This window comes from Phalacrocorax aristotelis, chromosome W (assembly GCF_949628215.1).
Source record: "Phalacrocorax aristotelis chromosome W, bGulAri2.1, whole genome shotgun sequence".
In the NCBI taxonomy this organism is placed as follows: domain Eukaryota; kingdom Metazoa; phylum Chordata; class Aves; order Suliformes; family Phalacrocoracidae; genus Phalacrocorax; species Phalacrocorax aristotelis.
In genome coordinates this window covers 26,585,765-27,671,324 of record NC_134310.1, presented here as the reverse complement: position 1 = coordinate 27,671,324, position 1,085,560 = coordinate 26,585,765, and the positions used below count along the sequence as shown (strand labels likewise).

Here is a 1,085,560-nt window from a genome sequence, read left to right as displayed (position 1 = left end):
CGTGCTTTTTGGACACCCCCAGGGATGGTGACTCCCCCACCTCTCTGGGCAGCCTGTGCCAGGGCCTGACCGCTCTTGCAGTGAAGAATTTCCTAATACCCAACCTAAACCTCCCCTGACACAGCTTGAGGCCATTTCCTCTCGTCCTATCACTAGTGACTTGGGAGAAGAGACCAACCCCCACCTTGCTACAACCTCCTTTCAGGTAGTTGTAGAACTACCAGATTTCCCATCTATTTGTGTCCTACCTCAGCTGGACCTGAGTCTGTTGGAGGACAACCCCCTGCCATTTATCACATCCATTTCACCCAGTGCACACAGCAGCAACGAGGGCTCGCAAACCACTTCTGCCTTTTACCGCATTCAACCTCCTTTTTTAAAAAAAATTTAAAAGAAATTTTTCTAAGAAGTCTCCTCTGGAAAACCCTTCTCTAGCCCAAGGAAATTAATTTTTGGCTAATTGAAATGCATGTGTTGGCCTGGAAAGCCATGTGGGCCACTGGAGGTGAGCATTTTGTGCCTGCATGTCATCAGGCTCTGGCCAGAAAACTGGAGGTGAAACAGTTCCTGCTTTTGAAGACGTTTTCTTGCGAAATGCCGTATGTGACTGTGTGCGTGTGCTCGGAGCTCACTGCAGTGCAGCCAAGCTGCAAAATAAATATAAAAAGGAGGTAGAAGAAGGTGGAGCCATGACAGAGGGATCCCCACTGCTTTCTGGGGGCTCAGCTCATTGCTGTAAAGCCATGAATAAATAGATGAGACATTAAAATGAGGTGCAGGCCACTTGCAACAAGTGCAAGTCACTCAGTGCTCCATGCAACCCCATATCTGCTTAGGGAAAGAGTCTTGGGTTTATTAAATGCTTCTTGAGTTGTGCTGCTGGCTTTCAGGATCATCTCCTCTTGCACCTCCTAGAAGATAGATGTTAACCTTAAAGTCCATGCAAAGCATTTTATGAGAGTGCCAAAAAACTCACTTTTTCTGTTCTGCCTGCAGTCAAGGTCTCAGCCATTATAAGCAACATCCACGCTGGTAAATTAGACATAGCCAAGGTCAGACGGTGGAGAGTGACTCACGTCCTCAATGTAACCGAGCTGATCCATGATGCTTGCTTTCCTTTTTCATAACCGCTTGTATTTTATTTGCCCCTGAAAGCCCATTTCTGCTGCAGCTCCCCGGTGCAGCACACCTAGGCTGGGTCCCCTGCCTGGGGGACAATGGTGTCCCCACACCTGATCTGTGCTGTACTGACACAGAAGGTAGATTATATGATCTACCAAGCAGCATTACGTGTGACGTGGGGCATCACCTGATCCATCCTTCTGCCCCAACCGCACCAGCACCCTTCTTGGGGGAGTTTGTTCAACCTGCTCATAAAACCTTTGGTGATGGAGGGCAGATTGCCCATTGCCTCCCCAAAATGTCTTGTGATGGACAATGAGGTCATTCTTGGATGTTTGCATAGGGCTATAAATTAGAAATCTGTAAACACCACCACCCCACCCCACCCCCCGTTTAGTCCTTCGGACAATCACCAGATGTTGCTTTGGGTTGTTCTGATGACAGCGCAGGGAAAAACAATAAGCTGGTTGGTGCCATCTGCCGCTGAAAAGCTGCAGTAGGAACTGGTCTTGTTGTGTTACTTCTAATTACTCCTGGGTCCTGCAATTTCTGTTGCTGCATCAACTGGGTGGGAGAAAGTTTTGTAGCAAATGAGACAAATCACTGCTGATAAATGAGGGATAAAACCGTCCAAATCTCTCCTCCAAAGCCACCCTTTCCAAGGATGCATCCCTAAACATCCCCATCAACCGTCTCAATTTACAGCCAGACCCTACAGCTCCAGGGTGTGCTGGAGCTGGAGTTTGGCTTGTTCCACCAAATCAAGGTTGTAAGTGTCTGGGCCAGCTTCAGAAGGAGCTTATCAACATTGGAGTTCGGCTGGGGCAGCCAAGCCAAGAGCGGGGATGGTTCCTGGGCCCCTGGAACCACCAAGATATATTAAATGGGAAAATAACCTGCAGTAAACACAAGGTTTTGGAGCAGATGGATGGGCGTTGGTGCAGATCTGAAGCTTTCAAGATGCAGGAATATTTCTGTAAATTCCTTGCAGCTGCCAAAAACCCAAACAGCAGCAAATAAAGAAACCCCATGAATCAGAGTAAGTTTGCTTGGCTTTCCTAAAACACAGCAAACCTCAAGTAGCCAGGATGTTCTCCTCTTCCAGCAGCTCCACTTCTAATACTGAATAATAAGCAGAGTTTTTAAATGCTCATACTGGTGGCAAAATGGATAACAAGATAAATCCGAAGTGACAAAGCACGTTCACACCTGTAACAGCATTGCTGCTGTGTTTGCAAGCTGAACTGTAGTTTAAATGATTATTGCTTGGGGTGCAACAAGAACAACGACGATATTAAAACAGTAATGCACATTACAGGGCTATATGGCCTCTTTGTTTTGGATCCTATGTTGTGATCACTAATTATAAAGCTGGAGACTTGTGTGGCTATGTAAATGTGACTACTGAGCCTAGCTTTGTCTATCCCACTCCTCAGGACTTCTCTGAATTAATTCCTAGAGCTGGATTTCTGCAAAAAATATCCCATCTTTGAGCTATAATTTAATGATTTAAACATTTCCGGGGATGCAGACACTGCCCGTAACTCTTGGAGAGTTGCTCTGGTTATCCTCACTGTTAAAGATGAGCGCAGGGTCTCAAGGATGGATGGTCCCAGAGCAGGCCACCAAAATGGAGCCTTCATAGGGAGGTTTGGCTTCCTCCACCCTGTGCAAAGGCATTGCTCCCCTCAGAGCTGCAGCCTTCGGCAGGGGGGTAATGGTGTTGCAAAGGGTGAGTTGGATGCTAAGCCAATGCCTCATCCCATGCCAGATCAAAGCTGGTTAACCATTTCCCACCAGCTGTAGCCATGCCACAGAGTTAATGGGGAAAAAATGCAAAGTCCCTCTCAAGAGAAATGCTGAGATTTCAGAATTCCATTCTGTCCTAAATCGTCTGTGTTTTTCACCAAACAAAGAATTTTTTTTCAATGTATGTTATGTTGCTGTAGCAATAATATTTAAACAAAGTGTTTGGACTTTGTTAGCACAGACCTTTTCAATAACTTCCCATAGAGCTTTCCTGTTGAAAGTTTCCACTTTGGGAAAGTGATCACAGAATCACAGAATCACAGAATCCCAGGTTGGAAGGGACCTCAGGGATCTAGTCCAACCTTTCTAGGAAGAGCACAGTCTAGACAAGATGGCCCAGCACCCTGTCCAGATGACTCTTGAAGGTGTCCAACGTGGCCGAGTCAACCACTTCCCTGGGGAGATTATTCCAACGGTTGACTGTCCTCAATGTGAAAAATTTCCCTCTGGTGTCCAATTGGAATCTCCCCAAGAGCAACTTGTGTCCATTCCCCCTTGTCCTCTCCATGTGACTCTGTGTAAAAAGGGAGTCTCCATCTTCTTTGCAGCTGCCCCTTAAATACTGGTACATAGGGATGAGATCCCCTCTGAGCCTCCTTTTCTCAAGGCCGAACAAACCCAGTTCTCCCAGCCTATCCTCGTATGGCAGCTTCCCAGTCCTCTGATCATCTTGGTGGCCCTTCTCTGGACCCCTTCCAGCCTGTCCACATCCTTTTTGTATAGAGGGGACCAGAACTGTACACAGTACTCCAGGTGTGGCCTGACAAGCGCTGAGTAGAGTGGGATGATGACTTCTTTCTCTCTGCTGGTGATGCCCTTTTTGATGCAATCCAGCATCCTGTTGGCCTTCTTGGCCGCAGCAGCACACTGTTGGCTCATGTTGAGCTTCCTGTCCACCAGGACCCCCAGGTCCCTCTCCACAGATCTGCTCTCCAGCCAGGTGGATCCCAGTCTGGGCTGCACTCCCGGATTATGCTTTCCCAGGTGCAAGACGAGGAGACTGTGGGGGACCATATCAAAGGCCTTGGAGAAGTCCAAGTAGACAATGTCAACTGCCCGCCCCGATGCAGGGGGGTGGCGAATATCTGATAGGAGCAATCACCTCCACCATGTGTTGCGTGGTCCTGGGCTTGCTTCAGCCTCTGTGCCTCTTCTCCCAGCCCGGCTGGAGGGAAATGCATTGGCATTTAATGTCTGCCCCGACACGTGTCATTCTTAGATGTCCAAATACATGACATGAACATGTGGCCTCGTGGCCAAGATGGGGAGGTAGCTGCACAGACCGCACTGGTGCTGCTGGTGTCCCCATGGCAGTCATTGTTGATGGAGCTGTGAGAAGAAACCAGGTCCTGGAGCAGATCAGTGCCTTTGCAACTGGTAGAGATATAGTGAATACAGCCAGCTGAGGAACTGGACTGCAATGAGTGTCTTCATGTGCGTGGGAGGTGGAGAAAGCAGTCCATGAGATTCCCCGGCATCTAGAACCTGTGCAAAGTCCAAATGGGTGGTTATAGAGACCATTCCCACACTTCTGCAGGCAGCACTGAGCCTGGATTTTACTTGGGGGATACTCAGAGGTACCAGTGGGGTCCCCAGGTTTCCTGGTTCAAGAGACTTTTGCTTCATGCATGTATCAAAGAGGAGGTCTTTCTGGCTGTTGTCCTGTGCATGGAGAGGGGGAACAAGCAGCTCTCTCTTTCCTTTAAAAATGATAATAGTGAGCTCTGCAGGAGCCTGGGCTTTCTTGGCACACAGCCCCATGCTCCGGCATCAGATGTGCAACCCTCTGTGCAGGAGCTGGAGCCAGGGTGCTGTGCACATGTGGGTCATGAACAGCATCACCCTGATGTGCCATGGTCAGACATCAGCTGAGCTGGGGGTTCCCCAGGTCCCATGTGTCAAACACAGGCAAATTATCTTTCATTGGCACTTTTTTGTCCATGGGATAAAACCCGAAAGAAATACTGATCAGCATTTACTACTCCCTTCCTTGAGAACATGTCCTGAATCCTAGTGGTTCTCCTATACATTGGACCTATCACAAGTAGGGAGAAATCCTCCTGTGTACTGTTCAGCCATGCCCCAGAGCTGCATAGCTCCCTTACTGCAGGTGAGTGTGTCCCAAACAGGCCCCAGCACTGGTGCCAAGGGGAAATCTGTGTTTTGATGCATTACAGAAGGACCCATAGCAATGGGATGGATCTGGTCTCCTGGAGGTTCATCCCCTCCAGCAGCCTTGCAGGACCATCCTCTTCACCTCCCACCTCCTCTCTAAACCCTCCTGGGAAATCAGGGAACGTAGCTGGGGCTTGGCCCTCCCAAAAACTCCCAGCCCAACCTGGAACAGAAACCTCCAGGCATTTCTCCTGGTCAGTCATCCCCATGAATAGAGAAGCGACACTGCATGTCCCAGAAGTTAATGCCACCATTAACTCACTGGGATGAGAAGAGGACCCTTCAAGCTCAGAGATCAATTTTGAAATTACATTTTTTGATATTTTTAAAATTTGAGCTCCAAAAGAGCTCAAAATCACCTTTCAAAGCAAGTCTGGAAGAGGCCAGATTCAATAAATCAGCGGCTACGCAGCATGAAGGTGGGAGGAAAATAACTGCATCAGGAGATGGGTTACCAAAAACCTGTCTAGTGATAATTACACGTCATCTGATGAAAAACTGGTTTGAGGGCAAACGCTGTAAAATATTGATCTGGGGAGAGAGAGACAACAATGGTTGTGAAATCCAGTTCGTGGATTGTTTTACAGCTAAGGTAACTTCTATCCCTAGGGCTGTGTTTTAAACTCGTGCAAGAAATCAAACCCCAGCTCGCAGGCTGGTCTGCTCTTCTTTTAAAGCACAAGAATGCAGCGTATTTGTTAGTAAACAAGGTTTTGTGCTGATTTCCTAAAGATAAGTGCAGTCTTATTTTTTCAAGGCGATGAAGCATTTGGGAGAGGGATTGTGTTGCATGTGGAGACTGCAAGTGGTTTTTACAATCACTGCATGGACACATCTTCCTGTATATAGTCTTTATAAAAAAATTGCATTTTTGCTGCTTCTGTGAGCACTTAAAAGTCACGCTGTGGGGGCTCACCACTTTCCCAGGTGCTAAGCTAAGGGGTGCTAAGTTGGCTGTGCTGCTCTGATTCTGGTTTTCAGCCCAATTTACCCATATTTTTCCCCATTTGCTTTCTGTCCTGTAACTTAAATTTCGCTTTGCTCCCTCTGTGTTTGCAGACAGGGCTCCTTCCCCTCTCCAGTTCTGTGCTGTCACGTTTGGCCACCTCAGCTCCCTTTCCACAGCTGAGGATGTCTTCTCCGAGGGGATGATGAGTTGTCCTTGCGCCAGTCCCCATTTGCACTCACCTTTTCGGGGACAGGTGACCATCCCTGGTCCCTGCAGTTCCCATTTAGATCCCCAGCATCTTACACAAGGGCTTTCTCCCTTTTTAAAACTTTATGCTGCTGCAAACCCTTTGCCTGGGTTTGCATCCCAAAATCCCACCAGCAATTGCCACCACCCTTGTGCATCGATGTCACCCATGGAAATGTTGCAAGGACATTGCAGAGAGCTTCATATTCCCCTGCTCCTCCATGCACAACCCATTGCCTCCCCTAATTATCCCCTCGTCCACTTCACCTAATTGCCCCTGTGGTGCTGGATCAAAGCGCTGATCCTAAGGGAAGCAATGAAAATAAAAACAGAGGAGCCCTGAGCAAAGGGAAGTCCAACAGCAGTCATCACATGGAGACCTTGCCCAGCCCAGGGTGGCCCTGGTTGGACATGGCAGGTGACAACCAGCCCCATGGAATGGTGATGTACCTTGGCCACCTCCAGGAGATGCTCCCATGGGGTGGCTGGGGCACGTGGCCTCGTGCTCGCTTGTCCCACCTGGATGTGGCAGCTGGTGGGCAGGGTGTTTTGGGACACCCGGTGGGGCTGGCAGAGGGGCGAGTGTCAGAGCTGGCTTACACCCACTGTGCCATGCCAGAGCGTATTTTCTGGTGGGAACCATCAGGCTAAAATTAGAAGTAGGTTGAACTTTATCTATGACTTGAACTGAGGCTGAACTCAGCCCTGGTTTGTTTTGGTTTCTCCAAGTCCAAAAGAGTTCGCAAGGAGGGAGGCAAAGGGGGGGGCACTGGATTTTTCTTTTTAACTTGCTCTTTCCATGTTTTTTCTGGAGTTTGACTGCCTCATCTGCTTGGAAAGGCTCTTCTCACAGTATTTCCAGTTTAAGATGGTCATGTAGTGGCTCAAATACTGCCAGAGTAATTTATTTCATGTCAGATATTTGGGGCTGGGGTAGTGCAGGGCTGACCAAGCCTTCCTTGTGCTTAGACCTGGGTCTGGCCCAGCCCAGCCCAGGATGGGGAGGCAAAGGGGAAAAATGGAGTGGTTTTGGTGGGTATCACACTGTGCAAAAGGATCACAGTACTCCACACTGGGGATGCTTTGAGGGCTTTTTGGCACAGCTTTGTCCCGTGCCAACTAGATGGGCCTCCAATCAACCTTCTAGCATCTCCAAGGGGCTCATATGGACCTGACACTACTCCTAATCATCAGTTTTCCTATGGCCATCCCATAGTGGAGATAAATTTGCTTGCCTGGATGCATGCCAAGGGATCTGGGAGCTGGAACCATGCTCTATGTCCCTGACTGCGGCCCCCGTGGGTTGTGCAAGCTGCTGGCATCCATGTGAAGGTGTGTGGGTGGTGCAGGGAGCACGTATGGGACTGTGCACCTCACTCAGGGTGTGACAGTCCCCTCTGGGCCATGGGAGCTGGTGCAAGCAGCAGCACAAAGACATAGTTGTGAAGGTTTCACATTGGACCCCTAGCAGAGCTGCAGAGGGACAAATGGCACATCACTCCTGGGCAAGTTGTGTTTCCCAAGGAGCCAATCATCTCTTTGCAGAACAGATGGGAGACTTTTACAGAGTGGTTATGTCACCTCCTAAATTACTCAAGAGTTAGTAGAAACTTTACCAAAACAGACCTAATTTTAACAAAGATGCCTCCAGATCACTGACAAATTTAGGGAATGCACAGGGCCGACTCATTTCCTGGAATAGGAGCTACTGGAGAAAAAGTCCCTCCAGGCTGGTTCTTAACTATGACACATTTGCTAGCCATTCAAGGACTACTAGGAAACATGTGTCATTTCTCTCTGTGAAGCTTCAGACAGCGTTTCATCATCAAGTCTGACTGCTCCATGAAATAAAACCAGCTAACATTTACTCACAGCAATATAACCTCTGGTGTTTACATAGATGTGTCACAACGGTGATTTTTTTTCCCCTCCCCAAGGTTTTATATACAGGTGCAAAGTGGCTTTATGCCTATTGCACCTTGGTTTCTTTCCTCCTTACTGGGTGACCTGTTTTGTCCCACAAAGGGTGGCACTGACTGTGGGTGTGCCCAAGCCGCCAGGACTGTCAATGAACTTTGGCACCTTAAACCATGGAAAACCCCACTTGCTGGAGGGAGGGATAGGTGCCGGGGGGGGGTGGGGGGGTGGAGGGGGGTGTGTGTGTGTGGGTGTGTGTCCTGGAGATCAGATTGTCCCAGGGGATTTGCTGGGAGTCCCATGACAAGCCTGGAAGGGAGCCCAGACGGCAGGGCACCACCGGGCTTTCTACCCAGGGTGCTCAGCCGGAGTCTCTGGAGGACAACCCATGGCCTCTGTCCTTTACTGTCATCTTTGTCTGTGCAAACCCCAACCCCACATCAGCCCAAGGTCTCGCCAGGGGGGTGATTTGCACCCTACCACGAAGGACCACCTATGCGTGGGTTCAGGGCACATGGCAGTGGGTTGCCCTAGTGGAAATCCCTCCCGTGTTTGCACCGCTGGTCCCAGGGGACCATACCTGTGCTTACCTACAAGGGGTATTTACCACAGTTTGACCCACATCACTCATCCCACAGGCAGTTACCTGACCTTGCTGCTTTGGGGTGTTTTTTAGGACAAGTCTTGATCTCCAGCCATGACCCACTTTCCTGGGCTGCTTCAGCTGCACGAGCCACCCTATTCACTCCCAGTTCATAGGAGCTACAGCTTTGGCCACCAGCATCGTCCATCCTCCCCAGCCTCACAGGGTCATCCCAGGTCCTCAGGGTCTCTCACCGCTTTGTTTCGCCTCCGAGGTGTCAGATAGGATCTCAGCGCCAGCTGTTTTGCAGGCAGATGAGGAATCCAGTGCTGCAGAAGGTTTTTTTTTAATCTCGCCCATCTCAGCTTCGCCATCCCTGTGAGCTGTCTCTAGGAGACCTTGCCCAAGTGCTCCGTCTCCAGGAAATGCCATTATCAACCACCCCCATCGGCCACTCCATTTTGAGCTCCCTGCCTCGCTCCTGGGGTGCCCGTTCCCAATTCAATTTCTACTGGAAGCAGATAAGGAAGAGGAAGAAGGGCTGGCCAGCAGCCCACTCACCCTGCTGCTGTCCCCCCGCCTCACCTCACAAGGGACAGATGTCGGGGGGGACGACGGATGGACACTGTCAGAGTGGTACTTGCAGCCCTGCAGCCAGTGGGTGGGCACAGCATGGACAGCTCAAGCTCCCCAGCCCTTTGGGACAGCCAGGTTGCATTGGGACCAAAGCACCTGGGGTAGGTTGGGGTGATGCATTCACCCTCCTTCTTGGGAGTGTACACCCAAAACTGGCCATACAGGAAGAAGGTTCAAGTTCAGGCTGGACTAAAGGGGCTTTTGCATTGCTCAGTCCTTTATCCCTGTGCACACTGTAGCATAAGGATTTTCCTCCCCAAAAGCTCCAGCACAACCTCACACCTCTTTTCCTAAGCAACCCCTTTGCACCCATCTCCCCCCCTCCTCTGTAATGTCAAAAATGACCAGATTAGTGAAAAAAATAAAAATAGGTGGAAATGATGGTTAGGGACCACCCATTTAGTCTCCCAGCTGGTCAGTGACAGCTGACTGGTGAATGCCTTTAATTAAAACTAAATGGTTAATAGGAAGCTGAGCAAAGGTCTCCCGCTTGGCTCCCAGTGCAGGTGCCAATGGAAATTGTGCCGAGGGCTGACATGTTCAGTGTCACAACAGCCAGCCTCTGCTGTGTCTCTTTGCCAGGCCACTAACGTCACCATGAAATCTTGCTCCCAAACACTGCTGCCCTGGTGCAGATTAGCCTACGCCTCTGAGGTGGGACATCACCATGGGCATCCTCCCATCCATGGACCCCTTTCCAAAGGGGTCTCTTGTCTCCGACTTGCAGTTTTGGTAGGAAATGGTTTTTAAGTGCAGAGTAAGTTATATTTTTACTATTGTCCATTTGTGAACAACAAAAAAAGGAATTACCCAATACAGAGCAGTTTCCCAAGGTTGCGAAGCAGGAGGATGGAAGTAATAATTAAACGGCAGTGGCTGGTGGGGTCTTTGCACACCTAAAACAACCTGGTCTAAGGGCCACTTCTCAAAGGTACCTGGAACTTATAAAAGAAAAGATCTTGTCCTGGCCTGAGGGAGGGAGAAAGGGGGAAAAAAGAGGAGGAAGGCAAAGCAAGGAGCAACAAAGCCACCAGTATCCCACAGGGAAATTCATGCCTCCTTCCTGGCCCTCTGCTTCCCCTAATGCCTGAGCATCTTCTCCCTCTCAAGTAATGGGCTCACAGGGCATGATCAAGCATCTCAGAGACCCAAACTCCCCTGGGATCAGGGGCCCCTTCCCAGATCCAATGTGTTGCTCTGGAGAGCAGGACTTTGGGGGCACTTCACTGCTCTGCCCATCATTAGTGGAGGTGCCTCGACTCCAGAATGATGTCCACTCCATTGCCACCTCACTTCCTCCCACTGCTTTAAGCAATGATGGGCTTGAAACAGAGCCTCAGAAAGTTTGATTTGGGATCATCACCCTTGATGGAGCTGATACCACAAAAAATGCTAGTGAAGACATAGTTAGATGTATTTTAGTGTTGATTTTACTATCAAATGGCCTGAATTAAAATCGGCAGGAAAGTAAATGGAGCTCTTTGACCAAAACCTCTGCAATGAATGCAGACATCTCCACCAAAAACATACCATTCAATCAGGAATAAAAGTGCACTGCATTGTTTCAAAATCCCTTTTTGCATTCAAAACATCCTTAGTAGACATGCAGTGCATGCACAACAATTTGCTGCTTTATTATACAGATCCCATGCCAGGTCTTCAACTGGAAAAAATATTTCTAGTTGCGTGTATTTGAGTAGGGCTGGACATTTTTATTCTAGCAGGGGGTCTGACGTCCTCTGTCTGAAATGGAAACCCACTGTGCACTGTCGTCTGTTGCTTATCTCACTGGTGATACTGTTTCTGTAGTTCCAGGGTCCTTATCTTCAGCAGAGTCAACTGTATACCCAGAGCTAATTGCAATAAATAACACACAATACTTTTTCTTATCAAAATGTCTTTGTGGGGAAAAACATAATTTTAAAATGGATAAAAAGTGGTGGTCTTGTCCCTGCTTTCATTTAACACCTGGCTGAGCTCCTCCCTGCCCAGCACAAATCTGGGGACTTCACCCTGATTTTCCACGGGACCCTGCAAGTCAGGATTAGACCAGTTTCTCCAAAACCATGTAGACCTCAGAGGAACCACAAATTTCTGGTATGTGTTTCACACCTCCTTGGGAATGAGGTTCTCAAGCATGTCTGAGCCATGGTTAGAAAGTCTGGGAACCACTGAGCTGGTTCTCATTAAACCCCCCCAAGATCCCTATGGTCCTATTGCAATTTGGTGCTGAGAATAACTGTTCTTAACACACCCGTCCCTCACCTCTGCAAAGCCATAAAGAGCTGGCCGATGGCCGGACAACAGCTATTATATTATATAATAATGAGAAGAACAAAGATATTATAATAAATAGTATTTACCTGAATAAGTAATGTCTAATGAATGCTAGATAACGATTTAGTAATAAAGGTGGTGAACAGAGGGGGGTCTGGAGGAGAGTGTGTGAAGTGCTTAGAAAATTAATAGATATCCAAAAAAAGAAGCTTGAAGGACCTGGGGTTGTTCAGTCTAGAGAAGAAAAAACAGCAAGGGGACACAGTAAATTGTAAAATATAGCTACTGAGGAAAAGGAAATAAACTCTTCATAATCACAGAGGAAGGGCTAAGAAGTCATAGGCTTAAACTGCAGGAAGGAAGATGCAGCCTGGGTGACAGAGGGCAGTTTGCCAGAAGAGGGGATAATTAAGGCCTGGAAAAAAATTGCCTGAAAAATAGTAGAGTTGCACTTGAGATTTTGAAGCTCAGGTTGGAAAAACCCCTATCACACGTGGTTTAAAGATAGATGAATTGCCCTTGGGTTTAGGGGTAGATTAGCTGATTTTTCAGTGCTCTCTTCCAGCCCCATTTTCTATTATTCAGTTTATTTTTCTTCCTTGATTGGGTTGCATTTTGAAATTTAAAGAAATGTCTCACTTTAGCATTTTTATCCCTTGTCTGCAGACCAGTCTTCCTGCAGGGAAGACGTCTTCTCCTCCAGCAAGGCTAACAAATCGCTGAAGGACACACACTCCGCGCACACAGGGGGGCAAAAAACTAACAGCAAACCCCAGGGATTTAGTAGGCATTATTCCAGATATTTAAGGTCCAATGCTGAACAGATGGGAGCTCAGTTCCTAAAATGTCGTCTTTCAGAGAGATGTACCCAGTACCAACCCTGAAAACAGGAGGCGAAGACTTGTTCCCACAAGATGTTATGTATCTGTCTGTAGCGCGGGCTTTTGCATTCCTGGCACAGATAAAGACCAGCGTAAGCACGATAAATCATTTTTATGTTCCTCAAGCTTAAGCTCCAAGGACAGACAAAATGATAGTAAGATGGTGATGAAGAAAAAAGCAGACAGTGCTTTACATCTCAGAGCTTTTTATGGAGGAGGCATGTGGCATGGAGAAACACTCTGACTAAAGCTGGGTCTGGTGAGCCTCGGCTTGGGAAGGTCCCAAAAATGAATGAGGTTTTAAGGAGGGGTTACAAGACAAGGGTGAGCAAGGAGTGGTTAGGAGGAATTTTAATTAACATCAGCATTTGCAATGTTACTTAATAAGGTCCAAAAATCATCTGAGAGCAATGAAAGCTGAAACCAGCATTTTCAGAGCAAACAGAGGCAAGTGTGGGGCTGGGGGAGCAGGGCTGTCTTCCTGGGACATGAGGGACACCTGAAGAGGTGGAAGCTCCCAGAGAGAAAAGATCAGAGATGTGGTTTTGGGGGATTGCTGGGTCAAACAGCCCTGGTGGAGGAAGGGCTGAACATCCCCAGGATGGGAGATGACCTGTGCGTGCTGGCTCCTGTGGCTATGCGCAGCATAGGGGCAGCAACAGCCACCTGAGGTGGCATTTAGGGAGGTAGGAGACCAGCAGCATCAGAAACTGAGGCACTTTGGGGACCCAGGCACCCCCCAGCTGAGATGCCAGGTGCTTTGAGGGTCTACTGCTTGGTTTAAGCACCTTGCAGAAGCAGCTGAGTCCTGCATTTGCAAAGGGATGCCAATTCAGGCACGAAATGGAGGAAGCTGACCTTGGTGAAGGAAAGGTGGTGATAGATGGGCACCCAGATTTGTAACACGAGGATGGGGACAACCATGAGACTACAGCAGTGCTGCAGGGGGACAGTGACCACACACCACATGAGTCCATCACACCTACCATGAGCAGCTTTGCCCCCCCAGGACACTGGCACGCATTTTGGCCCCACTGGAGAGGACACTGTGGACCACAGTGGGGGGTTGCCAGCCCGAATAACCCCAATGGTGAGCACGGGAGAGAAAGCCAGGCTGGGCTGTGCATGGTGCACAGCATGCCAGCCTCGACTGTTCAGGCTCTCCCCGTGCCCTAACTTGCCAAAGGGGTTGTTCAGAGCGATGACATAATTACACTTTCAATCGCAGATTAATAAGAAGTGGGGGTTTTTTTAGACAACCCTGAGGCGTGCCTGAACTGGAAGGGCATTTCACCTCTCCACTTCCTGGGAGCCAAGGGTGCCATACCCTCTTTGATGTCTCCTGGCGTGAAGGTTTTACAAACACTGGCAGTGGCAGTGGCAGCAGCAGCGGCACTAATGTGCCTGCTGTAAATACCTTTCCCATGGCACGTTCTCCTTCAGGAAGACACGCAGTGTTCATCTCCAGCACTCAGTTGGGCAATGGGTGTATAAATAGACTGGGGAGAAGCCATCACCAGCTTCTAAAATGAACAGCTTTTGCTGGTGGAGGTAAGTCATCCCAGATGCTGTCAAAGGAGCAGGGGCTGATAGCTGGGTTGAAGGGGAAACTGAGGCAGAAGCAGCTTGCCTGAAGTCGTTCAGAGCATTTCTGTGATGTGACAAACTTAGGGATGCATCCAAAAGGCTTCAGCAGTTGGAGGAACTGGCAGAGCGAGGCTACCATGGACCACTGCAAAACCATGAGATGCAAGGGAGAGATCACACCCATGGGCCAGATACCAAAAGCCAAGCTTAGAGTCCAGCTTTTAGGGTTCTGGGGCAGACCCTGAGGTCTTTGCTTTGCTACAACTGTAACCAGGGTGATGAAGTTAACCAAACATGGGTGCTGCTATACCATCCAACTGAACATTAAGTCTGGGGACAATCAGTGTATTCTTTAATCATTAATGCAATAGATAATGTGTTTCTGTCAGAACCCCTCTCCTTTCAGACTCAAAGCCTAATTTTTAGATCCCAAAACCCTCACTCCTAGTGCTCAGGGTCCAAACCTCTGTTTTAAGGATTAAATTAAAACCTCACTTTTAGGTAGTAATGACTCAGGGTATAAATGGTTGGGAGTTACTAATACAATCTAGTGTAGCTCAGCTAAGGCTGGGGCCTGGAGCCGAAATTTATCCAGGATAAGGAGGTAGCCGAAACAAGAACAGCCTGCACGATGACTAAAGCTTGTTGCTTTAGGGAGTCAAAGAGGCCTCGAGATTCGAAGTACCTAAACAAAGTCACGATGACATTTGGCCTTAAGAAAAGCAGACATACAGAGCCATAAAGATAAGGAACTGCAGAGCAGACACTAAACCAAAACAGACCATCCCTCAAAGGTAGTACATACGTAATCTCAGAACTGAGTTTGCACGAATACAAGGGTTAACTAGCAGACACAGGGAGGAAGAGTATGTCCTTCATCCAGAGAACCCTGAGACACCAACAGGCATGCGCAAATAACGTCTGAATAGGTATCTCTTTTATCAGAAAGCTAATGAATATGTATATGAAGCATGTACTTAACTGGCACAAAGAGATCTGACAGTATGCATGTTAGGCGGAGCATTCCCGTGCATCCAGGCGCAAATAAAGAATGCCTGCCTTTTAACACTACATTGGTGTTACAGGTTTATTCCTGATTTCGGTGACACAACCACTCAAAGCAAAACCACAGAGAGGCAGAAATTTGTTGCTTCAGGAGATGATGGATATGGAAGGATATATCCATATCCAGTGTGACTTCTTGTCTCTGTAAGGTCTCCCATTTTTCCTCCTTCCCCATCACTTAGCCCAGGTGAATGTCTCACAGCATTCAGGTTAGGTTTCAGTGCCTGATGGAGGAGCATTTCATAACCTTGGGCATGTCAAGCCTGGGGCTGTCCCTCAGCTACTCCCATCAGGAGTCCCAGAGCCCAGCCAAGCCCTGCCAACCCAACCATCCAAAAAAAAAAAATATCACCCAGCTCCTCAGGCTGAATTAAAAGTCAGGATACTCCTAATAACCCTTTTTTTCCCCTCACCCATCCAGCCTCTGAGTCTTCACCCTGCACTTTTCAAATTTCTCCTGCAGTTGGAGGACTGGAGAGTTGTGTGTACTTTCAACTTTTTCATGCCCACGCAGCTTCTGGAGCTCTCAGATGCTTGTAAGCCTCTAGTAGACACCCAGGAGCCACCAAGCAGAGCCCATGGGTGGGAACCCTGCACAGAGGTTAAAAAAGCAGCTGAGATTTTGGAGCAGAAACATGACTGTCGTGGTTTAGCCGGCAGCTCAGCCCCACACAGTCACTCGCTCACTCCCCCACCGGTAGATGGGAGAGAGAATCAGAAGGGTAACACTCGTGGGTTGGGATAAGAACAGTTTAATAATTAAAATTAAAAGAAACAACAACAGAAATGCAATGTAAAGCCCCGGGGGAGGGGGGAAGGGGAATGAACCACCGAAACAAACCGCACGTGACACAACCACTCACCACCCACCAACCCGATGCCACGCAGCCCCCGAGCCGCAAACTGCCCCCCCCTAATATACTGGTCATGGTGTCACATGGTATGGAATGAACCTGCCATTGGCCAGTCGGGGTCAGCCGCCCCCACCATGGCCCCGTCCCTCCCAGCCCCCCCCGCCACGCGGCAGAGCGAGGGAAGCTGGAAAGGTAGCCGACCCCCACAGTGAGGAGAATTAACCCCTTCTCAGCCAAAACCAGCACAATGACCAAGGTCTGCTGTTCCTGGTGGTTTCCTGCTCTTTGTGTCAACCATCTCCACTTTCAGGCCCATTTTAGACATTCCTCGAATTCTGCCTTATCATGATCCTTTATTTATTGCTTCAGCTGAGGTTGTCTTACTAGACTGTCCATCTCCACTGGAAGGAGGTGAATGTATTTGAAGTTTCTGAGTTCTGAACACCAAAATCATCTTGTCTCTGTCTTCTTAGAGTTTCCAAAGCTATGAGCAGGTCTTATCTGAAGATCTGTTCTCCTGCAACAAAAATATACCCCAGGTGAGAAATTTGCCTCCTGAACTCAGTGTGACCTACAAGAGCTGAAAGACTTTGGTTTAGGAGCATCGGGGTTGGCTCTACTGAAAATCAATCCAACCCTGGATCCATGCTGCCAAGAGTGGCAATGCATCCCTGCAAAAGACCGCAAAAGTCCCAAATAATGTTGGTTTTATAGGATACCCACTAAAACATCAGTGTCTGCTAGTGGTCCAGCCTAACAGCTTCTCTCAGGCCAGAGCTCTCCAGGGGATGAGCTCAACTGTGGGTTGAGGCCCCACTGTCCTTCTCTCCATGGGCAGCAGACGAAGCCAGCAGACGAAGCCAGCAGCACCTCCAACTAGCAGTGCTGCTGCCTGGGCTTAGCGCTCCACCAACTGCAGCCTCATGTCCCCAGAAAAAACTTTTAAAAAAGGGCCTGAAGGGTTAAAGTAACAATGAAAGTTTTATGAGTCCAGGCTTCAGATGTAGGCAGGAAGATGAAAGCAATCCTCTCTGCCTGGTTGTGGAGGCACTAAGCCCTTAATAGCCCATCCTGCGGAGGCAATTCCCTTCCTCCAGCCCTGCTCGACTTCATCTCCCCACTGGAAACGGTTCGGCCAGGGACCCCGCAGGCAGCGAGTCGCTGCATGAGTCCTTTCTGCCCCACTGCTCGCTCTTGATCAATTATTAAAACCAGAAAATTCTCCAACCATTAAATTCATCCCAGCTTCCCCATGGCATGCTGGGCTGGAAAAAATCAAACTGCAGGGCCTGCGCTTCCAGGGGAAGGAGTAAATACCACTTCCAGTGGGGTGTTTTGGAGTGCTGGGGCAGCTCTAGGGGTTTTGTTTTGTTGGCACCAATGTTTCTCTTTGGCTCCCATGGCCACCTCAGCTGAGCACCCTGCCCACCCGCTGCTCTGCGGGGTCCCACCACCCTCCCAGCTGCCCCAGCTCCCATCAAGATCAAGAAGGTTGGTTGCCCTTCTTTCACCTCCATTGGGGTCTAGTAAATGCCTTGACACCTGGTTTCTGCTTTCTTTCACTGGACCTCTTTTACAACAGCTTTATTTTCTGTTCTCCTCTTGCAAGCTCTCAGCCTTGGCTTGTCTTGCTGGTGGGAGGCAAAACTTGTTTTCTGACCCATTTTTCACTGGAGGTTGACTCTAAACTGAGCTAACAAGCTTCAGGAGGTGTGATACCTGGGGGACAGTTGTGTCCCTTCACTGATGGGACCCTGAGCTGTCCTTTCTTTGCAGATACCTTTGGGGTTAGAATGTGATTTTTTTCCTAATTTTAAGCATATTCAGACTGGCATTCTCATCTGGGCAGCTGTAGGGAATAACAGGGGACCCCCTCAGCTCTCACACAACAACTCCCAAGAGGTGTCTGGTGGCCCAGCTCCAGCTCTGGGTATGTACATGCCTCAGAATAACTTACATATTTTCTACAGGACAGAGGATATAAATACATCCATGGTAATGCCAGTCCTAAATATTGCCACTACAGAAAAAATAATAGTTAGTTCCTTGCAATATATAAGATTTTTTTCCTTTTTCCCATGTGTGTTGTAATCCTGGTAATTGACAGCACCCATATTGTCATCTGACTTATGCTGCTCTGTTCCCGTCTGATACAAAGAAAGACTGCGAACACTTCACCACCACTGAAAGCTAATGAAACCAACCAGATTTTACTCTCAGAGCTGCTCTAACACCCAGCGAGCCTCAACCTCTCTTCTTTTAGCCCTAACCCCTCACAGTTGCAAGACTGTAAGTGATGGAGCCAAGAGCTTTGAGCATCTGCCCACAACATGAGTCAAGTGGGCTCAAAGGGGTTCAACACCTCTTGACTGAAGGAGTTCAGCGCTCTCACCTCCTGACGGTACCTACAGACTGAGCTGTGGTGGTTGGGTGGGTGGAGGAGGTAAGGACCCCTTCTTTTTCAGCTCAAATAGGTGTGCATTTACGGAAGAGAATGCATGGGCTTCCCATCCTCTGCAATAAGTATCTCACTATTGCACATGCCACCAGGCACATGCCAGGGCTGGGACATCAACCTCCCTCTGCACAGGGTGTCTTAACCACTGAGGTAGAGTCCTGTTCCTGCTCAGTCCTGCTTTTCCTTGCTCATTGATCCAATGAGCATCTCAAAAGCCCAGCCACCAAAAGACCTTTGCCGCAGTCCAGATGGCAAAACACACCCTTGTTCTCACCACAGGGTCCTTCAAGGAGGGCAAGTCATGGCACAGCTCGACCTGCCTCTGCTCCAAGACAGCTGCTAATTCAAGTCTTCTCCCTCCACCCAACCTTTCTCATTTCTGAAAGTGGGAACTGAATTCACCCTCACATTTCCATCACACTTCCAGGCTTGATTGGCATTGTCACAAGGTTCAGGAGTTATTTGGTGTGCATCTGACAGCCAGAGGGACGTGTGAGCATTGGAGCCTCTTGGCTTTCAGAAACCAGAGTGTTTAAAAAAAAAAAAGAGGCTAGTCAGATTCATCACCAGGAGTAATTTGGCAGTTTATGATGCTGGTCCAGTCAGCATGACAAAGAGGAAATGTCCTGGGCTTTTCCACCGAAGCTGATGACAGGGACCTTGGCTGGTAAACGTGACACAGTGGTGACTTCCCTGTTAACCACAAGAGCTACCTGAGCCTCTCAAGTGTTTTGGGTTTTGTTTCATTTTGTCTTTAAGCCAGCCAAAAATTTGTACGACTCACTGATGTGCCCAGCGAAGTCCCTCTGGTTCTGCTGTGCAAATGTGCAAAGGCTGGGCAGGAACGTCCTCCTGTCAAAGCCTGGTGACACAGTGGGGTCACGGGGGATAGACCTCTCCAACCATGGGTTGGGGGTTCAGGCCAGTCCTGGCCTTGCTGTTATCCCCATCACAACACCTCTCGTTGCCACTTGTGCATAGGCTGCTTGAGGCAAGGTCTTTTTCTTTATAATGCTTGGCCCAAAAAAGGCTCAGGACCCCATGTGAGTCCATACTAGTGTACAAATGGTACAGGAGAAGCTCCGTCCATCACTTCTTGCTGTGACCATTTCTCCCAATCGGTTGTTCCATCCCATGTTCATCTCCTCCCTTAAACCACCACAGATGTATCCCCACCTTGACATTTTCTCTCCAACTGTGTGCCCAGTAAACCAGGGTGTATTTTTAAACACATGTAGGCAACACAAAGCAAATGCTTTTTCCATGAATGGGTGGTTTTTATTAATTCATCTTAAGCTAGTTCTTCACCACTTTGCCTCCAGAGGCCCTTGCAGACCAGGACATGCATAAATATGCATAGACCCAACTGAGTTAAGCTCCACGGGGGCAACTTTACACCAGTGAACAGTGAGAGCAAAGTACAACCACCATAAAGCAAATGCTTTTCCAAGAACTCACTCTTTGAATTCTCTGGAGCTGCCAATCCATAACCACCACATTAGTCCTGAGGGCTGCATGGACAGAAGGGTCCATTCACCTAATGGGCTTGCAAACAACCTGTAGGACAAGAGCCCACAGATGCCTTGGGGAGGATGGGGAACAAGTCAGATGCTGAGGTCACCTAAGTAAGACAGGGATCATGGCTCTGCACCAAGATCCCAGTGGAAAGCCATTTGCAAATGGTTTATCCATGTGGAAAACCATGATCTGAAGATGGTAGAGTTTTACCTCCTTCCCTTGCAGCACATCAGCCATTATAGATGTTATCTTTTATCAGCAGCTGACACTTTTTGAGCATATTTCATGTATGATTTAGCAGCAAAAAGTTACATCATTTGACACTTTTTTATTGCACTCTTCAATTACCACCCTGCAACACTGGGAAAAAAAGGCCCAACCATGCTGTAATTTGCTGTGTTGCAGTATATCATTATAAGATTTAGCACTGATTATGCTGAAGCCGTGGTCCAAAGCAAGAGTTCAGTTAACTAGAACAGACTGATTTCAGACATCCCAAATTTTCAGAGAAATCCTTTTATTAAAAAAAAGAGGAGGGAGGCAAGTCCCGCCAGCCACTGGGAAATCAGGACCTCAGACTGTCTCAACCAGCTAATGGCTGAACTTCTTAATTGAATGAGATTTCTGTAAGGTGATTTCCAAGGAGGGAAGAATGGAAACCACAGTTAAGCTGTACAGAGCACGATGATACATGAGGTCCCAGGGCCACCACTGCTCTGCTAGAAGATGTCCATGGATGTCCATGGAGCTGGGGATGCTCATACCTGGGGAGGTACCTGAATTCAGGTGCTGTGGGCATGAAGCAAGAAGGACATCATGTTGCTAGCCAGGAGTGACCTGGAGGCCAGGCATCAGCATTTTCATTTGGGAAGGAGCTGGCTCTGCCCTCACCCACAGATCCTCTCTCCAAGGGCAGGTCGGGGCTGTGGTTCTGCTCCTTAATCCGGGTGTTACTGGATCATCCAAAATTTGACCAGATCAAGAGCGGCCACATAACTTCATTTCAGACCAATTGCCTCCAGCGCTCAGGGTTTATGTAAGCGTGTGTGTTTAAGCCTGGCTTTGCACCAGCTGCAGAGGGACACATGTAAAGTGAGAGTGGTACAACCAGACAAAGTGTCCGGACGGACACCACAATGCCAGCAAGACCATAACAGTTTTGGGCACCTCAGTACAAGAAGGATATCAAGTTGCTGGAGTGTGTCCAAAGAAGGACAATGAACCTGGTGAAAGGTCTGGAGAACAAGTCTTATGAGGAGAGGTTGAGGGAACTGGGGTTGTTTATCCTGGAGAAGAGGAGGCTGAGGGGAGACTGTATCACTCTCTACAACTACCTGAAAGGAGGTTGCAGCAAGGTGGGTGTTGGTCTCTTCTCCCAAGTTGCTAGCGATAGAACGAGAGGAAACGGCCTCAAGCTGCATCAGGGGAGGTTTAGACTGGATATTGGGAAAAATGTCTTTACTGCAAGAGTGGTCAGGCATTGGAACAGGCTGCCCAGAGAGGTGGGGGAGTCACCATCCCTGGAGGTATTTAAAAGACATGTAGATGTGGCACTTCATGGTTTAGGAGACATTGTGGTGTTGGGTTGACAGTTGGACTTGATGATCCTAGGGTCTTTTCCAACCTTAATGATTCTATGATTCTATATCGGACCATGTTTATGCCAGGTTAGCTCTTTGCTTATGTGGCTGCAGCTTTTCTGAGCCCTAAAGATGGGTTTACAGCATCAGCAAACTCCAGCCAAGGGGAAATTCTTCCTCCTTTAACCTCCAATCTCTGTTTCAACCTTCACACAACTTCCCACCCTGCATCCATCAGCCCTAGAGCTGAACAAGCTCTGGGTGAATGGAGACAGAGATGAGCTGCTGCTCAGCATCCTTCTGTCGTGTTATTTTTTCTTTTTTTTTTTTTTTTTTCATTGAATAAGGGCTAAAATTAGCTCAGCAGGAGGTGAAGACTGGAACATTTTAGCTAAAGCTGCCATAGTATTGAAAAGCCATAGTGCCATAGTTTTGCTGATTATTTCCCAGCTTTCTTACTGTGAACAGCATTGCCTGGTCTTTTATTTTGATAGATGAATGCAAGTAAAGACCCCAAAAAATAAAGTGCTCCACAAGGTGTTTCAGCTCATTCTCCAGACAATCACTGTAACATTTGACTGGCACTCCATGTCCAGCTGAAGGTCCAGCCAGCTCATCATGTCTCCAGCCATGGCAAGGGGTAGTCACATAGGACAAGGTATAAAATGGGGTGTGTGGAGGATATCCTAGCCCCAGCAGATCCTCACTGCACCTTGCAAGTGATACAACAGCCCACCTGCACTGCACCCATCATGGGGACACTGCCACAGCCAGCCTCTTACCTCTTTGCATTATCATAGAACCTTTCGAGGTCATCTAGGCCAACCCCCCCCCCCACCCCCCGCAGTGAGCAGGGACATCTTCAACTACATCAGGTTGCTCAGAGCCCGTCCAACCTGACCTTGAATATTTCCAGGGATGGGGCATCAACCACCTCTCTGGGCAACCTGTTCCAGGATGTTTCACCCCCCTCATCATAAAACATTTCTTCCTGATATCTAGTCTGAATCTACCCTCCTTTAGTTTAAAACCATGACCCCTTGTCCTATCACTACAGGCCCTGCTAAAAAGTCTGTCCCCATCTTTCTTCTAAGCCCCCTTTAGGTACCAAAAGGCTGCAATAAGGTGCCCCCGCAGCCTTCTCTTCTCCAGGCTAAACAACCCCAACTGTCTCATCCTGTCCTCATAGGAGAGATGTTCCATCCATCTGATCATTTTTGTGACCCTATGTGTTTTGGAAAGCTGCTGTGGAGAGTGTTCATTTAGGGGTACAGTATTTCCATCCTCAGCTTTCAGCTCTCAGGAGCAACAGTTTGTAGCTTTTGTAACTCACAAGTGGAAATCCTGAGAAACGGCAAGGTGAAATGATTTAGTCACATCTTATGGATCAATGAACAGGGACAAGAACCCACATCTCAATTCAAGGGACAACATCAACTATGCTACGATTTGACTTCAGGGCTTTAAGCACCAGGTTATGGTACGTACCTCATGGAAGAAGGTGAAAACAGCTCTTAAACACAGAGTCCTCTGGTGTGCTCACATGGCTCATTGCTACTTTGGTGTCATACATCAGGGACAAAACTATCATCTCATCTCTTCTGGGTAAAGACTCATGCCTAGTTGCCAGCACAACAGCTTGGAGGTGGGAGAAGTACGAGTGAGCCCAACATTCCCTATCTTTTGGTTACTCCAGAGTAAAAGCCAACTCCTCAGCCAGCTGACCATAACCCTAGTGTGGCCATCAACCTGGTGGCTCCTAGACTTGGCGGGATCTTTCTAACCCCAGGTCCCTACTGCCTGCACAGCCCTGCTTCCACAGATAAACGCTACAAAAGCTCAGAGGAATCGACAGTTGGTTTTGCAATAATCTGCTTCATCCTTCATCTGCAGCACCTTTGATGGTGTGTTGCCTGGGTGAGTGTCGAGGACACAGACAGGAGCACTCTTTCTTGAGCTTCTGATGCAAGCCATCAATGCTAGGTTGGCTGCTGGACCACGAAGGTATGAAGCAATTATTGGATATTTCAAGTCTGCTGGTGCAGAATGGAAAGGAAATGAGCCAAACTGTAGCGTAGATTACATTGTCCCAACATCTGCCCTTCCAGGTGTCTCTTAGTGCATATCAAGCAAGACAGGGTGGATGCATCCCTCATGCCTTCAGCCTTCAATGCTGACTCCCACCTGAAGGATGAGAGGTGAGAGCCTGGAAATTGAAACTCCCATGCAAAGCTCGCACATAATCAAAAGCCATTTTGAAGCTGGTTCATGGGTTCAGTGACATGACCCCAACAGAAGGCACAGTCCATTCAGAGCAAATCAAATACTGTATCTCAGTAAATCACTCTGAGTTGGGCACACCTCTGTTGAACAGAAAGGCACAGTGTTCAATGAACCCGGTCCAGATGCTCATAAGCCTGAGCTACTGCTATGGCCATCAACCACACAAAGGACAGCAGAGGCTGGAAGTCACATTCCTGGGGTCCAGGCACTGGAGGGCTCTTACAAGCCCATCTGGACCTTCTATTTCTCCACATCCTTCAGTCTCCAGGACTCTAGTGGTTTCTACTCGTGGTCCCTCTCCACAAAAGGCTGGAACTAGGTGTAGTGACCTTCTTGGCAGAGGACATGTGCAATGAAGCAGTGAACATCTGAAGGCAGGGTAAGCAGGGCAAAAGGAAGAATAACCTTTATTTCCAGAGGCATGGGAGATGAAGGGGGAAGGAAATAGGTTGAGGAAAACCTACCAAGGACTGGCTTTCCCCTCTTCTCCAATTTTCCTCCTTGCCTGGTGGCATGAGCCACCCATGTCCCAGGACAGAGCAGAAGCTTGGCCATCCCTGGTATTTCAGGGACTGGGACAGTGTCGAATGGGAGATGGGTCCCTAGCATGGGGGTTCTTTCAAGTTGAAATTATGAGAAACAAGAATAATAAAAATAACCCCAGCAGATTTTGGGCAGGGAGCCAGGCACCCCTGTGCAACCTGCCCTGATCCAGCCAGCCCCTCCAGACTTGGGCTGATGGGGTGCGTCCAAGCCAGGGAGCCCAGAGACACGTGCACTGAATCAGCCCAGTGGAGCACAAAACTCAGGAGTGACCCTATCTGGGTGCTACCCACACCGGAGCGGTCCCACACAGGGCTGGAGTGGGTGTCCCCACCACCAACCCCACACGGTACCCACTTAGAGCAGCATCTCTCCTGCCTGCCTCATCCCCATCACTAAAAAAGCCACTCAGCACAGCCTGGGATCAAGTGTATGTTTTTATTTTTTAATGGAACATAAACTCCTTTAGAAAAAAAACATTCATCTGGATGATAACACCCATAGAAAAAAACACCAATGTTGTGTTCTTTTTGTTTTTTAATTTGGCATTTGTTATTTGCATTTATATTAAAGCAAAGTGCATCTTTTTTTTTTCTCGTTTATACACATTGCACAATACATAAATAATTATGCTTATAAAATGTCTTTATATTTACAAGTAATTTTATATATATAACATAAAATACATTTTTTTCTTTAATAAATCTCAGGGTTTCTTTAAGGAGTCCTTTTATTGTGTGTGTTTTATTTCCAAAGGACTACAATGCTGAAGTTCCAATGAGAATGTTCTCTTGTTCATTTAAACCTTTATATTTAGAAAAATAGCTTATGTTAAGTTCTAGACATGCTCATTGAGCCAAGAACAGTGTAAAAGTATCATACTCGTGTATGAATTCAAGAAGAAATGAAAGCACAACTGCATTTCCAGATAGGATGGTAGCAGGATAACCTGATCTAAGCAGGTTACAACAGACCAACTATTGTGAACACTTTTTCTTTTGTTTTCCCATTTGTTTTCATTTCTTTGCTGGCTTGGTTTGGTTTTCTTTTAGGCTTAGGCTTCTGTCGCTTCGCATCTCAGCTCAAATTATAAAGCACGGGCCATGCACAAGGTTCCTCCGCTGTTGTTTTCTCCCCTTGCATCAATCCATGACCATAAACAAAAAAGCAATGAAAGGATGAACACAGTGACAAGACGTGAATTCAGCAAAAAGAAAAAGAAAATAAAAATTAAAAGGGTGGGTAAAGACCTGGTTGGGAAGGGTTTGCACCAGCCTTCAGTGGCAACATGGGGTTAGCACCACTGGGGAAGGGGTCTTGGTGTCACCATCACCAGGGACGGCTGGTGGCAAGGGGAAGGTGGTGTGTAAAAAATACAGGTATCTTGTTTTATCCAAGAGAAGGAGCTGTAACATATAGCAAGTGGCTTCTGAATCCATCAATCACATAGGATAATCCTTTCAGAGGCGTGAAATAATTATTGTATGCAATCCACCCCCCCGCACCCTTCTCTCACCCTTCTGAGTTATTGGTCATTCATACTTTTAAAAAATAGATATATTTATCAAAATACCCAAGGCAAAAAAAATCTTTCCATAAGCTATTTCTCAAAATGGGGCAGCGGGGGGAACAAATAAAACAAAACAAAACAAAAAAGTTTGCATGAAAAGCAAGTACTCAGAAGGAAATAATAGCAGCAAAGTATTGTAAATGTGATGAATCCACTCTGTCTTGAGTCATCGATTATTAAAAATAACCTCCAACCAGCACGGGCAACTGCTGATAAACTGTCTCGTGTAGCACTGTCCCCAGCCTTTCACAAAGCTGATCTGAACAGTAAATCCGGTCCATGGTTGCTGCATGAACTCATGGTCGTTGGGTCTCTGCAAGCTGTACGCCTTCTCGTAGTCAAAAGCCTTGATGGAAAAACCTGGAAACACTTTGTGAACCAGCAACGTCCTGGAGTCGGGGTTGTCCAGTGTGGCCGACTTGATGAAGATGGGGTAACTGCTGCGGTTGTACACCCACACGCCGTCCACTTCCTTGGTGAGCTGGATGCCATAGCCGATCTTGCTGCGGACCTTCTGTACCAGTTGGCTTTTGTTGTCCGAGTTGAGCTGTCCGAGGCAGAAACCATTCCCCTGAGGTAGATCATAGAAGATATCCAGGGAGGGCTCTTGGACAGAGTACAGCCGACCCACACGTGTCTTCTCTTCCCAGTATGCTACCACGCACCAGTGTGACCGATCCCCCGGCTCCTGAAGAACTCGGGAATCTACAGAACAGGAGAAAAAAATGGAAGAAAAGGAGAAATTGAGCACCGGGGCAGGTAATATGACCCAAAAGCGATGCAATTCTGGCAGGTCCTTGCCTGCCCATCCATGCACACACCAACACCCAAAGCACATCTACCGTTTTCCAAAAGCCTCATGTTAAGGCCACTATTAAGACCATTTAAATTGACCCATGTTTGGGGGATTCCCATGCTGCTTCAGTGCCTAGCTCTCGTTGGAGTTATGGGTCATAAATCACCAGGTCCACCTTCAGAAATGGCTTGAGACCCACCAGCAGCACCTGCAGCGCAGCCATCCCTCACCCAAACCATTACTAGGACTACCTTCAGTGCCAACAGGAGAGATGAGATGCTTCAGCCAGCTGCATCCAGCAAGACCAAACACCCTAAAACCCCTTATTTGCACTCATGAGATGATGGATCCATTTCCATAAATAACTACTGTGCACAGACCCTGAAAAAAAATTAGGTGCTGCTAAGAAAAGCACGTTGAAGGTCACCCCATGGGACTGGAGGGGACAAGAACTTGCCTGCTCTAGTTAATGGGACTTTTCCCTGCCCGCAGGCAGAGCCTGGGGTGATGGAGAGGATGGAGACATCGGATGAAGCCCCAACATGCAGGAAGCACCATCAGACAGTGGCAGGGTGGGGACCAGAAATCTCACGCTTGTTAACAAAAATGGCCTAAAAAAACTCAAGAAAACCCAGAAATTTATTCCCATAGCCCTTGTTTCAACTCCATAGATACCCTGTGCAAGCAGCAAGGATATGATGTAGTAGGAAAAAGCAAGGGGGGAGCTGAGAAATGTGAAAAAGCCCTATTTCCTGATGGAGAATCCCTTTCAGGCTGGCGCTGCTCAGCAGGTAATTCCTTCCAGCCTCGGTAGGCATGTTAAGACCTGGGAACTATTTATCTCTACAATTGTATTTAAAAAAAAAAAGTATTTAAAAAAAAACCCCAAGCTGGGAATGTGAGTTAGTGAGCACTACCAAAATAATCCCCTGCACCATGGGAGCAGCTATGGGACCCAGCACCCCAAAACTCTCCCTGCATCACCTTAGCAGCCCCCCAAATCTCCCCCCCAGCATGAGCAATGGCAGTGGCACGCTGGCTGCCCTGTTTTCTATATTTTTTGCTATTAATAAGCCTGTTTCCCCAGCACAGGCGTTCTTCTCCCGTGTCCAAGTTGTGCTTCAAGCCCTGCACTGTGCTTTAAAAAAAAAAAAAAAAAAAAAAAGCCCAGCCACACATTTTTAATTTTCTCATTTCTATGCCAGCAAGGAAAATATTTCTCCAGTTGCTGAAGGCAGCTACTAAAAATGGGCCTGACTGTGTATGCCCCAAAATAGGGGCCCTCACTCCTGGGTGAAACCAGGGATGGGGGTTCCAGTGGCAGGGCGGGGGGGCGTGTGTGTCCCTGGGAAAACAGCCCAGTTTGTCCTTCCACCTCCTCTTTTCGGCCCCTCCCAAGACTTTGTTGCTGATAACCTTATATCCTGCTGAAACCTGGCACTGCACAAGGGACCAAGGGGGGACAGGGTGGGCAGCTTGGGTTAGCTCCCCCCCAACCCAAATGGGGTGCCCCCCACCCAAGGGTGCACCCAGCGGGGCAAGAAACACCCCCAGGATGGCGTTTCCCCCACCCACCCAGGAGAAAGAGGAATTTGGGGGGGGTGCCTGGGAGATAGAGGCAAGGCTCCTGGATCCGTCCCTTTCTTGACCACCCATTGCCCCCCTCTGCTGCACTCTCCCCACTGACTGCCTGCCAGCGATGCTCAGAGCTTCTTGGGTTTTTTTTTTAACAGCAGTTGAGGGAATTTTCGAGCAACAGCCATTAAACCCTGCTGAAATTCCTATAGGCTTTTATTTATTTGAACATAAAAGCATCCCTTTCAGGAGGAGGCGGGGGAAGAAAAAGACTTTTTCACCTGATATTTGTGCTTGCATTAGTGAGGACCACTTAACAAGTAGCTCATTGCCACTTACAGAGTTATTTAATTGCCAAAGCATTTAAAAAAAAACGAACTGCCTTGGCTATGAATGAACAGATGAACAGACCTTTATGGAGGGCTGGAAGTTAATGAATGAATCCCACTAGGTTTTTAAATGACATGGGGTGACCAGACCTCAAGGACAAGTCTTAGGTAATCCAGGATATATTTTTTTTTAAGGAGCCAACGCCAGCACACAGTATAAATATGCCAGAGCCTCTTCCGTTTGTGGGATTCAGCTGTTGACTGGATGTCTAGTCAAAAAGCCATGAGAATATATAAGAGTTGAGTTTGGATAAACAGGATCAGGCCTCCCTGCCAGCCTCTACCAAAGCTGCTTTTCATGGTTGTTGCGACCCTGGCAGAGCCTCCCTGCTCCCACCCGCCTCCCTGGTTCTGGCATCCACCAATGGAAGGGGTAGGAAAAGCCAGTGGCATCACTCGGGTGGCAGAGGCAGGAGAGGAGGTTGCAGGAGAGGAGGAAAAAATGACACAGAGATGCTTCCTACAGGGATGGAGATTTTTTTTCCCCAAAAGGCTTTTTTGGTGGCAATGACCATGGGTCTGGGAAAATGAAGCAAATAGGTGGATTTTGCCCCAAAATGCCCCACCAGGTTCATCTGGACCCACCATCCAACTCCTGTCTCCACCTGCTGCAAACCCACAAGAAAAGCTAGATCCTGGGAAATTCACAGCCACATCACCCTCAACGTGTCCTTGTGCGTGACAGCCCAGAAATGGCTGAGAAATGCTCTGGGATTCTTGTTTTGAGTTAAAAGCATCGTTTTTATGAGCTCCTTGGAGCAAACACATCCCTTTCTAAATGCCTGGAAAGCTTCCAGCAAACTGGGAGCATTCCCATATTCCAGCAAACAATGATAATGTTTAATGCTATAAACATCCATGCTATGATTTCTGTATTAAGCATCCCTCCATTCGCTGCTATCATTGGTTTATTATTATTTCCCATGGTTTGCATTGCAGCCTGCCTAGGGGCTCCATCAGGCTCCCCCTAGCTCATTGTGCAAGCTTATTGTGAAATAAAATATATATATAAATAACTGAAAATGAGTCTGCCCTCAGGAATTTAGAGAATTAGTCCTATTGATCACTTATAGTTGGGTCTACGGAGAATGGCCATCTGAAGCAGAGCACATTTCTGCATGAAGGGGAGAAATTAAGGCAATAGTTTGATACCCCAAAGTCTTTGGGGTAACATTTTTTTGAAGTTTGGTGTGGATGGTGATGAAGATGGTGATGCCCCAGCACAACCACGTTATTCAACATCACACTCCCATTGAAGAACTGATTTTCTTCCATATTTTTATACCCTCCTGTAAGTCAGGGCTGCCCTGACTTTTTCTGGTGCATCCCTTGGAGAGGAAGGAGCTTCCTCCACAAAAGCATCATCCCAGCTACTTCCCAACACACCAACTAGCATGAGAGGCTGTGAGATTTCCCACCACCTGCCTTGACCCTCATGAACATCAAGTCCTTCCCAAAATTGCTCAATAAAAGGCCACAGCCAGGATTTCTCTAGCTTCAGGTATGCACATGCTGCCCCTGGGCTCGGGGCACCATCCCACTCCGGGGAGGGACGCTGCAGAAAATGCTACATCCATACAGAAATCCTGGAGGATGAGACACTGGAGCAATAACCCCAAAAAATTAAAAGCTGCTGAAACCAAGAAGGTCCAGATGAGGGGGGGTATGGGAGATTCACACCATAGAAACACCTAAATTTATCAGTAATGGCCCCACACATGGTTCTCCCAAGCTGTGGCAGGAGGACTCACATCCCACATCGCTTGGAAGTGGCAGAAAATTTCTGATGTGTCTTTTCTCCTTCACACATGAACACTTTTAAGATGATGAAACCATGTCATCTGTACTTTTTTTTTTCCAAGCTCTGGCAGTTTTATTAGGAGTTTGGAAAGAAAAAGCTCTTTTTTCATTCAGGAAGAACCAAAACATTTCAGCAAAATTTAATTAAAACAAACAAAAAAACCCAAACCAAACAAAAAAACCCACCCAGAAATCAACAAACCAATGCAGCTCCTGGCGGGCTTTTGGATCTCAGCCTTGGCCGGGTGCCAAGTTCACGAACATAGGGGGAGGTGGGCTGGGGATCTTTTGTTTTGCTTTGTTTTGCTTTGTTTTGCTTTGTTTTGCTTTGACATAGCTAAAGGTTTTCCTGTAATCAACCAACCTCTAAAGAAAACAGCAAGTTTAGCACACACTGAGCTATCTCACCTGCCGGGACTACTCCCATCTGATCAAGTCAAGAGCTATCTAAATTGTCACTGATATCTGTGATAATAACAACTCATTGCTGAAAATGGGAATACAACTGCGTTCCTGATTAAGTTTTTAAATGCCTGTAATTGGATTTTTCTTCAATTATATTAGGATTAGATGCAAATTAAATTATCCAACTGTAGAAGGGTTTCAAATGATGCATTTATGCTTTTTTTCATATATATTTACAGATTTTTTTTTAAGAGCAGCTTTGACCCAAAGCATCTTCTCATGCTCTACCTAAACTTCTCACCATCACACTGCCTCCTCCCCCTCATTCCTCTGTGATCCCTGGGGCTGGATTTCCCCACCAAATATCAACCCTGATGCAATACACACCATGGCATCATCTACCCTGAACTGCTAACAAAAGTCTCCTCATTTTCACAGCCTCATAGAATCATCAAATGGTTTGGGTAGGAAGGGACCTTTCAAGGTCATCTACTCCAACCCCCCTGCAATAAGCAGGGACATCAACTAAATCAGGTTGCTCAGGTTTTGTGGTACCTTCACCTGGGCCACTTGCGGAGGTGACACTGCACGCACAGCCGAGATGGGTAAAGGCAACATATAAATTAATGTAGCTGTCCACCAAGAAATCATAGCACCGAAATGAGTTTGGTCTTTTGGACCTTTCCTAGAAGGACTAGGACCCAGATGTGAGCTCCTGGGGCAGCAAGGGGACCTGGAAGGGTGGTGAGATCCCTGCCTGGCTTCCCAGGAGGCAGCTTTCTCCTGGAAAATGAGCAGTGTGGGCACCACCGATGAACAGATGAACCTATGATCCTTCCTCCTTTATCTGTCAGCACAGGCGGAGGGCATCTGTGCTTAAAAAAAATTGGCTGGACTGGTGTCAGCACAACGTGTCAGCTGGCTGGGGCCAAGGCTGAGACCAAGCTCAGTGCGTCTCACGCCTGGTAATCTCTCTTGGCTGACCTTAAGTGGCATTTGCAAGCCTGCGGCAGAGCCATGCCCACCATCCCCTCCTGCTCATTGAGATGGAAGAGATGGAGACACAAACCCTGGAGCTTTTTATGGGTTTTTGCATGCTCTTCTTGAGGGTCCTCAGGGACCTCAGGGCACACCGGTTGCAGTTTTGCCCCTCGTGTTACTGGCAAGTGCTGTTTTTGCCAGATCTCAGGAAAAACACACCCCTGAACTCTTAACTCAAGAAGTGAACAGGCATTACATCAAGGTGAGGAGAACACAGAGTATGACGTGCAACCACACAGCTCATCAAAGCAAAGAAAAACAGGCACCAAAAAGGGAAATTTTACTTCCTTTCTAGCCTCTTGGGCAATTTACAGGCTACTTGGGTGGGGGAACAAACAAACAAACAAAAAAACACCAAGAAAAATCCTTTAAAGCCAGATTTCCAGGTATGCTTTGAAAAAGCAAAGAAAAAAAAAAAGCCAAATTAAAGAATATATTGTGCTGCAGAAAAGGGTCTTTGTGCCTTTAACGGAGTTTGTGGGCATCCTGGAGACACCACCCATGGCAATGTTTGCCCCAAACCTTTTGTATCTCCCTGCACACAAGGGCTAGACAGTTTCAGCTTCCTCAGCTCCCCCTGCTTCTGATGGCTGGGATGATTTCTGAAAGGCTAATTTAGAGGATGGTCCTGTTGTTTGCAGATAAAATAAACCCTTACCTACTGCAGGGATGCCATCCCCCAAGGTGGCCCCTGGGGTCCCTCCACTGCACCAACACAAGACCCCCCAAAGAGCTGGGACAGTCAATCACATCAACACATACTTAAGGAGCCCTTAATCTGCAGATTATTGACACAATAGACCATAACATCTCTTTAGAAGCTAGTACAGCCCATCGTGTCAGTAGGTACTTATGTAGTCCTTAATCTGCAGATTGACAGGCTAGACCATAAATTTGCGTCTATGTCCAATTAGGCAGCTCTTATTACTCAACACATACAGTAGTCATGCAGGCTAAAGAGCCTTAAGATTATTCCTTTAATTTATTAACAAGTTGTCCACCCAAACACTTAAACGGCTCCTTGCTCCTAGCAAAATAAGTCAACCTTGCATGAAAAGAAATGTCCATATGAGTTTCCCCCCAAGACTTCAGTTTGCTGAAGTTTTCTAAGGGCTGGTATCCAGATGCCAAGATGTGGCCAATAGATTTGAAACCTTGCAAGTCTGATGGGGACACGGAGGATAAAATTCGGCAGAAGCCATCAGGGGAAGCTGCCTGGGATTTCCCAATATCTGTAACAAGGGCTTTGATTCAGACTCACGTTAGCAGTGACCTACAAGCTTGAAAGCACTCTGCTCGGTCCCCTGGTGACCCAACCAAGAACTTCCAACACCTTCACCATGGCTGGGAAACCCTCTTGTGAAATCAGGACAAAAATGAGGTCGGGTTAGACTGTGGGTAGAGATGGCTGATCCCTGAGGACATCCCCTAAGGTTCTCACCCCAACTTGGTGGTGCCTTGAGTCAGCCTTCTCCCAGCCTGGAACCCAGCCCTGACCTTTCAGGGTTAATTCAGGGACGGGACACAAAAGCAAGAAAACAAACCATGAAAGAGTCCCTGCAAGCATGTTGCTGCAGACCTACAAAGCCTCAAGAGTGGGCACCACTATGGCAAATGCCAAGGCTGGCCCAGGAGGGATGTCCAAGCTTGAAAAATATAGGGTGATCAATATATACGTGTGAAGGAACCCCAGCTCCCCGATGTCCCCTGCATCGAAGGATGGCAAAGAAAGAACCAAAGTGAAACTGCTGAGTTCACCGAGTCCACTAAACCAGAAATCTGATTCATAAACATCCTATTAGTCACTGCTATTGTCTAATTATGGTGATTAATCAATTACCATGGCTAAAAACAACTCAATAAGAGAAGAACCTTTTTTTGTACCAATTTTCTTTAAAAGCCAAGCAAGGCTGCAGCTACAAGGGGGGAAAAATAATACGCAGGCACACACCAAAAACGCCTGTCTGCCTGTCTCCAGCGGTTAGAGAGGAGCCAGCTGACTCCAGTTTCCTCTGTACCAGGCTTCAGGCCTCATCAGCTATGCAAATTATAGAGTACTGTGCTGTCTGAAGGCCGAATTTCAACTCAGCTCAAAGAAAAGCCTTAGAGGAAGGGTGGGGATGAAGAAGCCAGCCAAATCCATTAATAATATTTACAGTAAATGGGCCTCTCTGCTGTTGTTTAGTATACAGTCAGTCTAATTATTTTTGAAGTTTAAATTTAAAGAACCTTCTTTATCTGCCTCTCCTTCTGCACCCCTCAAAGGTGTGGGAAAACTTTTCCCTTGTTGCAAAAAAGCAGTAGGATGGGAATCCCTTCCCCAAGCTCCAATTTGGCGGTCAGGTAGGACAAAGGGATGCTTCAAGAGGGGAGACCCTTCCAGAGGGGTTCTGTTAACATCCATGGGATTTTAAAGACCCCCAGGCCACCCAGAGAGGCACGAGGGCATGCAGGTCCACGTGGAAAACCCTCAGGAATCCTACTTTTGCTACATGTGTCCCTGTTGCTATTCTCCTGTGCTGGTGGGGATGTCCTGGGAGGACTTGCTGGCTTGGGAGGTGCTGCAGGATGCTCCGCAGCCCTGTGCACCCTCCAACCTCCTCCCCTGCCTTGATAGCAACTCAGAATAATTGCATTTTAATTACAATCAGCCAAGAGAATCCTCTGGAAAACACAGGAAGGCCAAGCCAGCCAGCATCCATGAGATGCTGCCATGGGACCACCAAGTGACTTGGTGTTGGTACCAGCCTCAACTCCTGGAGATGAGCAAATACCTCTATGCTTTGTCCTGAGCAGCTACCAAGACACACCTCTTCTCCACCCATACCCAACCCAGATCTCAACCAGAAACCTTCTGAGAAGGAGAAACCAGCACACAAAGTGCTCCTCCTGACTTACAGTGATGCAAATCAGACCTGAGGATGAGCTTGCCAAAATCTTTCTCCTGGCTTGGGTTGTGCTGGAGGCTCCCATCACAGCATCCTGCCCATCACCTTTCCAGCACGGGGATAAATCACCGATGCAGATGCTGAAGCCACCAGAGGCCACCAGGCCACACCAGCCCCAGGGTCACAGCCCCCCCTCAACACAGCCACCAAGCTTGGTTTTAGAGGATGAAGGCCTTAAAATGCTTTTGAAATTGAAAATAAAGCTCCGCTCTTGCAAGGGAGGAGAGGTCGCCTGGTACCTGGCAATGCCCCAGGGAGAGCAGGGATATGGCTCCCAGGAAAGCCACAGCCCTCCACTGACAACATGTAGCTATGTGGGTTACACGTTAAAAACCTTGTAAAGACCTTAATAAAAACTGAAGCAGAGCAGTCTAGGATTTCCAAATGGATACCTAATACCAGAGATGTGTGTTAGGATTTTTTTTAACCCTAACTGCGTTCCACGCGCACACACGGCATTGGTGCCGTGCTCATTTGAATACTGAAAAAAAGCCTCTCCCCGCAGCACACCGACCTAGAATTCTCCCCAAAGACTGAACACAGACGTAAATATGTGTTAACACCCCCCCTCAAAAAAAGACCACCCCCCAGCTCCCTTTCCCAGAGCAGCATCCCTTGCAGGGATGTAAACCCATGGAAAAAGCAGGGTTGGAACAAAAGTCCTTTTCACGCTCGTCGTGCCCTGCTCCGTAACAATTATGAAAACTGTTTAGCTGGGCTGGCATTTGGAGCATTTACTGCATTCCTGCCAATAAATTCCAGTCCCGGATCTGATGGAAAAGGCTTCCCCCCCCTTTCCCCTCCCTCGCCTTCATTCCTCCTGGCTTTCTTTACAACCTAATACCCTGTCGACGTGGGGCCAGGGCCTACTTAGGGGGGGAAAAAAAACACCCAGCGCCAGACTGGAGACAGCATGCAGACTGAAAAAGTTAATCATTACTTCTGTCTGCCTTCATAATCTAATCACACCTATTCCTAAGAGCAGGCGGTGAAGCACGCTCGCGTACAGGCAGGGTCACCGCCCAGGGACAGGCAGACAGACAGCATCGGCCCCTACCCAGTTAGGGGGCAAGCAAGGGATGGACAGACGGATGGCGTTCACAAGCCTGGCCATGCCCCATGCCCACACCCCTCCCCTCGCCTCTCACTTTACTCTGGATTAATAACGCTTAGCAATTATAGAGAATATTACATTCATTAAGGAATTAACCCTCCCGGCGCTCCAGCAGAGTTGGCACCCCCCTGGCAGAGTTTTGCCCTGGGCTATAAAACAGGGCAAGTTGGCAGCACCCAGATTAAAAAAAACCAAACCAAAACCAAAACAAAAAAAACACACACAAAAAAACCCAAACCAACAATAAAACCCAAAAAGCTCCTTGTGCTCATCCCACCACACTTTTGGTGGCAGCAGCAAAGCCATGTCCCAGATGGGGACCACACCGCAGCCAGTGTGGCATCACCAAGACCCAGCAGCATCCTCCCACAGGGGGAAAAGCCCAGGGGATTTGGGGTATCACCAACACCCAGCAGCATCCTCCCATGGGGGGCAAAGCCCAGGGGATTTGGGTCTCGGCACTGCCGCTCGGCAAACCCAGTACCATACCGGCTGCTCCAGAAAACAACCTTGGTGCAACATCTCAGGTGTGTCAAGGCTTTGTGCTCTTGACACCTGGGATACATTTTCCATGCTTGGCTGTGACAAAGAACAGGAAAACTATGGGCCTCCATGTATGAAGATTTATGGTTTTTTTCCTTATAATGAGCTAAAGTCTCAGCCCGGCTTCCAAATAAAATGAATTCATCAGTTCAAATGCAGTGATGTAACTTCAGGCTCCTAACTCCTTTTCCAAATAAAACTCCTGTTATTTGATTCCTACTTGAAGGATGATTTTTATGGAGTTATTTACTCCACCCGCTCTGCCCAGGAAGGTGCCGGCAGAGCCCAGCCATGGGGTCACCGGCAGCCATCCCACATGGGCGAGCAGCACCCTGTCTCACTGTTTAATTTCTCAACTATTTTGCTATTTTCCCTCCTTTTCCACTCAAAACCTCACCTTGCACACCAATGTGCAAACAGACACACAACCCCCCCGGTGTTATTTTGCATCGCCTGCTGTGAAGGGGGCTCCCCCTCGGTGGCGATGCCCAGCAATTTTTAGCATCTCTAAATTCAACCCACCGGTTTCCATCACCAAAAATCATCGGATCCAGAGCCAACTTCAGCAGTTGTAAAAGCAAAGGATGTTTGGACTTTTACTACCTTCCCAACACTCGAGTTTCTCCGATGCAAAGCCAGCCCTTATTGATGCAACGCTGGCGGCTCTACAAACAAAATCTTTTCAACCCATGTATTTTTTTAACCTATATGTATAGGTTGAATATATTCAACATATTCATTATATATCTATTATATTTTATACATTCAATATATATATCAATATATATCAACCTATATTCACACGCCATATAATTCAATATATAGAGAATATATTCAATATACTGAATATATCTCTATATCACCTATATAACCCACATACATTCAACCTATGCATATATATAACCATCTATAACATTGTTTATTATGTACACATACAGATACGTATCTGCAATGATGCTCCAAAGGCTTAACAGCCTGAGCGGTTCTGAGTTACTCATTTAATGGAGAAATCTGGTTTTTTTACCTGCCCAGGTATTCAGGGAAAAGCCAGGAAAGCCCACGGGAGCCAGGGCTTCAGCCCAAAGATGGCTCGCCAAAACCAAGCACCCCACCAGGCATCTTACTTCATCCCCAAGGGAGGATGAGGAAGGACCGCAGAGCTGGGTACCCACCATTGTACATGGAGAAACATCACCGAGAGCATCACTGGGACCTCCTGCAATCACCTGTTGTGCTTCAGCATTGCCAACACAACCCAACTGGGGAGCTGAAGCTGTGAGGTTTTTTATGCAGCAAGGTTAAAAGGGTAGAGAAGGGCTGAGCCAGCTCTTACAGAGTGGTTTGGTTTTTTTTCCCCCCCTTGCAAGTTAAAACCAAGATAATGACACTGGGTGGGGACCAATTTGAAGGGCTGAGCAGCCAAACCAAAATTAGTCTCCCAGCCAAGAGCTTCTTAGGCCTCACAGTTTGGGGAAGGAAGCTGAGAAAAGGCATGGAAAAAAAAAGATCCCATGGGAAGCTCGAACGTCACGTTCAAGCAAAGGTGACCCTGCTAGTCAAATATTTTTCAACTTAATAAAAATAAAATAAAAGTACTAGAGTAGCCTCCCTCAGAAAAGTGGGGCCCATGGAATGGGTTCTTTTTCTCCTTTTCTTTCTCCTTCTCCCCCAGCACTTTCTTTCCTTTCACTAACAACTATGTTTTCTTGTATTTTTTTTTCTTGGCTCTTTCCTCATAAAAGACTGATGTAATTTCCTGTCTTGTCCCAATGTTTCCTGTTAATTAACAGGGTGAAAGTTATCATCACATATTTAAATGGCTACCCAAAAGAGGGGAGGGGAAAAAAAACAAGGGAAAAAGAAAAAAGAAAATAAAAAAGAAAGGGGAAAGGGGTTAGCAATCAGCACGTCACATCCCCAGTAAAAACCCTCTGGAAAAAGCTTTTTGGAGCTGATGGCTCGAACCCATCAGCAAAGACACCCCTGCTAAGGGTGGCTCCCGCAGCAGATCTGTGCACAGGGGATGCGAGCCCCCACCCTTCCCTGGATGGGGATGGAAAAATCCCTGCAATGCTTGCCCAGAAAAATCTCTTTTCTTGCATTAAAAAAGTAAGAGAAAAGGGAAAAGGGAAAGGAAGGAAAATAAAAAATATATAAAATAAAATCCGCAGAGAAAGAGGCAGCCTGCAAAACCCAAGATGCTGCTTTATCAAAAGAAGTTAAAGACTTAAAACAACCCCAAACCAAGGGGCTAATCCAAAGCCGGCAGGCAGAAATCTTGCAAGACACCAAGGTCCTTCCCTTCCCTGACTTCAGCCCCATGCAGGATCAGGCCGCTCATGCCCTCCCGTTCCTCAACAGCAGCTGTGACGCAGCTGGTACCCCAGCGGCACCGGAGCCAAGCCAGTGGCCTCGGCACACCAACGGAGGGTAAAAAAAAGTGATTTAGGCAAAATGCGAGGATGGTTAGAACAGAGACCGTGCCTCAGAGGTTAATAATAACTCAGCACTGAAAATAAACTGGAAAGGAAGCTCCTTTGTGACAGTAGGCAGGCGGCCAGGCTGCGGCATGGGTCATTCAAGCTGGCCGGGAACCGTGGTGGGGCTGGCACCCACCCGTGCCTGGCCCCGGCCAGCACCTGCCATCCAGCCCATCACCCTCCTAAAGCACTCAGGGTTCAGGGGGCTCCATACACCCCATTTTCCCCATGCATCCTAAAATGGGGTGTAACCCGTTTTAACCCAGCATCGAAGTTTACGGTCTTGGCCGCCACAGTTAGAAATAGGAATCCCCCCCATACCAGCAGCAGGGAAATGCATGTGGCTAATGTTACTAGTTCCTCTAGTGTACATGATACCTGCTGGCAGACAGTGGAGATGGAAACGATGCAGCCCACATCCCTGCAGCCCAGGACTGCTCCTCTACGAGTGTTTTTGTCTGGTCAAGTTTTAAATGTCCCCAATGATCAAGTTGCTGGCACTAACTGGGACATCTTTTGGGAGTGGAGCACCATTTGAATCCCTCCCTGGCACCCTAACTTCCAAAATTCATCTTTTTCTCCTCATTCTTCCCTAAAAAGCACCAGGCTGTGGGATAAACCCCAAACAGTCCCCATCACGGTTCCTACCATGAAGGCTGGAGAGCTGGGCCGAGGGCAACCTCATGAAAGTCAACAAAAGCAAGTGCAAGGTCCTGCACCTGGGGAGGAACAACCCCATGCACCAGTACAGGTTGGGGGTGAACTACTGGAAAGCAGCTCTGTTGAGAAGGACCTGGGAGTGCTGTACAGGGCAGCAAGCTGACCCTGAGCCAGCACTGTGCCCTTGTGGCCAAGAAGGCCAACGGTATCCTGGGGTGCATTAAAAGGAGTGTGGCCAGCAGGGCGAGAGAGGTTATCCTCTCCCTCTACTCAGCCCTAGTGAGACCACATCTGGAGTGCTGTGTCCAGTATTGGGCCCCCCAGTTCAAGGACAGGGAACTGCACAAGCAAGTCCAGAGGAGAGCTACCAAGATGATCAGGGGACTGGAGCATCTCTCTTATGAGGAAAGGCTGAGAGACTTGGGTTTGCTCATCCTGAAGAAGAGAAGACTATGGGGGGATCTTATCAATACCTATAAATACCTAAAGGGAGGGTGTCAGGATGATGGGACTAGGCTCTTTTCAATAGTGCCCAGTGACAGGACAAGGGGCAATGGGCACAAGCTGGAACACAGGAAGTTCCAGCTAAACATGAGGAAAAACTTCTTTCCTGTGAGGGTGCCAGAGCAGGGGCACAGGCTGCCTAGAGAGGCTGTGGGGTCCCTTCCCTGGAGACATTCAAACCCCACCTGGACACAGTCCTGTGCCCCCTGCTCTGGGTGTCCCTGCTCAAGCAGGGGGGTTGGACAAGGTGATCTCCAGAGGTCCCGTCCAACCCCTGCCATTCTGTGATTTGCTGGTGGTTGGGTCGTCTTCTGCATTTTATTGTAGACTGCTCTCAAGGCACCATTTGGCTGGGAAAATCCGTCAGCACCCAAAAAAATTAATTTAGTGGAGCTGTACAGGAATGGATTGGAACATCTGGCATTTAATGGGGGGAGCGCCTCTGCCATCTTTTTTTTTTTAAACCCATCCTAGAAGGGTATCTAGGAAAAGATGAAAAGGCTCTAGAGCACATAAAAGTAATTATTAAACAGGTCCTCTTTGCTTTGGGGGGATTTTAATTAGCTAAGAGCCAGGAGCTGGGAGGAAGATGCCCCCAGCATCCCCACAGCAGCACAGGGGCTATCCCTGCCATGTCCCTGGGGGATTCCCCACTTGGCAAGATCCCCCTTAAAAAAATACCCCCACAGGGCCGAAGGAGCTGGAGTGGGCAGCCAAGCCAAGAGCCCCAGGGTCAGTGCCAAGTGCCGGCTCCCTCCTCCCCACTGGCCACCGTGGTCAGATGATGTGTAAGGCGAGCTGGGAGGCTCCTAGTCTGGCAGTCAGCCTGTTTTGCTCCAGAGGCTCCAGTGCTGTCACCTTGGCGTTAACCCCTGATAACCTTGTCCTTTCCAGGACAGGATGGTGGTTTTTAGGTAAGCTGAGGGGGGTGTCATGTCTCCAACGAGGCTGGGAAAGGGTGCAATGCCCTGAGGTGCTTAAAGCAAATTAAAAAAAAATATTAAAAGGACACAAGCTCAAAAATAAACCAAGAATGAGTGACATCAAAAAAAAAAAATTCCCAAGTAATTGTTTATCCCTGGGACAAATATACAATCCTAGTTCCACAGGAAGATGTCTCAATTTCAGATTATAATAGGATGCCAATTTGTAAATAAAGGCATTTCACAGGAGGTTATAAACTCTGTACTAGAGGGAGGTGAAAGGAGGGGGGAATGGGAAAACACAAGCAGGACTCTGCCGGAAAAACCACTTGGGATCCTGTTTACATGGCAGGGAGTGATGGGGAATCGCTTTGAGGGACGAATAGCTCTGGATTTGGACAAGGTGCTTCTTCCCTGGCGAGCAGATACCAGCGGGGATCAGAGGCATAGTGAAACATTCCCAGCCTGCCCGCGATTTTGGAATGAAATGTCACTCAGCCCAGCGGTCCCTTAAACCAGACAAGGTCCCACCGCAGGGAGACCTGGGGCAGGGAGTGACGCTGATGCTTCTGCAGCCTCTGGAGTTTTTTTTCCCATCTTTTCAGTGCAAAGGAGTCGGGAGGAAGAAACTGAGGCTGCGCTTGCTCCAGAAAAGCCTTGCAGGTCTCCCAGCCTCAAGCCTTGCAGGGCCTTGGTCCAGCACCCACCAAGCACCATCACTCAACATCCACTGGCTCCAGGAGACCCTGGGGTGGCTGACCCAGGGTCAGGGCAAGTCAACAGGTTGGGCTGAAATCTGGGTAAACTCTCAGGTTTGGTATTTTATTAATAACCCCTACAAATAAAAAAGCAGCAGAGGTGGCGAGGACACAAGCTCATCTTACTTTCCTTCCGTGATGGGCTTCTTGGAGAGCTTTGCTTTTCAGCAGATCCAGTACCAGTCACCTGTCCTGCAGGAGAGCCACCTTCTTGCCCACCATGGGCACCACAGCCTTCCATCAGCCAAGGGCCACAAGCCCCATGCCACACATGGGTCAAGAGGGAGATGTCCAAGGCTGGGTGGAGAACATCCCATGGAGACCCAGCACCAACACCTCACTTCTACCCTCAGAGCACAGCCCCTCCATGGGTTGTACGGGAATTCAGCTCCCACCGATCAGATGCCACTGGACCACGGGCCGGCCACCTCCAGGCCCTCCAAGCATGGCTTTGCTTGTTTGAAAGAAGAGTCATCACCAAACACATCTGCTGGGAACAAGCCAGCTCAAAATATAGGAAAAACACCCTTTGCCTCCTATTTACGGAGATTATTTTTATCTGCAATGGGATATTTTTGCTTTTGTCTTTAACCACATCGAGGATACGAAGGACCTGGATGGGTAATACCTGAGCACAACCATCTCAGTGGGAGACACCATGAGTGAAGAGTCCTGACCTACCCACAGAGCGACCACCGAAAAATAAAGATATAATAAAATTAATAAAGGCAAGAATATGGAAGCAAGAGCCAGCACCTCAGGGGAGCGAGAGGTGCATCAGCCGGAGAACGGATGTCTGGGGTAGAGACAGTGGAGGTGGGATGAGGACACCAGCGTGGTGTGAAGGACTACCCAATATTGTATTCCTGGACCAGGAAGGAGAACAGAAAGCGGAGGGAGGGAAAGAGCGACTCAGATCAGTTATCCCAAGGGGAGAACACTCCCCATACATCCCCCCCAGCCATGCCACTCCCCCCCCACATCCTCCAGCGCCTCTGGTATCAATCAACGAAACTGCCTTCAGCCTCCAGGAGGAGACTGCTACCCCAGCAGTGACCAGACCTGAGACTCCTCATCATCAAAGGATCTTTACGGAGAGCTGCAGGGCACTCACTTCCATGCCCTTTTTAATGCTCCTCTTGCCATCATCCTCTCAACCCCCCCATGCAGTTTCTCTGCCAGAGTAGCTGTGAACCCCAGGCTGGCCCCATTCCCAAATCCTCAGTGCCAAGAGCAATCTGCCTCACTAAATCCTGCCCTTCCAACTTCCAAACATTAGGGCAGGTCTAGTGACTTTGAACACCATTACTACACCAGCACCCACTGCCCATCACTGGTGACCAAAACCTATGGTGCTACAGGAACCTACCACCACCACCGACCTGTGATGTCTTCTTCCTCAGCCTCCTGCTCCAGCTTCCAAATCTACCAAAATTAGGGTGGGTTTTTTTGCTTTTCTTAAAGCCATCCTTTCACCAAGGAACTGCAAATCCACTGTATACAGCCCTGGTCTGGAGGAGATAAGAGATGCTGGATTCTCCACCCAGCATCACCGATCCCCATCTGCCCAAACTTAAGTAAGACCAAGCCGAAGCACTCCCCATGTACCCCGCCAATAACTCATTAAAGCCCTCTTCAAATAGACTCTTCTGCTAACTAAAATATGCAGGGGGGTTAGAAAAAAAGAAGAAAGTGAGCTTTGGAGGATTGCTGCAAAGTGCATTTATTTTCCTGTCTTGACTGGGTCTCTCCAGTTGGGAATTTTCAGCACTGCGCTTCTCCGCGCAGAAGGGAGATGCCAGTAAATCAGAGCAAATTCAAAACAAATGCTCTTTCATGTGGAGGCATTCGGCTTTGTTTCAGAGCTTGGGTAGCTAACTGTATCCCTTCATGAGTCAACTCTCCTATCAGCTCCTCATTAAACTAAATGGCTACAATTACATTTGGGGAGGAAAAAAGAGCAGTTAATGATCGTAAAAGGTTCTATTTCCAGGCTGGGGGGGGGGAGGGGAATGGGAATGGACAGCCTTTGATAAGGAAGACAAAACAAAAAATCCAATCCAATGAAATAATAAAAATAAAGTAAGTTAAAAAATGCATTTTCAGGAGGAAACGTGCTTTATTTTGGGGAGGATGCTCTATTAAGGAGCTGGGGCTCCCCTTCCCATGGCCCTTCGGGAAGCACCAGGAACAAGCCGTGTGATTTCCTGCAGCCCAAGCCCCCACCTCCCACCTTCCCTTTGGGAGCAGAGCAGCCAGACGATGTTATCAATAGGCTGAACCCTACAGAAAGCCCCCTTTTAAAAGCGAGTACTTCCTTTGCTTATTTCATGTGGTATCCTGTGGAACTGAACTCTCTCCTCCCCTCTGCAACAGGTGTATTTCAGGAGGAAAAAGAAAAAAAATCTAACATCCTTATTGTGTTGTTTTGCTTCTTGTCTTTTTTCTTTTTTACAGTCTCTTTTTTTTTTTCCTTCCCTAAAACTATAGGCTCCAATAGCAAAAAAATAAAGACAAACCCAACAGTCTTCTGCATTTAAAAAAAAAAAAAAAAAGGCAGTGACAAGTTTCTCTGCTCCCTGTCCCCCTCCATTTGATTAATTCTCATTAGGGCCTTTGAACAAACAATATGCTCCCCTCTCAAATAACAAAGGGGATATATATTACACCCAAAGAAAAGCAAACAAGGCTCACTTAAAGACATCCACACCAAACACAATTTCTGGAGAGAGGCAGGGGCAGATGCATGCACGTGTGTGGTCACTGCCGACCTATTTCTGAAATTCCAGTTTCAGGGCAATGAGTAAATCATAAATCATGGAGACATCCCTACAAAGGAAAGCACCTTCAGACATCAGCAAGTACATGCAGGTACATGGTTTCAGATGCTTTAATCCCGGTAGTGACAGAGCCCAGCCACAGAGCTGGCCAGTCTGGGTTGGGAGATGAGGCGCTGGAGACGTCACACCTTGGAAAAGGTGTTGGGTTGGGAGATGACCTTTAAAGGTCCCTTCCAACCCAAATCAGTCTAGGATTCTATGAAAAGCCAAAGAGGGGTGGGGAAACCACCTTCTGAACCCTCATCCCATAATGGCACCTGGAGGCTGAAGGAGATAGCAAACAGGAAAACAAGAGAAATCATAGAACATCTCAAGCTGGAAGGGACCCATAAGGATCATCGAGTCCAACTCCCTCTGCAACGTCTTCTGCAAAAAACCTTTCCTCCCTGCCACCACAAGCCTCACATGAGATATGGGATGCTGGTTACCCTACTAGGAACAAAGCCCAAGCATGGCTCTGGTCCCAGAGACAAGAGTTGCCATCACCAAGTCAAGGAGAGCTTGATGCTTACTCCTTCTGCACAACCGCACCTGCTCTGATAATCCATGCATCCGAACAAAAGGGTGGCCAACATCACTTCACCTTCCCCAACACACCTCTTCCTGCCTCACTCCAAAAATTAACGGAGCGTAAGGCTGGAATTCAAAGGAAATATGGGCTTTTGGTAATGGAGAACCTTGCCTGGGATTTCAACACATCCTCTGCATGAGAGGTACACAGCTGCTACTGAAACAAAATCTAATTCCCCCTTGGAGCATGCCTTTCTTAATGACTCACATCCCCAAAACTCCCCAGCATCACTTCACCTTCCGTCAGGACCCTCAGTCAACGCAACCCGCAGCCACAATCAAGGGCAACAACAGATGTCTTACCTGAAAGCCCCCCAGGGGCTAGACAATTAGTTCCCCCTGTTTCAGTGGAGGAAGGCACAGAGTCTGGACAATCTGCTGGAGTGGAGGAAAAGAAGGAAAAGAAAAAAAATCAGTATATAGGCAGTTCTTTGCAGGCTCCCAGCATTGCCGCGAGTAGAACACACATTCCAAAGGGTTTAGCAGGAAGCGATTACTAATTGTCTGCACAGAGACAGTAGTTCATCAAGCATCCACCCTAACCCGTTGCCTCAATCAAGGCTGCGTGCTGCACTTCATCACCAGTCAACACTGATTATAGACTGGCAAAAAATTACAGACTGGCTGCCACCTCTCTGGCCAAGTCACCAGGTAATGAGATCAAGGTTGTCGTCATTCTGATGTGAGCTCCCAAAAATGCTTAAATTGTGCCTTTACACACCCAATTTAGTCAACACCTGTAACTCACTGAAATGGGAACTGAAAGGGAAATGTCTCATCACCGCCCTTTTGCGGCAAACGGTCTATCTTTGAGCTCCCCTGCTCAATTTTTGTCACCACCAGCTGCTGGCAGATCTTACACCCCACTGTCGCCTCCTGGGACAGGTGCACAACTGGATCTACTCCTCCATGCACCACCGAAGGGCAAGGGCAGGGTAAGATCGGCTGCCCCTTTAGAGATTTCTCCTGATGCATGGAGGTGTTCGAGCTCAGAGTTTGGACCGTTCCATCCCAAGCCTGCTCCTGCAGATGACAACATCCAGGAGCCAACACCAATCCCCTGGTCCAACAGGCAAACTCCAGCTTTTCAGTCACTACCAGCAGGGAGATAAGCTCAAGGACACTCCATGCCTGAGAAGACCCATGAAGTTCACACAACCTTCTGGTCCTCAGCAGGTGCTCGGGGACTTTGAGTTTCATCAGATTTGGGCTCCCTAATGACATCATTTTGCTCATGGCTGTATCTCAAAGCAAGGGCCACCACCAGGAGAGCCAAGATAATTTTCTCCCTACTGATAAAGTAATTTTTCCAGATTTCATCCTTGAAATCCCACTGAAAAAGAAACTCCTGTCTGCATAACCTCATTTTATCAGAGTAAAGTAGAAGTCCTAACAGGAATATACAGTTTAACAGGATATACTTAATCAAACAAAAAACAATAGGGGAGACAGGAAATGGACTTACTTGTGAAATACTGTATACAATACACTCTCTAAATGCCTTGTCATGCTTTCTATACTTTAAAGACAGATGCTTTTTCTTTTTTTAACCCTTTCTAATCCAGACAGAAGATTCCCCATGCCCTTTCCCCAAGATGGCTTCAACTGCTTGGGCTACAGATGCTTTCTGAACACAGGCTAGACCACCCTGCCCTGCGCTGGGCTCCATCTGCCCCCAGTTACAGCTACCTGCTGAGTCCCTGTGGGATAAAGGATATAATTTTGTCCTTCCCATGTTGTCTTACTCTAGGGATCATACGTGACCAGGTCCTCTGTTAGCACACTGGACAGGATGGCAGGAGAGAATCTTATCCCGACTTAAAATGCATAGCCCTAGCAATGGGGTGATGCTGGCATTACAGCAGCGCTGCTCCAGTTTGACTTCGGATCCATCTGCCATTTGGCATTTCTGCACTGAGGCTGAAAACAAGGACAGATTCGGAGCCTCCCTAAACAGCTGGACCACTCCCTGATCCACACTACCCATCAAAGAAAAGCCCAAGTGTACTTTGTGACTTACAGCTGTCAGCTCCCTTCCCATGTCCCATCATCCAACAGCCATCTCCCTTCATCAATTAATTACCCTCTGAAGTCTCTTTAGAGGACACAGAGCTGATGCACCTCAGGTCTGGACCAAGCATGATGGTTGGGTGGGGGATAAGCCCAAAAGCAGGACCCTCCTGAGCTCTCTGCTCTACACATGGCTGGTTTCATCCTTGCACTCTTCTCATCACCCACAGATCTGCCAAGGGCTCTCAGGCTTGTTTTATTTACAGCACCAGAGAGGTTGTAGGACCAGAGGTAGGATCAAGCCAACTGCATGTGAATCTCCTCCCAAAACTGCCTTCCCACAATATAAAACCATCGCGGAGACATACAATTATTCCCAGTGGCCATCAGCCCAACCTTGCAAGGTGCCAAATAGCTCCTGGAAGCTGCCAAACCTCCAACTCCCCTGAAAGCCGGTGCCACAGGAGGGCATTTGGCTCTGCAGCGACATCTCAGTGGGTTTCCTGCACTCTCATACTCCAGCACCACCATGAGTAGCCACCCAGGAGCACGATGGACACAGCCGCTTGCAGCCCCTTGTCCCACTTAATGATGGGTCAAAATATCTGCTTGAATTATTTGGGGGCACCACTATCCACCTTGCTTCCAACACAGCTGCAAGTGGCTGCTCCTGCAGGGTTATCAGAGATGCTGAACTCCCACATGTCTCCAGGACTGCAGGGTGAGCCCAGCCCCACACAAGCCACTGTCACCCATCCCTGCAACTGTCCCGGGTAAGGAACAGGGAAGGTCCTCAAGTCCTCTCCCTGATGAACGAGCAAACCAGCCTGGACTTACAGCCTTCCCACAGGTAACCCAGCTGTCAAGGGCAGATCTTTCTGCTCTACAGCAAGCGCACAAATACCAGATCTATTCTACCAACACACAGCCTGACATGGCATTTCACTGCCTGCAGCAGAGCCCCAGCTCCCTGTCCATCCCCACTTTCCTCCAGCCAGCAACACAGCCTGTCTCAGTGCCCATCACCTCAAAAAAAAAAAAAAGTAATCCCTATTATAATGGTTTTAAACTGAAAAGAGGGTAGATTTAGACCAGACAGAAGGAAGCAATGTTTTATAATGAGGGTGGTGAAACATCTTGGCCCAGGTTGCCCAGAGAGGTTGTGGAGGCCCCATCCCTGGAAACATCCAAGGGCAGGCTGGACGGGGCTCTGAGCAACCTGATCTAGTTGAAGATGTCCCTGCTCATTGCAGGGGGATTGGACTAGATGGCCTCTAAAGGTCCCTTCCAACCCAACCCATTCTATGAGTCTACGATCATGGGCACTGGTATTCCTGTCTGTCTGTCCATATGGAGCACTTAGAAGATGTAGCACTAAATACTTAAATATTTTTATTACCACTATTACGCTTGACAGAAAAGCATAAGTTTCCTGCTGGGTGCATGCTCCCAGCTCCACTGGCAGATGCAGTTGCCCAAGTCTAAATGAAGGCACCGTGCCCACCCAAGGTCCCAAGGGGAGAAGATGGCTCACATGTACCAGCCAGGTAAAAGACTTCACACCTTCCCATCATCATCTACTGTCCCTCTTCCATCCAGCCAGCCCATGGCAAGCAATCCTCAACATATGGCTGAAAAAATACTGCAGATGGCACCGATGCTGGGATGGGAAACCCTCAGTCCCTCCACAGAGGAAACGCTGAGAAACCCTGAGCTTGCAAAACCCACCTGCAACAACAGACTTCCAGGCTCCGCTTGTGCCTGTCGCGGCCCCGTTAGTCAGAGTTCAACTGCCAAATGGATTTTTCTTTTAAAAAGGAAAAAAAAAAAAGGAGGACTTTTTGGTGAGTAACCCAGTTGTTTCTGTGTTTTGATGGGCAGCGTTAATCACTTCCTATTGGCCGATAGGAATAACTTTTCCTTTCGAAATGGCACATTCATGTTCTGTGGCTTTTCTGTTTACACACATTTTGCTACCTTATGTCAACACTTGCTAATGAATAAATATATCACTCGGCTAACTGAAAGTGAGGTCCTGGCAGAGGCAGATTGGATGTTTAAACCCTGCCAATAGATTTATCCTAACATCTTTACAGGAAACTGAAGGCAAGCTTTAACCCTTCTCTCCTGCAGCTCCAAACCCCTTGGCATCCCACGCCAGGATCATCGTTGGGTAGAAACAAAGACGATAAAGGCAAAAATATAAACTTTTGGGGGAGCATTCCCCAGCAGGGACACAGTTGAAACGATGCCAACCTCACCCAAACCCACAAAACTTTGCGACCCAGCAGACCCTCAGAGTCTATTATGGAATAACCCTTCAGCATCCCAGCACGTGCTCAGGATTTTGAGCCTACTCCCGATATCCCTCTTTCATTCATGAGCCTTTATCTCCTGTTTTTTCAAGCCAAGATTTCATGCTTTGCAACCCAATTGCTTGTTATACAGCTTTGCTTATTTCCACAAGCCATAAAAGTATTTATTAGTGTTTCTTAGAGGGGGAAAAACAACAGTCCAGCCTGCAAGGGAGTTAGTGGGCAGGATGGGAACCCACAACAGTTCCCCCATGTGTCCAAAGCAACCTCAAGTTTGGCGTTTCTTTAGTCCTGAGAAACTGAAGAGCAGCAATTTTACAGAAACTGCTCTTTTGGAGAAGAACAACAACAACAAAAAAGATTTTATATTGGCCTTCAGAAATACATCTATCTTTGCCATCCTGCACCGCTGTGCCCCTCCTGCCTGCTGTGACCGAGAGGCACGACCACAGAGCCTACCATCTCCAGCCACCACTCCAGATCCACTAATCCTGGGGGAGCCAGGAGCTGCTCCTCCCCAAGCACCCCATTTCCGATTCTCCCCACCTCTCCTCCTTCTTCCAGCCCGATTTATCTCACACCCGGTGAGCTCGCTGCCAAGCAAGAGTTTATGCAGACAACCACAAAAGAGCTGGTGCCAGCCTCAAATGGGCTTCTCCCCTGGCAACCTGACATTCAATTACAAAGCAACAGGCATGCAGAGCGGTGCTAAAAAATAAAAAAGAACTAAAACCAAGTAACTTTTCAACCTTCTTTCCTCATTTTTTCAAGCTGACAAGGTGGGATTAGGCTCCCTGAAAACACAGAAGGATTTCTACCAACTCCATTTGCCAAGTCTCATTGGGACTCCCAAGCTGTCAAGGAGATGCTAGCCCGAGCTGTGCTAGATCCCAACCTAAATCCCTGCAAATTCACCCAGGAGTGCAGGAGCAAGCAGCACCCCTGCCATTTACAACCGGAGCCCACGGTTCTCTTGGCTTTCCAAGTGACTTGAGCAACAAAGGCCTGTGCTGCATTGCAATCCCTCCTAAAGTTTCCTGCCAGAGTTATAAAATCCTGCTTTGTGCAGGGGGTATCATCTTAGATAAATTATGTTAATTCTTCCAGGGGGTATCAGAAGGTACAGAAGCACACAAGCAGCCCAAAAGCAAAATGCGTCGTGGTGTAACAAAGGCAGGGGACGTTCCCCCCCCCGCGAAAGGGACTCTCTTCCCATTTTTTTATCTGCAGGCTGCATTGAAAAAGTCCACTTACCAGTTGGTTTGAGAAAATCCATTGGGTATCTGGAGTAGGGTGGAGGGGGAGACTCTGGAATTAGAAAAGTAGAGAGAAAATAAAGGCAGAGCCATGAGAAAGAAAAAAATGAGAGAAAAAAAGATAGGAACTTATGATAACAGTGGCATTCTTTTAGCAAAACTGTTTGTCTTAGCTCTGGGGGTTGGAGGCAGGGCAGCGAGGCGGTGATTGCCTTGATATTTAGCTGTCAGATAAACAAAAGGGGCCGTCTGGCGCCAGTCTCCCTGCTATCTGCCGCTCGGGCTGTCTGATCGGGGCCTCCTTGGCTCGGCGGAGCCGCGGCAGCGCCGGGGCCGGCTGGCCCCTAATCCCCCGGCACCGAGCGGGGACGGCGGGGAGGCAGCGCCGCCCCGGGTGCGGGGCTGGGGGTGTCGGGAGGCTCACCCCCCCCCCACGCCCCCCCAAATTGGAAAAAAAAAAAAAAGAAACACGGCACTGCAAAGTTTTTCTGTTGTTGTTGCGGGGGGTGTTTTCCAATCTGAAAAAAAAATAAGCTGAGTGGGCAGGGAGCCGAGCGGGGCTGCACCCCCCGCCCCCCCCCCGCCTCCCCCTCGCCTTACCTAGCTCGCAGAGCCGGCTGAGGTGGTGCGGGTTGCAGCAAACGAGCTCGGGGTGAGCCTTGCCGTAGGATTCACAGCAACATAACCGCTTCACTTCGGAGCAGTGCCGGAGGTCGGGCCAGCGGAACACCTTGCAGAGCAGCACCGGTAACGGGTACCAGTGCTGGCCCAGCCGGGAGTCGGCCTTGGCGGGCAGCAGCAGGCAGGGGGTCCGCGCCCCGCCGCGGGACTCCACGGCGTGCAGCAACCCTTCCAGCTGCCGCTCCTTCAAGCGCTTCAGCACGGCGTGGGTCAGCGCCTTCAGTTCCGCCTCCGCGCCCGCGGCCGCCCGGCCGCCGCGGCCCGCCTTGCCCGGGCAGCACCCGCGCCCCCCGCCGCAGACATGCGCCCGGGCCTCGGCCGCCGCCGCCGCCGCCGCCGCCTCCTCCTCCTCCTCCTCCTCCTCCTCGCCGCCGGGCGCACGGCTCCGCCAAAGCCGCCGAACGAGCACCGAGCGTTTGGTCCTGAACATACGGGACGAGAGGAGGGGCCCCCGGCTACAAAACGGGCATGTCGTCCGCCGCGCATGAAGGGGCCGGGAGCCGAGACGCGGCGGCGGGCAGCGGCAGGCGGCGGGCGGCGGGGGGAAGGCGGCGGCGGGGCCGAGGCGGGCTGTGGCATGCGCCAGTCTCCGCGCTGGGACCACAAGTCCCGCCGCCTCCCGCGGGGGGCTGCGCCGGCCCGCGCCTCCGCCCGTTGCCAGCAACGACGACAACCAAAAACAATTTAAAAAAAAAGGGGAGAGGGAAAAAAAAAGGGGAGAGGGAAAAAAAAAAGGGGAGAGGGAAAAAAAAAGGGGAGAGGGAAAAAAAAAGGGGGGGGTTTGCTCTGGTTTTGCCCAAAAAAGAAAAGAAAAAGTAAAAAAGCCCGTCTACAACCCGCAGCGCATCGGGCGGGGGGAGGCGGGCTGAGGTGGTCGGCGCCGCGCCGCCCTGCGCGGCTGCGGAGCGCGGCTGGAGCCGCCGGGGATCCTCGGCCTCCCGGGGGCCGCAGCTCCCATCAACCCGCCGGTGCTGGGGAGGGAGAAAGGGGGCGGGGGGTGTGTGTGGAATGGAGGTTGGGGGGACGGAGAGACGGGATTGATGGGACGCAGGGCAGGATCGAGAGAAAAAAAAGGCAAGCCAAAGTGATGTCTGTTAAAAAAGAACAATAAAAAATTTAAAAACCCAAAACACCAACCCTAAAATTTGGACGTCGGTTTAAGCATCTGTCACAAAAAAAAAAAAAAGAACAAGCGCATCCAGAGTGTTGTATCCCTTTTTAAAGCCCAGGTCATCCTGATGCGGGGTTTGGGGGGTTTTGGGTTTTTTTTCCTCCTTCCCAAAGATTTTAATCCGCACATGCACACACGCACGCGCACACACACAATCTTGATCCGGCTGCTAGGAAAAGAAAGAAAAAGGAAAAACAAAAAGGCGAGTGGGGCTATGTCCCCCCCTTTCCCCGGGAGAGCCGGCACCCTCCTCCCGCACCCCGCTGCTTACATGGGTGCGGGGGCAGCTCGCCGGCCGCCCTCTCCGTCCTGCCGCCGCGTCTGTCTCGGTGGGGTTGGCTTTTTTTCCCTCCTCCTTCCTTCCTGCCTTCCTTCCCCTCCTCCTCCTCCTCCTCCTCTTAGGTTTTTTTTCCCTTTCCCTCCTCTCGGTGCAATCACGCTCCTTCCCCGCACCGGCGCCTCCGACTTTCTCCTTGCAGCGAAGGGGAGCCCCGGGGAACGGAGCCCGATAGCAGTGCGGTGCCTGAGCCCTCGGCCGGCCGGCTGGCTCCCCCTCCCCGGCGGCGGCGGCGGCGGCGGCGGCTCGCAGTGCGCAGCCCCGGCCCCGGCTCCATCACGTGGGCGTCTAGACACCGTGTCGCTCCGGGGAAAAAAAAAAATTATATTTATCTCAAACTGTCTTGCGTAAGCGGCGGCTCGGGTTGCTGGAAAGTTGTGGGTCTCCCGTTCTCCCCCCCCGCCTCAACCCATCTCCACGCCGCGGGGATGCACCGGTAGCACCCAAGGGTGCTGCCCCTGCCACCCCGCAGAGCACTGCATGGGTGCAGAGCGGCCGGTGGGTCTCCCCAATCCCCCCCAGCACACCCCCTGAATCCTGGGTGTAGTGGAGCCGCTGTAGCTCCCTCTAAATATTGAAGTATTAAACCCAATCCAGCCATTAAAAAAATTAATTAAAAATATATATGATTCAGGGCATCAAAAGAGGACAGGGCACAAAAAGCAATAATGCTAATACTTTGCACTTTTCCAGCACCTGTCGCCAAAGGAAGGGAAAGTATTTCATAGAGGGTAAGTATACTCCGATTTTCGCAAAATGAGAAGCAGAAATGATTAGCACATAGCGCTATGACTTCTCATTATGGGGACTGCTAGTGGTAATAATTTATGGCACCTGGGGTACTCCGTAGATCCCCCATTCGAATTCTGCCAGCAAGAACTTGCAGAGGATGGGGAAACTGAGCCACCAAGAGGCTGCAAAGCTTGTGCAGCCCTGCTGCAGCCTTGACAGGGAGCTGGGAAGTCCAGCTAGACCTGCCTAGTGCCAGGGTTTGCAGGGCAGAAGTCCTCAAAGGTCCCCATCCCGCACGTGCTCCCACAGCCAAGCAGCTCCCTTTTCACGGAATAAGAGCAGGCAGATAAGTTGCTTAAGGTCACTCAATAAGTCAAAGTATCGCATTGGAAGTAGAAGCCAAGACTCCTAAATCATGGCTACTATAAGCAAATCCATTTCTAAAACAATTGCACCCAACTAAACCAGACGCTGGCCATAAAACACAGGAGGGACAAACCAAATGTGCCATGCAGGCGGGGTATTCCCAGGGTTGTCTGTCCTGGATGCCTGCCTTTGGTGCAGGCAGGAGCGCAGGGGTAATTGCAGAATCTGGATCTAAATTAGTTAGGGACTAGATTTTGGGGCAGCCTTACTAAATGTTCCTGAGACTATACTCGCCCAGGCCCAAAAATCTGCTGAAAACCTTTGTGATAAATAGTATGAAAAAATTGATGAGGGGAAGAGCATTATTTGCTGGCATCTAAAAGAAAAATTTAAGGTTTGTTATGAAACTGGAGTCTGAGGAAAGGGGTGGACTCCTCACTTCACCTCCAAATAATTAATAGGCACCAGTATAAGCTGCCCATTAAGTGGCCCATCAAGTTCTGTAGCTGCTGCAGCCAAGGCTGTTTCGGAGGTTGGGTGAGCAGCACGGTGCCCAAGGCGCAGCCCTCGGGCCGCGGGGTGATGGAGGAGGGTGCCAAAGCAGTTCTGCACCAGCATCTGGGTCTGCTGTGCTTGTGAGAAAATCCCATCACTTTTAAAATGGTGGCTTCTAAATCCCAAAAAATGGAAATGTTATAACAGTTTTAGTTTAACATCTTGTTCACCAGCCTCTGGAGTGACCTCGCATTCGCTGAGGCAGATTTCCTCGTTTCCTTAGAGAACCTCGATCCCTTTTCTACTTGATGCATACGGTAAAATGATGGGGGGGGAAGAGTTCCTTCTCATCCCTGTATCTGCTGGTGAAAGACACACTGGAGATGCCCATTAATACGTGCATTATATTTTTTAAATTTTAAAAACTTTCCAGGCTGTTATAAATTAGATTAATGTCTTCAGGGTTGTGTTTCTTTTCCCTTTGAGGTTCCTGTTGCCTCGCCGATGACTTGACAACTGCGATTACTTTATTGTCATGAACAGAGTGACAAAAAGCATAACGTGGTGTATGCTGTGAAGGGATGGAGAATGGGAACGGGGTCTGGAAGTTAATGATATATTTTTCTTTTGGCCCTGCCATAGGTACTGTAGGTGATCTTGGGCACATCCATTCCCCCTGAGTAGGGACCTGGGCTTTAAACACCTCTGGTTGACCATCCATACAGCTGGGCCAGCAGCGCTTGCCTTTGTGATCTCTGCAGGTGGAAATTACTCCAGGAGTGCTAAATATTAAATAACGGATAAAGAACTGCTTTCTAATTAACCTTGCAAACTTGTTTAAACGGATCGTACCTATGTGCCCATATTGAAAATACAGAAATCAGCATAATGAAGCTGGTAAAAATGCACATGGTACCTGGGTTGGGGAGATGCCTCTGAAGGGGGGGTGATACCCACAGCCTGTGCTGGCATGGGTGGCATTGCTTGCAGGCAGGTAAATGTCACCTGCCCAGAAACCTGTCCCAAAATGTACCAGGGTTGCTGCTAACCCATGACAAGGAATAATATCTGTTTGAATCATAGAATCATCGAATGGTTTGGGTTGGAAGGGACCATTCAAGGTCATCTAGTCCAACTCCCCCTGGAATGAGCAGGGACATCTTCAATGAGATCAGGTTGCTCAGAGCCCCATCCAACCCAACCTTGGATGTTTCCAGGGATGGGGCATCGACCACCTCTCTGGGTGACCTGGGCCAGGGTTTCACCACCCTCATGGTAAAAAAAAAGTCTTCCTTCTATCTAGTCTGAATCTCCCCTCTTTTAGTTTAAAACCATGACCCCTTGTCCTATTGCAACAGGCCCTGCTAAAAAGTCTGTCCCCATCTTTCTTTTAAACCCCTTTTAGGTATTGAAAATATTTGTATAATATATTGCATTTGCATCATCTATTTGTGGGATGTATCGCATCCCCCACGCGAAACACATTAGGTCCCACCGAGCTCGCACTCCCCATCCCTAGACCTCAGTTCTCATGGAGGTTTCTGGGGACCTTTCCTGAACCCAGCTGCCTTTGAAGAGCTAAAGCAGAGTTAATTTGCACTGCAATTCAGCCTTTGACAGGCAGTTGGAGCCAAGGCACTGTTAACCTAATTGTTTTGCTAACAGCACCAGGGCGTGAGACTCACCAAAGGCACTTGGCAACAAAGGGGATAAAACCAGACTTGGGGAAAAAAAAAACCACGTTTCCTGACATCATTAGCGGGTACAAACAGAGCTGATCCCTCTTCATACACTTTCGAGGCGAGAGTCAATAACAAACAGAATTTGCTCTTTTTGGGGGTATGTCTCTCTTTTTTAACAGCAGTGAAAAGCCATTCAGGGGAGGTAGGAGAGAACAAGCCAGGCTGAAGGCAGGGCAGAGGCAGCGCAGGCAGGCTCCTGGCACTCTCCCATCCTTTTGTGCTCATTAAGAATAGCTAAGCTTGTGGCCCTCCTTCTATTTTTATGCATTATTTTCAGAGCAGAGCTCTCAAGCACTGTTCAAAGTCTGGGTTATGATGCCATTTTGGCTGTATCCGAGGACTCCTTCCACACCAGCAGCTCACATCACACACAGCAAATTCAAGCTACAAGATCTCAGGTCTGCAAAGAAAACTCTTCTCCAAGCAGCCTTGCTATGTGCTGTGCTGCACAGGGAGACATGGACCTCATGCTCTCGCTCTTCTCACACAGCACTGCAAGCTAAAAATCATCATTTCAGTGCTGGTGCTCTTGGGTGCTATTGGCCACTCCAAGGGTGCATCTGTTGGAAACCGATTCAGCACAAGTGGGGAGAAAAAAGGTGCTTATCAGGCGCGAGGTAAAACACACCTTTCTCAAGCCCTGTGAATTGGTCCATCCAAATCCCTCAGTAGGTACGGCAGGCACCGGTACTGGCTCGGGGGACTCATTCAGTCGTGGGAAACAAAATTCATCAAAGCACTCACACATGCCTGACTTCATGTATGTGCTTTGCTAGCTGAAATTTTGTTAGCTTTCTGGTTCGACCACACAAATGTTGTATTGCTTAGGTTTTCTACCTAGAGAGGGGTTAAAACACAAGGCAGTCGCCTTACCTAGACTCCCTATAACATAAAGGAAATTATATATCTATATATATTAAATCAGTATAATCTCTCCCTAATTTGCTGGTTTGAACATAAGATACTGGTATAACTATGTCCATCAAAGAGGAATATACACAGCGCAGGGGTCAGGCCAGACCCTGTGTGCTGTGAGGAACAGAAGAATGAACATGGGCCGGTGTCAGAAGGCAAGTGCTGCTGCAAAAAAAGAGGATCTGGTGTCCCACAGCTGCGATGCAAGCTGAGGTAGGCAGGAGGAGTGGTGCCTGCCCTTCGTAGCATCTCTGGTGGTTCCTCACAGCCACACCACTGTCCCCCAAATAACCCGTGACAGCAGCACCACGTCACCAGTGGGGCCAAGCGTCACCAGTGGGATTTATGAATAGGAGGTGAGAAGAAGAGGATTTAGGTCAGGCAGTCTGGGAGGGGATGACCCAGGAGCTGGGGAATACAGCACTGCAGAACATGACACCATTTGAGAGCCACCAGCCAGACAGAGGAGACAACACATGGGTCTGTTGAAGGGGTGTCGTGGTTCAGCCTCAGCTGGCAACTAAATACCACACAGCCGCTCGCTCACTCCCCCCACCCCTGTGGGATGGGGAAGAGAATCGGACGAGCAAAAGAACTTGTGGGTTGAGATAAGCACAGTTTAATGATTACAATAAAATCATTATTATAATAATAATGATTATAATAATAATGACAATAATGTTAACATAATAAAATGGAAAAGGAAAAAAACGAAAACAAAACACAGAAACACAAACGATACAACCGTTCACCACCCGCCGACCGACGCTGCCAGTCCCCAAGCCCTGATTGCTGTCTCCCTCTCCCAGCCAGCTCCTCCCAGTTAACATACCGGGCATGACATTACATAATATAGAATACCCCTTTGGTCAGTTTGAATCCACTCTCTTAGCTGTGCCCCCTCCCCTCCCGGCTTCTTGTGCCCCCAGCAGAGCATGGGAAGCTAGAAAAGTCCTTGACTAGTACAAGCACTATTCAGCAACAGCCAAAACATCAGTGTGTTATCTCAGCATTGTTTTCATGCTAAGTCCAAAGCACAGCACTATGCCAGCTGCGGTGAAGAAAATTAACTCTATCCCAGCTAAAACCATGACAGTATCCGCCCCTTATTCCATATCATTTACATCATCCTCAGGCCCCATAATATCCAATACAATTTCCATAATCTCTACCTGCCTTCTCATCCTTTAACAGAATATACAGATTTCATTTATCATTCCCCTAGTCTATGGACCACCCCTGTAAAATGCCTGTGAAATGTCCACTGAGTTCATTTAGTCCATGACTTTGGGTTCCATCTATTGCATGAGTCTTTCAGAGAGGTGCTGTGTGTGGTGTCGGATTGTTGCAGGCTGAAGTCAGTCCTTGTTCCATCACCGCTGCACTGTTAGTCCTTGTTCTATCACTGCTGCACTTTGCTTGGTTCAACTGAAAGTTGCTTTTTATATTATTATTAATTTGGGAGAGTCCCACCATGATACCATTGATATGGCATATAGCAACCATAGTAGTGATGACATACAACATTATATAGCAAATAACAGCATATTATTCAGTTCATTGGCTGCTTTCACGCAAAATCAAATCCCCTTGAGGCACACACCGGACTCCTCCATCCTCCCGCATCACCCACCAAGTGCACCCAGGTCCTCGAGCAAATGCAATCCCACGAGTGGGTTTGCCTTTGCCGGAGGCAGGAAGAACCCAGACTGTTTTGCCCAGCATATTTTTTACGTGCACTCCAGGGACTCTATCCCCTTCCACAGTACATAAGAGTTCTGACTGGGCAGGGCCAGCTCGATTGGCAGATCCCCTCGTGTTGACTAACCACGTGGCTTTTGCTAAATGTGTATCCCAGTGTTTGAATGTCCCACCCCCCATTGCTCTCAGTGTCATCTTTAATAGTACATTGTATCTTTCGATTTTCCCAGAGGCTGGTGCGTGATAGGGGATGTGATATACCCACTCAATGCCCTGCTCTTTGACCCAGGTGTCTATGAGGCTATTTCGGAAATGAGTCCCGTTGTCTGACTCAATTCTCTCTGGGGTGCCATGTCACCACAGGACTTGTTTTTCAAAACCTAGGATAGTGTTCCGGGCAGTGGCGTGGGGGACAGGATATGTTTCCAGCCAGCTGGGGGTTGCTTCTACCATTGTAAGCACATGGCGCTTGCCTTGGCGGGTCTGTGGGAGTGTGATATAGTCAATCTGCCAGGCCTCCCCATATTTATATTTCAGCCATCGTCCCCCACACCACAGAGGCTTTACCCGCTTTGCTTGCTTGATTGCAGCGCATGTGTCACATTTGTGGATAACCTGCGCAATAGTGTCCATGGTCAAGTCCACCCCTCGATCACGAGCCCACCTGTATGTTGCATCTCTCCCTTGATGGCCTGAGGTGTTATGGGCCCACCGAGCTAGAAATAGTTCACCCTTATGTTGCCAGTCCAGATCCACCTCAGCCGCTTCAATCTTGGCAGCCTGATCTACCTGCTGGTTGTTCTGATTTTCTTCAGTGGCCCGACTCTTGGGGACGTGAGCATCCACATGCCGTACCTTTACAACCAGGTTCTCTACCCGGGCAGCAATATCTTGCCCCAGTGCGGCAGCCCAGATGGGTTTGCCTCTGTGTTGCCATTTGCTCTTCTTCCACTGCTGTAACCACCCCCACAGGGCATTTGCCACCATCCAGGAGTCAGTATAGAGATAGAGCACTGGCCACTTTTCCCGTTCAGCGATGTCTAAGGCCAGCTGGATGGCCTTTACCTCTGCAAACTGGCTCGATTCACCTTCTCCTTCAGCAGTTTCTGCTACTTGTCATGTAGGACTCCATACAGCAGCCTTCCATCTCCGGTGCTTTCCCACAAGGCGACAGGACCCATCAGTGAACAGGGCATACTGCTTCTCATCTTCTGGCAGTTTGTTATACAGTGGGGCTTCTTCAGCACGTGTCACCTCCTCCTCTGGTGATATTCCAAAGTCTTGGCCTTCTGGCCAGTCCATGATCACTTCCAAGATTCCTGGGCGACTGGGGTTTCCTACTCGAGCCCGCTGGGTGATCAGTGCAACCCATTTACTCCACGTAGCATCAGTTGCATGGTGTGTAGAGGGGCCGTTCCCTTTGAACATCCAGCCCAGCACTGGCAGTCGGGGTGCCAGGAGCAGCTGTGTCTCAGTACCAACCACTTCTGAAGCAGCTCGGACCCCTTCATATGCTGCCAGTATCTCTTTTTCAGTTGGAGTATAGCGGGCTTCGGACCCTCTGTATCCCCGACTCCAGAACCCTAGGGGTCGACCCCGGGTCTCCCCATGTGCTTTCTGCCAGAGGCTCCAGGTAGGGCCATTCTCCCCGGCTGCCATGTAGAGCACATGTTTTACATCTTGTCCTGCCCGGACTGGCCCAAGGGCTACTGCATGAACTATTTCTCCTGTTTAATCTGTTCAAAGGCTTGTTGTTGTTGCTCAGGGCCCCATTTGAAATCATTCTTTTTCCAGGTCATTTGATAGAGAGGGCTCACGATCAGACTGTAATTTGGAATATGCATTCTCCAAAAACCCACAACGCCCAAGAAAGCTTGTGTTTCCTTTTTGTTAGTCGGTGGAGACATGGCTGCTCTTTTGTTGATCACATCCATGGGGATCTAACGACGACCATCTTGCCATTTTATTCCCAAGAACTGGATTTCTCGTGCAGGTCCCTTAACTTTACTTTGTTTTAAGGCAAAACCAGCTTTCAGAAGGATTTGGACTATTTTCTCTCCTTTCTCAAAAACTTCTTCCGCTGTGTTGCCCCGCACGATGATGTCATCAATGTACTGTAGGTGTTCGGGAGCTCCATCTTGTTCCAAAGCATTATGGATCAGTCCATGGCAAATGGTAGGGCTGTGTTTCCACCCCTGGGGCAGTCGATTCCAGGTGTACTGGACACCCCTCCAAGTGAAAGCAAACTGTGGCCTGCACTCTGCTGCCAGAGGGATTGAGAAGAATGCATTAGCGATATCAATTGTGGCATACCACTTGGCTGCCTTTGGCTCCAGTTCGTACTGAAGTTCTAGCATGTCTGGCACAGCAGCACTCAACGGTGAAGTGACTTCATTCAGGCCACGATAGTCTACTGTTAGCCTCCACTCTCCATTAGACTTCCGCACTGGCCATATGGGACTGTTAAAGGGTGAGTGGGTCTTACTGATCACTCCTTGGCTCCCCAGTCGATGAATGAGCTCATGGATGGGGATCAGAGAGTCTCAGTTGGTGCGATATTGCCGCCGGTGCACTGCTGTGGTGGCGATTGGCACCTATTGTTCTTTGACCCTCAGCAACCCCACAACAGAAGGGTCCTTCGAGAGACCGGGCAAGGTAGACAGCTGTTTAACTTCCTCCGTCTCCAAGGCAGCTACTCCAAAAGCCCACTTGTACCCTTTTGGGTCCTTGAAATACCCTCTCCTGAGGTAGTCTATGCCAAGGATGTACAGAGCCTCTGGGCCAGTCTCAACGGGGTGCTTTTGCCACTCATTCACGGTGAGGCTCACTTTGGCCTCCAATACAGTTAGCTCTTGGGATCCCCCTGTCACTCCAGCAATGCTGATGGGTTCTGCCCCTATATAGTTTGATGGCATTAAGGTGCACTGTGCGCCGGTGTCCACTAAAGCTTTATACTCCTGTGGGTTGGATGTGCCAGGCCATCGGATCCACACAGTCCAGTAAGCCCGGTTATCCCTTTCCTCCACCTGGCTGGAGGCAGGGCCCCTCCAGTCCTGATCATAGTATTTTTCGCTCACTTCCTGTAAATACAAATGACAAGTGTCTCTGTTAAGATCAGAAAGAAAATCAGCGCTTCTGCTCCTCTGCCTGTGGAATTGCTTACTGGAAACTGGAGCAGCAGCTTTCCTGGAGAAACCCCTCTGAGTGATTTTTCTTCCTTGCAGCTCACGTACCCGTGCCTCTAGGGTCGAGGTAGGTTTTCCATCCCACTTCTTCATGTTCTCTCCTTGGTCACGCAGGTAAAACCATAGGGTGCCCCGTCATTTGTATCCTCTCCCTTGAGCAAAGGGATGCTTACTCCTAATGGCTGAGATACTGGTCCGTACCGGTTGGGAATAGGACATATCCTCTTTGAATTGCTGGAACTCCCGGGACAGCTTCTCAACAGCCGATATGAGCAAGGAAGAGATATTTGCTTTGTACTCCCAGAGTTCATCGATCAAGTCCACCACCGTTGCTGCCCTGTCATCTCTCCAGGACATCACTGCCAATGAGTTTGCATACGAGGACAGTGCGCTCCGTACGAACTTCCGCCACATGGGTCATGTGCACTCGGCTTCATCTGGATCTTTGGATGACGGTTGATCATCCAGGTCAGTATAAATCACCTCAAGCATGGCTAGTTCCCTCAGGTACTGGATACCTTTCTCCATGGGCATCCATTTTCCTAGGCGATATGTAACGTCTCCATTGAAGGGGTACCTTTCTCTCACTCCGGACAGGAGTCGCCTCCAGAGGCTGAGGGCTTGTTTCCCTTTTCGAATTGCTTTATCAATGCCCCCTTCCCTAGAAAGGGATCCCAGTTGTTTGGCTTCCTTCCCCTCTAATTCCAGACTACTGGCCCAATTATCCCAGCATCGGAGCAGCCAGATGATAATGTGCTCACCTGAACGACGCCCAAAATCTTTCCGTATATCCCGCAACTCACTCAAAGATAGGGATCAGGTAGTTTCCGTTTCTTGTACACATTCTTCCTCTTCTTGTGATGGCCCTGGTTCTTCATAATCTCTTTCTAAATGATTTGACTTTCTCTTCCAGGATTTCTTATTGAGTATAGGGGTGACTGATACTGGCACAGGTTGGTCCTCTGATTTAGCTGCAATGCTTGTCACTAGGGTCGGAATAGCTGCAGTCTCTGTCATGGGGGTTTGAGTGGCCACAGTGCTTGTTGCTTTCCTTGTCTTTGTCTTTTTAGATCCAGAGACTTTCTCCTCCCCTTGGGGGTACTGAATAGTGTTAAACAGGGCTCGATAGGCATGGGCCAGGCCCCAGCACATTGCAGTGATTTGTATCTCTCTGGAATTGCCAGGGTGACAACATACTTCCTCCAAATGTTCTACTAATTTTTCAGGATTCTGCACTTTTTCAGGGGTGAAGTCCCACACCGTGGGGGGTGCCCACCGTCTTAGGCATTTGCCCATACTATCCCACATACCCTGCCACGCATAGCTATTGAGCCTTGGGGCAGATCTCTGGATGATATTCTTAAATTGCTTATTAACCTTAGACAGAACTGACACCATCTGCCAAAGCAATATCAACAGATACATCTTAACTACCCAAGGATGTTCAAGATACTGAAAAGTTGTTGTAACGAAGGAGGAGACATTATATAAGATGGTAGCTAATGTGCCATTCTGTATTTCCTCCATAAAAAACCTCTCAGAGTAGGAGGTATAATTGCTAATTGTCTCCATGAGGTGGTAGCCGAAGTACAGTAACAGCTTCCATGCAAGACCTAAATAACCAATAACGGTCAAGGCCAGTGCTTTCATAACAAATCTCCCAGGCAAAACATCTCTAATCACTGCAGAGCACAGCAAACTACAGAAACCAACAGCAATTTTTACCGTGTACTTTACAATCAGCATGGTAGAGACTGGACAAACTAATATTGAGAACAGATGAATCAATGCTGTGACCAGCAACTGTTCTTATCTCAAACCCTTCGAGCCCCACGTTGGGCGCCAAAATGGACTGTCATGGTTCAGCCTCAGTCGGCAACTGCACACCACGCAGCCGCTCGCTCACTGCCCCCACCCCTGTGGGATGGGGGAGAGAATCGGAAGAGCAAAAGAACTTGTGGGTTGAGATAAGCACAGTTTAATAATTACAGTAAAATCATCATAATAATAATGATTATAATAATAATGACAATAATGTTAATATAATAAAATGGAAAAGGAAAAAAACGAAAACAAAACACAGAAACACAAATGATACAACCACTCACCATCCGCTGACCGACGCTGCCCATCCCCAAGCCGCAATTGCCTCCTCCTCCCCCGGCCAGCCCCTCCCAGGTAGCATACTGGGCATGACGTTACATGATATGGAATATCCCTTTGGTCAGTTTGAATCCGCTCTCTTAGCTGTGCCCCCTCCCCTCCTGGCTTCTTGTGCACCCAGCAGAGCATGGGAGGCTGGAAAAGTCCTTGACTAGTATAAGCGCTACCCAGCAACAGCCAAAACATCTGTGTGTTATCCCAACATTGTTTTCATACTAAGTCCAAAGCACAGCACTATGCCAGCTGCAGTGAAGAAAATTAACTCTATCCCAGCTAAAACCATGACAAGGGGAAATGTAAAAAGGAAGGGGCAGAGGCAGGTGGAATATTTGACTTTACAGATAAAGGAAAGCCTGGAAAGCCCTTTCACTATGTATTATGCTGAGGAAGAGATCAACTTCTTCCTCCAACAGTCCAATCCAGAGATCCCTATGCCTTTAGTATCTGTGTGTACTCTTGCAGAGTAGGATGCTAAATATTGATATAAAATATCCAGCTTCAATGCACCACCTTATGTGTAACCCTTCCTTCATTTGTATTGTACCTGTACTTCTGTGTTTCAGAATGCCCAAAATAATGCATGTTTTCAGGCTTGTTTTGGTGTGCAAGCTCTCAAGAAGGGATTTTCTAGATGGAAACAGGAAGCATAGCATCTTTGCTGGAACATTTTAAAGGTAAGCACATGTGAAAAATATAGCTGGTATTACCATTTCAGCAGTGTAAATCAAAATCCTCTTTATTTCAATTAAGTATATTTGCCAGATGCATGAACTGCAATGTTTTATTTGTAGTTACCTATACCTATAGTTATCTATGGCAAGCTCTGGACCACATAATGGGGTGTATGTAAAGAGCTGGGGCTGGCATGGGAAATAAGGAATTGTAGGGTAACAGACACCCCTCTCCTGAAACCTCTGGAATCCAGAGTGGAGATAGAGACAGATACTTTCTGATTTCAACCAGTGGTCTTGATTTGCCTATAGACCTCAGTGTACATCCCATGTGCAGATCCACTGCCTCCTGGATGCTGAATATATGGTATATCCAACATTGCAACACCTATGCCCAGGGAAGCTGGGGAAGGATGGGGTGTCTGTCACTTAACATTTGGACTGAAAAGCTGTTTTTATCAGGCTAATCCCTGACTTCTGGTGGGAGGTATTGAGCTTTATGGGGATTTATCAGATCCTGAAGTTGGGCTGCTCAGATGGCAGCCACAAGGCAGGGACGTGCCCTTCTTCAGCAGCAGCTGCCTACCCAGAAAGAGGTGACTGCCAGGGGCCACTGCAGGTCAATTTACTAGCAAGAGGAACCCACAATTCCTTCATTAAAATCAAGCAAAACTACCAAAACCCCTTTTTGGTAGAAGGAAATAGTTGTAAAAGGTATGGGAGAGCAGCAGACAAAGCAAGAGGAAAATCACCAGCTTCTGTATTTCCTATTGCTAGCAGGTAGGGGTGTAATTTTGGAGTTCCTTCCTTTTTAATGGGATAGGTCATAACCTTAACATAATTTATGTGTGTCTCTGTATTTATTGCAGTGGCCTGACCAGATGCACTGCAGAGCTGATTTCTCTCCCTCAAACATTAGCCATGTCTTCACAAGCAGTGAGATACCAGCCTATGCTTTTCATGGTCTTTTCCAGGGACAATTCCCACTGATGCTAATGGGAATTTTGACCAGTTAGAGACTGGAATCAGCCTCCTGCAAAAAGCAAACTCCCATGTTTATGATGGGTTGGTTCAGGATCAGTATTCCTCATACTGACCTACACTTTGACATTAAAAAAAAATCAATGATCAGACATCTGCAATGCAAGCCCTTTATAAAGCAATGGCATTTTAAGTGTAGAGTACTGCAGTCACTGTGCAACAGTCTGCTTTAAAGGTCAAGTTTTAGATTTCTTGTCCTCAAATCCAATACAAATTATCATTTAAAATAAAATTCTTAGATGCTCCTTTATATTCAATCTCTGTAGGAGAATTCTATCTCTGGGTGACAACATTTTGGGCTCTGTATGATATGCTTAAGAAGGAACTGAGAAGATGCATGCAAGTAATTTAAAGATGCTCCAAAAATCAGGACAATTGCAGACAAGTAATCGCTTATCTAGAAATCTACTATGACTCAGTCACAAAGTACCTGCACAGGGGGAAAAAAATGTTTATCATTGTTTCTTGAGTATCTCAAAGATACAGGATGAGCCAAAAACTAGATGCTCTGCTAGGAGAATGAGTGAGAAGCAAAGCATTGTTTTTCACCTGTAACGATCCAGGTAGAGTAATTAACCACTAGTTGTTGTGGATGTTCTGTCAATAGTTTTGAAGTGAGGTTTTGGTGGTATTCAGAAGATGAACTCCAGCTGGTTTAAACCTGTATGGATGCAGGGAGTATTTCTGGTCTGAGTTACTCAGGTGGGTAGTCTAGACAGTAGGGATAGCCCTTTGTACCTGATAATTTATGAATTAGTAGAGCTAGTATTAAAACAGATAATTGAAAAGTCCTCATTTGTTTAAATGTAGGGTTGGGATTTTTAATAGCTTTTCACAAATATTAAACCCAACAGAAATGCTTTCATGACAGTCTTTCACATGGCTCAGTTCCAGGGAAAACAGCCTGCTCAGAATTGAATTTTTTCTCTAAAATATCCAAGTGGCTTAAGAACCAGAGAGTGGCACTGGAATGAAATTGGGACCCCATCTGATAGTCACAACCTCCAGGATGAGAAATTTCCTTTGAATCCGAAATAAGGGCGTTTCAGGTAAACAAGAAATATAGGATCAGACTACCCTGCTTTCACAATCCAAATTGTATAAACTGAAGAAAGAAGTACTAATAGTATACTGTAATTTAAAGATTGGATTTTCAAAAGCACATTACCCAAACCTGCACATTCATTTCATCTGAAGGGAAGAAGGCATGCCATCCAATAGCAATGATTAATCTGAAGGAGGCCCAGACTTGTTCTCCTCATGTAAGAGGAAAAATTACATATTCGGTGAGAAGGTAAAAGCAGCCATACTCACTGAAATACCTGTGGGCTGCTGGATGGGTCTTCTAGGGACTGTGGAATGTGCCCCACCGTTTCCCAAATATTTGTTTTTTCAAAGATATCAAAGTAACTTTGGATCTGAAATAGCCAAAGGATATTAGAGACACCTCCACACCCCACCCCCCCACCCCCCATTTCATGATTTTGGGGAGTGGGGTGTGTTGCTGGCATAATTTAATGACACAACATTGAACCACCCAACACCACCTATGGAATGGGGGGGGAAATCAATTTGAAGCAAAGAGGGTAAATGCACTGTAATGAATCCTATGCTAACTGTACCTTCAAATTCAAAGGCACTGCTTTGAGATTAAAGTGTATCAACTACAATAAGCAAAATTAAGTGTTTGATTTTTTCATTTGATAGCCCTAGTGATAGTATCTGACCACCCCCAAATCATAGAGAGACAGAAGAGCACGTCACAAAGAATTAAAGGACAAGTTTATAGCCATTGTTTAAAAAATGTAATTAGCACTGTGTTTAAAGCAAAAGTGAGACAATTACCACCTCCTCAAGGCCTTAAGAAATCCAAGCTGCAGACCTCCTGCCAGACTGAGTGATATCACTGGCACCATAAACAGAGGTTTGCAAGAACCATCCCATTTACAGCCCCAACAGCTATTGTCCTTATGTGCTAAGTATTATTATTACTATTACTCTCTGTTTATGGTGATGTGCTAGGAAGTCTGAGGCTCAGGTTTCTCAAGACCATACTGACTCCTACAAGGAGTAGCCTCACCTCTAAAGGGCATCAGTGGGAGTTAGGGCTCTCAGGGTTTCCCCACCAGCACTTGACCCCTTGCAAGGTCCTGCTTAGGGAGGGAATTTTGTTAGATTGTAGCATTCATTCCAATATGTGCTTAATTGATAGGACCAGTTACATCAGCCTGATGACAGACTTCAATATATATGGCAAGCAGATACGCAGCTGGCCATTTATGCTTGCAAACTCCAGCTTTTTATGTTCTGCTCCAATAACTGAATCCATAAATTCAATGCAAAATTTGAATGGAGAAAAAAGGGACAGCAAGATCTCAGCTTCTCAGTTCCAGTTAGAAACATCATGACACACTGTCATAGAATCATAGAATTGTTAAGGTTGGAAAAGACCCTTAAGATCATTGAGTCCAACCGCTAACCTATCACTGCCAAGTCCACCACTAAACCATATCTTCAAGCACCACATCTACCCTTCTTTTAAATACCTCCAGGGATGGAGACTCAACCACCACCCTGGGCAGCCTGTTCCAATGCCTGACAGCCCTTTCGGTGAAGAAGTTTTTCTTAATGTCCAACCTAAACTTCCCCTGGCACAGCTTGAGGCCATTTCCTCTCGTCCTATCGCTTGTTACTAGGGAGAAGAGGCTGACCCCCGCCTTGCTACAACCTCCTTTCAGGTAGTTGTAGAGAGCGATAAGGTCTGCCCTCAATCTCCTCTTCTCCAGACTAAACAACCCCAGCTCCCTCAGCCACTCCTCATAAGACTTGTTCTCTAGACCCTTCACAAACTTCGTTGCCCTTCTCTGGACACGCTCCAGCACCTCAATGTCCTTCTTGTAGTGAGGGGCCCAAAACTGAACACAGTACTCGAGGTGTGGCCTCACCAGTGCCGAGTACAGGGGCACTATCACCTCCCTGCTCCTGCTGGCCACACTATTCCTGATACAAGCCAGGATGCTGTTGGCCGCCTTGGCCACCTGAGCACACTGCTGGCTCATGTTCAGGCGGCTGTCAGCCAGCACCCCCAGGTCCTCTTCCTCCAGGCAGCTTTCCAACCACTCCTCCCCGAGCCTGTAGCGTTGCATGGGGTTGTTGTGACCCAAGTGCAGGACCTGGCACTTGACCTTGTTGAATCTCATACCGTTGGCTCCGGCCCAACGATCCAGCCTGTCCAGGTCCCTCTGTAGGGCCTTCCTGCCCTCCAGCGGAACGACACTTCCACCCAGCTTGGTGTCATCTGCAAACTTACTGAGGGTGCACTCAATCCCCTCATCCAGATCATCAATGAAGACATTGAACAGGACCAGTCCCAACACTGAGCCCTGGGGAACACCACTCGTGACTGGCTGCCAACTGGATTTGACTCCATTCACTACCACTCTCTGGGCTTGGCCATCCAGCCAGTTTTTAACCCGGTGCAGAGTGCACTTATCCAAGCTGTGAGCAGCCAGCTTCTCCAGGAGAATGCTGTGGGAGACAGTGTCAAAGGCCTTACTAAAGTCCAAGTAGACAACGTCCACAGCCTTCCCCTCATCCACTAAACGGGTCACCGTATCATAGAAGGAGATCAGGTTAGTGAGGCAGGACCTCCCTTTCATAAACCCATGCTGGCTGAGTCGATCCCCTGGGTGTCCTGCATGTGCTGTGCAATGGCATTCAAGATTATCTGCTCCATGACCTTTCCTGGCACCGAGGTCAGGCTGACAGGCCTGTAGTGCCCCGCATCCTCCTTCCGACCCTTCTTGTAGAGGGGCATCACATTCGCTATTTTCCAGTCATCTGGGACCTCCCTGGTTGACCAGGACTGCTGATAAATGATGGAGAGTGGCTTGGCGAGCTCCTCTGCCAGCTCCCTCAGTATCCTCAGGTGGATCCCATCCGGCCCCATGGACTTGTGAACATCCAGGTGAAGGAGCAGGTCAGTGACTGCCACCTCTTCAACAACTGGGACTTCATTCTGCATACTATCTCCATCTCCCAGCACAGGGGCCTGACAGCCCCGAGGATGACCAGTCTGACTATTAAAGACAGGCAAAGAAAGCATTAAGTACCTCAGCCTTCTCCTCATCTTTCGTGGCAAGGTTACCTTCTGCATCCAACAAAGGAGGGAGATTCTCCCTGGCCCTCCTTTTGTCACTGATGTATTTATAAAAACATTTTTTGTTATCTTTAACAGTGGCGGCCAGTTTAAGTTCCAGCTGGGCCTTCGCCTTCCTAATCTTTTCCCTGCATAACCTCACAACATCCTTGTAGTCCTTCTGAGTCACCTGCCCCTTCTTCCAAAGGCGGTAAGCTCTCCTTTTTTTCTTGAGTTCCAGCCAAAGCTCACTATTCAGCCAAGCTGGTCTTCTCCCCTGCCTGCTCGACTTATGGCACATGGGGACGGCCTGCTCCTGCGCCTTTGAGACTTCCTTCTTCAATAACATCCAGCCTTCCTGGACTCCTTTGCCCTTCAGGACTGCCTCCCAAGGGACTCTGTTAACCAGTCGCCTTAACAATCCAATGTCTGCCCTTCTGAAGTGCAGGGTAGTGGTTTTGCTGACCCTCTTCCTTATTTCTTCAAGAATTGAAAACTATCATGTCATGGTTGCTGAGCCCAAGACAACCTCCAACCACCACATCACCCACCAGGCCTTCTCTGTTCATAAACAGCAGGTCCAGCGGGGCACCTCCCCTGGCTGGCTCGCTCACCAGCTGCGTCAGGAAGTTATCTCCCACAGTCTCCAGGAACCTCCGAGACTGCTTTCTCTCTGCTGTGTTGTATTTCCAGCAGATATCTGGTAAGTTGAAGTCTCCCACGAGAACAAGGGCTAGAGATTGTGAGACTTCAGCCAACTGCTCATAGAGTACTTCGTCTGTCTCCTCATCCTGGCTGGGGGGTCTATAACAGACTCCCACCAGGATGTCTCCCTTATTGGCCTTCCCCCGATCCTTACCCATTAGCACTCAACCTTATCATTACCGTTGTTGAGTTCTAGACAGTCAAAACACTAACGTACAAGGCTACCCCTCCACCTCTCCTTCCTTGCCTGTCCCTTCTAAAGAGCTTGTAGCCATCCATTGCAGTGCTCCAGTTGTGCGAGTCATCCCACCATGTTTCCGTGATGGTGACCACATCATAGTGTCCCTGGCGCACGATGGCTTCCAGCTCCTCCTGTTTATTGCCCATGCTGCGTGCATTGGTATAAATGCACTTCAGTTTATCTATTGATCTCTTCTCCAACACAGGCACGCCACCCCCAGGCTCATCCCTAGCAAGCCTGGTTTTATCCCCTTCCCTCTTCGTATCTAGTTTAAAGCCCTCTCAACGAGGCCTGCTAACAGGTACAGCCTGAACCAGCTGCCTGTCCAGGGGTCCTCTGTTGCGCGGAGCCTCCATGCATGTGGGGTGTGTCATTGCTCACTGGTGGGGCCCTGCTGATGCTGGTGGGACTGGTGGATGCCTCTGTGCTGCTGGGGTGAAATGGTCATGGCATCTCATAGGAAATAATGACAGCCCTGCTGTGGGGGAGCAGGCAAATGGAAAGACGAAAACATTTCAGTTTGAAATTATATCCTTCTCTATTAAATAGCATAGGTTTTCTAGAGATATTTATAAAAATTTTAATACATGAAAATATCTATAGAGATTTTTATGTATTATACAGAATTTCTGGTTTAATCCCTGTCCCATGAGACCCTTTTTTAACAGGGCCAAACCCCTGCCTTGGTTTACCAGGCTGTAACGTTTCTTACTAACAGGTTCCTCACTGAATTATTACTCCAAGGCTGATTAACTACTTGCAGGCCAGAGATGCACAGTTACTCCTCCAAGACTCTCAAGAGGCAGGTACTACAAGGCATAACATTTTTATTTACAGTTAACATGTATACAGCATGCTTTTATCTGAAAACTAAAATGAGAAATACCCAAGAGGGAGGAAATCATATAACAAAGCTAATTTCTCTCTCCCTCCTCCCAAACAAAGAGAAGAAAGCCTGTCATTAGATGACATGGTTTTAAAGGAATGTTGTAACATACAGAAATCCCATGCCATTATATGCACCCCTGAGGGCTTTGCACCCCAAACACTTGCATTCAGGGAGGTTTGCAGCAGCATGGGGAGATGGTGCTGCTGCCCAGCTGGGAACAGCTATTCCATAGTCAAATGGTTTGGGTTGGAAGGGACCTTTCAAGGTCATTAATCAAACCCCGCCTACAATGAACAGGGACATCTTCAACTAGATCAGGTTGCTCAGAGCCCCATCCAACCCAACCTTGAATGTCTCCTCCAGGGATGGGGCATCAACTGCCTCTCTGGGCGACCTGGGCCAGTGTTTCACCACCCTCAAGGTAAAAAAAAAGTCTTCCTTCTATCTAGTCTGAATCTCCCCTCTTTTAGTTTAAAACCACTACCCCTTGTCCTATTGCAACAGGCCCTGCTAAAAAGTCTGCCCCCATCTTTCTTAGAATCTGCCTTTAAGTACCAAAAGGCCACAATAAGGTCTGCCTGGAGCCTTCTCTTCTCCAGGCTGAACAACCCCAACTGTCCTCAGAGCAGAGGTGTTCCACCCCTCTGATCATTTTTTGATCCCTCCTCTGGACCCACTCCAACAGGTCCATGTCTGTCCTGTGCTGAAGACCCCGGAGCTAGATGCAATACTGGGGTCTGCTCTGGGGTCCTCACCAGAGCAGAGTAGAGGGGCAGGATCACCTCCCTCAACCCGCTGGCCAGTTTGGGCTGTACCTAGCCCCTGTGCCTGGCCACAGCTGCAGGCAGTCAGAAAGCAGCCATTTTCCTAAGAAAGCAATGGCATGGCCCCGTTTGATAGAAAGCAAACAATGATATGGCATTTTGCCATGTAATCCTGCTGAGCTCAGAGCCACTGAGCGCTGGAGAAGGAGGGACGTCCTCTTGCAAAAGCCTGTGTCCGATTGCTGTCTCCCTCTTGGTGGCTGTGAGTCCCAGGAATCCTGATTCCTAATCTCCCTGCCAGCTTATTTTCATGCAATGGTAGCAATATTGCAAAAGGTCTGCATTTTTCTTCCTTTCTGGTTCAAGAAGTAGGAATAAAGGAGACCATGAGTGTGTGGAGGTTGAAGGGATCAGGCTGCAGAGGGAAGGGGAAGAAGACTAAATGGTAGAAATACAAAAATAGTGCTCAAACCCCAGATGTTCTAAGTGCATCTGTTCACTTGCCCATGGCAGGGACCTGTTCCCTTCTTTCTCCAGATTTAGGTGCCTTGGTTTCCAGCCCAGCAGCAGTTCTCTGTGCCCCACTCTTTCTTGCATGTGTGCCTGTTCCCTCTATACCACTGTCTCCATTATTTGTCTGGGAAATAAATCTTTCAGTTGAATTCAGCTGGCCGAGTGAGCCATCATGGTGTTATGCTAGCAGGCGTCAATGGGAATCACCAGCCACTTGTCTGATCCATGGACAATTACGAGGCATTTGAAACCCTTTTAGCTTCCCCATCCTAATTTGTTTTCCTCTTCCCACAGTTCATTGAGTTTTGCTCACTGAGAGCTGAACTTCCCAAACCAATCCATCCTTAATATTTAAATTACTGCATTACAAACAGCTCCATGTGGCACTTGAGAAACACCCACCTCTTAACCCACAGCCCAGCCTGATATTGCAGGAGCGGAGATGAGGCTAAATACTGTGTCCCAGTGACACAGAGGGAGGATTGAAGTGGGCAGAGCAAAATAACTCACATCAGCCAGTGCTTTGTGCTCAGTGCTACAGGGTCATTAAAAAACACACACACACACGCACACGTGTAGAAGGATCATACAGCTGCATTATAACCCTCCATTGTATTGCACAAACTCATAATGTATTATATGAAATAGTCCCCCAATAGCCTCCTTAGGAAATAGTGTTACATACTAGACAAACATTCCATGAAAACGTCATTTTTCATGAATGAAGCTTCAGAAATAGAAAAGTACTTTCCATCTTGAGTACAGGGCATCAAAAAAAAAATACACATGACTATAAAAGCCAAAATAAATTTTTTCCTAGGTACTTGATAACAGCATAGGGTCACATTTGCACTTATGTAAGTGAGGTATCCCTTCTTTATAATTCCCTAACATCTCTTCTTGAGCCAGCATTTGTAAAATGCTATTTCTATATTTACTTAAGCAGCTATTTAAAGAGGAGTCCTTCATAATTACTCACCACACAGATAGATGACACTGTTTGGCTGTGTTTATTTAGTTTCTATTAGTGATTGGCAAAATGTCTACTGTGGCTTCAAAGCAGATATAGATGAATGACCCACTGATCATAAAATAAAGTATGATGATCTTTTTCTTGGCCTCATGGGAAATGGCACATAAAGGAGACACATATCACTATCTCCTCCTGTCACTTTGTGATATAATATTAAATCTAATCATTCTGGTAGGGGTGACTCAAGAGATGTCTATAAAGCAACAGCAGTCTATGGCATAGAGTAATGAACAGAATTCAAGGAAAGCTGTTAGCTTCAAAACATGAGTTCATTTGTCACTGCAGGTGAGACATCTATCTCCAAGTCCCCTATCAGCTACAATAAACAAAATACTAGCTATCAGAATATTAATCTCTAATTGATGGTTTGCTTTTATCTGCTGGTACATGGTTCATCCTCTGAGAGCCCTAGTGCAGGCTAGCCTTTGCTCATGCAGAGCTTGTTTATGGAGTGATATAGATGGCACAGAGAGAAAAGCATCCAGACCATGGTCAAAGGACATATGAAAACATGCTGGTTATTACCATATCTTTCATTGCCCTCAGCAGCTCTGCTCATGAAGTACTTACACAGTACCTCTTCCCCTAGTTCCTCTCCCTGCCTCATCTGCCCTTTTTCTGTCTTGGTCATTGGTGCAAACACCAATCAGGTGTGGCTCCAGGTGAATAGTTCTGAATTCATGCCTTTTCAGCAGGTTTAGCCCTCCAGGTGAGGCTAGGTAGGGCAGGAACTGGTCCTGTCTATGCTCAGATGAGTTAGCACCAGAATTGTATCACTGAGACCAGATACCCCTTGCTCAGGAAATGCATCTCATATTGACTTTAAAACTCTTCCTCGTGTAGCTTAAACTGATCTCCCAAATGACATGAGCTAGAAGAGCAGGAGGACCTTATCGGTGTTGATGATCAAAGTTTACACTACTGGGAGGATATTTTTGTTGATATGTTAGCCCTGCCAGAAAGCCCCCAAGTCTTATCAATGGGCCACTTTCTTGTTTTTAATTTCCTTGGTGAGGATGATAACACTGACAGATAACAAAAAACACCAATTATGGTTTTCTTGTGACTTTTCAAAATATCATGGGTGAGAGGAAAATAACACAGAGGCAGAGGATTGAGGTAGTTCTCGTGCCGTAGCCTCATGCCCTGTGGAACACCAGACAAACCTAGTATGCACAGTCAAAGCAAGAGCGCAATGGATTATTTCAAATGAGATGCCAAAACAACCTAAAGTACTTTTAATATGCCTGGAAACAAAGCTTGTTCCCATGGGATTTAGAGCATTCTCCATTACTACTGATATCAGGGAGAGCTTGAAAGTATGTACAACTTTTCTTGGGGGGACAACACCTTTAAAGATAGAGCTGTCCCTGCCTGGAAAGTTGGGTTTGGTCTGTGTTACATCACGAGGAGCGCATGGTAGCGTGGACCGCATTTTCCTGATGTTGACCTTACTGGCAGATGGGCAACCATGGGTCAACCATAAATGAAGCTAGCAACAAAGGTGGTAGATCCTAGGAAGAAGGAGGGGAGAGACATGTCTACAGCCCAATTCTAGTCCCAATGCTCACTGCATGTGTAGGACTTGGACTTGTAGGCTTTAATAAGCAGTAACCCATCAAAAATCTTTTCAGGTAACTGCCTGGTCATATGTGATTGTAGGATATGCACAACGAATGAACCTTTTCTGAACTCTCTTACACTGGCACGCTGTGGGTGAGCTTGTCTCCTCTTTGGGACAAAGTGACCACAGGAGTTTCTTGGCTCCAGACTCCCAGTCTAGACTGTAGGATTTGTTTCTTTTAAATTGGGAAATAGGCTTCTGTATCATGCTGGCACCTTTGTTAATTTTACCCCAGATCTGTGGTTTCATTCCTCTGAAGTGTTGTATGCTATTTCCAGATTTTTTAATATATTTATATATTTATATATAGATTACTACTGCTGATCAGAATATCTGCTATTCTTTCACTGTACTCATTAACACAACACCTTGTAGACCTGGCTTTGCTGAAGGCAATTCATCTCCAGTTTGAACTCATTGACTTTAAACAGTTAGATGTCGGATGAATTTGGTCATCTATCCTTGCCTTTTGATGATGCTGCTGTCTGAAGGTTATCAGTTACAGAGATTTCATAATCCTTTTGGATCTCTCTCATATCTTCAAAAGGCAGGAAATAGGGTTTTTTTTTGCCTATTCAAGAGCCACTCATCTGCAGGTAAAGAATTTAACAGCTTGTGGGAGTGCTACTTACTGCCAGCAATAATGTGACTGATCTTCCTTGGCACTGAAAAAATGCTTCTTAGAAGTCACATTGTGAAAGGCAAAAATTAAGATATTTTCTTTCACGTGTCCACTAGAAACACTTAATACAGGAAAACAAATACCTAGAATTGAAAAGGGGCCTGTCTGCACTGATTTCTGTGGCAGAATTTAATTGTTCAGGGTTTTTTGTTTTAAGATGTGGAATAGAAAAGGAACAGCTTGCTCGAGGACTTTCAAATTTAGATGTTTGTGGTAGAAAAAACCTGTTTAAAGTTAACTTTGGGTTTTTTTTAAGGACAGAAGGATTTAAGAGCAAAACCCAAATTGCATAGACTGCTGTATGACATACATATCCAGATGGTTAGGCTGGCTTATCTTTATTCTGGGATTTGTATGTACTGAGTCCCAGTACATGATTTTGGCATGTATCTTGCTATTTTCACATTCAGATTTACCTGATGAACACTCCTTGTGTAAGCACTGACAGCTATTTCTCTCATGCTTCAGGAGCTGTACTGTTTTATCTCAAGGGCATGGTGCTACCTCATACGCAGTATTCCCATCCCAGGCATGCAAAAATAGGCAGAAGCACAGGGTCAAAAGTAGTTTAAGAGAACTGAGAGCTGCATTTGATCTTATATGCCTAAAATAATAGGTTGCTGTTGATAGGATTGGTCCAAAAGAATGAACATAGCAACATATCTAGCTCTACCTTGCCCAAGATGGTTGTGTCTTTGGGCATCAACAGCAAAGCGTTTATTGGGGCACTTCAATGATGTTTCCAAGGTGTTTTAAATCATCTTGCTTGAACCTAGAATTACATTAATGGCTAAATGCAGTCTATCCTGGGAAAAAAAAATTAAAATAACAAGAACAGCATTATGAAGGGTAACTTTAGTAACATTATTATTTCACATGCACTTGAAAAATATTCAGATGAAACTATAGCCATAGTCATCACTGAGCAGAAGCATTACACAAGAACTTGAATAAGTTTCTCATCTGGCTTTCAGTCTCCCATTGTAGAAAGTCTTGGATTCTGGAGCTGATGACTACTTAATGTCCTGTCTTCCTACACAACAGAAAAACAAATAAATGCCTCCTGTAGGTCAGAAACCTTTTTATGGCTAAGGGTGTCTATTTGCCAGCCATGGGTTGTGGACTTTCTCTCAAGAGGAGATACACGGAGGTAGAATACTGGGATGGGGGCTTTTATCCCAGGGCTGGCTTATGCAGAGCTTCCCAGCACACTTTCTGTGAAGGAAAAGGGCTCCTGAAGCCCCATTTGCTGCAGGTAATCCTCTCCTGGAGCTGTGCGACATATTAGCTGACTTAATGAAATTCTTTCCAAGCCTCATTTTTCATTTAGTTTACTAAGAGGAAATGAGACTCCTATTATTTTGGTCCGATGCTCTCATCGGCATGAAAATTACGATGTGAAAATGTTTGCTCATGATTTTCTTCTAATTAAAACCAATAAAAAAAGAAATTAGATTTTTTTTTCTTTTTGGGACACACAGTCTGGATTTGCTTCCACTTGCTGATGTGTCCCAATGACTGTCAATAGTTTTGGACGTGATGCCAGAAGAGAGCCTGTAACAGGCAAATTGCAGCAACAGACTTACTGGCACAGCTTTTTCTAACAGTTATCTACCACCGGTTGGTTTATACATTGAAGCTTGGGGATTATCTGTGCATATAAATGTTTATTTTAGCAAGTATAGCTAGGTGATATTTTTAGTAGCAATAGTAGTTAGTAGTAGTTTCATGTGAAAGTCTGTAGTTCATCAGCCTTTGCTGCCATGTATCTTATCTAGGAAATGTAAGTGTCTGTCAGGGAATATTGTGTACAATGCTGCCTTCCTTGCAAAGCACTTAATCTACACACAATTTATTTATTTTAGCAAATAGTGGAAGCAAATAACCTCTGCGTGCCTCACTTCAAATAACTGCATTAATGCTGTGCGATACAGTATCACTCTGTTTAGGATGCTTTTTATCCTTTAAAACAAAACACAAAAGCAAAAATCCACATCCCCAGGCAATGCAATAACTGCGGCTATCTGGCCTGGCTTATCCAAGTACAAGGCATGGTGGAGGGCAGTAGAAAAGCTCTTAAGCAAGCAAAAAAAAAAAAAGCCAAAGTGCTTACTAAAACATCTTCCGAGCTACTACCACTGTTTGTTTTATACAGTGAAGCTGGAGAGAGGTTCCCCACTTAAATGTCTATTTTTGTTGGTATAACTAGCTGATATTTTACTAGCAATAGTGCTTAGTAATGGTTTCCTTTAAAAAATTGTTTTACGCTGTGCAGATCTTGGCTTTGTGTGCATACAATGCCTCGAACTGGTAGGACCCCGATGTAGTAAGGCAGTGCTGCTAATTAATTCTTGGCTGCAGAGGTTCTGATAAGAGTAAACAAAGAGTGCAATTAGCTTGGGAGAAGACAGGAATTCACAGGCAAACCCACATCCTTCCATGATATCATTGGGAATCCACCCATACTCCACCCATACGGTCACTGAGGGCAAGAGAGCTGATTTTTGGGAGGGTGAGTTGTAGATCCTAGCAACTCAGTGTAATTTACAGCCTGTAAGGATTTTATTACCATATGATTACCTTGGATAGCAAGATAATTTACATTTAATCTCACATGGAGAAGCCAAAAGCCTGAGCCCCCACACCCACACCGGCCATCATCTCACCACCCACCAAAGCCCCTTAAAGCCCTTGATCGTGTGAGATGGCTGCAAAGACTGCACGAAATGTTGGTCCTGTGCTCTTGTAGAGGTTGCTCTATTGAAAAGCTCCATGCAGGCTTGGAGGAGAATTTTAATAGCAGGCAGGGAGGTGCTGTCAAACGCCTGCTGATAGTAATTCTGGGTTGGGAAGAGCAGAGGCAGCTGCCTGAAGGATGCTCGAAAGGGGGCTGGCTGGAGATGCTCCCCCAAATCCAGCAGACCTGGTAGCATGGGTAATGCTTCCCCAGGAGCGCTGCTCCCAGGAAACTTCAGTGCTAAACTGCTGTCAAAAATAGGATTTTTTCTGAGGGAGGACTGCAGCAAGGAGATGTTGAGATCCTCACAGTGCTGGCATGTGTTGCCATGACATTAAAGTAATTGCTGTTACCTTTCTCTCAGTCTTTCAAAATTAAGTGACCAATTTTGCCAACACTCATCTGCAGGAGGAAAGCAATTTTCTGTAATTGAGTAAATAGATACATTATATTTACACTTTCACAACAGCAGCAAAGTATTTTTACTGTTCCTACTGTTTGCTAACACCTTGCAATTTGCGTTAGCAAATCGTGGAGCTGATGGTAGAAAATAATGAAATGCAATCTCAGAATTTTCCCCAAAGGACTGTAAGAAGAGAGTATGAGAATATAAAGGTGCAAGGTGGTATAATTACATCTAGACTGGATACCTTGAAAAACAAATCTGTTTCCCTCTGGATGGCTGCCTTCATGTTTGAGTTGCAGCTCTTTGACTTGGCAGACACCATGGATGTTCAGATTTACCATTTTTTGCAACATTCTTGACCACACTTGACAGGGCCACCTAAATACCAAATTGCAGAACCCAGACTCCATCTACCACACCCTCTATCACAGCAAGGGCTGTTACATAAGAAGCTTGATCTAGATAATCCAAGGTAAAAAGCAATTAACTAAAAACCAGACTGGATCAGGAAAAACTATAAACTAATAGAGACTGAGTGAGCCCTGGCTTAGCGAGCACAAGGAAACCTCATCTGATTTAATGATCATCCTGATGTCTGGCCATCTGTTGTTCCTGCAAGGAGTTGGTTGTGGCCCATTGGGTTTGGGTTTAGTCCCATGTGTCTTCAGTACCTTCTCATTACGCTTCTCTTCCTATGCTGCTTCCACCAGCTCTTCCTCTCGTCAGGTGGGGTAGAGCTTATCAAGAGGACTCACTGCAGCCCATGTCTCTCCTCCCTCCTGCAAAGCTTGTGTACTCCATTCACATCCCCAGCCGTGGTGTCTCGTAGTGCACCTTGGCAGCAGAGCTGGAGTCACAATGGCCTTTTGATTTCCATGCGTCATCCTCTTCGTCATGGGAAGCCGGTCATGGCATTCCCGTGGGAAACCCTGCCAGATCCAAGGTGGTATCAGATGTTTGAGATAGTTCCTGCCAGCTACCTTTCTAAGCAGCAAATCAGTTCATCAGTCTGCTGATGGAAAACTTACGCCTAATTCCTCCAGTTTGGGAGGGGTCCCATTCAGGATTTGGCAGGTTTTGTCCATCTCCTTCCTTAGGGAGAAGCTGACATATCTCCTTTCTTGGATTCCCTCTATCTTAAAAAAAACCCTCTGTGATAAAAAAGGGTAAAAAGACTCCTCACCCAGGAATGTTGGCTTTTGCTATGTAACAAATAGCAGCAACACCTCAAATTTCTATAGCACTTTCTAATTTTTAAATTTTTTTTTTAGTTCAACATTCATTAAAGGGGAGAAGGGAATACATAGTTTTCCTCCCCATCTTGCAGGTAGACAAACTGAGGTTAAAGAGATTTGACTCGCAGCAAGACCACCCAGCCAGCCTGTGGGGGAGCTGGCAGATGAACAAAGCCCTCCTGATTTATTAGCAAACATCCATCCTAGAAGATGTTGCTCTTTCCTTCAGCGAAGTGAATGGACCTTTAATAGCACAGTTCATTAGTGCTTTGTTTTATTTTTCTTTTAATCAGCTCATATTGCACCCCAAAGACTTTTCAAATTTTTCCTTCTAGCACTAGTTAGAGGATATTGGAAAATCTTGTTGGCCTTTGACCGCTCCAGACACCCAATGGACTCAGCACCGTCCATGTGGCGCTGCTCTGCCTCTGGCACTTTCCACTGCTGACGCACTGTGCAGCCTTCCCGTGTGAAACAGCAAGATATTTTGCTGAGGCATGTTTTTAAAAAAGGTTTAGATGTGACCGAATGAGCATCTTGAATGTTTCCTTGAAATCCTTTCACCTAGGCATTAGAATAACTTTGGAAAGCAACCAGAGCAAACAATCCCCATTCTCTCAGAGAAATGGCAGTCCTGGCTCTCTGCTGGGCAGCATCAGCCCGTCATGCCTCCACCCTGTTTCCGGACATAAGCCCTTGTCCACTTGCCAAATCCTGAACTAGATTATTATTTCCATTGCTGCATCTCTAGGGTTCACTCATTTTCCTTGAAACCGGTCCTAGGTGTACAAGACTCTTGAATGTCTTTTGATGAGGGCAGGCTCTCTGCAAAGCACAGCTGGGAATTGCACCCATTGCACCTCAGTGAGAAAACCCCAACAAAGCAACAGCCACCATTACTTCTGACATATGGACTTTTGCACATATATACCCATGTGCTCAGAGCTCCCTTCCTGAGAGAAAAGTTGGATGGCTTCTCAGCATCTCAGGAAACCCAACATGAGCAGGGTCACTGCTCTGCTGGACCACAGAGAAGGAGAAAATGGGGACTGGTGCGCTGAGGGTAAGGACATCTCTGCCATTCAGAGTGACTTGACCAGTACACCACTCTGCTTTACCAGATGATAAATTGTAAAGGTATTTTTCAACATATATTACAATATAAGTGTCAGTGCACAAGAATAGCAGATGGACTACTAAAATGGACCTCATAATTAGACACCAAAATATTATATAGAACTTCTTCTTTTCTAAGAATGGCTGACAAATAAGGTCGGGCCAACCAATGCGTGTTTGTCGTGGTTTAGCGGCAGCTCAGCCCCACACAGTCGCTTGCTCACTCCCCCACCGGTAGATGGGGGAGAGAATCAGAAGGGTAATGCTCGTGGGTTGGGATAAGAACAGTTTAATAATTAAAATTAAAAGAAACAACAGTAGAAATGCAATGTAAAGGAGAACAACGAGAGGCGCAAAGCCCCGGGGGAGGGGGGAAGGGAGGGGAGAGGGGGAACGAACCGCCGGAACAAACTGCCCGTGCCGCAGCCGCTCGCCGCCCGCTGACCCAGCGCCGCAGCCGCCCCCGCGCTGCCACTGCCCCCCCTCAATATACTGGTCATGGTGTCACATGGTATGGAATGAACCTGCCATTGGCCAGTCGGGGTCAGCTGCCCCCACCATGGCCCTGCCCCTCCCAGCCCCCCCCGCCACGCCACGCGGCAGAACGCGGGAAGCTGGAAAGGTAGCCGACCCCCACAGTGAGGAGAATTAGCCCCTTCTCAGCCAAAACCAGCACATTCTCCACCCCTTATTCCATACCATTTACACCGTGCCCAGGTCCCATATGATGCAATACAACCTTACCAACCACCACCCCTCCCCTTCCCATCTTTTAACATAATACACAGACATCATTCCCTTAGTTCATAGACCTTCCCTGTAAAACGCCCATTAAAATGTCCATTGAGTTCACCCAGTCCATGACTCTGGGCTCCATCTGTTGTATCAGTCTTTCAGGGTGGGAGAGATGGTGTGTGTGGCGTTGGGTTGCTGCATACCGAGTCAGTCATCGTTCCATCACTGCTGCACGGCTTGTTTCATAGTTGATCTTCCATGGGTTGGGAGGCTCGTACTCTGATATCATTGATACAACACAGAGGTGACACACAGTATTATATAGCAGTTCGCATTGTGCCATTCAGTTCATTGGCTGTTTTCACCCAAAATCAAATCCCCTTGAGGCACACATCGGATTTCTCCATCCTCCCGCATCACCCACCAAGTGCACCCAGGTCCTCGAGCAAAAGCAATCCCACGAATGGGTTTGCCTTTGCCGGAGGCAGGAAGAACCCAGACTGTTTTGCCCAGCATACTTTTTGCGTGCACTACAGGGACTCTATCCCCTTCCACAGTACGTAGGATTTCTGACTGGGCAGGGCCAGCTCGGTTGGCAGATCCCCTCGTGTTGACTAACCACGTGGCTTTTGCTAAATGTGTATCCCAGTGCTTGAATGTTCCACCCCCCCATTGCTCTCAGTGTAGTTTTTAACAGTCCATCGTATCATTCAATTTTCCCAGAGGCTGGTGCGTGATAGGGGATGTGACACACCCACTCAATGCCGTGCTCTTTGGCCCAGGTGTCTATGAGGCTATTTCAGAAATGAGTCCCCTTGTCTGACTCAATTCTCTCTGGGGTGCCATGTCGCCACAGGACTTGTTTTTCAAAACCTAGGATAGTGTTCCGGGCGGTGGCGTGGGGGACAGGATATGTTTCCAGCCAGTCAGTCGTTGTTTCTACCATTGTAAGCACATGGCGCTTGCCTTGGCGGGTCTGTGGGAGTGTGATATAGTCAATCTGCCAGGCCTCCCCATATTTATATTTCAGCCATCGTCCCCCATACCACAGAGGCTTTACCCGCTTCGCTTGCTTGATTGCAGCGCATGTGTCACATTCGTGGATGACCTGCGCAATAACGTCCATGGTCAAGTCCACCCCTCGATCACGAGCCCACCTGTATGTTGCATCTCTCCCTTGATGGCCTGAGGTGTCATGGGCCCACCGAGCTAGAAATAGTTCACCCTTATGCTGCCAGTCCAGATCCACCTCAGCCGCTTCAATCTTGGCAGCCTGATCTACCTGCTGATTGTTTGGATGTTCTTCAGTGGCCTGACTCCTGGGGACGTGAGCATCCACATGCCGTACCTTTACAACCAGGTTCTCTACCCGGGCAGCAATTTCTTGACACAGTGCGGCAGCCCAGATGGGTTTGCCTCTGCGCTGCCAGTTGCTTTGCTTCCATTGGTGCAGCCAGCCCCACAGGGCATTTGCCACCATCCAGGAGTCAGTAGAGAGATAGAGCACTGGCCACTTTTCCCCTTCGGCAATGTCTAAGGCCAGCTGGATGGCCTTTACCTCTGCAAACTGGCTCGATTCACCTTCTCCTTCAGCAGTTTCTGCTACTTGTCGTGTAGGACTCCATACAGCAGCCTTCCATCTCCGGTGCTTTCCCACAAGGCGACAGGACCCATCAGTGAACAGGGCATACTGCTTCTCATCTTCTGGCAGTTTGTTATACAGTGGGGCTTCTTCAGCACGTGTCACCTCCTCCTCTGGTGATAATCCAAAATCTTTGCCTTCTGGCCAGTCCATGGTCACTTCCAGGATTCCTGTGTGACTGGGGTTTCCTACTCGAGCCTGCTGGGTGATCAGTGCAACCCATTTACTCCACGTAGCATCAGTTGCATGGTGTGTAGAGGGGATGTTTCCTTTGAACATCCAGCCCAGCACTGATAGTCAGGGTGCCAGGAGCAGCTGTGCCTCAGTACCAACCACTTCTGAAGCAGCTTGAACCTCTTCATATGCTGCCAATATCTCTTTTTCAGTTGGAGTATAGCGGGCTTCGGACCCTCTGTATCCCCGACTCCAAAACCCTAGGGGTCGACCCCGGGTCTCCCCATGTGCTTTCTGCCAGAGGCTCCAGGTAGGGCCATTCTTCCCGGCTGCCATGTAGAGCACATTTTTTACACCTTGTCCTGCCCGGACTGGCCCAAGGGCTCCTGCATGGACTATTTCTCATTTAATCTGTTCAAAGGCTTGTCGTTGCTCAGGGCCCCATTTGAAATCATTCTTCTTCCGGGTCACTTGATAGAGAGGGCTCACGATCAGACTGTAATTTGGAATATGCATTCTCCAAAAACCCACAACGCCCAAGAAAGCTTGTGTTTCCTTTTTGCTAGTTGGTGGAGACATGGCTGCTATTTTGTTGATCACATCCATTGGAATCTGACAACGACCATCTTGCCATTTGATTCCTAAGAACTGGATTTCTCATGCGGGTCCCTTCACCTTACTTTGTTTTATGGCAAAACCAGCTTTCAGAAGGATTTGGACTATTTTCTCTCCTTTCTCAAAAACTTCTTCCGCTGTGTTGCCCCACACAATGATGTCATCAATGTATTGAAGGTGTTCTGGAGCTTCTCCCTGTTCCAGTACAGTCTGAATCAGTCCATGGCAAATGGTAGGGCTGTGTTTCCACCCCTGGGGCAGTCGATTCCAGGTGTACTGGACGCCCCTCCAAGTGAAAGCAAACTGTGGCCTGCACTCTGCTGCCAGAGGGATTGAGAAGAATGCATTAGCGATATCAGTTGTGGCATACCACTTGGCTGCCTTTGACTCCAGTTCGTATTGAAGTTCTAGCATGTCTGGCACAGCAGCACTCAGTGGTGGAGTGACTTCATTCAGGCCACGATAGTCTACTGTTAGTCTCCACTCTCCATTAGACTTCCGGACTGGCCATATGGGACTGTTAAAGGGTGAGTGGGTCTTACTGATGACTCCTTGGCTCCTCTGTTGGTGAATGAGTTTATGGATGGGGATCAGAGAGTTTCTGTTGGTGCGATATTGCCGCCGGTGCACTGTTGTGGTGGCGATTGGCACCTGTTGTTCTTTGACCTTCAGCAACCCCACCACAGAAGGGTCCTTTGAGAGGCCAGGCAAGGTAGACAGCTGTTTAACTTCCTCCGTCTCCAAGGCAGCTACACCAAAAGCCCACCTGTACCCTTTTGGGTCCTTGAAATACCCTCTCCTGAGGTAGTCTATGCCAAGGATGCACAGAGCCTCAGGGCCAGTCACAATGTGGTGCTTCTGCCACTCATTGCCAGTTAGGCTCACTTCGGCCTCCAATACAGTTAGCTCTTGGGATCCCCCGTCACTCCAGCAATGCTGATGGGTTCTGCCCCTATATAGTTTGATGGCATTAAGGTGCACTGTGCGCCGGTGTCCACTAAAGCTTTATACTCCTGTGGGTCGGACGTGCCAGGCCATTGGATCCACACAGTCCAGTAAGCCCGGTTATCCCTTTCCTCCACCCGGCTGGAGGCAGGGCCCCTCTAGTCCTGATCATGGCAGTCACAACTCACTTCCTGTAAATGTGAATCAGGAGTCCCTCTATTACACTTAGAAATAAAATCTGCGCTTCTACTCCTCTGTCTGGGGACTTGCTCGCTGGAAACTGGAGCAGCAGCTTTCCTGGAAGAGCCTCCCTGAGTGCCTGTTCTTCCTTGCAGTTCACGCACTCGTGCCTGTAGGGTCGAAGCAGGCTTGCCATCCCACCTCATCATGTCCTCTCCGTGGTCACGCAGGTAGAACCATAGGGTGGCCCGTGGTGTGTATCCCCTTCTTTGAGCCAAAGGACGCTTATTCCTAACAGCTGAGACACTGCTCTGTCGAGGTGGGGAGTAGGACAGATCTTCTTTGAGTTGCTGGGCCTCTTGGGATAGTTTCTCCACAGCAGAGACGAGCGAGGAAGAGAGATTTGTGTCGTAATCCCGGAGTCTATCTATCACCTCTGCCACCGTTGGTGTCTTGTCATCTTTCCAGGACATCACTGCCAACGAGTTTGCATGCAAAGATGGTGCGCTCCGTACAAACTTCCGCCACATGGGTCGTGTGCACTCAGCTTCATCTGGATCTTTGGATGACTGTTGATCGTCCAGGTCACCATAAATCACCTCAAACACAGCTAATTCCCTTAGATACTGGATGCCTTTCTCCATAGTTGTCCATTTTCCTAGGTGCTATGTAACATCTTTTTTGAAGGGATACCTTTCCTTCACTCCAGACAGGAGTCGCCTCCAGAGGCTGAGGGCTTGTGGTTTTTTTCCCAATTGCTTTGTCAATGCCCCCTTCCCCAGAAAGGGATCCCAATTGTTTGGCTTCTTTTCCCTGTAGTTCCAGGCTACTGGCCCCATTATCCCAGCATCGGAGCAGTCAGGTGGCAATGTGCTCACCTGAACAACGGCCGAAATCTTTTCGCATATCTCGCAACTCGCTTAAGGACATGGATCGGGTGGTCTCTATTTCATTTATTACTTCTCCCTCCTCTCCCCGCGATGGCCCTGGTTCTTCATCATCCCGTTCTAAACGAGTTGATGTCCGCTTCCAATATTTCGTCTTGTGTATGGGGGCAACTGATACTGGTACGGGTTTATTTTCTGAGCCAGCTCCGGTACTTGTTGTGGGGGTTTGAGTGGCTGCAGTGCCTGTTGTCAGGGCTGGATTGTCTACAGTGCCAGTCACTTTGCATTTCAATCCAGAGACATTCTCTTCCCCTTGGGAGCACTGAATACTGTTGAGCAGGGCTGGGTACGCATGGGCCAGGTCCCAGCATGTTGCAGTTATCTGTGTCTCTCTGGAGTTCCCAGCATAACAACGTACTTTCTCCAAATATTCTACTAGTTTTTCAGGATTCTGCACTTGTTCGGGGGTGAAACTCCAAAACACTGGGGGTGCCCACTGCCCTAGGTATTTGCCCGTGCTATCCCACATGCCCTGCCACTCGTAACTATCAAGCCTCGGGGCAGATTTCTGGGTGATATTCTTAAGTTGCTTAGTCAAAACCAAAACAACATGCCCAAAAACTAACAATAAGTGCACCTTAACCACCCAAGGATGTTCAAGACACAAAAACGTTGTTGTAACAAAGGCACAGACATCATAGAACAAAGTTGCAAAGGTACTATTCTGTATTTCCTCCATATAAAATCTCTCCGAGGAGGAGGTATAATTGCTAATTGCCTCAACAAGGTGGTATCCGAAGTGCAGTAACGGTTTCAGCAAAAACCCCAAATACCAGATAAAGCTGAAAACGAGTGTTTGTATAACAAATCTCGTAGGCAAAACATTACTAATCACAGCAGAACACAGCAGACTCAACAAACCAACACCGATCTTTAACACCAACTGCAAAAAGGACAACATGGTGCTGGGACCAGCAGCTGTTGTTATCTCCAACCCTTGAGCCCCACGTTGGGCACCAAAAAGACTGTCGTGGTTTAGCGGCAGCTCAGCCCCACGCAGTCGCTCGCTCGCTCCCCACCGGTAGATGGGGGAGAGAATCAGAAGGGTAACGCTCGTGAGTTGGGATAAGAACAGTTTAATAATTAAAAATAAAAGAAACAACAGCAGAAATGCAATGTAAAGGAGAACAACGAGAGGCGCAAAGCCCCGGGGGGAGGGGGGAAGGGAGGGGAGAGGGGGGAAGGGAGGGGAGAGGGGGAACGAACCGCCGGAACAAACCGCACGCGCCGCAGCCGCTCGCCGCCCGCTGACCCAGCGCCGCAGCCGCCCCCGCGCTGCCACTGCCCCCCCTCAATATACTGGTCATGGTGTCACATGGTATGGAATGAACCTGCCATTGGCCAGTCGGGGTCAGGTGCCCCCACCATGGCCCTGCCCCTCCCAGCCCCCCCCCCACCACGCGGCAGAGCGCGGGAAGCTGGAAAGGTAGCCGACCCCCACAGTGAGGAGAATTAACCCCTTCTCAGCCAAAACCAGCACAGTATTACTAAAACCTGCGCAGCCTTTTCCAAGTGTAACAACTGTGATTTAAGATCAAGAGCAGGGATCTTCATGTTTGGTTTATACTGGATAACCCCAAAGATGATGAGTTACTGCTGTCAGCATCAATTTGGACTAAATACCCTATGAATTAGCCTCTGGATCAGCTCAGCATGCAGAGACGCAGAAAGAATTTGTGTCGATTCATGACACGGACTCCGTATTTATGCACAAGCAAAGCCGAAGTTGTTTATTAACAAAAAAGCAGCCTTAATATAGTCTGCCTCCTGAGCTAGTATTTTTCCCTTCTCTCCGCCTCTGAATGTGTTCTATCACACTAGCTCCACGTATGGTATAAACATAGATAAGCGCGCTCTCCTGCTTCGGTGTTCCAGCTGTGCCCCTGACCTTCTGTCCCGCACATCAAGGCCTCAGTTTTGTGGTTTTGTGGGTTGTTTTTCTATCCCACGGCTTGCGTCCAACAAGGGCGATGAGATCTCCAGTGCTGTCATGGGAGGCCACATTTGCTTACTCCACAATTCCCCCTTCTTTTTCAACTATCAATATGGTTTTCAGAGATTTATCTATTAAACATTGTAAGCATTGTAATAAGCATGGGATACAGATAACAATACACAAAAATATTCCAATGCAAAAGATTACATACTTCACAAGGGTTTTTACCCATCCGCCCAGGCTTAGCCCACTAAAGAGCTGATCAAGCCAATGCTAATCACTGTCCATTTGCAGTTTCTGCAGGTTTTGTTCTAGCTGCTGAATACTTTTGTGAATACATTCAGAATGAAAGTGTCTTGGTTTATGGCTTTTGCCAGTGTTACCCAAACATTGTTAGATGATGGCAGCTTGGGTAACCCTGGCCAAGAACATACCCAGTAACGTGAATATATTATACATACAATCAACAAACAGAGCGTCTTCATTTTCCTTCAGTAGGGTTTGGTTCTTCCGATGCGGAATTTTCTGTTGAGGGTTGATACCAATACAGCCGGACACAATGGGCTGGGATCCAGTGAGGTCCTGACCCTGTGGAGACACAAGCGTAACCTTTCCCCCATGTTATTAGGGGGAAGGGACCCTCCATTATCCTGGATTCTAAATTTTGTACAAGGACCTCCGCCTTTCCTTCAGTGCTCTGCCGGTCTGTTTGCAGAGAGAGATAGTGTCGGCTAATGGGGGGACCTGTATCGGAAAAATTCAAAAAGTTAAGGACATACAGTGCTTTTGCTAAACGCTCTTGTGGAGTTAAGGTTCCAGCTCCCCCACTTTGTTGTAACAACATGCGTTTTAAGGTGTTATGTGCTCGTTCAACGATGGCTTGCCCTGTGGGGGAGTGAGGAATACCTGTGATGTGTTTCACCCCCCAATCTTGAAAAAAGGTTAGTAGACAATGTGAGATATAGGCTGGGCCATTATCGGTCTTATGTAACTCATTAGCAAGAAATATCCATTCGATTATGACTAAGGGGTCATTGCGTGTTACATCCCACTGATAAAGCACTGCATATGGCTGGGCAGATGGATTCAAGATGACTAGTTGTCGTGGTTTAGCCGACAGCTCAGCCCCACACAGTCGCTCGCTCACTCCCCCACCGGTAGATGGGGGAGAGAATCAGAAGGGTAACGCTCGTGGGTTGGGATAAGAACAGTTTAATAATTAAAAATAAAAGAAACAACAGCAGAAATGCAATGTAAAGGAGAACAACGAGAGGCGCAAAGCCCCGGGGGGAGGGGGGAAGGGAGGGGAGAGGGGGAACGAACCGCCGAAACAAACCGCACGTGACGAAGCCGCTCACCACCCGCTGACCAGACACCGCGCCACTCCTGAGCCGCAAACTGCCCCCCCTTAATATACTGGTCATGGTGTCACATGGTATGGAATGAACATGCCATTGGCCAGTCGGGGTCAGCTGCCCCCACCACGGCCCTGCCCCTCCCAGCCCCCCCGCCACGCGGCAGAACGCGGGAAGCTGGAAAGGTAGCCGACCCCCACAGTGAGGAGAATTAACCCCTTCTCAGCCAAAACCAGCACATTCTCCACCCCTTATTCCATACCATTTACACCATGCCCAGGTCCCATACGATGCAATACAACCTTACCAACCACCACCCCTCCCCTTCCCATCCTTTAACATAATACACAGACATCATTCCCTTAGTTCATAGACCTTCCCTGTAAAATGCCCATTAAAATGTCCATTGAGTTCACCCAGTCCATGACTCTGGGCTCCATCTGCCGTATCAGGCTTTCAGGGTGGGAGAGATGGTGTGTGGCGTTGGGTTGCTGCATACCGAGTCAGTCATCGTTCCATCACTGCTGCACGGCTTGTTTCATAGTTGATCTTCCATGGGTTGGGAGGCTCGTACTCTGATATCATTGATACAACACAGAGGTGACACACAGTATTATATAGCAGTTCGCATTATGCCATTCAGTTCATTGACTGTTTTTGCCCAAAATCAAATCCCCTTGAGGCACACATCGGATTTCTCCATCCTCCCGCATCACCCACCAAGTGCACCCAGGTCCTCGAGCAAAAGCAATCCCACGAATGTGTTTGCCTTTGCCGGAGGCAGGAAGAACCCAGACTGTTTTGCCCAGCATACTTTTTGCGTGCACTACAGGGACTCTATCCCCTTCCACAGTATGTAGGATTTCTGACTGGGCAGGGCCAGCTCGGTTGGCAGATCCCCTCGTGTTGACTAACCACATGGCTTTTGCTAAATGTGTATCCCAGTGCTTGAATGTTCCACCCCCCATTGCTCTCAGTGTAGTTTTTAACAGTCCATTGTACCGTTCAATTTTCCCAGAGGCTGGTGCGTGATAGGGGATGTGATACACCCACTCAATGCCGTGCTCTTTGGCCCAGGTGTCTATGAGGCTATTTCGGAAATGAGTCCCGTTGTCTGACTCAATTCTCTCTGGGGTGCCATGTCGCCACAGGACTTGTTTCTCAAGACCCAGGATAGTGTTCCGGGCAGTGGCGTGGGGGACGGGATATGTTTCCAGCCAGCCGGTGGTTGCTTCTACCATGGTGAGAACATGGCGCTTGCCTTGGCGGGTTTGTGGGAGTGTGATATAGTCAATTTGCCAGGCCTCCCCATATTTATATTTCAGCCATCGTCCCCCACACCACAGAGGCTTTACCCGCTTCACTTGCTTGATTGCAGCGCATGTGGCACATTTGTGGATAACCTGCGCAATAGCGTCCATGGTCAAGTCCACCCCTCGATCACGAGCCCACCTGTATGTTGCATCTCTCCCTTGATGGCCTGAGGTGTCATGGGCCCACCGAGCTAGAAATAGTTCACCCTTATGTTGCCAGTCCAGATCCACCTCAGCCGCTTCAATCTTGGCAGCCTGATCGACCTGCTGGTTGTTCTGATGTTCTTCAGTGGCCCGACTCTTGGGGACGTGAGCATCCACATGACGTACCTTTACAACCAGGTTCTCTACCCGGGCAGCAATATCTTGCCACAATGTGACAGCCCAGATGGGTTTGCCTCTGTGTTGCCATTTGCTCTTCTTCCACTGCTGTAACCACCCCCACAGGTCATTTGCCACCATCCAGGAGTCAGTAGAGAGATAGAGCACTGGCCACTTTTCCCCTTCGGCAATGTCTAAGGCCAGCTGGATGGCCTTTACCTCTGCAAACTGGCTCGATTCACCTTCTCCTTCAGCAGTTTCTGCTACTTGTCGTGTAGGACTCCATACAGCAGCCTTCCATCTCCGGTGCTTTCCCACAAGGCGACAGGACCCATCAGTGAACAGGGCATATTGCTTCTCATCTTCTGGCAGTGTGTTATACAGTGGGGCTTCTTCAGCACGTGCCACCTCCTCCTCTGGTGATATTCCAAAGTCTTGGCCTTCTGGCCAGTCCATAATCACTTCCAAGATTCCTGGGTGACTGGGGTTTCCTACTCGAGCCTGCTGGGTGATCAGTGCAACCCATTTACTCCACGTAGCATCAGTTGCATGGTGTGTAGAGGGGATGTTTCCTTTGAACATCCAGCCCAGCACTGATAGTCAGGGTGCCAGGAGCAACTGTGCTTCGGTACCAACCACTTCTGAAGCAGCTCGGACCCCTTCATATGCTGCCAATATCTCTTTTTCAGTTGGAGTATAGCGGGCTTCGGACCCTCTGTATCCCCGACTCCAGAACCCTAGGGGTCGACCTCGGGTCTCCCCATGTGCTTTCTGCCAGAGGCTCCAGGTAGGGCCATTCTCCCCGGCTGCCGTGTAGAGCACATTTTTTACATCTTGTCCTGCCCGGACTGGCCCAAGAGCTACTGCATGAACTATTTCTCCTGTTTAATCTGTTCAAAGGCTTGTTGTTGCCCAGGGCCCAATAACAAATTATTCTTCTTCCAGGTCACTTGATAGAGAGGGCTTACAATCAGACTGTAATTTGGAATATGCATTCTCCAAAAACCCAAAACACCCAAGAAAGCTTGTGTTTCCTTTTTGCTAGTTGGTGGAGACATGGCTGCTATTTTGTTGATCACATCCATTGGAATCTGACGACGACCATCTTGCCATTTGATTCCTAAAGAACTGGATATCCTGTGTGGGTCCCTTGACCTTATTTTGTTTTATGGTAAAAATATTCCAGTGCATTATGAATCAGTCCATGGCAAATGGTAGGACTGTGTTTCCACCCCTGGGGCAGTCGATTCTAGGTGTACTGGACACCCCTCCAAGTGAAAGCAAACCGTGGCCTGCACTCTGCTGCCAGAGGGATTGAGAAGAATGCATTAGCGATATCAGTTGTGGCATACCACTTGGCTGCCTTTGACTCCAGTTCGTATTGAAGTTCTAGCATGTCTGGCACAGCTGCACTCTGTGGCGGAGTGACTTTGTTCAGGCCACGATAGTCTACTGTTAGCCTCCACTCTCCATTAGACTTCCGCACTGGCCATATGGGACTGTTAAAGGGTGAGTGGGTCTTACTGATCACTCCTTGGCTCCCCAGTCGATGAATGAGCTCATGGATGGGGATCAGAGTGTCTCGGTTGGTGCGATATTGCCGCCGGTGCACTGCTGTGGTGGCGATTGGCACCTGTTGTTCTTTCACCTTCAGCAACCCCACAACAGAATGGACCTTCGAGAGGCCAGGGAAGGTAGACAGCTGTTTAACTTCCTCTGTCTCCAAGGCAGCTACTCCAAAAGCCCACTTGTACCCTTTTGGGTCCTTGAAATACCCTCTCCTGAGGTAGTCTATGCCAAGGATGCACGGAGCCTCTGGGCCAGTCTCAACGGGGTGCTTTTGCCACTCATTCACGGTTAGGCTCACTTTGGCCTCCAATACAGTTAGCTTTTGGGATCCCCCTGTCACTCCATCAATGCTGATGGGTTCTGCCCCTATATAGCTTGATGGCATTAAGGTGCACTGTGCGCCGGTGTCCACTAAAGCTTTATACTCCTGTGGGTTGGATGTGCCAGGCCATTGGATCCACACAGTCCAGTAAGCCCAGTTATCCCTTTCCTCCACCTGGCTGGAGGCAGGGCCCCTCCAGTCCTGATCATAGTATTTTTCGCTCACTTCCTGTAAATACAAATGACAAGTGTCTCTGTTAAGATCAGAAAGAAAATCAGCGCTTCTGCTCCTCTGCCTGTGGAATTGCTTACTGGAAACTGGAGCAGCAGCTTTCCTGGAGAAACCCCTCTGAGTGATTTTTCTTCCTTGCAGCTCACGTACCCGTGCCTCTAGGGTCGAGGTAGGTTTTCCATCCCACTTCTTCATGTTCTCTCCTTGGTCACGCAGGTAAAACCATAGGGTGCCCCGTCATTTGTATCCTCTCCCTTGAGCAAAGGGATGCTTACTCCTAATGGCTGAGATACTGGTCCGTACCGGTTGGGAATAGGACATATCCTCTTTGAATTGCTGGAACTCCCGGGACAGCTTCTCAACAGCCGATATGAGCAAGGAAGAGATATTTGCTTTGTACTCCCAGAGTTCATCGATCAAGTCCACCACCGTTGCTGCCCTGTCGTCTCTCCAGGACATCACTGCCAATGAGTTTGCATACGAGGACAGTGCGCTCCGTACGAACTTCCGCCACATGGGTCATGTGCACTCGGCTTCATCTGGATCTTTGGATGACGGTTGATCATCCAGGTCAGTATAAATCACCTCAAGCATGGCTAGTTCCCTCAGGTACTGGATACCTTTCTCCGTGGGCATCCATTTTCCTAGGCGATATGTAACGTCTCCCTTGAAGGGGTACCTTTCTCTCACTCCGGACAGGAGTCGCCTCCAGAGGCTGAGGGCTTGTTTCCCTTTTCGAATTGCTTTATCAATGCCCCCTTCCCTAGAAAGGGATCCCAGTTGTTTGGCTTCCTTCCCCTCTAATTCCAGACTACTGGCCCTATTATCCCAGCATCGGAGCAGCCAGATGATAATGTGCTCACCTGAACGACGCCCAAAATCTTTCCGTATATCCCGCAACTCACTCAAAGATAGGGATCAGGTAGTTTCCGTTTCTTGTACACATTCTTCCTCTTCTTGTGATGGCCCTGGTTCTTCATAATCTCTTTCTAAATGATTTGACTTTCTCTTCCAGGATTTCTTATTGAGTATAGGGGTGACTGATACTGGCACAGGTTGGTCCTCTGATTTAGCTGCAATGCTTGTCACTAGGGTCGGAATAGCTGCAGTCTCTGTCATGGGGGTTTGAGTGGCCACAGTGCTTGTTGCTTTCCTTGTCTTTGTCTTTTTAGATCCAGAGACTTTCTCCTCCCCTTGGGGGTACTGAATAGTGTTAAACAGGGCTCGATAGGCATGGGCCAGGCCCCAGCACATTGCAGTGATTTGTATCTCTCTGGAATTGCCAGGGTGACAACATACTTCCTCCAAATGTTCTACTAATTTTTCAGGATTCTGCACTTTTTCAGGGGTGAAGTCCCACACCGTGGGGGGTGCCCACCGTCTTAGGCATTTGCCCATACTATCCCACATACCCTGCCACGCATAGCTATTGAGCCTTGGGGCAGATCTCTGGATGATATTCTTAAATTGCTTATTAACCTTAGACAGAACTGACACCATCTGCCAAAGCAATATCAACAGATACATCTTAACTACCCAAGGATGTTCAAGATACTGAAAAGTTGTTGTAACGAAGGAGGAGACATTATATAAGATGGTAGCTAATGTGCCATTCTGTATTTCCTCCATAAAAAACCTCTCAGAGGAGGTGGTATAATTGCTAATTGTCTCCATGAGGTGGTAGCCGAAGTACAGTAACAGCTTCCATGCAAGACCTAAATAACCGATAATGGTCAAGGCCAGTGCTTTCATAACAAATCTCCTAGGCAAAACATCTCTAATCACTGCAGAGCACAGCAAACTACAGAAACCAACAGCAATTTTTACCGTGTACTTTACAATCAGCATGGTAGAGACTGGACAAACTAATATTGAGAACAGATGAATCAATGCTGTGACCAGCAACTGTTCTTATCTCAAACCCTTCGAGCCCCACGTTGGGCGCCAAAATGGACTGTCATGGTTCAGCCTCAGTTGGCAACTGCACACCACGCAGCCGCTCGCTCACTGCCCCCACCCCTGTGGGATGGGGGAGAGAATTGGAAGAGCAAACACACAAAAGAAAACTTGTGGGTTGAGATAAGAACAGTTTAATAATTACAATAAAATAAAAATTATAATGATAATTATTACAATAATAATAACAATAATGATAATATAATAAAAAGGAAAAGGGAAAAAGGGAAAAACACAGAAACACGAACGATACAACCGCTCACCACCTGCTGACCGACACTGCCCGTCCCTGAGCCACAATTGCTGCCTCCCTCCCCTGGCCAGCTCCTCCCAGGTAACATACTGGGCATAACGTTACATGATATGGAATATCCCTTTGGTCAGTTTGAATCCGCTCTTTTAGCTGTGCCCCCTCCCGTGCACCCGGCAGAGCATGGGACGCTAGAAAAATCCTTGACTAGTACAAGCACGCCCCATCAACAACCAAAACATCGGTGTGTTATTAACACTGTTTTCATACTAAGTCCAAAGCACAGCACTATGCCAGCTGCAGTGAAGAAAATTAACTGTATCCGAGCTAAAACCATGACAGGTCTCTACTTGAGTGAGCAGCTCTGTGGACTTTGGGAAGTCCTCGCCTGGGTCAATGTTTGCAGCCCACGGCCATTATGTTGCATGTGATACATTAGTGTATGTTTGTAAGTATGAAAAAGCTGAACATCAATATCTTATTCTTTTTTCTTTTCAGAAAAGAAGTCTCCACCTATCCTATGAAGTGCATCTAATCTAAATAACAACATTTTAAATGAACACCCAGTGCATTACTTCTATGGCTGCTGAGAAATGGGGGGCTGCTGGAGTGCTTTTTTGAGAAGTTTTCAAGATAACAGAGCAGTGTCTGATGTAAGGCCTCCAAGCTGAGAGGCATGGTTGTTTGTGAAGTAAAATAAATTGCTTTCCACAGTGAAAAAATCCCCTAACCTTCCCTAACATCACAGCATTTGCTGTCTAGGTTCAAAAAAGAAATGGGAAATACTTTTTAAAACTCAGTGCAAGGGAATAAGGCACATGGTAGAGCTTGTTTTTAAGGGGAAGTTGACTGGCACAACCTGTATAGTAATTTTTAATATTATGGCATAATTCCTCCATCTACCACCCCCTTCCAGCATATGAGTGATTTTATTGTGCTTCCAAAGAAGACAAGAATGTCTCTATTGTCCACGTGTGTCTGGTTGTGGTTAAGCAATGAAGACACAGACCCCTTAACCTGTGAAAATTCAAACCACTGACCCCAGCTCACATACAACATACATCACTTTCAGAAATGTCAATACACATCTCTGCTGTTGGCTTGTATCATTTCAATGTATAGAAAAATCAATTTCTAAAGAGCCTGTCAATGTGTCGGGGTTTTTTAACCCAACCAGTTGGTTTTGCAAAGGTAAGTAATAACAGTACAGATAGGATAATTTAGTTCTGGTAACCCATAACTGGAACAGCAAATTCTTCCTCTTGGCTGTCTGCAGCACCCACCTTTCACCTTCTCCTCCCTCCATGGGTCTCCACCAAATGAAGGTCTCATACCCCAGAAAGCCCAGGTTATACCTGAGCTTATACCTAACAGAACTTATAGATGTGCAAACCACATCAAATGTATTTGTAAATCTGGCCCATGTCTGTATCAAGGTGCTGTATTGCAGGCATATAGGATGAACTCACCTTCCCATGTAGATGAAGGGTAAAATTAGCTAAACAGGGTCAGGCAATATTCAGAAAACTAGTGATCCAAAAGTGCTGTCTGCTCATTGCTTTCATTTATTGTCCTACTGTGTCACTTAAAGCACTTGCCTGTGATAGCTAGCCCTTTCTTGTCCCACCTGCTGTGTCTCATTTTAGTTGATAGCAATAAATAGTCATCGTCCTCTGCTTGGCCAAGGCTGTAGAAGAACATTTCTCACTGGCAGCTGAGAAAGCTCAGAGCTCCCCCTTGTTGGTGGGGCTCTTGTAAGAGCTGGGGTGCTGCCAGTGCCCAGCTGCAACTGTCTCTGCTCCAGAAAGGGTGTCCTTGTGCAAACCTCCCTTCGCTGGTGGTTTAAATGGTTTGTGGGAAGGGTGATCAGGGTAAGGGACACAGCAGTACTGCCAGATGTTGGGGAACTGCCTTGCTGCTGATCAAAGGTACCAGGGTTGGGGGTCAATCTTGCAAGGAGGAGCTGTATGAGGACTGACACAGCCATTGGGCAAACAGTGGCGGTGTTTTACCATGTCTCTAACTGTCTACCCTGCTGCTGGAGGGCATGGAGCTTGGTGTGGGATGGTTGATGGGGGCAGGCTGAGCCTGGGCTCCTGGACATCACACTAGGATGTGTGTGCTCCTCCCCTTCCTCAGGGCACCATCTCCTGGCATGAACTTTTAATGAGACATATTGCTAATTCCACCTGATAATAACATGTTGGGAGTGGTGATCATGTTGTAGACCACCTCTGGATATCCTGGTGAGACACAGACCAGAAGCTTAGTTACATTGAATTAGCACTTATTCATCAAGGTCTCAGGTCCCCCATTGGCCTCAAACCCTGCCATGGGCAGCAAGACCCACAGCACCCCATGAAGAGCCTGGTTGCCCTTAGATCTTTGTAGTCAAAGGAGGGACTCAGCCAGGGTGACAGGAGCCACAGCAGGCAGCATCCTCCTGGTACTGCTGGGGACCTGGCATTGAAACACATGCTCTGACTGGAGGAGAGCAGATCCGACCTACGGGGGGACCAGTGATGGAAGGATGCTGATGATGCAGCCTGCTCAATACACCGGCAAAATACACCCTGTTACCTGCTAATGGCCTCTCGCAGAGGAAAAGCTCCTCTGACGTTGAACCACACTTAGAGACCTTTCAAACACAGGATCACTCGACCCCTGCAATTATCCTTGTTTGTATATAAGAGCACATGGACAGGTGAATGGGGCAAGTCCCTTCCCGGGGAGGATTTGGATTTGAAGGCAACATGAGTGCAAGAGCCCCGTTCCCCGACCAACTGGTTTGAATAAGTTACGGGCTAAAAATCTGGAACATTTGTTCTTGTGCATATTAACGGTGATCCCTGGGTGCTGATGTTTATCTAACCAGGCCATTTAAATAATTGAAAAGCATATGCGTGAGTTCAAAGTCATCGGTTAAGCTGCGTCGCCACCTTCTGTCATTAGTTGTATGTGTCTCGAGCGAGGCAACCTCTGTCAGATCTTCAGCCTGATGTTTTGTGTTTGGGCAGCTTCAAAGACCTTTGAGAATGGATGCAAGATGCTGCGCTCAGAAACACCCCTGCTCCACAGAAATGAGAAGGAAAGAATTGTATAAAGCTGGTTTCTTTGTCCTATTTTTTTAGAAAAAAACAGAATTGCCATTTCCTTAACAAGCACTGATGGGCCACATGCAAATCCTGCCTTCCCTTTTTACTTCTTGCAGCCATGTGGCTGTTGCAGTGGTACTGATAATTTAAACATTTCACACTTCAGGAAGGTCCCTGTCAGAAAAAAAACTTAATTAAAGTAGTTCAGACAGAGGCTCCCTCACTCGCTCCTTAGATGCTGGTTTTACAAAGGACATTTGTTTATAAGGCTCAGCTGGATTTTTCTTAAGATGTTCCCTAAGCATTTCAGTTGCCATTTGTGCACCTTTGTTGTTCAAGTGCATTAGCAGAACTTCCCCAGTTCAATCTAAATTGATAACTTTATCCAGTCTCCACTTAATATCACCATAGAGCAGCTGCTTGTGGAATTGCTTAATCTCCATTAGAGCGCTTTGGTTAAAATCCAAGCTTGCATCCATATGAAAGCATGACACAAGCAAGATGCTCTGCCTTGGCAGGGCTTTCCAGGCCAAGGGTGTCTGAGGCCATTCAGAGCTGGATATTTAATATTTGCTTGAAAACTATGCTGGCTGTGAGACTCCTAGGAGACCTTGCGTTGCCTAAGGAGGTGATCCTCTTTCCTTGGTGCGTTTTTGCATCCCCAGTTTATTTTTCCCATCTGAAATTCATTTTGTGAGATGCTGAGATCACCATGGTGGGGTACTTGGTGCCAAAGCAGGGTAGGAGATCTGGTGTTTATTCAAGGAAATACTCTCCTATGAAAGCCTTTCTCTTAATCGTCTCAAGTGCTTCTGAAGGAATATATGTTACGCCTTGTTTTGCCTGGGGGCAATGAAATGTGGATGGTTAGGCTCACTTTAAATTATGTCTGATAGAGAAATGGACTCTAGATTATTTTTAAATCTCCTTATTTTGTTTCTACATCTTCCCATACAGCTAACAGCTGGGGTGAAATGCTTGTCAGAGAAGTTCCTCCCCAAGATTTATTACAGGGAAGAGAAACTATTTTCTGGGATAACATTTACGTATTAGAGAAAAGAACAACTACTTTTTCCATTCGTTCCTTGATAATTTTTCATCAAACAAACAAAATAGACATGAAGTATCAAGCTTCCTTGGTATTACTGTCTCAGTCCTCTCTCTGAGTGCAATACTGTTGGGATTACAGCCAGAAATTACTCTTTCACATGAGCTACTGTTTTAGGAGAACAATTACTCCCTGTAACACGGCTGGGTTTTCCTTTGTGCTCTGGCCCTACCAAAGACTACAGCAGTTTTATCATTGATCTTGAAGGATTCAAGCTTCCAGCTCCAATATTTCCATCTACATTAGGTTTTGGCTGGGCTGTTCCTAACAAACCTTAAATTTAAAGGAACTTGATTTCAGCCACCAACTACTATTTTCCCACCTTGAGTAGGTCCGGCCTTACTGAGCTATGTGTCCCATCAGGAAAGGGCAAGAAAGCAGCTCACGGCTGCAGGATGCTGTCATCCAGCCAAAGCAGTGAGGAATCCAAAATTCCTGTGTGGCCACCAGGAGTGGCAACCATCATGGACCAGCCTCTCTTCTCAGGACAGCGTGGTGGGATACAATATAATATAATCCTATATAATGTATAGGGCCAAAAGATGCAGATTTTGGCTGGGATTAATCCCTCCTAATTTTAGCTGTCTAAAAATTAATCCTCAGGCTCAAGTGATTGCCCACTCCTTAATTACAGTCGGGACAAGGTCAGCACAGCCTTGGACATCTGGATCCAGGACCGCGACCTCCACCGGCAAGGGAAGAGCCATGCAGCATCCCTGGGAGGTGGGAGCCAGACAGTCTCGCACCTCACAGAAGCTGTGATTTCCACTGTGAAACTCGCAGCAGCACTCCCCACGCTCTCGGCTTGCTGAGAGATGGGAGAGCTGCTTGTGAAAACATGACAGCAACATGCAGTTTATTTTCTCTGAGTTTCTGAATAAGCTGGGAGGCAGAAAAGCACGGGGGCATGACCATTATATGAGGGCCTCTTCTCTTGTTAACATGCACTTCATTACATCCCCCCTTGGCATGCATGCCATCACATCCCTCTCTACATCCCTGCACCTACTGTGGATGCAGGGAGCCCTGAGACAGCCTGGCATGCGCTGCTGGAGGTAGCATTGGTGAGGACATGGCTGTGCTTTCCTGCCTCCTCCACCTCATTTGCAGTGACCAGGCAATATGAAGACATTGCAGTGGGTTAATGGGATCAAATCAGAAAAGTTTGGTCCACGCTGTAAAAGATCAGCATCCTTCCTGCCGTCCTGCCTGGGAGCAAGGACCCTGCCTTGGCATAGCCATCACCATGACATGTTTGTGCTCAGTTCACTGAGCAGCTCCTCCATATGCCTGAGACCTTCTCTCCTGGTGTTTGCCACCACTGACTTCATCTGCACCATTGCTATTCATAGAATGGTTTGGGTGGGAAGGGACCTTTAAAGGCCATCTAATTCAACCTCCCTGCAATGAGCAGGGACATCTTCAGCTAGATCAGGTTGCTCAGAGCCCCGTCCAGCCTGACCTTGAGCGTTTCCAGGGATGGGGCATCGACCACCTCGCTGGGCTCATCGTAAAGCATTTCTTCCTTCTGTCTGGTCTGAATCTACCCTCTTTTACTTTAAAACCATGACCCCTTGTCCTATCACTACAGGCCCTGCTAAAAAGTCTGTCCCCATTTTTCTTCTAAGCCTCCTTTAAATACTGAAAGGCTGCAATAAGGTCTCCCCGCAGCCTTCTCTTTTCCAGGCTGAACAACCCCAACTCTCTCAGCCTGTCCTCATAGCAGAGGTGTTCCAACCCTCAGATCACTTCTGTGACCTTCTCTGGACCCACTCCAACAGGTCCATGGCTTTCTTCTACTGAGTTATTTCCCATGTCAGCTCTGTGATTCACCATAATTAACTGGGACCCGATACTGTGATGGCTGTGAGGGTCCATCATCACTCTAACCGCAGAGCAGCATGGCAACCTGATGGAAAGGACCTTCCCCTGTTGCCTCCTTTAAGGTTTTGTTGATTTTTTTTCCCCCATAACTGACTTCCTGAGTGCATTACCCATATTAAGAGACTTCCCCCACACCAAACTGCATGCATTATGGCACCCAGCCCTGCATCACAGCATGCCATGAGAAAGAGCAGGAGCCTGGTGCAAGTGGGAAGCCATCCATATGCTCCCGCAGGCTGGGCTCCAAGCATTAATGTTATCAAATTACAGCTAACGGGAGCAGAGTAATGCACAGTGTGCCCCACACCGCTGGAGGAATTACCGTGCTGATCAATGCGGCGTGGAGTGCAGGGCTGTGGGCAGCCCCAGCTCCCCAAATGCCATGAGCTGGGGCTGTTTGGGGAGAAAAACATGGATACAGCTATGGGATCAGTTGTTATGAGCTGAGGGTGCAACAGAAAAATAATGACTATGGAGTGGGGTGTCTTCTGGATGCAGGGAATGGGGCTATCCCCCCTACATGGGCAAAATATAATGGGAAAAAAATGCTTAAAAATATTTGCTGTCCCAGTGGTGGCTTTTCAGCAAGGATTTAGCATAATTCTTGCCAATACCCTTCATGAAGGGTGAAACACAGGAAAATGAAGCAGCTCAGCTCAGGTGCCCCCCCGGATGCTGATGGAGGACCCTGTCCTCTTTCTGCTGGTCACTGGAGGCTGGACCTCACACAGCAGCAGCTGCTGCAGGCAGTGATGGAGCAACAGGAAGAAATTTTGAGCTTCAAAATGAGAAATTCTGGGGCAACTCAAAAATGGGACTGCCCAGAAAAATAATGTCCCCAGCTAGCCAGGCACCATTGCAGTGGGCTTTCTGTACATCGGGCATGATATTTGAAAGGTTGACCTTTTAAAGGGCAATCGGTTCCTGTGAGATTTGATTTAGGAGAAATAAAAGAATTTAAAATTAATTTTCACTTAGTTTTTCAGTTGGGAGAAACTTGCAAGATTGCAGATGCCAAAGCTGCTTTTTCTTGCGGGGAGGTTGAGGTTGTTTTTTTTCCTGGAGCCACCATAAACAGCTTTGTTTCAGGGTGAAAATGGCTCTGTTGCTTCTCTTTGCTCCACTGCTTAGCACTGCAGAGACATGTACAAGACACTAAGCAGAATATTTCATCTGAAGCTCAGCCAAGTAAATATTCTGGATACTGAATATCCCATATCAAGGAATGAAGGTGGGTTTTTCCCCCCTTTAGGAACAGCCTGAGCAACAAAACAACACGCAAGGCTGTATTAGGAAAAACCCCCCACATTTTTAGGCAATTCCCGGTGACCAATTCTTTGCCCACCATTTATTCCCCGTTTCCCCAGTGAGGTGCCTTTACCCCACTGGCACCCAGGGCCACCACCCCAGGTGCAGTCCCTTGTTTCCCACTGGTTTTGCTGACCCAGACTCCATCTGAAGATGCCACCGATGATCCTCAAGCACCTGGTTTGGAAGAGGCTTTGAATTTCCAGATCCAGTTTTGTCCCTGGATGGTTTATTCCTATTATTATCTGGTTGATACAGTCCTTAAATAGGGACTGCCAGCTCTGATGGGGCTGAGCGCCCCAGGTCCCCTGTACCCTGAGCACCTGCGCTGGACAGGATTCATGGGCGGGGGGGCATTGCAGACTGGGATGCAGGAGCTGTGCTGGGAGGGGGGATGGACCTTGACAATGGCTTCAGGGATGAAAACAGAAGCAGCAGGGTGAGGACAGCTGTTCCTAGTTCAAATTGACAGGTTTTAATAAGCTGTTTTGCTCTTTGAAAAGCATTCGTTTCATCGTTTCATAAATAGGAGGAGGGGCCGGGATAGCATCATCAGGGACATCACCGAGTTTGTCACCGCTCTGTAGCTCCTCCCTGGATACTCAAAGAGCTCCAATTTTCTCCCAGTGCCATCGGATTTAGGGTTTTCAGCAGCACAAAGTGACTATAAGGAAAACTGAAGTCTGCCATTTAGTTTGCCAAGACAGCTGGCAAAAACTTTATGTACAGCTGAATATTTCATCACGTCTACCAAGACATATTAATTTTGGATTAATTTTAAGACAGTTTTTAAAGTGATGATGAAGGATTATGCCATGTGCTTCAGCAGCATTAAAAAAAAATAAAATCTCTCTTTAAATAATCTCATTCAAATTGTTCCAGTTTAGAAGCTCAGCGGCATATTTGATTTGTGATTTGAAGGGATCCACTGATACTGACATTTTCATTTATCTGAGTGCATGTAAGTGCTGGCACTTACATGGGTGGTAGCAGCGCCTTCAATATTAAACATGGCTACTTGAAGTAATTAGTTTGCAAGAAGGCAGTATAGCCCTAACATATGAAAAGCATCCATCCAGCAATAACCTAGCATCTATGATTAAAAGCTTACAAGCTTTTCGCACTGCAATCTCAGCCGGAGCCTTGCAGTTCAGGGTTAACTGCTCTCAAAGAGCAAAGAATTTACAACACACTTACTCTGGCGTGGTCCTGGGTCTTCTCAGTGAAGGGATGCCAAAATCTGTAGTCAGGGACATGCAAAGGATGGATGTAGCTCATGTGTTGCTGCTTTTGAGACCTCAGCTCATACAGTCATGCAGCCATGTCCATGATTACTTTAAATCATTGCCTCCATGGCCCATAGCACCTCCCTGCTCTGCCCCTAATGAGTCATTGTCCCCAAAGTCACAGCAGGAAGTACAGCTCTGGTGTCCCAGTCAACCAAGGTTGTAAGAGTTGCCCTTTTGTCTTTGAAATATCATTATCTTACAATAACAGAACTGTTATCAGTGTAATGAATGACGTTGGTGATGTGTGTTGATGTCTCACCCACAAGGAGGACTGCTCCGGAGCACTTGGGCAGTGTCTCGGTGATGCCACAGCAGCCTGGGGACGTCCTGCCAACAAGCTCCTGTCCTGAAAGGGAAAAAACAGGCAAACTCCCTGCTTTCATGATCCTTTTCCTGAAGCACTTTTAGAGCACTGCTGCTGAATCTGAATGTCACGAATGAACTGTGCAAAGGCACCATGAATGAGTAATTCTCAGAGTTCAAAGTCAGCCTTCTAGCCAAGCCCAAAATAATTGCCAGCCCCATCCAGCATAACCCAGACAACCAACCTTGTGACACCCAGGACATCCTTCCCTGCAGAATTTAGTCTCAAGGGACATCTGCACCATACTGTGAGCTCATGGCCACCATGGCTTCTGCTAGAAGATGCCCAGGAGCTCATGTTTCATTGTCCTGATGCTCAGGACGCCCCGAGCAAATTTGCTGCTAAGAGCTCTTTGGCAGTAAACCCAACTGGCTGCCCCCAACCAGTTCTTAATGGTCAAGATGGAGCAGTGTGGATGGATCCAGCAGACGGATCTAGAGGCCATCTCTGGTGGAGCCGAGGAGAACATCGCTTCTGTCTAACCAGCTGACTGCAGCCTACCAAGGGAGCAGATAGGTATTTTCCTCCCCTTTAAGTGACAAGTCAGATTTGACTGTCAGAAATGTTAAAAATTATTGGGTCTGTCTCATGCTGCTGAAGACAATTTTATGGATTATCTGTTGTGTAATTAAAAAGAGCCCTCTTGGAGTCTTTGGGGTGCAGGTATATGCTTGATACAGAATTTAACCCAATAATATTGGCTGAAGAAACCTCAAAGATAAAAAACTTCATGCAACTTTCAGTACAAGCAAAAGCTCCCCAAACTGAACAGTTGTAGCAAGATTAGTGCCCTGATCTGGATCTTCACACCCCGATCTGGGCTCAGGGAGGAGGGGAGAGACTACAACTATGAACATACTGAGTAAACATTTCCTTCCTCTGAATCCAATAACTCCATCGAGGCTGTTGTGTGTTGCTATCAGATGTGCAGCTTCTACCTTAAACACTGGTAGTTGTGAGTTAGTAGAGTCTATTATAATAATAGATAATATTATAATAATAACCCCCCAAAAACCAAAATAACAACAAACCAAACACAAAAGCAGCTGGGACCCTGAATTTTACATCATTATGGGTAGCAATGGTACTAATTTTTAACACTAGCTAGGTAAGGTGGCCAAAACCCTGCTAATGGGTGAAGACGGGAAAGGATTTACGGCAGTCAGGTGATTACAGAAGTGCAATTGTGTAGAAAACTCTTGGTCTTCAAGCACAGAAGCCAGGGTTTTTGCAGACTGAACCCAATCAATCAGGAGAGAACCTGGGGCTGACTTGACCTTTGGTTGGCTGAAATAAGACAACGTACGCAAGAATAAAACTGAGCCACCCAGTAGAAAAGTTTGCACAAAAAGCATTAGAGTTTCCAAAGAAGGTGGTGGTGGTGGGGGTAGGGGGGTGTTTGCTTCTTCCTCTCCTGTTTAACTGGTAGATCAATGTCCTGGTTTCAGCTGGGATAGAGTTAATTTTCTTTGTAGTAGCTAGTATGGGGCTATGTTTTGGATTTGTGCTGGAAACAGTGGTGATAATGTGGAGATATTTTAGTTGTTGCTAAGTAGCGCTTACACTGGTCAAGGGCTTTTTCAGCTCCCCGTGCTCTGCCGGGTGCACAAGAAGCTGGGAGGGGGCACAGCTGGGACAGCTGACCCCAACTGACCAACGGGATATTCCATACCATATGACGTCATGCTCAGTATATAAAGCTGGGGGAAGAAGGAAGGGGGGGACGTTCGGAGTGATGGCGTTTGTCTTCCCAAGTAACCATTATGTGTAATGGAGCCCTGCTTTCCTGGAGATGGCTGAACACCTGCCTGCCCATGGGAAGTGGTGAATGAATTCCTTGTTTTGCTTTGCTTCCGTGCGCAGCTTTTGCTTTCCCTATTAAACTGTCTTTATCTCAACCCATGAGTTGCCTCACTTCTACTCTTCCGATTCTCTCCCCTGTCCCACCAAGGGGGAGTGAGCGAGCAGCTGCGTGGTGCTTGGTTGCTGACTGGGGCTAAACCATGACAGTCAACAATCTAGCAGGGACATAGAAAACAGTTTGGGTTTTTTCCTGTAACTTCCCTAATACTCTTTGGTTTTAGGCTAATTGGGTTGAGAAATGCCATGAAATCTGGAAGGTTTTTGGACTGCTTTTGCCAAAGTGAATGATGCCCAACTCATTTGTAGCTTCCAACCTCGTTTTCATAGTGAGATCACAGTTTCTCTCAATTAACTGAGCAAGGACAATTTTTTCCTCATTAAGGACACGTGCATCAGGCTTCACATGCACAACCTCCACGTCACCAATTGATGGAGAGAATTTCTGCACCAGACTCTGTCTTGCAAGATTTACTGCTGTTAAGATAAAAAGCTACCCATACTGCTTCACTACTAGGGTGTTCACTGAAAACAATATTTGTTAACATTAAAAATCATCAAATTTAAGTAACCTCAAAACATTTCTGTCTTACCAGACTGACTTTAAAACAATTTACAACAGCAAGGGTTAAATACCACATAAAAAGCTTGACCAATACCATAAATCTTTAAGATTTTTGACAGATGGTAATTCAAGGAATGTTTAAATTAATCTCTGTGCCATTTATCTCTTGCATGCTCTGCTTCCAAATGAGTGATCAGGAGCCTTCGCCACATGCTGCAGACATACAGGAGATGACACCAAATGAATGTTTCAGGAGAGCTGCAAAACAACCAGGTCACAGGAGTCTCAGGGCACTCCCAGAAAATATCCCAGCCAGCACTAGCGAGGGTTTTATCACAGTTAACAAAATTCCCTAAGTGGCACGTCGAAGCAGCAATGTAGAAAACCATTTTCTTCTGCTTTGCTGCTGTGTCCAACTTAATCCTGGAAAGGCATTTGCTCCCCAGCTAGTGACACCCAAACGAAGCAGATTTTTAGCACTTTCTGAAAAGAGCAACCACTCTTAGGCACCTTACATGGTAGTCCTAATAATAGAGGAAAAATCTTGGCCTGGGATAAATCATCCCTTTTTTTCCTTCGCAGCCCTATTTGTTCAGCTGGATGGTGTCAAAAGATGTACAAGTTCTTCGTTACCCATTTGCTTCACTATTTAAGTTTTTGAACTCATTGCCCTGACATAAACGGGTCCAGCGGAGCCATTATTTGCACTTCTCTCCAGTCATTACCAGAGCAGAGACAACCACAGCTAGTTTAAAACAATCCATCCTGAGACAGTACTTGAAAACTTGAGAGCCAGACAGAGGTAACGCTAGGATTTGAACTGCACAATTTAAATAGAGACATCCCTTATCAGCTCTGGTGAATCAACCTACCACAGCACCCTATCTTGTTTTCTTCTGCCAGACAAAGCAGAAGTCAGATTTATTGGTTGGGATGAGGGTATAAACTAGACAGACCAAGAACTTTGCAGACTGTCTGCGCTGTCAATCATATGATTCGATGAAAAACCACAGGAAGTCCGATGAACAGATGCAGAACTGAACTGCAATAACTCCCCTACCGCAAAAGTTCAACAACATTGGGGTTGGTTTTTTTTGTGTTGGTTTCTCCCCCCCCCAGTTAATGATTAGGAAGATAGCATCACGGCCAGCCAACAGCACCTGGCATGGCTCCAGTCGACTCAGTGGCATTTGAGCTAGATGACTTGAGCCATACATTAAATAAAAAATCCCCTTCCCTTCACAAATGAACCATCAGAGCTGCTGTTAGGCTGCAGTGTCATGTCAGTGGATGATCTCCACTCAGATAACATAAGCAAGGACAGATGGAGCTGCTTTAAGAGCAATGGAGCAAAGCTATGTCTTTGCTTGTTCAGTGATCTAGATGTTTGACTGGATGAAAAGCAGCTCTCAAAGAAATGGGGCAGTCGCTGTGGAAAAGAAAGAAATCAAAGAACTGAATTAACATAAAACTGGAGAATCCTCTTTTCCTCCAGGCCTCAGTTAGAAACACTAGTTTCTGAAACAGCAATCCAATGCGAGTCAGTATTTTTAAAAGCATGTGACTGGTTTAGGAGAAAAGTACCATTTCCAAAGAAGTCTGAACACATTTGAGAGTCAAATTCACATTAACCTTCCATCAAATCTGAAGCTTCAAAGTCTTTCTGAAAACAGGATTTGTGTGCATTTGAAAAGCTTACCATGAGTCTTATTTGGTAACCTAATGATATGCTGGCAAATTATGTGTTTCATATTGCTTTAGCTAAATATAGTAGTATTGCCTGGGGAGCATCTGCAGGATTGTACCTTATTAGCAACATACATAAACTGAGAGATTAAAAAAAAAGGGGACTCCAATTCAGCACCATACCAAGTCTTCAGTATAAGTTCCATAACAAATATTTATGCCACCAAGGTTTAGTTCTACAACTTGCTGTGCACCAAACATACCAACCTGTGAGGAGTTTGAGCAGAGGAAAAGCATTTATATTTGTTTGCAAAATCCATAAGGCCACTTTGAATTCTGGTCCCCAAAATCCCAGTCTGAGTCAAATTAAAGGCCAATGATCTTGCAAACAACTCAACAGTCATGCCTGGTACACTGTTCATGGTACAGATATACAGGTACACATGTAAACATTGATATATTTAATTTTTATATAAATATAAACACTTAGGTGCTTTGACAGAGCACAGTTTATGGAAGAATATTTCTCAGTACTTGTTCTAAGATGCTGATAGATTGAATTTTTGCAATTATTTAACTCTTCCGGGGAGATAATGCCATTTCATCTTTCTCTGGTTCTCTTTGCATTTATAGTGCTTCTCTTTGACTTAAGACAGAAAGTCTATGTAGCTTTGGTGCAATATCTGTACGGGCTACACCACACCTGCCTGATACCATCTTTGTCTCCTTCTCATGCTCAAAGCACAGACAGTCCAGCAGAAGATGATGGTGGGGAGATGAAGGAAGCAAACAGGAAATGCGCTAGACTAAGCATGAGCTCCACATCTCATTCAAAGATCTGTGTAAGGAATAGGTGCAAATTTAAAGACAGAGAAGAAAACAGTGGTGTGTCAGGAGGTTTTGAAAAAGAAAACTCAAGATGACAAGAGGAGGTTCAAAAAAAATCTATGCATGGGCTGAATATCCCCAGTTTAAGCAACCACATGAGCTGTAGTACAAAACAACATTTTTCCCAGGGAATAAAATTCAATAAGCAACCCATACTCATCTAATGAGATACAGTCTTCCTGGTCCAGATGGGCAGAGAAGTTTATCTATAGAGAGACAACTGTTTTAGCAAGTTAGGATCATTGATATGCAATTTCTGTTTTCAGATCACTCAGAGTAAAGGTTTGCACAACCACAGCTGCAGGAAAACAAATGCTCAGGGAGTCAACAGCAAATTTGCACTGTAAGATGTGAACTACCACCAGAGAAGCAGACATGCTGCTGGTGAGAGTTCAGCAATTATAGTTCTTTTTACAGAGCACTGAGAAGCCAGGTCAGTTTTGGAAAAAATCAACTAAACAGCTGTGCTTAGATATTTATTGGTAAAAACATAATGATTTTAAGAAGTTAAATATTTGCAGTAACCCTGCCAGGGTGCAAAGCTTTGCTGAGTACAACATTGCTAAAAAGAAAAAGATTGCATTTCTTTCTAGGATAGGTTGGCAAACACTGACAGCTTTAAAGTCCTTCTAGAGAATTAGGGATGCACATACATACACATTTGTTTCTTTTCCTTACGGCTAGGAAATATTGCTGATAAATGTCAACAGCTCCAAGTCATGCCAGAGAAATTACTTTTGTCTTCTTACCGAGTCTTTAATCCGTATGAATTCCCAAAGGACTGTAAAAAAGGATAAAGTTGAGCTTAGGATGAGGCCAGGTGCCCACTTCAGGCTATCCTGGGTCCACCTCAGAAACATCTGACTCTGTGCTACTTCTAGACAGGACAGTAAATAAATTGGACCCCTGGTCAGCAGCTTCTTCAGCAAACCTGGCTGAAAACATGCCACCTGAACAGCTGATCCCAAGAAAATCGCTTAAGCAGTTAGTTTGAGAAAACAGGGTGATCCCTGCTCAGCTTCGTGGATATTGTGTCTACCTGGAGAAATTTAAGAATGGGGAAAAAAAAGATTAAGAAGATGAAAGCCTAAAGCAGGAATTATGCGCCGCTAAGCATCAACCTCTACATTATGTTGTATGTATATAGTGACAATTCAAGGATTTACAGTTATAATTACAATTTGCTTGCTATGTCAGGATTGTTCTGTATACCATGTTATCTAGATGGATACACATCTTTTCAGAACATTTCCAAGATGACAGCTCAACAGCTAGGAGCCAGAGCTGTGACTTCCTGCTGGACCAGAGAGAGACAGGGAACTGCAACAGGAACATTACGGGGATGTTTGCAACATTGCAGAAGATACAATATATGCTGGCTTTGCCAAACAACAAAAAAAAAGGACTAGAAACTGATATATGTAATTATACTTTAAGCTTGAGTATAAAGGCACGATGTATAAGGTGATGTACCATCAACAAAAAAAAAATAGAATTTTCATCCACTTCAGGGCTTAACCTGAAACAACAATAATTGTTTGAAAATACAAAGGCCTTTGAGAAGAAAGAACATAGGCATGGGATCTGAGAAAAAAATGAACCTCAAAATGATGACAGGTAAAAAATGAGGAATGTTTTTAAAATTGAAATAAAATGTCCTGGTTTTAGCTGGGATAGAGTTAATTTTCTTCACTGCAGCTGGCATAGTGCTGTGCTTTGGACTTAGCATGGAAACAATGCTGAGATAACACACTGATGTTTTGGCTGTTGCTGAATAGTGCTTGTACTAGTCAAGGACTTTTCTAGCTTCCCATGCTCTGCCAGGTGCACAAGAAGCCGGGAGGGGAGGGGGCACAGCTAAGAGAGCGGATTCAAACTGACCAAAGGGATATTCCATATCATGTAACGTCATGCCCAGTATGTTAACTGGGAGGAGCTAGCCGGGGGGAGGAGGGAGGCAATCGCAGCTTGGGGAAGGGCAGCGTCGGTCGGCGGGTGGTGAGCGGTTGTATCGTTTGTGTCTCTGGTTTTTTATCTTTTCCTTTTTATGATATTATCATTATTGTTATTATTATCATAATCATTATTATAATTATTATTTTATTGTAATTATTAAACTGTGCTTATCTCAACCCACAAGTTCTTTTGCTCTTGTGATTCTCTCCCCCATCCCACAGGGGTGGGGGCAGTGAGCGAGCGGCTGCGTGGTGTGCAGTTGCCGACTGAGGCTGAACCATGACAGTCCATTTTGGCGCCCAACGTGGGGCAGGAAGGGTTTGAGATAAAAACACTTGCTGGTCACAGCATTGATTCATCTGCTCTCAATATTAGTTTGTCCAGTCTCTACCATGCTGATTGTAAAGTACACGGTAAAAATTGCTGTTGGTTTTTGTAGTTTGCTGTGCTCTGCAGTGATTAGAGATGTTTTGCCTGGGAGATTTGTTATGAAAACACTGGCCTTGACCATTATCGGTTATTTAGGTTTTGCATGGAAGCTGTTACTGTACTTCGGCTACCACCTCATGAAGGCAATTAGCAATTATACCTCCTCCTCTGAGAGGTTTTTTATGGAGGAAATACAGAATGGCACATTAGCTACCATCTTATATAATGTCTCCTCCTTCATTACAACAACTTTTCAGTATCTTGAACATCCTTGGGTAGTTAAGATACATTTGCTGGTGTTGCTTTGGCAGACGGTGTCAGTTCTGTCTAAGGTTAATAAGAAATTTAAAAACATTATCCAGAGATCTGTCCCAAGGCTCGATAGCTATGCGTGGCAGGGTATGTGGGATAGTATGGGCAAATGCCTAAGACGGTGGGCACCCCCCATGGTGTGGGACTTCACCCCTGAACAAGTGCAGAATCCTGAAAAATTAGTAGAACATTTGGAGGAAGTATGTTGTCACCCTGGCAATTCCAGAGAGATACAAATCACTGCAATGTGCTGGGGCCTGGCCCATGCCTATCGAGCCCTGTTTAACACTATTCAGTACCCCCAAGGGGAAGAGAAGGTCTCTGGTTCTAAAAAGACAAAGACAAGGAAAGCAACAAGCACTGTGGCCACTCAAACCCCCACGACAGAGACTGCAGCTACTCCAACCTCAGTAACAAGTGTTGCAGCTAAATCATTGGACCAACCCGTGCCAGTATCAGTCGCCGAGGCACTAACAGTGGAAGAGGTGACTGATAAAATCTGGGAGTACGAAACAAATCTCTCTTCCTCCCTTGTCTCAGCTGTGGAGAAACTATACTGAGAGGTCTAGCACCTCAAAGAAGATCTGTCCTGCTCCCCACCTCTACAGGGTAGTGTCTGAACTGTTAGGAATAAGCGTCCTTTGGCTCAAAGGAGGGGATACACACCACGGGCCACCCGATGGTTCTACCTGCGTGACCAAGGAGAGAACATGATGAAGTGGGATGGCAAGCCTACCTCAACCCTACAGGCACGAGCGCGTGAACTGCAAGGAAGAACAGTCACTCAGGGGAGTTTCTCCAGGAGAGCTGCTGCTCCAGTTTCCAGTAAGCAATTCCACAGGCAGAGGAGCAGAAGCGCTGATTTTCTTTCTGATCTTAACAGAGACACTTGTCATTTGTATTTACAGGAAGAGAGTGAAAAATACTGTGATCAGGACTGGAGGGGCCCTGCCTCCAGCCGGGTGGAGGAAAGGGATAACCGGGCTTACTGGACTGTGTGGATCCGATGGCCTGGCACATCCAACCCACAGGAGTATAAAGCTTTAGTGGACACCGGCGCACAGTGCACCTTAATGCCATCAAACTATATAGGGGCAGAACCCATCAGCATTGCTGGAGTGACAGGGGGATCCCAAGAGCTAACTGTATTGGAGGCCAAAGTGAGCCTAACCGTGAATGAGTGGCAAAAGCACCCCATTGAGACTGGCCCAGAGGCTCTGTGCATCCTTGGCATAGACTACCTCAGGAGAGGGTATTTCAAGGACCCAAAAGGGTACAAGTGGGCTTTTGGAGTAGCTGCCTTGGAGACGGAGGAAGTTAAACAGCTGTCTACCTTGCCTGGCCTCTCAAAGGACCCTTCTGTTGTGGGGTTGCTGAAGGTCAAAGAACAACAGGTGCCAATCGCCACCACAACAGTGCACCAGAGGCAATATCGCACCAACTGAGACTCCCTGATTCCCATCCATGAGCTCATTCATTGACTGGAGAGCCAAGCAGTCATCAGTAAGACCCACTCACCCTTTAACAGTCCCATACGGCCAGTGCAGAAGTCTAATGGAGAGTGGAGGCTAACAGTAGACTATCGTGGACTGAATGAAGTCACTCCACCACTGAGTGCTGCTGTGCCAGACATGCTAGAACTTCAATACGAACTGGAGTCAAAGGCGGCCAAGTTGTATGCCACAACTGATATAGCTAATGCATTCTTCTCAATCCCTCTGGCAGCAGAGTGCAGGCCACAGTTTGCTTTCACTTGGAGGGGTGTCCAGTACACCTGGAATCGACTGACCCAGGGGTGGAAACACAGTCCTACCATTTGCCATGGACTGATTCAGACTGTACTGGAACAGGGAGAAGCTCCAGAACACCTTCAATACATTGATGACATCATTGTGTGGGGCAACACAGCGGAAGAAGTTTTTGAGAAAGGAGAGAAAATAGTCCAAATCCTTCTGAAAGCTGGTTTTGCCGTAAAACAAAGTAAGGTGAAGGGACCTGCACAAAAGATCCAGTTCTTAGGAATCAAATGGCAAGATGGTCGTCGTCAGATCCCCATGGATGTGATCAACAAAATAGCAGCCATGTCTCCACCAACTAGCAAAAAGGAAACACAAGCTTTCTTGGGCGTTGTGGGTTTTTGGAGAATGCATATTCCAAATTACAGTCTGATCGTGAGCCCTCTCTATCAAGTGACCCGGAAGAAGAATGATTTCAAATGGGGCCCTGGGCAACAACAAGCCTTTGAACAGATTAAACAGGAGATAGTTCATGCAGTAGGCCTTGGGCCAGTCTGGGCAGGACAAGATGTAAAAAATGTGCTCTACACGGCAGCCAGGGAGAATGGCCCTACCTGGAGCCTCTGGCAGAAAGCACATGGGGAGACCCGGGGTCGACCCCTAGGGTTCTGGAGTTGGGGATACAGAGGGTCCGAAGCCCGCTATACTCCAACTGAAAAAGAGATATTGGCAGCATATGAAGGGGTCCGAGCTGCTTCAGAAGTGGTTGGTACTGAGGCACAGCTGCTCCTGGCACCCCGACTGCCAGTGCTGGGCTGGATGTTCAAAGGGAACGGCCCCTCTACACACCATGCAACTGATGCTACGTGGAGTAAATGGGTTGCACTGATCACCCAACAGGCTTGGGTAGGAAACCCCAGTCACACAGGAATCTTGGAAGTGATTATGGACTGGCCAGAAGGCAAAGACTTTGGAATATCACCAGAGAAGGAGGTGGCACATGCTGAAGAAGCCCCACTGTATAACAAATTGCCAGAAAATGAGAAGCAATATGCCCTGTTCACTGATGGGTCCTGTCGCCTTGTCGGAAAGCACCGGAGATGGAAGGCTGCTGTATGGAGTCCTACACGACAAGTAGCAGAAACTGCTGAAGGAGAAGGTGAATCGAGCCAGTTTGCAGAGGTAAAGGCCATCCAGCTGGCCTTAGACATTGCCGAATGGGAAAAGTGGCCAGTGCTCTATCTCTATACTGACTCCTGGATGGTGGCAAATGCCCTGTGGGGCTCGTTACAGCATTGGAAGCAAAGCAACTGGCAGCGCAGAGGTAAACCTATCTCGGCTGCCGCACTGTTGCAAGATATTGCTGCCTGGGTAGAGAACCTGGTTGTGAACGTATGTCATGTGGATGCTCACATCCCCAAGAGTCGGGCCACTAAAGAACATCCAAACAATCAGCAGGTGGATCAGGCTGCTAAGACTGAAGTGGCTGAGGTGGATCTGGACTGGCAACATAAGGGTGAACTATTTCTAGCTCAGTGGGCCCATGACAACCTCATAGATATCACAGCAAAAGATCATGGCATTGAGTGGGTGTATCACATCCCCTATCACGCACCAGCCTCTGGTAAAATCAAAAGATACAGTGGACCGTTAAAGACGACACTGAGAGCAATGAGAAGTGGAACATTTAAACACTGGGATACACATTTAGCAAAGACCACCTGGTTAGTCAACACTAGGGGATCTGTGAGCTGGCCCTGCCCAATCAGAACCCTTACATACTGTGGAAGGGGATAGAGTCCCTGGAGTGCACGTAAAAAGTATGTTGGGCAAAACAGTCTGGGTTCTTCTTGCCTCAGGCAAAGGCAAACCAATTCGTAGGACTGCGTTTGCTCAAGGACCTGGGTGCACTTGGTGGGTGATGTGGGAGGATGGAGGAGTCCAGTGTGTACCTCAAGGGGATTTGATTTTGGGTGAAAACAGCCAATGAACTGAATAGTATGCTGTTAATTGCTAGATAATGTTGTATGTCATCACTACTATGGTTACTATATGCCATATCAATGGTATGATGGTGGGAATCTCCCAAATTAATAAAAAAATGAACTTTCATTGAACCAAGCAAAGTGCAGCAGTGATAGAACAAGGACTAACAGTGCAGCGGTGATGGAACGAGAACTGACTTCAGCATGCAACAATGCAACACCACACACAACCCCTCTTTTAAGGAATCGTACAATAGATGGAACCCAAAGTCATGGACTAAATGAACTCAATGGACATTTCACGGACATTTTACAGGGGTGGTCCATAGACTAGGGGAATGATAAATGAAATCTGTATATTCTGTTAAAGGATGAGAAGGCAGGTAGGTGTTATTGAAATTGTATTGGATATTATGGGGCCTGAGCATGATGTAAATGATGTGGAATAAGGGGTGGATACTGTCATGGTTTTAGCTGGGATAGAGTTAATTTTCTTCACCGCAGCTGGCATAGCGCTGTGCTTTGGACTTAGTATGAAAACAATGTTGAGATAACACACCGATGTTTTGGCTGTTGCTGAATAGTGCTTGTACTAGTCAAGGACTTTTCTAGCTTCCCATGCTCTGCTGGGTGCACAAGAAGCCGGGAGGGGAGGGGGCACAGCTAAGAGAGCGGATTCAAACTGGCCAAAGGGATATTCCATATCATGTAACATCATGCCCAGTATGTTAACTGGGAGGAGCTGGCTGGGGGAGGGAGGCAGCAATCGCGGCTTGGGGATGGGCAGCGTCAGTTGGCGGGTGGTGAGCGGTTGTATCGTTTGTGTTTCTGTTTTTTTCCTTTTCCATTTTATTATATTATAATTATTGTCATTATTATAGTAATCATTATTATTACAATTTTTATTTTATTGTAATTATTAAACTGTTCTTATCTCAACCCACAAATTGGGTTTTTTTTGTGATTTTGGTCTTCCGATTCTCTCCCCCATCCCACAGGGGTGGGGGCAATGAGCGAGCAGCTGGGTGGTGTTTATTTGCCAACTGAGGCTGAACCACAACAAAAACTAACCAAGAAAAGATTTAAACATGTAGAATGGCCCGCAAAAACAGTTCTAGTGCCTGACCTCACTCAAGCATTTCGCGATCCTGTTATGTACACACACCGACTACTCAGATAAATAAGTAAAATCCTTTGTGTGCTTTTGAATTTAGGGAACCAGAATAATCCCTGGACCCATTTCTCTGTAGTATTAAAGGGCACTACTGCACAAATGGGGACAAACCTACCAACTCAGAAAACTTTTAGCGATATGACGTGGATGTATAAGTCTTCCTACCATGGGATTTGCAGAAAATGCACATTTCATAACAGCAGACCCTATTTTTACCAGTGCTAAGGAAGATGCAAATGAGTTTAAGCCCTGGATTCCTGCGTTTCAACTTGCAACCCATTCTCCTCTAGAATAGCATGCAATGCTTTATACAGCAGTGGAAACCAGTATCTTTGAAGCAAATATTTCTCTTAAAACTGGAATGCATTTAGAAATCACTCATTCACTGCCAACTTTATATAGAAGATCTGTATAGTTGCTAAGAAAAGGTTACAAGATTAGGAGTAGATTTGGGACACTTTGCTACAACTCACAGTTAAGTCAATGATGCTTTAGTAGTACCCTCAAAGAAGGGCTTGGACACCCAGGAATTTCATAAGTCTCAGAATTAATCCCTGCAACTTATAAAGACTTGCCAAAACCCAAAATACCATTCTCCCCCCAAACAAAGCAGATTCAAGGCTGATTTTTTTCTTTCCAGAATTTTATGAATGAGACAGTTGAAAATCTGCCACTTTTCAAATATGCTAAATGTAAATGTTAAACAAAGAAATTGGCTATAACTCCTCAGTTGGGAACTTTCACTTACGTATTGTGTAAATCAAGAGAAGGGGGAATCAACTCTTTGAAGGTCTCAAATTGGGCAAAAATTTAAGTTGTCCTAAATCCGTATTGTGCACTGTTTGGATCACTCTGCCAAAGGCAGAAAATATTAAGTTTAGCAAGCAAGCAAAGTCAGGGGAAGATCGGTTATGCACAGTCAACCAGCAGATCTGCGAGAAGCTGAGATGCTTGGTCCCTCCAGAGAAAGCTCACAGTGCCTTCAGAGCTCCAGCATCACCTGGTCAGTGGGAAAACCCTTATATAAAACAAAAAGGGCTTTTTATGGGTCAGGACTTGCCAAAGAACAAAATAACTCCTCCCGTACAATTTGATTATTTGCAACAACATGGAGGAACTCAAAGGAGGGTAAAATAGGGGTGAAAAAGGCAAAGTCTCCTCTTGGTAATGGCAGCAGAGAATCAACTCGTTTATGTGGGCTACAAATTCTGCTCCAACTTCTGGATAAAAATTACACATCTGTATTGCCTTCATCAGTCTTTTTTTAAAGCAAAAACAATACTATAACTGCATATTCCAGTTTCCTTACATTGGGGTCAACTATCTAGTAATTATTCTCTGAAAAGTGAATCGCACACTTTTAGTCTAATTGATAGAATTTCATAAAACTTTAACAGTGAAGAAAAACTCACCTGAAAAGTTTTAAAACGGCCTATGAAGCATATGAACAATGGAGGGTTTGGAGAAAATAATCCTGCTGAATAAGGAATATATACTAATATGTGTAGCTATATACTCAAAGACATGGGGAATCTACTCTAGACAAATCTCAGAGCCAACTATCTATTTTAAATTTCTAGCAGCGAGTGCTACTGTTTCAGTCATAGAATCATAGAATCGATAGGGTTGGAAAAGACCCTTAAGATCATCAAGTCCAACCGCTAACCTGTCACTGCCAAGTCCACCACTAAACCATATCTTCAAGCACCACATCTACCCTTCTTTTAAATACCTTCAGGGATGGAGACTCAACCACCACCCTGGGCAGCCTGTTCCGATGCTTGACAACCCTTTCGGTGAAGAAGTTTTTCCTAATGTCCAACCTAAACTTCCCCTGGCGCAGCTTGAGGCCATTTCCTCTCGTCCTATCGCTTGTTACTTAGGGAGAAGAGACTGACCCCCACCCCGCTACAACCTCCTTTCAGGTAGTTGTAGAGAGCGATAAGGTCTGCCCTCAATCTCCTCTTCTCCAGACTAAACAACCCCAGCTCCCTCAGCCGCTCCTCATAAGACTTGTTCTCTAGACCCTTCACCAACTTCATTGCCCTTCTCTGGACACGCTCCAGCACCTCAATGTCCTTCTTGTAGTGAGGGGCCCAAAACTGAACACAGTACTCGAGGTGTGGCCTCACCAGTGCCGAGTACAGGGGCACTATCACCTCCCTGCTCCTGCTGGCCACACTATTCCTGATACATGCCAGGATGCCGTTGGCCACCTTGGCCACCTGAGCACACTGCTGGCTCATGTTCAGGCGGCTGTCAACCAACACCCCCAGGTCCTTTTCCTCCACACAGCTTTCCAGCCACTCCTCCCCAAGCCTGTAGCGTTGCATGGGGTTGTTGTGACCCAAGTGCAGGACCTGGCACTTGGCCTTGTTGAATCTCATACCGTTGGCTCCAGCCCAACGATTCAGCCTGTCCAGGTCCCTCTGTAGGGCCTTCCCGCCCTCCAGCAGATCGACACTTCCACCCAGCTTGGTGTCACCTGCAAACTTACTGACAGAAGCTGTTTTGATTTTGATAGCAGACTAGTCTAAAACACAAGGAATGTTGTTTATCGTGGAAATGCTTTGCGCTCCAGATAACATCACCGACGACTGCTCCACCTAGGCCAATGTGCCATCTCATCATCCTAAAACAAACCCCAGACAAACCTCTCGCTGCTGCCCGACCTCTTCTACTCCCACCAAAAACCCAGCTGCTGTGCAAATAAAACTCATGCCATGGTGTGTGCCATGCAATCAGCAATGCAAAATGAGCCCAGGGTGTTTTCTACAAGTGTGGCAATGAAGGAAACCGTTAAGCTTCAAGAACATGATCCATATTTTTGTGTTTCAATAAGGCACCGGAGCAAGCACTCTGTCTTGCTGCAAGAGGGACTCACCTCAGGAGCCCTATGTGGATGACGTACAAACTCTGACCCAGCTTCCTAATATGTAAATATTACAGTTTTCTCACTTTTTCATAGGAATTATCATGCCCAGGGTTAGATTTCTCTTCCCCCATCCTGGGAAAGGAGCTGGAAATTTCATTGTCCATCTTTACAGACTCAGTCCCACCTTGTGCTTGCTGGTGGAGAGCTGGTGACCACCTATCAAGTCTCTAGCACTGATTTTCATCTCCTCGCTCTTCAGGCTCCAAGATGGGAAGGAATGGACTGAAGTATGCTGACAGCATAAACCACACTAATTTCATAGTTAAAGGATTTTTCCTTTTGGAAACTACCTATATGAGCCCTCTCTGCTGCCCTAATACAGCCTTGGGATCATCCAGTTGGAGCATGGAGGCCAAGGATCAAGGGGTCAAAACACTGTTTTCACCCACCTGCTTCTTTCAACCAAAAATCGGAGTTACTGCAATGTCGCAGTTATTTGTTTTCTCATTTAGTTGCATAGAACATATTTCCCCAACACAAAAGGTGGCAGAAGAGCAGAGTGATTCAGTTTGCATATTTTTCCAGTGATGAGGTCCCAGACATGCTTTCACTAGAAACTGGTGTAATGCTGCAGCAGCATCCAAAACATCCCACCAAGCCAAAAAGAACATAACTTTGGACAACTGGGACCAAGCTCCTCTCCGTTATCACTGTACAGGGGTCCAAAACACTGCCTAGACTTTGGCTTTGCACATCAACCAGGGAAATGAGAGCCCTCTCCCTGCTCAGCTTAACACCTTCAATTTGCCTCGCGGAGGCTGACATTTACAACACATTTCCTCACATGGAGGGCTCCTCACGGTTCATTTTATGAGGTTTGACTTTTACATAACAGTAGCCACAAAGATGAAGCCTGAGCAGACATACTCCTCTGGTCCCTCCCACCCAGCACAGCAGCAGGGTGGCATGCCAAGCCCAAACATCCTTCCCCATCCTGAGTGCCTGTGGAGGAAGACCTCCTTTTGATTTTGTACTTTTTAATCTGAGAGAGCCAGGCCTGTAAATATTAAAAAAAAAATTATAACAATGACTTAAGAACAGAGACAGACTCGCTGTCACCAACTGTTAACTCTCAGATCAGGGCAGCCTAGGAAGCAGCCCCTTATCTGCCTGAGGTTCAGGACATACTGACTAACACCCCTATTGAGCCTGCAGACCTTTGGCTCCCTAATCTCCCCAAACTGGAAAACGTACACCCTGACAGACGTACTCCCTTCTTAAGTATTTCAAGCCTCAGCAGACAAATCGTGCCATGAGATGAGCAGTGTTGCCCTGCTACATGCAGGAAATCCAATTTATTTGTCCTGAGGAGTGAAATGTGAAATGACAGTAAAACCTCTCCAGCTGTAACACGCAGCGCCAGACTACAGCCTTATCTCTGCTGTGACTGCGAGCCAAGGAATCGGTGCCAAATGTGGACGTTTACATTCTTTATTTTGCAGATGTGGACTTCACCACTTCCCCCCCCCATTTGCCCTAATACTGAGAGTCCTGTGAAGACATACCCAAGCCAGGGGCGTTTAAGTTGACCTCAACATATAACCAGGGTGCCTTTTCTTAAATGGATTTTCAGGTTCATTCTATTCTATATTCCACTCATGAAGGACATGAAGGTTGTGACAGCATGTTCAGATTAGCTACTGGAAACGAGCCTTTATCAATGACAGAGGAAAGTAGTGTGTAGGAGGGAAAAAGGGACAGCTACTAATGAGTAGGACAAGGATTCCTTCAAGGTGGAGGACATCTTCATGAGTCTTGATGCTGGGCAACAGCATCTCCTTGACTAGCTAAGTATGGGGAGTCAGGAGCTGACTGCATCCAAAAAGTGATCTGTATGCTTGGTGTCCTCCTGAAGCCATCAGTTTAAAAAGTAGCACTCTCCTATAGCGAAACTGTTTATTTTCTAATGTAAACGGTCACCTCAGTCTGAAAAAGGGCCTCAAGTGAGCTGCTCTTTCAATAATGCATTAAAATAACTTGTGTTTTCTGTTTTACTATGCTTTAGATATAGTATTTCCAGATTTGTTTGCCTTCACTGACCTTACTGTATTAAGACCTCCTATTCTGCTAAAGAGTGTCTTTAGGACATGAATCAGTTCTAGAGACCTCCCCACCTCAGGGTGGAATTTTAAGAAGTCATTTATTTACAAATGCTATTATGTCCCGTTGTTATCGAACACATCTGCCCCCTTCCTCCCTGTGCATTCACATCAAGACTGTTTACCCTGGTGACAACAATCAGTCTTTGCTGGTCTTAGCACAGGAGGACAGAGCTTGGCAAAACCTGACGGACAGGTAAGCATGAGGAATTCAAATAAAGTTTTGCTGCCTGGCTCTGAGCTCTGAGCTCAGAGCTACAGGCACCACTCAAATCTCATGGGTCTCACATTAAGGACAACGCATAAGTTTAAGGGCTGTGCTCTTCTCCCACTCTACTCAATAGACAGAAGATTTCCTGCTCTATTTTGGAGCTGCCTGTTGCTCATACCATCTAGCAGACCTTCCCTTCAGTGAACTATCCGATATAAGCCTCTGGTTTCCTATCTATAAAAAAAACCCAAACACAAACCAATCTTTACTGGGGTTTTTGATACCTAAGGAAGGGAAATCTTCCTCCTGGAGCTTCTGGATGCTGCTGTGGCATTATCAAGCTGGGAAATTCTTACCCCTGCTGCTATACTGTCTGTCCTCAAGCCAAACTCAGCTCACAAGTCACAGGTTGCTTGCTCTCTCCATAGTTTAAACATCTTTTGTGACAAAGAACTAGTATAAATTACCTAGCTGGCATGCAAAAAGTAAATGCAACATATGACCTGCAGGACTCCCCATCTTTCCTCATTTTCCATGCTCCAAGAGCCCATGGTGGCAGGAAACACTTAGCACCTACCTGGAGTGATAGTATAGTCATTAAGTGCAAGGAGAAAAGCTGAGTAGAAGAGAGAATAGTAGGGTTTGTTAGGGTAAGGAGTCAACATGAAAACATGGTCAAAAAAATCCACTCCTTGTTTGCAAGCTTAACAGATTGTGGGTTGAGCATTACAATGTTAGGAACCATAAACCTAGCCTAAATCAACATGGATTCAAGATTCAATGCAATCACCTGATACTACATAACAAATACAGCTACAGGAAAGACATGGTGACCTAAACCAGCTACTCTCTAAATCCTAACAGCAGAGTACTCAGCAATGATGCTGATATACATTGCTTGTCCAGGAAAAAGCCTTCTACATCACTAATCACCCTAAGCAGGAACAAACAGCCTGTAAATCAACTGGAGAGAAGCACTGCAACTTGTACCAAAGGTTGTGACAAAATTAAACTCAGTATAGGAATGCAGTTGAGGCAGCCATCAGCTGACAAAGTATATTTCTTCCTCATTCTCACTTCTTGGTGTAGTCACTGTAAACATTCAAGACAATTCTTTAATTTATGCATTTAATTAAAAGGTATCTATAACATTCATGCTGTTTACATGTAACCCAACAATGCAGTGAAAGCTGTAATTTTGATTGGGATTTATATTCTGTACTCAGATTTCTTTTGATTCCTTGATTTAAACATACACACAGAAGTGAAAATATGTTAAGTCATGAAAATGGAAAAGATTATACCCCGTTATCTAGTTCATCTGTCAACGAGGGCAGAAATCATCTGATGACTGTTTTTCTCAGTCTGCCATGTGCTATGGAAACTTAATTTAAAAGACTAATTCAGAAAAGACAGCTATTGTGGTTTAGCGGTCAACTCGGCCCCACACAGCCACTCACTCTCTACCCCCCAGCGGGATGGGGGAGAGAATCAGAAGGGTAAAGCTCATGGGTTGAGATAAGAACAGTTTAATAATTAAAATAAAATAATAACAACAACAACAAAAATAATGCAATGAAAAGGAAAACAATGAGAGAGGCACGAAACCCGGGGTGGGGGGAAGGGGGAACGAACAACCAAAACAATCAACACATGATGCAGCTGCTCACTGCCCGCCGACCCAACACCAGCAGTCCCCGAGCCGCAACTGCCCCCCCCCACGCACCAACCCTCCCAGTTAATATACTGGTCATAGCATCACATGGTATGGAATGAATATACCACTGGCCAGTCAGGGTCAGCTGTCTTGGCTGTGGCCCCGCCCCTCCTGGCCTCTTGCCCACGTGGCAGAGCATGGGAAGCTGGAAAGGTCCCTAACTACTACAAGGACTACTTAGCGACACTGAGCTGCTACTTAACAGCAACTAAAGCATCAATGTGCCATTGGCACTTTACCAGCTGCAGTAAAGAGAATTAACTCTATCCCAGCCAAAACCAGCACATTCTCCACCCCTTATTCCATACTGTTTACACCATACAAGGTCCCATACTATCCAATACAACCTCACCAACCACCACCACCACCCTTCCCATCCTTTGACATAATACACGGACATCATTCCCTTAGTCTATGGCCCACCCCTGTAAAATGTCCATAAAGACGTCCATTGAGTTCATTTAGTCCATGACTCTGGGCTCCATCTGTCATATCAGACTTTCAGGGCAGGAGAGATGGTGTGTGTGGTGTTGGGTTGCTGCATACCGAGTCAGCCATCGTTCCATCACTGCTGCACTTTGCTTGATTCATCAAAGATCATCTTCCATGAATTGGGAGATTTGTACTGTGGTATCACTGATATGGCATACAGCAACCACAGAAGAGATGACACACAATATTATATAGCAGCTTGCATTATGCCATTCAGCTCATTGGCTGTTTTCACCTAAGATCAAATCCCCTTGAGGTACATACCGGACTCCTCCATCCTCCCGCATCACCCACCAAGTGCACCCAGGTCCTCGAGCAAAAGCAATCCCACGAATGGGTTTGCCTTTGCCTGAGGCAGGAAGAACCCAGACTGTTTTCCCCAGCATATTTTTTACATGCACTACAGGGACTTTATCCCCTTCCACAGTACGTAAGGGTTCTGACTGGGCAGGGCCAGCTCGATTGGCAGATCCCCTCGTGTTGACTAACCAGGTGGCTTTTGCTAAATGTGTATTCAAGTGTTTAAATGTTCCACCCCCCCAGGCATAGTGCTGTGCTTTGGACTTAGTATGAAAACAATGTTGATAGCACACAGATGTTTTAGTTGTTGCTGGGTAGTGCTTGTACTAGTCAAGGACTTTGCCAGCTTCCCATGCTCTGCTGGGTGCACAAGAAGCCAGGAGGGGAGGGGGCACAGCTAAGAGAGCGGATTCAAACTGGCCAAAGGGATATTCCATATCATATCATGTCACGCCCAGTATATTAATTGGGGGGAGCTGTCCAGGGGCAGGCAGGAATCGTGGCTCAGGGACTGGAAGCATCAGTCAGCGGGTGGTGAGCGGTTGTATCGTTTGTGGTTTTCCTTTTTTTTCCCCCTTTTTTTTTCTGGCTTCATTTCTCTCTCTCATTATTTTCCTTTAATTACATTATTATTATCATTATTATAATTACTATTTTAATTATTAAACTGTTCTTATCTCAACCCATGAGTTTTCTTGCTTTTGCTCTTCCGATTCTCTCCCCCATCTCACAGGGGTGAGGGGAGTGAGTGAGCGGCTGCGTGGTGTTTAGTTGCCAACTGGGGCTAAACCACAACACCACAAAAACATAGAAGTCTCTTAAAAACACGTTGAGATCAGAGGCTTTGACTTTCTAAAACAGGAAATGCCAGAATTCAGGTAGTATCTGTGAGCATCATTCAGGTTTTTATTTGTATGCATTAAGATTGTATTTTATCCTTTTTATTACAAGCCGGTCTGTGTTGAAGAAGTGCCCTTTCAGCAGGCAGTATTAGTTGGACTACGCAGCTAGACAGCATCCAGCTCCCAGATGTGAGCTTTGTGATGCAAACAGCCACGGAACCTGTTGTGCAGGCAAAGCAACTGTGGTAGGGCTGCTCCCACCCATCCAGACCTGCCCAGAGAGTGTCATTAAAGACATGTGGATTAAAGATTTATCCTTTACTTCGGTACTGAAATTCCTCAGAGTTGCCAGTTATTGTGTAACTATATCTTTAGTCTGATCTTAATATGAATTTGTTGAGGTTTAGAATAGCTTCCCCTGAAAGCCTCAGAGACTGAAGTGGGAAGACCTGAGAAACTGAGAGATTACTAGGAGGGAAGTACAAGGACAGAGAGCATGAAGACTCACAAGACCATTTCTATAGGAAGAAATTGCATCCTGCTTATTGTTACTGTCTGTGCAAAGAAAGGGTGTTATTTGCATTTACAAATTAATGCATGACGTTCCAGATACCAAAGTCAGTGTCACCAATTTTTCTCCATGCAGAAGTAAACTGCTCTGGCCAAACTGTTGTTCTGCAAAAGGAGCAAAAGGAGATACAAGTCTATGGGGCCGGATGGCATCCACCCGAGGGTACTGAGGGAGCTCACAGAAGAGCTTGCCAAGCCACTCTCCATCATTTATCAGCAGTCCTGGTTAACAGGGGCGGTCCCAGACAACTGGAGGCTTGCTGATGTGACACCCATCTACAAGAAGGGCCAGAAGGAGAATCCAGGGAACTACAGGCCTATCAGCTTGACCTCAGTACTGGGGAAGATTATGGAGCAATACATCTTGAGCGAGCTCACCAGGCAAGTGCAGGATGACCAGGGGCTCAGGCACAGCCAGCATGGCTTCATGAAAGGTAGGTCCCGCCTGACCTGACCAGCCTGAACTCCTCCTATGACCAGGTGACCCACCTGGTGGATGAGGCTGTGGATGTTGTCTACCTGGACTTTAGCAAAGCCTTTGACACTGTCTCCCACAGTATCCTCCTAGAGAAGCTGGCAGCTCATGGCTTGGATGGGTGTACTCTTTGCTGGGTTAAAAACTGGCTGGATGGCCAAGCCCAGAGAGTCATGGTGAATGGAGCTAAATCCCATTGGCAACCAGTCATGAGCAGTGTTCCCCAGGGCTCAGTTTTTGGGCCAGTCTTGTTTAATATCTTTATTAATGATCTGGGTGAGGGGATCGAGTGCACCCTCAGTAAGTTTGCAGGTGACACCAAGCTGGGTGGGAGTGTTGATCTGTTTGAGTGTAGGAAGGCTCTGCAGAGGGACCTGGACAGGCTGGATCAATGGGCCGAGGCCAACTATATGAGGTTCAACAAGGCCAAGTGCCAGATCCTGCACTTGGGTCACAACAACCCCATGCAATGCTACAGTCTTGGGGAAAAGTGGCTGGAAAGCTGTGTGGCAGAGAAGGCCCTGGGGGTGCTGGCTGACAGTCGGCTGAACATGAGCCAGCAGCGTGCCCAGGTGGCCAAGAAGGCCAATAGCATCCTGGCTTGTATCAGGAATAGTGTGGCCAGCAGGAGTAGGGAAGTGATTGTCCCCCTGTACTCAGCACTGGTGAGGCTGCACCTTGAATACTGTGTGCAGTTTTGGGCCCATCACTACAAGAGGGACACTGGGTTGCTGGAGCATGTCCAGAGAAGGGCAACAAAGCTCATGAAGGGTCCGGAGAGCAGGTCTTATGAGGAGAGGTTGAGGGAACTGGGGTTGCTTAGCCTGGAGAAGAGGAGGCTGAGGGGAGACCTTATCACTCTCTACAACTATGTGGGGGTTGGCCTCTTCTCCTAAGTCACTAGCAATAGAACGAGAGGAAATGGCTGCAAGCTGCGCCAGGAGGGTTAGATTGGATATTAGGAAAAATGTCTTTACTGCAAGAGTGGTCAGACATTTGGAACAGGCTCCCCAGAGAGGTGGTGGAGTCACCATCCCTGGAGGTGTTCAAAAAGACATGTAGACATGGCACTTGGGGACATGGTTCAGGAGGCATGGTGGTGTTGGGTTGATGGTTGGACTTGATTTTAGAGGTCTTTTCCAACCTTAATAATTCTATGAATTAGAAAAAAAATTATACAACCCACTAGGTTAAAGTGAGCAGTGTAGAACACTTACATGCCAGACTGTCTGTATTTACATGCCCCCTGTTCACTTGTAACCCTGCCCCCAAACTCAAGTCCTTTGGAGGAAGGGTAGGCACTGCAAGTTACACTATAAGCATCCTTAAAATTCAAAGTACTCGACTGCTTAGTGAGGACTTACATAGCTTGGCATTTGACAAAAGACATTTATCCATTGATTTAAGTGGCAATATAAACATGTCCTTTTGAATGCTGTATAGCAGTAACATCGAAAATTTAAACTTGATGGGATCTCACTCCAGAAACAATATTCCTTTAGATTGTGGCCCAACATGGAAATCAATCTGGCACATTAAGTAACTGTTAAAGCCTTCATTTTTTTGTAAGCAGCAAATTTATTTAGTGATGGCTCTATGTCAAGAAGGAATCGCTGTAGCCTCTTGCTGTAATTTAACCCCAGCCGGCAACTCAGCCCTACACAGCCACTCACTCACTCCCCCACTGGCAGGATAGGGGAGAGAATCAGAAGGGTAAAAGTGAGAAAGCTCATGGGTTGAGATAAGAACAGTTTAATAATTAAAATAAAACAATAGTAATAACAAGTATAATGTAATGAAAAGGAAAATAACAAGAGAGGCAAAACTCTGGGGCAGGGGGAAGGGGGAACAAACAACCAAAACAGCACATGACACAGCCACTCACAACCCACTACCACCAGTCCCTGAGCTGCAACCACCCCCCCTGCACACCAACTCCCCCAGTTAATATACTGGTCATGGCATCACATGGTATGGAATATCCCATTGGCCAGTTTGGGTCAGCTGTCTTGGCTGTGGCCCCTCCCCTCCCAGCTTCTTGTGCACAGAGCATGGGAAGCTGGAAAGGTCCCTAACTACTACAGGGACTACTTAGCGACACTGAGCCGCTACTTAACAGCAGCTAAAGCATCAATGTGCCATTGGCACTTTACCAGCTACAGTAAAGAGAATTAACTCTATCCCAGCCAAAACCAGCATACCTCTTAACATAAGAGCTTTTAATGTGAGAATAAGTTATCATAGAAAAAGCAAAAGGTCCAGTGTTCCTCTGTATTCACAGCATCACAGTATAGCAAGGACACAACCTGAAGGGCTCCATTTGGATCCAACAACTCCTCTGGTGTTATTTAGGCTATTCCTGTACCGTGGCTCAGGACTCAGACTCTAGACCAATCTCTCCCAAAGTAATTCAGTCTGAGTGACTAAATACATGCCATCTCAGGGACACAGGGAACTGTAGGAAATACATTAGTCTATGTAGCCAGCTAGACAATTCCCACTGGGTGTTTTAAAATTACCAGGGTATAAATAAATTACCAGGCGTCGCCAGTGGCCATGCATACTCAATGTGCCTTATCAGATTATATTTTCCTAAAGTTATCACAGAAGAAATGGGTCTTGAGAAGATGCTCCCACTCTCTTATCATGGAGTGGGAGCAAAAATAGTTCTGCAGAAAGCAGACAGTATTTAAAATACACTCGGCATAATGGGGAAGAGAATTTGTTGTGAAAACACATAACTCCCATTTACTTACTTACCTACTTACACAGATTTAATTATTGCAATATTTAAACATCACACAGCCATTAACAGATTTTAGCCTCACAAAACTTTTCAAGCTGGTAAATCCCTCATGATATTTGAGAGATTCTCAGAAGAGAACAGAGGGATCTGCTCAGGATTATACAGAAAGTTCATGATCATGTTGACCAGACTTACAGGTCCTGAATTGATTTTCAGTAGGTTGGTTAATTCTTAACTAAAGCCCCAGAAGTTTATCTTTGTAGCATTTTATATAGACCCAGATGGAGGTGCAGAGCACTAGAGAGAAAGAATGATCAAAGTTTGGTTACAGCTTGACAATGGATGGAGAGGTGAGCCTGCATCTTTGAGATATGATGAAGAAAACCGCCTCAGCAAAGCCTCCATGTGCTTCAATTTAATAACTAATCAAGAAAACTCACCCAAATATTTAGCACAAACTAGGAATTTAAATTAAAACATACACATATGGCAATCCACAATGTAATCCATTATCTGCTGCTATTGATAGGAGGAGCAGTGTTTTGACATTATGGATATAAAGGGTACATATGTAATTGATTGGAACAGTACATTTTAACTGACAAGGTCTTAAGCACTTACTCTTAGCCTGTCTTTGGGCAGAGCAAAAGCTCCTTGCTTGATGATTTCCAGAACTCACTCCACTGACAGTTCAGGTCCAGCTTGCTCTAATCGGGAGCTGAAAAAGCTGATCACCTGGAATGAAAAGTCAGAGCACATAAATAAATAGAAGAGTTCTTTGAAACAATTTACACACGAAGCTGTCATCTTCATTCCCTGGATCAATGTATCTGCACTTCTTAAAGAATAATCATATTATTGCTTGTGTCACAGCCAGGGAGACTTTGTTAATGCCAAATTAGCACAATTATCAGCATCCTCCTGCAGTCATTTTTAACAGATAAATCATTTTATTATTTAACACACACAACTAAATAAGTTTACATTTTTAAGTACTGTGCACCAACACATACTTAAATTTCTATCTGTTGGTACTTCTGCACATCAGGATTTTTGATGCCCTCCAGTCTACTTTTTGTAGTTTGGGCTAGAAGTTACTTTAAGGCTTGAAAAAGAAAGTAAAAATCCTTATAGTTTCAACAACGCCTGGACAGGAGGCTTTAAGACAACTATTAAATACCTCAGTACAACTACAAGAGTCTACGTGACTTGCCTGGGGGCTTAGTAGCATCCAACACCACAGCAATTGGCGGGGGGGGGGGGGGGCAGAAAAGCCCACAAAGCTCCTCTTCTCCACAAATTAACCACCCAAAGTCCCCCATACACCTTCCCCATCACAGATTCCAGGCCCAAGCACCTCTAAACTCCCTTTCAATACTCTCATTCTCCATGCATCTTCCTGGTGAGGCCAAGCTGTTTTTCACCATATTTCCTTCCCCCCCCCTTTCTGGTGACCCAGCTGATCCTTGTTAACTAGAACACAGTTTGGTCAGGCCTTAACTTTTATCCCTCTCCAAGCTCAGTAGATCACATCAAAAGCAGACATCTCACCAGCAGTTCTCCATGTGGGATATCAGAAAAACCTCAATTTCTATAGCTCCTTTCATCCAAAAAGGGCATACTTTGCAAACTCCATCCCTCATCCCAGAAGAACTCTGACTCATCAGTCACATAGGGGATCCAAAACGCAAAACAATACAAAAAGGGTATGGGACAAAGTTTCAACACCTATTTAGAGTCCTTTGAGAGTACCACAAGATGGTCAGAGCCCCTTGGTAGAGACCATACACACGTGAGCACCCAGCTACCCCTTGCCTAGAGCCACCCATAGCTTCCACCCCACTGCACATGCTGCTGGTAGGTTCCCTGAGATCTCATAGGCTTCGGACATCTCTCCTCTGAAAAGTGCTAGTATCAACTTGTATCTGAATCCCAACCTCTAGCACATCAAGTAATCTTTGTTGATTCTCCCAAGTTAGGGGGGAAAAAGTGTATTATGTTCCAAAATCTCTGCTGAACTCTCTTTGTTCTGTAGCGAGACACAACTGGGACCAGAAACCATTACCCTAATTATGCCTCCCAGCTCAGCTGCTGTTAAAGCAAAAACAGCTGATGGCTTGATTACTGTAAGATTCAAATTTGTTGTTGCTCTCTTGTGATCTTTGAAACTCTAGCCCTTCTTCTAAGCAGGTAGATTTTCTGGATTACAGAGCAATTTTCTCTAGAAACTGAAGCATAAAGTGAGACAGATGATAATTGCTGGAAGTTGCTTTTTGGATTGTTGTGGTTTGGGGTTAGGGTTTTTTTTGTTGTTGTTCTGTCTTGTTTTAAACAACAAAAGTGTGGAAAACAGTCAAGAGAGAATTCAGGTTTAACCTTCTCTGCTGTCCTTATGATTATCTCCATACTTGAATAGAGGGGAGAATTTCACTACCTCTGGCAGATATTGCAGGTAGTTTTCACATTCTGATGGATAAGGACCTGCTGTAGCACTGTGATCTCTGATCCTTGAAACAAAACAGGAGTAGGAAGATGTGCTGAGTTCATAAGCAAAGGAGCTGGAGGAAGGAAGCAGAAATTACAGAGGAAAATAGCAAGAAATGGTATGTGCAAAGAGCGTGAGGACTTTGGTGTAAAGCTGACAGTTTTGGCATAGGGACAAATTGCTGGTAGAGGATACATAGCTCATAGAGGAAGAAGAAAGTTGCCCACAAACTTTGAAAGAAAAAAAAAGTCTTCCTGCATTTCAACACTCCTCTGTTGTCAGTAATAGCTGGTGAAACCTATCCTCACCCAGGGCAGGCTCACGCAGAGAATCCATCCTGCTAGTGCTGCCTTGTTAGCTCAAGTTCTGCTAAACCACACCAAAAGCAAAATTTAATATCCAGCTTGTAATAAAAAGGATAAAATACAATCTTAATGCATACAAATAAAAACCTGAATGATGCTCACAGATACTACCTGAATTCTGGCATTTCCTATTTTAGAAAGTCAAAGCCTCTGATCTCAACGTGTTTTTAAGAGACTTCTATGTTTTTGTGGTGTTGTGGTTTAGCCCCAGTTGGCAACTAAACACCACGCAGCCGCTCACTCACTCCCCTCACCCCTGTGAGATGGGGGAGAGAATCGGAAGAGCAAAAGCAAGAAAACTCATGGGTTGAGATAAGAACAGTTTAATAATTAAAATAGTAATTATAATAATGTTAATAATAATGTAATTAAAGGAAAATAATGAGAGAGAGAAATGAAGCCAGAAAAAAAAGGGGGAAAAAAAAGGAAAACCACAAACGATACAACCGCTCACCACCCACCGACTGAGGCTGCCAGTCCCTGAGCCACGATTCCTGCCTGCCCCTGGACAGCTCCCCCCAATTAATATACTGGGCATGACATGATATGATATGGAATATCCCTTTGGCCAGTTTGAATCCGCTCTCTTAGCTGTGCCCCCTCCCCTCCTGGCTTCTTGTGCACCCAGCAGAGCATGGGAAGCTGGCAAAGTCCTTGACTAGTACAAGCACTACCCAGCAACAACTAAAACATCCGTGTGCTATCAACATTGTTTTCATACTAAGTCCAAAGCACAGCACTGCACCAGCTGCAGTGAAGAAAATTAACTCTATCCCAGCTAAAACCATGACAGAAGGGAAGAGACTAACATGGCTGAGTTGAGACATACTGGTCAAACTGAAGAGGGAACTGCACAGGCAGTGGAAGCAGCGACAGGTATCCTGGGAAGAATATAGGGATGCTGCCCAGTTGTGTAGGGATGGCGTCAGGAAAGGCCAAGGTGTGGCTGGAGCTGAACTTGGCAAGGGATGCAAAGAATAACAAGAAAGGCTTCTACAGGTATGTCAACCAGAAAAGGAAAGTCAAAGAAAGCGTACCCCACCCAATGAACAAGAATGGTGGCCTAGCATCAACAGATGAGGAGAAGGCTGAGGTGCTCAACAACTTTTTTGCCTCAGTCTTCACTGGTAACGTCTCTCCTCACCCCTCCCAAGCTGATGGACTGCAGGATGGAGACCAGGGGCATAAAGCCTCTCCCACTGTAAGGGAAGATCAGCCAAGGGCAAGTCCTGCCTGACCAACCTAGTGGCCTTCTGTGATGGAGTGACTGCATCAGTGGACAAGGGAAGAGCTACGGATGTCATCTATCTGGACTTCTGTAAGGCCTTTGACACAGTCCCCCACAGCATCCTTCTCTCTAAATTGGAGAGAGATGGATTTGATGGGTGGACTGTTTGGTGGATAAGGAACTGGCTCCTCCAGCTCTTCCATGGCCTTTTGAAATTCTTGTTTGAAGAACAATATTTGGTGCACACACTACAATGACATTTTCTCCTTCAGCAATGATGTCTGACCAACTGTGGAGGTTACTACCTTTTTTTCCAAACATGAGGTTCTCCTCTTTTTTAACAGCTTTGCCTCAGCCACCTGAATTACCGTTGTAGTGTAGCCAACAATGTTGGCAGAAACCCTTACAAAGCTGATCACCACAGCTACTTAAGTCTTTCAATGGGATTGCATTCTTCTATGACAGAAACAATCCTTACATTCAAAACACAGGTGGTTCCTCTGTCTGTAGTTTCCTAGTTAGCGTGCTATGAAATAGCATCCCAGTTAGATGCTGTGAAATGTGTATTATGCAAAATACTAGACAAAACCTGAAATAATTGCTTCAGCTGGAATCTGAAGAAAAATCCAGACCTGGCTAACTTATCTGTGGAGTGGTACGTGCCTATCAACTTGTACTTAATTCAGAATATGCTATATTATGGTGGCTTTTAAAAAGCTCTGAGCATCGGCATAATTCTCTCCCCAGTGCAGCAGGATGACCTAGTGGCTGAGACACTATCCTAAAATATAGAATACATTACTTTTGCAGAACCATTGTGATTCAGGATCAAGTGGTATCTATCCAGTTACCAGAAAGGTAACAAGCCACACAATTGCTTTTCAAAGACTAAATGCTTTTTAATAAAATATGTTCACCTTAAAACCTGGACATACAGCTAGTTTAAACAGAAAGTGTTGCTAACCATATACAAACATATTATTTCAAGAAAAGGCAGACTCAGCCATTGGTAAGCTTCAAATGATTCAAAGTTACCAGATGTTATTGCTCGGTAATTATATTTAAAGTTTTTAGAAGCTGATGGACAGAACCAACCATCTGTTTTTCAGCAGTGGTGTTGCAGGTGAAGAATCTGGGACCCAAACGAAGAAATCCAGGAGCTACAGTGAAGATTTTCACCCATAACTGACTATACCAAAAAATAATTTATAAGAAGAATGAGCTCCATAAAAGACAGAGAAGCGGGACTGAATCCCAGTATTGCATATATATTATCTGGAGAGCTGTATGCTCCTATAATTAACGATTAAAGCATTTGTAAAGGCTTAATTAAATATTTTCAAAACAGGAAAAAACAAGCAGAAAGCCAAGGACAGCATTTGGATAAGACAATGGAGAAATGCTGTAAGAGCTGATAAAATGCTGTGTGCTTTTGTTGCTCTGTATCGCCAGTATCAAGCTACGGCCCCTCTGCATCCAGACATGGCGTCACGACAGATATAAATAAGGTTACAAAAACATTTCGCAGTTGAAGAGAACTTTATCGCCCTGCATATTAACTTTCAGACCAGCTGAATGCAGCTGAAATGCTGAACACGTGTGTCCAAGACAAGGACTACCACATCATCCACAGCAACCTTATAAGATTATTTTTTTGACTGGATCAGCTGCTACATGAAAAGAAAAGCCAGAGGACAGGTAGACAAATTTCAATCTATTAAATAGTACATTTAAATGAGTAGTTAAAAGTAATGGCATTTTCTTATTCCTTATAATTGACAAATTCAATAATTTTAAATTATTACAGTATTCCTTGACAAGCCAGGGCTCAGATAATGCCTCTGTCAACACTGATGAGTACCGGTCCACCCCGTCCTTTTTTTTTTTTTTTGCTTATGCCCATAGAAATAATTCTACCCATCATTAAAAGAAACTTGGAAGCTAAAGCTTGGTACCAACTTTTTGAGACTGAAATCATGCCTCCAAAAGGGAGGAATGTAGGCACAGCACTTCCATTACTGCGGGTAATCCTAGGTAACCACCTCATGGTTCTTACAGGCTGGACAGGGCTCTGAGCAACCTGATCTAGATGAAGATGTCCCTGCTCACTGCAGGGGGGTTGGACTAGATGACCTCTAAAGGTCCCTTCCAACCCAAGCCATTCTATGACTGTATGATTCTATGATAGGAATTAAATGTGGTAGTTTTTTTGCAAAGATTTTAATTTCTAAGGCAAAAAGCCAGATGCTTGGTCATGTTCTAGTTGCACATGGAACAAACCAGGCAGCAACAGCTACAAGAGTCCCAGGTACAGTTCTGGGTAGTCTGGGTCTCTTTTCTTAAAAGAAAAAGGAACAAACAAGTGATAATGCCAGCAAAATGAAAACAAGCTGAGAGGATGTAGAGGAAAATGCGACAAGCACAGGAATGAGAACATTATCTGGAGAAAAATAAGTTGAGTTTGATAAACACTAAGAAGGAACACACAAATTTGCAAAGCCAAGGCAAACTACGGGCAGTGCTGGATGTTCTCATCTCTGACTATCCTGGAATACTCTTGCTTTCCTTACCGCAATATAATTAATAATTAGCATGACATCCTCCTGGGCAAAGACTTCCAGAGAATGCAGTATTTACTGCCGGAAAGACACTGATGTGTGTTGCGTTAATAGTAGTAGTCTGAGGAGGGGCTAGGGGGACACCCTACCATTGAGTCACGAGGTTCAGACAGGACCCCCTTGCTTTCTAAACTTCTCCAAGAGGAGTCTAGGTGTGGCTAAGTCCAGTCTTAGTCTCAGACTTGGTCAGAGGTTTATTTTCTAAGGATGGTAGATGTAACCACCCATCAGAGTATTTGTTGTTAGTAACTAATTTGGCAGCTTCCCAGGCCGGTCATATTCAATGAGAACGATCACAGCTAGATTAATGAATAGTGCAATTTATTAAAGCAACAGATACACAGGTTCTTTGGATTACCGGTGATAGAATTGCTGGTTACAAGACGCACACAAATACTAGGAAAATTAGTAACACTGCTAGGCTACAAGTGTGTTAAGCAGATATAAAGCAACTCTAATGCCTTGGAGATTTAAAGTGAAGCTATAGAGAGGTTTCTAAGTTTTCCCGGGGAAACACTTGGTATAAACAAGTGCTCAAATCTTACCCAAAGGCGTCCCAGTGGCGGGGGAAGAGAGGCTCAGCCCATCAACTGGTCCCAGAAGTCAGAGTGGTACGCGATGGTATCTTCCCCAACACCCCTTTTCTCTTAACCTAATTTATACTGTTTTTTACCTTTCAGGTGGAGCTCGAGTGACTCTAGTCATACATACCTTCATTATGATTGGTGTAAAATTTCCTTGCTTTGCCCAGTGAGGGGTGGTTGCACCTTAGAGGCAGGTAGCTTTTGGGATGGAGGTATGTTTTGGTATTATAATGATAAAAAGGACAGCATTTTGACAAAAGCATGATAGACTGTTGGCTCAGGGTGACAAATATGCAGTGTACCAGCTCCATGGTACCGTGAGTTCCCATTTATTCCCAAATGTGCGGTGTACCAGCTCCATGGTCACAGAGCCTGGCCACAGTGTTTCCACACTGTTCCACCCTCCAGACAACTCCTCTTAGAGTCAGTACACCAAGTTCTCCTGGCATTGCTGACATCTAAGTTTACGAGCCTAGGGATGGAATGGATTTCTCACCTGACAGCTGCACCCTACCCTGCAAGCTTCTTCCATGCTGTACCTTTTCTGAAAACATAAGTTTAATTTCTAAGTCACCCCCAGTGATTAATCCACAATGTGTAAAAACAATTGAAAAGTACATGGCTTATAAAAATACCAGAGAAATCAGGCAGCCTAAACACTAAACCCCAGGCAGGTGCCAACTTTTTGAGACTGAAATCATGCCTCCAAAAGGGAGGAATGTAGGCACAGCACTTCCATTACTGCGGGTAATCCTAGGTAACCACCTCATGGTTCTTACAGGCTGGACGGGGCTCTGAGCAACCTGATCTAGATGAAGATGTCCCTGCTCACTGCAGGGGGGTTGGACTAGATGACCTCTAAAGGTCCCTTCCAACCCAAACCATTCTGTGACTCTATTCTGTGATTCTAAAAAGCACTAGTGCACAAACTTAAGTCTCAGATCATGTCCACACATTGTATTATAATATGATTATATAATTATTTATTGTGAGCTGGAATTCACTTAAATGCAACAATTTTTTTTCTCCTTTTTACCTGGATGTACAGTAATCCACAATCCAAAGCAACAGGTAATTGTAAGCCTAACCAGGTCTACTTTGCAACTTTTTTAAAAATCAGAGATCTAAAAGCACACCTTTTCCTTCGTGATGGGATCCATATGAATGATGCCATGCAGTATACAACAATATGTGCATACATCCAGGACACTACTGCTTACTAAAAAAGCCCCGTGTTCTCACCATGCCTTCACATTGCAGCAATTTTTCAGCCAACTGATACTTTCAGCTAAATAACTGCCAGAGGTTTCTGCCTGTTGAAATGGCACGACGAGGAATGCTATCAAAAAGGCAGTTATACAGTTAGCACAATCTGAGCAGGAAGAAGCTTATCTGCCTAAAAAAACAAAATCCAAGCAGGGATGGGTAATGCAATATGCTACAACTGCACAATGTAAATAGGGTTAAAAAAAACCCAAACCAACCAGGAAAGGCACACTGTTGTGAAGCCTTAAAACAAAAAAACCTGATGAAATAAAGTGGTAATGTCACCTATAATAGCAAAAGGAAGACATGATGGAAATGCAGGCTGACAAAAAAACACATCCAAACACAAATCTGAACTTATTGCTCACGACAATGAATAGCTTTTAGCAAGTGGTATCTTGCTGCCAGTAATAGGATGCATTGTCATTTGAAGTTTTAAAAGCGCAAATTTCTTTACATTGAAACTCAGTGGCTTTAGTTCACAATTACTGACAGTGCAGACCCCTTTCCAGCGGAGTGAGGAGTGCATACAGTATGCAAAAGCTGTAAAGAAGCTACCTAAAGGAGCTTTAGCTTGAGATGCTTTAATAGTTTCCTTCCTAACGACTCCACAACTGAAAGCAGCAAAACCACCTCTGACTTTCCACTTTCCCAGCTAGCTCTGACTGCCCCCTCAAGGTCATTTGCTCCCTTTGCCTCTGTTTGCAGGTCCAGTCCTCTCCCAGCCAGGTAGCGTTGAGGAAGAGTCAGAGGAAGGTGAAGCAAGCAGCAGGTTCAGCACTCTGTGTACCAGGCAGGGCTGCGTCATGTTTGTGTTGCTGCATCCATGCGGTGGGAACCACCCATCCTTAGATGTGAGGCTGAAGGCTACCATATGGATAAGGGAATAGATGGAGGAAAGGTGAGCGTGAAGGTTACAGGTAACCTTAATTACAGCCTGTCTCCATTCTGAGCCCTTAACTGTGATGCCTCATTATAATTCTTCACATATAATATTTTCAGCGAGTTCCTTCCACACACCAACAGAATTTGTAAACATGAAACATAAAATCTTGAGTAATCAACTATTTCCTTCGTGATGCAGATATGACTTCAAAGGCAATTTTGTCAGCAATGGAAACCAAAAGGATACAGACACCATATACTTAACACATATCAAAAAGACTAAGAATGCCAAATTAACCCCAAACAGACAGCTCCTACTGTTCTTTTTACCACGGAGAAACAAGGAGGAAAAATTTGGTAAATTGTTCCAGATCCATCAGCTGCATCCACAAAAAGTCTAGCTGAACAGACAGCTTCAGTTCATTTTCAATTACATTTTTTTCAGCTAGCTTTATACATGCTCAGAAATACTCCACATGATTATGGCTTTGGACATTGAGTAGTTAGCTCTTCCATGCCTGCCTGTAACACAGCTATTATAAACTCCAGGGTGATGTACTCTCTTGTATGGAATAGACAACTTGACACTCCAGGGAATTTCACCTTGATAACATAATTTAGCAGCATCCACAATTATAATTTCCTTTTTGCAGGGGAATTTGTACAGTTAAGTAGTTTCAAATAATTTATTTTTTTAGTTACTTTAAGAGAAGCATGTGTATTTTGTTTGTATTAGCTTTGGGGAGCTTCCAAGAGAGCTGTCTGAATTTCCTGCGTTTTCAGCAGAAAAATAAAACCTTCAACTAAATAAACTCACTCTTCCAAAGGATTGGAAGAGTGGAGGGGGAAGAAGGCAGCGCACAAGAAAGCTGCTCTTACACTCAATGCGCAAATGAACTTCAGAGCCAAGCCTTCGGTGACAGAAATCTTATCTTCAGCTATTTTACTGGCATATACTCTTTGACTGTCCTATGTCAAACCCATATAACTTTTGGCCATAATGTTGAATTGTGGGAAAGCAGGTATTAAGTGAAAATTGCAGGCATCTCTGATCACTGCTTATAAATTAAAGTAGAGCTGTCACACCAGAACAAAGTTTGTTGCCAGATGTTTTACTAAATAAACCTACCATCCTGACGCTCGCTATCATTGCCTTCCTGAATAACTCAGTAAGCTGTAAGAGCTGGTTTTCAGCAATGTCTCACCATTTTGTCAAGCCAGCCCACATGATAACACAACATTTCCCAAGCGAAACACAACACTTTCAGCCCGTATCACAACGCAAACCTCCAGGACAGCCTGCAACAAGGCTACGCTAGAGGAAATGCCATGGTGATGTGTCCTGTCCCACAGAAAACAGCCTGGGAGCAGTCTGTTCCAAGGGGAAACATGCCAAATGATACCTGCCAAGGCAGCAAACCCAACTGCTTCAATACTCCAAAAACCTGTTTGCCACAGGGTTTGACTTCAATAGCCACTGACCAAGAAAATATAAAGCTGTTTCTGAGGACATGTATATATCCAAGTGAAGGTGCAGATACTCTATTGGTACTTCTCATGTGACTTCACTGTACCATGTTTATTATTTGGCCAACCTCCACTAATCCACAACTCATCTCCTGGTCACACCTTCGCCTTCATCTCTTCTTCCATCCATGCCCTTGCTATCTTTGAAATTCCAGTCCTAAAACACTTCACATTGAAATACTTTAACTCATCCCTATTACCCTACAAAGTCAGGTTCCCAAATGACTCAAAAATTTCTAGACATTGGCCTAAATTCCCTCAGTGTTTTACTGGTTCTTGGTGATGCTTCACTCTCTTTGCACTGTGCACATTCTACCTGTTTATTGAGGATTTTACAACTGGGAAATCTAGCTTGTTTAATTATTGCACTGCACATCCCTGTGTGAGTTTAATAGTGGCATGAGAAGTTAACTGGCAAACAGTTTTAGCAGAGTCACTCCTTCGCTGTATGAACAATGAAGTATATTATCTTTTTCTAGAGAGGATCTCTTCTGGCAGCATGGCAAAACTTCAGGAGGGACAGACATTGACTCCACTTGACAGTCTGGTTTTTAGGGAGATGTGACCCAAAGCTATCTCACTTCCCAGGGGAATGCTACGGCTCTTAAGCTATAAGTAGGGCTCCTCTGCTTTAAAAGGAATCAATGAGCAGTCATCTGGACCCAAAAGGACAGAGAGGCACCTAAGTGTAGGAGAGATGCAGACTTTGGCATTTCAGTGAGACTGGGATTCAGTATCATGACTGCAGAAGGCATTCAGTTCCAGAGAAAAGGACTTCAGATAGTCCCCCTCTTCGGCATTTCATCCCAGCATCCTGGCTTTTCGAAACTCCATTCTTGGGAACCTCCCATCTAGTTCAAGTGCTGAACTCCACCAAGGAAAGCAAAGGGGTGACAAGTCTCCTTCCCCAGTGATTTCCAAGGATGGCAAAATGACAAATCAACTATACAGATGAAATAAAATTATTTTCAACCCAACTGGCTTAGGAAAAGTAAATGACTATGGAAGGCATTTACTCAAGGTCAAGCTTCAGAGGCCAGTCTAAGCCCACTGGCATGATTTTAGCTGGGATAGAGTTAATTTTATTCACTGCAGTTGGCATAGTGCTGTGCTTTGGACTTAGCATGAAAACAATGTTGAGATAACACACAGATGTTTTGGCTGTTGCTGGGTAGCGCTTGTACTAGTCAAGGACATTTCTAGCTTCCCATGCTCTGCTGGGTGCACAAGAAGCCAGGAGGGGAGGGGGCACAGCTAAGGGAGCGGATTCAAACTGACCAAAGGGATATTCCATATCATGTAACATCATGCCCAGTATGTTAACTGGGAGGAGCTGGCCAGGAGAGGGAGGCAGCAATCGCGGCTCTGGGACAGGCAGCGTCGGTTGATGGGTGGTGAGTGGTTGTATCATTTGTGTTTCTGTTTTTTTCCTTTTTTTCCTTTTCCATTTTATTATATTATAATTATTGTCATTATCATAATCATTATTATAATTATTATTTTATTGTAATTATTAAACTGTGCTTATCTCAACCCACAAGTTATTTTTTTTCTGCTTTTGCTCTTCCGATTCTCTCCCCCATCCCACAGGGGTGGGGGGAGTGAGCGAGCGGCTGCATGGTGTGCAGTTGCCGACTGAGGCTGAACCATGACAGTCCTTTTTGGCGCCCAACGTGGGGCAGGAAGGGTTTGAGATAAGAACAGTTGCTGGTCACAGCATTGATTCATCTGTTCTCAATATTAGTTTGTCCAGTCTCTACCATGCTGATTGTAAAGTACATGTTAAAAATTGCTGTTGGTTTTTGTAGTTTGCTGTGCTCTGCGGTGATTAGAGATGTTTTGCCTTGGAGATTTGTTATGAAAGCACTGGCCTTGACCATTATCGGTTATTTAGGTTTTGCATGGAAGCCATTACTGTACTTCGGCTACCACCTCATGGAGGCAATTAGCAATTATACCTCCTCCTCTGAGAGGTTTTTTATGGAGGAAATACAGAATGGCACATTAGCTACCATCTTATATAATGTCTCCTCCTTCGTTACAACATCTTTTCAGTATCTTGAACATCCTTGGGTAGTTAAGATATATCTGTTGGTATTGCTTTGGCAGATGGTTTCACTTCTGTCTAAGGTTAATAAGAAATTTAAAAACATTATCCAGAGATCTGCCCCAAGGCTTGATAGCTATGCGTGGCAGGGTATGTGGGATAGTATGGGCAAATGCCTAAGACGGTGGGCACCCCCAGTGTCGTGGGGCTTCACCCCTGAACAAGTGCAGAATCCTGAAAAATTAGTAGAATATTTGGAGGAAGTATGTTGTCACCCTGGCAATTCCAGAGAGATACAAATCACTGCCATGTGCTGGGGTCTGGCTGATGACTATTGAGCCCTATTTAACACTATTCAGTACCCCCAAGGGGAAGAGAAGGTCTCTGGATCTAAAAAGACAGAGACAAGGAAAACGACAACCACTGCAGCTACTCCAACCTCAGTAACAAGCGTTGCAACTAAATCATTGGACCAACCCACGCCAGTATCAGTCGTCCCTATACTCAAGAAGAAAACTTGGAAGAGAAAATCAACTCGTTTAGAAAGAGATGATGAAGAATCAGGGCCATCACAAGAAGAGGAGGAGGAAGAGGAAGAATGTGTACAGGAAATGGAAACTACCCGATCCCTATCCTTGAGTGAGTTGTGGGATATATGGAAAGATTTTGGGCGTCATTCAGGTGAGCACATTGTCACCTGGCTGCTCCGATGCTGGGATAATGGGGCCAGTAGTTTGGAATTAGAGGGGAAGGAAGCCAAACAACTGGGATCCCTCTCTAGGGAAGGAGGCATTGATAAAGCAATTGGAAAAGGAACACAAGCCCTCAGCCTCTGGAGGCGGCTCCTGTCTGCGGTGAGAGAGAGGTATCCCTTCAAAGAAGATATTGTATTTCGCCTAGGAAAATGGATGCCCATGGAGAAAGGTATCCAGTATCTGAGGGAACTAGCCATGCTTGAGGTGATTTATGGTGACCTGGACAATCAACAGTCATCCAAAGATCCAGATGAAGCCCAATGCACAGGATCCATGTGGCGCAAGTTTGTATGGAGCGCACCATCCACGCGTGGGATCTCATTGGCAGTAATGTCCTGGGAAGATGACAAGGCAGCAACGGTGGCGGACTTGATTGATAAAGTCTGGGAGTACGAAGCAAATCTCTCTTCCTTGCTCGTCTCTGCTGTTGAGAAACTGTCCCGGGAGTTCCAGCAATTCAAAGAAGATATGTCCTACTCCTCACCAGTACAGACCATATCTCAGCCATTAGGAGTAAGCGTCCCACGACACCCACCAAGAAGCTCCAGCACTGTCCATGCAGGAACACAGTATTTCCAAACCACATGGAACTGTGAGAACAAAATGCAAATACTCTTTAGCTGAACTAAACCTGATCATTTTCTAAGGTCCCAGAAATCCTGGGAGGCAACTGTTGCTAGGAAAATGACAACTTTCATGCTAAGAAAGTTAAAGTTAAAACTGTAAATCTGTATTTTTCTCAAATCATGCTTGAAATAATAATGAACTTTTCTTGCTCTTGAAAGGAAATGGAGAATTCTCCATTTCTCCTTGACACTAAGCAGTAGTCCCTAGAGGTATGGGAAGATTTTGTTTAGTTGGACTGGTAGAACAGGAAAGGAGAAGTTCTATATGCAACCCCAGCTCCACCATACAAAGATAACTAGATCACCATGATACAGGCTTTAATGAACAGAACCTGTCGACCTTGAGTAGAGATCAAGGACTTTAAAGATGTTACTCAAGAGAGAAAGTTTCTGATTCTAGCGCTACACATGCAGCTTATCTGTAAAATGTCACCAGAAAAACTGTTTGGAGGTGTTATACAATAATTACTGCTACATGAACTGAAACTTTGACACTTCCTGATTTTTTTTTTTTAAATTGCATGGAAGTTCTTATATAACACAAAGTGTCACATTTTTGCATTTAGTATGTAAATCCTACTTATTGAAATCTCTAGACCTAAAAGTCTATTCCTTAAAGATGGCTTCTGATGAACCTCTTTGAAGCAAGTGATCCTTCAAAAAGGAACAAGCTTAACACTTTTTGCAGGAGGGTACAGTTGCTAACACACACTCCAATGTTTCTGCTTTAGTATGTATGTAAGTCCAGATTTAAGAATCCTTATCATATCTTTAATGATTGTTTGGAACGGGTTCTTATCCTTTGTATCCTATGCAATGTTTAACCTAAGTATAAAAGTCCTTATTTCTATCATGAAGAAAAATAAGATGGAAAAACATTACATCTTGCAAAAAGACAGAAAAAAGACCAATTAGCAATTTTAAACCAGTTTTCTTCACATTTTCCTTTCACACTTCCCAAACTTTCCTCCATACAGTACACCACAGTTACAGGAATGTAATTTATCCACCAGTTCCTTGTAGCTCCAGCATCATCTCTGACTATATTATCGACTATTTTCTTCACCCTTGGTATTATATTTGGCAGTAACAGTTATGACACTCGTTGCAAAAATATATATACATATAAGAGCATATTTCCAATGAACCTACTGCTGTCATTCAAGAAAATCACTCAGTGCTACAGATTTTGCAGACCTATCTTCAGTGTCTAAGCAATTTTAATTGAGAAAGTATCAAAACTAACTGAATCCCTCCCTAAAGCTGCCAACTGCTGAATTCAGAAGTTCTCCACTGGTTCCTCACTGATTAGATACTGTGGCTCAGCATCTTTGCCATGACATTTGAAAACCATCATTGTCTTGGAATTATGACAGTTGTCTTCCACTGAAAGCACTGCTCTGAATAATTTTGACCTTACTTAAGAGAAGAAACATCACAACCGAAACTGTGGAATCCAAGTCCTCAAAAATCAACGTGGACTGCATCAAGTTTCCATAATTTCCATACTATCCAAGCAGAAGATCTTCTGGTCCTGATGGCACATGAGCTGTCAGTGGGAAAAGTCAGTGCTACTCTCCACACAGCAGCCAAAAGACTCTGCCCTTAGGGTGAAAACTGCTATTGAAATGTCTGTGGGAGGCATAAGAAAGTCAGAAGGAGTTCACAGAGCAGACATTTCACATCAGTACCATTTGGGGAATGTTGAGGAGGCAAGGGAAGTGGTGTTACTGCTGAGACCACCTGGCATTCCTCCTGTGCCTCAGCACTGTATGATTCTTGCTTTGCTCAAACGAGAAAAATCACTGCAAAGGTAAACTGAGTTAAATAAGACATTAAAAGAAAATCTCCATAAAATAAAACTGTAGATGGCCTCCCAACAATATTAGCCATGTTTAATAATAATTATAATAATGGTTGATTTAGCTGGTTGCCGTTCATACAGAAGGTGATAGTGTGCACACAGTAAACTTTTGCTGGTGATGCAGTATTCTTTGCATGTTGTAGCTCCTTAAATACTAACAGTGCATGATAAAAAATGTCAGGTCCCAGATAATAGACACTTGAGAAGGGATTACAGTACAAGATTCCCAAATTGTTGTTAGCAGGAATATGCTGCTTTACAGCCATCATTTTACCCCAGAGCTGAAGATAAATCATGGAGAGTGCTTTTATTTCTTCTGATATATTAAGATATAGCAGCATGATTAGAAAAGTAATTCAGAAATACAACTCTCTGTGAGACCACTTGACATACATACTCTATTAATTCTTTCAGTGGTGATAAATATTTTGAAAATTAAAAGGGATAGACAAACAAAGATATGAGAAACCTATCATATTAAAAGGAAAAACTGCATTATTGATCTTTGAAGTGGTTTGCAGTCTCAAGGATCTATAGGTAAGCCATTTTAAAATATAATAAAGCATAAGAGAGTGGTTTTATTTGTTTTCCTCCTACCTTACCTCCTCTTCAAAACTAGTCACTTCCAGTAGTGGTATCATTTATTCTATTAAGATGGGACTGAAAAACCACCGCAACCAAATTTCAAGAACTGCTCTGAATAAAATGCAAATAGGTAGGAGATGAGAAACATCCCTCTGAGAGCTGATAGCAGGCAAACCAAATAAATAGAGTAACTTTTAGATTAAATGTTGTTTTTACTACATTCTGACTTATTTTTCAAGTGTATTCCCCTGGGCACTGCATCAATTTTGATAAACACAGAAGCTGATGACCACTGCTTTGCTTCCTGCTGAATGGTCTGGAAGCACAGAGCAGCTGTAGTCTGAACACCAAAAAAAAAACCAAAACAAACAACCTTTAACTGAGATTTGGAAAACCCAAAACTCACAGAAAAATAATTCTAGAAGCCTCTATACACAGGTACCCATTCCAAAATGAACTAGAAGCAACAGATGACATTTTTTCAAATGCTGAAGAAAACCACTCTTGATAGAAATATGGAAAAAACCTACATTATGCAAACAAATAAAATTTGCCAAAATATTTATGAAGTCTCACCTATCTTGGGATAAAACTTATTTTTGTGTAGTCTGGTTCCTAAAGTGCAGCAGTGACAGATATGGGCAAGATGAGAGATCACCGTGTTTGGAAGACAGAGAAACTCTTGTGTATATTGTACATCCATCCTGGAGTCCGTCAACTCTTCCTCATGAAAAACCTGTAAGCAATTAAGATTGTTTACCTATAAATTAAGCTAAGTTTTCTAATGAACTCTAATTAACAAAGCCCGCCACAAGGTATGATGGCTAATTTATTGTGGAAAAATAATTTTATATTTCAGAAAAACTCAGTGAAGCTTTTTCCCATGGGAATGCGACATGACTCTTCCTATCGTCTCGATTTATCAAAATCTAAGAGATTAGTGTGGGAATGGGAAAAGTTGTCATTACTTGTTCAGATAATTTTTTTTCCCTCTGCAAGTGCCACAGATAAGTTGCCAGTGAGTAGCTTAAAGACCTGCCTTTAGAAACAGCAACATCCATTCTCTTTTCAGTTTACCTGGAGGGAAGAGATATAGTTAAGATTTTGATTCCTATTGCAATGAAAAAATTAAATCTAACCTGTAATGTTACAATCCATCTTCTTTTCTCTAGAATAGGAGGGTTGTTTTTTGTTATTAGTAAACAGTTTCTTTAAGATCAAGAGTTTGGGCTAGCACTCACTCAAATGCTGGAGTGAAACAGCCTCTGTACATGCTGTATCAGCCTGATAGCAATAAAAATGCAGCAGAACACAGTGTCTTTGAAGAAGATGTCATACACTTCAGTAGCAGGCCACAGCTCACTCCACTTGGGCTCGAGCCTAAATATGAACAAGAGCAGTTCTGGAAAACCTTCACCACATGCCAGTAACATATCTGAAGGGCAATAAAAAAAAATCTTACTCTTCTCAACCTTGTTTCGGAGCAGCGTAGGCAATCACAGACATCTCCCAACAGTGCTGGGGATAAGAATATAGCAGGAGTAAATAACAGTAATATATCAGAGTCTTTTCTCATTATGAATGTTCTAAAAGGCACTCCCCTGAAATAGATTTATGTTTGGTCTGTCACTGGCAGAAAACAGATGTAGAATATGACTATCAGCTTCTTGGTTTATTTTTTGTTTTTGTTTAATTTCTTTCCCTCTTGAAAACCATTAGAAAATTTTATGCTGGTATAAATCAAGAAAGAAAAAAAAAAAGAGTATTTATGTGTTAATCCAAAACCCTTCCTGCTGTTGCTTTAAAATGAAAGCTGCAGGGTTAAACCCTCAAAAACCAGACATCAGCCTGAAAACAGAGGCTTCCCTTTATCCCAATGTGTGTTAAGACTTTTAGCCATCATGTTTGTATCTAACTTATAGCATGTTAAGAACTGATACTTTTTGTCCAATTTCTGGGTTATTGTTCCTGTAATTAACCAATTCTGTGGAATAATCTCTATTTACAAAAACCGATTTGGCATACAAAATGTGCAATGTACTCCTCTATCTCGCTTAGTTCCTAAACTGCAAAGAAATGAAACTTCAGAGGAATCGCTGGTTACATGAAAGGGAAATAGAGGTTCATCTTTCCAATTACACCCATTAAAAAAAAAAAGGGTGACTTTACAGAATTCAATAAACATGAAAACCAGAGATTCTTCTAAAATTCTATTTCTTCTAAATAGACTCTTCACAGGTTTTGACAGGTTTCCCACAAAGTTATTTCACAGAGAACTCCATGTGATCCTTCCTATGAGCAGCAGGAGAGGAACCAGCCCTGGCAGGGAACTTTTGGTTTTGAATTTCTGCCTATATCAATTATTTTCTTTCTCCAAACCTTTTTCTTTTTCACTTCATACCAAGACTGTCTTTCAATCTTATTTGACTCATTCCCTTTAAAATATTCTCCCTTCCTTCATCCCATCATTCGGTCCCCGGCCACCCACACTGCCAATTAACAGCAGTTAACTTGCATGACATTATAGGTAATATTAACAACAGCCATTGGCATGAGAATTGCCCTCGGTGAGACAGCGCGATATGTTGTTCAGGGGGATAATACCTCTCCAAGAAGATAAACTGTAAGTTGATGGGACCGTCCTTCTGTAACTTGGATGCAACTGGAATAAATGTGGCTCTATACAGGTCAAAAATGGTCCTGTTTTAACTTCATGTTTCAGTTCATACAGATTTGAGCAGCAATTTGACAGGTGAACAATTTCATGCATGATTTTATCCACAGTCTGAAGCATGCCATCTTCCTCTTATCATCTTTTTCAAAATCACTAAGTCTTGATTTACCTTCATTTCTCTTATTTTCTCTGGTTGTCTTTCCAATTCTGCATCACAGATATCCTGTGATGGCCTAAAAGGGTCTGAACAGACTTCCTTCTACATCCATTTCCTTTACTTTATATGGCTGCATGTTTAAAAAAAAAGTACCGATATGTTTGTAACATACTTCTGGTTTTTAAGCACTACATTTTTCAATCAAAACCTTGCTTTAGGTACACAAAAAGTTTGTTTTACTACATTGTTGAAATACATAGCAGTTACAAAAATAAATCCTACTCTTTGGAGAGCTACTGCATTGGGTTTTTCTGCTTGGCTATGGAGGTTTGACAAAGCCCAACCATCCAGAGCAATCAACTTCTGAAAAGCTCTGAACAACCCACTCCTGTGAAGGAGGCAGCAAGAAAAGTGTCTAAAGACCAAATTAGCAAAGAAAGATGCTTTGGAAGATCAGTACTGTTACTTTTTTTCATTCAAGCACTTCAAAATTTGTCATTAGTTTGAATTGAGCAACTGTTGGCTTACAAGGCAGCAATAAACAGTATTTACAGAGAGGCTTGTGAAGGCTTTCTCTTAATAGATTACATATTCTATCTACAGCTTTTGCTGGATCACACCTCAGGTCCTTCTAAAATCCCAGTATTGCATCAGACATCCAGCTCTCTCAAATGCAACACAGGTAGATGCACAGCAGAAAATCCAGCATGCAAAATTCCACTCTTTAATTTGGGGAGGCATGAAGGGACCCTGAGATAGTGCTCATACATTTCTGAAACAAGCTCTCACAACTTCTTTAGATTAATCATCTCCTCTTTTAAGGACACTCCTTTAAGTGGTCTTATAAAAAATATGTCTTTTTGAGTACAGAAATGTAAACAAATGCCATCATTTATACCCTTTACTGCAAAAAAAATGACAACACCCTAAACCTATATAACTATTAAAGGAGGAAAATAAGTAAAAAATTAGGCTTTCCTCAAATGTGTGTAATGACAAAAATAATGGGCTTTTAAAAATACTTTACTAGGTGTTTGTATTCCTAATGACAGAGTTCTTCCCACTTCTTCCAATTTGTTCTCACAGCTCATAAATCTGAAAGATTTTTCAATCAGATGACCATAAGATGCTGCTGCCACACTAAACGTTCTTTAAAAAAAGTAGTAATTTTCACCCTTATTTTCCAAAATATTGAGAATTTTGAAGTGAAATAAGGCTTAATGCCATCTATAGAACACCAATACCAGACACCAATGACACTTTTGTGGACCTCCTGAACAATGAAAGAACAACATCTTTTTGATGTTCTTCAAAATATTTATCCAAAAATCCATCAACCACAATTATATTATCAAAAACACAATAATGCAAAGACAAACTGCAAATAACTATTAGTCCTTCATACTAATATACAGAAGCTTAAATAGACTGAACTTCACCAACATCTTTATCAAAGAATTTTAGGATAGTTTGTTCTTTCTGCTTAAGGATAATTTATGCAGCACTTTTTCAGGAAAGTGTCCAATTCATTTAAAGGAAAGAAGTGATTAAGAATTCAGCCAGAACTACAGAATTTGGCTATCACTCAAAACAAAAGCTTGCTTTAGATTTGGGTTAGGTTGGTTATTTCAGTCTATCCTGAAATTGCTATTTTTTATGATATAAAAATAGGGGTCTAGGTAGGAGTAATAGTCTTTAAACTAAAATACAATTAATCTGAAAGAGGGTATGACTAATATTTAGAAAATGTATTTATAGGCCTCTGGCTCGATAGTAGGGTGGAGACAGGCATACCCAAGAATAACCTGATATTGCAAATGTCACTTCTGCTCATGAGCCATCAACTCAGAGTAATCAAAAAGAAGGTAATTTAGTGCAAAACAAGGTGATTCTCCTATTAAATGCAACTTCAGTTGCTAGAATCCACATACCATACAAAAACATTAAAATATTAAATTGGTTTACCATATACTACCTTCAGTAAACAACATCCTAAAAAAATGTTCTGGTATAATAATATTTTGAGTTTATTACAGTAGACAACAAAAGGATCTAAAAATTCACACACAAAAATTAAGTTTTTTAGAATATTAACAACACATGGCTAATGGAATAAAAAAATCTTACCAAGTTAGTGACATAAAAAATGCAAGAAAATATGGATGAGAAAGAGTATTGAAGAGATCTAGGCAGCGCTTTTGGTGAAAAGTAGGTTGCTTCTCAGTTTTGAAGAAACATTATGACAAAATAAACTACCTTAGCTTCCCCTCCCAGTATTTGTCGAATATGGACAATATCTCAATTAGGACTCTTGATTTAATTTGGTAAAAATTTTCCATTCTGCCAATGGTGTATTCAGTTCTACAGCTAAACAACTTGCACACATTTTGTGTGTTCAGAGCAGTTACTACTAAGCAGTATTTTTACAGACTACCAGCTAAACAATGCTAATTGCATCATACGAACTCTATCATGGCTGACCAGTTGATTTGGAAGTGAGTTTAATTTCATTTCTGCATCATTACTAAAGTAATTAGATGAAGGAAGGGAAGACTTCCTATTTCTTCACGATAGCACACATTTATAGGGAAACACTTTTGTCTGGTGGCAGAGTTCTGCATTGTCATGGTTTAGCCGGCAGCCCAGCCCCACACAGTCACACGCTCACTCCCCCACCAGTAGATGGGGAGAGAATCAGAAGGGTAACGCTCGTGGGTTGGGATAAGAACGGTTTAATAATTAAAATTAAAAGAAACAACAACAGAAATGCAATGTAAAGGAGAACAACGAGAGGCGCAAAGCCCCAGGGGGGAGGGGGGAAGGGAGGGGAGAGGGGGAACGAACCGCCGGAACAAACCACACGTGCCGCAGCCGCTCGCCACCCGCCGACCCAACGCCGCAGCCGCCCCCACGCTGCAACTGCCCCCCCTCAATATATTGGTCATGGTGTCACATGGTATGGAATGAACCTGCCATTGGCCAGTCGGGGTCAGCCGCCCCCACCACGGCCCTGCCCCTCCCAGTGCCCCCCGCCATGTGGCAGAGCGCGGGAAGCTGGAAAGGTAGCCGACCCCCACAGTGAGGAGAATTAACCCCTTCTCAGCCAAAACCAGCACATTCTCCACCCCTTATTCCATACAATTTATGCCATGCCCAGGTCCCATATGATGCAATACAACCGTACCAACCACCACCCCTCCCCTTCCCATCCTTTAACATAATACACAGACATCAGTCCCTTAGTTCATGGACCTTCCCTGTAAAATGCCCATTAAAATGTCCATTGAGTTCACCCAGTCCATGACTCTGGGCTCCATCTGCCGTATCAGGCTTTCAGGGTGGGAGAGATGGTGTGTGTGGCGTTGGGTTGCTGCATACCGAGTCAGTCATCGTTCCATCACTGCTGCACGGCTTGTTTCATAGTTGATCTTCCATGGGTTGGGAGGCTCGTACTCTGATATCATTGATACAACACAGAGGTGACACACAGTATTATATAGCAGCTCGCATTGTGTCATTCAGTTCATTGACTGTTTTGGCCCAAAATCAAATCCCCTTGAGGCACACATCAGATTTCTCCATCCTCCCGCATCACCCACCAAGTGCACCCAGGTCCTCGAGCAAAAGCAATCCTACGAATGGGTTTGCCTTTGCCGGAGGCAGGAAGAACCCAGACTGTTTTGCCCAGCATACTTTTTGTGTGCACTACAGGGACTCTATCCCCTTCCACAGTATGTAGGATTTCTGACTGGGCAGGGCCAGATCCCCTTGTGTTGACTAACCACGTGGCTTTTGCTAAATGTGTATCCCAGTGCTTGAATGTCCCACCCCCCATTGCTCTCAGTGTAGTTTTTAACAGTCCACTGTACCGTTCAATTTTCCCAGAGGCTGGTATGTGATAGGGGATGTGATACACCCACTCAATGCCGTGCTCTTTGGCCCAGGTGTCTATGAGGTTGTTTCGGAAATGAGTTCCATTCTCTGACTCAATTCTCTCTGGGGTGCCATGTCGCCACAGGACTTGTTTTTCAAAACCTAGGATAGTGTTCCGGGCGGTGGCGTGGGGGACAGAATATGTTTCCAGCCAGCCGGTGGTTGCTTCTACCATGGTGAGAACATGGCGCTTGCCTTGGCGGGTCTGTGGGAGTGTGATATAGTCAATTTGCCAGGCCTCCCCATATTTATATTTCAGCCATCGTCCCCCATACCAAAGAGGTTTTACCCGCTTCGCTTGCTTGATTGCAGCGCATGTGGCACATTCGTGGATGACCTGTGCAATAATATCCATGGTCAAGTCCACCCCTCGATCACGAGCCCACCTGTATGTTGCATCTCTCCCTTGATGGCCTGAGGTGTCATGGGCCCACCGAGCTAGAAATAGTTCACCCTTATGCTGCCAGTCCAGATCCACCTCAGCCACTTCAATCTTGGCAGCCTGATCTACCTGCTGGTTGTTCCGATGTTCTTCAGTGGCCCGACTCCTGGGGACGTGAACATCTACATGACGTACTTTCACAACCAGGTTCTCTACCTGGGCAGCAATATCTTGCCACAATGTGGCAGCCCAGATGGGTTTGCCTCTGCGCTGCCAGTTGCTTTGCTTCCACTGCTGTAACCAGCCCCACAGGGCATTTGCCACCATCCAGGAGTCAGTAGAGAGATAGAGCACTGGCCACTTTTCCCCTTCGGCAATGTCTAAGGCCAGCTGGATGGCCTTTACCTCTGCAAACTGGCTCAATTCACCTTCTCCTTCAGCAGTTTCTGCTACTTGTCGTGTAGGACTCCATACAGCAGCCTTCCATCTCCGGTGCTTTCCCACAAGGCGACAGGACCCATCAGTGAACAGAGCATTATTACTTCTCATTTTCTGGCAATTTGTTATACAGTGGGGCTTCTTCAGCATGTGTCACCTCCTCCTCTGGTGATAATCCAAAATCTTTGCCTTCTGGCCAGTCCATAATCACTTCCAAGATTCCTGTGTGACTGGGGTTTCCTACTCGAGCCCGCTGGGTGATCAGTGCAACCCATTTACTCCACGTAGCATCAGTTGCATGGTGTGTAGAGGGGAGGTTTCCTTTGAACATCCAGCCCAGCACTGGCAGTTGGGGTGCCAGGAGCAGCTGTGCCTCAGTACCAACCACTTCTGAAGCAGCTCGAACCTCTTCATATACTGCCAATATCTCTTTTTCAGTTGGAGTATAGCGGGCTTCGGACCCTCTGTATCCCTGACTCCAAAACCACAGGGGTCAACCTCGGGTCTCCCCATGTGCTTTCTGCCAGAGGCACTGCTGTAACTGCTGTAACTATGGGTGATACTCTTAAGTTGCTTAGTCAAAACCAAAACAACATGCCCAAAAACTAACAATAAGTGCACCTTAACCACCCAAGGATGTTCAAGATACAAAAACGTTGTTGTAACAAAGGCACAGACATCATAGAACAAAGTTGCAAAGGTACTATTCTGTATTTCCTCCATATAAAATCTCTCCGAGGAGGAGGTATAATTGCTAATCACCTCAACAAGGTGGTATCCGAAGTACAGTAACGGTTTCAGCAAAAACCCCAAATACCAGATAAAGCTGAAAACGAGTGTTTGTATAACAAATCTCGTAGGCAAAACATTACTAATCACAGCAGAACACAGCAGACTCAACAAACCAACACTGATCTTTAACACCAACTGCAAAAAGGACAACATGGTGCTGTGACCAGCAGCTGTTATCTCCAACCCTTGAGCCCCACGTTGGGCGCCAAAAAGACTGTCGTGGTTTAGCGGCAGCTCAGCCCCACACAGTTGCTCGCTCACTCCCCACCGGTAGATGGGGGAGAGAATCAGAAGGGTAACGCTCGTGGGTTGGGATAAGAACAGTTTAATAATTAAAATTAAAAGAAACAACAACAGAAATGCAATGTAAAGGAGAACAACGAGAGGCGCAAAGCCCCAGGGGGGAGGGGGGAAGGGAGGGGAGAGGGGGCGGGGCGAACTGCCGAAACAAACTGCACGCGACGAAGCCGCCCGCCGACCCGACACCGTGCCGCCCTCAAGCTGCCACCTGCCCCCCCCCTTAATATACTGGTCATGGTGTCACATGGTATGGAATGAACCTGCCATTGGCCAGTCGGGGTCAGCCGCCCCCACCATGGCCCTGCCCCTCCCAGCCCACCCCCCCCGCCATGCAGCAGAGCCTGGGAAGCTGGAAAGTTAGCCGACCCCCACAGTGAGGAGAATTAGCCCCTTCTCAGCCAAAACCAGCACATGCATTAAACCAGTTCTTTAGATAATTAAAAAACATACTGCTTGTTAATAACCCTCATAATGGCCAAATTAGAAGGACCTCAACTGAAGTCATTGATCCCACATAAAACAAACATTGCTTTTTCTTCTTAGCTTTGTTTTACAAGCTACATTATTTCCAGATGATGCTTGAGGGGCCTAGGAGTTTCAAGAATTAGATGCTTAAATAGACAGCTGCTTTCTATTTACCATATAAATCAAGGATAAATCAAAGAAGGATCTAAATATTGGACTTCATTTAGCCCATTATGGAGCACAAACCGAGAAGTAAATCAGTAAATCAGCAAATGGAGGACATGGGGCCTCTCCAACCCGGCCTACCAGATCTGAGTGCTGTCCCGAAAGGATGGCGAGTCATTGTTTTAGATATCAAAGACTGCTTCTTCAGTATTCCGCTACATCCAGATGATAGAAAGAGATTTGCCTTTACTCTGCCCGCGGTGAACCGCGCAGAACCAGGTAGTAGATGGCAGTGGACAGTACTTCCGCAGGGGATGAAAAACTCTCCAGCGATCTGCCAGAGGTATGTGGCTTCTGCATTGCAGCAAGTAAGGCGACAGTATCAGGAGAGACTCTACATGATCCACTACATGGATGATGTCCTCATAGCTGCGCCCACCGAGGTGTTATGTGAACAAGTCTTTTCAGACACCCAAAGGGGCCTTGAGGGACAGGGCCTCAAGGTAGCTGAGGCAAAGGTATAGCGAGGACCAGTGTGTGGATTTCTGGGTGCTAGAATAGAAGGGGATTGCATACAAGCTCAGTCTATTAAAATTACACCTAAGGTTAAAAATTTACATGCTGTACAGAAGCTGGTAGGAGCACTGTAGTGGTTGCGGACGTTCGTGCACGTCACCGGTGAGGAGATGCAACCTTTCTATGCGTTGCTGAAAGGGACCGACCCGTGGGAGCCCAGGAGTTTAGACGCCGAGGCAGTCCAGCAGTTGCAGATGATAGAACGTCGAATGCAAAAGGAAGGAGTATGGCAGTGGGACCCTCAGGAGGAATTAATCTCAGGTTGGATTCTGACCGCCGGTGGAGGATTAGGATTGCTATATCAAATATGGGTGGGGGAAGAAAAACCACTGCGATGGGTATATCAGAAGGTTCCCAAGGATGCGTTCTCCACAAAAGTCAAGGTAGCCGGGGGAATGATTTGGCGTCTGCGAAGGGAAAGCAAGGGAATCTTTGGGAAGGAGCCAGATAAGCTGACAGTGCCGTGGAATGGGGAGAAATGGCGGAAGGTGGTAGAGAGTGAAGAGGATATACAATTGGCGGTATACTCGTACCCAGGGAAAATCGTCACAGGCACGGTACAGAGGTGGGCCGAGACAGCCAAAGTGGTGGATTTGAGTGTGGATAGTAGAGTTTTGGATACCCCTCACCCAGGACCAACATATTTCACAGACGCTTCCTCGAAGACGAACAGAGCGGCGGTAGTGTGGAAAGAAGAGAATAGTTGGATGCGCCAGACGTATGAGGAGCAGGGTAAAAGTGTGCAGTGGCTAGAAGCGAAAGTGCTAGAGATGGCCCTGCAAAAGGATATAGATCGGCATATAAATGTGTGCACGGCCTCTTTATATGTGTATAAATTAGTCACGTCCATGAAACAAGAGGGTGTACCACACACGGAAATTGCCTTGATGCTAGAGGTTGCTTTATCGCAGCGAGGAGCAACTGTGACAGTAATTCACATTCGCAGTCATCAGACGGGGCCTGGACCACTGATTGAGGGGAATCGCATGGCTGATGAGGTAGCTGTGGGAGTCTGGACATTGACGGAGGCGAAGAAACTGCATGAACAACTGCACCTGGGTGCTAAAGCCTTGGCAAAGGAGTGTGGCATCTCAATAAGAGCAGCAAGAGAAGTAGTAGCCACCTGTCCTTACTGTCAGCACTCGCCACTGTGGGAGGCAGGAGTCAACCCTCGAGGACTGGAAGCAAATGCTATCTGGCAGACTGACTTTACTGACTGTCCACAGTTGGCCCCCGGACAGCACCTGGCAATTACAATTGATACATATAGTGGGGTCATCATGGCTACTCAACATCGGAAGCAGACCGCAACGCAGTTGGCTGCGCATTGGACCACGGTGATGGCGTGGCTTGGAAAGCCCACCGAGATAAAAACAGACAATGGACCATGCTTTCGGGCTCGAAGTACCGAGGAATGGTGTAAAGCTTGGAATATTGTATTAAAACATGGCATTGCTTACAATAGCACAGGGCAGGCAATAGTTGAACGCGCTCATCGCACCTTGAAAGCAAAGATAATGCAGCTTGGGGAGGGGGAGGGGTATAAGGGAGCTATACCCGTAGCAGCTCAGCAAACTATTTTAATGCATGCACTATATTTGCTTAATCATTTTATACACGGGCAGGAGCAAGTTACAGCAGTGGAGAAGCACTTTGGCAAAGCTCAAGCAGGCGAGCGCTATCCGCAGGTACGAGTAAGGTTCCCAGGCAGTGAGCAATGGGAGAGAGGATGGAAACTGAGATGCCTGGGGAGGGGCTACGCCGCGGTTGAGAATGAAGGGTGCATAGAGTGGGTGCCTGCAAAGTGTGTGAAAGCAGAACTGTGCAAGGATGTACAATGAATAATCCCTCTCTGAGTTGTCTCTTTGCAGGGTCTGCTGACATGGATCCTCATGCTAGCCGTGCCATTGGGAAAAGAAATGAGCTCCTTGACAAGATCGCAAGCAATATTGCAGCGAGAGCGACACTGGGAGAGGGCGGCAAAAGAGGGATATGAACTGGGATTGGATAGTAATAATTGGGGGGATCTTGTTGTGTGTAGTAACCATGGTTACTTGTGGGCTGCCATTGTTATGCTGTGTTATAAGACAAATCAGGGAGTGCCTGTGTCATGGTTTCAGCTGGGACAGAGTTAATTTTCTTCACTGCAGCTGGTATAGTGCTGTGCTTTGGACTTAGCATGGAAAAAAAACCTGTTGAGATAACACACAGATGTTTAGGCTGTTGCTGGGTAGCGCTTATACTAGTCAAGGACATGTCTAGCCTCCCATGCTCTGCTGGGTGCACAAGAAGCCGGGAGGGGAGGTGGCACAGCTAAGAGAGCGGATTCAAACTGACCAAAGGGATATTCCATATCATGTAACGTCATGCCCAGTATGTTAACTGGGAGGGGCTGGCCGGGGGAGGGAGGGAGCAATCGCGGCTCGGGGACGGGCAGCGTCGGTCAGCGGGTGGTGAGCGGCTGTATCGTTCGTGTTTCTGCGTTTTTTTTTTTCCTTTTTTCCCTTTCCTTCCTTTTCCCTTTTATTATATTAACATTATTGTCATTATTATCATAATCATTTATCATCATCATTTTATTGCAATCATTAAACTGTGCTTATCTCAACCCACAAGTTCTTTTGCTCGTCCGATTCTCTTCCCCATCCCACAGGGGTGGGGGGGGTGAGCGAGCGGCTGCGTGGTGTTCAGTTGCCAGCTGAGGCTGAACCATGACAGCCTGCAAGAGTTACATGAATATAGACCTGACCGCAATATGTATCCACTTACGCAAGTAGCTTTGTAGAACTTTTAGTAGCATGGGGAGGGGGAGATGTAGGGGAATAGACAGGGATCGGTGACCGGAAGATCACGGGCTGTGACGGAAAGATAGACTCCTCCCCATAGGAGTGGCAGGAACAGGAAGCGCAAGAGCTATATAAGCGTGTGACGCAGCTAAATAAACGGACATTTTGTATCCATCACATTGATGTCTGTGCATCACTGTCCCCAGGGTGGGTAGAGCCCTGTGTCCCGGAGATATGCGGCCCAAGATAAGTTCTCCCATAGAAGTGTACAGCAACAAAGTGGGATCTCCTGGTCTTTAATCACAAACTCACTTGAGGGGGTTCTTGCTGAAATGTTTCAAGTTCCAAAAATTAAAGGTCAGATAGCAACTTCTGGGAGAGAAATCAAAAGCCCTGAAACCACAGGTGTCATAAGGAGCTTCACATGAATTAGGGCATGGTAATGCAGCAGGAATACATGGGAAAAACCTGCAAGTGATGATTCATTTGCTCCATAAACCCACGTGTGTTTGAATAACAAAATGCCTCTAGTTTGTATGGTACATGTTAGCAATAAAAACTAAAAGATACAGGTTAAGAAACCTGGTTAGTGAAATTAAATTTAAGTCATTAAGCTATTATAACAAATTATATTTTTAGGTACTTTCACACTTAATGTTAGAGTAATATCATAGAGAAGTCTCAGACAGGCATGTCCTGGAACATGTATTAACACTGAAAGTAAAATAGTTGTTACATTTGCATCCTCAAAAATCCAGAGGAACTGATAAGTGAACTTCTTTTTTACACAGTATTGCAGTGAGAGTACAACTGAGTACAAACCAAAGATACTTCAGTAGTACAAAGATATTATTCAAGTCCTTGGAAGACTTCTACCGAAACTATAGATTTTCCAATGAGCTGTACAATTAAATTATAAAATTGTTGCCTATTTGTGGATATTGGCTCAGTAAACTGAAGAGGACTGTATGGATCCATGTGTTCAGAACATACCAATTTGCCCCATGACCACAGGACTTCCCCAAAGGCTGACTGGGAATTGTTTCAGTCATTTTTAGGCATTTTAACAAACTGTGGATACCAAAGCCCTGTTCTTAAAAATAATGTTTTTAACTGTATGATTTAAATACCCTGAAATACAAATGGCTTGAGAATTGCAAGTTGACAGGGTACAGTAAGTCTCTTAGCTATGAATAGCTGCGGTTTTGTTTTGCCATTTGTAAGTGTAATTTTTTTTTTTAAGATGTTTCAGTCATAGAATCATTCATACAGGTTCCTGTATTTTGGTGTTGATGGCTGCTTAGCTGTCACACGTTTTGATAAAACTTTGCAGATTTAGGGATGTACCACTTCTATTTTGAAGCACCTACTAAAACATTACGTTCAATACTCACATAATCAGGAAGTGGAGGGTCATTTGAACCAAGGGAACCTCTTAAGGACTGCGTGGCTTGCATCAGCACATGGTTGTGTTTTTTAAACAAAGAAAATAAACTGGAGGGGAAAAAAAAGGTAAAAAGATTAAAATAACTTCACAATAATGTCCCGAAATAGTTAGACTATCCAGTCAGAAGAGATGTTTTATTATATATGCAAACTTGAATAAAGAGATTTTTAGAATGCAATGCACAATAGTTATAGAATTTATTTGTTTATTTATTTAACACCTGGACTAGGCAACAGCATAATTTGAATTAGAAATATTCTATACAATAAACGATATGAAGAACGTCATATGTTAATGATTAAACTCTTAGAAGTCAAACTATAACAGAAGGAATAGTAATTTTAGTTCATAACCAGTATGTATTCGCTAAACAGCAATTTTTAAGTGCACGTCATGCAACATATTGCAATATATCCTTAAGCATCTTGCGTATTATCCATTTCAATAACCTATTTATTTAGCACAGGAAAAACCCAAGTATATGACAGAAGCTTTGGGTATTTGAAGGCCAAGTTTTTGCATTTTACTAGTATATGTTCTTTTCCAATTTATTTTAGCTTAAGTCAAGGAATAAAGCATTACCTTAGCTTTATAAATAATCTGTGAAATCAGAGGTCCATATACATACAGAGAAAGAAACATTTTTTTCATGCATTTTGAAAAATAGCATGGCCATGACACTCAGAGGATGGTATAATCTGATACATAAAGAGAATATAACTTGACTGCAAAGGTGGAAGGAGAGATGAGAAGCAAGCAGATTCAGTGGACAAAGGCCACCAGCTAGTGCTCAGCAGCTTCAAGGAGTCAGATACTTCTGTAAAGCCACTGGATACCTCAAACATGGTTGTCATTCACAGATAACCCACTTCCCCTCCCCCCCCACATTGGTATGTCATATGTTTTAAGACGTTCTGTATTTAAAAACATTCTTCTGCCTTCTTTTTGGAGCATTACAGGACTCCTGTCAGGCTTTCCTAGGATGACTGTGTTGATCCTTAGAGGATGAAAAGGCTGCCTTGACAAATAAGCACCAACAAAATTCACTAATGCCTGAGCATGTCGCTCTTGGAGTTGGTTACATTTGTTGATGGAGCAGTGGCAGATTTCTTGATCACCAGCTCTCTTAGAAAATAGTAAAACCAGTTTAGTAATTAAAAAATTAAGTGGCAAAATACTAGCTCAGTGTTATATTCTAGATAGTCTCTATTTCTTGGAACTGGAGGACAGCTTCAGTGCTCGGAAGCATGTGCTCAGAAAGCTTTTCTGCATCAAGAAATTATACATTTGAAGAAGCCCTCTTAATTTTTTTACTTAAAATATATCATTGATATTGTATCCTTCATAGACAGTAGGAGTAGATTCCTCAGAGTATTGGTGTTTATCCCCTTGTTGCTAGTCAAGAGCCTCAGGAAAAGGCTTTTCCCAACACTTACCACCACCACAAGGAATTAGTTGCACTTCTCAAGCCCAAATCTTCCCTCTTGAGAGCCAACTCAAATTCCACCATTTCCCAACACCTCTTCAGTCAGATATTTCTTAGAACAGATTAACAGCTTGCTTTTAAGGACAACCTTCACCGCACTTAAGGCATCTGATTAACCCACATGAGAGCCCCTGGGTAGGTTGTACCATCCTCAAGGTTCAGCCAGAGCCTGCCAGCACAAGGAATGAGCTCAAGATGGCATGGCAGAAAACAGGGTCGGTACCACGGCTGCCTGATTTGGAGTCCCACCAGGACACTATCGCTGAGGTGGTAGTAATCGCAACTGGACTGATATGGCAAGAACATCGGATGAGATTAGAAGACCTCTGTGGTGGTTACGAGGGTTGAGAACATTTGGTGTTTTCAGGATAGCACAATATATTTGATGTCATGAAAACTAGAATCTTATTTTTTCCTTTGTGCTGTCCAACAGAGCCTCGACAAGACATGTTATTCCTGGGGCCAAATGCTAACCTCCCACTAATTCACAGCTATTAGTCAAAACTACTAGAACATTCCCTGTTAAAAAGGGAAGAAGGAACACAGAAATAAGTTATATTAGCAGGCTTTCCACTTTTTTTCTCCTCCCATAATCTGCTATTGTGTTCACAGACTCAAATTTTTGTTCAAATCATTGAAATTTGAATTTGCAAACTGGTCCTTGGTCTGAAACAGCAGCACTACTTTTCAAGTCACTGGTATTTTTGAAGGCTCAGATTTCAGAGATACTGTCATCAGTACCATCTAGTGCTGTGGAAACAGAATAATTGGTTAAAACCAACCTGATGATGATTATGGGGGGGGGTGCAGCAAGAACAGATTAAATCTGGCATCTATCTGCTTCAGAAGATACAGATAATGTCACAAAGAGGAAAAATTTGGAATAAGAAGGATTTCCAACTAGTAGATTCTTCTCCAAAATGCATAAAGCATTTGGCTATAAAGGAAATTTAAATATAAACAAAGAATTGGGATCAGGATTTTGAAAGGTGCATTTATTCAATACATGTGAAGAGGAAAAGGCACATATATTGGTGTTCTGCATGGAACTGGAATAGCGAAGGGCAAATTTATTTTCTCTGGTAAAAATGCAGAGAACTGCAAAAGGAAAAGGACGGAAGACTATTTCTTTATATCCTATTTTCGCTTCTTTAAATATTCCCCCCCTTTTTTTTTAATTAAGTGTAATTTAACTAAACTGGACTACTTGTTTATGGCATAAGCAAGCCCTTGGTATCCGATTTCTATTTCCAAAGAGCAGCAAGGGGATAAGCTCTATTATATGTTGTCTTTGGCACCGGGGCTTCTCCTTGCAAAGTTTTGCTATCCTGCTACAGCTCATCACCTTTGCACCTGTGCTGAGACACTTCTTTGTGGGACCACTGCCCAGAACACCAAGATTCAGGTTAAAAAAACCTCAACACAATTCTCTTCTTCATAAATTGGTTGTCCTGCTCAAAGAACCTTCCCTTAGAGGAGCATGAGGGCAGGGGCACATCGGCAGGAATTTTTCATACTAGGAATAAAAACATATAGAACTGCACCCAGAGCAAACTCCAAGAGCTCCACAGAAACACTACAACTAAACAGAAAAAAATTAAGGGCAAATGCTGTGACTAACTACTGAATTCAGAGCTTCAAAGGAAGTAGCGTTGCTGCCCAAAATGGTGTAAAACTTCACCACCAAATAATTCACTTACTATGCCTCTATCTCTACCTCTGAAAACCACCTTGATAAATATCACCTTCATTTTTGAAGTATCAGAACAGATTTAGTTACAATCCTCAAAAGGCATTTGCATGAAATTTAGCTCATAAAAATCTGTTATCAATAAATGTTGCCTTCTAACAGAGATGCCTGCTTTTGTGACAGTCACATCTTCAGTGTCTGTAAGGTTTTGGGTCTTATTTTTATTTTTAAGGTATGAATAATGCAATTAAAAAAAGGCAACAATGTTTTTTACAAGGTTGTTCCTACAACAAGGTACAAGAGACAAATGCCAATTCATACAGAGGTGGAAATTAAGACTGTCTCGCAGATTTCCCTCATGTGTCTTAGTCACACTTCTATTTTTTTACTTACTAAAAATCAAGCTGAGATCAAATTGAAAAATATGTGTATACTATGCGGTCATGGAGGGCAGCCTGCACAGGTTGACAGGAATACAGAGTTTTCTACCAGAATACTTCCCCTCTTTCTTCTGTTCTTCTCCATCGACTTTCAAACAGACTACAGAGCTCGACAGCCCTTATATTTTATAATAATAACAAATTATGCTCAGAACAATGAAAGTGTGTTAGTACCTGAACTCATCTCTCACTCTCAGAAGTACTTATGGATCAATGTTTAGCAAGAAAAATAATAGGTTGGAATAACAGCAAGATGAAATAACAGCTGGCATCTATTACAGATCATCAAATCACCATGGATGAGCTCAACCAACGAGGAAGACTCAAGGCTGAACGACCATGTCAAGGTCTTGTGGTTCTGACTTTTAAGAATTAAGAAAACATTGGTTTCTTAACTCCCTCTATACAGATGAAGTTTTTAATTTAACACAAGGCTGAACCTCAATCAATAAAAAAAATTATTACAGACTAAACAGTAATGGTTGCTTAAATGCAAAAAGCCAATTCCACAAAGCCTGTGGATCCCCCCCCCCCAAAAAAAAAAAAAAAAAAAAGAAAAGCCAATAAGGGGAACTCATTTAACAACGTTCTTCTTGGGCCACCAAAAAATCACAAGCCAACAATCACAGAAAAAAAAAAAAAGCTTCTGCAAGTTCTGCAGAAAGTCTAATTTACAGCAGATTGAAAAAGCCTATAAAGAACATTTCTCACATACAAAAAAAAAAAGAATTTATGAAATCAAACTTTTATAACTAAAAAATTAGGAAAAAGATAAAGGAATTAAAATTAGAAGTTGAAAGTAAACCCAAAGTTAGAATTTTGCCAAAAACCGGAGCTTTCTGAAAGCTTTGTATGAGGAGGAAAGGTACCAGTGTACCTTATTTCAAGAAAGTAAATAGGATGACCCAAGATAATAACATGCCAGTTAATCCCGAGCATAATAATAATGGAACAGTGATCATGAGACTCATTCAAAGGAGGATGTCACCAGCATAGAAAAACAGACCTTGTCAAGCACACTCAGGTTTTTATTTTTTTCAATTAGACTAGAAATAAGATAAAGCATGATAGTACCCCTGTTGTAACAGGCTTTTACACATGATTTTTGTGACTTCGTTCCACATGGGATTTTTTAATTAAGAAACTCAAATGATAAAAAGCAACATGACATGCATTATATGAACTGAAAATCAGAAATCTGAACAGTTTGAGAAATCTTCAAATTTGAATCTTGAAATAAGTTTTCTTAATATGACCAAACAAGAATATATTCTTGGCCCCTCTAAATGCCAATAGCTATTCAACATTTCCTATAGCTGCTGAAATACTTTCAATAATATAAAGATGATATATAAGATGATGCATATCATTTATATACATAAATGATAAAGAAATATTATGGTTAAACTTTGCAAATGGCACATTCATTACAGGAGCATCAAATAAAGGGAAAAGGACATTTTAAAAAAATTTTTTCTTTATCTTTCAAGAAGTTGGACCCAAATAAACTTGGGATTTAATGCATCCAAACTCAAATTTATCAGCAAAGAATCCAAGCTGCTCCCCAAATGTGAAGGATCTCACCCTGGGAGCAACAACTAAAGACAACCAGACCAACAAACAGCTGCCCATAACGCAATAAAGCTGCTGAAAGAGTAATCCTCTTTGGTATTAACAAAAATATCCAGCAAAGTTTTGCTCTACAGCACCTGCCACTGGCATCCCATGTACCGATTTCAAAACAGTTGTTTGAAAATGCAAAGGTTCAGAGAAAAATCAGGATATTAATTATTAAACCAGAAAACATACCTCTCCATGAAACGTTCAAGAAATGCAATTATTGAATGGATTTAAGAAAAGGAGAAAGGGTGATTTGACCAAAATGTAAAAATATGCACATGGAGAAAAGTGTGTTAACAGAGGGTCCTTCAAGATATCAGAAATAAAAAAACCCTAATAAGTTTTAGTGAAACAGAAACTAAAGTACCAGTTGCATGGGCACAGCTCTCACAGAAGTGGCTGAAACCAGGCATGAGGTGCAATAAATTCTTATTTAGACTGTCAGGGCTCCCATGAGGGGAAGCCCGGTGCATCTCTGCTACTACTCATTGGGAGCAGGAGGAGGTCGAACATTGAACACAAACACAGAGCCAGCTCATCAGCGTTGCACCAACATCCTCATGCTCTGTCAGACCCCCTCCACTTGGTTCTTGAAGCTCTGCAAGACACCAACAGCAGAAAGAAAAGCTAGGCTGGGATTCCTCCTTGTGCTGGTTTTGCTGAGAAGGGGTTAATTCTTTTCACTGTAGTGCCTGTGGTGGTCAGGGACCTTTCCAGCTCCCCATGCTCTGCCAGGTGGGCAGGAGGCTTCGAGAGGCGGGGCCACAGCCCTCAGCCTCTGGAGGCGACTCCTGTCCGGAGTGAAGGAAAGGTATCCCTTTAAAGAAGATGTTACATATCGCCCAGGAAAATGGACAACCATGGAGAAAGGCATCCAGTATCTAAGGGAATTAGCTGTGCTTGAGGTGATTTATGGTGACCTGGACGATCAACAGTCATCCAAAGATCCAGATGAAGCCGAGTGCACACGACTCATGTGGCGGAAGTTTGTACGGAGTGCACCATCCTCGTATGTAAACTCATTGGCAGTAATGTCCTGGAGAGAGGATGAGGAACCAACAGTGGCGGAGGTGATTGATAGACTCCAGGATTACAAAGCAAATATCTCTTCCGCGCTCGTCTCTGCTGTGGAGAAACTATCCCGAGAGGTCCAGCAACTCAAATATATATCCTACTCCCCACCTGTATGTAGTAGTGTCTCAGCTGTTAGGAATAAGCGTCCTTTGGCTCATAGGATACACACCATGGGCCACCCTATGGTTTTACCTGCGTGACCACAGAGAGGACATGATGAGGTGGGATGGAAAGCCTACCTCAGCCCTAGAGGCACGGGTATGTGAACTGCAAGGAAGAAAAATCACTCAGGGAGGTTCTTCCAGAAAAGCTACTGCTCCAGTTTCCAGTGAGCAGGTCCCCAGACAGAGGAGTAGAACTGCTGATTTTCTTTCTGATCTTAATAGAGAGACTCTTGATTCACATTTACAGGAATGTAAGAGATTACCCCATAGATGGCTCAGTGTCACAACATACCAGGCATCCCATGGTTCAGGAACATCAGATCTCTATGTAAACCAAAACTAGGGAAGGTTTGAAAGACACACCATGAAAAAGGTGTGTTTCAGATGCAACATTTTCTGGAAAGAAATAATCTGGACAAAAAGAAAAGGAGAAAAAAAGCTACAACTTTGGGTGGGGAAGACATGAACAACCTTTGAAGCTGAAAACCCAAGAGTCAGAGAGCAGGAGACAAACTGAGCACATTATCAGAGGAAGATCAGAAGGAGCTATATGACAGAAAAAAGGAATAAGGATTGAACTTCTCCCAATCCAAATCACTGATGAGCTTCTCAAGTAGAAAATTTCCAATTATATGAAAGTTTTAAAATATTCTATATGCACCGAGTACAGAATTACTTGAGGGCGAAAGCGCTGTTCAACATAATTTATTTGAAGCTTAGAAATTCAGACATTCTAAGCCTTCTCTCCTCACTCGCCTAGTTCAGAAGTATACTGCAATTAAACTGAACAGCACACAAACACAAAACATTATCTGGTGATAGAAAAAACCAGTTCCACCGATCAAAACATTTGATGATGAATGTTCTCAAACAATTCAGCAATACTCCGTGCTGTTCCTTCTCTCTGCCCTTGTATACATGCCAAACGTACTATTGTTCTCAATTTTTAAATAATTAAATATAAGCCCTAAACACCGAAACCATGTTATGCAAATACTCCTTAAACAATAGCATTTTACAATGCCTGTGTGAACACCACAAATGTATTAGGGAAAAAACCCTCCTTTATATAGCGCACACTAAAAATACCTTCATTTTGAAACCTGACATCTAAAAGTTGAAACCATACCTTAAATCCTGTACACGTAAGGAACACTTCTTGGTTTTGACCTATTTTTTAATGGATTACAGCAAAAGAGGGAGAGCTATGGCACAAGGACTCTACTCACGTGCTGGATAAGAAGCCTGCGCAGACACTTCCAAGCAGAGGACCCAAATCGCTCATCTGCTTGAATAACAGTTCATGTATGGCCACGTGAGAGGTCACATCAAAACAAATGCACTGCACTGTTTTATACGAAATATAATCATTGCTAGTCCTATATGGGGGGAATGATTGCAATCAAGTGCAGTAGGGGCAGTTGAGCAGTCCTTCTGTGAGTGATGGAGAAGTGATCTGTAAGCACTTACAGAACCAGGCCCTGGGAGAAATCCATTTAGCATAAGTGCAGAAAAAGTCCCCAAATGCCCACATCTACTGAAGAGCCGAGCCCTTTAGGCATTTTGCATTTGAATTATCCAAGCTGTAATGGCACATAAATAGAAATAATAAGAGAGAATAACCATGGAGAACTCCAAGGGCTACCCGGGGTGGTTCACTCCACAGAGGGATGTAGCTCTTGCTTACTTGAGCACAACTCTAATGCCCATGAGACATTTGGGATCCCAGGAAAGAGAAGCTAACCAACTAAGATATCAAATTGCTAAGGAGAAAATAAGAATGTACTGTATCTTTCTAATCTCGTAAAGAGAAGCATGACATTAAGTTCTGACAAATAAAGCTTTGCTATATTTACTATTAGGTCCCTCTGGCTTGTGGAGATGATGTGAAACCTAGAGACTTAGGGTGTGCAGCCCCCACAAAGGTCATGTATGCAAATAAAATGGTTTGTATGGGCATCACTGATGGACTTATTCATCAAAGTGTGTTTAAAGGATCAGGGAATGAAAAGGGCTTCTCCCAGGTAGCAAAAGGTCCACGTGAGGCTGGTATTGGCACATTCTGACTTTGCTGGTCAGTGATCAGACTTTTTTTGACTTTTCTTGCCTAGTGCCTTCTCAAAAATGTAAGTTTGTGTCCCCTTGGAAACACTTGCCTGCTATTTCAGGGCAAACCCCAAAGCATCACAAATTATTTTAATGCAACATGGGTAAACAAATGATTTCTGTCCCATCTTCCTGTTAAACAGGAAACATTAAAGACTGTTCTTTTAATTCTACAGTCCTAAACTTGATCATAATAAATGAAGTACTTCAAGATATGTTTAGTTCACAACAAAAGTTTCTCATTAATTTTAAAGAACATTTTTTTGTCTGCCACTGCTTACATATAAACAGATATTTACAATTCATGTGCTATAAAGACATTCCAAATTCTGTCTCCTAAAGAAATTTTCTTATCAATAGAAGTAGAAAAACACGCAGTCACCATACACTTGTGGCACAAGTATATAAGCAAATTCAGGAGCAACTTAGAATGATTAATGGAGGCTTTGCATTAGCAAACAAGATTTCCTGTTAAAATGGAATCAAAAAGACAAAGAGACTAGAAAAAGCATGGCAGCAATGAATTTGATATGGTGAAACAAAAGTAAATATTTACAAAAGTAAGCCAAGAGTTTAATTTGCAGAGAGCGGGAAATGTATTTTTCAGCTGAAGGCATAAACTGAAGGCAGCTCATGGCCACTTTCCAATGAATGTTGGGAAATTGATGCTCCTATGGCTAGACAAGTAAAAGGAACAGAAAGCAGTAAAAGCCTTCCACTGTATCTTGGTACAGATAATTTCATTCCCCTTTTGTCTGGCATGCCAAATAACATCCTAATAATTCCACTTAAAGGACAGAGTCAGGCAAGGACCAGGAGCACTACCCAGAAACAATATCTTCCTAACTCCATGTCGTATTAAAGTATAAACTTAATAACCAGACTGCGATCTACTACAGATGTAACCCCCCATGGAAAGCTGCTGTATTTTTCTCTGAGAGAGTGGCAAATTAAATTCAGGAAGGCTTAAATCTGTGGGAGGAAATATATGCAGCCCAGGATAAACAGAATACATGTTTGTAAAGCTCAGACTAATTATAAGGTTTATTCTGAGCTAAATATTCCTGAATCTGCCTTAGGTGTCTCAAGGCATGAATGTAGTTCCTTTCAATGTTCCCTGTGCTTGTCCTGTTAATATTTTATAAGACTATTGAATGGGCAATAGGGTCCACAATATTTCCATTTCATCCACTTGCTCTTAATTCAATAGGGTGTTTCATAGCTGCTGAGAGAAGACATTTGTCTTGCATTAGGACAAAACTCCATGGGTGAGAATTGGAGGAAATTGCTGGAGAAAGCAGCCTAAGCAAAACTCCCACCCAAAACCAGACTCTGAACAATGAAACAACAACAAGAAGATTAAAAAGACATCACTGCCATGAAACCTAAGGTCCAAATCCTTATCCTTTGAGCAGCTTTTATTTGGTATGGTTTTGCTCAAACACACTGGGTGTGCGTGTACATATGTATTCCTAAGTATTTGGGTCATTGATACACTTCTAAAGAGAATTGCTGTGCCTCTCGTTACTTGCTCTGACAGGAAAGAATCTGGACCCACATTAGGAGTTAACAGACTCATTCCATACACAGAAGATCACAGGGTATGTGCATTGCTAGCAGCCCTCTTTAGGCTAAGACTTAGGCAAAACATGAGTCTTGAATCATGCTTCCATCACCGAGAGTCCTCACTGCTGGCATCACACGTCACCCACACTCCATCCTTACAGCAGTCCCGCTCAGTGCAGGTTCGCCTTTTCAGTGCCCTGACATGGTTAAAATGAATTGTTCATTGCATTCTCCTTTGAACCTTGGAAATAATACCATGACTTTGACCTAATTTCATAAAACTGAGTTTCAGTATTGAAGCAGCGGAACAAGAAACAAGCTGCTAGGAGGACACGTTATCATGCTGTAGACAGATAATATTAGTTTTGTCTTATGCCTTCTATTCCTTTCCCCCTGCCTTTCTTCAAAGCCCTGTCCTAAAGGTGTCTCTGCCATTCTTGCTCCACAGGAATGGGTTTAATTGTTTTCCTCATGCACTGACCTTCTCTTCAGTCAGGTGTCCTTCCTGTTCACATCCTCCTCCCTCCACGGTGATCCTAGCAGTGTCTCACTAATGGTCATGGAAAGTCTCCATGTGCCTCCCCCTAATTGCTACAGTTAGCTTAATTACCCTATTGACAAAAAACCTCTGAAATTTTAACAAACTAGAAACATTTTTTTGAAGAAATAAAAAAAAAAAGAAATCAATTGGACCTATCAGGACTCTCCAGTAAAGCTGTTGCTAAGGTCCTTACAGAAATGACCAAAAATTTAAACCAGATATACATCTCACCACTAAGACGTGCTCCCAAATGTAATCCTGGATGCAAGGACTGTCTCTTGCATAACAATGAGGCCATTTCTAGACTTCTAAAACCCCATAAGGAAAGAAAATTTGAAAGATAATGCATTTATATCTGTAGATAACTTCTGTAACTGTTCATAATGGGTAAGTATATTTTTTTTAATCCAAATCCATAAATACTTTGTATTTTCTTTGTGAGTATTTGTGAACCACTGAAAAACTGTTATGAGTACCATGGGATCTAAAAAAACCCTAAATCAGTAATTAAGGAAATGAATATTTTTTGTCTTCAGGACAGAGTTTAGATGGCATGTGTTCAGCGTGTCCTGAGGCCACAAAGGGAATAAAGATGATGTAAAAAGCCAAAGCAATGAATAATACTATGGTCAGAACAAAGAACAATGCATAATCAGTTAAAGTTTTGGTTTTGATTTTGAAACAAAGATGCCGAATTAAAACTTCACAGACAACCTTAATCTATTATTTCCTAAACTTTGAATGAAATTTCAATATTGATCAAGGCAATTTTTTTTTAATGCAGTAAGTGCATAAAACATAATATATTGATTTGAGTGTATTATGACCTTTCTTCAGCAGAGTACCTCCACCCATGCTTCCTTAGCGATTTTGACTCAAAAAATCTAGTTCTAAGTGTATTTCCAGGCATGAAAAAAATTTATAGTTTGAGCTGCACCACTAAAAAGCTAATGTCAGAGCAGCAGTTTATTCATTCCCCTACAATTCCACCAGGCAGTTATTGAGAAGAATGTTCCTTCATGGTACACAAACTGCAGTTCCCAAGGCATGTGTATTCACCAGCAAATACAGATTTTCTAGGCAATTTTCAAATTTTACTTATGCATTCCTTTCTGAATAAATGATAATGGACATGAAATATATTGAAAAGACTAGAGAAGAGAACTTTCTGTTAAAAATGTATGGTACTTTATAATGAACACAAAATTCACACTACAATTTTTGGCATAACATAAGCGTGTGCACATATCTACAGCTATGTACACACAACCTCCTCCAAGAGAGGTACTTGTTGGAAATATTACTTCTGTCTGCAAATAGCACGGACATGCAGGTATGCACGCTTTGAAAGAGAACACTTAAAATTTCTCAGAGGCACATGAAGGTACTGCTACTTGAAAAAGAAGAAAAATGTAAGAAAAACACAGGATAACGTCAAATAATGTTACATATTAAATACTTTTCAATACCAAGATTAAGTTTAATCTCTATTACTAAACATTTCCTGTGAAAGCATAATAACAATGTACGTCAAAAATAAATATCACAAGTAAAAATTGTCTACATCCTTCACTGTAATGTCAACATTGATCTCCTTTGTTGAATTTCTGTGGATTTATGTACCTAGATTTAAACCTGCAAAATGTAACCAGTCATAAATAAACCTCTGTCCAGAGGAAAACTCATGTCAAAATAGATATGAAATAAAAAATAGGTCTTTTCATTCTGAAAAATATCCATGTAATTGAAAGAAAACATTTATCAAGAACACTAATTTTTTTTTTAAGGGATGTTAATATCCAGTCAGAATCCATCAGCAGCAGATGCTGAACAAAACAAGGGATCATGAAGCATTTCATAAGAGTTCAATTCACTATGGAAAAAGCTATGGTTAGTGATCCACACGGAGCTCAATTTGGCTTTAGAAAGCCCCAGCCTGCCCTTGCCCAGTTCAGTACAAGTGCTGCACCAACGTCCTGGGAAGCTAACCTACAGCATTTTCTTAATTCCTGTAATTCAACTTTTTTTCTTTATTTTCTTTATTTCTTTCTTCTCAGTAGCAAGAGCTCCTCAACAGCACCCATGCCCATTCCTACATATGTGTTAGAAATAATGACAGGGCTTTTCATCTGCTTCATTTTCTGTGCATCTTTATTATGAACAGTAAAGCTGCCTTTCCTAAAATTGCATCCTAAACTTGGAGAGTTCAGTGATTTTCTCCCACTTGTTCTATGGCTTTAAAAAAAAAAAAAACATAAAAGGGAAAAACAACCTGTGCAAACATAGAGCAAGGACCTGTAATGGTTACAAATGTAACTCCCGAGTATGGTACATATGTATCAAGAACATACCATGGCCTTCAGCATCTACAGAACATTTTTAGAAATATATTACAGACAGTTTAAACTACTTGTCATTGCAGGAAGATGGCAGTTACAGAATAGATCATCTGGAAGCCTTTGCAGAAGGAAAAATGTTTGGAGTACTGAATTCGCCCAGCTTTTGTCTCCATCACCAGTATTGCTCTCCCAAGTGGCAAATGCGTACGATCAAAATCACCGTGGCTCACAGCAGGAAAAGGCTTGTCAGCATCCTGAAGGAGCTCAGTCTTTGACTGTCCCTTCATCTTTTATAAAAATACTTTCCATATTTAGCAAAAAGCACATCTTACCCATGTTTTGTAATCCAACCGTGACAGAGCTAAAATGTAATCATGTTTCTTTGCTGTAGTCTGCCTATCAGGGTTTTTAAATTTTACTCTTCAGTTAAAAAAGGCATTACAGACATTACCACTAAGAACTAGAAACATTACATGGGCATGAAGAGCCCTTAGGCGAGAGAAAGCAGATTTTATTTTAGGTAACACCTCAACATTACTGTTCGTTACTTTTTCAGTAGGAAAAGGTCATTATTTCCCACATACACTGTTGTCCTAAATTACTTTATTCACTACTGAACTTGTAATTCTAAAGCGAGTTTATTTTATTGCCTTTAGACACACACAAGCTTCAGGATTGGTGGGAAAACTGATAGAGATTTGATTTACTGATTCATTTCAGCATACTTGCACTTGTGCAATATTTTTCCATCTTCCAAACCAACATGATATATTTTTTAAGTCCCAGTCCCTCAAGTTGCACAGTAATTAAATTTACATTGTCTTCAATTTATTTGGAAATTAACCCCATTCCCACAGAGAAAAGAGGTGGTGTTTTTGCGCTTTACCTCCCACTCAGTTTTATACATCTTATTCCCCTGTGTAATTCTCTCTGCCTCTATCGATTAAAAAATCCTCCCAAATTCCTAAAAAAGTGCCCTCCCCAAATTGTATTTTTTAAAAGACAAAATTCTGTGATGTTCCAGGTCGTTCTCTGTTTTTCCCAAAGCAAAGAAAACAGTTCCAAGAACAAAATTAGCATGATGGTAAAGCAAACACCAACAGTTTTCTATTCTATACTGTATAAAAAGCAAGTACAACCCTCATGGGATGGGATGTTAATTCCCCTCCACCTTGGGAAACAAATGGCAGAGATGGAGCATGGGACTAAATACAAATTGTATTTCAATGGGATGTTCAGAAGAGACAAAACATGGCTTCCTAGGCACATACAAATATCTTTCTGAATTTAAATTTAGCCAGGTGACAACCAAAGGCATACAAAGAGTTTTCACAACCCTGGTGGTGTAATCTGGATTAATGTGAGGCCAAAACTATTCTGGAAAAGCAATTTGGAAATGTGATTAACTACACAAACAGTATAAAGGCCCTCAAAAGTACAATCAAGAAAATCATAGTATTTTCAAATTAAGCCATGTTGTAACAAACTGATGAAGTAGAGCGGACAGGGAGTGGGACAGAAAACTAGCTGAACAGATGGGCTCAGAGAGCTACGGCCAGCAGCACGAAGTCCAGCTGGAGGCCAGTCATAAGTGGTGTGTCCCATGTGTTGATCTAGGGGCTGATGCTCTTTAACATCTTCATTAACAACCCAGCTGATGGGGCAGAGTGCACCCTTGGCAGGTGATACAGAACTGGCAGGAGAGGTTAACGCACCAGACAGTTGCATCTGGTACAGGGGGGACCTGGAGAAACAGGCCAACAGAAACCTCATGAAGCTCCACAAAAGGAAATAACAGATCCTACACGTTGAGGGCTGACCAGCTAGAAAGCAGCTTTACAGAAAAGGACCTAAGGGTCCCGGTGGACCCCAAGTTGAATGTTCACCAGCAATGCACCCTCACGACAAAGAAAGCCAATGGCACCATGGGCTGCATTAGGCAGAGCGTTGCCAGCCCATCAAGGGAGGTGATCCCTCCTCTCCGCTCAGCACTGGGGAAGCCTTATCTGGAGCACTGGGCTCCCAAGTAGTAGAGACATGCACATACTGAGGCGAGTCTGGCAAAGAGCCACAAGGATGATTAAGTGGTGGGAGCATCTGACATGCAAAGAGAGCCTGGAAGACCTAGGACTGATTAGCCTGGGGAAGAAAAGGCTTGAGTGGATCTCAGTGTGTACAAATATCTGATGGGAAGGTGTAAAGATGATTAAGCCAGACTCTGTGGCACCCAGAGAAAGCACAAGAAGAAATGGGCACAAATTGAAATACAGGAAAGTGCATTTAAACAAAAAAAAACAACCCCACACATTACCCAGAGAGTTTATGAATGCATTCATCCTAGTTACTTGTCCACACTTTTACAACCAACCATTTCCAAAAGAGAAGGGGCTCAGTGAGAATTAAATCCTAAAGAGCAGTGGTTTATGAACAAGATGTTACCTCTTGTTAACCCAGTCCTTTACAAGGTGTACAGGCACACAATTATCATTTACTTCTTTTTGGCACACTGTCTGTACTTGACAAGCACTATAACAGTTTATTCCAGATCACATATCTCAAGGACCTTCCCGGTTTCCCTTGGAGCATGGAGCAGGGCTGGCTGCCAACATAAGAAGGATGCCCGACGCGTGATTACCTGCCTTTACGAAGTGGTCTGCAGCACAGATACAAAATAGGAAGGACCAACTTCAATATCTACTTCTTGAAAGTTACGGCCCTATTTTCAAACCAGAGCATATATTAACTATTTATTACTATACAGGCTAATAAACTTTATCACTTGAAAAGCACGGGTGTAGGTTTTATTGCCCATATTTGTAGGGCTTCATCACAAAATGATCATTGTGTTATGTCTGATTTAACAAATAGATCTTTTGCCAAATATGCATGAAGAAGTAAAGTTAGTTGAAAATCCAGTCTGCATAGTACTTGAGAACCACCAAGTACATCGTTATAATGTGATACATGACTAAAAAAAGCATAATTCACACAAATCCCTGAAAACCTTCCAGTTTGAAAGCAGCTACTGAGCTGTTAAGAGAATCAAAAGTCAGAAGTTTCTCAGACAGAGAATTGTTCTTTTGATACACACTGACACCTATTGCAGGAATCATTCAAAAGACTGAGTAATATATGTGGTTTTAAAGGACATGGTCAAAAGCATATAGCAGAAATGCAAAGTGTATATATTTGGTGATGTTTTAAATATGTTTTATTATAATATAAGGCTTAATAAAAGAGCGATTGTTTCACACAGATTTCAGAGTCTATATGTGTGTAGGTATACACACGTATGTATATGTGGGTGTCTTCATATCTTTAGCAATGTTGACTTACAATGACATCACAGATGTAACAAATACTGAAAGACATTCTCCTCCTCTCCCTTCCTCTCTCTCCTTTTTGCAGTCTTATCCTAACATTTTCTGCTTTGTAACTCATCTCCCTATTAGCTCTTTCAAAGCATTCTATATATCCCACAACTATAACCATATGGTACTTCAAAGATCTGGTCCCCTTGAAACCAGTACCCCTGAAACCATTTGACCAGATAAGGATGATGGCCCCATCAAAGTCAAAGGTTTTCACAGAACCAAACTTGTCCACTTATCCAATCCAATAGGGATTTATTTTCCCTATTCAAGTCTAAAATACACATTTACATAACATAACAGATTCCAAATCCTACAAATATATGCCAAGAATGTCCTCATTTCTTCCAATTCTTTTGATTGTAAGTGAAATCCTTATGTTTTCCAATTTAAAATATTTAAATATTTTTGCTACTTTTTCATGTAAAAAATTCTGTGTCTAGGGGAATGATAAATGAAAATCTGTATATCCTGTTAAAGGATGAGAATGTGGGTAGGGATCATTGAAATTGTATTGAATAGTATGGGACCTGAGCATGATGTAAATGGTATGGAATAAGGGGTGGCTACTGTCATGGTTTTAGCTGGGATAGAGTTAATTTTCTTCACTGCAGCTGGTATAGTGCTGTGCTTTGGACTTAGTATGGAAAAAAAAATGTTGAGATAACACACAGATGTTTTAGTTGTTGCTGGGTAGCGCTTGTACTAGTCAAGGACATGTCCAGCCTCCCATGCTCTGCCAGGTGCACAAGAAGCCAGGAGGGGAGGGGGCACAGCTAAGAGAGCAGATTCAAACTGACCAAAGGGATATTCCATATCATGTAACGTCATGCCCAGTATGTTAACTGGGAGGAGCTGGCCGGGGGAGGGAGGCAGCAATCGCGGCTCGGGGACAGGCAGCGTCGGTCGGCGGGTGGTGAGCGGTTGTATCGTTCATGTTTCTGTGGTTTTTTTCCCTTTTTTTCCCTTTCCCATTTTATTATATTAACATTATTGACATTATTATCATAATCATTATTATTATTATTTAATTGTAATTATTAAACTGTGCTTATCTCAAGCCACAAGTGCTTTTGCTCTTCCGATTCTCTTTCCCATCCCCCATCCCACAGGTGTGTGGGGGGAATGAGCGAGCAGCTGCGTGGTGTGCAGTTGCCAGCTGAGGCTGAACCACTACACGGGCCTACCTCCCTTCTCCGTGATGACCCCGCTAATGGTCACCCTCCTGCTCAGTGGTGTCTCGGGCGTAGTCAGGTTGGTAAGACTCTCATAAGGGGAAAACAATATGCTAGTAACTGCTTATGCCAGGCTATAACAGAGCAATAAATACTGTTGTGGTTTTTAAATATCATGTGTTGGGTGAATTTTGTGCATAGGAATCCTGCGAACCTGTTACAGGAGGGGAGGGGCCACAGCCAAGACAGCTGACCTGAAGTGGCCAATGGGATATTCTATAACATATGACGTCATGACCAGTATTTTAACTGGGGGAGTTAGCGTGGGGCAGAGCGGTTGTGGCTCAGGGATTAGAGGTAGCAGGTGGTGAGCGGCTGCAGCACTTGTTGGTTTTTTTGGTTGTTTATTCCCCTCCCCCTGTCCCCCTAGGTTTTGTCTCTCTCCCATTATCTTCCTTTTCATGATATTATTATTGTTGTTGTTATTATTATTGTTTATTTTAATTATTAAACTGTTCTTATCTCAACCCACGAGCTTTCTCACTTTTACCCTTTTGATTCTCTCCTCCATCCCACTGGTAGGGAAGTGAGCAAGCGGCTGTGTGGGGCTTAGTTGCTGACCGGGACTAAACCACAACATATATAAAGAAATAAATGAACCACTCTGACAACAAAAAAAATCTCAAGCTGAGCACTTGAACCTTCCAGAAGAAAGATATACTGTTATTTGAAGAACCCTATATGAACATTAAGTAATGGTTACATTCTGTAATATATAAATATAACAGGGATACTTTGTGGTTGCACATTTAATTTCCTGACTTCTGAATGCTTAGAGTACTGAAAATGTAACATACTTTTCAAAACAAAATATATCTATCTATGAAAATGGGTAGTATAAAATACTATTTGTTTTGACATCACACACACTGGAAATCCAAAGTAGTAGCACATAAAGGGACATATTTCCAGATGCTTATTGAAAACAAAGATTTTTATTCAATTTGCTCTAAAGTGATACCCAAGGGTTGATCTTTTTTCCCCTCTGAGATAAAGTACAGTTACCCTGACAAAAGATCAACTTACTGATTAAATCTCTAATAAGCTGTTTCTTATAGTCTCTCATATATGAGTGAAATAGCAAACCAACCCTCTCCCACAAATAAAATGAGGCCTGTGTTTCTTCCCACCCGCTTTGGCATTATTCTGTGGGGCACATCCCTGCACTTTACCAACCAAAGTGGAAGTTCCTTGGTTCACACTATGATGGATCTCAGGTCCCATCATATGCTCTCTCACAAAGCGTGTCCCCACAGGACAAGAGGAATGGGACTGGAACAAGTTAAATAACCTTGAGGAGGACTTTGAGCCCTCCAGCCTCTCCAATCACATCTTTCTCATCCACCCAGGGCTCCTTGTGGCATGCACAAGCCTTCACCCTTCCTGTTTTCCCTCCCTGTAGCCCATACCCCATTCCTTCTCAGATCTTTCTCTTCCCAATTTCCACTTCCTCCACCCACACCTTGCCCATTCCAGTTTCTCATCAAAAAGAAGTCCGACTTCACCTCCTCCAGCATTTTGTCACTCTGTTCCTACCCTGCCTCTTTTCTCATTTCTTTGCTCAGCAATCCCAGATCTTACCTGTCTCTTCTTTACTTCATCTCTCTCTCCCCACTGCACCCATCCCATGTTCCTTGTGCAGCCAGCCAAAGCCTCTTCCAAATTTCTCCTAATCATTGTCATGTCAGGCTCCTGTTCCTATACGCTTTCTTCAGATGTGTAGACGTGGTAGACGTGGTGCTTCAGGACATGGTTTACTGGTGGACTTGGCATTGTTAGGTTTACAGTTGGGGTCGATGAACTTAAATGTCTTTTCCAATGTTGTGCTGGTTTTGGCTGAGAAGGGGTTAATTCTCCTCACTGTGGGGGTCGGCTACCTTTCCAGCTTCCCGCGCTCTGCCGCGTGGCAGGGGGGGCTGGGAGGGGCAGGGCCATGGTGGGGGCGGCTGACCCCGACTGGCCAATGGCAGGTTCATTCCATACCATGTGACACCATGACCAGTATATTAAGGGGGGGCAGTTTGCGGCTCAGGAGTGGCGTGGCATCGGGTCGGTGGGCGGCGAGCGGCTGCGGCGCGTGCAGTTTGTTTTGGCGGTTCGTTCCCCCTCTCCCCTCCCTTCCCCCCTCCCCCGGGGCTTTGCGCCTCTCGTTGTTCTCCTTTACATTGCATTTCTATTGTTGTTTCTTTTAATTTTAATTATTAAACTGTTCTTATCCCAACCCACGAGCGTTACCCTTCTGATTCTCTCCCCCATCTACCGGTGGGGAGTGAGCGAGCGACTGTGTGGGGCTGAGCTGCCGCTAAACCACAACAAACGCAAATTATTCTATATGGCTTCAACTATTGCCAAGCAGCAACAGAAGCATCACTGGGCACACAGTCCCATCTCACAGGAGCTGGAAGCAGCACTTCCACAAGCTTCAGCTTGTCCCTATGCATCTCAACTGATACATGACCCCTGGGCAGGGGAGGGTGCAAACAGCCTGGCTGGCTCTGGGAGCAGCAAAAAGAGACTATTCAATCACCATGGACATCAGGCCACTTCCGGCTATGTATCTGCTGTGCTCCCCTTCCCCCGGAGATTTATAATTTGGTCAAATTTAGTCAGATCATCAGCAGGAAAGCCCTAGCACAGAGACTACCTGCCAAATTTCCAATTCATAATGCAAAACATGAAGTTACCAGAGCTTGTTAATGAACATGTTGACAGTTGTAACCATGGACAAGACACATTCATGCCCTAGTCTCACTCCAGAAATGGCCAACGGTTCTCACTGAAACTTTAAAAATACCAACCCTGGAAAATGCCTTGGAATAGTCCACTATTCTTAAAAAAAACCAAACAAACCCAACCAAACAAACAAAAACTATAAAACAAAATTAAAAGTTAAAAAGTTACATACCAGTCCCTGTCACCCCTACTATCCTCTCCCCCATGCTGAAGAAAGCAACCATACCAGGTAGGCAATGAAATGCCTATTTAAAAAGCAACAACAGCAACCACCACCATCCCTCACCTGGTTTGGGGTTTCAGAAGCATGAAATATGAAAGTACCTTAAATTTCAAAATCATCTACCTGAAATCAGTGCCACAATTTGAACAATTTCATTGGTTTGTAGATAATATTAAAAAGGGAAAAAAGAAAAAGAAAAAGCTCAGACCTGGGGTGGTCTTGCAAGAATAAGACAAAAAATAAATAAAAATTAAGAGGTTTTTATTAATTACTCTTTTTAACACCAGGCTCCCTGGACACCTACAACTCAGGGTACAAGAACTGCAGATGCAAAGAACAGGAACTCAGTTCTATATATATCGAGCACTGAGATTCTCAGTCTCAGTTTCCTATAACTTTGCTTGTGGCATATTTCTCAACGCAATAAAAGTAAACACAGTTAAATTGTGATTCACAGTCTTTCGCTATTTAGTACAGCATAAAGTACTATAGTAGCACTACAGGTTACTGCTACATAAAGTACTATATGATGTTATTTTGACATCCAATGTAACTTGAATTACATTTTCATAAATCAGAAAAGTCACAAATACTTGTCCCCTTTAGGGCATTCTTTCATCTACTCATTTACTCTGTTATTATTATCATTAGTGAAAGAAATGAAGCTCTACATGGTTACAGGGACCTAACTGCTTTAAACCAGTTGCAGGAACAGGACCTATGGTTTTGATCATATTTTCCAGGCAGTTAAGACCACATTAATTTTAAACAAAAAAAAGCTTCAGCAGTCAAAAAGAGTTTCTGTGGTTTCTTGAGCTCTTTACCAGTCAGTATAATCACAAGATTTATAAAACTGTGCTTACTAAAATTAATCTTAAAAATCAATAAATAAATGTGGGTTAAATATAACAAAGGAAAATAGCCCCCAAATTGAGTGTACAGTCATACTTCTTATAAGAACAGTACACATGCTACACAGCAACAGAGAGACAAACAGGTTGACCTAATATACATCAAATGCTTTTTTCCTTCATACTTTACCCAAGTGATGGGGGGAAAAAAATCCTGCTGTAATTGCTAACATTTGATAAATGTTTGCTGCGAATAAGAATTTCATTCCAGTTGTGTAACTGACACTAAATGTTACATTTTACAGAAATACCTGTACAGCTTTCCTGACTCTATTAATTTTGCTGCCCTGTAATATCCTCTCAGTCTTTAGGAGATGTGGAGCTAATATTTAAGAAAGTATGAGACTAATTTCGTACTTTACACTGTAGTTTTTGAATAGTAACTTGGTCATTCATAACTGGAAACATCTGTTTAAATAATTCAAAAAGATGGGTGAGGGGAAGTGATTTATCAGTATGATTTTGAATCTTTTTTCCACAAAGTAGGGCACTAACTACACTTATTCCCCATCACAGGGTCTGTAGGAACCCACTACCCATATATCCATTCCTCAACAGTTCACAAGACAAGATGCAATGCTCACATTTGTATTTTGATATCCACATCCCTCTGTAAAGTTCAGGAATGCCATAGATAAAATAGAGAAAGAACATAACTTTATTTTTTTAAAGTATAACAGAGTGTGGTTTTTCTATAGATAAGGAATCCTTTCTATAAGGAATATTTAAGAGCTGGTATCACAGTCATCAACTCTCTCGTCTACAGAATAGTTTATTTTATTTAGGTGATTTTCAGAGTGCACAGTTGAAGTTTTGAACAATGGGGGACCTCCTCTTTCTCCTTCATTGCATCCAATCTGCCCATGTGACACCAAGATTAAGAGCAGGGGGCAAGAAAAAGCCTTCAAATTCAGTAAGAAAAGTGCTGCAAGGGTGGAAAAGCATTCTGCTTAGCTTCTAAGTTCACTCTCTCCTTCAGCATGAAACATGCCCCCATCGATCAATAGAATGGAGAAAAGGGTAAGAGAAAGAACAGTAAGGAAAAGAGGAGCACAGGTGGAAGAATTAAGGTTATTCCACATCTATCCTCTGCAGTGTCATAGCTCTCTATTGGCGTTCAGTGGTAAAAGTTTCAATTTTCACAGGTTTTTCTGCAGTAGGGCTAACAGAAGTTCACCTAGACAAGCCTGCAGGCTCAGGTACTTCACAGCCACCTCTCACTACCTAGCTAAGAAGCAAAATTAGCAAAACTTTGGCCACATAACATTATTAATAAATGGATGCTTCTCACCAGACACTATGGAGTGGGAAAACACAACCACAGAGTAAAAGAAAGAAGTTGCTAGTGAAAATCTGAAGTAAAATCAAAGATTAAATTGAGAAGATGATGGAAGAAGCAAAGGCAGGACTGAAAAAAAACAGTGCAGGGTAAAAGGAACAAGGTGGGGTTTGTTTTTGTTTTTATTAAAATGGAAGCAGTAAACTAATACCCACATCGCACAGAAAACACTACAGCTTTGTTGGGAGGGTTAGCTGCAAAGGCAAGAATAAACTAGACAAGAAAATTTGATTTATGTTTTCATTCCACAGCTTGGTCCTCATTACCAATTTTAGGGAAATCTTCCACTCTTACTTATTCAGTAATTAATTTATTGAAAGACCATGTGTAAAGGCTTTAAAATCAATGAAGCATGATGGGTGAAGAGACTGAGGCAGGAGTGAAAACTTGTCTGCTGTACTCTAACCCCACCAAGCTCAATTTATGTGAAAAGTTAAATTACTTAGTGACATGGAACCCAAAAATACACCTCACACACGTGCACATATGGTGTGTATGTATAGGTTCAAGGCACACAAGGGTGAGGCAGAAGAAAGCTTCAGGAAAATGCAGGAAAGCTTCAGTCATCTGCATGGCTACTGCAGGTGCCCCTCCTAAGAGCAGCTTCCTATAAGGTATTCCCAGGAAACTGCATATAAACATCATCTGTCCTGGTTTCAGCTTGGGTACAGTTAAATTTCTTTGTAATAGCTTCTCCCCCCAGCTTTATATACTGAGCATGACATCATATGGTATGGAATATCCCATTGGTCAGTTTGGGTCCTTGACCAGTGTAAATGCTACTTAGCAACAACTAAAACATCTCCACATTATCACCACTGTTTCCAGCAAAATTCCAAAACATAGCCCCATACTAGCTACTACGAAGAAATTTAAATCTACCCAAGCTGAAACCAGGACAGTATCCACCCCTTATTCCATACCATTTACATCATGCTCAGGTTCCACACTATCCAATACAACCTCAATAACTTCCACCCCCCCTTCCCATCCTTTGATAAAATACACAGCTATCATTTAGTCCATGGCTTTGGGCTCCATCTGTTCTGGTGGTCACTCAGGACAGGAGAGGTGGTATGTTGAGTGGAGTTACTGGGCACCAAAACCAGCTCAGGTTGGGTCACTGCTGCACTCGCACTGCTTCTTGAAAGGCTTGTCCTCCATTGGTTCGGGTGGTTCCTGCTGCAGTAATTCCTATAACATGCAACTCAAATCACAGATTACAACAATTTAAAGGTATATCCGTTACAATCTCCGCCCCTGGTCCATTTGGATCAGACCATCAGGTTTAACATTGTAATGAACTCCTCCCCTTGCCCCTGCTCTGGTTTAGACTTACCCACAGACTGTAGTCCTTTAGGGTTGTACCTGCTCCAAGTGGAGCCTTACCCAGGAGCCACAGTCTCTCCAGGGGCACACCTGCTGCAGCATAGACTTATCCAGAGCCACAGTCGCTTTGAGGTGCGCCTGTTCCAGCGTGGCCTTCTGCATGGGCCTCAATGCTTTCAGAGCTATACCTGCTCCAGCATGGCCTTACCCACAGCTGCAGTCCCTCCAGAAGTAAACCTGCTCCAACACAGCCTTGCCCATGGCTGCAGTCCCTCCAGAAGTAAACCTGCTCCAACACAGCCTTGCCCATGGCTGTAGTCCCTCCAAAGCCTGCTCCAACATGGCTTTTCCCATGGCTGCAGTCCTTCAAGAAGTAAGCCTGCTCCGTTGTGGGCTTATCCATGGCCACACACTTTGAGGTGCTCTGGCATGACCTCATGCACAGCCACTGATGCTTCAAGGTGTACCTGCTGCAGCATGGACTTATCTACAGCCACAGACACTTCGAGGTGTACCTTCTCCAAGATGGATTTATCCTTGGGCCACAATTACCTCAGAGGTATACCTGCTGTGGCACAGACGTAACCAAGGCCACAGATGTTTCGAGATATACCTGCTCTGGCATGGGCTTATACACAGCCACAGATGCTTTGTGGTGTCCTGCTCCCACATGGACTCATCTACAGGTCACAGTCCCTTTGACTCGAGTTCACACTGGAGTTCCAGCCTGTCCAGTACAGCAGCACAGAAACAGCAGCGGGGCCCTGGCCATCTGCCAGCCCAGGCGCCTGGCCATGGCTGTTATCAGAATGTTCCTAGGCCCGGCAGGGTAAGGTGATAAGCAGTACAGCAAGCAGTGAAAGCAAAAAGTGCCACTAATGAGCACTAGATTTTAAGGCATACAGTAGAGCAGACAAGCCCCATAGCAAGCACAGAAGCCTGCCAATTAATAGCTAAACAGCAATAACCACTATAAATTCCATCTAGCACATTCCAATCAAATCTGTCGTTATCTCAAACCTTTCATGCCCCACGTTGGGCGCCAAAATGGACTGTCGTGGTTTAGCCCCAGTCAGCAACCAAGCACCACACAGCTGCTCGCTCACTCCCCCCTGGTGGGATGGGGGAGAGAATCGGAAGAGTAAAAGTGAGGCAGCTCATGGGTTGAGATAAAGACAGTTTAATAGGGAAAGCAAAAGCTGTGTGCTGAAGCAAAGCAAAACAAGGAATTCATTCACTACTTCCCATGGGCAGTGTCCTGGTTTCAGCTGGGATAGAGTTAAATTTCTTCGTAGTAGCTAGTATGGGGCTATGTTTTGGATTTGTGCTGGAAACAGTGGTGATAATGTGGAGATATTTTAGTTGTTGCTAAGTAGCACTTACACTGGTCAAGGACTTTTTCAGCTCCCCGTGCTCTGCCGGGTGCACAAGGAGCTGGGAGGGGACACAGCCAGGACAGCTGACCCCAACTGACCAAAGGGCTATTCCATACCATATGACGTCATGCTCAGTATATAAAGCTGGGGGAAGAAGAAGGAAGGGGGGGATGTTCGGAGTGATGGCGTTTGTCTTCCCAAGTAACTGTTACGTGTGATGGAGCCCTGCTTTCCTGGAGATGGCTGAACACCTGCCTGCCCATGGGAAGTGGTGAATGAATTCCTTGTTTTGCTGTGCTTCAGCACGCAGCTTTTGCTTTCCCTATTAAACTGTCTTTATCTCAACCCATGAGCTGCCTCACTTTTACTCTTCTGATTCTCTCCCCCATCCCATTGTGGGGGGGAGTGAGCGAGCAGCTGCGTGGTGCTTGGTTGCTGACTGGGGCTAAACCACGACAGGCAGGCAGGTGTTCAGCCATCTCCATGAAAGCAGGGCTCCATCACACATAATGGTTACTTGGGAAGACAAACACCATCACTCCAAACGTCCCCCCCTTCCTTCTTCCCCCAGCTTTATGTACTGAGCATGACGTCATATGGTATGGAATAGCCCTTTGGTTAGTTGGGGTCGGCTGTCCCGGCTGTGTCCCCTCCCAGCTTCTTGTGCACCTGGAGCTGAAGAAGTCCTTGGCCAGTGTAAGTGCTACTTAGCAACAACTAAAACATCTCCGCATTATCACCACTGTTTCCAGCACAAATCCAAAACATAGCCCCATACTAGCTACTACGAAGAAATTTAACTCTACCCAAGTTGAAACCAGGACACATCTCTTCTTGCTTTCTACATACAGAGCTATAGGAAATAATCTGAAATTTCAGAGAGCAAATACTCTAAGTCTCTACCACTTGACACCAAGAAAAAATGCCAGTTCCCTCTAAAACAGGCTGGAAATTCACCTGGGAGAAGAGTTCTCTTTAGATACCTTGACACCTGCTTCCAGCTTTTTATATTTCATTAATTTCACATAACCCCAAAGGAGGGTTTTCATGTCCCAGTCAAAAAATTAAATAAAATCAATGCAGACATCTTCTGCATTATCATAGCTTTAGAAGCTAGAAAACTAGAACAAAATTGTCCAAGGTATTCTCCAGCACAGATGGTCAAGGCCCACTAAAACTCGTCAAAATTTGGATCATTATATATCACAGAATCACAGAATGGTAGGGGTTGGAAGGGACCTCTGGAGATCATCTTGTCCAACTCCCCTGCTTGAGCAGGGACACCCAGAGCAGGGGGCACAGGACCGCATCCAGGCAGGTTTATGGACAACATAAAATAGATATTAATCTAGCAGATAGACAAAAAGAAATGCCAAGTAAGGAAGTAACATTCAGTTTGGAAAATAAAACTCCAACTCAAAGCTCCTCTCAGATTCATCAAACTGGTTAAGCAAAGTTTTTCAAGAGAAATAAATAAAAAAAAAGGTTTTCTGTTTTTATCTCTGTTCTAGCCCCTCCACTTCCATGGCAAACACTCAGCATCTTTGAGGCAGCCTGCCTGGCTATTGCTACATTAATTTGTAACAGGAAACAGCAAAAAAAGACAGAAAGAGAGGTATATGCAGCATCTCCTCTACAAGAGGGAGTGCGTTTGTTCACTTGGGAAAGTTTTGAAATGACTCTTCTAACTTCAGGTTACTAGTCCTCATGAAAGAAATAGGTACATGCCATCAAATTTGGATGAACGCATACAGCCTCTGCTGAGGAAAGAGATATACAGATGTATCTTTATAAAAATAAATATTTAAATGATTTTTAGGGCTGAAGAATTATTTACCAAAACAACTCACCACTTTGTGAATGGATCGGTTGAAGCCATCATCCTCTGTAAGGATCAGCAAAATTATAAGAGCCATGTAAACATGGTGTGAATTCCTTTCTTCAACATGATACAGAATTTCAAGAATTGGCAGAACCTTTAGGGAAGGAAAAATGTGTGTATTAGTTTAGTCTTCAAATACCTCAGACAATAAACAGAGGAGCCTTTAAACCTCCCGTGTATCACCCTGCCCTTAACAGTATCATAGAAATTCCTCCCTCTTGAAATAACCACCCCTAAATAGTGACGTACAGTATTCAAACACCTTCCATCTGTTTCATTCTGTCTCCACAAGACAGTCTAAACAAAATTCTTTCTTGTGGTCAGACATGGCATTTCAATTCCTAATAAATGAGATTTCCAGCCATACCAGTTACCATAGGCTCCGAAAGCTTTAGTTCCCCTCTAGACTATGGGAAAATAAAATTGTTAAACAAGATTTTCACCAGTTCAAGCAGGAAAACAATTGTTTCTAACCATTTGTGCTACCACAAGCCTGGTCTGAAAGGACTTTCCTCATCAAATATAGCCAAACATATTGGAGCTGAGGTGCAGAGGCATTTTGAGACCTGAAACTCAAATCCCATTTTGGTGTGTGGAGATCATCCCAGGAAAAAAACAGTTTGTGTTGGGTTAAGACTAGAAAATGCCTGTTTTTCCAATTCTAGATAATGTGCAGCCATAGAGAACTGACATTATGATGAGTTCAGTCCAAGGTCTTGCAACATTTCCATCAGGATGAACAGCTAAAGCCAAAGTCTTGCAATAATAATGAAAATGAGATTTCACTGCAACAGCAAGCATACCTGAATGGTAGTCTAAAGTTAATCCAGATGCAAACGTCGTCCCTCTACCAACTGAAAATTAGCTTTCCACTGGCTCAGTACAACGTGGCTTCCCCAGGCTGCAGAAATAGGCCTAAATAGAAAAATACCGTGGACAAAAGAACTGGAGAAAACTCTCAATTCCAAGATAGTGGATGAGATGCAGAATTCGTTCCAAGAAGCTTCTAAAGACTTGCTGTTTTTCAGAATAGGCAGAGTGCAGCAGGATGAATCATGTGAAACCCATTCTGGTGAGTGGCCAGGACACAGAGTGCTTCACAAGCCTCTGAAGTTACCAGAATGTTCTTTGACAATCAACCAGTCCCAAAATAGTTGGAACATATTAAAACACACAAGTTTCTACTAAAACCAACGAGATTGATCTAAATGCTGCAGGCCACAAAACCTTTTGACAGATGATTTGGCCAGGGTCAAGACAATACCACAACAAAATATTTACTCATCACAAACATCCTTCCTTTACCATTTCAAAGGATCCTTCATAAACCTCTCTCCCCAGTTGAAACTGGAGTCAATGTCTTTCATGAATATAGGTCTTAAGAGTAAAGACCAGGTTTTCCCTAGAATATCGACTTAGCATATAGCAAAAAACCCCCATTAGTCCTTTTACTTGGATGGGGGAAAGGGGATTAGTCCATCATGGCATTAGTTCACTGTTCAAATTATTTCCATCTCCAATACTTATTGCACGTAGCTTTGTGTTGTATAAACTCAAAGTCATTTCCAAGTCCAAGCATTATGATAAGCTGCATATAGCAGGAAGCAATTTAATACTACCAAAGAACTACATTTACAACTTGACTTTGCAGGGAGAACAACAAAAGCCTTTCTGAAGGTAACCAGTGGAACAGCTGCTGAGTTTTTAAGACAGCTCCAAAATACCTGTGTATTCCTTCAGAACAGCCCAACATACCTCCTCTGTCTATGCACGCTAATATTAGGTCAAACTGTAGTTGAAAAAGTACATCCAAGTTCCTTAAGCCCTCCAAGTCCTAAAGGTGTTGCTACAAACTACATTATAAAAGGGTACCTTGATTCTGACACTGAGACATTATAGTAATTTCCATATGAGCCAATATGTGAAAGTACTCTTACTAAAATTTCATACTAGCCACTGAAATCACTCTCAGTCTGAGGAGTGAGTTGCTCTCCAGACCACTGCATTCAGTCTCCCTGCCCCAAACACACCTTGAAAGCTTTCAAAACCCCTTCCCATCTCCACTCCCCCAGCCATGTTTTCCTTTCCACGCCTCTTTCAGACTTCTCTCCACCTCCATACCAGTCCAAATTCAAGGAGGCAAATGGCAACTTAACGCTCTCTACCTGCCATTTCCAGATGAAATCTGAACCAATTCATCCAGTTTCTATAACCCTTCCTCCTCTGAACACTTTTTCCTTTGGATACTGATTGCTGAGGTACTCACACCTTTAGGACAAGTATTACTGTTTTCAGAACAAAAACTATTTGACAAGCCACCACTTAAATAAAAAAAAAGAGTTAGGATACAAGATTAAACTAAAATTTTAATTATGTGAAAATTTATCTAGAATTGTAACCAAAATGCATTTCTACGCTTTTATGTTATGCACATACATTAAAACTTGTATATCTATCTTCTTATGTGCTGGCATTATCCAGCCACATACTGAGAAGATGATAACCACTTCTTTTTGTATTGCTGGCCCTTTTATTCACAGTCATCAAACAATCATCACTAGACTACTACTGACACTCCTCCATCAGGAGCAACTTTTAACTGGCAGGACACAGCCACCATTAAAAAGTTACTTTTAATCCCCCAAACAAGGGGCAGGTAAAAACAGACACTGAAAATTGTAGGTGCTATATTCAGTCCAAGGTCAGGAACAGTTTCCCCAGCAGAGTTTTAAAATAGCTTGTCTTTAGTATACAACAAAATACAAGACAGCCACATGAGTAACCTGCTTAAGCCAAATTTATACCACAGGAAAAAATATTGCTGTGCCATCAGTTAATATAAATACATCATCACATACATTATTTCAGTCCAGACATGTTGAGCAGCAACAAAATGTACAGCATACAGCAGCACTGCACAGCTCAGCAGCCAAAGCAAACATATTCAACAGAAATAGCTTATTTCTCACAAACAGCTATCTCACTGACATTTTTACCTGCAATCTGGGTGTTAACTGCTCTTACAAACAGAAGGCGACTCAACATTCTCTTGTCCACAGACCACGACACTACACTTATGAAAAAATTTGCTAATTGCCCCCTATTTCACCAGTCCCACCAGTTCCTGGAGAATCCTTCAAGTCATTTCAATAAGATAGCAAAATTCCAGATGTGAACATCCCTAACAGCATCAGATATCGAACCCAATTATTTTATAAAATTATACAAAGTGACATGCCATAAGTTATGGAAGACACACAAACATCCTGTCCCTTCTACAAAAGCAGACTGTTATTGTAGGAACAAAAAAGACACATTGCCTTACTAATGATAAAGCATTATAAAGCACAACAGAAGATGAGGGTATTTAACTGACAGAGGTAGATTCATATGCAAATGAGGAAGCAAGCTGAGACATTATCTATTACAACAGTTAACAAAACCACACTGAATCAATTTACAAATTAAACTGAAGTTACAAAAGAGCAGAAACACATTTCAAAACCTTCTAGGAAATGTCACAGAACATCTGCTAGTGATGCTTCCTGGGCACCAAAACCGTGAAGTATTACGATAGGGGAAAACACAGCAAATGTGATGCACTGAGTGCAATGAAACAGGAACAACCTACAAAACCCCTCAAAGTTTAAGATGAGCACTCAGCTGACTGCTGACCTGATCTCTCATATAGCACAGACCCTGTACTTCACCCAACTGCCTCTGTATGAAGAGGCCGCTAACTTATGCCATATTCCTCAAAAAACTCATCCACCCTCATTCAAAGATATCCAGAGAGAGCACTGTTTTGCCTCAGAATTACCTTAAAACTGTTTTGCTCCCATATCTCTAAGTTGTGGGATTCAGCCTTCCAGGCTTTAGTTCTTATCACACCTCTCTGCAAGTGGAGAGTCCTTTCTGTTCAAGGCTTCCCCCTTGTGAAGGCACGTATGCATCCTGATGCTTCTCAAGCTCTTTTCTGACCAACTGAGCTAAGTTAGCTTTCTAAGCCTCTCAGTTCTGTTGTTAACTTTAAAGCAAAAAAAAAGTTTCCCTACAGTCTCTCCATTTTTCAATAGCCTGTAAATATTTTATGAAGTATGGTAGCACACCACCAGAATAGTACGCAGCATGTTAGCACCACTCTTGCAGTTGCCATATAGGGAAGGAAATAACCAGCTCCGTTCCTCCTGCCTCTTCATCTCGTTTACAAGCCCAAGACTGAATTAGCCTTTTTCACCACAGGGTTGTAATTAGGAGATCATGATTTCTCTGTCAGGTAACACTCCCACCCCCAATCCTTTCTGTGTCTGGCTCAGCCTGTGTTACTAAGTGATTAAAACTGCACTTCTCAGTTGGCCGCTGCTCATCCTTACTTACCAGCCAGCTAAAAACAAGAGGATTGCACAAAGATGTCAGTAGCGACCACAAAAAGCAACAGTATGCGTGAAGAGTAAAGTGAGAGCAGACTGTTTCAAATATTAGTATTAAAAAAAATAAATCAAACATGCTGTTGACTTTTCATTGAGGCTTTTCTCAATTTTCACAGCTTTCCCCACAAAGTGTTCAGGGTTGCTGACTATTTCCGTGATCCTGGGATTTTCTGGTTTATGTGTTTTTGTTTTCGTTGTCTGGGTTGTTTTTTGTTTTGGGTTTTTTTTTTTGAGGGGGAGGAAAGATAGGTGATAATATATGAAAATATCCCACATTGCAGAGCAACTGAGTACCTGCATCTGGAGTTGTTTTCAACACATGCACCTCATGCTTTTTCGGGAAGTTATAGAATATATCAGGCATCATAATTATAAAGCAATGCCCACACCTAATTACCTTTATTTCTCTAAAGTAAATCAATATGGGGACAATGGCTGAAATGTAAATATGGGGAGGCCTGGCAGATGGACTAGATCACACTCCCGCAAACCTGCCAAGGCAAGCGCCATGTGCTTACAATGATGGAAGCAACCACTCCTTCCCGGTTAGGCTCACTTCGGCCTCCAATACAGTTAGCTCTTGGGATCCCCCTGTCACTCCAGCAATGCTGATGGGTTCTGCCCCTATATAGTTTGATGGCATTAAGGTGCACTGTGCACCGGTGTCCACTAAAGCTTTATACTCCTGTGGGTCGGACGTGCCAGGCCATCGGATCCACACAGTCCAGTAAGCCCGGTTATCCCTTTCCTCCACCTGGCTGGAGGCAGGGCCCCTCTAGTCTTGATCATAGTATTCATCACTCACTTCCTGTAAATATGAATCACTAGTGTCTCTATTAAGATCAGAAGGAAAATCAGCGCTTCTACTCCTCTGCCTGTGGAATTGCTTACTGGAAACTGGAGCAGCAGCTCTCCTGGAGAAACCCCTCTGAGTGATTGTTTTCCCTTGCAGCTCACGTACTCATTCCTCTAGGGTCGCGGTAGGTTTTCCATCCCACTTCTTCATGTCCTCTCCATGGTCACGCAGGTAAAACCATAGGGTGCCCTGTCATGTGTATCCCTTCTCTTGAGCAAAGGTATGCTTACTTCTAATGGCTGAGATACTGGTCCATATTGGTGGGGAGCAGGACCTATCTTCTTTGAGTTGCTGGACCTCTTGGGAAAGTTTCTCCACAGCAGAGACGAGCGAGGAAGAGATATTTGCTTCATACTCCTGGAGTTTGTCAATCAACTCTGCCACCGTTGGTGTCTCATCATCTCTCCAGGACATCACTGCCAATGAGTTTGCACGCGAAGATGGTGCGCTCCGTACAAACTTCCGCCACATGGGTCGTGTGCACTGGGCTTCATCTGGATCTTTGGATGACCGATGATCGTCCAGGTAACCATAAATCACCTCAAGCACGGCTAATTCCCTCAGGTACTGGACACCTTTCTCCATGGTCATCCATTTTCCTAGGCGATATACAATATCTTCTTTGCAGGGGTACCTTTCCCTCACACCTGACAGGAGTCGCCTCCAGAGGCTGAGGGCTTGTGTTCCTTTTCCAATTGCTTTATCAACGTCCCCTTCCCTAGAGAGGGATCCCAGTTGTTTGGCTTCCTTCCCCTCTAATTCCAGACTGCTGGCCCCATTATCCCAGCATCGGAGCAGCCAGGTGACAATGTGCTCACCTGAATGACGCCCAAAATCTTTCCATATATCCCACAACTCACTCAAGGATAGGGATCGGGTAGTTTCCATTTCCTGTACACATTCTTCCTCTTCCTTCTTCTCTTCTTCTGATGGCCCTGGTTTTTCATCATCCCGTTCTAAACGAGTTGATTTTCTCTTCCAAGTTTTCTTCTTGAGTATAGGGACGACTGATACTGGCGTGGGTTGGTCCAATGATTTAGTTGCAACGCTTGTCACCAGGGTTGGAGTAGCTGCAGTGTCTGTCATGGGGGGTTGAGTGGCCGCAGTGCTTTTTGCTTTCCTTGTCTTTGTCGTTTTAGATCCAGAGATCTTCTCTTTCCCTTGGGGGTACTGAATAGTGTTAAACAGGGCTCAATAGGCATGGGCCAGGCCCCAGCACATTGCAGTGATTTGTATCTCTCTGGAATTGCCAGGGTGACAACATACTTCCTCCAAATGTTCTACTAATTTTTCAGGATTCTGCACTTGTTCAGGGGTGAAGCCCCATGACACTGGGGGTGCCCACCGTCTTAGGCATTTGCCCATGCTATCCCACATGCCCTGCCACTCATAACTATCAAGCCTTGGGGCAGATCTCTGGATGATATTCTTAAATTGCTTATTAACCTTAGACAGAACTGACACCATCTGCCAAAGCAATACCAGAAAATATATCTTAACTACCCAAGGATGTTCAAGATACTGAAAAGTTGTTGTAATGAAGGAGGAGACATTATATAAGATGGTAGCTAATGTGCCATTCTGTATTTCCTCCATAAAAAACCTCTCAGAGGAGGAGGTATAATTGCTAATTGCCTTCATGAGGTGGTAGCCGAAGTACAGTAACAGCTTCCATGCAAGATCTAAATAACCAATAACGGTCAAGGCCAGTGCTTTCATAACAAATCTCCTAGGCAAAACATCTCTAATCACTGCAGAGCACAGCAAACTACAGAAACCAACAGCAATTTTTAACATGTACTTTACAATCAGCATGGTAGAGACTGGACAAACTAATATTAAGAACAGATGAATCAATGCTGTGACCAGCAAGTGTTATTATCTCAAACCCTTCGAGCCCCACGTTGGGCGCCAAAAATGGACTGTCATGGTTCAGCCTCAGCTGGCAACTGCACACCATGCAGCCGCTCGCTCACTCCCCCCCACCCCTGTGGGATGGGGAAGAGAATTGGACGAGCAAAATAACTTGTGGGTTGAGATAAGCACAGTTTAATAATTACAATAAAATAATAATTATAATAATGATTATGAACATAATAACAATGTTGTTATAATAAAATGGAAAAGGAAGAAAAAAAGAAAAAAACCCACAGAAACACAAATGATACAGCCGCTCAGCACCTGCTGACCGACACTGCCCGGCCCCGAGCTGTGATTGCTCCCTCACCCCCCTGGCCAGCTCCTCCCAGTTAACATACTGGGCATGACGTTACATGATATGGAATATCCTTTTGGCCAGTTTGAATCCACTCTCTTAGCTGTGCCCCCTCCCCTCCTGGCTTCTTGTGCACCCAGCAGAGCATGGGAAGCTAGAAAAGTCCTTGACTAGTATAAGCGCTACCCAGCAACAGCCCAAAACATCTGTGTGTTATCTCAACATTATTTTCATGCTAAGTTCAAAGCAGAGCACTATGCCAGCTGCAGTGAAGAAAATTTAACTCTGTCCCAGCTAAAACCATGACACACCCCCAGGTCCTTTTCCTCCAGGCAGCTCTCCAGCCATTCCTCCCCAAGCCTGTAGCGTTGCATGGGGTTGTCGTGACCCAAGTGCAGGACCCGGTACTTGGCCTTGTTGAATCTCATACCGTTGGCTCCGGCCCAACGATCCAGCCTGTCCAGGTCCCTCTGTAGGGCCTTCCTGCCCTCCAGCGGAACGACACTTCCACCCAGCTTGGTGTCATCTGCAAACTTACTGAGGGTGCACTCAATCCCCTCATCCAGATCATCAATGAAGATATTGAACAGGACCGGCCCCAACACTGAACCCTGGGGAACACCACTCGTGACAGGCCGCCAACTGGATTTGACTCCATTCACCACCACTCTCTAGGCTCGGCCATCCAGCCAGTTTTTAACCCAGCGCAGCGTGCACTTGTCCAAGCCGTGAGCAGCCAGATGTTTGAAGGGGCGAACCTTAAACACAGAGGAGATACCAGCTGAAAGATTCACGTAGCAATCTCTGATAACACTAACATGTTAAGAGAGGAAAAGGAGCTTGTATGTTGCCCTTTTAATAAGGCCAACTTGGTACATCATGCAGCATTTTTCTCATGTATTCTAATTTTAATAATTCTAATTTTAATAATTTAGGCAAAGCATAGTAACAAAAACTAATACTGCTTAACTAGAACCTCAAGATTGAGAGGCCTGTAGAGATTATTATCATCGTTGCTCATTATTGTGGGTAGACAACATAATAGCAAATAATAAGCTTCTTGGGTAAAAAAGGTAGGATCAACAGCAATTTAAATTTAAATGTTAAGGTATTATTAAATTCAGCCTCATATTTTTGCATTCCTACAGAAGATGAAACAATTTGAAAAAACTCTCCAGTTGGAAGTACTTACACTGCTCTGAAATCCCTTTTTAAGAGACTGCATGTAAGATGTAAAGGTATATAATTACAAACTGCTGGTTATGGTTGAGAGCGGGTTAATTCTATTCACTGTAGTGTCTGTGGGGGTCAGGGACCTTTCCAGCTTCCCATGCTCTGCCAGGTGGCTAGGAGGCTGGGAGGGGCAGGGCCACAGCCAGGGCAGTTGACCCCGACTGGCCAATGGGATGTTCATTCCATACCATGTGACACCATGACCAGTATATTAATGGGGGCAGTTGTGCTTCAGGGACTGGTGATGTTGGGTTGGTGGGTGGTGAGTGGTTGTGTTATGTGTGGGTTGTTTTGATGGTTTGTTCCTATCCCCCTGGGTTTTGCACCTCTCATTGTTTTCCTTTCCATTGCATTTTTGTTGTTGTTTTATTTTAATTATTAAACTGTTTTTATCTCAACCCATGAGTGTTACCCTTCTGATTCTCTTCATTGTCCCACTGGTGGGGGAGTGAGTGAGCAGCTGTGTGGGGCTGAGTTGCTGGCTAAACCATGACAGAGGGACTGCTTCTTATCACCTGGGAATGTATCCCCTCATCCATCATTGTTATCTGAAACGGATAACAGCGAGGAGGAAGGAGCAATAAGTGCTTTTATTCCTCTTACAGCACGGACCAGGAGCAGAACAGAGAAAGCTCCACAACTCCTGGCTCCATTACGAGAGGTAACAGGGGCAGGAGGACCGGCTAGAGTAAAAGTACCCTTTTCCACTACTGATTTAGATGCCTGGGAAGAGGTAGCTAGGGGATGCTGGGATGACCCCTCTCGAGTGGCAAAATGATTTGAATAATAATTTTAAAAACCCAGGACCCTGAGTGGACAGATGTAGATTTGATTTTGGGGGAAGTGACAGAAACAGAAAAACAATTAGTTTTAAAAACTGCACAAACTCATGTGCAGGCCCAAATTACTGGGGGAACCTTACAAGGGAATGTGGACAATTACATTCCCCTGACTGACCCACGTTGGGACCCCAATGATGGGCGTGATTATAGATTATTAAAAAGATACCAAGATTGGATAAAATTGGGATTAGAAAATGCAATTCCAAAAGCTGTAAATTGGTCAGCATTATGTGCTGTCGAACAGGGGCAGAAAGAGACCCCTAGTGAATTTCTGGATCAATTGAGAAATGCCATGTGAAAATACACTACCCTGGATCCCTCCTCGGATGTGGGACAAGAACAACTTGTTTCTCTATTTTTGGGGCAATCATCTACAGATATAAGAAAGAAGCTACAGAAGTTAAAAGAACAAGAAAAAAGAGACTTAGAGAATTGCATGAGGAGGCATGGAGAGTTTAGAGGGATCGGGAGAACGTGGATAGAGGAAAACTGATGAAAGTGATGGCAACAGCTATGGTGGCGGCCTTGGAACAGAGAGGAATGGTGAACAGAGAGGAATGGTAAACAGAGGAGGATTTAGAGGATGAGGAAGGGGAAGGCAGGCCCTTTGGAAATAGAGGGGGACTGGGAAAGAATCAGTGTGCGTATTGTCGGGAGGAAGGACATTGGAAAAAAAGAAGTTAGAAGTCAGGAGACTGAAAGGGAATAGAAGGACCAATTAATAACTTTTGATAGTACAGGCTATTAACAGAATGCGAATCAGAATATAATACCCCCATATTACTGGTAAAAAAGCCAGATGGAACTTAGTGGGTAGTACAAGATTTAAGAGAAGTGAACAAGATTATTGAAGACCTACACCCTGTGGTAGCTAATCCTTATACCTTACTTACTAAATTATGGGATAATCAAGTATGGTTTACAGTATTAGATTTAAAAAACCGCATTCTTCTGTTTGCCTTTAGCCAAAGAAAGTAAAAATTTATTTGCATTTGAATCGGAAAGCCCTACCACTGGCAGGAAAACCCAGCTTACCTGGACAGTGTTACCCCAAGGTTTTAAAAACAGTCCAACAATCTTTGGAAATCTATTAGGATGAGAACTTCAAACGTGGGATCCTCCCTCCAGGGAAGGAGTCCTTTTACAGTATGTGGACGACTTATTAATAGCAACTGAAACAAAACCTGACTGTATACAATGGACTATCAGTTTGTTGAACTTTTGGGGACTAAATGGGTATCGAGCCTCTCAACAGAAAGCTCAGATGGTGTGGCAACAAGTAACCTACCTTGGATATGAATTATCTGGAGGACAACGGGAATTAGGAACAGAACGAAAAGAAGCCATCTGCAGAACCCCCCTCCCTCAGATGGTAAAAGAACTCAGGACCTTTTTGGGAATGACAGGTTGGTGCCGGTTATGGATTTATAATTATGGAATAATAGTAAAACCTTTGTATGAACTTTTGAAAAACAACCCCACTCGATTGGTCTGGTCCAAAGAAGCTCAAAATGCATTCAAGACACTTAAAAGGACCTAATGAAGGCCCCGGCCCTGGGCCTACCTGATGTGACTAAACCTTCTGGCTGTTTTCCCATGAAAGACAAGGTATAGCTCTGGGAGTCCTAGCTCAGCGGCTAGGACCCTACAGAAGAGCTGTGGCCTGTTTTTCTAAACAGCTTGACAAAGTAAGCAAGGGGTGGCCAGGGTGCCTGTGAGCTGTGGCGGCTGTGGTCCTGAATATTCAGGAGGCCTGGAAATTCACCTCAGGCCAAAAGATCGCAGTACTGGTTTCACACACAGCATCACCTGTGTTGGAACAGAAAGGGAATCACTGGCTTTCCCCATCCCGATTTCTACAGTACCAGGCCATTTCAATTGAACCAGACAATACTAATAATGAAGTAACTAATGTTACGAACACAGCTTCTTTCCTCAGTGGGGTGACATCTGAGTCATTTACACACGATTGCTTAGAGACCATAGAGACTGTATATTCTAGAAGATCATATTTGAAAGAACCACCTCTGGAAGATGCACAAGATTCCTGGTTCAGACGGAAGCAGCTTTGTCCAACAAGGTACTCAAAAGGCCGGATACACGGTGACAACAGCGAACAAAATAATCAAATCTCAATCACTACCTGCTGGAACATCAGCTCAAAAGGCTGAAATTATTGCCCTAATGAGGGCCCTGGAGCTGGCAAAAGGGAAAAAGATAAATATATGGACAGATTCCAAAAACGCCTTTGGAGTTGTCCATGCTCATGGAGCAATTTGGAAAGAACGAGGGCTACTAACTGCACAAGAAAGGCAGATTAAGCATGCTGAGGAAATTCTGCACTTATTAGAAGCAGTCCGATTGCCAACCAAAGTTGCCATCATGCAGTGTTGAGGACACCCAAAGGGTAACACTGAACAGGAGATAGGTAATAGATCGGCTGACTATGAGGCTAAGCAGGCAGCGGAGAGAATGCAAGAGATTTTAGCCTTAATTCCAGATAATAAAAGTAAGAGCCTAGGTGAGCAAGAAAATATTGAATATTCTATGGCCGACAAATAATTAATAGAAGAAATGGGAGGGTGGGTTCCCTCCAGAGGATGGACCCATTCGAGTGACAACCAAATTATAATTCCTGCCAAACAGAAATGGGGAATTGTTAAAGAAGAACGTAATAACAGAACACATTGGGGGGGGCAGACTCCCTGTATAACTTTTTTAATCAGAAATTAATAGGGAGAAATGTATATACTACACTCCAGCAGGTGACTCAGCAGTGTGAAATATCACAGAACCACAGGTTGGAAGGGACCTCAGGGCTCATCTAGTCCAACCTTAATTCAAAATATGTTTGAAAAATAATCCTAATACAGGTAACTGGGTACAATTGGGGAATATTGGGAAAGGAAATATACCGGGGGACAATTGGAAAATTGATTTCTTGGAACTTCCAAGAAAAGGGGGGTATAGATACCTATTGGTACTCACAGACACCTTTTCCGGATGGCCAGAAGCATTTTCTTGTAGAACAAATAAAGCGAGGGAGGTTACTAAGGTACTATTAAATGAAATAATACCCCAATTTGGGGTACCTATGGTAATTTCATCAGACAAGGGCACACATTTTTGTGCAGAATAGTGCAGCAAGTCAGCAAGCTACTGGGAATCAATTGGCAATTACATACACCTTACGGACCACAAGCCAATGGACAAGTAGAAAAAATGAATCCCATGATAAAACAAGAAATAGCAAAGATATGCCAGGAAGCAAGCCTCTATTGGTACCAAGCGCTACCTATTGCACTACTCCGAATACACATAAAACCTAGGGCTAAAGAAAATTTGAGCCCTTTTGAGATACTATATGGAAGACCATATCAGGCTAAATACCAATGGGAGGAGCTGAACCAGTTGGGAGATCATTACTTACAAAATTATGTTATATCCTTAGGAAAACAATTGGAAAAGATTAATAAAAGTGTTTTGGGAACCAGGGCCAAAGGGTTAGATCATCCGATCCACCCATTTAGCCCTGGAGATTGGGTTTATGTTAAGAATTTTTCAGGTAATCTGCTGGGAGAGAAGTGGAATGGACCTTACCAGGTGTTGCTGACCACCTTCACTGCAATCAAGATTCAAGACTACAAAGAATTTGCAGGCGGAGGTGTCATCCCTTAGTAAAGTTGTGTTGCAAAATCAAATGGCATTAGATTTATTGACTGCCAAAGAAGGGGACGTATGCATGATCATTAGTACCAGCTGCTGTGCATATATCCATAAAGATAAGCAGATAGAAGCAGATCTGAATGCACTTTGGAAAAAACACAACTATTCCATGATGTATCTCTAGATGACACTTCTTTAGGGTTTCAAGATTTGTGGGATAAATTGACTTCTTGGCTTCCTCATCTAAGATGGTTAAAACAATTATTCATTGGCTTGGTTACACTAATGGTTTTAGGAATGCTTGTTTGTATCTCTTAGATGTTTTCTCTGGTGTTGTTGAAATTCAGCTGAGACATATGGTGATTGGAAAAGAAATAAGATTAGAAGTTTCCAAGTGGAAACAGGTACAAACTAGTATATCAACAAACTGTGAGCTATAATTGATTTGTGAGCTTTCATGGGATAGTTATTAAACAAATTGTAATTCTTCCACAAAACACAACCTTCAGTGTAAAGGCTTGGAAGGAAAACCCTCTGAGCTCTCTCCCTGGAAAGAGCATTAAATTAACACAGAGGATGTTTAAACATCAGTGTTAAATTTCAATTAATGCTGGCATTGCCTTTTTGAGTATGCTCATTTCTCTCCTCACTAGAGCTTGGGAACAGAGCAGATCCTTTCCTCGTTCCCTCATACACACAACCCAGGTCCTACCATACATCGTTAGCATCCTGACAATGAGTTTTAATGCTTTTGAAACTATTTTGAAAAGTGCACCAGCTTGAGGTGCAGTCCCAGGCTGCTTTTGAGACTGAAAAGGCAGTAATAAGAGTTTTGGTAGACATGAAGATCTTCAAAAGATCTTCTTGACCTTTTCCTGTCATTTTAATGTTTCCAAAATTACAATCCTGCTCCCTTGTTGCAAAAATTGAAAGAACACAAGTAGACGAGGCTAGAGAATTCGGTAAAAAAAGTGGTAAATGTCAGAAAGATAACCCAACCACAAAAACCCCACCAAACAGAAAAGATCTAACTTATGTTTGAACAAACTACTATCTGTTCAAATCAAGTCCTAGGTCCACACACTGCTTTCCTATTTATGAAACTTTCAGAATCCAGAAGATTGTTCCATGCTGCAACATCTAAGGCAGCAGTAAATATAGATTATGAAGAACTAAAGCACAAGTGATTTTCATTGCATCTGATACCATATCTTCATAAGTGATCTGGATACCGGCATCAAGTGTAGCCTGATGAAGTTTGCTGATGACACCAAGTTGAGTGGGGAAGTAGACACTCCAGAAGGGAGAGCTGCTCTGCAGGGAGATCTGGATAGGCTGGAAGTGTGGGCCAGCAAGAACCTTATGAAGTTCAACAAGGACAAGTGTAAGGTCTTGCACCTGGGAAAACATAATCTGGGAGTGCAGCACAGACTGGAATCCACCTGGCTGGAGAGCAGCTCTGTGGAAAGGGACCTGGGGGTCCTGGTGGACAGAAAGCTCAACATGAGCGAACAGCGTGCTGCTGCAGCCAAGAAGGCCAACAGGATGCTGGGTTGCATCAAAAAGGGCATCACCAGAAGAGAGAAAGTAGTCATTATCCCACTCTACTCAGCGCTTGTCAGGCCACACCTGGAGTACTGTGTACAGTTCTGGTCCCCGCTGTACAAAAAGGATGTGGACAGGCTGGAAGGGGTCCAGAGAAGGGCCACTTAAATCATGTGTGAGAAAAAAACACAACAAAACAAAAACCCCTCCAAACCAAATCCAAACCGAGAAACATTTGCGAAAACATTTCTGCATCAGAGGTAGCATGGTTGTGTGGATTGCAATCCAGGAAATCGTGATTCCAGTTTGCTCTTGACTTAGAGCAAATAACTAGCATGCTCTTTGCTCAGAAACCCTGGCCTAGAGCTACTGCTTCGAAGAGCTTAACTTCAGCTGTCTATACACTGTGATGCATGAAACTCTTCTTCCTCATGTTTTACAACAGTTCATGGTATTTACAGCATTTCTAGAAGCACACCTGAGAGAATTGAAGTAATCGAGTGTGCTAAAAATCAGACTGATTTCACAAATTCACAGATTCATCCCATCCAACCCCCCTGCTTGAGCAGGCACACCCAGAGCAGGGGGCACAGGAACACGTTGGTTGCTGACTGGGGCTAAACCACAGCACCCGATAACCTTGTCCTCAAATTATTTTTGGTTTACTGTGCACTCAGAGAATTGCAAGCGTTTGTTATCACAAATTTATGCACACTTTGATTAACCTCCCTTTCAGAGAGAGGGAAGAGAAACCTTTTAAATCCCACTCAACAGAACTGGGCTGCCAGCATGAATTCCTCTCCATAGCAAAAAGGCCAAATATTGCTTTAATTATTTTTTTTTAAATATGGATAGATAAATTTTGGGTTTTATTTATGTATATATAAATGATATTTTATATAATTATAACAGTTATTTATATCAACCATAAACATATAAATAAGGCAGAATCATTAAGTACTCGTCATTTTATAGACACATTTCTAATGCACGCATTAAGTGCAAATTTTCTCCAAGTACAAGGGCTTCTCCTATGGGCAATTCGCTGCTATTCCATGCAAATGGGCTCTGCTGCACTTCAAACACAACATAAGACCTAACTTAAAAATGTGAAGTTCAGTTACTGAAATAAGCGGTAATAAAAGTTGGCAACACTTTATCATTCTCCTCCTATTGCAATGTTGGTCTGTTCCAATCATGAGCCACAAGATTCACAATTTCAGGCAACTGCAAAAATCCACACTGTGCCTCAGTTCCCTCCTCTTGTTTATGCAGATGATACCAAAACACATACTCATGGGCATCCATATTTTCTATGCCTCAGATGATCCTATCACAAATGAGAGTACTCAAATTTTCCTTTTTGCCACCAGTCTTTGCTTCTTTGATTCCAGTATTTTTAAATAGCGCTAATCAGGGTACCGATATTAACTAATGCTTTTGAAGCCATATTCTCAGAACTTCATCCCAACATAGAGGGGAAAGGGGGAAGAAGAAATTCAGACTGCCATTGACAGAAGCGACCTTTAATGTTGCTAAGACAGATCAAGGCATCCAATAACTGACTTTTCCAGAACAGCTAAGTGATATAAAATTCTAACTAGTTTAACACACTGCTCCTGTTGACTTGTTGTGACTCAACTCAAACTAAAAATGAACCTGTTTCCTAAGCAAGGCATGAGAACATGAGGAACTGGCTCCTGGGAAAATCCCCCTTTAAAATTATCTGCCTAGCATAAAAAAAAAAGCAGAGAAGAGCAAAGGGAAAACTCATTTTTTTCAGGACTTAGTTGCCTAAAACACAAGGCCATTTTCATCTTTCTGTTCCCTCACTTCATTGATCATACACAGCTCAGTTTCCACAGCAAATATCACAACAAGACATATCCCTCGTTGGAGGGATTCAGAGCTACTTCTTGCTACCACTCAAGGGGTCAAATCCAGAATGGTTATGTTCAGTCCAGTATTCAGGAAACAAGGGTCAACTTTACCACAGCAAAACTCATCATCTCTCTATTTAACAAGGCAACAACTGAGCATTTACAATGGAACAGGATGAGGTAGGGGGTGAATTCACTGCCTGAACCACAACTGGACTGACAGCAGACATGCTGGACCCAGCTCTGCAAGGATGCACTTCTCTTCCCGGTCCCAGTTTTCATTATTCCCTCCGTCCCATCACTGAATTACATCTCGACAGCTAAACCTCAGCATCTTCCCCAGCCTCTTCATGCACTTCCTTCTATCCAAATAAATGCCCGCTTGCTCCTTTCCCCAGCCTGCTGCACGTACATGCCAGATAAAGATCCCAGTCTCCTGTTTCTTGTCCCAGACAAAACTAAGAAGGAATAGCTAGCACAGCAAAGTCATCACAGATCTACTGCTTCCCTGCTAGGCCTAAGTTTCACTCCAAACTTGTGAAGCACTGGTACCTGCAGCAGTTCCAACCAGCTTCTCTACCAGAGCCTTCAGGAAAGCATTTAAAGCAACTAAATAAAACTCCAAATATAAGTACAGCTGGAAAACTCAGTGCTACAGTTTGGGAGTGCGCTGGCTGCCACCCATGTTTATAAGAAGACTTGCTCACGCTCATCATAGGGATTGGAAGGGACCTGTGGTGATCATCCCATCCAACCCCCCTGCTTGAGCAGGCACACCCAGAGCAGGGGGCACAGGAACATGTCCAGGCGGGTTTTGAATATCTCCAGGGAAGGGACTCCACAGCCTCTCTGGGCAGCCTGTGCCACTGCTCTGGCACCCTCACATGAAAGAAGTTTTTCCTCATGTTTAGCTGGAACTTCCTGTGTTACAACTTGTGCCCATCGCCCCTTGTCCTGTCACTGGGCACCACTGAAAAGAGTCCAGTCCCATCCTCTTGACACCCACCCTTCAGATATTTAAGTATTGATGAGATCCCCCCTCAGTCTTGTCTTCTCCATTTTTTCTAAATGAAATCCTCTTCATTTTGGTAAGGATCACACCACTTCTGATCCTGAGACTAATGAAGACTGTTACTCTAGCCAGACTTTTCTGTGGCTCATTTATTTTGTTTCAACAGAGGTCACACTGTAGCTTTCAAGTTGTCCTTATTTGAAAGAGCACTTAGTTTTCTGTTTATACTTGTTTCAACTGCTAAGAATAAGTTTTTTGAATGGCGACATTGTAACAAAGAAAAACGTATCATCACTGCTTAAAAGCATATTGATGCTGTTTATTAATTTTATTTGAAATAGAGATAACTATAAAAATCTTTGAATTTGAGATGTATAAATAGATTTAGAATTTCCAGTACTCTCCAGGTCAGAAAACCTTGGTAATTGATGCCTCTTGTAACTTAATGGTATCAGATTGTGAAGCATAGTGGGAAAGTTAAATAGTAACAGTGGGGGAAACGCTAAAAGTGCTTAGTAACAATTTTTCTAATGGATTGCAGGATGGTACTCTGTCACAAATGCAGGCTTGTGGATATGGCCAACTACACCAAACTGTCACAAATACAGAATCACAGAATGGCAGGGGTTGGAAGGGACCTCTGGAGATCATCTTGTCCAACCACCCTGCTTGAGCAGGGACACCCAGAGCAGAGGGCACAGGAACACGTCCAGGCGGGTTTTGAATGTCTCCAGGGAAGGAGACTCCAGAGCCTCTCTGGGCAGCCTGTTCCATTGCTCTGGCACCCTCACAGGAAAGAAGGTTTTTCTCATACTGAGGTGGAACTTCCTATGTTCCAACTTGTGCCCATTGCCCCTTGGCCTGTCGTTGGGCACTAATGAAGAGAGTCCAGTCCCATCATCCTGACACCCACCCTTTAGATATTTATAGGTATTGATGAAATCCCCCCATAGTCTTCTCTTGTCCACGCTGAACAAACCCAAGTCGCTCAGCCTTTCCTCATATGGGAGATGCTCCAGCCCCCTGATCATCTTGGTAGCTCTCCACTGGACTTGCTCAAGGAGGTCCACATCCTTCTTAAACTGGGGGGCCCAAAACTGGACACAGTACTCCAAATGTGGTCTCACTAGGGCTGAGTAGAGGGGGAAGATAACGTCTCTCGATCTGCTGGCCACACTCCTTTTAATGCAGCCCAGGACACCATTGGCCTTCTTGGCCACAAGGGCACAGTGCTGGCTCATGGTCAGTTTGTTGTCCACCAGCACTCCCAGGTCCTTCTCAACAGACCCATTTTCCAGTAGTTCAGCCCCCAGCCTGTACTGGTGCATGGGGTTGTTCCTCCCCAGGTGCAGGACCTTGCACTTGCTCTTGTTGAATTTCATCAGGTTCCCCTCGGCCCACCTCTCCAGCCTGTCCAGGTCTCGTTGGATGGCACCACAGCCTTCTGGTGTATCAGCCACCCCTCCCAGCATGGCATCATCAGCAAACTTGCTGAGGTTACACTCTATCCCATCATCCAGGTCATTGATGAATATGTTGAACAGGACTTGACCCAGCACAGACCCCTGGGGAACACCACTAGTTACAGGCCTCCATCCAGACTCTGCCCCATTGGTCACGACCCTCTGAGTTCTGTTGTTCAGCCAGTTCTCAATGCACCTCACTGTCCACTCATCCAACCCACACTTCTTTAGCTTGCCTGTGAGGATGCTATGGGAGACAGTGTCGAATGCCTTGCTGAAGTCAAGATAGACAACATCCACTGCTCTCCCTTCCTCGACCCAGCCAGTCACACCATCACAGAAGGCTATCAGGTTGGTCAAGCATGCTCTTCCCTTGGTGAATCCATGATGTTGGCTATACCTGATAACCTTCTTTCCCTCTGCATGCCTGGAGATGACCTCCAGGATTAACTGTTCCATCGCCTTTCTATGGATGGAGGTGAGGCTGACTGGGCTATAGTTCCCCAGGTCCTCCTTCTTGCCCTTTTTGAAGACTGGAGTGACATTTGCTTTCCTCCAGTCCTCGGGCACCTCTCCTGTCCTCCACAACCTTTCAAAGATGATGGAGAGTGACTCGGCAAGAACATCCGCCAGCTCCCTCAGGACTCGTGGGTACATCCCATCGGGGCCCATGGATTTGCAAGGATCCAGTTTGCCTAGGTGATCTCTGACCCAATCCTTCTCAACCGATGGTAAGTCTTCCTTTGTCCCAATTTGTCCTCTCTCCTCTGGGGGCTGAGATGCCTGAGGGCCAGCCTTAGCAGTGAAGACCGAGGCAAAGAAGGCATTCAGTAACTATGCCTCCTCTGCATCCTGTGTCACCAGGGCCCCTTCTTTGTTCAGCAGTGGGCCCACTCTATCCCCAGTCTTCCTTTTACTGCTGATGTATTTGAAGAAGTCCTTCTCATTATCTTTGGCATGCATTGCCAGATTTAATTCCAAGTGGGCCTTGGCCTTCCTCATCGCATCTCTGCATGCCCTGACAATGTTCCTATATTCCTCCCAAGTGGCCAGTCCCTTTTTCCACATATTGTGAACCTCCTTCTTCCATTTTAGTGTCTCTAGAAGCTCTTTTCTCATCCATGCGGGTCTCCTGGCTCCTCTGCCTGACTTCTTCCTCCTGGGGATGCACCAATCTTGAGCGTGGAGAAAGTGGTCCTTGAATACTGACTAGCTCTCTTGGACCCCCTGCTTTCTAGAGCCTTAGCCCATGGGATTCCTCCTAGCAGGTCTTTGAAGAGGCCAAAGTTGGCCCTCTTGAAGTCCAAGGTTGTAACCCGACTCGTTGCTCTGCTTCTACCTCACAGTATCCTGAACATGACCATCTCATGGTCACTGCAGCCAAGGCTACCCCCAACCCTCACATCCTCAACCAGACCTTCCTTGTTTGTTAGGATAAGGTCGAGCAGCACATCTGTCATGGTTTTAGCTGGGATAGAGTTAATTTTCTTCACTGTAGCTGGTATAGTGCTGTGCTTTGGACTTAGTGGCTCCTCCACCACCTGCATCAAAAAGTTGTCCTCAACTACAAAAAGTTGTACACAACCTTGTGTATCCTGCCAACTACACCAAATTGTCGGGAATATGATTTGTTACGCAGCTTTAGTTAGCAATTTAAGATTTATTAATATTTTTGAGCTAGATCACAGTATTAGGTTGTTTAATTCTTAACAGTTTTAGCCAATTTAAAATAGCAGTGTGGTGGAATTTTTTACAGTCAACATAGCGACTTGGTTAAATATTCAAGAATGGCAAAGTTCACTCTATTACTTACATAGAAGTGCACCAAGAAAAATTGAGTTATACTCAAGTTAGAATGATTCAGAGGGATTATGGATGCAGGGAATAAGGAGGACCCTCCCATTGAGTCACAAGGTTCAGAATAGACCCCCTTGCTTTGTAAACTTCTTTCAGAGAGAAGTCTAGGTGCGGTTAGGTCCAATCTTAGTCTGAGACTTGGTCAATGGTTTATGTGAATAGGGATAATATATGTATATAGTCAAATTGCACACACATACACATGCACCAAGGTTAACCTGTGAATAAAATTTCTCTTTCTGTGAGTTTCATAAATTACTCACTTTTATGTGCTGGCTTTCATCAGCATACGGCCAGCAAACCTCATGAAATCAGACCTTTGAGTCCTCGTGAAATTGTCAGCAGACGATCCTTCAATCCTCGCGAAATCTCCCCTGAGAGGCGTCCCAGCCCAGGGGGAGATACAGGGTCACAGAGCCCACTGCGGTCATGGAGAGCTCAAAGGGTCTCCCTCTTGGATCGCTATTTATAGGATTGAGATGATTAGCTTTGGTCAGTATTTTACATTCTGGCCACAATTCTAGTACACAAGTCAGGGAGGAGATGGCTCAGGTGTAGACAGAGATTTCCTGGCACCCGAGTCATTAAGACCAAGATAACAGCAAGATAGGGCTTATTCTGGGATCCCAGAGTGGCCCGGGGGAGGAGTGGGCTCCATCACCACATACTTTTGCACTGAATGAAGTATCTCCTTACTTTTAGAGGAGGTGAAAATGGTCTTTGTTTGAAAGCAAGAATGATACTGGCTCATGTCCAAGTTATTTCATTGTGTTTTAAAAGGTTTCTTATAGTCTGCAACTTATTACTGATTAAGGAGGCAAACACCATTTTTCTTTCCCTTTTTAAAAATAAGATATGGAACAAGGTCATTATAGGCAGAGGTGGGAACAGAAAGCACAAGATATCCCAAATAGTGGGTGTGTCTCTCATCCATTTTGCTGCACAGCCTTTCCTAATTAGCCTTAACTTAATGAGCTTTGCTAAACTATCTGGTGTCAATATTTAATCATTAACGCACTTTCTTTAGGATTGGCTGTAATATCTTGAAATTTTAGACTTCATTGTTATCTCAAAAATACTGTTGAGAACTGAACAACTGTATGTAGTATCTTGATACCCTGAGCATTCCTTACACTTAAACTGACATTTGTGTGTTATATTCCTTTTTTTAGGGATCCACTTTTCCTGGCAGGTGGAGCTATGTTTGGCTAGCTGGACATGTCCCTAACTTAGCATGATGGTTTTGTGACAGTTTTATTTAACAAGACAAAGGATGCGCTTTTGAGATATATTTATTATTTTTAGACTGACGTGTAGTCTGAGAATAGTAGCTGGAATATTCTGGGCAATACTTCAGTGTTTTTACATTGCCTTGTCTTTTGGCATATTAAAAAAAAAGATGCTTATGTCTAAGAAAAACAACCCATTGATGGTATGAAGTGAGTCTGGGTTTTTTTAATTTGTTGTTTACGTGTGCTCAATTGAAACTTACTGTGCTAAGCAGCGCATAATCTCAGGTGAAGCTACCAAGTGTTCTTGGAAGTCAGTTTGTAAACAAATACAGTAGATTAATCTTTATAAATGTTCCTTTTTTCCTGCAGAGATATTACGTACAGCATTTCTTTGGAAGCTGTGACAACTCTTATAGTCTTCCTCTCCTGTCAATTATTCCACAAAGAAATTCTACGAGATAACATAATTCACAAATACCTGATGCACGGTCGATGGTATGTCGTGTTCTGGGGTGGTAACTCATGGCAAAGCAAATGCTTCTCATCGCTTGTTTAGACTGTTTGTACTTGAAAACAAAAGGCAGCGAAATACGTTTTGATGGAAAACTGCTCAGAAAAAAAACAGAACATAAAAGCAAACATCTGTAAAGGCTGTTGGAAGGTTTTGGGTTTAAATCTCACAGTCCTGACTTCAGCAAAACTATTTTGGAAACCATTTTTGAGGGTAATTTCATTAACTTAAAACAGCTTTTACTTTTCAGGATGGTTTTTTCATTTCAGCTATGGGTCTTTTCCTATAACATTGCAGTCTAGAGAACACCCGTACCTCAGAAGTGCTAATGAGCCTTTTTGTGAAACAAATAAATAGCAGCCCCTTAGAAGACTGCACATATGTACTATGTTGAGTTTTAAGCTGCAATAGTGGAAATAGTTAGCAGGTGGTAAACTCTGTCATATGAGTTGGTTTTGTTTAAATGCTTTGTCATGGTGGCTGTTTAGCAATTTGGTCAGGCTACTATTCATCCTCTTTAAATTCCATGCGGGGAGATTTTTGGGAAGTGTATCAATTGTATGGTTTTCTGAAATTTCTACTAGATATAAGAGAGTTACTGCTCCGGGGTGGCACACAGGGAAAGGAGGGAGGCTTGGCTTGGCTGCGGGCAGAGGGAGCACAGGGCAGGCTTCAGCCTGAAACTGCATCAGGGTAGAGGCAGAGCCTTAGTATTTGTGGGGTTTGGTGGTACTTTAGTCTCTGGACTGAAGGAAGTGAGGGTTTGGGGAATGTTTGGGAGAAAAGGTAATACGTGGTCTAAGAGAACTGAGTTGGGAATAGCAAGTACCTAGTGTCTGGAGAGAGGGGTGGGAATTTGGTGGCTGGGAATGTAGGGCAATGGGAAGAATTGGGGGGGGTACTGGTTAGAGGGGACTGGAGTTGATTTTAACATGGCCCCCGTCTGTTCACCTCTAAATCATATGGGGATGGGAACCAACCGTTTGCTTCTGTGGAAATCCTTCTCTGCTTTGGAAATATTGTAACCTTTTATTTAAATCCAACAAATTTTACATGTATTTGTCAAAATCGTCAATTTGAGGTGAGGTGTTTCACTGGTCTTTGCAAATTGGCCCCAGCTACACACACAGACAAAAATATTGAGAGGGTGGAGAAATAATATTGTTACCTGTCTTATGTAATGGAAGCATGGAGCAAAAACTAAATGAATATGTTTGTTTCCCTTGCAGAAATATTTTTCCAGGTGTGTCTTGAGGTAAAAGAGCACAACAATTCAATGAATTAAATTACTGATTTAAAAGTAGTATTGAAAAAAGAAAACAAAAAATAGTTTCCATGATCCTGCTGTTGAAGGTGCCCCTGCAGAGCCCTGCTGAAGTCAGTGCCGCTTTGCATGGGCAAGACCATGGCGTTCTTTCCCTTTCCAGTCTGCTCAAGACTGGGGGAGTTACTGTCTGTGCTTAATGCCAAACACCAGCCTTTGCACTCTGCCTGGGCTTTGTTGTGCCAAATTTTGCAAGTTGTGAGTCAACTAAAGCTGTTTTCTTTTTCTTTTCAGTCTCCCATATACCAGCAGACTTGTGAAAACTTTACTATATCATTTCATTAGACAAGAAAGGAGCCCTCCTCTAGGGACCCATGTCTTTCAGCAGCAAACAGATGGAGGAGGACTGCTTTATGGAATTGCATCTGGGGTGGCAAGTGAGTCTCAGTTTCTATAAACTGTACGTGAAACCTTAGGAAGTGTTGCCTTCTGTGTGACCTCTCTTAACAAACACACTTGTAGCCCATTTATTTTTCAACAAACCATACAAGTGTGCATGCTCAGTATAGAAAAGCTGTCCGCAGACCTGCTTGGATTGTTATCACAAACGGTCCATCTCAAGATGTGTTAGAATCTGAGGCAACTATGTCCACAGGCACTGCAGGGATACCTTCCCTGCAGGACATAGTGTCATAAAAGTAGCACTTAGTCAATTCTCTTTGCTTTTGTTGATGCTCTTTTTAAAAAATAAAAAATAAAGCAAGTAGTGCCCCATTTGATAATGCTTCAAGCTAGTTAAAATGTTGTAAGAAATACTTCTATGTGCGCATTTTACTCTCTGTGATCACTCGGTGGATATGGTGACCTGCTCTGTCGCTCTGCTTGAGCAGTAGTTTGGACTGGGCGGTCTCAAGAGGTCCCTCCCAGTTTCAAGGATTCTGTGATAAAAAGGAGTGACCTAGGTAGAAATTTTTGTAATGTAGTGTATACTTTTCCAAGTATGTTGACTAATGTATTTTTCCTGAATAGCATGACTAGATTCTGACCTTTTGTGGGTGGACGGTTTGCTATAGAGGTACCACCTGAAGAATATGAAAGACTCGATGCCATTTTTGGTTAGGAAAAAGGTTTCTCATGTTGGTTATACTGTGTTTTGGTTGGTGGTTGCTCTTTTCCCCACACCAGATATGTTTTAGTGGTGTGTATTACATACAAAAATTCTTCCTAAAGGTTTTTCTTTTCTGTATAATAAGAATAAAATACAATGTATTGCTAACAGTAATGGTATATGTTATCTTCTTTTTCCCAATAAACTAAATAACACTTTGCAAGTCACTTGCTGTTAAAACTGATACTATTTATTTTGCTCTTTTGTGAAATCCATTCACTGGCAGCATCCCTAGGGGATATTAAAGTTCAGGCCGCAAGTGGTCTGCCAGAAAAGATTTTATGGTCTGTGACAGTGTGCATGGATCTCACGGAGGCAGTAAAAGAGCATGTCTCTGTAACTTGGTGCAGCATAGCCTAAACACATTGCTGCTGCTGCGTAAGATGAGGTTACACACAGCTCAGTGTGCTGCTGCAACACACATCTCCTTTCTGGTTTCCAGTTTACATGTTCAAGGGTAGACCACTGCGATGTTTGGGTTGTGCCCATAACATAAATGTGTCAGGAAACAGTTGTTTGGTTTGCAGGTTATTTAAATAGAGAAGAAATTAATTAAATTGTTCCCTACAATGTTTTTATTCAAGAGTCCCAACAGGTACATCCTCTTCCTTCTTTTTAACTGCTAGAAAAAATTGCTCTTAAAATGTTTTTCCAAAGCAGTTTTCAGTATGTGGTTTGTATTTTTGCTTATGACTGGAGAGCAGTTCTCTACTTACCTGATGGTTTTATTCTTCTTGGTTCTGATCTTTCTAGTCATGCTTGAGAATCTTTCTGCCTGAGTGCTGCCACAGGCAGAGTAGCTTTTTTCCTCTTCTGGTTACTTGATTGATTTGTAAAGTCCATCCAAATTGCCACCACTCCTACCTTCCTCTGTAGCTCCTCTGATGTCATATCCCCCCATGATTTTTTATTTCTTGTATATTGAGTTTGCATTTCTTAATGCAGACTCTTAAGGTTTCAGCCTACGTCTGTTCTTGTCTCTTCCTACACTTCCACCCTCTTCACTCCTTTTGAACCATTCTCTTAATAACTCCCTTGGCATACTCCTACGCTTCTTTTGTTGCTTGTTTCATGAGTACCTGAAGTGCCATCTCTTCTCCCAGTGAACTAAGTATCTTCATTTAAAGCTTTAAGTAAAAGAGCCTTTATAAAGAGCTTTCTAATGACCTGCCAGGGGAAGGGGGAAAAATTAGTACCACATCCTGTCAGAAAATTGAAATATTTTTTTTTCCTGTTTGTACCCAAGCAGTTGGTTAGTGTGTTTTGTGGCTGATTATTTGCCTGTGTATGATGTTGGACTATGGATGAAGCTTGGACACAATAGGATTGGTAGAGTCAATGGCATAGTTCCCTATCTGTAGTCTCTCTGAATTAACCCTTTGCAATCCTTTGTTTTATATAGAATCAGGTACACGGGTAGCGTGCAATACAGATTAGAAGACAGCAACACAAACTGATGGTCTGTTATGGAACAGAAGCAAGTTTTGAGCAATGAGCAGATGTGGAAAACTTAGACGTGATTTCTATAGTGTTTAATTTTTCTGTATTTTGTAATCTTTACAAGATAAGAATTGAAAGGAGAATGGAAGAATTGAAAATTCACTTTTATGTTGCTCAGTGTCTTTTAAATACCACATAATGCTTAAAATAAGTTTACTGAAAAAGTCTAAATATAATCTATTTAGGATGAAAGGAGATAGGAGCCTGGTTTTAAAAATAATTTATTTTTCATATGAAATTTTGAGGCCTAAGATAATTATTGTACTTGTTAATTTGAAATTATTTAGCTTGATACCACAGTCATCTATGTTACCATGTATTATGTTATGCTTATTTTGTAGTCACTCACACAGCAGCAGTAGGTCAACAAACTATTATAAGTACTGTATTTTAAATCCATACCCACCCCTTTTAATTCAGCAGGAGTGATAATTATACACAATATATGCAGAAGTTTACCCTTTCCCACAGTTAACCCTCTCCTGCTTCTCATCCTTCGTAGCCTGTTTTTTTTCCCCTCTCATGAGCCTCCTTGATCCTGAAACCATACAGCCAACATCCTCACACCAATTATGACTCCTTGGTTTGTCCTCTGACTGCATGCAAGTTATGAGTGCAAGTACCTTTCTCCATCCTGTATATAAAATACCTTGATTGGTATTGTATTGCCAATTATATTATCCTCCAGTAGTTAAATAAACAGTTGTTGTTTTGAAATGAGGGGAGAAATAATGATATTTTAGTTCTGTAACTTGATAAAGGACATTCTTAGATACTGAGTCAACTTTGCTTTGTCTTTGCAGTCTTTCTGTAAGTGTGCAAAATAATTGTGAAGCACTGCTAGATCTGATTGTATGTTGTTGGTGTGTTGTGAAGGCATAAATGGTATCAATATGCATGGTGGTAGAGATTAGACCTCATATATTAGAAATCAGAAGTTAATTTTTCTTGGTTCACAAGGTACATTGAACCAACTTATCTTCAAAAATTATTTTTTTGTTGGTTTTAATTCCCCTCATTTTTTTTGAGGAGTATTAGCATTTGCCAATTCATGGTCCACAGTTAACCAAGTTGAGAGAACTTTTTGTGGACAAGCAAAGTCTTTTAGTCATTTTATTTCTTGCAAAATAAAACTCATGTTACAGTGAGGAACTGCCAAACAGATGATATGCTAAGGAAAATGTTAGTACTACTCAAGACTATGGAAAAATAAGTCAGTTTAAATGGTTTCATTTGAAATAGTTGATCCAGTTTATACTTTGGTATTGAAAAAAAAAACCAACCCAAAACACTTTAATGCCTCTTGCAGTCCTGAGGAGTTACTGCAACACTAAGATCTAAGTGACTTAGTTTGTGCTGTTTAGATAATTATAGATATAATGGGTACAATGTTGTACCTGTAAGAAACTAATGAAAAGGCAGTAGCTGGATTAATCTTCATTAATCACCTAAGCAATCCTCATAACTCACCTGGCCCACAAATGTACTGTTGTAGCATTAATATAAGTTGCAGAATTCAGTATATAGTGATCAATAATGACTCATTTTCTCATGTCTGTACTCTTTGGTTGGAACTAGACAAACATTCCTGACCGTTAATGACTTTCTATCATGTAAGGGTATACTTTACTCTGCATTATGTCATTCAACATTAGTGTACTTGCAGGCAGCTGATGGCCTGTGTTGTACGTCCATGACTTATATACTATAACTTTTTTTTTGCTACATTCTGGTTAATAGGAGCATTTGCATGGCTATCTTTGACTTTACAAGAAAACTATTTATTAATATTTAACATTTTATGTTAAAATTGAAGGTGAAAAAGATTATTATGTATCTGATTTGTAATATCTACATTAAAACTTCTCAAAATAGAGAGACACAAAAAAGCTACTTTGATGTGTCTGTTATTGCTTACATTTCCACCAAGCTTTTTTTCTCCTTACAAATATTTCAGGCTGGTTGTTTCTACCTTCCAGAACCTTTTCATGATGTGTCACAGATCTGGTGCATGATCTGCTACATAACTACAACCTTGTCTATCTCCCTGGTGCTTAGTCAAAGTTTCATTGCCTGTTCATGCTCACCATAATGAAAATGTACATCTGAGACTTTTTCCCATTTCTATCTGTTCATCTTTCTTCTGGCTTACAGTCTGTAACAGCATCATCCTCTTGTCACTGTAAACGTGGCATTTTTGACCTGCCTGAATGTGAAAATTTAGATAGTGTCCAGACCTTTAACCTTTCTCTTAGTTTCTCTAAAGATGTGTCTGAACTGAAGGAAAACGTGTGGCTGCAGTTCAAGCTCACAGTCTCTGAGACTAAGTAGTCGAGTATTAATAGTGGTGGAGCTGTGGCAGGCTCAGTCTGCAAAAGCTGCCTGGCAAGCTGGGTTCTAGAGCAGCTTCGTCCTGACTGAAATATGTGCTTTGGTGCTGTGAGGACCATAGGAGCTGGTTTGAAGTTAGGTTGAACCGCTGTCAGAGCAGTGCCTGAATGGCCCCTTTGAGAGTCTTCATTGCCTTTTTACACAAGATAAAACTCGTCTTCTGTCTTAATCACAGTAGCACAGAAAAACATTGCCTCTGGCATAAATCTCTGCGGGCCAGAGATGTATTCATTGTCAAGCTCTTACACACTTCCTTTGACACACGCTGTGTTGTGGTTTTTGTTTTTCTTGAAATCTAATTTATTTTTGTGGGTTTGAATAATGCAAGAATATAAAACAGTTATATGGCAGTAGCATTTCTGGTAGCATGCCTTGGCCCCAGGTCCACCAAACTCCTGGGGCTTTCAGTCACAAGGATCTGGAAACTAGAAGAGTCATAGTATAATTATTTAAGAAAGTCTTGATCTTTCTTCTAAGCTTCACCAATGTATTTTTGATAGTAAACCCCCAGTGATTTAGAACTAGCTGGACAGGTAGCATAGACTTTTGCTCTGGGACCCCTTATCTTTTCATATACGCTGATGGTAATGATAGCAAAGCATCCTTTCCCAGAAGAGCAATTTATACTGTAAGGTCCTGGGCTTGATAGTTCTTGGAAGTCTTCTGCTGATTCTGGTGAGACTTAACACATTTGCAGGGAGCAAATGGTAGTGGTTTTTTTTTCCTTTTGAGAGGCAGATGCTGCTGGGGACCCTTGGCTGCCACCACTTCACCCTTATGACAGTGCCAAAATATTTTATACTAAACATTCTCAAAGTTTATATTTTTTTAAGTCTTCTGTAAAGCCTCTTTTCTGTGACATCTACCTGATACTGTCTAGGCTCGTGGTGTGCTGGGAGCTCTGCATCTGTGCTGACTAATATGGCCTATTCTCCAGCCTCTGCTAATCCATCTTGTCTCTTGCCCTATGTGTAGATTGTAAGATGCTTAGGGTAGGGACCATTGTTGAGTATGTATAACACATAGCATAGAGCATAGCAAGGCTGTGGCTCGTGACTAGAGCTTCTGATTTCTGTGGTCATACAAATTGTAATTATAACCATACATTCCAGCTTGTTTACTGAGAGTGCTGCAGCAAGTTTCACGAGGTGTGTTGGTGATTTATCTCCCTGACATTTATCCTGATATTCCAAAACCTGAGTAGCTTCAAATAACCCATTATAAAAAAAAAAAAAAACAGAAAACCTATTGGCTCAAAAATTATTTTTCTTCTTTAATTCTTCAGGCAAAATTGCTTGTTAAAGGAAACCAAGAATCAAGCTGATGCATTATAACAACAGAAGTTTTAAAACTTGATATCTTGAGATTGCTAGGGCTAGGAAAAGAATTTTATATGGGTGAAAAGGAGGCTTTTCATGCTTTCCAAACTCTTCTTAGCTCTAGAGAATTACAGAAATTGAAATTGAGATAAATACAATATTTATAATTATGAAATTTAATTTCAATTTTATTTAAAAAAATCAAACCAACAAAGACTGTTATACTTGAGTTTTTCTCGATGTCCTATAAATTTCAACTAGGGGATGGTAAGAAATCTATACCTCTTCACCTTACAATTCAGTGTCAACAAGAGTGTTCATCTCCTACACAATATTTACTTTAGCAGTAAATGTGAAAATGCTTTAAAAAGATTGTAAATACCATTATGTCCACATTATTTTTTTAATAAATTGCAAATGATAAAGAGGCTTGACCATGCCATCTAGGAAATGGACCAAAATCTGGGAATTAAAGTCTTCAGGTTCAGCATCTTCCAGTAGACCACAGCCCTTCTCAGAAAGTATTAACAGATCTTAAACTTTTTGATGGCCATCCTTCTGGGTGGTAGACTCAGAGTATGTAGGGTTAATATGTGACCAAAAGGGTGGGATTTTTTGCACTAATATGGGACGTTAAAGTAACACCTGTGACTTGTAACTCTATAAGGTAGTTATTCTTCAAAATTTTGAAAATATCTGCAGTGTACCACTCAGGATGTGTTCTGCTGCCATGTATTTTCTGATGAAAATGGATCAGTAGTTCAGGAAAAAGTATGGTCTGTTTGGTTTCAGATGTGCTGATACCATATTATGAACAGGTTTACAGCCAGTGTCTGATTACTGGCAGGTCCCTTGGAGGGGTTGGAAAGTGAATGGACAGGAGAAACTGAGCTGCATTTTGGGTCAGGGTGAGGAACCTTAATAAAGCAAAGTAAATAATTTTTTTTTATTATTGCTCTGTCGGAATTTGGTTTTCAGGTCTGCTGATGGATTAATTTAATCCAAAGCTGCATTTATTATTAAATTACACATTAATTGTTTTCCCCTCATACTCCTGCCAGATTCTTCTGTACCACATTTTAGGGTGTATGCTGGTTTTGGCTGAGAAGGGGTTAATTCTCCTCACTGTGGGGGTCGGCTACCTTTCCAGGTTCCTGCGCTCTGCCAGGTGGCGGGGAGAGCTGGGAGGGGCAGGGCCGTGGTGGGGACGGCTGACCCCGACTGGCCAATGGCAGGTTCATTCCATACCATGTGACACCATGGCCAGTATATTAAGGGGGGGCAGTTTGCGGCTCAGCGGTTCGTCTCGGCGGTTCGTCTCCCTCCCCCGGGTTTTGCGCCTCTCGTTGTTCTCCTTTACATTGCATTTCTGTTGTTGTTTTCTTTTAATTTTAATTATTAAACTGTTCTTATCCCAACCCACGAGCGTTACCCTTCTGATTCTCTCCCCCATCTACCGGTGGGGAGTGAGCGAGCGACTGTGTGGGGCTGAGCTGCCGGCTAAACCACGACAGGGTGAGAGTGTTCGGACATCAGGTCATTCACATAAACAGTTGCCCCAGTTCAACATAGCAAGGGAGTTGCTTTGGCCACGTCTGTAAAGACTGAAGAAATGCAAAAGCTATGCTGCAGACTTTAAAGTTGCCACGTTATTTTGCATTTACTCTTTATTTTATTTTACTTTATTATTTCTGCATTATAGATGACACATGGGGAAGCTGAAAGTGTGTCTGTGTGTCGTCTTAGCTTCCTGCTCCTTCCCCAGAATCTGTAATGATGGGTATTTATTTTTTTTAGTGCATCTGCAATGAAAATCTGTATTTTAACCCCTTCCTAAAATAACTCCTGAAGCCTGGTAGGTTTTTAAATGTGTACAAGGTGAAAGAAGAGAGCTTTATTCATATGATATCTACTATGTCGGGCATAGAATGAACTACTGATAGGAGCAGCACAAGTCAGTTGTGGAAATATCATGTCATGGTGAAATTAGTTCAAGTCCTGAAACAGTTTTATTTGCTGTACCAATAATTTTGTCAGGGGAGAGGAGAGATTATGTCAAAGCTTAAGATAAATTAAAGCACCCTTTGCCTTGGAAAGGGAGTGGAATTTAAAAATAAAACCCCAAAGAGTATGTTTTCACAGTTAAGGATGTAATCATACGTGGCTGGGAGATGAGGGAGGCAACCTCTGTCACTTAAGTAGACAAGAGGAGTAGTGAGTTTGCTTACCTGTTAATTGCACATACTTGAAACAAGCACAATGCAACTGCTAAAGATGGAAACCTGAAATACTTGTAATTATTGCACATTATGTACAAATTAGTCCCTTTTGTGTAGAACTGACATTTTCCCTGTCACTTTATCCTCCTTAGGAGGCAGACGTTGAAAAGAAACAATGACTGTATAAATTAAAATTTATAGTTCTGTCTGGTTAGTGTGGGTGTCATGCTAGACATAATTCTTTATGAAGCGTGGTGTCCGTTATGGAAATCATCATTGTATCCTTTCTCAAGAATAGGAAGGGATTTTATAATTTGTTAGAATGCCAAATGCTATTAACTAGAATTGAATGTGGTCCACTATCCATAAATTATAATCATGCATGCATGTGCGTGTCTTATCATTAAACTCTTATGTCTGTGTGAGAAGTGTGGGAGGTAATAAAAGCTTGGGATGTAATAGTTGATATATTGTACATTTTCTTTTAAAAATTTGTTCTGAATGTATTTTGGAGTCCTTTAATTCACATCTTTCTCAAAGAAATTAATGCTGTGTTTGGTTAAGGGGGTATTAATTAAGCAGTACTGTGTTTTGTTTTGTTTTTCTGTTTTGGACTTATACCAAATGTTGATTAAAAACTAGTTAAGGAGGTCCATAGGCTCTGCTTGAGTACGTAAGGTAAGTTTACACAACTTCATACTGATTTTAGGTATTTGAGTTAGAACTGAGGCTTTTACTGCAATAAGTGCGTCAGGGCATTCCTTATTCTGGAGCCAGGTGTTTCTATAGCTGCTCTTGCTTTTCTTAAATGCATAAACTCGGGCAAGAGAAGCTTGGATTAGCTATAATTATATCTACAGCAGGGATTCCTAGATGTGAACTTAATATAAACAGTAAAAAGTAAAGATGTGCATCACTTTAGTTATACAGCTGAAGCTCTGTAGTCCAGATACAGATAAATGCTGAGAGTCAACACTTGATGTGGATGTTGAGTCTTGTGGGATGATCTGAAAATGCCACATGCCTTAAAAAATGAAATTATTTAGTTCTGAATCTGGCTGGCATGCTATTGCAGCAGTTCTAGCCAGCTGTGGAAATGGTGCTGGAGAAGATTCAAATCAGGCTTTTCCATAGGTAAGTCATACCTATTACAAAAGCTGCACTGACCCTTCCCATTTGCTTAACATTTCTCTATACATTTCTTCCTAAATCTTCTCCTGACTTTTCACTTAAAGACTATTTCTCCAAAGGCAGCCTCCTGTTGAGCCTTCATCTGATTGAAGATGAGCTGTTGCCAAAAGAGGCTGAGCAGAGACACCACAGCAGTTGCTCCTTCCACTGGCCTTAGATCAGATCTGATGATGGTATATCCAGAGTGTGTTGGAAAACGCACCTAACATACGTCATTTAGCTCACCTGCTAGAGCCTGACCTTCTCAGAGTGCTCCCTTAATGCCTCCATTGCTTTTTGGCCTCTCTGAAGAGCTGTCTACTTCAGATTGTTCGAAAAAGCTTTTACTGTTAATCTTTATACCTTTAGCAAGCTGTTCCTAAGTTATTTTTGGCTTGCCTCGATATGCTTTAGCACTGAACTTCCCAAAGCTTATGTACCTTTTTCTTTCCTGATTTGGAAAAGACACAATCTTTTTACACTTAATAGTCTCTTTCCTCTGCAGTTGAGTCACGGTGCTTTTTTGTTCTGTTCGGGGCCTCTAATATCTGGTATACATCCTCTCTGAGCCCCTAATGCGGTGACTTTAAGTTGTCTGACAGCCATCTACAAGCATTACAATTCATACATTGAGCCTGTTCTTACCTGTTTCTTAATCTTTTGGGTAAATGCTGTGTCAATGCTGAACTCGCTAACTAGCAAAATTAATTCCACTTTGATAAAACTGGAAGAATCCTCTGAATGTTTTATAGTTAATGGACTTCAGTTATGAATGCTTGTGGAAATACCTATGTGAGAGGTTGGTGAGGGTTTTGGTTTTTATAAAGAAAATCAGATCATGACTTTGAGCAAGGATTTTCCTTGTCTGAAAGAGAGGGGAAGTAGAATTGTGGGAGAACTTAGCAGGGCTTACTCTGGAAGGAAAATCTGGGTCAAATGAATTCCGCCAAGAATGGGAGAAGTTTTTAGGCACCACAGCAGTTGATGGTTGCTTGATACCCTCTAGTTTTTTGTGTGTGTGTATGCATTTATATAATAGAAAAAGATAGAATATAAATAAAATATAGTGACTATATATAAAAAATATAATAATAAATAAATCTTTAATATAAATATATATGACATAGTATACTATATAAATATATATTTAGTGTGTATATATACAACTATATATACCTTGTAGGTATCAAAATGCCTAGATAATATAAATATAATATAAATACATAAAAATATTGCTAGAAAAAATTATTTTGGCTTGCATAATTTTAATTTTGGCTTCAGATTTATCCATGTACCTCACTGCTGACTTCTGAATTGAGCTTCAATAGCTTATATTTATGGAACTGCTTCTCTTAGCAATTGGCATTCTTCGAATATCTGTCAACAATGATCCATCTTTTTATAGATTTATATATTATAGCTGTGTATTTCTATAGTTGTATGTATATATGTCTACAGATATATACCCAATGACTATATAATCTGTAATTATGAGCGTAAATTTGGTAAAGCCAGTGAAATAGTTCTTGTGCTCAAATACCTTGCTGAGACCAAACAGCACACATTCAGGCCAAGGGCATTGAGAGGTAAATGCCCTTGTTAAGTAGCAAATTCTAATTTTTACAGACAGGGGAAATAGAGGAAATAACATGCTTGCAGCTTGATGAAAATTATACAATGACTTGATATTACAAGAATAAAATTCCAGTGTCCTGATTTTTATCTTCATGATTTAACTGCTTGGCCTTGCTTCAAGGTTAATAAAACATGCTGGTTGCATGTGGTAACTTGTGTAAGATTCCCACTTAACTAACAATTTCAGATTATTTTGTAAGATGTATATACAGCATATATGTGTCTCTCTTTGTCTCGACTTGCTAATTGTAATTCTTTGTTTTCCTAAGTGGAGTTTAGGATGTAGGCAATCAATATCCATATTTCCCTTCTGTCAATATTCCTGAGGAACCCCCGTAATAAGGTAATGAATGTGAAACACTATCAGATCAACTTTAATTTTGATAGATACAAATACCATTAAATATTTTAGTATACAAGTTCACGGAGCCTGAAATTCTGCGTTAAAAGTGATGGTATCTTCAACCAACCTCAATAAGGGTGATTATGGGAAGTAAGAGAGTGGCCAAGAAGAAGAACGGGAAGGGGAGCTTGGCTGGGTGTCCAGGCAGTTGGAATGCCATCGTGCCCAGGCTCCGAGACAGCCTGGAGCTGCGGGCCAGCCTCGCTGGTGCCAGCCCAGGGTAAGGGTCAGTCACAGGGTCCTGCCGTCAGCTCTCCATGCTGCAGCTTGCAAGACAGCGTACATACCAAACAGCTTGCCAGCATTTGTGATTTTGCATAAAGTTCGCTGAGTAACGGTTGGGCAAACATGGAGTGAACATTGGGGATAGCGGAAATGTTTTTATGAAAAATATTATTATATTTGAATTATCTACTCAAAACCAGATAGCCTAAGGATTACTCTGCACAAGTGGTAGCTGCTGATGCTGAAGGCCTATAAAGCTTGTATACAATGTAGGGCTTTGTTGGTTAGGTGGGGCTTGTCAAATAGTTTCTGCAGAAGAGAGAGCTCCATGAAAATCTGGAGCACTTTTGAAAAGTGCGTGTAGTAGCCCTGGAGGCAGTGGTGCCAGGCGTCACCCTCGAGGGAAGTTCTGCTGCTCAAAATGGCTTTTTTAACACCTAGGTTGGTCTTGTACAGAATGAGAATTGCATTGTAGGTTATATTAAAGTTATATTAATTTATCTTTCTCAAGCATGGGCATAGACCTATTGTAGATGATAGCAGAGAAGGCAGTCATGGGCAGTTCTCAGTATTCCCTAATTGCATTCCCAGAGAGCAAATGCTTTACTCTTTATAGCTTGGCACTATTGCAAAATCCTTATGAACTGGAAAAGCCTAAAGGAATCCCTTGCCCTGTGGTAAAACATTTTTGGGTACTGAAGATGAAACATTTTGGAACTGAATGTGCATGCTAGAGACAAAATAAAAGGCCTCTAAATGTAACTTCTCATATTGGGATAAATGCAAATCTTTATGTAATTCATGCCATAAGGTAGGTTAATAACTGGCAAATCAGTATTTGGATCCAAAACTTTCTTAATACATGATATGTAATTTTAGTCTTTAATAGTCAAGTTGATGAGTGTTAGCACATGTTTCTATATAATTTCAATGTTAACTATCAATTTTTGTTGGAAGAAATCTCTTTATAAAAAAGTGTGTATATTCAGGCAGAGTTAGTAGTACCTAGTCAGCCTTTTTCTTCCCCCATAGTGTTGTATTTTTGTAGTCAGCGAATTTGATACACCAAAACCTTTCCCAACATAATTCCCTCCACCCTGGCCATCTACCCAAAAGACAAGCAACTTAACAGGTATTAGATGCATAAGAAGGACTTCAAATAGGATATCGTGTTGCAGCTCCATTTTGTTGGTTTGAATCCAACCATGGTGTCCGGTGACAGAAACTTGTTACTATCTGATGCCTCTGGAGCTGATTTCAGTTCAGAGACCAAAGCCAAAGGGCAGGTGCTAACATAAAACAACTCATCAGCACGGTCAGTAATTTATGTCCTGCTCTGAAGAGTGAGCAGGGAGACTGGATTATTTCAGCATTTTCTGTTAGTCAAGATAATGAAAAATTTTGCCCTGCTTTGCCTGTGGTATGCTTGTTCTAGGGATAGGACTTCATTCTTCAGGACTGACGTTTTTCTCAATGCTTTATCATTAAAAGTACCATTTTAATAATGTTCACATGGCTGGAGCTGCTATTGATACCTGTAGATAAGCTTATATAGCTCTTGCTGTAGTGAAATCTGGTTTTTCAATTACTCATAATTTTTTTTTTCAAACTTCAGTTGTTTGGGATGAATCTTTTCATGCTGAGTATCTTCCTTAGGCTGATCATTTTTAATTTTGTTTTGTTTTGGCACTGCTTTAATTAAAAACAGCTCTTCTGTTTTTGAGAATGAGGTTAGGGAAAAATGTTACTTAACTGATGCTGAATTCTTACATCTGTTTTATTGAGGCATTTTAAAGCCTTCATGCCTTGGAACAGGCTCTTGAGATGTGGGAAGGGGGGCTTAGGGGAGTGAAACCGTGGACAAAGATGTGCCATTTGCAGTTTACTAAATCTGGCCAAGTTACAAGGTCCTGAAACTTGCTGTTTGCATACATTGAGCAGAAACTTGTTGAAAAGCTGGCAGCAAAATTGTCTGAATGTAGAGTTTTCATGAAGCATGTTCCACAGAGCATCATGCCAGTGAGGCTTGGGATGCGGCACCCCTTGAAGTTTGTGAGCCTGTTCCATCCCTGCAGTTGCTTCAGCCAGTTGCTGGTGGACCAGGTTTCAAGCAAGAGAATTAACACTCAGAGATTTTCTCTTCCTTGGTAGAGGAAGGTAGTGTAGAGGAGGAAGTTATCTCACTGCATCACAAAAATAGGGACAGGCTGGGGTGGAACAAAAACCAACATGTCTGTTGCATGTGTGCATCAGGGAGAGGTGGTGGGGTTTGATGAGCGTGAGCAAGTCTTCTTATAAACATGGGTGGCAGCCAGCGCACTCCCAAACTGTAGCACTGAGTTTTCCAGCTGTACTTATATTTGGAGTTTTATTTAGTTGCTTTAAATGCTTTCCTGAAGGCTCTGGTAGAGAAGCTGGTTGGAACTGCTGCAGGTACCAGTGCTTCACAAGTTTGGAGTGAAACTTAGGCCTAGCAGGGAAGCAGTAGATCTGTGATGACTTTGCTGTGCTAGCTATTCCTTCTTAGTTTTGTCTGGGACAAGAAACAGGAGACTGGGATCTTTATCTGGCATGTACGTGCAGCAGGCTGGGGAAAGGAGCAAGCGGGCATTTATTTGGATAGAAGGAAGTGCATGAAGAGGCTGGGGAAGATGCTGAGGTTTAGCTGTCGAGATGTAATTCAGTGATGGGACGGAGGGAATAATGAAAACTGGGACCGGGAAGAGAAGTGCATCCTTGCAGAGCTGGGTCCAGCATGTCTGCTGTCAGTCCAGTTGTGGTTCAGGCAGTGAATTCACCCCCTACCTCATCCTGTTCCATTGTAAATGCTCAGTTGTTGCCTTGTTAAATAGAGAGATGATGAGTTTTGCTGTGGTAAAGTTGACCCTTGTTTCCTGAATACTGGACTGAACATAACCATTCTGGATTTGACCCCTTGAGTGGTAGCAAGAAGTAGCTCTGAATCCCTCCAACGAGGGATATGTCTTGTTGTGATATTTGCTGTGGAAACTGAGCTGTGTATGATCAATGAAGTGAGGGAACAGAAAGATGAAAATGGCCTTGTGTTTTAGGCAACTAAGTCCTGAAAAAAATGAGTTTTCCCTTTGCTCTTCTCTGCTTTTTTTTTTATGCTAGGCAGATAATTTTAAAGGGGGATTTTCCCAGGAGCCAGTTCCTCATGTTCTCATGCCTTGCTTAGGAAACAGGTTCATTTTTAGTTTGAGTTGAGTCACAACAAGTCAACAGGAGCAGTGTGTTAAACTAGTTAGAATTTTATATCACTTAGCTGTTCTGGAAAAGTCAGTTATTGGATGCCTTGATCTGTCTTAGCAACATTAAAGGTCGCTTCTGTCAATGGCAGTCTGAATTTCTTCTTCCCCCTTTCCCCTCTATGTTGGGATGAAGTTCTGAGAATATGGCTTCAAAAGCATTAGTTAATATCGGTACCCTGATTAGCGCTATTTAAAAATACTGGAATCAAAGAAGCAAAGACTGGTGGCAAAAAGGAAAATTTGAGTACTCTCATTTGTGATAGGATCATCTGAGGCATAGAAAATATGGATGCCCATGAGTATGTGTTTTGGTATCATCTGCATAAACAAGAGGAGGGAACTGAGGCACAGTGTGGATTTTTGCAGTTGCCTGAAATTGTGAATCTTGTGGCTCATGATTGGAACAGACCAACATTGCAATAGGAGGAGAATGATAAAGTGTTGCCAACTTTTATTACCGCTTATTTCAGTAACTGAACTTCACATTTTTAAGTTAGGTCTTATGTTGTGTTTGAAGTGCAGCAGAGCCCATTTGCATGGAATAGCAGCGAATTGCCCATAGGAGAAGCCCTTGTACTTGGAGAAAATTTACACTTAATGCGTGCATTAGAAACGTGTCTATAAAATGACGAGTACTTAATGATTCTGCCTTATTTATATGTTTATGGTTGATATAAATAACTGTTATAATTATATAAAATATCATTTATATATACATAAATAAAACCCAAAATTTATCTATCCATATTTAAAAAAAAATAATTAAAGCAATATTTGGCCTTTTTGCTATGGAGAGGAATTCATGCTGGCAGCCCAGTTCTGTTGAGTGGGATTTAAAAGGTTTCTCTTCCCTCTCTCTGAAAGGGAGGTTAATCAAAGTGTGCATAAATTTGTGATAACAAACGCTTGCAATTCTCTGAGTGCACAGTAAACCAAAAATAATTTGAGGACAAGGTTATCGGGTGCTGTGGTTTAGCCCCAGTCAGCAACCAACGTGTTCCTGTGCCCCCTGCTCTGGGTGTGCCTGCTCAAGCAGGGGGGTTGGATGGGATGAATCTGTGAATTTGTGAAATCAGTCTGATTTTTAGCACACTCGATTACTTCAATTCTCTCAGGTGTGCTTCTAGAAATGCTGTAAATACCATGAACTGTTGTAAAACATGAGGAAGAAGAGTTTCATGCATCACAGTGTATAGACAGCTGAAGTTAAGCTCTTCGAAGCAGTAGCTCTAGGCCAGGGTTTCTGAGCAAAGAGCATGCTAGTTATTTGCTCTAAGTCAAGAGCAAACTGGAATCACGATTTCCTGGATTGCAATCCACACAACCATGCTACCTCTGATGCAGAAATGTTTTCGCAAATGTTTCTCGGTTTGGATTTGGTTTGGAGGGGTTTTTGTTTTGTTGTGTTTTTTTCTCACACATGATTTAAGTGGCCCTTCTCTGGACCCCTTCCAGCCTGTCCACATCCTTTTTGTACAGCGGGGACCAGAACTGTACACAGTACTCCAGGTGTGGCCTGACAAGCGCTGAGTAGAGTGGGATAATGACTACTTTCTCTCTTCTGGTGATGCCCTTTTTGATGCAACCCAGCATCCTGTTGGCCTTCTTGGCTGCAGCAGCACGCTGTTCGCTCATGTTGAGCTTTCTGTCCACCAGGACCCCCAGGTCCCTTTCCACAGAGCTGCTCTCCAGCCAGGTGGATTCCAGTCTGTGCTGCACTCCCAGATTATGTTTTCCCAGGTGCAAGACCTTACACTTGTCCTTGTTGAACTTCATAAGGTTCTTGCTGGCCCACACTTCCAGCCTATCCAGATCTCCCTGCAGAGCAGCTCTCCCTTCTGGAGTGTCTACTTCCCCACTCAACTTGGTGTCATCAGCAAACTTCATCAGGCTACACTTGATGCCGGTATCCAGATCACTTATGAAGATATGGTATCAGATGCAATGAAAATCACTTGTGCTTTAGTTCTTCATAATCTATATTTACTGCTGCCTTAGATGTTGCAGCATGGAACAATCTTCTGGATTCTGAAAGTTTCATAAATAGGAAAGCAGTGTGTGGAGCTAGGACTTGATTTGAACAGATAGTAGTTTGTTCAAACATAAGTTAGATCTTTTCTGTTTGGTGGGGTTTTTGTGGTTGGGTTATCTTTCTGACATTTACCACTTTTTTTACCGAATTCTCTAGCCTCGTCTACTTGTGTTCTTTCAATTTTTGCAACAAGGGAGCAGGATTGTAATTTTGGAAACATTAAAATGACAGGAAAAGGTCAAGAAGATCTTTTGAAGATCTTCATGTCTACCAAAACTCTTATTACTGCCTTTTCAGTCTCAAAAGCAGCCTGGGACTGCACCTCAAGCTGGTGCACTTTTCAAAATAGTTTCAAAAGCATTAAAACTCATTGTCAGGATGCTAACGATGTATGGTAGGACCTGGGTTGTGTGTATGAGGGAACGAGGAAAGGATCTGCTCTGTTCCCAAGCTCTAGTGAGGAGAGAAATGAGCATACTCAAAAAGGCAATGCCAGCATTAATTGAAATTTAACACTGATGTTTAAACATCCTCTGTGTTAATTTAATGCTCTTTCCAGGGAGAGAGCTCAGAGGGTTTTCCTTCCAAGCCTTTACACTGAAGGTTGTGTTTTGTGGAAGAATTACAATTTGTTTAATAACTATCCCATGAAAGCTCACAAATCAATTATAGCTCACAGTTTGTTGATATACTAGTTTGTACCTGTTTCCACTTGGAAACTTCTAATCTTATTTCTTTTCCAATCACCATATGTCTCAGCTGAATTTCAACAACACCAGAGAAAACATCTAAGAGATACAAACAAGCATTCCTAAAACCATTAGTGTAACCAAGCCAATGAATAATTGTTTTAACCATCTTAGATGAGGAAGCCAAGAAGTCAATTTATCCCACAAATCTTGAAACCCTAAAGAAGTGTCATCTAGAGATACATCATGGAATAGTTGTGTTTTTTCCAAAGTGCATTCAGATCTGCTTCTATCTGCTTATCTTTATGGATATATGCACAGCAGCTGGTACTAATGATCATGCATACGTCCCCTTCTTTGGCAGTCAATAAATCTAATGCCATTTGATTTTGCAACACAACTTTACTAAGGGATGACACCTCCGCCTGCAAATTCTTTGTAGTCTTGAATCTTGATTGCAGTGAAGGTGGTCAGCAACACCTGGTAAGGTCCATTCCACTTCTCTCCCAGCAGATTACCTGAAAAATTCTTAACATAAACCCAATCTCCAGGGCTAAATGGGTGGATCGGATGATCTAACCCTTTGGCCCTGGTTCCCAAAACACTTTTATTAATCTTTTCCAATTGTTTTCCTAAGGATATAACATAATTTTGTAAGTAATGATCTCCCAACTGGTTCAGCTCCTCCCATTGGTATTTAGCCTGATATGGTCTTCCATATAGTATCTCAAAAGGGCTCAAATTTTCTTTAGCCCTAGGTTTTATGTGTATTCGGAGTAGTGCAATAGGTAGCGCTTGGTACCAATAGAGGCTTGCTTCCTGGCATATCTTTGCTATTTCTTGTTTTATCATGGGATTCATTTTTTCTACTTGTCCATTGGCTTGTGGTCCGTAAGGTGTATGTAATTGCCAATTGATTCCCAGTAGCTTGCTGACTTGCTGCACTATTCTGCACAAAAATGTGTGCCCTTGTCTGATGAAATTACCATAGGTACCCCAAATTGGGGTATTATTTCATTTAATAGTACCTTAGTAACCTCCCTCGCTTTATTTGTTCTACAAGAAAATGCTTCTGGCCATCCGGAAAAGGTGTCTGTGAGTACCAATAGGTATCTATACCCCCCTTTTCTTGGAAGTTCCAAGAAATCAATTTTCCAATTGTCCCCCGGTATATTTCCTTTCCCAATATTCCCCAATTGTACCCAGTTACCTGTATTAGGATTATTTTTCAAACATATTTTGAATTAAGGTTGGACTAGATGAGCCCTGAGGTCCCTTCCAACCTGTGGTTCTGTGATATTTCACACTGCTGAGTCACCTGCTGGAGTGTAGTATATACATTTCTCCCTATTAATTTCTGATTAAAAAAGTTATACAGGGAGTCTGCCCCCCCCAATGTGTTCTGTTATTACGTTCTTCTTTAACAATTCCCCATTTCTGTTTGGCAGGAATTATAATTTGGTTGTCACTCGAATGGGTCCATCCTCTGGAGGGAACCCACCCTCCCATTTCTTCTATTAATTATTTGTCGGCCATAGAATATTCAATATTTTCTTGCTCACCTAGGCTCTTACTTTTATTATCTGGAATTAAGGCTAAAATCTCTTGCATTCTCTCCGCTGCCTGCTTAGCCTCATAGTCAGCCAATCTATTACCTATCTCCTGTTCAGTGTTACCCTTTGGGTGTCCTCAACACTGCATGATGGCAACTTTGGTTGGCAATCGGACTGCTTCTAATAAGTGCAGAATTTCCTCAGCATGCTTAATCTGCCTTTCTTGTGCAGTTAGTAGCCCTCGTTCTTTCCAAATTGCTCCATGAGCATGGACAACTCCAAAGGCGTTTTTGGAATCTGTCCATATATTTATCTTTTTCCCTTTTGCCAGCTCCAGGGCCCTCATTAGGGCAATAATTTCAGCCTTTTGAGCTGATGTTCCAGCAGGTAGTGATTGAGATTTGATTATTTTGTTCGCTGTTGTCACCGTGTATCCGGCCTTTTGAGTACCTTGTTGGACAAAGCTGCTTCCGTCTGAACCAGGAATCTTGTGCATCTTCCAGAGGTGGTTCTTTCAAATATGATCTTCTAGAATATACAGTCTCTATGGTCTCTAAGCAATCGTGTGTAAATGACTCAGATGTCACCCCACTGAGGAAAGAAGCTGTGTTCGTAACATTAGTTACTTCATTATTAGTATTGTCTGGTTCAATTGAAATGGCCTGGTACTGTAGAAATCGGGATGGGGAAAGCCAGTGATTCCCTTTCTGTTCCAACACAGGTGATGCTGTGTGTGAAACCAGTACTGCGATCTTTTGGCCTGAGGTGAATTTCCAGGCCTCCTGAATATTCAGGACCACAGCCGCCACAGCTCACAGGCACCCTGGCCACCCCTTGCTTACTTTGTCAAGCTGTTTAGAAAAACAGGCCACAGCTCTTCTGTAGGGTCCTAGCCGCTGAGCTAGGACTCCCAGAGCTATACCTTGTCTTTCATGGGAAAACAGCCAGAAGGTTTAGTCACATCAGGTAGGCCCAGGGCCGGGGCCTTCATTAGGTCCTTTTAAGTGTCTTGAATGCATTTTGAGCTTCTTTGGACCAGACCAATCGAGTGGGGTTGTTTTTCAAAAGTTCATACAAAGGTTTTACTATTATTCCATAATTATAAATCCATAACCGGCACCAACCTGTCATTCCCAAAAAGGTCCTGAGTTCTTTTACCATCTGAGGGAGGGGGGTTCTGCAGATGGCTTCTTTTCGTTCTGTTCCTAATTCCCGTTGTCCTCCAGATAATTCATATCCAAGGTAGGTTACTTGTTGCCACACCATCTGAGCTTTCTGTTGAGAGGCTCGATACCCATTTAGTCCCCAAAAGTTCAACAAACTGATAGTCCATTGTATACAGTCAGGTTTTGTTTCAGTTGCTATTAATAAGTCGTCCACATACTGTAAAAGGACTCCTTCCCTGGAGGGAGGATCCCACGTTTGAAGTTCTCATCCTAATAGATTTCCAAAGATTGTTGGACTGTTTTTAAAACCTTGGGGTAACACTGTCCAGGTAAGCTGGGTTTTCCTGCCAGTGGTAGGGCTTTCCGATTCAAATGCAAATAAATTTTTACTTTCTTTGGCTAAAGGCAAACAGAAGAATGCGGTTTTTTAAATCTAATACTGTAAACCATACTTGATTATCCCATAATTTAGTAAGTAAGGTATAAGGATTAGCTACCACAGGGTGTAGGTCTTCAATAATCTTGTTCACTTCTCTTAAATCTTGTACTACCCACTAAGTTCCATCTGGCTTTTTTACCAGTAATATGGGGGTATTATATTCTGATTCGCATTCTGTTAATAGCCTGTACTATCAAAAGTTATTAATTGGTCCTTCTATTCCCTTTCAGTCTCCTGACTTCTAACTTCTTTTTTTCCAACTTCACATTTTTAAGTTAGGTCTTATGTTGTGTTTGAAGTGCAGCAGAGCCCATTTGCATGGAATAGCAGCGAATTGCCCATAGGAGAAGCCCTTGTACTTGGAGAAAATTTGCACTTAATGCGTGCATTAGAAATGTGTCTATAAAATGACGAGTACTTAATGATTCTGCCTTATTTATATGTTTATGGTTGATATAAATAACTGTTATAATTATATAAAATATCATTTATATATACATAAATAAAACCCAAAATTTATCTATCCATATTTAAAAAAAAATAATTAAAGCAATATTTGGCCTTTTTGCTATGGAGAGGAATTCATGCTGGCAGCCAAGTTCTGTTGAGTGGGATTTAAAAGGTTTCTCTTCCCTCTCTCTGAAAGGGAGGTTAATCAAAGTGTGCATAAATTTGTGATAACAAACGCTTGCAATTCTCTGAGTGCACAGTAAACCAAAAATAATTTGAGGACAAGGTTATCAGGTGCTGTGGTTTAGCCCCAGTCAGCAACCAACGTGTTCCTGTGCCCCCTGCTCTGGGTGTGCCTGCTCAAGCAGGGGGGTTGGATGGGATGAATCTGTGAATTTGTGAAATCAGTCTGATTTTTAGCACACTCGATTACTTCAATTCTCTCAGGTGTGCTTCTAGAAATGCTGTAAATACCATGAACTGTTGTAAAACATGAGGAAGAAGAGTTTCATGCATCACAGTGTATAGACAGCTGAAGTTAAGCTCTTCGAAGCAGTAGCTCTAGGCCAGGGTTTCTGAGCAAAGAGCATGCTAGTTATTTGCTCTAAGTCAAGAGCAAACTGGAATCACGATTTCCTGGATTGCAATCCACACAACCATGCTACCTCTGATGCAGAAATGTTTTCGCAAATGTTTCTCGGTTTGGAGGGGTTTTTGTTTTGTTGTGTTTTTTTCTCACACATGATTTAAGTATTTGAATCCGTAACATTTTAAGTTATAGGTCAGGAAGAGATGTACTGCTTAAACAATATTCTTCCTTAAAATCATCAAATGCCTTTTAATTACTTCTAGGTTTTGTGAGTTACCTGACCTTTTGCCCACTACTAAGTTAGCCGGTGTAAATGCTGATAATTAGATCAGGCCAGACTCAGGTTCCACACTATTCAATACAACCTCATTAACCTCCACCCCCCCTTCCCATCCTTTGATAAAATACACAGCTATCATTTAGTCCATGGCTTTGGGCTCCATCTGTTCTGGTGGTCACTCAGGACAGGAGAGGTGGTGTGTTGAGTGGAGTTACTGGGCACCAAAACCAGCTCAGGTTGGGTCACTGCTGCACTCGCACTGCTTCTTGAAAGGCTTGTCCTCCATTGGTTCGGGTGGTTCCTGCTGCAGTAGTTCCTATAACATGCAACTCAAATCCCAGGTTACAAAAATTTAAAGGTATATTCATTACAATCTCCACCCCTGGTCCATTTGGACCATCAGGTTTAACATTGTAATGAACTCCTCCCCTTGCCCCTGCTCTGGTTTGGACTTACCCACAGACTGTAGTCCTTTAGGGTTGTACCTGCTCCAAGTGGAGCCTTACCCAGGAGCCACAGTCTCTCCAGGGGCACACCTGCTGCAGCATAGACTTATCCAGAGCCACAGTCGCTTTGAGGTGCGCCTGTTCCAGCATGGCCTTCTGCATGGGCCTCAGTGCTTTCAGAGCTATACCTGCTCCAGCATGGCCTTACCCACAGCTGCAGTCCCTCCAGAAGTAAACTGGTTCCAACACAGCCTTGCCCATGGCTGCAGTCCCTCCAGAAGTAAACTGGCTCCAACACAGCCTTGCCCATGGCTGCAGTCCCTCCAGAAGTAAACTGGCTCCAACACAGCCTTGCCCATGGCTGCAGTCCCTCCAGAAGTAAACTGGCTCCAACACAGCCTTGCCCATGGCTGCAGTCCCTCCAGAAGTAAACTGGCTCCAACACAGCCTTGCCCATGGCTGTAGTCCCTCCAAAGCCTGCTCCAACATGGCTTTTCCCATGGCTGCAGTCCCTCCAGAAGTAAACCTGCTCCGTTGTGGGCTTATCCATGGCCATGCACTTTGAGGTGCTCCGGCATGACCTCATGCACAGCCACTGATGCTTCAAGGTGTACCTGCTGCAGCATGGACTTATCTACAGCCACAGACACTTCGAGGTGTACCTTCTCCAAGATGGATTTATCCTTGGGCCACAATTACCTCAGAGGTATACCTGCTGTGGCACAGACGTAACCAAGGCCACAGATGTTTCGAGATATACCTGCTCTGGCATGGGCTTATACACAGCCACAGATGCTTTGTGGTGTCCTGCTCCCACATGGACTCATCATGGTCACAGTCCCTTTGACTCGAGTTCACACTGGAGTTCCAGCCTGTCCAGTACAGCAGCACAGAAACAGCAGCGGGGCCCTGGCCATCTGCCAGCCCAGGCGCCTGGCCATGGCTGTTATCAGAATGTTCCTAGGCCCGGCAGGGTAAGGTGATAAGCAGTACAGCGGTACAGAAAGCAGCAAAAGCAAAAAGCGCCACTAATGAGCACTAGATTTTAAGGCATACAGTAGAGCAGACAAGCCCCATAGCAAGCACAGAAGCCTGCCAATTAATAGCTAAACAGCAATAACCGCTATAAATTCCATCTAGCACATTCCAATCAAATCTGTTGTTATCTCAAACCTTTCGTGCCCCACGTTGGGTGCCAAAATGGACTGTCGTGGTTTAGCCCCAGTCAGCAACCAAGCACCACGCAGCTGCTCGCTCACTCCCCCTGACAATGGGATGGGGGAGAGAATCGGAAGGGTAAACGTGAGGCAACTCATGGGTTGAGATAAAGGCAGTTTAATAGGGAAAGCAAAAGCTGCGTGCTGAAGCAAAGCAAAACAAGGAATTCATTCACCACTTCCCATGGGCAGGCAGGTGTTCAGCCATCTCCAGGAAAGCAGGGCTCCATCACACGTAACAGTTACTTGGGAAGACAAACACCATTACTCCGAACATCCCCCCCTTCCTTCTTCTTCCCCCAGCTTTATATACTGAGCATGACATCATATGGTATGGAATAGCCCTTTGGTCAGTTGGGGTCAGCTGTCCCAGCTGTGTCCCCTCCCGGCTTCTTGTGCACCCGGCAGAGCATGGGGAGCTGAAAAAGCCCTTGACTAGTGTAAACGCTTCTTAGCAACAACCAAAACACCTCTGCATTATCACCACTGTTTCCAGCACAAATCCAAAACATAGCCCCATACTAGCTACTACGAAGAAAATTAACTCTATCCCAACTGAAACCAGGACACCTTTAAAGGTGTCCTTAAAGGTGACCTTCCAACCTAAACCATTTTATGATTCTACAATTCTATCTGCTTCCACGGCAAATTCATCTCATCCAGAAGCAAGGCTGAGCTAGGAACGGCTCCCAGTCCCTCTCCAAAAACATGTTGTTTTGCAATCCACTACCCACATCCATCCCAAGCAAAGCAGGGAAGGCCTACGTGTACCGATTATTAGTTTAGCCGCCAGCAAAAAAAAAAAAAAAGAAAAAAAGAAATGTTTTTCTATCAAAATAAAAACAGCGGTTTGGAAAAAATGCTTTTTAGCTATCAAAAAAAAAAAAATTCAGAAGCTTATCATTACCAAGGCTGAGAATACAACAATAATGTCGCCAGTCCTGAGCTGATGAATGAAAAGGTTGACTTTGTGACATGCTACAGCATCCAAAACAGCTGGATCACTTTGAGAGGAAACAAATTTCAGAGTCTAGTACACTTTTCCTTCATCTCAATCATTCATTTATTTGTTTTTTTCTGACAAACCATACAAGTGGAATAGCAAATGTGAGGAGATATCACAAAATCCTTTTCTGTTTTCGTAAGATTCAGTGTGAAGAAATAAACAAAGAGGTTACTCTATTTTATTAAGTAATTGGGGGCGGGGAAATCTGCTTTCAGTACCCTTATATAACTCTGAAAGAAAAAAAACAGAAAAAGTCTAAATTCATGCAGCTCCAGTTCATGAGTTATTCTAATTTTCTTTCTATTCAAAACCCAATCAGAGCACACTTAACCGCAGAAACATTCCACTCAACTTGTAGAATCTGTTCAAATTAAATCTGCTCTGTCATAAACACAACCAGAGTCCTGATATCTGGGGTAACCCCTCAGCTACAGTCACCCTTAATTTATCAGCACAAGGATAAAGCTTCAGAACAAAATTATTTTCTCCACCAAGGGCCAAATGTAGAGTTTTCTGAAACTCAAGCATTTCTAAAAGGTCACAAGAACTACCAGGAACCTCTTTTAACTTCAAAGAAAATACTGCTTATTTATATTGAGAGACTATAGAATGGGGGGTGGGTGGGTGTGTGTGTTCTTTTATTTTTTTTTTTAGTGAAAGCTATCAGTCACATAGAATAACTTTAAATGGAATTTATGCTGATCAACTTCCTTTAAAAACTGTTTGCTTGCAGATAAGGAGGAAACGAGAAATAATGAACTCATGTATCAATTACATGTCAAAATTCTTTAGCTATTTATTTCAGAAAACCAGAACTACTGCATGATGTTTTGAGTTTCTGTGGGTTTTTTTATCCCCTTCCCAAGTGTCTCATAAAACAGACAAAAAAAATCCACAGAACTCAGATAAAGCTCATGTCCCAAGTAAATGGGCTTCATAGAGCAATGTACCAAAGCATACACGGGTCTTTTTTTTTTTTTTCCACCCTCTGGATTTTCTCATTTGGAGATTTCAGTAGTTATTCTCACTTAATTTTTTCCTCTTTTTCTCTCTCTCCTTCCCACTGGAGGATATATTCCCATATCAGGTAGACAAGCTAACAGATACCATTCATGTGTCTCTCTTAAGACGCACTTTCAGGAGGGAACAATCTGGTATAGACTGAATTCTAGAAATCACAGCAATCGTTTCTCTCCTGCATTTGGGTTCTTTCCTTATTAAAAGTAGCTGTCCTTGTGTGCTGGTTTTGACTGAGAAGGGGTTAATTCTCCTCCCTGTGGGGTGGTCGGCTACCTTTCCAGCTTCTCCTGTGCTCTGCTGCATCAACGGGAGGCTGGGAGGGGCAGGGCCACGGCGGGGGCGGCTAAGCCTGGCTGGCCAATGGCATGTTCATTCCGTACCATGTGACACCATGACCAGTATATTAAGGGGTTGCAGTTTGCGGCTCGGGAGAGGCATGGCGTTGGGTTGGCAGGTGGTGAGTGGCTGCGTTGCATGTGGTTTGTTTCAGCGGTTCATTCCCCTCCCCCCTCCCTTCCCCCCCACCCCGGGTTTTCACACCTCTCGTTGTTCTCCTTTACGTTGCATTTTTGTTGTTGTTTCTTTTAATTTTAATTATTAAACTGCTCTTATCCCAACCCACGAGCGTTACCCTTCTGATTCTCTTCCCCATCTACCAGTGGGGGAGTGAGCGAGCGACTGTGTGGGGCTGAGCTGCCAGCTAAACCACGACACCTTGGTATCACATTTCTTAGAGAGAGACACAAAGCAAGTGCCTGTTTCTTTAAACAGATGGAATAATAGGTCCAGGTTCTTGCATGTTACACCCAAGTTAAAACTGACTTCTGGCAACAAACCTTATAAATACCCATTAAGTCTCTAAAGCAAAGACATATCATATCCGTGATTATCTTAAATTATGAATTCTTCAGAGAATGACGACTCAAGCTCCAAAATGCAAAACTCCTAGATGCTGCAATAACATAAATGGGTGCATGTATTTAACAAACATTTTAGTATCTACATTTTAATGAGAAGCAGTTGATACGTCAATGGATTCCTTCCAAAAGCAATGATAATGATGCTATGATTCTATGATACCAAATCATTTCAACAAATGCTTTTAAATTAAACAACGATGTACAGTTTGTATTGTAGTTATCTTTAGACAACAACTCATTAAAATTAAACAACAAAAACTCTAATAAGTCAGTGACACTTTCCATCTTAATCCCTTTTGTCAGGCCGATAGCAGTGATCCTGTGCTCCTCTTTAAGAGACCTATGGCTCTGGGAGTACTGCTTTAAAGCAGCACTGCATTTAGACTTAAAAGAAGTAGAGCTTTAGAAGAAATTGTTAGAATAGCTAATTCTTCCAGGATACAAACTGGAAAGGATATCACCTTTCTTCTGGTCTTCCATCAAGAACATAATTTTTTATTGATTTATTTTATTTATTAATTGTGGTGGCAGACTTGTAAATTCCATCAGAGCTATCGGCCTTCAGGCATTTGGGGCAGGAGAACCGCACCAGACCATCTATCTGCATATCACGCCCTTGCAAGGTTTTGTCCACTTGAACTGGACCAAGATTTCACCTTGCCCTTTTGCAGATGCTTATTTCAAATATATCACAATGCTGATACTGCACTTTAAAAGTTCCAAATATCTGAAAAAGAGGACTACGGTCAAAAGCGTAATCTTTAACAAAAAATATGAGATGATCTTCGTGGTAGAAGCAGGAAAAGAGCACACACAAGCAGTCAATTAAGGCAGCCTGCCTGAGCAATAACTCTTCCAACTGCAACAGCTTGAACACTTGCCATTACTTGCACCCACAGATGAGTGTGAGCACTAAATGGTACCATGTAGCAAACAGATGCCACACCATGACACACCACTAGGTTTCAAAGTAGATTTCCTCTGAGCTACAAAGAAAATGCTGGAGTCTGAAGCAGACCAAAATGTGAAGATCATAATAGCAAGGTCATCTGTCAGTCATAGCCTGTGGGGAAAATACAAAAGCCAACATACTCTTGTCTACTCCTGCAGACTCAATTAAAGCGACAAAGCAGTTCGCAGGAGTCTGATGCTACCAGCAGCTTATCTAAGCTGGTCAGGGGAGTGGTATTAGTGTAACTACTAGTGTAGCTACTGTTTCCAAATGATGCAATCACCCCCCACAGAACAAGAACTATGGGCCCATTAAAACCTTAGCTCCCCAGTATCCTGGCATCTGCTTTTTCCATTCAAAACCATGTGGATGGCCTTCTATCAGCATCATCTACTACAAACTTCAACAATCTACCTATGTGACACCACCCTGCTGCCGCTGGCTTCTCTCCAACACCAAGTACTGCTCACAACTGCTTTCTGCGCTCACCACATCATTCAGCTTTGTTCTCTGCCTGCAAGAGAGAGGTCTGTGAAAGAGGACCCAGGATGAAGCACAGAGGCATTATATAGGAAAACCTCAGCTAGAAACTCCAATTAACACTCTGAAGGCACATGCTGTTGTAAACACTTTTAACTACTCCATGAAATGCAGCTATTTCTATATCTTAGCACATGGCGGCTGAGAGCTCATAAATTATTTCACACCTACAGAGCAAACAGCCTGAACAGCCAGAAACAAAACTCTGAATTTCAACTCACACCACTAGACCAAGCACCCTCCCTGTTTAAATATTTTCCTGAACTTTCACCCAGCCAGGGCTGTCTACTCCGAGTAGTAAAAGGTCAAAAGGTAACTCATTTTCTAATTTAGGAGAGTTGCCAAAAGGGCTGATTCATACAAGAACTCTCAAATTATACAGGAACCAGGTTTCATTTCCCTGCTTCAAGAGGGCCCACCAGAAAGGTGAAAGAGGAGTCACCAGAGAATAAGATCAGTTTTGAAAACTGAAAAGCAAGTAGAATATCTGGTTATCAGTCTCAGGATACAAGCCCAACAACTCAAAGTGAACATAATCTTTCCTCTTGGAATCACTCCTAATTTTATACCCACCGATGGCAAATATGCACCGTGGCAGACAATAATGCACTATGCTCCTTACAACTGACTCCAAACATTTGCGAGATGTCCCAAAGGGGCACTCAAGAAACACCAAGTGGAAGCAGTGAGCATCTCTGACATTTCCTACTGCATCTCCCCTGCACTGGGTATTCCTGACTGGGAGACAGAATGAGAGTGAGAAAACGACCAAAAGGTGGAAAATACTCTGAAGGGAGTATCTAAAGGATTAAAATAACAGTTAGGTTCAAGAACCTTTATTCCAAGACCTGGTCCTAAACCAGACTTCATGGCTACGTACATTTTTACCTCATTGGCATTCAGCTCTTCTCTCTACAGATTAAAAATATTAGAAAAAGTCTAGGACTTTTAAATGTTGCACAGAGAATCTGTGTTCTTCTGTATTTAGCTTTCATATCAACAAGTCATGTTAGCAATAGCTGTTAAATCTAAGTGAAAGACCTTACCTTCCGAACAACAGAACACAAGAGAGCAGTCCAAATACCCATAAAAATGGACAGCTCAGACAACTGGCCTTGTGTAGCTTTCAACCCCCAAGGAAAAAGCAGCCACAGAGATGATGACCCAGGTGCTCAAAGAGCTACTATAGACCATTGCAGAGATCTGGACAGAGCCAGACCACAGGAATCACGTCCTGTGTTCCAGCCGTGCAGTCTGCATGAAAGACAGACCTGCTCCACAGTCTCTCTGTAACACCACTTCTCAAATGCGAGCCGCTGGTTTCACGGCAGTCATCCTGATGTAGCGGTAGCAACAATCTCTTTAGGTCTCATGCTTGTCTAGGCAATGGAGAAAAAAGGCTTATGCCTGTCAGCCTGGTCACTGCCACTGATCTGAAACAGTCTGCAAACTCTTAAGGTGCCAAAAAGAGGTTTGCTTGACTTCAGTGCCTAGGTGTCTTTGCTGCCCAGACCAGAGACCAAACCCAAATACTAGCAAGTGGGTGTTTTGCAAGACACAGCCCATATCTTTTGTGAAAACAGGGCTGAAAACAATAACAGAGAAAGCAGACCATTAAGAGCTTGAATATACAGCATGATGTATGATGAACAGTACAGACCTCTGATACTATGCTCTGGTATTAGACAGTTTGTTGCAAGTTCAACATAAGTTAAAGCTAGCCTAGTGAAAAGACATGTCATTGAGGAACACTAAGTCTAAAATAAAAATTGAATTAGAATAGAAAGAAGAATATGTAATACAGATAAAGGTTCTCCTGCTTAGGACCCTTAGACACTTAAGAGGCCACACATCTGCCATCAGAAAAGAGAAAAGCATAAGAGTGATGAAGAAAATATTCCAAATAAATAAATATTTTTTCTTTGCTGCACCACCACCAGCTGCAGCAGCAAATAAAACACCCTTTATACTCATTAGATCCCTCCTACACACAGCACAATAGTCTTAAACTTTGAGGATCTTCAAAGTGCAGCAATACAAATCTCCTTCAGTTTGGATATTTTTGCTAGCTTCAACCTAAGTTTCAACATATGAAAGTTTCCCTTTGATGATTAGGCAAAGTTGCCAAAAATGCTGAAGTCAAAAAGTTCTTCAAATACTAGACCTACTACAATCTTGATAAACGTTCCTTGAATAGTTCTTTGCTAAAAAGCACTATTCTGACCTATTGTTTTGAAAGTAACAAAAATATTAAAATATGACACTCCTGAAATAGGAGAGAAAACAGTTTTTAACCTCTTCACTGCTCAGAATTAGCAAGGAAAAAAAAAAAGCCTTGGCATTTCTCATCAGCTATACATGGCATTGTTCCCACACTGCAATGATTCCGTAGAGCTTTATAATCAATTATGTTGCCCTTCTTCCTCCTACTTTCAACTTTTAAGCTCCCAGGAAACATAGCGAACATCCTTAAATGAGTCAAAACATTGTTAACATTTAAGTTTGGAAGTAACTAGGATCACAACCCAAACCAATTGTAACTACAGAAAATAATGGAATGCAATACTACTGGCACCACAGGGTGCTACTTAACAGTGATTTAACTAGATCACAGTATTTCATTTTTCCTCCATATGCATTTATATTTTTTAATGAAGTGAAAATGTACTGATAACAACCAGATATTCAGTTATGTATACCAGCTCTTAACAAGCTGCTGAAAGAAGCCTTTATAATTTAAAGCTTTGGGAGCTCTATCTTGCAACAAAATGTTAGCAATAGCGTCTACATAAGTCATACAATTAAATCCTGAAGTTGCGCCTTTTTGCTGACTATGCAGTTTTAATCATTAATGTACACCCTTGAGTGCTAGCATTAACAAAACCAAAGAAAAAGCAGAGTATCCATAAAATACCCAAGGGAGCCATAAATCAAACATCAACATACCGTAACACAAGCATTATAAGGGACTGCACAAGTCTAATTGTTGAAAAGCAATAATGCTGTAGTTTCTATAAAATTTCTTAAAATTAAATGTTAATATGTGAAACCCTTTTCCTTGGCATTTTGTACAATGCAGTAGAGCCTGTTTTTCAAAAGGGTAATTCAAGATCTTTTTAATAACTTTCAGATACAGAGCCACAATGCTGCAGAATCCCATGGTCCCTACTACAACCCAATTTAGCTATGCTGAGTGTTAACCACCTTAAGGAACAATTGCCTTTCCCAATACAACCTAACTTTGAGAAATAGTTCCTTAAATTCATCGTAGACAATTCTGAGACACTCCTAGATATGCTTTGCTGTACATCTCTGCAGCCTTTCCTAACAAAAATCAACACATTTTGGTTCTTCAGTTATATTTCCTAGTAAGGAATATGGAGAGATGGGTTATAGACTTACTATTTGTCATCTTCCCCATCTCACACCTTCCTTATTAATTTTGAGCTAGATGGCCCACCTGCATTTTCCAAGTATGTCTGTAGGTTATTCTGTAGGCAGACATGAGCTCATTCTGCCAAGGCTTCTCGCAGAGCAAGCTCAGAGGTGACCAAGCTCTGCTCATGCCACAGAAAGACTCGAGCCTTCACAAACTTGGTGCCCATGCCAAGCCCAAAGTCTTACGCTTGCCCTTGGTCAGTCTAGAACACAGGTTAAGGCTACATACCTGCCTGCAAAATACCACACACAGGTATCCTAAGCTCTCCTCCCAACAGTACCAGTCATCTTATGTATACATCTTCACAACATGATACTCAACAGTGAAGAATAACAGGATCTATGTTATAATCACAAATTTCTCACTACTCCATACCAGTATCTACACAGCATCATCCTGCAATGCTGTCCACTCTTCAGTAACACATTTGCAAAAAAAATAAAGACAGCACATATAAAATTTATATAGAGAGAGGGGAAAAAATTATAGTACCTCTGAAGCATACTGCTTTCACCAAAAAGCACCTGATGTGACATTTCGACCAATTTCAAAAGCAAAGAGTACAGGACTGTTGCACAGGTACCTCTGCTCCTGCATTTTTGACATGGAGATGGTCTTCCACACTTTAAAAATAATCTTAGTATTTCAGTGAGGGAGAAAAAGAGATAAGCAATATATTTAGACAGCAGCTGCCAGCTGTATCCACTCCTTCATTAAACTGCATCTACAGAACCCAAGGGACACACTAATTGTGACAATCCTCCGTTAAGGCTATTGAATGCTCCTAACAAAAATTTTGCTATTCTGAATGATGCTTCAAATATAGGCTCAGCATGGAGATTTTAATGTTCTGTCACAACAAAAATTCATCTTTAATAGCAGCTTTACAGACAGACAATCTGGTAGCAGTGCCACTATAAGCTGCCAAAGCTGCCTATCCTCTAGCAAGTGATCCTAAGTCCTGCTACAGAAATCATTACAAGTTTGAATATTTCATGTATTCCACTCGATCTAGTCCTTCCCAACATTCACATACTAGACTTGTAATTTTCTTCATTTCTGTCTTTAGCTGGAATAAATCAACTACTCCCTTGATACAAAGTAGGGAAAGAATTTATAGTGTAAATCTGAATAGGGAGAGGGAAGGAAGTAAAAAGTAAACTCACTACTAAAATAATCTGGATCATTCTCCTGAAAAAAAATTAATATGACAGTAAGAAAAAACGTCTCAGCCTTCTAACATCTTTATGAAGGACAGAGTTGGACTGTGTATTAGAGAATGCAAGTTTTTCCCATATCTCCTTTCCTACTTCCCTACTTTCCCTACCTCCCTCCTTCGATGATATGGAGTCAAAATCATTAGTTAAGGCATTATCACATTGTTAAACATATTATACTGGTAAACAAGACAATAATGTACACTTTTTAAAGTGTTAGTATCTTACTAAGAATTCAGTAGCATGCTATTTCAGGAAAAATTTAGCTAAGAAAACTTATTTGACAAAAATACCCCAAAACCTTCCATATCTATCTTTTATGAAAAGTGAGTATGTTTTCGATATAGCTGAACATTAAAGATTATAGACAGGCCTTACAACTTCTTTTTTGATAAGCCATTATTATCGCTATGTTGTATAGTAAACTAAGTGCTTTCAACAGCTACTTCCATTCCCAGCAACCACATTCACACAGAAATAGAGATGCTGACAGGTTCAGTTGTTGAAAAGGGTTAAGAACAATTATGCCTGTAAAACTTTTTCTGCCAGAAAAACAGAATAAATGATATTGGACTCCACACACACATTGGGACTTCCAAGAAAGAAAAATAAAATCCTGCAGGATTTATTAATTTGCCCATATATCGCAGTCCTTTCACCCCTTTGTACCTCCTCTAATCTGCTCCAAACAGAAAGTATATCTGTTCCAGGAAGTTTGCAGAATGACACACTAAATCATATCACTAATTCATTACACACTACCTACCCAAACCCTCATGTAATGCTGACAGAGTTGTGTTTAATGAGAGCAATGTTTCAATAACTATTGCATCTTTGTCAGCTTTCCAACTAAAAGAACAATCCAAAGTACAAAACCCAAAACATCAGCAGAGCTATATACTACACTGTAATAGATAATCTGAAGCTCTCTTTGAAGCTGTGATGCTTTAATTGGGGCACTACATTTTTAGGCACAGACTACAATGCAATTTAAGACAAAAGATACTCATCACTATCTTGGGTAAAGTTTATCTTGGGAAAAAAGAAGTTCAAATTTATCAGGACAGGTGTGGAAAAATATGTTTATTTCTAAAGAACAAAGTTCTTCTTCATGTAATACTGGAGTATGTTTCATGACACCTATCCCAATGAGCTATGGAATCAAGGTATCTCAAATATAGCAGATGCTATATTATATAACCACGTAAACAAATCTGGAGATCTACAGAAACATTCCACTTAGGCATTTATCTTTTCTCTTCTTCAGACATCAATTCACAGGTATTTCAGAAACTAGAATAATAAGTCATACGACTGACTTAATGCACATGCAGTTCAAAAACCCACACAACTGCACAAGAGGAACTTTAGTTTGCACCTTGCTGCAGCCCCCAGAGAGGGAGTGACACCTCCAATGTACCTTTTCCTGTACAATTAGCACAACCATTTCTAGCCAAGAGTTAGCAGTAACTGTCTGTGCACTGACAGAGGTATCTGAATCAAACATCAACGCTCCTACAAAATAAAACAGGACAACTTTTGCTGATGGTTTGAACTGGGTGTGAGAGGCTGATCATGAACAGAATATTAAGGGCTGCTACTCCCAGCAGGTTACCATTATCAGTACTGCACCATCACATGGAGCATTCAAATACAAGTATTTACACATTATAACCCCTCTAAACTCTAAGTTTTATGCTCTCTCAAATGCTCATTTTACACAAGGAGGCTGAAAAGAAAAATTAAAAAGCCAACTCACAGGAGGGGAATTTCAACAATGAGCTGGATGAGGCAACACAGCAACTCTTCTATCAGGTCTTCACACTCTGTTCCTGAAAAGAAGTATACCAAAGGTTTTCTGGATTTTCAAATACCAAAAGAAAGCATAGATTTAAACACATAGATCCAGACAATATTTTCATTAAGGAACAAATGCTAGAAGTGAAATACTACCTGTTTAAGAAGATAGCATTGTTTCCTGAAATAGAAGGCACTTGGGATAATCACCAGAGAAAATGGTGATGCCAAGCCTTTTACATATAAAACAAATAACTAATAACAATTTGATAAATTGAGATTTTGGCATTGTAGGAATATGCTAATATTAAGCACATCAAGCCTTACTTTACTACTTACCCAAGTTCATATTAAATGGTGTTATTACTAACAGTTGAACTAGTGACTTCTCACTGGTCCACAGTTCAAGTCTCCTCTCAAAATGCCCTGCACTCTGTGTATTTCCCCAGCCCTTTTTTTAATCCCAAGTAAAGAATAAGCAGAGACAGACAGAAAACAGTTTCATTTGCCTAACGTGTAATGAACAATATTTTAAGTTGTGATCTGTCAAATGAATACAGCCTACAGTACACATCACTGCTGCTGTTAAGCAATTAAATCTACACACGGGTTTTTTTTTTTTATGAATACACATTTATTTATTGACGAGGTTTTACACATTTCAATGACAAGTAAGAATTCACAAATTTCCAAAGTGCATTTGAAGTGAGCAGAAATTATTCTCTACTCATTCACAATGTGACAAAATGCATGGGATGATTAAAAGTTATTTTTTAAAAATTCAACTATTCTAATCAATAAAACTGGTGGTATTTTACATTAGCACTGCAATTTTTAAAAGCATCTGTAACAAAAGACTTGCAAGACTTACTGAGGAAAAAGCTTATTAAACCATTTGAAGTTGTCATATAATACTCAAAAACAAGATAAATCTCTTAGGATTATTAATCCTAAATCCTCATTAGGATTTTTTCTGCTTTCAAAATAAAATTATAAAGAGAAGCCTACAACACAAAGAAGTGTAGGCGTTTATAGTGCTGAATGGCCTAAGACCAGGCACAATTTTTTCCCTCTGCATTACCCAATAGGCATTACAGCACAATGATTACCCAAATGCTTGTTTATTTTGTATTTTCAAATAAATACGTCCTGCAATAAACACAAAATTATAGCCAGGTTATGGAAGTGTTACTCTGTTTAACCCAAGTTTGTTCTTAAATCCAGAACTCAGTTTTAAGCAGCACACCAGAGGGAATATTCATAATAAAACAAAACTATTTCTTTCCACAATCGGTTTATTAAAACCACGTTAAAAATTGTCACCTAGTGAACTGCACGTTCTAAGGGAAATAATTTTTTTTTATCACGGAAACATGGTTTCCTCTATGTAGAATCCCCCATGAGTAACACAATACAGCCTCTGTTAGTAAAGACCAAGAACTGGTAGGAGTATTTAACCTTAGACAGAAACCACCGCCAATAATAAAGCCCAGATAATGTATTCTAAAGTAACTTGAACGTGACAGTTTCCTAAGGTTTTCTGAATCTAGAAAATGCTCATAGAGCAAGACTGCTATTAGTTCCCAAAAGGTACCTAATTTTTTTCTCTTGACAATCGAGGAAAGGGAAGAGGAAAGAGGGTATTGGATGAAAAAAAGTAAAGAGAGTGCATTTTAAGAACATCGTTTCTTCCACCATGCTATATACACAACTCATTTGAAGAGATAGTGTTATTTGAATAGGAATTAAGGCTTTTCCCCCATACGACATTCAAAATAAAGCAAGAAAATATTGGGTTAGCACAATCATGTAGAATGGAAGATTTAGTATTTCCTGCTCTGTTCTCAAACTATTTTTCTTCCTTTTTTTTTTTTTTTAAAAAAAAAGCTAAATTGCTGCAACCAATGTCATTCCACTACAATAATTAATGCATCCTTTTCCCCATTGGGGCACATGCATTCTTGTTTAATTCTTGTCTTGCCAAGAGAATGAGGTGGATGGGTGCCAAATCTATAACGTGAGAGAGAGCTATAAACATGGAACGCTGTGTTTTCATAAAAAATGCCATTTTCAATAGCAGGATAACAACAACACACACAATACTCATTCACATTAATAGATCACATACTTGGATCAAAGACATGTAAAGCCTTGGGGAAAATAAGTAAAGGGTGAATCTGGCCAGATAAGATTAGAGCAGACTTGCAGAGAGATTAATCTCTCTGCATCTTCTAAACTCTCTGGCAGCACAGAAGGAACTGCAAACGCACACAGTTTATAAAATGTCCAGTTATGCTGAAGCACCATTTTTCATCAGCTATATTTAAGTCCTCAAACACATGGATTACTTGCACTGGGGTTTTTATGGCTTTTTGGTGGGGCTTGTTTGGTTTGGGTTATGTTGTTTGGTGGGGGGTTTTTTAATAGAAAAAATAATACTTTGCGTTTAACTTTTTCAAAGCTATGCACATTACAGGCACTGCATTAGCAGACACTACACAGGCAAAATGGCTTATCCAGAGGAAAGTATACATGCCAGGATACTCCACTTCTAGTAAAACCAGCCCAGCTCCATCCTTGGCCATGACACAGGTTCTAACACAGTAAAACAGTCTTTCGTCTCAAGAACTTATCTACTACATTGTCACAACCTGATGTGAGCTGCTGTAGCAGCTGGATGTACCTATCACTAATAAGATATTCAGGCATAGCAAAGTATAGCCTCACCTTAGATGTTACTTCTTTTTCTGCCCTATTGCTCCTACAGACAGGATAGAACCTGGACATCAGTAAGGAAATAATTTGTTGCTCGTAAAACAGTTCCTAAAGCCTCATTCATTCAATCCATTACACAACCAGCAGACTTAATGCTTCCTTGGGTTTTGTGGTTTGATCTTCAGCTCTGAGGACTCTCAAAAGCTTCCAACTTTCCCTTTAGAGTATTAACAGTGAGTACATAAACTAATTTCCATCCCTCATTTCCTTTATATGATAGCTGAACACTCACAAAATCATTTAAGGATTGCAGTAAAGGTATTGTTATTTATTCCCTCCTCTATGTCCTCTCATTTGCTATAACACATCAAATACAGTCCCTAGCAGCCTGGTGATAAAAACTTCTCTATAGAGAACGAATTAACTTTTCTACTACAGGTCAGGGAAGAGGTTGAATGAATTGACGGTTCGGTTTGGAATACAATACACAACCTACGTTCTCTTACACCTCAATCACAGGACAGTTACAGAACACACAGAAATTATGGTATACAGACAGCAGAAGCCTCACCAAAAGATGAATGATTTGCGTTAGCCAGACTAACGCCAGCTTCAGATCAGCATACACCAAGTCCAGCTTAGGATTTATTATCAGGATTTTTTAGCAGAATCTTAAAGAATATGGTTCAAGACTCTATAAGGATTTTCCTACAATCAAAATTGTGCAATATCCTCCCAAGTTGTATGCAAATTCCCAATTACAGATGAAGAGGCAAAGGTTGCACTTCCTGGGCTAAAGAACCATCTGAAAACTGCCAAAAGGAACAAACTCCTATTAATGGACTATTCTTGAAGCAAATCAATAAGCAATGCTGTAGTGGGGACTCAATCCTCTGCAATTTGTTCATTACAACTTTATAATGATAGGCTACAACATATCCATGCACTCAAACTTTTTGCAAAATGAAAAACCTTGATAATCAGATTTAATGACACAAAGCACAACTGCACAGCTTTTGTGCAATCAAGTTCAAGCATATGAATTGCAAAACCTGGGAGGAGAATTCTTCCAGATAAGACAGTTATCAAAAATCATGAATAAACAATAGTGACCATATCATATACATAACTTGTCAAAATACAAGACATATTGCTGAGCAGCAGGTGACAAGGATATTTTCCATACATTATTACTGTCATACACTATATGCTTCTACCTGCCATACTGAATATCACAGAGCAGGTGCTGATGCTCTGACTGACAGTAGCGTGAACAGCCTGATGTGCTGACACTGCAGTTACACACCCTGAGTTCCCAGGTGCTGTATTTTAACTCAGAGAACATGGTGCTAGGATATATTCTCAGACTAGAAGGAAAGAAAAAAAAAAAAAAGTGGTGCTCATAGTTTAAACAGGGAAACAAACACCACCAGACAGTGATTTCCAAAGGAGTTTTAAGAGGATCCTGAAAAAAACCATTACCTTTTCTCAGAAGGCTGTGTGAGTGACCGAGGCATGCAAAAACAGATCACAGAAGAGAGAAGTTGTTTGTGGTGTTGGTTGGTTGTACTGTTCTTTCCAATAACTATTCACCAGCCATTAAGAAAATAACCAAACAGTACTTCAAAATTCAGACACTGTATTAAAGCTTTTATCTATATGCATGTTTTATTATATTATATAATATAAATAATGTATTGTATAAGTTTTTTTTGTCATGCTCACAATTGAAAAATCATAAAATAGCATCAAGCTCTGGGAAATTAAAAGAAGCAAGGATAATTAAGAAGAACTTAAATTTTTAAAAAGCAAGCTCAAAGATAGTGTTAAGTATGTACAACTTTTACTAAAGTCATAATAAATTTGTGTAAACTTCACAATAACAAGGCATGCTCTAGTTTCCAAATAATTTAAAACAAAAATCAAGAAAGCTACTCTTGACTTAATTATGAGAATACAAACCAAAAACATTTCATCTTTTTCTGCTCACTTTAATACACTCTAACACAACAGCATTTTATTACACACCGTTAATGATACTTCACTTTTCCTATAGCTAAGTATAAAAGCTATATGGCAGGTATTCACTTTATTACCATATTCTATATATGTTCAATAAAACCTGTGCAAAGATTTGTTAGGAGCAAAAAATGATGGCTATGTAAACACAGCACGTTACGAACCCCAACCCGTTGAAGCAGGTCACCAGGACCATCTCCAACTGGAAACCCAAGACAAAAGCAGCAGTGGACTCGAGCCACGGCTGAGCGGGGAGAGCCAAGGAAGAGCTCGTTTCCTGCCACCATCCCCTGCTCTCCCCAGCAGACCACACACAATTACCTTCCTAATCAAGAACATCCACCGAACAATCTGCTCAGATAATTGCTAAGTACGTTTGCCATCAATATGCACGAAATTATTGCTAGTAAATGTCACTGTGAATTACAGTCAAGTGCTACTAGACATGCTATAAACATGGATCTACCCCAGTGACAAGAATCACTTTTCATACCATGCTTCAAGGAACTCCCAGCATAAGGAATAACAACAAGTTGTCTCAGTTTTTCCATCCTTTTACTGTGCTACACTCTACCACTGAAGAAAGAAGCAGGCAAGTTTTTTTTCAACCAAGTATAAATCCATAGGCAGTCTGCAATGATAGCTTATTATAAGCAGGTGTTACTTTCTAATGCATTGGTTAGCTGACTTCATTCTTGGAGATTACTCACCAGAGTTTAAATACATTAAACCATTTCAACATGTAGCACAATCTTTTGGCACCAGAAGTCTGATTTCCTCACAACAATGGCAGGCGCCAACGAGTTAGACAGATTTTAATGAACAGTTTTCACTATTCAATGAGCAAGCAGCTACTGGGCGTTCTCAGCACCTGTCCTTGCTGGACTGACTGTTGAAGAAAATCCACATTCAGATACTTTTGGTTGTTCTTCCACAATCCACCTGCACTGTGTTAGCATTCTGATACCAGTCCTTTTTGCCAGAGCATTTTTGGCTTTGTGCAATAAACAACGTGCGATTACATACTTGACAGTATCTTTACAACAAAGCAAAGGAAATCAAGGCTCCTGTGCCAACATTATCCATCATGTGTTCTGTAAGAGCATCTTCATACGGTGCTACACGAAGATTTGTGGCAGATAGCATTATGACTTTCTTTTTGCTGTAATCAAACTGATTTTTAATGCATTCACATTCAAAAAGAAGTGTAGGGGAATAGACAGGGATCGGCGACCGGAAGATCACGGGCTGTGACGGAAAGATAGACTCCTCCCCATAGGAGTGGCAGGAACAGGAAGCGCAAGAGCTATATAAGCGTGTGACGCAGTTAAATAAACGGACATTTTGTATCCATCACATTGACGTCTGTGCATCACTGTCCCCAGGGTGGGTAGAGCCCTGTGTCCCGGAGATATGCGGCCCAAGATAAGTTCTCCCGTAGAAGCGTACAGCAACAAGTGGTGACCCCGACGTGATCGGCAGGGCGACATGGCAAGTTCGCCGGGGGGAAAAGATAGCTTGAGGCACGCAGGGGCGGGACGGGGAGCTGCAGGATGGCGGCCGCGCCATGGAATCAGTCGTAAAGGTACTGAAGGGATTGGGGAGGAATATGGAACTTCGATTTCGAAGGCGCCTACCTCAAAGGCCATCCAATGGATGATTACGCAGGGGCTCATACGAAGTCCCGCAGACATATTTAATAAAGATAAGTGGGTGAGAATTAAAGAGGAGTTAGCCGAAAGGGCTATGATGGGGAAAAACCCAGTACATACAGCTCTGGGGAAAGATACACCGGTTACTATTGAAATCTCGGGATGATCAGGAGACGTGGCGGCAGGCGCGGCGGTGCCTGCACGGTGCTACAGGCGACAGTAGCCCGGAAATAGACCCAGGAGGGGCAGTGGGGACACAGACAGGGGCAAGCATCGCGGGGGATGGGGAAGAAGGGGAGAGTTCGGACGGAGTAGCCTGGCCAGCGACTCAGTCTGAGGCTCCCAAAGAGGCGGATCGGGAAGCGGCGGCGTTCCCTGTTGAGCCAGCAGGACCCTTGGAATGCCCCCCCCCCCCCCCCCCCCGCATACCCCTGGGATGATTTGGCGCAGGCGCAGGTGCCTGCGCGCGGGGAGGGTGACGTGGCAGCGGACGGAGCGGAAGGAGAAGGATGACCAGCGCCGGAAGCAGCGCCGGCAGCGGCACCGCCCTCTGCCCGACCCTCGAGACTGGCTCCCGGGGCAACCCTTGAGATGGGAGTCGGACGAGGAGGGGGATTGGGGTGCCTGGAGGGGAGGACAGGGTGGGTATAGAACAACCTCGAGTAGCAGCGAATCAGATATTGGGGGAGAAACCGATGCCCACATGTGGAAGAGGGGGCAGCTTCCCTGCAGCGCGCAAAAAAGAGGCATAAGGCAGCAGGGACTCGGAGGACCAATCAGAAGGAGGGAGGAGAGGGACCATCAAAAAAGGACGTCCGGGGCGCTGCAGCTCCGGAGGGGTCCCCGGAGGACGTGCTGCGGCAGCTGCAGCAGGCTATGCGCGCACTAGGGGAAGTAACTCGGCGGCAGACAGGACTCTTAACGAAGGGGGCGCCCCAGCGACAGTCAGTCGAGTTACCTAACTGGCGGCTGATAGCCAGAGATTGTAGCCTCGATGGAGTAAGGATAGAGATGCCCGGGATATTCCCTGTCCGACTAGCTCCAGGAGGAGGGGTGGAGTGGACGCCGATAGATGCCAAGCTAGTGCGAACTTTATGGCGAGAAATTAGAGAAAAGGGGCTGAAAGACGAAGGAGTAGGATTGCTGCTGGATGCTGCGCATGCAGCGCCGTTGACACCCTCTGATGCTAAGCAGTTGGCGAAAGCAATATTGGCTCCCACAATGTACATACTTTGGAAGGAGGCGATGAACAGTGCCTGCCATGCCCTCGTACAGCAAGCGGCGGCAGTTCCGGGCCGCCTGCTGAGAGGGACCACCCTTGACCGGCTCACTGGCAGAAGTCAAGGACTGGAAACCCCGCAGTTGCAAGCAGCAGAATTAAGGGGCAGGGAGCTGCAAGCGGTAACAGAGAGTTCCCACAAAGCGTATAGCGAAGTGGGCAGGTATGAGAAAAAAGCAGAACCTTGGCAAAAGATACAGCAAGGACTAGCAGAGCCATTTACAACGTTTTGTGACAGGTTGCAGAAGGCTATTATAGAATCAGAATTGCCACCAGCAGCCAAGGAGGCAGTCCTTATGGATTGCCTCTGAAATCAAGCAAATCCGCAAACACAAGATATCCTCCGCACCCTGGCGGTAGGGGCGCTGTTGGGTCAAACCATCAGGCATGTCTTGCGCCAGGAGGCGTTGAATCAGCATGGCGGTGCGGGAGCGCACGTCTGCCAGAACCCTGACTGTGGAAGCGAAGAAAGGGTGCTGGTGCAAGCGGCCGGGGTGGGGCCGAGATGTCACTTGTGTGGACGGCAAGGGCACTTTAAAGCTGGGTGCCCGCTAGCAGAAAGGGGAGGACGTAATGGAGGAGGAGCACGCCCAGTAGGGAGGTGCTGGGTGTGTGGGAAGCCAGGACACCTGGCAAGAGATTGTCCAACCACAAAGCCGGGAAACGGCCAAAGGAGGGCGAAGCGAGGGGGATTCGCGCCTCCTGTGAGTCAAATGGCCCCCATCATGGTGCCAGCGCCAGAAGCTTGGCCCACCATAGCGGGCCAAGGGGGAGTGAAACTTCAGGCAGGGGAGCAGAACCAGCAAGATTTGCAGGTTACAGCCCCCGCGTGGCCTTGGTCATAGGCTGTAACGAGAGACCCATGGCGGCAGTGATGATTACCCCACAAGAGCCGAGTTGCCCGGCACGGATATGCCTGGGAATGTTAGTGGATACCGGGGCAGATGTCACAGTGATGCCACTCGAACGGTGGCCACCAACTTGGCCCCTTGCCATGGGAAAGCGTATAATAGGGGTAGGAGGAGAACAACAAACGAGGACTAGTACTTGCCCTGTGAAACTCGAAGTCATGGACGAGGAGGCAGGGAAGCTCCTCACGGCCGTAGTGACCATACTAGTAGCAGATGGGGTAGCAAGCCCCTTGTTAGGGCGAGACGCCCTTGCCCAGATGGGGATCGGGTTGAAAAATTTAGCATAAGGGCCACTGCCTCAGAGGGGCTTCGTCACCACAAGTTAGTGTGGAAAACCGAACAGCCCGTCTGGGTGGAGCAGTGGCCCCTGACAACAGAGAAAACAGAGGCTGTAAGAGCTATAGTAAAACGAGAGCACGAAGCAGGGCACCTAGAGCCCTCGATGAGCCCGTGGAACACCCCTATATTTGCTATAAAAAAAAAAAAAAAAGATAAAAACCAATGGAGGATGCTGCATGACCTTAGAGCAGTAAATCAGCAAATGGAGGACATGGGGCCTCTCCAACCCGGCCTACCAGGTCTGAGTGCTGTCCCGAAAGGATGGCGAGTCATTGTTTTAGATATCAAAGACTGCTTCTTCAGCATTCCGCTACATCCAGATGATAGAAAGAGATTTGCCTTTACTCTGCCTGCGGTGAACTGCGCAGAACCAGGTAGTAGATGGCAGTGGACAGTACTTCCACAGGGAATGAAAAATTCTCCAGCGATCTGCCAGAGGTATGTGGCTTCTGCATTGCAGCAAGTAAGGCAGCAGTATCAGGAGAGAATCTACATGATCCACTACATGGATGACGTCCTCATAGCTGCGCCCACCGAGGCGTTGTGTGAACAAGTCTTTTCAGACACCCAAAGGGGCCTTGCAGGACAGGCCTCAAGGTAGCTGAGGCAAAGGTACAGCGAGGACCAGTGTGTGGATTTCTGGGTGCTAGAATACAAGGGGATTCCATACAAGCTCAGCCTATTAAACTTACACCTAAGGTTAAAAATTTACACGCTGTACAGAAGCTGGTAGGAGCACTGCAGTGGTTGCGGACATTCGTGCGCGTCACCGGTGAGGAGATGCAACCTTTCTATGCGTTGCTGAAAGGGACCGACCTATGGGAGCCCAGGAGTTTAGACCCTGAGGCAGTCCAGCAGTTGCAGATGATAGAGCGTCGAATGCAAAAGGAAGGAGTATGGCGGTGGGACCCTCAGGAGGAATTAATCTCAGGTTGGATTCTGACCGCCGGTGGAGGGTTAGGATTGCTATATCAAATACGGGCGGGGGAAGACAAACCACTGCGATGGGTATATCAGAAGGTTCCCAAGGATGCATTCTCCACAAAAGTCAAGGTAGCCGGGGGAATGATTTGGCGTCTCCGACGGGAAAGCAAGGGAATCTTTGGGAAGGAGCCAGATAAGCTCACAGTGCCGTGGAATGGGGAGAAATGGCGGAAGGTGGTAGAGAGTGAAGAGGATATACAATTGGCAGTATACTCATACCCAGGGAAAATCGTCACAGGCACGGTACAGAGGTGGGCCGAGACAGCCAAAGTGGTGGATTTAAGTGTGGATAGTAGAGTTTTGGATACCCCTCACCCAGGACCAACATATTTCACAGACGCTTCCTCGAAGACGAACAGAGCGGCGGTAGTGTGGAAACAAGAGAATAGTTGGATGCGCCAGACGTATGAGGAGCAGGGTAAAAGTGTGCAGTGGCTGGAGGCGAAAGCGCTAGAGATGGCCCTGCGAAAGGATATAGATCGGCATATCAATGTGTGCACAGACTCCTTATACGTGTATAAATTAGTCATGTCCATGAAACGAGAGGGTGTACCACACACAGAAATTGCCTTGATGCTAGAGGTTGCTTTATCGCAGCGAGGAGCAACTGTGACAGTAATTCACATTCGCAGTCATCAGACGGGGCCTGGACCACTGATTGAGGGGAATCGCATGGCTGATGAGGCAGCCACGGGAGTCTGGACATTGGCGGAGGCAAAGAAACTGCATCAACAACTGCACCTGGGTGCTAAAGCCTTGGCAAAGGAGTGTGGCATCTCAATAAGAGCAGCAAGAGAAGTAGTAGCCACCTGTCCTTACTGTCAGCACTCGCCATTGTGGGAGGCAGGAGTCAACCCTCAAGGACTGGAAGCAAATGCTATCTGGCAGACTGACTTTACTGAATGTCCACAGTTGGCCCCCGGACGGCACCTGGCAATTACAATTGATACATATAGTGGAGTCATCATGGCTACTCAACATCGGAAGCAGACCGCAACGCAGTTGGCTGCGCATTGGACCACGGTGATGGCGTGGCTTGGAAAGCCTACCGAGATAAAAACAGACAATGGACCATGCTTTCGGGCTCGAAGTACCGAAGAATGGTGTAAAGCTTGGAATATTGTATTAAAACACGGCATTGCTTACAATAGCACGGGGCAGGCAATAGTTGAACGCGCTCATCGCACCTTGAAAGCAAAAATAATACAGCTTGGGGAGGGGGAGGGGTATAAGGGAGCTATACCCGTAGCAGCTCAGCAAACTATTTTAATGCGTGCACTATATTCGCTTAATCATTTTATACGCGGGCAGGAGCAAGTTACAGCAGTGGAGAAGCACTTTGGCAAAGCTCAAGCAGGCGAGCGCTATCCGCAGGTACAAGTAAGGTTCCCAGGCAGTGAGCAATGGGAGAGAGGATGGAAACTGAGATGCCTGGGGAGGGGCTACGCTGCGGTTGAGAATGAAGGGCGCAGAGAATGGGTGCCTGCAAAGTGTGTGAAAGCAGAACTGTGCAAGGATGTACAATGAATAATCCCTTTCTGAGTTGTCTCTTTGCAGGGTCTGCTGACATGGATCCTCATGCTAGCCGTACCATTGGGAAAAGAAATGAGCTCCTTGACAAGATCGCAAGCAATATTGCAACGAGAGCAACACTGAGGAAGGGCGGCAAAAGAGAGATATGAACTGGGACTGCATAATAATAATTGGGGGGATCTTGTTGTGTGTAGTAACAATGGTTACTTGTGGGCTGCCATTGTTATGCTGTGTTATAAGACAAATCAAAGAGCGCCTGCGAGAGTTACATGAATATAGACCTGATCGCAATATGTATCCGCTTACACAAGTAGATTTGTAGAATTTTTCGTAGCATGGGGAGGGGGAGATGTAGGGGAATAGACAGGGATCGGCGACCGGAAGATCACGGGATGTGACGGAAAGATAGACTCCTCCCCATAGGAGTGGCAGGAACAGGAAGCGCAAGAGCTATATAAGCATGTGACGCAGCTAAATAAACGGACATTTTGTATCCATCATATTGATGTCTGTGCATCACTGTCCCCAGGGTGGGTAGAGCCCTGTGTCCCGGAGATGCGGCCCAAGATAAGTTCTCCCGTAGAAGCGTACAGCAACAGAAGGACCGGACAGCAGAAAGAACAGCTGGATTAGTTGAGCATCTTCCCTGCCATCTTTTATCTTGTGTAATACATGCTCCATTTCCTGGAGATGCACTTATTTTTGAACATTCTGCCTAAATTCTTTTATTTTTCCTGTACTCTTGTATAAACTACTGCCCTCTAACTGAATTTTAGCCGTTGCCTTTTCAATGGATCAGTTCTGACCATAATATTGTTATCTTCCCTCACTAGATTCCTAAAAATTGCATTAATTCCTGGCTGCTCCTGGTTTATGAAATGTGTGAAAAGAAACACTAAATAATTGCAATGTCACCATTCCTACACCAGTACATGGTCAGCTTCACTCCATTTCCATCCTGTTCTTCTGAAAAGGAGCGTTACCACATTTCAAACTGTATGAAAATGACTAAAGCTAAGGTAGGTCCTACAGCATCACTTCTAAAAAAAGGTTTTAAAAATGAAAAATTAAGTTTGTAAATAAACGACCATGTTAAATTTAATACAAGTCTTTAAAGAAAAAATAAACCAAACCACTTAAACCCCACTCTAGAAGAGGTCTATTTTGCTATAAGAATCTGTAACATGCCAACAGCTTGTTAACAAACATTTAATTCTAGCAGAAGACAACAGTCAATATGCAATGAAAAGCTCTCATCACATTTTGGTGTTCTCTTTCACACGTATGATACAAAGGAAGATTGTTTACACCAAATTACTTCAGAACTCAAAGGAACTAAGTCAGTTTTACTACTGACTACATACTTTCTACCTCACAGGTTGTCCCGAACAGTAAACATGTTGTATGTAACCTCATTGGTACTTCATTTCCACTTTTAAAGCAAAGTTTGGGATTCTTAGTATAAACAAGACATAGAATCATAGAATTATTTAGGTTGGAAAAGACCCTTAAGATCATTGAATCCAACCATTAACCTAACACTGACAAGTCCACCACTAAACCATGTCCCTAAGCGCCACATCTACAAGCATCAGAACATTTTAGTTTCTTGTAGGACATCTGTTTCACTAGCAGTAGTGTATACCTACCATATGAGCCCAGTGCTTTCTCTTCATATGTAAAATGAAGTTGCAGCTCCTCTTCTGACATTTGACTGATGAATATTTTCAGCAAACGGCAAATAATAAACAGTGCATTGTGAGCCTGCAGGATAAAGAGGTGACTAGAAAAGAAGCAGAAACAAACAAGAATCAGTAACGCTTAACCTGTGAACATGCATCAAAACCCACAAGAAAACATATGCCAGAGTAGACAAAGGGGTTCCTACAGTTGAAGCAAGGAAAAGCCAAAGGGCTTAAGCAGGGAGTATCCAGTTGATCCCACAGCAAACAAACTGGCAAGGCACTTCAAAGTAGTATTTTTTTCTTCCCCCAGGAGAATACAATCTTATTCCTAACTAAGTTTGTATTGTTCAAAACACCACAGTTGCCAGAAGTACCATTCTTTGAGAGCTCACCAGACAGCTCAGCACACTTCTAAAGGTTTCTAGATACTATGGACTCTAGCCACCCAGACATTTGAAAATTTCCCATATGAAAGCTACTCTGGCTCCCTGAACCTTAGACTTTTTCCCAATCAAACAGCCTTCAGATGACTGTAGGCATTTATGGACTTCAGGAGCACAATATAGCAAGATTTTTCTATGCAGTACACACAGATATTTTCCAAGCCTTCTGAATGCAAGCCTTCTGAATAGATTCATTACATTTTCTTGAGTCCCAATAAGCAACTGCTGGGAAGCCCATACAACAGCACATAGTCAAGCTCTTGCTTGAAGCTATATTTTCAAGGTATTTTTGGATTGAAGCAGCAGGAGCTATCCAGGCAGGAATAACTTCTTTCTCCAGATATAAGCAAAAAGGTTGAGGACAGTCCTGGGAGCAAGGGGGCATTAAAAAAGAGAGTCTTCCTTTTTGAAGCCCCAGATCTGATGAGAGTTGGACATTTGTCTATGGGTGTGGGGGAACGATTACAGAAAGCTTCCTGCAAAAACTATACAGTGCTGCCCATGTAACCTCTTGGCGTTCTCTCCTACTGCTGAAAGGGGCAAGCAAAACCAATGGCAGTTGCATGATATGATTTGAAAGCAAAGCCTTTATACAGAAGTTTGTGTTCAACTTTAAAATATTTCCAAGAGAAGATACTGGTTCATACATCAATATTTAATTAAAAAGGTCAGGTGATTTTTAAAGAGCTCTAAACCAGTAGTAACCAGAAGTTGCACCATTTGTATGTAAATGTGTTTACATAACACACGGGATGAACACAAAAATGTCTTTTTCTCCAGCAGTCTATTTACCTATTACACTTAACCTTCTGTGTTTGGAAAAGTACCAGATACTTGTTCTGTTTCTGACAATCATTTAAAAGAATTCTAAGTTTTGATCTGTGATTATGTTAACTAGCAAAGCAAAAAACTCAAGAGCTAGAAGCAAAATCATAGAATCATAGAATGCCCCAAGTTGGAAGGGATCCACAAGGATCATCAAGTCCAACTCCTGTCCCTGCACAGGACAACCCCAAAAGGAACATTTATGACACCACGTTGAGTGGGGAAGTAGACACTCCAGAAGGGAGAGCTGCTCTGCAGGGAGATCTGGATAGGCTGGAGGAGTGGGCCAGCAAGAACCTTATGAAGTTCAACAAGGAAAAGTGTAAGATCATGCACCTGGGAACACATAATCCGGGAGTGCAGCACAGACTGGGATCCACCTGGCTGGAGAGCAGATCTGTGGAGAGGGACCTGGGGGTCCTGGTGGACAGGAAGCTCAACATGAGCGAAGTGTGCTGCTGCAGCCAAGAAGGCCAACAGGATGCTGGGTTGCATCAAAAAGGGCATCGCCAGCAGAGAGAAAGAAGTCATTATCCCACTCTACTCAGCGCTTGTCAGGCCACACCTGGAGTACTGTGTACAGTTCTGGTCCCCTCTATACAAAAAGGATGTGGACAGGCTGGAAGGGGTCCAGAGAAGGGCCACCAAGATGATCAAAGGACTGGGAAGCCTGCCATATGAGGATAGGCTGGGAGAACTGGGTTTGTTCAGCCTTGAGAAAAGGAGGCTCAGAGGGGATCTCATCACCGTGTACCAGTACTTAAGAGGCAGCTACAAAGAAGATGGAGACTCCCTTTTTACACGGAGTCACATGGAGAGGACAAGGGGGAATGGACACAAATTGCTCTTGGGGAGATTCCGATTGGACACCAGAGGGAAATTTTTCACACTGAGGACAGTCAACCATTGGAATAATCTCCCCAGGGAAGTGGTTGAGTCGGCCATGTTGGACACCTTCAAGAGTCATCTGGACAGGGTGCTGGGCCATCTTGTTTAGACTCTGTTCTTCCTATAAAGGTTGGACTGGATGATCCCTGAGGTCCCTTCCAACCTGTGATTCTGTGATTCTGTGATTTAAAAAGTGAAATGGCACATACAGCTTTTTTTCCAGGTACTTACTTCTGACATTCGGCTGAAATTTTTAACTCTTTGGTTCTAGAAAGAAAGACTTTAACCAACAACCCAAGGTTTCCTGTTCAAGGATTCTTCTCAACTAGATGAGGAAAAATAAGATATGGCTATATAGCATGCATAAGTTGACACTATTTAGTTCAAACAATATATAGAATGAAACCAAATTTCAATGTCTTAAATATTTCACATAAAGCACAATAGGTCTGTGTTTCTGTACAGCTGCTGCTGTTCTTTTAAGATTCTCCAGTACATGCCTTACTACTCCCTAGTTGTTCTCTAAACATACTTTTCATTCTAGATTTAAAATATCCCAAATGTGGAGCTCACACTGCTTCCTTTCCAACACTTGTCTACACCACAATAGTCTCCTCTCAGCAAACTAGGGTGGTTTTCACAACTAGCTTTCACCTTCTTGAAACATCGTTGATCACATTTATAGTATCCCTTCCTTTCGTCCTCTGATTAATTCTTTCCCCTTACTGATCAGCTTAGAGAGCAGAGGGAAAAAGAGGTAGTAGGGATGGAGTTATTTGTTTTAAACCTTTCAGTAATTTCAAGTTCTACAAAACAGTTACCGACGGAAGCTTCTACAAGTTTTGAATATATATACAAACGCACTCTTTACACTACTTAATCTTACTAGCTGAATACATACAAGTAAGAGTTAAGTATACTGAAGACATGGATATGCATGAGTGCTGTTTCTTAATTTTTTTCTGATTGAGCACATGGAAATAAGTTAAGATGTCACAATTTCTCACCTAAAGACTTGCAGACTGAGATTGTGTCTTCTTCCAAGAGCTTTAAGTCAGCACTAGAAGAGGAGGAAAAGAAAATAAAAATTGTTACACAAGAAATTGGGTTCCTGTGCTTGAAGTGAAAATTCATTGCAAAACAGTAGTAAAGTATTTCTATGAAGCACTTAGTTTTACCAATCCATTAGCTGGTTTACATAGATATCACAGAAGCACTGCATGGTTGAGGCAAGATGGGACCTCTGGCTATCTCCACATCATCTCCAGGCAACCCACTCCAGTGCTCGGTCATCCTAGTATCAGGCAGGACATCATGCATTTGAAGTACAGTGATTACAAAGCAGGAAACCAATATGCAGAAGTGAATTGTTTGTCAGAGTGAAGTAATGTCACTACATCATCTGTGTTACTACTACCTTTGTGGATTCAGTGGTGCCATGCATAGCTTGATGCCACTGAAAATGTACACAGAATAACAGCCTACAAAAAGGACATGATTTTTTACAGGAACTATCATATGAGATTACATATTTTTTAAAAGCATGAATTAAAGAATCCTCAACCTCAAGCTAAGCACCACTTTCATTTAACTAGTGTAATAACACTAGTGCAACAATCACATCAGATACACCAAATTTTTCATAGCTTCATTAATTGCCTGTTGTTATGCCTCAGTGAAAACCATCAACTGAAAAGGGCAATAAAGCACTAAAGTAGAACCTTCCAACCACCACTGAAAGTAAACACCAGCTGTGTCAGACACATAAAAAGACATTTATAAACTCCTATCACTATAAACCTACCAGTACAGAGTAACTGATCCTCAAAAACAAAACAGAAGAATACACAGGAAGTATATTTTTCCTTAACAGATGGGAAAAAGACAATAATCAGATATTGTGTCCAATGCCACATTAAGCAACATGAAGGTGTCCCAATATTAGTTCCTAAAGGGCAACCTGGGCCAGCGTTTCACCCTCATTGCAAAAATTTCCACCCTCATCATAAAAATTTCTTCCTTATATCTAGCCTGAATCTACCCTCTCTTAGCTTAAAGCCGTTACCCCTTGTTCTACCGCTACAGGCCCTGCTGTTCAGAATATTGGAGAAGACTGTACAGCCTTTATACAGACACAAATACAGTCTGACCTACAAGAATGGCAGTCCTTCTGAAGTTCCCCAAATCAAGTCAGGCAAAAAAAAAAAAAGCACCAGTTCAATACTTGCAGACATAAAATAGCATATAATATAGGCTGAACAATTTCAGACCTTGTGCAGCTACATCCTTGTAATTAAAGGTATGAAAATCACCATCCTCAGAATAAATAGGAAAGTAGCAATGTAATGAAACCTGCATAGTAACTAAGCCTATAAATGTCAGTGATATGGCCTCCATTCAAGCACTCTTCTCACAAAAATATTGCAAAACTTAATACTGCCATAATTAAATTGCCAGAGTCGCTGTTGCTTCCTAAGCATTAAATTTTCTGAGGAGTAACCTGATTTATATAAAAACAACAGAGACTGAAGACAAAAAGGGCATGGTACTGCTTGCACTCTCTCTGTCCCACCTGCTCAACCCCATCTTGGCAACTACCTGCAGCTCTGCCAGTGAACTTCTAAAATGCAGTGGTGGGGGAAACAGTCCCCCTTCTTTTTGTTTTTAAATTGAGATTATAATCCAGTTTACAGCATGGTCCTAAAGAACTGTCACATCAACCTCGGATTAACTGTGGTGCTGTGTGGGAAGCCCCTAAAGCAGCTCCACTGCTGAAAACCCACGTGGAGCCATGCTCTTGGAAGCTGTTGAGTTTGCCTGAGCTGTGCCCAAACTCCTGAGGGACTGGAAGAGGAGGTAAGGATATTGGTAGAAACAACAGACAAAAGAATTATTTCAAAACTTTTGAATAGGAAATGCTTCAAGACAGAAACATCAAACAAATTAAGTTTTAAGATGCCTGCAAATATTCCTGTATATCAGACTGATTAACTGTGTAGTGAGCTGACAGCAGAGACAGCCCTTCACCTACAGCTGAATATCCTAAGACAACTTTAGATTATGCACATTGGCTTTTTTTGATAGCAAATATCAGCAGTCTTTCCTCCCTTAGAAAAATCCTTTGCAACATCAGTTTCAGAAAGAACAAACTTACACTTTCATATACACTTTAAAAACATTAGACTTGGCCTCAAAGGTGGTCTCTCATTTCAGTGCTAAAAACATGCAGAGTAATTAAAAACAAATGGTATCAAACTAGAACACCCCACCAGCAACTACAGACAACACAGTTTTCTAGGTCTATGTGAAACAAGGACTTTTTGCACTTTAAAAAAAAAACAAAAAAACCCCACACACAACACCAAAACCGAACTTCTAAATTCATCCAGCTGGCTGCTTGTCATCAGGATGTATTTCTTCCTAAGAGCTGACAGGCAGGGTGAATATTATATTGGACACAAACTCAGTAGAGAGTTCTTCGGTACTGAATAATCACAATCCAGCACAATGTGACCCACCTCCCACTATCCAAAGATACTGGGGACCGAGTGATCATCATAATTGCTCCAGGATTTAAACTATAAATGTAACATACAGCTTTTAATTATCGTTCATTTTCCCCCTAATTTCTAAGCAGTTAGATTTCGAGGTATAGCATTCTTACAGGTTTTGGGTTTTTTTTCTTCTCTTTCAGTTATTAAAAACCACACAAAGTCTCCAAACAAATTCCACAGTTGCCTAATTTCTGCAAGTTGCCAGGATCAAAAACAGTGGCAAACCAAGCAAGACCTTCAGCAAAGCTTTTAACACTCGAGTCATTCTTTTTCCTCCCAAAATGACGTTTGATGCTTAAAAATTAACTACAGCCCACTCCCCCTTATTCATACAACGAAGACACAGAACTGGGTTTTGCCATCCTCAAGACTAGGCAACACTACCTGCAAAATTTCAGTTGCTGCAACAGAAACACCTAGTGAGGAGGAACTACAGCAGAACCAACACACACAGAGTGAAAGGGTGTTCTTACACTCAACAGAAGTAATACTACTGCTACATCCCCAAGGATGGATTCATGGAGAGAGTATAGTGGGGCAGTACAAAAACTAGCGGCCCATTTCCAGGTACCTTGGGCAAAGTTTAGCAGTGCCTTTCTCTCCTTCTCTTGGGGAGGAAATAAAAGTGAGAGATATGGAAAAAGATGTCTGCCTATTTCTTTTGTGCTGTGAAGACAGGAGATATATTAACACTTAAGCAGAAAATGCATAAGGTGGCACAAAAGAACTGCTACAACCAGCCATAGTATTGACTTTGCTCTACAGTCCCTGTGGAGATGACATTTGGTTAACGAATAAATGTAAGAATGGAAACCTAACACTAAAACATCTGTCCTTTCATTAATCCACAGAGCAGCACTGGTAGCATTCAAACTATTTTTCAGCACTAACAACAACAGTAAGCACTGACAGAGCAAAGCTCCTTCACTGCACTGATCACAAATAAAAGTTCCAAATCTTTCTGAAAACCCTCACCTGGGGAATACGGACTGCCTTGTTGCCAAATATATGTGTATACACATACACAGATACATATTTTAAGAGCTTGCTATGTGGGACACAAAAAGTCTGCAGAGCATTTAAACTGATCCTCTTCAACATATTACATTTAATTGTAATGAAGTACCTATGGGAGGATCCAGGAGAAAACAACCTTTCAAAAAAGAAAAGGAAAAAAATCCCACACATTTTCCACTCTGCAATTTTATCTACCAAGAACTGGGAAAGTAGAAATTACACTTTCAGAATGGAAAAGAAGATTCTGAAAGACACATAAAACTAGAAGAGAGATTCATTAGGGATGGAGGAATAAAATATCCCCTGGTCTATGATAATCATTAGTATATTCTCAACAAGAAAAGATGACCACTTTCTAGCAATAAACAAGCAGCAAGGTAAGTAAACCCTTCCTGCAGCTTGATGGTACTGCTGAGAATCACTAGGAGAAACCCAGGCACCCCAGTAACACCCAGTAAGCCCTGCCATGGAGGAGACACCACTTTGGAAGATGTTCAAGTGCACATGGCAAACAAACACCAGCTTCAAGCCATGGATCTTTAATATAATCATCACAGTGACCTGGGTGAGTTTGCACACAGAGTGATATATTTCAACTGGCACTACCTGGAATAAACCACTCAGTTTTGGGAAAGTAGTTGTCCTGGTTTCATCTGGGATAGAGTTAAATTTCTTCATAGTAGCTAGTATGGGGCTATGTTTTGCATTTTTGCTGGAAACAGTGGTGATAATGTGGAGATATTTTAGTTGTTGCTAAGTAGCACTTACACTGGTCAAGGGCTTTTTCAGCTCCCCGTGCTCTGCCGGGTGCACAAGAAGCTGGGAGGGGGCACAGCCAGGACAGCTGACCCCAACTGACCAACGGGATATTCCATACCATATGACGTCATGCTCAGTATATAAAGCTGGGGAAGAAGAAGGAAGGGGGGGGACGTTTGGAGTGATGGCATTTGTCTTCCCAAGTAACTGTTATGTGTGATGGAGCCCTGCTTTCCTGGAGATGGCTGAGCACCTGCCTGCCCATGGGAAGTGGTGAATGAATTCCTTGTTTTGCTTTGCTTCCATGTGCAGCTTTTGCTTTCCCTATTAAACTGTCTTTATCTCAACCCATGAGTTGCCTCACGTTTACTCTTCCAATTCTCTCCCCCGTCCCACCAAGGGGGAGTGAGTGAGCAGCTGCGTGGTGCTTGGTTGCTGACTGGGGCTAAACCACGACAGTCCTTTTGGCACCCAATGTGGGGCACGAAAGATTTGAGATAACAACAGATCTGATTGGAATGTGCTAGATGGAATTTATAGCGGTTATTGCTGTTTAGCTATTAATTGGCAGGCTTCTGTGCTTGCTATGGGGCTTGTCTGCTCTACTGTATATATATACTGTATGCCTTAAAATCTAGTGCTCATTAGTGGCACTTTTTGCTTTCACTGCTTGCTGTACTGCTTATCACCTTACCCTGCCGGGCCTAGGAACTTTCTGATAACAGCCATGGCCAGGCGCCTGGGCTGGCAGATGGCCAGGGCCCTGCTGCTGTTTCTGTGCTGCTATACTGGACAGGCTGGAACTCCAGTGTGAACTCGAGTCAAAGGGACTGTGACCTGTAGATGAGTCCATGTGGGAGCAGGACACCACAAAGCATCTGTGGCTGTGTATAAGCCCATGCCAGAGCAGGTATATCTCAAAGCATCTGTGGCCTTGGTTACGTCTGTGCCACAGCAGGTATACCTCTGAGGTAATTGTGGCCCAAGGATAAATCCATCTTGGAGAAGGTACACCTCGAAGTGTCTGTGGCTGTAGATAAGTCCATGCTGCAGCAGGTACACCTTGAAGCATCAGTGGCTGTGCATGAGGTCATGCCGGAGCACCTCAAAGTGTGTGGCCATGGATAAGCCCACAACGGAGCAGGTTTACTTCTGGAGGGACTGCAGCCATGGGAAAAGCCATGTTGGAGCAGGCTTTGGAGGGACTACAGCCATGGGCAAGGCTGTGTTGGAGCAGATTTACTTCTGGAGGGACTGCAGCCATGGGCAAGGCCGTGTTGGAGCCAGTTTACTTCTGGAGGGACTGCAGCTGTGGCTAAGGCCATGCTGGAGCAGGTATAGCTCTGAAAGCATTGAGGCCCATGCAGAAGGCCATGCTGGAACAGGCGCACCTCAAAGCGACTGTGGCTCTGGATAAGTCTATGCTGCAGCAGGTGTGCCCCTGGAGAGACTGTGGCTCCTGGGTAAGGCTCCACTTGGAGCAGGTACAACCCTAAAGGACTACAGTCTGTGGGTAAGTCCAAACCAGAGCAGGGGCAAGGGGAGGAGTTCATTACAATGTTAAACCTGATGGTCTGATCCAAATGGACCAGGGGTGGAGATTGTAATGGGAATACATTTAAATTGTTCTAACCCAGGATTTGAGTTACATATTATGGAAATTACTATAGCAGAAACCCCTGGTTGCTAGCCAGGCTGGGAGCAAGGGGAGGAGTTCATTGCAATGTTAAAACCTATAACCTGGCCCAAAGGGGCCAGGGGTGGAGATTGTAATGGATATACCTTTAAATTGTAATCTGTCATTTGAGTTGCATGTTATAGGAATTACTACAGCAGGAACCACCCGAAACAATGGAGGACAAGCCTTTCAAGAAGCAGTGCGAGTGCAGCAGTGACCCGACCTGAGCTGGTTTTGGTGCCCAGTAACTCCACGCAACATACCACCTCTCCTGTCCTGAGTGACCACCAGAACAGATGGAGCCCAAAGCCATGGACTAAATGATAGCTGTGTATTTTATCAAAGGATGGGAAGGGGGGTTGGAAGTTAATGAGGTTGTATTGGATAGTGTGGAACCTGAGCATGATGTAAATGGTATGGAATAAGGGGTGGATACTGTCCTGGTTTCAGCTGGGATAGAGTTACATTTCTTCATAGTAGCTAGTATGGGGCTATGTTTTGGAGTTTTGCTGGAAACAGTGGTGATAATGCGGAGGTGTTTTGGTTGTTGCTAAGTAGCGTTTACACTAGTCAAGGGCTTTTTCAGCTCCCCATGCTCTGCTGGGTGCACAAGAAGCTGGGAGGGGGCACAGCCAGGACAGCTGACCCCAACTGACCAAAGGGCTATTCCATACCATATGATGTCATGCTCAGTATATAAAGCTGGGGGAAGAAGGAAGGGGGGGATGTTCGGAGTGATGGCGTTTGTCTTCCCAAGTAACCGTTATGTGTGATGGAGCCCTGCTTTCCTGGAGATGGCTGAACACCTGCCTGCCGATGGGAAGTGGTGAATGAATTCCTTGTTTTGCTTTGCTTCCATGTGCAGCTTTTGCTTTCCCTATTAAACTGTCTTTATCTCAACCCATGAGTTGCCTCACGTTTACTCTTCCGATTCTCTCCCCCGTCCCACCAGGGGGGAGTGAGCAAGCGGCTGTGTGGTGCTTGGTTGCTGACTGGGGCTAAACCACAACAGTAGTACATATATCCCAATCGTATTTACTAGTTCTACAGTTTTCTGAGGCACGAGCAAAAGTTCTGGTGCGGGGATGCAAACAGGTTGTGAGCAGTGGGGGATTCAAAGAAAAGTACAAAGGATTAAGGATTATTAAGGATTCAAAAAAAATACACTTAACCACATAGACTTGACTGGCTCCTTTAGATCCAAACAAACGTGTGAGGTTTGCTTACTTTAGGAAAAAATTCCAGGCTTCACAGGAATTCCTGGCTCATCCGGTGATCTGGTGGCCAGCATTTTCAGAGTGAATGTGCTGGTTTTGGCTGAGAAGGGGTTAATTCTCCTCACTGTGGGGGTCGGCTACCTTTCCAGCTTCCTGCGCTCTGCCACATGGCGGGGGGGGGGGGGGGGGGGCTGGGAGGGGCGGGGCCATGGTGGGGACGGCTGACCCCGACTGGCCAATGGCAGGTTCATTCCATACCACGTGACACCATGACCAGTATATTGAGGGGGGGCAGTGGCAGCGCGGCGTCGGGGCGTCGGGCGGCGCGGGCGGTTTGTTTCGGCGGTTCGTTTCCTCCCCTCCCCTCCCCTCCCCTCCCTTCCCTCTCCCCCGGGGCTTTGCGCCTCTCGTTGTTCTCCTTTACATTGCATTTCTACTGTTGTTTCTTTTAATTTTAATTATTAAACTGTTCTTATCCCAACCCACGAGCGTTACCCTCCTGATTCTCTCCCCATCTACCGGTGGGGGAGTGAGCGAGCGACTGTGTGGGGCTGAGCTGCCGCTGAACCACAACAGTCCTTTATAAAAGCAAGAAATTATTTTATTTGCTTTTTTTATGTAGAGAGTAGGCCCACAGCCATCAGAAACACTAGAATTAATAATAGGGAAATTTGCTTCCTGACAACAGACTTTAAATAAAGTGGTTTTATCTTGTTTTAAAGGAGTCAAAACATGAGAGGTTTTACAGTGGCAGTGACTGTCTCGTAACATCTCAAGACAGCAAGCAGTACGAACATTTTGCGTACAAATTGTCACTACAAACCCATATATACACAGGAAGCATCCATGTGGCACCAAGTATCACACATCAGTGACAGAAGTAGAAAGGAATCAAGGCTAATCCCCTTCTGCAGGGAAAAGGACAGCACAACCGCTACACCTACATCACATAATACAAACTCTGTGCTAGGAAGGGGAGAGAAAAAATCAAAATTAAGTTCAAACTTGCAAGCTCAAATACTGCCCCTCTGATACTTGATGTCACCTCTTTTTCCTGACACAAAAGTTCAATCACTCAAACCCATACTATCATAAAAAGCCCATTTGGTAATTTGACGCTGTCATGGCTTTAGCTGGGATAGAGTTAATTTTCTTCACTGCAGCTGGCATAGTGCTGTGCTTTAGACTTAGTATGAAAACAATGTTGAGATAACACACAGATATTTTAGTTGTTGCTGGGTAGTGCTTGTACTAGTCAAGGACATTTCTAGCTTCCCATGCTCTGCCGGGTGCACAAGAAGCCAGGAGGGGAGGGGGTACAGCTAAGAGAGCAGATTCAAACTGGCCAAAGTGATATTCCATATCATGTAACGTCATGTCCGGTATGATAACTGGGAGGAGCTGGCTGGGGGAGGGAGGCAGCAATCGCGGCTCGGGGACGGGCAGCGTCGGTCGGCGGGTGGTGAGCGGTTGTATCGTTTGTGTTTCTGGTTTTTCCCCTTTTCCTTTTTATTATATTACCATTATTGTTATTACTACAACAATCATCATTATTATCATTATTATCTTATTTTAATTATTAAACTGCTCTTATCTCAACCCACAAGTTTTCTTTATTTTGCTTTTGCTCTTCCGATTCTCTCCCCAATCCCACAGGGGTGGGGGGAGTGAGCGAGTGGCTGCGTGGTGTTTAGTTACTGACTGGGGCTGAACCACAACAGATGCACACACATCCACTCAAACATTGTCGCATATTAACACAAGCCAAAATTGCCTCTGTATATTTCACAAGGAAGAGCGAAAATTACGAGTTATCATTTGTATAGGCAATGACTATTGACCGAGTAAAACATAATATTGAAACAGTATTTAGACAATACAAATTCTCTTTTGTCTTGCTGAAATTGCTCTTCTATCATTTCATAACTGACTTTATGTCAAAATTTTTTTTATTTTGTTGGGATTTGATCACTTTGTATTTGTAGTTACTGATCATAGTAAAAGGAATTTCTTCATCAGTGAGACAGTTTTCTGTAAGAAAGCATCTTTTCAGTAGAGTTGGGGAAGAATGGTAAATTAAGCAGTCTATTGCTCAAAAAAAGTCATAGTTCTCATTGACTGCAGATTTTATTTCTGGCTTCATACTACCAGAAAGACGGATTCTGCGGTCAGTTATTCTGGCATATATTGTAAAAAAACCCACTACTTCCAAAAAGAAGGGGGTATCACAGAATCCCAGGTTGGAAGGGACTTCAGGAATCATCTAGTCCAACCTTTCTAGGAAGAGCAGAGTCTAAATAAGATGGCCCAGCACCCTGTCCAGCCAAATCTTAAAAGAGTCCAATGTGCCCAAGTCATCCACTTCCCTGGGGAGATTATTACAACGGTTGACTGTCCTCAGTGTGAAAAATTTCCCTCTGGTGTCCAATCGGAATCTCCCCAAGAGCAACTTGTGTCCATTCCCCCTTGTCCTCTCCATGTGACTCCGTGTAAAAAGGGAGTCTCCATCTTCTTTGTAACTACCCCTTAAGTACTGGTACATGGTGATGAGATCCCCTCTGAGCCTCCTTTTCTCAAGGCCGAACAAACCCAGTTCTCCCAGCCTATCCTCGTATGGCAGGCTTCCCAGTCCTCTGATCATCTTGGTGGCCCTTCTCTGGACCCCTTCCAGCCTGTCCACATCCTTTTTGTATAGAGGGGACCAGAACTGTACACAGTACTCCAGGTGTGGCCTGACAAGCGCTGAGTAGAGTGGGATAATGACTTCTTTCTCTCTGCTGGCGATGCCCTTTTTGATGCAACCCAGCATCCTGTTGGCCTTCTTGGCTGCAGCAGCACACTGTTCGCTCATGTTGAGCTTCCTGTCCACCAGGACCCCCAGGTCCCTTTCCACAGAGCTGATCTTCAGCCAGGTGGATCCCAGTCTGTGCTGCACTCCCAGATTATGTTTTCCCAGGTGCAAGACCTTACACTTGTCCTTGTTGAACTTCATAAGGTTCTTGCTGGCCCACTCCTCCAGCCTATCCAGATCTCCCTGCAGAGCAGCTCTCCCTTCTGGAGTGTCTACTTCCCCACTCAACTTGGTGTCATCAGCAAACTCCATCAGGCTACACTTGATGCCGGTATCCAGATCACTTATAACGATGTTGAATAACATTGGGCCCAATATCGATCCCTGGGGGACTCCACTAGTGACAGGTTGCCACTTGGAAAAGGAGCTATTTACCACCATCCTTTGGGTGCGGCCTGTCAGCCAGTTCCCCACCCACTGCACAGACCACTTGTCTAGGCCATAACGCATCAATTTCTCCAGGAGGAGGCTGTGGGGGACTGTATCAAAGGCCTTGGAGAAGTCCAGGTAGACAATATCCACTCTTCACCCCATGTCAACCAGGCAAGTCACTTTGTCGTAGAAGGCCACTAGGTTTGTCAAGCACTATCTGCCCTTAGTAAAGTCATGTTGGCTTTATCCAGTCATGTGCTTCATTTGATTTGTGATGGCCCTCAGGAGGATTCGTTCCATAACTTTCCCAGGGATTGAAGTAAGACTGATGGGCCTATAATTACCCGTAGCCTCCCTTGAACCCTTCTTGTAGATAGGGGTAACATTTGCCTTCCTCCAGTCCCCTGGGACATCCCCCGTTCTCCATGACTTCTCGAAGATTATGGAGAGTGGCCTTGCGATGATGTCAGCCAGCTCTCTCAACACCCTCGGGTGGATGGCGTCAGGGCCCATCAATTTGTAGGGGTCAAGCTCCTGTAACAATTCACGTACTAACTCTTCCTTCACTGATGGTGGGTCGGTGTTTGGACCAACCAGGAATTTAATTCCCAAAGCCTGGGACCCAATAGTGTTGGTAAAGACAGAGGTGAAGAAAGTGTTGAGAACCTCTGCCTTTTCAGCATCGTTGGTGACTGACTCTCCTATTCTGTTTAACAGTGGGCCTATGTTTTCCTTCTGTTTCTGCTTGTGGTTGACACACCTGAAGAAACCTTTCTTGTTATTTTTGACATCTACAACTAGTTTCAATTCAAGTTGGGTTTTTGCTTTTCTAACTGCATCTCTGCACACTCTGGCAATGCCCTTGTAGCTCTCAACTGATAATCCTCCACTTCTCCATCTCTGGTGTGCTTCCCTTTTGGATTTGAGTAGACCCAGGAGGTCATGGTTGAGCCAAGGGGGCCTCTTCCTCCACTTACTTCCCTTTCCTTTATAGGGGATAAACTGGTTTTGTGCTTCCAAGGGAGAGTTCTTGAAGAACTCCCAGCACTCACTAGCTCCTTTATCTCTTTATCTTCCATGGAAGCATCCCATGGAATCTCTCCCAACTGAGCTCTGAGCGACCCGAAGTTTACTCTTCTAAAAGCTAGAACCCTTGTCTTAGTACTGACCTTCAGCATGCCCAGCAGGATCCCAAAAAAAAAAAAAAAAAGATGGAGTTGTTTTAGAGTGGTTGAATTCAGTTACCTTACTTCAAATTTACTAACAATTGGTCCCATAGACTTCAGCAAAACCATAATTAATAAAAGACAGTCAAAGTTGCTTCCTGACAGCAGTCATCTTTGAAGAACATGGTTTTATGTGCTTTTATTTTAAAGGCATCAGAGCATAAGAGGTTTTGAAGTGGCAGTAACTACTGTTAAAATATCTCAACATGGCAAGAGAAAGTATTCTGCGTATAAACTGTAACTATAAACATATCTACACCATGACACCTACCCTTATTATAAGAACAAGACCCAAACAGTAGCAGACAATGACCCCTAAAAGAGGAGGGGAAAAAAAGAGGTAGCAGCTTTCCCAACAGTTTTTTCATAGAATCATTAATGTAGGAAAAGACCTCTAGGATCATCAAGTCCAACCACCAACCCAACATCACCATGCCTCCTGAACCATGTCCCCAAGTGCCACGTCTACATGTTTTTTTGAACACCTCCAGGGATGGTGACTCCACCACCTCTCTGGGAAGCCTGTTCCAATGCCTGACCACTCTTGCAGTAAAGACATTTTTCCTAATATCCAATCTAAACCTCCCCTGATGCAACTTGAGGCCATTTCCTCTCGTTCTATCGCTAGTGACTTGGGAGAAGAGACCAACCCCCACCTTACTACAACCTCCTTTCATGTAGTTGTAGAGAGCGATAAGGTCTCCCCTCAGCCTCCCCTTCTCCAGGCTAAACAACCCCAGTTCCCTCAGCTGCTCCTCATAAGACTTGTTCTCTAGAACCTTCACCAACTTCGTTGCCCTTCTCTAGACACACTCCAGCAACTCAATGTCCCTCTTGTAGTGAGGGGCCCAAAACTGAACACAGGATTCGAGGTGCGGCCTCACCAGTGCCAAGTACAGGGGCACGATCACTGCCCTGCTCCTGCTGGCCACACTATTCCTGATACAAGCTTTCCTCTAAGTAAAGCTTTTTTCTTTACCACTGAATACAGAACAGAAGAATCGGCCCATTCATTAAATTCATACTGTGGGAATGTTGACTTTAATGCACCAGTTAGAGGAAAGACGTCAAAGAATAAAAAGCTGCATATAATTTATTGTACCAATTTTAAAATGTGCCATATTAAGGCAACATAAGAGTTGCTCATTTTTATGTCTTTCCATTAAATGCTCATGCACACTATTCTTGAAACAGCGACTTGTTAAAAACTCCAGGAAAGGAACAAAGCGGAACAGTAAATATGAAGCATATAATTTTCAGCAAGTTCTGTGTTATTTAACTCTGTTTTAAGTTGTCCATCAGGAAAGAATACCACCGCTAAGGAGGAGGTTGCGTTCTTGGTAGCAACTCGTAGGAGAGCCAGACAAACACAAAGGTCTGCCTAAACTAAGAGCTAAGACTCCAAAGTAAACCTCACAGCTCTTGCTCATAACAATAATTTTAAAAGTCATCCAGAAAAGATGTATTTTATTTTTCCAATATCCACACATTATTCAGGTTCATAAGTCAGCCACTTGAAATGTAGGAAGTGGGAGATTTAAGAGGTTTTATACAATTTTAATTCAGCTCCCGTAAGTCCATTCTCTGCAACAAATAAGGATCCGTGAATAAAAAAAGTGAGCACGCAGGAATGTGAATTTAGACCACCAAGTACTTCCTAATGGCTGAAACAATAAATTTCTCAGCAGACACTTCTGTAGCCCAAGGGGATTTTACCTGCTTAGCATCCATGACCTGCTTTATGGAAGAGGAGATCACAATACACCTTTTCACAGTGAAAAGCATGAGGCAAACTACAACTAAATGGCCAGTAGCTTTTTCTTTTACTATCACTTATCTCCTACCACTCCTAAATTGCCTAAGGCCCCAGTGGCTTTACCTGCCAAATACTGGAGGCTGGCTCTGGCTGTTACTATCACTCACACCAGGAGAGTCACAGGCACTAAACAGGGATTCACCATCACCTCATTTCTGATTACTGATGACTGATTGATAATCAGGGTTTGTGAATGCTCAAACCAGAATTACTCCACCTTAATATTCATAGAATCATTAAGGTTGGAAAAGACCTCCAGGGATGGTGACTCCACCACCTCTCTGGGCAGCCTGTTCCAAACAGGCTATTCCTCCTTAATACTTGCTTAACTATGAAGCAAATCAACATTATGAGAGGAAGAACAAACAGCCCAGAAAAGCAGAATATTACACTCCCATCAACCAGCTTTGACCACACATTTTCACGTGCATTTTTGGACTGCACAGCAGGTTTATGCAAACCCACCTTTTAGCCCAGCAGTCTACTGTGCCCCAAAAATCAATCTGTCATTGTGCCAGAATTGTTTTTGTGGTGCCATTCTATGGATCACTCTAGGGAATTAACTTAGCTGAAAAAAACAAGCACTTCTTTTTGCTGTGCTGTTTTTCAGACACATTAGCTCCTGATTAAACCCACAGCAGACCCAAATAAACACTGGAAGGAATAGTGAAAGGGAAAGAGTATCTTGCATCAGTAATTGCTGACAAAGACACAGCAACTTTGGAGGCAGTAGCATTAGTAGCTGGCAAACTTTATTCCCCCCTTGTGTTCTTCACAGAAACAGATGAAAACATTAACTGAACTGAAAAAAATATATCCAGTAAAGAAGACACGGCTCAGTAAATGAGCAATGCTAAAGAACTCTACAGGGAACCGCACACAGAGATATTAATATATACAATTGGGTAGGGAGGGAAATGATAGAGTTAGAACTGTTATGACTAAAACTTGTTGCTTTGGGGGAGTCAGAAAGGCTTCAAGACAAGCAGCTCCTAAACAAATTTATGACAACAACATTTGACCTTAGAAAAGCAGATGTACAGAACCATAAAGATAAGGAGCTGCAGAGCAAACACTAAACCAGAACAGACTATCCCTCAAGGACAGTATATACGTGAGCTCAGAACTGAGTTTGTGCAAAAGCAAAAGTTAACTAGTGGGCACAGTGAGGAAGAATATATCCTTCATCCAGAGACCCCTGACGACCACCCGGAGACACCAACAGGCATGCGCAAAGGACATCTGCACATGATAATGAGTTCTTGGAACATTAATGAATATGTATATATTTTGTTGAAAAACTAATGAATATGTATGTAAAGCTTGTATAAGTTATGCAACTAACCCTGTGCGGGCACACGCATTAGGAGGAGTGATCCCCTGTGCATCCAGCGCTGCAACAAAGAATACCTGCTTAATAGTCATTCAGACTATTGAGTCCTGATTTCAGCTTTTCACGGCATCAGAAAGGAAAAGACAGAGCATGCCAGGAAGATGCAAAATGGATGAATGGAGGAAGATATCAACCAAACTGAAAGGGGAATGGGAGAAAAGCAAAACAACGACAAAGAAAGGAGTACAACGTGCTGAGAAAAATCAAGACAGACAGTACAGCACAGAGAGCAGTACTGTTAACAGATCAGAGAGGGTATCATGCATCAGATAGGCTATCATGCCTTCATCTTTCTCAGAGTAGAAAGCCAGTAATTCACCAACTCTCATTTTGGGCATTAAAAGACTATTATTCCTCAGAAGATCCAACTCGGTTTGGCAGCCTGGAAGATCTTCCTTTGGCAGCTGCGATCAGCAGCACCTAGACTAATTTGGAATAGCTTCTGTAAAGCAAAGCTCTATTCACATATTCCTTACTAGACAGAGAGCATACATGGAATCAGAGTTTAAAAACTCCAGAAACTTTATTCATACACATGGATTCAAATTTCCCCTTAATGGATCACAAGTACCCTTTTTGCCTTCCTTGCAAATACTGGTTCCTTCCTACAGATACGGTTTCATGGCAGCAAGGTGAATCTAGCAGACATCTGTCATGGAGAGGAGGCAATCTACCCCAGCCCAACCCCATGTTGCTGGTTTTTGGTTGGGTTTTTTGTTGTTTGCTTGCTTTTCCTGCTACCATGCATTTTCCTATTACCTTGTCTCTTCACATGACACCCCTCTACAAGAAGGGTTGGAAGGAGGATCTGGGGAACTACAGGCCTGTCAGCCTGACCTCGGTGCCAGGAAAGGTCATGAAGCAGATCATCCTGAATGCCATTACACAGCACATGTGTGGGACAACCAGGGGATCGGGCTCAGCCAGCATGGGTTTATGAAAGGGAGGTCCTGCCTCACTAACCTGGTCTCCTTCTATGATAAGGTGACCCGCTTAGTGGATGAGGGGAAGGCTGTGGACGTTGTCTACTTAGACTTTAGTAAGGCCTTTGACACTGTCTCCCACAGCATTCTCCTGGAGAAGCTGGCTGCTCACAGCTTGGACAAGTGCACGCTGCGCTGGGTTAAAAACTGGCTGGATGGCCGAGCCTAGAGAGTGGTGGTGAATGGAGTCAAATCCAGTTGGCGGCCTGTCACGAGTGGTGTTCCCGGCTCAGTGTTGGGGCCAGTCCTGTTCAATATCTTCATTGATGATCTGGATGAGGGGATTGAGTGCACCCTCAGTAAGTTTGCAGGTGACACCAAGCTGGGTGGAAGTGTCGATCTGCTGGAGGGCGGGAAGGCCCTACAGAGGGACCTGGACAGGCTGGATCGTTGGGCCGGAGCCAACGGTATGAGATTCAACAAGGCCAAGTACCAGGTCCTGCACTTCAGTCACAACAACCCCATGCAATGCTACAGGCTTGGGGAAGAGTGGCTGGAGAGCTGCCTGGAGGAAAGGTACCTGGGGGTGTTGGTTGACAGCCAGCTGAACACGAGCCAGCAGTGTGCTCAGGTGGCCAACGGCATCCTGGCTTGTATCAGGAATAGTGTGGCCAGCAGGAGTAGGGAGGTGATAGTGCCCCTGTACTCGGCACTGGTGAGGCCACACCTTGAGTACTGTGTTCAGCTTTGGGCCCCTCAGTACAAGAAGGACATCGAGGTGCTGGAGCATGTCCAGAGAAGGGCAACGAAGTTGGTGAAGGTTCTAGAGAACAAGTCTTATGAGGAGCAGCTGAGGGAGCTGGGATTGTTTAGTCTGGAGAAGAGGAGGCTGAGGGCAGACCTTATCGCTCTCTACAACTACCTGAAAGGAGGGTTGTAGCAAGGTGGGGTCGGCCTCTTCTCCCTAGTAACAAGTGATAGGACGAGAGGAAATGGCCTCAAGCTGTGCCAGGGGAAGTTTAGGTTGGACATTAGGAAAAACTTCTTCACCGAAAGGGTTGTCAAGCATCGGAACAAGCTGCCCAGGGAGGTGGTTGAGTCTCCATCCCTGGAGGTATTTAAAAGAAGGGTAGACGTGGTGCTTGAGGATATGGTTTAGTGGTGGACTTGGCAGTGCTATGTTAGTGGTTGGACTCAATGATCTTAAGGGTCTTTTCCAACTTTAACAATTCTATGATTCTATGTTTTTCTCCTCTTCTTTCCCTATAGCACTGCCGTATATACATCAGAAGTATGTCCAAAGCAGCGTCCAGAGAATACAACCCTCTTCTCCCTGGGGATCATATCAGTCCCATCTTTGCAAAAATTTGGGGAAGTAGGATAGATCTTTTACTCTAGAGTTTTCATCAATTACCTCCACAAAAACACCACACAGCATTTATATGGCTCCCAGTAACACTTGAAAACAATCACCTACTATAAACACACCAATTTTGCAACATACAATTGGAAAAAGTATGATTTGAGGAGAAAACTTTAAATTCTGTCTTGTTTGACAGGTGAAAAGTGGTTCCTTTCCACAACAGTCAAACTAGCATCTTGCTCCTATCAAAAATACGACCTACACTCAAGCTTCATTGAAACAAAACAGAGTTAACTTGGTATTTCGCAAGCTTTCAATCTCAGAAATTACCATTGACCTCTATTGTTCTGTTCCTGCAGGTAAGGTTATCTGATTTAGACAATGGCCTAGAGTGCTGTGCAGCCAACATCGTCTGATATCATTTGTCAAGTGGTTCTCTCAGGTAGATGCAACTTAATGGGAAATTTCTCTTTCCTTCCAATTATTAAGCTGCACAAAAGTTGCCTCTAAAACTATTTCTCTTCTAGCTGCCAGGCAAGAGCACCATCTGGTGTTCAGCTAATTAAACTTTCAACCTGTGTTTTTTTTGTTTGCTTGGGTTTTTAATTATGTTTCTTGTTTGGGGTTTTATTTTGTTTTGTTTTTTTAAGCAAACTTACTCTGCGCTGGATCTGACTCCAGGAAATAGGCACAAAAATCTGCAAAGCAAGCTATGAAAAACTCCTTTAATTGGGGGGAGGGGGGAGCAGTAGAAAAACTGAAAGAACTTGCTGGGATTTTATATGTAAATATTTCCCCCTTAAAAAAACAAACAATGCAGTATTTGCGGTATTATATGACTTCTTAAAATATTGTCCATCTTGTTAGTCATGGGTAGGCTGTAAACAATTCTTGCATCTTCAGGGATCTTAGAGAAAAAACGACTGCTCCCTCACCCACTGCCAATTATGTACCACCCTGTACGAGTGTTACAACCTTTCACAACACTGTATATCTTCTTGCTACCTTCTGGCTGTTCTCTCAGTGCAGAAGACAAAATCCTTCCCCCTTCTCACTCTTTATAAAAAGAACACCTAGTAAATGCCTCCCAGTTGTTCACCTTAACCATTTTCCCTCCCCGTTGTCTGAACTTTCACTTACTTGCAGGCCCTCTAGTATGAGACACAGATTATCTACCAGATCTGCTCCTAATTGTTATGAAAATAAACATGTCTCTCTGCCTATGAATCATAGAATCATTAAGGTTGGAAAAGACCTCTAGGATCATCAACTCCAACCGTCAACCCAACACTACCATGTATCCTGTGTGCTACTGTGCACAAGACAGGGCACAAAGGTAAGTCATGCAACATGTGAACTATATCTCACTAGAAATTTTATTCCATCCTTCATTCAATCACTAATTTTAATTCAAGGTTCGAGAGCTCAGGGTAGTTGTAAGTCTGCACTAGTTTTTCACCTTCTAAAAAAAAACCAAAAAACAAACAAACAAAACCCAACTTTGACTACCATTCATTTTGACACGCGCTCTGTTTTAACAAAAAAATAAAAAAAATTTTGAAAGATGGCAATGAAATTGGCCAGAACAGCTCTCAAACACGTTTCCAATTTATTAAAGATTAAAAGCATTCCCAATGTTAGCAATAGCACATCGTGGCCTATTTAAACCTGTTACACAAGTGTTTAGATGTAGTCTGTTATGACCCTTTATGAAAGAGCTAGGTCCTTTGCAAGGAAACACTGCCAGTAATAAATGGGGTAAATAAGACATTCACCTGACAGAAAAATAACAGATCACACTGTAAACTGTAAAAACAGTTTAAGTAATACTTAAAGGTATTAAGTAATACCAGATTGTTCTTGTAAGACTGATAATCGATACACAGGCCAATTAACTTAGCAAAGGGCTTCAGTTAACAGAAGTCAAAAGGACTTAACGTTCTGTATTTATGCAGGTGTGCTATGGATCCTCTCAAAAATATAAATTCTGTTTACACCACTTGCTAGAGTGAAAAGACATGTAAAACTTGAATTTTAGATATTGTCCTGGTTTCATCTGGGATAGAGTTAAATTTCTTCATAGTAGCTAGTATGGGGCTATGTTTTGGAGTTTTGCTGGAAACAGCGGTGATAATGTGGAGATGTTTTAGTTGTTGCTAAGTAGCGCTTACACTGGTCAAGGACTTTTTCAGCTCCCCATGCTCTGCCGGGTGTACAAGAAGCTGGGAGGGGACACAGCCAGGACAGCTGACCCCAACTGACCAACGGGATATTCCATACCATATGACGTCGTGCTCAGTATATAAAGCTGGGGGAAGAAGAAGGAAGGGGGGACATTGGGAGTGATGGCGGTTGTCTTCCCAAGTAACCGTTATGTGTGATGGAGCCCTGCTTTCCTGGAGATGGCTGAACACCTGCCTGCCCATGGGAAGTGGTGAATGAATTCCTTGTTTTGCTTTGCTTCCGTGCGCAGCTTTTTCTTTACCTATTAAACTGTCTTTATCTCAACCCATGAGTTGCCTCACGTTTACTCTTCCAATTCTCTCCCCCATCCCACCAGGGGGGAGTGAGCAAGCAGCTGCGTGGTGCTTGGTTGATGACTGGGGCTAAACCACGACAGATATTCAGAAAATATTTTTATGGAGAAAACATGCCAATCTTTTTTTTAAAATGTAAAAGTGGGGGAGGAAGCTGTACAGACTAAGAAACTCAACAGCTAACCCACAATTAAGTTATGGAAGATGTACAATTCACTGTAAGTTGAGAGGAAACATGCATTGGAGTCTTCAGCAACTCCAGAAACACCAGAGGCTTTCTCGGGGGTGGGGGGGTGGGGGGGGCGGGAAGGTACCCCAAAGCAACAACCAAAAAAAACCAACCAAAAGAAGGTAAAAGCTCCCCCCCAACACTACAGACCCTATTTCTGATCTTTCCCAGCTACCAGGAGAATTAATAGCAATTACAGCCATCATGAAGAACAAAAGAACCCACTGGAAGAGGTGGTGGAAAGAAAATCAGAAACAACAGAAGACTTGTAACTTCTATAAATATATTATCAAGGTTTAGTTCTTCAACAAGCATCATCTTACCTGTCTGTTGGAGTAGTAAAGCTAAAAGACAGCAGCTGATTCCAGAACAGGTCATTCTCGGAGATGGGCTCAGCTCCTGATAATTTTTTTAAGTACTCATTTTCTGGAAGCTCACTGATGCTGCTGCTATTTGCTCCCATCTTCTTTATTTGCCAACTCCCTTTCTAAATGTTCATTTCTTAAAAAAAATAAAAAAGAGGAACATTTAAAGTCTTGTGCAAATAAAGAACAGACAGATCCTAAGTTAGCTATCAGTAAAGCTTTAGTCCACTACCTTGAACAATTACTGAAATGTAGAAAACAGGCACATAGGAAGGCATTAAAAAGGTTTTCTTTCAACAAACTTAGGACAGTAACACCTTCATCCAATGAATTTAAAAGTTACTGTGCTATATATACTGCAGTCATCGTCTCACGTGGATTTTCATACATTATACCCAGCAAGACATCAGTGTCACAGTTGTATCAACATCAAGGCTACTACCAGTGGGGAAAACTGCAGGGAATTCACAATTTAAACAGGGGTGTTAAGCTGAAAAGCGATTCAAAACTATGTTTTCCAATTGAATATGCACAGACAGCTAGGGAAATTACTCCTATTGCCAAGAAAGGGAGTCCATCATACAGCTAATTCCTGCATTCCATCAATGATCTACACCTTGAAAGCTCCCACCTTGCCAGACTAAGCGCAGCTGTTATCACTGCCACACAAATAACCTGCACCAAGTGAGGAACGGTACTACTGACTATACATGAACCTCCTGATCTTTATAAGATAACGTGGTTGGTTCCAGTCAACTACGGGGGGACTAAAAAATGAACACATCAGAAACACAACGGCTTTTTGAAGCAACACTGCAGAAGTTGGTAGAGATGCGCTCCAAAACCTCTTTTCATTACTAGCTGTATTGTACTTGTTCTGTGCAAAGAATGAGATTTCAATTCTCCACGCTGCTTATCAGCGCTTAACTTTATAAACAATTTAATTAAAGAAAAAAAAAACCACAACACTATTAACTATGAGCCAGGGATGCTCCCAAGCATCTTATATCTTTCCAGGATATCAGCTTCAATAATCTTCCATCTTTTGAGAAGAAATAACTGTGACTAATAGCTTAAAAAGTTTATATTGAAAAAAAAAAGCACCTCCATCAAGATAAAAGCACTGTGCAATGTATTACTCTGTAATCTAAATACTGGTATAAGTTGGCATAAGACATAAGAACAGGGACAGCAATGTTAGAAGATCCAAGCTACTAGTCATCAGCAACTCCTCCCTTAGTCTCAATAAAGACATAGGATCTGTTTCAAGAATCACTCCAGTACTGATTCTTAGAGGCTCATCATCTTTACAGAAGCAGTTACTTCCAGAAAAGACCATTCTAGTAGCAGTTAATAAAGGAAGGTATAAAAATGAAGAAAACTTAATAAAAATAAACTAGGAGATGCAATGAAGAGCTGCAATGTTTGCAGCTTTCATGGAGGCTATCTGAAGAACTTGTATCCCAGTGTTTAAATGTTCCACCCCGCCATTGCTCTCAGTGTAGTCTTTAACAGTCCATTGTATCTTTCGATTATCCCAGAGGCTGGTGCGTGATAGGGGATGTGATACACCCACTCAATGCCATGCTCTCTGACCCATGTGTCCATGAGGTTGTTTTGGAAATGAGTCCCGTTGTCTGACTCAATTCTCTCTGGGGTGCCATGTCGCCACAGGACTTGTTTTTCGAGACCCAGGATAGTGTTCCGGGCGGTGGCGTGGGGCACGGGATATGTTTCCAGCCGGCCAGTCGTTGTTTCTACCGTTGTAACTACATGGTGCCTGCCTTGGCAGGTTTGTGGGAGTGTGATATAGTCAATTTGCCAGGCCTGCCCATATTTGTATTTCAGCCATCGTCCCCCATACCACAGAGGCTTTACCTGCTTTGCTTGCTTGATTGCAGCGCACATTGCACATTCATGGATAACCTGTGCAATAGCGTCCATGGTCAAGTCCACCCCTCGATCACGAGCCCATCTGTATGTTGCATCTCTCCCTTGATGGCCTGAGGTGTCATGGGCCCACCGAGCTAGAAATAATTCAAACTTATGTTGCCAGTCCAGATCCACCTCAGCCACTGCAGTCTTGGCAGCCTGAACTACCTGCTGGTTATTTTGATGTTCTTCAGTGGCCTGACTCTTGGGGACGTGAGCATTCACATGACGTACCTTTACAACCAGGTTCCCTACCCGGGCAGCAATATCTAGCCACAATGTGGCAGCCTAGATGGGTTTTCCTCTACACTGCCAGTTGCTTTGCTTCCATTGCTGTAGCCAGCCCCACAGGTAATTTGCCACCATACAGGAGTCAGCTGTTTAATTCTTTCCATTTCCAGGCAGCTACTCCAAAAGCCCACTTGTACCCTTTTGGGTCCTTGAAATACCCTCTCCTGAGGTAGTCTATGCCACGGATGCACGGAGCCTCTGGGCCAGTCACAATGGGGTGCTTTTGCCACTCCTTCCCGGTTAGGCTCACTTTGGCCTCCAATACAGTTAGCTCTTGGGATCCCCCTGTCACTCCAGCAATGCTGATGGGTTCTGCCCCTATATAGTTTGATGGCATTAAGGTGCACTGTGCGCCGGTGTCCACTAAAGCTTTATGCTCCTGTGGGTCTGATGTGCCAGGCCATCGGATCCACGCAGTCCAGTAAGCCCGGTTATCCCTTTCCTCCACCTGGCTGGAGGCAGGGCCCCTATAGTCTTGATCATGGCAGTCACAACTCACTTCCTGTAAATATGAATCACAAGTGTGTCTGTTAAGATCAGAAGGAAAATCAGCGCTTCTACTCCTCTGTCTGGGGACCTGCTCACTGGGAACTGGAGCAGCAGCTTTCCTGGAAGAACCTCCCTGAGTGACTGTTTTTCCTTGCAGCTCACTTACCCATGCCTCTAGGATCAAAGTAGGTTTTCCATCCCACTTCCTCATTTCCTCTCCGTGGTAATGCAGGTAAAACCATAGGGTGGCCTGTGGTGTGTATCCGCTCCCTTGAGCAAAGGGACGCTTACTCTTAATGGCTGAGATACTGGTCAGTAGAGGTGGGGATTAGGACATATCTTCTTTGAGTTGCTAGACCTCTTGGGACAGTTTCTAAATAGCAGAGATGGGCGAGGAGGAGATATTTCCTTCATATTCCCGGAATTTATCTATCAACTCCACCACTGTTGGTGCCTCGTCCTCTCTCCAGGGCATTACTGCCAATGAGTTTCCACGCATCAATGGTGTGCTCCGTACAAACTTCTGCCACATGGGTCATGTGCACTGGGCTTCATCTGGATCTTTGGATAACTGTTGATCGTCCAGGACACTATAAATCACCTCAAGCATGGCTAGTTCCCTCAGGTACTGGATACCTTTCTCCATGGGCATCCATTTTCCTAGGCGAAATACAATATCTTCTTTGAAGGGGTACCTTTCTCTCACACCTGACAGGAGTCACCTCCAGAGGCTGAGGGCTTGTTTCCCTTTTCCAATTGCTTTATCAATGCCCCCTTCCCCAGAAAGGGATCCCAGTTGTTTGGCTTCCTTACCCTCTAGTTCCAGACTACTGGCCCAATTATCCCAGCACGTGAGCAGCCAGGTGATAATGTGCTCACCTGAACGACGGCCAAAATCTTTTTGTATATCCCGCAACTCACTCAAGGATAGGGATCGGGTAGTTTCTGTTTCTTTTACATGTTCTTCCTCTTCCTCCTCCTCTTCTTGTGATGGCCCTGGTTCTTCATCATCCCGTTCTAAACGAGTTGACTTTCTCTTCCAAGATTCCTTCTTGAGTATAGGGGCAACTGATACTGGCACAGGTTGGTCCTCTGATTTAGCTGCAACGCTTGTCACCAGGGTTGGAGTAGCCGCAGCGCCTGTTGTGGGGTTTTGAGTGGCCGCAGTGCTTGTCGCTTTCCATGTCTTTGTCTTTTTAGATCCAGAGGCCTTCTTGTCCTCTTGGGGGTACTGAACAGTGTTAAATAGGGCTCGATAGGCATGGGCCAGGCCCCAGCACACTGCAGTGATTTGTATCTCTCTGGAATTGCCAGGGTGACAACATACTTCCTCCAAATGTTCTACTAATTTTTCAGGATTCTGCACTTGTTCAGGGGTGAAGCCCCACGACACTGGGGGTGCCCACCGTCTTAGGCATTTGCCCATGCTATCCCACATGCCCTGCCACTCGTAACTATCAAGCCTTGGGGCAGATCTCTGGATGATATTCTTAAATTGCTTATTAACCTTAGACAGAACTGACACCGTCTGCCAAAGCAATACCAGAAAATATATCTTAACTACCCAAGGATGTTCAAGATACTGAAAAGTTGTTGTAATGAAGGAGGAGATGTTATATAAGATGGTAGCTAATGTGCCATTCTGTATTTCCTCCATAAAAAACCTCTCAGAGGAGGAGGTATAATTGCTAATTGTCTCCATGAGGTGGTACCTGAAGTACAGTAACAGCTTCCATGCAAGACCCAAATAACCAATAACGGTTAAAGCCAGTATTTTAATAATAAATCTCCTAGGCAAAACATCTCTAATCACTGCAGAGCACAGCAAACTGAAAAAACCAACAGCAATTTTTAACATGTACTTTACAATCAGCGTCGTAGAGACTGGACAAACTAATATTAAGAACAGATGAATCAATGCTGTGACCAGCAACTGTTGTTATCTCAAACCCTTTGTGCCCCACGTTGGGTGCCAAAAAGGACTGTCGTGGTTCAGCCCCAGTCGGCAACTAAACACCACGCAGCCGCTCGCTCACTGCCCCCACCCCTGTGGGACGGCGAGAGAATCGGAAGAGTAAATGCACAAAAAACCCCAAAACTTGTGGGTTGAGATAAGAACAGTCTAATAATTACAATACAATAATTATAATAATTATTATTACGATAATAATAACCATAAATATGATATAATAAAAAGGAAAAGGGAGAAGGGGAAAAAAAAAACAGAAACACAAACGATACAACTGCTCACCACCTGCCGACCAAGTCTGCCCATCTTGAGCTCCAATTGCCCCTTCCCTCCCCCGGCCAGCTGCTCCCATTTAACATACTGGACATGACGTTACATGATATGGAATATCCCTTTGGCCAGTTTGAATCTGCTCTCTTAGCTGTGCCCCCTCCCCTCCCGGCTTCTTGTGCACCCAGCAGAGCATGGGAAGCTAGATATGTCCTTGACTAGTACAAGCACTATTCAGCAACAGCCAAAACATCTGTGTGTTATCTCAACATTGTTTTCATACTAAGTCCAAAGCACAGCGCTATGCCAGCTGCGGTGAAGAAAATTAACTCTATCCCAGTTAAAACCATGACAATCTGCTGTGTTTGAGTTCTGACATTTACTTGGGACATAAAAATGTAAGAGTAAGGATAGAGGGTTTTTTTGTTTTTTTTTTTTAAATTGCCCCACACCACTTTTCCTTTCCTCCGTGATGGGATGTATTTGTAAAACTGATGCTTCCACTCTTTCCTCAAATTGGTAGACTTGGTGCACTAATTAGTTAATAAAATGTGATGACTGGTGTTACGTAGAAGGTCAGAAAAATGATCTTTCTAGGTTTTGTAGCTTTAAATTTTGTTAATTCATGACAAATATAATATGCTTTTGAACCTTCAGGGAGATTTGGCCACAAGTAATGTGTTTTAGTGTGGAACTGTAACTAGCAGCATTAAAATGGACAAAATTAACGAGTCCCTAACAGATCTTGTGGATTTTTATATTAATGAACTAGAGACATGTTTTGTTGCATGTGTATAAGTCAGATAAATAAGTACATTAGTGTGATAAATGTTGTCGTGGTTTAGCCGGCAGCTCAGCCCCACACAGTCACTCGCTCTCTCCCCCATCTACCGGTAGATGGGGGAGAGAATCAGAAGGGTAACGCTCGTGGGTTGGGATAAGAACAGTTTAATAATTAAAATTAGAAGAAACAACAACAAAAATGCAATGGAAAGGAGAACAACGAGAGGCGCAAAACCCCGGGGGGTGAAGGGGGGGGGGAACGAACCACCGAAACAAACCGCACGCAACACAGCTGCTCACAACCCAATGCCGCGCCTCCTCCCAGCCTCAAACTGCCCCCCCTTAATATACTGGTCATGGTGTCACATGGTATGGAATGAACATGCCATTGGCCAGTCGGGGTTGGCTGCCCCCACCATGGCCCTGCCCCTCCCAGCCCCCTGCCACGCAGCAGAGCACGGGAAGCTGGAAAGGTAGCCGACCACCCACGGTGAGGAGAATTAACCCCTTCTCAGCCAAAACCAGCACATTCTCCACCCCTTATTCCATACCATTTACACCATGCCCAGGTCCCATACGATCCAATACAACCTTACCAACCACCACCCCTCCCCTTCCCATCCTTTAACATAATACACAGACATCATTCCCTTAGTTCATGGACCTTCCCTGTAAAATGTCCACTGAGTTCACCCAGTCCATGACTCTGGGCTCCATCTGTCGTATCAGTCTTTCAGGGTGGGAGAGATGGTGTGTGTGGCGTTGGGTTGCTGCATACCGAGTCAGTCATCGTTCCATCACTGCTGCACAGCTTGTTTCATAGTTGATCTTCCATGGGTTGGGAGGCTCGTACTCTGATATCATTGATACAACACAGAGGTGACACACAATATTATATAGCAGCTCGCATTGTGTCATTCAGTTCATTGGCTGTTTTCGCCCAAAATCAAGTCCCCTTGAAGCACACATCGGATTTCTCCATCCTCCCGCATCACCCACCAAGTGCACCCAGGTCCTCGAGCAAAAGCAATCCCACGAATGGGTTTGCCTTTGCCGGAGGCAGGAAGAACCCAGACTGTTTTGCCCAGCATACTTTTTGCGTGCACTACAGGGACTCTATCCCCTTCCACAGTATGTAGGATTTCTGACTGGGCAGGGCCAGCTCGGTTGGCAGATCCCCTAGTGTTGACTAACCAGGTAGCTTTTGCTAAATGTGTATCCTGGTGTTTAAATGTTCCACCCCGCCATTGCTCTCAGTGTAGTCTTTAACAGTCCATTGCATCTTTCGATTTTCCCAGAGGCTGGTGCGTGATAGGAGATGTGATACACCCACTCAATACCGTGCTCTTTGGCCCAGGTGTCTATGAGGTTATTTCAGGAATGAGTCCCGTTGTCTGACTCAATTCTCTCTGGGGTGCCATGTCGCCACAGGACTTGTTTTTGAGACCCAGGATAGTGTTCCGGGCGGTGGCGTGGGGGACGGGATATGTTTCCAGCCAGCCAGTCGTTGTTTCTACCGTTGTAACTACATGGTGCCTGCCTTGGCAGGTTTGTGGGAGTGTGATATAGTCAATTTGCCAGGCCTGCCCATATTTATATTTCAGCCATCGTCCCCCACACCACAGAGGCTTTACCCGCTTCGCTTGCTTGATTGCAGCACATGTGTCACATTCGTGGATAACCTGTGCAATAATATCCATGGTCAAGTCCACCCCTCGATCACGAGCCCATCTGTATGTTGCATCTCTCCCTTGATGGCCTGAGGTGTCATGGGCCCACCGAGCTAGAAATAATTCAAACTTATGTTGCCAATCCAGATCCACCTTCAGCCACTGCAGTCTTGGCAGCCTGAACTACCTGCTGGTTATTTTGATGTTCTTCAGTGGCCTGACTCTTGGGGACGTGAGCATTCACATGACGTACCTTTACAACCAGGTTCCCTACCCGGGCAGCAATATCTAGCCACAATGTGGCAGCCTAGATGGGTTTTCCTCTACACTGCCAGTTGCTTTGCTTCCATTGCTGTAGCCAGCCCCACAGGTAATTTGCCACCATACAGGAGTCAGCTGTTTAATTCTTTCCATTTCCAGGCAGCTACTCCAAAAGCCCACTTGTACCCTTTTGGGTCCTTGAAATACCCTCTCCTGAGGTAGTCTATGCCACGGATGCACGGAGCCTCTGGGCCGGTCACAATGGGGTGCTTTTGCCACTCCTTCCCGGTTAGGCTCACTTTGGCCTCCAATACAGTTAGCTCTTGGGATCCCCCTGTCACTCCATCAATGCTGATGGGTTCTGCCCCTATATAGTTTGATGGCATTAAGGTGCACTGTGCGCCGGTGTCCACTAAAGCTTTATACTCCTGTGGGTCTGATGTGCCAGGCCATCGGATCCACACAGTCCAGTAAGCCCGGTTATCCCTTTCCTCCACCCGGCTGGAGGCAGGGCCCCTCTAGTCCTGATCATGGCAGTCACAACTCACTTCCTGTAAATGTGAATCAAGAGTCCCTCTATTACACTTAGAAATAAAATCTGCACTTCTACTCCTCTGTCTGGGGACCTGCTCACTGGAAATTGGAGCAGCAGCTTTCGTGGAAGAACCTCCCTGAGTGATTGTTCTTCCTTGCAGTTCACGCACTTGTGCCTCTAGGGTCGAAGTAGGCTTGCCATCCCACCTCATCATGTCCTCTCTGTGGTCACGCAGGTAAAACCATAGGGTGGCCCGTGGTGTGTATCCTCTCCTTTGAGCCAAAGGACGCTTATTCCTAACAGCTGAGACACTACTCTGTAGAGGTGGGGAGCAGGACATATCTTCTTTGAGTTGATGGACCTCTTGGGATAGTTTCTCCACAGCGGAGACGAGCGAGGAAGAGATATTTGTTTCGTAATCCCGGAGTCTATCAATCACCTCTGCCACCGTTGGTGTCTCGTCATCTTTCCAGGACATTACTGCCAATGAGTTTGCATGCGAAGATGGTGCGCTCCGTACAAACTTCCACCACATGGGTCATGTGCACTCAGCTTCATCTGGATCTTTGGATGACCGTTGATCGTCCAGGTCACTATAAATCACCTCAAACACAGCTAATTCCCTTAGATACTGGATGCCTTTCTCCATGGTTGTCCATTTTCCTGGGCGATAAGTAACATCTTCTTTAAAGGGATACCTTTCCTTCACTCCAGACAGGAGTCGCCTCCAGAGGCTGAGGGCTTGTGGTTTTTTTCCAATTGCTTTGTCAACGCCCCCTTCCCCAGAAAGGCATCCCATTTGTTTGGCTTCTTTTCCCTCTAGTTCCAGGCTACTGGCCCCATTATCCCAGCATCGGAGCAGCCAGGTGGCAATGTGCTCACCTGAACGACGTCCGAAATCTTTTCGTATATCTCACAACTCGCTCATGGACAGGGATCGGGTGGTCTCTATTTCATTTATTACTTCTTCCTCCTCTCCTCGTGACGGCCCTGCTTTTTCATCATCATGTTCTAAACGAGTTGACGTCTGTTTCCAATATTTCGTCTTGTTTATGGGGGCAACTGATACTGGTATGGGTTGATTCTCTGAGCCAGCTCCAGTACTTGTCGTGGGGGTTTGAGTGGCTGCAGTGCCTGTAGTCAGGGCTGGAGTGACTACAGTGCCAGTCACTTTGCATTTCAATCCATAGGCCTTCTCTTCCGCTTGGGGGCACTGAATACTGTTGAGCAGGACTCAGTATGCATGGGCCAGGCCCCAGCACGTTGCAGTTATCTGTGTCTCTCTGGGGTTCCCAGCATAACAACATACTTTCTCCAAATATTCTACTAGTTTTTCAGGATTCTGCACTTGTTCGGGGGTGAAACTCCAAAACACTGGGGGTGCCCACTGCCCTAGGTATTTGCCCATGCTATCCCAAATGCCCTGCCACTCGTAACTATCAAGCCTCGGGGCAGATTTCTGGGTGATATTCTTAAATTGCTTAGTCAAAACCAAAACAACATGCCCCAAAACTAACAATAAGTGCATCTTAACCACCCAAGGATGTTCAAGATACAAAAAGGTTGTTGTAATATAGGCAGAGACATCATAGAACAAAGTTGCAAAGATATTATTCTGTATTTCCTCCATATAAAATCTCTCCGAGGAGGAGGTATAATTGCTAATTGCCTCAACAAGGTGGTATCCCAAGTACAGTAAGGGTTTCAGCAAAAACCCCAAATACCAGATAAAGCTGAAAACGAGTGTTTGTATAACAAATCTCGTAGCCAAACCTTACTCATCACAGCAGAACACAGCAGACTAAAACCAACACCAATCTTTAACACCAACTGCAAAAAGGACAACATGGTGCTGTGACCAGCAGCTGTTATTATCTCCAACCCTTGAGCCCCATGTTGGGCGCCAAAAAGACTGTCGTGGTTTAGCCGGCAGCTCAGCCCCACACAGTCGCTCGCTCACTCCCCCACCGGTAGATGGGGGAGAGAATCAGAAGGGTAACACTCATGGGTTGGGATAAGAACAGTTTAATAATTAAAATTAAAAGACACAACAACAGAAATGCAACGTAAAGGAGAACAACGAGAGGCACAAAACCCCGGGGCGGGAATGGGGGGGAATGAACTGCTGAAACAAACCACACGCGACGCAGCTGCTCACAACCCAATGCCACATCTCCTCCCAGCTGCAAACTGCCCCCCTTTGATATAATGGTCATGGTGTCACGTGGTATGGAATGAACCTGCCATTGGCCAGTCGGGGTCAGCCGCCCCCACCATGGCCCTGCCCCTCCCAGCCCCCCCGCCACGCCACGCGGCAGAGCGAGGGAAGCTGGAAAGGTAGCTGACCCCCACGGTGAGGAGAATTAACCCCTTCTCAGCCAAAACCAGCACAAATGTTTATTTACCTGTAAAAGTTAAATGGAAGCTCTCTGAAGTGACATCAACTTCTTAACAGAAGAGTGTTTGTGGGATGTGCATCCCATCAGCAAAAGCTCCTTCAAGAGGCTTAATACCTACCAGCTGTCTTGTCTCTGACAAAACATTGTGACTGAAGGGATAGAGGACAAATAAGCTTAATAAAAATCAGTTGTGTCACTTAACGGGTTTCTTACCCCACTTGATGACTGTGTGCTAATATAAGGGTCAATACGGGGTGGACGGTAATATGATAGTTTTGGGTTTTAGGTCTTCAAAACAAGATTATCATTTGCCACAAGCATATATTTGCTTACCAGTGTAGCAATTTCATATATTTTAGAGCGCTCTGTATCAGATGTTTTTGTTCCGAGGCAAAAGGTTGGAACAGTAAGAAGGAATGGCTTTTTTTGGATCTGGTATAACTTTAGAGAAAGGCAGCTTGAGCAAGGGTTCCCCCCCCCATGAGTCAGTACTTCCAGTTCAGGACAAGGGTGTGAAGGTGACTAAGTAGTTCATTTGAAATAAGATACTTTGAGATTGGCAAACAGGCATCTCCTTAGTGATCAAAATTAGTAGATTTGATCACCACAACAGTAACCTGTTGGTTAGTGATTATATGTTGTTATAAAGAATGAAAGAGAATGTGTTAGGTTCCCGAGATGGCACTGACAAAATGCATAAGCTGTACATCTCGGTCTCCTTTACAGAATTTAGGTTTTCATTTTTTTCCTGTCACCTCTTTTTCAGAACACTTCATTAAAAATCAGCAAACTGTGGGATTACCGTAGGGTGAACCAGCAAAGACTAAGGTGATTTATAGCATCTCTTGTTGAGCAGTTTGGTCAACGACCACAATGTCTGGGCTCACTCACATCTGATTTCTTCTGCTTGAAATATGCAACCTAACCAAGAAGGTCTTGAAAAACCCCTTCTTCGGTTGTGAGCAGAACAACTGTCCTGTAGGTGGGATGCGAAGTAAGCAGATTGTGCTCTTCAGAATTAGGCTTTTATTGACAACTGACTCCCATGTAAAATGCTTGTGGAAAAGGAACCGGAGCAGAAAACACTAGTGTCGCTGTTGGTTTGGTTTTTTTTTTCAGCTGTTTGCCTTCCCTATGGGGGCCTTCTTTGCCTGCAGTAAAGCTATCAAGATTAATCACTTCTGCGATGTGCAAGACTCTTTAGGCTTCAGTGGAAGTCATAAGGACCTGCTGCTTTGTTCAGGCTCTTGCTACAGAAGAGGAAGGCACTAGAACAAGTTACTGGTCAGGAGGACCAAAAAAGGTGCTGTGTTTGTTCATCCCACAGAGTAAACAGTGGACAAGTCGGATTAAATTATCTTGAGAACTACCTAAAGACTTTAAGATGTGGTTTTCTTTTTCTAGTACTTAAGCATTGCATGGACCACTTTATAATTGGTTTGCATTTCTTATTGCTGTCCAAAAGTACATCTGTCCTAAGGTACTGTGCTTTAAGGAAATGCACTTTGGTACCTGGTGAATGGTTAGTGTGCTGTGTTGCTGCAAAAATATATTAAAGGTCTGTAGATATAGTGAAGACTTTCATGACCCCAGGCAGTAGCCATCAGGCTTGGTAGAGTCTGAAAAATAGTGGATAAAGGAGAAATGGAGAATTTGACCAATATCTGAGCAGCTAAGAAAGATATTTGCCCGCAGGGTGCCAAGATAAACCCCTTTATGTTTAACCAGGTTCTCTCAAAGAGCTTGTATGTTGCATCTTTCACAAAAACAGCTTGCCTGTCTCCCCCTACTTTGCACAAAACCCTTTTTTGTGGGAGGGTTTTTTTTTTGGTGCTTGTATGTGTCTGAAGACTTTCAGCATGGAAAAGTAAGAGGCATCGGTAAAGGGAATTGGAGAAAGGAGTGGTTGCCAAATATGCAGTAGAAAAGGAGAGGAAAAGTACAAATCAGTACAGTGAAAAGTAAGATTAGCAGAAAGAGTCTTCCCTGAGTAATTAATTAACTTAAAAACAGTAGGAAATGTTTTTAAATTGTAGTCATGAAGGATGCATTTATTCCATTCTGAAATCTCCCCTGCTGCTTGGTTGTGACTGGTATATAAGAGAAGGTGAATTCTTAGTAATGGTTTGATTGCATTTGGTGATTGCCAGGCATTAAGTTATAGCTGAAATACTTTGACTCCTTAACATGTTTTAAAAACTAAGATGATTTCAGTGCTTTTCTCTGATTAAAAATGGCCAAAATTCCTAAATTCTGAGGATTGTAAAGACTTCCCCTCCCCGATCCCTTTTATGGGAATGAATTCTCATTGCTGTATATTTCTGCATCATTAGTTTCATTTAGCAAAATTTTACCAATTTAATTGGTAAAACCACAATTCTTACACTTTTGTACCTCATTTTGGAGTATGTGTGAAATCTAATGAATGATCTCTTGGTATTAGGAAATATTTGTATAACTGCTTTTTCTCTCTGAAGAAAGATCAAATCACATTCTGTGCGTGGTGCGTGGTTGTGGGGTTTTTTAATTTATTTTTTCTTTTCTCCAGCCTCACTAACAGCACCAAAACTTCCCCAAAAGAATTTCCTGAGCAGTGCAGTTGAATAAACACTTTATATGCCAGGAAAGCTGCAAAGCCATCCTTATTAAGGGAACTTTGCCACTTTGCAGATATATAAGTGTATGCTTCGGAGAACTAACTTAACTGTGATTGGAATTATAAGGTCTACTTACTGTTTGTTGGCTTCTTTTCTGCAAGTGGGCAGAAAGCAACTGGAGGGTATGAAGAGAAAATGTGGTTTAGCTGCTGAAATCAAAGCTTTTGGGGTTTTACAGTATCAACGTTCATTTCTACAGCTAAGATCTGTTAGTCCTTTTCTGGTACCTTTGGGTATGTGCGGTACCCAATTCACTTTCTTCTTGGAAAATTGTTCTGTAGGGACGTCATAGGTGTTTCTAGCAGCAATTAAAGTTAATCAATAAAAAGATTATGATTTTTAGATATATTGGGGAACCCGGTGACAGTGTTTCTTTAGGTGAACGTTTTTATTTGGACCATTTTTTGTCATGTCCCAAAGTGCTGCATGGTTGTTTACTGCTGGACAGAAATAACATCTCTTATGTCATGAAGATTTTGCAGTCTTTGGGATGTGATGAAATGTGCCTTAGCGAAGCCGAGGTGCAGAGCAGTGAGGATTAAAGCAGTACATGCAAGCACTTGTTCAGATCAGCGGTGACCTATTTGACCTCCTGTCTTTGGTTTGACTACCTCCCTTTCAGTGGGCCTAGAGATGTTTTGAGATATTTTGTGTGCTGCTTGGAAAATAGGAACATCTTGTATTTGGGAATAAGCTAGGACAGAGAATTGAGACTGTGACAGAAAGAGGCTAGTGAGTTGCAAAAGCTGATTTGCTGGGAGCAGAAAGTTGAGGATCTTAATAAAGATGGCAAAAGAAGCAGGGCTCCTGGTTTACTGCAGCTTTCCCTGCTCTAGTAAAGCAGGATGAAACACATTAAACAAATATTTCCTGTGAACAAACACTAGGGCTGCGCAGCTGCTTTAGAGCACTAACTCTGGCATGCTTTAGACGACTAACTCTGATCATGCCCATGAACTCTAGTTTGTGGGTTTTTTTTCTTTTTTAGACTGTTCTGTATCTGTGGATGCGATATCTGTTTGTAAATTGTGTAGGTAAGTGTTGTGTAGGATATTTAGTCCACAAAGCATTTGATCCTTAGGTATAAATACTATTGTAATATGAATGAGTAGACAGAATTCAAATATATTGTGTGGACAGTAAAATTCATCTATTGGAGCTGAACAATACCTACAGTCAATATATCTTCTGTGTCTTCTGTTGCATGCAGAATTATATATATATTGCAGTAGTCTCATAACTGTGTAGGAACTTTTACATTAGGATTTTGTAGGACGTTTTAGTGTCTCAGAGGTGAAAGATGGTCTGAAACCTACAGTTCTTGGATGCGAATAGGAATCAGCCAAAAACCTCAGTGCAGCAGCTTTGCTAATACTTGAATAAGCAGCATCGCATCTCAGACGTTCTTGTCTTTACAGTGATATTGGCTGCTTTGCTTGAAAGGAAAACAATGTCCATTTGTTTTAGTTCATAAAGCAGCAAACTATAAAGGTAACCCAAGTGCTGTTATGTATGGAAATGAAATTCTGTTAGGTTTTCAAATGTATAATAGCATCACTTCTTAATTTATTTTCACAAGGTTGTGTTAAAGACCCAACCTAGAGACCGGATCTCAGATGGCATGGTAAAATCGCCTGCATGACTGTCTCAAATTCTTACACTTCAAAGTATTTATTAAAAAAAAAGGTATATATGAACTGCATTATTCAGGTTGTCTGCAGAATCAGTCAGACAATCGTGGCAAGGATAGTTTTGGAAGGGGGAGCTGGCTATACTGGACGGATTAGCAAAATATCAGCATTGGCACTTAAGTTGTGACACCAGTAGGAGATGTAATACTGAATAGAACTATAATTATGTGTATGAAATTATTTCACTAGAAGGCTTAGAGAGTGTGACAAGTTTTTTTTGAAGTTCAACAGTACACGTACTATACCTTGAGTTATGAGCTCAGACACAGCACATATGTATTGCTGAATTGCTTTTAACTTGAAAAGGAAAAAATATATTATTGTAAACATTGTTAATAATGAATATTAAAATCTTTTAGAAGGGACAGTAAGCACGGGATTTATATCTACCCCCAGCTATTTGAGACTGGAATGAGTCCTGATGTGCAAAACAAACTCCCTTGTCTTTGCTCTGAAGCATCTGCTTCAGCATCATGGAACCAGGTTCTGGGACCAAGAAGATGTTGAGTTTAATAGAGCATGTCAATTGTAGCCCAAGCTCTGATTCTTTGGGGGTGTTCCCAGCTTATTTAGAAAGTAATAATACCATATAACAGTAAATGACTTGCTAATAAATTATGTCTGTATTTTTTTTGAGCAAATAATTAGATTAATTTCTTTTCAAGAGAAGACTTAACTTTTTTTTTTTTTTTAATGAGCCATGCATTTATTTAGTGTATTTCAAGAAAAAAAAGAACTTTTAGATTTCATTGGTAATTTACTGCTGGGGTTAGGACTGACTTTTCTGGAGGGAAAGGGGATTTCCTACTGTTTGGTGTTTCTTGTGGCTATCCCACCTCAGCATGTGAGGAAGCAGAATCTGTTTAACCTTGTGTTCAGAATTGACTTTGGGATCCCCTAGAGTAGCCTTTCTGTGCAGCAGGGGCTGTTGTGAAAGTCAAGTTTAGGGAAAATCATGGATAAGTGAGGATTAGATACTACTTAAAAAATACCGTGGTAGTAGTGTTCCAAATACTGACCAACCTTTTATGTCATCTAAAGACTTGAACCTCTACTGTCTTAGCTAGCATACAGTGCTAGAGGCACAGCAGTAGTGCCTCCGAAATTTGCAAATTGCTTTCGATTAAGTGGTTATGTGTTTTATTTGAGTGATCTTTTCAGCTAAAGGCAGCTGTTTCTAAAAGAAACGTCTGCTATTTAATAGCATGTTTGAAAATTATTTAAGATGGTGACTGGAATTTAATATTATTTAATAGCATCTGTCTTGGAAATGTGTTGGAGGTCATGGATAGCATGTAACCATCTAAGTTAAAGCATTGGGGTTAATCTGTTACTGTTGTTAAAATGCCAGGAAATTAAATGTTGATTATTTTTTTTTTAAATGATTTTAAAGTATTTTTAGACATTTGTCCTGTAGGATACTCATGAACTCTGAAGGAAAGACTTGTTTCCTCTGTCACCTGATGGCTGGAGTTCCTCAGAAATGTCTTACTATAACACTGGGCCTATGGCTGTTCAGGTTGTAGGAGCTGAGGGTGCTCAGGTTGTATTGTAAAGTCATCGCAGAGCACTTCAGCAAGTTTTGAGATAGCCAACTCCTTCCATCAGGAATTTACGTTTTGTTACACCCATTGTATTTTGTTTCTAAGTATGGCCATCTACAGTATCAGTAGAATTTGCTGAGATTTTTACTTTAGAGGAGTATAGTGAATATAATGCTCTTAAGAGAGGGAAAAAAAACTCCCAGGATATAACAGAGAGAAAAATCTGCATGTTTATTTGATTGCTCTAAGATTTCTTGGCTCACAAATGAGTAAAGGCAAAGCTTGCAAAGTCCACATATCTGCTAACTAGCTCTACAAGTATTCAGAACTCAAGCTAATAATTGGATTCTTTTGACAGATCTCCATGGCTTGATGATTATTTTATTTAGAGGGAAAAAAATCAGCTAGTACCTTATTTTTCTGTCACTTTGAGGAAGGACTGTGGAATAAAAAAACGTTCTCTGCAGTTTGGAAGGTGCCAGCCGGGTGCTAGGGAGAGCTCACAAAGGATTCTAGCCAGCAGCCTGTCCTGTTGCTCAAGAGTATGGCTTTGGCCACAGAAGTGGACATGTTCTAGGACAGTGTGAATTTGACACTGACTCTGAAAAGAGACAATAAATATTTTGCTAAAACTTGCTTTTAAAGCACTGTTTGTTTAGGAGGATTTGTTTTAACGGAATTTAATGTACTGGGATACTGCAGGAAAGTATGCAGGCTCTTAAAGAACTAGCTTGCAACCTGTTCCCATCGCTCTCGTATTGCTGGGGAAATGGGTTAAATGAGGGGCTTTGGGCTTATTTTCCCAGCCTATACTGTCCCCTACAAAAAAAATTACAAAATAATAAACTTTTTCCTTATTTTTGTAGGATCTCACCTTCTAAAGACGCATTTATTACTTAATAGCATCCTATATTCTGTTCTTTGTCTGTGCTGGCATTTTGTTGTTTCTGAAATACTTGGGTACTGTGCATTTGCTCTAAATATCTGTCATGGTTTTAGCTCGGATAGAGTTAATTTTCTTCACCGCAGCTGGCATAGCGCTGTGCTTTGGACTTAGTATGAAAACAATGTTGAGATAACACACAGATGTTTTGGCTGTTGCTGAATAGTGCTTGTACTAGTCAAGGACATTTCTAGCTTCCCATGCTCTGCCAGGTGCACAAGAAGCCGGGAGGGGAGGGGGCACAGCTAAGAGAGCAGATTCAAACTGGCCAAAGGGATATTCCATATCATGTAACGTCATGTCCAGTATGTTAAATGGGAGCAGCTGGCCGGGGGAGGGAAGGGGCAATTGGAGCTCAAGATGGGCAGACTTGGTCGGCAGGTGGTGAGCAGTTGTATCGTTTGTATTTCTGGTTTTTTTTTTCCCTTTCTCCCTTTTCCTTTTTATTATATCATATTTATGGTTATTATTATCGTAATAATAATTATTATAATTATTGTATTGTAATTATTAGACTGTTCTTATCTCAACCCACAAGTTTTGGGGTTTTTTGTGCATTTACTCTTCCGATTCTCTCGCCGTCCCACAGGGGTGGGGGCAGTGAGCGAGCGGCTGCGTGGTGTTTAGTTGCCGACTGGGGCTGAACCACGACAGTCCTTTTTGGCACCCAACGTGGGGCACAAAGGGTTTGAGATAACAACAGTTGCTGGTCACAGCATTGATTCATCTGTTCTTAATATTAGTTTGTCCAGTCTCTACGACGCTGATTGTAAAGTACATGTTAAAAATTGCTGTTGGTTTTTTCAGTTTGCTGTGCTCTGCAGTGATTAGAGATGTTTTGCCTAGGAGATTTATTATTAAAATACTGGCTTTAACCGTTATTGGTTATTTGGGTCTTGCATGGAAGCTGTTACTGTACTTCAGGTACCACCTCATGGAGACAATTAGCAATTATACCTCCTCCTCTGAGAGGTTTTTTATGGAGGAAATACAGAATGGCACATTAGCTACCATCTTATATAACATCTCCTCCTTCATTACAACAACTTTTCAGTATCTTGAACATCCTTGGGTAGTTAAGATATATTTTCTGGTATTGCTTTGGCAGACGGTGTCAGTTCTGTCTAAGGTTAATAAGCAATTTAAGAATATCATCCAGAGATCTGCCCCAAGGCTTGATAGTTACGAGTGGCAGGGCATGTGGGATAGCATGGGCAAATGCCTAAGACGGTGGGCACCCCCAGTGTCGTGGGGCTTCACCCCTGAACAAGTGCAGAATCCTGAAAAATTAGTAGAACATTTGGAGGAAGTATGTTGTCACCCTGGCAATTCCAGAGAGATACAAATCACTGCAGTGTGCTGGGGCCTGGCCCATGCCTATCGAGCCCTATTTAACACTGTTCAGTACCCCCAAGAGGACAAGAAGGCCTCTGGATCTAAAAAGACAAAGACATGGAAAGCGACAAGCACTGCGGCCACTCAAAACCCCACAACAGGCGCTGCGGCTACTCCAACCCTGGTGACAAGCGTTGCAGCTAAATCAGAGGACCAACCTGTGCCAGTATCAGTTGCCCCTATACTCAAGAAGGAATCTTGGAAGAGAAAGTCAACTCGTTTAGAACGGGATGATGAAGAACCAGGGCCATCACAAGAAGAGGAGGAGGAAGAGGAAGAACATGTAAAAGAAACAGAAACTACCCGATCCCTATCCTTGAGTGAGTTGCGGGATATACAAAAAGATTTTGGCCGTCGTTCAGGTGAGCACATTATCACCTGGCTGCTCACGTGCTGGGATAATTGGGCCAGTAGTCTGGAACTAGAGGGTAAGGAAGCCAAACAACTGGGATCCCTTTCTGGGGAAGGGGGCATTGATAAAGCAATTGGAAAAGGGAAACAAGCCCTCAGCCTCTGGAGGTGACTCCTGTCAGGTGTGAGAGAAAGGTACCCCTTCAAAGAAGATATTGTATTTCGCCTAGGAAAATGGATGCCCATGGAGAAAGGTATCCAGTACCTGAGGGAACTAGCCATGCTTGAGGTGATTTATAGTGTCCTGGACGATCAACAGTTATCCAAAGATCCAGATGAAGCCCAGTGCACATGACCCATGTGGCAGAAGTTTGTACGGAGCACACCATTGATGCGTGGAAACTCATTGGCAGTAATGCCCTGGAGAGAGGACGAGGCACCAACAGTGGTGGAGTTGATAGATAAATTCCGGGAATATGAAGGAAATATCTCCTCCTCGCCCATCTCTGCTATTTAGAAACTGTCCCAAGAGGTCTAGCAACTCAAAGAAGATATGTCCTAATCCCCACCTCTACTGACCAGTATCTCAGCCATTAAGAGTAAGCGTCCCTTTGCTCAAGGGAGCGGATACACACCACAGGCCACCCTATGGTTTTACCTGCATTACCACGGAGAGGAAATGAGGAAGTGGGATGGAAAACCTACTTTGATCCTAGAGGCATGGGTAAGTGAGCTGCAAGGAAAAACAGTCACTCAGGGAGGTTCTTCCAGGAAAGCTGCTGCTCCAGTTCCCAGTGAGCAGGTCCCCAGACAGAGGAGTAGAAGCGCTGATTTTCCTTCTGATCTTAACAGACACACTTGTGATTCATATTTACAGGAAGTGAGTTGTGACTGCCATGATCAAGACTATAGGGGCCCTGCCTCCAGCCAGGTGGAGGAAAGGGATAACCGGGCTTACTGGACTGTGTGGATCCGATGGCCTGGCACATCAGACCCACAGGAGCATAAAGCTTTAGTGGACACCGGCGCACAGTGCACCTTAATGCCATCAAACTATATAGGGGCAGAACCCATCAGCATTGATGGAGTGACAGGGGGATCCCAAGAGCTAACTGTATTGGAGGCCAAAGTGAGCCTAACCGGGAAGGAGTGGCAAAAGCACCCCATTGTGACTGGCCCAGAGGCTCTGTGCATCCGTGGCATAGACTACCTCAGGAGAGGGTATTTCAAGGACCCAAAAGGGTACAAGTGGGCTTTTGGAGTAGCTGCCTGGAAACGGAAAGAATTAAACACCTACCTTGCCCGGTCTCTCGAAGGACCCTTCTGTTGTGGGCTTGCTGAGGGTCAAAGAATAACAGGTGCCAATCACCACCACAACAGTGCACCAGAGGCAATATCGCACCAACCGAGACTCCCTGATTCCCATCCATGAGCTCATTCGTCGACTGGAGAGCCAAGGAGTCATCAGTAAGACCCACTCACCCTTTAACAGTCCCATGTGGCCAGTGCAGAAATCTAACGGAGAGTGGAGGCTAACAGTAGACTATCGTGGCCTGAATGAAGTCATGCTGCCACTGAGTGCTGCTGTGCCAGACATGCTAGAACTTCAATATGAACTGGAGTCAAAGGCAGCCAAGTGGTATGCCACAACTGATATCACTAATGCATTCTTCTCAATCCCTCTGGCAGAAGAGTGCAGGCCAGTTTGCTTTCACATGGAGGGGTGTCCAGTACACCTGGAATCGACTGCCCCAGGGGTGGAAACACAGCCCTACTATTTGCCATGGACTGATGCATAATGCTTTGGAACAAGGGGAAGCTCCCGAACACCTTCAATACATTGATGACATCATCGTGTGGGGCAATACAGCAAAAGACGTTTTTGGGAAAGGAAAGAAAATAGTCCAAATCCTTCTGAAAGCATAAAACAAGGTGAAGGGACCCGCACAAGAGATCCAGTTCTTAGGAATCAAATGGCAAGATGGACGTCGTCAGATCCCAATGGATGTGATCAACAAAATAACAGCCATGTCTCCACCAACTAGCAAAAAGGAAACACAAGCATTCTTGGGCGTTTTGGGTTTTTGGAGAATGCCTATTCCACACTACAGTCTGATCGTAAGCCCTCTCTATCACGTCACCTGCAAGAAGAATGATTTCAAATGGGGCCCTGAGCAACGACAGGCCTTTGAACAGGTTAAACAGGAGATAGTTCATGCAGGAGCCCTTGGGCCAGTACGGGCAGGACAAGATGTAACTAACGTGCTCTACACCACAGCCGGGGAGAATGGCCCTACCTGGAGCCTCTGGCAGAAAGCACCAGGGGAGACCCGAGGTCGACCTCTAGGGTTTTGGAGTCGGGGATACAGAGGGTCCGAAGCCCGCTATACTCCAACTGAAAGAGAGAGATTGGCATCATATGAAGGGGTTCGAGCTGCTTCAGAAGTGGTTGGCACTGAGGCACAGTTGCTCCTGGCACCCCGACTGCCAGTGCTGGGCTGGATGTTCAAAGGAAACCTCCCCTCTACACACCACGCAAGTGATGCTACATGGAGTAAATGGGTTGCACTGATCACCCAGCGGGCTCGAGTAGGAAACCCCAGTCGCCCGGAAATCTTGGAAGTGATCATGGACTGGCCAGAAGGCAAAGATTTTGGATATCACCAGAGGAGGAGGTGACACTTGCTGAAGAAGCCCGACTCTATAACAAACTGTTAGAAGATGAGAAGCAATATGCCCTGTTCACTGATGGGTCCTGTCGCCTTGTGGGAAAGCACCGGAGATGGAAGGCTGCTGTATGGAATCCTATACGACAAGCAGCAGAAACTGCTGAAGGAGAAGGTGAATCGAGCCAGTTTGCAGAGGTAAAAGCCATCCAGCTGGCCTTAGACATTGCCGAAGGGGAAAAGTGGCCAGTGCTCTATCTCTCTACTGACTCCTGGATGGTGGCAAATGACCTGTGGGGGTGGTTACAGCAGTGGAAGTAGAACAACTGGCAGCACAGAGGCAAACCCATCTAGGCCGCCACATTGTGGCTAGATATTGCTGCCCAGGTAGAGAACCTGGTTGTAAAGGTACGTCATGTGAATGCTCACGTCCCCAAGAGTCGGGCCACTGAAGAACATCAGAACAACCAGCAGGTAGTTCAGGCTGCCAAGACTGCAGTGGCTGAGGTGGATCTGGACTGGCAACATAAGTTTGAATTATTTCTAGCTCGGTGGGCCCATGACACCTCAGGCCATCAAGGGAGAGATGCAACATACAGGTGGGCTCGTGATCGAGGGGTGGACTTGACCATGGACGCTATTGCACAGGTTATCCATGAATGTGCAATGTGCGCTGCAATCAAGCAAGCAAAGCAGGTAAAACCTCTTTGGTATGGGGGACGATGGCTGAAATACAAATATGGGCAGGCTTGGCAAATTGACTATATCATACACTCACAAACCCGCCAAGGCAAGCGCCATGTAGTTACAATGGTGGAAGCAAGCACCGGCCGGCTGGAAACATATCCCGTGCCCCATGCCACCGCCCGGAACACTATCCTGGGTCTCGAAAAACAAGTCCTGTGGCGACATGGCACCCCAGAGAGAATTGAGTCAGACAACGGGACTCATTTCCAAAACAACCTCATGGACACATGGGTCAGAGAGCATGGCATTGAGTGGGTGTATCACATCCCCTATCACGCACCAGCCTCTGGGATAATCGAAAGATACAATGGACTGTTAAAGACTACACTGAGAGCAATGGGGGGTGGAACATTTAAACACCAGGGTACACATTTAGCAAAAGCCACCTGGTTAGTCAGCACTAGGGGATCTGCCAATCGAGCTGGCCCTGCCCAATCGGAACCCTTACATACTGTGGAAGGGGATAGAGTCCTTGTAGTGCACATAAAAAATATGCTGGGGAAAACAGTCTGGGTTCTTCCTGCCTCAGGCAAAGGCAAACCCATTCATGGGCTTGCTTTTGCTCGAGGACCTGGGTGCACTTGGTGGGTGATGCAGGAGGACAGAGTCGTCCATTGTGTGCCTCAAGGGGATTTGATTTTGGGCAAAAACAGCCAATGAACTGAATGGTATGCTCTTAATTCCTATATAATGTTGTATGTCATCACTACTATGGTTGCTATATGCCATGTCAATGGTAATTGACAATGGTGGAAATCTCCCAAATTAAGAAAAAGAATGAACTTTCATTGAACCAAGAAAAGTGCAATGGTGATAGAATAAAGACTGACTTCAGCATGCACTAATCCGACGCCACACACACCATCTGCCCTTTCCTGAAAGACTGTTATGATAGATGGAATTAACTCAATGGACATTTTTGTGGACATTTGTGGATAATTTACAGAGATGTTACAGGGGTGGTCAACACCTTTATATTCTATTAAAGGATGAGAAGGCAGGTAGGGGTTATTGAAATTTTATTGGATAGTATGGGACCTGAGCATGATGTAAATGATATGGAATAAGGGGTGGATACCGTCATGGTTTTAGCTGGGATAGAGTTAATTTTCTTCACTGCAACTGGCATAGTGCTGTGCTTTGGACTTAGTATGAAAATAACATTAATAACACAGATATTTTAGTTGTTGCTGGGTAGTGCTTGCACTAGTCAAGGACTTCCCCAGCTTCCAATGCTCTCTTGTATACAAGAAGCCAGGAGGGGAGGGGGCACAGCTAAGAGAGCAAATTCAAACTGGCCAAAGGGGTGTTCCATATCATGTGACGTCATACCCAGTATATTAATTGGGGGGAGCCAGCCAGGGGTGGGCAGCAATCATGGCTCAGGGACCGGCAGCATCGGTTTTATCCCTTGTGGTGTGTGTGTCGTCCCCCACACCCCTTTTTTGGGCTTCATTTCTCTCTCATTATTTTCCTTTTTCTTATATTATCATTATTATTATCATAATCATTATTATTAGTATTTTAATTATTAAACTGTTCTTATCTCAACCCATGAGTTTCCTTGCTTTTGCGCTTCCGATTCTCTCCCCCATCCCACAGCGGTGGGGGGGAGTGAGCAAGCAGCTGTGTGGTGTTTAGTTGCCAACTGGGGCTAAACCACAACATCACTTTATGGAATGGATGTTAAGATTCTCACGGCCAATGTGATGTTTGAAAATGCAAACTTCAACTACCTTTTAAACTTTGGAAAGATGCTTAGATGTTCATTAAAAGCTTTGCATTATTTTTAATATTGGTATATTTTGCTATATTTCAAAGGTAAAAAAATTATTTTGGCATCTGTACTCTTCCCAGAGCTGGGCGTTACACATATTTTTACAACAGAGTTCTCTGCCTCTGCTTTGAATGTTTCCCACAACATAAAAAATGCATGTTGTAGAAAAGGCCAAATCTGATTTGTATGTACACCTAATTTTATATTGTACTGCGCACCATGATTTATATCGCTCATCTCTAGGGTCTATTGCAAATGAAATTATACTTGCCAAAGCATGCAATTACTATAAAGTGCAATAGGCTTTCCCCTCTAGAGAATACACTTTGAATAAATATCATTATTGTCTTTAAGTATCCACTTTGACAATCCCATCAGCCACCAAGCAGGATTTCTTACTTTTAATATCTTCTGTCAGTCATCAGCATGTTAAAAACATCGTGGAATCTTCCTGTTGATCTGATAAAAATCACTGGAAGCACCAGAGCCGTCTAAGTTTAGTATTAATTTGCTATAAACACTTTTCTACTGAGTTTATCACAAAATACTAAGTATTAGATGCTGTGCTAGTGAAACATCAGCACAAGACTGGAAGAAAAGGAGCTAGGTTGCTTGAGCCAGGTGAGAGTGCTGAGCAGGGTCCAACATCCCCAGGGCCATCCATGGGCTTCTCCTGATGCAGCAGCAACATGAAAAGAGAAAACAGCCCAAGGAGAGAGCAGAACAAGGCCTTCCTGAGCTCCTGGCAATCTAAGGAGGAATAACAATTTCTAAGTCACCCCAACTGGAACAACTTCAACAGCTTTTACTTGGGAATTGACAAAATAGGTGGTTACACAACCCAGCAGTGTGTGTGAGGAAACTGGACCCAACCACCCAGGAGCTTCTTTGCACTCCCCTGCGTTCAAGTGCTTGGTGCAGGAAACATTAACAATCTACTTACTTCTACAAATACCTCAAATGATTATAACTGCAGCTCAACGTGTTATCCCTTGGTACACACAGTGAAAGACATCAGATTACGGCCTCACAAACTCATTACACTCAGCACAAGAGATTTAAAAAAAAAAAAGATAAACAGTGCTTGGCATGAAAGCATACAAGGCAAAACCTGGTATCGATTAAGGTAAGATAGAACTTCTCTTTTAAACTAAAATATTTACCACTCTTGCTAAACATTATCCTTCAGAAGTATGAAAACTACTAGAGACCGAGCAATCACCCAGCACTATAAAAAGCATCTGATTCACAAAAACAGAAAGGAAAATACGCTATTTTAGAATCTTTTCACTGATACAGAACGTCATTAAGAGGACAAACCAAGAAATTCAGGCACGAGCCCCTCTCAGTGTGGCTTTGAAGGGAAGAGCAGGCACAATGCCGCTCTCCTGATGTCGTGCCATTCGTCGAGACGGAGGGAAGACGCAGTCGCTCAATATGAGTGATCAGCAAGCTTCGTTTATTGTCCTCCGGTTACACAATTTATACCATTCTTAATCAGCTCATACATATTGCAAAAGCTAAGCTCCTCATTGGTTAACAGCCTAAAGGTCATGTTCCGTTTTCTTACTTTGCTTCAGTGACTCCCCTACATATTTTCTTATCGCAAGTCCCTGGTTTCGTATCCTTTCTCATAGACTCCCCTACATATTTTCTTATCGCAAGTCCCTGGTTTCGTATCCTTTCTCATAAACAAGGGTAATTTGTCCTTGTCTCTGATTGGCTCCTAGACTAGCTGTTTTCGATACTTCTTGAGATCCTGATGAGTAATCATTTCTATGTTGGTATGCCCCTGTTCAGCTAGCCATTCTCCCACAATTCCCCCGTTTTTATTTTGGGCTACCCAGGTATTGTGTGTAGCTTGCAAAATGAGGCGTTTAATACAAGACATAAGCAAACTAAGCAAAATAAGCCCTATTATGACAACGATCAACACCATTAATAAGCTTTGCACAACTATCACCAATCACCAACAATTAATTGCTTAATGCTTCTGTTTATATGCTAACAGTCCTTATGGCACAGTAGGAGTGCCTATGGTAAAGTCTCGTGGTCGCGGCTTCTTCCCTTCGCCCAAAGAGAGGCTCTCAGCTAGTGCCTGCTGATGGTCGTCTGTTGCTGTCGCTGGTGCTTCCCTCTACGGCGGGCTTGACCCATCGGCTGGGGACCCAGAGAGTACCTTTTCTTGCACTGTCCGACGGGGCTGCAGTGGGGGAGCAATCCATTCTAATACAACTGTCTCCCCCGTTTTTATTTTGTGCTGCGTAAGGGCCGCCATAGGGTATTGGGTGCCTCAAAAGATGGTCAAATCAATGGGGACGTCCGCAAGACGGCGGTGTGTGGCACGCTCGGTAATCAGTTCCGCTATATGCTGGAGAACTTGTCGCTGCTGCTCCGATACGTGTATCGGTGTCGCAGGATCGGATCCTTTCAGTAGCGGGCGCAGCTGATTTAGCATTTCATTGGGAATGCCTACGACAGGACGTAGCCACTGTAGGTCGCCTAACAGCTTCTGGGCGTCGTGTAGAGTACGGAGTTCCAAATGTATTGTCAATTTCTGTGGACGAATGGCCGCATCAGTTATCTGCCACCCTAAGTATTTCCAAGGGCTCGTCTCCTGAACCTTTTCAGGGGCAACTACTAGGCCGCGAGACGCAAGCGCCTGGACTAACTCCTCTTTCTGTGTTTCAGAGAATGAGACCGCCTGTGCCAACAAAATATCGTCCATATAGTGGTATATCAGAGTCTCATTCCATCTGCGACGTAAAGGCTGCAGTGCATCATCCACATAGATTTGGCAAAGGGTGGGTGAGTTACGCATTCCTTGCGGTAACACAGTCCATTCGAACCGTTGGGCAGGGCGCTCACGGTTCAAAGAAGGCAGGGTAAAGGCAAAACGCTGCTTATCTTTCTCGTGCAGCGCTATGGTAAAGAAACAGTCTTTCAAGTCTACGATGAGTAGATGCCAGCTTTCAGGTATCATGGCGGGGTTCGGCAAGCCTGGCTGTAATGCTCCCGCAGCGGAAACATCGCAGACGGGATGGCCCACGGGACATTGGGCGAGCTGTAGGAGTTTGCAAAGGTGCAAGGGCTGCCATAATTTGACTATGCGATGTCTGCGTGTGCTCCTGCAAAGTTTTCCCTAATTCCTTCACTGCTTCTACCAACATAGCCTGTGGGCCCATCGGCACTTGTGCCATTCGCTCCAAGGCCTCTTCAATTGAAAAGGTCCCGGGAAGGGTAGCTAGGATGTTCCGGGTGGTAAGATTACTGTTTTGAATCGCACACTGTTTCAAAATGGACCCTCTCAGATATTCCGGAACACCTGCCGCCTGTATGGCATTGGCTACTCTGTCAATAAACAATCCAAACGCCTCTTCTCGACCTTGCTTGATTCCTATATATGACGGGATTCCACCTGGCTCTTTAAGCTGACTAAATGCCTGTCGTGCAAGTAACATCGCTTCTTTGGCTTTATCTGGGCCCGTTACTGCTTGAGCCTCTAAATGGAGATATGGACCGAAGCCCATCAGTTCATCGACTGTTATTCCATATAGAGGATCACCTGGTTGCCTAACCGTAGCTACCGACCGCATACAAGCTGCTTGCCAATGCGCATTAAATAATAGCAGTTGATGCTGGGTAAGAATTAACTTCATGATACTTCGTATATCCCCCGGGAGTAAGATGTTGGTTCCCCAAATATAGTCTAACATTTGTTGCGTAGGTTCTCCTTTTACTCCTGACTCATTAACTGTAGCCCGCAATTGTGAGAGTAGCTTCCAATCTAAATTCTGGATACTGGCTACTAATCGGCCCCGTGCATCTGGTTGGTACAGCACGGGAAATGCCCCTACCTCGTCTAATAGTCTGGCAGCGGCCTCTCGGTCTCCTTCATTTAGGGCGGCCTCTGCGATTTTCTGCCAGCACTGTTGGCGCTCCGATGCTATACCTGCTGCTCCCTGACTCGAACAAGAACTATCTCCACGGCTGCGCACCGGAGTAGCAGTAGCGTCCGGCCCCGGGCCTATTGCCCCGCATGTGTCTGTGCTCGGGTCAATACTCATCGCCCCTTGTGCCGCCTGATCTGTCGGCGGAGACTCCTTTCCCTCGCTCTCCAACGTGGAGCTTAAGCGAGACAGGTCCCAAGCGTCCCTAGAACTCTGCGGGATAACAATACTCCGCACAGAAGGGGGCAAGGGGCAGTCTGGAGCCGCTGGGGCCGTTGGCTGTACAGGGGTACCCCCGGTGGGGGCTGTGCTGCTTAACCTTTCAGCGGCGGCGGCGGCAACGCGCTGCTCTGCCTTATGCATGGTCAGAGTATTCGTTACCGCCCGCCACGGCTTCATTAATTTCTTTGCCGCCTTTTCCTCGTTAATAACGGCATCAAACAATTTATCTCCTAGCTTTCTCCACTCCTCCTCCTCAAACACCGTGTTGGGGTCAGTAAAAATCCCCCTAAGTTCTCCATAGGCTAAGAGATCATTTAGCTCTTTCTTTAAATCTATACCCTCAATGCCCCGCTTTTCTAAAAAGCACTTGAGCAAATTATACGCCGCTTGTCTGTTCATACCTTACTCAGCGCGCTGTTGCAGCCTTTGCAAACTTCGGCGGCGCGTGGCAGGCGGGACAGCCTCTATAGGTGCTCCCGGGCGCGGGGAAAAACTCCCTTCCGCCTCCTGTGCTGCTGCAGGACCGCTCCAAATCTCCGTCGACCGTGGCTAACGGACTCCGCTATCGGGTCGCCGGTGTCCCTGTTCGGGCGCCAAATTGTCGTGCCATTCGTCGAGACGGAGGGAAGACGCAGTCGCTCAATATGAGTGATCAGCAAGCTTCGTTTATTGTCCTCCGGTTACACAATTTATACCATTCTTAATCAGCTCATACATATTGCAAAAGCTAAGCTCCTCATTGGTTAACAGCCTAAAGGTCATGTTCCGTTTTCTTACTTTGCTTCAGTGACTCCCCTACATATTTTCTTATCGCAAGTCCCTGGTTTCGTATCCTTTCTCATAGACTCCCCTACATATTTTCTTATCGCAAGTCCCTGGTTTCGTATCCTTTCTCATAAACAAGGGTAATTTGTCCTTGTCTCTGATTGGCTCCTAGACTAGCTGTTTTCGATACTTCTTGAGATCCTGATGAGTAATCATTTCTATGTTGGTATGCCCCTGTTCAGCTAGCCATTCTCCCACATCCTGAATGATCCCTGGAGGCACAAACGCAGCCCTCTATCGCGATATCGGACCAAGCAACAGTGGGAGTCGGGACAAGCAGGATGCTTCAGGGTGCGCGGCAGTCCCCTGCGCTCCCTCTCCTCTCAGAGCCAGCACCGAATGGGGACAGGACGGAACGGGACAGGAGAGAGCTGCTAGGGTCCCCCCGCCACTGTCCGCCAGCCACCCACGCCCCCTCAGCCACCCCACCAGCCTCCCACGGCTGAGTGGGCCCAGAGGTACCGCTGAGGTCCCGCTTACCCCATCAGCGGCCTCGCCGTCAACTCACACCGCTGCACCACAACGCTATACACTACTGCAACAGGCCCGGTACGGCAACAGCCCCACTCCCCTCAGCGGCTACCCACACCCACCTGCACACCACCGAGGTGCTTCCCAATGGCCCCCACCCAGCGCATGCACATGCACACACCCACCACCACCGCCCGCTTCCAGCCTTCCACGTCGCCAATACCACCCCACCATGCATGCGCACAGGCCTGCCCGCGGGAATGAAGGGGCGATGCCGCGGTGCACGCCAGGAAGTGTAGTCTGGCACCATGAGGCGAGCTTCCACGGGCTGGTTGTCATTCTCCAGGTGAGCCCTTCCTAGGGGAAGAGGCGTCTCTCGGTAACCCGCGGGGTGGTTGGGGACATGGGCTGACTGCCTCCGTCTCCTCTCCTCCTTGGCCCATGTTTTCTGTCAGCGGGACACAAGGTAACTCAAGCAAGTGGGACCAAGAGCCAGAGGGAGAGAGGATTTACCAGGCACAGTCCTGCCCTCACGCTGCTTTAATTCATTCTTTCTTCCTTAGGCAACCTCCTGTCTCCCTATCCGAGATGTCTTCTGCCATCAGTAGCTGGCTCTATAAGTGCCCCATAGTTCCTTCAAAAGGGAAACCCTTCCCCCTATAATTAATCCTGACCATAATCTCATTACCTCAGTGGATGACACTACACATACAGCCTCTTACACATACCTGTAAGCAGGCTGCGCGAGCAAATGGGGCGTATGCAAACAGCACAAGTGTAAAGGTGAGGTCTAACCATTTTGTATAAATTGCCACATAAAAGCAACAATCTTGGCGTAGGGTTTGGCCTCGTGTTCATACAGCGTTTGATCGGACCACTACAGCAATAAAAATGGTGCATGGCCAACAGAGTGGCTGTAAGGACTGTATGCACAAAAAAGAAATTGAAAAACAATCCTCATGCAAAATACAAGCATCGCTACATCTATCTACATATAAATCTAGTCACAACATTTCAAATAATTCGTGTTTCAGATACAACAATGAAAGATACAGCACTATGATCTAAAAACATTTCTCAAGCAAGAGAATCACTGTGGGAAGTGTGGTTTTCTAGACCATTTCAGTTAAACTACTGCAGTCAGGTTCACTGAAAAGCAAAAATAGCGACAGTCTGTGAAACCCAAAATATGACTTGGTTCATCAAGCATGTTCTAACAATCAGAAAACCACATAAGGAAGATAATCCCTTCTTTCATGTATTAGGCAGTTTAATGAGAGAATTAGTTCTCATTGAAGGGAGATTTAGTTCATCTAAGTGTAAATTAAATTTCTCTTCATTTTCTTTACCTGCAGCCTCTGAAAAGACTCTTCCTTCAGCAATAATATTCTGTATTGCACACAAATCAAGAAGGAATGACTCCAAGGACTGAACCTTAGCAGCTCCCAGAAGGCTGGAGTGTGATTGCTACATTTGGGTAATAACAGCATATTGTATTACTCTCATTAGATCAGCTTTGTAGATAGAATTTAATTGTGTTCTATGAACACACCTGAATAAAGATCATCTTGCACAGAATTCATTGCTAATTCAGATATCCTTAGAGGCTGATCATGTTCCATTTACACCTGCCAGAATTTCCTTTACTTGCAGAATCAGGCCTGTCAAAATAACTGACAACATAAAACCTTCTACACTTTTATTTAAGAACTTTTTGCACATACTTGCAGTATTTTAAAGGTGTATTTCAATTAAGTTTAAGTCCTTGGCACCCAGCTACCTGTGCAGACCAACACATGGAAGTTACCATGTCACATTTAGACCTTCCCATAAAGAAAAAATATTTTAAATTAGTCAATTTGAATATTTTTTCAAATATTGGTTGATTTCTTGATTCTTCCTCAACAGTATTTAAATAAACCCATACAGCTTTCACGCTGAAGATCTTGGGACTAGGTTTGCAGAAGTACTGTGGTCCCTAAAGATGCCTATGCTGCAATTTTCTAAAAGTCTTCAGTATAAATGAAGCTGCTACTTGCTCTAATAAATTCTGGTATATGTCCGCCTGCCATCATCAGGTGCCTAAGCCCTTTTGTAAATCTTACTTGTAGTGAGTAACAAACATACAGAAATTTTCTCCGTTAAATTAAATGTCCTTGATCTATACTGTTCTCTCATGTGAGGATTTCCTTAACTTCTGTCTACTTATATTTCTTAAACAAGGCTTTGCGCACTTCTTTGCGCCCCAGCAGATGATCTCCTGCACCCCTGCCCAGGCTCAGGCAGTTAATTTCCTTCACCTGTTTTTTGACAGATTTTTTTCTTAACTATTCACAAGACAATAGGATTACTGACCTTTTCTTGGAAAATTTTGCAACACATACCTGCCAGGACTTCCAGTGAAGTACCTTCTTTCAGGAAAAGTTTTGCGACAGAGATTAGTCGCATTAGTGTTTAACTGCAGCTAATAAAAGTACTCAAACACTATTCCAGAGAGCACACACTCTGTGGAATTTTACACAATTACGTGGCATAATTTTACAACCACAAACAGATAGTTGCACTGTCTGCCCATTTTGCTTTTTGCAGTCTTTTCAGTAAACCTGGTGTTTAAATACGGTGTGGGTGCACAGCTAGAAGCCCAGTTCAGCCTGCAGTCTAATTTACTATACAATTTATTTTCCATGTTACTCTGATGCACTTCCTTGTAAAATAATATCCTAAATAACTCAAAATAGTAATTATGGACACTTTATAAATTGACTGCATACATTTACAAATTAAAGGAGCCCCACTACAGCTCCTGCTCTACTTTTTGTTGTGGTCACAGCTGTTAAAAGGGAATATATTACTCCAAAACTTTGGCCTGCTTACAAGATGCCCAACATTTTAAAACAGTGGCTAAAGTGACCTGTCCTGGGAGAGGAAGCTCAGCTGAAGGGACAATTTTTAAAGCACCACTTACGATGTAAGAACACACACTCCTGTTCAGCTGCACGCCTGCAATGCATCTTAATTTCTGTAGCCATTTAAAAGACACTCTGCATGACCTGGGTTCCAGAGTGACTTTCTCAGGCAGTTTACTCCTTTCTCATTGCAAGGTGATTTCAGACCCTTAGAAGTTCCCAGCTTTCAGATTTAGAGTATGAACTCTGACACTAGTGGTAGCAGAGGAATTTATTGTTTGAGGTGAGGGTCAACTGGTTTAGAAAACCCAACCCACCACAGCAAAGATTACATCCGCCTTTTACCAGGTGAAGTCCCAATGGACAGGGTAAGCTTTGTTGCAACAATACAGACGAAATATCCAAAGATACAGAGGACAGAAATGAGCGGAAACTAGCGTGGCCTCTTTCCCTCGCTTCCGCTTTCCAATCCCCATCTTCTTTACTACACGACCCACACAACAGCATCTGCGAGAAGTTAGAGTGCACAGTTGGTATTGTTATCTTTTACTGTATGAATTATACAATGCATGCATGCTCAGAATAATAAAACCAGGTTTTAATATCACAAAGGGTAGGTACTTCACCGGTCCAGGAGAAAACTATCTGCATTACACTGATCAGATGGGGGCTTATCTTCCAAGGATGATGCAAAAGCTGATTAAACACCAACACCAAATTTACTTCCTAACAGACTAGCTCATTAAGGGAGAGCAAACAGTGTTAGGCAAGGCCTTACAAGGAGTTTTCTGTGATTCAACTCATTACAGAAGTAACACTTGTAGCAACAAGGGCTCGATACCTAGTTGTGAACACTGCAGATCAATTCACACAAGACCTGACAAAACCAGGTAGTGGTAGGAAACAAGATGCCTCACCAGAGGCATTTGATGGACATCAAGCAAGTCTTTGGAGTAATTAATTACCTGCTAGGAGAAAATACTGTCACAAAAACAGGACTGGACCTCAGTGATGGTTCAAGGACTGCATCTATAAAAAGGTATGCCTTTTTAGGCATACCTTAGGTAAGACTTTTGGGAAAATGGTAAATCCTAAATAGCAATCCAAAGTTGCTGGAATGGTTTTGGGTTTATTTTTTTCCAAGAGCTCTCTGGTTTGGTAGAGAGGACAACACAGGAATTATCACTTCTTTTCCTTACTAAGCACAGGGACATCTAAAACGCTTCACAGCTGCAGTATCGCATCGGGATGCGAGTCAGTACCAGAATGCATCCTCCCAGGAGGAGGCAGTGCTGGATTTTCCAAGTTCGCTTTCTTTATCACAAAGACAGTAGTTTTATGACCTCCTCCTGCCTGGGGCCTGTCTACAGGCTTTCAAACATTGTTACCGCTCTAAATATTTATAGCTCCAAAGCCTAAGAACAATTGTATGAAGCAACTTATTTAAAAATAAAATCCTGGTTTATTATCATTCAAATGACAAGCATGTTAAAGAGATTGTAGTTGGGTTGTGGTTTTTGGGTTTTGTTTTTAAAAAAAAAAAAAACCAAAAAAAAAAACCAAAAAAAAACCAAACAACTGCACCATTTTAAGCCACTGCAACAGAATATAAAGCAATGATTCTCTTGCATCATACCCCTGCTGCTCCTCTTCAGGGAAGAGAGGCACGATGTTTCAAGGGAGATAATTAATGGAAGTATCAAACCAAGATTTTGTGCTTTTAGTAAGTTAAATAAATTTTGCATAAAGCATAACTCCTTTAGCTCATCCACAGATTTGACATGAAAAAAATCTATATTCTTCAGAATCTAACCATGATGCTTACATTGCCACAATGCAATTCATAATTCTTCAGCAAGATCAAGAATAGCTTTTAAGGTGAAAGCCTGAAGTATCGCACTAGCAGGTAGCGAAACTAAGATGCTAAGATATGTTTACCTTCCAAAGCTAGATTTATTCATAAGTTATTTAACCTAAACGCTAATCACACCAAATAGATTCTAGATGAAAAGTAGTTCCAGTGAGAAGTTCAGTTCTCAAACATTTTAAATTAAGAAATGTGCTAGCTGCCATTTTAGCAGCAAAAGAGACCCTCTCCTGTAAGTGATAAGGGGGTTTATTCAGCTAAAATCTGCAAAGAAAAAAGTCTCAAAGTGAGAGAAATATCACCAGTTCATATTGAACATGAGGGAATAAAATCCTTCTGAATGAATTCCTTTAATCTGCTTTCCTGTCAGAAACTTCTGTGGATTTCTTTGCAGCAATTCCATTTGCAATGCCGTTGCTTTCAAACTGCAAATAAAGGACAGCATTGTTAATGGGCTGTCAAAAAAGGACTCCACACCCAGAACAGTAAAAGTTGGTGATGAAAATCACTTTTAGAAGCAAAACCAGCAAAGATTTATGAAGAAACCTGCAGCAAGAAACAAAGTGGTGGTGTCTTTTTACATTTACACATAATTTTTTGCTTTGAGGGAGCAGGGGAAGGAGCAAGGGCAGGAGCAAGGGCAGAGACAACATATGCAAACCTTTGAATTTTCTTAGAAGAGATAACAAATGCACGATTTACACACACTAAACATTTTCAAATGCATTAATCTTACTTTATAAATTCCAGGCTCATCCTCCTGATCTCTTTTCATGGCTGAAGGTGCCCGTGGATTTCCAGAGCTGCCTCCTTGACCTTGTTTCGCAGCTGTTGTTTCTTCCACGGCTTTCTTGGACCACACACGCTTAATGAAAGGTGCGATAATGGGACAGATGTACGGTTCAAGGAATTTCTTGTAGACCCAGAGGAGAACAGGAATGACGATACAAGGAATGCACACCATGGCTTCCTCTTGTGCTGTGACAAAGCTGGTGAGGGGAAAAAACTTGACAGCTTAGGATGCCATCACCTAGAGAAAACAGTCTTAAATTACGAATAAAGATTGTAGTTGATATTCAAACCCAAAAGATTTTTTAATAATAGATTAACTATTAAAGTTTCAAAAATGCTGTACATTCCAATGTTAGAAATCCCTCAACAACACAGGAAACGTTCTTGACATTTGAACAAGGAGTAGAGTTTGCAGTAATTCATAGTTCCTACAACTAGAACTTAGAAAAGCACACTTAGAAAATAAAAGTTTTTGCTTACACCGCACAAAAACAGCTGAAGCAGCGAGCTGCAGATAGCAGCCCAGTTTTTACTATAAGAGGGTCCAAAAGGTTTGGTTTTCTCATTCTCTTTTTATTTAAAGCAAAATTATATGGCAGGACTCCAATCAGCCTAATGGCTTGCTACCACCACAGGGCATGGCAGTGGTGGCAGGAAAAAAGGAATCCAGTCAGTATAGGGGAAAAGGAGAATAGGGGTTACTGCCTTCCTCCTGCATGGGAGGAATCATTTGATCCCACACCAATCCCATCCAATTGGCCAAACTATGAGAAAATGAATCATAGAATGGTTTGGGTTGGAAGGGACCTTTAGAGGTCATCTAGTCCAACCCCCCTGCAATGAGCAGGGACATCTTCCACTAGATTAGGTTGCTCAGAGCCCTGTCCAACCTGACCTTGAATGTTTCTAGGGATGGGGCCTCCACAACCTCTCTGGGCAACCTCTTCCAGTGTTTCACAACCCACATTATAAAAAATTTCTTCCTTATATCCAGTCTAAATCTACCCTCCTTTAGTTTAAAACCATTACGTCTTGTCCTGTCACAACAGGCCTTGCTAAAGAGGTTGCCCCCATCTTCCCTATAGTCCCCCTTTAAGAACTGAAAGGTCTCCCCACAGACTTCTCCAGGCTGAACCACCCCAACTCTCTCAGCCTGTCCTCACAGCAGAGGTGTTCCAGAGAGACCCGCTCCAACAGCTCCATGTCTGTCCTGTGCTGAGGGCCCCAGAGCTGGACACAGTACTCCAGGTGGGGTCTCACCAGAGTGGAGTAGAGGGGCAGAATCCCCTCCCTCGCCCTGCTGCCCACGCTGCTTTGGATGCAGCCCAGGATACAGGCACATTGTTGGCTCATGTTCAGCTTTTCATCCCCCCAGGACCCCAAGTCCTTCTCTGCAGGGCTACTCTCAATCCCTCCATCCCACAGCCTGTATTGATAGCGGGGGCTGCCCCGACCCAGATGCAGGACCCTGCACTTGACCTTGTTGAACCTCGTGAGGTTCCCATGGGCCCACTTCGAGTGTATCCAGGTCCCTCTGGATGGCATCCCATCCTTCAGGGGTGTCATCTGCACACTTGCTGAGGGTGCTCTTGATCCCACTATATCATCAATTCCTTCCCTCTTCCACTGAATCCTTTCTTCTCTCCCAAAACCAGGCAGATAACTTCAAAATCGGCAGCCCAAAATCTGCGACGAAAACAGCAGACAGCCAAAGCGCAGGGGTGGAAAGGTACGAGTGGGAGAGGATGCAAGGAGGTAGGATTAGAGCTGGCTTTTTCAGTGCTGGCGAGCAACATATTAAATACAATCCACTGCCCAGCTTTGCCCTTCACATTCCTCTTTTCCAGGCTGCTGACATCTGAATTCTTACATTAAGCAAAACAAAAGCTTTCCAGGATAGAGGATGAAGAGGCAGGTAAGCATGCTCTGTTTGGGCTCAGTTTCACTTTTTTCTTAAGCTATCCTAAAGATTTTTAGCCCCAGGCACTGTAGAACAACAGAATATTGATTTCCAGTGGGCCACGTCCAAGCATAGCTGTGGCTACTTCAGATCTAGTTTTCCAGGATCCACTTGTCTCTAAAGTCACAGAGGGAATCTTAAATTGAAACAATATGACTGAGGAAGCCCATTAAAGCCATTCAGAAAGCCAATTCGCATACTTTCTCTGCCAGAACTTCCCAGATACAAAATTTTTAGCAAGATGTAACAAAATAACCCAGCCAGAGGGAACACCACAGGCCATCTTTCCAAGGTAATGCTTCGCATCAAGATCCCAAACAGAAAGATAAGCCGTACCTCTGCCCAAAGAAAGCCAGCCTAACGCCAGCCCTGATATATTTAAAATATTATTCAGGAGATTTTTCTGTGGTTTGGTGATGCTCGGCAGGCCAGTGCAATGAAGTTTTAGGCAGGGTAAAAGGGCAAATGGTCCAATTTAAGAGCAAGCTTATTTTTTTGTGTGGCAGGCTTTTGTCTATCCCAGTGGGCCAGGGTCAGCAGAGCAAACGCACACCGTTGCAGATTTAAGTACATCGGGTCTGTGTAACCCGGCCTGCTATTGTGAAATAGGGAAAAAAAACCGGTTTCGTAGACAAAAATGCTGATATTTTTCCCCCATGAAGGCTGGCCTAGTCTAGAAGGGCCGATTTACTTAACACGCCCCTGTTCTGCTTCTCCACAGGCGAGAACGTTCCCCCCGCGCCAGACCGACCATCCCGGTTTAACGGCAAACGACAACCCACGGCAGCCGGCGGCGTCTCCCCGCCTCCCGCCGGTACCGGAGCGCCGACATTTTCTAAATGGGTAGAACGTCGCTCGCATCGCCAAGCCCCGGCTCGGTCACACGTCGGGACTCGCCCCCCCCACCCCCACTCCCGGTTAACAGGGCCGCCCCAGGCCCGGAGGAGGAGAGGAGGGCCGGGCCGGGCCGGGCCGGGCCGGGCCGAGCCGAGCCGAGCCGAGCCGAGCCGAGCCGAGCCGAGCCGAGCCGCCCCCCCACGGAGGAACCCCCGAGAGGGGAAAACCAGCCCCACCCCACACTCACCTCACCCACCCCAGCTCTCTCCGCCGCACCGGAAACCGCCCCCCGCGCTTCTGGGTAACGCCCAGACGCCGCCGCCAATGGGGGGGAGACGGGGTACGCCTCGCGTAACCCACGCCCCGTCCACCCTCTCCGTCCTCACCCAACCCCCACCGGAGGGAGAGACCAAGCAAGCGCCGGGCAGCGGGACAAGGAAAACCCAACACCTACCTCTGTCCCAAATTATCTTGTTTTACGCACCAATAGCGCTCCTACGTCATCAACAGCCCGAACGCTGATGTAACACGGTCTTTGATTGCAGCGCTTCCCACTCCTGGCTCCCTGGATGCCAGCAAAAGCCTTGCAAGAGCAGAGAAGCACGGACAGTAAATCTTTTAACTTTTTAAAACTTTATTTATATACATCCATAGAGTCAGAGTTACTCCCGAGCCATCAGCTTTTGCTTCTTCAGCTTCTTTTGGGATATCTGAAAAACAAAACAGGCAAATGAGAAAAAACAGCGGTAGCCTACACCTTCCCAAAATGTCTTACAAATAGAGTTTGATTTGAAAGAAACACTGAGAACCGTTAGAAATTCCTTCGGCTGCTCACAAAGTGTTCCGCTAATCACACCCACACATAACGAAGTGCCCTTACAAGTGCTGGATTGATTACACGCTGTCACCTTGACTTTATTTTTGCTGTAATGCATTGCACCTTTACGGGCACAGACAGGGAATGCTCCTAAATGCTCCAGGGGAGGGAAGAACGAGCCATCTCTGCCACACAACACACACACACACACACCCCCGAGAAGCCCTTTCCCAACTTCTCAACACCATGTTTACAATAAATATTGAGGTTGCTCAGAAATAACTTCTTTTTTTTCATGGGTATTCCAAAGGTGTCCTAAGACAGTCATCACAGCAACCCCTCTGCCAGAAAAATGCCAAGCGCTGATGCTCGCATCTCTTGATGGCGACGGTAAAGAGGACTATGGACGCAACGCTCCCTACCTTTTTCTTTTGAGCAACTTCTTCCTCTGGCTTGGGAAAAATCTGCTCCTTCTCGGTGAGGATCATCTCGATGTGGCAGGGGGAGCTCATGTAGGAGTTGATCCTGCCGTGCGCTCGGTAGGTGCGCCGGCGCATCTTGGGAGCCTTGTTGACCTGGATGTGCTCGATGACCAGAGAATCCACATCAAGACCCTGGGAAGTGGGGGGAAGATAAGCCTCGTGACTTGGTTTTCTCTTCAGATAAGTTACCCCTGCAGCAAAAATATGGATAACCACCTCCCCACACGCACATCGCCGCTGGGAAATAAAACAGCTTAATTCAGCTGTGTCACAGAACTGAGTATTTGCCAAGCTGAAGTCAGGAAAACACCAACCACTCTCCTTAAAATGAACTGAAAACTATGCTGATGGCTCAGAACAAAGGTCTTTTTATTTCATGGTCCTTGTTGCTGTACGCTTCTATGGGAGAACTTATCTTGGGCCGCATGTCTCTGGGACACAGGGCTCTACCCACCCTGGGGACAGTGATGCACAGACATCAATATGATGGATACAAAATGTCCGTTTATTTAACTGCGTCACACGCTTATATAGCTCTTGCACTTCCTGTTCCTGCCACTCCTATGGGGAGGAGTCTATCTTTCCGTCACAGCCCGTGATCTTCCGGTCGCTGATCCCTGTGTATTCCCCTACATCTCCCCCTCCCCATGCTGCTAAAAGTTCTACAAAGCTACTTGCGTAAGCGGATACATATTGCGGTCAGGTCTATATTCATGTAACTCTTGCAGGCACTCCCTGATTTGTCTTATAACACAGCATAACAATGGCAGCCCACAAGTAACCATGGTTACTACACACAACAAGATCCCCCCAATTATTACTATCCAATCCCAGTTCATATCCCTCTTTTGCCGCCCTCTCCCAGTGTTGCTCTTGCTGCAATATTGCTTGCGATCTTGTCAAGGAGCTCATTTCTTTTCCCAATGGCACGGCTAGCATGAGGATCCATGTCAGCAGACCCTGCAAAGAGACAACTCAGAGAGGGATTATTCATTGTACATCCTTGCACAGTTCTGCTTTCATACACTTTGCAGGCACCCATTCTCTGCACCCTTCATTCTCAACCGCAGCATAGAACCTCCCCAGGCATCTCAGTTTCCATCCTCTCTCCCATTGCTCACTGCCTGGGAACCTTACTCGTACCTGTGGATAGCGCTCGCCTGCTTGAGCTTTGCCAAAGTGCTTCTCCACTGCTGTAACTTGCTCCTGCCCGCGTATAAAATGATTAAGCGAATATAGTGCACTTATACCCCTCCCCCTCCCCAAGCTGCATTATCTTTGCTTTCAAGGTGCGATGAGCGCATTTAACTATTGCCTGCCCCGTGCTATTGTAAGCAATGCCGTGTTTTAATACAATATTCCAAGCTTTACACCATTCTTCGGTACTTCAAGCCCGAAAGCATGGTCCATTGTCTGTTTTTATCTCGGTGGGCTTTCCAAGCCACGCCATTACTGTGGTCCAATGCGCAGCCAACTGCATTGCGGTCTGCTTCCGATGTTGAGTAGCCATGATGACCCCACTATATGTATCAATTGTAATTGCCAGGTGCCTTCCGGGGGCCAACTGTGGACATTCAGTAAAGTCAGTCTGCCAGATAGCATTTGCTTCCAGTCCTCGAGGGTTGACTCCTGCCTCCCACAGTGGCGAGTGCTGACAGTAAGGACAGGTGGCTACTACTTCTCTTGCTGCTCTTATTGAGATGCCACACTCCTTTGCCAAGGCTTTAGCACCCAGGTGCAGTTGTTCATGCAGTTTCTTTGCCTCCATCAATGTCCAGACTCCCACAGCTGCCTCATCAGCCATGCGATTCCCCTCAATCAGTGGTCCAGGCCCCGTCTGATGACTGCGAATGTGAATTACTGTCACAGTTGCTCCTCGCTGCGATAAAGCAACCTCTAGCATCAAGGCAATTTCCGTGTGCGGTACACCTTCTCGTTTCATGGACGTGACTAATTTATACACGTATAAAGAGTCCGTGCACACATTTATATGCCGATCTATATCCTTTCGCAGGGCCATCTCTAGCGCTTTCGCTTCTAGCCACTGCACACTTTTACCCTGCTCCTCATACGTCTGGCGCATCCAACTATTCTCTTCTTTCCACACTACCGCCGCTCTGTTCGTCTTCGAGGAAGCGTCTGTGAAATACGTTGGTCCTGGGTGAGGGGTATCCAAAACTCTACTATCCACACTTAAATCCACCACTTTGGCTGTCTCGGCCCACCTCTGTACCGTGCCTGTGACGATTTTCCCTGGGTACGAGTATACCGCCAATTGTATATCCTCTTCACTCTCTACCACCTTCCGCCATTTCTCCCCATTCCACGGCACTGTCAGCTTATCTGGCTCCTTCCCAAAGATTCCCTTGCTTTCCCTTCGCAGACACCAAATCATTCCCCCGGCTACCTTGACTTTTGTGGAGAACCTTCTGATATACCCATCGCAGTGGTTTTTCTTCCCCCACCCATATTTGATATAGCAATCCTAATCCTCCACCGGCGGTCAGAATCCAACCTGCGATTAATTCCTCCTGAGGGGCCCACTGCCATACTCCTTCCTTTTGCATTCGACGTTCTATCATCTGCAACTGCTGGACTGCCTCGGCGTCTAAACTCCTGGGCTCCCACGGGTCAGTCCCTTTCAGCAATGCATAGAAAGGTTGCATCTCCTCACCGGTGACGCGCACGAATGTCCGCAACCACTGCAGTGCTCCTACCAGCTTCTGTACAGCGTGTAAATTTTTAACCTTAGGTGTAAGTTTAATGGGCTGAGCTTGTGTGCAATCCCCTTCTATTCTAGCACCCAGAAATCCACACACTGGTCCTCGCTATACCTTTGCCTCAGCTACCTTGAGGCCCTGTCCCTCAAGGCCCCTTTGGGTGTCTGAAAAGACTTGTTCACATAACGCCTTGGTGGGCGCAGCTATGAGGACATCATCCATGTAGTGGATCATGTAGATTCTCTCCTGATACTGTTGCCTTACTTGCTGCAATGCAGAAGCCACATACCTCTGGCAGATCGCTGGAGAATTTTTCATTCCCTGCGGAAGTACTGTCCACTGCCATCTACTACCTGGTTCTGCGCGGTTCACCGCGGGCAGAGTAAAGGCAAATCTCTTTCTATCATCTGGATGTAGCAGAATACTGAAGAAGCAGTCTTTGATATCTAAAACAATGACTCGCCATCCTTTCGGGACAGCACTCAGATCTGGTAGGCCGGGTTGGAGAGGCCCCATGTCCTCCATTTGCTGATTCACTGCTCTAAGGTCATGCAGCATCCTCCATTGGTTTTTATCTTTCTTTTTTATAGCAAATATAGGGGTGTTCCACGGGCTCATCGAGGGCTCTAGGTGCCCTGCTTCGTGCTCTTGTTTTACTATAGCTCTTACAGCCTCTGTTTTCTCTGTTGTCAGGGGCCACTGCTCCACCCAGACGGGCTTCTCGGTTTTCCACGCCAACTTGTGCTGATGAAGCCCCTCTGAGGCAGTGGCCCTTATGCTAAATTTTTCAACCCGATCCCCATCTGGGCAAGGGCGTCTCGCCCCAACAAGGGGCCTGCTACCCCATCTGCTACTAGTATGGTCACTACGGCCGTGAGGAGCTTCCCTGCCTCCTCGTCCATGACTTCGAGTTTCACAGGGCAAGTACTAGTCCTCGTTTGTTGTTCTCCTCCTACCCCTATTATACGTTTTCCCATGGCGAGGGGCCAAGTTGGTGGCCACCGTTCGAGTGGCATCACTGTGACATCTGCCCCGGTATCCACTAACGTTCCCAGGCATATCCGTGCCAGGCAACTCGGCTCTTGTGGGGTAATCATCACCGCCGCCATGGGTCTCTCGTTACAGCCTATGACCAAGGCCACGCGGGGGCCGTAACCTGCAAATCTCGCTGGTTCTGCTCCCCTGCCTGAAGGTTCACTCCCCCTTGGCCCGCTATGGTGGGCCAAGCTCCTGGCACTGGCACCATGATGGGGGCCATTTGACTCACAGGAGGCGCGAATCCCCCTCGCTTCGCCCTCCTTTGGCCGTTTCCCGGCTTTGTGGCTGGACAATCTCTTGCCAGGTGTCCTGGCTTCCCACACACCCAGCACCTCCCTACTGGGCGCGCTCCTCCTCCATTACGTCCTCCCCTTTCCACTAGCGGGCACCCAGCTTTAAAGTGCCCTTGCCGTCCACACAAGTGACATCTCGGCCCCACCCCGGCCGCTTGCACCATCACCCTTTCTTTGCTTCCGCAGTCAGGGTTCTGGCAGATGTGCGCTCCCACACCGCCATGCTGATTCAACGCCTCCTGGCGCAAGACATGCCTGATGGTTTGACCCAATGATGCCCCCACTGCCAGGGTGCGGAGGACATCTTGTGTCTGCGGATTTGCTCGACTTCAGAGGCAATCCATAAGGACTGCCTCCTTGGCTGCTGGTGGCAATTCTGATTCTATGATAGCCTTCTGCAACCTGTCACAAAACGTTGTAAATGTCTCTGCTAGTCCTTGCTGTATCTTTTGCCAAGGTTCCGCTCTTTTTTCATACCTGCCCACTTCGCTATACGCTCTGCGGGAACTCTCCGTTACTGCTTGCAGCTCCCTGCCCCTTAATTCTGCTGCTTGTAACTGCGGGGTTTCCAGTCCTTGACCTCTTCCAGTGAGCCAGTCAAGGGTGGTCCCTCTCAGCGGGTGGCCCGAAGCCGCCGCCACTTGCTGTACGAGGGCATGGCAGGCACTGTGCATCGCCTCCTTCCAAAGTATGTACATTGTGGGAGCCAATATTGCTTTCGCCAACTGCCTAGCATCAGAGGGGGTCAACGGCGCTGCATACGCACCGTCTAGCAGCAATCCTACCCCTTCATCCTTTAGCCCCTTTCCCCTAATTTCTCGCCATAAACTCCGCACTAGCTTGGCATCTATCGGCATCCACTCCACCCATCCTCCAGGAGCTATTCGGACAGGGAATATCCCGGGCATCTCTATCCTTACTCCATCGAGGCTACAATCTCTGGCTATCAGCCGCCAGTTAGGTAACTCGACTGACTGTCGCTGGGGCGCCCCCTTCGTTAAGAGTCCTGTCTGCCGCCGAGTTACTTCCCCTAGTGCGCGCATAACCTGCTGCAGCTGCCGCAGCACGTCCTCCGGGGACCCCTCCGGAGCTGCAGCGCTCCGGACCTCCCCTTTTGGCAGTCCCTCTCCTCCCTCACTCTGACTGGTCCTCCGAGTCCCTGCTGCCTTATGCCTCTTTTTTGCGCGCTGCAGGCAAGCTGCCCCATCTTCCCACATGTGGACATCGGTTTCTCCCCCAACTTCTGATTCGCTGCTACTCGAGGTTGATCTATAGCCACCCTGTCCTCCCCTCCAGGCACCCCAATCCCCCTCCTCGCCCGACTCCCATCTCAAGGGTTGCCCCGGGAGCCAGTCTCGAGGGTCGGGCAGAGGGCGGCGCCGCTGCCGGCACTGATCATCCTTCTCCTTCCGCTCCATCACTCCCGCTGCATCCGCTGCCACGTCCCCCTCCCCGTGCACAGGTACCCGCGCCTGTGCCAAATCGTCCCAGGGGTATGCAGGGGGGCATTCCAAAGGTCCTGCTGGCTCAACAGGGAACGCCGCCACTTCCCGATCCGCCTCTTCGGGAGCCTCAGACTGAGTCGCTGGCCAGGCTACTCCATCCAAACTCCCCGCTTCTTCCCCATCCCCCGCGATGCTTGCCCCTGTCTGTGTCCCCACTGCCCATCCTGGGTCTATTTCTGGGCTACTGTCAACTGTAGCACCATGCAGGCACAGCCGCGCCTGCCGCCACGTCTCCTGATCATCCCAAGCTTTCAATAGCAATCGGTATATCTTTCCCCAGAGCTGTATGTACTGGGGATTTCCCATCATAGCCCTTTCGGCTAACTCCTCTTTAATTCTCACCCACTTATCCTTATTAAATATGTCTGCGGGACTCCGTATGAGCCCCTGCGTAATCATCCATTGGATGGCCTTTGAGGTAGGCGCCTTTGAAATCGAAGTTCCATATTCCTCCCCAATCCCTTCAGTACCTTTACGACTGATTCCATGGCGCGGCCGCCATCCTGCAGCTCCCCGTCCCGCCCCTGCGTGCCTCAAGCTATCTTTTCCCCCCGGCGAACTTGCCATGTCGCCCTGCCGATCACGTCGGGGTCACCACTTGTTGCTGTATGCTTCTATGGGAGAACTTATCTTGGGCCGCATGTCTCTGGGACACAGGGCTCTACCCACCCTGGGGACAGTGATGCACAGACATCAATATGATGGATACAAAATGTCCGTTTATTTAACTGCGTCACACGCTTATATAGCTCTTGCGCTTCCTGTTCCTGCCACTCCTATGGGGAGAAGTCTATCTTTCCGTCACACCCCGTGATCTTCCGGTCACCGATCCCTGTCTATTCCCCTACAGGTCATTACAAAGGAGACCTAAGATTAGTCATCACTGCCATCACAGTTACCAAAATGAAGCGCTGAGTATATGACAAAGATACAAATTGACCAAGAGTCCGCAGATTTTGAGAGATCTAAACCACGCTTATACTAAACAGCTGATAACCATGCACAAGCCAGGTACTCGTGTATAATTATTCCTCACATTTTAACATGGAAAAATGCAGCCTAACTCAAGCAAACAGTAAACCCAAAGTCTCTACACAGTTCATTTTCACCCTTAGCCGGCCTCCCGCGTTACAGACGCTGAGCTGAGGAGCGGTGACACGCAGTGCAACACCAACGCTTCACATTTAATGATGTCTACATGACCCACCTTGAGCTCAGTGTTGCTCTCCGCATTTTTGAGCATGTGCAGCAAGAACTCCGCGCTTTTCTTAGGCCAGCGTCCCTGCGTCCAGCCCCACTGCTTGGCCTGGAAGAAGAGAGTTCAGTTTTTGTCCTGGTGCAACACAACTCACCCTTTACACACCGTTAACTTGCCGTCACATCCCCTTTTATTAAGGCTGCACATCAAAATAATTAAATTCAATCAATTAGTTGACACTGCAAGTAGATTCCTTTCTTCAGCTGGCCACAGCCAAAGCATCCTTTCCCCCTCAGTCCTCACCTGGGCGCATCTAACAACTCCTCCATTGTAGCGATGGAAGGGAACACATTGCTTCTTCAGGGCGATGTCCTTCAGGTACTTGGTGGCCTTGCGGATGTGCATGCCCTTGATGGCCTGGGCCGTCTCACGAGTGTTCTAAAAAAAAAGCAAAAAAAAAACCCACAAAAACAAAGCACAGCAAAGTTCCTCTTAGCAAATCTTTCCAAGTTACGACAGGAGCAAAAGCACCCCTCTCCCTTTCCTGGATCCTATTCTTTTTGCTACAAACTCACTTTAAAAGAAGCACTCACACAGAGAAAATAAAATTAAGCGTTCCTAATGATTTTTCTTTTTTTGCTACCTACTTTTCTAACCCTTAGTATGACTTCTATTACTGCATTTGCTGCTCTGGCACATCTTTATTGTTTTTTACCTCATGGCTAGGTCTTTCCAACCTAGTAAAATTAAAATTTGAGTATTTATACTTTTCATAGCCCCTCTTTAGCCACTAATCCAAAAAAAGCAGGAGCCTGAATGATAAATTCCTACTAAAACATCAAATCTGGCATCTCAGAGGAAGCAATGAGGAAACAAGCTACACACAATATCATTATCTCTGTAAGGGAATTATAAAGCAGAGAGAGGAAAAGGCTCAGAAAGAAAAACCCCGATCAGTGCTTAAGCCTGCATAGTAAATGCCAAAGTCAGAGAGTAACTATAATCCTACCTGATCACAACAGAAAAGCAAACCCAACTATGGTTGTCACCTGCACTATGTAACACCCAGCTAAAAAACATCTGCTCAGCTTTGGTTCTGTGATTAACTCGAACGAGTCCCAAATTTGCCACTGCACCGACACCTTTTCCAAAGAACCCTATGTCCTCACGCTGCAAGCCTCCCTGCCATGCTTCTTGCATGCTTCTGTTGAAGTCAGACTCAAAGAAGGTCAGCAACCTTGTCTTCTCCTCACTGGTACATCAGAACTCCTCTTCTAACTCCTTCCCCCACCACCGTGAATGCACTTTCTTTGTTTTGGTGTGGGGGTGTGGTTTTTTTTGTTTTGTTTTTTAAAAGTGATTCCTGCTCTTCTGGGCATATTTTTTCACTGTTTTTGTTTTGCCACTTTTTAGAACTCTGTTCCCCCCAGCATCAAATAAAATGTGCTTATCAGCACCATGTAGTCACGAGAGTACATCTATACAACATATTAACAAACATCTACTTGAATTAGAAAATTTATTTATTCTTCCATGTTCTCAACTCACATTTAGAATTTAAAAAAATATATATTTTCACTCCAGTTCTGAATTCAATAAATTGTCTCATTCGACGAGGGACACAGTAGTGGTAATGGTAAGAGTCGCGGCTGAGTACGTGTCGACGAGGAAAAGGAGGGTTCCCGAAGACAGGGGAATCTGCGGACGTGCAGAGAGACTCCACGGGAGCCGACAGATCCTGCGAGCAGGACTGACGCGGCAGGGGCGTGGCCAGGAGCAACTGCGGGAAATTTAAACGGCCCCTAGGAAGCGCAAGAGACCAGGATGGGCAAACAGGGTCTGGCGTGGCAGTTTGTGCAGGGAGGGCCCTGCCACTTCAAGCACAAGCTGTGACCCACTTACAAGGAGCTGAGAACAGTAGGATCCATGGTATCCACCTGGCAAAGAGCTGTGCCTTCAGCATCCCTTGCGGCCCCTCCAGCTGCAAGAACTAACGCAGCCACCCAAACAGAGCCTTTGAGGCAACATGCAGCCATCCAGGTCCTGGGCTGCGGGGTATGCCTGAGTACCAGGCCAGTATCTGATGACAGCAGTGAGCTCACCTGTTGGAGATGCACCCAGGTAAAGGAGCTGCTCAGCCTGGTGACAGAACTTTGGGACGAGGTGTCCACGCTGAGGAGTATCAGGGAGTCAGAGAAGGAGATGTTCTGGTGAAATAGTACTCTACCGTTCCCCTCTCAGAGGGACCTGCAGCAGCCAACCACAGCACAAATGACAAAGGACCCCCAACACGCTCACCACCAGACAGAAAGAAGTATACCAGGAGACGGGAGAATGGAAGTAGGTTATTGCTCAGGGCAGTTGGCGGATCCACTCTCAGCCTACCTCACCTTCTGTGGTGCCTGTACACAATAGGTATGAGGCCCTGGAATTGGAAGGGCAAATGACTGATGATGGGGATGAAGGTCTTTCTGGGATGGAACGTTCACGTATGCAGCCCACCCCCTGGTGTGAGGGATTTTAGATGATGGCCTGTGTAGGGCCATGACAGAAAGATTACAAGCTGAACACAGCTGTGAGAACGTGGCCTTGAAGAAGGGAACTGGGAGGATTGTTATTGAACAAAATGTTGTTGCAATCTGGGAGCCGCTGTTAGCCGGCAGAGCACACACCTGGCAGGCCTTGTTGCATGCACTGGCCACGCGCGCGGCAACGTCTAGTCAGTACTTTTCCACTGAATCTGCTGAGGGTATAAAAAAGTGCAGCTCAAAGCAGAGAGAGGAGAGAGGATACAGAGCACGCTCTACAAACCACAGGGGATGCCCTGAAGGTGTCACGCCTACCTCCCTTCTCCGTGATGACCCCGCTAATGGTCACCCTCCTGCTCAGCGGTGCCTCGGGCATAGTCGGGTTGGTAAGACTCTCATAAGGGGAAAACAATATGCTAATAACTGCTTATGCCAAGCTATAATAGAGCAACAAATACTGTTGTGCTTTTTTAAATATCGTGTGTTGAGTGAACTTTGTGCATAGGAATCCTGCGAGCCTGTTACACCCCTGCATCACAACCACTCAAGTTAAGAAAAAAAGAAGGGTAGTTGTCATAGGTGACTCCCTTCTGAGGGGAACAGAGGGTCTGATATGCTGACTGGACCCAACCCACAAGGAAGTCTGCTGCCTTCCTGGGGCCAGAATAAGGCATTTTGCTAGGAAACTCCCTGGTTTGGTAAGCTCCTCAGACTATTACCTGCTATTGGTTCTCCATGTCAGCAGAGAAGAGGTAGCAAGGAGAAAACCAAAGGCTGTCAAAAGGGATTTCAGAGCCTTGGGGGGGTTGGTTGAAGGATGAGGTGCTCAGGTAGTATTTTCCTCGATCCTCTCAGTATCAGGGAAGAATACTGAATGGAACAGGCAGACCCAGCTGATCATCACGTGGCTCTGAGGCTGGTGTCATCGGTGGAATTTTGGCTTTTTTGATCACGGGATGATATATTCAGCACCAGGTCTGTTGACATCCAATGGCATTCAACTTGCTCAGAAGGGGAAAAGGGTTTTTGCTCAGGAGCTAGTAGGGCTGATTGACAGGGCTTTAAACTAGATTGGAAGGGGGAAGAGGGCGGTACCAAGCTAGTTAGTGATGAGCAACAGGTAGACTCACCAAAGTTGGAGGAGCGGCATGCTAGCGAGACTCCTGTCATGGTTTTAGCTGGAATAGAGTTGATTTTCTTCACTGCAGCTGGCATAGTGCTGTGCTTTGAACTTAGCATGAAAACAATGTTGAGATAACACACAGATGTTTTGGCTGTTGCTGAATAGTGCTTGTACTAGTCAAGGACTTTTCTAGCTTCCCATGCTCTGCCGGGTGCACAAGAAGCCAGGAGGGGAGGGGGCACAGCCAAGACAGCTGATCCAAACTGGCCAAAGGGTTATTCCATATCATGTAACATCATGCCCAGTATGTTAACTGTGAGGGGCTGGCCGGGGGAGGGAGGCAGCAATCGTGGCTCAGGGAGGGGCAGCGTTGGTCGGCGGGTGGTGAGCGGTTGTATCGCTTGTGTTTCTGTTTTTTTCTCCTTTTCCATTTTATTATATTATCATTATTGTAATTATTATTATAAACATTATTATTATTTTATTGTAATTATTAAACTGTGCTTATCTCAACCCACAAGTTCTTTTGCTCTTCCGATTCTCTCCCCCATCCCACAGGGGTGGGGGGAGTGAGCGAGTGGCTGCGTGGTGTGCAGTTGCCGACTGAGGCTGAACCACGACAATGCCTCAGCTGCTACATGTGGCAATGGGCACAAGGAGCTACACTTGAAGTATTTTTACACAAATGCACATAGCATGAGGAACAAGCAAGAGGAGCTAGAAGCCTTGGCCCAGTCCCAGAGGTATGACATCATTGGCATAAGTGAAAGTGGTGGGATGAGTCCTGTGACTGGTGTGCCATGATGGATGGTTACAGGCTCTTCAGGAGGGATAGGCAGGGCAGGCGATGCAGGGTGGGTGTCATTGTATGTAGTGGAGGAGCTGAAAAGCACAGAGCTTGCACTTGGCGATGGCACAATTGAGAGCCTCTGGGTAAGGATTAAGGGACAGACAAATAAAGCAGATGTTGTCATTGGAGACTACTATAGGCCACCCAGCCAGGAGGATGACACTGATGATTTGTTTGTTAAGGAACCAAGGAATGCCTCTAAGTCATCCACCCTTGTCCTTATGGGGGACTTCAACTTGCCAGATGTCAACTGGGAATACCACACAGCTGGGACAAACAGGTACAGAAGGTTCCTAAACCATCTGGATGACAACTTCTTGGTACAGGTTAGTACCAAGTAGGGAACCGACCAGGAAAGGTGCCTTCCTTGACTTGCTGCTTATTAACAGAGAGGATCTCGTGGGTGAAGTGGAGATTGGTGGCCACCTTGGCCACAGTGACCATGAAGCAGTCAAGTTTAAAATCTATGGTGACAGGAGGAAAACTGCCAGCAAGACCTCAACTCTGGATATGAGGAGAGCAGACTTCAGGTTGCTCAGGGAACTACTTAGTAAGGTCCCCTGGGAAAAAGCTTTTGAAGGTGCTGGGGTCCATCAGTACTGGTTGCTTTTTAAGTACTGCCTCCAAAGAGTGCAGGAGCAGGCAATTTCAAAGTGTAGGAAGTCAGGCAGGTGAGGCAAAAGGCCGGCTTGTCTGAGCAGGGACCTTCTTCTAGAAATAAGGAGAAAAAAGAAAGTACATGGCCAGGTGACATGGGAGGACTATAGGGATGCTGTTCACCACTGCAGGGAGGAAATACATGACTTGAAGCTGGCCAGTACTGTGAGGGACAATAAGAAGGGCTTTTTAAAATACATTAATGGCAAAAGCCAGGCCAGAAACAACACTGGCCCATTGCTTGATGAGAATGGTCACCTCACAAGCAGGGACATAGATAAGGCAGAGAGCTTTAATGCTTTCTTAGCCTCGGTCTTCAGCACTGATGTTGGGCTCAGGGACCCCCAGTGAACCATGACTGGGGGAATGATAAACTCCCAATCAACCCTGAACTTGTGCAGGACTTGCTGCTCCAGCTAGATCCCTATAAGTCGATGGGGCCTGATGGGATTCATCCAAGGGTACTTAAGGAGATGGGTGATGTCATAGTGAGACCTCTCTCAATGATTTTTCAATGCTCTTGGGAATCTGGAGAGGTCCCAGTTGACTGGAAGCTGGCAAATGTTGTCCCAGTCTTCCAGAAGGGCAACAGGGATGACCCCGGTAACTACAGGCCCATCAGTCTCACCGGATTTTACACCTGGGGCACGGCAACCCTGGATGTACATACAGACTGGGGAACGAGAGGCTGGAGAGCAGCTCCGCAGAGAGGGACCTGGGAGTTCTGGTTGACAGCAAGTTGAACATGAGCCAACAGTGTGACCTGGCAGCCAAGAGGGCCAACCAAGTCCTGGGGTGCATCAAGCACTGCATTGCAGCCGGTTGAGGGAGGTGATTGTCCCGCTCTGCCCCGCGCTGGGGCGGCCTCACCTTGAGTACTGTGTACAGTTTTGGGCGCCACAGTACATTAAGGATATAAAGCTACTGGAGAGTGTCCAGAGGAGGGCCACGAAGTTGGTGAAGGGTTTAGAGGAGAAACCGTATGAGGAGCGGCTAAAGTAACTTGGTTTGTTCAGCCTAGAGAAGAGGAGACTGAGGGGAGACCTCATCATGGTCTACAGCTTCCTCACAAGAGGAGGAGGAGGGGCAGGCACTGATGTCTCCTCTCTGGTGACCAATGACAGGACCCGAGAAAATGGCAGGAAGATGTGCCAGGGGAGGTTTAGGTTGGATATTAGGGAAAGGTTCTTCCCCCCAGAGGGTGGTGGAGCACTGGAACAGGCTCCCCAGGGAGGCAGTCACGGCACCAAGCCTGACGATATTCAAGAAGCACTTGGAAAATGCCCTCAGAGACATGGTATGAATTTGGGGTTGTCCTGTGCAGGGACAGCAGTTGTACTTGATGATCCTTATGGGTCCCTTCCAACTCAGGGCATTCTATGATTCTATAAAAATCTTCCTTTTAGCAAGATCTACTTGAGAGAGTTGCAAGCAACATAGATTAATATTTTTCAGATTTTCAGCAACATGCAAAGCACTCCAAACAAGTTTATACACACAAAGAACAAAATAACACGGTCTTAGTACAACCATCGAATTGTCTCACTGGTGCTTTTGCACTAATGCCAAAGAGGTGAATGCTACCTTCCTCACTGCCAGCAACAAGCAGATTGCCATCATCTCTGTATGTGGCACAATAAGCAGCATCTCTGAAGCAAGAAAACATTTTGATTGGTTCCTGAGAGCAACAACCATAAATGTGTATCTAGGAAAACAAGAAGACATTAAGTTCACTAATATAATGCCAGCTGAAGGACAACAACAGAAAAAACCTCCAAAAAGCCACTTACCCTCGAGTAGGCTGTGACAGCACAGTTACATGGAGGAACTGGGGAGAAGTCAATTTTATTTACTGCACCAAATTCTTTTATCTGAATAGGCGTCTAAAATAATTACGATAAAGATGATTAAATACATGTAAGTACGCCATGAAAAAGGAAAGCAACAAAAGAAAAATCTATTCTTTCTACAGAGAGCTCAAAATCCTATTTAGAGCCAAATTATTTTTTAAATAGAATGCTATTAATTTTCTCTTCTGCCAGGTTAATTCTGCTCTTATACTTTTTTCCAGTTCATGCACTACAACTGACCCATTAATTATGCATTTTATTTGAGGAAAAAACCTTATTCACTCATGCAAGTTTTAAAATACTTTGATTACTTCCACAAAAGCAGTAAAAAAAAAACTTAGGACAATAACTACGTCTGTTAATCCAATTTGGAGCACAAGTTAGCCTAGTTTCCTAGGAAATCATTTAATAAGTTTCAGGGCAGTATTAAAAAAAACTGCTTCTAACCGAAAGCCACAAGAGCAGTCCAGTTAACACACGAGACTGGTAGAAACGATGTGCAGACCCCGCACCAGTGACAGAGCGACATGGGCCCACACAGCTCCTGGCCTGCCGGCAAGCTGCCCCAAATCCCCACCCCCCCCGCCAGAGGGCTCCCTCCTACCCTGTAGCCCCACCAGTACAGCATGTCCTGCATGATCTTTTCTCTGAACTTGGGGAACGCCTGAACCACCACAGGCTTGTAACTGTCCATCACTGACTAGGAGCAGGGGGCCGCCTGGCAAGGCGAAGGCCTGCGCAGAACCTCCTCAGGGGGCCCCTGCCAAGCCATGCTCCTGCCTGTGGGCCCAGCCACGCGGACAGCTCGCTATGAGGGCTAGACAGGCCGAAGCGAGTCACACCACCTCATATAATATCAAATATTATCAAAATGTGTTCTTTATTATAGCAGATTCTAAATGGAAGCAGTTCTGTTGTTGAAGTTAGTAGTAATAGTAATATTATTATAGTGACTTCAAGACAGCCAACTTTGGCCTCTTCAAAGACCTGCTTGGAGGAATCCCATGGGCTAGGGGCAGGGGAGTCCAAGAGAGCTGGTCAGTATTCAAGGACCACTTCCTCCGAGCTCAAGATCAATGCATCCCAAGGAGGAAGACGTCAAGCAAAGGAGCTGGGAGACCCGCATGGACAACCAAAGAGCTTCTAGAGAAACTCAAATGTAAGAGGGAGGTTTCCATCATGATGAAAAAGGGACTGGCCACTTGGGAGGAATATAGGAACATTGTCAGGGCATGCAGAGATGCAACGAGGAAGGTGAAGACCTACTTGGAACTAAATCTGGCAAAGGATGTCAAGGATAACAAGAAGGGCTTCTTTAAATACATCAGCAGTAAAAGGAAGACTGGGGATGCAGTGGGCCCACTGCTGAACAAAGAAGGGGCCCTGGTGACCCAGGATGCAGAGAAGGCATAGTTACTGAATGCTACCTTTGCTTCAGTCCTCACTGCTAAGGCTGGCCCTCAGGCATCTCAGCCCCCAGAGGAGAGAGGACAAATTGGGACAAAGGAAGACTTACCATGGGTTGAGAAGGATTGGGTCAGAGATCACCTAGGCAAACTGGATCCTTGCAAATCCATGGGCCCGATGGGATGCACCCGTGAGTGCTGAGGGAGCTGGCGGATGTTCTTGCCAAGACACTCTCCATTATCTTTGAAAGGTTGTGGAGGACAGGAGAGATGCCCAAGGACTGGAGGAAAGCAAATGTCACTCCAGTCTTCAAAAAAGGCAAGAAGGAGGACCTGGGAAACTATAGGCCAGTCAGCCTCACCTCCATCCCCGGAAAGGTGATGGAACAGTTAATCCTGGAGGTCATCTCCAGGCATGCAGAGGGAAAGAAGGTTATCAGAAGTAGTCAACATGGATTCACCAAAGGAAGATCATGCTTGACCAACCTGATAGCCTTCTGTGATGGTGTGACTGGCTGGGTCGATGAAGGGAGAGCAGTGGATGTTGTCTATCTTGATTTCAGCAAGGCTTTTGACACTCTCTTCCATAACATCCTCATAAGTAAGCTTAGGAAGGAAGTGTGGTTTAGATGAGTGGACAGTAAGATGGCTAGAGAACTGGCTGAATGGCAGAGCTCAGAGAGCTGTGATCAATGGGGCAGAGACTGGTTGGAGGCCTGTCACTAGTGGTGTTCCCCAGGGGTCTGTACTGGGTCCAGTCCTGTTCAGCATATTCATCAATGACCTGGATGATGGGACAGAGTGTACCCTCAGCAAGTTTGCTGATGATACCAATCTGGGAGGAGTGGCTGATACACCAGAAGGCTGTGGTGCCATCCAACGAGACCTGAACAGGCTGGAGAGCTGGGCCAAGGGGAACCTGATAGAGAACTTGAGGAGAACACCAATCAATAACAAAAGTATGTATGACTAGTCACTCAAGCTCCACCTAAAACATAAAATAGTATAAAAATGACCCCAAGAGAGAGGGACATTAGGGAAGATACCATCATGGACTACTGGGATCGGTTGACAGGCTGAACCTCTCTTCTCCCCCATAGGGACGCCTATTGGGTAAGTCTCGAACACTTGGTTATACCAAATGATCCCCTGGGAAATTTAAAGAACAGGCTTGTTGTTTTGGAGGAACTGGTTGGATGGTCACATTCAGAGGGTAGTGGTCAACGGCTCAGTGTCCAGATGGAGATCAGTGACAAGTGGTGGCCCTCAGAGGTCCATATTGGGAATACTTTTTAATATCTTCATCAGTGACATAGACAGTGGGATCGAGTGTACCCTCAGCAAGTTTGCAGACAACACCAAGATGAGTGGTGCAGTTGACACACCAGGAGGACGGGATGCCATCCAGTGGAACCCAGACAAGCTTGAGAAGTAGGCCCATGGAAATCTCATGAGGTTCAACAAGGCCAAGTGCAGGGTCCTGCACCTGGGTCGGGGCAGCCCCCTGATATCAGTACAGGCTGGGGGATGGAGGGATTGAGAGCAGCCCTGCAGAGAAGGACTTGGGGTACTGGTGGATGAAAAGCTGGACATGAGTTGGCAATATGTGCTTGCAGCCTAGAAAGCCAACCGTATCCTGGGCTGCATCAGAAGAGGCATGGCCAGCAGGGCAAGGGAGGTGATTCTGCCCCTCTACTCCACTCTGGTGAACCCCCACTGCAGTGCTGCATCCAGCTCTGGAGCCCTCAGCACAAGAAGGACATGGACCTGTTGGAGCAGGTCCAGAGGAGGCCACAAAAATGATCAGAGGGCTGGAGCACCTCTCCTATCAGGACAGGCTGAGAGAGTTGGGGTTGTTCAGCCTGGGGAAGAGAAGGCTCCGGGCAGACCTTATTGTGGCCTTTCAGTACTTAAAGGCAGCTTCTAAGAAAGATGGGGACAGACTCTTTAGTAGGACCTGTTGTGATAGGACAAGGGGTAATGGTTTTAAACTAAAAGAGGGTAGATTCAGACTGGATAGAAGGAATAAATTTTTACCATGAGGGTGGTGAAACACTGGCACAGCTTGCCCAGAAAGGTGGTCGATGCTCCATCCCTGGAAACATTCAAGGCCAGGTTGGATGGGGCTCTGAGCAACCTGATCTAGTTGAAGATGTCCCTGCTCACTGCAGGGGGGTTGGACTAGATGACCTTTACAGGACCCTTCCAACCCAAACTATTCTATGATTCTGTGATTTAATTTATTGCCAATTAATAACAGAGTAGGATAATGAGAAATAAGAACAAATGTTAAAACAGCTTCCCCCCACCCCTTCCTTCTTCTTAGGCTCAACTTCTCTGACTTCTCTACCTCCTCCCCCTGAGTGGCACAAGGGGGACAAGAAAGCGGGGTTGTGGTCAGTTCCTAATGCTTTGTCTCTGCTGCTCCTTCCTCCTCACGCTCTTCCCATACTCCAGTGTGAGGTCTCACCCATAGGAGACAGTTCTTCACAAACTTCTCCAACGTGGGTCCTTTCCACAGGGTGCGTTCCTTCAAGAACAGACTGCTCCAGCATGGACCCCCCCATGGGGCCACAGATCCTGCCAGAAAACCTGCTCTAGCATGGTCTTCTCTCCGCAGGGTCACAGGTCCTGCCAGGAGCCTGCTCTAGCACAGGCTCTCCACAGGGTCACAGCCTCCTTTGGGCACATCCACCTGCTCTGGCATGAGGTCCTCCACAGGCTGCAGGTAGATATCTGCTCCACCATGGACCTCCATGGGCTGCAGGGAGACAACCTGCCTCATCATGGTCTTCACCATGGGCTGCAGAGGAATCTCTGCTCTGGTGCCTGGAACACCTCCTTCCCCTCCTTCTTCCCTGACCTTGGTGTCTGCAGAGTTGTTTCTCCCACATGTGCTACTACCATCACTGACTGGCTCAGCTTTAGCCAGCAGCAGGTCTGTCTTGCAGCCAGCTGGAACTGGCTCTCTCCAACATGGGGGCAGCTTCTGGTATCTTCTCACAGAAGCCACCCCTCCACTGCTATGTAAACCCCACACAACCATAAAGTAATTCTAGAATACAAGTCTATTATTACATAGTGTCTTAGGAAAACAGTGTATGTACTCTGACCTGCAAACACTGGGAATTCACCAATGAAATCTAAAATGCCCCATTATGCACTGAAGGTTTTTTTAGAAGCCAGTTTTCCAACACAGAAAAAGGAAGATGCTCTGCAGAAAAGACAGACCTTTTTTGACTGTTTAATAGTTATGGCCATTTTTTTCCCTGCTTTTCTGACAAAAAGCCACACCACAAAACTTATTTTTTATTGTATGCCAAAGTTCATCGAAGATGGGGTTTTGCTTGTATACAAGTTACTCAAAAATTGTGTCTAGGCAGAGATTCATTGGCAATCTGACTTATTTCAAAGCATAAGCTTGTTCAACCAGGCCACAAAAATAATATTGTGTACAAGCAATAACTGAAAAGAGAGCTGCAGGTTCAAGGAGTTTCCAAGTATTACAAATCTTGAGATCTCATCAGGAAATAAAGATTAAATCAAATAAAAGCAGTCACAATATAAAATAGCAGCTCCATGTAGCTTTTTCAAGTTTTAAATTTATTCAGAAAGTGTCACTTAGTTCAGTTTGCCTCATTCTTTGAGGCTTCATCGAAGTTTTCAACGAGCTCTAGAAAAAGAAAAATGTTGAAATTAAAGTTTGACCCACTTCTGCTTTGCCAATTCCCCCCCCAAAGTTCTACTTCATATCAAGTGCTTACAAGGCAAAAAAAAAAATCAGCTTATAAAATACAGAACAAATAACATTTAAGAGCTTCATGGTTCATTTTTCCTGTTTAAACAAGTATGTTTTAGATAGAATTGTGCTTTATAATGAACTAAGAGCATTTAACTTCACCATACCCACAAGTGATACTGAAAAAGTAGTTTCTTACCGCTCCTCTTATTGAATGTTAATTATCTTAGCCATAGCTATTACTCCTACACAGGACAAAAATGCTAGCTCAAACCAATGGTCATCTAAGTCTCACATGGTGTCTGAAAACAATGCCCACAGAAATTCTATAACAGTGACTAGTCAATACTCTTACTGTCCTTGGCCCAATCTTATGCTTGTTCTTACCTGGAACTTCATCATCATCATCATCACCAGTAGCAAGCGGTGCTTTTCCATCCACAGCTGCAAGAGCAAGCAGTTCAAAAGTATCAGTCAAGCATCTTGATTATCAGTCAAGCATCTTGATTACAAAGCTGATTTTCTTTGTGTTTTTTTTTTTTTAATATTATCAAAGAGTCTGAGCAAAACTGCAATGCTCTATCCAGTTCCCCTGTTGAATAAAAATCTACAACTAACCCTTTGTTACCAATAATGCTCAAACAGCCCAGGTGGAAAATGAGAAGACACATGCTAAACCAGTTTACTAGTCACAATCTTGATTCTAGATATATAGAGTGCCTTGCACGGTAATAATTTTCAGCTAAAAGTACAGAAACTGATTTTACAAATTTCTCTTAAAAGCAGCTTAGTTTATTGATTACTCAGTGGTTCTTGAGGCTTACATATTTGACAACATTAGCAAGTTATAAGGAAATCTTAGGATCTTATGATCCTAGACCTTCAAGGAAAACTAAGGTATAATTGTGAAGCTGCAGGTAGACACACATGACTAGAGGCACTTAAATAATGTATTGTTCCTTGGCAAAGTCAAAGGAATATGGAACTGGATGCACAGTTTTATACTTCGGTAGTTGAGGTGCAATAAAAGGAGCATGGCCAGCAGGTGGAGGGAGGTTATCCTCCCCCTCTATTCTGCCCTAGTGAGGCCACATCTGGAGTACTGTGTCCAGTTCCGGGCTCCCCAGTTCAAGAAAGACAGGAAACTACCGGAGAGAGTCCAGCAGAGAACTACCAAGATGATCAGGGGACTGGAGCATCTCTCTTATGAGGAAAGGCTGAGAGACCTGGGTTTGTTCAGCCTTGAGAAAAGGAGGCTCAGAGGGGATCTCATCCCCATGTACCAGTACTTAAGGGGCAGCTACAAAGAAGATGGAGACTCCCTTTTTACACAGAGTCACATGGAGAGGACAAGGGGGAATGGACACAAGTTGCTCTTGGGGAGATTCCGATTGGGCAGGAGAGGGAAATTTTTCACAGTGAGAACAGTCAACCATTGGAATAATCTCCCCAGGGAAGTGGTTGACTCGGCCATGTTGGACACCTTCAAGAGTCATCTGGACAGGGTGCTGGGCCATCTTGTCTAGACTGTGCTCTTCCTAGAAAGGTTGGACTAGATGATCCTTGAGGTCCCTTCCAACCTGTGATTCTGTGTGAATCTTATCAGTGCTTATAAATATCTAAAGGGTGGGTGTCAAGAGGATGGGGCCAGACTCTTTACAGTGGGGGGTTGGATGAGATGATCTCCAGAGGTCCCTTCCAACCCCTACCATTCTATGTTATTCTGTGAGGTAACCACATGTCCTGGTCCACATCTCTGCTGACTCAGTAATTTCTTAACTATTCCCATTATATTTGCCAGAGCTAGTGAGACTTAACCATATCCATTGTAGCAGAATGTGCTGGTTTTGGCTGAGAGTTAATTCCCCTCACTGTAGTGCCTGTAGTAGTTGGGGACCTTTCCAACTTCCCATACTCTGCCAGGTGGGCAAGAGGCTGGGAGGGGCAGGGCCACAGCCAAGACAGCTGACCCCAGCTGGTCAATGGGATGTTCATTCCATACCATGCGACACCATGACCAGTACATTAACCGGGGCAGTTGGTGCACAGGGGGGGCAGTTGCAGCTCAAGGACTGGTGGCGTTGGGGCAGTGGACAGTGAGCGGCTGCATCACATGCATTTTGTTTTAGTTGTTCATTCCCCTTCCCCCCACCCCCAGGTTTTGCACCTCTCTCATTGTTTTCCTTTCCATTGCATTATTGTTGTTGTTGTTATCATTTTATTTTAATTGTTAAACTGTTCTTATCTCAACCCACGAGCTTTACCCTTCTGATTCTCTCCCCCATCCCACTGGTGGGGGAGTGAGCGAGTGACTGTGTGGGACTGAGTTGCTGGCTAAATCACAACAGTCTTTGGTGTCCAACGTGGGGCTCAGAGGGTTTGAAATAATAACAGCTGCTGGTCACTAACACCTACTGCAAAAAATGAGAACATGGTGCTAAGATTGTTGTTGGTTTGTTTAGTCTGCTGTGTTCTGCTGTGATTAGTGATGTTTTGCCTAAGAAATTTCTATGCAAACACTGGTTTTCAGCTTTATATGGTACTTAGTTCCAGTAAAAACCCTTCGGATACCACCTTGTTGAGGCAATTATACCTCCCTCCTCTGAGAGATTTTATATGGAAGAAATACAGAATGGTATCTTTGCTACTGACATCTATGATGTCTCCACCTTTATTGCAACCACCTTTTTGCATTTTGAACATCCTTGGGCAGTTAGGATATACTTATTGTTGCTTTCTAATCTTAGTCAAAACCAAAACAACGTGCCCAGAAACTAACTTAAGAATATCATCCTGAGATCTGCCCCGAGGCTTGATAGTCACGAGTGGCAGGGCATGTGGGATAGCATGGGCAAATGCCTAGGGCAGTGGGCACCCCCAGTGTTTTGGAGTTTCACCCCCGAACAACTGCAGAATCCTGAAAAACTAGTAGAATATTTGGAGAAAGTATGTTGTCACCCTGGGAACTCCAGAGAGACACAGAAAACTGCAACGTGCTGGGGCCTGGCCCATGCGTACTGAGCCCTGTTCAACAGTATTCAGTGCTCCCAAGGGGAAGAGAATGTCTCTGGACTGAAAGGCAAAGTGACAGGTACTGTGGCCACTCCAACCCCGACAACAGGCACTGTGGCCGCTCAAACCTCCACATTAGGCACTGGAGCTGAACCAGAGAGTCAACCCATGCCAGTATCGGTAGCCCTCAGAAAGTAAGTAAGAAGACCGTACACACAGGACACACAGAATGATCCAAGTGTCAACAAGCCTGTCTTTCGCTCCCAATTCTCACCCTGTAGCAGCAGCACCTTTTCCAAACACCACATTCTTAAGTCCTTCCTCTACTTTTCCCACTCAGTTTTAGGGAGAAAAAGTGTTCAGGTTGTTTTAACTAATTTAAGGATGGAACAGGAAGTTGGTGTATCTCACTTAATGATAATGCCAGTCCTGTTCTACACATATAGAAATTATAACATATTTCCTTACAAATACTGTATAATTCCCTCTCAGCTATCAAAAAGCCCATGCAAGAAGAAATGCCTTCACCACACCTGCAAGGGAGCAAAGCAGTAGCAAGATGTCTGTCCTCAAGTCCCTCTCCCTGTTGTTTATGTTTCAATGGAAAGTGTCAAAACAGACATACTCAAAGTATATATTTTTTTAAAACCTAACTCTCCCAGAGTAACTCTACCTAGCTTTAATGAACCAAGTATGCCAAAATATGGTAGCCACACCAAGAAGTAAACTACCATTAAATCAAGCCTGGCTACAACTTTCTAGTCCTACACCAGCTGCAAGATATGCTGAGAAACAGGTGCCTCTGCTTTATTCTGTTATATTCATTGTTAGATTTGAGCTATAAATAAGATCTGAGAGTTCCATTCCTTTATAAGCATTTTATAACATGCTTGCAGACAGTAAGTGTGCAGTGAATTTCACCACAACTATACAAGTAAGCCACATGTCAGCTGCCAGCATGAAATGCATTAAAGTTTCAACTTACATTTTTTGGGTAGGGCTTCTGCCAATCTCCTCAGGCTGGTCAAACTGTCAGCTCCAAGCTGATTTAAGATGCTAGGAAGCATTTCTGTCAACTGCTTTGTCTCAGCATGGCCAGTGATAGTGAAAGTGTTAGCAGCCAGAGATGCCTGAACTTTAGGGTTATTGAAGTGAATGACTGTTCCTTGGTTGGTAAACATATTTACCTGCAAGAAAAAAAATATCCAGTATTTCAAACAGTTTAGCATGATTTTTCAATTTAACAGGAAACTAGCTGAAGTTCCTAAAGCTCAATAAAGACCTATTGATAATTTACAGACAAGTTTAAGATGTAACTTACCAGGAAATTCAGTTTGATACATTTTTTTATTTCTGTATTAGAAAAGCATTTTTTCCTTTGAAGCAATTACCTCTTCAATTCCAGAAATATTGTTGACGCCCAGTTTCTTCAAAGAAAACTGAAGTTTCTTGTCATCTGCTGTAGCTGTTCTATGAACAACCTTCTTCTTTCTGCGGGCAGTACCCTTTGCAAAAACAATTTATAAATTAATATTTAAATAGTTCTTCACAAACTCTAATCCTCATGGCCATATAACTACTCTGCAGCCATCTACAAAACAACTTTGTATACAAAGTTCTATTTCTGTATTACAGCACATACAACCCCACTCCTCCAACTGCACTGCAGCAGTCTTTCCCTTGCTATAAAGCAAGCTTTGCACATTTGTCACAAGTGTGACATTTTAGGAAGCAAGGCACCAGAGAACCTTTATTCCACAATTCTCATGAGGATTCTGCAGCATCCTACTTAGAAAAGAAAAACTGCAAGTTTACCCTTGTCTGTTACCACAGGCATAAAACTGAAGACTGAGCAGTTTTCAGTAATTTCTGAAGCCCATTAATTTTTCCTTAGATCATATTTCTTAAGTTGTAGCCAAATTTTGATAATAAAGAGTCAGAGACTATGAAGTTATCAACATATCATTAGCAAATGAATATGAGAAAACCCAAAACACTCTCTTTCTTTTAATTCCAAATAGACATCTCCATCTGATGGACTTACACATACAAATTTGAAGAACACTTATTTTCCAAAAATATTTTAATATATTTTTAAAAATACTTCTACATAATATTCCAGACCACCCCTGTTCAGAAAGCAAAAAAAGAAAAGGTTAGGTTGCCCTACAGACACAGAGCTCTAGAGTTCTCCAGGGAAATAACTGTCCCATATTAGAATATACCTATAACTATGAAAAAGAAGAAAGTGTCATTTTTATACTTCCTTGCACAATCACAAGGCTTCAGTAAAATTTGACATAAAAATGTCTAGAAATAGGTGAAACTAAACTCCTTTTTGACACACTACTAAACTAAGTTCTCTTACTCTAGTTGCCCATCTACTACACGTTAGCAATAAGAAAATGTGTTGCTGCCTAGCTGTATAAATGGCTGCAATACCTTTTGAGCCAACTGGTAGAAGTTCGAAAACTGGCTGGACACTAACACCTCTAACATAATCCAGTTACAAACATTAATAGACAAACTCACATGAAACTAACATTTGGAAGACTGCAGCTCAAAAGTTTAGTTGTTTGTCTAGAAAGCTTGTTCATTCCCTGCTACTGTCAGGTTAGCACACACAGCGATTTGAAAACTACTAAGATTACAGAAATGACTTAAATTAAGTACCTTGACTATGCAGTAACTGGACCACATAAGGGTTATGTTAAGTCTCTCTGGACAAAAGACCTCAATAAATTTCAAAAAAGGATGTCTTGAATCAAAGGCTATATAGGAACATGTATCCCCTTTTTACCCATATTAAGTACAGATATCAAACCAAGCAATAAAAATTTAATTTAAATGAACAGCTGCTGCTTTCAACTCCACAGATTTAAGCTTCTAAAGATTACAGGGTTTTAGTACGCAAATTCCATGCTGAGACATGCTGTTCACACCCCTCTACCTTTATATTAAAGAGGAGGGGGTACAGCAGGCCACAAATGGAATGCTACAGACTCATCTGCCAGTCCTCTAAGAAGGTCTGGAAAAAATTACATGACATTTAGCTGTATCAACATCCTACACAAAAATATAAAATTTCACATAATGAAGTACTACGATAGTCCTCCACCTAAATATAATATTTAGCTTGTTTTTAAGATTTGCAGCCTTGCAGCGTCATGAAAATCTTCCAGCAGAGGCAATGTGCAACCTTTTCTCACAAGGAAGAAAAAAAGAACAGTACAGTAACAAACATTAAAAACCTCTATAGTCAATACATACACGCTGGTAACATGCACATAATCATCAATATAATACAGCAGTTCTCTACTTAAATAGTAACCCATACAAAGAATACACAAAAATCACCAAGCCAGTTAATTACTGGATTAACCCCAGTTTAAGGCTGCCTAAATCTCCAGCTAAAAGCAAAAACTTCAACACAGGAATGAAAGCTACTGGAAGCTCTGTCAGCCAGAGTTACGTTAAATAGCTTGTATTCTAAAATATTGTGTGTATGTTTCTTCAGGTATAAAAAAAAATTACTAACAAATTCTGGCCTTAAAACTGAAACTGTAATTAAAATGTTTACTAGTATACAACTACATTCAACATACTTTTTTATTTTCAGATTATAAGCAATCACACAGCTAGATATATTCAGATGTCATAATAAAAAGGTCTTCTGAGCACGTTATTCTACAATGATAAGAGTATGGCAAGTACAGAAACTCCAGCTTTGCTCTAAAAAGTAAGAAAAGAGCCATGGGCATCTTAAAGATTTGTGATGAGAATTTAGAACATAGCCCTCTCTAATCTGTTATGAAAACTATACCCGAGATCACTTGCTGTAAGGTCTACTTACTTCAAATGTTAAGTGCCTTCTAATATAGCCTATACAAGAATATTGGCTACAAATCAACTATAACATAACAAACCCAAATAGAAGAGGCCAGAGGTTCAGCTCCTACATTCTGCTTCTACTGAACTGACTAGAGATCCCTACAGCAGTGCAGCTTCCCCCGAGAACAGTCCAGCCAAGCTGAGAGTCCTTAGGGCTGCTCCCCACCCGACTTTTCAGGATCCCGCGTCCTAGGCCCAGTGTGTGGGCAGAGACACACAATCCCGAGGGCAGGGAAGGGACTCCTACCTTGCCACCGATGCGCACTTGGGCCTGGAGCTTAGCGAGCTTTTCTTGGTTCATGATCGTTTCCTTCATCTGCAGAAGCAACATGAGCGCCAGTGGAAAGCGGATCAGGAAGCACCCAGCGGCGCAGGCCACAGCAACGCGGGCCTGGCAGTAAAGTAGGTGAGCACAAGGGGCTCCGCAGCTACCCCCTCACCACACTCACACTCCACCCCGCCCCGGGGCGGGAGGACGCCACAGCCCTGCTGGGGGGGGTGGATTCTGCTCGCAACGCCGCCGAAACTCAGCTCAGCTCGGCTCGGCTCGGCTCAGCTCAGCTCAGCTCCCCTCAGGCCCGGCCCAGCCCAGCCCATAACCTCCTTGCCTTGCCTTCCACCAACCACCACCGCCGCCCACCGACCCGCAGCCCTCGGCCGCGCAACAAATTCCGCCCCAGACACCCCCCACCATCTCCCTTGTACCTTCTTGGGGCGGAAGCACCGGTACCGAAGCGGGAGAGAAGGGCTACGGGCGCGTGACTGGGACCGAGCACAACACGCGAAATGGAGCGAGATGGCGGCCGGGAGACATACAGTGCTACCGTCACCTAGGCCAGGAGGGGGCGCCCTCCGCGGACCGGGACCTGAAGAGGCGGAGCCTCCACTGGCCGGAACTGCCGCCGCCGCGGGAGGAAGCAGGGACATAATGCGAGGAGTAACAGTTATCCTGCCTGTAGTGGGTGGTGGACTCCTATAAGTACGCTGTGGTCCACAAAACTGATTTATTTGTGCGTCTGAGCTGGACTGTAAGTGTCGTGGTTTAGTCCCAGTCAGCAACTAAGCACAACAGAGCTGCTCACTTACTCCCCTCTCCCCCATCCCACTGGGGTGAGAATTGGAAGGGCAAAAGCAAGAAAACTCACAGGTTGAGATAAGAACAGTTTAATAATTTAAATAATAATAAATTGTAATGAAAAGGAAAACAACGAGAGAGAGAAACAAAACCCAGGAAAAACAAGTGATGCAACTGCTCACCACCTGTAGGCTGACACCCAGCCAATCCCCAAACAGCGATTTCTGTGTCCCTGCCCCTGGCCAACCCCCCCCCCCCCGTTAACATACTGGACGTGACATCATATGATATGGAATATCCCTTTGGCCAGTTTGGATCAGCTCTCTTGGCTGTGCCCCCTCCCCTCCTGGCTTCTTATGCCCCTGGCAGAGCACAGGAAGCTGGAAAAGTCCTTGAGTAGTATAAGCACTACATAGCAACAACTAAAACATTAGTGTGTTATCGAGATTATTCTCCTACTAAATCCAAAACACAGCACTATACCAGCTACAGTGAAGAAAATTAACTCTATCCCAGCCAAAACTGGGGCAGTATCCAACCCTTATTCTATACCATCTACATCATGCCCAGGTCCCACACTTCCCAATGTATTCCAATTAATCACCACCACTTTTCCTGTCTTTTGATATATATACACACACACAGAGAAATCATTCCCTTAGTCTATGGGCCATCCCTCTAAAACATCCGTTGAGTTCATTTCATCCATGACTTTGGGCTCCATCTGTCACAACAGTCTTTCGGGGCAGGATAGATGGTGTGTGGTGTTGGACTGTTGCATGCCGAAGCCAGTTCTGGTTCCATCACCGCTACACTTTGCTCAGTTTCATCACAGTTCATTCTTCATTAATCTGGGAGAATCTTACTGTAATACCATTGATATGGCATACAGCAACCATAGTATGAGGTTGTTCCAGAAATGAGTCCTGTTGTCTGACTCAGTTCTCTCTGGGGTGCCATGTCGCCACAGGACTTGTTTTTCGAGACCCAGGATAGTGTTCTGGGCAGTGGCATGGGGCATGGGATAAGTTTCCAGCCAGCCAGTGGTTGCTTCCACCATTGTAAGCACATGGCGCTTGCCTTGGTGGGTTTGTGGGAGTGTGATATAGTCAATCTGCCAGGCCTCCCCATATTTATATTTCAGCCATCGTCCCCCATACCACAGAGGCTTTACCTGCTTCGCTTGCTTGATGGCAGCGCATGTTTCACATTCATGGATAACCTGTGCAATAGCGTCCATGGTCAAGTCCACCCCTTGATCACGAGCCCACCTGTATGTTGCATCTCTCCCTTGATGGCCTGAGGTGTCATGGGCCCATCGAGCTAGAAATAGTTCACCCTTATGTTGCCAGTCCAGATCCACCTCAGCCACTTCAATCTTGGCAGCCTGATCTACCTGCTGGTTGTTTTGATGTTCTTCAGTGGCCTGACTCTTGGGGATGTGAGCATCCACATGACATACTTTCACAACCAGGTTCTCTACCCGGGCAGCAATATCTTGCCACAATGTGGCAGCCCAGATGGGTTTGCCTCTGTGCTGCCAGTTGTTCTGCTTCCACTGCTGTAACCATCCCCACAGGTCATTTGCTACCATCCAGGAGTCAGTAGAGAGATAGAGCACTGGCCACTTTTCCCATTCAGCAATGTCTAAGGCCAGCTGGATGGCCTTTACCTCTGCAAAATGTCTCGATTCACCTTCTCCTTCAGCAGTTTCTGCTACTTGTCGTATAGGACTCCATACAGCAGCCTTCCATCTCCGGTGCTTCCCCACAAGGCGACAGGACCCATCAGTGAACAGGGCATATTGCTTCTCATTTTCTGGCAGTTTGTTATACAGTGGGGCTTCTTCAGCATGTGTCACCTCCTCCTCTGGTGGTATTCCAAAATCTTTACCTTCTGGCCAGTCCATGATCACTTCCAAGATTCCTGTGTGACTGGGGTTTCCTACTCGAGCCCGCTGGGTGATCAGTGCAACCCATTTACTCCATGTAGCATCAGTTGCATGGTGTGTAGAGGGGACGTTTCCTTTGAACATCCAGCCCAGCACTGGCAGTCGGGGTGCCAGGAGCAACTGTGCCTCAGTGCCAACCACTTCTGAAGCAGCTTGAACCCCTTCACATGCTTCAAATATCTCTTTTTCAGTTGGAGTATAGCGGGCTTCAGACCCTCTGTATCCCCGACTCCAGAACCCTAGAGGTCGACCTCGGGTCTCCCCTGGTGCTTTCTGCTAGAGGCATAACTATAGCAACTACTTGGAAAAAAAATCAGATTCTCACCTCAAAAAATCTTGAGACTGTGATACAATAAGGAACGAAAGCTGTCACAAACTAGGGGCAACACCTAATTTAGGTCTGGTCTGAAATCCAGAATTCAGCCTAAAGTGCCCAAGGTTCCTATATAGTGCATACACACCTAATAAAAGGTTCCAAACAGTTATGAGACGGACCACGGATATGTACAGATTGGGCTAATGAGGAAAGTTCAGGACAGGGGAGCATCTGAAATCCTGTCTGACCTCCTGCAATTTAAGTACCTGATGAATATCTGTGTAGGAAGCTGTCTTCACCAATGCAAGTAACACGGCCCAGCACACCCTCTGGATCGTATGGTCCACACAGAGCAAGGGGTTTATCTTGGGTGAAGGAAATGTTACCATTGGCTGTATAGTTTGAAGAAAAAAAGTGGATTACAGCATTTTCTCTGGAAGAGGGAAGTACGACTGTGCTGGCTTTGGTTGGGATAGAGTTAATTCTCTTCAGCGTAGCTGGTCAAGTGCTGATGGCACATTGATACTTTAGTTACTGTTAAGTACCAGCTAAGTGTTGCTAAGCAGTGCCTACAATAGTCAGGAACCTTTCCAGCTTCCCATGCTCTGCCAGGTGGGCAGGAGGCTGGGAGGGGCAGGGCCACAGCCAAGACAGCTGCCCCAGCTGGCCAATGGGATGTTCATTCCATACCATGTGATGCCATGACCAGTACATTAACCGGGGCCGTCTGTGGTTAGTTCTGGCTTGGGGATTGGTGGTGTTGGGTTGGTGGCTGGCTGCATCAGGTGCTATTTGTTTTGGTTGTTCATTCCCCCTTTGTGCCCCCTCCATGTTTTGTGTCTCTCATTGTTTTCCTTTTCATTGCATTATTGTTGATGTTGTTATTGTTTTATTTTAATTATTAAACTGTTCTTATCTCAAACCACAAGCTTCACCCTTCTGATTGTCTCTCACCATCCTGCTGGTGGGGGAGTGAGCAAGCAGCTGTGTGGGGTTGAGTTGCTAGCTAAATCACAACAGTCTCTTGGTGGCCAATATGGGTCTCAGAGGGTTTGAGATAATAACAGCTGCTGGTTACAGCACCATGTTCTCCTTTTTGCAGTAGGTGGTTGTGGTAGTGGAGGACTGTGTTCGTGCTCTTCCCTAAAAAGGTGTTCTGGAGCTTCTCCCTGTTCCAGTACAGTCTGAATCAGTCCATGGCAAATGGTAGGACTGTGTTTCCACCCCTGGGGCAGTCACTTCCAGGTGTACTGGACACCCCTCCATGTGAAAGCAAACTGTGGCCTGCACTCTGCTGCCAGAGGGATTGAGAAGAATGCATTAGTGATATCAGTTGTGGCATACCACTTGGCTGCCTTTGACTCCAGTTTGTATTGAAGTTGTAGCACTTCTAGCACATCTGGCACAGCAGCACTCAACGGTGGAGTGACTTCATTCAGGCCACAATAACCTACACTTAGTCTCCACTCTCCATTAGACTTCTGCACTGGCCATATGTGACTGTTAAAGGGCGAGTAGGTCTTACTGATGACTCCTCGGCTCTTCAGTCAGTGAATGAGCTCATGGATGGGAATCAGGGAGTCTCGGTTGGTGCGATATTGCTGCCGGTGCAATATTGTGGTGGCGATCGGCACCTATTGTTCCTTGACCTTCAGCAACCCCACAACAGAAGGGTCCTTCGAGAGACCAGGCAAGGTAGACAGCTGTTTAATTTCCTCCATCTCCAAGGCAGCTACTCCAAAAGCCCACTTGTACCCTTTTGGGTCCTTGAAATACCCTCTCCTGAGGTAGTCTATTCCAAGGATGCACAGAGCCTCGGGGCCAGTCACAATGGGGTGCTTCTGCCACTCATTCCCAGTTAGGCTCACTTTGGCCTCCAATACAGTTAGCTCTTGGGATCCCCCTGTCACTCCAGCAATGCTGATGGGTTCTGCCCCTATATAGTTTGATGGCATTAAGGTGCACTGTGCGCCGGTGTCCACTAAAGCTTTATGCTCCTGTGGGTCTGATGTGCCAGGCCATCGGATCCACACAGTCCAGTAAGCCCGGTTATCCCTTTCCTCCACCTGGCTGGAGGCAGGGCCCCTATAGTCTTGATCATGGCAGTCACAACTCACTTCCTGTAAATATGAATCACAAGTGTGTCTGTTAAGATCAGAAGGAAAATCAGCGCTTCTACTCCTCTGTCTGGGGACCTGCTCACTGGGAACTGGAGCAGCAGCTTTCCTGGAAGAACCTCCCTGAGTGACTGTTTTTCCTTGCAGCTCACTTACCCATGCCTCTAGGATCAAAGTAGGTTTTCCATCCCACTTCCTCATTTCCTCTCCGTGGTAATGCAGGTAAAACCATAGGGTGGCCTGTGGTGTGTATCCGCTCCCTTGAGCAAAGGGACGCTTACTCTTAATGGCTGAGATACTGGTCAGTAGAGGTGGGGATTAGGACATATCTTCTTTGAGTTGCTAGACCTCTTGGGACAGTTTCTAAATAGCAGAGATGGGCGAGGAGGAGATATTTCCTTCATATTCCCGGAATTTATCTATCAACTCCACCACTGTTGGTGCCTCGTCCTCTCTCCAGGGCATTACTGCCAATGAGTTTCCACGCATCAATGGTGTGCTCCGTACAAACTTCTGCCACATGGGTCATGTGCACTGGGCTTCATCTGGATCTTTGGATAACTGTTGATCGTCCAGGACACTATAAATCACCTCAAGCATGGCTAGTTCCCTCAGGTACTGGATACCTTTCTCCATGGGCATCCATTTTCCTAGGCGAAATACAATATCTTCTTTGAAGGGGTACCTTTCTCTCACACCTGACAGGAGTCACCTCCAGAGGCTGAGGGCTTGTTTCCCTTTTCCAATTGCTTTATCAATGCCCCCTTCCCCAGAAAGGGATCCCAGTTGTTTGGCTTCCTTACCCTCTAGTTCCAGACTACTGGCCCAATTATCCCAGCACGTGAGCAGCCAGGTGATAATGTGCTCACCTGAACGACGGCCAAAATCTTTTTGTATATCCCGCAACTCACTCAAGGATAGGGATCGGGTAGTTTCTGTTTCTTTTACATGTTCTTCCTCTTCCTCCTCCTCTTCTTGTGATGGCCCTGGTTCTTCATCATCCCGTTCTAAACGAGTTGACTTTCTCTTCCAAGATTCCTTCTTGAGTATAGGGGCAACTGATACTGGCACAGGTTGGTCCTCTGATTTAGCTGCAACGCTTGTCACCAGGGTTGGAGTAGCCGCAGCGCCTGTTGTGGGGTTTTGAGTGGCCGCAGTGCTTGTCGCTTTCCATGTCTTTGTCTTTTTAGATCCAGAGGCCTTCTTGTCCTCTTGGGGGTACTGAACAGTGTTAAATAGGGCTCGATAGGCATGGGCCAGGCCCCAGCACACTGCAGTGATTTGTGTCTCTGGAATTGCCAGGGTGACAACATACTTCCTCCAAATGTTCTACTAATTTTTCAGGATTCTGCACTTGTTCAGGGGTGAAGCCCCACGACACTGGGGGTGCCCACCATCTTAGGCATTTGCCCATGCTATCCCACATGCCCTGCCACTCGTAACTATCAAGCCTTGGGGCAGATCTCTGGATGATATTCTTAAATTGCTTATTAACCTTAGACAGAACTGACACCGTCTGCCAAAGCAATACCAGAAAATATATCTTAACTACCCAAGGATGTTCAAGATACTGAAAAGTTGTTGTAATGAAGGAGGAGATGTTATATAAGATGGTAGCTAAGGTGCCATTCTGTATTTCCTCCATAAAAAACCTCTCAGAGGAGGAGGTATAATTGCTAATTGTCTCCATGAGGTGGTACCTGAAGTACAGTAACAGCTTCCATGCAAGACCCAAATAACCAATAACGGTTAAAGCCAGTATTTTAATAATAAATCACAATGGGGTGCTTCTGCCACTCATTCCCAGTTAGGCTCACTTTGGCCTCCAATACAGTTAGGTCTTGGGATCCCCCTGTCACTCCAGCAATACTGATGGGTTCTGCCCCTATATAGTTTGATGGCATTAAGGTGCACTGTGCGCCGGTGTCCACTAAAGCTTTATGCTCCTGTGGGTCTGATGTGCCAGGCCATCGGATCCACACAGTCCAGTAAGCCCGGTTATCCCTTTCCTCCACCTGGCTGGAGGCGGGGCCCCTCTAGTCTTGATCATGGCAGTCACAACTCACTTCCTGTAAATACGAATCACAAGTGTCTCTGTTAAGAGCAAAAAGAAAATCAGCTCTTCTGCTCCTCTGGGGAATTGCTTACTGGTAACTGGAGCAGCAGCTTTCCTAGAAGAACCTCCCTGAGTGATTGTTCTGCCTTGCAGCTCACATACCTGTATGACTAAGCTTGAGGTAGGTTTTCCATCCCACTTGCTCATGTCCTCTCCGTGGTCACGCAGGTAAAACCATAGGGTGCCCTGTCGTGTGTATCCTCTCTCTTGAGCAAAGGGACGCTTATTCCTAATGGCTGAGACACTACTCTGTAGAGGCGGGGAGCAGGACATATCTTCTTTGAGTTGCTGGACCTCTCGGGATAGTTTCTCCACAGCAGAGACTAGTGAGGAAGAGATATTTGTTTTGTAATCCTGGAGTCTATCAATCACCTCCGCCACTGTTGGTGCCCTCGTCCTCTCTCCAGGACATTACTGCCAATGAGTTTCCATGCGTCGATGGTGTGCTCTGTACAAACCTCGGTGGACATTGTCTACCTGGACTTCTCCAAGGCCTTTGATACGGTCCCCCATAGTCTCCTCCTGGAGAAATTGACGTGTTATGGCCTAGACAAGTGGTCTGTGCAGTGGGTGGGGAACTGGCTGACAGGCCGCACCCAAAGGATGGTGGTAAATAGCTCTTTCTCAAACTGGCAACCTGTCACTAGTGGAGTCCCCCAGGGATCGATATTGGGCCCAATGTTATTCAACGTCTTTATAAGCGATCTGGATACCGGCATCAAGTGTAGCCTGATGAAGTTTGTTGATGACACCAAGTTGAGTGGGGAAGTAGACACTCCAGAAGGGAGAGCTGCTCTGCAGGGAGATCTGGATAGGCTGGAGCCAGCAAGACCCTTATGAAGTTCAACAAGGAAAAGTGTAAGATCATGCACCTGGGAAAACATAATCCAGGAATGCAGCACAGACTTGGATACACCTGGCTGGAGAGCAGCTCTGTGGAAAGGGACCTGGGGGTCCTGGTGGACAGAAAGCTCAACATGAGCGAACAGTGTGCTGCTGCAGCCAAGAAGGCCAACAGGATGCTGGGTTGCATCAAAAAGGGCATCGCCAGCAGAGAGAAAGAAGTCATTATCCCACTCTACTCAGCGCTTGTCAGGCCACACCTGGAGTACTGTGTACAGTTCTGGTCCCCTCTATACAAAAAGGATGTGGACAGGCTGGAAGGGGTCCAGAGAAGGGCCACCAAGATGATCAAAGGACTGGGAAGCCTGCCATATGAGGATAGGCTGGGAGAACTGGGTTTGTTCAGCCTTGAGAAAAGGAGGCTCAGAGGGGATCTCATCACCATGTACCAGTACTTAAGGGGTAGTTACAAAGGAGATGGAGACTCCCTTTTTACACGGAGTCACATGGAGAGGACAAGGGGGAATGGACACAAGTTGCTCTTGGGGAGATTCCGATTGGACACCAGAGGGAAATTTTTCACACTGAGGACAGTCAACCGTTGGAATAATCTCCCCAGGGAAGTGGTTGACTCAGCCATGTTGGACACCTTCAAGAGTCGTCTGGACAGGGTGCTGGGCCATCTTGTCTAGACTGTGCTTGTCCTAGAAAGGTTGGACTAGATGATCCCTGAGGTCCCTTCCAACCTGTGATTCTATGATTCTGTGATTCTGCCACATGGGTCGTGTGCACTGGGCTTCATCTGGATCTTTGGATGACTGTTGATCATCCACGTCACTATAAATCACCTCAAGCGCAGCTAATTCCCTTAGATACTGGATGCCTTTCTCCATGGGCGTCCATTTTCCTAGGCAATATACAATATCTTCCTTGAAGGGGTACCTGCGGCGAGCGAGGAAAGCAAGCAGCCAACTCAACGTGAGTGATAGAGCAAGCTTCAGCTTTATTTTTAAGTCACAGCGCTTTTATATGCTCTTGTAAACAAGCTTCAACAATTACTTCATATGGATTGCGACACCTCCTTAACGAACAGTCTATTTCTGTACTTCGTGCCTAAACTCCTTGTTCTTGTTTATCGTTTGCTCTCAAGGCCGAGAGATATCCCTGCCTTTCTTCTTTGCTCTCAAGGCCGAGATATCTCTCGCCTTTCTTCCTCCTCCTGGTGACTTGCAGATTCTCTGTAATTTCCCATCATCGGGTCTGATCGCTGTAATTTTCCATCAGCGGGTCTGACACCGGGTCTGTAGTCAAGCTAGTTCCATCGCGTACCTATAATCCTCCAGCCCGCTTTCTATCTCAAACAACTTATCATGGGACCCACATGTGGATTCAAGCCTATAGTTTCCCACATTTCCCCCTTTTTCTTTTGTTCCTTGAGAAAGGAACACGGCACTCATACTTCTTTCCATCATTCGTCGCATACATTGCGATATACAAGGAACACACATTAATACAATGATAAACAGTATAAATATCATTAGTCCCATCTGCAAAATACTCTTAATCCAATTGCCAATGCCCCATCCATTAAACAAGCTGTTAAACCAATGCCATGGATCATCCTCCCTAAGTTCTGAGACCCTCCTTCTTAAGCTCTCAATACTTGCATGTATTGATTCTGAGTGATCTGATAGATTCATGCAACACATCCCTTCAAATTCAGCACACCCATGTCCTTGGGCTAAAAGCAAAAAATCTATGGCTGCGCGGTTTTGCAGCGTAGCGTGTCTTACAGAGCCTACATCTAGTAATAAGTCAGATAACGCCTTTGATGTGGCATTTGTTTGCTTAGCTAGCCAACACTCTAGCTTGTTTAATGTCGTGAGGCTTTGAGCAACACCAACTCCAGGAGCCAAGAAGGAAGCAGCTATGATCTTTGCTGGATTCCAAAACTCAGCTGTAGAGTCACAGCTGTCCTCAAACTTATGAGTGCTCCTTTTGCTTCTCATCTTTCTATAATGTTGATAAATCATTGAAGTGTTAGGAGTAAGAAGTGTTAGGCGACCTATAGAGCAAGGCCCTCCCTTTATATGTGACGGGATGCCAGGCCAAGCCCGATCTCCACAAATTAAAAACAAACCTGCAGGTAGCGCAATAGGCATATTGCTAGAGCGTGATATATTTGCAGAGGTATAGTTACACCAAGCAGTGGCATTTTTATATACACTTAGGGTGGCATTCACAGGCCAAGAAAGAGACTGGTTTCGTTCCGTATAATTAAAGTATAAGCAAGCATCCGTTGACAAAGAACCCAATAGCTCAAGCTCTTGTGGCTCGAGATTAGTTTGAGGGCGATGGACTGCCCAACTGTCCCAATTATTCACACAATTCTGGGGAGTATCACAAAGGCTCCCTAAGTGTGGTGTATTTTGTGGTATCACTAGCGTCCAATTATCAACCGGCACTCCAACCAAACAGGTGGAGAAGGGATTTCCTGGCGATGACAATGATAGGCAGATGGAATCTTGGCCTGTTAGATTTTCCAGGGTAACCCATACATTCTGTTTTGGCTGGGGCGCTATGTACATGCCCTCGGTGATTCTTATCACGATACTTACGATGACTAACGGGAGTACTATTGATTTGTCTAATCCAGTCAAGGGTGTGCAATTCATATCGTCTAGAACCCTCTATTTCGTGGCCTGTGATAATTAAAACCTTATGTGTCTGTAATGGGTGATAGTAGCAACTGTCACACCACCTCCTAGCTCGATGGGTTCTTACCCACCCGCGCTGTTGACAGCTATGACACTGTCTTAGTACCCAGGATCGGCACTTATTACATTGGGGACATTCTATCCATATCCTGGCTACCTCTACCGGTGCAGTCATACGTCTTCACTGTCTCCTGTCACTTCGCAGATTTCGTTCTTCTGTTCATTAGGCATAGCCTTTACCCATCTACTGGGTATCCACCTTGGACCTGTGGGGGCAAGCACACACATGTAACCTCGACCAAAATATTTGACTTCTACGGGCCCTTGCCATAGACCAGTGGAAGGGTCTCGATACTTTACCATTACTGCCTGTCTTGACTCCTTCCTACCGTCATTTCCATGCACCCACGCAGGAGGGTTATCGTGTTCTGCAAATATGCATAAGTGATTTAATACAAACAAAACTTTTGCAAGCCGTTCTTGTACATCTTTTACGTCTCGAAATTTGTTTAGATATTGTTTTAGAGTCTGATGTGCCCTCTCAATTATTGCTTGCCCTGTGGGTGAATGTGGAATGCCCGTGAGATGGCGTACCCCCCATGCCTGTAAAAATTTCCTAACCTTCTGACTACAGTATGCTGACCCATTGTCTGTCTTAATCTGTGTTGGAGTTCCCATTACAGCAAAACAGACTGTTAAATGACGTATAACATGGACGGCCTTTTCCCCTGACTGTGCTGTTGCCCATAAAAACTTGCTATAGGTATCGATAGTAATGTGAACATATTTTAGTTTCCCAAATTCTGACACATGCGTAACGTCCATTTGCCATATTTCCCTGGCCTGAAGGCCTCTGGGATTAACTCCTAGCCCTATGCCTGGTCCGTGATGGCTGCAGGTAGGGCAGGCTTGTCTTCGGCTGTAGGCTTGTAAATATCCATTCCAACACCCTTATCTTCTCCCCCTTTTTCTTTTTGCACTGAGTAAGTGCACCCAAAATGTGAGTAGAACCATGGAGTATGGTGAGATCGATGGGGAGATTGGGGTCCAGCTGGTCTACTGCTCTCTGGACGATCTCGGAGCTAAGGCGTTGTATCATAGAGGTTTGTTCGGCAGTCGGTCGGACCGGCACGGCAGGGTCAGTGCCCTTTAACATAGGGCGAAGAACCTCCAAGTCATCATTAGTGATTCCGGCTACTGGCCGTAGCCATTGTAGGTCTCCTAACAGCCGTTGAGCATCATTAAGGGTTTTGATTGCTGTGTGTAACGTAAGTTTCTGTGGACTGACTTGAGAGTCACTGATGCGCCATCCGAGGTATTTCCATACTGGCGAACGTTGAACCTTCTCTGCTGCTATTACTAGGCCGTGTAGCTGGAGCTGTTGCTGTAAATATAATTCTTGCTGTGCCGAGAAGGGTTGTTGTTGCGCAAACAAGATGTCATCCATGTAATGGTAAATTATAGTGTCCGGCCATTGCTGCCGCACGTTTTTTAATGCAGCATCTACGAAAAGTTGACACAGAGTAGGGCTATTCTTCATGCCTTGTGGCAATACTGTCCATTCGAAACGTAAGTCAGGACCCTCTCTGTTGATTGCTGGTAATGTAAATGCAAATCGCTGGGTATCCTGAGGATGCAGCTTTATAGTAAAGAAGCAGTCCTTTAAGTCGATAATTAGCAAATGCCAACCAGCTGGTAACATGGCTGGATTTGGAAGGCCAGGCTGTAAAGCCCCCATCGCTTGCATTTGCTGATTTACTGCCCGTAAATCATGTAACAGCCTGTATTTCCCTGACTTTTTCTTGATAACAAAAATAGGGGTGTTCCAGGGGCTTGTTGACGGTCGGAGATGTCCTTGATCTAATTGTTCTTTTATTAATATGTGGGCTTGCTGTAGACTTTCCCGTTTGGGCGGCCACTGCCCGACCCATACTGGCTCTTCTGTGAGCCATGCTGATCTTCTGTGGACGAGTGTCCATCAAAGTGACATCTACTGCTGTTGCCAAGTCCAAGCCGAGGCTTCCTCTGGTGGCAGGTTGCAAATTGGAAGCTGGCCGGAGCTGCTCGGCACGACTGGTGGCGTGGTGACGGAGTGCTGGTAAGTCACTGGAGCTGCTATTGGTGTCTGCGCGCTGCGACTCTGGGCGCTCAGTTTCCCGTTTCCCGAACGCTGGCAGGCAGCTGTATTGTGGCCTTGAGCCTGGCAGTGTTTGCACCATAAGTTAGCTTCGCTGCACTGTCTCTTCATGTGTTCTGCTTTTCCGCAGCGGAAGCATCTAAAAGTAGCTGGCCCTCTGTTAGGGTTTTTAGCTGGACCCAATGGGGCGAGAGCGGCACAAACTTGTTGTTGAACCTGTACCATTCCCTGCCCAACTTCCCTCAATGCCTCAACTAACATAGCTTGAGGACCGGTAGGTACTCGACTCATGCGTTCAAGCATCACCTCAATGCCTGCGTCTAGGGGAAGTGTAATTAAAATACTTTTAGTAGCTTGGTTGGAGTTTTCCATAACACATTGACGCAGCAATGGGCCCTTCATAAACTCAGGTAAGTCGGTACGATCTAACGCTTCTGTAACTCGATCCACAAACGTGGCAAAAAGCTCTTCCCTCCCTTGCTTAATCGACATGTAAGAAGGGGTGATTGGTGCTGTTTTGACGCGCTGTAAGGTGTCCCTTGCTAGCCTCATTGATTCTCTTAATACATCAGGGCCTGTCTGCATTTGCATGTCTAGAGACGAGAAGGGTCCTATTCCCATAAGTTGTTCTACTATTACTCCTGCTAGTGGATCGTTTTGCTGGCGCTGGGTGTTTGCCGATCTATCGCATAGGGCGTGCCAGTGAGCCTGCCATAAAAGCTGCTGCGACTGTGTCAGTATGAACTTCATAATGTTTTTAATATCCTCGGGACAAAGCAGCCCGCTTCCCCAAATGTAATTTAGCATCTGTCTGGTTGGCTCACTGTGTACACCCGATTCGCTGACCGTACTTCTCAGCTGGTTCAAGATTTTCCAATCAAGAGGAGTATGGTGTGCGAATAAATTTTGATTGTTAGCAGGGTCCGGTTGATAGATGACAGGGAAAGCCTGAGCCAACAAGTCGGCGGTCTCTAGGTCCCCATTTTGTAATGCCTCTAACCCGATTTTCCGCCAGTCAACTCGGCTGTGCACACTAGGCACAGAACGGTGACTAGACGGGGTGCTCGGCTTATTTTCCTCCACTGGAGAAACTACATCACATAAATTTTCAATATCTTCACCTCCCTTTCCCAAGCTTATTCCTTCTCCGCTAGTTTCTACAGATCTACCAGGAGGAGGAGGAGGGGGAGGAGGAGGAATAAGGGGCCTTCGAGGTACGGTAACTGGGATCCCCGAGAAGGGAGGCGAAGGATTGCCTAAGCCAATTCCAATCTTTCCAGCATTGGGGTCACAGCTGTCTAGCCGATCAGAGGCGGCTGTTGCTAATCTTTTTTCAGTTTTATATTTTTTCATACAGTTAATCACTTCCCACCAAGGTTTCATTAGCTTTTTCGCTGTCTTATCGTCATCTATCACCAAGTCCCACAAACAATCACCATAAGCTCTCCACTCCTCTACTTCAAAAATCGACTCCGGTTCTTTAAAGAACCCTTTCACTTTGCCCACTGTAACTAGCCCTGACAAGTCTTTTAACTGACTTACTCCCCACTTTTCTAAAAAGCACTTTAATAATTCAAAAGCTACCTCGACCTCCATCGCCCGATGTGAGGATAAATCAGCGTCGTTTGTACGGCTCTCGCTCCCGGGTTAGCTTCAACTGTGGAAAGCGGATCCCCTCTTGAATTCCGAGGTTGGATCCAGGCCGGAGGGTTGGAACGTATCAGAAATGATGCATAAATCGACTCCTCTTTTGCCCCCTGGCCGCCGTCTGCCAGTGCGTCTCCGTCTCTCGCTGCCGTATCAGAAATAGTCCTTTTCAGGTCCCTGTTCGGGCGCCAGTTGCGGCGAGCGAGGAAAGCAAGCAGCCAACTCAACGTGAGTGATAGAGCAAGCTTCAGCTTTATTTTTAAGTCACAGCGCTTTTATATGCTCTTGTAAACAAGCTTCAACAATTACTTCATACGGATTGTGACACCTCCTTAACGAACAGTCTATTTCTGTACTTCGTGCCTAAACTCCTTGTTCTTGTTTATCATTTGCTCTCAAGGCCGAGAGATATCCCTGCCTTTCTTCTTTGCTCTCAAGGCCGAGATATCTCTCGCCTTTCTTCCTCCTCCTGGTGACTTGCAGATTCTCTGTAATTTCCCATCATCGGGTCTGATCTCTGTAATTTTCCATCAGCGGGTCTGACACCGGGTCTGTAGTCAAGCTAGTTCCATCGCGTACCTATAATCCTCCAGCCCGCTTTCTATCTCAAACAACTTATCATGGGACCCACATGTGGATTCAAGCCTATAGTTTCCCACAGGTACCTTTCTCTCACACCTGACAGGAGTCGCCTCCAGAGGCTGAGGGCTTGTTTCCCTTTTCCAATTGCTTCATGAATGTCCCCTTCCCTAGAAAGGGATCCAAGTTGTTTGGCTTTCTTCCCCTCTAATTCCAGGCTACTGGCCCTGTTATTCTCAGCATCAGAGCAGCCAGGTGACAATGTGCTCACCTGAACGATGGCCAAAATCCTTTTGCATATCTCACAACTCATTCAAGGATAGGGATCAGGTAGTTTCCGTTTCTTGTATGAGTTCTTCCTCTTCCTCCTCCTCTCCTCGTGATGGCCCTGCTTTTCCAACGTCTCTAAATGAGTTTACTTTCTCTTCCAAGATTTCGTCTTATGTATAGGGGCAACTAATACTGGCACGGGTTGGTCCTCTGATTCATCTGCAAGACTTGTCTTGGGGGTTTGAGTGGCCGCAGTGCTTGTCGCTTTCCATGTCTTTGTCTTTTTAGATCTAGAGGCCTTCTTGTCCTCTTGGGGGTACTGAACAGTGTTAAATAGGGCTCGATAGGCATGGGCCAGGCCCCAGCACATTGCAGTGATTTGTATCTCTCTGGAATTGCCAGGGTGACAACATACTTCCTCCAAATATTCTACTAATTTTTCAGGATTCTGCACTTGTTCAGGGGTGAAGCCCCACAACACTGGGGGTGCTCACCATTTTAGGCATTTGCCCATACTATCCCACATACCCTGCCACGCATAGCTATTGAGCCTTGGGGCAGATCTCTGGATGATATTCTGAAATTGCTTATTAACCTTAGACAAAACCAAAACAATCTGCCAAAGCAATACCAGAAAATATATCTTAACTACCCAAGGATGTTCAAGATACTGAAAAGTTGTTGCAATGGAGGAGGCGTTATGGAAGATGGTAGCTAATGTGCCATTCTGTATTTCCTCCATAAAAAACTTCTCAGAGGAGGAGGTATAATTGCTAATTGTCTCCATGAGGTGGTACCCAAAGTACAGTAACGGCTTCCGTGCCACTGCCTCATGCCTTCTCCATGGTCATGCTGGTAAAACCATAGGGTGGCCTGTGGTGTGTATCCTCTCTCTTGAGCAAATTGACACTTAATCCTGATGCCTTGAGGTACTGGTCTGTACGGGTGGGGAGTAGGACATATCTTCATTGAGTTGCTGGACCACCTGGGACAGTTTCTCCATACCCGAGATGAGGGAGGAAGAGAGACTTTGTGTTCATGGAGTTGGCTAGCCACTTCATCCACCGTCTTTCCAGGTCATTAATGCCAATGAGTTTGCATGCGACAATGGTGCACTCCGTACAAACTTTCACCACATGGGTTGTGTGAACCTCACTTCATCTGGGTCTTTGGATAACTGCTCATTGTTCAGGTCATCATAAATCACCTCTAACATGGCTAATTCCCTCAGGTACTGGATACCCCTCTCGATGGTGTTCCACTTGCCTGGGTGACATACATCATCTTCCTTGAAGGGATACCTTTCCTTCACACCTGACAAGAGTTGTCTCCAGAGGCTGAGGGCTTGTGTCCCTTTTCCAATAACTTTGTCAATGCCCCCTTCCCTAGAAAGTGACCTAAGCCAAAATATCCCTTTGGCCAGTTTGGGTCAGCTGTCCTGGCTGTGCCCCTCCCAGCTTCTTGTGCACCTGGCAGAGTATGGGAAGCTGAAAATGTCCTTGACTAGTGTAAGCACTACTTAGCAACAACTAAAACATCACTGTGTTATCAACAGTATTCTCATCCTAAATCCAAAACACAGCACTATACCAGCTACTAGGAAGGAAATTAACTCTATCCCAGCCAGAACCAGGACAGCAAGGTAAAGCCCATGCCCCCCCAGGGCAGGCTCAGTCCTTTTTGCAATCTGGATCGGTGTGTGGCCCATCTCCACTCCCTCCCTGCTTCCCCCACCTTTGTTTCTTTCCATTGCTTGCAGCCTCATCTGGCAGTGTTTTTTTGCCACCAACAGATCCGTCCCCCTTCTGGAGGTTTTTTTTTCCCTAGAAAATATTTAAACTTTGTATTTTCTTTCTTGTTTATGTAACTCAAACCTCATTCCCATATCTATGATTTTTCTTCTTTCAGCTCTGCCCCCCCCACCATGTGTGTCTCCTTCTTTCTCCCTGTGATCTATCTTGGGCAATACTGTATCACACGGGCTCTGTAACATAGCTTTTCAGGTGTAACTCTACAAGGCCATTGTTGTCAAAGCCAAAACACTGAGGCTTTTTTTTTTTTTTTTGCAAGGCCATGTATAACTGTAGCCCATATGGAAGTTCATGTTTCCTTTTGCTCTTCTTCCACCTCAGTTTTGGTTTTTTTGTTTGTTTGTTTGTTTTTTGCTTTAACTTTGCATCTTCTTTTATGTTATCAGGCACCCCCATGGAACTGCTTTCCACTCGCTGTTGAACACACTCTTTGTGCTCTCTTTGGTTTTCTCAGACCTTTTCTCCTGTAGTGATATTTTGCATCACTGAGGTACTTTGTTTTGCCCACTCTAAGGAGTTTGGTGGGACTAATCTCATGATTATTGGAACTTGTGTGTCTGGCTCCAATGACCACTTTTGCCATGCAGAAAGCCAAGCAGTCTTTGCAGGGTTTGGACCTGCATTGCATAACAGGGTGCAGAAGCAGATTTGTGGGGGAGACAGCCTGGTGCTCCCATCAGTGCCGCATGTGCTCACTGAGCAACGCGAGAGGAGAAGGCATGTTGCTCCACAGTCCTGCCCCCATCATTACTGCAACCAAATGGAATGGATCTCTTGGCATCAGCAGAAATATTACTGACCTTGCCATCTCATGCTGTATTTTAATGCCTTTTAAATTGGTTCTTCTCTGGAATATCCTCAATAAACTATTCCCTCTGTTCTTGTTTCTGTAAGACTACATTAATACTTAATTTATCCTTCTGTATTCATTAATGTTAAGGCTCCCATGTTAGTAATTTCCAGAGCCAAGGCTGTGCTTTTCATGTGTGTTTAAATTTTATTTGCTCTCATGATATCTCTTCACTACACTGGAGTTAATTTGTACAGAAGATTTTGTTTGTTGTTAAAATTGAGACTTTTGTAATTAGTGAGAATGAATAATAAACCTGAAATAACTCCATCTGGTGGTGATAAAAGGTTTCAGCGAGGTGATGATTCAAAAGGTTCTGCTGAAGAGCAGCCCATGCCTCCCAGCAGACTAGCATCACAGCTGAAAATTAGAGGATGATCAAACAGTTATAGAGGATGGGGGTGGGCTGCAGAAATTTGGTCCAGCCTATCTGTAAAATTGGAAGAGTGAATCGGTTTGCTCAGAGAAGAATGAGAAAAAGCCTGTATTACTGTATCTGAACAAGTAAACCTGGTATCTAATTCAGAAGGAAAAGAACAAACCAGACTGGGGGGGGGGAATCTGGGGAGGAATTTGGGGAGGACAGAGATCATTCTGAACTAAAAAGAAAGCTTATAAATTTATTGCAAGATGAAATTGGCAGCGTACCTGTAGCAAGAAGGAATAGAGTCAAGATGAAAAAAAAAGTGAGTCACTGTGGGCTATTGAAAGTAAAAGCAATCAATACTTCAGATTTATCACAGTCTGCCATCAACATAAAAGAAAGATTTCAGAATTACAAGGCCAATTGATTACAAATGTGCAAAATGTTATAATAGGCTGAAATACTGAAGTGAAAATGAATCACAGAAAGATTATTCTAAGACAGAAGTTGTAGAAAGTGTGGTCCCAGCTGTCAGCCTGGGATTAACTGGGCTGGAGATATGATCTCATATTCCCTCATGTGAGATTTTGAAGACAAATTATGCTGAAAATCACATCACTGAGTTGTATCAGGAATCAACTGAAGCAGTTCAAGAACTACAGTTTAAGGGATTCTCTAAGATTTGGTTATGTCATGGTTTAGCCCCAGTCAGCAACCAAGCACCACAGCTGCTCGCTCACTCCCCCCCTGGTGGGATGGGGAAGAGAATCAGAAGAGTAAAAGTGAGGCAACTCGTGGGATGAGATAAAGACAGTTTAATAGGGAAAGAAAAAGCTGCGCACGGAAGCAAAGCAAAACAAGGAATTCATTCACCACTTCCCATGGGCAGGCAGGTGTTCAGCCATCTCCAGGAAAGCAGGGCTCCATCACGCGTAACGGTTACTTGGGAAGACAAACGCCATCACTCCGAACATCCCCCCCTTCCTTCTTCTTCCCCCAGCTTTATATACTGAGCATGACATCATATGGTATGGAATAGCCCTTTGGTCAGTTGGGGTCAGCTGTCCTGGCTGTGCCCCCTCCCAGCTCCTTGTGCACCCGGCAGAGCATGGGGAGCTGAAAAAGCCCTTGACCAGTGTAAGCGCTACTTAGCAACAACTAAAACATCTCTGCATTATCACCACTGTTTCCAGCACAAATCCAAAACATAGCCCCATACTAGCTACTATGAAGACATTTAACTCTATCCCAGCTGAAAGCAGGACAGGTTACATTTCCTGGAACAAACAGCAGATCTTAAAAAAACCAAACTTTACATCAAAGAAAAAGTATTTTAGAATGCTACAATACTATTGACTTGTTTTCTTTAGTCCTTTTTGTGTAATTGCATCATGGGCAACATAAACCTAAAACTGGATTTACTTGTAGCTGAAGAACTTCTGTTGAGAAATGAAATAGATCCAAAGCCTGTAGTACTGAAACAGAGTGTGAGCTTAGCGATCATCCTTTCAGTTCTGAAAAAGGGTGAAACTTAGGATCTCTGAATCATCAAAGAATATACATTGCTAAAGCAAAGTTCATTAGCTGCACAGAAGCAGCATAGGAATGGAAAAAGACCATTAAAATGGTTACTCATTAAAATTGTCTCCTAAATTATGTGAAAGTTTAAAGGCAGAAGAATAACAAAAGTTGTTGTCAAAGTGCCAGTGGAAAAGCTCTCCTGAAAGATGTGGCCAGTGCTGCATAAGTAATAACAGGGTACGTTAAGAAGAGGTGTTAAGTTAGTATCGTATTCAGGAAACAAATCACAGGTCATAAACAAAAGTGATCAGGCTAAAGTGAAGTAATATTTGCCCTGTTTGCCAGTGACCACAAAGAGCACATTTTCAATGTATTTTCAGGCAGTGAAGGTAATCTTCCTGATATTCAGAGTCTCTTTAGGAAACGTTTGTTCAAAAGACTGCTGTATTCAACAGTCAAGAAAGCAGAAGTATATGGCACATCAACAGGGCACCACAGGGAATAATAATGTTATAATTCCTAATGTAGATGCTCCAGGACATTAGGGGGAAAATGCTAAGTTATTTGGAAAAATATGCATATATGTTAGTAATCTAATGAAGGAAAATAGCAGCATTACGGGGTACAGGAGCAAAAGTGTTTTGAGATATATGAATGGAAAAGTAACCATCTCTGAAAGTCTAGACATAAGACTCACTAAAGAATTCTTAACTTTTGAAGAGATACTAAATATATAAGCATTGAATGGGAGTCCAGGAAGATCGAACTTTTACAGTGCTGTTTTCATCTTGTATATTACAGTGTTGTACCATGTACTGGTGAGTTGTATGGAGTAATAGACTTCAGTGTCTAGGAAGAGATAGAGCTCCTCAGCAAACAAACAGCGTCCTTTTCTCACCATGCCTGTAACTCTTAAACTCAGCAACCCAAAATACCTGGGCTTCAAGCCACATCACAAGCCTTTCATGAACTATGGGATGTCTCTATAACACCCCACAGAGGCCAACTAGAAAGCACTAAGAAGTGCTGCATGAAGAATCCTCTGCCTTCTTTACCAAATACTTGGGATTTGATGTTAATCAGACTGGTAAAGGCTTGCCTAGAAAAGCTTTCATGTTAGTCTCTTGTGGTAGAGAGCAACAATTAAGATCTTGCTAGAGAATAGATAAAAGTCAGAAGTCACTGTATTCCTCACTGGGTGTATGTGAAAAAGATGTTACCTTATATTTATGCACAGATGACAGAGGATCAAGCAAACAGATTATTCCTGTAGACATCTTATACTCGGAATTCAAGAAAACTTGATCACTTAAGTCATGATCATATAAATGCTTTGACCTCTGCTAAGAAGAGTTATGTCAGAAAAGTTGTTAAGATGTGACCCAAAACCAGCATAGTCCTACCCAAGGATGGCACATTTATAGCCCAGGATGAACCAGGACTAAATTTGCCCCACTTTCAGATGTGTAGTTCTTGACATGCCATCTTTGACTAATGTCTTGGCAGCTGCAAGGGTGCAATTCATTCTGGAATTTGCCTTTGGCTTTCTAGGCCTCCTGGTCCAGCTTGGTGCTCAGTGGGAGGTAAGTGATGAGCGCAGGTGGCCAGAGGTGGGGAGGCTGGACAGGGGTGAGGGCCTTCCTCTTCCTGCAGTAGCTAGCAGTTAATTCTGCTCAAGCCCTGGCAGGAACCCACCACCCCCTTAGTTTTAGATTGAAAATCAATCTCCTCTATCTTTGATCTCAATATAGTTTATCCCCAAAGATTTATAAGTGAACAAAGAGCATACCTGCATTCACTGCATTTATGAATGGGTTCATACTTCTTCAGGGCTTACTTGCATCACTACAGAATTAAATTAAAATTAAAAATATCTGGGACATTAATTATGGGATCTCCCTCCTAATTTGCCAGAGCTTGTCTACAATGAAGAATTGAGGGCTGTGGAGAATGTTAGAAACATTTTCAATAGCTAACAGAGACATGAAATCAAATGTAGCCTAAACAAACATAATTTATTCATGTGATGAGGACCCTGCTGTATCAGCTACAAGGGCCAGTGCTTCATTCTGAAAATCAAATATCCCTCTGCTAGTATCGTGAATAGACACTATCTTAAAAGAGCAGAAATAATAGTTGAAATAAAAACTGGAAAAGCAAATTTAGGTATCTTGTGCTGTTCTGGAGGATTATTTAGATGTGGCTCTTTTTCCAATCACAGATACCTGGGAACAGTTACAGCCTGAGCTGAACAAGAAAAATCAGAGAGAAGGATGGCAAGGATCGTCAGCAGTACAGAATTACTTCTGTGCTAATCCAGTGATTCTGAAGCAGAACCCTTCAGCCTGAAAAAGAGCTGACCAAGCAGGGTGTGATAAAATCTACAAAATCATGAACAGCAGAGAGAGGGTGTTTAACAACAGTTGTTCATTGCCTCTTCTACTACAAAAATGAGAGACCATCAGATTAAACAAGCAGGCGACTGGCTTAAAGCAAACAAAAGGAGATGCTTCACACCATGTATGATTAAAGTAGGGGAACATTTTGGCATAGAACATGTTCAGTGTTGTAAATGTACATGATTTCAAAAAGTGACTGGACAAATTCACAGAAGAAAATCCATCAAAGGCTATTACAGTCAGATATTACAGGCTTTAAAAAATCCTGAAACCTAGATTTCTGGCAGCTGGGAAACAATTTTACTCACTTGTCCTGTTCTTATATTCTTCCCTAAACATCTAATATTGGCTGCTGTTGAAGACAGCTTATGCTGATAGATGGGTCCTTGGTCTAACCTGGTATAAACTCTCGTTCTGTTAAATGAGAAGCGCAGAAGGGTCCTGAGAACATTTAATAAAATTTTACAGAAAGTAAAGACCCAAAAGGGCCTTAAAGGAAGTGACTTTCACCAGTCACAGCAAATATATCTGCCCTGTAAGAATTATAGAACAAAGGGAGGAAAAAAAAACCCCAACATGGTCAAGAAGGAAAAAAACAAAGTTTGACAATGGGGAGGAGGGGTGGTAGGGTCATCTCCAAGGGTAACAAACTTTTTTCAGCAGTAGGTATGGCAGAAAGTCCCAGATTTTCCTTCAGCCTTCTTCAGCTTTTCAGCTGCAGCCCCTCACCAATGCATTGCTTTTTGGGTATAAAATGAGACCTGCATATGCCTTGGAGACCACAATCAAGTAGGAAATTTGAAAAGATGAACCAAACACTAAACTGATATAGTGGAATATTATTGATCTAAGATGGAAGTATTGAAAAGATGATTATTTCAAAACTTCCAAAGGGGGGAAATGTAACCAAAGTGATGAAATGAATCAACCAGGGTTGTTGTTATATTATGGGAACATGGAGTGTACGAATCAGTGTATCTGTTGATCTGTATTTTAGTCCCTCGGTAATCATTAATGTGAATGAAACAATAGACAATGTGCTTCTGTCAGAAAAAGATGACAAAATGTGGTTTTGCGTAGTGGACTGAGAAAACTGGCCAGGACTGCCAAGATTAAGAGCCAAGTAGGTAAAAGGTAATTCCGGCAGGGGGAGATCGCAACCACCGACTCACGGACCACCTACCCAAGTAATACCACCCACTCAAAAGAAAACAACGGGAAAGGACAACTGAGCCTGTGCAGTAATTTACCTGTGAAGCGAGCAAGTTCGTACCAATCACCAAAGAGAATACTATTGAATATGTATATTTTTGATCTATAACTCACATGAGAAGAGTGTGTAAGGTATGCACGCTTGGAGGAGCAATCCCCCGTGCATCCAGCCCTGCAATAAAGAATGCCTGCCTTTTAACACTACATTGGTGTTACGAGGTTTATTCCCGATTTCGGTGACAGTGGGACTACCCCCCGTGCTGCCCAGCGCTGAATAAACATACGTACTTTACAGTCTTACAGATTGTGGAGTCCGCTTTCCGCACGTCAGTTTGGCGAGCCAGCCAGGAGTCTCTGCTCGGCTGCGGGATCGGCTGCGGAGCGGACGCCCCTAGGCGCGCCCCGAGAACTCTTCTTGGAGGAGCCTCCGCTGCCGGCCGCTCACCGCGGGAGCAGACAGCAACCTCCTGAAGCCGCGGAAGAAAACGGTATGTTTTATAGGAAGGGCCTGTAAGTCGTACGCGTGGCCGGGGCAGCTGGTAAATTGCGCAGAGACGTCTGGCGTGCAGCAGAGTCCTCGTAGGGGAAGGTACCCTGTAAGGTAACAAGGGGATTCGCTGACCGAATCGCGGCCGCTAGCGATCTTGGGGGTAGATCGAGTGAATCCGAGGCCACCGCTGCATCCCGGTGTCGGGAGCCAGGACGGACCTGCTAATGACTGGTATATAAGAAGCAATTGCGCTTGGGTTATTTCGTATTTGCAGCTGCTAGAGAGATACTAGCTGGAACGATACTGTTTTGTTTGCAAACTTGTGTATATATGTGTCTGAAGCTGGACCGATAATTGTGTATCTTTTCTGTTTTGTTTGCCTGAGTATTGTATGTTGAAAACTTGTGTATATGTGTGTCTGAGACACAGCATTGCTGTGAAGTGAGTGGGAGTCCCGATTTGCGGTTCTGTAACTCCGCGAGGAGCACGGCCAGAGATGGACAAAGCACCTGGAATGTTTATAAATTTGTAAATCTTTGTTATGTAAATTGAGCTGCCGTGGTGCTTGGCCATTCTCCTAAGTATCGGGAGACTGGCTAATCATCAGAGTGGCAGAACAAAAGAGACCCCCGGTAGCTTGGGTTTGAACTTTAGAAACATTCAAACGAGGGAAAGGGTTGGATGAGAAGGGAAATCAAGGCTTTTACTCAAATAAGACATAATTAACTCTCGCAGAACACAAGTGACCTCAAATCCCCACACTGGTGGGCAGAACCAAAAAGTTTTACTTGATCCCAGGTGTTTGGGATCTGTGGGAGGGAAGCTGGGAGAAAGCTATAGAGAACTATAGAAAGAGATCCGTGTGGAAATTGAAACAAAGAATTAGGATAAGCAGGAAGTAGTATAAAGAGAGGAAGAGAAAGTCAGAAGAATGGGTAACACCCAGGGCGGCATTTTAAAGAAGAGCCCCCTGGGGTGTGTATTGGCTCATTGGAAAGACATAGTTGGGACTAGGGGAACAGAAAGTAAAAAGACCCTTATCAAATATTGTAATCAATGGTGGCCGTTGTATAAACTAGAAGGTGAAGCTAAGTAGTCGTTAAATGGATCTATAGATTATAACACTCTCTTACAGCTAATGTTGTTTCTAAGGAGAGAAGGGAAGTGGGATGAAGTGTCATATGCAGACATGTTTTTCACCTTCCGAAATCATCCAGAGTGGCAAAGGGACTGTGGGATGGTGCCGCCACAGGACCCTATGGTACTCGCACTCGAGCAAGAAAATAACAAGGGACTTAAAGGTAAACTAAGGCGGTGTTGTTCGGCATGTAGCATTGGACAAAGGTGCACTAAAGTAGATAAAATTCATCAGGCACCAGAACAAGATCTAACTGATTCATTTAAGCCTCCCCCTCGACCACAGGAAGGGGATGTGGACTCGGATGGAAATCCCACTCCCCCGGACAGTCCTATATCTTCCTGCACAAGGAAGAAAACTGCTTCTGGGACTGCCTCTACAGCATTACAAGCTCCTCTTTGGGAGGCAGTAGGGCCAGATGGGGGAACAATGCAGTTAAACAGGGTCCTTCCGAATCCCCATCTGAATTCCTGGATCGCTTGAGGGATGTAATGTGCCGCAGCACACCGCTGGATCCTGGGTCAGAGGTAGGAGTACAACAACTAGTCTCCCTGTTCTTGGGTCAGTCCACGGGGGATATCAGGCGCAAACTCCAGAAGCTGCACACCACAGAAAGTAGAAATCTGGAAGTGTTACTGGACGAAGCATGGAGAGAATTTAGTAATAGAGAGGAAATGTATAGACAAGGGCAGTTATTAGAGAAGGGGAGGAAAGGCCTAGACGAGAACAGACCCGATTGGGGAAGGATCAATGTGCTTTGTGTAAGAGATTTGGTCATTGGAAAAAGGAATGGCCAAGAAATAAAGAAAAGGGATGAAGCCACCAGATGGGAAGAATGGTAGCTCATGTGAAAGAAGATTGATGGGGACCTGGGGAATCTACCCTAGTGGATCCACTGGTTATAATGAAGCTAGGGAAAAAGCAACAAGAAGTAGAATTTTTAGTTGCTACAGGGGCAACATATTCAGTCTTAAATCAAGCCTTGATGCCCCTAGAGAATTAATATATCTTGGTAAAAGGGGCAACTGGCCAAAGTGAAAAGGCATATTTTTGTAAGCCACTGGAGTATAAATTAGGTAAACAATGGGGCATTCACCAATTTTTGTATATGTCCAGTTCCCCAAAATCACTTTTGGGAAGAGATTTGTTAGAACAATTGGGTGTGAAAATTGCATTTGAAAAAGGAGAAATTACTCTGGAAGTGAAAGACCCACAGTACATCCAAATCCTGAGTCTATCCTTAATTAGTCCTCTCACAGAAGAAAAAATCAGTGAAGAGATTCTAAACCAGGTATATCCCGGGGTATGGGCCACTGATATACCCAGGAGGGCAAAGAATGCACCACCTGTTGAAGTCAGACTCAAAGAAGGTCAGCAACCAGTAAGAATTAAGCAATACCCCCTAAAGAAGGAAGATAGAGAGGGAATTCAGCCAGTGATTGAAAAATTTTTGCAATGAGGATTATTGAAAGAGTGTGAGTCTGACTTTAACACTCCTATCTTACCTGTTCGTAAGCCTGACGGGTCATACCGTGTGGTCCAGGATCTACGGGCTGTAAATAAGATAACCGAAGACTTGTACCCTGTAGTAGCGAATCCATACACCCTGTTGACCGTATTAACACCTGAACGAACTTGGTTCACTGTTTTAGACTTGAAAGATGCTTTCTTTTGCCTCCCTCTCCATGAAGCCAGCTAAAAATTATTTGCAAGCCGTCCAGATTTGAGAGACAGCCCTATGGAAAATGGGGAAAACTGGTTCACAGATGGAAGCAGATATGTCCTGAGTGATAAGAGACATGAGGGGTATGCCATTACCACCAGCCAAGAAGTAATAGAGGCAGAGCCTTTGCCCATGAATACCTCTGCACAGAAGGCAGAAAAAATCGCTCTGACTCATGCCGTGGAATTGGCCCAAGGCAAAGTTGTGAACATATATACAGACTCGAAATATGCCTTCGGGGTTGTGCATGCGCATGGAGCAATCTGGAAGGAAAGGGGACTATTAAACTCTCAAAGGAAAAATATCAAGCATGCAGAAGAAATCTTGAGGCTGTTGGAGGCTGTCCAACTTCCTGAGAAAGTGGCAATCATGCACATTAAGGCACACCAGAAAGTGAGCTCAGAATTGGAAAAAGGAAATGAGCTGGCGGCTAGAGAGGCAAAACAAATAGCCAAAACAGAGGCAACAATGGAAGGAGCTCTGGTCCCTGATGGATGAATTTCTCTAGAAAGTAAGCCAAAATATACCAAGGAGGACCAGAAGTTTATCACAGATTTGGAAGGGTCATATAACAAAGAAGGGTGGGCCCACACCCCACAGGGAAAATTAATCATTCCCTCCTGTTTAATATGGCATTTAGTAAGAGAGCAACATAGAAAAAGGCATTGGGGGACAGAAGCTCTGTATAAATATTTAATTAGAGAAATTGTGGCCATAAATTTATACAGTACAGTAAGACAGGTGACTCAGCAGTGCGATCTTTGCCTCCAGACTAATCCTAAGAATAACCGCAGGCCAGAAATGGGCCAAATTGGGAAAGGCAATGGGCCTGGACAACAATGGCAAATTAATTTTACAGAACTCCCAAGAAAAGGGAGGTATCGATATTTACTGGTATTAACTGATACCTTTTCAGGTTGGCCAGAAGTGTTCCCAACTAGAACAGCCAAGGCTTGGGAGGTAACTAAAATATTAGTACAAGAGATAATACCACGCTTTGGGGTTCCAGCTACAGAGGACCACATTTTACCTCAAAAGTGGTACAACAAATTAGCCACCATTTGGGTATAGATTGGCAGCTTCATACCCCATATCGCCCTCAATCGAGTGGCCAAGTGGAAAAAATGAACCACTTAAACAGCAAATTGTGGAATTGGGACAAGAGGCAAATTTGACCTGGCCTCAGTCTCTCCCTTTAGCCCTTTTGCACATGCGAACGAGATCAGGGGCAAAGGAAGGACTGAGCCCCTTTGAAATCTTGTATGGAAGACCCTATGGGATACAGGGAGGAATATCCATACAAGCTGGGGACGAAATCATAACTTCCTATATGGTGGTATTGGGCAAACAGCTCAATAAAATCAGAAAGCATGTAGTTGGGGCACGAGGTAGGGGTTTAGATGGACCTGTACATAATATCTAGCCTGGAGATTATGTGTACATAAAGTTTCTTGCAGAAAAAACTCTGGAACCACAGTGGGAAGGACCGTTCCAGGTACTCCTCACCTCCTTTACAGCAATCAAGATCAAAGAGCAGAGTGCCTGGATACATCACACTAGGGTGAAGAAAGCACCACAAAAAGGTTTGGACTTCTGAAGTCCAGGGACCCTTGAAGCTCAAACTGCAGAGGTAGAATGCGGATTAAGATTTGCGTAATCCTGATAGATCTACAGGCAATTAGTGTAGCTACCTGGCAAGAAAATTCGTATGTACAATTGACACAGAATATTACTCAAATTATAAACAAGACCGATTGTTGGGTTTATACTCAAATGCCAAGGCACTCTGGTCATGGAGTGCCCTTATAGGTGTCCCATTGCCACTAAATATCTCTTGGACAGATTACACTTTCTGGCAAAATACTACTCTCAGGAAAGATCCCCAAACCAAGTGGGGCTGGGGTTGGGAATGAAAACAATAACAGCCAATACCTCAGGAGACCGCTGCCTGGTAAGCTCAGGAAATGGCATGTTTGTTGGAGAATAGTCAAATTGCAATGAATCCATCTCATTGAACATGACAAATATTGACCCAGCATTCCAGTCACTTAATTATACTGGCCTCCCAGTTCCTCTAGGGACAGGGTGGTATTGGTTGTGTGGTACAGCAGCTTGGAAGACTTTGCCTCTGGGGTGGCGGGAAGCATGTACTTTAGGCGCCCTGATTCCCAACATCACTATTATTGATAAAACAACACAGAATCCCTTGAGAAGAGGACGGAGAGCCACTTTAATCAGAAACCAAAAAACAAATAACCCCTTAACAGAAAGTCCGACAGGCTACCATAGCTTTGTGCGGTGGCTAATTCCATCCTTGGGGGTTAGCGAGTTGGCGAAGGCCATAGTAAACATCTTGGCTGTAATAGAGATATTCGAGAATAAAACTGTAGATGCCATCAGGGCACTCCAAGAAGAAGCTACTGGTTTATTGAAAATAGTATCACAAAATTGTATGGCCCTAGACTTATTATTAGCCTCACAGGGAGGGGTATGCACAGTAGTCAATGCCAGCTGTTGCATGTATGTAGACCGAAGTGGGTGAATTGCTGCTGACTTACAGGGGATCAGAGAACAATCAAAAATCCTACATAGAGTAACTCAAGATGACACGTCCTGGGGGTTTTTCGAGCTATGGGAAAAACTAACTTCTTGGTTCCCAAATTTAACATGGCTAAAGCAGTTATTTGTTACTATAATAATCATTATAGTCTTATCCATAGTCCTTTGCATAGCAGTACGAGGTGCCTTATGGTGTTTCCGGAGTACAGGAGATTCCTACAGTGAATGGAAAAAGAACCAACTGTGATGAAGACTGGAATCTGGCAAATACTTTGAGAATGTTAGATAAAGAAACATTGTATTAGAATATTAGAATAAGAGCATTAGATAAAGAAACACTGTATTAGAATGGGGTGTAGTAAAAGAATTTACTAACTCTGTAGAAAAGGGGGGACTGAAAGGGGGAAGGGGCTTTTAGGATGCAAAACCAAAAGTTAACTGTTCTATTGCTGAATGCTTATCCAGCTGAAAGTTAATTGTTGCGGAATGCTTACTAGCCGCTGTGTAAAATAATTAGCAAGGAGGCCTGGAATCCACCAGCAAAGGACAAATTCCTGATAAGGATAGAAAATTGTCTCAAGAACCAGCTAAAACTGACTTTGCAGTTTGGACAAGTGTCAAGGGATAACTGAGTCTGCGCAAAACCAAAAGGTTACTAGCGGTGATGAAGAGGAGCCAGCAGCCTTCATCTTTACGACCCCCGACGACCACCACAAGGAGGCACTGTGCAAGCTCAGTTGGGAAAGATTTACGGAAATAACTTTTTTTTGCTAATTTCAGTACGAAGCGGGGAAAGGTCATGCATATGTATAGGCGTATTGGAAAATCTTATGTATATGTAATGCTTTACTGTATAAATCCAAGACAAACTCACACGGGCACGCATGACTTTGGTGGGACTACCCCCCGTGCCGCCCAGTGCTGAATAAACATACGTACTTTACAGTCTTACAGATTGTGGAGTCCGCTTTCTGCACATCAGAAGGTAGGATCTGGGCTATCTCCTTTCTTTGCCTCTTGGATACCCGACAGAGGTCATGAGCAGTGGAGCTGGGGGCTTTGCACGGTGTGGTTTGGGGACTGTCCTCCGTGGCCGGCAAGCCGCCCGGGACTTATATTTCTGCAAAGCCAAGTCTAGATGCTGCATGGGCAGACAGTCATGCTGTTGGCAAATTATGCATTACTCCTTAAAAAACCCAAACAAACCTCAAAACCAAAAAACCCCCCATGTCTCTAAACTGTTAAAGTTCAGCGATTCTCAGGTCTAGGAGCTTGAAAACAGTAATGTACAGGGGAAAAAAAGGCTTGACGGACAACAGCAAAGCAATACTTTTTCATTTTAGTACACTTGTCTTATGTACTTTATAAAACAAAAGTTTAACATGTTTACACAGAAGAAAGCCAAGATTATAATTTCTCATTTTAACCTTTTTTTTCTATTATAATAGACTTATGGAGCTTTTATTTTGTACTTTATGTGTATTCTTTACAAAGAATTTTGTTAAAAATTGCTGGCAAGTAATGTACAATTTTAATGCAAAATTTTTACACATTTTCAAAAATAAAGTTTTTAATTAAAAAAACCTAAAGCAACCAAACCAAAAGACCAAAGGAGCCCAGCCAAACAACTGGCTTTGGACTGTTCCCTCCTTAATACTTCTCCCTTCTTTGCAACATTTATAGGTTTTTTTTCTTCAGTATTAATAGCACAATAGCCAAGGAATTTTACAGCTTGAAATTTAATATGAGTGGATTTGACCACGAAGAAGATCAGAATATCATCTTCACAGTCAAACCATTGTTAGCCCTAGCAGAGAGTGAAAGACAAAAACAACAAAGAGCAAGGACAAAAGAGGGAATAAAGAGAAATAGGTCTCTCTCACAGGAGTAAAGCCCAGTTCTGTAAGGATCCAATCAGGGGATTGATTAAAAAGACAGTTTTAAACTATTTTTATACTTTTGGGTGAGTTTTAAATCACAGCTGCTTCACAGTTTTGTTTCCAAGAGGCCCAAAGGAAAATAATAAGGGGCATGTACTGAACTTCAAAGAGATTTCTTCTAGCCTCTTATGTTTCTATGGTGATAATACAGACATGTTTCTACTTTTCAATACATATAATAAAAAATGAGCATTGAAATATCCTCATGTGATGAGCTGATTAAATGTACGAGCTATTGAAGTAAGGATAAGTGTACAGCCAAACCATGAAAGGAGCTTTTTTGATTTTGAACTCTCAACACACAAAAGATCCATAGATATCTATTTCATAGACTAAAATATTTTTTTAACCAAAAGGTTTGCCTCAAATATTTGGAGCTTAGATGTGAAGAGAGAATTGTAGTTTTAAGAGTGGTTGCTTGTTATGGACTATGAATACTTGTTTTTCAAATCAGGGAGGCACTTTTCAAATACAACTGTATTTATAACAATTTAGTAGATTCAGGGATAAATTATGAGAATTTTCATAAAAGAAAAAAAAGAAGGAGGGATGCTTTTTAGTGATCTTTGGAGTGGGGAGGGAAAGATTGTGTGGTTACATGCTTTTATATATCGAAGTACCTCTTCGCCTTGGTTTTAAGTATTCTCATGGATAGAAAAGTGATGCTTTTCTGTTTTGCTTGTAGCAATGCGGGGTAAAAATAATGGTTTTCAATAAGTGGAAAGACTGGATGTATGATCTCTTCCGGGTTTTATTTGCAGTATGCATCTGAAGGGCCTTTTTGGGTGTTGATGCCGTGAAAAGCTGAAATCAGGACTCAATAGTCTGAACGACTATTAAGCAGGTATTCTTTATTGCAGCACTGGATGCACAGGGGATCACTCCTCCTAATGCGCGTGCCTGCACAGGATTAGTTGCATAACTTATACAAGCTTTACATACATATTCATTAGTTCTCCAACAAAATATATGCATATTCATTAATGTTCCAAGAACTCATTATCATGTGCAAATGTCCTCTGCACATGCCTGTTGGTGTCTCCGGGCGGTCGTCAGGGGTCTCTGGATGAAGGATATATTCTTCCTCACTGTGCCCACTAGTTAACTTTTGCTTTTGCACAAACTCAGTTCTGAGCTCACGTATATACTGTCCTTGAGGGATAGTCTGTTCTGGTTTAGTGTTTGCTCTGCAGCTCCTTATCTTTATGGTTCTGTATATCTGCTTTTCTAAGGTCAAATGTTGTCGTCATAAATTTTTGTTTGGGCGCTTCTTGTCTTGAAGCCTTTCTGACTCCCCAAAGCAACAAGTTTTAGTCACAACAGTTCTAACTTTATCTATCCCTCCTTTTCTTTTGAGGACTTGTAGCTTACCTGCTACAGTTCTCAATATAAGAATTTACTAAGTCTCAAATGGAGACTATTATAGAAATGTTTTTTTTGTTTGCAAACTTAATAATAATTCATCCTTTTCAAGGGCCCGAGTAAAATATTTCTCTGTTTCCACTTGGTGTCTAATCTTATTTCTTTTCCAATCACCGTATGTCTCAGCTGAATTTCGACAACACCAGAGAAAACATCTGAGACACACAAACAAACATTCCTAAAACCATTAGCGTAACCGAGCCAATGAATAATTGTTTTAACCATCTTAGATGAGGAAGCCAAGAAGTCAATTTATCCCACAAATCTTGAAACCCTAAAGAAGTGTCATCTAGAGATACATCATGGAATAGTTGTGTTTTTTCCCAAAGTGCATTCAGATCTGCTTCTATCTGCTTATCTTTATGGATATATGCACAGCAGCTGGTACTAATGATCATGCATACGTCCCCTTCTTTGGCAGTCAATAAATCTAATGCCATTTGATTTTGCAACACAACTTTACTAAGGGATGACACCTCCGCCTGCAAATTCTTTATAGTCTTGAATCTTGATTGCAGTGAAGGTGGTCAGCAACACCTGGTAAGGTCCATTCCACTTCTCTCCCAGCAGATTACCTGAAAAATTCTTAACATAAACCCAATCTCCAGGGCTAAATGGGTGGATCGGATGATCTAACCCTTTGGCCCTGGTTCCCAAAACACTTTTATTAATCTTTTCCAATTGTTTTCCTAAGGATATAACATAATTTTGTAAGTAATGATCTCCCAACTGGTTCAGCTCCTCCCCTTGGTACTTAGCCTGATATGGTCTTCCATATAGTATCTCAAAAGGGCTCAAATTTTCTTTAGCCCTAGGTTTTATGTGTATTCGGAGTAGTGCAATAGGTAGCGCTTGGTACCAATAGAGGCTTGCTTCCTGGCATATCTTTGCTATTTCTTGTTTTATCATGGGATTCATTTTTTCTACTTGTCCATTGGCTTGTGGTCCGTAAGGTGTATGTAATTGCCAATTGATTCCCAGTAGCTTGCTGACTTGCTGCACTATTCTGCACAAAAATGTGTGCCCTTGTCTGATGAAATTACCATAGGTACCCCAAATCGGGGTATTATTTCATTTAATAGTACCTTAGTAACCTCCCTCGCTTTATTTGTTCTACAAGAAAATGCTTCTGGCCATCCGGAAAAGGTGTCTGTGAGTACCAATAGGTATCTATACCCCCCTTTTCTTGGAAGTTCCAAGAAATCAATTTGCCAATTGTCCCCTGGTATATTTCCTTTCCCAATATTCCCTAATTGTACCCAGTTACCTGTATTAGGATTATTTTTCAAACATATTTCACACTGCTGAGTTACCTGCTGGATTGTAGTATATACATTTCTCCTATTAATTTCTGATTAAAAAAGTTATACAGGGAGTCTGCCCCCCAATGTGTTCTGTTATTATGTTCCTCTTTAACAATTCCCCATTTCTGTTTGGCAGGAATTATAATTTGGATGTCACTCGAATGGGTCCATCCTCTGGAGGGAACCCACCCTCCCATTTCTTCTATTAATTATTTGTCGGCCATAGAATATTCAATATTTTCTTGCTCACCTAGGCTCTTACTTTTATTATCTGGAATTAAGGCTAAAATCTCTTGCATTCTCTCCGCTGCCTGCTTAGCCTCATAGTCAGCCAATCTATTACCTTTTTCCTGTTCAGTGTTACCCTTTGGGTGTCCTTGACAGTGCATGATGGTGACTTTGGTTGGCAGTTGAATTGCCTTTAATAGGCGAAGTATTTCCTCTGCATGCTTAATCTGCCTTTCTTGTGCAGTTAGCAGTCCTCATTCTTTCCAAATTGCTCCATGAGCATGGACAACTCCAAAGGCGTTTTTGGAATCTGCCCATATATTTATCTTTTTCCCTTTTGCCAGCTCCAGGGCCCTCATTAGGGCAATAATTTCAGCCTTTTGAGCTGATGTTCCAGCAGGTAGTGATTGAGATTTGATTATTTTGTTCGCTGTTGTCACCGTGTATCCGGCCTTTTGAGTACCTTGTTGGACAAAGCTGCTTCCGTCTGTGAACCAGGAATCTTGTGCATCTTCCAGAGGTGGTTCTTTCAAATATGATCTGCTAGAATATACAGTCTCTATGGTCTCTAAGCAATCGTGTGTAAATGACTCAGATGTCACCCCACTGAGGAAAGAAGCTGTGTTCGTAACATTAGTTACTTCATTATTAGTATTGTCTGGTTCAATTGAAATGGCCTGGTACTGTAGAAATCGGGATGGGGAAAGCCAGTGATTCCCTTTCTGTTCCAACACAGGTGATGCTGTGTGTGAAACCAGTACTGCGATCTTTTGGCCTGAGGTGAATTTCCAGGCCTCCTGAATATTCAGGACCACAGCCGCCACAGCTCACAGGCACCCTGGCCACCCCTTGCTTACTTTGTCAAGCTGTTTAGAAAAACAGGCCACAGCTCTTCTGTAGGGTCCTAGCCGCTGAGCTAGGACTCCCAGAGCTATACCTTGTCTTTCATGGGAAAACAGCCAGAAGGTTTAGTCACATCAGGTAGGCCCAGGGCCGGGGCCTTCATTAGGTCCTTTTAAGTGTCTTGAATGCATTTTGAGCTTCTTTGGACCAGACCAATTGAGTGGGGTTGTTTTTCAAAAGTTCATACAAAGGTTTTACTATTATTCCATAATTATAAATCCATAACCAGCACCAACCTGTCATTCCCAAAAAGGTCCTGAGTTCTTTTACCGTCTGAGGGAGGGGGGTTCTGCAGATGGCTTCTTTTCGTTCTGTTCCTAATTCCCGTTGTCCTCCAGATAATTCATATCCAAGGTAGGTTACTTGTTGCCACACCATCTGAGCTTTCTGTTGAGAGGCTCGATACCCATTTAGTCCCCAAAAGTTCAACAAACTGATAGTCCATTGTATACAGTCAGGTTTTGTTTCAGTTGCTATTAATAAGTCGTCCACATACTGTAAAAGGACTCCTTCCCTGGAGGGAGGAGCCCACGTTTGAAGTTCTCATCCTAATAGATTTCCAAAGATTGTTGGACTGTTTTTAAAACCTTGGGGTAACACTGTCCAGGTAAGCTGGGTTTTCCTGCCAGTGGTAGGGCTTTCCGATTCAAATGCAAATAAATTTTTACTTTCTTTGGCTAAAGGCAAACAGAAGAATGCGTTTTTTTAAATCTAATACTGTAAACCATGCTTGATTATCCCATAATTTAGTAAGTAAGGTATAAGGATTAGCTACCACAGGGTGTAAATCTTTAACAATTTTATTTATTCCTCTTAAATCTTGTACTACTCGATTTCTACCTTTTTCTCTTGTCTCCCTAGCTTTATTTTAACCAGTGGATCCGCTAGGGTAGATGCCCTAGGTCCCTGTCAATCGAACTCTGTTTCAGCTATCAAGGTCTGTGGGGTCTCCTTGAGCTTTGGGCATTCATTTTTCCAATGTCCTTTCTCCTGACAATATGCACACTGATTCTTTCCCAGTCCCCCTCTATTTCCAAAGGGCCTGCCTTCCCCTTCCTCATCCTCTAAATCCTCCTCTGTTCACCATTCCTCTCTGTTCCAAGGCCGCCACCATAGCTGTTGCCATCACTTTCATCAGTTTTCCTCTATCCACGTTCTCCCGATCCCTCTAAACTCTCCATGCCTCCTCATGCAATTTCTCTAAGTCTCTTATTTCCAGTTCTTTTAACTTCTGTAGCTTCTTTCTTATATCTGTAGATGATTGCCCCAAAAATAGAGAAACAAGTTGTTCTTGTCCCACATCCGAGGAGGGATCCAGGGTAGTGTATTTTCGCATGGCATTTCTCAATTGATCCAGAAATTCACTAGGGGTCTCTTTCTGCCCCTGTTTGACAGCACATAATGCTGACCAATTTACAGCTTTTGGAATTGCATTTTATAATCCCAATTTTATCCAATCTTGGTATCTTTTTAATAATCTATAATCACGCCCGTCATTGGGGTCCCAACGTGGGTCAGTCAGGGGAATGTAATTGTCCACATTCCCTTGTAAGGTTCCCCCAGTAATTTGGGCCTGCACGTGAGTTTGTGCAGTTTTTAATACTAATTGTTTTTCTGTTTCCGTCACTTCCCCCAAAATCAAATCTACATCTGTCCACTCAGGGTCCTGGGTTTTTAAAATTATTATTCAAATTGTTTTGCCACTTGAGAGGGGTCATCCTGGCATCCCCTAGCTACCTCTTCCCAGGCATCTAAATCAGTAGTGGAAAAGGGTACTTTTACTCTAGCCGGTCCTCCTGCCCCTGTTACCTCTCGTAATGGAGCCAGGAGTTGTGGAGCTTTCTCTGTTCTACTGGTCTCTGGCCAAGAGTTCCAAGTTCGTAGGCAGACAGTGTCTCCTGGCTGGAATGGGTGGACTGGTGTGTCCAAGGGAAGAGGTCCTTTGATTTAGGTACATGTATAATGAAGACAAAGTCTGTGAGAGAGAAATCAAATATTCCTTGATGGCAGCCTGTCCTCTTATATGCATTTGGTCTCCCTTGTTGTTTAAGAGGTTTGTGGGATATGCGTTCCCATATACGATCTCAAAGGGGCTTACTCCCTCGTTAACCCTAGGGGTTATTTGAATTCACAAAAGAACTAAAGGTAAGGCTTCTATCCAGTTAAGGTGTGCTTCCTGGTAAAGTTTAGAGACTTGCCACTTGAGGGTCTGATTCAGCCTTTCTACTTTTACACTAGATTGAGGCCTCCAGGGGGTGTGTAATTCCCACTTAATCTGTAAAAACTTGAAAATTCCTTGTATTACTTCTGTAATAAAATGAGGCCCATTGTCAGAGGAGATTTCCTCTGCAATACCAAATCTAGGAATAATTTCTTTCAATAAAATCCTAATCACTTCTCTAGCTTTGTTGGTGCGACAAGGGAAAGCCTCTGGCCAACCAGGGAAAGTACCTACTAATACCAATAAATATTTATACTGATTACATTTAGGTAATTCTGCAACCTCCTTTGGCTGAAGAACTGCTTGCAGAAGTCTCATAATGTCTGTTCCATATTTTATTGGCACCCCTTGCAAGTTTAATATTTCTCTTTCTTTCCAAATTGCCCCATGTGCAGGTACCACTCCAAATGCGCTTGTGGTTTACCACCTAGCACCAATCTTTGTGCAAAAATGACTTGAACAAAATACCTCTGCTCCGTGTGTAGTTTGGCATTTTGCACACCGGGTGAATGAACCCACTTTTTGGGATAACGCCTTCACGTTCCGTGCCGGGCACCCATCGGCCGCCTGGCAGGGCACAGCCCCTGCTGTCTGTGCCTCAGAGGAAAAGAGAGATGTACCAGCTAGGCTTTAAGTGTGCCAAGAAAGTAGAAATAATTACGGACTGGACTGTACGGAAGGCTTTTTTTTGTTTAAATGCAGTGTCAAGCCAATTTCAGAAATGCTATCGCTGAATTAAATTCAGCGGGAAAGTTTTTTTGGTTTTTTTTTTTAAATCAAAACAATTAAACATGGTCTTTCTCCAAAACACAAGAGACCTGTTGAATAGATTCTAAGTTTCCCTTTCATTTATGGAACAAAACAGCATGCAGAAGTCTGTGGGGCCCCATATTTAGATGATAAATTATACAATTTATGTTGGAAGCAAAAGGATAAATAGATATGTCAATCATGGCATTAATTCTTTGTCTGAGCCTGGGAAAGTCTTATCTATGGTTAATCCGAAGGTATTTCTCTCCGCAGCACTGCTCAGCCAATGCAGGCACAGCCAGTGTGATCCCACCTGGTTGTGCTGTATAGTTCTCTACCAGACACACTGACGCACACTTGGGAATGGAGCAGCAATAGTGACATTCAGCACATCCTGATGATGTTTATTAACTCTGACAGCTAAAGTGGAGCCAATAATGATACTTGCATCAGGCGCAGATTATCTTATGCACTGTATACAAACAGCATACCCTAGTTCTTCACAAATGACCCGTGGAGTCCCACCTGCTCCTTTGTGCAGAGGAGTCTGTCCCATTAGGTCACAGGAGTGAGTAGGAGGAGGGTATATGCAAGTGCACCATGCAGCATCTCTCCCCAAGCTGAAGTCCTTCCAGAAGTCCACTCCTCCTGTGAGGGCTTGGATACTCAGTTCTTCAATGATTTCACTAGGTCTTTCACCACAAGTATATTTTTTTCTTAAACAATCCAACTCTCAGTTGTGTGAGAGCTCAGGGTACTTTTTAATGGCATCTTTAGTATTCGTAGCAAAGGAGAAAAACTTCAACTCTAAATGGTTCAAAAGCCAGGTGGCATAAAACAAGGCAGCTGATTAAGATGTACCGGTTCTACATCTTTTTCACTTGCAAAGTCAGTAGGAACACACTATCGCGTCAATGCCACCTGATCGTCTTGGCGCAGTGGCACAGTCTGGTGGCTGGGCCCGGGGTGCGCCAGGAGGGCGGGGACCGAGGGGCGCTGGCTTGGGAGGCGTCTGGCCAACCTGTCCCAATGTCTTTCAGCAAGAACCTGCTCAGCAGTGGCCCAGCAGAGGCAGGGGAAAGCGGTGCAGCCCCATGTGAGTGAGCAGAATTGAGGGCATGCCACAGCATCCCGGAGCAGCCTTGCCTGACACATGAACCCTTCTCACCCATTGTGCTGAAGACCTGCCTTGTAACTAGAGATCTCTGAAGAGGAATGTGCCCTACTTACAGGTTTGGTTTTTTCCGAGACCCAAATTTCCTAAATCCTGATTCAGTTTAAAAATAATGTTTTGAAGGATTTCAGCAACACTATTTTTGAACATCTGCTTGTACGGGATATCCACTTGTGCATGTGTATGTAGGCACATGCACAGGAGCATCAGTGGAAGAAACGGGTACATCTGGTGAAATTAGGGTTTTGTGAGAAAGTGCTACAAGACCAAAGCAAAGCAAACCTTGACTCCTATATCCCTGTACTTCCTCACAGATGCAACAGCACTGATGTGATGTTAAAAAGCAGACTTCAGATTTAGCTTTTATCTGAGAAGAAATTAGTACCCTGTAGCTTCATTTGGCATGTGGCATTTAGTGTTTTGAAGTAGCTCCTAGAACTGCAGCTCTGTGTAGAATTTTTACTGCCATGAACAGACCATGCTCAGCTTCATATCAATAGACATCATAGAATCATTAAGGTTGGAAAAGACCTCTGAGATCAAGTCCAACCATCAACCCAACACCACCATGCCTCCTAAAACATATCCCCAAGTGCCACGTCTGCATGTTTTTTGAACATGAAATGTCCATACCAATTTCATGTTAACCACATTATGGTCAAAACCTTATAAATGGAGTAATTTAAGGAAAAATCCCAATAAACCATTCAGTGTTATATAGTTGAATAGTCACATACAACATTCTGTCACTATGGCTAGAATTCAAGATGCATCTAACTATAATAAAGCATCATACTGTGGGTCTGCAATAGCATTGCAGGCAATTTGGGAGAAGGTAATTTTGCTAAAAGAGCAGTAGTTTAAACAAAATGTAGATTGAGCAAAATCTCAAATACAGTCTTTTGGCTGCTCTGAGGACTTATATCAGTATAGTCTAGCAGAACTGTGTCAGTTGACCTTGGTTGAAGGGCTGGCCAAATAGGTTTATTCTTTCACTCAGAAAGAGGTCATAATCCTCAGAGGTGAGTTAATGTGATGGTTATATCACTGGGGATACAGTAACAAAAGCAAAAACCCCTAAAGATAAAAAAAAATTGTTAAAATAGAAATTGTTGAAAGTAGAAGGCAGAAGGAAGAGAAGGAAGAAAAGCCTTCATAGAATATTGCGCTATTCTTAAAAACAGTAATCAGCAATCAGAACAGCAAGGAAATGTTGCCAAACTGGAGCTTCTCAAATAACTATGCAGCACAGAAGTATTACTACAGAATCTAATGTCATGGTTTTAGCTGGGAAAGAGTTAATTTTCTTCACTGCAGCTGGTATAGTGCTGTGCTTTGGACTTAGTATGAAAACAATGTTGATAACACGCTGTTGCATGAGGAGTGGCTAGGGGGAGACCCTACTGTTGAGTCACAAGGTTCAGACAGGACCCCCTTGCTTTCTAAACTCCTTCTCAGAGAAGAGTCTAGGTGCAGCTAAGTCCAGTCTTAGTCTCAGACTTGGTCAACGGTTGATTTTCTAAGGGTTGTAGAAGTAACCACCCATCAGAGTATTTGTTGTTAGTAACCGATTTGCCAGATGCCCCGGCCGGTAGCATTCAATGAGAACGATCATGGCTAGATTAATGAATAGTGCAATTTATTAAAGCAACAGATACACAGGTTCTTTGGATTACCGGCGATAAGATTGCTGGTTACAAGACGCACACAAATACTAAGACAATGAGTAACACTGCTAGGCTACAAATGCATTAAGCAAATATGAAGCATTGGAGATTTAAAGTGAAGCTATAGAGAGGTTTCTAAGTTTTCCTGGGGAAACAGATGGTATAACCAAGTGCTCAAATCTTACCCGAAGGTGTCCCAGTGGGGGGGAAGAGAGGCTCAGCCCATTGACTGGTCCCAGAAGTCAGAGTGGTATACGATGGTATCTTCCCCCACACCCTCTTTCTCTTCACACATTTTTTATTATTTTTTACCTTTCAGGTGGAGCTTGAGTGACTCTAGTCATACATACCTTTATTATGATTGGGGTAGAATTTCCTCATTTTACTTTTAAAAGCATAGACTAGAAGAAATTCAAAGTGCATGCCCAGTGAGGGGTGGTCGCACTTTAGAAGTAGGTAACTTTTGGGATGAAGGTGTGTTTTGGCATTATAATGATATTATAATTAGCAAAGTTCACCAAAAGGACAGCATTTTGTCAAAAGTATGACGGACTGTTGGCCTAGGGTGGCAAATGTGCAGTGTACCAGCTCCATGGTGCCTCGAGTTCCCATTTATCACAGAGCCTGACCGCAATGCCTCCGCACCGCTCCACCCTCTGGACAACTCCTCTTAGAGTCAGTACACCAAGTTCTCCTGGCATTGCCGACATCTATGGTTACTAGGGAGCTTCCGTGGAATGGATTCCTCACATAGCAGCTGCACTTCACCCTGACAGCTTCTTCAATGCTGTACCTTTTCTGAAAACATGTTTAATTTCTAAGTCACCTCCAACAATTATCACATACACTCATGTTTTAGTTGTTGCTGGGTAGCGCTTGTACTAGTCAAGGACTTTTCCAGCTTCCCATGCTCTGCCGGGTGCACAAGAAGCTGGGAGGGGAGGGGGCACAGCAAAGACAGCTGATCCAAACTGACCAAAGTTGTTGCTGTACACCTCTATGGGAGAACTTATCTTGGGCCGCATATCTCCGGGACACAGGGCTCTACCCACCCTGGGGACAGTGATGCACAGACATCAATATGATGGATACAAAATGCCCGTTTATTTAACTGCGTCACACGCTTATATAGCTCTTGCACTTCCTGTTCCTGCCACTCCTATGGGGAGGAGTCTATCTTTCCATCACATCCCGTGATCTTCCGGTCGCCGATCCCTGTCTATTCCCCTACATCTCCCCCTCCCCATGCTACGAAAAATTCTACAAATCTACTTGTGTAAGCGGATACATATTGCGGTCACGTCTATGTTCATGTAACTCTTGCAGGCGCTCTCTGATTTGTCTTATAACACAGCATAACAATGGCAGCCCACAAGTAACCATGGTTACTACACACAACAAGATCCCCCCAATTATTACTATCCAATCCCAGTTCATATATCTCTTTTGCCGCCCTTTCCCAGTGTCGCTCTCGTTGCAATATTGCTTGCGATCTTGTCAAGGAGCTCATTTCTTTTCCCAATGGCACGGCTAGCATGAGGATCCATGTCAGCAGACCCTGCAAAGAGACAACTCAGAAAGGGATTATTCATTATACATCCTTGCACAGTTCTGCTTTCGCACACTTTATAGGCACCCATTCTCTGCACCCTTCATTCTCAACCGCAGCATAGCCCCTCCCCAGGCATCTCAGTTTCCATCCTCTCTCCCATTGCTCACTGCCTGGGAACCTTACTCGTACCTGCGGATAGCGCTCGCCTGCTTGAGCTTTGCCAAAGTGCTTCTCCACTGCTGTAACTTGCTCCTGCCCGCGTATAAAATGATTAAGCGAATATAGTGCACGCATTAAAATAGTTTGCTGAGCTGCTACGGGTATAGCTCCCTTATACCCCTCCCCCTCCCCAAGCTGTATTATCTTTGCTTTCAAGGTGCGATGAGCGCGTTCAACTATTGCCTGCCCCGTGCTATTGTAAGCAATGCCGTGTTTTAATACAATATTCCAAGCTTTACACCATTCTTCGGTACTTCGAGCCCGAAAGCATGGTCCATTGTCTGTTTTTATCTCGGTGGGCTTTCCAAGCCACGCCATCACCGTGGTCCAATGCGCAGCCAACTGCGTTGCGGTCTGCTTCCAATGTTGAGTAGCCATGATGACTCCACTATATGTATCAATTGTAATTGCCAGGTGCCGTCCGGGGGCCAACTGTGGACATTCAGTAAAGTCAGTCCGCCAGATAGCATTTGCTTCCAGTCCTCGAGGGTTGACTCCTGCCTCCCACAGTGGCAATTGCTGACAGTAAGGACAGGTGGCTACTACTTCTCTTGCTGCTCTTATTGAGATGCCACACTCCTTTGCCAAGGCTTTAGCACCCAGGTGCAGTTGATGCAGTTTCTTTGCCTCCGTCAATGTCCAGACTCCCACAGCTGCCTCATCAGCCATGCAATTCCCCTCAATCAGTGGTCCAGGCCCCGTCTGATGACTGCGAATGTGAATTACTGTCACAGTTGCTCCTCGCTGCGATAAAGCAACCTCTAGCATCAAGGCAATTTCCGTGTGCGGTACACCCTCTCGTTTCATGGACGTGACTAATTTATACACATATAAAGAGGCCGTGCACACATTTATATGCCGATCTATATCCTTTCGCAGGGCCATCTCTAGCACTTTCGCTTCTAGCCACTGCACACTTTTACCCTGCTCCTCATACGTCTGGCGCATCCAACTATTCTCTTCTTTCCACACTACCGCCGCTCTGTTCGTCTTCGAGGAAGCGTCTGTGAAATATGTTGGTCCTGGGTGAGGGGTATCCAAAACTCTACTATCCACACTTAAATCCACCACTTTGGCTGTCTCGGCCCACCTCTGTACCGTGCCTGTGACGATTTTCCCTGGGTACGAGTATACCGCCAATTGTATATCCTCTTCACTCTCTACCACCTTCCGCCATTTCTCCCCATTCCACGGCACTGTGAGCTTATCTGGCTCCTTCCCAAAGATTCCCTTGCTTTCCCTTCGCAGACGCCAAATCATTCCCCCGGCTACCTTGACTTTTGTGGAGAATGCATCCTTGGGAACCTTCTGATATACCCATCGCAGTGGTTTTTCTTCCCCCACCCATATTTGATATAGCAATCCTAATCCTCCACCGGCGGTCAGAATCCAACCTGAGATTAATTCCTCCTGAGGGTCCCACCGCCATACTCCTTCCTTTTGCATTCGACGCTCTATCATCTGCAACTGCTGGACTGCCTCGGCGTCTAAACTCCTGGGCTCCCACGGGTCGGTCCCTTTCAGCAACACATAGAAAGGTTGCATCCCCTCACCGGTGACGCACACGAACATCCGCAACCACTACAGTGCTCCTACCAGCTTCTGTACAGCGTGTAAATTTTTAACCTTAGGTGTAAGTTTAATGGGCTGAGCTTGTATGCAATCCCCTTCTATTCTAGTACCCAGAAATCCAAACACTGGTCCTCGCTGTACCTTTGCCTCAGCTACCTGGAGGCCCTGTCCCTCAAGGCCCCTTTGGGTGTCTGAAAAGACTTGTTCACATAACACCTCGGTGGGCGCAGCTATGAGGACATCATCCATGTAGTGGATCATGTAGATTCTCTCCTGATACTGTTGCCTTACTTGCTGCAATGCGGAAGCCACATACCTCTGGCAGATCGCTGGAGAGTTTTTCATCCCCTGCGGAAGTACTGTCCACTGCCATCTACTACCTGGTTCTGCGCGGTTCACCGCGGGCAGAGTAAAGGCAAATCTCTTTCTATCATCTGGATGTAGCAGAATACTGAAGAAGCAGTCTTTGATATCTAAAACAATGACTCGCCATCCTTTCGGGACAGCACTCAGATCTGGTAGGCCGGGTTGGAGAGTCCCCATGTCCTCCATTTGCTGATTCACTGCTCTAAGGTCATGCAGCATCCTCCATTGGTTTTTATCTTTCTTTTTTATAGCAAATATAGGGGTGTTCCACGGGCTCATCGAGGGCTCTAGGTGCCCTGCTTCGTGCTCTCGTTTTACTATAGCTCTTACAGCCTCTGTTTTCTCTGTTGTCAGGGGCCACTGCTCCACCCAGACGGGCTGTTCGGTTTTCCACACTAACTTGTGGTGACGAAGCCCCTCTGAGGCAGTGGCCCTTATGCTAAATTTTTCAACCTGATCCCCATCTGGGCAAGGGCGTCTCGCCCCAACAAGGGGCCTGCTACCCCATCTGCTACTAGTATGGTCACTACGGCCGTGAGGAGCTTCCCTGCCTCCTCGTCCATGACTTCGAGTTTCACAGGGCAAGTACTAGTCCTCGTTTGTTGTTCTCCTCCCACCCCTATTATACGTTTTCCCATGGCGAGGGGCCAAGTTGGTGGCCACCGTTCGAGTGGCATCACTGTGACATCTGCCCCGGTATCCACTAACGTTCCCAGGCATATCCGTGCCAGGCAACTCGGCTCTTGTGGGGTAATCATCACCGCCGCCATGGGTCTCTCGTCACAGCCTATGACCAAAGCCACGCGGGGGCCGTAACCTGCAAATCTCGCTGGTTCTGCTCCCCTGCCTGAAGGTTCACTCCCCCTTGGCCCGCTACGGTGGGCCAAGCTCCTGGCACTGGCACCATGATGGGGGCCATTTGACTCACAGGAGGCGCGAATCCCCCTCGCTTCGCCCTCCTTTGGCCGTTTCCCGGCTTTGTGGCTGGACAATCTCTTGCCCGATGTCCTGGCTTCCCACACACCCAGCACCTCCCTACTGGGTGCGCTCCTCCTCCATTATGTCCCCCCCTTTCCGCTAGCGGGCACCCAGCTTTAAAGTGCCCTTGCCGTCCACACAAGTGACATCTCGGCCCCACCCCGGCCGCTTGCACCAGCACCCTTTCTTCGCTTCTGCAGTCAGGGTTCTGGCAGATGTGCGCTCCCACACTGCCATGCTGATTCAACGCCTCCTGGCGCAAGACATGCCTGATGGTTTGACCCAATGATGCCCCCACCGCCAGGGTGCGGAGGACATCTTGTGTCTGCGGATTTGCTCGACTTCAGAGGCAATCCATAAGGACTGCCTCCTTGGCTGCTGGTGGCAATTCTGATTCTATGATAGCCTTCTGCAACCTGTCACAAAACATTGTAAATGGCTCTGCTAGTCCTTGCTGTATCTTTTGCCAAGGTTCCGCTTTTTTTTAATACCTGCCCACTTCACTATACGCTCTGCGGGAACTCTCCGTTACCGCTTGCAGCTCCCTGCCCCTCCTCCAGGAGCTATTCGGACAGGGAATATCCCGGGCATCTCTATCCTTACTCCATCGAGGCTACAATCTCTGGCTATCAGCCGCCAGTTAGGTAACTCGACTGACTGTCGCTGGGGCGCACCCTTCGTTAAGAGTCCTGTCTGCCACCGAGTTACTTCCCCTAGTGCGCGCATAACCTGCTGCAGCTGCCGCAGCACGTCCTCCGTGGACCCCTCCGGAGCTGCAGCGCTCCGGACCTCCCCTTTTGGCAGTCCCTCTCCTCCCTCCTTCTGACTGGTCCTCCGAGTCCCTGCTGCCTTATGCCTCTTTTTTGCGCGCTGCAGGCAATCTGCCCCATCTTCCCACATGTGGACATCGGTTTCTCCCCCAACGTCTGATTCGCTGCTACTCGAGGTTGATCTATAGCCACCCTGTCCTCCCCTCCAGGCACCCCAATCCCCCTCCTCGTCCGACTCCCATCTCAAGGGTTGCCCCGGGAGCCAGTCTCGAGGGTCAGGCAGAGGGCAGCGCCGCTGCCGGCGCTGATCATCCTCCTCCTTCCGCTCCGTCACTCCCGCTGCGTCCGCTGCCATGTCCCCCTCCCCGTGCACAGGTACCTGCGCCTGTGCCAAATCGTCCCAGGGGTATGCAGGGGGCATTCCAAAGGTCCTGCTGGCTCAACAGGGAACACCGCCGCTTCCCGATCCGCCTCTTCGGGAGCCTCAGACTGAGTAGTTGGCCAGGCTACTCTGTCCAAACTCCCCGCTTCTTCCCCATCCCCCGTGATGCTTGCCCCTGTCTGCATCCCCACTGCCCCTCCTGGGTCTATTTCCGGGCTACTGTTGCCTGTAGCACCGTGCAGGCACCGCCGCGCCTGCCGCCACGTCTCCTGATCATCCCGAGCTTTCAATAGCAATCGGTGTATCTTTCCCCAGAGCTGTATGTACTGGGGTTTTCCCATCATAGCCCTTTCGGCTAACTCCTCTCTAATTCTCACCCAATTATCTTTATTAAATATGTCTGCGGGACTCCGTATGAGCCCCTGCGTAATCATCCATTGGATGGCCTTTGAGGTAGGCGCCTTCGAAATCGAAGTTCCATATTCCTCCCCAATCCCTTCAGTACCTTTACGACTGATTCCATGGCGCGGCCGCCATCCTGCGGCTCCCCGTCCCGCCCCTGCGTGCCCCAAGCTATCTTTTCCCCCCGGCGAACTTGCCATGTCGCCCTGCCGATCACGTCGGGGTCACCACTTGTTGCTGTACGCTTCTATGGGAGAACTTATCTTGGGCCGCATATCTCCGGGACACAGGGCTCTACCCACCCTGGGGACAGTGATGCACAGACATCAATATGATGGATACAAAATGTCCGTTTATTTAGCTGTGTCACACGCTTATATAGCTCTTGCACTTCCTGTTCCTGCCACTCCTATGGGGAGGAGTCTATCTTTCCGTCACAGCCCGTGATCTTCCGGTCGCCGATCCCTGTCTATTCCCCTACACAAAGTGATATTCCATATCATGTGACGTCATGCCCAGTATATTAATTGGGGGGAGTTGGCACGGGGAGGCAGTGATTGCGTCTCGGGGAATGGCAGCATCGGTCGGCGGGTGGTGAGCTGTTGCATCACTTGTTGTTTGGATTTTTTTTTCCCCACCTTCTGAGGTTTAATCTCACTCTCTCTCTCTCTCATTATTTTGTTTTTCATTATATTGCTATTATTATTATTATTACTGTTTTATTTTCATTATTAAACTGTTCTTATCTCAACCCACGAGTTTTCTTACTTTGGCCCTTCCGATTTTTTCCCCCATGCCATGGGGGCGGGGGGAGTAAGCAAGCAGCTGTGTGGTGTTTATTTGCTGACTGGGGCTAAACCACAACATTTTTGGAGTTTATGCACCTCTATCCTTTGCAGCAGTGTGCACACCTGTGGGAGGGGCACCCAGATAGGGGAACTCCTCCACTAAGTGACAGAGCTCTGGGAGGAGGTGAGTAGGTTGAGGAGTATCAGGGTGTCCAAGAGAGAGATGGAAACTGCACCCTACCTTCCCTGGGACGGGTCCATGAGGCAGACAGGATGCATGGTATGGAGGATTCCCTATCCTCTCTCCACCTGGCTGGACATGGTGACTTAAGGGATGGGGGGAATGGCAACAAGTTCCTGCTCAGTGCAGCAGGCCCATCTCCTCTGTGACTATCCCACCTTCCCAGGCACCCATGCACAATAGGTATGAGGCTCTTCAAGTGGAACCGAATGATGACAAGGATGATGGTTCATCTAGGTTGGAGGAGTCATCAAGGTTAAGTCGGCCTATGCCCTGCATGAAAACTGTTTCCATAAAGAAAAAAAGACAGGTTGTTGCCATAGGAGACTATTCTGAGGGGAACAGAAGGCCCGCTATGCAGACCAGACCCACTTTTTAGGGAAGTCTGCTGCCTCCCTGGGGCCTGGGTTAAAGATGTGAACAGAAAACTCCCTACCTTGGTACAGCCCTCAGATTATTAGCCATTGTTGATTTTTCAGGTAGGCATTGATGAAGTTGCAATAAGAAGGCCAAGGGCAATCAAGAGAGACTTAAGGGCCTTGGGACAACTGGTTAAGTGATCAGGAGCACAAGTAGTGTTCTCCTCTATCCTTCAAGTTGCAGGGAATGATGTGGGAAGAAACAGGAAGAGCCAGCAGATCAATATGTGGCTCTGAGCCTGGTGTGACCAGCAGAATTTTGGGTTTTTTTGATCATGGGTCAGTCTATGTGACACCAGGCCTGCTGGTGACAGCTGGGGTATGCCTGTTTCAAAGGGGGATAAGGATCTTTGCACAGGAGTTAGCAGGGCTCATTGAGAGAGCTTTAAACTAGATTTGAAGGGGGAAGGGATAAAACGATGCTCGCTAGAGATAAGCCTGGGGGCAGCATGCCAATATTTGAGGAACGGTGTGCTAGCGAGGTCCTTTGTTCTGCCATCCCAGTGGAGGTAGGGGATGGCCATCCATGTGGCTTCTCCCCCAGAAAAGGTGGCAGGACCAATAGCCCAACTGAAGTACATCTGCACCAGTGCATGTTGCATGGGCGACAAACAGGAGTAGCTGGAAGCCATTGTGCAGCTGGAAAACTATGGTATAGTGCCAATCACAGAAACATGGTGGGATGACTCGCACAACTGGAGTGCTGCAAGGGATGGCTATTGTGCTGGTTTTGGCTGAGAAGGGGTTAATTCTCCTCACTGTGGGGGTCAGCTACCTTTCCAGCTTCCCGCGCTCTGCCGCGTGGCGGGGGGGGGGGGGGGCTGGGAGGGGCAGGGCCATGGTGGGGGCGGCTGACCCCGACTGGCCAATGGCAGGTTCATTCCATACCACGTGACACCATGACCAGTATATTGAGGGGGGCAGTTGCAGCTCGGGAGCGTGCGGTGTCGGGTTGGCGGGTGGCTGCGGCGCGTGTGGTTTGTTTCGGCGGTTCGTTCCCCCTCTCCCCTCCCCTCCCTTCCCCCCTCCCCCGGGGCTTTGCGCCTCTCGTTGTTCTCCTTTCCATTGCATTTCTGTTGTTGTTTCTTTTAATTTTAATTATTAAACTGTTCTTATCCCAACCCACGAGCGTTACCCTTCTGATTCTCTTCCCCCATCTACCGGTGGGGGAGTGAGCGAGCGACTGTGTGGGGCTGAGCTGCCGGCTAAACCACGACAGTTTTTTTGGTGCCCAACGTGGGGCTCAAGGGTTGGAGATAATAACAGCTGCTGGTCACAGCACCATGTTGTCCTTTTTGCAGTTGGTGTTAAAGATCAGTGTTGGTTTGTTGAGTCTGCTGTGTTCTGCTGTGATTAGAAACGTTTTGCCTACAAGATTTGTTATACAAACACTCGTTTTCAGCTTTATCTGGTATTTGGGGTTTTTGCTGAAACCCTTACTGTACTTGGGATACCACCTTGTTGAGGCAATTAGCAATTATACCTCCTCCTCGGAGAGATTTTGTATGGAGGAAACAGAGAATTGTACCTTTGCAACTTTGTTCTATGATGTCTGTGCCTTTGCTACAACAACCTTTTTGTATCTTGAACATCCTTGGGTGGTTAAGGTGCACTTATTGTTAGTTTTTGGGCATGTTGTTTTGGTTTTGACTAAGCAACTTAAGAATATCACCCAGAAATCTGCCCCGAGGCTTGATAGTTACGAGTGGCAGGGCATGTGGGATAGCATGGGCAAGTACCTTGGGCAGTGGGCAGCCCCAGTGTTTTGGAGTTTCACCCCCGAACAACTGCAGAATCCTGAAAAACTAGTAGAATATTTGGAGAAAGTATGTTGTCACCCTGGGAACTCCAGAGAGACACAGATAACTGCAACATGCTGGGGTCTGGCCCATGCATACTGAGCCCTGCTCAACAGTATTCAGTGCCCCCAGGGGGAAGAGAATGTCTCTGGATTGAAATGCAAAGTGACTGGCACTGTAGACAATCCAGCCCTGACAACAGGCACTGCAGCCACTCAAACCCCCACAACAAGTACCGGAGCTGGCTCAGAAAATAAACCCGTACCAGTATCAGTTGCCCCTATACGCAAGAAGAAATATTGGAAGCGGACATCAACTCGTTTAGAACGGGATGATGAAGAACCAGGGCCATCGCGGGGAGAGGAGGGAGAAGTAATAAATGAAATAGAGACCACCCGATCCCTGTCCTTAAGCCAGTTGCGAGATATGCGAAAAGATTATAGCCGTCGTTCAGGTGAGCACATTGTCACCTGGCTGCTCCGATGCTGGGATAATGGGGCCAGTAGCCTGGAACTAGAGGGAAAAGAAGCCAAACAATTGGGATGCCTTTCTGGGGAAGGGGGCGTTGACAAAGCAATTGGAAAAAAAACACAAGCCCTCAGCCTCTGGAGGCGACTTCTGTCTGGAGTGAAGGAACGGTATCCCTTTAAAGAAGATGTTACATATCACCCAGGAAAATGGACAACCATGGAGAAAAGCATCCAGTATCTAAGGGAATTAGCTGTGTTTGAGGTGATTTATGGTGACCTGGACGATCAACAGTCATCCAAAGATCCAGATGAAGCCGAGTGCACATGACCCATGTGGCGGAAGTTTGTACGGAGCGCACCATCTTCGCATGCAAACTCATTGGCAGTAATGTCCTGGAAAGATGACGAGACACCAACGGTGGCAGAGGTGATTGATAGACTCCGGGATTACGACACAAATCTCACTTCCTCGCTAGTCTCTGCTGTGGAGAAACTATCCCAAGAGGTCCATCAACTCAAAGAAGATGTGTCCTACTCCCCACCTCGACAGAGCAGTGTCTCAGCTGTTGGGAATAAGCATCCTTTGGCTCAAAGAAGGGGATACACACCACGGGCCACCCTATGGTTCTACCTGCGTGACCACGGAGAGGACATGATGAGGTGGGATGGCAAGCCTACCTCGACCCTACAGGCACGAGTACATGAACTGCAAGGAAGAACAGTCACTCAGGGAGGCTCTTCCAGGAAAGCTGCTGCTCCAGTTTCCAGTGAGCAACTCCCCAGACAGAGGAGTAGAAGCGCAGATTTTATTTCTAAGCATAATAGAGGGACTTCTGATTCACATTTACAGGAAGTGAGTTGTGACTGCCATGATCAGGACTAGAGGGGCCCTGCCTCCAGCCGGGTGGAGGAAAGGGATAACCGGGCTTACTGGACTGTGTGGATCCGATGGCCTGGCACATCTGACCCACAGGAGTATAAAGCTTTAGTGGACACCGGCGCACAGTGCACCTTAATGCCATCAAACTATATAGGGGCAGAACCCATCAGCATTGCTGGAGTGACAGGGGGATCCCAAGAGCTAACTGTATTGGAGGCCAAAGTGAGCCTAACCAGGAATGAGTGGCAGAAACACCCCATTGTGACTGGCCCAGAGGCTCCGTGTATCCTTGGCATAGACTACCTCAGGAGAGGGTATTTCAAGGACCCAAAAGGGTACAGGTGGGCTTTTGGTGTAGCTGCCTTGGAGACAGAGGAAATTAAACAGCTGTCTACCTTGCCCGGTCTCTTGAAGGACCCTTCTGTTGTGGGGTTGCTGACGGTCAAAGAACAACAGGTGCCAATCGCCACCACAACAGTGCACCGGTGGCCATATCGCACCAACAGACTTTCTGATCCCCATCCATAAACTCCTTCACCAACTGAGGAGCCAAGGAGCCGTCAGTAAGAGCCACTCACCCTTTAACAGTCCCATATGGCCAGTCCGGAAGTCTAATGGAGAGTGGAGACTAACAGTAGACTACTGTGGCCTGAATGAAGTCACTCCACCGTTGAGTGCTGCTGTGCCAGACATGCTAGAAATTCAATACGAACTGGAGCCAAAGGCAGCCAAGTGGTATGCCACAACCGATATTGCTAATGCATTCTTCTCAATCCCTCTGGCAGCAGAGTGCAGGCCACAGTTTGCTTTCACATGGAAGGGTGTCCAGTACACCTGGAAGTGACTGCCCCAGGGGTGGAAACACAGTCCTACCATTTGCCATGGACTGATTCAGACTGTACTGGAACAGGGAGAAGCTCCAGAACACCTTCAATACATTGATGACATCATTGTGTGGGGCAACACAGCGGAAGAAGTTTTTGAGAAAGGAGAGAAAATAGTCCAAATCCTTCTGAAAGCTGGTTTTGCCATAAAACAAAGTAAGGTGAAGGGACCTGCACGAGAAATCCAGTTCTTAGGAATCAAATGGCAAGATGGTCGTCGTCAGATTCCAATGGATGTGATCAACAAAATAGCAGCCATGTCTCCACCATCTAGCAAAAAGGAAACACAAGCTTTCTTGGGCGTTGTGGGTTTTTGGAGAATGCATATTCCAAATTACAGTATGATTGTAAGCCCTCTCTATCAAGTGACCTGGAAAAAGAATGATTTCAAATGGGGCCCTGAGCAACAACAAGCCTTTGAACAGATTAAACGAGAAATAGTTCATGCAGTAGCTCTTGGGCCAGTCTGGGCAGGACAAGATGTAAAAAACATGCTCTACACTGCAGCTAGGGAGAATGGCCCTACCTGGTTTAGTGTTAGGTAGTCCTGTGAGGAGCAGGGCATTGGACTCAATGATCCTTATGGGGCCCTTCCAACTCAAGATATTCTGTGATTCTATGTGTTCTCTCTCTTTTCCTGTTATGTAAATGCTTTTTTTCCTTTGTCGTGGTTCAGCCTCAGCTGGCAACTGAACACCACGCAGCCGCTCGCTCACATCCCCCCCCACCCTGGTGGGATGGGGAAGAGAATCGGATGAGCAAAAGAACTTGTGGGTTGAGATAAGCACAGTTTAATGATTACAATAAAATGATGATGATAAATGATTATTATAATAATGACAATAATGTTAATATAATAAAAGGGAAAAGGAAGGAAAGGGAAAACGGGAAAAAAATCACAGAAACACGAACGATACAGCCGCTCACCACCCGCTGACCGACACTGCCTGTCCCCGAGCCGCGATTGCTCCCTCCCTCCCCCGGCCAGCCCCTCCCAGGTAGCATACTGGGCATGACGTTACATGATATGGAATATCCCTTTGGTCAGTTTGAATCCGCTCTCTTAGCTGTGCCCCCTCCCCTCCCAGCTTCTTGTGCACCCAGCAGAGCATGGGAGGCTAGACATGTCCTTGACTAGTATAAGCGCTACCCAGCAACAGCCTAAACATCTGTGTGTTATCTCAACAGGATTTTTTTTTCCCCTGCTAATTTCAAAGCACAGCACTATACCAGCTAGAGTGAAGAAAATTAACTCTATCCCAGCTAAAACCATGACAGTATCCACCCCTTATTCCATATCATTGACATCATGCTCAGGTCCCATACTATTCAGTACAAATTCAATAATCCCTATCCATCTTCTCATCCTTTAACAATATATATATATCTCTATACAGATTTTCATTTATCATTCCACTAGTCTATGGAACACCCCTGTAGAATGCCTGTGGAATGTCCATTGAGTTCATTTAGTCCATGACTTTGGATTTCATCTCTTGTAAGGGTCCTTCAGAGAGGCGGTGTGCGTGGGGTCAGGTTGTTGCATGTCAGTCCTTGTTCCATCACCGCTGCACTGGTAGTTCTTGTTCTCTCACTGCTGCACTTTGCCTGGTTCCATTGAAGGTTCATTCGCTATTATTATTAATTGGGAGATTCCCACCATGATAACATTCCATTGATGCAACCATAGTAGTGATGACATACAACATCATATAGCAATTATCAGCATATTATTCAGTTCATTGGCTGTTTTCACCCAAAATTAAATCCCCCTGAGGTACACACCGGACTTCTCCATCCTCCCGCATCACCCACCAAGTGCACCCAGGTCCTCGAGCAAATGCAATCCCACGAGTGGGTTTGCCTCTGCTGGAAGCAGGAATAACCCAGACTGTCTTGCCCAGCATATTTTTTATGTGCACTACAGGGACTCTATCCCCTTCCACAGTACATAAGAGTTCTGACTGGGCAGGGCCAGCTCGCCTGGCAGATCCCCTCGTGTTGACTAACCAGGTGGCTTTTGCTAAATGTGTATCCCAGTGTTTAAATGTGCCACCCCCCATTGCTCTCAGTGTCATCTTTAATAGTCCATTGTATCTTTCGATTTTCCCAGAGGCTGGTGCGTGATAGGGGATGTGATACACCCACTCAATGCCGTGCTCTTTGGCCCAGGTGTCTATGAGGTTATTTCGGAAATGAGTCCCGTTGTCTAACTCAATTCTCTCTGGGGTGCCATGTCGCCACAGGACTTGTTTTTCGAGACCCAGGATAGTGTTCCGGGCAGTGGTGTGGGGGACAGGATATGTTTCCAGCCAGCCAGTGGTTGCTTCTACCATGGTGAGAACATGGCGCTTGCCTTGGCGGGTCTGTGGGAGTGTGATATAGTCAATTTGCCAGGCCTCCCCATATTTATATTTCAGCCATCGTCCCCCATACCACAGAGGCTTTACCCGCTTCGCTTGCTTGATTGCAGCACATGTTTCACATTCGTGGATAACCTGCGCAATAACGTCCATGGTCAAGTCCACCCCTCGATCATGAGCCCACCTGTATGTTGCATCTCTCCCTTGATGGCCTGAGGTGTCATGGGCCCACTGAGCTAGAAATAGTTCACCCTTATGTTGCCAGTCCAGATCCACCTCAGCCACTTCAATCTTGGCAGCCTCATCTACCTGCTGGTTGTTTCGATGTTCTTCAGTGGCCCGACTCTTGGGGACGTGAGCATCCACATGCCGTACCTTTACAACCAGGTTCTCTACCCGAGCAGCAATATCTTGCCACAATGTGGCAGCCCAGATGGGTTTGCCTCTGCGCTGCCAGTTGCTTTGCTTCCAATGCTGCAGCCAGCCCCACAGGGCATTTGCCACCATCCAGGAGTCAGTATAGAGATAGAGCACTGGCCACTTTTCCCCTTCGGCAATGTCTAAGGCCAGCTGGATGGCCTTTACCTCTGCAAACTGGCTCAATTCACCTTCTCCTTCAGCAGTTTCTGCTACTTGTCGTGTAGGACTCCATACAGCAGCCTTCCATCTCCGGTGCTTTCCCACAAGGTGACAGGACCCATCAGTAAACAGGGCATACTGCTTCTCCTTTTCTGGCAGTGTGTTATACAGTGGGGCTTCTTCAGCATGTGTCACCTCCTCCTCTGGTGATATTCCAAAGTCTTTGCCTTCTGGCGAGTCCATAATCACTTCCAAGATTCCTGGGCAACTGGGGTTTCCTACTCGAGCCCGCTGGGTGATCAGTGCAACCCATTTACTCCACGTAGCATCAGTTGCATGGTGTGTAGAGGGGATGTTTCCTTTGAACATCCAGCCCAGCACCGGCAGTCGGGGTGCCAGGAGCAACTGTGCCTCAGTACCAACCACTTCTGAAGCAGCTCGGACCCCTTCATATGCTGCCAATATCTCTTTTTCAGTTGGAGTATAGCGGGCTTCAGACCCTCTGTATCCCCGACTCCAAAACCCTAGGGGTCGACCCCGGGTCTCCCCTGGTGCTTTCTGCCAGAGGCTCCAGGTAGGGCCATTCTCCCCGGCTGCAGTGTAGAGCACATTTTTTATATCTTGTCCTGCCCAGACTGGCCCAAGAGCTACTGCATGGACTATTTCTCGTTTAATCTGTTCAAAGGCTTGTTGTTGTTCAGGGCCCCATTTGAAATCATTCTTTTTCCGGGTCACTTGATAGAGAGGGCTCACGATCAGACTGTAGTGTGGAATATGCATTCTCCAAAAACCCACAACGCCCAAGAAAGTTTGTGTTTCCTTTTTGCTAGTTGGTGGAGACATGGCTGTTATTTTGGTGATCACATCCATGGGGATCTGACGACGACCATCTTGCCATTTTATTCCCAAGAACTGGATTTCTCGTGCAGGTCCCTTTACTTTACTTTGTTTTATGGCGAAACCAGCTTTCAGGAGGATTTGAACTATTTCCTTTCCTTTCTCAAAAACTTCTTCTACTGTATTGCCCCACACAATGATGTCATCAATGTACTGTAGGTGTTCGGGAGCTCCACCTTGTTCCAAAGCATTATGGATCAGTCCATGGCAAATGGTAGGGCTGTGTTTCCACCCCTGGGGCAGTCGATTCCAGATGTACTGGACCCCCCTCCAAGTAAAAGCAAACTGTGGCCTGCACTCTGCTGCCAGAGGGATGGAGAAGAATGCATTAGCGATATCAATTGTGGCATACCACTTGGCTGCCTTTGACTCCAGTTCGTATTGAAGTTCTAGCATGTCTGGCACAGCAGCACTCAACGGTGGAGTGACTTCGTTCAGGCCACGGTAGTCTACTGTTAGTCTCCACTCTCCATTAGACTTCCGGACTGGCCATATGGAACTGTTAAAGGGTGAGTGGGTTTTACTGATGACTCCTTGGCTCTCCAGTCAACGAATGAGCCCGTGGATGGGGATCAGAGAGTCTCTGTTGGTGCGATATTGCCGCTGGTGCACTGTTGTGGTGGCGATCGGCACCTGTTGTTCTTTGACCTTCAGCAACCCCACAACAGAAGGGTCCTTTGAGAGACCGGGCAAGGTAGACAGCTGTTTACTTTCCTCCGTCTCCAAGGCGGCTACACCAAAAGCCCACTTGTAACCTTTTGGGTCCTTGAAATACCCTCTCCTGAGGTAGTCTATGCCAAGGATGCACGGAGCCTCTGGGCCAGTCACAATAGGGTGCTTTTGCCACTCATTGCCAGTTAGGCTCATTTCGGCCTCCAATACAGTTAGCTCTTGGGATCCCCCTGTCACTCCAGCAATGCTGATGGGTTCTGCCCCTAAATAGTTTGATGGCATTAAGGTGCACTGTGCGCCGGTGTCCACTAAAGCTTTATACTCCTGTGGGTCAGATGTGCCAAGCCATCGGATCCACACAGTCCAGTAAACCCGGTTATCCCTTTCCTCCACCTGGCTGGAGGCAGGGCCCCCCTAGTCCTGACCATAGTATTCATCACTCACTTCCGGTAAATATGAATCACGGGTGTCTCTGTTAAGATCAGTCAGGACATCAGCACTTCTGCTCCTCTGTCTGGAGAATTGCTTACGGGAAACTGGGGCAGCAGCTCTCCTGGAGAAACTCCCCTGAGTAATTGTTCTCCCTTGCAGCTCACGTACCCGTGCCTCTAAGGCTGAGGTAGGTTTTCCATCCCACTTCTTCATGTCCTCTCCGTGATCACGCAGGTAAAACCATAGGGTGCCCCGTCATGTGTATCCCTTCTCTTGAGCCAAGGGACGATTACTCCTAATGGCTGAGATACTGGTCCGTACTGGTGGGGAGTAGGACATATCTTCTTTGAGTTGCTGGAACTCTCGGGACAGTTTCTCAACAGCAGAGACGAGCGAGGAAGAGAGATTTGCTTCATATTCCCGGAGTCTATCAATCAACTCAGCCACCGTTGGTGTCTCGTCATCTTTCCAGGACATCACTGCCAATGAGTTTGCATACGAGGATGGTGCGCTCCGTACAAACTTCCGCCACATGGGTCGTGTGCGCTCAGCTTCATCTGGATCTTTGGAGGACCGTTGATCGTCCAGGTCACCATAAACCACCTCAAGCACAGCTAATTCCCTTAGATGCTGAATGCCTTTCTCCATGGTCATCCATTTTCCTAGGCGAAATACAATATCTTCTTTGAAGGGATACCTCTCTCTCACCGCAGACAGGAGCCACCTCCAGAGGCTGAGGGCTTGTGTTCCTTTTCCAATTGCTTTATCAATACCCCCTTCCCTAGAGAGGGATCCCAGTTGTTTGGCTTCCTTCCCCTCTAATTCCAAACTACTGGCCCCATTATCCCAGCATCGGAGCAGCCAGGTGATAACGTGCTCACCTGAATGACGCCCGAAATCTTTCCGTATATCCTGCAACTCCCTCAAGGATAGAGATCGGGTAGTTTCCGTTTCTTGTACACATGGTTCCTCCTCCTCCTCCTCTTCTCGTGATGGCCCAGGTTCCTCGAAATCTCTTTCTAAACGAGTTGACCTTCTCTTCCATGATTTCTTCTTGCGTATAGGGGCGACTGATACTGGCACAGGTTGGTCCTCCGGTTTAGCTGCAACGCTTGGCACTGGGGTTTGAGTAGCTGCAGTGCCTGTCGTGGGGGTTTGAGTGGCCGCCGTGCTCGTCACCGGGGTTGGAGCAGCTGCAGTATCTGTCGTGGCGGGTTGGGTGGCCGCAGTGCTTGTCAATGGGGTTGGAGTAGCTGCAGTATCTGTCGTAGGGGGTTGGGTGGCCACAGTGCTTGTCGCTGGGGTTGGATTAGCTCCCTTCTCTTTCCCTTGGGGGTACTGAATAGTGTTAAATAGGGCCCGATAGGCATAAGCCAGACCCCAGCACATGGCAGTGATTTGTATCTCTCTGGAATTGCCAGGGTGACAACATACTTCCTCCAAATGTTCTACTAATTTTTCGGGATTCTGCACTTGTTCAGGGGTGAAGTCCCACACCACAGGGGGTGCCCACCGTCTTAGGCATTTGCCCATACTTTCCCACATACCCTGCCACGCATAGCCATCGAGCCTTGGGACCGATCTCTGGATTATATTCTTAACTTGCTTACTAACCTTAGACAGATCTGATACCACCTGCCAAAGCAATATCAACAGATGTATCTTAACTACACAAGGATGTTCAAGATACTGAAAAGTTGTTGTAATGAAGGAGGAGGCATTACATAAGGTAGTAGCTACGATGCCATTCTGTATTTCCTCCATAAAAAACTCCTCAGAGGAGGAGGTATAATTGCTAATTGCCTCCATGAGGTGGTAGCTGTAGTACAGTAATGGCTTCCATGCAAAACCTAAATAACCGATAACAGTCAAGGCCAGTGTTTTAATAACAAATCTCCTAGGCAAAATATCTCTAATCACTGCAGAGCACAGCAAACTGACAAAACCAACAGCAAGTTTTAACATGTACTTTACAATCAGCATGGTAAAGACTGGGCAAACTAATACTGCGAGCAGATGAATCAATGCTGTGACCAGCAACTGTTATTATCTCAAACCCTTCGTGCCCCACGTTGGGCGCCAAAAATAGACTGTTGTGGTTCAGCCTCAGCTGGCAACTGCACACCACGCAGCCGCTCGCTCACATCCCCCCCACCCCTGTGGGATGGGGAAGAGAATCGGACGAGCAAAAGAACTTGTGGGTTGAGATAAGCACAGTTTAATGATTACAATAAAATGATGATGATAAATGATTATGATAATAATGACAATAATGTTAATATAATAAAAGGGAAAAGGAAGGAAAGGGAAAAACGGGAAAAAAAACGCAGAAACACGAACGATACAGCCGCTCACCACCCGCCAACCGACGCTGCCCGTCCCCGAGCCGCGATTGCTTCCTCCCTCCCCCGGCCAGCCCCTCCCAGGTAACATACTGGGCATGACGTTACATGATATGGAATATCCCTTTGGTCAGTTTGAATCCGCTCTCTTAGCTGTGCCCCCTCCCCTCCTGGCTTCTTGTGCACCCAGCAGAGCATGGGAGGCTAGACATGTCCTTGACTAGTATAAGCGCTACCCAGCAACAGCCTAAACATCTGTGTGTTATCTCAACAGGATTTTTTTTTCCCCTGCTAATTTCAAAGCACAGCACTATACCAGCTAGAGTGAAGAAAATTAACTCTATCCCAGCTGAAACCATGACATCCTTTTATGCAAATACTTCTTGTACCAAACGTAATGTGTCTTAAGAATGTCACTTTTCCTTTTCTTTTTTTTTCTTTAATTTAAAAAACCCTCAGTCGTCTTGACAAAAGCTAACAAGTTTGTTGGTTCGCGTCTACATGCAAATGATTTCTCTCTCCAAAGCTTGTCATCAGCTTTTCCTCTACATCCACCACTTTGGTTTCTTGTAGTGTTGGGCTTCAGGATTTGACACCAATGATAGAAGAAGTGATTGCAGGAATATAATTCTTCACTTTGTGAGATTCTGACTCAACCTGTTTTGAGTTTTCAGTGGATTAAGCAGATGTTGATTCCTGTCATATGACTACATTGTATTTGGTTTACATGGGTAGTGGGGGAGGAGGGGAGCTACAGGGGTGGCTTCTGTGAAGAGATGCCAGAAGCTGTCCCCATGTCTGACAGAGCAAATTCCAGCCAGCTCCAAGATGGACCCACCGCTGGATAAAGCTGAGCCCATCAGTGATGGTGGTAGCACCTCTGTGGTAGCATATTTAAGAAGGGGTAGAAACTGCTGCACAACAGCAGCTGGGAGAGCAGAGTGAGAATATGTGGGAGAAACAACTCTGCAGACACCAAGGTCAGGGAAGAAGGAGGGGGAGGAGGTGCTCCAGGCGCTAGAGCAGAGATTCCCCTGCAGCCTGGGGCGAAGGCCATGATGAAGCCGGTTGTCTCCCTGCAGCCCATGGAGGTCCATGGTGGAGCAGATATCCACCTGCAGCCCATGGAGGAACCCATGCCAGATCAGGTGGATGTGCCCTGAAGGCTGTGACCCTGTGGAGAGCCTGTGCTGGAGCAGGCTCCTGGTAGGACCTGTGGACCCTGTGGGGGACCCATGCTGGAGCAGTCCATTCCTGAACAACTGCACCCTGTGGAAAGGACCCATGCTGGAGCAGTTCATGAAGAACTGCAGCCTGTGAGAAGGCCCCACTTTGGAGAAGTTTGTGAAGGACTGTCTCCCACGGGAGGGACCTCACGGTGCAGCAGGGGAAGAGTGTGAGGAGGAAGCAGTGGCAGAGACAGTGTGTTAGGAACTGACTGCAGTACCCATTCCCCATCTCCCAGCACCGCTTGGGGGGAGGAGGTAGAGAAATTGAGATTGAAGTTGAGCCCGGGAAGAAGGGAGGGCTGGGGGGAAGACATTTTTAGATTTATTCTTGTCATCTGCTGCTATAAAATACCCTTCTAAAATGCTATTCCTCCCACAGTACTATGTTTACGTTCACGTTACACAACCCTCAAAGCACTTGAATTCAAGACTTGCAGTCAAAGTGAAAGGAAACGCTGTTTGCTTTTACCATCTTCTGTGATTTTTCAGGATTTTCATCTTTGGTGACATTAAAGTTACTATCAAGTATAGTATACTATCAAGTCCTGCATGATGCATCTCCCTTTACTACAGCCACATTTACTGCAATTACCCCATGAGGAAGTAAACCAGTATTTTAAACCTTTAAAACAGTCTCCAGTTTTGAAAATCTGCCTTCTAAATCACAGTCAAAGGAATTTTTATAAAGTGGTATATATTCTACAAACACCATGCTTTCTTGATGAAGAGCCAAACTTTGAAAAAGGCATGAGGCATGTGGATAGGCACAGTTGTTTGTTTTTTTTAAGGGTACAAATGTTATGCAATTAATATAAAAATAAATTAAATGTACAATCACAACACCCATAAAATTTACTAACTGCAGAAGTAAATCTCTTCTGTCTTTGAATTTTGTAACACATTGCACTTAGGAAAAAACCCTATATAAAACAAGTTATATTTTAATAATATATGATACACAGGCATCAAGTTACATTTTTTTATACATCTCTAACTCAGCTGGTTCTATGGCACAAGTGGATGGAAGAACTACGTGAGACTGCCTCTGTTTTCTTTAGAAACTGACAATTAAAGAATATGAAAAATTAATATTACTTATGAAAAGCTCAAATATTTCTTGCTTTCCTACATTTTTAGGTTTAATGTTTACAGTATAACATACAACTTCATACTTTCATTACAACTATTTATTATTATTTTGACTTCATCTATATAAATTTACTAACATTTCAAAATTTTTTTCCAAATATTGCAGATGATAATTTACAGTGTTGAAGTTAACTTCAGTGCTATTATAAAGTAATAAAAAATTTGCAAAATAACTTTAAAAAGTGCATTTTCTGTTCTGTAGTTCAGCCTCAAAATAGGTCAACATTTTAAAAAATTAAAGCCTGTTAAAATAGTGTTTGAAAAGTAGAGAGGGCAGAGTAATCTTCTTGCACTCCTTTGATCCAATGACTTCCACAGGTTAGTCAGCAGTCTGCCATATACCGTCCTGAAAAATAAAGGTAGGATTTTTTGCAGTCAGTAGATAAACCAGATTTTGTCAGTATTTTCCTGGGAGCAGTTTCACTATGGAAAAACAAAAAAAGTGAAACAGTTTTCAGCCATGTTTTAAAGGAAAAGTAATTATTTATGCATCACTTATTTAACAGTTTCATATTTTATAATTTAGCACTATAGAATATATCATATTAATTTGAATATATAAACATGTCAGTGTCTTACCAGTGGCAAACCTCTTCTTAAGGAGGGAAAGTCGATAGCCAGTGCCTACTAGCTCTACATCTGCTCCTGAAAGGGTGCTTCCTTCACTAATGAATAGCACTGCAAGTGTTGCTGGTTTACTGGGCCCTTCTGAAAGTTCAAATTTTGCCCTGAGGGATCCAGAACCTATGAAAACAACAAAACTGAAAGGCTGGTTGTTTTGCAAGACCAAGACAATCTCCCATAATTTTTAATAGTAAGGAGTAGAACTAACGGGGTGATCTTTAAGACCTATTCCTAGTGGCAGTCCCATATAAATTTTCAGAAGAGATGAGAGTACAATTCTCTTTTTTCCAATACTCTGTTTCAGACAGTGACTAGCGAATGATTTAGAGAGAAGCAATACACATTTCTACAAGATTATACTCATAGAAGAATGTGTATATCAGACAGCCTGGTAATCTCTTATTACATGAAATACCTGATTGTTCTCTATAATCATCATTTATGCTTGCTGGTTTATCTTGTATGTAGTACTTTTCATTAGCAGATTTGAAAGTGCATCAGAATATTTAAATGTCTGTTTGGATGAATGTACGTGAACAAAACAATCGGAAGAAATGCAGCTGAACAGCAATATACCCAGAGGAAAGAAATTCTTATTTTTCTAATAAAGACAAGGCCTGATTAAATACATTTCCCCAAAAACTTCAGTTGATTTCTCATAGACAGTGGTAAAGTTCACTTCAGTTCCATTATAAAGTAGTAATAGTTCAAAATTACTTTAAGTACACCTTTGTAGTCAATGCAAGGCATTTTAAAAAACCCCAACATTACTGCTAGTCTCTTTCTCTAGTTCTTAAACAAGTCTTTTCTTTTTCTTGCAAAATATGCTGGGGGAAAAAAGAGATCTGGTCCAGATCTGACCAGAGCATGTTAAAACAAACTTGTTATAAGCATTCATTAAATTAACTTAATAGTCACTGGTTGTAATGTTGATTCATTTGCTCTCAGAGTTGTTGTGCTTGTTCTCAGAGTTGTGTTACATAACAGCTTACTTGCTTTTGGATGAAAATAGCCAGTGAACTGAATGGTATGATGTTGATTGCTATATAATGTTGCATGGCATCACTCCTATGGTTGCTATATGCCACATCAATGGTATTACAGTAAAAATCTCCCAAATTAATGAAGAATTAACTTTGATGAAACCAAGCAAAGTGCAGTGGTGATGGAACCAGAACTGGCTTCAGCATGCAAGAATCCTATACCACACACACCATCTCTCCTGCCCTGAAAGACTGCTACGATAGATGGAGCCCAAAGTCATGGACTAAATGAACTCAGTGGACATTTTGCAGAGATTTTACAGACATTTTACAGGGGTGGTCCATAGATCAAGGGAATGATATCTGTGTGTTATATCAAAGGATGGGAACGGGGGTGGTGGTTAATGAGTTGTATTGGATAGTATGGGACCTGGGCATGATGTAAATGGTATGGAATAAGGGGTGTATACTGCCATGGCCTTGGCTGTGATAGAGTTAATTTTTTTCACTGTAGCTGGTATAGTGCTGTCTTTTGGATTTAGAATGAGAATAATGTTGATAACCCATGTTCTGCCAGGTGCACAAGAAGCCGGGAGGGGAGGGGGCACAGCCAAGGCAGCTGATCCAAACTGGCCAAAGGGATATTCCATACCATATGACATCATGCCCAGTATATTAATTGGGGGGAGTTGGCTGGGGGAAGCAGAGATCATGGCTCAGGGACTGGAAGGGTTGGGCGGCATGTTGTGAGCATTTGCATCACTTCCCCTCCCCCCCTCCGGGTTTTGCCTCTCTCTTTCTCTCTTGTGTTATTTTCCTTTTCATTTTGTTATTAACAATCATTATTATTATGATTACCATTATTACTACTATGAGTATTTTATTTTAATTATTAAACTGTTCTTTTCTCAACCCACGAGTTTTCTTACTTTTGCTCTTCTGATTCTCTCCCCCATCCTACTGGGGTTGGGGGAGTGAGCGAGCAGCTGTGTGGGGCTCAGTTGCTGACTGGGGCTAAACCATGACAGTGGCCAAAGGGATATTCCATACCATATGACGCCATGCTCAATATAGGAACTGGGGGGAGTTGGCTGGGGGACATCTATTGCTGCTCAGGGACTGGCTGGGCATCAGCCGGCAGGTGGTTTTTCCTGGGTTTTGTTTCTCTCTCTCGTTTTCCCTTTCATTACATTTTATAATTGTGCTGGTTTTGGCTGAGAAGGGGTTAATTCTCCTCACTGTGGGGGTCGGCTACCTTTCCAGCTTCCCGCGCTCTGCCGCGTGGCGGGGGGGAGGGGGGGCTGGGAGGGGCGGGGCCATGGTGGGGGCAGCTGACCCCGACTGGCCAATGGCAGGTTCATTCCATACCATGTGACACCATGACCAGTATATTGAGGGGGGGCAGTTGCAGCTTGGGAGCGCGCGGCGTTGGGTCGGCGGGCGGCGGGCGGCTGCGGTGCGTGCAGTTTGTTTTGGCGGTTCGTTCCCCTTTCCCCCTCCACTGGGGCTTTGCGCCTCTCGTTGTTCTCCTTTACATTGCATTTCTGTTGTTGTTTCTTTTAATTTTAATTGTTAAACTGTTCTTATCCCAACCCACGAGTGTTACCCTTCTGATTCTCTCCCCCATCTACCGGTAGATGGGGGAGTGAGCGAGCGACTGTGTGGGGCTGAGCTGCCGGCTAAACCACGACAATTATGATTATGATGAATATTATTATGATTATTAAACTGTCTTTAACTCAGCCCATGAGTTTTCTTACTTTTGCTCTTCTGATTTTCTCCCCCATCACGCTGGCGTGGCGGGGGGGAGGCTGAGCGAGAGGCTGTGGGGTGTTTAACTGCCTGCCAGGTTAAACCACAACACCTTCCCAGGCTTGTGGTTCCTATATGAAACCAGTCATATTTACAAGCAAATCCGTGCTTTCATAAGTCCCTTTACTAAATTCTTAACAGGGCCAACTTTCCATTACACTGCAAGTCCATTTCTCCACAGAGGCTTTGTGGATGAGATGCCTCCCTTCAGCTCCTGTTTTTCTGCTTCAGAAAAACATTGCATCTGCAAAGGTTGCAAGGGCTATGACATAAACTGGACCTCAGGGAAAGGCAGCTGGGCAGAAGACAATTATTGGTACCTTACAAAATGCTATATAAATTACCACTCTGAGAAGATGTGCATAGATTTTTTTTTTTTTTCCTGGAGTCATATATGGTCAAAACAAAACCCCTCAAAATGTTGGTCAAGAATCATCTACAGTTGAGCCTATCTCAGCACAGGACTTTTGTATCTTCCCCCCGTTCTTCCCCTTACCTCTTTCTACTTTATTTCAATTGTCAGTGTGTGGAAAAACAGAACACAGATATTAAACATCTTTTCCTTTGAATAACTGCTCATTTCCAAATAGCATTGATGCAATAATTTCCTTGCTCAGTCTAAACTCTATTTTAGTGGTACTAGCGGCTTTCAAGAGGCTTCACTATTTTTCTTTTTATAAATAGTTAATATTTTTACATCTCACTGTTATTGGAACCTCTCAGGAGGAATTTCATTGAGAAGGTGAGCTGATAAACAGGATACAGAAAGTGTAAACAGGCATGAGGACATAGAGGCTAAAATGCCTTTTTGAGTCTTTTTTACTGTTATTTTTTCTGTACAAGAAAACAAAACAAAAGAGTTCAACTTGCCTCCATTCTCAGACTTCTCTGAAATGCTAGATATTTTCCAATAAGCTTTCATCTGGTCTGCATTCCTGTAAGAGAACGGTAGGTTAATTATAAGCACCAATTTTTAGAATATTATTTCCCTAGATTTATACTAGTACCTTACAGACCATGTGTGTATAACCTACATCTCTTAATGGAGGTTTACAAAAATATTTGATCATTTTAAGGTGAGTTTGTGGAAAATTATACAAAGCAAACAGGAAAACAGAAGGGTATGTCTGCATTGCCCCTGAGCTTGCAGCAGAGCTTAGACATACATACCACATTTTTATACAGTTAACATTGTCCTATACCCAGGTTATGGCTCCACTTCACAACTCAAAGCCCTCTGTGGCTTCAAAGGGTAAGGAAAGTACAGACATGCTGGAAGCAGTTTGAAGGCTAGGTCTTTATGCTTCATGATGATGGTATGAGGGGGAGCAATATTGATTACTCTCCCCTATGTGAGACTCCCGGCTGTGTGAAAGAGAGAATACCTGGGCTTGAGTCCCTTAGTCTGATGAATCTGCAATAGAACTGTCACTAAGTTTTGAGTCTTCCTAGCTAACACTAGATACTCTGGGTAGGCATTCCTGATCTCACTCAGGTTTCATTACTGAGGGGTTTGTGGAAGAAGCCTGAGCAGGGAGGGGGGAGACTGGCTTCACCAAAAGTTCTAGTCAAGTTGTGCAGGCAGGATACCAAACCTGCCCTTGCTCAGAATAAGCTTAAGGTGATTTGGTTAAAAGTATTGCTCCCTTGAAATACTAAGTCAAGAAAGATTCAGTCTTGCCAGGATTTTTTCCACTTAAAGTTATACTGTATTACCACTTTGTCCAATTAACACATTTAAAAGTATTGCCTCCAGAAACATCAGAACCTTTCTGATAAATACACCAGGTTTATTTTATTTCTGAACCTTGCTTTATAAGGTAAACTGATCTATATGTAATAAGGTTAAGAAAGCCTGACTTCCCTCAACTTGGTATTCTTTGCCCTCTTAACCTTCAGGTTAAAAAGGCCCTCTTGTCCCTCTTGGAAATAAACAGTCCAGGAATTACGTTACAGCTGAGCAAGTACCTATTTGCTGCCAAACCACAGGCACAAAGATTGAATTCTGCTCACATTTTGCTCCAGGGATGTCCCACTCTGCCTAGCCCTGCTACCCTCTGCTTGTTTTCACAAACTTGTAGAAATGTAGTTATGAGACACATGTCTCACTTTCAAGTGCTGCTGTAAACAGTCTGCAGGCTTAGAAGGTGATGGCAGGTAGCTGTGAGTCACACAATAATCAGCACAACACTTGAACTGAGAGGCAATGCTACCTGGCTTATGAAGAGCTCCTCAGTTACTGAAGTTTGTTTTAAAACCATTTCAATTAGAAGCTAATTTTTAAGCTAGAACAATCAAGAAATCTTTTTAGGAACTGCATTTCTTCTACTCTCTCTAAAATCTATATATATGAATATATTTACACACACATATATATAAAATGGTCTTTAACCATTAAGATATTTTGGGTTCAAATCACATTATTAAAAATATCTATCCTGTCTTATTGGCCAAAAGAAAGCAAACATTAGAAATTTAAGAAAGGCTTGTATTCAGAAAAGTTTGTATTATTACACAGTTGGAATGGGTGCATATAGTCTCATTTTAGTTTATGTGAATTGGCTGTACATGAACTGTTTTGGACCAGAAAATGTCCTAAACATCCAATACTGTGCATTTTATCAAGAGGAAAAAATTTAGCTGTTTCTTCCAGTGAAATTTTTCAGGCTGACAAAAAATAAATACACTGAAGTGAATTTGAAATAATAAAAATAAAAAGTATTAATATTACCATTTTGCAGGTGGAAGTGATTGCATGTTTGTTACTCCTCCATCTACTGGTACCACAACCTGGACATTAGACAGCATACTAGGCACATTCATAGACTCTGGATTGTACTTATAATCCACTCTCACATCAGTAGTGCTAGCATTACATTTCCAGTAAGTTGCAAGATTCAAGGGAGTAGACTGGATGCCATTTGAAGATACCTGTAAAAGAATAAATCATTGAAAGCAGCTTAATTAAAATATTCCCCTTTTGGGCAGAATTAGGGAATGATGGTAACAAGTATAACTCTAAATCCTGACAAAAGACCAAAAGAACAATTGACCTCTGAGCCCTTAATCTCAGAATTCTGAAGACTTGTAGCTTAAAGTAATTCCTGTTCTTTTAATTTTAAATTAAAATAATTTTAAAAAGGTTTAAAGGTTTAAACTCTCTAAACCTTTTAATGGTTTAAACCTTTTAAAGGTTTAAACTCTTAAACTCTGTCCCACAAGGCTTCTTCCTGTTCTGGCTTTCATAAGTTAAAACAGTTTTGTTTTAGTCTTGTGTTCTGCTTCACACAAGAAACATGCTTGCAGCAAAATGACTTCATCCTTAGCAGTTGTGTGCCATACCAATTCAGCTGCCCAAACAGCCAGCAGCAGAAGGCAATACACGTCACTGGGCAGGCAGCGAGCAAAGCAGTTTTTTACCTATTAAATGCATTATTTTCCTGCTGCATGAGGGTTAGATGCTGCTGCTTCTGTAGCTGAGCTTGTGCTACTGCCCTGCTGCACCTCTATCACTTTCCTAGTCTACTTGAGGAACCTTCTATGCCCCAGTGTCCCCACTTGCTTTTCCTTGGCAGCCCAGAACCCTTTCTATCTGCCAGGGCTTCCGCATGTCACTGCCTCAGTTTTCCCCAACAATAAAGATCTTAAATAGATCTAATTCTTCCACAGTACTCATTTCTTCAATCCAAAGATATGTTCTGTTCCTTCCATCTTTCTCAGGAATTCTCAGTGTACCTAACATGCTTTTTATAGATTCAGTATGCCAAGACTTTAAACTATATTGGAAGGATGTGGAAAGCTATAGTGGTATTAATAGCTGCACTGATAGGTTCTTTTGCTTTTTGATGTAGAGACAGTTGGCTCAGATGTTCAACCATCTCAATGCAGGCCTAGCAAATCCCTGTTCTCCCTTTTGAGAGTCTGTCTGTCTTGAATTTTCATGAAGATTTTTTGTTGACAGCCAGTACATGTTCTCACAGATCCACAGAATGGTTGAGGTTGGAAAGGATCTCTGGAGGTCATCTGGTCCAACCCCCCCGGCTCAGGCAGGATCACTTATTGCCGACTGCTCAGGATCATGTCCAGACAGTTTTTTAAGATCTCCAAGGACGGGGACTCCACCACCTCTCTGGACAATCTGTTCCAGTGCTTGGGTCACTCTCACAGTAAAAAAGTGCTTCCTAATGTTCAGAGGGAACCTCCTGTGTTTCAGTTTGTGCCCAGTGCCTCTGGTCCTGTCACTGGGCACCACTGGAAAAAGCCTGTCTCAGTCTTCTTTGCACCCTCCCTTCAGGTATTTATACACATGGATGAGATCTCCCCGGAGCCTTCTCTTCTCCAGGCTGACCAGTCCCAGCTCTCTCAGCCTTTCCATATAGGAGAGATGCTCCAGTCCCTTCATCATCTTTGTGGCCCTTCACTGGACTCCCTCCAGTAGCTCCATGTCTCTCTTGTACCGGGGAGCCCAGAACTGGACACAATATTCCAGGTGCGGCCTCACAAGTGCTGAGTAGAAGGGAAGGATCACCTCCCTTGACCTGCTGGCAATACTTTGCCTAATGCAGCCCAGGATACTGTTAGCTGCCTCTGCTGCAAGGGCACATGGCTGGCTGTCATGGTTTAACCCCAGCCAACAACTAAGCCCCGCACAGCTGCTCGCTCACTCCTTTCCCAGTGAGATGGGGGAGAGAATCAGAAGAGCAAAAGTAAGAAAACTCATGGGTTGAGATAAAGACAGTTTAATAGGGAAAGCAAAAGCTGAGCACACAAGCAAAGCAAAACAAGGAATTCATTCACCACTTCCCATGGCAGGCAGGTGTTCAGCCATCTCCAGGAAAGCAGGGCTCCATCACACGTAACAGTGACTTGGGAAGACAAACGCCATCACTCCGAATGCCCCCCCCACCCCTTCCTCCTTCTTACCCCAGCTCTATATGCTGAGCATGACATCATATGGTATGGAATATCCCTTTGGTCAGTTGTGGTCAGCTGTCCTGGCTGTGTCCCCTCCCAGCTTCTTGTGCACCCCCAGCCCACTTGGTGGTGGGGTGATGTGAGAAGCAGAAAAGGCCTTGACTCTGTGTAAGCACTGCTCAGCAATAACCAAAACATCCCTGTGTTATCATCACTGTTTTCATCACAAATCCAAAACATAGCCCCACACTAGCTACTGTGAAGAAAATTAACTTTGTCCCAGCCAAAAACCAGCACATTGGCTCATGTTCAACCTGGTGTCCACCAGGACCCCCAGGGCCTTCTCTGCAATGCTACTATCCAGCTGGGTGGCCCCCAGCATATACTGGTGCCTGGGGTTGTTCCTCCCCAGGTGCAAGACTTTGCACTTCCCCTTGTTGAACTTTACGAGGTTCCTGTCAGCCAATTTCTCCAGCCTGTCTAGGTCCCTCTGGATGGCAGCACAACCCTCTGGCCTCCTGGAAGCTACTCCTCCCAGTTTGACATCATCAGCAAACATAATGAGGTTACACTCTGCCCCCTCATCCAGATTTTTAATGAAGATGTTAAACAGAATCTGACACAGTATTGACCCTGGGGTACACTGTCTAGTTACTAGACCTCATGCCACTGACCGTCACCCTCTGGGCCTGGATGTTCAGACAGTTTTCAATCCACCTCACTGTCTGCTCATCCAGCCCATACTTCATCAGCTTCTCTATGAGGATGCTATGGGAGACAGCCTTCCTGAAGTCAAGGTAGACAATATCCACTGCTCTCCCCTCATCTACCAGGCCAGTCATTTAATCATAAAAGTTTATCAAGTTGGTCAAGCATGACTTCCCCTTGGTGAACCCATGCTGACTACTCCCAATGACCTTCTTGTCCTTCATGTGCCTGTAAATGGTTTCCAGGATATTGTGAGAGGTGAGAACATCATGCATTCTCGCATATTACAGTTGATTAGCTACAGCATCCAAAAATTATGCAATTACAAAATCAAAATACAATATAATTACAAACTCAAACAACCCCCCACCAAAACCCTTAAATTCAAGGAAAACTTAACTTTGTTATCAAATACATAAAGAAGCAATGCTTGAAGCTTGCACACATGAATTAGACTGAAGTGTAAGCAAGCTGAAACAGGTCATGAATGAACAGGGAATGACATGAAGGCATAACACAAATGCACTCAGCCTGGGCAGAGCCTATGCATTGGAAACAGTGACATACCCAGAATTGGCCTAGATGAGGGATGAAAGTTCATCTGCATGCAGGCAAAGAACAATTCTTATATTTTCTGTTTAGATATGAATTCTACCAGAGTTCCTTTAAAAATTTTGAAAGGGAAAAAAGCATTTACCTGATACTTTAAAACATCCACATTATAATAGGACGCAGATGGATTCTGCTCTGATAATTTTTTGAGGTAGACAGTTATAGCTTGCATGTTCATCCAAAAATCCTTAGTATGGGAGTCACTTTGTGACTGGTCACTACAAAGAAAAAGAAAGGTAGGAATCAGAAGGCAACACTGAGTTTTATTATTTTGGATGTTTAAAAATTAAGACTAGATCTTTCCCCTTCTTCACAATTTCAAGCAAGAATTTGTTCTAATGCTTTATAACACATAACCGTTATAAACAACTGTTTCTCAGATACTTATAGTTACATTCAATCTTAGTAACAATTTATTACATCAGTTCTATATGTAGGTAAGAGAGCGCACACGACTGCAGAAGCAAAATCCTGGTTGGGAGCTACTGGAGCATGAAAAGGTGTTTTGCAGATCAAGAATATTTTCAGCTCTGGTTGCATCAGGTTTATTTCTTAATAAGGATGAAGCTTTTAAGAAAACTGATTCAGAAACAAAATTCAAACCACTTAAGAATCAAAGAGCTCCACGGATCATCTGTGGATGCATAGAGGAACTGCATCCATCCCTAAGGAGGCATGCAGAGTGTGTGTACAGAGTGAAAGACAAAAACGAGCACCTGGAACACAGTAAATAGGACTGCAATGGGTTGGAATGTCCTAGAACAGTGACTTATGTACCAGTAGCCTGTCCAATTTACTTAGAATTTGGTTCTCAAAACAGTGTTGTCATTCATGCAATTTACATTTTCAGTAAAATATATAGATAAACACATCGCAGAGGCCTTCCAAAATTTAAACAAATGAAACCAGTAGCAAAATCCTTCTGCTGCTCCACAACCAAGTATAATTCAAAACAGAAATTCTATCGTCTCCACAAATATCACTCACATTAAAGCGTTTAATCTCTATAAATAATAAGCAAATGATAGTCATTGCAGTATATGATGAAAAGTCAAATTATTACCATACAGGTTTAATTTCATAAATATCCAGTACATGCATCCTTTCTTATTAGAGGTGAAGTATTACAGCACTCAGACAAGAATACTAGACAGTTTCACTTTTTTTCCAAAATATAATTTTTCAGTATAATTCACTGTCAGATATGGCTCTGCTAACATTTCAGTTATAAACTGTCATGTCAAAGAACGATAAATTTAATTTTATATGAATCATTCATTACATTAAGTATGAATGATCAAAATGAAATTAAATACAAAAGAATGGATGCATGTGGTTTGTGTCAAGTGATTTTAGTAATTTAAAAAATGTAGCATCTAGAAGTGTTTAACTGGTTTTCAAATAATTTATCCAATAAATGAAATAGAAACTGTTCAGCTGAAACAGATATCTGCTTTTACAATTGTTTTCCTTTTCTTTTTTTTTTTTGGAAAAGATATCCAAATGCTGTGATTTCAACAATTATCTTATTCAACCAGCAGCTTTTTTTTTTTCTTAAGAATTCTCCTAAGCATGCTGCTATACACTTGAAAGATACAGTTATGTAATGGATCTGATCTACCGTAGAAATGATACAGCTTAAAAAACACACTAGTAACTGACAAATGAGATTAGGTGTAGCTCTTACTACTTGTTTTCTATTTAAGGCTACTGTTTCATAATTTAATCTTACCATTGTTACTACTGTATAAAGAAATCCATATGACAATATTAGTGTCCTATTTTTGACATCTAATTTTTCTCTGTATATTGTTCGTGTATATTGTTCATGTAGTTTGATTAGGAAAAAATGTTTGGGTTTTTTAAAAATAATTTATTAAACCGTGTGTGCAAAAAACAGCTACATGTGCAAACTATCTTTTATGGCTCCTGTTATATTCAGTATAAGTTTCAAGTCCAGTAATCACTGAAATTTTTGATGGTGGCAGTGGAAAGAAACTCAGCTAAACAAGATTAGTTCAGGAAATTAAATTATGTATAAGCAAATCAACAAGACTGTAGAGAATTCTGATTTACATATATGACAATTCACATTTTACAAATCATGCTGTTTATTATATTTAAAAAAATATACAAAACCTGTATACAAGTTGTGCATTTGGAAGAATCTGCTCTAGTTTGCTTGTGTTTTTTACCCTGAAGCAGAGCACAGCTGGAGATGGGTTGCTGGTGAAGACTTTAATAATCCCACTTGGGAATGATACTGTCATATCACCAGTGATCTTCACAATACATCTAGAAGAGAATGAAAACATCAGTTTTATTGCAACTCATTAACTGCCTAATTTTAATACTAATTTTAAAGCAATCATAGTTTTACAATATGATGAGCTGAATTCAAAACAAAATCAATTTCAAATGAGGGCAATGTGGCACTATGACAATGTACCATCACTTTCAACTTGGAAGTCGGATGAAATAAGAAAAATAGTTTAGCTGGTTAAGCATACAGTAGTATGGGTGGATATTTTTTAGGCTTTGAAAACATGGCACAACTATTCTTAGGCAAGGCCTAAGTAGCATAGCAAGCAATTTGACAGAGAAAATGAGGTGCTTTTAAGCTGCCCAAGTTTACATGCAGCACCTGACTATAATAAAAACCCTTCTCAATTTCAGTGTTCTCATTGAACACATTTTTGTAAAGCAGGGATATATGAACTCCTAGCGGGATGCAGGCCAATAGAGAGTGATAAGCCACTGCTGTCACTTATATAAGGGGAAGAAACCCTGTGAATCCCCCTTCTAATGTTTTATATTTTTCCCCAAAAATATTAAAACCAGGGTGTTTTCTTATTGTAACTTATTACAGTCAAAACAATTCACTATTTAACTAACTTTGTGGGATCTGCTCCTTTAAAGTAGGCGTTAACAGATTCAGTAAGGGCTACTGCAACAGGCAAGGTGTCCTGGTTTCCAAGGCTGACAGGGCTGGGACCACGTGAAACACCTAGAATACATACAGTGTATAGGTTTAATTTTCACAAAGCTTAGAAATAGATTTCAGAACGGTTGACTACACCTGTCATTTTTACAAGAGGCTACTACCATCAAGGTCACAGCAGAGTTTGAAGTATTACTTGAAAAGCATGTAGAAAAATATAAACATAGTACAGTACAATCACACCATCAAAACACTGCTTAGCAGCCTAAAAACCCAGGACTATCAGTATGATGTTTTATAAATGGACAGACACAAGGAAATACATGAGAGAGGAACACTATATTAAAATGGCTACTGATGAAACTGAACTCAACAGATCCAAAGGAAACAACAGACGTTAACTATAATACTTGGAAAAAAGTCCCTATTGTATGCTTATAGTATGGAAAAATGTATGATAAAATAGTCACAGAAATGCAAAGAATTTGGTTACAGTATGTATGAACATACATAAATTAAATACATTACACATACATTAATATTACCCCACATAAATGAACTGTTGAACATTCTTTTAACTATTTCAACCAACAAAAATTACAATACCCAAGCAGAAATTGTTGGAGAAATATTTTGCAAAGTTTTCTAATGTTTACATAGTAAAGGTTCTGGGAGTACCTAGAAATACATAGCAGTTTACAAGAAAAATAATTACCAGGCCTGAGTCAGCTTTCACAGATGCCTGTGCCTACACAACAAAGTTCCAATGCATAGCTATAAAAATCAACTCAGACCTCAGCTAAGGCTTTTTGAAATGTGTGTGTACAATTGACAAAACCAGTTGTCATGGGATTTTACATTTCAGTAGTGTTTTATATGTGTACTGAATATAAGAGACAATGCTGGAAGTTCTATCTTTTTATTAGTGTGGTAGTGTAGTAGAGAGCACCTTACTAATTTTTTGTACTACTGCTGAAACAGCCTGTATCGCATGTCTGCTGCAATCTTTCAGAGGGACGGGATGTCACAGAGCTGTGCCAAGGCAGACTTGCTGTATCTCAGGCTGCAGTCCAGCTCACGGGTCCAATTCTAGTACCTTCAGCAGCACCAGCAAATCTGGCTTTGATGCCCTGCCAACTGCCTCAGCCCCAACCACTGTTAAAAACCCCTCAGCTGTGCTGACTCAGGAGCTAATGACAGAACCATGCAAATAGCTTCATTGACACATTCGAGGAGGTTGCCAAACTGCAGAATAAAAGGCTGCATCATTGGCCATAAAAAGGGCAAATAAATAAGTCTGAACAAATGGTTTTAGTTCAGTTTAGGAAAAGTGATTTATGTAATTTTAATATTGGCTAAACTACTGTCATAAAAATAAAACATATTAAAAACCATTATCTTTATTACGTGTCTCTTCAAAACTTTGTATTATTTAGAAATATAGAAATGGCTTTATCTACTTGTCATGAGAATAAGGACTGTCACAGTAAAAATATATTCCCTTTTCTTCCAAGAAAGTAGTAATGACAAACTGTCATGGTTTTAGCTGGGATAGAGTTAATTTTCTTCACTGCAGCTGGCATAGTGCTGTGCTTTGGACTTAGCATGAAAACAATGTCGATAACACACAGATGTTGTTGCTGGGTAGTGCTTGTACTAGTCAAGGACTTTTCTAGCTTCCCATGCTCTGCCGGGTGCACAAGAAGCCGGGAGGGGAGGGGGCACAGCTAAGAGAGCGGATTCAAACTGGCCAAAGGGATATTCCATATCATGTAACATCATGCCCAGTATGTTAACTGGGAGGAGCTGGCCGGGGGAGGGAGGCAGCAATCACGGCTCGGGGACCGTCAGTGTCGGTCGGCAGGTGGTGAATGGTTATATTGTTTATGTTTCTGGTTTTTTCCCTTTTTCCCTTTTCCTTTTTATTATATTATCATTATTGTTATTATTGTCAATATTATTATCGTTATTATTTTAATTATTAAACTGTTCTTAGCTCAAGCCACAAGTTTTTTTTTTGCTTTTGCTCTTCCGATTCTCTCCCCAATCCCACAGGGATGGGGGGAGTGAGCGAGCGGCTGCGTGGTGTTTAGTTGCTGACTGGGGCTGAACCACGACACATACTGAAGAAACAAGACCAATTTTCAGCTTGTCTTGGGGGGGAACAGATGGAAGATCATGTTGTATAAAAGTGGTTATATCAATTTTTGGTGACTTCAGCAATATATAACTTGTTAAGTAGTTGAGCTTTCAAGCTACTTGTATCTGCCAGACACCAGAAATAACTGAATAAATTTATTTAAAAAAAAAACCAATATTATTAGTTGTAGTGCATTAGGATGATTAGTTAACATGTAAAGCTGCTTCTAGTACAATACCTGGTGGTGTCTCACAAAGCTTTTCAGTTGTAGGAAGTGTTCCAATCAAAAGATCATCCTCTATTACGTTTAAATGAAACAAAATGTTGCAAGAAAACAAAATATTTCAAGCAAAAATAGATGTTATAGATGTTAAACGATATATTAAAAATACTCTGCAAATGAAAACAAGGCTAAAGCATAAAAGAAATTCAATTATGCATGTCTACAAGTTCACTTGGAACAAGGTAATTATAGTCAACTCTCCATTATTCAGAACAAATGGGGTAAAGGAAACACTGGATTGTGCAAAAGCCAAAAGAGTACAGACAGTAGTACAGAGTATATCCTCATGCCCCAAAATCATTCAGCTGTCTGCACTGCCCTTCACAGCTCTCTAGGACTATTTAATTCATACAGTCTGCACAGATGGAACTGGCCTTGTTTATTTTTGCTAGACCAGGTTAACAACCATATCAAACCTTGGTGTCAGCACACACCTCCTTGCCTCCTCCCTCACCTCACAATTTCACTCTGTCACTGTCTCCAATAACACACACACATGCAGAGCTGGGGCTATTTATGCTGCTGCCACTAACTTCTGGTTCCTTGGCACCAGTGCTGAGGCCTGAGGAAGTGAGCCTGGATGGACTCTGGCAACCAAAATATCAGTTATCTTTCTGTGATGCTTCTCAGATTTGGGAAACTGGTGGACACTGAACTGTGTCAGCACTGTAGTAGCTAAGGCTAGGCAGACCTTACTAGCTTTGGTCCTGCACAGGATGGAAACAGCTGCATTGCTTTCAATGCAGAACTCCCACTAGAAGTTGTACAGATGCTCTTCTAAGGTGCTGAGCCTGGGTGAGGAATCCTTGGCATCAGTAATATTCATAGATAACTGAGAGTTAACTCAAGAGTCTGATTTAACTTGGGACTAAAGTGGCAATAGTGTTCAGGGATGAAATACTTCAATTCTGCTACAGAAACAAGTTAAAATGTCTTTTAAAAAAACCCACAAATAACCCCCCCCAAGTCTCCTTGTTATTTGTTATAATCAGATATCATAAGTGAAGGACTTGACTAAAACCACAAGAAAACCTTCTGAAATTAGTGGCAGCACAGGAAGACTGATTTTTTTTATCTTCGTTGTTTGGTTGGTTGTTTTGCTTTTACCAAACACCTCTGTTTAGCTTATACACTTCACTAACTTGAAGAAAAAGATGCATTAGGGTTTTTTTTTAAAAAACTGCAATTACAGGATAACAAACAAAAAAAATAAAATGAAAAGAACTCAATTTTGTGAACATTTATATTAATTTGAATTTATCAGTATCCCAAAATATTTCTGTACCTATACAATAACATCTTCTGAACAAATACATGATAACGTTGTGCTTGATGAATGGATATACAAGCACACCAAATACGAATTCATAGAATATTCATGGACTATTTTAATTTTGAAAAATATTTCACTAAAAAACATGCCATAATTGGATCTATGGTCTAATCTAGTCAAATCCACTGTCTTGTCTCTCAGTGTCATTTAGAAGCAGGTATTGCAAGTACCTAGACTGGACTCACATACGGAACAACTAACTCCAAGGAATGGTTTTCCTAACAGGTGGAACTCAGTGGCAGAATTATACCATTTCTAAAATGAGTTTAAAATGGTTAATTTAACTTACCATATATAGGTGTGTTGGCTGCACTGAGGGAAGCAGAAGAGGATATTGAGGAAGTGCTCTCTGCATGTACCAAGGGAGCTGCAGCTGGCAGACTTGAGTTAGAGGTCAATGGAGGGCTGAATGGCCTAGGCTAAACACAAGAGATCACAAGAGTATTACAGAGATGGAAAGTGGATTTAAAAAGATGAAAAAAGACTAAATAGAAGAGTTCATTTTATTCCCAAATCAATTTCATAGTGGTCCTCAATGTATTTCTTTTAATGCTTTATCTATCCTAATTTTTAGTGTAAAACAGAACCCACATTTTCTATGGGAATCAATTCCATTATTTCATAGCTTATAATTATTAATTTTTTTGCATGGTTAGTTAAGTCTAATGTATTTGATTATGTAACAGCCTGTCAATAATTGCACTATAACACAGTAGCAGAACCTAAGCCTATAGCCCTCTATATGTGTGCAGCAAATGTGGATTTTAAGAGCTAAAGGAAAGCTACTAACAAACTAGAAGTGAGTCCAGCAGAGGGCAACTAAAATAGTTGAGGACTGGAGGACAGGAGAGAGAGGGAGAGGCTGAAGGACCTGGGTTTGTTCAGCCTGGAGAAGAGAAGCCTAAGGCAGGATCTACTAGCAGTCTTTCACTAGCGACGAAGAAGATGGAGTCAGACTCTATTCAGAGGTGCAAGAGCTATAACAAAAGATATTTCAGCTGAACATAGGGAAAAAATTCCGTCTTGTAACCTTGTGGTTAAGCCCTGGGACAGGTTGCCCAAAGAGACTGTGAGATCTCCCTCCCTGCAGATTTTCAAAACTCAGCATGTCCCTGAGCAACCTGATGCAATTTTGAAGTTGGCCCTTCTTTGAGCAGGAGGTTGACCTAGAGATCCTCAAAAGTCCCTTCCACCTTAAATCTTTGGATAGTTTTATGATCCATTTAACTGTTAAGGTATTAGTTTAAAATAACTAATGATCATTTTGGGATTAACCTATCTAATTGGTACTGGAACTCCTGAAGCATCTGTTTTGGTTGGATAATAATTTTTTATTTCAGTTCTATCACACTTGTCACTGAGTGTATGAATTTTATACAGACTGTGGAAATTGTAAAAGGAGGTGACATAAGTGAAGACAACTCATAATCTTCCACTTGTATCCAGATAATAGCCAGTTTCTAAAACATGTAACTCTATGCAGAATCATATTTTATAGCAGAAGAGTACCAGCTAAATTCTTATCTTTAATTCTGATGATATGAAGAACAGATTTCTTGGTCTAAGAGCAATTAATACAATTTTATATTGGAATGAGAAAAGAATCTTAAAATGAACCCTATTCTGACCGTATAACATTACAGAAAAGCAAAAGAGTTAAACAGTGTTTCAGTTTTGTCAAAGCAGAAGACCAGACTTTTGTCCATAATGAGAATATGGTGAAAGCATCTTGCTACTTTGAAAGACAGTAAGAAGTTCTTACCATGGTAAAATTTTTCCAAGTCAGTAAGTCAAATGAAACACAAAGAATCATAATATTCATAGAGGAGATTAAGCATGGCTTGGTCTGATATGCTGTCTGGGTATTTGCATTCTTTGCCACATTCCTTATCAGCAGGTGGACCTGCACTACAAGCAGTAAGCAGATATGCAGGCAGCATGCAACCTCTCACTATCCCACTGGGCAGCTGCTGCAATCTGCCACCTCCCTTCTCCACCAACCAGCACCAAGGGCAGGGCAAAGTCACAGCAGGGCTACTTGTGTCAACGCACAACTGATAAATATCTACTTAATACCAGTCATTCCCCAAAGCTTTCTTTGGTGATATCCCTAAATCAATGGAGTTTTGTTAATAACTTTGCTAGTATTTAACATTTTGAAAACTTTAATCCCACACATATGCTATCCTTTAATTTTCAAGTTATTGATTTGTTCAATTAAAAACATTCAGCTGATTCAAAATTTTATGTTTTGGACCTTTTTAGTTCAGTTAAGAATTATTTTGTTATAGTAACATGCTTATCATGAACAACTTCCATGCCTATCTGGCAATGGTGAAAATATGAGTATGTGATTCCTTGAACATTGGCTGGAAAGTAACTCCACTGTAACAGTGTAAATTATATATTTGAATGCAAGTTAAAATGGAGAACTAAGGAAAAAACCCAGAACAATCAATACATACTATTTCATTAATTCCACTAAGTTTCCCTGTAGACAGCTTTGGTCTTGAAGCAGGCCTTGGAGGGGGTACAATGGTGCCTACAGAAAGAGGAGTTGTGGGCCTTGCTGAAAGAAAGCAAATTTAAGGAAATCAATATTAGAAAGGTCACATTGAACATAAATATGTACTCACTTGAATAAAATAACTGGAAGTTATGCTTCAATTAAATGTTCCTATTTTACAAGCTCCATTTTCTAAGATTTACCACTAATCATAAATGTTTTTAAAATAGGGCCATGTGATACCCTGAAAAGTGACTCTAAAAATGGCATCATGGGCTTTCTCATTGCTCTCAAATGATTTTATACTAACGATTCTCAGAGGTTTGTATGTAAAAAGACGGTTTTACCTGATTTCCCTTTTGTGTATAGTCTATAGGGTTTGAGAATATAGGACAGTCTTTCATGTCTCACCACAAATGGAAAATTCAGTGGAAATTCATATTTGGTCCTGGCTGACAATGGCATAACTCTGTTTACATCAAATTATACCCTCTGAAATCCCACTGACTTCAATAAGCATACACCAGCATAACAGATAAATTACTCTGTTGATTGCAAGAACACAGTAACTCCATATTATCTCTTAGTCAAGCTATGAGAAGTAAAAAGCAGTTAAAAAAATACTGCCCTCATGTCCTTCTAAACCTAACAGACGCAACTAACAGATGGTGGCAGCAGTACAAAGATGCCACTTTTACATAGTCCCTTTTCTGAATAGAACTGTAGTTCAAAATAAATATTAGATGCCATCCAATGAGTATGCCAGATCTAAAATTAACTTTAAAATAGACTGAAACCCTAATATATGACTATGTCATTGCAGCACATCCTATCATCTCCTGCAAAGTATTCTGGATGGTTCTTTTTTAATTAAATCAGTTAATATTATTTAAATAAATGTAAGCTTTAAGTATGGGATTTTCTCAGGCATTTAGCATAACTCTGCCATCACTGAAGTATGGGAATTTCATCACTGACTTGGGAAGAAAGAGATTAGGCTAATACTGACCACATCCACCTTAAGAGTTGCAAACTCAAATGTCCCCAGTAAATTCACTTCTGAAATATCAGTAATTTCTTTAAAATTCTTGTTCTGCACAGGAAGACAGTGCATGTTAAACATTGAGTAGTCTGCAGTATCACAGGTATTCAGTGAATCATGGCCCACTTGCCCAAATGCACTTTTCTTTGCCCTCTTAATATGTAGCATTCCTACGATATCATCCATGCTTCAAACTACTGGGTATTAAAAAGGAACAGTTTTAAATCCAATTTAACTGTATTTAATCTGAAAACATCTATACATTCCTATTTCAAGAAAAGCAAAGCTTTGCACAGTTAAGAAAAAGCAATACATTTAATTAAATAATTTGAATTTTTCTTATTTCAAGCTGAATATTTATTTCCTTATCCTAACTTTGAAGGATGTTGGTGCTAACAAGCAATTTAGTACATTCTAAGTAAGATGATGAGTTAATTCTTACATAAGGGGAGCAATAATAACAAAAAGAAAAATCAGACGAAAGCTTGCTTTTTGGAGTCAGTTATTAGCAAAGAACAGTACACAATGCATGCTTGCCATACCCTTATTTGTATGAACACAAGAAGACTCTAAACTGTTGTGCTGGTTTTAGCTGGGACAGAGTTAATTTTCTTCACAGTAGTATGAGACTATGTTTTGGATTTGTGATGAAAACAGTGATGATAACAGAGAGATGTTTTCATTATTGCTGAGCAGCGCTTACACAGAGTCAAGGACTTTTCTGCTTCTCACATCACCCCACCACCAAGTGGGCTGGGGGTGCACAAGAAGCTGGGAGGGGACACAGCTGGGACAGCTGACCCCAACTGACCCAAGGGATATTCCATACCATATGACGTCATGCTCAGTATATAGAGCTGGGGAAGAAGAAGGAAGGGGGGGATGCATGTTCAGTGATGGCGTTTGTCTTCCCAAGTCACTGTTACGTGTGATGGAGCCCTGCTTTCCTGGAGATGGCTGAACACCTGCCCGCCCATGGGAAGTGGTGAATGAATTCCTTGTTTTGCTTTGCTTGTGTGCTCAGCTTTTGCTTTCCCTATTAAACTGTCTTTATCTCAACCCATGAGTTTTCTTACTTTTGCTCTTCTGATTCTCTCCCCCATCCCACTGGGAGAGGAGTGAGCGAGCAGCTGTGTGGTGCTTAGTTGTTGGCTGGGATTAAACCAGAACAACTATAGTCCAGTAGTGCTGAAGATGATGCAGAAGAAATTTCAGCAGCAGTGCCAGTTTCTTCAATGAATAATTGTGGCATAGAGTATTACTGAAAAGGTCATTTTGATCCTCAGAAGCACAGCTGTTGGAAGAATTCCCAAACAAAGCAGAAAAGGCAATACAGGCATTTTCAGTTTTAAAATGCAATCTTTGGGGCTCCTTCTTGTCCGCATTTGTGTGTCTAATTGTAAGAAGGTCATCAACAAAGGAAATCCACTGACTCCAAGACCATGAAACAGAGGATGAAGTCCTGGTACTCCCTGATGGTGCTGCCGTAATATCAGATTTGCATGAAGTGCTAATGGTGAAGTCTGGTGAAGATAGGCTTTTAGACCCAGAATCTGTCTGATGAAGATAGGCTTTTAGACCCAGAATCTGTCTGGTGTCCAAGCAAAGACTGAGATACTCTATACTCAGGCAAATCAGTGGTAGATGAGGAGGAGCTCTTTCAATGTAGCTGAAGGAAAAGGGAAGAATTGAAACTAGGAGCAACACTGAAATGATAAAAATTTCAATATAAATCCAGACTTCAAAACCATATTCAACATCCACTGCATGAGGATTACTAGCCAGCATGAAAAATAACTGCCCTACTAGGCTAAAAATCACACCACTTACCAATAAAAGAAAAAAAACCCAGCCACATATCATGTGTACTTCATTCATACTGTCAACCATGTCATTTTCCATTTTTTAAGTAAGCCGACAAGTAATTTATTCTGTTTCTCTCCCCTTAAGGCCCTACTTCTCATGACTTTCCTTATTCCTCTAACCTTCTTCCCTGTCATGCTTTCACTTTCTCTCATTTCTGTCTTTTCCTCCTTGTGTCCTACTCCATGTTTGTTTCCTCTCCACAGCTTTCTGCTTTTCATTTCTTTCAAAGTTATTTAATCAAACCTACCCTCCTATAATCCTTCCAAATGTTTTTATCCTCTTACCCTCAACATCTTTAATGGGAAGGCCCAACATAAATTGCTGTTTGGTGAATGAATGAAGACAATGCAGTCATGAGATCCTGTATGATATTCTTCTGTCTGTATCAATCCATATCTAATGAGTAACTACGTATGAGGCATCATCTGCCCCAGTTTATTTCTTCTCTCATCCTAGAGTCTTCAGGCTGCTGGAAAACAGGAGTTTTCCAAAAGTATTCCCTGCACTTGGCTGTTGCCTGTTGCAGTAGATGACAACAGAAGCAGCAAATGCAAGGTTAGTAAATTCTCAACATCTTGCAGATTGGCCAAGCTAGGAACAGCGGAGTGGCATACAGAATTAAAGAGAGAGCAACATGTTTAAAAGTTCAGATCAAAAGTATCGGCGTCCTTTCTACAGTTGTCCTTTTGTCATGAACAAGCATATTCTCCAAGCCCAAATAAACAGAGGTTTAACACAGCTTTCCCTTTCTAACAGATATTTAAAATATCATTCAAGGGTTTTGAAATACTACTACAAATCCTATACAAAGGCAATGTGGAAATGTGCAAGACTTTTAAAAATACACATGGATGAAAATGAGGAAGATAAATAAAAAGAAGCATTTTAAAAAATCAATAGCTGCATAAAAAATGTTGTGCTTTTTCAAGATAACAAAGTTAGCTTAAACTTCTAATAAAGCAAGATTATTCACAGATGACCAAAGTTTACTTCTATGCTGCATAAACCACTGCCTGCTCAAATACCATGGTAGTTTAGGTGTTCAATGATTAACACAAAGTTACAAAACAATACCTAAAGAAAAGTTTTAACAGTAAAAAGAAAAAAGTATCTGCGGGACATGCTAGATTATGACGTATATATTTTGGATACAAAATAAGTAATTTAAGTAATTTTGGATTGAGATTTTTCAAAAGCTATAAGCATCAGCGTACCTATACTGACCTTCAAGTTGAAGATAAAACACTGATTTCAAGGAAAACACAATCAGATGAAAGTTGTCTATTTTTTTTAAGTCTACATAACTAAGTTGGAGGTTAGTGAGCATCAGAAGCTAACTTTATTTAAACAACAATATGAAATACCCCAGTTCAGTAATTTTTTTCCAAACGTATTAGTAATTTGTTATACTTTAAAGCATTTTAGAACACTCAGATTCCATGGATAATTTCACAAGTGTATATAGCTTAGTTAATTCCTAGAACAACACTGCTTTAAATAATTATTTAGCAGATAAAGTTTGCAACGGCACAGATGTTTCATAACTAAAAGCTACTTATGCCCACAGGGGCATTATATTCTACCACTTTCAATGAAATATAGAGCTCTCTGCATAGCCCACTTCCAGGTATGAGGCTTCAGGTAGATGACTCCCCATAGATATGGCTACAGAGGATGTTATGGATCCCAACTACTTGTCACTGCTCATCAGCCAGAGGCTACTCTCTCCAGAGTTCTGCTGACAGGAGGGACTGTATGAACATTTTCTAACCTGCTTTAGCCTCCTATCCAGGTCTAGCAATAAAGAAATGGATATAGTAGCAACCACCAGTAAAACAAATAAAGTATCCATTGCCTTCCTCTGCAGACTCCAAAACCAGATCAAAGCAGTAACGCAGCTAGCAAATCAGATTATTTTGAGAAACTTCTTTTCAGCATATTCACAGAATCATAGAATCATTTAGGTTGGAAAAGACCTTTAAGATCATCGAGTCCAACTGTTAACCTAGCACTGCCAAGTCCACCACTAAAACATGTCCTTAAGTGCCACGTCTACACGTCTTAAATACCTCCAGGGATGGTGACTCAACCACTTCCCTGGGCAGCCTGTTCCAGTGCTTGACAACCCTTTCAGTGAAGAAATTCTTCATAATATCCAATCTAAACATCCCCTGGTGCAACTTGAGGCCATTTCATCTCCTATCACTTGTTACTTGGGAAAAGAAACTGACACCCACCTCACTACAACCTCCTTTCAGGTAGTTGCAGAGAGCGATAAGGTCTCCCCTCAGCCTCCACTTCTCTAGGCTAAACAACCCCAGCTCCCTCAGCCGCTCCCCATAAGACTTCTTCTCCAGACCCTTCACCAGCTTTGTTGCCCTTCTCTAGACATGCTCCAGCACCTCAATGTCCTTCTTGTACTGAGGGGCCCAAAACTGAACAAAATATTCAAGCTGCGGCCTCACCAGTGGCACGATCACTTCCCTACTCCTGCTGGCCACACTATTCCTGATACAAGCCAGGATGCTGTTGGCCTTCTTGGCCACCTGGGCACACTACTGGCTCATGTTCAGCCGACTGTCAGCCAGCATCCCCAGGACCTTTTCCGCTGGGCAACTTTCCAGCCACTCTTCCCCAAGCCTGTAGTGTTGCATGGGGTTGTTGTGACCCAAGTGCAGGACCCAGCATTTGGCCTTGTTGAATCTCATACAATTGACCTCAGCCCATCGATCCAGCCTGTCCAGGTCCCTCTGTAGGGCCTTCCTGCCCTCCAGCAGATCAATAATCCTGCCTAACTTGCTGTTGTCTGCAAATGTACTGAGGGTGCACTCGATCCCCTCATCCACATCATTGATAAAGATATTAAACAAGACCGGCCCAAAAACTGAGCCCTGGGGAACACCACTTGTGACCAGCCGCCAACTGGATTTAGCTCCATTCACCACAACTCTCTGGGCTTGGCCATCCAGCCAGTTTTTTTAACCGAGCAAAGAGTGCGCCTGTCTAAGCCATGAGCCAGTTTCTGCAGGGAGAATGCTGTGGGAAACAGTGTCAAAGGCTTTACTAAAGTCCAGGTGGACGACATCCACAGGCTTTTCCTCATCCACTAAGCGGGACACCTGGTCATAGAAGGAGATCAGGTTAGTCAAGCAGGACCTGCCTTTCATAAAGCCATCCTGACTGGACCCGATCACCTAGTTTTCCTGTACGTGCTGTGTGATGGCACTCAAGATGAGCTGCTCCATAACCTTTCCGGCACTGAGGTCAGGCTGACAGGCCTGTAGTTCCCCGCATCCTCCTTCCAGCCCTTCTTGTAGATGGGCGTCACATTTGCTAACCTCCAGTCAACTGGGACCTCCCCAGTTAGCCAGGACTGCTGATAAAGGATTGAAAGTGGCTTGGTGAGCACATCCGCCAGCTCCCTCAGTACCCTTGGTGGATCCCATCTGGCCCCATAGACCTGTGTGTGTCTAAGTGGTGTAGCAGGTCGCTAAACGTTTCCCCTTGGATTATGGGGGCTTCATTCTGCCCCCCGTCCCTGTCTTCCAGCTCAGGGGGCTGGGTACCCCAAGAACACCTGGTCTTACTAATAATTTTATATATAAAAATATATATATAAAATTTATCCTTAAATATTTTACAAATGTGGATCCACTAGCCAATAATCTTGACTGGATACCTAAGCGAGGAAGAGACAATTTAATGATTTCTGTAAGCTAGATTTGTTATAAAACACAACTTTTAAGGAACATGAATTTGTAGTGGAGGAATAAGTTCCACTTAAAACACTAAGGGTTATGTAGCAATGCTGGTTGCTGCTAAAAGGACATTATTAAGGCCAAGAAGAGTTAGCACTAATTGTATGGAATTCTCCTATTGATATATGTACTGTTTCTTACTGTTCTTCAACCTGTATGATCAGGTACAGATGAAAATGGTTAGAAAGCCATGATCGCGAACAAATTAGTAAGGTCTATTATGATTTTTGGAATAGGAATACCTAACTAAAAGAAACAGTGAACACTTCTTTACTCAGGCACATGGGAGGAGAACAGTGTCTATATTAAGACAGTAGGGGTTGGAAAATAGACATGTAGTAGGTAGACTGAAGAAAACTATGAAACAGTGTATCTGCTACTGTTAGTAAATAGTAGATTCCACCTTAAATCCCGAGACAATCAACGTAAATAATTTAAATAAATACTTTTACTAAGCAGGTCCTAACATAGCCATAATATGTTTATCATAGAATCATAGAATCGTTAAGGTTGGAAAAGACCCTGAAGATCATTGAGTCCAACTGCTAACCTAGCACTGCCAAGGCCACCACTAAATCATATCCTCAAGCACCATGTCTACCCTTCTTTTAAATGCCTCCAGGGATGGAGACTCAACCACCTCCCTGGGCAGCCTGTTCCAATGTTTGACAACCCTTTCGGTGAAGAAGTTTTTCCTAATGTCCAACCTAAACTTCCCCTGGCACAGCTTGAGGCCATTTCCTCTCATCCTATCGCTTGTTACTAGGGAGAAGAGACCGACCCCCGTCTCGCTACAACCTCCTTTCAGGTAGTTGTAGAGAGCGATAAGGTCTCCCTTCAGCCTCCTCTTCTCCAGACTAAACAACCCCAGCTCCCTCAGCCGCTCCTCATAAGACTTGTTCTCCAGACCCTTCACCAGCTTCGTTGCCCTTCTTTGGACATGCTCCAGCACCTCGATGTCCTTCTTGTAGTGAGGGGCCCAAAACTGAACGCAATACTCAAGGTGCGGCCTCACCAGTGCTGAGTACAGGGGCACTATCACCTCCCTGCTCCTGCTGGCCACACTATCCCTGATACAAGCCAGGATGCCATTGGCCTTCTTGGCCGCCTGAGCACACTGCTGGCTCATGTTCAGGCAGCTGTCAACCAGTCTCTCCTTCCTCTTTCTGAACTAGTTTCTCAGCATCTGCTCTCAGCCTTTTCAACACACATACCCACTCACATGCTATTTTGCCTCCCTCTCCCTCACTGCCTTTTGAATGTAAAAATCAATATTGTCCATTTCTGTAAACTTCCCCCCCCAAAGACCAAGTTTCAGGAAAGCCTGCCTGTGTCCTGCCCACACTAATATCCTCCAAAACCCTGTACCCAAAATTTCCACACAGTATCTGCCCCCTCCCCTCCCATACTCCTCAGCCCACCCTCTTCCTCCCAATACACCTACTCTCAGGTGGTGCCAGGAATTCCCCCTTAATTCCAGTCTCAGTCCTGCCATTTTTCTCCTGCTCCCCTTGGATTATGCCTACACATCTCCTAACAGATACATGGTTTCTTACAGGAAACAAGTTCCTCACAGCAAAGCTCCACAGTGGCTTTGTACTACATAGTTCAACAGGCTTTCCTAGAAAGAAGAAACCCATCCCTATTCACAGTGCAAGCTCAGCATATCTCAGTTGCTGTGACAACCTCCATTTAATTTTCCAACTTTACCAACTGAAAAAATAGGCTTATATTCTTCCTCTAGCATAGACGATGATCTTTTTGTGTAAAGGAAGAGAAGGAGAGAAAAAGAGACAAAAGCAACATAGAACTTTCCTAAGGTTTCTAATGTTCCGTCTTCCCCCTTGCTCCCTAGCTTGAAAGCCTGACATATTGCACCGAGTTGTGTATTACTCATAACATAGGATACTGCTTTACAGAATTCTTTCATTTCAGTAGTCAAAGCACATCCCCTTGCAATGACTAAAAAAGCAACAACAGAACATCCTGAAGAATATGCAGAAAACATTTTCTACTATCAAATATTTTACCTGAGGAGGATGAGTATGCCAAGGAGGCTGAAGAGGAAGATTCAAGAGAACTGCTAAAGAGTGGATCCCATGCCAGAAGGTCACCGTACCCCTTTCTATAGTAAGAGTTACAATTGGAATATTAATGAAAGATATATATACTGATAAAAATAAAATTCCAACTTTGGTAATTCATCTTCTGTATTAGTTAGTCTTTGCATCTAAAAATTAAAAGTACTTACAAATTGCAGGTCAAGGAACTGATTTACACATAAGGAAGCTATCTGAACTGATACCTTGGTGCAAGTTTGTGTGGACATATTTCATAATGTCAGTAAATTATTTTCGTTTTCAACAAGACATATATCTACAAATCAATTTGTTTCAGTATATACATATGTGAGCGATGTATATAGACCTGTCCAAATTTGGGGCTTGTAATATTAAACACTTTACAATGGAACACTATATGATGGAAACTAAACCCATCTTATTTAAAACCTGAAATTTTAATAAAACCCAATATTTTGTACTCACATAATTATAAATATCAATTGAGACAGGTCACAATGAAGCAAATACATTAGAAGGGGAAACCAAGTGAATAGAAATCTCCACTGTTACATAATTACTCTTTGACTCTTACAATGCAACAGATGCCTGACTTAAAATAGCAGTTGACTGATATTTCCAATGAGTCTCGGAATCTTAGATCAAAATAAGACCAAATTCCCCCCAAAACTACACTTGATATAATTTTAAAAGTTGAACTTACTCATTAGCTGGAGTAGAAAGCTTTGATTTTGTTAACTCTTCACCTAAGCAAAAGACACAGTATTATCACCACTCAAAAATCTTTCAGCTTCATTATAAAAAGATAGTAAATGCTAATAGTTGCAGTTCAAAACTAATTATGAATTATTAAAATTGAGAAGAAGAAATGCATTCTCTCTGATAATATAAATTCAGATGCTCCTGAAATACCTTCTAAAAGGAGAGGACTAAACAGAGCAAGGCGTTTCAGGAGGAAGTGTTGGTCACTTGAAATTTCTTCCTTAAATTCTACTGTTTACATCAATATTATTCTACAGGAAACCTGGCTTAGTTTCCCACTGAGAAAAACCCTAAAGTATAGAGACTAATGCTCTGTCCTCTATCTCCATGGCCATATTTTATGTTTTTGATTATAAAACAGAGAGTAGTTTGCTGTTTTGTGGATGATACTCAACTCGAGTGGGTGGAAGGGTTTTAAGATCTTACACAAGAGTCATTTCCATTGGATTCCCCACCACCACCACCTTTGCCTCTTGGACTTCTTCCTCATCACTGTTGCAGACAGCCTCATCTATTTCCCAGAATAGGGAACAGCTGAGTATACAGAAAAAGAAGAGGTCTTTGGGTGGCTTCTACTAGATGCATTGAAATTTTGACCAAATAACTTAATTTTGTCCTTTGAATTTACTGTGAGTAGTTCAAAGGCAAATATCATAAAAGGTACCTAGAACTGATAAGAGAAATATTTTTTCTACTTAAAATACAAATACTTAATAAATTTATTTCTTCAACAATAAAAAATATTTTCATTATGTTAAAAACTAACATAAATAGACTAAAAGTTGAATATTCACACTTACTGGATGAGTTTTGATTCATTTGTGCCTAAAACAAAAAAAACCCAAACCCATAAGAATAAATTCTTTTATTGACTGTCAAATAAAACACTTAATAGTCCCAGGGTTCTTATTTCCACTCAACTTTCCATGCAATATTTTGCTTTCAATGCCAGGCAGAACATTCTGGAGCTTGCAGAAGACCAGAACATGAGCCAGGACAGAGCATCTAGTGCATGCCCACCACACTGGTAAGAAAAAGCAGCAATGAAGACTGTGGAGCTCACAAAGGCAACAGTATGACTAAATCCCTTGACAGGCTGGGCCAGTAAAATTAAACAGCTTTTATATCACATGGTATGCCTGACAGATAAGAATAGAAACATTCCTAAGGTTTTCCCAATAACATTCTTACATACTACAATTACTTGGTTTTAATCTAAAAATGTTAATAAAAAGCCATTTTGTACTTACAGAACTCTGTTTCTGCTTTCAAAACGTGGGGGGGGGGAGAGAAAAATCATAATCAATATTTTAATATGCATAATATTTTCCTTAAAATCAAAGCCATCTATATTCTGATCTGAACACTGTACTAGCATGCTTTAATACTATTTATTTGTAATATCATCCCACCATATAAAGAATTATTCTGTGGTTTGGCATAACACATACAATAAAGCTGCACTGTAAAAGCTATGTATCCACATTATATAATCTGTTTTAAAGTTTTGTATATTATTGAGTATGAATTAATAAACTACGTTAAAAGCCACGTTCAGCTAACTCCATATGTATTCAAATGTCTTGTGGTGGCAACAGCAGTAAGACAAGGACTGAGCACTCCCAAGACTCAAAGTAAAGTTAAAATCTGAAAAGGGAGAATTACTTAACATTAAATTGCAATGAAGTGTATCAAAGATGACCTAGTGCACAAGAAAAAAAGAATAATTGAACTTGAACCTAGAATAAATTCTGAACAGTAAAATATATGTTAATACTAAAGATTCCTTACCACTTCTCTACTCATTAAAACTACAAGGAACTTACAGATATTGCTGGAGAAGGAGCGATGTTCCCTATAGATACTTTTAATTCATCCAAGGAAGGCATGGCATACTGAGAGCTATGATTTGACTGGACAGGTTTTATTTCTACATGGAACCTCCTGGGTTCATCATCTTCAGAGTCAGAATCACTGGATGAATAGAAATGGCTCTCTTTGGTATGTTTTTCTCAGTTAAGGTGGAAATACTTTAAATTCCTCTGTTTAATCTGTTTCATAATTACTCTCTACAAAATGCTTATATTAAGTAAACACCACAGATAAACAATGCTGCCTAAGCTCTTTGTGCACTTATACAGATGCTTCAATTATATCCACTGTCCAAAATTCACATCTCTGAGTTAAAATTTAGTTTTTATATTCCATTCATCTTCATAACAGTATTCTGTTATCAAAGTCATGATGTCATATAACTGAACAACTGCATATTTGAAAGCATCAGAATAAATGAATGATTCTGCAGTAGCAACACTTCTGTATGTTAAGTTCATGATTTGTAAGACTCAATGAAGGATTCTAACACATGTATGAAACATGTATGCATTGCAGAAATCCTTTTAAACCAAGTGAAGGAAAGTCCTAGCCTTTTTAATTAGCAATGAAATGCCCACAGTATCCGTACCAAGAGTAACAGTAGAGGAAGCAGCAACTACCATTGCTTGCCCTTTTAGCAGAGGCACTGAAAATTTTGCAACAAAGGATGCCAGTTACACAGAAGGCTGCACAGTAAACTAAACCCCATCAGCCACTTAAAGCACTGTCATCCTTGGCTAAAAAGGAATCACAATGACACCTCAGCCCTCAAAATAAGCAAAATATACAGATTAATTTAGCATTGGTTCTTTATATGCACAGAAACTGCACTGAACAAAAGCTCTGAAAGGCCTATGCTAAGTCTTAAAAGATGCAGTTGTTTTGACAAGAAACAAGCTGAAAATTTTCCTCTACCGAAACATAAAAGTGTCTTGCCACCTAGAGGGAGCATACATATTCTATGCAAAAGCATATAGTAAATAAACTCTTATCACTTGCTCTGAGGTCCAGAACTGAGAGGGGAAGGACACACTTGCTCAAATAATAGACATACATATCTTTCTGTGCCTGTGAAGACCTCTCTTGGGCAGTAGCATATCCATTTGCCCTACTGGCTGATTTTTAATTCCAGGGCATGAAGTCAGGGTCAAGGCATTTTAGTCTGCCCAGGACTTCTAATCTACTGTAATAAATCCTATGCTCTTCAGACTCTATTAGGATGCTTTATCATACAGCAGCGCAGCTCTCTCATCCATTAACCTATCCATTTTCTTGGCTGATTGTCCTAATGGTACTTTAAATTCTTAAATTATAGCTGAGATGATTAAGCATTTGATCCAGAAATAACTGGGCATGTGTTGCAAAACATCAGATTGGGTATTCAGAATTTCCCTTCTGGACCTGGAAGGGACAAATCAATAAATTTATTATTTTTATGCATCAATATGTACTTTGTAAGTAAATAGCTTCCAACAATTTTCTTGATCTTGAAAGCAAATAAGAACACATTTCAGCCACAACAGAGGCCTGTATGTGTGATAGATCTGTTCAGGAGTGAGACAGCTTGAACCGTGACTTCTGCCCTGACTGTGTTTCTGTTTGCCGGCTGTGTACAAGCACACAGGGTGCTTCTCTTTGCACAAGAGCAAATGAAACAGGGACAAAGCTACCTTAGAGTCCAAGAACCCTTGGTTAACAAGTCTGTTAACCCTTGCAAGTCCCCATGGCCCTTAGTTGCCTTGCAAGGTTCTGCTTTGACGGAAATAGCGGTTACGTTTTGCTGTTTCAGATCATGAGCTTGCTGATCTGGACAACTGTCAGTGTCAGCTTGGGACATAGGCATACCTCCTTGCTACCTCACACATATGCTGTCTTAGTTTTGCTTCTGCAGACTTTAGGTGGGATGTTTGGATTTTCTTCAGAGAAGTGGCATGAAATTAGGTATATGAAGGATTCTGATGTTTCCGTTAGGATGGGGACCTAGATGGCATCTGAAAGACCTGGAGATACTGCTTTGAACCTCAGGGTTGCTCATGATTTGGCACTGTAGGTCTTTCCTGGAGGCTGTTTCTAAGTACAGGCAATGGAGATGGTGCTTTTACCTCTGGGTGCAGGAACCAGACTGTGCTGCCTGTTTTGCCTGTGCCTGAGCATTAGAAACCCAGGCTACATAGATGAAACAGGGGCTATTGCTGCCATGGAGGGGGATAAGTAGCTTCTTCCAGTATCAGTTCTTCCCAGCTACCAGCAGTCACAGAAGTAGAAAGCTTCATTATCCAGAGTGATCCCTTCTCCCTCTAGCCCTGTGGCAGGACCAGGCCAGGCTTTTGCCCTTCAGGCAAGAAAAAAAAATCAAATATTTTTCCAATCACCACTCAAATTTTGAGACAATTCTGCCTAGAAGTTTTATTGTCTTATAAATGCAAGTATTGATGCTGATGAGAATCTCAGTGTTGATTAAACTAGGAGGAACTGCTGGTCAGTGTTTCTCCTTATGGTCACATGTAAATCAAAACTTTAAATGGATTTCCAGAATTGACCACAAGTTCCTTTTTTTTTCTCTCTCTTTTTTTAATAGAGTGATTTGGTGTAATGATGAAATTGTAATTATTATGGATAGGTACAACTGTTTGACAACATTAAAAAAAGTTATATTTACCCATGAATGGCCTGAAGTACCTTTAGAAGAGTTGGTAATACAATAGCTTGCCAAGAAGAGCTCTGAAATAAAGAAAACTACGAATAACACAAATTTCATTACAGAATGGAATAAAGCTGTATGCCTCATATGAGGTTAGCTGGTGGCCATGTTCTGGTTAAGGTGCTGCAGATCAGAGTGAGCTCATTTTCACTGGAGATGCACTGAAGGTCAACCCACTGGGTACCATGGTCCTAAGCATTTTAGCCAGGTTCTGCAATTGCTTATTAGTCGCACACATGCGGGTATTCCCGGTCCCTTCAATGGGATGACTCATAAGGAAGTGCTCATAAGCAAGAGTAAAGTCCTGGGCTGCATTTGAACTGAATGACCTGTGTTTTAAGGAGCACAGAGAGGTGAAGACCCTATTAAGAAATCACATGCGCTCTTTTTCCAGTTCAGGAGTGCCCTCCTCAAAACACATTTTTGCTGAATGTGTTTGAATCAGGAGGAAATGATATTTGATGGTAAAAACCACAGAGTCAGTTATATTTAACAAGCCTTGAAACACGTGCAAACCCAACAATGACTGAAACGATTACTTCATGATGAATAACATTATTGCCCACAGATGGCACTTTAAACCCAGAAGGTCAGATTCTTTGTATACAATTAAGTTACAAAGACTGATAGTTCTTCTAAACCTTTCATTGTGCAGATGAAAAAAGATTAGTCAACATGTTCAGGATAACTGGAGTGGTTGGAAGACAGTCACTCAGCCTCGAATTATGAAGATGATGTTAAAAGTAAAAGGCCACCAAACCTGTTACTTTAAGGAAATGTCTAATAACTTCTAATATATTTTTTTTTTAACTAAACCATAAAGCTAGCTTTTGGGTTTACTTTCTTTAGTCAAAGGTAGCAGAAATTCAGTGTATAAATGGAAACTTAAAAGCTGGAAAAATCAGAATGGGGCTAATAATCCAGAGCATGGTCCCAATTGTAAGTTCAGCAGATCTATCCTTTTTAGAGAAATGGAGGTTTAGCTAAAATCAGTGGAAGGTTGATCATATGTGCATGGTTACTCAGATGTCTGTAGAACTGAACTCATACATCATATTAGAAAAATATATACGTGTTCATTTATTTTATCTTTTTTTTTTTAATTACTTGTAATCAGTGTCTAGTCCTGTGAGGAGCAGGGAGTTGGACTTGATGATCCTTATGGATCCCTTCCAACTTGAGATATTCTATGATTCTATGAAATTTTTATTTACTTTGTTCAGAAGAGCATCACCATTTTTGCAATGCAGAAAATAGTTGAAGAAAGTTTATTCTTCTCTTCCTTTGAAAATTACAGATTATACCCTCTGCTTTCTTAAAAAAAACCCCAATATTTCTCCTTCCCTTATTTTAGACAGAATGGCTAACTTTTGCAACCTAAATTAATATTTGCTCATTAATCAAGCAATCCTGTTGACTCACTTTCACATGTATCTAATAAGCCTTCCAAAACAAATAGAATACACCAAAAAAAAATCACCTCTTTCCCTATGGGAGGAGATTCCTCAATTATCAGGATTAATTAGTTCTCTTGTCACATGAAAAGAAGTTGCACCCCCCAGTGTAGGTCAGTGTGAGGGTAGGCTGCTGATGGTCACTTAGTGACAGGCGCAATGATAAGTGAGCGTGTCCTGTTGAGCCATGACCCTTCAGAAAAGACAGTGTCAAGTGAAATGCACAGAGAAGGTACATAGAAGGCATAATCCACTTTTAAATATTGACAGTAGGAATTTCCCTGCTATTCTCCTTCCTTTTTCTTTTCTGGTAAACATGTCAAACTCCACTGCATTTGTACTCTGCATCAGTTCTGAAGCATTTAAAAATGTAAGGAAGCTAATGACCCATGAATAGATAGGATGTCAAATACAGCTATTTTTCTTCAAGACTTAGCATCTTGTTGATAAAAACAATGTCTTGCATACTTGCAAAAGCAACAATATTGGCTAGAAATAGGATCTTTTACTTCAGCTTTTTGTGAGTGAAAAACTAAATGAATGAATATATAACAAATATATATATAAAATATCATGCCAAATACATTGATGTTAGGTCATGAGTATGAATATGATCAAATACTGGAGTTAAGGGTCTAAAATGTACTTGAAATCAGTGATGAAACTCTGGCTTATATAAATGAGAGCAAAGTCAGACAAACACTAAGCACTCCTTAAGATCCCACACACAATATTTACAAATACTGCAGTATCTTTTAGATAGACGTAATATGTGTAAAAGGGCAAAAGCTTGAATATGTATCCAGTATATCTGGGTTTCTTTTCTGCCTGCAGGATGGGGTGAAAAGATTAGGGTTTGTTTGTTTGTGGTTTTTTTTTTTCAATTGATTTTAGTAGCTCTGAGGCAGTTCTTCTGATACACAGGCTTCCAGGCTGTCTTAGTTTGTATGCTTGATTTAAGATAGATCTTGAGATTTTCATGTGGATGCCTTTGCTTATATCCCCAGAGTTACCAAGACAAAAGTTTGTAACATTTATAATGTTTTCCTCTCCTTCACCTTTGGCAGACTTTGAAAACAGCAGCAGCCCACATTCCCAGTGCTGGTCTCCCGATCCCGGCATGTGTCAAGCATGGGCATGGTGCTGCATGGCTGGCTTTGCTCCTAGGCAGGATGCTAGTGCCGGTGCTGGTGCTGAGCAAAGCCGAGCACTCAGCACTGCAGTCATGACCAGGCACTGCAAACTTGCTTTTCTGCCTTGCTCTCAGCGCCTGTCACTCACATGGATTTTCTACCTTTGCATCAGTTTTACACTGGAAGCAACAGACATGTTGCTCTCTAGCAACTGGGTTGAGTGTTGCAACTCTAGCAGCTGGGCTTTGATCCTGATGGTTTCCTCTGGCAGACCATTACTGATGTTTTTTTCATACATGTTGAACTGTTTGTAAACACCATTGTGTGCTTTCAGCTTTTCTAGATGCCAAAATAAGGAGCAGTTCAGGGCCCCTCAGTTCAGGAAGGACAGGGAACTGCTTGAGCAAGTCCAGCAGAGAGCTACCAAGATGATCAGGGGGCTGGAGCATCTCCCATATGAGGAAAGGCTGAAAGACTTGGGTTTGTTCAGCCTGGAGAAGAGAAGACTGAGGTGGGATTTCATAAATACCTATAAATATCTAAAGGGTGGGTGTTAAGAGGATGGGACTGGACTCTTTTCAGTGGTGCCCAGTGACAGGACACTTCCTTCGCTGGAGACTCCACAAAACCCACCTGGATGTGTTCCTGTGCCCCCTGCTCTAGGTGTACCTACTCAAGCAGGGGGTTGGAGAAGATGATCTCCATAGGTCCCTTCCAACCCCTACCATTCTGTGATTCTGTGATTCTATACTTCACTCCTGTTATTTTCACTTGGAAATATGCCAGCCATTTAAATGAAATCTCTTCAAAATATTCCCTGACAAAGATTAAAACCCTGAACCCTAAAGATATTCCAAATCCAATTCAACTGAAAGAAACCCTAAGACATGGTGAGGAAAAAGTAAAATGTCTTCATCTTATGGGCTATCTGTCCCCTAAAATGATTCACATCTGGAAAAGAAAACTTTAAGAGACAAGTCGTTTTTCATTTCACCAAAAGATTTCTTGCCTTGAAAGTTATCATTGAGTTTCAAGATTCATTTCCTACGAATCAGATGGCTCTTGTAAAGTGGCATGAGCTGTAGGGCTATTAAATGGTTACTGACAAAGTTCAGTTTAGACCTGAATGCCATGAACAGAAAGGTCAGTCAGTAATTTAAGATTAGTGTTTTTCCAACACTTAAGACTGACCTTATTAGGACTGACTGCCGTTATGGTAAAAGAATGTCCTACAAAAAATCACCTCAAGAGTTCCTATCAATAGAATAAATATCCACTCTTGGAGGCTAAGGGAGGAAAAGAGGAACAGAACTGATGACTTTGTGAGTCTGTTCAAGATTTTTAGAAGCTGAAGTACTACCTGGCTGACAGGAATTGCTAACCATTGAGCTTTTTCCACTGGATGTATGGCCTTTTCCATTGCCTCATGACAAAAAGGATAATGGAGGAAAGGATGCCCAGGTGAATAATTTACAAAGCACGAATGCTATTCAGTCCTGCCTCCATTTCATAAAAATATGTAAAACATGAGACAATGCACCCCCCCAAACTGGATAATAGTCTTTTACTTTTATACCAATTATGCAAGTAAGAGGTAACATGAACCATTTTTATCAGTACAGGAACCTTCACTGGGGGCAACAGAGACATATTCGGCAAAGTCGATGAGAACAGAGAAGCTATGATGATGGACTGGCCCACTTTAAGGTGCTCTCAACTGGTTAAAAGTTTTCACAATTTAAAGTAATTGCAAAGTGTAAGTTTACCTTTTATTTTAGTCCCCAGAAAAATTGGTGAATACATTTCCAAAAATTAGCTATCTTGCTAACATATTAGGCTTGCTTAGATATACAGCAATTATTCCCAGCTCTTAAAAAGAGCTTCCCTCTGTTTCTGATGGAAGGAAAAAAGAGGACAAGAATCTTTTTTCTCCAAAGGAAGAGCAGAGAAAATCATTAAATACATAAAAAATTACTCATAACAAAAAAATCTATTCTGCATATCAAAACTATCATTAAAAATACAATAAAAGCTAGAAACACCAATTAGAAACAGCATGATGCTTCATTAACTAACAGAAATTCTATTTCTAGACTGCTGGAGATCCCACTCTTTTTAAGGGTGTTATTAAAAAGTGGGGAGAGCACAGGTATAGAACAGAAAACCACTCAGTATGCTTAAAAGAGTTTACAAACTTTACAAACTCTCTGAAAGCTTTTCATGGAGAAAGATCCGTATGGTTACCTTAAAGCTTTTATTCAGGGTTTTTTTTCTTTGGTTTGGGTGGTTTATTGGGTTTTTTTGTTTGCTTGGTTGGTTTTGGGTTGTTGTTTTTTTTTTTACCATCAGACAAAAAACATTCTCTTAAAGTTCCTAAGACACAATAATAGCAGAAAGGATATCCTGTGATGCTTCTGGTTTAATGCTGTATCCTTCATCATCTACATCCGGAATGTTCTAAAAACAAAAATCAAAAATTATGGTATTGACAAATAACTAAAAAATATATGTTGTTCTTACATCAGACTGAATCTTATCTCATTGACAAATTAAAATTTGATTACAACACCTCATGAAAGCCATTGTTATTCATTATTAATTATTACAGTTATAAGTTATGCTCTATAGTTCAGAAGTAGTGTGAAAGATAAGATACCTCAGGAACACAATGCAACAAAACAACCTCCAAATTTCCTATGAAAACTGGCAAGTTTTAATGCATCTGCTTTTACTGGTATTCTGTCAAAAAGGTCAGAAACCAACAGAAGCATTTTAACTTTATTACTGAGTGCTAAATAAGCCTACAATCCTCTCAGCCCCAAATATTTTCCCAATTTCTACTTCTAATTCTTTCAGCTAAGCCACTGGAGGCTCTGATGGTGCAGGAACATAGCCCTTCCTAAGTAATAGTCAGTACTTTAATATGTGAGTAAAAGCATTCCAAGTTATACAGGTTGCAACTTCCTCTCTCCCCCCGAAAAGACAGCAAGCCTGTACTGTTGCTTTAGCAAAAAATATCCACATTAATTAAAATGCATGGATGAAACTTAAAATACAAGTGCTCAAAATCAGATTCCAAAGTTTTCATTTATGTACCTCCAGCACCGTCCTGGATTTTTAAAGTTAATAAGCACCTGGGAACTTCAAACTAGTTCAGTTTTTCAGTCCTTGCAGGCAATTAAATATTAATCGAAGAGAATTATGCTTAAATTAATTTAGATTTCTTAGCTAAGTGCTTAATTTCATAAAAGTGCTTTGAGACAGAGAGAAACAAGTCTCTAATATGATCATCTAAATTTTGAAAATGTGCAAAACCCCACACTCATATATTATATATAAAGGGATAGACTTGGATACACAGATACTTTCCCCATACAAAACAGAAAAAGAAAAGCCCACTCACGACTTTGCATGCATAGTTAGTCTATGTGAACTGCTGAGATGCTACAGTAAGTTTATTACAAAAAACATAACCCAGATGTCTTCAAAATTTCACCAGTTATAAATTTCTTATAAAAATGCCAACGGGTGGAAGAGGTACTTAATGCACCTTTGTATTGACAAAGACAAGATGTGTCATACAAGCAAAATGGTACCTCAAAAAGCTTACTTACAAGCTAAGAAGTAATTTCAAAATATTGTTTTCAAGATTTTGACCACTTGGACAGTTCTGCTTTCTGAAACATCATCATTTTATTTACTAATCTACATTTTGTAACAGCAGTAGAAGTTTCATAGTTTTAAATATACATAAAAAATTTAGGGTTTATAACTCTGCCTTTGCATTAGTATGTTCTACAAACTTTCTGGGGTGAATAATATTTTTAAAGAAATAAAACATAAGGACATAATAAATAACAAAGTAAAACTGCCTATACAAAAAGCATGAGGACTGAGCATTCTACTCCCAAAACTTATTTTTAGAGTTTTGGTCAATACTTTGACTCAGTTTCCTTCCTCTGTCCCATCTGGCATCCAAAAAGCAATGGAAGAAGCCACACCATAACCATGTAATTGGTTCCTCTGAGGTATGTACAAAGAAAGGAACATGTGGAGCATATTGTAGTCTAGCTACTTCATTTGGCCCTTCCTCAGCAACATTAGCGCTGCTCACAGGTTGGTCAATGGGTCAAGAAACAAAGAAGCTTAACTGCATTTCCGTTTGATTTCTGCCCATTTCTCCTGGGATATCTACGGTGGTTATAAGAGCTGCTTATCAAGTTTTCCTCAGAATATGCTCCAAGATACCACTGAGCTGAACAGCTCACTGTCTTTTTTTGCCAGATGAACTTTCTATCATTTTACTGAACTGGACTGACTTCCTGTACATCCAGATGAGGACCAAAGTGAACTCAAAGTAAGCAGTTGAAGCTCATAACTCAAACAGGAATAAAAAGAGCCTGTCCACTTTTGACTTATTTATTTATCCTTAGGTTAAGACAGAGGTATAACATATTCTCAGCTTCCTCTCCTTAGGGTGCCTATTAACCCAAAAGATACACAAAGAGCAGCCAGTCACTTTCTTCCATTGCCAGATCTGCAGAAAGAAAATCAGGTATCCAAAGTGCTTCTGCTATCTTGTACTGTGACTACGAAGTCTCGTACCCTGTATCATTGGCAGCTATTCAAAATATGTCAGAACTAAACATTACAAAATGCAAATAAAAAAAATTAATTTCACTAAAGGTTACACTTGTGTTCCACAAATTAGAGTTTGAAAGTTCCAAATTCAATCAGTCCCTAGCAATAAAAATGGTGTATAGATCTATATAACCTTAATTATGCCACACTCATATGTAAAGAGGTTAATGAAAAGTTTTGGATGTCTTGATATATTTGTTTGCATTCCAGTTTATTATGAAAAAAGGTTCAGCATTATTTTCTGTGCATCTGTGGCTCCCTTCTTAATTACTTTTGAACTTACTGAACAATTTCAAATTGATTTGACAGAAAGAATAGAGGACTCAAAGATAACATTACTACAGTCTTCATGAAAATAGGCAGTCAAGTAGAAGAAAGATCTGCAAGTATCCCAACCAAGGGAAGGGCTGCAATCCAAACTCAGATCTTACTGGACACCAGTGGAACCTTGTAAATGCTTCTCCAGAAGAAAAGTTTCTACTAGAGCTCGTATCTTCCTATAGACTATCCCTAGAGACATGGCAAACCCATGGGAAACAAGACAATTAGTTCTGCCCATAGAGCAACTTGCTAGGTAATAAATGCACAGAGCCAAACTTCAGTTGCTATCTCTTTCTAGTGTTCTATTTTTCTTAATTATCAAGGCTTAACTTAATGGAAGTTACATGTGTAGATAGACATATAAAAGCACAGGAATTTTGAATCTCATGACATACTGTAATCTATATTTAAACAGAGACTGCTTATTGAAGCGGTCAACCTTTTTAACAAATACCAGTTCTCAGTTCACAGCTGCCTTCCTACTCATGATCACATAAAAAACCCTTATAACAGTTACAAAAATTATTGACAGGAAATAGCAATTTATTCATATGCATTAAAACTATATTTTCCAATATATGTAAACTGGTGGCTACAAAAAAAAGGACGAGCATAAGCAGATAGCTTGCCAAAGATAAATTTGAGAACTTCCATTTTTGATACAAAAGACATTTCTTAGGACCATCTCACTGCTTTGCTTTCTGAAAACAGCGAATACAAGTTAGAACACACTGCATTATACATTTTGGACTAGTGAGAAGGCCCTAATGGTATTGGCTACATCGAAAGATCCACAATATCACATAGAACTGGTATAGTATTGAATTCAGTTCTTACCAGATCCTTAATTTCTAAAATTTCATTATATTTGCCTCAGTGCTTATAGCTATAAATAATTGTAGAGTGGTTTTCTCTTACATTCTTTTCACACAAGAGAACAACACTTAAAATTCTTGACAAATAAACAAAAGGCACATTTTAAAAAAAGATCATGTTAATAATATAAAAGACAGACATAGAGATTTTCTGTGAGTGACCAAAGCTGACCAAAATCATAATTGGGACACCTTAAGTAAGTTGAATTTTCTGAGGGCTGGTCCTCAGTATTTTCTAGCAATCAAACAAAAAAAGACAGTTCCTTTAGTTTGTTTTTTTTTTTTTTCAATAATATTTTTCCAAGTTCAATTGCTTGAAATGTGTAATTTATCTCAAAGATGCATACAAAACAAATCCTCATAGAGATAAAAATATAGATTGCTATAACTATTTAGATCAAGCTTGAAAAATGAAACAGAAAGGAAATCTTACAGTAAAAGACAAGAATAATGAAAAACATTTGAAATGGGACCTTCTAGAAGAGGATGCCAGCCTTAAAATATAAAAGTACTCTGGGGGGCTTGTTTGTAAGGGGTGCTATGGTATGCTACATAATTTTTCATGAGAAGGACTGTAATAGCTTCTGCTATTAAAGCATTCTACCATTCTGAATAATACTGTTGCTTGTAAAAAGCAGGAAGAAATGATAGACCACATTTTAAATTCCAAATGCATTCATAAAATGTTGGGCATTAAAAAAAAGAGAATGCAACAAAAGTATCGGTTTTGTATAGATGCTATGAAAGTTTAGTCTTTTTTTTTTAACCATATGAAAATTGCATCTAGACAGAACAATTAAATAATCATATGGTGTGCCTCATACAGCCAGAATGTCAGACACATTTACAGATGAATTTGTTGAATTATTTTTTTTAAATGTAGAGACCAAAATAAACAAGGAAGAAAATAAACACAGCACATCAAATCCAGTTGTGTTTCACTCCAATGGCTCAACCTGACCTGTCAAAAGACATTATTTCCATGAAAAACTTGATTATTATAGGGATGATTCTAAAGTTACTTCGCTTTAAACATACCCAAGAAATGTTCTCTAAATCAAGATGACTTTGTACAGGATAAAATAACTGTCTCAAAATGATGCTTATAAGGCTGTGCATGCACATATAGTTCTATTACATGTCAAAACTTAGTTTTCCTTATTTAAATGATGGTTCTACTAGATTTTTTTAAACCAAGTTTCTCAAAATAAGTTTTACGTAGGTACTACAGGTACTAAACCTCCCAGATATTAAATACAAAGAATATCCACAAAACGGGTGAGCTTGGAAACTTAAGTTGTTTAATATAATTGCCATCTAAATGAACTGAAAAACAAATCAGTCTACAGAACATCACTTAAATCATTCTGTAAATTATACCCTACTATAGCTATACGGAGCTGCAATCTCTGTTACATATAATTCAAGTAAAAAGTAAAAAAGTAAAGTTTAAGTAAAAAGAAAATGCTCAATTAAGGACATAAAAAAGCATTAACATACCAATTTCATTTTTGCAACTGTCACTTATTTGAATTTAATAAATAAAATTGTAAGACATATCACATCAAACTGAGAGCAATGAAAAACAAACCATGAATAAAGTGCATTGAGATACTGCATTTAAAAGCCGCCATATTTAAAACAGTATATTCCTACACACTATTGCCAGCAATCATGCAGAACCCCATTATTATTAGAAGGGTTCTCCAAAGAGATAGTAGTAAGCAGAGGAACATGATGACGCTAAGTTGGGTCCTCTGAACACTTTTCTTCTTTAGAATCTATTAGTCAAGCAATTTAAACTATTAACTTGCAAAACAAAGTAGCATATAATTGCAGTAAAAACACCTTGTTTAAAACCTAAGATTGTTAGGAAATATAAATGTATTACTGACACATATTTGTATATACTGCTAAAGATTATGTTCTGAACAAAATTAAGACTTCAACTATGTCATCAAAATATTAAATCCTCTATCATATATAATACATTGCAGGTATGGCATATAAGTCAAGTTTCATCAGATTGTATTGCTTGACAATGTTAGCATATGCATTTGTGTTGGAAATAAGTCTACTTACAACTGAGTCTGTATCTGGACACTCCCTATTAAAAAAAATAAATAAAATATACAATTATAAAATGCACAAATTATTTAATTCATACAGTTCTGGTACTTCCTTTAATATTTTCAATTAATTTGAAACATTGCATTTGATCCATTTGCCTCTCAAATTCTGTTAAAACTTTTGTTATAAATAATCCACATTCAACTGAATGAGATTTAAATAAAATATGCTGAAAGTTTATGGTAAAAGCACTGCAGAAGAAAAAAAATCATAGTAAATGCTGAAAAACTGAACTCACACCACAGTGGGGAAAAAATAATACAAAAATAAGTCAAGGGAAGTCCAGAGTATCACGCTGTATTTTGGATGAATATACTTTAAGAATCAGGTCTCTATGGATGATGTGCATAATAAATAAAAGTCACCAATCCTAATGAAATAGTCCACATGCAACTGCAAAACATTTTGGACAATAACTAGTTCTTAAAACAAGACTATTCTTAAAGGAATTCAGAGCTTCTCTGTTTTGGAATTTCATTCTTAGTTTGAGTTTGTCAAGCAAAGTTGCAGTCAAGCCTCAGAAGATGCCAGAAAAAAATAAAAGAATGCATTCTTAAGAAACACTTTAAAAAAAAAAAGTTGTCAGCAGAAAGGCAGTGATTGCAAGCACATTATTCACAAGTGTTACATTTTTCTGCTATAACTTGGATTTAAGCAGTAACATTTTTAAAAATTAACGATGCTGAATCTCACTGATGCATGCAAAAAGCAGAAGCAATTAGATTTACAGTATGTGGAAATACTTGAGTAGCATACACACCCTCTCTAATCTGCATCCTGACAAATAATGCCATAAGTGCCAGTGTAACTGAACAACAGTTTTTATGCAGTCAAACTGAACATCTTAAATTTGTACTTATTAAAAAAAGAGGAAAAGATGGATGTCTCTTTCTAGAAGAAATTTTGTCTTTCATGGCACAATGATGTAATCAGAAAATGTAAATCAGCACAGACACTCTGAAATGGGAAAATAATTTGACTTGGTTTCAACAAGTTGGACTGAAACTCGATTTATATTATTTGTTTCTACTTGTTCTAAACTGTTCTACAAGCAGCTGGCAGAAGTATGACAATCGGTTGCCCTTATTCTAGTGGGGGACTTCAATTTAACAGATGTCTGCTGGAAATACAACACAGCAGAGAGGAAACAGTCTAGGAGGTTCCTGAAGTGTGTGGAAGATAACTTCCTGACGCAGCTGGTAATTGAGTGTACCAGGGGAGGTGCCTCGCTTGACCTGCTGTTCACAGAGAAGGACTGGTGGGAGATGTGGCGATTGGAGGCCATCTTGGACTTAGCGACCATGATATGACTGAGTTCTTGATTCTTGGCAAAGTACCACTACCATGGACTTCTGGAGGGCAGACTTTGGCCTGTTCAGGGCACTGGTTGGGACAGTCCCTTGGGAGGGAGTCCTGAAGGGCAAAGCAGTCCAGGAAGGCTGGGCTTTCTTCAAGAAGGAAGTCTTGCAGGTGCGGGAGCAGGCTGTCCCCAAGTGCTCCTAGACAAACCAGCAGGGAAGATGACCAGCCTGGCTGAACAGGGAGATTTTGCTGGGACTCAGGAAAAGCAGGAGAGTCTATGGCTTTTGGAAGAAGGGGCAGGCAACACAAGAAGAGTACAGAGACCTCGTTAAGTCATGCAGAGAAAAAATTAGGCAAGCAAAAGCCCAGCTAGAACTCAGCCTGGCCACTGCTGTAAGGGATAACAAAAAATGTTTTTACAAATATATTAACAATAAAAAGAGAATCAAAGAGAAACTCCAGCCTCTATTGGACGTGGAGGGAAACATTGCCACCCAGGATGAAGAAAAGGCTGAGGTACTAAATGCCTTCTTTGCCTCAGTCAGACCAGTTATCCCCGGGGTATTCAGCCTCCTGAGCTGGAAGACAGGGACGGGGAGTGGAATAAACCCCCCATAACCCAGGAGGAAGCAGTTTATGACCTGCTGCTCCACCTGGACACTCACAAGTCTATGGGGCTGGATGGGATCCACCCAAGAGTACTGAGGGAGCTGGCGGAGGAGCTTGCTAAGCCACTCTCCACCATTTACCAGAAGTCCTGGTTAAAAGGTGAGGTCCCAAACAACTGGAGGCTTGCCAGTGCAATGCCCATCTACAAGAAGGGCCAGAAGGATGATCTGGGCAACTACAGGCCAGTCAGCCTGACCTCAGTGCTAGGGAAGATTATGGAGTGATTCAGCTTGAGCACACTCACCAGGCATGTGAGGACCAGGACAACCAGGGGATCAGGCCCAGTCAGCATGGGTTCAAGAAAGGCAGGTCCTCCCTGACCAACCTGATCTCCTTCTATGACCAGGTGACCCGCCTAGTGGATGAGGGAAAGGCTGTGGATGTTTTCTACCTGGACTTTAGCAAAGCCTTTGATACTGTCTCCCACAGTATCCTCCTAGAGAAGCTGGCAGCTCATGGCTTGGATGGGTATACTCTTCGCTGGGTAAAAAACTGGCTGGATGGCCAAGCCCAGAGAGTTGTGGTGAATGGAGCTAAATCCAATTGGCGGCTGGTCACAAGTGGTGTTCCCCAGGGCTCAGTTTTTGGGCCAGTCTTGTTTAATATCTTTATCAATGATGTGGATGAGGGGATCAAATGCACCCTCAGTACATTTGCAGACGACACTAAATTGGGCAGGCGTATCCATCTGCTCAGGGATAGGAAGGCTCTGCAGAGGGATCTGGACAGGCAGCATTTCTCTCACCATTTAGTTCAGCATAATATAGTACAGAAGAGAGGGTGGGGGAAAGATTAAATCACAGAAAGAACAGAAATAGAGAGGAATGAATTAAAAAAATAAGACCTTGGAGCCCTAATGGCATCTTGACAGAGAGAAGAAAAAAGTATTGTTTAGAAGCATATTTCTATTAAAAAAAAATCAAATACCAAAAGAAAAATAGCAAAAATAGCTATAAGGCACTTTGTACAAATAATTAGCATCTGCAGTTCTTAGGTCATTAATTTTTCAGCACTATATTAAAAAAAACAAGGCTGGTTAAAAAATTTTTTAAAAAGAATGTATACAGATGTTGCCACTGATAATATTTCTATATTGCTAAGTTTCTGTTAAATTGAAAGCTATTTTCTATTAAATCAAATACTTTTACTGAGAAAACGCATCTAGAAATTATGAACAAAATACATTGAAATATAGTAACTATAATTACTAATACGTAGAATGCTACCAATCCATCTAAGACAGAGAGCGTGCAGTGAATATGACAAATATAGCTGGGACATCAATCATATGTTAGAATTATGGTCTGTCAGAAATTAATGCACACACAATTTACTGAAAAAAATTCAAACATTTTTCTGTCCTTCTGTACACAAAAGTTTTTCTAACAAAAGAATAACTGAAGCTTCAATTCCGCAAACATAGACATACAGTACTTTTTCCACATACAGAGCTGTATTTCGTTAGGAGTACACGAGAACCACATTCAAATGTAGAACAAGGGAGAACTACTTACCTATGCAGAGGAAAGAATGAAACGAGTGGACTACTATGAATACATTTATGTTATTTCCTTAAAATTGTTACTTACAAAAATCTTAAATAGCTGTGATGTTTTCATATTTGTAGCTTTCCTCTAAACGTCTGTTATAAAACCTTTTTTTTAACATCAGCTCTATCTATTATCTCTAGTTTTCATACAAGACAAGGCTTCAAGCTGGAAATATACTTACACAGACTCAGTATCTTTTTCTTTCTTCATTATTCCTGATAAACCAAAAGGTTTCCTCTTCCGTGCTTTTGTCCCTATGGAACAAACACTTTAAATTTAAAGACCAAAGAGATTAGTATATATTTAGCAATGTCAAACACTGGTGCATACAAATGCCAATACCTTTTAAATGCTGCCATAATGAGTGATATAAAACAAAACAAAACAAAAATTCTAACAGTGGAGGTAGGTATGGAGCCAAACTAAGGGAATGTTATCCCAATATGTTGTTCAGTAACACAATGTGCTAGTTTTTGCTGGGATAGAGTTAATTTTCTTCACAGTATCTAGTATGTGGCTATGTTTTGGATTCATGCTAAGAACAGTGTTGATAACGTGGAGATGTCTTAGTTGTTGCTGAGCAGGGCTTACACAGAGTCAAGGCTTTTTATGCTACTCACCCCACCCCACCACCAAGTGGGCTGGGGGTGCACAAGAAGCTGGGAGGGGACACAGCTGGGACAGCTGACCCCAACTGACCCAAGGGATATTCCATACCATATGACGTCATGCTCAGTATATAGAGCTGGGGAAGAAGAAGGAAGGGGGGGATGCATGTTCAGTGATGGCGTTTGTCTTCCCAAGTCACTGTTACGTGTGATGGAGCCCTGCTTTCCTGGAGATGGCTGAACACCTGCCCGCCCATGGGAAGTGGTGAATGAATTCCTTGTTTTGCTTTGCTTGTGTGCTCAGCTTTTGCTTTCCCTATTAAACTTTTATCTCAACCCATGAGTTTTCTTACTTTTGCTCTTCTGGTTCTCTCACCCATCCCACTGTGAGGGGAGTAAGTGAGCAGCTGTGTGGGGCTGAGCTGCCTACCAGGGTTAAACCACATCAGCTTCATACAAAAAAAAAATTAAAATATGGTTCAAGCAACACATTAATAACATAAATCTTTATAAAACTGATCTGCATTGTACATTCAACTCTCCAAGCTGGGTATGCTAGACTGTCACTTATTTTATAGAAGATGGGTGCACTGCCAGTTTTGAGGAAAGGGACTCTGCTCACAGAAACTCAACAGCAGCTATTGCTCCAGCCAGTCCTGAATAGCCAACGCACTTGAATCAGAAACTGAAACCTGCCTCTCTCAGCTACTGCTGCAGTTCAACACCCTGTTCTTATTTCCCTGCATGTTCCTGGTAGCTGCAAGCCCTTGTCTCTCCTAAGAAGTAGCATCTTGGCCCTGTAAAAACAAGAACATCTCTTGGCTGTCCAGCTGATGCCGAGTTCATGATTTCCCAGTGATATAGCCAGCTCTAATGCTGGCTCCCACTGAGACTGGAACCATGCCTCCCTTCTGTCTTTTCTTCCCTGTTTTTAGCACTGGATATATATAGTTTTAGTACAGAAAAAAAACTTTGCTTTCATACCCATTTAATGTACTAAAATTAAAATACATTTAAACATTCCATCAGACTTCCTGTCACGTCTGCTTCTCTCCCCAATTTTTGCTTAATCAAAGTAGACTGCCAAACTTTAAACAAAATAACCGAGTGCAAGCATCTGATCCAACTCACCTACAATTTTGTTTTGATGTAAGATATTACCTACAGCAAGCTTTTAAGCAAAATGGTGGAAAAAATTTGGTTCCCAAAATTTCACAACTGACAATTCGAGCACGTAAAAAATCCCACTATCTTCCCCTTTACAGAAATACATTACACACCACATAAGGAATCTCTTCACTTTTTGAAATTTTCAGGGTGAAATAACTCAAAACTTCTCACAAATCAGGTAGCTATAAACTCAGCCATATCTTACATTTTAACAGAGACAGAAATTGCTCCAAAATTATTTTGAAATACTAGTCTGGGATTTATTTCCTTTCTGTGCTTTATCCAGCCCAAAACAATGACAAATGGAGTATGAGAGTAGTTTCTGAACAAGGATCTTCTCTGCTTCAGTCAAAAAAGATTTTAAGTCTCAGCTGCAATCTTGCCTACTTAAAAGTTGTCAGCTGCTATAGCTACACTGTCAACTCCTCTGTCCCAAAAGTAAATATATAGCTTATATAGTTCTTAACCACTTAATCCCCTAAGCAAAATAAGCTACACCAAAGGAAGGCTTTGTGACCATAACACTGCATTAGAATTGGTATAACTATCATGGCAACAATGGAAAGAGCTTGGGCCATGTTTTGACACTTGCAAATTAAGTTACACAGTCATAAATTAACCAAATCCAAACCTCTGCAATGACAGGGTCTTAGCCAAAGTATATTTATAAGAAACATTAAAATTCTCTGACCATCGTGCATTAGGCTTATAAAGTATTGTAGGTCTCATTTTCATACAAGTTTGCTTCTCAGAAGACAAACAGCTTTTTGGTCTATTGGAATACTTTAAAGTTATACAAAATTCACATGTGAATATCCTTCTCCCCTCAGTTTCAGGTCCTATCCACAGGATTGTTAGGTAAATAATTGCTACAACAACTCACCTTCAACTGCACTGGATGCGTTACATTCTTCAAATTCAATAGGGCCTTAAAGAAATGACAATTAAGGTAAACATTAGGTTAAATTTAATCTCAAATGAAAGTCAAACCCTAAGATATTTTTAACAACTATTAATATTTCCTGAAAATACTAAATAATCTAATTAAAAATTTAGGTGGTAACTGAAAACCACAATTACTCTGCCAGTGGTCAAACAGATTGCAAAATCATACATGTACAGCAAATCATTAGATATTTTTACTCTTTCATACTGAAAAATTAAAATACTAGTGCTCACTGTCTAAATATGATTTAATTGCCTATGTTATTACAACACATGAAACATTTCTAATTTGTTTCCTCTTCTCATTCAAAATTGCATCTATAATATAGTATCAGTGTAAGGCTTTTGCTTTATCTTCTTTTAATGAACAAGAGCTATGTAAAGAAAAATCAAAAAGGAGAAAAGCATAGCTATAGCCCTAATTTTGAGATTCACACTTTTTCTAACTCTATATTGTTAGTTCCTCTGTTTCCTCTTCATAGCCACTTACCTGGACAGTTAAAAGTGATATGCAGAATCTTAAACATAGCAATAAAGATAAAAAGCTTTTTAAAAATCATTAAGAGTAAACAGGACAAAAAAGCAGAGAGCACTGGTTAAGTGCCATATCTAAATAAGTTCATTATTATGGCTTCCCATTGTAGTTGTGTGATGGATGCACTCAACTCCTTAACCAAACTAGCGATAGTTTGGTACAGGCTTCAAAGGAGGTAAAGGCCTGAGCCACAGCCAGGTCAAGAACTCCTCTAGTTCCAATCTGCTCTCTGAAAACCCACAACGGAGCAGAGTGACACAGTGAGCATCGATGCATATGAGTTTGGAACACTGATCATGCAATTAACACATGAATAGCAGGTGGCTTTTCCAAGAGTCATTTGTCGAGGAACAAAGTAAGTTGTGGGTACAAGGAGTCTCCTGCGACTACAAGCCAACGACTTCATCCCATAAATATGACAGCCTAAGTGAGCCTTCTTTGAGCGCTCCCTGCTAGGCAGCGTGGCTGCATGGTGGTGATCTCCCCTTGAGCTGGGACGCCTCTCAAGGTTGCCCCTCGAGGCAGAGAGACCTCTTACCAACAATAGATCTTTGGTAAGCAACCAATATCATGCCAAACCTTGTATTATAGCACACTAAGATTTTGTCTTGGTAACTTTGATTCTTGTCTTGGTATCTTTGAATCATTGTTACATCCTTTGTGCAGTACAGTTATAGAGTGAACCTTGCCATTGAACTTTGTTAAGTTGCGCTTTTACAATAAAACCACTTTTTCTGATACCTTTGACAGTGGTTCTTTAAGTGGTCTAAATCACCCATTCACAACAAATTGGTCTAGTTGGCAGGATCCTAAATCAGAATTTGCGACAAGTTGATGCAACATAACAGTCGCAAAGGGCAGTCCTAACCCTCATTCTTTCAAATCTGGCTAGGTCTAGAATTTATTTAACCCTGCTGTGAGCCATTTTCGGGAGCAAACTTGCAGAAAAACAGTGATTTTCCATAAGACCTCGTTCAGGGAGTTAAAATGGCAGAATCACACCAGCACTTGTGCAAGTGCAAAGAAAGCAGAGAGCACATGCAAACAGGCACCGTTACTTCCAGCCCCTACTAAGAATTAGCCCCTTGGCCTGTGTTTGAAACGGTAACTTACAACTAAACGAACAAAAGTAAAAACAAAGTTTAGCATGTTAGCACTGTGACACAGAGGTTATTACTTATCTTTCTGTAATAATTTTGAGGGAATATACAAAAGTTTATATATACACACATTAAAGATAAGACAGAGGAAAAAAACCCACAAAACTATTCCCAATTCTATACTCTAAGGTAGCCAAACTTCCCCCCCCCCGCCATTGCACCTTATGCAACTACTTCCAAGTGAGAGATTGAAACCTTGAAAATTTCAATTACAAGCAACTGGAAGTAAATAGATTGTGGAAACCTCAAATACAGAAACTACTTTCACTCCTACCCCAAAACACACATGCTAGTAAATACTCGGATTTATTTATCTTATTATGAAATGACAATTATTCTAGAGCATCCACCATAAAACCGAGAGCTGTGCAATTTTGAGGGTGTTTTCACATAAAAGGTGTACTTGCAAGCATTTTCCAGTGTTTTTACTTGTACTCTTTTTGAAATGAATGTCATACTCTTAGTCTTAAAATAAGTAGCTGATATAAACAGATCTTAGATACAAGAAACATGGAGACTACAAGCTTAAGCTTGTTTTTAAATAGTACAACATAGCAATTGTGCTGCAATTAAAGATGCTACAATGAAAGTAAAAAATAATTTAGCTGTGAATTAGCATTGTGAATTACACAACTGGGATTAACTGCATGAATCAAACACAAAGTACCTCAAATGGTTCTATTTGTAATGTAATCCCCAACACAAATATTTAACTCTTGCAGTGTAAATCTGTATTTGACCCAGTATAAACACTACATTTTGATAGCATTTCTCAAACTGCAAATGAGAAAAATTATGCTTATGTCAAACAAACAGAAAGGCAATTGAGAATCTGACTATGTATCTTGATACTCACTGATGTTAAACAAATTTATTTTAGACATTAGATAAAATCTACCAGATATTTTCTTTGAAAATTTGCAGAGACCTAATGATTTAAAAAAAATTAATAAAAAAGGTATGCTCAAAGTAATGACTTGTATTTATTGCAATTAAGATCGAGTCTGCAAAATTTTCCCTGCTGGTAAAAGAACTCTGGGTGCTTGTAAAACCAGCAGCAGGATGAGAATCTAGGAATAGAACCCATCAATACCCCATTTATCATAATGTAATTGGCCTCCAAATGAAGCTCTTGAGAGCAGAATATCAAAAGGCCAATCTCAAATGGCATTCTTAAATGCCCTTTAAATTTCAATTATTAAATAACTTCAAATGCAAGTCTAATTATTCAATACGACAAGACAAAATACAAATTCCTAACAGTGCTCCCATTCTACTACATATTGTAAATACATAGACATTTTAAGCTGCTCTTCCAATCCCTTCTCCTTTGCTCTCCATTAAATTCACAGGAAAACAGAGTCAGCATGTTCCACAAGTCAGCAAATCTGGGTGTCTTACAAAATAAAAAGCAACAACAACAAAAAAAAACCAGAAAAACTGATCTGGGAACTATAGATGTCTACATCCTCACACTGATTTAATCAAAGGGTTTTTTTAGGTATTTAAACTCTATTGTTCAAAATATATCGAGCAAAAAATTAAAAATACCATAAAACATAGAAGCTGAAGAACAAATAAATTACTTTTCCAGCACTTCAGACAGTACATTTTTCATCAGTTTGCTAAGGATTAAACTACTTCTGTTTCTTGCTTCTACACATAATTCCTGTTTTGCGAGAAAAAAAAAAGCCAAACCAACCACAAACACTCATCCCCAAAACAAAAACAGAAGGGAAAAACTGTAAACAACAGAGACTTAAACATATTTTTATAGAAAAACAATACTCAATCTTTTTCAGAATACCATCTTTTTCTTTACCCTTCCCAGCTACTAAGACTGATTCCCCAGACTTTTAAGACTTTTACACTAATGATTAAAATATATAAATATTCAAGGCTCAAGTAAAACTCATCCTTATTTCCGATCAGTATCTTTAACCTTCACTTCTAACACAAAGCAGAAAGCAAAGATTTTTAACACCAAGTTTCTGTATTTTCTCCATTACACCTGCCTAACACTTGTCATTGAGGGTGGTTTTTTTACAACTTGATAAGAGACAAACGCTGACGCCTAGAACTAAAAGACACACAGATATGATGATCAGATCAATATTTTCAATTTTTCGGAAGCCAGCTTACCCCCAAAAAATTCAGGCTACCCAGAGACGTGGTAAAGTCACCATCCCTGGAGGTATTTAAAAGACGTGTAGATGTGGCACTTCAGAACATGGTTTAGGAGACATGGTAGTGTTGGGTTGATGTCTGGATTTGATGATCCTAGAGGTCTTTTCCAACCTTAATGGTTCTATGATTCTGAACTGGAATACACATGATCTCCACTATTAACATATACTTTGGGTGAAAGAAAAGTAGACATTTTCTGCCATGCCATAAATGAATTTTCCAAGGCACATGGAGCAGAGGCCTATCAGAAACAGAAAACTGATTCATCAGAAGAGACCAACAATAGTTTTGATCAACACTGCAGGACCACGAGTGACAGAGGGATCTTCCAACCTGTCGTGGTTTAGCCGGAAACTCAGCCCCACACAATTGCTCGCTCACTCCCCCATCTACCAGTAGATGGGGGAGAAAATCAGAAGGGTAACGCTCGTGGGTTGGTATAAGAACAGTTTAATAATTAAAATAAAAAAAAACAACAACAAAAAAGCAATGGAAAGGAGAACAATGAGAGGCACGAAACCTGGAGGGGGGGATGAACCACCGAAACAAACTGCACGCGTCGCAGCCGCTCACCGCCCGCCAACCCAACGCCATACCTCCCCGAGCCGCAACTCCCCCCTTAATATACTGGTCATGGTGTCACATGGTATGGAATGAACATGCCAGTGGCCAGTCGGGGTCAGCCACCCCCACCATGGCCCCTCCCCTCCCAGCCTCCTGCCGACGCGGCAGAGCGGGAGAAGCTGGAAAGGTCCCTGACTACTACAGTGAAGAGAATTAACCCCTTCTCAGCCAAAACCAGCACATTCTCCACCCCTTATTCCATACCATTTACACCATGCCCAGGTCCCATACCATCCAATACAACCTTACCAACCACCACCCCTCCCCTTCCCATCCTTTAACATAATACACAGACATCATTCCCTTAGTTCATAGACCTTCCCTGTAAAATGTCCATTGAGTTCACCCAGTCCATGACTCTGGGCTCCATCTGTCATATCAGTCTTTCAGGGTGGGAGAGATGGTGTGTGTGGTGTTGGGTTGCTGCATACCGAGTCAGCCATCGTTCCATCACTGCTGCACTTTGCTTGTTTCACAGTCTATCTTCCATGGGTTGGGAGGCTCGTACTCTGATATCATTGATACAACACAGAGGTGACACACAATATTATATAGCAGTTTGCATTGTGCCATTCAGTTCATTGGCTGTTTTCACCCAAAATCAAATCCCCTTGAGGCACACATCGGATTTCTCCATCCTCCCGCATCACCCACCAAGGGCACCCAGGTCCTCGAGCAAAAGCAATCCTACGAATGGGTTTGCCTTTGCCTGAGGCAGGAAGAACCCAGACTGTTTTGCCCAGCATACTTTTTGCGTGCACTACAGGGACTCTATCCCCTTCCACAGTACATAAGAGTTCTGACTGGGCAGGGCCAGCTTGGTTGGCAGATGCCCTAATGTTGACTAACCACGTGGCTTTTGCTGAATGTGTATCCCAGTGCTTGAATGTTCCACCCCCCATTGCTCTCAGTGTAGTCTTTAACAGTCCATTGTATCTTTCGATTTTCCCAGAGGCTGGTGCGTGATAGGGGATGTGATACACCCACTCAATGCCATGCTCTTTGGCCCAGGTGTCTATGAGGTTATTTCAGAAATGAGTCCCGTTGTCTGACTCAATTCTCTCTGGGGTGCCATGTCGCCACAGGACTTGTTTTTCGAGACCCAGGATAGTGTTCTGGGCAGTGGCGTGGGGCATGGGATATGTTTCAGGCCAGCCAATCATTGTTTTCTCTACCATTGTAAGCACATGGCGCTTGCCTTGGCGGGTTTGTGGGAGTGTAATATAGTCAATTTGCCAGGCCTCCCCATATTTATATTTCAGCCATTGTCCCCCATACCACAGAGGCTTCACCTGCTTCGCTTGTTTGATTGCAGCGCATGTGTCACATTCGTGGATAATCTGTGCAATAATATCCATGGTCAAGTCCACCCCTCGATCATGAGCCCACCTGTATGTTGCATCTCTCCCTTGATGGCCTGAGGTGTCATGGGCCCACCGAGCTAGAAATAGTTCACCCTTATGTTGCCAGTCCAGATCCACCTCAGCCACTTCAATCTTGGCAGCCTGATCTACCTGCTGGTTGTTTCCATATTCTTCAGTGGCGCAACGCTTGGGGACGTGAGCATTGACATGATGTACTTTCACAACCAGTTTCTCTACCGGGGCAGCAATATCTTGCCACAATGTGGCAGCCCAGATGGGTTTACCTCTGCGCTGCCAGTTGTTCTGCTTCCAATGCTGCAGCCAGCCCCACAGGGCATTTGCCACCATCCAGGAGTCAGTATAGAGATAGAGCACTGGCCACTTTTCCCATTCAGCAATGTCTAAGGCCAGCTGGATGGCCTTTACCTCTGCAAACTGACTCGATTCACCTTCTCCTTCAGCAGTTTCTGCTACTCATCATGTAGGACTCCATACAGCAGCCTTCCATCTCCGGTGCTTTCCCACAAGGCGACAGGACCCATCAGTGAACAGGGCATACTGCTTCTCATCTTCTTTTTGATAGCTGGTGGAGACATGGCTGCTATTTTGTTGATCACATCCATTGGGATCTGACAACATCCATCTTGCCATTTGATTCCTAAGAACTGGATTTCTCGTGCGGGTCCTTTGACCTTACTTTGTTTTATGGCAAAACCAGCTTTCAGAAGGATTTGGACTATTTTCTCTCCTTTCTCAAAAACAACTTCTGCTGTGTTGTCCCACACGATGATGTCATCAATGTATTGAAGGTGTTCTGGAGCTTCTCCCCGTTCCAGTGCAGTCTGGATCAGTCCATGGCAAATAGTAGGACTGTGTTTCCACCCCTGGGGCAGTCGATTCCAGGTGTACTGGACACCCCTCCAAGTGAAAGCAAACTGTGGCCTGCACTCTGCTGCCAGAGGGATTGAGAAGAATGCATTAGCGATATCAATCGTGGCATACCACTTGGCTGCCTTTGACTCCAGTTCATACTGAAGTTCTAGCATGTCTGGCACAGCAGCACTCAGTGGCGGCGTGGCTTCGTTCAGGCCACGATAGACTACTGTTATTCTCCACTCTCCATTAGACTTCCGCACTGGCCATATGGGACTGTTAAAGGGTGAGTGGGTCTTACTGATCACTCCTTGGCTCCTCAGTTGTGGTGGCGATCGGCACCTGTTGTTCTTTGACCCTCAGCAACCCCACAACAGAAGGGACCTTCGAGAGGCCAGGCAAGGTAGACAGCTGTTTAATTTCCTCCGTCTCCAAGGCAGCTACACCAAAAGCCCACTTGTACCCTTTTGGGTCCTTGAAATAGCCTCTCCTGAGGCAGTCTATGCCAAGGATGCACGGAGCCTCTGGGCCAGTCACAATGGGGTGCTTTTGCCACTCCTTCCCGGTTAGGCTCACTTTGGCCTCCAATACAGTTAGCTCTTGGGATCCCCCTGTCACTCCAGCAATGCTGATGGGTTTTGCCCCTATATAGTTTGATGGCATTAGGGTGCACTGTGCACCAGTGTCCACTAAAGCTTTATACTCCTGTGGGTCGGACGTGCCAGGCCATCGGATCCACACAGTCCAGTAAGCCCAGTTATCCCTTTCCTCCACCTGGCTGGAGGCAGGGCCCCTCTAGTCTTGATCATAGTATTCGTCACTCACTTCCTGTAAATGTGAATCTAGAGTCTATTAAGCTCAGAAATAAAATCATCGCTTCTACTCCTCTATCTGGGTACCTGATCACTGGAAACTGGAACAGAAGCTTTCCTGGAAGAACCTTTCTGAGTGACTGTTCTTCCTTCCAGGTCACACACCCATGCCTGTAGGGTTGAGGTAGGCTTGCCATCCCACCTCATCATGTCCTCTCCGTGGTCACACAGGTAGAACCATAGGGTGGCCCGTGGTGTGTATCCCCTTCTTTGAGCCAAAGGACGCTTATTCCCAACAGCTGAGACACTACTCTGTCGAGGTGGGGAGCAGGAGATATCTTCCTTGAGTTGCTGGACCTCTTAGGATGGTTTCTCCACAGCAGAGACGAGCGAGGAAGAGATATTTGCTTCGTAATCCCAGAGTCTATCAATCACCTCTGCCACCGCTGGTGCCTCGTCCCCCTTCCGGGACATTACTGCCAATAAGTTTCATTCAAGGGTGGTGAGCTCCGTACAAACTTCCGCCACATGGATCGTGTGCACTCGGCTTCATCTGGATCTTTGGATGACTGTTGATCGTCCAGGTCGCCATAAATCACCTCAAGCACAGCTAATTACCTTAGATACTGGATGCCTTTCTCCATAGTTGTTCATTTTCCTAGGAGATATGTAACATCATCTTTAAAGGGATACCTTTCCTTCACTCCAGACAGGAGTCACCTCCAGAGGCTGAGGGCCTGTGTTCTTTTTCCAATTGCTTTGTCAACGCCCCCTTCCCCAGAAAGGGAACCCCATTGTTTGGCTTCTTTTCCCTCTAATTCCAGGCTACTGGCCACATTATCCCAGCATCGGAGCAGCCAGGTGACAATGTGCTCACCTGAACAACGGCTGAAATCTTTTTGCATATCTCGCAACTCACTCAAGGACAGGGATCGGGTGGTCTCTATTTCATTTATGACTTCTTCCTCCTCTCCTCGTGATGGCCCTGCATTTTCATCATCCCATTCTAAACGAGTTGACGTCCGCTTCCAATATTTCTTCTTGTGTATGGGGGCGACTGATACTGGCACGGGTTGATTCTCTGAGTCAGCTCCAGTACTTGTCATGAGGGTTTGAGTAGCCACAGTGCTTGTCCTGGGGGTTTGAGTGGCCATAGTGCCTTTGCCTTTCAATCCAGAGACCTTCTCTTCCCCTTTGGGAGCACTGAATACTGTTGAGCAGGGCTCGGTACGCATGGGCCAGACCCCAGCATGTTGCAGTTATCTGTGTCTCTCTGGAGTTCCCAGCATAACAACATACTTTCTCCAAATATTTTACTAGTTTTTCAGGATTCTGCACTTGTTCGGGGGTGAAACTCCAAAACACTGGGGGTGCCCACTGCCCTAGGTATTTGCCCATGCTATCCCACATGCCCTGCCACTCGTGACTATCAAGCCTCGGGGCAGATTTCTGGGTGATATTCTTAAGTTGCTTAATCAAAACCAAAACAACATGCCCCAAAACTAACAATAAGTGCACCTTAACTACCCAAGGATGTTCAAGATACAAAAAGGTTGTTGTAATAAAGGCGGAGACATCATAGAAGAAAGTTGCAAAGATACTAGATAAAGCTGAAAACCAGTGTTTTCATAACAAATCTCTTTAGGCAAAACATCACTAATCACAGCAGAACACAGCAGACTCAACAAACCAACACCAATCTTTAACACCAACTGCAAAAAGGACAACATGGTGCTGTGACCAGCAGCTGTTATTATCTCCAACCCTTGAGCCCCACGTTGGGCGCCAAAAAGACTGTTGTGGTTTAGCCGGCAGCTCAGCCCCACACAGTCGCTCGCTCACTCCCCCATCTACCGGTAGATGGGGGAGAGAATCAGAAGAGTAACGCTCGTGGGTTGAGATGAGAACAGTTTAATAATTAAAATTAAAAAAAAAAACAACCAATGGAAAGGAAAACAACGAGAGGCATGAAACCCAGGGGCGGGAGGGGGGAGGGGAATGAACTGCCGAAACAAACCACACGCGACGCAGCTGCTCACTGCCCGCTGACCTGACACCGCGCCTCCTCGAGCCACAACTCCCCCCTTAATATACTGGTCATGGTGTCATATGGTATGGAATGAACATCCTATTGGCCATTCAGCGTCAGCCGCCCTGGCCATGGCCCTGCCCCTCTCAGCCTCCTGCTGATGAGGCAGAGCATGGGAAGCTAGAAAGGTCCCCGACCACCACAGTGAAGAGAATTAACCCCTTCTCAGGCAAAACCAGCACACAACCAATGGTATCAAACCTGCTATTAGACTTGCTTTAGAAAACAGTTCAGAGAACAAATATAAATTCTGACTTGTAGCCTGACTCTTTATTGCAGGTCCTGACACCTCTCTTTCTGTTTGTCAATGTTTTACATTTAAGTAATTTTAACTGGGGGGAGGGGGGGGAAGATCAAAAGATTTGCAAAGATTTGAATGTATGTGGCTGGTTTTTTTATGCTTAATGGAAGTAAGAAAAAAATTAATAGAACTTCTTCAAATATTGTATTAATACTAAGAATTTTAAAAATATTTAAAGTAAATCCAGTAAGAATTAGGTGATAAAGCTTCCTACAGAAGTTATTTAGGTAGTTTAAAAAAGCCATTGTAAGGAAGTCGATAAATTATGTTAAAAAACTCAAAATATTACTGCTATAAAGAAATATTATTTGAACTAGAAAAACAGCACGTGTTAAAGTCGAGAAGCCCCTGTATATTAAGACTTCAGGTGACAGAAATTAGCCACCAGAGGGAGCCCATATAATCTGGTATAAAAGACATCACCATAGAAAGAGAAATTGCAGATATGCAGATAAGAGCTTAAGTAATTGCCTATATCTAGAAACCTTTATTGTAATTTGTTTATAATCTGTGCAATAAGCCAGCCTTCCTCAGTACTTCCTTTTGGATTCATTCTTATTTTTACAGTGATAAATAAAAGTAAGTAAACTGCTATGAAGTACTATAACTGTAGCTAGAATATACTGAAATAATCTAAAATACTTTGTTATGCATTATCCTTTTAGTTTATTTTGTTCTCAAAATTCAGTATTTCAGAATGCAGCCCACCAACTAATTCAGTATATTAGCCCACAAATATGGGAGGGAGAAGACCTACATAGTTCTGGCGATTTTTAAAGTATTTCCTTCAAATAGATTTAGGAATGGAATCTTAAACCACAGTGACAGCCATAAGACATTCTTTCTACATTTGTCTTATAAAAATGATACTGACTTGGTGTACACATTGAATATTTAGATTTATCAAAGAAGCCATTTCCTTCTCCACCCTAATTAGTAAATTCACACCACAGAAAGACTTCTAACATTTGCTCCACAAGTTAAAATACATTTCTATTAAGAACAGTTCTCAATTGCAGAAAACTATTTTTCCCTCCCACACTTGATGTTTCCATTTCACTCTTAGAAGACTGATACCTCACTTTGCCTTTCAAATCTTTTTAATTGTCAAAGCTATATGATTTTAAGTTAATAAAAATGAATATAATAGAAGCAGTAACCATAATTAACATCACTAGCAGTCTGTTTCTAGTCTCCTTTGACACTTCACAACTTCTTGTGAATTTGTATTCTTTTGCTGCTGGATTTGTCTATGCTTTCCTCTGCATCATGACTGCTTTACAAAGTTGATATCAATACAAAAATTTCACTCTGTAAAAGAGAATTCAAGGTGCTTACATTTCCACACTAAAAACATAACCTTTCCTTAAAATATTTTGCTGTTAAAATAGTTGTAGGATTGAAGAAATGAAATTTACTATGGCAAAAGCTTTTATTTGACTCCAGAGAATACAAATGGGATTTGAAGAACTCTGTAAAGCAGCAAATAAGTACACGGTATGTATAGCTTCTCCCACTAAATTAAAAAGTGTTATTTCTCTTATGATTACTATGTTGTCTAGCAAAAAAACACACTAATAATGTGGATGGCCTGAAGTGCACGGTACTCCAGGATATATTACCAAGGGTCTTTGTAACCCAGGGAGTCAGGAACCTAAATGCAATATGGAGATGCCTAGCCGTGACATCTCGGCAATAGCTAATCAAAGAAGTCTGAACACTGAATTTTCACGTCTTCACCCTGACTTCAGATCAACTGAACTTGAACCCCTGAAGTTCATACTTTTTCTTTCTTACTCTTTATTGAAAAACTGTGAAATATAGAGGAAACATTTGAAAATTGTTCCATAGACAATCTTACCTCAGCCCACTCAGGTATCAGCATTAGCAGATCATAAAGAGAATACGAAAGAATGTTATGTTAAAAAAGACCTCACAGAGGCATTGTAAGACACCTAGTAACCACATTTAACAATTTAATATAAATTCTCAAGATCTACTTTACGATGTATGTCTTTGCTCTGAAAGAAACTTTGTGCTTCTGTACTAGAAGGCAGAGATGCTAGCCAGGACTCCCAATGCTCAAAGAAAAAATGGTACTACTGAATTCTTGTACTCACACACCTATTGACCATGTATTCATGCCCAAATATTAAAGTGAACTCTATATTTTTCCTATAATGTTAGATATACACTGTGAGATTTTTTATGCCAGTCCAGGAAAGTCTTATATGCCACACCCAACAAGCAGTACTTTCAGAAAGTACTATTCAATTTGCTGCTTATTAAAGGAAACAATCTACATATAATCTATTAAAATGCATAATTTTGTAAGCTAACCAAATTAACTGATGCAACTGTTCCAACAGTTCTATAAGCAGCTTTATAGACATTTGTTCTGAATATATCCACAAATTTATATTAAATAATGTTTGGAAATATAATTTATGCAGAAGCACATAGCAGAGGTAAGTCTGTGCAAGGAACTTCAGTTTCTTGACAAATTTCACTGATGTACCAAGGAGCAGTATAGTTTAAGCGCTTCCTCAAAGATCTACATAGAGGGACTCGGAGCTATAAAACACTATGCTTTATGAACCCAAATACTACATGTACATAATAAATTGTGTTGTTAAATTTCTATGAATAATTTAATATCAAAGCTAATGAATTTTAAGAATTTTAAATTGTAAGTACATTACAACTATAACACATTAATAAATAGGGTTTGACATTTTATTAGGAGTGGAAATCTACATCTTTTAAATTAACATTTCCTACTCTGCTATTTTTAATCTCTTACCAGGTCTTTCCTTGCCAGTTCCTTTTGACTCAGCAAATTTCTGTATTAAACTCTCAACTGTAGTATTTGTCATGTTATTAATAAACTCTTCATGCACCTTAAAAAAAAAAAACAAACAAAAAAAAGCCAAACAAAAATCACAAAACAACACACACCACACAAAAGGAATTTTAAAACCAGTAATTGAAAGAATGTAATTAACTTTAAGAAGTGTTTTTCTCTAGAGTTAAGGTTCAAAATACTTGCCTCTAAAATATATTACAGGGCTTCCAAAAATCAACAGGCATTTTACCAAGGAAATCCCTTCTTTGCTTTAGTATTAGCAAATGTGTTTACAATACAGATACAAATGAGGAACAAAAGAATACAGCTTGATGACGGGTCTAGGATTTACTTCTATTTCTTCCATCTAAACCATTTTTGTAATCCATAATTTTCTGAATTTGTCAGCAACTTGTCCCACTATAACATCAGGAAGACAAGCGGTCTCTTAAGCCAGCACCAGTTAAGGGTGTGAACTGTTACCACTGTATTATCTCATTTCCCACCTGCTTGAGTAAAAGCATTACTGTTGTAATGTTTTTTGGTCTGACGAAGGAAAAACCACGCATTGTTAATAAGTTTTTCCAACAAGGCAGTATGCATATGCTTTAGAAATAAATAGCATGACCCTTGTGACCACCATTCATTAGCAGAAAACCTCAAAACTGAGGAAAACAGTGACTCAAGTGTATACAAATAAAACTACATTTCAGAACATCAAAAAATTAAGGGCTACTTATAAGGATTATTAAACCAACTTGGATCTAAAGAAAAGATACTTTTCAGACTGATATAATTTTAAGTTTTAGTTAAGAAAAGGACAAGTATCCTGAAATGTATGAAATGGGTGCTAATTAATACCTAGAGAACAGAACTTTGAAATACACTAACAACTCTCCAAATTGTCAAAATTTAAGGATTCTTCAGCCTTATTCTGTAAAATTTGTGATACTGAACTTATAAATACAACAGGAAGCAGTAAAAAATTCAGCTTATGTTCAATTTAGATATTAAAAAGAATTCCAATACAATGAACAAAATTAGAGGATGATCCATTTAATAAACATTTCAGAGGCTTGAATAAAAAAAGAGAATATGCATATAGAAACATCACAAAAGACCAAAACAGCAATTTAGTAGATGTTCAAATCTCCTTCAAACATCTCATAAACAAGTTCAGTATTCGCATTATGTTTGATCTGTGGTAAAAAATCACACCTGATTGAAATTCTTTTGAATTCTGTGGATCATTTCTGTTTATCTCCTACTCATACTGGTTTGAAGTTACCATCATTTGAAAGATGTGATCTTTTAATTACCACAAACACAGTAAGAAATGTTTCATTTAATAGTTAAGAAAAATACGTAGCACGATCCAAACAAATGATAATATAAAAATTACCTCTCCTATTTGTAAATGAATTTCTTTTATTGTATTTGACAATGATTCTATAATCTCTTTCATATGAAGAAGGTGTGTTTCTTCAATATCTTGAAATTTCTGTAAACCAACACAAGCAATTATTAATAATGAAAATAATTATTGAAATATTAAACCTTAAATCTTAACAATTAAATATAATAAACAACAGGAAAAAAACCAATTTTTTTTTCGGATCTTGGTCATGTTAATTACAGTGCTTAAAAAAGGAAGGTGCAGAATTTACAGAGTTATGAAATAATGTACTTTATAATATCCTTTTAGAACCATTCAACTTTTTCACTTACTCTTTAAACCTTCATCTATCTTGATTTTTTAAAAAGTCTGACCTATTTCTACCAGCAGAAAATAGGGTTGTAGGGTGTTTAAAAAAATATCTTTTTTTCCATAGCTGAAGAGTTTCGCTTTTTCATCTAACCCTAAAAGTCCTATTTCTGGATCTGTTTTGCACCTCCTCCTTGTGACCCTCTCTTCCTGCTCACAATATACACATGCTTTCTCTTTCTCTAATTGAATCTATATTCTTTGTTTCAGTAAATTCAATTCATTTGTTCGGTCTTTAAACTCACTGTATAAAAGCTTTGCAGTTTGTCTGGAATTTGTCCTCCTGTTCCCTCTTACCCAGGCTTCCACCTGACACCCATTTTAAAACCATTTCCAATGTCTCTAATGACCTGTTCCTAGCCAAAGATCAGAACTAAAAATGTCCTCATCCTCCCCAACAGTCAGCCATAGTCATCTTGAAATCTGTGTTTACTCCTGTTCTGTCCTAGTTCTCTTCCCACTTCTGTAACTGTCTAAACTTTGGAGCACCACTTAACCCTCTCTCTAATTTTTGCAGGGTTCTCTGAAGATCATCTCTCCTGATCATACCTCCTGTTACTTTGATTCACAAACAAGTACAACTCCATACAGACAAGTCAAATAGCTCTTAACTTCTAAACTCTCAATCTATCTTTTCCCATACTTATACGCCTCTCTAGCCACCAATCAATCAGATTAAAATTATTTTTTTCCTCAAGCAGCCTTCCTCTTAATTACAGAGGATACAGTCATCCTCTGTAGCCTATTATATGACATTACTTCTTTTACTGACTGCCTGATTACATAAACTATATTATTTTGCTTTCAAAGCTATCTATGGCCTATCTCTATAATATCTGCTCTCAAACACTATCAGGGTTTCAACACCTGTACACAATGCGATTTTCCAGCCTGTTTCCACTAACTAATTTTTACCTAAACTCAAAGTCAACTTCTGAGATTATGCCAATGCCATTTCCTTTGTGTTTGGTTTGAGCTCCCCATAAAACTCTGCAAAACATTATCCTTTAGACTCTTCTCTATAATGCACACCAAAATAGATGGGTATTTAGCGATTTTTCTTTTTGTCTCTTATGTCAGTGTACAGAAAGCCCCTCCTCTCGACTGTTTCACAGAATCACCAAATGGTAGGGTGTCGTGGTTCAGCCTCAGCTGGCAACTGAACACCACGCAGCCGCTCGCTCACCCCCCCCCACCCCTGTGGGATGGGGAAGAGAATCGGACGAGCAAAAGAACTTGTGGGTTGAGATAAGCACAGTTTAATGATTACAATAAAATGATGATGATAAATGATTATGATAATAATGACAATAATGTTAATATAATAAAAGGGAAAAGGAAGGAAAGGGAAAACAGGAAAAAAAAACTGCAGAAACACGAACGATACAGCCGCTCACCACCCGCCGACCGACGCTGCCCGTCCCCGAGCCGCGATTGCTTCCTCCCTCCCCCGGCCAGCCCCTCCCAGCTAGCATACTGGGCATGACGTTACATGATATGGAATATCCCTTTGGTCAGTTTGAATCCGCTCTCTTAGCTGTGCCCCCTCCCCTCCCGGCTTCTTGTGCACCCAGCAGAGCATGGGAGGCTAGACATGTCCTTGACTAGTATAAGCGCTACCCAGCAACAGCCTAAACATCTGTGTGTTATCTCAACAGGTTTTTTTTTTTTTTTCCATGCTAATTTCAAAGCACAGCACTATACCAGCTAGAGTGAAGAAAATTAACTCTATCCCAGCTGAAACCATGACATAGGGGTTGGAAGGGACCTATGGAGACCATCTCGTCCAACCCCCCTGCTTAAGCAGGTACACCTATAGCAGGGGGCACAGGATTGCATCCAGGTGGGTTTTGAATGTCTCCAGGGAAGGAGACTCCACAGCCTCTCTGGGCAGCCTGTGCCCCTGCTCTGGCACCCTCACAGGAAAGAAGTTTTTCCTCATATTCAGGCAGAACTTCCTGTGTTCCAACTTGTGCCCATCGCCCCTTGTCCTGTCATTGGGCACCACTGAAAAGAGTCCAGTCCCATCGTCCTGACACCCACCCTTTAGATATTTATAAGTATTGATAAGATCCCCCCTCAGTCTTCTCTTCTCCAGGCTGAACAAACCCAAGTCTCTCAGCCTTTCCTCAAGAGAGATGCTCCAGTCCCTCGATCATCTCGGTAGCTCTCCACTGGACTTGCTCAAGCAGTTCCCTGTCTTTCTTGAACTGGGGGGCCCAAAACTGAACACTACTCCAGATGTGGCCTCACTAGGGTGGAGTAGAGGGAGAGGATAACCTCCCTCCACCTGCTGGCCACACTTCCTTTTAACGCAGCCCAGTATACCCTTGGTCTTGGCCCCAAGGGCATGGTGCTGGCTCATGGTCAGCTTGCTGTCCACCAGCACTCCCAGGTCCTTCTCAGCAGAGCTGCTTTCCAGCAGGTCAACCCCCAGCCTGTACTGGTGCATGGGGTTGTTCCTCCCCAGGTGCAGGACCCTACACTTGCTCTTGTTGAATTTCATCAGGTTCCCTTTGGCCCAGCTCTCCAGCCTGTCCAGGTCTCGTTGGATGGCAGCACAACCTTCTGGTGTATCAGCCACTCCTCCCAGATTGGTATCAACAGCAAACTTGCTGAGGTTATACTCTATCCCTTCATCCAAGTCATTGATGAATAACCTTATTTCCTTGTTTTATACTTAAGATTTAAAGTCTTTGCAGTAGAAGCCATCTTGGCCTTGTACAGTACATAACACAAAGGGACTGATCAAAGACTAAAGCTATCTAGGTACTATAATAGAACCACATAATTCATATCACAGATATAATCATTAACCAAATTGCTTACTTTCACTTTTGAAAGATCAGTCCATTTTGAAAAGATGTACTGAAATGAATCTGTAATGTTAATGACCCAACAAATGCAAGTCAATTCTCAGCATTTTAAGCTACAATAAAAATGAAAAATCAACAGGATCTTTATCTATGCAACTCAGCATACACAGTTTAAGTAAGCATTACTCCTTTTTATAAACATGTACATTTTCCTGTAAGTTTTAAAATGTGAAGAATTATTACTAATTCTTGGACTCTATATGCAGACTGTTCAACAGCAAAGTTATCCAGCCAACTGCACTCAGTTCTAGTTAAGACAGAAGGACTTTCAAAGAATAACTTAGCACTTTCAGCTATTTGATCCGTTCCAATAACTGACTGTGCTATGTGATTATTAAAAAAAAAAGCTTCTAAAAAGGTGGAATAACCAGCAAATGAGACATGTTTTCTTAACAAATAAATAGCGATTGTATAATACAACTATAGTTTTACTCAGAAAAATCTTTCAACATGAAGAATTTCTGCTAAATCCAATATCTAAACAACAAAGTGAGTTATATTTTCCTACATCTTTAATCACAAAAAAAACCTTCCATGTTTATTGCAGAAAAAAAACATAACATACAATTTAAGATTAGGAAGATCACGTTTCTAAATTCAGCCTCTCAAAATCACTTATCACAAGCCATGTCACTGATAACTGCAAGTAAGAGAGTAAATGACAAAAAAGGAAAAATATGTAAAATTTACACAACAGGATTGGTGGAGTTTCACTAAGGAAAGACGACAGTTACATGAGGACATTACTACATGATTACCTAGAATACAGCCACAGCAATTCAAGGTGTTCGTGTCCTCAGAAAGATTTTATCTGAACAGCCTAAGACAAATTTAAGTTAAGCCAACTGTTTTTGCTCTGAAACAGCTGAGAATATTCACACTGCTCATTCATTTTGTTTTCAGAATTTGTAGATTTCAAGTGAAATGTACTCCAAATTAAAATAATCTAGGGTGCCATTTATTCAGAAGTGGGCTTCCCATATTCATGCGTGTTGTTATTTTTCCTACTGCATCATCTTTAAAGTAGCTCTCCTGCAACCAAACTGTAGGTGCAGCTACACCATTATACTTAAAAGAAATTCCACAGATAGGACTTATACTGGCAGAATTCCAATTTTCATTTCCAATATGGATAGTTGTGGAAGGTATTAGAGTTTCCAGGTGTCCATTATCACATTAAGTGAAAATTTAAATTTTGAGTAAAAGGGTCGTTGCAGTTAAGGAACTAAGGTTATTTACACAAGTGTGGTTTGTAGTGAGAGGTAAATTTGTATCATTTTTGTATTGTAAAACAAAACAAATGGCCTAAAAGCATGGTCACATTTTCCCAGCTGTAACATCTGGTATAGTGAAAAGATTTTTTTTTTCTCTCTCGACATCTCAGCCTGGTTTAAATACCTAATGCCTACCTAATAACATAAATAAAGCTGAACAAAAAGCATCTTCATATTTTGTCTCAAGATACAAAATAAACTGTTACTTTTTTCACTCTTTTGTTGCAGTGAATTGTTCAAATCAAGTTTTTAAGACATTATGAAAGCCCAGCTAATTTGCTTGCTGAAAGCCCCTACATTCTTCATTCTACATGCTTCACTAATTCACTAACAATAAAATCCATTTCAAATATTCTTCATGTTTATCTTCTGTCAGTTCTAAACAAGAAGTCCTTTTCATTACTCTCAGCTTTCTTGCTCATTGGAGACAAGTTTGCAGTGCAATTTTAGCAAGGCCAGTTTATTAAAGTCATATTTGTTAAATTTTTTTCTTATTGTTTCAGAGAGCAATAAGTCAACTGCTATAAACACAGTCTCTTTCTTGTAAGGTAAGGAATAACAGCAGACAGCTTTTGTGAGACTACATAATGATTTAAAGCAACCTGACTGAACTTGCTCTGAAGTGGATCAGAAGCATTCACAGGATCTATTTCAGTAGGGGTTCAGTAACTTCCAGAGCAAGGTAAATAACAAACAGGGCAGGAACTTCTTCAGTTATTCTAGATAGATCCAGAAGAGCCACGCTTGTATATGGGTTGAAACAAATCAAAGGAACAGTTCAGCATCTTTCTGGTATTACTTGATTTCTTTGTATCAAAAGGTGGGGTCTACAGCAAAAGTCAGGCTGCACTACAATTTATACATACTACACAATGATGGAGTTATTGGAACACTTACTGAGCAACTACAATAGTTACATTAACAGGAACACTGCAAAAAAGTTACCATTTTGGGTAACAGCAGTATGCGTTCACATGTCAGTTTGCTTCCACCTTATTTGTGGAAACTCTCCAGAAGGAATGTTACACTTCAGTGGTAACGATCCTTTTGTTACTATTATATTATACTTGTTCCTAAGAATTGTTTTAAGATACAGTTAAGTTTAAAAATGATGCCTAGTCCCAAAATTCTCAAGTGATTGGAATCACACATGCCAATGCCAATCCCAATCAAATTGCCTAGGGGTAACTGATACACAAATATTTTAAGTTACAGTGAGAGGGACAAAATGCTAAGGCAACAGATATAAATGTATAAGGTGGACACACATTCAAGTAAGTCCAGGCCAGGTGTCACACACTTGTGCTGGTTTTGGCTGAGAAGGGGTTAATTCTCCTCACTGTGGGGGTCGGCTACCTTTCCAGCTTCCCCCGCTCTGCCGCGTGGTGGGGGGGCTGGGAGGGACGGGGCCATGGTGGGGGCGGCTGACCCCGACTGGCCAATGGCAGGTTCATTCCATACCATGTGACGCCATGACCAGTATATTGAGGGGGGGCAGGTTGCGGCTCGGAAGCGTGCGGTGTCGGGTCGGCGGGCGGCTGCGGTTTGTTTCAGCGGTTCGTTCCCCCTCTCCCCTCCCTTCCCTCTCCCCCGGGGCTTTGCGCCTCTCGTTGTTCTCCTTTACATTGCATTTCTACTGTTGTTTCTTTTAATTTTCATTATTAAACTGTTCTTATCCCAACCCACGAGCGTTACCCTTCTGATTCTCTCCCCCATCTACCGGTGGGGGAGTGAGCGAGCGACTGTGTGGGGCTGAGCTGCCGGCTAAACCATGACAACACTCTACTTCAGCTTAAAGACACAAGTCTCTACCCTTAGTACCACATTGCCTCTTCCTTTGCACCAACACAAATGCTTGTGTGATCTCTTAATAAACCAAACCCCAGGTCTCTTCCAGATTAAAGCCAACCTTAATACATTAGTTTCAGTTGGATTAGTTCTACTAGGTAGTTCCTCACAGAAATACTTGACAAAGAAAGAAGCATGGAAAGAGGACAACTACTCGTTTTGACAACAATACTATTTTAAAACATATATTGAAAACACAGCTTCACACAGCAGAGAGAAGTACAACAGGCCTTATAACCCAGACCATGGTACCCATTAATTTTCTTGGTGAATTTTTTTTTCAATAAAGCCTTTTTATACCACTGAACAACTGCAATCATCACTGTCTTACACTACACAACAAAAAAAAAGCATTTAAGAGTCACATATATTTTTAAAATGAGAGGAAAATAATGAACTTAACCAAATTTAACTCAAATTTAAAAGAAAAAGTATAGGGAGTACAGCACCTCCAACCAGAACCTAGTTAGGATACTGCACAAAAAGATGCCTACTGTGAACTCTTCAATGAAAGGATGTCAAGACTCTTAATATAACAGTCACATCAAGGGCAGAATTTTGCAGTAGCATGCCTGAGCACTTCTTTGTCACAAATGCCTGGACTGGAGGGGTGGGTAGGAGGGAAGAGTTCTGGTATGTGATATATTTGGTACCCTTTCTGTAATGGCTGTGTTGACTATCTATTCAGAGATGAACTAGATCAAGTTCTAATGAAGTTTTCAAAGTAGGAAAGCAGTTTATAGTTTAGGACAGGGCAGCTTTTACATGTCAGCCTAAGTAATCCCCATACTGTAAAATCTTAATTTCCAAGGAGTTAAGGAAAACCCTAAGACTTTTCCACTTCTACGTTAATCATACATGTATGACTGAATCTCCCTAATAATTCCATCTATGCCTAAAAATTAATCTTTGAAACTAAGAAAGAGAGCAAAGAATCTTCAACTGAAAATTCCTATCCTGTAAAAGCTTTACAAAACCAAGAAACCTACAAATAAATATGCCAACCAGTCCTCAACTAAATATTACTACTAAATGCAGAAACAGTGAGGTTTGCTTTTTGAAATCCAGGGCAGTGAAAAAAAGTCTGCTATCAACAGATTTGAAAAAGAAACTTTAAAACATAACAAGCAGCAGCATGTGCAATCATACAGAGAACATGATATCCTCTGAAATACAAATTAAAACATCTTTTAAAAAACAGAAATTTGAACAGATGCAGGGGCTTTTGACCACCTCAGATAAACCCTGGAAAGACACTTTAACAAGCTGTTACTGAAGTGTTTTGCCAGAGTGATAATGAAAAAACCATGACAGATCCCAGTTTTAAAACTCCTATGAATGAGTTCTGACTCTCCAGCAATTCACAGGATTTCCCACATGATAACAGTGTACCTACAATACTTCCAAAAGTTCATTTTGTTTTCTTCCTAAAAATTTCTTCAAAAAGTCTTTCTAGAGTGCTAATGTTCAACTGTGTCATTCAAAGACACTGCCATCACAACATACGTGGTCAAACATATTACTTCTGACATTACTGTTCATATCAATTTCCAATGGAGATCATTCTACCTTGAACCAGTTTTTCAAAAGCTTTGATTTCAGATATTTTCAGAGAGATAAAATAGAACATATTAATCTATTTTAAAGGTAACTCATTTAATATAACACTTACCTGTGCAGTTTCTGTCATTTTCTGTTCAAAACCAGATTTAACCACAGCATATTTCTCCACATATAGCTTATAGGTATCTGTAGCTTTTTTCGTTTTAACTGCTGCCTATAGGATAGTACCAAAAAAAAAAAAGTGACAAATGTCACATTCAATCTGATCTATGGCTTTTAAAGTCGCTATTAAAAGAAAGTCTAGGATGACCTATAAAAATATTCAGGGGCATATCAAAACAGTGAAGTGTCATGACAAAATTTCACCACCAAGAACTCAGATTCAAGCCATTAGATATTTCTATTTAAAGCTGTACATAAACCACATAAAAAGGTAACAATTAACTCATTTAAATCCCTTCCCTTTATCAGCAATAACTAACTTATACTTTTTTTGAAATAAATATTTTAAAATTTGTATTGCTGAAATTAATTAGCTCATGTCAAACATTTAGATCTGTAACAGAAAAGCAGGAAGAAAGCAGGGCTAGAATACAGAGCAAACAGTTATTAGTGCAATTCTGAAAGAGTTAATGATAAAAAAAGGTGGTGCAGTTCTCTGTTAGAAGTGAAGGAAGAAATATAAGGGAAAAGACATTAAAAAGTACAGATGTTATATTAATGGAAATTTTCAGATTAAGAGATAATTGAAAGTTAAGTTAATGCAGAACATACAGATGGCCAGATTTATGCAACTCAGAATTGTTTATAATGGTCCTTTTTTGCTTTATAATTTATTGATTTGTTTCATTATTTGTTGTTAATAAACCAAAATGTTCTTTTTGTGGGCTTAATAGACTTAAAAGATGACAACAAATACAGGAGAATCCCAATATTACACAGACAACAAAACTGAATTGATTGGTTTTAGCAGAGAAAAAGTTATTTTCAAAGTTTATAGCATGACAAACATGAGATGAAGTTTTTCAGAACTTTGGTATTCTTGCTATTTCCAAGTTAAAAGCCAATTAAAAATTATTTGCCTTGAACATCAGCTTTTTTCTAGCTTCTGAGTTCAACATGCCTACTTTATCTCATTGAAATTTCCCATCAGTTGTAATTCAAAAGTATTTCTAAATTGTTAATGACATTAGTAAAGACAGTTGTATATTTACTATCTGTTCTACTTCCAAATAGCTTTCCTCCTCTCTTTCAAATGAATTTCATCTGTCCCTGTGGCAGGTACATTCTGCCGCCGCCCCCCCTAAAGATCAGAGCTTTTGGTATGGTGATCGCTGGCTTTTTGCACCTCATTTTCACGCCCTTTGTGCTTTGCCGTGCCCCCAGGCACATACAACGCCTCGGGAGGGGAGGGGCCAAACACCTCGACCAACAGAGGCCTGCAGCCAATGAGGTGTCTTGGTTCAGAGAAGCTTCTGGATCATGACCAGTTATGACCATAGCTCAGACCTGACCCAGGGTATAAATGGGGTGCTGCCAGAGATTCCCCTGGAGTGGTCTTCTTGGAGCACTAGGCCTGTGTTTGAAGCCTTTTCCCTTGGGTTAGGATGCCACCTAAGGAAACTTCCTAGGATTGAGTGCCCTCACCTTCTTTTTGGGTGAGTGATTTCTTCTGGATATATCTTTGAGTGAGCCCTTGCCAGCTGCCCATCCCTCTCCCCTGGTAAGCAATTACACCTTCTAGGTACCCAGGAAAGGGGGAGAGTTCATTTTTGTGAGTGTGTGTGTATGCACTTTGGACCATCGTTCTTGTGTATAAACATGTAGTAATAATACCCTGATTGATAACTTAAACCTGTTATGTGTTAGATGTTATCAGAGGGTTGACTGAGTTCAGTTTAACCCTGTTTCTCTTTTTTTGTTGTTGTGGTTTTGGCTGTTTTGTGAAATAAAATTGTTTGAGCTTGTCCTTTGTGTACCTCTGTGACGGGGACAACACAAAACTTCCTACTCATTAATTCAATAACAAAGGTATTGAGTGTTTGCATATTTAATTAAGAAAATGCACCCCAAAAAATAATAGAAGCTAAAACAATCATGCAATTTCTGTAAAAGGCACTGAACAAAATCATCATATGACACAAGTAACTACAAAATAAAGAATTAGAACTGTAGTGCAGTTAGAACAGTAGAACAGATAAGGAAGTGTAAAGAAAATATAACTAGGCATTCATGCACATTAGGAAATAGCCACAACTACTTTTAGCTCTTTTTAAGCATTTCACTTACTAATACAAGGTGAACGTGTTACAGACTGACAACACAATGAATTTAAGATGTCACAGAACTACCTTATCAACTTCTCTCTGTGTTGCTCCTTCCTTTTTCAAACGTTCTTGTTCGACCCACTTTGCATTGTAGCTTTCCTTTGATTTCTGTAAGGCCTGAGTGATTCTTTGAATATTTTGCACTGCTTCCAACGTTCCTGAAACATCATCTTTAGTCTGCCAAATATCACACAGTTGTCAAAATCAAACTATTTTAATCTTAATGTTAACAGGTTATTGGATATGCATAAGAAAAAAATTAATAACCTTTTTATAAGTTTTGATTTGTTCATCTCCATACTTGTGAATGTCTTTTATTAGCTCTTGTAATCTCCGCATGAGGTCCAAGTGACAGCTTGCTAGCTTTTCTGTTGAGGTTTTGAAAACATCCCAAACTGGTGCAAATGTCCTAGATTGGGGGGGGAGGGGGGGAAAAAACTCTTCTGGATTTTTTCTCTTCAGTCAGCTATTTTTTTTTTTTTTAAATAATGCTAAAGTGTAACTTATATGCTTACAGAATTTCAGCTCTGTTCCTAAAACTGAAGCAAACAAAAAACCCCCAACAACTGCTATAAATTATGTTCTTAGTAAATGTTTCAAACGTACTTGGAATCCTACCCAACTTTTCAGTGGCTTATGTTTTACCTGTATTGACTCTACTGAGTAAAGCACATCAAAATTCACTTATTCTTCTCCATCATCAACTCACAATAATGACAAATTATATTCCTAAAGATGATGCAAGAGCAGCTAAAAAACAATTAACATGTACAAGTATTTTTATGTGCATACTTGAATAGTGAAAAGAAACCAAAAATTACTTGGCTAGTTAAGTTTTCAGTTGTCTTAAATCATTATAGCCACAAGATTAACCATATGGTAAAGGAAGGTGGGGGACAGGTCATTCCTCAGATTCAGAGTTCTATACTGAATGGACTTTTCCAGGTATTCTAAAGATACACTCCTACCTCAGTTTCCAGGTCAATGCTGCTGAAAAATCAATACCATGCATAGCCTTTAAAGCACTGATATTCAAACTAACATGCAGATACAGAACCTTTGAAGAGCAGCAACAACTGGTATCAAATTATCCACTGATGAAAGCTTTCCACGTTTCTAGCTGTGATGACTACAAATAAAAATAATCTTTAGCCTCATCTAAGAAGTCTGAGCTGTTGGCACAATCTTTCTAATGATAACATTCATTAATCATTCATTTTTAAAAAAATGTATCCCATTTATAAAATTTTAATTAAAATATGGAATAAATCTATTGAAAAGCCTCATTCTTAACATGCCTGAGGACAGAGATAACAGTTTAGAAAGTAGAAATAATAGAAGTAAATAAATTCACTGCCACATTTGCAGACCACATGTTCTCTCTTCAAAATAATTACCATAGGCTTGGGAGCACAAAACAAAGTCACATTCTTTATTATGTCTGAGAAGAACTCAACCTTAAACACAGAGAAACAGACAATTCCTCCATTGTGTTGTTTTGTTGTGGTTTTTTTTCCAAACTGTGAATAAAGAACTGTACTGTCTTGTTTTTGTCATAGCTGCATGATATTTTACATAGCTGCATAGTAACTGAAGAACTAACAATCATTTTTAAAGGTGGCAGTTATGCTATCTTCAACATCATCAATAAAATATTAAGACTCAAACTTGATTCTTAACATGTATGCAGTTAATTATTTCTCTCTTACACTTACTTACCCAAGCTGTGTGTAATTGCCTGCTGATTTGGCTAGTTTTGTCATTGACCTTGAATATGCCTCCTCTATGGTAGCCCTGTCAAAGAAAACAATCAAAAGCATAATCTAAACTTTGAAGATCACAGAATGGTAGGGGTTGGAAGGGACCTCTGGAGATCATCTTGTCCAACCCCCCTGCTTGAGCAGGTACCCCTAGAGCAGGGGGCACAGGAACATGTCTAGGCAGGTTTTGAATGTCTCCAGGGAAGGAGACTCCACAACATCTCTGTTGAATATGCATTCTAAATGTGCAAAGCATAGGATTTTTTACTTTAGCTGAAAATAACTCCATTTTAATGGCCCCTCAAAAACTACATGCAAAAACACAGACGTATATTTTTAAAAAATAATCTAAGAACACTGTGACAGAACGCTGCAGGGAACAGAAACAAGTAAAACCTAAGGGCTCAAGACTTGCAAAAGACAATTCCTCCCTCCCTCCCTTTCCTGCTGTTCCCCTCTGCCTTAACATTCTTTAGTAAGAGTCAGAACACAGTGAGATAACAATCATCCACCTAAGGCTAAATACCATACATTTACAGAGCAACAATATCAAATATCTTTGTAAGGAAAACATTTAAAAAAACCAAACTGAATGCTTACTGAGCAATCACATGTATTCACATTAAATAAAATGTGGTCTTGTCTAGTCTTTTTTTTAAGTTCTTTGCATAGTGATGTTTGAGTTCGGAAAACACAGTCCAATGACATGCAGTGAAATGTATTCTGTTCTGCTGTTTATAATTTTTTAAAAATAAGTTTCTTTAAAACAAAGTTGTAAACTGCAGTAATTCCATTACATTTTAAACATCACATACAAACAACTACAAAGTTCTTCGCTTAAAAAAAAAGGTAAAACTTGTGGGTTCAGATAAGTACAATTTAATAGGACAGAAAAGGAACAGAAAATACAAATAATGATTAAAAAAATATACCAAAAAAGTGATGCACAATGCAATTGCTCACCACCCACTGACCAATGGCCAGCCAGTTCCACTGTGTTGTAAACATTATTCTCATCCTAAATCCAAAAGACAGCACTATACCAGCAACTAGAAAGAAAACTACCTCTATCCCAGCCAAAACCAGGACAGTATCCACTGTATTGTTCAATTTTCCCGGAGGCTGGTGCATCATAGGGGATGTGATACACCTACTCAATGCTGTAATCTTTGGCACAGCTGTCTATGAGGTTGTTTCAGAAATGAGTCCCGTTGTCTGACTCAATTCTTTCTGGGGTGCCATGTTGCCATAACACTTCTTTTTAAGGCCCAGGATAGTGTTCCGTGCAGTGGCATGGGGGATGGGATGTGTTTCCAGCAAGCTGGTGGTTCCTTCCACCATTATAAGCACGTGGCGCTTGCCTTGGCAGGTTTGTGGGATCCTGCTGAGTATGCTGAAGGTCACCTCTAAGACAAGGATTCTGGATTTTAGAAGAGCAAACTTCAGTGCACTCAGGGCTCAATTGGGAGGGATTCGATGGCAAGCTTCCATGGAATACAAAGGAGCTAGTGAGTGATGGGAATTCTTAAAGAACTCCCTATTGGAAGCACAAAGCCAATTTATCCCCTACAAAGGAAAGGGAAGTAAGCGGAGCAAGAGGCCCCCATGACTCAACCATGACCTCCTGGGTCTACTCAAATCCAAAAGGGAAGCACACCAGAGATGGAAAAGTGGAGGATTATCCGCCGAGAACTACAAGGGCATAGCCAGAGAGTGCAGAGACGCAGTCAGAAAAGCAAAAGCCCAATTTGAATTGAAACTGGCTGTAGACATAAAAAATAACAAGAAAGGGTTTTTCAGACACGTCAACCATAAGGAGAAAAAGAAGGAAAACATAGGCCCACTGTTAAACAGAAAAGGAGAATCAATCACCAATGATGCAGAAAAGGCAGAGGCCCTCAACACCTTCTTCACCTCGGTCTTTACCAGCACTGTAGGGTCCCAGGCTTTGGGAACAAAATTGCCAATTGAACCAAACACCGGCCCACCATCAGTAAAGGAAGAGTTAGTATATGAATTATTACAGGAGCTTGACCCCCCACAAATCAATGGGCCCTGACGCCATCCACCCGAGGGTGTTGAGAGAGCTGGCTGACATCATTGCAAGGCCACTCTCCATAATCTTTGAGAAGTCATGGAGAACGGGGGATGTCTCAGAGGACTGGAGGAAGGCAAATGTTACCCCTATCTACAAGAAGGGCTCGAGGGAGGATCCGGGTAACTATCGGCCCATCAGCCTTACTTCAGTCCCTGGGAAAGTTATGGAACAAATCCTCCTGGGGGCCATCACAAGTCAAATGAAGTACGTAACTGGGAAAAGCCAACATGGCTTCACTAAAGGCAGATCGTGCTTGACAAACCTGGTGGCCTTCAATGACAAAGTGACTTGCCTGGTTGACATGGGGCAGGCAGTGGACATTGTCTACCTGGACTTCTCCAAGGCCTTTGATACAGTCCCCCACAGTCTCCTCCTGGAGAAATTGATGCGTTATGGCCTAGACAAGTGGTCTGTGCAGCGGGTGGGGAACTGGCTGACAGGCCGCACCTAAAGGGTAGTGGTAAATAGCTCTTTCTCAAACTGGCAACCTGTCACTAGTGGGGTCCCCTAGGGATCGATATTGGGCCCAATGTTATTCAATATCTTTATAAGCAATCTGGATAACGGCATCAAGTGTAGCCTGATGAAGTTTGCAGATGACACCAAGTTGAGTGGGGAAGTAGACACTCCAGAAGGGAGAGCTGCTCTGCAGGGAGATCTGGATAGGCTGGAAGAGTAGGCCAGCAAGGAGCTTATGAAGTTCAACAAGGACAAGTGTAAGGTCATGCACCTGGGAAAACATAATCCAGGAATGCAGTACAGACTTGGATACACCTGGCTGGAGAGCAGCTCTGTGGAAAGGGACCTGGGGGTCCTGGTGGACAGAAAGTGCAACATGAGCGAACAGCGTGCTGCTGCAGCCAAGAAGGCCAACAGGATGCTGGGTTGCATCAAAAAGGGCATTGCCAGCAGAGAGAAAGAAGTCATCATCCCACTCTCCTCAGTGCTTGTCAGGCCACACCTGGAGTACTGTGTACAGTTCTGGTCCCCGCTATACAAAAAGGATGTGGACAGGCTGGAAGGGGTCCAAAGAAGGGCCACCAAGATGATCAAAGGACTGGGAAGCCTGCCATACGAGGGTAGGCTGGGAGAGCTGGGTTTGTTCAGCCTTGAGAAAAGGAGGCTCAGAGAGGATCTCATCACCTTGTACCAGTACTTAAGGGGTAGTTACAAAGATGATGGTGTGCTGGTTTTGGCTGAGAAGGGGTTAATTCTCCTCACCGTGGGGGGTCGGCTACCTTTCCAGCTTCCCAGTGCTCTGCCGTGTGACGGGGGGACTGGGAGGGGCAGGGCCATCGTGGGGACGGCCGACCCTGACTGGCCAATGGCAGGTTCATTAGATACCGTGTGACACCATGACCAGTATATTAAGGGGGGGCAGTTTGCAGCTCGGGAGCGGTGCAGCGGCGGGTGGCTGCGTCGCGTGCAGTTTGTTTCAGCGGTTCGTTCACCTTCCCCCCTCCCTCGGGGCTTTGCGCCTCTCGTTGTTGTACTTTCCATCGCATTTCTGCTGTTGTTTCTTTTATTTTTAATTATTAAACTGTTCTTATCCCAACCCACGAGCGTTACCCTTCTGATTCTCTCCCCCATCTACCGGTGGGGGAGTGAGCGAGCGACTGTGTGGGGCTGAGCTGCCGGCTAAACCATGACAGATGGAGACTCCCTTTTTACACGGAGTCACATGGAGAGGACAAGGGGGAATGGACACAAATTGCTCTTGGGGAGATTCCTATTGGAAATCAGAGGGAAATTTTTCACATTGCGGACAGTCAACCATTGGAATAATGTTCCCAGGGAAGTGGTTGACTCGGCCACGTTGGACACCTTTAAGAGTCATCTGTACAGGGTGCTGGGCCATCTTGTCTAGACTGTGCTCTTCCCAGAAAGGTTGGACTAGATGATCCCTCAGATCCCTTCCAACCTAAGATTCTGTGATTCTGTGATATAGTCAATCTGCCAGGCCTCCCCATATTTATATTTCAGCCATCATCCCCCATACCACAGAGGCTTTACCCGCTTGTCCTGCTTGATGGCAGCGCGTGTTCCACATTCATGGATAACCTGCGCAATACCATCCATGGTTGAGTCCACCCCTTGATCACGAGCCCACCTGTATGTTGCATCTCTCCCTTGATGGCCTAAGGTGCCATGGGCCCACCGAGCTAGAAATAATTCACCCTTATGTTGCCAGTCCAGATCTACCTCAGCCACTTCAGTCTTGGCAGCCTGATACACCTGCTGGTTGTTTTTATGTTCTTCAGTGCCCTGACTTGTGAGTATGCGAGCATCCACATGACATACTTTTACAACCAGGTTCTCTACCCGGGCAGCAATATCTTGCCACAGTGCGGCAGCCCAGATGGGTTTGCCTCTGCGCTGCCAGTTGCTTTGATTCCACTGCTGCAGCCAGCCCCACAAGGCATTTGCCACCATCCAGGAGTCAGTAGAGACAGAGCACTGGCCACTTTTCCCATTCAGCAATGTCTAAGGCCAGCTGGATGGCCTTTACCTCTGCAAACTGACTCGATTCACCTTCCCCTTCAGCAGTTTCTGCTACTTGTCGTATAGGACTCCATACAGCAGCCTTCCATCTCCGGTGCTTTCCCACAAGGCGACAGGACCCATCAGTAAACAGGGCATACTGCTTCTCATTTTCTGACAGTTTTTTATACAGTGGGGCTTCTTCAGCATGTGTCACCTCCTCCTCTGGTGATAATCCAAAATCTTTGCCTTCTGGCCAGTCCATAATCACTTCCAAGATTCCTGGGCGACTGGGGTTTCCTACTCGAGCCCGCTGGGTGATCAGCGCAACCCATTTACTCCACATAGCATCAGTTGCATGGTGTGTAGAGGGGATGTTTCCTTTGAACATCCAGCCCAGCACCGGCAGTCGGGGTGCCAGGAGCAACTGTGCCTCAGTATCAACCACTTCTGAAGCAGCTTGAACCTCTTCATATGCTGCCAATCTCTCTCTTTCAGTTGGAGTATAGCGGGCTTCGGACCCTCTGTATCCCCGACTCCAAAACCCTACAGGTCGACCTCGGGCCTCCCCATGTGCTTTCTGCCAGAGGCTCCAGGTAGGGCCATTCTCCCTGGCTGCAGTGTAGAGTACATTCTTTACATCTTGTCCTGCCCGGACTGGCCCAAGGCCTACTGCATGAACTATCTCCGGTTTAATCTCTTCAAAGACTTGTCATTGCTCAGGGCCCCATTTGAAATCATTCTTCTTATGGGTCACTCGATAGAGAGGGCCTACAATCTGTGTCAGGGATTTTAGATGAGGGTCTGTGTAGGGCCACTACGGGAAAAATAACAAGCTGAACACAGCTGTGAGAACGTGGCTTTGAAGAAGGGAACTGGGAGGATTGTTACTGAACAATATGTTGTTGCAATCCAGGAACCGCTGTTAGCCAGCAGAGCACACACCTGGCAGGCCTTGTTGCATGCAGTAATGCCTAGTCAGTACTTTTCCACTGAATCTGCTGAGGGTATAAAAAGGGGTGGCTCAAAGCGGGGAGAGAGAGAGAGGACACAGAGAATGTTCTACGAACCACAGGGGATGCTCTGAAGGTGCCGGGCCTACCTCCATCTGCATGATGACCCCTCTAATGGTCACCCTCCTGCTCAGCGGTGCCTCGGGCATAGTCGGGTTGGTAAGACTCTCATAAAGGGAAAACAATATGCTAGTAACTGCTTATGCAAGGCTACAACAGAGCAACAAATACTGTTGTGCTTTTAAATATCGTATCTTGGGTGAATTTTATGCATAGGAATCGCACAAACCTGTTACACAATCAGATTATCATTTAGAATATGCATCTTCCAAAGCTCCACAACGCCCAAGAAAGCTTGTGTTTCCTTTTTGCTAGTTGGTGGAGACATGGCTGCTATTTTGTTGATCACATCCATTGGGATCTGACGATGTCCATCTTGCCATTTGATTCCTAAGAACTGGATCTCTTGTGCAGGACCCGTGACCTTAATTTGTTTTATGGCAAAACCAGCTTTCAGAAGGCTTTGGACTATTTTCTTCCCTTTCTCAAAAACTACTTCTGCTGTGTTGCCCCACACGATGATGTCATCAATACACTAGGTATTCGGAGCTCCACCCTGTTCCAGTGCATTATAGATCAGTCCATGGGAAATCATGGGACTGTGTTTCCACCCCTGGGGCAGTCAATTCCAGGTGTACTGGACACCCCTCCAAGTGAAAGCAAACTGTGGCCTGCACTCTGCTGCCAGAGGGATTGAGAAGAATGCATTAGCAGTATCAGTTGTGGCATACCACTTGGCTGCCTTGGACTCCAGTTCGTATTGAAGTTCTAGCCTGTCTGGCACAGCAGCACTCAGTGGCGGCGTGGCTTCGTTCAGGCCGCGATAGTCTACTGTTATTCTCCACTCTCCATTAGACTTCCACACTGGCCATATGGGACTGTTAAAGGGTGAGTGGGTCTTACTGATGACTCCTTGGCTCTCCAGTCGGTGAATGAGCTCATGGATGGGAATCAGGGAGTCTCGGTTGGTGCAATATTGCCGCTGGTGCACTGCTGTGGTGGCGATTGGCACCTGTTGTTCTTCGACCTTCAGCAACCCCACAACAGAAGGGTCCTTTGAGAGGCCAGGCAAGGTAGACAGCTATTTAATTTCCTCCGTCTCCAAGGCAGCTACACCAAAAGCCCACTTGTACCCTTTTGGGTCCTTGAAATACCCTCTCCTGAGGTAGTCTATGCCAAGGATGCATGGAGCCTCTGGGCCAGTCACAATGGGGTGCTTTTGCCACTCCTTCCCGGTTAGGCTCACTTTGGCCTCCAATACAGTTAGCTCTTGGGATCCCCCTGTCACTCCAGCAATGCTGATGGGTTCTGCCCCTATATAGTTTGATGGCATTAGGGTGCACTGTGCGCTGGTGTCCACTAAAGCTTTATACTCCTGTGGGTCAGATGTGCCAGGCCATTGGATCCACACAGTCCAGTAAACCCGGCTATCCCTTTTTGTCCCTTTCCTCCACCTGGCTGGAGGCAGGGCCCCTCTATTCCTGATCATAGTATTCACTACTCGCTTCTTGTAAATGCAAACCATAAGCATCTCTATTAAGCTCAGAAATAAAATCATCGCTTCTACTCCTCTGACTGGAGAACCGCTCACTGGAAAGTGGAGCAGCAGCTTTCCTGGAAGAACCTCCCTGAGTGACTGTTTTTTCCTTGCAGCTCATGTACCCATGCCTGTAGGGTCGAGGTAGGTTTTCCATCCCACTTGCTCATGTCATCTCCGTGGTCATGCAGGTAAAACCATAGGGTGGCCCGTGGTGTGTATCCTCTCCCTTGAGCAAAGGGACGCTTACTCCTAATGGCTGAGATACTGGTCTGTACAGGTGGGGAGTAGGATATATCGTCTTTGAGTTGTTGAAGCTTCCAGGACATTTTCTCCACAGCCGAGAAAGGGAGGAAGAGATATTTGCTTCATAATCCCCAAGTTTATCAATGATCACCACCGCTGGTGCCTCTTTATCCTTCCAGGACATTACTGCCAATGAGTTTGCATACGAGGATAGTGCGCTCTGTACAAACTTCTGCCACATGGGTCGTGTGCACTCGGCTTCATCTGGATCTTTGGATGACCGTTGGTCGTCCAGGTCACCATAAATCACCTCAAGCACAAAGTCCCTCAGGTACTGGATATCTTTCTCCATGGTTATCCATTTTCCTGGACGATATGTAACATCTGCCTTGAAGGTGTTCCTTTCTCTCACTCCGGACAGGAGTCATCTCCAGAGGCTGAGGGCTTGTGTTCCTTTTCCAATTGCTTTGTCAATGCCCCCTTCCCTAGAGAGGGAACCCAGTTGTTCGGCTTCTTTTCCTTCTAATTCCTGGCTACTGGCCCCTTTATCCCAGCATCAGAGCAGCCAGGTGACAATGTGCTCACCTAGACAACGGCCAAAATCTTTTTGCATATCTTGCAGCTCACTCGGGGATAGGGATTGGGTAGTTTCCGTTTCTTGTACGAGTTCTTCCTCTTCCTCCTCCTCTCCTTGTGATGGTCCTGCCCTGCCATCATCTCCTTCTAAACAAACTGACTTTCCCTTCCAAGATTTCTTCTTGTGTATGGTGGCGACTGATACTGGCATGGGTTGATCCTCTGATTCAGCTGCAGTGCCTGTTGTGGGGGTTTGGCCGCTGTGCTTGTTGCTTTCTTTTTTTTGTCTTTTTAGATCCAGAGGCCTTCTCTTCCCCTTGGGGGTACTGAATAGTGTTAAACAGGGCTCGATAGGCATGGGCCAGGCCCCGGCACATTGCAGTGATTTGTGTCTCTGGAATTGCCAGGGTGACAACATACTTCCTCCAAATATTCTACTAATTTTTCAGGATTCTGCACTTGTTCAGCAGTGATGTTCCAAAACACTGTAGGTGCCCACCATCCTAGGCATTTGCCCATGTGTTCCTATACACTCTGTTACTCATAACTATCCAGCCTTAGGGCAGAAAAGGAAGGGAAAATAATAATAATGATAAAAGAATACCTGAAACAAGTGATGCACAATGCAATTGTTCACTGCCCGCTGACTGATGCCCAGCCAGTTTCTGAGCAGCAACTTCCCCCCCCAGCCAACACCCCCCTAGTTTTTTGTTCAGCATGACATCATATGGTATGGAATATCCCTTTGGTCAGTTGGGGTCAGCTGTCCTGGCTGTGTCCCCTCGAGCTTCTTGTGCACCTCCAGCCTTCTCACTCGCAGGGCAGCATAAGAAGCTGAAAAGTCCTCGACTTAGCATAAGCACTGCTCAGCAACACCTTAAACGTCAGTGTTTTATCGTTATTCTCATACCAAATCCAAAACACAGCACTATACCAGCTACTAGAAAGAAAATTAACTCTATCCCAGCCAAAAGCAGGACAGATTGTAAGCTGTTAAACATTTAAACTGAAATGGGAATATAAGCATTGCCAGTTTCTTCTGATCAAGGAGTTTCTTTTTTATGATGCTTACAGACCACTGGTGCAGAAAAATGTTTGGAAGACTTCTGGAGAAAAGCCAGCAATACCTATTCAGTTCCTAGCTGAGCACAGTGGTTTATTACACGTAAACATTGTAGGTGTTAAATGCACACAAACACAAGACAGTTCACCTACAAAATCTTCCCAGTATTTAAAGGGGAAAAAAAAAAAACAAAAACAAACCCCCAAAAACCAAAACACTGCGGGGCAGCCCGATCTTATATTTTGACTTCTTTAAAAACATAATTTCTACATGCTTTATTAAGAATAGAACAAAGAACCTATCTTTCAGCAGATAGATATCCTGCCCCACCCATGATTTACCAATATTGAGCAGACTGCCTGCCACAAAATTTAGTCTTTCAGGAGACGTATCTGAGCCTCCTAGAAAGCAATAACTACTGACTGAGCAAGCCTTTCCCATTCACAGTAGCAGAATATCTGGACAAAAGTCAGTAAAGAACCACAGATCCAACTGTCCCTCATTTCTTTTAGTACTTGACCATTAAGAAATACTCAAAAATGAAAAAGTGAAACAACACAGTTGAAAATTGAATTGGTATTGACTAACTGAACACAGCCAAAGGGGAAACCTTCTGCTCCTTCTACGGATATCTAGTTTCATTTTTTCAGAGGAAACAAGTTTGCAATTTCAGAAGGTTCTTAGAGAAGTTTTGAATGAAAAATTTTCATTAAAATACTTATCTGACTATAATAATAATTTAAAGAAACCTTTTTCCACATCCTAGACAATCTTTCTTTTTAAATTAGAACTATTTCTAAGGCTGGAGAAAAGGGAATGATAGACTTTTCCCTGATTAAGCTGCATACAACCAAAACACTACTCTGAACACAGCTAATGGAGACTGACTTCGTACAGACATGTCCTTTGTGCCCTAAGAAGTTTGTATGTCCAAATACACTCAACTGTCTTTCCTCTCTTTTATGCCACTCCCATTAAAAAAAAAGCAAATATTCTAGCTAGTCTGGAGACTCCTGCAATGCTGACTGACCAGCTGATGATATCTGTTGTCGTGGTTTAGCCGGCAGCTCAGCCCCACACAGTCACTCGCTCACTCCCCCACCGGTAGATGGGGGAGAGAATCAGAAGGGTAACGCTCATGGGTTGGGATAAGAACAGTTTAATAATTAAAATTAAAAGAAACAACAACAGAAATGCAATGGAAAGGACAACAACGAGAGGCGCAAAGCCCCGGGGGAAGGGAGGGGAGAGGGGGAACGAACCGCCGAAACAAACTGCATGCGACGCAGCCGCTCACCGCCCATGGACCTGACACTGTGCCCGAGCCGCAACCTGCCCCCCCTTAATATACTGGTCATGGTGTCACATGGTATGGAATGAACCTGCCATTGGCCAGTCGGGGTCAGCCGTCCCCACCATGGCCCTGCCCCTCCCAGCCCCCCCCCCCCCCCGCCACGCGGCAGAGCATGGGAAGCTGGAAAGGCAGTCGACCCCCACAGTGAGGAGAATTAACCCCTTCTCAGCCAAAACCAGCACATCTGTATATACTGTTTGACAGTAAAGTACTCTAACTTTTTGTAAGTATTATCACCAACGCAGATGTGTCTCCCCTACCTATGCAGCAATTTTCAGTTTTCACTCTCTCATATCTCCCCATGTGAATAAAACTGGCCAGAAGAAATGGAAGGGCAGACGTCAAGAAATTGCAAATATATGTAAGTTTAATCTTCATACGGAACAGCTCAGAAAACCAGGTGTAAGTAGGGCAAAAAAACACTAGATCTAGGAGGCCCCTAACAAGTCTTACTCATCCACTTACATATTTCTAGCAGAAAAGAGTACTGCAAAATAATATTCAGACTATACTATGGAGGCAGAAAGGGAACAGATAACTGCGTGCAAGATCACTTAACTGCTTCACAAACAACAAAGATTCTGTTTTCAGAATATGGTCAACACAAACAGATTGTTGTAAAATACTGTTGAATTACTGCCCAATACAATTTCTTTTGAGATCAAGAATTTAACCCACGTGAATAAAAGTGTGCTACTGAACCATATTTATTTCTTGGGAAAAAGATTGACATACTGCACTAACCTCACAATGGCAGAGGAAGGGCTTCACTGCCTAGATATAGACACTCAAACGTTTTTGAGAACTGGCTGAACAACTGAGCTCAGAGGGTTGTGATCAACGGGGCAGAGTCTGGTTGGAGGCCTGTAACTAGTGGTGTTCCCCAGGGGTCTGTACTGGGTCCAGTCCTGTTCAATGTATTCTTCAGTGATCTGGATGAAGGGACAGAGTGTAACCTCAGCAAGTTCACTGATATCACCAATCTGGGAGGAGTGGCTGATACACCAGAAGGCTGTGCTGCCATCCAACGAGACCTGGACAGGCTGGAGAGCTGGGCCAAAGGGAACCTGATGAAATTCAACAAGAGCAAGTGTAGGGTCCTGCACCTGGGGAGGAACAACCCCATGCACCAGTACAGGCTGGGGGTTGACCTGCTGGAAAGCAGCTCTGCTGAGAAGGACCTGGGAGCGCTGGTGGACAGCAGGTTGACCATGAGCCAGCACTGTGCCCTTGGGACCAAGGCCAATGGTATCCTGGGCTGCATTAAAAGGAGTGTGGCCAGCAGGTGGAGGGAGGTTATCCTCCCCCTCTACTCCACCCTTTGGAGTACTCCACCACATCTGGAGTACTGTGTTCAGTTTTGGGCCCCCCAGTTCAAGAAGGACAGGGAACTGCTTGAGCAAGTCCAGTGGAGAGCTACCGAGATGATCAAGGGACTGGAGCACCTCCCTTATGAGGAAAGGCTGAGAGACCTGGGTTTGTTCAGCCTGGAGAAGAGAAGACTGATGGGGGATCTCATCAATACTTATAAATATCTGAAGTGTGGGTGTCAGGAGGATGGGGCCAGACTCTTTTCAGTGGTGCCCAATGACAGGACAAGGGGCAATGGGCACAAGCTGGAACACAGGAAGTTCCGCCAGAATATGAGGAAAAACTTCTTTCCTGTGAGGGTGCCAGAGCAGTGGAACAGGCTGCCCAGAGAGGTTGTGGAGTCTCTTTCCATGGAAACATTCAAACCCCACCTGGACACAGTCCTGTGCCCCCTGCTCTAGGTATGCCTGCTTAAGCAGGGGTTTGGACAATATGATCTCCATAGGTCCCTTCCAACCCCTATCATTCTGTGATTCTGTGATCTCCAAATTTGGGTGCAGTAACAACTTTGGAGTACGTAAATAAAAGGGTTTTTTTTGTATCGGAATTTAAAATATCAGTAAGATCTTAATTACAGTGTTATTCTGGTGGTTTTGTAATGCAGCAGCATTCAGGGTTTATACTTGAGTAAATACAAAAAGTTAATAGGGTAATTGTTAGTACACCAGTAGTCAAATTTATTCTGAGCTTCCAAGTGGTTAAATAGGAGTGAAAGGGGGGTGGATTATCTCTAGAGGTCCCTTCCAAACCCTACCATTCTGTGATTTTTACTAAAGTGAGGACACCAAAATTTTGAAGTCCATCTATTTCTTTGAAACTACAAACTATTTTCCACAAACTACCACTGGCTTAGACTGAGATTGATCAGTGATGCACCCCTGACTTGAAAAAGAAGCATCTATTTGGCATTCAATTTTTTTTTTTTAATGGCAGCCTGGCATACCAAGATGGAACAATAAAGCAGAGCTGAAGAAAACACAGTGGAACACACAGGATATCAGGTTTAATATCTGACAAGGAGAAGATCACTGGAAGGGACTGAACTGCTGCTGGTCTGCATGACTGACATTTTCCAATCCCAGGGCAAATTATTCTTAAGGAAGTATACTGAAGCCCTGTCAAGTAAATTAAAATGTAGTGCTAAGATTCTAGTGAATCTCAGTGTGTTAACTAGAACTGATTTTTTTTCATACATTTTACCAAAAATGCTATAGGTAAGATGGCTGCACATCTGTGGCATGCCCTGATCTATTCAAGAGAAACTATATTTCTTGATCTCTCACTGAGGATAAAGTGCCCATGTGGATTCTCAGTCCTTAGTCTTAAATGTTATTTAAACTTGTTTACTTGGAAAAAAATATTGCCTCTTCCTTGCCAAATCACTAGAATCAATTAGCAGAAATTTCAACTAAAACGCTTTTAATATGTGGAGGAAGGTCCAAATATTTTATTTATTGATTGTAAAGGCACATCTCATTTAAAATTTAATTTAAAGAAGCTGGCAGAGTGAAAAATAAACTAGAAAACCACATTCTTTTTACTGGTAATTTTGTATATAATAAACTGTCAAATTTTACTTATGTCACCATAATAAAGCAAAGAATCCAAGACAGATATAGCAACAAGTCATTTTTACCCATTTATGTGAGACCTTTCACCTTAGGATCAGTATGAATAAAATGGAGCATGCCCAAAGAATACAACATAAAGGAGATAAGCAGAGTAGCGAGAGAGCTTCTCATTTAAATATGGAGGAGATAAATCAAAACACAACAGATGTTAAACTAATAAAATTAAATGTGTCCAGGTGATGTACAGCTTAGGTCTATGACTTACTACTATAAAAAAAATGACTGATTCCAAGAATTAAAGCAGATTTCAAATGAAAGATCCAGGCACTCACAAAGATAATACAAGGCAAACTTTTATAACAGTCAATATTAAAAGCAGTTAAGCAATTTTGAAATAAAATAAATAAAAATATTTTTTTTAGCAGCTTGTGAAGCCCTAAACATTTCATACTAAACATCAACAGCATGATATCCCTACACTAAACCCAAAGCAGGATTTCACCAGAACCCTGTCTGGCTTCATAATATGTTTTCTAGAATCAGGGATTCTTGAAACACAGTATTCCTTGGTTTGTGCAGTCCTTCCAACAGGACACTGCCCGTAACATACGGGCTCTGGAATTCACCTGTTTCACTTAGTGGAAAGATTTTTGTCCTTTTCTCCAGCTCACTTTGAAACTATGCAAATGCCACTGTCACCGAGTACCTGCCAGATCCATGACACTGAAATTTTCATTTTGTGGAAAATTTTTAAAAAATTTTTGTTGAGGTCTATTTCAGGCCAAAACTGAAATTTTGATTAAAATAATCCAGGAAAAAAAAAGAAAAAAAATTTTTAAAAAAAAATCCCCCAAAAAACACCGCTGGTTTTTTTTTTTGATAGCTTTTACTGCAAGAAACCTTCACTGAAACAGGTCCTCAATAAGCCTCTTGCAAGTTTTTTTCCATGTCTCATCTGGTGTTAGTAACTAAGTAAGACAGAATTCTGAAGCAGACATATCATTAATTTCATCCAGAATGGAAATTCTCATGTTCAAAGTAGCAGCTGCAGTTGTCTTTATAAAAGAACATCTGTTTAGGAAGTTGTCACATTTGCAGATTTCAGTTCTGTCCCTTACATCCCATAAAGAACATCCTGGGTTATTTTCTGCGTATTATTTTCTTGTTCATACATATCACTCCCTTTTCTTTAACCAACCTAGTTTCTCAACATCTTAAACTAAAAGTATAATTTTTTAAGGTCATACTAGAAGCTGCTAATACCCTAATTCTACATGTGTGGTCAATAACTTTGAAAGACTGATAATTTTTACTACTTAAATTATTGCATTTCTTCCAAACATGACAAAAAATTGGAATTAATTTAAGTAAACTGCTGGACACCTAATGTGACGTTTCTAGCTTTTTAATTTCTTGGTTTTTAATTCAAACCTAAAAATTAGAAGCTTGTTATTAACTGATGCTTAAGAGTCACTATTCAGTTCTAAGCAAATGGAATAAACCTAAATGTTCTTGTAGGATATGAGATTTTTAAATGCTTGTTGATTTTTATATATTTTGCATGTTACTGTAACACAATGATAAACTTAAATAAAACCCACAAACAGTATATTAAAGAGCCAGGATTAGCAAGGATGAATACTTACCTTTCTCTTATAAAGTCTGCTAAGTCTTTTGTTGACAGATGTCCATGTTTCATGTTGTGATAGAGGACATCAAAGCCATTGTTCCTTTCCCCCTAAAGATTAATAATAAAAAGAAAGCAGAACTATGAAACACAACATGCTAAAACAATTACAGAACAAAGTATAGAACCTATGCATTTTAATAACCAATCAAGTTTCATGAAGTAAATTATTTCTAATGCTTCAGCTTTTTACCAATTGCTGTTAGCTCCCTTCAATCCCTTATATGGAAAATAAACTAAAATCACCTCAGCAGCCACTACTACCCTTCGAATGACAACTCTTCTATTACATATTTCTAGGCTATATTTAAAGCCATTTATTTTCTAGATTTCTACAGGTCTTGTATTCTTTCACTTCCCATCTTATTAAACACATACTTAATACTGAATTCCCTCATATCTTTCATTATTTCCCATGAACTAAAATTCACTCTTTGGGATCACTGGATATCCCACCTCCCCAGTTCTTCATACTTCATAGATATTTCTGTTTTTTGTAAAATTGGTAAAAGTCACTAACAACTTCTCACAGGTAACTTCCCTTTGTTTATTCTTAAGTTTAGTTTTAAAACTTAAAACATTTTCCATTCAATAAGGCATATTTCACCATTAAAACTGAGACACTGCCCTAAAAATTGATTAATAAACTCAGCCAGCTTATCACCTCTGGCACCATGGTGAACTTCCCCAGAACAGGAGAAAGCAACAATAAATGAAAGGAAGGCGAGGCAAGGCACGGCATAACAACACTGCTACTATAAGAATTATCCTGTCAAACTATGCGTTCCCCTCCTGCCTTCCAAAAGCTTCAGATCCATAACGCTGCTGCTACTAAAGACACAGAAGCACGCCCTCAGGAAAATCACATGTATGTTCATGTTGGAAGGGAGCGTGTCCAGAGAAGGGCAACAAAGTTGGTGAAGGGTCTAGAGAACAAGTCTTATGAGGAACAGCTGAGGGAATTGGGGTTGTTTAGTCTGGAGAAGAGGAGGCTGAGGGCAGACCTTATCGCTCTCTACAACTACCTGAAAGGAGGTTGTAGCAAGGCGGGGGTCGGTCTCTTCTCCCTAGTAACAAGCAACAGGAGGAGAGGAAATAGCCTCAAGCTGTGCCAGGGGAAGTTTAGGTTGGATATTAGGAAAAACTACTTCACCGAAAGGGTTGTCAAACATTGGAACAGGCTGCCCAGGTGGAGTCTCCATCCCTGGAGGTATTTAAAAGAAGGGTAGATGTGGTGCTTGAGGATATGGTTTAGTGGTAGACTCAGCAGTGATAGGTTAGCAGTTGGACTCGATGATCTTAAGGGTCTTTTCCAACCTTAACGATTCTACGAATCTATGAAAGAAGGATGGGAAGCAGAATCCTGGACTTTTCACGATGGCAGCTCTACATCTCCAGTGAAAGATGACTGATGATTTGGTCAGACACCACTCCAATCATTTCTGTCCTTTTTGTTCTGGAAAAAATTGTTTGTGCAGCCATAAGGAATACCTGATCACAGAAATTATACAGCTGAAAAATAAAGCTAGCAAATAAAAATAAAGATCAGTGATCCAGATCACTATGAGGACACCAACAGCTGCATTGCTCAGCAAAACAGATGGGAGCAAGTAGGAGGCAGCAGGCAGGGATCTGCCAGCTTAAGAGGAAGCAGCCACAGGTGGATGGAAGAACCTCACAGCCGCCACAGCAATAGGCCCACTGTGTGAAGTGTTAACTGCACTAGAATTATTTGCTTTACTTCTTCCAAGCACTGGGGAAAACAAAAAACAAACAGACACCTATAAAATTATTGTTCCTAAGATTGCAGTAAATTGTAACCTGAAAAATTTCATTAAAATGCAGATCAGTTTAGCATAAGTGCAATTACAGAAAGGTCTGTAAAAAGTACAAGCAGAATTAAACTGAATACACCAAAATACAGCAAACTTTAAAAGCCCTATCTACAGAGCAAGGCTTTTATATGTTTGAAAAATAAAAGGAGAAAACACCAACTAGTAGGAAATGTAATTTTTTTTTTTTTAAACATAGTCTTACTATTCCAAGTACCAGTCTAATCACAACAGTTCAATAAACTGTTTGGAGTAGTTAATGATAACAAATATGATGCTATACAAACATGTTTTTAAACACTTTATACATGGGGAATGCAATTAAGAACTAATAACTAGCAAATTAGGTTTGAGAAAGGCAGAGCCACCTTTATTAAAAATAAGATAACTGCAAATGCAAAACCTAAACAATTTCACCCCCCTTTCACTCCTATTTAACCACTTGGAAGCTCAGAATAAATTTGACTACTGGTGTACTAACAATTACCCTATTAACTTTTTGTATTTACTCAAGTATAAACCCTGAATGCTGCTGCATTACAAAACCACCAGAATAACACTGTAATTAAGATCTTACTGATATTTTAAATTCCGATACAAAAAACCCCCTTTTATTTACGTACTCCAAAGTTGTTACTGCACCCAAATTTGGAGATCACAGAATCACAGAATGATAGGGGTTGGAAGGGACCTATGGAGATCATATTGTCCAAACCCCTGCTTAAGCAGGCATACCTAGAGCAGGGGGCACAGGACTGTGTCCAGGTGGGGTTTGAATGTTTCCATGGAAAGAGACTCCACAACCTCTCTGGGCAGCCTGTTTCACTGCTCTGGCACCCTCACAGGAAAGAAGTTTTTCCTCATATTCTGGCGGAACTTCCTGTGTTCCAGCTTGTGCCCATTGCCCCTTGTCCTGTCATTGGGCACCACTGAAAAGAGTCTGGCCCCATCCTCCTGACACCCACACTTCAGATATTTATAAGTATTGATGAGATCCCCCATCAGTCTTCTCTTCTCCAGGCTGAACAAACCCAGGTCTCTCAGCCTTTCCTCATAAGGGAGGTGCTCCAGTCCCTTGATCATCTCGGTAGCTCTCCACTGGACTTGCTCAAGCAGTTCCCTGTCCTTCTTGAACTGGGGGGCCCAAAACTGAACACAGTACTCCAGATGTGGTGGAGTACTCCAAAGGGTGGAGTAGAGGGGGAGGATAACCTCCCTCCACCTGCTGGTCACACTCCTTTTAATGCAGCCCAGGATACCATTGGCCTTGGTCCCAAGGGCACAGTGCTGGCTCATGGTCAACCTGCTGTCCACCAGCGCTCCCAGGTCCTTCTCAGCAGAGCTGCTTTCCAGCAGGTCAACCCCCAGCCTGTACTGGTGCATGGGGTTGTTCCTCCCCAGGTGCAGGACCCTACACTTGCTCTTGTTGAATTTCATCAGGTTCCCTTTGGCCCAGCTCTCCAGCCTGTCCAGGTCTCGTTGGATGGCAGCACAGCCTTCTGGTGTATCAGCCACTCCTCCCAGATTGGTGATATCAGTGAACTTGCTGAGGTTACACTCTGTCCCTTCATCCAGATCACTGAAGAATACATTGAACAGGACTGGACCCAGTACAGACCCCTGGGGAACACCACTAGTTACAGGCCTCCAACCAGACTCTGCCCCGTTGATCACAACCCTCTGAGCTCAGTTGTTCAGCCAGTTCTCTATCCATCTCACTATCCACTCATCTAACCCACACTTCCTACAGCTTGTCCATGAGGATGTTCTGGGAGACAGTGTCGAAGATAAACTTCTACAAATAAGTGTTAAGCATTTCATTCAGAAAAACTAGTAAAGTCATCCTTTATAAAATGTTCTTTCCCTTACTTTAAGGTATTTCTTCTACCTAAACCTACACATTGATCAAAATATGCTGAACACAGATTGCTTCTGAACTTTTAAAAGCTACTTTTCATAATGGGGTAGCTTTTAATCTTTTTTTATACTGGAGCTCCATACATTTCCTGCCAGTGTAGAAATACAGGAAGGGTAGCATAGCCATGACCCAGCCTCTGGCTTCAGCCTTCCTGAGGGCTGATAATCAGAAATATAACTTTGCAAACCTTTACAAAATGGAATGACCCAGAAAAAACAATTCCCATCACCATCTTATTCCCTCACTGTAACTGAAGATTACTGCAAACAAACTAGTTTTTCCACTTAAATGTTTTCAAATCAGTCCTATTCTTGGTTCTTGACTTCACATTGAATAGCAGAAAGCACAAGAGAGAAAACAAAGAAAGAAAGAAAGTCCCCTGAAAGCCACACCTTTTAGACATTATCAATAGTTATCAGAGGCTAAGAGGCTCTGTGAAAAATATATTAAGGTTTAAACAAAGCAGCAAGTCCAAAGCAGACTCACAGATTTGAGGGCCTATGTGGCTTAAGTTTGGCACAGCTAAAAGACGTTTTCACTTGCAAATATAATGCCAAGCGCAGCCTACCTTACCAATATCAAGCTCCACCTATGAGCAAACACATCTAGATTTCAAAACTGTTCAATTATTTACAAGTTACATGATCAAGAGTACTGATGATTAACCTGATGACAAGTCTATAAATTACATTATCTTCTGCTCATATTTGGAGACATGTGTACTATGTCAAAGCATGGTATCTCAGCGCAGAGAGCATATGTTTTTCTGCTTAGGAAAAACTACATGGCCTATCCACAACTACTTCATTTAGTAGTTATTTTCATGAAGAGTAGCTCAAACAATTCATACACTGAGCAGCAGAGTTAAGGCCCTCTATTTAGGATAAAGAGAGATATATGCTGCAGCTAAGAGGAAAAAAGGTAGTTCAATTTACAAAAAACAAGTATGTATCATCTACATGCACATCAGCCATCAACACTGTTTGCGTTTTGGTTTTTTTTCTTCAACACTACACCTCCCCATAGACACTGTATAAAATTCTATACATGGAAATTGTATGTCTAGCCAATTTTTCTTCATTACATGTTTTTACCTGCTCCTTATCCTTAACAGGATAGCTGGGATCACAAAAAGCCCAGTACCAGCCTACTTAAAAATAAATCACAGAATGGCAGGGGTTGGAAGGGACCTATGGAGATCATCTTGTCCAACCCCCCTGCTTAAGCAGGTACACCTACAGCAGGGTGCACAGGGCTGCGTCCAGGTGGGTTTTGAATATTTCCAAAGAAGGAGACTCTACAACCTCTCTGGGCAGCCTGTTCCACTGCTCTGGCACCCTCACAGGAAAGAAGCTTTTCCTCATATTTAGGTGGAACTTCCTGTGTTCCAATTTCTGCCCATCACCCCTTGTCCTGTCGTTGGGCACCACTGAAAAGAATCTGGCCCCATCCTCTTGACACCCACCCTTTAGATATTTATAAGTATTGATGAGATCCCCCATCAGTCTTCTCTTCTCCAGGCTGAACAAACCCAGGTCTTTCAGCATTTCCTCATAAGAAAGATGCTCCAGTCCCCTGATCATCTTTGTATCTTGTAACATTAGGAAAAAATCTCATTCCCTAACCATTGTATCAATTAGTCTTTAAAGTACGAAATTGTACGAACTTTCTTAAGATCTATATAGTTTACATTGTATACTGCACAGTCATGGTTAAGTAAGCATGACTAAAGGACCCCAGCTCATTGCAAGGAGGAGGACGACAGCCCCCACCCTGAAGATAAAAGGGTACTCCTGGACTACCCAGATCATGCCAGCATCCAAGCCCTCTGACACCTCTGTGAAACTCTCCCCTTATCATAGAATCATAGACAAATAACTGTATCAAGACCGACACCAGGGACATCTAGATCAGGAAAGAAGCAGGTGTATGATGCCGCCACAGAATTATAGTTGCTTTGCAAAACAGTAGTATGTGTGTGTTAAGTAGTGATTGGTCAAATCATGTTGTACCTGAATAGCTTGAAAGGTATAAGAACCATGTGTAAAACTGCATGCAGGGTGCCCCAATTTGAATGGGGTACCTCATGTGCATGAATAAAGAATTACTCTTGTAATTCTATACTTTGCTTCCTAGCCTCTCTCCTCAGTCTGCACAGGCCAGTTGTGAAATTTTCGTAACAATGAACACAGCAGATATTGGAGATGAGACCTTCCACTCCCATTCAGAAGCAATTACCATCCACTGCTATGACAGACAGACAGTGAAGTCAGATGCAGATTCTTCTAGAAGCCGGATCTTGGAGAAAGAGGAATCTCTTTTATCATTTATATCAGGTTATATGCAACAGACTTCCACATCAGTTTGAAAGACCATTCAGAATGTCATTTCAGGGCTAAAACACCATCTGTTGAGGAAGATCCCATAATTACTCAACAGAAAACAACTGTAAAACTGTGTATGAGAATGCAAAATGTAAGCAGTCCCCTCTCTATGTAGGCTCCATTTAATTACTTTGAAGTTCATTAGCAGCTTTCTCCTTTTTCCCCTAGAGCTAACAAAACTCTCTTCAGAAGCTAGCGTTCTTGTTGAAGTTTCCCATTTTACACTGCCATAAAAGAGCTCTTCTTTGGATATAGTATAGATGTGTCCTGACAGCAAGCCATAAGAGCAGACAAGACTTCAAATACAAGTAAACACTTCACTTAAATAAGCCTACAATGAGTCAACTTTGTATACAAAATAAATTGAGTAATGGAAAAAGAGGGCAGACAGTCCTTCCATATCCCTTCATCAAGAAATACCTGCAGTGATTTTCTCATGGAAATGAAAGTAACCCTGGCAGCAACTGTGAACTCAGAATTCAGCATTTCCATGACTTGTACATAACAGGAAACAGATTACAAGAACCCTGTTTTACTAAACTACTTAATAGACTTTGAAAAATTTTAAGAATAAGTTTGTGTTGCATATAAAAGATTATTCTGAGTTTAAAACTTATGTTTGGTAAAATAGCCAGAAATTTTTGGGCAATCTGTAGCAGCATTTATGTTTCTAATAAAATTGTATAAGTGGAAGCTCTGTCTACTTTGGACCAAAACTGCTCAACGTTAACATCTATTAGTGTAAAAAGCTAATAGTCTCTTATAGCACCCCCTTTTTACTCAATGTAAACAAATGTTTCTCAACTATTAAGGTGATTCTAAAGTTCCCATGACTGGTCAGATACATACTACTTGTTGAGCTAATGTGAGAAGCAAGAAGGCGAAAGCTGCAAATACTGTTTTCAGTGAAAAAACAGAGCAGATGAGACTATAAAAGGCACATGCAGTTCTCAAACACATTTTGATTTTGGTCAAACTTCAGAAGCTTGATGAGAGAAGTTCAAAGTTTGACACCCACCCACCTGCCCCAAGTTCAGCAAGTAAAGAAACATTTGACAATAAGTGAATTATCATAATTTCAACCTATGCTTTTATAACATGCATTAGCAGTGGTTAAGCATGCACAATCATTATTCACCCCTATTCAGCCCTTTAAACATGACCATATCACCACATTACATTGAAGAAATGGAACAGACCGAGAAAAATAATTTATAAACAAAGGTATAGTTTAAGTCATAACCCGCTTAATCCTCTTTTTAAAATAGCCTACCAAGCCCACAACTTATTCTCCAGGAAGCAGGCAGATAAATATTCGAATTGCAACATTTGGAAGCGGTACTCCAATTTAACTACAAGATTTCTTTTTAACCGTAAAAAGTTTAGGTCCCTAATTTACTTCAAATTGTCATAAAATGAACATTGGATAATCTCCAAATTAAGTTTCCAAACCCTAGTTAAAACTTACAACTGCCTACAGCAAACAAGATATATCAGTGAAATATAACCAAAACAACCACCCCTCTTGTTAGATAAACACTAACTAGGAAAAGCCTAGAAAAGAATTAATTTGTAAAATAGAGTCACTTGCTTCAATTTTTGGGGTGAGAATTGAAAAATTTATATCCTTTGCCTCTTGTTTTGATCAGCTCCAGAGAAGTTGTACAACAGCTAGTTTTACACTTAAAAGTACTACCCAGACTATTCTGTCAGATAGAATGAAAAAAAACCCACACGTCTGGCCAACAGATTATGCATGCAAGAATCCTAATACAGATAAATCATAATGGCATAGAAGTCCTTCTGGTACAAAAATTTTGTCTGTATCAAGAAAATTCCAGAGTTGCTCCACAGTTACAACAATATGCCAAATAATAACTGTAAAAAATCCATTGGGGGGGGGGGGGTGAGCACAACTCCCTCATACAGACAAAGTATTTGCTGAAACTACGTACAGCATTTGGAACTATGTTCCAAATAATTAACCAAAACCTACAAACAAAGACAGACTACACTAGTCATTATGGTTTGTCCATTTCTATTGTCAACTTCTTTTCATTCACCTAACTGCAGGTAAATTTAAACTGATTTTAGATGCTCTGATAAACATCACTGTCATATTGTTTCAACTGTTGCTGCTTGCTGCAGTTTCAAATAAGTAACATGTGTTTCATACCTTCCACCTAGGCAATTACTCAATGGACCCTGTATACATGAAAATATTCCTCTGATTAATATTATGGCATTATATTTTTGAAAGCTAGCTAACAGTAATTTTCAGTTACCAAGTCCCTGAAAGAGCTACATGAAATTGAGGAACCTGCACAAAAGATCCAGTTTTGGGGAATAAAATGGCAAGATAGACATCATCTGATCCCAATGGACGTGATCAACAAAATAGCAGCCATGTCTCCACCAACTAGTAAAAATGAAACACAAGCTTTCTTGGGCATTGTGGGTTTCTGGAGAATGCATATTCCAAATCACAGTCTGATCGTAAACCCTCTCAACGACAAGCCTTTGAACAGATTAAACCAGAGATAGTTCATGCAGTAGGCCTTGGGCCAGTCCGGGCAGGACAAGATGTAAAGAATGTGCTCTACATTGCAGCCAGGGAGAATGGCCCTACCTGGAGCCTCTGGCAGAAAGCGCCAGGGGAGACCCGAGGTCGACCCCTAGGGTTTTGGAGTCAGGGATACAGAGGGTCTGAAGACCGCTTATACTCCAACTGAAAAAGAGATATTGGCAGCATATGAAGGGGTTCGAGCTGCTTCAGAAGTGGTTGGTACTGAAGCACAGCTGCTCCTGGCACCCTGACTATCAGTGCTGGGCTGGGTGTTCAAAGGAAACGTCCCCTCTACACATCATGCAACTGATGCTACGTGGAGTAAATGGGTTGCGCTGATCACCCAGCGGGCTCGAGTAGGAAACCCCAGTCGCCCAGGAATCTTGGAAGTGATTATGGACTGGCCAGAAGGTAAAGATTTTGGAATATCACCAGAGGAGGAGGTGACACTTGCTGAAGAAGCCCCACTGTATAACAAACTGCCAGAAGATGAGAAGCAATAATACCCTGTTCACTGACGGGTCCTGTCGCCTTGTGGGAAAGCACCGGAGATGGAAGGCTGCTGTATGGAGTCCTACACGACAAGTAGCAGAAACTGCTGAAGGGGAAGGTGAATCGAGACATTTTGCAGAGGTAAAGGTCATCCAGCTGGCCTTAGACATCGCTGAATGGGAAAAGTGGCCAGTGCTCTATCTTTATACTGACTCCTGGATGGTGGCAAATGCCCTGTGGGGGTGGTTACAGCAGTGGAAGCAGAACAACTGGCAGCACAGAGGCAAACCCATCTGGGCTGCCACATTGTGGCAAGATATTGCTGCCCAGGTAGAGAACCTGGTTGTGAAAGTACGTCATGTAGATGTTCACGTACCCACAAGTCAGGGCACCGACATACATCAAAACAACCAGCAGGTAGACCAGGCTGCCAAGATTGAAGTGGCTGAGGTAGATCTGGACTGGCAACATAAGGGTGAACTATTACTAGCTCGGTGGGCCCATGACACCTCAGGCCATCAAGGGAGAGATGCAACATACAGGTGGGCTCGTGATCGAGGGGTGGACTTGACCATGGACACTATTGCACAGGTTATCCATGAATGTAACACATGTGCTGCAATCAAGCAAGCGAAGCGGGTAAAGCCTCTGTGGTATGGGGGACGATGGCTGAAATATAAATATGGGGAGGCCTGGCAAATTGACTATATCACACTCTCACAGACCCGCCAAGGCAAGCGCCATGTGGTTACAATGGTAGAAACAACAACTGGCTGGCTGGAAACATATCCCATGCCCCATGCCACTGCCCGGAATACTATCCTGGGCCTTATAAAACACATCTTATAGTGACATGCACCCCAGAGAGAATTGAGTCAGACAACGGGACTCATTTCCAAAACAACCTCATAGACACATGGGTCAGAGAGCACGGCATTGAGTGGGTGTATCACATCCCCTGTCACGTACCAGCCTCTGGGAAAATCGAAATATACAATGGACTATTAAAGACTGCACTGAGAGCAATGGGGGGTGGAACATTCAAACACTGGGATACACATTTAGCAAAAGCCACCTGGTTAGTCAGCACTAGGGGATCTGCCAATCGAGTTGGCCCTGCCCAGTCAGAACTCTTATGTACTGCGGAAGGGGATAGAGTCCCTGTAGTGCATGTAGAAAATATACTGGGGAAAACAGTCTGGGTTCTTCCTGTCTCAGGCAAAGGCAAACCCATTCGTGGGATTGCTTTTGCTCAAGGACCTGGGTGCACTTGGTGGATGTAATCTTCATCCTCAGGATGGGGAAGTCCAACATGCACCTCAAAGGGATTTGATTTTGGGTGAGAATATCCAATTAACTGAATGGCACGAGGTTAATTGCTATATAATACTGTATGTCATCACTCCTATGGTTGCTATATACCATATCAATGGTATTACAGTATGAATCTCCCATATTAATGAAGAATATACTTTGATTAAACCAAGCAAAGTGCAGCAGTGTTGGAACCAGAACTGGCTTCAGCATGCAACAATCCACCACCACACACCATCAAGCCTGCCCTGAAAGACTGTTGTGACAGATGGAGCCCAAAGTCATGAACTAAACGGACATTTTAGAGGGATAGCTCATAAACTAAGGGAATGAGATATATTTTATATAGATACACACACACACAGAGATAGGAAAAGATAGGGAAAGTTGCAGTGATTAACTGGAATATACTGGAAAGGGTAGGAGCTGGGCATGATGTAAATGGCATAGAATAAGGGGTGGATATTGTCATGGTTTTAGCTGGGATAAAATTAATTTTCTTTCTAGTAGCTGGTATAGTGCTGTGTTTTGGATTTAGGATGAAAATACTGTTGATAGCAACAACTAAAACATCAGTGTGTTAAGTAGTGCTTATACTAGTCAAGGACTTTTCCAGTTTCCCATGCTCTACCGGGTACACAACAAGCTGGGAGGGAGCATAGCCAGGACAGGGGCACAAGAAGCCAGGAGGGGAGGGGGCACAGCCAAGACAGCTGATCCAAACTGGCCAAAGGGATATTCTATATCACATCATGTCATGCCCAGTATATTAACTGGGGGGAGTTGGCCTGGGGAAGCAGCGATTATGGCTCAGGAACTGGCAGGGCATTGGTTGGCAGGTGGTAAGCGGTTGTATCACTTGTTTTTTCCCTAGGTTTCACTTCTCTCTCTCTCTCTCGTTGTTTTCCTTTAAATATTATCATTTTATTTTAATTATTAAACTGGTTTTATCTCAACCCATGAGTTTTCTTACTTTTTCCCTTCAGATTCTCTCATCCATCCCACTGGGGTGGGGGGAGTGAGGAAGCAGCTGTGTGGTGCTTAGTTGCTGGCTGGGGTTAAACCATGACAAGTATTCACCTGATGTTTACACTGGCAACATATCTTCAGTTCTGAAAATTTTGAGGAGTTTGAACACAAAAGCAACCCAGCAATTTAAATTTTCTTCTTCCAGCTTCAATAAATTAAAGATCAGCTCCAGAGAAGCACTATGCATATGAAGAACAGATATTTTTATCTATATCTAGATAATTAAAAATATTTTTTTGAACTAAAAGATGAAAAGTTGTCAACTCATGCTAAATGCACACACGGAGGAGACTGAGCAAATATTGCAACAGCTCTCTCAAAACTGAGCATCTAAATGCATGCCAAGCAGAAGAGTAGCACTGCATAAACATGTGAATGGAACTCCAGATGGAAGCGTGACAAGTCTCATTATCACTCATATCACATAAATGCATATGAGAATATGTCATGCTTATTAGAGCAAGCCTCTTCACAAAGCTAAGAGAATTAACAGCCAGCCCTTGCATGTTACGATAGAACTTGAAAATAAAGGAATCTGCCTCACAACCATTCTCAAAAATCTACAGGTAATGCCAGCAATTAAAAAGATAAAATAAAAAGAATTAATGAAAACCAATTTAAACTCACATTTTTATATCCCTGAACTTCCAGACTTACTATGCACAGCATTACAGAGACGAGTTTCAGCTATACACAGAACTTCCAACAGTTGAATTAAATTGTTTTAAAACAATTAACAAATATATACTGACTGACTTAGAAGTGGCTTATTTTGGTTGACCCGAAACAGTTTAATAGACTCACAATTAACAAGAGTATCACCTGCATCAGGCAGTTTAAAAATCAAGCTTATGTCAAAGCTTATACAACACTCTAGTAGTACTAAGACTTAAGTAAGTCAATGATAACAAATACTTTTTATTCTACTGTACCAGTATGAACATAATCAAAGTGACAAAACCTAGCTACCTATAATGGAAATAACTTACAAGAACACTTTAATGTTTCAGACCAGCTACGGTCACAATTAAAACAAGCTTCATTTCATGCAAGGTTCAGTAATCCAAATCCAGATTTTAAATCTTTCTCCATGTATAACTACTCAATTAAAAATATTTATATCTGCACAGAGATGACTGACAAATTACATTTCTAAATCAAACTGGGAGAGTCTGTTGTTTCTCTAGCTGGCTGCTGTTCAGGTTGTACCTTCTATCATGCAGACAGAAATGAGCTGTCAGTACAAAAACATGAAGTTCTGAAATGCAGTTTTGCTTTTGCATGATACAACTGTAAGTTGTTACAATTAGTACCATTCCCCCAAACCACCGCATTGTATGGGAGGCTTAACGAAAAGAGATCAGACTGTAGTAGAAGCCCCATCTACGCACCGCAGTGGCTGCGAGAGCAAGACCCCCTAGCAAAAGGTCTCCCGCTCGTATCTGCACATCCCTTGGCTCAGCAAACCCTCTCCCCCATCGTCTCTCCCTAACAGACCACCGAGCGAGGCAGGGGCAGTGCGCTTCCCCCACGGCCCGGCCCGGCCCGGCCCGGCCCTGCAAAGGCGAGGCGAGCCGCGACAGGCACAGGAGGCCGCCGCAGGAGGCATAGAGTGCCGCGGAGGGGACGGCGGCCACCATCCTTCCGTCGCGCTCCCCACGGCAAGGCCCAAGCCCAGTCACCAGGGTGGCATAAGAGTCAAGGCTGCTCCCGCGGAGAGTATCCCGGCTGCGCTGCACTGCACTGCGCTGCACTGCACTGCACTGCACCGCACTGCGCCCTGCCCGTCCCACCCGTGACACGGAGGAACCGGCCCGCGGCACTTCCCTACCCAGAAGTTTTCCACGAAGTACGCCATCATCGTCCCGGCCCTCAGCGAGCGCGAGCCCGAGCCCGAGCCCGAGCCCGAGCCCGAGCCCGAGCCCGGCCGCCTCAGCCACCGAAACACAACGGAGGAAACAAGCACCGCCACGACACGTTAACCTCCCAGTTACGACCCAACCACCTCCTTCCACACAGCTTGACCACCCCCCGTTCTGCGCATGTGCCCAGCGGACGCCAGGCGCCGCAGCTCCTGCACAGGCGCGTCGCATTCCCCCCGCCCCGGGCGGAGGAGCGGCGCACGCATGCCCAGAGCGCCGGCCCCACCGCGGCTAGGTGCAATCTCAGAAGTGAAGAAACCCTGATCTCTATAGAAATATGAATATACTTGCAGAAGCCAGACTCAGAAATCTTGAGAAAAATCCCCTTTAAAATATTCAGTAACCACTAAGGACTGACTATACTGAAGGCTAGAAAGCATGCAAATTATTTGACAGGCAGGAGAACAGATTCGTGCTCTTTGAAGTGGCTTCATAAACAAGCATCCTTCCAGCCACATAGGATAGGACCCTTTAAGGCAGCTGATGACTACTAGGCACTTTATTAACAAAGTGTAGCTTACCCTCTCCTGTACTTCCTCTTACAGGGTTTTACAGTTTCAGTGACAGGCTGTTTTTAGGAAAAACAATACATTTCTAAAGTCAAAGAGGCTGGGAAAACTGTTTATTTCAAACCTTTATCTTCTTCAATGATAGTTCAGTTTTCCAGACCCTTCTTTTGCTTAATGTAGATTATTAGCCAGTTGGGATCATTTTTATTGCTGGACCAGAATACAGATCCACTGAATTTCTGTCTGGGGCCAGTCTGTACCTGGACTGCTGCTTTTCAGTAACAATATCTTTAGATATTCTTCATTGCAGAGTCAGCACCACTGGTCTCTTTCTGGGACCCCAAAAAGTTCCTATTCTACCTTAATGAGATGATTCACTGTTCAAGACAGCAGTTAGCTTTTCATTATTGACTAAAAATAGAGGACCAGGTCTAAGCAATGATGTGAGGGGCTGCAGCTTGCAGTCCTATGCACACAAGTGGTTAAGTGCTTTATCCAAATTTTATCTATGATTTTGTCAGCACAACACCAAATTAGTATTTATATCAATATGTCAGCATGACTCATTCAATAATAATTAAAAAAACCAAAAATTCCTATTGCATATTATTAGCAGCTTTCATGGAACATTCAAGTAGCTTTCTAGATTACTAATTTTTTAGTAGAGTTAAAGAATTCCTTTCCCATTTTTGCCATCTACACAAGTATGAGGTTAAAGAACCACAACAATATACCTCACAGTAAGGGTATGAAGAACTAAAGAGACTTCTTGGCTATACTAGTTAACAGTTATATTTAATGAATACAATTCTCATTTTGAAGTGATGCCATTTGACATTAATATGGGTTCCATATGTGTGAAAGGAGGTATTTAGCTCAGAGTTCACCTCTCAGAAAAGCATCCCTGATTGCACAGTTTGCTCTCTGCATATCCATTTAACCATCCTTCAAGAAGGAAGTCTTGCAGGTGCGGGAGCAGGCTGTCCCCATGTGCTGCTAGACAAACCAGCAGGGAAGACAACCAGCCTGGCTGAACAGAGAGCTTTTGCTGGCACTCAGGAAAACAAGGAGAGCTTACCAGTTTTGGAAGAAGGGGCAGGCAACACAAGAAGAGTATGGGGATCTTCTTAAGTCATGCAGAGAAAAAATTACAAAGGCAAAAGCCCAGCTAGAACTCAACCTGGCCACTGTTGTAAGGGATAACAAAAAATGTTTTTACAAATATGATAACAACAAAAAAAGAACCAAGGAGAGTCTCCATCCTCTATCAGACGTGGAGGGGAACATTGCCACCGAGGATGAGAAGGCTGAGGTACTAAATGCCTTCTTTGCCTCAGTCTTTAATAGTCAGACCACTTACCCCCAGGGTATTCAGCCCCCTGAACTGGAAGGCAGGGATGGAGACCACAATAAACCCCCATAATCCAGGAGGAAGCAATTTACGACCTGCTGAGCTACCTGGACACTCACAAGTCTATGGGGCTGGATGGGATCCACCCAAGAGTACTGAGGGAGCTGGCGGAGAAGCTTGACAAGCCACTCTCCATCATTTATCAGCAGTCCTGGTTAACAAGGGAGGTCCCAGATGACTGGGAGCTTGCCAATGTAACACCCATCTACAAGAAGGGCCAGAAGGAGGAGCCAGGGAACTACAGGCCTGTCAGCCTGACCTTGGTACCGGGGAAGATTATGGAGTGGTTCATCTTGAGTGCACTGTCCTGGTTTCAGCTGGGATAGAGTTACATTTCTTCGTAGTAGCTAGTATGGGGCTATGTTTTGGATTTGTGCTGGAAACAGTGGTGATAATGCAGAGGTGTTTTAGTTGTTGCTAAGTAGTGCTTACATTGGTCAAGGACTTTTTCAGCTCCCCATGCTCTGCTGGGTGCACAAGAAGCTGGGAGGGGACACAGCCAGGACCGCTGACCCCAACTGACCAAAGGGATATTCCGTACCATGTGACATCATGCTCAGTATATGAAGCTGGGGGAAGAAGAAGGAAGGGGGGGGATGGTCAGAGTGATGGCATTTGTCTTCCCAAGTAACTGTTATGCGTGATGGAGCCCTGCTTTCCTGGAGATGGCTGAACACCTGCCAGCTGATGGGAAGTGGTGAATTAATTCCTTGTTTTGTTTTGCTTCTGTGCGCAGCTTTTGCTTTATCTATTAAACTGCTTTTATCTCAACTCATGAGTTGCCTCACTTCTACTCTTCCGATTCTCTCCCCTGTCCCACCAGGAGGGAGGGAGTGATCGGCTGTGTGGTGCTTGGTTGTTGACTGGGGCTAAACCACGAGAGCACTCACCAGGGACGTGCAGGACAACCAGGGGATCAGGCATGACCAACCTGATCTTCTATGACCAGGTGACCCGCCTAGTGGATGAGGGAAAGGCTGTGGATGTTGTCTACCTGGACATTAGTAAAGCCTTTGATAGTGTCTCCCACAGCATCCTCCTAGAGAAGCTGGCGGCTCATGGCTTAGACAGGCATACGCTTACTGGGTAAAAAACTGGCTGGATGGCCGAGCCCAGAGAGTTGTGGTGAATGGAGCTAAATCCAGTTGGCAGATGGTCACAAGCAGTGTCCCCCAGGGCTCAGTTTTGGGGCCAGTCTTGTTTAATATCTATCAGTGATCTGGATGAGGGGATCGAGTGCACCCTTAGTAAGTTTGCAGACAACACCAAGTTGGGCAGGAGTGTTGATGTGCTTGAGGGCAGGAAGGCTCTACAGAGGGATCTGGACAGGCTGGATTGATGGGCCGAGGCCAACTGTATGAGGTTCAGCAAGGCCAAGTGCTAGGTCCTGCACTTGTTTCACAACAACCACATGCAACGCTACAGGCTTGGGGAGGAGTGGCTGGAGAGCTGCCCGCAGAAAAGGACCTGGGGATGCTGGCTGACAGTCGGCTGAACATGAGCCAGCAGTGTGCCCAGGTGGCCAAGAAGGCCAACAGCATCCTGGCTTGTATCAGGAATAGTGTGGCCAGCAGGAGTAGGGAAGTGATCGTGCCCCTGTACTTGGCACTGGTGAGGCCGCACCTCGAGTACTGTGTGCAGTTTTGGGCCCCTCAGTACAAGGACACTGAGGTGCTGGAGCGTGTCCAGAAAAGGACAACGAAGCTGGTGAAGGCTCTGGAGAGCAGTTCTTATGAGGAGAGGTTGAGTAAGCTGGGGTGGTTTAGCCTGGAGAAAAGGAGCCTGAGGGGAGACTTTATCGCTCTCTACAACTACCTGAAAGGAGGTTGTAGTGAGGTGGGTGTTGGTCTCTTCTCCCAAGTTACTAGCGATAGGATGAGAGGAAATGGCCTCAAGCTGCATCAGGGAAGGTTTAGATTGGATATTAGGAAAAATTTATTCACTGAAAGAGTGGTCGGGCATTGGAACAGGCTGCCCAGAGAGGTGGTTGAGTCTCCATCCCTGGAGGTATTTAAAAGATGTGTAGACGTGGCACTTCAGGGCATGGTTTAGGAGACATGGTAGTGTTGGGTTGATGGTTGGACTTGATGATCCTAGAGGTCTTTTCCAACCTTAATGATTCTGTGATTCTATGATCCTCCAATATTTTCAGCTTCTGGTTTTATAAGTGTTAATACTAACTTATTTTCAGCAATCAGTTATCTAAAAGGGTATAGGTCATCTGAGATGTATCATTATATATGCTAAGTTGCTACATGAAAGAACTTGTCAGATATGATACTAAAGATACAGTACATCTAGACTACAGACATTAATACAAATGAAATATAAAGATTGTGTATTGTATTTTTACCTACAGTAATTAACTTAATACGCCCTATGTCTAAGCTATTTGAAAATGGATTATGAGCTCTGGGTAAAATACATGAACCTACAACTGAACACAGTGATATTTTAAGATGAAAATAGAATGAAGATAAAGTATCCAAATAATCTGAAATATATTTGGAATTACATTATTTCATATCATAATGAACTGCCAAAGAGCCAGTTGATATTTAAAGATCTCTAGAAGCTACAAAATTAGTAAGAAACCAATTCAGGTAAAATATATAATCTAACACTGTACTTTAAAGAGAACCTGAAGAAGCAGATGGAGGTAAAGCCATTTTATATACCAGGTTGAGGATATGCCTTGAAAAATGCATTTTCTTTACTGTCCTTGTTAAAAGGACTACACAAAGAATCTTGATAGGTAAACAGGTATTTATACTACCCGTTGAGATAGGTTCCAAAAGATTATGAGCACCTGAAGAAGATATAAAAAAACCAGAGCTGTTTACCACTGTGGTGGAAAACAGAAGATGGGGAAAGAAGATGACCAAGTGAATTGTTAGGTAAATCCCTTTCAAGAGTCATTTAACTTTGCTAAGTACTGTCAGGTTATGTTGCAGGATTTCAACAACATCAGGAGTATGTTCTAAACAAATAATTGTACCTGAATACTTGCAGACATTACCCAGAAGTTTCATAATTCACTTGCTTAAGACCTACACATTACCTTCATGACTAGAGATTTATTGCAGCCTTTTTTTCATACAAAAAGTGTAATGAAATCCCATAGACAAAAGTTAAAGCTAGAAAAGCTTAGGAAAAAGATGTTTAGAGTAAGATTGTAAAGTTAGCAGTGAATACAGCTAATTTGAAATAATTTATTCAAAGTGTATTGGGAATTCTCTAACAATCTTTAGACAGGCTATGCCCTTTTCTGAAATATATACACAAACTGAAATTATGGCCTGATGAGAGATCACTGATGAGATGATGGCCTACAATACAGTTCTGGGTAGGATGAATGCTTTAAACATTTTTTTCTGAATTTAAGATAAACAAAAATAGTTGTGCACACAGTTATAGATAGCCACATTTATTACATAAGTCAGCTGAATTTTTTTTCAGTTTTGTGTAATACCTCATCAAAGTGTTACCTGTAATTTAAAATAACTCCTGAAACAGACAAAGTATGTTTAGAGAGGAGACATTGTTTTATTCTGCACAGAGTGTAAGGTGGAATATTTCCACAAATCAAGCACGTCTACTGGAGGCCATTTTGACATTTATACATGACAGTTAACACACCACGCCTATCTAATACATAATCATTGACCTGACTGAGCATCCTCTTCTTCCATTGGTCTCTATCTTTTCTGCTTAGTTTTAAAGCTACACTGTGACTTTAATTCATTGTGCATGCTCAGAAGGACCGTGTGTGGGGAGGGGTAGTCCTTTCGTCCCTCAATTGAGTGGTCGCAATCTTCCCCTGAAGGAATTACCTTTCCCAAAGTTACTGTGCTTCTGCAATTGTCTAATTTTTCAGTTCCTTCTGGGGCAAGATGTTCCCTTTTATCACTGGTGACTTCACATCTGGCCTTCCCTTATCTTCACAACCTTCTTTATATGAGGATGTTTCCACTGTCAGTCCTTGAAGTTCTACTAATTTGTATTCTTTTGAGAAGATTCTCATTAGTGAGGCATGCATTGCTAATACCCTCTTATATTTCGTAAGCATTATTTACTACCTTGAATATTCTAAAATTCTCAGCTGTTAGTCTCTACTCCTAACTGTGATCCTTTCTTAACTGCTACTAACTCCTACGCTATTCCATTTTATCCAAGAAGAATATACACATTTGAGGCAACAAAAGTCCTTTCAAAGCTACTAATGATTTTTGTGTTTTATTGAAACATTTACTAGCAAGTTTTAACTGCATTGCTTTCAACATTCTTGGAATGATGTATTCAATTAGGCTGCATCATCTGGCTCACTGTATACTTCAGTGTGCACTTCTACTCATCTAGTCACCAAGCTTGATTGCATCCCATTGTGGTGGGTTGACCTTGGCTGGCCACCAGGTGCCCACCAAGCTGCTCTATCACTCCCCCTCCTCAGCTGGACAGGGGAGAGAAAATATAACAAAAGGCTCATGGATCAAGGTAAGGACAGGGAGATCACTCACAAATTACTGTCACAGGCAAAACAGACTCAACTCAGGGAAATTAATTTAATTTATCATAGAATTATCATAGAATGGTTTGGGTTGGAAGGGACCTTAAAGGTCATCTAGTTCCAACGCCCCTACCATGGGCAGGGACACCATCCACTAGACCAGGTTGCTCAAAGCTCCGTCCAACCTGGCCCTTCAACATTTGAGGGGTTGGGGCAATTTATTGCCAATTAACAATAGAGTAGGATAATGAGAAATAAAATCAAATCCTAAAACACCTTCCCCCCACCCCTCCCTTCTTCCCAGGCTCAACTCCTAACTTCTCTACCTCCTCCCCCCAAGTGGCACAGGTGGATGGGAAATGGGGGTTGTGGTCAGTTTGTAATGCTTCATCTCTGCTGTTCCTTCCTCCTCCTCACACTCTTCCCCTGCTCCAGCGTGGGGGCCCTCCCACAGGCTGCAGTCCTTCACAAACTGCTCCAGCATAGACCCTTTCCAAAGGGTACAGTCCTTCAGGAACAGACTGCTCCAGCGTGGGTACCCCACAGGGTCACAACTTCCTTCAGGGCACATCCACCTGCTCTGGCATGGGGCCCTCCACAGGCTGCAGGTGGATATCTGCTTGTGCTGGTTTTGGCTGAGAAGGGGTTAATTCTCCTCACTGTGGGGGTCAGCTACCTTTCCAGCTTCCCGCGCTCTGCCGCGTGGCGTGGCAGGGGGGGCTGGGAGGGGCAGGGCCGTGGTGGGGGCGGCTGACCCCGACTGGCCAATGGCAGGTTCATTCCATACCATGTGACACCATGACCAGTATATTGAGGGGGGGCAGTGGCAGCGCGGGGGGGGCGCGGCGCGGCGCCGGGTCGGCGGGCGGCGAGCGGTTGCGGCGCGTGCGGTTTGTTCCGGCGGTTCGTTCCCCCTCTCCCCTCCCTTCCTTTCCCCCTCCCCCGGGGCTTTGCGCCTCTCGTTGTTCTCCTTTACATTGCATTTCTACTGTTGTTTCTTTTAATTTTCATTATTAAACTGTTCTTATCCCAACCCACGAGCGTTACCCTTCTGATTCTCTCCCCCATCTACCGGTGGGGGAGTGAGCGAGCGACTGTGTGGGGCTGAGCTGCCGCTAAACCACGACAGTCTTTTTGGCGCCCAACGTCGGGCTCAAGGGTTGGAGATAACAACAGCTGCTGGTCCCAGCACCATGTTGTCCTTTTTGCAGTTGGTGTTAAAAATCGGTGTTGGTTGTTTGAGTCTGCTGTGTTCTGCTGTGATTAGTAATGTTTTGCCTACAAGATTTGTTATACAAACACTCGTTTTCAGCTTTATCTGGTATTTGGGGTTTTTGCTGAAACCCTTACTGTACTTGGGATACCACCTTGTTGAGGCAATTAGCAATTATACCTCCTCCTCGGAGAGATTTTATATGGAGGAAATACAGAATAGTACCTTTGCAACTTTGTTCTATGATGTCTGTGCCTTTGTTACAACAACCTTTTTGTATCTTGAACATCCTTGGGTGGTTAAGGTGCACTTATTGTTAGTTTTGGGGCATGTTGTTTTGGTTTTGACTAAGCAACTTAAGAATATCACCCAGAAATCTGCCCCGAGGCTTGACAGTTACGAGTGGCAGGGCATGTGGGATAGCATGGGCAAATACCTAGGGCAGTGGGCACCCCCAGTGTTTTGGAGTTTCACCCCCGAGCAAGTGCAGAATCCTAAAAAACTAGTAGAATATTTGGAGAAAGTATGTTGTTACGCTGGGAACTCCAGAGAGACACAGATAACTGCAACGTGCTGGGGTCTGGCCCATGCATACCGAGCCCTGCTCAACAGTATTCAGTGCCCCCAGGGGGAAGAGAATGTCTCTGGATTGAAATGCAAAGTGACTGGCACTGTAGACAATCCAGCCCTGACAACAGGCACTGCAGCCACTCAAACCCCCACAACAAGTACCGGAGCTAGCTCAGAAAATAAACCCGTACCAGTATCAGTTGCCCCCATACACAAGACGAAATATTGGAAGCGGACATCAACTCGTTTAGAACGGGATGATGAAGAACCAGGGCCATCGCGGGGAGAGGAGGGAGAAGTAATAAATGAAATAGAGACCACCCGATCCCTGTCCTTAAGCGAGTTGCGAGATATGCGAAAAGATTTCGGCCGTCGTTCAGGTGAGCACATTGTCACCTGGCTGCTCCGATGCTGGGATAATGGGGCCAGTAGCCTGGAACTAGAGGGAAAAGAAGCCAAACAATTGGGATCCCTTTCTGGGGAAGGGGGCGTTGACAAAGCAATTGGAAAAAAAACCACAAGCCCTCAGCCTCTGGAGGCGACTCCTGTCTGGAGTGAAGGAAAGGTATCCCTTTAAAGAAGATGTTACATATCGCCCAGGAAAATGGACAACTATGGAGAAAGGCATCCAGTATCTAAGGGAATTAGCTGTGTTTGAGGTGATTTATGGTGACCTGGATGATCAACGGTCATCCAAAGATCCAGATGAAGCCGAGTGCACACGACCCATGTGGCGGAAGTTTGTACGGAGCGCACCATCTTCGCATGCAAACTCATTGGCAGTGATGTCCTGGAAAGATGACGAGACACCAACGGTGGCAGAGGTGATAGATAGACTCCGGGATTATGACACAAATATCTCTTCCTCGCTTGTCTCTGCTGTGGAGAAACTATCCCAAGAGGTCCAGCAACTCAAAGAAGATCTGTCCTACTCCCCACCTCGACAGAGCAGTGTCTCAGCTGTTAGGAATAAGCGTCCTTTGGCTCAAAGAAGGGGATACACACCACGGGCCACCCTATGGTTCTACCTGCGTGACCACGGAGAGGACATGATGAGGTGGGATGGCAAGCCTACTTCGACCCTACAGGCACGAGTACATGAACTGCAAGGAAGAACAGTCACTCAGGGAGGCTCTTCCAGGAAAGCTGCTGCTCCAGTTTCCAGTGAGCAAGTCCCCAGACAGAGGAGTAGAAGCGCTGATTTTATTTCTAAGTGTAATAGAGGGACTCCTGATTCACATTTACAGGAAGTGAGTTGTGACTGCCATGATCAGGACTAGAGGGGCCCTGCCTCCAGCCGGGTGGAGGAAAGGGATAACCGGGCTTACTGGACTGTGTGGATCCGATGGCCTGGCACGTCCGACCCACAGGAGTATAAAGCTTTAGTGGACACCGGCGCACAGTGCACCTTAATGCCATCAAACTATATAGGGGCAGAACCCATCAGCATTGCTGGAGTGACAGGGGGATCTCAAGAGCTAACTGTATTGGAGGCCAAAGTGAGCCTAACTGGCAATGAGTGGCAGAAGCACCCCATTGTGACTGGCCCAGAGGCTCCGTGCATCCTTGGTATAGACTACCTCAGGAGAGGGTATTTCAAGGACCCAAAAGGTTACAAGTGGGCTTTTGGTGTAGCTGCCTTGGAGACGGAGGAAACTGAACAGCTGTCTACCTTGCCCGGTCTCTCAAAGGACCCTTCTGTTGTGGGGTTGCTGAAGGTCAAAGAACAACAGGTGCCAATCGCCACCACAACAGTGCACCGGCGGCAATATCGCACCAACAGAGACTCTCTGATCCCCATCCATAAACTCATTCACCAACTGAGGAGCCAAGGAGTCATCAGTAAGACCCACTCACCCTTTAACAGTCCCATATGGCCAGTCCGGAAGTCTAATGGAGAGTGGAGACTAACAGTAGACTATCGTGGCCTGAATGAAGTCACTCCACCGTTGAGTGCTGCTGTGCCAGACATGCTAGAACTTCAATACGAACTGGAGTCAAAGGCGGCCAAGTGGTATGCCACATTTGATATTGCTAATGCATTCTTCTCAATCCCTCTGGCAGCAGAGTGCAGGCCACAGTTTGCTTTCACATGGAGGGGCGTCCAGTACACCTGGAATCGACTGCCCCAGGGGTGGAAACACAGTCCTACCATTTGCCATGGACTGATTCAGACTGTACTGGAACAGGGAGAAGCTCCAGAACACCTTCAATACATTGATGACATCATTGTGTGGGGCAACACAGCGGAAGAAGTTTTTGAGAAAGGAGAGAAAATAGTCCAAATCCTTCTGAAAGCTGGTTTTGCCATAAAACAAAGTAAGGTGAAGGGACCTGCACGAGAAATCCAGTTCTTAGGAATTAAATGGCAAGACGGTCGTCGTCAGATTCCAATGGATGTGATCAACAAAATAGCAGCCATGTCTCCACCAACTAGCAAAAAGGAAACACAAGCTTTCTTGGGCGTTGTGGGTTTTTGGAGAATGCATATTCCAAATTACAGTCTGATCATAAGCCCTCTCTATCAAGTGACCCGGAAAAAGAATGATTTCAAATGGGGCCCTGAGCAACGACAAGCCTTTGAACAGATTAAACGAGAAATAGTCCATGCAGTAGCTCTTGGGCCAGTCCGGGCAGGACAAGATGTAAAAAATGTGCTCTACACTGCAGCCGGGGAGAATGGCCCTACCTGGAGCCTCTGGCAGAAAGCACCTGGGGAGACCCGGGGTCGACCCCTAGGGTTTTGGAGTCGGGGATACAGAGGGTCTGAAGCCCGCTATACTCCAACTGAAAAAGAGATATTGGCAGCATATGAAGGGGTTCGAGCTGCTTCAGAAGTGGTTGGTACTGAAGCACAGTTGCTCCTGGCACCCCGACTGCCAGTGCTGGACTGGATGTTCAAAGGAAACATCCCCTCTACACACCATGCAACTGATGCTACGCGGAGTAAATGGGTTGCACTGATCACCCAGCGGGCTCGAGTAGGAAACCCCAGTCTCCCAGGAATCTTGGAAGTGATTATGGACTGGCCAGAAGGCAAAGATTTTGGATTATCACCAGAGGAGGAGGTGACACGTGCTGAAGAAGCCCCACTGTATAACAAACTGCCAGGAGATGAGAAGCAATATGCCCTGTTCACTAATGGGTCCTGTCGCCTTGTGGGAAAGCACCGGAGATGGAAGGCTGCTGTATGGAGTCCTACACGACAAGTAGCAGAAACTGCTGAAGGAGAAGGTGAATCGAGTCAGTTTGCAGAGGTAAAGGCCATCCAGCTGGCCTTAGACATCGCTGAACGGGAAAAGGGGCCAGTGCTCTATCTCTATACTGACTCCTGGATGGTGGCAAATGCCCTGTGGGGCTGGCTGCAGCAATGGAAGCAAAGCAACTGGCAGCGCAGAGGCAAACCCATCTGGGCTGCCACATTGTGGCAAGATATTGCTGCCCGGGTAGAGAAACTGGTTGTAAAGGTACGGCATGTGGATGCTCACGTCCCCAAGAGTCGGGCCACTGAAGAACATCGAAACAACCAGCAGGTAGATCGTGCTGCCAAGATTGAAGTGGCTGAGGTGGATCTGGACTGGCAGCATAAGGGTGAACTATTTCTAGCTCGGTGGGCCCATGACACCTCAGGCCATCAAGGGAGAGATGCAACATACAGGTGGGCTCGTGATCGAGGGGTGGACTTGACCATGGATATTATTGCACAGGTTATCCACGAATGTGACACATGCGCTGCAATCAAGCAAGCGAAGCGGGTAAAGCCTCTGTGGTATGGGGGACGATGGCTGAATTATAAATATGGGGAGGCCTGGCAAATTGACTATATCACACTCCCACAGACCCGCCAAGGCAAGCACCATGTGCTTACAATGGTAGAAACGACGACTGGCTGGCTGGAAACATATCCTGTCCCCCACGCCACTGCCCGGAACACTATCCTGGGTCTTGAGAAACAAGTCCTGTGGCGACATGGCACCCCAGAGAGGATTGAGTCAGACAATGGGACTCATTTCCGAAATAGCTTCATAGACACCTGGGCCAAAGAGCACGGTATTGAGTGGGTGTATCACATCCCCTATCACGCACCAGCCTCTGGGAAAATTGAAAGGTACAATGGACTGTTAAAAACCACACTGAGAGCAATGCGGGGTGGGACATTCAAGCACTGGGATACACATTTAGCAAAAGCCACGTGGTTAGTCAACACGAGGGGATCTGCCAACCGAGCTGGCCCTGCCCAGTCAGAAATCCTACATACTGTGGAAGGGGATAGAGTCCCTGTAGTGCACAGAAAAAGTATGCTGGGCAAAACAGTCTGGGTTCTTCCTGCCTCTGGCAAAGGCAAACCCATTCGTGGGATTGTTTTTGCTCGAGGACCTGGGTGCACTTGGTGGGTGATGCGGGAGGATGGAGAAATCCGATGTGTGCCTCAAGGGGATTTGATTTTGGGTGAAAACAGTCAATGAACTGAATGGCACAATGTGAACTGCTATATAATACTGTGTGTCACCTCTGTGTTGTATCAATGATATCAGAGTACGAGCCTCCCAACCCATGGAAGATCAACTATGAAACAAGCCGTGCAGCAGTGATGGAATGATGACTGACTCGGTATGCAGCAACCCAACGCCACACACACCATCTCTCCCACCCGGAAAGACTGATACGGCAGATGGAGCCCAGAGTCATGGACTGCGTGAACTCAATGGACATTTTAATGGACATTTTACAGGGAAGATCCATGAACTAAGGGAATGATGTCTGTGTATTATGTTAAAGGATGGGAAGGGGAGGGGTGGTGGTTGGTACGGTTGTATTGCATCATATGGGACCTGGGCATGGTGTAAATGGTATGGAATAAGGGGTGGAGAATGTGCTGGTTTTGGCTGAGAAGGGGTTAATTCTCCTCACTGTGGGGGTCAGCTACCTTTCCAGCTTCCCGCGCTCTGCCGCGTGGCGTGGCAGGGGGGGCTGGGAGGGGCAGGGCCATGGTGGGGGCGGCTGACCCCGACTGGCCAATGGCAGGTTCATTCCATACCATGTGACACCATGACCAGTATATTGAGGGGGGGCAGTGGCAGCGCGGAGGCGGCGCGGCGTCGGGTCGGCGGGCGGCGAGCGGCTGCGGCGCGTGCAGTTTGTTCCGGCGGTTCGTTCCCCCTCTCCCCTCCCTTCCTTTCCCCCTCCCCCGGGGCTTTGCGCCTCTCGTTGTTCTCCTTTACATTGCATTTCTACTGTTGTTTCTTTTAATTTTCATTATTAAACTGTTCTTATCCCAACCCACGAGCGTTACCCTTCTGATTCTCTCCCCCATCTACCGGTGGGGGAGTGAGCGAGCGACTGTGGGGGAGTGAGCGAGCGACTGTGTGGGGCTGAGCTGCCGCTAAACCACGACACTGCTCCACCGCGGACCTCCATGGGCTGCAGGGGGACAACCTGCCTCACCATGGTCTTCACCCCAGGCTGCAGGGGAATCTCTGCTCTGGCACCCAGAGCACCTCCTCCCCCTCCTTCTTCCCTGACCTTGGTGTCTGCAGAGTTGTTTCTCCCACATATTCTCACTCCTCGCTCCCAGCTGCTGTTGTGCAGCAGTTTTTCCCCCTTTAATATGTTATCACAGAAGTGCTACCACCATCACTGATGGGCTCAGCTTTGGCCAGCGACAGGTCCATCTTGGAGCTGGCTGGAACTGGCTGTTGAACATGGGGGCAGCTTCTGGCATCTTCTCACAGAAGCCACCCCTGTAGCCGCTGCCCGCCCCCACCCTCCCCCCACTACCAATACTCCACCTTCATCACTCTTCTGCTCTGTTGCTACCAAAAGCATGTTTCATCAAATCAGCCATAAATCAAATGGAAGGATTAGAAAGCATTAGTTAACATCAGTAGCTACAAACTGCTACAGTTTACTGGCTGTAAATTCCATTTTGACTCTTTCCAGTCACACTTCAGCCCTGCATGAAAAATCCTTTGCGATTTGTAATATATTCAAGGAGATGCTTTACTACAGATACACCATACTAAGTTTTCTCATCTATATTCTACATAAGAGGGGAAAACAACATGATAAATTATTATGCTGTAATAATATCAAGTACCCATGTACTCCTGCTCAAATTTTGGCTAACAGCTCATGCTAAGGCCTGATGCATGCTGGGAGCGGCACCATTAGGTCAAAGCGAGGGCACTGGGTAGGCAGGACAGGGGGCCAGAAAGAGCTAAAGGGCCATGATGCAGCCATTATCACCTGCATATTGGTGTCTCTTGCATCCATCATCTTTGCATATTAAGTGTTTGGCAGTTTCATCAGAATCTGCTAACTCATGGAAATGGTATAGACCAAACCTCCAAGCTTACCCAAAAAGCTTTTCCAGTGGATCCAACAGCAGCTGGACTGCTGAAGCTTTCCTGCTTCCCAATGTGATAGAGGGAATGCCCGCACTGTGATGGAGGAGGAAGGATGGGCACTCTCACTCTTGGCTAGGGAACTAATCTTGCTCATAGGTGCACGAGTTAAGAGTTACGGGTTATGAGTTGCAAGTTATGAATTGGAGAACTTGCAAGTGAGAAACCTCATAACTTGAGGGGTGAATAACTTAATTCAGGTGATAGACTAGTCTGGGGAAAGGGGACGGAGCCCTTGTTTGTTGTGTTATATTTCTTAATGAGCTCATAAAATAAAGTTTAATTTACAGAGTATGTTGGCCTATAAATTTGAGAGATCTAAATGGACCGTGACAACCCATTCAATGGCTAGCTGAATTTATACTGTTGATGTATCAATATATTTGATATTGCATACATATGCTTTAGGTACTTACCTTCAAATATGTCAGTTTGAAGCAGCTTATTTGCAGTCAACTAATAAAAAAAAACTAAATGAAGAGACTTAAGTGTTTAAAGGATTTGAATTAAATGAAAAGCAAACAAACTTGAAGTGTTCAGAAGAGCAAGCTCTGATTGTATAACTTCACCTAGTACCAAAGTGCTCCATAGTACATACTACACAAGCAAAATGTGGTGTCCCGATCACAAAGATCTCCAGTCAGGTTATAATATATAACAGAAACAAAAGGTAACTTCTGTCATAAAGGTCTGAAGCTACACTAGTAAGATTACATGGTACCTCAGGAAGGTATTCTTAGTACAGCATAGTGGAATAAATGGTGCTTGTGTTTTTAATTGGACCAAATAGAGCTTTTAAGTTATTACTATACTAACAAAGAGCAAATGCAATGGCTCAGGATTAAGTTTTATGAAAGATAGTAAATGAAATAATGAAGAGATATTAGCCTGGACAGAATTTTTAGCTAAGTAAGAAGCTGCCATTTGAAATGCTGCAAAAGAGGTAAACCAATTTGCTTATACAGGTACTGAAGTAGGATTGCACATTAAAAATCAGAATGGCAGTACGGAGAGGATAGGCAGTAAATGGGTCACATTTGGACAGAAGTCATGATATGTGAAAAGAATTCTAACCTTTGATTCTTCACAACATCCATAGGTGTACATACTAGTGCTTACCAATGGCAGTCGCCAGCTTGAGCAACTGGAAGACACACATAAACTTCATAGTATCCTTATCACCCTGACAAAAAACTTAAAGCCTAAGTGCTTATGGAGATGACTTGTATTAATAATGATTTAGAGGACCTCCTGCCTCCACACACATTGAGTAACATCCTGTTATTTCTGCCAAATTTGAAATTAAGATAATGAGGTTTTTTTATTTTAATAAATAGTCAAGATGCCCATGATTCTTAATTAGACAAGCAAAGCTCTGAGTTGTACCATTGGGCAATTATTTGACTAAACCCTCTGTTAAACATTGCCATTTTATGGACTGAGAAACAGCGGTGGTCCAAGGTTCCAGTTAGCTTCCATCTGGTTTTGGCCCAAAGACAACAGTTTTGGTGCGTAAGCAAAACTAAAATTAGCTACATTATCTTATAGCAGAGTACTGGAGAACGTGATGCAACTATCTTACTCCCTTATGCTAAGGTATGTAAAGAATTAAAGAAAATGGATACTTGAATTCTTACTTTGTCATGCGATTCATCTGTTCTTCCAAAGTATTTCCAACACTAGAAGGAAAAGGTGCACACATTTACAGGCCTAGGGTTATTTTGGACATGGCTCCAAAAATGTTTATTTGAGCAAGTACATTTCAGAATTAAAAAAAAAATACATACGCAAGACTGTGACCATTATTGTGCTAAGGAGAAAAAAAAATAATATGCAAGATGGCTCAAAGTTTCCTTTTGAGAGATGATCAAGTTAAAAGAAGGCACTGAAAGATGCCTTGTGTCAAGATGCAGTTCTGGGAAGAAAAATACCACTTCAAAATTTAGTTGTAAAATATTTTGCCTTTTTTTGTTGTTGGTTTTAAATCAAATCCCTTTTTCAGTTTTGTGTTGTTTTTTTTTTTAACGGTCTCATTTACTGTTTGAGTTTTCAAACTAAGGAACCCTTCAGGTTCTATATTTGCAAGCCACAGAATCCCCTGAGGTAGTCAACATGAATGTAAATCAGAAAGATAACTTGAGAAAACTGCAAATTAAATATGTCCTACATGTAGGGCATTCTTTGACAATCATTTCAAGGTAAAAGGACTGGCAAATTACATTGCTTCTCATTGCGTACGGTACTTTATCAGAGAAACAAAATTCTATTTGGCATTTGTATTAAGCGCTGGGGGAACAGGGACAATTAAAAAATATTGATATCCGTGATAGTAATACTGCAGTAGTTATGTATCCAAATTAACCTGTATGCTGTAAACCCAGGGGAAGACTAAGTTCCCCTGTATATTTAATAGAGGAAACATGGCTATCCATTTTGCCAAGGGGCAATAAGAAAAGGAGACATGGGTAAGACTGTCAGTGTAACACTTTGAGAGTTTTACTTTCATATTTTAAATATAAATTAAGATTTGACAAATTATTTATACCTGAAGCTATAAAATAAATACCTCCATTTTTACTTTTAGGATTAAAAAAAGAGTCTGGCAAAAAAGAGTTAGTGTCACAAAAAACCCTGAAAAACTGTATTATTCAAAAGTAATTCCTTATATGCCATCACTTTTATATATATGTTAATAAATGTGCAACATACTTGTATCTGTTTTCCTTAAAATGTAGGCTGATTATTGGAAAAATGCTTCTTCTTAAGCCTGCCATTAATCAGGTTAATATTTGTGTGTCTTTGGGGAGGTTTCAATGGTATATATTTCTCATGTTACGCAAAACAAGGGCAAATGCCTCTGAAAGAAGTGCATTTTACATATTAATACTTTATATAATCAGTATGTTTCATTGAGTCATTCAGAGATAACAAAAGCTACCAACACCTCTTCTGTAAGCCTTTAACATATATGAGATTAATTTATGCACACAATATTCCTATTGAAATGCTTTATTTTTCATTCAGGTACATCTTTAAATGAGATGCATTTTTTTTCCTGAGAAAAAGTAATAGCATGACATGTCGAAAAGACAATCCTTTGCACTGTTGCAGTCTGACCACAAACTTAAATAAGTGAAATGAATGTTATGATTAAGATGCTAGTACTTACTCTACTCATTTGTATATACAAGTAGTAATTAACCTCAGACTCAAAAGTAAAAGCCGTAGCTTAATATCAGATTCTGAGTCAAGAGGCAGACGCTTTGTTCAAGCCTCCCACTGACAGAATGGGAGTGGGGAGGGCTATTTGAAAGAAGACACCCCACCACCCCCAGTCACTGGTGTACTCATGTCTTATAGCCAACAGGAACTGATCTCTCTTCTAATCAATTTGGTCTCTACACACCTACATTGCTGTCAACAGCTATTCCATGGCCTTCTCTTTCCTGGAAGCAGAAATCGAAGTTCTTAGTTAAGCAGACTTTCAGCCAAGTATGCAGCAATTAATTTCTACTATAAGTTTTATTATGAATTTACTTAGCAGTTATATAATGACAATGCATTTTATTAATCATTACAATACAGAAGCTACCTGTGCTACACATATGCAATTGTCTAGATTGTCTGTGTGTTATTGACCAACTGTTAAATATTGGAAGTGAACATAAAAGATTCAAATCAACATGGGTGGATTTTGTCTAGAGAGCTACTACTGTTTGTTTCATACTTTCATTTTAGAGACTCATGTATCAGGAAGTTATGTAAGTTGAAGAACAGACCTTTAAACAAGATTTGGTTCAAGGTCTTGAATAGTTTTCATTTATTGTTAGTTTATTCCTATGCTTATTCACAAGTAATGAGAATGATTCCCCCCCCCCCATTTGGTCAGACTTAGCAAGCATCAGGTGTTCCAAACAAAAAATACAGTTAACGTCGCATTTCTCAGTAGTAGAGCACTTACTGGTATCACCCAAACATTAATTTCAGTTCAGGTAAACCTCCTATGTCTACATTTATCTGCCCCCAAGCAGCATGAAACATCTAAATTGAATTGACCTGAACTTATCTAAAGATCAATTTCATTCAGATAAAATGAAAATCCTCCTCATTCAAGAGATTCCAGAACTGACACGTGAACCAGAAGAGCACCCTAGTGAGTCAGGCAAAACAAACTGAACATGAAGTTTTCATCTTTCATTAACAATTGGAATGAAACATCTATATTTAAACAACTTTATTAACATAGTCAAGCAGTGATTAACATTCACATCTATTATGTCACAGCATACAAATGTAAATACAAAATTACTACAGTACAATATATATTCTCTGCATGATCCAAAATATTTGGTGGCCCCAAAAACTCTTTAAAATTCAGCAGTTTATAAAAAATTAAAACCATATTCTATTTAAAATCAAGTTCTGTTAGCAAATAGGCAGACTTCAAGAAATATCACTCAGTTTAGTACAGTTTGAGAGGTTGCAGGAGGATGTTTGAAGGAAACATTCCAACATTGTGACAGATACAGAAACATCAGTTTCAAAGCTTTCAAGCAAGACTCATACAATCTAAGTTGTCAGTAGAAAGATCAGTCATCTTTAATTTTAAACTATTTTATATACAACATCCAATAAAAAAATTTTAGAAGTGTTTAGTATTAGTAAGTCAGACATACATAGCTAGCTATCTCTTCCCATGAAAAAAGATAGTATTACACTGGAGATTTCAACAGCCAAATAAACTTGCTTATAACCCATCTTTTTTTCTAATCACCATCCCTGTAAAAATCACCCAGGCCTTCTCAGTTTTATTGCTCACCCAAAATAAGGAATTAGATACCTAAGGTGAAAGTAGCACAATAGAACCAGCTTATAGAAAAGTGATAGTATAAGTGTTGAATTTTTGAGACATGGATTTGGCTTACTTAAAAAGTACACTGTAACACCACACAGGGATTCATCTTTTATAGAGCCATTTTAACTTCCCTCACATAAATACATTCAAGTAAGTATCCATCCTTATTATTTTAGCAGAATATACTCTACAAGGCAAGCAACAGGAATACTCATCTCAGAATTTCCCATTTAAACTAATTATCTAAAACTGGCAAGCTCCAAGCATTAAGTGCAAAGAGCAAGCATCAGCAGCAGACCAAAAAAGTGTCTGTTGGAGAAGAATACTTAGTAGACTGATTGATGCAAGTCATTCTGGCACATGTATAGGTGAGTGAAATACACAGCTACTGATTGAGCTTTATTTACTCAAGATGAGGTTACTGGAAATACATAATACATCACAAATACATATACAAACTACATCAGCATCTATCTGAAATAACTGCAGGATGTTTTGCAGTTTACTGCAGTCATTTCACTGTAGAGCTTAACCTTTATTTAAGATAAAAAGTTACTCTTTAGACCCTATATAGGAGCTTTATGCATTTATCCTCATGAAAGAGAAAATTGAAGCAATTACTGTTAAGTTGCAACTTCTTTCCTTGATAAAATCCGAAACAAGATTTCCAATACAATGTTACATTTAAAGCATTTTTCAAGAAATATTTCAGTTGTTTGAATATGGATACATTTTCATCAAGGGAGGAATGTTTTTGCACTTTTATCTATTAATACATTCAATATGAATAAAACAGGTGAAGCAAACGTCATTATTGTCCAACAGTAGAAGGTTAGAGTAAGTTTAAGACAGAGGAGCTGCCTAATATGAAATACATAAACTGATATAATTAAGACACATTTTTATAAGCATGTGTTCTGAACAAAAAGGGTACAAGAGTATTCACCTGAGATAATGTTAGCATTTGAATATTTCTAAGTAGCAATGAGTTTCACTTGAGGAAAGCCACTTGAAGCTTTAATATACATTTTACTATTATACAATATATGCAGTTTAAGTAATTAAGATTGATGTTAAAATAAGAGTCCTAAAAAAAGAAATCACAGTATCAATATTGTTAGTTTCAAAATTTATGCTACTTCATAAGTTTAAATTATAATGATTATAAATTTTAAACCCATTCTTCCAAAACTGATCTTTTGAGCACAGGCTTTAAGGAGCAATAAACTAAAGCATAATAATTAGCTTATTAAAATTTATACATATTCACCAATTTAGAAAATAATCAAGCTTCGGGAAAAATTTACAAAATTCATTATTTTTGCTTGCACTGATTAAAATAATGAAATATTTAATCTTTTCTCCTAAATGAAAAGAGCTGTTTCCTGAATGTGGAATGAAAAAAATTTAGTATTGAACTTCTAATTTAACAGCAAATTAGAACTGCCAAAAAGATGCATTTCATAAGGATTTTAAATACCCTTTCTGTTACCAACTTAGGTTGATCAGCAGCTTTTCTTCACTCTCTGAATCCTTCAAAAAGGGAAGCTCAAAACAGGAAAAAGGCATATATAAAAACAGCAAACACTGACCTCCTGAGGTTCCTACAACAAAAATATTCAAGTAGAAAATCTACGCCGTTACTTAACAGCAGCTATTTCTGTAGTTTAGCAGACTAACAGCACTTTATTCAGTGTGTAAGGAATAAAAGAAGCCATGCTTTTAGCATGCTAAGAGGCAGAAACACTGGAATGTAACAAACTCACAATTGCACTAGTATAAACATTCAGTCAACATTCAAGAACTGTCAAGAGTACACCACAAGAATTAAAATACTTTTTATCTATCCCATTATCGAACTATAACTGTTAACGTCGATTCAGAACTTTTCTTACCTCAGATTAAACCCTAAATGGCTTCTGCAATCTCTGCGCTATATTATGCATTAGGAATACAGTTTATTTGCTTTAAAATATAGCACAAGAGAACTTACTGATACAAAAGACTATTTTGTCAGTACAGTTTATTTTTGCCTTAATTATTTTCCTTGCTGTTATACCATATCATTTCACATCTGTACAAATACCTATTAAAATACTATGTATAAAAGGGGCATGCTAAGCTAATCTGAGGTGGAGTGGTTTTGTTTGGTTAAAGAGGCTTTCTGAAATTTAAAAAGTTTAACTAAACTCAGATTCTAGCTGTAATGCTACAGTATTGTTTGGGTAAGTTTCCTATTCTACAAATTTTTTAAAATGTAATTTCTCTGAAACTCTTCCCTAATGTTCAAACACGCTGAAAGTTAAAGCAAGTTTGCATCTAAAATAATACCATATCTTGCTAAATTTTAAAGTTTGGTGTTTTTTTTCTCTTCTTTCAGAATTTGGTTCTGAAGTGTTTTTAGTGACTAAAGCTATTATTAATTTACTTCGGCGTTATTAGTTAATGAGGAATTTTGCATTTGCTACCAAAGCAATGTAATTTGAAAGCAAGTTATCACATGCAATTTTGACACCACCACCCCCCCCCCCACCCCCCCCCCACCCCCCCCCCCCCCCCAAAAAAAAAAAAAAAAAGGGTGGTGGTGGTGAGAATGGGTCACATTTAAAACGTGCATGCTATCATGCATTGAAAAAAACCAAAACTCTTTAAACAGCATCTATAAGTCCACACTCATACAGCTCAAACTTCAGTGCAATGGCTAAATCATTTAACACTCAAAGAACAGCACCATGCAAATAGCAGCAAGTTCTTAAACAAAAAAACCACCCACCCTAAAAAAGCCAAAACAACAAAAACCCCAAAACACAAACAACCCCAAACTGTTATCCAATATTCAGTTTGGCAATGCAAAGGTGAGAAACAATCTATAAAAAGGCCGTTATGGCTTAGTTTTGTCTTGCAGGTTAATTATGCAGCACTTGAAAATGGAAAGGTGCGGCTTCACCTCTGACCAGCAGAGTTAAAAATCTCTCCATTTTCCTTTATCATCATGGGCTACTCTTTAGGCAGTCTAAATTAATAAAGACTTGCCACTTTCAGATGAACAGAAGGATCAAGTGTACCAGTTAGGATTTCACATTCACAGTACATAAGAAAATACACATGGAAAGAAAAGTAAAGGGTTAACTTAAGGATTTATTCACAGGAATACATGTAAGTAGAGAAAGGAAAAAAACACATCAAACAAAAACACCCAAACCAAAACATCAACAGAAAAGCTAAACAAATGAAGATGATCCAAATCAACTTTCACTCTGTAGCTTTAAACTTGCACCCATGTGCATTTAACTACATCAAAGGGCCACCAACATGCGCAGATACATTTTAGATACCCTGCATTACATCCAATAATTTAAACATCTCTAAGATCATGCTGTGAACAAAAAGAAAGCATAAAAGGTAATACATTGAGTGGGAATAAACACAAATATAGCAATCATGTAATTAACTTCTACAATTGTCTTTATGTGCTAACATTTATGCAGCCTTTAACGGGTTTACCACGTAACTAATTTTTAGAGATTCTGCTAAAAATCACTAATATATAACCGTGCAGAAAGCACATTACACTGACAGCACAGAGGCAAATATTTTGCAGTTATATCAGCTTTCCACATTGTGCAGGTTACACACAATACAATATCAATCTGAATCTTAACAGATGCTAAAAAGGTATTTCAAGGCCTAATTGTTAACTACAGCACTTTATATCTATATTCTTAATAAAAATAAGATCCACAGAATCTAAGAAAGGAATTTTAAATGCAGGGCTATATTGAATTGGTAAACTGCAACACAAGACTGGCGCAACATAGGTAAATGTATACCAATTTCACTCTATGTGATGCAAAAGCATGCTACTTTTCCACTAATTTAAATTACTTCTGATCACTATGAGCCAGAATTCATGCCTGAACCCTAAACTGCACATTAAGAATAATGCCTTACTCTAGAAATTAAATCTAATGAAGTATGATAACCAAATCATATCCACTACTTAAATTTTTTTTAAAAATGTAAAAATTAATATGTCAATCTTTCCTTTGAAGTGTCTCTCCCCTTACCCCAAAAATAAAAGGAGTGACTCTTGGCAGCTTGCAGGTTGCTTCATTTTGTTCAAGTTAACCTTTATTAATTTACAACTGGGTTTCTATATTATACACTGCAAGTGCCTGCTCCTAATACAGACACAAGCTGCATTTTAACTGTACTAACTTAATTTGTTCAGTTATTCATTAACATGCAAATTACCTAGGAAACCCATCAAACAGGATGAAAAAAAATGTAGAAAACCCTTACTTAAACATAAAAGAAAAAAAAAAAGAAAGCATTTTACTGTTTGTGACCCCCATTCTTAGGTTTCCTTTATTGTGTGCAAAATAGTTTTCTTCTTCATGTATCCCTATGGTTCAATTATACGGTTCTTATTTTGGTACAATTCCCCACAATAGTCCAGAATGTGCTCTTTTATTAATATTTTTTTCTTCTTCTTCTTCACATCCAGTGCAGAGCTGTAACAGGAGACAGATTTCTACCCACAAAAGCTCCAGATGTTAAAACATTTCCCAACATCGACTTAATACAGTGACAGCAACACCTCCCTCCCACCCCTCCCCAGTAGGGTTGGGATTGTACTGTATTCCCTACTGGTTTACCCTTCCCCCCAGTAAAGGGTAACATTTTCCCTGGGTGCAGAGGCTCCTTCATAGTCTCCCAGACTGAGGGACCTGTAAAAGAAAAGACAGAGGTATTAGTTAAATCTTATCTTGAACCTTAACTGACAGATCAGTACGTAAACAGAGAACTTTTTTGCCTTTTTTAAAGCGGTAGGTGCCAACCTTTAACTTCAAAATGAATTTATGCCTAGATTTTCCCTTTTAGGTCTGTTTATTTAAAGCTACACTGACAGTTCCACTATTGTGGCTAAGCTTATATTTAAGATAAAAGCAGTCGTATATTCGAACAAGCTTTTGCCTTTTTCATACAAGGTTATGAGGTAGTTATGACATGGAGAAATAATATTAAACATACCTTCTACTGACCTAACAATTTAACTTTTAGGTGGATTAAACAAGATAGCCATAGTGTCTCCTCAGTACAAACTGAGAATAATTGACAATTTTACCACTTTGGATTCCTCTTCATTAGGATAAAAAACCCCCACTTATTTCAGAACTAAAATCCCCTCATTTATAAATATGTAAATGTTTGAAATTGGTTTATTTTTAATCCATTGTTCAGATCAAACGTAATTAAAACAATTTCTTATGTCACTGACTGACAAATCTTAGGCTGACTTTTTAGAAGTTGTCCATTCAACAATAAAACAGAATTGCATGATTCACTCCCATAATTTCAGTACAAAAATTCTAGAGCAAGTATCAAATTTATATAAAGATTGAATGATTAAATTTAATTTGCCCTCTTTTTTGGGTAGCATAATAATTTCTTCACAGTATCACAGTACTTTACACACAGGAACTTTGCTTTATACAGTGCGCACAAAACAGCATACAAAGCAAGGTGGTATAATAATACAAGTATTCTAGAATGCACAATCACTGCCCTTTGTTGAAGTTGAATCATTCCCCAGACAGAACTGTAACAATTCTGAATTGGTGCATAAAGTGGAACATGGCAATAATAAACACATCAGCCTCCCCAAAACATCAAGCTCAACAGTCAATAGAGTTACAGATTAGCATAACATCCTTTATTCAGTGCAAAGATCGTCTAAGTATGTGGTTATGAATATATTTGAGTTCTCATGGCTAAAGTGTCTTAACAAACTTGCTTTCCTATCCTAGGGAAGTATTCCTGCTTAGACCACATCTTCCATCTACTAATTCATAAGACATAAGGGAGCCTGTAACTTTAGTAAGACGGCTTGAGGATTTTGCTTATTAAACCTGAACAGGCACTTCTGAACACTTCTACACTTCCAACCTTATCTTGATACGCTACTGTGCGTATTGTACACTCTTTCTCTCTGTAAAAATAAAAGAGTTGGACAAATGCTTTTGCTACAGCTACCACCATTTAGGTACAATATGCTTTTTTTCCCCCCCTTCTTATAGGAAGGAAATATATCTGTTCCAGCATATCTGAAATATTTTAGTCTAATGAACTAATTATGTTTCATATAATGTAAACAGGGAGTAAGGCTGTTATACAGCTCTGTTTAGCAAGGAAGATTTGTGTGCTTACCTCCAATTATGGGACTGCAGCTACAGTGCATAAGGTTAAACTCCGTAGTAAGCTGCAAGGCGCTCTTTTAAGGGAAGAGGAAACTGGTCAGAGAAACGCCTCCAATTCTCATCCCCAACTTGATTCTTAAATCCATGAAGAATCTACAAATGGGGGGAGGAGAAGTCAAGATAATTATTAATCATTAAATAGTAGATACACGATCATTATTTACTAACAACATATGCAGTAAGCCACAAACTGCTGGATTGTGCATCCGTCCATTTGAATTCCCCAATTTAATGTTACTAAGAAACAAAGGAAGCCTAGTAATGTCTGTCTTAAAAGAAAAAAACCCATAACATTTCAGTTAAGGGTGACATATAGAATACAGCTACACACCAAATTAGTATAAAATATATATTCTATTCTATATAAATATACATCCATGTGTGTATGTATTTTTAATGACTATGGTGACTTACAACCTAGAGTTAGGCCATTTCAGAATGCTAAACATTTTGTCAGTTGACACAGTTTATATGTTAAGATTACTGCATTCATGTTTATTTTTCTTTTAAAGGTATACTATGTTCTGGGAGGAAAGTTGAACCAGAACCACAGCCAACATTTGACAGAATGAATGCCTGTTAATTTCTGGCACAAATACAAAAGCATCCTGAAGGATGTGTTTTTTCCATGGAACATGTAGACAACTATTAATCTAAAAAGGAAGCTTTTAAAGTCTTTTGTGTTTTGAAAGAACAGGGATCCACAGCAGTCAAAAGCCAGCATAGGAGGGGAAGGACGAAAAAAAAATTAAAAAAAAATCACCAAAACAACCTACAGGTTTCAGTCTGGACCCTCCAATGTAATAAATTAACTGAAGACTGCAAAAAAAATTTTGATTGATACTGTCAAAAACGTCTGTAGTATTTTAGCTTGAAAACAGCAGGTTAAAAGGCAGACATACAAAAGAAAAGCAGATGAAATGGCTCTTCCTAATAAAAAATAATGCAGACAGCCTCTAAAGTTTTGGTTTGTTTTTCTTTTTTAAACTCAAGGATACTGAATCCTGGAATTGTCTGTCATGAAAACATCCTCACAAAAAAGGCAATGTCAAGGTTAAAGCTCATGGTATTGAGTTCACCCTCAACACAACTTTCTCAAGCAGAGCTGTTCTTAAACAGCATGTAGCAATAACATTAGTGTCACCAGTTAATTTACTGCTTCCACAGGCAGATTCACCTCTCTTTCCAAACCCAAGGAGTCTGATTAGCCAGCTGCCAAGAAACTGCTGAAAAAAATCTAAGAATGTTCAGGTACAACAAAAGGAACACTTTTTAAAAATAATCTTCCAGTACAGCAAGTGAGCTTCAGCTACAGTCTTCAGATATCTTGCTTTTATAAAACGTGATACAATTCTTAGTGTATGTATCGGATCTCACTGGCAGCTCATCTACCCGTGCTCTTGGAATGGGTATTTTCTCTCTCAGCTCTAGTGCTCCAAAAGCAATAAATCAACCAACCCACCCACCCCAAAAAACAAACACTGGACAGCCCACTAGCAAGAGAAAGACCTCATGGGACTACAAAAAGTGTTTTTTCCATTGTTCTTAAAAGGCACAATTATTGTTGGAAAAACATGTTACTGAACTACAGTAATCATGTATTCGGCTAGCATAAAAACTCACTCCAATGAGGAAGTAATGTAAAAAAAGTGCATGCCATCACTTGAAGAAAGCTTTGTCTCCTTTCTTGCATGGCAAAAAGCACAAAAGGGTACATTTTAAAAAGCAAGGACATCCTTATGCCAAGTGACCAAGAAACATTGTCTTTAGTTTGAATGCATTGGATCCCACATAGATATCCTGGAAATAATCTGAAAAAAAGATGAGTGTAGCTTATTGAAGCAAGTATTGAATACTGAAGGACCAGAACAGAAACATGTACTGAAATTGCTTTGGACAATCATCACAGACAGCATCCTAGACTTTCTTTTAAGCTTGTATTTACCATTTCCTTCAGCTGATACTCACAGCCATGCATTTCCTGACCCTGATGTTCCTTTGAAGCCTCTCAGATAAATGGTTTCCTAACTAGGACAGCGAGATTTTTGTCTTTGCTCCTTAAGATGGGATTAAAAAGTTCTAGATTCCGTTCTGATGTTCACATGTGGCATTACGTGAAGAAAAAAGTGTCAATACTGACCCATGATCCAAGTATGTACTTAAAGCTAAAACAGAGCATATTTCTAAGAGGACCATTAACTTCTGACATACATCCTCCCTAAAAACAGAGATTTCACAGCATACAAGGGGAGCCACACTACTGAACAGTAATGGCATCTGTTTATGAAACTGAAATAAGTATATCTTGTTCTGTTTTTTCAACCTAAGACACCAGGGCCAAAACACAATATATTACTTTCTGGGTGGGGTTGTTTTTTTTTGTTTTGTTTTGTTTATTTTACACAAGGTAAACAGTCCTTTTGCTTAAATTCTATTGACACTTTGTCTAGGGATGCATTCTTGGCTATCACTGTACATTAGTTTCTTGAAGATTTGCTTATCCAAGAGGGATTCTGAGGAGGATTAAGCAACCCCAAAAACTTATTTTCAGCCGAAGCAAGATCAGAATACCACTGGAAGACTTTTCATTTGCAATTTTCTAGATATTTCTCCAAAAAAAGTGTGTGTGTGTGAGGAGTCAGTCTTGAACCACACAGCTCTCATTTTCTAGAAAAAAAAAAAAAACACCACACACAGGAAAAAAAAAAGTCTTATATGTGGTATAAAAAACCCAAACAAACACCTGTTATCCCAAATGCAGTCAAAACGTAGTAGGCTGGACATTATGAAAAGCTCTTTGAGGATGATTATCCTTTCAAGTAAGATCTCAAGTAAGCCTTTCAAGACTGTTAAAAAGAATTTTGGAATAACCTGAAAGCATGTAAGAAGATATAGGTAAATGAACTTCAGATTTATGTTTTGTCTGAAAGTTTATGACTTTGCAAGAAAGCCTTCATGACCACACACACAGTAAGTGCTAATAGCAGAAACAGAAAGCAAGAAAGAAACAGAGGATCCAAACCAACCACAGTTCAGATATACTGTCATACTAGAAACATTACCTTACAGAACATGTCTCTGAGATCATCTTTTGGGCTAATCCAGGACGCAACAGCATCACAAAAAAAAATGAAGTCCTATAAGATTAAACAATCACATAGGTTAGAAGCCTCAATTTATAGGTCTGAAAACAATACTTGATGTTTGTTCTATGAATTATGCAGGGTATTTGATCCTAATTCACAACTGCTTTCGGTTTTATGTCTTTATTTTCCCGTTAATTAAGACAATAATGGTAAGTTATTGTATGCTTAAGTGTATGGAAATAGAAATAGCCGAGTGTAGGAATAGCTTTGTTTAATCAGGTTTTTGATTAAATAAAGTCACAGTTAAAAAAAAACCAACAAACCCAAACCAAAAAAACAACACACACACACCCTCCCCTCCCACACCACACTTGTCTAATTCTTTCAGTACACATATTGAGTTTGAGAACCAATCATCTTAATAACAATTGACAAACTCAAGACCACACTCGCAACTCACTCTCACATATTTCCAGTTGGGGAAAAAAAGCTGCTGTATTTCTTTAAGCAGAGCCAGAAGTTGTTTCTGGGATATGCAGAGTGTTTATCATACAGGTTCAAAACTAAGGCCACCCCAAAATCCCTACATTTAGTTCATCTGCTGTCATGCATTACCTCCTACACCATTAAAACATCAGTCTTAATAATTAAGTTGATAATGCATATGGTTTTGGATAGGAACTGAGTATAACAACTACATAGGAGGAGAGCTGGGATAATGAAGAGTCCTTAATTACTCCCTCCCTTTAAGCTGTGTGAAAGAACAAATGGACAGCAGAAGAGGGAAATGTTAAGTACAGAACAAGGGATAAGTGAAACGAACTGAAAAATTCAAAACAAGATAGAGGCTCAATTCTTGTGTTTCAGGGTGAAGGATTTCAGGCAGAGGAGAGGAAAATTCACCTTCATTTTAATCTTTGAAAATATTACATTGGTACAGCTTTACTTTGGAGCTGCAGACACTAAAGAGCAAGCGATATTCTATTCTTGAGATGTACCATTTATTTTAGAGAGATGCATCTTCCTTGTCATAATGACTATTTAAGCAATATATCCAAAGCTGAAACAGAATCTTCCCTACAGAAGTTTTAAGAATGAAGTTGTTGTTATTGATTTTGTTCTGTTTCTTTTTTTAAGAGCCTAGATTGCGTCTGAAAAATAGGTTTTAGTATGTCAGGTTTTGCCTTGTATTTTCATATATGTCCTCAACATAAAAGACTGACAGAAGTATCAAAACACAGTTAATCAAAGTTCATTATTTACATATTCTTTGTATGTAAGAGACAAAAAAATGAATTTAACAATACTGTCCTTTCCTTTTCATAAGTGATAATTACTGAAGCAGAAATCTTGAAGTATCATGATATGTATCATTTGAAATATAAACATTTTGGCCTCCTTACCATCAAAAAAACAGCTACAGCATGTACTACAGGGAATCAACATCAAGCTAAACTTTTTCATACTCCATATACAGCTTTCACTAAATTTCACGAGGAAAGAAAAAAAAGTTAAGATCTATTTATGTATCTTACTTGGACTACTCCACTGGGATTGACAGAGATCATGGTACATATGCCACGGAACGCTGAATCCTTTTCCTCATTGTCTCTTATGTTTCGCAGAGAGGTGCACCTAGTAAGTTGGAGAGCAAAGCTTAGCTGATTCTATTACTTTTTCATTCAATCAAGTCAGAACTAGATGACAGTATTTGATGGAATAAGTCACACTGATAAGATTATATGAAACGCTATTTTAAATGCTTAGAAAGATACTTGTTGCAAACAGTTTTTATAAGTATATTCCCATTAGGCATTATCTCCGGAATCCTGATTTCCTGTTGCACTATATACAGTTAGAAAGTGTGACCTGTATTCCATTAAATACAAAAGAGACATGTATATGAAATATTTATAGAAACTATCATTGTTAGAAGCAGAACATATAATACTACGACAGTATGAATTATGTCAGATACCACTTACAGAACAGTTATTTAACTTTTATAGCAGCAAGCAAGCTATTTTATACGTAACATAAGTCTAGAAACATATTTCTTACAGCAATTCAAGCTTCAGACTGAATTTTAAGTAAAGTAATGCAGTTTAAATTTTACAGAATTCACATGCATTGTATCATCATTCTGGTGGATTTCAAAATGCTCTTTTGTAGTCAAGCTTTAACACGCAAGCATGTGACAATCTTATCCCATGCATAAATTAGTCGTTAGCCACAACATAAAGAATAAACGATGGTGCTACTAAAAGCTCACAAACCTGATAGGACAAGATTAGTCACATGGTTGGCAATGATTAAGGATTGAGATTTTGTAACCAATGAAAGGGGGGGAGAGAATTAAAACAAGAATTAAAACAAGAATTAAAACAAGAATTAAAACAAGAATTAAAACAAGAATTAAAACAAGAATTAAAACAAGAATTAAAACAAGAATTAAAACAAGAATTAAAACAAGAATTAAAAAAAAAAGATTGAATAATACACACCAGGGTCTTATAAACTGCTGTAGCATGGGGGCCACCTCTTGAGGACAAACGTAACCAAGACGACCAATTGTTATTGCTAAGGTAACGCAATCACGGTTATACACCACCAAACGCCAACCAAGACATGAGCAAATGAGGGGGAAGGAGAAAAAAATAAAGAAAAAACAACAAATAACTCAGAAACAGAAGCCAACAGAATCTGTGTATGATAGTAAACATAAGATTTCACCAGTGCTGTTTATTACCACCCCCTAAATAAGAGGCAGCAACATATATGAAGAAAATGAGAGAACACCGAAAAACACAATTCAAAATCCAAAGGCTTTCTGATGTAAGCAGTCATTCTGCCCTCTTCAGAATCATCTCTTACAGTAAATTTACCTACCATACACTTCAAAGTTTTTAATAAAAAGTACTATTATGGATACTCTTGACAGAAAGGAATTAACCATTTTCAGTTTTAGTATCGAGTAGTTCTAAACATTTTATTTTTTTCAATATTTTGAATGCAGGATTTTAATAGGCTTACTATCTATCAGTAAAAATACATTAATAAATACTTTTACATTGAATATATAGCATTTATTGGATAGACCACAAGATAAACACTTCTCAGAGAGCACCAAATATTTGTTTTCTTCATAATCTTGTAGAGAATTTAAAGTGGTTGCTAACTCACAGCAACTGACTACAGAAAATTAATTATTTAATCGCAATATTTCTCCTGTTCAGAAAAGGTTTCTTCATAAAAGTTGTATAAGAATCTGACTTCTGATACAAAAACATAAGGACATATGAAAAGCAAACTCGCTTCTTTGGGTTACTATTAGGCAGTGTAGTCCTTTGTTCTGAGGGACAGACTGAAGAAAATATCATAATGCAAATGTGTTTTAATGGTGTTAACTCAGGAAAGATTAATCTTTAGAAAAAGGAAAAGGTGGGGAATAACATATCAGGATTACTTGAAGCAAAATATATGAATATTGCTGAAATCCAGCGGGTCTATATGAAACAGATAAAGGAAACCTATGTTCAAGGGACATACTATGCAACACTAACAGGCATTTGTGAACAGCTTCATGAAACATGCAATCAAGCAGATGCTGCTTTCTCCAATAAAAGTTTAGTGTAGGATATACTAGCAGTTTGAAACATACTCATTCCATGAAAGCTACGGCTCACAGGTAACATACTATTTTGCCAAGACATTACTCAATTTCAATATGCAGCATCTCAAATTTTCAGCAGATCTAACTTATAAAACTGCATTTCAAGTGCTACTTTCAAATGAAAATACAGTTACAGTCTGTACAAGGCATAGTAACTTCTGTCAAAGCTTAACTTTTTGGCATGTACTCGTTATTTTCTATGCAACTACTTTTACTTAAGGTGGTCTTGTACCCTCTTGTACTCCTTGTACCACAGGAGAAGTGTTTTCACATCTAATTACATAACAACCTAAAGCAAAAAGCAGTAATGCTCTTGCACATACCAATGGCATGCAGCACAATATCCCACAACAAACTTATTTTAAGTACAGCACACTCAACATTTGTTTGCAGTTATTCATCCACATTTGTATCTTAATAGTTACTTTAAAAAAAAAAAAGTCAGTGTTTGGATGCTTCAAAAAATTCTCTAGCTGTGATGGAAGCAAGCATTTAAGTACTGGATGCTTCTCAGTTCCAGGTATTACACATCCATCAGTGCAGATTAAGGGGGTTGGGGCAGGGGGAAAAGAAAATTTGTATTGCTATACTATTCCATGGTGTATTTCATAACAAGCAGTTATTTGCTCCAAAAATACTTTTTCAAAAAGCAGTACCTATAATATGCCAAACAGCTAGGCAATTTTTCCTTAAAGTTCACCTTCCATATTAAATGAGGGGGTGGGGTGGAGAGAATACTGGAGGAAAAATATGCATTAAAAAAATATCTCCAATTTATCTCATACTTAGCTCAAAAAAAAAAGTAACTGTAGCACTGAATTTGCATCATTTTCAATTACGTCAGGTATAATGACTAAACTATAATTTTTCTTACAAGACAGTTTTCAAACAGAAAAAAGTCAAAAGATTCTCAATTAGTAAAATAGTAAACCAGAACCCTGTTAAATTAGTAATAAAATTTTGCTGAAGCATGGAAGGTGCTCTTCATACCAGAACATGCCCTCTATAAATGTGAAAGAAACAAGCCTCAAGAATTAAATTTCAATATGGCATTTGGGGACTGCTCCCAATTTGGAAGGCAAAGCTGCTGGCCAGAACATAGAAACGTGCATGCCACTGTTAGATGACTTTTCAGAAATTTGTTATTAAGTGACCAGGTAATAGAAGTTATATGTAATTTTAGTTATTCTGTGGTAAAACTGCCATCACAGATCTAGATTTTTTAGCATATTAATACAAATTTATCTCAAAAAAAAAAAGTGCATTTCTTTCAATTTATAAGAGTTCATTATTTGTTTTATATATGCCAGTTACATTTGTTTCAAACACTAGACATACATATATACACACACAGTACACATGTAAGGACATTCATATATTAAAATCCCTGTAAAGCCATTAAGTCTTTAAGTGTTACTGCATACATTTGTCATATTGTATACATAAACAAAGCCAGAAGAATACTTAAAATAGATGATAAATATAAAATGTTATAAAGGTGAGAAAGCAATAACTTTACTAATCTAGATATATGATAGATGTTTTGCTGCAAGACAGACTTGTAAGAGCTTCTGCAAAACAGTTGTGTGTGCTTATAAAAGCCAAATACATAGCAATAAAATAAGTTCTATGTAATTTTGTAAATCATCATTAAAAAAAACCCTCTAATTCCCTTCACCATGAATGGTTGGTTTTGGGTACCTGTGTTTTCTAACAATGTCTTTGGTGTGTTGGGTCTGTTAATTATTTCTACAAGCTGGTGCAACACCATTGGAATATAAGGCTGCATCTCTATACCTGAAACAGCCAAAAAGAAACACTCAGAAGAAAGTTACCATTAATATACATAATCTATTTACAACTGGTACATTGAACTTACTGTCAAGGACAATATAAAATTTAGTTTAAATTTTAACATGAAAGTATCACTAAAAAAACCCAAACAACCCCCCCCCAAGAACCACCAAAACCACACCCCAACCCCAGACAAACCATTCTAAATGTGCAAAGATTTAAAAACAAAAACAAACCACAAAAGAACCAAAACCACCAAAACAAAAAACAAAAGCAAGCAAACAAACCAACCAACCACATAAAATTTAAAAGTTTTACCCATCTGGATGGAGATTTCTCCAATTGCCCAGGTGGCATTGTTACACACAGAAATGAATTCAGGGTTTAGGTTGGTTCCCAAAACAGGCATGAAATCAGCTAGAAAGAACAACATTTTAAAATCTCATTGCACAATACAACCATCTTCTTCCATTACTGTAAGATCACAAGGGGGTGGTGGTGGTGGTGAGTTTTCAAAAAAATTGTGTAAGCATATTTAAATTATTGTAAAACATTACACCTGAATTAACGAGAGCTGTATTCCTGCTATATATCAGATTATCCTGGACTTTACAACCTAAGCAGATCAATGCAAATCTTTTCAAACTATGATGTAAAAATATTTCTAATAGGCTTTACCTTTATGTAACTCTAGAAACCTTTTTTCTCCCCTTTCCAGGGATGGGAAAGAAAACACACACCTAGATAGCTATGTATTCAGCTGTGCTAAAAAATCCAAACAACCCCCCCCAAACAGCCAACAATAAAGCCTAGAAGGCAAATCACAGCCTTGATTAAATTTTAACAAAATATTAGTAACAAAGTTAGATTATAACATCTGCCAAATAAATTTTAGATTCCAAGCCTATCCAGGCACATTCATTTGTCAAGTTAAGTGTATCTCAAGTACCTGAGGGAAGAGACAGTGAATATCATGGAAGTGTATAACTAAGGCTACTTCCCTACTGAAATTAAAAACAAAACCAAACCACACCACCCAAAACCTACCCTCTAAACAAGTTTTCCAATTTCAATATATATAAGTTATATGTAAACAATAGATTCTAGTAGAGCAAAAAATAAAGCTACAAATTCAAGAATTTATCAGAGAAAGCAACTGTTCTAATTGAAGTCTAAGTACATCTGTTTTACTGTATTCCAGCACAACAGGAAGCATGTTACTTTATAAAAATGAAGCAGCAAAATGAACTTTTGCACTGTCTGCAAAAAGAAGAACATGTCTTAAACACACAGTTCAAAGGAGAAAAGACTACAGACCCTTGCTGATACAGGAAAATGAAAACTTACAACACCATGACAAAGCAGTCACAGAAAATAGAATTTAACAATGCCTAAACCAATCTCTTATCAGTTTGTAAAACGTGTTAATTATTTAATATGTAAAAGAAACATACCGATGCAAGGCTTAACATGCTGAAAACACGCCTTTGTCAGATCACCTAACAATGCAAAAGAACTCTGCCGTACCTCAGGCATTTTATCCTAAAGAGAGGAAGAAAAAAACCCTGACAATTCTAGAAGTGTTTCCGATTCTCTTAAGAACAAAAAAAATCCTTGGATTTGTGGCAAGTTGATCTTGGCTGGATGCCAGGTGTCCACCAAGCTACTCTATCACCCCCTTCCTCAGCAAGGGGTGTGGGGGGAGAGAAAATAAGATTAAAAAAACTTGTGGGTCAAGATAAAGGCAGTTTAGTAAAGAAAAGCAAAGGCTGCGTGTAGAAGCAAAGGAAAACAAAATTATTTATTCTCTACTTCCCATCAGCAGGCAACATCCAGCCACTTCCTGGGAAGCAGAGCCTCAGTATGTGTAGAGGTTGCTCCAGAAGTCAAACACCTTAATAACAAATGCCCGCCCCCCTGAGCTTTTATGGCTGAGCATGATGGTATGGAATACCCCTTTGGTCAGTTTGGGTCAGCTGTCCTGGCTCTGTCCCCTCCCAACCTCTTACCCACCCCACCCCCCGCCTACTGGCCTTTGTGGCAGGAGGGTTGGAGAGACAGCCTTGATGCTGTGGGAGTACTTCTCCCAGTATCCAAAACACTGGTGTGTTATCAACACCTTTCTAGCTACCAATACAAAGCACAGCACTATGAGGGCTGCTATGGGGAAAGTTAACTCCATCCCAACCAGACCCAATACAGGATTAAACAGGTTACTCATCTCACCTGCATGCATTGGTACATTAGTGTCAGGATATTGCTGTGAGCCACTAGCTGTTCAATGTTGCCTCCAAGTCCTTCAGCTAAACCACTGAGTAAATCAAGAGCCACAATCATGAAATCTTTATCTGGAGCCTCATATTGGTCTGGCTGAGCATTGTGCAACTGCAACAAATAAGTATGCACTTTCAAAATAAATATTAGATTTTCTCAGGGGTATGCATAAAACCAAACAAAAAATTAGTTTCAGAACTGCAGCTTCATTTAAATATTCAATGGTTAATACTACAAATCTCTCTGCAAACCCATAACTTTACATAGTTAATACATTGGTTTAAGGATATATTCTGAAAACATTGGAATAGCAATAGAAAAATACCATGGCTTGTGCAAGAGTCTTCTGCACCAGATTTACACAACGCTGGTACACAGGTTCACAGTACGGAAGAAAGCCAGATTGCAAGGCAGTAGCAACTGATGACAGGCACTGGAATAAAATAAAAATAAAACAAACAAAAACCCCTGAGAGAGAGAGAGAGAGAGAGAGAGAGAGAGAGAGAGAGAGAGAGAGAGAGAGAGAGAGAGACAGAGAGACAGAGAGACAGAGAGACAGAGAGACAGAGAGACAGAGACAGAGAGAGACAGAGACAGAGAGAGACAGAGACAGAGAGAGACAGAGACAGAGAGAGACAGAGAGAGACAGAGACAGAGAGAGACAGAGAGAGACAGAGACAGAGAGAGACAGAGACAGAGAGAGACAGAGACAGAGACAGAGACAGAGAGAGACAGAGACAGAGAGAGACAGAGACAGAGAGAGACAGAGACAGAGAGAGACAGAGAGAGAGACAGAGAGAGACAGAGAGAGACAGAGAGAGACAGAGAGAGACAGAGAGAGACAGAGAGAGACAGAGAGAGACAGAGAGAGACAGAGAGAGACAGAGAGAGACAGAGAGAGACAGAGAGAGTGTCACATGCACTCACGCTCGCGCTCTCTCTCTCACTTTCCTCACCTCCCCAAAGTGCCTTTTACTTGGGAGAGGTAAATTAAAAGCATTTAAAGTATAACCCACAAGTAACTGATTAAGTAAAAACAACCTAGAAAGCTGGTACCAATTAGCTGAGCCAAGGCAACTGTCAGCTAATTGTTACTCTCTCCTACATATGTCAGCTGAAAAAATTTCTTAGAAGCAGCAGCATCTTAGAAGTGGCCAAGAAAGTTCATATGAAGAGTTACTATAATTCAGCTAGCACTTTACACTAAACTTCAGTATCTTGACCACATACAAGCATTATGAAATTCATTTCTCTAGAAGTGTTTTCCTGCTTCACACTTGGAAAGTGGAGAGAATAGACTACGTGGTCTGGTTCATACCTTCAGCCTGTCTGATAATAGTTTTAATAGAGGAATGAAGGGAGAGCAAGTAGAGAGAGAAGACAAGAACGGGGGATGGAACAATTAAAAAAAAGAAAAAAAGAATCCCAAAAGAAAAAAACTCAAGAATGGTAGAAAAAAAAATCTAAAAGATTTCTGCTAAACCTAATGACATTTCCTCAGTCACAATATTTTCTCACTACAGTCATATTATTTTCTCCATAATAGGAAATACCTAGCACTGTCAGCTTTTATAGTCATGCTTCCTAGTAGGAGCATCTTTAGTAACATATTCAAATTTTAACATTTACCTCTAATAAAGGGAAGAGATCTTTATCTTCATCCTTCAACATGTTCCACTTCTGGATTAATGGAGGCATTAGCATCTGAATATATTCCTGTTTAGGATGAAAATGCATCAGCTACTGAAACACTTCATTGCATACTAGTTTATTTCAAAGCTAGAAAATTGATATATTAAGAATTTATATATTCTACTTTTTCAGTATTCACTCACAATTCATTGTTGCAATATGTAGAAGTAGTTTAATACTAGAATTTACAATTTATGTCTTAAAATTTTTTTGCTGAGGCATTTAAGTACCTTTGCAGAATGAATCTTTTCCTCCAGGTTTGGCTTCATTCTAGCAACTTTTAATAGTTGTCTGGGTTGTTACAATTCTATAGGATTGCTCCAGGGCCTACAGAAAATGTTTCTACCAGCAATGCAATCTGGCTGCACATCTCCCACTGCCCTGATGCTACAACCCTATCCCCCCAAGTTCCTGAAACCTCTACCTCAAGCCATGAAGAAAATAATTTTCTATCCCTCCAGCAGGGCGCACTTACCAATTCTGTATAAAGATGTTACATCTTCCCTGCCACTGCTGTCACAAGGACATTAAGCAAGGCATCCCTGTAGCACTGTTGCTCCCAGAAATCATCCAAAGAGCCAACAGATGCTGCCAGCTAATGCTATGTCCAAAGATACAATATTCTAAGTGACTGAAGAAAGTCCCACCATCACCAGGAGCTCCCATTCAGCTTCCTCCTGGTGCTGTCAAATGTCAAGCTGGCCAGGGCCAGAGAGAGATAGAAAAAGATATCCTTTGATGGTGTGGAGTCTTGGACAGCAAGTAAAATGCTATGGCAACGCCCCAAACTTTTATTCTAGTGTGTCTATGTCATGTGAAGCACTATAGATAAATAAAGCAAATTTCAATAGCCATAAGATGCACGACGCACACATATCCTATTAATGAACATATGTACACTACAAGAAACCCACTATATTTGCCTATGTGTTATCTATGCTTTGTCCAAATGATTCTGTGTTTTTATATATAAAATGCACATCTGGCCTACTCTCTGATAAAGCAATTTCTAATGATGATGTGCTCCAATACACTGGAAAGACACAGAGTAAGTAGCTTAGCTATACTGAAAGCAGTTAAAAAAAATAAATTAGTCATTAGAAATTAGCACACACATTCCACCAATTTATCTAAAGTCCCATTTCATATCTATATTGATATATGTATCTCCTCTGAGCTGAAAAATTCTGAGAATGAGATAAAAATAAGTAATGATAATGAGAAGCACATTTCACAAGCCACCACATACACAATTGTTTATTCAAAATGGGGAATACTTGTGTAGTGGGAAAATTACATGCAGTCTATATATTTTACATGTAAATATTTATTATTATTATTGAAGCCTACACAGAAAGGTCAGCATTTCTGTTTTATAACACGTAAAGCACACTACAAAAACCACCGAACCAGTATTTCAATACATATGACAAGTACTTCTACAGAACATAAGGTATACTCACTGGTTTATTTAGATGATGTCCTACAGAATCTGCTAGAGTTCCTATAGCATCATAAAGAATGAGCAGGTTTTTATGCTGGTATTTACTAAATGCGAAGACCAAAGTGTCAAGTATATATGCAAGATAAGGAACAAGCTCTGTACAAGCCTCCTCTTCTAGAGTAGCAAAGGCACTGAACAACAAAAAACCCACCCCAAACAGGTCAGTCAGTATATTGGAAAAAAACAAAACAAGACCACCCCAAAATGCCCCACACTACCCATTTCTGTTTAAACATAAAACTGTATTTAGTCCTCAAATTCATCCAAGCTATATTTTAAAAATGGTATTACTGAGATAAACTCAATCTAAACTCCGCTCTTACATTGTGATGAGCAAAATTTACAAATATTCCTGTAAAATCTGTTATGTATGCATATTACAGATCTAATTCTGCTTTATGAAGAAGCTTTCTTGGTAGTCTGCTGTGTACACTCTTGCCCCACACAAACTGACACATAAAAGCTTTATTTGCTGAGCTTCCTGCACAAGAGGTGTATCCATTCCATTAATTTTTAATATCATCAGACAAAGGGAAGAAAGGAACCTTACCTCCAAGGATCTCCTTTCAAAGGAAAGAAAGTATCCCTTGAAATAACTGTAACCCAAATGTTTTGGTAATCCTGAGCTAAATATAAACATCATCACTAATGCAAAGATAGGATAGCTTTCATTTGTCATCAGTATTGACCTTATTCATAGGCCTATAAAAGCCATATTTCTGGTCAGTGAAACTTCAAACAATCAAAATAAACAGGTGTCACATACAGATAATTTCTTTTATTGCAATAGATTGCTTTGTTTGGTGATTCATATACTCTGAAAACAAACTGGACAAGTTAAATACAAATTAACTTCTTAATTTTATTACAACTCTGAGTAATTTGTGGCTACTTCAGAAGAAGCTGGACCTACTCCAATTTAAAAGGAAAAAATAAAAGACATTAAGAGCTAGAAATGGAATCATACATTAATTGATAAAGGCATTAAAACAGTTTCCCATGAAAAAGCAGCGTCATGGATGGTGTTTTTTTTTAAGCTTTGGCTTACCTGCAAGCAGCTTCTTGTACTCTTTTGTTGCTATCCAGAATACGCTTTAGCAATTCGGTCATTAACGGCTTCAAGTGTGTGTCTGGGGGCTGACTAACTACCCAGTGTGCATAGCGACTAAGAGTCCAGCATGTAATGGAGCGCACAAGAGCCTTTTTGTTTGAGAGGCACTGAATAAGGTGAGGGATCAGCTCAGGAAGATATGGAATCATACCCTGCATGCAGCCTAGAAGGAAAAATATAGCTATTACGGTACAAGAATTAGAAAAAGTAATAGAACTATTTGTTATTTCCTAGAAGGGACATATTTTCATCCTCTATCATGTAAGTAATACATTTTAACAATACACAAATGAAGCCTACCTAATTTAAGTCCTAAAAAGAAACCTCACCATAAACAATAATTAAAATCCCCAATCAAATTTACATTAATTTCAACTATGTTTCTACTTCAGTGCTTCCCCAATCCCCAGAAGTTCTGCTTTATTAAAGGGAGTATAGCAAGAACATTCAAATAAAACTAGTTTATTGTCATCGTTTCACCCCAGCTGGCAACTAAGCCCCACACACCCACTCGCTCACTTCCCCCTGGTAGGATGGAGGAGAGAATCAGAATAGCGAGAAAACTCATGGGTTGAGATAAAGACAGTTTAATAGGGAAAGCAAAAGCTGAGCGCACAAGCAAAGCAAAACAAGGAATTCATTCATTCCTTCCCATGGGCAGGCAGGTGTTCAGCCATCTCCAGGAAAGCAGGGCTCCATCACGCATAACGGTTACTTGGGAAGACAAACACCAGCACTGAACATGCGTCCCCCCCTTCCTTCTTCTTCCCCCAGATCTATATGCTGAGCATGACATCATGTGGTATGGAATATCCCTTGGGTCAGTTGGGGTCAGCTGTCCCAGCTGTGTCCCCTCCCAGCTTCTTGTGCACCCCCAGCCCACTTGGTGGTGGGGTGATGTGAGAAGCAGAAAAGACCTTGACTGTGTAAGCACTGCTCAGCAATAATGAAAACATCGCTGTGTTATCAAGACTGTTTTCAGCAGAAATCCAAAACATAGCTCCATACTAGCTACTGTGCTATCTCAGCCAAAACCAGCACATTTATAAAGCTTGGAAGTCTTATGCCAGTCTACTCAGAGTGACCAAGACAACAAACAGAGAAAGATTAGGCCTTGATAACAAGTCATCATATCATTAAAAAGGATTCCTTAAGAAATTTAATTTTCTTCTTGTTTTCTCCTAATATCATACAAATATTGACCAGCAATAAAAGCTACACACTTCAAGTCAGCAAGGGCAGTAATACACTGAGATTTGCCAGAAGTACTAACTTTTACCTTGCTTGACTTGAAAACAAAAAAGTTTTCTAGCAACAAAGAAAATGTTTACTAGGCACTGTAGGAAAAGATAGATAATCCAGGCATGGCCCCAAACATATTCCTTCAGTTTGCAAAATGGACCAAGATGCTGGAAATACAGGCAAAAAGCCAAGGTTGTGAGTAAATACAAAGAAATAGAAGTCATCACATTTAAATCAGAGAACCATCCACAAAAAGCAGCTCAGGGCGCTGAAGTTACAGGACCGGTCTTCTCCATTTCTGAAAACACTGAATGAAATGTAAGGCTCAAATTCCTCTTGTATCAAATCAAGGTAGTACTTCATAAGAGACCAATAAATATATGCTGCAGAGTTAAGAAAGGAAGGAATAAAATAAATTATCCAAGTTATTTAGCCTCCAAAACATGCATAGATTTGAAAATGAAAAATTAAACCAATTAGTAGATGTAGAGATTAATCACTAAAACCAAATCAGCTAAGGACATATACTTGTTTGCACAAGTAAATTCACCTAGAAGGAATCACAGAGCTGCTTTAGAACCAATCAAAAATTCAACCTGATATGCACTGCTGCCTTACCTTCAGCAATTGCTCCAAGAACAAGGATACCAGATTCTTTAACTATCCATTCAGAATGGAAGAGCAATTCCTTTAAAAGGGGCAAGATGTGTGGCAGAAGTTCATCACGAAATACATTAGCCAGGACATCTAGAGCAGCAGCAGAACATTTCCCTGAGGGGGATTAAACAGTGTTAATCTCTGCTTATTATACAAGCAGTTGTAGTTAGACAGTATAATACTCATTTTAACTTTGAGCTGCCAGGGCATTAGGAGGAAAGATATTTCCATTTCATCACAATACACAGGGGTCTGCTGTGCTCTGGTACAAAGCCGCAGCTCTTAGAAAGCCAGTTTTGTGGCATTTTTATAGCCACCAAAAGGACTTGTACACGGGGGATATTAAAACACTCACTGACAGGAACACCACCATTATACTGCAACATTATACACACTACATAATTTCAGGATGGTGTAACACTACAGAACAGGGAAGGTGACATGAATGTAACATACTGGAGAAACTAAGGAGAAATAGCCTAAAAATATTAGGAATTGATTAAGACGACCATGGTCAAACATGACCCATGTCTCAAAAAGGCAAAATCAGCAATCTCTAGAGAATGAAAGAAATTTGCTGGCCTCTGCTCTGAGCTTTTATATCTTACTCTCTTACTCCTAATTCTGTGATGCACCAATACAAAGAATACCACCTCAAAATTAGTTTTGAAGCTTTTAATCTCATAAGTGCACAAAAGCTCATAAAAGAACAACTTCAAAACATGATTCATAAATCCTTACTCTGGTTTTCTGCTGTGGTGTTGTCATGTCTAGAAAAATAATACTAAGATGGATTTATAAAGAACTCTCATATTACAGAATTTATACTGCACTTTTTTTTGCTTATTATGATCTCAGTTTCTTCTTAATCTGTCAGAAATGATCCAACTGGGACAAAAATATATACAAGACAGGTAATCAGGCAAAATATACATAGCAAATGTAACATGCAAAAATCCTAAACTGGACCTAAACTGCTAGTGGGCCCAAACAGGACACAGATTTTTCAGCTGGGAGGTAGCAACTACTAGAATAGATAAATACAAAACTTTTTCTGCTCTTCTCCTAGATGATGTCCAACAGGTTTGAATAAAACAAAACATGAGCCCTCAACTCAGAGCAGATCTCTACTGCAAAGCAATAATAAACAGCACAGACTCCCCAAGACCAGCACCTGCTGCTTTCAGCTAAGACTATTTCAGTTTTCTACTAGAGGAAAAAGAGGCAGGCTCCCATATTTAATTACCAGGTCTCATTAGTAAGCAATGCTGCTAATTGTCAGGCTGTGCTAGTTTCCTCTGTTCAAATTGGAAGTCAAATATATAACACTGGATAAGAAATAGGGCACACAATTCTGAATTTCAGATAATCCAAATTCTCTCAAGTCCAGATGACATACATCAAAACAGATTTCTTAACTGTTCTGTTCTCTCTCTTTCCTAGTCAGCTTTAGCTTCCTCACCATCTTAACTGAAACAGTGGACCACAGGGTGCCCTATGTAATTTCATCTATGTTTTTCAGAAAAAATGTATTTAATTCTGCAATCTCTACACACAGTCACGACTACAAGAACAGCATTATGAATTTAAAACTATAAAAAAGATACTTTACAAAAGCAAGCATACTTGTGCTTATTTTCTTCTAAAATACTAATAGTCATTTTAAAAGTTTAGATATGTCTCAAAGTTCTTTGATCCATAAGCTTCAAGGTACATTCATCTGTACTGCTGTACTACATCTGAACTACTGGTAGTGGCTCTTAGTAGTAGCATGTTCAAATGGAGGGGGGGAGGGGAAATCAAACACACAATCCAGATTTAGAGGAAAGACTGAAGTAAAAGAAAGCATTATTAAGCTTCTTCAAGCGAAGAACAATGTGTAAGACTTTTTTGTTTGTTGTTTTTTTTAATAAACAGGTGATTCATAATTTGTATTATCTTGTAGAATGAAAACTCAAAATCCAAAGTTTCTGTTGAATTGCATCCAGTAGGTGTTTGCAGCTCTACCAGCCATATTCGAAATAAGAAATAAGCTTACAGATGGCTAGCTTTTGTCAATACAGTTACATAGCCAAAACATCACCTGAAAGACTCCCCACCTCTGCCCCAACCACCAATTATATCAGCAGATAGTTCTTTTCCTATTCAAAAGCAATGCCTCAATATACACAAACCCCTCTTTTTACTGTGGTTCTTGTATTATGCAAGTAGCTATAGCTATATTTTAAAACATTTTACACATTACTTTGACATACTTAAATTCCAGTCAGAAATAGTATCATCATCATCAAGATCATCGTTGTCATCATCATCATCTTCAATACCATCTTCTTCATGTTGCTGAGCTACCGTCCGTGAACGATGAAAACGAGGTCTTATGTCCTGTTCGCTATCTGGAATAGCTTCATCTTCTTCAACATCCCCCTATCATCAAAATGCTTTATCAGATAAACTAGTGCAACTATATTGCTCAAGGAAGAATGTAGTGTAAATTTTAGTTCAAGATTTTATAAGCATATGAAAGATTCACATCCCACTTGTGCTGCCCAGCTAACTAAAAATGCCATTGTTCCTGCATTCTGCTACAATATTTGCCAGAAAAACAACAGGAAAATAGAAGCAAGAGAGGTAAGCTCACACAAAAGCACAAAGTATACTTCTTATTAAGAAATTACTCTTGATGTGAACGAATTAAAAGGAAGAGATAGAGAAATTCTAGTATACAGACACATTCCAAAATGTGATGGAAAAAGCTGTCTCGTTCAAGCTAGAAGGGCATTAGAATTAATTCTGAACATTTTTTAGGATGCATTGCTGCAGTAGTTCATGGGTAAAAGTATCCCAGCTCTGCCAAAGTTGGGTGGGAGGGGACGGGGGAAAAGCAGGAAAGCCCACATATTATTTTCCAACAAATATGGCAGCAGTTGCATTTAGTTTTTGGAACAGCACACCTTGCCCCAGAAAACTAAATCTCCATTGAACAGGTGGCAGATCAGACCTGGCCTACCAGCTCAATCATTCTGATTTACAAGTCAGAAGCTAAACAGATATTCTTACTGAGTATAAAAGAAATCAATGCTTACCTTCAACAGAATAATATCGATCTCTGAATATTTCATACCATTTACCAGCACAGGTATCAGTCTACAAAGAAATATTGGTATATGTCAAGAAGGAAGACCCTGGTAATTACAGGCCTGTTTTTTTCAGTTCAGTGCCTGGCAAAATTATGGAGAAGGCATTTCTGGGAGTTATTGAAAACCACTTGAGGGACAATGCAGTCATTGGTCATAGCCAGCATGGGTTCATGAGGGGAAAGTCCTGCTTAACCAACTTAATTTCCTTTTAAGACAAGGTCACCATCTAGTTGACCAAGGGAAGCCAGTACATGTGGGGTTTTTGGATTTTAGCAAAAGTTTTTGATACGGTCTCTCACAGTATCCTTCTGGACAAGATGTCCAGCACACAGCTAGACAAGTCCATAATATGTTGGGTGAACAATTAGCTGACGTGTCAGGCTCAAAGAGTTATAGTAAATGGGGTTACATCAGGCTGGTAGCCAGTCACCAATGGGGGTCCCCAGGGCTCAATTTTAGGGCCAGTGCTCTTTGATGTTTTCATAAGTGACCTGGACGCAGGAATCAAATGCACATTAAGTTTGCCGACGATACTAAACTAGGAGGAGCTGTAGCCTCCCTTGAGGGTAGAGAGGCCTCAGAGAGCAATCTGGATAGACTAGAGAGCTGGCCAATCACCAAGTGTATGAAACTCAACAGGAACAAGTGCCAGATTCTCCACCTGGGACGGGGCAATCCTGGGTATACATACGAACTGGGGGATGTGCAGCTGGAGAGCAGCCCTGTGGAAAGAGATCTGAGTGTTTGGGTTGATGGCAAGTTGAATATGAGTCAACAGTGTACCCTGGCAGCCAAAAGGGCCAACCGTGTCCTGGGGTGCACGAAGCACAGCATAGCCAGCTGGTCAAGGGAGGTGATTGTCCCACTCTACTGGTGCGGCCCCACCTCAAATACTGTGTGCAGTTTTGGGCACCTCAATATAAGAAGGACCTCAAACTATTAGAGTGTGTCCAGAGGAGGGCGGCCAAGATGGTGAAAGGTCTCGAGGGCAAGACTTAGAAGGAGCAGTTGAGGTCACTTGGCTTGTTCAGCTTGGAGAAGAGAAGGCTGAGGGGTGACCTCATCGCAGTCTACAATTTCCTCAAGGGGGGGCAGCGGAGGGGGAGGTGCTGATCTCTTCTTTGGTGATCAGCAATAGAACACAAGGAAATCAAATGAAGCTGCATCAGGGGAAGTTCATACTGGACATTAGGAAAAGGTTCTTCACTGAGAGGGTGGTTGGTCACTGGAATGGGCTCCCCAGGGAAGTTGTCATGGCACCAGGACTATCAGAGTTCAAGGAGCATCTGGACGACACTCTTGGTCATATGGTTTAGTGTTAGGTAGTCCTGTGAGGAGCAGGGCATTGGACTCAATGATCCTTATGGGGCCCTTCCAACTCAAGATATTCTGTGATTCTATGTCAAAATAACGCATAAAGCAAGCAAGCTGGTTTTCAGTTACCTGGGCCATAATTTAGGTTGTAACCACCTCCCCCCCCCCCCCCCCCCCCCAAACCAACCACCACACAAAACCAAACATTAACTTAGCCTGATAAGAAAAGCTAGTACCTTAACTATACTTCATTTCATGAGGTTCATCAATACTTTGTAATCTGAAAAAGTGTTAATTTCTAAATAGAGGTAGCCAAATGGCACAACCAAATTTTATGCTTTAAAAACAGGATATTCTTCCATACAGTGAAATTTATTCTGAAGCACCTTTCAGAAACTAAGTCTAAAGCTTTTCAGTAAGAATTCAAACTCCCAAAACATGCTTGATAAACAAATTAAGTTGACTCTCACGAATAGTATTTGTTACTTTATTTACCTGTGGCTGAAGGCTCTACCTCACTACTGTTAAGGATGGAAGTCTAACTACATTAAGCCTTCCTATCCTTTTGTGATTACTTCAAGTATCACCCCTTTAATACAAGTCCTCAACATTGCAGAGATCTTGACATTAGTCAAGTCATTAGTCTATATTAGACCTTTACTTAGTTATTAAACTGGTTATGGCTACAGGACTCCAACGGTACTGATGTATGGCAAAAACAAAGGGGGGGGAGTCAAATATTTCACATAAAAACCACATTCACTACAAAAATAAATCTATAGAAATAAAAATATGCATTACAAGCCAAATCAAGCTAATACTGAAATCACCATGGACTGACCCAGCACCAGTGACAGACTCAATCCCTGTATATTCTGCAGCGAAGAAGTACTGTCTCTGAAGGTACTCAGGCCAGCAATAATATACACACATCTCAATAGCACATTAACTTCTGAACTTTTAATGAAAGAATAGTAAATATTTGGATTAACACCCATTCATTGGCATTTCAGCAGCATACCTCATGAAGTATGTAGGAGCTATATATTTTATAAGAAAGCCTACAGGAGCAAAATGGAGCAAGATATTCAACAAACAGGTTTTTAGATTAAGTGGGACAAGAACTTCTAATATAAAAAAAAAATATCTAAGATTATCATCAAGTATTGGCAAATTTATATAGCTCCCTAGTCAAAAAAGGACTCACCAACAAACAAGTTGTTTTCAACAAATAGGACACTGAAAGATGATATATGTAGTGTTACTCTTACCCGTTTTTCTAAAAATTTAAAAGCTTCTTAAAAAAAACCCAAACAAAAAAACCCAAACAAAACAAAACAAAAATCAAACAAAAGAAAAACCCACAAAACCAAACCAAACCCAACCCACAGCTGAGGATGAAGCTGTTGCAATGTCAATGTTCATGTACAATGTTCATGTAGGCCAGAAGAGGTTTAAGTTTTATACTGAGGTGACCAATATTAATTTGTGTGTTGGGAAGGGAGTAGGTAGAATCAAGAACTGTGCTATCATTCTTCTGAGCTATAAGTGTAGGAGTTAAGTAAAAACATTTTAAAACTTAAAAATAATTTCTCATAACATTGGTTCTCCTGTTTTCAACTCCTATTCTTGTACTGCTACAGTAGGTGTTTTAATATCAATTCTCTGCTTTCTAATTGCTTACGAACACTGAAATTTTGACACACACCCCTTTTTTTTTTTTAATTGCTTTACATCTAAAATGGTCATATTTGCTGAAAAGTATGCATCTCTCCTCTCAACATCTTGACCAGAAGAACAGAATTACAGGCAGAACTACTCTAGTATTTTAAAAAAACTTCCATGCATATGTCAAAAACAGAGTCTCCATTTATTGGGAACACTGAAATATTGGTTCCCTATTGCAAAAGTCTTCAGATTAGTCTGGGAAAAAGTTACGAGCACTGTTGCAGACATGCAGTTGTTTAAATCTCAAACATGGATATTAATTCCCGTTCAATCAAGGATCTATATTTTAAGGCTTAGGATAACTTTCTGAAAAACTTAAATCTAAATGATCTTGTCATTTTCTTATGTTCTTCAAAAAGATGGGAAACCTTTGGCATGACTATGCACATAGAAGCATTGCATAGAGATGCTCACAATAGCAGTTGTCAAGACAACATATTCATGGTACACCAGATATTACAGGTAACGTCACATGGTGATGTTTAAGCTTTAAGTGCACATTAGTATACCCTTGCATCCATCTGATGCTTAACAGGCTGTTAAGCTCAATTTAAAACACCAGTGACACAGCCTAGGTTGCTTCTGGAGCTGAGTCTGAAATACTCAAGTCTTTTCAGGGACCTCTGTGCTACAGCCATTTTTAATATGCACAAGAACTAGCTATGTAGGGGAATAGACAGGGATCGGCGACCGGAAGATCACGGGATGTGACGGAAAGATAGACTCCTCCCCATAGGAGTGGCAGGAACAGGAAGCGCAAGAGCTATATAAGCGTGTGATGCAGTTAAATAAACGGACATTTTGTATCCATCATATTGATGTCTGTGCATCACTGTCCCCAGGGTGGGTAGAGCCCTGTGTCCCGGAGATATGCGGCCCAAGATAAGTTTTCCCGTAGAAGCGTACAGCTACATAGCTACAGGAAACTCCTAAGCATACAGCAATCTAGATACAGTCTCTATAAGAGTAACCAGGAACAAGTAAACTGAAGTTTAAAGATGGCTATTTCAAAATAACTAGGAGTTGTAATTCTTAATACTTACTTAGTAAGATGCTGACATAATACATCTTTACAAATTGGCTGTTCAGCCAAAGTCAGCCAAAACTCACAAGCTTCCAAAGCCACATTTTCATCTTGGTCCTGGGTCCTTTGAAGCATATACTACACAATATTAAAAAAAAAAAAAAATTACTTGTGTAAGTTTTAAGTGCCCAGAAGAAGCTGAGCATTGCAAAGTGCATTTGCAAAAACAGACTATGCTACCAGAGTAATTTTGGTTTTTTGGGGCGAGGGGAAGAAACAGATATGAGAGACTACTTAAGGCTATGGTGAGAATAAGCCAAGAGACTTGGTAGACTTTGGTAGGCAAGTCTGCACTAATCTAGGATGATAAAGGAACTTATCAAGTGACACATCTCTACAGCTGAATGCAATGACAGGCAGCTTCGTTAGTAGCTCAAAGAGCATCTCAGCTATATAAAATAACATTCTTTATCCTTGTTGCGGTCAAAAGATGACAGAAGGTGACAGCTTCGATGTGTAAACTGTAGCAGTATCAGCCCTAGAACTAAGATTTTTAATGTGATCTTCTCACTTGTGGTCAGGCAATGCCTGGCTGCTCCATGGTATAGCTGATCCCGGCCATTTCAGGATCAATTACCTTAATGAAGAACGAACAACTGCCATATGCCTTGTCTGTCAAATACAATGTCAAGTTGGCAATTAACTAAAAAGAAGCTTTTGCAACCTCAGTCTTGAAGGAAAATGAAGAGTAGGCAAGCGCAAGAGTAACGTACCTGTTCTATGAATGCTTTTAATTTGTTATTATTTCTGCAACCCCAAACATATTTCAGCATGCAGTCTGGGAAATGAGACTCACCTCAACTATACTAATCATATGAGGAAGCAGGCGATCCATTCGAACTTCCAGCAACATTACCAGAGCACGGCAAACATTTTTGCGTACTTCAGGCTCCTCATCACCAGCCAGTGCAAAAAGATTCTGTTGGAATGTAATATCAGTTGAAAAGCCTCAATTCATCTAGTTCAACTTGTATTTAAATTGACATCACTGGCAAACTAAAGTATGCAAACATGTACTTCTGTACCCTCCCCCACCCCTCAGAATACCATATTATTTCTTAAAGACATACAGTTTAGCAAATTAATTCTTCAGACTCTCAACGTGTACTGTTACCCAGTGTTTTGGTCATGTGTACATTAGGTACAGGAATATTATTTCTTGAATTATTCCCCCCCCCCAAACATTAATGATGTTCTGAAGCTAGAAACTCCTTCAGTACATAGCAGCAACAAATACAATACTCTAGATAACTCAAAATATCACCCTTCTAATCCACATTCAGTAGTAGTATTCAGAGAGACCCATCATCCAGACTCAGTGACTTGATCCCCATACTGAACTCTCCATCACAGGTAAGTAACAGACTGCTGCCAGTACCTTTATGCAACAAGAGTTTCCTCTATTTATGAAAAGGAAGCATCTTTCAAAATACTATTTCTTGGGCTCAGAGAGTGCTTAGACTAATCTGAGCATAAGCATACAGAATGAACTTCAATCCATGGGGACTGAAGCTAAGAATGAGAAGCCAGCAATGTGGAGTTTGGGGGTAGTGGTCGTTGTAAAACATTATTCAAAGCTCTTGATAAGTCAGATATGTAATTTGACTTAACCCCCCCAACCAAGAATGCATACTCACCTCAATAAAAGTATCTATGTGCAACATAAGAGCTTCAGTTCTGCTGATGATAAATTGATTGACGCATGCAACAGCATGAGACCTACAAATGGAACAGTTAAAATACACAGTTTTCATGACTTAAACATTTTCTAAACCATACGTAGGCATCAAAAACATTAGGAAGCAAATCACATTGTCCAAGCAACTTCTAGAGGCAAAAGGCAACAAATCTGCACATCTACATTGTTACCAAGAGAAATTACTAAACCACATTTTTAAGTACCACCTTAAACTCCGATATATCTAATAAATAATTTAAAATAAAGTATTTAGTAAATAAAAACCAGAGCAAGATGACTATACCTGGCACATTTGTTCCAAAGAGTATGTAAGGATGTTCTTTTTCAGTATATTATGATTGTTGACTGTCTCTGATATTAATAATTCCATACAAGTCAACATGGTGAAATTTTAGCACGCCCTTCTTTGTTGCTAAGTATCCAGCTGCCTTTGCAATATTTTTAGTATTTAATAAGACCAATATGCATCAGTAATATAGTTGTAGCTTCGAACAAATACACACTTGCATTAGGATGCATACTAAAACACTTGTTGTAGAAACATACTAAAAATGAAAAATTGGTTCTTCTATCCCACATCATGCAAAGCCACTACTTACAAGTCTTTCATTCTCAGAGGTACAAAAGCCAAATTACATAAGTAACGGCACAAGGCAAAGCTACCTTTAAAAGCCTTTGAAGATCCATTCAAGTATTGTTACTAACGTAACTCCCAACGTCTAGTTTGTTCAGACATTTCTTGGAAGAGTCTCATAAAACAGTGTTTAAAAGTTGTCTCTTGACATATTTAAATATAAAGTATTTTACTGACACTACTAATACTCTTCATACTTCAGCACTATGTACTGAAACCAGGCCACGGGTCAGCAGGGGATCTGCTTTAAAATTGAAACTGGTTTAACTATCTCAAAGCCACAAACATCACAGCATACAAAAAGTGAAAGGCTGTTTAATGTGATAAGGAAAACAGGAGGTTTTTCTCCATTTTCCCAGCTCCAATGAAGTATTAAGCTTATCTTTCCACAAGTGCAATTCATGCTTTGTTATATATTTTTCTTAGTGTGCATCTAATATAGGTGAGTTTCTAAGTCTTATTTAAATCCTATCATGATATATTCCTCGTTATACTCTTCCTTTTAGTCTTCACCATCTACTACTGTTGGCAATAATTGCTGCCTCCAAGTTGTAGAATCTTTCAATATATTTCAATATATTTTTCAAAAACACATTTCACAGAATCACACAGGTTGAGGTTGGAAGGGACCTCTGGAGGTCATCTGGTCCAACCTCCCTGCTCAAGTAGGGCCAACTAGAGCTGGTTGCACAGGACTACATCCCAACTGCTTTTGAATATCTCCAAGGATGGGGGCTCCACCACCTCTCTGGACAACCTGTGCTAGCGCTTGATCACCCTCACAGTAAGAAAAAGTGATTCCTAATGTTAAGGCAGAACCTCCTGTGGTTCAGTTTGTGCCCAGTGCCTCTGGTCCTGTCACTGGGCACCACCAGAATGAGCCTGGATCCATCTTCTTTGCACCCTCCCTTCAGGTATTTATATACATTGATGAAATCCCCCCTGAGCCTTCTCTTTTCCAGGCTGAACAGTCCCAGCTCTCTCAGCCTTTCCATATAGGAGAGAGACTCCAGTCCCTTGAACATCTTAGTGGCCCTTTGCTGCACTCCCTCCAGTAGCTCCATGTCTCTCTTGTACTGGGGAGTCCAGAACTGGACACAATATTCCAGGTGTGGCCTCACCTGGAGGGTGAGGGGAAGGATCACCTCCCATGCTGGCAACACTCCAGGCCAGGATACCTTCTTTGTGGCAAGGGCACATTGCTGGCTCATTTCAGGGTAAAAGCTACTGTTCTTATTGATAAATATTAGCAATTACAAATTAATTCTGGAATTTTTCTTTTATCCTATACTTATGTTACTTTGGAGAGATTGATACTGTAAAAAGATATTGAACCCATTTAATTTGATCCTGTCGAAAGATAAAGAGGCTTTCTAAGTTTTGGTGCAGTTAAAGCAGAAGACTATTTTGCTGATAATAGTTTGAGTTCTTGCAGAAAAATATTTTTTACTCTCCCATTGCTGCAGTCATTACAAAATGAATGCAAGATAGCTTTTTCTAATGAGAATATGAAATTCTAAACACAGCATTGAAATGTTCATAATAAGATACAAAAATCTTAAAAAGAAAGTTTGATTTTCAGTCAGACAGATTCTAGATTTGGAAGATGTATAAAGAGGTGAGGCTGATCTATTAAATAAGCAGATAAGCGTGAAAATTACTGATGCATGAAATATCTGTGCCTTCTCACATTTGCACATGCAGGACTCATTTAAAAAAAGTGCATGTTTTAAACTGATCTACAAAATATTAACCTCGCTGCTCATGTAAATAAATTTTTAACTGGTAACTTCAGGACAACACCTAAACCTACCTTATTTTTGGACTGCTGTGCTTGAAGAACTGCAAGAATTTAGGTATCATGATATTGAGTGGTCGGTCCAATACATCGCTATCTAAAATTTCAGCAGAATCTTCACATATCTTCTGAAGAGCGCCAAATGCACCCTGTTTAAAAAAAAATAAATCTGTTCCTTTATATTTTGAAGAAAGCAACATTTCAGGTTTTCTACAGAACAGGTAATTTTAGCATACCACCACAGTAAATGTGGCTAATTAACAAAGTAAATGTAGTTAACTAAATATGGAGTTCAATTAAAATAAAAAGCCTTTAAGGATGTTTAAGCACTTTATACTGTCATCTGTGAGCTATCAAGCTGGATAAGTCTATAAGAGAAAAGTAGTAATTTTAATTTTAGCATTCAATGCTCATTTATTCAATCATATTTGTAAAAATGCTTAAAAGCAAGATCTTATTTGAAAAAATAAATTACAAATTGCAGAAGCATCAAATTTAACTTTATATACAATTTTATTTCCTTTAATGGTTTGTTATAGAGGAAAACAGAACTCTGGACATGATGGTCAATTTGTTTTTCAAGTATGGGTTTTTTGGTTGGTTTTTTTTTTTGTAAGAAAACACTAACACACTACATAACAGCATGACATCTTGGACCACTGTCATTTCTAAAGATTATTTTATACAAAATGCTTCACACACTTATGGAGACAGCATTAAATAATTAAAATTGTGTGATCACAGATTTTTCGTTTTTAAAATCAGACAAGACTTTTTTTTTTCTCCTCATAGCTTAAAACAGTTGAGTTGGTATTTATTTTCCTTCATAAACACCAAGCAAAAAAATTCATTTCACACTAGCCTGATACAGCAGTGACAGATCACATCTCCAGATTAAGTTTTAAGAAGAATGAACAACACTACTATTAAGTAAGAGAAAATTCAGGGTCAACTTGACAATGCCTAAAAGACTGGGCATCACAAAGTAGTAACTTTAGGACACTTCTCAACTGAGATGCTATGACTACCCATCTACAGTCTTATTCTGCTTTTATGCAAAGAAAACAAATTCATTTGAATGAACACTAAGAACATGGAATGCAGGTAGAATAAGTAGTATCAAATCTGAGCCGCTGTTCTCTGAAGAGATTATATACATGTGTATACACACACACACACAAAATACTATATATAGATATATGAAGAGAGACAAAAAATAATCAAATTTAGATGATAAACCATTTCAAAAAAAGTCTCCTTACCTCACAGGTATTGTAATCTTCAGAATCCAACAGGATGCAAAGCTTTGGTAAGAGTTCGGGCCAATTCTGTAATTCCCCTTTTGAAGCAATGGTTGTTATCAGAATGCCTAAGTGAATCAGATGAATAAAGGAAACGAAATGTCATATCTTCAGAGGTTTCACACTAATTTTTCTCATTTTACTCCTCTCAAAGATCTAAGGAGTTAAGAAATCTCTTGTTTTATTAAGAACTGGGAAGGATTAAAAAAATTACAAATATTATTTGAAGGGCTTTGAAATGCAAAGGCAGGTTGTTCCTTCCTGCTACCATGAAGGGCTCAGATGTGAGAAGTCAAGCACAAAGTAATTGCAGTTAACGAAATAAGTAATGCCCAAATAGCGCAGAGCAGTTTCTGCTCTAAGTTTACTAAAACACAAATCTTGACCTCCAGTAGAGATAATATCCACCTCAGGTCACCTCCTCTTTATTATGATACAAAAGGATGAACATAGGAAGCTATCATTCAATAAATTTATAACCCAAAGGTAAATTATGCGTTCACAACTTTGTTTACACAAAACATTAAAGACACATTCTAAGACTAAGATACCTACTAAGAGGTTACATACTATAGCAGGTCATCCAGTGATCAGCTGTAGGGGTTGGCTGATTCAGATCCAGAAAACAGATAGGATGGCCCAAAGAGTCACTAATGCCATTTCCAGCACATACAGAAATCGCAGGAAAACCCAATTAGGTGACAGGAATGGGGAAGGCTCCTTATAAACTAGGACCAATTATAAGTCCATTTTGCCTCAACTAGTAATTGCCCAAGTGACAACTGATGAAAAAAGTTTTCCTAAGCTAATCACCATATATACTTTTTCTTTGTATCATGGTTTTAGCTGGGATAGAATTAATTTTTCTTCACTGCAGCTGGCATAGTGCTGTGCTTTGGACTTAGTATGAAAACAATGTTGAGATAACACACCGATGTTTTGGTTGTTGCTGGGCAGTGCTTGCACTAGTCAAGGACTCCCCTAGCTTCCCATGCTCTGCCAGGTGCACAAGAAGCCAGGAGGGGAGGGGGCACAGCTAAGAGAGCGGATTCAAACTGGCCAAAGGGATATTCCATATCATGTAACGTCATGCCCAGTATGTTAACTGGGAGGAGCTGGCCGGGGGAGGGGGGAAGCAATTGCAGCTCCAGGACCAGTAGCATCGGTCAGCGGGTGGTGAGCGGTTATATCATTTGTGTTTCTGGTTTTTTTCCCTTTTACTTTTTATTATATTATCATTATTGTTATTATTATCATAATCAATATTCTCATAATTATTATTTTATTCTAATTATTAAACTGTTCTTATCTCAAGCCACAAGTTGTTTTTGCTCTTCCGATTCTCTCCCGCATCCCACAGGGGTGGGGGGAGTGAGCGAGCGGCTGCGTGGTGTTTAGTTGCTGGCTGGGGCTTTTTGGTGCCCAACATGGGGCTCGAAAGGTTTGAGATAATAACAGTTGCTGGTCACAGCACAGACTCTGTTCTCAACATTAGTTTATCTGATCTGCACCATGCTCTTGTATTTCCTGTGTCTGTTAAAGATTGGTGATGGTTTTTGTGGTCTGCTGTGCTCTGCAGTGATTAGAGATGTTTTGCCTGGAAGAGTTGTTTTAAAAACATTGGCCTTGAGGTTTTTTTGGTATTTGAAGTTTATATTGAAACCGTTACTGTACTTTGGGTACCACATCATGGAGACAATTAGCAATTATATCTCCTCCTCTGAGAGTTGTTTATGGAGGAAATACAGAACAGCATCTTTGCTACCTTCTTCTATGATGTCTCCACCTTCACTGCAACAAAGTTTCTGTATGTTGAACATCCTTGGATAGTTCAGATATATCTGTTGATACTGCTTTGGCAGACTGTTTTCAGCTCTAAGGTTAATGAGCAATTTAAAAATACCATCCAGAGATCTGCCCCAAGGCTCAATAGCTATGCATGGCAGGGTATGTGGGATAGTATGGGCAAATGCCTAAGACGGTGGGCACCCCCAGTGTTGCGGGACTTCACCCCTGAACAAGTGCAGAATCCTGAAAAATTAGTAGAATATTTGGAGGAAGTATGTTGTCACCCTGGCAATTCCAGAGAGATACAAATCACTGCAATGTGCCGGGGCCTGGCCCATGCCTATCGAGCCCTGTTTAACACTATTCAGTACCCGCAAGGGGAAGAGAAGGCCTCTGGATCTGAAAAGACAAAAAAAAAAGAAAGCGAGAAGCACTGCGGCCACTCAAACCCCCACAACAGGCACTGCAGCTGAATCAGAGGATCAACCCATGCCAGTATCAGTCGCCCCCCCACACAAGAAGAAATCTTGGAAGGGAAAGTCAGCTTGTTTAGGAGATGATGGCAGGGCAGGACCATCACAAGGAGAGGAGGAGGAAGAGGAAGAACTCGTACAAGAAACGGAAACTACCTGATCGCTATCCCAGAGTGAGCTGGGATATGCAAAAAGATTTTGGACGTTGTTCAGGTGAGCACATTGTTACCTGGCAGCTCTGATGTTGGGATAAAGGGGCCAGTAGCCTGGAATTAGAGGGAAAAGAAGCCAAACAATTGGGATCCCTTTCTGGGGAAGGGGGCGTTGACAAAGCAATTGGAAAAAAAAACCACAAGCCCTCAGCCTCTGGAGACGACTCCTGTCCGGAGTGAAGGAAAGGTATCCCTTCAAGGAAGATGTTACATATCGCCCAGGAAAATGGACAACCATGGAGAAAGGGATTGAGTACCTGAGGGAATTAGCTGTGCTTGAGATGATTTATAACGACCTAGACTATGAACAGTCAACCAAAGATCCAGGTGAAGCCCCGTGCACACAACGCATGTGGCAGAAGCTTGTAGAGAGTACACCATCCTCATATAAAAACTCATTGGCAGTAATGTCCTGGAAAGATGAAGCAAATCTCTCTTCCTCCCTCGTCTCAGCTGCAGAGAAACTGTCCCAAGAGGTCCAGCAACTCAAAGACGATATATCCTACTCCCCACCTCTACAGAGTAGTGTCTCAGCTGTTAGGAATAAGCCTCCCTTTGCTCAAAGGAGAGGATACACACCACGGGCCACCCTATGGTTCTACCTGTGTGACCATGGAAAGAACATGAGGAGGTGGGATGGCAAGCCTACCTCGACCCTAGAGGCATGGGTACATGAGCTGCAAGGAAAAACAGTCACTCAGGGGGGTTCCTCCAGGAAAGCTGCTGGTCCAGTTTCCAGTAACCAATTCCCCAGAGAGAGGAGTAGAAGTGATGATATTCTTTCTGATCCTAGTAGAGACACTTGTGATTCATATTTACAAAAAATGAGTAACAAATACTATGATCAGGACTAGAGGAGCCCTGCCTCCAGCCAGGTGGAGGAAAGGGATAACCGGGCTTACTGGACTGTGTGGATCCGATGGCCTGGCACGTCCGACCCACAGGAGTATAAAGCTTTAGTGGACACCGGCGCACAGTGCACCTTAATGCCATCAAACTATATAGGGGCAGAACCCATCAGCATTGCTGGAGTGACAGGGGGATCCCAAGAGCTAACTGTATTGGAGGCCAAAGTGAGCCTAACCGGGAATGAGTGGCAGAAACACTCCATTGTGACTGGCCCAGAGGCTCCATGCATCCTTGGCATAGACTACCTCAGGAGAGGGTATTTCAAGGACCCAAAAGGGTACAAGTGGGCTTTTGGTGTAGCTGCCTTGGAGACGGAGGAAATTAAACAGCTGTCTACCTTGCCCGGTCTCTCAAAGGACCCTTCTGTTGTGGGGTTGCTGAAGGTCGAAGAACAACAAGTGCCGATCGCCACCACAACAGTGCACCGGCGGCAATATTGCACCAACAGAGACTCCCTGATTCCCATCCATGAGCTCATTCGTCGACTGGAGAGCCAAGGAGTCATCAGTAAGACCCACTCACCCTTTAACAGTCCCATATGGCCAGTGCGGAAGTCTAATGGAGAGTGGAGGCTAACAGTAGACTATCGTGGCCTGAATGAAGTCACGCCGCCACTGAGTGCTGCTGTGCCAGACATGCTAGAACTTCAATATGAACTGGAGTCAAAGGCAGCCAAGTGGTATGCCACAACTGATACTGCTAATGCATTCTTCTCAATCCCTCTGGCAGCAGAGTGCAGGCCACAGTTTGCTTTCACATGGAGGGGTGTCCAGTACACCTGGAATCGACTGCCCCAGGGGTGGAAACACAGTCCTACCATTTGCCATGGACTGATTCAGACTGTACTGGAACAGGGAGAAGCTCCAGAACACCTTCAATACATTGATGACATCATCGTGTGGGGCAACACAGCGGAAGAAGTTTTTGAGAAAGGAGAGAAAATAGTCCAAATCCTTCTGAAAGCTGGTTTTGCCATAAAACAAAGTAAGGTGAAGGGACCTGCACAGAAGATCCAGTTCTTGGGAATCAAGTGGCAAGATGGACATCGTTAGATTCCAATGGATGTGTTTACACTTTAGAGTAAAATATTAAAATTCTTATGAAATATATAAGAATACAGGACAAAGTTACAAACGAAAGGACATTCTGGGCAAGACACAAAGATATTTTGCATTGTGTTTCCTTTGATGCAATAAGGCCAGAGAACCCAAGACGACAAAGGACAAAAATGAAGACAGAGGTGAAATTTTACTATTTTTACAGCTCTATAAGTAGTTTGTATCCAGTTGTCTTCATAGTTGCACCTTAATAGAAAAGATTCCCAAAAGCCTATGGATATCTATGGAGTCTTGAAGACTATTTCCCCTGAATATTATGGTCCTGCAAAGAATATCAGATGCATTAAAAGAAAATACATGTTTTATTGTTGCTAGACCATAATGACATGCTTTTATAAAAAAACACCTTAAACTAAATTTCATAAACAGAACAAAATAAATGAATGTAGACAAAGTACTTAAATTGCAAAACCGTCTCCCTGACTTAGATCTGGCACAAGTTTGTAGAATTAACATGAATTGAGAAACAATCTTAAGAATTAAATTCCTGGAACTCCTCTAGACCAACATGTGAGAGAAGTCATACGTCTTAAAGGAGTTGGCAGTTTTGGAAGAGTTGCTTTAAAAATATTTTAAAGATCCTAGAAGTTTTCAGAAGATCCAAACGGTCTGGTTGGGTGGTAGTTTTGTTTTGTTTTATTTATTTTTTTTTTTTTTTTAAGTGATGAAGAGACACTTTGGTGGGGACAAAAATTAAATATCAGACTATCAAGAACTTAAAGAAACAATACATATAGCATTTGAAGCTTTGCAAAAGGTTTTAAGAACAATGAGGGAACAGCTATATAAAATAAAGTTTTTAGGCACTTATGTTCATGTTAAAAAAAATCTACATGGGCTTCTAATGAGCTTCATTCTCCTTTCAAAATGTGAAATATTTTCCACTTGCCTGCTGCTTTACTTAGCCAGCAGGCAACAGTATACACCAGAGATTTGCCTTTGTGTCTTTCTCTGCAACACAGACATCAGAACAATAATCAAAGTAAAGAAATAATCAGTTTAGTAGCTTACAGCTGTCTGACAGGTTTGGGCTAGGGTTGACATTTAAACAAGGCCTTTCCTTCTGACCAACATACTAAGCTTCAAGGTTAGAAATTGGAAACTGAAAATCTTTATAAAGGTGGTCTTTGATGTGTAATGAACTTAATTACAAATCAGTGTTACAGAATCTGTTGATATTTCACTTGACAAATGTGAAAACTAACAAGTACAGCAGTTGAGCTAATTGAGCAGTAAGAGGGCTATCGGAAATTGGTAAAAACAGAATTGTAATTGTCATGACAGCATCTCTTATGTCACTATTAAAATTACAGGCAATCCCAGTTTATAGCATCAACTCTGCAATAATAAATCTGAACATAAAGAAAAAGAAACTATGCTTCAGTATTTCCATGCCAATAACAGGACAGAAGAAAGATTGGGGGTTTTGGGGTGGTGTTTTGCCTCTGTAGCTCTGTCATGGTTTAGCTCCAGTTGGCAACTAAGCCCCACACAGCCACTCGCTCATTCCCCCCACCCCAGTGGGACAGGGGAGAGAATCAGGACGAAAGTAAGGAAACTCATGGTTTGAGATAAAGACAGTATAATAATTAAAATAAAACAATAATAATAACAATAATAATATAATGAAAAGCAAAATAATGAGAGAGATATGAAACGGGGGGGGGGGGAAGTGGTGCAAAAAAACCGAACAAATGATGCAATCGCTCACCACCCACGGACCAACACCCTGGCCAACTCCCCCCAGTTAATACATGGGGCATGACATTATATGATATGGAATATTCAAGCACACTGATGGTTGCTGGAAAAGCAGCATGGCAAGGCGTGCACAATCCAGGACGTTCCTACAGAGCATCGAGGACAACTTTCTGATGCAAGTAGGGGAGGAGCCAATGAAGCAAGATGTGCTGCTGGACCTTATACTAACAAACAAAGAAGGACTCATTGAGGATGTGAGGGTTGGGCATAGCCTTGGCTGCAGTGACCAAGAGAATGTGGAGTTCAGGATACTGTGTGGTAGAAGCAGGGCAAAAAATAGGATTTACAACCCTGGACTTCAGGAGAGCCAACTTTGGCCTCTTCAAAGACCTGCTAGGAGGAATCCCATGGGCTAGGGCTCTAGAAGGTAGGGGGGGTCCAAGAGAGCCAGACAGTATTCAAGAACCACTTCCTCCGAGCTCAAGATCGGTGCATCCCTATAAGGAAGCAGTCAGGCAGAGGAGCCAGGAGACCATCATGGATGAGCAAAGAGCTTCTAGAGAAACTCAAAAGGAAGAAGGAGGTTCACAGTATGCGGAAAAAGGGACTGGCCACTTGGGAGGAATATAGGAACGTTGTCAGGGTATGCAGAGATGCAACAAGGAAGGCCAAGGCCCACTTGGAACTAAATCTGGCAAGGGATGTCAAGGATAACAAGAAAGGCTTCTTCAAATACCTCAGCAGTAAAAGGAAGACTGGGGGTACAGTGGGCCCACTGCTGAACAAGGTGGGTGCCCTGGTGACACAGGATGCAGAGAAGACAGAGTTACTGAATGCCTTCTTTGCTTTGGTCTTTACTGATATGGCTGGCCCTCAGGCATCTCAGCCCCCAGAAGAGAGAGAAAAAAAACCTGCAGAAAGGAAGACTTCCCCTTGGTTGAGGAGGATAGGGTCAGAGGTCACCTAGGCAAACTGGATCCTCGCAAATCCATAGGCCTTGATGGGATACACCCATGAGAGCTGAGGGAGCTGGCGGATGTTCTTGCCGAGCCACTCTCCATCATCTTTGAAAGGTCATGGAGGACAGGAGAGGTGCCCGAGGACTGGAAGAAAGCAAATGTCACTCCAGTCTTCAAAAAGGGCAAGAAGAAGGACCTGGGGAACTATAGCCCAGTCAGCTTCACCTCCATCCACAGAAAGGCGATGGAGCAGTTCATCCTGGAGGTCATCTCCAGGCATGTAGAGGAAAAGAAGGTTATCAGAAGTATTCAACATGGATTCACCGGGGTAATCATGCTTGACCAAACCTGATAGCATCCTACGATGGCATGACTGGCTGGGTAGATGAAGGGAGAGCAGTAAGTGTTGTTTACCTCAACTTCAGTAAGGCATTTGACACTGCCTCCCATAACATCCTCATGGACAAGCTAAGGAAGTGTGGGTTGGATGAGTGGAGAGTGAGGTGGATTGAGAACTGGCTCAACAAGAGAGCTCAGAGGGTTGTGACCAATGGTGCAGGTTGGAGGCCTGTAACTAGCGGTGTTCCCCAGGGGTCTGTACTGGGTCCAGTCAATGACCAGGATGAAGGGATAGAGTGTAACCTCAGCAAGTTCGCTGATGATACCAAGCTGGGAGGAGTGGCTGATACACCAGAAGGCTGTGCTGCCATTCAACGAGACCTGGACAGGCTGGAGAGCTGGGCCAAAGGGAACCTGATGAAATTCAACAAGAGCAAGTGTAGGGTCCTGCACCTGGGTAGGAACAACCCCATACACCAGTACAGGTTGGGGGTTGACCTGCTGGAAAGCAGCTCCGCTGAGAAGGACCTGGGAGTGCTGGTAGACAGCAGGTTGACCCTGAGCCAGCACTGTGCCCTTACGGCCAAGAAGGGCAACGGTATCCTGGGATGCATTAAAAGGGAGCGTGGCCAGCAGGTCAAGGGAGGTTATCCTCCCCCTCTACTCTGCCCTAGTGAGACCACATCTGGAGTGATGTGTCCAGTTCTGGGCCCCCCAGTTCAAGAAGGACAGGAAACTGCTTGAGCAAGTCCAGCGGAGAGCTACCAAGATGATCAGGGGACTGGAGCATCTCCCTTATGAGGAAAGGCTGAGAGACTTGGGGTTGTTTAGCCTGGAGAAGACTGAGGGGCAATCTCATCAATGCTTATAAATATCTGAAGGGTAGGTGTCAAGAGGATGGGGCCGGACTCTTTTCAGTGGTGCCCAGCAACAGGACAAGGGGCAATGGGCACAAGTTGGAACACAGGAAGTTCTACCTGAATATGAGGAAAAACTTCTTTACTGTGAGGGTGACAGAGCAGGGGCACAGGCTGCCCAGAGAGGCTGTGGAGTCTCCTTCCCTGGAGACATTCAAACCCCACCTGGACACAGTCCTGTGCCCCCTGCTCTGGGTGTGCCTGCTCAAGCAGACGGGTTGGACAAGATGATCTCCACAGGTCCCTTCCAAACCCCTATCATTCTGTGAGTATCTCTTTGTCCAGTTTGGATCAGCTGTCTTGGCTATGCCCCCTCCTGGTTTCTTGTGCCCCAGGCAGAGCATGGGAAGCTGAAGTCGTCCTTGACTAGTGTAAGCACTACTTAGCTACAACTAAAACATTGGTGTAATCATCAACATTATTTTCATACTAAATCCAAAACACAACACTATACCAGCTACAGTGAATAAAATTAACTCTATCCCAGCCAAAACCAGGACAAGCTCCTTAAGTTGAATTCTGAACTCTGCAGTTCTAAGTTGAGCTTCATGACAAAATTCCCCCCCTCATAGGGCAATCATTAACTTTCATTTTCCTTCTGCAATGAAGCTTTCCAGTCCTGCCACTACTCTTAAGCAGGGGAAATAGTTTGAGTGTTTAACAGTCAGACACCTCCTAAATAGATGCATTTATTTCCTGGTAAGTTTGTGGGTCCTCAACACATGCAGCCATCTTTTTTTGAACCTGAATCCATATTTCAATGTTGACACAAAGGTTTTTAAAACCTGTACCACACAGCACAGAGAAGTTCCACACCATTACTCATTTGGGGGTTAAAACGGGGAAAAGCTAAGTAAGGAAACAACAATGTGTATTTACCATTTGGACTCAAATCACAGTTCTAAAATAGACTCTTATTGCCATCTTCACTGTCCTCAGTGAGGTGACTTCTGAGAATGTGATTGCCTCCATCTTGGTTAGAAGGTATCAGCTTTTGTCTGGTTAGCACCAGATGCCAGAGACCAAAGGCTGCATTACCTTTCCCCTGATGCTGTTTTGATGTACTCGCTCATCTTCCTTTCAGAATTCCAGAGATCTTATTTGCAGTTGGCTCATTAAATTGATAGAGCTTGAACATCAAAAACATGTACACGTCTCAAAGACCAGCTATGACTAGCACATGACAACCCACATGCTACCAAGGCAGCCTAGGCAGGTAGCAATATATTTACACCTAGCTGGTATCAAGAGACCAGCAAGTACTGGACCAACTTCACTATTAAGACAGAAGCCTACAAAGATCCAACATTTAATTACTTCACACAGGAGGGTACAAAACACACTATAAATATAGTAACTCTTATTATGCAAGCATACAGTTCATCAGTTGGTACGCATCTTCAGAGTTTATATATGCTTGAATAATCCCTGCAAGGACCACTTAAAGCTCAACAGTGATTGAGCTACTAATCCACAAATGTTTCCTACTAGGAGAAAGCGAAGAATAAACTGCTCAAAACCAAACAACAGCCCACACCCCGTCCCCTCCCCCAGCTGCCGCCACCACTACCCAACCACCCTAAGACAGCAATCCAAACAGAGCTGTAATATATTTCTATATTCTTTAGTCAGCTCCATTGTACTCCATTAACAACTCTTATTAACAAACAAGCAAGCACAACTCTTCTACAACCTAAAATCACAAGAGTGCCTGCCACTAAAAGACTTGTTTCTACTGTCATTAAGGAAATGGGGCATTATTAAAATTCACAGTAAAGCAGCTTCACAAGGGATGAGACAGCAGGAAAAAGCAGAGAGATGGACATTTTTCTCTAGTCCCAAGTCCTTAAACCCAGATGCCTGAAGAAGGAATCCTATAGAAAAAGCCAAGTATTCTAAAGGAGCAATAACCGGTAGATTATTTTATAACAGAAAGCAGCTGATATAAGCTGAATTCCTTTCTGAACTTGCACCCACCCTGGGTGCAAGTTTTAGCTGGGATAGAGTTAATTTTCTTCACTGCAGCTGGCATAGTGCTGTGCTTTGGACTTAGTATGAGAACAATGTTGATAACACACCGATGTTTTAGTTGTTGCTAAGTAGTGCTTACACTAGGCAAGGACTTTTCCAGCCTTTCATGCTCTGCAGGGTGCACAAGAAGCTGGGAGGGGAGGGGGTACAGCCAAGACAGCTGATCCAAACTGACCAAAGGGATATTCCATATCATGTAATGTCATGCCCAGTATATTAACTGGGGGGAGTTCACCGGGGGAAGCAGTGATCGCAGCTTGGGGACTGGTGGCGTCAGTCGGCAGGCGGTGAGCAGTTGCATCACTTGTTGTTTAGGGTTTTTTTTTCCCTCCTCCTGAGGTTTCACCTCTCTCATTATTTTCCTTTTCATTATATTATTATTACTATTTTATTTTAATTATTAAAAACTCTTATCTCAACCCATGAGTTTTCTTACTTTGGCCCTTCTGATTCTCTCACCCACCCCACAGGGGTGGGGAGAAGCAAGTTAGCAGCTGTGCGGTGCTTAGTTATTGACTGAGGCTAAACCATGACACATCCCCATTTTCTTCTACTGTACTTAAATATACATGTATTTTACTTTTTCCCAGTTTTTGGAGTGGACAAGGAAAATTATTATGATTGTAGTAACTGGAGGAAATAATTCTCAAAGAGCAGACAGGAAAGCAACATTACCCAGAAATAAGTAAAAATACCGCAAATGTGCATGTTATGGAAGAAGCATACTAAAACACAGTATTTAGGAAATCAGAAATCCATGCAACAAAGCTGTTTCTAGCTGATGTTCTGACCACCACGCTTTATCTACTGTTTTCTGACAGAAGGTATTTAACCTAATGAGTTTCTGTTTTTTAATGTGTGTCACTGTTGTGGTTTAGCCAGCAACTCAGCCCCACACAGCCGCTCACTCGCTCCCCCACCGGTGGGACAGTGAAGAGAATCAGAAGGGTAACGCTTGTGGGTTGAGATAAGAACATTTTAATAATTAAAATAAAACAACAACAACAAAAATGCAATGGAAAGGGAAACAATGAGACACACGAAACCCGGGGAGGGAAGGGGAATGAACCACTGAAACAAACCACACGTAACACAGCCACCCACCAACCTGATACCGCCAGTCCCCAAGCCACAACTGACCCCCTCACACCAACTGCCGCCATTAATATACTGGTCATGGCATCACATGGTATGGAATGAACATCCCATTGGCCAGTCGGGGTCAGCTGCCCTGGCTGTGGCCCCGCCCCTCCTGGCCTCCTGCCCACCTGGCAGAGCATGGGAAGCTGGAAAGGTCCCTGACCACCGCAGGCACTACAGTGAGGAGAATTAACTCCTCCTCAGCCAAAACCGGCACAGTCACACATGGTACAATGATTCCCTGAAGGGGTGTGCATATGGGGGGGGAGGCAGGGAAGAAATCATTTAACAGAAGTCTTTCATTGATGCAAGTAGAGTGCTGAAATAGTTCTGAAGTCAGACCTTTACCTTGTTCTTGTTTTTAGGTATAAAAATTGGCAGCAAGCTGAATTTCAGTAGATTCAAGTAAACTTATGTTCAGTGATGTTTCAAGAGATATGAACTGAATTGCTAAATCAGTTTTAAGACAACAGGAAGCAAAAATAAGTGTGACTTTCATATATTCACACTGAAGATTAATATCGGCATCAAAACATGGTGTAGTTGTGACAATTATCAGAAGCAAACAGTTTTAGAAGTTTAATAACTCTCACTAGTGCAGCTTTCACTTATATCACTAACATTTTTAGCATGCAGAAGACAGCAATAAGAGTAAACTTACCTACAGTAGCTCTAATTAAGGGGGAGGAATCACCAATGTTGTTCAGACATTCACTTTTAATGAAGTCAGCTACCCCATTTGGAAAGTTGTGAAAATGCGCTTTTACATTATTCTTCAAGATGAGACCACTCAAGGACCGTGTCGGTTCATCTGCAACAGAAAACAGTTACATTCCAACTTCGATCAGCTCATAGGATAAAGCAGATTTCCAGAACAATGCAACAAGATCAAAGCTTATAGTAAGAGATATTAATCTTTATTACCTTATCTCTCCTTCAAAATATACCCATCAATTCACGCAGCAAAGTTTTTTAGTTTCAGAGTTCACTATTTCTATTTATTTAAAATTAGAATATTGGTATTGCAAATTCTACATTTTAAGAAAGTTTTTTATAGATCTAAGCAAGGAATAGATCTGAACTCATGGGACACAGGAGACTCATGAAAGACATTAGTCAGCCACACACATTCGGACATTCTGATTATACTGACAGACTTGCTGTAACACTATTACTCTATGAAATAGATGACAGCCCAGCTTTCATCAGATAAGACCTACAAATGAGGTAGGGACTATGCAGTAAGTCTGTCACCCCCTACTCCCACAAAACCAGTGTTAAATTTTTCTACAAAAATATTGTACTCCCTTCAGATATCAGCTATTCTATTAATCTATTAAATTATTAATTAGAGAAGAAAAAAAGGCTTTAAACAATATTAACAAGTGTATATATAGTATGAACCGTAAGAAAAAAAGCCACCATAATTGACCTAAACAGAGTAATAATTTAAGTTTAGGCAACAGTTTTGAGTTCTCTTCACTGAGCTCTTTTTGCCTGCAAATTCATCTAAATTACTGGGACAAGGGGAGGAATGGAAAAAACAGCCTAGATTTTTCAGTTATACTGGAGCAGAATCATGTTTAGTTCTCCAACAAGGGCATAAGTAACTTGATGTTACTTCAGAAACATGCTGAAAGCAAGATCTGTATGTTCTGCATAGAAAGGATTAGTTTATAGTATAAGAAACTTGAAATTTACAGTTTATAGCAATCCTAATCAGCACATGAAGCTAATTTTAATTAGCATTTTAGCCACTTGTTTGAATTTTTTTTTGTATGAAGCTGATGATCTTTAACCCCAGTAGGCAGCTAAACACCATGCAGCTGCTCACTCACTCCCCTCAGAGCGGGATGGGGGTGATAGAGTTAGAACTGTTATGACTAAAACTTGTTGCTTTGGGGAGTCAGAAAGGCTTCAAGACAAGAAGCGCCTAAACAAAAATTTATGACAACAACATTTGACCTTAGAAAAACAGATGTACAGAACCATAAAGATAAGGAGCTGCAGAGCAAACATTAAACCAGAACAGACTATCCCTCAAGGACAGTATATACGTGAGCTCAGAACTGAGTTTGTGCAAAAGCAAAAGTTAACTAGTGGGCACAGTGAGGAAGAATATATCCTTCATCCAGAGACCCCTGACGACCGCCCGGAGACACCAACAGGCATGTGCAGAGGACATTTGCACATGATAATGAGTTCTTGGAACATTAATGAATATGTATATATTTTGTTAGAAAACTAATGAATATGTATGTCGAGCTTGTATAAGATATGCAACTAACCCTGTGCGGGCACACGCATTAGGAGGAGTGATCCCCTGCACGTCCAGTGCTGCAATAAAGAATACCTGCTTAATAGTCATTCAGACTATTGAGTCCTGATTTCGGCTTTTCACAGCATCAATTTGGCACCCCAGATGGGACCGGCTCTACTCAGCTGCAGGACCTGCTGAGAACAGGACTCCCTAGGGTACCTCCAGGATTTCCCGGAGGGACTCCTCGCCTCAATTGGATCACTGCAGGAGCAGACAAGGACCATCTAAAGAAATAAAGGTATTCTTAAATAGTTCTGGTTTTCTGTTTTGGAATTTGGGACTGGTCATTTGGGATTCTTGTAAGCCATAGGAGACATCCTACGCAGAGTGCCGTGTATCCAGGCTACTAGTGCCTGAGGGATACATCTGGTGGTGCACGCTCATCGTGGGTAGCGTACTTTGGTTGTTCTGTATTGGGTACAAAACTTTTATAAGTGTTTGTATTTTTGGTTTCATGCACACTCGTCGTGAGTGGTGTACTCTGGTATTTAGTACGTGGGTACAGGCGCGGGTTAGGCTTCGTACTTCTGCAGTAGCGTACTTTTGGTATTGGTACACTTATGCGGGTTACATAAGTATTGTACTCTGGTGGTAGGGATTTATTGATACTGAACTCAGATACTGGCTTGTTGACATTGAATTTGGATATACCCATCAGGCATTGTAAAATTGATAACTAAGTATGAATGAGCTGAGTTAACTCTGGTGTGACTGGTGAATGAATGAGTGACTGAGACGCAGCATAGCTGCAAAGCAAGTGTGGAGTTCTGACCCTCGGTTCCGCCGTCTCGCAAAAGGTATGACCGGAACGAAGCAATTGTTAACTTCATTACGGACCAACATTGTGCTATCTACGTACACATTAACATCCTGTGTGTCTCGTAAATAAGAAAACGGAATGGGGGGGAATCAGAGCAGCAAAATTCCAAAGAAAAGCCCCTAGGATGTATCCTAGCACACTGGAAAGATATAGGGGGACCGCCGGGTGGGAATGTGAACAAGAAAACACTGTATTGCAGCTGATGTTTTTAAGGAAAGAAGGAAAGTGGGATGAGGTTATGCATGCAGATATGTTTTCCACTTTGCGGAATCATCCAAGTGGCAGAGAGATTGCGGTATTAATATCCCACCAGAAGATGCCCTGGTTTTATCTTCAGAAAAAAAAAAAAAAAAAAAAGTGAAGTGAAAAGAAGGAGTGGGAGAAAATAAGGAGATGCTGTTCAGCATGTAGTATTGGGCAGAGATGTTTGAAAATAACAAACCCCAGAAAGAAAAGGGAGGAGATAGAGGATCAACCTCAGGATTTGGGATTGCCCCCTCCACCCCTTAATCTGTCTCCCCCTCATCCATCATTGTTATCTGAAACGGATGATAACAGCGAGGAGGAAGGAGCAATAAGTGCTTTTACTCCTGTTACAGCACGGACCAGGAACAGAACAGAGAAAGCTCCACAACTCCTGGCTCCATTACGAGAGGTAACAGGGGCAGGAGGACCGGCTAGAGTAAAAGTACCCTTTTCCACTACTGATTTAGATGCCTGGGAAGAGGTAGCTGGGGGATGCCAGGATGACCCCTCTCAAGTGGCAAAACAATTTGAATAATAATTTTAAAAACCCAGGACCCTGAGTGGACAGATGTAGATTTGATTTTGGGGGAAGTGACGGAAACAGAAAAACAATTAGTATTAAAAACTGCACAAACTCACGTGCAGGCCCAAATTACTGGGGGAACCTTACAAGGGAATGTGGACAATTACATTCCCCTGACTGACCCACGTTGGGACCCCAATGACGGGCGTGATTATAGATTATTAAAAAGATACCAAGATTGGATAAAATTGGGATTAGAAAATGCAATTCCAAAAGCTGTAAATTGGTCAGCATTATGTGCTGTCAAACAGGGGCAGAAAGAGACCCCTAGTGAATTTCTGGATCAATTGAGAAATGCCATGCGAAAATACACTACCCTGGATCCCTCCTCGGATGTGGGACAAGAACAACTTGTTTCTCTATTTTTGGGGCAATCATCTACAGATATAAGAAAGAAGCTACAGAAGTTAAAAGAACTGGAAATAAGAGACTTAGAGAAATTGCATGAGGAGGCATGGAGAGTTTAGAGGGATCGGGAGAATGTGGATAGAGGAAAACTGATGAAAGTGATGGCAACAGCTATGGTGGCGGCCTTGGAACAGAGAGGAATGGTGAACAGAGGAGGATTTAGAGGATGAGGAAGGGGAAGGCAGGCCCTTTGGAAATAGAGGGGGACTGGGAAAGAATCAGTGTGCATATTGTCAGGAGAAAGGACATTGGAAAAATGAATGCCCAAAGCTCAAGGAGACCCCACAGACCTTGATAGCTGAAACAGAGTTCGATTGACAGGGACCTAGGGCATCTACCCTAGCGGATCCACTGGTTAAAATAAAGCAAGGGAGACAAGAGAAAAAGGTAGAAATCGAGTAGTACAAGATTTAAGAGAAGTGAACAAGATTATTGAAGACCTACACCCTGTGGTAGCTAATCCTTATACCTTACTTACTAAATTATGGGATAATCAAGTATGGTTTACAGTATTAGATTTAAAAAAACGCATTCTTCTGTTTGCCTTTAGCCAAAGAAAGTAAAAATTTATTTGCATTTGAATCGGAAAGCCCTACCACTGGCAGGAAAACCCAGCTTACCTGGACAGTGTTACCCCAAGGTTTTAAAAACAGTCCAACAATCTTTGGAAATCTATTAGGATGAGAACTTCAAACGTGGGCTCCTCCCTCCAGGGAAGGAGTCCTTTTACAGTATGTGGACGACTTATTAATAGCAACTGAAACAAAACCTGACTGTATACAATGGACTATCAGTTTGTTGAACTTTTGGGGACTAAATGGGTATCGAGCCTCTCAACAGAAAGCTCAGATGGTGTGGCAACAAGTAACCTACCTTGGATATGAATTATCTGGAGGACAACGGGAATTAGGAACAGAACGAAAAGAAGCCATCTGCAGAACCCCCCTCCCTCAGATGGTAAAAGAACTCAGGACCTTTTTGGGAATGACAGGTTGGTGCCGGTTATGGATTTATAATTATGGAATAATAGTAAAACCTTTGTATGAACTTTTGAAAAACAACCCCACTCGATTGGTCTGGTCCAAAGAAGCTCAAAATGCATTCAAGACACTTAAAAGGACCTAATGAAGGCCCCGGCCCTGGGCCTACCTGATGTGACTAAACCTTCTGGCTGTTTTCCCATGAAAGACAAGGTATAGCTCTGGGAGTCCTAGCTCAGCGGCTAGGACCCTACAGAAGAGCTGTGGCCTGTTTTTCTAAACAGCTTGACAAAGTAAGCAAGGGGTGGCCAGGGTGCCTGTGAGCTGTGGCGGCTGTGGTCCTGAATATTCAGGAGGCCTGGAAATTCACCTCAGGCCAAAAGATCGCAGTACTGGTTTCACACACAGCATCACCTGTGTTGGAACAGAAAGGGAATCACTGGCTTTCCCCATCCCGATTTCTACAGTACCAGGCCATTTCAATTGAACCAGACAATACTAATAATGAAGTAACTAATGTTACGAACACAGCTTCTTTCCTCAGTGGGGTGACATCTGAGTCATTTACACACGATTGCTTAGAGACCATAGAGACTGTATATTCTAGCAGATCATATTTGAAAGAACCACCTCTGGAAGATGCACAAGATTCCTGGTTCACAGACGGAAGCAGCTTTGTCCAACAAGGTACTCAAAAGGCCGGATACACGGTGACAACAGCGAACAAAATAATCAAATCTCAATCACTACCTGCTGGAACATCAGCTCAAAAGGCTGAAATTATTGCCCTAATGAGGGCCCTGGAGCTGGCAAAAGGGAAAAAGATAAATATATGGGCAGATTCCAAAAACGCCTTTGGAGTTGTCCATGCTCATGGAGCAATTTGGAAAGAATGAGGACTGCTAACTGCACAAGAAAGGCAGATTAAGCATGCAGAGGAAATACTTCGCCTATTAAAGGCAATTCAACTGCCAACCAAAGTCACCATCATGCACTGTCAAGGACACCCAAAGGGTAACACTGAACAGGAAAAAGGTAATAGATTGGCTGACTATGAGGCTAAGCAGGCAGCGGAGAGAATGCAAGAAATTTTAGCCTTATGTGCTGGTTTTGGCTGAGAAGGGGTTAATTCTCTTCACTGTGGTGGTCAGAGACCTTTCCAGCTTCCCGAGTTCTGCCACATCAGCATGAGGCTTGGAGGGGTGGGACCACGGCCAGGGCAGCTGACCCCGACTGGTCAATGGGATGTTCATTCCATACCATGTGACACCATGACCAGTATATTAAGGGGGCAGTTGCAGCTCGGGTAGGTGTGGTGTTGGGTCAGCGGGTGGTGAGCAGCTGCGTTATGTGCAGTTTGATTTGGTGGTTCATCCCCCTCCCCCTCTGGGTTTCACACCTCTCATTGTTTTCCTTTCCATTGCATTTTTTTGTTTGTGTTTTTTTTTTATTTATTAATTTTAATAATAAACTGTTCTCATGTCAACCCAAGAGCGTTACCCTTCTGATTCTCACCACCATCCCACTGGTGGGGGAGTGAGCGAGCGACTGTGTGGGGCTGAGCTGCCGCTAAACCACGACAGTCTTTTTGGCGCCCAACGTGGGGCTCAAGGGTTGGAGATAATAACAGCTGCTGGTCACAGCACCATGTTCTCATTTTTGCAGTTGGTGTTAAAGATTGGTGTTGGTTTGTTGAGTCTGCTGTATTCTGCTGTGATTAGTAACATTTTGCCTAAGAGATTTGTTATGCAAACACTGGTTATCAGCTTTATCTGGTATTTGGGGTTTTTGCTGAAACCCTTACTGTACTTTGGATCCCACCTTGTTGAGGCAATTAGCAATTATACCTCCTCCTCAGAGAGACTTTATATGGATAAATATATAATAGTATCTTTGCAACTTTCTTCTATGATGTCTCCGCCTTTATTACAACAACCTTTTTGTATCTTGAACATCCTTGGGTGGTTAAGGTGCACTTATTCTTAGTTTATGGGCATGTTGTTTTGGTTTTGATTAAGCAACTTAAGAATATCATCCTGAGATCTGCCCCAAGGCTTGATAGTCACGAGTGGCAAGGCATGTGGGATAGCATGGGCAAATACCTACGGCAGTGGGCACCCCCAGTGTTTTGGGGTTTCACCCCTGAATAAGTGCAGAATCCTGAAAAACTAGTAGAATATTTGGAGAAAGTATGTTGTTATGCTGGGAACTCCAGAGAGACACAGATAACTGCAACGTGCTAGGGCCTGACCCATGCGTACCGAGCCCTGTTCAACAGTATTCAGTGCTCCTAAAGGGGAAGAGGAGGTCTCTGGACTGAAAGGCAAAGTGACAGGCACTACAACCACTCAAACCCCATGACAAGCACTGTGGCTACTCAAACCCTCATGACAAGTACTGGAGCTGACTCAGAGAATCAACCCGTGCCAGTATCAGTCGCCCCCATACACAAGAAGAAATATTGGAAGTGGACGTCAACTCATTTAGAATGGGATGATGAAAAATCAGGGCCATCACGAGGTGAGGAGGAAGAAGTCATAAATGAAATAGAGACCACCCGATCCCTGTCCTTGAGTGAGTTGCGAGATATGCGAAAAGATTTCAGCCGTTGTTCAGGTGAGCACATGGTCACCTGGCTGCTCATGTGCTGGGATAATGTGGCCAGTAGCCTGGAACTAGAGGGAAAAGAAGCCAAACAACTGGGATCCCTTTCTGGGAAAGAGGACATTGACAAAGCGTTTGGAAAAAGAACACAGGCCCTCAGCCTCTGGAGATGACTCCTGTGAAACTATATCAAACTATATAGGGGCAGAACCCATCAGCATTGCTGGAGTGACAGGGGGATCCCAAGAGCTAACTGTATTGGAGGCCGAAGTGAGCCTAACCAGGAAGGAGTGGCAAAAGCACCCCGTTGCGACTGGCCCAGAGGCTCCATGCATCCTTGGCATAGACTACCTCAGGAGAGGGTATTTCAAGGACCCAAAAGGGTACAGGTGGACTTTTGGTGTAGCTGCCTTGGAGACGGAGGAAATTAAACAGCTGTCTACCTTGCCCGGTCTCTTGAAGGTCCCATCTGTTGTGGGGTTGCTGAGGATCAAAGAACAACAAGTGCTGATCACCACCACAACTGTGCACCGGCGGCAATATTGCACCAACCGAGACTCCCTGATTCCCCATCCATGAGCTCATTCACCCACTGAGGAGCCAAGGAGTGATCAGTAAGACCCACTCACCCTTTAACAGTCCCATACGGCCAGTGCAGAAGTCTAATGGGGAGTGGAGGCTAACAGTAGACTATCGTGGCCTGAATGAAGCCACACCGCCACTGAGTGCTGCTGTGCCAGACATGCTAGAACTTCAATACGAACTGGAGTCAAAGGCAGCCAAGTGGTATGCCACAACCGATATTGCTAATGCATTCTTCTCAATCCCTCTGGCAGCAGAGTGCAGGCCACAGTTTGCTTTCACATGGAGGGGCGTCCAGTACACCTGGAATCGACTGCCCCAGGGGTGGAAACACAGTCCTACCATTTGCCATGGACTGATTCAGACTGTACTGGAACAGGGAGAAGCTCCAGAACACCTTCAATACATTGATGGCATCATTGTGTGGGGCAACACAGCGGAAGAAGTTTTTGAGAAAGGAGAGAAAATAGTCCAAATCCTTCTGAAAGCTGGTTTTGCCATAAAACAAAGTAAGGTGAAGGGACCCGCACAAGAGATCCAGTTCTTAGGAATCAAATGGCAAGATGGACGTTGTCAGATTCCAATGGATGCGATCAACAAAAGCAACCATGTCTCCACCAACTAGCAAAGAGGAAACACAAGCGTTCTTGGGCGTTGTGGGTTTTTGGAGAATGCATATTCCAAATTACAGTCTGATCATAAGCCCTCTCTATCAAGTGACCTGGAAAAAGAATGATTTCAAATGGGGCCCTGAGCAACGACAAGCCTTTGAACACATTAAACAAGAAATAGTTCATGCAGTAGCCCTTGGGCCAGTCCGGGCAGGACAAGATGTAAAAAATGTGCTCTACACTGCAGCTAGGGAGAATGGCCCTACCTGGAGCCTCTGGCAGAAAGTGCCAGGGGAAACCCGAGATCGACCCCTAGGGTTTTGGAGTCAGGGATACAGAGAGTCCAAAGCCCGCTATACTCCAACTGAAAAAGAGATATTGGAAGCATATGAAGGGGTTCGAGCTGCTTCAGAAGTGGTTGGTACTGAAGCACAGTTGCTCCTGGCACCCCGACTGCCAGTGCTGGACTGGATGTTCAAAGGAAACATCCCCTCTACACACCGTGCAACTGATGCTATGTGGAGTAAATGGGTTGCACTGATCACCCAGCGGGCTCGAGTAGGAACCCCCAGTCTCCCAGGAATCTTGGAAGTGATTATGGACTGGCCAGAAGGTAAAGACTTTGGAATATCACCAGAGGAGGAGGTGACACGTGCTGAAGAAGCCCCACTCTATAACAAACTGTCAGAAGGTGAGAAGCAATATGCCCTGTTCACTGATGGGTCCTGTCGCCTTATGGGAAAGCACCGGAGATGGAAGGCTGCTGTATGGAGTCCTACATGACAAGTAGCAGAAACTGCTGAAGGAGAAGGTGAATCGAGTCAGTTTGCAGAGGTAAAGGTCATCCAGCTGGCCTTAGACATCGCTGAACGGGAAAAGTGGCCAGTGCTCTATCGCTATACTGACTCCTGGATGGTGGCAAATGCCCTGTGGGGCTGGCTACAGCAGTGGAAGCAAAGCAACTGGCAGCGCAGAGGCAAACCCATCTGGGCTGCCACACTGTGGCAAGAAATTGCTGCTCGGGTAAAGAACCTGGTTGTAAAGGTACGTCATGTGGATGCTCACGTCCCCAAGAGTCAGGCCACTGAAGAACATCAAACCAACCAGCAGGTGGATCAGGCTGCCAAGATTGAAGTGGCTGAGGTGGATCTGGACTGGCAACATAAGGGTGAACTATTTCTAGCTCGGTGGGCCCATGACACCTCAGGCCATCAAGGGAGGGATGCAACATACAGGTGGGCTCGTGATCGAGGGGTGGACTTGACCATGGACGTTATTGCGCAGGCTATCCACGAATGTGAAACGTGTGCTGCAATCAAGCAAGCAAAGCGGGTAAAGCCTCTGTGGTATGGGGGACGATGGCTGAAGTATAAATATGGGGAGGCCTGGCAAATTGACTATATCACACTCCCACAGACCCGCCAAGGCAAGCGCCATGTGCTTACAATGGTAGAAACAACAACTGGCTGGCTGGAAACATATCCTGTGCCCCACGCCACTGCCCGGAACGCTATCCTGGGTCTCAAAAAACAAGTCCTGTGGCAACATGGCACCCCAGAGAGAATTGAGTCAGACAATGGGACTCATTTCTGAAATAACCTCATAGACACCTGGGCCAAAGAGCATGGCCTTGAGTGGGTGTATCACATCCCCTATCACGCACCAGCCTCTGGGAAAATCGAAAGATACAATGGACTGTTAAAAACTACACTGAGAGCAATGGGGGGTGGAACATTCAAGCACTGGGATACACATTTAGCAAAAGCCACGTGGTTAGTCAACACAAGGGGAATCTGCCAATCGAGCTGGCCCTGCCCAGTCAGAAATCCTACATACTGTGGAAGGGGATAGAGTCCCTGTAGTGCACGCAAAAAGTATGCTGGGCAAAACAGTCTGGGTTCTTCCTGCCTCAGGCAAAGGCAAACCCATTCGTGGGATTGCTTTTGCTCGAGGACCTGGGTGCCCTTGGTGGGTGATGCGGGAGGATGGAGAAATCCGATGTGTGCCTCAAGGGGATTTGATTTTGGGCGAAAACAGCCAATGAACTGAATGGCACAATGCAAACTGCTATATAATATTGTGTGTCACCTCCATGTTGTATCAATGATATCAGAGTACGAGCCTCCCAACCCATGGAAGATAGACTGTGAAACAAGCAAAGTGCAGCAGTGATGGAACGATGGCTGACTCGGTATGCAGCAACCCAACGCCACACACACCATCTCTCCCACCCTGAAAGACTGATATGACAGATGGAGCCCAGAGTCATGGACTGGGTGAACTCAATGGACATTTTACAGGGAAGGTCCATGAACTAAGGGACTGATGTCTGTGTATTATGTTAAAGGATGGGAAGGGGAGGGGTGGTGGTTGGTAAGGTTGTATTGGATGGTATGGGACCTGGGCATGGTGTAAATGGTATGGAATAAGGGGTGGAGAATGTGCTGGTTTTGGCTGAGAAGGGGTTAATTCTCCTCACCGTGGGTGGTCGGCTACCTTTCCAGCTTCCTGCGCTCTGCCATGTGGCAGGGGGGCTGGGAGGGGAGGGGCCATGGTGGGGGAGGCTGACCCCGACTGGCCACTGGCATGTTCATTCCATACCATGTTACACCATGACCAGTATATGAAGGGGGGGCAGGTTGCGGCTCAGGAGTGGGTCGGCGGGCAGTGAGCGGCTGCATCGCGTGCGGTTTGTTTCAGCGGTTCGTTCCCCTCCCCCCTCCCTTCCCCCCCACCCCAGGGCTTTGCACCTCTAGTTGTTCTCCTTTCCATTGCATTTCTGTTGTTGTTTCTTTTAATTTTGATTATTAAACTGTTCTTATCCCAACCCACGAGCGTTACCCTTCTGATTCTCTCCCCCATCTACCAGTGGGGGAGTAAGCGAGCGACTGTGTGGGGCTGAGCTGCCGGCTAAACCACAACACCTTAATTCCATATAACAGGAGTAAGAGTCTAGGTGAGCAAGAAAATATTGAATATTCTATGGCCGACAAAGAATTAGCAGAAGAAATGGGAGGGTGGGTTCCCTCCAGAGGATGGACCCATTCGAGTGACAACCAAATTATAATTCCTGCCAAACAGAAATGGGGAATTGTTAAAGAAGAACGTAATAACAGAACACATTGGGGGGCAGACTCCCTGTATAACTTTTAAAATCAGAAATTAATAGGGAGAAATGTATATACTACACTCCAGCAGGTGACTCAGCAGTGTGAAATATCACAGAACCACAGGTTGGAAGGGACCTCAGGGACAATCTGGTCCAACCTTAGTTTAAAATATGTTTGAAAAATCATCCTAACACAGGCAACCGGGTACAATGGGTGAATATTGGGAAAGGAAATATACCAGGGGACAATTGGAAAATTGATTTCTTGGAACTTCCAAGAAAAGGGGGGTATAGATACCTATTGGTACTCACAGACACCTTTTCCGGATGGCCAGAAGCGTTTTCTTGTAGAACAAATAAAGCGAGGGAGGTTACTAAGGTACTATTAAATGAAATAATACCCCGATTTGGGGTACCTATGGTAATTTCATCAGACAAGGGCACACATTTTTGTGCAGAATAGTGCAGCAAGTCAGCAAGCTACTGGGAATCAATTGGCAATTACATACACCTTACGGACCACAAGCCAATGGACAAGTAGAAAAAATGAATCCCATGATAAAACAAGAAATAGCAAAGATATGCCAGGAAGCAAGCCTCTATTGGTACCAAGCGCTACCTATTGCACTACTCCGAATACACATAAAACCTAGGGCTAAAGAAAATTTGAGCCCTTTTGAGATACTATATGGAAGACCATATCAGGCTAAGTACCAAGGGGAGGAGCTGAACCAGTTGGGAGATCATTACTTACAAAATTATGTTATATCCTTAGGAAAACAATTGGAAAAGATTAATAAAAGTGTTTTGGGAACCAGGGCCAAAGGGTTAGATCATCCGATCCACCCATTTAGCCCTGGAGATTGGGTTTATGTTAAGAATTTTTCAGGTAATCTGCTGGGAGAGAAGTGGAATGGACCTTACCAGGTGTTGCTGACCACCTTCACTGCAATCAAGATTCAAGACTATAAAGAATTTGCAGGCGGAGGTGTCATCCCTTAGTAAAGTTGTGTTGCAAAATCAAATGGCATTAGATTTATTGACTGCCAAAGAAGGGGGAGTATGCATGATCATTAGTACCAGCTGCTGTGCATATATCCATAAAGATAAGCAGATAGAAGCAGATCTGAATGCACTTTGGGAAAAAACACAACTATTCCATGATGTATCTCTAGATGACACTTCTTTAGGGTTTCAAGATTTGTGGGATAAATTGACTTCTTGGCTTCCTCATCTAAGATGGTTAAAACAATTATTCATTGGCTCGGTTACGCTAATGGTTTTAGGAATGTTTGTTTGTGTGTCTCAGATGTTTTCTCTGGTGTTGTCGAAATTCAGCTGAGACATACGGTGATTGGAAAAGAAATAAGATTAGACACCAAGTGGAAACAGAGAAATATTTTACTCGGGCCCTTGAAAAGGATGAATTATTATTAAGTTTGCAAACAAAAAAAACATTTCTATAATAGTCTCCATTTGAGACTTAGTAAATTCTTATATTGAGAACTGTAGCAGGTAAGCTACAAGTCCTCAAAAGAAAAGGAGGGATAGATAAAGTTAGAACTGTTGTGACTAAAACTTGTTGCTTTGGGGGAGTCAGAAAGGCTTCAAGACAAGAAGCGCCTAAACAAAAATTTATGACAACAACATTTGACCTTAGAAAAACAGATGTACAGAACCATAAAGATAAGGAGCTGCAGAGCAAACATTAAACCAGAACAGACTATCCCTCAAGGACAGTATATACGTGAGCTCAGAACTGAGTTTGTGCAAAAGCAAAAGTTAACTAGTGGGCACAGTGAGGAAGAATATAACCTTCATCCAGAGACCCCTGACGACCGCCCGGAGACACCAACAGGCATGTGCAGAGGACATTTGCACATGATAATGAGTTCTTGGAACATTAATGAATATGTATATATTTTGTTAGAAAACTAATGAATATGCATGTCGAGCTTGTATAAGATATGCAACTAACCCTGTGCGGGCACACGCATTAGGAGGAGTGATCCCCTGCACGTCCAGTGCTGCAATAAAGAATACCTGCTTAATAGTCATTCAGACTATTGAGTCCTGATTTCGGCTTTTCACGGCATCGGGGAGAGAATTGGAAGGGTAAAAGTGAGGAAACTCATGGGTTGAGATAAAGACAGTTTAATAGGTAAAGCAAAAGCTGTGCGCACAAGCAAAGCAAAACCAAGGAATTCATTCACTACTTCCCATCGGCAGGCAGGTGTTCAGCCGTCTCCAGGAAAGCAGGGCTCCATCACACATAACCGTTACTTGGGAAGACAAAACGCCATCACTCCAAATGTGTCCCCCTTTCTTTCTTCTCACAGCTTTATATGCTGAGCATGACATCATGTGGTGTGGGATATCCCTTGGGTCAGTTGGGGTCAGCTGTCCCAGCTGTGTCCCCTCCCAGCTTCTTGTGCACCCCCACCCAGCCCACTCGCTGGTATGGTGGGGTGATGTGAGAAGCAGAAAAGGCCTTGACTCTGTGTAAGCGCTGCTCAGCAATAACCAAAACATCCCTGTGTTATCAACACTGTTTTCATCACAAATCCAAAACATTGCCCCATACTAGGTACTCTGAAGAAAATTAACTTTGCCCCAGCCAAAACCAGAATTGAAGCCCTGATTTGGGAAAGAAGGAAGATGTTCAAAGTTCTTTTGCACCAAGAGTTACAGTTTACACACAGTTCTATTCTAGGCCTTCAAGTCTATTAACATCCCAACAGAAATAAGCAAAATAAGAGATATAACTTCATATTTCAATGTATTTTAAAACTAGAAGTTACTGCATCACAACACTAGGACTTCCTAGTACACCCTTAATGACTGACTGAGGGCCATTAAAATATTTTCTATCATGATCTGTGCTAGTTAGAATAGAAATGGCACTTTTCAGAAGAGGGGGGGTTGTTAAAATTCATTTTAATCAAATTATTTTATTTGAGCTCCAAAACTAGAATGCTATCACATGAACATAAAAAACAAGATTAAAAATATATTTCAGTCTTCCTAAAGAAGCATTGTTTTTCATGCTCTGTAACTTTAAATTCATTGATTTACAAACATAGCTTTTACATAGAATTCAGTAACTTTATAAACCAGGAGTCTACCCTATGCATATATGTTTAAAACCATTCTATAACTTCACCTACACTATACATTTTAAATACCCACCAACTTCTAAACAATGTAAAAGTGAAAGTTCTTCCACTTGCACAGCACTGCATTTCAAGGGCCAACAACTTTTCTGGGAGAATGGATTTATTTTAAATACAAATATTAAAGACTACATGAGTGGACAAACCTCTCTCAACTACAGAACTTGGTTATGAGATGTGACAAGTATTACTATTATTATTACTTGGCAAGTCAAAATCAAGTAATTTTGTAATTTTGTGTAGAGTTTGAAGATGTCAATAACAAAGGTCAGGTGGAGAATGACTCATTTGAACTCTTGATCAGTCTCAGGTTTGCCCAAAATACTCTCTGAATTCAAAGGAATATCTCTACATCTACTACTACACGAATTTAATATCTCCAATTTCTTTACATAACTATAATCCACTGATAGGTACGCCCATCTTCAAGAAATCCAGTCCTCCAAAAGCAATTATTAAGATTTATGTTGTGTCTGGCCAGGAAGGAAGCCAAAGGAGTTCTCCGTTAATTTCCACATTATTTAAAGCCCTTGCAAGTCACAAAGAATGCATTATCTTTAGCACAGTTAGACACAGAATACAACAGTTACTCCTCCTGTATCAGCCAGCAGTATCTTCTTGGGGTGGGGGGTGAAGGAAGTCAGAGTTCCAACCAAGGTCTGATTAGAATATGTTACATTAGCCACTATTAGTATAAACTCTAGTACAAAAATATTAACAGTGTGTGAGAAAAAAAAACATTAATCCTTTAGAATGCATAGCTATGATCACAAAAGAGACAAAACAATAGCTTCAATTTAACCAAGCAGAGATACAGACACCACGAAGCTCATTGTGTCAGAAATAGGCAGATTAACCAGCTGGTTTAGATAAAAGTCAAGGGCATGTTAAGGTGAAACTTCAGCACTCTTTTTTCTTTATGGACTATCCTATGGGACCCTGTAGTATAAAACATCTTAAAGCCATTCCTTTAGCCAAAATAAGAACAGAAAGACTATTCTTCATAGTAAGTGTTTATCCCACAGACTTGCAACAGAGATTCGGGGGGTGGGTGTGTGTGTGTGTGTGTGTATATATATGTGTTAGGGGTTCCAATGTTCTCCACAGCTCAGTTTTATTTACAACAATGTCTTCAGAAGCATAGCTGTTGCTACTTATTATTCAATAAATATGCAGCACTCAGCACCAGCTACCCTCATCCCAGTTGCCCAGTTCTTTTAGCAATCCAGGAATTTACATTCCAAGGAAGAAAGGATAAAAATGCATGGTGAAACAAACACTAGGCTTGAGTGCCTCAGAACTGCACTGAATCAAGTACTGCTTGGTGGACAGAAGCACATTTAGAAATCACACTAGCAACACCTTCCTTTTCTCTAGGGAAACACCACACAGGGATGCTTGATACTGGCATTTTAAGTACACTTAGATCTGACATGAGAACAAAGCAAACATCACTGAGTAGGAGAGCTGACTTAAAAGTATATAAAAAAATGCCCCTTGCAGCAAACTATGTTCAGCTCTTAAGTTATATTAAGGAAAGGCTTCAAAGAGGTAGCTAAATACCTCCAACTTGAAAAAAAGAGGAGAGGAGGAGAGGCGACAGAGAGGAGGAGAGGCGACAGAGAGGAGGAGAGGCGACAGAGAGGAGGAGAGGCGACAGAGAGGAGGAGAGGCGACAGAGAGGAGGAGAGGCGACAGAGAGGAGGAGAGGCGACAGAGAGGAGGAGAGGCGACAGAGAGGAGGAGAGGCGACAGAGAGGAGGAGAGGCGACAGAGAGACCTTACCCAAGAATACCTGAACTTCAGAAGGCAGCACAGCAAACCAGACCAAACAAAGAAGTCTGATAACCTTAAGAATCAAGGGAAAACCTGAAAACAACTGTCCTTTCTGTCCACAAGCCACTTGAGAAAACATATTTCAAGGCTCACCCCCAAAATTACTTTGCTTACAGTGAACTACACCTTTGAAGAACCTAAACTAATATGATTAAATACATTAAGGCACTAGGCTAGTAAACAGGTACTACAAATCAAGAACCTTGTTATTGTAACTGATTTTTCAATGCTTTCCTTTTATGGGCTTCAGGGATAGGGAAAGAGATAACAGAGATCCCATACTCCACTTATTCTGGATGCTCAGAATAAGGAATTTCAATAAAGTATTCCTGAATTGAATCACATAACACAATCCACTGGATAGCTTCAAAGTTTCTTTCAAGACTCTTTAATTAAGAAATAAAAATCTGTCACTTCTCACATGTGGTATGTATCCCATAGAACGACTTAGGAGAAGTATTTTCCTTAAAACTGCATTACAATATCTATACAGAAGCATGGAAAGGAAGAGTTAGCCATTGGGGGGGGGGGAAGCCCTATGGAATTTTTAGTGGTCTGATCTGACCAAATTCATTATCTCATAACTTAGTTTCCCTTAAGATATTTATGCACCTCAATTACTTTATGCATTAATTACTAAAACTCAGTCAGGCTTAATTTCTGTTTGTAATTCTTAACATATCTGAATTTAAGGGAAAAAAATATGTTTCGCTGCTTAAGTAGGACACTACATATGTTATACAGCATTTTAAACTGTAAGAGTACATTAATCTGACTTGACTTCTGAATTGTAATCCAATCAGATTCACTCCTTGGCAGTTATTTTAGACTATTTAAGAACGACATGTGGGATGGTGGTACGGGGTGGCTGGGTAGTAGGGGGGGGTATTTGTTTTAGTTACAGTTAAAGCTGCTGAACCACTTTTCAGGATTAATCCTGCTTATCAAATATACCCTCCTGAAACTGGAAGCTAGTTAATCAACACCTGACCTCACACAATGGTCTTTCTCTTGCTCAGCTTCAAAAGATCTTTCAACACCAACACGCCAAGAAAGTTCATAATGGAATAGACTCATGAAAACTGCTGTCCAGATCAAATTTAAATTCCAACGCTCATCAGAAAACATTCACATCAAACCCACAAGACTACTTTGGATCCCAGTAATATTTTATAAAAAGCCATTTCAAGTTCTACTTGCAGAGCTAGTGTCATTATTACCAGAAAATAAGTTACCATCTGTGGTGACTTCTATTGAAACAAAAACTTGGGGGAGGATGGGGACGGGGCCTTCCTCCATGGTAATATTTTATGTCAAAGTAAGGTACTCTGAATGACTAAGTCATCATATGAACAAGATCAAGAGTTGCAGAGACACTACTCTATCCTCAACTGATTTTAAAAATCCAAAGCATTTTAGAAATAAACTTAAAAGACCATCCTTAAAGCTAATGACAAAGGCAGTACTCAAGCAGTGTTCTCACCCAGCTCATCCACCTTCAGACTAAAAGTTCATCTTGAGGAGTCTGATCCTCGAGTGTGATAGCCTCACACCGGGCCATGATCATTCTATAGTAAGACCAGAGTTCCCACCTTAGGACTGGGTCAAGAATCAGTCACTAAAATACAATCCAAGATCAGGATCACAAGGAATTTGTACAGCTGCAATAAGACAGATAACTATGGCTATATGGGCCAGCAGAGAACAACCAGGAACACCATGCATTTGTCTCACTATATGATCCTGTTAGCCTAGGTCCTGCCAAGAGCCCAGCAACATTCCTAAATGACAGGGGGAAAGAAGCCAAACTCAAAACTTTACAAAAACCGTGTGCTAACTAACCATGTCCTCTATCTCTTGTCTAAGGATAAAGGTAGATCTGAGAAAGGACATATATGTTTTGTCAATAAAGATGGACAACTGGAATCTTAACTAAAATAGATCCTCTCATCAGTAGTTCTGTTCTTTTTTCACCACATAGAGGGACATTAGGTATGTCATATCTTACCTAAGAAGCGGTAAGCTTTGACACCATTTCTGTTATTGCAATTTTCGTATAAAACATCCACCAGCATGAAGGCCATATTAGACTACGTAGAATGCCACATTAGTTCTGACACCATATAAAGACAGCTTCCTTTTCTGCTCTCTGAGGTCTGAAGACCTCATTCAAGGAAAGGATACAGGCATAAACATAGTAGGAATAGTTTGCAGAGATTAAGGATAAACTAAATTGAGACTTTGTAGAATTCAATAGAGAAATGTTACCAGGATGCAACACAGTAGTCTCTGCTGATGCAAGTAGACAGCATCATTTCAGTGTATGCTGATACAACCTTGAATCAACAAAATATCATATCAAGATTATGATAGAGTCATCACACCCAATACTCCCTAACTGACAAGCTGAATTTCTGAAGATTGGAAAGTATTCTTGGTGAATAACAACGGCCATCATCTTTTGATAATTTAGCGTATGCCAGATCCACCTCTCATTCACGAAGTTCAGGATGCTGTGTGAGATAAAGCAAGGTGTAGTTCCAGGTTAAAAATAATAAGTCATCCCAGGGAATTGACAAAATTGTCCTACTGTCGGGGGTTTCTGTGACGAGGTCTTTGGTAGCAGGTGGGCTACAGGGGTGGCTTCTGTGAGAAGATGCCAGAAGCTGCCCCCAGGTCCAATAGAGTCAGTTCCAGCTGGTTCCAAGACAGACCCACTGCTGGCCAAGGCTGAGCCCATCAGCAACGGTGGTAGCACCTCTGGGATAACATATGTAAGGAGGGGGAAAAACTGCTGCACAACAGCAGCTGAGAGAAAGGAACGAGAATATGTGAGAGAAACAACTCTGCAGACACCAAGGTCAGGGAAGAAGGAGGGGAAGGAGGTGTTCCAGGCGCCAGAGCAGAGATTCCCCTGCAGCCTCGGGTGAAGACCATGGTGAGGCAGGCTGTCTCCCTGCAGCCCATGGAGGTCCATGGTGGAGCAGATATCCACCTGCAGCCTGTGGAAGGCCCCATGCCAGAGCAGGTGGATGTGCCCTGAAGGAAGCCATGAACCCATGGAGAGCCCACACTGGAGGAGGCTCCTGGCAGGACCTGTGGACCCACAGAGGACCCATGCTGGAGCAGTCCATTCCTGAAGTACTGCACCCTGTGGAAAGGACCCATGCTGGATAAGTTCATTAAGGACTATCTCCCATGGAAGGGACCCCATGCCGGAACAGGGGAAGAATGTAAGGAGGAAGGAGTGGCAGAGACAACATGTGATAAACTGACCGCAACCCCCATTCCCCGTCTCCCTGCACTGCTTGGGGGGAGGCGGTAGAGAAGTCAGGAGTGAAATTGAGCCCAGGAAGGGGGGGGGGGGGGGGGGGGGGAAGGTATTTTTGGATTTGTTCTTATTTCTCATTATCCTGCTCTGGTGACAATTGGCAATAAATTAAATTTTCCCCAAGTCAAGTCTGTTTTGCCCCTGATAGTAGTTGCTGAGTGATCTCTCCCTGTCCTTATCTCAACCCACTAGCCTTTAGTCATATTTCCCCTCCTCAACTGGACAGGGTAGAGAAAGATAGAGCAGCTTGGGTGGGCACCTGGTGGCCAGCCAAGGTCAACCCATGTCACACATAAAAAAGTGATCTGAGAAGCAGCAGCACCAACATGCACACACTCCAGAAAATAACTCATTAACAGAAGAAAGGCCTATAGGATTCTGAGCTCAGCATAGGGGATACTGAACAAAAAAACCTCACACACAAAAATAAGGCAGGGCAGTGTCACTACATTATCTGCCAGGTTTTATGCCTGCCAAACCAAGAAAGAACAGCTACACTAACAGTGCAGCTAAATGATAATTTTCATTTACAAACAAATTCATAGAACCAAACTTCCTTCATTCAGATATTTTTCAATTAATCTGGACTCCATCTCACCCAACTAAGGAAGATCTCTGGGTACCATGCCTTCTAGAGGCCTATACCTCAATCTTTAATGTCTTGGGAACATATATCATTCCATCAGCTTACCTACTGTCTGACCTCCAGGACTGCATGCTCTTTTATCAATATTTTTGTATATTCTGTGATATTTGTAACATCAGGGTTTGTCTTTAGAAATGCACAGTAGCTTAAAGAAAAAGGAAGAGCTTAAAGCTAGGGCATACATGTGCCATAGCTGCAAGCCAGGCCATATTTCCACTGATGAAATCATAGCAGTGCAATACCTGTTAAGCTTGCGTCTTCCTGGAAACAAGTTTTGACAGCTTAACAAGGCCCACAGAAGTTTAAAAAACAGAAAAAACACCATAGAGACCTAAATCCAGCAAGTCATAAGCATTCAGACACAGGAGCCTGACAAAACTAACACTGGAAGAAACAAAAAAGTTAGTGCTGGTTTTGGCTGGGATAGAGTTAAATTTCTTCACAGTAGTTAGTATGGGGCAATGTTTTGGATTTGTGATGAAAACAGTGTTGATAACACAGGGATGTTTTGGTTATTGCTGAGCAGCGCTTACACAGAGTCAAGGCCTTTTCTGCTTCTCACATCACCCCACCATACCAGCGAGTGGGCTGGGTGGGGGTGCACAAGAAGCTGGGAGGGGACACAGCTGGGACAGCTGACCCCAACTGACCCAAGGGATATTCCATACCACATGATGTCATGCTCAGCATATAGAGCTGGGGGAAGAAGGAGGAAAGGGGGGGACACACGTTCAGAGTGATGGCGTTTGTCTTCCCAAGTCACCGTTACGTGTGATGGAGCCCTGCTTTCCTGGAGATGGCTGAACACCTGCCTGCCCATGGGAAGTAGTGAATTAATTCCTTGGTTTTGCTTTGCTTGTGCGCTCAGCTTTTGCTTTCCCTATTAAACTGTCTTTATCTCAACCTACGAGTTTTCTCACTTTTGCTCTTCTGATTCTCTCCCCCATCCCACTGTGAGGGGAGTGAGCGAGCAGCTGTGCGGGGCCTATTTGCTGGCTGGGGTTAAACCACAACAATTATCTATCAAACCACCTTAAGTTCCACTGAATAAGCTGTCAGTGATGTTGGAAGCTTATTTCCATAGCTGCTCCTGCTGGGATAGTATGGCCATAACAAAAACATGTGAACTTCCAACAGTACAAGTATCTCTATTTTGGTCTGCGGTATAAAGCACACTAGCTCTTTCCCCTAGCCAACGATCTTGGCAAAGCTGTAGGATAGACTGCCAACAGAACCCTCTTCAGGAAGGGAGAGGAAAGAATACTTTCCCAGTCATGCTGAAGACAGTTATCTACCTGGTAAGTCCACATTTTCCCCTACTGGTCCAAAAGAGGATACAAGAATATTCTAACTACTGAATAGGAGTTCTAAAGGTCTCTTTACCTTGCTTAGTCAGGACTAATGAGGGAAAACAGAGGGCTGCTGGTTGGATTCAAAGCAAATCAGTCCTACCCAAGCAAGGTAAGAAGTTATTTGGAACTTGACAAGTACCATGAAAAGCACCAACGCTGGACTCAATTATGGCACCTTCAATAGTCTGCAAGTTTCCTGAACTAGAAATACCAAGCTAAAACCAGCTGCCTTGGACAAAAGATTATGACTAAAAACATCACTGATGCAGGACAAGAGCTCCTCTGAAGCAACAGCTGCTTCTCAGCAGCCTCACAGAAGACCTACCTGATGTACCTATGAGAGATATCAGTGCAGTCTAATCCCAAACACCTCTTCTTAGAGGTTGACTTGCTACTTCTCCCCAACTTGCTTGCCCCCCCTCAACCTGCCAGATCTTAATTTCCCTCCCCAAGATTTAATATTTTAAAACAACCATTTTGCAACAGTTAGCATCTCCTACCCTTCATTTCATTCCAGACAGACTGATCCGTGTAAACATTAACAAGGGGGGAAAAAAAAATACTATTGGATAATCTAAGGAGATCGGTTGCAAAGAGATTCTGACACATCATTAAACACACATCAGTATCTAGAACCTCAAGCTCAAGTGGTGAACAGACTGAAGAAAGGGAAATTGGCAAGTAAGGCAGTGTTAGAAAAATGGGGGTGTGGGGGGGGTGTGTGTGTAATGGAGCAACCCTCTTGCCACATCCTTTGTACAAACTCCAAATCCCACTACCAGACTTACTCAATTTTTAATTTTTCTGTTAACGGTATAAAGCACATGAACAATTAAAGTATGATAGCATACTCATTAACAAGTATTGAATACTTGATATCTACACTAGTACCTTGCTCAAAAACTTAATATCCTGGCCGATTCAGGTCTTGAAAGTGCGCGCTCTCAAACTTGAGGTATTCCCCCAAGGCCTTAAAGATTATCAGGAGATTTCCTACATAGGACACACAAAAACATTTGGATATACTCCAGCCGTCAAATATGAAAATATATTTTCCACTTCCTCTCTTTCCTCCCTCCTGAAGTAAGTTGACAGCACAACCAAAACACTAGTTCAAAAATAATATAAATACTCTTGCTGATGCTTTGAATGCTACAGGGCCACATATAAGTAAAATCTAATTCAAAGTGGAAAAAAAAGCAAGCATTCAAAAACTCAGAGGTGAAGCACCAGAAGGCAGAAAAAGCACTGGTAGCGGGACACTGCAGAAAAAACCAAACCCCCCAAAAATTAAAACAAAAAAACCCACACAAACCCCCCAAAAAACACACACAAAAAAAAAACCACACCACACACTAAGTACAAACAAACGTAAAGACAGAAGATGCGCCAAAACAGATCTTGAAATAAGTCTCTCTCACTAGCAAAGATCCCACAAATCAGTAACTGTAGTACACTAGAAAGAAAGCATTTCACACACCCAGATCATTACTAAGGAACTGCCTGAATTTACCAACTGGAAGAGGCTACACAGTATGCCATAAACAGTTTGTACCAACATCCATAAGAATAAAACAACAGTAAGTAATTACATTTTATTAGAATTAAGACTTCAGAATGAAGATTCTGACAGATATAATCTTTGGACAACTCTAGTATGTGATCTTCAAAATACTTAACAGGTTGATTACTAGGGAGATCATAGTCACAACTGGATTTAGCAGCACATTTTATAAAGTTTATAGTCATGATTTATCACCATGAAGTGCAAACTTACTCCACAATTTCACTATAGTCTGACAGAAGTATTATGCTCCCACATTTCTGAGAAGATTTCCTAGAACATTTAGAATGGAATCTATTCCAAGACTGAAACTACAAGCAACAACATGTTATCAGATCTTTTTCCAGACTCCTGAGAGGATAAAAAGTGTTCTACATGACTATGGAGATCAACCAGCCAGCAAACTGACTACAGAAATCAGCTTCCTATTTCTTTCAAGCTAAATAAAATAAGAAAAAAATATAATAAAACAGTCAATATCTCAAGAACTTACCTTCAGACTTCAACTTTGTAAGAACAAAAATCAGGTAGTTGTTGAAATCTGAATACTGATTGAGTTGTTCTAGTTTCTGAAGAGAGAAACCATTAAGGAAATGTGAATCTTCACACACAGCGTTTATAGCTTTCTGGATACTACGATTATTGAGTGAGTTATGTACTTCAAACAGCTGTGACTAAGCTCACAACATACAGAGTATGAACAATCTGAAAGCAGTTTCTGTATTTTTCATACTGAAACAGTAGCTTTTAGTTATGTTGAAAACTGGAAAAAAGAATCCAGGGACAGACACAGAAATTAACAGATCCTTAAAAATATTTTAAGAAAAAAAAAAGCCACAACAAAACACCCCAACACCACAACCAAAAACACCAAACAAAAAAAAAAACCACAAACACCAAAAAAACCCAAACCAAAACCCACCAAAAACCCCCACCTTCCTCTGTTCAGTTTTAGATTTCAATGTTTATACTTCAAAGCCAGCCAAACCTAAGGAATCCAGAGACACAATCCCATAATATGTCAAATTTTTCTCCACAATAAATACAAGCATTAAAATACAACAGCTATTATGATTTTGATAAGCTACTCACTTTAATATCAGTCATATACTTTTTAAATTATGCTAACTAGCCACAGCCTGAGCTTTCAACAGTGAGAATCTGTTTAATTGTAAATGCCCAGATATTCGTATCAAGAAGTTCATGCTTATCCATGGTCTCTAAAAAAAAAAAAAATTTCCTTCTGTACACAAACCAATTTTCTAGAGTGACACCTCTCTGAATAAGTATCTTACTAGCAATACCAGCCTCTTCACTATGTCCTTGGGGAAACTGCAGGAAGAATTATGTTTTTGAACAGCTAGAAGGTAAGTAGTAATGAGTAATGACAAATTTTAGAAAAACTTCTGCCTCAAATTTCTAAGTATTCTGCCACTGCTTGGCTAGAACAGTGATCTGGCATTCTCTTTGTATCCTGTTCTCATAATTAGTATTATGCTCAACAATATTTTAAGTCATAAGTATGCAGTGTCATCTTTAAGTTACTAAACCTACTAGACATCATCAGTATGGCAAACAATCAAGACACTTAACAAAAAAATATTTTTAGAAGTAGTAATATTATTTGCTTCATAGGCATTTACTTTACTTGTTGCATAGCTAAATCTCTAAATATTCAAAGTTGCTAAACCTTAGCCAAATGTATCTATGTTAGGACATTGATGGCCTTTCCAATGACCAACAGCTAGCAACTCAATCACAAACTTAAGAAACTTCGTTTAGGCTTATTTAGGCTGCTTGCATCAAGTAGCAACTTTGCTAGAGAAACCTGCCCTCTTTCCATTTAATAAAGTAAAGTCTACTTATCACAGCCACAAGCTCCTTTGCTATGAATCACACAGGAGATGAAGTGTAAGCAGAAGGATGGTCACAGCAAGTGAAAATAATAAAGAACATTCTACATGGCCCCTAGAAATGAAGAAACACACATCCAAAGATTGTTGTCAAAGGTGCCATGCCAAAGAGCTCTTTCAGGAACAGCCAAGAAGTAAGGTAGTGCATTTTGAATTTTTTTTCTTCTCCTCCAAGCTTCAGAAACATAATCACCAAAACAGTCAGTTGAATGTTACTAGCAACCATTAATTCCAATGGCTCAAATAAGAAGCAGCAGCATAAGCAAGCAGAAAACTGAAAGAGCAGTATTAAACAGAAAACTAATTAGAAAACACCTAATCAGTCCAGGAATCAAAGAATAGCTTATAGACCATATTTTCTTATCAATTTCTTCACCCACTAACTTTTTTTTACCCCAAGAAACATCTATTTCATTTGAAAAATGCTTAAAAGCCTTACTAATTCATAACTTTAACAAAGGGTTTTGGCTAACCTATGCTCCTCACTTTATTACACTTGAGTTCTAAACACCCAAGTATGCCAAAACTCTGTCATAAAGAGCATGAGAGAGTCAACACACTGATAATCTTATTTTAAAAAACTACAGACTGAAAGTACTTTAAATTTGAAACCATTAACCACCATCCTACTTGGACATGCTACTAAGTAGCATTCCGCAATACAACAGCCATCACAATTTTTTGTGGAAACAGTCTCAAAAGACTTTTTTTTTTAATTATAGGACAGGGCCTGTCAAGTTGTATTAGAACATTTTCCCAAACTGATAATACAATGGTAAAAACGTGCCACTTATCTAAACTTTACAGGCCAACATATGAGGATCTCCTTAAAAGCACAGTTATTTCAGCACAGCAGAGTTACCACTGCCACTTAAGAATTTCAAACATCAGTTAACAGCACTTTTGTTCAGTAAATTTCTACTCATCTTCAAGACAAACAGCATCACTTATACTGCCCATCCTGCACATACACTGCTATTAAAAAAAAAAAAGAAAAACAAAAAACAAACTATCAAGAGAGGCTTGGGGGGGTGGCAGGCAGGTGGACAACACAACACCACAACACTAACATAAAATGCACTGCAAAGCTGCACAAGAAGCTACATACAGGAGATTTCCCCCTTTACGTGAGATGTGAAGAGTGTAATGAGCAGTATTTCAAGTTCAGCAGGCAAGCAGAAACATCTTCACAACGAACCAAAACGCAGTATCAGAGCCAGGCAGGCCAATGACAGCATGCAGGCAGCGGCTCCACCAGGGACACTCCTCCCACTAGCTACAGCTTTCGCCTTGAATCCCAGCACCGGATTAGTTTAGGAAGCCCCTGCTCACCCCCGCTTTTCCGCAGGGGCGATGGGTACCCCGCACCGAACCACCAACTCAGTGCTTCCCCCCCACACTCCAGCCCTCTCAGCGCGATCCGCCACAGCGAGGGCTGGACCCTGGCAGCGGCCCAGCGTGGGGTAACCTGGGAAAGCAGCAGATAACGACGCAGCTACGCCAAAGCCAGGGCTTTAAAAAGAAAAAAAGCAAACGTTGGCTCCGGGCTTGCAACAGGTGCCTGGGCTCCCGGCGGGGGAAGGCGGTCCCGCAGCCCACAGGCCGCCTCGGCAATTCAAACGCCGCGCCACGGCCACACGCTCCGGCGGAGGCTCGGCCCACAGCGCTCGCTGCGGCAGCTCCCCGAGCAGGCCCAGTCGCCACCACCACCTGTCGCAACGCCGGCCTTTGGCCGCGCTGCCCCCAGCCGGCGCCCCCAGCCTCCCCAGCGCCTGTTCGGGTCGCCGCGGCCCCGCTCTGCCTGCCCGTCCCACCCACACGGCGTAGGCCTCGACCAAGGATACGTGTTGCACGGCTCTCTGCGTGGTGGTGTCTGGGGACTGGGACTCCTTAAGCAGCTGCAGGATCTGCTGAAGCCCCTGTTCGTCAGGCTTCCACTCGTACTCCATCTTGGCTTGCTGAAAAACACCAAACAAGCGGCCGCGGTTAGCGGCGCAGCAGGCCCCAGCCGGGGGAGGGAAAGGAGCGAGCGAACTAACGAACAAGCAAGCTAGCTAGCTACGCGGCACTTAGCCCATTCTCACCCGCACACCCCACCGAGCCAACCCTATAGACGGACAGCACTAACCTGCTCCTGCCGCCGCCTGCTGTATACCGCACCAAGCGGCCCGAGTCACCGCGAATTTGCAACCTGGCCCTAAGAGCCGCCTCGCGTCCTACTGGGTCCTAGCGCCGGGCACGCCTCCGCCCGCCCAAGCCGCCTCGGGCCTGCCGGCGCCACCGTCAGCCTTTCCCCAGTGCGTCCCACACTGTCAGGAGCCTGGGGACGACAAAACACGATCCCCTCAATCCCGGGCGGCAGAAAACGGGGTGCCTCCTCCACAGTCCCTCCCCCCCAATCACCCGAAAACAGAGAGAAAGCTCCAGCAGCCCCAGCCCGGCCTCCTCGAGACAGCTGTGGCCGCGCATCCGCAGCGCCTGGCAGCAAGCTAAGAGGCTGCCGCCCACGGAGGAGAAGCGGGGATACGAATGCAGACCCAGGAGTTCGGAACGTGGTACCTGCTTTGTCGTCTGCTTTACTTCTACGTGATTTGGTTTAATGCTGGGTAGATTTTGTAAGGTCTCAATTTAACAATTTTTGTGTATACAGGATAGACTAATTCAGTTGGAAGGGACCTACAACAATCATCTAGTCCAACTGCCTGACCAATTCAGGGCTGACCAAAAGTTAAAAGCATGTTATTAAGGGCATTGTCCAAAGGCCTCTTAAACATACAGGCTTGGGGCATTGACCAACTCTCTCGGAAGCCTGTTCCAGTGTTTGTCCACCCTCTTGGTAAAGAAATTATACCTAATGCCCAGTCTAAACCTCCCCGGTGTGGCTTTGAACCATTCCCCTGCATCCTGTCGCTGGGTCCCAGGGAGAAGAGCTCAGCACCTCCCTCTCCACTTCCCCTCCTTAGGAAGCTGTAGATATGAGCAATGAGGTCACCCCTCAGCCTCCTTTTCTCCAAACTAGACAAACCCAGTCCTCAGCCACCTCTCATAGGACATGCCTTCCAGCCTTGTCACCAACTTTGTTGCCCTCCCTGGATGCATTCGAGTCCCTTAATGTTCTTCTTAAATTGTGGTGCCTAGAACTGCACACAGTACTCAAGGTGGGCCGCACCAACACTGAATACAGCGGGATCATCACCTCTTTTGACTGGCTGTTTATGCTGTGTTTGATGCACCCCAGGATGTGGTTTGTACTCTTGGCTGCCAGGGCACACTGCTGATTCCTATTGAGCCTGCTGCCAACCGGCACCCCCAGATTCCTTTCTGCAGGGCTGCTCTCCAGCCACTCCTCTCCCAATCTATACTTGTGCCCGGCATTATTCTGTCCCAGGTGCAGAATCCAGCACTTGGACTTGTTAAATTTCATGCCATTAATGATTACCCAGTGCTTTTATATATATAATTACATATGCATTACATACATATTATATATATTGCTATTTTATATCTATTATACATATGCTACTGCGCAAAATAACATACACTGCTTAAAACTGGTCTAAAATATGAAAATGAAAACCAGTAATTCCTTAGCTTTTTAAAATCTTTTTAGTCACTGTGTTTGTAATCATCCTGCTTACATGCTGCTTTAACTGAAAATTAGTTTCACTTTCTCCTTCCTCTGCTGCAGCACAGTACTCAATATGTGCGCCACACATGCTGCACATCACAGCCTCTTCAGAGGCATCAAGGACAGGGAACATTAGTGGTTCCTAATGGTGTGGCCCAGGTAATTTGCTGTGCAGCTCTTCATCTCACCTCCCCAATGCTTTCAATTAAATCAGTATTTAAGTTACATTCAGCTGTCCAGTCTCAGGATCTAAGAAGAATCCTGAGCCAACTTTCCTTCTATTACTGTGAACTACCACTCTTGAAGGAGCCAAAACTAGTACCCACAGCATAGCCTCTAGCAAAACAGCAAAGGGGACCATCATAGGCAACTAGTAAGATGGGCAGTGTACTTATAATACCTACATATCTGGATAATGAGGACAGTGAAAGAGGGTACTTGATGAATCAGGAAAGCGTGCACACCAGAATAAGAAGCAGGAGACAGCTACATAGCAAAGAAGTATGCAGCACAGCACATGAGAGAACAAAAAACAGCTTTAAAAAAAAAAAAACACCAAGAAATGGGACATGTTTCTTAACCTCTTCTGTTTAAGCAATTGCCATAGTTATCACAGGGCTGATTGGAAGACGGACAGCTAATGCAGCACACCTCTTGAAATACCTACAAGATTAAGGTAGGAGAGTAAAGACTTGCTGCCAGTTAGTAGGAAAGGATGCGCACAAACGTTTATACGATACTTTTGTGAGCAGTGGGAATCTCCACTAGTTTCCCTCTAGTACAGAAGAGTGTCAAGCAGAGGATCTGGGTTAGCCAGACCTGGGTCATTAAAACCTATGTTCATGGCTCACAACCATATGGGCAGGAGAGCTCCCCATAGTGATGCTTGCACAGATGGAGCAGATGAAAGGTGAGATCCAACAAATCAAGGAAGTGCTAATTTCAGTCTCATTAGCCTAACTGCTACCTTACCAGGAAAGCTGTAGAAATTCTATCTTTGAGACTTTTGGCCCACTGTCAAATTTGGTTGAAATTGATTAGAGCTTCAAAAGTTACTATTCAGAAATTATGACACAAGGATTACATCTGTCTAATTTTATCAGGAAACCAAGTGCACTAGACAAAAATAAGATTAAATATGGAAAACATGGGAAGAGACCAGAAAAGAAGGTTGAGAGACAGAACAGGAAAAAGTGGGAAGAGAAGGCGGCTGTGGATCCATAACTAAGAAAAACTGACATAGGTTTCCTTTTCATGAACATGACCAGAATTAAATCCCAGTAAGATCTTTCTGCAGTAGAAGAGAGAGAAAAAGGCCTACAAATCAGAGTATGAATGGGAGCCTCTACAATTAGCTCTTCCCTTCTCCACTGGTGTAGTCACTTCATCATAGAAGGCCACTAGGTTGGTCAGGCAGGACTTGCCCTTGGTGAAGCCATGCTGGCTGTCTCGGATCACCTCCCTGTCCTCCATGTGCCTTAGCACAGCTTCTAAGAAGATCTGCTCCATGATCTTCCCCAGCACAGAGGTGAGGCTGACAGGACGGTAGTTCCCCAGGTCTTCCTTTCTACCCTTTTTAAGGATGGGCACAATGTTTCTCTTTTTTCTAGTCCCCAGGGTCTTCACCTGACTGCCATGACTTTTCAGATATCATGGAGAGTGGCTTGGCAACTACATCAGCCAATTTCCTCAGGACTCTGGTGAAAGGGGGAAGGGGCTTTTAAGATGCAAAAACAAAAGTTAACTGTTCTATTGCTGAATGCTTATCCAGCTGAAAGTTAATTGTTGCAGAACGCTTATCTAGCCGCTGTGTAAAATAATTAGCAAGGAGGCCTGGAATCCACCAGCAAAGGACAAATTCCTGATAAGGATAGAAAATTGTCTCAAGAACCAGCTAAAACTGACTTTGCAGTTTGGACAAGTGTCAAGGGATAACTGAGTCTGCGCAAAACCAAAAGGTTACTAGCGGTGATGAAGAGGAGCCAGCAGCCTTCATCTTTACGACCCCCAACGACCACCACAAGGAGGCACTGTGCAAGCTCAGTTGGGAAAGATTTACGGAAATAACTTTTTTTGGCTAATTTTAATACGAAGCGGGGAAAGGTCATGCATATGTATAGGCGTATTGGAAAATCTTATGTATATGTAATGCTTTACTGTAAAAATCCAAGACAAACTATCACACAGGCGCGCATGACTTTGGTGGGACTACCCCCCATGCTGCCCAGCGCTGAATAAACATACGTACTTTACAGTCTTACAGATTGTGGAGTCCGCTTTCCGCACGTCACTGGGATGCATCTCATTGGGTCCCATACACTTATGGAAGTTCAGGTTCCTCAGGTGGTCTCAAATCTGATCTCCTATGATGGGAGGGACTTTGCTCCCCAGTCCCTGCCCTGAGGTCCATCCACTTGAGAGGTATGGGAAAAGAGGTTGCCAGTGAAGACTGAGGCAAAAAATGTTGTTGAATACCTCAGCCTTCTTATCCGTTGTACCCCCCGATGAGCAAGACTAGCAAACTGGTGATGCTTTCTTTGACCTTCCTTTCTGGCTGACATATCTTCTCATTATTCTTTGTATCCCTTGCCAAGTTCAGCCCCAGCTGTGCCTTGGCCTTTCCTGACCCCATCCCTACACAACCAGGCAGCGTCCTTATACTCTTCCCAGGATACCTGTCCCTGCTTCCACTGCCTGGGCAGTTCCCTCTTGCCCTTTAGTTTGACCAGCATGTCTCAACTCATCCATGCCCGTCTCTTGCCTTCCTTTCCTGATTTCTTACACCTGAGGACTGAGAGCTCTTGCACTGTATGGAAACCATCCTTAAAGTTCTGCCATCTCTGTTCTGCTCCCTTGTCCCTGAGGGCAGTTTCCCAGGGGGCCCCACTAACTCCCTGAACAGCTAGAAGATTGCTTTCCTAAAATTCAGGGTCCTGACTTTACTCTTCACCTGTCCCATATCCCTCTGGACTGCAAACTCCACCAGTGCATGATCACTGCAGCTCAGGCTGCCTCCAATTTTGACATAGAGCAATACAGTTTCCATACATACAAAGGTGCAAAACCACCACACCACTGCAGATAAAACGGATGATGGGCCACAGCATGCACAAACATTTGATGTTTTGTAGAATAATTAAGACAATGCAAATTAAGTTTATAAACATCGACACATAGCACAGGCTTACATACAAGTCAGAACTGAAAACTAAGTCTGCTGCAGTTGTTGGGTTCAATTAGATACACTATACAGTCAGCTGCAGAGACAGAAACCTGTTAAGCTTTCACCAATTTGGAAATCATCAGGAATGCTTTGAATTCTATTTTGATAGGATGAAACACTTTTCTTATAATTCATTATGAAGTCCAGCTGACTGAACAAGTGGTATGCATAATGCAAACCTACAAAGATCTCTTGATTTAAAATACTTTTGATCCAACTAATCTTCTGGACAAGGATACATTTGGATGTATCATCTCTCAAATGTGCTGTTATTTCATTTCCGTAGATAGAGATACCAAATGAAAAGCTCTTGTGTTGCTAATGCTTTGCCCCACTGTAATCACACATGCAAGTTATTAAAATGGTAGTATATATTCTTATTGCTGACAGTTATAAAACATTCTGAAACTGAATGGAGGTCTGTTTGAGATCACCTACTGAATTTGTGACAGAAGATATCACATCTATCAGCTGAAGTCTAAAATAGCAAAATCTTCTCTTCATTCCCCCCAGGACATAAGCTTCTTTCTTCAAATTCTAGAATACCTTACTTGGATCTTCTACATGAAGCATATGAACCTCATTAATTGCCTAACATGAGAGGGATCTTGGAAGACATGGAAAATAAAGGATAACTATGGATTGGGAGGTCAAAGTAGAACACACTGCCATGGGTAACAAGCCCCACTCATTGTAACAGGCCAAATATATTCCAAGGGGGTAAGTGGATATTCAAAGGCAGGAATCATGCTTGAGTCACTGTAATTCAGTGTGCGCTTTTTGTCAGCTTAAAAGTCTTTCAAGGATACCAATATTAGTGTCAGGTGCACATGAAATGTATTCAACTCCCTATTTGTTCCTCAGGGCTCAGTTTTGGGGCCAGTTCTGTTTAATCTTCATCAATGATCTGGATGAGAGGATCAAGTGAACCCTCAGTAAGTTTGCAGATGACACCAAGTTGGGCGATAGTGTTGATCTGCTTGAGGGTAGGAAGGCTCTGCAGAGGGATCTGGATAGGCTGCATCGATGGGCTCAGTGCCGGGTCCTGCACTTTGGTCACAACAACCCCCATGCAATGCTACAGGCTTGGGGAAGAGTGGCTGGAAAGCTGCCCGGCAGCGAAGGACCTGGGGGTGTTGGTTGACAGCCAACTGAACATGAGCCAGCAGTGTGCTCAGGTGGCCAAGGCGGCCAACAGCTTCCGGGCTTGTGTCAGCAATAGTGTGGCCAGCAGGAGTAGGGAAGTGATCATGCCCCTGTACTCAGCACTGGTGAGGCCATACCTCAAATCCTGTGTTTTGGGCCCCTCACTACAAGAAGGACATCGAGGTGCTGGAGCGTGTCCAAAGAAGGGCAACGAAGCTGGTGAAGGGTCTGGAGAACAAGTCTTATGAGGAGAGGTTGAGGGAGCTGGGGTTGTTTAGTCTGGAGAAGAGGAGGCTGAGGGGAGACCTTATTGCTCTCTACAACTACCTGAAAGGAGGTTGTAGCAAGGTGGGTGTCAGTCTCTTTTCCTAAGTAAAAAGTGATAGGATGAGAGGAAATAGCCTCAAGTTGCATCAGGGGATGTTTAGATTGGATACTATGAAAATTTCTTCACCAAAAGGATTGTCAAGCACTGGAACAGGCTGCCAAGGGGAGTGGTTGAGTCACCATCCCTGGAGGTATTTAAAAGGTGTTTAGACATGGTACTTAGGGACATGGTTTAGCAGTAGACTTGGCAGTGTTAAAATCACAAAGTCAACCATCAATCTAAGGGTCTTTTCCAACCTAAATGATTCTATGAAAGTTGCTCAGCATGGATAAGACCCTACATGTAGATATATTTGGTTCTAATGTAAAAATCTAAGTATCTGTTATTTGTGAATCTAGCAGCTCGGATTACTAATAACTCACAGACCAACTTTTAAAATTTATATCATAATATCAGCTCAACTTGTACGATCTCAGATAATTTAGGACAGTTATTTCTTTTCAAGGGTATGCTCTTTTTCCAAAGCTTCAAGAAATAAGTGTGGTAAAGAAAGTTTTAAATTATCTGTACGTCCAGTTAAACCTGCATTACTTCTGAATTTAGAAACATCCTGAAATATGCTTATCCAAAGCAAGACCTACAAGATGATCCTCAAAAGGCAGCCTCTGCTATGTTATTTTATTTGTTTATTTTTTAAAAAAGAAGGAGAGTTCTACCCCAGTGGAACTGAGGTTATCACTATACTCTATTAGCCCTGTTACCTAGCATAAAAGAAACAAAGCCATGGCAATAATCTCAATGTCTGCTGATTCTCAATCTCATGCACAGATAAAGTCCATATTCTAAAAAGGGAAAATATTAAAACATGCAGCTTCATATATTATATTCATTTTTTTCTTATCTAAAAAAAACACTATCTCATCTTTCAAACAGATTGTACAACTATTAATGAAAGAGAGACTGAAGTCTGTGGTGGTTACACGCAAGATTCACCACCGTCTCATAAAATTCCCTTATCAGTATAATCTTTTCCAATCCACATTTTAAATGATTGCAAATGTAAGTAGCAAACAAAACAAAGCACACCTTGAAATGTACACTCCAAATGAAGGAAGCTGTGAAAATACTGCCAATTGTGCTTTATTTAATTTTTGTTTGCTATTTTGATTCTGTGCAATCACCAAGAAATTAAGAGACTCAGTAGAATGGACAGTGTCTAACCGAAAATATGCTTCCTTGCTAAACTGAAAGATATATTATCATCATAAATTGTAAAGTATATAAGTACTCATTGGCTCAGAGAACAACTGTAATAGGGTATTCTCCAGAAGCAAAATATTGTGTGAAATTACAGTGCATTACCTAGATTTTAGTCGAGAAACAGAGAAAGACTATATAAAGTCTTCTATAGAGAGAAGGATTTTGGAAGAAAAGCTGTCTGAAGATATTTGGTAATGTGACCAAATGACCAACTCAATTTTTACATATCAAAGGTTAAAAGATTTTAAGATAAGCAGATATCTGAAGTGTGATACACATACACACACATACTTGCACTAGTATATATACTTCTGTGTTAGAGAAATATGAAACAACCACAGATTTTTCCCTCTCATCAGTTTGTCTACTGTAATTCCTTTTCCATTGTGCTGGTCTTGGCTGAGAAGGGGTTAATTACCTTCACTGGTGGTTGGCTACCTTTCCAGCTTCCTGCGCTCTGCCGGGTCAGCGGGAGGCTGGGAGAGGTGGGGCCACGGCCGGGGCAGCTGACCCCGACTGGCCAATGGCAGGTTCATTCCATACCATGTGACACCATGACCAGTATATTAAGGGGGGCAGTTGGGGCTTGGGGAGGTGGGTGATGAGTGTGTGTTGCATGCGGTTTGTTTTGGTGTTTCATCCCCCACCCCCCGGGTTTCACACCTCTCGTTGTTTTCCTTTCCATTGCTTTTTTGTTGTTGTGGGTTTTTTTTTATTTTAATAATAAACTGTTCTTATCCCAACCCATGAGTGTTACCCTTCTGATTCTCTCCCCCATCCCACCGGTGGGGGAGTGAGTGAGCGAGCGACTGTGTGGGGCTGAGTTGTCGGCTAAACCATGACACCATGGGGCTCCAAAAGCATCTCTGCTTCAGACTCCAGTGTTTTCAACCTAGTGCTGACTCTCACACGAGTGAAGAACATAGTTACATGATTCTACTATTCTTGTTAATGCAATTGGTTCTCGTTTGTTCAAAAGGTCCATTCAAACCTGATCTTGTTTGTTTTTAAGTATTTATGGACCTTATTCAACAACTGAAGCTTTCACCTCTTATGCCAACTCCACTTACCTACATTACACCTAACGGAGTACAGTGAAGTCCCTCCTGATTTCCAAACATGTAGCTCAGGGCTTGACTGCACAAGAAAGTTATACCAATTTAGCTTAAACTTGCCTATACATCAATTTGCAAAATCCTGTGCAAAACAATTTATTTAAATTTAAGGGTGGTTTATGGCCCCCCCCCCCCTTTTTTTTTTTTAAGGAATGAACTCAAGCTCAACTGATGTAAAACAGACTGAAATACAGGTGTCTATTTGGACTTTTGCATTGATCTTATTTGGTTTAAAAAGCAGACCTGTGCTTTTTATTCTCCGATGAAAATTAGACTCTTGTCTCTCCAAACTTGGCTGCTACTGTCTTTCCTTGTTTCTCTATAGAAGAGGTGGCCAAACCGTAGTGCACATACCACTCACATCTGCTTTTGTGATGCTCAATGCTGAACTGAGCCACAGCTCCTGGCTCTCACCGCTCTTACACAGGCAGAAGAGTAGCTGCCTACTAGATCCTGTAAAGCCTCTGTAAACAGAGTTAGGAACTACTGCAGCCACCACCTGCATCCGACAATAATGAACAGCTCTGCTGCCCCCAGGCAGACCTGCACTTTGGGTTCAGAATATAAGAGGAGGACCAAGACATGGTGAAGTAGGAAGACCAGGATTAGGGTGATGACATGAACACAGGGGAAGCTGACATTCTACTTTGTACTTGCTGGAAGTGAAGATTCATTATTTGGATGTGTGCAGGGAAAAGGATGTGGCTGAAGTGCAAAATTAGACTAAACTTCTGCAGGTGCATGAATAGATGGGGAAGGCGAGTGTGAGCATTGGACTGCGATCCTAGCTTGGAAGATGAGAACATGCACCAGTAAAGCTGGGAGGAGAAGAGCCATAGATGAGGCTCTTCTTTTGTATGGTTATAAAAACATGTGACCCTGGATGCCAGAAGTTACCAATGATGATCACATAACCACTAACTAGGTTTGGAAACCCCTGGTCTGTGCTATCTCACCAACATTTCCGCAAGTATTTCCTTTTCAGGTTCTAACAGAATAACAATTTTCTTGCATCTGTATACCTACTCACCTACTATTTTCTATTCTCTGCCAAAAACATTTTGTCTTGCCTTTTTATATTTAATGCCATTAAACCCTTAATGGCAGGTTCTTCATAAACAGCACATTTTGAATGTTTAAGGGATTTCACAATGGCTTGTAGAAAATGCTATATAAAATTAAGTTATTTAATAGGGGAATAATTTAACAGAAACTTTATATTCTATACTCAAGGCTTAAAACCCATAAATTTTCTTTACACATGAATTTTGTTTGACTTCAGGCCTTATCTCAGATTTGACTCATTAAAAAAAATATTGTCGTGGTTTAGCCCCAGGCAGCAACCAAGCACCACGCAGCCACTCACTCACTCCCCCCTGGTGGGACGGGGGAGAGAATCGGAAGAGTAAAAGTGAGGAAACTCGTGGGTTGAGATAAAGACAGTTTAATAGGGAAAGCAAAAGCCACATGTGCAAGCAAAGCAAAACAAGGAATTCATTCACTCCTTCCCATGGGCAGGCAGGTGTTCAGCCATCTCCAGGAAAGCAGGGCTCCATCACGCATAACAGTTACTTGGGAAGACGAACGCCATCACTCCAAATGTCCCCCCTTCCTTCTTCTTCCCCCAGCTTTATATACTGAGCATGACGTCATATGGTATGGAATATCCTGTTGGTCAGTTTGGGTCAGCTGTCCTGGCTGTGCCCCCTCCCAGTTTCTTGTGCACCCGGTAGAGCACAGGGAGCTGAAAAAGTCCTTGACCAGTGTAAGCGCTACTTAGCAACAATTAAAACATCTCCACATTATCATCACTGTTTCCAGCAAAAATCCAAAACATAGTCTCATACTAGCTACTACGAAGAAATTTAACTCTATCCCAGCTCAAACCAGGACAAATATATATATTATACACACACAAACTCAAAATATCAAAAGCATTCAGTACACAGGAAATTAACAGTTAATTTCTTAATTGTTTAAATTACACTTTGTATTCTGGTTTGGAAAGGAAAGCCTTCTGGAGGCTAAAAGTGATGTTTGGAAGTTTATTTCTATATCATTAAAAGATGCCACATTCCATGGCATCCATATGTACATGCATAAACAAATTATTATGTACACTGGTTTATCACATATATGATCACATACATAAACTCAACAACACTGGATCTACATAAGTATATATCTACCAATGAGATATTTTAAAAATAAAATTTCAGTATGAATTGCAGCCCTGATCTTGGGCCCCTATAGCTTCTGCATATTATACATACATATATATATAAAAATACATTTTTTAACTATCATATAGATAGTAAATCTATCAAGAGATATAGAAAATCTACCCAAGCTATTCAAATCAATACTGTAAAACAGTTTAAAGAGGTGAAATAGGTGATCAAAACATACTACTGTTACATGTATTTAAACATTCATAGAATCTGGGACTGAATTAACTAGTAAAATTAATTTCTGTGGTCAAAACTAATCAATGTCACAACATAAACTAAGACATGAGAATAATAAAAAAAGCACCACAAAACACAGTCCTAGCCCTTTCAAAAACAAAAAGTAAAGAAAAATCCTCCCCCTGTTGCATATCACTGGCACAACTCTATTGACAATAATGCATTGATCAGTGCATAAGTTTGACAAACCTGTGGTCCAAATTTTTGTGACTGACAACAACAGCCTACAAAAGGAGACCTCCATCAATGAAACATTTAAAAAATAAAATCTCAGTATTGATTTCAGCCCTGATCTTTAAACTGTACAGATTCTGAATATCAGCTTTGATGAAGGAGGATTATACTTGGCCTTCAGCCATCCTCCTTTGTAGCTATAGCATCTTGGTGTGAGTGAAGCAGAAGCAGGAAGGAAACTTGATTGAATTAAACTCTGCTCCAGCTCTGCCAGTCTGCTGGACAGTTTTGTGCGTACCTATCACCTGATTATAAGGTAGCTCAATCCCTGGGGTTGCTCCAATTTACACCAGAAACATAAAATTAAGCACATATATCTGTTCTCTTGAGTATCTACATACAAGCACTCCTAAACCGGAATCTAAATTAATATACTATAAAAATATATGTCAGATAATCCAATAAAAGCCTACATTCATAAACCCATCATTAATGTTATTTTCACCTTCCTGCCACAAGGCATGCTTAGCTCAATTTAGCAGCTGTGCTTACATCTATATCAGTTTTGGAAGTCACTGAAGTCTGTGTCACTGCCTATATCCAATAGTAAACATGGTCCTTAGTCACGTGGTGGTGTGTTTCCCCATGTAAGGAATAACTACTAGTGGGTGTCATGATGGCTGCATCCAGCTTACGCTGGACTTTGGGGACAGATGACAACATAGTAGCCAAGGGCTGTGTGGAGCAGTGATCCAAACATCTTGCTGGTATGCAAGATGTGGATGAGGGGAAGGCTGTGGACATTGTCTACTTGGACTTTAGTAAGGCCTTTGACACTGTCTCCCACAGCATTCTCCTGGAGAAGCTGGCTGCTCACAGCTTGGACAAGTGCACTCTGCGCTGGGTTAAAAACTGGCTGGATGGCCAAGCCCAGAGAGTGGTGGTGAATGGAGTCAAATCCAGTTGGCAGCCAGTCATGAGTGGTGTTCCTGGCTCAGTGTTGGGGCCGGTCCTGTTCAATGTCTTCATTGATGATCTGGATGAGGGGATTGAGTGCACCCTCAGTAAGTTTGCAGGTGACACCAAGCTGGGTGGAAGTGTCGATCTGCTGGAGGGCAGGAAGGCCCTACAGAGGGACCTGGACAGGCTGGATCGTTGGGCCGGAGCCAACGGTATGAGATTCAACAAGGCCAAGTGCCGGGTCCTGCGCTTGGGTCACGACAACCCCATGCAACGCTACAGGCTTGGGGAGGAGTGGCTGGAGAGCTGCCTGGAGGAAAAGGACCTGGGGGTGTTGGTTGACAGCCGCCTGAACATGAGCCAGCAGTGTGCTCAGGTGGCCAAGGCGGCCAACAGCATCCTGGCATGTATCAGGAATAGTGTGGCCAGCAGGAGCAGGGAGGTGATAGTGCCCCTGTACTCGGCACTGGTGAGGCTGCACCTCGAGTACTGTGTTCAGTTTTGGGCCCCTCACTGTAAGAAGGACGTTGAGGTGCTGGAGCGTGTCCAGAGAAGGGCAACGAAGTTGGTGAAGGGTCTGGAGAACAAGTCTTATGAGGAACAGCTGAGGGAATTGGGGTTGTTTAGTCTGGAGAAGAGGAGGCTGAGGGGAGACCTTATCGCTCTCTACAACTACCTGAAAGGAGGTTGTAGCGAGGGGGGGTCAGTCTCTTCTCCCTAGTAACAAGCAATAGGACAAGAGGAAATGGCCTCAAGCTGTGCCAGGGGAAGTTTAGGTTGGATATTAGGAAAAACTTCTTCACCAAAAGGATTGTCAAGCATTGGAACAGGCTGCCCAGGGAAGTGGTTGAGTCTCCATCCCTGGAGGTATTTAAAAGAAGGGTAGATGTGGTGCTTGAGGATATGGTTTAGTGGTGGCCTCGGCAGTGATAAATTAGCGGTTAGACTCAATGATCTTAAGGGTCTTTTCCAACCTTAAAGATTCTATGATTTTATGAAATATGACTATAAGTCAATCATCTTACTCTTATAAATAGAGGACAACCCAGGATCCCTTGAGAGATCTCCTGCACAGCAGCGGGCTGCACGCCAGGATCTCCCCTTGAATAGGGATGCCTCTCAAGGTTACTCCTCGAGGTTGAGAGATTCCTTGCCACAAGAGATCCTCAGTAAGTGACTAATTGCATGCTAAACTTTGAAACCTTAGTTAAGTGATATAAAGGATTGATTGCACATATATAATCCTTCAGACATAAGCCGTTGACCAAGTCTGGGACTAGGACTGGATCCAGCCACAGCTGGAGTCCTCCCTGAGAAGGAGTTTAGAAAGCAAGGGGGTCCTTTCTGAACCTCATGACTCAACGGGAGTGTCTCCCTGACAATTTTGTCTGACCCTGTCCTCTATGCAGTAAATAATCAAGTGTACCTTGCCATCAAATCTTGTTAAACCACTGTTGCATTTACCGTTGTACTTTAACTCACTGTTTTATATTAATAAAGTATATTGTTGCTTTTCTCTTACCAGTGAGGTGCACTCTCACTCCATCTGTGACAAGTCAATATTAATTCTAACCAGAGCATTCCTCTAAGACAGAGGGTAAACGGCTTTTTAACCCTGTTTTTGCAGGATCATAGTTATCCCTTTGTATTATACTGCTTTGAGTATGAGCTAGCTAGATATTTTGAAGAAATGCATTCTAAAGTAATTCTGGTCATACAGAAATTATTCTTCCCAACTGTGGGCAGCTCTCCTCCATCCTCCCACATATAACTCAAAAATAACTACAGTTCACACAGCAGATGTAGAATGAGGACTTTTAGAAACAGACCATATACTGTCATTTTTAAATATAGCTGAGGCTCTAGGTTAGAAATATGGGCTCAGTTTCTAATTCTACCAAAGTCTCCTTGTATGATTTTGGGCACACAATTATTTTTTTCTGTTTACTCACATACTGAAGGGACACAAGTTAACTTTTTGTTCAGTGAGTGTTGTAAGGATTGAACAATATCTGTGAAGTATTCGAAGACAAGCAAACAAGTTATGAACCTGTGGTGGCCAGAGTGCATAGCAGAACAAGTCTCGCAGTAGGAGGATCTCTCAGGTCCCGAGCATAAATTCAAAGGAAAGGAATTGTTACCTTCACAGCAAGGAGATAAAGAGCTCGAAGACTGAGCAAGCCATTTATACCAACCCAAAAAGCATTTGGGCCCTTTATACAGTCACCCTACAAAGGGTTTACAAGTTCCATCGGCTCCATTGAGCACCTAAATGAAAAACCTCCCCAAGCAAACAAACACAAAAGTCTTGCTGTACGCTTCTGTGGGAGAACTTATCTTGGGCCGCATATCTCCGGGACACAGGGCTCTACCCACCCTGGGGACAGTGATGCACAGACATCAATATGATGGATACAAAATGTCCATTTATTTAGCTGCGTCACACGCTTATATAGCTCTTGCGCTTCCTGTTCCTGCCACTCCTATGGGGAGGAGTCTATCTTTCCGTCACATCCCGTGATCTTCCGGTCGCCGATCCCTGTCTATTTCCCTACATCTCCCCCTCCCCATGCCGTTAAAAGTTCTACAAAGCTACTTGCATAAGCTGATACATATTGTGGTCAGGTCTATATTCATGTAAACCTTGCAGGCGCTCTCTGATTTGTCTTATAACACAGCATAACAATGGCAGCCCACAAGTAACCATGGTTACTACACACAACAAGATCCCCCCAATTATTACTATCCAATCCCAGTTCATATCCCTCTTTTGCCGCCCTCTCCCAGTGTCACTCACGTTGCAATATTGCTTGCGATCTTGTCAAGGAGCTCATTTCTTTTCCCAATGGCACGGCTAGCATGAGGATCCATGTCAGCAGACCCTGCAAAGAGACAACTCAGAGAGGGATTATTCATTGTACATCCTTGCACAGTTCTGCTTTCACACACTTTGCAGGCACCCATTCTATGCGCCCTTCATTCTCAACCGCGGCGTAGCCCCTCCCCAGGCATCTCAGTTTCCATCCTCTCTCCCATTGCTCACTGCCTGGGAACCTTACTCGTACCTGCGGATAGCGCTCGCCTGCTTGAGCTTTGCCAAAGTGCTTCTCCACTGCTGTAACTTGCTCCTGCCCGTGTATAAAATGATTAAGCAAATATAGTGCATGCATTAAAATAGTTTGCTGAGCTGCTACGGGTATAGCTCCCTTATACCCCTCCCCCTCCCCAAGCTGCATTATCTTTGCTTTCAAGGTGCGATGAGCGCGTTCAACTATTGCCTGCCCCGTGCTATTGTAAGCAATGCCATGTTTTAATACAATATTCCAAGCTTTACACCATTCTTCGGTACTTCGAGCCCGAAAGCATGGTCCATTGTCTGTTTTTATCTCGGTGGGCTTTCCAAGCCACGCCATCACCGTGGTCCAATGCGCAGCCAACTGCGTTGCGGTCTGCTTCCGATGTTGAGTAGCCATGATGACTCCACTATATGTATCAATTGTAATTGCCAGGTGCCGTCCGGGGGCCAACTGTGGACAGTCAGTAAAGTCAGTCTGCCAGATAGCATTTGCTTCCAGTCCTCAAGGGTTGACTCCTGCCTCCCACAATGGCGAGTGCTGACAGTAAGGACAGGTGGCTACTACTTCTCTTGCTGCTCTTATTGAGATGCCACACTCCTTTGCCAAGGCTTTAGCACCCAGGTGCAGTTGTTCATGCAGTTTCTTTGCCTCCATCAATGTCCAGACTCCCACAGCTGCCTCATCAGCCATGCAATTCCCCTCAATCAGTGGTCCAGGCCCCGTCTGATGACTGCGAATGTGAATTACTGTCACAGTTGCTCCTCGCTGCGATAAAGCAACCTCTAGCATCAAGGCAATTTCCGTGTGTGGCACACCCTCTCGTTTCATGGACGTGACTAATTTATACACGTATAAAGAGTCCGTGCACACATTTATATGCCGATCTATATCCTTTCGCAGGGCCATCTCTAGCACTTTCGCTTCTAGCCACTGCACACTTTTACCCTGCTCCTCATACGTCTGGCGCATCCAACTATTCCCTTCTTTCCACACTACCGCCGCTCTGTTCGTCTTCGAGGAAGCGTCTGTGAAATATGTTGGTCCTGGGTGAGGGGTATCCAAAACTCTACTATCCACACTCAAATCCACCACTTTGGCTGTCTCGGCCCACCTCTGTACCGTGCCTGTGACGATTTTCCCTGGGTACGAGTATACCGCCAATTGTATATCCTCTTCACTCTCTACCACCTTCCGCCATTTCTCCCCATTCCACGGCACTGTCAGCTTATCTGGCTCCTTCCCAAAGATTCCCTTGCTTTCCCTTCGCAGACGCCAAATCATTCCCCCGGCTACCTTGACTTTTGTGGAGAATGCATCCTTGGGAACCTTCTGATATACCCATCGCAGTGGCTTTTCTTCCCCTGCCCGTATTTGATACAGTAATCCTAATCCTCCACCGGCGGTTAGAATCCAACCTGCGATTAATTCCTCCTGAGGGTCCCACTGCCATACTCCTTCCTTTTGCATTCGACGTTCTATCATCTGCAACTGCTGGACTGCCTCGGCGTCTAAACTCCTGGGCTCCCACGGGTCGGTCCCTTTCAGCAACGCATAGAAAGGTTGCATCTCCTCACCGGTGACGCGCACGAACGTCCGCAACCACTACAGTGCTCCTACCAGCTTCTGTACATCGTGTAAATTTTTAACCTTAGGTGTAAGTTTAATGGGCTGAGCTTGTATGCAATCCCCTTCTATTCTAGCACCCAGAAATCCACACACTGGTCCTCGCTGTACCTTTGCCTCAGCTATCTCGAGGCCTTGTCCCTCAAGGCCCCTTTGGGTGTCTGAAAAGACTTGTTCACATAACCTCTCAGTGGGCGCAGCTATGAGGACATCATCCATGTAGTGGATCATGTAGATTCTCTCCTGATACTGTTGCCTTACTTGCTGCAATGCGGAAGCCACATACCTCTGGCAGATCGCTGGAGAGTTTTTCATCCCCTGCGGAAGTACTGTCCACTGCCATCTACTACCTGGTTCTGCGCGGTTCACCGCGGGCAGAGTAAAGGCAAATCTCTTTCTATCATCTGGATGTAGCAGAATACTGAAGAAGCAGTCTTTGATATCTAAAAGAATGACTCACCATCCTTTCGGGACAGCACTCAGATCTGGTAGGCCGGGTTGGAGAGGCCCCATGTCCTCCATTTGCTGATTCACTGCTCTAAGGTCATGCAGCATCCTCCATTGGTTTTTATCTTTCTTTTTTATAGCAAATATAGGGGTGTTCCACGGGCTCATCGAGGGCTCTAGGTGCCCCGCTTCGTGCTCTCGTCTTACTATAGCTCTTACAGCCTCTATTTTCTCTATTGTCAGGGGCCACTGCTCCACCCAGATGGGCTTCTCGGTTTTCCACGCCAACTTGTGGTGACGAAGCCCCTCTGAGGCAGTGGCCCTTATGCTAAATTTTTCAACCCGATCCCCATCTGGGCAAGGGCGTCCCACCCCAACAAGGGGCTTGCTACCCCATCTGCTACTAGTATGGTCACTATGGCCGTGAGGAGCTTCCCTGCCTCCTCGTCCATGACTTCGAGTTTCACAGGGCAAGTACTAGTCCTCGTTTGTTGTTCTCCTCCCACCCCTATTATACGTTTTCCCATGGCGAGGGGCCAAGTTGGTGGCCACTGTTCGAGTGGCATCACTGTGACATCCGCCCCGGTATCCACTAACGTTCCCAGGTATATCCGTGCTGGACAACTCGGCTCTTGTGGGGTATTCATCACCGCCGCCATGGGTCTTTTGTTACAGCCTATGACCAAGGCCACGTGGGGGCCGTAACCTGCAAGTCTCGCTGGTTCTGCTCCCCTGCCTGAAGGTTCACTCCCCCTTGGCCCGCTACAGTGGGCCAAGCTCCTGGCACTGGCACCACGATGGGGGCCATTTGACTCACAGGAGGCGCAAATCCCCCTCGCTTCGCCCTCCTTTGGCCGTTTCCTGGCTTTGTGGTTGGACAATCTCTTGCCAGGTGTCCTGGCTTCCCACACACCCAGCACCTCCCTACTGGGTGCGCTCCTCCTCCATTACGTCCTCCCCTTTCCCCAGCGGGCACCCAGCTTTAAAGTGCCCTTGCCGTCCACACAAGTGACATCTCGGCCCCACCCCGGCCGCTTGCACCATCACCCTTTCTTCGCTTCCACAGTCAGGGTTCTGGCAGACGTGCGCTCCCACACTGCCATGCTGATTCAACGCCTCCTGGCGCATGACATGCCTGATGGTTTGACCCAATGATGCCCCCACTGCCAGGGTGCGGAGGACATCTTGTGTCTGCGGATTTGCTTGACTTCGGAGGCAATCCATAAGGACTGCCTCCTTGGCCGCTGGCGGCAATTCTGATTCTATGATAGCCTTCTGCAACCTGTCACAAAACGTTGTAAATGGCTCTGCTAGTCCTTGCTGTATCTTTTGCCAAGGTTCTCCTTTTTTTTTTATTTATTTTATTTTTTCTTCTTTTTTTTTCTTTTTTTTTCTCCCCCCCCCCCACCTGCCCACTTCGCTATACGCGCTACGGGAACTCTCCAGCACCACTTGCAGCTCCCTGCCCCTCCTCCAGGAGCTATTCGGACAGTGAATATCCCGGGCATCTCTATCCTTACTCCATCGAGGCTACAATCTCTGGCTATCAGCCGCCAGTTAGGTAACTCGACTGACTGTCGCTGGGGCGCACCCTTCGTTAAGAGTCCTGTCTGCCGCCGAGTTACTTCCCCTAGTGCGCGCATAACCTGCTGCAGCTGCCGCAGCACGTCCTCCGCGGACCCCTCCGGAGCTGCAGCGCTCCGGACCTCCCCTTTTGGCGGTCCCTCTCCTCCCTCACTCTGACTGGTCCTCCGAGTCCCTGCTGCCTTATGCCTCTTTTTTGCGCGCTGCAGGCAATCTGCCCCATCTTCCCACATGTGGGCATCGGTTTCTCCCCCAACGTCTGATTCGCTGCTACTCGAGGTTGATCTATACCCACCCTGTCCTCCCCTCCAGGCACCCCAATCCCCCTCCTCGCCCGACTCCCATCTCAAGGGTTGCCCCGGGAGCCAGTCTCGAGGGTCGGGCAGAGGGCGGCGCCGCTGCCGGCGCTGATCATCCTCCTCCTTCCGCTCCGTCACTCCCGCTGCGTCCGCTGCCATGTCCCCCTCCCCGTGCACAGGTACCCGCGCCTGTGCCAAATCGTCCCAGGGGTATGCAGGGGGCATTCCAAAGGTCCTGCTGGCTCAACAGGGAACACCGCCGCTTCCCGATCCGCCTCTTCGGGAGCCTCAGACTGAGTCGCTGGCCAGGCTACTCCGTCCGAACTCCCCGCTTCTTCCCCATCCCCCGCGATGCTTGCCCCTGTCTGTGTCCCCACTGCCCATCCTGGGTCTATTTCCGGGCTACTGTCGCCTGTAGCACCGTGCAGGCACCGCCGCGCCTGCCGCCACGTCTCCTGATCATCCCGAGCTTTCAATAGTAACCGGTGTATCTTTCCCCAGAGCTGTATGTACTGGGGTTTTCCCATCATAGCCCTTTCGGCTAACTCCTCTCTAATTCTCACCCAATTATCTTTATTAAATATGTCTGCGGGACTCCGTATGAGCCCCTGCGTAATCATCCATTGGACGGCCTTTGAGGTAGGCGCCTTCGAAATCGAAGTTCCATATTCCTCCCCAATCCCTTCAGTACCCTTATGACTGTACCCATGGCGCGGCCGCCATCCTGCAGCTCCCCGTCCCGCCCCTGCGTGCCTCAAGCTATCTTTTCCCCCCGGCGAACTTGCCATGTCGCCCTGCCGATCACGTCGGGGTCACCACTTGTAGCTGTACGCTTCTATGGGAGAACTTATCTTGGGCCGCATATCTCCGGGACACAGGGCTCTACCCACCCTGGGGACAGTGATGCACAGACATCAATGTGATGGATGCAAAATATCCGTTTATTTAGCTGCGTCACACGCTTATATAGCTCTTGCGCTTCCTGTTCCTGCCACTCCTATGGGGAGGAGTCTATCTTTCCGTCACAGCCCGTGATCTTCTGGTCGCCGATCCCTGTCTATTTCCCTACACAAAAGTACAAGACAAACACGGGATTTCACCCCTCTCGAATATTCCTTAGGGAAAAAAAAATTAAAGAAATCCCACCTAGCCAGATCTGGACAGCAGGGACTGAAAAGACTAAACCCCTGACAGTCCCTGACTCAGACCTTATTGTAAGCATCCTTGTTCTCTTGTGGTTTCCTCCCTTGCAAAGATAGTTTCAGGTATTTGAAGAATGCAAGTTGGTGCCTGATAGGATTAAAAAGATCTTGAATAAGCTCATAAATTCAGTGATAACATAGACTCGGGACATCAGTGCCAAGATAACTAGTTTAAATCACCCCCTTGTGATAGTCCAAGGCCAAAGGACTGAGGAGCTAATTCAATGACTATATATGGGCAAAGGAAACCCAAAGTTCAACCAGCCGACAGGTGAGGAAGACCATCAGAGACCACTGGAGGACCCCCGAAGACCACTAAAAAGACAACTATGCATGCAGCTTGAGCTTTTACATATGTTAATGAATCCTTGGGAACCTTATAACTATGTATGACTTTATAGCATATAATCTTTGGAAGTTTACCGAATCACTGGAGCACTCATGGAGGAGCAATCCCCAGCGCTGCCCAGCGCTGTAATAAAGGATGCCTGCTTAATAGTGACTTTGTTGCTATTGAGTTTTATTTCGGGAACTTTCTGGATACTCCACTTCCTCTTACAGGGAGGTTCAGACTTTGAAGGATAGTATCCGCGAATTTTTGTATCAGTTTTGGCGACCCAGATGGGATCACCTCTGTCCGGCTGCAGGACCCCCTGAGACGGAGACTCCCTTGGCCGCCCCCCGAGAATTCTCTGGAGGGACTCCCCGATTTGGCGGATCCGTGCAGGGGCAGACAAGGACCTCTGGTAAGAATAAGGCATTCTTTTTTGTTTTGGGGACCAGTCATTTGAAGCTACCCATCAGTCGCAGTTCGTGAGAACCCCGCAGGGTAGCATACAATTGCATGTACGATTTGTATTAATCACTTGGTTACTACGTTGCATGGTTGTATGGATCAATTGATTAGTATGGTCGTTTGTTTGTGCATTTGTATCTGATTTTGGTTTACATATGCGTGTGTGATATACGCTATGTTTGGTATACGTGTATTTGAAAGTTTCTGATCAGCCTATGCTGGCATTTGTTATCGGTGGGAGTAGTAGTGGTTATTGTGTCTGTGCTGTAATTGTTAGTTGTGTGTGGTGTTCATGCCCTAGTCTTTGTCCTTGTCTTTGTGTTGTATAAGTTTCAGAATGGGGAACCAACAGGGTGGAGTTCTGAAAAAGAGCCCTTTGGGCTGCATTTTGGCCCACTGGAAAGATATCGGGGAAACACCTGGAGGGAGTGTGGATCGTAAAACCTTGATAAAATATTGTAATCAGTGGTGGCCTTTATATAAGCTAGATGAAGGAGAGAAATGGCCTTTTAACGGAACTTTAAAGTATAATACTTTGTTACAACTCATTTTATTTCTACGCCATGAAGGAAAATGGGATGAAGTGGATTATGCAGATATGTTTTTCACCCTGCGGAATCACCCTGAATGGCAGAAAGAATGTGGAATCAATCTAGCACCCCAAGACCCTATGGTTCTGGTGATAGAAAAAGAGAAAAATAAGCAAAAGACAAAATTAAAGAGGTGTTGTTTGGCATGTAGCATTGTTTAAAAGTTGGCTCACAGAATGAAAGGCTGGAGGATTATTTGCCTCCGCCAGAGAGAGAAGGTGATAGGGAAGGAGATGCTGGTGCGGTCGGAGTTAAAGAATCAGAGTCAGGAGTCAGGGAAGAAACTGATATTGGATTTTCTCCCATCACTGCCAGAACGCGGAGTAAAATGGGACCTATTATACAGGCCCCTCTAAGGCAGGCAATAGGAGTGGGAGGACCTGTTAGAATCAAAGTGCCTTTTACTTTAGCAGACTTGGACGGCTGGCGAATTACTGCAGGGAGTTATCAGGACGATCCCGAAAAGGTTGCTAAAGGATTTGAATTGATTGTGAAAACTCAGGACCCTGATTGGGAGGATGTGGATGCAATGTTGGATGTGGTGTTTAGTGAGTTGGAGAAGCAGATGGTTGTGAGAGCAGCCAGAGCCCAGGTACAGGCTCTGGTTTTGGCTGGAACCCTGCCAGGAACGGTGGATAATCATGTTCCTGTTACCAATCCTGGCTGGGACCCCAACCAAACAGGAGCCAGGGATTTATTAGTGAGGTACAGGGAATGGATTGCTTATGGAATAAGAAATGCTGTCCCAAAACCAGTAAATTGGTCTGAATTGTATGAGATAAAACAAGATAAAAAGGAATCTCCTACTGATTTTTTGAATCAGTTAAAAGAAGGAATGCAGAAATATACTCCTTTAGACCCTACCTCCCAGGAGGGAAAGGGCCAGTTGATATTCCTGTTTTTGGGACAGTCGGCGGATGATATCAGGAGAAAGTTACAGAAGGTGCAAGGAACAGATGCAAGAGATTTAGAAAAATTGCTGGAGACTGCTTGGCAAGTGTATCGGAACAGAGACAGTCAGAAAGAGAGAACGATGGGCAGAACAATTGCTAATGCTACAGTGGCTGCCTTGCGCACCACAGGGGGTCAGATAAACAACACTAATGAGGGGAGAGGAGCTATAAGAAGTGGTGTAAGTGCCCCACCCCGAAGAAATCAACCCCTCTTGAGAGATCAATGTTCTTACTGTAAGCAAATGGGGCATTGGAAGAAGGACTGCCCGAGATTGGGCAAACCGGTGACAGTTGCCAACAGGGAAGAAAGTTGACGGAGACCAGGGGAATCTTCCCTAGCGGAACCCTTGGTAAAAATACAGCTAGGGAAAGAAGAAAAACCTGTAGAATTTCTAGTAGATACAGGTGCCACGTTTTCAGTATTAATTCAGGATTTATTGCCCGTAAGTAAACAAAATGTTAATATTGTGGGAGCAACCGGACAGGTCAAGAAAGCTTTCTTTTTGAAACCCTTGAAATTAAAAATTGGGAAGAGTGTAGGGATTCACAAATTTCTCTACCTGCCTGAAGCTCCTAGACCACTTTTGGGAAGAGACTTATTAGAACAATTGAATGCTGAAATAAAATTTAATGATGGGGAAATTGAATTTAAAATACCAGAAGAAAACCACATGGAAATTTTAAGTTTGACCCTCACAGAACCACAAGTTAGGGGAGAGGAAATTATACAAGAAATAAAAGACCACGTATATCCAGGAGTATGGGCCTCGGGAATGCCTGGAAAGGCCAAAAATGCAGAATTGGTTGTTGTTAAACTCAAAGAGGGGGCACAACCTGTCAAGGTAAAGCAATATCCCCTGAAATTAGAGGATAGGCGAGGGGTGAAAAGCATTATAGAAGAATTCATAAGATTTGAATTATTGATTGAATGCTCTTCAGAGTATAACGCTCCTATTTTGCCTATCAAAAGGCCTGATGGCAAAACATATCGATTGGTACAAGACCTGCGGGCAATAAATAAGATAGTTGAAGATTTATACCCGGTAGTGGAGAACCCATACACCTTACCGACCAATTTAAAAGAAACCTATGAATGGTTCACAGTATTAGATCTGAAAGATGTATTCTTTTGCCTCACTTTGGCCCCTGAAAGCCGCAATTTATTTGCCTTTGAATGGGAAAACCCTGATTCGGGACGAAAAACCCAACTAACCTGGACAGTGTTACCTCAAGGATTTAAAAACAGCCCCACGATCTTTGGAAATCAATTAGCTAAAGAATTAGAGGCCTGGGAAAGACCTCCAGGAAATGGTACCCTTTTACAATATGTAGATGATATTTTGATAGCCACAGAAAAGGATGAAGAATGTAAAGAATGGACTGTGAGTTTGTTAAACTTTCTTGGGCTAAGTGGTTATCAAGTCCCATTACAGAAAGACCAGATCTTGAAGAAAGAAGTAATATACTTGGGATTCGTGATTTCTAAGGGACAGAGACAGCTCAGGAATGACCGGAAAGAAGCCATTTGCAGGACTCCAGAACCGACCACAGTAAAAGAGCTTCGAACCTTTCTGGGAATGACAGGTTGGTGCCAATTATGGATCTATAATTATGGACTTCTGGTTAAACCTCTGTATGAACTGTTGAAAAATAGCCTGACACAATTAATATGGACTGATGAAGCCAGACGGGCATTCAAAGAACTGAAATTGGAACTAATGAAGGCTCCAGCTTTGGGCCTGCCCGATGTAACTAAGCCCTTTTGGCTGTTCTCGTATGAAAGGCAAGGAGTAGCTTTGGCAATTTTGGCCCAGAGATTGGGTCCTTATAAACAAGCTGTAGCGTACTTCTCCAAACAGTTGGATGAAGTAAGCAAAGGATGGCCAGGATGCCTTCGGGCAGTAGCTGCCGTTGTCTTGATTATCCAAGAAGCCCGAAAATTCACATTGGGACAGAAGATGATTGTGCACACTTCCCACACTGTAACCTCCATTTTAGAACAAAAAGGGGGACGCTGGCTCTCGCCATCAAGATTCTTGAAATATCAATCAGTTTTGATGGAACAGGATGATATAGAAATTGTCACATCTACTATTATCAATCCTGCTTCCTTTTTAACTGACAAACAGGAAATGGAGACTGTCGTGCATGACTGCATAGAAACCATTGAGACTGTGTATGCGAGTAGGCCCGACTTGAAGGAGGAGCCGCTGGAAGAAGCTGACCACACTTGGTATATTGATGGGAGCAGTTTTGTAAAGAATGGCGTTCGAATGGCAGGATATGCTGTGACCACCACAGGCCAAGTAGTGGAAGCAAAGTCACTCCCTAAGGGCACATCTGCACAATGGGCCGAAATAATTGCTTTAATAAGAGCATTAGAGCTTGCTGAAGGTTTGCGAGTAAATATCTGGACAGATTCAAAATGTGCTTTTGGTGTAGTTCATGCCCATGGGGCAATTTGGAAGGAGCGAGGACTTTTAACCGCTCAAGGGAAAGTCATAAAACATGCTGATATAATTTTGCGACTTCTAGATGCTGTACAACTTCCGTCAGCAGTAGCGATTATGCACTGCAAAGGACATCGGAAAGGTAACACTGACAGGGAAGTGGGAAATAAATTGGCTGATCATGAGGCAAGGCAAGCTGCGGAACAAGGTGAGGTATTAGGCTTAATTCCTGAAAAATCTTTGCCACTACCTGAGATAGTTGAATATGATGAAAAGGATCAGAAGTTAATTACCGATTTAAAGGCTGAAATTGGCCCGACAGGATGGGCAATGTTAAAAGATAATAAAATAGTAGTTCCCTTTAGAATATTATGGAAATTAATAAAAACAGAACATGACAAAACTCATTGGGGAACTGAAGCTTTGTACAATTCCCTCACCAAGCAAATGATAGCCAGAAATTTGTTTCAAACTATAAAAACTATAGTTGATAGATGTGAAATATGCTTAAAGAATAATCCAAAGGTAGAGAATCGGGTGAGATTTGGAAGTATTGGTAAAAGGAATGTTCCAGGCCAGAACTGGCAGATAGACTTTATGGAACTCCCTAGAAAAGGGGTTTACAGATATCTATTAGTATTAACTGATACCTTTTCCGGATGGCCTGAAGCTTTCCCCTGCAGAACAAATAAAGCCCGAGAAGTAACAAAAGTCCTATTGAGAGAAATTATTCCCAGATTTGGCGTGCCAGAAGTGATCTCCTCTGATAGGGGACCACACTTTGTGTCACAAGTAGTTCAACAAGTCAGTAAATTTTTAGAAATTAATTGGAAATTACATACAACTTATTGCCCGCAAGCAAGTAGGCAAGTAGAAAAGATGAATAATTTAATAAAGACGCGATTGAGTAAAATTTGCCAGGAGATGAATTTAAGGTGGGATCAAGCCCTCCCTATTGCGTTACTAAGGCTCCGAGTCAAACCAAGAACTAAGGAAAAACTGAGCCCTTTTGAAATTCTATATGGGAGACCCTTTCAAACTAGATATCAAGGACCCACCAGCTCCCACCCAGGTAGGAGAGATTAATCTACAACAATATCTGATTGCATTGGGAAAACAATTACAAGAAGTAAATGGATTAGTGATATCTACCAGAGCATGGGGGTTAGATTCCCCAGTGCATTTGTTCAAACCTGGAGATTGGGTTTATGTTAAAAATATTTCAGGTGATCCTCTCGAAGAGAAGTGGAGCGGCCCTTTTCAAGTTCTGCTTACAACTTACACTGTAGTCAAGCTTGAGAGGTTTGTTGCTTAGATCCACTATTCAAGAATTAAAAAGGCACCTGATGGACCATGGAAGTCCCAACCCATAGGACCCACATCTATAAGGCTGACCCGAAACTAACATTAATATTGCTGTTTTTGTCTTGAATTAATAAGTGCATTTACTCCCAGTTGGCCCCTGAAGAAAAGAAGCGAATCTGTTGATAGTCTCTGGTGGATTTGGGGAAATAACACCAATACATTAGTTCAGTTTGCTGAAAACTGCTCTTTGTGGGAACCCTATACTTGGAGTAATAAATTGATGGGATGGCATGGAATGACCTTTGTATTATGTTCAAATTTGACAAATGTCACTGTGATAACGAATGTTGCCTTAAAATGTTGTGCAATCAAAGGGATAGGGCCTCCACTGCAGATGAAGAAGTGCTTTCTTCAAAATGATACCCCCATAAATGAGACACATACTTGGAAAACTGGTAACTGGGATACACTAATGTGTACAAATGGAAGCATTAATAGAACTGCTGGGGTGGCGGCCTCCTTAACGTTGTTGAATCCACGACCTGCAGTGAATCAGGACCAACTAATTAGATTACCATCTACTTGTAGGAATGTGGCAAAGATAAGGCAAAATCATATGTTTTCTTTAACATATCCTTCCCAGCCACCCCTCCCTGCAGAGCAAAACGAGCTTGGTATTACATTTTGCTTGGAGGTGCAGGAACTGAGTTAGGACTGCTAAATTTGGAAACTTTAAGGAATTGCGCTGGTTTTGGCTGAGGAGGGGTTAATTCTCCTCACTATGGGGGTCGGCTACCTTTCCAGCTTCCCGCGCTCTGCCGCGTGGTGGGGGGGGGGGCTGGGAGGGGCGGAGCCATGGTGGGGGCGGCTGACCCCGACTGGCCAATGGCAGGTTCATTCCATACCATGTGACACCATGACCAGTGAAGGGGGGGCAGTTGGCGGCTCGGGAGCGGCGCGGCGTCGGGTCGGCGGGCGGCTGCGGCGCGTGCGGTTTGTTTTGGCGGTTCGTTCCCCTCCCCCCCCCCACCCCCCCCCCGGGGTTTTCTGCCTCTTGTTCTCCTTTACATTGCATTTCTGTTGTTGTTTCTTTTAATTTTAATTATTAAACTGTTCTTATCCCAACCCACGAGCGTTACTCTTCTGATTCTCTCCCCCATCTACCGGTGGGGGAGTGAGCGAGCGACTGTGTGGGGCTGAGCTGCCGCTAAACCATGACAGGAATAAAGTTGGAACCGCAGGATTTGATGTAGCTCAAGCAATCAAGATTCAGGCTGAATGGATGCCAACCACCTTTAATCCTCAGATACAGAGTTTAAAATATGATAAGGAGTCATTATATATCTTTAGTAAGAGTATAATTGCCCAGATACAATCACTTAAGAATTTGACAAAATTTGTGGACTGGACTGTCTGTACCCTACAAGTCATGTGGCAATTGGAACAAAAGAATAAGGTGCAGTCCTACTTGATGAGTAATAATGAGTTTATGTGGAGAAAATTATTTGGACAATGGGTTTTACCTAGACACTGGATAAAAGCCTATTCACAATTTGTGCAGTGTTATGATAGATGGTGTGCAGGAAAATTAGTATACTATAATATAACTGACCCCAAAGTAATGTGTAAATATTTAATTCTGCCAACCCTCTTTTTGAGTCAAGGGAACCCAGAATATTGGTTACCAGAATTCCAAGGGAAGTATATTGGGAACAATAACAAAACATACGATTTAGTTCTTTGTGAAACCACCTCTGATGGAATCTTGTGTGGACAACAATCTCGAGTATATGAACCCTGCTTATTAGAATACTCTGTTAACAATTGTAAATGGACGATCCTGTCTCCTAATGTGTTTGAAATGTTTGTAGAGGTTAATGCCAGATATGTGTGTTTAGTAACTAACAATTGATCAGTAGTTGAAGAATACAATGTAACCACCCCATTCATAGGATGTCTTAAGAACATAACCCATTTAACTTGGCATGGACAAACATATTCATTTTTTGCATATACAGAAGAACAAGTAGCAATGTTTTGGCATTATGAGAGCTTAAATTTAAGTCATGCAAGTTTATCTCTGAAGAAATTAAATGAAATCTTGAATCAATCACAGAAACTTCAAGAACATTTAGGAAAACGAAACAAGACATTAGCTGAATCTATTATTAAAACTGGAGACAAGCTTGTCGGACTGTCTAGTCAAATTGGATCTGATACTGCCCATCATTGGTGGGATATCTTTTCGGGGTACTCACCCTCTGCAGAGAAAACTTTGAATATTTTAGTTCACCCGCTTTTGATATTGTTAGCATTTGTTATTATACTAACAGTCGTCAATTACTGGTTGTGGTATAAGCTAAAGAAATTGGCCATAAGAGTTTGGGCTTTGCCTAAGGTAATAAAATATGAAACTTTAGAACCTTTGTAAAGGAATTTACAAAGTTTAAAGAAGAGGGAGGAATGAAAGGACTAAACCCCTGACAGTCCCTGACTCAGACCTTATTGTAAGCATCCTTGTTCTCTTGTGGTTTCCTCCCTTGCAAAGATAGTTTCAGGTATTTGAAGAATGCAAGTTGGTGCCTGATAGGATTAAAAAGATCTTGAATAAGCTCATAAATTCAGTGATAACATAGACTCGGGACACCAGTGCCGAGATAAGCACTGGAGGAACTAGTTTAAATCAGCCCCTTGTGGTAGTCCAAGGCTAAAGGACTGAGGAGCTAATTCAATGACTATATATGGGCAAAGGAAACCCAAAGTTCAACCAGCCGACAGGTGAGGAGGACCATCAGAGACCACTGGAGGACCCCCGAAGACCACTAAAATGACAGGCAGGCAGGCAGTGGCTGCCGGAGATGGGACGTCCCAGCCCACCCGTCGCAGCCCGAACACCTACCCACACCATCCCAAAACCTGACGGCAGAGAAAAAATGAGAGAACAGCCGGTCCACAACTCCGTACCCGAACCCGCTCCAGCCCCTGAAATGGCTGAACAAAGGGAACCTAGCTCACCTGCCACTACCCCTCCAATTGGCTGGGGGAAGCAGGGGGCAGAGCGGGGGTGCCACCGGCCGGTCACCCTGGCAACGGCGGCCTCGGCCCCGCTCTCGGCCTCTCCTGGGCTCCCAAGCACAGGGCCGCTTCTCCTTTCCGGCACCCTGCTTCCGCATGGCTCGCTGCTGGAGACACATGTACACAGGCCTCACGCCCATGCACTACCTCCTGCCTGGGGACGGGGGTGACATTTGCCACCCCTCAGGGGCACTCACACAGAGTCCTCTTTCTCCAGACCCACCACTTCCCTCAAAGAGGCAGTAGTGTGAAGGGCCACCAACCCCTCAGGCAGCACATACCCACCCATAAGAAGTTCTCTTACCTCCTCAGACCCACGGGCACGAATGGGCACCGCCAAGGCCCCCAGGCCGGGCTCCTCTCCCTGCACCCCCCACACCAGGGGGGGAATGATGGCGGCAGCAGTAGCGAGCTGCAGAGGCTCTACAGGAGCTGGTTGACACACATGTCAAAAATCATAAAAATGAAAAATGAGGCTAAGAGCTAGGCAGCAAAGATGCATCACCCTGGATTTCATCTTGAGTTGGCAACACAAGTGCATAGCCAGGGTCTTCCTAGACTTCTCTGGGGATGAATGGTGTCGTGGTTTAGCCGGCAGCTCAACCCCACACAGTCGCTCGCTCACTCCCCCACCGGTAGATGGGGGAAAGAATCAGAAGGGTAACACTCGTGGGTTGGGATAAGAACAGTTTAATAATTAAAATTAAAAGAAACAACAACAGAAATGCAATGGAAAGGAGAACAACGAGAGACGCAAAGCCCTGGGGGAGGGGGGAAGGAAGGGGAGAGGGGGAACGAACCGCCGAAACAAACCACACGCGCCGCAGCCGCTCGCCGACCCGACGCCGCAGCCGCCCCCGCGCTGCCACTGCCCCCCCTCAATATACTGGTCATGGTGTCACATGGTATGGAATGAACCTGCCATTGGCCAGTCGGGGTCAGCCGCCCCCACCATGGCCCCGCCCCTCCCAGCCCCCCCCCCCCCCCCCGCCACGCGGCAGAGCGCGGGAAGCTGGAAAGGTAGCCGACCCCCACAGTGAGGAGAATTAACCCCTTCTCAGCCAAAACCAGCACAAATGGATTAAGAGCAGCCCTGTGGAGGGCTTGGGGATACTGGTGGACAGAAAATTGGACATGAGCCAGCAATGTGCACTTGCAACCCAGAAAGCCAACCATATCCTGGGCTGCATCAAAAGAAGCATGGCCAGCAGGTCAAGGGAGGTGATTCTGCCCCTCTACTCCGCTCTGGTGAGACCCCACCTGGAGTACTCCATCCACTTCTGGAGTCCTCAGTACAGGAAAGACATGGAACTGTTGAGGTGGGTCCAGAGGAGGGCCACGAAGATGATCAGGGGTCTGGAACACCTCTCCTATGAAGAAAGGCTGAGAGTGTTCAGGTTTGCGGTGGGTTGACTTTGGCTGGATGCCAGGTGCCCACCAAGCCACTCCATCACTCCTCTTCAGCAGGATGGGGGGAGAGAAAATAAGATAAAAAAGCTCATTGGTTGAGATAAAGGCAGTTTAGTAAAGAAAAGCAAAGGCTGTGTGCAGAAGCAAAGGGAAAAAAAAGGGTTTATTCACTGCTTCCCATCAGCAGGCAACACCCAGCCACTTCCTGGGAAGCAGGGCCTTGGTATGAATAGGGGTTGCTCCAGAAGTCAAACACCTTAATAACAAATGCCTGCCCACCCATCCCCAGCTCCCCTTCTCTTATCTTTTATTGCTGAGCATGATGGTATGGAATACCCCTTTGGTCAGTTTGGGTCAGCTGTCCTGGCTCTGTCCCCTCCCAGCCTCTTGCACAAAGCACAGCACTATGAGGGATGCTATGGGGAAAGTTAATTCCATCCCAACCAGACCCAATGCAATCTACACTCCTTATTCCATACCATTTGCATCATGCTCAGGTCCAAGATAATTTGATTGTTGGGCACCAACACCGGCTTGTTTTGGGTCCCTGATGCACTCATCTGGTTTCTTGCAAAGCTTACTCTTCATCGGTTCAGGTAGTTCCTGCTACATTGCTTCCTACAACATACAGCTCATATCACAGATTATTTTTCCCCTGAATTTAAATGGGCTTGAGTGTTGTGGTTTAGCCTCAGCCCACAACTCAGCCCCACGCAGCCACTCACTCACTCCCCCACCGTGGGGATGGGAGAGAGAATCAGAATGGTAAAAGTGAGAAAGCTCGCGGGTTGAGATAAGAACAGTTTAATAATTAAAATAAAACAATAATAACGTAATGAAAAGGAAAATAATGAGAGAAAGGCGAAACCTGGCAGGGGGGAAGGGGAATGAACAACCAAAACAAACAACACATGACACAGGCACTCGCCACCCAATGCCACCAGTCCCTGAGCCGCAACCACTTCCCCTGCATGCCAACTCCCCTGGTTAATATACTGGTCATGGTGTCACATGGTATGAAATATCACATGGGCCAGTTTGGGTCAGCTTTCTTGGCTGTGGCCCCTCCCCTCTTGGCTTCTTGCCCAAATGGCAGAGCATGGGAAGCTAGAAAAGTCCCTGACTACTATAGGCGCTACTTAGAGACACTGAGACGTTACTTAACAACAATTAAAGCATCAATGTGACATCGGCACTATACCAGCTATAGTGAAGAAAATTAACACTACCTGAGCCAAAACCAGCATATTCTCCACCCCTTATTCCATACCATTTATGTCATACCCAGGTCCCATACGATCCAATACAAACTCACCAACCACCACCCATCACCTTCCCATCCTTTAACATAATACACAGACATCATTCCCTTAGTTCATGGACCTTCCCTGTAAAATGTCCATTGAGTTCACCCAGTCCATGACTCTGGGCTCCATCTGTCGTATCAGTCTTTCAGGGTGGGAGAAATGGTGTGTGTGGTGTTGGGTTGCAGCATACCGAGTCAGCCATCGTTCCATCACTGCTGCACTTTGCTTGTTTCACAGTTTATCTTCCATGGGTTGGGAGGCTCGTACTCTGATATCATTGATACAACACAGAGGTGTGTTGTTGTTCAGCGGCAGCTCAGCCCCACACAGTCGCTCGCTCACTCCCCCACCGGTAGATGGGGGAGAGAATCAGAAGGGTAACGCTCGTGGGTTGGGATAAGAACAGTTTAATAATTAAAATTAAAAGAAACAACAGTAGAAATGCAATGTAAAGGAGAACAACGAGAGACGCAAAGCCCCGGGGGAGGGGGAAGGGAGGGGAGAGGGGGAACGAACCGCCGAAACAAACCGCACGCGCCGCAGCCGCTCGCCGCCCGCCGACCCGACGCCGCGCCGCCTCCGTGCTGCCACTGCCCCCCCTCAATATATTGGTCATGGTGTCACATGGTATGGAATGAACCTGCCATTGGCCAGTCGGGGTCAGCCGTCCCCACCATGGCCCTGCCCCTCCCAGCCCCCCCCCGCCACGCGGCAGAGCGCGGGAAGCTGGAAAGGTAGCCGACCCCCACAGTGAGGAGAATTAACCCCTTCTCAGCCAAAACCAGCACAAGGTGACACACAATATTATATAGCAGCTTGCATTATGCCATTCAGTTCATTGGCTGTTTTCGCCCAAAATCAACTCCCCTTGAGGTACACACCGGACTCCTCCATCCTCCCACATCACCCACCAAGGGCACCCAGGTCCTCGAGCAAAAGCAATCCCACGAATGTGTTTGCCTTTGCCTGAGGCAGGAATAACCCAGACTGTTTTGCCCAGCATACTTTTTGCGTGCACTACAGGGACTCTATCCCCTTCCACAGTATGTAGGATTTCTGACTGGGCAGGGCCAGCTCGATTGGCAGATCCCCTAGTGTTGACTAACCACGTGGCTTTTGCTAAATGTGTATCCCAGTGTTTGAATGTTCCACCCCGCCATTGCTCTCAGTGTAGTTTTTAATAGTCCATTGTATCTTTCAATTTTCCCAGAGGCTGGTGCGTGATAGGGGATGTGATACACCCACTCAATGCCAGAGGCTTTACCCGCTTCGCTTGCTTGATGGAAGCGCATGTTTCACATTCGTGGATAACCTGTGCAATTGCATCCATGGTCAAGTCCACCCCTCGATCACGAGCCCACCTGTATGTTCCATCTCTCCCTTGATGGCCTGAGGTGTCATGGGCTAACCGAACTAGAAATAATTCACCCTTATTCTGCCAGTCCAGATCCACCTCAGCCACTTCAATCTTGGCAGCCTGATCTACCTGCTGGTTGTTCCGATGTTCTTCAGTGGCCCGACTCCTGGGGACGTGAGCATCCACATGACATACCTTTACAACCAGGTTCTCTACCCGAGCAGCAATATCTTGCCACAATGCGGCAGCCCAGATGGGTTTGTCCCTGCACTGCCAGTTGTTCTGCTTCCACTGCTGTAGCCACCCTCATAAGGCATTTGCCACCATCCAGGAGTCAGTATAGAGATAGAGCACTGGCCACTTTTCCCATTCAGCAACGTCTAAGGCCAGCTGGATGGCCTTTACCTCTGCAAACTGGCTCAATTCACCTTCCCCTTCAGCAGTTTCTGCTACTTGTCGTGTAGGACTCCATACAGCAGCCTTCCATCTCCGGTGCTTTCCCACAAGGCGACAGGACCCATCGGTGAACAGGGCATACTGCTTCTCATCTTCCGGTAGTTTGTTATACGGTGGGGCTTCTTCAGCATGTGTCACCTCCTCCTCTGGTGATATTCCAAAATCTTTACCTTCTGGCCAGTCCATGATCACTTCCAAGATTCCTGGGAGACTGGGGTTTCCTACTCGAGCCCGCTGGGTGATCAGTGCAACCCATTTACTCCACGTAGCATCAGTTGCATGGTGTGTAGAGGGGACGTTTCCTTTGAACATCCAGTCCAGCACTGGCAGTCGGGGTGCCAGGAGCAGCTGTGCTTCAGTACCAACCACTTCTGAAGCAGCTCGAACCCCTTCATATGCTGCCAATATCTCTTTTTCAGTTGGAGTATAGCGGGCTTCGGACCCTCTGTATCCCCGACTCCAAAACCCTAGGGGTCGACCCCGGGTCTCCCCTGGTGCTTTCTGCCAGAGGCTCCAGGTAGGGCCATTCTCCCCAGCCACGGTGTAGAGCACATTGTTTACATCTTGTCCTGCCCAGACTGGCCCAAGGGCTACTGCATGAACTATCTCCTGTTTAATCTGTTCAAAGGCTTGTCGTTGCTCAGGGCCCCATTTGAAATCATTCTTCTTCCGGGTCACTTGATAGAGAGGGCTTATGATCAGACTGTAATTTGGAATATGCATTCTCCAAAAACCCACAACGCCCAAGAAAGCTTGTGTTTCCTTTTTGCTAGTTGGTGGAGACATGGCTGTTATTTTGGTGATCACATCCATTGGGATCTGACAATGGGCATCTTGCCATTTTATTTCTCAAGAACTGGATCTCCTGTGTGGGTCCCTTCACCTTACTTTGTTTTCATGGCAAAACCAGCTTTCAGAAGGATTTGGACTATTTTCTCTCCTTTCTCAAAAACTTCTTCTGCTGTGTTGCCCCACACGATGATGTCAATATATTGAAGGTGTTCTGGAGCTCCACCCTGTTCCAATGCATTATGGATCACTCCATGGCAAATGGTAGGACTGTGTTTCCACCCCTGGGGCAGTCGATTCCAGGTGTACTGGACGCCCCTCCATGTGAAAGCAAACTGTGGCCTGCACTCTGCTGCCAGAGGGATTGAGAAGAATGCATTAGCAATATCAGTTGTGGCATACCACTTGGCTGCCTTTGACTCCAGTTCGTATTGAAGTTCTAGCATGTCTGGCACAGCAGCACTCAACGGTGGAGTGACTTCGTTCAGGCCACGGTAGTCTACTGTTAGCCTCCACTCTCCATTAGACTTCCGCACTGGCCATATGGGAGTGTTAAAGGGTGAGTGGGTCTTACTGATGACTCCTTGGCTCCTCAGTTGGTGAATGAGCTCTTGGTTAGGGAGCTCTGAGTTAGGGAGTCTCTGTTGATGCAATATTGCCGCCGGTGCAATATTGTGGTGGCGATCGGCACCTGTTTTTCTTTGACCGTCAGCAACCCCACAACAGAAGGGTCCTTTGAGAGACCGGGCAAGGTAGACAGCTGTTTAATTTCCTCCGTCTCCAAGGCAGCTACACCAAAAGTCCACCTGTACCCTTTTGGGTCCTTGAAATACCCTCTCCTGAGGTAGTCTATGCCAAGGATGCACGGAGCCTCTGGGCCAGTCACAATGGGGTGCTTCTGCCACTCATTGCCAGTTAGGCTCACTTTGGCCTCCAATACAGTTAGCTCTTGGGATCCCCCTGTCACTCCAGCAATGCTGATGGGTTCTGCCCCTATATAGTTTGATGGCATTAGGGTGCACTGTGCGCCGGTGTCCTCTAAAGCTTTATACTCCTGTGGGTCAGATGTGCCAGGCCATCGGATCCACACAGTCCAGTAAGCCCGGTTATCCCTTTCCTCCACCTGGCTGGAGGCAGGGCCCCTCTAGTCCTGATCATAGTATTCATCACTCACTTCCAGTAAATGTGAATCTAGAGTCTATTAAGCTCAGAAATAAAATCAGCGCTTCTACTCCTCTGTCTGGGTACCTGCTCACTAGAAACTGGAGCAGCAGCTTTCCTGGAAAAACCTCCCTGAGTGATTGTTCTTCCTTCCAGCTCACACACCCATGCCTCTAGGGTCGAGGTAGGCTTGCCATCCCACGTCCTCATGTCCTCTCCATGGTCACACAGGTAGAACCATAGGGTGGCCCGTGGTGTGTATCCTCTCCTTTGAGGAAAAGGACTCTTTTTCATAATGTCTGAGACTCTACTCTGTGGAGTAGGACATATCTTTGAGTTGCTGGACCTCTTGGGACAGTTTCTGCACAGCCGAGACGAGGGTGTAAGAGGCACGTGCTTTGTAATCCCGGAGTTGATCAATCACATCTGCCACTGTTGGTGCCTCGCCATCTTTCCAGGACACTATTGCTAATTAGTGTACATGGGACAATGGTGCACTCTGTACAAACTACCACAACATGGGCTGTGTGCACTGGGCTTCATCTGGATCTTTGGATGACTGTTGATTGTCCAGGTCACCATAAATCACCTCAAGCACAACTAAGTCCCTCAGGTACTGGATACCTTTCTCCATGATTATCTACTTTTCTGGGCGATATGTAACATCTTCCTTGAAGGGATACCTTTCCTTCACTCTGCACGGGAGTCACCTCCAGAGGCTGAGGGCTTGTGTCCCTTTTCCAATTGCTTTGTCAATGCCCCCTTCCCCAGAAAGGGATCCCAGTTGTTTGGCTTCCTTCCCCTCTAATTCCAGGCTACTGGCTCCATTATCCCAGCATTGGAGCAGCCAGGTGGCAATGTGCTCACCTCAAAGACGGCTGAAATCTTTTTGCATATCTCGCAACGGGTGGTCTCTTTCATTTATGCCTTCTTCCTCCTCTTCTCCTGGTGATGGCCCTGCTCTTTCATCCTCTTTTTCTAAACAAGTTGCCTTTCACTTCTAAGATTTCTTCTTGTGTATGGGGATGACTTATGCTGACACAGGTTGATTCTCTGGTTCAGCTGCAGTGCCTGTCATGGGGGTTTTACTGGCTACAGTGCTTGTCTTTCGATCCAGAGACCTTCTCTTCCCCTTGGGAGCACTGAATACTGTTGAACAGGGCTCGTTCGGCATGGGCCAGGCCCCAGCACATTGCAGTTATCTGTGTCTCTCTGGAGTTCCCAGCGTAACAACGTACTTCCTCCAAATATTCTACTAGCTTTTCAGGATTCTGCACTTGTTCAGGGGTAAAGCTCCAAAACACTGGGGGTGCCCACCATCCTAGGTATTTGCCCATGCTACCCCACATGCATTGCCACTCATCTGCTCCAAGGCTTGATAGTCACATCTGGATCGTATTCTTGAATTGCTTTCTAACCTTAGCCAAAATCAAAACAATATGCCTAAAAACTAACAATAACTATATCTTAACTACCCAAGGATGTTCAAGATACAAAAAGGTGGTTGCAATGAAGGTGGAGACATCATAGAACAAGGTTAGCAAAGATGCAATTCTGTATTTCCTCCATATAATATCTCATAGAGGAGGAGGTATAAGTAGCAATTGCTCCAGTGAGATGGTATCCAAAGTACTGTCATGGTTCCAACACAAAACCCAAATACCAGATAAAGCTGAAGACCAGTGTTTGCATAAGAAGTCTCTTAGGCAAAGCATCACCAATCACAGCAGAACACAGCAGACTAAACAAACCAACACCAGTCTTTAACACTTACTGCAGAAATGAGAGCACGGTGCTGTGACCAGCAGCTGTTATTATCTCAAAGTCTCTGAGCCCCATGTTGGGCACCAAAGAAGACACTTGTGGTTTAGCCTCAGCCTGCAACTCAGCCCCACACAGCTGCTCACTCACTCCCCCACTGGCAGGATGGGGGAGAGAATCAGAAGGGTAAAAGTGAGAAAGCTCATGGGTTGAGATAAGAACAGTTTAATAATTAAAGCACAACAATAATAACAACAACAATAACATAATGAAAAGGAAAATAACAAAAGGCAAAACCTGGGGTGGGGAGGGGGGGAAGGGGGATGAACAACCAAAACAAACAACATGTGATGCAGCTGCTCACCACCCACCAACCCAACACCACCAGTCCCTGAGCCACAACCACCTCCCCTGCACGCCAACTCCCCCTGTTAATATACTGGTCATGGTGTCACATGGTATGGAATATCCCATTGGCCAGTTTAGGTCAACTGTTTTGTCTGTGGCCCCTCCCGTCCTGGCTCCTTGCCCACGTGGCAGAGCATGGGAAGCTGGTCATGGTTTTAGCTGGGATAGAGCTAATTTTCTTCACTGCAGCTGGCATAGTGCTGTGCTTTGGTCTTAGCATGAAAACAATGTTGATAACACACCTATGTTTTAGTTGTTGCTGGGCAGTGCTTGTACTAGTCAAGGACTTTTCTAGTTTCCCATGCTCTGCCGGGTGCACAAGAAGCCAGCAGCATGGGGCATGTGGCACACACTGTTTGGGCCCACAAAATATGTGGGGCTCCTGTTGATCCAAGGCCTTGACACCCTCGTACTGTGTTAGTGGTTTGTGGGGGATGGGCATTAAAGTAGACTAACTGGGCTATTCGTGAGCCTTGCACAATAGTGCAGGGTGGGGTGGGAGTCCAGGCCATAATTTTGATTTCACCAGAGTAATCTGAATCAATAATGCCAGGTAAAACAAATCACCCTTGCAGGGTTGTAGACAATCATGGGGCAGCAGGGTAAAAGATTTCATGATTGACCCCAACATGTTCCTTGAATATGGGGATCCCAGTCCACACACTGATGTTTTAGTTGTTGCTGGATAGTGCTTGTACTAGTCAAGGACATTTCTAGCTTCCCATGCTCTGCTGGGCGCACAAGAAGCCAGGACGGGAGGGGGCACAGCTAAGAGAGCAGATTCAAACTGGCCAAAGGGATATTCCATATCATGTAACGTCATGCCCAGTATGTTAACTGGGAGGAGCTGGCATGGGGAGGGAGGCAGCAATCGTGGCTCGGGGACAGGCAGCGTCGGTCAGCAGTTGTATTGTTTGTGTTTCTTTTTTTTTCCCTTTTTTCCCGTTTCCTTTTTATGATATTATCATTATTGTTATAATAATAATTATAATTATTATTTTATTGTCATTATTAAACTGTTCTTATCTCAAGCCACAAGTTTTTTTTTTGTGCTTTTGCTCTTCCAATTCTCTCCCCCATCCCACAGGGGTGGGGGGAGTGAGCGAGCGGCTGCGTGGTGTTTAGTTGCTGACTGAGGCTGAACCACGACACAGTGGTGATAATGCTGAGATGTTTTAGCTGTTGCTAAGTAGCACTTACACTGGTCAAGGACTTTTTCAGCTCCCCGTGCTCTATCGGGTGCACGAGAAACTGGGAGGGGACACAGCCAGGACAGCTGACCCCAACTGACCAACAGGATATTCCATACCATATGACATCATGCTCAGTATATAAAGCTGGGGGAAGAAGAAGGAAGGGGGGACATTTGGAGTGATGGTGTTTGTCTTCCCAAGTAACCGTTATGTGTGATGGAGCCCTGCTTTCCTGGAGATGGCTGAACACCTGCCTGCCCATGGGAAGGAGTGAATGAATTCCTTGTTTTGCTTTGCTTGTGCACGCAGCTTTTGCTTTCCCTATTAAACTGTCTTTATCTCAACCCATGAGTTGCCTCACTTTTACTCTTACGATTCTTTCCCCCGTCCCACCAGGGGGGAGTGAGCGAGCAGCTGTGTGGTGCTTGGTTGCTGACTGGGGCTAAACCACGACAAACATTAAAGTAGGTATGTGGGGCTATGTCTTCCAGTTCATCCTTCTTGAGTGCAGAGACATAAGTCCTATCACTTATCTCCAGCTTTGGGGTTCTACATGCCAGCCACTGCTGCAGCAAGAAAGATGCCATAGTGCTAGGATTCGAATGTGCTAGTTGCAGTTGCTGTGGCTGGGAAAAAGGAAATAAGAGCCAAATTCTTGAGTCTCATATTGAAAACATGAGACTTGACAGGTCAGAGTAAAAGCTGCTGATAGAAATTGTTAAAATTGTTTCATAATACTCTATTGTATTGAAAGAAACAGAACAAATATTCCAATTTAAAAGAGGTTAAACAGTGCAGCAATGAAAATGCATTTGCAATATTTTTCACAGAATAAACTGTATGCTTTATATGGTGATATGTGGCATACATTTACATGGTGTACATTTACGTAAGTGAAATGGGCCCGTTTAGCTTTTTTACTTTTTACATTTAATGCACAAAAACCAAGATAGAAAATCTAAATAGTCACTGCAAATACAGCAGCTACTTCGGATCCAGAGAACCACAGCTTTCACGCTTCTGTAGTTCATTCACAAAAGATATCTATCTAAATTTCCTATGGCGTCAGTCGAATCTTGGCCTGCTTTCTTCCTGACACAATGCTATGTGATTCTGATGTCTGCCTGGGTGCCCAGTCCTCTACTATTCTTTTCCTAACAGTTTTCAACCTGTTGGTCAGCTGCAGTCAAATCTGACTAATAGGTGGACGTCTCCACAAGATAACTAAGTTCAAGTCTTGTGACAGATAGCAGGGAGATGGGTAGAGGAGAGGGACTGTACTAATGAGGAGATGGAAGGGGTAGGAGGAAGGGATATTTTCTGTCTGATATACTGCCAGTTCATCAGTACCAACATACTGGCTAGTCCATCCCCCACATGTAAACTGAAACCAGCCTCATAATACTGTTTCTGATCTTGCTGTCAGTGCAAAGATGTGGGAAGGAGCTCATGGTAACACAGAGGGTTTAGTGCATATAGGAGGGAACTAGAAATACTCAAGTTATGGTGCTACGTCCTGGTTCCTACTATAGGTTTTTTAAACCAGTTTATACTACAAGAAAGCTAGAAAAGTAGCATAATCAACTACTCGAGTATTCCTGCTAAAAGTGACTGGGAAGCCAGTGCGGCCATACTGCCCTCATACTTCATGATCTCCAATCGCCAGAACAGCCTTTTTGGTGGCTATCGCAATTAGAATGATCCAGGCCCAGCATGGTCTTTCACTGGGTAGAGACCAAAGGAGGGAATGTCGTGGTTAACCCCAGCCAGCAACTAAGCACCACACAGCCGCTCGCTCACTCCCCCCACCCCTGGGTGATGGGGGAGAGAATTGGAAGGGCAAAAGCAAGAAAACTCATGGGTTGAGATAAGAACAGTTTAATAGTTTAATATTAATAATAATGATGATGTTAATGATGATGATGTAATGAAAAGGAAGACATCAAGAGAGAGAAGTGAAACCCAGGGGAAAAAAAACCCAAGTGATGCAACATCTCGCCACCTGCCAGACAACACTGCCAGTCCCTGAGCCACGATCACTGCTTCCCCTGGCCAACTCCCCCCAGTTAATATACTGGGCATGATGTCATATGATATGGAATATCCCTTTGGCCAGTTTGGATCAGCTGTCTTGGCTGTGCCCCCTCCCCTCCTGGCTTTTTGTGCACCCAGCAGAGCATGGGAAGCTAGAAAAGTCCTTGACTAGTATAAGCACTACCCAGCAACAACTAAAACATCAGTGTGTTATCAACAGTATTCTTATCCTAAATCCAAAACACAGCACTATACCAGCTACTAGGAAGAAAAGAGAGTTACTATCCCAGCCAAAACCGGGACAGGGAAGAATGAAAGATGAGAGCTACCTTTGCCTGACTTTAACCAGATTGAAGGTAAATACAGAACACTAACTTTCTGTCAACTTTCTTAAGATTTCTCTGCTTTAATAAATGGAAATATTATAAGCAAGCAATGCATTTTCAGGATCAATTAGCTATGCTCCATTGAAATATACCTTTCAACTTGATACACCAGGCTTCTGTACCTAAACAAGGCCAATAAAACTGTGTGTTATATTCCCTTTTTGCTCTAACGATAGACAGCCACAAAATGCATTTAAATAGCTTTGGCTTTCCACACATACTCAACATCATCTGTCTTTCATCCTGTCTTTCTAAACATCATCTGTCCTTCAAAGACATCTTCTGTACAAAGGAACGTTCTTCCCTGATGGTGCGTTTCAGATGGTGCTGATGTTCTGTCAGAAATGCATGATGGAAATGTGTTATTGAAAATTGAACTTTGCCTCCATGTTCATTTGGAATATACAGGCACTGCAGTCTGTCGTGATGGTGAGTTACCTGGGTAACAAACAGCCCAGCCATGATAGCATATAGCAAAGCGTGAGCTAATTAACCTGTCTTCTCAGCAGAATAGGTTTGCCTGAGAAAGCCAGTCTCAAAGTTCCATGCTAGACAATTCCTGAATATATTTGGAAATAGCTTAACCATCTCTACATTGCACTAGATGGTGCATTACACAGATATACAGGGGTGCATTACACAGACAATCAGAGGCTTTTGATCAGAGGCTACACTTCTTTCTGTGCGACTGCAGACCTCTATTTTTAGAGATTTAGTTATTTTCACTATTGTTTGTTATCCTAATCAATTGCCTTTAAAACATCTGATTTCCCTTTGCAGGATCAAGCAGTGGAGATGAGTCATCTGGATGCAAGAACAGTTTTCTTAGTCGTAAGGGTAGCTATGCAGTCCCCGTGCAAATTTGTACTCTAGCTTACAAGGAATCACTTAACTGAATTTTTGGTCTGTTCAACAGAGAAATAGACATCAACCTGAGGTGTTCTATGGATGGTGATAATGTATCCCATGATTGCTTCAAGTTTTTGTCCTCTATTTTTAAGTAAGTTTAAAGTTATGACTGGAGAAAACCTTGAAATCAAATGTAAAAGTGTTGTGATATTTGCCTGAATTTGCAAATTCCAAAACAACAGGTGGAAGAGGTGTTACTGTCCAATTTGTATCAGTGAGATGTAAACTCAAATGTTCATGGACCATATTTCAATGTTAATGTTGACCAGCAAAGATTTGTTTTGTTGGCCATCAAAGTAAGGGGAAAACCAAAATTGTATTGTGTAATTCTCCATCATCTAGTAGCTGGGATGTTTATTCTTGCTTAATCTTGGTGGATCTGTCAGAGTACTAGAGTTATTGTGTTCCCTAGACAAGAAATGACTGAGAGAAAACTAGCAAAAATGAGAAATCTGACAGAACATTGCTGTCCTAAAAAGGGAGCACAAGGTACAAATGTATTTGCATTAATACACTGTTTTTAAGGCAAAAAGAAGAATAAGATGGATGGATGGATGGAAGTTAATAATTAATTAATAAAATATAGCATGATTTGTTCAACAATGTACAGTTTACATCTTTTGGAAGCATTATATGTAAGAACAAAGTAAGATTAATAACTTGGCAAAGACCTGGTCACTAACTGTGAGAAACACATGATTAACTGGGGGTGCTATTCAGACAGAAGTATTACAGATTAAGTTCATAGACAAAATTTTACATTGATCTCCAGTATGTACAAAATTACTAACTTAACTAGTTCCTAGTCTACAAGAATATGAAAATATCACTGCTATTTTGCCTATCCAAGGAGTATTTCTTTTTAGTTAAGTTCATGAACTTTCTCTATTAGGCTGGGGACTTAAAGAACTCACTGTTAACAGAAATGACGTGAACTTTTTACATTTGTGTCACTGCTTATGACAATTTGATCCATGTTTTTCTAAACTAAAAATATTTTTTTCAACTACATATAGGTAAGATGTTGTTTAGTGTTGGCTGTTGAGAGCTATCTCGAGTTCTTTTCTATTTTGTATCACTACAAAGGAATAAGCTGCCTTCCTAAAGGTTTTGGGTCACAACTGAAGATAAATTTAACAGTAGCAAATAAAGTTGTTATTGCCTCAAGCAATGACACCAGTCATTTATCTGAGATTAGTCATAGGATGCCAAGTACATTTTAAGTGGAATTTAAAATATAAATGCTTTGTAGTAAAGGTAAAAATGTATTGACATGAATGTGTTTAAGCTAAAACAAACTAAATATACCATATTAAGGATATAGTTTCACTGCACAGGTCAAAGGTCAGAAAGGTTAAAAGCTGGTATGTTAAATAAATGGACAGGGAAAAGGTGTGAAGCAGGCCATCAACACGTAAACCAAGACTGGTGACAGTTGCAGACATAATAAATTAACCATCTGTCCAGTTACCATTTTTAATAGAAAATTCTTTACAAGCATTTTCCATCATATTCATGTTGTTCTTGGTTGGCCAGCCAAGTTTTTTCACTAGAACACTGGATCCTGTTGGATTCCTGTTTCATAAAGCCACTGGTTGCCCATCTGGAAACAGTAGGAATTCATAGATAGAAAATTTCTTTGGAGATCAAAGGAAGGAGTTGAATGAGTTACACTGAGAATGTAATTTGTTGCCACTAGCACTGTTTTACAAAAGTTTTCAATTTCTTTCTTGTGAGTGTAAAAGTGACAGTAGTAGAACCAGCAGAAAAGACATAAGTGCCTACCAGGCAAAGATTTATTATGTGGGGATGACAAAATTTACGAAGAGTGGGACAGAGACACAAGGCTGAGACCCCTTACTTTTGTCTTTACAGTGAGTGAAGGCAACAGCAGCAAAGGACTTCTGAAAGCTCTTGTTTTCAGGAGCAGTGCTGGTGACTACATTAACCAGGGAAACAAACTGGTGAAAGTCTGTATGTGGGTTATCTCCCAGATAGCAGTGCTAGAGGAAATTGAAAGAAAAGAAATACTGTGAGAAGTTAGAGACTGGCTAACTTAAGAAAGATGAAAAAAATTTGGTGAAGAAGAACTAGAGAAAGAAAAGGTACTAGAAAAAAGCGAAGGGTTATAAAAGAGAGAAAAAGATAGTGAAGATGTCAGGTAGATCCAAGATATAGAAGCAGTGGAACTGGGAATAAAAAGGACTCAGAGAAAGGCAAAAGAAGGAGGACTGCCAGCTTTCTCCTCCTTTTAATTTACTTAGTTCTTAGAATAAACTTGGTTGTTCCTTGGTTTCAATTATTATAAACTGCTATATGCTAAAGCACCAACTTGCTAATGGTGAGGTGTAAACCCAGGTGAGGTGCAGAGCATATCTGGTGAAGCTGTCTTGGCCCTGAAGAAGCAGCCAGGGTGTCACTGCGTGGTGCTCCTGGGACTGGTGTGCTGGGAAGCCAGGGCAGAGCTGGCTGTGATGCTGACGCAGGGTCCTGCCTGCCTGCCAAGCCTGATTGGGTGAGAGTCCTGCCAGCACCAGCAGCACAGCTGGCAGGGCAAAGGAGAGGTGGTGACAGGTCTCGGAGGCTGAACACAGTGATCTGTGGAATACCATTAATTTTTCAAAGAGTGTCTTTGGCTAAAAAAATTTTGGGAAAAGCTGCCTAGAAATTTCAGAGGTTATTACTGGTTTGTGTGATAGATTAGGTTGTGTTTCTCCTCTCTTTTTAATCTTTTTGTTATGCTCACAGATTTAAAGAAGTTGCATGTGTTTTAAAATTACAGCTTAAAATATATCACAGAAACACAGAATCACAGAATGGCAGGGGTTGGAAGGGACTGCTGGAGATCATCTCGTCCAACCTGTCTGCTTGAGTAGATACACCTATAGCAGGGTGCACAGGGCTGCATCCAGGCAGGTTTTGAATGTCTCCAGGGAAGGAGACTCCACAGCCTTTCTGGGCAGCCTGTTCCACTGCTCTGGCACCCTCACAGGAAAGATGTTTATCCTCATATTCAGGCAGAACTTCCTGTATTCCAATTTCTGCCCATTGCCCCTTGTCCTGTCATTGGGCACCACTGAAAAGTCTGGCCCCATCCTCTTGACACCTACCCTTCAGATATTTATAAGCATTGATAAGATCCCCCCTCAGTCTTCTCTTCTCCAGGCTGAACAAACACAGGTCGCTCAGCCTTTCCTCATAAGAGAGATGCTCCAGCCCCCTGATCATCTTGGTAGCTCTCTGCTGGACTTGCTCCAGCAGTTCCCTGTCCTTGAACTGGGGGGCCCAAAGCTGAACACAGTACTCCAGATGCGGCCTCACTAGGGTGGAGTAGAGGGAGAGGATAACCTCCCTCCACCTGCTGGCCACACTCCCTTTTATGCAGCCCAGGATACCACTGGCCTTCTTGGCCACAAGGGCACAGTGCTGGCTCAGGGTCAACTTGTTGTCCACCACCACTCCCAGGTCCTTCTCAGCGGAGCTGCTTTCCAGCAGGTCAACCCCCAGCCTGTACTGGTGTATGGGGTTGTTCCTCCCCAGGTGCAGGACCTTGCACTTGCTCTTGTTGAATTTCATCAGGTTCCCCTCGGCCCACCTCTCCAGCCTATCCAGGTCTCGTTGGACGGCAGCACAGCCTTCCGGCATATCAGCCACTCCTCCCAGCTTAGTATCATCAGCAAACTTGCTGAGGTTACACTCTGTCCCTTCGTCCAGGTCATTGATGAATATGTTGAACAGGACTTGACCCAGCACAGACCCCTGGGGAACACCACTAGTTACAGGCCTCCATCCAGACTCTGCCCCATTGATCACGACCCTCTGAGTTCTGTTGTTCAGCCAGTTCTCAATCCACCTCACTCTCCACTCATCCAACCCACACTTCCTTAGCTTGCCTATGAGGATGCTATGGGAGACAGTGTTGAATGCCTTACCGAAGTGAAGATAGACAACATCCACTGCTCTCTCTTCCTCAATCTACCCAGCCAGTGATGCCATCATAGAATCATAGAATGGTTTGGGTTGGAAGGGACCTTTACAGGTCATCTGGTCCAATGTCCCTACAATGAGCAGGGACATCTTCCACTACATTAGGTTGCTCAGAGCCCTGTCCAACCTGACCTTGAATGTTTCTAGGGATGGGGCTTTCACTACCTCTCTGGGCAACCTGTTCCAGTGTTTCACCACTCTCATTGTAAAAATTTTTTTCGTTATTTCCACTCTACATCTACCCTCCTTTAGTTGAAAACCATTATGCCTTGTCCTGTCACAATAGGCCTTGCTAAAGAGATTACCCCCATCCTTCCTATAGTCCCTCTTTAAGTACATTGTTGGCTCATGTCCAGCTTTTCGTTCACCAGTACCTCCAAGTCCCTCTCCGCTGGGCTGCTCTCAATCCCTTCATCCCCCAGCCTGTACTGATATCAGGGGTTGCTCTGATCCAGGTGCAGGACCTTGCACTTGGCCTTGTTGAACCTCATGATGTTCTCACAGGCCCACCTCTCCAGCTTGTCCAGGTCTCTTTGGATGACATCCCATCCTTCTGGCATGCCAACTGCACCTCTCAGTTTGGTGTCATCTGCAAACTTGCTGAGGGTGCATTCGATCCCACTGTCTATGTCTAGAAGGCTATCTCGTTGGTTAAGCAAGATCTATTCTTGATGAAGCCATGTTGACTATTCCTGATAACCTTTTCCTCTACATGCCTGGAGATGACCTCCAGGATGAACTGCTCCATCACCTTTCCAGGGATGGAGGTGAGGCTGATTGGCCTATAGTTTCCCAGGTCCTCCTTCTTGCCTTTTTTGAAGACTTTCTGAGTGACATTTGCTTTCCTCCAGTCCTCGGGCACCTCTCCTGTCCTCCACGACCTTTCAAAGGTGATGAAGAGTGGCTTGGCAAGAACGCCCACCAGCTCCCTCAGCTCTTGTGGGTGTATCCCATCGGGGCCCATGGGTTTGCGAGGATCCAATTTGCATAGGTGATCTCTGACCCAATCCTCCTCAACCAAGGGGAAGTCTTCCTTTCTCCAGATTTTTTCTCTGTCCTCTGGGGGCTGAGATGCCTGAGGGCCAGCCTTAGCATAAAGACCAAAGCAAAGGCATTCAGTAACTCTGTCTTCTCTGCATCCTGTGTCACCAGGGCACCCACCTTGTTCAGCAGTGGGCCCACTGTACCCCCCGTCTTCCTTTTACTGCTGATGTATTTAAAGAAGCCCTTCTTGTTATCCTTGACATCCCTTGCCAGATTTAGTTCCAAGTGGGCCTTGGCCTTCCTCGTTGCATCTCTGCATACCCTGACAACGTTCCTATATTCCTCCCAAGTGGCCAGTCCCTTTTTCCGCATACTGTGAACCTCCTTCTTCCTTTTGAGTTTCTCTAGAAGCTCTTTGCTCATCCATGATGGTCTCCTGGCTCCTTTGCCTGACTGCTTCCTTATAGGGATGCACCAATCTTGAGCTTGGAGGAAGTGGTTCTTGAATACTGTCTGGCTCTCTTGGACCCCCCCTACCTTCTAGAGCCCTAGCCCATGGGATTCCTCCTAGCAGGTCTTTGAAGAGGCCAAAGTTGGCTCTCCTGAAGTCCAGGGTTATAATCCTACTTTTTGCCCTGCTTCTACCACACAGTATCCTGAACTCCACCATCTCATGGTCATTGCAGCCAAGGCTACTCCCAACTCTCACATCCTCAGCCAGCCCTTCCTTGTTTGTTAGTATAAGGTCGAGCAGCACATCTTGCCTCGTTAGCTCCTCCAACACCTGCATCAGAAAGTTATCTTCGAAAGTAGTCTAGATAAAGGCATATTTGAAATTAATTTGGGAATGGACTGGGTAACAACAAACCCCCTACACCAAGACTACTTTGTAGAGTCAGTGCAACATATTTTTAAAGGAGTTTAGAAATTTGAGTTTTAGAAGTCTTTTCATGCTTCACTGTATTAGTTATGAAATCCACACTAAAATGCATCGTGACTTAAATACATGTAGGCCAACAGTTGTTATCTTGACTTAATAATAGCTTTTGTAAAATCTGATTAACTTTTAATTTGTAACACACCTACATTTCACAGCGGTAATTGCATAATCCTGCAATAACCTGGAGATAATCTGTTGATGACCCTAACCCAGCTTGTACTGGGTTATATTCTGTACGCCTGTCCATTCATGAAACTATTTTTAATGACATGATTAAGAAAACAGTCTTTACTATAAACAAAAAGGGACAGCTCCCCTTCATAATTGTATAAAATAGATTTATAATGATAACAAATTAATGAAATAAATGCTGAACATAGCCCATCAGGAAGGCCAGATGACAGCAACATAACAATATTGATACCTTTTATTTATAATGGAGCTCCTTGTCCCATTTCATCAGTTGAAGATTGACATACTTACATAACGTATTTTTTTCCTATTTACTGGTTCTTTTACTTTTTGAGTGGGTGAAGAGAATGTTTGGCCATAGGATAAGAAATATCTCCAATTTTTTAAAGATTAACCCATTTTAGTCCAACACATGCAAACACATTGGCCTAATTGTTTGGATAACTTCTAGCTCCTAATAATAAAATGGCTCACACTTACTTTTAAAAACTAACTTTTTAGTGTTTAGAGATATGATAACGTATTCATCAAAATATATAAAGAACCACCTTTTCGTTAATATATATGTGCATTACTTTATCGATAAAATATAAAGAGATATACAAACAGTTCAACTACTTTTTCAAAAAGTCTTCCAACAGGTACCCGAGACACTTAAAACAATGTTTATTTATCCTGTAAATGTCTAGATATATTTGGGAAATTAATATTATGGAAAATATAGTAAAAGAGCAGGATTCATTTTACCTGAATTCTGGGATACTTTTGTGACATAAGATGATATATAATTCCAGGTATTAATTTTGGGGTAGAAAATTGCAGTGCTGATAACATCACAAAGTGCTTGCTGAAATTCCAAATGCTGATAAGAGCATTTTTTTCTAGTTTATAGCTATCTGTTAATTAACATGGCAACCAAAGCAAGTCTGTATACTAAAATGACTGATTAATTATTAAAACGATAATGTAGCAGTATCTGCGGAAGTTTCTCTGGAGCATAAGAATGTAAAAAGAGTTTTAGACAAATTGCTTTGACTTTATTTTCAGTTATTTTGCTTAAAAAGTTTGCACTGGCCCTGTGCTAGAGGATTAATGTGAGGCTTTGGAGCAATGAAAGATGAGCTGATGAAGTTTTGAATAGAACCTGAGTGAAAATTTTAAAGTTATAAACCTTTCAACTATGGCAAGTCCCATCTGAAAAGAAGTGATTGGGAATAAATTAGACCGTGAAGTGGGAGTACATAATTACCTAGACTTAATAGAACAAAAGGATACATACTTGCTTTACCAGGACAGTGAGCCACCATAGGCTGCTACAGGTATGGTTAACTACCTAAAGAATTATTTTTCAAATTTCTTTTGTCCCATACCTATCTATTCCCTTTCTACCTCTTCTACATATACCTAGCTTCTCCCTGTCTTTTGAAACTTCAAGATAACAATTCTGAACCAGCCCACAAGCAACAAAATTCTGGGGAAACCATCCTCCTGAAGAGTTCCCAAAGTTTCTGTCTCCTGTGATATCCAAAGAAATCACAAACAAGAGTGCTGAAGAACAGAAAAAGGTCTGGTTTGTGAAAGAAAAGGAGGCACCAGTTCAGGTGCTGGGTATTTGGGAGGCTGGCTTCTGATAGTAAAGATATCTCTTTGTAATAACCAGAATAATAAAGCCAAATTTTATTTCCTTATCACTGAAACACCCAGGCTAATGAAATTCTTTCTCTGGGGATATCAACAAACAATGACACATCAATGATATATTAGATTACCAGACAGTGTGAATGTTTTCCTTCCTCTTCATGTATATATGCTTGTGTTACACAAAATGAGCAGAAAAGGAAGACTTTTCAGCCTTCGCTCCATTCTCATCACTAATTTGCCTTGGTAAGACTTGGTTAATAAATCATAGGACCTCTTTGGGTTTATGAGCCGTCTGTCTGTCAATGTGCCCTGAGCATTTACAAGACATCTAACTCTTATCTATTCCAAATAAGAAAGAAAAATTCAGCCTAACCCTTACTCTAGCTGTTTATCTCATTAGTGAAGCAAATCAGGTTCATGGTGGGTAAATGTGTTCCTGAGCCCAGAAATTGTTCTGGCATGGACTTGTTGTGCTCTTCTGAGGAGAGATTTGGGCACTCTGTGACGACCAAATTCATAAGGGCTCCAGTCTGTTACACACACTGTAATGAAATGCTGCAAGAGGTTATCTTCATTGTACTTTATTGTGCCAGCCCGCCCTCTATTTTAAGAATCCATTGCTTAATGGACAAGGATCTGTGCAACTGAGTGAGGGAGATCTGGAAGGATGTAAAATGAGAGGATTGATCACTTGAGATGCAAGGTTGCCTTCAGAAACCTCTTGGAAATTAATTCTGTTCTAGAGACCACATGAAAGAGTTCTGTGCCCATAGCACAGTGAAAGCCTTTGTTCAGTTGGTGCCAGAATTACCATCCTCTGGTCATTTCTTTTCCCCCTCTGTTAGTCTCTTTAACACCAAAAATGTCTGAAAGAGCAGAAGAGCCAGTGAAGGGTAATAAAGCTGCTACAGCAAAAAAGTCTGTTTCTACTGCCATTTTAGGACTTTCACAGTGATGAAAGGCATCTCAACTCCCGCTCTGCCTTGAAGAGTATGGAGGTGTTAGAAAACCTGTTTGTTCAGACAATTCCCTGGGCTGTCAACACTCACATTTCACTTGACATCATATCAGGTACCCTAGAAGCTGACTCCTTTAGCTACCTTGAGCTGGAAGTTTATGTAAGAAAAAGGAACAAGCAAAAACACTCACTACACCATTTTCAGCATGGCGGATATAACACCATAACCCACTTTCTGTTGCAGGACAACATTTATTTAGATATGGGCAGACATAGTCAATGACTAGGACCATGCTGGGTGTTGTGGTTTAGTCAGCAACTCAGCCCCACACAGCCACTCGCTCACTCCCCCACCGGTGGGATGGGGAAGAGAATCAGAAGGGTAAAGCTTGTGGTTTGAGATAAGAACAGTTTAATAATGAAAATGAAACAATAATAACAACAACAACAACAACAATGCAATGAAAAGGAGAATAACGAGAGAGAGGTGAACAACCAAAACAAACGGCACATGACATAGCCGCTCACCACCTGCCAACCCAACGCTACCAGTCCCTGAGCAGCAACTGCCTTCCCCATGCACCAACTCTCCTGGTTAGTATACTGGGCATGATGTCACATGGTATGGAATATCCCATTGGCCAGCTTGGGTCAGCTGTCTTGGTTGTGGCCCTGCCCCTCCTGGCCTCTTGCCCACGTGGCAGAGCATGGGAAGCTGGAAAGGTCCCCAACTACTATAGGTGCTATTTAGCGACACTTACCCGCTACTTAACAGCAACTAAAGCATCAATGTGCCATCTGCACTTTAGCAGCTACAGTGAAGAGAATTAACTCTGTCCCAGCCAAAACCAGCCCACTAGGACATGACAGATCTCCAGAAGCCACAAGATAAGTGAGGGTGAGTCCTAGTAAGGAAGTGGAAAAATTTGCACCTTTCCAAGAACTTGTGCAGGAACTGTGTTCGGAGGCAAGGCTGAAGGTCAAGCAGCTACAAAGCTCACCTGCAGAACAGGCTCCAGGATGAAGGGCAAGACAGCGATGAAGTCAGACAGAAGGCTAATGAAATAGAAAAAGGAAGCAAAAGATCAGCAATACCCAAATGACACACAGCGATAAGGGAGAAGAGCATTTGGCTCATGGCCAGCATTTAGTTTCTCTTCAGCCAGGTCTGGAGGTTAAGGTCTTATTCACCATAGATAATAGTTGTAGCTAGGCTGCCAGTTGCCCAGGCAGATGTATTAATATGCAGTTAATTAAAAAAAAATCAATATGCAGGACTGGTACATCTTGACACAACTTTGAAATGGTAGTTGGAGTCTGAAAAACACAATTCCATTTTTTTGTAATTAAAGTTGCATTTTTTGGATGCTGACCTGGCATCCAACCAGGGTCAACCCACCAGAGTTAGCACATTGTTCCTTGGAGAGCTGATGAATTTCCTTGCCACACTGCCATATCTAAGATCCTTAAGATGCTGTTGCCTCAAGGAAGTGACAGTATTTTGGGTCTATATTAGTCCCTGCATGCCTCCAGTGATCTAGTATGTATCCTGCATAACTGGAGTCATATATGAATTGATAGGGACGCAAATGGAAGAAGACTTCAAAGGCATCAGACAGAAACTGGAATTTAATCTTTTGCCCTATAAGCCTGTGGCCTTTTGCCCTTTGGCCTTCTCTAATCTCAGATAAATATTCTGAACTTCCATACTCGTGGAAGAGTTAAGCAAATAATTACTGATCTGGAACGGAGTTCTCCCCAAAAGAGACAAAGCTGTGCATGTGATCATCGATGAGGGGAATTAAGTACTCCAATCATACACATAAATAAAAGGAATTATGTCCTAACCAGCTTAATGAAAGAAGCAAAACTCTTAAGGTAAGTAAGCAAATAGAACTTCCTTGATCTTACCAAGAGAGCTAAAGAATGACTACAGACATTCCTTGCTTTTTAAGCATCAGATGAATAAGAGGGTAAAAAAAGAGTGCAAGGTAGAAGTAGGAATATAGATACCCAACCCCATTCTACAACTGTTCAAAAAATGTTTTTGCCTCCTCTAACTACCTTACTACCTGATTGGTGATAAATTAATTTCCCCAAGTTGAGTCTGTTTTGCCCGTGATGGTAATTGGTGAGTGATCTCCCTGTCCTTATCTTATCCCACAAGCCTTTTGTCATATTTTTCTCCCTCTGTCCAGCTGAGGAAGGGGAGTAATAGAGTAGCTTGGTGGGCACCTGGCATCCAGCCAGGGTCAACTGACCACATAAGCCATTGCTTAAATTGGTCATACTCTGAAGAATTTCTATGAATGTATCACATATTTTGCCATTTCTAATAGATTTCCCAGATTTTCCAAATAAATAAAATGTAGTCAGCTGTAATCATAGAATAGTTTGGGTTGGAAAGGACCTTAAAGGCCATCTAGTCCAAGCCCCCTGCCATGGGCAGAGATACCTTCCACCATACCAGGTTGCTGAAAGCCCCATCCAACCTGGCCTTGAACACTTCCAGGGAGGGGGCATTCACAACCTATCTGGGCAACCTCTTCCAGTGTCTCACTACCCTCACAATAAAGAATTTCTTCCTAATATCTAATCTACCCTCTTTCCATTTAAAACCATTACCCCTCATCCTATCACTACACTCCTTGATAAAGAGCCCCTCCCCATCTTTCCTGTAGGCCCCCTTTAAATACTGGAAGGCTGCTATAAGGCCTCCCTGGAGCCTTCTCTTCTCCAGGCTGAACAACCCCAACTCTCTCAGCCTATTCTCATAGGGGAGGTGCTCCAGCTCTCACATCATCTTCGTGGCCCTCCTCTGGACCCACTCCAACAGGTCCATGTCTTTATTATGCTGGGGGCCCCAGAGCTAAACACAGTACTCCAGGTGGGTTATCATCAAAGTGGAGTTAGAGGAGGAGAATCACCTTCCTTGACCTGCTGGCCACACTTCTTTTGATGCAGCCCAGGATACAGTTGGCTTCCTAGGCTGCAAGCACACGTTGCCGGCTCATGTCCAGCTTTTCATCCACCAATATCCCCAAGTCCTTCTCCACAGGGCTGCTCTCAGTCCACTCATCCCCCAGCCTGTATCCATGTTTGGAATTACCCGACCCAGGTGCAGGACCTTGCACTTGGCCTTGTTGAACCTCATGAGGTTTACACAGGCCCACCCCTCTAGCCTGTCAAGGTCCCTCTGGATGGTATCCTGTCCCTCAGGCGAATCAACTGCACTCAGCTTGGTGTCATCCATGAACTTGCTGAGGGTGCACTTGACCACTGTCTATGTCATTGATGAAGATATTAAACAGTATTGGTCCCAGTATGGACCCTTGAGGGACACTACTCGTTACTGGCTTCCACTTGGACATTGAGCCCTTGAGTGTAACTCTTTGGACACAGCCATCCAGCCAATTCCTTACCCATCTAACAGTCCACCCATCAAATCCATATCTCTCCAATTTAGTGGCCAGAATGTTGTGGGGGACTGTGTCAAAGGCCTTACAGAAGTCCAGATAGATGACATCTGTAGCTCTTCCCTTGTCCACTGATGCAGTTGCTCCATCGTAGAAGACCACTAGGTTGGTCAGGCACAACTTGCCCTTGATGAAGCCATGCTGGCTATCTCAAATCACCTCCCTGTCTTCCATATGTTTCGGCACGTCTTCCAGGAGGATCTGTTCCATGATCTTCCCCGGCACAGAGGTGAGGTAGACTGGTTGGTAGTTCCCAAGGTCCTCTGTTCTACCCTTTTTAAAAATGGATATGATGTTTCTCTTTTTTCCAGTCACCAGGGACCTCACCTGACTGCCATCACTTTTCAAATATCATGGAGATTGGCTTGGCAACTACATCTGCCGATTCCCTCAGGGCTCTGGGATACATTGGGTCCCACTGACTTGTGTATATTCAGGTTCCTCAGGTGGTCTCGAACTGATCTTTTCCTATGATGGGAGGGACTTTGTTCCCCAGTCCATGTCTTGAGGTCCATCCACTCAAGAGATGTGGGAATAGATATTACCATTGAAAACTGAGGCAAAAGTTGTTGAGTACCTCAGCCTGTTCCATGTCAGTTGTCACCAGCTCGCCTGTCCTATTTAACAGGCGTAATACATTTTCTTTAATCTTCCTTTTCTGGCTCTTCTTATTCTTCACATCACTTGCCAAATTTAGCTCCAGTCATGCCTTGGCCTTCCTGAGTCCATCCCTACGTATCTGGGCAGCATCCCTGTATTCTTCCCAGGATACACATCTGTGGTTCCACTGCCTGTGCATTTCCTTCCTTCACTTTAGTTTGACCAGCAGGTCCTTACTGAGACATGACTGGTCTCCTGCCTTCCATGTCTGATTTCTTACACATGGGAATCGAGAGCTCTTGCGCTCTAAGAAAAACTTTCTTAAAGAACTGCCAGCTCTGTTCAGCTCCTTTGTCCCTGAGGGAAATTTCCCACAGGGTCCCACCTACTAATTCCTTAAACAACTGAAAGTTTGCTCTCCTAACATTCAGCATCCTAACTCTATTAGCCCATATCTCTCAAGATTCTGAATTCCACCAGAGCATGATCACTGCAGCCCAAGCTGCCACCAATCTTGACATCCCTAATTAGTTCTTCCCTGTTGGCAAGCAACAGGTCCAGTAACACTTCTCTGGCTGGGCTATCACCTGGATTAAAAAGTTATCCTCAGTGCATTCCAAGAGTCTCCTTGACTGCTTACAGCTTGCTGTGCTCCCTTTCCAGTAGATGTCAGGGTAATTGAAATCCCCCCAGCAGGATCAGAGCCTGGAAGCACGATGCTTCCTGTAGTTGAAGTAAGAACGCTTCATCTACAGGCTCCCCTTGGTCAGAGGGCCCATAGTAAACACCAACCACAAGGTTTCCTTTGTTGGCATAGCCCCTAATTTTTACCTATAAGCTGTCAACCTGTCCATCACTGGTTTTCAAAGACAGCTCTGTGCAGTCAATACATTTTCTTACATAGCAGGCAACCCCCCTCTTTCTTTCTTCTGAACAGTTTATAACCACCAATTGCAGTGCTCCAGTTGTGTGATTTATCCCACCACATTTCAGCAATAGCAATTAGATCATAGCTTTCCAGCTGCACAGTAGCTAGCAGCTCCTCCTACTTGTTACTGATGCTGCATGGATTGGTATAGATGCACTTCAGCTGGGCTATTGACCTGGTCACCTTTTTAGAGGAACATCCCCTAATTCCTTTGAGGCATTTTACAGGTGTTTCCTTATTGGTTCCTAATACATCAGCAGCTCCTGGATCTTCTCTGTTGCTCAAAACACCATCCACTTTTACAGAAGTTTTTTCAACACTACAGAAGGGAAGCTGGAGGAGAGATTTAGTCTACAGTTTGATACGCTCTCCAAAGCAGCACAAGTCAGTGTCACCACTGATAGAAATAGTCCTGTTCTTACAGGACACACTTCAAGAAGTTTGTGCTACAGATGTGACTGGTGCAGCTGTGCTGGGGAAGTTGCACTACATGAATGGGTACAAATGAAAGGACAAAAGCCTTGCTAGTCTTTCTTGACTGTCAGCAAAGCCACAATTAAATAATGTTGGAGAAGAGTTGCATTTTGTGTTTTGGAAGGTTTCTTCCCATATCTTCAAGCTCTAACTCTGAATTAATTGTGTAAAGCAGAATAGTAAAATGTTGTTAAAATATAGCACACCAAAAAGAAAAGCATTTAATTTCTATGCAGTTAATTTCTGTGGCAGGCTGAGAGATATCACTGATTTCTGTTTCTGCAAAAAGTGGAAATAATACTTTGCATGTTAAGCCCACCAGTGCCATATTTCACAGTCCTATAATATCTATTGAACTGCTGGGGAACCAGCTGCTGCTAGATGTCAACATTAGGATGTGTAACAATGAATAATTGAGAGCCCATTCTGCATTTGATTGCCTGGCTCTGTTTCTGTCCTGACTTGATCCTGGCCGCCTCCTGTCTCCCTTTCATGCCCTGTTCTTTTGACAAAGGGTATTTTCCAAAAGTAGTGATTCAGTGCCCTAAACTGCTAGAATTCTGTTTTCCTTCTTCATTTCTTCTTTTTTTCCACTTGCCTTTCTGCAGGTGAAAATATGATGAACTTTCCCCTCTGTAGAACTTGCTGTATATTTTTTGCCAAAATTAACTTTTGGTTATTCACTTGGCTCTGGCTTTTAAACAAATAAAATGCATTGTTCTATATTTAGATTACTAAAATGATGTTTCAATTATTTATTAATAATAGGCAGAGCAAACCAGCCTAACAAGCTTCCTCTTGACAAGACAAGCTTTCTCGTTCTAGATGAATAATGCAAGTTGGAGAAATAACATGGCTCCTGCGTTTTATGCATAGGTAGATAATGTCCTATCCTTCACAAAGGCAAACAAGAACACTTTTGTGAAACAGCCATCTCCCAGAATAGAACACTGTGTGCTTGCCATAGTAGAAAGAACTTTCCAAGTAAGTTACAGTATTTTCAACTTTATGTTTTAAGATTTTGATGTGCAGCTGTTTTGGGTGCCTTGCCTTTGCAGTCATTACTGGAGTTGCTGCAGCAGGAGACATTACAAATGAATGGTCCTCCTTACTGTCAGAAGAAACACCTGGCTCCAAGGGGCTTGTGTCGTCCCCAGCAGGTAGGAAAACAGGGTGATGTTTGATCCTGATGAAGCAATGAAATTAAACCGCAGGGAGATGCAGAATGTCCAAGAAAAATATGCTCAATGCCAGCACTTGGTTTACTTACTGGTTGTAATCTTCCCAGCAGGTCCTGAGACATGGTGTCAAATGAGAGACAAGAAAAAAAAGAAAGAGTCAAATTATGCCCTTTCTTGTTGAAATGAGTTATTCTGATTTACAGGCTTTGAATGCCCAAAGGTTCTCAGATTCTCCAAGGGCTTAGGTGAGGAAGTCCCCACTGCCATATGCTCAGCATATCCTATTTCCCAGAAAAACCATGTTAGGCTGTTGTTAAAGCCATGGATTTTTATATGTATCGATAGTGTAAAGAAATAAAGAAAAAAAAGGCCACAAGCCTCACACTATAAGTTCTCTAAGGCAGGGAGTTTCATGACAAGCATTCCTTTATATATTCACAGGAGATAAAGGAATATGTATTTATGCAACATATATGAATGCAATATGCATGCTGTATACAACAACTGACACATTTTTAGACTATTCTGAAGTAGGTAGTAATTAAATTATTATTACTTATGTTTGTTAAGATTCTGTTGTACAGAAAAAACCCAAACCCAAGTGTCTCTGTCTGAACTATTTAGGAAATAAATGCAGGCAAGGTAGGATGTTCTGACATTCCCATAGAAAATGTCACCATTTTAGTTTTCATTTTCTTCATCTTAAACATGTGGGTGGTGAAGACAGCTGATTAATGTGTCTGTGAGATCAAAAATAAACTGGGTCTTTGGAAAAGATCTAAATAGAAAGAAGGCAAGAAGACAGCATGGACGGAGACAGACAGAAAACTGGAGAAGGAAATAAGAGTCAGCTATACTGGTGTCTCTGACAGCACTACGTTGAGTGCGGGGAAGTTCAAATGAATTCTGAGGTGAGGCTGAACAGAAGACTGAATGTTCAAATGTAGTTTGAAAAAAAAACCTCAATGCATTAGAAAGTCAATTCAAAGCTAAGGTTTCTCTCTGGGGTGGTATAATATATTGTGGCATAAACAAAACAGAAATCATTCAGTTATTTAGAACAATTTTTCCAATGGAGTATAATGAGAAGTACGTCCATGAAGAAAACCCCCAGGAAATCTGCCATCTCAGGTTGTGGTTCACTCATGTCCTGAAAATTTTGCATACATGTTCTCAAAGGTACTGTGACCCTTCCTCCTCCAGGGCAGCAACTCCTGGTTCCCACCCATCTGCTCAGTGCTCTGGACTGTACTGTGTCCATGCACCTGGGCATCCTATCATGTCTGTACTGGTATACTCTAGTGACATATCAGAATTGTGTTTGGGGGTCTTGGAGAGGACTGCAGCATTGCCTGGTGATTATTTCTTGGTCACTGCCTAGACTAAAGATTTATTAAAAACTTTATGAGACATTTAAATGAAACTCTTCAAAATAAAAATACCCCAGAAACTCTGACTATGGTTTATGGTTTTTGAAACTCAAGTGTCACAATGAAGCAGAAGAGATTGAGAACATACTAGGGAAAGTTCTTCCTTATTGTTTCTCACTTAATCTGTGTCGTGGTTTAGCCTCAGTCAGCAGCCAAGCACCACGCAGCCTGGTGGGATGGGGGAGAGAATCAGAAGAGTAAAAGTGAGGTAACTCATGGGTTGAGATAAAGACAGTTTAATAGGGAAAGCAAAAGCCGCATGTGCAAGCAAAGCAAAACAAGGAATTCATTCACTACTTCCCATCAGCAGGCAGGCATTCAGCCGTCTCCAGGAAAGCAGGGCTCCATCACACATAACAGTTACTTGGGAAGACAAATGCCATTACTCCAAATGTCCCCCCTTCCTTCTTCTTCCCCCAGCTTTATGTACTGAGCATGATGTCATATGGTATGGAATATCCCTTTGGCCAGTTTGGGTCAGCTGTTCCAGCTGTGTCCCCTCCTAGCTTCTTGTTCACCCAGCAGAGCATGGGGAGCTGAAAAAGTCCTTGACTAGTGTACTACTAGCAACTTAGCAACAACCAAAACATCTCCACATTATCATCACTGTTTCCAGCACAAATCCAAAACATAGCCCCATACTAGCTACTACAAAGAAAATTAACACTATCCCAGCTGAAACCAGGACAATCTGGCGGGAAAGTAAAACTGACTCTGTTGCCACAATTTGATTATTTTCTCTGAGTTGCTGATAAATATGAGTTTTTCCCCGACTCTAGATACAATAAGGTATCTGGCTAGCACATAACAGCTTTTTCAATATCATGTTTATTCCTGAAACACATAAAGAGAACAGATAGTGCCAGCTGCTAGTCTTGTTTCTTTGTATTGCTGCAATGCTTAGAGATTCAACCACGTAGTCTCTGCTCATACCTGGCAAGTTACTGATAGGCTGGGCATAAGAATCGGATTTCTTGGTGCACTAGATTATGTGCCTCATTCCCATTGTTCTACAGAATTTCCCCAGATGAATTCATTTTGGTATGAATTACTTCAGGGTTTATCTACAAGGATCAAAATAGAAATGTAAAAGAATCACAGAATCCCAGGCTGGAAGGGACCTCACAGATCATCTAGTCCAACCTTTCTGGGAAGAGCACAGTCTAGACAAGATGGCCCAGCACCCTGTCCAGCCAAATCTTAAAAGAGTCCAATGTGGCCAAGTCATCCACTTCCCTGGGGAGATTATGCCAATGGTTGACTGTTCTCACTGTGAAAAATTTCCCTCTCATGTCCAATCAGAATCTCCCCAAGAGCAACTTGTGTCCATTCCCCCTTGTTCTCTCCATGTGACTCCGTGTAAAAAGGGAGTCTCCATCTTCTTTGTAACTACCCCTTAAGTACTGGTACATTGTAATAAGATCCCCTCTGAGCCTCCTTTTCTCAAGGCTGAACAAACCCAGTTCTCCCAGCCTATCCTCATATGGCAGGCTTCCCAGTCCTTTGATCATCTTGGTGGCCCTTCTCTGGACCCCTTCCAGCCTGTCCACATCCTTTTTGTATAGTGGGGACCAGAACTGTACACAGTACTCCAGGTGTGGCCTGACAAGCGCTGAGTAGAGTGGGATAATGACTTCTTTCTCTCTGCTGGCGATGCCCTTTTTGATGCAACCCAGCATCCTATTGGCCTTCTTGGCCGCAGCAGCACACTGTTCGTTCATATTGAGCTTTCTGTCCACCAGGACCCCCAGGTCCCTTTCCACAGAGCTGCTCTCCAGCCAGGTGGATCCCAGTCTGTACTGCACTCCCGGATTATGTTTTCCCAGGTGCATGACCTTACACTTGTCCTTGTTGAACTTCATAAGCTCCTTGCTGGCCCACTCTTCTAGACTATCCAGATCTCCCTTCTGGAGTGTCTACTTCCCCACTCAACTTGGTGTCATCTGCAAACTTCATCAGGCTACACTTGATGCCGTTATCCAGATTGCTTATAAAGATATTGAATAACATAGGGACCAATATCGATCCCTGGGGGACCCCACTAGTGACAGGTTCTGTTGGAAAGGTCCCACATTTCATCAGCTCAGGGACAATATGTACAGCTGCAAACAATTCATTTTTCTCTTTGCCTCCCCGGAAAGGTGATGGAGCAGTTCATCCTGGAGGTCATCTCCAGGCATGCAGAAGAAAAGAATTTTGTCAGAAAAAGTGAACATGGATTCACCAAGGGAAGATCATGCTTGACCAACCTGATAGCCGCCTGTGATGGCATGACTGGCTGGGTCGAGGAAGGGAGAGCAGTGGATGTTGTCTATCTTGACATCGGTAAGGCATTCAACACTGTCTCCCATAGCATTCTCATGGACAAGCTAAGGAAGTGTGGGTTGGATGAGTGGAGAGTGAAGCGGATTGAGAACTGGCTCAACAACAGAATTCAGGGGTCATGATCAATGGGGCAGAGTCTGGATGGAGGCCTGTAACTAGTGGTGTTCCCCAGGGGTCTGTGCTGGGTCAAGTCCTGTTCAACATATTCATCAATGACCTGGACGAAGGGATAGAGTGTAACCTCAGCAAGTTCGCTGATGATACTAAGCTGGGAGGAGTGGCTGATATGCCGGAAGGCTGTGGTGCCATCCAACGAGACCTGGACAGGCTGGAGAGCTGGGCCAAAGGGAACCTGATGAAATTCAACAAGAGCAAGTGCAAGGTCCTGCACCTGGGGAGGAACAACCCCATACACCAGTACAGGCTGGGGGTTGACCTGCTGGAAAGCAGCTCCGCTGAGAAGGACCTGGGAGTGGTGGTGGACAACAAGTTGACCCTGAGCCAGCACTGTGCCCTTGTGGCCAAGAAGGCCAGTGGTATCCTGGGCTGCATAAAAGGGAGCGTGGCCAGCAGGTGGAGGGAGGTTATCCTCCCCCTCTATTCCACCCTAGTGAGGCCGCATCTGGAGTACTGTGTCCAGTTTTGGGCCCCCCAGTTCAAGAAAGACAGGGAACTGCTTGAGCAAGTCCAGCAGAGAGCTACCAAGATGATCAGGGGGCTGGAGCATCTCTCTTATGAGGAAAGGCTGAGAGACTTGGGTTTGATCAGCCTCTTCTGCCAGGCAGTGGTGTGGCATGGCGTAGTCCATCCCTGCTCCATCCCGCTCCCGTCCTTACCTAACAGCCACTTGAACCTTTGTGTGGGAGCCCACAATCTTATAGGGGCAGGGGAATGAAGGGGAGCCAGGCCTGGAGAAGAAAAGACTGAGGGGGGATTTCATCAATGCCTATAAATATCTAAAGGGTGGGTGTCAGGAGGATGGGACTGGGCTCTTTTCAATAGTACCCAATGACAGGACAAGGGGCAATGGGCACAAGTTGGAACACAGGAAGTTCCACCTCAATATGAGAAAAAGCATCTTTACTGTGAGGGTGCCAGAGCAGTGGAACAGCCTGCCCAGAGAGGCTGTGGAGTCTCCTTCCCTGGAGACATTCAAAACCCGCCTGGATGCGTTCCTGTGCCCCCTGCTGTAGGTGTACATGGTCAAGCAGGGGGGTTGGACAATATAATCTCCAGAGGTCCCTTCCAACCCCTACCATTCTGTGATTCTGTGAAACTTCTGCCAAGACTTTACAGCAAATTAAAATGGAGTAACTGAATATATTTGTCAGTATTGGAACACTCAAGTTGTTAAGCACTTGAATGATCACTTTGTTGTCTGAATTTTCTAACTGGTCTTTGTAATTTGGCTGCCCTTACATTGAGTGGTTTGAGTTGGTTTCTGGATTTAGTCCAGTCAAGGCTACTGCTTCTGTGTATCATGTCAGTATTATGAAAGAATCTCTGCTAGGCTGACTACACTAGCAAAGCAAAATTAAGTTCTTTAATCATGAAAGCTGTGCTGGTTTTGGCTGAGAAGGGGTTAATTCTCCTCACCGTGGGGAGTCGGCTACCTTTCCCGCTACCTTTCCAGCTTCCCGCTCTGCTGCATGGTGGGGGGCAGGGCCATGGTTGAGGCAGCTGACCCCGACTGGCCAATGGCATGTTCATTCCATACCATGTGACACCATGACCAGTATATTAAGGGGGGGCAGTTTGCGGCTCAGGGGCGGCGCGGCATTGGGTTGGTGGGTGGTGAACGGCTGTGTCACGTACGGTTTGTTTCGGCGGTTCGTTCCCCTCCCCCCTCCCTTCCCCCCCGCCCCGGGGTTTTGTGCCTCTTGTTGTTCTCCTTTACATTGCATTTCTGTTGTTGTTTCTTTTAATTTTAATTATTAAACTGTTCTTATCCCAACCCACGAGCGTTACCCTTCTGATTCTCTCCCCCATCTACCGGTGGGGGAGTGAGTGAGCAACTGTGTGGGGCTGAGCTGCCGGCTAAACCACGACAAAAGCTCTTCCTCAGCTGAAGAGTAGAAGCAGCAGTATGAACTGCTGAAGCGGCCCTGACAAACCTGGTACCCAGTTATCATATTCCTATTAACCCTGGGATCTCCAATAGCTCTATTCTCCCATCCATGTTTCCGGTATTTAGACAATGTAAATAAACTGGGTGAAATGTGAAGGCCAGTGGGAGTTTTGCCACTGCTGTTTACCAATACAATTTTTTCAGATTTGTTTCTGACCCTGCAGGCTTTGATCTAATTTTCTGGAAAAGGAATGTGTAGATCAAAGCAAAACCTGAAATTAAACTCTAATAACATAATGTATCTACCAGCCTCTCCTGGTTTCAGCTGGGATAGAGTTAATTTTCTTCGTAGTAGCTAGTATGGGGCTATGTTTTGGATTTGGGCTGAAAACTGTTGATAGCACAGGGATGTTTTAGTTGTTGCTAAGTAGTGCATATACTAGTCAAGGACTTTTCAAGCTTCCCATGCTCTGTCAGCTGAACAAGAAGCTGGGAGGGGACACAGCCAGGACAGCTGACCCCAACTGACCAGAGGGGTATTCCATACCATATGACATCATGCTCAGTATATAAAGCTGGGGGAAGAAGAAGGAAGTGAGGGACATTAGGAGTGATGGCATTTGTCTTCCCAAGTAACCGTTACGTGTGATGGAGCCCTGCTTTCCTGGAGATGGCTGAACACCTGCCTGCCGATGGGAAGTAGTGAATGAATTCCTTGTTCTGCTTTGCTTGCATGCGTGGCTTTTGCTTTAATTATGAAATTAAATTAATCATTAAACTGTCTTTATCTCAACCCATGACTTTTCTCACTTTTACTGTTCTGATTCTTTCCCCCATCCCATGGGGTGGTGGTGTGAGTGAGCGGCTGTGTGGTGCTTAATTGTTGACTGGTGCTAAACCATGACACAGCCACATTAAGAATGCAGACGGAAGAACTGAATTTGAATAGGATTTAAACACTTTCTGATCAAAGTATATATAAATATGCTTACATACACATGCTTTTGCTCAATTCCAAGTCTCTGTGAGCTCATTTAGAATTACTCTGGAGACTTGGTGCAATAGAACAGGTTCTGGTCTAAATGGCATCATGCTGGCCAAAGGGTGGCAGTAATTAATTTCTAAATTCAGCATTCAAAAAAACCCTCCAGCATTTGTAGGTGAGATGCCAAGTATGTTAAACTCATGAAGAGAAATGATCTAAAAACTTGTCTGGAATGTTATGATTTCACCAATCCATGGGACAGTCTGTACACAGTTGCAGATGTAGAAATCTGTTCATGGCTTTATGACAAAGCACTAACCTGACCACGGGCCAAGTTCAGACTTGGCATGAAGGAGTGCAGAACTGATTTAAACAGATGGAGGTGCACCAGGGGGGACTTGTTCCCCATAGATGCAGAAAAGGCCTTGATGAATATACTCCATGTTCATTCAGAGCCAGGTTTTGCTGATCTTGCTCATAGTGAATAACATCTGTTTAGGCCACTGTCATCTCACTAAATTAGTTGGATGAGGTAGGAGAGCCACACTGGAATCAGCCCTACAGAGAGAGTACCTTTCCAGTGCTCAAGATGGGGGGAAGGCACACCCTGCAGAGCAGCACATCTTGGGAGAGAGGTAGTTCTGCCTGCCTACAGAGGAACCCAGCTGTCACTTGCAGAGCCCTCTAGTTTCTGGGTGTATTCCCACCAGCACAAGGCCCAGAAATGATGTGGTTTATTTAAGCCTCCAATAAAACCAGCTGACAGAATGTAAATATGCATGGTAGATCTTGGGACAATAAATTTATTCTCTTTGTAATTAAAAAAGATTCACAAAAATCTTTATTAATGGTGTTTTTAATTTCATTTAGCAGACACAAGTATAGATTGGGAGAGGAGTGGCTGGAGAGCAGCCCTGCAGAAAGGAATCTGGGGGTGCCGGTTGGCAGCAGGCTCAATAGGAATCAGCAGTGTGCCCTGGCAGCCAAGAGTACAAACCACATCCTGGGGTGCATCAAACACAGCATAAACAGCCAGTCAAAAGAGGTGATGATCCCGCTGTATTCAGTGTTGGTGCGGCCCACCTTGAGTACTGTGTGCAGTTCTAGGCACCACAATTTAAGAAGAACATTAAGGGACTCGAATGCATCCGGGGAGGGCAACAAAGTTGGTGACAAGGCTGGAAGGCATGTCCTATGAGAGGTGGCTGAGGACTGGGTTTGTCTAGTTTGGAGAAAAGGAGGCTGAGGAGTGACCTCATTGCTCATATCTACAGCTTCCTAAGGAGGGGAAGTGGAAAGGGAGGTGCTGAGCTCTTCTCCCTGGGATCCAGTGACTTGGTGGGATGAATCCCAGGACTGGAATGTGGCTATCGATGGCTACAGGCTGTTCAGAAGGGACAGGCGAGGAAGAAGGGGCGGAGGTGTTGATCTCTACATCAAGAAATCGATACAGTATTGTAACCAGGGTGATGAAGTTAACCAACCATGGATGCTGCTATACTCCTTGTACAGCCCTATCCAACTGGACATCAAGTCTGGGGACAATCAGTGTATTATTTGATCTGTATTTTAGTCATTAGTTAATCATTAAAGCAAATGAAACAATAGACAATGTGTTTCTGTCAGAACCCCTCTTTTAAGGCTCAAAGCCTAATTTTTAGGTCCCAAACCCTCACTTTTAGGGTCCAAACCTCTGTTTTAAGGATTAAAGCCTCATTTTTAGGTAACAATGATTCAGGGAATAAATGGTTGGGCGTTACTAATGCAATCTAGTGTAGCTCAAGAAATGTTGAGGCCCGGAGCCAAAACTTAGCCAGGATAATGAGGTAGCCTTAACAGGAACAGCCTGTACAATGACTAAAACTTGTTGCTTTGGGGGAGTCATAAAGGCTTCAAGATAAGAAGTGCCTAAACAAAGTTACGATGACATTTGGCCTTAAGAAAAGCAGATGTACAGAACCATAAAGATAAGGAACTGCAGAGCAAACACTAAACCAGAACAGACCATCCCTCAAGGACAGTATATACATAGTCTCAGAACTGAGTTTGTGTGAAAGCAAGGGTTAACTAGCAGACACGGTGAGGAAGAGTATATCCTTCATCCAGAGACCCTGATGACCACCCGGAGACAGCAACAGGCATGCGCAAATGACATTTGCATATGATGAATATGTATATCTATTATTGGAAAACTAATGAATATGTATATAGAACATGTACTTAACCTGCACAATTAGATCTGACAGTATGCATGTTAGGTGGAGCGATCCCCCATGCATCCAGTACCGTAAATAAAGAATGCCTGCCTTTTAACACTACATTGGTGTTACGAGGTTTACGCCCGATTTCGGTGACAGCGTGAAGAGCTGTCTCTGAAGAATAACCATGAGCAAGTCAAAAGCTTATGGGTAAGAATAAGAGACAGAGACAACAAAGGGAACCTTGTGGTTGGTGTCTGCTACAGGCCGCCTGATCAAGGGGAGCCTACTGATGTAGCCTTCTTCCTCCAGCTCCAGGAGGCTTCACGCTCACAGGCTTTTGTCCAATTGGTGAATTCAACCACCCCGACATCTGCTGGAAAAGTAGCACAGCGAGCTGTAGGTAATCCAGGAGATTCCTACAATGAATTGAGGATAACTTCTTGAGCCAGGTAATAGACAGCCCTACCAGAGGGGATGCAATACTGGACCTGATGGTCACCAATGCAAGTGAGCTCATCAGTGATGTCAAGACTGGACGCAGCCTGGGCTGCAGTGATCACGCATTGGTGGAGTTCACACTCCTGAGGGATATGGGAAAAGCGAGGAGTATAGTCAGGTGTGGATATCGCTGGAGCAAGTTTAGCTAACAAAGAACGACCCTGGGAAAAAGACAAAATTATGCTTGTTGGAAGAAAGCCCTGGGAGGAAGAGATAAAGCAGTAAAACACAAGAAGGAATGCATAGAATGTTGTGGGTTTTGTACCCAGGTGTCTTGTTAGCAATTAAACCCTTATCTTGTAGATAAAGAAGTTACTTATCATGTATAAGCTATTTCTGTATAACAATGGAAAGGTACTGAAGCTCAACTACAGGCTGTTGCCTCAGCCAGCTAGAGGTTATAAAAGCTTGCTTAGCTTTAATAAAGTTGTCTTCAATTCACCACAGTCGGAATCCATGCCTTTCAATACGCCACAAATGGCGCCCAACGCAGGGTCCTTAAATGACTAGCTGTCGATCCGGTGGCGTACCTCAGCTGAACTTCAGGACAGGATGCTGCAAGGAAGCATTAACAGCGTGCTCAATTACTTTTGGCAGGACGAAGGTAAGCAGCTGAGAACTATGGGGATGAATTTAACAAAAGAGCAAAAGAATGTTTTAGAAGTTTTTAACAAGATTCTGAAGGGACATAGAAAGAAAATGGCTAATGAAGAGTTACAACGAAGCCTTATCTGGGCTTCTAAAAATGATCCATCTATAAACAGTCATAATATTTATGATCCCGAAATCTGGGACAAAGTTGGGGTCAGACTCTGGGGCTGTGCCACTAGAAATTATAAAATTGCGGCTGGTTTGTTACTTTCTTGGTGAATCATTTTTGAGACTTTAAAGGCGCATATTAGTTCTTGGGTGGAAGAGGAGCAAGAGAAGTCTGCACCGCCATTAGCCCCCCCCACTGCCAGCATCCCCTCCTACAGACTGTGTTGTGAAGCCGCAAGTAATATTGCACAAGGATGCCTTTGCGATCTTGCCTCCTAATAATTCTGATGATGATGCGAATGATCCATTTGATTCAGGGTGAACTGACCCTGAAAAAGAGCCTGACTCGTATCCCCCAGACCCTCACGATAGATGGGCAGCAGTAAGAAGGGAGGCAAAGCAGGCGGGGGATGTGGATATTTTGGGAGCCTTCCCAGTAATATATGCTCCTGAACAAGAACCATGTTGGGAAGGTCTTTCTTATAACCTTATAAAAGACCTCAGGCGTACGGTAACTGATCATGGACTTGGTGCTCCCTATACCACCCACTTGATACAGTCTCTTTGTGATACTTCTATTTTTACCCCACATGATTTCAAAACTATGTTTCAGCTTATTATGACTGATATGCAATACACTATGTGGGAATAAAAAATGAGACAGCTTGCTAGAGCTCAAGCTGCAGAAAATCTGGCACTGGGTCAGCGAAACCCTTTGCGAGGCCTTGATGTGAATATGTTAATGGGAGAGGGTGATCATGCACAGCTGCAGCTCATGCTAGAATCCCTCCCAAAGGCTTGCAGCAGATCAAACAACTTGCACTCCACGCTCTTAAAAGTGTTCCAGAAGCTGGAAAACAAAGACAACCTTTTGTTCGTATAAAGCAGGAATCAGGGGAGCCATTTATGAAATTTTTGGATAGACTTAATGATGCTCTACAGAAACAAGTTGAGAATGAGGCTGCTCGGTATTATATTTTAAAACAACTTGCAATTGAAAATGCTAACCCAGACTGTCAAAAGGTTTTATGACCTTTGAAAAACCCTAGCACTGATGATATGATTACTGCATGTATGAATATAGGCTCCAGATAGCATGAACTGTCTTTACTCGCTGAGGCGTTTGCAGCAATGACAGTAAAGTTGCAACAATGCTATTCCTGTAGCCAATATGGGCATTTTAGAAAAAATTGCCCCAAGGCAAATACAAATAAGGGTGGAGCACCAGGCTTTTGTCCACACTCTTGTAAAGGACAACATTATGCCAACCAATGTCGATCCAAATTTGACAAAACCGTCCAGTTGCTGACCTTGCCGGGAAACCCCAAGCAAAGCACAAGGAGGGGCTGTGCTATGACAACAAGTCACCCCTTGGAGTGGCCCCCTCAAGGAGCTGCCACCACTTATGTGCCAGCAGCGCTGGAGTGGAATTGGCCACCTCAGCAGAAACGATAATTACCTAATTCCAACTGGCACTTATGGACCTTTGGGTCATGGAATGACAGCATTATTAATCGGGCGGTCCTCCACAACATTAATAGGGCTTATTGTATTACCCAGAATTATTGATGCCAATTACCAAGGTGAAATTAAAATAATGGCATGGACTCCGGTGCCGCCATATACCATACCTGCAGGAAGTAAAATTGCACAATTAGTTTATCTTCCACCCCAGACACCAAATGCAAGCCAAGTTGTGCGGGGTACAGGCTGTTTTGGATCTACAGGGATGACTGAAATTTATTGGACCCAACAATTGACAGTGAGTCGACTGCAATTATCATGTACTGTACAGGCAGGAGGAACAAGACTCACCATACGAGGGATTATAGATAGTGGCGCAGGTGTTACAGTCATTCCTGTGTCCCTGTGGCCTGATATTTGGCCTTTAATGGACGCTCACGCCTCCCTATCGGGAATCGGCGGGCAGACGTTGCCCAAACAGAGCCAAATACTCATTAACATCATTGGACCAGAAGGCAGAACAGCCACTACAAGACCTTTTGTGTTGCCTGGATCTGTTACCCTTTGGGGAAGGGACTGTCTAAGTCAATGGGCCATGCAGCTAAGCACAGATTTTTCATAGGGGCCACTGTTCAGCAGCAGGTGATCCCACCAATGATTTGGAAAACTGATACACCAGTGTGGGTAGATCAGTGGCCCCTCCCGAAAGAAAAGCTGCTGCAACTGCACAAACTGGTAAATGAACAGCTGGAAGCTATCCATATAGTTCTTACCACAAGCCCATGGAATGCACCAGTTTTTGTGATCCAAAAGAAAAACAATTCCTGGAGACTATTACATGACTTGAGAAAAGTAAATGAAGTCATCAAAGATATGGGAGCCGTACAACCCAGACTCCCCTCCCCAACAATGATACCACAAACATGGTCTCTTATAGTGATTGATTTAAAGGACTGTTTTTTCACCATACCACTTGCACGGCAGGATGCACCATGATTTGCATTTTTAGTCCCGTCTGTCAACGCTGTCACCAAAATCGGGAATAAACCTCGTAACACCAATGTAGTATTAAAAGGCAGGCATTCTTTATTTATGGCGCCGGATGCATGGGGGATCGCTCCACCTAACGTGCATACCTTACACACCTTTCCCATGTGATTTATATAGACCAAAAATATACATATTCATTTTATCCATACATATTCAATATTATTCTCTTTGGTGATTGGAACAAACTTGCTCTCTTCACAGGTAAATTATTGCGCAGGCTCAGTTGTCCTTTCCCATTGTTCTCTTTTGAGTAGGTGGTATTACTTGGGTAGGTGGTCCGTGAGTCGGTGGTTGCGATCTCCCCCTGCCAGAATTACCTTTTACCTACTTGGTTCTTAATCTTGGCAGTCCTGGCCAGTTTTCTCAGTCCACTACGCAAAACCACATTTTGTCATCCTCTTCTGACAGAAACACATTGTCTATTGTTTCGTGTGCATTAATGATTACCTAGAGACTAAAATACAGCTCAAGGAATACACTGATTTGTATACTCCATGTCCCCAGACTTAACGTCCAGTTGGATAGGGCTGTACAAGAAGTATAGCAACATCCATGGTTGGTTAATTCCATCACCCTGGTTACAATGCTGCAGAACTCCATAAAAGATACCACTGGACAGTGTTATCCCAAGGCATGAAAAATAGTCCAACGTTATGTCAGCAATTTGTTGCAGCCATTTTAAGTCCAATAAGAAAGAATTTTGAGGGTGTTTTTATATATCACTACATCAATGATATTTTAATAGCTGAACAAACAAAAGAGCAAGCACAAGAAGTCCAGCAATAAATTGTGCAAGCAGCTTTAAGCACAGGACTCAAAATTGCAAAAGACAAAATAGAGGAAATGCCACCTTGGTAGTACTTAGGCTGGAAGATTTCAGATCAGCTTATTCGACCACAACAAATAACCTTACAAACAAACATTAAAACTTTGAATGATCTCAAAAAATTGCTGGGGACCATAAATTGGGTCCGTCCTCTTCTAGGAATTTCTACAGAGGAACTGCACCCCCTTTTTAAACTTTTAGAAGGAGATATGGATTTAACATCTCCCAGGAAACTCATCCTCCCCCAGCAAAGGCTATTCTTAACAAAGTAGTAGAAAAATTGACTAATCAGGCTGCCAATAGTCAAAAACTAAATTATCCAATTAGTCTTTTTATTTTTTACTCTGCTTTTCAACCTTATGGTTTGTTAGCACAATGGATTCCACAGGACATAAATCCATTAATTGTTTTAGAATGGATTTTTCTACCCCATAACTTTGGGAAGACAGTTACCACGGCTGCTGAGATGATATCCATGGTCATTCAAAAGGGGAGAGAATGTTTAATGGCTTTAGATGGTACAGAGCCAGACAAGATTTACCTACCTCTTGATACAAAACAATTAACCTTTTTCACTCACCAATCCTTTGTTTTTCAGTGTGCTTTGGCAGATTATACGGGACAGATAAGAATTCACTTTCCAGGACACAAAATAATACAATCTTTAAACTCACTTTCACTATTGCCTACTTCACAATTGGCTATTACTCCCATAACAGATGCCCTTACTGTATTCACTGATGGGACGGGAGAATGGGATGAGCTGTGATCGTTTGGTGAAATGAAACAGGTCAGTGGGATAGTGACATACATGTGGTCACAGGTTCACCACAGATAGTTGAACTGTCTGCGGTAGTCCGTGTCTTCAAAAAATGGCCTATTCCAATTAACATAACAACAGACTCTGCCTATGTTGCAGGCCTTGTTTACAGACTTGAACACTCATTTTTAAAAGAAATATCAAATGAAAAGCTATTTGCACTTCTCTGGGAACTTAAATGGCTTCTTGATAGAAGAACGCAGCCATACTTTATCTAACATGTTCGCTCACATACCTCCCTGCCAGGACCTATCAGTGAGGGAAATGATGAGGCAGACAGTCTTGCAGGTGCTGCAGTATTACCAGATCATTTCACGCAAGCCCGTCTGTCTCATTACTTTTATCATCAAAATGCAAAAGCCTTGCAAAGATCATTTCAACTAACACAAGACCAAGCTCGGCAAATTGTGTAATCATGCCCTGATTGTCAGCATGTTTTGTCTACATCTTCAATTGGAATTAATCCACGGGGATTATCCTCACTTGAAATTTGGCAGACAGATGTTACTCACATACTAGAATTTGGTAGATTCAAATATGTCCACGTGTCAAGTGATACCTTTTCCTCATGCCTTTATGCCTCAGTACACACAGGCGAAAAATCTAAAGATATGTGTCGGCATTTTGTTATGGCTTTTGCAACCTTGAGAGTTCCAAAAACCATCAAAGCAGATAACGGCCCAGGCGATATAGCACACAAAACACATGCTTTTTCAACAGTGGGGAATAAAACATGTCACGGGCATTCCTCACTCACCCGCAGTACAGGCAATTATTGAACGAACACATAGTACTCTTAAAACAACATTACAAAAACAAAAAAGGAGGAGCCAAGAGTTATCCCCACAAGAGCGAGTAGCAAAAGCCTGTTATGCTTTGAAATTTTTTAATCAATGGACGGAGGATGGGCCTCCTATACAATGCCATTTTAACTCGCAAGCCCACCCTGAAATCAATAATAAAGCTTTAGTGACGGTAAAAAAATTTACAGACAAATCAATGTGAAGGACCTTTCCCTCTAATAACATGGGGAAGAGGATATGCTTGTGTTCCCACAGGTTCCGGCCCAAGATGGGTACCCGCACGGTGGATCAAGCCATCTGTGTCACAACCGCCATTATCACCTACATGATGATGACTGCATCAGCAGTATGGATACCGCCTCAACCTAAAACAAACATTTGGGTGACCTTAGCAAACAAAACAGGACAAGATACACTGTGTTTGTCAACTGCTTCTCCAGAAAATCCTTTTACAACTTGTTTGGTGGGTCAACCCATAGAGGCAAATCAATGGCCCATCCCACAAGCTCAACAGAGTGCGATATCTTTTAATCAGACCATGGTCGATAGCTGGGATGGTTGGGCCTCATACCTGCCAGTTAGCGGGCTTGAACCACAGGAATTAGATCTGTTAGGTGCTGTAAAAATGGATTACTGCTTGTATTTTAATTATATGGGAAAAAATCAATCAATGAGCCAATGGCTAAATGCAACAATAGGAGCATATAGAAACACTAGCTTATGGTGTAATTATACTAGTGGAAATGTATCAAGATCTAACAATCACCCACTCAAATTACGTCCATGATTATTTTTAATTCGTGGAGACCATGCATGGCCTGGAATTCCATCATATGCAAAAGGAGGACCCTGTAGCATAGGTAGATTGAGCTTATTAACACCTAAGACATCCATGATCATTACTCAAAAATTGAAGAAAGCAAAACGCCAAAAAAGAGCCACAGATGCCTATTCTTCGAATTGTAAAGATGATATGGAATTTTGGAATCCTAGTGAAATTATAGCAGCATCTGTGTTAGCACCTGGAGTTGATGCAGCTCAGGCACTGGCTACTTTCAATAAACTTGGCTGTTGGCTGGCAAAACAAACTAATGCAACCTCCCTAGCTTTGAGTGGACTATTGCTAGATGGTGATTCAATTAGACACACGATGCTTCAAAAAAGAGCAGCTATAAATCTTTTACTGTTAGCACAAGACCATGGTTGTCAAGATTTTGATGGACTCTGTTGTATGAACTTATCTGACCATTCAGAATCTATTCACAAGAGTATTGATGTTTTATGCGATCAAGTACAAAAACTATGACAAAAAGTGATGGATTTAATATCTTTGAAAGTCTTTTTGCAGGAGTGTCAGGATGGCTACGTGGCCTGTTGCAAATGAGATCAGGATGCTTGATTATTTTTGTTTGTATTTTGATTTGTGTACCGTATTTGTTAAGATGTGTACAAAGTTTGATAAATCAAGCTTTGAAACAAGCTTTTTTTATAAATACAGAAGGGGGAGATGTGGATATCTCTGGAGCAAGTTTAGCTAATGAAGAACGACCCTGGGAAAAAGACAAAATTATGCTTGTTGGAAGAAAGCCCTGGGAGGAAGAGATAAAGCAGTAAAACACAAGAAGGAATGCATAAAATGTTGTGGGTTTTGTACTCAGGTGTCTTGTTAGCAATTTGTGCTGGTTTTGGCTGAGAAGAGGTTAATTCTCTTCACTGTAGTGCCTGTGGTGGTCAGGGATCTTTCCAGCTGCCCACACTCGGCCACGCGGGCAGAAAACTGGGAGGGGCAGGGCCACGGCCGGGGCAGCTACCCCGACTGGCCGATGGGATGTTCATTCCATACCATGTAACACCATGACCAGTATATTAAGGGGGGCAGGGGCAGCTCAGGGATGTGTGGTGTTGGGTTGGCGGGTGGTGAGTGGCTGCGTTGCCTGTGGTTTGTTTCGGTGGTTCTTTCCCCTGACTCCACCCCCCAACCCCACCGGGTTTCACGTCTCTTGTTGTTTTCCTTTCCATTGCATTTTTGTTGCTGTTTTGTTTTTTTATTTTAATTACTAAACTGTTCTTATCTCAACCCACGAGCATTACCCTTCTGATACTCTCCCCTGTCCCACCAGTGGGGGAGTGAGCGAGTGGCTGTGTGGGGCTGAGTTCCCGGCTAAACCACAACAGTCTTTTTGACACCCAATGTGGGGCTCAAGGGTTGGAGATAACAACAGCTGCTGGTCACAGCACCATGTTGTCCTTTTTGCAGTTGGTGTTAAAGATTGGTGTTGGTTTGTTTAGTCTGCTGTGTTCTGCTGTGATTAGTGATGCTTTGCCTATGAGATTTGTTATGCAAACACTGGTTTTCAGCTTTATCTGGTATTTGGGGTTTTTGCTGAAACCCTTACTGTACTTTGGATCCCACCTTGTTGAGGCGATTAGCAATTATACCTCCTCCTCGGAGAGATTTTATATGGAGGAAATACAGAATAGTACCTTTGCAACTTTGTTCTATGATGTCTGTGCCTTTGTTACAACAACGTTTTTGTATCTTGAACATCCTTGGGTGGTTAAGGTGCACTTACTGTTACTTTTTGGGCATGTTGTTTTGGTTTTGACTAAGCAACTTAAGAATATCACCCAGAAATCTGCCCCAAGGCTTGATAGTCACGAGTGGCAGGGCATGTGGGATAGCATGGGCAAATACCTAGGGCAGTGGGCAGCCCCAGTGTTTTGGAGTTTCACCCCCGAACAAGTGCAGAATCCTGAAAAACTAGTAAAATATTTGGAGAAAGTATGTTGTTATGCTGGGAACTCCAGAGAGACACAGATAACTGCAATGTGCTGGGACCTGGCCCATGCATACTGAGCCCTGCTCAACAGTATTCAGTGCTCCCAAAGGGGAAGAGAAGGTCTCTGGATTGAAAGACAAAGTGACAGGCACTATGGCCACTCAAACCCCCAGGACAAGTACTGGAGCTGACTCAGAGAATCAACCCGTGCCAGTATCAGTCACCCCCATACACAAGAAGAAATATTGGAAGCAGATGTCAACTCATTTAGAATGGGATGATGAAGAATCAGGGTCGTCATGGAGAAAGGAGGAAGAAGTCATAAATGAAGCAGAGACCACCCGATCCCTGTCCTTGAGTGAGTTGCGAGATATGTGAAAAGATTTCAGCCGTCGTTCAGGTGAGCACATTGTCACCTGGCTGCTCATGTGCTGGGATAATGGGGCCAGTAGCCTGGAACTAGAGGGAAAAGAAGCCAAACAACTGGGATCCCTTTCTGGGGAAGGGGGTGTTGACAAAGCAATTGGAAAAAGAACACAGGCCCTCAGCCTCTGGAGGCGACTCCTGTCTGGAGTGAAGGAAAGGTAACCCTTTAAAGAAGATGTTACTTATCGCCCAGGAAAATGGACAACCATGGAGAATGGCATCCAGTATCTAAGGGAATTAGCTGTGTTTGAGGTGATTTATGGTGACCTGGACAATTAACAGTCATCCAAAGATCCAGATGAAGCCGAGTGCACACGACCCATGTGGCGGAAGTTTGTACGGAGCGCACCATCCTCGTATGCAAACTCATTGGCAGTGATGTCCTGGAGAGAGGACAAGGCACCAACAGTGGTGGAGGTGATTGATAGACTCCGGAATTATGAAGCAAATCTCTCTTCCTCACTCATCTCTGCTGTGGAGAAACTATCCCAAGAGGTCCAGCAACTCAAAGAAGATCTGTCCTACTCCCCACCTCGACAGAGTAGTGTCTCAGCTGTTAGGAATAAGCGTCCTTTTGCTGAAAGTAAAGGATACACACCACAGGCCACCCTATGGTTCTACCTGCGTGACCACAGAGAGGACATGAGGAAGTGGGATGGAAAACGTACCTCGACCCTAGAGGCACGGGTACATGAGCTGCAAGGAAGAACAATCACTCAGGGAGGTTTTTCCAGGAAAGCTTCTGTTCCAGTTTCCAGTGAGCAGGTCCCCAGACAGAGGAGTAGAAGTGCTGATTTTATTTCGAAGCATAATAGAGAGGATCTTAATTCACATTTACAGGAAGTGAGTGACGAATACTATGATCAAGACTAGAGGGGCCTTGCCTCCAGCCAGGGTTTATTGGACTGTGTGGCTCTGATGGCCTGGCACATCTGACCCACAGGAGCATAAAGCTTTAGTGGACACCGGCGCACAGTGCACCTTAATGCCATCAAACTATATAGGGGCAGAACCCATCAGCATTGCTGGAGTGACAGGGGGATCCCAAGAGCTAACTGCATTGGAGGCCAAAGTGAGCCTAACCAGGAAGGAGCGGCAAAAGCACCCCATTGTGACTGGCCCAGAGGCTCTGTGCATCCTTGCATAGACTACCTCAGGAGAGGGTATTTCAAGGACACAAAAGGGTACAAGTGGGCTTTTGGTGTAGCTGCCTTGGAGATGGAGGAAATTAAACAGCTGTCTACCTTGCCTGGTCTCTCGAAGGTCCATTCTGTTGTGGGGTTGCTGACGGTCAAAGAAAAACAGGTGCCAATCGCCACCACAGTATTGCACCGGCAGCAATATCACACCAACAGAGACTCTCTGATTCCCATCCATGAGCTCATTCACTGACTGGAGAGCCGAGGAGTCATCAGTAAGACCCACTCACCCTTTAACCGTCCTATATGGCCAGTGCAGAAGTCTAATGGAGAGTGGAGGCTAACAATAGACTATCGTGGCCTGAATGAAGTCACACCACCGCTGAGTGCTGCTGTGCCAGACAGGCTAGAACTTCAATACGAACTGGAGTCAAAGGCAGCCAAGTGGTATGCCACAACTGATACTGCTAATGCATTCTTCTCAATCCCTCTGGCAGCAGAGTGCAGGCCACAGTTTGCTTTTACTTGGAGGGGTGTCCAGTACACCTGGAAGCGACTGCCCCAGGGGTGGAAACACAGTCCTTCCATTTGCCATGGACTGATTCAGACTGTACTGGAACAGGGAGAAGCTCCAGAACACCTTCAATACATTGATGACATCATCGTGTGGGACAACACAGCAGAAGAAGTTTTTGAGAAAGGGAAGAAAATAGTCCAAATCCTTCTGAAAGCTGGTTTTGCCATAAAACAAAGTACAGTCGAAGGACCCACACAGGAGATCCAGTTCTTAGGGATCAAATGGCAAGACGGTCGTTCACAGAATCACAGAATCACAGGTTGGAAGGGACCTCACAGATCATCTAGTCCAACCTTTCTGGGAAGAGCACAGTCTAGACAAGATGGCCCAGCACCCTGTCCAGATGACTCTTAAAGGTGTCCAATGTGGCCAAGTCAACTACTTCCCTGGGGAGATTATGCCAATGGTTGACTGTTCTCACTGTGAAAAATTTCCCTCTCATGTCCAATTGGAATCTCCCCAAGAGCAACTTGTGTCCATTCCCCCTTGTCCTCTCCATGTGATTCCATGTAAAAATGGAGTCTCCATCTTCTTTGTAACTACCCCTTAAGTACTGGTACACGGTGATGAGATCCCCTCTGAGCCTCCTTTTCTCAAGGCTGAACAAACCCAGCTCTCACAGCCTATCCTCGTATGGCAGGCTTCCCAGTCCTTTGATCATCTTGGTGGCCCTTCTCTGGACCCCTTCCAGCCTGTCCACATTCTTTTTGTATAGAGGGGACCAGAACTGTACACAGTACTCCAGGTGTGGCCTGACAAGCGCTGAGTAGAATGGGATGATGACTTCTTTCTCTCTGCTGGTGATGCCCTTTTTGATGCAACCCAGCATCCTATTGGCCTTCTTGGCCGCAGCAGCATGCTGTTCGCTCATGTTGCGCTTTCTGTCCACCAGGACCCCCAGGTCCCTTTCCACAGATCTGCTCTCCAGCCAGGTGGATCCCAGTCTGTGCTGTACTCCTGGATTATGTTTTCCCATGTGCACGATCTTACGCTTCTCCTTGTTGAACTTCATAAGGTTCTTGCTGGTCCACTCCTCCAGCCTATCCAGATCTCCCTGCAGAGCAGCTCTCCCTTCTGGAGCGTCTGCTTCCCCACTCAACTTGGTGTCATCCGCAAACTTCATCAGGCTACACTTGATGCCATTATCCAGATCGCTTATAAAGATATTGAATAACATTGGGCCCAATATCGATCCCTAGGGGACCCCACTAGTGACAGGTTGCCAGTTTGAGAAAGAGCTATCTACCACCATCCTTTGGGTGCGGCCTGTCAGCCAGTTCCCCACCCACTGCACAGACCACTTGTCTAGGCCATAATGCGTTAATTTCTCCAGGAGGAGACTGTGGGGGACCGTATCAAAGGCCTTGGAGAAGTCCAGGTAGACAATGCCCACTGCCTGCCCCATGTCAACCAGGCAAGTCACTTTGTCATTGAAGGCCACCAGGTTTGTCAAGCACGATCTGCCTTTAGTGAAGCCATGTTGGCTTTTCCCAGTTACGTACTTCATTTGACTTGTGATGGCCCCCAGGAGGATTTGTTCCATAACTTTCCCAGGGACTGAAGTAAGGCTGATGGGCCTATAGTTACCCGGATCCTCCCTCGAGCCCTTCTTGTAGATAGGGGTAACATTTGCCTTCCTCCAGTCCTCTGAGACATCCCCCGTTCTCCATGACTTCTCGAAGATTATGGAGAGTAGCCTTGCAGTAACATCAGCCAGCTCTCTCAACACCCTCGGGTGGATGGCGTCAGGGCCCATCAATTTGTAGGGGTCAAGCTCCTGTAATAATTCATGTACTAACTCTTCCTTCACTGATGGTGGGTCGGTGTTTGGCTCAACTGGCAATTTTGTTCCCAAAGCCTGGGACCCTACAGTGCTGGTAAAGACAGAGGTGAAGAAGGTGTTGAGGGCCTCTGCCTTTTCTGCATCATTGGTGATTGATTCTCCTTTTCTGTTTAACAGTGGGCCTATGTTTTCCTTCTTTTTCTGCTTATGGTTGACATACCTGAGGAAACCTTTCTTGTTATTTTTTATGCCTACAGCCAATTTCAATTCGAAATGGGCTTTTGCTTTTCTAACTGCATCTCTGTGTGCTCTGGCAATGCCCTTGCAGTTCTCGGCGGATAATCCTCCACTTCTCCATCTCTGGTGTGCTTCCCTTTTGGATTTGAGTAGACCCAGGAGGTCATGGTTGAGCCAAGGGGGCCTCTTGCTCTGCTTACTTCCCTTTCCTTTGTAGGGGATAAATTGGCTTTGTGCTTCCAATAGAGAGTTCTTTAAGAACTCCCAGCAATCACTAGCTCCTTTGTCTTCCATGGAAGCTTTGCATCAAATCCCTCCCAACTGAGCCCTGAGTGAACTGAATTTGGTCTTCTAAAATCCAGAACCCTTGTCTTAGAGCTGATCTTCAGCATGCTCAGCAGGATCCCAAACTCCACAATATTGTGGTCGCTGCAGCCAAGGCTATCACTAACCGAGATATTAGAAAGTAGGCTTTCTCAGTTTGTGAATAGCAAGTCCAGCAGTGCCTCATTCCTGGTTGGCACATCTAACATTTGTTTCAGGAAAGAGTCCTCTATGCATTCCAGGAACTTGTCAGATCCCAGTGGATGTTATCAACAAAATAGCTGCCATGTCTCCACCAACTAGCAAAAAGGAAACACAAGCTTTCTTCGGTGTTGTGGGTTTTTGGAGAATGCATATTCCAAATTACAGTCTGATCGTAAGCCCTCTCTATCAAGTGACCCAGAAGAAGAATGATTTCAAATGGGGCCCTGGGTAACAACAAGCCTTTGAACAGATTAAACAGGAGATAGTTCATGCAGTAGCCCTTGGGCCAGTCTGGGCAGGACAAGATATAAAGAATGTGCTCTACACTGCAGCAGGGGAGAATGACCCTACCTGGAGCCTCTGGCAGAAAGCGCCAGGGGAGACCCGAGGTCGACCTCTAGGGTTCTGGAGTCGGGGATACAGAGGGTCTGAAGCCCACTATACTCCAACTGAAAAAGAGATATTGGCATCATATGAAGGGGTTCGAGCTGCTTCAGAAGTGGTTGGTACTGAAGCACAGCTGCTCCTGGCACCCCGACTGCCAGTGCTGGACTGGATGTTCAAAGGAAACGTCCCCTCTACACACCATGCAACTGATGCTACATGGAGTAAATGGGTCTGATCACCCAGCGGGCTCGAGTAGGAACCCCAGTCACCCAGGAATCTTGGAAGTGATCATGGACTGGCCAGAAGTCAAAGGTTTTGGAATACCACCAAAGGAGGAGGTGACACTTGCTGAAGAAGCCCCACTGTATAACAAACTGCCAGAAGGTGAGAAGCAATATGCCCTGTTCACTGATGGGTCCTGTCGCCTTGTGGGAAAGCACCGGAGATGGAAGGCTGCTGTATGGAGTCCTACACGACAAGTAGCAGAAACTGCTGAAGGAGAAGGTGAATTGAGCCAGTTTGCAGAGGTAAAGGCCATCCAGCTGGCCTTAAACATTGCTGAACGGGAAAAGTGGCCAGTGCTCTATCTCTATACTGACTCCTGGATGGTGGCAAATGCCCTGTGGGGGTGGCTGCAGCAGTGGAAGCAGAACAACTGGCAGCACAGAGGCAAACCCATCTGGGCTGCCGCACTGTGGCAAGATATTGCTGCCCGGGTAGAGAACCTGGTTGTAAAGGTACGTCATGTGGATGCTCACGTCCCCAAGAGTCAGGCCACTGAAGAACATCGGAACAACCAGCAGGTGGATCAGGCTGCCAAGATTGAAGTGGCTGAGGTGGATCTGGACTGGCAACATAAGGGTGAACTATTTCTAGCTCGGTGGGCCCATGACACCTCAGGCCATCAAGGGAGAGATGCAACATACAGGTGGGCTTGTGATCGAGGGGTGGACTTGACCATGGATATTATTGCACAGGTTATCCACGAATGTGACACATGCGCTGCAATCAAGCAAGCGAAGCGGGTAAAGCCTCTGTGGTATGGGGGGCGATGGCTGAAATATAAATATGGGCAGGCCTGGCAGATTGACTATGTCACACTCCCACAAGCCCATCAAGGCAAGCACCATGTGCTTACAATGGTAGAAACAACGACTGGCTGGCTGGAAATATATCCCATCCCCCATGCCACTGCCCGGAACACTATCCTGGGCCTGGAAAAGCAAGTCCTGTAGCGACATGGCACCCCAGAGAGAATTGAGTCAGACAATGGGACTCATTTCCGAAACAACCTCATAGACACCTGGGCCAAAGAGCACGGCATTGAGTGGGTGTATCACATCCCCTATCACGCACCAGCCTCTGGGAAAATTGAAAGATACAATGGACTGTTAAAGACTACACTGAGAGCAATGGGGGGTGGAACATTTAAACACTGGGATACAATATATAAGTATGTAAGTCAGAAATCCTACATATTCTGGAAGGGGATAGAGTCCCTGTAGTGCATGTAAAAAATATGCTGGGGAAAACAACCTGGGTTATTCCTGCCTTGGGCAAAGGCAAACCCATTCATGGGATTGCTTTTGCTCGAGGACCTGGGTGCTGTTGGTGTGGTGATGCGGGAGGATGGAGAAACCCGATGTGTGCCTCAAGGGGATTTTATTTTGGGCGAAATCAGCCTATGAACTGAATGGCACAATGTGAACTGCTATATAATATTGTGTGTCATCTCTTCTGTGGTTGCTATATGCCATATCAATGATATAGTACAAATCTCCCAGTCCATGGAAGATGAACTTTGATGAAACAAGCAAAGTGCAGCAGTGATGGAACGATGACTGACTTGGTATGCAGCAACCCAACACCACACACACCATCTCTCCTGCCCTGAAAGACTGATAGGACAGATGGAGCCCAGTCATGGACTGGGTGAACTCAATGGACATTTTTATAGTCATTTTACAGGGAAGGTCCATAGACTAAGGGAATGATGCCTGTGTATTATGTTAAAGGATGGGAAGGGAACGGGTGGTGCTTGGTGAGTTTGTATCAGATGGTATGGGACCTGGGCATGGTGTAAATGGTATGGAATAAGGGATGGAGAATGTGCTGGTTTTGGCTGGGATAGAGTTAATTCTCTTCAGTATAGCTGGTATAGTGCTGATGACACATTGTTGCTTCAGTCGCTGTTAAGTAGCAGCTAAATGTTGCTAAGTAGCGCCTATAGTAGTCAGGGACCTTTCCAGCTTCCCATGCTCTGCCACGTGAGCAAGAGGGTGGGAGGGGTGGGGCCACACCCAAGACAGCTGACCCAAACTGGCCAACGGGATATTCATTCCATACCATGCCATGACCAGTATATTAACTTGGGGAGTTAATACATTGGGGAGGTGGTTGAGGTTTGTGGACTGGTCATGTCTGGTGAATGGCTGTGTCATGTGCTGTTTGTTTTGGTTGTTCATTCCCCCTTTCTTCCTGCCCTGGGTTTTGCCTCTCTTGTTATTCTCCTTTTCATTGCATTACTGTTTTATTATTGTTTTTTATTTTAATTATTAAACTGTTCTTATCTCAACCCATGAGCTTTCTCGCTTTTACCCTTTTGATTCTCTCCCCCATCCTGCTAGTGGGAAAGTGAGTGAGTGGCTATGTGGGGCTGAGTTGTGGTTCAAGACAAATAGACAGTATAGTGGATTTTTACTACCTGAAAGCTTTTTTAAGAACATTTACTGCTCTTCCATACTAAAGATAGTGTCACATATATATCTTAGAATCTTTCTCTGAAAATGTACTTCCACACTTAAGTATCTCTACTCTTTTGTGGAGCTTCTTGTGAAACTCCTTAACCACTACAACAGCTCTTTCTTAAGTTGTTGTCCTAGTTTTGGCTGGGATAGAGTTAATTATTTTCACTGTAGCTGGTATAGTGCTGTGGTTTGGATTTAGGATGAGAATAATGTTGATAATGCACTGATGGTTTAGTTAATGCTAAGTCGCGCTTATGCTAAGTCAAGGACTTCTTCAGATTCCCATGCTCTGGCAGGGACACAAGAAGCTGGGAGGGGGCACAGCCAGGACAGCTGCCTCAAACTGGCCAAAGGGATATTCCATATCATGTAGATGCACTTGAGCTGGGCTATTGGTTTCACCCCCAACCCTGGTGCATGACCCCTAGGCTCCTCTCTAATGAGCCTGGCTACATCCCCTTCCCCCCTTTGAACCTAGTTTAACGCCCTCTCAATGAGCCCCACCAACTCATGTGCAAGAATCCTTTTCCCCCTTTGAGATAGGTGCACTCCATCAGCCGCCAGCAGGCCCAGTGCCAGATGATCTGCTCCATAACCTTCCCCAGCACTGAGGTCAGGCTGACAGAGCTGTAGTTCCCTGGATCCTCCTTCTGGCCCTTCTTGTAGATGGGTGTCACATTTGCTAACCTCCAGTCAACTGGGACCTCCCCGGTTAGCCAGGACTGCTGATAAATGATGGAGAGTGTCTTGGTGAGCACCTCTGCCAGCTTCCTCAGTACACTTGGGTGGATCCCATCTGGCCCCAGAGACTTGCATGTGTCTAAGTGGTATAGCGGGTCGCTTACCATTTCCCCTTGGATTATGGGGGCTTCATTCTGCTCCTCATCTCTGTCTTCCAGCTCAGGGAGCTGGATACCCCGAGAATAACTGGTCTTACTATTAAAGGCTGAGGCAAAGAAGGCATTAAGTACCTCAGCTTTTTCATCATCCTTTGTCACTATGTTTCCCCCCACATCCAATAAAGGATGGAGATTCTCCTTAGCCCTACTTTTGTTGTTAATGTATTTATATAAACTTTTAAAATTGTCTTTTACAGCAGTAGACAGATTAAGTTCTAGCTGGGCTATGGCCCTTCTAATTTTCTCCCTTCATAACCTCACGACATCCTTGTAGTCCCCCTGAGTTGCCTGCCCCTTCTTCCAAAGGTCATAAACTCTCCTTTTTTTTCTGAGTTCCAGCCAAAGCTCCCTATTCAGCCAAGCCGGTCTTCTCCCCTGCCAGTTTGTCTTTGGGCACATGGGGACGGCCTACTCCTGCACCTTTGAGACTTCCTTCTTTAATAACATCTAGCCTTCCTGGACTCCTTTGCCCTTCAGGACTGCCTCCCAAGGGACTCTGTCAACCAGGCCCCTAAACAGGCCAAAGTCTGCCCTCCGGAACGCCAAGGTAGCAGTTATGCTAAGCCCCATCCTTAATTCTCCAAGAATCGAAACCCCTATCATTTCATGATTGCTGTGCCCAAGATGGCCTCCAACCATCACATCACCCACAAGTTCTCTGTTTGCAAAAAATAGGTCCAGAGGGATGCCTTCCCTAGTTGGCTCCCTCACCATGTGTGTCAGGAAGTTATCTTCCACACACTCCAGGAACCTCCTAGACTGTTTTCTCTCCTCTGTATTGTATTTCCAGCAGACATCTGGTAAGTTGAAGTCCCCCACGAGAACAAGGGCTAGCGATTGTGAGACTTCTGCCAGCTGCTTATAGAATATTTAATCTGCATATGTTTAATAGGGAAAGAAAGAAACAAAGTATAAAATCTGTCCTGGAGCATAGCGCATAGGGGTTTTTTGATAAATCAGGATTCCTTCTCTATTGCAAGTCTTTGAGATAAATTACTTGTTACTGCAACTCCTGTATCAAGCTACGATCCTTACCATATTTGTGATCCCCTCTATCCCCCTTTTCATTTGACCATCCAATATCCAATCTGCCATTTTCTTGTGATCACAGTAAAGAGGGGTTTTAGGAATTTTTGTACCAATATCACCATGGAAACAAGATATGTGTATACATGTATGATTTTTCCTTGTCTAGAGTAAAAGCCTGCATTATCTGTACAAGCATATGGCTATCTCTTCTGCATAAGACGTGGGTGTCTCTTTCCTAGTCACTGCATGGAAAATTCAACCGCATTAATGTAGTTGCACATAACAAGCTGTAAAGTTGGTTTTATGAAGCCAATAATGCACATACAATACTTGAGGAATTCCTTTTGGTTTGGTTATATTTATTTTTCCAAACATTTTGTTTGAGAAAAAATGCGATTGCTATCTGCTGTTTCCTTATTTTTTGCAGGAAAGCAAAGGGTTGTTGATTTCCTCTCCCCTCCCTTCCTTCCTTCTTTCTGAAAGTACTGTACTCATCTGAAAAAAAGAGAACTAAATGATTGTTCCTGTTCTCTTTCTTAAGTCATTTGAAACACTGTCCCTGCTAGTTTTCTAAGTTTATTGCAATCTCTGCACAGGGGGGAGGGGAGAGAAAGATCGATTACCAACATGAGAGCAGGTAGAGAGTTTAGGGCAAGACTTGTTCCAGCTTCAGTAACTGGTAAGTTAAGTAAAAATGCTTTTATGAGTAACTCTTTAGAAGTGCAATATATATGTTATTTAATTAAGAAAAGGCATTTACCAGATGCACATTTAACTGATAAAACAATAATAACCATATGCATTGACAAGCAGTATATTTATGTTATAGATTTCTATAGCCTCTTTTTTAGATACTGGTTCTAATAGCATGTAGTTTAACCAGTGCAGACAAGAAAATGTTTTCCAGTGAGGCTGATAATATTCATAACATAATCTGCTGTGAATTTTGCATATAGGGCTTCTCCTAACAGAACCTTGTTACAGGCTTCACTAACATATCTTGAATGTTTTGTCAAGCTTCACTAGGGCATTGCTCAAATAAAGAGAGAAGCTGTGTCATATGCAAATTGATATATTTCATATATCATCTGCCACTACTGAAGTCTGCACCAACCTGTGCTATAGTGGGAGAATTACTAGTGAGTTTTTTTCCGTTCAAATGGTAGTGTTTATGATTACATGTGTTTATCTTTACTCATCTGTGTATACAATTAGTCTAGGAAAAGTGACATTTAAGACATGCTAAGACAGTTCCAGGTTCTCACTTGAAAAAAAAAAGAAAAAGAAGTCCATGTTGCATAGTATGTAACAACACCAAAGTTGATCACCAGCATCAGTAATAGGATGGACTTAAATGCTGTCTGTTTATTTGTCATTGACGTTGTAGATACCAATAATATTTTTCATGTTGGGCATAAATGTATCAGAATGATCAGAAATGGTGCATAAAAGGAGTGATTGAATGTAAGAGTATGTTTCAAATACTGGAAGAGAAAATTCCCCCCACCCCCATGCTTTTATAAAAGCAGAGTGTAGAAGTGGGGGGAAGAATTAGGACAGGTGATCATTTCTCTGCAGAAGGAGAGCTTGGTCATCTTTTGACCCAGTATTCCTTTAAGCCATGGCTCTCTGAAGTGCAAGGTCCTCTACAGGATGCCTGGAGCCCAGACAGAGCAGCTCCAACTGGCAGGCAGGCATTCCAGAGAGATGGCAGGTGGCTCGAGCTGTCCCTCTCCCACTCCTGCTCCCACTCCCACCAGGGCACCTGGTGGGCACCTGCCCTGGGACAGCCCTCTGCTCCCACTCCTTGCTGAACCAACTAGTAGAATGGATTTTCTTCCCCCTCCATTTGGTGCCTTTCTGCAAGTTTTTCCATAGGAAGGAGCGATCTATCCCAAATTCAGCCCAATTTCTGGTTAAGTTGTAAATTCCCTTCGCTTTAAGAGCAGCACGTGGGTTCTGCCAAAGGAGGTGGAAATAACTTGTTTCTCAAACTCCGTAGCTTATTGTTGCAGCTCAGTCTAGTTTGGTACCAATTATTAGATTAACTTGGTGATACTTAACCCACAAAGAATTCTCTGCTAATAGCAAGAAAATGCCACATGTTGCCATGAAAACCACTTGCCACGTCTTTCGCTTGGGATACCTGGGTTTATGTTTTACATGACTAAATACTGATTCAAATTTAGTAGATGATTTGGACAGCTATTTTGACAGTTGTGTGTCATACATCTGGAAAAACACTTTTTACTTCAATTGAGAAGTAGAGGAGTCTCCTAAACATCCAAAAATATTTAAGCTCTGTATTTGTTTTGGTATTTTGCTCAAATTGCAGAGTGTTAGTCTGGATTGCAGTCACCTGGAGGTTTTGATCTGGTTAGCTCAGAAGTTCAGTTTACCATGTAGGTAAGAGCCATTTGCAGCATTTAGGTACAGATTTTGTTTTTTAAGATACTAAACACTAATGTATTATTGATTTAGACCATATATATGATAAATTATTTCTCTGAAAGATTGTCTGAAATACATAAGAATATATGTGTTCATATTCATAGTTGGTGGTCAAATGCAGTAAATGCTATTTTTAAATCCATTCCCCAATAATGAACACACAGAAAGAGCATTTTTAAAGGAATGCTTAATAATTTGACTGTAAAAAATAGACTTTGAATTTTGAACTTCATTCTTAGTTTTCAACTTTCAGGTTTATTTTTCCTTCAAATAATACATTCTTGCAATCATTTGGAGTTTATTTGTTTTCACATTGTATATTTTATTGCTAGGATAACTGTAACATGAATTAGTATAATGGTAATTTGTAACACAACTAATATCTTTCTCCAGGAGTCAGGAAGAGGAGATTTTTGGCTGCTGTGTTATCCTTATCCCACATTGCCAAGATATTTATAAGCAGAGAATGGTATAGTCTGAGGCCAGATTGAGTACAGATCCACTACCAACTTATGGCACAAATTAAATTTTTGTGAAATCAGTTTTCAGTTATTCACCTCAACATTATTTAAAAAAAATAATTGAAGCAATAAACCAAGAATAAAAAACAAGAATGAAAAGAGAGATGGTCTGTTTACTTTGCTTAAAGTCTTATTGCTGCTATTGCTAAGAGCCGTATTTATGTCTATAGCATACATAAGTAAAAAGTCAGTCAATTCCCTCAGAATTCTTCAAAGCCATTATTTCCATTTTATTTGTTCTCAATTACAATGAAAATATGGACAGATTTTGCTTTTGTTCCGAAAAATAAAAACAAAACTACACCAATGATGGCAATGATATTCAGATTTTCATCCAGTAAAGAGGTCTAAGTTAATATTTATTGATTATTTAAAACATGCACTGAACTGCATGCTGGATGTCTGATTTTTCTTTATATCTATCTGGCAGGAACCAGTCCTTCTTGCCTGGTTTCTAAAATACTAATGATCCAAGGGAAAATATTATTTAATCTTTGTTTTAATTTCTTCCAAACTTAATACCTTTGTGACTTGTTTTTGTAAAACAAATGGTTTTATACTAGTGTTACCCTGATCTTAGTGAGCAAAACACAGCATTTTCCTTCTAAACCAACAATGCTTAATGCATTGTAAAGACTTCCACTGACACTGGAAGCAATTAAGCTAAGTAATCAAATTGTAAAAGAAATTATTTTAATGCTCTGGATGTTATGGGAAGAAATTGTGAATATTTGCATTTGTTTTCATTTTCACTACTTATTTCCTGCTTCATGTGTTAGAAAGACATATTATTAAATATTTTAATGAAAGATGAAAAAATTATTATTATTATTATTATTATTACTTTCTCTCCCCTCCTTCTTCTACTGTGAAAGCTAAAACACTGACACATTTTCATTCTACTTTGTGGATGTGCATGAATTCCTGTGTATGAATTTTGGTTTGATTTAAAAGAAAAAAATTAGGATAAAAAGTGTGTTTACTGAAAACCTATTTTCCCCTTGCCAATATTCATAAAAAGTAAACCTGAAAACATCCAACTTTCCAGATGCTTATGTTTATTAGAAACACCAGAATTCTGGGAACACTGAAAAACACAAATGGTCATTGAATCTGAAGGTTCTTTTAATTACAAAAAGCTACAACCCAGTCTCATACACTGATAACACCACTTTTCTCTAACAAATTAGAGAATGCTGCAACTGATTTGAAATTGAAAGCAAGCAAGAAAGAAGGGTCATGCATTTTTAATTGTTATTCTTAGACCATGCTGTGCTACAAGGAATACTAATGCATGGCAATCAGGCATTAACCACACAGTACTCTGGAGGCCTGATGAAGAATAGAAACCACCTAATTTCTATGAATAGAAAGAATTTCACAGGGTGGTGTTCCCAGGATGGAGGAGCAGGTGTGAGGGCTCTGGGAAGGGAGCACATGGTTTACCCCTTATCAGGAAGCACCTTATTCTGACGCCAGGTGCTCTGATAAGTCACAAGTCTGTCGGCTGGGAGTGAGAAGATGACTTTCAGTCTTCCTCTTTCTCTTCCTCAACTGTGCAAAAGCCACTTATGCTTTAGGCTTCTCTGATCAGGGTTGCAGTGTAACTGTTAGACTCTTTTTGTAGCGATAAAAGACCTTTTGTTTTGTGGAGGGCTCTATGCTGGATCTGCTACTACTCTGGAAATGGTTAAAATCCAAAGGTTTCCTAAGGTCTTTGTAAATTGGAATGAGTGTCTCTTACTAGCATCCAATACGTTAGATTTAAACCTGCCACATTAACTCATTGTCCATGTTTCTTAGTTTTTTCTAGTCTTGTTTGGGTATCAATGAGATAAACACAGTGGTGTCCTAGGAATGGCACTGACCTCTAATTCTTTTGCTGTGTTTCCTATTGAACTTCTGTTCAGAGGGAAATTACTAAGTCACTACTGAGACTGCTTAATTGCAAATGAGTAATAGAGGTTAATAGGGATTAATTAGTCTTTTCAGCCAAGAAGCTTTTTCACTAAGAAGTCTGCTCAAACTTCAGCTGAACCCAAATTTATTAATCTTTCTGAAATGACTAGGAAAGCATAATCTTATAATTCATTTTAAGGAACTGGACACCAAGAGAAGTGTTCCGTAGCAGATACATTTTTCCTAATTCTGTCCATTTCTGGATGACATCCTCTTCTTTTAGTTTTTATAGGATATAGCATGTCTTACTGGAACACGATACCTACTACTTCAGCAACCCTCAGTTTACTATTTTTGAACTGTGTGAAACAAAGAATTGAAAGTAAAATAAACACAGAAAGGAAAATCTTGGTCCTGCTGAAGACTAACAATACTCCCCAAGTTTAAGTAAAACTAGACTATCATTAAAATTTAATCTGTTTTGGAGACTTTATACCAAAACTCTCCCATACAATCCTCTTCTCCAAGCATATGCACACATTTTACCTGGTACTTACCTGTTGCTTTACAGGTACAACACTCAGAAGGTGCAATTGCTTTCCCATACATTACCTGCTAATAGTGTGGGAGCCTGTCAGTGGACTGGCTTGAAGAACCAAGACTGAAGGTGGCCCTCAGCTACCCTTTAGGATAACAAAGAGGTGGGAGGAGACCAGACCATCTCTCTGGCCTCTATAGAGGTGATAACCACACTGGGACTACAGTAGGAAGGAAAGCCAATCTATTTCTTTTCTAAAGGTCATGAATGCCAGTGAAAGGTTTACTTTCAAAACAACATCCCAAGCAGAACAGAACGAGGGTCATGAAAGGGCACGCTTTTTTTGAACATTCTAATTCTGGGTGTTCTGCATAGATCCATTATTTGTTTTAAAATAATACTACTGCACAGCTCAAAACCCCTCTCTCTCCACTTCACTCTATAGTGTTTAATAATTGTGCTTTGTAGGTAGAAAGATTCTGTCCAAAGTGTTCTTTCAAGGACTTCAATATTACTATTTTACCACCAGATCCCTTCTTCTATTTATATTATTTATTTGTTCTTCAGTTCACCCTGTCTCTTATAATATCTGAATGGTGAGAAAAAAAAATCCTAAAACTCCATTAGTGTAATTTTTTGGTATTCCAGAGGAAAAAATTATTTAATACATCAGATGCACTATTTAAATTTGAAGTGGCAGATATGTAAGTAGAGAGGAAACAGGGATGGAGTGACAGGACTTCTATCAACAGTGATTAAAATGACTCCACATGCTTTATAAAGGCAGAGGCAGATCCATGGTTCCAGCCTCTGACATAAGAGCTGTTTATCCATGTAAGAAAAGGAAAAAATCTGTCTTATTGACATCACCTCATAACAGCCAAATCCTAAATTTTGTTCTCAACTGCACCCCAGATTTTCCATAAAGATTTCAGTACAATGTGGATGATACCAGGGAGAGAACAACCTAGTTGCCATTACTGAAAATTGGTGGGACGAATCCCATGACCGGAGCCTGGCTATCGATGGCTACAGGCTGTTCAGCAGAGACAGGCAAGGAAGGAGGGGTGGAGCGGTTGCGCTCTACATCAAGAAATGGACAGAGTATGAAGACCTTTCTCTGAAGAATAGCCACGAGCAGGTTGAAAGCTTATGGGTAAGAATTACAGACCAAGACATCAAAGGGAACCTTGTGGTTGGTGTCTACTACAAGCCGCCTGATCAAAGGGAGCCTATTGATGAAGCCACCTAACTCCAGCTACAGGAGGCATTGCACTCCAGGCTCTCATCCTGCTGGGGGACTTCAACCACCCTGACATCTGCTGGAAAAGTAGCATGGCAAGCTAATTGGTGACATCAGGATTGGAGGCAGCCTGGGCTGCAGTGATCATGCACTGGTGGAGTTTGTAGTCCTGAGAGATATGGGAGAGGCAAAGAGTAAAGTCAGGACCCTGAATTTTAAGAAAGCAAACTTCCAGCTGTTCAAGGAGTTAGTCAGTGGGACCCCCTGGGAAACTGCCCTCAGGGACAAGGGAGCAGAACAGAAATGGCAGAACTTTAAGAACACTTTCCATAGAGTGCAAGAGCTCTCAATCCTCAGGTGTAATAAATCAGGAAAGGAAGGCAAAAGATGGGCATGGATGAGCTGAGACATGCTGGTCAAACTAAAGGGCAAGAAGGAAATGCACAGGCAGTGGAAGCAGGGACAGGTCTCCTGGGGAGAATATAGGAACGTTGCCCGGTTGTGTAGGGATGGGGTCAGGAAAGGCTAAGGCACAGGTAGAGCTGAACTTGGCAAGGGATGCAAAGAATAACAAGAAGGGCTTCTACAGGTATGTCAATCAGAAAAGGAAAGTTAAAGAATGCGTACCCCCTCTGATGAACAAGAATGGTGACCTAGTATCAAAAGATGAGGAGAAGGCCGAGGTATTCAATACCATTTTTGCCTCAGTCTTCACTGGCAACCACTCTTCCCACACCTCTCAAGTGGATGGACCTCAGGGCAGGGACTGGGGGAACAAAGTCTCTCCCACTGTAAGAGAAGATCAGATTCGAGACCACCTGAGGAACCTGAACATCCATAAGTCTATGGGACCTGATGAGATGCATCCCAGAGCCCTGAGGGAATTGGTTGATGTAGTTGCCAAGCCACTTTCCATGATATCTGAAAAGTCATGGCAGTCAGGTGGTCCCTGGGGACAGGAAGAAGGGAAACATTGTGCCCATTTTTAAAAAGGGTAGAAAGGAAGACCCAGGGAACTACTGACCTGTCAGCCTCACCTCTGTGTCTGGGAAGATCATGGAACAGATCTTCCTAGAAGCTGTGCTAAGGCACATGGAGGACAGGGAGGTGATTCAAAACAGCCAGCATGGCTTCACCAAGGGCAAGTCCTGCCTGACCAACCTAGTGGCCTTCTATGATGAAGTGACTATACCAGTGGACAAGGGAAGAGCTATGGATGTCATCTATCTGGACTTCTGTAAGGCCTTTGACACAGACTCCCACAACATCCTTCTCTCTAAATTGGAGAGAGATGCATTTGATGGGTAGACTGTTCGGTGGATGAGGAACTGGCTGGATGGTTGCATCCAGAGGGTAGTGGTCAATGGCTCGATGTCCAGATGGAGATTGGTGACAAGTGGTGTCCCTCAAGGGTCTGTATTGGGACCAATACTATTTAATATCTTCATCAATGACATAGACACTGGGATTGAGTACACCCACATCAAGTTTGCAGATGACACCAAGTTGAGTGGTGCGGTTGACATGCCTGAGGGACGGGATGCCATCCAGAGGGCCCTGGACAAGCTGGAGAAGTAGGCCCGTGAGAACATCATGAAGTTTAACAAGGCCAAGTGCAAGTTCCTGCACCTTGGTTGGGGCAACCCCTGGTATGAATACATGCTGTGGGGTGAAAGGATTGAGAGCAGCCCTGCAGAGAAGGACCTGGGGGTACTGGTGAATGAAAAGCTGGACACGAGCCAACAATATGCGATTGCAGCCCAGAAGGCCAACCATTTCCTGGGCTGCATCAAAAGAAGCGTAGCCAGCAGGTCGAGGTAGGTGATTCTGCCCCTCTATTCCCCTCTGGTGAGACCCCACCTGGAGTACTGCATCCAGCTCTGGGGTCCTCAGCACAGGAAAGACATGGTACTGTTGGAGCAGGTCCAGAGGAGGCCACAAAAATGATCAGAGGGATGGAACACCTCTCCTATGAGGAAAGGCAGAGACAGTTGGGGTTGTTCAGCCTGGAGAAGAGAAGGCTGTGGGGAGACCTTATTGCAGCCTTTCAGTACTTAAAGGGAGCTTATAAGAAAGATGGGGACAAACATTTTAGCAGAGCCTGTAGTGATAGGACAAGGGGTAATGGTTTTAAACTAAAAGAGGGTAGATTTAGACTGGATATAAGGAAGAAATTTTTTACAATGAGGGTGGTGAAACACTGGAACAGGTTGCCCAGAGAGATGGTAGATGCCCCATCCCTGGAAACATTCAAGGTTAGGTTGGACAGAGCTCTGAGCAACCTGATCTAGTTGAAGATGTCCCTGCCCAAGGCAGGGGGGTTGGACTAGATGATCTTTAATGTCCCTTCCAAGTGAAACTATTCTGATTCTATGATTCTATGAATTAGGACAGTTACTTAGGATGAATTACTGCCATTGTTTAATTGAGTAATTAACTGAGTTTGCCAACCCATCATTGATTCTAATAAGTAGAGAGGGCAGGATCAAATTGCATTTCCACCCAGTCTACTGGTACCAGTTAAGATTTGTACATTTGAAGTTCTGCTACTGTATGTGCTCCTGATGTTACTATCCTGGCAAATCTGGTCTTGTCAGTGCTGAAGTCTGGGCAGGGTCTGGAAACTCAGTATACCTATGTGCAAATGGGGACCCAGTCCTGTAAGAATATTTATATGAAACAGAATATACACTAACGGCATCGCATTCAGTGTAAAATATAACAGTCATGAAGTGATGCAATATAATTGAAAGTTCATTGCTTGTTGCATCTGTCTACTGTGTCATGTTAAGCTGCTTAAACATTTCAGATTTTTTAATCGGTTAAGATTCTTAGGTATGTAATTGTATGATTTCCATTAAGTTTGTCTGCAGAGGTTACCATTTGTTAATATATTGTCTCAGGATATAAGGTAATTTTTTCCATATTTATACAACAAATTTGTCAAAAGTATCAAATTTTGGTCATGGCATAGATGGGATCATATCTCATTGGACAACAACCCGTAACAAATTACAAGGAAATTTGTGAAGGATTAGTTTCAGAAATAATTGGAAGTCTTTTCATAAGCCTTAGTGAACTCTGAATTATGCCCTAGGAAGAGTTAACCAAGGTTATCAGTTTTACTTTACCAAGCATTTGCTGAGAAAAAAGCGTTTGTTGTTGGAAGGAAGGTTTTATCCTGAAGCCTGATATCAGCAGATGAAGGTAATTTCCCAGGGAGAAGTGAAAAGGCACCAAGCTCCTCAGTACTATCATACTAATGTAAGAAGAAAAAAAACCTGATCTGGTCCACTTCTCATTTACAGTCATTCCAGATAATTTTAATGAACAACTGTTTACTTGTTTCCAATTCCAATTCTATTAATGATGGTAATCCAAAAGGGGAAGAGAATTACCTTTATCATGCTAGCATTCTCCATTTCAGCAGACATATCTGTCTCATAAAAGGTATGGGACAAGAAGTCTTATCTCAGAAGACAATTAAGCTGATGATTAAATCATGGACTTCATTTGACACAAGGTCTACATGCATGTGAGAGAGAGAAAACAAATGTTTGTAGAAGTGGTATTGGAAAAGATCTGACTAAACTCCACAGTCTATTATTCCCATCTTAGGCCTGTTTTTTTTTAAAGACTCCCCAACATTTGTGTCACCCTAATCAGTATCCGCACTCATTAATTTTGAATACTTTCCCTAAATCCATGTTTATTTTTGCAAGGTAGTCCAAATTTCTGCCTTCTCCCAGCTCCGCACTGTAGCAGAGAAAGTGCTATCTTCACTTAAAATGTAAATAATCTTTTAGGTTCACTTCAAATAATGTAGCATAAAGACTTCAAGGCTGATTTGGGTATATTAACATATACCTAGTTTATATATAACATATACTCAGTTTATATACTCAGCTTGAGTATATTAACATACACTCAGTATGTGTTAATGGAGTCCATTTTTCAAATTTGTGTGCTTGAAATGTTGCTATTGATGCCTGAAGAACATGGATGGAAAACTCACCTTGCACAGGCTTCACTAAAGAATAAGAGAATAGGGTTGACACTGATTTTAGAGAAGTTCTGGTATGGATTTGAACATGATGTTTTACCTCCTCTAATGACTATAGTCACTCAAGCCTAGAGTAAATAAAATGCCTTAATTTGATAAAAACTGTACAAATAACCCATTATCAAATAACAACGACAGTTTGAACTAATATCTAGAGAGCCTAGTATTGAAATAACTCTAAATCTTTTGAGCACATTTACAGCTTCTGCATAATTCACCAAGGCAGCACCTACAAACAAAAATCTGACTGTACAAATGACAAGCAGATGCATGGATTTTACATATATGGAACATTATAATCTAATCATCTAGTCCAACTTCTTACTCAAGACAGGTCATAAAACCAGGAAAACAGACAAGATACACTTGAAAACTAGAGGTGGAAAAAAAATCCACTTGATTATTTTCCAATTCTCTGAAATTATGAAACTCCCAATAGAAAGGGAAATGGGGAATGGCAACATTATCGTGGGACTTCAGTCACACACAGGAGGCAGCATGAAAGAAGACACAAAAACAAGTGGAAGAGAAAGAAAAAAGGGGCTTATGGAGGGCTCATGTTGCCATTGAAGGAAATTAGCAGGGAAGATTGATCAGATAGTGTACTAACTGAAAATACTTGGTTACCAGGGATGGATGAATTCATTTTTGTACAGGTATTCCTGGCATTTTCAAAGTCTGAGAAATACCTGAAAGCAGTGTATATTCAGTAGGGAACACTGCTTTGCTGCTGAAATGAGATTAATTCAGCACAGTGAAGCCCCTTTGGTCAGATCCCGAGACTGATGCAAGTTCTGCATAAATAGTGACTGAGTGAAAACAAAATAAAGACTTTGGTGTTTAGTTCAACAGCTGTATGACTGAATAAATTTAAAACCAAAAACTATACTGAAGGGAGAACTGAATGAAGAAGATCCCATTAAACCTATTAAGACAAGCATAACCACCTCTATAATAAGAGTTTAGAAAAGTCAGTGACTGAAAAAAAATCTGGTTGTTCAATAAGGCTGGAGCTCTCTAAGTGCTCAAGTTCAGCTCAAGAAATGTAATAGTGTGTCATTTGTCACTGATCCTCACCACATCCTATGGTGAAACAGCTGTTAGATTTCATTCTTTCCTTATAGATGCCAATATTTCAGGCCTCAAGAGGAGAGCAGACATGTACTCTTAGAGCGCAGTTTCTACAGTCTTATATGTTCATTAAAACACAGAATGTCTCTTCCAGATAAGAGCAGCTGTTCAGCCTATTCAGCCACTTTTAGCCTTCCTACACTTTCCTCTGTTTCATCTTATTTTGAAACAGAAAACACAAGTGCAAACCTCATAATAAAGTAGCCTGTTTGTCAGAGGGTATATATCACTTTCACTCACCTTGGTCTCATTTCAGTTTTTACCACTGTGTTGCCCAAGAGCAAAATCAGAACAGTAGTAGTCAGTGTTTAAGCTGGAACAACTTCATAACCTCCCATTTTTATTGCTGAGCTTATATTTATTCTATAGATAGAAGGCACTTTCATACTGGAAACAGAACCTTGGTTCTATTGAAGTCTAAAGAAATTTTGCTGTTGACATAAGTACGGAATATTAACTGGGGACTATAAGAATGTGTATGCTTGTAGAGTGAATAGCGTGATTTACGTACTTTTAAAAAAATCCTTTGTTTGTAGAAATACGATGAGTGGAAATGAGAAAGTAAATGATGATTTATATTCTGTGTTAAACTCTCTTCCCTTTTTATGGAAGTTAACTCAACGATATTATTAGCTGCTGCATAGATATTCTATTTTGGAAATACCTCAACAAGTATCTAAAATCACTGCAGCCTTTCTTTTCTTTTTTAAGAGGGCAGGGTTATTTGTGGTTCTATTTTTCAAAATAGTGTATTTCCAAATATACTTATTCACATGAAGAAAGAAACTGTGAGGATGCTTGTCCGTTCTAAAGAAATTAACTTTTTAATAAGCTCTGGAGTGCTATGTTTAGGGATTTTTTTTTATGATTAAGTACCAACATAACATGGAAACATCTATCTCAGTGAGGTTTCCAGACCAAGTTTTCAAAACTGAAAAGCTGAATTACTGCTGATAAAAGCTAGAATTTTAATGTCTATCCAGGTTTAAACTAAATGTTTAGAATCACACACCACTGCACTAGATAACATTCCATCTTAAATAACTAGGTGCTGGAGAGAGAAAGAAAGAAATTTTAAAGTTCATATACGAGAAAGACAAAAGGTCCCTAGGAGATATTTAATAAAAAAATCCTTCACTTCACCCCCCCTTATTTATTGTTGAGTATTAAAATGAGATCATCTACTCCAGAGTCAGACAGAACAAAATTAATGGGGAACTGTGCTATTAAAAGCTTTAAAGTTATCTACTGAAGTTATTTAAAGAAGGGACTGCTCCTTAACTATTTCTCACATGGTGGTCAAATCTGCAGTCTCTTCTATGGTTTCCTCAGGACTCACATTTTTATGGAATTAGGTTCTGATTAATGTGAAGATCATGCCTCCATTCAAATTAGCAAGGGTTTGCTACCAACATGAAAGGAGATGAGAAGAGAGGCTAGATTTAATCTTTCCTCGATTAATTTCTACATCATGGGGCTTGGCAGTTTGAAGGGGAAAAAAAGCAGCAAGCTGATCCATATTTAGACTGTAAATCTGTACTTTCCCGCCTCTTTTAAGTGCTCTTTTGTCAGATTATACAGCACCTCTCTGACTGAGCTGGTCACTGACTGTTTAAACAATTTCCCTTGTAGGCTTGGTCCCATGATGTATGTAACCATGGACAGTGGAATAAAACCATATGCTCAGTGAAAGCAACCAAAGGTTAGTAGTGCAAGGAAATTATTTATTTATAGTAATTTCAAGCAGCTCTACAGCCTCTGCCATAACTCCATGTTCCAGATAGACTGAAATTTTGCATAAAACAGGCTGTGGAAGAAGGGAGAAACCAGCAGCCAAGAAACAAGAGAGCAATTAGACACAACTCACTGTCACTTCTGTGTATTTTTGGCAGCATTTCAATACTCTAAGAAAGCCAGTAAATAACATAGCTGGGTTCTCAATTGCTATGGGCTTTCTGAATCATTTTATACTCATTTTGCCAGGAAAGAATCAGATACGCAAGATGAAAGACATTTGAAGGACAGGTCCATACTTTGAAGGGAAGATTTTGGTCTACAGGCATATTTTATGTTCAAATTGTGTAAGTTTAACATTGCTCAGGATTAATTTTTAAGAACTTTTGTTTCCTTTTTGGAAAGAAGTGGAGTCTTTTTTGGTATTGAGAGGATTCCCTTCCCCTTCTCCCTTTTTACTAAGTCAATCCTTTGTACCCAAAGAGTCTTCAAGATCTAACTGTTCCTTATTTTTCCCAGGGAGTTAGGGTGACAAGCAAACATAACAAAATGCATACTCCCTAATAATCCTCTCTGATGGAACACACATGCACACATGTTTATATATATTATATATACACACACACTACTGCCAATTAATGAGCTAGGGACTGAAAGTCACATCCTGGTGCATCCGTAGAGAGCCAAGGCAAAAGGTAGAAGCCTTATTTAAGATGAACCAAAATTCATAATCAATATTTTAGATTAACCCCAAATTCAGGAGAAGCTCTCTGTACAATCAGTGGAATATAAAATTTTGCCAGAGGACAATTATTAATCTGCCTTGTCACACTGTACCATAGAAAGGATCAAAGCATTCTTAGATGCCAATTACTCTGGAGACCCGAGGGGTGGTTGACATTAATTGTATACATAGTTTTAAAGTGGGGGTTTTGCTCACCTGTTTAGAAACAAACAAAAAAATGCCTAGATTATGTCTATAAAACTGAAAGTAATTCAGAGAGTGGTCAAAAACCTTTCCTCCCCCAAATCTGCCAGGTGAATATCTCTGGGATTAAAACAAAGAAAACTAATTAATCTATGCTTTCTTATTACAATACAAAGTGAGAGAAGCCAGGAAACATGACGCAAACCCTGATGGTACACAGTGTCCTTAGATCACTTGGCCATTGTTTTCTCTCTCAGCAGCACATGTTAATGATACAAAGAAGTTTAAAATTTTTTGGCTTTGACTTTTCATGTCACAGCCATAATAAATGTGCACATTATTGTTTGTATTGTCATATCCTTTAGATGCACCACCAATTTCTAGAGCCTGTGCATGTACAGCCAAGGATAGGATTTTGCCCACAAATAGACTGGCTGAATTAAATTAAGCAGAAACATTGCCATACAGATTCATCTGCTAAGTAGTGTGTCACAGTACAGCATGTTTATGTTGCAAAGATGTTGTATGGGTCAAACTTGATTTAAACCACCAATTCTACCCCACAGGAAGACCAAAGCTTCTTTGTTCTCTGCTAGCCAATTTAATTCTGCTTTAAAAGGCATTTGTCTTATATGGGCTTAAGACATCCTTAGCTGCATTTAATTAAAAAACCAATAACCTCCAAAACAATAAACTAGACAATAGAATGTTATCTCCAGGAGAACAGGAAGGAAAAAAGCGATTTGGGGGGGTTTTTGTTTGTTTTAAGGAATTCGGGCAACACAGAAAAAAATTAATATGATGAAGGATGAAGAAATGAGTTTTAATGTGGACAGTAGATGAGCCTTTCCCTTTTCCTGCTGCCTGCAGCTGCTGAGCCCTGTTACAAAGCCACACAGAATGAATCCATTTGGTGAAGAATTCAGACCACACTTCTCACATTTCCGCTATGGCCCTCCTCCTCTTGGAGACATTGAAACTTTTCAGGGGTCCTTGGAAGGAGGGTCTCGGAAACGGAAGAGCATACCAACAAAAATGCCGCCTCCTATCGCTTTTGAGGGTTCCTCATCACCACCAGACAGACCTGAAGATTACAATGATATAGGCTCTTCCAGTCTCCCTTTGGTGTTTCAACAGCCAGCACAGCCCAAATACAGTTCCCAGATGATCGACCTCTGCAACTTTGGTTTTCAGTTCTACAGAACTCTGGAGCACTTTGGAGCCAAGCCCATTAAGCAAGAACCAGTGAAGCCTAAGATGGCATGTCCCAGGAGCCCAGCATTCATACAGGCTCCTTATCCTTATTGTCCTAAAGTCCATCCTGGCTTAATGTTTCCTTTTATTGTGCCCCCAAACTTTCATTTCAGGAACCCCTTTCAAATGAAAAGGCCTCCAGAGCCACCCTTCAGGAGGGCTGAAGTAAGAGGAAGTGGTGAAAATAAACAGAAAGTGGAAAGAGTAGATGTCAACTTTCAGATAGACGACAGCTACTATGTTGATGTGGGGGGTGAACAGAAACGCTGGCAATGTCCCATGTGTGAGAAGTCCTATACATCCAAGTACAATTTGGTCACCCATATCTTGGGGCACAGCGGCATTAAGCCACATGCTTGCACCCGATGTGGCAAACTTTTCAAGCAACTGAGCCACTTGCACACACATATGTTGACACACCAGGGCACTAGGCCACATAAGTGCCAGGTGTGCCACAAGGCTTTCACTCAAGCCAGTCACCTTAAGAGACACATGATGCAACACAGTGACATCAAGCCTTACAACTGCAGGATCTGTGGCAGAGGTTTTGCCTATCCCAGCGAGCTGAAAACACACGAGTCTAAGCACGAGAGTGGCCGAGAGAACATTTGTGTTGAGTGTGGTCTGGACTTCTCAACCTTGGCCCAGCTGAAGAGACACTTAACAACCCACCGTGGCCCTATACAGTACAGTTGCACTGAATGTGATAAGACCTTCCAGTACCCGAGTCAGCTGCAAAACCACATGATGAAGCACAAAGACATCCGTCCATATATCTGCACTGAATGCGGCATGGAGTTTGTGCAGCCTCACCATCTCAAACAACACTCCCTAACTCACAAGGTAAGCCATCATGAGTTGCACTGTCACCTTACATCGGAAGGTAGCACAAGGATCACAGACTACTAAAGATACACATACCTCCTTGGAAAGAAGGTAGTCTATAAAGCCTCATGCTGGCCCTTTGCCAGTGGGAGAATTTTATGCAGAGCATAAGCCCCAGCAGCACTGGCAATACTAGAAGCTAGATGTCTCTGTCAGTCTTAAGAAATTATATGCAAAAATGTTTTGTTATAAGCAGGAATTAAATTAAAATACCTGTATTACTTCCCAAAATTGTATTCACATCTCTCTATTTCTGGGTTTTATCTTCAGAATGACCTTCTGTAAAATAATATAATTTTGTAGAGCTACCCCCCCCTGAAATTTTAAAAGAAATTTTCTACTGAAAAACAGATCTATTGCTTTGCTTCCCTTAACTGGGAAGTAGGTGGATATGCAGTAGGCTGTATGTATGCAGCAAAAGAAAGTATATTATTACTCATCAGAATTTGAAGAATCATTATAATGAGATATTTAGGGAAAAAAACGACCTAAGAAAAATTCCTCTTTGTTCATAAGCTATCCAGAATGACAGTTAATAAAATTGGACAAGCAGGACCATAATCCCAGCCAATTCGTATCAAGTGGCAGTCTTGCCTGCAGTAATGATAGCAGTGTCAGTTTTGACTAGGGGCAGGCTTCGGAACACATCCAAAAGGATCACTTTAAAAAATAGGAAAAATATGTGTGTTCCATTCATCAATGTCTGAAATTAGTTTATCCACCTTTACAACAATATTATTAAGACAAGTCAAAAACCCCATTTTTAATAAAAATTTGCTTCCAGTCTTGCATATTTTTTCCTTTAGCACTTGAACTTTGGCTTTCATATGAAAAACAGAAAGCTACAGCATTTTAGTCTAATAGACACATTTTCTTTTAAAAAACAACAACCTCTACTTCCACATTTGCTTGTTCTTCCCTACTTCCCTACTTCCTTGTACTTCCCCTATTATAATTTCTGCTCTTTCTGGAGATTCCCTGGTCTTTGGATTTACCATGCAAAATTCTACTAATTCAAAACTTGATAGTTTTTTGTCATAGGAAATGCAATGCCCTTGAGCCTTTAGAGAGCTTCTGCTTCTTTGTCCACAGCTGCAGCTGTGAACATAACAGTACTTAGCTGCTGAAATGTAGCCTCACATCAGATAAGCAGACACTTAGAGTTGCTGTTGGTGTTCACAGTTCAAGCTTTGCAATTAACCATGAAAACCACTTACTGGTACAAATGTAGAGATTGTTTCAAGTCATCTTTGTAATGGGGGCCTGCAGGAGGAGTAATTGCTCTTGGCACTTCGCTAGTAAATCCTCGTTACCTTCAGCAAGTTATACTCAAATTCTTAAAGTGTTTAGTGGTAAATTCATTGATTTTCATAGCATCTGAATGTCTTTTTGAGGAGCTGGCAGTTAGACCACATGGGTGTGACCAAGAATATTGAATTATACATTACTAAATTGACCATATGGCATACAGGGTGCTAGAAATGCTCTGTAAACACCAGATAAAATAGGGTCACTCCATTAGAGTTAGTGCAAGTCCCACTAAGAGTAAATAGTATTTTCTCTTCTTTGAATGTAACATGTACGGCATTATTTGGTGGCATTGCTTGAATACTTGTCATTTATTTCAGATTATTTTCTATAGCTTTCTTCAAAACAGGGACAGGTCTTTTTTAGGATCCAATGATGCTCATTTACCATAGGCAGGCACTACTTTAGTCTCTTAACTGGTTAGCTTTTATTCTTGCTCAATAAGTGTACACATTTGACCAATATTTTACATAAGCAGCAAAGTAGGACAGAGAAGCTCTGCTACTGTGTCTCACTGATCTGTAAACTTACTGATGGAAACAAAACTCATTATTACATTAAGCTTACATTTTGTTTTCCCTCTATACTTCTCAGATTCTTGTAAGAATTTGCCAATAAAAAATACATAAGTATCTATTACTTTAGCAAATTATGTTAAAAGCAAAATAATTTATTACTTGCTTTGATATTGCAGAATGAATAATTCATATATTGCTGTAGTGAAGATGAAATTATCTAGAAAATATTCCATCTACAGAATTTTCTGATTTTTTTTTCTTTTCTTACAGGGTGTGAAAGAGCACAAATGTAGAATTTGTGGCCGGGAGTTTACTCTGCTGGCCAACATGAAGCGACATGTCCTGATCCACACCAATATCAGAGCCTATCAATGCCATTTGTGTTTCAAGAGCTTTGTGCAAAAGCAAACTCTCAAGGCCCACATGATTGTTCACTCCGATGTTAAACCCTTTAAATGCAAGGTAAGTGTATCTCCTTTGGTGGCAGAGGCATAAACCCACCGGATATTTCTGGTGATACGGTAGAATTATTAAAACAAGACTTGTTAACACATTCTACAGTTGTATTTAAATTAGCATAAAACAGTCTAGTTTCCTTTCTTCATCCACATTCTGCTTAAGTAGCACAAAATAATGGAGGCAAATATCTGTAATTTACTCCCTTCCCCTTCAATATAAGTAACTTTCAGCCTCAAATATTTTTTTCCACTTAGTGAGAATTTAAATGCCACTGCAGTTTGAGGACAATAAAGATACCTGACATTTACTTAGTATAGCCATCCAAACAGAAGTCAACGTGCTTAATAGCTTGAGACACTGACTAAACACATAGACCATGGAAAAGCAGCAGCCACGACTTCACATGGTGATGCTATGCAACAGATCAGGGAAGGACTCAAAGAAAGCCACAGCAAAACTGAACTGCAGAAGGGATTTGAATCAGCCAAATGTAATTACCAGACTGAAACTCAGGGCAGGACATCAGTATCCTAACAAAACAGCCTCTGAGACCATCTGGCCTCTTTAGAATCCTCTGGGAATTCCAGTTTGCTACCTCCCTCCAGCACATTGGAGGCTGACATTCCCTTTCCATCCTCTCTTCCCCCCATAAACTTTTGAGGTTTTGGCTTTCTTGACTGTGCTCATCTCTAATGTCTTCCTTATGAATGTTTACATTCTTATTCAGTATTAGACACTACATCTGTTCCTTTTGCTGCCTATCTGGTTCATTATTGTAGTCATACCTTGTGAAGTCAAAGCCTGTATGTTTTATTCCCACTTTGATCTGCTCTAAGCAGGCTATTTATTGACCATATATAATTATATACATTTTCCTTTTCTGGGTTAAGTATAGGTGACCCATCCACCTTGGTAAAGACCAGTGATAATTGTCTTTTTGGCAGGAATGGTGACACATCATGATACTGAGTCCCAATTTGTCCCTACTTACTTTCGCCCTCATTATCACAAGCTTTTGTTGCCCTCGACAGCTCCAGGCGGGTCCAGCTCCCGCCTTAGATAGATAGAGAGGAACAGTCAGTTTATTTATAAATCATCATATAACATATTTACAATACATCAAACATTAAGATCTTACAATGTTTCTTACTTTACTAGCAAACATATGCATAATGTCCACTGAAGAGAACAGTGCTCAATTCAATAATCGACAAGCTAACTTTTCCTGCTGGGAACTAGAGAGTCTGTGTTCTTTCAATAATTTGTAGTTGCCCTGATACCATTTTCCATGTGCGCCTAGCAGAAATCCCATAAATGTAATGACATTAACATTAGTCAGTTCCTGCACTTGATCTTTTAGGTGTTGGTATTTCTTAACATTTTCCACCGCTGCATCCACCAAAGATGTTAATTTAATTTCATACCTAACTGTGATGTCGACAACCAGGGCTTGGTCTCCTTTAAAAAATACCAGGTCCGGTTTATATAGTTCATCCTGTTCATCTCTCAGCAGTGGCTCTTGGAATACTACCCAGTCCTTCTTTTTCGCCTCCTCAGCCAACAATTCACATAAGTGATTGTGCTTTTAATCCTGGCATCCTGTACCACTGGGCAGGATCCAATAATATGTGTGCAGGACTCATTCTCCACTTGACAGTGTCGACAAGATTTAATTTGACTTTCCTGTCTACCCCTTGTTAAAAATTCTCTTGTTGGGTAGACATTGGCTCTCAACTGTGGTGATGAGCTTTCTGTGGTGAATGCCCCTATAAAACTCTAACCAGTTGTTACTGATCTTATCCTTCTCGAAGCTGGAAATACCATGGCCCTGGGAAACCAACTTGGTCCAGTTTGCAAATTCCTGTTTTCTCCAGTTACAGGGCCTCAGAAAGATGATTTATGGAGCATGTATCTCCCATTCTGAGACTGGTTCCTCACTGCTGGGCTTCCCGGATATCACCATTGCTGTTTTTGGGTCCCAGATGGATGGAACTTTTCCCTTATCCCCTCCTGCTGCAATCCATAGTTTTTCACTTTCTCAAGTCCCTCTTCTCAAGCCACTGCTCATATTATCTTGTCCGAAGACTGCACAATTCTGTGTAGCTTTCGGACCTGCACACTGGGAATCAGTCCCAAGAGCCTGGTGATACCTAGTCCTCCATCCCGAGTGCTGGAATATAGGATGGCATCACACATACTTACTGGGAGATATAGCCATTCCTTGATGGCCACTCGAATTGACAAATCAAGGGTTCCCAGGCTTTCATGTCAGCCTGGTCTGCCAAGTAGATCAATTGTGGGATAGCATATCCTTTCAAGATGTCCACCTTCTGAAATGGCTTTAAAGCAGCCTTCCCAATCCACTGTAACCAATCCTTTACTTTCTCCAGTAGTTCTGGTTTTGATATTCCTCTCCATGGGTCTATGTGTAGGCCCAGGTATTTCTCAGAACTCCTGGGTTCAATCATATTAAGGAGAGTGCCATTAATCATCCATGCTGGACAGCCATTGATGGTATATGAGTCTTTTGTTGGCTGAATGTAAAAGCCGTGGCACTTTTCTCCCTGGGTCTTGAGGCCAGTAAGATTGCAAAAGACCTCCAATATTTCAATATTTTTCTGCACCCCTTCCCAAGAACTGCTTAACAGAACCAAGTAATCCGCGTAAGCTATAGTTGTTATATTCTTCGAGCAGTGTTGGAACCCACTTTCTTCTTCCTCCAACTTGCACAGCAGAGGGTCCACAGATAAACTGAATAATATTGGTGACATTGGATTGCGCTGTTTTACACCAATCCAAATCCCAGTGGGATCCGACTGTTCATTCTTCAAATCGATTCGGGTGGTGACATAATATAAGTTAGTAATCAGGGCGATAATATGACTATCCGCGCCCTTCTGCTTAAGAGCCAAAATGATGTGAGAATGGCTCATGGTGTTGAAGGCTTTTGCTAGATCAACAAAGACTACCTCCAGGGGTTGATGTTCCCTTTTAGCATTGCAAATCAAAAGCTGTAATAATTTTAGATTTTCTGAACATCCTGCTGACCTTATAAACCCCCTTTGGCTGGGATTAATGGGGCATGCCTTAGTCAGCCTTGGTCTGTGATATATAAGTATGGAGTGGAGTGTATTACCCAGTTTATGTCTAAGTAACTGAAGATTGATCTGGAAGCAATTTCTAGAACTCTTTCATCCAACATCTTTATGGAAATAAATATTTTCTTAAAAGGAGTCTTTCACTGAGAAGCAAAATTAGATGAAAAATTTTAAATGGAATTATTTTATCTTGAAAAATTTAGAACTTCAAAATGTCATAGGAAAATATGGCTTTCAGTGATAGTTTTAATAGGAAAATGTCAAAATGAATCTTTTTTTATTTCTCATTTTGCTTTGATAGCTTTGAAACATTTCACTTTGAAAAAATAAAAGCAAAGCCAGGAACTGGAGTACCAACAGTATGTTTTCCAGCCAGTAACAAAAGCTCTACAGGAGCACTTGTTTATCTTATTTTTTTACTTCTCTGTCCCCACCCAGTGTTCCTAGGAGGAAAGAAGCAAGTAAACACAATGAAACAGTATCTCCTATGGCTGAAGGTGTTGAATCAACATCAGTGCCCCTGAACAGAGTGGAGATCCTAACTATAAGCAAAGGGAGAATCGGGAATTGCTCTTTGGCATTAGGAACATCCCTTGCCTCTCTGGCAGAGCCCTTGAAAGACTTGAGCAAGTATTTCTGGCTGGTATTCAGAGGGTTAAGGCAATGACCAGATAGTAGCCTTTTGGCACCAAGCTCCTCCTCAGCAGAAGGAAGGATATAGCTGTATGAACAGCCTGCTTAACAATGGCTCACATGTCCCCTGGGAACTGCCTGCAAATAGATTTCATCTTGCTTTCTCTTGTACTTTTCAAAGCTTCCTGTTTTCTCACGGTCCTTTTGGGCAGTTTACAGTCTTTCTCCCTCTCCTCCTCTCTTTGAGGAAAGGAACACCCTTCTTCTGAATCCTGAAGAAAAAAAAGAAAAAAGAAGAAGAATGCAAGGGAAAGAGCACAGCAGTAGCTAATCACAGCTAAGCACAGACTATCTGAAATGAGGGAGTAGCAGCTGTCCCTTCTGTTTCCTTATCCAGTTGCAGCCTGGATCTGTGTTTGATTTTTGTCTGAAGAGCGAACTTCTCTGTAGCTTTTAAAAGCCTGAGCCCATGCTTCCTTGTTTATTTCTGTTTTAAACAAAAGCACTGAAGAGTTCTGAAGGAGTTGCACTAACTGGTGCAATAGTGCTAATTCTGATTTGAAGAGGAAGCTCCTATGAAATTTACAGTTGCTTTTAGTGCTGAAGTCTAATAATAATAATAATGTAATAAAGAATGCAATGAAGTTTTCTCCAGCCTAGCAAAATGCACTTTGCAGCAGATGTTTTGAATGCCATTTTTTCCATCTAAAGTCACGGGTTTAGATCAGGAGTCAAACCCAAAGAAAATGTGAGAGATAAGTACTTTTGGAAGAAGCAAAACAGACTGACAAATCTAGAAGGATGATACTTCATGCTTAGGAAGACAAAATCTAATGTTGAACTAATTCAGCTTTTCTAGCAAACTGTACTGAACTCCATTTCACCAGCCAGTGCATCAAAGTGTGTTCAGCAGACTTGCAGCTGAGGTCTTTCTCTTCAGGGCTTGAATTTAATCCTATCTAAACTAGAGAGCCTGACAAAAGGTCCACAAGTAAACCATGTCATTCCTGCTATCCTAAGATCTCTTGCATGAGTTTTGCATCTCCCAAAGTGCTAAGGTGCTCCGTGGTGACTTCTGCTGGGGGTCCCTCCCATGCAACTGGCTCTGGGTCATCTTTCACACTGCTCATCAGTGCTCACACCCCTGTCCTGTCACAGAAGATGATCTTGTACACCTTCCTAGTCTGCAGACTCAGGCTGTTGTTTAAGCACTAGCTGTGAACTCCAGCTAGCTCTGAGTTGCCATCTTTCAGCATGTGAGCCTGAAACCTGCTCCCTTTGCCCCATGATTCAGAAATCATGGACATTCATCTGAAACTTGTCTTGTGCCTTTTGAAAGGGACATCTTTCACACAGAGCCATGGCTCTGAAAAAAACAGTTTTCATATCGCCATTTCTTTCATTTTCCTGCCAGTCTGGTACTTTTTCCTCATGTCCCCAGAAGAGATTTCAGGATAGGAACACATTACACATCCCTAAGCCTGTACATGACTTTGGGAAATGGAATCCTACCCCCTTTATTCAGAGGCACAAAGCTTTTATGCTGTAAGGAACTATCCTTTAGGAAGTCCCTTCTCTTTTGATTATGAAAACATTTTTTGCCTTGTCAGAAATAAAAACCCCATTCATTTCACTGAATATAAGTCATCTGGCAGATTAGCTTTCTTTGAATGCAAAAGAGAGACAGTCCTCTTTCCTAAGTGGATGGATGACCCTTGGAATCTGATATCTTACTTTTACAAAAATAACTCATTTTCAGTGGCTATTCTTTTTTCTTTTTCTTTTTTCACTTTGCTGATAAATATATTTGCTAGAATGTTCATTTTAGCAAAATCACAGAGAGTAAATCACAGAAGAGCACTAATGTAGTGGAAGTAAATATTTTTTTTAAAAGAAAGTTAATATTTCCAGACTTTTCGTTTCTGCAACATTGACTCAGCTCTAGCTCTTATTTAAAAACAATACCACCTCAAATTTTTATATTAGTGAACTGCTTCCATTTTCCCTCAAGAGATGGTTTAAAAGCAAAGGATACAGTACTACTCCACCGAGGATCATTCCACTACCTACATTTCACCTAGATATTCCAGGTGATGGCTTTGTGAATTTGAATCAAAAAGTACTGTAGCAGACCTTCTGTACTACCAAAATCAATTAAATCAGAAGTCAGCTTGGACCAAAAATTTGGTGGAATCTCAGTAATCGCTTTTTAATAATTTTCTTCCAGATGAGTACACTGCTTGATATAAGTTTCAGTTACTCAGTAATAGTGATTCTGGCTCATATATTAATAAAGATCGTAAAATAAAAATTCTGATGGTAAAAGTATTTGTCTAAAAACATTCTAAAAAAAGAGCTTAAGTAGAAAGCAAACACAGAAGTTTGCGGAGGATGGAAATAGCCACTTGAATGTGAATAAAATTATAAATCCTGATAGGGTAAGACTAGAAGCTTGTAATAGTGATGTCAAACTCTCATGTCTTGAATCATAGAATCATTGAATCATTTAAGTTGGAAAAGACCCTTAAGATCATCAAGTCCAACCATTAACCTAACAATGCCAAGTCCACTGCTAAACCCTGTCCATAAGCGCCACATCTACACATCTTTTAAATACCTGCAGGGCTAGTGACTCAACCATTTCCCTGGGCAGCCAGGTCCAGTGCTTGACAACCCTTTCAGTGAAGAAATTTTTCCTAATATCCAATCTAAACCTCCCCTGATGCAACTTGAGGCCATTTCCTCTTGTCCTATCACTTGTTACTAGGGAGAAGAGACTGACACCCACCTCACTACAGCCCCTTTCAGGTAGTTGTAGAGAGCGATAAGGTCTCCCCTCAGCCTCCTCTTCTCCAGACTAAACAATCCCAGTTCCCTCAACCTCTCCTCATAAGACTTGTTCTCTAGACCCTTCACCAGCTTCGTTGCTCTCCTTTGGACGTGAGAATATATTTGATTTATAAGGGACCAGACTACAAAAGGACACATCTAGATAAACAACAACAATGAAAAAAAACCCTTATTATTTTATCAAATGGAAACCTGCATGATCAATGGCTCGAGCTGTCAGGAACAGCTTCAGGGAAAGCTGAGTCATTCTTGCAGCCCCATGACTGTTTAAATTCCAGCTTACTCACCAGAGACACAAACACAGAAGCTGGCAAACAGAAGATAAGAGGATCAGAGAGAAATGCAGGAGCAAGAAACAAACAAAAAAAGGATTTTATTTTTCTAGCTTTAACCAAAATGTACAACCATTTCATTTCCACTTAAGGAGAAGTAAATATTCTGCTTGACTTTTTCACAGAAATCCTTAATTGCTTTTACCTTGTATCTCCATCTCTGCCTGGCATTGTTCCTGATTAAAGGCTAGATTTATAAAATACAAATGAAATGGTTCACCAGGGCAGAAAGTTATACTTTTAATTTCATTCAAGTTAAGAGCCTTTCAGGTTGCATACTTAAGCCTCTCCCCTCCTTACAACAACATTCCCTGATTTTGGGGAATCCTTGACTGTGTGTCTTTCCTAGTCACCAAATTTAAAAAAAAAATGGCAGCGGTACAGAAGGCCCTAGATAGAACAAACTCAACCGCTTATTCTTGTCTGTAGGGGTTTTTTTTGCCTTTATCTTTGAAAAACAAATTGCAGCCAGAAGCTGCCAGGGTTCAAGTTGAGAAGGGTAGGTTCTATTTCCTTTTAAAATGTTCTTCTTGGAAGTACCCCTACAAAAAAAATAATTTTCATTTTTACTGGTTTTGACAGCTGTGTGGAAAAGAATTTAACAGAATGCACAATTTAATGGGACACATGCACTTGCACTCAGACAGTAAGCCTTTCAAGTGCCTCTACTGTCCCAGCAAATTCACCTTGAAGGGGAACCTAACCAGGCACATGAAAGTCAAACACAGCATCATGGAAAGAGGATTTCATTCTCAAGGTAATATTTTTCAGTTATTCTCCGAGAGGTTTGAAGGTGCATATCAATAAACCCAAATGGGCTTTGTACTACAGATCTACGATCTCGTACCATAGATCCAATACGATTGCAAGAGATTGAATCCCATAAGCCTGGGAGGTTGTTATTAACTACCTATATTACCCCAGTGCTATAGTTCAGAGATCCCCAAGGTAGTGACCCTTGTGTCAGAGACCTTTCAGACTAGATATCTGATGACACAGAGGTACAGACCGAGACAGAGTAGTAGATGGAGACAAAATGAGACAGTACTTGTGAGCACAAAGGAAATAATTTTAGCACACTAAGTTGCTGTTGTCAAATGTCAGGGAAAATATAGTCAGTAATGTTAGAGCAGAGGATTTATCAAGCCATACCAAACTTGTACTTAAGCCCAGGGCTGTCCATTACTGTGAGGAAGGTGCAGTATCCACAGCACCACAAAGCCTCTCCCAGCGTGTGGGTATCCCTGAGAGACAAACAGGAGTTAGCTGGTGGAGACTCAACCTTAGTAAGACTGTGGCACATGTAGTTGGCCAGGGGAATGATTGGAGGACATGGCTGACTGCATTGATTTTCCTGAGGAAATTAAAAATTAAAAAAAATATTTTTTAATAAATTTTACAGTTGGAGGGGGTTGATTCCCAGATGCTGACAGGCCACAGCCTAGCAGCCATGAACAAGCAGACATTTTTTCCCAGACACATCTGATTAGGAGTTTATAGTTTTTCTCTCATGTTTGAGGTACATCTCCATTGTTTTAAACATGGGGATAAATCATAAATACATTCAAAGCTGACAGAAGCAAAAAATCTAGTAGATTTCACAGGTCTTGTTCACTACTTATTGGATTCTAGTCTGGAATGGGAATGGAAGCCCGAATGGCTCTACATCCAAGAGCCTTTCTGCTTAAGATATGTTTATTCTGTGATGTATTGCCATAGCTGATATTAGATAAAGGCCATAAGCTCAGACCCAGTTTACAAAGAAGGATGTGGACAGGAGAAGACACTTCTCCCTCATCTCAAAGTATATGGATTTTTGACCACTCAGGGTATCCTGCAAAGCATTTCCCACATCCTGCCCACCACATACACTTCCTAAAATCAGCCTCATGTGTGCACGCATGCCAATGCTATCTAAAGAAGCGGGGGAATTAGGAGAGATTGTTTTGAGAGTTTGAGTATCCAAGATATTTTGCTTGTTAAGACTTCTGGATAAATAACTCCTTCATGAATAAGCTTTCTTGGTGTTCCTCAAATTCAGGCTTTAGGGCAGCCTAGCACATATGGAAAATGCATACTCTAATGATACTTGGGATAAAATGTACCAAGATCCTAACAGATAATAATATAAATGACTCTTTTTTTCCTGTAAATCTCCTATAGCACCATGTTAGTTACACAATTAACTGAAAGCCTAAGTGCTTTTCAGTGTGCAGAGATTCTTCAGCCCTTGATGCTTATCAGGCATAAAACAGTTTATGAGGGCTGCCACCTGCTCATGAACCATTTTAACAAATACAACCTGTTGCAAAGTAGCATCTCTGTCTAGTAAGGCTGCATAAATCCTGCAGAAAATTGATTCAATTACTGAGGAAAAAAAACCCCAAAACTAAGCAAGTAAAATAGTGGCTCTCATAGATTTTTGCTATTGGGTGAAATCCTCACCGCAGTACTGTCATCTTTCTTTTAATTAAGATGGACTATGCCTGCAGCATCTGAATCATATTCTGTGCATCCTGATGGTCAGAGCACATTTAAGTCCACAAATGCCTTCTGGGTAACATCTGGGTTTCCAGCAAGAGGAACAGAAAGGAGATGCTCTGACAAATATTAAGACAAACTAGATCCAGGACCACACTCAGATTTATACTGCACAACTCAAAATCACCATTTGATTATAATGATTTCTTCAAGATGAAGCACTATCTACTGCATGTAGCTTTTCAGTGGCAATAGATGAGAGAGGAAAAATCAAGGAGAGCGGCGGTCGTAGACTGACAAGACATGATTGTGTTTTCATTTTTACAGTAGTAACTTCGAACCAGAGGGTCCATAGAACAAATATGTTAACGTGTTTTTAAACTCTTCCACTCCTCTGGAAAAAATGTACAAAACCTGGGACTTTGATTTTGGCATGTGATGGTTTAGATCAAAGGGTTAATTAAAAAAAAAATAGGAAGGAGGAAGTCGGTAGGTTCACTGGCAAAAATAGTTTACAAGAGGCCAGGGCACTTCACTTCTATTCCTAGCTCTCTCATCAAGTGTCTGGCATGTACAACACAATGGCTGTGAACTGGATATGATAGTACTTCTTTTTACAGCATCTCAAAGGAGATGCCATGTGATGTAAACAGAAAAGTAGTTGGAGATAGCTGGGTGGAAGACCAAGGTAAAATATTAAATAGAAGGCCATCTCATGTTTTTTAACCATGTGTCACATAGTAAAATTTGCTATATATAAATTGTTGTTTTTCTCCCCCCTCAAACCACTACAAGGTTTTGGAAGAAGAATTTCTCTGTCCCCGACAAATGTTTTGAGAAGCTTGGAACAGGAAGAACCCTTTGATCTTTCCCAGAAAAGCCAAGGGAAGGGAATCTCATTTCATTTGGATGGTGAGAGTGCCAAGGGAAGCTCACGTCAGGAAGAGGAAGACAACTGTTATGAGACAGAGCATTACAGCCTTGACATGTACCATCACGACAACAGCAAGCTGTATGTGGCTCAAGATCTGTCTGGCAAACCTGAGTGCATGATGAAGGGCTGCAATGAGAAGGAAGAAATGCTAAGTGAGGGAGGACTGGAGAAGACAATAGGAAATCAGACAAACAGGAGAGCCAAGGAGAGAGAGACCTTGCAAACAACAAAGAACACCTCAGCTTTAGATACTTTGAAAAGGCCAGACTTGGCCATTCTCTCTCTGATTACTTGTATTTCAAACACAGGAACAAGGGTTTGAAAGAATTACTGGAAAGAAAAATGGAAAACCAAACAATGCTTACAGGCATTTAAATGGATATTTTAAAACAGCTGGAAAATTGGAACCAGATAGCTTTTAGCATGAACTGTAACTTACCAAAACCTGGAAGTTTGTAGTAGTCTTTAGAAATAAACAAGCCAAATTAATATAAATAATTTAAGGTAAAACACATACATTAAAAGAATAAAGCAATCCAAGGTCACCAAGAAATGCAATAGATATTGAACACTAACATTTTTATACTTACCCAACTGATGTAAAAGCAGACAATGGGGTGGGTACAGAAGTTTATTTTCTTTTATCTGGGATGGTAGAGACTTATACACAATTTTCTAGTTATCAAAAGCAACATACTTTAGTGTTTTATTTATTATCTGAATAAATATATATGAACATTTCATCATCAGCAGCATGTAGCACTTAAAAGTCTTGCTGTAATTACACATAAAGCAATTAATCATTTCACTGAGAAAATGATGTAATTTTGCCATTTATCTTTTCAGTTTATCTTGGCTAGCAAGGATGATTTTGAAATTCCCTGGTCCATTCAGATTTTATTTTAGAAGGGATGCCAAAAAAGAGCCCTTACAGGGCAAGGAGTACCTTACAGGGCAAGGAGTACCTCACAGAGGAAAACTGTTTTTTGACTTCCTCTTATCTGAGTCAGAAATTTTCCCTTATTTCCATGGCTTGACCTGTAAGCTCCAGGCATTTCAGAAGAATTCTTTTAATGCAGTTTTTAATGAGTCATTCCCAACTTTTCATCCTCTAATTCCCATACAATTATGTTCATAACAAATACATATACAATTATATGTTCATAAAAGCACATTTCATTAAACACATTCCATTAACTGCATGAATAGTTTGACCAGCACCTTAATTCCTGCATCTTCAAGATATATGACAAACAGCCCCAAGCCATCCTGTTGCTTTTAAGGAAATAAAGATTTAATAAGTAGTTTAATTATTCCTGGGATGTCATTTTGACATCCTAGCTCAACAGGTTAAAACTTACATATATGGTACATCATTTCTAAATATTACTTCATTCTTCATTTACCTGCCAAGATCTTGATTTGAAATTCCTTGTTATCATCATGCTCAATATATAGGAAGTTATAAATATTAAGTCATATACTTATGGCTTGCTAAGGCTAGAGGCCTGAGCTGCAGCTCTGCTATTATAAGAAACCTCTTGCCTTACAGAAGTAATTTGTACACCTACCAGTTAATCAGCATTCACAGGGTAATAGTCCTTATTCATCATATAAAACTGGGTTTGTGTAGTCTGAGGTTGCAGAAGATGGTTTAATTTTTCAGGGCTCAAACACAGCGCAATAAAGATTCTGAATGAAGAGCAGAGAAAGCTATTGATATAAGAAGCTTTAACGTACAGGTCACTCTTCTAAATGTAATTAACTCTACAGCTGATGTACATACTTTTTTTAAATAAAAAGGGTATACAAAGTTGATGTGGAATGTAGGTCACTTTAGGACTAGAATGAATGATGTGTTTCAAAATGAGGTGTATTTCAGAGAGACATAGCCATGTTTTTCCAGTGGTGAACTGTTTTATTATATACATTCAACTTCCTTGCTTCCACTACAAGATAATTCCTCTTGAAAAAGGAGTAATCTTTCAAGGAAAACATTGTGGTCAAGCAGAAGAATCAGAAAACTTTCAGGAATAATGTGTACAGCTGCATTCTTTCTCAGTCTAGAAGGGAAATGCTCAGGTAGAAATTCATCATTAATTCAGTCTAGGAGACTATCTTTTAGAAATGGGAACAAGTCCTTTAGTTACCTTCTTGGCAATATATTGCCTTCGCCTGACAAAAGCTCCTATTTTAGAACGTATACAGCCAAGAGCTGGGAGCCACTGAGTCTCAGAAATGTCTCTCTCAAGGTGATGTAGTTCCCAGCTGTGCACTTTCAAGATTAATTCATTCCACCTTTGCAGCCATATAAGTTCCTATGATAAAAGTTGAACTTGTTGCAATTTCTATAATGGTCATCATGCAGATGAGTTGAACTTAGCAAGTCACTTCATTTCTGCAGTGGGTAGAGCAGAAAGGCATGCAGTCCTTGTATAGCCTTGTTGTCTATAAATTGGGAAGTGTTACAGGACAGCTAGACAATCCTTATCAAGAAAAAGACAAATGGTTACATATTAAGAGCATTCCAGGCTAATGGAACAAAGGAGACATTTTCAGCAGAGCTCAACTCCCAGCAGATAACATCATAACCACAAAAAATGACATCTGGAAGTATGCAGTCCAGAATTCCTTTACAGACTTCATAAGGAAAAGTGTCAGAGGTTTCCTCAGGAAAGGAACTCACTGCAAACAGTTATGGGTTGTCTGAATGGTTAACCCAAACACTTTCAACCGTACCTTCACTGCAGCCAATTTATCCACTTCTACAGTCCCACTTGTCATTGGAGCAAAAGCAACTGTCAACAACATACAGCCAGGTAGAAAGGAGCAGAGGTTGCCAGAATAGCAATGCTATTTGGGAAAAATTTGTAATGTAAATCCCTTTTTATGCACTCTTCCTAGAAAGTGGAGACTATTTCATTACAATGAGGCCTTGAGACTGTGCCTGGTCACACAGTCACACTAAGCTAATTCACAAGTGCCCACAGCTAATTCATGTTAGTAGTAAAGAACTCATCTAAAACTGTAAGTGACCAGTGTCCTGGTTTCAGCTGGGATAGAGTTAAATTTCTTCGTAGTAGCTAGTATGGGACTATGTTTTGGATTTTTGCTGGAAACAGTGGTGATAATGTGGAGATGTTTTAGTTGTTGCTAAGTAGCAGTTACACTGGTCAAGGGCTTTTTCAGCTCCCCGTGCTCTGCCGGGTGCACAAGAAGCTGGGAGGGGACACAGCAGGACAGCTGACCCAAACTGACCAACGGGATATTCCATACCATATGACGCCATGCTCAGTATATAAAGCTGGGGAAGAAGGAGGAAGGGGGAACATTGGGAGTGATGGTGGCTGTCTTCCTAAGTAATGGCTACGTGTGATGGAGCCCTGCTCACTCTGGGGGGAGTGAGCGAGTGGCTGCGTGGTGCTTGGTTGCTGACTGGGGCTAAACCACGACAACAGTCAGAGGAATTGCAAACAAAACCATTGCTGAGATAAGGTGGCAGTGCCAAATGACTCAAGCAAATGGATTAGATGATAGTCCTCCCTGCTGCAGAACCCAATGCAGCTGGGTCTAAGACACTTATAAAGAGGCCCCAAGGGACAAATTAAAAGTGAAATAACAGCCTTCACTGTGAAGAACCTTGCTTTTCAAACATAAGTTATTTTCGCACTATTTACATTGGCACCATTTTGGGAACAGACAGTAACAGCCTTAGTTTTTTAATAGCTTTGAAAATGCTTTATAGAAATTTGCTCTCATAACCAAGTTATTTCCCATTTTCAAAGGATTAGCTTCCTTATTTTGCACTGAATAGAGGCCCAGAGGTCCTGTAGAGACATTGCCTGTGTCCTGGACCTTAGGACACTCATTTTCTTTTTTCCTCCTTCCTAATCTGAGTCTACATACCTTTTCCTTGCAATGTGTCATGGTTTAGCCCTAGTCAGCAACTAAGCCCCACACAGCTGCTTGCTTACTACCCCCACCCCAGTGGGATGGGGGAGAGAATCAGAAGAGTAAAAGTGAGTAAGCTCATGGGTTGAGATAAAGACACGCAAGCAGAGCAAAACAAGGAATTCTTTGACTACTTCCCATGGGCAGGAAGGTGTTCAGCCATCTCCAGGAAAGCAGGGCTCCATCAAGTGTAACAGTTACTTGGGAAGACAAACACCATCACTCCAAACCTTCCTCCCCCCTCCCCCCGCTTTATATGCTGAGCATGATGTCACATGGTATGGACTATCCCTTCAGTCAGTTGGGGTCAGCTGTCCTGGCTGTGTCCCCTTCCAGCTTTTTGTTCAGCTGACAGAGCATGAGAAGCTGAAAAAGTCCTGGACCAGTATAAGCACTACTTAGCAACAACTAAAACATCTCTGCATTAACACCACTGTTTTTAACACAAATCCAAAACATAGCCCCATACTAGCTACTACAAAGAAATTTAACTATCCCAGCTGAAACCAGGACACAATGTCATGGGGAAAAACAAGGGTATCTGTCTGACTCTCCTCTGCTGTTTGGGTTTTCAGATTGTGATAACACAGCAAATTAAAGACCAGTTTCCACAACATCTATATTAAATCACATCCGTACCATTTCCCTGCATTATTATATGAAGCCTAGCTTCATCCTCTTGGAGATCATCAGAGCAAATACAAGTAACCAAAAGCTCATACAACTGAGATGCTTTCCAAGCCAGATACTCAAGAAGCCTTGCTGAGGAATGGTAAATTGGCAACACTATAATGAGTCTGGGCAAGTGAAGGCACAAGGTTTGTTAAATTAGAGGCTTTTCTCCTGTAAAGGGCAGCAGGGATAATTCTGACACTGTACAGAACAGAATAGGTGGATGAAAATTCAAAAGTTGGGTTAATAAAATTTGAGGGTAAAGAAATACGATGTATTTACTGAGAAAGTCAAGCTGTAGGTAATCTTGGACTGAGCTGTTCTGAGTCTGGCCACCAGGACTCAGCCATTTCCTTGTGAACCTGAGTTCTCCTGGCTGCTGGACATCCTCCAGTCTGTGAAGGCAAAGACAGGTGTTATGCACTCAGCAGCTCAAAGGATAAAACATTTTATGATAATATTAGAATAGAAGTTTATCCTGTGCTGTATCCTATAAAACATGTTCTTGGAAAGTTACCACACTCACATTTTTACACCTCTGTATTGGTTTAGCGGCCATTCTCTGATTTCTCTCTTTATTCGTTGCTGCTGTACTCTGCTGTTATGAGTGTACAGTTAAGAAGTAATATAAGTACTATATTTATTATTCCAATAAGTTTTTATAATTATTAACAGTTTTGAAAATAAGTCATGTCTGCTTAGCTGAACAAGATGTAAGAGAGTTAACATTTTGTACTCCTAACAGATTTTGCAAATGATGTGGTGTATATGTATTTCACACAGAACACTGGGTTCCTATTTAAAGCCCCAACTCAAAAAATGGACCAATTGTCTGTGAATATTTAGCTTCTGGCTTTCTATCTCAATAGTAAAAACATGTATGATGCATTGTATTAATTTAAGCAAATAAATATATACTGCAAATGTTGCTGTCCTTTGTATTGAAATAGATCTGGAGTTGTTGGCATCCTAACTATTTTATATAGTAAATGCATGGGGCTGGTCTGACAAGGTCATACTTCACTCAGCACCACTGAAGAGTGGTCCTTGTAAAGGGAAGCCTAAATGAACAAGAGAGGACTAGTTAGGAGACAAAGGCAGAAGGGCTCCCAGGTCCTCTGGGACAGAAAGACTGCTTTATTATTACAGACTGCAGGGAGGACATAAAGAACACTCTGAAATGATTATGGTATTTGTTAACGTAGCCTCAGACAAGCTAAAAAAGAAAGATGCAATCCTTATCTTAAAGACGTTTCAAAGATCTGCATCCTGCAAAAAGAGAAGGAAAAAACCCAACCAGATGTGTTATAAAATTGAAGTTAAGAAAGTAGTAATACCTTTATAATTTAAGGAATAAGCAGAAGACACTGAACTCAGAGGCTCAGAGTTTCTTTTTCTAATGGAAAGCATCACTTTAAGTGATGAGTAAACTCTTGGATTTGTTTGTTTGTTTTAATGAGATCCTGATGGAATTGGCATCATCAGACTTCACAGAGACAATTTTAAGCTTTTAAGTTTTTGAACACAGAGAGAAAGCAACTGGAATGCTGGCTATAAAATAACTCAAGTAATAAAATAGCGATATTCAGTTTCTAACTCTCAGAGTTATATACCTTAAAAAGTGCAAGAAGGCTTATACAAACACTAGAAATACATGTAAGAAGCTAAATGAAACAGAACTAAGCCTTTTTTGCTTTCTTATTTTCCTATTTTCTTATTTTCCTTCTGTTTTAATTGCAGGTAAAACCACTATGAAGATTATAAGCTAGTTCTACATGAGGAGGTGGATATGTTTCTTTAGCTGGGGAGTGACCTAGTTAATTTCCATGTGACTCAGTATAAGTGATACTCAAAGTTTCCTCTTTGCTAGCTGCAAAAATACAATCTGGAAAAATCATATGTTTGGCCCTTTTAACTTTTGTTGAAAACTGAGCTATGCTCACTTATGTCTTCAAACAAGCAGAAAGGAAGTAGAAGAGAAAGAGAGTCTCTCAGATGAGCCTGAACTGATAGCTAAAGCCACTTTCCATTTCAGCTGTGCAGTGGACTATGTTGATCTGTAAGTTCTGCCTGTATTCCTTACCTATGGTCAGGTCAATATTGTCATCACCAGTGGATGAGGCAACTGCTGTTCTTGCTGTTAGGCCAAATCCACTGCCCGTTAAAGACATGGAACAGACCTGTGCTACTGGTTATGCATGCTGAACTGTCTCCATGAAGTCCTTTTTACTTTCATATGTGCTACAAATGGTTTGTGGTAAAGTGAAAGTCAATTCTGAAAAACTTTCTTGCTGATCATGGTTTTAAAATTTACCCTTTTAAAATCAACATCCCTGAGATGGCCAAAGACAAGAAAATAAAAATTTAATTTAAAGGTGGAAAATGCAATCGCATCCACCATAAATATGAACCTACTATTATTTTCTTGCACAGTGAACTTGAACATGTGCTTCAGCTGCATGGTTAGAGCAGCATGCAATTTTGCTCTATATTTTTGTTTGCCCTTTCCAGACAGGTGGATTCCATCCCTCCCTAACAGGCTACGGTTCCTGGGAAAAGCCCCATTGTCATAAAAGCCAAAACCCTCATGTCAGCACCAGCCACATAGCCAAGAGTTACTTTGCATTATTTGTCTGTTATTGTCTGCCCATTTTACTCCAACAGTTAAAATGGAGGAGAAGATGACTTGGGCGCCAATATTTTTCACTTGCTTTCCCAGGGCTTTATAGTCTTCCTTGGTTCTGCCCAGGCTCTGGCTTATAGCATCATTTTTGCCCACATGGAAGAGTAACAGCAGACAGTAAGTAATCTGTGCTCTTGACAAGCTGTGGCACCCTCTCTGTGATGTCTCGGATCTTAGCTCCTGGAAGGGAGCAAGCCTCTTGTGACTCCCTGTCAGGTTGGCATATGGGTGCCTCAGTGCCTTTTAACAGAGAGTCACCCACTACGAGCACTCGTCTCTTCTTTATACGGTATCCACTCTGTGCTGCTGCTACAGATGCACCTTGTAGACCTTGCTCGTCTACAGCTCTTAAAGCTTCATATCTGTTGTTGGTAGTGATGGTGGAGGGTGAGGACTGAAGCAGAGCCCTGCTTTTGCAGGTCACCAGGGTCCAAGGTGCCTCATTCTCAGTGATGTCCGCTACAGGAATGTGGTTCTGAAACCACCTATCTATCTCTGCCTTGGCTCCACTAATACTGCACAGGCTTTTAACTGTTTCCTGCAACTCAGCCACCTGGCACAACAGATCATCAACCTGTGCACTCCTTGCACAGGTACGTACCTTTACACCAGGAGAAGGGTCTTGGCACTAGTTGCAACCTACCACCTGTACTGAAGCCTCCTTCCTTACCAGTTCTGTTTAGGTAGATGCATCAGACATCTCTGGGGCTTTTTTCCTCCATAAAAACTTCTCAGACGAGGAGGTATAATTGCTAATTGTCTCCATGAGGTGGCAGCTGAAGTACAGTAATGGCTTTCATGCAAGACCTAAATAACCAATAATGGTCAAGGCCAGTGTTTTAATAACAAGTCTCCTAGGCAAAATATCTCTAATCACTGCAGAGCACAGCAAACTGCAACAACCAACGGCAAGTTTTAACATGTACTTTACAATCGGCATGGTAAAGACTGGACAAACTAATACTGAGAGCAGATGAATCAATGCTGTGACCAGCAACTGTTATTATCTCAAACCCTTCGTGCCCCACGTTGGGCGCCAAAATGGACTGTCTAGGTAGATGCATCAGACATCTCTGGGGCTTTTGCTGTGGGAACCATGGTTTTAGCTCTGAGGCAAGTGCCCACCATCCTGGCAGAGACCTAGAGAACTTCCCCGGACTGTGGGCCTACAAGCAGGATGCAGTGCCTTCCCTCCTTGCCCTGCCTGTATGAACTGATGCGTCACGCCCTGGCTGATGCGCCACGCCCTGGTTGATGCGCCACGCCCTGGTTGCTCATCCTGGTCGCTTGTGCTCCCTGGGGGCCATTTAAATTTCCTGCGGTTGCTCCTGGCAACGCCCAGGCCGCATCATCCTCGCTCACAAGAGCTGCAGGACTTAGTGGGCTGCTTTTCTCTTCCTCGGGTTTCCCTGGCTCTAGGAACACCCTTGTCTGCCCCAATCTAGCGCCCAGCCATGGAACTTACCATTGCTGCTGCTGCATTTGTTGCTGACTGACCAAGCTGTCGGTTACACCATGTTTAAAAAGGAAAAGGCTTTGCTAAAGTCCCGGTAGATAACAACCACAGCCTTTCCTTCATCCACTAGGCGGGTCACCTGGTTATAGAAGGAGATCAGGTTGGTCAGGCAGGGCCTGCATTTCATGAAGCCATGCTGGCTGGGCCTTATCCCCTGGTTGTCCTGCATATGCCTGTTGAGCACACTCAAGATGAACCACTCCATAACCTTCCCTGGTACCAAGGTCAGGCTGACAGGCCTGTAGGTCCCCAGATTCTCCTTCTAACCCTTCTTGTAGATGGGCGTCACATTCGCTAGTTTCCAGTCATCTGGGACCTCCCCTGTTAACCAGGACTGCTGATAAATGATGGAGAGTGGCTTGGCAAGCTCCTCTGCCAGCTCCCTCAGTACTCTTGGGTGGATCCCATCCAGCCCCATGGACCTGTGTGCATCCAGGTGGTGCAGCAGGTCGTAAACTGCTTCCTCCTGGATTATGGGGGTTTTATTCTGCTCCCCGTCCCTGCCTTCCAGTTCAGGGGGCTGAGTACCCTGGGGATTACTGGTCTGACTGTTAAAGACTGAGGCAAAGAAGGCATTAAGTAACTCAGCCTTCTCCTCATTCTCGGTGTTGATGTTCTCCTCTGCGTCCAATAGAGGATGGAGATTCTCCTTGGCTCTCTTTTTGTTGTTAATGGATTTGTAAAATCATTTTTTGTTATCCCTTACAACAGTGGCCAGATTGAGTTCTAGCTGGGCTTTTGCCTTTCTAATTTTCTCTCTGCAAGACCTAATGAAATCTCTGTACTCTTCTTGAGTTGCCTGCCCCTTCTTCCAAAAGTGGTAAACTCTCCTTTCTTTCCTGAGTGTCAACAAAAGCTCCCTGCTCAGCCAGGCCGGTTGTCTTCCCCGACGGTTCGTCTTTCAGCACTTGGGGACAGCCTGCTCCTGCACCTGCAAGACTTCCTTCTTGAAGAAAGCCCAGCCTTCCTGGACTCCTTTGCCCTTCAGGGCTTCCTCCCAAGGGACTCTCCCAACCAGTGCCCTGAACAGGCCAAAGTCTGTCCTCTGGAAGTCCATGGTAGTGGCTCTGCTGACCCCCTTCTTACTTCGCCAAGAATCGAGAACTCAGTCATATCATGGGCGCTAAGCCCAATATGGCGCCCGACCACCACATCTCTGACCAGTCCTTCTCTGTGAACAGGAGGTCAAGTGAGGCACCTTCCCTGGTAGGCTCACTTACCAGCTGTGTCAGGAAGTTATCTTCCACACACTCCAGGAATCTCCTAGACTGTTTCTTCTCTGCTGTGTTGTATTTCCAGTTGATGTCCAGTAAGTTGAAGTCCCCCACACGACCAAGGGCTACCGTTTCTGAGACTTCTGCCAGCTGCTTGTAGAATGCTTAATCTCCAGAACTCCAGAACTATGTGCTCCCCAGCAGGAGAGTAATGGAAGGTCACTTCTCAAAAGAACATGAGTCAGGTTTTTTTCTGTGTCAGCTTGGTTCAAGGTGCTCTGTATGCCACAACCTGACATAATGGGAAATCAGTTACAGGCCTTGTCTAGCTAGAAACTAAAGGTGTTAACATTTAAAATTCCGGTATCAAATGATTCCTTGTTTTAAGCATAATAATTCAACAAGTCAGGTTAAAGGGAAGATCACCTGCTAGCTCACTGAAGCTAAAACTGGCCATTTGGGGATCCCCAGTGTGACTGGTGGAGAAAAGAACATTATGGCAGTATAACTATTATTACCAAGAAAATATGTTGGTGCCCAGTTTAGTTTCATGCAGAAAATAAAACCAGGTCATTTTATCAACATTCATAAGTTTTATTTCAAATGCAAACTATGTAAAAAGCAACCCCCTTTTTGGCTTTACTCCTTCATGATTAAGTGAGAATAGTGAGATAGATAGCATGGGAGATTCGCTTCACTTCTTCCTGTCTAGAGATATATCCTCAGTGAAAGAAACCAAATAAACAGGCACTTTAATACAGTGTTCCTATTTTTCTCCTCCTCCTAGGATAATAGTGTCTCATTACCCATCACCCTTTACCTCTCCCAGGCTTTTTGGAAAAGATGGCCAGGAAAATCAGATTTTCTTCTCACACACATGAAGAATCCATATTACTTTCACCATAAAGATGAAATTTGCTCGAAGAGCAGCAGTTAACAAAAAAAAAAAGGAAAACTCCTGTCATAATAAAAAGCCCAACTTTCCCCAAACTATTTAATGTAAAGGACACAGCTCCTAGGATTTCTCTCTCTTAAAAATACTTCTGGGCTTTTAAAGTTGAAATGGCTGGTTTTGAATATAAATGCCATTAATAATCTCATGATTGAGTAGAGTATCATAGGCTGAGGAAAATATGGAGACTGATGGGGTGAGCTGTTGCTATAGTGATTCTGATAAGATACTTTCCTTGTCCCCATGCAACCATAATAAAGTCTAATTTAAAAACAACACTTGCATTAATTATATCTTTTCCTGGTATCCTGGCATAGAAAAACATATATAGAGAAATGAAGAACTGTACAACACAGTAGATTCCTTGCTTTGGGGAGATTTTTGAATCTCAGCAATTTCTAAATATGTCAGGTTAAAACTTGCTATATTAAAGCTCAACAAAGGGTTAGTTCTGCTGGAATCTTTACTCATCTCTCTGAAAAACGATTAACACAAAGGCTGTAAAAATGGAATATGTAAGTAAAGTACTGTTTTGATTGTTACTGTTTTGCTAGTCCAGCTATGCTCATCATTACTTCAACTAATTCTCTACCTGCTTGAAAGCTGGTACAGAAGTTATTGACTAGATTAATTTTTCAAACTGAAAAAGAAATTTTTGTGAAAGCCTGTTTGTAATTGGTAATTGCTGAAATTATCTTTGTACCTGGTTCACTGTGCAGAGTGAGAGAGAGATCTCCTGCTAAAAAGTGCCAGAAGATCAGTTCCTAGCAGAAAGCTAGTACCTGCTAGCTGCATGTTGGAAGTAAGTTTAGAACCTTCTGGGTACCAAAGAGTCCTTATGTCACGGGCTTTCTTTAACCAGGGCTATCTGTGAGAGCATGTGATTTTAGGAAATAAATTGCTTCCAAGCTAGTTAGATGCTTCATTTCTGAAAATAAATGCCTTCAGATCCTTTAGAAAACCTCCATCTCTTATCCACCAAAACATGCCATCATTAAAATCAGGTGTATTCCCTCATCCTCGCAACAAGACAGCTCCCCCAGCACATTAAGGGCATCAACGCCAGGGCAAAGTGCATAGCCATTGTTAGAATTAACGTGTTCCCAAGCTCAGCAAAATAAAGAGATAAGCAGTGCAGCCAGCAAACTCCATGACCTGCACAGAAGCTTGCAACTTAATAACTACTATAGCTATAGCACACTCAATTTAAAACTGCCATTGTCTCAAGCTCCACATTGGGCACCAAAAAGGACTGTGGTGGGTTGACCTTGGCTGGCTGCCAGGTGCCCACCAAGCCGCTCTATCACTCCCCTCCTCAGTGGGACAGGGGGAGAAAATAAGATGAAAAAAACTCATGGGTCGAGATAAAGGCAGAATGCCCCTCCTCCTTTCTCTTAGCTTTTACTGCTGAGCATGACATCATATGGTACGGAATATCCCTTTGGTTATTTTGGATCAGCTGTCCTGGCTCTGTTCCCTCCCAACCTCTTACCCACCCCCTGCCTACTGGCCTTTGTGGCAGGAGGGTTGTAGAGACAGCCTTGATGCTGTGGGAGCACTGCTCAACAGTAGCCAAAACACTGGTGTGTTATCAACACCTTTCTAGCTACCAATACAAAGCACAGCACTATGAGGGCTGCTATGGGGAAGTTAACTCCATCCCAGCCTGGCCCAACACATAGTGCTAAGCTTAAACTTAACCAGCACACCCCTTTCACATGATATTAAAAAGGAATGCTTTATGGATATGCATAAAAAATACTGTCAACAAAAGCCAATAATGGAAGAAAACAACCTATAACTAACTGGACATTGCTATTACAGTATTTGCGAACAGCAACTTTTTAATGGTGTCTAATGTACAGCCTAAATTTAACCTAAAACAAAATTAACATCATTTTGTCAGAGACCTAACTCACTGAGAGCTGGAATCCACATTGTAACAATGTTGTGTTTTCCATTTATTCTACTCAAATTCTTTATGCTTCACAAAATATGTCCCAGAAATACATCACACACTAGCTTCAAATTAGTGCAATGTTATACCCACTGATACAAGCCTTGACGCTTTTCAGTTTGGTCGCAGTTAAACTTGCACAGATTACAAGTGATGTATTCCTCTGGCTTGAGTATCAAAAACTGCAATATAGAAGCATCTGAGCAAACCACTTATTCTGCAAAGTTGTTTGCTTTCATACCATATGCAGCCTAAGCAAAAAGAAGGTGCTGGCAAGAGTGCGCTACAGAAATACAAATACTGAATGGATCTTACTAGTCAATTTAAGCAAGGGAAGAGCCAAGCTTTACATTTGCTGCAAAACACTTCACAAACTGGATTTGCACCATTCAGGTTTCACCTTTTCAGATTTGCTGCCATAGTCCTACAGTTCAAGTTAACCTAATTTTGACCTACTACCTGTGCCCTTTTCATTCTTCACTGCTATAGTGATAGTCCGATTTCCTTGTTCATTGGTGTCCTTCTGCACCCCATGAGCAAAAGGGAGGCAGGGCTACATGATAAGCTGTCAAGCAGAACAAATGAGGTTTTCATATGAAGCATAAACACCTGCAACAGAGGGGACAAAATACCTGATGCTCTCCTCTAGTTTTAGCCACAGCCACTGACAAAAAGGCAACCATTTCCAAAAAGTGAACCATAGGTGTATAACCAGGTCTTGGCTACCAAGCAGTCTACCATGAATCTGTCTATATTTCATGCAACATCTCAATGAGCAACAGTTTGTTGATTTTTTTTGCTCTTCCAATCATACATTTTCCTGAGAAAATATTTTTAGCAATGAGAAATAAAAATCCTGGAGTCCTTCATGATACATTTTTTTAACTGTTCCATAATCACAGTAAGTTATCCAATCACAGTACTTCAGAGGCTAACTTCTAGTTAGTGTAGCTCTTAGTGTATTTAACTTCTAAGCCCAGTGGAACAGGAATGTCCTTTATTCCATTGTGTATGATAGCAAGCAAATTAAGGAAAAACATGGCAAAACTGACTCAAGCATTTTGTCAGGCAGTTTGAAATTTGTGGGGTCTTACCAGCTTTGTGATTGTTTTACTCTTAGATAGTTTCTTGACTGAGGTAACACAGGAAAAAAGATACTAGTGCCTTTGTCCTTCTCTCCATCAGTCTACACTATAAAACCAGCACATGACTTGCCATCATTCAGCCATACTGACAATCTTCTTACGAAAGGTGGTGCAGAACGGGAATTTTCATGCAGTGGAACATCAGAGGTCCACTTTGGTTCCAGTTCAGCTTCTGTGGACCCCACAAGAGCTGATACTGTTTCCACAGTAGGAAATCGTGAAACTGCTTGTATAGGTATTATTAGCACCCACATTAGTCTCCTGGATAAATTTTTTTCAAACATTGTAAAAACCCCACCAAAATCAATAGAAAGACAGACAGAAAGAAATCCCTTTCCATGCTAACCTGTAATATGGCCCGGAATGCTTCAAAACATTTCACATTCTTAATGGATCTCTAGTCCCACCTTCTTATAAGCATTACTTTAATTTACAAATAAGAGATAAGAAATTAAAACAAAATCCTGAGTAAACCCAGGTAAGTGGATCAGCTTTACAACATGTACACTCAACCCAACATGCATTTTCAAGTTAACAGCTGTGGCAGGCTACACAACTCCTATACCCAACATCCGGACACTAGAGAGCCAACACTACTTTCTGCGTATCTTTCATCCCCAGCTCCTAACTTAAATTTTCACAGAATAAAATTGACAAAGTCAAAACCCATGTCCAAGTTCTAAATATCCTGTTCTTAAAAATCCATTTTCAACAAAATACTTGTTCTTGCCTTATGAGAAGCTCTTCCACAGTTTCTTGTATGTTCTACAAGTCATGACCATCCTGAATCACCCCGCAGAAAACCATCTCTAATGGCAATGAATCAACACCATACCTTATCTCATAAATTGCCTTCACTCTCTCTTTTATTACTGAATACAGTAAGATATTCACAACCACTGACATTCCCAGCAAATTTTCTGCCTGATCTGTAAACCTTTTAACTTTTTACTTATTTGTTTTGAACTTGTGACATTTAAACTGTTCAGCATTTTGAGTACACACTGGTTGCAATGGCACAATAATATATTTTTTTGAAGTAAAGAATAAATTCTCTCTCATTTTTAATCTATTTTGTTATTTTATACATGATGTATGAAGATAAAGTTAAAATGGCCTAACCTTTTCATTTGAATGGCTACCCCCACTTTTGCCCACATCACAATCCTTGTGCTACTGAGTAGTGTGACTCAAAAAGTTAAAGCTAATAAAAAAATAACAAAATTTCTATTTGAAATAAATTGTTCACAAAAAAAAATGAATTCAACAACTTGTATTAAATATCTTCTTTCCTCAAGAAACATGTATTTTTGTCATGGTTTTAGCTGGGATAGTTAATTTTCTTTCTAGTAGCTGGTATAGTGCTGTGTTTTGGATTTAGGATGAAAATAATGTTGATAACACACCGATGTTTTAGTTGTTGCTAAGTAGTGCTTACACTAGTCAAGGACTTTTCCAGCTTCCCATACTCTGCCAGGTGCACAAGAAGCCGGGAGGGGAGGGGGCACAGCCAAGACAGCTGAACCAAACTGGCCAAAGGTATATTCCATGTCATATGATGTCATGCCCAGTATATTAACCAGGGGGAGTTGGCCAGGAGAAGCAGCGATCGCAGCTTGGGGACTGGCGGCGGTCAGTAGGTGGTTAGCGGTTGCATCAGTTGTTGTTTTGATTGGCTTTTTTCCCCCTCCCCAGGTTTCCTCTCTCTCTCTCTCTCTCCCCCTCTCTCTCTCTCATTATTTTCCTTTTGATTATATTATTGTTGTTGTTGTTATTATTACTAGCACTTTTACTGTTTTATTTTAAGTATTAAACTGTTCTTATCTCAACCCATGAGTGGCTAGGGAGAGACCCTACCGTTGAGTCACGAGGTTCAGGCAGGACCCCCTTGCTTTCTGAACTCCTTCTCCAAGAGGAGTCTAGGTGCGGCTAAGTCCAGTCTTAGTCTCAGACTTGGTCAACAGTTTATTTTCTAAGGGTTGTAGAAGTAACCACTCCTCAGAGTATTTGTTGTTAGTAACTAATTTGCCAGATGCCCCGGCCGGTAGCGTTCAATGAGAACGATCATGGCTAGATTAATGAATATGACAATTTATTAAAGCAACAGATACACAGTTCTGGTAGAAATGAAAAAGGTTTCTAAGTTTTCCTGGGGAAACACTTGGTATAACCAAGTGCTCAAATCTTACCCGAAGGCGTCCCGGGGGGGGGGGGGGGGAAGAGAGGCTCAGCCTGTCGACTGGTCCCAGAAGTCAGAGTGGTACACAATGGTATCTTCCTTAACACCCTCTTTCTCTTAAACTATTTTATATTATTTTTTACCTTTCAGGTGGAGCTTGAGTGACACTAGTCATACATACCTTTATTATGATTGGTGTAAAATTTTCTTGCTTTGCTTTTAAAGGTGTAGATTAGAAAAATTCAAAGCACGTGCCCAGTGAGGGGTGGTCGCACCTTAGAGGCGGGTAGCTTTTGGGATGGAGGTGTGTTTTGGTATTATAATGATGAGTTCACCAAAAGGACAGCATTTTGTCAAAAGCATGACAGACTGTTGGCTCAGGGTGGCAAATGTGCAGTGTACCAGCTCCATGGTACCTCGAGTTCCCATTTATCACAGAGCCTGGCCACAGTGTCTCCACACCACTCCACCCCCTGGACAACTCCTCTTAGAGTCAGTACACCAAGTTCTCCTGGCATTGCCGACATCTAAGGTTACGAGCCTAGGGAAGTTCCGTGGAATGGATTTCTCACGTCAGCTGCACTCTACCCTGGAAGCTTCTTCCATGCTGTACCTTTTCTAAAAACATAAGTTTAATTTCTAAGTCACCTCCAGCGATTATTCCACAGTTTAATGCAATTAAAAATCCTTCCAAGGAATCTCAACATAAAACTTCCACAATAGCATTCAAACACATTGAAAATCTGTTGGCTTAAAATCTACGCACAGAAACAGCAGGGTTACCTCACCACAAATCCTCTCTCTGTTATGCTAATGTTTCTATCATCCAAAAACCACCGTGACGTGAGAAATAGAGACATCTGGACAACGGACCACCAACCTGCCGTAGCCCCAAGGGCCCTGTGAGGGCTGGCAGGCCTGGGGGCAAGATGACAGCTGTGCTCTCTGGTGGTTCCCAGCAGGTGCTGTGGGAGGCAATACGGCGCGTGGCAGTTCGCTCGCTTGCTTGCCTCCCCAGCTGTTGGGGCTGTGCGTCTAGAGGCACTGCGCCCTGCGCGGCAGGGCTGGGGCCCTGGGCTGCCCACTGGCTGGGGACCTGACTGGAGTACTACAATTTCTGGTAGGCCTGGCGACCATTGCCAGCCTTGTGCCTGCCAGGAGTTGCAGTTCCTGCAGGGATGATGCTCTCAGTGCAGGGGGGATGTGCCGAGGCGGCTCCCGGTGGGCTTCAAAGCAGGCCTGTCGGCATGTTTGTGCTGTGGTAAGCAGGCCAAACTGGTGCAGGAGAGTTACCCCATGGGGGGGATTGGCAGCAGCATTACTTGATTTATCCTGTGTTCGCTGGTAGCTGGATATGAGCCGCTAAAAAAATAATGCCTCTTCGTAAATGCATATTTCTTCTGGGAGGATGACAACATTATCCAGACCCTGGACTGTGCCTGCCTGTTCTCACCACCTCCCACTGTGCCTAGGTTTCAAAGGCCTTTTGAAGGCGCTCCCTTGCCCAGAGAACAAAACAGGGGGCACATGGAAAGGAGGTGTTTGGCAGAGGGGTCTCCCTGTCATAGGCCCTGGCATGCCTCCCTGTCCTTGCTGAAATTCTGGCCTGCTGTGCCAATGCCTGTGAAGGTTTTTCTCCCTTTACTGCTCTGTTAGACCCTTCTGAGATGTGAAGAACCCCCCCTGCATGGTGGTCTGCCCACCACTCTTCAGTGGCCTTCCTTTCTAGACGGTTGTGGCATGTCTGAGGTAAAGTGGATTGGTTGGTTAAGTTCTCTGGGATGGCCTACATGTGCTGCAGGTGCCAGCCATTGTTTCAAGCTCCCTCCTTTTTCTTCAGAGGCCCTCTTATTTGGCTTTGCACTGGTTTGTTTTTATAACACTGCAAGGTGTGAATTTAAGGAAGCAGTAATAGAATTCAACAACTTGAATTCAAGAAGGGTAAAACTCTGCTGCCCCAAGATCTCTGCTGACGCTGCCTGTCACTGCTGAGTGTCCGTGCAGTGTGGTGCACCTGTCCCACTCCAGGCACCGGCATGATTCCCTCATCAGCCCTGGAGAGGCCCAGGACAGGGATGGTCTTTTGGTGTTAGACCAGCTGAGAAGGCCTGTGGGAAGTAAGTGGCAGGGTAATCCAGGCCAATTTCACACTGCATAAAGCATTTGTTTACTCACTGGAACTGTTTCCATTAAATTTAATGGGTAAAAGTGCCACTTTATGGATTTTTTTTTAATTTTCTTCAGATTTCATGAAGTATATCATTAGTATACTTCACTTGCATAGAAAACAAGCATTTTTATTTGCATGGCCTGTTACATTTTGCTAGGGAAATGCAAAAGGAGAATAAATAATTGTTATGAAAATTCCCTTCCCGGTTTGTACTGGTTTTGGCTGGGATAGAGTTAATTTTCTTCACAGTAGCTAGTATGGGGATATGTTTTGGATTTGTAATGAAAACATTGTTGATAATACAGGGATGTTTTAATTATTGCTGAGCAGTACTTACATGGTATCAAGGCCTTTTCTGCTTCCCAGACTGCCCCTCCACCGAGCAGGCTGGGGATATACAAGAAGTTGGGAGGGGCCACAGCTGGGACAGCTGACCCAAACTGACCAAAGGCTTATCCCAGACCATAAGACGTCATGCTTAGCAATAAAAGCTGTGGGGAAGAAGGAGGAAGGGGGGACATTCAGAGAGATGGTGCTTGTCTTCCCAAATCACCGTTATGTGTGATGGAGCCCTGCTTTCCTGGAGATGGCTGAACACCTGCCTGCCCATGGGAAGTAGTGAATGAATTCCTTGCTTTGCTTTGCTTGTGCACGCAGCTTTTGCTTTCCCTATTAAACTGTCTTTATCTCAACCCACGAGTTTTCTCACTTTTACTCTTCCAATTCTCTCCCCCATCCCACTGGGGTGGGGGGAGTGAGAGAGCAGCTCTGTGGGGCTTAGCTACTGGCCAGGGTCAAACCATGGCACTGTTATATCAATCAGACTGTATAGTATGAAAGTGCATTAACTTTGCTAATATATATTACTTCACTTTATACACTGCAATATAATGAGGTAGTGGAATTTTACTGCAGACTTTGGTATTGTTCATGCTTAAGTAGTACAAACTAAAGGACAGCCTGGCCCTGGAAATAAGGGCTTTGCTTCTTGGAAGCTTAGAGCTGTCTGTGAAGGATAAAAGATACCCCTGGACAACCAAGATAATGTCAGCATCCTAGCCCCTCTAGCACATCTTTGAAACCCTCCCAGTGTCACCTGGCATCATAGGTAAATAACTCTAGCAAGACTGACTCCAGGGACATCTGGATCAACAGACAAGCAGCAAGAGTACTGCAGAAATATAGTTGCTTTGCAAAGTTTTACTATGGTTAGTAATCGGTAGTGTGGGTGTTAGTGATTAGTCAAATCATGTTGCACCTAAACGCTTGAAGGGTATAAGGACCCTGTGTAAAACCACATTTGGGGTGCCCCAATTTGAATGGCACACCTCATGTGCATGAATAAATATTTAGTCTTGTAATTCTATACTTTGCGTCCTAGCCTCTCTCCTCGGTTGGCACAGGCCAGTTGCAAATTTTCATAACATAACCTAACTCGGCTCAATACTTGCTGTTGTGCCTTCATCATTCTTTAACAAGCCAAAAACTTAAAAGATTAGGTTGTGACAATGTAAACTATTACAGTTCTGTTACATATTCTGTTACAAAATAATTAGTTGCAAATAAAAATCTACTACTGGAGAGCTGGTTTTGTGACAGCAAAAACTTCACAAACAGCATTTGTGTGACACTTTTGTTAAAGGAGCTTACAAAACAATACTGTTGAGCTCAGCACCCAAAGTTAATTTTGAGATTCTAGACTCAATGACTGTCTCTCCTCTGGTGTCTGTACCGCACCAGAACTCCTGAGTGTTACTGCAATCCAAATAATAAGCTTTGCATTTTTTCCTTTTATCTTCCTGCTGCATTTGGAGCTTCCAGGATGATGCATTCTACAATAGCAGAGACAGCACATGTGAGGAAAGGAAACTGTGCCACTTCTGATGAACAAAGTGATTACAAGGCAAATCCTTATAAAAGCATGAAAGGAGAGAAAGATCTGAGTCATGTGCATGATACTCTTGTATCTTGGCTAGGTGGCGAGGAATAGTGTCGCCAATTTTTCTTTTGCACATCCAATAAATGAATCACAGAATCACAGGTTGGAAGGGAACTCGGGGATCATCTAGTCCAACCTTTCTAGGAAGAGCACAGTCTAGACAAGATGGCCCAGCACCCTGTCCAGATGACTCTTAAAGGTGTCCAACGTGGCCAAGTCAACCACTTCCCTGGGGAGATTATTCCAATGGTTGACTGTTCTCACTGTGAAAAATTTCCCTCTCATATCCAATTGGAATCTCCCCAAGAGCAACTTGTGTCCATTCCCCCTTGTCCTCTCCATGTGACTCCGTGTAAAAAGGGAGTCTCCATCTTCTTTGTAGCTACTCTCCATCTTCTTTGTAGCTACAAATATATATATATAAAAACATATCTATATACACACACAAATATATATACGCACAAATATATACTTCTTCATCCTTGTACGTGTTGACACTGGAAAACTGAGACATAATGCTTGGGTTCTTTTGTCAGTGGCATGAGCAACTACAATTCTTGCAGTCTTTTAGTGTTATGCTGCCGATGGTTTGGCATCACACAGTACTTAACAGCAGTAATTTATAAATGCAAAGTTCAGTACTATTAAAGCAGACAATGTGACATAAAATTCAACCTTCCTCTTTTTTTCTTATGGTAGGAAAGCGATATCTGCTAACAGAAGATGATGTAAATTTGCAAGAATTTCAGTGGATGAAAGTGGCAATTAGAAATTAACGTCATGGCAATAAAGGCATTGGTATTTATTTCATAATCACCATTCTCAATTTTAGCGTGAGTACTAGGAAACTAGAAGACAGTCAAAGATATTATAATGACACAAAATTGACACCATTTAAAGCAACAACTTGTATCTTCCTCTTGCAAATTGTAGCTAAAGATATCAGAAGACCTGAGGCTTTGTAGAATGAAACAATATTAGTTATGCTGTGTTGGAAAATGTGGATAAACTTTCAAGTATGCAAGGTATTTACATAAGACCTGAAATGTTTGTGTCTTTGCTTTTCCGATTTCATCCAATAGTCTAATAGAAAACACCATTTCTGTCTACAAAACTTACTTCAACTATATCTTCAGCAGACAAGGTTAATGCAAAGCCAAATAGCTACTTAACTGTCCAGAGAAGGTCTATGCCAGTAATTGTCTTTTAATCTGATCTGTAAATTTAGCTAGCTTATTCTTTTAGCTTTTTTTTTCCTTTTACCTAATAAAACTTCTCAGTTGTACACCCAATTCCAGATGATGTCTGTAAACTCAGAATATGAAAAACAAGTTTAGGTTTTCCAAACTGACGAAAGAGCAACATCAATGGATTTTCCCTGATGGGAATTTTGTCATGCTGGTTTAAAGCGTATACAAGTTCTTTTCTTTAAGGAACGTAAATATAAACATAAATATTCCTTCAAATTTAAGTAAGATTAGGTAAAAATTGACTGTCTAATCACATGCAGGTGTTCTAGTGATACAAAAACCTTTTACTTTAACAATTGTTCCAAAGGACGTAGTTAATTTAAAAAAAAATTTTTTAGTGGCAAGGAAGAGACAAATATCAAATTTTGTTTTATATAAACCAGTCTTCTGAGACAGAGAGGAAGGTAAAGTCAAAATGGCAATTTTTCTATATTAAGTAATAGTGGAATTTAAATCTGGCAGTGGCAAGTCATAATGTTGTTATATTTTTTTGTGATGACGACGTGCTCATACCGGTGACAATTCATCCTGTACTTCAGATATATTTAATTTATTGCTATGGGTCAATCACTCTTGCTAAAACAGGTTTGTAGAAGCCAAATATTTGGCTTTACAGGTCACAACTGACCTTTTTGTTGTTGTCCAAAAAGTAGCCTCTGAGAACTGATGAAAACAATGTGCTAGCCACCTATTTGTGTGTACCTGTGCATGGTTTCTGTACTCAGTGTTTAGCCTAACACTTGAAAGATGGGAAAAAGTAATTAAGGCTAGTAATAAATTTTGGGTTAGAAATTGAAAAAGCAATAATAACTACTCTTATACAGAATATATAATAGCTATTATTTATTATAGTTTTAATTAAACTAGTCCATTATCTGTAACAGTTGTATTATTAGCTACAACAGTTAAAGTTAACTACACTAGTTATAGTTATAATAACTATTATGTGTTCTTTACAAATACAGTTTGTATCCCAGGTGTTTTTAAACTTTTCTGCATCTTTGAACACAACACAAACATTATGTATACATACCTATATACATATATTCTTCTGCATTCACAGGATTCAGCCCTGCATTTCAGTCTTGAGTAAGGACTCGTATTTGCACATAGCAACAGATATGCATCTAAGAGCTGAATAGGTTGTTCACTGGGGTGCTCGCTTTGCCCCTCTTGTGGAGGTTACTAGCTTGGAAACAGCAGTGACCCAGGAGCTGCTGCAGAAAAATCCATTGCCCTGTCCGAAAGGGGGGGGGGGGGGGGGGCAGCACCATTAGAGGAACGGGGCTGCCAGGTGTACATGTGATTTTAACCTTGTGTATGTCTGAATCAGAGCCTTGCGATTACCAACTAAAGGACTGGTATTTGTGCGTGCTTTGTCATAGGAAAACATGCTAGATAGAGAAAACTTTTTTGGGGGGAAAGGTGAGCAACTCTAAATTTATGGCTGTGTATAGAAATATATAGATTATGTACTAGGCCCTTTGTGTTTGCATCAATTATGAAGGAGTTTACATCTTTTGTACTAACAGTGTTGAGTCAAAGTTCTTATGCTAGTTTGAATGCCAAATGGGATTGTGTTCGTTTGTTTGGGGTGGTTGGTTTTTTTTTAAAAAAAAGGAAGAAAATGTCTCTTACAAAAGCTTCCTTCCTCTTTAAAATTTGTGTATTACCTGATATGACCCACTTGAGGAGGGCTATAAACTGAAAGACTCGGGGGGGGGGGGGGGGGCGGCGGGGACCAAAGTGGCAATGCTAATGCCATCACATACAACAGGGGACTAAGCCAGGCCAACCAGAGCAGCAACAAAGGTGCATTAGCTCCCTTGAGAGATGACAATCAGAATACCGACCACCTCAAGGGTGTGCATGGCTATAGTGGGTCCTCGTGCACCCCTCCAAGGAAACCTGTGTGCTCAAGTACCTCTCTGAAATGCCTGTACACCAACAGCAGCATGGGGAATAATCAGGAGGAACTAGAGATCTGTGTGCCATCGCAGGGCCACGATCTCATTTCAATTACAGAGACATGGTGGGATAGCTCACATGACTGGAATGCTGTCATGGATGGCTACAGGCTTTTCAGAAAAGACAGACCAGAAAGGCGAGGTGGGGAGGGAGCAACTGGAATGTATCGAGCTCTGCCTAGGGGTGGAGGAAGAACGAGTCGAGAGCTTATGGGTAAAAAATTAAGGGGCAGGCAAATATGGGTGATACTGTTGTGGGCATTTGCTACAGGCCACCTGATCAGGAAGACGAAGTTGACGAGGCCTTCAACAGACAGCTGGAAGTAGCCTCACAATCGCAGGCCCTGGTTCTCATGGGGAACATCAACCACCCTGATATTTGCTTGAAAAGCAACACGGCAAGCCACGCACGATCCAGAAGGTTCCTGTGTAGCAGCGAGGCTAACATTTTGACACAGGTGGTGGAGGAGCCAACGGGGCAAGATGTACTGCTGGATCTTATCCTAACAAACAAGGAAGGGCTGGCTGAGGATGTGAGAGTTGGGGGTAGCCTTGGCTGCAGTGACCATGAGAATGTGGAGTTCAGGATCCTGTGTGGTAGAAGCAGGGCAAAAGGTAGGATCACAACCTTGGAGTTCAGGAGAGCCAACTTTGGCCTCTTCAAAGATCTGCTTGGAGGAATTCCATGGGCTAGGGCTCTAGAAGGTAGTGGTGTCCAAGAGAGCTGTACCACTTCAAGCTCAAGATCAGTGCATCCCTAGGAGGAAGAAGTCAAGCAAAGGAGCCAGGAGATCCGCGTGGATGGCCAAATTGCTTCTAGAGACACTCAAATGGAAGATGGAGGTTCACAGTATGCGGAAAAAGGAACTGGCCACTTGGGAGGAATATAGGAACATTGTCAGTGTATGCAGAGATGCAATGAGGAAGGCCAAGGCCCACTTGGAACTAAATCTGCAAGGGATGTCAAGGATAACAAGAAGGGCTTCTTTAAATACATCAGCAGTAAAAGGAAGACTGGGGATACAGCAGGCCTGCTGCTGAACGAGGTGGGGGCCCTGGTGACGCAGGCAGAGTTACTGAATGCCTTCTTTGCTTTGGTCTCTACTCCTAAGGCTGGCCCTCAGGCATCTCAGCCCCCAGAAGAGAGAGAAGAAAATCTGGAGAAAGGAAGACTTCCACCTGGTTGAGAAGGATTGGGTCAGAGATCACCTATGCAAATTGGATCCTCGCAAATCCATGGGCCCCGATGGGGTGCACCCATGAGTGCTGAGGGAGCTGGCGGGTGTTCTTGCTGAGCCACTCTCCACCACCTTTGAAAGGTCGTGGAGGACAGGAGAGGTGCCCGAGGACTGGAGGAAAGCAAATGTCACTCAGAAAGTCTTCAAAAAGGGCAAGAAGGAGGACCTGGGAAACTATAGGCCAGTCAGCCTCACCTCCATCCCTGGAAAGGTGATGGAGCAGTTCATCCTGGAGGTCATCTCCAGGCATGTAGAGGAAAAGAAGGTTATCAGGTATAGTCAACATGGATTCACCAAGGGAAGATCATGCTTAACCAACCTGATAGCCTTCTGTGATGGCGTGACTGGCTGGGTCGAGGAAGGGAGAGCAGTGGATGTTGTCTAACTTGATTTCAGTAAGGCATTCGACACTGTCTCCCATAGCATCCTCATAGATGAGCTAAGGAAGTGTGGGTTGGATGAGTGGAGAGTGAGGGGGATAGAGAACTGGCTGAACAACAGAACTCAGAGGGTCGTGACCAATGGGGCAGAGTCTGGATGGAGGCCTGTAACTAACTAGTGGTGTTCCCCAGGGGTCTGTGCTGGGTCAAGTCCTGTTCAACATAGTCATCAATGACCTGGGCGATGGGAACTGCTTGAGCAAGTCCAGCGGAGAGCTACCAAGATGATCAGGGGACTGGAGCATCTCCCTTATGAGGAAAGGCTGAAAGACTTGGGCTTGTTCAGACTGGTCAAGAGAAGACTGAGGGGGGATTTCATCAATACCTATAAATATCTAAAGGGTGGGTGTCAGGATGATGGGACTAGGCTCTTTTCAATAGTGCCCAATGACAGGACAAGGGGCAATGGGCACAAGCTGGAACACAGGAAGTTCCACCTGAATATGAGGAAAAACTTCTTTACTTTGAGGGTGACGGAGCAGTGGAACAGGCTGCCCAGAGAGGTTGTGGAGTCTCCTTCCCTGGAAATATTCAAATCCCACATGGACTTAGCCCTGTGCACCCTGCTGTAGGTGTACCTGGTCAAGCGGGGGGGGGTTGGACGAGATGATCTCCATAGGTCCCTTCCAACCCCTACCATTCTGTGATTCTGTGATATATTCCATCATATACACAATGGAATTAAGTTCACAATAAGCATTGTCTCAGTTTTTCAAGTCTGCTCTGACATTACGGGGACACCTAGACATGCTTCTTTGTGGGAAACTTTATGCCTTTTTATTGGTGAAAAATCCAAGCTTTCTGCTGCATTGAACCTCCATTTTTCAGGTACCGAGCATACAACACAGATAATGGAATTGTCTATAGACTGCTTCTATAACGTGTTTTACTTTCAGATGCGTATTTTTAAAGTATTAAAGAAAAATGGAATGATTCTCAAAAGTGAATTTAAAATTTTACTGCATTTATGTCAGACTTCATCTGATGTGGAACGAGCCAGGAAATTTATTCACAGGTTCTTTTAACAATTCAGGTAACACTGTTTTCTGTCTTTATTTTTTTGCTTTTATCAGATCATCTCAGGTTATGTTCTGCAACTGAGGGTTTGCCCTAATTCACTGGATATCTGTATAGTTAATCTCTTAAACTAAGGATGTATTTTCATTTACTTTGGGTCTTCCAACCCTTCGGAGACTCTCAGATCAAAGGAGGGTCAAGCTACAGAGGCAAACCGTTGTCCTGAATGGTAAGCCATACAGAAACTTCAGCTGTCAGCTGAGAGGTAGTGGTATGTTCAGTTGTTTGGGTTTTTTTAGTGTAAGAGACAAAAAGTTGATGTATTTTAGCAGGTACTGTTGCTAAAATCACAGAATCACAGGTTGGAAGGGAACTCAGGGATCATCTAGTCCAACCTTTCTGGGAAGAGCACAGTCTAGACAAGATGGCCCAGCACCCTGTCCAGCCAAATCTTAAAAGAGTCCAATGTGGCCAAGTCAACCACTTCCCTGGGGAGATTATTCCAATGGTTGACTGTTCTCACTGTGAAGAATTTCCCTCTCATGTCCGATTGGAATCTCCCCAAGAGCAACTTGTGTCCATTCCCCCTTGTCCTCTCCATGTGACTCCATGTAAAAAGGGAGTCTCCATCTTCTTTGTAACTACCCCTTAAGTACTGGTACAAGGTGATGAGATCCCCTCTGAGCCTCCTTTTCTCAAGGCTGAACAAACCCAGTTCTCACAGCCTATCCTCGTATGGCAGGCTTCCCAGTCCTTTGATCATCTTGGTGGCCCTTCTCTGGACCCCTTCCAGCCTGTCCACATCCTTTTTGTATAGAGGGGACCAGAACTGTACACAGTACTCCAGGTGTGGCCTGACAAGCGCTGAGTAGAATGGGATGATGACTTCTTTATCTCTGCTGGCAATGCCCTTTTTGATGCAACCCAGCATCCTGTTGGCCTTCTTGGCTGCAGCAGCACGCTGTTCGCTCATGTTGCGCTTTCTGTCCACCAGGACCCCCAGGTCCCTTTCCACAGATCTGCTCTCCAGCCAGGTGGATCCCAGTCTGTGCTGCACTCCTGGATTATGTTTTCCCATGTGCACGATCTTACGCTTCTCCTTGTTAAACTTCATAAGGTTCTTGCTGGCCCACTCTTCCAGCCTATCCAATCTCCCTGCAGAGCAGCTCTCCCTTCTGGAGTGTCTATGTCATGGTTTCAGCTGGGATAGAGTTAATTTTCTTCACTCTAGCTGGTATAGTGCTGTGCTTTGAAATTAGCAGGGAAAAAAAAATCCTGTTGAGATAACACACAGATGTTTAGGCTGTTGCTGGGTAGCGCTTATACTAGTCAAGGACATGTCCAGCCTCCCATGCTCTGCTGGGTGCACAAGAAGCTGGGAGGGGAGGGGGCACAGCTAAGAGAGCGGATTCAAACTGACCAAAGGGATATTCCATATCATGTAACGTCATGCCCAGTATGTTACCTGGGAGGGGCTGGCCGGGGGAGGGAGGGAGCAATCGCGGCTCGGGGACGGGCAGCGTCGGTTGGCGGGTGGTGAGCGGCTGTATCGTTCGTGTTTCTGCGTTTTTTTTCCCTGTTTTCCCTTTCCTTCCTTTTCCCTTTTATTATATTAACATTATTGTCATTATTATCATAATCATTTATCATCATCATTTTATTGTAATCATTAAACTGTGCTTATCTCAACCCACAAGTTCTTTTGCTCGTCCGATTCTCTTCCCCATCCCACAGGGGTGGGGGGGGGGATGTGAGCGAGCGGCTGCGTGGTGTTCAGTTGCCAGCTGAGGCTGAACCACAACAGTCTATTTTTGGCGCCCAAGGTGGGGCACGAAGGGTTTGAGATAATAACAGTTGCTGGTCACAGCATTGATTCATCTGCTCGCAGTATTAGTTTGTCCAGTCTTTACCATGCCGATTGTAAAGTACATGTTAAAAATTGCTGTTGGTTTTGTCAGTTTGCTGTGCTCTGCAGTGATTAGAGATATTTTGCCTAGGAGACTTGTTATTAAAACACTGGACTGTTATCGGTTATTTAGGTTTTGCATGGAAGCCGTTACTGTACTACAGCTACCACCTCATGGAGGCAATTAGCAATTATACCTCCTCCTCTGAGGAGTTTTTTATGGAGGAAATACAGAATGGCACCGTAGCTACTATCTTATGTAATGCCTCCTCCTTCATTACAACAACTTTTCAGTATCTTGAACATCCTTGTGTAGTTAAGATACATCTGTTGATATTGCTTTGGCAGGTGGTATCAGATCTGTCTAAGGTTAATAAGCAAGTTATGAATATAATCCAGAGATCGGTCCCAAGGCTCGATAGCTATGCGTGGCAGGGTATGTGGGAAAGTATGGGCAAATGCCTAAGATGGTGGGCACCCCCAGTGTCGTGGGGCTTCACCCCTGAACAAGTGCAGAATCCTGAAAAATTAGTAGAACATTTGGAGGAAGTATGTTGTCACCCAGGCAATTCCAGAGAGATACAAATCACTGCCATGTGCTGGGGTCTGGCTTATGCCTATAGGGCCCTATTTAACACTATTCAGTACCCCCAAGGGAAAGAGAAGGGAGCTACTCCAACCCCCGTGACAAGCACTGCGGCCACTCAAACCCCCACGATAGACTCTGCAGCTACTCCAACCCCAGTGACAAGCACTGCGGCCACCCAACCCCCTACGACAGATACTGCAGCTACTCCAACCCCAATGACAAGCACTGCGGCCACCCAACCCGCCACGACAGATACTGCAGCTACTCCAACCCCAGCGACAAGCACTGCGGCCACCCAACCCGCCACGACAGACACTGCAGCTACTCCAACCCCAGTGACAAGCACTGCGGCCACCCAACCCGTCGCGACAGATACTGCAGCTACTCCAACCCCAGAGACAAGCACTGCGGCCACCCAACCCGCCGCGACAGATACTGCAGCTACTCCAACCCCAGTGACAAGCACTGCGGCCACCCAACCCGCCACGACAGATACTGCAGCTACTCCAACCCCAGTGACAAGCACTGCAGCCACCCAACCCGCCACGACAGATACTGCAGCTGCTCCAACCCCAGTGACGAGCACTGCGGCCACCCAACCCGCCACGACAGATACTGCAGCTGCTCCAACCCCGGTGACGAGCACGGCGGCCGCTCAAACCCCCACGACAGGCACTGCAGCTACTCAAACCCCAGTGCCAAGCGTTGCAGCTAAACCAGAGGACCAACCTGTGCCAGTATCAGTCGCCCCTATACGCAAGAAGAAATCATGGAAGAGAAGGTCAACTCGTTTAGAAAGAGATTTCGAGGAACCTGGGCCATCACGAGAAGAGGAGGAGGAGGAGGAACCATGTGTACAAGAAACGGAAACTACCCGATCTCTATCCTTGAGGGAGTTGCGGGATATACGGAAAGATTTCAGCCGTCATTCAGGTGAGCACGTTATCACCTGGCTGCTCCGATGCTGGGATAATGGGGCCAGTAGTTTGGAATTAGAGGGGAAGGAAGCCAAACAACTGGGATCCCTCTCTAGGGAAGGGGGTATTGATAAAGCAATTGGAAAAGGAACACAAGCCCTCAGCCTCTGGAGGCGGCTCCTGTCTGCGGTGAGAGAGAGGTATCCCTTCAAAGAAGATATTGTATTTCGCCTAGGAAAATGGATGACCATGGAGAAAGGCATTCAGCATCTAAGGGAATTAGCTGTGCTTGAGGTGGTTTATGGTGACCTGGACGATCAACGGTCCTCCAAAGATCCAGATGAAGCTGAGTGCACACGACCCATGTGGCGGAAGTTTGTACGGAGCGCACCATCCTCGTATGCAAACTCATTGGCATTGGTGTGTGGTTTTTGTTTTGCTTTTTTGATTGAGATCTGTTTCATTGAGACAGGACCTGAAGTACTTGCAGGGCTTAATAACCAATGGATAGTAACGTACAGTACCACTTCTTCAGACTGTGCTGCAGAAATTCAGACTCACTACCTCTGGCATTTTATTTGGGTATTCCCAACACACAGTGTGATTGAAGTGGAACGTAAAATATACTTTCTCTTTGTTCTGCTACTCTGTCATAACTCAAGCCCTTGTGCTGATCTGTTCATTGTTTGATAGCAGAAACTTCTTTCAGGTTCATGGTGGTGGTACTTTACCCAAAGATATTTTTAATATCTTTTATCATTAATAAAAGCTGCAAGCTGTATTTCTACTAAGCTTTTGGAGTTGCTATTAGTCGGTGACTTCTGCTTGCATTAACTTAGAGGTCACAATCTGTCATTTAAAAAAATAACAAAATAGTGGGAATCTCTGGGAAATTTCTGTTTAATTTTTAAGTGAGCTTTCGATCATACTGAGTCACGGTATTTTAGAGGTTACTTGACAGTGGGACGGTCAGGGAACGCAGAGGGTTAAATGTTGAACTTGTGAGGATGGGGCTTATTCCAGTAGGAAGACCTGCTAAATGATGCACACAGTAAGGATGCTAACTGTCCTAACTTTCTTTGAACTTGCTCTATTTGTATGTTTATTCTCCAGAATTTGCATATTTTTTTTCTGAGTACATTGTTCCATATTTTGATGAATATGTTGTTTAAAAAGGGCCATTATGAAAGTATTGTGTTTGCTAAGGCAAATGCATTTTGAGGAGGGTGCTTCCCACTGTAAGTGTGTGCATGTGTATAAATATATATTTTAATGAATATGGCGAATTGGTTTATGGTTTTAGAGTGCCAAACGTGATATAAATCAGTGTAGATGTTAATGAGCTACACTGTAGTGTGTAATAAAAATGGAAGGCTTTATCTGTTTTATATTTGCAATGTTATTCTTACCATCCTCAGTTGCACAGAATTGTGATTATACAGGTGGGGTTTTTTCCTAAACCCTCTTCTCTGAAGGCTTAACTTCTCTTTGTTTTTTAATTTCCTATAGCTTTTTGTTTTACATGGTTTTCTGGAACAGGAAGTTCTTCAATGAATTTATTTGGCAATTCTTCATTTGTGTCAGAGACGGGAACTCCCCCCCACCCCCCCGGGCTGGGATGCCTCTCAGGGTAGATTTTGTGAGGAATGAAAGATAATCTGCTGACGATTTCATGAGGATTCAAAGGCCTGATTTTGCGAGGTTTGCCAGACGTACGCTGACAAATGCCAGCACATAAAAGTGAGTAATTTGTGAAACTCATGGAAAGGGAAATTTTAGTCACAGGTTAACCTTGGGGTGGGTATGTGTACAAGTCGACTATATATATTAGCCCTATTCTTCTAAACCGTTGACCAAGTCTGAGACTAAGATTGGACCTAGCCGCACCTAGACTTCTCTCTGAAAGAAGTTTAGAAAGCAAGGGGGTCTATTCTGAACCTCATGACTCAACGGGAGGGTCCTTATCCCCTGCATCCACAAGCCCATTCTAACTCAAGTATACCTCAATTTTCCTTTGTGCAATTCTTCTATGTAATAGAGTGAACCTTGCCATTCTTGAATCTTTAACTAAGTTGCTGTTGATTGCAAAAAGTTCCATCACATTGCTGTTTAAAATTGGCTAATGCTGTTAAGAATTATACAACATAATATTGTGATCTATCTCCAAAATATTAATAAATCTTAGATTGCTAACTAAAGCTGTTTAACAAATCATATGCCAGACAGAAGAGTACTCTTTTTCCTTTGATAAGAAAGCAGGCTGGAGTCTTCTCTTGGTTTCTTTTACTAGTGTACACACACAAAGTAGCTACTGCAATATTAAGTCAAATGCTTCAAATCAGTTTGGTGCTTTTTGAGGATAAGGGAGACTCATCTGACCTGATTAAAAAGACTCTCTATGAGAAAATCTAAAATTTAGTATGGGGTAAGCTTTTCAAGCAAATCCCTTTATTTGAAATTTGTTGAATGTGCAGCACTTGGTCCCTTGACAAATCTAAGGTTCTAAAAGTTGAGACTGAGACATTGTAAAAATAACTAGATCAGAGCCTGCATGCAGTGTTGTGGAGCATGTGTGTTAGCGAGGAGCTTTTAGATAGTTTACCTAAAATGGTGGAAGGTTTGATCATGTGTTTAAAAGACTGGATTGCTTTCTGGGCAGTTGGAAAGAATGAGAGTGGCTTTGTTAAGTATCCAGAATTTAGTTTTAGATTTGTATGAAAATAATAGTACAGTAAGACCATCCAGCTTACCCTAAGTTAAAGTTTTTGAAATGTATTAATTTTTTTAACATGTTTCAATTTGCGTTCTTATTTTGAAACAGACTTACTGAGTTCATACTACATTGAATTTTTAATTTTTTTTTCAGTCACTAGATGTACAGCCTTAAATATTTGAATTGAGTAACACTACTGTATTTTTGGTAGATGCTTTGGAAGTTCTGGTAGAAATGAAAAAACAAGGTATAGCTTTCAATAAAGAAACCTGTCTACTTCCATTTGCAATATGCTACAAGCTGGTAAGTGTTTTCAGTTTACATGAAGAAGAAGTACTTGAAATGCCTTTTCTGTGTCTTCCCTTTTTGGGATTATAAATTTCCATATATTTCCAGGCATTATTTCTTATCTAACTTTAGACATATTTAAGTCATAAATTGTTTCATTGTACATATATGGTGCACATATATAACTTCCCATACAAACTAATGTCACAAAGCAAATCTCTAAAAAAATTACATGGACATAAGCACTAAGGAACAAATTTGATACAGCCTTTGTTTAGCTGATAACATTTTTTCTCTCGGATCAGTGCATGTCTTCAGAGTATACTCTGTGCTTGAGCCACAATATTGGTTTTCTGGTCTAGCTTCCTTAAGAGACAAGGCATATATGATATTTTCTGATTGTCAGACATTTCCCATCCATTTCTCCCCCCCCCCCAGTAGTAAAACAAAACAAAAACCACACACACACTTTTACACGTGCCTAATTTAAGAATAGTAGCACAAGTGAGATTTCTCCCATTTTTGGCTAGGCATATCCCATGCCTTAATCAATTAACATCATAGAGGTGACTTTCCACTGGCACACAGAGAGTTTTGAAGACACATTATTGCACAGAATATTTTTTACTTATTATACACTGGGCATGATTAATATCTTGAGATAATAGCACACACGACATTTTATAGATGTTCAAAAAACAAGTCCTTAAGCTTCTTCAACGCTAAACCGGCCAAGTTCCAGAGCTGATGAATATCACACTACTTCTACAGGGTTCAGAGGGAGTTTGAAGTACAGAGTAACATGATAAATCTGTTGGTGCAAACAATCCAAGGGATTTCAGAGGACTGCTAGATAAAAACTCAGAGCTCATCCACCCGAGGGTGTTGAGAGAGCTGGCTGACATCATTGCAAGGCCACTCTCCATAATCTTTGAGAAGTCATGGAGAACGGGGGATGTCCCAGGGGACTGGAGGAAGGCAAATGTTACCCCTATCGACAAGAATGGCTCGATGGAGGATCCGGGTAACTAAAGGCCCATCAGCCTTACTTCAATCCCTGGGAAAATTATGGAATTAATCCTCTGGGGGGCCATCACAAGTCAAATGAAGCACGTGACTGGGAAAAGCCAACATGGCTTCACTAAAGGCAGATCGTGCTTGACAAACCTGGTGGCCTTCAATGACAAAGCGACTTGCCTGGTTGACATGGGGCGGGCGGTGGGCATTGTCTACCTGGACTTCTCCAAGGCCTTTGATACGGTCCCCCACAGTCTCCTCCTGGAGAAATTGATGCGTTATGGCCTAGACAAGTGGTCTGTGCAGTGGGTGGGGAACTGGCTGACAGGCCGCACCCAAAGGGTGGTGGTAAATAGCTCTTTCTCAAACTGGCAACCTGTCACTAGTGGGGTCCCCCAGGGATCGATATTGGGCCCAATGTTATTCAATATCTTTATAAGCGATCTGGATAATGGCATCAAGTGTAGCCTGATGAAGTTTGTGGATGACACCAAGTTGAGTGGGGAAGTAGACACTCCAGAAGGGAGAGCTGCTCTGCAGGGAGATTGGATAGGCTGGAAGAGTGGGCCAGCAAGAACCTTATGAAGTTTAACAAGGAGAAGCGTAAGATCGTGCACATGGGAAAACATAATCCAGGAGTGCAGCACAGACTGGGATCCACCTGGCTGGAGAGCAGATCTGTGGAAAGGGACCTGGGGGTCCTGGTGGACAGAAAGCGCAACATGAGCGAACAGCGTGCTGCTGCAGCCAAGAAGGCCAACAGGATGCTGGGTTGCATCAAAAAGGGCATTGCCAGCAGAGATAAAGAAGTCATCATCCCATTCTACTCAGCGCTTGTCAGGCCACACCTGGAGTACTGTGTACAGTTCTGGTCCCCTCTATACAAAAAGGATGTGGACAGGCTGGAAGGGGTCCAGAGAAGGGCCACCAAGATGATCAAAGGACTGGGAAGCCTGCCATACGAGGATAGGCTGTGAGAGCTGGGTTTGTTCAGCCTTGAGAAAAGGAGGCTCAGAGGGGATCTCATCACCTTGTACCAGTACTTAAGGGGTAGTTACAAAGAAGATGGAGACTCCCTTTTTACATGGAGTCACATGGAGAGGACAAGGGGGAATGGACACAAGTTGCTCTTGGGGAGATTCCAATCGGACATGAGAGGGAAATTCTTCACAGTGAGAACAGTCAACCATTGGAATAATCTCCCCAGGGAAGTGGTTGACTTGGCCACATTGGACTCTTTTAAGATTTGGCTGGACAGGGTGCTGGGCCATCTTGTCTAGACTGTGCTCTTCCCAGAAAGGTTGGACTAGATGATCCCTGAGTTCCCTTCCAACCTGTGATTCTGTGATTTTAGCAACAGTACCTGCTAAAATACATCAACTTTTTGTCTCTTACACTAAAAAAACCCAAACAACTGAACATACCACTACCTCTCAGCTGACAGCTGAAGTTTCTGTATGGCTTACCATTCAGGACAACGGTTTGCCTCTGTAGCTTGACCCTCCTTTGATCTGAGAGTCTCCGAAGGGTTGGAAGACCCAAAGTAAATGAAAATACATCCTTAGTTTAAGAGATTAACTATACAGATATCCAGTGAATTAGGGCAAACCCTCAGTTGCAGAACATAACCTGAGATGATCTGATAAAAGCAAAAAAATAAAGACAGAAAACAGTGTTACCTGAATTGTTAAAAGAACCTGTGAATAAATTTCCTGGCTCGTTCCACATCAGATGAAGTCTGACATAAATGCAGTAAAATTTTAAATTCACTTTTGAGAATCATTCCATTTTTCTTTAATACTTTAAAAATACGCATCTGAAAGTAAAACACGTTATAGAAGCAGTCTATAGACAATTCCATTATCTGTGTTGTATGCTCGGTACCTGAAAAATGGAGGTTCAATGCAGCAGAAAGCTTGGATTTTTCACCAATAAAAAGGCATAAAGTTTCCCACAAAGAAGCATGTCTAGGTGTCCCCGTAATGTCAGAGCAGACTTGAAAAACTGAGACAATGCTTATTGTGAACTTAATTCCATTGTGTATATGATGGAATATATCACAGAATCACAGAATGGTAGGGGTTGGAAGGGACCTATGGAGATCATCTCGTCCAACCCCCCCCCGCTTGACCAGGTACACCTACAGCAGGGTGCACAGGGCTAAGTCCATGTGGGATTTGAATATTTCCAGGGAAGGAGACTCCACAACCTCTCTGGGCAGCCTGTTCCACTGCTCCGTCACCCTCAAAGTAAAGAAGTTTTTCCTCATATTCAGGTGGAACTTCCTGTGTTCCAGCTTGTGCCCATTGCCCCTTGTCCTGTCATTGGGCACTATTGAAAAGAGCCTAGTCCCATCATCCTGACACCCACCCTTTAGATATTTATAGGTATTGATGAAATCCCCCCTCAGTCTTCTCTTGACCAGTCTGAACAAGCCCAAGTCTTTCAGCCTTTCCTCATAAGGGAGATGCTCCAGTCCCCTGATCATCTTGGTAGCTCTCCGCTGGACTTGCTCAAGCAGTTCCCATCGCCCAGGTCATTGATGACTATGTTGAACAGGACTTGACCCAGCACAGACCCCTGGGGAACACCACTAGTTAGTTACAGGCCTCCATCCAGACTCTGCCCCATTGGTCACGACCCTCTGAGTTCTGTTGTTCAGCCAGTTCTCTATCCCCCTCACTCTCCACTCATCCAACCCACACTTCCTTAGCTCATCTATGAGGATGCTATGGGAGACAGTGTCGAATGCCTTACTGAAATCAAGTTAGACAACATCCACTGCTCTCCCTTCCTCGACCCAGCCAGTCACGCCATCACAGAAGGCTATCAGGTTGGTTAAGCATGATCTTCCCTTGGTGAATCCATGTTGACTATACCTGATAACCTTCTTTTCCTCTACATGCCTGGAGATGACCTCCAGGATGAACTGCTCCATCACCTTTCCAGGGATGGAGGTGAGGCTGACTGGCCTATAGTTTCCCAGGTCCTCCTTCTTGCCCTTTTTGAAGACTTTCTGAGTGACATTTGCTTTCCTCCAGTCCTCGGGCACCTCTCCTGTCCTCCACGACCTTTCAAAGGTGGTGGAGAGTGGCTCAGCAAGAACACCCGCCAGCTCCCTCAGCACTCATGGGTGCACCCCATCGGGGCCCATGGATTTGCGAGGATCCAATTTGCATAGGTGATCTCTGACCCAATCCTTCTCAACCAGGTGGAAGTCTTCCTTTCTCCAGATTTTCTTCTCTCTCTTCTGGGGGCTGAGATGCCTGAGGGCCAGCCTTAGGAGTAGAGACCAAAGCAAAGAAGGCATTCAGTAACTCTGCCTGCGTCACCAGGGCCCCCACCTCGTTCAGCAGCAGGCCTGCTGTATCCCCAGTCTTCCTTTTACTGCTGATGTATTTAAAGAAGCCCTTCTTGTTATCCTTGACATCCCTTGCAGATTTAGTTCCAAGTGGGCCTTGGCCTTCCTCATTGCATCTCTGCATACACTGACAATGTTCCTATATTCCTCCCAAGTGGCCAGTTCCTTTTTCCGCATACTGTGAACCTCCATCTTCCATTTGAGTGTCTCTAGAAGCAATTTGGCCATCCACGCGGATCTCCTGGCTCCTTTGCTTGACTTCTTCCTCCTAGGGATGCACTGATCTTGAGCTTGAAGTGGTACAGCTCTCTTGGACACCACTACCTTCTAGAGCCCTAGCCCATGGAATTCCTCCAAGCAGATCTTTGAAGAGGCCAAAGTTGGCTCTCCTGAACTCCAAGGTTGTGATCCTACCTTTTGCCCTGCTTCTACCACACAGGATCCTGAACTCCACATTCTCATGGTCACTGCAGCCAAGGCTACCCCCAACTCTCACATCCTCAGCCAGCCCTTCCTTGTTTGTTAGGATAAGATCCAGCAGTACATCTTGCCCCGTTGGCTCCTCCACCACCTGTGTCAAAATGTTAGCCTCGCTGCTACACAGGAACCTTCTGGATCGTGCGTGGCTTGCCGTGTTGCTTTTCAAGCAAATATCAGGGTGGTTGATGTTCCCCATGAGAACCAGGGCCTGCGATTGTGAGGCTACTTCCATCTGTCTGTTGAAGGCCTCGTCAACTTCGTCTTCCTGATCAGGTGGCCTGTAGCAAATGCCCACAACAGTATCACCCATATTTGCCTGCCCCTTAATTTTTTACCCATAAGCTCTCGACCCGTTCTTCCTCCACCCCTAGGCAGAGCTCGATACATTCCAGTTGCTCCCTCCCCACCTCGCCTTTCTGGTCTGTCTTTTCTGAAAAGCCTGTAGCCATCCATGACAGCATTCCAGTCATGTGAGCTATCCCACCATGTCTCTGTAATTGAAATGAGATCGTGGCCCTGCGATGGCACACAGATCTCTAGTTCCTCCTGATTATTCCCCATGCTGCTGTTGGTGTACAGGCATTTCAGAGAGGTACTTGAGCACACAGGTTTCCTTGGAGGGGTGCACGAGGACCCACTATAGCCATGCACACCCTTGAGGTGGTCGGTATTCTGATTGTCATCTCTCAAGGGAGCTAATGCACCTTTGTTGCTGCTCTGGTTGGCCTGGCTTAGTCCCCTGTTGTATGTGATGGCATTAGCATTGCCACTTTGGTCCCCGCCGCCCCCCCCCCCCCCCCCCGAGTCTTTCAGTTTATAGCCCTCCTCAAGTGGGTCATATCAGGTAATACACAAATTTTAAAGAGGAAGGAAGCTTTTGTAAGAGACATTTTCTTCCTTTTTTTTAAAAAAAAACCAACCACCCCAAACAAACGAACACAATCCCATTTGGCATTCAAACTAGCATAAGAACTTTGACTCAACACTGTTAGTACAAAAGATGTAAACTCCTTCATAATTGATGCAAACACAAAGGGCCTAGTACATAATCTATATATTTCTATACACAGCCATAAATTTAGAGTTGCTCACCTTTCCCCCCAAAAAAGTTTTCTCTATCTAGCATGTTTTCCTATGACAAAGCACGCACAAATACCAGTCCTTTAGTTGGTAATCGCAAGGCTCTGATTCAGACATACACAAGGTTAAAATCACATGTACACCTGGCAGCCCCGTTCCTCTAATGGTGCTGCCCCCCCCCCCCCCCCCCTTTCGGACAGGGCAATGGATTTTTATGCAGCAGCTCCTGGGTCACTGCTGTTTCCAAGCTAGTAACCTCCACAAGAGGGGCAAAGCGAGCACCCCAGTGAACAACCTATTCAGCTCTTAGATGCATATCTGTTGCTATGTGCAAATACGAGTCCTTACTCAAGACTGAAATGCAGGGCTGAATCCTGTGAATGCAGAAGAATATATGTATATAGGTATGTATACATAATGTTTGTGTTGTGTTCAAAGATGCAGAAAAGTTTAAAAACACCTGGGATACAAACTGTATTTGTAAAGAACACATAATAGTTATTATAACTATAACTAGTGTAGTTAACTTTAACTGTTGTAGCTAATAATACAACTGTTACAGATAATGGACTAGTTTAATTAAAACTATAATAAATAATAGCTATTATATATTCTGTATAAGAGTAGTTATTATTGCTTTTTCAATTTCTAACCCAAAATTTATTACTAGCCTTAATTACTTTTTCCCATCTTTCAAGTGTTAGGCTAAACACTGAGTACAGAAACCATGCACAGGTACACACAAATAGGTGGCTAGCACATTGTTTTCATCAGTTCTCAGAGGCTACTTTTTGGACAACAACAAAAAGGTCAGTTGTGACCTGTAAAGCCAAATATTTGGCTTCTACAAACCTGTTTTAGCAAGAGTGATTGACCCATAGCAATAAATTAAATATATCTGAAGTACAGGATGAATTGTCACCGGTATGAGCACGTCGTCATCACAAAAAAATATAACAACATTATGACTTGCCACTGCCAGATTTAAATTCCACTATTACTTAATATAGAAAAATTGCCATTTTGACTTTACCTTCCTCTCTGTCTCAGAAGACTGGTTTATATAAAACAAAATTTGATATTTGTCTCTTCCTTGCCACTAAAAAATTTTTTTTTAAATTAACTACGTCCTTTGGAACAATTGTTAAAGTAAAAGGTTTTTGTATCACTAGAACACCTGCATGTGATTAGACAGTCAATTTTTACCTAATCTTACTTAAATTTGAAGGAATATTTATGTTTATATTTACGTTCCTTAAAGAAAAGAACTTGTATACGCTTTAAACCAGCATGACAAAATTCCCATCAGGGAAAATCCATTGATGTTGCTCTTTCGTCAGTTTGGAAAACCTAAACTTGTTTTTCATATTCTGAGTTTACAGACATCATCTGGAATTGGGTGTACAACTGAGAAGTTTTATTAGGTAAAAGGAAAAAAAAAGCTAAAAGAATAAGCTAGCTAAATTTACAGATCAGATTAAAAGACAATTACTGGCATAGACCTTCTCTGGACAGTTAAGTAGCTATTTGGCTTTGCATTAACCTTGTCTGCTGAAGATATAGTTGAAGTAAGTTTTGTAGACAGAAATGGTGTTTTCTATTAGACTATTGGATGAAATCGGAAAAGCAAAGACACAAACATTTCAGGTCTTATGTAAATACCTTGCATACTTGAAAGTTTATCCACATTTTCCAACACAGCATAACTAATATTGTTTCATTCTACAAAGCCTCAGGTCTTCTGATATCTTTAGCTACAATTTGCAAGAGGAAGATACAAGTTGTTGCTTTAAATGGTGTCAATTTTGTGTCATTATAATATCTTTGACTGTCTTCTAGTTTCCTAGTACTCACGCTAAAATTGAGAATGGTGATTATGAAATAAATACCAATGCCTTTATTGCCATGACGTTAATTTCTAATTGCCACTTTCATCCACTGAAATTCTTGCAAATTTACATCATCTTCTGTTAGCAGATATCGCTTTCCTACCATAAGAAAAAAAGAGGAAGGTTGAATTTTATGTCACATTGTCTGCTTTAATAGTACTGAACTTTGCATTTATAAATTACTGCTGTTAAGTACTGTGTGATGCCAAACCATCGGCAGCATAACACTAAAAGACTGCAAGAATTGTAGTTGCTCATGCCACTGACAAAAGAACCCAAGCATTATGTCTCAGTTTTCCAGTGTCAACACGTACAAGGATGAAGAAGTATATATTTGTGCGTATATATATTTGTGTGTGTATATAGATATGTTTTTATATATATATATTTGTAGCTACAAAGAAGATGGAGAGTAGCTACAAAGAAGATGGAGACTCCCTTTTTACACGGAGTCACATGGAGAGGACAAGGGGGAATGGACACAAGTTGCTCTTGGGGAGATTCCAATTGGATATGAGAGGGAAATTTTTCACAGTGAGAACAGTCAACCATTGGAATAATCTCCCCAGGGAAGTGGTTGACTTGGCCACGTTGGACACCTTTAAGAGTCATCTGGACAGGGTGCTGGGCCATCTTGTCTAGACTGTGCTCTTCCTAGAAAGGTTGGACTAGATGATCCCCGAGTTCCCTTCCAACCTGTGATTCTGTGATTCATTTATTGGATGTGCAAAAGAAAAATTGGCGACACTATTCCTCGCCACCTAGCCAAGATACAAGAGTATCATGCACATGACTCAGATCTTTCTCTCCTTTCATGCTTTTATAAGGATTTGCCTTGTAATCACTTTGTTCATCAGAAGTGGCACAGTTTCCTTTCCTCACATGTGCTGTCTCTGCTATTGTAGAATGCATCATCCTGGAAGCTCCAAATGCAGCAGGAAGATAAAAGGAAAAAATGCAAAGCTTATTATTTGGATTGCAGTAACACTCAGGAGTTCTGGTGCGGTACAGACACCAGAGGAGAGACAGTCATTGAGTCTAGAATCTCAAAATTAACTTTGGGTGCTGAGCTCAACAGTATTGTTTTGTAAGCTCCTTTAACAAAAGTGTCACACAAATGCTGTTTGTGAAGTTTTTGCTGTCACAAAACCAGCTCTCCAGTAGTAGATTTTTATTTGCAACTAATTATTTTGTAACAGAATATGTAACAGAACTGTAATAGTTTACATTGTCACAACCTAATCTTTTAAGTTTTTGGCTTGTTAAAGAATGATGAAGGCACAACAGCAAGTATTGAGCCGAGTTAGGTTATGTTATGAAAATTTGCAACTGGCCTGTGCCAACCGAGGAGAGAGGCTAGGACGCAAAGTATAGAATTACAAGACTAAATATTTATTCATGCACATGAGGTGTGCCATTCAAATTGGGGCACCCCAAATGTGGTTTTACACAGGGTCCTTATACCCTTCAAGCGTTTAGGTGCAACATGATTTGACTAATCACTAACACCCACACTACCGATTACTAACCATAGTAAAACTTTGCAAAGCAACTATATTTCTGCAGTACTCTTGCTGCTTGTCTGTTGATCCAGATGTCCCTGGAGTCAGTCTTGCTAGAGTTATTTACCTATGATGCCAGGTGACACTGGGAGGGTTTCAAAGATGTGCTAGAGGGGCTAGGATGCTGACATTATCTTGGTTGTCCAGGGGTATCTTTTATCCTTCACAGACAGCTCTAAGCTTCCAAGAAGCAAAGCCCTTATTTCCAGGGCCAGGCTGTCCTTTAGTTTGTACTACTTAAGCATGAACAATACCAAAGTCTGCAGTAAAATTCCACTACCTCATTATATTGCAGTGTATAAAGTGAAGTAATATATATTAGCAAAGTTAATGCACTTTCATACTATACAGTCTGATTGATATAACAGTGCCATGGTTTGACCCTGGCCAGTAGCTAAGCCCCACAGAGCTGCTCTCTCACTCCCCCCACCCCAGTGGGATGGGGGAGAGAATTGGAAGAGTAAAAGTGAGAAAACTCGTGGGTTGAGATAAAGACAGTTTAATAGGGAAAGCAAAAGCTGCGTGCACAAGCAAAGCAAAGCAAGGAATTCATTCACTACTTCCCATGGGCAGGCAGGTGTTCAGCCATCTCCAGGAAAGCAGGGCTCCATCACACATAACGGTGATTTGGGAAGACAAGCACCATCTCTCTGAATGTCCCCCCTTCCTCCTTCTTCCCCACAGCTTTTATTGCTAAGCATGACGTCTTATGGTCTGGGATAAGCCTTTGGTCAGTTTGGGTCAGCTGTCCCAGCTGTGGCCCCTCCCAACTTCTTGTATATCCCCAGCCTGCTCGGTGGAGGGGCAGTCTGGGAAGCAGAAAAGGCCTTGATACCATGTAAGTACTGCTCAGCAATAATTAAAACATCCCTGTATTATCAACAATGTTTTCATTACAAATCCAAAACATATCCCCATACTAGCTACTGTGAAGAAAATTAACTCTATCCCAGCCAAAACCAGTACAAACCGGGAAGGGAATTTTCATAACAATTATTTATTCTCCTTTTGCATTTCCCTAGCAAAATGTAACAGGCCATGCAAATAAAAATGCTTGTTTTCTATGCAAGTGAAGTATACTAATGATATACTTCATGAAATCTGAAGAAAATTAAAAAAAAATCCATAAAGTGGCACTTTTACCCATTAAATTTAATGGAAACAGTTCCAGTGAGTAAACAAATGCTTTATGCAGTGTGAAATTGGCCTGGATTACCCTGCCACTTACTTCCCACAGGCCTTCTCAGCTGGTCTAACACCAAAAGACCATCCCTGTCCTGGGCCTCTCCAGGGCTGATGAGGGAATCATGCCGGTGCCTGGAGTGGGACAGGTGCACCACACTGCACGGACACTCAGCAGTGACAGGCAGCGTCAGCAGAGATCTTGGGGCAGCAGAGTTTTACCCTTCTTGAATTCAAGTTGTTGAATTCTATTACTGCTTCCTTAAATTCACACCTTGCAGTGTTATAAAAACAAACCAGTGCAAAGCCAAATAAGAGGGCCTCTGAAGAAAAAGGAGGGAGCTTGAAACAATGGCTGGCACCTGCAGCACATGTAGGCCATCCCAGAGAACTTAACCAACCAATCCACTTTACCTCAGACATGCCACAACCGTCTAGAAAGGAAGGCCACTGAAGAGTGGTGGGCAGACCACCATGCAGGGGGGGTTCTTCACATCTCAGAAGGGTCTAACAGAGCAGTAAAGGGAGAAAAACCTTCACAGGCATTGGCACAGCAGGCCAGAATTTCAGCAAGGACAGGGAGGCATGCCAGGGCCTATGACAGGGAGACCCCTCTGCCAAACACCTCCTTTCCATGTGCCCCCTGTTTTGTTCTCTGGGCAAGGGAGCGCCTTCAAAAGGCCTTTGAAACCTAGGCACAGTGGGAGGTGGTGAGAACAGGCAGGCACAGTCCAGGGTCTGGATAATGTTGTCATCCTCCCAGAAGAAATATGCATTTACGAAGAGGCATTATTTTTTTAGCGGCTCATATCCAGCTACCAGCGAACACAGGATAAATCAAGTAATGCTGCTGCCAATCCCCCCCATGGGGTAACTCTCCTGCACCAGTTTGGCCTGCTTACCACAGCACAAACATGCCGACAGGCCTGCTTTGAAGCCCACCGGGAGCCGCCTCGGCACATCCCCCCTGCACTGAGAGCATCATCCCTGCAGGAACTGCAACTCCTGGCAGGCACAAGGCTGGCAATGGTCGCCAGGCCTACCAGAAATTGTAGTACTCCAGTCAGGTCCCCAGCCAGTGGGCAGCCCAGGGCCCCAGCCCTGCCGCGCAGGGCGCAGTGCCTCTAGACGCACAGCCCCAACAGCTGGGGAGGCAAGCAAGCGAGCGAACTGCCACGCGCCGTATTGCCTCCCACAGCACCTGCTGGGAACCACCAGAGAGCACAGCTGTCATCTTGCCCCCAGGCCTGCCAGCCCTCACAGGGCCCTTGGGGCTACGGCAGGTTGGTGGTCCGTTGTCCAGATGTCTCTATTTCTCACGTCACGGTGGTTTTTGGATGATAGAAACATTAGCATAACAGAGAGAGGATTTGTGGTGAGGTAACCCTGCTGTTTCTGTGCGTAGATTTTAAGCCAACAGATTTTCAATGTGTTTGAATGCTATTGTGGAAGTTTTATGTTGAGATTCCTTGGAAGGATTTTTAATTGCATTAAACTGTGGAATAATCGCTGGAGGTGACTTAGAAATTAAACTTATGTTTTTAGAAAAGGTACAGCATGGAAGAAGCTTCCAGGGTAGAGTGCAGCTGACGTGAGAAATCCATTCCACGGAACTTCCCTAGGCTCGTAACCTTAGATGTCGGCAATGCCAGGAGAACTTGGTGTACTGACTCTAAGAGGAGTTGTCCAGGGGGTGGAGTGGTGTGGAGACACTGTGGCCAGGCTCTGTGATAAATGGGAACTCGAGGTACCATGGAGCTGGTACACTGCACATTTGCCACCCTGAGCCAACAGTCTGTCATGCTTTTGACAAAATGCTGTCCTTTTGGTGAACTCATCATTATAATACCAAAACACACCTCCATCCCAAAAGCTACCCGCCTCTAAGGTGCGACCACCCCTCACTGGGCACGTGCTTTGAATTTTTCTAATCTACACCTTTAAAAGCAAAGCAAGAAAATTTTACACCAATCATAATAAAGGTATGTATGACTAGTGTCACTCAAGCTCCACCTGAAAGGTAAAAAATAATATAAAATAGTTTAAGAGAAAGAGGGTGTTAAGGAAGATACCATTGTGTACCACTCTGACTTCTGGGACCAGTCGACAGGCTGAGCCTCTCTTCCCCCCCCCCCCCCCCGGGACGCCTTCGGGTAAGATTTGAGCACTTGGTTATACCAAGTGTTTCCCCAGGAAAACTTAGAAACCTTTTTCATTTCTACCAGAACTGTGTATCTGTTGCTTTAATAAATTGTCATATTCATTAATCTAGCCATGATCGTTCTCATTGAACGCTACCGGCCGGGGCATCTGGCAAATTAGTTACTAACAACAAATACTCTGAGGAGTGGTTACTTCTACAACCCTTAGAAAATAAACTGTTGACCAAGTCTGAGACTAAGACTGGACTTAGCCGCACCTAGACTCCTCTTGGAGAAGGAGTTCAGAAAGCAAGGGGGTCCTGCCTGAACCTCGTGACTCAACGGTAGGGTCTCTCCCTAGCCACTCATGGGTTGAGATAAGAACAGTTTAATACTTAAAATAAAACAGTAAAAGTGCTAGTAATAATAACAACAACAACAATAATATAATCAAAAGGAAAATAATGAGAGAGAGAGAGGGGGAGAGAGAGAGAGAGAGAGGAAACCTGGGGAGGGGGAAAAAAGCCAATCAAAACAACAACTGATGCAACCGCTAACCACCTACTGACCGCCGCCAGTCCCCAAGCTGCGATCGCTGCTTCTCCTGGCCAACTCCCCCTGGTTAATATACTGGGCATGACATCATATGACATGGAATATACCTTTGGCCAGTTTGGTTCAGCTGTCTTGGCTGTGCCCCCTCCCCTCCCGGCTTCTTGTGCACCTGGCAGAGTATGGGAAGCTGGAAAAGTCCTTGACTAGTGTAAGCACTACTTAGCAACAACTAAAACATCGGTGTGTTATCAACATTATTTTCATCCTAAATCCAAAACACAGCACTATACCAGCTACTAGAAAGAAAATTAACTATCCCAGCTAAAACCATGACAAAAATACATGTTTCTTGAGGAAAGAAGATATTTAATACAAGTTGTTGAATTCATTTTTTTTTGTGAACAATTTATTTCAAATAGAAATTTTGTTATTTTTTTATTAGCTTTAACTTTTTGAGTCACACTACTCAGTAGCACAAGGATTGTGATGTGGGCAAAAGTGGGGGTAGCCATTCAAATGAAAAGGTTAGGCCATTTTAACTTTATCTTCATACATCATGTATAAAATAACAAAATAGATTAAAAATGAGAGAGAATTTATTCTTTACTTCAAAAAAATATATTATTGTGCCATTGCAACCAGTGTGTACTCAAAATGCTGAACAGTTTAAATGTCACAAGTTCAAAACAAATAAGTAAAAAGTTAAAAGGTTTACAGATCAGGCAGAAAATTTGCTGGGAATGTCAGTGGTTGTGAATATCTTACTGTATTCAGTAATAAAAGAGAGAGTGAAGGCAATTTATGAGATAAGGTATGGTGTTGATTCATTGCCATTAGAGATGGTTTTCTGCGGGGTGATTCAGGATGGTCATGACTTGTAGAACATACAAGAAACTGTGGAAGAGCTTCTCATAAGGCAAGAACAAGTATTTTGTTGAAAATGGATTTTTAAGAACAGGATATTTAGAACTTGGACATGGGTTTTGACTTTGTCAATTTTATTCTGTGAAAATTTAAGTTAGGAGCTGGGGATGAAAGATACGCAGAAAGTAGTGTTGGCTCTCTAGTGTCCGGATGTTGGGTATAGGAGTTGTGTAGCCTGCCACAGCTGTTAACTTGAAAATGCATGTTGGGTTGAGTGTACATGTTGTAAAGCTGATCCACTTACCTGGGTTTACTCAGGATTTTGTTTTAATTTCTTATCTCTTATTTGTAAATTAAAGTAATGCTTATAAGAAGGTGGGACTAGAGATCCATTAAGAATGTGAAATGTTTTGAAGCATTCCGGGCCATATTACAGGTTAGCATGGAAAGGGATTTCTTTCTGTCTGTCTTTCTATTGATTTTGGTGGGGTTTTTACAATGTTTGAAAAAAATTTATCCAGGAGACTAATGTGGGTGCTAATAATACCTATACAAGCAGTTTCACGATTTCCTACTGTGGAAACAGTATCAGCTCTTGTGGGGTCCACAGAAGCTGAACTGGAACCAAAGTGGACCTCTGATGTTCCACTGCATGAAAATTCCCGTTCTGCACCACCTTTCGTAAGAAGATTGTCAGTATGGCTGAATGATGGCAAGTCATGTGCTGGTTTTATAGTGTAGACTGATGGAGAGAAGGACAAAGGCACTAGTATCTTTTTTCCTGTGTTACCTCAGTCAAGAAACTATCTAAGAGTAAAACAATCACAAAGCTGGTAAGACCCCACAAATTTCAAACTGCCTGACAAAATGCTTGAGTCAGTTTTGCCATGTTTTTCCTTAATTTGCTTGCTATCATACACAATGGAATAAAGGACATTCCTGTTCCACTGGGCTTAGAAGTTAAATACACTAAGAGCTACACTAACTAGAAGTTAGCCTCTGAAGTACTGTGATTGGATAACTTACTGTGATTATGGAACAGTTAAAAAAATGTATCATGAAGGACTCCAGGATTTTTATTTCTCATTGCTAAAAATATTTTCTCAGGAAAATGTATGATTGGAAGAGCAAAAAAAATCAACAAACTGTTGCTCATTGAGATGTTGCATGAAATATAGACAGATTCATGGTAGACTGCTTGGTAGCCAAGACCTGGTTATACACCTATGGTTCACTTTTTGGAAATGGTTGCCTTTTTGTCAGTGGCTGTGGCTAAAACTAGAGGAGAGCATCAGGTATTTTGTCCCCTCTGTTGCAGGTGTTTATGCTTCATATGAAAACCTCATTTGTTCTGCTTGACAGCTTATCATGTAGCCCTGCCTCCCTTTTGCTCATGGGGTGCAGAAGGACACCAATGAACAAGGAAATCGGACTATCACTATAGCAGTGAAGAATGAAAAGGGCACAGGTAGTAGGTCAAAATTAGGTTAACTTGAACTGTAGGACTATGGCAGCAAATCTGAAAAGGTGAAACCTGAATGGTGCAAATCCAGTTTGTGAAGTGTTTTGCAGCAAATGTAAAGCTTGGCTCTTCCCTTGCTTAAATTGACTAGTAAGATCCATTCAGTATTTGTATTTCTGTAGCGCACTCTTGCCAGCACCTTCTTTTTGCTTAGGCTGCATATGGTATGAAAGCAAACAACTTTGCAGAATAAGTGGTTTGCTCAGATGCTTCTATATTGCAGTTTTTGATACTCAAGCCAGAGGAATACATCACTTGTAATCTGTGCAAGTTTAACTGCGACCAAACTGAAAAGCGTCAAGGCTTGTATCAGTGGGTATAACATTACACTAATTTGAAGCTAGTGTGTGATGTATTTCTGGGACATATTTTGTGAAGCATAAAGAATTTGAGTAGAATAAATGGAAAACACAACATTGTTACAATGTGGATTCCAGCTCTCAGTGAGTTAGGTCTCTGACAAAATGATGTTAATTTTGTTTTAGGTTAAATTTAGGCTGTACATTAGACACCATTAAAAAGTTGCTGTTCGCAAATACTGTAATAGCAATGTCCAGTTAGTTATAGGTTGTTTTCTTCCATTATTGGCTTTTGTTGACAGTATTTTTTATGCATATCCATAAAGCATTCCTTTTTAATATCATGTGAAAGGGGTGTGCTGGTTAAGTTTAAGCTTAGCACTATGTGTTGGGCCAGGCTGGGATGGAGTTAACTTCCCCATAGCAGCCCTCATAGTGCTGTGCTTTGTATTGGTAGCTAGAAAGGTGTTGATAACACACCAGTGTTTTGGCTACTGTTGAGCAGTGCTCCCACAGCATCAAGGCTGTCTCTACAACCCTCCTGCCACAAAGGCCAGTAGGCAGGGGGTGGGTAAGAGGTTGGGAGGGAACAGAGCCAGGACAGCTGATCCAAAATAACCAAAGGGATATTCCGTACCATATGATGTCATGCTCAGCAGTAAAAGCTAAGAGAAAGGAGGAGGGGCATTCTGCCTTTATCTCGACCCATGAGTTTTTTTCATCTTATTTTCTCCCCCTGTCCCACTGAGGAGGGGAGTGATAGAGCGGCTTGGTGGGCACCTGGCAGCCAGCCAAGGTCAACCCACCACAGTCCTTTTTGGTGCCCAATGTGGAGCTTGAGACAATGGCAGTTTTAAATTGAGTGTGCTATAGCTATAGTAGTTATTAAGTTGCAAGCTTCTGTGCAGGTCATGGAGTTTGCTGGCTGCACTGCTTATCTCTTTATTTTGCTGAGCTTGGGAACACGTTAATTCTAACAATGGCTATGCACTTTGCCCTGGCGTTGATGCCCTTAATGTGCTGGGGGAGCTGTCTTGTTGCGAGGATGAGGGAATACACCTGATTTTAATGATGGCATGTTTTGGTGGATAAGAGATGGAGGTTTTCTAAAGGATCTGAAGGCATTTATTTTCAGAAATGAAGCATCTAACTAGCTTGGAAGCAATTTATTTCCTAAAATCACATGCTCTCACAGATAGCCCTGGTTAAAGAAAGCCCGTGACATAAGGACTCTTTGGTACCCAGAAGGTTCTAAACTTACTTCCAACATGCAGCTAGCAGGTACTAGCTTTCTGCTAGGAACTGATCTTCTGGCACTTTTTAGCAGGAGATCTCTCTCTCACTCTGCACAGTGAACCAGGTACAAAGATAATTTCAGCAATTACCAATTACAAACAGGCTTTCACAAAAATTTCTTTTTCAGTTTGAAAAATTAATCTAGTCAATAACTTCTGTACCAGCTTTCAAGCAGGTAGAGAATTAGTTGAAGTAATGATGAGCATAGCTGGACTAGCAAAACAGTAACAATCAAAACAGTACTTTACTTACATATTCCATTTTTACAGCCTTTGTGTTAATCGTTTTTCAGAGAGATGAGTAAAGATTCCAGCAGAACTAACCCTTTGTTGAGCTTTAATATAGCAAGTTTTAACCTGACATATTTAGAAATTGCTGAGATTCAAAAATCTCCCCAAAGCAAGGAATCTACTGTGTTGTACAGTTCTTCATTTCTCTATATATGTTTTTCTATGCCAGGATACCAGGAAAAGATATAATTAATGCAAGTGTTGTTTTTAAATTAGACTTTATTATGGTTGCATGGGGACAAGGAAAGTATCTTATCAGAATCACTATAGCAACAGCTCACCCCATCAGTCTCCATATTTTCCTCAGCCTATGATACTCTACTCAATCATGAGATTATTAATGGCATTTATATTCAAAACCAGCCATTTCAACTTTAAAAGCCCAGAAGTATTTTTAAGAGAGAGAAATCCTAGGAGCTGTGTCCTTTACATTAAATAGTTTGGGGAAAGTTGGGCTTTTTATTATGACAGGAGTTTTCCTTTTTTTTTTTGTTAACTGCTGCTCTTCGAGCAAATTTCATCTTTATGGTGAAAGTAATATGGATTCTTCATGTGTGTGAGAAGAAAATCTGATTTTCCTGGCCATCTTTTCCAAAAAGCCTGGGAGAGGTAAAGGGTGATGGGTAATGAGACACTATTATCCTAGGAGGAGGAGAAAAATAGGAACACTGTATTAAAGTGCCTGTTTATTTGGTTTCTTTCACTGAGGATATATCTCTAGACAGGAAGAAGTGAAGCGAATCTCCCATGCTATCTATCTCACTATTCTCACTTAATCATGAAGGAGTAAAGCCAAAAAGGGGGTTGCTTTTTACATAGTTTGCATTTGAAATAAAACTTATGAATGTTGATAAAATGACCTGGTTTTATTTTCTGCATGAAACTAAACTGGGCACCAACATATTTTCTTGGTAATAATAGTTATACTGCCATAATGTTCTTTTCTCCACCAGTCACACTGGGGATCCCCAAATGGCCAGTTTTAGCTTCAGTGAGCTAGCAGGTGATCTTCCCTTTAACCTGACTTGTTGAATTATTATGCTTAAAACAAGGAATCATTTGATACCGGAATTTTAAATGTTAACACCTTTAGTTTCTAGCTAGACAAGGCCTGTAACTGATTTCCCATTATGTCAGGTTGTGGCATACAGAGCACCTTGAACCAAGCTGACACAGAAAAAAACCTGACTCATGTTCTTTTGAGAAGTGACCTTCCATTACTCTCCTGCTGGGGAGCACATAGTTCTGGAGTTCTGGAGATTAAGCATTCTACAAGCAGCTGGCAGAAGTCTCAGAAACGGTAGCCCTTGGTCGTGTGGGGGACTTCAACTTACTGGACATCAACTGGAAATACAACACAGCAGAGAAGAAACAGTCTAGGAGATTCCTGGAGTGTGTGGAAGATAACTTCCTGACACAGCTGGTAAGTGAGCCTACCAGGGAAGGTGCCTCACTTGACCTCCTGTTCACAGAGAAGGACTGGTCAGAGATGTGGTGGTCGGGCGCCATATTGGGCTTAGCGCCCATGATATGACTGAGTTCTCGATTCTTGGCGAAGTAAGAAGGGGGTCAGCAGAGCCACTACCATGGACTTCCAGAGGACAGACTTTGGCCTGTTCAGGGCACTGGTTGGGAGAGTCCCTTGGGAGGAAGCCCTGAAGGGCAAAGGAGTCCAGGAAGGCTGGGCTTTCTTCAAGAAGGAAGTCTTGCAGGTGCAGGAGCAGGCTGTCCCCAAGTGCTGAAAGACGAACCGTCGGGGAAGACAACCGGCCTGGCTGAGCAGGGAGCTTTTGTTGACACTCAGGAAAGAAAGGAGAGTTTACCACTTTTGGAAGAAGGGGCAGGCAACTCAAGAAGAGTACAGAGATTTCATTAGGTCTTGCAGAGAGAAAATTAGAAAGGCAAAAGCCCAGCTAGAACTCAATCTGGCCACTGTTGTAAGGGATAACAAAAAATGATTTTACAAATCCATTAACAACAAAAAGAGAGCCAAGGAGAATCTCCATCCTCTATTGGACGCAGAGGAGAACATCAACACCGAGAATGAGGAGAAGGCTGAGTTACTTAATGCCTTCTTTGCCTCAGTCTTTAACAGTCAGACCAGTAATCCCCAGGGTACTCAGCCCCCTGAACTGGAAGGCAGGGACGGGGAGCAGAATAAAACCCCCATAATCCAGGAGGAAGCAGTTTACGACCTGCTGCACCACCTGGATGCACACAGGTCCATGGGGCTGGATGGGATCCACCCAAGAGTACTGAGGGAGCTGGCAGAGGAGCTTGCCAAGCCACTCTCCATCATTTATCAGCAGTCCTGGTTAACAGGGGAGGTCCCAGATGACTGGAAACTAGCGAATGTGACGCCCATCTACAAGAAGGGTTAGAAGGAGAATCTGGGGACCTACAGGCCTGTCAGCCTGACCTTGGTACCAGGGAAGGTTATGGAGTGGTTCATCTTGAGTGTGCTCAACAGGCATATGCAGGACAACCAGGGGATAAGGCCCAGCCAGCATGGCTTCATGAAATGCAGGCCCTGCCTGACCAACCTGATCTCCTTCTATAACCAGGTGACCCGCCTAGTGGATGAAGGAAAGGCTGTGGTTGTTATCTACCGGGACTTTAGCAAAGCCTTTTCCTTTTTAAACATGGTGTAACCGACAGCTTGGTCAGTCAGCAACAAATGCAGCAGCAGCAATGGTAAGTTCCATGGCTGGGCGCTAGATTGGGGCAGACAAGGGTGTTCCTAGAGCCAGGGAAACCCGAGGAAGAGAAAAGCAGCCCACTAAGTCCTGCAGCTCTTGTGAGCGAGGATGATGCGGCCTGGGCGTTGCCAGGAGCAACCGCAGGAAATTTAAATGGCCCCCAGGGAGCACAAGCGACCAGGATGAGCAACCAGGGCGTGGCGCATCAACCAGGGCGTGGCGCATCAGCCAGGGCGTGACGCATCAGTTCATACAGGCAGGGCAAGGAGGGAAGGCACTGCATCCTGCTTGTAGGCCCACAGTCCGGGGAAGTTCTCTAGGTCTCTGCCAGGATGGTGGGCACTTGCCTCAGAGCTAAAACCATGGTTCCCACAGCAAAAGCCCCAGAGATGTCTGATGCATCTACCTAGACAGTCCATTTTGGCGCCCAACGTGGGGCACGAAGGGTTTGAGATAATAACAGTTGCTGGTCACAGCATTGATTCATCTGCTCTCAGTATTAGTTTGTCCAGTCTTTACCATGCCGATTGTAAAGTACATGTTAAAACTTGCCGTTGGTTGTTGCAGTTTGCTGTGCTCTGCAGTGATTAGAGATATTTTGCCTAGGAGACTTGTTATTAAAACACTGGCCTTGACCATTATTGGTTATTTAGGTCTTGCATGAAAGCCATTACTGTACTTCAGCTGCCACCTCATGGAGACAATTAGCAATTATACCTCCTCGTCTGAGAAGTTTTTATGGAGGAAATAGAGAATGGCACTGTAGCTACTATCTTATGTAATGCCTCCTCCTTCATTACAACAACTTTTCAGTATCTTGAACATCCTTGGGTAGTCAAGATATATCTGTTGATATTGCTTTGGCAGACAGTGTCGGTTCTGTCTGAGGTTAATAAGCAATTTAAGAATATCATCCAGAGATCTGCCCCAAGGCCCTATAGCTATGCGTGGCAGGGTATGTGGGATAGTATGGGCAAATGCCTAAGACAGTGGGCACCCCCCGTGATGTGGGACTTCACCCCTGAACAAGTGCAGAATCCTGAAAAATTAGTAGAACATTTGGAGGAAGCATGTTGTCACCCAGGCAATTCCAGAGAGATACAAATAACTGCAATGTGCTGGGGCCTGGCCCATGCTTATCGAGCCCTATTTAACACTATTCAGTACCCCCAAGGGAAAGAGAAGGTTCCTGGATCTAAAAGGCAAAGACAAGGAAAGCAACGAATACTGCGGCCACTCAAACCCCCACGACAGACACTGCAGCTATTCCAACCCCAGTGACGAGCACTGCGGCCACTCAAACCCTCACGACAGATACTGCAGCTACTCCAACCCCAGTGACAAGCATTGCAGCTAAACCAGAGGACCAACCTGTGCCAGTATCAGTCACCCCTATACGCAAGAAGAAATCATGGAAGAGAAGGTCAAATCGTTTAGAAAGAGATTATGAGGAACCAGGGCCATCACAAGAAGAGGAGGAGAAAGAGGAAGAATGCGTACAAGAAACAGAAATTACCCGATCCCTACCCTTGAGTGAGTTGCGGGATATATGGAAAGATTTCAGCCGTCATTCAGGTGAGCATGTTATCACCTGGCTGCTCCGATGCTGGGATAATGGGTCCAGTAGCCTGGAATTAGAGGGGAAGGAAGCCAAACAACTGGGATCCCTCTCTAGGGAAGGGGGCATTGATAAAGCAATTGGAAAAGGAACACAAGCCCTCAGCCTCTGGAGGCGACTCCTGTCCACAGTGAGAGAGAGGTATCCATTCAAAGAAGATATTGTATTTCGCCTAGGAAAATGGATGACCATGGAGAAAGGCATTCAGCATCTAAGGGAATTAGCCGTGCTTGAGGTGATTTATGGTGACCTGGACAATCAATGGTCCTCCAAAGATCCAGATGAAGCTGAGTGCACACAACCCGTGTGGCGGAAGTTTGTACGGAGCGCACCATCTTCGCATGGGAACTCATTGGCAGTGATGTCCTGGAAAGATGACAAGACACCAACGATGGCGGAGTTGATTGCTAGACTCCAGGAATATGAAGCGAACCTCTCTTCCTTGCTCGTCTCTGCTGTTGACAAACTGTCCCGAGAGGTCCAGCAACTCAAAGAAGATATGTCCTACTCCCCACCAGTACGGACCAGTATCTCAGCCATTAGGAGTAAGTGTCCCTTTGCTCAAGAAAAGGGATACTCACGACAGGGCACCCTATGGTTTTACCTGTGTGAACATGGAGAGGACATGAAGAAGTGGGATAGAAAACCTACCTCATCCCTAGAGGCACGGGTACATGAGCTGCAAGGAAGAACAATCACTCAGTGGAGTTTCTCCAGGAGAGCTGCTGCTCCAATTTTCAATAAGCAATTCCCCAGACAGAGGAGCAGAAGTGCTGATTTCCCGTCTGATCTTAATAGAGACACTCGTGATTCATATTTACAGGAAGTGAGTGATGAATACTATGATCAGGACTAAGGGGGCCCTGCCTCCAGCCGGGTGGAGGAAAGGGATAACCGGGTTTACAGGACTGTGTGGATCCGATGGCCTGGCACATCCGACCCACAGGAATATAAAGCTTTAGTGGACACCGGCGCACAGTGCACCTTAATGCCATCAAACTATATAGGGGCAGAACCCATCAGCATTGCTGGAGTGACAGGGGGATCCCAAGAGCTAACTGTATTGGAGGCTGAAGTGAGCCTAACCGGGAAGGAGTGGCAGAAGCACCCCATTGTGACTGGCCCAGAGGCTCCGTGCATCCTTGGCATAGACTACCTCAGGAGAGGGTATTTCAAGGACCCAAAAGGGTACAAGTGGGCTTTTGGTGTAGCTGCCTTGGAGACGGAGGAAATTAAACAGCTGTCTACCTTGCCTGGCCTCTCGAAGGACCCTTCTGTGGTGGGGTTGCTGAGGGTCAAAGAACAACAGGTGCCGATTGCCACCACAACAGTGCACCGGCGGCAATATCGCACCAACCGAGACTCCCTGATCACCATCCATGGGCTCATTCGTCGACGGGAGAGCCAAGGAGTGATCAGTAAGACCCACTCACCCTTTAACAGTCCCATATGGCCAGTGCGGAAGTCTAATGGAGAGTGGAGGCTAACAGTAGACTATCGTGGCCTGAACGAAGTATTGCCACCACTGAGTGCTGCTGTGCCAGACATGCTAGAACTTCAATACGAACTGGAGTCCAAGGCAGCCAAGTGGTATGCCACAATTGATATTGCTAATGCATTCTTCTCAATCCCTCTGGCAGCAGAGTGCAGGCCACAGTTTGCTTTCACATGGAGGGGTGTCCAGTACACCTGGAATCGACTGGCCCAGGGGTGGAAACACAGTCCTACCATTTGCCATGGACTGATTCAGACTGTACTGGAACAGGGAGAAGCTCCAGAACACCTTCAATACATTGATGACATCATTGTGTGGGGCAACACAGCGGAAGAAGTTTTTGAGAAAGGAGAGAAAATAGTCCAAATCCTTCTGAAAGCTGGTTTTGCCATAAAACAAAGTAAAGTTAAGGGACCCGCACAAGAAATCCAGTTCTTAGGAATCAAATGGCAAGATGGTCGTCGTCAGATCCCCATGGATGTTATCAACAGAATAGCAGCCATGTCTCCACCAACTAGCAAAAAGGAAACACAAGCTTTCTTGGGCGTTGTGGGTTTTTGGAGAATGCATATTCCACACTACAGTCTGATCGTAAGCCCTCTCTATCAAGTGACCCAGAAGAAGAATGATTTCAAATGGGACCCTGAGCAACGACAAGCCTTTGAACAGATTAAACAGGAGATAGTTCATGCAGTAGCCCTTGGGCCAGTCTGGGCAGGACAAGATGTAAAAAATGTGCTCTACACTGCAGCCGGGGAGAATGGCCCTACCTGGAGCCTCTGGCAGAAAGTGCCAGGGGAGACCCGGGGTCGACCCCTAGGGTTTTGGAGTCGGGGATACAGAGGGTCCGAAGACCGCTATAATCCAACTGAAAAAGAGATATTGGAAGCATATGAAGGGGTTCGAGCTGCTTCAGAAGTGGTTGGTACTGAGGCACAGTTGCTCCTGGCACCCCGACTGCCGGTGCTGGGCTGGATGTTCAAAGGAAACATCCCCTCTACACACCATGCAACTGATGCTACATGCAGTAAATGGGTTGCACTGATCACCCAGCGGGCTCGAGTAGGAACCCCAGTCGCCCAGGAATCTTGGAAGTGATCATGGACTGGCCAGAAGTCAAAGGTTTTGGAATACCACCAGAGGAGGAGGTGACACGTGCTGAAGAAGCCCCACTGTATAACAAACTGCCAGAAAATGAGAAGCAGTATGCCCTGTTCACTAATGGGTCCTGTCGTCTTGTGGGAAAGCACCGGAGATGGAAGGCTGCTGTATGGAGTCCTACACGACAAGTAGCAGAAACTGCTGAAGGAGAAGGTGAATCGAGACATTTTGCAGAGGTAAAGGTCATCCAGCTGGCCTTAGACATTGCCGAATGGGAAAAGTGGCCAGGGCTCTATCTTTATACTGACTCCTGGATGTTGGCAAATGCCCTGTGGGGCTGGTTACAGCAGTGGAAGCAAAGCAACTGGCAGCGCAGAGGCAAACCCATCTGGGCTGCCGCACTGTGGCAAGATATTGCTGCCCGGGTAGAGAACCTGGTTGTAAAGGTACGGCATGTGGATGCTCACGTCCCCAAGAGTCAGGCCACTGAAGAACATCAAAACAACCAGCAGGTGTATCAGGCTGCCAAGATTGAAGTGGCTGAGGTGGATCTGGACTGGCAACATAAGGGTGAACTATTTCTAGCTCGGTGGGCCGATGACACCTCAGGCCATCAAGGGAGAGATGCAACATACAGGTGGGCTCATGATCGAGGGGTGGACTTGACCATGGACGCTATTGCGCAGGTTATCCATGAATGTGACACATGCGCTGCAATCAAGCAAGCGAAACGGGTAAAGCCTCTGTGGTATGGGGGACGATGGCTGAAGTATAAATATGGGGAGGCCTGGCAAATTGACTATATCACACTCCCACAGACCCACCAAGGCAAGCACCATGTGCTCACCATAGTAGAAGCAACCACCGGATGGCTGGAAACATATCCTGTCCCCCATGCCACTGCCCGGAACACTATCCTGGGTCTTGAACAACAAGTCCTGTGGCGACATGGCACCCCAGAGAGAATTGAGTCAGACAACGGGACTCATTTCCGAAATAGCCTCATAGACACCTGGGCCAAAGAGCACGGCATTGAGTGGGCGTATCACATCCCCTATCATGCACCAGCCTCTGGGAAAATTGAACGGTACAATGCACTATTAAAGACTACACTGAGAGCAATGGGGGGTGGAACATTTAAACACTGGTATACACACTTAGCAAAGGTCACCTGGTTAGTCAACACGAGGGGATCTGCCAGGCGAGCTGGCCCAGCCCAATCAGAACCCTTACGTACTGTGGAAGGGGATAGAGTCCCTGTAGTGCACGTAGAAAATATGTTGGGCAAAACAGTCTGGGTTATTCCTGCCTCAGGCAAAGGCAAACCCATTTGTGGGATTGCTTTTGCTCGAGGACCTGGGTGCACTTGGTGGGTGATGTGGGAGGATGGAGGAGTCCGGTGTGTACCTCAAGGGGATTTGATTTTGGGTGAAAACAGCCAATGAACTGAATAATATGCTGTTAATTGCTATATAATGTTGTATGTCATCACTACTATGGTTGCTATATGCCATATCAATGGAATGGTGTCATGGTGGGAATCTCCCAATTATTAATAATAGCAAATGAACTTTCAATTGAACCAAGCAAAGTGCAGCAGTGAGAGAACAAGAACTACCAGTGCAGCGGTGATGGAACAAGGGCTGACTTCAGCATGCAACAATCCGACACCACACACAGCACCTCTCTGAAAGACTCATCTATTGATGAAACCCGAAGTCATGAACTCAATGGACATTTCACAGGCATGGTCCATAAACTAGGGGAATGATAAATGAAAATCTGTATATCCTGTTAAAGGATGAGAAGGTGGGTAGGGATTATTGAAATTGTATTGAATAGTATGGGACCTGAGCATGATGTAAATGATATGGAATAAGGGGTGGATACTGTCATGGTTTTAGCTGGGATAGAGTTAATTTTCTTCACTCTAGCTGGTATAGTGCTGTGCTTTGGACTTAGCATGGAAAAAAAATGTTGAGATAACACACTGATGTTTTAGTTGTTGCTGGGTAGCACTTGTACTAGTCAAGGACATTTCTATCTTCCCATGCTCTGCTGGGTGCACAAGAAGCCGGGAGGGGAGGGGGCACAGCTAAGAGAGCGGATTCAAACTGACCAAAGGGATATTCCATATCATGTAACGTCATGCCCAGTATGTTAACTGGGAGGAGCTGGCCGGGGGAGGGAGGAAGCAATCACGGCTCGGGGATGGGCAGCATCGGTCGGCGGGTGGTGAGCGGTTGTATCGTTTGTGTTTCTGTGTTGTTTTTTTTCCTTTTTTTTCTTTCCCTTCCTTTTCCATTTTATTATAATAACATTATTGTCATTATTATCATAATCATTATTATTATTATTATTTTATTGTCATCATTAAACTGTGCTTATCTCAACCCACAAGTTCTTTTGCTCGTCCAATTCTCTTCCCCATCCCACAGGGGTGGGGGGGAATGAGCAAGTGGCTGCGTGGTGTCCAGTTGCCAGCTGAGGCTGAACCATGACATTCCCTCTCTGGCATCCTGTCGTTCCACGGGAGAGACCAGCTTTGAGCACACAGTGGAGCTGCAAGGAATCACATTCAACAGCAACTTACAGATGGAGAACTCAGGCTACTACAGGGTGTTGACGCCCACTCTTGAGAGGCTTGTGAGTTGAGCTGGGCTTGCCAGGAAAAGTCTCAGGGAAGACAGGGCCCAGCTCGACTGTCCTCATTCAGTAGAATCTGGATGCCAAGGGCAGGAGGAAACCAGGGATTTCTTAAACGTTAGGGTACACCACGGGGCTGAGATGCCCTTTGAGAGGCCCCATCACGGCCCTAAGAGACATTTGTGGAGTGGGAAATGTCTGTTCCTTGCAAAAGAGAGGTGGAGGGAGGGCATAAAGAAGGGATAGGCTGCCTCATGCCCTGAGGCAAGGTGGGGAAAGGATTACACATGAGCTGGACACAGGGGCTCCTGCTGCCTGCAGAGACAAGAGAAGGTACTCCAGCTAGATCCAGCTCCCTGCAAAACCCCAGGCATCATCTAGTCCCATCTCCTTGGGGTCTCCTGCCCGGTAAGTGTGTGACCATCGTTCTTTGCTTTGCAGTTTCTGTCCAGTTTCCAGGACTCCCAGCTGGACTGAAGCTGCACCAGTTGTACCATCCTGGGCTACAGGTGAGTGTGGGCAGCTCAATCTGCAGACTGTGCAGCTCATGTTTCAGGGCATTCTGACAAGCTCCACCAAGAAGATGAGCTCACACCTGTGTTCTTGGTCAAACCTAGTACACAGAGAAACTGTTTTTCGGCCAAGGCTGGATTTTCTTCTGGGATCACATGAATGTTCTGGATTCTTTAATTTGGAAATGCAGTTAGAAAGGCAGAGGAAAATGGCTTTGTTCAACCAAAGCTAAACTTTGGGCCAAAGAAAAAAAATGCAAATGGCCTTTTCAACCCAGAGCACATCTCCAGGGAAACTTGTACCTTAAATCATTAAGAATTAGTTTTGGTTCCCTCGAGTTCCCTGTAGGCAGCTAGCACAAGAGCCCGTCCCCGTACTGACCGTGGAGCCAATGCACTCATTAATTCTCTGTCTTCCAGCAGGAATGGAAACTTGAGCATGATCGTCCGTTTCTGCCTGCACTTCGCCCCCCCAGGATTCCCAGCCCCTGAGCTCCAGCATGAAGGAGGAAGCTCTCAGGCATGGGCTGGCAGCTGCCCTGCACGAGCAGGGGCTCTCCCTGGCTGCCTATGGGACTATATCCTCAGCTTCTCTTACAGGTATGCTCCTCTCGCAACTGCTGGGCAACCAGAGCGAGATGCCCTGCGCTGGTGCTGCTAACACCAAAGGTCACACTAGCAAAACCACAGACTGTGTCTCAGATAGCCAGACTGCTGCAGGGCTTTAGCTTTGGATGTCCAGGCAAGGCTTCATGCCCAGAAGCAATGGTAGAAATGGAGGTGCTGCCAGGCACCCAAACAAATCAACAGAAGATGCTCTGCCTGGCTCCCAGGTGCTGCCAGCTTCACAAAACAGCAGCAGAAACATGCCTAGCTCTTGGAGGCTGCTGAACAGATGTTCGTGAGGTGTCCACAGGTCCCCCTCCAACACTTATGCTCACTCTGCAAGAGCAGCTTTGGGGGCCTGCAGCAACAATAGAGCCTAATGCATAATTTGCAGCTGCTTTGGCTTTTCTTGCAACACCTGGAACCAGCCTGAAGAACACGAGATCAAGTTTCAGGAGATTAACTGCTGGGTTGTCTGTACCTACAAATGTGCAGCAGCCCTTAGGCAGTCCTCAGAGTTGCAGCAATAATTCCTGCTTAGATAGATATTTCTCATATTTGAATTATTCTCTGAAACCACCTGACTAGAGGTTCTCCTTTCCTTCAGTGACTGTGGACTTGCATGTGACCATAGGACTCCAGGTCCAGTGGATTTTAAAAAAATATGTGCCTGGAAAACATGAAGGTGTGGGCTCTTCTGCAGCGCCCTCTGCACTCCCTGCAATGATGGGCAGGGTCCCTGGATCTTTGGGAGCCTTGTGCAGCCCAAATGGGGGGTGCACAGATACCCCTTGGCTTTAGGCAACAGCCCTGCATAGCCTCAGCCTTGAAGCCTGCTCTTGGGAGGCAACTCCCTGACACAGCTCTTGGGAGTTTCTCCCTGCACCTGGGATCACCCCAACAGCTTGCAGGGCTGTAGATGCTGCTCCTCTGCTGCGCACTGTGCCTGCGGTGGAGCAAACCAAGGAAAGGCCCCAGGAAGGGAACTGGGCCAGGAGCTCAACGCTGGCCATGGCGCAGGGAAGGCGATTGCCAGACAGGAGGAAAAGATGAAGCAACGCCTCTGCCAGTGGTCCGGGAGCAGCACAGTCCATGCGAGCACGCAGCTGGGATGCCCTCACTAATCCTCATTGCTTCCACTTCGCCACAGGTCTCAGCGAGGCTTCTCCCCACAGACCTGGACTGAAATGAGGTAAGAGCCAGGCAGCAGGAAGAGCCACCTGCCCCAGCTCCCTTGGCTGCACTCTGCAGCCTCCTCCTCACCAGTGGCCTGGCTGGAGATATGAGAGGCATTTGTGCTCCATCTTGTTCATAACCTGGTGGTCCAGGGCTCTGCACCCCTTTCCCCCTGCCAGTTCAACAAGAGCTGCAGCTCTGCTCCCGGCTCCATCCCTGCACTGCCAAGGAGCAGAGTGACAAGGACACCACGGTGGTTGCCCCTGGGGAAGCCAGGGGATGGTTGCTGGGAGGGCTGCAGAAGACATGAGTGACTCAAGCCTTGCTGTCCCCAGGGAGCTGCCCTAGAGACACGTTCACTTGCCTCAACACCCAGTGCATGTGGAAAGAAAACCTGGAATGCAACAGCCGAAAAGACTGCGCCGATGCCTCTGATGAAAGGGGCTGTGGTGAGTCTCTCCCAGCAGGTCTCCTGGATGTGGGGGACAGGCCACAACCCACCACTGCAGACCTTGACAGTTGTAACACCACTGGGCTTTGGGCACTGAAGAGAGCCAAGAACAGGGACAACTTGTGAGGCCAGTAGATGTCTGCATCAGGATGAGGGGAATTGTACCCTAGAAACACCTTGGGCCCACCACCAACTGTGGTGGGCTGGCGTGCTGGGCAGGTGCCACATGCCCGTGAGCTGCTGGGAGCAGATCACGAGGCAATGGCTGAGCTTGCAAAACTAGCCAAGATGTTTCTTCCCGGAATGTCTTGCTTTAGAAGAGTTTCAGGGAGGATGCTGTGATGGGCCAGTGCTTTGCAGTGGTCTTTTCCAAGCCTGTAGCTCCAAGTCTGCCCTGTGACACCCCTGGCAAGGTCCTGCTGCTTGAGCATGTGCTGGGAGCACGCACAAAGCTGAAGCACCTTTTCCCAGTTGCCCCTGAGAGCACTTTGCTGGGGCGCAGCTGGCAGGATCCTGCTGCACTGGCTCTCTCTTCCCTTTCAGATTGTGGGAGCCACCCTGCCATGCAGACCACCACCAGGATAGCTGGCAGCTCAGCAGCATCCAGAGGGGAGTTCCCATGGCAAGTCAGCCTGCGAGAGAACAATGAGCACTTCTGCGGTGCTGCAATCCTCACGGAGAAGCGGCTGGTGTCTGCTGCTCACTGCTTTACTGAGTAAGCTCTAGCTGTGTTAGTTTGCCCCTTGCCCCCCACTTCCAAAAGCTGCTGTATCTTCCAGCCCAAGCTTCTGCTGTACCACACTGTCCTATTGCACTTGATTTCCTTCCCCTACCAGAGTAATCCGCAGGGAGCTCCTGGTCCAGAGCGGAGGGCAGGATGGGCAGGAGGCAGCACCACCCGCACCAAGCGGCTCTGGTTTGCAGGGCAATGCTGTGGCTGCAGGCTCACACAGTCCTGGCCGTCTCTCTGACAGGTTTTAGGATCCAGCCATGTGGGCAGCTTACACAGGGCCCACCTCCTTCAGAGGCTCAGACAGCGGTGCAGTGAAAATGGGCATCACACGGATCATCCTGCACCCCAACTACGACACCGACATGGCTGACTATGACGTGGCCGTGCTGGAGCTGAAGACACCTGTGACCTTCACGAAGTACATCCAGCCCGTGTGCCTGCCAGATGCTGGGCATCACTTCCCCACCAGCAAGAAGTGCCTTATCTCCGGCTGGGGCTACCTCAAGGAGGATTTCTGTAAGCAAAGCATGGCAGGCAGCAGAGGAGGCATGGTGGGGTGTGAGTGGTGCAGGAGGCACCAGGGAAGACAACTCAGGCCATGCTCTGGCCAGCCGGGATGGGCTGTAACATGGGGAGCTGGTCCTGTGCAAGGCTCCCTGTGGTGAGCTCACAGTCACATATTTTTCATTTAGTGGTGAAACCTGAGTTTCTGCAGAAAGCAACAGTGGAGCTGCTGGACCAGACACTGTGCTCCAGCCTCTACAACCATGTCCTCACAGACAGGATGCTGTGTGCTGGCTATCTGGAAGGGAAAATCGACTCCTGCCAGGTAAGCTTTGCCCAGGGAAGCCAGCACACCTCCCCACATGAGTGTTTTCCCTCCCAGTATGCACCAAGCAGCACTTCAAGAAGCAGGATCTGACACCATGGCCACAGTTCCTCCCCCATGGTTTGAGGCCACACCTTGGACCAAAGCACAGATCAGGGACTTGCAGAAGACAAAAATGAGGATATGTTCTCTAGTGCTTAGAGCAGGGCAGTGCTGTTTAAGGGGCTCTTCTGGCTGTTTAACTACTTCCTGAGCTGTAATCAGGGTTGACGCTACCAATATCTGGCAGGTCCTCAGATCAAAATCCAGATGGCAAAGGGCAGCAGTGGAAACTAAAACACACAACAGTTTTTGGTGAACAACTTGGTGTTTTCCCTAGTTAGCCTTTATCCAGCCTGGAATTGCAAGTGGTCAGCTGGAGAAAATCTTGCCTTTCACAATGTTTGGGGAGAAGTGGACTGTGATTTCCATGGCTGTGCCTGTGGTTTGGCAGGGCCCTTCATACCTGCAGCCACCAGCTGAGCAAAACTGCACTTCTCTGGTGGTAGTGCTTCATATTTCTGCACTAAATGCAGCACAAATATTGGAGAAGGGGCCAAGAATGGAAGATTTGAGGTTGGATGGTGAATGTGACCCATCCAGTTATTCATTATTCACCTAGAGCAATCCAACCCCCAGAAGGCACTACCAGCTTCACAAATACCCCATGTCCTATATCAGTGACACTCATATGGCCCCACAGTACCAAAGAATTGACCAGGAAACCATAGGCCAAATCAAGAAAACATAATGCAAAGCTTAGCATGGTCTCCCTGGGTTGTGTATCATGCAATAAACACCCAGCACCTGCCTGTTTAGGGGCTGTTGGGCTTAACCTTTAATAGCAACAACAAATTATTAAACCAGTACAAACGCTTATCCAAGATTTTATGGAGGATGTCCTTGTGCTTTTCTGGCATATCAATGACACAAGGCTACTGCTTACTAGCAGGACACTGTGCCCACACAGAGGAGCACCCAAAGGCCAGCACAGGAGATGCTTCCCTCATCACTAGGCTGGAGTAAATAAGCAGCAGTGATCTGGGATACACAAGGACAGAGAGACACAGTCCAGCAGAGGTATGCTGAGTGTGGCCAGGGCGAGCTTGGAGCATCCCCAGGGAGAGCCCACCATCTTGCTTCTCTTGCAGGGTGATTCTGGTGGGCCCCTGGTTTGCGAAGAACCGTCTGGCAAGTTTTTCCTGGCAGGAATCGTGAGTTGGGGAATTGGATGTGCTGAAGCGAGGCGGCCTGGGGTCTACACACGTGTTACCAAACTCAGAGACTGGATCTTGGATGCTATTTCTGCCTTCCCCACCTCCATAGGCCATACTGTCCCTCCAATACACGCCAGTACTAATAGTAACATGGTCAGCTCTGAAGAGCTCACCACCACTGGAGCAATCCCCACCACTTCACCAGCCCCAGCTGCCAGCAAGCCAGTGACTGCATCAAGACCACAAGGTATGAGCACCCACAGGGTGGGTGTACCTTGGCAGGAAGAATGTCTGGTACAGGCCCAAATGTCAAGTTCATTCTTCCGCTGAGCTGTAATGACCTTCACACAACCCTTGCCTAAGTGCTAAGGGCCAAGGCACAAGTGACACTATCTGGCTGCCCCAGCTCAGCCTAGAGCAGCCTGGCAAAGTCACTCAGTACCTGCGCACACATTTCATGGGCTTCTTTGCTTGTGCAGCTGAATGTAATTCTGTCTGCTCCCTGTGTAATTGGTTTACTCCAGCAGGCCAAGAACAGGGTGCTAAGACACAGCAGTGTTTGACACTCTTTAACCTGTTGACCAGTCACCTTTGTTTGCCACCTAAGGATCTCCCAGCAGTTCAAAGTCGATGGCTGCAACCTCACAGTGGCCATGCATCATCTCCCTGAAGGGAAGGAGGGCAGGTGTCCGTAGGATGACCTGTCAGCTCCAAAGACCCCTCCCAGCAGCTCTGTACCCTACAGATATAGGGTATTTTTCTAAATTTAGGATTAACTTTTTATCTGGAATGGTGAGGCTAAGAGGCACAGGGCTGCCGGTTACTCTGCCTTGAAGAAAGGCACAGGATTAAGGACTTGCCAAGAGCAAGATGCAGAACAGCAGTTAGGGTGAAAGCCCATGTATGGTTGTACACGGCCACCATCAGGGACTGCCACGATCAGCAGGCAGGGCTTGGGCAGATTCCTCACACTTCAGTCCTCAGCTGTCCCTACTCAGACCTACTGGCTAGGGAAGGCAAAAGTCTCTCCTCGCTTGTCTTCTGCTAGGAGTACTCACAAGTCATGCTTTGTCTTTTGTTCAGTGTGGAGGATGACCTGGGTTCTCTAAACCCAGCAAGATCATGGGAGGAACAGATGCTTTCAGAGGAGAGATCCCTTGGCAAGTCAGCCTGAAAGAAGACTCGAGGCATTTCTGTGGAGCTACCATAATTGGGGGCCACTGGCTGCTGTCAGCAGCTCACTGCTTCAATGAGTAAGAGTCCATCCCTGCTGGCACTGTGGTTCCAGCTCACCTGCCCACCGGCACACAGTGGTGCAGCACTGTGCAGCCGTGCAGCCAAACCCTCAGCTGTGGCACTGGAGTCACTGGGGAAAAACAAGAACCCATATTGCACATTCATTTTAGTTATAGCTAAAGATTCATAGTAAAAGGGATTTTGTGGGGAGGCTGGGATGAGGCAGGGAAAGGTTAAAGTAGCCTGGGCAGGGAGCAACGACAACACATCTAACAGGTAGAAAAGGACGGGTGCCACATGAGTTACTTCAAGAACTTTAACTTTAAAAATTGGCTGTAATATAGAAAATAGACACACGTGGCCAGCTGTGGTCAGTTCAGTCCTGCATAGTTCTGTTAAACAGCAAAAGCCCAAGCCCAGATTTATAAATAACCTAGATAAAGGAATGAGTAGCAAGAGGATAATATTTGTCAAGAATAAAAAGTCCTGAAGGCAGAAAAGGTGGGGGACTAATTATGAAGAGTTTCAAGATGACCTTATGTATTAAATAGCTGGGCAATAAAGCAGCAAGTAAAAGGTAGGCAAGTGTGAAGTGAGGCACACAGCAAAAAAGCAGTGCTATCTGCCTGCAGATGGTGATGGGTCTCCATCAGCTTTTAGCATTCAGAAAAAGAGGTCAGAAATTCTGTGGATATTGCCATGAGAACAGCAGTTCTGTGGGCAGTTGCAATTAAAGAGCAAGTGAATGCTAGTAATTATTAGAGAAACAACTGAGATTACCAGTATGTTGCTGGTAATCCACAGCACACTGACTCCTCAAACATTGCATGATGTGCTAGAGTAACATATTGTAAAATGCTAACGCAAGACACAAGGATGAGCTGGGTGTGGAACAGCATCCGTAACAAGCACAACAAAATAGATCAGACTAGACTTGAGAAAAGAGACAACTGGGTGGGAAGGGAGTGCGTGATGGGGACTATACATTCACAAAGGGTGCAGACAAAGTGTTCAGGGAATGCCTTCTTACTGTTTTTCTAAGATATCAAATAACCACCAAGAGCAGATGGAAAACAAGCAAAAGGAAGCAGTTCTTCCTAAGTACCATTAAACTGAATGTTAAAAATTCACACGGGGTTAAAAAAAAGGAATAAAATACAACTCTAGAAAAATCCAACTAAAACCCAAAAAATCCATCGAGACCTACTGAACAGAGATACCATCTGTGTGCCAGGACAGTCCTGAAATCACAAATTTCTGGAGGTAAGGAGAGAATTACTACATGGTTCCCTGCTCTTCAGGAGACGTCCAACATGTGCCACTTCTGGAAACAGTTCTTTGGGTCTGACTTAGCTGCTCTTCTGTGTGCTGGCCTCTGCTTTGGTAAAGCAAGGTTTCAAACCCTGCTCGTTTAAAGTTGTTTGCAATTTAAATGTCAGAAATCATGCTAGGCATGATGCTAACGTGTGTGAGCATGCAAGTTTAGGATTATGCATTTGCAGGACAAATCCAGAAGAGATTGAAGCCTACGTGGGAACAAAACCACTAAATGAACAGATGAGAATGCAGTGAAAGTCAGTGCAACAAGGGTGATCCAGCATCTGCTCTTCAACCCTATTTTTCTGGACTTCAGTGTGGCTGTACTTGAGCTGGCAACACCTCTTGTCTTCAACAAATACATCCAACCCGTCTGCCTCCCACTTGCTGTGCAGAAGTTTCCTGTTGGCAAGAAATGCATAATTTCTGGGTGGGGTAACCTCCAAGAAGGGAACGGTAAGCAGTGATGCATTTGCTCTGGAGCAGTGACAGAGCAGCAAAGCCTGTGCCACTGTGACCCAGACAGTCCTGGGAGCGTACAGGACGGGGGACAGTAACAGGGACAGTCAGGAACTAACAGAAACACAAGAATAAGTGAGAATAAGGGCACGCAGAGCACTGCTTTAAACCACGGTTATTTAGGAGTCACCAGCAAACAAGAAAATGGAGAAAGCAGCTTGGCAGCAACCAGGAGAAACCTGCTGGGCTCCCCTCAGTGGTTGTCCCATGCTGAGCAAGAGTGGGGCACTGCCTCAGTGGCTGCTGTAGCTCTAGCAGGACAGTATGTCAGCCTTAGCAACCACATTCAGTTGCAAGGGTGTCCCAAGCAATTAGAAAAAGCAAAGATCCCATTGTAGGGAGAAGGCCTGAGGGTGGCATGTGTGCTGCCAAAGAAGCCCCACTGTCCCTCTAACAGTTGACCAGGAGCCCACAGGCTGTCAAGACAACAGAAACTTGCTGCCTGTGTGCAGCATCCTCTGCACAGGTATGAAAACACACCCTGGGGTAAGCCAGGAGCTTCAGGGCTGCTGAGAGAGTAGCTCATGTAGGACTCAACTCCTGTGTGGGATTAGAGCCTGTTTTCCTGAAATATGTGTTGGGTCAGTCTAAAAGAGATTAGCTCCCACTTTGCTGCATTCACTAATTCTGCAGTCTTCTTGCAGTCGCCAAGCCCGAGATCCTGCAGAAAGCCTCAGTGGGCATCATAGACCAGAAGACCTGCAACTTTCTGTACAACTTCTCCCTCACTGATCAAATGATCTGCACTGGCTTCCTGGAGGGGAAGACAGACTCATGCCAGGTAAGAGTCTGGGATTTCACTGCTCCTCTGGGGATTGTTCCAGAAAGCTGAGCTAACTCATACCCTCAGCACATCCTTGGGAAATATTTACTGAGCTGCTGTGGCCAGGCTGTAATCCACATGTACCTTAGCTCAAAAAAACCCAGCCCACTGCCTTGGAGCTTTAGAAAAGTAAATAAAGCTCCATCAAGTCGAACATGACTTAAACCAACATCCCACTGCTCTGTCTGGCCAGACTGGAGTCCTGGATGAAGCAGGTCTCCTCCTGCGGCAGCAAGACAGTGGCAGTTGCTGGTGGCTGTCCTTCACTTGGGGAAAGTTGCTGTCAGGAGCTATTACATGACAAATGCTGCTTGTATCTGTGCAGCCAGGTTGAGCCATTGACCCTAGTTTCAGCCTCTGCACGCTCATGTCTTGCACACACGCTGCATGGCAGCAGACAGCCCCGTGGGACTGGAGAAAGAAGAGTTTGGGGCTAGCTAAGTCCTCCCAGTGTGGCTGAGGGGCAGCTCCATGTAGACCTGTCTTGGGGAGATCGGGCTGAGCAGCCATTGCCTTGCTTCTTCCTCAGGGAGATTCAGGCGGACCCTTGGCCTGTGAGGTGGCCCCAGGAGTGTTTTATCTGGCTGGCATCGTGAGTTGGGGAACTGGTTGCGCCCAGGCTACGAAACCAGGCGTGTACTCCAGAATTACCAAACTCAAAGACTGGATCCTGGATACCATCTCACAGTTGCACAGTCCTGGCATAGGCACCCCATCCAGGTCAGCCAGCACTAGAATTCCTACTGCAGCCATCCTCACCCACCAGCCCAGCACAACAGCCACAAGTCCAATCAACACAACCACCCTCGGGATGAAGATGACGACAGCCATGAAAGAAACCTCCAAAGCTCAAAAAAACACTGAGCCTGCCAAACCCACCCAAACCGCAGGAAAATTAATGACAGATTCATTGGTGTGCTAGTAGGAGACCTCCAGCCCCAGCACAGAGGGTACTGAGCAGGCCATGGGTTATTGCCTTCTAATGGTGCCTTGTACAAGCCTAACCTTCCAGTGTTCCAGCAAGGTCATTTAGAACGGGATGATGAAGAAGCAGGGCCATCACGAGGAGAGGAGGAAGTCATAAATGAAATGGAGGCCACCCAATCCCTGTCCTTGAGCGAGTTGCGAGATATGTGAAAAGATTTCGGCCATCATTCAGGTGAGCACATTGTCACCTGGCTGCTCCAATGCTGGGATAATGGGGCCGGTAGCCTGGAATTAGAGGGAAAAGAAGCCAAACAACTGGGATCCCTTTCTGGGGAAGGGGGCGTTGACAAAGCAATTGGAAAAAGAACACAAGCCCTCAGCCTCTGGAGGCGACTCCTGTCTGGAGTGAAGGAACGGTATCCCTTTAAAGAAGATGTTACATATCGCCTAGGAAAACGGACAACCATGGAGAAAGGCATCCAGTATCTAAGGGAATCATCTGTGCTTGAGGTGATTTATGGTGACCTGGATGATCAACAGTCCTCCAAAGATCCAGATGAAGCCAAGTGCACATGACCCATGTGGCGGAAGTTTGTACAAAGCGCACCATCCTCGTATGCAGACTCATTGGCAGTAATGTCCTGGAGAGAGGACAAGACACCAACAATGGCGGAGGTGATTGACAGACTCCAGAATTACAAAGCAAATCTCTCTTCCTCGCTACTCTCTGCTGTGGAGAAACTATCCCGAGAGGTCCAGCAACTCAAGGAAGATATGTCCTGCTCCCCACCTCGACAGAATAGTGTCTCAGCTGTTAGGAATAAGCGTCCTTTGGCTCAAAGGACAGGATACCCACCACGGGCCACCCTATGATTCTACCTGCGTGACCACGGAGAAGACATGAGGAGGTGGGATGGCAAGCCTACCTCGACCCTAGAGGCACGGGTACATGAGCTGCAAGGAAGAACAATCACTCAGGGGAGTTTCTTCCAGGAAAGATGCTGCTCCAGTTTCCAGTGAGCAATTCCCCAGAGGAGCAGAAGTGCTGATTTCATTTCTGAGCTTAATAGAGAGACTATTGATTCACATTTACAGGAAGTGAGTGATGAATACTATGATCAGGACTAGAGGGGCCCTGCCTCCAGCCGGGTGGAGGAAAGGGATATCCGGGTTTACAGGACTGTGTGGATCTGATGGCCTGGCACATCTGACCCACAGGAGTATAAAGCTTTAGTGGACACCGGCGCACAGTGCACCTTAATGCCATCAAACTATATAGGGGCAGAACCCATCAGCATTGCTGGAGTGACAGGGGGATCCCAAGAGCTAACTGTATTGGAGGCCAAAGTGAGCCTAACCAGGAAGGAGTGGCAGAAGCACCCCATTGTGACTGGCCCAGAGGCTCCGTGCATCCTTGGCATAGACTACCTCAGGAGAGGGTATTTCAAGGACCCAAAAGGGTACAAGTGGGCTTTTGGTGTAGCTGCCTTGGAGACGGAGGAAATTAAACAGCTGTCTACCTTGCCTGGCCTCTCGAAGGACCCTTCTGTGGTGGGGTTGCTGAGGGTCAAAGAACAACAGGTGCCGATTGCCACCACAACAGTGCACCGGCGGCAATATCGCACCAACCGAGACTCCCTGATCACCATCCATGGGCTCATTCGTCGACGGGAGAGCCAAGGAGTGATCAGTAAGACCCACTCACCCTTTAACAGTCCCATATGGCCAGTGCGGAAGTCTAATGGAGAGTGGAGGCTAACAGTAGACTATCGTGGCCTGAACGAAGTATTGCCACCACTGAGTGCTGCTGTGCCAGACATGCTAGAACTTCAATACGAACTGGAGTCCAAGGCAGCCAAGTGGTATGCCACAATTGATATTGCTAATGCATTCTTCTCAATCCCTCTGGCAGCAGAGTGCAGGCCACAGTTTGCTTTCACATGGAGGGGTGTCCAGTACACCTGGAATCGACTGGCCCAGGGGTGGAAACACAGTCCTACCATTTGCCATGGACTGATTCAGACTGTACTGGAACAGGGAGAAGCTCCAGAACACCTTCAATACATTGATGACATCATTGTGTGGGGCAACACAGCGGAAGAAGTTTTTGAGAAAGGAGAGAAAATAGTCCAAATCCTTCTGAAAGCTGGTTTTGCCATAAAACAAAGTAAAGTTAAGGGACCCGCACAAGAAATCCAGTTCTTAGGAATCAAATGGCAAGATGGTCGTCGTCAGATCCCCATGGATGTTATCAACAGAATAGCAGCCATGTCTCCACCAACTAGCAAAAAGGAAACACAAGCTTTCTTGGGCGTTGTGGGTTTTTGGAGAATGCATATTCCACACTACAGTCTGATCGTAAGCCCTCTCTATCAAGTGACCCAGAAGAAGAATGATTTCAAATGGGACCCTGAGCAACGACAAGCCTTTGAACAGATTAAACAGGAGATAGTTCATGCAGTAGCCCTTGGGCCAGTCTGGGCAGGACAAGATGTAAAAAATGTGCTCTACACTGCAGCCGGGGAGAATGGCCCTACCTGGAGCCTCTGGCAGAAAGTGCCAGGGGAGACCCGGGGTCGACCCCTAGGGTTTTGGAGTCGGGGATACAGAGGGTCCGAAGCCCGCTATACTCCAACTGAAAAAGAGATGTTGGCAGCATATGAAGGGGTTCGAGCTGCTTCAGAAGTGGTTGGTACTGAGGCACAGTTGATCCTGGCACCCCGACTGCCGGTGCTGGGCTGGATGTTCAAAGGAAACGTCCCCTCTACACACCATGCAACTGATGCTATGTGGAGTAAATGGGTTGCGCTGATCACCCAGCGGGCTCAAATAGGAAACTCCAGCCACCCAGGAATCTTGGAAGTGATCATGGACTGGCCAGAAGTCAAAGGTTTTGGAATACCACCAGAGGAGGAGGTGACACGTGCTGAAGAAGCCCCACTGTATAACAAACTGCCAGAAAATGAGAAGCAATATGCCCTGTTCACTGATGGGTCCTGTCGCCTTGTGGGAAAGCACCGGAGATGGAAGGCTGCTGTATGGAGTCCTACACGACAAGTAGCAGAAACTGCTGAAGAAGAAGGTGAATCGAGCCAGTTTGCAGAGGTAAAGGCCATCCAGCTGGCCTTAGACATTGCTGAACGGGAAAAGTGGCCAGTGCTCTATCTCTATACTGACTCCTGGATGGTGGCAAATGCCCTGTAGGGGTGGCTACTGCAGTGGAAGCAAAGCAACTGGCAGCGCAGAGGCAAACCCATCTGGGCTGCCGCACTGTGGCAAGATATTGCTGCCCGGGTAGAGAACCTGGTTGTAAAGGTACGGCATGTGGATGCTCATGTCCCCAAGAGTCAGGCCACTGAAGAACATCAAAACAACCAGCAGGTGTATCAGGCTGCCAAGATTGAAGTGGCTGAGGTGGATCTGGACTGGCAACATAAGGGTGAACTATTTCTAGTTCGGTGGGCCGATGACACCTCAGGCCATCAAGGGAGAGATGCAACATACAGGTGGGCTCATGATCGAGGGGTGGACTTGACCATGGACTCTATTGTGCAGGCTATCCACGAATGTGAAACGTGCGCTGCAATCAAGCAAGCGAAGCGGGTAAAGCCTCTGTGGTGTGGGGGACGATGGCTGAAATATAAATATGTGAAGACCTGGCAAATTGACTATATTACACTCCCACAAACCCACCAAGGCAAGCACCATGTGCTCACCATGGTAGAAACAATGACCAGCTGGCTGGAAACATCCCATCCCCCATGCCACTGCCCGGAACACTATCCTGGGTCTCGAAAAACAAGTCCTGTGGCGACATGGCACCCCAGAGAGAATTGAGTCAGACAACGGGACTCATTTCCGAAACAACCTCATAGACACCTGGGCCAAAGAGCACGGCATTGAGTGGGTGTATCACATCCCCTATCACGCACCAGCCTCTGGGAAAATTGAACGGTACAATGCACTATTAAAGACTACACTGAGAGCAATGGGGGGTGGAACATTTAAACACTGGTATACACACTTAGCAAAGGCCACCTGGTTAGTCAACACGAGGGGATCTGCCAGGCGAGCTGGCCCAGCCCAATCAGAACCCTTACGTACTGTGGAAGGGGATAGAGTCCCTGTAGTGCACGTAAAAAATATGCTGGGCAAAACAGTCTGGGTTCTTCCTGCTTCAGGCAAAGGCAAACCCATTTGTGGGATTGCTTTTGCTCGAGGACCTGGGTGCACTTGGTGGGTGATGCAGGAGGATGGAGAAATCCGATGTGTGCCTCAAGGGGATTTGATTTTGGGCAAAAACAGTCAATGAACTGAATGGCACAATGCGAACTGCTATATAATATTGTGTGTCATCTCTGTGTTGTATCAATGATATCATAGTACAAACCTCCCAGTCCATGGAAGATGAACTTTGATGAAACAAGCTGTGCAGCAGTGATGGAACGATGACTGACTCGGTATGCAGCAACCCAACATCACACACACACCACCTCTCCCACCCTGAAAGACTGATACGGCAGATGGAGCCCAGAGTCATGGACTGCGTGAACTCAATGGACATTTAAATGGACATTTTACAGGGAAGGTCCATAGACTAAGGGACTGATGTCTGTGTATTATGTTAAAGGATGGGAAGGGGAGGGGTGGTGGTTGGTAAGGTTGTATTGGATGGTATGGGACCTGGGCATGGTGTAAATGGTATGGAATAAGAGGTGGAGAATGTGCTGGTTTTGCCTGAGAAGGGGTTAATTCTCTTCACTGTAGTGGTCAGGGACCTTTCCAGCTTCCCGCGCTCTGCAACGTGGGCAGGAGGCTGGGATGGGCGGGGCCACGGCAGCTGACCCCAACTGGCCAATGGGATGTTCATTCCATACCATGTGACGCCATGACCAGTATATTAACAGGGGCAGTTGGCGCATGGAGGGGGCAGTTGCGGCTCAGGGACTGGTGGTGTCAGGTCGGCGGGCAGCTGCGTCACATGCTGTTTCTTTTGGTGATTCATTCCCCTTCCCCCCCTCCCAGCCCTGGGTTTTGTGCCTCTCATTGTTTTGCTTTCCATTGCATTTTTGTTATTGTTGTTTTATTTTAATTATTAAACTGTTCTTATCTCAACCCATAAGTGTTACCCTTCTGATTCTCTCCCCTGTCCCACCGGTGGGGGAGTGAGCGAGCAGCTGTGTGGGGCTGAGTTGTTGGCTAAACCACAACAATTGGAAAAGAAAATCCCGAACGTGATGGCATTGTTAACTGCAGCAATGGATTCGATGAGCGCAACTGTGGCGAGTACAGCTTTGCAGCCTGCTCCTGCTGCCCAGCTTTATGCTACAGTACCCAGACTCCCCAGTGCAACCCACCAGCTTTACATGGGCTGTCTTGGGCCCCATGTTGTACAGTGGGCCAGCCCCTTGTGGTCCAGGTCCTACTTGGTCTGCCAGAGCCTATAAAGCTGGATGATCAGGGTCCAAATTTTCTGCCAGGGAATGTGGCCTCTTCTCCTACACTATAGACATTAGAACCCATTTCCCAGCACACAGGCCTTCTGGCCAGTCAGTCTGCTAGTACAAGCTGGCAAGATGGCTCTGCACAATGTGGCACCCCAGAAGATGTCTTGTCATCCTCGGGACTGCTCCTTGGGCTATACAGTCCTTGCTGTGTGACAGCTCAGCCAGTCCATTCAAACATCCCCTCCTCATGTACCACATCCCTGGAAGGTGTGATCTGTAATAACAAGTTCCCAAACCATAGCATGTCTGCCAAGGCTTGCCTCAGATGGGTGAATGAAACTCATTGCATCCTACCACCCTGTGTATGTCTCCCTAGAAGGCTGCCCCATGGCCCAGGCTATGGAAAGAGGGCAGATATCCCTTTCACTTATGGTTACTTCAAATCACAGTGCCTCTTCTTCTGTTCCAGACTGTGAATTAACAACTGCCCTGGCCTTCAGCAAGATCGTGGGTGGCAGCACTGCGGCTCGAGTAGAATGGCCCTGGCAAGTCAGTCTGGCTTCAGCAGAAGGAACACAAGTGCAGGGCTGTCCTCATTGCTGACCAGTGGCTGCTCTCTGCAGCTCACTGCTTTGATATGTAAATCTGAGATGGGCTAGCAAAGCCAGCTGGCTCTTGGCCTCACTCCCATCAGCCCACCTGCCCTTCCCCTTCCTCACAGTCCAGCACCGTGGCTGGGATGCTGCGCCCCACTGGAAGTGCGCACTCCCTATTACAGACATGTGCCTGCACGTAAGCATGAAGAGGAGTGAGTGGAGCAAAGCCTGGGTATGCCCACAGTGTGACAGGGACAGGGGTCCTGGCCTCACAAGGTGTGGCCATAGCACATCCTAGCCCCACGAGTGGAGGAACAGCCCTCCTTGTAAGGTCATGCTCCTAACAGCCAGGTTTGCTGTCTTTCTGCAGTTAGTGACCCCAAAATGTGGGTGGCCTTTCTAGGAACACCCTTCCTGAGCAGCATCAGTGGCAAAATGGAGAAAACATTCCGTATCCACAAGCACCCTTTTTACAACGTCTACAGCCTGAACTACAACATGGCCAAGCTAGAGCTGAACACGCCCATCAAGTTCAGCAGCACCATCAAACCTATGTCTCCCAGACAATTCATACATCTTCCATGAAGGAGCCAGATGCTTCATCACAGGCTGGGGCTTCACAAAGGAAGGAGGTACTGCCTGAGAGGGCTCCCTTACATCTGTGCTGGCCAAGCTAAGCGCCACCTACCCTGTGAGCCCAACCATCTATGATTCCCATTCCACTGCCCCATGCCATGCCAGGCCCTGCAGGGATACCAACCTGGGCAAGGCCTGGTGTCACCACAATCTCCTCCCCAGCCACCATGCCCTGTACTCCTCCATTTGGTTACACCTCTGCCCTCTTGCAGCCTCCCCAAGCTTTCCGCATGCCAGCCACTGTGCTCCGCATCCCTGCAGCAGCTGTTCCAGCTGTGCTCCCGCAGTACAAGGACCACCCCAATACCATTTCTATCTGGTCAGCTGAGCTGCCTGACAAACTACACACCAAAGGGACCTTCCTGTGCTTTCTCTGCTGGGGAGGAACCATGCCCGATTCACTTTCCCAGTGCAGGTCTCTCCCTTTGGCAAGCAAATAAGGCCAGAAACCCCACTCCTACGCATACTGCTGCTTCTCACATGCTCTGCACCAAGGTAACAGCAATACTTGTCTCCTCAGGTGTCATGTCAAAGCATCTGCAAAAAGCAGCAGTGAACATGATTGGAGACCAGGCCTGCAAAAAGTTCTACCCTGTCCAGATTAGCAGCAGGATGGTGTGTGCCAGTTTCCCACAGGGCCCTGTCAACAGTTGTTCAGCGAGTGTGAGAGCAGCAAATGCTGCAGCTGGGACAGAGCAAGCTTATACAAAGTCCCCAGGCTGTATTCTCTCAGGAGGGCCTTGCCCTGCCTCCCCTAACTCAGCTGTCTGTCCATCCATCTCCACTGGCTGTTGCCATTATGCAAGTCCATCCTGCATACACCTTGTTCTGCTTGCCCCACCAACCTGTGACAGGTCAGGGAAACATGCAGAGCGATAATGCCAAGCAAGAGACCACAGGGATACCATGGAGCCCATCTCAAGACCCCATTGTGCCTCCAAACATGCTCTTGCATGTTCTAGAACCCCAACCTCAGATTGTACACGCAAGTATATCACTGAACAGTCCTCCAGCTTGGAAGCAGGCTCCTGGGGAGGTGGGGAACGTCTGTCCTAGACAAAAAAGAACATCTCACAGTGGGGGGGGGGGGGGGGGGGGGGGCTGGGCTGCCTGTTTGGCTTGATACAGGACCCTTTTTCTCTCTCTGCAGGGCAATGCAGGTGGGCCCCTGGCATGTAAAGAACCCTCAGGGAAGTGGTTTCTAGCAGGAATCACAAGCTGGGGCTATGGCTGTGCCAGGCCATACTTCCCTGGTATCTACACCAAAGTCACAGTTGTCCAGGGCTGGATTGCACAGAACCTCAAGCTCTGAAGCTGCACATTTCACCAGTCAGGGAAGGCGACGAATGAGAGGAGTAATTGCCAGAGGATGTACTAACCCCTCAACTATTGTACATTTTTCTTGATGCTGCGAAGGGGTGAAGATGGCCTGCAGCAATTAAGCAAATGCCAGTGTCGTGTGACCCACTGCAGTTGTGACACCAGGGCATTTGATAACTGCTTTGCATAGAAAGGTACAATTCTAGACACTTTCTATAAATAAATGAGGCCTGTGCCATCTTAAGACCGGGCCAAACATCTTACACATTAAAATGTGGCCTTTCTAGTTGGAGGGGTGCCTGACATCTGCCGGAGATTCACGTAGTTTGGCTGACCTCTGTCTATGAGCTGTCAGCCCAAAGCCAAGTCAAGAGACAAGCGACGTTTGTCCCAGCCCAGTTATGCCCTTGCAGAAGCCTCAGGCCTCACTGCCTTGATGAAGCCGTTATGTTGTACGCTGGCTTTGGAAAGGGGATGCTACTGTTGCCACTTAACGCTTGGTACTAGTAAGCTCAGTGATGATCCCCAGGCTCACCATTTGATCACAAGAGAAGGTAGGATTAAAACACTGGGACTTAAGATTTCACAGGCCCTCATCTCTATTAGAGAATCAGGACAGGCTTCTCACACACACACCCCCGCTCCCAGCTCCCTTTGCATAAGGGAACAGGTGGCTAAATTGACAAAATTAAGGCATAGCCAGACAGACCACTGTACTGGTTAAGGTAAGTGGGAAAAATTCCAAGTGCTGAGACAGTGGCCCAAGGATACAACTCCTTCAGGAGGAAGTCAGGTCCCACTAGCCCAGGCTAGAACAAAGGCACACAGACACCTTTGTTCACAAGAAAAAACTGCTGCAGAGCCCATGTGTCAAGTCTTAGGCAGATGTAGATATCGCCTCATAGATTCAACCACCAAAACTGAACAGCAGCTAGTAACCCAAACCCCTTCCTAGTCTTTGGCACTTAGGCTCTACATTTGGGTACAGCAAGAGGTTTCTTCTTTCCCCACCACAGCTGGCAGTGAGATCCACCCCTTTCCCAGCTAGAGCGCCAGCAAGGTGTGAGACCTGGCTTCCAGGCATGGCTCAGCTTAAGCTGGGCTCAGATCCCTGGCTGGAACACTTGTGGGATGCACCCATCAGTGAAATGGCACTGCTGCACAGCCACTACCACAACATTCATACAGCCATAAAGAAAAGTAAAAAAAGTCCCTAAGCAAACATGGCTGGAAAGCACTTTTTATTTTCAAGTAGTGATTCTGCCCAATCTGGATGGGAAACTCCAGTTCAGTGTCTACTAGTCCAAATATCTTGTTATCTCCTAATAGTTTACCTTGTGTGAGAACACTTTAGTCCCTTCATAGAAGCCACCACATTGGGAGATGAAATTAAATCTGCTTCTCCCACTTCCCTTGCAATGTCCTAGCAGCTAAGGAGATTACATCCTTCTAGTCTGTCTCCCTGCCCCAGCAAACAGTGAAATCTTTTATAAAATACAGAAGAGCTTCAAAAGAAGGGATTTCAAAAATCTCACTACAGGGGCATAGGCACTTTTAGTCTCCAACACTCACCTCTTCCAGCTGCTGTCACGTTGCTACCTACACAGCATAAACTGACCTTTCCAGGCGAGGTGTGTAAGCCAAGAACAATACAGAGCTCAGCCCCAAAGCAGCCCAAGTCCTCTGTTGCAGAAGTCCTCAAAAAAATGATGCCTAAAAGGTAGGCTCCAAGATGGAACGTCTGTGCCAGAGCCAAACCAGAAGTTACAGAATATCACAGCCACACAACACATTTTATTCTATAAAGAAATCAACCTAAGTACTTCCCAACCCTTTTCATCCCCAATTATTTGCAAGGCTGTACTGCAAACCTAGTAGGAGCACCCCTGCCCCGCAACACACTGCTTGAGCCAAGTCAAAGCCTATGAGCCCAAAAGTGAGCCCCACATACAGCTATACAAATACAAGGGAAGAAAGAACCGAGTGTGGCATGTGGAGCATCTTATGGCAGCTTTTCCACTGATGAAAAGGGACTGGATCCATGCTTGCTTCCTCAGCAAGTAGAATGTGTTGCTGGCTTGGCCCCCTTTTCCAAAGAAGCCTCCTTACCTCTTGCAGCCCTTTCAGCAGGGAATTTATCAGCCTGCCAGTATCAATATCGACTGCCCTGGCCAGTCTGGACCATTGGGAAGGGCACGAGGCAAACCAAGCAGCTCACCGTGGCTCTCAAGGCTGGAAAATTCGCTTGCTCCTGAGGCTGGTGTTAATAAAAGCCAATGAATGCAAAAGGTTCAGCGAGTGTTTATTGCTCTGCCGTGGCAGGGGCTGGAAAGGCAGCAGGATTTCGGCCCCGACCACCTGGACTGGCCGCTCGTCCCTTCCGGCTCCAGGAGCCAGGGCGCTTCACATGTTGGCTCTCTCCCGCTGCAGCCGCGAGTTGTAGGCTCGGAAAACCTTGTTCCAGGCGTCCATGTAGCGGTCCATGCACATGGCGATACACTTCTGCGGAACAGAGAGCCCTCAGCGGTCACCCCGGGGGGGCGGCCCGCGGGTCCCCGCATCTCCCCGACCGCGCTCACCTGCTCCGAGTTGTCCAGCGCGCCGCCGGGCTTCCCGATGCACTTCCGAAAGCACTTGTCCGTCATGCGCTGCGGAGAGAGGCCGTGAGAGCGGCGGGACCGGGAGCACCGCGCTGCCGAGGGGCAGCAGCACGACCGCCCGCCCCAGAGCGGGGCCGGGACCCACCGGGCCAGCCCCGCCCACCCCCCGCGGCCCCTCCTGACCTGCAAGAGCTCCTGTGCGTTGGCCACAGCGATTTGCACCTTCACCTGCTCCATGATGAGCCCCGGGTCCAGCTTCCCCCCACCGCCACCCCCGGAGCCGAAGGCGCTCTCCATGCCGCAGTCACCACGGGCGGCAGCCCCCACGCTACCGGCGAAATGGCGACTGGCCGGGACTACGGCTCCCAGCGTGCACGGCGGGCGGGGCGGCACCGCACGGCCCCTCCCAGGGCTCAGCGATCCTCTCAGACACGGGCGGCGGCGGGACTGGGGCCGCGCCTCAGCGCAGGCGGAGCTGGGGCGGCGAGGGCGAGCTGGGCCCGCCGAGGCGCCGGGACGGGACGGGGCTGGGCCCGCGCCTGAGGCAGCAGGGGATGCCAGTCCCACCGCGCCTCGCGGCGGGCTGAGGCCCGCGTCCCGCGGCGGGACGAGCTGCGGTGGAGGTGACCCGGAGGAAGAGCGCTCCTGGGTGCTGGGGCGGAGAGCGCGCCTGCAGCGCTGACAGTGCTGCGGCCGGGGGAACCGGCGGGCCGGTGCCCGGCGTCATGTTCCCTAGTGGCGCAGCTGCGGGTGGCTGGGCCTCGGCCAGGGCTGCCCGCCAAACCTGGACAATTCTCAGGTTGGGCACGTTTGAGTACCAGGTTTTAAGCACAGCCCCACACACACTGAGGCAAGGGGAAGGGACTTAAACCTGCCTTACCACAGAGAAAAATGGTGTACAACTCCATCCTAGCACAAAATATAAGCATTATGATCCAGGCTCCCTACAGATAGCAAGGCCATGCTGAGTTTTCCCTGGAATTACTTTCTTCTGTCCTTTGCAGCTATGATGATGGTTCCATCTGCCTTGGATAACTTGGGTAAGAGCCTCACACCCTTAAAGCCTGCATTAATTCCACAATGGTATATCTTCCATTAAATAAGAATGTAAGAAGGCTGTGGGAGTTGGTAAAAGCAAAAATGGGAGACAACGCTACGGAGCTTTTTTCAGGAGTAGATGTGATGTGCAGAAGAGAGCATGCTCTTGTTCCCTCAAGTCAGGTCAAGGGGGCTAAATGGAAAGCAGCCCTTCAGTGCTGGGGCTGTGGCGGTCAGCAGGGTGGCGAGAAAGGAAGGGAAGTTTATCTGCTCCAGCTGCTTGAGTTCTTCCCTCTGCTTTTGCTGGGAGCAGTGCTGATGATCAGAGAGGACAGCACTTTCCAGGAGCACTGCATCTGTGTACAGCTTAAATGAAGGCACTCATTTGTTTCTGGAGCGCAGCACACAATGCAGCTGGTCCCCTTCAGGAGTACAGGGAGCTCACTGTCCCCTACACCTCTACACACAGGAAAGTCCCCTGGGACAAATCATCTCACACAGCCCATGTGGCCTCTGTGCTGGTTAAACGAAGGGAGGAGACAAATAAAATGCAAAACGTTTATTTGAGTGTGTTGTACAAAAGGTTTCCAGTCAAAATGTATATTACAAATCATTGAAAAAGACAAGACATTTGGCATGCATATTCTAAGAAGAAAAAAACCACTTTGAAATGATAAAGTCTAGATCATTATGTAGTTTTCATAAGTTCCATGTGTACATTTTCATAATTTTGTATTTCAAATTGCAACCCTTTTCATAATTCTGTATTTTAAAAACTTGAACCTTCTAAAAACTCGTCTGCAGCAGCCAACTGATGGTGGTCAGTTACACTGGCCAGTGACCTAGAATCTAAGCTATCAAAATAAAGATTGCGTTTAAGAAAAAAAACTTTTTTTAAAAAAATCACAATTCAAGTCACAAGGCATCACTGTTATGAAAATGGAGTTCAACTGAGAAGGTACTGTTGTGCCCAAATGGAAAGCATTTTGGCTTAAACTTGGTTAAAACAGCTTATTACTAATTTTAGTGTAATGATGATCTGGGTAGCTGGAATATACAACATCATCTACCTTATCAACACGGAATCATCACTTCATTAAAAACTAACTAGAAAATTTGGACATTCAATAAAACACATTTTATTTTCCTGAACTCCAAGTCAATACACTGTGCTATTCTGAATGGAGTCTTTCAATATTAAGCATCCTGTTCACTCTCTAGACCTTAGCATTTCAAGAAAGGCATTATGTTTACAAATAATAATTGCGTGTAAATATGGTCTTGCATAAAAAAGCTTTTAAATTATTTTAAACTGGTTTAAAGCTAAGCATATTGAAGGGCAAATAAAAATTCTGTTTCCCATGCCATTTTAAGTGAGAAAAGAAACTCTCCAAGATAATTTGTCTTGACATTCAGCTAAAAAAAAATTGCTTTGAAAAATGCAATCACTATCTCACCCTTCCACTCACTGGTTTACAACAGGGCTTTGTTTCCTGCTCAAACAGGGTTTGGACCCAACAGTGGCAATAAAATCCAGTATCAAATACGGATAATGCCCTTGTTTAGAGAGAAGACTTTCTAAAGAAGATACGGAAAGGGGAGAGAGAGAATGGCTTAACAGTGAGGAAGTGAGAGAAGTAGCTACAAGAGATGTAAAACAGCATGCATGTTTTCATACAGCATCAAAATCTCTTTGATGCACACAAAAGAAACAGATACTCAAATATTTTGGGGTGTAGCGAGGATTTCTATAAGCCTCTTCTAACTAACCCCATTCAGGATTTACTTACAGGGCCTTTATACAGGAGAAGCATTAAAAAAGAAAAAAGGGTGTATAAAAAACAGTAGGATCCCTGAACTGAACATGAGGTGTCCTGTTGCTCAAGGATAAACATGCACGTTAAGTGCTCTCCTTTCACAGTACGGTCTGCTCCATGCTGCAATACAATTTTCACGACTAACGCAAGCTGCAGACAAGCTTGTCTGGCTTTTACATTACAGGTCCCGGGAAGCAGATCTTTATTTTCTTCCTGAGACTTCTGATTCCTGCTACAAACACAGACTCTGCCAGCCAGCTCCCACCTGATGGCAAAACGGCGCTGAAGATGAGTGATCAATGCATCAGTGTAAACTATAGTTTTTGTCAGGGCAAATCTAGAGTCCCGAGCTAGCCTAACTGCACACACTGGGAAATAAAGCTGTGCAGCAACAAAGGAATCAACACCCACTCTATTACATGGAATAAGTCACCAAGGGAGAAAAACAGCATGATATGTCAGAGGCTCTCTGTAACCATACCTCACTCTGCAGGACGCCACGGTACCGACAGTTCTGCAGACGGATGGACTTGTTCTGACACAAGCATTTCCACATGGTGCGAACTTAGGAGTAGGAAGTATGCGTTTATCGTATTTTATATGATATTGTGTTATGATCTACACAGTGAAAAGATTGGCTTTGTTTCCTGACAAATCAAATGCATTTCTCCTTCAGGCTCTACACCTGATACCAGACACTGGAGAAGAAGTGCTGACTATCCTCCAACTTCAAGTGTGTCTCACATACAGGATCAAATGGGAAAAGAGGGCAAGGGGACACTGGATTTTATTTGAACAAAAGAGCTTTAATTATCCTGAAAATGAAAAAATAAAAATCCCTGAAAGACAGGGAAAAAAGGAAACAGTGCTTTTTGGTTTGGTAAAGCCAAAAAACATCCCAGTATGGCGCACCAACGTTAAAGGGACAGTGCTATTATAATGCAGCTCAGCATCAAAAGCAAGAGGAAAGGATGGTGTCTAGAGAAGACGCACACACAAAAAAGTACATGGAATACAGTAGTTTTCCTCTGTCTTGTAATTTACAGCTAGGAATTATTTATCATATTTTTAGTAGCCTTTTTAGAAAGCACTGTGGTGACAGAATCACCTGCAGTTAGACTGCTGGCATTCAGCTTTTCCCAGTGTCATTCCCTGTTTTATATGAACACCTGGATATACCCAAATGTGGTACTGAAGAATAAAATAGACTGTTTCCAAAGTTAAAGGACACAGTTCCAAATCTAAGGACAAATTCCGCAGACTGTTACTGAGGGGCACAGTGCTCATCACAAAAGATCTGCAAGCACTAGTCCTTAAGGCTACAAGACGACACATTGCTCATACAGTAGCTGGTAAGAAAACTATGGCTCAGGTAGCAAGAGGTTTTTCCTTGTTCAAGCTGCCTTTCCTAGCCCATTCTTTACAGGAAAAAAATTCACAGAAAAAATGCAAATGGACTACACGCTCATTGCTTTAGTATCCAAGATCACAGAACAATCTTAAAGAAGAATAAGCAATCTATAACTGGCCAATGTAAAAAAAAATAAATACAGATCTTTAGGGAAAAAAGCAAAAAAGCCCTCAAACATTATGTAATTATTTTATAGAAACTGTGGGTCAGAAAGGGAAATGCTGTCCAGTGGTTGGAAGGTGCATTGCAAAAATACTTTTACATTGATTGCATTCATCTGCAGAACAACAAATTTAGAAAAGGTAATTGGTAACAGTATGTCTGAGAAACATAATTTCACTAGATACATTTTACAGAGAGATAGACATGATTTACTACATATTTAACCTTCTACTCAAGCAGAGTGGGAAAATCACATTAGAAAAATGGCCAAGTACATCAATGAAGTTATCCCATCATCCCAAACAGCCAAATCTTCATAATTCTTTTCTGTAATGAATCTTTTGATAATAGATTAAAACATAATTCTAAATGTCTATTAGTTTAACTTCAGTAATTCAGTCATCCCACTCAAATAGAGAAAAGTAGCATCTTTATTTTTAAATGGCAGAACAAATCCATAAGCTTAAAAAAAACCCTTTTGTTCCCACCCTGCTTGCATTACAAAGCCATCAGTCAAAGCCACTAAACTGACTTCCTAGGTTATATCTGTCAGTCACAATAGTTCGGAGAACATAACGTCCAAAAGCCACCAAAAACATCCAAACCTTGTAGCTTGTTTGATGAGCCTAAACTATTTGAATGACAAGATCAGACTTCAAGAGTGTAGGTAAAAACAGGATTCTATGTTGGCATCAAACAGTATCCAAATTTTGTATCCAAGCTAATAACTAGCAGAAAACACATTTGCTTGTACAATAGCCAATACATTCTTCCAAGCAGACAAGTGTTTCTCCTAGTGCTTAAAGGTGCACCACTATATGAATACTAACCCTCATGGGAATCAGTTACCTCCACAGAAATGCAGCACAAGAAACCTTAAGCTAAAGGGACACTGTCAGATCTAAAATGAAATAAAAATCACCTGCTGCTCATACAAAGCATTTTCTATAAAAAGCATTATTCTCCCTCCACTCGCTGTTAGACTTTGAGTGTTTGAACACTGCAAAGCAGTGCTTATGTCCTAAACAGCAGCAGTTTCTTTTAACTTTTAAAGTCTGTACTATTTTGCAAATACTGCTCCTTAAGATATCTGACAATGCCGCTTTGAATATAAGTATGAACAAGTTGAATCTAGCTCTGATTTAAAAAGTCAACATTTACACAGGATAACCTTTAAAATCCCTGATATTTATCATTGCCAAAAGTCAAAATATTTTTAACATCTAAAATCTCATTCTGTTTAATGCTGAGCATGCCAAAAGCATTAAATCATGATGCTTAACATAATCTGTAATGCACATCACAACTCACGTCCATGATTTAACAAGGTTTCATTTGTGACGATGTCAAAAATCCCTTAAAAAAAAAAAACAAACAACCCCAGTTAAAACTCTGGTTTTGACACTTCCATACCTTAAGATGGTGTATATAGTCAGTAAGCAGAACCCATCATTCTCCATTTTCTGAAATAATGATATGGAGCTAAGGTGTTGACAGACTCAGACATTTTTACCACTGTCAAACCCTGGAGCAGGACAAGATGCCACGGTCCTGAGCCAACAATGGCTGAAATGCAGCTTCCCTCTGTCGCTTCCATTGGTGTAGCAGCGTTTTTAATGAACCGGGGGGGTCTAATTTTCCTAAGCTGGGCACTGCTGAGGATACCAGGCAAGATTCCTCCCTACTATAGGAACTGGTGGTAACTACTGTGGATCTCTCCTGTGGCCCTGCAGATCAACATGCCTTCTTAATTTTTAAGTTATCCTGGTTATAGATGCAATTCTAGATTTACCATACACTCAAGGAGTCTTATCCCATTTTAGCTAAAAATTTCTTTTCTGTTGCAGGTTTGTACATAAGACTTAAACTCTGTATGGGGAAAAATGTTGTATTCCAATATAGTGTTTCAAAGAGGGAAAAATAAAGAAATCTATTAAAAATTCTGGCAGTTTTGTTCAATAAAGGGGTTTTTCTGAGTTTTTTTATAAAAATGTACCAAGGAGTAAACTTCAAAGAAATCAGATGATGCATATAAAAATAGTTTTCAGTGGCTCTGGAGAGGAAAAAAAATAGCAAAAATAAAAGGAAATAAATGAAAAAAATTAGCAAATAATAGTTTCTTTTTCTTTCTTCACATCACTGAGCATCCTCTAGAGGTTGTTCTGGGATCCCCCTAAAATAAGACAGAAAGAGTTGAGCTCAATTCTCACTATGTTTTCTTATTGTAAGCCTAAACTCTGGTTATCATCTCAGTAGTTAAAAGCTTTTTTTTTTTGTTTAGTTACATTCAGGGAACACCCCAGCTGTAGAGGAAGCGTGGCACATATCACAGTCTACTGCCAGGATTAAGGCACTGCTACTCTGGTTGTGGCTTTCTACGATGGGCTGACTGGTTAATCTCTGTACTTCCGGCACCGACACAGATGACAAATGAAAATCATTATGTCATTAGCTTTAGAACAAGAATTTTCTTCCTTTATTTCAAACGATGCTTCCGTTTGAGAGAGCGCTATGCTGCATAGCTGCTTCTTAGGGTAAAAACCCAAGAGTTTCTGTTTCAGTTGCTTTATACTACAAATACACTGCTCAGTCTCCTGGAGACCAAAAAAGCTTTCAGAACTCAACTTCAAACTTACACAGAACGAGTTATTTGTGAAGAGAGCTACTAATGGCCACTGATCAGGAGAACAAATTGCTTGAGTTTGAAATAAGTTTAAAATGTTTTCTGGTATCAGCTGTATGAAGTATCTTTCTCCTTTTCTCTCTGCCAGCTGCTGGTCAGTTATTTCACAGTACTTAACTAAGGGTTATGAAAACATACAGGTGATATTATGAAAAACCAAGTTTATTTCACATGTAGCAGGTATATACTACCAGAAAATAAACCAATAAGCTGAAGCTTGCAGCAACAGAAGCACTCCCCCTTTCCTGGTTTTTAGTAGTTTATATTTCCCAGTGGCTATGCATACAGCAAGGAAGCCACTGACTCTGTTTTATAGAGAAGAAAATACTGGAATGGGAGGAACACTGACTGTTCAAACTAATCTTATGAACCCTAAAAATAGTCTATGTAATTGCAGTGCTGTAAATCTGTGATCCATCGCATACTTCCGTAGATACCCTGCCATCCTGATGTGACGTTAGCCACTGCTTGAGCTGTACCACAACTGATTCAAGCAGGAATTCCTGGAAGAATTGCTCCCATTATACTCTCCCTGTGCATTGTAGCAATGCTGCAGGGTTGCAAGCCATTCTGAGATTGTCCTCTGCAAGCATCCATTGGAAAAATGGACCAGGAAGCTCAGAGTTGGCAGAAGTTGAAGGGACCCCCCCTAAATCTTATGCCTGATTAACCCAACCAACGAGGCACAAGTTAAACATCTGATCTGCATCTTATTACCTGTTGGTTGAAAAGGTCTTCCTCTCCAAACTCTGCTTCATCCTCTTCCTCTTCATTCTCCCGCACGACTACTGATTTAGTAACGCTTCTCACTGCAACTTCCTACACGAAATGACAGATAAGGAGATGGCCTGTAGTATCTATCTCTTAAGTTTTTGCTATACCATCAATATAATACCCCTATTAAATCTTGGAGGGTTTAAAGCAATTTGCCCTTGTTAGCTATGCAAGCAAATACTGGTAATATCCTTCAAACTACAACATTCCCATTTCTATTCACTAAAAGGCATGGTAATGTAATTTAGCTTCAGGAATTTTCTCTCATTACCCAGGGATTTGAGAGGAAGCAGCCACGTTTCAGGTGGTCGCTACTCAATTTCGTACAAGCTCATAGTGGACCCAGCTAGCAGCTGAGACATGCTGTAATGTGAGAAACTAAAGTTTCTCAGTATGATTACACAGCATTAAGAATATTCCTAATTTCTACTAAATATTCTATATCAATTGCATATATCAATTATCAGGACAGCCTTCCAAACCAGGCACTAAAAAGAATTCTAAAACCCCAGGAAACTTCCCTTATTAGAAGATTATTTTTGACACTTAGTTGTAAGAAATTGTTCTGTAGACTTAGACCCTTGAAATCATAGGTGCAAATTTCTACTTATGGAAAAAGTCGCCCTAAACCTACACTGCTAAGCAGGGATACTAAAGGTAACCACAGTGGGAACGGACATGGATTTGAAAATTTTTCAGATACTAGTTTAACCACTTCTATTTAAATACAAAGTCAGCTAGCTTTCTAGTTGTACACTTGACCCTCCCTCCTGCCTTGTCCTGTGCTGCTGTTCCTGCACAAAATGATTCCACAGAACTGCCAGCAAGAAAGGCAGCATGAAAACTGATACAACTGTGGTCTGTTTCACTTTCCTATTTCCATCAGAGCACTGGGATAACAACACATACATGAATAACAGCCAAAGCATCCTCCCTTGCAGGAATCTTCTGCAAGGATGGTTTTAAAGAAATCAGTTGTGGGCAGATGTAGGACAATGCAGAACACACAGGAACCTGCGCCAAATGAGAACTTCTGATACACTTCCAGCATCAAAAGGCCAGCTATCTTCCTACACTAATACTTACACTGCACCCCAGAATATTGTAGGTACTATATAAGGTCACTTTGAATTGTCATCAATACTTATTTTCTTTGTCCCTTCTGAAAATAAATACTCAAATTCCAAACAAATTCTCTACTAGCACAGTGTTTTTCTAAAACAGGAAAAATAAGTCTATGGATGTAACCAGGATGATGGTCACAGTTTTCCAGAACTTCCCAAAACTCTCAGAGATACGTACAGATATTTAATAGTTTCAGTGCTATAACTGTCTTGTTTTAGATAATGTTTGGGGAGATCTTAAAAATCAGGATTTTGTCATCGTTACCCCCTCCCCCCAAATTAAAGCGTTTGGGAGATAACCCAGACACAGCTTTTTCCTACAGACAGCCTACCTCTCCTTCAGAGTTTACGAGGTATGTGCGGATATTTCCTCCAGTGCCCCAGCTGCCTTGATTCTTCCACACGAGAACAGAAGGGGGGCTATGAGGTACTCCTGCATCTGCACCCCAAATCTAGTGGGAAAGACATTCTGTAATTAGCAATTTATACACATTTTTAAATATACAGAACCCACTAATTCTCCTACCTCTCTCTACATACCAGTTTTGTTTCTGAATTCCAATGAGTTTTACCCTGCTTTTACCTACACCATTACTTGTATTATTCTCAGTCTACAACAAAAAGTAACACTAGCCATAAAAACCCCAAGAGAAATAAAAACTTATCTAATACTGCAGTCATCAATTCTTTTCTGACTAGTTCTCCTACCACTGTCTCAATGACTATGCTGTATGGAGCCGAGACATAAAATGCAGCTTGTAGTGTATCAATTTGATCTTTTATATGTATCTGAGCAACTGATACTTAAGTAGAAATAGCTGGAACTGATTAAAAGAAAGCCATTTTTTTCTTGTGAAAGAACATCTCTTGCAGACAAAGCAAAACACAAAATTACAGAAGAGCAGCTGTTCTATTACAGTTAAGGCTGAGAACATCTAGTAGACTTTAGTTAAGTTTAAGAGTAGACTGAGTGAATGCTCTGAAACGTTCCTATTTCATTAAGAGGCTGACCAGGATTAACATTCCAAACCTGGGCAACAGTGCTTGAAAACAAACAGCCCTTGACCCACTCTCCAAAACACCTTCTTCGTCAGCCTCCTCTGTGCCCGAAATGGTCTTAAATACTTAAGTGCTAATAAAGAAATTCAGTTTCTGTGCTGCATTTTTATAAGTGAGATCCATGAAAGCAAAAGTCATACACCAAATCAGGCTGTACTAAATGTCAGATTTACAACTGCCATAGCATCAACAAAAGAATACGTTGGTGACAACTGTAAGTATAACTTACTGTTACGGTCTGCCCAGCTCTGAGGACATACTTAGGAGTGAATTTGTAAGCAATTTCTTCTCCATCTCCAATTTGTCTTTTCAGTCTCCAGTTACCCAAAGACTGATCCTAATGGAGAGAGTCATAATGTTATTTAGGGTGAGCAAAACAGAGCAAACATGCATCAGAGCTTTCTCTAGGCCTCTCTGTTATTAAAACGATGTGAATATAAGTTTTTTTACATGGTTGTTAAACACCTGCATTCTAACTTGAAAGTATTTTTCTATACCCACTAATAGTCTAAAGTGTAACTCCCATAAGGTCATTCAGCAAAATTTTAAAAGACGCATTTCACACAAAAAAGTTCTGCTAAAGCCAAGCAAGGCTATTTACACGAGCAAGGTACCAGCACACACGTTCAGACATTTGGGACACAAACTGTGTTTTCTTCCTGCAGCAAACATTACACTCATGCCAGCACACTGTAACGCTCAACTTTCAAATGCCCCTGCTAATTACTGCACCTTGAGATGTTGCTCCTGCTCTGAGTGACTCCACCTCCTTGTGCTACAAAAAGCTAGGTAACATTTCAATTTAGCTCGTCCTTCTCATTTTCTAGGAGTTCTGCTGACACTCACCTTCTCCGAGTTGTTCTTCAGCTGAATGTATTTGCCCTCCAGGTCTATCTCTTCTATGCTGATACTTCCTGTAGCTGAAGCTTGCTGGGACATTTGGAAGCTACTGCTACTGCCACTAATACTTCCAGTGCCAATTCCACTTGTTCCGCTGCCTGAAAGCTCCTCTGCTTCAATACGTTTTCTCTTGCCTCGGGAAGAGCGAACAAGTGAAGTGCTGCTGCTGCTGGAGGTAGCCCGAGAGACTGTAACACGGGAGGAGGGGCTTGGAGAGAGCTTCAACCTTAACACAATGAAGCAAGCATTTTAATTAACTCATCCAGGGAACTACACAAAAAACAATAATGCTACAATATACCCAGTAACCAGACTGTAATATGGCCCGAGGCTGAAAGCAGCCTCACTGTCTGTGTCAGGATGAGAAGGAGGGAGGCTATCATCCATTCCTGAGAAATTTTCCAGTAGTATGATTATGTGATCTGGAAAGCAATGCTAATGAGAGCAACACAGATCACTTAACCCTCCCCTCCAGTGTATCTACTACTTAACACACTATTCTTGGGCCACATAATTTAAAAACAGGAAAACACAGAAGTATAAGCACTTAAATAAAAAGAGGAAATGAATGTCAAGCACAGAATGATATATTCCACTATACTGAGACCATTATAAAAACCCAAAATAAAATAAAGACAGTGTTCAGACGAGAACACTTTCAAGTGTTCCATGCAACACGTTATCATGTGAAGCCGGTATGACCTCAGTGAAATAAAATCTGGGCTTTCCTGCTCCAATGGTAAAAAAATAATTGTAAGAAATGAAAATAACACTTGCCAGTCCTAAGAAAAGAATGTGGAATCTGTACGTACCTTTCCTCTTCTCCTTCCAGGAGTTTTCGGTAAGCGCTGATCTCCATGTCCAGTGCTAACTTAACATCAAGCAGTTCCTGGTACTCTGTAAGCTGCTGCTGCATCTGGTCCCTCATTTCTGTCATTTCCCTCTCCTTTGCATCTAGCATCTTCCTAAACTTTTCCCGCTCACCAGCCATCATTTCCTCCAATTCATGAATGCGATCCTCTGCTGCACTAGCCTAGGTAGACAGCACAACAGAAAACCCAGTTGGCATCTATGTGGGTATAGTCACAAAGTTAAAAATTCATCTCCCCCCAAATGAAGATAACAAAGATTTCTCTCTGTAAAATTCAGAAAATAAAGGTACATAAAATTTAATATATTCAAACAATACAGTGCTCTGTAATAGAGATCACAGAATCACAGATGAAAGCAAATATAGTCCCTTTACCTGTTTCTGAAGCCCCGAAAGCTGGTAGCTGAGAGCTTCTATTCTCATGCGAGCCTCCTTCAACTCCTCTCGAGCTGCACCAGCAGCTTTGTCATTTTGGTCAGAGGACAGTTTGGCATTCTCCAGCTGGAAGGCAAGGTTTATACAAAAGTCACTTGCATTGAGTTATAGATACCCTGCAAATATCCTTTTGGTAAAAAATAGAAACTATTTAACCTTAAATAATTTTAAATGGAAATCTGGTAAGTTTATGGTAAGAATTGCAAAGTAAAAAGGAAATGCTCTAAGGACCAGGAAAAGCTATTTCAGTCCTATTCCTATAGGATTTGCTTATGATATTAAAAAATAGTCTATTGGTCCTTCCATTATACAAGCAGCCTTATAGTTTCCAAAACCTGAGGTTCATGTGATGACACTATCTGCCTGTTTGTCTTAAGAACAATCACACTGGGTCAGAGCAAAGGCTAACTAGTTCATGTCCTGCGCTAAGAGTCCCCTGGATGCCCAGGGACTAAGCTCAATAAAATATTCCACAGGTATTATGTATCAGCTGGCCATTCACAAGTCAGGGACTTCCTAAGCCAGAGACAGTCTTTGGATGCTTACTGTCTCTCAATGGATTTTTCAGGCAGGAATTTGTCTCTGCTTTTTGAATTTATGGGGCAAGGAGTTCAGCTATATATTAATGAAAAGCAACCTTTTGTTTCTTCTGAATCTGCCACTGGACATTCACTGTCCCTACTTCTTCTGAAAAATAATAAACAATCACTCCTCATTCACCTTCTCTGTGCTATTTAACCTTTTACAGACATCCATTGTATCTTCCCCTTCTCTCGACTCATCTCTTTTCCCAGGTGAAGTTTTATTTTAAACTTTCCTCATGCAGGCCTGTTTCATGCTAACTGCCTTTGTTAATCTTCTCTGTATTACTCTGGACCACCTTTTCAAGAAGGACTAAACCACCCACAGCACTCCAGATTACATTCTGCCCCAGAGGCAAAACAATGCTTTTGGTTGTATTCTCTAACAGTTGTCAACATTCAATTTGTTCTCAATTTTTGTTAATTTCTCCTAGTGATCCAGCTTGGTTTCTAGTGGCTAAATTTTAAACAAATCCAATAGAGCAACCACAGAGCTCAAAGCTATTACACAGTACGTTTCATCAAAGCAGATAACTAGGAAAAGCATCCTTTGCATGCCTTGCAGCTGGAGTTCAACAGTTCTGCTGAGCTCCATGGAATCCACCCAGGAACTAAACTGCCCCAATTCAAAGAACAGTTACAGGCAGAACATGTTCTTTAGCCACACAGCACAAAGCTTTGTAAAATCCACCTTCATTAGCTCTGCCATTCACAGGGTTCCGAGTAGGGAAGAAAACACACGTAGAACCTTCTTTAAGCTAAGGGTTTTGAAGGAACTTCAAGTCCAATATACACTCCATTACTTCTTGTAAAGTTTAAAATTAGAAATTATTTGAATGCCGACAACAATTCACTTCCTTACAGTCATGCTGGCATAGTGCCAAATCCTCAGATTTATAATTTCTATTGCTTATTATCAAAGATCATGGTCAAGAAGTCAGCTTTTAACCCAAGACCCTCCCATCCTGGAGAAGTTCACTAACTAAACTGAACCATCCACTTTGACATCATATTCCTTAACAGCTCAGGCTCTCTCTGAACAGGGACACATCTTTATCCAGAAATCCACAGAATGAAGTTCACATCTAAGCCTTTCTCCCTTCGCATTCCAACTTCATCCATAACAACAACCATCTTTTATGTGGGGAAAGCTTAATTTGTTCATCTCCCTGTTCAAATCTTGCTACTTTTTCATTCTCTAAGCCTGTATTTTGCAGGTTTACTTTTTTCTTTTTCTTTTCTACTAGGCATCTTCTACCCTGGACCTTCTTTGGACCATGACAAGTCAATCCAAATATCTCGTTGTATAAAAATATCATGTGTTCCTAACTTCTGTGAATAATGCCAAGACTGCTAACTGTACTTGATTTTGGGTTTTAGTGTCTATTATCTGTATTGTTGCTGCCATAAGAAACTTTTAAACATTTGTAGATAAATGTTTCTCAAACTGTAAATCATCAAATCAAAGAATTCAAAGGGAGTCTCAGTGAAGGGTAGGGAAGAACAATGTTAGCAGCACCATAATTTCTCTACCACAAAAAAATTAGAAGTGGCTGTAATTATTGGCAAGTATTTTCAACAGCCAGAAAACTGGCAGCTGCCTAATTCCTTCAGGTAGGGCAATGAATATTTAAAAAAACACCACAAAACAAACGTGTAACCAGGAATTGTACCAATAACAAAGCTGCTACCATGTCCCTGGTGCTGGATGAACTGGGATTTGCTAAGTCAGGATTTGCCATACTTTGGTTCAGGCTAAGGAGCAACAGATCTCACATCCTTGGGGTGAACTCGCAAGCTGGAAAGCCCCTGGCTCACATACAAGGGATTGAAGGTGTCTTGAAAAATATTTCAAAAGGTGGTTTTGAAACCCAAAAGTACAAGATAACTGAAGCACAGAACAAGATACCAGAGCTAAAATGAAGACATTTATCTCGTCTATACTACTGACTAGCAGCCAACTACTTCACCCTAACAAATATTACCATCAGGACGGGCTCAATTTAAGCTCTCCCTGAATGGCAGCTGGACTGCATGCCAGGTGACTCTCCCCTTGAGCAGGGACACCTCTCAAGGATAGAGATTCCTTACCTAGACTAAGAGATCCTTGCTTACCCAAGGCGGAGAGATCCCTTACCCACAAAAGATCCTCGGTAAGTGACTGATAGCATGCTGAGTTAATACTATGAACCATTACTAATCCATGTAGCTACTCAATATTATTATAAACATTGTATGGATAATTCCATTAGACATAAACCATTGACCAAGTCTGAGACTAAAATTGGATCCAGATGCACCTAGGTTCCAAAATGAGTTTAGAAAGCAAGGGGATTCACTCTGAAGCTCACGACTCAACGGGAGGGTTCTACTTACTCTTTGCATCTCCGGTCTCTGTGTGAATTATTCTAACTCTATTTTCCTTTGTATGTTCCCTCCATGCAGTAATTATTAAGGTGAACCTTGCCATCAAAATTATTGAACCTTGTCAAAACACCGTTAGACTTAGTTAAGTTCCATCAAACTTACTGACCTCTGTCAAATTATTATTTTACCTCAATAAAACATAGTGCTGCTTCTCTCTTTTGAGTGAGGTTCATTCCACTCATCCACAATAACAGGAAGATAAACTTCTTAAAAATATATGCACTCCTTTGGTTTAAGAAGCATTCTCCTGGATTAAATTAGTCCTATGTTCACATTTCCCTTCTACTCTGTTCTGGTGAGACCCCACCTGGAGCACTGTGTCCAGCATCACCTGGAGTCCTCAGCACAGGACAGACATGGACCTGTTGGAGTGGATCCAGAGCAGGGCCACAAAAATGATCACAGGGATGGAACACCTCTCCTGTGAAGAAAGGCTGAGAGAGGTGGGGTTGATCAGCCTGGAGAAGAGAAGGCTCCAAGGAGACCCTGTTGTGGCCTTTCAGGACTTAAAGGGGCCCTTACAGGAAAAATGGGACAGACTTTTTAGTAGGGCCTGTTGCAATAGGACAAGGGGTGATGGTTTTAAACTAAAAGAGGGGAGATTCAGACTAGATATAAGGAAGAATTTTTACAATGAGGGTGGTAAAACCTGGCCCAGGTTGCCCAGAGAAATAGGAGATGCCCCACCCCAGAAACATTCCAGGTCAGATTGGACAGGGCTCTGAGCAACCTGATCGAATTGAAGATGTCCCTGCTCATGGCAGGGGAGGGCTGGACTAGATGGCCTCTAAAGGTCCCTTCCAACCCAAACCATTCTGATTCTATGATTTCCAATTTATATACCATGGTTTTCATCGCCAAAGCTGGTCAAAAAAGGTCCAATACCTTGCCTGAAGTTTCCCCACCACCAATAAAAGCACAGCTGTGTCTAGTAATTTTCCAGTCCAAAACTAACTTAGGTCACTGAAATGTGATAAGGCTTACACACATTTAAAGGAGCAGTGGGGCTAGTAAGAACATTGCAAAAGCCACAGTAAGAGTAAAGTGACAATGCAACCTTAGACATAGAGCCCCTCTCAGTATGTCCATATTATTTTGCAAGCTCACTGCGTCCAGGTAAAAGCCCGTACTGAAATGCAGCCATTCCCCAAGCTCTCCAACCCATCCCTCCAGGCAGTCAGCTTCTTAGAGCCAGTGTACTGCACCTACTGCAAGTCTCCTCCACCACCTCCATTTTGGAGGAAGAACTGCATCTAATGATGCCAAGGAAAAAAAAAAAACCTTACAGCAGAAGACATTCTCTAATCAGCTATTGCGTGACATCCACTATTCCCACAGCGTCCTTTGCAGTGACCAACAGTTCCACATGTTTTCTCACAAATTGGCATTTCTTGGCTAAAGCTATTCCTACCTATTACCTCTGGCTATAATAGTTACAACCTCCCTAGAAATGCATCCGTGCACAAGCACCAGAGGAGGCACTGGAACACTGGGACAAAGCTTCTTCATATTATAATTACTTGTCTCCTTAAAGACAGTTGGGCTGATGGAGATTGTTTTCTCTCACCAACTGGACCTCCTGTCAGCAGTAGTTACCTTAGCCTGATAGGTCTGCTCAAGCTCCATTTTGTACAGTCTGACTTGTTCTTCATGTTGATTTCGCAGATCCTCCAGGGCCTGAGTCATTTTGGATTCATACTCCTGTTGGCGACTAGTGTCCACCTCGACCAAACGATGTTCATGTCGTTTTCTCGTTTCTCTTATTTCCTACACACACAAGAGAAAAGAATGGGGACAAATTCCCACATGAGGGTAAACAGTACAGCAATTACATTCAGACAACAATTGACTATTTCATTACTAATTATTTAGTATATAGGAGCTGCAGTACTAAAGGCATTTAAGCCTAAGAACTGCTGCATGTACTAACAGATTCAAGTTACTGCTCTCATTTGGCAGGATATAATTCTTAAAAGTGATCCAACTTAAAAACAGGTTTATAAATATCCATTTACAGTTTAAGTAAGGAGCTGTTTTATGCTACAAAAGTCAAAATGGGGGGATGGGATGGACAGGACAGACAAGAAGAAAAAGTTAATTTTTACACAGCAAAGAGATTCCATGTGCTACACTACAAACCCTTTCCTTCTCAATATACATGCCTACCTTACAATAGCAGTCTACAAGGAGTCAGGTAAAAATGAACACCTTCTGTGACCACTACATATATTGAAAAAAATAATCATTATAGAGAAAAACTGCATCTTCAAACTTCACTTGTAAGCATATGCAGATCTTCTCTCTTTTTCTGTATACTGGATGACCTCTACTCATTGATTTTTATTACATTAGCAATAAAGCAGAAATCCAAGCAACCCTAAAGACGTAAATATAATATTTTCTGATCAGAGTTTGTACTAAGAAATTTTCATTTTTTTTAGAGAAGTACGAGTTCTCTGTGCCTAGAACACTAGTCCCAAACTAGTGAGATAAGACTTCTTCATGTTGAGCTCTGCAGAGACCTAGCCAGGCCTGAATGCATGGTATGAGAAAGAAACAGTTTCTCCCTTCAGGGTAGGTGGTTCCTTCAGGGAGTGGTTCTGAGTACTGGGAGGAGGCCTGAAGGGAACAGCAGGGCCATGAGGAGGAACAGCAGGCAAATGAAGCAAGGCTCACTTTGCACACCTAAACTGGAGTCATAGCAGGCTAACACAAATTCCGAGTGACTTTACAAGTTGTTTTGCAGAAATGCTCTTCCATCTAAAAACAGACTTTTGGAAACATGCCCTTCTACTGACAGAAATGTGCCCTGATGTGATCTGGAAGAAGCTTTCTCTTCTCCCTAGTGAATTTTTACACCAAAACACTAGCAAGCAGCAGTCTCAGTAACTGTAGGCAATGACCCCTCAAGGAGGCCACAAAAATACCAGAGGCCTACAAAGTATCAGGTGAAGGACTGAGCTGATGTAGCAGTTCAACACCACTAGCACAAGCAGGCTTCACTTGCCACACTCCCACTCATGACATTCTAAGTCTAACGAAGCTTTGGACCCTTCATTGAACCAAATGAATTCACTAATCTAAAGGAAACCAATTCCTTTTTTTCTTCATGTGTTGAATTGGTCCATACATGGATCAAAGAGCTCCAGGATGGCTAAAGGAACACCCCCACTTCAGCACAGCAAGCTTTAAGATTAGCTTCTGCTGTCTCATTTAGCTTCACCTTTAGTCAGTAGTAACACAATTCTCCTCAGGAAGCAAAGTTATTTTAAGGCCCTACAACCAAGCAAGGGTCTGTCATTGCAGTTGTGTGCAGCAATCCAACTACTCCAGGGCATGGATGTGAGACAATGGTCAGTAGTACTCAGGGTGATCTACCTGGTTGGTTTCTTTGCCCTGCTCCATGCCCTGTCCTTATCACACAGCTGTGCCCCATCCCTTAGTCCAGTCTGGGCACTCACTTGATTCCATGGTAAGACATAACTCAGCCGCTAACTGGCAAAAATTAAACTCAACCAAAAAACCCTAGAGTGTTTTACTAGTTATGAAATGGTTTGGTGCATGGCAAGCCAAACATCACAACTAGTGTAGGTGAGACGAAGGGCAGAAGCATGTAGCAATTGCTCAGCAGCCACTAATTGATTAAGCTTGCAGAAGAACCAAAGGTCAGAGTTGGTTTTCACAAGATGGAATAAACTGACATAACACTTTGCATCTGGTAGAGAGAGGTGGTCATTCTTCCCTTTCCCAATCTCCCAGTCCCCACCTGTGCCTTCCCACTATTTACTTTATAAAAAGTCTGGTCCTCACTAGGACTACTATGAGCCAACTCAACTCACTAAACAGGCAGAAAACTACCCCTGCAAAAAGCAGGGTAATTGCATACTGTTCTCGTCAATGAAAACAGGTTACAGTCAGGTCCAACAACCACCAAAGTTGTGCAAAGTGGTGCAAGGAGCAAGGGCCATGCAACCAGGTCCAAAGAGAGGGAACAAGACTCTCCCTTTCCCACAGCAGTCAGCTGCTATAGCTCACCTAATGTCACATGGAACAATACCCTTGTCCTTTGGCTCTCGTGCCAGCTCCGCCACTGATTTACCATGTAACTCTTGCAAAACCTTTATTTTATTACTCAACCCATTTATAGCAAGGATAATACCAATTTTCCCTACCTGGACTAGTTAGTAATTGCTTATAGTCAGTTGAATAAAAGCTACATAAACATCAGACTGTGATGAGATTACTAGGTTGATAATACCTCCTCAAACACATTCTTCCTGAAATCCAGATCCTCTTGCAAGCTCTGGCACCGATTCTCCAGGTCCACACGCATGAGCGTCTCTTTCTCCAACTGCTTCTTAGCCACAGCATGGCCATCTTCAGCCTAGTTAAGAATTTTATAGATAAAAATTTAATTTTGTCTGGATCCCTATTTTCCATCCCCATAATCCCTTCATGGTCTTCATTTGCCATCTTTGGACCAATTATCCACAACAACAAATCTAATTTCAAACCCAAAAAAACCCAACAAAAAAAGAAAAAGAGTGTGCGTGTGCACGCTTATGAATATTTAAAACAAGCTTTCATGTTTGTATACCAGTTATTTAAAACACAGGATTATTTCAATACAGTATGATAATAGAGCTGAGGATTATTAATTCCTCAAGCACAATACGTTGCATATTCTTAAACTTTTGACTAGCAAAATTTCTAAAACACCATGTCGCTTTGGTTGTCTTATAGACATTTCTTACAATTTGGTTTTCTATCCAAGAGGGGCAGGCAAAGATTCGACAGTAAGCAAGCTGGATCAATGATGTTCAGACTATAAACTAATTGCAAAGAAAAATAACAAATTTTACAATACACAGCCTCTCTTGTGCTAAAGCGAGGAAGCATTCACTGTCACACCTTAGCCAGTTGGGCACGCAGATCAGCCACCTCTGCTTCCAGACTGCGTTTCTCATTCAGGACGGTACTGAGCTCTGCCTCACTTCTGTGGAACAGCACTTCAAGATCCTTAATGCGACCCTGAGCCACAGACAAATCTGCATCTTTCTTCTTGTAGCTGAAAAAACAAAAGTTAATTATATTTATAGGTGGGTGCATGCACATCTCACGCGTGTCTTGGTTACAACTACAGCTATTGTTATTATACACACTTTATTAGGATTAGTGTGCCACTAGGTGGCTCCTAGAGTAACCTGTAAATGTAGCTAATAAAAGTAATCATAAACACTTCTTAAAACTCACAGCTTGTACCAATGTGTTGTAAATGCATTGCCTAATAAAGAAGAACATATGTCATGGGCAGGCAAGGGAAAACAAGGCAGCAGCTCTGACAGCTAAGAAACAACAACAAAACTGCTTTACGTACAAGGTGTGTAAAGAGTAGTTTTCCACCTCACTGCTGCACAGCACATTTAATTGCTGACATCTATCACGTTGGACTACGACCCCTGAGAAGCAGAGCACATACATCTCCCAAAGAGGCCTATTAGCATCCCCAGTGTTTTGTACTTGATGTGGCCAAGCCCATTCCCTAAGATGTAAAGTAATCCACTAAGGAAGTGTGGTCACTTTTCAGGAATAAACTAGTATTTCTTCAGCAGCATTCGTTATGAGCAAAGCAGCTCTGGTCACTTTAAATATGATTATTTGAGCTGTTATATCCAACTCACAGAAATCATCACGGTCATCCTCCTCCTGCCCACTGTCTACCTTTTCCTCTAACATACTGACTTTCTGCAGCTTCTTTAGGTATGTGTTGTAATGTTATTAAAACTTATGTGAAGTAATCCTTCCTTGCTGCAGTTTAAACTCGCTATTCTGCTCTCACACCACTAAGAACACAGGGAATGGCTTTTTTACTTTTTCTCTTAAACCATCTTAGAATTCATTTTTCTCCTTCCCTTTCCTCAAACTTCTCTTCTATAGATCTGTAGCTTTCAGCCTGTGGTCAGTGAGCTGCCTTTAAGGGCCCACAAAAATAACTTTGAAGAGGAATCCTACTACCTATAGGCTCTAAAAAGCTCTGTATTTGGTCTGCAACTCCAAATGTGGAAGAAACATTACATTTGAAAAGGAAAGAAAAGGTGAAAACCAATGCTTTACATTATACAAACCTTGCTCCCCAGCTCAAGTCCCAAGTCCTGGTTCCCAAACTGATCACTCGTACTGTCCTCTTGAATTTCTAATTTGCCAATAACTCCAAGAAAATACAATACCCAGAATTATTTTACAAAAATCCTGCTTTATGGGGTATTGGTGTGCCTACAGACAGTATTTCTTTACGTGCGTCAGCATGATGTGCATGTTCTCCTAACTACAGGATGAACTGACACATTTGTTTTGTGATACACTCTAGCTACAAGACTCATGTTCCCTCTGTATTCCTTGGTGTAGACCTCCGATTTTGTTTTCATTTAACTGTAGCTAATTGTTCTTAATCATTGGTCCAATCTGTCACTGTGAATCCTGTTCTGCAACATATGCGCAGCGTCTTCAGGCTCAGCAGCTTGCAGGAAGCGTATAGACAAAACATGACTTCTACTTAAAAGACAGTTATTTAGCAGCAACCAGAAAGTCTTCAAAATAGACTCCCCGGACTCATGTCCTTACACCACATGTGTCAGAGTAAAACAAGCCACCGTGCATGTGTCACAGACAATCAGATCTGGAAACCTTCTGTCTGTGCAGTACCTAAAAGGCAAATGCCACTTCACACCAAGTATGAACAGCAGTGTACGCTTACACAGCCAATAGCTTCCTCCCAGCTGCAGAAGCCAGGCAGCATGCCAGTATTCCCAGGGAGACAGAAATGAACAGAGGTGTTCAATGTACAGCTTGACAAAGCACCAAAGAATTCCTGACAGTGATAAGTGACTTCTGCTCCTTCATGAACACTGACACTGGAAGACAATACCAAGCTGCTTTCATTCACATTTTTATTTGCATTTATAATTTCAGCCTGGTTTATTGTCTTCATGCAAAAAATTGACAGAAGGCTTTACAAAGGTACAACCTGATTTTGGGGGTCTCAGATGCCTGGAAGCTACAAAGGGGAGTTGATGTGTCTGTTGAGATGTATCAATGTTCTTTGAAGGACACCAGTTTAGGGTAATGCTCTAGAGCTCTTTTTTTTCCAGAAAGCAGCCATGTTTGCTCAAGGGAAATATTTCAGTGACCATGTGGGGTAACAGGCAGAATCTGCAGCAAGACTGTCACACAACTCAGAGGTGGGAGCTTACAGCTCAAGCAAGACCACCGCTAAAAGGAATGGAGGCCTACATATATCTACCTCCAGGCTTTGCTTGACTTGGGGACCTGTGACACTGGTAAAGATATGAACAGGCACTTCATGAACATCAGGACAGGAGACTTTCATTAACAGGCCAAAGTTACCTCTGCTACGAGAGAATGGACCCTGCTCACTACACCAGGTCTGGTTCAGCAGGCTCGTGGGAAGGTGCTGTTCCACCAAAGCAAGTGTTGTGCACCTCGTTAGTAAATTAAACGTTCCCATCTATACCTCCTCCACTCATCCCCTCCCTCCCTCAGTCAGTCAAAAGTTTTGTCAAAGAGCTAAAGGTGCACACAAAAAGCACTAGAAGCTGTTACATAGCATATAGACAAGAACCATACTTGCTTCAGAATTATATTAGAATGTCTGGGGTTTTAACAATATTTTAATCCTAGATTAAAAAATACATCCCTACTCCTGATACAAACATCTTTAAACTAAAAAGTTAAGCTGTTCCTTATACCACATAAACAGTGTTAGAACATCCTAAAGATATTTCACTTTTTATAAAGTGAAACCATCCAACTGCTTTATGAACTTGGCTCAATACAAAAAATTTTAAATTCATGAGTTGTGTTCAAGGTACTAATGTACATACATGTATGTATTGTACATATTGAAGATACACAAAATCACAGAATGGCTTGGGTTGGAAGGGACCTAGTGCCATCTAGTGCCACCCCCCCCCAGCCATGGGCAGGGACATCTTCCACTAGATCAGGTTGCTCAAAGCCTCATCCACCCTGGCCATGAACACTTCCATGGAGGTGGCATCCACAGTTTCTCTGCACAGCCTCTTCCAGTTTCTCCCCACCCCCAGGGTAAAAAATTTCTTCCTAATACCTAAATTAAAAGAGGGTAGATTTAGTTTAAAACCATTACCTCTCATCCTATCACTACACTCCCTGATAAAGAGTCCCTTCTCATCTTTCCTGTATGCCATGCCCCCTTTAAGTACTGGAAGGCCACTGTAAGGTCTTCCTGGAGCCTTCACTTCTCCAGGCTGAACAACCCCAGCTCTGTCTGTCCTCATAGAGAAGGTGCGCTCCAGCCCCCTGATCATCTTCATGGTCCTCCTCTGGACCTGTTCCAAGAGGAGCATGTCTGTCTTATACTGGGGGCCCCAGAGCTGAGCACAGCACTCCAGGTAGAGTCTCACCAGAACAGAGTAAAGGGGGAGAACCACCTCCCTCAACCCACTGGTCACACTTCTTTTGATGCAGCCCAAGATATGGTTGGCTTTCTGGACTGCTAGTGCACATTGCTGGGTCATGGTCTGTTTTTCATCAACCAACACTCCCAAGTCCTTCTCCGCAGGGCTGCTCTCCATCTACTCATTGCCCAGCCCATATCCACATTTGGGATTACCCCAACCCAGGTGCAGGACCTTGCACTTGGCCTTGTTGAACTCCATGAGGCTCGCACAGGCCCACCCCTCAAGCCCATCAAGGTCCCTCAGGATGGCACCCCTTCCCTCAAGAGTATCAACCACACCACACATGTTTTGGTTGGGTGGTTTTTCACGGGCGGGGGGGAAGGTGCTTTTCCCTCACAGCAAGTCTCATGTTCAATTTTTTTTCAGGATGTTTCTTTCTTATTTACAGCTTCTACTTTTGTTGCAAGATGCCAATAAAAACCACACATACAATTTTATCTACTACTTTTCATTGCAAAACAATTGTCCCCATCAGTGTGAAGGCCCCTACCTCAAAGTGGTTTTTGTTTCTTAATTTCCATTTAAAACCTGATCCTTGATTGTAACTTGATTGCTGATCAAAGAACATGGTAAAGGACAGTGACAAGTACATGTATTGTGAATAACACCAAAAACTCCACCCCCCCACCTCCCCCAAACACCCACAACACAAATAATTTAAAAGCACAGGCAGTTTTATGACAACAATGAAGGCAACAATTAGAAAATTAAGATATTTTCCCAGAAGACCTCCCTCACAGGAAACGCTTAAGTTTAGTTAAGATTTAGATGCTTCAACTGGGATATCTGCAACATCCACATGGTACTGGAACATATGAGAAAAAGGACCTGTGGGAGGTTCGTACCATAGCACAGGATAACTGACAATGGCTACAGTGCAAGACACTGATGTTCAGGCATCTGAATCCTACTTGAATAATGGGATATATGATTTCCTGACATTACATTTGCAAACTGAACTGTGTATGGATGCTAACATCTTAACCAACAGCTCCCCCATCTTCTGCAGATCAATCAATAATTTGGAACCAAAACTAGTTTCACTCTATGACAAAGCTCCCTCCAAAGAAATTACAGTTGAACATTACTTAAACTAGACTTGAAGGAGTAGGGGGATAATATCAGGCTTCCCCATGACAAGCTATGGGACAACATGCCAAGGTTAGAGGGACAGGGTGCCAGCAAGGACACCAGCAAGAGCCCTCAACTTGTTGCTCTGAAACATGCTGGGTACACTGGAACACACAAAGTCTTACGGAGATGAGCCAGAGGCTCCTGAGGTAATAGGAGCCAACAGGGCAACACCAGTGAAATACCACAAAGAAATTTGGACTCGATCTTGGAGGTCTTTTCCAACCTTCATAGAATCATTAATTAAAGGTGTGTTCCTCTAAGGTCACATGGCCAACAGCCCATCCGAAATGCCTCTACACCAAAGCATATGGCATGTGCAACAAAGAGAAGGAGTTATTAAACTGTTCTTATCCCAACCCATGAGCATTACCCTTCTGATTCCCTCACCCATCTACTGGTGGGGGAGTGAGCGAGTGACTGTGTGGGGCTGAGCTGCCAGCTAAACCATGACAGCTGCATCAAAAGCAGCAACCAGCAGGTCAAGGGAGGTTATTCTGCCCCTCTACTCCACTCTGGTGAGACCCCACCTGGAGCACTGTGTCCAGCATCACCTGGAGTCCTCAGCACAGGACAGACATGGACCTGTTGGAGTGGATCCAGAGCAGGGCCACAAAAATGATCACAGGGATGGAACACCTCTCCTGTGAAGAAAGGCTGAGAGAGGTGGGGTTGATCAGCCTGGAGAAGAGAAGGCTCCAAGGAGACCCTGTTGTGGCCTTTCAGGACTTAAAGGGGCCCTTACAGGAAAAATGGGACAGACTTTTTAGTAGGGCCTGTTGCAATAGGACAAGGGGTGATGGTTTTAAACTAAAAGAGGGGAGATTCAGACTAGATATAAGGAAGAATTTTTACAATGAGGGTGGTAAAACCTGGCCCAGGTTGCCCAGAGAAATAGGAGATGCCCCACCCCAGAAACATTCCAGGTCAGATTGGACAGGGCTCTGAGCAACCTGATCGAATTGAAGATGTCCCTGCTCATGGCAGGGGAGGGCTGGACTAGATGACCTTTAAATGTCCCTTCAAACCGAAACCATTCTATGATTCTATGAACCATCAGGGCACAGAAGCCAAGAAGGCTAAAGGCATCCTGGGCTGTATTAACAGGAACATAGCTGGTAAGTCACAGGAAGCAATTATCCCCTTCTGATCAGCACTTGGTAGATCACTTCTGTGTCCATTATTGCATCCAGTTATGGACTCCCCAGTGTAATAAAGACATTGATAAACTGGAACAAGTTCAGCAGAGGCCACCAAGGTGGTCAGAGAATTGGAGTACATGCCCTGTTAAAAGAGGCTGAGGGAACCAAGTCTGACCAGCCTGGAGATAAAGGCAGCTCCAGCAGGAGCTGACCAGAATGACAATATGTTAAAAGAAAAGTGACAAATTAATACCCATTTTTTCAAATAGAGAAACTCAGACCTTGATATTTGTATGGGTAAAATTAGACAAAGGCATCAACGAAGAATAGTAGTGGGCACATGCATAAGCATGAAAGAATTTGGGCACAAAAGAATTTGAAGATTCAGAGTCAGTTTGGCTTTTGTAAAGGGAAAGTAAGGGGAGTCAGCAGGGCTAAGAACCATGCATAGCAGGGCTCTGCAAGGGCCTGGCCTCACCTCTGCCCAAGGAGGCCATGGCAGATCTGGTTACTACACCACACTTCCAGGTTCGGTAGCACCCACGCAACTCAGAGGTCTTGGGAGACGTCTCTGAGTCTGATGTAAAAGCCTATCTGGAGCTTACTCTTCTTCACACATCAGTGGCTCAGAAGCACTCAAAATGCAATTATATTTAAGAAATTACTAGTAAATAAAATACAGAACAAGACATCGAATACTGTTACAGTAAAACCACATTTTGACTACTGGCTGACGTTCCAATTCTGCAGCCTTCCTCCCCAAGAGGATACAGTAATACAGGAAAAATGACAGAGGATAAAATGTTGATTGAAGGCACAGAGCAGCTTCTGTAGAAGCAGCAACTAAGCAGGTAAGATGCTTCCACTTGAAATAAAAACCATTATTAAAGGGAAATCTTAGGAGATATTAAGGAAAATACAAAAATTGGGGTATAAATTAACAAGTGGAACTGGACTGGCGTGTTTAAAAACATGTTCTTCATACAAAATGTAGGTAAGCTCAGAATCCCCTTGCTAAGTCCAAGAACACTACAAACAGATGGTCTCAGGATACTGGTCACACTATGAAATGAAAACCCATGAAGGCTTACAACATAGAATCCAGCTGGACCTCAGGAAGTCCCTTAGCTGAAGGGAATTGCTGAAGTCTGAAAAAATATTTCAGAGAAGCATTGTTATACATGCTCTGTTCTTGTACTCTTTAGATGGCTATGAGTGGCTTCTAACAGAGATAGATTACCAGGCTAGATGGATCTTTGGTCCAATCCAATACAAACTGCTCTAGAAAATGCCTTGGGATGCTTCTTGTAGACTTACTAGGCAAGGTGATGTCCAATTATCCCCAACACTAGAAAACCCAGAAAGTGTTAGAACATCAGTAACACGTTAAGTAAAAAAAAAAATCTGAAATAACCAAAACATGTGCCAGGGCATCCAAACCCCACGAGCTGAATTTGCACTCACATAGAATACTGGGGTAGTATCATTTGTCAGTATCTGAACAAGTTGCAGAAAGACATAAGCATAAATGCTTGCTCTGAAGTCCAGTACACTGATACCTTGTTCTTTCCTAGACCACAGGCCCTGTCATAAATCCCTGTGTACCCACCGAGGGTCTTCCTGCAGGCTGGTCAGCTGCTTTCCAAATCCATTGCGGCTGTGCAGGCAGACAGCCTCAGGAGCAAACTAAGAGCAGGGCTCCTTTAGACACAAACTAGGCCTGACGTCACCACACCCTGTTGCCTCCCTGGAGCATCCTCAGTGCTTTCAGGAAAGGGCTTCCCACACTCACCAACCCAGGCTTTAGGAGAAAAAGAAAAGGGAAGTCAGCTCTTGAAGCAGCAGGTTGGCTATATTTGGATCCTGTAGCTAGAAAAGCCCTGCAAGCCTGCAGCTCAGCAACTAAAATTCAAGTCAGTCTAACGTTGAGGAAACATTTCCCAGATATCCTTTCAAGCCAATGTTTTCTCTACTCTGCCTACTCCAACTATCCCTCCTCTTCTCCCTCTCTCACATGGGAGACCAGAGGAGAGATGTCCCAAGACAAAAGCCTATTATCTCCTGTCCCAACAACCCAACCTATTCCAAGCAAACAATGAAGTGACAGTGTCTGGGATCCCTCCTGGCCAGACTGTGCTAGCATCCTTAAGCCTCTCCTCTGTCATGAGCTAGAAAGAGAGACCGAGGTAGTCATAGTGAACATAAAATTACTCACTAATGTACTCTTACACTACACACAGCTCTCGAAGCACTGAAGCAAGCTTGGCCTGTGAGAAGCACCATCTGACTGTTAGCATGGGCAGGAAGGACTTCAGTCATGAGCTAGGTGTCAAGTGGACACTGTGCAAACCAGGCAAACAGACTTTTTAAAGCTGTGTTTGCAAGAATCACATTTAAAATCTGGCCATGTCACAAGCATAACTCTCCACATGGCCCAGGCTAGGCACCCTAAGAACACTCCAAGTACATTACAAATGTCTCAAGGGACTAGAAGCAATCTGGTAGAGAAACTTTCAAGCCAAGGACAAGTTCAATTCTGTTCCTACAGTTCATAGGAGTAGAGAGAAAACCAGGTATATTTTCCTCATATTTAGTCTATCTCAGAAAACAAAAAATTTTGAAATTCATCTGGCAGAATTAACCATCATTTAAGTGACTGGTAAGGGGCAACTCAACTGTCCAAACAAAGGGCAAGGGAGATGATGACCCAAGGGAAAATATCATCTCTATCACTTTCTGGGCTGGGCAGTATTAATCCCACTTAACTTTAGGGGTTTACATCTGACCTGGTTACCAGAGGGTCTTCTTATGGTTAACAAAGGCCTAGCTAACTGAGTCCATACACTTTAACGCACAGGCCATCTGAACGCATGCAGGCATATCATCTGGCATGAACTGTGCACCGAGTTCAATAGGCTTTACAGCAACTTACGCAAATAGAGATGCTTACTCTATAGCTATTTTATATTTGGACAGTTATTTTAGGGGCAAAGTCCACAAAATATCTCCAATGGCTGACTTTAACAAGAAGGCCCAACACAGAAAACAAAGATCCAGGGATACAGCAAAATTTACAGTGAAAACAAGAAATACTTCATCATGAATCAACTAGCTAGTCAGAAAAAACACAGGGGAGGGAAACAATTTCTTTTATAACCACTGAGATGCAAATGAAGGGAGATGGGAGACTTACAGTAGGCCTGTTCTGGCACTGTTGGATTAAAAGCAATTTTATGGCCAACAACATTCGTATACAGGTGATGTACATACTGACATGCTCAGGAAAAATCTCTCCCAAATCTTATCTACTAAAATAGGTACCAAAATTCAATCAGAAGCAAAAAATAATTTTCCTACCACATATATTCATTTTAAAATGAAGTTTCAACTGCTAAACAGTTTTTTATTACAAAAACTCCCTAGTGGGAATAGAAATAACTTCAACAGCCAGTTAGGCCAGTTCTTTTTGATGTAAACTGAACAGCAGTTTTTAAAAGTGTAGTCAGTACAAGGTCTTTTTCCAGCACACTTACTTTGTAGCTTCATGTGTTTAAGGCAACACTGCTTCCATATTCCCAAATTGCTCAGGGCCACCCTTTTCCTTCATTTCTGCCATCAGTCAATACAGTGAACCAGACAATAAAACTGATAATATTTAAATATTAGCCTTCTTTGGATGGGTCAATTTTCATCTAGATCAGTTGCTCAATCCAGTTTACCAAACAGCTGCACATGTGCATGCTCACAAAAGGAGAGGTACAATAGGACAGAAGCAGGGGCAACTGATTGTTTCAGCCTCTAATGTCCGAATTGCTCAAATCACAGTATATTAATCTTATATCTACAAATACATTTCAGTATATATACTGGTTGGACTATCTGCTCTGACTAGCTGTACCAGCAACCTAAGGAACTTCCCTCTGACAAGCTTGGATCTTCTCACTGATCTGCAATGCTTCCAAAAGGCATTTTAAGAAGCATCAATAGTATCATTCCCACTGCAAATAGTGCCCATTTTAATAAAAAAAAAAAAATCATGCAGGGCTTTCCTTACCTTTTATTGAACTCCTCAAGTTCTGCTCTCAGTTTCCCTATTTCAATCTGTAATCTTGCCCTCTCTTTGGCTGTTTCATCCAGAACTCTTCGAGCATCAGCCAGTTCAGACTCATAGAGACTCTTGATTCCACTCACCTAAGGGGAAAAAAGTATCCAGATATGACACCATCTCAAAGACTATCAAAGAACTGAAACACAGCACCAGGTTTCACAAAGCTTTCTTTGAAAAAAAGGGTATATGACATGATTTCTGTTGTTTAAGAACATTCCCTATCAAACATTTGCAATTAATATACACCTACAATTAGACGTCATCTAGTCCCAAAGACAAGATTTAATTTTTATTCCCAGTGGAACACAACAAAACATACTATGTTTGAAGTGTGCAAGCCTTCCAAAGAGGTAAATTGAAGCAGATCGGTACACCCTACAATCGGATCTTATTTGCTCTTATTTCCAATACTGATGCTTTAGGAGATTTTTTTTTTTTTTAAAACAGTAATATCACTTAAAGGTAAGTGGTGATAGACTTGTTGAATACAGGTCCAAGGCCCAATTTGACTCTGCTGCTCTTGCACTATAAAGCTAAGAAGAATCTGAAACTAGATGAACTACAGAAACGTGAACTGCTTCCACTCCTGTTCTCTACATCAGATGATAAGGACCTACAGACTTCTCCCTGTCCCAACTCAATATATCACATAATCAGCTATTCAGACTGCAGCAAGGCACCTCAAAGTCTTCCACACCTTTTTTTTATTTGTAAGGTATAAAAGACAGATAAAGTGTCAAGACCATATAAGATTCAGAAACAGGTTTTGAACAGAAGCAAAAATTCAGAAACAGAGCAATCAGGAAGTGAGAAGAGCCAAAAGCAGAATGTACCAACTTTAGGAAGAGAAATTTCATAACAAAGCATAAAATGTAGAAACAAGAAAGCAAACTGCTATTCCTAGGAGTGCCTATTTCAACATCAGAGCAGCACCAAAGACAGACTCAACCATCTGATCGTCAAATAGACTGATTAAATGCAGTCAGGATATAATTAAGATCCTGATAGACTATATTCTCATAAAACTTCTGAAATTAACTAAAACATGACAGTATGAGGGCTGAGAAGCCTTAGTTGACAAGCATACCACATACCAGAAATGAGTTGGCTGTCTATACATCCATGCTATCTTACTTCTTTTAAGAAATTAATTCTTTCAAGCTTTATTCAGCTTAGGTTTTGGTTTGGGGTTTGTTTGGGTTTTTTCCTTCTCCATAGTGATAGCCATAGGTTGTTTAGGGCACAAGCCAATACAACTCTGTATTATCAGTTACAAAACTTAGGAAGTTCTACAAAGCAGTGTACCATGACTATGCTAAACTCATTCATACCACACTCTACAACGCCAAGAAGAAACTGGAGATTTTAAGGCTGTAAAGCCTTTCATTATGGATGACCCTTGAGTGAAAATACAGTATTTGCAAATTGCAATACAAAATACAATCGCCCAAAGGCCAAGCACTGATTCTGCACCATCAGGTATTGCACCTACAATGCTCCTTCTCTAATGGCAGCCCTTCTTTAGACCATCTGCCCTTCAACTCTGACATGTGCCAAAATCCTTGCCCTAGGACATCTACCAGGAACTTGGGGCTGTATTGGTATAGGTTCAGAGACACACACTAAATCACAGTGCAGGACACAAGGACAAATCTCTTCCCAGTACTCCAGGGCATAAACTGGAATTGCATATTGAGGTACAAAGGAAGAAAGCCTTTTCCCCTAGGTTTTTGTGAATACTGTCAAAGAGGTGTTACTGTGTGATACTTACAGTAAATTATTTACACTTTTGAGGCATAACCAACAATACAGAGCTTAACAACACCGAAACAACAATAGTCTCAACAGAGACTAAACACTTAATGCAATTGCTGTGTAGAGAATATGGCTAGATGGAGCCAAAATTTGCATGATGAAAGCAGTTTCAGAACCTGTTGGTAAAGAGAACCAGAGACTACTTAATTAGAAAGGACTGATTCATTCACAGCATAACCGGTTGTGGTAGCTGAGTACATGTTTTTCTCCTGCAGCATGTTAACCTCTTCTCTACTCCTATTCCAGTAACAAGCATGAGAAGGAAACACACAGGTCCAATTCACAGTCCAAAGTGTTAGTCAAAAAAGCCACTTTCACTAGAATTTTAAGCTAATGCACTGAGCAGACAGAAATAACTGAGACATAAGGACACATTGCAGCTTCCAGCACAGGGAGGCAGCAGACAGCTGGGAGCAGCAACACCTTCAATCACTGCAAAACACACCCCACACACCACACCCAAAAAAACAAACCCTCGCCAGAACTCTAACAAAAGGATGCAAAAAGAATATGGATTCATGACAACATTGATAAAAGTTTTAAATTATCAAACTGAACTGGAGGACAGTTCAAGATGGTCTTTCTAGATCATAAAAAATAGCACCTTTTTTATTTTCAGCACTGGTCAAGCTGAGGAGAACCAAACACAGCAGCAGGCTCAAAGGAAAGTAAGTAGTGCCAGCTTAGCTGAACTAGCCAGGTATTATGTACTTGACTACACTTCTAGCCCAAGACATTTATTCACTGAAAGCACCTTCTACCCCAGCACTGAAATTCTGTATTTTTGTTCCCTGAAATTGTCACTCCTCAAACTCTGTTCTGGTGGAAGGAACTTAACTTAGAGTCTGACTGTATGAAAGTCTCCAGAGAAGTATGATCCCAAAAGTGACTCTTTTTAGCATACACCTATGATTTTGCTTTGTTTTGACTCTGCAGACACTCTTCTGCCCACTCCCTTTTTTAAACCACTTTACATTTGCTACTCAGTTTGGTCTCTAGTACAGTGACACTTCCAGACATTCTTAAAAAGGTGCTGTTAAACCAAAGCAGGACCTCCTAGGACAAGCCTCACATGCCCCTTCTGGACGGGGACACACGGACACACAAAAAGTCAATAGGAACAACAGCCAGCATCCACAGCAACAAGAGAAGGACTTTGAATAAATGCATCTGGCAACTGTGAAGCCCATTCCTGGTTCTTTGGCTGATCAAATCTCTGAGCAGAGTGCCACCAGACAGTGTGTACCTGTCCTTGAACACTTCCATCTTCTCTTGCATCCAGTATTCTTTGGAAGACATGGTCAGACAGGTTTTGCCATCTTCTACCTGTAGAATCTATCAATTCAAATTCCTTCCTTCATTTGTTGTTCCTCATCATTTTGTTTGGGTTACCACAACTGATTGTCTCCTGCTCCCCACATCTGAGAAAGATACAAACTCATCCTTGAAGCCTATGCCAATCCTTCCAGCATAAGCTGGAAGCAGCTTATGGAACAGCAGCTGGCAGCAAATGCTGAAGGGAGAAAGTACAGAGAATGAGCCAAACACACTGATTCAACACTTAAACTCCCAGCTTCTAAAAGCTGAAGAAAAAAAATCTGAGCCAAAAATTGCTTCCAGGCACCAAAAACCAGCAGTCACCAAATACTGTTAATTTGTCTAATCCTTTTGTAAATCTGTTTAGCTTTCGGTTTCCACAACAGAGAGCATCATGCAAGGACAACTGGTGGATTAAGACCTACTGCTTGATAATTTCGTTTTATGCCTTTAGATTGTGTTGTAAGAAATGCTGAATATTTGCTTCATAGACAGAGCTCTTTGTTTGGACTTGTGACTTAGAGACCTCAGGTATCTTATCTCTTTTCCAGATTTGCTCCTGGTCACAAGTTGTTCTGCTGCTCTGCTCATCTTTGTCACCTTTTACTTACACACTTTTTCCAGGCTCTAGATTTTTTAAAATAGGTTAAGAGAAATGCAAGCATCATTCAGAACAACACTGATTTACACAGTGATTACTGACCACCAGCTACAAAGGAAAACAGGGACATTACAGGAGATCAGAGAGCCAGAAATACAGTAATTCTAACAGGTTTCATTTAGCCCAAATTGTGGTCCAGAAGGTGATACCTGAGCTATATTTTCATACACTAGTAGTGAGTGCCGTGGAGTGGCTAATCCAGGAAGCCACAAGAGAGAACGGAACTCTTCACCTGGTTCTCAGGAGCACATAGAAGATTTGCCAAGATACTGTCAAGAACATCAGTTGACTTGGTTTCAGCATCCTTGCAGACGCAAGAGAAGGCCAAAAAAAAAAAAAAAATATATCAATGACTGCTGCAATTGTTTCAGCATGGCAACTGGGGAGTACCGAGGTATTTGTTAAAACAAATTTTAAAAAGAATAAAATCTTTCTAGAAAGCAAGATATTGTATAAAGACACCATTGTAAACTAAAGAGATCACATATACAAAATATTTTAAGATGACCAAAACGAGGATGAGACATAGTAAAGCATTGTTCAAAAGGCTGAGGTCATACACAGACAAGAAAAATGAATTGATCGTGACTTCTGTTAATCACAATACAGCATGGCAAGCCAAAAAACGAAGTTTGAAGAACAACTCATGAATGGTGTAGAAAGCAATTATCTTGCTCTGCTCATGAAAAAGGCACGAGGCATACATGAGAGTCTATGGCCCCAAGCTGACCAGTTTATGTAGAACCACCACCTAAAAAAACCGCAGTGAGAACATACCTTTTGGTTTGTTTTGTTGTTTGGGGTTTTTTGTTTTGTTTTTTACACTTACAGTTGCACTAGAGGATTCTTAAGCATCAGTGGAATAGCACTGCATAGAACAGAACAAAACAAGCAGTAACAAGCTATCACTTTCTAAATGAAAGTATGAACAGCTTTCTAAAGCCCACTTTTTGAACTAAATCATCAAGTTATTTAAGCTCTCATTTAGAGTCCACTTTGTACTAGAGAATTAGAAGATGGCTCATGCCATCCAATTTTCTAAAACAGGAACTACCTGTCTCTAAACTCTGAAGTTCATGGCAGTACAGCAGACATTAACCCGAAGAACAGAATTACAGGGCCCACGAGTAGGAGTCATACTGAGGAAGAATCAAAAGGACTTGTGCAAAATAAAAGTTTCACAATCTACTGGACTTGCTCAGTCAACCAGGGAGGAGGTATTCAAGACAATTCTACTAAACACAGACAAGTAGTAGTGGATACTTGTATAAGCACAACAAAGTGGAGAAAACAGTCACACAGTATGGCTTTTTTTAAAGGAAAGCAGCAGACAAGTGAACAAGCACATGAACAAGGGTTTGAAAAGTCAACATGCATTCAGAAAGGGGATATTGAGCTAAGCCAGTCTGCCTGGACTCCCAAAAGGCTTGAACAATATCCCCCACCAAAGGGTCCTACAGAGGCCACGCAGAGTCCAAGCAGGCACGGAGAAGAAAAAAAAGACGCAGAGACATCACCTGAACTGAGTTCACCAGAACTGAGGTGAGGTTAATTGGACTGTAGCTCCCTGGATCTTCCTTCTTGACCCCCCTGAAGACAGGCATGACATTAGCTTTCTTCCAATCTTCAGGAACCTCTCCTAATCATCATGATCTTTCAAAGATAACAGAGTAGCCTCACAATTATGTCAGCCAGTTCCCTTCGCACTAATGGGTGCAACCCATCAGGTCCCATGGACTTATGTCCAGTTTGTTTAGATGTTCCTTATCCTGATCCTCCTCTACCAAGAGGAAGTCTTCCTTGCACCAGACTTTCCCTCTGGTCTCAGGGGCCTGGGATTCCTGAAGGCTGGTCAAACCACAAGAAGGCATAGAGCACATCAGCTTTCCTGAGTTCAGTCAGGACCTCCTTGCTCATCCATACAGGTTTCCTGCCACCTTTGCTCCATTTCCTGATCGTTGGGATGGACCAGTCTTCAGCTTGGAAGAGGTTATCCTTGAATATCAATGCAACGCTCATGGACCCCTTTTTTCTCCAGGGCTGTAACCCATGGGATTCTTCCAAGCAGAACCCTGAAGAGGCTAAAGTCTACTCTCCTGATATTCAGGGTTGTGGTCCTGCTTATACGTACATAGCAGACATACCACAATGTCACCCATCTTGGTCTGCCCACTAATCCTGACCAAGCTCTCAGCTAGCTCATAATCTGTCCTCAGGCAGAGCTGCAGGCATTCCCACTGCTCTCTCACATAAAGGGCAACTCCCCCTCCTCACCTTCCTGAAAAGCCTGTATCCATCTGTCATAGCACTCTAGACACGAGAGCTATCTCTCCTCCCAATGAGGTCATAGTTCTGTAACTGCTCACGGACTTTTCATTCCCCCATTTGTTCCCCATGCTGCACACATTAGTGTTGCAGGCCCTTCAGAGATGATTCCCCAGAAAGGGCAGAAGAGCTTCCCCACAACACTGTTCTGTAGACATTCCTTCTTTACATGCTTGGGGTGTTTCCATTTCATCCTTTTTCTGTTCCCATAATCCCAGGCTTTTGCTTGCTTACCCCATCCACTACTTCCTCACCTGATCTTTCTCAAAAGGAATCTCTCCCTCCCCCATCATTCCCAGTTTAAAGTTGTTCTTAGCAGGTTGACCAGCTCTGTTGTCAAAGATACATTTGCCCTACTTATTCAGGTGGATCCTGTCTCTTTAAAGCAGTTGTCAATCCTCCCCAGATGACAGGTTAGGCCAGCAAATGGGTCCCTCCACTCTGAAAAATGTAGCCCCCCCATCTGAAGGTGATGGAAGAAATAAAGCTAAAACCTCAAAACAGAGTTCAGCAGGAATCAGAAGACAGGCTGCAGCCTGATCCACATCAACATGCACCCAAGCCTAACTCTTCCTGCACAGAGGCCAAGTTGAACACCCTATGAACTGCACTACAAATGTGCTTTCAGTTTTTTCCTCTTTTGCTGGCAAAAGAGCCTGCGAGTTTTTAACTGGGCAACACAGGGGACAAGAACTAGAGCATGTGGAGAACAAGAAAACAGAGTTGTTTCCATAGCACAGTCTGGAAGGCAGGACTGCTGAATGCTCTTTAACCTACCAACTTCTGCTGGGAGCACTCAAAGCTCACTGTGCAGTGGTTCAAGGATAGACGAACACAGACCCTCTGATAGCAATCACTTGAGTGAAGCTGCAAGACATCACTTAATGGAGACACAGAGAACATGCCAAGAAGGCAAGAAGCATGCCCCATCCAACCACAAGGACAAATTTGGTGATGAAACGTTAATCTCAATATGCATTAATATGCAAAACGTAAGTGTATTCCCACGAGGTATGGCTCAATATGTTCTTATACACCCAGTTATGGATTAACAAAGGACTGCCAGTCAACTATGGCTCAGACTTACCAAGAATATCAATCAAGCTCTCAAGAACAACGAAGATGTGTGTTGCGTATCACCACCATCACCTCCCAGATGATATCTATAGTGCCAGAAGACCATTTAACTCCATGTCCTGGACACTACAACTCTTGAGTGACCCACCATCCACAGCAGCATCTGAACATGTATTTTGCAGGTGGCAACTAGGCAACACCAGACCCCAATATCCTGGTCACAACAGTAGCTCTGGTTACTACATATGGTGCATGTGAAGGGCATGGTAGCCACAGTACTGGCAGATAAATGGAGACCAGGTGAGACCACAGTGAATGTTCTGATGGCTGTGACATACAAGACTGCAGCCACCTGTAATCACACCCACTGAGCTGGGAAGACATAGGTGAAGAGGGAACCCACTGTAGATACTGCTTTTGTCACAAGGGAAATTGCTGTTAGTAGCTGAGGCTCTCAGGGATGTTCTCTTTTTCTCCCTACTTCTCCTTTCTGTGGGAGAGAACAGCAGGATGTCCTCAGAACAGTGTAGTAACCCCTCTCATGCACATCATGAGAGGCTGCAATCATAAGCACCGCAGGGGAGGGCAGAGAGTTAGTAGAAAGGGAATTGAGGAGAGCTCTAGAACTCTCTTCCTCTTAGCCCTTCCAGTATTCCCCTTCCCAGCCTCACAAATTAGGTTACTGTAACAGTGACCCCAACACAGGGAGAACAGCATTAGTCATATACTAGGGAGGTAGAAAAACAAGGGGATGAGCTAAATTTCTCTTCTGTCACAAGCTAAGCTACACAAGGGGACTCATGCAAGAGAGCAAACAGAGAAAGAATGAGGACAATTATAGGTTCCCCCAGCTACAAAGGCAAAATATTTTTTTTGTATATAGTAAGCCCACAGACAAATACATTTTAATTTATCTAGAGGCCTATACTGCATACAAGTAGAGACAGAACAGCATTGGACAGGGTTAGGAAAAGCAGGGGGAAAGGGCTATCATTAGTAGAGGGCTAGAGATGAATCTCAACTTCTGCAAAGTTCCTTTTTCTACTGTTAAGAGGTGGCAGCCCTGTGTTCCTCAAAAAGAGCAACAGGAGTTATTTTGTTCCAACGCCACGATGCAGCCGTCGTCTGTAAAACTAAGGAGATTGCCCAACAGAGGAGGGCAAAGAGGCTGCTTTCTTCCATCTTCTGCAGATTGGTGATTAAAGCAACAAGGGAAAAGAACATCCTGATGAGCTGATAATTAAAGAGCCTCTAGCAGAGCAGTGACTATGGTCCTTGCCTAAACAGCATCAGCAGAACTTCTCTCATCTAGAAGATATTCCCCTAAACCTGAGCTTTGAGAACAAGACCAGAAACACCAACCCTTTGGTCCCATGCACACAGGGGTGGGGGAAGAGATGTTATTAATGGTCTCACCCATGGTCACTGTGGGACACTGGAGTGGCAAGCAAGGGACAAACATCTCTCTCATGATACCATGCTCTTGGCTGCTGCTTGTCATAGCAATCCTCAGCCTCCCATTTGCCTTGGATTATGGGCCCATCACCTGGTCTCAAGGCAAAAGTCCCAGGTGTTAACGTAGAGCTCACCATGAGCAGTCAACTCTTGCTTGCCATCCCACAACATGCATCATTCCATCTACCACAGCAGCAGATGATATTCCCTGCTACTACCAGAGATAAGCCAAAAATATTAGAATATTTAGACAGCTTACAAAAATCAGTCAAATTTACACACAGTTGAGGACAGCCATGGGGAATTTTCATCTTGAACACCCTGGGAAAAGAAAATAGTCTATTTTAAGCAGGTAGAGCTAATATAAGGATATAATGATGTACCCAGAACAGCATGCCAATATCACTGGGCTACGGTGAACTGTGCTTCTACACAGAAGTTAGAATTGCTTTGGGTATTGTTTGGTTTTTTGAGGGGTTTGGAGGGTTTATTTTTAATATCTTATTTCATGCTGAGCCTAATCATTTTTTGAACATGAATTCTAACAATGTAACAAGAAAACTGAATTGTCAGCAGAAAATTTGGTTTACTAGATTGATCCTGAAAGTGAAAGGACAGGATTCTCCCATTCTGGCAAACCCAAATTCTGACAGCCATCTGAAGTTTTACTGCTCCCACAGTCCTAAACTACTGCACACTATCCTGCATCAAAGCAGTAAGACTACAAAGTCTCCTTTTCTGGACATATGTAAAGAATAAATATGCTGTTCTGAAGGGACGGCAGAAGCATTTAATAAACATGGTCCAGAGACCAGCTAAAGTATCTTAAATTGTCTCTGATGTGTCAAAGAAGAGCTTGAGGAATTCTGACAAAGTTTGTTAGAGTATGTCTAAGACTTACAAGGTTTTTTTGAAGTCTGGAGGAAAAGTGAGGGAAAGCTCAAGGGCAAAGTAAGCAAAGTATTTGTATCAAAATCCTCAAGTTTATTTTCTGATTATTCAGAATATCAGAAGTATTTTTCCAGAACTGATAACACACAGAACTGCTATTAAGAGTTGGTTTATGTTCATATTAAAAAAATATAATGGTATTATACCTGTTTTCTGCTTCTCCTGTGCTTACTCATTATATGTGTACTGTCAATAGAATTATGTTCTGCCTCCTACATTTAAAATGCATACTCCTTCTAGCTGCCAGCAATCTACAACTCAGAACCTCCCTGAACCAGACATAGTTACTTTGTTTATAGCATGGTTCTACACAGGACAAGTGATATAGGCATGTTTTACATTTAGAAATATCTAGTTATTTTGAAAACATGGAAGTGATCATATATCATTACATGGTAACAAAGGGACTTTAAAGGTACTTCAATCCTGGGTGTACACTAATTGCAGGTAGGCCAACCACTCCCAAAACAAGACACTACCATATCTGGTCTGCTTAAACTAAATTAATTCAAACCTTCCTCCCACCATCCCTAGCATCATCAAACCAGACCCTTAAAGGGGAATTAAAAAAAGCGCCAACAAGCCTACACAGTGGCACAGAAATCGATTGCATCACACAAGTTACAGTAAAGGCTGTTACCTACAGGTTTTCCACACAAATTTAATTTCATCTCAGAGGTGGGACACCTCATCTTGCAGACTGCCTCCAAGAGATGGAGTAGAGGGGATTTGGGCTGGTATAGGATGGGTGGGACTGTCCCCAGCTGTGTCACTGACTACACCCTTCCTCCACAAGGGAAGTAGAGTCCTGGGGGAAAGCAGATACAACAGAAAAAGGAAGAGCAAAACGTGGCTTAGGAAAAAGGATCAGCCAGTTTTGCCTCCAAGACCACAGGAAGCAGATCGGAGTAGTTCACGCTACAAGGATTTGATTCCTGGCATTTACAGAGACTAGGAAAGATTTTCTCCGGTGAGAAGCAAAGTTAGTCAAAACCTTTTCAAATTTTTCATCTCATCGCATCAACCGTCAGGATAGGGGCAGTAAAGTAACGTTCAGGTTGCTACAATTCACAGGACGCATGTGCTCAGCATGGGGTCCAGTACACCAAGAAGGCTCAGCCTGCACGAGGAACAGACTACAAACTACAGCAAAGAACCAGCCCACAGCGGCCGAGACCTGCACGAAGACCCAGAGGACCCCGAGAACGGTATTCAGTGCCGCAAGCCCCCCGGGGCCGAAACACACCGGGGAGTGTGCGACTGCGCCCGCCACGCGACCGCGGGAGCGGCGCCGCACTCGCCCCGCCACCCGGAGCCGCTTCCCGGCCCGCTCCCGCCACCGGCGCCCTTCCAGGTGTCCGATTTTTCACTCGGTGACGACCCCGGCCTGAGCCACCTTGAACGTGTCACCAACAGCCCACCACCGCGGCCAGAGAGACCCTAACAGCCCCCCGAGGGGCCACACAGGCAGGCGCTGGATCTCCACAGTCCCCCTCCAGCCCGCCCGAAGCTCCGCCCTGCCCCCGCAGCTCTCGCCCTCAGCCCAACTGCCAGGCACGGCCAGAACCCACCGCCCCGGGGCGACCTTCGCCCCGAGGCCGGAGCTAGGCGGGAACGGCGCGGCGGGCCGCACATGGCGCCGCCGAGCCCAGGGCCGCCACAGTGCACCCCACGCCGGGCGGAGGCGCTGCACGGGAACAGTTCGGCCGAGCCCCTGGGCCGCGGACCCCCTCCTCGGGACGGAGCGGGGGAAATGCCTCCCACGGGCCGCCGCCGCTCGCCCGCCCGCCCCGGAGACCCGGGCGAGGGCCAGCAGGTCGCCCCGGGCCGTACCTCCCGGGTGGTGACCTCCTCCTTCTCGGAGATCTTCAGCAGCAGCCGGTCATTCTCCAGCTCCAGCGCGCGCACACGGTCGATATAAACGGCCAGGCGGTCATTGAGCTGCCGCAGCTCCTCCTTCTCCTGCATGCGGGAGATGCGAGTCGGCGACAGCGGGGTCCCGCCGGGGGTGCCACGGCTCGGGGTGCCTGACATGGCGCTCAATTCGCAGGCAGCGGGCTCATTCAATCCAGCCGCACCGGGGGAGGAGGGAGCGGTAAAATGGCGGGCATCACCTCCCCTGCCGCAGGGCCGCCTGGGAAATGAAGTCTCGGCGCCAAGATCGCCGCGCCGCAGGGCACGCTGGGAGGCGCAGTCCCGGCCGCCCGCCCGCCCGCCATTTTGTGGGCTCCCCGACGCCTGGCGGGCCCGAGTCTGCTCCTCATCCAAAAGCGTAGCTTGTGCCGCGTATTAAAATACAAAATTAGGCTGTTGTGAGTGTCAGCGCAGGAAGCCGATCTTGAAAGATCGTAATAAAACCCGGAGGGACCAGAGCTACCCACCAGGATTGTTCCTCACACACTCCTCACCTGTCAGCAGTCCCGCTGGCAGCCAGAGCCACCACTCAGGTGTTGGTGGGTGCGGATTCCCCCGCGGGTCCCAGCCCACAGCACGCCCCCCACCCTTCCAGAGCGCAAGGCTGGCCATAAGCCCCGGGCTCACCAAACTCACCTGACCCACCGGCCACCCTGGTCTCACCAAACCTACTAAACCACCAGCCACCATCGTACCCCAGCAGAGGCATGCTGACTAGAAGGGATGCCATGGTGGTCACAGTTTTATTGAAACTTGTGTAGCATTTCTCCTACAGGATATATTTTCACATTAGTTATCTACAACATTGTTATATAACCCTGGTCTGAGCTGTTTGTGAATTTGCCGTTCTTTGCTGTTAGCACTGAAGTTTTATAGGCCAGGGACCTGCTGTTTGCTTAAATTGGGGGTGGAGAGTCTCAGAAAAAATGTCAATCGGCCATTTCCATGGGTGAATTTTTAGGAGTGCTGTTTTGTAGATTTTACAAATTTCTTCTGAAGTTTTTCTGAGAGGTTGCAATGCCTCCCAATCTCCAATCAGGCCATTCAAGGAGGAAGCTATCCTGAAATAATTTTCCAGTCCCAGGGATGCAGCCAAATTTTGTACAAACTAAAATCCACTGGGAAGTTTTCCCTTCCTAAAGATTTGGAGTATTATTTTTCCCAAAACATATTTTTACTGAGTATACCCCAACTTCTATCAATTCTTGTGCATTAACTGGTATAAAGTGGATTACCATTCCCATGAGCTAATTCCTCATGTCCCAAAACTCTGGAGGCTGAAAAGCCCTTACTGCTGTTGTGCCTTTTGGCTACCAGGGAAGGCTGAGAAAGGGGAGATTTTCTGCCTGAGAAGTAGAAAAAACAGATTTAAAGTTTGTCATCTATATACATGGAGAGCAAAGAAAAAAAGCAGCATGAGCATAACACAAAAATGTGCTGTGCATGAGAGGGAGGACAGATCTAGACAGAGAAACAGGAAAGAGAATATACTGCACGTGAAATAGGAAAATAAACTTAGGGAGCCAGACTAAACAAATAGGTGCAAATGGGTTTATCCTCAAAATAGAAGCTAGATGATCCTCATGTTAGAGGATCTGGGATCCTAATATCAAGTATACCTCAAACTGGAAAACCTCAGCATAAATCCAGGAATTCTGGACACTCAGTACCCTTGTCAGCAAATAGCTTAAGTCCCTCTTGCAATCACTGCGTATCTTTAGCTGCTGACCCATGTAAATAGTAGGTTTTCACCTGAACGCATTTGTTTAAAAATATACATCCAATATGAAAAGAGTTGTCGTGGCTTCCTCTGTAGACAACAGTGCCCGTTCCACCTGGCTTGGGCATCATCTCTCCTAGGACAGCACTGACGGCTCCCTCACCCCGTCTCCTACGGGGAGCTGAGGGCACGGATTTCCACACCGAGTCCATGAAGCGGGGGTATCAGTGGGTTACTTGGAGGGAGTTGATTAATGATAGGTAAAATGAGAATAAGCCTATAGATCACTACACATGCCCTTTCTGTAGGCATTTATACCACCTCCCTGTTGAAGGTCACTGTTATCAGATGTTTATCAGTGAGATCTGATAATATGATATACAACTCGGTGCAAAACTCAGCTTTCTGACTGAATTCAAGTTGGTTTTGACTTGAATTTATCTGGGAAAGGAAGCAGAAAGAAAAGACTACAAATCCCAGAGGGCTGTGGCCTCTTTGCTCAGCAGGGAGGTCAGATCCTGCCCTGTCTGCCCGCTCAGGGCACAGAGCCAGACCACGGACAGCCCAGGAGTCCGTGGGGCCGCCTCCTTCCTCACTGTTTTCATCCGCGTCTCTGGATTTGAAGTACAGTGCGTTTTTTGAATTTTGGCGCCTTTCTGCAATCTGTAAACCAACTGCTCCTAGATCGGCTCCATCCCCCATCCCCGTGCCTCCTCCCAGAGCTGCCTGTCTGTAATCTGTATCGTTTCAAACATCACTGCCTTCCCCCGAGGAAAGCAAAAAAATGCATGTGACCATTGAGCCATGCACTTAGAATGAACTTTTTCTCTCTCAACATGCAGTTTCCAACACCAGCAAATTCGTGGAAGACCAGTTACAAACTTTGTTTATATTAAGCCAGAAAAAAATATTGTAGGAATGCTGAAAGCCTCTGCATAAGCATTTTTGGGTTAGCTCATTTCTTCTCTTGTGATTTGACGTGATACTCTGCCCATCTGTCATAATTTGGGAATTCTTTTAAATCTTTTGCCTAACTTTGATTGATAATGTAATCCAGATGTAAATTCCTTTTGCTCATAAAGTTTAGCTCAAATTCCCCCATTATTTTGTCTGTCAGGTTTTTTAAAAATGGCTTAGAAACTTTGAATGTTTCAAAGGTATGATTCTCTTTTCCCCTTCTAATGTTGCCAGTTCACAGAATCACAGAATCACAGGTTGGAAGGGACCTCACAGATCATCTAGTCCAACCTTTCTGGGAAGAGCACAGTCTAGACAAGATGGCCCAGCACCCTGTCCAGACGACTCTTGAAGGTGTCCAACGTGGCCGAGTCAACCACTTCCCTGGGGAGATTTATTCCAATGGTTGACTGTTCTCACTGTGAAAAATTTCCCTCTGGTGTCCAATCAGAATCTCCCCAAGAGCAATTTGTGTCCATTCCCCCTTGTCCTCTCCATGTGACTCCGTGTAAAAAGGGAGTCTCCATCTTCTTTGTAACTACCCCTTAAGTACTGGTACACAGTGATGAGATCCCCTCTGAGCCTCCTTTTCTCAAGGCTGAACAAACCCAGTTCTCCCAGCCTATCCTCGTATGGCAGGCTTCCCAGTCCTTTGATCATCTTGGTGGCCCTTCTCTGGACCCCTTCCAGCCTGTCCACATCCTTTTTGTACAGCGGGGACCAGAACTGTACACAGTACTCCAGGTGTGGCCTGACAAGCGCTGAGTAGAGTGGGATGATGACTTCTTTATCTCTGCTGGCAATGCCCTTTTTGATGCAACCCAGCATCCTGTTGGCCTTCTTGGCCGCAGCAGCATGCTGTTCGCTCATGTTGAGCTTTCTGTCCACCAGGACCCCCAGGTCCCTTTCCACAGAGCTGCTCTCCAGCCAGGTGGATCCCAGTCTGAGCTGCACTCCTGGATTATGTTTTCCCAGGTGCATGACCTTACACTTGTCCTTGTTGAACTTCATAAGGTTCTTGCTGGCCCACTCCTCCAGCCTATCCAGCTCTCCCTGCAGAGCAGCTCTCCCTTCTGGAGCGTCTGCTTCCCCACTCAACTTGGTGTCATCAGCAAACTTCATCAGGCTGCACTTGATGCCATTATCCAGATCACTTATGAAGATATTGAATAACATTGGGCCCAATATCGATCCCTGGGGGACTCCACTTGTGACAGGTTGCCACTTGGAAAAGGAGTTCGTTGTTTTCATAGTGCTGATATCAACTGTGTTGCAGTAAAATCTCTTTTTCTGAATATACTTCCTGGAATATGCTTCAAGAATAATACCTAATATTTTCTACATTTTTTTTAGAAGGTCTCTTTCTTTAGCAGTAATGGGAAAACTTGCACACTTTCATCCTTGGCACTGGTCTCCTCTCCTTGTTAACTGAACATGTATGTTCACTTTTCCTACCTCTGCTAAAAAGAAGAAAACAGTTTGGGGGTGGGATGGGGAGGGGAAGAGCAAAAGCTGAAAGCCCACTAGACAACTGTGTTTTACAGGGGGTACAATGCATGTTTTAGTCATGGAATTAGCATCTGTTCAAACACTGGTCCTCTTGGATCACTCTGATGATATAGGTTAGTATTGAACCAGAGTCATTCATCTCAATATTTAGCAATTAATTTTTCATTAAGGACCTTGACAGTTCAGTGCTACCCAAAATAATTTTATAATAAACTTCCTCTCTGCTTTCAGAAGGTAGAATTTATTTGTTAGCCCAGGACACAGTCATTTAGTGTTTTAAAAAGGGACAACCTAGGGATGTGCCAGCCTTATCTGACTGGGGTGGCAGAGGGCCATGGCGATGTTCCCTGGGTTTTTCAGATTGGGAACCTGTTCAGAGCACACCAAGGCTCCTGCCTCACCCACTCCCCCAGGTCTGCTCTTTGTGGAAAGCAGAGCACAGGAGAAGGCTGGTGCATGTACAGGTTTCACCCTGATGCAAAGTCAGGAACTTGGAAGTGCCCTGGGCTCAGTGTCAGAGCTCTAGCTCAAAGGCACTTGCGATGTATCTGACTGTCTGGGAAGGGTAAGAATAAATTTTTGAGGTGTCAGATCTAACACAGACAGCAGTGATAGGCTCTGCCTAGCACTGGAGTGCTTCTCCCATCAGATAAATTAAGAGATTGCTCTACAGTATGTAATAAAGGCAAAAGAAAATCTCGTGTATCCTTTGATGCAGAGCATCTTCTCAGTTGTTGACCAGTTTCCTGTACTGTTGGGTGTAACGAGTTTTCTGATGCTGTCTGGGATTTCATAATGACTCTGACATTTTCACGAACCTGGGGACGCAGGATTTAAACTGCTATTTCTAACTTCAACTCTTGAGTTTCTCAGCAGCTGCTGCCATGCCCTCCCCTTTCTCATTCTATACTTTATTATTTGTGTGTCTTTACTTCTGTCTTTTCTGTAGATGCCTAACTTCCCCTCTGCCTCGTGTTCCTTATCTCACTCTGAACAGCCTGTCAATGTTTAATCAGTTGTCTCAGATATTTTCATTAATTTCAGGAAGGGGCAAGGATTGAACATATAGCACAGAACATCTTCCTATCAGTCCAAATTCAATCCAGCTCAGGATTAGTGCTTTAAAAATTGCTAGCAATGACTGCAAGTCTGGAAGAAGCACTCATACCTCACCACAGGTTTCTGCTCCAGAATTTCAGCTTTCATTTATTAAAATTCTGCTTTCAGCAGCATCAGGACAGAAAGCAAGTAGAGAAAATTAATATTATGCCATGTGTCATCATTGAGATCTTTCTCATCTGCTATGAGAAAGTTTGCTAAGAGACATAAAAAAGAGCAGAGGAGCACAGTGCATGGTTGTGGGATTAAAGTGAACAGACAGCAGACTGTACATAGAACAAGGATTTTTTTCAAGACAAGACACCACGCTGTAACGTGTAAAGGGCATATTTATTTCTAATTCCAGGCATATAATGTTTGGCCAGAGCCTAGAACAATAATATTATTCTGCTACAGCATTTACCTCCTTACTAAGGCAGAACTTAACCTATATCACAGTGAGGGGAGCGTTAACCAAGCCTGGGGAGGAGAATTCAGGTCTGTGCTTGGGATTGTTCACTCCTTTGTGGCAGGAAGGCGAGTGACTTTTGTTGTCAGGAGGGCCCAGACAGCCCTTTAGATTCTTGTACTGGAACCAGAGCCTGGTCTCACGTGACCAGAAAGAAATGAGTTTCATTTAAAAAACCCTCTCGTATTTCCCCCCCATCTCAACAGGGAAGTGGCAAAGGAAGAAGCTGGGGGGGTCAGTGCTCAGGGCTCCTCAAAATTCTGCTTCATCACTTTTCCACACAGTGATTTGCTTATAATACCCCATGCTAAAAAGAGCCACGTCTGTAACACAAAGGGCAAGGGAGAGGCTTTCTGCAGTACAGCCCATTCACAGCCTTTAACAGGCAAAGGAAGTTTTGTAGTGTAGCATTAGCTACTGAGTCTTCCCCTCACTGGCTCCCCATAGCTCAGGAATTCTTCCAAAGTAACAGGAAGACAGATTTCTTGGCAATAAAATACCGTGAAAACACTACTGAAAACAGATGAGGTGGCCAGGTAGGAACAATATCACCATTTCCTTCTAGTCAGGCTGCCGGCAGCCCTGGAGTCTGTGGAGATGGAGCTGTGGGCGTTCATGTGCATAAATAGCTGCTGTTTATATAGCTAAACAGCAAAATTAATCTAAGATCAAGGAAGAGATTATTCATATCACCTTTAATTAAATATTGGGTGAATAATCTCTAACATTATGAGTCTGACTTTCACATGCAGAGCTGAATTTCATTCAAGTTATACTTTTAGGGGTCCAAAGACAAAAGATTCCTATGCAGCCTGCCAAGGTAGCCCCAGGTTCTCAGCACTCTGTGGAGTTCAGATTCCCTCATAATACAAGCAAGCACCTAATCTTTTAGCCATTTGGCAGTTTGGACAGTGTAGTGGAGGAGGGTGGGGACTGGCTCTGAAATGAAGTTCCTCTGAGTTCATAAAGCTTGCTTTATCAGCCAGGAGCAATCCCAGCTCTGCTGAGACTCACTTAGATCATTGCTACTCCAGTGGAGCTGTGGGAGGGGAGCGTGCAGTGCTCACACCCCCATGCTGTTGTTATATAAAACCTGGCACTGAACTCAAACGCTAATGAAAACAAGCCCAGTGTTTTTTTCAAAGCAACCATTTGGCGCCTAATTTTCAAATCTGCAGACCAACTGCAGCTGGCTCAGTGCCCATCACCATAGAGCTATTTACATATTTTCCTCCAGCAGCTGCAGTAACCTGTTATGTACCTCATGTCTGGCCAGGCTGGCTCAGCCTCTGTCAAGGTCTCACTGGGCATGGGTTAAGTTTTCAATTTTATTCTGTTAAACAAAAACCTCCCAGTGTGTTAGAGCTCAGCTTTTAGCAAAGAAAAGTGAAAGCTGAAATCTTTGGCTCCCCTTTGAAGGATAATTAGTCCATCGTGCGCCATAACATGAGAAACGCTGCGTACATCTGGGAGTGCTGAGATTCCTTAAGACAGAGCCTCTGTCAATGGTAAAGTTTACAGAGTAAATGTATGTGAGAGGGGAGAAGATAGGTAGGTCTATGGTGATAAAGAGGTATGTGCATGGGATCAATCTCTCTTGTGCATATTACATGATTAATAAAGGAGATTAAAGGAATGCTTTCTTCAATTCCAGAGCGTGCTCCACCCAAGATCTCAAAGTATTTTACAAATTTTACAAATTATCAAGCTTTATCTTGCAACAAAATTAAGATGTCCATGAAGATTACTCCATTAATGTCTGTATGTCTTGAGCTTCATGAAGTAGCTTGGTGGACCTGGCTTTCAGGTCCTATCAATGCATCTGTCTCACTGGAAAACATTTTTCCAGTCCACAGCTGGTGACACCAGTGAAGTGCCAGAGCACAGGCTCAGTCAGCACTTGTGCTGGAGCTGCATGTGCTTAACATGAGGGACAGCTCTGACTAACCATGAACCTACAACAGGAGGCCATTCGCTGTCTTGAGTTTGGTGCCTGACTGTACAAACCAGGAGAGCCCCTGCCTTATCCTGCCCACTGCAGCCTGTGCTGTGTACGGAATTTTGAAGGCCAGCAGCATCATGTCGCTTCTTTCTCTACCACCAGCACACTGCGGGTGGGTCTGGGTGGGTAGGTGCAAGAATCAGATGTTTTGGGCAGCTGTGAAAGAGATTTGCTTGTATGGAGAAAATGAGCAGGAGCTACAGCAAATGAGGAGAAGCTCTAGGTTGATGGAGATATTTGCAGGCTACCTCAACACTGCTAAACTCCATTTCTGGGTATGGGAATATCATAGCTTTGTAGGATTTGATTTGTTTTACAGCATCTGCAGAAATCTTGCATGTAAAAGGAAAATCAGCTTCGGCTTGGCAGTATGTATGCAGTTCTACCCACTGGAAAGGCTGGGGCCATTACACAGTGGGGTCTGGAGAGATGTCATTGCTTGGTAGGTAACACACCCAAGGGCAGGAATTTAAAACCTGGGCCTGCTCTGACTGAACCTCTGAGCTCCCTCGAGTGTAAAAGATTATATATGACTCCATGGAAACCAGTGAAATAACTGGTGAGTTCAAAGTGGTGAACTTCCCAACCTGCAGAGAACTAATAAATGAGATGAATTCACTAGCTGACAGTTCTTTCCATGCACCAAAGAGACCAGGCCAGTTCTCCCTCAGTACATCAGGAAAGATTGCCTCAGTTTACCAGCATGGTGTCCGCTTCTGTCACTCTCAGTAGTGTCAACAGTGCTCTGAAGGGGCCTGTGATGCTGCCATCATAAATGACTCAGGGGTTCATCACTCTCTGGGGATTTACTCACACCGTTAACAGAGATGCTAGCCCCAGGCATAATCACCCTGCCACAGTGTACACAGCCCAGTGCAGATGTGTGCAACCCCCGTGGCACATGGGGATGCGTTCCTGATGCGTGCTTGGGGTCTAGCACCCCTTTGGTGGTTGTCTTGGAGAGTGGTCTACCTGAAAGCACCTGCCTGATATGTGAGACCCGGCCTCTGCTCAGCTGTAACCAGTGAGATTAATCTGGGATCTGCTGGATAATAAAGAAACAGTTGATAAACCGTTATGCAACAGTTGCTGGGTTTGCGTTTTTATAACACATTTCAAGTGGGAGGCCGACGAGTGCTAGGAAACAGCAAACTGCTAAATGGCCTCAGGTATGGAGGAAGGCAGAGATATTGGTGTGGGGTTACGCAATTAGTGAGGACATTGGCAGCTTATACTGTCAGTTTAATTTAAAAAGCAGTAAAGAGTTAAGTCAGTGATGTGTCTGTGTAGGGGACTACATGCATGGCTGACATCATGTAGAGGAACTGCCACTTGCAGGAGTCAGCATGCTGATGGCTGGAGGTGAGCATCCTCTTTCCCCTGCCTGTATCGTGCTGGTCTGTACTGGTCTGGAGGAGCAGAAGCTCTGATCTGTGCAAGCCTGTCATGTCTGCATGTTGCAGAATAGAAATCACTATCCACCCACTGTGCCTCTCCTGCTAAGAAAATACATTTTTATGATACTCACTCTGTGGTTCTGGTTCAGTGGCCACCCCGCCCAGTTTCCCAGTGGCACGGGTTGGGTCTGCAGGACTGGCCTGAGGCCAGAGGGGAGAATACCTCCACCCTACATGTGGCAAGGAGCCAGGCTAGAAGTCTTTCCAGTCTAGCGACTGGGCACCTCAGTAACCTCTGAACATCTTTAGCTGCATGACCAGAAAGCAGGATTCCCACAAGGAGAAAATCCTGTGTGAAGGATCTACACTCATATGGGCCACCCATGGGCACTATGACTGCTTAGCCCTTTGCCTTTGTTCTGTCTTTACACAAATTTCTTGAATTCTATTTATTTTTTCATTCAAAGAGTTCTCCTCAGGAAACAGCCTTGCAGAGTTGTCCCTGCAATCCTTAGCCTGTTGGTGTGTCTTCTTCCGAAAGAACTCGCTTTGGGAAGGACCCCCCCTTTGCAGTCCTCCCATCTTCCTCAACCCTTGCATCATTCTTGCTGCTTTTCTGGCTTCCTTTGGCCTGAGGACCTTTGTGACCAGTGGCTGCTCCCTGCCCTGCAGGAGGTCACAGGTATGCCCTGGACTCTGCAGATGTCCCCAGCCTCCCAGGATAAAGCGTGGGCAGGTAATCCATCCATGCAAGCAAGGAGTGGGAAATGTTAGAGCTCTAAGCATTTGCTAAACATGCTGTGTCACGTGATCAGTCATGTAAAAATGCTTCGTAGCTGTCTGGTGGCATACAGTGCAAGCAGACAGCACAGCTGAGAGCTAGCTCACACGCAGCTGCTCCTCTGGAATGGTGTCACTGGAGAAATGAAGGGGAGCCTCTAAGCTCGGCAGCCCTTCTCACTTCCACCGGGGCATGCCCGTCAAATCCCTCTTGAGGTGGGTAAGAGACATGCCCTTGCTTAGTGGGACAGGTCTGGGGAGGCAGTGTCCAACCACAGGTAGCTGCTCTAACCAGAAGCACCAGGGCTTGCTGAGGTAAACATGCAGATCACCTTGGGGCTGTGGTAAAGCCTGTGCCAGAGAGGTGAAGGATCCTTCACACAGGCACTCTGCCGCCTGGGACATGTGTCTGTCCCCTGCAGCACCTACAAGCATCCACCCGCATGGTGGATTGTAGCAATCGTCCCGATCGCTGGCTGTGACTGCTGCCCATGTCTCTTGTTCATGCCACAGATTGAGCACCTCACCCCACCTTCCCCTTCAACAGCTGGGACCTAGGCACCCCAAGGGCTTCCCCACTGGCTCCTGTGCTGGCAGCCCCTTCTGTGCCCTGCTGAGAGCTGCACCCTAGTCCTGGAGCAGTGGTCCTCCCGTTCCAGAATGGCATGTCCAGGTAAAGGCATGGAGGAGCAAGCACGCACTGAACTAGAAATGAGGGCCAGCTCCAAACCTCTGCCTGAACCTTGAGGTCCTCACAGGCTCCACTGAGATGGCAGTCTGGGCTTCGGCCTCCCTCCAGGAGGCTCCTCATAGCTGGGACAGCCTAAGACCCCACCAGCACAGACTGATGGTTGTGCTGAGCTCATCTGGCCTCCCAGTGCTGCCCAAAGGGGCAATGCACCCTCGCTGCCCCAACCACACCATCCAGCCTTCTTCCTTGTGCCTGTAGTGGGACTCAGCTGACCCACCAAGGAACTCGGGCATGGGCTCATCCCCATGGAAGCCATTCATATCTATATGGCATTCAGCCACTGCAAAACATTGGGTGTCTTGTAAAAGGCAGCAATATCTCAAATGGTGGTTGCATTTGTCCAAAGTGGCTAATTCTGAGGGAAATCTGTAGGGCTGTAAATGGCCTTTCCCACCTGATAAGGGTGAAACCTTTCCATCCCCAGCAACAGCAGCAAGTAGGAAAGGAAGGTAAGTCACTGTGGTCCTACTGAAAGGTGCACTGGCACAGAGGAGAAGCAGCACGTGATACACCAGTACAGCAGCTGCAGGGGAAACTGAAGTCCTCCTCTATGTGGTTCCCTACAGGAAGGCAGGAAATTTGCTTCTCAATGACAGAAATAAAGGTTGTTGACCCAAGCATATCCCTTTCACTTGGAAGTGATGAGCAACTTACAAGGAAGACCAAAGCTGAGGCTCCTCTGATTGCAGAAGTGGATACAAAATTAAGGCATTCCTTTGCACGGCAACAGAAGTGGATTAGCCCAGACTGTAAAACCCAAGCCATGTAAGCCCCAGTGCAGCCCCAGAAGAGTTAAATCTTTCCCTTCAGCAGATGGAAGAAGCCTGCCTGAACTGGCAGCTGCAGATGGTTCCTCTGCTCAGGCAGAGCAGGCAGTTGGACCAGCCAGGTGGACAAAAACCATCTCAGCAGAAGCTCCAAGGAACAGGCAGGGGCTGTTTTTTCCAGCTTTTCCTGGAGCAGGTGGACTTGGGAACAGATGATGCTCTGTGGCAGCATGGGTGACAGTTTTAGCAGTGCACCTGTGCTATAAAAGAAGCCTTTGCACAAAGTATAACATTAGACATACATGTAGCCTTCCCTGTTCGTTGGTGTTACACGCAGTGATAGTGGAACTGCTGCAAGGTCGTCTGCCTTTCTCAAGAGGGCAGTTTTTGTGGCTTCTCTGTGCATGTCTGTATGTGAAGCAGTACATGTGCTGCTTCAGAGGGGAGACCACGGCTTGAGTGGAGCAGTGGTGCCCTTGCTTACGGGGTGATGTAGGAGAAGGATTTAGCCTACCATTTCCTCTCCTGGTTTTGGTGGTAGAGGCTGTTGGTTTGTGATTTTGCTGTGGAAGGAATTGCAAGTTACCAAAAGCTTCTGGGAGATATTGTCTGGACCCCAGTTTAGTTACCAAGACCAGAGTTTTCTTTAAAGTCAGGTTCAAACTACTTCAGCTGGAAGAACTAAGGACCAATGTGAAAAATGCCCTATGATGTGTAAAGCAGTGTTTTGTTTAAAAATATGCTTAAACCTACCTAATAAACCACCACCAAAGCAAATGGTTAGAGTCTCTGATTGCCTCAAAGCAGGGCTTTAAAACTTTGTGATAGAGACAGTGAGCAACATGGTAACTGTCTGGCAGAAGGCAGTCAGAGTTTAGCCTGGCTGGGCTGAGACTGATGCAGCACGTTGCCCTGTGCTGAGGCTTGCTTGGCAAACACTACGTAGGAGGGAGACAAAGCATCCGAAGGTAGCAGAGTCATTCCAGTGGGAGAGGGCTGTTTTTATTAAAAGAGGTAGCAGTGGGGACTCTGCAGTGACCTTCACTTCCCTCCCAGGAAGCTTAAGCGAGGAAGGACCACCTTGGTTTGGCTCTGATCATTCCCTGGACAGCCCTGTTACACACCAGGGACTCTTCCACCGCCAGCATCTCACCAGCAGAGGCTGGATGGACGCCTTCCCTCGCTTCCTCCTGCTCCCTCAAAAGAGCACCATGGAGCTGTGACAACTACTACCAAGCACCCAGGCAGCACCAGCATAGCACTGCGTGCCTGTGAGATGAGCCTTGCTCGTCATCACAAGCTTCTGTGTCTGACAGCCACAGCCACTTCTTAGCTGGCAGAGAGATGCTATCACTTCTGCTGTCCCCACATCCTCTTTTCAGAGCCCTGTTCTATCTTGGTGCATGGGGTTATTTCCATCCCTGATTGTGAGGACCGCAGTTGCAGAAATATTGCGTATGACGAACCCTGTGCAGGGATTTTTGCTGGTTGTTGTTGTGAGTAATTATTTCCTGGAAGACAGTGAGGCTCCATCACTTGGGGAAACACCCTCCGTGAACATGTGGAGTTGAGATAACGAAGCACAGAGCAGACCTCAGCACAGAACCAAACAGCCTTGCAGAAGTGAGTGGGGATTTCAGGTGTTTGAGGTACAGAAGCCTCCAGTGGGACAGCCAGGGTGCACCGGGGAAGGGACACTTCCAGAAGAAACCAGTGCACTGAAAGCAACAAGCTCTCAGCTCAAAGGGGAGGCCTCTGGCTACCTATGGGAATAGCGCTGAAGTGCTTTCACACTGTTTGCTGTGCATGTTTTTGTTAATTAACATAAGACAGTAGCCTCTGAATTTAAAATGGCCTGGATTTAGGCATGAGGCTGAGCCTGTCTCCTCCTTGCCTTCCCGATGCCCAGACCTACTAGCCCCCTGGGTCTGCTGGCTCACAGGGTGACGCATGCTGCTCGCTAGAAGCCATCTGGCAGAAAAACACAGCTGGATCTTGGCAAATGCAAACACCTGCATCTTGCAAGGCCTTGGCCAAGGAGGGGTAAGACAGGAAGGTGAAGTGACAGCAATAGGCTACAGCTTCCTCACTGTCCTCCTCACTTCTGGGGAGGCGATTAAGTTCATGCTTGGAATTACTGGGTAAAGGGCCTCCACCACTGCATCAGCTATGGGAGAACATCCTGTGAGAGCATCTTTAATCCAGTGTAACAGCCGTTTGTTGGTGGGCATAGGCTCCACAGTGACCTTCTGGGAATTCTGGCTCCCCCAGCAGGAGGGAAGGGAGCTCTGCCTTTCCATGGTTGTAAGAGGTGGATCTCAGAAATGTGGCTTTTTGGCCATGGCAGCATGCAGGGGGCTGGCTGAAAGAGGGATGCAGTGAAATGGGCAGGTGGAGATAATTTTGGACCTGACTTGGCTGCTTGCCTTGAAGGCCCATACCTCTGCAGTGAGCAGGATGAGCTTCAGGTCAGAAGATGATGGGGACCAATACATCATCATTCAGCTGTGTATCCTGTGCCTCTGTGAGGTGGATCATGGATTGTGCTGATTCTATACTTGGAAAAGAGGAGGGACATTAAAATAAATCTCCTCTATCTCGTGGCAGAGAATGGCGCTCTCTTTATAAACCTGGAGCAGATGGGAGAAGGGCAAGGTGTTCACATGCTGAGCTTTTCCTCCTTCTCTTGGTCTTCAGCCAAGTCCAGCTGAACTCTGGCTTTTCCAGTTCTGTCCCTGCATGTCTGTGCAATGTTTGTGCATGTCTCTTGGGTAGCTCAATGCTGCTTCCATCCTCTGTGCTCTTCATTTTTGCATTTAAACTCAATCCAGAACTCCCCATTCAGCCAGCCTGGCCTCCTGCTGTACTTGCTCAACTTCTGACATGTTGGGATGGATCGTTCTTATATGGTTATTCTTCTTATCGTTATCGTTCTTATGGTTAATCAGAAATTCAGGTGGCTGCTTCACATCTCAGCTCACTTCTGCTTCTCCTCCATGCTGAAAAAGCCTCATTCCTTCCACCCTCCTCACAGGACATATGCTCCAGTCCTCAAACCTCTGCATGGCCCTCCTCTGAACTCATTCCAGTTTATCAATGTTTTCCCTGCACTGCGAGGCCCGAACCTAGACACAGTACTCCAGGTTTGATCTAATGAGTGCTGAGAAAAGGGAACAGTCGCATCCTTTAACCTACGCAGTGCACTTCTGTTAATACAGCCCAGTATGTTCACCACAACCAGGACACACTGCAGATGCTCAGGCTATTGCCCATCAGGACCCCCACCTCCTTCCCAGCAGAGCCAGTGTGTCCCAACCTGGGGTTCTGATTCAGCCCCAATCACCTTTACCTTCCTTCAGCCCCAGTCCTTTACCTTATCTCCCTTTTCTCTCCCTCCCGTGCTCACCTGATGGGGCCTTTGCTTGTAACAGCTCTGGGAAAGTAATAAGGCAAAGAGTGTGAGGACTCAATGCAGAATTCAAAGAAAGGGGGAAATTCAGCTGAGATGCAAGCCATTTGCAAATGCTGGGAGTGTGGGAGAAAGCATTTACCACTGTTGGAATGGGGCAAAAGCTTCTGGAAACTGAAAAACTGGATTTTCTAGTAGAGACTTGTGAAGGCAATGATGGGAGGCAAAGGGTCTGAAAGAACCTTTTCTTGGACGAAAGGCAGTGTTTTGGTAGGGGGGAGGTGTTTAATGAAGAATAGGAAGGTAAAATGAGGAGAAACCCAAGGAGAGTTTGGGAACTGTAGATCTATGTGTTTGTACATTTGAAAAGAAGGTGTGAGTGGAACACGGCAATAGCCAGGCTGGGGGGGGAAGAGCCTCATGTCCATAGCACACTCTGCCGGGTGCTTCGTGCTTGCAGCAGAAAGCAGCAGCTGCCTCCTCCTCCTCCGGGCAAGTGTTTATTTCAGGGGCACCGTGCCTGAAGGTGGTCACAGAGACAATGCAGGTAGGATCCCCTTCTTTGCACACCCAGGGCTGATGTGAGCAGCCACCTTGGCACAAGGGCAGTGGCAGGAGAGGTGACACCTCCTTCTCCAGCTTGGGGTGTGGGGCAGCTCCTGAAGGAAAACCACAGCTTGTGGATGGGTGGACCTTCAGCTGCCCCGTATGAGAGATCTCATTAGCAAAGATGACATCAAACTTGGGTTGATTTTAGAGGTGCAGATAAAAAATTCGGCATCCCTAATTTTTTTTTGCCTGACTTTCAGAAATGTTGGAGTGAAGCAGACTGGGGGTTCCTTTTGTCTGTATAGGACAGTCGTCTTCGCCCTGCAAATGTCTGTCAATATTCTCCTGTGGAGAAAAGCATTAGAGCTAGACCCGTTTCACCATCTAAGGGATGAATATTCCTCACTACTTGAATTTCTGCCATGAGCTGGGTGACAGAGAGTCCAACGAGACTTTGTGAGGTACTTGGGAAAACTGCCCTGGTACGGCAGGAACAAGGTCTGCAAAGACTAGTACTACAGTGTGTCTAAAAGTGTGGGAGATGAATTTGCAAGTAACTTAGCACTGTTTGACATGTCCTTGAACTGAAGCAATGCGGCAGTAAAAAATGAGACAGGAGCATGGGAAATGCCAAGAAGAATTTAAGTAAGCAAAAACAAATGAAGTAGCGCAAATAGAACAGCCTATTAGAATGTAGCATAAGGCGCGTGCTTAGAGCTAGCTGACGAATAACAGAAATTGTTTGTGCGCGTGATTGTGTGAGGAATGTGTCGAAAAGATATATAAACAGTGAAAAGCTGACAATCAAGGTCTTCTGCAGAACATGCGTCAGGAGTCCATGACATTCATCCCTGCATAAAAGCAAGATGTAAAAATTTGTAATTTGTTTAAAAACTCAAGATTTTCAAATTTTCAATTATTTTTGTACTTTCAGTTCAGTATTTTCAATGTTAAGAAATTAAACAGAAATGGAATTGCCTTTGAAAGCAGAAAACAGTTAATTGGGTTGAACAATATGTTTGCCTCAGTTCTTCATGTCAGAGGTAAGGATTTGTGTGCCCATGTGTCACAGGCAAGAAAAATCCAATCTGTTTCATTTCAACAAAATAGTTTAATCTGTTTCTTTTGATTTGTCTATCCGACGTGGACAAATCATGGCCAAGCAATACAAAGGTTTTAATTTGTGGGAGAAAAAGCTGTAAGAGCTTGGCTTAGCCGCAGAGCAGGGTCTGGCCTATAGCCTGCTTCGGTGGTGATTCCCCTTAGCAATTTTGGTGTCCAGACATCAAGTCCCATCGCAGGGCAGGTCTAATGTTTGTATTTGCACGTGCTTCATGTTCATGGACCTGCAAAAATTGAATTCCTCCTGCACTTGTGTCGTCTCATCCTCACAAATCCCCACCGGTGAAGAACAGCCATGCTCCCTCCCAGGGCAGGCACACTCAGGGGGTGCTGAGGCCCACCTGCCCTTGCCAATGCCAGCTTTCATGGGATCATAGAATCATGGAATGTCCTGAGCTGGAAGAGATCCACAAGGACCATCGAGTCCAACTCCTGTCCCTGCACAGGACAGCCCCAAATTCACACCATGTCTCTGAGGGCCTTGTCCAAGTGCTTCTGGAATATTGCCAGCCTTGGTGCCGTGATGCCTCCCTGGGGAGCCTGTTCCAGTGCTCCACCACCCTCTGGGGGAAGAACCTTTTCCAAATACCCAACCTAACCCTCCCCAGCACATCTTGCTGCCATTCTCTTGGGTCCTGGCATTGGTCACCAGAGAGAAGAGATCAGCACCTGCCCCTCCTCCTGCCCTCGTGAGGAAGATGCAGACTGCCATGAGGGCTGCCCTCAGCCTCCTCTTCTCCAGGCTGAACAAACCAAGGGACTTTAGCCACTCCTCATATGGCTTCCCCTCTAAACCCTTCCCCAACTCTGTGGCCCTCCTCTGGACACTCTCCAGTAGCTTTATATCCTTAATGTCCTGTGGCACCCAACACTGCACCCAGCACTCGAGGTGAGGTCGCACCAGCGCAGAGCACTGGTGACATAGGTAGGATATTCTGGTAGGATATGGTAGGATATGATCCTTGTGGGTCCCTTCCAACTCAGGATGCAGTAGGTGCAGTAGGCGAATCCTCTCCCGGCCAACTTCCCCCCCAGGTGCCCTTACACAATAGGTATGGGGCTCTGGAACCTGAGGGCCAGGAGGATGAAGATACAGACAGTGATCCACCCAAGGGGTTGACTAGAGGGAACCAGTCAGCCCCATGCATTACAACGGCCACTGGTAAGAAAAAAGAAGGGTAATTGTCGTAGGCGACTCCCTTCTGAGGGGAACAGAGGGCCCGATATGCTGACCGGACCCATCCCGTAGGGAAGTCTGCTGCCTCCCTGGGGCAAGGATAAGAGACATTACCAGGAAGCTCCCTAGGCTGGTAAAAGGATCCGATTATTATCCGCTAGTGGTTGTTCAGGTCGGCAGTGATGAGGTAGTTGAGAGAGGTGCAAAGACAATCAAAAGGGACTTTAGAGAACTGGGGCAGTTACTTGAAGGCTCAGGAGCGCAGGAAGTGTTCTCCTCCATCCCATCGGTAGCCGGGAGACATACGGAAAGGAACAGGCAGTCCCATCTCATTAACACATGGCTCAGAGGCTGGTGCCAGCAGTGGAATTTTGGTTTTTTTTGATCATGGGGCAGTTTATATGGCACCAGGCCTGCTGGAGACAGATGGGGTTCACCTGTCGCAAAGGGGGAAAAGGATTCTGGCTCAGGAGTTAGCAGGCTTCATTGAAAGAGCTTTAAACCAGATACAAAGGGGGAAGGGGATAAAACCAGGCCTGCTAGGGATGAGCCTGGGGGGTGGCATGCCTGTGTTGGAGAAGAGCTTCATAGATCAACTGAAGTGCATTTACACCAATGCATGCAGCATGGGCAATAAACGGGAGGAGCTGGCAGGCATTGCGTGCCAGGGAAACTATGATGTGGTCACCATCATGGAAACATGGTGGAGTGACTCATACAACTGAAGCGCTGCAATGGATGTCTACAAGCTCTTTAGAAGGGACAGGCAAGGAAGGAGAGGTGGAGGGGTAGCCTTGTATGTTAGAGAGTGTTTTGACTGTCTAGAACTGAACGACGGTAATAAGGTTGAGTGCTTATGGGTAAGGATCAGGGGAAGGCCAATAAGGCAGACATCCTGGTGGGAGTCTGTTATAGACCACCCAACCAGGATGAGGAGACAGATGAGGTACTCTAAAAGCAGTTGGCTGAAGTCTCACAGTCTCTAGCCCTTGTTCTTGTGGGAGACTTCAACTTACCAGATATCTGCTGGAAATACAACACAGCAGAGAGAAAGCAGTCTCGGAGGTTCCTGGAGACTGTGGGAGATAACTTCCTGACGCAGCTGGTGAGCGAGCCAACCAGGGGAGGTGCCCCGCTGGACCTGCTGTTTATGAACAGAGAAGGCCTGGTGGGTGATGTGGTGGTTGGAGGCTGTCTTGGGCTCAGCGACCATGACATGATACAGTTCTCAATTCTTGGAGAAGTAAGGAAGAGGGTCAGCAAAACCACTACCCTGAACTTCAGAAGGGCAGACTTTGGATTGTTAAGGTGACTGGTTAACAGAGTCCCTTGGGAGGCAGTCCTGAAGGGCAAAGGAGTCCAGGAAGGCTGGATGTTATTAAAGAAGGAAGTCTCAAAGGTGCAGGAGCAGGCCGTCCCCATGTACCATAAGTCGAGCAGGCGGGGGAGAAGACTGGCTTGGCTGAATAGTGAGCTTTGGCTGGAACTCAAGAAAAAAAGGAGAGCTTACCACCTTTGGAAGAAGGGGCAGGTGACTTAGGAGAAAGGGGAAGTTTAGGTTGGATATTAGGAAAAACTTCTTCACCGAAAGGGTTGTCAAACATTGGAACAGGCTGCCCAGGGAGGTGGTTGAGCCTCCATCCCTGGAGGCATTTAAAAGAAGGGTAGACATGGTGCTTGAGGATATGGTTTAGTGGTGGACTTGGCAGTGATAGGTTAGCGGTTGGACTCGATGATCTTAAGGGTTTTTTCTAACCTTAACGATTCTATGATTCTAGGCCATTCCATGATTCTGTGATTCTAAGAGCAGCTTTGGCCTGATCCACCCCATTGGACACTAAACCAGTGCCAGTGACCCCCCGGTGCCAGTGATGTAAGAGAACAAGCTCCCCTTGAATCTAAGGAGTGTTGCATATGTTTAGTCAGCGTAACTCTAAGTTGTATCATATGTGATTAGTTAGCACCAATCTAGACTCCTTCCTTTTTGATTAAGCATTGTTAATCTAAGGCTATGGCCCTCAGCTCAGTCATTTAATTAATGACAACCATTCCTTTTTAGAAGAAAAATGAGTGAGAGTTGCTAAGATAAAATAGCTTTTAGCAGTTTTTATGTAACAAGGGTCAGGATACTTCATCTGTCAAGATCACCGAAGACCCCTGAAGAGAGGAATGAGGATGTGGAAGGATCTGAAGCGAAGCCAAGAATGACGCAGTGTCATTATATAACTTATGTAGATTAGAATGAATATGTATTAGATCGGTAGAATGCATATGGACTTATTGTATCCATACGATAAGCTTCGGTGTGCTGGATGTCCGCAAAGCCGCCGAGCGCCCAGGCTTGCGCAACCCTGAAGTAAATCAGCCATGTCTCCGCTGAGCGTGTCATCAGTGGCTCGCCGCACGTAGGCCCCACGCCCCGCGGCCCCCACGAGAGGCAGCGCGGCCGCGGCCGCGGCCCGGCCTGGGCGGGCCGGAAGAGGCGCCGTCCCGGCGCTCCGCGCGCGCCCCTTCTTTCCGGTGCGGCGCCATCAGGGGAGCGGCAGGTGAGGGCTGGGCCCTGGGCTCCATCAGACTTCATCCGCGGCGGGGCTGAGCGCTTTCTCTCCGCAGCCATGGCGATCCGCTACCCCATGGCCGTGGGCCTCAACAAGGGCTACAAGGTGACGAAGAACGTGTCCAAGCCGAGGCAGTGCCGCCGCCGCGGGGTAAGTACGGGGCGAGCGAGGGCCGGGCCGGGCCCCTCTCCGGAGGTTCGGGCAGGCCCTGCCTCTCCGGAGCCGCGCACCTCCTTTCGCGGCCGTGTCGTGTGTCCGGCGCGGCCCCGGGCGCCGCCGCCGCAGCCATCCGCGTCCCGCGGGAAGGGTTCGACCCCGTGCACCGCCCCAGGATGGCGCGGCCACGGCGGAGCCGGGGAGAGCGCTGGGCGTCTGCAGGCGGCCGCTGCTTTCCCGCCTAAGCCCAAGGCTGAAGTGGAGGCGTGGAGTGGCTCGGTGCGGGGTGGGCGCCGCAGAAGGACGCGCTTTGCGGGTCCCCCCCGTTGGGTGTGGAGCGCTGTCAGGCTCTGGGCTGCAGTGACAGATTCTATGATTCTATGACTGGGACCGGCAGAAAACCTGCAGGAAAGCCCAGCGTTTTGAGGGTTGAGAAAGCTGGTGATGTTACACATGGAGCTGGGGCTTAAATTACGGAAGGTCTTAAATCTGCGAAGGTGGCTGTGGAGTGAAAGAACTGGTTAAAGGAGAACGGGTGGTGGAGCCATCTGTAGTGGAAGAATAAGACAGATCCGTCTCAACCACAGCTTAAATCAAATTGGCTGGATGACTTCTGAAGGCCCTCCCAGCCTGCTGCTCTTGGTAGCAACAAGCGGCATACCCTGTAAAAGTGCCCAGTAATGGCAAATATTAGGAATTATCCGGGTTCAATGAATGCGCGTGTTAACGCAAGAGATTAATTTAGTTTGCATCTTTTATCCCACTTTGATTAAATGTTGTGTTTAACTGTGGTGTTTGAGTTGCGTAGTAATACATAGCCTGGACACTTAATGGTCCCGCTTTTTCTAAAAATGCTGGTGTGTGCAAACCACCCAGTGCTGTGGGTAAAACAAAAAGGCTAGTGCATCTCACGGGCATCGCCGTGCTGCCCAGCGCCTGCCAGGGGATTGCACGTCCTTGAGAGGTGCCAACAGCCTAAGCTGGTTTGGGGCCTTAGCCCAGAGTTTGCCATGGCCCTTCGCAGCTCAGCCTGGGCACGTTAGTGCTTACGTTCGTTGTGATCCATGTATTTTTTTCCCTCCCTTCCTCTAGCACCTGACCAAACACACCAAGTTTGTGCGAGACATGATCAGGGAAGTCTGTGGCTTTGCACCCTATGAGAGACGTGCCATGGAATTGCTGAAGGTTTCCAAAGACAAACGTGCTCTGAAGTTCATAAAGAAACGGGTGGGTCAATCTGACAACTTGATGAGGATGGCAGAAACTGCTCTAGTTAACTGTTTTCTGCCCTTCCCTTGGGATACTTTGTGTTTGAATTACTTATTTCTCAGCTGTTTGGGAAATTACAGGTCTAATCTGAGGGTGTGGAGGGAACGCTCCTTGGGTTGGGTGGGAGAGCAGGAAATGCATGTGAGGGTACTTTGCCCAAAAGGCCCTTAGCTGCACTAATCCAGGATCACTGTGCTATTTTTGAAAATCTGGTGCAGGGAAGGGGAGGGTGCCATTAACCAGGTGACTTGAAACGGGGCTCACTGAGGGCAGCCATGGGAGCTGAAAGCAGCTCCTACCTTGCCTCAGGTAATTCCAGTAGAAGGACTACTGAGATGTGATAGCAAGAGGTTCCTGGCTGACTATTTGAGGTGGGGGGGATTTGAGTCTACGTTTACCAGGACTTCTGCTTGCTTTTTGAGTAAAGCATCTGCAGCAAATGCCTGAAACAGCCAAGAAGTTCTACCTGCCCTCTCCGGGGATGAATGCTGACTGCACTGCTCTCTCCCCTGCAGGTTGGCACTCACATTCGAGCCAAGCGAAAGCGGGAAGAGCTCAGTAATGTCCTGGCAGCCATGAGGAAAGCTGCTGCAAAGAAGGATTAAGTTGTACAGCCTGTAGCTCAATAAAGTTCTTTCACACAAAACCAGTGTAGTGACTGTTGATGATATGTCTGCCTTGGTGGGTAGGAATGGGTGCTCCCGGGGGTGCTGAGGGACTGGCTGACGATGCCCTGAGCTGCAGTCACCCAGAACCTGTATTGCTGTTTTATTTTACCTGCAGCTAGTGGTGCTGGTACTGGCCTGTGCTACATTCTAGCAGGGGACTTCTCCAGGCCTTGTGGAGTAAGCCCTTCTCAGGATGTGGAAGCCTCTAAGCCTGTGACGGCTGCAATACCTTCCACCTCCCAGCCTCTCCAGGGGAGAAGTCAGTGGGCAAAAATTGCTGTTGAATAAAAACTTTGGCACTTCAACCTTGAACCTTGTGCAGGTTTTCTTACTCGTGTGTTTCCCCTTGTACCCTCCACTGCTTTCTGCAGTGCATTAAAGCGGGAGGGAGAACTGCAGTCAGTGAGAGCTCCCTGAATTTCAGCAGGATCATTCCTTATTCTCCACTAAGGGCTGCCATGGAGTGAGCCAGGATGAGTGCTGTTTGTCCTGTGCAAAGAAACACATTTCAACTAGGCTTCAGTTAACTCCTCCTCTAGCGCAATTCAGTTTTTCTAGCATTTGCTGTAAGGTGAAGTACTCAAGTTCTCTTGCCCAAGCCTGTGTTTAGTGACCTACAAGAATCATGCTACAACATTTAGTTCCTTTTCTCACTCAGTGACCACTGTAGTGCTGCAGCAGCAAAGCCAGTCTATGGAGGAGTGTGGTATGAACTGCTGAGACTGAGCATGCTGCTCTTTTGCCCAGGTTTGCTCTCTTCAAGCTTGGAGTTGTTTCTGATGGTATTGACCTGTGATTTAATCTGGAGGAGAACCATGTTCCCCTGCAGCTGAATGGACCAGCTCTGCTGCTATGTCCTAGAAGGCTTCCAGAGCTTCCCCTCCAGCCTGGCACAGGCTTATAGGCTGAGACAGAGAGGTTTCCAAGAGCTACTCAGCTCCCAGTCCATCAGGAACACTATGTGTGAATCACAGCCCCAGGTCAGGTTGTACAGCTAATGTTTCCATAAGCAGATGCTTAGAATTACAGTGAAATAACAGAAAAATCTTTAATTAGAATAGACTAGACTAGCTCTGCTACTGGCAGCTGTTAACATGCACAATTCCTCAGGCAAAATTTTGCCTATTTTATTGGAAACACTTAACATGGATCACAATTCAATATTAAGAGTGACAAATACTTTTTTCTACCAAAGCCATAATTCATTTTAACAGCTGCGCAGCAGCAATAGCTCTATGTTCTGCTTCAGGATGGCCCCCGGGTCACCCCATTTCTGGGTGGGGGGCCAAGCATTAAGGGACAGACCTTCCACCTTCCAGCCCTTGGGTTGTTTAACGTCATCTTCCAGTGGAATCCAGCTTTGAAAATGCTGTATCAAATACCTCTCTGTAGTGCTCAACAAAATGCACTTCTAGGCCTTCTGTAATGAATCCAGCAAGGTTTTTATTCTCCAATGGCAGAATGATACAGGTAACACCAGCCCTCTTTGCCTACGGGGGAAATAAAGTTATGCAGCCTGTGAGTCCTAGAAATCCATCAATCTACTAGAAACATGCTCTCCCGTTTTAGAAAACAAGAACAGTTACTTAAGAGTGTGTCTGGCTTCACTCTGGTCTTTGGTGAGCAGCAAGGGCATTACTTACAGGAGAAGTCGCTAAGGATGGATCATGCTCTGGGGCTCCCCAGGCCCCCAAAACACACCCTCTCCAGTCCCACACTCAGCTGCGGGGACAGCCCACGTGGGAGGTGTTCTAATAGGACTGTCAGCACCTTGGGGGATTGTTTAGACCAATTCATACTATTTTACAGAGTTCTAAAGTCTGATCCAACTTGGGTGAGGATAAACCCTAGAATCAAAGGAAGAATTAGGAACAGCTTATTGGACCAACCCACCCCCTCAGCAGGCATGACCCATAGCACCGTTCCACAGAACCTCATGATACGGACATCCGCATCAGAAGGAGCACAGGACGTGGAGCCCGCTCGGCAAGCGGCAGGTTTGTACCCACTCACTGTATGGGTGACCCTGCACTTACCCCTGCATGGCCACACGTGCTAGTCCTTCTGTGATGCCCACCACAAAACAAAATGCAAACTCACCCATTCTAAAGCCACAGAAGGAAAAGGAATCACATTGCCCAAGGCTGTAGCCCAAACAGATTTGGGGACACAACACTGACGTGAAGCCCCAGCTCAACAGGCTACCGAAAGAGTATGTGATGCAAGGCTGATGTAGGCAGGAGCTGTGCAGATGAGAAATACAGACAGATTCAATGCCTGGAAAAAAATTCTGAAGACTGCAAAGGGCTGAAACCAAAAAAGCAAGCACCACTATAAATCCAGGGCTCACAAGAGTGCTTCAGAGAACTCAGTCTATATAGCTACTAAACAAAAAATCAAACCAAAACAACAACAAAAAGGATAAAGTAACTCAATTATGATGTACAAAAACTTTGCAGGGGAAAATGCAAGACAGTTCCTTCCATCTAAATCAGAAAAACATAGGGATATCTGTATGGAATTTTAAGTCAGACAAATTTGAGCTGGAACTAGGGAACAGTGTCTTAATGTTAAGGATGACACCTTATGGATACGTCAGATCTACACGGGATGCCCTCTTTAAACAGACACCTCAACCCAGCACAGATTATTGGACCATACTGGTCTGTTAGAGAAGACAGCTTTAACAGCCAGATGATCCCTTCCACCCTTTATTCTACCAGTCGAATACCTAGATCACCACAGGTGCCCTGGCACAAAGCCTGGGGTCCCATCTCCATCCTCACAGCCAGACACAGGCAAGGTCCCCATGCTCCTCCAGCAGGCTCCTGCACAGTGTGCATTGAATCACTGCCTCTCCTGCTACAGGAGCCATCACCCTGGGTGTCCCAGTCACCGCTGAGCCGAAGCCAGGGCTCTCTCCCACAGATGGGGCACAGAGGCAAGCTAAGCGCTCTTACTGCAATAGTCTTCTTGATTCCACCGACAGGAAGAATTTTTCCAGTTAACGACACCTCTCCAGTCATGGCCACGTTCTGCCTCACTGGGCAATTCATGGCCAGCGATAGCAAAGCTGTTACTATCGTACACACCGCACTTGGTCCGTCCTTTGGTGTTGCTCCCTGTTTAAAAAGAAAAAAGCACAACCCCCTGCCTTTAGCTCGCTCAAAGAGTAGCAAAGCCAGACAATACCTTTGTCATTGCTGTTTTAACGTGGCCCAAATTTCAGGGTGTCTCACAAAGGTTTTTGTGAAAGCGTCACTGATAGAATCCTGCTATTTGAGTCGGCCGATTAACAATGATGTGAGTCCTCATCTTATTCATGAGGAGTAATCCATGAGTCTACAATTTGGTTTCTGGCCTGATGCCACCACAATACTCATCAGGCTCTGGACTTTGAACAAGCAACATGAGCAAAATAAACAGAGCACAAATGCTTTGAAGCTTTTAGTTGCCCTAAGCTGACCATGGAAACAAGTAACAGAGGTCAGCATCACAAGGGAAGAGAGCATCAAGGGTCACAAAATAGTGGAGGACAATACTAAAAATCATTCAAGGCAGAAAAGATCATTCAATTTAGAAAGCCCAATAAAATCCAGGCCTAAACTAGTGATAGCCTAGATTTATCTGAGATCAAACAGATCTTTGAAGTAAGAGCAGCAGAAGTGAACGTTTGCAGGGGAGTAGAGGCAGAGGTAATGCCTCCTGTTTTCTGATCCTCCAGAAAACCAACCCACAGACAACAACCAAGTACCTCCACAGACACAGAGCAAGCTGCACCAAGGAGACTGGGGACTAGGTTAAAGCATGCAATAGTTCAGAAGCACAGCTTGGGCACAGTCATAGTACAAACTTTGTCTTCAGTAAAGCACCTGCCCAAAGCCTGTTACAGGGTGTGTGAGCCCCTCTGAGCACTGTGTGCATTTAGTTTCAGTCCCAAACACTGGAAACATGCATTCACTGCCATTACACAGACTAGGAACCATGGCACAGAGACCAAGAGTAGTAGTTTCCATTACCTGTAAATGACCTGAAGCCTTTATGAAGGCTAGTGTCATGGTTTAGCCGGCAGCTCAACCCCACACAGTCGCTCGCTCACTCCCCCACCAGTAGATGGGGGAGAGAATCAGAAGGGTAACGCTCATGGGTTGGGATAAGAACAGTTTAATAATTAAAATTAGAAGAAACAACAACAGAAATGCAATGTAAAGGAGAACAATGAGAGGCGCAAAGCCCCGGGGGAGGGGGAACGAACCACCAAAACAAACTGCACACAACACAGCCACTCACCAACCCAATGCCACGCCACTCCTGAACCACAACTGCCCCCCCCTCATATACTGGTCATGGTGTCACATGGTATGGAATGAACCTGCCATTGGCCAGTTGGGGTCAGCCGCCCCCACCATGGCCCCGCCCCTCCCAGCCCCACCCACCCCCCCCCCACCACACAGAGCACGGAAGCTGGAAAGGTAGCAGACCCCCACAGTGAGGAGAATTAACCCCTTCTCAGCCAAAACCAGCACACCTAGTAACAGACAGACCTAAGCTTTGGCTTCCTTGTAGCTGCATACAAGCTTTTATCCAAATCACTTCTCTCTATGCCATGGTTTCCTGACCTGCACAACAGGGCCAACAGCTACAACAGAACTCTAGGATTCCTTACAGCATTGTCCAAGCCCCTCTCTTCTCACCACATGCTTGCTGCATAATGGAATGGAAACATAGCTCATAAGAATGCTTTCACAGGATCCTGAGGAAAATGTCTTCTTTTCTAGGTTCTACTGCTAAGAGAGGGCATTCTGCACAACAGACGGACAAATAAAGTGCTTTCCAGCTTCACGTCTAGGGGGGCAAACCAGCCTAGCTCCTACGCATGCCCTGTGAATTCTGCATCAGTTTACCTCTGGCACGTGCAAGTGGATATGGGAAGACATGAGAAAGTCATTGTTGGGGTCCTCCTGCATCAGAAAGGCTCTTGCAAATGTGTACGCTATTTTGGCACTCTTTCATTACATCTCCCAGTTGCCCTGTTACTTCAAGGGACCCGTCCTTGTTCTCTTTGTCTTTGGGTCGCCTCAGGGATGTTTCAACAAAGAGAGTGGAACCTCCTAGGAAAGAAAAGAAAAACAACATCCCAAGGAAAGTTAAAGGAAAATCGAAACAGATTGTTTTGGTGATGCAGAAGCAATGTCAGGAATTTGAAACTGGGGCTCTCTGGTGAGACACTAGCTCTTGGGTAAAGAACAGTTGAAACCTGCACTCTGAATCCCTGCAAGAATCCTTCTGGCTACCTAGAAATCTCAACAGCACTGCACTGACAGTCTCCATTCATTGCTTCTTTGGACTTCACGCTCCAATACGATGCAACCCCCACCAGTTCTTATAATGGTTTCAGGCTCTTCGTAGCCAAAAAGTAAGATGAGCTCATACCATAACACACTTCTAGCCAGTTCAGCTTTCCAGTGTCAGACATCTATTTACCTTCTCCATGATACTGATCATTTCCCTCTTAATTAAGTGCTAGAATAACTGTATTGACATCGAAAGCGAGGTCAGTGTTGTGACACCACTGAAGAGATACAGCATGCCTCAGCTGTGCCCCAAGTCAGACTGGCACCTCCTGCTTTTAAGGAAGCAGACAAGGTCTCGTCCTCCCCAAAAATGCTGATGCTTTTAGTCATTGCTGTTCCTAATGTATGTGGTTCATATGGGATATGGAACATAAAGAGAAAACATGCTGGCCTTGAATGAGCCTGACTAAGGGAATAAGAAAGGGTCCCTTCAGGGAAGTAGCCAGGGTCTAAAAGGCCACAGAAATTAATTTTACTGGTGCCAGTAGGAGAACTTCACTGCACTCAGTAGGGAAAACTCAGTTTGACTATCACATTCAATTTCTGAAAATTATACGGAAATGCAGACATTAACCTAAAAGTCACTTTGTCTCACCCATAGCGATCCAGGCCAGACCCATCACCACTCCTGGAGGAGTGGTTTCATACATGCAATCCACAGTGAAGATGGGCTTTCCTACAAAGTCCTGCAGGTTTTCAGGTGTTACTTGGACCATCTCTGCTTCTTCACTCACAATTTTATAGGCAGATTTCCTGAATACCCGAGTGAGACAGTAATTTGTTTCTGTAGAAAAAGCTGGAGATGGCTGAGGCACAGCAGTCGCCATTACACACAACTCTCCCTCACCTTTTCTACTTGTTTCTGCAAATTCCTCACCCCACTCTCTCTGCAGTACTGCTTGATGAGAACAGTCAGGACATCCGATGTGATTTGGGCTTTGTTTTCATCCAAGCCACACAGAACTCATGCTTGAGGGACCAAGTACCTCTGAAAGAAAGCATCCCCCACATCCTTCTGTCAGTACTCGTGACAAAAGCCTGGTGATTCCAGTTCACTCAGCTTCATTCTGCTCTTGGCTTAGTGCCATTTGCTGGAGTCCACAGCCTACAGAACACTGGAGTTACTTTAACTGGGTGTTTCAGATCAGAGGAACTCTGTCCAAAATGCCACGTGCCTAATTTTTTTTTTTGGCACACAGTTGGACGTAAATACGTAAGCCTGAATCTGCCAAACCCGTTTTATCAGATGTAATTCAGAGCACATCGGTGGTTTCTCTTACCTCTGCAATTGCAAGTTTCTCTTCTGTTACATATCCCGATACGTTGATCAGTTCCATTCTATCCCGCAGTGGCTCTGGAATGGTTTCCGTTACATTGGCAGTACAAATAAAAAGTACCTAGAAATATCACAAGATCCTATTAAGCATTTTCATTAACCTGCTGCTTTACTCTGAGCAATAGTTCCTTGGTTCTGTGTTTCTCTGTCTGAAGGGCTGGAGCAAGATCATCTTCTCTGTCAAAACTAGTTTTTATTACAGGAAAAGGTTTGGATTTTAGAACTACATAGTGGGATGTTCCCTACCCCCAAAATAAATGTTTAGAAATGCACACAGCACAAGCTGGGAAATTGGAATGGTCCGATGTGGACTAGGAAACTATTTGCCTGGGTAGATCTAGATCTCATTTCTAAGTTATTTCTACCTTCTATGAAGCTAGCACAGAACTGACCAAATTATGTATATATATTTCTAATGCAACAATTCTGCAATTAATGTAAGCTGCACAAGAAGTGCAACAGTGTGCAAAGACAACCAATTTCAAAAGCCTGACAGCAGCATGAGGCCACCTTACCTGACAACACTCTGCCAATCATTACGTAGAAGAAAAACTCCTGCCTTTTCTAGCTGAGACCACGGCACCTTTGTGTCCCTGGCTCTATAGGGAGTTAGGGCTATAGGATGTACGCTGGTAATCAGGTTCTCTTAACTATGTACAGACACTTTGGTTAAAGCCAACTCCCGCAGAGACACCCCTACACCACCCGTGTCTCAATCCCATCAGTCTTTCCAACTGACTAAAATGTCAGCATCTTTTCACAGATGGGAAATCTCTGTACTGATACACATTCATACATTCCAGCTCTACAACCTCTGCAGAATAGAGAAATACCTTTGATAAGTCCACAGGAACATCAAGGTAATAATCCAAGAAGTTAGCATTCTGTTCTGGGTCCAACAGCTCTAGAAAGGCGGAGGACGGATCCCCTTGATATCCTCTTCCTATTTTATCCACCTATGGGAGAAAAAATTTAAAAGGTTGAAGAAGTTTCTCACCACAATAAATTCTCATGCAAAGGTTCTTTAAAGGATCCATTTGAAAATCCTCATGTGTTTGTTCATAAACAGCCAGTCTATCTGTTTTTTGCGCATTCACCCAAACGCCCACTATCCTACGTGACCATGTGACACACCCAACAAGACATAGGCCTTGAGCAGTGTTGTAGGGAAGCACCACAAAGTGTTAGGGAAAGTGCATGCAACCAAAACAAGTGAGTTATCATGGATTAGAGGGCTACTACTTGTTAAGCTAAGCTAAGCTATAGTCACAGACAAGAATACCTATCACACAGTGGAAGGACTACAGGGTGCTAACTTATACCATTCCCCTAACATGTAAGTGTCATGGTTTAGCCAGCAACTCAGCCCCACACAGTTGCTCGCTCACTCCCCCACCGGTGGGACAGGGGAGAGAATCAGAAGGGTAACGCTTGTGGGTTGGGATAAGAACAGTTTAATAATTAAAATAAAAAAACCCAACAACAACAGAAATGCAATGGAAAGGAAAACAAGGAGAGGCATGAAACCCAGGGCTGGGAGGGGGGGAAGGGGAATGAATCACCAAAACAAATAGCAAGTGACGCAGCTGCTCAAAGCCTGCCAACCCAACGCCGCCAGTCCCCGAGCCACAACTGCCCCTGTTAATATACTGGTCATGGTGTCACATGGTATGGAATGAACATCCCATTGGCCAGTTGGGGTCAGCTGCCCTGGCTGTGGCCCTGCCCCTCCCAGCCCCCTGCCCATGTGGCAGAGCGCGGGAAGCTGGAAAGGTCCCTGACCACCACAGGCACTACAGTGAAGAGAATTAACCCCTTCTCAGGCAAAACCAGCACATTCTCCACCCCTTATTCCATACCATTTACACCATGCCCAGGTCCCATATGATGCAATACAACCTTACCAACCACCACCCCTCCCCTTCCCATCCTTTAACATAATACACAGACATCAGTCCCTTAGTCTATGGACCTTCCCTGTAAAATGTCCATTTAAATGTCCATTGAGTTCACCCAGTCCATGACTCTGGGCTCCATCTGCCGTATCAGTCTTTCAGGGTGGGAGAGATGGTGTGTGGCGTTGGGTTGCTGCATACCGAGTCAGTCATCGTTCCATCACTGCTGCACTTTGCTTGTTTCACACTTTATCTTCCACGGGCTGGGAGGCTTGTACTCTGATATCATTGATACAACACAGAGATGACACACAATATCATATAGTAGTTCACATTGTGCCGTTCAGTTCATTGGCTGTTTTCACCCAAAATCAAATCCCCTTGAGGCACACATCGGATTTCTCCATCCTCCTGCATCACCCACCAAGTGCACCCAGGTCCTCGAGCAAAAGCAATCCCACGAATGGGTTTGCCTTTGCCTGAGGCAGGAAGAACCCAGACTGTTTTGCCCAGCATATTTTTACGTGCACTACAGGGACTCTATCCCCTTCCACAGTATGTAGGATTTCTGACTGGGCAGGGCCAGCTCGATTGGCAGATCCCCTCGTGTTGACTAACCACGTGGCTTTTGCTAAATGTGTGTCCCAGTGCCTGAATGTTCTACCCCCCCATTGCTCTTAGCATAGTTTTTAACAGTCCATTGTACCATTCAATTTTCCCAGAGGCTGGTGCGTGATAGGGGATGTGATACACCCACTCAATGCCGTGCTCTTTGGCCCAGGTGTCTATGAGGCTATTTCGGAAATGAGTCCCGTTGTCTGACTCATTTCTCTCTGGGGTGCCATTTCACCACAGGACTTGTTCAAGACCCAGGATAGTGTTCTGGGCAGTGGTGTGGGGCATGGGAAAGGGAAAGGCACTATGCTGGCTGTGAAGCCCAGTGCGTCTTCCCTAGCTTCCTCCCTCCTCCCAGCATATGATTATCAAGATATTTCTCATCCAAATGACATGTCTGCCCTCAAACACAGTCTTTTACTCCATAAAAGATATTTTGTTTTGGAAGCAAAGATCCAGGACATTAAAGTGCTGACGAGTCCACTGACCACTGTATTTTCTAGCACATATTGCCTCAGCAGACAAGAAGTGTTTGAAGCAAGCTCAGTTTCTGACAATCCATGTCACGGATTACGTGGTATAAGCTATTCACTCCTCTGCAATTTCAACCCTGCCCCAACGCTTCAGGGACCACCTCAGGTAGCTTAGCCAGCGTCATGTGTTAGCAACTAGCTTCGCTTCTCTCACATCTAATGAAAACACCTAAGTACAAGAGAGAAGAGCCAAAATTAAGGGTCGAAGGAATCACTGCACATTTCACGAAGGGTAAGGAACCACACGGTTCGTATCCACAGCATTAGGCTGCAAGAAAAGACCTAAAATGATCAAGAGAGGCAAATACAGTAAAACAGGAGATTTGGAGAACAATCCTAGAAATAGCTAGGACGTGATCACATGCTACATTAGGGAAAACAACTATGACAAAAAGAGAAAAGAAGCTCTTAAGGTAAAAGCTCCACAGAATTGTATTGATTTCCCTCATTCTCCCAACTAACCCTGACAGCAGAGGACAAAGCCATACACTCACTTGAATTCTGAGGAGTGATTATCCAGCAAGCCCAGCTTGTTCAACTCTTCGTCAATCACATCCATGATGTGTTTTGGCACTACCAGCTCCTTCAGTCGCTCACGAAATTTCTATAGCATCCTTGTCCTCTTTTTCCAGACCTAGCTCTTTCTTAATGATCTTCAATTGCTCTTGGAGAAGGTATTTGCGGTGTGTTTGCTTAATCTTCTCCTCAACCTAGATACAGCAACGAACACAGTAACTATTCTGTTCCTGGCACAACCCATCAAACATCAAATGCTTCCAAATACTTCTCAGTTATGACCTTCTCAGCAACTGAAAATACTACTCTGAAGTCATTTGCAGCATGTTCCAATATAAAAAATGACTATGACACCGTCCAGCTGCCTCCACATCTCAGTGGCCTCCACTGGCCATGATTCAGTACTTCAATGTTTTGTTTATGCTGGGGAGACCAAAAGATTGGCAGACTAAGCCAGATGTGATTTCTCTAGTGCCAAATAGAAGGGAATAACCACTTCTCTCGATCTGCTGTCTACACAACTGCAAACAGAGCCCAGTACGCAGCTGGCCTTCCTTGCCACAAGGCCAGACTGCTAATTCATGGTCAGCTACCTGGTACGTGGGGGGCCTCAAAGTCCTTTTCTGCAAAGATATTTTCCATCCAGTTGGCAGCCAGCCTGTCCTGTTGCACAGGGTTACTCCAGCCCAGGTGTGGGACTCTTAATTTCTTTGCTGAACTTGAGTAGGTTCTTACTGACTCCCTGAGAGACACCACTAGTAGGTAGCTCCAGTTAGCCTTTATAGTGTTGATCACAACCCTTCCTGCCCAGTAGTCTAGCCAGTTTTTTCACCCACCTTGTACTACATCCTTCCAGTCTGTAACATCCCAGTTTGGTCATAAGAATACCATGGCTGCCCACAACAAAGGCCTTGCTAATGTCAAGGTATACAACAGTCACTGTTCTCCCTTTGCGCTCTAGGCCTTCTTATCGGAGAAGGCAATCAGGTTCATGAGGCACAGTTTGCTCTTGGAAAATCCCTCTGGCCCTTCCAAACCATGTCCTCCTTCATTTGCCTGTACAGGGCTTCCAGAAGGATTTTCCCCATAATCCTCCCAGGGACTGAGGGCAGGCTAACATGTCTGTAGTCTCCCCGATTCTCTTTCTTGAAGATGTATATGGCATTTACCTTTTTCCCCACTTACCAGGAACCTCCCCAATCACCACAGTGTTTTAAAGATGATTGAGACAACAAAACAATGACACTGATAAGCCCTCTCAGCATCCTTGGATGCATCCCATCTGGTCCCACAGACTGCATGTGTCCAATTTGCTTAAGAAGCCTCCAACAATCCCTACCCCGGTCCAAAAGCATTTTGCACTTAACATGAATTTTTAAAGCCCCAATTATTGGGAGTTAATAAACCCAGGAACTTTTGACTCTGTATACACAAGTCTCTGTACTTCATATACTTACTTACCATTTTGATGCAGTTATTGTTTTCTGATTAAAACCTATAAGTCAGTTCACAGTGGTTAGCAGAGGGTCTTTTAAAATAGCATTGTGCTATTTACACTATTATGTGCTATACATAATATTATGCTGTATATTTTCACACAGATGCTTGGAAAACTGCAGTCCTCTAGGATTGGCATGAAATTACAACTTGGACGCAGTTTAACAGCAGATGCCGTGGCCTCACATCTTGTTACTTTTACAACACGCACGAAAAATCTAATTTCTAATGGAAGAAAACTAGCAGATCTTAACTCTAAAACAACTTCCTCTTAGAGTGTGTACTGTTGTCTTGCTTTAAAATTCTTCACTGGACGTGCTAAGCATCACAGTGGTGGACATGATACAAATACACACAAGGTATGTGTTACTTGAAAAACTTACCTCCCTTCCAAGATGCTGCTGAAGTTTGCTCAGCTCATATTCCTTCTTTAGAAGGGAAAAGGCTTTGTAAAGCCGTTTGGGAATCTGGAAACAATAGACACAAAATGAGTTTTCAGACACTTGGCAACTCCCTGGGAGAAAGGGAGAATAAAAAGCTCCCAACAGGTTGTCTGGGAGAACTCCCCAGCACCTGGAGATGTAAAAAGACAAACCACATAGCAATTCTACAGCATGCAACCAATGCGCTAAATAATTATTTGCTACCAAAGATTCAGAGCATTCAGCCTTTCCCTTAGGCAAGTTATTAACAACTTACTGTATCCTTCAACAAGAACCTAGTCACTGATATTAACCTACCATCAAACATAGTACTGAAGTCCTCTCTCTACTGAGGCTGGTAACGAAACTATGACAGATAACAGACATACTTTTGATTCAGTTAGCATAACTTTAGTTAAAAAGCTTCATCTTACACTGGTTTCTTCCAAGATGTCTTGAAGTTCTTGTGACTCTGCCCCTGTTAGTGCTGCACCCATGTCACTCAGATAGATAGGGTTATCTACCACATGTTGTCCAGCCTGCATCATCTGAAGTACAGACTCCCTGAAAAAATGGTAATAAGACCCAAAACGATCAGTAAACTTTTACATTCGTAACTCCTTATAGAGTTATTTACTTTTTATGACAGAGTAAAGAAATGAAACACAGCTCAGTTTCATAGCAAAAATAACTATTTTTTTAAAATTTGACTAAGCCAATACTCAGTAACAAACACATAAATCACTTGATAAACGATCGCTAATAAATAAAACCAAATATTTGAAATGCTCTCTTAACAGTTACATAAAATTTTTGTGTGCCAGTATGCCAACATTCTTACAATGCTCATATTACATGAATCAGACCACAACACTTACTGCAGCGAGCTTCACTTCGACCCAGATCACCTGCCATAGGACTTATCATCCTACCTTGTATCCAAGTTTCACATCAGGTTTTCAAAGCTTCCCGTTTCCAACAATGGATAATACTTGCATCCCAAACCAAAGTTGTACGTGACAATTCAGCAAATATCTCTTCTTCATTACAGCAAAAGGACAAATGGAATAGATAATCTCAGCGTACTCCAGCCTGAGACCACGCTGCTCCCGAAGCAGGGCAGCATGGGAAATACCTGTACAAGGGGTTCAAGGCAACGATGTCCCGGATTGTTTTGACAATTTCTGCAGTAAGTGCCTACGAACACAACAAAGATTTAATCAACAAAAAGACTGGAAAAGGACAGACAAGGCCTCAGTACAAATATCACATTCCCCAACCTCTCCAGCACGGGAGCACAGAAACACAGCCCCTGGCCACCCTTCGGCAATGGTGTGCTGCAGTGGTACTTGGGGGGGGGGGCAGTTATTCTTCCTGGGAGACAAGGAAAGGCAAGAAAGGCTACAGGCTGGCTTCCTGCGTGCACAAAATTTAACAGTTCTTGGCCAAAAGATACGATCAGGTTGACTGCTCAAGTCACCTTGGAGCAAAGACTCAGTTTGCTAAAGGAATATTATACAGAGATTTAAGCACAGCTCAACCTCTTCATTCAGCAAGTTTTTGAAGTGACCAGTTCTAAGGAATTGAGCTGTTGTAATGAAAAAATCATTATTTTCATGTAATCTCCTCAGGCAGTGACTATGAGAAGGAGGAACTGGTTTTTGAGGTCTGAAATTTGAACCTTATTTTAGAACTCTTCCTTTTAAGCAAGAAATGGAGATGCAAGTCTACAGGACAAGTCCAGGCTTGCGTGACTGTTCACTCACTCTAACCTCTTCTGTGATCTGAAAATCTTCATGAACCACGTTCTCTACTTCTACCATGAGAACTTCCTGCGAGGAAGCAGCTACAGGATCTAGTACCACTTCCACAGCTTGGTCCTTTGCTCCAGGCTCCTCTTCAGCCTCTTTCTTAGAGCGCTTCTGTTTCCTTCTAACTTTCTGTTTGTTCTCAGGCTCCTCAGGTTCAACCTCTAGTTGCTTGTTTATACGAATTCTGAAAGCCAAAAGAAACCAGCTACAATCAATTCTCCTCTGTTATATGTGATTTCAGCTCTTCAGGGTGAAAAGGAAAGTCTAAGTTGCATTTTGAGTAAACTAAAATTCCAGACTTTGACAAAGGTGACTGGTTGTACACGTTTCGACAAGATTTAGCTTTTGGTTAATTTTGTCAAAATAAGGCTTGATTTAGTAAAACAGTAATAATCAAGTTAACTGACCACCGAATTAGCCTATTGGTGTGCGAATGAAAGGCCAAGGGCAGCTGAGAGCACCTTTATCAAACTGTGTTAGCTTAGACCAGTTGCAGAACTACAAAACCAGATTTTTAGCGATTGAAAGAAGAATAATCTAAATAATGGTGGTGAAAATACACATGCACACAAAGCTCAATATCACGGACTGTCTGACGTCTCAGTGACAAGTTGCAGCACACAAACAGAACAACTAACAAGGCATCATTGTGAATAGGTCTGTTCAGAGCTAGTTTCTCTAGCTACATGAACCAACAACTATGATGTGGATTCATACCCTCTTCTTGTCTCTTCTGAAAAGGAAGCTCACTGTTTCACTTTAATTCTGAATATAATATTCTGTTATTTCAGTTTTCTGGTTCTCAGCGATCAATCTCCCTGCTTTAAACCACATGTGCTCCATTACTGTAATACTCAATATTACACACCACGTGTATAACGGGACCTTGAAGTCATTCCGTACCTAGACATTTGAAATTTTCATCTATTACACAAAGAGATTTTGTAGATTATGATTTTGAAAGAGATCAAACCCACAATATATTCCACAATAATTAATTATTAATCCCTAAAAAGGGACAGGCAGGATGACATGGCATAATCACCTTCCAAAAATTAGTTTCCCTGTTACTGCTTTTAAACCTTTCTGAATTTTGCCTGCTCTTTGGGCAACCTCACGTCAGACGTTTTCAAAACAGATTATGACCTACAGTTCTCCAGAAAGGGATCAAAATCTTGCCTCTCCACTGGCTTAAAAGGTTTCCCCGCTAAATACAAGTGCTGGACAAACACTCAGGAACTGCAACAGCTTTTGGCAAAGTTCTTACTAGGCTGGGAATAGAGTCAAAAAACCCTTGTGGTGTAGCAGACTCCCAGCTCACAGGATAACTGCCGTTATGCACAGGGTGTAGATCTTATTTGCCATGTAATCTCCTTCAAAAAATAAGACCTCCTCAACTACTCCGACTATCTGCCACCAGCAACTTTTGACTAATTTTGACTACTCTTGTCAATAGAATAGAGTCTCAGACAATTAGATTCAAAAACATTTTCTGGATTTGCTGGGTTGCTGGTGGTGGAACTCAGTTGCTGGGTAGAACATCATCCCACTGCAGGACAACTGGAAAGGAGTTTGGCAGCAGCCAGCTGGCCAGTCAGCATATAAATATCTCTGGATTGACTACAGGAGCTGCTGCCCTGACCCAGAAGGCATGCTAGAAGGTGGATGGGGAGAGCTAAGGCAGGGATTTAGAAATGAGAGGACCCATACTTGCAGGACACTGCATTTCATTATTTTGGCTGCTGATATCACAGTTTCCTTTTCTATATTTTCCCTGTGAATGCAGCGCGCTCCTCGGGTCTGATATCCAGTGTGGTCCCTGTGGACATGACTGACCAGTGCTCTGTGTCTCAATCAAATAAATAAAGACCAATTCCCCACACCTTCCAAGTTATAGGGAAATATTTCTATTCCAAGTAAACCAAAACCAACAGCTGCCTATTTCCAAAATCTAATCAAACGAGGTTGTGCTTTGATAGTGCAGCAGGACGTCTTAAGACTTCATTTGGGAAGGAGCTGACTTGCAAACTCATGCAAATTCAGCTTCGAGAAGTACTGCCCATTCTTTGCTGTCCAGAACAAATGCAACTGAAGCAAAGTAAGTGGGAGGGAAAAAAAGCAATGCTTCAAAGCAAAACCCACTCTGAATCTGTCTCCCCCACCATGTTTCTGCCCTTGTATTTTCCCTTCTACTGGAAAATAATTTAATGCTTTCAAAACCACAATTTTAGCTCAAAATACTTTTTTATACTTTTTTAAATATCCTTTTAATACTGGCACAAATAGCTAAATCTATATTCCCAACAATAATTTTATCTTCTTCAATTCAGTTCTGGGACAAGGTTCCGCAGACAAGACGTAATTACAGTTCTGGACCACATTTTTTTTAAGCAAAAAATACTGGCTTGAATTAGTTCCAGAGAATTTCCTTCACCATTACTAAACCTTGCTGCACTTGTCAAAGAAACTGCTACACTTCAGCTTAATGAATGCTTGCCTGCGTCACATTACGGTTAAACGAGAATGACCACAGAACGGTTTGGGTTGGAAAGGACCATCTAGTTCCAACCCCCCAGCCATGGGCAGGGACACCTTCCACTACACCACACTGCTCAGAGACCCACCCAACCTGGCCTTAGCTCTTCCTTTTGGGGGCTAACCTGTCGCATCTGTAATAGCGCTCAGAATATTGGGGCTGGAGCACCGGAGCACTATCAGGTTACCTGGTAGTAACAAAGCAAAAGCTCGCCATACAAGAGTTGTGTACAAAAATCCATATACATGGTGAAAACAATAAAGGCATCTGTTTACAAGGAAGTCTGGTGAGACGCAGTGAAAGTACAATACTTGCCTCCGGTGTCCCATGACTATCATATGCAACTTGTCTCCAAGGTCCTGCATTTCATGAATCTGTACAAAAGTTCCCATCTGGTAGATTTCATTCAGATCCTCCACCACATCAGATTTATTGCTATTGAGAAAAAAAAATTGGAGTAGATATTCAGAATCTTGAGAAAGCAGGTAAGATTTAAAAAAAGAAAGAAACAATCATTGGTTGCAGAACTTTAAACTGGACGCAGGAGCAAAGATCCTTCACTTTATCCCCACCGTTACCACCACATAGCCCCTTTCCAAATCATCCAACTACCTGGATGGCTCATCTCCCTCCCAAATAACAACAGCCTTTTCTAAAGCAAGCCCCAAGTTCCTCGCAGAGCTGGTGGTGGCAATGAAAACTGTCACAGTAAGAGGATGGCCCAAGCCTATACACAATTTCTGTAATGCTATCCAAGGCAGGGAATTTCAGATCATAGCTTTTAGTGTAAATGCAGCCTAGCCATGGAAATAGCTTATTTTTAAGAAGATCAAGAGAAACGACTAACTTATCATCCTTTTTAAGGAAAACACCAGCATAAGGCTGGGCAAAACGAACTTTCCTCCTCAGCAGCTCAACCAGCTTCTTATTTTTTACCTAGGACAACAATAGGTATGAAGTCAGAGGTGGGTATTCCATAGGCTTTGCACCCTCAGTGTGTAAGGCCAGGCATGGTAAAACCCTATGACTGAATTATGAAGTCTAATCTTGGATTTTTCTAGTCTCGCCCTCATTAGGGGACAGCAAATTGGAAGCAGGGGAATATTAGAGAAACTTGAAATTTGAGTATTTAAAATGAGTCACTGAGTACGTAAGACAAGCTTGAAGACAGGGGGAGAAACTAGGCCTAATCTGTACAAGTCTTACGAGCAAGAAACCTCTCAGTCACTTGAACACTTTATGAGAGTTTCTGTTGCTATCACTGTTCCCTTCCCCTTCCCTACCTGTATGTCCCAGCTCTCCACTCCTACTGGGGAGCTAGTCCAATCTTCCCCATCAATTGCCTGAATTCTGCCCACCCACCCTAGTTTAAATCCTCTCCTGCACCCACCAGCCTACCCAAGTCCCTGCTTTGAGTCCCAGCCAGTATTTCTTCCTGCTTGACTTTCTTACTCCCCTGTGCTCCCTGGATGCCACACATCTGTCCCTGGCAGATCTCCCACACCACTGTAATTGTTATCATAGCAGGCAGAACCCTCAGTCACCGAGAAAACACCTCCTTGTTAACTTTGCTGTTGCATGAAGTCATGTTGCCGACCACGGAGTGTTCTTTCAAAGTGATGGACATAAGCTGCACTGCTCAACACTTTTGATAACAAACAGCTTGGCCTTGACAGAGCAGCATGAGCAAAACCACTGTTGTTGGCCTATTCTAATCTTGGCACACCTATTTTCATTTTGCACAACGTCCAGTAAAACTATGCTTGCCAGTGTCACAGACATCAACAGAAAGAAGAAAATTAGTAATTCCATATTGACTGTAGAGACTTCATGTTGTCAGGAAATAAAGTATTAAACAGAAGCACAATGAATTCGCAGGATAAGAGAGAGCATTTAACAGATATCTTAATGTATGATACTGTTAACCTGTGCATTGAAATTAATGACTTACACACAAAATTGTCATATGATTGCGTGCCTAAAGATCTTGATGTTCACAAGTCCATGGGGCCAGATGGGATCCACCCGAGGATACTGAGGGAGCTGGCAGAGGAGCTTGCCAAGCCACTCTCCATCATTTATCAGCAGTCCTGGTCAACCAGGGAGGTCCCAGATGACTGGAAACTAGCAAATGTGACACCCCTCTACAAGAAGGGTTGGAAGGAGAATCCGGGGCACTACAGGCCTGTCAGCCTGACCTCGGTGCCAGGAAAGGTCATGGAGCAGATCATCTTGAATGCCATTACACAGCACATGTGCGGGACAACCAGGGGATCGGGCTCAGCCAGCATGGGTTTATGAAAGGGAGGTCCTGCCTCACTAAACTGGTGACCTGCTTAGTGGATGAGGGGAAGGCTGTGGACGTTGTCTACTTGGACTTTAGTAAGGCCTTTGACACTGTCTCCCACAGCATTCTCCTGGAGAAGCTGGCTGCTCACAGCTTGGACAAGTGCACTCTGCGCTGGGTTAAAAACTGGCTGGATGGCCGAGCCTAGAGAGTGGTGGTGAATGGAGTCAAATCCAGTTGGCGGCCTGTCACGAGTGGTGTTCCCCAGGGCTCAGTGTTGGGGCCGGTCCTGTTCAATGTCTTCATTGATGATCTGGATGAGGGGATTGAGTGCACCCTCAGTAAGTTTGCAGGTGACACCAAGCTGGGTGGAAGTGTCGATCTGCTGGAGGGCAGGAAGGCCCTACAGAGGGACCTGGACAGGCTGGATCGTTGGGCCGGAGCCAACGGTATGAGATTCAACAAGGCCAAGTGCCGGGTCCTGCACTTGGGTCACGACAACCCCATGCAACGCTACAGGCTTGGGGAGGAGTGGCTGGAGAGCTGCCTGGAGGAAAAGGACCTGGGGGTGTTGGTTGACAGCCGCCTGAACATGAGCCAGCAGTGTGCTCAGGCGGCCAAGAAGGCCAATGGCATCCTGGCTTGTATCAGGAATAGCGTGGCCAGCAGGAGCAGGGAGGTGATAGTGCCCCTGTACTCGGCACTGGTGAGGCCGCACCTCGAGTACTGTGTTCAGTTTTGGGCCCCTCACTACAAGAAGGACATCGAGGTGCTGGAGCGTGTCCAGAGAAGGGCAATGAAGTTGGTGAAGGGTCTGGAGAACAAGTCTTATGAGGAGCGGCTGAGGGAGCTGGGGTTGTTTAGTCTGGAGAAGAGGAGGCTGAGGGCAGACCTTATCGCTCTCTACAACTACCTGAAAGGAGGTTGTAGCGAGGCAGGGGTCAGTCTCTTCTCCCTAGTAACAAGCGATAGGATGAGGGGAAATAGCCTCAAGCTGCGCCAGGGGAAGTTTAGGTTGGATATTAGGAAAAACTTCTTCACCGAAAGGGTTGTCAAACATTGGAACAGGCTGCCCAGGGAGGTGGTTGAGCCTCCATCCCTGGAGGCATTTAAAAGAAGGGTAGACGTGGTGCTTGAGGATATGGTTTAGTGGTGGCCTTGGTAGTGATAAGTTAGCGGTTGGACTCGATGATCTTAAGGGTCTTTTCCAACCTTAACAATTCTATGATTATAATAATATATAATCTTCTCCTTCCCCCAACACATCTAGAAAGACACTACAAGTTGCACATGTTAGATTTGGACATGCAAAAAAAAAAAAAAGACTATTGTAAAATAACTTTATGACAAATAACAGTACAGGAATAGGAAACTACTGGTTCAGTTCTTATTACATTTAATCCAAAATCAGATAGTGTAAATACTAGTGAGGAGCAAAAATATGAGTACTTGTTCCAAAATTGTTGCATTTCAATAGGAAAAAGTATTTCTGGCCTGTGAGTTCAAGTCACGTATCAAAGATTAAATTTATAGCTCTTGAAAACACATATAGAAGTGCAGATCACACTCGGAAATTTTGAGATTACTATCCCCATCTCTCAGCCCCCTCTCCCGCCATAGCACTGTTGCTCTACACTGAACTCATGCTTTCTTCTTGTAGCTCAGTTTTCTGCTTTCACAAATATTGTTCTTGGTGCTGACACAAGCCCATGAAACTAAACCAAGGACACATTTGCTTAACCTTCAGAAAAAGTGTGGGAAACTATAGGCTTGAATCCACATGCGGGTCCCCTGATAAGTTGTTTGAGATAGAAAGCGGGCTGGAGGATTATAGGTACGCGATGGAATTAGCTTGACTACAGACCCAGTGTCAGACCCGCTGATGGAAAATTACAGAGATCAGACCCGATGATGGGAAATTACAGAGAATCTGCAAGTCACCAGGAGGAGGAAGAAAGGCGAGAGATATCTCGGCCTTGAGAGCAAAGAAGAAAGGCAGGGATGTCTCTCGGCCTTGAGAGCATCCGACAAACAACAAGGAGTTTAGGCACGAAGTACAGAAATAGACTGTTCGTTAAGGAGGTGTCGCAATCCGTATGAAGTAATTGTTGAAGCTTGTTTACAAGAGCATATAAAAGCGCTGTGACTTAAAAATAAAACTGAAGCTTGCTCTATCACTCACGTTGAGTTGGCTGCTTGCTTTCCTCGCTCGCCGCAACTGGCGCCCGAACAGGGACCTGAAAAGGACTATTTCTGATGCGGCAGCGAGAGACGGAGACGCACTGGCAGACGGCGGCCAGGGGGCAAAAGAGGAGTCGATTTATGCATCATTTCTGATACGTTCCGACCCTCCGGCCTGGATCCAACCTCGGAATTCAAGAGGGGATCCGCTTTCCGCAGTTGAAGCTAACCCGGGAGCGAGAGCCGTACAAACGACGCTGATTTATCCTCACATCGGGCGATGGAGGTCGAGGTAGCTTTTGAATTATTAAAGCGCTTTTTAGAAAAGCGGGGAGTAAGTCAGTTAAAAGACTTGTCAGGGCTAGTTGCAGTGGGTAAAGCGAAAGGGTTCTTTAAAGAACCGGAGTCGATCTTTGAAGTAGAGGAGTGGAGAGCTTATGGTGATTGTTTGTGGGACTTGGTGATAGATGACGATAAGACAGCGAAAAAGCTAATGAAACCTTGGCGGGAAGTTATTAACTGTATGAAAAAATATAAAACTGAAAAAAGATTAGCAACAGCCGCCTCTGATCGGCTAGACAATTGTGACCCCAATGCTGGAAAGATTGGAATTGGCTTAGGCTATCCTTCGCCTCCCTTCTCGGGGATCCCAGTTACCGTACCTCGAAAGCCCCTTATTCCTCCTCCTCCCCCTCCTCCTCCTCCTGGTGGATCTGTAGAAACTAGCGGAGAAGGAATAAGCTTGGGAAAGGGAGGTGAAGATATTGAAAATTTATGTGATGTAGTTTCTCCGGTGGAGGAAAATAAGCCGAGCACCCCGTCTAGTCACCGTTCTGTGCCTAGTGTGCGCAGCCGAGTTGACTGGCGGAAAATCGGGTTTGAGGCATTACAAAATGGGGACCTAGAGACCGCTGACTTGTTGGCTCAGGCTTTCCCTGTCATCTATCAACCGGACCCTGCTAACAATCAAAATTTATTCGCACACCATACTCCTCTTGATTGGAAAATCTTGAACCAGCTGAGAAGTACGGTCAGCGAATCGGGTGTACACAGTGAGCCGACCAGACAGATGCTAAATTACATTTGGGGAAGCGGGCTGCTTTGTCCCGAGGATATTAAAAACATTATGAAGTTCATACTGACACAGTCGCAGCAGCTTTTATGGCAGGCTCACTGGCACGCCCTATGCGATAGATCGGCAAACACCCAGCGCCAGCAAAACGATCCGCTAGCAGGAGTAATAGTAGAACAACTTATGGGAATAGGACCCTTCTCGTCCCTAGACATGCAAATGCAGACAGGCCCTGATGTATTAAGAGAATCAATGAGGCTAGCAAGGGACGCCTTACAGCGCGTCAAAACAGCACCAATCACCCCTTCTTACATGTCGATTAAGCAAGGGAGGGAAGAGCTTTTTGCCACATTTGTGGATCGAGTTACAGAAGCGTTAGATCGTACCGACTTACCTGAGTTTATGAAGGGCCCATTGCTGCGTCAATGTGTTATGGAAAACTCCAACCAAGCTACTAAAAGTATTTTAATTACACTTCCCCTAGACGCAGGCATTGAGGTGATGCTTGAACGCATGAGTCGAGTACCTACCGGTCCTCAAGCTATGTTAGTTGAGGCACTGAGGGAAGTTGGGCAGGGAATGGTACAGGTTCAACAACAAGTTTGTGCCGCTCTCGCCCCATTGGGTCCAGCTAAAAACCCTAACAGAGGGCCAGCTACTTTTAGATGCTTCCGCTGCGGAAAAGCAGAACACATGAAGAGACAGTGCAGCGAAGCTAACTTATGGTGCAAACACTGCCAAGCTCAAAGCCACAATACAGCTGCCTGCCAGCGTTCGGGAAACGGGAAGCTGAGCACCCAGAGTCGCAGCGCGCAGGCACCAATTGCGGCTCCAGTGACTTCTCAGCACTCCGTCACCACGCCACCAGTCGTGCCGAGCAGCTCCGGCCAGCTTCCAATTTGCAACCCGCCACCAGAGGAAGCCTCGGCTTGGACTTGGCAACAGCAGTAGATGTCACTTTGATGGACACTCGTCCACAGAAGATCAGCATGGCTCACAGAAGAGCCAGTATGGGTCGGGCAGTGGCCGCTCAAACGGGAAAGTCTACAGCAAGCCCACATATTAATAAAAGAACAATTAGATCAAGGACATCTCCGACCGTCGACAAGCCCCTGGAACACCCCTATTTTTGTTATCAAGAAAAAGTCAGGGAAATACAGGCTGTTACATGATTTACGGGCAGTAAATCAGCAAATGCAAGCGATGGGGGCTTTACAGCCTGGCCTTCCAAATCCAGCCATGTTACCAGCTGGTTGGCATTTGCTAATTATTGATTTAAAGGACTGCTTCTTTACTATAAAGCTGCATCCTCAGGATACCCAGCGATTTGCATTTACGTTACCAGCAATCAACAGAGAGGGTCCTGACTTACGTTTCGAATGGACAGTATTGCCACAAGGCATGAAGAATAGCCCTACTCTGTGTCAACTTTTCGTAGATGCTGCATTAAAAAATGTGCGGCAGCAATGGCCGGACACTATAATTTACCATTACATGGATGACATCTTGTTCGCGCAACAACAACCCTTCTCGGCACAGCAAGAATTATATTTACAGCAACAGCTCCAGCTACACGACCTAGTAATAGCAGCAGAGAAAGCTCAACGTTCGCCAGTATGGAAATGCCTCGGATGGCGCATCAGTGACTCTCAAGTCAGTCCACAGAAACTTACGTTACTCACAGCAATTAAAACCCTCAATGATGCTCAACGGCTGTTAGGAGACTTACAATGGCTACGGCCAGTAGCCGGAATCACTAATGATGACTTGGAGGTTCTTCGCCCTATGTTAAAGGGCACTGACCCTGCCGTGCCGGTCCGACCGACTGCCGAACAAACCTCGATGATACAACGCCTCAGCTCCGAGATCGTTCAGAGAGCAGTAGACCGGCTGGACCCCGATCTCCCCATCGATCTCACCATACTCCATGGTTCTACTCACATTTTGGGTGCACTTACTCAGCGCAAAAAGAAAAAGGGGGAGAAGATAAGGGTGTTGGAATGGATATTTACAAGCCTACAGCCGAAGACAAGCCTGCCCTACCTGCAGCCATCACGGACCAGGCATAGGGCTAGGAGTTAATCCCAGAGGCCTTCAGGCCAGGGAAATATGGCAAATGGACGTTACGCATGTGTCAGAATTTGGGAAACTAAAATATGTTCACGTTACTATCGATACTTATAGCAAGTTTTTATGGGCAACAGCACAGTCAGGGGAAAAGGCCGTCCATGTTATACGTCATTTAACAGTCTGTTTTGCTGTAATGGGAACTCCAACACAGGTTAAGACAGACAATGGGTCAGCATACTGTAGTCAGAAGGTTAGGAAATTTTTACAGGCATGGGGGGTACGCCATCTCACGGGCATTCCACATTCACCCACAGGGCAAGCAATAATTGAGAGGGCGCACCAGACTCTAAAACAATATCTAAACAAATTTCGAGACGTAAAAGATGTACAAGAACGGCTCGCAAAAGTTTTGTTTGTATTAAATCACTTGTGCATATTTGCAGAACACGATAACCCTCCTGCGTGGGTGCATGGGAATGACGGTAGGAAGGAATCAAGACAGGCAGTAATGGTAAAGTATCGAGACCCTTCCACTGGTCTATGGCAAGGGCCCGTAGAAGTCAAATACTTTGGTCGAGGTTACATGTGTGTGCTTACCCCCACAGGTCCAAGATGGATACCCAGTAGATGGGTAAAGGCTATGCCTAACGAACAGAAGAACGAAATCTGCGAAGTGACAGGAGACAGTGAAGACGTATGACTGCACCGGTAGAGGTAGCCAGGATACAGATAGAATGTCCCCAATGTAATAAGTGCCGACCCTGGGTACTAAGAGAGTGTCATAGCTGTCAACAGCGCGGGTGGGTAAGAACCCATCGAGCTAGGGGGTGGTGTGACAGTTGCTACTATCACCCATTACAGACACATAAGGTTTTAATTATCGCAGGCCACGAAATGACGATATGAATTGCACACCCTTGACTGGATTAGACAAATCAATAGTACTCCCGTTAGTCATCGTAAGTTTCGTGATAAGAATCACCGAGGGCATGTACATACCGCCCCAGCCAAAACAGAATGTATGGGTTACCCTGGCAAATCTAACAGGCCAAGATTCCATCTGCCTATCATTGTCATCGCCAGGAAATCCCCTCTCCACCTGTTTGGTTGGAGTGCCGGTTGATAATTGGACGCTAGTGATACCACAAAATACACCACACTTAGGGAGCCTTTGTGATACTCCCCAGAATTGTGTGAATAATTGGGACGGTTGGGCAGTCCATCGCCCTCAAACTAATCTCGAGCCACAAGAGCTTGAGCTATTGGGTTCTTTGTCAATGGATGCTTGTTTATACTTTAATTATACGGAACGAAACCAGTCTCTTTCTTGGCCTGTGAATGCCACCCTAAGTGTATATAAAAATGCCACTGCTTGGTGTAACTACACCTCTGCAAATATCTCACGCTCTAGCAATATGCCTATTGCGCTACCTGCAGGTTTGTTTTTAATTTGTGGAGACCGGGCTTGGCCTGGCATCCCGTCACATATAAAGGGAGGGCCTTGCTCTATAGGTCGCCTAACACTTCTTACTCCTAACACTTCAATGATTTATCAACATTATAGAAAGATGAGAAGCAAAAGGAGCACTCATAAGTTTGAGAACAGCTGTGACTCTACAGCTGAGTTTTGGAATCCGGCAAAGATCATAGCTGCTTCCTTCTTGGCTCCTGGAGTTGGTGTTGCTCAAAGCCTCACGACATTAAACAAGCTAGGGTGTTGGCTAGCTAAGCAAACAAATGCCACATCAAAGGCGTTATCTGACTTATTACTAGATGTAGGCTCTGTAAGACACGCTACGCTGCAAAACCGCGCAGCCATAGATTTTTTGCTTTTAGCCCAAGGACATGGGTGTGCTGAATTTGAAGGGATGTGTTGCATGAATCTATCAGATCATTCGGAATCAATACATGCAAGTATTGAGAGCTTAAGAAGGAGGGTCTCAGAACTTAGGGAGGATGATCCATGGCATTGGTTTAACAGCTTGTTTAATGGATGGGGCATTGGCAATTGGATTAAGAGTATTTTGCAGATGGGACTAATGATATTTATACTGTTTATCATTGTATTAATGTGTGTTCCTTGTATATCGCAATGTATGCGACGAATGATGGAAAGAAGTATGAGTGCCGTGTTCCTTTCTCAAGGAATAAAAGAAAAAGGGGGAAATGTGGGAAACTATAGGCTTGAATCCACATGCGGGTCCCCTGATAAGTTGTTTGAGATAGAAAGCGGGCTGGAGGATTATAGGTACGCGATGGAATTAGCTTGACTACAGACCCAGTGTCAGACCCGCTGATGGAAAATTACAGAGATCAGACCCGATGATGGGAAATTACAGAGAATCTGCAAGTCACCAGGAGGAGGAAGAAAGGCGAGAGATATCTCGGCCTTGAGAGCAAAGAAGAAAGGCAGGGATGTCTCTCGGCCTTGAGAGCATCCGACAAACAACAAGGAGTTTAGGCACGAAGTACAGAAATAGACTGTTCGTTAAGGAGGTGTCGCAATCCGTATGAAGTAATTGTTGAAGCTTGTTTACAAGAGCATATAAAAGCGCTGTGACTTAAAAATAAAACTGAAGCTTGCTCTATCACTCACGTTGAGTTGGCTGCTTGCTTTCCTCGCTCGCCGCAAAAAAGAACACAGAGAAGACAGCAAACTCTTAAAGAGTTTCTGCATGAATCACTGACCTTCCCTGTTTGAAGCGGCATTACTGACACTGATGCAATGCTTATGAAACTCAAAGCCCGTAACTATCCCAAAAGAAACCACTATTCCGATATGGCCAAGCTACCTAGTTTGAAACAAACACCAAGAAGCAGGAGGCTGTACAGCGTTACACACCTTGCTACCCTCCCCAGTACTCTGCAATTAAAAGAAATCTGTAAAGACAAACCGTGGCTTTGAGGAGAAAAGGTCGCCCCGTATTACCAGAAGCCGGGAAAGGAGATCATGCCCCTGCGCCCACGGTCAAGGGCGGTTACGCCGCCCACCAGAAAACCCCGGCCGAAAAACTGCCGCCCCCCCTTGAGGGGCTCTCGGCCAAGGGCAGGCAAAGCCGCCCCACGACGGTCCCCCGGCCCCCCCACCACCCGCCCCACGACGGCCCCGCTCTCCCCTCCCCGCCTCACCTCGATGATTTTGATGAAGCGCGGGAAGACGGGGTTGCGCGTCCCGGCGATGAGAGGGACGTTGGGGAAATGCTCCGGGACGAGCAGCGGCGTCAGCGCCTTCATGACCGGCCCGGCACGGCCCCGCCGGCGTCCGCCCCGCCGCTGCCGCTGCCGCCCCCCGCCGCTGCCGTCCTCCAGCGCGTCGCCCCCCGCCAGGCCGCCGGGGCTCCGCTGCGGCCAAGAGGCGGCGACAGCCAGGCCCCAGCAGCGCCAGCCGCCAACGCCCACACAGCCGCAAGCAGCGGGCAACCGCCATACTTCCAGCGCGCGCCCCTGCGACACTTCCGCCCCGCTCCCCGCCTCGCCGCGGCCCGCCCTGCCGAGGGGCGCGTGACGGCGCGCACGTCCGAGGCTTCCGGGGTTCGCGCCCCGGCCCCGACCCCTGCCGGGAGCACGACGGGGCTGGGGACATCTGTGGGGGGGTCCGGGGGGATCCCCTCCTCACCGCCGCCGTTGCCTCAGCCCGGCCAACGCCTGGTCTCACGACGCCCTGGCTGGGGGCAGCGGGTGCACAGAAGCCAAACCGTGCTGGGTGAAACAAGTGGGGAAAGGGGCATACAGCCAAAAATGAGAGAAACTCCCACTGGAGAAGGGGCTCGGGGGGTCCCGTGAATGTGGCTTTGGCCACTGCCCCAGCCGGACCCTCAGCAGGCCGAGGCCTCAGTGGTCACTTGGAGGCAGTTGCCCAGGACTGTGTCCAGGCAGCTTTGGAGTGTCTCCGTGGACGGAGCGCCCACAGCCATGCCAGGCACCTGTGCCAGCGCTCAGCTGCCCTCGGTGAAAAAGTGTTTCCTCGTGCTAGGAGGGAACCTCCTGTGCTTCAGTGTGTGCCCATTGCCGCTTGTCGTGTCACTGCGCACTGCTGAGAAGAGTCTGGCTCCCTCTTCTTTACACCCTCCCTTCAGGTGTTTATATACATCGGTAACATCCCCCTGAGTCTTCCCTTGCCCAGGCTGAACAGTCCCAGCTCTCTCGGTCTTTCCTCATGAGAGGTACTCCAGTCCCTTCATTGTCTTCATGGCCCTTCCTTGGACCCTCCACTATGTCCTCTTGCACTGAGGAGCCCAGAACCGGACACAGCACGCCAGGTGTGGCCTCACCAGTGCTGAGCAGAGGGGAAGGATCACCTCCCTCGACCTGCTGGCAACACTCCTCCTAATGCAGCCTTTGCGACAGGCACGCTGCTGTCTCGTGTTCAACTTAGTGTCCACCACGACCTCCAGGTCCCTTTTCTGCAAAGCTGCTTTCTAGCTGGGTGGCCCCCAGCTTAAACTGGTGCATGGAGTTATTCTTCCCCGGGTGCAGGACTTTGCATTTCTCTTTGTTGAACTTCATGAAGTTCCTGTCAGCCCATTTCTCCAGCCTGTTGAAAGATTGAATGGAATTTAAAGATTCAAGGAAGCCTTGAGACTTGTCTCAGTGGTATCTGGTGAAAGGACAAGAGGCAATGGGCACAAATTGAAATACAAGAAATTCTATTTAAACAAAGAAAAAGTTGTGTTTTGTTTTTTTTTTTTACTGTGAGGGTGATTGAACAGTGGAACAGGTTTCCCAGAGAGGTTGTGGAACCTACATCCTTGGAGATGTTCAAAATCCAGCTGGACAAAGTCCTGAGGAACCTGCTGTAGTTGACCCTGCTTTGAGCAGAGGGGTTTGACTGGATGATCTCCAGAGATCCCTCAGCCAAACTGCCTCTACCACACAGGAGACTGCACAGCTGGGAGGGCAGGAGGTGTGGACTTGTCTGTATATGCACCCCAAGTACACTAGTAGGCTGTAATGGCCCTGGGAAGCCTCACCTGGGGCCCCTACCCACACTTATGAGACCAGGAGCTCTAAGCTCAGCCCTAGGCCTTCATAGCCTGAGCTATATCACTGGAGGAGTACAGGTCTCTAGTTCAGCAACAGCTGTGACCATGCCTGGCTGTGGTCCCTGTTGATCTGAACCCCAATCCCCGGACTAATTTTTCAGAGCTTGACCTCAGCCTTGCCTCGTCACTGAGTGCCTGCCCAGCAGTCACCAGACCTGGCTTGACCTCAGACCTGCTTCATCACCATGCTATTGTTTTATGGTCTGGACTCTTGGCTGGACCTGGTCGTCGTCTCTGAGTCTGTGCTGCTTGTCTTCCTTGGGTACTGTGGGACCAGGCCCTGACTGGTGATGCCCTTGCCCCATCAGCTCTGTTATTCACCTCGGTTCCTGTCCCTTAGGGAAGGGAAGACAGAAAAAAGGGTTACCTAAAGGGAAAAGATATAACAGCTTTCATTTTGCTCAGATACCATGCCATTAATGTAACATTTCAGCGAGTAATGTAAATGTGCCTCAGAGACCTCTTCCACATAACCTTTCAGGGGAGGGCTACGTTGGATATTAGGAAAAGGTTCTTCCCCCAGAGGGTGGTGGAGCACTGGAACAGGCTCCCCAGGGGAGGCATCACGGCACCAAGGCTGGCAATATTCCAGAAGCACTTGGACAAGGCCCTCAGAGACATGGTGTGAATTTGGGGCTGTCCTGTGCAGGGACAGGAGTTGGACTCGATGGTCCTTGTGGGTCCCTTCCAACTCAGGGCATTCTGTGATTCTATTCTATGATCCTATGATTCTTTGTTTGGTGTGGATTTCTGAGATGGAAGTATGTGCTTCTGTGCTGTGTACTGCATGTGAAGTAAGCCTCGTGCAGCTTTGCCAGTTGATGGGCATATGCAAAAGATGGCATCAAAGAAAAAGCTTTAGGGAAAGGCCTTGTAAAAATCTGAATTTAGTATTTGACCCATGTCATAGGCACATGGAGATAAGGAAGCATAATACATAATGCTAAAAGTAACATCCATAACTTTATAAGGTCACGGTCCTGAGGAACAATAATAGAAAAAAAAATGGAAAAGCATTGTGGAAAAAAATTCCCTTTATTCTTCAAATATGCAAACTATCTTTATTAACACTGAAACTCACAGCATGAAGAAAAAGCCCTCGGGAATCAACATAGTCAAACTGCCAGAATGCTATGAACACACTGTACAGGACGGATCTCCAGTTATCTCTTTCTTCCTTGGGCAGAGCAAGAGAAGGACATACAATTTCAGGGCAGATCTGACTCCTGAATCAACGTGCATGTGTCACATATGTAATGTGAACATGGCCTATCATCTGAAAATCCATATTCTTCATGGATTTTCTCTCTTAAAATTAATTTTGAAGAGAAGTGCTCTAATCCAAGAGCTCCTCATGTATGTATGCATTGAGATAGCTCTTTGTTTCATCCCAAATATTGCCTATATAATCGTTAGGAATAACTCTCTCTGCAAATAGGAGAAACTCGGAAAGTTTCTGCAAGTAGAAGCAGCAGGACTGCAGTGAAGAAAAGACTGCATAAACTCTCAAGTGTGGCGATTCATGACACAGACTCCGTATTCATGCACAAGCAAAGCCAAAAGCCGTTTATTCACAAAAGAGCAGCCTTAATATAGTCTGCCTCCTGAGCTAGTATTTTTCCATTCTCGCCGCCTCTGAACGTGTTCTATCACACTAGCTCCACGTATGGTATAAACATAGATAAGCGCGCTCTCCTGCTTCGGTGCTCCAGCTGTGCCCCTGACCTTCTGTCCCACATATCAAGGCCTCAGTTCTGTGTTTTTCTGTGGGTTGTTTTTCTATCCCACGGCTTGCGCCCAATAAGGGCGATGAGATCACGGGAGGCCACATTCACTTACTCCACACTCAAGTATCAGATGATTTAAAAAGACAGTTGATAAATACTTTCAGTTAGCTACTTTTGAAGGCTGAGTTAGTACAAGGTCAGCATTGGGTTTGGAAGGAGTACAAACACTTCTGTATTCTTGGCTTAGCTCTTAAAGCCTGCCTCCTTGCCAAGTCAGATGTAGTGGGGACGTGGGTCCTTGGGATATACGCAGGGAAGTCAAAGTGGAGAATTTTCTCTGTACATTGAGAAGTTCTTGTTACATCACCGGCAGGTACAACTCAAAATTGGCATGGATTGAGCTCCTTCCTGGTAAACCTTGCTTTGGAAGATTCATTACTGAAGGAAGTAAAATAGCCTGTGTTGTTTCGAGGATGGGATTAGTTAGATAAGTCGATGTGGGCACCAAAATTGTGTGCAGCTTTACAGAGTGAGAGTTTAGTATTGCCTTTCCTTCTTGGATTAGCAACAAAAAAAATTAACTCTGTGTATATGTATGTCTGTGCACATGTGCCCCCTTCATATATGGGGGGTGTGTGTGTATGTGTATATATATGCAAATTCCTGACAATACTTTACTGTTCAGGTACTGTAAACAGATAGATAATACCAATCATAAACTGATTAACAACATGGGTAAACACCAGAGCTAAAAACTATCAGCTGAATTATGAAATTCCCCATGGGAGACTGGTTTTCAGTATTTGAAGATGAGGCCTCTACTTGTTTGTGCTCCATTAATCTTGTGTTGAAAGCAGGAAATCACAAATGGCAAGGCTTGCAGTGTACTACTTTGTGGGGCGATCTGAGATCACGTTGATGCAATGTGTTATGGAGAGCTCCTTTTGTCATATGTTTACATGTCTGCTAACAGCAACTGAAAACAGGTTAGGCTCCTGCTGAGTTTTATTAAAGTATCATTAGGATCCTTCCAGGTAGCTTTTCAAAATGATTGGGCTGGAAGGACCCTTTGCAATATTTCTAAACCAGAAAGCACGTGCATATATTATAAAGCCATAAGGGACCCTTATTATCATCTTGTTTGACTCTCTGTATAACACAAGCCATAGGACTTCCCAGGATTAATTCCCATTTGAGCTAGAGTTCAATCCAACAATCTTTTCTTCCAATTCATCTGTCAGTTTGCCCTTGATATAAAGGAAGTCTCTTCAGGATTAGAATTCAATGCTTTCTTGAAAAGTTGGACAAATAGTCTGGGGGGAAAAAAAAAGAAAAACAATGCAGCTCAATATAGTAAAATATAAATTACTAAACTTAGGTAACAATAATCAACTGCACAAACACAGGCTGGGAAATTACTAGCTAGCCAACAGTTCTGCTTAAAATGATATAGGCATCATCATGTGTTACCACGGGAGTGGAGTCAATGCTGTCATGCCGTTGTGAAAAAATAAAGCACTTTATTGGGTTTTATAAGCAGGTCTGTTCTTTATGAAGGTGTAGACTCATGTCAGCTGAGCTGTGTTAATGATAAGCTAGTGCTGTCTTAGCCCACTATAGATACAGGTTAATGCAGTGTATCTTAAAACTCTTTGATTAAGATCCAGTCTTCAGATCCAGCCATCTCATCAGAGTCTAACCTCACTAAGATTTAAGATAAGATGAACAGACTTGAATTTGCTGTATGTATGCATCATGGACAGTTATCCTGATCAGCTGATGCATGGCATGCTGTTAAACTATGGTAACTTGAGTCTAAGATCTAAATCTTAATGTACATTCTTTCCTCGGTGCTCAGCACTAATAAATCTTTAGCTGAATTGTTGTGTCAAATTTTAGTTACTCCCCTTTAAGAAAGCTGTGGAACAGCAAGGAAAAAGTCCAGATGAGAGGAACGTGAATGATTATTACCTGTGAGGGTATACTGGGTCTGTTTAGTCTAGAAAGGAGAAGAGCAGACATTATAATAGTATTCATACAAGATTAAAAAAATGCTGCAAAGAGGAGGATAATAATTCGTTATCCTGCTCACTTGCCCCCTGCTAGAGCAGATCTCTTGTCAGAATAAGCAACCTGCCTCCCACAGTCAGGAAACAGCCTGCTGCCTTAGGGTCTAAGGCCAACTACTCCCACACAGAGCTACAATACACTTCTATTAACCCTGCTCTGTTATCCACTTTCATGTGGAAGAGATGTATTTGTCCATTTCTCTCAGGTTCCCAACAATCATCCAACCCATAAAAATAGAATACTCTGCCTAGAGGACGTGGAATGTCACAGCACTGATATATAATTGTGCAATTCCTGAAAGACCAAAAAGAGCCTCAGGATCTGGCTTTGGACATCTCAAGAAATGTGTTGTAGGAAGCCTTGCTAGTGCTGGGGTGCTAAGCATGGGAGTTGTGCAGTTGTGGTTGGCAAAACTGATTCCGCTGATGCCTCTGGGGTCCTTCTTCCTGAAGTCCACTTAGGTGCATCTCTGAGTGTAAGGCTAGGGCTTCTGGATGAGAAGGATCAGTGTGGAAAGCCAGGGTAGAGGTGTTTGAGTATTATACTGGATTTGGAGTAAGGAGCAGACCTCAAGTAAAAGCTGCCCTGTTTAGATAGTTCAGCTGTGCAACAGGAGGCTGCACGACAGCTACACTGTAGTAGCCCAAAACCTGTGGATCCTTTACATATTCCTGGTTGTCTCTAGACATTCATATTCTGGATGTTCATGGACCTGGCTGTTATGGAGCAAGCCCTGCTGGTCCTGTTCACTGGAGTGAGAGATACAGGCTGTGTTCCTGGACATGCCAGGGAAGGGGGATAGAGCATGGATGAAGCAGGCTCTTGCTTGAGCCTCTGAGATGTTTCAGATGTTGTGTGGGCTTATGTCCAAGTGTGTTAAACACAAGCTAAACTCCATTTGGTAGGAACTGAGAAATTTATCCTGAATTTGTAAGTTTGGGGTCTGGCAAACTTGTACAAGTGCTGGGAAGTGCTTGGGTACTGCCTATAAATAAGGAGCTGTAGAAAGACAGATATTTTGAAGCACATTCTGGAGCAATGTGACTGAAGGGAAGTAACTTCTGAAAACAGCCAAAGATGAGCAAAGGAACAGTTTTCTTTGGAGTCTTATGATGAGGAGTGAAACTTTTCTGAGCTAATCTGGGGTGGCAGGGAGTCATTCCTGGCGTGGAGGTACCATCCAGCTCCTCAGGTGGACAAACTGTTCTTAAACTTTGCATTTCCCCTTCTGGTGTTACCAAGAGGAGAACAGCTTGCTAAAGAGAAATAAAGTTAACTGGTGTTTGGCAGAGCTTGGTAGGGGGGAAAGCTATTTCAGAGGCTGAATAATGGATATAATAAACTCTTTAGCAGCTTCCACTAATGAAAAGCCTATTGACCCCTATTTGTGCTACCAGCCAGCACAGTATGCCCTGTCCCTGCTGTATGGTCCCACATTCCTTCAGGAGCTGGGTGACTCTAGTATCTGCAGCCAGAAGGGTTGCCAGAGGAGTGAGAAGCTCTCAGGAAGCATCATCTGCATAGCTGTGCAAACACCAGGACTGTGAGTAAGGAGGACACTGTGTTTATCATAAGCAGTCTTGCCAGTGAAGAGCTGAACAGGAGTGCTGGGGGTCTCCAGAAATCTCCAAATGGCCAGTGCTAAAAGCTTTATGAGCTTGGGGGAAGCCCCTGACCAAGTGAAGGCTTTGCAGCTGTATCCTGCAGGGTGGAATCATCAAGGCAACATTTTGGTGTCAGTCCAGAAGTGGTGGCATCCCTGACCCACCCTGCCACTTAGCTCATACTTTAGCTCAGAAACAAAGGAGCTCCTAGCCAGCTCATTCACTGAGTCTTCTTTACTCAGGTCTAACTCTTGGACCCCATAAGAATGACTAAGTCAGGCTCTTGTGGAATAAAACTTTCTTCACAGTTTAATTTTCACCTCTTTAATGCCAGTCAGAAAGAGATGAGGGAGAAACAGGGTCAGGGAAGGCTGCATGTGGCAGAGGGGGGAGAAAAGTGTGCGTCTTGGAGAGTGGATCTTTCTCTGTCCTCCACTATGGACTTCTGTTTCAAGTCTTGGCTTTTTACAGCATTAATCTGCACTCTGCTGCCTGATTTCACATTGCTGTCTCACTCCTGGGGTGCCTGTGGGTGTCGTTCTGTGGGCAAACCAGGTGGGAGAGCTGCTCTTTCTCCTCTATCACAGAATTACCAAGTTCGCAGTCCTGTGCATCTAGCTCATGCCGGGAGAGATGCTCCACAATGCCAGCCCCCAGAGAATCCCCCAGGACGTTGGTGGTTGTTCTAAGGCGGTCCCTGAAAAATTAGAGAGAAAAATTAAATATAGCTTCTTAGTAACAGCTGCGGGGATGAAGACTATTTCAAGAAACATCTTCAATGAAACTTTTTCTACTTTTCAAGTCACTCTAATACTTCACACTTCAACATTGACATGAAAATGAGTCCCAAAGAGCCTTCCTTGACTGATAGCCCTGAGTACAGGCTTCACATTCATTCCTGCTCTATTGCATTCCCAGTTTCTCACTGAAAAGTTTTGAAGTTGCCACAAAATGAGGGAAACATTGTTGTGGTTCCACATGGACACTTTCCTTTCCAAAGGGCTGCTAAGGCCTTTCTGCAGACTCAGATGAGCCTCGCCACATCTGTTACGCTTGAGTTGCATTTTGTTTTACAAAAAGGGCAGAAGTTCTGGTGCAAACATATGACTTTTAGTGCTGCTGTGGAGCCACATTTCCTCAGCATGGACAGTGTACACTAAGACAAGGCACCAGATTCTTTGTGCAAAATGGCAAATCTAAAACACCCTTTGCAATGAGATATTCTCCACAACCACAACTGTATGTAAGAGCGGAAGCTATCACCAGTCTGGCAACCCATCATATCCTTAGGCAGTAACAACAGGTAAGACTTTTGGTACCTGATTGAAACCAACCTTTCTGGGTAAGTACAAGAGGTAACCTGGTGTCTTAGGAGGCAGGGCCTTTTCCAGCCAAGTCTGTTCTTATGCACAGTTCACAGGAGAAATGGAGGTGTTGGGCAAGAATGTTTCCAACTGCTCAGCCATGGCTGGGAGCAGACTTTGGCTGCTTTGGCTACAAACCAGCAATACAAGATACAGAAGAACAGAGGAAACACTGACAGTGTATTCTTGAGTCAGGATTTTGTTGTATTTCACAGAGTGAGGACTGTGCACAAATGCATTCTTCAATCTAGTTCCTGAGAGTACTCCTGTGAAGTCAATTGTCCCAAGGTTTAAAAGGGAAAGAAAGGTGAAATGGAGCAATGTAGCTGTCTAGCTGCACCTACCTAAACACTCCTCAACTTTGTACAGCCCAGTCTCATCCTACTTTCTGTGTCTGGCAGCACAGAACCATCGCTCTGCAGTGTGAATTTGTTTATTATTGGCACAACCTGTCCGTGTTGGTCTGGAAATAGTTTCTGGGTTCCTTTTAATATAAAGCAAACTAAGGACATTCTGCTTGGTGACCAGGCTGATCTACAAGTGACCTCTGATGCCTTGGGTCACTGAAGTACATGGTGAAGACTCCAGCATGGGCAGAGAGGGCTACGGTGCAAAGGTCTCATGGATACAGGTGTGTTTTAACCTTAACAATATGTTACTGAGGCTGCATGTAGCAGAAACATTGAGCGTACAAACTCTGTAAGCGCTGGCAGGGAGCACAGAGCAGTGCATGTTGCTGAGCACAAGACTTACAGAAACCAGTCCACAGCGATGATCAGTGTAATGTCTTCAGTTGGCAGCCCTACTGATGTCAACACTATAACCATAGTCACCAGTCCTGCCTGGGGAATACCTGCGGCTCCAATGCTGGCTGCCGTGGCAGTGATGCTGGAGGGAACAGGAAAGCACAGCTATTAGCAAAGGGAAGAAAAGAGGTAGTTGCATTTGCAGAAATGTCAGGTAGGAGCTCAGACTCATCATCTACAAAACATCTTGGCAGCCTTTTTGCCCTGGTCACTGAGCGGGACGGCAACACACGGGTCATCAACACAGCAGCGAGGCTCCCCCCTGCCAGGCACCCATCCATAACAGACAGTTCCAGCTAAGGGATGGCCCAGACCTGGAAATGCAATAAGGGCTCAAGTGGAGCCTCAAACGTGTGGTGCCGTATGTGCTTCTACACTTGGAGGTGTAGTACACCCTTCTTTTCCATACTTTTTTTTCCTCATTGTACTTTCTGAGATAAAGGACAACCTGAGCACACCTCAGATAAGCCAACAAAACTGAAGCCCTTCCTGTAGTCCCACAACTCTTTCAAAAGTCACCTTATTGTGATGATCTGCCCGAAGTCAAGTTCATAGTTGTTGACTTGCGCAATGAAGATGGCTGCAAGGGCCTCGTACAGAGCAGTGCCATCCATGTTAATTGTAGCTCCCACAGGCAGAACAAACCTCGTGATGCGCCTGTCCACACCATTGTTTTCTTCCAGGCACCTGAAGGTGATGGGCAGAGTCGCTGAGCTGAAAGGAATTTACAAAACAACATGAATTGAGTATATGCTGACTTTGGAAGAGAGACTAAGCCTCTTCCTGGTTTATGACCTTACCCACCTGCTTTTTCACCCTGCCATGTGAGCCAGAGGCCAGAAGCTGCTAGGAGAAAGAACAGTCTAAGCAAGGCTTCTTCAGATATAGTGCACACTGCAGTTGCACATTTAGCCATGGCTTTCCTCAGGGGGCTGGGACATGGGCTGTGTAGCCCTGAGGCTGATGATGCTGGTATAACACCAAAAGAAGGTGATTCTGGAGGATTCAGTGTACATAGGACAGAGCCTCAAGACCAAAACTCCTTTTCCAGCTATTAAAAATATTTGAGCCCTTTCTCATCCCCCTCAGTGCATAAGACAACACTGACCCATGTGTGAGAATATATCTTGCAGAGAAAGCAGAGAATTGTTTCTGAAAGAGAACACAAGCAGGAAAAATGTAGTGTGTTTCAGCGTGAGAAAGCATGTAGGAGAGACTGTTATGTGCTTGCCAGGAAATGGACATAGCAAGAAACACGGCACTTAGTGAAACAGCAGCTATCTAGAGTCCCTTGCTTTGGCCGTGTTAGTCACTGAACATATGGGTGTTTATGCCTTTGCCCAGGCCTTCTGTGAGTTTAATGCCAGCTGCATACAGTATGTGTGTCTGTGTACGTGTGACTTTGCACAGTACATGTGCAAATGTGTGTGTAAGTACATGTGTGTGAGAGGTATGTCCATGGGGAATAATGCTGCAACTCAGTGGGATTTGATATTTATCCTGATGTAGTGGTTTAGACGGCAACTCAGCCCCACACAGTCGCTCACTCACTCCCCCACTGGTAGATGGGGGAGAGAATCAGAAGGGTAACGCTCAGGGGTTGAGATAAGAACAGTTCAATAATTAAAAATTAAAAAAAAACCAACAAAAATGCAAGGGAAAGGAAAATGACGAGAGGTGCAAAACCTGGCGGGGGAGGGAAGGGAGGGGAGAGGGGAATGAACTGCCGAAACAAACTGCATGCGACGCAGACGCTCACTGCCCGCCAACCCGATGCCACGCCTCTCCAGAGCCGCAACTCCCCCCCCCTTAATATACGGGTCATGGTGTCACATGGTATGAAATGAACATCCCATTGGCCAGTTGGGGTCAGCTGCCCGGCTGTGGCCCCGCCCCCCCCAGCCTCCCGCTGACTAGGCAGAGCGCGGGAAGCTGGAAAGGTAGCCGACCCCCCCACGGTGAGGAGAATTAACCCCTTCTCAGCCAAAACCAGCACATTCTCTGCCCCTTATTCCATACCATTTACACCATGCCCAGGTCCCATACCATCCAATACAACCTTACCAACCACCACCCCTTCCCTTCCCATCCTTTAACATAATACACAGACATCAGTCCCTTAGTTTATGGACCTTCCCTGTAAAATGTCCATTAAAATGTCCATTGAGTTCACCCAGTCCATGACTCTGGGCTCCATCTGTCGTATCAGTCTTTCAGGGTGGGAGAGATGGTGTGTGGCGTTGGGTTGCTGCATACCGAGTCAGTCATTGTTCCATCACTGCTGCACTTTGCTTGTTTCACAGTTGATCTTCCATGGGCTGGGAGGCTCGTACTCTGATATCATTGATACAACACAGAGGTGACACACAATATTATATAGGAGTTCACATTGTGCCATTCAGTTCATTGGCTGTTTTTGCCCAAAATCAAATCCCCTTGAGGCACACATCGGATTTCTCCATCCTCCTGCATCACCCACCAAGGGCACCCAGGTCCTCGATCAAAAGCAATCCCATGAATGGGTTTGCCTTTGCCTGAGGTAGGAAGAACCCAGACTGTTTTGCCCAGCATACTTTTTGTGTGCACTACAGGGACTCTATCCCCTTCCACAGTATGTAGGATTTCTGACTGGGCAGGGCCAGCTCGGTTGGCAGATCCCCTCGTGTTGACTAACCACGTGGCTTTTGCTAAATGTGTATCCCAGTGCTTGAATGTTCCACCCCCCATTGCTCTCAGTGTAGTTTTTAACAGTCCATTGTACCTTTCAATTTTCCCAGAGGCTGGTGCGTGATAGGGGATGTGATACACCCACTCAATGCCGTGCTCTTTGGCCCAGGTGTCCATGAGGTTATTTTGGAAATGAGTCCCGTTGTCTGACTCAATTCTCTCTGGGGTGCCATGTTGCCACAGGACTTGTTTTTCGATACCCAGGATGGTGTCCGGGCAGCGGCGTGGGGGACAGGATATGTTTCCAGCCAGCCGGTCGTTGTTTCTACCATTTTAAGCACATGGCGCTTGCCTTGGTGGGTTTGTAGGAGTGTGATATAGTCAATTTGCCAGGCCTCCCCATATTTATATTTCAGCCATCATCCCCCATACCACAGAGGCTTTACCCGCTTCGCTTGCTTGATTGCAGTGCACGTTTCACATGCGTGGATAGCCTGCGCAATAGCGTCCATGGTCAAGTCCACCCCTCGATCACGAGCCCACCTGTATGTTGCATCTCTCCCTTGATGGCCTGAGGTGTCATGGGCCCACCGAGCTAGAAATAATTCACCCTTATTTTGCCAGTCCAGGTCTACCTCAGCCACTTCAATCTTGGCAGCCTGATCCACCTGCTGGTTGTTTCAATGTTCTTCAGTGGCCCGACTCTTGGGGATGTGAGCATCCACATGGCGTACCTTTACACCCCAGATGGGTTTGCCTCTGCGTTGCCAGTTGCTTTGCTTCCGCTGCTGTAACCAGCCCCACAGGGCATTTTGCCACCATCCAGGAGTCAGTATAAAGATAGAGCACTGGCCACTTTTCCCGTTCAGCAATGTCTAAGGCCAGCTGGATGGCCTTTACCTCTGCAAACTGGCTCAATTCACCTTCTTCTTCAGCAGTTTCTGCTACTTGTCATGTAGGACTCCATACAGCAGCCTTCCATCTCCGGTGCTTTCCCACAAGGCGACAGGACCCATCAGTGAACAGGGCATATTGCTTCTCATCTTCTGGCAGTTTTTTATACAGTGGGGCTTCTTCAGCACGTGTCACCTCCTCCTCTGGTGACAATCAAAAATCTTGGCTTTCTGGCGAGTCCATAATCACTTCCAAGATTCCTGGGCGACTGGGGTTTCCTACTCGAGCCCGCTGGGTGATCAGTGCAACCCATTTACTCCACATAGCATCAGTTGCATGGTGTGTAGAGGGGATGTTTCCTTTGAACATCCAGCCCAGCACCGGCAGTCGGGGTGCCAGGAGCAACTGTGCCTCAGTACCAACCACTTCTGAAGCAGCTCGGACCCCTTCATATGCTGCCAATATCTCTCTTTCAGTTGGAGTATAGCGGGCTTCAGACCCTCTGTATCCCCGACTCCAAAACCCTAGGGGTTGACCCCGGGTCTCCCCTGGTGCTTTCTGCCAGAGGCTCCAGGTAGGGCCATTCTCCCCGGCTGCAGTGTAGAGCACTTTTTTTACATCTTCTCCTGCCCAGACTGGCCCAAGAGCTACTGCATGAACTATTTCTCGTTTAATCTATTCAAAGGCTTGTCGTTGCTCAGGGCCCCATTTGAAATCATTCTTCTTCCGGGTCACTTGATAGAGAGGGCTTACGATCAGACTGTAATTTGGAATATGCATTCTCCAAAAACCCACAACGCCCAAGAAAGCTTGTGTTTCCTTTTTGCTAGTTGGTGGAGACATGGCTGCTATTTTGTTGATCACATCCACTGGAATCTGATGACGTCCACCTTGCCATTTGATTCCTAAGAACTGGATCTCTTGTGCGGGTCCCTTCACCTTACTTTGTTTTATGGCAAAACCAGCTTTCAGAAGGATTTGGACTATTTTCTCTCCTTTCTCAGAAACAACTTCTGTTGTGTTGTCCCACACGATGATGTCATCAATGTATTGAAGGTGTTCTGGAGCTTCTCCCTGTTCCAGTACAGTCTGAATCAGTCCATGGCAAATGGTAGGGCTGTGTTTCCACCCCTGGGGCAGTCGATTCCAGGTGTACTGGACACCCCTCCAAGTGAAAGCAAACTGTGGCCTGCACTCTGCTGCCAGAGGGATTGAGAAGAATGCATTAGCAGTATCAGTTGTGGCATACCACTTGGCTGCCTTGGACTCCAGTTCGTATTGAAGTTCTAGCATGTCTGGCACAGCAGCACTCAGTGGGGGCATGGCATTGTTCAGGCCACGATAGTCTACTGTTAGCCTCCACTCTCCGTTTGACTTCCGCACTGGCCATATGGGACTGTTAAAGGGTGAGTGGGTCTTACTGATCACTCCTTGGCCTTTTGGTTGGTGAATGAGCTCATGGATGCGAATCAGAGCGTCTCTGTTGGTGCGATATTGCCGCCGGTGCACTGTTGTGGTGGCAATCGGCACCTGTTGTTCTTTGACCGTCAGCAACCCCACAACAGAAGGGTCCTTTGAGAGACCGGGCAAGGTAGACAGCTGTTTAATTTCCTCCGTCTCCAAGGCAGCTACACCAAAAGCCCACCTGTACCCTTTTGGGTCCTTGAAATACCCTCTCCTGAGGTAGTCTATGCCAAGGATGCACGGAGCCTCTGGGCCAGTCACAATGGGGTGCTTCTGCCACTCCTTCCCGGTTAGGCTCACTTCAGCCTCCAATACAGTTAGGTCTTGGGATCCCCCTGTCACTCCAGCAATGCTGATGGGTTCTGCCCCTATATAGTTTGATGGCATTAAGGTGCACTGAGCGCCGGTGTCCACTAAAGCTTTATACTCCTGTGGGTCAGATGTGCCAGGCCATCGGATCCACACAGTCCAGTCAGCCCGGTTATCCCTTTCCTCCACCCGGCTGGAGGCAGAGACCCTCTAGTCTTGATCATGGCATTCACAATTCACTTCCTGTAAATATGAATCAATTACGCTTAGAAATGAAATCAGCACTTCTACTCCTCTGTCTGGGGACCTGCTCACTGGAAACTGGAGCAGCAGCTTTCCTGGAAGAGCTTCCCTGAGTGATTGTTCTTCCTTGTAGTTCACATAGCTGTGCCTGTAGGGTCGAGGTAGGCTTGCCATCCCACCTCATCAGGTCCTCTCCATGGTTACACAGGTAGAATCATAGGATGGCCCATGGTGTGTATCCTCTCCTTTGAGCCAAAGGACGCTTATTCCTAACAGCTGAGACACTATTCTGTCGAGGTGGGGAGCAGGACATATCTTCTTTGAGTTGATGGACCTCTCGGGATAGTTTCTCCACAGCAGAGAGTAGCGAGGAAGAGAGATTTGCTTTGTAATCCTGGAGTCTATCAATCACCTCCTCCACCATTGGTGCCTCGTTCTCTTTCCAGGACATCACTGCCAATGAGTTTGCATGCGAAGATGGTGCGCTCCGTACAAACTTCCGCCACATGGGTCGTGTGCACTCCGCTTCATCTGGATCTTTGGATGACTGTTGATCGTCCAGGTCACCATAAATCACCTCAAGCACAGCTAATTCCCTTAGATACTGGATGCCTTTCTCCATGGTTGTCCATTTTCCTGGGCGATATGTAACATATTTCTTAAAGGGATACCTTTCCTTCACTCCAGACAGGAGTCGCCTCCAGAGGCTGAGGGCTTGTGTTCATTTTCCAATTGCTTTGTCAACGCCCCCTTCCCCAGAAAGGGATCCCAGTTGTTTGGCTTCTTTTCCCTCTAGTTCAAGGCTACTGGCCCCATTATCCCAGCATCGGAGCAGCCAGGTGACAATGTGCTCACCTGAATGACAGCCGAAATCTTTTCGCATATCTCGCAACTCGCTCAAGGACAGGGACCGGGTGCTCTCTGTTTCATTTATTACTTTTTCCTCCTCTCCTCATGATGGCCCTGCTTCTCCACGACGTCCGCTTCCAATATTTCATCTTTTGTATGGGGGTGACTGATACTGGCACAGGTTGATTCTCTGGTTCAGCCACAGTGCTGGTCCTGGGGGTTTGAGTGGCCACAGTGCCTGTCAGTTTGCCTTTCAATCCAGACGCCTTCTCTTCCCTTTGGGAGCACTGAATACTGTTGAGCAGGGCTCGGTATGCATGGGCCAGGCCCCAGCATGTTGCAGTTATCTGTGTCTCTCTGGATTTCCCAGGGTAATAACATACTTTCTCCAAATATTCTACTAGTTTTTTAGGATCCTGCACTTGTTCAGGGGGTGAAACTCCAAAACACTGGGGGTGCCCACTGCCCTAGGTACTTGCCCATGCTATCCCACATGCCCTGCCACTCCTAACTATCAAGCCTTGGGGCAGATTTCTGGGTGATATTCTTAAGTTGCTTAGTCAAAACCAAAACAACATGCCCAAAAAGTAACAGTAAGTGCACCTTAACCACCCAAGGATGTTCAAGATACAAAAAGGTTGTTGTAATAGAGGCAGAGACATCATAGAACAAAGTTGCAAAGATACCATTCTGTATTTCCTCCATATAAAATATCTCAGCAGAGGAGGTATAATTGCTAATTGCCTCAGCAAGGTGGGATCCAAAGTACAGTAAGGGTTTCAGCAAAAACCCCAAATACCAGATAAAGCTGGAAACCAGTGTTTGCATAACAAATCTCATAGGCAAAATGTTAATCACAGCAGAACACAGCAGACTCAACAAACCAACATCGATCTTTAACACCAACTGCAAAAAGGACAACATGGTGCTGTGACCAGCAGCTGTTGTTATCTCCAACCCTTGAGCCCCATGTTGGGCGCCAAAAAGACTGTCGTGGTTTAGCCGGCAGCTCAGCCCCACACAGTCACTTGCTCACTCCCCCACTGGTGCGATGGGGGAGAGAATCAGAAGGGTAACGCTCGTGGGTTGGGATAAGAACAGTTTAATAATTAAAATTAAAAAAACCCTCAACAACAAATATGCAATGGAAAGGAGAACCACAAGAGGCGTGAAACCTGGTGGGGGGGGAATGAACCGCCGAAACAAACTGCACATGACGCAGCCACCCACCAACCCGATGCCGTGCCTCTCCAAGCCGCAAACTGCCCCCATTAATATACTGGTCATGGTGTCACATGGTATGGAATGAACATGCCATTGGCCAGTCAGGGTCAGCCACCCAGGCCATGGCCCCACCTCTCCCAGCATCCCGCCAACGTGGGAAGCTGGAAAGGTAGCCGACCCCCACGGTGGGGAGAATTAACCCCTTCTCAGCCAAAACCAGCACACCTGAGCTCAGCATTTCAGTGATACAAGCAGAGTCATCACCATGTTTGGTAAGGAGGAATATGGGTCATGCACTGATGGTTAGAGATGGCCCCATGATTAGGTCTCCTGAGCAGGGGAGCGGGAATTTTTCTGCTCTCAGATGAGTTTGGCTGGACCAGTGCAAAAAGCTGCTAGTGCTAGAAATTGTGAGACTGCAGTGCTGCACTGAGGGCAATGGAGTGCTGAGAAGCAGCCCCAAAGTATCCACACCAGCCCCAACCCTACTCCTGTGTAGCTGTCATACCTTGAGGAGGTGCCCAGGGCTGTGATGAGGGCCTGCAGAAGCCCTGCAATGAATACCCAGGGGTTTCTGTGAGTGACGATGAAGTAGAGCAGTGGCAGGATGCAGAGAGCATGAATGAGGAGTCCAACGATGACGGTGAGCGTGTACATCCCCAGCTGGCCTCCCATCACTGCTAGGTCATCCATCTCCAGGATTTTGCCAGCAATTAAAAACATGATTCCAACTGGGGCATACCTGTGGCAGAAACACAAGGCTGAAGCTCAGAACTGGCGCCAACACTCTCACACCAACTTTAATGCATGCTGTCTGGACAAATCCCCAATAAGCCAGCACACCAGAAGTGCTCACTGAGCCCAATCGTTGGATGATACTGCTGGTTTCTTTTCTGGAAACCTAGAGAGAGCTGGGACTTGTTCATCATATGGTAAAAAACCAGCACTTGCTGCACTGTTGGGTACTCCCTGCACTCTGTTGTGAGCACAGCTTGGGCACTGGTGGAGGTTTCCTCCTCCTTCTGGGTTCCCTACATGTTTCCACAACACTCCTTGTAGAATTGATAGGGGAGGTTATGTAGAGGAGTCTTCAGAGTTCCTTCCTTTTCTAACAGAACTTGGGCTAAGAGTGTGCTTTTTTACTGAGGCACAGGGAAGTATAGGAGAAACAGGGAATCGGGGAGTAAAAGCATAGGCTCTGGGATATCAGCCTTGCTATCTGTTCAGACATTGACATTTAAGGAATAGGAACATATAGGGAATCCAGATCTGGTGTAGCAAGGGCTGGGCACACACACCTGTGAAAGCAGCCATGGCTTATATGAAAACCCATTCTGAGGTACACTGCTACCCTTTCCATTCCTTAAGGCTTTTTTCTCCCTCCATAACAATGCATATCATGAGCAGCAGTGAGGCTCCACAGAAAGGAAGCCATAACACAGAAATGGAGAATATCATGGGCACTAAACTAAACATGGACAAATAACTGGACCAAAGAAAATCCAGCTCCATGGCCACACCTCTCAGGGCTTGGCCTCTACAGCTGAAGAGCTCACATGCAATTCATGCACAAGGCTCAGAGGTCCATATGCCAAACTCCAACTTATCCTGGGAGGTTTGGAAAAGTTTCAGGAAAGGATTTCACAAATATTTCATTTCCTTTGACCTTTCTCTTAGAAGATATTCTTGGCTGCAGCTAGTGAGCAGAGCTCCCCAGGAAAAACAAGCTCCTGGGAGATGCTCTGCAGACTGTGGCATCAGGAAGGAGCGCTGGGCTGCAGCTGACAGTCCTGCCTCCTATGCCAGCAGGATTCTGTAAGTCAGGAGGTCTCTCCAGACACTACCTACTGTATGTGCACAGGCAGTTTTCTGAGTGTAACCAATGTGCTATACATCAACACCCTGCCTTCCTTCACTGCAAGGGGCAGCTGAAGGAAGGGATGTTGAAGTCACCTTCAAATTGTCCCTGGGAGTAGTGTGCAGGTCTGCTTGTTCCACTGTGCTTGTGCTCTCCCTTCTGTGCCTTCAGGCTACTCTTATCTCTTCTTAGGAAAGCAAGGCCCCAAGTTCTGGCTCATCTGTGGAGGAAAAGAGCCCAGAGGGGCTGGGGCTCCCCAACACTCTGCTATGAGCTCAGGGTTGTTCTTCCCCTTTGTGCCTTTCTGTGTAAGGCCTGTCCCCCGTACCCAGGATGTTGCTCTGAAGTCAAAGACTGTGACTAGAAGACCAGAGAGTGGAAGCTAGAGTGATCTAAAACGGGAGAGGGTGCGGAGCTGACAGATCTCCCTCCCTCTCAGACACTCCCATGTATTCTGCCAGCGCCTGCATCTCTCCTGTCTCGCAGTACCTACCACAAACTCCTATTCAGACATTGACACCTAGATGGGTAAAGAGCATAAACCAACAAGATTCAGTAAAATGCTGCCTTCTGGAGAAGACTCATCTCAGCAATGCCTTGCTTATCTGGACCATGTAGAACAAGCAGCCTTACACAGAAAGCAACAAGCAGCTGAGCTCTAGAGGAGTTGGGATCTGGGAGACCTCAAATTGAAAGGCAGTAACTTTGAGTTGACCTTGTCAACCCAGCTCAGTTCTCAGAGCTAATGCATACAGATGCCACCCTGAGTAGCAGGAAAGCGGCAATAGGTTATTGAGATTCATAGCTAAGTCAGACTCCTGGAACATAGCTGGAAGGAAAGCTTTTGGTGGGAAAGCCTCACACCCTACCCCTGTTGGTAAGGCTAAGAGATCTTCCACTCCAGCTCTCTGGTCTTCCAAGGATATTTCCAGCAGCCTCAAGGAAAGCAAGTCCTGGTGTACCTGATATTTCTAAGGTAAAAACAAAAAACAGGAAATGAAATGTAAACAAATATCCCATCCAGACTTTTCCCTCCATCCTGATGGAGCCAAAGGAGAGCTGTGCCCATCTGCTTTTCCTGTACATGTCATCCTTAAAGCTACCCCACTTCTCATCAGGTCAGCGGAAACTGCACCTGCAGACCTCCTGCTCCAACCGGCCGTGCTCCTCACCAGATGATAATGGCCACCAGCCTCATGATGGCTTCGTTGAGGCAGTTAAAGAATTCCCGCAGGGCCCGTCCCTTCTGCTTCATGCTGCCGATCACCAAACCGAAGCACATGGAGAACACTACCAGCCCCAGCGCGTTCACCCCATTGGCTGAGCCTGGGATGGGAATGACTTCTTCAAATGTCAGCACCTCGGAGATGGTCCCCAGGGCATGAGTGAAGTTCTCCAGGATGCCAGTGAAGTTCTCAGGCACAGGGATCTGAGTGGTTGTCACACCTGCTGTGACATTGCTGCTGTGGAGGATGGTTCTGGTGAAGACCCTGGTGCTGTACTGCGTCTTGTACTGAAAAGACACACATTCTCAGATGTACTCGCAGGCCCTGGTTCAGGAGCTCAGGACAACATGCTATGCTTTTGCATCCCTTCCTAAAGAAAGGAGAGTGCTGCAAGTTCACTGCTGACCTGTGGGGGAACTTGCCTGTTCTCAAACTCCCTAGCTTAGTACTTTCATCAAAAAGTTCATAGAGCTGAAGGTCAAAAGAGACCACTGGAGCATCTCACATCCCTAGGACCGAGATTATTCTGGCTTCTCTGATAACTCTTTGTATTGCTTCCAAGGACACTAGCACTTCAGAAGAGACAAATCCTTGGAGAATCTGCTCACATTTCACTGCCAGTCCAAGACTGCTACCTGAGATCACATAAACCCTTCCTGACTCTGAGTGTGGGATGGGATGGAGGTTGAAGCCCCCATCTACAGACAGCTTGAAAAGCTTGCGTGGGGGGTGCTGTAATACAGACTAATGACTGCAACGCCTCCTGGAGCAGTCAGGCTTGGGGAAGTGTGACGGCAGTATAAAGAAATTGCTACTCTATCCCTCAGAGAAGTAGGCTGCACCATGGTCTGGGGCAAGGGCGCAAAGGGGAGTGATAGGCCAGGTGGGATTTCATACCTGTTTGAAGCAGGCTTCTACCAGGTTGGGTGGGAACATATTCCTGCAGTAGATAAAACAAGGAAAGAGTTATTGTCCTGTTTGACTAGCAAGAAAATATGGGCTTCCTGGCCAACACTTCTGTCCTGGCGCAGTGTCTCAGGTCACAACTCTCACAATGCCAGCTCAGGCTACAGAGCAGATGGGCCCTTTCTCTCTGACTGACAGAAGATAAAAATATGCTCATCTGGAGCAAGGCACCCTCCTGCATCTTTTCAGACTCCAGAAGAGTGTATTTCAGGTATGTGGAAAGAGACTACACACATACAGCACTAGGATACGGGTTCATTGTAAAAGCATCATCAAACCCAACTGAACCTGGAAACAATACCATATTACAATTTTTAATATACTGTCTTGCTCTCAGCCTTATCTCTACAGCTGTCATTTGAGCTCTCTGTTATGTTGTACCTTAGAAACAGCTTTATACCACCTGAAAAGGTACATCTTTGCAATTCACTGTGTAAGGTCACAGCAAGGGAGGGAGAGACAATGTCTTGGGAACCACTTCCTCGATTTCCTTGGGTCAGTGAAGATGGATAGTTGGAGTAGCCTTTGCTGAAGGGCATGTAGTTATTGATAGTTTTCATTACTTGTTTTGCTGAGCATACCCTGGCCTCTTGCATTAATACCTCTAACAGAAGGGCTGGACTCCAGAGCTCCAGGCCAAGCGTTCAATTTCAGAGTGGCAAAGCCAGTTAGCTAGACTGAGCTACAAGTAGTAGGCTGGGTAGACTCAGCCATAAAGTAGTAGTACTTTATGTATATATACTCAGTATACTCAGCCCCGTAGTAGTATGGGGGAATATAATCTCACTGACATGGTCTCAGTGTGAGAACATCTTGTTCACCTACCTCACCAAGTCCATGAAGGCATCTGTGGTCTGCACCTGCTCAATTCTGCCTTCTCGGTGAAGCTTTTCCTTAGATCCTTTTCCTGGGTGGATGATGATCACCATGAGGATGCCAATGAAAACTGCTATGATCGTGGTCACCATGTAGTAGACGACAGCCCGCATCCCCATCTTCCCTGAGGCTCTGCCATCCAGCGAGGCCATTCCTGGGGAGTAACACAGAGAGACAAGGTGAGAAGGTCTATTGTCTTGGAGGGAAGGGGGGAGCCCGAGGAAGATTCAAAGTGTGCAGGGCACATGCGTGAGTTGGATGAGGAGCTGGGGTCTCTAAGGAAGCACAGCATACAGGGGCAGACTTTCGAGCTCCAAAGTGATGTGGATATGGGAGAACGTGGCTTGTGGTTATGAGGAAGCATAGCACTGATGGGTCTTAGGCTGCATTTGGAAATACAGCAATTTCCTCCTAAAGCTCTCAGAAGGGTAATAATCCTTTCCTAGTACATTGGACCTTTAAGTCCCTAATGGTGGGATGTTTCAGCAGGTGGAATGCCTTGCTGTCCCTTCCTTTGTCTGAAAGCTTGGCAGGGGCAAGGGGAGCAGTTCATTGCAATGTTAAACCCTATGGTCTTGTCCAAAGGGACTGGGGTGGAGATTGTAATGGAAATACCTTTAAATTGTTGTAACCCATGATTTGAGTTGCATGTTATAGGAATTACTATAGCAGGAACCACCCAAAATAGCAGAGGACAAGTCTTACAAGCAGCAGTGACCCAACCTGAGCTGGCTTTGGTGCCCCATAACTCCACGCAACACCCCACCTCTCTTGCCCTGAGTGACCACCAGAACAGACAGAGCCCAAAGTCATGGACTAAATTAGCTCAGTGGTCATTTGGGGACATTTTACAGACATTTTATGGACATTCTACAGGGATGGTCCATAGACTAAGGGAATGATTTCTGTGTATTATGAAAGGATGGGAAGGGGGGTGGTGGTTAATGAGGTTGTATTGGATAGTGTGGGACCTAAGCATGATGTAAATGGTATGGAATAAGGGGTGGAGAATGTGCTGGTTTTGGCTGGGATAGAGTTAATTTTCTCCATAGAGCTAGTGTGGGGCTGTGTTTTGGATTTGTGCTGGAAACAGTGCTGATAATACAGGGATGTTTTCACTCCTGCTGAGCAGGGCTTACACAGAGTCAAGGCCTTTTCTGCTGCTCACCCCACCCCACCAGTGAGTGGGCTGGGAGGGCACAAGGGGTTGGGAGAGGACACAGCCAGGACAGTGACCCCAACTGACCCCAGGGCTGTCCCACACCTTATGATGTCCTGCTCAGCACATAGAGCTGGGGGAAGAAGAAAGAAGGGGAGAAGGTTTGGAGCGACGGCATTTGTAACCATTGCGTGTGATAGAGCCCTGCTGTCCTGGGGCTGGCTGAACACCTGCCCGTGATGGGAAGTAGTGAATGAATTCCTTCGTTTGCTTTGCTGGTGTGCGCAGCTTTTGCTTTACCTATTGAACTGTCTTTATCTCAACCTGAGTTTTCTCACTTTTACTCTTCTGATTCTCTCCCCCATCCCACCAGGGAGAGTGAGCGAGCAGCTGTTTGGGGCTTAGTTGCTGGCTGGAGTTAAACCACGACACTTCTATGAGGACCTGGATGAAACAAGCTCTCCAGCCAGTGATCAACTCCAGCTCTTTTGGATGGACATGAATTAACTTTCCCTGGGCTGGAGGAAACCTGAAGCTGACTTGGGCAACAAACTTCTTGACGTTTGAGGTTATGTAGGATGAAATCCTTGTTAGTGCTCAAGTGTTGAGCATTAGAAACATCACATTGTGTCCTCTCTAGTCTTCTGAGAAAGCACAAGGCCTTCTGCTTCTCTTCCCCACTACTGAGCCAGCAGGGCTATGAGTGTGAATCATGTTCACTACAGCTGTAGGTTCAGGCTTGTCACTATTAGCCAAGCTAATCCAAGCACCTCCAGGGCACAGAGGGGTACTCCAACAACAGCTAGCATCTGTCATTGCTGGTTATTGCTGTGGCTGAAATCAGCAGAAAGCACTTCTCACCTGTAATCAAGCTAGAGACAATGAGAGGAAGAACCAACATCTGGAGCATACGCATCAGCAGCTCGCCGGGGAAGGAGAAATACTTGATCTGGCGATAGGTCAGCTGGTAGGGCCGGAGGGAAAATGCCAGGATGATCCCTGTGGATCAGCAAGGGGCGAGAATGGAAATAGAACAGTGTGATCCAGTGCTCTGTCCCTCAGCCCCACAGCTGGCTTTTCTCTTTCTCACCCTCTTTCAGCTCCTCTTCTCCCCAAAGGAGCAAAAGCTCTTTCTTTTTCTAAAAGTCTATGATCCAGTTTTTACTGTATGCTTTCTCTCCCTCTGTCATATTTATATGCACAGGACCCTTAGGCTAAACCACAGGTCTCCTTGTTGCTCTGTCTTCTGCTCCTCTGGGGTCTGTTCCCAGGAAGCTCATGAACACAAAAATGCTGTGACCGGAGATATGATCTCCCAGCCAAACCTATCTGTGACTACACAGTTCAGAGACTTTGTCCACCCACCTCTTAAAGCTGAGTTCAGCCAGTGAGTTAGAGACGTGAAGCCTGGATCAAAAGCTAGGGACAATCCACTACCTGCTGGGCAGATTTAGTTTACATTGTGCCCAGTGCATCGTTGATCCTTTGCATCAGTTCCCCCTTCTGGAACTGTCAGGATAAAGCTGTGGGATGAATCTGAAGGCCCCTGTGCCTGTAGCTGCACTCACAAGAAGCCTCTGAACAAGCCTGGATGATTTTTTATGAGGATTGATAGAGGCGGATCATCAAACCCATTCTGTTGTAGACTGTTCCTAAGCTGCAGCCAGAAAGGATCAACAAGGACTCCATCACACAAGCTCTCTGCAAGGTCTGTTGTCCTTGGACACAAAAGTGCTTCTGATTTACACAGCATTTTGAGCTGTCAGCTCATCAGCTTCACCTCCCCAGCCAAATCATTATGATAAAATAAAACCTTTGTATAACAAACAAACTTTTCCCCATATTTATAAACGGTGCTCAGTGTTGTCACCAGCTCCATACCTAGTAAGACTGCAGCAATGGTGAAGAGGACAAAGGCATTTCTTCTGAAGAAGCTTTTAGCACTGTCGGCAGTGATACTGTGCATTCGCTTCTTGGCCCGCGCTGCCCGCTTCTGCACTGCCTGCCAGAAGCGCTGCACCCGGCTCTCGGCATTGAGCCGCTTGTCTGCATCCTCGTTGAGGAACAGGCTGTTGATGTGGCTCTGCTCGCTCATGGTCAGCACGGCTGCTCAGTCCCCAAGGCACAGCTCTGCCTATGCTGGGCAAGGAGAAGCACAGGAGGGAAAGCGTAAGCTGCAGCACCTGACACCTTGCCTTCATTTTTAGGTAATTTCCCTGGGGCCCTGAGCAGGTTTATTTAGAGTTGATTAATAAGCTCCTCTGCAAGGAGCAGACCCCGGGGAAAGATATCTAAAGGGCTGCCAGGGTCTTGTCATGACCACTCTGGTGTCTCTGGAGAAGCTCTGGCCTCTGTAGTACCCAACCTGCACCGAGGAGTGGCTTGTGGTGGAACTGGGCAGCCAGAAAGGGCTCCACATTCACCTAGGCTTGTTCTTAGGAGTTTTATCAGTTTGGACAGGAATTAATTTTTATCACCTTGCAATAAAAGCAGTTCCTGTATACAAACTGTTCCAAACAAGACTAAGCAGCAAACAACATTTCTGACATAACTTCTAGATGGACAGGCCTCTACCAGAACAGCTTTCTCCATGACAGCCAGCAGCACCAGCTGTTTCTGCAGTAAAGAACATAATCCCTTTGCCTTCTGTGGAGCCTGAGGATAATGCTTTACTGACTTTTCTTTGAAGCACAATAGGACTTTCAAGTAGTATCTCTTGTTAGACTCCACTGACGGGGTTAACTTGCTGTCCTGTCTTCACAAATACTAAGATTGAGATCAAACCTACTCCAAAGAGGTAAAGAAAGGACCAGTTCTGTGCTATTACCTACTGCCTTCAAGGCCTGGAGCAGCCTACTGTTCTTTAACTGTTTATTTTTTACTATTATATCCATATTCCTCAGAACAAAACCCAATGGGGGCTGCACAGACATTCCAGTCCACTCTGGAGTGCTAAAAGGCACCAGCAATCCAACACTTCTTATCATTAGGAGGATTATCGCCTGACTATGCAGGTGCCATTTTCCTATTGTCACCATGCCTTGACAGATACAAGGTCTGAAAACAATTCTTGTTCCCAGGAGTTTGCAAAGAAAATGCAAGTCTAGATGAAACCAAAGAAGAACAAAGTCACATTAGAACATCAGCAGGTGCTGAAAGACCTTTCTTTGGTGTTGCAAGTCAAATAAGAGCTACTCCATTTGCAATCCTAAATTTAAGTCACAGAAACCATCACAACTGGGATTACATTCTCTATAAAATATGCATCTAGTGTCTGCCATTTGGAGCCAGATAAATGCTTATCATGAATTGGAGACATCACCTTAGAGAGGAATTGGTTCATGGTACAACATTGCAAGGTCATTTCCAACAGACAGATGGAGGAAAACCTCCATTCTGATAAAAGATTTGATTGCACAGATGCTAATGCCTTCATGAGATGGAAGTGGAGAGTCACCTGAGGTGGCCCAGCCAAGTCACTCTAAGCCCTCCCAAGGCTCAGCTGTTTGAAGGCAAAGATTCTGGGCTCTTGCTGCAGGAACCTTGCAGCGCTGCTGCGGTCACCCAAGCTGTTGGATCAGCAAACAGCATTCTGTGGATTTTGGTTGGCTGATTCCAGCTTGATCACATACTCACTTATTACACCACCCTGATTTTATCTGTTGATGGAGCCAATATACATCAGACTGGGTAAAAACTGCTTGTCTTCCTCCTTTTCACTGCCAGTTCTCCTACTTTTCACAGCTATGCATGAGAGAAAGAAACTGCAATTTATATATTCCTTCGGTTCATTGAGTTTTTGCCCCCTGAACTCCACAGTAGGTTAAGAAAGTATGGATTCAATCCCCTGTGCCCTAGAATAGACTTGTGTTATTTATTTAGTAGCCTCCCAGATATAGGGTTGGACAAACAAAATTATTAGCTGTCAGGTTCCAATGAGCCAGGACTTTCATACATCTTGTATCCTCCTGTCTAGCCAGTTACTGGCATCACTGGCCCTACAAGGAAGAGGACACCCCTCAGATCTCACTCTGCCATCATGGACTCACTGAATAATCCCTTTTGTGATCCATCTTATCTTCTTTTGCCTGCAGGATTTCCAGAAGCTTGTCCCAGAGTTTACTGCCCTTATGGTGAGAAAAGTAATTGCAGTGTCAGCGGCTGGAGGGGTAGAATAGAATAAATAGACTCTTTCAGCTGGAAGGGACCTACAATGATCATCTAGTCCAACTGCCTGACCAGTTCAGGGCTGATCAAGTTAAAGCTTGTTATTAAGGGCATTGTCCAAATGCCTCTTAAACACTGACATGCTTGGGGCATTGACCGCCTCTCTAGGAAGCCTGTTCCAGTGTCTGACCACCCTCTCAGTAAATAAATGCTTCCTAATGTCCAGCCTAAACCTTCTCTGGCACAGCTTTGAACCATTCCCACACATCCTGTCCCTGGATCCCAGGGAGAAGGGATCAGCACCTCCCTCTCCACGTCCCCTCCTCAGGAAGGTGCAGAGAGCGATGAGGTCACCCCTGAGCCTCCTTTTCTCCAAAGGAGACAAACCCAGAGTCCTCAGCCACTCCTCAGAGAACATACCTTCCAGCCCTGTCACCAGCTTTGTTGCGTTCCTCTGGACACATTCAAGGACCTTCACATCCAGAACGGCACACAGTGCTCCAGGTGAAGCCGTACCAACACTGAATACAGCTGGATAATCCCCGCTCTTGACCAGCTGGCTGTGCTGTGTTTGATGCACCGCAGGATGCGGTTTGCCCTCTTGGCTGCCAGGGCACATGGCTGACTCCTCTTGAGCCTGCTGCCGACCAGCACCCCCACATCCCTTTCTGCAGGGCTGCTTGCCAGCCACTCCTCTCCCCAGTGAGTCTTGTGCCCACTGTTACTCCCTTGCAGGGGCACAATCCGGCATTTGGAATTGTACAGTTTCATCCCATCAATCACTGCCCAATGCCCCAATATATCGATCCCTTGGCAAGGCCTCTTGTCCCTCCAGAGAGTCAACAGCCCCTCCCAGCTTGGTATCGTCAGCAAGCTTGCTAATGGGACATTCAACTGTGGCCTCCAGATCAGGGATCAAAATAGTGACCAGCACTGGCACTAGGGCTGAGCCCTGAGGAACACCGCTGGTGACCGGTCACCAGACCCATGGAGCCCCATTCGCTACAAGCCTTTGAGCCCTGCCATCCAGACCGGTCTTCACCCAACGCACCATCAACGTGTGCATCCTACAGCTGGACACCTTCGCCAGAAGGATGCTGTGACAGACAGTGCCAAAATACTTACTAAAATCCACAAGAACGACCTCCACCCCCTTCCCTCCATCCACAGGGTACGGACCTAGATAGCCTAGAAGGATATCAAATTGCTTACAGAGGGCTTTCCCTTTGTCAACCCATGTTGTTTGTGCCTGATGATGGCATTATTCTTTATATGCCTTTCAATATTACTCAGTATAATCTTCTCCATATTTTTTCCAGGTGCTGAGGTTAGACTCACAGCTCTGTAGTTCCCTGGATCTTCCCTCTTGCCCTTTTTGTAGATTGGAATAATGTTGGCCAGCTTCCACTCAGTGGGAATGCGGTGTGACTTCTTACAGCAGAATGGATTACCACCTAAGGCAATCAGTTCTAAAAGCAGAACCACCAAACAAAGTTTCAAGCCCCAAAAACTCTCTTCCGTACTCCCAAACCACTCACTCTTCATCAAACAACCCAGCACACCTTAGTAAGGTGAAGTGCTAACTTACTTTGCCATGCAAAGCTATCGTCGCTTTAGTGAAGTGAAAACAGTCACACTGACGGCTCTGAAATCACCCATCTGCTACACACAGACCAGACTCCCCATTTGCCACGGTGACTTGAGAAGACCCACACTGAACCAGGAGTACAGAAATGCAGACTCACCTCTCCTCCAAACTTTGCCTTTCTTAGAGTTGGACCATACCACAACAACGGCACGAATTCCTGTATAGGGAAAGTGGAAGCAGAACTCACACATATTAAGGGACTCACCTGCTCTTTTCTCCAAATGTCTCCTCCTCCACGTGCACTAGAAAATGTATTTTTGTGCAAAACAAAATGAAATTTCTAGTTTGATATGGGAAAGTTCAGGATTAGTCATCTGATCCCATGTTCCACCATATGCTCAGCAGCCTTCTCAGAGCAAAACTTATTGCACAGAAGGAACTCGCCAGCAGAACTTGCTCCTGTTGATGTCCCCACCCTCTTGCTGACTTGCTCCCTTTCTCCATATGCATATTTTGCAATATAGCAGCCCCCTCCACAGCACATTCCCTCTGTGTCACTGGCCTGAAATTGTGTAAATATTCTTGATTGCATCAGCTGGAAATTCTCAGACTGCTGCAGTAAGTCATCAAAATACTCATGCACATTAACAGTCTGGCAATGGCTTGGATTTGCCTTCTTGTGAGGAAGAAGGTGGCTTTGCTCTCTTGATGAAGGTTCTTCCTTGGTGAAGGCTGCTTCTCCAGGCTCCACTCTCCCAGAAGCACTGAGATATTTGAGAGCATTTTTGGAGGTAACTTCAAGGCTAGAACCAGGAAGCACAGGATATTTTGCAAGAAAGTTCAGCATTGCAAAACTAATGCCTAGTTCCTAGTAATGAGGTTGCACATAAACAGTGGAATTGTGGCTATTTTAGGGACATCAGTCAGAAGATGGTGAAAGTAAAAAATGGGGAAGGAAAACTTTTGCACTACATTTTTTGCCCTGTTCTTTGCAGATTTTTGTGTGGTTATCTTCCCATCTACCCAGGGAGAAGATTTCCAGCATGGTGGGAGGAGGACAATAGTGCTTAAGGTCCTATAAAGAGCTAGAAAATAGAAAATCTCTGAATCAACTGAGATGCGTCTGTTCCAACTTGTACCGTATGTTGAAGAACACCCCTCCCCTTCATGCCTTGTCTCTGCTAAAGCAGCCAACATCAGAAAAGCTGAAACCATCCAGTGTGCAGCACCTTCCCATGAGTGTGTTTTAAAGACAGAAGGTAGCACAATCCTGGCTGAAGGGAAGGAGGAGCTAGCCACCGCACACTCACCAGGAAACAGTTCTGCTGGAGGGCTAAGTGTGGTAGCATCAGGGCCCAAATTGCACACTTTTGGCCTCCATGTGCACCCTGGTCCTCAAATACTGCTTCATTGTAAAAGGGGTGTAAGCAATATCAGGACGTGAAAATCCTTTCATTTTCTGAAGTGCATCCTAGCTCTTCTCAGCTCTGTGACAAGGGCATGTAAATATGCCCATATTCTACAACCTACTGAGTGGTTTTTTTTGCAAGCTTGTCGGACATTTGCGCAGAGGGGAATGCTGGGCACAAACCCGAGTCTGCCCATCTATCTGCAGTGGTAAGGACAGTGATGAAACTGCCCCAGCAGATGGGCTGAGCTCTCTGCTCTGCGTCCATTGCTCCGCTGCAGCCTGGTGGCATTTGGGGAGAGTCTCATCCCCTGAAACACCAGGAACCGAGCAGCTCCACACTTAGAAACCGAGAGTAAAATATTGCATGCAGCAGAGAAACATCTTAAAATATTATCTTGAATGTGTGCTTCGACCACAGACTTTCTGGGAGGCACTCAGCCTCCCACATCCTTATCCATGCCCCTCTCCCAGAGAAAAGGCCAGCTTGTTAAAATGGCAAACTGGGGAGAGCAGTAGAAGTAAAAGGCAATCTTCAAATGCATCTAATTGAAGAAAAAAAACCACATCAGTAAGAATATAACCTCAGTGTCAGATCAATGGGTTTTTTTAAAAAAACTTTTGGCAAGGGTCCTGCATGAGTTTTTAAAGCAATGGATATATCATGCAATGAAAAGGAAGATACCCTTATGATCACTTGTGGTGACAGACAAAACCAAAATGGGTAAAATTTCATGGCTATTTTTGCCAAAAGAGAGTTTTCAGTTGTGAGGTCCAGTAAGAAACTATGCAGAGCGCTGAGCTATTCATGTGCTCACAAATGACCTGGAAGATGAAATGCTGTGTGAGTAAGTGAAAAGCAGTAAACACGGGAAGAATAACTCTCAACTGCACACTCTAGTGACTCAAAAAGCTAATGGATATATAGCATGAAAGCACAGGCTGACAGAAAAGCAGAATTATTATGGAAGAAATTAGGGGACAGAGAAGAAAATGGTCTTATGATGACATACTGTCCTGGTTTCAGCTGGGATGGAGTTAATTTTCTTCATAGTAGCTGGTGCAGTGCTGTGTTTTGGATTTAACATGAGAATAATGTGATAATATACTCATGGTTTAGTTGTTGCTACGCAATGTTTATACCAAGTCGAGGACTTTTCAGCTTCCTGTGCTCTGCCATGGGGAAGAGCCCCAGAAGCTGGGAGGGGACACAGTCAGGACAGCTGACTCAAACGGGCCAAAAGGATATTCCATACTGTATGACCTCACGCTCAGTATATAAGCTGGGCAGAGTGGGCTGGGGGGCAGTGACTGCTGTGCGGGGACTGGCCAGGTGTTGTTTGGTGGGTGGTGAGCGGTTGCATCACTTATTTTTCCTGGGTTTTGTTCCTCTCTCTCTTTTGTCATTTTCCTTTTCATTACATTTTTTAAAAATTTCATTATTATTATATTTCAATTATGAAACTGTTCTTATCTCAACCCACAAATTTTCTTACTTTTGCCCTTCCTATTCTCTCCCCCATCCCACTGCGGGGAGCTGGGGAGGGTGAGCAAACGGCTGAGTGGTGCTTGGTTGCCGACTGGGGTTAAACCATGACACCTACAAATACAGAGCGTACTCCCTCTCTGAGAGGATGAGTGTCATCCCCAGGCCTGCCCTGCTTGGCTTGCTCCAGCACCATGTGGCTCCATCCTTGCTGGGCAGACCCTGCCATGCTGACCATCTCCTTGTGCCCAGCTTCCAGTCCCTTTGGGAGCCATGAGCCCACGCTGCTCCCTGACAAGGCCTTCCTGGAGGCCAGGTATTTGGAGTTGGTCCCTGAGGGTATATGCTTGGCATTTCAGACTTTGTCTTGTGATAAAGTGAAAGTGCTCAGGCAGGAATTAAGCTTGTGGGGAATAATACAGCTGTTATGTTGCAACATTAAATGCTCAAAACCATCAAATGCTCAAAACTGGATTTTTTTTAAGTACTCAGAAATCTACATGCACAACTGCTATGTCACAGCAACAGAAGAAAATGAAATCATTGGGGCAAATTTTAAGTCATTTGCTGAAGGAATTTTACACTTAACTCAGATTCTAAGAAAGCAATTGTAAAAGCCATCAATTTTTTCTTACTTTGTTTTTTGTGCAGGCTGAGCTCCAGAAGAAAAAACAACCAATGTTTGACATATAAAACTGCCACTGCGGAAATGCTCCTGCACTCAGTTATTCAAAGAGCAGCATCAAGAAGCAGGCTGTATTTCTCAAGTTTTTTTTATGCAGCGAGAGATTTTGCACTTCTGTATTGAGGCAGCCTGCATCCATGGGAGTCCACAAGCAAGTTCCTCCAGAGCCGTGCACTGTGAGACTGTCAGCAAGGGTTAAGTGGAGTCTTTCTGCAGGAATGCATGGGCCATGAACCTGGTCTGTGCACTGGGCAGGCACGGAGACTCTAGACTCTGTCTACCTGTTTCCTGGTGTGTGGGGTAGAGCCCTATGGGAATGGTGTCTGAAACTGGGGAGTGTTTGGTGCAGGGTCATGCCCAATGCTATATGTTCGTAGGGCTGCATCTGGGGGCAGGATTGTGGGGGGCAGCTGGAGGAGATAGGCTGCATCTGTGTATGCAGAGATACACAGCTAAGAGAGGGCCCAGTTCCATGTGGAAAACAGCTCCCAAGAGGTCAGGACAGTGGTGCTGGCCAGAGAAGGTCAGTTCTGCGTGGCAGTGATGCGTTGAGTGTCTGCCAGGGAGAACAGGCAGAGTTTGTGCTGCCCACAGAGAAGCCGTTTCACTGTTATGTTTGTAACCAGTGGGGGAAACTTACTGGTCAAACAGAGCTTCTCATGTCTTAGCACTCCTTCACAACAGGAACAGAAACTACAATTAAGCCTATGGAAAATAAATCTACTCCAAGCCGTCTCATAGCTCTGCCCTCACTCCAGTCACATGCAACAGCCACTGGGGCCGTGGGGCTGTGAGCTTTCCGAGCATGAGGGGAAACTGCAGAAGGTCTTTGGTCTGGTTTTGTCCAGGCAATGGTCAGGGTTGGGCTGTGCTGGGTGAAGAGGAAATGCATTTGACTACATAGTCCACATGAAACTAAACGCTTGCAAACCACTAACAATAGTGCAGCCTTTTCTTAGGGCCTCCATCCAGTACATTGCCGCTGGGACCCCAGAGCTCTGGGAAGGTCCCAGGTGGGACCAGCACCAGGGTCCGGAAACTCTGTTGTGTTCGTGCCAGCAGGTCAAGGGAGGTGATCCTTCCCCTCTGCTCAGCACTGGGGAAGCCACACCTGGAGTGCTGTGTCCAGTTCTGGGCTCCTCAGTACGAGACACAGACACACTGGAGAGAGTCCAAGGAAAGGCCACAAAGATGATGAAGGGACTGGAGTACCTCTCATGATGAAAGGCTGAGAGAGCTGGGACTGTTCAGCCTGAAGGAGAGAAGGCTCGGGGGGATCTTATCAATGTATACCTGAGGGGAGGGTGTAAAGAAGACAGTGCCAGACCCTTCTCAGTGCTGCTCAGTGACCAGATGAGAGGTGGTGGACATGATTTTAAGTACCAGGAAATTCTTCTTAAGCATAAGGAAAGGCTTTTTAACTGTAAGGCAGACAGAACACTGGAGCAGGTTGCCCAAAGAGATTGTGGGGTCTCCATCCTTAGAGATATTCTAAAGCTGCCTGGACATGGTCCTGAGCAACCAGCTGTGGTTAACTCTGTTCTGAGCGGGGGGGGTCAGACTAGATGACCTCCAGAGGTCCCTGCCAAGCTCAGCCACACTGTGATCCCTCCATCTTCTGCTGATGTGCTGTGAGACAAGGCTTTACAGGGCTTTTCAGACAGCACTGACACACCCTGTCCCTGGCAGTGTCCTGGAGCAGATTTACATGTATGATTAGTACAGTGCCATGGTCTGGTTTGCCACTCTTGTCTCACCCTCTGACACCTCCACAGCCCTCTTGCACCACACTGAAAGATGAACAAGAAAATGCTGCTTCATGGAAGTGGCCAAGTGCCATCTATGGCTATTGGCGAGATCATGAGGACCCCAGGGGTGTCTCAGCAGAGGGGGAGCTATCAGTCAAGTGGATCCTCTGTGAGATACTCCTCTGGGAAAAGGAAGATCCTGGCCACTGGCAGGATGTGGCATTACAGGGCATTCTTGCCATGGTGTGTGGGGCTGGAGAAAGTAAATGCAAAGTTCAAGTGAAGACTTTATCTGCCTTCTTGCTCTGTGCTTTGTTCTCTCCCAAGGCAAAGCATCAGCAGTCGGCCTGTGCCCTGCTTCCTCTGCCTACGTATAGCACACTGGCGTGGCTTTCTGATTGTTAACATGTCCAAGAGATGTCAGCTGAATATCACATAACCAACCCCAAGGAAGGCAAAAAACTGTGTGGTCAGCACAGCAGAGGAGAGCTCCAGGCTCTGGAGGGTTCAAGCTCTCGGCTGGGACAAACCCAGTTGTCACTACTCAGAACAAATGGATGGGCGACAACAATTGAAATGCTGGTGCTTTACATCATTGTCCCACTCTTGCTAATGTCTGAGCAGAAGAACACACAAGGGGTTCATCTAATTAGTCAGTTTTACTCCTGGGACTGACACAAGTCAGTCAGCCAAATTAGAAATGCCCACCACAAAGTCTCTTCCAGGTTTGCCAGCCTCCAGGTACAGGGGGAAGTGTGGCAATACAATCCCAAAGCAGTGGTGTTTAGTACAGCATGTACTGTCACACCACTGCCATGGGCATGGAGCCTTGCTACTAATGGGATGACACTGGAAAAGCATCAGAGTCCGCATCCCCCCCAACAACAGCTACCCCAGGCTCCCTCATCCCTCTGCAACACTTTTTCATTGCTGAAAGCCAGCCAAAGACTGTGAAATAATCAGCACTTTTGAGCCAACTGTTTCTCTTGTCACCAAGGAAACTCTGCTATTATGTTCAACATCAAAACAAGCAGGATTTTCAAGGAGGGAAGTCTCCACGGGTAGCAGCAGGGAAGCACCCTAAGAGGGAGAAGAGGGAGGCATCTCTGCAGGAGGAGAGGGGTTGGGAAGGGCTTTCCACAAGCTAAGCAGATATGGAGGGTCAAGGCAAGGGGTTGCTGAGACAGCTGTGCTACCCTTTCCAAGGTGGACAGCTTCTGGTGCTGGGTCACGCAGTGAGAGGGGGGCAGAAGTTAAATACCCCATCCTTGTGCGGTGGGAGGGAAGGCTCAGTGCTTGTGAGGAAGGGATGTGCCAGGCTGTTCAAGGGAAGGCAGGCAGGGCCATGCTCTGCCCAGCGTCCTGACAATTGCAGTTAGCAGCTATCAAGTCCTACTTGCTTTTGGGCAGATCATTGGCACTCCAAAGTAGGAAGCTACAGTCCTTCTACCACCAGCTAAATAAAGTAGGTGCTTTGCAGGGACTGTCTTTGCAAGGATGGCAAAGGAGGAGTGGATGTCTCCACTCCTGCCTCACTTTTCCCCCATCAGTAGCTCAGTGCTGTGGTCAGGAGCACTGAATCCAGCCACTGTGCTATTAGCTGGGTGTTTTTCAGTCCTGAGGGCCAGGACAGAGAGGGCTCGCAGACCCCCTGGCTGGAGGCATCCTCACCCCTCATGCTGTTGGATCCTTTGCAGCCTGGCCCATTGCTTGCCCTTGGGAAGGGAAGGACAAGCTGAAAGCAATGCAGCCAAAGTGCCTATGCTGAAAATTTCTATTCACAAGCCCAACTGGGGTCAACTCAGCCATCTTTGTGTTGCTATAGCAGCCCCTGGCAGGGCTTTCCACTCACTGAAGTACTAGGTTATCTCTGTTTTCCAGTTGCTACTTGGCAGCCATCTCCCTCCCAGCCAACTCCTAGCATGACACTGGACCCAGGAGGAGAACAGATCTGCCCAGGGTCCAGCCACTGGCCCATCTCTGTGAGAGAGCACCAGCTAACAGGAGGGGAATGTGCAATGGGCAGGAATTTCAGCCCAGCTGAGCTCTACAGTGACAAAGTGATCGGCTGGTTTGGGGCCTAAGTTCGACACTGGGAGATCAAGTGCTATTCTCCCCATTGCTCCCTAGTCACGCTAAGGTCCTGTGATAAGGTTGTCTCTCTCTAGCTGCCCACCAGGCAGTTCACCCCAGCCAATAACATACAGTCCCACTTTTAAAGCACTCCCCTCTGGGCAGTCCCCTGTCTTGAAGCAGGGTGAGAGCTATCCCTGCTGCTCTCTCATGCATATGCCCAATGAAATCTCCTTTTCTGCTTCAGCCCCTGGACCTGGCACCGCTCTTAGTCATACATTCAGATTTGCTGACAAAACTACTCACCTGGAACAAGTGCCAGTTGTCATGCAGGAAGGGCAGCAGGTCTTTTTCGTCTTGGGGGATTATTCTGAGTTGTTTTGTTCTTTAATTCTTTAAGCTCAAAGGCAGGAGGCAGGGTTTTCTCCTTAGAAAGGTGCAGTGTTAGCAGAGAGCTCTGAGCAGTACCTCCTGAGAGAGGAAAGGAAGTCTGTAATATGCTCAGGATACATGGCAGTAGGGGGTGGGGGAGTGGCATGTAGGAGGAGACTGAAAAAATCTTTGATGATTGCAGGAGACCAGAGCACAGAAAGCACCTGTCACCATGGTGTTGCATGTAGCCCATACTGGATTTAACACTACCAGTGTTTTTGCACTTTCTTCTGTCTCCTCACACAAGCTGCAAAGAGAGTTAGCAGTAACAGAGAGCAGGGCAAGCTGTTAAATGAGACCCAGATCTCATCCCCATCCCACTCCTGCCCCTCAGCCTGCTCCTTCCACAAGGGTGTCTGCGTGCAGAAATCCATCCAGCAGCAACAGCTGGATACCCCGAATGGGCAGGCCCTTCACCAGTCCAGTCTGTGCAAGCAGGACCTGTGAGATCCAGACACACCCCTGTGGTTTGTCCAGATCATCCCAAGGGGGTCGACATGTGTCTGTGCCTCAGCTGAATCACTGTCATTTTCAGGCAAGGCACAAGGAGGAATCAATTCACTGAGTGTGCAAAGTAAATATGTTAGCAATACAGTCTGTCAGGGAGCCAAGCTCTGCTTTCAAGGAAGCGAGCAAAACTTCCACTGTCTTTACTAACTGATCTCTTAAATAGTGATTCCTGCTGCAGTTTCTCTCATAGAAGTCCTGCATTTCAAAATTTCCATTAAAGAACTACGCCAAAACCACAAGGCAGGTTGCAGGTGTGAGCACCACACAGAACAGAGCAGAGTGAAAAATTATGTCCAAAAAACCATGCCCCAGCATCAAGGTTACAACAGCACCTCTGTTTCTATTCCTACCTGCGTGACTCACAGGGGACATAGCCGTTGTTTCCTGACAGTAGCCTTAATTCAGGTGGCACCGGTGCAGGGCTTTGCTGTGTGCTCCAGCTTCAGCACAGCAACAGCGATGCATTGTGTCTGCAGCTAGAACCTGCCTCAGAGTTTGAACTCATCCAGCAAGAGGTAAGTCAAAGCCAAAGTCTCAGGCTCATCTGACAGAGAGTCCTGGAACTGAAATCCCCCCGAGCCCTATGATGTCCCCATCAGACTCTGTGGAAAGAGGAGAGCCAGACCTCTTCAGCCCATGTTACAAAGAGCAGCTCCCAACACTAACTGGCTTTTTGCAGGCGTTAATCATAGAATCATTGAATCATTTAGGTTGGAAAAGCCTTTTAAGATTGTTGAGTTCAACCGTAAATCAGGACACTACTTAGATGGGCCTTCGCTGGATGGGTCATTTGGAGCCTGGGGTCTTGACTATCTCTGTAATTCTCCCTTCTTCTAAATTGCTCCATCTGCCGAATCAGCATGGACACAGACTGTTGCTGCATCAGGAGGCAAGGACACACTGTCTGCACCCGACAAATTGCTTGGTTGCTCACATGTAAATGGAGAAAATTGCACTAATCTTCCTATTGAAGGCTGCACAAGTTCAGTGAGGTCTCAGGTCATGCAAGTGTCAGTGGGGAATGGAAACCTGAGCCCTGTACCCTGCAAAGTTTCAGTCATCTTACCAGCAAAGCACGTATTGGAATGGGCTATGCAAGAAGATAATTTTATTCCAAAATGAATGTCTCTGGTTATGGGGAACAGACTCCAGTGCTCTGCCTGCACCACACACCCAAAGCACCCCTGCAGAAATGTGGCTGAGAGCCAGTCCAGCTCAGAGGGAAAAGGAGGCGGGTCGGGGCAGCACAGCCTGGTACATGGCTGATCTTTGCTCCTTCTGCTGGGTCCACGACATCGGCTGCCAGTGGGGCAGTCCCAGAGAAAGGACATCTCTTATTCTTTGTGTCCCCGCTTCTCTCAGTGGCTTAGGTAGCAGTTTTTCTTACAGAAGGGTGTCCGACTCTACCATTAGCTGTCTGCTGGAGGCTCAGGTGACCTGCAGCAAAGAGCGCTCTGTGCCTGGATAAGTGCATTCCTGACACTACCCAGAGAGGGGCAGAGCTGCCACGCACTTGGCCATCCCTCATCGGCTCTGCGTTTGTCCCTGAATCTATCTCGGGGAGAAATGGTTGGCTAACTGTCAATAACTGTCCTTTTCCACCTCCTATGCCTGAAGTTCAGCTTGGCTCCTAGAATCTGTACTAAGTCCTACCCAGTTTTTTAATCCCCAGGTTAATACCCCTCAGCCTTTTTGAGCTGTAAACTCTCGGTGACGAATGCCTTAAACCTTCTCCTTCAGCAACTTTTTCCATATTTCAGTTTGACTTGCACCTATAGCAATTTCTAGACACCTTTGACGTATTAAATAGGATGCAGAGCAGCAGTCTGAAGCTATGGAGGAGGTGAAGAGCTCTGGTCCCTCAGGATGGAGGTGCCTGATGCCCAGACAGAGCCCTTCCAGGGTGGAGCAACCCTTAGGGAACAAACTCCCTCACATCTCTCCTCTCCGTGAGTGCCAGGCACATGTGATGATCCACATCACCCAGAGGCCATGTGATACTGTAAGTTATCAACAACAGGTAAAAAGGAAACTCACAATGTCACCCTTGTGTGAGGCAATGAGAAAAGATATGACAACTGTGCCGCATGTCACTTAGTCACCTTATAAAGGGTCTTCTGATGCTATCCTTGCGCAGCCCTTTGAAGATAAAGGAAGGGCTTGTTGGGAAACAGCCTGAAATAGCTTTCCCAAATCAGCTCCCCGGTGATTTTCTCCACAAAGCACCTTTCAACATGATTTATGCTAATCTCACAAGTAGACTAAAAATGTTACATAGGGGCAGGGCAGTTTATTTTGGTCCAGTAGAACAACTACTTCTCCATTATCTCTTTGGGTTTTTTAAGACATTGATTATCTATTGGATCTTTAAAAAGAAAACCACCTAAAGATGGGCTAAAGTGTTGATTCATAATGTAATGATAAGGAAAAAACCCACACGTGACTCTCTGTTAGCATGCAGTTGTGGCAAATTCGGTTTGCTATAGACCACCTGGATGAGGCATCAAGGCTGCGGGGATAGGTTAGGGCAGATGGCCATGTCCACCATCCCATGGTTTCACTGTCTTCCAATTGCATTAACCTTTCGACAGGGCTCCATTTATCTGAACTGCTGACCCACCCCCATTAAGGAGCATGCTGTAATGACTCGCAGGTGTGAGCGTGTGCCACACTGTCACCGGAACATGTGGATGACTGGGAGGATGCACGTGAACCATCCTTACCTAGACGTGTCATAGGGACATACATGTCTTCTGTATAGAAAACCACTGGGATATTCCCAGTTGCTAATTGTCGTGGGGAAAGATGTGATTTTCTTGTATGTTAAGCAGTCCTTCAACCCTTCCTTCCCTGGATTTTGCAACTCTGTGGTCTTGTTCTCCTTGTTACAGTAACCTTAATTTGGGGGTTGGGATTAATTTTGTATCCTGCACTGCTCACTTGGCCCAGGGAGCAGAGTCCAATTATGCATCTGTGACCTTCATTCCAAGTTAGCAGAGTTTTTGCAAATGAATCTCCTTCATGTTTCACAGAGCTGCTCAAATAATGGAATTTCCTTCCTATGGGAAATGCCAATATTTCAACATTTATTTTTGCCCTATTTTGGAACAGCACTTCAAAATTTCAACTCTTTCAACACATGAAGTTCAGGAAAGTTCAGAGATGTAAAGAAATGTTTTGGTTTGGATCAGACTGATGTAAATCTACTCCTACCTGTGCTGTAATATTTCTTCATGTGAGTGCCTCTCACGATAATTTTTTTACCTCCTTCACCTCAGACTGCAACGCTCATGATACGCCTGTGTCCGTGTCCCCCTGTAGCTGAGCTGCTATGGCGCATCATCCTTGATGCAGCCTGAAGGGTGAGCAAAGGCCAAGGAGAACAGGGCCAGGAGGGCTAAAAGAGACAGGGCATGCGATGCAGTTCTCACCGACAGCACCTGCCAGGACATTTTGGTTAGAATTTCTGATGGGACAATGAAACACAGAAAGTGATAGTTAAAAAATGGTATATCTGACGACAAAAATTATTACCCCAAATTTTTGACTGGGTACTTTCAACTGATGAGTGAGACAAACTTTTGTGAGCTCCTGAAGTTTCTGTCATTCAAAAGTGCCTTCATTTTCTCCTTGGTTCTGCTGAGAGCATATGTGATTGAGACATTTCAGCTATTTTGAATCCCAGCTCATGCTCCCTGCTTCTCCCAGGTGCACAGGGAACTTGTGCTGCACACTTCTGGGAGGGGCTCTGCTTTGGGAGTTTGTGTCATTTGTTTTGTACATTTTTTTTTCAAAATCTCTGTATATCACTATATACACTGTAGTGTGAACAGCAGCTGCTGAAGGTGGTTGCTCTGGTAATGCCCGAAGTCTTAAAAAAACCATTTTGTCAAACTGTTTAACAAACTTTACTGACACTTCCACTGGAGAATGAATCCCCTGCTCCCTCCCCTAAAGGTTGCTTGGTGGAAACTCACCCGGATTCCCCCAGTGTGACAATAGGTGTGAGGAGCCAGTTAGCTTTTCTTCCCTGCCCTAATTCACCTGACTCTTCCTTCCAGCCCCATGCTTTTCTCTGGCACTACAAACTGCCTAGCAGTTGTTCTGCCCGATGTATTTAGGTTTCATGCCATAAACAAGTTAATTCTAAAGACCTTTTTTTGGCTTGCCTTATTGTATTTGTACATTTAACTCTACCCTATTTTCTATTTTACCCATGCCTTAGGAATGCAGCTTCCTCCCATAGTTTGTGCATCACAGAGACAGTTCCAATGCCCATGTGGCACTGTTTTTTCATTTCCTTTCTTGCATGAGCAGACTGCACCTATCCTCCCTTCCCACCACTGCTCTGCCTCCAGCAGTCTGTGCTTGGCTGTGCTCTGTATGGCACAAACAGCTTCTCTAGTTCTCCTGCTCCCAGGTTTTGCAGCTCTCTCCCTGTTCGCTGTTGCAGTGTCTGTGTGCAGTAGAGGTTCAGCATGGATGCTAACAGCCATCAGCTGCCTGGTCGTGTATTAGCACAGAGTTTGTGTTCTTTGTTAAGATGGCCAGAAAATCACTTTCTGCTTCTGCAGTAGATCAGTCATAAAAAGCAAAGTACCAGAGCTGTCTCTTCTATGCTCTACTGGCATTTTAGCTATTAACTGACTCTTTACACATACTATGAGATGCTTCTTTTTGCACTAGGCAGTTCTCTCACAGTCACTTACTCATAAGTTTTGACAGCTGAATTCGAGATGTGCCCGGCTGCTCTAGGCACAGACATGCACTGCAGCCTTGCAAGTGCAATCACAGCAGGTAGAGGCATTTCTCAGGGCCCACCTTCATACACCATTTGAAGCATGATGAAACGCATCCTGCCAGAATGAGGGATGGCATCACTCCCAGGGATTGTCCTTACAAAGATATAATTTCTTATTGAAACCCTCACATGCAAATTCATTCAATGTGAATATTTGCTGCTGTGGAGAAGGGTAGCGTTCAATACAGCACAGGATGGATGTGCCTTGCCACAACTGTCCTGGGAGGAGGGAGAAGCCAGGGTAGACACAATGGCTGGGCCTTTTCCTGTCCCTTTCTCCCACACCCTTATTTCCAAAAACTGCTATCTGCCCAGCAAGGGGCAATTCAGACTGGCAGGTTAGCTGAGTGCCCGTAATAGAGTGAAATGAATGTCATCTCTTCATCTCCTGCCTTGTCTGATCTCACTCCATTCGTTCTGAGTGATGCTTTTAGAATAGTGAGGCTCAAATCTGAGGTGGTTTCTTGCAGGGTCTTTTCTGGGGATATTCACCTTTACAAATCTTTTCTCTGCCCTTTCTCTGCTCTGTTCCCTCCCCAGCAGCTCCTTCCTGCTGCTCTTTCCCAGCTCCTCAGCCTCTCCTGCTGAAACAGCTGGGTGATGATGGGGCAACCAAGAACCAAGAATGGATAGGGAGAAGGGAATCCCACCCAATTTCAGAATAAGATTTGGGGTCTCAGGAAACACAGGTTATTACGTTTGATCACTCTGGAGGAGTCTCTGGCTTGAGTGATGTTAGCAGGTCCCTGAGAAGCCATGGAAGGGGAACGTTAATCTTCAGTGCAGCGTGGTGGCATCCCATAGGAGAGCCATGATAGCAGGAAGGCCAAAACTGAAAGAGCATCTGTGTTGAGAGGAAGCTGCAGAGCTGCATGTAGGGTATACCAAATTGTCCAACTGCAATTTTTATGTAGCCAAGCAATACAAAAATAGCAAACAATATTTCTTGGCAGCAGCAGTGGTCCTCTGAATACTAGTGGACACAATTATTATTTGTTCTGAGCGTGGTTTGTTTCTGTGGCTGAGACATTCTGATACAGCACCTTCGTGTACACCCTGCTCCATATTAATAACCTGAAATGTCGGAACTGGTGATTAATTACTTCAGGGGAATGGCTTGCATGGCTTTCCAACAACAGCATGCGACTTTCTTTTGGGCATCCCATATCAGTAAGTTGTACAAACTGGAGAGAGTCAAAAAGCCTTACTGTTGTTTCAAGTAGCTTGGTCTGATACTACTACGGGCTAAGTCTGCCTTCTCTGAGCTGGGAGAACAGGATGGAAACGCTTTACTTCTGCTGCTCTGATGATATATTTGTCCAAATTTAACTTGGCCCATTTTCTTTGGCATTCTCTGCATGGTATTACCATTGGCATTGTGCTCTTCTCCAACAGCTCCCAACGCTGTATATGTGTATATGTATTACAAGGACAAAAGGGACCAATTGTGATCATCTAGTCTGACCTCCTTTTCCAGGACAGGAATAGCCCTGTGTTAATTAATTTTCTTATAAGTAGAATATACTATTTAGAAAAATTTCTGAACCTGCATTACTCTCTTCTGGCGGTGATGAATTCACCACAATTCCAGGCAAATTATATAAGCCTGGGTCTACCTGACCCTGGAAATTATGCATGATAATTAAGGAAGAAGCAGTCAGCTGCTGCTGTAGAGTTGCTGAACTGAACTTACTAATGTTAATGGTAATACTGACATTGACACACCAAGAGGCTGTAGCTTAAGCAGTGTAGACATGCAAACACTCATGCATACAGCACCTGCAGACACAGTCTTAGAGGCTAAAATGCAAATGAGATCTGGCGTATGAAAAGCTTAGTCAAGGTGGATGAACCTGCAGCAGTCACGGGAACAGCAGCACCTCCAAGTTTCTTCCAGACACCCCCTCAAATCATTGCTTCCCTCAGCGTAGATTTACATGGTTCCTCCTCTTCTCCTCCCAAGTGAGATCTTAGACTATGGACCCAAGTGATGTGTTCACTTCTGGGGTCTGATTTTGCAACTTGCTTTCAATTGGGAGTCTGCCCAGTTATTCACTGGCTTTCTGGAAGGAGAATTCTAAACTATAGCACTTCAGAGAAAGCAGAGCTCTAGAGGAAATCTACACCCTTGGCTTCCCTTCACTGAATTGCAGAATCCCCTAAAACTGGCTGCTTTCAGCCACTCCTGATGGACTTTCTCTCAGAAAAGCATGCTCTACCTCTCTCTTCTTGAGAGACTTTATCTCACTCGTTTTATGACACCGTTCTGTCATGTTTCTTAGGCTCCTAATTTTGACAAAACATCTGTTCACCTTGGAGTAGAACCTTGCTGTAAGACCCCCAAGTGGAGATCTCAAAGGTTCCTGGATCCAGCAGGAATCTTCACATCTTCCCAATGTGGAGCATCTCCTGGAAGCTGTATCAGAAAGATACAGAATCTCCTCTTAAGGACTGCAGGTGATATTAAATGCATCTCCTTGCCTATCTGCCTTTGTAGGCAGAGACTCTTGTATCGATGTCATATTTAGCTATCTGCCTATCTTTGGATCTTGTCCAGTCAGCAAGATCTCTGCCAGATCACTCTTTTATAGGTGTAAGTACATTAATGCAGTGTTAAGTCAATAAACCAGCTTTCACATTAACAGTTGAATAGGTTGAGCTTTATAAGCTTTTCCCCTCCTGGTACAGCTTTGATCACTTTGAAGCATTTCAGGGGAAAGTATGACCTTCCCTTCAAACAGTTCTCCAGAGCTGGTGTCTCAGTAATAGATTTGCCCCGTTCAGTGCTAGAGGATGTTCTGCTGGGCACCTTTCACCCACCAAGACGGCACAGATTTGGTGCCTGGGTCTCCCTGGCACATACCGACAGCAGCTCAGTGCACACACAACACTGGGCTGTGATTCAGAAGGTGTCCGTACACGTGGAGGATGTTCCGAGCTGGCTGTCCCCTGCCAGCACGCAACAGAGCCATGTAAGGGCAACCACACTGAACGGAATCCCTTCCTCCTCTAACCAAGCACCCTTGCTGAGTTCCCAGACAGCGAGTTTTCTCCCCATCCCCTAGCATGGATCATAAAGCAGACGGGTGAAGCAGTGGCCCCACATGCCTGTGGGTGTCAGGCTGAGCTCAGGCAGGCACGCAGGGCCCAAGTCCTTGCACAGAGAAGCTTGGAGTGGTGCTGGCTGCACGCTGTCAACAGAGGAAATGCAAACTGTCTCACAGCTCATTACAGAAACTGAGCCAAAGGGAAGGCACGTTCCCAGCTTATCAGGCCACCTCCTCTGTGAGCTCTCTGATCTACTTTTCCAGTGATTGCTCCTGACCTAGGAGAAGCCCCTGAGAAATCTCACAGTTCATAGCCTGTAGCTAAACAGGCATCTGCAAGCATCCACGGTGGGGAGCCAGGAACGTGGCACACGCAGTCTGAGTAACCAGCTGGAAAATTCCACTCCTCTTCATCGCAGCAGACCATGCTGAAGCACTTGGGAAACAAACCTTGCCAGCAGTGTGTTTATCTGCTCACTGGGCTGCTGCTCTGCTTTGCTCCCATGAATTGTGCCACATTTGCCAGGATATCCGCACTATCTGCTCAGCCCTTGCTTAGCCCTGCAATAAGAAGTAGCTCTGGAACAGCATCCTGCCTCTTTTTCTCTGCTTTATAATATATTTTTTTTTAGCACTGCTGAGAGTCAATACAGAGTGACACGAAGGGCGAGGCTCCAGAACAGGGATGCCCACAGAACTGACCTCTCCACCAGCTCTGGCCAAGCTGAGCACAAGAAATCAGTTCCTCTGGTGTTTTTGCTCCTTGAACCTCTACGATCAGCTCTAGACAACCTCTCCTCGCCCCAGATTAACTCAAAACCTGCTAAATTGAGTAAAATTGGTCAAACAACTTACAGCAGTCTCTTCTTACTTAAAGACTATTAAACCATAAATGATAAAGTAATATTAATAAATGCTAGCCTTCAACACTGAAGGAATCCCAACTGGCTGAGGATCTGAAAGCGTTCATGTGCTCCCAGCTCCCATCTCTCTCTCTCTGCCCTATTTGCACACATTTTTCCCCCTTCTTGGCACATTCTCACCCACGCATATGCTCTTACCTCCCGAATTTGCAGCTGGAATCGCTATAGGCTTGTTTAATCCCCTGTTAGGAGGTGAGAAAAGCCTGCCGGTGTCTGGGCAGAAAGCCTCATGCTACAATGTCACTCAGGTCACCAGCATACACCCAGTGCTAACCAATGGGAATAAATCCCATGGGAATTAGACAGCTGTAAATCCTGGAAACTACGCTTCACACTTTGGATGTACTATTGCTGGTTTCCTTGCAATACTATGCAACGAAATAATAGAGAAACCTGCAGATTTAAGCAGCAAATCAAGAAATAAATATTATTCAGACTTTTCCTGTAACGGTCCTAAAACACAGAGTGTCTCACTTGCTGATGACCACAAGGTGCCCCGCTGCTTCTGGCCATGGGAGGCACGAGGAAATGCAGACCAAGCGGTTCCACAATTATGCAAGGGACCAAACATCCACCGTGCAGCAATAACGTGCTCTTGGCACTGACAAGAAGGGGAGCAAGGCACAGGCAAGAAGTGCTCTCTGAAGGATTTCACTTAGCTACTCAGTAACGAGGCTATTTTATAAGGCTTCATTTTCATTATATGCTTCCCCTTAGACAGGTTTTTAGATGCATATATGTTTCATCCACATGTTTAAAACATTGCCTCAGAAAAAAGTTGATGGGGGAGGTCTGTTAGCACTTTCCAGGTCTGCTAATTTAAAATAAGGTATCAGAAGAGGGACTGAAATTTAAAGAAGTGATGCTTGCTCAGTCTAACCAACATTTCCAGGGATCTAGCACAAAAATACTTCTTGCATTCCAGTTAAAATGCATATCTTGCACAGCCATGGTAGAAAATGTGAAAGACTAGACTGATTGAAGTAACATGGTCAGTATCCTGCCTTTACATACATGAAGGCCAAAAGCAAAGCTGATTCTCGAAGATCAGAAGTGTGTGAGCTTCTGTTCACAAAACCTGGATTTGCGTAAACCTTGTAAGAACAAATTTTATTAGAGCTATTCCATATGCTCATCACCTATTCCTGTACAATGGGAAATGGCACAAAATCTCTGAAAACCAGAAATAAGAAGAGTATTTCCTGGTCTTTGCAAGTCCCTTAGCACCTTTAATGCTTCCCCAGATCAGGAGTCCTGCCCACATTTGGGCTCTCCTGTATGAATAACGTCTTCAAGCAAAATTGAGCAGCAATCTGAGTATTACCTTTACAGGGTTCCCACCATACCTTCACGCTGTAGACCTGGAGTAAAGCCTGTGGAGGGCTCGGAGGCAGTGGGGAGCCCAGGTTTGCTCAGTAACCAACCTCTGCCTGCTCAGGTTGAATGACAGCATCTGCAAATTCCCAACTGCAGAGTAAAGCCAGACACGAAGCATTTGAAGCTGGAAAGAGATGCTTTGGAGAGGAGCAGTTAGCCACAAGCATCACATCCACGGCTTGCTCCTTATTCCTGCTTGTGCCTGAGACTTCTGCTGGTCCCCGTGTGCGAGGTCCCGCTGCCACCCCTCCAGCGCCCAGCCGCTGCCTGGGGCCAGGCTGGGAGCCGGGGCCAGGACAAGTGCAGCTATCTCCTGGCTGAGTGCAAGGCACAGAGAGTGGCACAGCGAGAGCAGACAGTTGGCTCAGACCCCGCTCACTTGCTGCTGGGAGATGTTGGGCAATGGCGGATGACGGCAGCAGGAGCTGCTGGAGGGGAGAAGCTGAAAGGAGCCAGGAGGCCTGAAGTCAGGTCTTACACTGCTGAGAGCTGAGGGAGACAGAGATTGTCCTGGCAATAAAATTGATTACAGCTGATAATAATGCTGGCTGCTATTAATAATGGACCATTTGCAAAGTCAAAACACAGAAGGACCTTCTCAGAGGACACAGTCCTGGGGTCCCTGGAAAAGGCCAAACGCGCTCCGTCCTGACCTCTGAACACTACAGTTGTGACCTGCAGCATGGAGATGGTGCTGATGCCATGCTTGCTACCACGTCTGTTGGCCTAGGCGGATCCAGCTGCAGTGCTGCTCACCACATGGTTGCTCTTGCATGGTGCTGTGTGGCATCCTGCAGATGCACTGCCTTGCTGGGAATGCACCCCTGGACCGCTTAGGTGATGCTACATTGCATGGTGCATATATATCCCACATGCCGATGTATGAAGGTGTTGCTTATTTTTCTTTGGAGAGATCGACCACTTCCTTTAGCCCAGGCTGCCTTGGCAACACAAGGGCCTTACTGAAGGCTATGGTGGGATCTTTCTAGAAGGGTCCTGCTGTCCAGCAGGTCATCAGTGGAGACAGACAGCACATCTGACCTCCAGCTGAGTGCCCTGTACAACACTGTAAGCATGGACTCTGCAGCCAGCAGCTGCAGCACAAACTCCCATGCATGGTATCACAGGGTGCTGCATGCATAAGTGCTTTTCAGCAAATGTTTCTTTTCTCCTTGAGTAAAAATGATCATTTCTATATCTACAGTGAACTGTCACCTTAGAAAAATGCAATAGTCTAAGATGCCAGCACTGTTTCAATAGAGGAATCACCTTTATTGTAATATACTTCTGAGAAACAGCTTTATAGATAAATGATTTTTCTTTTTATTTCCCTGCCAAAATAATAAATACCTTACTGTTTTGTTCATAGGCAGTTATAAATCTACTTCTTACAAAGCAAGGTTTGGAAGTGCCCACTCACTCTGCAGTGAATGCATTCACAAAAGCTATAGAAGATCTGGATTCAGCTCTCTGCTCCATCTCAGCAGGGTTGAAACCCATGTTTTAGGGCTGTAATCTACCTAACAGGCTATTCCAGGTGGTGAATGCTCTGGGTCCCTTGTTGGGTCCAACCCAGCTCGCGTAGATAATATGTGGTAAAGAAGAGCCAGAAGAGAAAATGGAGGCAGGGCTGGCAGGTGCCTGCAGGCCACAGCACTGGTTCAGCAACACTGAACAAGCACAGACGAAGAAATGCAATCACGGGTTTGTACACTATGGACTTACTACTGGGGAACCACTGAGACCATCCCAGTTTGACTGAACGATTCAAAATTCTTCTGTCTTTCCTCGTCAGTGATGTTTTCCAGCTCTTGCATTCTCTGGACCCTCCAGTTGTTCCATGTCTTTTCTGAAGTCTGTAGCATCCAAATGGGGATGCAGTACTCAAAGCAAAGCCTCTTAGGAGTGGTGATTAGAGCTGAAAGTTTGCTTTAGTTTGCTTACTGGCAGCATTTCAGATCTCCTTAGGACCCTTTTTTTGCAGTAGTGCCTCTTACAGACCACAGTGACAATCCTGTAATAAACCAGCAAGACGCAGTACTCTCAGCAGGACATGTAAAGAAAGCTAGGGTTGTTGTAACTTGAGAGAGGCGGTGGGAGATCACCAATCTTAATTGCTTCTTAGCTAATTTGCAGGAACCAGTTTCCACAGACCTGACCTCCGCTGGGTGAAAGCCAATGAGGCAACCTGCCACAGTTATTCTGCACTTCTCATAGCCTGCCTTTGTTACAGCCACACCATTTGAACACCTTCTTCACCTCGGTCTTTACCAGCACTGTAGGGTCCCAGGCTTTGGGAACAAAATTGCCAATTGAACCAAACACCGACCCACCATCGGTGAAGGAAGAGTTAGTACATGAACTACTACAGGAGCTTGACCCCCACAAATCAATGGGCCCTGACGCCATCCACCCGAGGGTGTTGAGAGAGCTGGCTGACATAATCGCAAGGCCACTCTCCATAATCTTTGAGAAGTCAGGGAGAACGGGGGATGTCCCAGGGGACTGGAGGAAGGCAAATGTTACCCCTATCTACAAGAAAGGCTCGAGGGAGGATCCGGGTAACTATAGGCCCATCAGCCTTACTTCAATCCCTGGGAAAGTTATGGAACGAATCCTCCTGGGGGCCATCACAAGTCAATTGAAGCACGTGATTGGGAAAAGCCAACATGGCTTCACTAAAGGCAGATCGTGCTTGACAAACCTGGTGGCCTTCTATGACAAAGCGACTTGCCTGGTTGACATGGGGCGGGCGGTGGGCATTGTCTACCTGGACTTCTCCAAGGCCTTTGATACGGTCCCCCACAGTCTCCTCCTGGAGAAATTGATGCGTTATGGCCTAGACAAGTGGTCTGTGCAGTGGGTGGGGAACTGGCTGACAGGCCGCACCCAAAGGGTGGTGGTAAATAGCTCTTTCTCAAACTGGCAACCTGTCACTAGTGGAGTCCCCCAGGGATCGATATTGGGCCCAATGTTATTCAACGTCTTTATAAGCGATCTGGATACTGGCATCAAGTGTAGCCTGATGAAGTTTGTTGATGACACCAAGTTGAGTGGGGAAGTAGACACTCCAGAAGGGAGAGCTGCTCTGCAGGGAGATCTGGATAGGCTGGAGGAGTGGGCCAGCAAGGAGCTTATGAAGTTCAACAAGGAAAAGTGTAAGGTCCTGCACCTGGGAAAACATAATCCGGGAGTGCAGCACAGACTGGGATCCACCTGGCTGGAGAGCAGCTCTGTGGAAAGGGACCTGGGGGTCCTGGTGGACAGAAAGTGCAACACGAGCGAACAGCGTGCTGCTGCAGCCAAGGCGGCCAACAGGATGCTGGGTTGCATCAAAAAGGGCATTGCCAGCAGAGATAAAGAAGTCATCATCCCACTCTACTCAGCGCTTGTCAGGCCACACCTGGAGTGCTGTGTACAGTTCTGGTCCCCAATGTACAAAAAGGATGTGGACAGGCTGGAAGGGGTCCAGAGAAGGGCCACCAAGATGATCAAAGTACTGGGAAGCCTGCCATACGAGGATAGGCTGGGAGAGCTGGGTTTGTTCAGCCTTGAGAAAAGGAGGCTCAGAGGGGATCACATCACCGTGTACCAGTACTTAAGGGGTAGTTACAAAGAAGATGGAGACTCCCTTTTTACACGGAGTCACATGGAGAGGACAAGGGGGAATGGACACAAGTTGCTCTTGGGGAGATTCCGATTGGACACCAGAGGGAAATTTTTCACACTGAGGAGAGTCAACCATTGGAATAATCTCCCCAGGGAAGTGGTTGGCTCGGCCACGTTGGACACCTTCAAGAGTCGTCTGGACAGGGTGCTGGGCCATCTTGTTTAGACGCTGCTCTTCCCAGAAAGGTTGGACTAGATGATCTGTGAGGTCCCTTCCAAACTGTGATTCTGTGATTTGCACCCCTCCTGCCTCTACCAGGATCACACTATTAGCAAGGAAGGGATGGCTCAGTTATTCAGCAGATTTGTATGTCTAATTATTTCCGGCCAGTGAGGTACAAGGCAGCCAGAAATGCTGCTTCACAGAGACGAACGGTACCTGGGCAAGGTCCACCATTGCCCTGTGTCTTACGCACCTGATTTTCCACTTAAGACATTTCCTTTCTGGCTCTAGAGTTAAACAAGTATCAGTGGCATGGACCAGCTCTACATCGGCTTTCATAAACACACCTGATGTGGCTCTGATCTGCTGAGGACCCTGAAGGACCCACTTGTGCCTCACCACCCTCTCATCAGCAGAATGGCAACAATGATCTGAAGATGCTTTGTAAATAATGCTCACTTTTACTTATTTAAAAGAAGAAAAGTTTGTCTGATACTAGATTTGTACAGAGCATTGCAGTGAAACTTAATGTAAGGTTGTTTTGCAAAACCAAGGAAGTTGATAGTACATAGAACTTTAAAAGTTCTGAAAGGTTTTGTTAAAAAAGATCAGCAAAAGTGTGTTCTCTTTGGGTTTGTTTACATCAAAAAATCTATGTTTTCATCTTTCAGGAAACTCTTTTTGTTGTACAGAGACAGTTGCCTCCCCCGCATAAACCTCAGCTGAAAACGTGTCATCCAGCCAGGCACTTCATCAGTGAAAGTCTGCCTGCTGGCACTTAGCTTGGAAAAAGGGTGACTGACCTTCCTTTAATCTGAGATCGCACCCAGCAGATGTGATGCAGAAGAAAGACTCAGATAAACTGGTTGCTTTTTAAGTACCACCTCCTGAGAGTGCAGGAGCAGGCGATTCCCGTGTAGTGAGTCAAGCAGGTGAGGCAAAAGGCCGGCTCGGCTGACCAGGGATATTCTTCTTTAAATAAGGAAAAAACAGAAAGTATATGGCCAGTGGAAGCAAGGCCAGGCGACATGAGAGGATGTTGTGGTTTAGCCGGCAACTCAGCCCCACACAGCCGCTCGCTCACTCCCCCACCGGTGGGACGGAGGAGAGAATCAGAAGGGTAATGCTCGTGGGTTGAGATAGGAACAGTTTAATAAAATAAAAAAACAACAACAAAAATGCAATGGAAAGGAAAACAATGAGAGGCTCAAAAAACCTGGGGTGGGGCAGGGGAGGGGAATGAACCACTGAAACAAACAACACATGACGTAGCTGCTCACCGCCCGCCAACCCGACACCGCCAGTCCTCAAGCTGCCACTGCCCCCCCCCGTGCCAACTGCCCCTGTTAATATACTGGTCATGGCATGACATGGTATGGAACGAACATCCCATTGGCCAGTCGGGGTCAGCTGCCCCGGCCCTGCCCCTCCCAGCCCCCTGCTGACGCGGCAGAGCACTGGAAGCTGGAAAGGTCCCTGACCATCACAAGCACTACAGTGAAGAGAATTAACCCTTTCTCAGCCAAAACCAGCACAGAGGACTATAGGGATGGTGTTTGCCACTGCAGGGAAGAAATATTTGCGGCCAAAGTTCCATTAGAGTTGAAGCTGGTCAGTACTGTAAGGGACAAAAAGAAAGGTTTTTTAAAATACATTCATAGCAAAAGGCAAGCCAGAAATAACCACTGGCCCATTGCTTGATGAGAATGGTCACCTCACAAGCAGGGACATAGACAAGGCAGAGACATTTAATGCTTTCTTCACCTCAGTCTTCAACACTGATGGTGGGCTCTTGAGGTCCCAGAGAGCTAGAGAACCATGACTGTGGGAATGATAAACTCCCAATCAACACTGAACTTGTGCAGGATTTGCTGCTCCAGCTGGATCCCTATAAATCGATGGGGGCCTGATGGGATTCATCTGAGCTGGCGAGACCTCTCTCAATGATTTTTCAATGCTCTTGGGAATCTGGAGAGGTCCCAGTTGACTGGAGGCCCAGTCTTCAAGAAGGGCAACAGGGATGACCCCAGTAACACAGGCCCGTCAGTCTCACTTCTGTGCCTGGTAAAATTATGGAGAAGATTATCCTGGGAGTGACTGAAAAACACCTGAAACACAACGCAGTCATTGGTCCCAGCCAGCATGGGTTCATGAGGGAAAAGTCCTGCTTAACAAAATTTCCTTCTATGACAAGGTCACCCACCTAGCTGGCCAAGGGAAGGCAGTCAATGTAATCATTTTGGATTTCAGTAAAGCTTTCGATACTGCCTCTCACAGTCTCCTCCTCGACATAATGTCCAGCACACAGCTGGATAAACACATAATGCAGGGGGTGAGCAATGGGCTGATGATTACTGTAAATGGGGTTACATCGGGCTGGTGGCCAGTCACTAGCGGGGTTCTGCAGGGATCCATCTTGGGGTCGGTACTCTTTAATCTCTTCATAGATAACTTGGACGCAGGACTGGAAGGAATACTAATTAAGTTTGCTGATGACACAAAACTGGGAGGAGCTGCTGACACTTGAGGGCAGAGAGGCCCTGCAGAGGGATCTGGACAGGCTGGAGAGCTGGGCAATCACCAACTGTGTGGAGTTTAACAAGGGCAAGTGCTGGATTTTGCACCTGGGCACGGCAGCCCTGGGTGTACAGACAGGCTGGGGAATGAGAGGCTGGAGAGCAGCTCTGCAGAGAGGGACCTGGGGTCTCTGGTTGACAGCCAGTTGCACATGAGCCAACAACATGCCCTGGCAGCCAAGAGGGCCAACCGTGCCCTGGGGTGCACCAAGCCCTGCATTGCAGCCGGGCTGATATATGCTTTTATTTTTGCCCAGTATTATCCTGTAGGTTATTAACGATGACTTTGGGTATAATATTTCATTTGTAGTTTAGAATAATTGGTAGCAGTGAAATGTATCTTACCAAGATAAGTATGTATCTTAGGTTGGAGCAAGGTGACCTATGAGGAATGTGACATAAAGAATAGACATATGGGCTCAAGGACAAAAAGGAACTAAGGATGAAGACAAAGAGATAAGAGGGTTGTTACCACTAAATTAGCATTTCTAAGGCCAAGGATTATCCGACATATGGAAGGCCGGAAAGCAAATAAGAACCAAGCTAGATAAGACCGGTACTATGGTTTGGCAGATTTACAAGAAGAAAAAGGTGAAAAGTTGAAGTGAGGAGGACTATTGGCCTTCCTCCCCTTGACCACCAGAGAAGACCCCCAGGATCAAGAGAGTTAATAAGTTCTCAGAAGTCTCCACCTTTTACTTTACATATGTACAGCCTCTTCATGATTATCTATTTGTATGTGTATTTAAGTCCTGCCAATGAGTTTTGAGGGATGCACGTTAGGAGGAGCGATCCCCCATGCATCCGGTGCAGTAAATAAAGAATGCCTACCTTTTAACACTACATTGGTGTTACGAGGTTTATTGTCCATTTTGGTAACAGTTTTGGCGACCCAGATGGGACTCTGCCTCTGAAGCTCGACAGATCCTGGGATCGCAGGAACCTCAGCCAGCACTAGGATTTCTCAGAGAGGGACTTTGATACCCGGACTGAAGAGCTGGAGGCAAGAACTGCATATTGTAAGTAAGGCATTCTTTTGGGTTTTTTGGATATTGCTATCTGTAAGTTGCAGGCATCTGGCCGTGCAAGATAGATGTGGGAAAGTACCCACAAAGTGATAGAACTAAACCCCTGACAGTCCTTGACTTAATCCTTATTGTAAACATCCTTGTTCTCTTGTGGTTTCCTCCCTTGCAAAGATAGTTTCAGGGATTTGAAGAATGCAAATTGGTGCCAGATGGGATTAAAAAGATGGTGCATAAGCTTGTAAATTCATTGATAACAGAGACTCGGGACATCAGTGCCGAGATAAGCACTCGAGGAACTAGTTTAAATCAGCCCCTTGTGACAGTCCAGGGCTAAAGGACTGAGGAGCTAATTCAATGACTATATATGGGCAAAGGAAACCCAAAGTTCAACCAGCGGATAGGTGAGGAAGACCATCAGAGACCACTGGAGGACTCCCAAAGACCACTAAAAGGACAACTATGCATGCAGCTTGAGCTTTTACATATGTTAATGAATCCTCGTGAATCTTATTAATATGTATGACTTTATAGTATATAATCTTTGGAAGTTTACTGAATCACTGGAGCACTCATGGTGGATCAATCCCCAGCGCTGCCCAGCGCTGTAATAAAGGATGCCTGCTTAATAGTGACTTTGTTGCTATTGAGTTTTATTTCGGGAACTTTCTGGATACTCCGCTTCCTCTTATGGGGAAGTTCGGACTTTGAAGGATAGTATCTGCGAATTTTTGTATCAGTTTTGGCGACCCAGATGGGATCACCTCTGTCCGGCTGCAGGACCCCCTGAGACGGAGACTCCCTTGGCCGCCCCCAGAGAATTCTCTGGAGGGACTCCCCGATTTGGCGGATCCGTGCAGGGGCAGACAAGGACCTCTGGTAAGAATAAGGCATTCTTTTTGGTTTTGGGGACCGGTCATTTGAAGCTACCCATCAGTCGCAGTTCGTGAGAACCCCGCAGGGTAGCATACAATTGCATGTACGATTTGTATTAATCACTTGGTTACTACGTTGCATGGTTGTATGGATCAATTGATTAGTATGGTCGTTTGTTTGTGCATTTGTATCTGATTTTGGTTTACATATGCGTGTGTGATATATGCTATATGTTTGGTATACATGTATTTGAAAGTTTCTGATCAGCCGATGCTGGCATTTGTTATCGGTGGGAGTAGTAGTGGTTATTGTGTCTGTGCTGTAATTGTTAGTTGTGTGTGGTGTTCATGCCCTAGTCTTTGTCCTTGTCTTTGTGTTGTATAAGTTTAAGAATGGGGAACCAACAGGGTGGAGTTCTGAAAAAGAGCCCTTTGGGCTGCATTTTGGCCCACTGGAAAGATATCGGGGAAACACCTGGAGGGAGTGTGGATCGTAAAACCTTGATAAAATATTGTAATCAGTGGTGGCCTTTATATAAGCTAGATGAAGGAGAGAAATGGCCTTTTAACGGAACTTTAAAGTATAATACTTTGTTACAACTCATTTTATTTCTACGCCGTGAAGGAAAATGGGATGAAGTGGATTATGCAGATATGTTTTTCACCCTGCGGAATCACCCTGAATGGCAGAAAGAATGTGGAATCAATCTAGCACCCCAAGACCCTATGGTTCTGGTGATAGAAAAAGAGAAAAATAAGCAAAAGACAAAATTAAAGAGGTGTTTGGTGTGTAGCATTGGACAGAGAGGTTTAAAAGTTGGCTCACAGAATGAAAGGCTGGAGGATTATTTGCCTCTGCCAGAGAGAGAAGGTGATAGGGAAGGAGATGCTGGTGCGGTCGGGGTTAAAGAATCGGAGGCAGGAGTCAGGGAAGAAACTGATATCGGATTTTCTCCCATCACTGCCAGAACGCGGAGTAAAATGGGACCTATTATACAGGCCCCTCTAAGGCAGGCAATAGGAGTGGGAGGACCTGTTAGAATCAAAGTGCCTTTTACTTTAGCAGACTTGGACGGCTGGCGAATTACTGCAGGGAATTATCGGGACGATCCTGAAAAGGTTGCTAAAGGATTTGAATTGATTGTGAAAACTCAGGACCCCGATTGGGAGGATGTGGATGCAATGTTGGATGTGGTGTTTAGTGAGTTGGAGAAGCAGATGGTTGTGAGAGCAGCCAGAGCCCAGGTACAGGCTCTGGTTTTGGCTGGAACCCTGCCAGGAACGGTGGATAATCATGTTCCTGTTACCAATCCTGGCTGGGACCCCAACCAAACAGGAGCCAGGGATTTATTAGTGAGGTACAGGGAATGGATCGCTTATGGAATAAGAAATGCTGTCCCAAAACCAGTAAATTGGTCTAAATTGTACGAGATAAAACAAGATAAAAAGGAATCTCCTACTGATTTTTTGAATCGGTTAAAAGAAGGAATGCAGAAATAGACTCCTTTAGACCCTACCTCCCAGGAGGGAAAGGGCCAGTTGATATTCCTGTTTTTGGGACAGTCGGCGGATGATATCAGGAGAAAGTTACAGAAGGTGCAAGGAACAGATGCAAGAGATTTAGAAAAATTGCTGGAGACTGCTTGGCAAGTGTATCGGAACAGAGACAGTCAGAAAGAGAGAACGATGGGCAGAACAATTGCTAATGCTACAGTGGCTGCCTTGCGCACCACAGGGGGTCAGATAAACAACACTAATGAGGGGAGAGGAGCTATAAGAAGTGGTGTAAGTGCCCCACCCCGAAGAAATCAACCCCTCTTGAGAGATCAATGTTCTTACTGTAAGCAAATGGGGCATTGGAAGAAGGACTGCCCGAGATTGGGCAAACCGGTGACAGTTGCCAACAGGGAAGAAAGTTGACGGAGACCAGGGGAATCTTCCCTAGCGGAACCCTTGGTAAAAATACAGCTAGGGAAAGAAGAAAAACCTGTAGAATTTCTAGTAGATACAGGTGCCACGTTTTCAGTATTAAATCAGGATTTATTGCCTGTAAGTAAACAAAATGTGAATATTGTGAGAGCAACCGGACAGGTCAAGAAAGCTTTCTTTTTGAAACTCTTGAAATTAAAAATTGGGAAGAGTGTAGGGATTCACAAATTTCTCTACCTGCCTGAAGCTCCTAGACCACTTTTGGGAAGAGACTTATTAGAACAATTGAATGCTGAAATAAAATTTAATGATGGGGAAATTGATTTTAAAATACCAGAAGAAAACCACATGGAAATTTTAAGTTTGACCCTCACAGAACCACAAGTTAGGGGAGAGGAAATTATACAAGAAATAAAAGACCACGTATATCCAGGAGTATGGGCCTCGGGAATGCCTGGAAAGGCCAAAAATGCAGAATTGGTTGTTGTTAAACTCAAAGAGGGGGCACAACCTGTCAAGGTAAAGCAATATCCCCTGAAATTAGAGGATAGGCGAGGAGTGAAAAGCATTATAGAAGAATTCATAAGATTTGGATTATTGATTGAATGCTCTTCAGAGTATAACGCTCCTATTTTGCCTATCAAAAGGCCTGATGGCAAAACATATCGATTGGTACAAGACCTGCGGGCAATAAATAAGATAGTTGAAGATTTATACCCGGTAGTGGAGAACCCATGCACCTTACCGACCAATTTAAAAGAAACCTATGAATGGTTCACAGTATTAGATCTGAAAGATGCATTCTTTTGCCTCACTTTGGCCCCTGAAAGCCGCAATTTATTTGCCTTTGAATGGGAAAACCCTGATTCGGGACGAAAAACCCAACTAACCTGGACAGTGTTACCTCAAGGATTTAAAAACAGCCCCACGATCTTTGGAAATCAATTAGCTAAAGAATTAGAGGCCTGGGAAAGACCTCCAGGAAATGGTACCCTTTTACAATATGTAGATGATATTTTGATAGCCACAGAAAAAGATGAAGAATGTAAAGAATGGACTGTGAGTTTGTTAAACTTTCTTGGGCTAAGTGGTTATCGAGTCCCATTACAGAAAGACCAGATCTTGAAGAAAGAAGTAATATACTTGGGATTCGTGATTTCTAAGGGACAGAGACAGCTCGGGAATGACCGGAAAGAAGCCATTTGCAGGACTCCACAACTGACCACAGTAAAAGAGCTTCGAACCTTTCTGGGAATGACAGGTTGGTGCCAATTATGGATCTATAATTATGGACTTCTGGTTAAACCTCTGTATGAACTGTTGAAAAATAGCCTGACACAATTAATATGGACTGATGAAGCCAGACGGGCATTCAAAGAACTGAAATTGGAACTAATGAAGGCTCCAGCTTTGGGCCTGCCCGATGTAACTAAGCCTTTTTGGCTGTTCTCATATGAAAGACAAGGAGTAGCTTTGGGAATTTTGGCCCAGAGATTGGGTCCTTATAAACAAGCTGTAGCGTACTTCTCCAAACAGTTGGATGAAGTAAGCAAAGGATGGCCAGGATGCCTTTGGGCAGTAGCTGCCGTTGTCTTGATTATCCAAGAAGCCCGAAAATTCACATTGGGACAGAAGATGATTGTGCACACTTCCCACACTGTAACCTCCATTTTAGAACAAAAAGGGGGACGCTGGCTCTCGCCATCAAGATTCTTGAAATATCAATCAGTTTTGATGGAACAGGATGATATAGAAATTGTCACATCTACTATTATCAATCCTGCTTCCTTTTTAACTGACAAACAGGAAATGGAGACTGTCGTGCATGACTGCATAGAAACCATTGAGACTGTGTATGCGAGTAGGCCCGACTTGAAGGAGGAGCCGCTGGAGGAGGCTGACCACACTTGGTATATTGATGGGAGCAGTTTTGTAAGGAATGGCGTTCGAATGGCAGGATATGCTGTGACCACCACAGGCCAAGTAGTGGAAGCAAAGTCACTCCCTAAGGGCACATCTGCACAACGGGCCGAAATAATTGCTTTAATAAGAGCATTAGAGCTTGCTGAAGGTTTGCGAGTAAATATCTGGACAGACTCAAAATATGCCTTTGGTGTAGTTCATGCCCATGGGGCAATTTGGAAGGAGCGAGGACTTTTAACCGCTCAAGGGAAAGTCATAAAACATGCTGATATAATTTTGCGACTTCTAGATGCTGCACACCTCCCGTCGGCAGTGGTGATTATGCACTGCAAAGGACATCAGAAAGGTAACACTGACAGGGAAGTGGGAAATAAATTGGCTGATCATGAGGCGAGGCAAGCTGCGGAACAAGGTGAGGTATTGAGCCTAATTCCTGAAAAATCTTTGCCACTACCTGAGATAGTTGAATATGATGAAAAAGATCAGAAGTTAATTACTGATTTAAAGGCTGAAATTGGCCCGACAGGATGGGCAATGTTAAAAGATAACAAAATAGTAGTTCCCTTTAGAATATTATGGAAATTAATAAAAACAGAACATGACAAAACTCATTGGGGAACTGAAGCTTTGTACAATTCCCTCACCAAGCAAATGATAGCTAGAAATTTGTTTCAAATTATAAAAACTATAGTTGATAGATGTGAAATATGCTTAAAGAATAATCCAAAGGTAGAGAATCGGGTGAGATTTGGAAGTATTGGTAAAGGGAATGTTCCAGGCCAGAACTGGCAGATAGACTTCACGGAACTCCCTAGAAAAGGGGTTTACAGATATCTATTAATATTAACTGATACCTTTTCCGGATGGCCTGAAGCTTTCCCCTGCAGAACAAATAAAGCCCGAGAAGTAACAAAAGTCCTATTGAGAGAAATTATTCCCAGATTTGGCGTGCCAGAAGTGATCTCCTCTGATAGGGGACCACACTTTGTGTCACAAGTAGTTCAACAAGTTAGTAAATTTTTAGAAATTAATTGGAAATTACATACAACTTATTGCCCGCAAGCAAGTAGGCAAGTAGAAAAGATGAATCATTTAATAAAGACACAATTGAGTAAAATCTGCCAGGAGATGAATTTAAGGTGGGATCAAGCCCTCCCTATTGCATTACTAAGGCTCCAAGTCAAGCCAAGAACTAAGGAAAAACTGAGTCCTTTTGAAATTCTATATGGGAGACCCTTTCAAACTAGATATCAAGGACAAGATCCCACCCAGGTAGGAGAGATTAATCTACAACAATATCTGATTGCATTGGGAAAACAATTACAAGAAGTAAATGGATTAGTGATGTCTACCAGAGCATGGGGGTTAGATTCCCCAGTGCATTTGTTCAAACCTGGAGATTGGGTTTATGTTAAAAATATTTCAGGTGATCCTCTCGAAGAGAAGTGGAGCGGCCCTTTTCAAGTTCTGCTCACGACTTACACTGCGGTCAAGCTTGAGAGGCACGCTGCTTGGATCCACTACTCAAGAATTAAAAAGGCACCTGATGGACCATGGAAGTCCCAACCCGTAGGACCCACATCTATAAAGCTGACCCGAAACTAACATTAATATTGCTGTTTTTGTCTTGAATTAATAAGTGCATTTACTCCCAGTTGGCCCCTGAGGAAAAAAAAGTGAATCTGTTGATAGTCTCTGGTGGATTTGGGGAAATAACACCAATACATTAGTTCAGTTTGCTGAAAACTGCTCTTTGTGGGAACCCTATACCAGGAGTGATAAATTGATGGGATGGCATGGAATGACCTTTTTATTATCTTCCAATTTGACAAATGTCACTGTGATAACGAATGTTGCCTTAAAATGTTGTGCAATCAAAGGGATAGGGCCTCCACTGCAGATGAAGAAGTGCTTTCTTCAAAATGATACCCCCATAAATGAGACACATACTTGGAAAACTGGTAACTGGGATACACTAATGTGTACAAATGGAAGCATTAATAGAACTGCTGGGGTGGCGGCCTCCTTAACGTTGTTGAATCCACGACCTGCAGTGAATCAGGACCAGCTGATTAGATTACCATCCACTTGTAGGAATGTGGCAAAGACAAGGCAAAAGCATATGTTGTTCTTTAACATATCCTTCCCAGCCACCCCTCCCTGCAAAGTAAAACGAGCTTGGTACGACATTTTACTTGGAGGTGCAGGAACTGGGTTAGGACTGCTAAATTCAGTAGATCTAGAAACTTTAAGGAGTAAAGTTGGAACCGCAGGATTTGATGTAGCTCAAGCAATCAAGATTCAGGCTGAATGGATGCCAACCACCTTTAACCCTCAGATACAGAATTTAAAATATGATAAGGAGTCATTATATCTCTTTAATAAGAGTATAATTGCCCAGATACAATCACTTAAGAATTTGACAAAATTTGTGGACTGGACTGTCTGTACCCTACAAGTCATGTGGCAATTGGAACAAAAGAATAAGGTGCAGTCCTACTTGATGAGTAATAATGAGTTTATGTGGAGAAAATTATTTGGACAATGGGTTTTACCTAGACACTGGATAAAAGCCTATTCACAATTTGTGCAGGAAAATTAGTATACTATAATATAACTGACCCCAAAGTAATGTGTAAATATTTAATTCTGCCAACCCTCTTTTTGAGTCAAGGGAACCCAGAATATTGGTTACCAGAATTCCAAGGGAAGTATATTGGGAACAATAACAAAACATACGATTTAGATCTTTGTGAAACCACCTCTGATGGAATCTTGTGTGGACAACAATCTCGAGTATATGAACCCTGCTTATTAGAATACTCTGTTAACAATTGTAAATGGACGATCCTGTCTCCTAATGTGTTTGAAATGTTTGTAGAGGTTAATGCCAGATATGTGTGTTTAGTAACTAACAATTGATCAGTAGTTGAAGAATACAATGTAACCACCCCATTCATAGGATGTCTTAAGAACATAACCCATTTAACTTGGCATGGACAAACATATTCATTTTTTTGCATATACAGAAGAACAAGTAGCAATGTTTTGGCATTATGAGAGCTTAAATTTAAGTCATGCAAGTTTATCTCTGAAGAAATTAAATGAAATCTTGAATCAATCACAGAAACTTCAAGAACATTTAGGAAAATGAAACAAAACGTTAGCTGAATCTATTATTAAAACAGTAATAACTGGAGACAAGCTTGTCGGACTGTCTAGTCAAATTGGATCTGATACTGCCCATCATTGGTGGGATATCTTTTCGGGGTACTCACCCTCTGCAGAGAAAACTTTGAATATTTTAGTTCACCCGCTTTTGATATTGTTAGCATTTGTTATTATACTAACAGTCGTCAATTACTGTTTGTGGTATAAGCTAAAGAAATTGGCCATAAGAGTTTGGGCTTTGCCTAAGGTAATAAAATATGAAACTTTAGAACCTTTGTAAAGGAATTTACAAAGCTTAAAGAAAAGGGGGGAATGATAGAACTAAACCCCTGACAGTCCTTGACTTAATCCTTATTGTAAACATCCTTGTTCTCTTGTGGTTTTCTCCCTTGCAAAGATAGTTTCAGGGATTTGAAGAATGCAAATTGGTGCCAGATGGGATTAAAAAGATGGTGCATAAGCTTGTAAATTCATTGATAACAGAGACTCGGGACATCAGTGCCGAGATAAGCACTCGAGGAACTAGTTTAAATCAGCCCCTTGTGACAGTCCAGGGCCAAAGGACTGAGGAGCTAATTCAATGACTATATATGGGCAAAGGAAACCCAAAGTTCAGCCAGCGGACAGGTGAGGAAGACCATCAGAGACCACTGGAGGACTCCCAAAGACCACTAAAAGGACAACTATGCATGCAGCTTGAGCTTTTACATATGTTAATGAATCCTCGTGAATCTTATTAATATGTATGACTTTATAGCATATAATCTTTGGAAGTTTACTGAATCACTGGAGCACTCATGGTGGATCAATCCCCAGCGCTGTCCAGCGCTGTAATAAAGGATGCCTGCTTAATAGTGACTTTGTTGCTATTGAGTTTTATTTCGGGAACTTTCTGGATACTCCGCTTCCTCTTATGGGGAAGTTTGGACTTTGAAGGATAGTATCCGCGAATTTTTGTATCAAAAGGAGGGATATATCTCCCTAATTTGAAAACTTATATGAGGGATATGGCTCCCTAAATGAATACAGCTGTTGTAGCATATGCTATTGGTTTCATATTGCTACTTTTGCTAATAGTTGTTTTTATTTGTTGTAAGAAAATTAACATTCCATGTATAATATAATGGGGGTTGGTAGTTCCACCAGTGGAATATTAAAGAAATCTCCTTTGGGGTGTATCTTACAACATTGGAAGCAGATTGCTGGTCCTCCTGGAGGATCAGCTAAACAGACAGATTTGATAAAATATTGTAATCAATGGTGGCCTCTCTATAAATTGGAATGTGAAGAAAAATGACCAGTGAATGGAACTTTGAATTACAATACTCTGTTACAATTAATGTTGTTTTTGCAATGGGAAATGGGATGAGGTGATGTATGCAGATTTTTTTTTTACGTTACGACAGCATCCAGAGTGGCAGAAAAAGTGTGGAATTAATCTAGCTCCGCTAGATCCTTTTGTTTTGGCGTTAGAAAAGGATAGAGGAAAAAGTAATGGTAAAGCTTTGAAGAGGTGTTGCTCTGCTTGCAGCATAGAACAGAGATGTTTAAAATTGATGCAGGAAGAGATTGAGGAGGATTTAGAAATGCTGACTGCACCAGGTTTGCGAATAACAAGGCAAAAGGAGTGAGGGATCAGGAAAAGGAGGAAGGTAGAGAAAGTGATGAGGATGTTGATGAAACAAGTTCTACCCCAGTCTCTGAAAGGACACGGAGTAGACAGAAGCCTGTCTTACAGGCCCCTCTGCAGCAGGCAGTGGGAAATAATGGTCCGATTTTGGTTAAAACCCCGTTTTCGATTATTGATTTAAATAATTGGCAAATAGCTGCTGGAAATTATAGGGACGACCCGGAGAAGGTGGCTAATGCATTCGAAATGATGATTAAAACTCAGAACCCGGACTGGCAAGATATAGAGGCTATTTTACAAGTGTTATTCGATAGCACTGAAAGGGATATGGTTTGGAGAGCAGTCCAAATGCACTTGCAAGCTCAGATAGCCTCAGGAATATTGCGAGGCCAGGTAGAACAGCACTTCCCCTCCACTGATCCTAGCTGGGATCCTAATGATCCAACAGACAGAGATATGATAGAGAGATATAAAAAATTAGTTTTATTCGGAATTCAGAATGCAACTCCAAAAGATATAAATCGGTCTAAGTTATATGAAATTAAGCAGGATAAAAAGGAGTCCCCGACTGATTTTTTTGAACAGACTGAAAGAGGCAGCTCAAAAATATACTACTTTGGACATAGAATCGGAAGAAGGAACGAGTCAGTTAGCGACATTGTTTATTGGGCAATCGTCGGATGATATCCGACGGAAGTTACAGAAATTACAGGGCGCAGAAGCTAGAGATGTTGGAAGAATGTTAGACGTTGCTTGGATGGTGTATAGGAATCGGGATCAGCAGAAAGAAAGGACTAATGCAAAGTTCGTAGTGGCACTAGAAAGTATTCAAAAGGACAGAGGAGTCGCGTTTAGAGGTGGTACGAGAGGTGGCGTACAAGGAAAAGGAAAAGGGCATGGACTGTCAAATCTGACGGTCAGAATCAGTGTGCATATTGTAAAAAGGATGGACACTGGAAGAAAGAGTGTCCTGTGCTGATGGAAAATAGGAGGGCGGTACCCGTTGTGGCACTGGAGGAGGATGATTGAAGGGGACCAGAGCATTCTTCCCCAGCAGAACCTCCAGGAAATGGAGTGCTTGGTTGATATGGGGGCAACTTATTCAGTTTTAAATACAAAGAAACATGAATTAGGATCTGATGTGGTGAAAGCTGTTGGTGTGACAGCAGAAGCAGAACAGAGGCCCTTCTTTAAACCATTAAGGTTTAAGATTGGAAAGCAATGGGTAACATTAATTTCTTTACTTACCGGGAGCCCTGAAACTGTTAATAGGTTGAGATTTATTAGAAAAACTAGAAGCTCAAATAACATTTAAAGATGGGGAAGTGGAAGTTTTAATACCAGAATCTAAATATGTCCAAGCTTCAGTATTTTTATTACAGGAAGATAAATTGGAAAGTGAAGAAATACCGAAGGAAGTAGAAGAGGCAGTAATACCTTTTGTCTGGGCTGGAGAGGTACCGGGAAGATCCAGAAGGGCTGAACCTGTAAGAATAGATCTGAAACCAGATTCAACACTGGTAAGATTGAAACAATACACCTTAAAGACTGAAGCTAGGTTGGGGTTATTACCCCTAATACAGAAGTTTTTAAAATATGGATTATTAAGAGAATGTGAATCTAAATATAACACCCCAATTTTACCAGTAAGAAAATCAGATGGGAAATCGTATAGACTGGTTCAGGATTTACGCTCTATTAATCAGACGGTGCAAGATATACATCCAGTAGTAGCTAATCCATATACACTATTGACCACCTTGACAGAAAAGCAAGGATAGTTCACGGTATCAGATTTAAAAGATGCCTTTTCCCACATCCCAGTTGCACAAGAGAGTCAAGAAATATTTGCCTTTGAGTGAGAAAATCCTGAAACAGGACGGAGGACTCAATATACCTGGACTGTTACCTCAAGGGTTTAAAAATAGTCCTTCCATTTTTGGAAATCAGCTTGCTAAAGAACTCAAAATCTGGTGATTAGAGAACAGAGAAGGTGGTGTAGATGATATGTAGATGATATTTTGTTGGCAGGGGAAACTCGAGAAGAGTGTTTGAAACTGACAATTAGCCTTTTGAATTTTCTCGGAATAAGTGGTTATAGAGTAGCATGAGAGAAAGTTCTAATAGCTCAAGAAACTGATGTATTTGGGTTTTGAGATCTTTAAAGGGCACCGGCAGTTGTCAACAGAGAGAAAGGAAGCCATCTGTTGCCTGCCAGAACCTCAGACCCTTAGAGAAATACGGACCTTTCTTGGAATGATGGAATGGTACCATTTATGGATTTATAATTATGGACTTATGGTAAGACCACTGCATGAGATGCTAAAAGCCTCTGCAGATACCTGTTTGGAGTGGACTGAGGAGAGAAGAGCTTTTAAAGAATTGAAATGGTCATTGTTGAAAGCCCCGGCCCTAACACTGCCAAATATTGAAAAACCGTTTGAGTTGTTTATCCATGAGAGGAAAGGAATAGCACTGGGGGTGCTGACTCAGTTTCTTGGACCCTTACATTGAGCAGTTGCATACTTTAAAAAATTGGATCCTACAAGTCAGGGTTGGCCAGGATGCCTGAGGGCAGTGGCAGCCACAGTGATTTTGATACAGGAAGCCCTAAAGTTCACCCTAGGGCAAAAGATTACAGTATATGTACCTCATATGGTTATTACAGTTTTGGAACAAAAAGGAAACCATTGGTTATCCCCGAGTCGAATGGTTACCTATCAAGCAGTTTTGCTAGATCAAGATGACATTCAGTTAAAAACGATGACTGTGCTGAATCCTGCGACCTTTTTGACTGCTGAACAAGATACGGGGATAATTTGGAACATGATTGTTTATGAACGACTGAGGAGTTATATGCTAGTAGAACTGATCTGAAGGATACCCCTCTGAATGATCCTGACTTGGAGCTATACACTGATGGAAGTAGTTCTGTTATAAATGGACAACGTGCAACTGGATATGCCGTGACAACTGTAGATGACATTGTAGAAGCTGAAGCCTTACCCCCGAAAGTATCAGCACAGAAGGTGGAATTAATAGCTTTAATTAGGGCATTAGATTTAAGTAAAGGAAAGAGAGTTAATATATGGACTGATTCTAAATAGGTTTTCGGAATAATTCATGCTCATGGAGCTATATGGAAAGAAAGGGGACTTTTAACTTCACAAGGAACAATGATAAAACACAAAGAAGAAGTTTTAAAGCTTCTTGAAAATATACAATTACCCACTGAGGTTGCTGTAATGTATTGTAAGGCCCACCAAACAGGAGGAAATAAACAACAGCATGGAAACAAATTGGCAGACTGGGCTGCAAAACGGGCGGCACAAAAAGGCATCCAAATAGAAATTAAGGCATTCCTTCCAGAACGCAAATTAACCCTGCCAGAAAGACCAGTGTATGATAAGCAGGATTTAAAATTGATTGAGAAATTAAGGGCAAAGGAAAGGAAAGATGGGTGGGCGGTGACATCTTCAGGTTTGTTAGTAATCCCATACGTACTGTTACCTGAGGTGATAAGAAAAGAACATGACTCTGTCCATTGGGGAAGCGAAAACCTATCAAAACATCTGCAGAAGTCCATGATTAGTAGGAATATGGTAGAGAGTATAAGATCAATAACAGAAAGATGTGAAATATGTTGTAAGAATAATCCAAAAACCCAGAATAAGATACACTTTGGAAAAACAGTAGAAGGAGGAGCTCCAGGAGAATACTGGCAGATTGACTTTACTGAATTACCAGAAAGAGAAGTATGAGATATCTACTGGTGTTGGAAGATAACTATACTGGATGGTGTCATGGTTCAGCCTTAGTCGGCAACTAAACACCACGCAGCCGCTCGCACGCTCCCCCCACCCCTGTGGGATGGGGGAGAGAATCGGACGAGCAAAAGAACTTGTGGGTTGAGATAAGCACAGTTTAATAATTACAATAAAATAATAATATTAATAATAATGATTATGATAATAATGACAATAATGTTGTTATAATGAAATGGGAAAGGAAAAAAAACCAGAAACACTAATGATACAACTGCTCACCACCTGCCGACTGATGCTGCCTGTCCCTGAGCCGTGACTGCTTCCCTCCTCCCTCCCCCGGCCAGCCCCTCCCAGGTAACATACTGGGCATGACGTTACACGATATGGAATATCCCTTTGGTCAGTTTGAATCTGCTCTCTCGGCTGTGCCCCCTCCCCTCCTGGCTTCTTGTGCACCTGGCAGAGCATGGGAGGCTAGAAAAGTCCTTGACTAGTGCAAGCGCTACCCAGCAACAGCCAAAACATCTGTGTGTTATCTCAACATTGTTTTCATGCTAAGTCCAAAGCACAGCACTATGCCAGCTGCAGTGAAGAAAATTAACTCTATCCCAGCTAAAACCATGACAGTATCCGCCCCTTATTCCACATCATTTACATCATGCTCAGGTCCCATACTATCCAATACAATTTCAATAACCCCTACCCGCCTTCTCATCCTTTAACAGAATATACAGATTTCATTTATCATTCCCCTAGTCTATGGACCACCCCTGTAAAATGTCTGTGAAATGCATACTGAGTTCATTTAGTCCATGACTTTGGGTTCCATCTATTGTACAATTCTTTCAGAGAGGTGCTGTGTGTGGTGTCGGATTATTGCATGCTGAAGTCAGTCCTCGTTCCATCACTGCTTCACTGTTAGTCCTTGTTCTATCAGTGCTGCACTTCACTTGGTTCAACTGAAAGTTCTTTTTTTTTTTAATTTGGGAGATTCCCACCATGATACCATTGATATGGCATATAGCAACCATAGTAGTGACAACATACAACATTATATAGCAATTATCAGCATACTATTCAGTTCATTGGCTGTTTTAGCCCAAAATCAAATCCCCTTGAGGTACACACCTGAATCCTCCATCCTCCTGCATCACCCACCAAGTGCACCCAGGTCCTCAAGCAAAAGCAATCCCATGAATGGGTTTGCCTTTGCCTGAGGAAGGAAGAACCCAGACTGTTTTGCCCAGCATACTTTTTGTGTGCACTACAGGGACTCTATCCCCTTCCACAGTACGTAGGATTTCTGACTGGGCAGGGCCAGCTCGGTTGGCAGATCCCCTTGTGTTGACTAACCACATGGCTTTTGCTAAATGTGTATCCCAGTGCTTGAATGTCCCACCCCCCATTGCTCTCAGTGTAGTTTTTAACAGTCCATTGTATCTTTTGATTTTCCCAGAGGCTGGTGCGTGATAGGGGATGTGATACACCCACTCAATGCCGTGCTCTTTGGCCCAGGTGTCTATGAGGTTATTTTGGAAATGAGTCCCGTTGTCTGACTCAATTCTCTCTGGGGTGCCATGTCGCCACAGGACTTGTTGTTCGAGACCCAGGATAGTGTTCCGGGCAGCGGCGTGTGGGACGGGATATGTTTCCAGCCAGCCAGTCGTAGTTTCTACCATTGTAAGCACGTGGCGCTTGCCTTGGCGGGTCTGTGGGAGTGTGATATAGTCAATTTGCCAGGCCTCCCCATATTTATACTTCAGCCATCGTCCCCCACACCACAGACGCTTTAACCGCTTCGCTTGCTTGATTGCAGCGCGTGTGTCACATTCGTGGATAACCTGCGCAATAGCGTCCATGGTCAAGTCCACCCCTCGATCACGAGCCCACCTGTATGTTGCATCTCTCCCTTGATGGCCTGAGGTGTCATCGGCCCACCAAGCTAGAAATAGTTCACCCTTATGTTGCCAGTCCAGATCCACCTCAGCCACTTCAATCTTGGCAGCCTGATCCACCTGCTGGTTGTTCCGATGTTCTTCAGTGGCCCGACTCTTGGGATAGGTGAGCATCCACGTACTTTCACAACCAGGTTCGCTACCCGGGCAGCAATATCTTGCCGCAATGTGACAGCCCAGATGGGTTTACCTCTGCGCTGCCAGTTGCTTTGCTTCCATTGCTGCAGCCAGCCCCACAAGGCATTTGCCACCATCCAGGAGTCAGTATAGAGATAGAGCACTGGCCACTTTTCCCATTCGGCAATGTCTAAGGCCAGCTGGATGGCCTTTACCTCTGCACACTGGCTCGATTCACCTTCTCCTTCAGCAGTTTCTGCTACTTGTCGTGTAGGACTCCATACAGCAGCCTTCCATCTCCGGTGCTTTCCCACAAGGCGACAGGACCCATCGGTGAACAGGGCATATTGCTTCTCATCTTCTGGCAGTTTGATATACAGTGGGGCTTATTCAGCATGTGTCACCACCTCCTCTGGTGATAATCCAAAGTCTTTGCCTTCTGGCCAGTCCATAATCACTTCCAAGATTCCTGGGCGACTGGGGGTTCCTACTCGAGCCCGCTGGGTGATCAGTGCAACCCATTTACTCCACATAGCATCAGTTGCACGGTGTGTAGAGGGGAGGTTTCCTTTGAACATCCAGCCCAGCACTGGCAGTCGGGGTGCCAGGAGCAACTGTGCCTCAGTACCAACCACTTCTGAAGCAGCTCGAACCCCTTCATATGCTGCCAGTATCTCTTTTTCAGTTGGAGTATAGCAGGCTTTGGACCCTCTGTATCCCTGACTCCAAAACCCTAGGGGTCGACTCCGGGTCTCCCCCGGTGCTTTCTGCCAGAGGCTCCAGGTAGGGCCATTCTCCCCGGCTGCAGTGTAGAGCACATTCTTTACATCTTGTCCTGCCCGGACTGGCCCAAGAGCTACTGCATGAACTATCTCCTGTTTAATCTGTTCAAAGGCTTGCCGTTGCTCAGGGCCCCATTTGAAATCATTCTTCTTCCTGGTCACTTGATAGAGAGGGCTTATGATCAGACTGTAATTTGGAATATGCATTCTCCAAAAACCCACAACCCCCAAGAAAGCTTGTGTTTCCTTTTTGCTAGTGGGTGGAGACATGGCTGCTATTTTGTTGATCACATCCATGGGGATCTGATGACGTCCACCTTGCCATTTGATTCATAAGAACTGGATCTCTTGTGCGGGTCCCTTCACCTTACTTTGTTTTATGGCAAAACCAGCTTTCAGAAGGATTTGGACTATTTTCTCTCCTTTCTCAAAAACTTCTTCTGCTGTGTTGTCCCACACGATGATGTCATCAATGTACTGAAGGTGTTCTGGAGCTTCTCCCTGTTCCAGTACAGTCTGAATCAGCCCATGGCAAATGGTAGGACTGTGTTTCCACCCCTGGGGCAGTCGATTCCAGGTGTACTGGACGCCCCTCCAAGTGAAAGCAAACTGTGGCCTGCACTCTGCTGCCAGAGGGATTGAGAAGAATGCATTAGCAGTATCAGTTGTGGCATACCACTTGGCCGCCTTGGAGTCCAGTTCGTATTGAAGTTCTAGCATGTCTGGCACAGCAGCACTCAATGGTGGAGTGACTTCATTCAGGCCACGATAGTCTACTGTTAGCCTCCACTCTCCGTTTGACTTCCGCACTGGCCATATGGGACTGTTAAAGGGTGAGTGGGTCTTACTGATCACTCCTTGGCCTTTTGGTTGGTGAATGAGTTTATGGATGCGAATCAGAGCATCTCTGTTGGTGCAATATTGCCGCCGGTGCACTGTTGTGGTGGCGATCGGCACCTGTTGTTGTTTGACCCTCAGCAACCCCACCACAGAAGGGTCCTTCGAGAGGCCAGGCAAGGTAGACAGCTGTTTAATTTCCTCCGTCTCCAAGGCAGCTACACCAAAAGCCCACTTGTACCCTTTTGGGTCCTTGAAATACCCTCTCCTGAGGTAGTCTATGCCAAGGATGCACGGAGCCTCTGGGCCAGTCACAATGGGGTGCTTCTGCCACTCCTGGTGGATCAATCCCCAGTGCTGCCCAGCGCTGTAATAAAGGATGCCTGCTTAATAGTGACTTTGTTGCTATTGAGTTTTATTTCGGGAACTTTCTGGATACTCCGCTTCCTCTTATGGGGAAGTTCAGACTTTGAAGGATAATATCCGCGAATTTTTTGTATCAATACCTTTCCTTCACTCTGGACAGGAGTCACCTCCAGAGGCTGAGGGCTTGTGTTCATTTTCCAATTGCTTTGTCAACGCCCCTTTCCCCAGAAAGGGATCCCAGTTGTTTGGCTTCTTTTCCCTCTAGTTCCAGACTACTGGCCCCATTATCCCAGCATCGGAGCAGCCAGGTGACAATGTGCTCACCTGAACGACAGCCGTAATCTTTTCGCATATCTCGCAACTCATTCAAGGACAGGGACCGGGTGGTCTCTGTTTCATTTATGACTTCTTCCTCCTCTCCTCGTGATGGCCCTGGTTCTTCATCATCCTGTTCGAAACAAGTTGACATCCGCTTCCAATATTTGTTCTTGTGTATGGGGGCAACTGATACTGGTACGGGTTGATTCTCTGGTTCAGCTGCAGTAGCTGTCGTGGGGGTTTGAGTAGCCATAGTGCTTGTCCTGGGGGTTTGAGTGGCTGAAGTGCCTGTTGTCAGGGTTAGAGCCACCACTTTGCCTGTTACTTTGCCTTTCAATCCAGATGCCTTCTCTTCCCCCTGGGAGCACTGAATACTGTTGAGCAGGGCTCAGTATGCATGGGCCAGGCCCCAGCATGTTGCAGTTATCTGTGTCTCTCTGGATTTCCCAGCATAACAACACACTTTCTCCAAATATTCTACTAGTTTTTCAGGATTCTGCTCTTGTTCGGGGGGGAAACTCCAAAACACTGGGGGTGCCCACTGCCCTAGGTATTTGCCCATGCTATCCCACATGCCCTGCCACTCCTAACTATCAAGCCTCGGGGCAGATTTCTGGGTGATATTCTTAAGTTGCTTAGTCAAAACCAAAACAACATGCCCAAAAAGTAACAGTAAGTGCACCTTAACCACCCAAGGATGTTCAAGATACAAAAAGGTTGTTGTAACAAAGGCACAGACATCATAGAACAAAGTTGCAAAGATACCATTCTGTATTTCCTCCATATAAAATCTCTCAGAGGAGGAGGTATAATTGCTAATTGCCTCAGCAAGGTGGGATCCAAAGTACAGTAAGGGTTTCAGCAAAAACCCCAAATACCAGATAAAGCTGAAAACAAGTGTTTGCATAACAAATCTCATAGGCAAAACATCACTAATCACAGCAGAACACAGCAGACTAAACAAGCCAACACTGATCTTTAACACCAACTGCAAAAAGGACAACATAGTGCTGTGACCAGCAGCTGTTGTTATCTCCAACCCTTGAGCCCCACGTTGGGCACCAAAAGACTGTAGTGGTTTAGCGGCAGCTCAGCCCCACACAGTCGCTCGCTCACTCCCCCACCGGTGGGATGGGGGAGAGAATCAGAAGGATAATGCTCATGAGTTGAGATAAGAACAGTTTAATAATTAAAATGAAAAAAACAACAACAAAAATGCAATGGAAAGGAAAACAATGAGAGGCACAAAACCCAGGGTGGGGAGGAAGGGGAATGAACCACCAAAACAAACTGCACATGACACAGCCACTCACTACCCACTGACCCAACACCACCAATCTTCAAGCTCCAACTGCCCCCATTAATATACTGGTCATGGTGTCACATGGTATGGAATGAACATCCCATTGGCCAGTTGGGGTCAGCTGCCCTGGCTGTGGCCCTGCCCCTCTCAGCCTCCTGCCCATGTGGCAGAGCGCGGGAAGCTGGAAAGGTCCCTGACCACCACAGGCACTACAGTGAAGAGAATTAACCCTTTTCAACCAAAACCAGTACACCCCTCCTCCTCCCCTTTTGAGGAAGCTGCAGACTGCCATGAGGGCTGCCCTCAGCCTCCTCTTCTCCAGGCTGAACAAACCAAGGGACTTCAGCCGCTCCTCATACGGTTTCCCCTCTAAACCCTTCCCCAACTTCGTGGCCCTCTTCTGGACACTCTTCAGTATCTTTATATCCTTAATGTCCTGTGCTGCCCAACACTGCACCCAGCACTTGAGGTGAGGCCGCACCAGCGCAGAGTAGAGCGGGACAATCCCCTCCGTTGCCCTGTTACTGAAATCTGCAATAAACCTTGTAACACCAGTGAAGTGTTAAAAGGTAGGCATTCTTTATTTACTGCGCCGGATGCATGGGGGATCGCTCCTCCTAATGTGCACCCCGCAAAACTCATTGGCAGGACTTAAATGCACATACAAATACATAATTGTGAAGGGGATGTACATAAAGTTGGTGGGGCACACGGCGGCAGCAATGGTAAGTCCTGCAACTGGGCGCTAGATTGGGGTAGAAAAGGGGGTTTCCTGTGCTAGGGAACCCGATAAAGAGCCTGGTGGGGCCCTAGCGCCAAAAACAACCGGCTGCTCTCGGGAGTGAGGCAGATGGGTCTTGGGTGTTGCTGGGGCAACAGTGGGAGATTTAAACGGGCCCCTAGGGAGCGCGACTGACCAGGAGCACAGCGAACAGGATGGGCAAACAGGGCGTGGCGCATCAGGCAGGGCGAGCAGGCAGCTGGCGAGCTCTCCTCGTGGTCTATGCTCTCCCGGAAAAGACTTAGCCATGGTCTCCACTCGGACAAGAGCTATCGCCAGGAGGCATGTGGCAATGCAGACAGAACTCCCACTAAAACATGCAGCCATCCAGGTCTCTGGCTGCAGGGAGTGCCAGAGACTTGCTCCAGTCATGGAGGGCTCCTGAGACAGGACTCACGTGAGGTGTGAGTCAGGTGGAGGATCTGCTCAGCATGGTGGCAGAGCTGAAAGAAGAAGTTGCAAGACTGAGGAGTATCAGGGAATGCAAGAGGGAGATAGACTGGTGGAGCCACTCCCTACCATCCCTGAGACGAGCGCACCAGATAGAAGCATCAAGAGAAGGAGTGGCTCCCCTGCCCTCGTGCCGCCAGGCAGAGGGAGGGGACCCAAGAGGCGGAAGATGGATGCAGATCCGTGCTTGGTGCAGTAGGCGAATCCTCTCCCGGCCAACTTCCCCCCCAGGTGCCCTTACACAATAGGTATGGGGCTCTGGAACCTGAGGGCCAGGAGGACGAAGACACAGTGATCCACCCAAGGGGTTGACTATGGGGAACCAGTCAGCCCCATGCATTACAATGGCCACTGGTAAGAATAAAAGAAGGGTAATTGTCGTAGGCGACTCCCTTCTGAGGGGAACAGAGGGCCCGATATGCTGACCGGACCCATCCCGTAGGGAAGTCTGCTGCCTCCCTGGGGCAAGGATAAGAGACATTACCAGGAAGCTCCCTAGGCTGGTAAAAGGATCCAATTATTATCCGCTAGTGGTTGTTCAGGTCGGTGGTGATGAGAGATGCAAAGACAATCAAAAGGGACTTTAGAGAACTGGGGCGATTACTTGAAAGCTCAGGAGCGCAGGAAGTGTTCTCCATCCCATCGGTAGCCGGAAGACATACGGAAAGGAACAGCAAGTCCCATCTCATTAACACATGGCTCAGAGGCTGGTGCCAGCAGTGGAATTTTGGTTTTTTTTGATCATGGGGCAGTTTATATGGCACCAGGCCTGCTGGAGACAGATGGGGTTCACCTGTCGCAAAGGGGGAAAAGGATTCTGGCTCAGGAGTTAGCAGGCTTCATTGAGAGCACTTTAAACTAGATACGAAGGGGGAAGGGGATAAAACCAGGCCTGCTAGGGATGAGCCTGGGGGGTGGCATGCCTGTGTTGGAGAAGAGCTTCATAGATCAACTGAAGTGCATTTACACCAATGCACGCAGCATGGGCAATAAACAGGAGGAGCTGGCAGGCATTGCGTGCCAGGGAAACTATGATGTGGTCGTGTCATGGCTTTAGCTGGGATAGAGTTAATTTTCTTCACTGCAGCTGGCATAGTGCTGTGCTTTGAACTTAGCATGAAAACAATGTTGAGATAACACACAGATGTTTTGGCTGTTGCTGGGTAGCGCTTGCACTAGTCAAGGACTTTTCTAGCCTCCCATGCTCTGCTGGGTGCACAAGAAGCCGGGAGGGGAGGGGGCACAGCTAAGAGAGCGGATTCAAACTGACCAAAGGGATATTCCATATCGTGTAACATCATGCCCAGTATGTTACCTGGGAGGGGCTGGCTGGGGGAGGGAGGAGGGAAGCAATCACGGCTCAGGGACAGGCAGCATCAGTCGGCGGGTGGTGAGCAGTTGTATCATTTGTGTTTCTGGGTTTTTTTTTTCCTTTCCCATGTCATTATATTATATTATTATTGTCATTATTATCATAATCATTATTATTAATATTATTATTTTATTGTAATTATTAAACTGTGCTTATCTCAACCCACAAGTTCTTTTGCTCTTCCGATTCTCTCCCCCATCCCACAGGGGTGGGGGCAGTGAGCAAGCGGCTGCGTGGTGTTTAGTTGCCGACTGAGGGTGAACCACGACAGTCCATTTTGGCACCCAACGTGGGGCACGAAGGGTTGGAGATAATAACAGTTGCTGGTCACAGCATTGATTCATCTGTTCTTAATATTAGTTTGTCCAGTCTATACCATGCTGATTGTAATGTACACGTTAAAAATTGCTGTTGGTTTTTGTAGTTTGCTGTGCTCTGCAGTGATTAGAGATGTTTTGCCTAGGAGATTTGTTATTAAAACACTGGCCTTGACTGTTATCAGTTATTTAGGTCTTGCATGGAAGTCGTTACTGTACTTTGGGTACCCCCCATGGAGACAGTTAGCAATTATAACTCCTCCGCTGAGAGGTTTTTTTATGGAGGAAATACAGAATGGCACCTTAGCTACCATCTTATATAATGTCTCCTCCTTCATTACAACAACTTGAACATCCTTGGGTAGTTAAGATACATCTGCTGGTATTGCTTTGGCAGACGGTTTCAGTACTGTCTAAGGTTAATAAGCAATTTAAGAGTATCATCCAGAGATCTGCCCCAAGGCTCGATAGCTATGCGTGGCAGGGTATGTGGGATAGTATGGGCAAATGCCTAAGATGGTGGGCACCCCCCGTGGTGTGGGACTTCACCCCTGAACAAGTGCAGAATCCTGAAAAATTAGTAGAATATTTGGAGGAAGTATGTTGTCACCTTGGCAATTCCAGAGAGATACAGATCACTGCAATGTGCTGGGGTCTGGCTTATGCCTATCGAGCCCTGTTTAACACTATTCAGTACCCCCAAGGGGAAGAGAAGGCCTCTGGATCTAAAAAGATGAAGACAAGGAAAGCAACAAGAACTATGGCCACTCAAACCCCCACGACAGACACTGCAGCTACTCAAACCCTGGTGACAAGCATTGCAACTAAATCAGAGGACCAACTCGTGCATCAGTCGCCCGCATACTCAAGAAGAAATCTTGAAAGAGAAAGTCAACTCATTTAGAAAGAGATGATGAAGAAGCAGGGCCATCACAAGAAGAGGAGGAAGAAGAAGAAGAATGTGTACAAGAAATGGAAACTACCCGATCCCTGTCCTTGAGTGCGTTGCAGGATATATGGAAAAGATTTCATCCGTCATTCAGGTGAGCACATTGTCACCTGGCTGCTCCAATGCTGGGATAATGGGGCCAGTAGCCTGGAATTAGAGGGAAAAGAAGCCAAACAACTGGGATCCCTTTCTGGGGAAGGGGACATTGACAAAGCAATTGGAAAAGGGACACAAGCCCTCAGCCTATGGAGGCGACTCCTGTCTGGAGTGAAGGAAAGGTATCCCTTCAAGGAAGATTTTGTACTTTGCCTAAGAAAATGGATGACCATGGAGAAAGGTATCCAATATCTAAGGGAATTAGCTGTGCTTGAGGTGATTTATGGTGACCTGGACGATCAACGGTCATCCAAAGATCCAGATGAAGCCGAGTGCACACGACGCACGTGGCGGAAGTTTGTACGGAGCGCACCGTCTTCACATGCGAACTCATTGGCAGTAATGTCCTGGAAAGATGACGAGACACCAGTGATGGAGGAGGTGATTGATAGACTCCGGGATTATGAAACAAATCTCTCTTCCTCGCTAGTCTCTGCTGTGGAGAAACTACCCCAAGAGGTCCAGCAACTCAAAGAAGATATGTCCTGCTCCCCACCTCGACAGAGTAGTGTCTCAGCTGTTAGGAATAAGCGTCCTTTGGCTCAAAGGAGGGGATACACACCACGGGCCACGCTATGGTTCTACCTGCGTGACCACAGAGAGGACATGATGAGGTGGGATGGCAAGCCTACCTCGACCCTAGAGGCACGAGTACATGAACTGCAAGGAAGAACAGTCACTCAGGGAGGCTCTTCCAGGAAAGCTGCTGCTCCAGTTTCCAGTGAGCAAGTCCCCAGACAGAGGAGTAGAAGCGCAGATTTTATTTCTAAGTGTAATAGAGGGACTCCTGATTCACATTTACAGGAAGTGAGTTGTGACTGCCATGATCAGGACTAGAGGGGCCCTGCCTCCAGCCGGGTGGAGGAAAGGGATAACCGGGCTGACTGGACTGTGTGGATCCGATGGCCTGGCATGTCCGACCCACAGGAGTATAAAGCTTTAGTGGACACTGGCGCACAGTGCACCTTAATGCCATCAAACTATATAGGGGCAGAACCCATCAGCATTGCTGGAGTGACAGGGGGATCTCAAGAGCTAACTGTATTGGAGGCCAAAGTGAGCCTCACCGGGAAGGAGTGGCAGAAGCACCCCATTGTGACTGGCCCAGAGGCTCCGTGCATCCTTGGCATAGACTACCTCAGGAGAGGGTATTTCAAGGACCCAAAAGGGTACAAGTGGGCTTTTGGTGTAGCTGCCTTGGAGACGGAGGAAATTAAACAGCTGTCTACCTTGCCCGGTCTCTCGAAGGACCCTTCTGTGGTGGGGTTGCTGACGGTCAAAGAACAACAGGTGCCAATCGCCACCACAACAGTGCACCGGCGGCAATATTGCACCAACAGAGATTCTCTGATTCGCATCCATGAGCTCACTCACCAACTAAGGAGCCAAGGAGTGATCAGTAAGACCCACTCACCCTTTAACAGTCCCATATGGCCAGTGCGGAAGTCAAATGGAGAGTGGAGATTAACACTAGACTATCGTGGCCTGAATGAAGCCACGCTGCCACTGAGTCCTGCTGTGCCAGACATGCTAGAACTTCAATACGAACTGGAGTCCAAGGCAGCCAAGTGGTATGCCACAATTGATATTGCTAATGCATTCTTCTCAATCCCTCTGGCAGCAGAGTGCAGGTCACAGTTTGCTTTCACTTGGAGGGGTGTCCAGTTGTCGTGATTCAGCCTCAGCTGGCAACTGAACACCACGCAGCCGCTCGCTCACATCCCCCACCCCTGTTGGATGGGGAAGAGAATCGGACGAGCAAAAGAACTTGTGGGTTGAGATAAGCACAGTTTAATGATTACAATAAAATGATGATGATAAATGATTATGATAAAAATGACAATAATGTTAATATAATAAAAGGGAAAAGGAAGGAAAGGGAAAACAGGAAAAAAAACGCAGAAACACGAACGATACAGCCGCTCACCACCCGCTGACCGACGCTGACCGTCCCCGAGCCGCGATTGCTCCCTCCCTCCCCCAGCCAGCCCCTCCCAGGTAACATACTGGGCATGACGTTACATGATATGGAATATCCCTTTGGTCAGTTTGAATCCGCTCTCTTAGCTGTGCCCCCTCCCCTCCCAGCTTCTTGTGCACCCAGCAGAGCATGGGAGGCTGGACATGTCCTTGACTAGTATAAGCGCTACCCAGCAACAGCCTAAAACATTTGTGTGTTATCTCAACAGGGTTTTTTTTCCCTGCTAATTTCAAAGCACAGCACTATACCAGCTAGAGTGAAGAAAATTCACTCTATCCCAGCTGAAACCATGACACCAGTACACCTGGAATCGACTGCCCCAGGGGTGGAAACACAGTCCTACCATTTGCCATGGACTGATTCAGACTGTACTGGAACAGGGAGAAGCTCCAGAACACCTTCAATACATTGATGACATCATCGTGTGGGACAACACAGCAGAAGTTTTTGAGAAAGGAGAGAAAATAGTCCAAATCCTTCTGAAGTATGGTTTTGCCATAAAACAAAGTAAGATGAAGGGACCCGCACAAGAGATCCAGTTCTTATGAATCAAATGGCAAGGTGGACGTCGTCAGATCCCAATGGATGTGATCAACAAAATAGCAGCCATGTCTCCACCCACTAGCAAAAAGGAAACACAAGCTTTCTTGGGCGTTGTGGGTTTTTGGAGAATGCATGTTCCACACTACAGTCTGATCGTAAGCCCTCTCTATCAAGTGACCCAGAAGAAGAATGATTTCAAATGGGGCCCTGAGCAACGACAAGCCTTTGAACAGATTAAACAAGAAATAGTTCATGCAGTAGCTCTTGGGCCAGTCTGGGCAGGACAAGATGTAAAAAATGTGCTCTACACTGCAGCCAGGGAGAATGGCCCTACCTGGAGCCTCTGGTAGAAAGCGTTAGGGGAGACCCGAGTTCGACCCCTAGGGTTTTGGAGTTGGGGATACAGAGGGTCCGAAGCCCGCTATACTCCAACTGAAAGAGAGATATTGGCAGCATATGAAGGGGTTCGAGCTGCTTCAGAAGTGGTTGGTACTGAGGCACAGTTGCTCCTGGCACCCCAACTGCCAGTGCTGGGCTGGATGTTCAAAGGAAACGTCCCCTCTACACACCATGCAACTGATGCTACGTGGAGTAAATGGGTTGCGCTGATCACCCAGCGGGCTCGAGTAGGAAACCCCAGTCGCCCAGGAATCTTGGAAGTGATTATGGACTGGCCAGGAGGCAAAGACTTTGGAATATCACCAGAGGAGGAGGTGACACGTGCTGAAGAAGCCCCACTGTATAACAAACTGCCAGAAGATGAGAAGCAATATGCACGGTTCACTGATGGGTCCTGTCGCCTTGTGGGAAAGCACCGGAGATGGAAGGCTGCTGTATGGAGTCCTACATGACAAGTGGCAGAAAGTGCTGAAGGAGAAGGTGAATTGAGCCAGTTTGCAGAGGTAAAGGCCATCCAGCTGGCCTTAGACATTGCTGAAGGAGGAGCAGGAAAAGTGGCCAGCGCTCTATCTTTATACTGACTCCTGGATGGTGGCAAATGCCCTGTGGGGCTGGCTACAGCAATGGAAGCAGAACAACTGGCAGCGCAGAGGTAAACCCATCTGGGCTGCCGCACTGTGGCAAGATATTGCTGCCCGGGTAGAGAAACTGGTTGTAAAGGTACGGCATGGAGATGCTCACCTATCCCAAGAGTCGGGCCACTGAAGAACATCGGAACAACCAGCAGGTGGATCAGGCTGCCAAGATTGAAGTGGCTGAGGTGGATCTGGACTGGCAACATAAGGGTGAACTATTTCTAGCTCGGTGGGCCGATGACACCTCAGGCCATCAAGGGAGAGATGCAACATACAGGTGGGCTCGTGATCGAGGGGTGGACTTGACCATGGACACTATTGCGCAGGTTATCCATGAATGTGACACATGCGCTGCAATCAAGCAAGCGAAGCGGGTAAAGCGTCTGTGGTGTGGGGGACGATGGCTGAAATATAAATATGGGGAGGCCTGGCAAATTGACTATATCACACTCCCATAAACCTGCCAAGGCAAGCGCCACGTGCTTACAATGGTAGAAACAACGACTGGTTGGCTGGAAACATATCCTGTCCCCCACGCCACTGCCTGGGACAATATCCTGGGTCTCGAAAAACAAGTCCTGTGGCGACATGACACCCCAGAGAGAATTGAGTCAGACAACGGGACTCATTTCCAAAATAACCTCATGGACACCTGGGCCAAAGAGCACGGCATTGAGTGGGTGTATCACATCCCCTATCACGCACCAGCCTCTGGGAAAATTGAACGGTACAATGGACTGTTAAAAACTACACTGAGAGCAATGGGGGGGTGGAACATTCAAGCACTGGGATACACATTTAGCAAAAGCCACCTGGTTAGTCAGCACTAGGGGATCTGCCAACCGAGCTGGCCCTGCCCAGTCAGAAATCCTACATACTGTGGAAGGGGATAGAGTCCCTGTAGTGCACGTAAAAAATATGCTGGGCAAAACAGTCTGGGTTCTTCCTTCCTCAGGCAATGGCAAACCCATTCATGGGATTGCTTTTGCTCGAGGACCTGGGTGCACTTGGTGGGTGATGCGGGAGGATGGAGAAATCCGATGTGTGCCTCAAGGGGATTTGATTTTGGGCGAAAACAGTCAATGAACTGAATGGCACAATGCGGACTGATATATAATATTGTGTGTCATCTCTGTGTTGTATCAATTATATCAGAGTACGAGCCTCCCAACCCATGGAAGATAAACTGTGATGAAACAAGCCGTGCAGCAGTGATGGAACGATGGCTGACTCGGTATGCAGCAACCCAATGCCACACACACCATCTCTCCCACCCTGAAAGACTGATATGACAGATGGAGCCCAGAGTCATGGACTCTGGGTGAACTTAATGGACATTTAAATGGACATTTTACAGGGAAGGTCCATAAACTAAGGGACTGATGTCTGTGTATTTTGTTAAAGGATGGGAAGGGAAGGGGAGGGGTGGTGGTTGGTAAGGTTGTATTGGATCGTATGGGACCTGGGCATGGCATAAATTGTATGGAATAAGAGGTGGAAAATGTGCTGGTTTTGGCTGAGAGGGGGCTAATTCTCTTCACTGTAGTGCCTGTGGTGGTCAGGGGCCTTTCCAGCTTCCCACGCTCTGCCACGTCAGCAGGGGGCTGGGAGGGGCAGGGCCATGGTGGGGGCAGCTGACCCCGACTGGCCAATGGGATGTTCATTCCATACCATGTGACACCACGACCAGTATATTAATGGGGGCTGTTGTGGCTTGGGGACTGGCTGCATCATGTGTGGTTTGGTTTGGTGGTTCATTCCCCTCCCCGCCCCAGGTTTCGTGCCTCTCATTGTTTTCCTTTTCATTGCATTTTTGTTGTTGTTGGTTTGTTTTTAATTATTAAACTGTTCTTATCTTAACCCACGAGCTTTAACCTTCTGATTCTCTTCCCTGTCCCACTGGTGGGGGAGTGAGCGAGCGGCTGTGTGGGGCTGAGTTGCTGGCTAAAACACAACAAGGGGCAGGCACTGATCTCTTCTCTGGTGACCAATGCCAGGACCTGAGGGAATGGCAGGAACATGTGCCAGGGGAGGGTTAGGTTGGGTATTTGGAAAAGGTTCTTCCCCCAGAGGGTGGTGGAGCACTGGAACAGGCTCCCCAGGGAGGCATCACGGCACCAAGGCTGGCAATATTCCAGAAGCACTTGGACAAGGTCCTCAGAGACACGGTGTGAATTTGGGGTTGTCCTGTGCAGGGGCAGGAATTGGTCTCGATGGTCCTTGGGGGTCTTTTCCTGCTCAGGACTTTCTATGATTCTAGGTGAGGTAGTTCATCTCCAGCACATGAAGTGACACTCATCTGCATGTGTGGCTTTGGGAAGGTGTGCTGCAACTATGGGCACTGATAATAATGCATGTCACTTTAATAATATGGGTAGCTGTCATATTTACTGAACTGCTGAGATAAGGGCATCTTTGCTCCAAAATTAGTCTCTGAGTTACAAACACTCTCCTCACTCTGAGTCCCAGACAGGAGTGCAAAAAGCTGTGCTTGCACTTAGGTGCCAGCAGCTGCTGGGGTCTAACTCTTCCATGCTCTAGGGAAGCCTATTCCATGTTTTAAAGCCCTTCAGCAAGCTTTGGTAGAGCTGAGGGGCTTTCTGGTGCTCAGGGGTCTCTACTGTGCTTAGAGTATTGCCAAGGCAGGTTGCAGAGGGGCGGCCAGTTCAGGTCCCTGAATAGTGCTTTTTTCTGGCAGAGGCAGCAAATGCAGCGTCACTGGCTTCTTATTTCCACTGCCCAGTCCAGGAGCGCAAGGTGTGTTTTGACCAAGAATACTTAGCGTCATCCACCCTGGTTAATGAGAGGTGCCTGCATTATCCCAGGTGCTATGTTGCTGCTATGCCCCTGATTGGCCCCAGAGTAAAGGTTATGGGGTAGGGTGATGGTGATAGTCCCAACTCATCAGCGAGGAAGGAATTTGTTACTCCTCTTGTGTCACTGCAGGAATCTATCATTAGTGACCATATCCTTTTCCTGGACAGCTCTGCTATGCTGATGTTTCCCCATAGCTTCTCCAGTGTGATGTCTCACAATCTTCCTGGAAGTAAGATGTGCTGGTGTAAGCGGTGGCAGGAGCACTGTCAAGGGACACTTGTGACGAGTTGTCTGGTTCCTCTGCACCTGCCCTCACCTGTGGCCATAAAGAACATCAATTTGAGAAATGAGGGCAGGCTTGCTGCCATCCCAGGACCTTGGGATCTTCCCACACACACTGACCTCAGCATCTCCAGTGCCCTAACCCTTCCTGCTCTCTGGTGTGAGCACATGTGCCCAGCCCATCCACTTTGGCTGAGCAGAAAGTTGCTGTGTCCATGCCTAATGCCTCCCAGGAGCCAAACTGCATAGGGCTGTTAACCAGGGAGGAGCGTGTTTGGGTTAATGCTGGGAAGGCAGAAACACATGGGAAGCCTGTGCTCGCCCAGGAAGGCTCCTGAGAGGGGTCAGGGCTGCTGTAGTTGGTGGTTAACATAGGTAGAGTGCCCTGGTTAACAGAGGTGTCGTAGTTTAGCCCCAGTCAGTAACCAAGCACCACGCAGCCGCTCGCTCACTCCCCCCTGGTGGGACAGGGGAGAGAATCAGAAGTGTAAAAGTGATGCAACTCATGGGTTGAGATAAAGACAGTTTAACAGGTAAAGCAAAAGCTGCACATGGAAGCAAAGCAAAACAAGGAATTAATTCACCACTTCCCATGGGCAGGCAGGTGTTCAGCCATCTCCAGGAAAGCAGGGCTCCATCACACGTAGTGGTTACTTGGGAAGACAAACGCCATCACTCCCAATGTCCCCCCTTCCTTCTTCCCCCAGCTTTATATACTGAGCATGACGTCATATGGTATGGAATATCCCACTGGTCAGTTTGGGTCAGCTGTCCTGCTGTGTCCCCTCCCAGCTTCTTGTGCACCCGGCAGAGCACGGGGAGCTGAAAAAGCCCTTGACCAGTGTAACTGCTACTTAGCAACAAATAAAACATCTCCACAATATCACCGCTGTTTCCAGCAAAAATCCAAAACATAGCCCCATACTAGCTACTACGAAGAAATTTAACTCTACCCCAGCTGAAAACAGGGCAAAAGGTATAGTGCCCTACACAGCATGGCCGGGGACCAAATACTTATCCTGAGCTGGAGCCAGAGCTGAACACACAAGGCCCCTCTGGAGAGGTCCTTAGCCAGATGCCTTTATCTGTGTGCCTCATGCTCTGCTTACTTCAGATTATTCTCTGACATCGCTAGTCTAGGAGGGTGCCATTTAGAATAAAAATTGGAATTCACATAATCAGTGGTTTCCCAAGAAAGCATTCTAACTGCCTAATCACAAAATTGTCATGGCCAAAGTTATGGTGGCTAATAACCCCTACTAGCGATGTCCTTGGGGACAGACATTGATTATGAGATGCATCAGCACCACACCCCAAAGCTTTTATTTCGCCCTTAATATGCACTACAGTTTTGAATGTCCACAGTTTATATTTCTAATTTTCCCAGTGTTTTTGATGGTATTTTTTCAGTGCTAGGTTTTGAAGCCAAGACTGCCTTGACAGGCAAAAATGTTCCGGACTGCTAGAGAAGCTTTAAAAACATCATGGAGGTAAAGAAGACACCAAAGGTATTGAGTGTTTGCAGGTGCATCTGCAAATTTGTCTGTTAAATCATTTCCCTGGAAGAACCACCCCCCTGCAATACAGCCTTTGCAGGCCTGAACCCATGCACTATACACCTCCAGATTTATGGCCTTTCTTTTTCTTTGGTCTAGTGCAACACCTCTAAACTTAGATGGGCTGAAATCCTGTGGTCTGGTGCTACAGCACAGGGTACCAGAGCAGGTAGCCATTTAGAGATGCTAAACAGAGAGGCAAGAACACAGTGAATCATATGAGCATAGCCAAAACCAAGGAAGTAAAATTTTTCAGTTAGAAATTGTAAAAAATCAAGTGCTTGCTTCCCCGTCTAGTGGTTATTTTCAGAAGGAAGCATGCTCCAGTCAAAATCAGCTGCTGGTCTCTGGAGGCTGGGGCTGCGTGCATGCACCTTCGGGAGTGAACTCTAGGATCAAACATCACAAATGTGGTCTTACATGTTATTACACATTGATCCTATTCAGATGGACGGGCAGTTGCAGTTATAACTGTCCACGTCCTCTTCCTCTTCTGCTTGCACAGCCCATTTCAGACAGTCTTTTAAGAATGAAAGAGATCAAATATATCACAGAATCATAGAAAGATATAGGTAGGGCAGGACATTTTGTACTTTAACTTGCTGCTTAAAACAAGGCTGGCTTCAAAGTTACATCAGGTTACTCAGTTGAATTCGAAACTCTCCAAGGATGGAGATTCAACACCTCACTGGGCCATATGCCAGTGCTGCTCGAGCACCTTGGGAAAGCACTTCAAGAAAACAAAGTCCTAGGAAAAAAATGCTCTCCAGTCCTGTCAGAGAATGGGTGTAATAAAATTCCCTCTTTGCTTGTACACTGTGCTGGCTGCAGAGGAAATGCTGTTTGCATTTCAACTCTTAGGCTGTGCCGAAGACAGGCCCAAACTGCCAGGCTTCATTGATCCCCACCATGGCATTTTTAGGACTGTGCCCACAGATCCTGTGTTCTGGCACATCCCTTCAGCCCCTCATGGCAAGCAACACCTGGCCCTCTGCTCTCAGGGCCTCGGGAGTCTCCTTCTTGTTATCCTAGACCACCATCTAGTGGGTGCTGGTGATCACACCACAGCCGCAGGACAGGGCTACGTGGTGGGCCACGGAGACCAGGTTGTTCTTCTGAGCTGATCCATAACTGATGCCTGGATGAGCGGGGCTGCGTGCCAGCAGGAGGTCATTTAAATTCTAGAGTTTCACTCAGCTGGGCTGGTTGTTACCTGCAAAGCAACTAACACAAAGACATTCCCCTTTATGTCAGTGGTGCGTTGCCCCATGCTGTTACAGGGTCTGCAGTTGAACTCGCATACAGTTCCTGGAAATGCTGAGTAAGCCCCATAATATCCCCTTATTTTTATAAGCCACGTTCAGTTCTGCAGTGTGTTGAGCATGTGAGTGGCTTCACTCTTGAATCAATGTACTGGTAGGACCTATTGACCCTTTCACTGCAGCAAGTATTTTACCTTGTAGATTTTCCCACTGAAAGCATTGTGACTCTTTGCAGATGAGGATATTAGACAGAACTGAATCTAATAACAGCCTGAAAGCCTTCTGAAACTATACCAGATGCCAGAGAAAAGACAAGGTGTAGGTGGTTGGTTCCTCACATGGACTTCCTCAAAGCTGTCAGGAGATGACCTCTTTCCCTACAGCTGGAGACAGATCAATGGCTTTCCTTCACCAGGGAAAAACCTATGGTTCCGTCTTCCCTAAGTGGGAAATAAATGTTCTCTAAATCACCTGCTGAGTTAGAACCTCTGAAAACGTTAATGGTGGTAACCAACAATCACTGTCATGTTGTTAAAGACCCTCACAACAGCTTATACACAACTTAGTTTCTAGTGATGAACTACTGCCTTCACAGTTGCATGTGTCTTGAAATCCAGCCAACAAATGTATTTTCTTTATTGTTGTCATTTCCAGCAAGCAAATATTTGTAAATCTGTGGCTTGGCAGCTGTTCAATCACCCAATGTCATTAACATAGCAGTTTCTGGCTGAGGGTCACGATGCCACAGGAGGTCTCAGCAGTCACAAGAAGGATCAGGATTCTATGAAAACACTACTCAAGTGGGTCTAGAAGACCCACATAAATGAGCTGGCAGGTGGGAAAGCCTGTGACATTGGTCAGCTGAACTTGGCATAAACCCATACCATGCTGCTGTTGAAAAAGGAAACCCTCTCCTTCCTGAGGTTGCTTGTCCCTGCCAGCTCTCTTGTACCATAAGGAATGAGTCCTCTGAGAAATAACCCCATCATTGCACAGAAACAAGTTAAAAAAATAGGTCTTCAGCTGGATCAATTCCAGCAGAACCCGACTTACACAGAGTCCTGGATGTGCTTCCCAATTAATAATGGTCACTATCACCAAAAATCATAGAAGTGCTAGTAGAAGGGCCCTCTGGAGGCCCTGGAACAGCTCTGCTTGAGCCAGGTCCACCACCAACAGCAGACAAGGTGGTGTATCTACTGACCAACATGGGGTGAACACCTAGTGACTACCTTCTTGTCCGGGGCACTGCTAGAGCGATGGAGTTAAAAATGAGATCATGATTACCTGTGGTGCTGTCTTCTCTTTACAGCCTCTGTTTCTTTCCCTGCTAATGAATGCTTACAGCTATGGATCAAAATGCCAAGTGATGTTATTGCGATCATGCTGTGGAACACAACGCTGTGTAAATCCTTCAGGGTCTGAGCTCATCCAAATTACAAAGTCTCCAAAGTAGAAAGCTTTCAAACAGGGTGGGTTGGCTGCTTCTTTTTTTTTTTTTTTTTTGAGAGAGAGCTCAGCCATGGAAAAAATATTTAATTTGTCAAAGTCATAGTGACTTTTAGGCCATGTCCCTTTAGAAATGCTGACCTAAAAATAGTACTAATCAGAAAGTATGGCATTTATAGTATCTTAATGGCATGCACCCAAAATAGACTCTAGTTATAGCAGCAAGTTGACAAGCTCACAGGGTACAGATAACTCTTGTAATTAATTTCTAAAAGTCACAGGAACTGTAAAGTTGGTGTGGGTGGAGTTTACTTTTTATTGAAATAATAACGTGCCAGAATTACATTTACTCTGGCATTATTATAGACTGACTTGAAGGTAAATTAAATCAGAATCTGGCCTCCAAACTCTGTTAGGATAAAACTGTCGATTTTCCTCTCGAATGTTAAAGATGCTGGAGAAGTATGGGCTCTAATTAGAACATGAATAGAGAACACACTGTGACCTGCCAGCTCTTAAGGGAAGTGATTTAGCAAGAACATACCTCAGAAAGTTACACTCACTAGACCTTAACTAGGTCACACCACCTACTATGCTAGTACCTCGCATTCGTTAGCAAAGCACAGTACAGTGGTTCCTATAATTAAAGTTGCCCAACATTTCCATGATAAAAGCATGTTCACAGTTTCCTATAGGTTTAACAGGCTTTAATGCTCTGAAATGAAATTTTCCATAATGGATATTTGTATCAGAATAAAGGCTTAAACTGAAAATGTAATTATTGTTTTTTAGATACTCACATAATGGGCAATTACTCTCATACATTTTCAATATTAGTGTTTGACTCAGTTTGTAGGACATGTCTGTTTTGGGACAGGAACTTAATTCCATAAAAACTGAAGCTAAGTCAGCCACACCGTATATCCCTGAAAGCTGTGGTTCTCATGTGATTAAAGACATGCTAATGTTTTCAGCTAAATTCTCTGCAAATTGCCTGCACCAGACGTGATCCAGTTCTTCAGGGAAGAGGCACAGATGAGGTCCAGACCCACACATAGATTCAGGCTGCCATTTGGTCATCACACAGCACTGCCAGCACTACTGCCTAGCCCTGTAAGCTGCCAGTGGACATGCACAAAAGAAAAAAATCTTACAAAACTGTTCAAAGTCTAAGGCCATGATCAGAGGTGATAAAATCAGCTTTAAGTCAGCTGGGGTCAAATAAAAAATGCTGCAGCCTAATGACCAGAGTTTCATTAAAATTGCCTGGGGCTAATTCTGATTTAGCAGTGGTGTTCTCCGTCGGCTCATGGTGACAACGGGTATTTAAAGACCTGACCTAAAGACCTGTCTGCCGGCCCCTTTCTCCTTGCTTTCTGCTCTGCCCAGTCGCAGATTCCAGTATCTGCACTGTTGGTATGTGGTCTCAGACCACTCACCCTCTTATTCTTTTAGGTGCTTGCTGGGTATTTTCTTGGCTGTTGTTAGTTGTCAAAACTTGCATCTAGTCTCTGAAAAGTTGTATTTAGTCTCTGAGTGCAACTGGGGCATTACTCATCATGATGAAATTCCTGGTTTTCCCTCTTCAGGGAGCAGATGTGATGGTGCTCACTGCAGTTAGCTGCCTAACCTCCCTTTTTAGCCTCCTTACAGGCATTATGCATCAGGCTTTGCATTCAGATTCTTTGTATTCAGACTCTGCACAAAACACAGAATAATTAATTAATAGCAATTATTATCAATTTTCTTGAACTATTTTCTCTTCCGTGTCCCTTTTATTTTAAGTCTTGGATCCTCTCCAGTGTTTAGATGCTTAATCCCCATGGAAGTCAATGAGTTCAGCAGCCTTGAGGATCTGGGACTTCTTCCAGACAAACAATAATTTTCCACATCTCTTTCCCATTCTTAGCTCCAGAACGGAGAGGTTCCTGCTCAGGCCTAATCCAACCATTTCTGAAGCCTTGCTATGTGGCCTCTAGGTATCTGTGGATACCATGGTGTCGTGGTTCAGCCTCAGCTGGCAACTGAACACCACGCAGCCGCTCGCTCACATCCCCCGCCCCTGTGGGATGGGGAAGAGAATCGGACGAGCAAAAGAACTTGTGGGTTGAGATAAGCACAGTTTAATGATTACAATAAAATGATAATGATAAATGATTATGATAATAATGACAATAATGTGAATATAATAAAAGGGAAAAGGAAGGGAAAGGGAAAAAAAAGGGAAAAAAAACGCAGAAACACGAACGATACAGCCGCTCACCACCCGCCGACCGACGCTGCCCGTCCCCGAGCTGCGATTGCTTCCCCCCTCCCCCGGCCAGCCCCTCCCAGGTAGCATACTGGGCATGACGTTACATGATATGGAATATCCCTTTGGTCAGTTTGAATCTGCTCTCTTAGCTGTGCCCCCTCCCCTCCCAGCTTCTTGTGCACCCAGCAGAGCATGGGAGGCTAGACATGTCCTTGACTAGTATAAGCGCTACCCAGCAACAGCCTAAACATCTGTGTGTTATCTCAACAGGTTTTTTTTCCCATGCTAATTTCAAAGCACAGCACTATACCAGCTAGAGTGAAGAAAATTAACTCTATCCCAGCTGAAACCATGACACATGGCCAGAGCCCTGCCCTCAGAGCTCCTGGTGATGACTTGCTCAGGGCCACGTAGCATGTTGAATAGTGGCAAGTTTATTTAAGCCAGGGAAGGATGGCAGGACTCATCTTGGGTGAAAAGCGACACCCTTAATAGTATTTTTCTTCTGCCTCAGTAGCCTGCTGAGTGAGAGGTTAGAGTCTTCTGTTGCTTAAAGTGTCCTCGTGAATGTGGACATGGCCTTCCCTGATCTCCACAACCTTTTAAGGATGATGGAGCGTGTCTGCTCAGTGATATCAGCCAGCTTCCAGCTGCCTCCGAGACAGCCTGCTGGGTCCCATGGGCTTGTGTGGGCTGAGAGTTCTCAAGAGATTCTTTTCTTGATCCTGCCTCTGTCTGGACCCTGTCTCTAAGCACAGAGGCCTGGGAGACCTCCTTGGTGGAGAATTAGACAAAGACAGCATTTGATGTCCCTTGCCAGTTTCAACTCTAGTTGAGCTTAGGCTTTCTTAACACCATCCCTGCATGTTGAAGAAGTGTTTCTATATTCCTCTTTAGCATTCTGTCCTTGCTTCTGTGTCCTGTATATATATTCTTTCATTAATTCACAAGGTCCATGTCCAGCCGAGTTTGTCTCTCAACATATCTACTTATTCCACTGATTGCTGGGACAGACAGCTCTGTGCTTGGAGGAAAATGTCCTTAACGAGCTGCCAGCTCTCTTGGCCTCCTTTGTCTTTCAGAGCTGCCTCCCACAGAACCCCACCTCACCTATTCCTGAATAACCCAAAGTCAATTCTCTTGAAGGGTCTGTCATCTGCCATTTGCCTTTCTCACTCCCCTCAGGATCCTTAATGCCACAATTTCATGGTTGCTACATCCAACACTGCCATTGATCACCACATCCCCAAACAGTCCTTCCTTGGTTGTGAATACCAGATCCAGGAGGGCGTCCAGCTGAACTGGATGGCCCATCCAGCGAGTGTGGTATGAATTTGTCCCTAACACCCTTTAGAAAACACCTGGATTTCTTCTCCCCACTGTGTTGCTCATTCAACGGATAATATAGCTTGCACTAGTAATTATACAACTCCAAACAGTATTGTTTGACCTACTGAAAAGTTCTACCAAATGCTGACAACAGATATTAATTTAAAGATAGGTATCCTGTATTTTTTTCTAAATCAGTGCCATTCATTTGTTCTTACTAACTTTTGCCAGTCCTGCTGCTGTATTCCTAATGGAAAACTCCCCTAGCAGCTAAACCAGATGGTTTAGATGCACGGTGCTTGCAAGAGGGATCAGGAGCCTGGCCCTCGGATTCTGCTCTACGCTAGTGTGATACCTTGTGAGGGATGTATTCAAATGATCAGGCACTATGGATGCTGTTTGTACAGTGTGCCAACCTTGAAGCAATCATTGGGGGTAAGACTAAAGTTGTGTATCTCTTGGTGCCTGCCTCCCTGCTAGCTGCTGTTGGCTCCCTTCCGAGTGAGCAGAGACCTACCCAAGGCAGTCAGGGGAGCTTAGGTGCGCTGACCAAAGCCAACAAAATATGGGGTGCCACCAAGAGAATGACGGGAACACCAGTGTGGTTGTGCACTATACTGTCTCTATACTGTATACACTATACAGTGTCATTCTGTGGCCATGTAAAGCCTTGCTGCGCCTACATTTTGAGCAGCATGTGCAGTTCTGGAGGTGGTAGAGTTAGAAGTCACAGCGAATGGCAAATGTTGCTCTTTGGGATGGAGCAGCAGCCTTCCATGAACTGAAAGGGCTTGACTTCTTCCATCTGGAGAAAAGGCTAGGGAAGGTATGGCCAAAACTTATGTAGCTGCAGAGTAGTTGGCTGAATGGAAGATTACTACCCAGTAAACGCTACAAGACTGTAACTGTGAGGCACTAATGAAAGCAGTAAATGGACCCAAGGATCCATTTAACTTGTGAAGCAAAATTCTGGGTCCTGCAGCCATGGGAGGCCTCAGAGGCAGGCCAGAGGCCCAGCCAAGCAGGGAACAGGTGGATCCATGGGCAGCCTCAGAGGCCCCAGTCCGACCAGTGTGGGTGTGGGCAGCGGGGATCCCCATAACCTGCCCACCACAGGCGGACCGCCACCAGGCTGCCCGCTCGGGCCCGCCCAGCCGTCACCGCGGGGGTCTGGGCTCAGCCAAGCCGAGCTTGAGTGACGCCCGCCAGTATAAGCCGGCGCCCCGCGGCCCCGCCCGCCTCCGCGCATGCGCAGCGCTTCGCCCAGCCCCGGGGCAGCCCAGTGAGCCCCGCCCGCCGCCCAGCCGAGGCAGCCGCGCCTGCGCGGCGCCGCCACGGGACGGCCGTAAATCGGCGCATGCGCCGCCCCGCAGGGCCCGCTGTAAGTGGAAGCCGTCTGGCTGTGCGATGCATTGTGGGCGTGATTGAGGAAGTAAAATGGCGGACCTAGCGAACGAAGGTAGGCGGGCGCTGGCGGTGCGCAGCGGTGCTGGCCGCGGGCCCGCCGCCGCCCCGGCCCTGCGCCGTCACCGGCCCGGTCCCGTCCCGCGATCCGCTCTCGGAGGCGCGCCCGGGCGAGGGCCCGCCCTCGGAAGCGTCGCCTCTCTGTGTTCCGGCCCCTCTGGGGCGAGCGGCCGGACAAAGGGGACCACCGGCTGATCCGCCGCGCTCCCCGCTGGCCCCGCTCGGCCGCGGGCGGGGCGTGGGGCGGTGGTTAGGGCTGTACTGGCAGGTGCCGGCCGCCGGCGGGTTGTGCCGCCGCCCCCCCAGCGCGCCGAAAGCGGGCCCGGGCGCCGCGGAACGGGCCCCGCCTCCGGAGCCTGGCGGCGAGTGCTGCGCTCCCCTCCCGGGGGGGCTCTGGGCCACTTCGTATCCCTCCTCTTCTAGGTGCTTTGTGGGGTCGTCGTCCACAACTTTAGGAGCGTCGTAAATCTCCCCTTAATTCCACTCGTGTTAATCTTTCCTCCAGCTAAGGGAATAATAGCGGGGCTTATGTAAAACTAGGTGATGTACAACAATATATATATAATTTTTAAATCCAAAAACCTATGAAGTAAAGAAATAGTGGCCCCATTCCTCTCTGAAGAGGGTTAAGAAAACCCGGGCTGCACTACTGTAGGATTTGGGTGTTCTGCTCCAGGGTGTGTATAATGTTGCTGAAGTGACAGTGGGCATCAACAGTTTGCCGTTGAGAATGGCCAGCTTCCCTCAAAGTCTCTGCAAAGCTAAGTTTGCCCAAGTTGTCCGTGTTGTTTCTCATCATTTTTCTCAGCTAATGAAAGGGGGGGAAATGCCTGGAAAGGAGGCAAATGAAATTACATGAGGCTCCTTCTTTCAAGATTATTTCTTACACTTGAATTCTGTACCAGTGGCAATTGCTGTTCTGGTGTTAATGTTAAAAAATGGGAAGCAAATATCTACTGTAGGTGTAGCTTTTCAAGATGAAGTCTACAAGCAGCTAACAAAATAATTACAGTTAAGTTATTTGACAAATCCTGCGATGCAGCATGTCTTGGGCTGTTTGCTCCCAAACTCGGGATGAGCCGTCAGTGTACAAGGAGGCATGATAAGTGGTCATCTCAACAATAGTAGGAAATACTCAAATGTGTAATGACTATTTGTGAGAAACTTAATGACAGTATTTACTGTTGCATATACTGTCGTTATAATGACCTTATAATAAATTTTGATGGTTTATTGTGTTTTTTTAGAACCAGAAGTTTGGGAATGGCTGTCTTAAGTCATGCAAGCCCCTCACTTTACCTCCCCACTCTAGGCTCAAGTGGCTCAATGGTGAATTCCAAGTTACCAATGTTTATCACATCTTTTGATGCTGACTTGTCATGTGTTTCTACCCCTACCTCTAAATTTCTGCAGAATTGTGTAGCCTGTCAGTGGGGGTGGAGGTGAATGGTGGTGTCATCCTTACATTTTTCATTTGATCTTCCTTTTTCTCTTTTTTTTCCTCTTCAGACCCTTTCCTGACTCCAGTGACTTCCCTCACCTGCTAATCTCTTTAGTTTGTGCTCGCTTCCCCTTCCAGATTTGTCATCTTCATCCTTTGTTGTTCTGTTTCTTCTTGGAGTGAGAATGTGATATAATCTTTTGTAAGATTAAGCAAGATCAGCTTGTTTCTAAAATATATTCTCTTCTGCTCATTCTAATATCATTGGCTGCATTGTCTGGTGTTAGTTTTCCTTCCTCTGGTTCCATTTTTGAGGTGTCTGTTCTTTGTATACCAGTGCAAATACATGTACTTTCAGGAATTGGCATCCTTCTGCTGAAAGTCAGCGGATTCCATAGTCTTTCTACTTGCCTCATTTGCTGTCTTTAACACGGCAGCGATGTTCTTGGGTGACTTTGATTGTTTTATCCTCATTCTTAAACACATCAATATTTTATTTTTTCCAGTACTGCGAGTGTTTTATTTCCTTGTGCCCTGGTATTTTCATTCAAATATATGAAATTACTATTTTGGTACTGATAATTTTTTGATCTGCTGCTTCACATAGATCTTGTTTGAAGTATTTGGTAGCTAAATGTTCATGTTCACAAACCAAGTGTGATTAAAACAAAGCTCCTTAATCTTGATTGATCTGCACAACAGTGCTGTTTCAATAATACTTCACTGTGAGGCGTAAAGCTAATTATTTGACGCGCAGTAGACACAAGTACCTAGAAAGAGGTTTCAGTCATTCTCGCAGTTTGTTTTTATTAGCGTGTTTGAACAGTAGCTTTTCTTGTCTAAGTGAGTTTCACTTGCATGAACAGACTCTTACCTGTTTGATTACTGCCACAAACCTTCTGGCCTTGAAAAGTACTGTTTTGTTCTGCCTGTGTCCTTTCATCTTACTAATGCAAAGCTCTTTTAACCTGTCGCTTTTACCATGGCACCCCTTTGTTTCAGTTAATTCACTGGTTTTTGCTTTTCCAACAGTATATTAGTTACCTTTACCTTCTAGATTCTGATGTCTCTCTTAGTCTATTGTCTGTCTGAAATCACCACTGAGATGCCAATACTGCCTTGAAGTAACCATTCTACCAATGTCCTTTAAGCCTTTGAACTGTTTGAATGGATAGTCTTTCTGTGATGCTAAAAGCGTTCCCTCTGATATTCTCATAACTACTTCATTTTCTTCATTCTAATTGTTCCTTGAATTTTTTCCACTCGTCTTTCCTTTTTCTCTAGTGACTTGGTGAAACTATACACCTCCCTTTTCGTAGTGGTTTGATGGCAAGCTGTATCTTGCAGAAGAAGGTTGTTGGATTAAGGGGGTCCTCTGCTGCAGAGAAAGGGGGGTGAAGGATGAGGTGGTCCAAGTGCCACTTTCCAAAGAAATTCGTTCTGTGAAGTTTCCTAGGAACGTGCCCTGGTCTTGGCATCCCTCATCGTGAGAGGAGATGAGCTGGTAAGTGTGGAGCTACTTAAGAAGAGGAGAGAGCAAGTTCTCCCCAGCCATGTGAAGTTTGATCAACATTGTCACAGAGATTTAGTGACATTGTGATAAAGGCTTTGGTGGCTGGCATTGTGAGAAGTTTGATCATTGAAAACCAGGATTTTGGAATGGTAGGCATGATTGTTGTTGTTGCTGTTGTATAGAGTAGTTACTGAATGGTATTAGAAATCTTCTCTGAAGGCTTTGGTATGATGTTCTCTGGTAGTCTAGCTGGATCATGTCTTAAAACTGATGCTCCACACGTGGTGGTGAAGTATCACGGAGGACTAGACAGCTTCCCGTTAGACATACATTTGCATAAACCTGAATGCTTTTCTCATCAACTTGCTGTTAATACACAACTAGTAATTTGTTTGCATACAGCTTGCTGCTGAAGCTGCTCTTTAGATGACAGGATCTCCTTGTGTTAAGAATTAATTACTTTACCACCTTTCAGTCATTGAAAATATACAAGTTTTTCTCAGGGCTAAAACTTGATGGCTTTCTTCACAGTTCCTTTTCAGGAGGGGCCAGTACCACCTGTGTTGGAAAAGTCTCTTCTTAGACACCAAACACAATTTGTTTGGCTTTATGAAATTGTGAAGTTGATGATCATAACTTTACTGTGTGTAACTGCCTTAAATATACAGAAGATGAGAAAATTGAAGCAGTTCCTTTCATAGTACAAGTACCGTTCCTTTGCCAGGCTTGTATGATGCTGACATTGCTTCTGTGCTCTTTCTGGGGTTTGGTTTGGTTTTTTGCCCTGTCTGTATAACTCTACTTCTCTCATGCCAGCTTTCAGAGAGAGGAAGGTCTGTTGTTACTTTGAGGGGAAAAAGCCGGTATGCACCACTGTCCCTGATGTTTGCAGACCCTATAAACAAGAGCTTTTTTTCCCCTGGTGGTGATAAGCTAGTGGATACAAAGTTAGACTGAGTGATTTGTTTTGGGGTGTGTTTTTTTGAGATATCCTAATAATTTGTACCCAAACACCATAAAGTACTATTTCATTTACGAGATAGAACTGTCTAAATACTTAAAAAAATTTTTATTCATGCTTTTTGGAGTTCTTTATAAATATTTTACCTACATTGCAAAGTAGTTGGGCTGCTTCATGGTTTTCTTCTTGTCATGTGAAAATAAGCTACTTTTTTTCCCATTTCTGACTTGTACCATTTGCTTTATGTGAAGTACCTGAGCTGAAAGAGCAAAATTACCTAATGCAGAGGGTAACTTCTATTAATGCTGCAAGGGCTTGGGAAATGACATCACATGTGCTCTGCTAACATGAAAGGATTGTGCTTTAAATGTGGTGTATGGAATTTTTATTTCATCTTAAATATGTAAGAGGCATTCTACCTTCCCGTGCCAGCTGTGGAGGTACTGTCTGGAAGTAGCCTGCTTACTCATGCTATAGGAGACAAAAATAACGGGTTTGAAGGTGAATGAGAACATCAGATGTTTTACTTCATAAAAAGCAACTTGTCAAAGTTTTGAAAATGAGGCAGAAGTACCTGTTTTCCGATGTCAGTTGTATTCACCATAGCATCATGTGTGAAGTCTGGCTATAAGTGATCCAGTCATGTTTCTTGTGCCTTCTGACATGAAGTATGATTGGACTTTGCTTATGGGGATCTTTTTTGGAGATCAGCTGTTGGTGTGGTAGCTTGCTCATTGCTTTCAGTCTGTTCGTAGCTATTGGAAGAGAAGAGTCTTATTTTGTTATCAACACCTTTAGAATTTTATAATGCCACAAATTGTCCATATCTAATTTAATATGCTTATTTTAGCACAATTATTCTGCTCTTTATAACTTAAAATAGTATTAAGGTGAAAAAAAAACATTTTTGAGGCCTGAGCGGCTCAAATAAGCATAATTAAACTTAACTTTGAACTTAAATTTTTCTTGACCCTCAGATAAGCCTTTTGCAGGGAATAAATTACCACTCAATAGTTTTGGTGAGTTAACAACCTAATTGCTGTTCTCTTTTTTTTTAATACTCTTTCATTGTTCACAGGTATGATCTACTCTTTCCTCTCAGGTGCTGTATTATAATAAGTTAGTCAGAGCAGTTGTTGTCAACTTATATGCTTTTAGTGGTGAAGATTGCTTCTTCAGATCCAAGCAAGGACTTGCTTGCCTGGAAGTTTCTCAGTGTTTTTTTTATTCTGCCTCTCATAGGTTTCCATATAGTCAGGCACTATTGCACTTTTAAATTTACTCCAAATTACATTAAAAAGGAAATGTTTGCAACAGCTTTAAAAATAAATTTACCTTGTAATAACCTGGCTCCAGTGGGTCCGGTGAGGACTTGAGAGTTGATTTTGTGACATGGGGCCTGGGTTCCTTCTAAAATCTAAAGATGAAACTGAGTCACCAAAATAGTGATCTGGGTTGCATGACCTGTGAGGAGAGGCTGAAGGCACTGGGCCTGTTCAGCCTAGAGAAGAGAGAGCTTCAGAGAAGCACATTTGGAGCTTTCTAGGGTCTATGAGGAAGTTATTAAAAAGTCAGAGCTAGGCTCATCCCAGTGGTGTATGTTGGAAGGACAAAAGATAAAAGGTTAGAGGTGGAATGAGATGTTCAGACTGGATAGAGGGAAAAAGTTGGGGTTTTTTTTCTCACCATAAGAACAGTCAAGGAGTAGAAGAGATTACCCTGGGAGGCTGCTCAGCCTCCATCCTTGGAAGTTAAGACTAGATTGGATAACCTGATTAACCTGGTCTGACTTCATAGCTGACCTTACTTGGAGCAGGAGGTTGGACTAGAGACATCCTGCAGTTCCTTCCAACCTGAGTTATCCGGTACTCTTATGGTAGAGACACGATGGTCTTGGTGGCAAAGGAGAAGAATGCTTTCTTGTCCTTTGTCACTGCTTTGCCATTGGATTTACTCTGTGAGCCTGGTAACTACACAGGGTTTCCCCCTGCCCCCATTTTGTGCAGTTTTACCTTGTCTTTTCACTTATGTGGCCTTCAAATGTGGATTCAAAAGGGATGTGGTTTTTGCATCTATACGCTCAAAATACCCATTGGATTTTTTAGTAATGTGTCATTTCATGCTGCAGTGAAGGTTTAAAACTTTGTGTTGCAAAAATAACTATTGTGGCTGCTAGAGATGCCACCAACTGCTATGGTTGCATTGGTGTGAAGGGGTGGAGAGGTGAAATAAGGCTATGTTTTGACTAGTTGCAGGAAACATGGTTGACATGGCAGAGTTTGGTACAGCTACCACATGGTCATGTATCTGAGTTAAGTCTCATGTTAAATAGACTTGAAGATGATACCTCTCCCTGAGCCATTAAGCTGCTATTTTCTGTTTCTGTGTTTTGGTTTCCAAGGCTTGTGAAGCAAGCTGAGTAGGTTTAACAGTACATACATTTTTCTGACGGCACATAGTGCATATGTTGGTAGTTAATGACTCGACAGTGAATATGTTAAAGGAATTTAGCCTGTGAAAGTCGGCTCTTGAGGTTTTTGTAATTATTCATGCAGGTTGAAGTGTCTGAATCTTATGAATAAACTGCAGGAAGGAGTTCTGTGGATTCAGTTGTTTTCCAGACTGGTTTGACAGCCTACCACCATTCAGAAGAAATTAAGTGGTTTGTACGAGTTCCAGATCTTCAGATTGGGGACTTACTGTCTCTGTGACACTAATTACTGAAGGTCTGCTTTCCTTGTTACATGCAGCTGAGGGCCTTTCCTTGTGGTGTACCTAAGTACGGTAAAAGTACTGGTTTGAAAGAGAGCTCTGGAGGGAAAAGACAAATAGCTTTCAGACATTGTGTTTTAAGAACAATACAAACTCGATTTCCTTCTGAAGATCAAATCCTTATAATAACGTGTTACCAGGAACTGGTAGAAACAATTTGTGTAACTGGGATTTAACTGGTTTAGGGATTCATTGTCAGTAGAAGCATCATAGAACCGAACACTTTCATATTAGTCAAGAATGAACGTGGTTGGAAAAAACCCAAATTATTTCTCTTTTTACAGAAAAACCTGCCATTGCTCCACCTGTCTTTGTATTTCAGAAGGATAAAGCACAGAAGGTAAGATGTTGATATGGTTGTTTTTTTGTTCTGTATCCCTGACTCATTCCATGGTGAGCAGCTGTTTGTCTATATTGCTTTGAAGTTGAAGATGGATAATAGAGCGTTAACATTATTAATGGGCTTAGAGTGAAGAGGTACTGGAGGGCTAAAAGTGGGAGGATGTATGATGGTGGCATGAAATGGGTAGCTCTTCAGACAGAAGATGGACCAAATCTGGGAGAAAAAGTCTCTTCAAAGCCATATATTGAAAGGAACAGCTGGCAAAGGAGTGCTGACAGTTGCAGTTGCGTGACAAAACTAGAAAAATTATTTCTGGTAGTAGAGTTAAGACAAAGCAAAGAGAACCATGGTCTAGATTATTGCTTTTCACCTCAGTATATTTAGATGCATCTCATCTTTGGGTAGTAAGCTGTGAAGTGTCTAATTACCATGGAAAATGGTAATCCTGTTCCCTCGCCCATCCCTCTACCCCTGCCATGTGTTCCTGTCCCCTGCCCTTGGGTTGTGGTAGCCATTACATACTGTTGGGGTGGGCTGGAGCTGTGCTCTGGTCTGCTAGAAGGTGTTCCGTGGGTGAGCTTGTGTGGCACCAAGAGGCTGATAAAACAGCCTGTAGCTTCAGAAGGAGTAGAGCTCAGGAGAGAAATGAGAGCTGAAGGAGCAGGATCTTCCCTTTAGCAGAAATTGCTACTGAATTGAAACAGCTGTAATGTAAAACCATGGCCTTGTGGACAGATGCAGTATAGTTTGCATGCCTTTTCACTCTTTCAGAGACACACAAAATGTTATGGATGAGTGCTAGGGTGTAGTTTCCCTTATTTTTTTTTTTCCAAACAGTAAGCCTTCCAGTTTATTATTATATCAATTTCTTTTACTAAAAAAAATTTTAAGAATTTCAATATATTGTGGTATTTAATTCTGCCTGGTTAGTAGTAAAAGCTGTTAAAATTTGGGGGGGGGAATCAAGGTTACCCTTGTTTGGCTGGTGGGTATCAAGAGAAGTGTACTCGTACACGATTCACTTTTTGTTGAATCACTGGATTGTTATATTATCTGTGCAATCAGAAAAGCTTCTCAAATGTTTGAATAGAAATACTGAACCATTTTGCAGTTGGTAGCTTTGCTTTGGAACAAGTACCAGACTCAAGCTTTCTCACAGGTTTAGTAGGCATATTCCTTAACAGGAACTTGAAATATTTTGTCAGCTTGGAAAGGATTGAAATCTGCCATTCTTCTAATATTAGCTAATAAAATTAAATATATCTTAAATACTTCAGATATTACTTCCAGCTACATTTTTTTTTTATGGTGACCATTTACCTGTACTTTGGAACGGAGCGCTAGTGTGTGTGCTGTCAGTTTGGATCATGTTTCCTTCTAGGAAGCAGATCCCAATCACCTGCTCTTGCTCAGACTGTTCCTGAAGTCTCTTCTGAGTAGCACCACAGTGAGTTTTTTCCCCAGGTGTCCTTTAACCTGGCAGTGCTTCCACAGTTAGTCTTGAAGCAGTGATCATAGCAATGTGCAACTCGGGCAGAGCAATGTGGTCCTGTGTTTGCTGGCCTGGTCCTTCAGCGCGAAGCTGGCAGGTCTTGTGCTCTCAAGTTCCTTCATGTTGTACCTTCTGCTTCTGCACAGAGCGTGGACCTTCAGTGTTAGGCTGTGCCAGCTCCTGTGTTGGGCTGCAGGACAGATCTGTTGCACTGTGGTATGTCTCAAGAAAATATTTGTAAAAAATCTTAACTAAAAGCTTAATGTGTCTTTAGGCTGGCAGAGAGGATCCAGGGTTCCAGGGGGATGGGTCTGTGATTTAGTCTTCCCAGGTGCCTCTGAGGATGCTGAGGAGTGGTGATGCTGAACAGGTGGCTGTGTGCAGGACAGCCTCTGCTGAGGCACAGCTGGGAAGCCTGCCTGGGGGGGTGAGGGGCTGTGTGTGATGAGGCCTGCGGGGCAGCCAAGCACCTTGAAGTCACAGGCATTAGAAATGAGTTGGGAATTGGTCTAAATACTAAGTGGTGTTGGTGTTCAAGGGGTGTGGAATAGGTCTAACTTGGCTGACCAACAGGGTGCCTTCCCTGAAGCAGATCATTAAGAGGCTACTGGTGGCTTCTGTCACTTGGTTGCCAGTTTCCAAAGTGTAATACATCTAGTTACAAACATGAATGCTTATGTTAAACTAATGTGTGGAGATGTACAATTTTCTTAAAAAGGGAGAGGAGGCATAGTTAATCATTTTAGTAGCTTATACTATGTGTATTTGAGACTGGAGAAAGTGTGAGAAGCATCAGTGCTGTGCTTCTTGCCTTTTTATTAAATAAAGGGCCAAAGCCAGCAGGCTTGTTGCTTGTGCCAGTAGCTGTTTTTGTGGTGTTGATACAATAGTAATAGAGTCAGAATATGGTGCTGTCAGCCAAAAGGAACAGCCACTTAATATATAAGCAGTATATATCAGAACCCTGCATTCAGGCCAGCTGAGTGTCCCTTTAATGATCTTAATCAAGAAAAGGTGACTCAGGTTACATGCTGGTTGAGGCATTTCACTGTGGTTTTGGAAAGACTAACAGCTAAAAGTGTTACAGTTAATGGTTAATTCCATTACTGTTTCCATACAAGGTGTCTGGCTAAGTGTATTGTCTGCTGCAAAAGATTATCCCTATTAAAGTTAACAAGGAAAATCTATTAACAGAGGAGTTTTTCCTAGAGCAACATTTTGAAGAAAATGCAAAAGTAACTTCAAAATAGTTGACAAACAACACACTTCTAAGATATGTAGTTTCTCTATGTAAATTATGTTTTTACTTTAGCAAAATGTCTGTCTAGTCAGGTTGGCTTTCTTCTGGAGCTACAAGCAAAGTGTTCATGGAGGCTTTTCAGTGCCAGCACAGCAATCTGACAGTGAGCTGAGAGTGAGGAGAACACATTGTGTGTTCAATTAACTGTCCATGATGACTGTTTAGATGTTTGCCATGGGCTCTTCCGCATCAGACAGGACATCCTGAGCAGAACTATTTTGTTGCAGTGTCTACAGGCCCTCTCAGTATTAGCGCCAGGTTTGTATTGTTCAGTGGTTTTAACTGACTTTTCTGGAGCGGACATTGTTCTTTACCTTAATAGTAGACATTTTTCTAGAAATCTCTATTTAAGCTTGTGGTTGTAAGGTGTCAGACATCTGTTTCTCCATTAGAAGTTGGAAAATATTCAGTGTTGCAGGACAAAATGCATACAAGTCTGGAAACTAATTTTTTAAGTGGTTGTTCCAGCTAAGGTGGTGTACAATTTAGTAAAAAATTAGAACCTGCAGTTTGTCTTGTTTATTTAGAGGGGACAAAAAGTGTGGGGTGTTCAGAATGATGCCTCTTAATTGTGCTTTCAGTAAGGAGGTTCTAGTTGTTTTCTTCTGCAGATAAAAAGACAGGATTAGTCTATCTGTTCTGATTTTCATTATAGATGTCAACTAATGGTGGATGTAAAGTTGGCTGTTTCCACATTTGTTGAGTGAGTCTCCAATTTCATTATTTTCATATCTCCTTAGCTCTTTGAGAACTGTTTTTACAATGTGTGAAGTAGAGATTTCTTGGAAATAGCTGAATGATAGCGTCCAAATATCTTCCTTGTTTATACGCTGCTATTCATTTTTTCTGACAAGCAGAGCTTCTAGTGCTGATGCTAGTTGGAAAATTGCATCAGCTTAGGAAGACTCATGGCTGTTAAGATCTGAAAGCAGATCTGCCGTTTCATGACAGTTTCTGGCCATAGGTTACTTGAAGTAATTTTATGAAGTTAACTTTTAACATATATATCTGAGGTCAAAGTACTCTGAAGTCTTTCTTGCATTGACCCATTTTTAAGTAGGTATAATAGCTTAAACAAACTTAAGCAGTAGTGTTGTAAGGAAACAATTTGTCCAAAACTGCTCTTAAAGTGGTGTCCTTTGGTCTGCAAGTGTGAGCTGTGGTCGTCTTCCAGTCATTTTTGATTCTCGCAATACTAGGATCATGACTCCCTAGTCAGGAGCTCTGCAAAAGGTAGATACTCAACTCAGATTTTAAAAATATTTTTGTACTTTAAAACAAGCCATTGTCTATTATGTTGTTTGCACCTTGTCCTCTTCCTTCCACCACCCTGGGATGGGGGTAATGGTAGAATATAGAAAACAACACTATTTCTGGCTTGTTATATAACTAGTTTTGGCTGGTGTACTACTTTCTGTAGCTGAGTTGGTAGTGGTGAGCTTTTAAGAATGGCTCTGAAGGAAGATAGCTGATATTTGGGTCATGTCCCATACCTAAGTGGGGCTACAAAATGCTGCGAAGAGTTTAAGGGGTAACTACCACCTGGGTCATAAAGGTAAAGGGGTAGATCTGGAGTGAGCAAGGATTTACATGCCTAAGTTGTTAGATCTGTCATCATTGGTCTTAACTGTGGAGCTTTAAAAATAGATGTGGAGTTGTAAAAGTGACGTGAGTGGTTAGAAAGATGGCATTCCCATGTAGTCTGGAGAGCAGGATCATGAGTTTAGAGAAGGGAAAGTTGATTTAGACAATACATAAAGGAGGGATTGGTTGAAGTCCTGGTTTGATGTGGTGTGATTTGGAAATGCCTGATCTTTGGTGGTTTGAGGGGGTAGATGATTAGAAAATGTTGTTTGTGCTATGGGCATGACTTGTTGGTGTAGGATGGTGGCAGAGAGAGAACTGTGGAGGAAGTAACTTGCGTAGGGAGAGGCAGCATCATCTTTTCCAAGCTCTCTTAGCATCGTTAGTGCAGCTGCCAAGAGGTTTTGTTAGGGAGACCTAGCTGAACTGTGCTGTAAGTCAATAGCATGCTTAAGGAGTTAAAATTTAATGCTTAAGAGTTCATAACTGAATACATTGCTACTCTGCTGTGCTTAAATAAGTTTATGACTGCTCTTCTGGAGAGGACAGTTCTGCAAGGCAAAGCTTAGAGGAATATAGAGAGGCTGATAATGTCAAAGGCTACAAAGAAACTAAGAATACCAACAAGAGTTGTCCTCAGCTCTAAGCAGGTAAAGATTTTGAAAAGGTACACAGAGTGTAGCCTTTTTGGGCCATTGGATATGGGTGCTGGTTTGGGAAAAATGAGGAAAGGAAGCGTAAACAGCACAACTTAGAACTGGGAGGAAAAACTGACCCAGGAGTGTTTGTGCCAGTCTCTATAAAAAAGGAATATTATGTCTTTGCCTAAATTTGGTGGTTTTAGCATCATGTTAATCTTGGCTTTTATGTATTTCTTCATGTCTCTCCTTATTTCCTGCAATGCAGAGGAAGCCCAATCTCCAAATAGACTTTTATGTATTTGGTCTAGGTGTGTTATTTTTGTGTTTTAAAAAAATAGATGATGTTTGGTCTGGCTGAGCAAGGTGAGTTTGTGTAGGTGGCTTCCTATCATTATTAATCTCTCCTTCTATGATAAGGTGACCCGCTTAGTGGATATGGGGAAGGCTGTGGATGTTGTCTACTTGGACTAGTGGTGTTCCCCAGGGCTCAGTGTTGGGGCCGGTCCTGTTCAATGTCTTCATTGATGATCTGGATGAGGGGATTGAGTGCACCCTCAGTAAGTTTGCAGGTGACACCAAGCTGGGTGGAAGTGTCGATCTGCTGGAGGGCAGGAAGGCCCTACAGAGGGACCTGGACAGGCTGGATCGTTGGGCCGGAGCCAACGGTATGAGATTCAACAAGGCCAAGTGCCGGGTCCTGCACTTGGGTCACGACAACCCCATGCAACGCTACAGGCTTGGGGAGGAGTGGCTGGAGAGCTGCCTGGAGGAAAAGGACCTGGGGGTGTTGGTTGACAGCCGCCTGAACATGAGCCAGCAGTGTGCTCAGGCGGCCAAGAAGGCCAATGGCATCCTGGCTTGTATCAGGAATAGCGTGGCCAGCAGGAGCAGGGAGGTGATAGTGCCCCTGTACTCGGCACTGGTGAGGCCGCACCTCGAGTACTGTGTTCAGTTTTGGGCCCCTCACTACAAGAAGGACATCGAGGTGCTGGAGCGTGTCCAGAGAAGGGCAATGAAGTTGGTGAAGGGTCTGGAGAACAAGTCTTATGAGGAGCGGCTGAGGGAGCTGGGGTTGTTTAGTCTGGAGAAGAGGAGGCTGAGGGGAGACCTTATCGCTCTCTACAACTACCTGAAAGGAGGTTGTAGCGAGGCAGGGGTCAGTCTCTTCTCCCTAGTAACAAGCGATAGGACGAGAGGAAATGGCCTCAAGCTGTGCCAGGGGAAGTTTAGGTTGGATATTAGGAAAAACTTCTTCACCGAAAGGGTTGTCAAACATTGGAACAGGCTGCCCAGGGAGGTGGTTGAGCCTCCATCCCTGGAGGCATTTAAAAGAAGGGTAGACGTGGTGCTTGAGGATATGGTTTAGTGGTGGACTTGGTAGTGATAGGTTAGTGGTTGGACTCGATGATCTTAAGGGTCTCTTCCAACCTTAATGATTCTATGATTGATCTTTGCCTTAGTATTTAAGATACAGGAGCAGATTTCTACCAAGTTCTCCCTAGAGCTGTACCTAAAAGGAATGTTTCCTCCAGAGAAGAGTAGGGTCAAAGAGAGACACCAGTCATGACAGAGATAAAACATTATTGTAAAAAGGAAGAGAATGAACTGTTGTTCACCAGCTCCAAAGAGCTTTGAAGAATAACTTAGATCAGGATTTATGAAGCTAGGAGATTAGAAAACACTTTGAATAAACATGACTGAAGACTAAAACGAATTTTAAGAGCTTGCTGTTTACCTTGGATGTGCTTTTGGTTTTTTGAGAACAGCTGTACAAGCTTCTGTCTGGAGCAGTTTTGGTTTGACAAATCCTTGAGGCCTTTGTTGGTTTTCATTTCCATGACTTAAACCACATACTAGTCACAATTCTGAAACTTGCAATAGTGTTTGATCCATTTAATATATAGATTTTTAAAATATTTTGTGTGTTGACCTGGGCAAGAAATTCTCATCTTGGCATCGGATTTTTCTGCATAAAAGTGGTAATTGGCAATAATTGTTATTTTTGGTTTGTCTTGGAGCACATATTCCAGTGTTGCTTAGGATAAAAATCAGATTTATGCCTGAATTATTTCACTTTTTAAAATACTTGCCACATGTTACAAGAATTAGTAAAATATGATGCATGTTTACGTAGCCTACTTTGAAATGTTCTACACTGTATTGATATGAATTACTTGCAAAAAAAATTTATTTCCACTTTTAAGTATATAGCACAAGCGTGCATTGAAAGCTCTTGCTTCTTCTTGCATTATTATCAATTTTATCATCTGTAGCTGGAAGTTAGTGTGAATTGCTGGTAAGGCTCTGGTTTTTTTCCTTTGAATTTCTCCGGTTGCTTGCTGAACCCAAGCATGAGTTTCTACCAGCCGTGTGATCTTCTGACACAGGGTTCAGCAGGATGGGCTTTTTGCCTCTAGTTTTGTGTTGTTTTTTTGAATCTGTTATAGCTGAGTTTAACTTGATGCCTTCCAGCTCTTGCTCTGTGGGAGTCTCTGCATCACCATCCTATATGCCACTCATGATTTCATAGTTACATTCCTGCTCCTTTTCCCTCCAAATTCTGTGTGTTATGGCCAAAGAATAATATGGTATTTAGCTATTTTTATGTGGAAGCACTTCCGTACCCTCTTCCTATGTATTATTTTGCTTCTTATGGACACTGAATCTTAGTCATCTTCAGCCCCAGAGCCTGTCTGTCTACAGTTTCCTAATCACTCCCTGTTGCCTCCAGATCCTTGGTGGTGGGTAGCTCATCCTGAGGCTCATTGTTGAAGAGGACGGTCTCCCCCATCCCCATTTCCTAGTAACGTTCTGGTTGTGGCTTTCAGCATTTTCCCCGCTGTGTTTTTTAGGCTCCCATCCTGTTTCCTGCCCCCCATCCCCAGGTTCTTCAAAGGCTGTGTGAGTAATGGGAGGGCTGTCTCCATCACATGTTCAGCAGCTGGACTGGGGCTGAGGTCTGTTTGGTCCTATGGCAGTCGTCTCTTCTGTAGTGGTCTGGCTCTCCAGACCATGGAAGAGGTGGGAAGTCTTTCAGCTAAGAAGCCAAGCAAAGCTGGTTATGGCGCTGGCTCTCTCCTGGTCACCAAGATGAAAGCTTGCAGATCCTGATAACTATTGACAAGGCGATAGAGGCTTAAATCTTAAAACTGTTTTGCATTTTTCCTGAAAACTAGAAACCTGAGCAGATCGGCAAGGCCAAATTGCCTCCATTGCAGAGGGAGAGCCGCTGCTGTATGTGTGGCCCTGCTGTCTCTGCTCAGTGTAGGGGAACTGGCCCCGTGGGTGGCCAGAGGAGGTTTGGCAGGATCGAAGAGGTGTGGGGGAGAGGTTTGTGTTGTGATGTACATGGGGAGGATTTGGGGTAGTAGAGTGAGGGGACCAGAGGACACGTGCAATGTAAGCCATGAGAAAAATCAGATCTTCGGTGCTACTGCTTGTATAATTGCTTTGTGGTTAGTGTGATGCCGGTAACTTGTGACTTAATTCTTGTGCTTTTTTTATGGCTGTCTCCTCTTGAAGGGGAACAAGACAGTTTGAATGATGTTTGGAACACTGTTAATTTTGAAAGTGAGGCCTAGCATTAAAAAGAGACTAGGTGTAATGGGTACAGAATGTCAAGTGGGGGACTGAGGTGTTTACCCCTTGTTTTTATGAATAACATACATGTGTTGTAAGTGCTGTGGCCGGTTCCAGATAGCCTTTTCATGCTGTTCTGAGCCAAAGAGGTAAGAATAGCAGTGTGCTAGACTAGGTTTAATTTTTGGCAACAAACAAAATGTTTCTTTAACTCTTTTCTCTTGTTCTGTGGTGTTTTAATTTAGTGTTTGGGTCTGTGTTAGTAGCAGCTTCATATTAAAACCAGAAATTTTTGAAAATACAAACCCGCAGCATCTCTAGCTTTACCTGATGTAATGTTATCCCTGTTAAATATATTCTGACTACTTTGAGCCTTAATGATAGGAAGCTCTTGCAAGATTTGAAACTTGAGTAACTTCACTGAACTGAAATTAATCCACTGAGAAAACTGCATGTATTGCTGTCTTTTAATAATAGCTTCTGTTTGAAGACAGGCCAAGTCATAGCTGAAGAACTTTGGGCCCTTAAGATTTAAAAGCTGCTGTTTATTTGGGAGGTTGCTGTTTTTGCATGGACCTGGGCAATGATGAGCGTTTTTAGTCTTCATTCTACTGAATGCTTTTGGAGAGCAAGCTAAGGTTGTGTGCTTCTTAGTGACATCTTGCCTAACTGCTTGATTCTCCAGGTACTTTCCCATAAGACACCAGGAGGCTTGGCCCACAGATTACTGCTGGGAGAGGGTCCTTGGCCTGCATATTATCCATGGACTATAATTTAGTCCTTTATCACAATACAGTTGTTCAGGGTCAAAGCCTTTAACTTTTTCATTCTTTAGACATGCAGAATATGGTAATGCTTAATTTTTGTTCTACCAGTAGGGACCTGCAGCACTAAATGATCTAAATAAATGTAAAGAGTCTGAGGCAGAAGTTCAGCAAATATCAAATCCCACTAGTGTGCACTAGCTCTCCTACCACCCCCTCCTTGAAAGGGATGTGCGAACTTTTTAATTTACAAAATAAAACCTTGGTGTTGCTTTTCAGATAATTCACCGTGACATGAATATGAAAGGATTTGTCTTGTGTGAATGTTATAATAAAGAATTTCTGTGGAGAATTTTATAATCGATCCCACCTCCCTCAACTGCGGTCTGAAGAAGCAGTGAAGGCCGGTTATTTACAGTGACTGTCTAGTTAATTCTTACGTCTGAGTCTGGGGGTAAAAATAATTAGCTGCCTTGAGAGAAGGAGGAGTTAAACCCCAACAACCCTGTGGCCAGCAAAAATGCTCTTTTGCTGGGGACACCGACATTTTTAGCGAACTTAACAAAAAAGTGCATTTGTTCCAACTGGTGGTCTTTGTGGGGAGGGGAAGCTAATTCAGTCAGCAGGTTCAATTACCTGGTTTGTGTGTATTTTACTTAGTGTCTCAGCAGCAAGCAATTCCTTCTGCCATACTGTGAAAACTGTGGAATTTCAAAAGGGATTAGCAGATCCTCTCGCTAGGACAACTGCTCTCATGTTGCAGCCTTGCATTGAAGGGACATTGTCTTTTTTGCTCCCAGTCCCCTGCAGAACAAAAAGGTTTGTCGGATTCAGGCGAGGACCCCCAGGGAGAGGTTGAGCCCCCCCACCATGATCTGGGTCACAAAGAATCAGCTGGTGAGCGTGACTCTGAGCACCCTGCTCCTGCTGTTGCCTCAGTCAGTGCTACCCTGAGTCCCGCTTCTGAAGCCCAGCTTGCTCCTATTCAACAAGAACTGGCAGGGGTAAGTGTGAACCTACCAAGTACTTGTGCTGCTGAGGGGATTAAAGAAAACAGTCCCTCCTACTAGGAGGAATCTGTTACTGTTAAATTCAGGTAGTGCAGCTTGCTATGTGTCTGGTTCTTTGATCTCAAGTGCTAGTTCCCCCCCCAAGCTGTCGTTTCAATTAGTAGAAATGAAATTTGTTTGGGACTCCCTAGTGGGTATAATTATAGAAGACACATCAAGTATTAATTTTAAATTTTAGGGTGTAAACTGTGTTTGCTAAGGATAAGAGCTCCTGTGAGTGAGTGAGAAAGTGGGTATATATGAGGGATTTGCTTCAAGCATTTAGAGGAGGATTGTTTATTTCCTCCGAGCCATAATGCTGCAGCTTGACAAAGAGCAGCTAATGCTCTGTTTCCACTGGATGGAAACAGGAGCTTGTCATGCCAACCTGTAATGCACTTAACAGATTCAAAGCAGCAAGAATTTTGAATTCAGGTACTTGGGGGGGGAAGGTCAGTACCTTGAGGTAGGAAAAGCTGTCAGTGCTGTTAATGTAAGATTTTTCTACTGATGATGCAGCAAAACATTTGGAAAGATTAGATGACTAAATGACTGCTACCATACAGTCTTTCAGAGCAATTTTACATGTAATCTTTCTGGTTGGTGGACTGTGTTCTCAGTGCAGGTGAGTGTCACTGCTCATTGTGACCAAACACACTAGGTGTGTACTCTCTGATAAATCTTTGCCTGTTAAGGCTGCTCCATGCAGTACCTGCACCCTTTTCTTGCGCTAGTATTTTTTTTTCTTTTCAAGAATGGGCCATTTCAAGTAAACGCAGTGCTGGATGGATTGTCATGGCAAGGTGCAAACAGCTGTAGGTTAAGCACTTTTTGGTGTCCAGACTATCAGGTGTTGCTTGATGACCTGCTGCAGAAAATTTTCTAGTTCAATTTTTTTTGAAGGTTAAAGTTTTCAAGGGTTAATATTTTAAAATATAGCTGGTAAATGTAGTCACAGACTTCTAGGTCAGTGTTCTATCATTTGAAATTGCCAGTGTTACTGGTTAATTCAGCTCTCTTGGCCAGTTTCAGACTTTCAGGAAAACTGCAGCAGGTAGTTGTTATCTTAGACTTGTTCTTAAAGAGCAGAAAATCTTACCCCAGTTAATCCAGGTCTGAAAGAAATTTAAGAACCAAAAATGCTGTTGGGGAATGTATGCAGGAATTCTTGGCTGTACACAACAGGTATCTATGCATCCTTGAACTTCACTCCATTCACTTAAATTTATGGCATAGTGCAGTGCCCAGTATAGGCGCGTAACTGGCCTCTGTATGCGCTGGCAAGCATTCTCCAAATTATCTCAGTTTCTTAGAGTAAAACTGTCTCTTACCTTGAAATATATGGAAGTTTGCATCTTGAGTGCTCATACTGGTTTTGCTGGAGCAGAACGTTTTGTGTAATCCTTCCAGGACCTTGGGAGGATAGATGAATTAAGACTGAGCTCTGAAGAAGAGACACTGCATATTTCTTGTTTACTTGGCATTGTTTGTACATGCACAGGCAGGTATTTTTGCTAAGATGTTAACATGGTATGGCCAGAGCTGTGGCCTCTTGCAGAGCTGATTGTGATGCCTTGACTTTGAGCTGGGTAACCCAAGCCAGCCCAGAGCAGCATGTAGCCATGCCAGCAGGACTCCATTGTTTAAGAGGTTCTGGAACAGCTTTTAAGCAACAGCCATAGCAATTCAATAATGCTTATAAATGTGCAGAGTGTCTGGACTGCAAACTTGCTGTACCAGGCTCTGAAGTCCCTTTATATATGACTTCTTGCATCTTAAATGTATTTTTCAAAGATAAACACTGTAAGTGTACTCTTATTAGAGATTTCACCTAATTACGTTGTCCTTTTTTTGCTTTACCTGAAATCTCCCTTGCCTTCCCTGTTTCTCCTCATTATTGTGAATAAACACAAACTGACAAATTTGTCGAAGCTCGTGTAAGTTCTCTGTTAGTTTGTTGTAACTGTATGAGGAAGTAATGGGTGTAAAGAAGCAGTGTTTGCACTACAGTATGGGATGGTTAATTATTTTCATTTGCACTTTTTAAAAGTGGTTGGTAACCTTTAAAAAGGTAATTTGGTTAACTAGAAATGAGTTAGAATTGAGGGAGCCTCTATTTAGAAATAATTGTAATGCTTCTGTAGCTGGATTTCTAAAAGTAAGGGGAGGAGGGAATAAGTGAAAAGTGGCTTCTGTTCTTAAATGAGTACATTGTGGGTTGGATTTTGATGTTACTGGTTTAAGTGTCTCTTCAGCTTCTAATTTCAAAGAACCGAATGGAGAGAAGTTGAGTCACCTTAATGGCTCCTTATAGGATGAGATGCTCCTGGCTTTCACTTCTGTTGTGTAGTATACTTGTGTAAAACAGCAACTGCTGTATAGTACAGATTGAGGAGTCTGGAAAGAGGCCTGAAATGGAAAGGCTGGCCTGCTGGTTATGATCACTAATTGTAATCAGATAGCTTTTTCCAGTCTGTCAGGTAAACTGTTAGTCATGCTGTCGTGGTTTAGCCAGCAGCTCAGCCCCACACAGTCGCTCGCTCACTCCCCTACCGGTAGATGGGGGAGAGAATCAGAAGGGTAACGCTCATGGGTTGGGATAAGAACAGTTTAATAATGAAAATTAAAAGAAACAACAAGAGAAATGCAATGTAAAGGAGAACGAGAGGCGCAAAGCCCCGGGGGAGGGGGAACGAACCGCCGAAACGAACTGCACGTGACGCAGCCGCCCACCGACCCAATGCCGCGCCGCTTCTGAGCCACAACCTGCCCCCCCAATATACTGGTCATGGTGTCACATGGTATGGAATGAACCTGCCATTGGCCAGTCGGGGTCAGCCGTCCCCACCACGGCCCTGCCCCTCCCAGCCCCCCCACCCCGCCACGCGGCAGAGCATGGGAAGCTGGAAAGGTAGCCGACCCCCACAGTGAGGAGAATTAACCCCCTCTCAGCCAAAACCAGCACATTCTCCACCCCTTATTCCATACAATTTATGCCATGCCCAGGTCCCATATGATGCAATAGAGCCTTACCAGCCACCACCCCTCCCCTTCCCATCCTTTAACATAATACACAGACATCATTCCCTTAGTTCATGACCTTCCCTGTAAAATGTCCATTAAAATGTCCATTGAGTTCACCCAGTCCATGACTCTGGGCTCCATCTGCCGTATCAGTCTTTCAGGGTGGGAGAGATGGTGTGTGGCGTTGGGTTGCTGCATACCGAGTCAGCCATCGTTCCATCACTACTGCACGGCTTGTTTCATAGTTGATCTTCCATGGGTTGGGAGGCTCGTACTCTGATATCATTGATACAACACAGAGGTGACACACAATATTATATAGGAGTTCACATTGTGCCATTCAGTTCATTGGCTGTTTTGGCCCAAAATCAAATCCCCTTGAGGCACGCATCGGACTTCTCCATCCTCCTGCATCACCCACCAAGTGCACCCAGGTCCTCGAGCAAAAGCAATCCCATGAATGGGTTTGCCTTTGCCTGAAGCAGGAAGAACCCAGACTGTTTTGCCCAGCATATTTTTAACGTGCACTACAGGGACTATATCCCCTTCCACAGTATGTAGGATTTCTGACTGGGCAGGGCCAGCTCGATTGGCAGATCCCCTCGTGTTGACTAACCACGTGGCTTTTGCTAAATGTGTATCCCAGTGCTTGAATGTTCCACCCCCCCATTGCTCTCAGTGTAGTTTTTAACAGTCCATTCTATCTTTCAACTTTCCCAGAGGCTGGTGCGTGATAGGGGATGTGATACACCCACTCAATGCCGTGCTCTTTGGCCCAGGTGTCTATGAGGCTATTTCGGAAATGAGTCCCGTTGTCTGACTCAATTCTCTCTGGGGTGCCATGTTGCCACAGGACTTGTTTCTCAAGACCCAGGATAGTGTTCCGGGCAGTGGCGTGGGGGACAGAATATGTTTCCAGCCAACCAGTCGTTGTTTCTACCATTGTAAGCACATGGCGCTTGCCTTGGCGGGTCTGTGGGAGTGTGATATAGTCAATTTGCCAGGCCTCCCCATATTTATATTTCAGCCATCGTCCCCCATACCACAGAGGCTTTACCCGCTTTGCTTGCTTGACTGCAGCACATGTGTCACATTCGTGGATAACCTGTGCAATAATATCCATGGTCAAGTCCACCCCTCGATCACGAGCCCACCTGTATGTTGCATCTCTCCCTTGATGTTCCGATGTTCTTCAGTGGCCCGACTCTTGGGGACGTGAGCATCCACATGACATACTTTTACAACCAGGTTCTCTACCCAGGCAGCAATATCTTGCCACAGTGCGGCAGCCCAGATGGGTTTGCCTCTGCGCTGCCAGTTGCTTTGCTTCCACTGCTGCAGCCAGCCCCACAGGGCATTTGCCACTATCAGTCAGTATAGAGATAGAGCACTGGCCACTTTTCCCGTTCAGCAATGTCTAAGGCCAGCTGGATGGCCTTTACCTCTGCAAACTGGCTCAATTCACCTTCTCCTTCAGCAGTTTCTGCTACTTGTCGTGTAGGACTCCATACAGCAGCCTTCCATCTCCGGTGCTTTCCCACAAGGCGACAGGACCCATCAGTGAACCGGGCATACTGCTTCTCATCTTCTGGCAGTTTGTTATAGAGTGGGGCTTCTTCAGCAAGTGTCACCTCCTCCTCTGGTGATAATCCAAAATCTTTGCCTTCTGGCCAGTCCATAATCACTTCCAAGATTCCTGGGCGACTGGGGTTTCCTACTCGAGCCCGCTGGGTGATCAGCGCAACCCATTTACTCCGCGTAGCATCAGTTGCATGGTGTGTAGAGGGGATGTTTCCTTTGAACATCCAGCCCAGCACTGGCAGTTGGGGTGCCAGGAGCAACTGTGCCTCAGTACCAACCACTTCTGAAGCAGCTCGGACCCCTTCATATGCTGCCAATATCTCTCTTTCAGTTGGAGTATAGCGGGCTTCGGACCTTCTGTATCCCTGACTCCAAAACCCTAGGGGTTGACCCCGGGTCTCCCCATGTGCTTTCTGCCAGAGGCTCCACGTAGGGCCATTCTCCCCGGCTGCAGTGTAGAGCACATTTTTTACATCTTGTCCTGCCCGGACTGGCCCAAGAGCTACTGCATGAACTATTTCTTGTTTAATCTGTTCAAAGGCTTGTCGTTGCTCAGGGCTCCATTTGAAATCATTCTTTTTCCAGGTCACTTGATAGAGAGGGCTTATGATCAGACTGTAGTGTGGAATATGCATTCTCCAAAAACCCACAACGCCCAAGAAAGCTTGTGTTTCCTTTTTGCTAGTTGGTGGAGACATGGCTGTTATTTTGCTGATCACATCCACTGGAATCTGATGACGTCCACCTTGCCATTTGATGCCTAAGAACTGGATCTCTTGTGCGGGTCCCTTAACCTTACTTTGTTTTATGGCAAAACCAGCTTTCAGAAGGATTTGGACTATTTTCTCTCCTTTCTCAAAACCTTCTTCCGCTGTGTTGCCCCACACAATGATGTCATCAATGAATTGAAGGTGTTCTGGAGCTTCTCCCTGTTCCAGTACAGTCTGAATCAGCCCATGGCAAATGGTAGGACTGTGTTTCCACCCCTGGGGCAATCACTTCCAGGTGTACTGGACACTCCTCCATGTGAAAGCAAACTGTGGCCTGCACTCTGCTGCCAGAGGGATTGAGAAGAATGCATTAGCAGTATCAGTTGTGGCATACCACTTGGCTGCCTTGGACTCCAGTTCGTATTGAAGTTCTAGCATGTCTGGCACAGCTTCACTCAGTGGTGGCAATACTTCGTTCAGGCCACGATAGTCTACTGTTAGCCTCCACTCTCCGTTTGACTTCCGCACTGGCCATATGGGACTGTTAAAGGGTGAGTGGGTCTTACTGATCACTCCTTGGCTCCTCAGTTGGTGAATGAGTTTATGGATGGGAATCAGAGCGTCTCTGTTGGTGCGATATTGCCGCCGATGCACTGTTGTGGTGGCGATTGGCACCTGTTGTTCTTTGACCTTCAGCAACCCCACCACAGAAGGGTCCTTTGAGAGACCGGGCAAGGTAGACAGCTGTTTAGTTTTCTCCATCTCCAAGGCAGCTACACCAAAAGCCCACTTGTACCCTTTTGGATCCTTGAAATACCCTCTCCTGAGGTAGTCTATGCCAAGGATGCACGGAGCCTCTGGGCCAGTCACAATGGGGTGCTTCTGCCACTCATTGCCAGTTAGGCTCACTTCGGCCTCCAATACAGTTAGGTCTTGGGATCCCCCTGTCACTCCAGCAATGCTGATGGGTTCTGCCCCTATATAGTTTGATGGCATTAAGGTGCACTGTGCGCCGGTGTCCACTAAAGCTTTGTACTCCTGTGGGTCGGATGTGCCAGGCCATCGGATCCACACAGTCCAGTCAGCCCGGTTATCCCTTTCCTCCACCCGGCTGGAGGCAGGGCCCCTCTAGTCCTGATCATGGCAGTCACAACTCACTTCCTGTAAATGTGAATCGGGAGTCCCTCTATTACACTTAGAAATAAAATCTGCGCTTCTACTCCTCTGTCTGGGGACTTGCTCGCTGGAAACTGGAGCAGCAGCTTTCCTGGAAGAGCCTCCCTGAGTGACTGTTCTTCCTTGCAGTTCATGTACTCGTGCCTGTAGGGTCGAAGTAGGCCTCATCATGTCCTCTCCGTGGTCACGCAGGTAGAACCATAGGGTGGCCCGTGGTGTGTATCCCCTCCTTTGAGCCAAAGGACGCTTATTCCTAACAGCTGAGACACTGCTCTGTCGAGGTGGGGAGCAGGACAGATCTTCTTTGAGTTGCTGGACCTCTTGGGATAGTTTCTCCACAGCAGAGACTAGCGAGGAAGAGGTATTTGTGTCGTAATCCCGGAGTCTATCAATCACCTCTGCCACCATTGGTGTCTCGTCATCTTTCCAGGACATCACTGCCAATGAGTTTGCATGTGAGGATGGTGCGCTCCGTACAAACTTCCGCCACGTGCGTCGTGTGCACTCGGCTTCATCTGGATCTTTGGATGACCGTTGATCGTCCAGGTCACCATAAATCACCTCAAACACAGCTAATTCCCTTAGATACTGGATGCCTTTCTCCATGGTTGTCCATTTTCCTGGGCGATATGTAACATCTTCTTTAAAGGGATACCTTTCCTTCACTCCAGACAGGAGTCGCCTCCAGAGGCTGAGGGCTTGTGGTTTTTTTTCCAATTGCTTTGTCAACGCCCCCTTCCCCAGAAAGGGATCCCAATTGTTTGGCTTCTTTTCCCTCTAGTTCCAGGCTACTGGCCCCATTATCCCAGCATCGGAGCAGCCAGGTGACAGTGTGCTCACCTGAACTACGGCTATAATCTTTTCACATATCTCGCAACTCGCTCAAGGACAGGGATCGGGTGGTCTCTATTTCATTTATTACTTCTTCTTCCTCTCCCCGTGATGGCCCTGGTTCTTCATCATCCCGTTCTAAATGAGTTGATGTCCACTTCCAATATTTCGTCTTGTGTATGGGGGCAACTGATACTGGTACGGGTTTATTTTCTGAGCCAGCTCCGGTACTTGTTGTGGGGGTTTGAGTGGCTGCAGTGCCTGTTGTCAGGGCTGGATTGTCTACAGTGCCAGTCACTTTGCATTTCAATCCAGAGACCTTCTCTTCCCCCTGGGAGCACTGAATACTGTTGAGTAGGGCTCAGTATGCATGGGCCAGACCCCAGCATGTTGCAGTTATCTGTGTCTCTCTGGAGTTCCCAGCATAACAACATACTTCCTCCAAATATTCTACTAGTTTTTCAGGATTCTGCACTTGTTCGGGGGGGAAACTCCAAAACACTGGGGGTGCCCACTGCCCTAGGTACTTGCCCATGCTATCCCACATGCCCTGCCACTCGTAACTATCAAGCCTCGGGGCAGATTTCTGGGTGATATTCTTAAGTTGCTTAGTCAAAACCAAAACAACATGCCCAAAAAGTAACAGTAAGTGCACCTTAACCACCCAAGGATGTTCAAGATACAAAAAGGTTGTTGTAACAAAGGCACAGACATCATAGAACAAAGTTGCAAAGGTACTATTCTGTATTTCCTCCATATAAAATCTCTCCGAGGAGGAGGTATAATTGCTAATTGCCTCAGCAAGGTGGGTTCCAAAGTACAGTAAGGGTTTCAGCAAAAACCCCAAATACCAGATAAAGCTGGAAACCAGTGTTTGCATAACAAATCTCATAGGCAAAATGTTAATCACAGCAGAACACAGCAGACTAAACAAACCAACACCAATCTTTAACACCAACTGTAAAAAGGACAACATGGTGCTGTGACCAGCAGCTGTTGTTATCTCCAACCCTTGAGCCCCACGTTGGGCACCAAAAGACTGTCGTGGTTTAGCGGCAGCTCAGCCCCACACAGTCGCTCGCTCACTCCCCCACTGGTAGATGGGGGAGAGAATCAGAAGGGTAATGCTCGTGGGTTGGGATAAGAACAGGTTAATAATTAAAATTAAAAGAAACAACAACAAAAATGCAATGTAAAGGAGAACAACAAGAGGCACAAAGCCCCGGGGGAGGGGGAAGGGAGGGGAGAGGGGGAACGAACCGCTGAAACGAACTGCACGTGCCGCAGCTGTCCGCCGACCCGATGCTGTGCCGCTTCTGAGCTGCAACCTGCCCCTGCCCCCCCCCCCCCCCCCCCCAATATACTGGTCATGGTGTCACATGGTATGGAATGAACATGCCTTTGGCCAGTTGGGGTCAGCCGCCCCAACCATGGCCCTGCCCCTCCCAGCCTCCTGCCATTTGTCAGAGCATGGGAAGCTGGAAAGGTAGCTGACCCCCGCAGTGAGGAGAATTAACCCCTTCTCAACCAAAACCAGCACACATGCATATATTCCCCCTATTTTTGTCTGGTGTCTCCAGCTTCTTCAGAATAAGCACCACTGGTAAGCAACTTCTGGCTGGCAGTGGTAACTTTAGTGTGGCTTCATAAGAAAATGAAGCTTACGCTACTACACCGTACTGGTGTACCCTTACCCCCTTTGAAGGTGCCATCCACCTTCAGCTCTGTCAGGTTTGGCCAAAGATGCTGAGAGATATGGAGATCTTGGCTCTGGATTTCCCTATGGGTTGAGGTAGAGTAGGGAAGAGAAAACATCTCACTGCCTCAAGCATTTGACTTCTCACTGCAGGCTATTCCATGCTGTTTGTCATCTAGGTAGGATCTGTGGGAAATCAGGCTTCAGTAGATCATGTGCATACAGCTTTATTTCCATGAAAGCCTTTCTTCTAATGATGGAGTTAGGAATATTTTTCAATATCTGTAAGAGCAAATTGGTCATTAGTGAAAGCATTATAGTGAGAAAACTTGGGTTTTATCCAAGGTTGAGGAGACCTGACAGGTGAATGCCCAAGGAGTGGGGAGTGAATATGGACAGCAAGTTTTTTAATAAAAGCCAGGAAACAGAGTGGTTTGTCTTTTACTGGATGCCAGGTATAACAAAATTAAAACAGTCCCCAGTAGTGTTGGTAACACTGCAGTGGAGTAACTCGTGGTTCAGCTGGTAACTCTGCTCCACACAGTCGCTCGCTCACTCCCCCACTGGTGGGATGGGGGAGAGAAGCAGAAAGGTAATGCTTGTGGGTTGAGATAAGAACAGTTTAATAATTAAAATGAAAAAAACACCAATAAAAACGCAATGGAAAGGAAAACAATGAGAGGTGCAAAACCCAGGGCTGGGAGGGGGAACGAACCACTGAAACAAACTGTATGTGACGCAGTCGCTTACAGCCTGCTGACCTGACGCTGCCAGTCCCTGAGCCACAACTGCCCCCCTGTGTGCCAACTGCCCCCCTTAATATACTGGTTGTGGTGTCACATGGTATGGAATGAACATCCCATTGGCCAGTCGGGGTCAGCTGCCCTGGCCGTGGCCCTGCCCCTCCTGGCCTCCTGCCCATGTGGCAGAGCATGGGAAGCTGGAAAGGTCCCTGACCACCACAGGCACTACAGTGAGGAGAATTAACCCATTCTCAGCCAAAACCAGCACACTCATGCATATTCTCATTCATCTGAAAACAGAAAATTGAACCTGAATATATTAAATGCTCAGGTGGGAGTTTTGGTACCGAGGTAAACATAAATGAGGTTCTTTGGCCTGTCTGCTTGGGCATCAACCTAAGGGATTATGACTTTTTTCTTCCCTGCCCTTTAAATTCCTGAGTCTATGGAAGATTTAAATCTGTTGATGCATTTTTCTGGTAGGAGTTATTTGCAAGGTCTGTCCCAACTTCCCCAAGCAGTAATTGACAGTGGAAGCAGTGTGTGAATGGGTAAGGATGGGAGGTAGCAAAGCAAATGATCAAGGTGTTATCTAAATGTAGGAAAAAAGACATTTGAGAGAAAGGGAAGTCCTTTTTCATGTGCAGTGCATACTTTGACTAGGGCTGGCAATGTCAGTAACTGCTGTAACGCTTGTCATGTGGCTCTTGCATAGCCTTAATCTTCTAAAACTCTTGGCCTAGGAAGCATGGAAATCATAGAATCGTTAAGGTTGGAAGAGACCCTTAAGATCATCGAGTCCAACCGCTAACCTATCACTACCAAGTCCACCACTAAACCATATCCTCAAGCACCACGTCTACCCTTCTTTTAAATGCCTCCAGGGATGGAGGCTCAACCACCTCCCTGGGCAGCCTGTTCCAATGTTTGACAACCCTTTCGGTGAAGAAGTTTTTCCTAATATCCAACCTAAACTTCCCCTGGCGCAGCTTGAGGCCATTTCCTCTCGTCCTATCGCTTGTTACTAGGGAGAAGAGACCGACCCCTGCCTCGCTACAACCTCCTTTCAGGTAGTTGTAGAGAGCGATAAGGTCTCCCCTCAGCCTCCTCTTCTCCAGACTAAACAACCCCAGCTCCCTCAGCCGCTCCTCATAAGACTTGTTCTCCAGACCCTTCACCAACTTCATTGCCCTTCTCTGGACACGCTCCAGCACCTCGATGTCCTTCTTGTAGTGAGGGGCCCAAAACTGAACACAGTACTCGAGGTGCGGCCTCACCAGTGCCGAGTACAGGGGCACTATCACCTTCCTGCTCCTGCTGGCCACGCTATTCCTGATACAAGCCAGGATGCCATTGGCCTTCTTGGCCGCCTGAGCACACTGCTGGCTCATGTTCAGGCGGCTGTCAACGAACACCCCCAGGTCCTTCTCCACCGGGCAGCTTTCCAGCCACTCCTCCCCAAGCCTGTAGCGTTGCACTTGGGTCACAACCACCCCATGCAGGACCCGGCACTTGGCCTTGTTGAATCTCATACTGTTGGCTCTGGCCCAACAAGAGAGAGCAGATATTTAGCTCTGCTTTGCCATCAGTAATTTACAGAATCGGTTTTGGATATTGATGCTCCTTGCCCACTAAATATAGTGGCCGGTGTATTTGTCCTTGTATCAGTTAATGAAATTACAATGATGTGGTAATTTTGAAGCTTGTGCTATAAAGGTTTGGTTTCTTTTTGTCTGTGTTACTGAATATAGTACATGTTAGTAACAGCTTAAGAAGTTTAAGTTCAGGGGGAAATCACTTGTTAATTTTTAAGGATTTTGCACAGAGAGATCTGCAGTGTTCCATTCATGCAATTTTTTTACCAAATAGTTTCCTTTTGCTTTCAGGATTTTTGCTAAAAGATCATCTTCCAGTAGTGCAGAGTACTTGACCAATTATGTAGGAAGAGCATGGATCATCAAACACAGTATTAATGCAGCTGGGCTGATAGATATATGTGGGGGGGGGGGTTGTGTTCCAGATCTGTCAATAGCTTTTTATTCCCTGTGCTAAAGGTTTCAAAAGTACTTGACAAGGAAGCTAGTGAAGTAGCTATCCTTTTCTATTAATGTAAAGCAAACGAGAAAAACCCTTTAACTTAATCGCACAGGCAAAGCGCAGCGTAAATGGGTTTTTATTAGCACTGAGTGAAATACTCATAGTACAGCAGTGTCTAGATTCTGAATACACGCAGTGCTAAATAGAAAGTTTTGTACTTTCTGGTATTCTTATATCCAAGGTGTGTCTCTCAGATGATAGTCCTGTGCAGCCTTAACCAGTCCGGTTGTGTGTTGCCCGATCCTGTGTGTCTGCCTGTTCCCCATGCCAAAGTAGGACTAGTTGCAGCAGGGAAGGGCGTACTGTGGGACTGCGGTGGGCTGGTCTGTGACCTGCTGCTCCTCCCCAAGTCAGCCAAGCTCTGAAGAGAGACAGTGAAGGCAAGGGGTTGTCTGTGTGTGCTGGGGCTGGAGCAGGAGGAAGGGGTAGCGTTGGAGTAAGGGGAAGGTTCAGTATGTCAGGAGGTTTTGTAATGAGATGGAGGTGCTGATGCTGCCCCAGTCACCGTGCATAGTGAAAGGAATCCATCGTGGGATTATGTTTTGCAGGAACAAGGGAAATTACATTAGCTGAGGAACTGGCAGAGCAAGTAGAGGAGACCAACCTAGAAATCCTCAGAAAATACTTGAAAATTTGTTCAAAGCCTTTTGAATGTTGTGATAGTTGGTAGCCTGTGATGCTTCCCAGTTTGTTCCTGGTGCTGTGGAAGACGGTAGGAGACTGTCCATTGGTAATTCCTATCCAAATATAGTACTCGTAGGTTTATAGAGCGTGCTTTGAAAGGCATTCCTTCAACGCTGTCCTCTTGTTGAAGGAACTGATGTCAGTTACAGTAACGAGGAAAAGTGCTTTGAAGTCAACTCCTAAATAATGGGTATGTTCATTATGAGCTTGGAACTTCTATGATATTTTTAAAATCAAACCATATTTGAAAATTGTAATTTTCAGATTTTCGATATATAGAAAACTGTAATAACTGTTGCATAGTCTCTAAGGATGTAAGTGCTTGGATATGAATTTTCAGGTATATTACTTGTAAATGAATTTAATCTTACTTAATAATATTTGGGTGAAACTCAGTATGCCTACATGTAAGTCATAAAAATAATGCTTTGTGTTGAGTGTATATTATTGACAGTCAAGAAAATCTCCAAACTGATGATTAAAACGTTTGGATGTATCTGAAGAGATTGAGATACTCAGTATGTGATTTTTGTTTTATCGCTGTCATCTGATTTCAGAGATCAGCAGATGGATCAAGTCCAGAAGATGGAGGTGGTAAGCATTTTGATTGTAAAATTAAAAAACATGAACATTTGTGTCTCCAGGATTTTGTGCATTTTCTCTAACTGCTTTTTTCTACAGAATCTGATCGAGAGGATGGGAGCTACTGTCCACCTGTAAAGCGTGAGAGAACTTCATCCTTAACTCAGTTTCCTCCTTCTCAGTCAGGTAAGTGTTACAATATTATGAGAGGTGGGGGTGGGTTTCCTTCTTAGAATTTTTTTCCAGTCACATCCGCAGTCTTATTACTGTCTGCTGTGCCTTGGTTTAAGACCACAGCAATGATGTACTCTGACTCTTTCTGTGGTCTGTGTTAGCAAATTCAGTGAAGCCCAAAGGAGTTGATAGATATATTTTTTTAAAAAAATATATCTATATCTGTAAGCTTATATATATCTGTAGTTTGAGCTTTTAATCGTCTGTTGTTAAATTGAAGAATTTACCAGAAATCTTTTCATTTGTTGTGATCATGTCGCTTCTTGACAAATCTATATAAATGCTACCTCTTTCTTAGTTATTCTGCTGCCAGAAAAACCTTCCAAGTCTCAGGTCATGCTTAAGTTGTTTTAGTCCTCTCCTTTGCTCCCATTCCTTTTGAAGTGGAGAGGATTCAGTGCATTTCAGCAACGTTCTCACCTGGGAAATGCAAGAGAGAATGACCGCTGCCTGTTTGCGTATACAGTCAGGGCAGCAAAATCACTGGGAAGGCTATGGGTAAATTCTTGCAATTCACATACGTGGGAATGGTCGTGTTTGATGTTTGTGTTCACCCACAGGATCGGCCTCTAAAATTTATGCCTTCTCTCTTCACAGACAACAGGAAGCTTTTAGCTTTGGTCTAGAAGTATTTTAGTTAAGATGTGTCAGTGCTTGGGGCCGGTTTGGGGACTTTGCTACTTCGTTTCTGTCATCTGAGTTGAAATAAAGGAGATGAGAAAAATGGTAAAGGAGAGAACAATAAAAAATATTCCTCTACATACAGCACATTTGGGAAGCATGACTAAAAGATGAAAACCTAGTTATTTTGCTTTTAATTGTAAAGAAATAAGTGACTCTGGAATTCAAAATTTAGTTGCTGATATTCTATGGGCACAGGAGTCTCATTTCATACTGCTGGTGCTAGTCAGGGGAGGAGTCCCTTAAGATCTAGATCTTCTGGCGTGCAACTAAGCGGGGTTCAAGGTGTAGCCCTGTTAACTGGGTATGGTTCAGGGTAGCAGCGGTGCTACTGTCTACCTGCTGATCACTCCTAGTGAAAGAACACTGGCTGCACAAAAACAGCGCATAGGGCTTTCTGCTCGTAGACTTTCTGTTAGGGTAACAGAATGTGTATAGCTTGTTTGGGGCTTCCTTATTTACTGGACCTTATACTCCTGTAACGGGTTACCGGTAACCACTAGCTCTTCTAGTCTGTAATGCCTTTATCTTCGGAGATTAGAATCTCTAAAATCTCAGGTTTTTTTAAGTGGAGGAAAAAAATTAATTTGGCTCTCTTATGCTCTACTGGAAAAGACTTAGCCATGGTCTCCACTCGGACAAGAGCTATCGCCAGGAGGCATGTGGCAATGCAGACAGAACTCCCGCTAAAACATGCAGCCATCCAGGTCTCTGGCTGCAGGGAGTGCCAGAGACTTGCTCCAGTCATGGAGGGCTCCTGAGACAGGACTCACGTGAGGTGTGAGTCAGGTGGAGGATCTGCTCAGCATGGTGGCAGAGCTGAAAGAAGAAGTTGCAAGACTGAGGAGTATCAGGGAATGCAAGAGGGAGATAGACTGGTGGAGCCACTCCCTACCATCCCTGAGACAAGCGCACCAGATAGAAGCATCAAGAGAAGGAGTGGCTCCCCTGCCCTCGTGCCGCCAGGCAGAGGGAGGGGACCCAAGAGGCGGAAGATGGATGCAGATCCGTGCTTGGTGCAGTAGGCGAATCCTCTCCCGGCCAACTTCCCCCCCAGGTGCCCTTACACAATAGGTATGGGGCTCTGGAACCTGAGGGCCAGGAGGACGAAGACACAGTGATCCACCCAAGGGGTTGACTATGGGGAACCAGTCAGCCCCATGCATTACAATGGCCACTGGTAAGAATAAAAGAAGGGTAATTGTCGTAGGCGACTCCCTTCTGAGGGGAACAGAGGGCCCGATATGCTGACCGGACCCATCCCGTAGGGAAGTCTGCTGCCTCCCTGGGGCAAGGATAAGAGACATTACCAGGAAGCTCCCTAGGCTGGTAAAAGGATCCGATTATTATCCGCTAGTGGTTGTTCAGGTCGGCGGTGATGAGAGATGCAAAGACAATCAAAAGGGACTTTAGAGAACTGGGGCGATTACTTGAAAGCTCAGGAGCGCAGGAAGTGTTCTCCATCCCATCGGTAGCCGGAAGACATACGGAAAGGAACAGCAAGTCCCATCTCATTAACACATGGCTCAGAGGCTGGTGCCAGCAGTGGAATTTTGGTTTTTTTTGATCATGGGGCAGTTTATATGGCACCAGGCCTGCTGGAGACAGATGGGGTTCACCTGTCGCAAAGGGGGAAAAGGATTCTGGCTCAGGAGTTAGCAGGCTTCATTGAGAGCACTTTAAACTAGATACGAAGGGGGAAGGGGATAAAACCAGGCCTGCTAGGGATGAGCCTGGGGGGTGGCATGCCTGTGTTGGAGAAGAGCTTCATAGATCAACTGAAGTGCATTTACACCAATGCACGCAGCATGGGCAATAAACAGGAGGAGCTGGCAGGCATTGCGTGCCAGGGAAACTATGATGTGGTCGCCATCATGGAAGCATGGTAGAATGACTCATACAACTGGAGCGCTGCAATGGATGTCTACAAGCTCTTTAGAAGGGACAGGCAAGGAAGGAGAGGTGGAGGGGTAGCCTTGTATGTTAGAGAGTGTTTTGACTGTCTAGAACTGAACGATGGTAATAAGGTTGAGTGCTTATGGGTAAGGATCAGGGGAAGGCCAATAAGGCAGACATCCTGGTGGGAGTCTGTTATAGACCACCCAACCAGGATGAGGAGACAGATGAAGTACTCTACAAGCAGTTGGCTGAAGTCTCACAATCTCTAGCCCTTGTTTTCATGGGAGACTTCAACTTACCAGATATCTGCTGGAAATACAACACAGCAGAGAGAAAGCAGTCTCGGAGGTTCCTGGAGACTGTGGGAGATAACTTCCTGACGCAGCTGGTGAGCGAGCCAACCAGGGGAGGTGCCCCGCTGGACCTGCTGTTTATGAACAGAGAAGGCCTGGTGGGTGATGTGGTGGTTGGAGGCTGTCTTGGGCTCAGCGACCATGACATGATACAGTTCTCGATTCTTGGAGAAGTAAGGAAGAGGGTCAGCAAAACCACTACCCTGAACTTCAGAAGGGCAGACTTTGGATTGTTAAGGCGACTGGTTAACAGAGTCCCTTGGGAGGCAGTCCTGAAGGGCAAAGGAGTCCAGGAAGGCTGGATGTTATTAAAGAAGGAAGTCTCAAAGGTGCAGGAGCAGGCCGTCCCCATGTACCATAAGTCGAGCAGGCGGGGGAGAAGACTGGCTTGGCTGAATAGTGAGCTTTGGCTGGAACTCAAGAAAAAAAGGAGAGCTTACCGCCTTGACCTAGGAGAAAGGGGAAGTTTAGGTTGGATATTAGGAAAAACTTCTTCACCGAAAGGGTTTTCAAACATTGGAACAGGCTGCCCAGGGAGGTGGTTGAGCCTCCATCCCTGGAGGCATTTAAAAGAAGGGTGGACATGGTGCTTGAGGATATGGTTTAGTGGTGGACTTGGCATTGATGAATTAGCGGTTGGACTCGATGATCTTAAGGGTCTTTTCCAACCTTAACGATTCTATGAGTCTATGATCTATGGTTAAATACTGGATGTTTTAGGAGTCCAGTATACTTTCTCAGCATCTGCTTGGCTAATGCACTTTGGGTGGTGGTCCTTTATTTCCTGTTTGACTCCCTTGTTCTCTCCTGATGTGTGTTGTCAAGCAGTGACAACTTTAATTGGCATTGCAACTTCCATAAAGGCTTCTTTGAACATTGCTAACAGTGTTTGATGGCCTCAGTTTACAGAAAGTCTTTCACTTTCCAAACCTGTTAAATTTTTTTGTGGGGTTACGTTTCTTTCAAGGGTAGGGAAATTTTGCTTATATGAAAACTACATCATGTTTAAGCTTAAGGCAGACCATAATAGAAAGAGAGAAGATGGAATTAAAGGCAAGAAGCAAATATGAAAACAAAAATCTGAAACTTAAATACAAAAGACAAGTGCTGCATCTTTGAATATATCAGTGTTGAGATGAGTTTCCTTTATCTTTTCAATGTGCTTAATCTTCTTCCACAGCCTCATAAAAGCTAAAAGAGCTGATAAATATTGTTATACTTTACCTCATGCAAGATGATCCATTGGAGACAAAATCCCTAACCTACTGTTGTTGCCTTGTAATTTTTGATGCATCGTGCTCTGATAGTTGTATTTCATAAAGTGCCTTGTCTGTGATTTGTTGTACAACACCAAAAGTACTTGGGCTGCTGAACAGGGCCTCAACCAAACTCCTTATTACTCGCTTCTCCAGGTCTCAGCAAAGGGTGGAAAAAACCACTGTGAAAACTAAGGGGATTTTATGGACAATGACCTGTTTACTTCTGTGGCTGTAATACTGTTTTAGTTCAGAAGAAAGAAAAACTTAAAGTAAACATACCAAATAACTAGAAAAATTGTTTTCAGTTTGCAGTCTTGATATGTCTGGGAATGGTGTTTATAATCAAGAACAACACACACAACTTATCTTTATTTTGCTTTTTCCTTGACTGCAGTAACAAAGAACAACGTCTTTATGCCATCAAGCTTCTGTGAACCCTCTATGGGCAATTCTGACTCAGAACCAGGTGAGCTTCTTCATTTTTCTGCTGTTTCTCAGCAAACTGCTGTCAGGCTGTCACAATCCAAAGTGGTCTGATACTTCAGAAGTAAGACCCTATCTGGGAGAATGGAAGTGGTGATGGTCCTGATCTCACAGCTGTTCTCTTGCTCACTTTGTTGCTTGATTTCATGCCTGCTGTAGGTAGTTAAAATAAATACCAAAATTCTTAAATGCTTTGGAATTGGTGGTGCAAGACTGCAATATGACTCTGTTCACACCTGTTAATCTCAAGGTAAAATTTAAGGGAAATTTTCACTTATCTACTTTGTATACTGTTTTTTTGATACTGAAAATCAAATTAGCCATAATCTATGGTCATGATGGTGTTTAACCGTGACCTGTGAACCCTGTGACAGTACTGCTTATTGTGTTAATCATCATTGCTCTGTGGTTTGGCTGGGTTGGTATTGCTGTATAGCACATTGCTGTGCTTAAAAGGCATGAGAATAGTGAAGTACAGCAAGATGGTAAGGTGCTGAGCTGTCTTATTCTGAGCACTGCCATTATGCCCCTAAAAAGAAACATTTTATATTATACCTCGCAAGTTCTTAGGAACTCGTTTTGTAGGATTTGTGAGTATTAGTTTTTTTGAGATTTTGATGTTTTATCTAAAAGCCTTAACTGTAGTGAGTACAAGCAAAGGAATTTCTTTACCTTCGTATGATAAAAGCATAAGGTAAAATCTAAAGGAATTACAAGAAACTAATATTAAGCAATGAGGCTTAACTTAATTTATTATAATTAGCAGTTGGGTGCTTGTTAGCAGCTGTTGTGTTCAGCCATACTTTTGTCCTTTCTTTAGTTTGATTCTCCCTTAAAACCTCTATTAAGTACCTCTGTTAAAACTCGAAGTCCTTCACAGAATGAACTCTGTTTCTCTTGTGAAAATGGCAAAACAATTTTGAATTTTTTTCTTGCAACAGTTTGTGTTTCTGCCTTTGTATGTTTGCTGTCATGATCACTGAAAATTCAGACTTCTTTTGGAATCTCTGTATGACTCTGGTTGTTTATAGAATTTGTGGGTTGTTACAATGGGGAAAGCATGAGGAATTTTATGACTGACTGAAGGTATGTAGTATGTTACAGCTACATCTTTGTAATTTTCTATTTTGCTTCTAGAGGAAAAGAGCAGTGGATTCCGGCTGAAGCCACCAATACTTATCCATGGTCAGGCACCCAGTGCAGGTGAGTTCAACAGCTTCTGCAGCTGTACAAAGAAACCAGTTCAAGCATTTTATTTATTTAGGAGTTTCCTCAACTGCTGTTGTAACTGGAAGGTGACAATACCTGTGTTTATGCAGGCAAAAAAAAAAGCTTGTATTCTCCAGAGTGGTTATGCCCACATGCACTGTGTAATGTACATAGGCACATCCACATTTTGGCTTGGATCGGTCATGCATTTCTGAAATGTATCTCCCAGTTGTCTCTGCTTAGCATGCTTTGATTCAGTTCTTAAGAGTAGTCCTGGGCTCCATGAACTCAGTTGCTTTGGTAGCAAACTGGAGCAAAAGGGGTGCTCCAGGAGTGTGCTGAACAAGCTCTAGCCATTGATGGGCACGCAGTCGGGCACCAGGCTAGAGCAAAGTCTGAAACATTGCTTACTCCCCACTTCCTCCTCTCCCTGGCTCTTGACAATAGCGTGGGTGTCGGGTCCTTGATCCTACCTGTTCTGCTGTATAGTTGGGCTGTATGGTTTGCCTCAGAGTTTCCTGTTTGCTGATGTAGACCTAGCCAGTGTGGGAAAGACATCAATATTACAGCTCCTCAGGAGAGAGAGAGAGTAAAAAGTTATTTGTTACATATAAATAGAAATTGTTTATTTCGTTTGCAGGGAGAGTAGTAAATTTAGAAAAGAACAAGGTTTTCTGAGCTGACATATGAATGTTTGAACTTAAGATAGTTGTTATATTTTGGGTGTCGTCATGTCCTTTGAATATGGGTGGCCTGAAATTGAACTACTTGCAGAATATTCAGCTGAGTTGCTACGAGTAACTTCTGTTGTGGTAATTTATTGGAACAAGGCTTCATCTTTTTGTTCAATGAAGAAAACTGAAGCTTCTGGGATTGCCATAACCTTCTAGTTGATGTTAAGTGTTTTGGTTTTTTTAATTAGGTTGTTTAAGCTCAGTTGGCTTTTTGAATCAGAGTGGAATTAAAGAGTTGTAGTGCCGTGTATCTTACTGTAGCAAACCAGAGGCCAGGTCAATTCCAAAAGCCAAAAGGTTGTTAAAAGAAACAACATGTAAGATTATTACACTACCAATGCATGTGATTGTATGAAGAACAGAAAAAAAATATCGCTTACCAGTATCCAGAAATTACCTCCTTAGAAGGAGAAAAGACTTGGAACATGTAGCTGAGTAATAGGTCAGTGAATAAATAGGATTGCTTCTGTACTGTTCATTTCTCTTACATTTTGGCTTTTATTTCTGAGTCATTGTCATAAACTCTCCTTCTATGCTTTCCTGGGTAAGGTAGAGAATATATTTTAAAGTGTCTCTTAGAGGTAGGAAGTTGTCTTCTCTATTTGGGACTAATTCTATTTTGAGGCTGAGTGAGGAATGGGAAAAAAAGGGGTGGAAGCTTTTTAAATGTCTGGGTTTCCATTGTATGTTCTGTTGGAAGCAGTTACAGAGAAGATCAAATTAAGTTGAATTTTTCAACTTTAAAGTTTTATAACTCTTGAAAAAACTTTGTACTTGCAGGTCTCCCTAGCCAGAAACCGAAGGAGCAGCAGCGAAGTGTGCTACGTCCAGCAGTATTACAGGCACCACAGCCAAAAGCTTTCTCACAGATGGGTAAATAATGCTTTTGCTTTCTAGAATGCTGCAGGGGGAGAACAAAAATGCAAAATCTGTTTAGTGTAGCAGTTTGTTTTTACGCAATATCTGTCTTTGTTTTGCTAGGTTTCTCCTTTCAGAAAAGATACTTAACATTTAAGATGTTTATCTGTGTTATGTAGGGGATAACACAGCTGAACCTTCAGTTTTTGTATAGGATGACTGTCTGACATTGCCAGGCCTCTAACTTTGGTGTAGTCCATGCTTGGTTTTTGGAATAAGAATTTTAAGGGTGACAGCATTGACCATGGTGTAATGAGCTACTGCTGATCAGTTGAACAGCAGTGGTAGCCTTCAGCTGGCTGCACCATGATGTAAACTGCTTGAATTGCTAGGAAGCGCTTCTAGGCTTGGGGACCATTTTGGAGTTGGGACTTTGAGATACACTTTTAATTCTTAGTTTGGTCATCTGTATTATCCTTACTGTATTACATTGGAATTTGATATAGCTAATAGAAATAGGCATGACTGAAAACTGGAAGTTAAAGCAAAAATAAAAGCTGTTCAAGGTGTCCACGTCTCCTAAACTCCTATTTTTCCCCAGCCCAGCACCTTTTGTTTGGAAGGTCAGTTGAACTGAAACAGAAGTTACTTCAGTTAATGCTGAATCTGGCATAGAACCAAACATTTCTAGCTTGATTTCTCAGCATGCCTGTTGGCACAGATTGGGCTCTACAGAGGACTTAATGTTGGGGTACAAATTTTCAGTGGGAGTCCAGTATGTAAGTAGCTAGATCAGTCCAAAGAGGAGCCCTGCTGGCTGTGAATAGCATTAGATTGAAGCAGGTGGTTGCTTGAAGTTGTACGTGTTGAAGTCTCTGCAGTGTTTTTGTAGATGAAGTGACTTTTTGCTGCCTTGGTCTTCTGTGTTTGGAACTTTGATTCTGCTAAGAATTGCCAAATTGTAGTCCTCATGTCTCTTGCAAAATACTATGGGAATTCTGTAGCTTACGTTGCAATGCTTCATGGACTTACACAAGAAAACAGAATGCAATTTGCTATAGAAAACTTTCTACTTCTAGGACAATCTAAATACCTAGAGAACTTATGTCATTTTCTTGTTCCTTATTGCAGTTCTCAGCAGTGGCACCAATGGTGTAAATATCCCTCCAGATTCTGCAGCCACATCAGAATCACTAAGTAACACAACACTGAAAAGTTCTGACTCTGAAGACAAGGTGAGTTGAAGGGATTGGAAGGACACTCAAGGTGACAGACTTAAACTGTGTTCAGAGAACAGTATTTTTATTTCATAATGTGAGTGCAGTTTCATCAGTGATAGCCCCTTATCTATCCATACTATGGTAGTACACTTTAGGTGTAGTAGTAGATTTTATGCTGTCTTAATAGTATGCTATACTTGTATTTACTAACTCAAGAACTGTAACAAGGATTTACTGATTCCACTGTTTAGGATGGTTATTCATACCTATTTCTAGTCTTGCTGTAAAAATTTTACTGCTGCTCGAGTGATGCTGTTCCTACCATAGACATTGGATTCCACATTGGGTGTCTTGGTTACTGGACTGATAGTCAGAATACTGCTTTTTCATCTGATTAGATTGCATGAAGAAATACATCTTCCTCCTGCAGGTTCATCCCTTACTGTGTTGTGCAGGGAGTGGGTCAGGAGAGTAGGTAATTTTTTTCTATGAAGGGGGAAAAAGCCGTCTCCTCCAGTGGCTGTCGCCAGGTCTGACTGGTGATCCTGTCAGGCCAGAGATGAAGCAGCATTTACTGAATTCCAATTCCTGTCTGAAAAGGCTTCCGTTTTGAGCTGGGCAAACTGAGCAATTTACGTTGCATGGGTTCAGTCTTCCTTCTGAGACTGCCTGGCAGAAAGCGATCCCCTGCCCATGGATGATGGCTTTACTGAGGGTGTCTTGATTTCCATCAGTTGAATGTGGAATGTTGTTGGGAAATGTGAGGATAGAAAGCATACAGGCAATTGAAGTGAATGAGTAACACATAAAGAAGCTTAGAGATAGGAGCTGATAGTGGGCAAAAACCCAGAGGCAGCAAATATATTCCCTACAGGAAATGGTGGAGGGGGAGTGCAGGTAATGAGGGGCTGAAAAGCTTCAGCTACAGGAAGAGGCATCTAAGTGCATTACAAGTTGTTTATTCAGTATCTTGAAAGGAAAGTAATGAAATAGTTCCTTACCAGTTCTGTGCAAAGTGTCCAGTCCTTTCCTTCCTGCAGGTATTGAGCTAACTGCTGGTGTCTTACGATCTGCTGACTGAGAGCATGAGGAGGATGTTTGGGGGTTTTGAGGGTGTGTGGGATTTGGGGTGTGTTTTTTTAGGTTTGGGGTTTTTTTGGTAGCTTCATTAGACAGTGGGTTGCCTTTTGATGTCATGTTGAGCATAAAAGTAGTATTGTTAACAATGCAAGAGTATGTAACAGTTTACTTGAAATTCAAGTCTGTTTTGAAATCTGAATATCTAAGCAGAAAGACTTCTAGTGTGAATGGCTTTTTAAGGTTTAGTGAAAGACTACTGCCAGAATTAAGTAGCAATAAGTAAATTCATTGCATGGATCAGTATGAAGTCTTTGTGGGACATGCTTGTTACCTCAGTTTTTGTCATTAGGGAAACCCTCTATACATTTTTAGCATCTAAAAATCCTTTTGACCTTTTTTAATCCAAGTCCAGAAATACTGACCTGGGAGGAAGTTTTCTGATAAAAGCAAGCTCTTCAATCTAGATGTTAAGGATTGCTGAAAGGTAAATATTAAACAGTATAAAGCTTCATAACTGAGCATTTGCAATTTTACCAAGGAGTGTAGTGGGATAGAATCATAGATATTCTTCATTGTCTTGGCATTTGTAGTCAGGATGGACCATCTGCCTGAAGCTTTCTAGCACAGCTACAAGTAATTGGAGTTCACACAGTAGTTGTGTTAAATGCTGGAGTCTCTCTGCAGAATATTAGATTGCTTGATAAGAGTGAATGGTTACTTCATGTTAGTAACTGTATGTACAGATCTGTGGCATAGATTTGATGTACCACAGAGAGAAAGCTTCCTTGTGAGGGCAAGTACATGGTGTTTTGCAGTTGTGTATGAGCCTGGTCTGCCCTTGTTAGAGCGGATGTGAGTCATAGTCTTATTTTACTAGCAGAAAAGATTTTTTTTTTCTTTGAGGTCTCTGTCTTGTGCTTATACAAGGTAGCAGAGTGAGAATGTTCTCTATCTGGTGGTTGTCCTACTCTGAGCATCTCTGTGGTGACCTGTACCTATTTGGGCTAGGCCTTCTCACTGTCCTGAAAATCCCCAAGATACTGCAGGAGCCCTAAGCAACATAGTCCTTACACAGGAACAAGCTACAGCCTTCTATTCAACCTCCTTTGGCTGGTGGGAGAGTCTGGTGGCTGAACGTCATCAGATGTGCAGGGAAACTTGACAGGCACCCTACCACACAGCCCCTGGCCTTTTTGGCAGCAGGGGGATAGTGATGGCTTTCCAGGAAGAGGACCTGTTTAAGGAGATCCTAGGCTAATGATTTTTTTCCTTTGTTCAACAGAATGTTCCTTTTCCCTCTCTACACCTTTCAGTGGTGGAGGACTGCTCCCAGCAGGCAACACTGGTCCATTTTTGACTACCAGCAGAAAAAGGGTGTCTTTGAAATGCCAGAATTAGAATCTGAAGGCAGATGATACAGCTAGGTTATGCAAAGGTTATGTCCCTTAAACATAAAATGGGATTTGCAGAATTCCTTTGGACCCAATCCAGGGTTGTTTTCCCACTGCTTTCTTTCCCCTGTGCAATATGTGCAGAAGGTGCCATGGCTGGCAGCCTATCTGAAGCACCTGTAGACAACAACACCCTGCATGAGAAACCAAGAGGAATTGGAGATCTATGTGCAGTGGCAGTTCTGTGACCTCACTGGGGTCACAGATACAGGAGGTTCATGTGGACAATTGGAGTACTGCATTGCATACATATGGGCTTTTTAGGAAGTAAAGCAGGAAAGATGAGAAGGGGATGGGTTCTGCTATGCTTGAAGAAGCTGCTTGAATCTAGAGACTTTGGTTTGGGAAAGGTGCTGATTTGGTCAGGGCTTTATAGGTTAAGATCAGAGGGGAAGCCAGCAAGGGGGTGATTAAGGTGAACCTTCACTAGAGTTGGACCGATCAAGAGCAGAAAGAAGCTGAAGCCCTTGTAGAACTAGAAGCTTCACAATTGCAGACCTTGGTTCTAAAGGGGGGCTTCAGGTACCTTGGCACCCGATGAAATGGCAACATTCTTGGTAGAAATACTACCAGCAATTTTAGGAATAAGTTGAGGACAATTTTTTTCTTTCAATGCAGGTGCTGGCTAAGTTGACCAGTGAGGTACTCAGCTGGAACTGGTATTCACAGCAAAGAACTGCTTAGTGGAGTACAGTGGTTGAGAGTAGCTATGAGATGGAGTTTGAGATCCTGAGGGAAGCGGGGAAGATAAGTAGCAGAGTAAAGACCCAAACTTCAAGGGAGAAAACTTCAGCTTGTTCATCGAGCTTGTTGGTAGGATCCTGAAGGACAGAAGGGCTCAAGATATCTTGTTACCCCCATGGACAAACCACCTCAGAGAATGTTTATTCCAGTGTGCAGGAAATTGTGCAAGCGTGGCAGGAGGCCAGTGTGGATGAACTGGGAGCTCCTTAAATCCAGAAAGGGAGTGTGCATAAGTTGGAAAGAAGTCAAGGTACCCAAGAGGTATACAAAAGGGTTGCCTGGATGTGTGGGGAGAGAACTGGGAAAGCCAAAGCTTAGCTGGACTTGGAAATGACCAGGGATGAAAGGGCTGCAAGAAGGGCTTCTGCTGGTACATTAGCAGTAAGTGCAAGATGAAGGAAAAATGTAGGTCTGCTGCCAAATGTTGGAGGGAACCTAGTGATGAAGGACATGAAAAAAATCTGAGGGAGTTAGTGGTTTTGCCTTGGTTTTTACTAGAGGTCTGCTGTCAGGTCTTCCAGGTCCCTTTTCCTAGGGGAAGTTTGGGGCAGTGACTTATTACAGTAAATTTTGCTGAAGGACCATCTGATACAGTTTGACATATACAAGTCCAGGGACCAGACAGGATGCATCCATGGGTGCTGAGGGAGCTGGCTGGTGTTACTGTGAGACCACTGCCTATTATCAAAATGTTGTACTGTGGGAGGTCCCTGTTACTGGGGAAGAAGAGAACATGGCACATGCTTTCAAGAGGGCAAGAAAGAGGATCCAGGAAAGTAGCAAGTGTTCAGCCCCTTCCTCTCCTTTCCTGGTGAAGGAGTCCTAGGATACGAAGCACCTTAAAGTGATTAAGAACAGCCAGTATGGATAAAGCATGGTGACCAACCTGACTGTTTTGGGTGTTTTTCCCCCCTCTGAGATGATTGGCTGTGCAGAGAGCAATACTTGTTGGTTTTGACTTTAGCTTGGATGGTCTCCAGTACCATCATCATAGCCAAGTTGGAGAGATGCACTGGTTGGGTGGAATTTAAAGTGGGTGGAAAATTGGCTGAACCAGTGAGCTTCAAGGGTAGCAGTCAGTGGTTCAAAGTCTGATGGGCAGCCAGTTCCTAGAGGCATTCCTTTAGGGCTGGTACTGACTGTGCTATTTAATGTTTACATGAACAACCTGTCAAGGTGGAATGAATCTTAAGTTTGTGGATGCCAGTAAACGGAGGGAAGGGGAAAATGGTCAATATGTTGGAAGGCAAGGCCATTCAGAGGGATCTTAGCAGGCTGGAAAAGTGAGCCAAGAGAAACCAACTGAGGGTCAACAAATGCAAAGTCCTCTACCTGGGGTGAGATAACCCATGTGTCAGGAGGATTGGAGAGTGAGTGGTTAGAAAGCAGATATGCAGAGAAGTGCTTGGAGATCAGTGTTGCATGAAGGAGGTTGAGACAAGTTCTGATGTACAGAACATATTACAGGGTCTGTGGCTGATAGTATTACTTCTAAGGGTGACAGTTACTTTATTTTGGAGGAAGGGAGAGCAAAAGGGGAAGGAAAGGACAAGGGAAAACTTCCCATGGACCAGGTAGATAAGTGACAGGGGTTCTCCAGGCAGGCATCTTCTCCCTGGGTGTTCTCTCCAGTGGAGCAGGTGGTAACCCATAATACTCTTCCTATAGTAACTATATAGTTTTCATCAGGATATGCTCAAAATAAACTTGGACACAAGTTGCTCTTTGGGAAATTCCAATTGGACACAAGAGGAAAATTTTTCACAGTGAGGACAGTCACCATTGGAATAATCTCCCCAGGGAAGTGGTTGACTCAGTCACATTGGACACCTTTAAGAGTTGTCTGGACAGGGTGCTGGGTCATCTTGTCTAGACTGTGCTCTTCCCAGAAAGGTTTGACTAGATGATCCCTGAGGTCCCTTCCAACCTGTGATTCTGTGAAAATTCCTACTACGGGGTTTTTTTCTACTTATGATGCTGTTCATGCTGTTTGAAGCCTGCTTTGAGGGCAGCTGCTGTGTGCTGATTAGTTGTTAGGCATTGTGCGTGCACATTGTGGGGCCTTCTGATGTAAATCAAAAGCTACCAGGTAGGAAATCGGGAGAAAAGAGGGAGGAGGCAATTCCCATGCTGGTGGCAATTGCTTCCCGACACCACTATAGGGGTTTGCAGGTACAAGGCCCTGAGTGTAATGGGATGAGTACTATAGTATGAGAGTAACAGGAGAAAATACTGCTAGAGGTGCTCTGGAAAACACTGCCATGGCAGCTGCAGTGAAAGGTTATAGAGCTGCTAATAGAAAGTGGACTGCAGAGGTGCAGATAGAAGGTCCTTAGCATGACAAAAGGTTCAGGAACATTGAGGTCCTGTGCAACAGTGATCAACAAGTTGAACACAAATGAGCAGTGCATCCCTTTATTAAGACAATGTACTGGGCTGCTTTACTAAGACTGCAGCTGTTAGGTTCAGAAAGTTGATTATTCCCCTTCACTTGTCACTGGTGGGTGGCATCAGAAGTATTGTGTATAGTTTGGGGCTTGCCAGTGTGTGAAAGACATTTACAAACGACCGAGGTGACAAGTGGCTGGAGCACATGATGCCTGATGAGAGAGTGAAAAAGCTGCATATGTTCTGCTTGGACTAGGGGAGGAAAATTGAATTGTTCTCGACTCTCTAGTGGTGGGCTGTAGTGAGAAAGAGTGAGACTTGGAAGTGCCTACCAAACCACTGAAGGCTGCAGGTGTGGGGAAGGGGGATTCCAGTTGGGTATTAAGACAAAACTGTCATATTTAGTGCAGTCAAACATTGAACCAGGCTACGCAAACTGTAAAACTGCCATCCTTGAATTTTTTGAAACTCAGCTGTACGAGGCCTCAGGTCGCCTAGCATAATTCTGAAGTTGATGCTGCTTTGAGCACAGTTTGAACCAAATGTTTTTTAGAGATCCCCTTGAACCTTAACTCTTCTGTGGTTCATTAAGAAAGATGCTCTGAACAACAACAGAGGATTTTTTTTTTTTTTTTATGTAAAATTTGCCTTGTAGCTCTGGAGATGTTATTGGCTTATTGTAAATAACTGTGGGACTCACCATGTCATAATGTGTGTTTTTTGCTTAAATAAACTCAATTACCTAGGCTAAAGTTTTCAATTTCTTTTCTTTAGGCAGGAGAATGTCAGAAAAAAGAGCCCAACAGTACTTCAGATGATGACAGCTGTGAGAAGGCAGAACTAAATGCACAGCAAGCGTTTGTATTTGGGCAAAACTTAAGAGATAGAGTTAAGGTACACATGTGTTTGTTATCTTGACTAAGAGTTGATGTATTTAAGTGAGGATAAGAAGCAGTGGAACAGATCATTTCTTGGCATGAGCATTGCACACTGTTTATGAAGTACTTTGAAGCCACTATACAATCGGGTTAAAACCTCCATGTATATATGCAAAATTAGAAGCTGTGAGCACAGTTCGGTTGGCTGTTTAGTAAAACTGGTCTTCCAGACATTTATTAAATTAATATTACTGTTTAGCAGCATAAGAAGCTTTTTCAAAAATAAACACATCTACTGCAATCCTAGGTAATGTCTAAAGCTCAGTGCAATGTAATGTTTCCTTGTACCTTTTGGGTGAGAATTAAGTTGAAATGTGTTCTTAAGATGCTCCCATGCAACCAAGATTTCACAGAAAAGGTGAGAAAAGAAAAACAGGGCAACCTGGGTTCAAACCCACAGGCGCTGATCTCTTCTCTCTGGTGACCAATGCCAGGACCCGAGGGAATGGCAGGGAGATGTGCCAGGGGAGGGTTAGGTTGGGTATTAGGAGAAGGTTCTTCCCCCAGAGGGTGGTGGAGCACTGGAACAGGCTCCCCAGGGAGGCATCACGGCACCAAGGCTGGCAATATTCCAGAAGCACTTGGACAAGGCCCTCAGAGACACAGTGTGAATTTGGGGCTGTCCTGTGCAGGGGCAGGAGTTGGACTCGATGGTCCTTGGGGGTCCCTTCCAGATTAGGATATTCCATGATTCTGTGAAATCTGTACGTGGAGTAATTGAGTTGTATTGTTAGTACCTCCTGTTGAAGACAGGTTTGTGCAGGTTTCCTAGCATAACAAAAGAAAGTGGGATGTAGGCTTATATTGTTTTGTTATAGAAAGTGTTTGTGGATGGAACTTTGTCTTGGGAAAGAATGAACTGAAAATTCTGTGATCAGTAGTTAAAACTGTCAATATATACTTGTTCTTTTTATAGCTAGGAGATGAAAGCGATGAAACAGCCGATGTGCGGAATGCTGGCCTTCCTACATCAGACATACCTTCTGCAACAAATTATTTTCTACAGTGCATCAGTTCCAGGTGAGACTATAGAGAAACCTATAGGACAGTTTTCCTCATTTCTGTGTTCAGAATTACTTGTGACTCTGCTCTTTATTGGATGCAGAGCTTATACTGGGTCAGTGGGAATCTAAGCTTCTGAAGAATGAGGTGGCAAACTTCAGATCTGAGGGAATCCTCAATCATCTGGTCAAGGGAGAAGCATTTGTCACCATTTACTTGACCAGGTTGTCACCAAAGCCTCTTCAGAAAACTAATAAGCATAAGATGAGAGAAGTCGTCTCATGAGTGATTAGAAAGAAACAGTGATGGAATAAATTGGAGCTACCAGTAGAATCCTGTAGAGATCTGTGCTGTATTTGTGGTGTTCAATATGTTTCATATACGATACATATAAAGGGAAGAATAGTTAAAAAAAACCACCAAATTGTTTGATAGTAAGCTTTTCAGAGCAATGTAGAGGGCCTGTTTGAATAAGCAGGAACCTAACTGAGAGAATTTCTGTTTAGGCAATGGTATCACAAGAAATTGGTTGTAGGTATACATAAAGTGAGATAGTAGGAGAAAACTGTGCAAATTCTATATATACAGTGATGAACTCTGATCTGACAGCCTTCATTTAAGGCTAAGATGTCGATACTGCTCTATGAAAATGATAGCTCAGTAGTGGTCAAAAAAAATCAAGTAGTGTTACAGAGAGAGTAGAAAACAGAAGAGCATTTCTTAGCACACAGAGCTGTGAATTCAAGTAATAACTGGAAAGTCGTGGGGGGAAAATCCCACTGAGAGTAACAGAGCAGAGCGTTATCTCTGCTCCTAGAAGAACCTGACCTGCAGATTGTTTGAGGCCATGAAATAACTGTAGAAAAGCACTAATCAATGTGTGCTTGCCTTGTGCTTATATTCTGCATTTTTAAAACCCTGTTGTTCATCTGCGTGGCCTTTACCACAAATAGGCACAGATTTGCAGTCTTAATCCCTTTTGACATTGAGATTTTCAGATGATGCACTGGAGAGGCAGAGAACACATGAGTGACTGTGGATGCCAGATCGATGCCTTTCCAGAGACACTGATTTTTTTTAAACCAGATTTGGCAGACAATAACTTAGGCTTCAAATACTGGAATTTTTGTTTATATTTTTTCAACCCCTATGACATCTACTGCTGTATTTTGGTTGAGTCTTCACTTTGGGAGGATTTATTCACGGTAGGTCAGTTGCCAGAAACCTACTTTTGGGTTCACCTTTAAAAAAAAAAAGCATCCCTAAGTGGAGTTGGCTCTGGTTTTTAGCTGTCTGAGATGGCAAGACATTATGGCAGTCAACTTGTAGAAGGAAAGCTCCTCCCTTTGTGTAACACACTGCCAGTCCTTTAAAAACTGTAAATGTACTACGTCACATGGCAGGTATTGGTAGATCATACTGAGTTCCCAGTTGGTGTTTGGAGCTCAGAACTGTGGTATTTAATCCCCTTAGTAGGCAAAACTTGCTTCCTGTGAGGATTTCCTCTGTTCTTTGAATCTCCTTAATCAGAAGGAGCATCTCTACATGCAGGATTTAAAGGCTTGTGTGGTTCTGCTTGAATCTTGTGGTGGCATGTGTGCCCCCATTTTCCAAACTCAATGAAATGCACATAGGCTTGATTTCAAATGGTCTCTATTCCACACGTTCACTTAGTAAGCACGTTGATGTCTTAGAGCAGTGTGCCTGAAGGGAAGGCAGATGAACAATGACTTAAGTTTTTGAGTCTGTAAAATAGTACAACTTTTGCCTTTCCTAAATGGGATTTAAAAATCTGTTAATAAAATGCCACATGGGAGGAGGATGCCTATTCTATAAGGAAGAACGTGAGGGCTGAGGCTTGGTCGTGAAACTTCTTGGGAAGGCTGTAGCATTGCAGCTAGTCTAATAAAAGGCATTATTTATCCCTGCTATCTTTGCTTCAGTTATGATATTGTGAGTGTTTTTGTTTCAATTCTTTCCCTTTCTGAGAAAATTGACCTAAAAACCTGTAGTGGTTCAAGTCTGCACGTAGACTACTGTTCAAAAAAGGTATGTTATATGGTTAAACAGTAAGCCCTCAGTTAGCATTCAGCATTGCTTAATATGTAATTAGATATCTAAAGGGAAGATATTTACAGTGACAAAATCATTTGGCATTGTTCTGAGAGAATTCTTATTCTGTAAACCAGTATCTACTCTAATATTACTAAGTTGAATTAATTTTTGCTTATGTTTCTGTGTCAACCAGTGCCAATCGCTCACTTCTTGAGGAATTTTATCAATAGAAGATAAACAGATATTTTTCTGACTTATCTGTTTTGGTTTGGGTTTCTTCTTTTTTTCAGTGTAGAGAACTCTACAAACAGTGCAGATGCATCTAGCAACAAGTTTGTTTTTGGACAGAACATGAGTGAGCGAGTCCTAGTGAGTATCCACTGTGTCTGAAATGTTGTAAGTTTGTGAGTAGTTTGTATAATGGATTCTCACTCAGGAATTTTGAGAACCTTTAATTATACTTGTCACTGGAGCATGGTTTTCTTTCAGTGATTTCCCATGTAGGTAACTTATTTTGAGTGCAGTGTGGGGAATTAATTATGTGCTATTGTCTGCAACAGCCGTGCTCTCCGGGTTTTCCCTGCCAAGCTCTACCAGTGTAAGGAGACAGAGTGCCTTCCCTACAGTGCTTGTGGCTCTCAAGTCCAAGCACTTTATGGCACAGCTTGCTGCTTTAAATGGCTTCCTCAGTATAAGTATTTGAGGGTGTTTTATGTTTGCTGTCCTCCAAATAGAGAAAAGGTCAGTTATGTGACTCCCCCAGTGATGGGATTTCAAGTCTAGCAGTAAGGTAGCTGCCTCAGTATTAAGATAAGATTCAGGAAAGTCTTTGTTTATTGTGTAAGGTATAACTTCTAGCACCTCACTGTTTCCTACTGTTGTCTTTACTGCTATGCTGGTACAAAAGGGAAACGCTTCATGCTGTGCATTCATACCTGTCTAACCACTGAGCAGGGAGGTCAGTCAAGTATGCCTTGAGTTGAACTGTAGCTGAAATTGGTTTGCTTTGTTGAAAATACACATTGAAATTTGGTATCAGTTCAGGGGAAAGTAATTTGAACTGGTTTTCGGGTCACGCTCCATTCAATTCCTTGGCCAGGGTAGTAGGACAGCTTTTACTGTGACAGTATGTCATCTGTGGGATTCTTCTTTTGCTGTACAGCTTATAAACACTAGGGCATCCCTCAGTAATTGATGACTAAGTCTTGTTATGCAAAATTAGTGTCTGCTTTCTCTTCTGTTTACCTCCTCTTTTTGTGATAGAGTCCACCAAAATCAAATGAAGGTAGTACAGAGAGTAATAAGGAGAATGCTGCTACAGAGTCTGGGTCTGAATCATCTTCTCAGGAAGCCACACCAGAGAAAGGTGAAAAACACTATTTTAGGAATGGTAGTTAATTCTTGTTTAAATTATTGCATTTTTCAATATCCTATTACTTCATAAAAACCTAACATTTTCAGGTTGCCTTTACTGCCTGCTGTAACCAATGGTACACACTTGGGGTGGGAGGTGATGTGCTAGATGCTACAGAGTCTTGTGTCCTTTCTTCTTTAATATTAAACATGTACAGGGTGCACTGTCTTTTTCATGGTCGTTCCGTGGTGTTGGGAGTATCTTCAGCAGAATGAAAGTAGAGGGAATTGACAGAGCAGGTACTTAGACCTACAGAGCGTAGAAGAAATGCGGCAAACTGTTCTATCACACTTCCAGTGACTGAATGCCTGAGTCAAATGTATTTTGTATTGAGTGGGTGAGCCAAAGGTGTTGCTTGACCCAAGAACTGTTTGCTGGATTCTAGACTTCTGTGACTCTTCAGATTGGCAAGATTTTCTGGACCTTTTGGGAGCTGTGGGTTTTTCCAGCAAACTGCTTGCAACCCAAAATAAAAGTGGAAGATGAATCGTGCTGTACATGTGTAGGCACGACTGTATAGCTGGTAGCAGTATCAGTTCTGCTGGAACACCTGTAGGGACATCTAGAACATCTGCAGATACAGAGGTGTCTGTGTATTTGAAATACTGTATCTGGCGACAAAATTTTTCAGTAACTTATGTCTTCTCTCCCTTGTGTCATCTTGTGCTTTTAAAACAAGTCTTAAAAAACAAGCTTTAACTTGAGCTTTAAATTTCAGTCCTATTTCTAATGTTCTATTAATGCTGGTCTCCTATACTTTATTTCTCCAAGTTCTGGTACACTTATGTAATATCTATATAAATCTTAGCAAATTATGTGCTAATCATTCTCAAACTTTCAAAATGTTGTTCAGCTAATAATATTTCAGAATCACTGGCAGAGTCTGCAGCAGCCTATACTAAAGCAACAGCAAGGAAGTGTTTATTAGCGAAGGTAGAAGTGATTACTGGGGAGGAAGCTGAAAGTAATGTGTTACAGGTAAGAAACTAATAAAGTAGAGGAGCTTTGAGTTTATGGGGATTCATATGGATGTCCAGTGAATGCACACCACCTGGCTCCCTACAACTCAGCCATCCTCTATCACTAATGTACCTTATTGTGTTAAAATGCAAACTTTGCATATTTATTATCAGATCCTTACTTTGTTGTTTCTTAATTTCTTTTTTCTGAATAAATTTTAATGTTTGGGCCATCCAGACAAATCTTAAGCATACTTTCCTGAATCCATCATACAAAAGCTTCTCTCTCCTACAAATAATTCTCTGAAGAAAATTTAAATGAACTAAATATTTTAAATTTCTTATTGTACTACTGAAGATTTTCTTTTAAACTCAGAATGGACTATTATGCCAGCAGTCTGGTTTCTCGCATAGCAGAAACCATAAAACAGGATCTGGGAATTTGTCTTGAGGTAATTAAGTGATGTTTTAGAGGGACATTCGGTCATGACTTAGCCTCCTGATTTTAATCGTGATTTATTTAACATTGTAGTTATTAATTAACTTCAATATACTTATTAACTTCAGTATGGCCTTAAAAATGTGCAGGATTTCTGTGTGAAACTAAGTGGTATATATAATTTTTTCCCCTCCTCTTTATCCTCCAATTATAGTTTTTTCTTGATCTTCTAAGTTTCTCAGCACTTGAATGGCATTATTCTTTTTAAGGATAGCTTTTTGTTCTTACAGACATGCTGGTCTATTTTGATGCCAAACCAGATGCACTGTGTCAGTAACTAACGCGTATCAGTTACATTTGTATTATCCTACAAAATAATAATCTATAATGTTTATCTTATCAGACTTATTTTTACCAAACATGAATGGATCTTTAAACAGTTGTTCTGGTACTTGTCTGTTTCTACATAATTCAGAAAGTCCTGGATGCTTCATATAATTAAGACACTGAAGAGATGACAGTCCTGTTTCACTTAGGAAAACAACAACTAGTTGTTGTATACTTACAAGTACATAAGTTGTATACTTAATAGAGGACTGATTTGCATTAATATGTTGTAGCTTAGCTCTCACCTAACTTCAGTTCTTTTTTTCCTATGAAATTTAATTCACTGGAATCCCGAATGGGACTTGTACAGACAGAAATATGTTAATGTTGCAGAAATGAAGTATTCAGAGCTCGGTGTTCTGTGTCAGAGAAAATGAGAGAGGTGGAGGGAATGAAAAGTGGAAATACATCCTCCACCTAGGGCATGCACATATGTGGGGAACTTGAGGGGTGAAGCCTTGAAGTATGACACCTCAGCAGTGAAAATGAAAGATGGATTAGAGGGGCAATATAAAGTAGACATGTTTAGCAGGGCAGGAAAAAGGGGTCTTTTATGGGAAGCAGGAACAGTCCTACCATTAGAAAGTACAAAAGGTGTACTTTTTTCAAAGTGATGAACCAAGAAGGCAGGAAAAATACCTCTTGTTTATTCATGACTTTGTGTGGGTCACGCTTTATGAATTGATAATTAATGTGTTTGTTCATCCTTTCTTCCTTAATACAGAAAGAATTTTGCTTTGCTTTCATTGTGCTGGGTCTTCCCAGCAACAAATACCACCCTCAGTGGTGCAAAGTGCACCTAAGACTTTCTTTTAAAAGAACTGACTGATTTAAGACTGTAGATGACTCTTACACAGTCTCTTATCACAATAACTTTCCTCTGTGGATGCTTGTACCTTATCTGAAAATTGTTGTTTGATCTTGAACACAGTTATTCTTTAAGAATATCTACCTTCTGTCAATAAAACCCTATGAAACTAAATAGCATTTTTTGAGGAATTTATCACAAAAAGAGAGGATGACTGCTTTGGTTTCCACAGCTATAAACAGTTTGAAATTTCAATATGAAATCTTGAGAGTTTTTTTAACCAGCTGTAGGTGGCTAAATATGAAATGTAATTACTTCAGTCAACCACTATGCTACAGAGATATTTTCTGTTACAGATTCAGTGCAAGCTGTTTGTATTTGATAAAAACTCTCAGTCTTGGGTGGAAAGAGGTCGAGGACTTTTGAGACTCAATGATATGGCCTCGACAGACGATGGAACATTACAGTCTCGGCTAGGTAAGAGGAACCAGGGGAAATGAGGTTTTGGATTATAGTCAGTGCTATTTTCATAGGACACTTCCATGACTCACAGCAGCATCCCCTTTAGGTTATGTCTTGGCTACAGCAACTCAGAAAGCAGTTTGGACCTTTTCTCTTGCTTCAGTTTGTGACCATTTCTTCCCAAGAGAGTATCTTTTCATATCCTCCTATTGTAGCAAATGTTCCAGTAACTTTTTATGCCCCTATAAAAGCAAGCTAAATTTAGCAACTAGAAAATTTTACTAGAAATTTATGGTAATGTTCTTCAGATCTGGGCTCTTCGCTTTTTCAGGACAGGGTGCTTGGGGGGAAAGTCTCTCTGAATAGTGCATGATTGTTCAGACTGGCAGGAATGTGCATTAGCCCGAGATTATCAGCTCAAATCCAACCACTGAACTTGGATGTATTAACGTATAAGACTTTGGACTAAATATCTTTAGACATGACTGATAATCTTTAATAGCTCACATTCTTCTGATTAACAGTTGTGACAAGATTCCTTTCCCTTGATATTCTTTGTAAATAGACTTAAACATTCACACTATAAAAAGCCATTTGGACTGTTCTGAGCTTCCTGTTGTGTCTTTTTCCACCTAACTCATCTTGTATGTTGGCTTTAGTGATGAGGACTCAGGGGAGTCTCAGGCTAATCTTAAATACCAAGCTCTGGGCTCAGATGCAGATTGATAAAGCCAGTGAGAAGAGTATCCGGATCACAGCCATGGATACAGAGGACCAGGGAGTTAAAGTTTTTCTTATATCAGTGAGTACTGTTTTTTGTTTACATCTTAACCTTCCTACTAAAATCAGTGCTTGCTTAAATTGTAGTTGAGGTACCATTCCCATTCTTCTTTGCACTTGACCTCCTTACCACCACCCCCTCCCCAAAGACAAGGGGCTTAGCGGGCTATGCTTGCCTTGAAGAGCCTTACTAGTTGTGAAGAAATTCACCGTAAAAGGCTGCTTCAGGAAGCCGCGTTGTCCAAAGCATTGACCATGGAGTCATGGGATCTGTTCCATGCCTAGTAAGACTGTAACTCTAGTGCAAGAATAATGCTAATCATTTTTTGTTATCGAGGGAGATAAAATCTGTGAAATATCTGTGTAGTAATTTAACCAAAATTAGATATACCGGGACTTGTAGCATGAGAAAGGCGTCATTGTCTGCAGCGTGGGTGGATGTATAGGTGCTCACTGGAAGCGAAACACTAAATATCTGTCAAGAACATTGTGTTAGTAGTTAAGGGTAACACATTTTAACTTTTTATTTTCTTTTAATACAGAGTATTCCAAGCAGTAGCAGGACAGTGAAAGTGATTTCTGTGCTTGCTAAATGGGGGAACATCAATCCCAATTAGAGTTACTAAAACACTTGGGAGATCGTGATACAGTCAGCAAGAAAGAGAGGTCATTCCCTCATGTCTGCTAAGAGCACTTACAGATTTTGAGAGGTCTGAACACATTATTTTGACTTACACTGATTCTATACAAGGGGTTGCTAAAGAATTAAGTGTTCTTATAGATCAGAAATTGAGAACAGCAACAAATGGTCAGCTTCCCCATGACATTAGGTTTGTAGGACTGGGATCTGGAGTCCCAGAGTGGAACTTAATGATATGGAATATCCACTGATGAAGAAAAAGCAGTGAAATTAATGGCTAACTCTTTCTCAGCATTTTTCTAGATTTGACAAGTTTGAGCTAGTCCGTCATCAGGTTATTCACTATTGATTTTTAGTATTGATTAAGAAGTATCTTTTATGGACTAATTTATTCACTACAGCTCATTGCAGGGGAATTTTGCGGATATAGAGGTGATAGATTTAAGTGACAGATGGGGAGGGTGGAAACAGTTTTTTTCTGAAAGAATCCAAGAAGTAGAATCGTTACCTTACAGTTAACTTGGAGTAGCGGTAATAGTAGTTAACATGAGGACTTCATTGATATAGTGAAGACAGTTTCATAGATTTAAGAAGGGAGTTTCCTTTTAAATAATGTCCATTACTTAGCTCAGTGAGCCTAGAAGCTGATTCTTTTGAAGGCATGAAGTTGATGTTAACCTTAGAGTAAAAAAAAAGTATTCTTGGACAGGTTGTCACCAACGCTTCCCTCTGAAACAGCTGACCAGTATAAGAGAGAGTGTAAAAAGAAAATAACTTTTTTAATAATCACTTGCCTGACTGCATGTCCATTCAGTTTTCTCGTATCTTATGTTGAAATGTTATGTCAGTGCATCATGAAACAATTAAGTGACTTGATTACAGTTAGCTGATATGTGAAGTTGAGTGATTGACAAACCTGGAAAAACCTGTGCAAGACAAACTTTAGTTAAAGATCTTTTTAGCATAAGCTTTTGGGGGTGTCAGGAAAGCTGTATGAGACTCTGGGGTGAAGAGGGTCATATTAAAATCAGCTAGTACTGGTTCTGTTAGCCAGAGAAACTTGGTGCTGAGCAGAGAGGAATATACTCTCACCATCAGAGTTTAGTATATCTGGCATCTTGCTATGTATTCCACAACCCATTCTGACCTAGTTTGAAAAACCCTATATGAGAAAATTAAAAAGTAGATGGTGAAATTTTGAGAGACCGGTGTGTATTATGTAAGCAGTGTTTTATTCTGGTATAATTCCTTGCACCTTTTTCTTGTTTCTGAATATTAAAAATGTAGGCAAGTTCTAAAGATACAGGGCAGTTGTATGCTGCGTTACACCATCGGATCTTGGCCTTGCGGAGTAGAGTGGAACAAGAGCAAGAAGTCAAGAATCTAGCGCCTGAGCCAGAGGTAACACAATCAAATGAGGAAGACAGTGATGATGATGTCATCGCACCTTCAGGATCAGTTGGAAGTGGTAAGCAAGAAAGACCATGTAGTTTCCTTGTTTCCATGCATTTTTCTCTGTCATTCTTTAAGGCAGACTCTCCCCTCTGTAATTGTATATTATAGATGGACTTCTGACCTGTTATGTCTCACAGGTGTGCTTGGAATAAGACTCATTGTGTGAACTGCCTTTTTGAATGCAGCTGTTTCTTGCTACTTCTCCAAACTGGTAAAAAGGCCACTGTGCTTCTGAGTTACATGTCACTGTTAAGCAGAGGTTACCTGTCCTTCAGTTCTAGTTTTGTTTACAAGATTTTTAAGGGGTAGTTGAGTTTCATTTTTGCCTTCAACATGGCCAAGGCTTGCATGTAAAACCTGAGATGACTGTCTTGGACTTTTCAGCAGGCAGGATCCAGACTGACTCTTGACTAGCAGAGTGCTATTTGGAAACCAGGAGGTTTACAAAAGGGCATGGAGTGAGTGTTATTAATCTCATTGTACATGAGACTACCATAACTTAAGAAAAGCACTAGTGATCAGTTTGATTCCTTCTGTACTCCTGACTTGGGAGTCATCTGTGCTTTGCTTTCCTGTGGCTTAGAACATCCAACAGAGACCAGTCCTCCATCCTGATTCACTGCAGGGGAAAAAGAAGAAATTAATATGAACAAAAGTAGTGGGTGGATTTAAGAGGCTGGAAACAGAGGTTTTAGGCTCTGGGATGCTACTGGGCAAAAAGACCTTCTGATAATTTCCATTACTCTGGATTTTGTGGGATTTTGTTGTCTTTGCCACATTACAGGTTTCTGTGAACACCAGAAACTGGCCAGAGGCTCAAAGAAGCAGTTAAAATGGTTACACTTCCCTGTTTAATATATAAATGTAGCTGTCCCAAAAAATCACTCATGTTCTGTTCTATAATCTCATGTACTGCTTATGAGAGTCATAAATTACAGATTATTAGGTAAAAAATACATTAGGTATGTTTTTTAAACTGATGGTAACCCTGAAGATTAAATAAAATCACCTATGAGTCTTTTGGTCTATTTTCTGCTTTCGGTGTTGCAAAGATGTAAACAATGAGTGAGCAATTTTAGGATAAGGAAATTATATGGGCTAGCTGTGATGCTAAAGAGTTAAAGATATCAAGGGAGGAGGATCTTAAGTCTAATCTTAAAACTACACTTATTTAACACAAAGTTGAGAGCTTGGTTTGTGAAAAATAGACTGCCTCTGTTCCTTGGATATTTCTTCACTGAAAGAGCGGTCAGGCACTGGAACAGGCTGCCCAAAGAGGTGGGGGAGTCATCAGCCCTGGGGGTGTTTAAAAGACATGTAGACATGGCACTTCAGGGCGTGGTTTAGGAGGCCTGGGGGTGTTGGGCTGGTGGTTGGACTTGATGATCCTAGAGGTCTTTTCCAACCTTAATGATTCTATGATTCTATAAAATTCTGCAGTGGACAGAACTTAATCTGGAGAAGGAAGATGTAAGGCAGGGGAGGGGGGAGCTCTATAGTTCTCACCTGTCATTTAAATCCTAAATATGAGACTTGTGTAGGCTTCTCAGGTAGGGCCTTTATTGTAAGGCAAGAAACAAAAGAGATATTTCTTATGACAAAGAACTGCTTTGCTTGTTTCAGGTTCTAATGATGGTGACGGGCAGAACATTGGCAGCACATAGCAGATGTGAGCCGATCTGCTTGCAAGGCTGCTATGAACACCCTCTTGCAGGCATCTCTGGATACCCCAGGCCAGCTATTATTTCAGGCAGTATTGAAGGCTCCAGGACTTTAAGAACTGTGCATCCCTGTTCTGTTTGGTTTTTTGGTCTGGATCAGTAGATTCCACACAAAAAAAGCAGACTTGGAAACTACCTGAATGTGGTTTGGGATGTGAAAGCTCATCATATTGATGAGCCCCCCAAAAAAACAACCCAACAACAACAAAAAAACCCAAACAAACAACAAACATTTTCCCTCTTCCTTGTAATTGAAATGGCACATTACATCTTGTCACAGCTTTTCATTGGGACCTTTTGTCTGTTTCTTCAGTAGTTCACGTCTTGCAGGCCTCAGAGGGAACTTTCCGACATGGTTCCAACTCGAATTCTGCTTTCATAAACCCTACTCCCCCTTAAGAGTTTCTTCCACCTGCAGGGAAAACCATGTCCTCACCAATTGCTAGGCTCACTGGCTGCCCTTTCAGGTTCTTTCTCCTTTTGGACTGCAGATGGGGCAGATTATGTTTTTACCTTTGAATCCCAACGTAGGTTGTGGACACCGTTGTTCCCTGTCTAGTGGGTTTGTAAACAGAAAGAAACAAAACATTGTGGTTCACCAGAAAAGCTTTTTCTTTTAATGCGGTAATAAGAGACTTCAGAGTCCACAGGATGTTTTGCTAACTCCTTTTCTTTCTTCCCATTTCATTATTATTATTTGGGGATTTATATTGTGGTGATACTTTTTTATTTTAGTTTTTCAATAAGATGCTCGTGTGTTGAAAAAGTGAAACTATTGTTTTGTACTGTTCTTTTCTGTTACTATTTAAGGGGGAACTAAGCCACTATATATAATAGATGTTGCATACAATTTTTCTTAGAAAATTATATGTTTCTGTGGCTACAGTAAAGCATAGGAGTCATACAGGTTACACCTTCAGAAAAGTTGATGAGGAAGCAGCTGTTAGCCCTTGGAAGAATAAAATAGGCTCATGTAATGAGCTCTGTCAGCCATTAAAATAAAACTGTATAATAAAGCAGCTCTCATTTAATGGCTTGATTCAACAAGCCATTTAAGCACTTGCCTGACTTAACTACATGTGAATAATCTTACTGAAGTCAATGCAACTATTCACGCTTAAAATTGAGTATGTTTTTAAATATCTTGATGAATGGCCTTAAATAGAAAATTAACTTCTAACCCTTCCTGTCCCTGTTCTGTTTCCTGAAGTCTTGCAGCATGAAGAAAAAGGTAATATTGCCAGCTTTGAATAGTTTGGGCTGAAGGATATTGTATTCTGTTCCATCAAAATAAAGGCAAGAATGTGTTTTTCTGTGTGTAATTCTGAAGTGCTCCTACTGTAACCATAACTCACTTCTTGCTTTGGAAGTTTTCTAATAATTCAGGCCTTCTGTGTGAAATTTGAGTTTTGTTATTAAAACATATGGTATATTCTTGTCCAGCAAAGTTGGAATTTGGTAGTCACTAAGAACAGTGACCAGATCGCTTTCCCTATAAATTCCCTGAACTGTCCTATTTCTTTTATATGTAGTTTACTGATACATAACTTCTCGCTTGCTCTTTCTCCTGTAGGTCAAGGAGATCTAAAATGTACCATTTAAAAGAAAATTAAAGGGGAAGAAGCATTTAATGTAGCCTGAATTGAAAGTGAAAACCCAGGTTGTAGCACAAAAGCGACTTTGAAATTATTCCAGTAGCAGAACAGTCATTATTGCTTCTATTGTCGTGAAACATGCTTTTCATCACTAGGAGTCAAGAACATGTTTTTACTTCTTGTCAGTCATTAACCATTGTGGGGATGTAAGCTGTCGGGGCAGTGGGGTGCTTTGCTTTTCCTGACAGACTGTTGAAGGACCATCTTGGATTGCTTTTCTGGGGCATGAAAAGGGCTAATGACTAGCTGTGCCACTCCATTTGTGATTTCTCTGGATTGTCTGTTCATGCCTTTTTGCATTTTGGGTTTTTTTTTTCCTCCTTAGAGTTCTGGGGGTTTTTAACCATGCACAAACCTATTGATGATCCCCTCTTGTGCAGCTCACTAACAGAAGCATAGCATGTTTCTTAATACCCACCCACACAATTGTTTCTGCATCACAAGGTATGGAGAACTTCTGTATTTTTAAATAAGTGATCTGCTTTTTGATCTTGGATCTTTTTACACTGAGATACTCAGTTTTAAACTACTCTTTTCAAACAACCGTGCAGCATATAAAGCTACTTATTGTCAGCGTAAAGAAAATTAATAAGGTGTCTTGGTCAGCGGGGCCTACTTGTAGAGAAACAGGTGTTATTTCTGGGTCCCAAACTCCATGGGGTCTATGCAGAGTCTCACTTTCAGGTGCTTTACCTAAAATGAAGTTGGTGCAAGAAATTCAGAAAAATGGAATAAGCATGCTTGCTTTGATGGGGTTTAGTGGTGGTACACAGTTGTCTACAGCATTCTAAAAATATCTGGCAACTATTTACTGATACAGATTTTATTTCAGCTGGAAGCTTTGCATATATGTCTGTAGTGAAGAGGAAAAGATTAGTGTGAACCACTACCAGAATTGGCCATAGATTGAGTTCAGGCCCTGCCCAGCAAGATGTAGTTAGGCCAAAGCAAAACTCTTATTTAATTTTCTGTTTTAAACCTTAGTAAACTAGTGACAGGTAAAATGAGAATGCCTACGTGTTTTAAAAGAGTTATGTAAGACTGTCATCAAAATGTATGTGGGAACTACATTAAAGTTTTTATCAGAACACAAACAAACAAAATGCCCTGAGCCCTGTGTTATTTCCTGTGCTGGGCAATGGCTGCTAGAAGGGAGGGTGATGATGGCCAGCTTTGCCTTCTTACAACAATCTGCCCCTTGCACCACCTTCCTGCTGCATCTTTGCCCTTTGGTCTGTTGTTAACACATGGATGTTGTTAGCAATTACTGTGTCTCTTGGTTCTGGCTGCTGAGTGATGTGGGCACAGCCTTTCAAATATTCCAGGAAAAAAGATACTGAAGAGTGTAATAAAGCTGGGTACACCTGATGGGGAAAATGTTGCAGGAATGGTGGCGTTACTAAAACCAGAAGTAAAACTGTTATCCATAAAACTAAAAATAAGATTACACCCACAGGAAATACAAACATTAAGGTATGAAAATGTGTAGTTACATCATCTTTCTGTAGTCCAGTTCCCAGTGCGTGATGCACTATTTCAGAGAAGACAGGACAGGGGAAGATCTAAATAAACTAGTCCTCCGCAGTCCTCCACTGAAATCAGGCTGGGCAGATGTCCAAACTGTTATAAGCCTGCAGGAATTAAAAAAAAAAACCTCCAACTTCGTAATGACTCTCCCCATTCCCAGTCACTGAGGTATCAGTTCCATTGCTTAGGTATTGCCACCCTAATGCATCCCATTCTGCAGTCTGACTGGCCTCTTGTTTTCCTGGTGAGTGTAGACAATGGTTTATTTCCTTTCTAGAACATGTTACATATTTGAAAATTTACCATGTTTCCCTATAATCTTCTCTAGTTTTATGGCAATTATCATAATTGGAATTCCTAATTTGTCATGCAAGATTTCATTAAACTGACTTTTCACTGTGCACTTTTCTCCCCTTGTTCTTTGGTCTTTCTGTGCACTGACTTACTTAAACTGAACTCTAGAGCTCGAGTTAAGTGTCAATCCAGTTACAGACTGCTTCCATTCACCTGTTGGAGTTATTTCAGTGGTGGGAGAAACAGAACTGGAAGAGCTTGGCTTGAAGGGATCCACTGAGAAAGCACAGTAGTGAGTCGCTGAATGTATTGGCAAACTGAGAACAACTGGAAAAGATTTACTTCCAGTATAGCCTACACTACAATGTGGCCTAAGTGTGCCAAAACACCTAGTATTTCAGAATACTGTCCTTGAAAATTCATAAAAAATAATTCAAGTACTCTTTAGTTATAACTACCAAAAAAAAAACCTACAGGGAGAGAAAAAAAAAAAACCCACCCACCCCGAACCACCATGGAACAGCCACCCTTGAAAAATGTAAGCTATCAGAAGCATATGCTGTTTAGGTGTAGACAGAGCTGCACCATCTAAAAGCAACTTAAGAGCCCCGGCTTGGGTGTGAGCTGAAAACATGAAATACAAGTACTTTTCTGCAGCATTTCTAAGTACCCACCAGTTGGAGGCTGGACATGGAGCCACTGGCGAGAGCTGCGGCGGGAAACGCCAGGACGAGGCTCCTGACCCGGGGATCGCGCCGTGTTGAGGCGGGAACGGTGTTTTCAGCACCAGCTCGGCTCAGGAGAACGGCCTCAGGCCAACGCAAACCGGGGGCTGGTCGGTTCCTGAGGAGGCCCCGGCTCAAGCAGAGGATCCCCGGCCCTAGCAGGCCCCGGCTCAGGCAGGCGACCACCGGCCCTGTCCAGTCACCGGGGCAGGAGGTGGTGCAGCGCGGGCAGGGCGGGGCGGCGCCGTCCTCTCGTGAGAGTGTGCAGCACTGGCAGCCGTGCCCTTGCGGCGCCATGGTGGGCTACTGGGAGGGCCCCAAGGGCGAGTATCTTCATCGATGACACAGACAGTGGGGTCGAGTACACCCTCAGCAAGTTTGCAGATGACACCAAGCTGAGCGGCACAGTTGGCACACCAGAAGGACAGGATGTCATCCAGAGAGACCTGGACAAGCTGGAGAGGTAGGTCTGGAAGAACCTCATGAGGTTCAATAAAGCCAAGTACGAGATCCTGCACCTGGGTTGGGGCAGCCCTGGTATCCATACAAGCTGGGGGATAGAGGGATGGAGAGCAGCCCTGCAGAGAAGAACTTGGGTGTACCGATGAACAAAAAGCTGGACATGAGCCAACAATGCGCTCACAGCCCAGAAAGCCAACCATCCCCTGGGCTGCATCCCCAGCAGCGTGGGCAGCAGGGTGAGGGAGGGGATTCTGCCCCTCTGCTCTGCTGAGAACCCCCTGCAGCGCCACGTCCAGCTCGGGGCTCCTCAACACAAGGACATGGAGCTGTTGGAGCGGGGCCAGAGGAGGCCACAAAAATGCTCCAAGGGCTGGAGCCCCTCTGCTGTGAGGCCAGGCTGGGAGAGCTGGGGTTGTTCAGCCTGGAGAAGAGAAGGCTGTGGGGAGACCTTATTGTGGCCTTTCAGTGCTTAAAGGGGGACTGTAGGAAGGATGGGGTGACCTCTTTAGCAAGGCCTGTTGTGACAGGACAAGGGGGAATGATTTTAAACTAAAGGAGGGTAGATTTAGACTGGATATAAGGAAAAAGTTTTTTACTATGAGGGTGGTGAAACCCTGGCCCAGGTTGCCCAGAGAGGTGGTCGATGCCCCATCCCTAGAGATGTTCCAGGGCAGGCTGGACGGGGCTCTGAGCAACCTGATCTGGTTGAAGATGTCCCTGCTCACTGCAGGGGGGCTGGACTAGATGGCCTCTAAAGGTCCCTTCCAACCCAAACCATTCGATGATTCTATGATTGACCAGAAGGGAGCCTGGGGACTTTCTCTGATAAGCATTTAAGGAAGTCTAGAGGGTTAGAATTGGGGAATAGCTGAGGCTGGAAGGGACCCCTGGAGTTCCTCCTGCTCAAAGCTGGAGCAGGTTGCTCAGGGCTGTGTCCAGCTGAATTTCCTGCGTGCAAACAAGCATGTCCAGCAGAGCCACCGAGAAGGTGTAAAAGGGTCAAGGCACAGGGTGCACGAGGAGGGGTGAGGAGAACGGCATCGTTCAGCCTGAAGAAAAGAAGGTCAAGGGCTGATGTAATACCTTTTTTTTTTTTTTTACAACTTAATGAAAAGGCAGGCTCAGGTGCTCAGTAAAGGATGAGAAATAACAAGCACAAGTTGCAGATATGGAAATTCTAACTAGATAGAAGGGAAAAAGGGTCTCACATTTGGGGTAGGTGAGTGCTGGCAAATGGACTTGGAAAGGCTGTGAAATCGTCATCGTTGGGGACACAAAATTCAACCAGACACATGGGAATATGAAGGTCCAGGGACAGGACATCTGGGGACAGGAATATGAGTTAATAAAGGACAGGAAATGTGGGTACTAGGGGAAGCAGGGATGTGGGGTAGGGGAACACAGGGAGGTGGGAGAGGAGGGGACAGGAGGTAGGGAAACCAGAGACAAGGAGATGGGGGGACCCAAGGACAGTAGAGGAGGGGACACAGCAACACGGGGGACATGGCCACAGCCATGGCAGGCTGTGCTGCTCCCTGGTATGTGCTGTCTGTGGGCAGGTGGGTGTCCTGGGGGGGGTGTAGGGTGGTCCTGGGGGTGCTTAGGGCTGGAGCCAAGGGGCCAGTGCCCCCACATGCTTCCTGGCACCAGGGCTGGGGGACCCCCAGCTCTTCAGTGTGAGGGGCAGCGGGGCTGGGCTCCAGTTCAGGAGCACAATGGGATGGGGATCGTCACCCTCCATGGGGCTGGGAGAGCAGGCATGTTTGTTTCTCTCCCACCCGAGGACTTTTGAGGGGGCTCTGGAGGTGAGCAAGGTTTGAGGGAGGTCTGATGGGCCAGAGACCCCCAACAGGACCTGCCCAGGGTAACCCGGGGTTTACAGCCCTGCCTGCACCCTCCTGCTGCCTGAGAGGCGAAAAATCTCCTGGCAGCTTCCACCCACCCTGCTGCTGTCCTCAGGGAACCCAGGTGTCCCCACTGCCCTGTCCCAGGGCTCTGGCGCTTCAGGCCTCCCTCTCCCAGCTCCCAGCCACTGCCATGTGTCCTGTCTGGGCTATAATTACCCAGGCACATTCCTGGGGGGTCACAGGAGATTCCTGGAGTGGCAGCGGGCAGTAAGGGGGTACAAGTGCATGGCACAGCACAGCACGGCATGCCGCGCGGCAATGCAGGACACAGCATACGGCACACCCCACACAGGGCTGCAAAGTGTGTGGCCCGAGCAAGGACACGCGACACCACGCAAACACAGGGAGCAACACATGAGGTGCCACTCATGACGGGGTGGGGGGGAAGTGTCAGCATGCAGCACACCACAGTGTGACACAGCATGCTGTGCAAGGCTCAGCACGCCCTGACAGCAAGTGGTGCAAGAGGGCGTGCAACATGTGATGTCACATGATGCATTGCGACAGGCAGCGCAGCAGGGGACAGGCAGTGCACTGCAGTTGCTGCTGCACACCCAATGGCTGGGGCAGGTGGCTTCGCTGGGGAGCTGTTCTGGGCAGCAGCGGCTTTGCTGCTGTTGGAGCACCAGTAGTTTCAATGATAGGGCAATGGTTGGGGAGGGGCTTGGTGGCTTCTGCTATAGGGTGGAGGGTTTGATGGGTGGCAGTGGACTGAGCTATGGGGCTGTGGCTCTCAGCTGGGGCAGCAGCGTTGGCTGTGGGTCAGTTGCTTTATCCTGAAGGTTCAGCAATGAGGGACATCAGCCTCAGCTATGGGGTGGTGACGTGACCCGTTGGTCTCACCTTTTGGGTTGCAGTTTTGCCAAGGGGCATTAAATTCATCTATGGGGTAGTAGCAGCTCCTGGTGGCCTTAGCTATGGGGTAGAGGCTTTGGTGATTGACCCAGTGGCTTTCACTATGGGGCAGTGCCAGTAGCAGGATCCCGCCTGTGTCCCCAGGCAAGACTTCTGCCATGGGCCAGAGGCTCTGGATACAGAGGCAGCACCCTGACACCCCTCCCCCGCTCTGTGTGTTCCCACAGGCAAGATGTGGGTTGCAGAGGGGCCAGCCCCAGCCTGGTGGAGCCTGCGGGACGGGGCCCACGCTGGACACTTCCTGGCCACGGCCAACCGCCTGCGCACTGCAGGATAGCTGGTGGATGTGGCCGTGGGCCCGGAGGGTGATGTGGCCCATGCCATGGTCCTGGCCTCCATCAGCTCCTTCTTCCTCGGCTTCCTGGAGGGCAGGACCAGAGAGCTGCGCCAGGGCCCCCCACCCCATGTCTCCCTGCCACCCGGGGCCACGCTATGGGGCTGGTGGGCCGTGATGGCCTTCACCTATGGGGGGACTGTGCCCCATGGCCAGGAGAAGGAGGTAGAAGAGGCTGCCCAGGCCTTGGGGGCCCCCCGGGTGGTGGCTGCCTGTGTCCCGCAGCTGGAGAGTGACACCCCCCAGGAGGGGGGTCCCAAGCCCCTGGAGGAGCAGTGGGAGACCCTAAAAGCCATGGAGCAACTCCATGCCAGCGGCCTGGGCTGCGACCTCCAGCTCCAGGCAGGGGACGCGGTCATCCCAGGTGAGCCGGGATGGGGGTCCCCCAGGAGGGGCTGGGGATGGGGCAGGGCACACTGGGACAGCTGGGTCCCCTGGCATGAATGCTGGGGGCTGAGTCTCTGGGGGGGATGAGGAGGTGGCAGTGCCTGCAGAGCTGGTCCACTCAAGAGAGCTGGGGGTTTGGGGGGGGACACGGACACCTGGGTTCCCAGAGGGCTGCATGCTGCAAAGGGTCCCCTTGCTGCCCCTACTGTTCTTCCTCCTTCCCCCTAGTCCAGCGCCTGGCCCTGAGCTGCTCCTGTGATTTCTTCCGTGCCCTCTTCACTTGCCCCATGCAGGAGACCACCCACAACCCTGCTGCCCCGCTGGCCACGGGGCTGTCTCCAGCCGAGCTGCGCCTCCTCTCCTTCGCCTACACGGGGGCTGTGGCAGGGCCATGGCCCACAGTCCTGGAGGCAGCTGAGACCTCCCTGTGCTACCAGGCCTGGGGGCTCCTCACCCTCTGCCTGGATGTCTTCACCCATGGCCTGACCCTCAGAAACTGGCCTAGACGTGCTGGCCTTTGCTGTGGCTTATGGGCTGGCTCAGGTGGGCTGCATAGCAGAGGACTACATCTTGGCCACCTTCCCCAGCGTGGTGGCCACACCGGCCTTCCTGGATCTTCCTGCCCACTTTCTCATCTGCCTCCTCTGGTCTGATGGTCTCAATGTCCTCCATGAATTGGAAGCTTTGGAAGCAGCATCCCGGTGGCTTATGGCCAACAGCGATGTCCAAGAGGATCTAGCCAAGGAAGTCCTGTCATCTGTTCGCTTTGCCCTCGTGTCCAGCCAGGAGCTGAAGACGGTCCCATCAGTTACTGCAGGAGCAGCTGACCCAAAGGTCCTCCGTGAGCTTGTGGTAGCAAGTTTGGCCCCCATGGCCCAGCTGCCATGCTGGGTGCATTCCTTGCAAGAAGTGCTGGTGGTTTGTGGTGGAGAAAAACTGATGGCCAACCTGGCTGCCTGGAAGCTCAGCTGACACCTCTGGTTTGACCACCACTACCTCAGTGCTGTGGGGCTGGTGAAGCAGGTGGAGTGGCGGCCACTGGGGAACTTTCCTGACGGCCCACACTTCCGCCATGCTGTAGCTGTGGTGGGCAACATCCTCTATGTCCTGGGTGGAAAGCGCTACTATGGGGTCCATGACACCATGGCCAATGTCTACAGGTGAGGGCTACAGAGGTCCTAGAGGTGCCATGTGGCACCAGGACGTTATGGGGTCAGAGGAGGTGTTGGTGGAGCTAGAGCTGCCCCATGGACCCAAAACATTGTGGCACTGCAGTTGGTCAAGTGGCCCTAAGGCATTCTGGGACTGGTTAGGTGTAGGACTGGGAGGTGCCCTTCCACTCTGGGATGTTACAGGCTTTCTGAGGTTCGGGCAGGGAGGGTCTTAGCTGGAGATGCCTCAGGGCATTATGGGTTTGGTATTGCCCAGAAGGAGGGGGTATTCCAGTGGAAGGGAACCATGTGGCCCCGAGGCATTATGGGATTGGCTGGTTGTAGGTTGGTTGTTGCCCTCATCAGTGCCAACATCACCTCGTAGCACTGTAGGTAACAGGTACTTTCTTGCCCTTTTACCTTTCAAACCCAGGTACCAGCCTATGGACGATTCCTGGGAGCGCCTGGCCAGCATGACCTGTGTGTGGAGCTACTTTGCTGCTGTGGCAATTGGGGATTTCATCTATGCCCTGGGGAGCAGCTCAGGGGAGCTCTACTGCACAGACACCGTGGAGTGCTATGACCTGACCAATGGCATCTGGAGGTGAGACCCCTCCCCATGGACACCTGCTTTCCTCTGCCCCAGCAGCCCCTTGCATTGGCCAGTGGTGCCCATTGAGTGGTCTTTGGGTTACAGAGCCTTTGGTGGAGACTGGGTGTACAGTGGCCTTTGAGAGAGGTCAACTGGGCATTGAGCAACCGTGCCCCTTGGAAGTCATTGGGTGTTGGCCAGTGATGCCTATTGTGTGGTGAATGAAGTTTTGGCCAATAGTATTCACTGAGGATCTGTTGGCCATCTACCAATGAGACAGATAATTTCAGCTTCTTCCAGCTATGTTCATTGGGTGCTCTGTTTGGTGTTGACCAATATTGTCCATTGGGAGTTCATTGTGGGTTGACCAATGGTGTCTTTTGGGCTCTACAAAATGTTGAACAGTGATGACCCTTTGGTCATCATTAGCCTCATGATCCATCACATGGCCTCAACGTAGCCATTATGTGTTAGCTAATGCGGCCCACTGGGGCTCACTGGGTGTTGGTGACTGCTGAGCGGTCAATGGAGCCATGGCTCACTGGGGAACTCCTGGGCAGGCAGTCACTATGGGGCAGCCCTGCTGTGCTGGTTTTGGCTGAGAAGGGGTTAATTCTCCTCACCGTGTGGGGGTCAGCTACCTTTCCAGCTTCCCGCGCTCTGCCGCATGGCGGGGGGCTGGGAGGGGCAGGGCCATGGCAGGGGCGGCTGACCCCGACTGGCCAATGGCAGGTTCATTCCATACCATGTGACACCGTGACCAGTATATTGAGGGGGGGCAGTTTGTGGCTGGGAAGAGGCACAGCGTCAGGTCGGCGGGCAGTGAGTGCGTTGCATGCGGTTTATTTCGGCGGTTCATTCCCCTCCCCCTCCTCCCCCTCCCCCCCCCCGGGGCTTTGTGCCTCTCGTTGTTCTCCTTTACATTGCATTTTTGTTGTTGTTTCTTTTAATTTTAATTATTAAACTGTTCTTATCCCAACCCACGAGCATTACCCTTCTGATTCTCTCCCCCATCTACCAGTGGGGGAGTGAGCGAGCGACTGTGTGGGGCTGAGCTGCCACTAAACCACGACAGTCTTTTTGGCGCCCAACGTGGGGCTCAAGGGTTGGAGATAACAACAGCTGCTGGTCACAGCACCATGTTGTCCTTTTTGCAGTTGGTGTTAAAGATCGGTGTTGGTTTGTTGAGTCTGCTGTGTTCTGCTGTGATTAACATTTTGCCTATGAGATTTGTTATGCAAACACTGGTTTCCAGCTTTATCTGGTATTTGGGGTTTTTGCTGAAACCCTTACTGTACTTTGGATCCCACCTTGCTGAGGCAATTAGCAATTATACCTCCTCCTCTGCTGAGATATTTTATATGGAGGAAATACAGAATGGTATCTTTGCAACTTTGTTCTATGATGTCTGTGCCTTTGTTACAACAACCTTTTTGTATCTTGAACATCCTTGGGTGGTTAAGGTGCACTTACTGTTACTTTTGGGGCATGTTGTTTTGGTTTTGACTAAGCAACTTAAGAATATCACCCAGAAATCTGCCCCAAGGGTTGATAGTTACGAGTGGCAGGGCATGTGGGATAGCGTGGGCAAATACCTAGGGCAGTGGGCAGCCCCAGTGTTTTGGAGTTTCCTCCCCAAACAAGTGCAGAATCCTGAAAAACTAGTAGAGTATTTGGAGGAAGTATGTTGTTATGCTGGGAACTCCAGAGAGACACAGATAACTGCAATGTGCTGGGACCTGGCCCATGCATACTGAGCCCTGCTCAACAGTATTCAGTGCTCCCAGGGGGAAGAGAAGGCATCTGGATTGAAAGGCAAAGTGACAGGCACTGTGGCCACTCAAACCCCCAGGACAAGTACTGGAGCTGACTCAGAGAATCAACCTGTGCCAGTATCAGTCGCCTCCATACACAGCAGAAGAAGGTTTTGAGAAAGGAGAGGAAATAGTCCAAATCCTTCTGAAGTATGGTTTTGCCATAAAACAAAGTAAAGTTAAGGGACCCACACAAGAGATCCAGTTCTTACGAATCAAATGGCAAGATGGTCGTTGTCAGATCCCCATGGATGTGATCAACAAAATAGCAGCCATGTCTCCACCAACCAGCAAAAAGGGAACACAAGCTTTCTTGGGCGTTGTGGGTTTTTGGAGAATGCATATTCCAAATTACAGTCTGATCGTAAGACCTCTCTATCAAGTGACCAGGAAGAAGAATGATTTCAAATGGGGCCCTGAGCAACGGCAAGCCTTTGAACAGATTAAACAGGAGATAGTTCATGCAGTAGCTCTTGGGCCAGTCCGGGCAGGACAAGATGTAAAGAATGTGCTCTACACTGCAGCCGGGGAGAATGGCCCTACCTGGAGCCTCTGGCAGAAAGCACCAGGGGAGACCCGAGGTCGACCCCTAGGGTTTTGGAGTCGGGGATACAGAGGGTCCGAAGACCGCTATACTCCAACTGAAAGAGAGATGTTGGCAGCATATGAAGGGGTTCGAGCTGCTTCAGAAGTGGTTGATACTGAGGCACAGTTGATCCTGGCACCCCGACTGCCAGTGCTGGGCTGGATGTTCAGAGGGAACGTCCCCTCCACACACCATGCAACTGATGCTACGTGGAGTAAATGGGTTGCACTGATCACCCAGCGGGCTCGAGTAGGAAACCCCAGTTGCCCAGGAATCTTGGAAGTGATTATGGACTGGCCAGAAGGCAAAGACTTTGGATTATCACCAGAGGAGGGGGTGACACGTGCTGAAGAAGCCCCACTGTATAACAAACTGCCAGAAGATGAGAAGCAATATGCCCTGTTCACTGATGGGTCCTGTTGCCTTGTGGGAAAGCACCGGAGATGGAAGGCTGCTGTATGGAGTCCTACACGACAAGTAGCAGAAACTGCTGAAGGAGAAGGTGAATCGAGCCAGTTTGCAGAAGTAAAGGCCATCCAGCTGGCCTTAGACATCGCTGAATGGGAAAAGTGGCCAGTGCTCTATCTCTATACTGACTCCTGGATGGTGGCAAATGCCTTGTGGGGCTGGCTGCAGCAATGGAAGCAAAGCAACTGGCAGCGCAGAGGCAAACCCATCTGGGCTGCCGCATTGTGGCAAGATATTGCTGCCCGGGTAGAGAAACTGGTTGTAAAGGTACGGCATGTGGATGCTCACGTCCCCAAGAGTCGGGCCACTGAAGAACATCGGAACAACCAGCAGGTAGATCAGGCTGCCAAGATTGAAGTGGCTGAGGTGGATCTGGACTGGCAACATAAGGGTGAACTATTTCTAGCTCGGTGGGCCGATGACACCTCAGGCCATCAAGGGAGAGATGCAACATACAGGTGGGCTCGTGACCGAGGGGTGGACTTGACCATGGACACAATTGCGCAGGTTATCCATGAATGTGACACATGTGCTGCAATCAAGCAAGCGAAGCGGGTAAAGCCTCTGTGGTGTGGGGGACGATGGCTGAAGTATAAATATGGGGAGGCCTGGCAAATTGACTATATCACACTCCCACAGACCCGCCAAGGCAAGCGCCATGTGCTTACAATGGTAGAAACGACGACCGGCTGGCTGGAAACATATCCTGTCCCCCACGCCACTGCCCGGAACACTATCCTGGGTCTTGAACAACAAGTCCTGTGGCGACATGGCACCCCAGAGAGAATTGAGTCAGACAAGGGGACTCATTTCTGAAATAGCCTCATAGACACCTGGGCCAAAGAGCACGGCATTGAGTGGGTGTATCACATCCCCTATCACGCACCAGCCTCTGGGAAAATTGAACGGTACAATGGACTGTTAAAAACTACACTGAGAGCAATGGGGGGTGGAACATTCAAGCACTGGGATACACATTTAGCAAAAGCCACGTGGTTAGTCAACACGAGGGGAATCTGCCAATCGAGCTGGCCCTGCCCAGTCAGAAATCCTACATACTGTGGAAGGGGATAGAGTCCCTGTAGTGCACACAAAAAGTATGCTGGGCAAAACAGTCTGGGTTCTTCCTGCCTCCGGCAAAGGCAAACCCATTCGTGGGATTGCTTTTGCTCGAGGACCTGGGTGCACTTGGTGGGTGATGCGGGAGGATGGAGAAATCCGATGTGTGCCTCAAGGGGATTTGATTTTGGGTGAAAACAGTCAATGAACTGAACGGCACAATGTGAACTGCTATATAATATTGTGTGTCACCTCTGTGTTGTATCAATGATATCAGAGTACAAGCCTCCCAGCCCATGGAAGATAAACTATGAAACAAGCCGTGCAGCAGTGATGGAACGATGGCTGACTCGGTATGCAGCAACCCAACGCCACACACACCATCTCTCCCACCCTGAAAGACTGATACAACAGATGGAGCCCAGAGTCATGGACTGGGTGAACTCAATGAACATTTTAATGGACATTTTACAGGGAAGGTCATGAACTAAGGGAATGATGTCTGTGTATTATGTTAAAGGATGGGAAGGGGAGGGGTGGTGGTTGGTAAGGTTGTATTGGATGGTATGGGACCCGGGCATGGTGTAAATGGTATGGAATAAGGGGTGGAGAATGTGCTGGTTTTGGCTGAGAAGGGGTTAGTTCTCACCGTGTGGGGCTCAGCTACCTTTCCAGCTTCCCGTGCTCTGCCGCGTGGCGGGGTGGGGGGGCAGCTGACCCCGACTGGCCAATGGGATGTTCGTTCCATACCATGTGACACCATGACCAGTATATTAAAGGGGGGGCAGTTGTGGTTCGGGACATGTGCAGCGTCGGGTTGGCGGGCGGTGAGCATCTGCGTCACGTGCGGTTTGTTTCGGCAGGTCATTCCCCTCCCTCCCCGGGGCTTTGCGCCTCTCGTTGTTCTCCTTTCCATTGCATTTTTGTTGTTGTTTCTTTTAATTTTAATTATTAAACTGTTCTTATCCCAACCCACGAGCATTACCCTTCTGATTCTCTCCCCTGTCCCACCGGTGGGGGAGTGAGCGAGCGACTGTGTGGGGCTGAGCCGCCGGCTAAACCATGACACCTGCCTAACCTGCCCTTCATCCTCTCCCTCTCTCCTCGCCCAGGAGGTGCCAGCCCCTGCCAATGGCTCTGTGCGGGCATGTGGCTTGTGCCCTGGATGGTGCCCTCTACATGTCAGGTGGGGTGCCAGTGCCAGGCAGCCATGCTGTGCTACATCCTGGGTGCGCCTGCCATGCTCCTGGCTTTCATGAATGGTCAGAGAGCTGGACACATCATGGAGGAGGCAGGTGGGCAGCTCTGTGTGGCCGGGGGGCTGTGCCAGCAGGATGGGCAGACTGGTTACAAGGACCAGCTGGCCTTCGAGGTCTACAGCCCCAAGATGGATATCTGGGTCCTCCTCATCCCCCTGCCCCATGCCCATGTAGTTGGGAGCGCAGCTGTGCTGGGGGGGAGCTGCTTTTACTAGGAGGGTACAGTCATGAGACCTATTAGGACACCCACTTGATCCATGCCTACCAGCCGGGCACCCGGTGCTGGATCACCCAGGGTACCTTGCCCCCATGCCTATACTGACCTCCAGGTTTGTGTCCTCACTGTACCCCCTGGCTTGTGTGGCCCCAACTGCCTTGAGGACCCCGCGAGATCACCTGACACCCCCAATAATACTTAGGAGGACTTAAAAGCTTTGCACCCCATAGTGGGATCCCCAGATAGCGTTTATGAGCGCCTCTATGGGACAAAATTGCCCCCAGATCCCTTCCCCACACTGGGTTCCTCCTATGGTTTCCACAACTCCCTGCCCCCAGAGTACATGTCGTAGACTGTGGGGACCCCATGGGACACAAAGACTCCCCACACTGCACCCCTGTGCCTCCAGCAATACTCACTCCCCTGCCCTGACCCCTCCACTGGGAACTGGGGATCCCCCAGTTTCCCCCCCTGTGCTGGTTTTGGCTGAGAAGGGGTTAATTCTCCTCACTGTGGGGGTCGGCTGCCTTTCCAGCTTCCCGCGCTCTGCCGCGTGGCGGGGGAGGGGGGGCTGGGAGGGGCGGGGCCGTGGTGGGGGCGGCTGACCCCGACTGGCCAATGGCAGGTTCATTCCATACCACGTGACACCATGACCAATATATTGAGGGGGGGCAGTGGCAGCGCGGGGGCGGCGCGGCGGGCGGCTGCGGCGCGTGCAGTTTGTTTCGGCGGTTCGTTCCCTTCTCCCTCCCCCGGGGCTTTGCGCCTCTCGTTGTTCTCCTTTACATTGCATTTTTGTTGTTGTTTCTTCTAATTTTAATTATTAAACTGTTCTTATCTCAACCCACGAGCGTTACCCTTCTGATTCTCTCCCCCATCTACCGGTGGGGGAGTGAGCGAGCGACTGTGTGGGGCTGAGCTGCCGGCTAAACCACGACACCCCCGAATGTAGGTTGAATAAAAGCAGGCTCCTAAACTGTCCATCTGGGGCTTGTTGTTTCTGCTGGGGATCACAGACATCCAGGTGCTTCTCACAAGGAACAGGAGGAGAGCAGGAGACCAACGGCTTGTGTGTCGTGGATGGGGTGGGGGGACACCAGGACTGCCTGGGTCCCCTGGGGAGTGGTGGGTGGAGGGCACTGGGCCTCTTGGTGCCTGCATTCACTGGGCATGGGGGAGAGTGTGCGTGTGTCTCGGGCTTGAGAGACACCTTGAGGTGCATGGGGGATCTAGACAGAAGAGACCTGGGGGTGTCAGGGTTTTGGGGTAGATGGGGGGCATTAGGGGGTCCTGGGGCTTTGGGGTTCCTAGATGGTTCTGAGAGGTCTTGGCTTCCTGGAGTGACCTGGAGTGTTTGTTGTGTGGAGAGGTGGGAGAATCCTAGGGAGGACTTGCAAGGAGAGGCAGAGGTAATGGGGATTATGGGAGATATTGGGGTACCAGTGGTATCTTTGGGCAGGGACTTGAGGGGCTTGGGATGTGTAGGGGAGGGTTGCAGGTTTTCATGGCTCCCAAAACCAGTATTTTAGATGTGGTCTAATAAGCGCTGAGCAGAGGGGGATGATCACTTCCCTTGGCCTACTGAAATGAAACAGCCCTGTCCCTTCTCTTGCTGGTGTGGATGCAGCCCTGATGCACCCCTGGGGCTGCCTGTCATGAGCAGGTTCTCCTCCTCTGTCCCCAGCCAATGTGACCTTGGACCCAGACACTGCCAACCCCTTCCTGAGCCTGGCCAGCGACGAGAGAGGAGTGGGATGTGGAGATGAGTGGGCCTCACTGCCCAGCAACCCCGAGCGGTTCGACACGGAGCCGTGCATGCTGGGTAGCCAGGGCTTTGCTGCAGAGAGGCACTGCTGGGGGGTGGAGGTGGCTGAGGCTGGGGACTGGTGGGCTGTGGGAGTGGCCCAGGAGTCTGTCAGGAGGAAGGGTGTCCTCGGTTTTACCCCCCAAGAGGGCATCTGGGCTGTGGGGCAGTGGTTTGGACAATACCATGCTTTCACTGACCCTGACTGGACTCCCCTGCACCTTGCCTGCCTCCCCATGGCCATCCAGGTCTGCCTGGACTTTACAGCCAGGCAGGTGGCATTTTTCTGATGCTGAAAACAAAGCCCCCAATCTTTGCTTTCTGCCTGGCTTCGTGTCCCAGGGAGAGGCTACACCTGTGACTCTGGGTGGGGATGGACTCGTGGCTCAAGCTGTGTCCCTGACAGAGGGAGCACGGGCAGCAGGGGGAGACTGGAAAGGCAAACACCATCACCTTGGGTCTTGGTGCTGGGAACTGGGCGGGTCCTGCATCCTGGCGGCTTCTCCTCGCATGGCTCCTCTGGCCACCAAGCAGGAGGACAGGCAGGTCTTGGAGATGGATGCCACCAAAGAGCCTCCTTCACCCCCTCACCCCACAGCTGGGCCTTGCAGAAACAACAGGGTGCACAGAGATTCGGTGCGTGGAGGAGCTTGGTGCCAGGTGGCCCCAGGGCAGAGAAGTGGCATCAAGGGCCAGGCATTGCAGAGCTGCTGTGTACAAGGCCATGAAAAATACAGCAGGTTCAAGCTCCATAAAAGGTACTGGAGTAGCATCTCTGGCTTTTTTTTCAATTAAGCTTAATCATTAAAGTTTAAAAAAAACACAACAAAAAACAACCTCCAAACATAGCTGGATGCTGGAGCTCATGCTAACGCTGTTCTCCATACATCCAAAGCTTCTCCTTGCCTTATTTCCAGTTCTCACTGACCTGTGCATTAAGCATATTTCTTACAGCAGAGCACTAGTAAAAGCTATGGGACAGCCAAGGAAGGTAAGCAAGAACTTGAGAAGTGTCTGAAGTCCACAGGTGAGCCAGTTCCCACAGATCTGCTGTTCTCTGATCATCCCCCATCAAGGTCTCCTTTTCCTCCCATAGACTAGAGTAGACTAGTTCAGGTGGAAGGGACCTACAATGATCATCTAGTCCAGCTGCCTGACCACTTCAGGGCTGACCAAGAGTTAAAGCTTGTTATTAAGGGCATTGTCCAAATGCCTCTCAAACACCAAGAGGCTTGGGGCATCAACCACCTCTTGAGGAAGCCTGTTGCAGTGTTTGACCACCCTCTCAGTAAAGAAGTGCTTCCTAATGTCAAGTCTGAGCCTCCCATGATGCAGCTCTGAACCATTCCCAGGCATCCTGTCCCTGGATCCCAGGGAGAAGGGATCAGCAACTCCCTCTCCACGTCCTCGCCTCAGGAAGCTGCAGAGAACGATGAGGTCACCCCTGAGCCTCCTTTTCTCCATCCAAACAAGACAAACCCAGAGCCCTCAGCCATTCCTGAGGACATGTCTTCCAGCCATAGATCTGCTCCAGAGAACTGGCATTTTGGGGAACTGATGTTCCCAGGACATGCTAGATGTGGAAAAGGTGTGTGTGGGGGGGGTGTCCCTATTCCCAGGGACCTTGCTTTGTCCTCTCCTACCTCCTCCTGCTCTTTGAAGAAGAAAAGGTGAAGGTAGGCAAATGGGAACATCACCTGGGTGCAGCCTAGATTTCATCTTCTGCAGCCACATTGCTGGTTGGACCCTCTTAGTGCCAACTCAGTTGTCACCTTTGGCTGTGCCCAGCTGCCACCACAACAGCATTAGTCTCCCTGGTCTACTCCAGTAGCAGGAAAGAGTTGCAGCACCAGGTCAGGCATAAATATCCTGCCCAGGCACAAGGGGCTCACCAACCTCTCTGGCACTGCACAGGGATGGGTGACATATTGTACCTGGGCTCTGCACATCCATGGGACCAGCAAAACAACCCAGGGGACCATCCAAGGAGCCAATCCCAAAACTCATGCTCCCGACAGAGCACAGAGGAGGGGCAAATCCTGGTAGGAACGGACAAGGTCACCAAGTGGCTGCCCACACTGTGGTGCTGGCACATCCTCAGCTCCTGATGCTAAAGCCACCACTGTGCCCGTGCAGGAGGAGGGAGAGCTTACCCCTGCCAGGGCCACGGCTCTGCGTTTCCATGAGCACACTGGGAAGAAGGCAAAATCCCACAGCCAGAGCATGACGGCAGCTGGGCTTGTGTCTGAGAAGAGCTGGAATCAAACTCTGCAGCAGCACCACAGCCAAACCCAGCAGGCTGCCGTGGGCTTTGGGCTCCATAGCGAGGAAAAGTGGTGGGCTTCATCCTTGAGCAAGCTGTGACTTTCAGAGGTGCTTTTTCACAACCCACCTTTTCCAGAGGTTGTATTAAGCATCCTAGGCAGTTTGTGTTTGCAGCATTGTTTCTCTTCACTGGTCTTTGAACCCCTCTGCTCCAGCCCCCAACCTCCCTTTCACAGGTCAGCTTTTTCAACAGAAATATATGGAGCCAACATGTTTAAAGCCCTTCTTATCTGTCAGCAAGGTCTTGTGGGATGGGATTTAGTTTCACATTTGTTTGACCAGCATTTGAACTTTGGTTATTTATATAACTTTGGTTAGCCATATGTCATGGTTCAGCCTCAGTCAACAACTAAACACCACGCAGCCACTCACTCACTCCCCCCACCCCTGTGGGATGGGGAAGAGAATCAGAAGAGCAAAAGAACTTGTGGGTTGAGATAAGGACAGTTTAATAATTACAATAAAAAAAATAATAATGATTATGATAATAATTACAATAATGATAATATGATAAAATGGAAAAGGAAAAAAACCCAGAAACACAAATGATACAACTGCACACCACCCACCGACTGACGCTGCCCGTCCCCGAGCCGCGATTGCTTCCTCCCTCCCCCGGCCAGCCCCTCCCAGTTAACATACTGGGCATGACGTTACATGATATGGAATATCTCCTTGGCCAGTTTGAATCCACTCTCTCAGCTGTGCCCCCTCCCCTCCCGGCTTCTTGTGCACCCGGCAGAGCATGGGAAGCTAGAAAATTCCTTTACTATTACAAGCACTACCCAGCAACAGCCAAAACATCTGTGTGTTATCTCAACATTGTTTTCATGCTAAGTTCAAAGCACAGCACTATGCCAGCTGCAGTGAAGAAAATTAACTCTATCCCAGCTAAAACCATGACAGTATCCACCCCTTATTCCACATCATTTAAATCATGCTAAGGTCCCATACTATCCAATACAATTTCAATAACCCCTACCCGCCTTCTCATCCTTTAACAGAATATACAGATTTCCTTTATCATTCCCCTAGTCTATGGATCACCCCGTAAAATGTCCATGAAATGCCCACTGAGTTCATTTAGTCCATGACTTTGGGTTCTTTCAGAGAGGTGCTGTGTGTGGTGTCGGATTGTTGCATGCTGAAGTCAGTCCTCGTTCCATCACTGCTTCACTGTTAGTCCTTGTTCTATCAGTGCTGCACTTCACTTGGTTCAATGAAAAGTTCTTTTTTTTTTTTAACTAATTTGGGAGATTCCCACCATGATACCATTGATATGGCATATAGCAACCATAGTAGTGACAACATACAACATTATATAGCAATTAACAGCATACTATTCAGTTCATTGGCTGTTTTCACCCAAAATTAAATCCCCTTGAGGCACACACCGGACTCCTCCATCCTCCTGCATCACCCACCAAGTGCACCCAGGTCCTCAAGCAAATGCAATCCCACAAATGGGTTTGCCTTTGCCTGAGGCAGGAAGAACCCAGACTGTTTTGCCCAGCATATTTTCTACATGCACTACAGGGACTCTATCCCCTTCCACAGTACATAAGGGTTCTGACTGGGCAGGGCCAGCTCGATTGGCAGATCCCCTCGTGTTGACTAACCACGTGGCTTTTGCTAAATGTGTATCCCAGTGCTTGAATGTTCCACCCCCCATTGCTCTCAGTGTAGTTTTTAACAGTCCATTGTATCTTTTGATTTTCCCAGAGGCTGGTGCATGATAGGGGATGTGATACACCCACTCAATGCCGTGCTCTTTGGCCCAAGATTCTATGAGGTTATTTTGGAAATGAGTCCCGTTGTCTGACTCAATTCTCTCTGGGGTGCCATGTTGCCACAGGACTTGTTGTTCAAGACCCAGGATAGTGTTCCGGGCAGCGGCGTGGGGGACAGGATATGTTTCCAGCCAGCCAGTCGTAGTTTCTACCATTGTAAGCACGTGGCACTTGCCTTGGCAGGTTTGTGGGAGTGTGATATAGTCAATTTGCCAGGCCTCCCCATATTTATAATTCAGCCATTGTCCCCCATACCACAGAGGCTTTACCTGCTTTGCTTGCTTGATTGCAGCGCATGTTTCACATTCATGGATAACCTGTTGTGGTTTAGCCCCAGGCAGCAACCAAGCACCACGCAGCCGCTCGCTCACTCCCCCCTCGTGGGACGGGGGAGAGAATCAGAAGAGTAAAAGTGAGGTAACTCATGGGTTGAGATAAAGACAGTTTAATAGGTAAAGCAAAAGCTGCGCACAGAAGCAAAGCAAAACAAGGAATTCATTCACCACTTCCCATGGGCAGGCAGGTGCTCAGCCATCTCCAGGAAAGCAGGGCTCCATCACACGTAGTGGTTACTTGGAAAGACAGCCACCATCACTCCAAATGTCCCCCCCTTCCTTCTTCTTCCCCCAGCTTTATATACTGAGCATGACGTCATATGGTATGGAATATCCCTTTGGCCAGTTTGGGTCAGCTGTCCTGGCTGTGTCCCCTCCCAGCTTCTTGTGCACCCGGCAGAGTACGGGGAGCTGAAAAAGTCCTTGACCAGTGTAAGTGCTACTTAGCAACAACTAAAACATCTCCGCATTATCACCACTGTTTCCAGCAAAAATCCAAAACATAGCCCCATACTAGCTACTATGAAGAAATTTAACTCTATCCCAGCTGAAACCAGGACAGTATCCACCCCTTATTCCATACCATTTACATCATGCTCAGGTTCCACACTATTCAATACAACCTCATTAACCTCCACCCCCTCCTTCCCATCCTTTGATAAAATACACAGATATTTAGTCCATGGCTTTGGGCTCCATCTGTTCTGGTGGTCACTCAGGACAGGAGAGGTGGTGTGTTGCGTGGAGTTACTGGGCACCAAAGCCAGCTCAGGTCGGGTCGCTGCTGCACTTGCACTGCTTCTTGAAAGGCTTGTCCTCCATTGGCTCGGGTGGTTCCTTGTGGAGTAAGTGAATGTGGCCTCCCGTGATCTCATCGCCCTTGTTGGACGCAAGCCGTGGAATAGAAAAACAACCCACAGAAAAACACAGAACTGAGGCCTTGATATGTGGGACAGAAGGTCAGGGGCACAGCTGGAGCACCGAAGCAGGAGAGCGCGCTTATCTATGTTTATACCATACGTGGAGCTAGTGTGATAGAACACGTTCAGAGGCGGCGAGAATGGAAAAATACTAGCTCAGGAGGCAGACTATATTAAGGCTGCTCTTTTGTGAATAAACGGCTTTTGGCTTTGCTTGTGCATGAATACGGAGTCTGTGTCATGAATCGCCACACTTGAGAGTTTATGCAGTCTTTTCTTCACTGCAGTCCTGCTGCTTCTACTTGCAGAAACTTTCCGAGTTTCTCCTATTTGCAGAGAGAGTTATTCCTAACGATTATATAGGCAATATTTGGGATGAAACAAAGAGCTATCTCAATGCATACATACATGAGGAGCTCTTGGATTAGAGCACTTCTCTTCAAAATTAATTTTAAGAGAGAAAATCCATGAAGAATATGGATTTTCAGATGATAGGCCATGTTCACATTACATATGTGATACATGCACGTTGATTCAGGAGTCAGATCTGCCCTGAAATTGTATGTCCTTCTCTTGCTCTGCCCAAGGAAGAAAGAGATAACTGGAGATCCGTCCTGTACAGTGTGTTCATAGCATTCTGGCAGTTTGACTATGTTGATTCCCGAGGGCTTTTTCTTCATGCTGTGAGTTTCAGTGTTAATAAAGATAGTTTGCATATTTGAAGAATAAAGGGAATTTTTTTCCACAATGCTTTTCCATTTTTTTTTCTATTATTGTTCCTCAGGACCGTGACCTTATAAAGTTATGGATGTTACTTTTAGCATTATGTATTATGCTTCCTTATCTCCATGTGCCTATGACATGGGTCAAATACTAAATTCAGATTTTTACAAGGCCTTTCCCTAAAGCTTTTTCTTTGATGCCATCTTTTGCATATGCCCATCAACTGGCAAAGCTGCACGAGGCTTACTTCACATGCAGTACACAGCACAGAAGCACATACTTCCATCTCAGAAATCCACACCAAACAAAGAATCATAGGATCATAGAATAGAATCACAGAATGCCCTGAGTTGGAAGGGACCCACAAGGACCATCGAGTCCAACTCCTGTCCCTGCACAGGACAGCCCCAAATTCACACCATGTCTCTGAGGGCCTTGTCCAAGTGCTTCTGGAATATTGCCAGCCTTGGTGCCGTGATGCCTCCCCTGGGGAGCCTGTTCCAGTGCTCCACCACCCTCTGGGGGAAGAACCTTTTCCTAATATCCAACGTAGCCCTCCCCTGAAAGGTTATGTGGAAGAGGTCTCTGAGGCACATTTACATTACTCGCTGAAATGTTACATTAATGGCATGGTATCTGAGCAAAATGAAAGCTGTTATATCTTTTCCCTTTAGGTAACCCTTTTTTCTGTCTTCCCTTCCCTAAGGGACAGGAACCGAGGTGAATAACAGAGCTGATGGGGCAAGGGCATCACCAGTCAGGGCCTGGTCCCACAGTACCCAAGGAAGACAAGCAGCACAGACTCAGAGACGACGACCAGGTCCAGCCAAGAGTCCAGACCATAAAACAATAGCATGGTGATGAAGCAGGTCTGAGGTCAAGCCAGGTATGGTGACTGCTGGGCAGGCACTCAGTGACGAGGCAAGGCTGAGGTCAAGCTCTGTGTTGTGGTTTAGCGGCAGCTCAGCCCCACACAGTCGCTCGCTCACTCCCCCACCGGTAGATGGGGGAGAGAATCAGAAGGGTAACGCTCGTGGGTTGGGATAAGAACAGTTTAATAATGAAAATTAAAAGAAACAACAGTAGAAATGCAATGTAAAGGAGAACAACGAGAGGCGCAAAGCCCCGGGGGAGGGGGGAAGGGAGGGGAGAGGGGGAACGAACCGCCGGAACAAACCGCACGCGCCGCAGCCGCTCGCCGCCCGCCGACCCGACGCCGCGCCGCCCCCGCGCTGCCACTGCCCCCCCTCAATATACTGGTCATGGTGTCACATGGTATGGAATGAACCTGCCATTGGCCAGTCGGGGTCAGCCGCCCCCACCACGGCCCTGCCCCTCCCAGCCCCCCCTGCCACGCCACGCGGCAGAGCGCGGGAAGCTGGAAAGGTAGCTGACCCCCACAGTGAGGAGAATTAACCCCTTCTCAGCCAAAACCAGCACATTCTCCACCCCTTATTCCATACCATTTACACCATGCCCAGGTCCCATATGATGCAATACAACCGTACCAACCACCACCCCTCCCCTTCCCATCCTTTAACATAATACACAGACATCATTCCCTTAGTTCATGGATCTTCCCTTTAAAATGTCCATTGAGTTCACGCAGTCCATGACTCTGGGCTCCATCTGTTGTATCAGTCTTTCCGGGTGGGAGAGATGGTGTGTGGCGTTGGGTTGCTGCATACCGAGTCAGCCATCGTTCCATCACTGCTGCACGGCTTGTTTCATAGTTGATCTTCCATGGGTTGGGAGGCTCGTACTCTGATATCATTGATACAACACGGAGGTGACACACAGTATTATATAGCAGTTCACATTGTGCCATTCAGTTCATTGACTGTTTTCACCCAAAATCAAATCCCCTTGAGGCACACATTGGATTTCTCCATCCTCCCGCATCACCCACCAAGTGCACCCAGGTCCTCGAGCAAAAACAATCCCACGAATGGGTTTGCCTTTGCCAGAGGCAGGAAGAACCCAGACTGTTTTGCCCAGCATACTTTTTCTGTGCACTACAGGGACTCTATCCCCTTCCACAGTATGTAGGATTTCTGACTGGGCAGGGCCAGCTCGGTTGGCAGATCCCCTCGTGTTGACTAACCACGTGGCTTTTGCTAAATGTGTATCCCAGTGCTTGAATGTCCCACCCCCCATTGCTCTCAGTGTGGTTTTTAACAGTCCATTGTACCGTTCAATTTTCCCAGAAGCTGGTGCATGATAGGGGATGTGATACACCCACTCAATGCCGTGCTCTTTGGCCCAGGTGTCTATGAGGCTATTTCGGAAATGAGTCCCATTGTCTGACTCAATTCTCTCTGGGGTGCCATGTCGCCACAGGACTTGTTTCTCAAGACCCAGGATAGTGTTCCGGGCAGTGGCGTGGGGGACAGGATATGTTTCCAGCCAGCCAGTCGTTGTTTCTACCATTGTAAGCACATGGCGCTTGCCTTGGCGGGTCTGTGGGAGTGTGATATAGTCAATTTGCCAGGCCTCCCCATATTTATATTTCAGCCATCGTCCCCCATACCACAGAGGCTTTACCCGCTTCGCTTGCTTGATTGCAGCGCATGTGTCACATTCGTGGATAACCTGTGCAATAATATCCATGGTCAAGTCCACCCCTCGATCACGAGCCCACCTGTATGTCGCATCTCTCCCTTGATGGCCTGAGGTGTCATGGGCCCACCGAGCTAGAAATAGTTCACCCTTATGCTGCCAGTCCAGATCCACCTCAGCCACTTCAATCTTGGCAGCCCGATCTACCTGCTGGTTGTTTCGATGTTCTTCAGTGGCCCGACTCTTGGGGACGTGAGCATCCACATGCCGTACCTTTACAACCAGTTTCTCTACCCGGGCAGCAATATCTTGCCACAATGTGGCAGCCCAGATGGGTTTGCCTCTGCGCTGCCAGTTGCTTTGCTTCCATTGCTGCAGCCAGCCCCACAGGGCATTTGCCACCATCCAGGAGTCAGTATAGAGATAGAGCACTGGCCACTTTTCCCGTTCAGCGATGTCTAAGGCCAGCTGGATGGCCTTTACCTCTGCAAACTGGCTCGATTCACCTTCTCCTTCAGCAGTTTCTGCTACTTGTCGTGTAGGACTCCATACAGCAGCCTTCCATCTCCGGTGCTTCCCCACAAGGCGACAGGACCCATCAGTGAACAGGGCATATTGCTTCTCATCTTCTGGCAGTTTGTTATACAGTGGGGCTTCTTCAGCACGTGTCACCTCCTCCTCTGGTGATAATCCAAAATCTTTGCCTTCTGGCCAGTCCATAATCACTTCCAAGATTCCTGGGCGACTGGGGTTTCCTACTCGAGCCCGCTGGGTGATCAGTGCAACCCATTTACTCCACGTAGCATCAGTTGCATGGTGTGTAGAGGGGATGTTTCCTTTGAACATCCAGCCCAGCACTGGCAGTCGGGGTGCCAGGAGCAACTGTGCTTCAGTACCAACCACTTCTGAAGCAGCTCGAACCCCTTCATATGCTGCCAATATCTCTTTTTCAGTTGGAGTATAGCGGGCTTCAGACCCTCTGTATCCCCGACTCCAAAACCCTAGGGGTTGACCCCGGGTCTCCCCTGGTGCTTTCTGCCAGAGGCTCCACGTAGGGCCATTCTCCCCGGCTGCAGTGTAGAGCACATTTTTTACATCTTGTCCTGCCCGGACTGGCCCAAGAGCTACTGCATGGACTATTTCTCGTTTAATCTGTTCAAAGGCTTGTCGTTGCTCAGGGCCCCATTTGAAATCATTCTTTTTCCGGGTCACTTGATAGAGAGGGCTCACGATCAGACTGTAATTTGGAATATGCATTCTCCAAAAACCCACAACGCCCAAGAAAGCTTGTGTTTCCTTTTTGCTAGTTGGTGGAGACATGGCTGCTATCTTGTTGATCACATCCATTGGAATCTGACGACGACCGTCTTGCCATTTAATTCCTAAGAACTGGATTTCTCGTGCAGGTCCCTTCACCTTACTTTGTTTTATGGCAAAACCAGCTTTCAGAAGGATTTGGACTATTTTCTCTCCTTTCTCAAAAACTTCTTCTGCTGTGCTGCCCCACACAATGATGTCATCAATGTATTGAAGGTGTTCTGGAGCTTCTCCCTGTTCCAGTACAGTCTGAATCAGTCCATGGCAAATGGTAGGACTGTGTTTCCACCCCTGGGGCAGTCGATTCCAGGTGTACTGGACGCCCCTCCATGTGAAAGCAAACTGTGGCCTGCACTCTGCTGCCAGAGGGATTGAGAAGAATGCATTAGCAATATCAATTGTGGCATACCACTTGGCCGCCTTTGACTCCAGTTCGTATTGAAGTTCTAGCATGTCTGGCACAGCAGCACTCAACGGTGGAGTGACTTCATTCAGGCCACGATAGTCTACTGTTAGTCTCCACTCTCCATTAGACTTCCGGACTGGCCATATGGGACTGTTAAAGGGTGAGTGGGTCTTACTGATGACTCCTTGGCTCCTCAGTTGGTGAATGAGTTTATGGATGGGGATCAGAGAGTCTCTGTTGGTGCGATATTGCCGCCGGTGCACTGTTGTGGTGGCGATTGGCACCTGTTGTTCTTTGACCTTCAGCAACCCCACCACAGAAGGGTCCTTTGAGAGACCAGGCAAGGTAGACAGCTGTTCAGTTTCCTCCGTCTCCAAGGCAGCTACACCAAAAGCCCACTTGTAACCTTTTGGGTCCTTGAAATACCCTCTCCTGAGGTAGTCTATACCAAGGATGCATGGAGCCTCTGGGCCAGTCACAATGGGGTGCTTCTGCCACTCATTGCCAGTTAGGCTCACTTCGGCCTCCAATACAGTTAGCTCTTGGGATCCCCCTGTCACTCCAGCAATGCTGATGGGTTCTGCCCCTATATAGTTTGATGGCATTAAGGTGCACTGTGCGCCGGTGTCCACTAAAGCTTTATACTCCTGTGGGTCGGACGTGCCAGGCCATCGGATCCACACAGTCCAGTAAGCCCGGTTATCCCTTTCCTCCACCCGGCTGGAGGCAGGGCCCCTCTAGTCCTGATCATGGCAGTCACAACTCACTTACTGTAAATGTGAATCAGGAGTCCCTCTATTACACTTAGAAATAAAATCTGCGCTTCTACTCCTCTGTCTGGGGACTTGCTCGCTGGAAACTGGAGCAGCAGCTTTCCTGGAAGAGCCTCCCTCAGTGACTGTTCTTCCTTGCAGTTCATGTACTCGTGCCTGTAGGGTCGAAGTAGGCTTGCCATCCCACCTCATCATGTCCTCTCCATGGTCACGCAGGTAGAACCATAGGGTGGCCCGTGGTGTGTATCCCCTTCTTTGAGCCAAAGGACGCTTATTCCTAACAGCTGAGACACTGCTCTGTCGAGGTGGGGAGTAGGACAGATCTTCTTTGAGTTGCTGGACCTCTTGGGATAGTTTCTCCACAGCAGAGACAAGCGAGGAAGAGATATTTGTGTCATAATCCCGGAGTCTATCTATCACCTCTGCCACCGTTGGTGTCTCGTCATCTTTCCAGGACATCACTGCCAATGAGTTTGCATGCGAAGATGGTGCGCTCCGTACAAACTTCCGCCACATGGGTCGTGTGCCCTCGGCTTCATCTGGATCTTTGGATGACCGTTGATCATCCAGGTCACCATAAATCACCTCAAACACAGCTAATTCCCTTAGATACTGGATGCCTTTCTCCATAGTTGTCCATTTTCCTGGGCGATATGTAACATCTTCTTTAAAGGGATACCTTTCCTTCACTCCAGACAGGAGTCGCCTCCAGAGGCTGAGGGCTTGTGTTCATTTTCCAACTGCTTTGTCAACGCCCCCTTCCCCAGAAAGGGATCCCAATTGTTTGGCTTCTTTTCCCTCTAGTTCCAGGCTACTGGCCCCATTATCCCAGCATCGGAGCAGCCAGGTGACAATGTGCTCACCTGAACGACGGCCGAAATCTTTTCGCATATCTCGCAACTCGCTTAAGGACAGGGATCGGGTGGTCTCTATTTCATTTATTACTTCTCCCTCCTCTCCCCGCGATGGCCCTGGTTCTTCATCATCCCGTTCTAAACGAGTTGATGTCCGCTTCCAATATTTCGTCTTGTGTATGGGGGCAACTGATACTGGTACCGGTTTATTTTCTGAGCTAGCTCCGGTACTTGTTGTGGGGGTTTGAGTGGCTGTAGTGCCTGTTGTCAGGGCTGGATTGTCTACAGTGCCAGTCACTTTGCATTTCAATCCAGAGACATTCTCTTCCCCCTGGGGGCACTGAATACTGTTGAGCAGGGCTCGGTATGCATGGGCCAGGCCCCAGCATGTTGCAGTTATCTGTGTCTCTCTGGAGTTCCCAGCGTAACAACATACTTTCTCCAAATATTCTACTAGTTTTTAGGATTCTGCACTTGCTCGGGGGTGAAACTCCAAAACACTGGGGTTGGAGCAGCTGCCCTAGGTACTTGCCCATGCTATCCCACATGCCCTGCCACTCGTAACTATCAAGCCTCGGGGCAGATTTCTGGGTGATATTCTTAAGTTGCTTAGTCAAAACCAAAACAACATGCCCAAAAACTAACAATAAGTGCACCTTAACCACCCAAGGATGTGAGAAACTGAACTAAGGTATTGTTTATTAAGACTTATGTTAAAGCTCAATGTAAAGCATGCGAAGAATACCTCCCAGGCGTGCTTATGCAAGATAACCATCAGATGTCCAAACTTATCGACAGAGATAAGACAAGCAACCCCATATCACCAGGAAGCAGGAAACGACCCCCTAACAACAACTGAAGCATGCGAAAAGTACCTCCACTATCTCATTGAACATGGAAGTAAAGATGTATAAAGAGAGACTGTTTGAACTGCTCAGTACGGCAGTTGGCGGAGCGCAGACTCCCCTGCCGTCCAGCGCTGTATTTGCTCATATTCTACTTGCTACAATTAATAAAATTCTAATTGGATTATGATCCATTGTGGTCTCAATTTATGACAATTTGGTGCCGTGACTCGGATAAGGAACGGTGAGCTTCTGTCCTCCGGGGAGGCGCCCCGCGGCAATCCGCGGCCCCGCGACCGACAGCTTACCTCAACCTTACCGACGAACCTAAATTCTAGAATGATGAGCAAAGGAGAAACCGGTAAAATCCCATAAAAATTCTGTGCACGGGAGTCCGGACGAAGACGCAGGGCGCGTAAGTATATGGCAAATTTGTTCGCGGGTTTACCGTTCGGGCGGGATTGGGTTTCCTGGAATATAACGAGTGAGAGGTTCGCTATATTGAACCAGGCGAGTGCGGACCCTTAAGTACTGCGTTTCCCATCTCCCGCGAGGGACTGGGCCAGGAACAAGGGGAACGAGTGAGTGCGCGCTTGTGGATATTCCAGAAGATGGGGGCGAAGGGCAGCAAGCCTTCGACTCCCATGGGAAAGGTACCCACTGTACCTAAGAATACCCCTCTGGCATATATCCTAGACAATTGGAGATATTTCCCTGGAACCCTAGGGAAAGATAAACAGAAAATGATAAAATATTGTACTAGGATATGGGGAGGGAAGAAGATTTCTAAAGATGACGTTTGGCCAGTCTATGGGTCAGAAGAGGATTGGGTCAGACAACAATTAAACCTCTGGGTTAACAATAAAAAACCCCTTAACCCAGAAGAGAGTCAGTATGCGGAAGTGTGGCTAGAAAGACCGAGAGCTAGACTTTATCCACTGAATGAAGTAAAAACTGAACAAAAGAAAAAGAAGGAAGAGTTAGACGAAACCCTTCTAAGCCCCCCCTCCCTATATTTCTCCTCCTGCTCCCGCAGCCCCTTCAGAGGTCCCCAGAGCACCCACTCCCCCACCAGAATCGGAACAAGGGTCTCCCCCTCCTCCTAGACGCGTAACTAGGAGTCAAAAAGGGGCAGCTCAGATGTATCCTTTAAGGGAAATGCCCATGGGGGGACCCCAACCTGTGATTGGATATATTTTTGTGCCCCTAAGTTCGGCTGACCTACGAGATTTTAAAAGAACCGAGATGGGAAACCTAATTGAAGACCCACTCGGAGTGGCAGAAAGATTAGATCAATTTTTGGGACCAAATCTTTATACTTGGGATGAGATGCAATCTATCCTTGGTCAATTATTTACTACCGAGGAAAGAGATATGATCAGGCGAGCAGGAATGAGACTGTGGGATGCTCAGCATGCCCAGGGACCCCAAGCAGATATTAAATGGCCACTCCAAAGACCTAATTGGGATAATCAGGATCCGGTGCATAGAACTCATATGCAGGACCTGAGAACTATAGTAATTCAAGGGATTAGAGAAGCAGTACCCCGTGGCCAGAATATCAATAAAGCATTTAATGAAATACAAAAGAAAGATGAGAGCCCTACTGAGTGGCTGGAACGACTGAGGAAAGCCCTTCAGCTGTATTCTGGGGTAAATCCAGACAACCCTTTAGGGCAAGCGCTCCTCAAAACTCAGTTTGTGGCAAAATCATGGGAAGATATCAGAAAGAAGATTGAAAAGTTAGAGGACTGGCAGAATAGAGGGTTGGATGAATTATTGAGGGAAGCTCAGAAAGTCTACGTAAGGCGGGAAGAAGAGAGCAGCAAGCGACAAGTAAAAATGATGGTAGCAGCAGTCAGAGAGGATCGCAAAGGGCGGACTGGTGAACACAGATCTGCTGGAACGAAACAAGGGAACGTGGTAGTAAAGAAGGAACAGAGATGTTGTTTTTACTGTGGAAAGAAGGGACATATAAAGACGAATTGCAGAGAAAGGATCAGGGATGAGGAAATATTAAAAACGGAATAGGAGAGTCAGGGGCTCTATATCTTAGGGGACCGGGGTCATCATGAGCCCTTGATAAAATTAAAAATAGGTCCCCATAAACAAGAGTTCACCTTTTTAGTAGACACTGGGGCTGAGAAATCGACTATTAGGCAAATACCTGAGGGATGTAAAGTTTCCCCTGAAAAGGTACAAGTAATTGGGGCAAAAGGAGAACCCTTTAAAGTAAGCAAAATCAAAAATGTGGTATTCGAAACTGAAAATAAATTTGGAATGGGTGAACTCTTGCTCGTCCCTGAAGCAGAATTTAATCTGTTAGGACGAGATTTAATTGTTGAATTGCAATTAGAAATTAAAGTAAAAAATCAAGAGCTAACGGTGTCTGCTTATCCTTTGACCGTAGATGATCAAAAACAAATTAACCCCGATGTCTGGTACTCTCCGGATACAATAAGTAAACTGGAAATCCCACCGATTAAAATTCAAATTTCCGAACCCCACATACCTGTGAGGATAAGGCAATATCCCATATCCCTAGAAGGACGGAGAGGATTGAAACCAGAAATTGATCGATTATTAGCACAAGGAATCTTAGAGCCTTGTATGTCACCCTTTAACACTCCCATTTTGCCTGTAAGGAAGCCAAATGGGAAATATCGGCTCGTACATGATTTAAGGGAAATAAACAAAAGAACTATCACCCGGTTCCCTGTAGTAGCAAATCCATACACACTGCTAAGCAAGCTAGGACCCCATAACTCCTGGTATAGTGTGGTTGATTTAAAGGATGCCTTTTGGGCCTGTCCACTGGCAGAAGAATGCCGTGATTATTTTGCCTTTGAATGGGAAGACATAGAGACAGGCCGCAGACAGCAATTGAGATGGACCGTGCTCCCCCAAGGGTTCACTGAGTCCCCTAACCTGTTTGGACAGGCCCTGGAAGAGATCTTAAAAGAATACCAGGTACAAACGGGAAATGTGCTGTTACAGTATGTAGATGATCTACTCATAGCAGGGAATAATAAGAAGGATGTAAGAAAAGAAACCATTCGACTTCTAAACTTTTTTGCACAACAGGGACTACGGGTATCACAAGAAAAGTTACAATTTGTGGAGGAAAAAGTGAAATATTTGGGGCATTATTTGTTTAACGGCAAGAAGATATTGGATCCGGAGCGCATTAAGGGAATTCTGGAATTACCTATGCCTGTCACTAAGAGGCAAATTCGACAAGCATTAGGGCTATTTGGGTATTGTAGACAATGGATAGAGAATTACAGCTTTAAAGTTAAATTCTTGTATGAACAACTGTCTAAAGACAAAATACCCAAGTGGACCCCTCAGGATCAAGATCAGTTTATCAGCCTCAAAAGGGAGTTAAGTCAAGCACCGGTTTTAAGCCTCCCAGATCTAAAGCGGCCATTCCATTTATTCGTTAACATACATGAAGGAACAGCATTCGGAGTATTAACTCAGGAATGGGCGGGACAAAAGAAACCAGTAGCATACTTATCAAAGCTGTTGGATCCTGTGAGCAGGGGTTGGCCAAGTTGTTTACAAATCGTTGTTGCTGCTGCCTTATTACTTGAAGAAACGAATCGTATTACCTTCAATG

General features: G+C 44.2%; 15 protein-coding genes, 7 long non-coding RNA genes and 1 other non-coding gene across 51 annotated transcripts; 7 read left to right on the top strand and 16 right to left on the bottom strand.

The window, feature by feature from the left end:
* Positions 1–24,907: 24,907 nt before the first annotated feature.
* Positions 24,908–53,395, bottom strand: SMAD7 (SMAD family member 7). Of its 6 annotated transcripts, none has more exons than XM_075076962.1 (5): positions 53,104–53,394; positions 51,581–53,001; positions 50,979–51,032; positions 45,703–45,777; positions 24,908–26,758 (listed from the first exon to the last, which is right to left on the bottom strand). In XM_075076962.1, the coding sequence occupies exons 2-5, from the start codon at positions 52,089–52,091 to the stop codon at positions 26,220–26,222; spliced, it is 1,179 nt and encodes a 392-aa protein (XP_074933063.1). In that variant the 5' UTR covers positions 52,092–53,001; positions 53,104–53,394; the 3' UTR covers positions 24,908–26,219. The 6 variants fall into 6 exon arrangements, with proteins under 6 accessions (XP_074933063.1, XP_074933065.1, XP_074933064.1 ...); XM_075076964.1 differs by having other exon boundaries at positions 45,703–45,774; XM_075076963.1 differs by having other exon boundaries at positions 51,581–52,998.
* Positions 53,396–153,297: 99,902 nt separating this feature from the next.
* On the bottom strand, positions 153,298–323,361 carry LOC142049850 (UPF0729 protein C18orf32 homolog). 4 transcript variants are annotated; one of them, XR_012657843.1, is made up of 6 exons: positions 320,136–320,226; positions 264,496–264,548; positions 263,720–263,813; positions 261,297–261,430; positions 248,178–248,250; positions 153,298–153,900 (listed from the first exon to the last, which is right to left on the bottom strand). XR_012657843.1 is itself a non-coding variant. In XM_075077954.1 (3 exons), exons 2-3 carry the CDS (start codon positions 320,361–320,363, stop codon positions 319,750–319,752), a joined length of 303 nt encoding a protein of 100 aa, XP_074934055.1. In that variant the 5' UTR covers positions 320,364–320,388; positions 323,236–323,361; the 3' UTR covers positions 319,036–319,749. The 4 variants fall into 4 exon arrangements, 2 of the variants coding, with proteins under 2 accessions (XP_074934054.1, XP_074934055.1); XR_012657842.1 differs by lacking the exon at positions 153,298–153,900 and adding an exon at positions 236,493–238,560; XM_075077954.1 differs by lacking the exons at positions 153,298–153,900; positions 248,178–248,250; positions 261,297–261,430; positions 263,720–263,813; positions 264,496–264,548 and adding exons at positions 319,036–319,824; positions 323,236–323,361 and having other exon boundaries at positions 320,136–320,388.
* On the top strand, positions 254,164–958,931 carry LOC142049855 (uncharacterized). The gene is made up of 3 exons (XR_012657844.1): positions 254,164–255,659; positions 954,841–955,629; positions 958,719–958,931. It is a non-coding gene; the product is annotated as an uncharacterized LOC142049855 (long non-coding RNA).
* LOC142049853 (large ribosomal subunit protein uL22-like) lies at positions 323,443–331,619 on the bottom strand. The gene is made up of 4 exons (XM_075077964.1): positions 331,345–331,619; positions 331,051–331,149; positions 324,228–324,419; positions 323,443–323,698 (listed from the first exon to the last, which is right to left on the bottom strand). Exons 1-4 carry the CDS (start codon positions 331,444–331,446, stop codon positions 323,651–323,653), a joined length of 441 nt encoding a protein of 146 aa, XP_074934065.1. The 5' UTR covers positions 331,447–331,619; the 3' UTR covers positions 323,443–323,650.
* On the bottom strand, positions 324,073–324,141 carry LOC142049925 (small nucleolar RNA SNORD58). The gene has a single exon (XR_012657866.1). It is a non-coding gene; the product is annotated as a small nucleolar RNA SNORD58 (small nucleolar RNA).
* LOC142049440 (transcription factor BTF3-like) lies at positions 342,671–350,957 on the bottom strand. 2 transcript variants are annotated; one of them, XM_075077161.1, is made up of 6 exons: positions 350,803–350,957; positions 350,345–350,413; positions 347,598–347,711; positions 347,192–347,393; positions 343,582–343,638; positions 342,671–343,128 (listed from the first exon to the last, which is right to left on the bottom strand). In XM_075077161.1, the coding sequence occupies exons 2-6, from the start codon at positions 350,411–350,413 to the stop codon at positions 343,082–343,084; spliced, it is 489 nt and encodes a 162-aa protein (XP_074933262.1). In that variant the 5' UTR covers positions 350,803–350,957; the 3' UTR covers positions 342,671–343,081. The 2 variants fall into 2 exon arrangements, with proteins under 2 accessions (XP_074933262.1, XP_074933260.1); XM_075077159.1 differs by having other exon boundaries at positions 350,345–350,488; positions 350,803–350,948.
* On the bottom strand, positions 383,174–386,207 carry LOC142049409 (uncharacterized). The gene is made up of 3 exons (XR_012657709.1): positions 385,966–386,207; positions 385,290–385,366; positions 383,174–383,869 (listed from the first exon to the last, which is right to left on the bottom strand). It is a non-coding gene; the product is annotated as an uncharacterized LOC142049409 (long non-coding RNA).
* On the bottom strand, positions 386,926–389,339 carry LOC142049477 (uncharacterized). Its single transcript, XR_012657733.1, has 3 exons — positions 389,226–389,339; positions 387,539–387,704; positions 386,926–386,980 (listed from the first exon to the last, which is right to left on the bottom strand). It is a non-coding gene; the product is annotated as an uncharacterized LOC142049477 (long non-coding RNA).
* On the bottom strand, positions 412,245–517,559 carry LOC142049314 (F-BAR domain only protein 2-like). Of its 6 annotated transcripts, none has more exons than XM_075076918.1 (27): positions 517,292–517,559; positions 503,885–503,976; positions 488,828–488,902; positions 487,376–487,517; positions 487,133–487,285; positions 484,891–484,995; positions 476,858–476,956; positions 475,414–475,510; positions 462,604–462,648; positions 460,124–460,196; positions 456,374–456,398; positions 450,857–450,911; positions 443,118–443,296; positions 442,542–442,556; positions 442,092–442,116; positions 441,233–441,275; positions 440,479–440,573; positions 431,742–431,845; positions 429,566–429,695; positions 427,899–427,958; positions 425,475–425,586; positions 424,719–424,874; positions 422,665–422,797; positions 419,077–419,276; positions 417,216–417,280; positions 413,506–413,670; positions 412,245–413,272 (listed from the first exon to the last, which is right to left on the bottom strand). In XM_075076918.1, the coding sequence occupies exons 1-27, from the start codon at positions 517,319–517,321 to the stop codon at positions 413,250–413,252; spliced, it is 2,496 nt and encodes an 831-aa protein (XP_074933019.1). In that variant the 5' UTR covers positions 517,322–517,559; the 3' UTR covers positions 412,245–413,249. The 6 variants fall into 6 exon arrangements, with proteins under 6 accessions (XP_074933019.1, XP_074933022.1, XP_074933023.1 ...); XM_075076917.1 differs by having other exon boundaries at positions 412,530–413,349; XM_075076919.1 differs by having other exon boundaries at positions 412,530–413,349; positions 442,542–442,553.
* Positions 445,369–447,443, bottom strand: LOC142049315 (uncharacterized). Its single transcript, XR_012657679.1, has 3 exons — positions 447,348–447,443; positions 445,826–445,887; positions 445,369–445,498 (listed from the first exon to the last, which is right to left on the bottom strand). It is a non-coding gene; the product is annotated as an uncharacterized LOC142049315 (long non-coding RNA).
* LOC142049846 (transportin-1-like) lies at positions 539,970–612,852 on the bottom strand. Of its 4 annotated transcripts, none has more exons than XR_012657841.1 (25): positions 612,633–612,852; positions 612,349–612,462; positions 609,085–609,160; positions 585,088–585,237; positions 572,801–572,907; positions 571,554–571,687; positions 569,045–569,126; positions 568,204–568,326; positions 567,367–567,485; positions 563,228–563,288; positions 562,400–562,568; positions 560,106–560,258; positions 558,183–558,408; positions 557,094–557,134; positions 555,568–555,654; positions 554,264–554,371; positions 553,891–554,049; positions 553,119–553,206; positions 551,983–552,081; positions 551,572–551,667; positions 548,702–548,777; positions 547,733–547,832; positions 546,174–546,248; positions 543,062–543,204; positions 539,970–541,581 (listed from the first exon to the last, which is right to left on the bottom strand). XR_012657841.1 is itself a non-coding variant. In XM_075077942.1 (25 exons), exons 2-24 carry the CDS (start codon positions 612,451–612,453, stop codon positions 543,097–543,099), a joined length of 2,673 nt encoding a protein of 890 aa, XP_074934043.1. In that variant the 5' UTR covers positions 612,454–612,462; positions 612,633–612,852; the 3' UTR covers positions 539,970–541,581; positions 543,062–543,096. The 4 variants fall into 4 exon arrangements, 3 of the variants coding, with proteins under 3 accessions (XP_074934043.1, XP_074934044.1, XP_074934045.1); XM_075077942.1 differs by having other exon boundaries at positions 557,094–557,265; XM_075077943.1 differs by lacking the exons at positions 612,349–612,462; positions 612,633–612,852 and adding an exon at positions 611,613–611,786 and having other exon boundaries at positions 557,094–557,265.
* On the top strand, positions 665,777–670,893 carry LOC142049857 (uncharacterized). Its single transcript, XR_012657845.1, has 2 exons — positions 665,777–665,958; positions 670,617–670,893. It is a non-coding gene; the product is annotated as an uncharacterized LOC142049857 (long non-coding RNA).
* LOC142049442 (uncharacterized) lies at positions 699,006–728,596 on the top strand. Of its 2 annotated transcripts, XM_075077162.1 has the most exons (6): positions 699,006–699,179; positions 711,979–712,048; positions 713,879–715,105; positions 717,244–717,435; positions 724,928–725,102; positions 727,622–728,596. In XM_075077162.1, the coding sequence occupies exons 3-6, from the start codon at positions 713,909–713,911 to the stop codon at positions 728,080–728,082; spliced, it is 2,025 nt and encodes a 674-aa protein (XP_074933263.1). In that variant the 5' UTR covers positions 699,006–699,179; positions 711,979–712,048; positions 713,879–713,908; the 3' UTR covers positions 728,083–728,596. The 2 variants fall into 2 exon arrangements, with proteins under 2 accessions (XP_074933263.1, XP_074933264.1); XM_075077163.1 differs by lacking the exon at positions 711,979–712,048 and having other exon boundaries at positions 699,023–699,179.
* LOC142049443 (uncharacterized) lies at positions 730,157–744,137 on the bottom strand. The gene is made up of 3 exons (XR_012657720.1): positions 744,040–744,137; positions 732,666–732,778; positions 730,157–730,246 (listed from the first exon to the last, which is right to left on the bottom strand). It is a non-coding gene; the product is annotated as an uncharacterized LOC142049443 (long non-coding RNA).
* On the bottom strand, positions 777,111–783,088 carry LOC142049571 (uncharacterized). The gene is made up of 3 exons (XR_012657760.1): positions 782,970–783,088; positions 782,217–782,328; positions 777,111–779,800 (listed from the first exon to the last, which is right to left on the bottom strand). It is a non-coding gene; the product is annotated as an uncharacterized LOC142049571 (long non-coding RNA).
* TMPRSS9 (transmembrane serine protease 9) lies at positions 788,018–806,236 on the top strand. Its single transcript, XM_075077610.1, is given in 18 exon segments — positions 788,018–788,069; positions 788,496–788,672; positions 790,190–790,303; positions 790,849–791,020; positions 791,280–791,554; positions 791,731–791,867; positions 793,058–793,348; positions 794,135–794,376; positions 795,862–795,908; positions 795,911–796,132; positions 796,840–796,976; positions 797,548–797,939; positions 803,842–803,946; positions 803,948–804,031; positions 804,363–804,539; positions 804,541–804,620; positions 805,145–805,281; positions 805,775–806,236. Coding segments are annotated over 17 exon segments (2,874 nt in total). The 5' UTR covers positions 788,018–788,069; positions 788,496–788,572; the 3' UTR covers positions 805,937–806,236.
* Positions 808,229–808,913, bottom strand: TIMM13 (translocase of inner mitochondrial membrane 13). The gene is made up of 3 exons (XM_075077805.1): positions 808,728–808,913; positions 808,524–808,592; positions 808,229–808,446 (listed from the first exon to the last, which is right to left on the bottom strand). Exons 1-3 carry the CDS (start codon positions 808,839–808,841, stop codon positions 808,348–808,350), a joined length of 282 nt encoding a protein of 93 aa, XP_074933906.1. The 5' UTR covers positions 808,842–808,913; the 3' UTR covers positions 808,229–808,347.
* On the bottom strand, positions 810,127–850,448 carry LMNB2 (lamin B2). Its single transcript, XM_075077804.1, has 12 exons — positions 850,161–850,448; positions 838,673–838,809; positions 828,738–828,894; positions 828,085–828,210; positions 825,423–825,593; positions 820,759–820,884; positions 820,325–820,545; positions 819,459–819,738; positions 818,842–818,949; positions 817,886–818,005; positions 816,373–816,474; positions 810,127–815,145 (listed from the first exon to the last, which is right to left on the bottom strand). Exons 1-12 carry the CDS (start codon positions 850,359–850,361, stop codon positions 815,104–815,106), a joined length of 1,791 nt encoding a protein of 596 aa, XP_074933905.1. The 5' UTR covers positions 850,362–850,448; the 3' UTR covers positions 810,127–815,103.
* RPL36 (ribosomal protein L36) lies at positions 870,447–872,577 on the top strand. Its single transcript, XM_075077965.1, has 3 exons — positions 870,447–870,656; positions 871,755–871,889; positions 872,447–872,577. The coding sequence occupies exons 1-3, from the start codon at positions 870,564–870,566 to the stop codon at positions 872,534–872,536; spliced, it is 318 nt and encodes a 105-aa protein (XP_074934066.1). The 5' UTR covers positions 870,447–870,563; the 3' UTR covers positions 872,537–872,577.
* On the bottom strand, positions 873,581–900,151 carry LOC142049680 (lon protease homolog, mitochondrial-like). Its single transcript, XM_075077609.1, is given in 19 exon segments — positions 873,581–874,089; positions 875,560–875,721; positions 877,504–877,603; positions 877,605–877,710; positions 878,549–878,797; positions 878,800–878,941; positions 879,234–879,350; positions 880,123–880,245; positions 882,579–882,600; positions 882,827–882,937; positions 882,939–883,042; positions 884,729–884,812; positions 885,202–885,331; positions 885,903–885,964; positions 886,534–886,762; positions 889,430–889,549; positions 889,962–890,050; positions 899,854–900,064; positions 900,066–900,151. Coding segments are annotated over 19 exon segments (2,400 nt in total). The 3' UTR covers positions 873,581–873,936.
* On the bottom strand, positions 903,017–929,615 carry LOC142049849 (excitatory amino acid transporter 4-like). Of its 6 annotated transcripts, XM_075077950.1 has the most exons (12): positions 929,093–929,607; positions 924,954–925,211; positions 923,934–924,071; positions 921,863–922,067; positions 920,969–921,011; positions 920,018–920,358; positions 917,496–917,729; positions 909,857–910,051; positions 909,285–909,419; positions 907,761–907,864; positions 905,465–905,492; positions 903,017–904,806 (listed from the first exon to the last, which is right to left on the bottom strand). In XM_075077950.1, the coding sequence occupies exons 2-11, from the start codon at positions 925,165–925,167 to the stop codon at positions 905,488–905,490; spliced, it is 1,614 nt and encodes a 537-aa protein (XP_074934051.1). In that variant the 5' UTR covers positions 925,168–925,211; positions 929,093–929,607; the 3' UTR covers positions 903,017–904,806; positions 905,465–905,487. The 6 variants fall into 6 exon arrangements, with proteins under 6 accessions (XP_074934051.1, XP_074934050.1, XP_074934048.1 ...); XM_075077949.1 differs by lacking the exon at positions 905,465–905,492; XM_075077947.1 differs by lacking the exons at positions 903,017–904,806; positions 905,465–905,492 and having other exon boundaries at positions 907,476–907,864; positions 929,093–929,354.
* A 34,680-nt stretch (positions 958,932–993,611) lies between the features above and the next one.
* Positions 993,612–1,053,243, top strand: RANBP3 (RAN binding protein 3). Of its 6 annotated transcripts, none has more exons than XM_075077933.1 (18): positions 993,612–993,714; positions 1,000,691–1,000,746; positions 1,010,910–1,011,113; positions 1,024,258–1,024,294; positions 1,024,382–1,024,468; positions 1,029,103–1,029,174; positions 1,030,329–1,030,394; positions 1,031,915–1,032,007; positions 1,033,124–1,033,227; positions 1,039,650–1,039,769; positions 1,040,730–1,040,833; positions 1,043,161–1,043,239; positions 1,044,134–1,044,236; positions 1,045,138–1,045,262; positions 1,047,234–1,047,354; positions 1,047,999–1,048,141; positions 1,050,047–1,050,227; positions 1,051,838–1,053,243. In XM_075077933.1, exons 1-18 carry the CDS (start codon positions 993,693–993,695, stop codon positions 1,051,876–1,051,878), a joined length of 1,758 nt encoding a protein of 585 aa, XP_074934034.1. In that variant the 5' UTR covers positions 993,612–993,692; the 3' UTR covers positions 1,051,879–1,053,243. The 6 variants fall into 6 exon arrangements, with proteins under 6 accessions (XP_074934034.1, XP_074934036.1, XP_074934035.1 ...); XM_075077935.1 differs by lacking the exon at positions 1,051,838–1,053,243 and adding an exon at positions 1,050,352–1,051,241; XM_075077934.1 differs by lacking the exon at positions 1,051,838–1,053,243 and adding an exon at positions 1,050,798–1,051,240.
* A 6,349-nt stretch (positions 1,053,244–1,059,592) lies between these two features.
* On the top strand, positions 1,059,593–1,067,703 carry KLHL33 (kelch like family member 33). The gene is given in 8 exon segments (XM_075077946.1): positions 1,059,593–1,060,118; positions 1,060,370–1,060,629; positions 1,060,631–1,061,301; positions 1,061,726–1,061,896; positions 1,066,924–1,067,001; positions 1,067,003–1,067,259; positions 1,067,262–1,067,374; positions 1,067,376–1,067,703. Coding segments are annotated over 8 exon segments (2,190 nt in total). The 3' UTR covers positions 1,067,490–1,067,703.
* The last annotated feature ends 17,857 nt before the right edge of the window (positions 1,067,704–1,085,560 follow it).

Bases quoted from the DNA above. Each gene is read 5' to 3' on its own strand.
- SMAD7 (XM_075076962.1), bottom strand. From the start codon at position 52,091: ATGTTCAGGACCAAACGCTCGGTGCTCGTTCGGCGGCTTTGGCGGAGC. The intron at 45,778-50,978 runs GTAAGTGGACTT...CCTCCACTCCAG, and splicing joins GGATTTTCTCAAACCAACTG to CAGATTGTCCAGACTCTGTG. The intron at 26,759-45,702 runs GTAAGACATCTG...CCTGTTCTGTAG, and splicing joins AGCCCCTGGGGGGCTTTCAG to ATTCCCGAGTTCTTCAGGAG.
- LOC142049853 (XM_075077964.1), bottom strand. From the start codon at position 331,446: ATGCACATCCGCAAGGCCACCAAGTACCTGAAGGACATCGCCCTGAAG. The intron at 331,150-331,344 runs GTGAGGACTGAG...CTCTTCTTCCAG, and splicing joins GAGTTGTTAGATGCGCCCAG to GCCAAGCAGTGGGGCTGGAC. The intron at 324,420-331,050 runs GTGGGTCATGTA...CCCACTTCCCAG, and splicing joins AGAGCAACACTGAGCTCAAG to GGTCTTGATGTGGATTCTCT.
- LOC142049846 (XM_075077942.1), bottom strand. From the start codon at position 612,453: ATGGAGTACGAGTGGAAGCCTGACGAACAGGGGCTTCAGCAGATCCTG. The intron at 548,778-551,571 runs GTACCCAAAACC...GCGTTACCTTAG, and splicing joins GACATTGTTAGAAAACACAG to CAATAACAATTGGTCGTCTT. The intron at 543,205-546,173 runs GTAATGTTTCTA...CCCCATTTGTAG, and splicing joins TCAGAGACATGTTCTGTAAG to ATTCTTCATGGATTTAAGAA.
- LOC142049849 (XM_075077947.1), bottom strand. From the start codon at position 925,167: ATGAGCGAGCAGAGCCACATCAACAGCCTGTTCCTCAACGAGGATGCA. The intron at 909,420-909,856 runs GTGACTTTTGAA...TGTTCCCTCCAG, and splicing joins GGGCAGATCATCACAATAAG to CATCACTGCCACGGCAGCCA. The intron at 907,865-909,284 runs GTAAGTCTTGTG...CTAATTTTTCAG, and splicing joins ATCGCTGTGGACTGGTTTCT to GGACCGCCTTAGAACAACCA.
- LOC142049850 (XM_075077953.1), bottom strand. From the start codon at position 313,729: ATGAACAGACAAGCGGCGTATAATTTGCTCAAGTGCTTTTTAGAAAAG.
- TIMM13 (XM_075077805.1), bottom strand. From the start codon at position 808,841: ATGGAGAGCGCCTTCGGCTCCGGGGGTGGCGGTGGGGGGAAGCTGGAC. The intron at 808,593-808,727 runs GTCAGGAGGGGC...CTCTCTCCGCAG, and splicing joins ACGCACAGGAGCTCTTGCAG to CGCATGACGGACAAGTGCTT. The intron at 808,447-808,523 runs GTGAGCGCGGTC...TCTGTTCCGCAG, and splicing joins CGCTGGACAACTCGGAGCAG to AAGTGTATCGCCATGTGCAT.
- RPL36 (XM_075077965.1), top strand. From the start codon at position 870,564: ATGGCGATCCGCTACCCCATGGCCGTGGGCCTCAACAAGGGCTACAAG. The intron at 870,657-871,754 runs GTAAGTACGGGG...CCCTTCCTCTAG, and splicing joins GGCAGTGCCGCCGCCGCGGG to CACCTGACCAAACACACCAA. The intron at 871,890-872,446 runs GTGGGTCAATCT...TCTCCCCTGCAG, and splicing joins TGAAGTTCATAAAGAAACGG to GTTGGCACTCACATTCGAGC.
- LOC142049440 (XM_075077159.1), bottom strand. From the start codon at position 350,428: ATGTTGCTTCTGCAGATGAAGGAAACGATCATGAACCAAGAAAAGCTC. The intron at 347,394-347,597 runs GTAATTGCTTCA...TTTTTCTTGCAG, and splicing joins ATATTTCTGGAATTGAAGAG to GTAAATATGTTTACCAACCA. The intron at 343,129-343,581 runs GTAAGAACAAGC...TTCTTTTTCTAG, and splicing joins TGATGATGATGAAGTTCCAG to AGCTCGTTGAAAACTTCGAT.
- LOC142049442 (XM_075077162.1), top strand. From the start codon at position 713,909: ATGAATCCATTTGGTGAAGAATTCAGACCACACTTCTCACATTTCCGC. The intron at 715,106-717,243 runs GTAAGCCATCAT...CTTTTCTTACAG, and splicing joins AACACTCCCTAACTCACAAG to GGTGTGAAAGAGCACAAATG. The intron at 717,436-724,927 runs GTAAGTGTATCT...TGGTTTTGACAG, and splicing joins TTAAACCCTTTAAATGCAAG to CTGTGTGGAAAAGAATTTAA.
- LMNB2 (XM_075077804.1), bottom strand. From the start codon at position 850,361: ATGTCAGGCACCCCGAGCCGTGGCACCCCCGGCGGGACCCCGCTGTCG. The intron at 825,594-828,084 runs GTATTATCAACC...TTGTGTGTGTAG, and splicing joins GGAAGAATGTGTTTGAGGAG to GAAATAAGAGAAACGAGAAA. The intron at 818,950-819,458 runs GTGAGTGTCAGC...TCTCTCCATTAG, and splicing joins TGAAGAACAACTCGGAGAAG to GATCAGTCTTTGGGTAACTG.
- RANBP3 (XM_075077933.1), top strand. From the start codon at position 993,693: ATGGCGGACCTAGCGAACGAAG. The intron at 1,030,395-1,031,914 runs GTGAGTTCAACA...TTGTACTTGCAG, and splicing joins TGGTCAGGCACCCAGTGCAG to GTCTCCCTAGCCAGAAACCG. The intron at 1,047,355-1,047,998 runs GTAAGAGGAACC...TGTTGGCTTTAG, and splicing joins AACATTACAGTCTCGGCTAG to TGATGAGGACTCAGGGGAGT.
- LOC142049314 (XM_075076917.1), bottom strand. From the start codon at position 517,321: ATGATGGCGTACTTCGTGGAAAACTTCTGG. The intron at 487,286-487,375 runs GTTATTAATTTT...GATATTTGGCAG, and splicing joins AAATCAAAACTTATAAAAAG to ACTAAAGATGATGTTTCAGG. The intron at 476,957-484,890 runs GTAAGTGTTATA...GTTGGTTTACAG, and splicing joins AAATGACAGAAACTGCACAG to AAATTTCAAGATATTGAAGA.